This window comes from Chrysoperla carnea, chromosome 2, assembly GCF_905475395.1.
Source record: "Chrysoperla carnea chromosome 2, inChrCarn1.1, whole genome shotgun sequence".
Taxonomy (NCBI): domain Eukaryota; kingdom Metazoa; phylum Arthropoda; class Insecta; order Neuroptera; family Chrysopidae; genus Chrysoperla; species Chrysoperla carnea.
The window spans coordinates 56,762,445-57,915,877 of record NC_058338.1 but is presented as its reverse complement, the minus strand read 5'-3'; the positions used below and the strand labels follow the sequence as shown (position 1 = coordinate 57,915,877).

Below are 1,153,433 nucleotides of genomic sequence, written 5' to 3'. Positions count from 1 at the left end.
ACTAATAATCATAATTACGCCCCTGAATTCTATGTTCCACGCAGCTACAATATCCACGATAAATATTATATTAAAATTTTTAATTTGCTTATGAGTAACATGAAATAATTTTAACTTAAGGTAGTACCAGCATGAAATCACTTTTCGACAGATTTGGCCGAATTTTTTTTCTCGGGTTTATAATAGCTTTATTTATGAATTCCTAAAATTTCATAATTTTTGACCGTTTAGATCGCGAGATATTTAAAGACAAAGTTCGCGATTTTGAGGGTCATGTCCCATTTAAAGCATGTAAAATGTCCGGTCTCTCCAACTATTTTTTATGATATTATTATATATTGAAGAAAAAGTAGAAAAAAATGTTTATACAATAAAATTCTAAAAAAAAAATTTAGAAATTAATTTTCACTTTCGAGATATTAACTTTGACGTAAATTGATCGAAATTGGGACGTTGGCATAATTATTTCCCATTTTAAACGGTCAAAATTTCTGAAACTTTGGGAATTAATAGTAAGCATTATTAAATTCTTAAATTTAATTTTTCGTTAAATTCTGTCGAAAAAAAAATTGTACCATTGCTTTAACATAGAAACTGCAAATACCATGCTGGAACTACGTTAAATAATTTTCTTTAACATGAAGTATTCTTCAAAACATGATTAAAATATTTTTGAATGAATTTTACACTTTACTTTTACAAAACTATTTATAGTTATTAACAATTTAATTTTCTTTCCTCTAATAAACTCAAGCACGTATCCAGGCAGATTTCCCCTCTTACCAGTAAGAAAGTTAACTTTTTAAAGTAATTTGAAAATACGTACATCCTTTTACCACACACAATACATCATTCAATAAGATAGCTCGTAGCAAGAATGGAATATCATTTTGAAAGGGGTTTCGCCTTCTAGAGTAATTTTGTCTCAAAAAGTAAAAAAAGCTCTTATTGATGTTTGAATGAGTAGTTTCTAAAATATCGGGTAAAAACACATATAATCAAGAGTAATGGATAAGATCTCCGATAAATTTTTAATACCTCAGAAACTTGTCTTTCAATCACAAGATCAACTAAATTTTCGTGTTTACAGATGATTTCTTTTTATTAAAACCAAAATAGAAAAACATTTAATAGGGTTTTCTGGATTTTTTTAAGAAAGTGGATACTTAAGAAAAATAAACCAAATAATTTTATACCCGATTTAGATAAAAATCGTTTTCCTGGATAAATGGGATGTTCTTTTGACGATTTAAAGTGTAGTTCCTCGGTTTTGACCAAAAGTTCAGTGACAGTAGACATTAAGCGGACTTAAAAGTAATACAAAAGTAAGAACAAAGCCATGCTTAAAAGTAACAGCAAAGATGCTCTTCAAAAATTAATACTGCCCCCTCCAAAAATTTTGCTTAGCCCGCGCTTGATAAACTACACTGGAATTTTAAATTTAAAAGCATCTTAAGCATTCATGTTTTATAATTATATAAGGATAAATTTTGTTAAAACATTCAAACATATCTTATAATATTTTAAAACAATACACATTATACAACCACTTACTTTTTGATAACACAACAAGAACAAACACACAAGAACTTAACCTCACATAAATATGAGTTTCAAGTAGTTTTATTAGTTGAGTGATTGTTAATGTTGCTTGTGCTTATGCTTATGCCTTATATCATATTTCTAAACTTTCAAGTACTGTAAATATGTTTAACTTAATCATAAGAAATTTGTTTGGTTTAGAATAATTTCTATCAAGTGAGAGATTTATATTCATCACCATATTTCTAGATCGTTAAGTCTCTTAAACTTCAAATAAAAGTGATTGTAAAGCCTGATAACTACCTGTAGTTTTCTGTACTGATAAAGTTTAAATGTTTTTCCGCACCGTCTTAGCTTGTATCTTCGTCAGAAATGAATTAGCCAACATATATTTGTTGTATTATTATACGAAAATGTTTCTGCAAATAATAATATAAAAAATGATCAGATATTGAATAAAATCTAGTAAATTTTATTTATTTTAAACAAATTTCAATTTTTCTTATATTAATCGAGAAATTTAAAACCCATATTAGAGTTTAAATAATATTATAAAGAATTTTATTCGCTTATGGCACTTAAAATTAAAAACTTTACCGGCGATTTTCCATATACAACTTTAATAATTCATAATTCCTAGATGAGCACTTTGTTGTCTGGCAGGTGATGATGTCTCATTTTTAGCTTCTACTTCTAGAGATGCTTCAATTTTATTTCACCCTTCTCTTAAAATTTGTGAATGGATAAAACGTCAGAAAATTCGTTTTTGTAAGCCTCATGTACACTACCTTTATTCTTTCGACCTCTACCAAAATATTTCGTAGCATCAATATTTTTCAGCCTTATAAACTTGGGACTAAACTTAATATAAAAACTGGATTGAGAAATACATAAATTACAGCAAACAACATATTTCCTAATGGGTACCCACAACAACTAAATTTTTTTTATGCTTCGTTGCAAATTGAGGTATTTATTTTAATGCTTTTCTTCTTACAACCCTTACTGCCGTTTGTTGATACTAGGCTTTATGTTTTAATATCAATCATATAATGAACATGGCAAAGACAAAGACGTTTCAAAATCTGGAGAACGAATTTTGCGAAATGTTAGTCACACAGAAACACCAAGAGATTTCCTCTCATTCTTGCTAAAACTGGTTCGTTCCTAAGCTTTCTACGATGCAAAAAAGCAACGCAAAAGTGAACAAGCAACAACACTAAGTTAACTTGTCATTGTATTGACAGTCTGTATCAATACCTTCATGTAACGCTTAAAAAAAATGAATGATTACACAATTGTCATTTAAAGATCATTTTTTACGAACCATTTTGTAAAACATCCATTATTATCACAAAACATGTAGCAGGTCAGTTTAGATTAATGATTCTAGAAAAAAATTTTGGCATTTATAAATACATGATCAAATAATATTGTTAGCGCAATCTCAAGCAAGAAGAGAGTATAGCATTATACTATAATATAATAGTTATACTAACACTATAACCAGGAACAAAATAAATATACAAAGGTTAAAGTGTTACTTCCTTCGAGAATAAATGTTCTATGTATTATATATCATACGAATTCTACGTACGAAACAAACAAATCAAACAAACTAACAAACAAACATTTATATAAATGAATAAAAGATGGATAGATGTTTTTGATGATGGATCCAACAACCAATGAATACAAACAGTTATGGATAAGAACTATAGAGGACCAAATGACTGACTTTCTGAGTTAATTTTTATTTTCAAGTATACTTTCTGTGCATAAACAAATTTAGTGTTATTTATAACTTCTATACTATTTCATTATGTTATAAATTTGAGTTTTAACACAATATTTGTATTGGCCCAAGCTGCCACTGCAAAATTTCCAGGGTGTCTAATATATTGATGAAAACCATCTGAAATGATGACATTCTTGTTTGTAACGAAAATGTGCCATGATTGCCTGGACTCCGTATGACTCTAAGCGAGGGGTAAGAAATGTTATGTTGCAAAATTCACTTACTTACTTGGTCCATATATTATAGTGATCAAACCTATGCCAAATTGTAGAATCAAGGTATTAAGCAAGGAAAAAAATGATTACCTAGAAAAAAAGGCAATCACGAGCCTGTTTCAATGGGAACTGCAAATCCAATCCAGGCAAAAAAAAAATTTTAATATTATAACAGTTTTTATAGCAAAGTTAATGATTAGAATTTACAAATTATAAAATTTTAATTATTCATATTATATTTTATTTAAAAAATTTAAAAAATACTCAGTTTATGCAAAGTTTAAGCTTTCCTTGGCTTTAATTTTACGTATTAAAAATACTATTTGAAGTAATGATTTGAAGTAATTAATGTTACACTAAATTCAACAACGTTTGTTTAATTCCTACACATTATTATTCCACAATTTTCACCCAAAAACAATAGCCAAATTTTAGTCTTACTAGTTACTTAACCTAACCTAATCTAACCTACTTAACATGTCTAACAATTTTCCATAGGTTTGATAACTATAACATATTTACCAAGTAAGTGTTGGAATATTGCAATAAAAAAATACTTCCATATTTTTTGGAGTCATACGGAATCCAGGCAATCAGGCGCTTATTCTTTACAAACCATATTGTTCATGTAATAAAATTGCATGTATTTCTAAATAATGAAATAATGATAATTAAATTTAATGCCTTCAAACGTTGAACTGATAAAAGTATTAGGCAATAGTCAAAGGGTAAGAAAACTTTACAGCTATATATCTGATATATCAGAATAACACATGAACTATAACTTATAAAGGTATATTAATAATTTAAAAAAAAAAAATTAAAAATTAATTTTATTTGACATTACCATCAATTATACAGATTTCTGTAAAAGTAGTCATTTGACATTACCATAAATTACAGATTTCTCTAAAAATAGTCAATATAAAATGTGTCATGGCCATCTTTCTTGATATACTCAGTGAATAATTACGACTATTATACATTTAAAAAATAGAAAACCATACATATATTTTACCAGTGTAAATCAATCCTTACCATTATTTGGAGTGTTATAGAAAGAAGATAAGAGAGAGCAATCTTGATCAATCGTTATTTTTAAACCCAGCGAAGCGGGTAGGTATCACTCTAGTCAATAATGTAACAATATTGCCTGTATTTTCAAGAATGGTACTTTATATTTATATTATAGCATAAATGATTCTACTAGTTACCAACTAGCTGAGCTTAAAACAGTTCTGTACAAAATTAATATTATTCTTAACCATTTGACACCTGAAAAAGTTAATGATTTCAGGATAGATACACAACCTTTCTATCAAAAAATTTAAAAACATAACCACCGCACCAATAGTGAGTGACTATAGTAATGTTGTTATCAACAATGTGATAATGATAGTAGAGTAGAGTTACTTTTATACATACCTTCATTGTTATATGATTTGCTTGCTTTAGTGTTATAGTAAAGTAAGTTTTGTAGGTAGGTAGATAACTAACTATGTACTACGCAATAACATACTATATGTATGAAATGATTGAATTTATTGTTTTGTTCAGTGACATTCACGCCACACCGTTCGGTTCTTTGGTTGGCAGGATAGCATTATTTATTATTATTATTATTATTATTATTATTGTATCTCTATCCGTGATGTAATTATCACCAAACAATGATGTGATATTCTATTTCACTGTAAATACAAGATGATATAATTTTAGGTTACTGAGAGTAAAAGGTGGGTTAGCCATACAAAATTCAATATACAATACAATTTATCTGCGAAACGGATGAGAAAATTGCCATCAGAAAACAAAAAATACGTTTTTATAAATGAAAACAAGCCAAGAAACAAAGCGGCTAATTAATTTCTAAGTTAATCGAAAAAATTCGCAAATGTTAAAAAAACGATTTTTTTGCGATAAAGAACAAATTAACATCCAAAGCAACAAAATAAAGCAACAGTTTTGGTAGAACAATTTTTCGAGGTTTTATCTACTCGTCTAGACATCTTCGACCATGATATTTTAGCAACAATTGAAATCTTTTAATTTTGGATTCCGAAATCGGACCTTGCATTCGGGAAGTGCATTTCTTTGGGATGGGTTTTTCAAGGTAGAAATTAATTTTCTTAGAGCTCTAAAACTTGCACACGTTATTAATAAATACCTACTATTTGCAATTTTTATCTTTCGCGAACCGCCATATGTGATCCTGTTGATTCCAACATCGAATGTTGCTGCTAAAATACTATGGTCAAGGAAGTCTAGGCGAAAAGATTAAGGTAAAAAAACTACTATCCCTCGATCAAGAGGGAAGTTTTAACGAGAGGTGTTTTTTTGTTTCGAAAAAATGCGATATTTCAAAAATATTCAAAATTCATTAAAAATAAAACTAAAGATGTGTGAACTTGTGATTCATAACTTCACCAAATATCAACTTTAAGATCGAAAAAAAAGTTATAAGCAAATGAAAAAACAACTATTTTCGCATCTAAGTTATTTCGGCACCTGCGCATCCAAATCGATAGGTTTTTTTGATATTTAGAACTTTCCAAATTGATATTTTTTTGACTTGGGCGTCAACTTTATTTTTTCGGTTACTTTAGCGAATGAATAGCGATTTTTCTGATAGCAATTTTGTCAAATTTAACATTGGGCCTCCGCAGATTAACTGGATTATGCCTACTTAATCTGAATAAGAAAAGAAGTATTTAAAACACAACCATCTTGCAATACAACTTCTTTGTGACGTTGCTCTGATACCTTAAAAGAACGTTATAGTCAAAATGAAAGACCCTGTAGGTTCATGTTAACAAATACCAACAGAGCTATCTAGCTCACAAGCTATCAGCTTGAATATAATACTATTGTGTTATATGTACCTTTTGAAAATATGACATTTTAACAATAGATTTGAGTCATTACTACCTCCTATCTACCTACCTATACATTTCTATTATAATAGCTTAGTTTGTCTTCATCTTTATCTATAGCTTTGTAATGTAATGTAATATGTACATTCACAACGTGTCTCAAAGAGCATGCCAAATCGTATCAAATTCAATGGGTCATCGAAATCGAAAAGAAATTATTAAGTCGTCACCTTTTATCATACTTGGCTAATATTGTAATCGTATAACGTTTTTTTCGGATAATGATGTCAATGATGAAAATTTGACCGAAACTTGGATTAAGAGCTATTTTCCTAGTTATGAGTGCAGTGTTTATATTTTGAAATAATTGGCACGTTGCAAAAAAATTACATAACTTTACTCGTATAATACAAACTCCATTTATTTATTGGTGAGGGTAAAATTGATACGATTTTTTTGTTAATTTTAAGAATCCAATTAAATACTAGCCGCAAATTCTTCTTCTACCCTTTTATGTAAGGGACTAAAAAAATTTTCCAATAGAATATAAAAACCTAAATTCAAACTAACTTATTTTAAATATAGTTTTAAAATATGTATGTTTATTAGACTGTGGCAAGCCCAAAACTAAAGGATAAAGTTTTGGTTCTTGCCGGAACCAAATATAATCTTGAAAAAATTATCATTATTAAATAAGAGTATTAGGACCCAAACAAGGCTAAATCAACTGCCTTTATCGTACAAACATCGTACCTTGAACTTCGGTATGTGTCTTACACATTGGTGTTGGCGTTTTTGTAATTACCTGTCTCCGTCAAGCATACTTGTATTGGTATTGTACTTTGATTTTGCTTTACGCATATGCAAGACAAAGAAAGACTTGCAAGACCAAAATCTATGAGCAAGATAATGGTGCTAAAATATTACACTAAATTCGTTAAACAAAGATAGTCAAATACATGGCAAGGCTAGTACTAGGATATAATCGTTTCCAAAAAGGAGGGTCCTAACCGGTTTTAGTTTCCAAACATCAGGAAGAGATGGTGAAAATAATGTGCTTTGCTTACAGCTGAAAATATTTAAAAACGAAGGTTTTTGAAAATATTAACCTTTTTTAATACAAAGCATAAAATTGAGAAAGAAATATTTATGACATATATAAAATCTAGACTAGACTAAACCTTACGGCAGTACTTTTTAACCATGGATGCTTTAGTGGGATACTTCTTGTAAAATGGGACTTCTCAATCAAAGATTTAACATTGAAATAAAAATTATCTCATAAATAAGAACATTTTTATTATAATTTATTTTGTGGGCTAGAAAAATGATAACTTTGCTTCAATTGCATTTAATGATGTAATGTTCAAGCAAGACTTTTTCATACAACGAAAGTTTTTTTCAGGACCGATTCAAATGTCCATTCCTCCTTCAGTTTATCTTCTTTCTTATTGTCTTGAAAATGTTCATTTATTGTGTTTGTTCGCATTTTATGAGTAAAATAGTGATTTTTTTATTAACAGACAATTAATTTTACTGTCAAAAATACAAATTAAATTTCGATAATATAAAATAATAAAATTTGAAGATAATTGTCAAAACATACTACAATTACAATGTTACTATTCGTTGTATGCGTAGTCATGGTAGGGACAATAAAATCGATGCCAGCGCTACCAGTGAAAAATTTTGGCGTTAAAGGAGGTTGTTAGGACTAATTTGTAATTCTTTACATGTTAATGTTATAGAAACTGTAAAATTAAAATTATTGAAAAACACGAATTAATTAAACTTAATGCATAAAAAATTGTGAAAATAAGAAATCAAATTGTACAAATATCATTTTTAAATGTAAATTATCATAATTATTTTTTTAAATTTGTGAGACAATAATATTAAATTTTCAATGTAAGTGATAAATGCAATCCATACAATTATATATGCATCCATACAATTCTATAATTAAAGTAGTGTATCGTTACCATGGAAACGCCTCCAATAAAACTTCCGCACGGTGCGAATACTTAATTAGTGTTTTACTGGGGTATTTGAGTACCACACGACCCTTGTATCTACACGCATTCATATCTACTTAGCAGCATACAACCCAAAAGTTAAAACCACCTGGGTTACTCAGGTACCTTATGAAGCATTTATGGATTAATACAAAGTTTGGGAGACATTTTTTAAACACTTTGTATGTATATGTATTATATTTAGTTTCGACGACAGATTTGGTGGTAGTTAGTTACTAACATAACATGTATAACTATTGTATATGGATCTGCTAGCTGCGCATTGTTTATCCATTGACGTATTATTATATATTTACACTCTCTGTCTTACTACGTACCGTACGAGTGATGATGAAATGGTGTTTTCTACGTACTACGATCTATATAATAATAAAAAGAAAATTTGTGCTTTCACAAAATAGCAAATAAAACAAATGAAAAGTGAATGAAGTAAAATAAATGTGCGTGAAGGAAACTTATATTTATTGCTGATTGATAAAATAAATATTTATTTATATTGTTGTTATTTATTTATCAAATACTACTTCTATGCTGCAATAATACTGTTCGATGTTAAAAAACGAAATGTATATACAGGGTGTGCTATAATTGGCTGCAAAACGTGCACTTTGCTAGAAAAAAGAGAAGAAAATGTCCTTAGAGAGAGAGATCTTATTTACGAGATAATTAACCTAGTATTGAATTCTTATTGAAATAAAAATTCATCCAATAAAACACTATTTAAATAGAGGATATGTTTTATCACAGTGTGAAGAAGTATGTAAAACTTCTACAAAAAAAAACTCTTTACCCATAAAAACCCAATTTTATTACACTGCCTTTGTAAATTAAGGGTTTCCGCAACCTATCGTGCGTATATCATATAGCATGTATTTTATCGAAACGGATAGTGTACTCACAGACAAACCACACTATGTATAAGTTGAAGTTGTAAATTGATACGATGTTTATAAGATTTTACATCGATATAGAATCTATAAGACGAGAAAATTCCCGGAAAGTCTACCAAACTCGGAAAATAATGGTTTTAAAGAAAAATTTAATGTTAATGCAGTAGAACTGAAGAAATTATATAGGTATATGTATTGAGGGTGAGCTTGACTAACCGTTGTCCATTCCAAAGTGAACTCTCATTCGCCCGAAGGCAAAAATTCTAAAAAAGTCTTCAAATCTCTTCTCTTCACAGATATTTTATTAGTCGAATCTTTGTCTTGCTAATAACATTGTCGAGTGCAGGTGTGTTTCAATTACCCATTGTATTTTGAGATGGGATTTTTTTAAATAGAATTAGACAACCAAAATCATAAAAATTATAATGGGAACATATTTGAGCGAAAGTTGTCTTAAAAGGATTGTACAGAGTCGTAAGTGGACACACTGTATATACACATATTAATAATAAAAATCATATAGAAAAACAATCCAAAAAATTTTATCAGAAATAAGTAGTAATTGGTTGTATTTTTAAGGGTTCGTATCATTACGTTTTTTTCATGCGCTATACAAAGAAATCCAAAAATAGTAATGCCATATTCGATTTCATGCTTTTCTACATGCTCTCTGACCCTAATTAACTTTTGTTTTAATTTTATTTCAATCAATATTTTAGGTTTTATTACAAGAAAAATTTTATAACAAAAAAATTTAAACTGGTCTATCTCACAAAGCTCTCAGTAATTTACAAGATCTGATTATAAATTACATTAAGATATCATAGGAATAAGTACAGTTAGTTTTGATAATTCTATATTTAAATACATATTTGTTTTAAAGAAAATGGTAGTACATAGAATCAAATCCTTTCTAAGCAATTAAGGCTTTCAAAAGTTTTATTATTTAACATATTGAAAGCATTGCAAGAAATCTTGAATTTCATCCAAGAAAAACATTTCATATAAAATTTGCCAGAGAAAAAACAGTCAATGTGCTTGCATTTTACGAGTATTTTCATTCCTGTATTGTTTAATATGTATGGTCTAATTATTAGGTATATACAGAATGTTTCACAATTACTCGAAGCTATTTCAGAAAATATTTTATTATATAGGAGGGATAGGTGGGATAAAGATCGATTCTCTAAATGAGTCATTTATGGAAACCATTGAAATGAATCATTATCACAAGCAGAGGCATGAACAAAGAGCTTGTTCTTGAAATATTAATAATTAATGATTCCAAATTTGCGAATAAAGAAATACTGTTTCACAAATTGAAACTGAACCCTGATAACTCAAAATCAAGATCCCACTTAAAAAGTTTCTTTATTTTTTTTTTTTTACTCAATTATGTTAATAAAAAATTTTGTATATAGATGTGTTTTGTTTGAAAGCATTTTGTTCAGTTGAATTTCTGTATAAATATATAAATAAATATATACAAGAAACGAAAATGTTTGTGTTGTCATGTGATGTTTTAACCAAAAGAGATTACATAAATTAAATAAAGTACTTTTGATTTAAAGATAATATTATTTTCAAGTATCATCCTTACTTCTATAAAACATTTTTGCATTGGCATTTCATTTTTTTTTTTTCAAAGAAAAAACCATTTATGAAAAGATTCAAAACAGAATTGGTTTTATCTGCATATTGTGCATACTAAAAGAATTTCACTTAAAGTGCATCTCTTATAATGGCAATTTATTTTATTTACTTTACGTGTACAAACAGTAAATCGCAGCTTCGCAGTTTCAAACAAGATACAGGCTAGTATAGACTTCAGAAGTGTTTGATTTCCAACTGATACATATTTGTTAAAAATCAAACACATGTTTCGTGTCAAATAAACTGCAGTTTTTCTGGTTTGTAAAGATGAGGTATTCTGTACGTTATAGTACGCGTGTAAGCTGCATTTTTAGCATAAGAAAGAAAGGATACAACTTTTTTTGAAAATTATGGTACGAAGTGTATCTCATTCCCACCCTAGTTAAAAATTAAAATGAATTAAAGTTTTTTGATCCATTACTATTAAAACTCTTCAAATTTGAAACAGTTTAGTAAGGGAGTGATAAGAATAAAATTATTTAAATATCACATTCATTCTCATTTTCCGATTTCTGAAACTAAAAAAATTATTTCGAATATATATATATATATATATATATATATATATATATATATATATATATATATATATATATATATATATATATTAATTTTCTAATTTAGCTAAACGATTAAAATAATTTTTCTCCAATCTTCATGAAAACTTCGTTCACTGGCAAATATCACTATAGAATTTTTCATATGACCACAAAATATGAAATATGTTGATCAACCTTTATTTAATACCTTCATCAAAATGGACTATTGTGATTAAAATGTAACAAATATATCCAGGTATTATTAATAAGAATCGTAATATTTTTTACACTAACACTTCTAAATTGAAGTCTGTATAAAAACGATATAAAAAAAGTTAGATTAAAGTGACAAATGTTTTACAATGATAACAAAGTTACATACCTACATGGATACAAAAGTTAAACTATAATGTGGGTCATTTAATACCACTTACACTGCCTAAAGAAAAACAAAAATATTATACATAAGTACGTAAACTTACCACACCGGTATTGGAATTTATTGTGAGTTGAGGATAACAACTGGCTTTATTTCACCCTGTACAAAAACATATGACCGGTATAATTTAATTGTTGGGATTCCTTCAGGCACGATTACCTATATAGAAATGAGCGCCTATTTTTGTTTCAGTCTAATTTAGTCTGCCTGGCTCTAAAATGTACAGAAATTTGTATGAAATTCATCAATTTTCTTTCATTCTTCTTCGTTCGTATAAACGATTGAACTTGCGAATTAAAAATAAATGATAGCGGTCGTGAGACCCCGTTAGAAACGAAGTTCCTTGCAAAGATGTACAAAAACAAATGTAACCGTTAAATAAATACATAAAGGTAATCTGTTTTTGATTGCTCACGTTAATAATTTTATGTTCGTTTGACAGCTAACAGAATATTAATAAAAAAATTGGTTAGTGTCAAGTAGGCAGTGTTCCCAGGCGCATGTAATTAAAGTATACGAATTTTACCATTATTATATTATTTACATCCAAAAGTAGTTATGCATATGTATCTATAACTAGTTTTGAATGTAAATAGTGCAAAAATGTTAAATTCTGTAAAGATATCGTGGTATGGCATACACACACACACACAAAGCATATCTACCATTGTTACGTGACGGTCTCTGCCAGTTTGCTCACCATGGCAAGCCGCGTTTAGGAAGTTCGCTCCAAAAACCGCTAAATCAATTTAATATACTGTGAAAAATTATTGGATAATCTAAATCCCATTTATTGAAGCAAACATCAACACATGAGTAGTGTCCAGGCCAAAGTCGATCACATATTATTAGAAACACGACAAAATCTGTGATCGAAATTTTCTTATGCAATTCCGGTCGTATACATTTTTAAAAATATTGCCGCTTTTATTGCCCGATGATAACTGCTTATTTAAAATCGATTCATGGTCTCGAATAATATAAATGTTTACAATTTGAGTTTTTGTCATTTTTCGTTCTAGCTTCGCTCTATTCCTCCATATTTGAGTGGTCTACGAGTTGAGGTCGGGGTAATGTTTGTATTTTCAATAAAGTTCTTTGTCAAAGGCCAAAGAAATATTTAAATCAGTATAAAATCATTTCTGAACATCGCCTTTAGTCTTCCAAGCGTTCATATATAACCACAAAAAAAAATAGTTATTTGATATGCATACGGTAGACTTTGTTTTTAGCCTCTTTTCGTTTATTTATTTGGTAATCCATTGTAAGATATTTTCAAACAAAAACGTTACAATAAATTACACATTCAAACTTTTAATATTTTTTATTTTTTAAAGAGAAATTATGACAAAGAATATAAATTTCGTATAACAATGAAAATGGTAATTTAAGAAAAAAAAGGCATTTTTAAAAAGAAAGAAATTTTTTTTAGCAATAACAATTTATTAAAATTAAGCTTATTATTACATTTGGACACAAAAAAATGTATTACAATACACGAAAAAAAAAATCGTGGAAGAAGTTAGTGTTTTTTTAGTTAATAACTTTAAATGGAGATGAAATTTTTTTATTGTATAGGTTACTCCTGTTGTATTCGATTTGGTTGCGGGGTAAATTATAGAACGTGAGTCTATAATGAAATTCAATTCAATTTATTCATTCTTTTTTTAACACATACATTGGCACAGAACATATCATAAAATGTGATAGTGGAAATGAAGGGAGGAAGGATGTATGCAGCTTGTTAGGAACTATCCTAGTATGTACCTTTATGCTAACCTAATGAAAACCGTAGTTGGGATAGCCGGCACTCGATGTTAATGATTAAGTGTCCCCAGATTATTACCCAGAAAGCGATTGGTAAAGGATATGTAATACATATGGTACTAAGACGAAACACATAAAATTCTAAAACAAACTGTAAATTACAAAAGCTAAATACATAATTTTCCCACTTGAATGTGATTTTAAACTGTACTATTTATTATCAATGCAAGTGTAGAGTAAAATATATAAGAAACAAAAATTCTTACTTAACAGAGAGCATAAAAATTACTTACGAGTTAAATTTACAAAATATAAAAAAAAAACCGACAAATTTTTCTGATACGAAACTCAAAACTCGCCCTTGAAACATAGCTAAGAACTATCTCCATTTTTCGAACAAAACAAAAACAATGAGTGTTGGTTAATCCGTATAGGAGCTACGATGCCACAGAGGTACGGACAGACACACACACACCCACACACACACCCACACACACACCCACACACACACATATAGCATTCAAACTTGTAACACTTGTTCTCCTCTTTTTGATTCGGGGATTAAAAATAAAAGTAGAAACACCCGATACAAAATCGGGTTGACAGAATTGTTTTAGCATTGTAGCTCCTAAACGAATGAGCCGATTTTAATTTTTTTTTTGAAAGATAATTAGATCGACAGTTTTTTTAGCTATGTTTCAAGAAAATCCACTCAGCCGTTTCAAGATCCTCACCTTTCTTCAAGTTTTTATTGACTATGGAAACCTTAACTCGAACAAGGCATAGTTTTGAATATATGCAATCAAATTACTTTTCATACAAAAAGAAAAACTTATTTTAAGGAATAAAGACAAATATTTAATAAGTTTTTTATACTGAAAAGTCGATCCATGGAAGATTGATCAAGATAAGCTTACTAATAAAGAAAAATGATGTCAACCGTGACTCCAGGGTCGAATTTATGAAGTTTTTCGATATGAGGGCTTCAATGTTTGAATTTTGGCAGGGTTGGAAAATCATTTCGAAAAATTGAAAAACTAACATTTTATTTTCGATTCCTTCGACAAATTCAAAATTTCTGCTATTTGTTCCTGCTTATTGTGTTGCCAATGACCCTCTTTTTATAAACGTTTATCAATCTTGCAATTGGAAGGCAAAAATATCGTAAAAATTTCGCTTCATTATGGGCTGACGGTCTATTAAGGTATATTTTTTGTAGCCGATGTTCATGTAAATAAAACTTTTGAATGATATTAATAGCCAAATATATTATTCTTGTTTCGAAAATTGTCATTTGTTGTTTTGTGTTTAAATTATCGTTCTATTATGATGTATATTCGGTCGAATAAATACAAAACCATTATTTTACTTTGAGACTGAGCAGTCACGTTAACTATAAAGCTACCATTCTACCGAGCTTCACCGAACTTCATAAAAATTAATAAAAGTTAACATTTTATTTTATAAATAGAACCGCGAAAGGATTGGAGAGCAAAAAATGCATAAAAAGTAACCATAAAAGCCTCATTTAGGAAAATAACAAATAATTGGTTTGACTTTAATAGAAAATATCGAAGGAGTAATTTAAAAATTGTTCGTTGGTCAATGTGATTTATATCGGCTTAAATTTTCACATTTGAACATGTCAGGTTTCAATCAGTCCAAAAACAAAATTTAATTATTCTGTTTTCGACATGGTTGTGATTTTTCCATATCCTCTTTAGCTGTGATAGCTTGAAAAATTTTTCGCAGAATTCAATCAATTAAAATTGTTCAAAATCCATTTAAAAAATAAATAAATGGTTTTTAAGTCAGTACAAAACTGTTTCAAAAATTACAAACTATTTGGAAAACTCGGAAATGACTATTTTCAATAAGTACCTATGAATAAAAAATTTAAAAAAAATGAAAATTTTAGCTTTGTCAAATTTTAAGAATAGTGTATCTTAGCTATATACAACCATGGGCAATAATATTTGGCCTGGGTCTTAAGCATATCATGTTCTTACACATTAAAAGAAATTTTTAAACTAGTTTCTTTCTTACTAAACTTGTTGGCACAGTAATGATTTCCCCATAGGCTTTTACTGACTTCGTAATATGAAATTAAATTTCCAGGTAAAAAAACACAAAAATGTAACATCGCATGTTTTAACTCAGGACCCTTCATATGTGATTTTTTTAATGTTTGTTAAATAATTACATGATTTAAATTTTGTAAATCGAATGAATACTTTGCATAGATGGATACTATAATTGTTGGCTGTATGGAGTTAATATACAACCAAAATAGAATATAAAAAGTAAAATTAAACATTACAATTGATCGATTATATATGCAATTCATGTATTTATTGAATGAAACAATGACATAAATGTTCAAATAAATGGTAGATGAATTTTCCCAAGTGTATAATATCAACAGTACAAAATATGCTCCAGTTGGTGGTGGACAAAACAAGCAACCATACACAGTCTGTGAACACAATTTTGTGAGAATGGTTTATTTATTATGTACCAAAATTTTACAGGGTCTTTATAAAATATTGAAAATTGATTTTTATTTTCATTAAAAAAATGGTCGTATGTGGGGGTTGTAAAGCGGACACGATTTCGCAATAACCAAAGGAAAAGGAAAGAAGCTGAATCGAGATTGCTTAAATAATGAGCATTTTGCATATTGTCCGGAGCGAGCAGCCAGAACTATAATTTGCAAATTATTCTAATATTTTCACTAATAGATTGATACCTGTTCGCTTCACTGGGCTTAAAATTAAAAACCATCGCTTTATAGCGTCCACCCTTTCTTGATATCCATGGTTTTCAATTTTGTTAAATGTAAAATAGTCATAATTCATTGAGTATATCTGAATAGTTGGCCATGAATTGTTTGACATTTAATATTTTAAATTTTTACAGAATTCCTTTATTTATGGTCCAAAATGATAATCATAGATCTGGACTATCTACAATCATCATTTCAAACCAAAAATTACAGATTTCTGTTATTCACATTTATACTATAAAGGGATAGGGATAGGGATTTGTTAATTATCAAATCAGCCATGTTAGGAGAGGGTAATACTAAAGCCGCATTAAGCTATATAGAAACCTTGCTAAAGATAATTTAAGAATATTATTATCTTTAATAATATCTTCAATTTCATATTCGTTAAAATATCCCAAACTCTTAATTTTTTTTAATTTTCGATAATATCTCCCATGATTTTGGATCCACCTTGTCTAATAACAATAGAGTATCATAAAATATCTAAGTTGCAACCTTGTTACTACAACCTTGAAGCTTTAAGCCATTCTGATGTGACTGATTTAGTAATTATCATCGACTAGAAAAGTGAGTCCCCATTTCATGTACAACAGATAAAAGAAAGAATTTGACGAAAATACACTTATTCAATGTTCAAATGTTTTAAGTCTTTTGACATACCCCTTAAATGTAGACGTTAGAGGAACTGACACTTAAAATTTAGTATTCATTTTTGTGTTTTAGTTAAACGAGATGGAGATTTGTTTTTGCATGAAAACTTTGATTTTTGTCTCTTTATAAAGATGTCTTCGTGTTGTGTAATAACTTTTACGTATTAATAAATTCGGTTGCTGTGATAATTCATTTTGGTAGCTACGACAATGCATTTTTTTCGGGTCGAAAAACTTATATATTCTATTATTATTTGTATTAATAAACAATTAAATTAGAACTATGTTTTGTTAGACAATATGTTTGCTCGACCTTTTTGAGGTCGTATATTTTCAAATTATTTAAGAATTGTATATTTTTTCGTCCACGCGGTAACAAATGTTTTGTGGATATCACTATGTCAGTATCGGTGTGAGCGCCAAATACTGATTTCATCATTGAGGGAATAGTAACATCAGCAATATTTATGGCGGACGAATCACACAATACTTCTGGTGGTTAGCCCTATTTAATAATGTAATATTAGTTATGATTAGTTATGATATCATAGGTACTATAGTATTTGTCCCTTTACCATACCAGCATTGAAGTAAACGCCATATATTTCGTACGGTGCACACAAAAACATTTATTATAACTCCGCCAGTCGACAATTAGGCCATTATATTACCATAAAATTATATTACCAATTGGTAACACAAATATTCAGATAAGCCAATTCTGAAAATACTTCCAGTCAAAGGATGTACCCTTTTATCGCTACCTTAAGCTTGTCGATAATAAATTAAAACAAGTGAAACAAACAAATGAATGAGTTAATTGTTGAAATACCATGTAAAGACAGTGTTGATAGCATAAAAATGTTTCAAACAAAAGTTGTTTATTTTTTTATAAGAAACATTTTTCACATTTAAATTTTTGTTCTATCTCTAACTGTTTACAAGAAGGGTCCTGCGGACCCAAGACAAAATTGACTTATGTAGCTCATTTACGATTTCTTTTCGTTTTGGAGTTATCGTGATGACAGACTACAGACAGAGAGACGGACAACCGGAAATGGACTAACTAGGTGATTTTATGAAACACCTTTACCAAAATTTTGTTCATAGTATCAATATTTATAAGCGTTACAAAGTTGGGACTAAACTTATTAAACCTTGGTATATTTTATATACATGGTATAATGAGACGCCCGGTATAAGCTAGACATATATGCGACACATTACTAATATAGTAAAACACAATTTAGTCATTAGGTCAAGTCGAGTATATAACAGTAATTATATAGTTACGAACCAAAAAAAATGTAGTATAAGTATATATAAAAAATAAAACCATAATTTACATTAAGTAAATGAAAAAGCAATATGCCGACCGTCTGTAGACTGTAGACCGACCATAAAAAGGACATATAAATTGGAATAAAAAGTGATAATATATTAAAAATGAGTTGGATAGCAGTAAATTTATATGTATGACCATCAAAGAATTACATTAATTTTATACCAGCACCCATACATATATTTTTTATGTACATTCTAGAAATAACATTTCAATTAGTCTTAAGGTCATATTAATATAATTTGCTTTTTATTTCAGCAAAAATTAATGTTCTAGATGCTTAATTCCAAATTTCGATTAATCAATTCAAACCAATTTCAAGAAATTTCCTACTCTTTATAAGCTAAATGAGAAAATTTAAGTCTTTTGCCACAAACATAATCAATGATCTTTTTATTATAAAAAAAATTTTTATTATATAATTCTATTGAAAAACGTTATTTATATTATCATTTTTACTTGGAGCTTGGCTATTTCACCAAACAGATAAAGGAGCTTTCCTCATTGCCATTTTAGTATATGTATGAATTATAAAATCAATGCTCTAAGCTTCAAAACTATTTTCTACCAGCTCAAGCTTTATAATATTGTAGTACACTCAACAATATGACTTAAAAAGTTACGACTATTACGAAAACTAAGCAAACTAACCATGTTTTTTAGACGCCTTGATTATGTGTTTAAAAACGTTATTACAAAAAGAGCTTTGGTAACTGCTTGATGTTAGTCATGCGAGCAGATTGCAAACCTGTATTATCTTGTTCGATTTAACGAGGATATGAGGTTTGACTCTTGGTAAAAATCGTAATGTCCTTATGTGGTATTTTTCTAGATAGAAAAATTAAATTGTATAAGTGCTTACAATAAAAATATTTTTTTCTGTAGGACTAACTGCACATTCAATTCGCACATTTCAAATAAATATTATTTAAAACGAAGCAGCACAGATTAAGTCAAATTTTGCATGAAAGGTTACAACCCAGCACGTACAGTCATTTCCAGGAATATTTAATAAAAACAATTCTTCATTCTTTTTTAATATTAAAAGTTACATTTTTTTTTAAGAAACAATGTACAAGAGATATTGAGTTGTATATATTATTAATATTTTTTTGGAACTTTTTCTTTTTTTGCTACCGAGTTAAACAAAGAAAAACGGGAATAAAACAAAAAATAAACAGAAAACAAATACAGAAAGAAGAATATAAATATTACTCTAAACACCGTAAAAGCCCTTCTCGATTTTGTTTTTTATTCTATAGTATTTTTCACTTTTATGTTTTTTTTCTGTGTGTATATGTTACAATTTTTACCCATTTATATTATTTGATATATTTTATGTTTACGTCATATTGAAATGACAAAGATGAGATAAAAAAAAACTGTGCTTTTTTAATAATTATTATTTATGCTACATGACTCGTGTGCTATCCCGTTTCATTTTTTCACGCGTTAAACAATACAAATTAAAAACGTCGCAAAAAAGTGAACAATATACTTCTGAGAACAAAAACCTTCTCATGTTTTTTTCCAAATATGATATTTTAGTAATTATAATTATTTGTAAGATGAAAATATGGTGGCTTTTTTGTCGTTTGTTTTTTACACTGCTAGAGATTTCGACATTAAATTGCATAATTTTTATATATTTTGTTTCAAAAGAAGCCAAATACTGAATTATTGTGTTTCAATGTGTCAAAATATAAAAAACACTATATGGCGACAAAATAGGGAGTCTAAATAAGAAATAAAGGTTAAATTAGTAAAATATTGTAATCAAAAATTGGTTAAAGCCGAGAATGTGACCGCAAGTTTCTTGCAGCTTTTAAAATAATGTATTTTTCAAAATATTAAATCTTGTACCTTCCTGTGCGAATTTGTAAATTCATTTCTCAGAACATACATATAAAGTGTAAAATAAAATGCAATTGTGTACAAGAAAAGTCAAACAATTTATTACAATTCGAATAATTTTAATGGTGACTGTAAAAACTAAATAAAGTTTTACTGCATTGTATAATTCTTTATTTAAGTAGTGCAGACAGTGTCGCTTCATATTATAATATAATGCAATTGGTCGAAACTTTCTGTTTTCATCATCACATCTTTTTCATAAAAATTCATTGATGCAATAATTACAATTATGGTTTAAATCTATCATATTTTATAGTAGGTACCTACTCAATACAATATTGTAGAAAATTATAACTCTTAAATCGATTTACATTGGTGTTAAGTTAGCAGCAAGTAACAGCAATGTAACAATTTTATTTCTTTACGCCACTGGTATTAACTAAACTAGTATCAAACTAAAATGGACTTCGTAATACAAATACAATTAAATGTAAAACAAATTAAATTAAATAAAAAAACTATACAGTGATTTGTACTAACATTCTTGTTTAAAAAAGTTTAATATCTAGAAGGTTACTTCTGTTGCTAACCTGGTTCAAATCAGGTTAGCAGTTACTGAAAATATATTAAGAAAAATGAAGAAATCAGTACTGCTTTAAACAAAAAGTTTCTTAATTTGGCTATTGAAACATATTTCTAACACTGATTTCATTGAATATGGAATAGTTAAAGCAAGAAAACAGACTAATATCGAAATGACTATCAATCTTTTATTTTGATGAGTTGCAGTAGTTCCTGATAAGAAAATCCACGCGCAAAATGTTTTAAAAATTCCATATGTAATAAATACTCTGGTACCAACTGTTTGCTTGCCGATTCAGGGGAAATGTATGGTCTATAGTACAATCAAACTGAATATCTAAAAAGAAAAGTTTCTTAACGATTCTAATAACTTCGTACCTTTCAAGACTTTTCGAAAATTTTGAAATTTTTGAAAATATTTTCTGTTTGTCTAGAATGTTTCACAAAACCACTAGTTGAAGTTATCCTGAAAATTTTCAACACATTTTTTTTATTTAAGAGAAAATGGACACCAAAGTTTTTTCCTAGGTTGCGCCTTCACGGGTAACCAGTGAGGTATACGAAAGAATGATTCAAATTAAAGTTGTTAATTTTTTTATAAGAGATAACTTTTACATTTAAACTTTTGTTCCTTCTCTAACGATTTACAAAATGAATAATTTATCATTTAATTGGAAGAGCAAAAAAATTCGTTTTAAAAATTGACATATCTCGGTCCATTCTGAAGTTAGAAAGTCGAAAAAAAAAACAAAAATGTGCACAATTAAATTAGCTAGAATATTTCTTTTATTTGATAGGCACATAATTTTTTTGTAGTTTCTAAAAAAACTGATTAAAAATTCCAACTATCCCCCATAATAGGATGTTTATATATCCTCATAAGCAACTGTGGAAAATTTAAAAGATGCATGAATTTTTTCGTTATAACTATGATAGTTAATATAATTTTGTTTTGCTACTAATTTGGAAGATGTATCAAAAGAGTGAAACACGTAGCATCTTAGTTTCAATCACAAAAAGATGATTTTTTCCCTAAATTGGAAGTTGAAACTTTGTTCTCCATTGTGTGGTATCATTGGTCGAGTGTTGCAAGGTTGGCTAAATAAAAGTCTTACAGTATTCCTGTAGACAATAATAACACTACATCAGGATATAAGAACTATTGGTGTCCCATTAATTGCTTCAGTTTGAGTTTGTACTTACGACATCACACAAACCCGAATTTTTTCCCATTAGGAAAGTGCTGGTATTTTAAATGTAATCTCAAAAATTTCTAAATAAACACAGAATTGAAAAGTTTCAACAAAAAGGAAAAATTTTTCAGTCACATATGAAATTTTTCAAGAAGAAAATGAATTAATTAGTATCCTCATATTGTGTATTGCAAATGATGGTAAAATATAAAGCTTATTGTGTGGGATTTCGAAACTTTCTGGATGTAGGCATTCGTATTTTATAATGCATATATTTTTCTTCATCTAATTCGATAACTTTTAAGTTTAGTTATCAAGAAAAAAGAATATAATTAAGAGTGAGAAAATTGAATGAAATTGACTATAAACATAGTTGGAATTTATTAAAATCAAACGTGAAACAAAATAAAAAAAATTATAACAAATCGTACTAACGGACATAAACATGGAGACTTGAAAACTCACCATCTGCAATCAAACTTTTAGGTACTAGTTTCCCCATATGTTCAGTATTACATTACTTATCTTATACTTTGAATAATTCTTTCTTTTCCTTACTTAGTCGCCGAAAGGAAGCAATGAAGGTCGAAAAATTTGAACAGTATGTTAGAATTAAATGCGGTTTTCGGCAAATTAATCGTAAATATACTAAATTCACAATTCGGTTACTACTGTTGAAAATGATTCTAAACTTGTTACTCGGGGGTTTTTGGGATCGCTGAACATGAATATGGTTTCCGTCAGAATTGGTCTTCGAGGTATCTGGAGCGTAGGATACCTTGAGTACTCTGGGTACTCCGGGTATCCGGTTCCAGTGTCCGACTCTCTCCCGATATTCTTGTTCAGTGACCCCAAAACCCCGTATAACAAGTTTAGAATCATCATCATCTCTATTAACCGAATTGTGGATTTAAAATGCAAACCTATTATTTATTCAAATTGCATATTTTTAATTTCTCATAAATCAATTTAGATTACAAAATTTCCTAACGCTCTAACGAATCGAATGCCGAAAATCGCATTCAAATCCAACTTACTGTTTAATTTTTATGAACTTAGACCGTTTTTAGTGTTTCGTTTCTGCGTCTAACTGTAGTTACGTTAAAAAGATTACGTAGATATACCTACAGGAAACGTCCGATGTCTTTCTTATTATTTTAAAGACGTAACTTTTATTTCATTACATTGAATATTAAAATGAGATTAAATTTTTATTTAAACTTTTTTCTTTTATGACGTAGCTAAAGGAATTCGACCTAGTTGGTACTAAAATGTAATTACCATTTGTTTTTCGATCAATAACTAATGTGAATTGGTAATTGGTATAAGCATATAAGGGTTAATTTGCCAAGATTGTCTCGGGGACAAATATCAACGATGTATAAAATCTAATTAAATTTTTGTTGCAACTGCTTTCTAATTTTCGTTATATATCGCTATGATTTTATTACAATTTTCGTAATTTTTATTAAAATCAAAATAAAAGCCTAATACATTTGATTTTTTTAAAAATAATTTTGATCAAAACTATTCGAAAATCCATTTAAAATAGATCTGACGTGTAGTTTTCAAGAAACCGCATATTTTGAAAACCATACCTTCGTTCAAATTTTCTACAACATCTAGATCTTTTTAGGATCAACTGCTATTTTTAACCGACTTCAAACAAAAAAAGAGGAGAATATCCATTCCACTATATTTTTTTTATGTGTTACCTCAGACCTTTCGACTGGGTGGACCGATATTGATAATTCTTTATCTATTTGAAAGCTGGTGCTTCCCGTGTGGTCCCATTTCATTTTGGTCTAGTCTTGACAATGTCATCCATGAGAAAACCAATAAAGTCTTAAATTTGCATTAAGTATGTACGGCAAGAGGACGAATAACTCAATATCACGCCAACCGATTTCGATGATTCTTTTTTTAGTGAAAAATTAGTTAGTGTACTGCATGTTCACTTATAATCACTTAAACTCCGATAATAAAATGTAGTTAAAATTATTGTTATTTTTGGAGTAGGTGTCAGCCAAGCTAATGTAGCAAACTGTTCTGTCTAAGTTTTTTCCTTGCCTGACACCGACTCCAAAAAAAACAATAATTTTAACTACATTATATTATCGTAATTTTTTTACTTTTTAATGCATATTAATTTGTTTTGGAAAAGTTTTTCTATTGAAGTCGGTTTTCTTTTTGTTAAAAGTTTTTTTGTTAGAAATGATGATTGATTTATCAAAATCATCAATGTCATTTCTCTATCATATATTTAAGAATATGATCCATATTTTCGTATCTGTTAAATATGTTAAACAGACAATAAATATTTTTTCATATCAAAATTTTCCACTTAAATAAGATTACGGAAAAAAAACAATAATATTTATGTTAATATAAATACTTTACACAGTTTTTGGAGTTTAATTAAGTTTAAAAGTATTTACAGAATGAATGTTATCTTAAAATACAACAACAATTATTATAATATGCTTAAGATTTAACAATATTGTTCAATTTGTTGAATAATTTTAAGTTTTAAATGAATAACAACAATATTTTCAAAGTTTTCTGGTTGATTTGTCAAAACTTATTTATTTATGTATTATAATACGGTAGGTACAAAGTATTTTATGTACAAAATGAATATATTGAGTGAACTGACTAATTATACAAACGGTGTTGGGTGTATCATTTTCGTCCAATCAGGACAATTTTGCAAGAACGAAGCAAAATAGTGACGAACACAAGCGGTAAGGTTTCTAGGATATTAAGTAACTGATTCTTTTTAATTCGACTTGAAAATTTGTAGAGAATATTTTTAAGATATTAAACTTTGGAAAAATGCCAAATAAATCGATTTTCAGAAAATTCGGACTTCTTTGAATATCAAAGTTATTATTTTACATTATGAAAAGTATCACAAAATTAGAATAAACAAGTGAAAATAAACAGTTGTCTGAATTAATGGTTAAAATACCATGCATAGACAGTCTTGATTACTCTATCACATTACACATACATATATGTCACACATACATAACTGATATATAATACATACTATACCAGTGACGCCAATTTGCGCCCTCACGGGTAAACAGTGATGCTTACGAAAAAAATTTTCAAACAAAAGTTTGAAAATTTTTATAAGGAATATTTTTTACATTTAAATTTTTGTTCCATCTCTAACGGTTTACAAGATAGGTCCTACGGACCCAAGGCCCAATTGACCTATGTAGCTCATTTACGAACTCGACCTCACTTTTTACGTACTGAGTACGCTGTAAAAATTTCCGCTTGATATGTTTTTTCGTTTTTGAGTTATCGTGTTGACAGATGGACGGATAGACGGACAGACGAACAGACGGACAGCCGGACAGCCGAACAGGTGGACAGGTGGACAGATGGACATACAACCAAAAATGTTCTAATGAGTTGATTTTATAAACACTTATACCAAAATTTTGTTCATAGCATCAATATTTTTAAGCGTTACAAACTTGGGACTAAACCTAGTATACCATACATATATATATTCATGGTATAAAAGTAACTTTGATACACAACACATATTTTAAAATGAAAGTTGCAAATTTACTAAATTTATTGATTTGTAAAGTATACAGTATAATGTTACGTATGGAATAAGGTATCGAGTAAAATATATACCATATTGAGCAACACTTCAAGGTTTTACTGACATACCGGAACTATTTATTTGAAATTAGCTTCGTAAAGTGAGTAAATGTGGTTGAATTTCGTTAGTATAGTTCTCATTTTCACCCTTGAAAGCGTAGGAAGTCCTGAGTTTGTATGCATAAATTCCATGACTTAGATATCTATAGATCAGTTTCTCTCAATTTTCCAAATTTACTTCTTCATGATGAAATTCAATCACTATACTGAACATTGTTTGCACAAAATGTTACAAAAATTGGCTAATAAAGGAAAATGAAAGAAACCGCTCGCATTTGGTAAAACCTCATGGAATGTGTTTCTTAGGTGTCAAATATCATAAGAAATGTACGAATTAGTGGTGAAAATATTTCTATTTGTTTACAAACAATCAATTTTTAATTGAAAAAAACGATCAATGTTAAAGTCCACTTAAAAAAATTTGTTATTAGGTAATTCTATGACGCAATTGTTAAGTGTTTGTCAAATAATCGAAAACTACCATACATGTATAACATATACGTAATTCAAGTTGCCTAGTTATGAATTTTGTATGCCAACTTTTCCATTCCATTGAATTCACAATTTATTGTTTATTAACAAATGGAAACATTTGCAACACTAATCTATGTCTTACTAATGATATTTGACATCTAAGAAGCACATTCCATGAGGTTTTAGAAAAATGTGAGCGCTTTCTTTTTTTTTTCCCTTTATTTGTAACATCATTATTCAACAATGCATTGCTTTTTGTGCATTATTATAAACCGTTAACTATCATCTGTCATGCTTTTCGGTTTTTTTTATTATGAACACTTAACCGCACAAATGGCGTAAAATTGAAATATGACGTTAATTTTGGGGCACTTTTTATATACACAAATACATGGACTAAAATAATATAATATAATATATATATAATATAATATATATATATATATATATATATATATATATATATATATATATATATATATATATATATATATATATATATATATATATATTTAAAGAGAAATAAAACAAAAGAACATGACATGCTTTACAACAATCAACTTGAGGTGTTTTTGAGTAGACAAATAAAGGTACTTTCTACATATTCTATAACTCAAACTAATATAACACATCTCTTTATCAAATATATTTCCATGTAAGTATCATAATTTGTATTAAAACTTTAACAACAATCTTTTATACTACCTATACCTACGTACATTGTTCAAGTATATATGATGCATGATAACTTTATATATTATAATATATTATTATAATTGTCATATGTGTGTACATATATTTTAAACTTAACATAGTACATGTCTTTCAATTTATGCATAAATTACCTTGTATTTTCTAATGTTTTAACATTCTTGTTGTTTATAAAGAGTGTAAGAATACAAACTGTTGCATACGACTTCGCGTACATGAATTTTTTGATATATAGACTCACCGGCATAGAAATTCGTTAAAATACATCATTTTAAAGCTGAAAGTGTCTTCTATCAAGTCACTTAAATCGTCTTAATTCATGCATTTTTAAGATTATGCTATCCATTGAGTAGTGTTTTAACATAAATATTTCAATTATTTATTCATCAATATCGATACATAGTATAAAACAAAATCGCTTCCGTCTATCTGTCAAATGGTTGTATTCTTTAAAAAAATCAATTCAATTAATGGTTGTGATGGGGTGGTGCAGTGCATGATGTATGCATGAAGAAGGTGCACTCAGCCTTTCAAAATAATTGCGGAACTGATAAATAAATTATAAACGGAAAGGGAGGGCGCTATGACCTAAGTGTGTGTCTGGTAGATAGTCAATACAACCTAACCAACCTACCTAAGTATTACGCCTAGATAGAATTTTGACTTGTAACAAATGACAAAAGGACGTATTCAAATATTTTATGTCAGAGATTAAAAATCCTTGACATATATTCATAGTTACAAAATATTTATAAAGTTTTACAATACTTTCATATAAAAATTCTGTTAAAATACATCAACCACTAACATTTAGTTATAAAAACAAGAAAGAAACAAAAAAAAATTTTATATTTTGTTCATCCCTAATTGTAAAGTTTATTGTTTGCTAAATACTTTGCTTGAAGCACAACACATCATCATATATGGACGACAATTTCATGTTTGGTTTTGGTTTGGGTTTTGTACATAAAAGCTTCTGAACTTGACAGATGTATGCCAACATATACATATACATGAGTATAGTTCGTATTGTTGTGAGAAACTATTGTACCACGTTTCAAGTAGTTTTCCTATAATTTAGTGTCATTAACATATTAAAGTTGGCAACAGCATTAGTATATGTTAAAAACAGGGTGATTTTTTTAAAAGTAGTTTTCCATCCTTATATTTAAAAAACGGAAAGGAAAATCAAAAAACAGAAAAACGTGTGTCGCCTGATTTTAAGGAGGAATAAAAATTTACTATTTAGTTTTTTTATACTCAGATGCCTTCCTTCATGGTCAAACAGGGTTTATCGTTGTTTTAAGCACAACTTAAAACGGATTCTGGTTTTTCACCGGGAACCTAAGGTTTTTTTTTTGCTCCCTTGAATCAGAATCTGCTGCAATAAATATGAAGTTCCATTTAGTATTTGTTTGACACCGAAAGCAACCTCAAAAAAATAAAACTGGATGTGTTTATTTTGTGCCCCTCGAAAATAATACCTGGATTTTGCCGTTTTTAGATATTTTTATCCGTTTTTTAAAACATTAGTTGGAAACTTTTTTAAGAAATCATCCTGTATGAGCGATTATATTGTACATAGATAATAGCTATACTTAATTTTTGTACAGAGTGAGTTTTGAAAAGACGAACATATAAGGGCCTCAGAATCGGAAATTTTTCCCATTTGATTTTTCTGCATTATAAAGTTTGAAAAACGCCCTATTATAAGGATGAAGAATATACCCCGGAAATCAGACCCAATTTTTTTAACTAAAACCTTTTCTTGGCTTATCTTTATGGATTATTAATTTCACTGCTTTTTTCGTAAAGTTGGTCGTTTTTCACTTGTAATGTATCTGTTGTTTAATGTTTGGCAAAACTGCGAAATATATATTTTTTACAATATCTTGAAAATTAATTTCGCATTATTGATCTTAGAGTTTTTATTTAGCGGGACGATTTGGTCTACCAAAACCGGATATATCTATAGAGAGCTCTAGCAATAAAATGAATTTAATGGCTTAATCATAAAAAATTGATGTAAAATACCTACTTAAAGTCGCCCGTGACTATATTATTATATTGTTGATTATTTTGACGTCGATTAAAAAACGATTTGAAAACATCGTCCCAATAGTTTCCTATTTAAAGTGGATAAAATAATGGAGGAAATTTATTGAACCAAGAAAATTATAAAAAAAGTTTCATGTACAACTGTAAGAAACTTTTAATCTATATTAGCAAAAATTTTATTATCAAAGTATTTTCATAATAAAAACATAAAAATTAAGGAAATTCATGGTACACTTTCAGCTGTTCTTAAATACCAAAAAAGAATGGTCAACCTTAAAAAGTTCTCAGAATTAGCGCTATCTTAAAATGGCAATTTAATAAATAGGTAAAACATCTAAAACTGCATACTTTTTATCAGACAACTGTATTTTTATTTAAACCGATATATAAATATAAAGTTATGACAGAAAAAAACAATAAATATTCTCGATCTTGGCTAATCGCATATTACAAATAATTTACGGACAAGGAAAACTATAAACAATGCCAAATGAATTAATAATCATTTATTTATTCAAGAAATTTGTATATTAAACATTTTCGAATTTTGTGTTCAACTAGGTATTACAAAATCATACATATAATAATCAAATTCTACTTTTTTAGAAATCATTTTGCCATGCAACAACCGTCGTCTTAAAATACTACTATCACAGCCTTTAACTGGGTCTCAATAGATGTGAATAAAAAGAGAGATAAGAAGCCAAAATCATTTCCAACTATATTTTTCAATTTCATGAATGAACTGTTGAATTAAAGTAAACCAGTCTGTCTCTAGTCTTACCATATATAATCCATTTTTGATTTCTAAAGATTAATATTTATCAACACCATTCTTTGCCTTTCTGTAATAGTGTCCCATTTTTGATAAGAAGGGCAAAAAACTTCAGAACCCAATCAGCTCCTCTATATTCGAAATTATGTAATTACAACAAACCCAACCAATTCGTATTTAAAACAATACTTGAAATCAATTATTGATTTTGAGTTATCCAAAATCAATATCAGATTTGTTTGGGATTTATATTTCTGGATTTCCTCCAACCATATTGATTGCTTGGCGTCATAAGTGATTTTCTGAGTATTGTAAGCCCAAAATCAATACGAATTGTTTGACACAATTTCGAAGTTATGCTCAAAAGAAATCAAACTGAACTTAAAGAAAACCGAAGAATATCAAATCGATATTCTACTAAATATTCTCATAGATACTAAAATCACAGAAAATTGTAGACTAATTGAAAAGTAGAAAAGACAAAAAAAAAATTTCTCCCAATATTGAACCAATAACTCAAGCAGAAACCTTAAGGCTACCTAACAAGGTAGCAAGAGCAAATACAAGTATTTTCTTTCCACCAACTGTTTTTACTTTTACAAAAAAATGACGCTTAGCTCCTAAACTATTTACAAAAGAATTTTAACTCCACTTTATGGAAATTAACAATATTAATTTGATAATTTTTTATTAAAAATAAGAAAAAGAAACTTATTAGCATTGATAAATAAGTAAGTAGATATCGGTAAAATAAATTTTATCTTGTCATAATTTTTAATATAAACTAGATATAAAAAATGTCACCCTTCTTCATATTTTACAAAAAAAAAAAAGAGAAAAGTTTTTAAATATACATACCCTACATGAAAATAAGCACGGTTATATTCAACGACAAGACATTTTTTTTAAAGTGAGCACTTCTACAATATTCATGTTTACAATTTTTATTCGTTTTTGTCTGGCTGTGTGTTGAAAAGTTAATAGCTTTTTGAACATTATTCAATTATTACCATATAAAATACTTTCAAGAAAATTGATTTTTTTTTACTTTCCATAAGGGAAATTCTAATTTCTGATATTATATTTATGGTTTCCTTTACTTTTTGAATTTAGCTATAGATGTATATGTATAGAAGAAAAGTACATGTTTAATAGAAACTTGTAGAAAGAAGAATCATATAAAAATACGAAATGTTCCATAATGGAATGTTATAGCATATGGGTTCATATAGGATGATCTATTGATGGAAATATATAAGAGATGCGACTTATAGTCCCGGTGCCCATCAGCATGAATAAGGAATATTTATATATTTTATTATATTTTTAATTCATTGTTTACACCGTTATAACATATAAAAAATTGCTGTTTAAAAATGCGTTAATTAAGTGTAAACTAATATTTACAATACAGAATAATTTTGAACGTTTAAACGCAGTCTTTTGGCGCTCTCTGTTGATGATGTATTAATATGTGACCTGTCACTTGGTGGCAGTTCAATGTATAATTTACACTTAAAAAAATGAATTTACAACACAGAATTAACACTCTTTATTGTTAAGTTTTCTAATAAAAAGTGGTAGAATATAACTCAGTGTAATATCATACAAAATTTAAGTAATTACTACCATACAGTGTGTCAACGAATTTGACAAGCCAATACTATGACATTGGATATCGTTTTTTTGAATTTCTGATAGGAGATAATGGAATAATAAATATAAAAATATTTTTGGTCAACGCTTAAAAAAGGGATTGCTTTGCAAAGGATGATTTTGTCCAAGATTTATTGTAATTAACGGACAAAACAAATTTTGTATTCATTGTTCAATTACCTTCCTGTAAGAATAAAAATACAATTGATATTCATCAAGTTGAATTGACGAATATTAATACATACTTTAAACATTGTGAGCGACTTCCTTTTAAATGATCCTGATAACGTCATATTTGAACTATCGATCTAAAAAACGCAGCATGGAATTTTTCGGACATAATGATTACTTGATAACATTAATAATTACCATGTACTAAATATCCATCAAGCAACCCAAAGCATCACGTGTACGGTAATTGCCATACTATAATTAACAGTCTACTAAGTAAATGGTATATAAGTAAATGTACTTCAATGGTTTAAAATATTAATTTTTTATCAGATAAGTGGGGGAGATACATTCGTCACAAAAAATATTGTATGTTATTTTTTAGCCTTTCAATGTCCGGTTCCTTGAATCAAAAATCATTCTCATACAAATTATATCGGCATGATCTGAAAGTAGATTCAATCACCTGAATAATAAAACCAGTAGATACACGGTAAGAAATTTGTGATTATCACTATGTCTGTATCGGTGTGAACGCCATACAGTGTACATGATTGAGGGAATAGTAATATTAGCGATAGTTATGCGTACGAGTCAAGGCAGAATGGACGTAAGGCCCATACTGGTTGGCGATACCCACAATACTTCTAGTGGATAGCCCTATTCAATACTGTAATATTACTTATGTTTACATGGATACTATAGTTTCTGTCTTACTATACCAGCATTGTATTTAACGCCATGCATTTCTTATTGTGTATTAATACACAAATTTCTAGTGTAGTTCCAACTAATAGGCCTCCATCCTCCAAAAAAAATTTTATTGCCTCAATCGACGTTAGTTATTAAGCCAAACATCGCGTGAAATCAATTTTTTAATAACATATAAAACTACGAAAATATGAAGGATTATAATTTACAAATAGAAAGAGAGAAAAAGTGGTTACGTCATGGCTAGCGATAGCCATAGAGACTACATATCAGAGGTTTAACACAAAAATTCTTAAATCTTTCAAATTCAATCAATAGATTTTAATTTTTTTTCAAATCTTGTCATCTTTTCTCGCACTTTTTCAAATTTTAACGAAAGATACATTGAAATTGGCATCAGGTCAAAGGTTTATTTGGTCCAAGAGCACGCTTGTGAAAAAGTACATAGTATTTTCTTGTCGGCTATTGAACCTCACAACCTACTTTTATTTTCCATTTTGGGTGTAACATCTTTTGTATCCTTTATAAGACTGAATAAATTAACAAACATTGAACGAAGTTGACAGTCTTTTCACTAACTCACTAATCTCATTTGAGATTTCATTAAATTTCATAAACTATAAAAATTACGTAAACAAACATAAATTTGATTGAATTTTACTCTTTGTACATATATTTTTATTTATTATATATAATATATATTTGAGTCATGTATAATATTATATTATATACTTCATCACAGTTAGTGAATTATATGTTGACTAACATTGAAGTTTCCATTGGGATTTGCATCTATTATATTATACAGTGTGTTCATGGAGGTAGCTATACATTAATTTTAATATTTTGCATTTTCAGAAAAAACGTCATTCTTTATCAAAAATGTTGTTTTCTAAAAAGAATGTTGGCATATTTAAAACTTCTAAATAATGTACAGAGTAGCAAAAAATTTAGAATCACTGCTAGCAATTAATAGTTATGACTCTATACAAAATATCTAGAAATACCGTGTACTTTAATTAAAATATTAATTATTATCTGAACAGAAGTTGTAATGATCAAAAAACGTAACAAAAAAAGAACACTAATTGAATTAACATGTTTGATTCCTACCATACCAGATTTTTCAACCAAAACCTTAAATTTTTTATAAACTTTATGCAGTGTATGTAAATTTATCTCATCAATTGCTTCTGTGATCTTCTCGAAATTTTGTATTGACTCATAATTGTTAATTGAGAGCAACTTTTCTTTGTAACATTTTGTCTACTTATAAAAAGGAAGGGTAGTTTACAAAAAGAAAAATAGTGATTCCAAATGGCTACCCTGTACATTATTTACAACCTTTAAAAATGCCTACATACTTTTCAGAAAATGCAATATTTTTTATAAAGAATGACTTTTTTCTTGAAATGCAAATAAGAAAATTTACATGTATAGTAACCTCTATTCGTGGACACACTGTACTATAATATAATGTATGTACAACATACATAGGTGCAAAACCAGGCGTTTTATTTGTGTATTATTTCCAAACGAATAACATTTTGTGATGCTGTTGTCAAAACTTAGCAACTTTTTCTTCTGTCGTACTCATTGATCAATAGGCATCCGATAGTTCCGTTTACTTAAGAAAGGCACGTCCATCTTAGATGATGGCAGCTACGCACTTGTGATACAAGATAAGCAAGGCCGTATCAAGACACTGGCTAGGAGGCAGTCATGCAGAAAATTTGGCCAATCAGTGTTCACGAATATTGCTGGTGTTATCACAGTGGAGAGGAAGAGGAAACAAAGTCTCATTTTTCAGTCAATGTCCACCTGTTGCCATGAGAAGAAGGATTTCTTTGGCAACTTCTTCGATCTGAAGTCTGTTGAAATCAAAGTTCTTAAACAGCTCCAGGTGGTTCATGGAGTAATTTCCGAGAATAGGCCAACCCACTCAATTAATGGATAGTCATCAAATTTAAGTCTGCCATGTAATTGAAAATTTTCCGTTTGTCATAATTCCATTGAGTCAAATATTAGGTCTGTACCTAGACCAATATATACATATTTTTATAAAATAAATGTGATAGTTGTGTGTTTGTATGTTTGAATTAGATGTTTGGGTGTATGAATGTTTGTTACTCAATCATGCAAAAGCAACTGATCGTATTTGGATGATATTTGACACACAGATAGTTTACTACCTGGATTAACTAACACTATTCATCTCAGAAAAATGTTTAGTTCTTGTGAGATTATCAAAAAACAACTACAGTGTACATTATTCTGGAGTAATAAAGAATAGCTGAGACTACTTTTATTAGAAAAATAATTAGGGTACCACTCGATAGTTTTTGGTTTTAGACTCGAAATTTAACAGCGTGGCGGTTGGGTAACTGCTAGTACATATATAAATTCATATAATAAATGAATGAGATGCTAAGTATAGAGAGGGTTCTAAAACATTATATAAACTCCTATGGTAGAGTATATAGAAGCCTACTGTTATATGTATGAAGGTACAGATATATAAGTACACAATTGTTTTAGGTATTTGCATGGTGTAAATTCGGTTTTGTTTTAGTGAGATTAAATTGACAAGACTCGTATTATAAATATAATACATACATACATGTACTTAATATATAAACACATAGATACAGAATGATTTCAAAGTTTAACCAAAGAAAAAATTTGCTCATGTGAAAGCGATGTTTATGGTGCACACCTTCAACTTCCAGGTTAATTAATAAAACTTTCCCGTACTATTAGTTTTTATACCATGTATATGAAATATATCAAGGTATATTTAGTTTATTCCCAAGTTTGTATCTCTTAAAAATTTTGGTAGTACAAACCAAATTTTGTTATAGGTGTTCATAAAATTACCTAATTAGTCCATTTTCGGTTGCTCGTCCGTCCGTTTGTGGACACGATAAATCAAAAACGTAAAGAGATATCAAGCTATTTTTATAGCGTGCTCAGAAAGTAAATAGTGATGTCTAGTTTGAAAATGTTCGACATAGGTCGAAGGGTCCAATAGGTTCGTAGCACACATCTTGTAAACTGTTAGAGAACCAAAAGTTACGTGTAAAAAAAGTTCATTATAAATAAATAAACAACTTTTGTTTGAAGCATTTTTTCGTAATCATCACTGTTTATCCGTGAGGGCGCAAATTAGCTTAAAAACATTATATGGTATGTATATACAGGTACATATTGTTTATATTTAAAATTTATACATAACAAATATTATTTATGTGTTTGTTTGTTTATATTTCTTTACTTACATGACATAAAAAAACAAACAAATGCGTAATCAACACAGTCTATACATGGTTATTAAGAAATTAACTCAGTCAATTGTTTGTTTTCACTTTTACAGAAAAAATAATCAGAGGATAAATTATTGTTTAAGTGATTTTCTGCCACTTTACTAACTATCCAAATTTTCAGTTTCTTAAAAATAACAGAAGAAAATTCAAGTTTAATTTGAATACCTAGGCCTCTCCCTTAATTTCTACGCGATACATGGAAGAGTCTTTTCAGTATATCTTGATGTTACGCAATGATTGGCGTTCCTCTTTAATCTTTATCTCTTCTCAGCTACTAGCAGATTCTATTCTGTCATTGTGTTTTGTTTTTTTTTACTTTTGTAAAAATTGTCTGATTTTTCTATTAACTTCGTTGTATTGTATCGCATAGACTGCCATACTAAAAGCGATCACCTACAACTGAAAACCATTAAAATTTTTTAAATGATTTAAATAAAATCACCTATAACATATGTATATTTTAAATTTAACATGCACACATATATACATTTAAGGATTTTGATGTCATAACTTTATTTTAAATAGACTTTTAAACTTAATATCTGCGTTGCTTGAATGCATGATATTTTATGATCTAGAGTGGTATAAACAGATTGATTCAAAAATAAAACTACGCAGCCACAATAATATTATTAAAAACAGTTTCAAGGGATATGTTATTCAAAGTATCTTCTACCCAGCTTAAAACAATTATATATTACGTTATATTAGTTCGTAATAAACCGTTATCGGGCAGAATTTTTTATAGCCTAAAATTATCAAATAGAATCTTCAAAATACAGTTGCATACTACAAATACATTTACCTTTCCGCCCTACAAAATCGAAATTACAAAGTTGTATCACAATAAAATTTCAAATCAATTCGACCTCGCTCTTAAAGCACGTCTAATCGAGATATCACAAACGTTGAAATCAAATAAGATAATAATGCAGTCCTGCTATCAAGTAAAATGGCGAAGACAGCCAAATATATATGTACATAAAAATTCTGAGCACTTCCACTGTTTCTCAGTGTGTAAATCCAACTTTTCTCTACCTCCATAATTGAGTCAATTGAAACCTGATAAAACTGTCACTTTTATCAAATTAGCGTTATATTTTAGGCAGTCTAGTGTAGGACCCAATTTTACAAGTTCTAATAGGAAAATGTGCAATCAAAAAATATTGAGATGATAATAATGCCTGAAGCTATAGTTTCAGCTTGTGTATAACAGAAAGGCCATGCTTTTCTAAACTTAAATTTTGTAAATAAATTTTGGTATGTTATTATTCACGGGGAATATAGATTTTGTCCCATGGTTAAAGTTTGGCAAAAATTAAACCTAGTATTTAAATATTTTTATTGTGCAACTAAACTTTTTACATTGATTTTCAATGTTTTTGTACTCTTTAAATCAAAGTCCCTCATACATGATACTTTTAATATCTTTGTTATCTTAACACATGATACCACTCAACATATATTCAGCTAAGGAATTTTCTGTATTGTTTGAATAGGGTCATCACCAAACACCTTAAGGAAAACTGTGTAATCTTATCACAATTTATTCAAAATCATTGGTTGCTTAATTGAAAAACTTTGTCTTCGAATTCTTGAAGACCACGCATATTTGACAAAATATGCAAGATTTAAAAAAAAATAAATTTACTTTCCTACTGATTAATTTTTTGTTTCAATTTTTCTTACACCTATTTCATAGAATAATTAATCATAAAGTAAGGACTTTCCAAGTTGATTAATTTATGAACAGCCTTTGTAAAGCACCCATAATTTAAGTACGAAAGTTATGCATATATCGTACATATGTACACGATTTCTAACTATAATGGAAAAAAATTCGCAAAGTCCATTATAAGAAAACTAAAACATAATATGGAAAAATTGTTTTTAAATTTAAATTGAAATTATTTTAAATCTTTTGAATTTGCAAATTTTCTACGGTATCAGCTATAGTTTTTAATTGAGTCGAGAAAAAACAAATTTTAATGCTGGATATTTTAAGAACTATTTATGTACTTTAGTGATACCCACCCGCAAAGTAAATATTGATAAAGATTGCTCTCACTTATCCCCTTATCCCCAACACTCGAAATAATGGTAAGGATTGTTTTACACAGGTAAAATATATGTATGGTTTTTTTTTTTTTTTTTTTAATGTTTAATAGTCTTATTTATTTATTGAAAAGATGGCCGTGAAATATTTTATATTGACTATTTTTACAGAAATCTGTAATTTGAAATGTCAAATTAAATTTTTTTTTGGTATTATATCTCTATAAATTATCTCTCATGTGTTATTCTGAAGTAAGAGCTATATTGCTGTACAGTTTCATTAAAAACCATTCGCTAGTTTTACCTTTATATTTATAATATATAGAGATAACATTTTATGGTAAAAAGAAGAAAAATTCTTGTTCGGTGTTACAAGTTTATAACTGATAACAAAATGTTCCATTAACAAAAAAGGAGTAAATTCTGTGCAGGAATATCGATAAAAAAATGATATAATTTCTCATTAATATAAATTGAAAATTGAATGTTGTTTATTTTGTTTCTTCGAGCATGTCATTGAGAAAATCACAATCACAAACGAGAAAAATTGAGAAATATTGAGAACGTTGTTTTGCGTGCGTATAACACAGATTTCGTGCTCTGAGCATAATAATGAAACGCTATCCAAATTCTAGTATTGATGCTTACATATATTATATATGATGCCATATTTTGTTTATATTATATTCTATATAAAATTTTCATATAACAAAGTTTAAATACATTATTTCTCAATTTAATTTATGAATGAGACTATACTGTACTTTGTATATATATATATACATGCTTCACAATATGAACTAAAAGTTTTATTCACCAAAAATCTTTTTAGTAGCATTTTTTTTATGATTTGATGATGAATTTCAGTATATTTTTGACATTAATAAACCATACACATATTATATTTTATAGAGTACTATATTTATTTTTAAAGGGGTTTTAAAAAGAGTATTTTATGCATACGTTAATTAAAAATATGTATATAAAACAAGCCAAACTGTACGATAGTTGTTACTTTTTAAAATCCACTTGAGAGTATGTTTTATTTATGTAGTTTTATTTTAGTAATAGACAAGTTGCTACCCAACAAATGGGTCGGAATTTACTGCCACGCAAATTCGAAATTGTCGTTATTTACACTATCGATAAAAATTACCAAACTGAAACAAAATTGATGAATGACGTCAGGATTTTAACATGTTTTAAGTAAAGACTTTTACTAAGCAAAAGTCTATGCATATCAAAATATTTCCCTACTTCAAAACCGTTTTAAATTTACATTAAATAATTAATCCACATGCAGACTATGAAGTATGGTCATTATTGATGGAAGTAAAATGAAACAAGTGAAAACAAAACATTGACTGAGTTAACTGTTAAAATACCATATATAGATAGATAGAAACAAAGATACCCACTAGGACACTCAAAGTAATAAGTGTATGTTTCGTCTCATTTCCTCAGTGAATATGGTATATACTATAAACAAACAAATACATATACATTTGTAACGTATATATTTAAAAAATATACAATACCTGTATACGTACAATACAATGTTTCTAACCTTATTTGCGCTCTCACGGGTAAACAGTGATGTTTCGGAAAAAATTGTTTCAAACCAAACTTGTTTATTTTTTATATGGAACATTTATACTAAATTGTATACGAAACTTTTGTTCTATATATAATGGTTTACAAGATAGGTCTTACTGGCCCAATTGACCTATCTTGGTCATTTAAGAACTCGATCTCATTTTCTAAATATTGAACACGCTATAAAAATTTCGGCTTGATATCTCTTTCCGTTTTTGGGTTATCGTGGCGACAGAGGGGCAGACGGGCAGACAGACAGATATCCAGAAATGGACTAGTTGATTTAATGAACATCTATATGAAAGTTTTGTTCGTAGGATCAATATTTTTAAGCGTTAAGAAATTGGGCCTAAACTTAGTATAGCATGATATATTTCATATATACATGGTAAAAAAAGTGAATCAGTAAACCAGATTTGCTTTTTGTATCTGGGCGATTTTCTAACAATTTGTGTGAGTGGTGTCTCTATCAGAGTCCCGACCTATTTTTCGGGTTAGCGACTGGTCAGAGTGTATGAATGATGTAAGTCATGTCTCCGACGGTAGTGCTGCTCCGGTATATTCACATGATTTGTAAACCCACTGTCAATGGCATATTTCACTATACCTACTTGTTATAATTGGTATCAAAGTTTTAATCGATGTTTTTATATGAAGTGATTGTAATTACTGCATTGAATTTATATTGACCGCAAAGATTTAATTTAATGGCACAGCACTTGCCCTGAACCATTTACTTCAATAAGTCATAATGTACATAATTTTAATAATAAATTGATCGTAAAATTTATAATTGATCATAATCTCCTAAATCAACGTCAGTTTAATTTCATGCTTTAACGATTTGTAAGTAGACACTCGAGATCTATCCTTTGTAATTTTCATAATAGACAGTTTCACCCTTCTTTAAAACCACTTGACAAGTTTTTTTTGAATTTCTATAAAATAATAATGTAATTTTCACTGATCTCAGCAAATAGATATTCAAAAGAATATTCGACGGTTAAGAATGTCATAATTTAATTTGTTTTTAAATAGGAAATGAAACACGGATTTAATATGAAATGATAGCTCATACTTCTGGATAACACATGAGATATAATTTATAAAAAGATATATTAATAAAAAATATAAAAATTAATTTAATTTGACATTAACATAAATTACAGATTTCTGTAAAAATAGTCATTTGACATTATCATAAATTACAGATTTCTGTAAAAATTGTCAATATAAAATATTTCACGGCAGTCTTTTCTGATGTACACAATGAATAATTACGACTATTATACATTTAAAAAAATAGAAAACCATTCATATATTTTACTTGTGTAAAACAATCCTTACCATTTTTACTTTTAAACCCAGCGAAGCGGGTAGGTATCACTCTAGTAGAAAATATATTTCATATACTTTTCAATTCCTTCTATGGTTAGCAAATTTATTTGCTTCTGGAATAGAAAAACTATCAAAAGCTTCCTTGCAAAATAATTTTATTAAAACTTAAAACTGTCTACATATAAAAACAAAATTGTATTTGTTACAACAAATGCATAGTCAATTATGAACGCTTAGTTGAATCGAACTTTTATAGAATAATAAAATAACATTTAATAGTAAAAACTATTACAGTAACTGTACTAAATATTTCGTAATTAAATAATACAAAACAATTATAAATACAATTAAAAAAACTACAAGTTAGTTTTGCATTCTTATTTATTTAAATAAAATACAAAAAGTATTTACAGAACTTATTTTATTCATAATTTTCTGGAAAAATACAAATAGTTCAGTTAATTTAGGCAAACCTCCTTTCGAATGCAGTATATCTTGACTTGTAAGTTCGATTTCCACCACCGTAGAAAAAATTAGTGTATAAGTTTTGTGAGTTGTTGTAGTCCGATATTCTACTTTAGGTTACATAAGCATGAAGGTGATACACTGAACCGGTTAAAATAAATGAGAAGCTGATAGGATTAACAGTGTTTGATTTCTAAAAAAACAGGAAGCCCAATCGTAAACATACTCTTGAAATCAGGAAATTTTTGTATATATACAGAAACTTTTAATAATATAAAATCACAATTTTAAGATTATTTTAATTGCCTGATCATTCTAGAAAATATTTTACAAAGTAGTTTTTGAAAGAAAATTTAGTTTATATAGTAAACATTATAAATATTACCAAAGATAATGAATGACAACTCTAGGATATTTCGAAATAAATTTCGATTTTTGCCCTAATTTCCTAGATTAGTTTTTTGTATTTTACAATTATACGTATTTCGACTACCAAGTAATCATCATCAGTATGAATTAGCTAATCGTATTTACTCTTATGTTACTCGTTGCTAATTTTGTGGAGGACTGCACCTGTATAAAATTAAAAAAACTGATCTAGGAAATTGGGGCAAAAATCTGCTTTGGCGTAGACGTTCTTGCAGATATGGGAAGAATTGAAGATTCTTTGTGAGTCTTGAAGTTATTTGCTACAAACAAACAAATACAATTTTCTTAAAAATAAAGTTGTTAATTTTCTTCTCCACTTAATTTTTTGAAATTTTTTTGAAATTTATAGTTAGTAAATAAACAGAAAATTAAAAAAAATTTGGGGGTGGGGTACTTTTCACAGTCTTTTTTTTAAAATCGTACAATTCTCTGCCTCACACTGTACCAAAGGATCATGATTTTATGTACTAATAGACTCAATCGTACAAACGGTCCTAATTACATTTCTTAGTAAACAATATTGTATTCCAATTGATAATACACAAATACTATCCAGGCAAGTAATAGTAGAAGAAATGAATGCATTGAATTCGTAAATTTGTCCATTGGAATCAAATTAAATGAAACTATTTGTCGAAGTTAGGTTAGGTTAGGTTAGGTTATATTGGCTGTCCAGGAAGGACACTTAAGATATAGAGCCCATTGTGACACCATATATGTGTTTTACCACCTTTCCGCTGATAATTTCATTTATCAGCTCCTCAGGTTCAGAGGCTGAGGGCACCTCCTTCATGCATATACCATACACTACACCAACCCATCACAACTATTAATTAAATTAATTTTGTTACGACGGCGGGAATCGAACCCGCTACCCCTAGCATACGGTGGACGGAATTGGTTACGCCTTAACAAACTGAGCTACTAGTGCGACCGAATTTTTGAAGTTACAGGGGTTTATTATTTTCAAGTATATTTCTTATCAAACATCATTTAAACTCTTTAAACTTCAATTTCAGGCCATTCGGTCCTTAATTCAGTGAAATCAAAAATAAAGATACAATACAACCCTGTAACTACGAAGGACGTTGCTTAGCTCACAATTTGAGAGGGGTGTTTTTATTGGTTGAAAACTGAACCAGACGGGTTTAAGAACAATACCTAATTTTTGCATTCATTTCTTCTACTATAAATTAGACGATACACGATATACATACAGTTTGGGGCGCTTTCAAATAGTAACAATAATATTGACACAACAATTGTATTATTAATAATGTAACACTACTACTGTTTCTACATCTAAACATTAATTATACACCCATCTAAGGAAATGAAATTTGTAGATATCCCGCTTCCTTGGTTCATACAAGGCAATAGCCCCTAAAGTAACTCTACAGTCAAGATTCAAAAATCACCACATACAAATCAAAGCTATAAGTAAAGTTAAAAGTAAAAAAAGCTTCGATATGCGTTGAGATAGTTGTAAGACGCTTGGAGAGTGTGAGTTTCTTAGATGAATAGATGAACTATAACAGATAAGCCACGATACAAGTCACTTTTACAATTTCATATAACACCTTAAATACCTCTCACTTAGGTATATTGCTTAACGCATGTACTCTGGCATACTGGTGATATTTATATGTCTAGATGTAAATCGAACATTATGTATAATAAATACCTGTTATGTTTTTTCATATCTAGATTATTTTCAGAGTCGATATATGTTGACCCTAGCATACTCAGCTAAACCAAAAACATTATCAAGAATAAGTACATTTTACTTTTAACGTAAAAACAATAAAACTTTACATTTTATGTAAAACAAAATAAGTTTAATGCTAAAAGAAAAAATCTTGATTATGATAAACGTTGCATGAAAACAATAATCTCAAAATTATTTGTTTTAGAATTTGCATCTCTATCCACCCTGTTTTTAACACACACCCTGACCTTACATGACTTTACCCACACTTTGAAAAATATTGTTCAGGTTCGTCTAACGTTAAGGCAACGAGCATATTATGATAAAAAAAATATTTTGTAAAAAACAATTAAATGAAGTATGTCAAAGTATTCTTTTTACCTACATCCATGAGATTTTTTTTCTTGTTGAAGTAACGATAGTTTTAAATATGCACATTTTATGTAAATATATGCAAAATATGATAAAAAGTTTATACAAACATAAAGTTTTTAATATTCATTTCACGGCGGTTGAGACACAATATATTATGATTTTTTAAAATAAAAAATTTATTGATACATTTATTTATGGTTTATTTATCGAAATGTACTTGAGATTCAAAAATAGTAGAACTAATAAGCCGGAAAGAAAAGGAAAAGTTGGGATATAGTTCCGATTTGAATGAAATTTTTTGTAACGTGTTTATATAGGACACCAAGGAACATTCAGCCAACTTAACCTAAAAGGGGCATAGGGTCCATAGGTTAGGTAAGGTTATATTGGCTGTCCACGTGCACCTCCTTCATGCATATACCATGCACTACACCAACCCATCACAACTATTAAATAAATTAATTTTTGTTGCGAAGGCGGGAATCGAACCCGCTACCCTAGGCATACCGCGTACAGAATTGGTTATGTCTTAACCAACTGAGCTACTAGGCTGACCATAGTGTCCATCGGGGCCCCAAATTTTTTGAAACGCTTATTTGGGTTCATAATTGTCATCTAGTAGGTATTTTTGATCGCTGAATACGAATCTTAAGTCAGATTACACGAATTCTGTCACGTATTCCAATTGAATTGATAATGAAATTTATATATATTTAATAATTTAGTGTTGACATTTCATAATACAATGAAAACTCAATAAAAGGGAAGGAGAAAGGCCTGTGAAGTTACTATGTTGTAAAATCCATTAAAGAAAATTAATTAAAGAATATTAATTTAAAATTAAAAAAATAAATAAATAAAAAGGGAATAAAATTAATTAAAGGGAGTACGAGGATAATACAACAGTGATTTTTAAATTCATCCATGAATGTATAACCTTTTTTACACTGAAAAAGTCAAACGAAATTTGTTTTGAAAAGTTTTCCTGGAAGTTATTTATCGAAATTTTTAGTTCCTTCGGAGAAATTTCTTTCAGAAATTTCAGTGAGTGATATTTAAATTCTCGAAAAAAACAAGTGAAAACAAACATTCGACTGAGTTCATTGTTGAAATACCACGTATAGACAGTATTGATTACGCAATCGTTTGCTTTTTTTACGTCATGTAAGTCCACTCTTAGAGACCTACATATGCATACGTATCAAATAAATGATATTCCCATATATAACCACCATATAATTTGCGCCAAATTTGCGCTCACACGGGTAAACAGTGATTTTTACGAAAAAAGGCTTCAAACAAAAGTTATTTCTTAATAAGGAACATTTTTTTAATATTTAATCCCTGACAAGATGGGTCCCACGAACTCAAGACCCAATTGTCCTATTCTGTTCATTTACGTACTCGACCTCACTTTTTATGCCCAGAGCACGCTATAAATTTCAGCTTGATATATTATTTTGTTTTGAGTTATCTTGTAAACACCTATACCAAAATTTTTTAAAAGCCTATACAAACTTGGGATTTAACTTAGTATACCTTGATATATTTCATATATACATGGTTTAAATTATTTGGAAATAACAGTTCTACGGGGTGGACTAGTTTAATCAAGTATAACTAGTTTTTTGTAAATAACCAATAAAAAAATAACTTAAACATAGTTGCAAACTTTTATGTCCTTACATCAGATTGGACCTAGTTCTCTCTGTTGCTTTAATAGTTAATTTAGTTCCGAAAAGGTAAGAGTAAGAGATAGAAAAACACCTAAAATTGAAACGCCGATCCTCATTTAAAAAAATACATTTTCATTTAAAATATATTTTCGGAAAACATTAGCTTTTGGATGAAATACAATTTAAATATGTATCATTATTGCATTTAATCGAAAGAAAATACACTACCTTTAGAAAAATGATTTAGGCAAAGGTTATCAAAGACAATATTTTCAATTAAAGAACAAGACCAAAAAACTTTTTAACATTTTCCTCGAAAGCTTATGATTTTCGAAAAAAGTCTCTAATTTAAAGTGTTCTATCTCTCACCTTTAAGAATCTTAATTGACCATTAAAGTAATCCGGAGAACTAAGTCCAATCTCATTTTGTCAGATCATGATGTCCCCCATCAAAGTCTGGCACATTTATTGAAGTTATTTTTTGCTTGATTAATTACAAAACGAGCTATTTGCCATAATATATTCCACCCTATACAGATAGATACGGCTTTCCTTACGATATTTCAAAAAATGACGATTCAAATTCGATTCTAGGTACTAAAACTATCTCAAATACTTAAAAAAATCATTGCCGTTGATATCAAATGATTTTTTTTAAACATATTCATTTAATTGAATTTTAAATATGAAGTAGAAAGAAAAAACTATTTATTAATAAAAAAATATCCAACATACTTCACTGACTCTCAATACTGGAATTAAATAGATTAATTTATTTCAATTCCTTCGTGATCATGAGAGCTATATATTTATCTAGGCGTAGTTAGTGAGTCTCTAGTATTTATATTTGATTGCATTTTATTTATATATTCATATCAATATTTTCTATTAACTAATAATAATTAATGCTTTCCACCACCATAAACATAGCACTAAAATGAGGTTCATAATTATTTTATTAAATCAAAATTGTCAATCGTTTGATCCAGAAGACGCCTTTGGAAAATGAACCATTTTACCTTTTTTTGATATTCATTTTGTATGCCATTTAGTTGATTACTGCCAAAAATAAGAAACTTGTTGTAGACACCATGATCATAAATCACTTCAAGTGGGTAATCTCATACGATTTTTTTTTAACTTTTCTTCCAAAGATTGTCTGTCCTAAAATTGGCTAGTTATTTAAGCTATGATAAGCTTAAATTTTTGCAGTGACCAGCAGCAATTTGCCACCTGTGTACAGAAAACAGTCCCTCATGAGAACTTTACGATAGGTTTAAGTGTTTTTGTAAGCAGAAATCGCACAATTTTTATTAAAAACTTATGTAGAAAGTTTTGTATTCACATTTATACAACCCTTCAAGTGCGTTTTAGTCGAGTTTTGCGAAAAAAATGGAAAATTTTTGAGAACATCATATTAAGAGAATGTCATAATCACCCCTTGCAAAATATTAATTCTCTGTTAAAGGGAATAGAAGAGGGAAAGTACAGCTTTCTCAGTAGCTTTGATTTTCTTAATTGCTAAAATTTATTGTCAATGACATGGAGCAATGTAGAGATTTTTAACAATAAACTTGACTTTAACCTATACATAGAGGTTTTTTGGTTTTCAAACCAGATTAAATGTATAAATACTGAGTATTTATTTATGCAGGTTTCATTGGTAGATGGTGGAAATATTTCATACAGGCTGTTTCAAAAATAAAGTTACATTTTTCACCTTTTCACCAATCTTTCCTGGCCCTCATATCCTGTTATGTAATGTATTACTTCCGGAAAGTTTTGAAAAAAATTGTTTACTAACTACACCGTTCGCAAACTGAATGTCTCGCAATCGTCAGACATTTTGGTTACTTATTAACGTTATCAAAATATCGATAGCATCGATATATTTATTTCTCTATCCGAATATCAAAAAAAGTAGGTGTAATATACACAGGATGATTATTAAAAAAATTTGCCTTGCTTTTATTTAGAAAACGGCCTTGACCAACGGTTGGAAAATCTAAAAATGTCAAAACAATGGCTGGCTTATTTTAAAGCAGATTGAAAATTCAGCATTCATTTTTTTTACCGGCACGTTTTCATAGTCAAACAGGGATAAAATATTTTTTTCGATAAAAAATAAAAATTTGTAAAGAAATTATCATTTTGAGAATTTGCTAGTTGTTTCTTTTAGGAGATAAAATCAGGAGCCAAAATTAACGAACAGGAAGAAACGTTTCAAGCAAAAGTCTTTTTAACGACAAATCACGAGAATCTACCATAAAAATATGTAGTTTTATTAAAAAAAAAAAAAGTATTCCTGTTTGAATGTGAATAAGTTTCCGTACAAAAAAACTGAATACTGTATTTTCACTCCACATAAGGATAGGCCGATCCGTGTTTTCGCGGTTTCACATTTTCAGTATGCTTATATGCAATATATGGTGGAAAGGTTTTAAAAAATCACCTCTATACTTAGTACAGCAGTTCTTTATCGTATATATAATTCCAGTAATATAATATTATAAACGATAAGTTAATTGGATTCTTACTTGAGAAATGATTTCAAACACAACTTTGATAATATGTCAATACCACATGACATAACCGACAATAATATCATCATTCTGAATTTATATTAAAGAAGATGTGCATAATATCTACCTCCTTTACCTCCTTCATATTCTACAACGGAATTATTATATCAATATTATATTTTAAGTAGTTAATAATTATCATACAGAAAAATAATTTGTTGGTAATATACTGTCAGTTGCCTTACTTGTATTAATTACTACTTAATCCGGTAATGCATAAACAATAGATGATGTGAAATGAAATGTATTAAAAAATCAATGGAAACTGATAGGACAACTTTGATACCGAGTGAAATTTACAAAATTTAAAAAACGCCGACAAATTTTTCTGGTGCGGAACCCTAAACTCGCACTTGAAACATACCTACGAAGACTCTCCATTAAATTACTGTTTTCTTTAAAGTCTTTTCCAAATTGAACCGATCTTGAACATCATCGCCAATGTTTTAGTTTTTTTCGAGTTCAGATCCCTAAACGCGCACTTAAAACCTAACTAAGAACACTCTCTAATAAATTACCTATCAAACGAAACAAAAAAAATCAAAATCGGTTTTTCCGTTTAGGCGCTACGATGCCCCAGACAGACAGACACGCACACAGACACACACATATGTCGGACAAACTTATCACACCTTTTTTTAGTTCAAAAAAAGTTTTTTTAGTTTAAAAAATATTAAAATATTATCTTATTTTGGATTGCTTGCAATTCAACTCCGAGTTCTTGACAAGTATTGCGACGAAAATGTATTAGAAGTAAATGTGAGCTTAAAAATTTGATTATATTCCACAAGGGGTCCATATGAAAAGGTAAATATAAATTTTATTACAACAGTTAATACCTTAAAATATTAAATAGATTCTCCTACTTGAATACGCTCTTTTCGACGCCTGGATTAGGGGCACAATGGTTCTTTCAATACTCCTCTATAATGCTGAAATATGGACTTTAAAAGATCAACACATTTTTTGAAAAACTACGGATTAAATTTTTCAATCGCTGTTCAATCTGCCTGTACAAATCTAATTAGATATAAATTCGAACTATCTAATTAGATATAAATTTGAATTGGCACATTTAAAACTTGATGTATTTAAAACAAGTGAAAACAAACAATTGAATGAGTCAATTGTTGAAATACCATGTATAGATAGTGTTGATTTACTCTGTCACACTACACATACACACATGTCACACATATCCATATAACTGATATTCCCCCATATAATACATTTGCGCATAATTTGCGCTTTCATGGGTAAACAGTGATGTTTACGCAAAAATGTTTCAAACAAAAGTTGTGCATTTTTTTTCAAACAATATTTTTTACATTTAAATTTTTGTTCTTTCTCTAACGGTTTACAAGAGGTTTCTTACGGACCCAAGACCCAACTGGCTTATGTTGCTCATTTACGATCACGACCTCACTTTTTACGTTCTTAGCACGCTATAAAAATTTCAGCTTCATATCTCTTTTCATTTTTGAGTAATCGTGATGACAGGCGGACAGACAGACAACCGGAAATGGACTAACTAGATGATTCTATGAACACCTATACCAAAATTTTTTTCGTAGCATCAATATTTTTAAGCGTTACAAACTTGGGACTAAATATACTATGCACATATATTTCATATATACGTGGTATAAAAATATGTGGGGGAGCGGTGGCTTAAAATTTTGAACATGGGATGATAATTGACCACCAAAGCTTCTGTAAAATAAATTAATAGATTCAAATTCAAATAAATTAATAGAGTCAAATTTAGCTAGCAGTGCAATCGTGCTATAATTGAATAAACTTTTTGAAGGAATGTTTAATCACTTACCCAAGTAAAGAGCTGCACTTACTTGAGAGAGTGGTCGTACCAAGTAAGTGGAAGATGAATGAAGAAATTTATAAGGATTAATTTGTAATTTTTCGAACAATCTTATAAAAGTGTTTTCTATACAAGAGCAGGTAAAAGAACATAATATGTAGACTACAAGCTCCAAATACTTTTATTTATTAACGAAAAACATGCTGAACCAATTTCATTGTTTCTTATGATAATTTTAACAACTTTTATTCGAAAAATTTTATCCAAATGTAGTGCAAACACATATTTAGAAATTTATGTGGTACAGAGATTTCTCTCGAAAACATTTGTGTACCTACCCAAAGCTTATTTATTACTTATTTTATTTTATTTAAAAAAATATTTTTTCTGCATGAATAATCTCTCAAAGAAAAGGTCTTACACACTATTATTATTTTTCTCCCATTTTCTTGAACAATTTCTAATCTTGTATTCTAATCATTAAAAATGTTTACAGAAAAAGTATAAGGAAGATAAGGTACTGAAGCATAAGCTTATAGAAAATAAAATATATTATAAAGCATGAAAATAAAATACAAAAATTCTCCACGATGCTGCTTGGTGGAGATATACACCAGGAGCCGAGCTATTCAAATTTGAATCATTTTATCAGCGGTATTTTGATGACAGAAATGGAAAGTTAGTGTAATGTTTGCCTTTTGCTGTGTGTTTTTTAAAATAAATTTTATATTACGTACCTAACACGAAATAGTCGAGTATGAAGTTCTACGTGTTATCTAGTTATTTAATTCTAACCAAGCTTTCAGCTTCACTCAAAAGCTGACTCTAATTAATAACTGATAAAAAAAAAGGATATTTTCCGAAAGCCGCGTAGCTTATACATAAATTGAATGCAAACATTTAATGTATAAAACGATATTTTTCATTAATTTTAAGAATAGTAAGAGATAGATCAAAGTTGTTCAGATTGCGCAAAAACCAATATAATTTTGGGTAAAATGTATATTAAACAAACATAAAATTAAAGTGCTTTAGTTAAAAATCAAATTAAGCTTGTAATTGAACCTGAAAGCATGGGACAAATTAAAACAAACATCCTGAATGCAGCACACCTTACCAATATTTACAGATGGAAGTCCAGCACATGATAAAAGTTAGGTTATTCTGACTAGCGCTTGGTATAAAAGTATTGTACCGTTGTACAGAATAGTGCAGACAGAATATCATTATTATTATATGAAAATGTGCAGCAGGTACATATTTAACTAATGATTGATCGAAGCGGTTTTAAATGTAACCACTAATGTAATATTAGACGCTAGATACGGTTAATGCGGTTCTCTCATATACATACTTGCTTGCTTTTAATAATGGTCGACATTATATTATAGGTACCTATATCTCTGTGTAACATGTAAATGTAGTTACTTTACAATTTATATGTCGCTTGGATTTTTCACTACAAAATATTTAATATATGTTGTATATTATGTGAAATATGCAATGATCACAAAGTTCTTCCAATTCCTTGGGAACAGAGCTTGTGTAAGAAATAGAAAATTTACAAGTTATATAGTAGTATGATGATGAAAGCTATTACGCCTGTGAACATTTTGATCAACATGATTATCCGTTTTTCTCGATCATATGCAGTGTGAACAAGGTTTTTAGAACTATATTCATTATCGCACGTTATCGTTGTGAGTTGTTTGCTGGTTTGGAAGTAAAACCAAAACAAGTACAACAAAAGTAAAACCAAAACACCAAACACCAACTATTTTCATCTATGTTTCTTCGGAAACTAGAACTTTTTCATTCGATTCAGCTTAATATAAATTTTGAGAAAATACAAAACTAATTTTTATGTCTTATCATTTGAAAAAATTGATTTGTGAAAGATATCAGAAGTTAAAGATAACAGAGATAATTTAAAGTAAGTACAATGAAACTTTTATGTTACATGATAATCAATACCCTGATCAAACCAAACGTAATGTACGCACCTATTGGGTTGATTACTTAATCAGAAGTATTATAAGTAAGTCAGTTTTAAACTAATATTACAATTAATTCATACACTTACAACTAAAAGTAGCTATAAAATTAAAATTCTTTAAAGAATCAAACAAGTATTTGACTTCTAAAATTAATACCTTAAATTTTCGGAAAAATCTTGGAAATGAATAAGTAAGCGCTAAATTTATAATGTGCTTCGGGTACGAAAGGAATAAAGTTCCTACGAAAAGAAAAAAGTACGATAGGAATAAAGTTCCTACCGGGTGGACACCTCCGTTATTTTTTGTATTTTGATTAAGTGGTTAAAATATAATAAAAATGAGTTTATTTCGTCGTATTTTTGCTATCCACTTTGCCCAAATGCGCAGGTGCTTCTCAGCCACCTCTTTTAGAAGCATAATCCAAAAATTATTTTCTATGTATTAAATTCCTTTAATTGTATTTTAAACCCAATTTTATTAATTTATTTTATCAATTTTAATTCGAAAATTCTTATAAATAATGTTTAATTCTTATAAAACATAATGGAGTACTGCACTAAACGAACCGCAAATTCTGTCTTGCTGTTTGGGTTCAAGCTTTCTTGCCACAGCATGTAGTGAACGAAAAACAAATTAATCAATTAGTTATATAGAAATATGCGATAATAAGTGCATATTTTTACACGACATCAGGTTTCTCGACATCTTCAAAGTTCGAAATTCATTATGATATTTAAATACTTAAATATAGTCGTACCAATATAATAAATAAGGAATAAAAATGCATTTCAGCTTCAGTAGATACAGTTTCAATTAAATAAATTTATCATAGCACAGAAAATATGGTTGAATTGGCGATTGTATCGATTATATATAAATAATAATTGTGATAAGTCTACATAGTAAGATTATAAATTATGTCAATTTTAAAATCACCCCATGTTTTGTGTAATATTATTAATGCATTTTTATATTACGTGATGATTGTAACATCTGGTGATGATATTAAATGTTCTAAAAAAATATTTCTTTAATAATGTCTATTATTAAGATATGCAGCACACACACAAAAAATGCATAATTTATTTCATCAAGAGTAAATAAGATTATTATAGATTATGAAGTATTGGATGATGACAACCTTATATCCGAGTCGAATAAAACGTATTCACGTTTACTTCGAGATATAATGCTTTAATTTTTTATTCAGTAAAATAGCTTTATACATGGCGGATGATCTCTGTGTTTTAATTTTTTTTATTTAAGTAATTTTAAGGCTAAGAATATCTGCATTTTACACACAGCTTTACCCCGATCTAAAATAAATATTAATCCATACCACATTTCAATTTTGTATACATTATCGATTTAATTGTTTGACATTAATGTAATATTCAGAAAATGAATGAAATATACATAAATTAAAATCAATTTTTATTAAATCCACCTTGCTGCTCACAATATTTATATAGGTATAAACAAAGCGCACACTTTTTCAATATAGTTGCAACAAGTCACAATTTTGGAGTGGATTTATTCCTCAACTAATGTGATATTTTGTTATCAGGAAAAAAATAGCGAGAGGTGTCGTGGGCACCCAGTAGGAATTATGTTTCTTTCGCACAAAAAGCTGCATTAATAATTAATTATAAATATAAATTTTGTGGTACGCTACCTTTCAGGTTTAGTGTAACTAGTTTCTATTAATTGTTTTCTCTCTCGATACTTTTTACATTTCTGTGCGTTGGTAATTTTAGGTTTAATCAGTTTTTTTTCTTTTTTTTTTGGCACGATACCTTTTGCATATCTGTGCTTTGGTAATTCTGAAAATTTAAAGTATTAACTTAAGAAGTGAAATACTTGTTTTATTGCTTAAAGAATGAAATATTGTAGCTACTTTAACTCCACACTTTATGAATTAATTGGAATACTAGTTTAAAAAAGACATACTTCTGATTAACTACTCAACCTAATATGTGGGTATATTACCCAAAATTTATTTGATCAGGAATTAAATTAACTCTATTATGTTTAACTTGTGATAACTCACAACTAATTTTTTTGAATGAAAAAAAAAACATAAATTTTGGACAAAAATACAAATTGACAGACTGTAAAATGTTTTTGCATATTCTCAAAATTCATGAAAAGGTGAATTGATTAAAAACGTTTTAGTTTTTTAGTTTTTCGGATTTTAGGGTCTGATACACTTTTTGTGGTTTTACCTCTCAACCAGCAAACAAATCATAAGGAAGAAAGTTACAAAATGACCACAAACTACATATGTCTGTTCTCACACGCACTTCTACTTCTTTTTTAAATTGGTGTTACAATCACTTAAAAATATTGGACAAAGATCACGCCGCTTTGTTAAGGGAGTAAAATTGGAAAAATTTATCATTTTTAATCTTAGGAGACAATTAAACGTTTTGAGAGGCCCCAAATATACAAGTTAGGCTACGTAATAACTACAGCGGAGGCCTTATGTAGTCTACGATAACTAAGTCTAGCACAAATTAACTAGTCAGTCAACATAAATGTGCGATAACGTGAGGACCAGAATGTGATCTTATTCACATTTTGGAACATGTTGTGGTGATCACATCACCTCGATGACTAATGTTTCATTCATAATTACCAGATATATACTTTGATTAAATATATTCATTTGTTTAAAGAAACTGTACCAACTGACAAGAGTGAGAACCAAATCGAACACATTTTTGAGCCAAACACTGGTCTATAAATTTAAAATAAATCAATTCATACTAATGAAATTTAAACATCAATTATAAATAAGTCATTAAAGATTTTCAGTAAATTTATGTCATTGACTAAGAAAACCAAAATATCATATTCTAAAATTATTATGTAAACACAATGTTATAATAAATTAATAATTTTATAACATTAATAATTGATATTCAATCATCTATAATATTCTGATGATGCGCTGATTAAATGAAATTTAATATTGAAATTAAATCCTTAAAATAACATTCTTTACTCATCCTGTCAACTCAACATCAAATATAAAATATATTATTATTATTAAAGGTAGATATATTGAAATGAAACCTTATTATTACAAAATTTACTATGAGCTTAATTTATTCAAAACATATTTATACATTGAGTGTACAAGGTGAGTCTCTAAAGCACGAGGTACCAAAATCCGATCCAATTATTAATATCGACAGAAAATATTTTAAAAGTTTACCTTGGGGCAATTTTCGTTAAAATTGCTTGACTGTTATTGATCACTTTTATTTAATAATTTTTCTGTAGCTGGCGTATTTTCTTCACAATGTTTCTGATAGTTTTTTCATTATTTTTTATGTCGAATAACATTCTAATTTCAATTATTTTGCTGTTTCTTCTCGGCTAAGACCTTGAGTAGAATATTAAATGACGAGATTGTACCCCTTAATTAAAAATTACTTAAATGGCGCACCTTATATATATAATATACTATAATTATATTATACATATTCAAGAGCGTCAAGTGGATATGAATCGTATATTTCAAATAATATGTAAGTTATGAAAGAGGTAACTTTTAATATTGTAACTGTAATAATTTCTACAGAAGTTTAGAAAATTAAACAAATTTGTCTAATTAAAACTTAAAAAACACGTAAAACAGTAAATTCTTCTGATGTAAATCAAGTGGACTTCGAATTACATACTGTGCGAAATTTTGGATTCAGTTGTCGTAGCCAAGCCAATTTCACTAGGAGAAGTCGTTTATAGGTCAAATTCTTATACATCACATTTTACTAATTCACTTTTTTGAATCGTAAATAAAAATAGATACCGATGCAAATAAAAATTGATCCCTTTTGTGGAATTTTCTTTCTATATCTCTTCGACTACTACTTCAGAAAATCTGAAATCTGGAAGTCGTTCATAATTCTGCAGTAAAATTTCATACTATCCAGATTGACTTTCAAAATTAGAAACTTACTAGAAAGAATAGCATGTAACATTTGGAAAATCTCTTTATATAGTGTAGTAACTTGTGACGCTATTGTTAAAGTCGCGTCCTCAAAGTAAAAGCTTTTTAAGCGAATTGCCGAAGGAAAAGGAGCTATTGCATCCATCTTACCTAATAGATGTCAAAAATGACCATCGTTAAAATTTATATATATATATATATAAATACAGAAGTTCTACTTTGCTTATCCTCTCACCCCTTGTTTATCGGTCGATTTTCTCATTAACAAACTTGACCTATCTTGATACCAAATTTTATTATTTTATTCAAGTCGAACTTAAATTTCGACCGCTAGAGAGTTTATAGACACATAAACTTATAGATACATATGGTATCAAGAAGGGTCTTTGAAAGGTCAAGTTTGTTAATGATAAACAAGGGGTGGGAGGATAAGCTAAGTAAAACTTCTGTGTTTTTTCAAAATAATAAAATTTTTTTTATTTGTTTATTTTAAGCTAAAAAGGACTCTTCGATTTTAGGAAAATGATTTATTTTTTCAATCTTTGAGGGTATTCGCTTAGCTAGCTCCTGCGCTACGAATTTTTATATTTAAGACAGCTGGGGTAGGTTCAGATCCCTTTCTATACATTCTCAAAAGCATTGCAACAATTGTTAAATTAGTAGAGGGTATATGGGCTGTCAGAATCAAAGTATGCGATAATAATCTGAAGTGTGAAATTTGTTTAGTTTTCAACAACCACAGGGTATGCGCTAATTAGTCACACAGAGTTTTTACGCTGTGTACCATCGTACACTCTCCATTACAGGCCTAAATAATGCAAAATATAACTTCAATTTTGTGACATACACTGCAATTGAAATGTTTGATACGAATACAATATAAATCGTTAAGACCAAACCCATGATAAGTTGAACGTTATAAGTTAAGAACTACATTATAACTGTGTAAATGACAACAACAGTTGATTAAAAACTTAATTAATACAATATATGTACTTACTTTATCATTAACAAACATTTATGTTACCTACATATCAATTGAATATTTTAAATTTATATTATGAGTTTGAAATTATATAATATTTATAATACTTTAATTAAGTAATATTATATATGGATGGATATGGATATTGTACCTCGTTGTATAAAATAAACATGTAAAACTCCATTAAATCAACATTAAATCTGCAGATATCTAATGGAATTTAATTATTTTTATATGTAGTCACTCAATCGTTTTCTTAGTTGAAAATAAATGGAATAACATAAAAAAAATGCAACTAGCTTAAAGATTTCAAATTTTTGGTGACTCTATCTAGGTGTTTTTAATTCGACAAGAAGGGACTTAAATAGCCAAAATATACGGACCACAAAAGTACTCATACACACAGACACGTTAAACTTATAACATCTCTCTTTTTTAGCATGTAGTGAAAAAGAGTTTCCACTATTGAAAACTGACTTTTAATTTCCCATACAATACTGAAAAGTACCGACGTAGAAAATTACGGTAGAACCACTGAAAATAGAAATCTGAATTATTCTGAAAGATTTTTAAAGGAAAATCAGTATAATAGATTTTCTAACAAAATCAAATATCTTAGAAAGAATATTTGATATATAGAACTAACAAATATTTACGGTTTTATAAAATATCTAATGAATTTCTTCTTTCCTTTCATGAACACTATGTTCCAATTCATATTTTAAGTATTAAAATTGATAATCCAATTTCGGTTCATAATAAATATAGTTCACTTACCAAGAGAGGATCAATCACTTTTTTTCTGATGAGAAAGTTTTAACATAATAATTAAAATAATAACAGACTTGACTGATTGCTCAAGGTGGTGAAAAAGCAGATGGAATTTTTTGGATACTTTAAATAATGGAAAAACTACTCAACCGATTTTGAAAATTATTTCTCCTACAGAAAGAAAGCTACATTATCAGCGAATAACAGGGACGGGTATAGCTCTTGAAAAAAAATTACGAAGTGAAGTTCGTAACAAAATAGTTTGTATTTAAAATTAAAATAGCCCTCCGAAGCCGGTGGATAACTGCTATCTATTATATATATAAAAGAAGAAACTGATCGACTGACTGACTCAAAGCTCGATCAACAAACAGCTGAAACTTCTTTCTAGATACATAAAATTTTGTGCAAACGTTCCTTAGGCTACGTAAGCACTAAGAAAGGATTTTCGGAAATTAATCCCTTAAGGGGCTTAAATGAGCCGTGGGAGTTTGGATGAAACTTGGTCAATTTTGAAGTTGTAAATGAAAGAAAGAAATGTAAAAATGATATATGAGCATGATTCAAAAGTTTTCTGTATTACTATTTTCAGAAAATTCATCCTTCAAGGGGGTAAAATAGTAAGTGCAAATTTATATGAAACTCCGCAATTTTCTTGATCAACTATCATCCCCTTGAAAAGGGGATGATAGTTTGTATGAAAACTCGTCATTTGTGAATTAACTACTTAACCGATTTTAAAAATTATTTCACCTATAGAAAGTTATATTATCCCAGCCCAGCAAAGCGGGCAGGTATCTGCTAGTATCTTATTAAAATATATGTTTTTGTTATGGTTGTTTCGGAAAAGACATTTTTTATTGTACTTATAGTTAATTATTGATTACACAATTCAACTTAGGATCTTGCCCCTTGATTCAACTATACAAAAACAAGAATAGAGTTGTAGAAACTCCAAACGTATACGTATACATTGTACACATAATAATATATATTTTAATGTCATATCTTTCCGATATAAATAAATATTACAATCAGTATGAATGTAGAATATAGAACAATAAACAGTGCATAAAATAATAAAAGAAAAAAAATATAACAAAAATATTTAGAACAACGAAGTATAAATATCTCTTCACTTCTTGCAACAAACATACTAAAATATTATTGTTACTTATTTTATTTGTAGTATATTATTATAGGGGAGAAATATCTAGAGCGACCCTCTATCTAGGCAGGACCACTAAAGTTTTTCGATTATATTTGTGAAACTTGTTTGGTTAATTTTATCTTAGTTATGAACTTGTGTAGACCAGGTGATTTTGATTTCTCATTGATCGTATTCAAGATGAATTGTCTATGCTAAATATAGCGGAACATTCTTTTGGTCTCAACAACAACAATCACCTCATATTGTGGACAAAACTTCACCATATTATGGTAATTTTTTATTTGTTCATCATAATTCATCAATATATTAGTCGCATCAATGAATGTTTTTACTCGGAAGTCCTCAATAACAGCTCTGATTTTGATGATGATTTTTTTTTTCAAAATGATTATTTTTGTATACTATTTAAAATCAGAAACATTTCAGATTGGGGAAATAATCTGGAGGAGGAATAGGCAATGTCGCGACGGATATATCGACGCCCAGCCTAAATCGCTAAGGCTAGAAGTTTGAATTTTCTAGAAGATATTGATTTTATACTGCATAAGAAAGGATTATTCGAAATTCCAGCCTTAAAACGGTGAAATAGGGGATGAAAGTTTGTATGAAGATATATGTATGTATATAAACCGTCATTTTTCAGTTCACTACTTAACCGAAGTTCTTTCACCTAGAATTCTACATTATCAGGAAGTAACATGGATTTATTTTCTTTTCAAAATTATTAGAGATTCGCACTAAAAGTTACAATCAATTAAATAGTGAACAAAAGGGAAGTTCAGATAATTGAAGGCTATAACGTGGGTAAATGCTAGTTATTTATATTGTTTAAACAATAAGTATTTGTGAAACTTATATAAAAAATTTATTCTTTCTGATTTTTTTCCACAAAAATGTATTTTTACTAAATTGTAATAAAAATTGATTTTAAATTTTGGTGCGTAACCTTAATTTTTTTGAAACTAAAATACAACCCATGAAACTTGCTGATGATATAGCATTCTACAGGTGAAATAACTTTTAAAATCGGTTAACTTTGAACTTGTGTTATTACTTAGAAACATTTTTTGAAAAGTTTTCCATTCGAGTGTGCAAGTGAAAATCAAGGAATCATCATTGGTGGTATTGTTAATATACGGTATAATTCGCATCTGAAAATAATCTTATAATGTTCTTGGATTTGACCGATTATGGTTATGACCGACAAAGTAAATTTAACGTCTAATTTGATTCAAATATGACAAAAAACTTTTGCGTTGTCATGTTTATTTATTTTTTTCATTTTAACGGTGTATTTATATGAAACTAACGACCGAGTCCAACGAATTATCATCAATTTGGTGTATGAAGTTTTAAATAGAAAGGAACTTGAGGGCCACGACAGAGTTGTTACACCTGTTATTAACCAGGTAGGTTATGTTGCTATGTTATAATGATGCTCATGAGCAACTGCTGATGAGCAACTTCGGCAGTTCTGACACAGACTTTTCTTATTCGTTGATCACATTTTCGCTAATTACTTTAGCTTCTAAATTATTTCGAGCATATAATGTTTCGAATATTTCGAGTAAAATATTCAAAATATGAGAAAATATGAAAATTATAGTTATCCATAGCAAATTGTATATTGTGACCCTAGGTCACAAAGTCGGATTTCTAGGGATGCGTGATAAAAAGCCTCTTTATCGTTTCATACTTTTTTTCTGTATCCCCTAGCCAAAAGTACGGTCTACTAATCGTAACGATTAAAGTTTGTATGGCAAACTCCATACAAACTATTTTACTAAAACAAGAAGAAAATATCACGTTTACTATGATAACAATATAACTGTTGATTGCAAAATTCCTACTCGTATTTCATTAAGAAGATTGGACGACATTGAAAAGAAACTATAAATTCTAGAGTTATTTTCTTTATTGCAATTACAAGAAGTGACTTTAAATATACAATTATTGAAAGTCAAATTATCAAATTTTAAATAAAGACACACCTGTTATTAACAGAGTCCAATTCTTTTTGCTCAATTTATAGAACACATTTTTACAAATTGCAAAAAATCTAAATTAATAGTGGAAATTCTAAATTGTTTAGCTTAATTTGCAGCAATGGCTTGGATTTGCCAAATTCTTGCATAAAAGAAAGTTATGAAAATATTTGAAAAACATGGTCGACCATGACAACCGTCCCATATTTAATTCTTGTACTTCTTGTACAATGTAACAGTAGTGGATAAGTTCTTGATAATACGTACTTACTCTATCTAAAGTAAAACATAAATCTATGTATCCTTGTTGCGTTTAAAATATATATATGAAACTTAATATATTTGCGATTATCTAGAAGTCAGTAATGGGAAGTGGTTTTCACTCCATTTAACAAACGCTTTGTCTGTACTGTGGTTTCAAATTTACTATATAGCTTTTACGTTAAAATTATTCATTTATTATTATCATATAATAATAGGTAATAGTGTAGTGTGTAGATGAAAGTCGGTTTGTACTATTTGTTGTTTATATGTTTATCGAAGTTCATTCTCGTTTACAATCTTTTAATACTAAAAGTAAAGATAGATTTCCGTTTGACAATTATTTACAAAATTTATGAGATTAAATTTTTTAAGATCGTGATGTAATTGTCAATAAACATAAACTTTATACTATTGACTTTTTTTAATTCATTAAATAAAACTGTCATATTTGATAAAAGTACCCTGTAAAATAAGCACTAGTTACAGAAAAATATGTACTTGACATGACAACAAGCAAATATTTTCTTTTTTCAAGAAAATTACTAAGCAGTTAAATTATTTTCTTGAAATAAGTATTAAGATCGTTAACTAAATATTTACATTTTACTTGTTATAAAACCTTCAACAGCCAAGCAAACGCGTTTATTTCATTCATAACTTGAGAACGGAAGGAACAATTACGTTAATTCCTTTTTTATGGTGTTAATTATTGTTAGGAGAAGGTTCTAATGAAAGAAAATATTAAGGAAGCTTGTGCGAAAAACTAGAGAATTTAAGACAAAATATTAAATTAATAAATGGTGGAAGCGCATATAAATAATATAACACTACTTAAGATAATTTAAAGGCAGGTATTCTAATCATTCATGTGATTGCACAACCACGAGAGTGTCCAGCATACTAACTTACTGTCAACTAAAATACTTTCATACTAACTCCCATAATATTAAATATATTTTTTAATAATTAATTAGCTACTAAAAAAATTAACATTAGAAAAACTTATATTCAAATATTCGAATATATATTCAGATTTCTGTGTCAAATGTCAAATAAATTAGAGCTTCATTGTTTAGTTGACGAAAAAAAATATATCATTGGACTGTATTTATTTCGTCCTCTTTTTGCGAAGTATGTGGAAGAGCTATTAATTACCCAGTACCTTTATCAAATGCAAACTCTGACTGCACAGATGCAATAAATCTTGGCCCATTAAAAACATCCTAGTGAGGCAGAATGTCAACTCCCAAAAAGGCCAAAGAAGTTTTGACTAGCTATGGAAAATCATTATTGCATCTGCAGAATGTTCATGAGCTTTAAACAAGAAGTATTCAGGAAGCTGTTAAATACTCACTTATTTTTCATGAATGACACAAAATACGGGACAAAGTTTTGGACAATTTCATTTCCTTAGCTTTACATTCTTACTAAAGATATAATGGTGCAGACAAAGAACCAAAATCTTGTTGTTTTTAGTTCTCGAAGTGCATATATGCGTATTTCTATAAAGACTGTTTGCAAATGAATTGTATAGATTTTTGAAAATAATATTATAACGTTATAACAACCTGTTTTTAAATAAAATTACTAATTTACTTATGCTCAGTATTAATAATTTTTTAAATATATATATAATGTAATAAAAATAATAATTATTATTATTATAAGAGCTATGGGAGTTATCATGAAAGTACTTTATTTAACAGTTAAAATGTCAAACGCTGGACACATTTCGCATCATGCATTGCAGGATTAGAATACCTTCTTTTATATTATCTTAACCCTACTATGTATTTATGAATTTATTTGCGCTCCCACCATATTTATCTCGAATTGTGAACAGGTATTTGAATTGTATTGAAGTAGTATTTATTATTGTTCATGTATTGTAAATTGGTATTTTTAAGAGTTATATGCAAGCGCAGCGAGCTTCACTGGCAAAGACTTCAGCCAGGCCAAAAGCCGCAGACCTGACCAAAAAATAATAGTAAAATATGTGTTGAGCGGGCAGACTAAGCAGGGAGTGAAATTGCGGGTGGGCTTAACAAACGGGCGGGCATAGTATAGCTATTATTGAATTGGAACTGCAGGTAACTTAAGATTAATAGCCGCTGATCAATAATTACAATTAAATAAATTGTAGGTTAAATGAAGTTCACAGGGGTTCACTGCGAAACTTATCGAGTAGTGAAGTGATCTTTACCTCGCAAAGAAAGTTTTCGACATTTTGACCGGTTAAAAATTCAAAATCCACTTTGTTTATTTTAATAAAAACAATCGCAAAAATTATCTTGGCCGAAAAATGTCGGTCAGATCATATAGCGTGACTGTGATCTCGAAAATTGCAAGTGGCGAAGTGTAAGACCGTACCTACACCATTTTGTTAGTTATTTCAGGATTTTTTTTGCAATTATGTTCTAATTAGAACAAATAGCGAGCTATTCACTGGTTTAGAGAGTTATTCACTCAACAATTTCGATAGTTTTACATATGTATCACAATTATATTTTCATTTTTCATGATAAGCTTTTTATAAAAAAAAAAATTCATAGTAAAGTACAGACTTTAAAAGTTCAAACCTTTAGGAAATATTGTTAAATTTGGTGTCATAGTTAACAGTTTACAGGTTTACAAATGTTGATGGTCCAAATATGTTATTAATTAAGAAATAATTCCATAAATTCATGCGTTGTTTAGTAGACCTTATAAGGATAATGAAAGGTCAGTGAGTTAATTTCATGCAGACTACTATATAGTCTGTAGTTTTGTGCAGTTTTTCATTCTTAACTAATTGTTTTAGTAACTTTTCACAAGTTGATGTTGTGAAACTACCATGACTACCATGAAATATATTTTCATTTATTTGGCAAAATTTAATTAATTGAAATGTAATAGATTTTAAAGACTATTTTCGTTAAAATTATATAAGTTTTGCTTATTTAATTGATTAGATACACCTACACGCTTCGAATGAAATTTGTGTAGGCGCAGGTAGGTACTTCTTGAAAATACATATTTACATATAACATATAATACACCACTGTAATATTAATTAAAGAAATTGGAAAAAAGAAGGAAATTGAATAAAAATATGTCGCATATCATTTTGCTTAAATGAATGGATTTGAATTGAAGAAACCATATACACTGCTTTGTTTTGGAAGAAATGAAAGAAAGCGGGTGTAGACAAAAAACTACCTCTATATACTAAACACAAATATATATCCCTTATCCCTATATATTATTAATGTGAAAGTAAGGTTATTTGTTACGCTTTCACGTAAATGAACTATAATTTATTTAGATATATTAAAAATATTAAATTTAGTCGATGACATTTGGCTACGCCTGTGAGAATCATTTTGAGCCATAAATTATAAATTTCTATAAAAAAAGTGAACGAGATACAATTAACTGTCCCCTGTTCTGATACACTCAATGTATCAAGCCAGAACATTGAACAAAAATTTTAATTTGTACATATATTTTACCTGTGTAAAACAAATCCTACCTTATTTCGGGTGTTATGGGTTGGGGATAAATCATAACAAGAGAGATGGAGGTTATAACGCGTTGGTCGTTACTTTTAAGGCCAGTTCTTTTCTTCTTTTTTTTATATTTTTATATATTTGCGTTATGTGTTCATAGGAGATTTGTTGTTAATATTACAATTTTTCTGGAGTAATTTCTTTACTCATAGACGTATCCACGAAGATCTACAGTATTTAGTAATACACGACTTTCCTTGTCAAATACACGCTAATAAATTTATTTTGAGCTAAGGACGTGATTTGCGTCATCTTCGAATGGTAATTGTTCCGTAATAAACCATTGATTGTAGTATTTCTTTATTTTTACATAATTTTTGACTATTTGCGAATAAGTCATAACTGGCCTTTTTTTTAAAACTATTTGGTGCCCATGTAAATAAATGAAGAAGATCAGTTTCGAAGTTGTGATGAAGTCGTGAGAGATGAAAATGTATATCGAAAAATTTTTGCGGTTTTCAATGTGATACTATACGGAAACGTGGGTTAAGAAAATTGGTCCTATCCAAAGCAAAATTTTTTCCTCCTTAAGTTTTTTACAGACCATTTTATTGTTAGGTCAATTAATTTAGATGATATTACCTAAAACATCAAGTTTAAACGACATATTTTTCATAAATGTAGAAAACCAACTTGACGTGCTGTAGTAAGGATCGAGTGGTTCGAAAAATGTGCGTTTCAATATAGAATTTAATGTTATGAAATTTTTATGATGACCATGTTTTCGATATTGTGAGTCCTTTAGGAGATATAATGATCAAACCGCAAAAATGTCGGGCATACTTCACAGCCCATCATTTCAGCACAAGTCCGCTGGGGGGAGCATGCCTTGGTTAGTTATATTGGGCTACAAATGAAGGAATTAAAATAATCAAACCTTTTGTATCAATTATTTCCGATTCGTCAAATTTTTTTGTTTTACGCCACTAGTCTAAGCCATTCTTTAGTTTTTTTTACCTATAACTTTTTTAAATAAACCATCTGTCAATGAAAAATAAATTGGCATGTTGTTATGTTTGAAATAAATAAAAATACTTCATATCACAAAGTTTTGGATAAATTAATAGAATCTTGAAAATACTGTTCTTGTATACCAACCAGCTGAAATCAATATTGAAATATTTAAAAGGGAATAATATCCAATTTATTTCCGCAAAAATAAATATTCACTTTTATAGTATATCAAAAACTGAAAAGGAAAACAGGAAATTAAGAGTGGTTTTTATCATGTAAATTTTCATTGAAAGATTTAAAGTCTTTACTCTGTATGTATGTATTTATAGATGTATAGATTCGATATTATATCGTTTGGGCAATATTTATATATTATTACCCGGATTAAAATGTCATAACAAACTGTATAGTTATAGATCGTGAGCCCATAATAAAGGTAAATTTCTATTATTCTTTTTAATTGCTAATCGAAACATTAATAAAGGTGAGTTTGGTAACGAAAAGAAATTAAGAATTTTAATCGTTCTTCGAATGTCCAATTTGTGAAAATCGACCTCTCTTATCTACCGTAGCTTAAGAAAAGCTATTGAAGTGTAAAAAAACGGCAAGAGCTTTTAAAACTGAGCTAGAATATTGAAAATCGGCATTTTAATTGAATTATTATCAAGCCTGTGCCTTTTGTGAGTACTAAATTCCCAAATCAAGCTAGAAAATTGAAAATTGTAATGTTAGATGAATATCAAAGATATGATTTCACTATTTCAATATGAAAAAAATCATTGAAAATATCATGTCTCTCACAAGATTATTTTTCAATACAAAGTGATGGAACTCCGCTGGTGGCGAGCTCTTGTTTGCCTTTCGTGCAGTCAACGACTTTTTTAAAAAATATATGACACAACTCTTTTTAATCTATTAACAAAATGACCTTAATCAATCCTCCAAATTGTTGGCAGAAGGCATCAAAGAAATTTTGTTTCATTGTAGACATACGATCTATAGTATTTTCTAGTAGTGCTTCTATCAAGATGCTCTGACTATGTTATTATATCGACTGGTTCAAAGTATTTACATTAGTAAAACCTACATCAAATATTAAATATGTATATATTTGAGAATATTATGCAATAAATTACATTAAAGACTATATTTCACTAAACACTACCTATCTGGCTTTTATTACTAAAGCAGTGAAAATGATAACCAACAAAGCGTAGGTATTGTTTAAACACCGGCCAAATACTGAGCATAGTATAAATGCTTACATTGTTTATAATTAAGGATGTACGAGTGCCAGGGCAATTTGGGATAAAAGGTTTGATTTTTTTTATATGAATTTGGACTAAGTCGAAATAAATTCTGAAAATTTTGGGAGAGGGGGTTGTCCGATTATTTAAATGAATAAATGAATTCAAAAGTAGGCATATTTAACATTAGTCTTATGGGAAAACTTTAAATTTAATTTGAAAACAATATCAACTTCAAGATATGCCGGATCGATCGTTTCGACAATTACAAACTACACGAAAACAAAATTAGCCTATCAATTTATATTATTTTTTTAATTCAAGGAAATTATTTTTATGTAATTTAATTAGTTAGCTTTTGACTGTATGACGTCAGCTCTATCCTGATTCCAACGAATACAGGCTCAACTATTGGATATTAACCTAATCAATTTATACCTGATAACAAACAATAAATAAAATATTTATGATAAAATTAAAATTATATTATTATCAAATTAGTGCGATGATGTATAATGTACAAATTACAAATATAACGTATAAAACTGTTCGAAGTTCATACACTAATATGAAATAGTGGTAATAATAATTAATTTACTAGTAAAATATGTAATTTAATTAATATCATATTCAATAGAAGTATTGTTTGAAATATTATTTATGATATTTTGGAGTTATAAATATATTGAATGAATGAACGTTTGGACTAAATATTTAAAACTGGATCAAACAATACAAATATCTTCCTATAAATATAGTTAGAGAGCTGTCCATATGATTTACTTATGGTCATGGTTATTGTCTTAGCCTTAAATATGATAGTAGGTAATGCTCCAAGTCGCCCTGTGAGATTCCAAGAATGTCTACGTGCGATATTCCCACTCAGGTGGGGGTTTGAAAAACTGTCACTAATTGATGGTTCTGGAAACTGTCTGCTTGTTTGATAATTCATTAGATGTGATTCTGACCAGTCATCCTGTAAAGTTTGAGCACAATAAGCGGTCCCAATCCGGAGCTGTGCCGAAAAAACCGAAACTGTCACCAAGTGATGGTTCTGGAAACGGTCTGCTTGTTTGATAGTTTCATTGGATGTGACCTTGAATAGTCATTTTGCAAAATTTGATCCCTGCAAGTGGTCCCAACCCGTAGTTATGTCCGTTTTGGGACCACTTGCTGGACTTAAACTTTGCAGAATGACTTTTAAGGTTCATATCTAATTAATTATCAAACAAGCAGACAATTTCTAGCACTACCACATAGTGATAGCTTTTTAAACCTCCTCCTGGGGGGAATATCCGACGTAGAAATTTGCGGATCCTTACAGGGAAACTTGCGGCATTACTTACTATCATATTTAAGGCTCAGCAGACAGTAACCACGACCATCAGTAAATCATATGAACAACTCTCTAGCTAATAGTTACCAACATTGCTTTTAAAAATCGTTCCCTTTTGCGTTAGTAGAAACCAATTGATCATTTTTTTCTCCAGTTTACAACTTTCTTAAAGTAATCAATATTTGCCATGATACAATTAAACATTCCACATATTAAGGAGGTGTCGCAGAATGTCTTAATTTCGACAAGACAATGATGCGGAAATATAATTTTAGGTAAAAAATCCTTAGAACTTTTTTCACTTCTTTTATGCTTTTATGATTGAATTAATTATGTAATTATGCTATGATTAGATTCAAGCTATGCAAAACTAACGATTCATTTACATATTTTCCAAGTCGTATCATTAAAGCAGTCTGGTAGATGCCAAGCTATGTTAGATATGCACAAAAATGGTACCTTGTAGAAAGCAATGATCACGTCAAGGAAAAAAAGATTGAGAGCTATTAGTTGAAAAAAGACACACTTCTGATTTAGTTGTTAACCCAAAATGCGAGTACATTACGTTTGATTTGATTAGGGTATTTATTATGACATAAACATAAAAATTACATTGTACTTACTTTAAATTATCTCTGTTTTCTTTAACTTTTGATAACTTTCACAACTCAATTTTTCTAAATGGTTAAACATAAAATTTTGACAAAAAACACAAACGGGCAGTTTTACAAAGGTTTTTGCATTTTCTCAAAATTCATGGCAACCTGAATCGATTGAAAAAGTTTTAGTGTCCTAGGTAACCTAGATGTCGGTTTTTTAGGTGTTTGTTGCAAATTTTTTTTGGCTTCACCTCCCAATCAGCAAACAAATATCGTGCGATAAGGAACATAGTTCCAATATTTGAATAAAGCATATAATTCGAAAATTTCTATTTATAAATACATACCATTCATTTTATCATTCTTAAGTTGCTTACCTGTAAATTAAAAAAAAAATGTCAGTTAGTAAAAATCATAATTACCTTGACCGTATTATAAAAATAATAATATTCGAACCTATGTTACAACGTGATATAATAATAATGAAGGAAAAAACAAGAAATAATTCAATTTATACTAACAAACGAGTTTTTCCCCCGTCGTAAATAATTAAATCATTCACATTTAAATTGTTTTAAAATAATTAGATAAAGGTAGATACTTATATATATAGAAAAAAAAAACAGCATACACCAGCCAGAAAAAAAAATGAATTAGTGAATAAAATAAATCTTGTGTTTAAAAAAATATAAATATATCTGTCATTTATTTAATAACTTGGTTATTAATGCTAAGGCTTTCGTTCTGCCTTGTAAGTAAGTGTGTACCCTAGCACACAACCATCCATATAATGAGATACACTTCTAAGTTTATTATAATTTTTGTTACAAAAACAAAAAACAAACATAATATATAAACTATTGGAATCGAGTCAGTTAAAAGTTTTGAAACATTTTCTAATTTTAACTCCCCAAACCAAACAGAAAGGGTTGTTTAAAATTGACCACTATTTGTGTGTCTGTCTGTGCGTCCATCTGTCTGTCTATATGTGGCAACGTAGCACCTAAACGAATTAAACAATTTTTTGCTTCGTTTGAAAGGTATTAATGAAGAGTGTTTTTAGCTATATTTCAAATTCGAAATTTGGGTTCCGTACCCGAAAAAACTAAAAATAGGCGTTTAATTTGTCGGGGTTTTTTAAATATGAGTAAATTTCACTTGTTATGTTATAATTTCTCGAGAACATAGAAAGAAGTATCAGAAAAAGGTTGCGTATGGTGTACATACGGAACCTTTTCTCGTAGTATATCGGCTTCAATTTAGAAACTCAAAAGATCCAAAGGCTTACTTTCGGTACAATTAAGATAAAAGTATTTATGTTTCTTTATATTAATGTTCCTTTGTATCTTTTTTCATGACGATCCAATTCAATATTCTTAAAATTTGATCTTAATCCCATATACCGAAAGAAAAAATTTGAAACAAAAGTATTTCGATTTCAAAAACAAACAATACATAATGTTTTTTCACAAAGATTATTTTTTTTAATTAACCATAATGACTTAACACTAATGACTAGCGACGAAATTATAGAATATTAAAAGCTTTATTTCTGCTTTCTGCTTTTTTACATTCCCAGTTTGGTATCTTACATTATAAATAAAGTAAAAAAATAAGTTCAAATTTGTCGGCAAATCATTAATATGGGCCTATACTCATTCACTTTACTTTTCGATAACTGATCGATTGGTTTTAATTTAAAAAGAAAAGCAGATTTCTGAAATATAACACCACTTCGTCAAGCTTCAATTAGTACGGCGTATATACAAAAGAGAGGTGCAAAACAAGATGTGACGGCTATTTTTAATCAAAAGTTAAAGTGTACCGCTACACATAAAGTAGCACAAAATAATACTTTTGATTTAGGTAGAAGCCTAATGTCCACTCAGTATCACAAATAATGCGCATGTTTTACTATTCTAAGTTATATAACTATAACATTATATGTGAATCACATGTAATGATGTTAATATAATAACACTTCTTCACAAGATTAGTTTAAGTTTAGCGTTAATTAAGACCTAGAGAGACCTTCTGTTACAATTTTTTTTAATTAACTCAATACGACTTATATTAAGCTAACAAATTACACGAACAGGTAAGAAAATTTGAGAAGCATTTTTTTTTGTAGCTTTAGTCTCGTGATGAGAACATTTCTTACAATTTCTGAAGAATCCATGAAAAAAATGTATTTCAAAATTGCAGATTTGTTGAAAAAATATGAAAAATTCATAATTTAAAAATATGAAAGTAGAAAAAGTATCAACCACTTATAGCATTTGAAAAATAAAAAATATTTATGTTTTAAATTCGGCGTGACCAAAATGCACATAACGCGACTGCTGATAGGGTAAGTAATTGAGAAATTTTGAGAAGTGAAGGGCAGCTTAAAATTGGTGAATATTTGTTTTCTAATAAAGAGGATCGACTTAGGAAGGGAATTAGTTCGAAAGATACACTACACCAGAAAAGAAGAAGAAGTGCCAATGAAGTAAAGCTACGTAATTATTTTGTTATATATACAAATATAATTATATTTTTTTTTTTGGCAAAATGAAAATAATTTGCAGTTAGGGTCCTTTTATGCCAAATTCTTGCAATGTTGTTAGCCAGTGTTTCATAAAATAGAAAATGTCTTCTTGAGTTAAAAATAAAAAAAAACACCCGTATCCTTCGAGGGGAGATAATAGTAATGGTTAATGTAGGCTACAAAAAGAGAAGGAGGTGTTTCAAAGAAATTCGAATTGAGCCACACAGTTTATAGACAGACGATTCCTAAAAGATATATAAAAAAAAATATTAAAAGAAAATCATAATAAACTTTTGTAAAATAATCTGATTGGTTTTTTTTACCCGTAATGAAAAGTTTGAAAGAAGATGAACAGATAAACGGTATGTACTTGTTATAACAATCGCATAATTTTTCCTCTTTTTTTTCGTCCACATTCATTTATCATTTATAATATTATACGTTTACCTAAACGAAAAAAATAATAATTATGTTTAAGTACTCAACCTAAAATGAAATCATTTTGCACTTTTTTGTAATTATTAAAGTTGATAGCATTATGACCGTGCAGATTAAGTAAAAGGCTGCGTGCTTAATTTAATTACGCTTAAATGTTAGTTTGTGTCTGCGTGAGTATGATTGATGTGGAACGTAGTGTTAGATTGCGCGGTTACAAGTTTCTTCATTGTTACTATAAATGAGACTGGAGACACTTGATTCCTTTTTTTTTAATTCCTTGCTCCCTTATTATAAATAAGCTCTTAATAAAAGACGTGGAACGCTGAGTATATGACAGTAATTACAAATGGCATTGATTTTTAAATATCACTACTATGCCGCTGAAAGTAAACAACGAAATTTGTATCCTATGTCCCATAAATCCTTCCCCCTTTTTTCCTATAAATCCTTTTCCCGATAAATTCCGTTTCTCCTTTTTTTATAGGAAGGAAATGTATAGTTTTACACGGCTTTGTGATGATGGAAACACTCAAATAACCTCAAAATATGGATGAATTTAGCATTGGACCATATTCATCAGAAACTTTGAAAGGTTGATAAAAAATTTTACATTCCAAAAAAATATATGTAAAAAAATACCAAATAAAGTTTTTAATTTTTACTATTTAAACCTCGTATTTTTATTTCAATATCCTATTTACTTATTCTATCTATTTATTCTATATATCTATCTTTTTACTATTATTGAATTAAATTATTTAAAAAAAATATACTAAGTTAAGACTAGTTCATTTTACGAAAGTGTACATTAATTTTTGTTTACGCAGTTTGTATAATTTGCTTTATAGTATCTTACTTTTTATTATACCATGTATATATGAAATATACATGGTATATTAAGTCTAATTCCAAGCAATAATATTGGTGATACAAAAAAAAATTTGGTATAGGTGTTCATAGAATCACCTAATTACCCCATTTCCGTTTTCCGTCTGTCTGCCCGTCTGTTAACCCGATAACTCAAAAACGAAAAAAAGATATCAAGCTGAAATGTTTACAGCGTACTCAGGACGTAAAAAGTGAGGTCGAGTTCATAAATAGACAACGTAGGTCAATTGGGTCTGGGTCCCAATGTAAAAAATGTTTCTTATCAAAAAATAAACAATTTTTGTTTGAAACATTTTTTCGTTAACATCACTGTTTACCCGTGAGGGCGCAAATTAGGCGTAAATTGTATAGTATCTATTATATGGGGATATCAGTTATGTATGTGCGACATGTATATGTGTAATGTGATGAGTAATCAAAACTGTCTATGCATGGTATTTCAACAATTAACTCAGCCAATTGTTTGTTTTCACTTGTTATTTTTAATTGTAGCATTACTTCAAGAATAAAATTTACGATAGTTTATCGTAATAATTATTTTCTAAAAAGTATCCTCCAGTGTTACAATAATATATAAGAAAAGTTACGATAGTAATATCGTTAAAAATAAGTAAATTTTTTTCTCCGTGTAGTATTTAATATGAAACTTTTCAGTTGTAATAATTTATTGTTAAAGAATATATGATCAATAAAGTCTATTCGTTTCTATTCTATTCTATTAGATTATATTCTAACTTTTCAGTTTGATTGAAATTCCTGGAATATAATAATTATAATAACCACATGCATTGACGCTTAATTAACCTTAGTAATATAATAATATTAAATGAATTGTTATTCTCTATTTATATATTATGATCAACTAAATTTCTACCCTCACGTAATCAATGATATAATAATACCGTGTATATTACTAACATCATGTAGTGTTCGTTAAACATATGAAATTTACGTAATATATGTTACCTGTCTAATGATATATTAATTATCTTTTGTTGATATTGACACAGTTAGAGACTGCGGAAAGAAAGTGTGTTATTTTAAAAATGTTTTATAAAGAAAATTTGTGTGCAGTATGTGGAAGAGGTATTGGGCTTGCTTGGCTTAAGCAGCTCCTAACGATGGCATAATGATAGAAGTGGGAGTAATACCAATTTTTAGTACATAGTTCAGCAATGCATAACCTACTTCTGGAGATTTATGGCGGAGAAAAACGAAAGAAAAACTTAACAAGATTGTTTCGATTCAAGGATGAAAAACATTATACTAAAGCTAGTTCGAGATTCTGGATTGGATGCAAACAAATTAAATGATCAGAATGTTTCCTATGATTTCAAAAAAGCTCATCAAAATCGCATTAAATGATTGGCATAGCAGTAGCATGTTCCATAACATAAAATATATAACTTCTTTGGACGTTTCCAATAAAGTTGGTGCACCCTATCAAGCCGTAGCAAAGAAAATCAAAAGAAAAATATTGGCTAATTTCAGATTAGAAAGATACATGTGGGAAAATATAAATAAATTAAATAACCAACGGACTTTTCCATTGTGCGGTGGAGATGAATCTGGTTATCAGCTAATATTTGATTGTCCAAGAGTAAGTGAATATGAGACACTAGCAGAGAAGGTCTAACGAGCTTTGGAAATATTTTAAATGTAAGAGATGAGCAAATGGTTGTGAAAGTTGGTAGCTTTTTGCAAGAAATATTGAACAGCAGGTCACTGAGATTATCGGGCAAGCGAACACATGTATAAAATGTAGTGTTGTAGTCTTGACATCCGTACCTTAATGTTTCCAATGTTTTTGTGCTATTCGGTGCAGTTATCTATGTTATATTATTATAGTTGTTTTATAATTTCAAGAATTCAATACAATTTATTTTATAACATCCAATGTATGGATTGATTAGTAAAACCGTATCCGTAAAAAAAAAGCGGATTGCTTTATTAAACTCAATGTACAAAAAAGTGTGCTGCTTAACACTGTTGTTTAAATCTTTATTAGTTAAAGCTCGTACTATGAATTATATTTCATTTTAGTATTCTTTACAAACAAATAAAAGCTTGATTTAGAAAAAAGTTTGTTCACATCCAAGTTCGTTAATAAGTTTAGCATAATAAAAAAACTTATACGTTTAAATTAAAATCATTGAAATTTTTTTTAAGGAATTTAATTTTTAATGAAAGTTCTATCCCATAAATTTTTAATCATTCGAAACAAGTTCATAATGAATGAATATTATATTTTTGTGAGTTTGTTCGTTGATATACGAACCGTTGATGATGTTACTGTGTATAACATTTACATATTTTAACAATCTATTCAAGAGGATATTACTCCCTAAGGTCATGTTAATAACGACTAATTTATTTAAATAAATATTTTTCTTATAAAACTTTGAATTTAAATTAAAATATAAACATATACAGCGTGAACAAACAAAACAAGATTGCTTGTAAATTTCAAGTTAATAAAAGTATAGTCTAGATTGAACCAGATATTTAGGGCATCAGGGCTAATTCGTGCCTACAGTCTCAGAATACTTGCTTCGTGTATGACATCCAACGTAGTAGATATAAAAGCACTAATAAATCGTATATAATTTTATTCTAGCATATCGTGCAAATTCCATTATAGAAAGTATGTGTTATATTTCTTTTACTAGAAGATCTTTCTATTGTAATTAAAATTATATGCTGGTAAATTAATTGATTACAAATAATTCGACACACACAGTATAAGTAATAAACTAGATTTCTTCATTTGAAAAGTTTTCTATATATTAGCGTTCAATTTTAGTATTTTTCATGACACGATGTTCCAGATTAATGTGGCATTTAATTTTGATTTTTTTACTATGAAAGACAGTTAGTAACTATTTGTACATTGCGACAAATCATATTGTGTATCATAAGAAAAGTATGCCAAAAAAAAATAAACCATACCGTTGTTAAATTTTTCTCAAAAGTAAGAAAGTGCAGACAAAAATGTGCTAAATTTTTTTTATTGCAGTAACTTAAAAATGGCAAAAGAAGTAAGTTGACCACTTACGACTTAATCACATTCACATATACCGGAGATTTTAGGGGTCTTAGAAGAACAAGATTCCTACGTAGCAGACAGTTACATCATATTTCAAAAACACCTAGGAAATCAAGCGACAAGCGCTTTAAAAATTGACAGAGTCGAGCAACATCTTCCTCGTTGTCAAATCGTAAGATCTATATGATATGATTACGCCTCCAGAGGGCCTTGGGCAACAAGTGAGTCGCTTGGCAGATGGGTAAATTTTTCATGCTCGCACCTGAAAATATTTTTTTCATTTATTCCGGGCTTAAAATATTTATCTGACGTATGTGTCAATATTATTTCAGTAAATAGAAATAAATACAATATTTCTAATACATTCTGTAATTACATCCACGCATACCCACATATTCAAACATGAAAATATTATTATATCAAAGAAGCATCTCCACCATCATCGTTTGAAGGGTGACAACACTATATGTATGTATAGACTTAAAATATATATAGGTAATAATATCCCCTATAGCCAAACAATATTCATCATTTTCCCCTATTTATTCTTCTGGGGAACATAACAAAGCTCTTTTCATCACAATAAGTGTACATAATCTTCGGATGAATCGTCGTCGTTGTCGTTGTCGTCATGAAAAGGATGTAAAATTACATTCATATAGTGAGTAAAATGTGAACTTCCTTTTTTTTCTTATTTTTGTATTCACAGAGAAAGAGAGAGAGAGAGAAAGACAGTAGGAAAGAACAAAAATAACCCGTGGGAATTACAATATTAATAGGCCAGTTCAACAATTTTCTGATTTTGTAAGTTGCTGAAAATAATTGGTTATTTTTAGAAATATATCCGAAAATCCCATATTTTATACTAAAATCTAAATATTTTAAATAATCAAAACCAGTATTTAATAAGTATTTCGCCACAATAATTTTTCGTTTATGCACCATGTACCATATTAGAAAAGTTTTCCAAAAATGGGTGGTGCACTCATTACCTTATTCCACAATTAGACATTTGGGTGAATCGTGAACCAGGGAACGTGGGGCCTCAATACTCCTTGCTCGCGAATGCTGCTGAATTTTCCTGCAATAACATTATATAGCATACTCTCTAAAATTTTAGGCGTGTAGGGGCGAAATGGAGAAATATACTTTGCTGGTAGCCTGTAGATGACACGTGAAAATAACAGCCATATAATAACTTACAGAAATCAGGAATCGGAAACGTTTATTGGTAGTAGACGCAGAGTAGATGGCTACGAGTAATTTTCAGGAACTGTCCTAGAGGAAGTTCCAGAACACTAATAGATACGAGGTTGAGGTTAAACCATGTAGAACTTTCAAAAAGCAGAGGATGTAATTTTAATTGGTTTTTTTGAGAAAGCTGGTTGAAGTAGTATTATGCAGTGTACATACTCATGATTAAGGGTTTATAAAAGCATTACCAGCATCATCAAACATAAAGAATATCTTAAAATTTCTAACTATAGGCTTTCAGGATGACAACATCTACGTTCTAATAGAAATTTACAAAAAAATAGAAAGAAAAGAATCAGATATGGCCGATTATTTATAGAAAATGATTTCAAATTTGAACTATGGGTGAAGGTATGAATGGTTGGTTGGTACAATGACAAAACATCTTGTGTGTGTTGTGTATTTTCTGATGTGTAAATGATTTACAGTAATTCCCTAACAATTCCTTTATTTGAATACGTGAATATATACAGTTGTGTCATTTTTCCTTACCTTTAGATACTCCTCCTTTAGATACTTATTATCAAGTGATTTTATTAAAATATTAAAATTGGAAATATCTATAGCATCTTTTTAATACTTCACTGATTAAATAAAATACTTCATTGAACAGTTAATTATAAATATTGGAAACGTTTTTTGGTCTTTATGTTTGTCGGGTATTGCCGTCACGGTTGGCCATCGTTTCTCAAATTTCGTGTATGATAAACGCTAGCCAATCTAAGCACATAGAGCATGATTTGAATCACATATTGCTGATATTGAAGTAACTGAAAGGGGAAATATATAAAAAAAATTACGAAAAGTTATAAATTTTAAAACAAAAGTGTTAAAATTACTTTTCGTGGTTTCAACAAATTAGCCAACTGCCAGGCTCATTGTATACCGAAAGCACTGTGTTGGCACAGTTGGCACTGTGGAAGGCAAAAATCATTGAAAGTAGCTCATGGCAAGTATCTCCTTTCAACCAAATGCGTTTCTAAAATGAAAGAGCTACGACAATTCATGAACTTTCGGTTTTATTTTCTCATCATGCTGTTAAATTTTACGACTTTGATGTCTCGTATCTTCAATAATTAATTTCTAACCTTGACTAGCCAAATTGTTTAATCTTAAGTAGTAATCGAGACCTTATAGGAGTAATTGAGACTCTATAGAGAATACTTAGTTGATAATTACCAACATCAAAACGTGATAATATTTTTTACTTATAAATTCTTGTTCTCAGGGAAAGAATTCTGTCACTCGCCAAAAAATAAGACAACAAATGACTGAGACAAACCCGGTTAAACTAAAACTTCATAAATGACAGTATTTGAGAATCAAAATTGAAAATTGTACCTCGACTTAAAATTCGTTACAAAACTGGATATATATATATATATATATTTTTTTTGCAAATATTTTCTCAATTAGATTTGTTTCACAAATACAAATTCTCAAAGCATTAGTAGAGGATTTTATTGTAAAAGAGTTTTAACAAGTGACTTTAGTACAGGAGCTTATTCTTTTGAGGAAATATCAAATTGTAAATTATAATAGCTCTGAATTAAACTTTTGGATTGTGTGCAGAACTATATTTTTAACCCCCGAACTAAAAAAAAGTTGAGGTTTAAGTTTGACCGCTTTTAATTTTTTTGGTTTTGTTTGAAAGTTAATTTAACTTAGTGTTCTTTAGGTGTGCGAGTTTATTGCTCCGTACCCGAAAAAACACGCAAAAATTGGCAACGATCTTCAAAATATTTTAAGGAAAAAAGTAAATTAATGCAGAGTATTCTTATATACCTATGTTTCAAGTGTGAGTTTAGGGTTCTGTTATCAAAAAATTTGTCGGGGATTTTTCAAATTTTGTAAATTTCACTTGTTGAGATTAGTTTCTTTTGGACAAAACAACATTTTGATTTTTAAGTAATAACTGAGGAAAAACGATAAGGACTGTTGCAATTCGATGTTAAATTATCTGAACTACATGTAGCTGTTGATATTATGGTAGCCGTAAAGAACCCAAAGACACTTTTACAATGTTCAAGGAGGTTTTGGATTAACTTTATATGAATTGATTGAAAATTGAATAAATAACTCAAAATAAAATTTATACTTAAAATATATTTTATCCTGTAAACGTTATTATTGCTAATACGTTATATGGATATACATTTATATACATTTCGTAATCTAAATCTATCCACATCGATTTTGAAAGAAACAAATTGGATAAAAAATGTGTATTTTCTTTTCTTTTTGTACCCAATATAAAGATAAATTATTGAATTATACAATGCGTTGTACATCAAATTGAACAATGTCGACATGTACAACTAGTTAATAAAAACTTGAGCCAATATGAAATGTTTTATGTTTTAGTTTTCTTATCAAGAGAATCATAGATATTATCAATCTTAAAAAGTAAAAATATAAGTCATCGGTGTGACACCACTGTGGACTGGAGAATTAGTCCTTCGGGAATTTTGTTAGTAAGCACAGAATTTACCACCTTAATATAGAAGATACCATTCTCTTCAAAAAAGCTTGTACCTCAGAAGGAGAATATTGTTTGTATTTAACTGGTTTCCACTACATACAGCAATAAATTCAACCTTAAAATATTTTAGTTTAAAAGTTGAAAAATCAAAAAGCCATATCATTTTATAGGTTTTAAAGCTAAGCCATTTGCTAAATTAGTTTGCATAAAGTAAAAAAATATATTCAAAGTAAAGATGATGACGATCAGTAGTTACAATCTTAATGCCAAAACAGAGCATAGAAATTAGGGAGTTGGTGGGGCTTGTTTAGTGGAAAATAAAATTTGAAATTTGTCTTTTAATTTTAAGAAACTGGAAACTTTGAAAACTAGCAAAGTTGTATAAAATAAATAAAAACAGTAACGATTTTATCCTCGGAAAAATATTGAATACTATATTGAATTTTATAATAACAATTTCAAATATGAATGTTACATCCCTTGGTGTCCAACTCCGGAATCAGCAAATATATAAGGCGTTGCTCCATACTTACTCAATTTCCGGAGCCCTACGTGATTTATTTCTGTATGGCATTAAAGTAATTCATACTTATACTTATGCAGAATTCGTATTCAGCATCGCAGTAAATATTTGTTAGTGTAATCATATTCTCTCCTGTACTCACCTGCACCGCGCAAAACTGACCGCATGGTACTTAAACTTACTTTATATATAGGAGGACCATTTCAATGTGATTTCTGGTGGGTCATTTCATACGAAAACATTTAGCAAAAGCTTGTACTCTAGTACTTTTTGCATAGAAAGCGAACGTTTGTCCTCCTCCGCATTGCAATTCAATTTGTAGTGTTTAAGCAAGCTATTTTCACCATCTGGTAAGTTGGGCGTATGGATCATAGGAGTTGTAGATACTGACACTGGAACACTTGGTTAGTTTTTTTTTTTTTTTTTTTTTTTTGTGAATAACAAATGTTGAAATAGTCAAGAATAGAAATGACATGAGATCAGTTTCAAATAATTAAAATGATCACAATAAAAACAGTTATAAACGTGTTAACTTAATGTTAACAAAATTCGTTTTAAAATCCTTTTTGGATAATACTAAAAAAACGAAACCAAAAAAATCAGTTATAACTTTTTTTACATAAGTTTCTGTATGTTTTAAAACTACTTACTAAACCGATTTTATTAAAAGTTTTTCTCATCTTTCACAAAAATCACTTATCACAATAGTGTTGAAACATGAGACTAGACAGTTAGTAGTTACATGTACATAGACACAAATATACCAAACAGTTGACAGCAAGACAGACGTACCTAGACATTGCGTTTCATATATTTCTAAAATTAGACAAAAATGAATTTTTCATTTAGACAACAAGAATAATACTGCCTAGTATTGAATAAGTTTGTGACTGCCATCACGAAATGTTTATATTTTATACAATTCAAGTTTATATATATATATATACACTAGAGTGATACCCTCCCGCTTCGCTGAGTTTAAAAGTAAAGATTGATAAAGATTGCTCTCGCTTATCCCCTTTATATAACACTCGAAATAATGGTAAGGATTTTTTTACACAGGTAAAATATATGTATGGTTTTCTATTATTTTAAATGTATAATAGTCGTAATTATTCATTGAGAATATCAGAAAAGATGGCCGTGAAATATTTTATATTGACTATTTTTACAGAAATCTGTAATTCATAGTAATGTCAAATGACTACTTTTACAGAAATCTGTAAATTGTGGTAATGTCAAATTAAATTAATTAAAAATTTTTTTTTATTAATATATCTTTATAAATTATATCTCATGTGTTATTCTGATATATCAGCTATATTGCTGTACAGTTTCATTAAAAACCATTCGTTAGTTTTAGTGTGAAAGCGTAACAAACAAACAAACATGGTTACTTTCGCATTTATAATATATAGAGATAGGGACTTGGTTGTCACCCTTTTGTTTAAGTAGATACACATATGTGTGAATATTTCCCTTTTTTACGATATTTTTTATGCAGGGTGTTCTCCGTTTAAATAACCCAAAGATAAAATATATTCTTCGGAACTCAAAACAATCAACCAATCCTTACAAAACTATAGGAATGGAGATTTACAAAACTATAGGAATGGAGAAATATATACTATTCGCACCGAGCGTTAGTTATATTGGAGGCGTTTCTATGGTAACGATACACGACTTTAATTATAGAATTGTATGGATGCATATATAATTGTATGGATTGCATTTATGACTAACATTGAAAATTTAATATTAATGTCTCACAAATTCAAATAAATAATTATGGTAATTTACATTTGTAAAATAATATTTGTGCAATTTGATTTCTTATTTTCACAATTTTTAATGCATTAAGTTTAACTATAATTACTGTTTTTCATTCGAACAATTTTAATTCGATATTTTCTATAACATTAACATGTAAAGATTTGCAAATTAGTCATAACAGCGTCCTTTATCGCCAAATTTCAATGAAAGCGCTGGCATCGATTTTATTGTCCCTACCATGACTACGCACACAACAAATATCTAGGCTTATCTGGCTTATTGCTTTACGATTACTTAAAATAATTTTTTTTTTTTTTAATAAGTTTTCAAATATTTTTAATTTAATTTGTAAACAATACATTTAATTATTACTTTTGGTTATTTACTAACAAACTTCAAGGAGAAATTTTTCCTTGTTTTGAGCTTATTAGTTAACCCTTAACTAGTCTCGTTAATTCCGTTTATATAACTGGTCTCAAGGGATATTTCAGATTGACTTTCACATTAAAAACAGGTAATTGTTTATTAGAACATTTACTGTAAAATTTGTTTACATTAATGACCCTTTATCTAAGCTATGTAAAACCTCTTATTAAAACCTATGTGTTTTTAAAGTAAGCTAACCGTCACAAGTCGAGACATCATGATCTTGTGCCAAATAAGGAATGGTATATCCGCATTTGAAGTCATCTGAGGATGTTTCAGATTTCTATTCGATTCTATATTTGATAACAGTCTTCATTCATCTTAATGACGATCGAAATAAATGCGTACTAATTTACAAAAAATTGTTGTTATATGATGTTTTCAAAACCAGTCTCTGTAGGGAAGTTTTTTTTTCAATTTTCTGCTTAAAATATCTTGTATCCGCGTTGTTCACATTGATTTTACCAGTTTTCGAAATGTATTAAGCTGAGTACACAAACTCCAAGAAATGTCTGTACCAAACAAAAAATGTTTTGTTAAAATTAATATTCATACTAAATTTAAGTGAAAAAAAAATCCAAACCTATATAAAAATCTTCTAATAATAAAAAGGCTCATTTCAGTTTTATATATTATGTGAAACGGTTTAGAAAATAACGCAACTGTAACCAACTATCCACCATGACATATAAAACATACCACCCACCCCTTTAAAAAATAATATTGAGAGGTTTAACAACGAAAATCTTCCAAGACCTAATTATCCCAACCATGTTTTTCTGTATAAATAAATAAATAATGTTTATATATATAAATGTAGTCTCTGGTTGGGATGAGTAAACACACATTTTTGGAGTCAGTTGGTCCAATATAAAGAGAATTTGTAAACTAGTTTAGGAGGAAGTAACTCTACTACTGATCAAAACTGATAATGGCTTTCATTATTGTTCCGTTTTTAAATTATATTGGAAAACTGTGATTTATTTATATAAATATACAGAGTGATGTTACAGGCTGAAGTGTTTTTAACAAGCTTCAAAAATTCTAGTTTTTAATTTTTATATTATAGTTTATTTTTATAGTAAGGCCCGAATTAGACTCGATCTTCACGTCTGCTTACCGAAATGATAAAAAATATTCCTGCAATGGATTTCCTAAAAAAATATGGTCAAGATTTATTTTATTAATTATATCCAATCTTTGAAAACTTGCAAAAGTCATTTTTTGGCCGATATGTCACGGACAATTATACACTACCGTATTTGGAACAAAATTATTTTTATTTTTATAGATCAGTGTAATGATCTGCTGATGCTGCCTTTTTTTATCCATTTAATTTACGTGTAGACCAAAAATCGTACAACAAGGAAGTCAGTGAAAGTTGCCAAAATATTTTACGTTTGGTATTTTTGCTATACACAACAATTCTAGCTCATCCCAATAATTATAAATAGCATTTACTTCGAAAAATACCGATAATTTTTTTTTTTCATAAAATGGGATTTAACCTTCGTTTTTCTGACATATACGCCAATAACAGAGGTCATCTACATCATTATTTGTTAATCATTATTTATTTAACTACATACATATTTACACTTACACTTTGATGTGGGTGGAATCGGTCACTTCGATCTTATCCTAGCGACGACAATGTGATCAACGTTACCGCCTCCATTAATTATAATTATTCACACTGCCGCTGCATGGATTCGAACCTGTAACCTAACTCTAAGTAGGCAAGCAGTCAAAAGCCGATTGACCACTTAGGCTCTTTGTTCTTATTAAAATTTGATCTTGACGCCGTTTGTACCATTGATAAGAGATGCAAAACTGAAAAAAAAAACTGATAAATTTCGTCAGGTGATTTCCAAATTTTAGAACGTTACGGACTATGAACTAAATGTCAATGACAGTCAAACTTCCAACCCTTTTTCGAATAATATTAAGTTATAAATAAATATAACTCATATAAGATTTATCAACAACTTTCAGTTTTGTATTGACAGATATGATGTTCTGTTAACATCGACAACTTTTCGAGGAAGATAAAAGAATAATAATATTAAGTAAAAAATTGAAGGAAATCTTCGACATTAAATCAGGTGTTTGTGGCATCGTAGCCTCTAAGCGAATGTTATTCGTTGCATTTGAAAGTAAACGCGAATGAATATCGAAAAACTAAGTTATATGCCCGCCCACAAGATACCAACATTTCCGCTGATAATTTAAACTATCCAATTAGTATGAGAGTGTGTGTACTCATGCATACAGTGTGGACCATTTTAATCTAATAAAGCTATTAGTTTGGTAGTTAACCAATCAAAATTAAATTGTTTCAAAAGTTGCAGTGTTTAAAGGGGGACATCACGATCAGACCTAGTTCTTCGGGTTGCTTTAATAGTCAATTTTGGTCCCAAAAGTTAAGAGATAGAATAACACTTCAAATTAGAAACTTTATCCTTAGAAAAAGCAAACATTTTTTTTTTTAAACAATTTTTCGAAAATCGTTGATTTTTGGAGCAAATGTAATTTAAAATCCCGCTGGTTACTTCATTTTAAGGATAATGTGTAAGGTAGAATCCAGTATTTTTACAACGAAATTATGTACAAATTTTGTGAAAATTCTTCATTCAATATTAGACGTATTCTCTGTAGAAAATACCATGCACATATACACATAGATAGGCTAACCAACACATAAAATTTTCACAAAGTAAAAAAAAAGGTTCTCTTTTATATTATAGGGTACATTTTATTTTTTCAATATATATCTCCTATTTTAAAATTCACATTCTATTCACATACAGTATCTGTCTGTTTTCTTTTATTCATTCCTGTTGTATACGTTTATCATCCATATCCTAATGTAAGGTGGGTGAGGTACATGTAGGGGGAGACGAGCGGTAGCGAATGGTAACGATATGTTCCATCATTCTATGTTCTTTTGTTACGTGTGTATTTATATATGTTTTATACTATACTAAATCGTACCAAAACAAGCCTTGACAATTTTAGCGTCATCAATGTTGTACTAAAGTAATTGGATAGTCGGGTGTAAAATTTGATATGTATTATTTTATTTGTCACTTTTCTCTGATATATTATTTATTATAGAGGTGATCACTAATTCTATATACACAATCTATATGTAGACATTGTCTTGTCCAAATGTTGGTTTGCACACAATTAGCAAATTTTTTTTCAATATTTAAATTTTCGAAAAAAAACCTGGACACGATCGCAGCGCTACCTTCTACATCAAATCATAAATTCAAAAGGAATCTAGGAATTCACTCTAACTCAAATTTCATCAAAATTGGTCTAGCCATTTGGGAGGACTTCAGTGACAAACAGAAGAAAAATATACAGGGTGGGCCATTGTATTCTATGCATCTGAATATATCGCCCGAGGCGCCACCTATTAAAAAAGATTTGTAGAGTTTGATGAGGGACATAATGTTCTTCGGGTGGCTTTAAGAAGCCAATTAAGATTCTAAACGGTAAGAGATAGAATAACACTTTAAACTAGAAAGTTGATATTCATAAAAAAAAAACTAATCTCTGGCGAGATTTTCAGATGCATAGCTTAAAATGGCCCACCCTGTATATGAAGATATATACAGCGGTACTTTTGTAACTATAAGTAGTAATTGTAACAGCCCAATTCTATCAAGTTCAATTAGTTTTCATAAAATGATGAATGTTTGAAATCACTTAGAAAAGATTTTTTTTTAGATCCCTATAGTATACTCAATTTTACTGTCGTTTGAAGTAAGTTTATTTGCTTACGAAACAGTATTTATGATTATAAAATTAATTTGTTATTTTCCACTGGATAATAAAAGTTCTATGGCTAAAAATAGTGCTAATATTATGTCGTAATTGAATTCATAAGTTAAAAAAAATTAGCAAAAATATCCATTAATTGGGTTCATCTACTTCATCCCCCTTATTTTTTACAACATTGTTAAGCCCAAAAAAAAAAAAATTCAGCAATGAAATTAAAATCTCATTATCTATTCTATCTTCGTTCATTTAAAAAAATGATATTGTAATTATAATTAATATGATAAAAATCAATCACCAAATATTAACTGGAAATGAAGAAACATAAAAGGATTAATAGGAAATATGAAGTGCGAACTACGTAAGATTTACTTTCAAATGTCATACATAAATTTTTTTTTAAGTTTAAAAACTATCCAAAATTTTCAATTAATTTAGAAAATTTTGTTATCACACTCAATTTTTAAAGAGGCAGTATAACTGATTGATAATTAATAAAAGTAAGTTTTCGAACCACCGCGTACATAAATGCATAGATACATGAATATACGAAACAATAAGTACTTTGACAGAAAAAGCCCATTGGTAGCCCTAGTTCATTTCATTTATTATTTTGTCTTGTTTTGTTTTAATATCAAATAAAATAACAAAACAAAGACAACAATTATACAAATGATTGTTGTTTTTTAATGTTTTTAAAAAAAGTATATAAATAGTAGTACGATATACTTTCAGCTACTGCTGCTTTTTAAGCCAGCTTGTGGCATTTATTTTGCATAAATTTGTAATTCACTGTTTTAAAAAAAATATATATTTATATACAAAATAAACTCAGAGAATGTAGCTAGGTGGGTAAAAGTATGTAGGTATACAGTATGTCTCAGAGGGCCGTTACCACCCTTTAAGGAGATATTTCTTTACAGGAAAGTCAGTTACAGAAAATATTTCAAACAAAAATTAGTTGGTACAATACAAATTTGGAGTAAAATTTTAAAATTTCCAGGATACAAATTTTAAAAGCTACAGTAGATTTCACCACTTAAATTAATACATATCTCTTTTGGGAAAGTGTTTATGTTACTGAAAATATTATGTTTCAGATCTTTGTCAGAAAATAAACGTCACAATTACTGCTCAATTCAAAAGACCGCGATACGATTTATGAGCTATTATTTCTGGAAACGAAAAACAAAATATCACCGATAAATCATTGATGTTGATTACGGCTTAACAGCTGACTTTTATTCATGATTTTTTTGTGGTTTCTTTTAATTCAAAGTTAAGTTAATGTCAAAACTTTACGAAAGAAGTCAAGGAGAGAAATACAACTGCAGTTAAAACTAATATATTTCAGTTGAAATCTCAATTAGTTAAATGTTCAATGAATTTAATGATTGGTATTTGAAGTTTTTTTTCTACGCCCCTGAGACAAGAAGTACTTTTCTCAATCTGTATATGTGGGAAAAATGGTTTATTAGCGATGATTTATTAGATTAGGATGGTAATGAGTTCATTACCGCACTAGTATCGTAATTAATTCATTATCGCACTCCAAATTACTGTCAAAATATAAATAACAAGCAACTTTTTTAATATTCTATTTTTCTCAATAAGCCATGACAAATTTTAAATAATAATTATCGTTTATTTCACACTTTAGAAGGATAGATAAAGTTTGGTACGATACACGTGTCTTATTAACGTTCTTGTGCAAATGCAAATTTCGCACTTAATGCTGCTAAATAACTACTAAATATATGCTATGAATATTTATGCTTGTTTTTTATAACCATTATATATATATTCGTTGCCTTGAAAATCAACCGTTATGAAATGTAAACCTTGCAAGCAATGAAACATTTCACACACTGTATGTAGATAGGTAGACATATAGCCTGAGTTTTAAATTCTAATTTAATTTTTTCAAATTACTGTCATATCTTCAAGCCAGTAAAATATGATAATTAACCCAAATGTAAAATATATATTTTTATTACGTTAACATATTTAATGATGAACTTCAATATGCATTTACGCATCTCTCTTATTATTTATATTTAAATATAAAGTAATTCAACTAGCTATTGTTTATTAGTTAGTTACTTTTTGACAAAGTTATTATTGACCCCAAATACCAGATATATAAGTAGCGAAAAAAATTGCCGTTGAATTTGATATATTTAGTAGTAGTGGCATTTTCTAGGACAAAAATCACAGTATATAGGCAATCAACTAAGGGCTTGGTGTATCGAGGTTACCGAACGTAGAATGTCTAGGTTTATATTCTATAATAATAAAATCGTTTTATTAACCACAATGTATTAAATTTTTGAATATCTCGGCTAGTACGTTAAATTGGAACATTATCACTGGTTTAGTTTAAAATTTACTATAGTAGAGAACTTGCATTAATTTCTTTTTTCGAAACAAAAGTATAAAAGGATATTTAGGCAACTTTTTTTAAAATTCATTTTTTTTATTAATTATTAATAATAAAAAAAGGTAGTGGCGTATTTACACCCGTTGAGGTAGCGAGCCAATCGAAATCACGCTAAACTCACATTTTTCAGCTTGTTTCTATGTTTCTAACCATTTACCATTCTGCATGTTATTTTATCATTTCTCTCCAACAATGTTAGGACTGACGTTCTTCAGTACTCGAAACATTAATTTTGTATGAAAAAGGGCATAATTTTGGGTGAAAGCACAGGTAGAAGTATTTTACTGGACTACTTATCGTTTTTAAAGTTGATACGTCGACATTGCTTAATAAACAAATAACCAAAGAACACAATACATTGATTTTTGGTTTCGATTAAAATCAAAATATCATGTAGAAGGGTTTTTGAGGGTATCTAAATCCACAATTTAAAAAATTTTTTAATCGAAATAAAAAATCAATGTATTGTATCCGGGGTCCTTTCAAAACAATTTAAAGTATTTTAAATTCACATTGTTTTTCATGAAAGTTATTTAATAAAATTAAATTTTATTTATGTATAAATTTATAGTTTTATTCTTCAATTTTTTAAACATCTTTGGTATATGGCTTCTGTATCTGTATTACTCTGTGGGTAAACATGATGAAATAAGTTACAAGTAACATTTCTGTGATATAAGTTTCGTTAACTATGTAATAAAAAGAGAGTAGATCTAGATAGGTAGTATGTATGTATACCTGCTTACTTAACAACTAACTATTATTGTAAAATACCGGTATGTTAAAAATCTATTGTGTAAAGAAGAAATAGAGGTTAGTTTCATCAAGTTTTTTCCTTCAAAAAATACATCTAATAATATATAAGCTTTATAAATATTGCACACACAGAAAACTTGAAAGTTGTAATATTAACAACATCAATGTCGTGCTTTTTATACTTCCACAAAGAGGATACAACTTTTTTTTTGCCTTAATATTTATTAAATATAATGTAAATATAAGAAGTTTTGTACTTTTTTTTACATTATGAAAGAAAGGTATTACATTCGGTCCGTAAATGAGTGAATTTCCAAAATAAGAAATGCATACTAGAATAATAATGTAGTTAAAACTACTTCGCGGTGGCCTCGGTTGTTCGCATCGTATACCTTCCGTATATTCGCCTGGGTTATAGTTGCAGAGCAAGTGTTACTCATAACGTTCACATCCAGACTAAAACTTCTTCGAGAAATAGAATAATTTATCATGTTTATGACTAATTCAAACGTCTTTTAAATGAACTAAGCCACTTTCGGTTAGTCAATTTCTTATGACTGTACTAATTTCTATGTTGTCCGTAACACCGTTCTATCCAGTGTCAAAAACATGCTTTTTATATCGGCTTTGTCTTCTTAATAAGACAAGTCCAGAGCTAAGAAACACGTACTAACATAATTTCGTTAATAACCAAAACCTGTTTATAGAAACAGGCACAGTAACACAAATGCTGTAAACAATAAGAAATATCTAGAAGCTTTCAGAAACAAGCAACAAAAATGTAATGTTCCTAAATGCTTTTAGTGGGACCTTGGCAAAAAATGAATATCCTTATTTTTATATTGCCCGCACAATTCGAAATTAATCAGGCCCTGTAAAACAAAACGCTCTACTTACTAGAATTGTGAAAGAGAAAAAATTGTGGAGCTAAGGATATCTAACCAACTAAAGGATTTTGAGTGAATTTACCAAAACTGCCTTTTTATGCGAACTTGTTGTTTCGTTGTTTTTTAACGAACTAACTATTGTAAACCGGCTTCCTTAAAATAAAAATTTTACAATACAATTTACTAAATTCGGAAGTTATTGGTTTTGCCACTGTAGGTCTTATTCATGGTCTATTTTTTTAATAAAGCGCTTTGTGTTCAAGTCCAAAAAACTTTTTAATATGTTATAGTATAGTAAATATATGAAATATTGTTTTATTTTATTTTTTTTTTTTTAGGATGAGTTTTTTTTGAAGGACGAAAATGTGTTTATGAGAGGCGTAGGTTTTACTATTGCGGTTAGAAGAAAAAGATTTATCCGACAAGCTGAGCTTTATTACATCAGTTGTAACTACACACATTAGACATCATATCTTGGAAACTTTTACGTTATTTTTCCTCTTGTGGTTTTCATTTTATACAGTGATCTGTTAAATTCATTAAAAAAAAATAATTGAAGTGTGTGTATAGAAACGGCGTGTCATTTCTTTTGTTTTTTCGTTTATATTAAAAAATTCTATCAAATTTCCTACTAAGTATCACTAAACATTTGGATTCGTTTATAGAACAAATAATAAAAAATTATAAAAAAAATCTTGGTCCGGGTGATATACGGTAAAAGTCCATAGATGTCTCCGTGGAAATTTTTATACTCAGCAATCGTTCTATCACCCGTTTGTACAACTAGGCTCGATATCGTAAAAATTGAAATAATCACGAGAAATGGACATATAGGTAGCGATGCACGATAATTAACCTATTTGTCACTTCACACAATTTTCGACACAACCATTTGCATGGATTTCGTACTGTAGAAAATGGAGCACTGGATCCAAGAATTGGTTCCTCGTCAGTTTATTTTTATGATATCCGGTGAAAAATATTTGTCTTAGAGTACTCAACAAAGAGAGCTTTTTTGATTTGCACCCATAAAATGGGACAAAAGTACAATACTATTGGACTCCGCATTTTCTTTGTTAACCATTTAAAAATTATTTTGATTATATTTTGACTATTCTAAGCATTTTTTGACCCGTGACAATTTTCACCAAACCTTCGTTTTCGATATATAAGCGTTTGAATAAAGCAAGCACGCAATTTTGACATTAATAAAGATTATTTTGTAATTTTGGGAAAAAATTTGATTTGAAAACCATATGATATTATATTATGAACCATTCTAAAGGCTTATGGTGAGGTGAAGTAAAAATTGTTAAGTTAAAAAATGTTAAGAGTTTTCCAAAATATATAGTCAAATAGTTTGTACATCATATAGTGTTTTAAACGTTAAACAAAGATAATGCGGTGTCTGGAAGTAGGGTACTTCTGGCCCACCGTACGGATGTTTATCGAAAAAGCACAAGTACGCATCAATATAACTTTGTTGAGTACACTCAGGTGAACATTTTCCACCAGCTCCCAGAAAAATTAACTGACGTGGACTCCATTCCTTGATTAGACTGTTTAAATGGTTTTATTTCCTCGATTATTAGCCGTGCTTCTTCCAAACCATGTACGTTTTTATATTTGAAATAAACTTTTTTTTTAATTAACAAAAATAAACCAAACTTTGAACACATTTAGAATGTCATTTAAATTAAATATTGTTTGCAACATCGGAGAAATCACTCTGTAGCCTATGTTATTATTTTGTTGGTTTTTTACTTGAAATGTGTTGTGTATTAATGAATTATTGATGCCTTCAAATAAAACCGCATTACACTTCTTTATATCCAATATATGCTATAAAATTCGAAGCAAAAGATGTTACAATCAATGTTTGTAGATTTAACTCCAGAGAAGAAAGTTTTCAAATATTTTAGAATAAAATTTATCAATAATCTAAAGAGTGGACCTTTTTTCACTTTAAAGCAAAATGTACATGACCCGATAATAAATACTCTGATTCCTCAAAATCAGGAAATCAGAGTTGATGTGAATTAAATCATTAGAGAAAGGACTTATTTAATTTTTATGAAAATTCTTAGATTGCATAAAATAGACCACAAGTTAAAATCAAATTTTATGTCGTAACGTGCTGTTAGGCTTTTTTGACGTGTGATTTCAATCCAATGCACGCATTTAAGAAAGCTGGCAACGTTTTCAAGAGATAATTTTCAGACAACTGTTTCTCTGAGATACATTTCTTTATTAAACTACCTACTTCCATTTTCTTGGGACAGAGATAAATTACGCCTTGTGTTTGAGAGCTATTTTGAGACTAAAGCGAGATGCGCGCTCGTTAAGCAATCCAATTCCTGCCAGGAAAGTTAAATTACGTTATTAGTTATAAAAAAAAATCATGTTTTTACAGTCCCAAAATGACTTAAATGCTTTCTTTTAATTATTATTAAAATAATATTTGCTGCAGTGTTAGCAACGGCAAAACTGTAAAGTATAATATACAAGTTGTGTTCGTTACATCTAGGCATATAAGTATCACGAGTTTGACAGAGTACATGCGTTAAGCAATGCATCTAAGTAAGAGGTATTATAGGTGTTATATGAAATTGCAAAAGTGACTTATCGTGGCTTCGATGTCCTTTAAGCAATACGACAGATCTTCTGTTGTGTGCATGCAAGGAGTGGGGATCAACACATGTATATAATACCTCTCACTTAGATGCATATGGCTTAACTGATTGATTCTGTCGTACTAGTGATATTTATATGCCTAGATGTAACGAACACTGATTGTATATCGCTGATAAAGCATGAAAAAACATGAACAGGTCCGAAAAATTCCAAATCTAATAATTTTTTGCTTGCACCTTTACTCTCGTGTGAGAGTGAAATTCTCACAATTTCCCAAGGAAATAAATTTCAAAAGACTATAGATAGGTTGAAAAATCAGTAAAGTTTATAATTCGAAAATAGATAAAATTATATAAAGATAGAAACAGTTGCATCCACATTTGAAAAATAAAAGTTATTAATGTATTAGATCGAGTATGAACAAAATGCTCATAACGCGAGTGTTGACTGGTTAAAATCAACTTTTTCGTGACGTTGCAGCGCTTATACACATTTGTAATGTTTTTAGTTTCAAACTGCCTTGAACTCGATTATCTCTAGAAGCTTGCATCTATTATAGTAAACGATAGAAATATTCTATGTCTATCAGTAAGGAATAATAAATATTTGAAAATATTTTCAAGAAACGTGCACCATACAAATAACCGAATTTTCTTCATAAAATCGGTTCATCCGTTTAGGCGCTACGATGTAACAAACAAACAAATATACAGAAACACACATAGCGGACAAACTTATAACACCCCTGTTTTAAATTCGGGGGTTAAAAACAGGCTAACGTTATTTTATGCTTACTTTCAAAGGATGAATTTTGTAGTTTTGTTTATTGTGGAAATCAAAAAATTATTGTACAGTTTCACGTATTTATGCTTTCCATATACATAGGTAGGTATCATACACGTAGATTTACACGTAGGTATACGATCCGACAATGTGTGTAGTACATGTATGATTTATATTCGACTTAAAAAAATATAAATTTCACACATTGTTACACGCAGCATTCATATTCCACTGGTAAGAAGGGAATGGTTTGCAGTATCGGGTAGTAAATTATTTTCTTTATTTGAACTATGAATATTTTATACAAAAAGTAACAAAGTAAAAATGATGAAAACATTTTTTTAGATAAAGTTTGTACACGCAACTACGTTTTTTGATTACATTTTAATAACTTTGTATTCCTTCGGGATTTTGCTATTCAAAATTATGATTATGATTTTTGTACAGTACCAACGTAACTACGCCCAATTTATTATAGAAATTCACTCGTCGAGAATCCGTATTCACACTAGAATCTGAAAACAAATAGTTTATGCATTTACAAATAAATAAGAATAGATGATATCAAATTCTGCACAGGAAAAAATGGTTAATTTGGCTAAAATTTCTTATGCCCGGAAATAATTTTATCCTGTGTGTTCACAAACAACATAAATAAATTTTCATAAAATTTTTTTAAGGTTGAATAAAATTTTCAGTGTGGGATAAACAATGACATTGGACTTTTAACCTGGTGTTCACCTGATACTTTCTTACAATCAAATTGTCTTTTACGTTTAAAAATTATTTTGTACTTCTTGGGCTATATTTAAAAAAAAAGATTGTGGGGTGGGCCATTATAACATATTATGACTACTAGCTCGTTTTGTAACCAACCAATCAAAAAATAATAAATTAAACAAAAGATGCAGAGTTTCATGGGAGACATCATGTTCTGACATCAGATTGGACCTAGTCCTCCGTGTGGCTTTAATAGTCAATGCAGATTCTAAAAGGTAAGCGATATAATAACACTTCAAATTAGAAAGTTGATGAAAAATCTAACATTTATTATAAATCATTTTTATTGAAAATAGTTTTGGGAAGAAATGAGGCAAGCTTTAGCCAAAACTTGTCACGGGCTATAGAGGACATTCATCTGTTTCCATGACTATGACCTGAAATTCTAGTTTAAAAGTCATTTGAATTGATCTTCACATGATCTTAAAAATTTCCTGGACTTTTTAACAAAGACGAATGACTGTTATTGCCCTTGATAACATATCTTACATTTTAGGATCTAAATTGGCTATTAAAGCAACCCCGAGAACTTGCTCCAATCTAATGTCAGAACATGATGTCTCCCATCAAACTCTGCAACTTTGGTTTAATTTATGTTTTGATTGGTTATCTACAAAACCAACTATTAGCTATAGGAGATTAAAATGGTTCAACCTAAAACCAAAGTTCCTAAAACCAAACGTTATTAATAGAATTTCTTAATCAAATAAAAATATATATAATTTGAACCGCTACTAGGTATATGTGTACTTCCCTGATGAGATCGATAGAAAAATTAATTATTATGAATTTTCATCATTAATTGTTGTTTCAATTAAAGGCTCACTAACTATTAAACAAGCCATTTTTATCTGAAATTTTACCACTGCGATTCATCAAATTCGAGGTAATTTCAGGATTTGGCTGTGATATATAGTTCCAGCACTAATACAAGTTGTTATTACGCATCGTTCAAGTACCTTGATTACTGTCTAAAAAACTATGTTAGCAGCTTTGGCGATTTTTTAATAAAGTTTTTTAAGGACTGTATATATTTAACTAATAATTAACTAAATATAAACAAAAACTTTTTATTTCATAATGAAATTTGTAATGAGAAGCGTTAACGCCCGCATATGGCTGATATAATAACAATGACATAAGTTTTTTTTGAGTAGAAGTATAAAAAGAAACATTTGTTCATTTAGAGAAATTTTTTCTCCTTTAATTATTTCTGAGAAAATAAAATAAACACATTTGTATAAATGTTCCAAAAATATGGATCCATCTGGAAGACAACTAAACCTCTCAGAGCAATTTTATAAACAAATATCTTCTTGTCCCCCGTTCCTATGTTGCATTTGCAATGTGGCATTTACACTAATAAAAATATGTTATCTGAACCTTTACTACTTGAACAAAATTTTACACAAATAATCAAAATATTACTATGATGTTACATTTCGAACATTAAAAGTGTCCTCCGGCTCCTAATTAGGTCTGATTGATTTGTTTGTTTTGATTTTTGTCTCTTGTTTCAAAGGTTATTTAAACGCGAGTGGTTTTGAGTAAATTTCAAGAAAATCTGCTCATTTGCTAGAAGATCTTCTACTTTCTCGATCAAAGTATCTTAAAAAACCAAAATAGGTTAATACATATAGGATATACTATGCCACAGATAGGCGCGCAGATATAGAAATACACTGACACGTAAAAACTATAACACCGCTCTTCTTAGTCGGGTATTAAATACAATCTGTATGTACCTTTACATGACAGTTTGATACTAGGTTAGGTTAGGTTAGGTTATATTGGCTGTCCACGAAGGACACATTTAGGCTATAGAGCCCATTGTGATACCATATATGTGTTTTACCACCTTTCCGCTGATAATTTCATTTATCAACTCCATCATTTATAAGCATAGCGCGGACGGAATTGGTTACGCCTTAATCAACTGAGGTTATAGGGCGACAACAGTTTGATTCAACTATTCAGTCTTTTCAAAGTGGATAAATTTTTGTAAACTCTAGTGTACTTACACACATCTATTCAAGAAAATTAGACACGAAATATCACAAGTATTTTAATTCAACCATGAATGAATGAATCGAAAAAATATTTTTTTTGTCATTTGTTATAACAAAAACATTTTGTGATATCTTTTACTTATTGTTACGAGAATTTGTGTTCTTTCTGTTTTCATATTGTTGTACTTTTGTTCACTCATATACATACATAATAACATCACATTCTCTTTATTCAATTGTAATAATGTGAAAAACGAATAAAAGTAATTGGAATTTTAAAATAATGACAATAAAATGGAATCTAAAAGAATGAAAGAAAATATAAAAAAAAAAAATAATAATAATAATGTATAAGGTATATTTCATCTTCTCTGTGCAAGTAAAGTGAAGACTTATAACACAAAAACTGGTCAAGTGCGAGTTAGACTTACACAGAGGGTTCCGCTAGCGCTTTCATAGGCTTTGTCAATCTGACTCAAAAATATTTCTCTTTAATAAATTACTTCAAAAAATTTATTGGGAAAATCGAGATACGATTTTTACTTTAACATATCTTACTTTAACTAAATATTCAACTGTGAGATTTCGGAGAGATGAAAGAGAAGAAATGGTTAATTTTCGCATAGTTTTATACACTTTTCAAAATATTCATTTAAAAAAAATTGCACTTGATATGTACTTTGATGTAGTTGGGAAAAGTTTTAAAACGATATCAAATTCGTTTTTTAACGCCATTTGTTCGTGATTGGCAAATGGTCACTATAAGCTCTGCACCTGTACCAAATTTCAATTTTCTTCATCAAGTAAATTTGGGGAAAAGTCACAGTGATTTTATTAGGGATCATTTTTCCTTTTTTGCGGACAGAACCCTAATAGTATAGTGTGCTACCATACGTGTATTGATATATACTAATTTTATTTTCTATTAGAAAGCGCTTTGCTCTGCAGGTTGAATAAACGACGACATATGTTAAATCAAAATGAAAAGCATAGTATTAAAAAATATTTGAACAAACAGTAATGGAAGGAAAATAGGGAAATCGCATTCTAGATGATAATTTAGATGCACACATTACTTTAATCCAACTTATTTTGGCTGAGGGATTTATCAACTCGATAAGTCCATGGTACTTATGTGCTAGTGATAAGCATGGTTACTATTAATAACCATGCATCTTTTTATGAAGCCTCTAGCACAAGAATAGAAATTTTAAGTAGAAATATTCCAACTCGCTAAAAATTAAAATCAATTTTCCTCCAGCAATTTGGAAGTTATACATTTCCATGAAAAAGAGAATTGACTGAATTAATCTAATTTTTACAATAAGAACTTTTTCATGGTATTATATAAGCGTGAAACACCAAATTATACAATTTTTTCGCGGATTACTCGAAAACCGTGCATTCAATCGAAAAAAGTATGATATTACTACAAATCTCATCAAATAGTATAGAGATTCAATACATTTTCATTCGTGTAAAAATACTTGTTTGTAATTCAAAATATCAAGCAAAAATTATTGAAGTTTCATATCTCGTTAATGGTACATCCGAACAAAAAACTGTAAAGAAAATAGAAATTCAATGTGAAATTACTGGTTGTAAGTTAACCTACAATAACAAATAATCTGGTTAGTGATAATGGGAATGAATCAGTGCTGTATTCCGGAATAAAGAGCGTTAAAATCAAAGAGTAAACGCTAGAAGTAAGTCTAAAGCGTAAAATTTGTTCAGTTTTCAATCGGAAAATTTATAACTTAGTGTAAAGAATATCGGCAAGCTTGCCAGATTACACCAGAGGGTTTTTGCCAAATTCCACCGTATAGCCACCAACTCTATCAGTTTTGGCTAAAATATTCTCGTAGACTAATTTTTAAAATAGAAAACTCTTAAACTTAAACGGTTATGAATTTTAACTGGAACATATACGCTTCATAACTATCTTAACTTGTCTTAAGTTATGAACGATTCTTCCGGCACTATGTAAGTATACAAAGGTCACCTACATAGTGATGGTAGTATTATAGTCATGGTTAGTTACCTGGGAATAAAACATCATCCATCATATTACCTACACTTTATTTGGTCTATTTTCTAACAACACATAGAATGAAATAAATCAAAGTGCAAAGCTACCAAACATATTACATATAATGTGTTCTACTAACTGCATTCAGATTACTTTTTCTATAAAACATACAAGCAATAATCATCGTATATTTTATGTCTGAGATAAAATGTTATATTAGGTAATACAAATTAAATGTTTATTATAGAAAATTATTTTCATTTTCTTTGGGAAAATTTCGTCTTTGTGTCCTTTGTTTTGGGTATAATTATATAATTTACTTTATTTTACTTTCCAAAAAGCTTGATATCATTGTACATTTGAAGTAGCATCACAAAAATTTAGAAAAATTCAGGTAAGAGGACAAACAGTGGCAATTGAAATAAAACATGTATAGAAATACCTAAACAAAAATAAATTCATACCATATTGAAATCACCCTTTTTATTTGCCTTAATCAATTTTATGAGAACAAAAACATTTAGGAATTGTAAGGTTTAAGTTTTTTATGTGTTCTGTATTGCCTTGTTAATGTTATTATCATAGCTAAAAAACATAAAAAAATTAAAAATTTTGATCTCGGATAAAGCTTCAATTTTCTTAATATCCAAACTTCGTTTTTGATTGTACAAAAGACAGGTAAAATTAATGATATTGTCGTAAATTAATTTCGGACTATCCGTTCAATATTGCATTAACCATGCGAGCTTTATTTAAAGTATCAAAAAAATCACTTTCAAGAATTATTTTAGTCTAGTTGCTGCATATTTCCCTTGCTACGTGGTTGTCGGAGAAGGGTTGTCGCAAGGTTTCCTAGGAGCAAATGAATAAAGTCAAAGTACTTTTTATGGTAGTCGCTTTGTCAGAAACGTTGTGTTCTGTCGGTTTTGAATTTACAATTTTTGTCAACATCAAAATAAAATTACAGCATGTGAAGAAAACAGTTGTAATTCTTTTGCCTTATCCTTAATGGTAGAAAATCGGGAAATATTTCGGATGCTTCTTTCCTTATTAAATATAGGTAAAGATGAACTTCGTTTTGCATCTGACAGTGTTTGCTTCATTAACACGGGAAATGCGCTGGTAAAGCAACATACATTATTTAATTATAAAACTGGTGCAGTGGTAAAACTGATCCCGTCTGACCATACTAATTTATGTTACTAAAAGGACATAAAAATGAGTCTAAAAAATTGTCTTAAAACGAATTTAAAATCAACAATATTCGCAGTTTTTTTGACAATGCGCACTAGTAGACCTAGTAAATGCAACTTCTGGTAGGTGGTTGATGTACATCATCTGTATCTTATTTTGATAATAAAAGAAATAACCAAAATTCTGCCGTATTGAAATCAACTCGTTACCTTTTCAATTCAAATACCATAATCTTTTGGTAAATATTATATTCAGAAATCGAAGCTATTAATTTCATAGACAACAGATATGATATACAATAGACACATTAAATAGTACCACAAAATACGATATACAGATACGTAGAGTATAATATGATATTACATTGAAAGGAATATGTTTATGATACCTCATACTAACGATAATGAGAATTTTTCATTCCATACCGAATACAAAAAATATTAGATACGTGTTTTTACCCCGTTATGAGTCATTAATCATCTAGTTATATCAATCTTACATTTTACAAATTACACTTGTCATCAAAAAAAAAAAAAAACTTTATTAGAAAATAATAGTTTCATGAGAAAATTGCGTGGATAAATAAAGTTTTGTCATTTTCTACAAACCAATCTAGTCCTACTTGGTATATTAAGTTTATAGGAGTAATAAAATAAATAAAGGGCATTTGACACAGGTAACTACATTGGAATAAAGTTTTCTTGACCTCGGGTTAAAACATAGCTATATTCGAGTTCAAATTCTCGAGACTAGGTACCGCTACTTGACATTAAGCTGAGACTCATTTCAGAGTATAAGTTTGAAAAGCCTGCATTCATACACCTGCGCCCCACAGCTTGATAACGTTTTTTGTGCTTGCAGAAATTAAATCTTAGAGTATCTTAGTGTGTTCCTTATGATTTTTATTCAGTATAAAGTACCATACATAGACAGTGTTTGTTTTCTTACATTCTTTTCATGTAAGTAAAGAAAGATAGTCACTCTTTGATAACACGAGTGTGGTGAAACACACAACTGATATTACCATACAATATATAAAGAATATATAAACATATTGTATAATGATCAAAACTAATTTAGGCCTGCGCAGGTTTTGTTTTCAGTGAGGTTTACGAAAAAATGTGTAAAACAAAGGTTGTTTATTTTTGTATAAAGAATATTTTTTTCATTTAAACTTTTGTTTAGACGGACCAGAAATGTACTAATTATATGATTTTACGAACACCTACACCAATTTTGTTCCTAACATCAATATTTCTAAGCGATCCAAACTTGGGACTTAACTTAGTATACCTTGATATATTTCATATACACATTATCTAAAAATCAAACAATTAAATGAGTTAATCTGTTGAAATACCATGTATAGACAGTGTTGATTACTGACACTGTCACATTACATATACACATACATGTCACATATACATAACTGATATTCCCATATAATACATACTATATAATTTGCGCCTAATTTGCACTCTCACGGATAAACACTGATGTTTACGAACAAATGTTTCAAACAAAAGTTGTTTATTTTTTTATAAGGAACATTTTGTATTAAAACTTTTGTTCTATATCTTACGGTTTACACAATGGGTCCTACGGACCTAAGACCCAATTGACCTATTTTGCCCATGTACGCACTCGACCTCACTTTTTATATCCTGAGCACGCTGTTAAAATTTCAGCTTGATATTATTTTTCGTTTTTGAGTTATCGTGTTGTCAGACAGACGGGCAGACAACCGAAAATGGACTAAGTAGGTGATTTTATGAACACCTATACCAAAATTTTGATCGTCGCATCAATATTTTTAAGCGTTACAAACTTGGGACTAAACTTAATATACTATGATATTAGTTTTTTACTTAAACTATTATGCTTGGTTTCGTTTCTCATCTGGCATGGTCTTGTAAAAACGTGAATATCAAAAAAGATGTCATACAAAATATGATAAATTGTGAAACAATATATTATTGTAATCAATAATTGATGATATGATTATGATGAAGATATTATTATGGATAATATGACGTAATGTACTCGATAGTGCTAATATCGGATTCAAGTACACAATTAGTATGAGATCGTGATGTGTTTACATTTACATATAGAGATGAAGAGGTAAGTGTACACAAATATTACTTTTTTGCATATATGAATATAGTAAGATATGCATGAGGTCAAACAAGTAAGGTTAATTTCCGAGCTTAGCAAATATGAGACCTTGACAAACTACAAAAAAAGTTATATAATCATAATCTGTAAAGTGCTCAATATGAATGAGACTTGACGGGCTCCCTCTTTCGCAACAAATCAAAAATGTAATTGTTATTGTCTAGCAAAGACGAGTAACAGTACATTCCATCAAAAATTAAAATGCAAATCATATCCAATACCATCTCGTTTGTAAAGAATTGCATTTTTCGCATAAACAGATTTGAATGGTGTTATATATCACATGAAATAGTAATTGTTTATGCGAAAAATACAATTCTTCGGTGATTCAACGATAATTGCTATGCGGACTCTAGTTTGTTTCAATATTGTTGCGTGTTATTTGATTATTTACTAAACCACTTTATCTAAGTTCGTGAACCCACTATTAATGACAACTTGCTTATCATTAAGGTAGTTTTATATAAATCCACCAAATTGACATTCAATTCTAAGAAATAAAAAAAAAAGATACACAAAGCTCTGAATAAAAACCTACACATTCCTACGAAATTTGAATTATGGACCTTCCGCTATCCGGGTATAGTGTTTTAACCAACCAATATATATGCCTATTTATTTAGACCAGTCATTATTGTAAGTAAAAAACTTTTGAGTTTAATTTATTTTATATGAAATTTTCATAAAAGGTTTTTCTTGAAGCTTCAGTTTCCATTTAAGATTCAGAGAGTGGTGCGATAACTTAGCATTCCTAATATGGCGGTAGCTCATTGAATATATAAAGATATTGGATAAAAATGTTTTTCAGCTAGGTACTATTGACAGCATTATATTTGGATTAGGACAGCCCTGTTTACTTCAATAATAAATGATTCGCTGTCGTATTACGGGAGATTAATAACGACCCCACTCTCCTAGGAAACCAAAGTTTTAGCGTAAACCCCTTTATAAAAACATTTCATTAAAGAAAATCTTTAATTAATGTGAAGTAGATTCTCATAACATTTGGCATATATAGCAAATTAAATCGACATAAAAATATAAAACGTTTTAATTATTGGAATTTAAAAAAAAAATCTACAAAAGATGTTTTATAATCAAAATAATTTAATTTATTTGAAGATGAATTCATTTAAAAATATAATACATTTCGTAAAAAAAAAAAAAACCTTCAAGAGTGAGTGAATGAGGTGAGTGTGAATGAGGTAGGAACACACAATTTTTATCTTTTTGAAAATTGTTAGAAGATTGTATTAAAGTAAAAAGGAGCTTTGAAGTTTATAAATACTTCAAAATGAATGGATTAGATCAACCTTTTATTATATATTAATGTAGGGTAAGTTTTAGTACCTCGGATACATTTTACCTTAAATCACGTCATAGTATCTCAACAGATATCACTAGCTAACTATGTTCAAGTCAGGAACTGTATGAAAAAATGACAGATCCATGTGCATTTAGAAGTATTTAAGGCAGATTTTAAACACAAAATGATATCAAAATTTCAAACACATCATAGAATTGGAAACTTCAATAGCTCATTTGAAAACTACTATTATACTTTGACAATGATTTTGAATTGCATTTCTCAGTTCCTCTCATGCCGTGTCGCTCTGTACTGAAGGTTGAAAGGGTAAGATATTTTATTACACAAATTTGACGATTTGTCACAGGAATACAACTGTTTAATATTTTGGCAAAATTTTGTTTTAAAACTTTTTATTAATATATTTAAATGGAATCGCTGTGGCTCTATACTATCGTCATTAACTATTTTAAAAATTACATAGTATGCAGATATAATAGTGCTATGTAGAAATACTCTTGTCATTGTTATATTTTAAAACAGGCTTTAAGGACGTACATTCATGAATGAATAGAAAAAAAATGTTTTTTTCTATTCAGTTGAAATTATTTAACATTAACATACTGTTTCCCTATTAACGCACATAATAGAGTGTTGAACGTCCTTAAGAAAAACATAAATGTATATTTTGATCCTTGGTACTTTACTCTCTCCCATATGCATAGATATATATTTACGGGTGTATTGGTGTTTTTGTAACTGAAAATTTAATTTTCTCATTTTACTCTCCTCCTAAACAATTCTTACGAAAAAAACGGTAAAAAAAAACCAACAGTACCACCATGTTTAGAATGAGTAATCTAAAAATGTATACAATTGGTTTAAAAATTGTATATGTAGCAGGTTTAAAAAGCACATCTACGAAAAATTCGGAAATTAATTTGTTACATGTTTGAATCTATCCAGTGGCTCAAAGCATTCTTTCAAAGAAAATTTTTGTGATCGAGATGTAAAATCAAATTGTGTAACAAAAATATTTTTTCATACATTGCTATTGATTTGAAGCTGGAAATCCAAATCCACAGAATACCTTGATTATATGGAAAAAAAAAACTTTTCAACCATACGCATTAAAGACATAACGATATTGTAAATAATATTGCACTGTTAAATTCGACATGTACCTAGTCGATAATGCATTCGAAGGATCGTAATTTTTTAATGACACTATTGTTTTCACTTGTTTATACAAAGAAAAACAAAATTTAAAGTGTATTGGATTCGTACCCATTACAAATAATTGGTTCTGTAATATTTTGCGAGACGAAGGTCGCACTTTGTCAATTGATTCTTGTTTGGAAAAACTTGTAAATTAATATTCCGGATGATCTCCGTATCACTATCGGTTCAGTTTTTGCATCCGTTTCTCGTCCTAGAAACAATTAAATGTCAATTTTACGTCAAAATGGGTTCTAGTGATTTTCAGATTTTGAAAAGCTCAAAAAATTTATTTATTTGCATTATTTTCATCTTTGAAAATAACCTTTCCGGAGTTTTCCACACATTAAACTGTTAATAAATCATAAACGGCAAGCTTTAGGAAAAAATAAGTAGGGGTTTTTCTGACCATAATTGCTCAAAGAAACCTCGAACAGCTTTATTTGTTTCAGAAAATTGAAATTAAACTGTTTCTAAGGAGGGATAGGGATATTCTAAAATTAGACCGATAGGGTTTCTAGTAACATCCGGAATAAAAATTTGTAAGCTTTTCTGAACAAGAATAAACTGACACAATGTGGTCCTCGGATTTTGCATACTCAACTCCATTTAGCGCCTAATCTATCAAGTATTATGTATTTTTTCACAGCGTTATTAACACAGTTACATCAATTTTCATTCGTGGATCTTCAGTCTTATTTTTTGTGACGAATTTATTTTGATGAGACATGCGTGTAGATAAATTAGATTTTTTATTTTTAAACACTTTGTACTGAGTTTAGTACAAAGTACAAAGTGATAATATATAAAAAAAAAAACAGTAAGCGAATCAATCATAAAATCTCTGACATTATAGAAGAGTGAAGGTATACGTAATACATATATAGAGCAGTAGAGAAAACCTATCATATTTCATGTAGATGAATGAGACGCTACTCCAGTCAGAGTAATTTCCCTGTTATGTTTTTTTTCCTCTATCGTTTTTATTTTTTTATATTTTTGTTCCATCAGATGATTTTCAAAATTTATCTTTTATGTATTACATTTTTATAGACTGATGTGTGTTATTTTATTATATATATATAAAAATATTAAATTGAAATTATGATTTATATGTTAACAACAAATAATTTGATAATATATATGTATATATAACATGTTAACATCATTTAATGTTATTTCATTTTTATTATATGTATTACAAACTATAATAATATATCAATCGATTTGTATATTACTTGCCAATATATAAATGATGAAAACGTATATGATCAAAATACTTAAGAAGAGAATAAATAAAAGTTAAAAAAAAAAAACTAAAAACACGCTTTTGTAACTAGCCGAACTAAAAAGTAGAAAATAATTTCTTTAAATTCAAAAAATATTTTATCATAAAGAGCGTGGGGTGCTAAATTTCAACTCTTGTAAATATTTTATTGATAGATATTGGTATAAATAAAGTCATTATAAAATTCTTAAAAAACACTCCACGCTTTTTTACGATAAAATGATTTTTTGAATTTAAAGAAAATTATTTTCTAGCTTTTAGTTCAGCTGGTTACAAAAGAATGTTTTTAAGTTTTTTAAACTATTATTTATCAAACATTCAGAAAAAATATGGTGGGAGCGAAAAAATTTTATATATTTTCAGATATGAAAATCGATAATTCTGATAATCCTGATCAGGATAATAAACTAAATAAATTTATTATTGTATTGTCAAAAAATTAATAAAGCGATTAAGAAAAATATCATTTTAACGTGAAAATGCGTGGGGTGCTAGATTTCAATTATTTTAAATATTTTATTGACAGGTAAATATTTTATTGACAAACTTTTAAATTATTGTATGGTCATCAACCCTGGTAAGTATGCGAAATTTCAATTCAATCCAAAGTATTAAATTGGGTGAAAATCACGTTCAAAGATTCCATATTATCCCATTTTCTAGTGCATGTCGTTTTAGAAATTAATAATTTATCCTAAAATATAAAAAGTAGAGAGGGTATTGGCAGCTGCACGCTTGCACGTCATAAGGAAAATGGCTTTTCTTTTTGTATAGAATTTTAGTGGTTTTCTTAGATATTATATTGCCTGCTTTTGTAACATTAGGTAGCGCAAACAAAGTCAAGGTATAATAATTGATGTGCATGCAATGCACAACAGTCGAATGGGCTGAAAGATTTACGTAAAATGAGAAAAAACAGACATTTTCGTATTTTCAAAATGCATGCCTGTGTAAAACATTGAAGTTTCTATGAAAAAAACACTCTGCAAAAAATAGCATGCGCCCCTCGTATGTTCTTGGTCGAGAGATGCATGCAAATTTTCGTAGAGCGTTTTTGTTGTGGAAACTTCAATGTTTCACATCGGCATGCATTTTGAAAACACGGAAATTTCCTTTTTTTTATTTTTAGGAAAGTGTTGTGATAATTCAACATTTATCCAAAAACACCTTGATAAATATTATATATATATATATATATATATATATATATATATATATATATATATATATGGTATAATTATTAAAGCTTTGATCATCGATTGTTTATCCTACTATTCCTGGTCAGGATATTAGAATTTAGTGGTAGTTTATTGTAATCGGTACTTGATAAGAGTGCAAATTTTCAAGTCTATCGGACGTCTACAAGTTGTGGAAAATTAAGATGAACGATTCCGTAACATTGATACATTCATAATTACAGGTGAAGTAATAAAATATGTTAAAAATACTGATATCAATTGAAATGCCGTATGTTTTTCTAGGGTGGCTCAAATATATTGAGTGGCACGAAATGTCACACAGGCCTTATAGCCTTTATACATAATGGCCAAGTTGCTCTATACGAAATATCAAAAACAATTTGAAATTTATATAATGAAATAAAAACGTTCTTACTCGCAAAACCGATTATAAAAGTGTTGAAGGATAGCTCCAGTAGAGTAGATATTAATACGAACCTGAAATAAAATGGAATCTAATTAATATTTTATTATTACACTTTTTATTCTACTTTTTTTAAATATAAAAATAATATGTCCACATTTTTATAAAACTTCAAATAATTTTATTGAATATTATATTTTCTATTTTTTACCAGAATTTAAAGTACATAAAGCTGGAACCCATTATGCAAGTTGACCTAAATTTTTATTTTTACTTTATATTTATATAAGGTACTAAAACTCTACCGTAAATGAGGAAGAAATGAATTATATAAGCAAAAATAAAAAATAAAGTAAACGTTAATTTTGGGTTGACGCTGCGAAGTCAATTTGAGTTCATTATAGCTGTGGCTAGATCTACTAGCCTAAGAGATAGGTTATATGATCGATTATAACCCATTTGATACCAATTTCGATTGGTAAACAAATAGGCGTAACTCCTTATATTGACTTACCTGTTTATATGGTAGGTACAGATCTACATAAATCTGTAAGCCAATCGAAATCGGTATCAGAAGAAAGATAATATAACTACAAAAATAGTGATACCTTGTCAGCAAAAAACCGTTCATGGAAAAAATTTATTAAAATTATTTTTATTAAAAATAGCCATGAACACTTAGAAAAGTGTACATAAACACCATGAACACTTAGCCATGTATCTTTCGATAGAAAATCTGTGAAGTGTTTATAAACCAATAAAATTTCATAAAAAATATGACTAATCTGGTTATCAGATGGATGAAGTTCGACTTTATTCGACTGTACGTAATTACTTATTTGAAAATATCTGGATATGTATAGAATAAGCTTTTTAATAAACAATTATTTCTTTACCTTTTAATGCATGGTTATGAACGGTTTTATCCTAATATAATACAATTTTCATTTTAGAGTGCCAACTTCATACGCCCAAACGTTTCAAACGTTTTATTATATTTTTTTTACACATCCACTGTTTTGTATAATTTCCACAATTTCATTATTTTCAGTATAATTAATATTATTGCTTTATACATGTTTTCAATAGTCGGATGTGAAATCATTCAGTAATAATTATCATAGTTTTTATGAAAAACATATTTTTTATTATTCATTTTACATATATAAAAAATATCAATTATCATATATATATATATATACAGGACGTTCTGTTATTGACTGCAGATCGTTGTCCTACAGAATAAGCTTATAAAGACGAAGGAAAAAGTTATTTACCACTTTTGGATCTTAGACCTAATTTGGGAGATAATTAACAAAATAAATTAATATAATATTAATAAAAAGTAAATATTTTTTTCTCGAATGACAGTTCAATAAAATCTTGAATAATACTAATAATACCAATACACTACCTAAACAGAGGATGTGTTTTATCATTTTATCGTTGTGGAAGGCGTCTCAAAATGCAAAATTATTACAAAAAAACTCTATTTGGCTACTTATATTATTATAAAAACTAATCCATAAAAACCTACACCACAAGTCTTAGTAAATTAAGTGTTGTACACAACCTATAGCTATCGTGCGAATATCTGATGAAATATAATTAAGCATATATTTCATCAAATACATGCTGAGATACACATACTCCGAGACAAACCAAAGTATGTATGTTGTATGTTGACTTGTAAAATGATACTACGATATTTAAGATTTTGTGTATTACAAAGTTTAATCCCCCCCCCCGTACCTATATTAGTATATAATTTGATACCTCCCACATCTAACTGTCTCTGTATTGGTGAATTATTTTTTTGTTTTCTTTATAAATAATGAAAACAAAATATTTTTTTTAGTATTCACTTCCCAATTAAATCAATTTACAAACAATTATTGTCTTATGATAGTCCCCTCTATATTCTAAAGTGACGCCTACTAATTTAATGAATTTGATAGGTCTGGGAATTCATAAATCTTTTTATTTCCTAATAGTCACATCTCCCGAATCAGGCCTCAGATCGAAACATGGTAAAGAGCTTTTCCATTTGTCTTACAAGCTTACAAGCTTAATTTACTGGTACAATTCTGCTATCAATAAAAGAACATCCTATATATATATGTCTGTTTTATCACATTAATGAAAATTACAATTTTCACATATTAATTTTTATATATCACATAGTTTTCCAATGTTTCGATATAATTAAATTTTTATTTAAACAAAACAAAAAAATTTTACAGGTTATTGTAATTATCATAAATCTTTTTTATCTATTAATTTTCAACACTGATAAAAAAAATCAAATACACAGGTTGTCCTAATACATTTAATAAGCATAAAAAAGAACTAGTGTTTTAGCTTTTCCAATACCAGCCTCGTAGGTAAAATCTGCATGGAACTGATGACTTTCTAATGGAAATCTTTTGCTGTTCACGTGATGCTCTTAACAAGAAGCAATTTCAAAGGCTTTGCTCCGTTAAAGTATTATTTAACTAGCTTTTGCCCACGGCTTCGATCGTGACAGTGATTCATTTAGTGAATCATTGATTCATTTAGAGATCAAACCTTTGACTCAATTATCCCCTTATATACTGCAATATACACAATGTCAACTTTGAAGACCCAAATGCTTCCATTCAACCCGCTTGTCTTCGCTTAGCCCGCTACTTAAAGGTCAGCTTTATTTACATCCCGTTGGAAAATAAGGCGGCATTCGATGATGTATTTCGCTGTGCTCCTTTAAAGAACGAAATAAAAGTGTGATGCAGTATACTTCTTTCTCAAATTATGGGCACATATATCAATTTGTACAACCCTACCTTAAAAATGAAAAAATTTCATATTACGGATTGTTGTCTTTACACCAAATATCGTCCAACTACGTTATTGGTAGTTGGACGATATTAGTATTAATAATAGTATTAAAACACATTCATTAAATATACATATTAAAGATATCAATTTCACGAGGCTGGCTTGTAAAAAAAAATTCCTGAAATTATCTCTCATTTTGTTTAGGATTTTTCCATTCATATCTGCCTGTTTAAAGTAAATTGCTCGATCGACAAAGGGCATATGACAAAGTTTTTATTCTCTATCCTGAAGAGAAAGTTGATTTCATGTATACGCTTTCAAACTTTATAAGTTAGGACAATTTTCCTGATTCTTTTAATAGTCGAAACAAAGCCATAAAGAAAAATATCCATTTTTGATATTATGCATCTCCAAGTTTTCTAATAATATGCAGGTGATATAGGTTCGATCTTTTTTTTTTTAAATACTTCATGCCAATATTTGACAACAAACTTTTTTTATAAAGAAAATTGATTGCTTTCCTTCCTGAGCATTTCAAAGTCGTTCCTTTACCAACAGTATGTTTCTAGAACAGTTTATATAACCAACAATTTTTTTAGAACAAATTTTAACCTTCAGATATTCCTTTACTATTTAACAAGGTTGCTTAAACAAGTTTGGCTATTAATTATCCCTAAAAATATTAATATCAAATGTATTCATGCGTCAATACATATTTTATGTAGGTATTAACGTTAACCAATAACCGAACGGATGGTAAGTTGACCTTTGTTTTTTGAATGAAAACACATACACACTTAGAGACGTACCCACACCTTATTATAATACCTACGTATTATTAGTTTGGAATATATCAAAGATGCGTAAATTAATAGACCGCATTGTGTGTGAAGCCTTTGATATATTAAAATAAAGGAGATAGATGTCTAGAAATCTGGTAAAACGTTGAGTCTCTAAAACGTTGATGGCCAAATTAAATCATAGCACGAATATTTGAACTTTTGATAGATCAGATAAGTATGAAAAACATGCCAGTTCTGACAGCTCTGCAAGTCTAAACTTTGGCTTAATTGTCACAAAACAAAACAGTACATAAATGGTTGAAGTAATGAAAAAACTTTGCGTAGAAGCCTGCAATGCATACCTTGGCTTCGATCGTCACAAGTGTCAATGGAAGTGTTTGATATGTCCCGTTAATTAAGAATCATTGACCAATTGCATCAAAAACGAAAAAGCATGTTTAACAAGCTAACCGTAACAAAAGACGTACGTAAGCATGTCTAAAAATATCGCATGTTACCCGTCAGCACTCGCATCAACCGTTCGGTAATCTTAAATCGCGTGATGAGAGACTTGAACACTAACTCCGCGTTCTGCAATTGCGTCAAATATTAAGCGCATTATATATTCTTTACCATTGTAAATCATAACCTCTACATAATTTTATAGAAATGTATTTTTTAATAAACTAGCTAATTAAAGATGGTTTGATTACGTTATTATTGAATTATTTTTGAAAGTGAATCTAAATAATTAAATTCACCGTTACTAACTTACTACGACTTATATAAAACTAACGAAAGTACACAAACAGGACTAAAAATTTCCGAATTGATACTTTTTTTGCTTACTTCTTTAATCTCGTGAGAGAAATTCTAATAAAAATAATATGGCCAATTCGACATCAGGATTATCGCCTATTAGTACCATCGATTAAATTATCAAATCAAATGTATATAATATTAAAAATGATATATTGTATAATCTCATGTCACATGTTTTATTTATTTCCACCCTCAATATATTACAAACTCTCTTTAATATTAGTTAAATTGAACTGCTGTTAGACCCCAAGGTCATAGGATTATACTATGTAGTGGCATTTATACGAACGACGGACAAAACATTTGCATCATTCAAATAATAAAGTAGCTGCCGGTGAGCTTTCTGCTCGTTTCAATGTGGCTCTCTAAAATAATAGTAAATCTAATCCAACAACGAAAATATACACTGTAGCTATATACATTGTTATCTGTCTGTCTCTATTTGTCCCCAAATATCATTATCGAAGCATGACGTAATGAATCCAAACAAGTAGCGCTCAAGGATCTACATAGGTGAAATAGAACAGATAGATATATTATTAGGTATATCCATACTCCCTCTTTTTCACTTCTCTCAACTACTTACTCAATTCGTAAAATACAATGTGTTTTATAATTTAAAGTACGTCCTTGTTTTACAAAATATTTCTTATCCTTTACTAATCCAATATCTCTCTCAGTATCTATTTTAAATAATTTGATCATTGAATTTTAAATTTTAAACAATAACAATAGCAACGATCAAATTTGTTATTGTTTAGTAAACTTGTTTATGTAACTATTTTAAACAGCAAAATATGCATATTTTATACTATATTTTTGTAATCCCAGTGTATACACTTTTTTGCAAGGTGTACTTCGTAGTGTAGACTAATGTTTTTTTACTGAAATGAACGTGCATACTTTTAGATTTTTAATGATTTTAAAATTTAAGTTTAAACGAGCGCCAAAGCAATTTTAGACTTTAGACTATTTCTACCCTTTTTTTCAACTTTGATAATGAACTTAAAGTTAAATAATTAAACCAAATTTTCAATTATGGATATTTTGAATATTTCATTTTATATTGTAAAGTTACAACATAATTCACTATCAAAATTGGAAGCTTTTCAGATTATCAAGAAACATAGATTCTTTGTCGAAAATAAAATATACACTGAAAAAAAATTATTTTAAATGATCACCGATATCCGATCATCCGATATGAGGTTGTCTCAACCTCATCGCGAGATCATTTATGGCGAATGGTGCCACGAATGTGATACAACTACCGTACGAGGTTGAGTGGTGAAGTTGACACAAACACATGAGCATTATTTATTTATTAAAAGTCGCTTTTTAACGGCGAGGTCATTAACGAATACTATTTACAAAAACTATTTGCTAAATTTTATCTTATAAATTCATACGAAAGAAGATGGCTCGAAGACATTGTTCTTGATTATTTAGTATTACTTTGATGTTTTTTGACAATTTGACAATTCTCGTAGAGCTCGATACAAATTTCGCAATCACCCACAGAGATGCTAAGAAACTCATCAGTTGCAGAATGAAATCACATTGGGACAAACACACCTGATAACGAAGACAAAACCAGAGTCATGCCAAAATTGTAGAGCCATACTGACCGTTCCACATATAATGTTAGAATGTGAGAGCCTCCAACAACAACGAAGAGTGAGTTTAATTTTTTTTTCAGTGTACCCTTGCAAACCATTCATGATAATAAAAAGCTCTAATTAAGTTAAATTAGGGTGGATATCTAATAAAAAGTCTAATATATTTTGCACTACGTTAGTATGGCATATACTCCCGAAGGTAAATGTTCCTTTAAACATGATGAAAACAGTATAGTAAAGTTTTAAACAGTAACTTTAAAACAATTTTATCATATTATATATTTTTGAAAACATTACAAACCATATAGCAGCGTAAAAAGAACATATACACCTCTCACTTTCATATTGGGAAAAAAACTTGTTATATAATACATCAGTTGAGAAAATTTTCCATATCAAAAACTTGGAAAATATTATTTGTTATAACATACCAAGACTTTAATTGAGATTTATTATACGTAATGTTAAAGTTCACTTTAATTATATGGACAAAAACTTACATGCCATAAATCACAACCAAAAACATTTAAAAATAAAATTATACTATCTGGTGTTATCTTTAATGTTCCCCTTGTTGAGTTGATGTTCTATTTATGTTTGTGTTGTGTACGGAAAGTTCATCGAACATTGAACATACCTATAGAGGAAATACGTTAACCTATGGATGACAATTTTGGGCTCTAACAGACATGATTACTAATTAACTGGATATCTGCCAGAGAAGAATGGAATGCAGAATGCTCAATATTACCCGGAGAGATAGCTTTAGAAGTAAGGAGATACGTCCAAAAACACAAATTCGCTCAGCAAAGTTTATTGCTAAAATGCTAAAGTGGACCTGAATGGATCACATTTTACGATAAAAACCGATCGATGGGAAAAGCTAATTATATTCTGGACACCAAGAATGAACAGTAGAAATTGTGGGAGACAACGTTAGAGATGGTCGGACGAGTTCAAAACTACGGTGGAAATATATGGTCGATAATTGCTACTGACAAACAAGCGTGGAGAAACGTATTAGACATTCCGTTATCGATTCCCGTTGCCATTTTCTATCGATTCCCGTTGCCTTTTTCAACATATATTTTTCTACCCCCTAGAAGAGGTCGTTAAATTTTGCTGCGCCCGTACGTCGAAACTTTTAATTTATAAAAGGAATGGTCTGGACAGAAGTTGTGGGAAATGTTTTCTAGTTTTATTTTGTAATAGATTTTTTTTCGCGTAAAATGACTCGGAAAGTAGATATCGAAAAAAACTACTTTTCGACGACATTTTTCCACTATAGCGGCGCAAGCGATAGGATTACGAGGTAGCAAAGTAGAAATTCGAAAAGAGCACCTCAAAATCTATAAAATCACTCCTTTTGAAAGCTCCCGGAAAACTTTCCAGGTAATCCCTGTTTTTTTGACCCTCTTATGTTGAAAAAACCAGTAATTGTATTTTCTGTAAGCTGATAATATGATTTAACAAAAAATAGGTTCATTATTTCTGGCATAGGGTTCAGAAAAAGCTGACAAACCAAGGCTTGATTTATCAGTATTTATTGACAAGGGCTAGTAATCTAAGGTTTGATGAATCAGTGGTGAATCATTTCCATCGTTCAGCTTGGAATTCCCCATTTGAGTATTTGCGTGCTGATAACGGATTTCTTTATATAGACAATATCACGGGCATTATGTACTTTGCAATCAAAAGTTTGAAACATTGCAGATGTATTTGACAATTTTATTTCACGGAGCCTTTTATTGACAGAAAAATAATACAGGTAATTTCAAAATGCACTATTAAGTTCCCCACGTATTGTTGTAGAAATTCATCGGATCTCCACCACGTTCCTAACGAAATCTTTTCTAATTACCAGGTACTGATTCTTAGACCTCTGTATCGTTTTTTTACTCTCCTTGCCAGTAAACATTGAACTGCGTTTGACTTAAGCTAGAATCGTGTATACAAATATTTCTGCTATATTCAGAAAATTTTAATTTTATCTTCCCAGGCCACTTCAATCCTTCGACAGTTACAATAAATTATAGCTTCCACTATGACAAGAAAAATCAGCAAATTGACAAATATTGTAATTGTCAGCAAGGTTTTTTGGGTAGAAAATATACATGTCCTACATTTTGATTAAAATTCTTCGAAATATCAAAAAATATGTACAAAATGAATCCAAGGAAATGGTTCCAAACGAAAATACCAAATTTTACAATTTCAATAGAAAGAACTCTTGTTATTTGTGAATTTGACTGCAGTATAAATTCACCGGCGTCGGGTAGTCTGATCGTGCAGTGTCGAATCTATTACTTTTACAATATTAAATACACCTTCTGTATAATAAATAAGCAATAAGGCCAGCGGCATTATTGAAGTCAGTGATACAAGAAAAATCTTCCAACTTACATAGAAACATACAGAATCACAAATGTCATAAATCGTCTCAATATGATTGCGTAACTATACACTCAACTAACTTCATTCAATGTTCTATTACATTTTTGTGAGTCCTACAGGAGCGCTTTCGTACGTTATGTACGTATTGTAAGAGTAAATTTATTACTGTAAATGATTATTACATTTTATTTGTTTTATCTGAAAAAAAGAGAGTAATTTTGAAGTTAGTAAATTGTTACATAAACCAACAATTTTGTGATTTATATTTTTGTTCTTAAATTCTTATTTACCATAATTTTTCGGAACTTTTACATTGTTGATCATCTTATTATATACCATCGTATTAGATACCATCGTAATAATTTCTGTCCAAGCTGTTCAAAATTTTGTGCAAAAAAACTGGAAAGACTTGGTGAACCGACTTGAACAAGACATTGTTTATTTCGCTTTGTTGTACTTTTAAAAAAGGATTCAAAGATTCAGGATGTCGCCCACCATCTCCAGTAATGAATTTTTTTGTAAATTCAAGTTTGAAAATCAGAAAAATTCTTTTTTCCACAATATGTATCACGGTGGGTCGAAACAAAAGCCTCTGGAGGACGTTAGCTACACCAAATTCAAAGTTTCTTTTGTACGATTTTGAATAAACATCTCAAAAGGAATATACAGACTAGGCCATTTTAATCTATGACCTGACCAAAAGTGATCCATTAAAAGTGATATCAACAAAAAATGTAGACTTTGATTTGGGACATCAAGTTCTGACATCATATTTGACCTAGTTCTTTGGGTTTTTTTAATAGCCAATCCTAAATGGTACCATAAAGAATAACACTTTAAATTAGAAAGTTGCCCGTCTGTCTGTCAATCCGTCTGTGAGTTTGTCGACACGATAAGTCAATAACAAAAAGAAGTTAAAAACATTGTATAGTATGTACCTATATACAGGTACCTATTGTATATACTTTAATTTATACGTTACATATGTTATGTATGTGTTTGTTTGTTTATTACTATTTACTATTACTATTATATCCACTGAGGAAATGAGAAGACAGATACTTTTATTACTTTATGTGAAAGAGTAGCTACATTCCTCTACTTACACGTAAAAACGATTATCAACACTATCTATATATTCAACAATTAACTCATTTAATTATTCTTAATTATCATTAAAAATATTTATAAAAATAAATTTTAACATACATTCACAAGTCATAAATAAACAACTAAATTTGCATAATGTATTTTAAGTTGCAACATAAGCACAATGCGGTATCGGCGTCTAATTAACCAAATAGACCGTGAGCTAACAGTGAAATTTCATGATGAAAATGGTAGATTTCGTAATAAATAAATTTGAAGTTATAACTATTAGATTTTCCAACTAAGAGTTACTCTTTCTAATTTTAAACAAGAGCCCACATCTTCAATAAATACACCTCAGAAGTTACTAGACACTTTTGTGTTACACACAACCTCATGATTCGATTTTCATTTTTAACACGCTTATATTAGTTTCACCTATATGTGTGTATGTATGTTTGTCTGTTTGTATGTAAATCTCTAAAATCATACCCATGCATAGGACATCATCAGTTATATACATTTATTAAACTACCGATAAACATACTATACTTATATACTTAGAACAAGCAAAAAGCGTGTTTTTTAGTTTTTTAACCTTTATTTTATCAATGTTTTCTATTTTTTGTTTCCAAGGAATCGGAATTGTATTGTTTTTTTAATTCTCTAAATATTTGTAAAAAAAATTCGAAAAAAGTGACGTTTTAAACTTTTTTGACATAAATTAATGATTTTTAATTTTTAATTCTATGGTGTTGAAAGTATATTTGGATTTAAAACTGCTATTTGATCTGAAATCAAATGAGTAGGATAAAAATGACTTATTTGGCCAGAAGATTTGGTATACAAACAATTGTTTTATCGAAGATGCTTGAGGTAGGGGGGGGGGGCAAATGTTTGATATTTTTGATATTATATCGCTGAATCTAAATTGAAAAATCCAAAACCTGAGTGTCGGTTTTCAACGGTTGTTTTTTATATGCCATAAATTGAAAGAAATTTATTAACAATGCAATAACTGGAAAAAAACAAAAACAGAAAGTTTGCAAATGTCGAAAAGATTTAAGATTTAGATTTATTTTATTACAATTGTATTCTCTATTTGTAGCTCTCTTGGCGTTTGAAGCGTAACTTTCTTTCAACGTACACAGCAGACGAAAAACAATCGTCAAAAATATGAAGCATTCCATAGCTAAAGCTTCAAATTTCTTTATTAACAACATAACATTTTGAATCATATAAATTTCCCTTTATTATGTGTTCAAGGTCTAAAATCATACTTGTTTTGGGTATATCTGTGTTAATACTTTAAAAATTTCATTTGGTTCACTGTTATTTTTGTATTTATAATATAAAAATTGATGATAAAAAATGCTAACAATATTGTATCAAATGGTAAAGCCATAAAATTTCTAATTAAAAAAAATTATACCATAGAGACAGACCCCTATATATATATCGCATACCCAACACATGTTTATTGCATTATATGAAAAGTGTTCTGGTTGTCGACAGCTAGGAATAAAATTCAAACAATAAAACAGGAAATTAGTCGATTATAAATTATAATGATATCTTAATTATATATTGTCTTCAAAGCCCTTGGTTAGTAATAAATCAAAATTTTGTCTTGCTTGAATCAAATCGACGCTACGTAAAAGCCGCTTGTTAATTGAATAATAAAAACAAATGTTTAACTTTTCAATTATAGTGTCGAGATCTCAATTTCTTCCTCTAATAAATTAAAATTGACGATATTGAAAGCTATTGCTATATTGACAAAAGCAGGCTTATCTTGAGAATGAGCAGTGTTCTATGGTATGACGACTAAATACGTTGGCAATGTTTTGATAGGCAGTTCATTCAATTATTTGAAGAGCATTGTGGTAAATTGCTATGGTTTCTGCGTATCTATATATTTATTCAACGTCTAGTGTAACTCAGTAACTATTAACTAGTAACTCAATAACTTTTTACTGAAGTTCTATTTGAAGTCTCCGATTTTTGTTTGTCGAAATCTTTTTCCAGTATAAAAGCATATGCCCTTACTAGTCTTTCTTTTACCCACAGTACGGTGCCTTACAATTTAAACACAGCTCAAATATTAACCCAGGACAATAAAAGTTTTTGTGCTTAACAAATCCAAATCCAAGCGAACAAATGTTCTGTAAAATCATATTTTGCAGGTCATTTGGAGTCCATTGCAAAATCATATTTTGTGCACAACAAAAATTATTCAAGGTCAAAGGTCACAAAAAAGTCTTTTTCGAATATCTCGTAAGCTATTAATTTTATGGCAGTTTTAGAAATAATAAAATTTATTCGTTAGTTAATTTTACAATAGTTTTCGAAATATTTAACGGATAAAAGTTCGAGTAAGTCGCTTTCTCTAAACTGCACAAAAACATCAAATTATGAGCAAGGATTTCAAACCTCTATTTAAAATTTCAATTAAAACATCAAAGAGAGAGTTTAAAATTTATTAACTTCTATCAGTAAAGTTATCTGAAATTTGACCTTTTTTAAACATACTTTGATATGGTCGTTGCAGAAATTATTTTTGGATGTAAGATGTTCTACTTAACAACATTTTTCTACGTTACCCATGAAAAGGACTTTGTGTCGAGAAATACGAGTTATGAAAATTCGGACCGTATGACCTGTTATTAAATGCGGAGCAAATATTTAATAAGTGTTTCTAAGTTTGAATGCAATTTTTACATGAGCGTGTTTGTAGAATAATGGATAAAGGTTTCGTAGCCTGCAGGCCATGGATAAAGGAGATTCACCAGCTAGGCTTATAACTATTTCATTGGGTTTTTACTTTAATAATTTTATTAAAGGTCGACGGCTCCAAGTATATAGCAACTATCATGACGAAATGCCGATGCTGAAGTTAGGCATAATTCCTAGCTTTATTATTCCATGAAAATTTTTAGGAATTTTATTTTATAGTGCAATTTTTTCTATTACAAATTGTAAGATATATTAACTGGCATAAATTTAATTTTAGTCAATTTCAAGTGCGTACTTTTTTCAATATTTTTTTGTATGTATGAACCAACAGAGTCATGCCAAATCAATAAGTAACAATGAAATTTTCATCTTCAATATTGGCAATGTATCAGAAAATAAATTAAAACATTATTGAACTTGAAAATCAATTGTCGAAATAGATTTGCTTCTCTAAACATTGTTGTTAACATATAAAAATTTTTACGAATCATCTGAATACAAAACGTACAAAGAGTGCAAATGTATATATATGGGAAAAGTTTGTTTTTTTAAAACAAATAGATAAAAAAATAACTTTTCGCGCCAACTGTTCCATAACATAAATGAAGTGGTTGTGTTGCAGATTCAATTGAAAATTTATACAATACATGGCTTCATGATACAATTATCAAATATAAAATGGATACATTGTTACAAGAGATTGAATTTCGTAGAAAAATAAATATTATCTTTGAGTTTAAACTTCATACAAACATCAATTTATTACTACGTTTTTTTGGTAGAGGATACTTTTTGACATTGGCTGTATATTATACCATGCATATATGTAATATGCAAGGTATACAAAGTTTAGTCCCAAGTTTGTAACGCTTAAAAATATTGATGCTACGACCAAAATTATGGTAAAGGTTCATAAAATACCTAATTAGTCCATTTCCGTGTGTCCGTCCGTCTGTGGAAACGATAATTCAAAAACGAAAAAAGATATCAAGTTGAAATTTTTACAGCGTACTCAGGACGTAAAAAGTCAGGTCGAGATCGTAAATGATCATAGGTCAATGGGGTCTTGAGTCCCTAGGACCTATCTTGTAAACCGTTAGAGATAGAACAAAAGTTTAAATGTAAAAAATGTTTCTTATCAAAATATAAACAACTTTTGTTTGAAACATTTTTTCGTAAACATCACTGTTTACCCGTGAGGGCGCAAATTAGGCGTAAATTGTATAGTATGTATTATATGGGAATATCAGGTATGTATGTGTGACATATATGTGTTTGTAATGTGATAGAATAATCAACACTGCCTATGCATGGTATTTCAACAATCAGCAGTCAATTGTTTGTTTTCACTTGTTCATTTTAATTTTGGTAATACATAGATCTTTAATTTATGATGAAAACGAGATTTGGTTCATTACTTTTAACATATTTTTATTATTTTTTAAAGCAGCTTTACTTTTTAGATCTCCGTGTTTAAAATTCGCTTGCCAACAAAATTTGATAACCAAGACTAGGTTGGGTTCGATTAAAAAATTTTTTTGATTTTTCAGTTTTGAAAAAATCTGGAAACTGAAACAAAGTTTATTGTTTTCCCGACGTACATTTATACCGCCTCTTGCAGTCCCTTTGGTAAATTTTCTCGCGCTTCACATATCTCATGGTAGTTGTGGTTTGTAATCCTCTATTTTTAAACGTTGACCCCGCCAATCCTTATGCAGATTATTTTTCTCTAAATTCAGGATTCTGTTTGTCCAAAATCAAACAAATTTTTGAGGAACGATACAGTCATCTCGATTTTGCAGTATTGCTTCTTGATTTTTGTAATTTCATCGATATCTTTAACATTGATATCTTTAACATCGATAATATCGTGTGTTTTGTTAAACATCAATGATTTGGATTAAAATCACGTATTATTGAGCTCAATGATCTATTTACAGCAAACATGACGGCTGTAAAAGAAATGCGCCCACAAAGGTGAACAACATAAAATAGACGGAGGAGTACCACAACCTTTGTCATGGAAGAATGCGAAGAGAAAGCACTTCCGGGGTCTTTCAAATACTTAAAACCCATTTCTCTGAAACCCCAAACTGTTCTCCATTGAATTTTCTAAAACCATTAAAATACTGAAGAACATGTAGAAATAATTACAATAATAACATATACCCATGTCATCCTCAGAAATATTCTCTTAAATTACATCTTAAAGATTACATACATTCACTATTATCAACATGTAACATATAATAGATACAGATCAAAAGCCTATAGTGAAGCAAAATTTTTATGACTTCTAAAGAAATATTTTGTACTTTTATTTTATTCGGCGAATAATATGGCAACGGAAGTACGAAGTTGTCATTGTAACGAATTTTTAAATGTCTAAAAATGTACTTTCTCTCTACGACTTTTTTAGAAAATGTTGCCGGACACAAAAATCACTTTATAACATTAATTATTATTCAATAATTCAGCAAAAGTGAACTATGCTATTGAAAAACAAAAAAACAGCATATCTGAGGTTCTAGACAAGCTGATTGAGGAGTATTTTTGCCGAAGAGAATCTTTTATTGTTTAATTATATTATTAATGTTGTCAAGTGATCACATAGTCCGGCAAATTTCCAGCTGGATTTTTCAAACCGATAGCTCAAATAAGACGTTATCATGCTCATTTAAAACCAAGCAGTTTCAAAAAAGTCTTAGAGAAAAAGTTTGGCAAACTCGTCAAAAGGAAGCCACTCATGTAGTTTCAAGAATGTATTAATCATTTAACAAAAAAGGTGCTGTACCGCGGACTGTTATTAGCGAAGAAAATGCTTAAGAACTGTTCTTTACTTTACATTATGCCCATTGAGAACAACAGCATATAAAAAGTTCAGTCAATGTTGCTTGTCCGGTTAGATTCACTATGAGCTCACGGTATAATATTATAAAATGTTTATATATATATTATAGATTCATTTATAATAACCAATAAATTATTTACAATATAATACATACTATTATATTAGATAGAGTAAAGTAAGCAATACTGGCTGGCTAACTGCACACTGTACACTATACCTACACAAAATGAATACCTAAATCAATACATAAATCACTAAAGTGTAATAATAATAATTCATTTCCTTATCCTCGAGTGCATGATTTGATGTGATTTGAATTATGAGGTGGTTTTCATTTCCTGAAGTTGAACATTTAATATACACTCAATCGAATTGGAAACATACCGTCTTATTTACCACTATATACCTATCATATATTATAAATATAATCAATACATACAGGCTTCTCTTCTTTTTCAACTATAGTTATTGAAGTTTACATAATGAAATTGGATACTTCATAGTCTCTAAATCAGTCTTCAGAACATAGTTGAGTAATAATATCAGAATTTTATTTTGGATAGGTACACGAAATTTATTCTGAAATGGATTTTGGGATTGCAAAATTGTGCCTTGATAGGTTTAAAGCTAGCGAACATTTTTTTCAGTTATTTACAAAAAAATAAAATTAGTGTGGATGATAGTGCTTAGTATAACATCACTGGGAATGTATTCTGAAGCATACAAATTTTTACTATAACTTAAAATTCATGAATACTCTGTTCATAAGATAATCGATTCGTAAATATTGTCGACGCTTGATCAACAAAAAATTGATGTATTTGCAGTCGTACACTAGGCAATTGAAAATTTTCAAAATGTCGGACAACGTACATCCACATTGTACGTATACTAGGCGAAAGGCGACAATGTTGAGGGTTCAATAACCTTCTTATTAAAGTGAAAGTATGAAAGTAGGTCGATGTTCATCAATTTTCAGGTCAAAATTTTCAGGTTTCTCAATACCGCCCTGCCTTAGTGTTGTAAAATTTGTGTATAAAATTTGTTTATAAACTAAGTTTATCATAATAAATAAATGGGGTAAGGCAGGCTTGTGACAAGTTTAGCTCTTTTCTCCCGCCATTTAATTGCAACATACACCCTATTGGCGCAATTCTACTGAAAATGTACCAGAAAGTGGTATAATTGCAATGAAAACATTGTAGCATGTAATTGATAGAAAGAAACTTCTACTGAAAACATTATTATTACATTTCTTGAATCAATTTCCACCAGGTAACTTCCCTGTATACGAAGTTTTTGTAATGGATCCGATTTTCAAAATCGAAATTTTCAACAAAACTGATATCAACTTCGTTGAGGTGTGATCGAAGCGTATCAACAGAAAAATGATCCGAAAGGAATTACATAACATTCGGTCGAGTCGTTTGGAGTTGGCTGAGTTTTTTCAATTCTTTTCTGATCTATATCATTTTTATCGATAAGGCGCGAACAAAATGATATCGAGTTCGTTGAGGTGTTAAACGAAGCATATTGACGGCAATCTGATCCGAAAAGAATTTCGAAGTCGTTTCGATTGGGTCGATCTTTTATTTTGTTAATTTTTTTGAACTGTTTATTATGTTGGAAAGTTATTTGTGTGAAACTCGACAGTCGCACCAGACCCTACCCACGGCTAGTTTAATTTTGTAATAAGTATATTGTATTACACTATCAAAACTTTTTTTATTTTCTCTTTGCAATCAAATGACAGGATCCTTTCTATGACAGGTTTGTTCTATAAATTCCAAATAATCCTGTATATACAATGATATGCAGAGTATTTATAAATGATAAGTTTTCGGGTATTCGTCCACAATGCACATTCTTATTGTGTAGTGTAGTAAAATATATGTTCTGATATGTATACATACAATGATATAACACACACAACAAGAGAAATTTAACCAAACCCTATTTTGACCCTTTTTGTGTAGAATATACAACTAACTTGTGTGTCTCCCACTCGAAAATGTATCTTCTAACGATACTTCTTATTAAACAGACACATACGTAACATAGGATTCTATTTACTTTGGGTTTGTTCCTCTAGCCTATATACATAGATATTTTGCTATTTATAATAGAAATTTTCTCGTTTCACCTCGAAATTTTGAAAATTTACCATTTTCAGGAGCTTACGATGAAGTGGAGACATAGTGTAAAATAATACAAGTTCACAAACTAAAAAACTGCATAAAATTTATTTACTAATTGTTATTGATTTTTACTCACTGAAACTAGGAATCAAATTAAAAAATGAATCGAGAATGTCGTGGCACCCGGTAGGAACTATATTCTTTTTATATCTTGGTATATTATAAATGTAGCGCTCACTTTTTTTATTTGCTAGAAAATTAAAGGAAATAATTTTAGAAGTCAAATACTTGTTTTATTCTTTAAAGAACTTAATTTCAGACACTTTTACTTTTTACGGTATCAAATAATTGTAATTTTACGTACATTTGGTTTCATCAAGATAGTTGTTATGACATAAAATAAAATTTTCTTTTACTTACTTGAAATTTTTTCTATTATCATTCACTTTTGATTATTCTCACATTTTCTTAAATGAAAAAACATAAAATTTTGATAAAAAATACAAAGTGACAAATTATTCCTATTCCTATTCTATCCTATCCTATCCTATATACTATAAATGTGAAAGTAAGAATGCTTGTTTGTTTGTTTCTTTGTTTGTTTGTTACGCTTTAACGCAAAAACTAATGAATAGATGTGAATGAAACTTAACAATAATATAGATCATACTTCAGAATAACACATGAGCTATAATTTGTAAAGTTGTATTAAAAAAATTAAATTTACACACACTTAACTGCTCTATCTATGATCATCATTTAAAACCTTAAATCATTTAAATCCGTAAAAATTTAAAACAGCAAATGTAAAACATTCCATGGCCATCTTTTCTGATATACTCAATGAATTTTACTAAACACTTTAAAATATTGAAAACAGTGCATTTCAGCTGTGTAAAACAATCCCTTTGAGTATTATGGAAGGGAGATACGTGAGATCAAGAGAGGTGGAGGCTATTAAGAGGCGGAACCTATGAAGCGGTAAAAGTTTTTACTTTTAAGCTAAGTGAAGCGGGCGTGTACCAAGGAAGTAAAAACATTTTTTGCATATTCTCAAAATTCATGGCCTGCTAAATCGCATAAAAAAATTCTAGTTTTCTAGGTGACCAAAGTAAAAGTGGCCGGTTTTTGATGTCCTTTTTCTTCTTGCGTTTTTTTTTTTTGGTTTTACCTCTCTCACAATAACTAATAAATAATTCCCTCAATCATAAAGTTTTTGGTGTGGCTTTTAAGAGCCTTATTTATCAGAATTTGTGCTAAACATAGTTAATGTTAAATATATGTATATAATTCGAAATGTGGTTTGCTTGGTGGTTTATGTTTTGGTGTTTCTTATACTTCAAAAGTTTATCTTAAAACTAAATTACATTTTCATAATATTTAATATGAATATGTACTACATGTGTGTGGTTATGTGTGTTACATGCGTGAGTATCACCAACAAAAAATTTACACCGGCAACGATGATATGTAATATTAATTATGAATTTATTACAATGATGTGTTTTTATAAGAATTTTTTGTATTCGTGGTTCAAACTTCTTGGTCTAATCTATTTTTTTTAAATTTAAGTAAAAAAGTACTTATTAAAATGATTTATAAATTATAATTATAAAAAAATAATAATAATAAACAAATAAACAACTTTTTTCAGGAACTTGTTAATTATTTATGGCATATTCTTTGGTTATCGAAAAAATTTATTGTAATTGTTGCGTGCATTTACTTAGTTGAGAATAAATTTATAAATATCAAACTTGTACTGATATCATTTATTAAAAGAAAATGAGCAGCAGAGATCACTTAGAGATTATATTATCTCCTCATCAGACTCCTCTCAGATGATTCTTATAACTATAACTAGCGGACCCAACAGATGTTGCCCTGTGGAAATGTAAACCCAATTCATTAATACCTATACTATGCCTAGTTTGCCCGCTAAGTCTGTTAAGCCTACACGTTAGTCCATCTCCTCAGCCCCGATGAACCCATCAAGGTAAATCCAAAGTTTACTCCTATCTATTGCCTCCTATCCATCCCGCTAAACCCCATTCCACCCTGCTAAATTTAAATTTTATTTTTCTCTTGGAAAACGAGCACTTAAGTCGTCTTCCAAGCAACAAAACTTCAGTATTTTATTCCCCGGGAACTAAATAAACTAATCTATTATAGAAATTAAAGAAACTTAGCAGTGATTTTATTCATTGAACTATTATTTGCGGTGATCCAAAATTGGGTTGCTAGAATGGGTGAATGCATATATACAACCGCGGCAATTATTTTCATCAAATGCTATTACATTTTAACTGGAAGGTTTACTCTTGACTATAATATATAAATCATTTTTGCTTCGAGTTACATGCTTTAAAACTTTTGGTTAAATTTGGCCCACTTAATGCATTTTCATGGTAAGCAGAGCCTAATTTTTCCATCGGTCCCACCATATTTGATTTACGTACGTTTTTTTACTAAAAAAATTTTTAATGAAAAATAGTTTTTAAGAGACAATCTTTTATTGTAATCAAAAGTACTAAATAACTTTTTCTATGAGTCTGTCATACATGACTATTGTAAAAGCGGGAGATGCTTAGTTTAAAATATCAAGGTAATAAGGAGGGCCTCGACCATTTACAAATAGTCATGTACCAGTGACTCATAAAAAAATTATTTTTTACTTTATAGTACAACAAAAGCTTGTTCCATAAAAATTATGTTTTATTTAAATTTTTTTATAATTTATTTTTGGTATATAATTTAATAGTGCATATTTGAGTGAAATTTTGAGATGTGGATAAAAATATATTTAAATCTGAAAACAAAATCTTCATTGGATTTTTGATATTGTCTCTACATTTTCTATTATTTCTTCAGGACAAGACATTTAGCTATACAACACAGACACAGAAAAATATGTATTATATTTTTTCTAATACAAACATGGAATACAATATATATTTTTTAGTTAAACGAACGAGCAAAACATCAAACAAACAGAACGAACAAAAAAAAACTAAACAAAGTATATACATATTTTACAATAAATAAATAACCAAATATTGTATAAAATTATTAAAATATGTATTATGATTATTGGCATGAATCCAACAAATATATACATAATGTACAGTAAGGGAGAGTGTGGTACCACGGATCAAAATTAATATTTATGTGTTTTTTGAAACCAAAGTCTGTTTTTATATTTTATTAATTTAAACTAAACAACTGCGATGAAAATTTGTGATTCATTGCACAAGGAAATGTGTGTAATCCATAATCCAATGTGACTCCCTCCGGTAGTACCAGCAGGTGTTCTCTTCAGTATGTAATTTTTACTGTTAACACTGGATATTGAAATCTCTATGCACATGCTTCTCTTATGAGCACCTTCTCCTGTGATCAGCCAGAGACAGCCTCGGTAGAATACACAGAGCCGAGACGACAGCCTACACATTTCAAACTATATCAAAAGATAAATACTTAATTATAAAATTAAGTGCGTGCCTGTAATCCTTTAAAGTGCTCGAATGTTGATCCAAGATATATGAGGGTGTGTTTTTTTAAACTTAGTATTTCAAACTATAACAAAAGATAAATAATAATAAAACTAAGTGCGCGATGATTATTTTATAAAGTGCTCGAAGTTTTATCTAAGTTGTATGAAGATGTGTCTTTTCAAACTACTTACGCGAGATTAACGAAAATTTTAAAACCAAAATATGTAAAACGATTCCCATAAATTATCAATGATTTTGATAGAATATGATTAAAAGCACAAAACACAATAGTCTACCACTGAAACTTGTTATTTATATTTTTTTTTCAAGATAACTCTCAGTTGCTTGCGTTCTAGTAACTGGACTTCGTATTCGTGCATACAATATCCTTTGGGAATCTAAGGATCAATTCATCTGTATATCCGGGGTTCTTCACATTACCCTATATAACAATATGTTCTGTTTTATGTTCATCGTTCATGTATTGATCGAATTTTGAATGAATTGAAATTCGAATCTAGTAGTATGGCAACAATATTATTGGTGTGGCATGTTCATGTGTCCTCTGTAGACTTGAACAAAGTTCTGTTGGGAAAATAAACCAATTTTATTTCAAAAACGCCTAGAAACATCTATATGAATAATAAAAGAATTTCTATGCAAATCAAGAAAAGCTCCAAATAACGTTTATGTATAAGCTATCTTGCTATAATTGCATTGAGATCATAACTGGAGCTTTTAAAACCGCATATAAAACATTTAAATAAATAAAAAACTAAAAAAAACTTTAGATTACTTTACTTTTAAGATGTTTTTAGGGATTTTTTTTGAATCGATCTTTAAATAGATCGTTCAGTACTTAGCTATCAGCAAGCGTATAAAATCTGCGAAATTCCAAAAAAAAGTTCATACTTCAGCCATATCGAGTAGCAAATGCTCGGTAACAAGCATGATAAAATGGCCATTTTATTATACAGGATGGACCGGAACAGCGAGGGATTTTGAAGTCGTTGTAAAACGAGCAGTCTAACATTTTCCAAACTATTATTTTACCATCTTAAAATACATAAAAACGTATTTATAAAAATTATATGTCAAATAAATTTTTTAATTTGTAACTAAATTAAGTAAATGAAATGGTATTTTTAACAACTTTTTGGAATTTAACTAAACTAAAAAACTCCAGTAGTTTTCATTCAGATGTAAGCCCCCCCCCAACCAAGTTATTGACATATTACTCAGAATTTAAACTAACTACTGCCAGTTTTGATTTTTCTTTTACAGTTGGGTTCTTAATAATTATTGAGGGTATTTTTCTTTATTGTTTTTTAAAGAGATCAAAAAATTATCGCATACTTCTTTGCTGCACACTGTATATATTTTGGTGGAAAGTCTCTATTAAATACTGTTTTCAAAACACGCATATAGTTAATCCAACATCAATTATATTTTAATTGATTAATTAATTTTATAAAATTTTAAACAACTGCCAAAAATTTGAATGAGTTGTCTGTCTATATAATATTAATATTAAATTTTGAAAATGATAATATTTAATGTAAAATTTAGTTATTAATTAAATTTTACAAAACTTCCATAAAAAAAAAAAACTTTTAACAAAAAAAAAAAAACCGAGTTAAAAAAAACTATTCCAAAACAAATTAATATGCAGTAAAACTAAAAAGAAAAAAATTATTTTGTATTCTTCCGAAAATCAAAATATTTTTTAGAGTTCTCCTAAGTAAAATGATATAAAAAATATTAGACTACTTTAAAGTCAAATAAATTATTACGATAATATAATGTAGTGACAATTGTTGCTATTTTTTTAAATATTTTGATTATTGTTTGTTATTATTCAGATTAATACGAAATTATTTTTTTCCTTTTAAGTTTTAGTGCATATTAATTTGTTTTACAATAGTTTTTTTTAAGTCGGTTTTGTTTTTCCGATTTCTAGTTAATCTTAAGTACACTTACTAATTATTCACTACAAAAACAATCATCGAAATTATTTGGCGTGATATTGAGTTATTCGACCATTTTTCGTGCACACACTAAATGCAAATTTAATATTTATATGGTTTTCTCATGAATTCCATTGTCAGAACTGGACCAAATTGAAAACTACACAGGAAGTACTAGCATCAAAATAGAAAAAGAATTATACAAATCGGTTCACCCAATCGAAAGTTTTAAGGTAACAAACATAAAAAAACTACAGTCGAATTGAGAAACTCCTTGTTTTTTGTTTGTAATAACTAGTACATTTTAAGTATTTTCTATAATTTAACAGTTTTATCTATAGCCATATTCAATCCAGTTCTATACAAACGTATCTATTTCAGGGCATTCTATTATTCTGAGTATAACTGCACAAATACACCGTCTCTTGTATGAGTTTCTTTCAAATATTGACAATGTGGTTGCTAGCAAAAATCGCTTCCATTTTCTTGGAATGATCGACAGTACAAAACAAAACTGCTGTACTGTTTTCCCTGTTTTATGCATTAACATTCATAGCATATGGGAATAATTCCATACTGTATATGTATGTAAATGGATGAAAATGACACGAAACAATTCAATATTACCATTATGACGTATTATTTGGAAGTAAATAATGAATTAATTATATTATTATGATACGAACTAAATATGCTAAAACCACACCAAATTAAAACACAATAATTAATGTAATATACCTTCTCTGAATATTATATTTATAAACATAATTAACAAACATAAAATTATGTTAAAAATAGTGTATCTACCCATTTTATTATATTACTATTTTTAATTGAAAAAAAAAAGTTTTAATTTAATTTATAAAAAATATATGCAATTATTATTGAAAAATTAATATATTAAAGTTATTCGTTAATAATGTAAAAATTAAATGCAATTATGTAATTTTTTAGGTGTAATTATAAAATGAACACAATTTTTAATTGATATATTTTATTTTTTAAGCGTACGTATGTTCAAATCTAATCTTAAGGGATAATTGGCAAAAATGTCAAGATAAAAAAATGTGTTATTATACAATCAAAATGACAAACGCGTTTTCACACCTGAGTGAAAGACGGCGACCGATAAGCAATAAATGACGAAAATGTCTAAATTAGAAAATATTTAAATAAACCATTAAAATAAAAAACGATTTTTTATTGAAATACAATTTTCGTGAACTTTTTCAAATGTTATTTTACTAGAGATAGGTGACAGAACTGTCCATGGAACTACATCAATGATTTCAGACAGTCAATTTGACATTTATTTCGTCCATCGCTCATCATTCATTGCTTTTGTAGGAATTTACTCAATCGTCATCAAGTTTTAGTTATATTCGTTTTACTTACACGTAATTGTACTCCGAAACTGAATCTTACCTAGAAAAGACAAACGGAAAATTTATTAAATGAGTTTTTATTTGTGTTTTTATGAAAAAGTTTGGCGCTTAATTTTAAAATTTAGAATATAATAAAATAATATAAATGGATCGTTACAGTTAATCTTCTCTTCAACGTACCCAAACAACATGATTAAAAAATTTCAAGTTCCTAACTGTAAATAGTACTGAATATTGTTGAGTATTCATGGAATAAGCTAAGGTTGGAATGATAAATTGGCATAGTTTTTTGATAATATTTTATTCTGTTTCATATAGTTTTTCTTATTTCTAACTGTAGGTAAGCCTTAGCAAAATCATTAATTTTGTAACAACAAATAGTAGCGCACCTAGGGCTTTCGCAATGAATCGTTAGTTAAAGCTCATGTATCTATTTGAAATATGAACTACAATAAATTGTGACTTCTAAAAACTAAACATCAAAATCAATATCGAGTTGTTTTGCGTTATGTATCGTCAAATTTTCTTTATACAAATTTTTTAATTTATATTAAGTCCAATATTTTAAGCTAAAACTCAATGCTAATATTCATAAAATATTAGAATAAAATTATACGTTACATAATTACTGACCTTATGCTGTTTGTTATTCAGTGGGCTAATGATTGATAATTACCATTACATATATAACATATATTATACGTTGATGATAACCATAAAATCTATAATTCTAGCAATTGTCTAGATTATGATTTAATAATGATCAATAACAATGCAATACTTACAGGCGTTGTATTAGCAACTTCACAACTTCTAGCAATTTCAACTAATTCATTCGAGAATCCTGCGATGTTTTATGGTATGTTCTAGTGCTTATTTGTAATTAGACTGTGGATCAATACGGTTTTTTTAGTAATAAATACAGACTTGAAACTACGTGAGTGGCTTCCTTCTGACCAGTCTATCAAACTTTCCTCTACGATTTTTTTCGAAAAGGCTACGTTTTCAAATGAGCATGGTGTGATATTTGAGTTATAGTTCTGAAAAATAGCAGCTAACAATTTGTCGGAAACTATGATCGCTGGATAATTATATAAACGCTTTTAAACAATATAATATTTTGTCCTACAAAAATCCTACATCGGTGAGCTTGTACACAACCTGGAACGTGCTGTCCTCATTTTTTTTTAAAATCGTTCTTTTGCTGAATTGTTTAATAATTGTTGCCGTGTTTTTTCAATAACTTAAATATAACATCATCATGCTCATTTGAAAACGCAGCCTTTTCGAAAAAAAATTGTGGAGGGAAGTTTGGTAGACTCATCAAAAGGAAGCCGTTCCTTAAGTTTCAAGAATGTATTCATCATTTTAAAAAAGTGACGGTGTCCCACGGCATAAATATTCGCAACAAAAAAAAGATTGGTGTAAACGTACTTTATATTCCATTATATTCCATTTATTGAATGCTCGTAGGAGTACTGCGGGTTCTATTTTGAACAGTTCCCGCATGGTTATATATATATATATATATATATATATATATATATATATATATATATATATATATATATATATATATATATATATATTACACTTTAGTCGTGTCTCATTTCATCACCTGGACCTACTCTTTGGCCTCCATCCCTGCATTATTTGAATGGTAGACAATAAAAATTTTGACGGATTTTTCTTTTAGCATACAAACATGCCTGCGTAAATATATTATATAAACGTAAACATTACTACGGTATATAATTTTAGAGCAATAAATTATATTAAAGCCGAGTTTGGATTAATAAACCAAATTGTAAACATTAATGAGTTTGTTTTGTAAATCAAATAGATGTGCTTACATTCACATAGAATAGACAGACACACATACATAAATATACCAGTGTATGGGAGACTGCTGTACCTGGACTACAATTTAAATTTATGATTTTAAAGACAGTTTTTTAAATATGTCAATGACAAGCTATTCGTTTTAGTGCAACCCTCATGGTCCACACATACAACTTCCTTTACGATGAAAAGAACTTTCTTTTAACAGTACTACATGGCACAACAAAAGTGAATAAAATATCATGGTAATAAAAAAAAATTGTTGTTTATTAGGCTGAAAAAAAATCGTACCAAAACGTCGACTTCTCAGGGGCACGCCTAGCCTGACTAGGATGGTTCACAAAACCAATAGTTGAAGTTATCCTGAAAGTTTTCAACACACTTTTTTTATATAAACTTGGAAAAAATGATGAACACAATAGGTTTTCCTAAGTTGCGCACTCGCGGGTAAGCAGTGATGTTTACGAAAGAATGATTCGAATAAAAAACCGAAGAGCGTTTTTATCATGGGACAACACTTTTAACAATAAATACTTCTGTTTTAAATACATCAGAGATAGATAATAGCACATACGTTTATATTCGTTACATACAGAATAATACTGGACGTAACATAACATGTCGATATTATGTGGTAGCCGTAGTTTGACTCTATATTGTTTATTATTATTATTCTATGCGTGTAATAAATTCTAATTGGCGTTTGTCCACCAAACAAATGACGATTATCGGAGAACCTGTTGTAGTTGAGAATAATATCTCCGTCCACAATTCTATGTACGCTTTGTACGACTAAATTTATCATACAAGTCATGAAATAAATTAATTCGGTTTATTTATATTATATTACATATGAATGTATGATGTATGCATAGTTATGGTTAATAATGATTTATAAAGCCAGTATGCAAGCCATAAATGTTATAATTTCAGAACATTTTGTAGGTCACAACCAATGGGTATTTTAAGCAACAAAAATAATGATAGTAGTTTCTGAATTTCGTAGAATGTTTGAAGTTTATTATATTTTTAACCTCCGAACTAAAACAAGGGGTGTTATAAGTTTGACCGCTATGTGTGTGTGTTTGTCTGGGTGCCTTCCCGTGGCATCGTAGCGCCTTAAAAGATGAACCGACTTTAATTTCTTTTAGTTTCGTTTGAAAAGTAATTTAATAGAGAGTGTTTTTAGTTCGGTGTTAAGTTCCATTTTAAGGTTCCGTACCCGAAAAAACTAAAGACTTGGCCATGATATTCAAAATCAGCTCATTTTGGAAAAGCCTTTAAGAGAAAAGGTAATTTAATGGAGAGTGTTCTTAGATATGCTTCAAGTGTGAGTTCAGAGTTACGTTCCCGAAAAATTTTTCGCGTTTTTTTTAAGTTTTGTAAAGTTCACTTGTTGCAGTATTTGGCTTGCACTCGATCATGACCAGCTTTCACTTGTGCGATCATATTTGAGAAAAGTGGTTGAACATAGCAATTCTTGTTATTCTCTACAGACCGCGTGGTTACAGGTTCATGGTACTGGATAAGACCCAGTAAGGTGATCAGATGTAATTTTTTTTTTTGTTAAACTTCTTCCGGCAACCACTTGTTTGGTATCTCGAAAACGTCGAATTTTCCCCCCACGTGTAGAAGAAACAAAATTTTGTCTTTTCATTCACTTACTTGATAATATAAGGGTGAGAATTTTTACATAAAGAAGCGGCTCAGCTCCTTATCTGTATAAAAAATTGTGAAAAATTATTTCATAATTTTGGACTTTAATTTTAAAAATTGATTTTTAATTTTAAAAATAATTTAAATATAATCGTTGGCAATGATGTATTCACTAGTTTTAAGTATCCCTAATCTGTTTTTTTGAAGTGAAAACTTCAATGGGAATGTTAAAACCTATAGGTTGTCGACATTTGTAATTTTTATAAGTACTTTTTTTGTAACTTTTGTACTTTATCGTATTATCTTTTTCTTGTAAAATGGAATTAAGAGGCTTTAATTCTTGATGTAAGCATTTTTGCCGAAATTCTTAGTTTAGCCATCCAAATTTCCATTCGGTTCATTCATTTCTTATTCCTTTGTACTTTTTGTTCTGTCTTAAAAAATTTATGTAAAATTACATTTACTGAATTACAATTAGCTATACAGCCATTTTTTCAATAATAATAAATTAAAATATAGCCAATCTTAATTATTTAATTGTAACTAAGCACTAGAAATAGGATATAACTAACAATCATAATTATGGCGATGCCGTACACCTGTATAATATTCTATGTCTATAAAGTGACCTATAATAAGGTTTCAATTAAAATCGGTAAATAGAGTCTTCCTTAGCAAAAAAGTGGAATAGGCGCGTTAAATGATATATAATATACGATTAATTAATAGTATTTGGTAGGGTTAACTCTTATAATTTCGCGTAATCAACATGCTATAAATTCAACTACACTTTTTCAATCGATAAAACGATTCCCAGTTAGTAATAATTAAAGATGCACAATTAACTATTAACTAAGTGATTCCGGCCTTTGGCAACTTCTGATTATTGTTAATTTCATAGATGGCGTTTTTTTTAAAATTATTTATAACTTTTTTATACACTCATAATTTCAACTTATTTAAAAAAATTAAAAAAATAATTAAATAAAATAATTAATTGTTGAAATACCATATATAGACAGTTTTGATGACGCAATCGTTTGTTTTTTGAGGTCACGGAACTAAAGAAAGATTTTCACTCTTAAATAGCCAAACACACATAACTGATATTCCTATATTAATACATACTACAAAATTTTCACTTAATTAGCGCCCTCGTGGGTAAACAGTAATGTTAACAAGAAAATGTTTCAATCAAAAGTTGTTTATTTGTTCTATCAAACATTTGTTCTATCTCTAACGGTTTACAAGATGGGTCCTACGGGTCCCAAGACCCAAGACCCAAGACCCAATTGACACACTATAAAAATTCCAGCTTGATATCTCCTATCGTTTTTGAGTAATCGTGATGACAGACGGACAGACGACAGACAGACAGAAATACGGAAATGGCCTAATTAGGTGATTCTATGAACACCTAAGCCAAAATTTTTTTCGTAGCGTCAATATTTTTAAGCGTTACAAACTTGGGACTAAACTTAATATACTATGTATATTTCATATACATGGTTTTAAAAAAGGCATTCTAGTGTTCTAAGTTTCCACTTCCAACACTTTTTCCCCATAACTTACTGTGTTTTTGTTGTTTTTGTTTTTTTTGTTATTCAATAAATCAGACAGAAATACTTTATTAATCAAAATCAATATATTTCTTTCTAATATTCAATTAAATAGCATTATATTAAATATGAACATTTACTTACGCTCTGTCTATATATAACCATATAATGTAATAAGTAGACCAAAGATAAAATGCACTTCTTATATTCTATAAACAAATAACCTAGCCTTACCATTAACATAATTCAAACTTGTTTCAAATCTTAATGAGCTTATGTAATTCATTTACCTATAACAGTACCTACTGGTGACATTAATTTTATTATAAGATCATTTCAAACTCCTTTAACAGCTGTGCTAATGAATTTACCACAGACACAAACATATATGGATTGTAATATTCTCATTTATATAGATCATGAGCCCATTATAATGTAATAACTATATGATTATCTTTTTTAGGCATTGTAGTATTGATAAAGATAGGTTTAATACAGGAAACTTTTAACAGTAGTCATACGTGTCATAACATATTTTCCGATTTCCATATTTATTTTGTAATGATTTGTTTCGCAAACAGTTTGCGAGGATCAAATGAGTTAAAAACTGGGACTTAGAAAAACCAATTTTTTAATCGTTTCGACACATTTGATCATTTTATATAAAATATTTAGCTATTTGGCTATGCATTTACAACAGATAAAAAAACCATCGAAAAAAACGCGAGCTACTTTTAAAACTTCAAATTCTTTTATTACCAAACTAACCTTTATCAATCGTCTAGGGAAAAAAATGTTAAAACTTTTGTTTCATAATGGGCGGATGGTCTTGGAGGAGAATGGTTTTCAACTATTTAGGATGTATATAATACTAATATCGTTTCCAGCATTTTAATGACAGATATTATGATTGATTTGATGTTGTTTATAATTTATGTTATTGCTCTAATTTTGATTACTAAGTTTATGAATAAATAAACATTATACAAATTGATTAAATTAAGCTAAGTTCATCGGTATCCCTTCCGTTAATTTGAATCCTTTGTACGTAGCTAGATCAACTAAAATTATTTTGTTTAATAAATTTTCAAAATAAATCTATATTCTATAGAAACATGAATAAAAGTAATAACAAAAATATTGTGAAAGCGCTATGAAATGCTATTATAAAATAAATATTTCATTTTCATTATTGTTCGCCATGAAATATCCAATTTATTTTAAAATTGGCTACCCCAGCGTACTTTATTCAAAATTTCGAAGTACCTATGCAGGTGTAATATTTTTGAAATAGTTTCACTAAATGAGTATGTCAAGAAATGTCTATTTTTAATAAACGAGGAATTATTTCAATGAAAAATATATATCTTATCAGATTTATCAAAATTTATATTATAAGCAGAAGTTTTCAATATAAAATATCAAATAATTGCATCCAATAATATCTTGATTTCATATTTTAAGGTATTTTGATACCAAAAAAATGAAACTGATCCAAAAAATATGAAATTTTATTTATCAAATAATCAAAATTTTTACGTCTTTTGTGAAAAATCCGTCAGTTTATGAGAAATTAACTATCAAAGTCAGTGTTTTTATCAAAAAAAGGGCACATTTCTCATAAAACTATGACTTCAAAAACGAATTTCAGTGTAGTTGTGCATTGGAGAAAGTTTTGGCACGAGAAATTTTTATTGGTTTTTAACTATTTAGGATGGATAAAATACTAATATCGTTTCCAGCATTTAATGACAAATATTATGATTGATTTAATGTTGTTTATAATTTATGTTATTGCTCTAATTTTGATTATTAAGTTTATGAATATATAATTATTATACAAATTAAGTTTATTGGTATCCGTTACGTAAATTGAATCCTTTGTACGTAGCTAGATCAACTAAAATTATTTTATTTTATAAATTTTCAAAATAAATCTATATTCTATAGAAATATGACTTAAACTAAGAAAATATAAAAAAAATTGTGACAGTGCTATGAAACGCTATTATAAAATATATATTTTATTTTCATTATTGTTCGCCATGAAATATTGCAAGTTATTAATTGTAGAGAGCTTTACTTTGTGGAACTCCATAATTAGGATAAGAACTCCATAATTTCATATTTTATTTCTTGTCCTAATTGCAAGTTATATTTTATTTTAAAATTGGCTGTCCTAGCCTACGTATTCAAGATTTTGAAGTATTAAGGTGCAATATTTGTCAAATAGTTTGACTAAGGATTTTAGTCAAGAAATGGTGTTTATTTTCAATGAACGAGGTTTTATGGAATTATTTCAATGAAAAATATATATTTTATCAGAATCAAGAAGTCTTTTAGTTCGACGGAAGAAAACTCTTTTGCTTACATTATATGTATTTGAGGGAGAGTTTCCTAGATCGTAACACTTTTATGTTTCCCATAGCCTGGTTTATTTCTATATTGGTGACACTAATACAAATCCATTTTATTGATTACTTCAGAAAGGTGTCTAAGTTTGAAGACTTTGCTCATTTCTTGGTTATGTCAATAAAAATAATGTCTTATAATCGTGCTACCCACATTCACTTAATTGTATTGGTAAGATTTCAGTACGGTCAACTATAACCTTCTGCAACATCAGCAATTAAATTAAGACAATGATAGTAATGTGATAAGAGATAATGTGATAAGAGATAATGGGATAAGAAATGATACTATAATAATTAACGACGTAGAACTATATTGTTCCTTATGCTTGTTCGACTAAAATACTTGTAATACTTCTTGTTGTAAATAGAAAAATATAAAAAACAAAAATGCTACCGCCTTAGCCAACCACGACATCAAACTGCAGCATAATTTACATTCAAAAAAAACCATAAACTTTTAATTCAATGAACCGATCAATGTTAAAAGTTCACCCAAAAAATTAGTTAATAGGCAACTTGCATGACGTGAATGTTAAATGTTTGTCAAATAATCGAAAACTATTATACATGTATAACGTATACGTAATTCAAGTTGCCAATTTATCAATTTTGACAACTTTATCATTAATCGTTTCATTGAATTGAGAATTTATTGTTTATTAACAAATAGAAACATTTGCACCTTTAAAACATTACTTATGATATTTGACATTTAAGAAACACATTCCATGAGGTTTTAGCAAGACGTTTGCGATTTTTATTCATTTTTCGGGAATTTTGGGAAAACAATTATACCTTGTAATATGAATTGAATCTAATTTATCTATTTAAAACAACCAAGACAATAAATTACGATATATGTATTCCCTCAAATCTCTTCATTAACTCAATATCCGATTCTTAAAGATAGCAAAATATAAACGATTTTCCTCTATATTAAAGAAATAATTAAATGCAGAAACAATATATTATTATGAAACACATTCGAATCAGAAAGATTTTATCTTACTTAAACTTCCTTGTGCTACTGCAATATTACACAAGACACAACCTTATGATACCTAAAATACGTGGTGCACAAAACGTTCAGTATAATATACCCACCATAAATATTCCTCATATTATTACGAACATGTATACAACACGCCCCTGGTAGTTTTCAGTATGAAAGTGACCCTCGCTATAAATATTAATTTACTTATGTGTGAATGTCATCGTTCGCTTACAGTTTTTATCGTAAAATTGAATACATATACAATACAACAAATGAATAGAAGCCATCGGGAATAAAATTTACAATGGATTTATGTGAGTGTCCATTGAAATTGTTTGAATTAATAAGAGAATGCTTTCTCATTGGTCCTTTGGTATACGGTCCTACTTTGGTATTAGTCGCGGAAACGAAACACTTAAAACAGTGCCAAAATTTTTCAAATCGTTATACATTCAGCACTTAAAACTATCAAAAATGTATGTAGTTCATTTCATTGATTTTTATATAATCGCAGAAACGAAGCATTGAAGTTCGAAAATTTGAACAGTAAGACGGATTTGAATGCCGTTTTCTGCATTCGATTCGTTTGAACGTCAGGAAATTATGACCTAAATTGATTTATAAGGACATAAAAATATGCAATTTGCATAAATAATATTTTATTTATAATTGCATTTTAAATTGACGTAAATATACTAAATTCACAATGCGGTTAAGAGTGATGGTGAGATAGTAATTGGTTATATCAGTTCAAACTCGTTACTCAGGGTTTTTTGGGATCGCTGAACACTACTATCACAATATAGAAGACAGAATTCGTGATAGAAGTGTTCAACCCCGGGCATTCGTGTTCAGCGACACCAAAAACTCCCGAGTATTTAGTTTGAAATCATTTTCATCTTTATTAATCGAAATTTAGTATATTTAGGTTATTTTAAAATGCAATTATGAAATGCATATTATTTATGAAAAAATGCCTATTTTTAAATTCTTATAAATCAATTTAGGTCACAAAATTTCCTGACTCTCTAAGGAATCAAATGTAGAAAACCGTATTCAAATCCGTCTCACTGTTCAAATTCTCAAACTTCAGTGCTTCGTTTCTGCGAGTATATAAAAATCAATAAAATTAATTACAAACATTTTAATTGTTTCAAGTGCTGAATGTATAAGAACTTGGCATGCGCCTACGATATATTTTACAAAAGAGGTATTTTTCTTTTAGCGTTGTAATTAACTTTCTAAAGTCAGAATATCTTATGAAATAATGAGAAAATAATTATGGATTACTCCAAAAAAACTTTTTTCTCAAAAATAAATTCTCGATTATGACTCAAAACATGTCTTATATATCAAGAAAGGCAAATAAAGGAAGATTTACAACTATGAAAAAAAGGGACGATGAAAAAATAACGAATATTTTTCCAATTTATTGAGCCTTTATATAAACCTACCTTTCACTCTTAATCGTATCCTAGTGATTTTATTAGAATGTTCTAGATACGTTTCAAATTTCGCATGAAAAGTAAAATTTACATAATTTTAAAGCAGGGTTTAAAACAACAAATGATCTTTAAAAAGATTGATTTAACCAACTTACCTTACCTAGAAAACTAAAAATAGTCGATCTATTCAGAAATTGGCAGATTTTTCCCAAACAAAGCTGGAAATTGTTGCGAATAAATGAACTTTCGAATTAAAACCTGTATGCATGTTTGCATATCTGACACGTAGACACGCAAAAGCTCGAAGATGTTAGTAATTTTCGTTTGTTTTCTCCACGATGATTGAACTTCGAAAGACATTAATGGCAGTATGTCTTAAATAATGTCAATTCTATTTTGTATTCTACTATATGTATAAAGTAAAGCAAACAGTTGCTAAAAGAACATCGTTCCTTTACGAAATCAAATACGAATAATTAATTCGTTTGTCTACTACTTACAAAGTGTCTTTACCCTCAAATATTTGCAAATTTATTGCATAAATACATACAGCAACGTCAACTTACTCATAATTGAGTTAATTACCCATACACCAATTTCTGCACAATTTTTTTTTTTTTTTAAATTTCAAACGATGAAGGCTATTATTGTTATGAAAAACGTAAAACAAACTCCATAATGAATTTAAAAGTAATTAAATTCAAACAGCAATTTAATAGGTATTTATTTATTCAATTTTGTTCTAAGTATGCACAACTCCAGAGATTATATATTTTATATAATAACTTACGATAAAGAGATGTTGTTAAAAAACACGTGTGAAGTTAGCACCGTTAATTTAAATTTTAGAAATTACTTACTTTAAATTTTTGAAATTACTATTAATTTAAATTATTATTTGAGTAATTTTTCAGAATTTGAAAATACTTAAATATAACTCGATATAAAATTGTAATTAGAGAATTTTTGAATAATATAGAACGGCTTAAATTGCTGAAATATTTCGAAGAAATGTAATAAGATAATATATATCTTTGTAGGAATGGTAAAAAGGCTTCAACAAATATTTGATAATTAATGACTACAAAAGCTAGAATTTAATAATTTATTTGAGTTGTTACTAAAACTTGACAAAGTAAATTATAAACTTGGCAGCACGTTTGCAAAAACATACACAATACAAAAAAACAACGTGATTGAAAAAATGTTATGACAAGTAAATAATTATTGAGCCAATGAACTTCCTGCTTAATTCAAGAAACCGTGAGTTTGACTTAGAAAAACGTTTTGTGGAAGCAACAAAATATTTACTTACTACAATGTTACGAACATATTTTCTTACAACTTTTTACAGTAAAATTTTGGAACTTTGAACGTCAGTTACAAGTAAAAACAAAAGTACCTACTTTAAAAAGTATATTATCTCGTTTATTTAAAATTTTATTCAGAAACAAAAGTTTTGGGGTATTCAGAAACGCAAGAATATGCGAAATAATAAAAGCAGTTTTTCCTCAAATATAGATTTCCTGTCCTTCAGTAGCATGCGTTTTTTCTTTTTCGGCATCCCAATTATTCAATCAAGAGTTAACTTATTTTTATATGTTTTTATTCTACAAACAAGTATTTTACTACCAATTTAGAGATATTAATTTGATTAATTTTCTGGTAAATCGGTTTTGATTCCACGGATTGGAAATCTATTAACATCGATGTGTAAAAATTTATACGTGCAACTAAACGAAAATAAGGACTCTATTGATCTCAAATGTTTTGAAAACTGTTTATTCCAATCAACGGAAAAACTTAAATTTCTGTAGGAGGGAAAATTGTATAAAAATTTTACTATAAGTTATCATCGAGCCATTTTGCAATAAATTGAAAATTTACAGAGAAATTTATGTTTGAAGTTCGGATATATGTTTGAATTTTTGAGTAAAGAACCTAATAATATTAAATGTTTCTAGAAATATAAACTTGCCGAAGAGAATGTACTGTAAATATAGTAAACTTTATTTCCTAAGTATTTAAAAACTCCAAAACTTTCGTTTTAGAAATTTGTTGGGAATTCTTAGTTTCTGTTTACATAAAAGGAATAGCTATTTTCTTGAGAATTATTCACAGTACTATGAAGGTGCTAGCTTTGCACAGTTCTGGTAGAGATGTAGTCCGCTACAAGAACTAGTAGAGTGAAATTACGCCTTGTGTATGGATTAAAAGTTCGAGCAGTGAAACTTTGGGGTTTTTCTTTTCACATCAAAATAAGTATTTTTTGAAATTTTTTACTTTCCCGGAGTGGTGCAACATGTTTAAAAAACATAATGGCGTCAAAAATGAAATTTTTTTCAGAAATTTTATCATTTTTATTTTATATTCGCAAAAGGAGACATCGGTGCATATCCAAATTTGGTAGGTTTGTAGTCCATGTTAAGAACTACTCCTCATAATTTTTTGGTGGGGTTTCGTCCCTTCCCCTCCCAGTTATATATATATGTATACATACATATGGTAAAACAGTTCATTTGACTATAACTTGAAAAATATTCGATTGATTTTAATGAAACTAATATCAATAGTAGGTTTTATTACTTACAACTTTCGGTTAAAATTTTAGCGAAATCCGTTAAATAGTTCGGCCAAAATTTCCAATTTAGGGAATTGTTTAAAATGGCTGCCATTTTATGCCATTTTGTCCTACGAGGTTAAATTTTTTTTTAAATTGTAACATTTTTTATTATCTTTCGATTTTATAATAAGTGGCTTACCCGTAAAATGACTCCTTGATCCATATTTTTGCGAAAAACGGAAAATTTATCACTTTCTGGAAATAATTGTTTGGGGGGTGTATGGACTGGCTTTGGGGGGTGTTTTTTGCTTTGGCATGAGAAAACTATTTTTAAAAGAGGTCTATATGATTTAAAGCAAAATTTTTAAGTTTTAACCCCCGCGCTGTAAGGGGGAAGGGGTGTATGAAATAAATGTATCTTAAAAGATTTTAAAAAGAGGTCAAAATAGTTTAAAATGCTAAAGTAACCCAAAATTTTAGATGCTTTTATTAATATAGCACTTTTTACAACATCTACCCCTTCCCCTACCGCTTTCATATTTTTTGCAAATTCAAAATTTTTATGACGTATAAAGGGGTTTTTAGGGTCGCTGATCTCGAATTTTGCAAAAGATTATCAAAAACAATTGTAATATTTTTAGGGGGTGTACTTATTTGGGCCAAAAGTTCGAGATCAGCGACCCCCAAAACCCCTTTATACGTCATAAAAATTTTGAATTTGCAAAAAATATGAAAGCAGGAGGGGAAGGGGTGGATGTTGTAAAAAGTGCTATATTAATAAAAGCATCTAAAATTTTGGGTTACTTTAGCATTTTAAACTATTTTGACCTCTTTTTAAAATCTTATAAGATACATTTATTTCATACACCCCTTCCCCCTTACAGCGCGGGGGTCAAAACTTAAAAATTTTGCTTTAAACCATATAGACCTCTTTTAAAAATAGTTTTCTCATGCCAAAACAAAAAACACCCCCCAAAGCCAGTCCATACACCCCCCAAACAATTATTTCCAGAAAGTGATAAATTTTCCGTTTTTCGCAAAAATATGGATCAAGGAGTCATTTTACGGGTAAGCCACTTATTATAAAATCAAAAGATAATAAAAAATGCTACAATTTAAAAAAAAATTTAACCTCGTAGGACAAAATGGCATAAAATGGCAGCCATTTTAAACAATTCCCTAAATTGAAAATTTTGGCCGAACTATTTAACGGATTTCGCTAAAATTTTAACCGAAAGTTGTAAATAATAAAACCTACTATTGATATTAGTTTCATTAAAATCAATCGAATATTTATCAAGTTATAGTCAAATGAACAGTTTTACCATAGGTATGTATACATATATATATAACTGGGAGGGGAAGGGGCGAAACCCCACCAAAAAATTGTGAGGAGTAGTTCTTAACATGGACTTCAAACCTACCAAATTTGGATATGTACCGATGTCTCCTTTTGCGAATATAAAATAAAAATGATAAAATTTCTGAAAAAAATTTCATTTTTGACGCCATTTTGTTTTTTAAACATGTTGCACCACTCCGGGAAAGTAAAAAATTTCAAAAAATACTTATTTTGATGTGAAAAGAAAAACCCCAAAGTTTCACTGCTCGAACTTTTAATCCATATAACAGCCTTTTTTTGCTTAGATTTACTCCAGTAAACTCATTATTATTATTATTATTACAACAAAAACCAACATCAAATAAAATAAAAATGTTTATAATTTATTAAAGAACAATTTGTATTCATTTGTCATTTCGCATTTTTAAATTAATATAAAAAAATGTCAAAGAATTTTAAATAAAATATTTGATTAAAAAAAACAAATGAGTTTTTCCTTTCATTTTCATATTTCGTTTGTAGTAGTAGCTTGTTTTTTTGTTTTAATGCCTCTAGAATAAATTGATTCATAAACAATAATTTTTTCTTGTCATAGTTTCTGTAATTTTTTTTTCAATTATGTTAAAAATAATGTTTGTTTACGAAATGTTGACGCCTCCAGTTTTGAAACGTGCAATACGTAGGCACATTTGAAAAGTAAAATTTTGAATATTATTTAGAATGCCTTGAAACAAGTTTATTTCAATTTCGATAATGAATAATAAATTTTTTCTGATCCACATGGGAAAATTAACACTTTATTTACTTCGACCATATAGGACTTTTAATGTTGTATTCAGATTATTTTGCTTATGTATTCACTTATTGTAATTATTGTATTAATATTATATTATTTATTAATTTTTTTTCCAATTAACTGTGACTTGGAACTACAGCAGGTTTTTGTTCCTTGCATTTAAAACAAAGCATTTGAATTTAAATCTGTAGATAACAGTTTCGACAGTCAGTCAGTTGAATGTTAGAACAGGGCTGGTCAATCAGCGCTTATTTATGTACAATAAATAAATAAGATTTATTTATGATTTTTTATAACTGTTGTTTATATGCAATATATAAGCTATATAACAACTTTCAGCATTCATAAATTCATTTAAATATCTCGGAAATCCCAAATAAATGATATTTATTTATTTCACATAAATAATTGCTAACTGACCAGCCCTGTTGTAAGATTTAACTGACTGACTGTCATAAATGTTATCTATATGCAATATGCAATCTGTATAACAATTTTCAGCTTTAATAAATTCATTGAAACACCACGTCAATCATATAACTGTATCTTATTTATTTATTGTACATACATAAAGGCTGACTGACGAACCCTGCCCTAACACCTTACAGTCATAACTACTATTTATATGCAATATGCAATCTGTATAACAATTTTCACCTATACTAAGTTCATTTAAGTACCACGTAAAACATGACCGTTTCGATAGCATATATCTTACCCCTGTTCTATCATTCGCTTGACACAACTACTATAACCAATCCTCAAATGATCAGCTTTATTAAATTCAATGAATTATTTTTGGCCTGGCTCTTCCATTAGAATTGTAAACACTGTAGACAAGTAAATATATTCAATAAACACAAAAAATGAATAATTAACTGGAATGATGCAAATAGTAAGATGTTACTAATACCAAACGGTAGACAGAATCATAATTAATGAGATACAACATCAGTTTTAGAGAGTTAAGTACATTGATATTACATTATCTAATAATGTAACTATATTGATAGCATTAATTATACAAAAGAAACCAGGTATCAAGTATATATACGGTTTTAAAAATGCTGTAAAGCAAAAACCTATCAAATAGAAAACCTATCATTCAAGAAAATTCACAAAATGTAAATGAGTAAACAATTTTTCTGACTCAAAAGACATTTATCATGTTCGACAGCATTTGAACTACCTAATGTCAGACCCTTTATTTCACTTCTTGTAGATGAAAAATTCAATTATTTTACAACTAACTTAATTATCTTCATTTAGTTAAAAAAAAAGAATTTATGTGAGTGATAACAAAAATAAAAAAATCAGATGGATTTTTATTTAAATGACCTTTCTGGATTTTTTCCAAACGTTAAACTGTCAATAACGTAGCTTTAAAACATAGATATTTGACTGATTTTTTGTTTCTGTGGAAGGGGAAGGGATATAAAATAATTGGAGTAAAAGAGTTTCTGGTAACATCATAAACATAAATCTATACAATTTTCTGTACTAAATACAAATGACAAAATGAAGCCCACATATTTTACAAAATCAAATACATTTGGCTCCTGCTATATGGATGTGTAAATTAATTATAGTTTTTAAAAATTAATTTAAATCAATTAATAGTTTTTAGGTATCTTCCATATTTTGTGACCTACTGACTATCATTGGTGTTTTAATGAACAAAAATTTCAATTTTTCCCATATCCATTTCTCCCAAATTTGGCCTCTGATCGAAATTTGGTCAATAGCCTTTTCTTTATTTTTTTCTTTCAGATAGTGCAGAGGTCTGCAGTCAAGAAGGAGAACAACCTGTATATATATATGTCTCTAGCGGACTTATGTCAATGCCCAATGGTAAGTGTGTGTTAGATGATTCAAACAGTATAATATGCATTCATGCACATTTAATATTCTCTTATTGATTTCACATAAACTATGATCTGTAACACATTTGAACACATTATATCGATTATAGTTTACGTCATATACGTGTATATTAAGATACGGACCCAAATAGGGGCATCCCATTTAAAAGTCCCGTAAAAAATTCTTTAAGTATTTTATAGAAAATAGGAATATTTATGTATCGACTGAATTCAGAAGAACGTTTTCCCGAGACAATTTCTTTAGTCGAAACCTACAACTTGCCATTGACTCACTCCACGAACTTAATTCCTGTGTCTATAGAGACTATTCACGGTGATGAGAACCGGAGAACCCAAAAATCAGTAAAATAAATTAAAAAATTCAGCTCTTAATGTTAGATTCGTATTTTTCGATCACCAGAAATGCTACAAAATACAATTTTTCGTGCATTATTTGTGGTTATATCTCAAAAATTAACCATATAATCGTTAAGTGAAGCCAATTTTTTTAGATACAAAATGACCATTATCTATTAAATTTATTAGATGCTTAAGTCATTCATACAATAATGGGGTGATAATAGGTTGACCAAAACAGAATAAATATTTGAATTTAGAAATTGTTTATTTAAGTATTTTCAAAGATAACATATTGTTATTTAATTCTCATGAGATCGTTACTTAATAACAAAGCACACATGTAAATAATTAAAAGATTACTTGTTTACGTAAGTAAAATTTCCATGGAATGTGGATTCGTAAATATTTTTAAAACAAGCACATCTATTATTGCGACAGCAAATCTACACTTTATGAAACCCCGTCCACTGAAAGGTGACTGACATGCCACAGGTTCTCACAAAGAAATATTTCCGATGTTCAAGATTTAAGACAAGATTCTCGAAAATAGATTTAAAATATAAATGACGTACATATACTTGATTCCATAAAAATCGCCACAGTTAAAACATTCTAAGCGTACTCATCATATGTTATGTTATAATAGTAACACTTAGAATGTTTTAAAACGAGCGTTTTATTTGACATAGAGTATACAATATTCATATGGGTATTATGTATGGAATTATTGGTATTTTATCTAACGAAATAATATTTTTTCGATATTAGCCTCCAAAACAGGGCTCTATAATTAATATATGTCTATGGCATACCTAATAAAACTATCTGTAGGAATATGTCAAACTTTAGGTTATGTAAACAATAAAAAAACCTGCTTTGATAATGTTCGTCATGTTTAATAAGTTTTCGATCAAAAATTAAATACACATTATTTTTGTCACTAGACTAAACAATTTTGTTGCTTGAGGACGTCATATTGATAATGTGTGAGTTTCAGCGCAAGGTGGCAGAAAGTTGAACTAAATATAAATGATTATTTTATGCTCATCAAATTGCATATGGTCCCCTCTGAAAATTGTCTAGATACGCACTTGTGTAAATATATATAATTCCTATAATATAAAGGTCAATGAGCTTTACTAATAAGTATTTATCTAACAAAGATTACATAGACAACACACTTAGGTTGTGTTATTGACTATAAAGTTGCCTCCCAAACTATTTGTATGATAATATCTTGTAATTTGCTTATGATATTTGCCAAAAAAGTTGTGGGTCTATTGACAGAATATATATAACTTCCGGCCCTCTTTTGAAAAACATTGCTAACATTATTATTTTTAAAATATTGTTTTCTACAATTTATCGGAAAACGGGAGGAGTTTAATTTGAAATTTAGACCTTTGAATTAGAAAATTTGAAAGGGCCTATATATTCGAAAAAGCGTCACCATACATATTCGAATATGCGACTGAACGTATATTATATTATGCTCTCGAAAATATCGGAAAATTTTCGAGATATTCATAGAAAATAAAATGCCACACAAAATAGATTATTTGTCTAAAATTTTTTGAAGTTTTGTGAATATTCTTTAACACTTAAAAATAATATCAATTGACTGCCATGAAATTAGGCTCATTGGAATGCTAATTTTATACCTTGTGGGTCAGTTGGATAATGGGCGTAAGGATACCGTGTCCTATAAGGTGTAATTTGAAAGTTTTACATTTGTATCGAATAACTATGGGTGAATACCAACAATATGGCACATGCTGGATTCTAAATGATTCTGTGTTAAGTTTATCGGCGCAATCTACCAACTTCCATAGACCTGAAAAGTCAATACAAATCATGCAATTTTTCACATTTTTTGAGTATTACTCTGCTATCTGTATACTATCAAATCACTTTTATTAATGTTTTCAATCTTTCATTAATATTCCAGTGAGTGCAAACGCTTATAGGTCACACTACCGACTTTCCAAAATAACTATATTTCCAAATTTCCAAAATACCAATATATCCAATGCACCTTTAATTTTCTGTAAAAACTATATGTTCGTTAGGGGATAAACACGCACTTTCTATGCACGAAGCAATGGTGGGATATACCCGATTTTTTCAATATTAATACAAATTTATAAAATCAATTATCATATATTTCTATAAATATCATACAGGAAAAATGATTATAGCATAAATAATTGTTCAATTTATTTTCTACAACATTACTAATGATCAATATTATCGGCTTCTTGATATTTGATAACTGAAAAAATGTTTAGTGTTATTTGGCCCTCCAGTGTTTGAGAGGGGAAATGTTTTCAGCACCTTTGTTACTATAACGCAACGATTGCTGTAAATTCGTGATCGTATCACCAAAATCAACGAACCATACACATGTGTACACTCAGAAATCAATCTAAAAAGTGGCATTAATACATTGTCCTGATTATGAAACGTAAAGATATGTTGAAAATTAATTTTTGGATTTTCGGAGAAAATTTAGTATAATAATAAAGAAAATTGGCAAAACAAATTTTTATCATTTATTTTAAACAATATTACAAATAATATGGATATATCTAATCCAAACGAATAAACAAAAGATAAAAATTTTTTTCTGATCTTATTATTAAAACATAAAATGTTTAATATAATCCCATGTTTCCATGTTTTTGTTCCCCATCCGTGAGTTTATACTTTTTTAAATTTAATTTTAATTTTAAGTAGTTAGATAATCTATTTCTCTGTGCTCTATAATGTTTTTCGTATATTGCAAAGTATAAAAATATATCTGTTTTAAGTATCTACGTATTTGTTAAAAGTACAGAGTGGAGCGTAGGTGAATATACAGTTGTACAAACTATTTACTTCGTTAATATGTATCGTTTATTTGCCTAGATTCTATCGTTTTGTAAACTCGATGGTGATTCTATTCAAAAATTATTATTTACCGATTCAGTGAATGTTACCACGTAAATAGGGTATTTTGGCCAAAAGCTGTAACCAATAAATGGGTAACACGTATTTTCTAAGACGATCATATAAGAATAACATTAAATGTAAAATAACTTATTATCTGATAACCCTATCCCTATATATTATAAATGTGAAAGAAAGAATATTTGTTTGTTTATAACGCTTTCACTCTAAACTAACGGTAACATCATGGTAACATCTTTTCAAACGTGGTAACATCTTTTCAAACAGTCCTGTATAAAGAATAATTGTCAAGATTACCGAAATAATATGTTTTTTCGAATTTGGAGAATTTGAGGCGGATCGTCTTGAAAGTACAAATTCAATAATAAGAATCAATTGAAAAAACCAAAATAAACATCGTTTAAAATTTTATAACAAGCAATTTATAGCAATAAAGAAAGTAGTATATTTTATAACTGTATATCTACTTACGCCTCACTCAGTTTATTATTACATTTCAAACGGGAATATTTAATAATTTGCTAAGCGGTGGCTACCTTATATTTTGTAACGTATTAGTAACTATGGCAATAATTATTTTATAAAAAAGAACGATTCAAACATTTATGTTTATTTTCGATAATTCTAGATTTTTTTTAAAGTATCTAACAAAATACTAAGTCCCTTATTTTGAAAACACAATAAATTTGGAGATATGTTTGTTTTAGAATGCAAACCGCGATCGACTAAGGGAGACTAACGAAAAGTGATAACGTATAGATATACTTCCTGCAACTTTAGTCCCAGGGTGAATTACACTTTGTAGAAACCAATTACCTAGCTACAACAAGAATCTAAACAAGAAATTTTTTAATTATCGTGTTCCAATGGGATAGGAAAATAATATAACTTTGACATTACCACCGTCTACCATTATGCCCCTCGTTTTCATTCAAATAGTTAGATACATTATTCGACCAAATAAAGGTCGCCATACTTCTAACAAATAACGGGTTTTGTGTTAATATCTCCTCATAAGTAAATAAAAAAAGCTTGGAAGATTATCCTACACTTTACAGCTTAATTACCAATTTTGTAGTATGTTATTTTTCAGAGCAGCAAAAGTAAAGAAACAATTCTTATCTTTAAAATTTGGAGATTTTTTTTCTCAATAATTGCGAACAAATAACAAGAATTATTTTCTGTTTTAAATAGTTCGAAAAACCTCAAAAAATAGCGTCAAAAAAATGCAATAATATTTTGAATTATAACAGACAACTATAAAAAAGCGCTATTGAATTAGAATTATGTAAATATGCCAATTTTAATAAAATTGTATGTCCCCTTGTCTGAAGTTTTTTTATTACATTTTGGTAGCAAATTTCGGTTAGATAAAGGAGTTTGAATTACACTTTTATAATATTCAATTTCTTGTAACAAAAAAGAGAAACAATGTATTACATTGTATTTTTTAACAGCGTAAGGGATGTTTGCTTCGTTTTCATACATAATGTATATCTTTTTTTATATTATCCGAATCTTCTAATCTCGTACATAAAATGCCATGTTTTAGGCACTTATAAATGCCAACAGATTTGTGTTGACAGATCGTCTGTGTATTTTTTTTTTGTCAAAATAAATATAAAAAAGTAATAATAAATAAAATAAAAATAGTAGCTACTAAGAAATGAAAAGCTTTTGTTTTGATGAAGAAACTTCATCATTTGAGCCCCACAAATTACTGCTTATGTAACTATGTAGCTTTTTTCAAACCATCTGCGCGAGGGAATTGAAGTTAACTTTTAGGTACAGTTGAGCCCACTAAATTTCAATTGGATGAATGAATTTGTTTTTGATACAACAAAATAATTAGTACAAAGAATAAATCTACAATTGGCCTGAAACTTTTTTCAACATTTCAATCAATTTGTTTTAAAATTAATTTAACATATTGAAAGAAAATATTGAAAATTTTCACGAGTGATTGTTTGAAACATTCGATCAAGAAACATAAATGAAAATATATTTTGATTTAAAAAATTGAAATAATTTCTTTTTGACTTATAGTATTGACTTGTATGAAGAAATATAATAAATATAGAGGGATAGGATTGATTAAAATAATAGGGTATTCTACTATTTTTGAAAAAGTACTTCAAAATGTTGATTTTGCTAATAAAAAGCCACCAAAAATTTATTTCGGAACAAAAACACACGCTTTCTTGTCAAAAACTTAAATTAAATTTTAAACCTTTTTTAAACTGTCAAAAACGCGGGCATCCACTTTGATGACGTAATATCGGTATCATTATACAAAATAACACATATAAGTTTGACAGATATATTCATAGACATCTGATTATAATAAATATAAATACTTATTATCTATGGATATATTATACCCAACTGTCTACACTGAACTAACTGATGCTCTATCGTTCATACCGATATAACATGACATCAGGGCTTACCCGCGTTTTTGGTCACGTGATATACAGTTTAAAAATTAAAATTTTTAATTTTAAAATTATAAAAGAAAAATGTGCTTTTATGACTCGAAATCAGAATATTTAAGTATATTTTTACATAAATTTTAATTTTTTTTTAAATTTCATTATTTATTTTTGACTAACAATAATACCCTATATAAACAACCCGCTAAATTATGTATAAAGGCAAGCATAGCCAGTATTTAATCGAGATTTTTAGAAAAAATTGCATCATTTAGAGAAAAAAATAACACTCAAATGTGACACATTCCTATATGTTTAGAATATATACCTATAAGTAAGCAGATATAGTTATAATTGATATCCATACATCCTCACAAAACTTCACATTTATAATAGATCAGGATCAGGATAATAAAATAGTTGAACAATTGACGGATATTCAAACCTTATCCAATAAATCAATTGTAAAAACCAGAGAGTTGATAGTCAATTTGAATCGATTTTACGTCAAATGCTTTCGCTTCCGAATCAAAGCTACCAACGTTGCACAAACAATTTTTTTGTATTGTCACAAGAATAAACAGTTTTAATTGAACACATTTCTTCAATCGAACCAAATATTATTTTTTTGGAATTAATAATAATAATCATCAAACTAAATTAATAATTATTAGGATGAATTGCTAATGACGTACCTCAATTCCATGGAATTGACAGCTCCGCCGCGAAGTTGAGGCAACTCATATGATTTAAATTTATTTTTTCTCAGTGTGAAATTTTCGCTTCATTGAAGTCTCACAATGCTTGAATTAAAAAAATTATTAGAATACAAACAAAATTACCTAGCAGCTTTTAATATTTTTTTCTTTACCTAGATAATGCTTTGTACCAAATACCAATTCATTTGTTTGCTATATAATGTGAAAGTATGTTTTTGACTGACTATCTTTCACCATAACAAACTATGTTTGTTTGTTGAGTAGATTTGCATAAAGATTTTTACTGGTATATTTGAAACAAGAAGGATAATCTTTTGATCCTATAAATGCCTATGTTGGATTACAAAATATCTATATGTATAATATGTACATAATATAATAAGGATAGTAGATAAAATTGAAATGAAATAGTAATACTTTTAATAGGTATCGTTATTACGTATAATACGTGTACGGCGCATAAAACTCTTTCATTTATTTTACCTTTGGGATAATCATCAGGATACCTATTGATAATGAAAGGAACATTTGCTTTAATTTATGTGCCTATGGTTATGAGCTATTAATTTATCACGACGAAAGTGCTGAATTGAAATTATGCATTTCTTTTCCTTACTGCTAGTGCTTATCTGCCATAGTGCTCTTCGTCATCTCACTTTATCTAAGAATTTAGCAAGGGATGATTTTTGTCTCATCGGGTCTTTGACAGCCACTGGTTCAAAACTCAGCAATACCTTAATTTCGGAAGGAAGACCGCACTCATATTTGAGCCTGTGCTGAATTTTCTTCAACGCTTCTGTATACACACCAGCACTTGTGTTTGATCATTGATCATTCGTGAAAATTATCAATGAGAACGTTCTTTACTACTGGCTTTTCGCACCCAGTCTTCTCTGGAAGGAGTATTAAACGCTTGGAATTGTCATCAATTCTGTCTGGGAGCTATTTTTAAGGATACGTTTACATTCCTTCCTATTTATGGCGTTCTATGAAAAAAGAGCTCAATAGGTGATTAAGAGTTATCATAGCATATATGACTACCGGTGTATTCTATTGTCTAGCAAATAATTTTTTTACATGCAAAGTATGCACTTATCTCTTTTCTTTTTCATAATAGGAGTTCATAATAGTTAATTCTGTGCTAACACAAGGTAATTACGCCTGACAAGAGAGTAAGTAGTTTGCCATTTATATTGGAAGAGTTCGTGCCATTTTATTGAGTATTATCAACGAATTTGAAACTGTGTGTACATATTTTTTATAAACTACATGACACTATTTTCCTTATTGGTCAAATAATGCCAAAATGCATTACTTTTAGAATAATTCTCGATGTTGAAATAAGAAAAAATATTGCGAATGGTAGGTAGGCATACAAGCATACTGGTGGTAACATGATAAGTCCCCGGTCTGACACATAGATGGCGTCGCTAGTATTAAATGCATATTATTTTTATATAGTACCAACCTTCAAATGATTCGTGTCAAAATTTGACGTCTGTAAGTCAATTAGTTTGTGAGATAGAGCGTCTTTTGTGAAGCAACTTTTGTTATTGTGAAAAAAATGGAAAAAATGGAATTTCGTGTTTTGATAAAATACTGTTTTCTGAAGGGAAAAAATACAGAGTCCGGAAACTCATTATCAAGCCAAGTTTTTGCTTCCACTGTATTTTTTCCCTTCAGAAAACAGTATTTTATCAAAACACGAAATTCGTTTTTTTCCATTTTTTTCACAATAACAAAAGTTGCTTCACAAAAGACGCTCTATCTCACAAACTAATTGACTTACAGACGTCAAATTTTGACACGAATCATTTGAAGGTTGGTACTATATAAAAATAATATGCATTTAATACTAGCGACGCCATCTATGTGTCAGACCGGGGACTTATCAGCCAACCTATTAGGTAGATAGACATACAGGCCAGTCTGTCTGTTTTGAGAGTAATGTTAATTTTTCGTTACCAATATACAGGAAACCGAGACATGTAAATTATTAAAAAAGTATAACATTTAAAGAATTATAGTAAGGACGTCGTTAGTTTAAACACTTTCGAAAAAACGTTATATGTGGGAATAAATCTCAAATAATATTTTTATTTCGGTTTCATACTAGAACTTTTCTACTAAAAGTTTTGCTAAGAAGTCATTTTTTGCCCTTAATCTAAAAAAAACGGTTTCAACCTCAAAAATCAACCCCTATTTCACCATTTCCATGAATCTCGAGTTTAATTGTTTTCTTCAATGTTATTTACACTCTAAACTTATTAAACTAGTGTATTATTGTACATAAAAGACCTCGAAAAACAATTTAATTTATTTTTGAGTAAATACATATATCGTATTTAATGATTTTATGGAATAATGAATGGTTCTTTGAGAATTTTAACTTCCTCTTGATCTTGCTTTAATAAATAGTACACTCAGCACATAAAAATTACCATTATTCAGCTGAAGAATTGGTAAAAGGTATGTTGAAGTTTGTAGAATTTTTTTAATTATTGAAATTTACCCACTTAGTACCATATAATAAAAAATTGACCAAATTTTGCCGTTAGTTAATCGTCACAATTTTTCGTAGTATCAAGACACACACTTATTTTTTTGAAAGGTCCTCATTCGTCGTGTGCGTATTCATGGTAGGGACAATAAAATTGATGCCAGCGCTTCCAGTGAAAAATTTTGACGATAAAGGAGGCTATCATGACTAATTTGCAATTCTTTACATGTTAATGTTATAGAAAATGTCAAATTAAAATTATTGAAAAACACTAATTCATTAAACTTAAATGCATTAAAAATTGTGAAAATAAGAAATCAAATTTCACAAACATTATTTTTCAAATGTAAATTCATCATTATTTATTTAAATTTGTGAGACAATAATAATAAATTTTCAATGTAAGTCATAAATGCAATCCATACAATTATATTTGCATCCATACAATTCGATAATTAAAGTAGTGTATCGTTACCATGGAAACGCCTCAAATAAAACTCACACACGGTGCGAATAAAACAAAATAACTTACCTTAAATATCGTGAGGAATTTCAAGAATTGTATTCTGTATACTTAAACCTTCTAAAACTTAATTTTGCAATTCATTTAATAAACTGTTTAGAGTTCATTTGCTGGGCTGACGGTACTATAATAAAAATATTGTATTTTATTTATTATTATACAACATAGTTAAAAAAAATCTCACCACCTTATTTTTTACAACATATATTAAACGTATAAACAATAAATAAATCAGTTGAAACAAAATAATTAATATTCTTTGATTAGAGATGTCCATGTAAAATAATAAATACACCACATTATATAAAATGTTATGAAATATTTGATTGTACAACTATAATAATTCATTTGATTGAACAATTACAATACTTGATTAAGTTCTCTCTACTATCTTTCATTCTTTCTCTCCATCTCTATGTCATTCACGCTCTCTCTCTGTTGGTTCTAATTGAAAAAAAGTAACTGATCAGTAATAGTAACAGAGCATAAACGCTTTACACCATAATTCATCACATCATATCCATCCAAACCGTCAACAACCAACTCTATCGAACTTCAACCAATATCATCTCTATTGAATTTTATCAATATAGAATAATATGTTTATGTACAAAATGTCAAAACAGTAAGAAAGAAAAACAAACGTGAAAAACTAATTTTAAACGAGATTTCTGATAATATCCTTGACAACTATATACTCCAGATTTTGAACCAAGGTGGAGGCAAACAAAAATATTTGATCTAAAAGGGGCAAAATGAAATTTAAGAAAGATATCATAAATACAATTGTATTTTGTCATAAATAAATACTTTACCCAAGTAAGTCAAATAAATGGACCTAGTAAATACAGATCTACCGTAGCAGCTGCTATGAGCAGCCCATCCTTCGGTCCATGACTATACAAGTAAATACGGAATGGGGAAAGACAGCTGCTGTAGTCATTATTTGTTACGACGTAATCAACTTGGATCTCTAACAAATAATAGGAATGTATATGTATTAAGAGCTGATGTCGCCCCCCTCTATTTCCTGAAATCTAAATCAAGTCTTTTCCAATCTTAAAACAGCCTCAGCCTGCGGTATAATAGAGGCCAATTGCATACCATACACATACAAAAGAGTACATCGTATTGGCTGAGCTGTTTAAGTATGGTTTACTTTTTTTTTACTCGTGACACTGACATCTTAGCGCTAAAATAGAATATACAGATTAACAAATTAAAAACACCTCGGAATGCTAAAGTTTTATATATACACAAGTGCTTAAATCATATGTGAGTTAGTTTTTTAAGTTAAATTTAAAACCTATACGAAAAAAAGTCGGAGATTTGATATACTTAGACTTTTGCTTAATAATTCGTAACGCCCTAAAACGTATCTAAATCGACAGTATTTGTCAGTTTTATATCTTTTATCAATAGTATAAATTGTGTTTAGATACAATTTGCGTAGAAAAAAAAGACCGTCGTTAAGTTGTTGTATTTCGAAGAAACCATGAAGAAGAATTACTGGAGTATACTTGCTATAAACATTTTACTAAAAAAATTATTACAATTAATGTGAGATTTGTCTAAATCATAGACAGTTTTTCAAGCTAAAGACTAGTCTACATTTCCATGAAATAATGCCGATTTCTTAACATTATATCATATTATAAAGCATAATTTGGTACCGCTGCATAATTTTTAGTACTATCGCTGTAGTTGCACGGTCTTAAAACATACTGTATAATGAATATAGGTTTGGAATCATTCGACCGTACTTACACATTTGTTTATTATAATGAACAATATGCTCTGTATGAGTGAATATATTAAAACACAATGATTTTATTTAGTCCATTTTATGATAATTTTTTGAACAAATTTTGCTATATGCATGCGGTTTGTCAATTCATATTTTCATAAGCATTTAAGTGAATTTTGGGAAAATGCATATTAAATATAGAATAAACTGTCTTAGAATCATGCACACCATTATAGCAGTATAGCATTATTCACAAAATTGGGATTATTTTCTTCAATATAACCTACATTTAAACTTTCGGTATTGGCGCCATATCTCACAGATATCCTTTATTTTAAAATAAACTCTCAAAAAAGTTGCCAGCTCTCGTACCAGAAGAGAGTGGCTTTTGAAATACCATAGAAATATTTTTGTTATCCTTATTAGTTAACCGTAAAATATTTGTGTACACTTATTTGTTAAAATATTAATTGTTGTACATACGAATCAGTGAACTCAACCATATTACCCCATTATTTAAGCCATCACACCAAATTTTAGGGGTGATTTGGTTTACACACATTCATCCAAAATAGTCATTTATATTGGGTACAACATAACTTATACATTTCCATTTATTACATTAGATAGATTTACCTACACAGTTGGTTCACACGTCTCCACATAGTATTATTCATTCCAATAACATGACTCCCAGAGAGTTTTATTAGTAGAGATGCTTTATAGTACCGTTGCTGACAACTTGCTGTAAAATTGTCGTGTCGTGTTTCCCTTTTTGCCGGCCAATAAACTGGTGGAAAATTTATTCTTTCGTCGTTTCTCGTTTCATCTCTTCGATCAATGTTTTAATGATACGCCTTACAACAAAAAAAACTAAAATCGCAAAAGGCGATGAAAAGCTGCGACACCAAAGCTATTCCCTAATCTGCCCCCTCACGAGAAAACCAAGTATTCGAAACAATATTTACGAAAAAAAATTGTTTGAAACAAAAGTTGTTTATTTTTTTATTGGGAACATTAACATACAAAAGAAAAACTCAAAATTATAACATTTCTAAAAACCGTGTTAATTTTTCATGATATCTCAAAAACTATTAGAGATACGGAACTGTGGGTTGGCTTCAATTGTTCAAATTTAATATATTTTCAAAATGATAGTATCAACTAACAGGAATTATTGGAATTTTTTTTGAAACCTACTAATTTTTGGTCATTTGGGTTACTTTTTAGCTGTGATGTTCGTTTTTCGCTAGTTATCACTTATTTAAAGGACCAGGACTCCACATTCTTGAAACCTATTACCTCTAATTTTATTTTATCACAAATTTGAAAAATATGACCCAAATTTAGTAGGATTGCATAATTGGTTTATCAAAATTGGAAAAAAATTGAATGTGATAAAGCAAAGTTAAATTCTGATGACGTCATAAAGTTAAAAAATTCTATTTTTTTATAACACTGGCCAATTTGATCCGATCTTATTGAAATTTTTTTTGATACCCACTTATTTTGGGTCTTTCTTTTCAGATGTGATATTATTTTTTCGCTAGCTATCACTTATTACTGCTTAATTACGGGACCAAAATTCCACATTCTAGAAACCTATTAGAGCTTGGTTAATTTTGATGAGAAATTTGAAAAGTATGGCCAAAGTTTAGTAGGATTACATATACTTGATTTATGAATATTTTATAAAATTTGGATGTGATAGAGATTACGTATTCAAACTTTTAAAAAGTCGAGACAAGATGCTGTTTCAGCATCCAAAAAATTAATTGCAGTAACATTTTTTAAGGGTAGTCAAGCTTTTCGATTTGGTAAAAATTTGAATAAGGATAAGAGCAAATACTTTGAGGAAAGGAAGTGTTTTCGAATATAAAATTAGGTAAGGTACAACTCTTCCAATTACCGCTAACGGAGCAATCATCGAAGCCACGTCTACTCAACACTTAGAGTACTAGATGGTCTTATTTCAGAATAAATACACCCTATCTTGTTTTTGAAAGGTTTCATGGTAATAATTTTCGACTTAATTGTACATAACTAATCGACATTTTCAATGAACGATAATCAATGCACCGTAGTACTGAATATACATTGCTCACAGTCTAGGATATTGTGTATTATCTGTAAGTAACAATATATATAAACAAGTATTGCACAAATCGATTTTGATAAATGAACATTAAACTATGATCACAGGCTCCTAAAAAGAAGGTAATATCCAAACATTATAACAGAGACTATGATTATCAATGAAATCACTGCCAAGTTAAATAGCATTTTTCATAAATATTGTTGCCCTATTTGATTGCTAAGCGGCGATGTAATCCTTAAACAGTGAACGAGGTATTATTAGGCTTTAAGCTCCAACATGACTGTGGTATAAAGATTGACACATAAGAGCGAAAATTACAAGTGGCAAATCATATGTTGTTAAAATGAAATAGAAGTTCTATAGAATATTCTATATAAGCTAGTACAAGGCCACTTACTGAGACAAAAACGATAAGAAAGCGAAAAAACAATAACCCACAGACAATTCCTCATTTTTCAAGAAATGACAATGTCTTCATATTATTCTAGATTTTTTTATGTCAACAGAATGAGTCTTATAATCTAAGGGTATCCAACCGATAGGTACGGCATCTACTACCTTACCTGGGCTAGATTAGTTTGAAAGGCAGTGCCATTTATTTGAATGTCTTTAACTTATTTGACTGCCTTGTGTAAAAAAAATCATTAAGCTCTCTTGCACATTCTTTTAAAGCATTACAACCTTACAATAAAATTGATTATTTTCTTGAAATCCATTTCAAACAATATTTTAGAGCGCCGGTTGTTCAATGCTGGACAATGACACTGAGTATTTACAGGTATGTTTGTCACTTCTCTCTCCAACGTATCTCTGTATTTACTCTGTATTTAATTTCTTCAAACCTAGACCAACAAATATTTCAAACAATAAACCAACTCTCCTTGCAACCTAACAAACTCAATTTTATAATATTTATTGGAGTTATGTGTTGTGTAAGCAAGTATTATCAGTATCACACACAAGATGATTTCTGGATGAAGATCCAAACTGAGGGTATGTAAAAAAACTGAGCAAGCGGTATTTTATTTCCTATATTTACAGAGTGACACATTTTAATCGATAAGCGAGCATTTTAGTTCAACAATTTGAGTTGGAAAATTTTTCCTACATTTTAGAAATCATAGAAGATTTATTAACTTATCGATTAAAATGTGTCACTCTGTAAATGTAGGAAATAAAATACCGCTTGCTCAGTTTTTTTACATACCCTCAGTTTGGATCTTCATCCAGAAATCATCTTGCGTGTGATACTGATAAGAGATCGAAGAATACTATTAATTAGAAAAATATGCCTTATAAAATAGCAAACATTACTTACCTACTTAATTAGGCAAAAACTTATAGAAAGAATCTTACCATACATAGGAGACTGTTGATTTTGTTTTTTAATTTCTTTGATACTTTTTTAATGATTAATTTCTGTACTTTAGTTACACAAAATATCTTTTTAATATATTGATTAAAATGGTCCACCTTGTAGCCCTAAATTATTTAAACACAACAAATACACATTTGAACCATTTGTTGAAAGGTACGATTTCTACAATAGTAGAAAATGATAAATTAGCATTAAATGACTTTGTATACATGTACACAATTACATTTGCAAATTTAGGTAGGTAAATGAGATTATTATTGTTGATGATACAAAATAATATTTCTATTTATCATTTAATAAATAATAACAATTGATCATTTATCTATGTTAACAAGACATTAATTTAAAATTATATTATGTTCGTTACTGGCCACTGTGTTTTAGAAACTAATAATTATTATTCGTACCAAATAGATTCTCACACAAAGTTTAAAAAAAAAAAAAAAAAAAAAAAAAACACAAAAAAAACGCTTTATTGCACTGAAAAGTGGATGATAATTTTAATTGTAATGTAAAATTCAAAGCGTGGAGTGATGTCTTCACTCATTCTTTAAATTACCTGATTAGAAAGAATATCAATTATCGTGCCTGGGCTTCGATCTGACGAATGACGTTCAGCTAAATGAAGATTTCATACAGTGTTTCCCTATTTTAAAAGAGCTTTGAACCTCCAAAAACCTAAACATCTCACATCAATGTTTTTATATTTGACTGTGAAATGGATTAAATGAAACCCATATGATACTTATTATTTGTGATTTTGATTTATGCCCTAATAAGTTTTTAAAAAAATTTGTCTTAAAAGAAATTTTTTTTTTTTGGAGTTCCGGAGTTAAATGAACAAACGTGCGTTCGATTCTTATCAAATTGGTATTGTTGGACATCATTTGCGATGTTTCCTTTCACGATGAAAACGGCAAAAATTATTATTATTATTGTTTGTTCTCAATTTATCGTCAATTTACAATATTACTAGATAAATTTTAAACTAACGATACCTACTATAATCCAGTAATATAAACAACAAAGGGCTCTTAGACCAATAATTCAAAAATTTGTCGTAGGTATATACGAGGAATCCACAATAATGTAAAAAGTTTTGCATAATATATTTCCATTAAATTTAATTCGAACGCGGTAAAGAGAAAAAAATTGTTTTTGTTTTATGGTTATTTGTATTCATCGGGGAAAACTTTTTATTGACATTTTGACAACCGATACATCCCACACCAAAAATAATATATAAACACTATTGTTATTCAGTATGTTATTGTTATTCGAAATAATGAGTTTTACAGAAAACCATAGAGTTTTACATGTACGTAGATAGATTACAATATGTGCGTTGAAATTGCTAATGAAATCATTATTTATTTCGATAAATAAAAGCAAACGCAAGTTCGTAATTTCATATTTAAAAGTATATAAAAATGAATTTCAGAGAAAAACATCTTCAGCAACTTTCGTTAAAGGTTTTTGGATCATAACCTTTGATTAGAATTAGTGCTAGAGCTATTTCAAAGTGCGTTATTGAACGCATCCTTTACCATTAATAGAAATCTTTGGTATTGTTAGGTTGGTAGTGCCAATATTACTGAACCACTACGAACCACCCAATATACGCGTCGCATCGATTATTTATCCTTGCATGCCTTAATCAGGCAGCCGTTTCGGCTGCCTGATTTTTATTTTATGCAATTTTCTTTGATCAACAAGTATGTAGTTAGTTTCATTCAATTTGGATTAAACTTGTCTAATTTCACGTTAGTAAAAATGTGTCAAAACTTTTTCATATTTGTAAATAAAAGTGTGAAAATTTTCTAGGTTGTAAATGATCGCATACATCAAAATATATATTGGCACATACTACCGCATCTTTTCTTTCTAAAAATATAAATGAATATGAGTTTACATGAAAATATAATTTCCTCTGAGGAAACTAGTTTTGACATATAAAGTTAATTTATGATGTATTATTGAGCTTATAATATTAAATCGATTTTTTATCTTATGTTTTTGTTATTGATATACATTTCAGCAAGTTGATTTATACAAAAGAAACTGTTCTGTATTATTTTATACAGTTTGGTAGCCTTCTTGGTGGAAAGATGGTATATTCAGATCGATAATCAAAATTTCCGCAATTATGCCTCTTGAAAAATGTTACAAAGAATTATCTAGCAAAAGTAAAATTGTAACGAATAAATTCTACCTTCTAACCATAGACAACTAATTATAATATAGATAAGAAACTTAAACTGTTTTTACCATGTGAGTTCCAAAAACTTATCACTCTGTTCAAAAGATTTCACTACTGTAGATCAAGTTCTTAATTTATACAGTATAGGCAATGAATATTACAAAAACGTTGTATGTATCACATAAACTTTCTAAATTTCTACAATCATTTTGATCATAGTTGCCTGGTCAAATTTGACAGACTAATACAAAAATTTATCTGAAATAGTGTCAAATAAAATATTAATTAAAAATTAAATAAATATTAAGATGGTTTTTCATTGTTGTGTGAAAGGTTGTGTAAAAACACAGAAGGATATTAGTTTACATGTGATTCCTAAGAATTTTGAGGTAAGTAAAAAAATTGTTAACTTGGATAGAAATATTCTTGAAAGACTTAATTTTTCAGAAGTTTAAAAATTGGACAATAGCGATTGGTCGAACGGACATCGAATACTCGAAACGTGAAAACTATCGTGTTTGCGATTTACATTTCGCCGACGAAATGAAACTCCATTCTTCAATAGGAAAATTACGAACTAACTTAAAGCCTAATGCTTTTCCTAGCCTCCACTTAATTAGTAAGTTAAAATCCTTATGTAACTAACGTATGTTTAATTTATTATTGTATGTAGGTCTTATAGAAGAACCACGAATGTAGACACAATTTGATTATAAGGTAATTTTTATTTATTTAAGGTTCACAATTTTTGCATGCAGAGACCTTGAACATAAATTTGAACAAAACTGCATCAAAACGACCTGGTGAGTGAATTTAATTGTTAGATACTAACAATTATAATTTAAAAAGTAAATATAAAAATATAGTTATGAGAATAAAAATAAAACCTAAAGAGATATTAAATATTCATTAATGAATTTTTTAACTTGTTATGTCTACTGAATAAATCGCCTTGAAACACAAGTTTATTTCCTTAAACGCTTGGAAAATTTAGCTTTTATTAGCGTTTATTTTAAAGGAGAACTTTTGATAGCGAACCACTCCAATTCTGTATGATTTTTCATGAGAAGAAGGCATATTTTGTGCTCATTTACAATCTGTTTGGATTCAATTATACTTTATTAAATCACAAAAAATGGAATTGTTATTAAAATTTAGGAGCTTTTGTACTTTTTCACTATTTGACACCTAAAATCATAATATTATGTATATAGAACATGAGTTTTTTAATTGTTGTTCAAAAAATTTTTAATTAATTTTTATCAATAAATTGCGTAAATTTTTATCAATCTGCGTTTCAAATAGGTTTGTTGCCAACCTTGTTTCTTTTTTTTCTATTTTATCAAAAATCTATATTTTATTTTCATAGATTTGAAGAAAAAAATGTATTTACTAAAAGAAGGAAATGTGAGAAGGGTGGAAGAACTATCGAAAACAGCAAGAAAATATTACCATATCGCGAAATATATGTTAAAACTTGCTCGAAAGTTGAAAGATAAAAATGAAACATATCTTGAAAGATTGGAAAATGCAAACACGGATGCAAACATTTATTAGTTTTAATTTTAGTTGTAAGAAACACGATTTAAAATTTTTATTTGTAAATAGAATGTTTTTATTTTATACAAGGGTGTGGGTTAGGAATGTAAATAATATTTTGAGGGGAATATATTTAAGATTTGCTTCTGATAGGATTAAAAAATTAGCTGTACGTAAATATAAGAAATATGAAGTTTAGACATAAAAGTATAAACAAAAATAAAAGATTAGTTGTTTAATAAATTTATTTTATAATTTAAAAGCGTTTTTTTTTTCTTTAAAATATTTAATTATTTTTTGTTTTACTGTTTTAAGCGCATGATTTGGAAAAAAGATATTTGATAGCATTTCAAATAAAAATTTGATACCAAAACATGTTCTAAAAGCTAAAACAGTAAAACAAAAAAAAAAAGTAAAAATTTAAATTGTATTTAGAATTTGGCATTGAGTATTTTAAAAAAGGCGGTCAATTGATTGAAGCGCTATCTGGTGAACAGAGTGAGAACTAAATCTCAAGTTTCCTTGGTGATGATAGAGATGCCTATCTATAGTATAATATAAATATTTATTATCTATGCTTCTAACAAGCCTACTAACTTCTGGAAGTCTTATACATTTGATAACTCCAGAAGTATACTTATCTTCTCAAATTCTGCTAATCAACTTTTCAGACCGTGATATAGAAGCTTTCTCTACCGTTCCATCCTATTCTGAAGTTTGTTCGCTTACGATAGTCAAGCAAAAATCATGGTTTAAAGTTAGGGTTTGAATATCTAGAATATTTGAGTAAAATTACGAATTTAAATTTTAGGTCAATCAGAGAGTTAACGTTGTTCAAATTATGATCTAAGAGCCAGTGGCCGGCAAGACTTAAGCTTCTTTAAGTAACTCTTTAATCATGTATATTACGGTTTTACACCTACCGTACGTAAAATGGGGACTATATTTTCTAACCTGTTGGGACGTTGAGCGCTTTCTTCGAGAACAAAAATGATATAACTCACGTCATTGTCACGCTTCATACCATACCACATTAAAAACAACAGGACCGCTTAACCATTTGTTACCGATGTTATTCTTTTTTTGGAATTTTTTGGCCCAAGCTACAGCCGTTTCACTGCAAAGATTTTTGTTGTCGAGTTTAAAAAAAAAGAAGTCAGCTATCGATGGAAATGAAAACGTAAAACTTTGGAATAACTAAATTAATTATATAATAAATTAATTATTGAATTTATTAAAACACAATAAGTCTGCTCTCAACTGACTCTTCATTCCTTTCGTCATTCTTGAAGTTCAATATCCATCAAGTCTTGTATTTTAAATGAAAAAGGTATTAAAATAAAGAATTTAAATTGTGTGTAACATGAAAATAACACTATTGTTGTTTCTTGAAAATGAAATGAACGATTATAACGAACAGATAATGAGATTATATAAAATTTACATCTATTGATCATTATCTAGCTGTGGGTCGTTTGTACAACAAGCATCTTTAATCTTAATACAAAATGTAGATGCTCTAGTACGAAAATGTATCTATTAGTTACAAATGGATTTTACTCATAGTAGGTACGATACGATGTTGTTGTATAGGGTAAATCATTGATTTTGACATGTGCTTAGAATATTCAAAATTAAGGAAATTTTTTTAAAAATAAACCAACAGCTATTGTAACAGAAATTTCGTGTCAATCGAATCGAAAAAAACCTTTCAAGGTTTATGTTACTTGATGGTTAGGGTATGATGGAAAAAACAACCCTTGGACAAAAACGAAAATTTCGTTTTTCATATTTTAAAGTTTTTTTTTTGAGTTTCGTATATATATAAGTACAACGGAAATTGGGAACGAGGTTGGGATATAATTTTCTTGTTTCTTAAAATTCCATAGTTTTTCAAACCTAAACGAAAATGATTACTAAGATTTTTAAGCAGATAATTTAACTTCGCCGAGCAGAAGATTAATATTATTATTATTTTATCTAAATGTGTTATTTATAAATAACCATATGAAGAATATAATAACTTTATAGTCAGGTAAATAAGCATAAGGACAGCGAACTAAAGTAAAACTAGATCAGTCCCTTTGTAAAATATGCCTTTTTGCTCTCTATGGGATATATCACAAAAAGTTGAAAGTATTTAACAATGAAACAGGATGATAAAAATCTAAGATTCATTTTGAGATTACTGTCATTTGTTGCTAGTACTTAATACCATACAAATGTTTGTAAGTCTACCGATAACGGTTTTAATGCAAAATTTTCTAATCATCTCAATAAAAGGAGTGGCCAACCAATTCGTAGGCTCTGTTAGAAAAAAACGATATCAGCGAAAAACGGGCGTAATGGGGTCAAGTGAGGCGCCATAACTATTATTTATAGTAACTTTTGTAATTGTTGTTTGCAATTGGCTTGTAATTCATATATCTATCAATATTTTCTAGCAAAACCAGAAATATGAAAAAATGCTTAAAATTGATGTTTCTGAAAAAACGAAGAACTTCTCTCAAAAAAGTTTTGGACCATTGGCCCTTTTAACAAATTTTTATTTTTTTGTTCAAATAACAGCATTTTTCCACTCAAGTACGATCAATGTTTTTTCATACACATTTACTTGCCTAATGTATGTATCATACAAAAGGATACATAATATGTTTCTTAAGGTTCCATTAGTATTAATACTTAGTGTACTACGGCCCCCATTAACCCAACATTAGTGCCTGTATTACGAGACAAAGGACATGGCCAATCTGCATTCATAATCTATGTAAATCAAAACATGTTACGTTATTATTCATAGAGAAAACAAGTTTATATTGTTATAGTTAGTTAGTTTATGTTACTATTGTCCTTTCATTTTACTCACTAGAACAACTAACACTCATGAACTTTAACTAAAACTTTAACCCTTTCACATAATGTTGACATTTTACTAAAATTGGGAAAATCACCAATGGCGTCAAGCTCTTTAAAAAACAACAGTGGTCTATGAAATGATTAGTTCATTAAAAAAGTATTTTTTATTAGAGTTCATTCATCAACAGCATCGTTGTAAATAACTGTGGTTTCTCTTAGTAGTTCTTTTTAAAGATAACGATAGTCGCATGAAATTAAGATTTGCCCATTACTTACACCCGATATCTGCCAAATTTCTGTCTTGCAATGGATCTCTTGTATATAGACGTTTTATGTATAATATCATGAAACGAAACTAGATGTCACAAAAATTGTAGAATTACGCAATCATTTCGATTTCAGAAATTTGATCGATTGAACATGTATGTATTAAACGTCATCTATGACATTATTTTTAATAACGGAAATGATAAGCTAAAGTTTCTGGTAAGATTGGTTCAAAATGTGGAATCACAAATTTCGAAATATTTTGTAATAATATCAGTCAGTTAATGTACGTATTAGATCGTAAGCATATGACATATTGGGGTACCATGTTTTTATGTTTCTATATAAGGGCACATAAATACTACGGGTATATAAGTAACTCTGAAATGTTCAATAAATAAATTCTAGCATGAGAAAACGATAATAATGAAATAAAGACGTCATCTTGTAAAGGACCGTATCAATTTTAATCGTTTTCTTCCTTTTTGGCAAACACTCTTCGACCACTAGGCATGATAGATTCAAAAGATTCCCGGTTATGAATTAATGTACAATTCTTGTGTTTGTCAATTTGTGAGAAAATTATAATACACATTGGCATAATCTTACTTGGCTATTTGGCTACTTGGCAACTATTTCACTTTCCAATTTACGTCTTGTTTTATCGAACAAATTTTTTCCATCTGTTACTCGATTATCTCTTTTGTGAAGAACAGAAAAAAAACATCCGTTAAAGTTAAGCTTGCCTCACTGTCGAAAATTAATAAGGAAAGAAAAAGCTCGCTAACAACTATTTTTTATATATGAAGTTAAAAAAATGGACGTAAAGACCACGTAAAAAATTCTCTACCGGAAGTTAATCAAATACGTACCACGTATAAAAATTCTCAATGATGAGTTAGTCACAACGTACGTATTCACAATATACATATATAAGAATTCTCAACGGTGATGAGTTGTTTAAGGTATTGGTGAAGGATCAAGTTTTGTTGAATTAGCTATACTTATCTGTATGTTTAGTGTAAATATGTTATTTTGTAAAATAACATACATACATACATGTTGTTCTGTACATGTACAGTTTTCCTGATAGATGGGCAGATAGATTACTGATTATTTTAATTTTATAAATAGTTGAGTTTATTTTGATAATACGTTTTGTTGTTCATTTAATTTTATACTGTGAGTAAATTTAATCGTTTATGTTGTGTTGTAAAAATTAAACAAAACATTTTATAATGGTTTATATAATGTTATTAATTAATGAGAAATTTGTTATTTGGTAAATATTTAATTATTGAACGAAAATTTAATAATAACATTTATCTATTCAAAATAAACTTTACAATTGTTTACTGTTTTTCGTTGCATACAAATCTGTAATATAGGGCGCCTGAAGAAAATATACATTTTTAACAAGTGAAAACAAACAACTGACTGAGTTAATTGTTGAAATACCATGTAGGTATAGACTGAGTTGATTAATCTTCTATCACATTACACATATACCTATAAATGTCACACATATATAACTGATAATCCCATATTAATATTACAATTTGCGCATAATATGCGCTCTCACGCGTAAACAGTGATGTTTACGAAAAAATGTTTCAAACAAAAGTGGTTTATTTCTTATAAGAAACATTTGTTACAATTGAACTTTTGTTTTATCTCTAGCGGTTTACAAGATGGGTCCTACGGGCCGAAGACCCCCTTGACCTATTTGCTCATTTCCGAACTTGACCTCACTTTTTACTTCCTCAGGACGCTATAAAAATTCCAGCTTGATATCTCTTTTCGTTTTTCAGTAATCGTGATGAGAGACGGACAGACAGACGACAGACGACAGACAGACGACAACCGGAAATGAAATAATTACGTGATATTATGAACACCTATAAGAAAAAAAGGTTCATAGCATCAATATTTTTAAACGTTACAAACTTGGGACTAAACTTAGTACCTTGGTATATTTCACATGCATGGTATAAAAACAAAAGAGATTTATGGAATGACTAGATCATTAAAAGTTTGGGCTATTTTTTATTCATATACTTTGAACATTATTTTTGTAAATTACAATGATTTTCTATACTGTTCATTAATTTATTCAACGCCTGTCAAAATTCAATCCAAGCCTGTAATCGTAGGTTGATATGTAAGGCACCAATACGGTTGATGATTGATATAGAACTTGCCACATTACTCTTAAAAATGAAAAAGTAGACTTGATACCATAACAAAATTTAAAAATTAATATAAAATTGATTAAAAAACGAATAAGTTATGAGCATTCAAAGATTGTTCTCCGTCTCTTTTTTGCAAAAGAGAAATTTTATATGTGAACTTCACTTTTCTGTCCGCGCAGTCAGAATTCTCATTCAATGTTCCCTAATTAAATAAAATGCTATTATCTCAGTTTTAAGCTTTATTACTAGTGTATTACATAAGAATAACTTGTGTTTATACGTGTAATTGACTAATTATCACACCCGGTAGGAACTAGAGAATGGTATTTTTATTAACTGATGAAAATTTACCATATTACATGGGTGCCGTTTTGTTACCCGTACACAATAGAGATAATTTATATTTGTTACCCATAAAATGTTACGATTTTTTTGGTCTTGCGGATAATGTGATAAGTTCCAAAAATATAAAAAATAATTTTTATGATTTCAAGAATCCTAATTACTATGAGATTTTATACAATAACTTCATTATTTATGTAATAATATTGATTAATTATATTACTTGAGGAACGAATCCTTAAAATACTTGTATAAATCTTAATAAACTGAACTTCAAACAACAGAAATAGGGTATGACGTAATTACTGAATGTTTAAACTACTTAAGGCTGTTTTACGGGCTTAATTGTTGATTTACATTAAAACTAAATAACTAAAGACATGACAACACTATATTAATACAAGAACTTGTACATTAATGGTTACATTAAATATACATTAATAGTTATTACATTTTGAGTGTTTATAAAGGGTGTTCCAATTTCAGTTTCCCACGTTTGCGATTCTGCAAATTCAAATGTCGTGAATATGATATAAATGGGGATTAACTAACGCTCAACGCTTAAATCATTCACTTGTTTTACAGAAATATTTATACTGTCTAAAAACTTTAACGGTAAAATTATGGTCAATTCTTAATAAGACAATATTTTGCATCATTGTGGAAAATTTGAGGAAACTGTAAGCATTAGAAATGCGATAAGGCGTGTGAATCATTGTAGTGTGCGTTCAGTCAAGAATGCGTCATTCGATTCCTTTTTCTGAATTTTTTTAAGAGTCACGACAGTGTTTTCAAGCGGTCACCTATCCTAGAACTAAGTGTGCTCCATGTTGCTGAACTTCAGTGATCGTATGATGACCGTTGTTTTCAATGTCTTATGTATGGATAGTGTCGCGTAACGCGTTACGACGACGCGAGGTCCATGATTTTGTGCCCCTTAAAAAGTGCTCAACGCGCCTAGAGAAAAAAAAAAAAGAAGATAATATTACATTTATTTTGTGTGTGTGTGTGTGTGTGTGTGTGTGTGTGTGTGTATTTAAAATTTAACGCATACTTTTGGCGGCAGCATTATGGAGTTAATTATTTCAATATCCTGTATACACTTGGGAGTCTATGTTAAAACAGTACTACATTATCATTAATAGGTGTTAGTAAATTAGAGAAAATATATATTTTTACTTGATGTGTTAAAACTATTACTCTATGTATTTATTTGACAAACAAAACTTATTTATTAAAATATAAATACAAATAAATACAAAAAAAATTTTTTCTGAAATTTAATCCTTTTTTTACTATTTAAATTTATCTATAATTTTTCGAAGGTCATAAATCTATGTGAGTTCCATTATCATCGTTTTTGGTCTTTAACAGTAGAGTCCCTTAGTGAGTAAAGAGCAAGTAGTTAAAGTTTCAGCTCACTTTTGTTAATGTAAAATCATGTGCTCGAACAGATGAGCGGTAAGCTCGAATAGAGTAAAGTTTTCTTTTACTTTAAATATGTACACCCGTTTTTTATATAAATTAATATTCTCTTCAAAAAAAAAAAAGAAAGTATTATATTTAAAAACAAACAAAATTTTTAATATATTTTTATTATTTTCTGACGGAAACAAAAGTTAACAAGCGGATGTTCTGCAGACGCTTTCTAATAAAAATATAATTCAATACAATGTAGGAGCAAAGTTCTTCGAAGTGGAAATTATAATTTATAAAAGATAAATAAAAAATTTTCACATTACTTTGCCAATTCCACATTTTTTACCTGTTTTCACCTCAATATAGTTAATAGCAATATCGATTATTAAAAAAACGATAATTCAAAAGACGTTTCCAATAGATCATTAAGTTTAAGGCTCTCCCGATTCCAATTAAAAGAGACTAAGACTGTTGATGATAGGGCATCCCATCATGTCGATTAGGATTGGATGGCAAGGTAATATACAAAAATAGCGACAGTAGATAGCACAAAGACTTTCCACGAAAATTATTTCGAAGTATGCTGAATTAATTCATTTATACTAGGCAATGCCTAAAGATGATTAAGCAATTATTTTCTACGCTTAAATCTCATGAAATATTGAATTTTGAAAAAAAGCCACTGGAGGCTTTTGATTTCACTTTAAAGTTAGAATTACTTCATTTTCAGATTTTTGAAAGAAAACCAGCTACAGTAAGTACCTTAATACAGACAACAGAATAATATCTACTACGTACGACGGGGACTTGCCCATTTTTTTCAAATCTATACATATAAAATGCTTTGTCCTGAATGACTAACGGATCATTGTACAGCCTAAATCACTAATTGCAGGGACCGGAAACTTGAAGAGTGTGTTCTTTGTATAACGTAGGCATCCGATAAGAAATGATTTTCCAAAATTCTACTCCTAATAGTCTAGTGTACTTAAAATTTTGTCTCTAGTCCTAATTTAATAAATTTTTAAGGTAGCGACTAAGTGGAAATGTGAGTTTGGGGTGAAAGTAACATAGAAAACAACAATTAAACTTGAGACCTTTGGAAATTACGAAATGGGGGTTCATTTTAAGGGTTGAAAAAGTTTTTTGCGATTTAGGACTAAAAATAACCTCGTAGAGGAAAATGATCAACAGAAAAGTTCTTGATAATAATTTATTGTAAAACTTTTGTACTTTTATCAAGATCGCGAAAAACTGTTTTTTTTCGTTTTTATTTTTTTTTGGTCAAAACAAATTAAGTTTTCATGAACCTTTGTGAAAGTGTTTCTTTTTAACTACAAAAAATTCATAAATTTTTATGAAACCGAAAAATAATTTTTTCTTTGGGATTTTTCACATTTTCCGTTAAAATTGCTCCTTTTTCAATGACAAACTCTCTTGATGTTTTTTTCGATTTTAATATTCTGCTTGGGATTATTTAAGCCGTTGTCTCTTTAAAAATGGTCTATCTATTTGTATGGTTCACTTTTCAATCAACCGCTTAAAATCCTGAAAAACCCAAAAAAACGATTTTTCGTCTGTGAACACGATTACTCCAAAACAGAAAAATATATCAAGCTAAAATGTTTATGGCGTACTCAGGACGTAAAAAGTGAGTTAAATTTAGTAAATGAGGAACATAGGTCAATTGGATCATGGATCCGTAGGACCCATCTTGGAAACCGTTATAGAGAGAACAATAATTTAAATGTAAAAAGTATTCCTTGTAAAAAAATAAACAACTTTTGTTTAAAATATTTTTTCATAAACATCACCGTTTACCCGTGAGTTTCAATTTCAAAAAAGTTAAAATCCATAAAATTGTGATAAAAAAAGAGGATAAGTGAGGGCTATAACGTGATAGTCTTTGTTTTTTCCAAAAAAACAAAAGGAGAAATTTCCCAGCAAAGCGGGCGGCTATTTGCTAGTATATTTATAAAAAATGGCATGGTAACATGTTAAGTAATAAAATACAACTAACATATATTACATGAATTCCCCTTCCATATTATAACGACTTTCGACTCGTCGTTTAACACATTCGTTGTATTCATAATGACACCCACATATAGAATACGTTGTAATTCTTATTAAGAGCAGACACCTTCATTTCGAAATTAATATTCACACATGAGTAAATTTAAGAAAAGGTGACAATCATTATATTATTTAGTAGGAAGGTATGTTGTAATACATGTAAGTAAGTCATGTGTATGTTTTGTTATAATATTGTTGTAATTATTACCTAAATAGCTTTTATAACATCCATATAAGGGTCTTATAGAAAGTTATTGTATTCGCCTCGAAAAATGCGAAAACAATTTTATAATAAATTTATGCTTTGAGATACGCTTTCAAAAATATGAAATTCGTGATCAGAATAACGAAAAAACACAACGTTTAGAACTTTTTCATTCATAATAGCAAACAATTGAATTATTTACCACTAGCTTGATACCTGGCTGCTCACTGGGCTTAAAAGTAAAAAGCACCGCTATTGCCTCCACCTCTCTTGATTTGTACAGTTTTCAATTTTGTTAAATGTAAAATAGTCATAATTCATTGAGTATATTAGAAAAGTTGGCCATGAATTATTTGACATTTACTATTTTAAATTTTTACTGATTTCTTTAATTTATGGTTAAAAATGTTGATCGTAGATCTGATCCATCTATAATCATCATTTTGAACCATAAGTTAAAGATTTCTGTAAAAATTTAAAATAGTAAATGTCAGATTAAATTTAATATTTTTATTTTTTTTATTCAAAAAACATATCTTTATAAATTATAGCTCATGTGTTATTCTGTTATATGAGCTATATTGTTGTAACGTGAAAGCGTAACAAACAAACAACCTTACTACACATTTATAATATATAGGGATTATAGGGATATAAATTGTAGACAATAAATTATACTAAAATTTATCGATTGATTTTTGATCGGTTAAATATTACCATATCTTGTATGAATAAATCATGGTAATAACAAAAATGGTCGATATCCAATTTTTGTTATCTTTTAAATTCGAGCCCATTTTGGCTATTTTTGCATTGATTTTAACGGGTGGGTATGGATATCCCATTTTTTACGAGTGACCTATGGAGCATATTGTCATAACATCATACGATTTAGTGAAAATGAGATTGTCTGCCTTCTTGTTTACAAATTAAAGAAGCTTCATAATTATTAATGATACTTTAAATGGATCGATTGAGCGTATAAACAGTCCGTGATCCTCTCAAGATCTTTCACTGTCAAGCTTTTGGAAATTGAGTTTATAATTTTCATATTTCAATTTACAATATAAAGCAAGATTAAAAAAATCATAGAAATTTTACTTCATTTAGAATTCAAGGCCAAAATATGTGTACAAACAGAAAATTGCGAATTTATAAAAACTATTCATTTTAAGAAAAATTATAATAAAGAATTTTCATAACCAGAATTTGTTTTAAAAGATCATATCCATCGTGACTTGTTTAAATACTATTTGTTGTATTGAGATAAATGAATGTGAATATAATATTATTGGTACAAATTGTTAACATAACTAATATGTGTATATAAATAAGAGAAGTAATGGTACCTAGAATCGAAAGTAACATTTATTTGCATTGTAAACAATTTTTAAAAATGCCACATTGTAAAACGGGGTCAGTGGTCGAGCGGTCTAAGGCTTTAGTCTTTGACCGTTTGGCTACTGACTGGGAGGTTGCTGGTTCGAATCCAGGCACCTGCAGTGTGAACAAATTATAATTAAGGGGGGCGGTTGAATTGATCACATTGTTGTCGCTTGGATAAGAACGAAGTAACCGATTCCACTCACATCATGAAATGAAATGATATAACAAACAAACCACCAAACAAACAAACAAATATCCTTACTTTCACATTTATAATATATAGGGATATGCAATGGTCTAGTAAATAGACAGTCAAAACAATCAAAATCCTAATATTTGTATAAAAATTTTTTATTTATTTCTCTAAGCAAAATCACATTTATTTATATTTATTTCTAATGTATTTAAAAACAATGTATCTATTTATTTATATTTTTTTTAAATACACTCATTTCATTACAGATGCTGCCCAGTTAACAGTAATATATACTGAAAACCCATCTGATGATTCAAGGTACATTGTACTTTAGGTGCTACATCTTACCCTAAATACAGAAATATGTTTGTAGGTACTACTAACATTTTAATGGAATGATGGTACTTGTGAATTTAGAATCATATGATCCTGATGATTATTTCTTTCCCTTCATGTTTCCATCCTTCTAATGTCGTTTATACATATTTTAAATACTTTATTATATACATTTTACTTGTGAAATGAATTATGCTATTTTATTCAGGATAGATAGAATAGTTTTAGCATAGTGTCACAGTAGTATTTTTCACATTTTCATCGTTTTTCAATAAATTTTCTTTTAAAGGAGATAATTAGCCTAATCTATTGAATAAGCACCTATAAAGAATTATTAATACGAATTGAAATAAGCCAAATGGTATTTGGTTTACGGTTGGAGAGACATCATAAAAAAATTTGCTGTTCGGTTTGTCAGCCAGAAACTATTGGGAAAAAATATTGAATGATACCGCACTGAGGTCACCACTTCAATAGAAAACTGGCGAATTTCTGTTATATGTATTGCTTGTAAATTTTATGACCAAATTCACTAAACCCATCCCTAAGATTCTAAGAAACAATAGAAGAACAATCATATAATAAGTTCCGTGCTAAGAAATATAATTTTATATAATACAATATCCCGAAAAAAATTTCAAAAAGATTGAAAGTTGCTTTTACTTCTTGCTTAAGAACACAATAATGCTAACAAAGTACTTAAACTTCTAATTAAACAAAGAGATCTGACTGCAGATAATAACGGGGTATTTTCATTATTTTTTATAAAAAATCGACGTTTTTTGAAAAACTTTTATTATTTAGGTATGGCAAAAACATAATATAATATTATGCTCTCATTAGAGAGTACTTCTAACAAAATTTATTCATTTTGTTTTTCAACTAAAAGACCTTGACGGTGATAGCTCTACAAATCGTTCCACTTTAGCATCGCTTTGGTCAAAAACAAAAAAAAAATCAAACCAAATTTTGTTAGTACCTGGTTCCGATTTCTAAATATCAAAATAGTTATTAAAAACAAAAAACAAAAAAAACAAAATAGCACATACTTTGAGACAAAAAAGGACATACAAAAAGACTATTTTCCTTTTAAAAACCAAATAGACGCTTTAAGAACTTTTTTGTTTTACAATATGAAGTTCCGAACGAAATGGAGTTTGTGTGTCCGTATACTCCCTAAGGAGGTATTAATGCAATATTCAATTTTAGAAATATGTATTATTTTTTTCAATCTCTAACAAAAAAAGTGATATAAATTTAAATATTTTAAAAAAATAATAATGACACCGTTTATGATTTCCGTCGTTATAATAATAATTCAAAAATATATGTATAGCAGATATACATTTTTATGAGTTTAATAATTATAAATATTTATGAAACATTCAAATATTATATGTACAGGGTGAGGTATTATTTTATTTGGTTTTTAAACATTCTAAAAACCCAAATTCCAGTATATGTTTAACAGTTTGAGCCTCTTTATAGATTTAATCTTCTCTTAGGCACTTTAAAAGCCTTACGCCGGTTTCCAATAAACGGACAAACAAAAATAAAACTAACCTTTTTACAAACTTTTTGGAGACTCGCAATGTAATGGCTATTACAATTACAGTTTTGTTTTTGTTTCTGTTGAAGTTTTGTTGCAGTTTGAGTTTTGTTTTTGTTTGTCCGTTTAATGGAAAACCGGCATAAACTGTTTCTGATTATTAGAATATAATGTTTACTTCACTCAACGTTGATAATGAACCAAAGTTTACTGTTACTTTTTCATATTTGGATAAATGAAGTTTTGACGGTGTTTTCAATATTTTCATAACCGGTTTTCAATATTTCCCATTACAAAATCTATCAGAACTGGTCACATTATTTACTTTTAATTGGCGTCACTTGTGGCTTAAAAGAAAATTTTAGGTTATTCAAAAATTTACCTCACCCTGCGTGTAATTTATGTCTTCATTTAGATGGTTATTTTTAATCATTAATTATAATATCAGAGCTGTTATAGATTTAATGTATTAATTAAGTATTAAAAGTAGATATTATATATTTATGTAAACGTTAATTCTTTTGAAGAAAACAGAGAATTAAAAAATAAACAAACAGTAAAAAATAATCTAAAAATGAATATTTCTATCCAAAGCCTTTCCGTGCTGAGAAATTTCCTTTTGGAGTGGACGTCTGATTTTATCTAAGATAGAAATCGGTGTCTAGCCGTCGCGCTGACATTTCAAATTAGTTTTTAGATCGAATCAGTGGTTAGTTTCAAACGAAGCCTGTTAGAATATTTATCCCAATATCGTAGCTCCGTCTAACGATAAAGTGGTAACGATCAAATGCATTATTTTCAAAATTTTACGTAGTAGCAAACAATAATTTTTAATACTCGACAAACTGAATGACTGCAGAATAATACAAACCAAAAACTGTGCAATTAGGGAGGCAACGAAGCTTTAGAGAGATGTAAAAGCAGAATTGCCATACCAGCCAGAGATACGTTAATTAACTCAGGCAGTCAATCTCTAATTAAATTCGTCAAAGCTAATAATATCAATGCTTGTGGTAAGTTGAACGACGGATAACCTTTTAAGAAAAAGACCATTTAACAGCTAACCTGCTATAACCAGTATCACTGTCAAATTTTAGGTGATGTTTTTAGCCAAAAGTCTTAAAAATAATGATCTGAGGAAATGCTTCAACTATATTTTAAAAAAGGATAAAGGGTTTTGAAATACGAGATCTGCATAATTTTCCAAAAGCTTTCGATTAGGCGTCCACAATATTGTAGGAATCCTAACAACAAACGCTGATAAATTTGGTTTTATGTCGGAGTACACTGAAAAACGGCCTACGTTTAAATTCGCTAACATCCCGATGTGCTGAACAGATGAAAACTTTTGTGCTGAAAACTATTTTTCTACCTTCATTTGCCAACAAATAAAGTTTCTACGGTCCACCACGAGAAGGTACGTGCTATTCTCTATTTAAAATGTGCGGGTCACTTTATAATGAATAAACAACCATTTTAATATAAGGATTAAATTAATTCCATGAATTCATAGATTCTTTGAACTAAAAACTTATCGGACAAGACTATTTATTACCAATTAAGTATAACGAATATATTTAATACTATGTTGATTCGAATAAAATAAATAAAGATGACCCATATGTTTTTTGGCTTATGGTTTTCGATTCAATGGATACTACACATCAATCAACATTAACACTGAATACTCAACACTACTCTGATAGAGCCATATAAAACTGATATCGATTATACTAGTAAGGTGAAGGTCTCTTTAAAACTTGTATAATATGAATGAATAATAGTAGTTGGATATACAAGATGTATCGGAACAAATTTTCAATAATCAAGTGGATGGTCGGGTACAGTAATACAACAAGTGGTTTATCAGTAAACTTGTCTGAAAACGCACGCTCTACCGTCACCACTCGCATCAACCGTTCGGTAATCTTTAGAGGCGTGATAACAGATTTGCTCACGAGTTCTGCAAAAGCGTTAAACATTTCGAGCGTTAAACATTCTTTGACTGTTAATCATAACCTCTACATAATTTTATAAAAATTTATTTTTTAATGCATTAGCGAAATAAAAAAAGTTTGATTACGTGATTATTGAATAATTTTTGAAAGTGAAAATATTAGAGCATTACGTAAATAATTAAATTCATTTTAACTAATTTCACCATATTTTTTTAACAAGTTTTTAATTCAGTGAATACGACTAACGAAAGTACACAGCAGACCCGAAATGCCTGTTATGTATTTTTTTTACCATTGGTTTACGTACATTGTGTATATGATAGTTCATTCTCATTTACCCTATACTGTTGTTTGCCTATTATAGACGATTTACCCAACACTGTATATAATAGACTATTTCCTCATCAAAAATACTATTTTGTATGTATACTAGCAGGTTATGCTCTAAAATGATTCTTTAACAACCAGACCACCGATATTATTAAGGTCAGTATTCTATTTTATTATGCTTTTCAAGTGAAAAAATTTATCAAAAATATAAGGTAAGATGTAGTTAAAGACAAATGTACATTACCTCATTCTGAACATTTTTTACATTTGAGATATAAAGTAAACAGCATTTGTATTGCAAGTGAAATTTACAAAATTTAAAAAAAAAGATAAATTTTTCGGGTACGGAACCCTAAACTCCCACTTGAAACATATTTAAGAACATTCTCGATTAAAATACTTTTTTTACCTTAAAGCCTTCTCCAAACTGAACCGATTTTGAGGATCATGGCCTAATTTAAAATTGTTCCGGGGTAAGGTACCCAAAAGTCTCACTTTAAACATAGCTAAGAACACTCTTCATTAAAAAATATTTTAAACGAAAAAGAAAAACTCAAAATCGGTTGATCGGACACACACACATAACGATCAAACTTATAAAAGCCCTTTTTTGGTTCAGGACTTAAAATGAGGGTATTTTATCGGAATTTAGTTAGATTGACAAATGGTTCTCAATTGGTTTTCCAATAAACTAAAAATAAAAAGAGTGAGAGGATGTTCTTTTCGCTATATAATTTATTTATATACTTAATTTAAAAAATTTTTAATTCATTTAAAATTTAAAAAAAACTTTATACGTGGTTGGATTATTACCTGTAGATGGTCGCATGAAGAGTGAGAACCGAAACCGTAAAACTATGGATGGTCGCATTGATAATATAATTAGTATTTCAGGATAATAAACGACAAAACATGTCAATCGACCATTGTTGGACACTTTTTTTTTGTCTATAGCCCCCATTCGTCGAACACGGTATATATTCAAAAAAAAATTTGCGAAAAAAGTAAAAATTTGGATTCTTTCGACTGTCTATTTACACCCTGATTGTTTTATAAACCATTCTCAAATTGTAAATTAATGATGTGTTGAAAAAATTTTTATACCTTATTCTATATTGAAACATAAAATCTTGAGGAGGTAAAATTTCAAATACGCAGTAAGTGATGTGCCTTGAATCTAACAACATAATGTGCCTTAACTACAGTACATGATGATATGAATGCATTAAATTTTTAATTATATTTTAAATTATATTATTGAATAGTTTTTTTTTTGTAATAAGCATTGATTTGAATATATGACACTCACCTTTAATGAACATTTATTATAGTTTTCATAATAAACAAGCTTATTCAGCCATAAAAATTTATTATAGTTATTAGTAATAAAATAGAATCATTAAGTTGTACAACTTATCTTGTTATTTTTAACACTTATTAAACGCATAAAACAACTGTTTATTACATTGATAACATTTTTATATACTGCATATACAAAGTGTTATTTTAGTTCCAAGTGTGTTACCACTAGAAATCTAATTGGTTTGGCACAAAACAAACCAAATGAACAAATTCTATTTACCATGGTTACTGCGGAAAGATCTTTCTGTTTATCCGAACCTTCACTATAGGACGGTCAAAATATACTATATAAAAAAGCAGTTCCCGTTTAGTTGTTTTATAATCAGATTTTCACTAAAAAAATCGCGGATCTTTTAGTTTTTAACCGTTCAAATAATATGATTCAATTCAATTCAATTCAATTTATCTATTCGTTTTTTAAGCAATCCAATATTGTACAGAACATGTTATTAAAAGTGATATAGAAAAAAAAGGAAGGGGAAGATATGCAGCTATGGCTGACTTTGTTAGGAACTATTCCGGTATTAACCTCGTAAAAACCTAATGGAAAACCATAAAAAACCATAGCTAGGATAGCCGACATCTGATACAAAAAAAAAAATGTCTCCCAAGTATCACTCATAGTGTGATTCGGTTAAGGATTTGGAATACAAGTAGTACTTAGAAGTACATAATAAAAATTAAACTGCCAATTACATAAGTCAAACTAAAATATTTTCTCAGTTGAATATATTACAAATATAAAAAAAAATTTAAAAAATAGCGTCTAAGGCTCATAGCAATACTGTGCGTCTAGAGAATACGGACAAAGTACTACTAAGTACTTTTTCACTGCAGTTATAAAAGTCGACCCATCTTTCTCCATTATAAAATTAATTGTCTTCCAACTTTTAAAATAATTATTCAGGCGAATTGCCAGGTTTCGAGGTCTTAGATCTACACATTTTAAAACGCATAAGGGGCTCACATAGCTGCACTGCTGTCTTGTATAACGATTTATACTGATCGAATGGGTAGGTATTGTTTTCAATTCGCAATGTCTATAATGAGATATTGAAAGATATTGAAAATATTTAGATGTTCGTGTTCGAATTGAAGTGATATAAAAACAAATCTTGAGAATAAAATTATATGTATTTTTATGAAATAACTCATCTGAACATATTGAATAACACTCAAATAAAAGCTTCATTCATACACTATTTATTATTCTACAAAAATCATAAAAAACTCAAATTACAATTTTTCTTTTTAGTAAACACAATACTCAAGATTTTTGTTAGCTCGAGCAAAATTAGCGACACATTTTTTTCAAATATAAAAAAAAATTTAGTTTATTCTTTCGCTTGTCTATTTGTCTGAGTTATTGTGCTAGTTGAAACAGAAAAATAGTTGAATCTTAAACTGCTACAACTATAATATTCGTGCGAAATTGGATTAGCTTACAAGGTTTGTTTTGTTATCTAAATCTATATTTACTGGAACTTTGATTAAGAAGGTCTTTTAGAAAATTAAACAGGATCTCGAAATCATAATGCTGTTCTGCAGATTCATTTTTTAAAATAAATCTGTAGGTATACCATTTTATAAATTTAAGGTATGGGTCAGTCAATTTGCGGCCTTTTCGGTTTGAAAAAAGTTTGAAAAGTAGTTGTTATACAAAAAAAACTTTTCGTTAATTTAGTCAATTTCGCTTGTCCAAGAACTTTTTAGTTTCAGGATACGCAATTGTCTCCATATCAGTTTTAGTTTTTGTATAAACATTATAGTGGACAAACGGGAATTTTCTTTTTGCAATAAATAATTTTAACAGTTACAAAATGTGGATTTGGTTGTGAATAAAGAATATGATACCTTAAGAATCAATATAAATATTTTTTTGAAATTAAAACTTACTCTTAAAAAATCTGAAACAAATTAATTTTCGACAGCTATAAGTGATGAGACAACTTAAAATAACAATACAACTATAATCTAAATTCAATATTTGTAAGCGGCTGCGTCATGTTAAATCGTACTATATTCGAAAGATTGTAAACAACTTATTATGAATGATATGTTCTAATACGAAAACAACATAAATCCTTTTCTGATATTTTATTTTTATACTGTTTACGAGATTTTCTACAGAAATTTATTTCACTTTTAAAACGATAATTTTGCAAATAAATTGTTGAATATTGATTAGATTGATTGCAACATATATTTTGAATTTGATCAAATTAACCTTTTAAAGAAAATAAAATCGAGTACTTTTGCATTCAAAATAAAACAAAATTTGAATCCACATTTTTTCCTGTCATTCGAAAATGTGATTCAAAATATCAATACTCGATTATCCACTATTCTACCTCGAAAATATTGTATTAATAATATTCTAACGGGTTATTAATGGAAATAGTTGCGAAATGCAATGTGTCTAAGTGGCAGGAAATACTCTGTTTCTTAAATAAATGAAATTTTACATTTATAATGGAAGAAATATAAAAAAATTTCGTTAAGATTTTTACTCATTATAGGTTTACGGTCGGCTATTATTATACCAGCCCAAATAGGCACTGAATAAATTAAAAACTTAAATTTTGATTTCAGATAAAATGATCGGTATCTCTTTATTTTATAATATTTCACTGGTTCGTTGACTTTTAATTTAATCGTATGTAATTTAACTAAAAATTATTATATTGATGACATTTTAGGTGATGCTATTAAAAACCATTTAAGTACAATACAACATTATCAACCTACGACAACCACTTAAGTCATGACTATAATATGTACATTATGTGGCTATTGAAGTTTATGTATTGAAGCTACCCACATACTTTAAAACAAAAAAATATTTGATACGCACGCAGTAGTTGCGTAGTCTTAGCGGATTTTCGGAAATAAAGCAAAAAGTATACCAGTTTTATATTTAGGATACGTTTTTAAACAGTTACCAGATAATTTTTAAAACGGATTAGAATTTAAAAAAAAGGTAAAATATGGCTGTTCTCATTTACGAGGGGAATTAAACCATGTGACTAGTTTTATTTTAAAGGAGTGGCTTCAGCGGCAAACCAGGAGGAAATTTTTTTTTTGGATTACATACTTTTTGTAGCAGATTTTAGTTCTTTACACCAAAAAAGCAACATTTGTCTGAAATTTTGTTTCCTAAACTTCAATTTTTGGCACTTTTTTAAGATAATTTAAGATTCCACCAAGTTTCCACCAAGAAAATTTTTAATCAAAATAATATTTTTTGTACAAATTCTTATTTTTACCAGAAAACAATTAATTATGGATTACAAATTGTTTTCCTATATAGATAAAATTCTACTAGTTCTAAGCCTTGAAAAATCCTAAAATCAAGAACCAAAATTGAGATATAGGAAAAACTTTTCAAACAATTGCAAAGTATCAAAAGAAAGTCAATATTTTCTTGGTGGTATTTGAAACAATTTACTCCCTAGTTTTGGAGTGACTGAAATTTTGCTATAGGTGTTCAAAAATGAAAAAAGATATCGAGCTGAAATTTTTACAGCGTACTCAGGACGTAAAAAGTGAGATCGAGTTCGTAAATGAGCATCGTAGGTCAATTGGGTCTTGGGCTGTAGGATACATCTTGTAAACCGTTAGAGATAGAACAAAAGTTCAAATGTAAAAAATGTTTCTTATCAAAAAATAAACAACATTTTTTCGTAAACATCACTGTTTATCCGTGAGGGCGCCAATTAGGCGGAAATTTTATAGAATGTACTATGCTTGAATATCAGTTATGTATGTGTCACATGTATGTATGTGTTATATGATAAAGAAATCAACACTGACTATGCATGGTATTTTAACAATTAATTCAGTCAATTGTTTGTTTTCACTTGTTTGTTATTAAATTAAGGAGGTATATCCAGATAAAGTTTTCAAAAAAACAATTTTCATTTCCGGAATGTACACATATTTAAGAATATTCTCTAATAATTTCAAGTTGATCCCAGAAGTATTCACGAAGATAAACAAATATATGTGTTCAAACAAGGACATCTGTATGTGTTCAAAAGTAGGCGGGAACTGGGCTATCATCTGCTTATCGAGAGTGCAAGAGTGGAAGAAGCACTTGCGAGGAGAGAATGGCTCGCAGACAATAACAGCTGTGATTATTGGAGACAATTGATAACGCCGAGGGATCAACTTATGGTCCCGGAAAGTAAAAAAAATATATATATATATATACAATTTTCAAAGTCGATGAACAAGATCTCTCCAAAACGGCTCGATCGATTGATTTCGAATTTTTACACAATCTTTTTACATAATTTAATTTCCAGGCGTGAATCGAAGAAATATGATTTCTGCAAATAATTTCGATATTTTAGACGACTTGAAGTTGGAAATCAAAATTTAACTATTCCTTCGATTAATAATCGTCTTCATCTGTCAGTTAAAGAAATGCTCTGCATTTTTTCATTTTAGATAATCCAAGCCTGAGATATGGTTCTCAACACCGTAACCTTTCTTGATACCTCCAGGAGATCGCTTACAAAAGGAGTACCATATCAAATGTTTGAACAACGGGGTATTAAACTCAAAGAAATTTTCTATATGTACCTACATTTTTTATATTTATGTAAAATAACTGGTCTTTCTAAAAAAAAGTTAAAAAAAACGTGTTTTTTTTTGCGCTCGCACCTGGATATAACCCCTGAAACCAAAAATACAAAAAATAATAATCTTTTGCCATTAATTCAAAACTTTATCTTTTGATTCTCTTATAAACCCGCTCTCTTATTGATTCTCTTATAAATCGATTCTCTTATAAATACATTCTCTATACCTGCATTTTCTTTCAAAAAATTCGGTAAAATAAATAATAAAACAACAATGAAATGTTATGTTAAACATGACAGTAAACATTCTAATTTTATTGTCATACGGTCATTACATACCATGCACAAGTACCTACTTTAGTAAGTGTGATGTTTATTTAAAACAAATATGCAAATATACAAACATATTATAGTAGTGCAGACAGGACAGAGCAGCAGAGATGTACTTAAACTAATGTTGACATATAATTAACGAAATAATTAGTAAGGAACGAGAATGTGGAAGTAATACTTCTGGTCCTCCTTAATATCTGGTAATACCTTATCTGACAGTAGCTATGGTTGCTTATATAAAACATTGTTGGGTTATTAATATCTAACGGTTAATTTCTTTAAAAAAAGTTTTACAACAAACAAAATAATTGTTGCTGTTAATTTTATGAATAAATTATATTTTCAGTTAAATAAACATGAAGATAATAGCTGTTGCCACTCTGTTGTCAGCCATAGCTATTCAGGCATATAAGACGGGCGTGTGATAGTGAGTGCTTCACCTAGCTAACTTTGGTTAGTTGTGAGTATAGTCCACAATATCGCATCTGCAGTATTTTAACTGTATTCTTATTTTTAACTGTTTTTTATACCCTGTATATATGAACTTCAACTTATACTAAGTTTAAATCCAAAAAAAATTACTTAGAGGACACAAACCTATGATAGCACTATTCAAATATATATGTTGTATATATATGTTGTTATACTTTCTCACGAAATTATAACCCAAAAATGGTTTAAATAAAATAAAGTTCGAAAACTAAAACCCCGACAATTACAGAATAGCGCACCTAAAAGTATGAAAACAAGAAATATTTTCATCTGAATTGTTATGATAAGTAAAATCGTCATTACAATTGGGAGAACTCTAAGATTAAACAGTTTTTCACAGGAACGAAAAGAGGCTCCTGACTGTAATGACGATTTTACTTATCATAACAATTTCAGATGCAAATATTTTCTTGTTTTCATACTTTTCGGAGTCGGGGTAAAAATAAATCTATGTTGTTGTCATATATAAACAAAGTACCTAATCAAAAATTAAATATACTGCAAATGTTACAATTAATTATCCCTGTTCACAAATATTTAATAATTGTAAAATGTAAAACAAACGTTACAACCAAAAACATTGCAGAATTTGTGCATTTTTGATGTTTTAAGTTCAATTATTATTTCATGAAAAACAAATAATTCGTTTTTATCTTGTGTCCCAAAAGTTATTTAACAACTAAAAACCGAAATCGAATAAGCTCTAAGTCTATTCCTCTAATTTTCATTCTCGTTTACTTCGAAATATAACTATTAACATTTTTTTCTCCAGAAATTTAAGAGCCGTTTACATTTATGTAAAGCGGATTTTTAATTTGAAACGGATGAGAAGAAGAGCTACAAGCGACCACGTTTCGCTGTGACTTTGTATATATCATTTAATATTGTCAATTATTATTAGTCAGTTTTTTTTATATTTCCTGATCTTTTTTTCCAAGGCATATTTATTCCGGATCTATTTTTTCTGTGCATATGATAAGTTTTTCCGATTACCATGTTCACAATATAACAGAAACTATTATAATAAAAGTCAACAGCACATGGTGTTCTCATTCGGTTGCTCATCAAAGTTGTAACGGCATCAAGTTGTACCATGTATATATGTAATATACAAGGTATACTAAGTTTAGTCCCAAGTTTGTAACGCTTAAAAATATTGATGCTACCAACACAATTTTGGTATAGGTGTTCTTAAAATCACCTAACTAATCCATTTTCGGCTGTCCGGCCGTCCGTCTGTCTATACGATACCTCAAAAACAAAAAAATATATCAACCTTACACTTTTACAGCGAACTCGACGTAAAAAGTGAGGTCGAGTTCTTAAATAACCAACATAGGTCAATTGGGCCTTGTAAAGCATTTCGTAAACCGTTAGAGATAGAACAAAAGACTAAATGTAAAATAATGTTTCTTATAAAAAAATAAACAACTTTTGTATAAAATATTTTTTCGTAAACGTCACAGTTTACCCGTGAGGGTGCAAATTAGGCGCAAATTGTATATTATGTATTATATGGGAATATCAGTTATGTTTGTGTGACATGAATGTAAGTGATAAGCGACATCAACACTGTCTATACATGGTATTTCAACAATTAACTCAGTCATTTGTTTGTTTTCACTTGTTTTAATATAGCTAAACCTCGGTGATCAGACGAGAGGTGGTCTTTTCATCGTGGTATGTATGTCACGTTGTTGTATCAATGCCACTTCCGAACTAAAGAATCCATTAGTTTTACCCCTATCCAAAATCGCTAAGCGCGTATATAGAAGTTTTTAAATCTAAAACGTTAAATCGTTATATTTCGAAGTTAATGTAAATGATAATTATCGGAGTATAGAAAATGTATTTAATAGGAATCCCAACAGTTGATGTATATTACCTTTAGATCAGAGTTCCAATCCATTTTCAGGCTAAAGACCAGCCTAATAGATATAAAGCTTCATTTACAACAGAATGAAACTTTTTAATATAAATAATAATATTGTGTTATGAATATTCAAACAATGCAAATTAGTAGTTCTATAATAGATATTTTATTTTGTTTGTTGAATAAATAATTGTATATGATTAATTAATACCAAATAAAATCAATAAAAACACAGAATGTGGGAAATAAACATTTTAAATTTAATTAAATAGCAGTCAGTATCCACTCAGTTTGAAAACAATTATAATGGTTTTTTAAAATTATCTATTCGCATTTTGCGTGAGTTTTATTGGAGGCGTTTACGTGGTAACGACTCACTACTTTTATTATAAAATTATTTGAATGGATGCATATATAATTGTATGGATTGCATTTAAAACTTTCATTGAAAATTTAATATTTTTGTCTCACAAATTTAAATAATTATGAAAATTTACATTTGAAAAAAAATATTTGTGCAATTTGATTTTTTTATTTTCACAATTTGTAATGTTTTCAATTCATTAATTAGTGTTTTTCAATAATTTTAATTTGACATTTTCTATAACATTAGCATGTAAAGAATTGCAAATTAGTCATAAAGCCTCCCTACCATGACTTCGCATACAACGAATACAAATTGATCTTAAACCATAGCGGAAAGATGATGGATTTATTAAACTATATTTTTGCTATTTTTGATAAAATATCTGATCCTGAAATTCAAATTTGAACAAAAATATTCAGGCTAATAATCTGGTTATAAATTAATTTGTTGTAATTAATCACATATATATTTGAGTTTAAATTTGAATTAAGCGCTCTCGTTGGGTGAAGACAAAAAAGGATGCCATCTCCACAATCAGATTGGTGGATTAAACGAACACACCTCTTTGAATATGCTTGTTAATGTTATTACTTTAATTAAGTTTAGTAATATTAACGATATAAACGGTATTAAAAGTACCCATAGGGATGTTGGAAATATTAACAACAAACAAGTGAAAACAAACTGTTGACTGAGTTGATTGTTGAAATACCATGCATAGGCAGTGTTGATTACTCTATCACATTACACATACATACATGTGACACATATGTAACTGATATCCCCATATGATACATACTATACAATTTACGCCTAATTTGCGCCCTCACGTGATGGTTACGAAAAAATGTTTTAAACAAAAGTTGTTCACTTTTTATAAAGAAGTTTTTTTATATTTTTCAACTTTTGTTCTATCTCTAACGATTTACAAGATGGGTCCTACGGACCCATAGGTCAAGACCCAATTGGCCTATGTTGCTGTAAAAATTTCAGCTTGATATCTTTTTTCGTTTTTGAGTTATCGTGTTGGCAGACAGACGGACAGACGGACAGACAACCGAAAATGGACTAATTAGGTGATTTTATAAACACCTATACCAAAATTTTTTTCCTAGCATCAATATTTTTAAGCGGTACAAACTTGGGACAAAACTTAGTATACCTTGCATATTACATATATGCATGGTATTAAAAGGTAAAACAGCCATTTTTAAAAACTATTTTATTAATATTTGATTTATGGTATAAGACTATAACAAACCATGAAGCACAATCTACCTCCATTGGGTGTATCGAAAGTGTACCTTTTTACTTTTTAAGCTGTATTTCTATTTTACTTGAAAACGAAGGCTCATGAACAAGCTAATAAAGAAACTTTGACTTCATGTAGTTCTTATCTAATAAATATAAATGTTTTTCAAGAAACTGAAGGGTGATCCAAAGTACATAGCTCCCCATTTATGACTCTTTATAGTCACACAATTTATTTTTACACATAATGAAAGTGTGAGTTTTGATGCCTACAATGCCTGTAAAGTTTCAAATGCAATCAAGCAGTCTGAAATTGCGTAGTTTTAATTGGCTCAACAAGAATTGAAACCTATGATTTCGACTCAGCTTATATGAAAAATATAGTATGTGGGATGAAATGATACACAATTCCATAATTCGGTTAATTCAAACTCTTGCTTCGCCCGATTAGATAACTTCAATTTAACCTGAAACTGTCTTGATTCATCCCTAGCGACACTGCTCTTTAGGGCCAATAACTATTGTGGCAAGAATCTGGTTACCACATTGTTTCACGATAACCATAAGACTTTTTCTTCCAATCCTTCATACTCAACTATCGAATAATGCAGAAAAACAATATCAAATAAAATTTCGATTTAGTTTAAAAATCCCTCGGGGTTTGTACAAGTTTATATAAATTGATCATAACAACTATAATTGAATTTCAATGCAAATAACAATTTCATAGAACTTTTGTTTATGTATATATCCAAACAAAAGCGCTTCATCGTAAATACAGCACATCATGCGTTGTTGTAAAATATGCATACCGTTTTTGCCAAATTGTTGTTTTGCGATTCAACAAACATTTTGTATTGTTATTTATATTTAATTCAAATTAGTAAGTACATAGATAATATTCCCTAAAGGCAGATGATATTATGCAATTGTTATTATAAGTACCACCGCATATTTTATAGGTAGGATAATGTTGTTAAACTTTTTGATGGGTAATTTTAAATTTTACAAAACTAAATTTTATAACCAAATGAATTGTCATGTTTCGGTTTAATAATTTTGCTAATACACCGTAAGCCCATAATAATCCCTATATATTATAAATGTGAAAGTAAGGATGTTTGCTTGTTTGTTTGTAACGTATAGTATAGCAATTTAGCTCATACATCAGAATAACACATGAGCTATAATTAATGAGGATATATTTAAAAAAATTAACTTTAATCTGACATTAACTATTTTAAATTTTTACAGAAATCTTTAATTTATGGTTCAAAATGATGATTATATTGAACCATAAGTTGAAGATTTCTGTAAAAATTTAAAATAGTATATGTCCAACAATTCATGGCCATATTTTCCGATATACTCAATAAATTATGACTTTTTTCTAATTTTGAAAAAATTGAAAATTATACATATCTTTTAGCTGCGTAAAACAATCTCTTCAAGTGTTATGGAAGAGGGATAAGTGAGATCAAGAGAGGTGGAGGCTATAAAACGGTGATTTTTAATTGTAAGGCCAGTGAAGCAGGCGAGTATCAAGCTAGTAAAGTAATAATTTTTCGATATTATCAAGGTACCTGCTTTTTTTAGGAATATAATAATATGGTTATAAGAAGAACTGAAACACAAAATTTTACAACTCAGCAACTCTTATTCTTTACTAATAAACCAACCGTAAGTGCAAGTAAATTGAAATGCAGTTAGTTTTCAGAACGGATTCTAACTATGTCGGATACACGGATTTATTTTTCAATTACAACTTATTTTTTAATTAACAATAAGAGCAAGTTTTGGTAAAAATTAAAATTTAAATCAGAGTTGTACCTTCACCCAAAGTTCAACATAGAATATTTTGTTAATTCCTCCGTTCAAACTCAGGATCAACTTATGAACGTACTAAAGAAATGATTGGTTTTTTAATTTATGTTGAAGCAACATGAAAACTACATTTTCATTCTTCAGCTTCATTTTCATTTTTTATGAAAAGAAAGAATATTTTTAGAGTAATGTACAATAAGTTTAAAAATATTAATAAATTAGGTACTCTGCAAAAAAATATTTTGAAAATGTTTTTTTTTTTTTTTTTTTTTGTTATCTCAGTATCTCCCCCCCCCCCCTTCAATTTATCACCAGAAGCATTAAATGAAAGATGTTAAAGCTATAATACCGGTAATAATATTACACCGGTATTAAATCCGATATTTTTGGTAACGGTTACGGAGCTGCATAGCATCTCTATTTTCAGGCTTGAAGGATCGTCAGCTTACAATGTCAAATTTCCAATTTTTCTTATCATACGTTGATGCGATAATTACAAAAATAAATTTTTTCTTTCAAAATTTCGAACACTGTATCTAAAATAGGACACATTCCCGGCTATAAGTGTAATAGCAAATTTGTCATTATTTTCACGTTTTTAACCGGTTAATAAAGTCCTTGGATCATCCAGTATATATACCTAGTTTAAATTAAGAGACCTTGTATACAACGAAAATACTCTACTATATAATTAACGAACAAAACAATTTTTAATATTTATATTTGAATATTTAACACATAGTTACTTTTGAACTTTAGATTAATAGCTATAAATTTTCTAAGGACTTAATTTTCATTATTACAAGAGGGGTGAAATAAAAAGAAATCACGACATTAAATATAAACATTTCAACGCTATTATTATATATTATAAATTATGTTATATAAATGTCAGTGGATATCGTCCGTAATAATAATCATATTATTTAATGGCATTTAGTAGTGAAGAATCGATTTATAATATACTTTCACCCTTAAAATACACACACACAAACAGAACTAAACTTAATTAGTTGCGTTAAAATTAACATCCAAGGGGAATTGAACTGTTGAATTTTATATCGTTGATTTTTTACCTGTTGTTTAAGTGTAATGTTATATGAAGGAATATAATCTAAACGTTAGCTATCGTGATGAATCTTTTCAAATAAATTTGTTGCTATTTTAAGTGTGTGTTTGTGTGTGTATATTAACATTTTATTAAATTTAACTGGCCAATATCACGCGATATACAAAATAGTCCTGGCTACCGTCAGTATATCATTTCTAAACACTTTTACAAATTTTAATGTTCGTATTTTTTTAAAGTTAGCATTTTTTCCACAATAAATTAGTGGCAAACTTAGGACTAGGTCACTTTTCATCGATATTGATCGATTTTTAAACAATTACTTTGCAAATTGCATATGTAGCTACCAGAAAAAGCTCTATTCTCTAAATAGCATAAGCAACAAAATTATTTTTTTACAACTAATTAATTACATATTAGTGAAAAATACAGGTATTTTTAAAATATTATTTTCTAAAATAGCGTTGCTATGCTTATGCACATGAATTAAGCTCTTCGTTTTCTTGGACTTATGAAAGGAACTCAAAATTATCCCTCGTCCTAAGATCTTCAACAACGTGCATACCTAAGTGTCTCATTTTGCCTTCGAGGCAAATACGTATGAAAAGCTATTTTTAACTTACAATTTATTAATTTTTCTTGGATATTATATCCAGTACTAGAGTGATACCAACCCGCTCCGCTGGGTTTTAAAGTTAAGATTGATAAAGATTGCTCTCGCTTATCCTCTTTCTATAACACTCGAAATAATGGTAAGGATTGTTTTACACAGGTAAAATATATGTATGGTTTTCTATTTTTTTAAATGTATAATAGTAATTATTCATTGAGTATATCAGACTATTTTGACAGAAATCTGTATTTATGGTAATGTCAAATGACTACTTTTACAGAAATCTGTAATTTATGGTAATGTCAAATAAATTAATTTTTAAAATTTTTTAATTTTTTAATTTTTTTTATTTAGTTTTTATTTAGATATCTTTATAAATTATATCCCATGTGTTATTCTGATATATCAGCTATATTGCTGTACAGTTTCATTAAAAACCATTCACTAGTTTTAGCGTGAAAGCGTAACAAACAAACAAACAAACATGCTTACTTTGACATTTATAATATATAGAATAGGCAGAATTATACAACTATATAGTATTATTGCCCTTTCTCCGATTTATTTTGTCAAAATATTTTAATTTTTAATTAACATAAATTTAAAAAAAAAAGGGAAAAATTAATATTCACAAAACATATAATAATAAATATAACATATAATTACCTACTATTATAATATAAGAAAGAAACATTTATATTGTAAAATTCACTTACGAGCGCTTTAACCGTCTTTTTTTAAAGTTTCATATTATTATTATTTCACATATAAAATAATTATATAATAATACAATAATAGAAAGGCTAAATGAATACAGCCCATTTAACCATTATATTAGTTATATTATTAAATTTATATCTGTATATGTCATGTAAAAGTGTACTTATAAATATTGAGCCTAACTAAAACGATTTTTATTCTTCAAGGCCCTAGTGGTTCAAACTATAATTGTGAAGCCATTAATTTATATTTGATTATTTTTGCTTCTTCAGATTACTTTTTTCTTTCCAAAAGCTTAGCAATAATATTTCGAATGGAAAAAAAACTAGTTATATTTTTTTTAATGTATAGAACCTTTCATGTTATGTACGGTTAAGCTCCATAACTATTATAAATTAAATTTAAAAATAAATTTCTATAATTTCAAATAATTTGTAAAATTTGTGATTATTATTGAGCTTACTCTTGTGTAAGATACAACTAAAAAAATAATAAATACAATTTAAAAAGCTCACGTATGTATTAATAAAAGGAGAGGTTTTCTAATTTTCCAAAATGCATATGAGCGAATGATGCCGTGAAAACCTTGTAGAAACTACGTCCTTTTTATTATAAATTTTGTTTGTTCAAATTAAAAAACAATATTAAAATTAATTTTAACAAATTTATTGAAGTGGATGGCCGAATTTCCACACGAGGAGTAGCTACAATAATCACAAGAACACGTCTTCCTTGAGAATACTTTAATATTTCAAGATAATGTGCTATACAAAAATTAAAATTAATTTAAAAAAATCTATTGACGTAAATGAGTTTCAACTTGACGATCTCCCGCTTTTAGAGGAGGTCTATAATCATAGACCACCCCATCATTAAGAATACGATAAATATTTGAATTAGTCACCTATTTCATGCTTATTGAACGAATACTATGACAGAGCTTAGCTCTTTTCCTAGAGCATTGGAAAACAACTAGCATTAGGGTTGTAAATGACAAATGGTTTGAAATAAGGACCAAGTTTTCGATAATCTACGGATATTATGGACCTCACCGTAAAAAACTAAATTTTGAAATATATCGTAACCGAATTCGCTATAAGAATATCGGCCAATTTTGGATAGAAATGGAAAAATAAAAAGTTAAAAAGAGTAAAGGCAAAAGGTAAAAGGTAAAAGTGTATTTGTATTTATACGAACTAATTGACCCCCTTTATTGAAAAGTGGACTAAAAAATACAAATTTGATCAGTGAATAGAAAGAACAAAAGGACATTATGGCGCATTAATTTGAATTAGCCTTTTTCCTCTGAAGATTAAAAAAAAATCCTCTAGATGGCAGGATATATTTGTACCCCCCCCAGTGTTGCCATCTAGGGGATCTTTTTTCATCTTCAGCGGAAAAAGGCCTGGAATTATTAATTATTGTATGTCCGGATTTAATGATAATATGATAATGTTAATAATTTGTCTTACGTTGTTAGTTAAAAATTTTTATTAGTATTATTTAAAAAATATAATGCTGTAGTTAGCCTTTTTACTCGGATGATTAAAAAAGATCCGCTAGATGGCAACACTAGGGGGAGGGTACAAATATATCCTGCCATTTAGAGGATCTTTTAGAAATCTTCAGAGGAAAAAGGCTTATTAACATTTTAAATTGACAAATATGACTATTATCAGTAAATACCATCATAGTTTTTGAATAAAAGTGTACATAAGGTTGTTTTCAAAAGAGTAAAGAATACAAATTTCATTGTATATATTATGAAAATGCTCTTGGTTGGTATATACCTACATATATACCGTATATAATATAAAGTATATGTCTTCACAGAAATCCTTTTCTTTGAGTTTTGTTTTCATCTGTAAACTAAAGATTTTAAACAAAGTCAAACAATCGTATTGTTATATAATTGTGACAAAGATATGTGTATGTTTTATACCAGAAAGAAACAAATGAACGACGAACATACCGTTATAATAATCATAATCATAATAATGATTATGGCCATATTATAAACTGAGTGTCTTCGAACAACAAGCGTACATCCCCTCATAAATTAAAAAAAATGCAGTTTCCAGCCTGAAAAGGATTTAAACTTATGGAATCCAATCTGGAAATTGTTAATTTAGATCTCGTTACTCGTTATAGAGGGAAAAACTTTAAATTAGAAAGTTGGTCGATATTTAATAACGAAAAATCTTTCTTGTCAACTTTTTTTTTTAATACTATTAAATTAAAAATTTAAAGAAACTCCCGGCATAAAATCATATTAGATCGATTCGTTTTTTGGCATCGTAGCTCCCAAACAGTTTTAAATTTTTTTTTCTGGAAAGGTAAATATAGGGAGAGCTAGGTTTCAATAAAATCTTCCGATTCGTTAGAAAATCGTCAGCTCTTTTCTAGTTACGAAACCTTATTGCCCCAAACACAACCAAAAACACTCTTGATCAAATTATATTTAATAAAAATATCCAAAGTCAAAATTACTTCAACCATTTAGTAGTTGCGATGCCATTGACAGTCTGTGCGTCGTAGCACCTAAACGTATGGACCGATTTGAATTGTTTTTGTTTCGCTTGAAAAATAATTTAACGGGGAGTGTTTTTAGATAATAATAGGGGATGATTCTCAAAATCGGTTCAGTTTGGAGAAAGCTCTAATGTCTCGGGGGTTTTTTAAATTTTGTAAATTTCACTTGTCTAATTCAGCATTCAAGGGCATATTTTGAAACCCACCCAGTATGTATATATTGAATTAGTATTCTACACTTCCGATGTTAATTTGTTCTCTTATCTGTTTAATTACTAAAATTTTCTTTGTATATTTTAACAGCTAATTGCCATTAATTAGTTTCTTCACAATATTATCCTCATTGTGCGAGTGTGTAATGTTATATGTGTATGCACATGTAAGAGAGAAATAGAGTAAATAGAGCAGCTTCCAGCTATATTTGTATGGTAGATAAACTGATCTTATATAAAGTTAAACCTACATACTTATCTATAGCTTGTTCAATGAAAAATTATTCTTAGGTTTTATATAAATATGGCTTACAAAATAAATACAAAAATTATGTTTTCAATTTTGATTATTTTTATACTGACTGGAAAGAAGACATATAAGTTCGACGTGTCTCTAAGTCTGTCATATCGTAACTGCAAAACACATAAGCCTAAATTAGGGAAACAAGGAAAATTTGTTACATCTGACCAAAACAACAAACCTCACAATCCGTGTTAAAACAATTTTGAAAATGTAGCCCGGCATAAGGATATTATACAGTTTGGCAGGTGAGGCGTTCTTATGCATAAAACAAAGAAAACAACACAGTAGTGTTATATAGTAATCACATAGCAAGGTTTGGTGTGTCCATCGGCAGAGATCTTACTACATTGGAGCTAGGGCCTTGAATAAAGCATGATCGCTTAAATTTACACACCAAATGTGCCTGGCTATGTGATTGCTACACAGCACTACTGTGTTGTTTTCTGTGCCTTTACAATGAAACTTTTTTGCCTTAAAATTGATCATAAAATACAAAAATGTTTTTTATTTTGAAAAAATTCAAAATTTTGTACTTCGCAACCCCCCTCACCTTGTTTATCTGTCGATTTTTGTCATAAACGAATTTGACCTATCAAATATCGAAACCCTTCTTGATACCAAATTTTATTCAAATCAGATATAATTGCTTCCGCTAGCGAGGGTACAGACACATCAACGTATAGATACATATGTACTTATACATATATATATAAATAAATTTTAACGATGGTCATTTTTGCCATCTATTAGATTGGATCGATGGATATTTGAAGAAACTTTTTCAAAATTCCATCAACAATACAAAAGCAATAGCTCCATTCCTTCAGCAATTCGCTAATAAACGTAAAGTGTATAGGTAAATAGATAGGGTAACTGTTAAATATGATCAATTATGTTAGATTGAGACTAATATCTGCTACTAACAGACAACTAACATATTGCCTTTGAGAATGGTTACATCAGTTAAAAGGACTAATGTTTTAAATTATCAGAAATTCAGAACTTTCCATTGAGGTACAAATCGACGTCATTTTTTCCGTTTTAATTCTAACAAATCGACGAAGTTCATGACAAATGATTTAGAATCGTTAAATACTCGAATAAGCAATATAAGGATATAAATACTCTTATTCAACACACTTTCCTTGTAGAATGAAGTTTCAAAAAAAAAAAAAAAAAAAACTTTCAATTTTAATTTGATTTACGAAGAAAAAACTTTGTTATCAAGTTTGAGTGTTGTAATAAAAAGTGCTAATTTTGTATAAAAAATAAAAATCAACTTTTAAATATATACAATTGAAAAAAATTTAATATATTTTTTTATACATTTAACATGTTATTGTATAAAACTAATTTAAATACTTCTTTCCTACTTAGAATTTGTGGTAATTCTTGATAAACGAATGGTTAATAAGTATTCTCTTCTACAATTTTAATTATAAAGAATCCCGTACTAAGCTCATGGGAATGAAGTCTCGCTCAAATTTTCTTATATTGCGAGGTTTTACAGATGTAAGCAGCCTGATAAACAGTATCCGTAGGCACGCCGATTCAAATACAATCGTTTTTAATTTATGGGCGTTGAAATGTAAAAACTCACTGTGTAAAAGTATTATAAAGAAGCCCGTACTAAGCTCATGGGAATGAAGTCTCGCTCAAATTTTCTTATATTGCGAGGTTTTACAGATGTAAGCAGCCTGATAAACAGTATCCGTAGGCACGCCGATTCAAATACAATCGTTTTTAATTTATGGGCGTTGAAATGTAAAAACTCACTGTGTAAAAGTATTGACATTGCTCAAAAATATTATCCACAAAAAATGTTTGTCCTCCTTAAGTGCGATTTTGCGTATGTTCACACTTGCACACAATTAAAAAAATTCACTTATGCTCATACTCTAGTAAAAAAAAGATTTTGGGAAAATTTTTAAAAAACCCATACACTTTTCAAAATTCCAACTAACATAACTTATCATCATTTGCATTTGGATGATCGTACTCATGGAAAATTTTGAAACTGCCTAAATTAGTATGAAATTGAGGTTCATTTGCAACCTCCAGGCTTATTTTCGCTGCTTTTTTGTCAACTATCCATTTTCACTGATTGATTTTTATGTTAGAACTGCCTGTGCAATCAAACGGTATAATGGTCAAAGAGTATAACTGAAAAGAGGTTCTTTAAAACAATATGACAGTCTTTAACGTTTTTCTGGTTCTTTCACCAACTCACCGAATTTGATGAAATAAATATTTACTCACAATGAAGAATATAAACTAGTAAGAATCTTAGATATTTAACTTCGTTTATAATATTTTTCGAAACAGTCGAAACAGCTTCTTTTAGAAGATACGTTTTCAAAACTCAGTTGAAATGCAAATATACAATTAATAGAATAAAAACTTAGATTTCTGTTAAAAAATTACCTCTGCAGAATCATTCACTATTGGAACTATGTTTGTGAAATCATCGCACGTTATGATTTGTTTGCTGGTTGGGAGGTAAAACCACAAAAAGTGCAACAGACAACAAAATCCAACATGTAGGTAACCTAAAAGAAACTAAAACTTTTTGAATCGATTCAGCTTGCCATGAATTTTGAGAATATCTAAAAACATTTTACAATCTATCAATTTGTATTTTTTGTGCAAAATTTAACTTTTTACATTCAAAAAAAATGAGTTGTGAGTTATCTGAAGTTAAACATAATAGAGATAATTTAAAGTAGGTACAAGGAAATTTTACGTTATGTCATATTAAATATCCTGAGCAATTAAATTGTGGGTAGTTTAACAACATATTGGGTTGACTACTAAATCAGAAATATGTCTTTTTTAAACTAATATTACAATTAATTCATTAAGTATTGAGTTTAAGTAGCTATAATATTTCATTCGTTAAACCATAAAACAGGTATTTGACTTCTTAAATTCATACTTTAAATTTTCAGAATCACCAAATCAGATATGCAAACAGTATCGTGCAAGAAAAAATGAAAAAAAATTGTTTACCTAAAATTACCAACGCACAGAATTGCGAAAACTATCGAAAGAGAGAGAAAAAAAACAATTAAAAGAAACTAATTACACTAAACCTGCAAGGTAGCGTACCACAAAACTAATATTTATAATTAATTACCAATACAGTTATTTGTACGAAAGGCGCATAGTTCCTACCGGGTGCTTACGATACCTCTCGTTTTTTTTGAGTAAAGTATGTGTTTTTATGCCGCAAATAAATCCTGTACAAAGTAACCTAAATAAAATTAAATAAAATTCATTATAGTCAATAAAGTAATGCCCATAGGCATATTATGTTGACTATTTGCTATGATAAAATTGAACCAAATTAATATTTAGAACGAAAAATGTGGGCCTCGTATACATATTTATTTCAATTTATTAATTTCAAATCTTTGTAATTTGTTTGTTGACTTTGAAAGGTATTATATTTGTTTGAGAAAAGTTTCACCATTTAATGAAATTTCTTTTTAAAGTAGAATTTTATTACAGATTCATTCAAACTGATAAAATAAATTATTTATTACAGAGTTTGCAAGAAAAAAAATGTTTTTTAGTTTTATTTGAAGATAAATGAGTTAGATATATTCGTACTGGTAGCTCGTGTACATGTCGATATAATGATATTGGTTCGTTTTCATTTCTTTCTTCATTTACTTTCATATGACATATCCTACGTGTGATGTTCTACAAATCACACATGATAAAGTGAAACTCGAAACTTCAAAACAGAAACTCGATTGAAATAACTGAAAACAAGCTCTACACATGAAAAATTAAAGTTAAAGGATATACAAGTGTCGGGGCAAATTTGGAAAAAGGCTAAGTTTTTTTTATATGAAGTTAGACTAAGTCTAAATGAATTCTGAAAATTGTATTGCCCGATTATTTAAATACATAAATGACTTCAAAAGTAGGCATTTTTAACATTAGTCTTGTGGAAAAAACGGTAGATGGATGATATGTTTTCTTATGTATAGATTTCTCCAAACTAGTCGGTGGAAATTAAAAAAAAGCTACTGAAATTTCAGTTCAATTCCTTAATAAATTATTGAAAATAACATAATTTCCTTGACTAAGACAATATAAGACGAAAAATAAGAATAAAATTTTTCGATATCTGGAGTAATATTCAAAATATCGAAGATTGAAAATTTTCTGAACCTATAATGACACTTTTTGAGTGACTATAGTCGAGGCTACAGCTACACAAATGATAGTCATTGACTTGAATAGAAACTAGTGGAGTCAATGAGTGTTTTTACTTGTAAGTCCTCAAGAACAGCTCCGATTTTGATGATTTTTTTTTTCAGAACGATTCTTTTTGTATATTATTTAAAATCAGAAACATTTCAGATGGGGGAAATAATCTGGAGGGGGAATAGCCAATGTCGTGACTGATATATCGACTTCCAGCCTAAATCGCTAATGATAGAAGTTTGAAATTTCGAGAAATTATTGATTTTATACTGTAAATGTCACATAAAAAAGGATTTTTCGAAATTCATCCCCTAAAAGGGTGAAATAGGGGATGAAAGTTTGTATGAAAATATATAAAAACCGTCATTTTTGAGTTCATTTCTTAACCGATTTTAAAAATTCTTTCACCTATCTAATGCTACATTATCAGCAAGTAAAATGGCTATATTTTATTTTCAAAAAAATTAAGGTTCCGTAGCAAAAGTTAAAATCAATTAAATACTGAAACTGACATTTTTGAGTTCACTACGTTACCGATTTTAAAAATTTTTTCACCTATAGAATGCTATATTATCAACAAGTGACATGGCCGAATGTTCTTTTCAAAATTATTCGGGATTCGCACTAAAAGTCATGGTCAGGATAATCAATTAAATAGTGAACATAAGGGAACTTAAGAGAATTGAAGACTAGAACGTGGATAACTACTAGTTATTTATATTGTTTAAACAAGATTTTTGCAACTTATATAAAAAAAATTCATTCTTGCGTGATTTTTTTCCACGGACACCAAAAATTGATTTTAACTTTTAGTGCGGAACCCTAACTTTTTGAAAATAAAATACAACATATGTTACTTGCTGATAATGTAGCATTCTATAGGTGAAAGAATTTTTAAAATCGGTAACGTAGTGAACTAAAAAATGTCGGTTTCAGTATTTAATTGATTTTAACTTTTGCTACGGAACCTTAATTTTTTTGAAAATAAAATATAGCCCATTTTACTTGCTGATAATGTAGCATTATATAGGTGAAAGAATTTTTAAAATCGGTTAAGAAATGAACTCAAAAATGACGGTTTTTATATATTTTCATACAAACTTTCATCCCCTATTTCACCCTTTTAGGGTATGAATTTCAAAAAATCCTTTTTTATGTGACATTGACAGTATAAAATCAATAATTTCTCGAAATTTCAAACTTCTATCATTAGCGATTTAGGCTGGGAGTCGATATATCAGTCACGACATTGGCTATTCCCCCTCCAGATTATTTCCCCCATCTGAAATGTTTCTGATTTTAAATAATATACAAAAAGAATAGTTCTGAAAAAAAAATCATCAAAATCGGACCTGTTCCTGTGGACTTCCTAAGAAAGCCTGTTTTATGTATTCATTGACTCCACTAAACTCTTTCTTAAATAATATAGCCCTTGAGTGATGAAAGAGTCCCGTAATTAAGGAGGTATTTCATGAGAAGAAATTCAGAATGAAGGAATGAATTATTTTTATTAACAACTAGTTGTTTCAATGCTAAGAAGTCAGAAACCAATCAAGGCAGATGGAATACATCAAATATTATAATGGAAGTTGTGAGAGTATATAAATAAAATTTTTTGTATGCACAAAATCTTTTGATTTTGGTAGGCGAAATTTATAAATTAAATTAAATTTCAATATCCTCTTGATTTTGAACTTTGTATATCTATTCATTTTTTCTTTCTATATTGATTTTTTAAGAATAACACTGAAGTTTTTTCTGTCTTCTTTTAGGTTATTATGCCACCAACATTCTTGCATCACTTTCAATTTTTCCATAATGTACTGACTGAGATTGTTGAACAGATTTTATAAATTTTCAATTGATGAAATATTAATGAAGTACGAACTTTGATAAAACGTGACAAAATAAATTGAAAATGTAGCTAAATTTATAGTTATTTACCTTTTAAGGACCACTAATTAATTAGACTCTCGATATATGAGTGCAAACAACGAAGTTTATGAACACTTCATACATTTTACTTCACAATCTCTATATATTATAAATGCGAAAGTAAGCATGATTGTTGGTTTATTTGTTTGTTTGTAACGCTTTCACGCTAAAACTAGCGAATGGTTTTTAATGAAACTGTACAGCAATATAGCTCATATTTCAGAATAACACATGAGATATAATTTATAAAGATAAATTAATAAAAAAAAAAAAAAAATTAAAAATTAATTTAATTTGACATTACCATAAATTACAGATTTCTGTAAAAATAAAAATAGTCAATATAAAATATTTCACGGCATTCTTTTCTGATGTACTCATTAAATAATTACGACTATTATACATTTAAAAAATTAGAAAATAGACCATAAATATATTTAACCTGTGTAAAACAATCCTTACCATTATTTCGAGTGTTATAGAAAGGGGACAAGCGAGAGGACAAGGGGACAATCTTTATCAATCTTTACTTTTAAACCTAGCGAAGCGAGTGGGTATCACTCTAGTAAGATTATAATGCCAATGTTGATGTAGTTTCCATATCAAAAGTTGGCTGCAATTGTACGAAAAATTGGAAACAATGGTTATCTTATCTTATATATATATAGGAGACTAGGATAGATCTATATAGATAGTCACTCATCACGATATCTCTGGAACTATAAGACCTAGAGACTTGAAATTTGGCAGGAATATTCCTTTTGCCAAGTAGAGGTCAGCTAAGAACGATTTTACGAACTTCCACCCACAAGGGGGGTTGCGGGGGTGTTCATGGATAAAAAATTCATATTTTTAAATTATGGCTTTTAATAGTTCAAAACTTGGTCAGAATGTTTTAAATTACATTTAGAAATTTTTTTAACCTTCGGAGGGTAGAAAGGTGTAGCGAGAAAGTGGGAAGGAAATATCGAATATTTACAAATATACCTAAGTGGGGTATCAAATAAAAGAGCATGACGTGTACATTACAAAAATGTTATCCAACGCGAGGAAATGTAGAGGGAGGGGTGCAAGTGGGAATGTTGCCCAGCAAAGCGGGTATATTTTACGCCACGCAAAGCGGGCGGGTAACAGCTAGTTATGAATATATGTTCAAATATAAGTACAAATTTGGTAGTGTACAGTTTCTTGGGCTGGCTAAGCAGGGGGGTGGGCTAGCTTAGCTTAATAATCGCTGAAAGATATAATCAAATAAATTACAGAGGGTGAAACGAAGTTCACGTGGTCTGCAAATAGTATGATAATATGCTAAGTATGCAGAAATTAAGAATTTTCAGACACTATGCCCATTGCAGGACAACTACAAAGTTGTGCATTTGACGGTAAGAAGCAAATGATAGTACAGGAGTACTATTAATTTGTCTTTTCTTAGTAGGTATGTACCATTATTGTAAATTTTAGAACTAATCATAATTAACGATTCAATTTATATAAAACAATATTTTTGACAACTAATTTGGTATGATTCACGATTGGTAAATCCATGGATGACTTCGCAAGGTTGGAATAATATAAATGAAAGATGAACAAAATATTTTTTCATCTAATTTTATTTATATATATCAATTTATATAAAAATGTAACATATGTAGTATGTTTTCTTAAAAACATTTTCATTAGATGGGAAAAATGAATGGAAAATTTTTATATGAATTTCTTTTTATAGATATATGTATTTTCTAATATTGACTTTAGGAAATATTTGATATGAAAAAGAAACTGTTAAATTTATAAAAGTCATTTATTATATGAATCAAAAACGTTTGCCCAGTTGGACATTTTCCTTTAACGGTATAAAGAATATGAAGATCATCAATGATGTATACAGAAGATTTTTATGTGAATGAAGGGTACTAACTTTGTGTATTCGCACCGTGTGTGAGTTTTATTGTAGGCGTTTCCATGCTAACGAAACACTACTTTATAGAATTGTATGGATGCATATATAATTGTATGGATTGCATTTATGACTTACATTGAAAATTTAATATTATTGTCTCGCAAATTTAGATAAATAATTATGATAATTTACATTTGAAAAATAATATTTGTGCAATTTGCTTTCTTATTTTCACAATTTTTAATGCATTAAGTTTAATTAATTAGTGTCTTTCAAGAATTTTATGCTCTATATGTTTTTACATAAATGACGTAGAGCAAAATGATTTTTCATTTGTTATCCAATTATCTTTCGTTAGAAAAACAACAAATAGATACCTTTCAATTTTCAAATCCCAGTAAAAAAGATTGCCTTGGTTTTCGTCTTTAACCACCTGAAGGGAATGATACACGTTTCGTTCTATAATCCAGCGGCTCTGAAATTCGAAAAAAATTTGAATTACGAAAAATTTCAGACGTACCTACTACGCTTTAACGTATTTGTCATCCTCCGTATTCAATGGACTTGGTTTCATTTTTTCAATCAAACTAAATTTTTTTCCGACCAAATAAGGCCCCAGTGCCCGAAAGTCATGAAAGCAATAGTATATTAGCCCACATACATTACCAATATACTTTCGAGAAGAAAATTTCTTAACTTTATACAGAGTTTTGTACAGCATGTAATTGTTTTCGGATTTGTTTTGCAATCCAGTAGTAAAAAATTTAAATTCAAATATCCTTGATCGCTTCGCTTTTTTTAAATAACAATTCATCTCTGATCATTTTCAAACTCTCTGTAAATGTGTGTATATTCAATATTCTGCTTTTCGTTTTTCGAATATCATCTATTGACATGATGAACTACCCAATATTCGGTCAAGCGTTCGTTTTCTGTAGCATGTATATATTTTCATCATTTGATAATATTCGTTATAGTCACTAAAATAGGGCATCATATAAGTACTGAGTGTAGCAAATTATAGATATCTGCAAATTTGCTTTAAATAGGAAGACATTATAAGTAGAGAAATGGAACAAATTAAGAAAATGATCTTTTCAGAATCATTTTAAGAATCGTCAAAGCAAAAAAAAAACCAGCTGCAAGAAAATATATGTGGACGTAGTAAAAAGTAAATACATTCCTGATACAAGTAAACATTTATTTGCTATAAGGTACTGGAACCTTGTATGATCCATTTAATTTAAAGTCACCATAAATACTACTGGACAAATTAGAAAAGTACGGGATTAAAGGCCAGCCCATAAAACTACTGGACTAATCTTTCACGAACCGGAAGCAACAAGTAGTGATACCAACCAACCATAATAATACCATAACATCAATTAATTCCGAATGGCTATATATGAAAAAAGAGGTTCCCCAGGGGTCAATATTGGGACCAATAGTGTTTATAATCTATACAAATGACTTCCCAAAAAATGTACATCACAAATCAATCATGTTTGCAGATGATACAACGATCTTCACACACGGAGATTATGTTGCACATTTGAAATCGAAAACCAATATTGGAATAAATGAGTCTATAAAATGGTACACAGCAAATGACAGACGACAGACAGACAGACAACCGGAGATGAACTACTTAGGTGATTTTATGAACACCAATACCAAAATTTTGTTTATAGCATCAATATTTTAAAGCGTCACAAACATGGGACTAAACTTAGTATACCTTGTTATATTTCATATACATGGTATAAAAGTGTGTTGCTAAAATTTTGCTCCTATACATTGGATGAATATTTTGAAAATGACTTCCAGTCATAATTACTATATGTTCGATTCCTCTCGTCGCAACAAAATTAATTTAACAAATGGTTGTGATGGGGTGGCGTAGTGTATGGTATATGCATGAAGGAGGTGCACTCAGCCTTTGAAATTGAGGAGCTGATAAATAAAATTATCAGCGGAAAGGTGGTAAAGCACATATATGGTATCACAATGGGCTCTATAGCCTAAGTGTGTCCTTCGTGGACAGCCAATATAACCTAACTTACTATATGTTTACTAGATGTTATTTCCAGTCAATTTGACTTATTTCATGCTCAAAGATGAGTAGTTTTTTTGTATTAATTGTACAAAAAGTATGAAATAAATTACTATTATTATTTTTAGCACTCAATAAAATGTATCGGTGAGTAGAAACATGTACCAACATAACAGACCGCTCTAGAAAGTTGGAGAATACAATGCCAGGCAACAGCGGGAATTTCACCTAGTATTATTGAAATCCTTTAAACAAACATGAGAAGAGACTACAATAATTGTTACTTGCTGTACCAACTTTATGTAGATATGTCACTAAATAATAAATAATACCAATAGAATTACAGAAAGAAAAATTGGAATAGTTTCCTATGTAGCGAATACAAGTGAATAACGATGGTAGGTGTTTTTATGTTTGGTACATCTAACAGACATTCACATAAATCGATCTTTCTTATCTATCTATTCCTATATATATACCGGTATAGAAAGATGGTGCTTCAAATAGATAAAATATTGTTTACCATAGGCATAAAAGATTCAATAAGTATACCCAATAAACCGTGGGCCCACCAATAATGTATCGGAATATCAACGATTCTTTTGGTCTGCCATTTGAGAAATTGATAACGGTAAGTCTGATAATCTATTAAAGTGACCATGGCTGGAGTGTCAATTTTATGAAAAACCAAGTTGTTCGATGTTTTAATTTTCGTATTATGACGATTATTTTATACTTGCCGTTTATTGACAGCATAATACGCAGACCGAGTACAAATTTTCGATTTTTGAAACTATTTTTCAAAGATTTCGGCGGTTCAATACTCCCTACCATTGGTTTCTATCGTTAATGAGTTTCTTTTAACTTAAATGGCAGACCAATAAAAATTGTTGAAATACGAAATTTGAAATACTCAATTTTTATAAATTCGACAATCGAGACACTATTTAAACCTTTTTTTCTTTATTATATAGAGAAAAGTAATTTCCTCTATTAATTCTCTAAATTTTAAACAATAACATAGAAATTATACTTCGTTATAGGCACACGGTCTAAAATATTTATTTTGCACCAAGAACTTTTGATCTGAATTTTGGATATTTTCATATCCCTAATAAATAAATTACAGTACGGAGACAATTACTTTATCTACGCCCGTAAGATAAAAACTATGCACTGATTCCACTCATTTTGCGTAGATAAATAATGCTCCTAGCCCACTTGTATCGTAAATAACTATTTCATTACTGAATTTACCTTCCCGTGTTTGTTTCATTGCCGATAACTATTTAAAATTTTAGACAGGTTTTCTCATGTGAAAAATTCATCATAAAAGATGAAAATAAGGTACAAATAATTTCAACTCTTAATCTAAAATTGCCTTAGCCTTCGTACTACCTTAACATTAAAAATATTCATGCTATTGGAAGGTAAAATTTAAAATTATTGATTAATTCTTAATTTTATCTTTCTAATTTATAATATTGTTATAGCTATCAAAATTTATTATTTTTATTTAACATGGCAATATTTAGAAGGTAAAAGTCTGCCAGATATACCAATTTCATCTGATTCCCTTCTCTATTTGAAAAACGCTCGGTACATACATTTTTATTTTGTAATTTATCTGTGTTTTTCAGAAAAATTAAAAAACACAAAACAAAACATACAAAAACATAAATATCAATATAAAAATTGAACAATGGTTGTAAAAATAATGTAAATCGTAGAAAGGCTGGTATTTATATACAACCAAGCAATGATTACATTCATCGGAATAAACTGCTACTCTAAACCAAGTTCAAAACAAACTAGGTACATATACAATTCTAATAACAACAATAAACATAAATGCTAACTAACAATGGGAAACTCGTTACAAAATCATTCAAACATCTACAGAGTTTTGTTGCAATAATTGGCTAAGGTACTTGCACTAAGGATTGCTCTGTTCCTAAGATGACCGACTTTCAAAATCCCATGCTTCTTAAAAACGTTCGAATTTTAGTTCACGATCGGCTAGTGCCATAGATCAAACTGCAAGTTCATTTCAAATTGAGGGAGCTGCCATCTTTGTAGAGATTGATAGTATCTCAATTATGTTGCAAATTGTTTACGATACATAACCACATATGCACAAACTTCCTAAAAAGGCTCACCACACAATTAAGAATCAACTAGGCTTTAGTTGCGAGTCATTAATTAGTTAAATGATTTTCGTGCTTATTTCACAAATTTGTTGCAATACTCCTGAAAAGCTCTACCACAATTATAAAGAAAGCATAAAAATATTGTTAAGGCAGGATTAATTTGCTGAGCCCAATACGGTCCCAAAAAAATGCATAGACCTCATTTTTTTTTTGGTATAACCCATTTAAAATAATGGCTGATATTAACATAAAGTTTTTTATCGCACGCTTCATAAGACTGGAAGATCATAAAAGTTTGTAACATTTTTCATTAAAATCGAGATTTTTTACATGCGGTGTGTAGAATTTAAAATTCGAAAAATAAGGACTGAATATTTTTATCTTACCAAAATATATAATTAAACAGAGTACGTTGGATGTTAAGGAAAAATTTACATGAATAGAATTTTGTAGATCCTCATACAGATTTATTATACTTGACTTGACTTGAAAATACAAATTAGATAAAATCTCATGCCTCCACCTTTAATATCGACTGACCGACAGTCGCGCTTTGTTAGTATGTATACCCAATTCTATTTTAATTTAAACATCAGAAATACAATTTTATTATTTGTTTAATAAATCACAGTTATAAGCTTACCGTTCTTTGCCAGGTGTTAATTAAAAAATATTTGTTTTACATTCTGTAATATCAATGAAATTTTAAAGATTTACGAAAATTTATGTTTTTATCAATCTGCAATATTGTTATGAAAGTTTTTGGTCAAACTTTCTGAAAATATGAGTTGTGATGCTTTTCCAGGCAGTAGATCAAGAATTTCCTAAGACACAAAGTTAAGGGCGCAAAATGTTGAGATATTGAGTAACGGAAAAAGGGAGGGGTAGTCACTTTAAATAATTTCTCATTTGTTAAGTAAAACAATAATGAACAATAATATATTTACATAAGTAGGATAGGCATTGCCGTATAGGTAGAGGGCTGGATGAGTTATTTTTCAATGAAAAAAGTTTTCCTCTTAGGATAAAGAAAATTCAACTTTTCGTATGATCCTCACATTTTTCAACGCTTCCCATGACACTTTCTGTCCAAACCTTCTATTAAAGACAAAATTTTATCAAAGAAGATTTTAGGAAAATTCCGTCCCTCCCGCCATCTTTTATATCCACATTTCACAGTTTTATTTAGACCAAAAAAGTGTCACTACGATTATCTAAACGTGTTCTGGTTAAAGACAGATTGACATGGAACATCTGATATATTCGTGGATTATTTCTCGTATATTCTTTTATTATGATCTAATAATTACCTAAACATAGAAAAGAGAAACGCGTTGTTTTTGTGTGTATCTATTGAAGTCATAAAAAATTGAAGAATGGTATTAAAAGTTTACTACCAAGTCTTTAGAATAAAAAAAAACTAATCAGTTATTATACCATGTATATGAAATATACCAAGGTATACTAAGTTTAGCCCCAAGTTTGTAACGCTTAAAAATATTGATGCTACGAAAAAAATTTTGATATAGGTGTTCATAGAATCATCTAACTAGTCCATTTCCGGTTGTCTGTCTATCGACTGTCGATCGTCTGTCTGTCATCTGTCGCCTGCCTGTCATTTTTGATACTAAGCTGAAATTTTTATGGCGTACTGAGGACGTAAAAAGTGAGGTCTAGTTCTGATTCTAGTACGTCTTGGGTCCGTAAGACCCATCTTGTAAACCGTTAGAGATACAGTGTAAAAACTTCCAGTGTAAAAAATGTTCCTTATAAAAAAATAAACAACTTTTGCTTGAAATATTTTTTCGTAAACATCACTGTTTAACTGTGAGAGCGCAAATGCTATGGCTATATCAGTTATATATATGTGACATGTTTGTATTTGTAACAATGTTTATACATGGTATTTAACTCAGTCAATTGTTTTTTTCTTCACTTCTTATTATTATCTATTTAGAAATTATTCATAGCTAAGGTATTGAGAATAAAATTAAAACACTAGCTTCTGGAATCATTTTCAGCGTTAGAAACGAAATTGGAATCATTATAAATTTTAAGAGAATCAGGTTTTTCGAGGTACAAATCTGACCAACATGAGTGTATGGGAGGATATTTGAAAATATTAAATAATACATTTAAAAAAGATAAATATTACAGTTTTTAAAAATAAAATAATATTTCGAAGAAAATAAAATTCAATAAAAGCTAACAACTATTTCATGAACACAAAACATATTATTTATGAAAATAAAAGTATATTCTCATTCTTTCTATTCATTATACAATTTTATGTTACAAAGTTTGTATATACAATGGCGCCTTTCTTAATGTCTTCAAATACTTGGAACTGTCTTCCATTATACGTTTCGACACAGTTGAATATCATAGCTAAGAAACACAATCATGGCATGATATGTCACAGTCTAAGTACAAAGCAATGTGTAATATTACATCTACAAAAACGAAAATATCTCGTTGCCTATGTTTGCGATGCGCGCTCGAAAACAAATTCGATTTCTTTGAAACCTTTACAGGAAAGTTCCGAATTTATTTGCTCAATTAAGGCTTTTTTAATAATAATAGAATATAATAACAAACTAACAATTACAAAACGTGTTGTGGAAAGCGTAATTTATCTAATACATGTAACTTAAATTGCGTAACATATTAATATTTTGTATTAAAGATTCTTTTTTACTCCATATTTTAAAAGTATTTGTCTCACACGGAATTTCCACGGAAGTTTTACTCGGGATTTCATTAGAAAATTTCATTTCTTTATGGTATGCAATTATATTTCCAATAAAGTCACTTTCATTGATATGAAAATTTTTTTCTCTATTTAATTTTAATTTATAGTGATGAGTCACTAAAAGAACATTCTTCATTATACGGATTGAAATCAATTTGCAATTTCGATTCGTAATATTCATAAGCTCATCTCCGTTACGCTTTCCCTACCTATTAATAATTTCTAAATAGGTAATAATAAGAAGTGAAAACAAACAATTGACTGAGTTAATTGTTGAAATACCATGTGTAGACAGAGTTGATTTCTCTACACATACATACATGTCACACATATATAAATGATATTCACATATAGTACATACTATACAATTTGCGCATAATTTGAGCTTTCACCGGCAAGCAGTGATGTTTACGAAAAAATGTTTCAAACAAAAGTTTATTTCTGTATCGGGAACAATTTTTACACTTTTGTACTATCTCTTACGGTTTACAAGATGAATTCTACGGACCCAAGACCCGATTGAATTGTTCATTTACGAAATCGGCGTCACTTTTACGTCCTCAGCACGCTATAAAAATTTCAGCTTGATATCTCTTTTTATTTTTAAGTGATCGTGATGACAGACGGACATACAGACAACCTAAAATGGACTAATTAGGTGATTTTATAAACACCTATACCAAAATTTTGTTCCTAGTATCAATATTTTTAAGCGTTACAAACTTGAGACTAAACTTAGTATACCTTGGTATGTTTCATATACATGGAATAATAATTTATACAAATAAAACAATTTTATATCGTATTGTTTTATATTAGATTATATCTATTCATTAATATTTTTTGTATTTTATAGGTTTGCTGTTTAATGTCGCATTTTTTAAAATTTTACGTACTTTCGAATATGATATTATGAAACATCCTGTATATATTCTATCAAATGTATTGGTTCTCTTTGTGTAAGTTTTTATAATCACAAATTTTTCTCATTTTTCACACATATTTTCCTTACATTAAACACGGGGCGGATTAAATTTCAAATATATTATAAAAAAAGCAAGAAATTAAGTGGAAAAATTTCATTTTCTGTTTTTTATACATTATTCGTTTTTTATGAAAGTATTTTTTTCTTCAATGAAAATATTATTTTGTTCACTTACTTTGATTTTTTCTTAGAAATATAGGTTTATTAGTATACTTCAGGCAATTCTAGCCAATGAAGTATTCAGCCTCCTAATATTACACTAGTTTTAAACAATTTGATTTGAAAAATATATAAAAGATCAAACCGGAAATTATAAACAAGCTGAAAGTCGAGGAAAGGCTATTTTGAAGGCGTTTCTATGGTAACGATACACTACTTTAATTATAGAATTGTATGGATGCATATATAATTGTATGGATTACATTTATAACTTACATTGAAAATTTAATATTAATGTCTCACAAATTCAAATAAATAATTATGGTAATTTACATTTGTAAAATAATACTTGTGCAATTTGATTTCTTATTTTCACAAATTTTAACGCATTAAGTTAAATTAATTAGTGTTTCATAATAATTTTAATTTGACATTTCTATAACATTAACATTTAAAGAATTGCAAATTTGTCATAACAGTCTCTTTTAACGCAAAAATTTTTCAATGGAAGCGCTAGCATCAATTTTATTGTCCCTACCATGACTACGCACACAACCAATATATTGTTAGTAGAATATCAACTTTGTATTTTGTCTTCTATTATAAAGCGAAACATTTACAAAGAACTGAATTTTTATTTTGGTCAAACGTTAAATTTTTTGTATACTCTGTTTATATGAAATATAAATGAACGCATACTTATTTTAGTAGCAAGTATCTAAAGCTTAGAAACAAATATTGATGATACGAACAAAATTTTGATAAAGATTTCATAAAATTACTTAATTAGTTAATTTCTTATTTTCGAAATATATATCAAGTTGGAATTTTATAGCGTGCTCAGGAGATAACAAAAGTTAGTGCAACATAGGTCAATCGGGTCACGGATCCGTAGGACCTATCTTGTAAAGAAGATAGAATAAAAGGATAATTAAAAAAAAGTTAACATCACTGTCTATCTGTGCAAACACGCAAATTGGGACTTTAGTATTCCTCCAAAACTATAACTGACAAATTGCCTGAACTAGTGGTCTTGTGAAACATTCTCGAAAAACGAAAAACAATTCTACAAAATACTTTTGAAAATTAAATCTGGCGCTATAATTGTATTGGTTTTTTAAACTCATCTTTTTTATAAAAAAATAATGCAAGCGCTGATATTAAACACTTTCAATACATGGGCTATTTCGACAATTAAATCAGTCAATTGATTGTTTTCACTTGTTCTTGTGTGTATCTTCTTCCGAATGTACACACACATACACATATTACTCTAAAAGTAGGAGCGGTGTGCTTTGCTAACTTCATATGAAAAATACACCATATGTAAAAATGGTCTCTCCACAACCAATTATCGACAAATTAGCGGCAAACTAACGCCTTTGGTCAGTTTCCATTTTGATCGATTTATAAACGTCATTTTCATATGAAGTAAGCAGAAAAGATATATTCTTCTAAACGGCTGGAGCAACAAAATTCATTTTTCCATAACCAATTAGCGGCAAATTCAGATAATTTCAAAATATTCATTGATAAAAATGAATATTTTAGTCCGACACTCAACAACGCAGGCTGTCCGTTATCTATCACCTTATTTTTTTATTCAATTATCTTATCTTATTTAAAAATCATAAAATTTTAGTAGACGAGAAAGTTGTAAAACACAACATTGCAAACAGCCTCTCAAATTTCAAGATATTCTAAAATGAATGTCAAATACTACGCCTGACCCTTGCCTTGCAGTTAATAACTGAGAGTTCTGTGTTGCTACTGAAGTATGATGATAGAATTACATAAGTGTATATGGTAGGTATTCAAGGACAAATGGTGACAAAACGAACAAGTGGATATATGTCACTCAAGTTTCTTTACAACTTTCAAGAATCTTTGAAAAGCGTCACGAATAGATACAGTTGATTATTATCTTCTACTCGATTTTTTTCTCCAAAATGATTTCATCTGTTCTGTTAAAATTTTGTCGTGAGTTGCAATAATGTAGGCGGTACATATTTTTATCGTGGGCGATGACAGCAGATGAGCACCGTGAGGGTTTTTATTGCCACTACTTGGTTGATTATTGACACTGCTTCTTCATTTTGAGATTTAAGGCAGAGGACCGCGGATAATTGTATATGGAAAATGGCTTTTAGTCAAATGTCGCCAGAATTTGAGAAAATATTATTCTTATCATTCGAAAAAAGTTTTAATGAGCACAAATCTCGCTAATATATTATTGCTGAGAAAATCGATGTCAAACTTCCCGATTTTCATTAAAGTTCTAGAAGTTCTATATCATATGTAATCAAGAATAAAATGGTTTCTGTCAAAGTAACAGACGATGTTAACCAACATTCTCGGAGTATCACTGATTTTTTTCGAAGATATATTCTAATACCATTTATAAAATATTTTCTATTCGATTTCAATTAAAATCAAAACGGTACACTAATGATGCTAGTGCTGACTGCCAAGTTAATGCATGTCTTTCTATTTATAGTAAAATGACACACAATCCCGCGATCAATTTTGATTTTTTTTTCGAAAAATTGCATTTTTGGCCAACTTTGTTTGGCATAATTCAAAACCGGAATATTTTTACAAATTCTGACACCATTTGACTAAAAGTGATTTTCCATGTTCAGTTGCCCGGAATTATTTCTGAGTAATCTTATGAGGCTATGGACCTTCGTATTCTTCAAATTTTAAGAAAGCTATGTGGTGAGAAATGCATGGGGTTTACTACAATTGTGGTATGGTATAGAGACAGATACTGTTATATCTATGTACGCATAAATTATATTACAGAATTGGACTATACACCAGAACTGTCCTAGTTATACACCAGAAAAACACTTGTAAGTTCTAAATATTCACTTTTGTGAGATAATCAATAAAGATTATTTTTATAGAGCTTGGTATCAAATATTAAAAGAATCGTACATACTTGGCAGAACTAAACAGCAGCCTTTTCTTGTGTGAAAATATTTTAACTATGTCTTTAAATACGCCTACGAGAATATATCAGAATATAAAACTTTATTTGCACAGTAAAGACATGTATGTATGTATGTATGTATGAATGTATGTTGTAATGCTATTTACATTTCAATTCATTTTTGTATCAATAACACTGACGATACCATGCAAAGAAATATCGGCTGATTATTTATTTTCTAGACAATTTTGTTATACCATGTTGTTATTTTTGTTAATAGAGTGTATTAAGTTTTTGCAATACCTAGCATATCTGAACATTCGGCTTACCAATCGGTAACACAAATGGTATACAATAGCGTACTTGTAGAGTGGCGGAGCTACAATAACTTATTTGTGTATGTAACAAAAGGTAATTTCCAACGAAACTTCGAAACTTTAGAAGTGTTCTTATATTCCATATTAAATAATAATTTCGATAATATATAGTCTGACTAAGGCATTTAAGTTCTTAGTTTTAGCGTAAAAACCCTAACAAAACCAAAATTTATAAAAGACCAAGGTTGTTACAGAATCAGAAAGCATTCACTTACGTCAGGCCAAAATAGTTGTGAAATATAGCAAATGAAAATTTTTCGAAAAAATTAACATAAATGACATAAATTTATTGAATAAGCTTTCCGTAAGTGAGCATTTAAGTATTGCTTAAGCAACTTTTGGTGACTTAAGACCCCCCCTCCCACCTCAATAGGACAAAAAAAATACAATTTTTAAATTGACAACTTATTAATCAACCTGTGTCTTATGTATATAAAGTGATATGAATTGTTGGCCTATCTTGTATGTAGAATATACAAGTTATACTCCGTTTCATATACGAAATTTGAACATTGTTATGTTGATAAATACACTCGCAGGTGGAAGTTTCTTTATAAAGAAAAGGCTTTATTTCAAATAACAAGTTTTCACTTCATAGTGTCACATTTAATAAACTTTTCCGGAATGAAATTACATTTTAGAATTTAGTTGACATGAGCCTATCAATAACTATTGTAGGAATGAAAAAAATACTTATGAACATATAAAGGTGATCTTTTAAAAAATGTTATACGTAAAAAATTTTATGTCGACGAAACTAAAAAGTTTATCTTTAACTAACACAAACTTTTCACATTTAAAATAAAAAAATGTTTAATAAAAAATAATTTTTTTCTTGAGTCACTCATACGTTCCTATTTGTCAAATCTTAAGGAATCATCCTTGATGTTTTAAATAGAGCACCTCATTAAATTATTTTATTTAAAACTGAAAAACGTGTGCATACCATTAAAACAAGAAGGGAGAGGTAATTGTGGGACACCCGGTAAGATGTTCCTTTCGCTGTTTATTTTGAATTATTTAATAAATAACAAGCACAAATAAGCAATGGTAATACAAAAAAATTATTTAAAAAAATCTATAGATGTAGATGGTTTCCGGGCGGAAGGTAATCCCGCATGACATGGAGCCTCGTTGACAAAACTATTTAATTTAAACATAAGAAAAAGTCGGACAACCAAACGCGCGATATGGAAAATATTTTCAAAATGAGTTGTCATCGCAACTGAACAAATATGTCGAATTTATTCCCATTCGATTGACGATAACTACTTTCACATTATATAAAATAAAATTTGACCAGAACCAATTAACCAGTAACATTGCAAGTTAAATTAAAGCTTGAAAAAAGGTCGGTATCGTTATAGGTCACGTGTAAAAACATTTTGTAAGAAATATTCATCGCCGCTTTTACCCGTCAGTTCATTGGAATCTATTTGTAGCGAATTTCCTCTTCAGGTGAATATTAAACGAAATTTAGGCTTTCAAAAGTTTGAAATCACGTCTCCAAATTTCACAGCCATAAGTTAAAATTGATACATCCAAGCGTCAAAAATGTTAATAATCACTAATACTGAATAGATCTTGTACCTGTATATGAACCTTCAAATATGAATCAACACTCTTTTTACTTTGTATTTTTAATATGTACGCCCCACTTAGTGTAAGTTTAAAGAGAAGGCTAGATAAAAATAAAAAAAATAAATGACGAGTATAATTTGAATATTTTCAAAAAAAATTACCAAAATTTAAATAACTAAATACTATAAATATCGTAGATTTAGCAAACAATTTCATTAGTGTCACATACAAAAAAATGTGCAAAAAAAAGACAATAAAATGGAAATAATTTAATTTTTTTATGTGGGCGCCCGATAAAAGGAAAAATCTATTGAAAATTTATTTATAAAGCATGTCAAAAAAAGTTTATCTCAGCTTTTTTGATAGCTTAATATTTGTGTAGGTACATATATACTCCACAAAATTCTATGAAATTTATAGTTACAAAAACACACAAAAACAACTTTCAGAGACTAAAAACAAAAATACAAACATATAATATTCATAAATAAAATGTTGATGACTTATATCAGTATATACTACTAAGGTAGTTGCTCAACGATTGCAATTGTTGAAAAAATTTACAAAACTTAGTAAATAAAAAATTATATTCACAAAACACACCGTGTTAAAATTTAAAGGCGAGTTATCAAACTGTTTATAAGATAATTATAACTCAAATTGACATATTTTAAACACACAGCCTGAGATAAAAAGAAAATAATAGACAACATAGTTTCAATGAGAAATTAAAAAAAGAAAGTTGAGTATTGTCTGCTTAACACTACTGGTGTACAATTGTATACATAAAAATTCAGGTTATCCAATTTTAATCTAGAGGAGGAAAAAAAATTTGCGGCTTAAATTTGGTCATCTGGCATCATCCTTATTAAAATAAAACAAAAATTTTGAATTATTTATTAAAATTTATTTTTTGAAATATTCCAATAATAAACATCTTTATGAATACAAATATCCTAGAATATGGTTTATTAATATTCAAAAATAATTATATTAACTGGTGAACACAAAAGTTTTGAAGCGAAATTAGTTATTTTTCCTCCTGAGCAGATGTACAATATATTGTACAAAATGCATCAATGAGTGTCACATTTTCAAATTAATTAAGTACTGAAGAGGTTTTAACAAAAAAAAAAAAAAACTATAGTAGAGTATTGTAAACAGCTAACTATAGTTGAGTATTGTGTGTGTGAAGCCTTCGTTGATATAGTATTAGATTAGACAAAATTGATATGTTTTTTCACCACAACCTTATGTGGTCTTACCGTACATATAATCCAAAATTTTTTGATGGTTTTGTAGCAACACAACTACCTTAATCTGCGTGCCCATCAGCATACATTGTAAAAAATGAGAATCTAAAACCGTAGTTCTGAACGGATTTTTCATGAAAATTGGAGAAACTATTATTGCATTGAAATTTTTCTTATTAGGTATGTACTCTTGGGAAAAATTAAGAAAAATTTTGAAAAATACTTGTTGGTAATTTTGATGAAAGTAACAAAAAAGATTAATTTTGACTCAAAAATAAAGAAAATCGTATTAGTTTGAACGCATAGCCTGTTTAGGTATGTTGTACCTAGTTAATTAGATTTCGTTACAAGGAAACCCTTCTACCAGTCTTATTTGTGGGTTAATTTATATCAAAAAACTGTTCTGTACGCTAATAAAGAGATTTTGTATCGTTCAAGCAATATCTGTATCGAAAAATAGTTTCTTAAAAAAACTCTCAAATTATAATGTTTAATATATTTTATTATGTATAGAATGTTGAATCCTGTATTTTAAATAAAAAGATTTACCACCCATTTACTGTGAGCAACAAAAATATTGAATGAAAAATATTATGTTTGATTATACATAAATAACCAGCTTGTTTTAGCATAATACACAATTGGATAGATCCAGCATGATATAGGGAACTTTCGAAGACATTCGAAATTTCCATCCTTTACTGTTTACTATAATAAAACACCATGTATTAAATGTTTACTATAATATGTAAGAGAAAGACTCATCCAAAATGTGATAACAAAAAATTAAGTTAGTTGTTGAAATACCATGTAACACATACATGCAAGTCACACTCATATAACTGCTATTTATTCTCATATAATACATCCTATATAATTTGCGCCTAATTTTCACTCTCACGGGTAAACAGTGATGTTTAATAAAAAATGTTTGAAACAAAAGTTGTTTATGTTTTTTTTAAATTAACATTTGTTACATTTAAACGTTGATTCTATCTCTAACGGTTAACAAATTGGGTCCTACGGACCCAAGACCCAATTAACCTAAGCTTATAAAATCCTATGTTTGATATTCATTTACAAACTCGACTTCACATTTTACATCATGAGCACGCTTTAAAAATTTCATCATGATATCTCTTTTCGTTATTAAGTTATCGTGTTTACAGACAGACAGGCAGACAATCGGAATTTGGCAAATAAGGTGATTTTATGGACACCTATACCAAAATTTGGTTGGTAGCATCACTATTTTTAAGCGGTACAAACTTGGGACTAACCGTAGTATACCTTGATATATTTCATTTATACATTTCAAAAAGTAGCTGATTATCATCAACCGCAGAACAGATTGATTACAAACGATGAATTCTCTTGTTAGCATCATTGCCACAAGTACATCTGCATTCAGACGGACATATTCAGGCTTAGAAATTTTTTCATTTGGTTTTTTCTTGTCACTGGATGAAATCAAATAGTCAATACGACAGAAGTAGGAAAACGTATTAACGAAAAAGTTTGTTGCATGTATTCAAGGTGGATTTTTTATATGCAATAAAAAAGTTTTGGAAGTCTCTTGAACTTACTTCCAGACATAAACTAATATTTGCAAGCAATTACTCCAAGAAGATAAAAATTGTATTTCTTGGCCGAGATAATTCACAGTTACCGTAAAAATTATCAATAAATACAAGTAGCAAGTTGGAAACTGGTTAAGCCAAAAATAACATCGGGCTGTTATTTTTGCATATCACTTTTTACTCTTTGACTTTAATCCGTAAGCGTTGCGTTGACAAAAATCTAAAATCAGAACGGATCTTCGGGTTAAAAACCATCTTAAAGCCGCAAATGATAATAGATAATATATACATAAGAAATTGTAAATCAAAAAATTACTTAATTAAAATCATAAAAACTCTGACCAATAAATAATCATTAAACAATAATTTCAAAAATTAATATCCTCTTGGATAGTAATTTTCAGGCAAAAAAAAAAAAAAAAAAATAACGATAAATAAATCTCTTAAAAAAATTTCTTTAATAATTCTTTCTAATGGTTTGCTCTTAATAAAAATCCAACATTTGTCTGAGATATATTTTATAGCATTATTAATAAAAATTAGAGCTATTAAATAATATTAATCCAGATTATACTATTATTTGTCATTTTTTTATTCATTTTTATATTTTTATTTCAAAACTAAAAATAAATTCCTCTTTAGTTTGCCTAAAATATGAGACATAAATACAAATATGATTTTATGTAGGTATACCCTTGAGAATTCAAAAAAAAAGTTTTTAATATTATATTAGGGCATTGATATTATTATATCATATTCCCCTTTTTATCAAACTTATCCTTTTGTTTATTATACATCCAAAATACAGTCATTAGGCGTATAAAAACACACCAATTTTAATAATTAATAACCCAGTCACATATTTTTTTTAACAACACTTCTCTTTCGGTGCCAATATATTTAAAAGAAAATGATAGTAAAAAAAATGTCCATAATGAAGATTAATTACGGACACACATACCTAATAAAATGTAGCTGAATAATCCAAACATGATCCAAAATAATCTCGGATGTTGGACTTGTGTGAAGATGAATCACTACAAAATTACCACAGTTAAAAAAAACTACACTGAACAAAAAACACTATTTAATTCTTTAAAAAAAAAATAGTAATCACTTTTTTAAAAATCACTAATTAGTTTCAACTGAATGTTGGTTTATTTATTCATTAAAATACTTCAAGTTAAATCACTTGTGTAATTAAATCACTGTTAAATAATCACTGAATTTAACGGACACATTGCATTGTTTTTCATTTGTTTTTCGTTAATAAAATCAACAATCAAACAATTGAAACCAGAAACAAAAATAATTTTAAATAAACTGTTTTTTAATGTAAAAAAAAATAAACAAAATCACTTAACACAAAAATACTTCGTAATGTTTTTATTTTTTTTTAGAAATTATTTAAGTGCATCATTATTTGAAGCATTATTCAATCAAAAGTATTTGAAAATAGCCAATGTTGATGGCACCACGAGTTTGGGTAAATAAATATATCACACACAAGAGCACTAGGAATGTGTAGTTAATAATATGCGCTATAATTTTCTATGATGGGTTGAAAACATGGGCCGTGATGTGAACGTAACGACAAGCTGGCCGGGACTGTGTTCGCATTTTCAGTGAGATGTAGATCGTTTGTGTATATTATCGGCGCACTCTTTCGCACAAGCTCTTTCTATATGCCGTTATATTACGTAGATATGTGTGCCGTTATATATATATATATATGTATATACATACATTTTCATTCTCTCATATCGTTATGGGGTGGTTTTCTCTCGGTAACGTCGGCACACGATCTTACTACTGCTGCGTCAAGGTATCTATCTCCTATCTTTTTTACTAACTATTATTTTGTCTGTGTTATACGCGCGCTTATACATTCAATAATACTACAAATATATGTATATAGTTATTGTATATGAGAATTATCTCGAAATTATTATTAACATTAATACAAATCGTAATACATTTTTTTCTGAATTGTTTTTATACCATGTATATGAAATATACCAAGGGATATTAAGTTTAGTCCCAAGTTTGTAACGCTTAAAAATATTGATGCTATGAACCATTGATATAGGTGTTCAAAAAATCACTTAAGTCCATTTACGGCTGTCTGTCTGTCTGTCGTCTGTCTATCCGTCTGTCATCACGATTACTCAAAACGAAAAGAGATATCAAGCTGAAAAATTGATAGCGTGCTGAGTACGAAAAAAGTGAGGTCGAGTTCGTAAATGAGCAACATAGGTCAATTGGGTCTTGGGTCAGTATGAGCCATTCAAAGTTTAAATATAAAAAATGTTCCTTATAAAATATTAACACTGTCTATACATGGTATTTCAACAATTAACTCAGTCAATTGTTTGTTTTCTTTTTCTTATTAGATCGGTATGTCGTCCAATCAATAGATCAGAACTATGTTAACGCAACCAACATCAATTGTTGGAATAAATGCAAGCAAAAATAAGTCCAACCTAATTTATTCATTTAATTTTTTACTTATACTTAGAAAAAAATTTTTCCCGCAAATTGAATCTCATCACCGTTTATACCATTGAAAAAAAATAAAAATATGAATCTAAATTATTAAATGGCACTCCAATTATTAATATTTGAGCGCAAGACTAGTCCAAAATTAAAATTCGAGTCAATTTTAGCACGTTTTTATTAGCGTGGAATCCACTTTAAAACTTTGAATTGAAATAAAACTTCTCACTCATTGCAAGGACCAATGAAAAAACAATAATTTAATCAATTTGCCTGGATTATCTTGATCTAGATTTTCAGGATTAACGATTTTATAAAATAAATAATTCATTTAATTCTGGTGGAAGCGCTGATAACCTTCCACAATATTGATAATAGTTTAAAAAAACTCAAAAACTCGATTTTATTGATAGTCAACTTAAAAGTAGAAAATAAATAATAGTTTAAAGAAAGACTGTTTTTTAATTAGCTGTAAGTAAAAAGTAAAAAACAATTTCTAACTATTTTGCCTTTGAACTATTCAAAGTTCAAAGGCAAAAATAGAGTGATAAAGAAAACTTTAACGTAAAAAAACCAAGGGTGCTTTTTAAAAATATATAAGAATGCTTTTAATTTTATTATTTGTCCAAAAAATATTTACAATAATTAAAATCTAACACCCCACGCTTTTTTTTCGATAAATATTTTTTTCCTCATCTCTCTCTTTTGAACTTACAGAAACTATTTTCAACTTTAGCTCAACTTGTTACAAAAGCATTTTGTTCCAGTTTTAACTATAATTTATTTTCTCATTTTTATTTTCGCTAAATTACAGATTGTGTACTCTTTGAACAAGGTAGATTAAAACGTTTAATGTTTTATTAATTATAAATTTTTCTTCGTGCTTACTCTATGAGAGGGACTATTTTCGACTATGATAAGATGAGCTTCTCCGTCAGAAAGTTATGGCTGTACGCCGCACTGACGCTCTTGTATTTACGTCAGAATATCCGGCAATAAAATGAATTTCGGTATATTCTTGATTTGTAAACTATAGCGTTTATACCGGTTCTGGCATAGTGATATCCACAAAAATTTCTTACCATGTATATCTTAAGTTTCAAGAAATTTAAACTGAAAGCCTAATCGAACGTTATACGTGCGTGGCCCTTTTCCAAAAAGTTATTAAGAAGAAATCAGAACTTTTCGTCAAAAATATACACTTTATAGATAACGATTTAATAGACATACCCTTTTTTGGGTAATTGAAAAGTATTTTTGATCCAATTACCACAAGTCATGTTTTGAAAACGAAGCACTTCAGGCTACATCAGAAATCAAAGCTTAAACCAGTTTTAAACTTTAAATTTTTTCTAACTATACAAATATCTATGTATGGAATTACCGATATTTTTGTTCAAATTGATTTATTAAAAATATTTGCGATAAATAATTTTTTGATAGTAATACCAGGTATCAAATTGTACACTTTTTTTATTTGGAGGCCATTTTTGCAATTTCAGATTGGAAATAGTCTTCGAAAAGTTGTTCTTCATAAATATATATATTATCTCCATTCTAGGGAACAGTATCACATAAGGTGATTGAAATATACAAAAACATACAAGTTACTCTTACAATCATCCTCTTGTCTCAGCCCTTAGTCACCACAATCTACTGATACTTTTATTGACTCAACATGAATGGATACCCCTTTTTTATTTTTCCTACCCTAACCGATACATGGTAACTACATAGTAACGAAATAGAGAAATCGTGAAAAATTTAGTGTGCGTACCTATTCGCATGTACCCGTGGCACAGCAACATGGCTTGATTTGAGGTACATGGCTATGCGGTATAGGCACACTTATTAGTGATTTAGTTTGGATGTTACTCGGGCCATAAAAAAATTAACTTGTAATTAAATAAATTTTTAAATAAGATGTTATACTCAAATCAAAATAAGTGAAATCAAATAATTGACTAAGTTAATAGATGAAATACCATGTACAGACAGGGTTGATTACACAATCGTAATGTAAGTAATGAAAGATTCACTCTTACACGCTAAGTAATAAGAGTGTCTTTCTTCTAACTACCTTATTGAATATATCATATGCTATTAAACAAATAAACACATACATAATGTATGTAACGTATAAATTTAAAATATATACAATACCTGTATATATACTATATAATATTTCTAACCTTACTTGCGCTCTCATGGGTAACCAGTGATGTTTACGACGAAATGATTCCAACAAAGTATATTTTTTTGATAAGACATATTTATTTAACATTTTTTACATTAAAATTTTTGTGCAATCTCTAGCGTTTACAGGACGGATCCTATAGACCCAAGACCCAATTGATCAATGTTGAACATTTACGAACTCGGCCTCAAATTTTACGTCGTAAGCACACTACAAAATTTCTGCTTGATACCTTTTTTCGTCTTTAAGTTATCGTGTTAACAGGCAGACTGAAACCGGAAATGGACTTATTAGATGATTTTATGAACACCTATACCAACATTTTGTTCGTACTGCATCAATATATTTAAGCGTAACAAACTTGGGACTAAACTTATTATACCTTCATAAATTTTATATATACATGGTATAAAAAAAGACTTAATTTGAAAACAAATGGCACTTGAATAATCATACTCCACGTTGCTTGCTTTCTGGTAACACACTTCATCTCCGCATTTCAAGATATCAACTGTATCCTTGATCATACACCTTACCCAACTATATGAATAAACTAATATTACTTTTATTTTAAAAGCCATAAAGTGGTTTTGCGGTCACTGAACTTGAATCATTCGGTTGCATATCAAAACTGCACCAGATGCAGTTATTTGTATATATTATGTTATATACCTATGGGTACGTACCTACATTTAATACCTGTAGTGGCCTAAGTATTTTCATTCTGTATATGTACAGAGTATAATAAAAAAGCCCACAAAAGGATTTGAAGAAAAATATTATGACTGAACAGTCTTTGTGAAATTGTTTCAAATAAATATTATGATTAATGTCTGCCATATAAGAATACTAGCAGATGCCAACCCGCTTTGCTGAGCAATTACAAAACAAAAACTACCGTGTTATAGCCATCACATTTACTCCCTTTTGTTCACAATTTTATGTTTAGTAAATTTTTTGGTGCGGAGCCCTAATTTTTTTGAAAATACAATTTGCCCCATGATACTCGGTGATTTTTTAACTTTCTATAGATGAAATAATTTTAATGGAAATTAATCTTTCATGGAATTATTGTAAGTAGTTATTAAGTATTATAAAGTACTAAAAAATGGTCAGCAATAATTATGCCACGGGAACATATTAAGATAAAAAGTATGCTATGTGTTCCAGGATATAAACCCGTTGAGTAGTTTTTTCGTGAATGAGAATCAAACATCCAGACATTCGACATCCATACATTCTCACAAACTTTCGCATTTATATACTGAAACAAAGCTGGTCTATAACATTCAGGTACTAACAACAAATAACACTTACTTACCATTGAGTATCATATACTTGTGAAATTACTATAGTTCCCCATATTATTTTAGCTAACTGGCTCAATTTTATTCTAATTGGGCTTAAATGATGTTCATATTTATTATTTGGAATTGATAATTTTTAACTTATAGAATGTTTCACCGTAGTGTTATCATTCATCCTTGTGCGCACAACTGCCATCACAAAAAGGCTACACGTCATAGGCCCACATTGGTTATGTATATATTTTTTTATTTTTGGCTTTTATGTGAAAACCAATAATATGCCAAATTTAAAAAATTTTCATCTTTCAAGCATGTATAGAAAAAACGGTGAATTTTTGTACATGTTTACCAATTTTCGAGATTTTGTGATTAGCAAATTAGATTATTGCGTATTACCTTTTATACTTGCGAAAAAATTGCGTCTTTTTAGCAAGTATATAAGGTAAGTGGGATAGTTTGTGGAATGTTTTTCCCAGAGTGTTTTACCTCTTTTTAAGAGTGCTGATGTAAAATTTCCATTCTATGCATTAACCTATACTTTCTAAAATGATTTTTGAACTTGGATTTCTGGGTAAGATTATTTTAACGTTGGTATAAAAATTAAAATTATATGGAGTATTAATTGGGCTAAATCTCCTAAATTATTCACACTGAAGACAAAACCAGATTTCGAAAATACGCTACAAAACAAAAAAAAGTGTATGTATAGTAAAAAATAAATACAATTTCCAAGGCGATAAAGTCGAATATTAATTTCTTAAAAGAGAAATAATATTTATTCATTTCCATCAGAGTGAAAACAAAAACCGAAGAATGGGTTTAAAGTAATGAAAGTTTTAGTAATGAAAGGTTTAAAGAAATAAAACGTCAGAAGACCTTTCATATTAAAAAAATTTGTTTTTCTTGGCTTTTTGAACACAGCTTGTACTATTAAATGCTAACAGCAATCCTCATATTTAAACTCGTTCATGGGTGCTGAGCTGATTTCTTGATGTTTTTTACATATAAATATATTTGTAAATTTTTTTTATACGAGTATCTTCTCCAAACTACAACACAGTTTTGCGTTTATATCAAAACGAACATACCAACGGATCAAAAAGTTCACTGCATTCATTATTAGCGCGCGATAATATATACAGAGTGTTTTCTAAATTCATTTTCAGTACAAAAATCAGAACAGCACTGAACAAAATTCATAAATAAAGCTAGTGAATTCTTATGAGGCTCTCAAGTTGGTGATACAGGACCTTTTTTCAATTTTTTTTCTCACACTTTTAAATTATTTTTTTAAGAGATATTTATTTTTATTGGTTACCTATGTATTTAACCCAATTTCCCCAAAGTGACAGACCAAGATTACTCTGTCACATAAGTAATGTTATATATAGGCGTGTAAAAATACGCAAATGAACTTTTGTCTAATCGAAAGTGACACTAAAGCTGGTATGTTTTAAGTTTTTCGAATTTTTTCGAAAACGGTACATGGGAGTTTTTTTTAAACAGCTCAATCAGTCCGTGTTTTTCATATCTGTATTTTAATATAATGTACTCAGAGGAAAATTTATTAAAAGAGATAAAAATTGAAAAAATCTAATTTGTGAATTTTGCAATTTTTTTAAATATGGTTAGTAAGTTTGTAAGCAACCCATTCAATGTGTTGTTTTGAAGTTTATGTTCATTAAGAAATTGCAAAATAAAATTAAAAATTTTTGATAATAATAATAATATAATAATAATAATATTTTATTCGTTCTCTTTCGATATACAATGTATACATAGAATTCGTCAAAAAATAAAAATAAAAATTGTCCAGTTTTGCTTCGTTAAACTACCCTATCGCATTTAATAGGACTCACTTATCGGGGAAACATCCTTCAACTTTAATAACCTTTATATCACTTATATCTTAAACAGAACTGTATTCTTCACTAGTTTTTGAATCCTCTTTGCAACACCCTATAGCCGTTTAAATGTGTGTTACTACAAAAAATGCATTTTTCATAAACTATGTTTTTACATTCACTATAGTTTGTACATGAATCATAAATGCACAACAAAAACCACATAAAAATTTCTAATCAGAGTATGACGATTTGCATATAAGATCAAGAGTTATAAAGCGTTACTACATGACTTGTAGTTCAAACAGAAATTGATTTAGCTTATATGTCTGATAGTATATGTATGATTCAAATAAAAAAATTGAAAAAAATAAATTTAAGATGAACATAGTTGTTTGAAATGTAACAAAAGGCCTAAAAGGCAGTTTCCTAAAAGACAAAATTTCTTCAAAAGAGATAATAAGGAAGTAAAATTTTTAAAACATTGATAATTCGGATAAAATGTAAATTTTTCACATCTTGTTAAGTTCCAAATTATTTGTTATAAGTATTGCAAATAGATTAATGAGTTAATTACAAAGTTATCGAAACGAAAATGATGGTCAATACTAAGATAAATATTAAGTTTTTACTTCTTTTTTTTACATCTACTCAATAAAAATAATAAGCTTTATCATACTTAATAAAAATCTTCAACAAACTTTCTTTTTTTTTTACTGAACCTTATTTTGTATTTTTTTTTTTTTTTTAGTTTGTTAGGTAATCCTTTTTTCATTCTGGTTATCGAAGAGTTCCTATTAAGTTTTTATGAATTTTTTAGAAGGTCTATGAACTAATAAGAGCCAGACCAAAAAAAATTATATTGAATTTACTAAAGCTGATAATTTGAGGATTGGTTATAGTAGTTCTGTACACACGCATCCTGCGGCCAGTCAAGCGAACGATAGAACAGGGGTCAGATATATGCTATCGAAACGGTTAAGTTTTATGTGGTACTAAAATGAATTTACTTAGCTGAAAATTGTTACACAGATTGTATATTGCATATAAATATCAATTGTCAGTCAGTTAGGTGTCAGAAGAGAGCTGGTCAGTCAGTCCTTATTTATGAACAAAATGAACATCAGATTCATTTATGATTTCTGTGGTATTTAAATGAATTATTAAAGCTGAAAATTTTTATACAGCGTGTATATTGCATATAGATAATAGTTATGACAATCAGACAGTTAAACGTTAGAACAGGGGTGGTTATTCAGCACTCATATAAATAAATAAGGTACATAAATAAAGGCTGACTGACCAGCCCTGTTTTAACATTTGACTGACTTACTGCCATAACTGTTATCTATGATTCTTAATAATTTATTGTTCACATTTTTTCGATAGCATATATCAGACCCCTGTTCTATCGTTCGCTTGACTGACCGTAGTATGAGTGTGTACACAACTACTATAACCAAACCTCAAATGATCAGCTTTAGTAAATTCAACGAATTTTTTTTTTCTGGCTCTTAATCCATAACAACTATAACAATTCTATAACAACGATAGACTTAACAAAGAATAGTTAAATTTTCTGAAAAAATGTGTTTTTGACTATTGAAAAATATTAGATATTGTTAGACGTACTTTTTCATTTATAAAAGTGCAATTTTCATTACGATATTACACGTATATACATATAGTTATGTTGATGATTATGATTATTATTATTATTATGAGTGTGCATATAGTTCAGTTAATTAAGTACATTTTTTTTTTGCACAGGATGATTGAAAATTTACAATGGAATATTCAATTATTTGCACAAATTTTATAGTTATTTGCTTTTTTTAAACTGAATAATAAAAACTAAAGCTTCTGAGCTAATATTTTTTACCATGTATATGAAATATACCTAGGTATACTAAGTTTAGCCCCAAGTTTGTAACGCTTAAAAGTATTGATACTATGAAAAAAATTTTGGTATAAGTGTTTATAAAATCACCTAATTAGTTCGTTTTACGGTTGTTTGTCTGTCTGTCTGTCCTCACGATTACTCAAAAACGAGAAGAGATATCAAGCTGAAAGAGCATGCTTAGGACGTAAATTGTGAGGTCGAGTTCGTATTGAGCAACATAGGTCAATTGGGTTTTGGGTTCGTAGGACCCATCTGGTAAGCTTTTTGTTTGAAACATTTTTTCGTAAACATCACTGGTTACCCGTGAGAGCGCAAATTGTACAGTATGTATTATATGACACAATCAGTTACATATGTGTGACATGTATGTATGTGTAATGTGACAGAGTAATCAACACTTTCTATGTTTTGTTTTCACTTGTTTGTTTCTGAAACGGAATTTTATTGAACAAGTTCCATTGATTCACAAAATATTTGCTGTTATATTTTGGTTTGTTTCATATTTAAAATCATTGGTGTAATTTGTTTAGATATGTTTTAAAGTGGTCGTAAAGAAAGTCGAAAGGAGTTCGTCAATCCTGTTCTATGTCAGTGACTCAAATATTATTAACTCTTTTCGTGTCCTTATTTCATTTGAATGTTTGTATAGGTATACAGAATTTGAATACACAATAAAAATATGTAATTAGTATCACTTATATAGCAGTGTGCAATCTTTGTCTGTTCTGCATATCAAACCTACAAATGGAATAAAGACACGAGAAGGCTACACACAGTTTGAGTCACTCAAAGAACAGGAGTTACAGATTCGATAACTTCTTAAACCGTACATCTAGGGAACCCGAGTTCAAGTCCCGGCTTCTGTATAATTTTTTCGTTTCTTTCTATTTGTTCAAATGGAATTCAAAGATTTCACCTTCAATAACAAATTAATACACAGTATACTATATTCCTCTATATGAAGCATTTTAAATCATTTTTATGATTTAAATTTCAAATGGAACAAATTTTAACAGACTAATATTAAAGTAAAATACGATAAAGTTTTTTCACACAAACAAAAAATTAAATAATAATAAAACATAATTAATTGGACACAAAAAAGATTTTTATTTTAATATCTACAAAATCTTAGTTTATTGTAAAATCAATAATGAATTAATCTCAATAGAACAATAATTAATTAATTCTATTTTATATAAAGAAAGGTTTTCTGTTTGGTCTAGGGCCAAAAGTGGTATTTGAAAGTAATTTCAAAGCGGTTAAAAATTTGAAAGTCACTCAAAACTCTATTTTAATACTGCTGAACTTTGAAAATTATTCTTTTTATTGAAGTTCTATAGAAACAATGCACATCCTGCGTTTACTGGCGCACATACCCGTACAAAGTTCCAAAGAAACTGATTTTCAAATAATTTTACCACAATTTAAAATCATGAGTCTCTACCCCTAGCCGACAGTACGGTTTTCTCGGTCAATCTTAGCTTTCAATTTGTATATAAACTTTCAATAAATATAGACGTTTTTTAGACATGGACTTTGGAGTAGTGAATAATGAAAATAATGTTGTACACGCCACTCTTATATCTCGCCTCTTTATATCATACACGCCAGGAAATCGAACTTACTGGGCTAGGCTCGTAATATATTACCTATGCTTTTCAGTAATATAAATCATATATGTCAAGCGTTAACGCAACCGGTGTCACATGCAAGACGTACCTCATACTTGGCTATCTACCTACGTTACCTATTTTCAACGAAGAAATTAATTTTCGAAATACAGTCTCTTGAAAACTTCACTGCCAGTTCACAACGTCCTTACCTCAACAAACATTCCTACCTCCGGGTACATTTTTTTCAGATAATGTTTTACAAAATTGTGAGACATGACCTTGCAAACGGTCTTTCAAATTTCTAGTCCTTCTTAAGGGACTGTTAAAGTATACGCCTGATCCTAGACCCATATTTAGTACCAACCAACCAAATGATCGGAGGCAAACATAAACTTCAACAAAAAGTATGTACTTTAATGAATGTAACTAAATTTTTCATTATTATTTAATAAATAACTTTTCTACCTGCAAATTAAATTTGAATATTCATGAGAATATTCCCATTCTGTTTTTTAATTAGATGTTTTAGAATACGTGTTGTATTCGCGACTCGAAGAAACTTTTGGTGGTGGCACTTTCATCGTGGAAAATAGTGCAAACATCTAATTCTATTGTATAAACAAACAAAAAATCATAGTAAATATAATTTATATTATGTATTTCACAACTCTAGTTCGTATATTACAGTAACTTTATACATGACAGTCTGCATTAAATCCGGTAGTTCTGATTTTTCGCAAACTTGTTTATGATGTTATTCCAATGAATAATCCAAGGTTGTGACCCCGATCGCCGAAAGCAACTTTGTAAAAAATCTAAAAATCCGTGATAATTTCGGATTTTGGCGATAATACCTCTAAAGGACTAGTTTTTTAATAAATCTTTTTCAGAACGTTTTTAAAGTAGACTAAATTTGCTACAATACGAAACGAAAATGGACTCTGTAAATCCAATACTTTCCGAGATAAAGCCATTCAAAATATATCGACGTAACTTTATACATCAGAGCTAACGTCAAATCCGATAGTTCTGATTTTTAGCAGACTTGTTTAAGATGTTGTCCCAGTAAATAATCAAAGTTTGTGAGCTCGAGCAACGAACGAAACTTTGTGATAAATCTAAAAAACCCGGGAAAATTTCTGCTTTTTTTCGATTATAAGCCTAAAGTGGTAGTTTTTGAAGTACCCAAAATGTTTTTAAGGTAAACTAAATTTGCTATAATATTAGATTAGAATCGTCACATCAGACCAATAGTTTCCGAGAAAAAACTGTTCAAAATTTATCATTTTTTCTTATTTCTTATTTAGAGTAGGTATTATTTCGTTGAAAACTCAATCCAAAATATCTTTGCGATAACAATACTCCCTTTACTTTGTATAAGGAAGTTTCTCGAATATTTGTCCAAATTATTTCTTCCTCAAAAAAATATCAAAAATTTGACGATTTCTTTCAAGAAGCTTTCAAATCAATCTATGAACTGGAAGTTTGATAATTAACATCTTCAAGTTTGATAAGAAACATATTGGTTCGGCAATAATTATCTTCCACTTCCACTTTAGAATATTGTGACGACATGTGTTGTAAAATGGATGGTAAACAAAAGATAATTCTTATTGTGTGTTAAATTTTCATTTCCTTGTGAATGTAGATGCGAACTTTAGTTACAACATAATATAATGAATGTATTTTCACTAAGAATCCGTATTCTTTAAATACAACTTTTTAAAGAAAGTTTATAAACAAATTTGTTTAAAATATATTTTTTTTTTGTATCCTTTAAAATATAAACGAATTCACATTTTGCAACATTTATTGTCGTTATTAAATTTAATATGTATATACAACCAACCAGGTTTGTGGGAAGGTATAACAAATAAGTACTTGTTGGAAAAAACTTTTCATATTACCTAATAAGTATCCAAACAAATACAAAGGTATAAAAAAATTTGTATATTATCTAGAACACTTCTATAAAATGTTTTCAAAGCTCTGCAAATACAACTGAATTGAATTAAAAGATTTCCTAAGAATTCTACTTTTTTTTCAAGTTTTTGTTGAAAGTTCGATTCGATTCGGCTGCCCACGGGGGCTCGGAGCCCGCGAGGAGCATTGTTTTACCAACTTTTCGCTTACTACATTTCCTAAATTATTTTAATAGTGCACTTTCGTGATGCATTTAAGATTAACACATGCCTATCGGCCCCATTTAAAATAATATTTTGATGTGTCTAAGAATCGAATTCGCATCCCTATTTTTATACCATGTTGGGGCACTTTGCTCCCAAAGAAAAGAAAGAAATATATATATTTAGTGGTCTGATTTGAATTTGTACTCACCAGTGTTTCGATATTATTCGCGTGCCATAGGGTTTGGTCGAAAAACAGGATGGAAAAGCGGGGAGTATTTCTAGAACGATCAAACTGCGATGCTGGATGTTTCTGGAACGATGCACATGATGTGCCGTCGATGATTTCAAAACACAATGTTTAATTACGGAATTTCAATTTGTAAAGATTGAATATAAAAAACTACACAAATCATTAAAGTTTTACACTGATTGAATGGTTCAATATTTAAGTTATAAAATCGAAACACAACCGCTCACAAGTTAAGTACGTCTAATGAACAAAAGGCTCGAGAAACACATCACTTTAATTACAATCAAATTACGAAAAATCACAAAAATATAAATGAAATAAGTAATGACACTTTAATTAAGTTGAATTAAAGTTGGAGAAAGGATGTTTCTCCAACGAAAATAAACGATTAGTAATAAAATATACTTCAAAACAGAACAGAATGGAATGATTAGCTAGCAGTACGAATTTTTAACGGTTATTAGTTGCACACATGTTTAAATTATACGTGCTCGTGCTGCCAACTATCAATTATTTAACTGTCAAAGCACTTGACAGGACATTTAGGGAGCGTTCAACTGGTTCTTGATTGAAAGTAATAGTCAACCATGTATATGTAATGTATATCAAGGCATACTTAGTTCCAAGTTTGTAACGCTTAAAAATATTGATGCTACGAACCAAATTTTGCTATAGGTGTTTATAAAATCACTTCATTAGTTCATTTCCGGTAGTCCGTCTGTCTTTCTGCCGCCTGTCATCAGGATAATTCAACAATTGGGTCTTGGGTCCGTAGGACCCATCTTGGAAACCGTAAGAGATAGAACAAAAGTTTGAGTGTAAAAAAAAACAACTTTTGTTTGAAACAGTTTTTCGTAAACATCACTGTTGACCCGTGAGGGCGCAAATTAGGGGCAAATTGTATAGTATGTATTATATGAGAATACCACTTATGTTTATGTGACATATGTACGTATCTGTAATGTTACAGTGTAATCAACACTATCTATACATGGTATTTCAACAGATAACTCAGTCTATTGTTTGTTTTCACTTTTTTTTTTGTGCAAAAGATGGTTGCCTATTGATAATCATCAAATTACTGGCATTGAATTTTGGCGATCTGCAGCTGGGTAGACGCAACTTTTAATACCTTTGTGATGTTTATACACCTCCTTTTGTAAGTGAATAAAAACTTAAATAAAAATTACTTTTTAAAGTACAATCTTTTATTGTCCTAAAAAGTAGAAAATAATTTTGTAGCAATCACTCCTACATGACTATTATCCCTGAATATATAAATTGAGTTGCAGTATTTAAAACTAAACTTTATATCGAATATGGTAGAAGCGATGGAGGAAGCGGAAAACTAAACCATATATCAAATATGGTAGAAAATCAGGAAGCCATTTACCTTACCATGCATTGTAATTCAAAAAAACATTTATGCAAAACATAGTTATGTAACTATCATTGCAAGTTAAATAAAATCATGTAAAAATCAGTAAACTGATAATCAGTAAAATGATTTGGTAATGCAATCTAGCACACATTTTACGAAAACTTCAGACTGGAGTTTAACATACCCTTTTAAAAGACAATGAGATCTTTGTTTTACAGTATGAAACAAAAAATTGATATTTTATTAATTTTAGCTTGTCACTTCGTCCCATACAATTAAAATTAAGACACTTTGTTGAACCCTATTGTGTAGGAAAACATAAAAATAAGTTCACTCTTAGGCAATTAAATTTTATGCCTTGTTACGTTCAAATTCATGAAATATTGAATTAACAAACAATGAAATCAAATCTAATAATAATAAATCGTCTGCTAACTATACCCACTTCAATAGCTAAATAATTGAAATAATAATTTTCATTTGTAAATGAAAGTTTTTATTGTAGTTTAAAGTGTACCATTGAGAATTTTAATATAGTAAAAAGTTTATCATAAGTTCAATTACTTACCTGCAATTTTAATATGTAGGTATTATTAAAAAGAAAAAAAAATAGAATTGAGGTACAATTCAAAAATAGACATGCTGAAATTTTTCGGGTGAAATAATCCACCAGGAATCATGTTGAAAAAGATGCTCTTATATGTAAAAGTAAATTTAAGCACTATGGCCTCATTTTTACATGGTACAGGTGAGTAAAAGTGAGAATATGAATGTTACAACCCCTTGCTGTTTCACCTCTGCACCACCAAAGCTGTATGGCGTTGCTGAGGTACAAAATTTTCATTATGGTATTCGAAGCGAATTACATAGATGCCGTACAGAAATAAACACGTAGGGCTAGGGCTACGGAAATCGACAGGAGATCAAAAATATTATTTTTAAATTCCGGTATCAAAGTAACCACATTTATTTTTGTACGGCATTTATGTAATTCGCTTCAAATACCTAAGCAGAGTTAGTATCCAGCAACTCTCACCTGTATTCACCTGTACCTCGTACAAATAGCAATATGGCGCTTAAAATTACTTTTGCATGTAGGAGCATCTGTTTCAACCTAATTCCTGGTGGGTCATTTTACCCGAAATATTTTAGATTATGCTTGTAGTCTATTACAGTGAAGTACCAAAATGGGATTAATAAGGGTTTATTCATTTGAAATCCGCGGAGTTTTATTCATTTGCAATCCTTTTAGTTGTACGTTCGTGGAAATTTATTGTTTGTAACTTTCGTGAAAATCAAAATTATACATTTACATGCCATGACAACATAGTGTTTATGTCTGGGACATCCTATTTCTCAAACGACTAGACCTATGTCAGAAGGGTTTTATTCTATTTTATGTTAAATCTATTCTACCTGAATTCGAAGGTAAAATATTTTAAACCGCGTAGTCTATTTTAGTCATTTTAAAATATATTACTTCGTTCCACTTATTGTACTACTTTTTAATACCGGAAGCTACATGTTTAACTGTTTAAGTTTATGTGATTTGAATTTTTGGAACGAAGTCTCTTAACGCGGCTTGTCATGATGAGCAAAAACTGGCAAAAACCGTCACGTAACAAAATGGGATATGCTCTTGTGTGTGCATGTGCCACATTCATGGTAATCACGATATGTTATCCAACTTTGTATTATTTTTATTTATTTACACGAATTTCTCATCTTTGTACTTTTTATATCCAAAACTAGTTATGGACACATATAGATAACTAGTTTTGGATGTAGATATTACAAAAATGGCAAAATTTGTGCATTATGATTATGTGCGTCTTGGAACCCCGCCTCCTTGACACTATAGATAAAACGGACTACATATATCTATTAAATTAACGGTAACATTTGTTTCTTTACAGCTTCGTAAGAAACATCGTTCCTGACGCAGGTTCCACGACCTCAATCTTTTTTTAAACTACATTTGTTTCAAATTTGTAAAAAAAAATGCTTTAGTATTTCTTACCCACAATGTACACTGTTACGCTTTTAACATTTATTTTAAGAATAATCAATCGTTGAACAGTTTGTAATAGTTCAAGTAATTGGAATCATTTAAATAATTATAATTAATACAAATGATTATTAAGATTTTCGAGAAATTTCTAAAATACTACAACAAATTTCAATGTAGTGCTCTTTTGTTAACTTGATAAAAGAAAGTTTTTTTTTTCAACCCGAAACGCATCATGAATGTTTCGTTAAGGTTTTGAGATGCGTTTTTAAATTTTTTTGTTGCCGGGTTCTTATTAAATGAGTCCCATTATTTTAACAGGCTTATCGAAAGTTAACAAAGAAAAAACGAAAATAATAAATTTCCGTAAACGTTAAGTCTAATTTTTAATAATGTTTGAATTTCAGGTAGAAATTCAAAATTAAGAATATCTCGGTTTTTATAAAAATGAAAATATGTTTCATAACTTTTATGCATTTCACCTGAAAATAAATGTGAACAAGATTCAAGTCGAGTATCCCAACTTAACTTTTAAAAAAATAACACGAAATATAATATTATCTTATATATCGTTTTATTTTTATTAATAGAATAGTAAGTATACTGTATTTAATATGAAAATTGTTGTCAGCCACATGACCGCCCCTGAATCTTCTAAAGCACTTTATTATGATTTTCGGAAGTTTTGAGGAAAGTATTTTGTTTACACAAAAAATCCCTAAGAAATAAAATAATAAAAACTTGATTGAAAACCCTTCCTTCAATGCTTAGTTTTCTGGAACTTTTGCATAACTATACGAATTGTTCACTCACTAAGAAGACGAATTTTAATAAAAACTTGATTGAAAACCCTTCCTTCAATGCTAAGTTTTCTGGAACTTTTGCATAACTATACGAATTGTTCACTCACTAAGAAGACGAATTTTCCATATTATTCCCATAAGAGTATTACCCAGTTATTACAGAATTGTTATTTCTGTAGAAGAAGTGGAAAATTTGAGCGTCAAACATTGATGGCGCGTTAGTTTAACCATTCATATCGTAAACGGAATCTTTCAAAGTAATGCCGGTGTTCCACTAAACAGACAAACAAAAACAAAACTGAAACTCGAGTAGACAAAAACAAAACTGAAACCTTTTACAATCTCTTTGGAGACTGGCAATGAATTAACCAATGGCTATAACAGTTTCAGCTTTGATTCTGTTTTTGTTGCAGTTTGAGTTTTGTTTTTGTTTGTCCGTTTAGTGGAAAACTGGCATAATATTTGACGTTTGAAACAAATGAAAGTATTCGTATAATTCTAATTAACAGAGTTTCAAATGTAGGAAATTGAAATTAGATCACCTTTTATTGATATATTAATCTAGTCAATTTAAAGTTAATGGACTGCCTCTTAAATGTTGAATTCATTACTAACTGCTTTATTTTATATTGTAAAGCTAAAGTGTTGCTACCTATTAAATCGTTATTTCTAGTAATTCAATCTTGAATTTAATAAATGTTTAACATGTTAATTTTAATGAGTTATAACACAATCCTTCATCTTAGATATGTAGAGAAAATGTAAAATATTTATTCACCGTATAATGTGTTATACGTATTAAGCGATGTACAGAGAATTTATACTACTCTTGGGTTTCAACCTGTTTGAAATGCTGTGGTGAATTCTAAAATATTTTTTAATTAATATTTTTATTTTAGATTAATTTCTTTATTTTAATTCTAAAGAATAAATTTATGTCTCAAAATAGAGGTTACAAAACGAAAAAATAATTCAAAAACCACACTCGAAAAGCCTTTAACATTTCATAAAAGAAATTACCATCTTAAAGCTTCTCTCAGGCAGACAATTTTAGATAAGAGTACCAAACACTATAATAACCTTGGAAGTACTTGACATTAAAGCAACTATTAATAAGGTTCTCCTTCATCAGTAAGAAAGGAGCAACGATGTTTTTAGGATCCATTAGTTGTTTGAAACCAAAGTTATAGACTAGTCATGAAAAGTTACAATATCAATGATATTTATTCGGTGATGTTGACAGGACTCTCCACGTTTGTTTCAAAAAAGCTATGCTTTAAAAGTAAACTTTACATGAGTACAAATATATCGACGATTGTGGACAAGCTTTGAAACATTAATGGAGCATTGCAAAACGAGGAATTATACCCAGAACAAAAGGTCACAAACAAAAAGGAGAAGATATTAATTAGGAGTTTCTCTCTCTGTTAAAAGTTTGGCTGTGATGTTATCAGGAGTAAAAGAAAATTTTTTTGTTATTTCAAAATTCCCTAATACTACGAGTTTCTATTGAACAGTTGCATCATTTATGTAAGATATTGCCTATATTTTTTTATTAATATGATTTTAATATTTGTTAGCATTGACACTAATTTTGCTCTGCACCAAAAAAACATGATATAATAATATTCGTATGTTTGAAAAAATTTCTACCTTATTATAACAAAAAAATAATTTAATTTCAGGATACAAAACAAAAACAAAAAATAAGTAAGTAAACAATAAAGTAGGTACGTTACGATGAAATATAATAGTGACTGATGGTAGAATATCATAAGCAAAGCATAAGCACACCATCATGGCATCTAGCTAGAGTGGGTATAAGTAAGTAAGATGTGTGTAGTTTTGTTACATAATATTACATTCATACATAGTTAGGCAAATAAACTAGGGTCACACAACACAAACATGTAATTTGAAATGTCATGTGAAATATAACAAATGAAGTCTGTGGAAGGCGGAGCACCCAGGACCTTATAACACTTGAGACATCAGTGTTTTCATTTCATTTTTTGTAGTTTTCATTTTTTTTTTGTTTTTTGCTTTTTCTTCATAATATAATCCTTTTTGTAAATGGAAATTTTATATTTGTTACTACGATGTATACGTCATATTTAATGGCCTAGATGTATCCAATCTCTAGCGAGTTAAACTTGTATTGAAAACTAGCAATATCAATAACAGTTAACATTACCCGAAAAACTGTAAATAATTTAAAAGTAACAAGTGAAAACAAACAAGTGACCGAGTTAATTCTTGAAATACCATGTATGGACAGTGTTGATTACTCATTCTTTAGTTTTTTACGTCATGTAAGTAAAGAAGTCAACCCTAGTAGCTCAGTTGAACCCACTCGCAGAACCCACTCGAGTAGTGGGTTCGATTCCCACCGTCACAACAAAAATTAATTTAATTAGTAGTTGTGATGGGCTGGTGTAGTGCATGGTATATGCATGAATGAGGTGCACTCAGCCTCTGAATATAATTAAGCTAACCTAACCTAAGTAAAAAAAGATTTACACACAAACTAATAAGAGTATGTCCACTTCCTCAGTGGACATAGTTTATGCTATAACAAACAAACAGATACATAATATATGTAACGTATAAGTTTAAATATATACACTACCTGTATACATACTATATAATGTTTCTAATCTAATCTACGCCCTCACGGGTGAACAACACTGATGATTACGAAAGAATGTTGCATACAAAAGTTATTTATTTTTTTTAAGAAACGTCTTTTACATTTAAACGTTTGTTCTTTCTAATGGTTTACAGGATGGTACCTACGGACCCAAGACCCAACGAACCAATGTTTCTCAATTACGAGATGAAGTTGTTTCAGGGTGCAGTTCTGAATGCAATAACTTTGCCTACAGACGTCTTTTGACGTGAGGTAATATCTTTGGTAAGTGTTCGATTGTACTCTGACTATATCCATCTCGTTGGGCCAAATACCTACCTGCATCTAGCATTAATTTTTCGAAGGATGTCTTCTGGTAACTGTTTACACATTGCTAAAAACACTACTAGAAGCTTAGTGATACTTAGAAACTGTTGCAGAATGATATAGAAAATGACGTAAAACATCAAAAAATTATAAGAATTATAAATTATTTCTTTATAATGATGTGGGATCAAATTTGTGGCCAGGTGACGTGATACAAACAAAAATGACATTTGAAAACAAATGACAGTGTTTGCTAGTGAGAAACAAATGGAGGTATATTTACTCCATCCAGTTTGTAAATGAAAAGAAGTATAAATGTGTTCAGTACAAAATGTTCCATAATGAACAACTTATTTGTATAAATTTATGTTAAGGTTGTTGTCTCGCTATTAACGAAAATTTTAAGTCTCTAACTCAGATATAATATTTTCAAAAAAATAACTGAACATGATGTATTGTTCTAAGTACAAAATAAATAAAAAGCAACATTATTGATCGTTTCATTATTGAAATATAATAACGCAAAGCTTATTAATTTTATTCTTGAACAGAAACGACTATAGTTCAAGTTTTGTTAAGTATTGGTGGTTGAGAAGAGACATCTATATTAACAAAATTGTAAGCAGCACTTAGTACACGATATATTCTTTGAGAAATACTTGCGTGGTATTGTAGTAACACATCATTTGACCACAAGTATGTATATGGTTTATATGAAAGTATATTCGATTTAGTCTAGGTATTGTTATGTTTAGAAGTATGGATTGTAGAAACCAAATTTTCGTATAGGTAAATTATAAGAATCTCGAGAACTTAGTATACAGCAATGATATAATTTGTTCGTTTTGTAAAGCAATAACAAACAAAAAGTTCAATATTCCTTTACAAACTTGGGACCAAAGTTATAATAGACATATCCTCACGTATGCAAAAAGGATATAGAAACGTTTACCGCCCCAAAGGGAAATAAAACAACATATACATTTAAAAAAAAGTTAAGAGTGACCACTCTTCTAATGCTCTTTGTAGACGACTCGTTTTACACTGTTTGAAACATTTTGTTTTATTTTTTATACAATTATTTTCGTTGGTATTTCATACAAAATATCTAATGATATATCGCATTAAGTGTATCAGGATACTTTTAAAATAATCAATAAATAAAACAGTACCAGCAAATGATCAACGTTGAATATCCAAAAAATATAATATTAGAATATGTATGTTGGATTGGAGAGGTATTTTCAAAAAACCTGCATTTGTTCTGAGTGAAAAAAAAAAATTGACCATTTCAATAATTACTCCAAATTATTCATTTTTGTTGTTGAACAGAAACGAATATAGTTAGAGAATTGGTAACTACTTGAAGGAAAATATTTAAACAACACTTTGTTATACTATTTAAGAAATAGTTGCGTGGTATTGTTAAGTTAAAAATAACACACATTATTTGACTACAAGCATGTTTTTGGTTAATATGTATATACCGTACATATAAACCAAAACTTGTTTACAATGCCGTAACTTTTTACAGTACTGTTTTACATTATTACTGTGCATTGCAGGATTCGGTAGATAAAATTACGGTAGATATTTACTTGTATACTACAGTTGATTTGCTCGCTAATATGTTGAAGAAAGTCAACCAATTTCGTACCTGAGCGGTGTTCATATAGTATATCCAAATCAGTTTATTTCGATGTAAAAGTATCAACATAGAAAGAATACAAATTTATTTATCATTGAAGAGTTAATAATTATTACCATTTTAATAATTAAATATTTGGTATTTTTTGTGAAATAATTTCATTCTCCAAAATATTCAATTTTTATTAACAACCATTGAAGATTTTAATTAAATATTTGGTATTTTCTGATTTCATTTCGCAAAATTTTTAATTTTTTTTTTCCAACCTCTTCTTTTTACCATTCTAACACATGCTACCTCACCATTCTAGCACATGCTACCATTCTGTTGCCCTACGGCTCACTAATTAAATACTGCTTAACAAAATACCTGATCAGATACACAATAAAGAGCTGTATCAATAATTATTAAATTTTGTCCTCTATTAATGATAATTTGCTTTTATACAGGGTGTTTTAGAACAACGCAGCATTATTTTGGGTATATGCGTTCTCAAATGAAGCAAAAAAAATCCTCTATCTACCCCTTTACCCCTATGTATGCTTAGATCTTTAAAACTACGCAACGGGTTTTGATGCGGTAGGGAAACTTTTTATATTGATAAAAACCTATAATACATAATACATGCATAATACAGTAAAGAAACACTGATAATTTTGGAGGTTAAACGAAATTGTGAACAAAAGGAGGGTAAATGACGGCATATGAAGTGAAGGAAATAACACAATCGTCTTTGTATTTAAAATTGAAACTATGGCGTAACTACAAAGGCAAATAATTTGTGGAGTTAATTAGATTAAATATAATTAAAAATACACACATACCGAGAATCAAACCTGGATTTATTGGTTTCAATCCAAGCTTCTTAACCAACTGGGACCATTATGAAAAACCATCAATAATAACTGAAAAACTTTTCTGTTAAAAATTGTAAACAAAATTTAGTAAACAAACATAAATAATAATTTAATAATTACATTTACTTTTCGCAAAATCAATGTAATACTTAGTTATTATGAAATATTTAGAAATTATTTGTACATTATTAGTATTCAAATAATCGAACTACAAGTGAAATTTACAAAATTTAAATAAAACCCGAGAAATTTCGGGTACGGAATCCTAAACTTGGACTAGAAACATATCTATAACACTCTCCATTAAATTAACTTTTCCTTACAGGCTTCTAGAAACTGATCCTTTATGAAGAGCACCTAGATATTATGATAGATCATCTATTATAAAAACCAATTTCAGAAAACTAATGCCTTACATGCGTTTATTTATGAATATAGGTACGTATAATGTAAAGGGTTACAAAAATTCAGATTAATCTACAGAAAGAGATGCACAAGCTCAAAAAACAGTCGAAAAATGAAGAAAAAAATTGAGGCAACTTTAAACATATCCTTTAATCCGGTGTGGTTCAGTTAAAGCGAATCAAGTAAAATAAAATTGAAGAGCATCGCCTAATTTTTAGTTGTTCCGGATACGGAACACTAACCTTGCGCTTAAAACATATTTTACAACACTCCCCAATAAATTACCTTTCAAGCAAAACAAAACAAACCAAATCGGTACATCCGCTTAGGCGCTACGAAGCCACAGACAGACAGACAAACACACATAGAAATCAAATACACATATAACACTCCTTTTTTTTTTTTGTTCAGAGGTTAAAAACAATCGATCCGTATGAACTACTGGGACCAACTGGTGTTATTTTCACAGCATACTTTTTATTATTCGAATTTTCCATATTTAATTACCTAAGATACCAGATTTCATTATTTCCATAGTTGTCTATGATGCAACACTCAATTCCATTATTTTTACAGCACATCTTTTAGCTACAATATTCCCTAGTTACCTGAGAACCAAAATTCATCCAAAAGTATGCAAGTTCGTCTGATGTTTGTTAGATATCTACGTTTCACGAAATCAATGGACAATTTTACGAATTCTATGAATTTATTTATGATTTCTCTTAATAATTTCATAAATTTTATACGGTTTTTGTATGTATTTCGAACGAATTCACCAATTTGAATTTTTGTTGAATACTGTTTAAGATTTTCATATATTTACATACCCATTGTACTACAATATATTCTTCGTATACTATAACGCAATTGTTGGTGGTATACTTGGTGGTATAGAATCATCAAAATCAAGTATACAACGGGTTAGTGTATGTCATTCCTGTTTTATCCTTACCAATGTAGAAAGTAATATAAAGAATATAATGCAGTTTGTATACTATTGTACTATCATGCTCAATTTTAATTGGGCCTCAAATGTATAAAAATATGGCCGCAGAATTATCCAACTTTTGAGTCAATTCTTATTGGTGTATATTCAGTATAACATTATCATTTCAAAAATATGCAAGACACATTTTGATAAATCTTGGATCTAGTCAGCTATAATTAATTATAAATAATATTTAATCGCAAAATGACCACATAAAGTTACTCAAAATCATATAGTTTAGAAATAAATCTATGTTGTATCCCTGGTAGCTCTTTCTTATGAGCAAATTCGCTTTAAACCCAACGTTAAGAAATCGATTTGGAGATTAGGATATGGTTGACATAGACTTCAAAGCTTCATTGAGCACAAGTAAATCATTGATTGGAGTCGGTATTTCAAAATAATTAACTTTTGTATATTTTTCATCGGTTCTATTTTTTGAATTTTATTATATTCTTTTTAGCAAAGCTAAGGTCTTCAAACGCGATAAGCAAAGCCAGATAAGTCCATATCTTAAAAACTACTGAATATTTTTAATGAAACATGTAAGACCACTTCGTGAGTACCCTTTAAAAAAAAATCAAAATCAATGAGCATACAGAAAAATCTATTTGCAGATAAAAAATAATGGGTGAACAATCTCAATCACTTCGTGTTTTTCTACCCTTAATATGGTATTTCCCAGTTAAAAATTATGCGTGGTCCTAGATTAAAAAATATGTGGATTAACTTGAGAACCTTTACCTTTTTCGTCGGTAAAAAGAGTACTTTCTGTAAACAGGATCCTCGTGGTATTAATCTTTATGATAGTCATTATATAAAATGTGTTACTCCCTTTTTAGTGCTTTTTGGAAAAAAATCTTCTCTTACGGTGACAACTAACACCTTATTGAACAACTCCATTATCATTCTTATTTCCACAAATAAGCGGATAGCAACCCCTACAGATAATAGAGGATCGGAATTAAAAATCTTCACTAACATACAAGTTATGAACGTTTAAAATTCCTAATTAAACAAAGAAGAAGATACCCACTAGTGACGTCATACGTGGGTATCGCCATGGAGATTACATATAAAACTTTGTTTTGGTAAAAGGAGATGGGCAACCTTTGAATGCAATCTTTGATTGATTATAACTTCACCGTTTTTTCATCAAATTTTAATTTCTAATTTTATCGTGGTTTCAAGTCTATCTTTACATTTTTTTGCGTAATATGGCCAATTCAACATCAGGATTATCCCCTGTCGTTTCTGAAAAAAACCAGCACTTTGTAATTGATTGAAAATAATTAAAGCATTTTGTATGCAATAAATAATATAATATAAATTAATTTTTTGTTAACTTGTGTGTACAACGTATGTGAGTCACAGTTGTACTAAAACCTGATAAAAACTTACTTCACATATTTTGAATAAAAAGTTTAAATCCGATGCGAAGCTTTATGAAAATCTTGTACTATGTATAATGTTACGACAGTATCGTAAGCTAACCTAAAATGAATGTTGGAACCTTAAAGCAATTCCGGTTTTATACATACAAACATATAAGCAAGTGAACCTACATATATAGTATTAAAATTTATTTTTTAAACTTTATATCGAGTCTTTTTGTAAGTAAATTAAATAAACTAAAATATTTTAAATAAACAAAAATACATGAAAAATAGATTTTATCATGGGATAAACATCTTATGTGAGTTTATTATTGCAAGCTTTTATTTAGTTTCTTTTGCAAGCCGGTCTTGCCAGTTCAAACTGAATTTGAAAAAGTTACCATACCCTTTATAATATTACTACGCGTTTTCTAGTTATTTCGGGAAGTAAAACAAATAAAGTTGTTTTGAAAAGGATTCGCTTCTTGGTCTATGGGTTTGCAATTTGTATAATTATTCAATTTCTACAATAGGGTTGCTTCCCTTTCAGATTACCGCCAGTTGACAATGGTACTAAAAAAAAACTTTTTACATTTATAAAAAAATCTGTATTTTAATAGAGACGCAACAAATTCATATATAAATGAAATAATAATTCATCTTATGTAATTTAACTAATTCTTTTCAAATTAAAGATGTAGTGTACCTACTTTTCGTTAAATTACTTAAAATCTTGCCTTCAAAGAGGATGCAAATCTCTGGAATATTTCGATGAACCTCTTTAGCATGTCACAAGAACATAGTTTCAAAAACCAAATAGTATTTATATCAAAGACAAGTCATTCCAATAATTCTCATGCTGTTCGTGTAAAACCATAACGTAGTCAATAAATTCGAACAGCCCAGCAGAAAAAATAATTCATAATATAGCCGAAAATACTACACAGATACTTAAAATAATCCATATCGAAAAAAATATAAAATAAAAATATCTCTCATCCGATATCGTATCGACTAGAAACGAATTATTATAATCAGATTGAAAAATATTGAAAAAATATGCAAAAACAAAAAAATATTGAGGAAAATTGTACATTATTTATAAATCAATCGATAGTTATCATTCAATGTGTATTTCCTTCTTCAGGACAAGAAAACTTATATAAATATTATATGTACAATGTGAAAATGCAATTTGGGTACCTTACCAATAGTAGAATTCAGCCCATCAAGTTTATCATTTTTGAGTGTTGTATAGACTTCGTTATGCTGTGGCCATAATAAACCTAGGAAAAATCTTTACTCCAATCAAGCTCCTATCATTATTAACTTTGCCCGTAAATTTATTCGGAAACTCTTAATCCAATTCATCAGTGTTTTTACTGAACTATAGTTCCAAATAAGTACTTATAAACAACTGTTTAGGTCAGCCTGGATTAATCAGACATTGAATTTGTGGGAACTATTTTTTAATCTAATACAGATTTTTGATCGAATACAGTTGATTATTCTAAAAGTTAAATATATAAATTTTTAGGGAGAGTTATCTTTATCTGCATACTCATAAAAAATGTTACCTTGAACTAGTTTAAATAAGTTTCGAATCACATTTAGTTGAATTTTTAAATATTGATTAAGTTTTTTTTTTTATATATTTCAAAACTTATACTTGTGCAAACAATAGGAATGACTACGAGCGTTGTGCAAAAAAATTGAACCTGTGAGAACGAAATTAATATAATATTCTAGGCAGCAAAAATACAACAAACAATAATGCAATTTTGAAAGGAAAGTCTTCTTTCAAATTTAGAGGTTAAGTGGCAAATTTGCAACGCTAATAGTTTTTGCCAGGGAGCAGTAGTCAAAATTATGTTAAGTGGACGACAACCATTCAAGTTTTACTCAGGAGTGATTGGCATCTGTTATACTTACTGCATGTATTAAGTAATGTTGGCCCATATTTTACTATCTACAAAAGAGTCTCATCTGGTAAGAGTAAAAGAGCTCTTAAAATATCGATACGGTATAATATAAAGTAACATTTTATTATCTTGAAAATACATTCAAAATATTATTTTAGTATAATAATTTATTGTTTAGAAATGTTTTTATCCATTTTTTTTGTCTTTGTATTTATAAAAAATGCAATTCTTTTTCCTTATTCAAAAAAAATAACTTATGTATGTTTTTTATTATTTCTTTTGTTTAAAATCTGTTCGCACATGTCAGAAGCACAGGCATTATAAACATACAGTTTGAGTTAAACAGATTTCATGTGCATGTACTGAGCTCAACATGAAATACCCACCTTCTTGATACAAATACTACGTACTCTGGGTTTGGGTTGTTCGTTTAGCCCTTAATAAATAGATAACACATTTTTTGCTTGAATAACATACAGAATTCTATCAAAAAATATAATTTAGGTACAAACATAGTTTCATGATTCATTAAATTTTCACTGTATTTCACTATTTATTCCATTTTTTTCATAAATTAGAAGACCTATTTGACATTAACATTGGATAATTAATAAAAAACAAGCAAAAGAGTAATGAGTTCGTCGACTAAAACGAGCAACACCGGAAAAGTAAATAACGTTAAAGAGATATCTTTTTTTTTTAAATATAAATAAAATTTTATTGTTGACAATTTAAATGTAATAGATAGTTGATATATTAAATACAAGCAAGACATTTGAAATACATGTCTAAAACATTCGTAGAAACTATAAAATACGAAGACAATAATTGGATATTTGTGAAAAAATAAGAATATCATGTATAAATAAAATGGACTAAGAGTAAGTTTACATAGACAGTGTTCCGTAGTCTTATTTGTTCCTAGCTTCACATACAAGCACGTATTGTATATTATATATTTTTGATTACATCTAAACAAGATGACCTGCTGAACTTTGTATCTCCTACAATTTTTTTTTATTGTAACTTTTGACCAGCGATTAATAACGTTAATATTCTGCAGCAGCTCTAATTCAATAATAGCTATACTATGCTTAGCCCACCTGCTAAAACCGATTATCCCACCAACCAGCCACCTCCCGCTTACCTCGCCCAATTAACGCACACATAATTCCTATCTCTTGAACCATTAGACCTCTTGAAGCTAGCTGCTCTCTCTTGCAGCTCCGATTCATTAACGGCTGTACTATGATGCTGGGTCCCGCTTAGCAAGCTTGCTCAACACAAACTTTACTACCATCTGTTGAGAATTTCTCATCTCTTGGGAGTTTTCCCTAATATTACTGTCTTTAAACCTTTCTACTATTATTTCAAATATATCTAGAAACAAATTATATGAATCGGCCAAGCCGCTTTTGAGCCATAGCGGAAAAGCTAACATGTTAGCCTGCTGCCAAGCTCATGTCTCACTGTTTCTTCGGCAGAATAATTTTATGACACATACTTTCCTTTCAGATTGCCAGTAAAGTTTTAAATTGCAGTAAAAGTTGAAGAAATTGAATGATATTAATTGAATACGATATTCAAATAAGAAGATAATTGATGAATTACAAAATATGAAAATAATTTTATTCAGCGCACAATAAAGCGAAAGGCGGGCGTACGACACCTTGAAAGTTTTAAAAATAAAAATTTCCCAGACCCTCTTAAAAATGCACCCGTGTATAGCATTGACAACAGTTCTCTCTTTCCAACTGTTCTGAAATGCCCTATATTACCTTAGACATACCTATATTACACGCGTAAAATAAAAAAATTGGAATCCCGTTCCGTATCGCTGTTATATATTCCGGAACTTACAGTTAGAGAATACGGAACACTAAAAATAAATAAAGAAACAAAATTTATATATATACTAGCTTGATACCCGCCCGCTTCACTGGGCTTAAAAGTAAAAACCACCGCTTTATAGCCTCCACCTCTTTTGATCTCACTTATCAACGTTTCATAACACTACAAGGGATTGGATATTACTAATTGTAAAGTAGTCATAGTTCATTGAGTATATCAGAAAAGGTAGCCATGAATTGTGACATTTTTAAATTGTTACAGAAATCTTTAATTTATGGTTCAAAATGATGATCATGGCTCTGCTCCATCTGTGATCATCATTTTGAAGTATAAATTAAAGATTTCTGTAAAAATTTAAAATAGTAAATGTCAGATAAAATTTATTAAAAAAAAAATTTTTTTTTTAGTATCTGTATCTTTTTAATTTATAGTTCATGTGCTATTCTGATGTATGGGCTATATTGCTGTACAGTTTCATTAAAAACAAACAAACAAATATCCTTACTTTCGCATTTATAATGTATAAGGATAGACAATGTTAATAAAATAGTTGACTTGTGTATTTATCTAGAATTATTGCACAAGTTGTTTATTATAAAATGCAACTTTTATTTTTTATTTATCTCCATAAAATATTTATTTAGGAATCATTGTAATTGCTTTGTATTATGATACGAGAGCTGGTTTCGGCATTAAATTTGGAACTAAAATTAAATTATTTAATAGGCTTTTATCTTAAATTTGAAAAATTGATTTATACCTTAGTAGCTGATTTACACCTATAAAGTATTATTTGAAAATAAAAATTACTATTTACTTTATCTATTTTTCATTTCAAAAAATCAATTCAAATTTACTTCTGTTAAATCTACTAAAACAGTGTAAAGTGTCATGGCGTCTTGAATGACATCAAACCTTGACATACAATCATTTTTTATATCCAAGTTACAAGTATATGGATGTTTTCATGTTTTTGTATATGTAAGGTAACATATAGTGTTTCATATGACGTGACATAATACTACCAAAGGACATCTGATTGGTGTTTCCTGTCACGTGACCATATGCATAGTTTTACTAAAATTTTTATCTAAAAATCATAATAATATTTATTCTTTTTAAAGAATAACTTTGTGTTTTGATATTGAAATTTTTTTCTTACTTTTAGTATTATATATTCAAGTTATAACATAATTCCCCATCAAAATTTAATTGTTTCCCCACTACCGTGCTCATACATCCTTAATAAGTTAAAAATGAACGAAAATTATACGATTTGAGAGTTTTTAAAATTGCAAATACAATTGCGCCTCATTTTTTTTTGCACATTTTACGTATTGTGTTGATGATACTTATCTTTCATTTGGTGGAAGATATAATAATTTAAAAAAATTCGAACTTGTGTGGGCGCTTTTGAACAAAAGTATTGATATAAACAAATAAAATATATTATGCGCAAAATCGAATATTTCAATACATAAAATGACAATTACACCAAAAAATTGATTACATTAAATAAATCGCTACCGTTGTGCTGAATTTTAATTGTAGATACTATTCAAGGAGACAGATGATAAAACAATTACTTTCAAAAAAATTATATCTTTGTGTTTTATTTTATCAACAAACAAAAATCAACTTGTGAATCGTTATGGCTTAGAACATAATCATAATTTAACATAAAGTACTAAAACGAAGTGTAAATTTGATAAAAATGTTTTATCCATGTAATATTTAAGAATAGTATCTGATCAATTTTGAATTCATTTCGAAACATAACATCCAATTTTATTGTTTTTATGCGACCATCAAAAACTTTATATGAAACAAATTTTTGTAGAAAATATCTCAACAGATAATTCGAATATTTCTGGGCTACATTATCTACGGTGTCGTAATTAATACCATTCTGAAATTTTATTATTTGTTGATATGATAGCGGACCATTCATATTATTAAATAATATAATAGTTTGTACCTTTATTTTTGTTCTTCCAATTTTAATATATGCCCCAAAAATGATCATTACATAGAGTAGAGGGATAATCGAAAAATTTATATAGAATTTAAAAGCATTTGGTTACTAAAATAGATGTAACCCAATCAATGTCCATATTACCTACCATTGTAACAAACAAAAATGAGCTCACTTTAGTTCTAAAATATTGAACCGATAGGAAAAAAAATACTAAAATTAAAAAAAATGCATATCTTATTAGGATAAGCTAGGTAAACGTCGCGTTGCTGTTCAACAACAGGTGAGATATAAGCAACAGGTGAGACTGACTTGGAATGTTGGGTCCGTTGTGATATCTAAATGTGGATTTACTCATTCTCGGTCACTACTCCATGGATCATTTGAAGCTGTTTGAGAACAGTAAAAGTGCTTTTACGTTCACGAATTTTTAAATTAGTGAGGCAGTCTAAGATCGGTGACTCAAGCGGGCCAATCTACTCATGACAGGAGCTGAACAGAGGCAGAGAAAATAAATAAATGCCACGGACTTTCCTACTTATATTGGTATAATCTATGTCACTGTAATGTTTTGATTTTATTATTGCGTGAACTATTTCTGGAGAAATCCAAATCCATGTGGTTTTTTAAATTAAATTTGGAGATAGAAACCTATACAGTGAGAGATATTATTGTTAGAACGGGTATTTCGCAATTGAAGCTCTGAGTCATTCGTGATTCATATAACCGAATTTGCGTTGACCGAAATGAATCGATATATGCTCGATTAATGTTGTAAAATGTTGAAAACTTGTATTTATCCATCGGACTATTGTTTCCGGCGAAAACGAAAACTATGCTAATCATCTAGAGACAATTAACACTTTGAACGGCGCAACTGAAGTGACTAACTGAAACCCATACCAATAAAGAGACTTAAACTATTAACACATTCTGATAATTGGGTTGGTAGAATGGGCTATCGCATATCAACCCAGCAAAATTATTTGAAAAATGATATACAATTCTTAAAAGGTCTATTTGCACATTTTAATTCACGGATGGCAACTTCAATTCGGTGCTGTGAAAAAAAATCAGACCTAATATTTTTTTAAATTAAAAAACTAAAGAGAAAGCAAGTATCTTTTTGCAAACTAGATAGCAGATATTTCACTGAACGACCGCTAATAACCTCCATTCCTTGTGACCTGTTACGATACCAACAACCCAACGCTTTTTTTGTTGAAATTTTTTTTTTCCTTAGGTCATTTTTTTGACTAACAGTGTACAGATAATACAACATATCCATTTCAAAATGTTATTTAAATATTTGTGAATTTAATGAATTTAATAACAAATATTAAATATAATAGCTTGTCATTAAATTTTACTGTTATTATTATAAGTATTTAATATTAAAAATATGATTATATAATTACGTACGTGTAACACTGTGTTTGTGTACCTACATAAAAAATATATGTTTAGAAATGGACTGATCCTCATAAAATCTTGCCTTAGAGGTGTTTTAATCTCTTTAAATAGTACTAAAATTTTTGCAAAAAATTAGGTAAACAACGTAGTTTAAATTATATTTTTCTATTGAATTTTTTTAAGCTCCTGTTCAAACCTAAATACTTTTTTTCTTCAAAAGTATATATTTCTATAAAAGTATAGTTCAAAGGCATATAAATTACGATTACCGACGAAGTTTCAATAAAATATTATTTCATAATAGTAAAAATTAAAAAAAACTCTTCATAAGTCAAACTCGAATCAAACATTCAAGTCCAATTATAATTTTATCCTATAAGAAGTTAACCAAAACTATTATTTCTTGTCATACCTGTTATCATTTTATTCTATATTTAATAGTTATATGACCACAAAGAAAACTATAGAGCACAAAGGTCGAATGTCTGCAATAGTTCTGTGTTATACTTCAGTATTGTGGTCAAAATCATCAAGTTGTAGGTAAAATATGAATATCATTCTTATTGAAATAAGACCATAATTATGAATACGAGCTCTACGGAAATTCACTAGTAGTTAGAAATTACAGGTATTTTGTAAGTTTTTGTGAAAATAAAAACTACTGAATCGTAATTGAAACTCCTACTTTTTATAGTCCACATAAAAGGGGATAAAAAACAACCCCAATAACTACAGAGGGATCTCTTATATGAGCTACGTAACCAAAATATTTATCTCAATAATGACCGCACGGTTACAGAATTGGGCTGAAGATAACGGCATATTACAAGAGTCGCAATGTGGACCCGAAAGGGAAGGGGTTGCCGTGACGCAGTGTTTACCTTAAGCACTTCCTTCAACATAAATATCAGGTTAAAGACAAGAAAAGTTTACGCCGTATTCATAGACCTCAGTAAAGCGTTTGATTCACTTCTGTGGTGGAAGCTAGGGAGGCTAGGAGTTAGTAACAAATTAATAAACGTTTACAAAAAATTGTATAGTCTGGCTGCCTTTAATTTCACTCTAAATTAAAATTGGAAAGAGGAATCAATGTTGATGGAAATCTTGAGCTCAAGTTGGTTTGGGGAAGATAAATTCTGATTTTTAGCAAATGTTAACAAAAAAATCCAAATTTTTTATGTAACCAAAATTGAGGCTTATATACTTAGCGAGTGTATGTACCAGATAATCAAACTTTACAGCGGAGAAATAAATATTGGTGATAAAAATGCGTCCACAATAACAATCGTCCATTTCGTAGTGTTAATACGATTTTTATAAATATAAGTTACAATATATCGCATGAGTTTATTCAAGGTTCTTTTTCTGAATGATATTACAGATGTTATTTAACAGTTTAGATCCAACACCAACAGCATCGTTATTTCCTATATTTCATTTTATATGCCATATTGGGTGTTATTTAACAAAGGGAAATTTTGTTTGTTTATTTATTAATACGAACTTGTTTTTGACTCTTTACGATGAATAATTCTCAGCACACGATTATACCGATACAAAACAACTGTAAGTATGGTAAGTTTTGGATATACAAAAAAGAAAATTACCAAAATAACCTTTGCCTCAACTTGATATTGATATTAAGGAAACATTTTAAAAAAAAAGAAGGTACTCAGTTAGTTTTGCTTTAAGTACGGTTTAAGGCTTAATACAGGTAATATAGAAGATCGTTACTCTTGACCATAATGCACTAAATTATAAGTGTTATTATTTTTATTTAAATAGGTTCAGTATCATGTACTGAATGTAAATGCACAAAACCCTTACAAATAAAAGAAAGTGCCTCCATTTTAAGGCAAACTATTTTGGGCTACATCTCCGTAACCATGCACTTCAGACCAAAGATGGTGATAACCTTTATTGTAAATAATTCATATTAATGAAGCTATAACAACCACTGCGTGCATGTTAATAAAACATATTGTAATCATGAAAATAGTGGCATAATTAGCAATCAATAATTTTGGTTACCTGCAAAAACAGCGACTATTCGTTGAAATTTGTATTACAATAATAAAAACTGATCAAAAAATAGGAAATTTAATCATCTACTATTACCATTTTTGGCTTGAAGTTAACGGTTACAGAGATATTGACCGAAATGTTTTTTCTCATTGTAGCACTTCAGCCCTCCAAATTTGTAAGGATTTTGTTTACATTTCGTGCGTGATTTACATTCAGTACGTGGTAGTGAACTTATATAAATAAACTAGCGGCCCCGACGGACGTTGTCCCGTAAAAACGTAACTCCAATTCATGAATACCTATACTACGTTTAGCCTGTCCGCTAAACCCATCCCGCTAAACCCCAATTTAACTCCTATTTATTGGAGTGGCCTGACCTTCGACCTTTGGCCTGACCTTTGATAGTAGAGCTCGCTGCGCTCGCATATGGCTCTAATAAATGCCTATTGACAATACCTGAATACTATTAAAAATACATAGTACACATAGTATACATAATGTGATATGATTTATATGCGCTCCCACCATTTAAAAATTTCATTTTTTTGGTACGGAGCCCTCAAAAACAGTTGTACTGGACCAAATTGTAAATCTAAACCATCCTCGAATCCCCTTGAACTCACACAAAAAATTTCATCAAAATCGGTCCAGCCGTCTAGGAGGAGTTCAGTCACATACACACGAACACAAGAAATATATATATTAAGATAACTCCTTTAATTTATTGCAGAAAGAAATTCTATGCAGTTTGTAGTATCTGGATACCATCTTCCATTCTATCAAATTCTATGATACAAGTTATGGGATCCTTCTTGAATGCTTTTATTCAGATATTTTCTTCTTTGGTCTTACCCGTTTATGATTATCTCCGTACTCCCAACCCCTCTTCTTCGATTTAAAACCGCCAATTCGAGATGCTAGAAGTTGTGAGTTTGATCCCCACTCAAAATATAATTTAGTTCATATTTGATATTCATATCAAAAATGTAAGATAAAGAACATTGACTATGTGAGAATGGATACTATCGAATTGATAATTTGCTGAACGATATTTACAATAACTTTTAGGTTGCTATACATTGAAAAAAACGTTCAACTATCTCATTTGGACCTCCCGAAGGAGATAGTGCTCCCTATTCAACAATCAAAGAATATTTGAAGAAACAAGACCATCATAGTAGTTCACTCAGTATCATAAGCATTACATTACATATTTTGATGGTAGTATAAGGTATAACCATTTCATGTATATAAATATATTGTTCGCTTACAGTTTTCCTTCAACAGCAATAAAAAAGATGTTACTATTTTGACGACTATCTTTTCATAACATATTTTTATATGTGTTTGTATATATTTGTTTTAATCAAAATTGTAATACTTTGCAAAAAGTTCTGCATTTGCTAGTGATTGTTATACACAACGTAATAGTATACGAACCTAAAAGTATTACTTTCACTGATGTTTAAAACTTTCTCTTGAAAATATATAAAAATGTTTTTGGTAATAATAAAATGTTTTAACACAATAAATTCATTTATAAAAAAAAGTGGTTGTTACACCATTCAGTGTTATAGGTGTAAGATAAAGTTGAAATTACATAGTATAAACCTCAATGTAAACTGCTTTTTTAGCAATTTTGAAAAAAAAAAATGCGTTCTAGACTAATTTAAGTGTGCCGGAAAAGATTTTGTTACTTATTACATGGTTAATAACATTATTATTTAAGCAGGATACCGCAATTCAATAACCTTATACTTGAAGACTTTTTTTCGTAGAGTCTAAACATCTGACATTCCAGTGAACCAAACTTTCTTCGTAATTTTCCAATCAATAGTACTTTAAAAATTTTTTTACTTAAATCGGTAATACAAATTTCCATATTTTTGGTAGTAATATCCATCAAAAAATTAGAAAAGTTATAAAATCTTTTTTAATTCTTCACCAACTCAATCAAATTTTTGGTTCCGAAGATGTCAATACTACGGCGCTGAATATTAAAATTATCGGAATAGAGGACCAATTGTCTTAAAATGCAAACTTCGAACGTTCAATTATACCTGATGTTTATAATTTTTGGGCCGAAATTTACTTAGACAAAAATTTTTAATAAAATTGGGAACCACATGGTTTTCCATTTGTTCAGAATTTTTTTTTAATGTACCTTTTAATAAAATTCAAAAATTGTAGATTTAATTTAACCTGAATTTGTAATTTTTCAATATTTTTGCCATATTTCAAAAGTTGTTTCGAAATGAAAATTTTATAAAGTTAAAATTTTCCATTCCCTCCTTGATTCAAAACATCGTCTATTTTCGTTTAAAATATATAGGGTACCTAGTTTCATACTTATTTGTTACAACCCAAAAATTATATATTTTCGATTGAGATCAAATAACCTACGTGTGCTAAGTAAATGTCAAAAACTACGTTCTTTTTGTACCATGATGAATCTTTATCCACCAGCTTTTTTCTCTCGATATGTTATCTTCCTCATTCCTCTATCAAATCCCATGATCAACCCTCATTTTCAAGCTTATCATGCCTGTCGAAAAATAGATTCTTGGTTTAAAAATGTATCATTTAGCAAAAGACAGGCTAGGGAAATATAATTTTAAGGAAGAAATGTCATAAGTTTAAATAATAAGTGTATTTATTATACAAACATGATTTGAATGTAAACATTTTTTAGAGTTATGTTTTCCTAATACTGAAGACATTATTTAGAATGTACAGGCAACTGTAATCATATAATGATGATAGTCGTCATTATATTGTCATATATGTATAACTATTTTTCTTCTTATACTTAGTGTACTATACCGAAGCAAATAGAACAAAACTAATCAAATTTTCATATTCATCACATTCAATCATTTCTTGAATGAGGAGCATGGTAAATATGAATGCACTTTCGGTTACATAAATAATATTTTATTGTATTTCATCCATCTATTGGAACATATATATTTCTTCTATATTAAATCTTACAGAATACTATGTAAAAGGGTAGATATAGTAGGTATGGTTGGTACTACAAAAATATATTAGCCCGTCGTATGGTCTCAAAATATGACTGACGTGATACATATATTCCGTCATGTGTAACCGACACAGGGAAGAGGAAAATATTGCTTTTAAAAAAGTATGGCCGTTTTAGGGTCATTTTCCCGTTAATCGATTTTGAAAATTGTTACACATGCACAAAATTATTGTTTTGTGAGTGTTAAAGTACCGTTTTTCAAGACTCAAATATATTAAAAATAATATAATAAGAAATATAGACGGGAGCGTTTTTTATTTACGGTGATATAAAAAAAAACTTTATATAATTTCGGCGTTTTTTAAAATACTGCAAATGAAAAACGGTACGAATAAAACTTTTGAGATGTTGGGTCCTGAAAAATGACATTTTGACATTGGCAGAAAGAAACAATCGGGGATGCGCTGTGTCCAAAAAATGAGGTGACATTTTATTTATTTTGAAAATTCTTTATTTATTCTTCCAAATCAATTTCATCCCCTTCAAAGTGATCCCCTCCCGATACAAAGCACTTATGCCAACGGATTTTCCAATCTTCGAAACACTGGTTGTTGTCACTTTCCGGGATTGCCTTCAGTTCCGTCTTCTCTGTGGCTTGAATCTCCTCTATCGTATCAAAACGGTGTCCCCGGAGCGGTCTTTTGAGCTTGCAGAACAGCCAGAAGTCGCACGGCTCCAGATCAGGTGAATACGGTGGTTGCGAAACGATATGGGTTGAGTTTTTGACGAAAAGATCACGAATTATGAGTTAAGTATGGGATGGTGCATTATCGTGGTGTAAAAATCACGAATTGTCTTTCTACAATTCCGACCTTTTTAGGCGGATAGCGTTACGCAAATGACGCTTGTTGACTGTTTTCCCGGGCGGAAGGAATTCATAATGCACAAAAAATGCGCGCAGCTTCAATGTTAATGTCACCTTATTTTATGTACACAGTATTATATGTCAAAATCGATTTACCATATGACCATGATTGTTTACTTCCCCTGAATCGTTTTAACAAGATAGAAGAAGTGTATCAAGTCGGCACATTTTTAATAGTATGTGACGGAGTATTTTGTATTAAAGATATATTTGTATTATTTCTGTGAGTAATAATAATATTTATTATTGTATTTTATAGTATTATAGTTACGAAGAATAACAGTAACAATAATAATAAGAGAATAGATGAAGCATTTCTATAGCATAACTGACTGCATTTTATAGTTGTAACAAAATAAAATCATAGAGAAAGGAATATGATATTACAACTTATACTCCCTCCGTTGAAGCCTCATAGTTTCAAATTTGTACTATATAGGTACAAGTTAGATTTAAAGCTTTATGATCCTTACGGATAAAAAATTATTTTGCCATGTGCAACCGATTTCTCAAAGTTACGATAATAGGATTTCAAAAGAGGTTGAATTAAATAAATTAATATTAAAAAAACAAAGTAATTTACAACTAATCTGTTCAAATCTATAATTGAACTGTAAAATAAAAATTAGCCAACTCTTTTAATAGTCTAGTCATTCCTTTTTAAATCATAACAATAATATGTTCATTCATTAAATCATAACAATAATTTATCGTTTGATAATTTTTTCTGTAAAATTCAAATTTACAGAAATGTGTACGATAATAGGCCTTTTTCATGAAAAACAGAAATGCTTTTTGTTAATTTTTTATGAAAATATATGTCGAGTAGAGCTTGTAACTCGAAAATTACGCATTTTTACAATTGTAAAAAAATTATTGTAAAAAAGTCACAATATTTAAAATAATTTTAAACGATTTTTTTTGGCTCCACCGCACACGTAATCTGTTACGTCAATCCGACAAGCAATGACAATAAACAGTGTCAACAGGCTTATTAATATATCATTATTATCAACTTTAAATTACGTCATACCAACCTTTTTGTAACTTCGTGTGTTTCCGGGTCGTTTTCGTCAATTTGAATTTTAATGGTTTTCATTTTCTGTTTTCTCGGTCATATGGCTCCAAAAAAATCGTGGAAAAAAATTAGCCTATTTATAAAGACATTTACTTTCATTAAAAAAATAAAATAAAATAAAATGTGAAAAAGGTCTATTGTTTTTATTAATTTGTATAACATTAAAAAAATATTTTATCTACTCTCTCGAGAAAAGAAGTACTTTTCTCACTCAGTACGCGTGGGGAAAATAGTTCATTACCGCCCTAGTGTGATAATGAATTCATTCCCGCACAATGACTTCAGTTACTATAGTAACTTTTTTAGTTTTCTTTTTTTTCTCAATAAGCCATGACAAATATTAAACAAATATTAAAGAGGCGTAGATAAAGTTTTGAACGATATATGTGTGATAACGCATTATTAACGTACTTCTGGGATTGTCCAATTCGTGCTACGCACTCGTTGGGCAAGTTTCGCAGGCTTACGTTTATTATGCTTTTATCTCACTTGCATCGTAAATAACTATTTCCAAGTGCCAGGTATTAATCTCAGTAGGCAGTAGTCTCAATAGTCGCATACAATAATTAAAATTGCAGTGTTGTCACAGAAACGTTGATATGAAGTCTAACGAATCAAATGCCGAAAACCGCATTGAAATCTGACTTTCTGTTTAAATTTTTCGAACTTCGACCCCCTAGTCTTTTGTTTCTGTAACTAACAGTTATGGGAAGTTATTGTCTTAATCATAAGTTGAATGTGACCAGCTCGGGTTGCACTCACATGAACAGCTTGTTTGACAAATACTTACTATAAATACAATAAGATATTACACATTGACAATAATATGCACAGTACACGGATACGTTTCTTTCAGTTATAGCTTCTTTAATGTAATAAAAGATATCCAATGATAACGTGAAAATATTACGTGAGCGTTACGTGAATATGTTCTATAGCTGTACGGAATAGGCAGAATTGGTGTATATTAGTTTATCACACGTATGTACGGAACTACCAGGTTTATTTGTTTTATTATCATATATGGATTATCCAAAACGTTATGGATGATTTCAAAATTCATTGCCTGTTTATACCTTCAAATAATCTTTATTCATATATGTATATTTTTTTAATGAAAAAAATGTTAGCAAATTCGATGGCTATAAACTATAAAGTATCTGAATGAATATGTTTTTTTAATATCTGAATACTGGCTAAGTCCTTGGGATGAAACAAAAAGTGGTACAATTAATTCTGATACAAAATATAAGTGTTTTTTTTTTATTCGTTTTAGTTTGCTTCCCGTCGCTATATTGATATTTCTACCATAATTCGTGACTCCAAAAAACTGTACGGAGCACTGTAAAATTATCTACGTTATGTCATTCATAACTCCGTTCGTATGAGTAGAAATTCGCTTTTTATACCATTTTTAAATGTTATAAGCTAATATGTATACTTTCCTCTCCATTTCATTTTTATCAGTCTAGGTTAGTTCAGTATTTTAGAGTCTCGAATACTTTTGAAATTTTAATTTTTATTTGTATGATTGATTTTCTTTCAATGGCAATTTTCAGAATTTTAAATTTAATCAAAATGAAAATACGTAGAAATAGCAATAATGTCATTGTCCGCGATTTGGAATTATCACCAATGATACAATTATCAGAAATCTATACGAAATAAAGAAAGTTGCTCTTAATTCAAGTGGATCGTATTTTTGTGTTTCGCAAAATCATTGATAAGTTAAGTACAGTTTTATGAACTTGAGTATTCTTAAGGAATGGACCTATGTATGGGATATAATTGTCAACTATCTTCTCGAAAACAAATATTTGACTTTAAAAGCTTTACTTGAAGCAAAATTAGGACTTTCTTCTTATCAAGACCATTCGAAAAAATTATTGGAAATGAAACAATCTGCAGGTTTCGATTCACCTGAACTGTTTTATAATACAATAATACCTCTTTCAATCGATTTCAATCTAGACGGTCTAAGCTCATTTGATGATAAAATTTATCTCGCTCTAGTTTGAGTTTTTCATTCTTACCATTTTATCTCAATTTCAAGTACTAAGCCAGAATTCAGATTCGACAGCTAATCTGCAAAATACTATTTAATCTTTATTATAAAAAAAGTTTTCACTGGGTATGTAGTTATCGTTTTTGAGTTATCGTGTTCACGGACGGGCGGACGGACGGACAACCGAAAATAATTAGAGGATTTCATGAACACATATACCAAAATTGTGTTTTTAGTAACATCAATATTTTTAAGCGTTACAAACCTGAGACAAAACTTACTATATCTTGATATATATTGCATATACAAATGCAATAATATATTGTTTGACATGGGACAAAACAGAATATGTCGATAATGAAATAAAAATTTGTCAAACAATATTAAGTTTTTATATATTATATCAAGTTTTCTTATTTTTGAGTTCATATTTCAATAAATGCTTGTTTTCTTATTATTTTCTGGTAAATATCATTGTACAAAGCCATAATCAAAATATATGCGTGCATTGGATATAAAATTTTTTATTTAGGGATAGTACAATATTTTTTGTGTACTTGGCCTCCTTTACGCCATTTAATGTTGTAAAAAATTGATCATAAAGTGAATATTTGAAACCAAACATACCAAGTATGAGAAACGAATATTCGAAACGAAATAGAATAATACACAGTTTGATGGGTATGATTCTAACAACCCATACGTTGAATGATAATAACATAATGGTAACCACATTTGAGTAGAATTTCTACATATTATGGGTAAATAAGTAAACAGGCTAGATTGGTAATGGTTCGTATTCATACATAAACAAGATGAGGTGAATAAGGCTTTTGGGTGCGTAGCCAATATTTTGATTTGGTTTTATTTGCTAATTTAATTTTGATGGTTATAATATAATTTATTTGTCACTTCTTTTATTCGATTTAACATTAAAATTATAATATACTTTTTAGTCGTAGTTATGGCTTTTTGGCTAACCCTGTGATTGCGTTTACTCTCTGATCCACAGGTTTACCATGCCTTTAATGTGGTTGAGCCAGCACGGGTCTGCGGGTTTGTTTACTTTCTGGTAACAGAAATATCACTTCGAACAGATATATCTCTCTGTAGTTCGAGGATACATTTAATCATTTGTTTTTTGGTTACCTTTTTAAAAATTCTACATACAAAATTTCGCATTAATATTTTTGATAGAAAAATTAAAATTATTAAGCGTATTGTGATGAAGTGAATTAGTTAAATACTGAAGTAAATTTGAAATTGCTACATTACAATAATTAAAACTGAATCAATCAAAAATACGTCGATAATAATTCGAAATAAATTTTTTTGATTAGTAGGTATTTTTAATTACCAAAAAATAGGTATTATAAGTTTGACCGCTATGTGTGACTGCCTGTCTATGGCATAATAATATGGCTATGAATAAACCGATTTCGATTTATGTTTGTTTCGTTTGAAAAGTAATTTAACGGAGAGTGTTATTAGCAATGTTTTAAGTGCGAGTTAGGAGTTCCGTACCCACAACAACTAAAAAATAGGCGATGATCTTCAAAATCGGTTCAGTTTGGAGAAGGCTCTGAGGTAACAGGTAATTAATTGGAGAATAATGTTAGATATATTTGAAGTGCGAGTCGGTGGTTTTTTAAATTTTGTTAATTTTGCTTGTTGGTGTTTTATTGATTACCGTAATAACCAACCAAACTATAACCAAAAACCAAAAAATTTAAGTAACCTACCATATTCAATCATGTAATACGAGATTTCAAGTTTCACTCTAGACTTCGATTATTCGAAAACCAAGCGTAAAATCGAAAATTGTTACACTTCCGCTTTATTTGATTATAAATGGACAAATTCCACTTTCAAATCGTTACGCCACAGTTATCGTACTTGAGCCGACTGAATAACAAAATGTCCATAGTCCAACCCCCTTAAAAACTGTAAGTTTTTAGGTTTGAACAAAGACACTCCATTCTTTGTCAAGTGCATCCATTTAAAAGTTTGGTACATTTGTGTATTTTTAGGACTTCAAAACGTAACGATACTATACAATTATTGATTTCGTTATTCGGAATGACAACAATAACTTTCTATCAAAAAATGAACATTACTTTTCTCTACCCAGCTTTAGTAGTAGGTAACCCTGTATCTACTTAATATTTATAAAGGTTTCAATTAACTTGTGACAAAAACCACATATATAATCTTTGAATAAGGTCAGTAATTCCTTTACAAATGAGAAAACAACTAGAACATTTTCTCTCTTCTATAAAATTAGGTAAAACCATTTAAATAGATAGTTATTTACTTGATATTTTTGGATGTAGGTTTTACAGATTACAATATATACACCTACCTATATACATTTTACCTACGTATATAAATTTTATTTCTTAATATATTTAATGTATATTGATAATTTTCATACCGTGTGTTTACTCAAACATATTTTTGGATGAATTTTGGATAAAAATATTTTATCTAATCTCGAAAATTGATTGGCTGAACAATGAAAAAATAGTTTATTTTAAAAAAGAAAACAATTTCAGGCAATGTGGGTGGTTGTTAGTACAGGAGACAACAAAAAAGTTTTATGACCTCATTTGGAACTTCTTGATTTCTTAAACTATTGAAAGTTGAGAGACTGAGAAACTTCTTGAATAAACATAAATTCTTAACAAACAATTATTTTTTTATTTGTTTCAAACCGATCAATAGAAGTTCCGTAACCGAAAAACTATTTTTCGGATTTTTTACAACAAAAGAATCCTATATAAAAAAATAGCCATTTGCAAAACTTATCGAATTTATTATCAAAATCCGCTAGAATTATCCAACTAATATCCAAAAACGTTTCCAAATTCGGGGTTTTGATCTCAGTACCTTTTATACAGAAGCTACAAATCTCCATTGAAATACAATAATTATTATTATTGAAATGTTTTAGGTAGTTCTAAAAAGTTATTTTCTCAGAAGTAGCATGTTCGGATACTGTGTATCATAAGATGAAACTCATAGGAACAGCTTGTTTCATATTGAGTCACTCAATATATATTTGTACATTGAAATTTAATCTGTTGAATGTTCACACATTATTTCAAACTAATGTATTTATTTATAATATATGTTAATACTTTTTTTAAGTTTATTTATATATTATACATGTTATATAATAAATTGTAAATTTATTTAACCTCATTTGTTGACATATTCACAAAAGCTTAAAAATGTTCTTAAAACGTAAATAAAATAAACTGCATTTTATACAGTAAGTAGTAGTTTTTTAGGGGGAAAAGTTTAACGACCGTTTTTGACTTTTATTAGTTTTGTGTATATAACAATTTATAGTTTTAAAGTGATTATGTTTATTTGGCTTAAATGTTTTCAAGTTACTTTTTCATGTCCATTGCATATCACATATACACGAAAATGATAAACCACATCTGCTGTGCGAGCGTATGTTACGCTAAATGTAACAAAAAACTACTAAAAACGACACTTTTTTATCATTGTAGGTCTGTGCAGAAAAGTATGTTAACACTTACAAACTATGTGGAGTTTTATATTTTACTTTCCGGAAGACTTCACGATTTACTAATTAAAATAAGTAATTACTTATAAAAATTGAAATAAAAATATAACCAGATTTTATAATTCTGTCTATTAGCATTGATATCTTTGCTAATGTCTTTTGTTTTAAATCACTAGGGTGTCTTGATATCATACTAATGATGTATACATAGGCATTTTAAATTAACCAGTTGTTTACCTTTCAATTCCGTTGAAAGCGACGTCTGTATATACATCGCATATATTCTCTTCAATTTCGAGTTCTAATCTTTTTCAAGAGTCATCATACTAGAGCTGCCTACATTTCAACCTAGACAATATTTTGGCTGATTAAAATTAAGGTTAGTTAGAGTGACTGTTTTGGAGTGGCACAAGTTTCAGATCCGCTGTGATACCGAAAAACGGTCTCTTCTCTATGAACCAATTGGAGGTGTTTAAGAATAGCAGAACTGCTCAGAAATTGGGATGATTTAACTAAGAATTTCGACAATAGTGCTCACACCAAGAATGAAAGTCTGTTAAATCTATTTTGCAAGTAAAAGAAAATACGATAATAAACAAAATTAACAAGAAAATCACTTATCAAAAATTACAAATATCAAAAAAATAGGAGAGCAATTTTTTTTAAATAACGGAAGTAATCAGCTGTCAAAATTTAAGCACAATAATACTAAATTTCTACTAAATAAATAAATATATCAACGCATTCTATAATCGTTCTATAATCTTTTTATTCAATGAAATTGATCAGCCAGAAACCTGATAATAAGTTCATTTTTAAATTACCGCGGTGCTGAGATACTCTCTGGTTTGTCTTAGTATATCGTGAATAAAGATTGTCTACTAAAATTGACTTATTTTTGGAAATCGAGGGTTTAAGTATAAAAACATGTGTACGTATATATATACATAAGAAACACATATGTAAATACTACATGTATTATACTGGATATATCCGAGTATAGAATATTTCAAACCACCTGTACCACAAACTTTTGCAAGTTTGTAAGACTATTATACAAAACAAGGGCCGTCACACTTATTGAAAATCTATCAATAAATGTTAGCCATTAACGAAATTTTGCAAAAATTTCTTCAAATATTTTACTGGCTTAACATCTGCCCATTTATCGATAACTTAAAAATATCGTCAAGTTGGCCTTTATACTCAGTGTGTAAACTAGCTTCATCGGTCTACAAATAAAAGAACTGAAATTCGATCCTAGGTCATATACATGCATTTTTTAATCACTTTTTATAACTTACAAAACATTCATCAATATGTAAATAATAATTTTGTTTCCTTCTCCTTTTTTTAAATTTTTATATGTAATAATTAATAGTTTTTGAAACTATGTTCATAATTGCACGTTATCGTTCTGATTGGTTAACTGGTTGGGAGGTAAATCCAAAAAAAGATCAACAAAAAAACGATACCATAATCCGTCAACTAGGCTACCTAGGAAACTAAAACTTTTTCAATCGATGCAGCTAGTCATGAATTTTGAGAGAGTGTAAAACAATGTTAATTTGTATTTTTTGTCCAAATTTTATGTTTAAAAAATTGAGCCGTGAAAGTCATCGGAAGTTAGAGTTAACAGAGATAATTTAAAGTAAGTACAATGAAATTTTTATGTTATGTCTAAGAAATATCCTGATCAAACTAAATGCAATGTACGCACATATTGGGCTGACTACTACATCAGAAGTAATTGTGTCTTTTTCAAACTACCTCTAGAATTAATTCGTGCAGTAGTAACTAAAAATAGCCATAAAATTAAATTACTTAAAGAATCAAACAAGTAATTGATTTCTAAAATGATTACCTTAAATTTTCATAAAAACATCTTGTAAATAAATAATGTACCAAGGTATGAAAGAAATATAGTTCCTATCGGGTGTCCCACGACACCTCTCATTCTTTTTATTTCTCAAGAAGTGATATTTGTATGTATATTTATTATCAAGAAGTTCCATTTATCATTTGTAAGTGAATATTACAGGTGGTATGAGATACGTTAAATATCAGCATGTACAATGTACATAGAGTTGATAAAATACTTATAGAGACTGAACACGTTACAATAATAATACAAACGACCTGTATTAAAACTTCTCTTCTTTTGATATATAACGTATAGGATTGGAAAATAGACGGATAGAGAGTACGATGAACATTTTGTGCAATTTTCTTTTGTACCAAGCTATGTGTGTAAAAAAATAAAAGCTACCATAGAGTACCATACACACATATACATTCTCGTATCAACAACAGTGCGCATTTTATTTCTTTATATATTGGGTAGTAAATGAAAGGTTGCATTGTACATTACATATCCATATAAGTAATGTATGTATATCATAGATAATATCTTGTGATATTGGTTGATTTAAATCTTAATCTAAACGTAAAATATCTGAAATATTGTAAATATTTGATATAATTGACAAGTCCCTAGCGCCAAAAAAGAAAATTTAAAAGCGATTCTTAATAGACTTCGTAACATCATCAATAGTTGAATAGGGTCGACCATTAAAATCTATTATGTCTAATAGCTGGCTTTGTAGTTAACCAATGCAAAATCACTTAAACGAAAATTACAGTGTTTGAAGCGAGACATAATTCTGACATCAGATTGAACTTAGTTCTCCGGTTTGCTTTAGTAGTCAATATAGATTCTAAAAGGATAGAATTACACTTTAAATAAGAAAGTTTTTCCTCATAAAAACTAACATTTTTTCGAAAATCGTTAACTTTCGGAAAATATGTCATTATTGCATTTAATCGAAAGAAAACACACTAGCAACAAAAAAATCCCTTAGCCAAAAATTGTTAATGGCAAAGAGGATTATTCGCCTATGCCCATGACTTTCACCTGAAATTATAGTTTCATGGTCATTTGTCCTTGATCTTCAAGTGATCTTGAAAATTTACCTGGACTTAAAAGTTATTAACGCAAGCAAATATTCTTTATTGTCCTTGATAAAATTGTCTTAAAATTTGTTCGATAGTTTTGTAGTTTCGTACCAAATATGTTTCGTTTTCAAAGTTTGTTTTCGAATAAAACTTTATTGGTTTTTCTAGTAAAAAATATTGTTAGGTATAATTTATAATTTTGTTCTATCTAAACAAGAAAATTGTTAGCCAAAATCTTACATTTCTTAAGAGACAGAGATAATTATTCCAACACCATTAGAGGTACCGCAAAACATTAGTATTTACAATGTATCTCATTAAAATATCAACAATTTTTATTCGAAACATTGTTTTCTAAAACTCACCTGATATGATACAAACACGAAACTATGCGCACAATTTCTGATTAATGTAGCTTTGAATAAAGTGTTTCTGAATGTATGTTTTGAAACTATATCCCTTATCGCACGTTATCGTTCTGATTTATTTGCTGGCTGGGAGGTAAAAGAAAAAATGCGCAATAAAAAACCACACCAACTTAATTTTTAAACTAATATTACAACTTATGCATACAGTAAAACCTAAAAGTAAGCGCTACATTGATAATGTACCAAGGTACTTTATTTATTTATTACAATTATTATTATTTTATTAAAAATCATGATAAAACAAGTGAAAACAAACAATTGACTGAGTTAATTCTTGAAATACCATGTATAGACAGACAGTGTTGATTACTCTGTCTATAACATTACACATATACCTATACCTATACATGTCACACATACATAACTGATAATCCCATATTAACACATACTATAAAATTTGCATTTAATGTGTGCCCTCATGAGTAAACAGTAATGTTTACAAAAAATGTTTCAAACAAAACTTTTAAACTTTTGTTCTACCTCTAACGGTTTACAAAATGGGTCCTAGGGACCCAAGACCCAATTGACCTATGTTGCTCCTTTACGAACTTGACCTCACTTTTACGTCCTGAGTGCGCTGTAAAAATTTCAGATTGATATCTTTTTTCTTTTTTGAGTTATCGTGTTGACAGACGGACGGGCGGACAACCGGACCAATTAGATGATTCTATGAACACCTATACCATTTTTTTTCGTAGCATCAATATTTTTAAGTGTACAAACAAGGGACTAAACTAAATATACATTGGAATATTTCATATATACATGGTATAAAAACTAAATTTGATTTACCTTACAAAATTAATGTTTGGAAAATATAACACACATGGTATAAAAAATCGGGTGTAAATTTAAAAATCATACTGTTTGATATTATGAATATGAACTGATATATAGTGGGTATGTAACATTTTCTTCTTCAATTTTTAGTGTCTGCTTGTTTTATTTTGTATGGAAACTCTATATGTATGAATGAAGCAAAAAAAAAAAAAAATGGAAAGAAAATACGTCTTTTATTTTTAAGACGAGTTTATTATTTATACAGTTGATATTCATGACTCAGGCGAATTTTATTTTATATTCTGTGGTTTGTTCCCATTCAGAAATTTATGCGTTTACTTTGATCGTAATATTTACGTATTAGTAACTAGAAAATTTAAATCAGAATATTAACTTACAAATTTATATTAGATTGTAAATAAAAATTATTCAGAAAACATCAAAATAAAAAAAAGATAGTTAGTCGTGGGGACTGCCGACGGAAGTGAAAACTTAAAACTTTAAAATAGTGCTTTTTTTAAGTTGAAATTTCTTTAGGCGCGTTAAGCACTTATTTGGGTGAACAAAAATCATGGGCTCTCCACCACATTGAAAAGAGCGGTTATAACCCGATCACTGAAGTTTAGCAACATTGAGCACACTTAATATGTAAAACATTACCAAAATACAAATTCAAAAATAAACCACTAAATAATTTTTGGGGAACTGTAACATAAACTTTGGTAGCCTTGTTCGTTTGTCTCCACGATGGTTTCGTGGCAATCGAAATTTTGATATTTAGCAAAATGTAAATTTGTTTTATATTTTTAATTGCATTTTTTAATAAAATTTCTTAGTGCGAAATATTTCCCTTAAGGTAGTACGAGTGCCAAAGCAAGTTTAGACTTGTGGTTCAAATTATTTGTTCCTTATTTTCATCTTTGATGATGAAGTTTGGTATTATTTCATAAATTTAAACGATTTAAACGAAATATCGAAAGCTAAATAATTAAATAAAATTTTCAACTTTCGATAGTTTGAAAATTACTCCAGATATAGGAAAATTTTATTCTTACTTTTCGTCTAATATTGTCAAGTTATAACATAATTCACCATCAAAATTGAAAAAAAAAATATTTTTTTAAATTTGTGTCCCCACTACCGTGCCCATGTATCTTTAATTAGTCGGGCACAATGGGTTTTGTTTGTTTTCAATAATTTACTAAGGTGTTAGCTTTAATTAAATTTTTTATTTTTTTTATTTTTATTTCCACCGATTAGTTTTGGAGAAATCTATGAAAACATATCATCCATTTACCTTCTCCGTAAGACCAATGTTAAATATTTATTTAAATAATCGAGCATGCCCCCCTTAAATTTTCAGAATGGATTGAGACTTGGTCTAACTTCATATAAAAAGCCTTCAAGCCTTTTATCTAAAATTTCCCTGACGTTCGTACATCCTTAACAATTATTTTGTATTAGTTTTTTTTCAAAAGCAAGTACGTCTTTAAAAAAGAATTAGATTTTTAATAATTTTTATAAACAAATATAATCAAGAAAGATGTATTAAAAATGAATATAAAAAATATTATGGTGAAAAAAATATTAGTATTTTTCAAAACATAAAAATAACATCTATTTACTTTTCACTCTGGTGTTTGTTTTCGTCCCGTCTCTTCTGTGTGATAATGTTTTGTGTATTCGTCAGTGTGTTAAATATATGTATGTAACATCATAGTGTGAAGGAATATTTTCGACTACCAACGTCTATTGTACTAGATATAAGTTTTCTATGAAATCAAGATATGTTGTGTGCTTGTTGAATTTCTTACTGTCATGTATCACACATACATATAGAGAACTATCACAATGTCACCCTCTTTTTTAGAAGATATTATGCATGTTTTACAGAGTGCTCAAAAAATGAATGAATACATAAGGTAACAAAATCTTTTGCAATGTTTTCTGTCAAGCGGCTGAATATTGGATTTTTTTTTGTACATAAATAAGTATAAAAAATAATAATTAAATAAGTATAAAAATAATAATTACAATGTCGTCACAGACTTATTGCATCTGAGAGCAGTCACGTTAACTAACACTGAATGCACGCTTGTATAGCAACCAAAGTTCTGTCTGGCAAATTACGTTTATAATTAATTATAAAACTAAGTCATATTAATATTTCTGCCAAACTAAAATGATTTTCAAAATTTTTTGTTTGGAATAAAATTCCTGTAATCAGCAAGGTTCTGAGATGTCAACTTATGTTAAAATAATTAAATATTCAATTGAATATTTAGCGTAATAGCTTGTTTAGGCGAAGGTAAAGCTTTAAAAAAAGAAACCACTGAATCGCAATAACAATCCAGTCTGCATAGCCAGTGCAGTGATAATAAAAAGCTGTGATCACTAGATGGACTTCCTTATGGGAAAGGTCCCAACATAAGTACTGGAGGGAATGCAATGAGGAAGAAAGATAGAGCATCTGCTGTATCTTTGACCGTCTCTGAAAAACTTACAGTTCATCTGACCTAGCTGTTTGACCATACCCAACTTGCGTGACAATTTTTAATCTGGTGATAGTTTGGCATTTAAAAGGCACTTACCGCGTTGAAAAACTAAAGGAATTTTATAGCAAAAAGCTGTTACGAAAAAGGAAAATATCGATAATAAAGAAATCGGAATTTTCACCCACAAATTCAGTTTCATACACAACTACAGGAAGTTTTGTTGATCTTCAAGCAGCTTATTACAATTTTATCAACTACAGTAAACAACTGTCGAGAATACGCCTTCCAAGAACCAAAACATATTCAAATTAAACCTTGTTTTGTTGAAAGATAAAAAGCATCAATACAAGCGTTAAACTATTATTATTACTTTAAAACAGCTCTTAACGATGTTCCAGCATGGTATTTGCAGTTTCTATGTTAAAGCAATGGTACAATTTTTTTTTCGACAGAATTTAACGAAAAATTAAATTTAAGAATTTAATAATGCTTACTATTAATTCCCAAAGTTTCAGAAATTTTGACCGTTTAAAATGGGAAATAATTATGCCAACGTCCCAATTTCGATCAATTTACGTCAAAATTAATATCTCGAAAGTGAAAATTAATTTCTAAATTTTTTTTTTAGAATTGTATTGTATAAACATTTTTTTCTACTTTTTCTTCAATATATAATAATATCATCAAAAATAGTTGGAGAGACCGGACATTTTACATGCTTTAAATGGGACATGACCCTCAAAATCGCGAACTTTGTCTTTAAATATCTCGCGATCTAAACGGTCAAAAATTATGAAATTTTAGGAATTCATAAATAAAGCTATTATAAACCCGAGAAAAAAAATTCGGCCAAATCTGTCGAAAAGTGATTTCATGCTGGTACTATCTTAAAACTTTTATTATTGATATTTTATTTCTAGTATGAAATGTTTTTTGAGACACCATATACAACCTTTTAGACTCAACCCAAAAAACAATCTCCCATGTATCTCGCCCCACTTTCATCATTTCATTTCTTCTACATTTCAAACATCCATCGTTTGGTTGAGTGACTACTATCTGACGTTTATTACACTTCTACCAATAATATCACCAACTTGTACACGGTTTTATCAAAATAAAGTATAAGGGAAAGTGTTTCATTCAACGTCAGAACTACCATAAACATGCACGCATTTTTGTAAATACCGAGGGTTAGTTTTGCACTTTTGATAGAAAGTTATTTGTTTCCTCTGAAATTTGTAAAAAACATTTCATGACATATTGACGTTCAAACGGGCGCGGCGGTAATGTTTCACCGCCGTTTAGAAAAAATGTGCGAATGTATATAGTAAAATGATGCGATCCATTTAAAAGATAATTGGTAAACAAAAGAACATGGGATTGAAGAAACAAAATATACTGTTTCTCAGTTGCTTTAGTGGGACATATTCCCTTTAGTGGGATCCTTAATAGATAAAATATAATAAATGTAGCAATACTTTCTTTAATAGTCTTCTTTATATACGTGCTCTTGAAGTATTGTATCGTATAGATCCTGCTCCTGTATTAATGTATTCCATAGGTGACTAGTTTTCCTGTACTAAGTCGACAATTCTACAAACGCGGGGCTTAATTTTTTAACTTTTCTATATTTCTACAAAAAAATTTCTAATTCAAAATTTCAGTTAATTTGATGCTTTTGTAAGTTTTAAACATACTTTACTCAATCAGAAAGTTTTTGATATGTAAATACTTCAAAGGTCGCTTCCACAGCTTGTTATAGAAGAAGTATGCAATGTTATCACTACTACACTTGTCTATGTCCTTACTCGTCTAATTCACATAAACATGACTAGACCAATTTTAATGAAATTCTTATAAGAATATCATGGTATATACCATACATATTTAAAAAATATTTACACAGGTAGGTATACATTTTTTAAGAATTGTTCTTACTATTGTTTCTATCAATAATTTAATCGTAATTTACATAAAACTATGTAATTCTGTAAAACACAAACTTCCAAGGATGTACGAACGTCTGGGCAATTTTGGATAAAATGCTTGATTTTTTTTATACGAAGCTGCAATAAGTGTTAATCAATTTTGAAAGTTTTGAAAGTTAATTATTTTCCTAATAACAATCAAAATGGTAAGAAATATTTCATTTAAAATTATATCAATTGAGAAATGAAAATATCTCTTCCTGGCGCCGTGAAATTTTTAGATGTTTCATAAGTAGAATTTATAATATGAATTAGTAGAAAATATAATAGGAACCATTCCGAATGAAACAGAACCGGTGGTCGTCTTTCTTCTATGATTGAGACTATACATAATTGTTATAAAACCCCAAACCTGCCTCTGGATTAAACTATATTCATATTATAATTCAAGTTAGAGTGAACTTTTATGCCCTTTGTTCCTTAAACATAGAAAAACTCTCTTCTGACCTTAAATCAAATTAAAAAGAGGTGTCTTGGCCTGGACACCTGGTAGATTCAGAGGCATTCTTTTCGGTATAATTACGTTATATTTAAAAGTTAAATATATGCGCATATTATTGATGTTGAAAGGACGATCTTCCGCTGGCGCATCTGGTACCGAAACCATAATACTACGACTTCATGAAGAATCCTTCATAAAAATAGTGTCAGTAGATTGGTCGGTGTACACTTTTGTTTGTTTAGTCTTCATCGACCAAATGCGCGATAAGAAACACAGTCCTAATAAACATGCGATAAACCTCGATTTTTTTTGTTTAAGAAAAACCACTCATAATCTATCAAATTTTCTAATCTACCAAAGATCTTTATGTTTGTTTACGAAACTGTGTTTTTCTATTTGTATTGACTTAATTTCAAACACTTAATTTAAATTGAACTAGTTCGAGTTGAACCAAATTTGATGTTTCTTCGGACATGCCTTCGAAATTTTTTGGACACGACTTATACAAATTTTACGTACACTTTACCCTATGCATATTCAGAGAATTTTCATCACATTGGTTCACTAGTTATTGTGTTTCAACGTTATATGGTAGGTACGGTAAACCATTATATATAGTAAGAAGATTTTACAAATAAAAATTCGGGCGACTTTTATTATTTACTATATTTAAATTTATAACTATTGAGAAAGAAGAATCAGTCAAATTTGATATTATAAAATATGGTACATATAAAAAAGAACTACATTCTTTTTTTTTTAATGCCCGAATAAAAAGAGGGATGTAATCAGTTTAACGTATCTGCTTAACTGCGTATCTGTATGCCTGTCTATGGCATCGTAGCTACTAACTGGATGAACATTTTTGATTTTTTTTAAAGTTTAGAGTTCCGTACCCGATAATAACTAAAACACAGGTGATTATCTTTTAACGGGTGTGCAAATGTTCTTAAAATATAGCTAAGAACACTGGTGATCAAGTAAACAAAAAAAATTACTAATTTACATAAAAATTTTAGTATTTGGTTATCAAATAGTTTTTAGAAAGTATGGATAATAATACCTCATAAATGGGCACATAATATGTGGCAGTTAGGAAAATTCTCAATTTAACAAAGATATAATAGTTTTTAACATTCGACAGACAAAAGATTTTACGTCAATAATGTCTCTTTTCCTGTTAAGTGTTTACGTGTATAAAATATTGTATGACATTTTCGAATAAGTACCCACGGTTAAAATATCTTATATATTATGAACATATTTTCGAATTAATGTGCTGGAAACGAAAATAGCAAAAAAATTTTCTGACATGGCACGTTATTAAGATTCACCCTCAAAATTATTGTCAACTTTTAAAGGAGCTAGATCCTTCATTAGAAACCTTCATTCAGAACATGAAACTTACTTGAGCTTGGCGTGTCTAAACGAGGGTAAGTTATTGAGATATTTCGATTTTTGTATAACTTACCTCACGAATGTCCTACGGCGCGTACTCAAAGCGTAAAAGAGGTGTCGGCCAGCATTTCGTAATTATCTAGTCCTACGATTTGTTCTCACACTTAAAACGAACTTTATGACACAAATCCAGTGTTAACGCAATTAGGGGGCAAAAGGAGGTTTTACTCATGGGGGTTACTTACTCTTTACATGAAACATTTTGCACTTCTTAACTCAGAAAGGTAATGTAGAGCAGACCTGATTTTATGTCGGGGGTTTCTTTTAGTTATTAATTTAATATTATATTACACATAAGTACACTCACTATCAGAAAAAATGACACAGTTAAAACATTCTAAGCGTACTCATCATATGTTATGTTATAATAGTAACACTTAGAATGTTTTAAAACGAGCATTTTTTCTGACATTGAGTATACATGCGGAGGAGTGGTTTCGGTGTTCATATGTAAAATAATAATACGTATGTTTATTAATATGGGGTTTAATTACGTTACATTTCATTTGATATATTAGAAATTGATTTGATAACATATTAATATATATTTCAAATCTATTATGCTGACTAGGATTTTATTTTAGTAAAGTCAATAATTTACGGTCAAGGACTTTAAATATATATTTGTAAGGTAATCTAATTAGTAAAAATAAACGCAGATTTGTTGATTCCCAATATTTAAGTGAAAATTTAGTAATTTTTAATAATTATTTAATGAAATTGCGAAGATCCCTTACCTGTAGGTTTATGACAATAAAGCAGCGCTAGTCTAGTACCTCGCACAGCCCTTGGTACTTTCAGAATTACAACTTACTCGCGGTAACTAATGTTACTAATTTCCGGACGTTAGTAAACTTTATTATTTACAAGCATGGGTGACGGCCGTCCGCATAGTCTCTCTTCTGATAAATTAGCAATATTTTTTTGGAATTCAAAACGAAGTGTGTGTTGTATCCCCAGAAAGTGAGTCTAAGCTGCAATCAAATGGTCGATATGGTGCATAGCAAGAGCGAATTTTTTATAATTACTCTTTTATAATATTCGCCCACAAATTTCTATTTATGTTTTCAAAATCTGAAGATTGCAAAGTTTTTGGAAAATATTTTCCTTAAACTTTTGTATCAAAAATCTATTATTATGAACTTCAACACAATAAATGCGCGCAACAATTAATTAATAAAAAAACATTTAATATTCTTTTGAAAAGAGTTCTTACACATGATATCTTTGTGTTGATTGAAAATATTTCCTTGCAAATCTGTTTTTTTTTTGCTTATGTCTACTAGTATTTTATGCCATCATATATTCTTGTTCTACATTCTTTGGTTTATCCTCTGAAATTTATGTCCATTTTCAAATCTATACTAACATTTTGATAAATATGGACAAGTGTAATATTTGCATTTTCTGCCAGTTTATATGTAAATAAATACATAAAAAAACCAAATTTGGTTTACATTATAAAATTAATGTTTGGAAAAAATAACACTATACGAAACGATTTTGGCACCTCGAATAGTATTTAACAGAGATCCGTGAGGTATAAATATGTTAAAAAGTTTGGAATCCAGGGAAAGTCAATGAATCTTTATAAAAACTGTTCGACTTCATTGTTTCAAGCTTACTTAAGGAAGTTAAAAATAAAAAATTGCCCAGGGGGATGGGGACCACCTCTTCTTGGTGGTGGAAAAGTATATGTTTAAAATGACAACGGGAATGGATAGAATGATGCATTCTAAGCAAAAAAGTCTTTTAATCATATTTTGAAAAGTCAATACTCTCCGAGTTATTGGCGATTGAAATTCGGAATATTTAACGTCAAATAACTGAAAAGTTTTTTGAAGTGCATGTTACACTTTTTAAAGTATTATAAAAACTATGAAAATGGAACAAATTGCATGAAAATTGACAGAGTTATAATGAAAACAAATTTTTTCGTACTTTTCATTTTATGTTACATTCAGAATAAAAACTGATGAATTTACCACGGAAACTAAAATTAATGCTTTCCGCTTTTCAATTTACTTTATTTAAGTACTGGCAACATGCTCAAAAAGTTCTAGCACTTTCGGATATATATTTTTTTAAATATGGCAATTCTGTGTTTAACTTCTTTGAGTAAACTTTAAACAATGCAGTCAACAGTTTTTATAAAGATTCGTTGACTCATCCTGGATTCAGAGTTATAAATCTAACGGCTCTCCACTAATTTTCCCTGATTGCTTTAACATTGGATTTGTGTCATAAAGTGCATTTTAAGTGTGAGAGCAAATTAAGTAAGTTTCATGTTCTGAATGAAGGTTTCTAATGAAGAATCTAAATCCTTTAATCGTTGACAATAATTTTAACGGTATATCTTAATAACGTGCCGTGTCAGAAAAATTTTTTGCTATTTTCGTTTTCAGTACATTTTATCTGAAAATATATTCATAACATATTCCAATATGTCACACAATATTTTATACATGTAGGCACTTTACAGAAAAAGAGACATTATAGCAAAATTATCTACTTATTGTGTCAAATGCAAAATTTAAAAACTTTTGACGTAAAGCCTTTTGTCTGTCGATTGTTAAAAACTATTATATCTTTGTCATCGAATCTCTGAAATAAAAATTTTTACTTATCTGTAAAGAAATTGAGAATTTTCGTAGCTCCCACATTTTTCCCATTTATGAGGCATTATTTTCCATATTTACTAAAAACTATTTGATAACCAAATAGTAAAATTTTTATCGAATATACGTTTTTGAAGACATTCCATCTAAACCAGAATTTTTTAATTTATTTTTTATTTGTTTCAGAAATGGATTATAAAAACATACTACATTTCATACTGTGAAACTGCTTTAAATTTCCTACAATCGATTAGTATTTTCTATTAGCGTGGACTTCTGGAGTCAAAAACTTTCCACTGGTTTCGAATAAAAACTCATCAATGGTATATGAAGTTTCCACGAAATAACGTCATAAATTTAATTAAAAAATTGTAACATGTCAATGATTAAAGTTTGAAAAAAAAATTGTAAAATATGCGACAAATCATAGATACTACTTCATATAATCCGATCTTTATTTTTTTTGTATAAAAACTACGCATAAAGAACTAACGGTTAATAATTTCATACTGTTAATTAAATTAGAATGGATGCTGTTTATTATATTACGTTAACAAAAAAAAACACTTCAGCAGAAAACCTTCATCACTAAGGTCATATTCCCCCCTTACTATATGCTTTTATTGTAATTTGATTTTGGTCTTTTCATATTTTCGAACACAAAAAATGAAATATTTAAATATTTAAATAACAACTCGAAGCGAGCCGAGAAGCTATTTTAAGAGCTATAAAGAGGATTTTTAAAATACCCCCACACTTCCCAGTTGACCTTCGATACAGTTCATAAGCCTATATTTTTGGAGAAATTATGACTAACAATTATAAACTGCACAAAACAAAAAAGTAAATTAAAGCTTGTACACCCCAAACAACAAACTGTACTGTACGTATCTACATACATCCATATGTTAAATATAAGTCGTGTTTTTTGTCATTTAGAATTCCTTCCGTCGTCGTCGTAGCTTTTGTGTATGGCTTCAACATTATAAATAAAAAACAATAATAATAAATTATATTATAATAAATAAATAAAATAAAATTGTATCCCACTACAAACAAAAAATTTATTTTTAATTAACAGTTAGTAAATATACAGGATTGCTCATACTTTTGTTCCGGATGTCAACTGCTTATTTGGGATGTCAACTTATCAACCCACGTTTTTGTTTTTATGTCAAAATAACAAATTTGTCCTTGTGAATCTCACCAACCTTTCACATTGTGAGTTAAGTGAAAGCCAAGGAAGTTTTTTGTGTCAACTCTTGGAGCGTCAACTTTACAGCACCTACTTTTGTGTCAAAATATCATGTTTTTTGCAGTTTTTAAGAATTTTTGTATCCCTATAGTTCCACAAAATCAAGTTCGGAAAATTAAGAATTTGTCTGAGAATTGAGTAAACGGTCGCCATGCTAGAAATACGTGAAAGAATTGTCTTAATGTATAACAATGTAATTTACGTAAAAAATATTAAATCGAAGTTTAAAATAAATTATTTTAAAATTAAAAGATAGGACATCCTCTAGCAATGTTGATTATAGGAAAAAAACACAGGCATGCGAAAGTTATAACATTCAAAATACTCACGTGACCTAAATCATTTCATTAAAAACATTTCTTTTGATGCTCGTAAATTATCCAAGTTATGTTTGTTCAAACTAATTGTGATGGGAAATATGTTAAAACTAGTTTCTTTCCAAATTAGCTTTTATAACATGTAAATATTTTTTTCTATATCCCTAGCCAAAAGTACGTACTTTCTGGCCGTACTATTTGTCTCCAGAAAGAACGACTTTTGTGGCTTGTTATTTTTGTAGCATAGCAACAATTTGTAAAATTATAAGAGAAATTTTGGGACAACTTTTTACAACTCCTTCTAGTGACATGATCTAAGCATTGGCTGTCCGATTAGTCTCACAAAATCATTATTACAGATAAAAAAACGTTAATATAGGAAATAATGAGAAACCATTCTTACTTCGGCTCAGTGGATCGAGAAAAATTGTATTTTTGACAGATTGACATATTTATTTTAGTATATTCTTACTTTATATTTGACACAATTTCGTCCCTAATAATATGGTTATGAGGCAATAGACAATGTATTTCCTCAGAGCATTGTACGCAAGATAAAAAGATAATAAAAGCAAGTTTCAGGTTTTATGTCTTTATACGAGGAAAAATGGGAAAGAATATGTCTGTTGTGTAATTGAGTCGGTGAAACATTTACTAGGGGAGTGTCCAGGCAACAGTGGCGAGTATCGAGGCGTTTTAATGAAATTAAATTTGCTTTTGATACCCTCAATGTCCTGGTGTTGTAATTACCTGACATGTTTGGAACATTAGCTATTTCTGATACATACAGATTTCATAACGAAACGGAGGTAGAAAACCATTCCATTGTATACCTATACAAATTAATTTATTAGTACTAATAATTTTCGAATGAAATATATTCTTCGGAAATAAATTTGCCCAAGTTTATCGTAAAATATCAGTACTTCATTATTATATAATGCATTATATGAATGTAACATTGAAAACAACATACATACATATAGCAAAAAATAAAAAAATAAATATACGTTCCCTCGATTATATCATCAACCAATTTAAATATGAATGTTACGCGTGGTTTTTTATTTTTACTGTTTTGTATTTTCCAAACGATTTCAACTGCTAGAAATACGGACATAACAAATAAATAATAACAAACAAAATAAAAAAGAAGTGACACAATACTTCTGTATACAAAATAAATTATTGAACTTGAATTACTGAACTCGAAATTTGTCTTATTTACGCGCGGCAAGTAATATATTTTTCAGTTTTTTAACGAAATTTCCCACACTTAACGTACAATTATTCTACAGAGAGGGCCATTACTAATTTATTAGGAATTTCGAAAAAATGATTTCCAAACGTAAATAAATTTTACATTGATCTGAGAAAACGATAGCAAGCAGGCTTGACCATCAATAAGGTATTCTAGTATCCCAGAAAATAGACTCTTTCCCCAATCCACAATGATCTGATGTAAAGAAACAGGTAGATGGACTAAACTGAAGGTTTTGTATTGACTTGGATGTGTTTTGTGACCTTTTTCCGCTGATTGCTCCTCAGTTAAATTTAGAGGATGAGTACACATGCGACATGCATGTAGGACTATGCACTGCACCAGCTCATTGTAAATAATAATAAAATTTTCTTGTGACGGGAATCGAACCGGATAACTTGCCCTAATGCGTACAAAATTAGTTACTCCTTAACAAACTGATTTACTAGAGTTGGCAGTCGATACGTAAGGTATGAATAATAACAATGACCTCCCTTGGTGGTCAAAGACCTCCCACAAGTTGTCCTATAAGTTTCTATACAATGTTGTAGATATTGGATGAAAATTAATAGTTTAAGCCCCAACAATTTCGTTTCTCTATCTCTTACATGGACGATCTCTCCTTCTTTTTTATTATTTGCTAACATTTAGTGTACTGCGCCTTATCGTGGAAGGCTGAGGTTTTGGTTCCATAAACAAGACAGGTAGTACACTACAATTCTATGTTCTTTGTTTTAATGAAATTGGCATGCCAGGGTTTTTGGAGACATTTCCACTCGTATCAAATGAGGTGATCTAGTTCAAACGTGCTTTGTTTATTAGGCATGAACATGGAGGCAAAAAAAGTAATCGTTACAAAATGTATGTACGTATGTTACATATACAATTACTGTACAGTGTACAGTTACGTTCATATATTGTAGAATCTATATTATGGCTGGATATATTGTAGACAATGAAAATAGTTCATTTTCAAATTTGAATTTTATTTTTATTTTTTATTTCTATTCTCTTTTGTTTTATACTTACCATTAGTTAAAGCCTTTTAAACAGTGATTCATTAGGCAGGTAACTTAAAAGGGTGAATGTCATTCCGTTTTCATAAATACTATGGTTGGAAAAGTGAAACATACTATGAGCTAGGATGCTGGCGTTAGAGATTTTTTGCAGATAATTGAAGGTGAATTAAGTTTTTAGCTTCATAAAATGCAATAATTGAAGGCATTTCAGAAAAAATATTCCTGCTATAGAACGACGATTGGCATGGTTTCATAAGAATATTTTATCAGTCGTTATATGTTCTGTGTTTCAATATACCTAAAGTTAGGCGTATTATTTGGCAGTTATTTCAGAAGGACTGGAAATTTGAGAAAATGCTTTCAAATCAAATCTACCAAATCTTTGCTCTACGGAAAATGAACAGCTGTCAGTTTCTAGGTCAATGTCATATATCTGACAACTTTTTGCTCAGAAAAATTTCACATTGGTCTGGAAAAATTTTAATGCCGAAAAACCAAAAATTCCGTTGATTCATGTTCGAATAAGAAGATAATTGAGTGCTTTCTTGAATATTCATTAAATTTATGATTACTCACGCGCAACTAAGAGTTTTTCAATCTTTCTTGAAAGAGAAGTCACCGACTACGACTCCTCCTCCTCCCAGCCGTTCTGAAATGATTCTCAAATTCTGTACCAAATTCGATACCTACTATTGGCACAGAACAAGTAAGTTTATGTTATAATCGCAATTGTTGATAATTTCCAACAGTCAAATAATTAAAAATTTTCTATACGACTATTCAGTATGGTATATCAACCCATTCTCGATCGTGTGACTTTGTTAATATTAGCTGGTACCATCATAGACAAATTTCGGTAAATTTCGTTTTCTAAACTTTAGAAAAATACTGCAAACACTGTCTAATCGACAGTGGTAATCGACACTGTCTATGCAGGATAATTCAACAATTACTCAGTCGATTTTTTAAATCTTATTTTAGTATAATTTCAGAATCATAATGTATCCAAAAAGTATGTATATTCTTCAATCAGAATAGAAACAAACCTGTGACTATGTTAGAGGTAACTCCCATCTTATATATTCAGAAAAATGGTTAAATAGAAGTTGGTTTAATCGGTCCAAGAAAAAAAACCAATTAAGTTTGGGATTTAGGTTTCAGTATTATAATACTTCAAAAAATTCAAAATTAGTACGTAGTATTTTCATTATATTTTGTGCGTAATCGAATCGATTCTTTAATTAATAAAAATATTTTTTAGGGATGACAGTGGTGAAATTAGATTTCTCAAAAAAAGGTGAATATAAAGAGTGGCAATTTAATAACGCCAACCAAAAAAATGCTTCTTTAGATAAAATACAAACTGGCAACAGAAGATCCTGTGGAATAACTTCAAGGGATTTATAAAAAGATTTTTATACAACAAATTTAAAAAAAAAAAAACTTTTGTATGCGTACGTTTAAAGTATTGTTATTAGATCAGAATAAAAATTTTGGCTATATAAAAAACTCGCAACTTCGGATTTCTGCACATACATGTTAGTATAAAATACTATACGTTCTTGGAGTTTTTATTCTAAAATCATCAAAGACTAAGATGGTAATAATCAAAGCTTAAATAAGCGCTACAAAAATACAATAATCCCTGGTATATTTGTGGAATACATACAAATGAAATCACTTGCTATCCAATTTTGTTTCGCTTCGCTTCAACGAATACACTTTTGATTTGATTACATTTAATAATTTATCGTGATGAAAGAAGCCATCCTCATTTTTTGTTTTTTGTATTTCTTTCTATTTTGTACTTCTTTTTAAGTTGTCGACTATACAAAGTACACTCCGAACAAAAACACATCATCTTGTCTTGAAAAATGTTTCAAATCTACAAGTTTCCGACATTCAAATTGGATAATTTATACTTTCTCCAATCTTTAAGCAGAAGAATAATAAAATTAGCTTTATTTAAAAGAATTTCATGATGAATTTTTCCTCCTTGTGACTATTATGACATGATGTAACTAGAACAAAAACCTCAGATGTTTTGTCGCAAATTAAATTCAGGGAGAAGTTCTAGTTTCAAGAACTTGAACAAGAAAAATTAATATAAATTAATTAAAAAGTACTAAAACTTGAAATTAATATAAAGTGAAATATAAGCTATCCTGGCTATCCTGGCAAAAATTAAGTCACCAACTTCTTCGGCAACAATTTATAAAGGCCTACAATGTTTGCATATTTGCAATGTTTGATAAAAAATGTACATTCCAAAAATTTGATGATTTAAGCGAGACGCAAGGAAATGGGAGACTTGCAAAGTTGCGTTATCTGTAGTAACTCGAACGCGATCAAAATTTTCCAGATAATTGAAATTTACATTTTTTCATGTATTAACCCACCATACCTTAATCTGACCCGCTCGAGTTAATTCACCTATCGCAATCTGACCGTCTCCCCTTCGCGCCCCTCTCCCTATTTTGGGCTAATTTTGGTCGAGGTACTAAGTAAAGTTCAAGGAACCCCGCAGGTCTTAATCGAACACGCTCGAGTTACTACATAAATTCCCTCTAGGGCTCCCCTACTAACACTAACTGGAAAGTAAGAAGAACTTAAAATTAAAAATCATTTCATAAGTATTCAATGTTATTACACCGATGTATACGTACTCCAAATACTAATAATATTTTTTTACCGTCTTTTCTTTCAAACATTCTGTAAACACAAGTAATGTTATTACGATACAACGTATTTATACCTTAAATTTGTATTGTATATACTTCATTTACATAAACAGTTCATTTAAAAACATGCGTATCAATGTCGTTTTCGATATTGTTAGTCCCTTTCGATAAATATATTTCGATATAGAATATATAAAATGTATATTCATGTGAATATAGCTTTTTATTTCTATGAAGGTTTTTTTTTTTTAAATCAAAGACCAGTCGTAGTATTTGAGAGTCCTTTCAAAACTATCAAGACTGTCGATAACAACTTTTTACTTTACGAAAATTTGCACAGCAAAGGACTTCTCTTTCAGGGTGGCTGAAAAATTTTTATATCGCAGGACACTTAAAATTGATGAACATTTATTAAGGAACATATTTATATTAGAAGATAGAATACAAAATAGCGGGAGATGTCGTGGTACACCCCGTAGGTACTATGTTATTCTCCGTTTAATTTTCTACAAAATTTTAATTTGTTATTGTTGGAAATTAAAAAAAAATTATGTACGTGAATGGGTTTCGATCGGTCAAAACTATCAATATTTCAAGAAAAACTAATATTAAAATCATTTTGTCCAACACTCAGCAAAGCAGGTGTTTGTTCATCAAGTCATTTCTAGTTACAAACGGTCCAAATTATTTCTTTATTTTTTAACCAATTATTTTCTAATCTGAATCTTATAATAAATTAAGAGTTTCAAAGCTCGCGTTAAATAAAATTTTCCAAGCCCCTTTAAAAAAATTTCCCGCTATGAATAACTGTGAAAAACTGTCTTGCCCTGGACCTACTTGTATAATATATAGAATAAATATTTATGCAAAAAGATAATTTGGGTTTTAGAAATGTGCAGAACGAGTTTTTTTAAGAGTTATTATTAGATTAAGTATTTATTTTTTTCCTTATTCATCTATATGTAGGGAAAGGTGTAATACCTAGAATTAAATTTCACATTTACATGTGTTTTTTAAAGCCATACATTATTATAATGGAAACATTATAATGGAAATTTTCTTTGTCTGTAGCACTGTTATAACTCAACACTATATATTTTTTGAGCATTTCATACTGTGTGACTCATGGTGTAACCAAACAGTTTAAGATAGGCAGAGAGTCTCCCATTATTGCGAATGTTAAAAAAGAGACGAATTTCAACTTCTCAAGTGATTGGGTTCATTCATAAGAGCTGTTGAGCTTAATAATTGTGTTTGACAAAAATTCTGTTAATAAAAGTATTTTCAATCTAATGAATTCTGGGCTATGAGCCCAGCACTTTTCCACTATGCCACTGTGCTGTGTGTAATAAAATCGTTTTAACATGTTCATTCTATTGTAAATACAGTAATATTTACAGTAGACTAATTACCAAATGGCATTCGTGCCGCGATCCTCTCTTCTATCTTATGTTCTTTGGATAAAATTTCATAATGAACCATATATGGTATAAAAACTTAAGCACCTATAACTGCTGACTTACGTTGAGAAAGTTTAGAATAGGGAATATTCATGAAATTTATATTTGGTTCAAATTTTTTTTTTCTGTAACTTTATTGGCTGGACAATTCAATTAAACCATTATTTTAGTAATTAATTACTTTTTAATTACTTAAAATTAGTTATTAAAAGTACATTTCAGTGAGAATAATTCAAAATTTCTAAAACGGGAAATTCAAATTTTTAAACGGGGGTGACATCATAGTACTGGCTAGTCAAATTTGTTGACATAGGTACTGTATGGTATCAATTACTTATATTATTCTGCGGCTTTTGATTAGAAAACTTAATGATAATGAGTGTAAATTCTATGTTGTAAATTCATTTTTTTAAAGTGTAATTATACGTCATCAACAGAATGCGCCAAAAAACTGCGTTTAAATATCTCAAAATTATGATGTATTTTAAATATTTGTTTACACTTAATTACAACATTTTTAAGCAGCATATTTTTTACTTTCTTATAACGGTGCAAACAATGAATCAAAAATATAAAAAAAAAAAATACATGAATATTCCCTATTGTTAGCTTATAAAGACACATTTTATTTTTAGTTTATTCAAGAATAAATTCCCATTGACACATAGTCTTCAGCCTAACTACATTCTCATAAAACAAACTTATTCCAACACCTATACCGTCAAGTAAATAACAATCGATAAACTCTAGAAGATTCAAGGTACATTTGAAGCTTGATACTACAGCTTACCCTATATGTTTTTGTATCGGTTTTCTTGTTTTCTTTTTTTCTGGTTCGTATTGCTTATCTGTTTGTTATAATCGTATTTGAATATTAGATTAAACATAAAAAATAGACGGTTATCGTTAATTTGGGTATTTATAAGAGAAGAGTTTTTTGTTCTTTTGGGAAACATTTTTGTATCCGCTCACAGCTTTTAGGACACATTCGATATCAAAAATGAAAACTAACGATAGTAAGTCCTAACTCATTACAGTAGTCAAAGAATGTGTTATTTTTAGCTTTACAATACCATGTAACTACAAAAAAAAAAAATTTGTTTCAACTGTTTAGAAGCCACGATACCATAAAAAAATTGATCACACTTATGTTATTTGTTATTGGTACAAACATGAATTCCACCTTACATGTTCAAAATCGATTTTCGATTTTGAATGTAAAAGTCAATTACAAATGGCCCATTGTTTAACAAGATGAGTACCTAAATATCGAACTTTAAGAAAATTTTGTGCGGTGTAACGAGTTCTAATAAAGTTTAAAAATAATTTAAAAAATTAAAAACCCGACTAGTTCATATAGCGACTTTTAACAGTCGGGGCCCATTATTGAGAAGAGTTGAGTTGGTCTAGATTTTAATGGACCCCGACTGTTAAAGTCGCTATGTAAACTACTGGACTTGTTTCTTCCTTTTCAGATTCTATTTAACACATACATACATACATACATACATACATACATACATACATACATACATACATAAATACATACAAGATAGGCGCTTTGAAAATCATCGTAAAATCAAAAAATAGTTTGCATTCTGAAAGTTTGATTTTCTACTTTTTCTAATTTTAATTCTGATCATTATTTGCAATTACTGATATAAATCGAAAGATTAGGACTTTTGTTAAAGTTGATGATTGATTTAAGTTCAAATTCTCTTCTTTATAAAATAAACAACTTTTATTTCAATTATATTTCCGTAAACTTTATAAATCTTTAAGAATTACTGAGAGCCTGTACAATATCGTATGTTGTAAGTTCATGAGACAATTTAAAGGTTTGTTAGCTACCGGTCAATTTGTTGTCTATTCTCTAGGTGACACTTTTTTTCAGACAGTTAATATATATTGTTGAACGACTTCTACATAATAGACAATCATACTATTTTTATAATACTTATTTGTATTACATATTTTACAATTTCTTGTGCATAACTTTTTATAACAAGACTTCCTTGATGTCGGTGTATATACGTACAAAAATATCCTGTACCGTGTATTTTATTCAAAAAATATATGAAATAGTGAATTCTTAGCAACAAAGTAAAGCCAAAAACAAATATTAGACAAAAAATATTTGGAAAAAATATATGGAAAAAATATATATGAATATATTTTTACATAAATATTTTAAACTAAAAGTGTAAGGTAAAAGATTTTTACACACAGAGAATAAAATAAAAGTTAAAAAACTAAAGCTCGACTACCGAAAAGATGAATAAAAAAAAGCATACAATATAGAGGATTACCAGATTTCTGATTTCATTAAAAAAGATTTTCAAATTAAATTTGTAGTTGGAGGTCTAAAAATTTAGTAAGAAGTATTATTCCAAAACCGTTTAAAAGGAACTATTATTTTAAAATTTCTATATATTTTTTTCTTGTTTACATCGTTAGTGTGGACAAGTTTTAGAATATAATTTGTTTTCTCTTCTTTTGGATAGACGAGTTATAATTTTTATACCATGTATATATGAAATATACATAGTATTATAAGTTTAGTCCCAAGTTTGTAACACTTAAAAATATTGATGCTACAAAAAAAAAAATTGGTATAGGTGTTCATAAAATCACCTAATTAATCCATTTCCGGTTGTCCGTCCGTCCGTCCGTCCGTCCGGCCGTCCGTCCGTCCGTCTGTGGTCACGATTACTCAAAAACGAAAAGAGATATCAAGCTGAAATTTTTACAGCGTGCTTAGGACGTAAAAAGTGAGGTCAAGTTCGTAAATGAGCAACATGGGTCAATTGGGTCATAGGTCCATAGTACCCATCTTGTAAACTGTGAGAGATAGAATAAAAGTTTAAATGTAAAAAATGTTCCTTACAAAAAAATAAACAACTTTTGTTTGAAACATTTTTTTGTAAAGATTATTGTTTACCCGTGACAGCGCAAATTAGTTCAGAACATAATTGATATGTTATATATATATAACACATAGTATCAATTATTTGCATAGCAACAACATTGTTTATTTCAAACATATACGTCACTTATACGATTGTTTTATTTGTTTGTGTATCCGTCTTTGAACACGATAACTCAAAAACGAAAAAAGATATCGAGCTGAAATTTTTACAGCGTACTCAGGACGTAAAAATGGTCAACAAAGGTCAAGTTCGTAAATGAGCATCATAGGTCAATTGGGACTTGGGTCCGTAGGACCCATCTTGTAAACCGTTAGAGATAGAACAAAAGTTTAAATGTAAAAAATGTTCCTTATCAAAAATTAAAGAACTTTAGTTTGAAACATTTTTTCGTAAACATCAATGTTTACCCGTGAGGGCGACAATTAGGGCGGAAATTTTATAATATGTACTATACTTGATTATCAGTTATGTATGTGTCACGTGTTGGTATATGTAATGTGATAAAGAAATCAACACTGACTATACATGGTATTTCAACAATTAACTCAGTCAATTGTTTGTTTTCACTTGTTTAAGTTAAATTTTATTTTTAAATGAAATGGCTGTCTGCTTTGAAAACTTTTTCGGCAAGAATGTAATCCTTAATCCTTTGCTATGATAAGCAAAATCTCAATTTTAATTTTTTAAGCTATTAAGTGACTTTATTAGTTTATTATTTCAATTTGATTTTGTGAATATTTCTGTTAATGGAAATCTGATAAGGAGTTTTAGGTTAGGATAACATATTGTTAATTTGGAAAACCGAAAGTGAATATATTTTGGATTGCCGATTTCCTTAAGAAAAGGCAACGCTCCACAGAAAGAAAAGGAGAAAGAAGTAGTAGAGGAAGAAATGTCTACTGCTATTGCCGCCGTTCGAGAAAAGATAATGAAATTCTTAAAGGCCGTAAAACATTTCAGCTTTCCAAGGTCACCCTCTATCGATTCGTTTATGATGCATCGTTAATGTAGGCTCCCCTACAATATCCTTTGAAATCTACTCACAAATAACATAAACCGTTTAATACAAACCTCTCCTTTTTGTTTTGGGCGCAGTCGAGTAAAAATATGAAGCTATTACTTACTCTCTTTGTTCATATTACGTATGTTTTATAGGTTATTTATTTATTTTTTTGATGTTCCATTGTTTTCGCTTATTTTTTTGTTTGTTATATGTTATGATTTTAACATATAATATAATACTAGTATACAAACAGGCAAAAAGACAGACGGGTGGATATTTTTTTTTTAACTGACGGATGTTGTGAAAATCTAATAAGTACACACATACACACATATACATTCGTTGCAAATTATCTCAATTTTTTATATTTTTTTTTCAAAATTCTTCTATAAGGTTTAAGATGGGTATATTTATGTATTTTGTGCGTGATTTGTGTTATGTGATTATAATAGTCGTGGAGCCACCAATACGGAAAGCTCCGTGATTACGGATTCTAAAATTTTTAATAAAAAATAAAACTTTTCACTTAGACGAACAAGATTTGCTTGGTCAGTGTGGATTTGATTAGCCGGAAATATTTTAAATAATTTGTGTGTTAAATTTTCATAATTTTTTTCGTCATCGCGAATTTTGATCAATCTCATATAGAATTTTGTATGAAATATTATGTTCATCAAGAAAAAATTCGGCCGACCACTGATTCTTATCAACCTTTGTATCAACCTTCATTTATTATATGATCAGTACAAATAAAAATTTTCCTGTATTTTCTCTTTTCCATATTAATTCGTATAATAAAAAGCTGTTTAAGGAAGAGATCGGAGGTACAAGAAAGACTTTAAAAAAAATGTCATCAAGTAGATAAAATCAATGACAGTATAATCCTCACCCACACAATTAATTCAAGTCGATACTTTCTGCAGTTTGTAAGCACGCACACCAAGATAATTATAATTGTGACATTAAAACGCATGAAATGACAAAAAAAGGTTTCCGTGATAATGGATAAATTTTACCCCCTATCATACCATTCAAATGCGTGACCTTTCGGGCTAAAAATCATTGGTCGGGCGGATTTTTTCTTGATGAACATAATATTTTGCACAAAATTCTATATGAGATTGATCAAAATTCGTGATGACGGAAAAAAATTGTGGAAATTTAAGTGTAACTTTTATTTTTTATTAAAAATATTAGAATCCGTATCACGAAACTTTCAGGATTGGTGGCTCCTGGGCTATAAGATTTCGTTTCTGAAGTTGCTATAAACAGATTTTTTCTTTAGCCCAACACACTGACACATCAAAAACATTCTCGCACTAGAATCCATTTTAAAACCCAGTAATCAAGCGTTCTTAAGTAAAACTTATTTAATCTTCATAATATGAGAAGTTACTGAAGTTTAACAAACGCTCAATTTCACAATCCAGGTTTAATATATTGGAATCTTTCAAATAGATCTAAAAATCTTTCAAATAGAACAATCTCCTAGACGCAATTCTCTAAAACAGAAAAGTTTAAAAATCTAATTTCAGAATATCTTCAAAAATTCAATTCGATGCCTATCAGATATTAAATTTGTTGTTCAATTTTATTGTCCATCAATTTAAAATTTGTATTCTCTTTATTTTTGATAAAGTAATAAATACATATTCCCATCCGTTTTCTGATAATAACAATTTAGATTAATCTATATTACAAAAAAGGTTAATTTTAACTCGAAAAATAGAAATTACTCGAAAAATAATGTTTACTGAAAAAATTTCATTTTGTTTTCATGAAAGATTTTATTATTTCAAATAATATCATTTTACAATGGAGGATTTATAACAAGTTAGCGGACCAATTTTACCATATTGCCATTTTTCAACTTTACCATATTGATAAATTATCGTTATTTATTCGTTAATTATTCGTGAGATTTTTGAATTTTTCTACTGAATTATTTAAAAATAAATTGGCAGTACATAGTCGGTGTGGTACTGAAGTCGTGTGAGTGTGACCCCTGTAGTCCACACGACTAAGTTCCCAGAGGAGGAAAAAACATTAAAAAAAGGTCTTGTTAGCCTTCATAGATTATTCTTCGAACATGTACTGCAGCTTATACTGGAACGATCATTATCTTCATAGATAAATGATGAGTTTTATCTACTTTTCAGATTCTGTTTATTCAGTTTTTTCCAGTTTTTATATTACCATAAAATAACGTCTCAACTAATTCTGCTGAAAAGCTTTTGCAGCTTTTTCAGTTCTTAAATACGCGATTACGCGTCGAATAAGACCAAAGCATTGAATCACACACACACACAGATATCACATTGAAAAGGTTAAATTCGGATAGTGCGGCCTTGAAACCGAGGAAATATGTAAAACTGGAGATTTTCAAAATCGGTCCCATTACATTAACTTCCTCTGAGAAGTTAAAAAAGGAGCTGATTCATCTAATATACTTTACGATAGCGCTCTATAATTAAACAAACATCTATGCATTTATTTGTTTTTAATTATTAGTTTTTCTCAGAAATGTATATAATTGCAATAATGCTATTCATTGTTTGATTAAAAATTCAGATTTTTCTGGTATTTTGGACTCTAGTTCTCTTGAAAAGTGAGTTGCCAAAATCAGTTTCACGAATAATTAACGAATAAAAAATGGCTAATCCGAAATATGGTAAATTTTAAAAATTTGAAAATTGATTCACTAACTTAATATTGGTCAACGTAGATTTCATTAGCTTTCCAATTAGAATTTATTCGAAAAATTAATTTAACTAATTTTTTTATTTAATGAAATATTTCAGTCTAAATCCATTTTTAATTTAATTTATTATTTTTTTATTATTAAATTTTTTTAATATTGAAAAATTTTGTTTTTAACATTTTCGGGGAAAAATAAATTTAATTGTTTTCTGTATTTGTTTCATGCTATTTATTTCAATTTGTAATTGAATTTTATACGAAATTTTATCACAGAATAATGTATCGACAACTTGTTTCTGTTAAAATCACCTTTCAACACGAAAAAATTAGCGAAAAAGAAAATAATGTGCTGTTTTGCTGAAAAATCGAAACCTTTTAGTTTTATTTATTTATTTACTTGAGTGATACCCACTCGCTTCGCTGGCTTTAAAAGTAAAGATTAATAAAGATTCCTCTCGCTTATCCCCTTTCTCGATCAAAATACTTTTTAAACAAAAAATTTCAAAATTGTTTCATCCCCTTAGGACCGGTTTATCCGGTTTATATCGGGGATTCTTTGAATTTTTAGTTTAATATTATATATAGTTGTACTCGTCACTATTGGTATCATGTGACCTCTAAATATATGAGACACTTAAATTCTATTTTGCAAATTTTTAAAAAATTTGCAATTTGATGGATATTGAACAAGTAGGAATGCAACAAACCATAAAACATATCCCTAGCCTGAGAAATAAGCCTAAGCTCAAATGGCGCCAATCGAGAAGAAAAACAAGTGAAAACAAACAATTGACTGAGTTTAAATACCATGTATAGACAGTGTTGATGACCCAATCGTTTGTTTTTTTACGTCATGTAAGTAAGTTCAAGCAAAAGTTGTTTATTTTTTTATGAGGAACATTTATTACATTTGAATTTTTGTTCTATCTCTAACGGTTTACAAGATGGGCCAACGTACCCAAGACCCAATTGACTTATGTTGTTCATTTACGAACTCAACCTCACTTTTTAAGCCCTGAACACGCTATAAAAATTTCAATTTGATATCTCTTTTCGTTATCGTGTTGACAGACAGACAGACGGACAGACAAACGAAAACGGACTAATTAGGTGATTTTATAAATACCAGTACCAAAATTTTTTTGGTAGCATCAATATTTTCATTAGTTACAAACTTGGGAATAAACTTAATATACTTTATATATATTTCATATACATGGTATAATTATACCATATTATTTTTGTTTTAAAATTAAGAAACTTCAAATTTTTATAACTCACTTCAACAATAATTAACCTCCTTATAAATTAATGTTTACAGAAATATTTACAATAATTGATTATATGAATTTGTATAACATTAAATAAAAAATTCCCCAGGTGCCGGAGTATGATCTCGGAAAGGTTCTTTTAAATAAAGTAAATATTTAACCTCTAAGCTACAATATTAATTATTGTATTCTATTCGAATACAGTCATTAATATTGAAGTGTTTTAAACAGTGCATCGGGAAATTTTAATGTGACCACAATAAGTAACATTCACATGAATAAATTGTTACAAAAGGAATAATAATACGGAATGCTAAAAATAATTACCAATTTATATATCATGTATTATTACATTACTTGACAAGGCATTATACAAATTGAAATATTATGCACACATATATACATTTTATACTAACTACATACACTATGTGCCACGACCCCCTAATACTCAATGAGTTTTTTCATATCAAGTAAAATAAAAAATGACAAAGTAAAACCATTTGATGACTCTGTTGATTAGATAGTAAGCCTTACTATTTGTTGTATGTCATGTGAAAAACAAGATAGAAGGAACTTTCATATACGAGACATAACAACAAAAAAAAAAGCACACATTCACATTATAGTTGACTTTTGAGTATATATTATGTATAGTTATTTTATGTTTGCATTGTGAACATATATATATAAGCGTGTATGTACACCTAAATTCAAATAAACTGACACAAAGTATCCTTAAGAGAGTAAGGGCGATTTTTCTTACGATAAGAAAATGGAAAAAAAAAAACATTTCTGTAACGCACTCGTGAAATTTCAACACATTCACGACTACAATTTTCGCTACACAAATTCTCAAAGTTAGCACTTTTAACATAGGCTTATATGGTAGCTAGCTCAAATCATAAAGAAAAACGTTAATAACTATTGACGTAGTGATAAGAAAGACATAAAAAACGAATGATATACAGATTTATCGGTAGTGATGACCTGTAGAGTAAAAAAAAAATGACAAATTGACTTGTCTGCGCCATAATTTCAACACAAATTATCTTTAGTAGTAAACTGATCACAACTTCTAACCCTTTATATGAAATAATTAACACTTACAAATAATAAATGTATTTGTTCTAAATTCTTTTGTTTCCGAATATAACACATTTATGAAGTCTCGTTTATCATTTTCGTAAATTCTCTCAAAGCTGCACAGTTCCAGCATTGTCATTTGATATGTCTGAGCATTATTCTTCACATTCCGGTGTCCGAACCACAGTCCAGTATTTTCTAAGTAGAGCCTACAAATAGGATCTAGAATTGGTTATTTCCTTCGAAACACCTGTTAATCTTCTAGTAACTTCGAATTTCTTTGTGAAATTTAGTCGAATTTTTCCCAAACACTTCCGATCTTCCTTGCTCGATTTCCATAATCACCGAGTCGAACGGATAAATCCAGCTTTGTATGAGATTTTCTGAATTATATTTCGCAACACTTAAATCATTTGGAAGCCATACGAGGACGAGTTTACCAGGTTTGTTTAAGTAATTTATTTCCGCAGTTTTCTAAAATAAAACAATTGCTACTTGTTGTTGCTAATTGGCTCTGTGGGTAAAACAGAAAATTATGTAATTGTACCAGGAAATTGTTTGTGAAAACCTTAACTGTCTCACCTCAACATATAATCTCCATAAAAATTTGTTCAAATTTTTTGATATTGTACGTATTTGTAAATGTTAGTTTAGAGTGAAAGAAGTGACTAGTTCTGTCAACATGTCAGTTCAAAAGGAACTTTTAGTTAATAGTTTATTTAAAAGAAATTGTAGACAAAAGAATAGTAGAATATTGTGTCGTATTTTGGTCGTATATGTATTTATATTCCTCTTTTTCTTTTAACTGAATTTTTTATCATTCATCTTCATTTCAATATATATCAGCGAAATAATTTTGAAATAAATGTAATAATGATTTAATTTTGTTGAGTGTTTTTTGTTAATATTTTTTATGTCATACTATAATTATAAATTGATATAAATAATTACCACTACTTTTCGTTATTATTTTATGAACAATTATTTATTTTGTGTGGTTTATTCCAAAATTATTTAACATTATATCATAACAAAAAGTTTTGAAGTAGACGTTACGTTTTTTGTGGGTTTTTATCAATGTAATGATTTTACAATCACTAACGAAGACTTTTCAAGTATTCAAAAACTATACATTGTTAATGTTACCAGGATTTTTTTGCCATGTAATAGCAAATTTCTGGCCACATATTTACTTGTTTTACTCCAATTATTATCATTTTCCTGCGACAAATAAATAATTCCTTACAATTTATGGGCAGTTAATGAACCGCATTTTAACAAATAGCGAAAATTCCATGATTCTACTTGGCTTCTTGTGATTTGATAAACAAAAGTTTGGTTACAAAGAACTTAACGTTTTACCGGTGGCTTTTGAAGTTTGTCTACCTTATTTAATACTATATTCATTTTTTTCGACCTTATTTAATACTTGAAATTCTTCACAGGACTGGTATTGATATTGCAAGTTTCACGCAATCTTTTATTCCGAATTCTGGATTAGCTCTCCCTTTTTTTTCAATTTTCCGTAAAATGACAAATATTTAACCCCCCAAATTATCTTTATTTGTCATTACACGATTTGTCTGTGTATAGAACTTTTTTTTTCTCACTTTGATAGTGATTTTTTCCTTTTATTACAAATGATTTCAATATAATAATTTGAGTAAAAAACACGTACTTGTTCTTAATGCTGCAAATTTATTTGCGCTCCCTCCATTTTTGCACTGCTGCCTTAATGACAATACAAAATTAAAAATAATAAAAAAAATTAATAGCCTCACTGCGTTAAATAAACTACTAGGCCTGGGCGCTATGTAAACTACTGGGCTTGTTTCTTACTTTTCAGGTTTTATTTAACGCAGGCGGTTGTATTATTTTTATAATTATTTATTTTATTTAAGATTTTTTCCGGTATTAATAGAACCCTCTTATACATTTAAAACCAATTTAAACTTTAATATTCTAAATCAATTTATTATTCCTAATTATATTTAAACATAAAATTTATATATATTTTTCTTATCGCCTTTTAATTTCCTTTATTTCGTTGTCCTTTTCGATAACAAAACAAAAATCCGCAATTTTGTTTTTTTTTTTTATAACATCTGTCTAAGGATACTACGGTTTTTAAACGAAATATAACCATACCTTTATTATCGAATTCGACGCGCGGAAAACATAACCACTCCTTGACAGTCTTGTAATCAGTTTAAAAATTAAGAATTTGAGTTTAATAATCTCAAATTACAAACCGCAGGTAGACGTTTGTTCCATCTTATAATGTTATTACAAAATGTCTACCTTTTTTATCTGTAGGTATTTTATAAATTTATTTCTTTATTTGTTCTGTACCAGATTTAATCTCAAATAAGATAAAATAGTTTATTGCATGTTAATATAATTGGTTATTATTACCATGAAATGAATTTTTATTTGTAGAAGAAAATAGAATAAATAAATCATTTCATTCATTATATATAATGTTTAATGAAATGCTTTTGGTTATTTGGTATGGTATAATACGGCTGGATTCTGGATATTTCCATTCTTAATGGAGTTTAGTAGATGTGAAGTAAGTCTGCCATGTATGAGCCCTTACGTTCACTAAATTTACTAGAGCGTATTTCCTGAAAAAAATTTTATAAACTTTATCAGAAAAATTATTCATTCTTTTTTCAAATCCATGTTTTGCGCTTGCTAACACCGTGCTAGAGACTAATTTTAATATGATACCATTTTATAATTACAGAATATAAATTTAATTTGACAGTCAGAAATACGGTAGCTTTACTAATTTCAATTTGGCGTAATATACGCCCAAAGAGAAAATTAACTTGCAGACTTTTATTCGTTTCTAAATACTAGTCGAACAAAAAATCTAAGTACATACTGTGATGGACAAATTAAGAGATTTTCCAACTACTTTATGGATAGATTCTTCTTATAAATATGCCAAATATGTAAGCCATTCATATAGTTCCACATAATTAAGTTCCCATATGATGAAAAGAGCATTCCATTAACCACTCCAATATTTATTGTTTTAAAATAGCAAAAATGTGAGCCTTAGAAGTAAAACTTAAGCTTTATATGTCAGATTTAGATCAATAGCTAGCAAAAATATTTCTTTATTGTTTTATAAATCAATAACATCAACTATCGAAAATATATGTGTAAATTAATTTTCCAGAAAAAGTGATTTGACTATCAATTTATGGTAAATTTATTTTCCACAACTTTACAAAATTTCTAGTTTCTTATGTTAACAATAACTTCCAAGAAATTTTATCTCTCCCCATCGCAATTCATCTTGATGTTATAAGCAAGACAACCATTGAAAAGTAGTGTAAATATATTGCCTTGGCTAGGAAACGAAAAAATATGCTGAAAATTTCCACTTGTATTTTCGTACCCAATAAAAAATTTTTCCTTATACTGAGAAGTGAGCACAAATAATAAAGTAAGTAAAGTAAGATCATTCGGGTTATTGAATATCATTCTCTATATAATACCCTTATAGGTAATACATATACATGTAAAGTGTATAATGCATATAACATTGTTTATACATTCAAAACAATCTTTTCAGGCATACTTTTTCTATTTTACTCCGTCTATTAGCTCGTAAATGTAAAAGCACAAAATCTTTTCGATTCTAGAATAGCTTAAGGCTATCTTATTTGATTTTTTGTAGTTTCATTTTCCGTAAATACACATGTATATAGAAATATATGTACATAAATGACTCAATAAAAAAGGATCAATAAATAACATTCGGAGTGAACTATTCTTTAATACAAAATGTTTATAAGATTTAGCTGTGATTTTCCATTTCACGTAAAATATTCAATTGATATTGAATTATCACCAAAATTTATTTATTATTATCATGCTCCAGCGATTCCTTAAATAAAAACAACAATTCAGGAAAATGTAAAAGAATAAAAGTTCGTTAATTATCTTATAATTCAAGCATTTTTGCATTAAAAGCTGAATATATTTAAGCTTACAAAATAATTAAAATATGACAAATATTTGAAAACAGGGGGAAGTAAACTAATAGTTATAGAAAATTAAAAGAAATTAGAAATTCCGCCTATCTCGGATTTCTGTTGATACGATTTCATCCCCGTGAAGATTCAGATGTTTAAGATATATCAATTATTCTCAAATGTTTTAGCTTGTCATGATGTAAGAAAAAGTTAGGGTGTGTTCTCTTTGATGATAAGAATGAAATTTGAACTCCCATGATTGACCAGTTTGAATAGCTAGGGCTGGAATAGCCAAGATAACCAGGCAATATGGTATGGTAAGAAATGGTAGTAATGATCATACTGGAGCAGTGTAAATACTTTAAATTTTGCTTTTAAATATTTGACATTATCCAATTTTTTTGTGCGTGACCCATAAATCTAGTGTTATAATTTTTATCATATAGATAGACATCTACATAAATCCAAGAAGTAGTAACATAGAATCGTAATGTGACCTTTCAGACGGTTGATAGTTATAGAAAGAGACCGTAAAAAAGTACGCGTATAGCTGAGTTTGGCTTTCTTTCATTATCTCTATGAAATACACATGCAATAATTCAAAATATTAATATAGAGCTTTGTCAGGCTGACAGACAAAGATAGAAGACGGTCCCTTTTTTTGGTCTTTTTTTGACGGCCAATAATTCACTTATTGCTTTTAATATCCTTTTAAGCATCTACGTTATACAACGTGTTCTGTTATTGACTGCAGAAACCTTGCTTGCGAAAATAAGCGCATGAAGAGCATGAACAAAAAATACTCTTTTCCAAATTTGATTCTGAGGCCTAATTTGGTAGATACGGGTATGGCAAAAAATGATTCATTTGTTCATTCACTCACTATCATTCGATAACCAGTAGCCAATGATGGCCAGTAGATATTTGTAAATTTCATTTAATAATATTCAACTAAGGAAGGTACTTTTTTAAAAGTATAAAATGATTTAATTGGATTATATTATTTTGAAAAACATTAGATTATTGTACGTAATCAAACAAACCATGCGACAATGGTTGTGGTTTGTTTGTTTACGTCCAATTATAAATTGTTTACTTATAATTATTGTTCTTTTCTCACAATAACAGATTAAAAATATAAAAGTGGGACAGTTTGACCAAATTTAATTAAATAATTTTATACTTTTTTTTAAATTCTCTCCATTTTTAAGTGAAACTTACTTAAATTCCACTGATTATCATTGGCTACTGGTAATTGAATGATAGTCAGTGAATGATAATCAAATTTGGAAATAGTTTTTTTGTTGTTCTTGATGAGCTTATTTTCGTAAGCGAGATATCTGCATTCATTAACAGAACACGTTGTATATAACTTCTTTGATATAAACACACATATGGATATAAAAATGGCTTCCATTTCTTTGTGTCAAAACAAATTATTAAATTTTTTGCTTTTATTCAATGAGATAAAAAATTGTACCCATTAATTTAAATGACAATATAAATAGTATTTGTGTATAAAGGTATATAATAATAAAAATAATATTCTTATAATGCCTATCTGTATGCCGCCGCGTTGTTGTATTTTTATATTGAATTTACATAAAAGCAATTTCAATTTTTGTCAAGAAATTTAACAATAATACAATTTTTCTGTTTTGTATAAGGAAATGGGTACAATAACAATTTGAAAATTATTACAATAAAAATTATTTATCAAATTATATTTGACAATTTTTTTTTTCAACAATTTCCGAAATATGTATTATAAAAGAGAAATTGTAATATTGCAGTTGTATTTTTCTTAGTGTTGGCTAGAGTAAACTTTAGAGGTTACTTTTTTTTAATGCTTTGCTTTTTATATTAAATTTTACTAGATTTAATACGCTCTGGAAAAGGGCTGAAATGCATAAAAATTTCCAACAGTTTTAAGTTACTACTGACTAAGTATAATTTGGGAAAAAATTCATACTGCCATCTTATTATACAATAAGTGCAGAATAGAACTTTGGAATTACATCTTTCAAAGGTTATGTTATGTTTAGAGACAGTATAAAATTTTAAACCTGTTTAGTATTGTTAGGCTACATAATCAAATGCAAATTTCACTTTGATGTTATCGATTAGAGCTTAGCAATTCAAGCGATCTATGAGATCGCTGGAAATGTCAATCTATTATTACTAAATGATAAAATTTTTATGTTTAGTTTGGCTGATACAATTTTGGAGCTCAAGAAAAATAAGATTTGTCACCATCGAACGACGTACAATACACAACAGATTAATATGAGAACCAATTCTGCATTTCAGTTGCCTTGATCATAATTGCCACTCATGTATAATCTTTTTAATCCGTGACAGGTATGTGGATTAATTTTACTTTGATTTGAGCATCGTTAAATCTATTGCGATTCCATGATATTCCACTAACATTTTTGGTGAATATATTTTTGTTATTTATTTTAGTATTTAATTTACACATTTTAATTATAAACATAGTTATAATATGTTTACTCCATAATAATAACATGTGAAAAATGCTTTTACAAATTGGTCACGTTACTTCTATACACAGGTAGTTTTAAAAAAACTTCCCATTTAAATTTTTACCCTGAAAATACTACCATTTTTTAACTTTAAGAATCTTTTAACCCAAAAATACTATGAATACTTTTCCAGTAATTTTCAGCCGTATTAAAAGTTCTTTGGAGCCGAATTAACCAGGTAATTAGACATTCGTGTAATTATATTATATTTAAGGTAAATTTTCATGATATTGAAGCTGATTCAACACTACGTTTGACATGATCTTTTCAAAAGAGCATATACAGGATGTCTTTTTTAACTTGGCATATGCAAAAAATATACGAAAGGAATTTGTAATTATTTCGCGTTTAAATAAAAAACACTTCTTTAATAACAGCTTTCGCATAAGAAATCAATGAAAATATTTGTTTAAAACAATTTTTTGTGTGTGATTTATTATTAAATTTTTGCAAATGTCAAGTTAAAAAAGACACCTTATACAGGATATTCTATAATTGTCTGCAGAACTTACATAAAATGTTCTTTACCGAATTTGGCTCTGAGGCTTTATTTGCGGGATAATTAACCTACTCGTATATGAATAATTTAATAAAAAATATATTCACCAAATTAAAATTCATGCAATAATACACTGCTTAAACAGAGGATGTGTATCTTAGTGTGATGGAGTGACCTAACTGCCAAATTATTACAAAAAAAAGTCTATTTAGCTACTTATATTATTATAAAAACTAACTCATAAAAACAAAGTTTTATTACACTCCTTTCTTTGTTAATTAAGTTTTGTGTACAACCTATCGTGCGCATATCACAAACCTTAAGTATGTAGTTGAACGAAAGGGACCGTGTACTCCCAATACTACAGTAAATAAGCCGGAAAATACCATCAAATGTGGAAAAGTGGTGGAACAGCTCCGATTTCAAAAATTTTTTGTGTACGTGTTCCTTAGACCTCTAGGGACATTCAGCCGCAATCAACCCTAACTTTCTCAGTTTTTTTTCTTATGCCAAGGTTAGTGCGGCTGAATGTTCCTAGAGGTCTAAGGAATACGTACACAAAAAATTTTTGAAATCGGAGCTGTTCCACCACTTTTCCACATTTTCCGGCTTATTTATTGCACTACAAATCACACTATGTATATTGTGTTGAAGTTATAAGGTGATTCAATATTGGTTTTTTTTTTTTAGTAATTTCTCAGTTAGGTCACTCTTTTATTTTTATTGGATGAATTTGATTTTGATGTATGTATTTTTAGATCCAAATTTGGTAAAGAAAACTCGCTTCTTTTTTTCTCAGCTAATTTAGCAAGCGAAAGTTCTGCAGTCAATTATAGAACACTCTGATTCAAACCAATAAGAATTTTAAAAATTGTTGTTTTCCTTTTCCAGCAGGAATATTTTGTCGTATCCTTAGTTTTTGAGAGCGGAATGGCCAGTTAAGGTATCATCAATTGCTTATAATAGGTTATTTTTTTTAAATGCAATTTTTTCATGTTTTCTGTTTTAGTATCAAAATTTGAAATAATTTAATTACAAACGAGGCTATTTAGAATTAGACTTAATCCCGTTACACCCACTTTTTCACTCATTTTTCTTAGATCTAGTGAGTGTTTTATCGAGTCATATTATTGATGAGACTTTAACAAACAAGAGTAGGTACCCATTTTGTTATATAACCTGTATATAGAGATAAAAATATATATTCATAAATATAAAATTAATTTTCAAAAAAAATAATAGTTTTTTTGCATATAGGTAGGTGTATTTTTCTTGTTCATTTATACATTTTTTTATACACGTAATGCACATTGATGTTTTAGATATTTGTGTTAAAGTCCGAATTTACGCCCGTAATATACGTTATATTTAAATGTTTATTTTTGAAAAACTATTTATTGCAAATTTGTTCCTAATCGCATGGTAGACAAATGTGGGGCTAGGCGAAAAAACTGTCCCTAAATAAAATTAACGCATAAAAATCCACTATCGTTCTTTAACGCCATTTTAGTAAATTTTTCAATCTTAGCTTGTAGATCAATTGTTATGACTTTTTCACTTTTCAAATTCTATGCAACTTTTTCTTATATATTTTTTTTCGGTATCTCTAACCATCTCTGACTCTAGACAAAATATTAAGAATCGACCATATTTGTCAGTTTGTAGTAGGCTGAGTTTAAAGTTCAGATATTGTTTAAGTATCTTAACAAATGTGACCCATCACCCTGTATGACTGCGCCATATTTTAAAACGATATTCCTATATCGTTCATCTGAAATGCGACACACTATATAATTCATCTGATGAACTTCAAAAGTAAATCAAAGAATTATTTCATAATATGTATGCGATAAGACGGACTTTTACAGTAATATAAAATATATAATTTAATCCACATTTTATTGAAACATAAAATGTCAATAAATTTATGCTACACTCGTTTTAAACAAATATCAATTAAAACAAATATAACATGTAGAAATTTATTTACTACTACAGTTTATAAATTTCACGATCCATTTATTACACTCACTGATGTAAAATATACACTCAGATATTTGATATGAGAAATATTTAGTAAAGTTTGTATGGAGTTTGCGGTTTAACGCAGAAAAAATGTACGTAATGTAAGTAATGTACTGGGAAAAGAACATGCACTACGTCAAAACATATTATTTCGAAAAATAATGTCCACGAAAAGTGTTAATGTGTATTTCCAATGAAATTAATTAGAGCCATTTTTTTCTATGTAGGGTTCGTTTTTTGACCATGAAGGGCAAACCTTTACCATTATTTTCGTAATTAAATTAACTTTTTTCTGTTACTTATTTTTTATTGGTTAACAGATCGATGAAGTTACCTACATTGACTTACACCTGTTCATATGGTATCAATACATCTACACAGATCTGTTAGCCAATCGAATTTGGTGGAAGTCAATAAAATTTCACAAAAAATATCTCTATCTCATCTGGTTATCAGATGGGTGAAGATCGACCATGTTCCGTCTCTTGTACTAAAGGTATTTGTTAAATTCATCCCGTTAGGTGTTGAAAGTTTGCATGAAACTGCGCAATTTTGAAGTTAGAAATGCAAAAAAATGATATATGAGCTCATGGTTCAAAACAAAAGTTTACTGTATTAGTTATTATTTTCAAAAAAACATTCTTCAAGATTCTAAAATAGTGGGTAAAGTTTATATTAAACTTTTTCATAATTTCAGGTATAAATGTACAAATTTATATATGTTCTAATGGTTTGAGACATAAGTATACTATATCACTGTCATCCATGGCCGAATTCCACGGTATTTTCCAAGGAGATGTAAGTAAAGTTGATGTTGAAAGGCGGGATAAGCGAAGAAAAGCGGGTTTAAAGGTAGCATTTGGGTCATTACCAAAGTTGACATTGTGTATATTGCAGTATATAGAGAGAATAAGTGAGGTAAAGGTTGGATCTCTAAATGAATCATTATCACAAGCGAATGAGAGAAAAGTATGCTGTATCAATTTTTTATTTCATTCTTTAACGGAGCGCAGCAAACTCCATGGCCGAATGCCACGTTATTTTCCCAGGGGGTGTAAGTAAAGTTGGTGTTTAGAGAGCGGGTTGAGCGAAAAAAAGCGTTTTGAAGGATAGCATGTGAATCTTTAAAATTGGTTCTCTAAATGAATCCATGATTCATTAAATTCAATGGAATACATTGAAATGAATCATATAATAATAAAATTTTAAAATCATTTGCAATGTTTTTTTCAAAATATAATACACCATAGTTCACGAATGCTATGAATCACACAAAATAAAATTTATGTTCAGTGAAAAAAGAAAAATTAGGTGACGGTTTGCAAAAATAGATAACAAAATAAAAGCAGTAAAAAATATTTTTTTTCCTTCGGTTAAATGATTTCATAGTAGCTGCTTTTCCGATACAAATAAATCTTTTTATAAAGAATTGTGAATTAATGGAGTGAGAAAAATAGGGGTGTCAGAGTACTTAAAATACTATAGTTTATTCTTTTTCTACCACCTCTAACAAGAATATAAGGAATACAAACCTAATCATATCATCCCCCACAATATTCTCTATAGACATATACTTGCAATTTATATGGTGCGATCCAAATTGACAGAAAAAATATGAATGAAACAATTTGAGTGTGTGTTATTTGGGTACTATTTTTATTACTTTACCTGAGATGCTACCTCGATAATAATAGCAAAGGTTTCTTTCATTAAGTACATTATTGTGTTCCCTAATTTTATTAGTGTATGAAGCCCTTAAAGCTTAAACTTCAACCGTAACGTGACCATACGGGATTTTTTTTGAATTTTAGAAGAAGTTCTGACACCCCAAGTTCGATATATCTGACACCCCAAGCAGAATTTTACATTCAGTTTTACATTGAAATTATATTAATTTAATTATTTTTTACTTTTTAGTCTGTTTTGACAACATGGTTTTACAGTAGTAAGTATCAATTAAATTTTTATTCGAATTTATTACCGTTAATGTTTTGTTTTTTAGGACTTTCATAAATTGGAGGCTAGTCTTTAAAATTGGCATAAAAGTCGTCTTCTTTTTTTAACATACAATTTAAAATACAATCCATGCTACTTGCTGATAATGTAGCATTCTAAACGTGAGAGAATTTGTAAAACGGGTTAAGTAGTGAACTCAAAAATAACGGTTTGTATATATCTTCCCATTTCACTTCGTTAGGGGATGAATTTCAAAAAACCCTTATCCCGCCAACATTAGCGCTATATGAATTTGACTCACGCTAGATTTAAAACTTAATTAACTTTTATTTTTCAAACGCAGGTTCATGTGGTTGAAACTTCATCTACCAACCTACAGTTTTTCAAATTTTATTATTTTCAAGCTTTTCAGAAATTTTGGTCTCTGATGAAACTCCAAACTATTCTTTTCTTCCATATATACTAACGTGAAAATACAATAAATGGGTGTTGTTTAACGAATAATTGTTACTGTTAACTGGCTTAATACACTAGAATATCCTCTGCTTAGTTTCAGAAAGTTTGCTAAAGCTGCGTATTCTTACTGGATTCTACTCACCAAACAATTTGAACGTTTTGATTTCATTTTACTTGTCAAACAATGTTCCCGAAGCTTTTTATCTTTAGAGAGCTTTGCTTCAACATGTGTCAAAATAATTTTAGTAAAACGTATATTCAAAATAATTGTATGTACATTTTGCCTGTTATAGTTCGTGTAACTACAATTATTAAAATATTTAATTAAAAATGTATTTGCAATAAAATCAGAATATTTATTTGTTATTAAATTTAATGTGGAATATTTATAAATAGTCTTTTTAAGGATATTTTAATTTGTATAATATTTTGGCTTTTAGGCACAATAAATAATATATAACAATTATATTAGGCTTCTGTACGGCAATTCGAGGAAAGTTGGTGATAGTATATTCAAGAATCATTTAAAATTGGAAATTATGATTCCAGTACCCGTGTTCTGTACATATTTAACAGCGACTACCGATATCACATTTTTACAATTAACATCATCGTCTGAATCAGGCTTGATGTTGTTTGCTAAGTTTAATGAGCACGATAAGTGTCTTAAAGAATCGTTATATAATCCAGTCTCTAAGTAAAAAATCAGTATCCGCGTTTATTGTCATATCTTACTTTGTTTCTAGATCACAAGTAGTTTTACTTTCTCTCACAATTTATTTCTATCTTATTCGTAAATTATTATTTCAGAGAGAAGTAGTTTGGAAAACGAAAACAGCTACATCTTCCCGACCAAATTTCAAATTTGATAAATATTTGGTTAACCTTTCTAACCAAAATTTTTAATTCTAACAAAAAAAATTTTAATATGCGAACTAATTGAACTTGTTTATCTATTTCAACAAGTTCCGGTTCGCATATTTCTACATATAGTTTCGTTTTATTTTATATTTGAGCACTATGAGGCTACATTCTCACGAACAATAACTGAGAATGGATAGGATTTTTCCAAAGCTATATTTTCATTGAGTTCATATTAGCAACGAGTTTTATGGGTTTTATAAATCAGATAAAGCAGAGTCACTGTACCAAATTTTAACCAAATCGCGTAATCCGTTTTTAGTTTCTTAAAAAAGAAAAGGATTTAAAATTGCAAATAAGGCCGCGTAATGTCCAAACGTAGCAACTAAGCAAAAACTTTACCTTGTAGAGCGTAGTATAGGCCTGAACCTTCATTAAAATAGCTTATTTTTACCCAATTACTCTATATTAGATAATACCTATGTAAAATGAATATGTAAATATATGTTGGCTTAAAAGTAAATACTAAAATATATTGATTATTTTCACACTTGAATTAATTTATTTAAACACAAATTAATATTTTGACATAATATGATTTTAATAATTTAAAACATTTGTTAATAAATGCATATGAAATTCGCGCAATGAAATTTCTTTATTTTACAAGATGATTTACTTTCGGTTGGTACAACATTTTAGCAATAGGCATGTTGACTAAATTTTTATTATCACTCTAATTGAAGAATGCACAAAAGTGAAGTTGGTTTATGAAAATCTAAAGAAGTACCCAAAATATGAACGTTTTAATTCCTAATTAAACAACGAGGAAGATATAGATTAGTGACATGATTGTACGATATCACCATAGAGATACATATAAAATACATGTAGAACTTTGTTTTGCTAAAAGGAGATGGACAACAATTAAATTGCAGTTTAACTTGAAATAATATATTTATATACTATAAAATTTTTCAAAGGGTTTCTTTTTAAAACGCTTTTATTAGCTTTATACGTATGTTTGTTTGTTAGTATGTAACGGCAAATTTTAACATGATTTTTATCCCCTTCAAAACGTCGGATTAACTCGAATTTGGCTTACTTATAAAGGACCAATGACAATGCAATAATTTCATAAATTTATTTGATTATCATGAACAAGATTTTCAGGGATAGCGATTTCCATATCTGAAAATATATACATTTATTTGCGCTCCCACCATATTTATGCTGAATTTTTGAAAAAAAAATAATAGTCTAAAAGACACAAAATAAATAATAGTTTAAAAAAAACTAAAAAAAAAAAGCTGTTGTAACCAGCTGAACTAAAAGGTAGAAAATAATTTCTTTTAATTCAAAAACATCATTTTATCGTAAAAAAGCGTTTGGTGCTTTTTAAGATATTATATAATGACTTTACTTTTACCAATATCTGTTTATAAAATATTTGCAATAATTAAAATTTAGCACCCGATGCTTTTTTACGACAAAATGATTTTTTTGAATTCGAAGAAATTATTTTCTATCTTTTAGTTCAGCTAGTTACAAAAGCATTTTTTTTTTTCGTTAAATTGCTAAGCTACCTCTACTTATATGTAAATTCAAATACTTCAAATTATATCTACAGCAAAAAAAATCGTCCAAATTAGTTGCCCTCTTCATTTTTATCCCCCTTTCAACATCTACTGAACACGGCTGCAGAATAAGGCAACGGATATAACGACACCTATTTAATTTTGGAGGCCTCGAGAGCGCAAGAAATACTTAAAAAATGATAACCCGTCATAGGGGCTACCTAGAGAAGTATAAACGTTGTAATTGCTTTGAATTTTTTAATTAATTATTCTTTCTTGCTATGTCACAACCTCACTTAAAAATCAGAAAAGATTTTAGAAAAGATAAGGCTATACTCGATTCTCAGACGTTCTTTATCCAATAAAGTTTTAGCAAAAAAGAACATAAGAAACATACCGAAATTTTGAAAATAATAACTGGTATTTATTAATTAGCTTTCTGTACTTGCTACAGATTATCATGTGCTTCTAATCTTGTTTGTTGTTATGACTGTGTTGAGAAATTTTCTTTTATGTTCATGAAAAGTAGGTTGAACGAACACAATGTTACTAAGAATTTTCTGTATAGAATGTATAGTGATGTATATACAGCTGTTTACAAAGTTACTTGATAGATATATAATAATCTGCAAAAAATACCAAAAAACACTTTTTCATTGCAAAAGATCACAAATTTTTCTCATTTACTTATGCGATCTAGATTATGCTTGGAGAGACTTGGTTAAATATTAAATAAAACATTTTACCACTTTAACTGCTTACATTGTATAAGATAAAGGTTTTGAAATATAACTGAAAAAAAATTGTTAAGTGCTTAAAGTCGATTTTTATTAATTTCTTAGAATGCAAAATGCTTAATGTCCAATTCTAATAAACAAAATTTTAATAAAAATACTTTTTTTGTACTAAAAATTAATAAATAATTTTTCTTATGAGTCACTCATACATGACTGTTTGTAAAAGCTGGACGACTATTGCTAAAGTATTTTTTGTAAATTTAACTTTTAAGATTTATTTTAAAATAAAACTGTAAATTCCATCACAAATATCATTACACTTTGGCTGACATAAATTATCCTCACAATTTTCTTGAAGTTTGTTTTAAAAAATGGTTGGTTATAAAATATATAGGCACGACAGCACATAAAGAATGCTGTTCTAAAATTAGTAAAAATATAATTGAAATGAAAACGTGATTACCTACGAAAGAGTAACAAGTATGTGATAATGATTTCAGAGACAATAGATGTGTGGATTAAAAAGTTATATTGCGTAAGTTATTTGTCTAATCGACCAATGGAGTGGATGTTTGGGTTTAAATGGTCTTTTACGGTGAATGAAATAATTGAAAAATCGATAAAAAAGTTTCCTCCATTTTCATAAAACTCAGTTCATTAGGTAGGCACTTAATTCATTTATAGACTACTAAATGAATAATTTCCGAGATAAAGCCTAAAACTGAGGATTTCCCTTCGCCCTTTTAGCCCCTTTGGATATATTTATATTGTTTTTTTGTTTCCGATTTCCATAATTCCTCATTTGAAAGTCATTTTAATAATAATTCCACTTCGTTTGATGATTGCATAAACAGTTTCTGTGATATTGTTTAAAATCTATTGTTTAAAATTATAAATTGCATTTGCATTGTTAGTTAAAATATCCTATTTAAGGTAGTACTATCGGTAATAGACTTTGCATTCAGAATTCAATGAAACTTGGCATAGTTGTCCATTATTATATCATAATTAACCAGTTAAATTTTTTAGGTACCTTCAGAGAACTGAAAAAAAGATATTTTAAAGATATTTTAACAATGATCCTCATGAGAAATCACAGACTTTATTATATTTCACAAAACTGAACGTTCAGATTTTCAGTTCTCTGAAGGCCCCTAAAAATTTAACTGGTTAATTATGATAAAATAATGGACAACTATGCCAAGTTTCATTAAATTCTGAATGCAAAGTCTATTACCGATAGTAGTACCTTAAGAAAGTAGTAGAAAATTTATAATTAAGGACATCTGTTTGATAGGCATTTTAAAAACAGAATATATTCAATAAAATTTTCTTATAGACCATGTATACAAAAATAATAAAAATAGTATTATCCTTGGATATCATGGAAAATATCTCATTTATAATATATGATATATATGAATACATACACGGCATTACGAGCATGGCTGTCATAAGATTATACTTACTATTCAAGTATTTTACTTTATAAAAAGTTTAAAGAAAAACTTTCAAAAACTATTTTCATTTACATACAAAGTGAACAACCAGAAAGTAAACTGATTGCTTTTCTTCCCCCTATAGTTTTTTTTTTGCTGCTTTTTTCTTTATTCTTTACTTTTGTTATTATATTATTTTTTAACATGAAAAACACAATGTTTTTCTTTATTATTGAATAGAGAACAATGGTCTCTAATACAATATGGCTAGTTAGTGTAATCGTTTTTTTCTATGTAAAAAGGTATTTTTGAGTGCAATCTCGACACTGAAGGATCTACTTATATTGAAATACGATAAAACCAAGTCCCACCCATACTAACGGTTTTTATCCATATTTTCACCGGAAATATAGACTTATGAACTGTTTCGAAGGTCAAGGGAGGGGGTGGTGCGGAAAGTATGTAATAAATCCATTTCATAATTGAAAATTTAAGTCAGTTTTTGTGAGTTATTAATTTTTGCTTTTAAGATTTATCCATGTTTAAACTTGGGTATAAATTACAACCACTACATTGGTTTTTCCTATCCTATACAATTTGCAACAAAGCTTGAATTATTAAAAACATTTGTGCCACACAGTGTGATTATTACGGCGGATGTTATGGTTGGTAACGTCCGAACATATTATTTTTTTTAACCTCCGAACTGAAAAAAAGGGGTGTTATAAGTTTGACCGCTATGTGTGTGTGTCTGTCTGTCTGTTGCACCGTAGCGCCTAACGATAGCGGATGAACCGATTTTGATTTTTTTTGTTTCGTTTGAAAGGTAATTTAACGGAAAGTATTTTTAGTTATGCTAATCTTTTAAGTACGAGTTTAGGGTTCCGTACCCGAAAAGAACTAAAAAATTGACGACGATGTTCAAAATGCTTTAAGGAAAGAGGTAATTTAATGGAGAGTCTTTTTATATGTTTCAAGGGCGAGTTTAGGGTTCCTTACTCGAAAAATTTGTCGGGGGTAATTTAAATTTTGTAAATTTAACTTGTTATATTAGTACCAAGTGTTACCCGGAATGGCTAATTTATATTGAAATTGTATAAGGTTTTTGAGCTCCAATGGCACCAACAATTTTATTAACTGGGCCATAACTAGTTTCTAAACGTACCTATTTATCTATAGTCGACCCCCACAGTTGAATAGCGAAAATTGAAATTGGATTTTTTGTTCATTATTTATCCAAAGCTGCAATTCAACATTTGTGAAAGTGTATTTTTTCAGAATCTCCCGCAAAAGGCTTTCTTTTGATACATGTCCTGTATGTTTAGGTCAAAAAAAATTATGTTACTTTGAAAATTTTGGGAACTGATGGCCGCCATAGTGATTATTTTTTCAAATATACTACATCCAGAGGACTGTCTACAATTATAACGATACCGCATTTATTAAAATTATTTCAGGTGTTTATTTTAATTATTTAGGGTTAATTCTTCTGTAGAGCAACTTAAAGGCCAGTCACAGATATTCATATCACAAACAGCATTCACCAAAATTATGATTAATATGAATGCATTGACGTTGAACGAATGTGAAATAATGATGAATTGCATCTTCTTACGTTGACGTTACTCTTATCTTATGTTGAAGTACCTTTTCCAGGGAGAGCAAAAGATTTTAAGTATAAAAATTAATTTATACAAAATGTTTTTAAGAAAATTGCTATTGGTAGGATTCAATTAGTTTTATGGTGTACTCGAAATTTCGAATTGCAACCTTTTTTTCATATCCATTTATATTATTTTTAATTAGCGAATAGGCAAAAACGTGGGCGTATTTTATAATTTTAAGATAATAATTTTTGAAATGTCTGCTTATAGACAAGACAGAGCCTTTTTTGTTAGTGCCCTATTTATTTTCCTTCTCCTAAGTCGATTTAGTGATATTATTTTAAGCCATCCTTTTACGTAATTAGGATTTTTTTAAATAAAATTTTTCGATTGAAATTAAATAAATACAAAATAAACTGACACAGAAGGGCTATTTAATTGTTCGTGAAAATGATGTATAAGTTCAAAAATATCGGACAACTTCAACTATAAGTGGCAAGCCCCTTCACGGCTTTAATAATGTTAAAATATTCGGAACTTAAATATTTTTTAATATCATTTTTAATTAGGTCTTATTTATATCAATTATTTCATGGCATGATATTAAATTTTTTTCAATTAAAATCATTTAAGCTTGTTAACAAATAAAAAACAATTATCTTAATGAAATACCTACTTTTTTATTTATAAATATCAATAATATATTTAAATAAATTAGCTTTAAGAAATAAATTAATTTATCAAAAATTATTCTTGTATAAAATGGTATACCTAACACCTATCGGCGAAATTCAATTAGTAATGATTACACCAATTAAAAAATTAATTTTTTTTTGTTTTGAGATAATTACCATATATATAAAATATATTTTTATTTTAATTAGAATCGAATATTTGTAATATAATTTACCAAAAAATAATGCCATACATAAAGAAAACATTTAATGAATGTTTTAATAAGACTATGTTAATTGGATCTGAATAGTGATAATTGTATATGAATCCTTATACCGTCAAGTGGTCACTTTTTTTATTACAGTGCCAAAAAGCAGTGGTTATTACAGAGCCAGAACTATTTCGAATATTTTTTTTCAAAAGTATCATTGTAGGCTTCTTTTATAATAAGATTCATTTTTGACAGAATTTACTTCAGACAGCGAAAATTCAACTATCTATCCTTGTAAAGCATTCACGTGACAGCTTAAAATACAGAAATTGTATGTATCATTATCCATTAATGTATAAATACCATTCCGTTATCCAAATAAAAGATAAATCAATAGTTGGCGCATATAATTCACATGAAAGCATCGTTTCTTTCTGAAGCTTGGCTTTCCTTGCGACCATTTTCAGTGTTTTAAATAGCTATTTCTGTCACGTTTTTGTTAAAGAATGAGTTGTACACCGGACTGTTTTTAATAAACAAGAACAGAATTTCAAAAACACATTATTGCAAAGGTTTTATAGGTATATTTATACCACCAATCGGATGTTTGTATAAGAAATAATTATTTTTACGGGATTTCGAAGCAATTTTTTCACTTAAAATTTAAATGAGACTTTCTTGAAAGGTCTTAACATTTTTTTGGCATAGTTTAAGCCACGAAGTCCTGTAAAAAATCTAGAACAAATGGGAAAAATATTCATAGAAATAGGAACATACTAATAAGATAAAGATAAAAAAAATTTCATTCATCATCGTTTCAGTTAACATTGAAAAGACTCGATTTAATTTAAAATTAATAAATTTTAATAAAAACGCTGTTAATATTGACAGTTAATGGTTTTAAAGTGACTCAGTCGAGAAAATTCCTATAAAATGAAATTCTAAATGAACAAAGATAAAATATTTTTTCCGCATCCGAAAATTTTTAGGTATTTTTATCAAAATACCTCTGGTATCTGTAAACCGTTATGTATATATTTATACATATAGCCTATTAGCATAGTATATAACTAAATGATTATAATATACTTAAAATTAATTGCAGATAATTAATAATGAAAGTATTTATTATAATATTTATTTTACACATATTTATTTTGAAATATTCATGTTGTGTAGCAAGCGCGTCCCCTGCCTATTGATCCGGCCAATTTCAAAAAATATGATTGAAGGTACAATAATTCACACCCGGTTGATCTTAAATGAAAGCTGTAAAGCCCCCATCGATCCGAGACGTGGAAAAAATTTACATGGGTTCAAAGGTTACCAAAACGGGTATTTCATGTTTTCAGCAAAACGATGTGTTTTATCAGAAAATTAGCTGAGCCAAAAATTGTAGATCAGATAATTATATATAAAAATGTCTCAATACTTTTTTCCTAAGAGCCACCGTTTATATATATATGATTCAAAAATTTGGAAAAGTTGTAACGTTTCGAGCGAGACTTCGAGCGAGAATGAATGAATATTATGAAAGTGATTTGAAACTGTTATAGCACTGTTTATAGCACTTTTAAAAACTCATTCAATAATGTATAACACGATGTTACTTCTTTATATTTAAATAGCTAGTATGTTTATAGAGAAACATATACTTCTTTTTATGTACAAAAAATCTCATTCCTTCGTTGGCATGCTCTTTATTCACGATTCACTCTATAAAAAAGGAAAGTAATTGTTTTTCTCTAAACAACGGTAGTATGTAATACATTGATTGCCATGATTACTCTTTTAATTTTTCAACATGTTTTGAATGCAAATATGAAATAATATTTTTAAAAGTTATAATTTATTAAACAAACATAATTGTACCAATCTACCTATGTAAATGGAATGCAATATGAATGTAATTAAATATGCAAAAATATAATTAATAATAATAATAATTATAAAACGTCATTAATATTGATTGATTAATTTTGTAGGCATAGTTATTAAATATTTCTATTAATTAATCATATGAACAAGTATTCCTTAGGGTTCAGTATGCTAAAACGGAAAATCGAATTCAAAACAAGTTATCATTTTGATCAGTTCGGCTAACTATTTGCCATAAACTTTATATTCAAACGACACAGGAATTTTATAGTTAGAAATACAAGCGTTTTTCAATTTAAAATTAATAATTTGAATTAAAAGTTCTTTAAAAGACAAGCTTTTATTTTACTAACAAGTAGGAAATAATTATTTCTATGAATCACTCATACATAACTTAGTAAAAGCTTAAGACGCTACCAAACATTCACGATATTTTAAATTAAGCGCCTCCAGCTTTCACATTTGTAATGCATAAGACGCTCATAGAAATTATTATTTTCTATTTTTTATATTTAGCTTGTCCTTTTTTTTACAGTAACCAAAATGCCAAATTTCTCTACAAAAGTCAGAAAAATCAACTCTTTTATTTTGTATTGAAAGTGCTTTTTTGGTGTAGTTAGGTACCCACTCCATCTCAAACAGGTTACTTGAGCTATCTCAACCTCGCCCCCGTCTATTTTGTAAGCCGCAATCATCCTCCTCTTCCAGATGCATGCAAGAATACGAATAGAGATTAAGATAGCTTAAGGCAAAAGTCAAAAAAAGGAGCAAACAGTTTTCCAGTGATTCTTCGTAACTTATAATTCCAAAATCACGTTACGTGGAAACAAAAGCAAGCAAAGATAAGACAAAAAGTGGGTCAGAAGCAGAAAAAGTTAAAAAAATTGAAATAAGAAATGAAGTAATTGAGTTTAAAGACGAATATGATGGCGACTATCTTAATATTACTTTTTAATTTTTACTTTTTTTCTTTCCATTATTTTTAAAAAGCTAATATTCCCAGCAATGATAATGAAATTTTTTTTAATATTTATATATAAAATGTCAGATAGCAAAAATATTAATTATAACGTTTTTAATTTTTAATTGTATAATTATCATAGACATTGAAAAAATGTGAAAATGAAAAAATTGAATTTTTAATTTTTGGCGATTTCAACATTGTTTTTTCATTGCAATGATATGTTTTTACTTTTTTAAATGAAAATATACATCCTAACAAAGAAAATGAGACCATGGTCAACACTGTACGATGAAAAAAAATAGATTGTTCATCCAGCTGAAAAAAGGGGTGGTTTTTGAAAAAATTGAATATCTCAAAAACTATTTAACATTTTTTTTTAAATCAAAAAACAATTTGTTGGTAATAAAAAACAGAACGTTTTCTCAACATATCCAGTTTTTCCGTTTTTTTTTTCTAAAAAATAAACTCTAAAAACAAAAAAATTAGTTTTTTACATTTTACTCGTTAAATTTGAGGTTATGTGAAAAAATGGTAAGCACAAAAGTTATGTATTTTTTTATTGCCAAGAACTTTCCTATTTAATTTTTTTCTGTATAATTTATACTTTAGCCACAAATCGCTAAAAACCACTTGCTCCCTATTTCCACCCCCGGCGCACCCCTTTCCGGCTAAATCCAGCTGTTTTAAATATTTTTCCTCAGTTATACACATTAAGTCCTACACAAAAAAATGGGTCTGATCCTGCAACTAATTTTTTCCTTAAAAAAATGCAATTCAGTTGATCTAATAGTCATTTGAAACAATTGTGAGCATAAATTTGATCCCTTCTTTATATTTTGTCCAGAAAGATATAGATACTACACTATGCAATGGCAGAAGTTTAGTGTTGTTAGCTACCGGTCCATGTTATGTACTATAAATGTTAGAACTATGTACATAAAGTTAGAACTAATGCATGTTTCATACAGAAAAGAGACATATTATTAATTAAATCAAGTTAAATATAAAATTAAGATTCAGAAGTGAAATATAAAATCCCCTTAAGAACATAAAATTAATTAGTTGTCGTTTAGTTTTTCAAATATAATTTAACATACTTAAACGCTGTATTAATGTAATGTAATCATTTTTTGTTTTTATATGTATAAATATATTATTTAAAATAATGATACAAAATACCTAAATATAACGATATATTTAATTTAAACTTAATTTTTTTAAGGATATACGACTGCCAGACGATTTCTTTATGACATAGGTATATTCAAGCAACATAAATTTTCTACGGATTTACTTTTTTATACCATGTATATATGAAATATACATAGTATATTAAGTTTAATCCCAAGTTTGTAACGCTTGAAAATATTGATGCTACAAACAAAATTTTGGTAAAGGTGTTCATAGAAGCACCTAATTAGTCCATTTACAGTTGTCTGTCCGTCTGTCTGTCCGTAAGCACGATAACTCAAAAACAAAAATAGATATCAATCTGAAATTTTTATGGCGTGCTAGGGCGTAAAAATTGAGGTCAAGTTCGTAAATGAGCAACATAGGGCAATTGGTTCTTGGGTCCGTAGGACCCATTTTGTAAACCGTAAAAGATAGAACAAAAATAAAAAATAATTCTTATAAAAAAATAAACAACTTTTGTTTGAGACATTTTTTTGTAAACATCACTGTTTACCCACGAGGGCGCTAATTAGATGCAAATTTTATAGTATGTATTAATATGCGAAACGATTGCGTCATCAACACTGTCTATACATGGTATTACAACAATTAACTCAGTCAATTGTTTGTTTGCAATTGTTTTCACTTACTTTTCTAAAGGCTGTTATTTCCCAACTTAAGCCAATCATCATACTGTAAGCTGACGACCACTAGACCTTATAACATCATCATAAGACGTTTCTAGAAGAAAACTAACCGGGGTGGTTTTGTTAAAAAAATCGATCTCTACCTTCTAAGATATTTATCCAGAACAATGTTCTTTATTAACCCTCGAACTAAAAAAAGGGATGTAACAAGTTTAACCGCTTTGTGTGTTTGTATGTCTGTCTGTGGCACCGTAGCGCTTAAGCGGATGAACCGATTTTAATTTTTTTGGTTTCATTTTAACGGAGAGTGTTTTTAGCTATGTTCCAAGTGCGAGTTTAGGGTTCTGTACTCGAAAAATTTGTGGGTTGGTTTTTATATTTTGAAAATTTCAATTGTCATTATAGCATCTATGACTTTGTTTTGAAAAATCTTGCTTTAAAAAATATTTTGGCAGTCAAATGATAATCAGATTATTGACTGCTCTCAAATCATAATTAGTATTGAGGTCAATATTATTATCAATATATGTAGCCACCCATTATACGTATTATTTTGTTTCCTATCCAATGTGAAGTGACATGTACCCTTATATCTGAAACTATGTCTCCCAGATAACTACAAATTGACACACATATGAATTACAGTCCTGGGACTTTTCTACTATCCAGATCCTAAGGCTTTTTTTAACCGACTTCAAACAAAAAAGGAGGAAGTTCTCAATTCGACTGTATTTTTTTTTTATATGTCTTACCTCTCGACTGGGTGAACCGATTTTGATGATTCTTTATCTATTTGAAAGCTGGTGCTTCTCGTATGGTCCCATTTCATTTTGGTCCATTTCTGACAACGGCATCCATGAGAAAACCATAAAAGTCTTAAATTTGCATTAAGTATGCACGGCAAAAGGACGAATAACTCAATATCACACCAAACGATTTCGCTGATTCTTTTTTTAGTGACAAAGTAGTTAGTGTACTTCAGATTCACTAAAAATCACAAAATAATAAAAACTTTTAACAAAAAGAAAACCGGCTACAAAAGAAAAACTTTTCCAAAACAAATTAATATGCACTTAAAAGTAAAAAAAACATAATATAGTTAAAATTATTGTTATTTTTGGAGTCGGTGTCAGCCAAGCTAATGTAGCCAACGGTTCTGCCAGAGTTGATTCATTGGCTGACACCGACTCCAAAAATATAATAATTTTAAATACATTATATTATTGTTATATTTTTTTTTACTTTTCAGTGCGTATTAATTTATTTTGGAAAAGTTTTTCTTTTGAAGTCGGTTTACTTTTTCTTTAAAGTTTTTTTTTTTCAATAATAAAGGAGAAAGTTAAATTTTGAAAGCAGAAATTTATCAAGCTATACTTTTCCCCGCATTCATTGTCATATTTGTTACTCCAAATAATAAGGTTAAATAATTATGAAAACATGCATTTCTATTACGCATAAATAGATATTTACGTCGAGTTGAAACTATTGGATATAGCGCGAAAACACAATACAGGTAACCCAACTATCCTACGAACAATGGATAAAAAGAATGATAGGCTCCCATATAACATAGACTCTAGGTCAATTAGAAGATCTTTTCTTACAATGATATTTCTTGGACCTACTTTGAAATATGTTACAAAATTAGTACATTCTGTAAGCTCTCCAGGGATTTTAACCCCCTTTAGAAGAAAATTTAATAATGGAAATTGAAACATCAAATTTCCGACACAAAATTTGTTACAGAGAAACGAATTATGAATTAATAATCAATCCAAACACATATAAATTCTTTCGAATGGCAGATTTCGCGAAACGTAAAAATATCATACTATTTTTAACTTCGATTATCAATGTAAAAAGCCTAATATTGTATCAGTATGTTAGAAATTTTTCTGTAAGCTTTGCTTTCATGAGTATTGCTTATTTTTCAACGAGTAATTGTTCTTGTTCTATCTATTAAACATATAAATTATTGGAAATGGTATATTACATGGTAGGGCATCATGCTGGTAATATTTGATAGAAATGCACTGCTGTCATTTAATATGCAATTGTTTATGGAATTTGATTTTCGCTGACTAATATAGTCACTTACATAATTATTACCTAGGACAAAACATATGTGTATTCCAGCTGGTATCATAAATTCAGCTTATTATAACTGAATTCAATAATTTTAAATTGTCATTACGTACGGCAATCCAGATCGCTATACATTTAATCCTATCAAAAATCTCCATGATAAATTTATAAAAAAAGTATTGGAAATTTTAAATCAAGACCACCTAGTAACAAGTGAAATTTACAAAACTTATTCTAGCAAATTATGCGCAAATTGTATAGTATTATATGGGTATATAAGTTATATGTATATGTGTGACATGTATATATGTGTAATGTGACAGTGTAATCAACACAGTATATACATGGTATTTCAACAATTAACTCAGCCAATTGTTTGTTTTCACTTGTTTTTATTTGAAAATAGCATACTTTTTCTGAAATATTTCTAAGCCTTTTTCATTAATGTAATATTACTAAACTTACTTTTTCTTTACGAATAAATATTTCATTGTGCATAAAAATAAACTTATCCAAAAATTGTGAATTTTTTCAGAATTTTTGCACGTTTTGAACTTTTTATAGAAGAAAATGGAAAATAAGTTAAATTAATAAATGATGGTTTTAAAAATAATCTTAAAACGGAGTTAAATTCTATTTGATTAACTGTTTATTTTTTTATTTTTTAATTTCTGTATTAAATGTTTATTAAGTGCTATTTAATTTATTATTCAATAGCATTACATTAAAACAGCAGTCTATACAAACAATTTACTGCCAAATATCATTTTCATAACAAAATATATATATGCGCAATATCAACTGGGAATTATTGAAATTTTTTATAACATTACATATCAAAACAATAATATTCATTTTCATTGTCATCAGAATTATTATTACCATGTTTTCCCATAAATATTTAAAAAAAATATATGGTACTATGGATGCTTGTTTGTGTACAGGATACTGCAGGGATAATAAATTTTTATAATTCACAGTTCATGTCATTTTGTCACTAGGAACAAAATGAAAACTAGTGACAAAATGTACCATTTTTTAACTAAAATGAGTGTCAAAAATATGACATTTTGTAACTATGTTTTTTTGCAACCGACGTGCACCTACGTCCACATCTGTTGCAAAAATTTTGCCGCTAGTTATATAAATAGCCATTTTGCAATTCAGTTACGAAATGTCATAATTTGGATATTCACTTTTAACTCCCGAACCAAAAAAAGTGGTGTTAAAAGTTTGATCGCTTCGTGTGTGTGTGTGTGTGTCTGTCTGTCTGTAGCCCCTAAACGGATTAACCAATTTAGGTATTGCTGTTTCGTTTAAAAGGTAATTTAATGGAGAGTGTTCTTAGCTATGTATCTAGTGCTATTTTAGGGTGCCGTACCCTGAATAACGAAACAACAAAAAAACAGGCAATGATAGTCAAAATCGGTGCAGTTTTCAGAAGGCTCTAAGGAAATAGGTAATTTAATGAGCAGGTTTCTTAGATTTGTTTCAAGTGCGAGATTAGGGTTCCATACCCGAGAAATTTTTCGGTTTTTTTTTTTTATTTTGTAAATTTCACATGTAGTTACTAAATGTTGTTCATGTCGCTCAAATTACAACAAATTGCACATAAAACATGAAACGAATAAAGATGCATACTTATTTAAAAATTAGTGTCATTTACTACGAAAATTAAACATACCGTTTTGAAACGTATACTGCTAAAATTAACAAATTTACAAACGTAATTATTTTGACAAATATTTATCTCTCTCGAATATTTATAATTTCGAATATTAGCAGCTTGTCTATCGAATAATCGTCAAAATTCAAGTCGAAATTATTGTCTCGTCTCTTCTTGACTTATTTTCGTATCGTCCCGTTTTTCTCCGCCTCTAGAGTAAAGATTTTTTTAACGAATTTCATTGAATGTAATTATGGACGTTTGAGCGCCAGGGCTATTTTGGATAAAAAGCTCGAGTTTTTTAATATGATGTTGGACTAAATCTAAATCAATTATGAAAATTTTAAGGGGGAGGGGTTGCCAGATTATTTAAATCAATCAATCAAAAGTAAGCGTATTTAACAATGGTCTTATGGGAAAACGGTTGACGATTGAAAAAAAGGATGTATGAGCATGGACACAAGTTTTAAAATATATATTTTTTCAATTTTAATGGTGGATAATGTTATAACTTAACAATTTAAGAACAAATGTAAGAAACAAATTTTTTCGATATAGGGAGTAATTTTCAAAACATACAAAATTGAAAATTTTTTAAAAATTATTTCGATATTTTGAAAACCAAAGCAGAAATCGAAAAATTTTATTCTAATTCTTCGAATAAGGAACAAATAATTTCAACCACAAGTCTAAACTTGCTTTGGCGCTCTGACTTCCTTAATATTAATTTAAAAATAAATTTTTTTAGGTACTCATAATCATCAGTCCACACACACACGGACACATAATCTGATGTGTTTACCAGAGAGATTTTATAGATTTCCATATTCGGCATTGATATTTTTAGTTAGATTTATCTACAAATTATAATAATATATTAAGCATAAACGACTAAGAGTCGGCTGTAGTTCACAAAGACTAAAATAAAGGTCTTCATTGATAGATTTTTTTATTTTAAGGGGTGCTAATTTTGAACGTCCTACAGGCGTAAAATTTCTAGATGCACCTCTGGCAAAAGATCTCTAATTTGTAGTAAATTTAATGCGTTGTTCCTTCAGTAAGTACCTTCGTTTAAGTACGTATTCGACACACTCACCGTATATTCCTTAATAAAATATTTAATCCCTCGTGTAAAATAAAATATGAAACCTATAATATTGAATTATTATATCGAAAATTATTATATTGGGTGTCGATTTTTCTTGTTCAACCAAACATCTTTTGTATCAGATGTATTGAAAATATGTGTATATTTTCAAAACAGTGTTATATGCTTGGGCTAAATAATGGTCACTCTTTTTGACGCTTCTGTCTTGAAGGAGACCGAAAAATACTTCACTATTTATTTATAAGTTAGATAATTTCTGAAAGTGTACCATGTGATACCATTTCGAAATATTAATTTCTTATTTTAAACATCTTCAATTTTGCCGCTTCTTCATGACCACTTTTTTGATAGAACAGGTTTGGGAAATAACAAGCATAATTGTTAAAACCATAAGGATTGGAAATGGAAATAAGATTGATTAGGTTAAAAAATGAAAACTAACTTTTCAACATATTATTCACAGGATTCTCTCGCAATTCCCACTCAATTTGGTTAATTCTAAAATACATTACAGTTCCTTTTGAAGCAGAAACTAGAAAATAAGACAACATTAAAGTCACTTTCTTGCAGTCTCTTTTTAATAGTTATTAACTACATTAACTACAATTTGCAACCCTTTGCCATTTAATTCAATGTTGTATGTAAAATTAAATTTTTTTTTAATTGAATTTATTGCGCTTTAGTAAATTATGAATCCTGTGACAATCCTTATTATTTGGGTTACTTAAAAATTCGATTCCATGTGTCTTTATCTATTTTTATTCCGCTGTTATATTCCTATATCATGTTTTAAGACGGTAACTTCCCTTTACGCAATCTAATTTACCGCTTGTTTGTTTCGAAGGCAATGCTTCGAAGAGTCTTGAACGAACGTTAACAGAGCAGCTTAGGAAAAGGTGCAATAGATAGAATTTTAAAATAAAATTTAATTTTAAGTTTTACATTGAATTCAGAGGGGTGAAAAGAGCGAAAAGAGCTTTTTATACAAAAATCAAAAGTCAGTGAATATTGAATGGGTTGAGAAATGGGATAAAATTTTTTATCTTTTATTTATAAAACTATTTTTTGACCTACCCTTTGACTCTATATGTATTATGATGTCAAAGAACTATACAATATTTTTGAGCTTTACAAACTTGGGACTTAACTAAGTGTACCTTGATTATATATATTAGAGTATAAAAATTCTCTTTATTACAAGCTCACGATCTAACAACTTCACTTCCTCATTTACAAATTTTCTTAATTACAACGCACAATTTCCTTATTAAGAAATACGAATTCCTTCTTTCTATTAAAAATGGCAAATGGTTCAATAAACATTATTAAATTGGATTCACTTGTAAAAGATATGTATACCATTCATTTATCCATGTCTTTATGTTTTTAATATCATATATCTATCCTTTTCATATACAATTCGGAAAGGAAGATAAGTAATAAAACACGTCATTAAATTAAAATAAATAGTCCTATTAAAATCTAGTAGAATTGACCAGAAAAAAAACTACGTGTCGTAAATTTTCATCATACTCATTTCATTTTTATTTTTTTCATAAGAGACATAACCAAGAAATATTGGTGATTGCGAACTTTAAAAGTCAGACCCATGTTTCAGTTTCTTAGTTAATTAGTTTATCAATGAAAATTTATATTGATAAGTGCGATATAAGTATTTCCAGTTGACTCTTACCGAGAAATTTCTTAACTTTTAAACACTAAGTTCATCCTTTCTTCAATCTGTCTTCCTTCTTCCAATCCTTTTCTTCTACGTCTATAGATCATCTTAGCCATAATAGATTGAAATGATAACACAAATTTCTTGAATGAAATAATTTTGATGTATCTTTCGTTACATTGGTCAAAAATTTACTGTAATATTAGAAAAATTGTACAAAAACATATAATTCACAATAAAAATGTGCATTTGGATTGAGGAAAAGAAAACGGGATACATTTATAATCAAATCGGTAAATGTTTTTTTACAAAATTAATACAATTAACTCTCGAACTAATTTTATTTTTATTAAGGGAGCATGGGCCGTTCGGTACATTATTTTTCTACCAAAATTGGCTGCTAGCTAAAATATAAAGATTTATATTTTTAGAGAAAGGGAATATTTTTAGGGAGAATTAATAAAGAAATTTGTGGTCTGGATCATGGCTCGAGTTTCATCACAAAAAAAAATCAAGTTTTCCGATTTGTGAATTTTGTGACACTTTTTGGCTATCGTATATGTTGTTATAAGAGAGGTCATTTTAAACAAAATACGTAAAAATTGAAGGAGCTTTACAAGTTGTCTTTTTTTTAGTTTTTATAGAATGTACAGCAGACTGACACTCAGGCCACAATCAACACTTTCATTGATTACCAAACCTTATTAAGCCTCCGGAAAAGCATACAGAATGAATATCATCTTTTGGCATGTATGGTTTTTTAAATTGGTGTCCAGAATATATTAAACGTTTAAAATTATGTTATGCGTTAAAAAAGTTACTAATTATTAAAGCTTGTAACATTAAACAAGTGCAAACTATTTAACTATTTTCATGTTTGAATAAAAAAAAATTCTAGGAATGGTTTTAACTATCACCTATACATAATGTCAGTAAATGTAAAAACCAATTTGTCAAGAACTGTACAGAAACTACATTTTCAATGTAACTGGAACGGTATTATATTATTATAGACTACTTGGTTTTACACAGTTCAACGGACATGATGGTTGATTCTCTTCGCCAGAATTTATAACATCGTATACAATGTTATTATGGTTACATTTTGTAATACCATATATATTTACACATAACCTATGTTTATAATTTAGTTGTTTTGTGTTAAATAGAGTTTGGATATGTGTCTTGTTACTCTGTTTTTTCACCTCTGTATACTGATGAAATTTAAAGGTAATTTTCTCACCCGAAAAGTCGTCGACAAAGTACCAAAAATTTTTTGATGAGTACAATATGAATTTTTTTTAGCAATTTTTCATTAGATTACTTTTAAAAACAACACCTTTATTAGTCGCCCTATTAGCTCAGTTGGTTAAGGCGTAACCAATTCCGCCCGCGATATGCTTAGATTAGCGGATTCCCGCCGTCGCAACTCGTAATTAATAGTTGTGATGGGCTGGTGTAGTGCATGGTATGTGCATGAAGGAGGTGCACTCAGCCTCTGAAATTGAGGAGCTGTTAAATGAAATTATCAGCGGACAGGTGGTAAAACACATATATGGTATCACAATGGGCTCAATAGCCTAACTGTGCCCTTCGTGGACAACCAATATAACCTAACCTAACCTAAAAACAACACCAAATTTTGATTCCGGAATCCCAATTGCATTTCGTATAAAATTTTGAGCAAAATTCAAAAAAATACAGTGTGGTTAGTTTTAGAAAAATTCTGTACAAAAAGGTTTTATTTTAACTTGATTCTGGTGATATTTTGAAAAGTACTCTTCAAATCCTCAAATAAAATGATTGTTTTCTGAGTCTTCATTAACTGATTTTTAAGACATTGATTAAAGAAATTTCTTAAGAATATCGTACGCGATTTTTGTCAATATCTCGGAATCTACCCGTTACACTGCCAAAAAGTTTTTGCATTTTTCTCGAAATTACTGTAACTAAATATTTTTATCTAATCGCAGCAAAATTTTCCCGATTTTAGGGTATTTCTAGAAAATTCTTGGAAAAACTGTGGAAGATCGCAACATACAATTTAGTTTCGAAAGGTCATAAAACTTGGCATAAAGTAATTTTAACTTAAGAAACACAAAAATGGAGTTCATTTAAGAATTCGAGATAGTAGTTTTTGATATATCACCTAAAATCGGAACGATTAGCATTAATTTTACCGCGATCCTCGAATCTTATATAGAGGTTGTGTGGTGTTCCCTAAAGATTAAAAAATAGTTTTTAAATTATTCGTTGCCATACTAACTAGGAGTAATCTAATTTCAACACAGTTATAACGAGCAGTACATTTTAAGCTAGTTTTTAAGCGAAGCTTGTTTTAATTTATGATATTTTATTTAAAATTTTTATACGAAGATATAAATATCAATCAAGTCCAACAAAAAAATTTAGTTGTATATACTTGTATCTAGAAAATTTTGTTTGGTTTCTAGACTCAGGTGAATCATGAAAAATTAAGAAAGGAGGAAAAAACCGCTCTTTTGGTAAGGAAGAGACATACGCATCTTTCACTTTCTGGAAAAACGCTAAAACTATGAGGCTAAGGAATTATCTAAGCAATCAACAACAGGTACTTAAATTTTTATAAACTGTTTCATAGTCGTATCCAGAAAATAAATAATTAAATAAATATTTACCTATTGCGTGAGTCGCTTCCTTAGATAAGCGGTTCTTTTTCATACTTAATTTTTCATGATTCCCATGACTCTAGAAACGAAACTCGATTTTCTGAATACAACAATGAAATTCTATCCAAATCTCGTTGAATTATACCGATTGGTTTGCTTTTGAAAACCTGGCTACATGCATTTATATCATCATTACTTAGGAAAATTTGAAGAGAATCGTATAAAAAATAATAGTTTAAAAAAACTAAATAGCACGCTTTAGAACTAGCTAAACTAATAGGTAGAAAATAATTTCTTTAAATTCAAATAAATCATTTTATCGTAAAATAAAGCGTGGGGTGTTTAATTTCAGTTGTTCTAAATATTTTATAGACAGATATTGGTAAAAGTGAAGTCATTATAAAATGTCGTAAAAACCCTTCTACCTTTTAGTTCAGCTAGTTGTAAAAGCATTGTTTTTTTAGTAGTTTTAAACTATTATTTATTTTGTTTTTTTTAGTTTTTTAGACTATTATTTATTTATCAAAAATTCAGTATAAATATGGTGGGAGCGCAAATAAATATATTTTCAGATATCGAATTCGTATACATTTTCAGATATGGAATTCGCTAATCCTGATAATGATAATCAAAGTATACCAAATTTCCAGTTAATTCGACGTTTGGAAGGCGGTCAATATCATGCCCAAAGATTCCGTTACATTCTAACATACGAACATACACCCATATTACCATAGGTATGAAGCTAATAAAAGCGTGTTAAAAAATGGACTTGGAATAGTTGTTTGTACTCATGCGCCGATTCGTACTGTAGGTACTATCGTATGATGATACATAAATCATAAGTTGGAAGAATTTTGTTGTTTTCTATTTCGATAATACCGGTGGTATTAATTTTATTTGACGATTAAATTCGTAATTCGTAATTCGTAATTGATCAACATAAATATAAATTTTTGTGAATTGTGTAAAGCGATTTCAAACAACTACTTTAAAAGAAGGGTAATTTGTAACTGTAATGTGCAATTAATTTGGCACGCTATCTTCAACAGGCATTATGCAACCAAAGCTATTTTTACGTATGGTTTTTCATTATATTCGTTTTAGTTGCGTTTTTCATTATATTCGTTTTAGTTGCGAGAGAAAGACGAAGATTGATGATGAGGATGAATCCCTCGATGTCACCGGTCTGAGCAGAAGTTTACCTTTCAGACCGAGGCAGCCGTTTATTTTATGAATTTTTCTTCTTAATTTCAAAGAACAATCAAAGATTAATAATTATGTAAATATATTGTATATGTGAACCAGAGGGTATGAATTTTAAAAGCTATTTGCAATAGGGGATATCCTGATATTGAATTGGCCATATTACCCATAAAATGTAAAGCTAGACTTGATACCATGACAAAATCAAAGATTGCAATCAAAGGTTGCACATCTTTGTTTAGTTAGGAATTTAATCGTTCATATCTTGCATAGTCAAGATTTTTTAAAACCAACTTCACTTTTCTGCAAGTCCAGTAACAATTCTTCACCAAAAATGAAATAAAGTAAAGTTCGATACTCTATTTTATCCCGAGTAGACTATGATTTTAAAAGCAACTTTAATTATCAAGAAAAAATCTGCAATGTTAATTTCCGCAATGTAAATTTTCATTACTTTCTTGATAAATAATTAAAAAAAAAGAAAACTTAAGTTTACTAATGCATTTCTTAGAAAAAAGGAATTTTCATTTTTCTCTGAAATTCATTATCTAAGGGAAAATTTTTGTTATAGATTTCTCGGAATGAAATAGTAGAGATTGTTAATGTTTATTCTTTTTGTTAAATATGTTCGCAAGCTAACATAAAATTTTATTGCCTTGGAGGTCAGTGTTTTCTCCCAGTTTAAATTTTGTACTTGAAAGTTAATTCCTGATAAAAAAAGGTAGCGAAAATTAGCCGGACGTATATTGAATAACAATATGATATTTTTACATTAAAAATATTAAATATAAAATTAATTTTTCTTTATTTTGTTTATTTGTGACAATTACTATGAGAACACAGTCTTCACAGTAAAATTATTTATTTTTTTTCATCTATTTTTGTTTTTTATTTTTTATTTCTTAGAAGTTCAATGGATCCAAAAATGAAATTTTCAACATATCTTTACGTTTCATGATCAATGCATTAACATCACTTGATTGATATCTGTGTGTCCGCGCGTGTGTGTATTTGTAGACACTTTTCATTCATCCTTTTGGATATAGAAAACGATTGTATAGTCTCCAAGCTATATATTTTTATTACAATTAAATAGTTAATAATAGGAGTTAATGAGTTACGTAAAGCTATTTTCATTATCTGCGAAAAGATACATTAAAAATATATTTAATTTTTTTTTTCTTTTAATATTCTTGGAAGTTGATCAATCCATTTATATGATCTACCCAAAAACAATAAAAGTAAGACATCATTTACTTATACTTCAATAAATGAGGAGAAAAAATGACGAAATCTCTAAATTGTGACCTCTAGCACCGATTTTGATGAAAATTGGGGATTAAGCTTTCTTCACCCTCTAGATCACAATTTATATGATACCTAGTGATGCTTTGGGGGGGGGGGGTAACCACACCTTTTAAAGGGTGGAAAAATATATGTTGAAAGGGGCAAAAGAAGTCGATAAAGCGAAAATATCTAACCAAAAAAGTGTCATTACAGTATATTTCGAAAAGTCAATACCTTCCGAGTTATTGGTGAATGAAATATGATGAGTATATTTCGAAACATTGGACGTTTTTTGAAAAATGTATTTTGTAAACTTCTGGAAGTACCTACTATACCTTGAAAATGAAAAAATTTTCTACTCATTTGCACGAAAGTTAACCGAGTTATAATGAAAAGAAAAGTTTCGTATATTTTTTTTGTGCTCTATTCAGCACAATAACTGATTAATTTACCACGGGAACTAAAATTAATGCTCAACTAATTTTCCAATTTACTTTATTTAGATACTGACAACATGCTCAAATAGTTCTAACAGTTTCGGAGATATAGTATTCGAAATATAGCAGTTTAAATTCAAAAAATTTTTTAGAAAAAAACAGAAAAAAACCTTAGGAATGTAAAATATTCTACTGAAAAAGAAAACTTTTTTTTGTAATATTATTTTTCGTGTTATTTAACGATAAAGATAAGATTTTTGTTTTTTTTCTTTTAACATTCTTTTGCATTTGAATTGCAATTTTTCGAAAATGCATATAACCGAAACTGCTTCATCGCTTTATCGATTCCTCTTGCCATTTTCAACATATATATATATTTTCCCATTTTTAGAAGAGGTGGGTACCGTCCATCCCCTGGGCAAAAACATCACTAGGCACCTATATATAACTTTTGATCTAGAGGGTGAACAAATCTTAATCCCCAATTTTCAGGTCAATCGGATCTATAGGACAGAATTTAGAGGTTTAAGCATCATTTACTGGATTATTATTAATACAATAAAAGCTTATAGAGGGCACATCTATTCATATCTTGAAAATTTTGTTCAAAATTGATGAATTTGCTTTTTTTGCATTAGTTTTTATACGATCAACCCTTAAACAATAAAAAAAATCATATACATTGTTGTTTCAATAAAGGAAAAGATTTTTTTTTGTTAAATTGTTGGTTACTTGGTGTTAACATACAACATACATATATCTTATATAATTGCAACATAGGGCGTTATATTTTTACACCTTCAGGGTGAAACATTACACATTGTGTTGTGGTTTTATATAGGTATAAACAAAAAAAATTTATATAAAAGTACAGAGTGCTAATGTTAAAAAAAAGGGCTTAAATCAACTCGAATAATGAAAATTTCCAGTTTCTCAGTATTTACAGAAAAATTTCAACTATACGACACATTAAGCAGTACATCTTGGTGTTTGGCACATCTTGGTGCTATTACTCAGCGATTGTCGTAGATCCGAAATCACTACCTTTCATTTACGAGAAATCGCAAACGAGTAGTTTTGTTCTTAGCGAGTTTAGTGTTTCTTACCCGAAAAAACTGAAAAAAAGTTCTATGGAAAAAGTAATTGAATGGAGAGTATTCTTAAATACATTTCAAGTGCGAGCTTAGGGTTCCAAACTCGATAAATTTTTCGGGGTTTTTTAAGTTTGGTAAATTTTAATAGTTTTATCCTGTATATATGTAATATACATATCAAAGTAAACTTATATTACCAAGTTTGGAACGCTTAGAAATATTGATGGTGCGAACAAAATTTTGGTATATGTATTCATAAAACCACCTAGCTGTCTGCCCGTCTGTCAGCATGATAACTCTATATCTGAAATTTTTTAAGGATACTCAAGACAAAAAACGTAAGGTTGAGTTCGTGTGTGTGTGTTTGTGAGTATAATGAGCATGTTTTATAAAATCACGATCATTAGTCACGATAATCATGAAATTTTCCATAATGGAAAAGACACTTTCAAAGCTACACCCTGTAAAATACAAATCTCAAACACATAGTCTACTGCCCCCAATAAACTCGGCGTAATGAAAATGGTAGTAACCCAGTGACTATATCTAGTGGCTACGACTAGCTACGTTGGTTATGTTGTTTTATTAGACTAGCTATGATGATAATAACACATTTTTGTGTTACCAGGAAACTAGTTTAAACTTCTATTCTAGTAGAATAGATGAGAATATAACAACGAGGAATTGGTGATAGATGTTGGTCATATAATACAGTGGATCTACACTTCCATAGCTAGAGTTAGCTACAGTGTGATGGGAAGAGCAATTTTAGTTTTTAGAATTGTTTTTTTTTCTATTTAAACTCGGCACGGAATTTATCAAAAATAACTATACGTGCTGTTGTTATATTATATACCATGTATGCCACTAATGTTGAAGGTATTGTTTTCAAATTTTTAAACGAAAAGATGAAAATTTTGATTGTACTATACACAGTAACAAATTACTGAATTGGAGTAGATGCATGTACTTGGCTGTGACATTCTTATAACAAGTATACATTTCTTGCGTCAACGATTTCAATAATTATAATACAAGATAATAAAGTATTTGACTGCTTAAAACTTTTCTTACTAAGAAAATGGTTACTTGCTTCGTATTACAAAATTTAGGATATGTTCCTCATCGTACGTCATCGTTCTGATTTGTTTGCTGGTTTGGGAAGTAAAATCGACAAAAGTACAACAAAAAAAGAGAACCCAAAAGCCGACATGTATAACTTACCTAGAAAACTAAAACTTTTTCAATCGATTTAGTTTACCAAGAATTTGGAGAAAATACTAAAATATTTTTCTGTCAAACTGTCAATTTGTACTTTTTGTCAAAATATTATCTTTTATCATTTAAAAAAAGTTGAGTTGAGAAAACTATCAGTACAATAAAATAAGTAAGTACAAATTTTTATGTTATTTCATAATAAATGTCCTGATCAAACCAAAACGTAATGTACCTACGCACATATTGAGTTGACTGCCAAATCAGAAGTATGTTTTTTTAAACTAATACTACAATTATTTCATGCAGTAAAAACTAAAAGTAGCAAAAAAATTAAATTCTTTAAAGAATGAAACAAGCATTTGACTTATAAAACTAATACCTTAAATTTTCAGAAAAATACCTTATAAATAAAAAAAGTAAGCGCTACATTACCAAGGTACGAAAGAAATATTGTTCCTACCGGCTGCTCACGGCACACTGCATTCTGTTCTTATAGTAGTACTAGTAGTACTTTTTTTACAGTGTATACATCTGTATTAGGAACATCTATATCATGAATAAATTCGTCCTTGATGGTGGAAACAGAGTGGAAAATGTTTTCATAATATTGCCTACCAACCATACCACCCCATCCAGTTTCTTGAAAACGTTGCTCTCACAGCAACTATTTGAATAGAAATTCTCGAAGCTTTTACTTTTGTACTGATGATGGAATTTTGGAAAAATTTCTTTAAATGTATATATTTATAGTTTATGTGTCTGTAGCCTCTCTGTTATTTGTGTTTTAATCACATTCTATCCATATCCATATTTCTTAGATCTCCAATAAAATCCACAAGGCGTAAAATGTATAGAAGGTAAGTTTTAAAAAAAGCAGTCCCGAGTCCCGTTCTTTGATTCAAGAAACGAAGAGCCACTGATCAATGTGACTGTTTTTGCAATTATTTTGTCCTTTGTTATCTATCAACATTCAGCAAATGCCCCCAGCCAATGAAATAACACAATGCAATAATTTTTCAGCTCATTTCGACAAGAAAAATATTATTTGTGAGGAATCACTTTTACTTGTTTTTTATTTACAATAAGATATAATTAATAAGTGTGCTGTAACACTTCTGGAAAAATTTGTTTTCGAAAAAAGAAAAGAAAAAAAAAACGAAACGAAACGAAAGATAGAGATATACATAACACTACTATCTCACATCTCACTCGGGAACTTTAATTTTCAAATAAATTCACTATGTCATGTTGATCCCTACCCATACCTTGAACTAAATCTACAAAAACTTTTTCAGGAAATATTTTGATCTGAATGAAGAAAAAATCAGTCAGCTGAAAACAAACTTTTGTCTTCAATTAAAAAGAAATGTATATAATATCGTTTACATAAATATGAAACATATTGCCTACGTATCTATTAAAAATTGACTAATATTGATTGCTTTCTAAAAATGAAAGATTAGATTGAACGTCATCAAAATTATTTATGCATTGAAAAGTAATATTTGAGTATTTCGAATTAAGAGCCATAATCAAATAACTGATTTAGAGGAGGTTTTGTAAAATTAAAGTCAGCATTTGCGAGTGCTCTTCAGGATTTTTATTATTTTAAGGATATTTCTTAATAACTGAAGTACATACATTTTGAAATAGCAGTCTGGGATCATGTAACATAAAATTCGATTCTCGATTTTAGTATTTCAACGTTTTTTTCTACCGAACAAGTCAAAAAAAAAGTTATTGACAATAGGAAAGGGAAAGCAAATTACAGTAAGTTTACAGCTCTTAAATGTGAACTCTGCAAGATAATAAAAAAAAACAAACAAAACAAATAATGATAATTCCTTTCGATAGATTCAAACTTCTTGCAATTGTTTTACACTGTTGCAGTTTATTTTTACCTTATTTAGTCGATTATCAAAAATATGTTTCGAACAAAATTCTTTACGTATACAAATATTAACAACTTTCAAAAATATTTATTACAAATACCAATTGAACATAGATCGATTGTAAAAATTTGAACAATGTACATCTATTTTAACTGAAATTGAATATACAAACTTACGTTTTTATAAGCCAGTTTAAAGTTAACTACAAATTCAGGACGACATGAACCATCGTACAATATTTAAAATGGTATACCTATGTATATGTCGCAGCCAAATAGAAAAAGAAGCCGTTCACTTTACAGCCTAGCCTTTTACTTAACGGCTCCGTTCAACTAGCGGCCTGAACGATATTCAGGCATAAAATGAAGCAGCTAGGCAATTAACATGGATCGTTAACGTTTAATTATTTGTCCAATCATTTAAATTAAGTTCTCAGTTCTCGCAGTTTATGGTACGATGAAAACCTTGTTTTCACGGCAAGTGTTGCGACGAAATTTCAAAAAGTAATTTCTTTGAGAGATACTTTGGCAAGTCAATCACCTTTTGGTGGTCAGGGACTACAAAAATGTAGTTGTAGGCCTACTGTGAATCATCGCCTCAATAATACATGTTTTTGTTTTAAAAACAAAGTTTTTTTCTGATCCAAATACCATGGAAGTTTAACTTGTTCTAACAAATAATATTTTAATTATTTACATGTGTACTTTGTTATTGAGTATTTGATCTCATGATTACCAAAAAACAATATGTTATATTTTAAATTACGAAAATAAACAATTTCTAAAGTCAGACATTGAATCTTTTTTTTGTCAAATGGCCATTCTATTGTACAAGCGACCTAAGCATGAGCCAGCTAGTGTATTAAATGTTTAATGAGACGCTACGGCTGAATATCATTCAGGCTGCAAGTTTAGTATAAACACGGCTCCGTTTAGTAAAAAACCTAGGATGTTAAATAAACGGCTAGTAAAGCTGCTTGGCTGGGACTTATATACATGTCGAAAAGCTCTAATAATTTGGGTATATCGTCGTTGTGTATAGGAAAGCTTTTTAGGTCATTAAAAATTCGAGGTAGTGATAAAACCATCATATTCCGTCATTATTAAATAAAAATGTCAGCAAAGTTGTTCATAACAGGTTTCACAATCTCATCGAAGTGTACTGTTCTTTTTGATTAAAGAGACACTCATTTAAGTCACGACGATCACATGGGCACGGTCAGCTGTTCCAAAACATACCGTTAAAATGTTTTTTTGTTAAAATATATATGTAAAATTTTTTAATAAAAACATGACTTTTTTTCATCAAATTTCAAATTAATTTCGTTTTGTAACATTGAAAACGGATGAGTCAACCATGGCTATAAAAATAGTTCAACTTTGATGTCAATCTTTTCCCATTACCGCTCAACATAACCAAATGTTCTAATTAAATTACTCGCTTAGCATATTTTCAAATATAAACTCCAATGTACATTCGCAATTACCATGATGATTTCTTATTTCGATTTCCCTTTCATTTACGTGTAGATAAAACTTTACTTTATCTTAAATTTATCTTTATTCATTGATTAACAAACATATTTCCCATTTTCCATTGCTCGAAAAACTTGCGATGGGTCCACCTAGACAACCCTCCTCTACCTATTTTATAAAATGTGTATGCTATTTTGAGTTGTTAAAAAAATAATAAATATTTAAATAACTTTACAATGATTTGGCATTTTAAAAATTATTTATTACGTGTATAAAATGTAAAAATTTTTAAAATGTGTTTATGTGGTGAAAAAGAATTTTAATTTTAGAACATACTTAAAAGCCAAACTTTAAAACATGTAAGTCCGAAAAATAAAAGCGATAATTCTTCAGACTTCAATAAAGAAAGAATTTTAAGTAGAAAATATGTGTTGTTAACTTTTCTTCAAAGAATAAATCCTTCTTAAAAAAAATTATAGAAAAATATCTTATTAATTTGCCAAAAATTTTTTATTAAAGCTTTAGATAAAATTTTTTGTGTGTTATTTTGAAATTTAAATAAGCACACAGGGTAGTATAATTTTTTACAAAATATTTTATTAGTAACGTTTTTAAAATGATAAATTAACGTTAATAAGAAAGACAAGAATACCCTTAATCTTGTCCTACATATTGACAGCAAAATTTTGCTGATAAACGTGGGTTTACTTTTCGGCTTATTATTCTCGACGTGCTGATAAATGCACATTATTTTATTCACTTTATTGGAGAAAAAAAAAAAACATTTTGAAAAAATTCAAAATAATTTTTGAAAGTAATTTAAGGTACCATTTTTTTCGAGGAGCATGGCTTTGAATGTATGGTAAACGGGTTTTTTTCAACATTTAGTACAGAATTTCTACAAAACGCGATGCGATAGGGCAATTTATATACTCATGTTTCAGGTAAAAAAAAAAAAAAAACAAACATAAAACTTTGATGTTCAGTGTAAATCATAGCAATAGTGTTAACATGTAGGTCTTACTTCAACTACCCTTTTATATTGAGCTAAGCCAAGAAAATTCTTCCAGTATATCTTTAATAAAAATTTACAGTAAAAAATCACAGACATATTTTACGTATATCACAAATTTTATCTATATAGAGGCATCCGGGAGTTCTTTCTAGTAGAAAATTTTTTGAGTATATTTTGTTCAATCAAACGGAGATAGTGATTCTATGGATTGATAAAATATTCACAATAAGAATCTATTTCAAAAATTTTATCAACATTGATATAAATAAATTGAGATATTGAAATTAAACGGCTAGTATGTGTCCAATACATCCTGTTATTAAACTACGGTAGCCCAATATTGTTATTTAAAACGAGATTTTTTATAATTACCTAATCTTAAAACAGTTCATTGTAACTTTAAAGATAATATTATATTTTGTTAGAAATAACACAAACTCAATTCATGATTATTAACTCATTCAATGGTGAGTACTGCTTCTGTGGTAAGTAAATGGTTAGTAAATTGTGCTACCTATCTATTCTTGATATACCTCTCTCTATAACTATCGTTGTTGGTTTGTAACCACGATGCCACATTATTCACCAATCGGCATTTTGAACATGGCACTCCTGGCTTCATACAATATAGGTAGTGTATATTTTATAATGAATAATATACACTATATACATATACATGTATACAGGATGTTCTGTTATTGACTGCAGATCGTTGGCCTGCAGAATAAGCTCATAAAGACGAAGGGAAAAGTTATTTGCCAATTTTCAATCTGAGGCCTACTTTAGAGACAATTAACCAAATAAATTAATATAATATTAATACAAAGTAAGTAGATTTATCGAATCACAGTTCACTTAGATATTATAGGCAATACCAGCCTATTACACAAACTAAGTGGGCTGTCTTATATTCTACAAACACGCTAAAGTAAATAATACAAATATTATTGTTTTTGTTACGTCAATCAGCCAACTGATTCAGACAAGTTATTGTATGGATGTACATATATTATATACTTAAGCAGACATGTATTATTTATACAATAGTGTTTCCTTTAATATCTAAGTGAACTGTGATAAAACTAGTAACTTTGTTTTAATATCATATTAATTTATTTGGTTAATTAAATCTCAAAGTCGAATCCTCAGATCGAAAATTGATAAATAACTTGTCCCTTCGTTTTTATGAGCTTATTCTGTAGGCCAATCTGCAGTCAATTACAAAACAGCCTGTATATATAAACGGAGGTTAAACCCCATTATATATATATATATATATATATATATATATATATATATATATTATTGTAGATATAACTAACAGATCATAGATGATGGGTGTTTATTGGTTTAATAATACAGTGTATATAATATATTAATGACGGCCACATCATTGTGACATAATTACTTTTGTATAATATGCCAAATACAGAATCCAACAGAAAGGAAACAAAGGAGGATATTTTAAAAGTGTATCAGGAAATATGAAGAAAGCATTCTCATACTGGTGAAACTTTGAATGAAGTCGTAGCTTCCGTTCATGAACGCAAAAGTCAACGGCAATGCTTGGAGCACTTTAAGCTTGAAGCAAGTTTATCATAATTAATAATATTAGGGGGCCCTGAAGCAAATAGGAACGAACGTAAGCTGTAAATTATTGATGCATATACGACAAATACGAAGCATATTCACTCGCTTGGGAGCTACGATGCCACAGATAGACACACAGATACACCGGCACGTTAAACTTAAAACATCCCTCTATTTCTTAAATCTGTTCTTAAGCCTTTTGGTCTTTGAAATATTTTTTAATTTCTAAACATGCATTGGACTACTATATCAGACATGTATAGAAAATATTAAATGTACAATCGGTCAAGTTATGTACTTTCTTGTTCTTTTCTTCGCAACGTACTGGTTAATATACAGAATGATAAAAACAGAAATATTCTAAACGATTAAAATATTATCATATTTCAGAATAAATTGTGAACTACTTTTTAAGAAAATTTTACTTCGATAAAAAAATAATATATATGATAATAACAATCGTAAAAAATACGACAGATATAAGACGACCATTCACCCTACTTTGTTTTTTTCCCAACAAAACAAACAAATTTAAATCATATAAATATATGAAAAACAAATAAATTTTACTACCAATTTATATTTTTTCTAAAATAATTCAGTTCTTTTATTTATATTATGCAAGTGATTGAGAGCAAGTAGAATTATTTTTGTGAAATACATTTTAGTTTATTATTTTGTATTCTAAAAAGAAGAATTCAAGTAATCAGATGAGAAAATATAAAGTTTTCAAGTTTTAACCACCTTATTTAATTTTAACTATGTCAAATAAGAATCTATTTTATAATGAACTTTATAGTTTGCAAAAAGTGAATTCGAATGTAGATCAGGTTATATTCATTTTGGGCTTATACTGCATGTTTGAATATGACTAATTTTAATCAAATGAAGAATTGCCTGTTACTACCTACATTTATATACTATTCTAAGTGCTTCCAGTGATAAGAGGACAAAATTATTGAATTCCTAATCAACCTTATCAAGATCTTACAACACATCGAGAGTAATATGTTTTGTCAAAAAATTAGGCACTGATGAAATAGACAGTATGCCTCAAATTACGAAGTGTTTCGAAAATCTCTTCGGAGCTCCTTTAGGAAGAATATTGGAGGGAAGTACTATGCAATTTTTCCCAATGCTTACTGCTTATAGTGCAACAGTTTCCATAGGCATTTCCCAACATCCATTTCCATGTCAGCCAATTAATTACGATAAGTAGTTCGACAAGCTATTTGTTTTTATAGTTTACGCCATGGTATCATAAAACACATCAATCATAAGCAAAAGACTTTGACATTGAATTTTTTATACAAAATTTGGTAAGCAAAGATAAATAATAAATAAACACTTTTTTATAGAGGCATCTGTGAAAGGGCCAAAGAGTTCCTACGAGATCAATCACAAGCCCACAAGATTTAATTACCAGGGTTTATTTACTTAACAATTAACATGCACTTTTTTTGAAAGGGAACGACTAGAGTACGTGTTATTTGAATTCATTGAGAACTTTTTACGAACACTTTGTCAAGAAAAGGATTATGTTTATCTAACTCTCGTGCGCTAACTTGGAGATTTTATAATATAGCGTCCCCTTTGACCATTACGTTACTACTAAGTCTATATTAAACCTAGATTTTTTTGAAAAATTTTATACAAACTGCCTTACAATACCATCGCTATAAAACTATCTCTGATAGGTAGGCAATCCAGGTTTACAAAGGAACCCGTGTGCAGTGTGTAATCAAAACCATATTTGTTGTTTTTTATGTATATACAGTACGTGAATTTTAAGCACTCGGTAGCGTAAAGATAAATAATAAACAAATTTTTCGTAAATATATTCACAGGTAACCTACTTAACATACATAAATACAAGCAAGCAGCCTAATACTAATAATAAAGACCTTTAAAAGTTATTTTGTATTCCTTGCTTTAAACTTTATACACTTTTTATTTAAATTTATGTTTTAAAAGTATTTTAAAGGCACTGTAGTGCCTAGACTTACAACATATTAATAATAAGTAAGAACTTGAATATATACCACACATACATACATCCATGCTACCGGTAAAGTACTTAATAAGATCTTCTAAAGAATTCCCAGATATTTCATGCCACACGCATAGTTGTCAATGTATGTACTACCCGTATGATTAGTAAATCCCTTTATATTATAAATGTGAAAGTAAAGATGTTTGTTTGTTTGTTTGTTATGCTTTCACGCAAAAACAAATGAATGGATTTGAATGAAACTTAACAATAATATGGTCATACATCAGAATAGCACATGAGTTATAATTTATAAAGATATATTATTTTAAAGAATCTTGATGGCATTCAGAGTAAAATTTATAGTATATAGATAAAAATGTCAATATTATCCAAAATATATTTTACCTAATAAAATAAATAATTAAAAAAATTAAAAACCCGACTGCGTTAAATAAAATCTAAAAGAAAAAACAAGTAAGTAGTTTACAAAGGGACTACATCTAAGAACACTATATCTAAGAACAGTCGGGGCCCATTAGGTGAAAGATTTAAGTCGGTGTATATTTTAATGGGCTCCGGCTGTTAAAGTTGCTTTGTAAACTACTTTACTTGTTTCTTTCTTTTCAGATTCTATGTATCGCAGTCTGGTTTTTAATTTTTTTAATTATTTATTTATTTTAGACTTTTTAGTGTCCCAGCACTAAAAAAACCTTCCTATTATACTATATTAAAACATTTTAGAGTAATTTATAATTCCTTATTAAATTTAAACATGTAACTTACATACATTTTTGTAATCTTTTAATTTCCTTTATTTTGATATCCTTATGGATAGATTTTGATAATTTATTTTTAATAACATATTACTATTTCGATCCTAAAATCCGCCTTTTTTGTTTTTTCAAACACCTATCTAAGAACACTTGGGTTTTTGAGAGAAATTTAATAATACCATAAATGGTGAAATCCATTGAGCCGTTTGGAAGATACCAGGTAATAAAGAAATTTACATACAAATATACATACATACAAGATACGCGCGAAAAACATAACCACCCCTTGACAGTTGGGTAAAAAGTAAGATGTTTTTTAATATGAGCAGTGAATGTTTACTGCATTATATACTTTACCGGTAACATATACATTAATACGATAAAAAACATACCTTTTATGGCATAAAACAAACTTGTAACAGACAAAATTTTTATGTATCAACAAAACATTGTTAAACTTAATTAAAAAAGGTATGTATAATTAAATATAATTAAAAAATATACCCATATTTTCCCTAATTGTTATGTTACATTATTATTACTACAATGTTACTAGTCATGTACTACTTTTGTTGTGTGTTTTAGAGTACTAGAATTCTACTGGTTTTAGTAGAATTTCAAATGATAGCCTGTCAGATACAAAATAAAATTATCACTCTGTCTCATTTCAATACATATATTATACTATCTGTGGTTATGTGTTGTAAGTAAAATAGCATGTACTTTATTTTCTGCAACCAATTTTCCCCGTACATAAATGCATTATCTTGTAGTTGATTGTTCTATTCCTATTACTATTAGGCTTTTTATCCAATTGTACAGTGTGTGATGGTACATTCTAGTTTATTTTAACAACAATTATAGTATCAAGTTAATAATCCTATCTGAATAATATCATGAACTTTCTTAGGATTATTACTGACACAAAAATTAATGAATGGAATATTGAGAAAATTATTTTCCGTATGATAATTGGTGTCTTAAGATGAATTACGATAACAGGCCAAAATTAGGCTTCAGCAGGCGTTGTATATATAGATGGATATTAAGACACCACGGTAAGTTTCAAAATTCAGATGAACCTCTTTAACAAATGTCCCTGCGGTTTTTTTTCAAATTTAAGCTTACTTATGACTGCCAAATAGTTTGCTTCACGTTATTAGTGATTTTCGCAACATATCTACTCGTCTTTCCTACATTTTATATTGGCTTATTTTAACAGCTATATCTTTATATCTTTGCTACTAAACCATTTAGGATTAAAAATTTGGTTTCGAAATATTATTCTAGGCGATTTTCTTGCAATTTTCAAACATTATTCAATAGGTTGGCGTTTGTGTAATTCATATAGCTTATACTTCAAATCTCCTATTATTTTTTTATTTCAGGTCGCTTTCCAATGGAAAATTTCAACCAGTTTGCGTTTTTATGTAAAATATTATATTAAATAAAAATTAAAAACCCAAAATCTAAATCTTTTAAGATCACATAATACATACAGAAATGATATAAATTGTTGAGAAGCTTTTGGGTTTTACTTTTTTTGTTTTATCAATAATACAAGATAAAGTTTATTTCCCTTTACGGTACTCAAACCTTCGACTATTTGTTATTTTCCCACACAATGAAAATACAAATGAAAGGGTAGAAATTTTTGAGTGTAAGGCATACTTCTTCCCTGCATAATTAAAATAGTAAAAGAAATATGAAAAATTCAGCTTTGAAATTGATTTTTTCATGCTCTTATACCATATAAAAATATAATATAGCTCTAAGTTAAAATCAGCAAATTAATTTAATAAACGGAGACAAAATCCATACTAATATAATACAATAATAAAATAAAATTTCTCTTTCACACTTTTCATGAAAACGTAAATAAAATTATATTAACGTATATTAATAGTTTCCAGTAAATTTATCTTAAAATATATTATATTAAAAAGTTAGTGTAAAAACTATAATACTTAAAATAATATCAAAGTTGTTTTATTGAATAAAAAGACTATTAAGTGTGAAAATATGTTGCGTATGCCGAGGCCATGCCAATAAAAAGGCCGTCTTTATACCATGTATATGAAATATACATAGTATATTAAATTTAGTCCCAAGTTTGTAGCGCTTACTAATATTGATGCTACATAAAAAATTTTGATATAGGTGTTTATAAAATTTAAATGTAAAAAATGTTTCTTATAAAAAAATAAACAACTTTTGTTAGAAACATTTTTTCGTAAACATCACTATTTACCCGTGCGAGTGCAAATTATGCGCAAATTTATAGTATGTATGTTATGGCTATATATACGTGTCACATGTATGTATGTGTAATATGACAGAGTAATCAACACTGTCTATACATGGAATTTCAACAATTAACTCAGTCAATTGTTTGTTTTCACTTGTTTTTTTTTTTTTTTAAATAAGGTAGCTGATAAAAGCAACGACATTTATATTTGATCCATTTCAATTTCAATGCACTAATTTTCGTGGCTCTCCAAAAATCTGCATTGGAAACAGTATTTGATCATCTTATATCAATTATATGTTCTTAACACTTATTGTTTGGTGTGATCCGTTTGTTTCTTATTGGCGTTTCGTATCCATAAAATCAAGCATAAGAATTGTATATGCTAAAATTGGTTGATCGTTGAGGTTTGATTATTTCAAAAAGGATATATCATACACCTTGAAAAGTAGAAAAATCATTGTTGCTTTATATGTGCACTTCAGCATCTCCTGTTTTTTTGAGTATGCACTCGAGGTATTTCAACATTATTTCAACAAGAAAGATTATTCGTGATCAGAGCATCATTTTCAACAAATTTTGTTTTGATTGCGATTCTGGTATCAACAAGTTTAACTCTATTAATACTATAGTGGAAAATTTCACGAACATTTTAACGCAGCTTTTGACGTTCATGTGAGCTAATTTCCAAAAGATAAACAAATGGAAAATGTTGAGGCAGCAACAACTAGAAATTAAAAAAGGAGTAAGAAAACAAATGTTTAATAAGCACGGCCCTGGTATAGGGTAGAACTTTAGAATACAGGCTAGAGGGGACATAAGTGTGTGATTTTGAAAACATTCTAAAACAAAAAACCATTAATTTCATCCAATTAGTTTTTACCACCATAAAACTGTGAAATTTTGTCTTTTATCGTTAATATATAGAAATATGAATACTGTCAAAACCAAAGAGCACAAATGTTAGAACACACAGAGATAATAGGTACCCATAAAACTCAAAGCAAGACATGTCTCATAAAATTGAAAGCAAGACATCTCTCATAAAATTAGTACAAAATTCATCTTTTTTTCGTTACGTACCCCTAAAAGAATAGAAACAAAATTGAAACTATTATTTAAAAATTATTTTCCAATGCAAAATCTCGACTAAAGAAATTGATCTCACACTTATTTCAGGTAAAGATATAACCATTTATCAGTCGCGTATAGACAAAAAAAAATAAAACTTTCCGCCTCATAACTTTTTCGATAAAGCAGCAACCAACAGCACACACAAGTATACACGAAAAAAAAAATAGCAACGAAAGGCAATGGATATAATACGTATGAATGCAGATATAAATTCCATATTTTAACTCATTCTTACGCACACTAATATTTTTCTGCTCTTCATCTAGGAATGAGTATGAATTCAAGACATTATTTTGTAAGGAAGGTTTATCTGTGTGATATACAATCCAAACACTTGTGTTTCGAATTACATAGTTGAATATTTTATGTGTATATATTGTAAAATATTGAAATTTGAAAATATTGAAAGAAGTGTTTTCTCTAGATATAAAGGTTTCAAACTTTAGTTGTCCTACAAGCTACTAACCTACAAGACACTACTGGTTTTCTTATCTGTCTCAGAAAAAATGTTCATTTTCTGTTGTTCCCTGTCTATAGGAAGTAGGTAATAAGATTGCCTTTGTCATCCGACACCTATTGCAGGTTGATTATTCGATTGTAATTATATTCATGCAGAATGGAAAAGGATTGTGTTTCAATTCTCGACAGAGTATAGAAGTATTTTTTTCATAATATTTAAAAAAATAATTCTACTCATATTGTTTAGGTACATAAGTATCAAAAATAAATGATTTAATCGAACCACTAAGATCAAATGTTGAAAATGATGCAAGTAGTTATCCTATAACTTTCGATTAACTTAACAATTTATATTGGATACAAAAAGAAAACAAAACTTTACAACCGAACTAAAAAAATGTGAAATCCAGGCAGACCACTTGGTCGAAATGCTTATAACATTGCACAAAATGTCCACAAACAAAATTACAAAATTCCAATTAACCAAACTAATTCACAAATTAGAAGAAAATAACAACCCTTCTGATATCGATATCATCTCCGACGAATAATAACGATTCTAATTATGAATAATCTCAATAATCAAAATACAAATAATATAAATAAATTTATAAAAAATGATTAAATAAATTATTACAAAAATCCTAGCTTAATAATAAATTATTATTACAATTTTGATAACCGCCAATAATAGTCTTGATAACAAGTCTGATAAAAGCCAATGCATCTAAACATTTTTTGCAGTTTGTGAAGAAAATATAAATAGTTCTTATATGATATACTGGCATGATAGAGAATACTATAACTATACTAGAAGCAGCATCATTTTCATGGGGTAGGTGTTAAAAAAACAAGTGAAAGCAAACATTTGACAGAGTTAATTAATGAAATACCCTATATAGAAAGTGTTTTGTCAGTGCGCCAGCCCATAGATAAACAGTGCTCTTTACGAAAAAATGTTTAAAACAAAAGTTGTTTATTTTTTTCAAAATGACCATTTTACTATTTAAACTTTTGTTCCATCTCTAACAGTTTATAAAATGCTCATTTACGAACTCGTTTTGAGTTATCGTGATCACCGTCGGACAGACTGGCAGACGGACAGACAGACGGACGGACGGCCAGTCAGAAATTGACTAATTAGGTGATTTTATGAACACATATACCAAAATTTTGTTCCTATCATCAATATTTCTAAGCGTTACAAACTTACGATTAAAATTAGTATACCTTGATAAATAAATATATCATATACACGTGGTAAAAAAACAGAAGCGGAGTGATTCAATAGGTAAACATTTTTCTTATTAGTATAAGCAAATGAGAATATTCAGAAAAATCAAAATACATTCACTATTACTGGGTTTCGTCATTTTTGATTTATAATGACTAATTACACTCGACTAGTATTCAATTAAATTAATTTTAAATTTCCATTCAGTCCATGGAATTATTTTCGCCGTATATTTCTTGTCCATTCTAAAACTATCGTGTAATTTCTCTTCGATATTTCAAAAACTCTGTGTATGTATTACTTATATATATATGTAGATATAATAAATATATTTAATACGTTTATATTATATTTAAATTTTTATATTTTTGATAAAACCATGTTTATATGGACGCACAAAATGATTTTCAAATGCGTTTGTTATTTCATATATATCGAAAACTATGACGGTTTTAGTTTGTTGAAGCTGGTAATATCTCTCATCAAATTTAGTTATTATTTCATTATGATGAGTTTCGAAACGACATTATAAATATGAAAGTTCATTTTTTAAATTTACATCTATTAAAAAATCTATTCAATTACTATGACATTTGGCTGCCTTTTTCTCTTGAAAAATAAAACTGCGACAACAATCACAAACATATCCACATTTGATTTGAAATTTTTTTTTATCTGAGCACTTTTTCCATGTGTCTTCTACAAAAACATTTCCTTCGCTAAGATATTTAGAATAACTGTACAGAGTATCCCACATGCTTACAAACAGAAGAAAACCATATAGAAAAAACTATTTTATTTTTATGTAAAATAAAATGTCGAATCTCGTCTTTCCTACCGAAACTGTATCCAACAATTAAATGGGAAATGTTTTACCTTAAATGTAAAAAGAAACTTAGATTCCAAAACAAACATCCAATGAATTTCTACGAAAAAATACTAATGGAGATGTTTGAGAGAAAAAGGGAATAAGAAATTGTTTGAATCTTATCTCTTTTAATGAGATTAGTTACTAATACTAATACTAATAAATTTTGTTTAACAAAGAAGGTGTAATTTCAGAAATTTTGTTTATTTGTTTGTTTGTTACGCTTTCACGCAAAAACTAATGAATGAATTTGAATGAAACTTAAAAATATTATAGCTCATACATCAGAATAACACATGAGCTCAAACTTATTAAGATATTTAAAAAACATTAAATTTAATCTGACATTACATATTACAGATTTCTGTAAAAGTAGCCAATGTAAAACAATTAATGGCCATCTTTTCTGATATATTCAAAGAATTATGACTATTTTACATTTTGAAAAATAGAAAATTGTACATATATTTTACCTGTGAAAAACAATCCCTACCAATATTTCAAGTGCTATGGAAAGGGGATAAGTGAGAACAAGGGAGCGAAGGTCATTACGCGGTGGTCTTTAACAATCTTTAATTTTAAACCCAGCGAAGTAGATGAGTATCAAGCTAGTAAATAATAGATACCAATCAGGGCTGCCATAATTTAGGTTCTTGAAAAAACTGCTTCTTGGATTCATTTAAACAGAATGTTTGATTTCTTCGATTTGTTGATAATATAGTCTGCTCTTTGACTATATTATCGGTAGATTAATTGAAAAGTAAAGTCGTAAATTAATAAATTATTCTTTACATTAAATCTAACCAATTATACGTTACACATAATTATCTTAAAAAAAGATAAATTAGTACATTGAAAATACACTAAATAAAAGAGAAAATGAGATAGACATAGATAATTATAGAGTGTATGCCATGCCATACTGGAATGGCGTGTGGTTGCTTTTTGTAGAAAGAATATGTAGTAAGTTCATTGAAACAAACAAGATATTCCTCACACACAACTTTATATTTCTCTATATGTTACTGTTACAAAAGATATATATGGTTCTCTCAGACGATGATGGTGGTTACGTCGTTGCAGATGATTTGGTTGTCTGTCGAGGTTCCCAGAAGCGTTTATCTCGTCGACGTTATGTTAAATACAGAGATCGTGGATTATTGTGTCTTATTCAGCAACTTTCACATTCAAATAATCATCCGTAACTGACAGTTTATGTAATTTATAAATATTTAGATATTCGTACTTTCTATGTAGGTATATATAGGATGTACGGCATCGAAATTCTGTAATATGGTCATTCCAACTTCCGTTACAAATCCGCATCAAATCTAAGTATTCAAAGTTCTTCAGACTTTTCCCATTTCACCGAGTTTTTAGATGTAAGCTGGTAATTATTTCGAATGCAAAAAATTTGAAGCTAAAAAATTTGAAGAAATTTGCAACGGCAATGTTGAAATGTCCAAACCGTGTGTTAGGTTTCATAATTTGAGTCCTTAGGTTTGCACAGTTTTGGAACTATGCAGTGGTATGCAAGTTTTTTTTCCAATCATAAGGCTTGAGCTCTTGAACACCTGAAATAAAAATAAACTTGATACACCATTAAAAATATATTTAATTTACCATCTTATACTTATGAAAATTGGTACGGTTTTTCAACGCGGAGCGTATAGTTAAATGGCTATTGTTTCCATAACATAGTAGATAAAACATAAAATTTTCTTAGCTACTAGAATTTTCTTAGCTACTGAGGTTTGGAAATTTATATTTTTAAATTCATTACTATTTTCGATGCTAAAAATCGACAAAAACGGAAACTATGAAGAAAAATGCGTGTCCTCACAAGGTTTTTATATATTCTAGTTTTCGTTGCCATTTTGCAGTTTTCTTTTATGATTATTACTTCTATGATTTTCAGCAACCAAAATAAAACAAAACTTTATATGACATTTTAAATACACGATATGACTAGAAAACTTAAATCATTCTTTAACAAGGCCTTTGTTCTAAAATAAGCTAGATACAGAAAATTTTTTCAAAGAAAATTGATGCGCATCTGAATTTTTTGGGTATACTATAAACTGATCTTCCGGTCAAAATCCAATCCAAGGTATGTATGAGATTCTCATCTTTGATGACCAACTTTAGCATGAAAAATTTTTCTCTATCCAACTTAGAAAATAGATCTTATAAAAGGGTGACTAAAGGCTGGATAAACATACTGTAATTATCTTTCGCAGCCGATATTCCATCTAGGACCTAAAAAATTTGGTAGATGTTAGAGTTGTTTATTATTAAAGTGTTTTAAATTAGGATATTTCGAATCAAACACACTGTAGTAGGTATTATGTTTTTTTTAACCGAACCTTCTTTTACTGTTCTAATTCATATTAAATTACTTTTCTGACAATTTTCTATTTTACAAAGACAACATTCAAATTAATATATAGTAGGCTTTCTGTTTAATATAATGATTAATTATTTATTAATTAAAAATTTTTATTTTTTTTTTTTGAATAATCTTACAGAATATAAATCAATATGCGAAGTTTTGTTGAAATGCTAATCAAAAATGTATATATTGTTATGTTACATACAATGTTTTTAAAAAGCTTGACTACAACTACAGAAATCAAAAAAAAATTACTGTGACAATAAAAACAATAGCTGGGAGCCATCATTAAGGTCTTGGGTGCTTTTTATTGAATTGGTATTCTATTCTCATTAAACCGGTACCATATGCATGAAACATGTGTATGTATGATGTGTATGAGGAGAAAGGAGAGATTAATTCACTAACAAATTTTCAACCGTATAATTTTTCAACCGTTTGAAGGGGGTGTAAATATGATATTTTGATTTAAAAAGGGGGATAAACCATAAACTTTTCAAAATTTTTGATTCAAAGATTTATCTAAACATATTCCTTGAGAAGAGTTTAGTTTAAACCATACGGTATTTTCCTTGCGATAAATACCTAATTACTTCTCATAGGGTAGTCCAAGAAGTTTAACCATCGCATGTCAGAACTAATTTGAGTGTGCATTTACTGAGCAATTGATGTATTAATCGCTACACGAAAAACTGCGCAATTGGTAATTGTCCCATGTGGAATTGTATCTCAAAATAATTGAGATGCTGATAATCCGCTGATAAGGACAGGGGATTATCAGGGGATTAACCGCCGGGCAGGGGACATCACAATGGGCCCTATGGCCTAAATGTATTTCTCGTGCACAGAAAATATAACCAAACCTAACCTACTTTTGATATGATTAATAAAAACATGTTTAAAAAAATCCGCAGATCAAATTGACAAAAAAAAAATCCATCTTAGTTCCTACACCAAAAAGTATTTTCGAGTAAAAACAGTTATGAAATGCAACAAGCACCGCTATAGGTATATTATATATATATATTGCTACAAAATAATATTTGTACATAAATATTTCACGAAGAAATAAAACAATTTGTATTCAAACAGTTGAGTTTCATATTATTATGAAAGAATCATTACATTATATAGAATATGCACGAATTACATCTAGAAAATTCTATTCACACATTTTTATTTAAGACTCACAAACTCATAGTTATATTAGTTATATTTTGTGGTTTAATATTACTATGAAATATAAAAGAATTTACTTCTTTTTTGTAGTACGGTGGTTAAGAAGGGTTTTGCTTTGAGTTCTGCATGCCAAAAATATGAATTTTGAGGTAGGCTTCCCTCCAAAAGTTGTGCTGTCAATGATGATTAATAAAAATTGTTTTATGAACAAACGAAATTAATGTATTTTTCCGATTTCAGACAATAAAATTTCAGGTTGAAGTTATTTACATACTTGAAATTTTGTGAGTTGCTTCTTTTTGGCGATTATATCAAACTTCTCTTTACGACTTTTTTCGAAAGCGCTGTTTTTTCAAATGATTACGATGACATCATATTTAAGCTATCGATCTGAAATAACGCACCAGGGAATTTGTCGGACACTATGATCACTCTTATTTAACAATTCAGCAAAAATGAACTAGGTATGTATTGAAAGGCCAAATACTTAATTACGGAATGTTCGAGGTCGCACGCAAGCCCAGCGATGCAGTATTTTTGTCGAACAAAATATTTTATTGCTTAATAGTTATTAAAATTATCAAGTGGTCATGATGTCCGACAATTTCCTTGCTGCGTTTTTTCAGATCAATAGTTTAAATATGACGTCATCGTGCTCATTAGAGAACGTTTTCGAAAAAAGTCGTACAGAGAAGTTTGGTAGAAATTTCAAGTATATACGTATCATTTTAAAAAGCACCCTTACTGTCCCACGGACTATATGATAAAAATTGTATTTTGTTTTAAAAAATTTGTAAGGCAAGCTTTTCATGTGGTTAGGATCCTTCAACACATTCATTCAACTTGCCAGATGAAAAAAAACTTTCTTTAAGTACCTTAAACACAATTTCACTCACTTTCTATGCAAGAGATGCCAAAGATATAACCAGAACTTTCCTATACTAGAAACTTAAAAAAGTCTTATCAAAATTCATAGTATATATTTATTGTATATTAATCAAGAAAACTAAGGAAAACTTACATCCGGGTCTGTGGAATTCATAGAGAAACCTTATTTGGCCGCTCTACTATTGTGAGTATACCTATGTAGTATATATTTTACAAATGTAAATCTTGGCTTACAATTGTATACAATTGCTATTTCTGCAAAGCTCTAAACAGTTTCTGATATTACCATATTGCTAACAAGCATTTGGGGAAACAAAAATTGTAAATACAAATTGAACAGATATCCAAGTCAGATACTGCACTTTATTAGATGATAAAAAATTGAATATTGATTGAATATTTAGCAACTTTTTGTTAGGTCTAGTTTATATGTAGCTATTATCTTTTAAATTAATGTATATTAATGAATGTGAGTAGAAAGTTTTTAACCCGCGACTAAAACGACTTACCTATTTCTTTGTTAAACTTTTTGGGTATGGAGGAATAGAGCATATAAAGCTTATTTCAAGAAAAGTGTTGGTATAAGGGCTTTCGTCATTTCTTTATCTTTTATCAGGTGCTTACTTTTCAGTTTGTCTCTAATATTATGAAATATCTGCATGGACGTAAATAGTACACGAAAGTACACCATAAAATTTTGACCATATCTAAGTTTCATAAAGCCCCGTGTCTTTCTGACTTTAGGTTGTCCAAAAACATAAAATAAAATAAATTTGAACTTTGATGGTATAAAAGGAGGATGCTCTTAGAAACATATTTCAGATGCTTTTTCCTGTCGGGAATTGATTCACTTAACCGATCTGATTAAAATTCGAAGAAAAGATAGTTAAGATTCTGTTGGTGAATGAAGACTTCCTTACAGCAGGAAATAGGGTTTTATCCTAAATTTGAAAAATTAGATTATACGTTACCTTAGTATCTAATTTACACCAAAAAAGTATTATTGAAAAAAAAAAAGAAAAAAAAAAGCTTTTGCATTATGAATTTTGAATTTTCAAAAACCAATTCAAATTTACTTCGAAAACGCTCTATACCCTGTAATGGCAACTTGAATGACATCACATCTTGCTAAACAATCATTTTAGTGTATAAAAGTTGTATGTAAACAATCATTATTGTGTATGACAACAAATCAAGTAACCTACTACGTTCTATTAAAATGTAAACATAATTAATAGTGTTTGGCATGGTGTGAGGTAAAACTTTCTAATTGGTGTTTGCTGCCACGTGACTGATTACCTAGTTTTACTGAATTAAGTTTCTAAAAATAATAATAATCTTTATTTTTATAAAAATTTTTGTTTTCTACGTATCATGATTACTCATTACAAACTCTTATCCATGCGACTTATTCTTAGTGGAGAAAAGCCTATTAAGAAAACGCGAGTGAAGCTGCAGGAGCAGCGTAGTGTGAGTCATAAAAGATAGTATGATCGCTAAAAAAACGGCAACTTAAGATACACTTTTATATCCCTCCAAAACGTCTAGGAAATGTGCATAGACACTAATACTTGTACACATACACTGGGTATCCTTACAATAACCATTCAAAATGTAATACAGCAATAAAAATGAATTGAAACCACTATAATACACAGTTTTTTTCTTTTTATTCTGACAATTCTGATTGTCTAGAATGTAAATGTTAGACACGTACAAATATAATATACATGAATAACTACACTACGACAGTGCTAGATTGGGTACCTACGAGCTATTAAATGGCTCGCTTCTATTCCCTTCATATGTGTGTATAGAAACAATCTTTGAATAATTTTTGTAACATTTTTACTAGATATCAAAATACAGTACTACCGTGTTCAGGAAAAAGGCAGTAAACTTCATGTACTGCCTTTCTATTAATTTGGATGTCAATAAATTCCTTTAATATTCATGAAGCAGTAAAAAAATTAGCGATGTGTAACATTTCTCTCAGGAAAAAAACGATTAGCTAAGATTAGCCTATTCATACTGATGACTACATTGTAATCGAAATATGTATTTTTAATAAGAAAAATTGCTGTAGACATTGGGGTGAACAGGGGATCTGATTTTTTTTTATCACTTCAGATGATGAATTCTCAAATCAAGAATAGAAAAGTGAAGTTGGTTTTTAAAAATCTTTACTAGCATGCAAGCTATGAACGTTTAAAATTTCTAATTAAACAAATAGGAAGATACCCTTTAGTGACAAATTTTGTCATGGTATAAAGTCTAGTTTTACATTTTTATGGGTAATAAGGCCAATACAACATCAGAATTATCTCCTATTTGAATTTTTAGCCATATGATAATTATCTTCTACATACACACACAAACATACACTAAGGGTTAGCTAAATGAATAAATGATAATAATGTTGTTACTACCATCTGATGCCATTCAAGTGATACATTTTAATTAATGAATTTCCCAACTTAATTATCTATAACGGTTGACACGTTTGGTATATATTATTTTTTTTAAATTTGTCATTTTCTGTTATTATAGGTTTTAACTATATTATTTTTTTAATGAATTTTCTATACTATATTATTTTTTTAATGAATTTTCTAATGATTTATTAAATTTGAATAACATGTAGGTTAAAGATGATATTTATTTAAATTTAATTTTGCATAACATTTAATTATTTTTTGAGCTCAATTATCAGGTTATACAATTATATTAAACATATAACTAACGAAATAAATTATTATGCGAAGAAAAAAGAAATTAACTCCAATGGATATCGAACCCACAACCTCTGACTTGCTTATAAATACATATTTCTCAACGGAATAATTACAATGATCTAATTCATACACTGATGATGGCTACTTTCTTATATTATTACTAACTCTACCCCGCCACATTTCGCTGTGGAGCATTACGATTGCATGAAAGTAAATGAGAAATATTTAGTTAATTTTATGAAATTTGATAAACCCCGATAAAAGAGTTCTGAAATTTTAAACCGCGCATCATACCCTTTTATTTGGTATACGGCTTGAGTATATTTGAAAATATTCGATCATTCATCCCCACTTAAGCATGAGAGTACATGGCCAACTTTCAGGATGCCGCTAAAACATTTATTTAAGTTTAAAAAAAAAACCATGAAAAACCATAAACGAAGCAGATAAAATGCAGCTATGTTTACAAAATTATTTTGTACTGTCATAGAAATATTACCCATAAGTCATGACAGCCGATTTATCCTTATACAGTAGTAAATCATTATCATTAAACCAGGCTTCCGAATGTTTCATTATTAATGCCATTTAAGTTAATTCATCCGAGTTTTTATGGGAAATTATACATTGTTGTGTGATCAGCAAACAACAAATATTTACATGAAAAATAATAATGGTGCCAAAATATTTCCATGAAGGACTCCGGACCGGATTTCACCCCAATTTAATTCATAGAGAGAACCATAAATCTACACTTCAACGTACTGAGAACAATTAGATAAATACGAGTCGATGATGTTATAACTTCTACCACGAATAACGTAAGCATACACTTTAGATAGAATTATCATTAACTCGATCAAAAGCTTTTGAAAGATATAAATAAGTGTCAGCAATTTTGAAACCAATATTAATTCAAGTGAAAATCGGTTACTGCAAAAGTAGCTATTACGGTATTTTGACACTATGTTCCTTATCGCAAGTTATCGTTCTGATTTGTTTGCGGGTTGGGAGGAAAAAACCAAAACAATTGCCATTAATTATGAGAATATGCATAAAAAAATTTTATAATTTGTCAATTTATATTTTTTGTCAAAATTTTGTTTTTTCTTTAAAAAAAATTGGTTGTGAAAGGATGTAATCGGAAATTAAAGAAAATAGAAATAATTTGAAGTACATTAGTACAAAAAAATTTTATGTTATATCATAATAAATATCCTGCTCAAACCAAATGTAATTTACTTACATACTGGATTGCTACTAAAACAAAAGTAGTCATACAAAAATTATGTTTTTTTTAAATTATTATTACAATTAATTCATACAATAACAAGTAAGAATAGCTATACAATTAAATTCTTAAGGAACAAGTATTTAAATATGTAAAGGAAAAAGTAAGCGCTACATTTTAATGTACGAAAGGAACATAATGCCTACCTCGTGTCCCAAGATACCACTTGTTCTTGTTTCTTTTGTACAAACTGATCCGAATACAATAAATCAAATTTATTTAAGAAATTTGATATTCTATTATAAATATAATTCTTTCCAACTTTACTGAACTTTTACTTGTTAAACATGAAATAGACCTTAAGTTCGTGATGTCAGTACTATTATTTTCTTTCAGTAAACGAACTACCCTAGCTAATTTACAGCGGTTAAGAAAAATTCCTTCAATTCATTCAACATGGAGTTATCTAGGTATCGGAAAGCTATTTGTCTGTTGCCCAAAGGTTATATTTACGATAGCTTGTAGATATTTGTTTACTAAGCTATCATTTATGATGTCATTGAAAACAAATTATAATATTAGGTAACTTAATATCAATTTAAGTTTCAGTATATATTTGCATACCCCGCTACAATTCCTTTAAACTTTATGTATAAAAGATTAACTTAAATGGAACATGAGATAAAAGCTCTTATTATTAAATAATAATATTTTCAGGATAGACAGAATCCGTTGTAACTATTAAAACTTATCATGACTTTTTCCAAAACATAATCATAGAGCACGAGGCGATCACTTCCAGTTTGAAGTCTTGTGGTTGCTTACCTAATAAAAATTAAGTCTTAAAATTTACATTAAACTATTATTAAAATCGATTAAGACCTTTCAAAATTTTAAAATTAAATACAGATGATTTCGAATTGTCCCTCCTCCTTTTGCACAGGGTCCTCCAGGTTCAAAACTTGAAAAATGTTAATTTACCATCCCTGAACAACATCCTGAAGTTTCATTAGCTTCCAAACTTTTCCCACTTTTTCCAACCTGTCGACTGGATTGTTACGACTCCTAGTCTATTAGATATGTTTGTATAGGTATTTTACGTACGTCTAGTCAGAGTCAAAGCTAATCAAAAGTTATTTGTACATTTTTTTTTTTTTGTGGTAAATTTTTTTACATATATTTTTCATATCATACTTTTCGTTTAACTTCTCAAACAATTTTTTTCTTCAAAAGTAAATACAAATGTTAATTGAATATTGATTTTATTTTTCCATTACTTTATATAAATATAGTTTTCTTTATAAACTTTATAACCAATAATTTTGTGATATTACAAGACTGCGAAACCTTTAATGTTCTAAGAATATTTTTTATTTATAAATAAAAATATTTGGATTGCTTCAGATATTAAAAAACAAAAAAATTGGGAAAATAAAATAGACCGTGAGCAAATATCTCCTGAATGTCATTTGTTGTAAATAAGACCAGACTATCTCCTCCCCCAAGATTTTTAATCTGTAGTAGCTTCTGCATCCTCTCCTCAAAGTTTTACAAAATATGCATTATTTACAAGATCTGTCAAAAACCTGATGCGGGTGTATTTTAGTAAATTAGCCTAGAACCACATCATTTCCAATCCTACAGTGATATTCAAAAACGCTATTCCCATAAACCACTCCCTCTTTTCCGTAGGTCTGTAGTATAGTCTTGAAGAATGATCAACGATCGATTTTTCTCTCTCTTCTGGATAGCAAAAACTTTAAATAGTGCAACTTCATTCTTTATTTTGGAATGAATTCAAATCTCTAAATATACAAATTTAATAAAATCTGTTTTTGTAGTTGAACTCAACGTATTCTGTTGTCAAATCACGGCGATGTAAAAATTACAACTACAAAAAAGAATGCAGAATGAACTATTTATGGTTTTTATACCATGTATATATGAAATATACATAGTATTATAAGTTTAGTCCCAAGTTTGTAACGCTTAAAAATAATGATGCTAGGAAAAAAATTTTGTCATAGGTGTTCATAGAATCACCTAATTAGTCCATTTCCGGTTGTCCGTCCGTCCGTCCGTCCGTCCGTCCGTCTGTGGACACGATAACTCAAGAACGAAAAAAGATATTCATCTGAAATTTTTACAGCGTACTCTGGACGTAAAAAGTGAGGTCAAGTTCGTAAATGAGCATCACAGGTCAATTGGGTCTTGGGCCCGTAGGACCCATCTTGTAAACCGTTAGAGATAGAACAAAAGTTTAAATGTAAAAAATGTTCCTTATCAAAAAATAAAAAACTTTTGTTTGAAACATTTTTTTGTAAAAATCACTGTTTACCCACGAGGGCGTTAATTAGGTGCAAATTTTATAGTATGTATTAATATAGGAATATCAAAGTGAATATCTTTTGTTATTTACGTGACGTCAAAAAAAAACAAACGATTGCGCATCAACACTTGCGCATTATATGAGAATATCAGTTAAATATGTCAGATATGTATGTATGTGAAATGTGACAGAGTTATCAACACTGCCTATACATGGTATTTCAACAATTGGCTCAGTCAATTGTTTGTTTTCACTTGTTAATTTTAATTTTTTTGTTTTAAATAAATGTTAAAAAATTAAATTTTTTTAATATAATAGAATCAATTACATCGCCAAAGTATGTGTATAAGAGTTTTAAATCTTTGTTAGTTTAAAATTAGTTCTAAACTATCAATTAAACCATCAAAATAAGTATACAAAATTTAATGAGTTTAATACATTTGATATACCAAACAAATTAGGAGTAAAATTAGCTATAAAGTTATAATTAAATTCACTTTTATATCATAAGTAACAGCGCTACAAATAGACCCTTAATATGATTATCATAAAATAATAACAACCGATTTATATGTAAAGCAATTTTTTTTTTTTTTTGAAATATACGTTATTGTCAATAACTATTGCAATGAATAATAATAGTAACACAATATACATAATATAACTCAAAACAGAAATAAATGAGAATTTGAAATCTTACTATTTCTGTGTTTGTATTTTTTAGATTGATTCAAAACCCGAAAAACTGATTACATACATTATATACTTGTTTTAGAAAACAAAATTAGTTCAAATTATAAAAATATTCTATTTAAGCTTACACTTTCGGTAGCCAATTTATCAACTAAATACTATGATCAGGCCCGTGCGCAAGAGAGTGGTTTTAGGGGTCAAAACCCCTCTAATTGAGAATCTGACCACATAAATTTTGAACTAACAATATAGTCCGGTAAATGCACCCATTCATGAAACGGATTTCTACTGACGAATCAAATATCCATGCATATTTTGAGCTCGGCACATTCATTGACTTTGTTTTTGAGTCGAGTACTTCAAACAGAAAATCTTAATGTTGGCGAGGCTATCGAACTGGCTGATGTTGCGAAACATACAGACTAATTCAGTTGAAGATTAGAGATCGAATTTTGAATTATCGCAATATTTTATCAAATTAAGCTTGTCTGTTTCTCAATAAAGCGAATTTTGATGAAAACTCTTGCACGACTTTTTGAACTAGAATATTCAACTTTGCACGATAATTCCCCTGACATCTGGATCGACGAAGTTCAACTTTAGCAAAAACTAATTGCCGGAAGGGCTGCCTAAAAAACCCAATATTCGAAATAAAGATGCGCTTCCGAATGTCTACCAAATGCTTCGCATTTTGACTGTTTTGCCTGTGACAACATACCTTAAATCTGAGAATGTCTGTATCCACTTTTTTCTTATAGCCATATCCATTGGAAATGGAAAAAAAGTTTTTCTGGCTGTTTTGCTGTAGTATTTGGGCACAGTGGCACAAGACACGCTCGATATATTTTTATGCACGATTTTTTATCGTCAATATTAACCGATTTATCTGTCATTGCCGGTTTATTTCATTCGCAATTCGTATATTTATGATAATTAATAAAATTCAACTGACGAACTGAAGTCACAGCGCCATTCGTATATATGAATTTTAATGATTTTCATTGTCTGTTTTCTCGGTCAAGACATTAACTTTCATATAAAAAAAAGGAAAAAAAATGTGTAAAAGGTTTATAGTGTCATATTGTGCCAAAAGTAGTAGTATGAATTGCGTTAAATTTACTATTAATTTTTAAAAATTCTTCTTAATAGTATTTTAGCCCTTCCGACATTTTGCAGAAATCCAAAATACAATCGATATTGTAAGAATCCCCCGATAATTCCAGTCCAAGTAGGATGTGTACCTCGCAAAGCAGGTTCAAAGCGAACACTGATTTGTTTCATAATATCTGGATGACCTTGGTAGTTTTACAATTGTTAATTAGTTATGATATTTCACACTTCTGCTAGTCAAGAAAATATTCGAGGATACATAGCAAATTAGCATTTATATTATTAAGCCACAATACATGTCTACATCTTCAAGGTGCGGAAGTATTCACAGTAGACATTAAGGAAATAAAGAAAAAATAAATTTCAGTTATATAAACTAAAGCATCAGCCTAGTTATAGACTTGCAATAATTCCATGCAAGAAATTTTTTTTATATGTGATTTTCCTAAAATTTCAAAATTGAATAAAATTCGCAATTTGTCAAATGAACTGCATTAATTAGAAAAAAATCGTGTTTTGAATATAATAACCTATTGAAGAATAGCAACCAACAATAACAACAACGACCAATTCTTCGATATAAAAATAATGTTATGAGTATATAATAATAATAAAAATAATAATAATATAACGAAAGAAAATGAGAAATAAGACTTTATTTATACAAATTGAACGGTTATAACAAACAATATGCTGCTTGTGTGTCTACACCTCCACCTTTTTAAACGAACAAACCCCATACATATAACTTCTTTGTTTGTTGCTATATTGGTACCTACATTTGGTACACTCTAATTTATAAATAAGATCCATTATAGAAATAGAACGAGAACATTACATTCATCAAAAAAAATTTATCTATATATTTAAAAATACTAGCGGAACCGACAGACGTTGTCCTGTGGAAACGTAACTCCTATTCATTAATAACTATACTATGCTTAGCCTCCCAGTTAAGCCCACCCGCTAGCCCATTCTCTCAGCCTTGCTAAACCCAAATTTTACTCCTCACTATTGCCTCCTATCCATACTGCTCAACCCATCCCGCTAAACCCATATTTTACTCCTATCTATTCGGCCTTCAACCTAACTGGAGCCTTCGATAGTAAAGCTCGCTGATATAGCTTTAATAAATATCTGTTCACAATACCTGAATGATAATAAATAATACGTCAATGCTATTTAAAATATTAGTAACTAATGATACTAGTACATAGTAAGTTGTAATAATATTGAAATTTTAATAACACCTCAATACTATTAAAATACATAGTACATACATAGTAACCTGTGATATAATGTAATATCTGATTTATATGCGCTCCCACCATTTAATACAATTTAATTTTTCTGGTACGGAACCCTCCAAAACAGTTGTAATGGACCGAATGGTAAATCTAAACCACGCTTCTGACGTATGGTTTGGTACCGTGAAACGAGTTTATTTAATGATACTCCCTATAATTCTCTATTTGAACTCACCGTTCTAGAAACACTCTCCTCCAGAAGAGTTTCATCAGACATCATCTTTATTCACAAACTGCTTCACAATTCTATTAACTGCCCTTCTTTTAGTCAGAAACAAAGGATATAATTTGCTTATAAATTATTACTATTAGTCTGCCTACCTTAATAGCATTTAATCTACTTAATAAAGTTAATTGTTCTTTTTAAATTTAAGTTTTAATTTTTTTTTTTTTAATTTGATACCTTCATTTGTTTTATTTTGTTATTTCACGCTGTTAATTTTAACATCATTATATTACTTACAATTTTAGTTTCTATCATTTGTTTAATTCATTGTAAAAATTGTAACTGGGTATTTATCCATATAAATAAATAAATAAACCATCATCGGATCCACTTGAACACACACACAAAATTTCATCAAAATCGGTCCGTGCCTTTGAGGAGTACAGTGACTAACATTTAGACACTCGAAATATATATATATAATAGATAAAGCTGCTCGTTTTCTGGCACATTATAGGTTTTTACTTACTGTAGCTACATACAAGCGCAGCGAGAGTTCCACCGCTGAAGCCATCTAATTGTCCAAGAGATGGAAGTAAAGTTTGTGTTTAGTAGGCAGGCTAAGCGGGAGCAAGTAAATTATAGCCATTAATGAATTAAAGCTGCATGCGGGCGCAGCGATATTCAAAAGATGTAGGTCTAATGGTTCAATAGATAGGATTAATGGTTGAATTGTAATTGCTGAATTGAAGCTGTAGGTTAATTAAGATTAATAATCTCTGATCAAAAGTTATAATCAAATAAATTGTAGATGAAACGAAGTTGCCGGGTGTCCTAGTTTATTATAAAATCTGTACATATGGTTACAAGATTGACAAACAATTCCCAGACTTTATGATGATAGAAACATGCAATTTGTCTGGAATAATCTTTGAATAGCATGTAGAGGTGCAGTAAGAAGTGATTTTTTAAATTATCCTTTTGAAGTTTTTCCGCCAAAATCTTCTTTACGTAATTATTGAATGGCTTTTCTTGGTATTTCCAAATTCTTTCTTAAACAAAAATTATAGACAAAGATCAGAAATACTCACTGAATAAGGCAACCTATCACGTACTTTTATCGTGTGAGTAACAAACTCTATTGATAGCAGTTGGGATGTATTTTATTGAATAAACGTGTATTTATTATATGCATGTTATTTGCTAGACGTACTATTGAAGAATTTTGTAGATACCCTACAGGGTTACGTGAAGGTGGAGATATTGGTTTTTTTTTTCTTGAATTGTTGAAAATGGATATACAGTAGAATCTCGATAAGTTAAAGTCCAAGGGAAACAAAAAATATTTTAAGTTATAGAGGTTTTTAGTTATCAAGGGTCTATGTTATTGAATGCATCAGAAGGATGGGTTCAATAAAATACTGAAAATTAAATACATATGTAATCATATTTATTCACATTACTTACATTACATAAAAATAAAACAACAACTAAAGGTTTAGTCTACTTATAAAAATCTGTGATTTTCTTTTGTTTTAAAAAATTCACTGTTTCTAAATCGATTTGATTTTCAATGACAAATAGAGAGGAGAATACATTATCTTCTATGTTGCTACACTGCTCTATAAATGATCGTACAGTTGTTTTGACACTCTTTCAAAATGACTCATTCACACAATTTTATGTTATAGAGGTTGTGGAAACATTTCTTTTAGTTACTGAGGGCCTAACAGAAATTATTTATTTAAGTTATAGAGGTTGCGTATTTTAAGCTATAGAGGTTTTGGGCTCTGATGGGAAGGGAACGTAGTATTTTTTGAAGTAACTAAGGTTTTTATGTTACCGAGGTTTAACTTATCGAGATTCTACTGTATAATAAATAAATAAATACAACAATTTTTATACATTTAATATGATAAAATGAACAAATATAATGGCTGTATGTAGATTTCCTTGTTATTGTTATTTTTATTGGTAATTCGATACTTATCCGTACTTATACTTGTGACAATTTTTATCTTTATCCTTTTTTTATATCAGTTCACAAGTTTACAGTGATTTCTATTGATACAAAAATTTGCTGTTATTATATAAGAAGAAAGAACTGGTATTATAAATTTCCAATTATTTAATTAATATTTCATGATTCTATCATAATTATTAAAAAAATTGATTAGAAAATTTAACATAAATATTCAACATTCTTAAAATTAAATAATTTTACAAAATTAAAGTTTTAGTTGGCATACATCAGCGTTCCAAATGAATAAACAATTCAGGCTATAATTACAAAAAATATTATGTTATAATATTGGTAAAATATATCATTTTGATATTTAAAAATTAAAATTAAAATTTAAAATTTCTTTAAAAAACTTACCAACAAATATTTTATTGTTACAGTTTTTTTTGCAAATTCAAAATATATAAGTCAACATATTAAAGAGTAAAATAGTAAAATTTTAAATTTTATAATCAGCGAATCTGAATCACAAACAGCAGAAAATGCAAACAATTTTCTTTAATTGCCTTTTAAATTCGTGTAAATTTATTTCTATTCGAGCATCGAAAACAGGTACTTTTGGCTTTTAAATGTAGTATAACTGTATATAAAAAATACTCAAATAATTGTTTCTGACATTATTCGGAAGATATGATTGCTTACATTCAATTTTATTGGTTTTTAGTCCTTGCGTCTCTTTTTCCTTCATGCACTTATAAAATAATAATTATTTTTACTATTTTTATCAAGATTTTAAAGTCCTAAAAATCTTGACCACCCCCTACATATCTCTAAATATATCATCATATTCGAAATAATTTTCCTTCATAAGATATTATTATCCTGGTAGTTTTGAAATCGCTTAGTTTTAAAAATAAAGAACAGGTCCGCAATTTTTCTACCTTTCAAAATTATTTTACGCACTACTCACGAAAGCTGAAAAATTTCTGGACAAACTTTACTCTATTTTAAATGACCTCACCACTACATCAACAATATATTTAACGAATGATGCTTTTTAGAAATACGAAATTGATTTGAAGTAAAAGTGACATAAAAGTAGATAAATATGAAAAATTATTTGAAATTAATAACTAAAAAGTAGAAATTAAACTTTTCCCCGAATAAAAAGTGTATGATAAAATAGTTTCACTCATTTCAGTTGAGTTTAGTTGTTTTTTATATAATTTTCACAGTAAAATATTATTGGAAAATAGCGAGAAAAAAATTGCATTATTAATTTCACAACAAACCTTCTATATAAAAAATCCATACTTGTCGACAAATATTACAAATTTCTCTATTTTTTATAATAACCAAATCATAAATTCAGAGAAAAAAAATCACTGAAAGTTTGATTAAAATCATGTAAAATTTATATACTTGGTAGGTACCTACCGTTCATATTACAGCAACAGTATAATCTTAGACCATTAAGTACATAGACGGAGCATCGCCCATCTTTCCTAACAGTGAGAGATGTGCCAACATCTGAGGTAATTGCTTGGGTCAGCTAGAGGCATTTATTAAAAAAAAACATTTATCAAAAGAACACTAAACCTTTTCGCTTTTTGATTTAGGTTAGGTTAGGTTATATTGGTTGTCCACGAAGAACACACTTACGCTATAGAGCCCACTGTGTTACCATATATGTGTTTTACCACGGTTTCGCTGATAATTTCATTTATCAGTTATTTCAATTTCAGAGGCTGAGTGCACCTGCTTCATGCATATAAAATGCACTACACCAGTCCATCACAACTATTAATTAAATTAATTTTGTTGCGACGGTGGGAATCAAGCCCGCTACCCTATGAATACCGCGGACGGAATTAGTTACGCCTTCACCAACTGAGCTTATAGGGTGACGCTTTTTGACTTAAAAATCTTCAATGACAAGTATAACAACAACACTTGTTTGGCATTTCCACACTGCTGCCGTGTATTTGACCCAAGTGATTACCTCAGGTGTTGGCTCAATACCTGGTTGGCACGCTTAAAACCGATGGACGCTCAGTCTATGTAACTTAATGGTCTAAGAGTATACTATGTGTATGTATAGGATATAAAAACTTTTTTTTAGTAATGTTGCGTATATTTGAAATAAATAGTGTGTAATATGATATATGTGTTTATATTTTACACTTTATTAAAAAAAAATATTGTACTTTACTTAAAATTTATATGATGGGCTTTCATATAGAAAAAAATTATTACTATACGAAATTGAAATTCTAAAGTCATTGTTCGAAAAAAAATAAATATATTTATTTCATAAATAAATGTATTATATATGAACTTAACAACAACATCAACAAAGAACATATCTATAATAAAAAAAAAAAAAACGAGTTTCACTCTGGGAGTGCCGACAGAAGTGAAAACTTGAATATTAACGTTGTGCATTTTTGATATTTTGGAATGGTTAGGGAATAATTTGGCACGAATTGCTTTAATTATCAGTATAAAAGTACTCTCATTTATGTGGTAGAATACAATATTTATTTATTGGGCTATCGTACACAAACATGACATTTTATATTACATTAAAAAGTTTATCTCTTAGAAAAATTAACTTACATCCATAATTTCGACGACTTTTTCCCCATCATTACTACCAGAACCATCATCGCCAATCTCTAAAACTGATGTTTATGATAGCTGAAGTAAGAAACGAACAGTTTTGATTCGAACCTATTTAAATGTCTAATAAAGACCGCATCAATAGCAGTTTTGTATTTCGTTGTGCTAACATTGCGATCATTTGACATAGTTAAACCAAATTCATTATTTAAAAATTCAATTAATAGTTGATTTTTATCGTCTGCAAAGTTTATGTTGAAATCTCCACTCCAAATCATTGGCAATTCATAAAAGCTTTTTCCAATTTTTTTTTTTGAAGCAATGCAGATGCGTCATGAGAATAAATGAATAAAAAAAAAATATTTTTAATAAAAAGGCAACCGCACGCAGTGTTCCCAAGCGGTCACCCATCCAAGTACTGACTTTGCTCAATGTTGCTTAACTTCGGTGATCGGATGCGAACCTGTGTACTGACTGTGACAAGATCTTACGAATTTTCGATCAGGACACGTGTCCTGTCGCGAGTTTAACATTTTTTACCCATTACAAAAAAAGTGTACAACGCCGCTAAAGAAGTTTTCACTTCAAAACAATAATAAATTTAAATTTTTCTTAATAGAAAATATATCAAATCTTTTTTACAAGTAATCGTTCTGTAATTGATGTCTTCAGGACTTCAAGAATCAACGATTACAAAAGAAAAGACGAGTGGGTTTTAGTGGGGATTTTTTGTTGAAATTATACCAGATTAAATATGATCATTTTTGCAATAATTATAAGAAGCTGCTTGTACCCGCAGCCCCGCTCGCGTCTTTGTCCGTAAATTACTGGCAAGATCTTTAAAAAGTGAATAAAATAATGAAAAATTTTTTTTTCTGCCTTAAAGGTTACATAAAAATGGAAAAGGCCATGAATTGTATTTTTTGTGTTTTATGAAATGTCAAATAATTAGTAAGTTTTCAATTTTTTTTGAATGTAAAAAGTATGTCTGATAAACCATGGTTGGCAGATGTCCATGAGTTGTCTCCTTCACCTTGATTTATGAAATGTCACAAAAATTAATTAAATTTGATTAAATTTTTTAACAAAAAATATATCTTTAAATATTATAGCTCATGAGTTATTCTGATATATGAGCTATATTGTTGTACCTACAGTTTCATTGAAATCCATTCGCTAGTTTTGGCGTGAAAGCATAACTAACAAACAAACAAATAAACATCCTTACTTTCACAATTATAATATATAAGGATAAGGAGGAATTAATCTATAATTATTAATAACATGGTATTTCAACAATTAACTCAGTCAATTGTTAGTTTTCACTTGTTATTACTTATATTTAAATATAGCTACTGAAGTTGAGGCAGTACCTATTAAAGCAAAATTTCGATTATTCTTTTTCTTTGCTGGAGGACTTATTAAGAAGGTTATGACATCAAAATTAGGTTTTATCGTTTAGGGTTTAACGGTCCGCATGTCAAATTTATGAAAGTTGTGATTTTCGATTTCCATGTTCTTGAGCCGTAGGTACATGTTTCAAGAAAATCATTGTCAAAGCTTAACGTATGGCGCAATTAAAAACTTTTAACGCAATTAAAAAGACATGTCCCTATACAAATTTAAATTAGAGTAGGTAATCAATAGAAACTTGCATGTACAAGTACTGGAACACTGGAAACCGCAAATTAAATTTTTCTTAACCTTTAATAATTATTAATAATAATTAATTATTTCTAATTCATAAATAAAACTATTACTACACAGAAACTTAAGAATTATTTTAAAAATTCAAAACTATGGTCCACCAAAGAGAAAATTCGGCACTATAGTGGGTAAATAAATATACTCATATGCACGATTCATATTTTAAGAATACGTAGGTACATATTGTAGGTATAAAGATATTCGAGTTTATAGTCAAATGGCTACTGCAAGTCTTTAATAGATCTTTCTTTTCAATTTTTGTCACTGACTGACAACAATGAGTTTAACAAAGATATTTCTTTTTAATTTTGGTATATATACGTTTTTAGGAATTTTGTCCGACACAAACTATACTATTGTTATACCTATATATGAAATATATCATAGTATACTAAGTTTAGTCTCAAGTTTGTAACACTTAGAAATATTGATGCTACGTAAACCAAATTTTGTTATAGGTGTTCATAAAGTCACCATTTTCGTTTTTTGTCATCATTTTTAACGGACAAATTACAAAGTAATTTTTTATCATCTAGCACAGGGCTTCTTAAACTATGGGTCGCGACCCCATTTGGGGTCGCGTAGCAAAATTCTGGGGTCGCGAGAGGTAAGAACACAATTTAACAGAAAATGTTTTTTAACTTGTAAAATTATTGTTATAAAGATAAAATAACAATTATCGTAGATAAATATATCATAAAATCTTCTAGTTCGGAAAGATTGTTTGTACCTGCATTTCTATTAAGAGTATTATAATAACTTGAATAACATTTACTATGAATTATGAAATGTTATTGGAATTAATAAAAAATATAAATTTATTTTTGTCAATCTCTAAAAGCCGAAATAATCCCGAGAAATAATTATCAACAAAATTTCTAGGTATTAATGCTGAAGAAACAGCTTTAACACATATTAAATTCCAATATCGTTCAGCGATAAAAAATGTTTAAGAGGTTTTACGTCCAGCAGTTTCAAACATTCCACCAAGATTTGATTTGTTATGCAATAAAAAACAGGCACGTCCATCTCATTAAATTTTTAATTTACACTTTTATTTTTGAAGCTATAATAAATACAATTTTATAATTTTTTGTGCAATTTTTAATTTTAGATTTTTGTATGTTTCAAAACGAATTCTAAACTTATATATTTTCATATGTATATGTATATTGTTACCTAATAAATAAATCATCAAAAAATATTAATTTATTTTTCTTTTATATTTGTATGGGGTCGTCAAGAAACTCGCAATCATAAATGGGGTCGTGAATTACAAAAGTTTAAGAAGCCCTGATCTAGCAAGATCAACTTCTAGAGGTTATTAAAATTATCTTGTTATATTATACACTCAATATAAACCTTATATATTGAAGTTTAAAAATTATTTATATTATTCATTGTAGCTTCTTGTAGCCAATCTTCTACAAAATTTTAGGCATCTGACTTTGGCTCCGGATGAAGGGTTTTGTGATTCGCAGGTAATAAATTTTGGTCAAATGGGTCTTGATAAAACAAAAAGCATGTAGAACATGTAGAGCAGTTTTAAAGCATGTAAATTCTAATTCCTATTAAATTTTACGAAAATATTTGGAGGAGAAATGATTACCATTTTATCCTACATAAATTTTTTTTTCCAACCACATAAAATTAATAAAACGTCACAATGAGATATCATAACGTTTACCGATGTTATTGGCCTTGGGAAATTATGCTTTCGGTTTTGTATATGCAGTTATAAAAAATGGCACTGTGCATGAATTTCACATGGAAGTTTCGACAGTACATGTTCGAACGTGTACTTCAAGGTTTAAAGGAACGCGTTCGGAGAATCTTGTATAATCGTCGGAGAATCAAATAGCTCGCGAATTTCCCTTTTATACTGACTTGTGTCCGTTATGCTCTTGTCTCTCGGCAATAAATTGTGAGCCAAATGGCAATTTACCTAAATTTGATTTATGTATACTGTATAAACAAATTTATATAAATGCAGACTAAATAAATATTTGAATTTGGAAAATAATTTACAGACAAATAACATGCAATAAATCATTTTGTTATATATTATGAGAAAACATGAAATATTATAACGAATTTACACCTATACTTTTACATAATGTATATGTATATAATACAATACAAGGAAGGCATACATACTTACAGTCCAAGTTCTCATATCAGTAACGACTACTTCCTAAAACATCTAAAAATATACATTTGTTTAATATGAAATTCGTTAAATGTGGAACACCGAACAACTCAATCACAAAGCAAGCAAAAGAGAAGCAAAATAAATGTATTTAGTTTTTATACCATGTATATATGAAATATACATAGTATATTAAGTGTCGTCTCAAGTTTGTAACGCTTAAAAATATTGATGCTACAAAAAAAATTTGGTATAGGTGTTTATAGAATCACCTAATTAATCCATTTCCGGTTGTCCGTCCGTCCGTCCATCTGTGGACACGATAACTCAAAAACGAAAAAAGATATCGAGCTGAAATTTTTACAGCGTACTCAGGACGTAAAAAGTGAGGTCAAGTTCGTAAATGAGCATCATAGGTCAATTGGGTCTTGGGTCCGTAGGACCCATCTTGTAAACCGTTAGAGATAGAACAAAAGTTTAAATGTAAACAATGTTCCTTATATAGAAATAAAAAAACTTTTGTTTGAAACATTTTTTTGTAAACATCACTGTTTACCCACATGGGCGTTAATTAGGTGCAAATTTTAAAGTATGTATTAATATAGGAATATCAGTTGTGTGTGTGTCTATTTAAAAGTGGATATCTTTTGTTATTTACGTGACGTCAAAAAAAAACAAACAATTGCGCATCAACACTGTCTATACATGGTATTTCAACAATTAACTCAGGCAATTGTTTGTTTTCACTTGTTAATATTTAAATTTAATAGACATATTTTATACTTTTATTTATATGTTTACATTAAATATAATTTCTGTGAAAAAAATTTTTAATACCTTTTTTGCATACCTTTTAAATACGTATTTAATTGTGGCTTCCGAAAAATTACAAAATTTGGAAAAATGGTTTGGACTATCAAGGAACTTGGCCACCCCTAATTATAGTTAGTTATACGGGTATATTTAATCAGCGCCTAGAAAATCTCGAATCATTGTTAAAATCTTATTAATAATTAATGCTCCTAAGTACAGTCAAGTCTCAGTAATACATTCCGATTGACTATATTTTGCACGAAGTTCTCTCCACACCGCTTATTTATCAGAAAATTTGCTATACAATCTCAGTAATTTGAACAAATCTAGTAATCAGACACTTCCTGCTCTTTAATGACTCCTAATTATAATAAAATATAGGCAAATATAATCATAGTATTTCCACTTGATTAACCTAAAAAAGCCAAACCAAATTAATGAATAAAAGCTCAAGTCCGGTTTATTGTGTATATGCTGCTAGAAAGGGAACTTGGACTATACACAAAAAACATAAACATCAAAATACGAATAAAATAAATACAGATGTGGTTTTGATTATGATTGTTCGTTCTCTGCTAATCATAACAATACAACGCGTTCAACAGAAAACAACACATAAAAATTCAATTTAATTCTAAATTACAAATCTTATTTTACTAACGTTTATTACATTTTCCGATCCGACTACTCCTGTAAATAATAGTATTTGTATGCATGTTCTGCTTAATATTTTTATCTCCCCAAATATAAGTAGAGGTACAGCGATTGTGTTATTTTTTGCTAAAAGTATCGTTGCTCCCAGTTCTGCGAGGAGATGTACTTCTATGCGGCTGGTTTAATCAAGATTTTATAAACACAGTAGATTTATAGTAATCCGACACTTCCAGCAATCCGAACACTTTTCTCCAGCGGTATAATACATAAACCTTAAACGTGTATAATAGATATCTTCGGCAGATTCATCTACTTTGTGCTTTCTCTTCCGTATCCTCTTTGTATCCTTTTTCATATTCTTTGCTATTGAGACTTCCAAGGATTGGTTGGTTTAACTTCCAAGGATTAGTTGTTCTTGCTATCATATCAAAAATCTATTACATTCAAATCATATATCATATCAAATGCTATCATATCAAAAATTTACTGCTTAAATCTTGCTACTCTATTATTATATATATTAGATCATGTGATTAAGTTTAAGCACATGATCTAATATATACATGGTATACAAATATATGTATACTAGCTGATTCCCGCCCGCTTCGCTGGGCACACTAACCATTTGTATGTGAATATATACTTCTTATATTATAGAAATGTTTAATTTCGATTTGATACTTATTATAAATTTTTCAAATTTTAAATAGGAAAATAAAGTACCAGTCAGTGAATACACAGATTTCCACATCACCCATAAAGTACTGTGTATTGGGATGCGTTCACGTTTTTGTAATAATATTTTATTTTCAATAAATATTAAATTCATATATATAGATTAGATCATGTGCTTAAACTTAATCTATATATATATAGGAGACTTTCTATAGATCTATATAGATAGTCACTCATCACGATATCTCTGGAACTATAAGACCTAGAGACTTGAAATTTGGCAGGAATATTCCTTTTGCCAAGTAGAGGTCAGCTAAGAACGGATTTTACGAAATTCCACCCACAAGGGGGGTTGCGGGGGTGTTCATGAATAAAAAATTCATATTTTTCAATTATGGCTTTTAATAGTTCAAAACTTGGTCAGAATGTTTTAAATTACATTTAGAAATTTTTTTAACCTTCGGAGGGTAGAAAGGTGTATTTACAAATATACCTAAGTGGGGTATCAAATAAAAGAGCATGACGTGTACATTACAAAACTGTTATCCAACGCAAGGAAATGTGGAGGGAGGGGTGCAAGTGGGGATGTTGCCCACCAAAGCGGGTAGTTCCCAGCTAGTTTTATATATTCGCACCGTGTGTGAATTTTATTGGAAGCGTTTCCATGGTAACGATACACTACTTTAATTATAGAATTGTATGGATGCATATATAATTGTATGGATTTCATTTTTGACTTACATTGAAAATTTAATATTATTGTCTCACAAATTTAAATAAATAATTTGATTTCTTATTTTCAAAATTTTTAATGCATTCAGTTTAATTAATTAGTTTTTTTCAATAATTTTAATTTGACATTTTCTATAACATTAACATGTAAAGAATTGCAAATTAGTAGCCTCCTTTATCGCCAAAATTTTTCAGCGCTGGCATCGATTTTATTCTCCCTAATATGACTACGCACACAATGAATAGGAGCATATTTTTCAACATGATTTCTTCATTTCACCCGAAAATTTTTAACATAAGCTTGTAGTCTATAAAACTAAGAATATAAAATTAACAGTTTTTTGTTAATCGAATGGATAATAAACTATAATCACCATATTAGTACTACATATTTATAGTTGCAATTACTATTTTATAATTTTAAAGGTAAATTTTGTTTATTTATTTATATAAGTATAATTTATTTATTTTTGTATCTATTTATATAGGCTAAGAGGTGGACGTAAGAAAATGGAGCTTAATCGTAGGATTCGTATTTATTATAACTAGTAAAACTTAAGCCTATAAGACTAACCATCAACTTCCTGCCGATTTGTTTCAAATATTTACGATTTAAATTTAATTCTAATAATATAAAAGGTTGTTTTGGTAATGATAGAACGAAGTTAAGGCAGTCCTAATTTGAAATAATTTTTATATAGTAGGTAAGTAGAGGGCTAGTTTATAATTTAGGTAATTAGTACCAAAGAAGTCTTCTTTCATCTTATTTTTTATTAACAGAAATTTTGATTTTTAATTAACAGAAATTTTCGTCAAACCACGTATGCCTACCTACCTGAATCGGATTTACTCGCATGTACTCCGCATTTCAGTTTAATACAAACCTGGATGTATGATTACTAATTAATACTATGCTATATGTTATTACCGGCCGGCTGATGTTAACGATTATTTATTTTGTTAATTACATGCAAATTTATTTTGTAAATAATAATTATTATACGTTTTATTAAGTAAAAAGTGTTATCAAATAAAACTTAATAAATTACTAATTAATTTGACCAATTAATACGAACATTTTACAAATGATGTTTGGCAGGAAATTAATCAAGATGATCAAAAATCTCGAAGCGCGAAGAAACATTTATATAAATCTGAAGAATTGTTAACTGAAAAGAAACCTACGGGTCAACAATAGAAGTTACAACGAAATTGCTAACAAGAAAAGAAAAAAGCGAGCCCCATTCATATCTTATAATTCATTATTTAAGTTTCCGGAAAACGGAAAATATTCGTCAATTTTATTCTGCAGTCATATCTCAACTTCTGAAATCACATGTCATGTCTGAAATCACGAACAAGAAATTTTAAGTATCCTATTTTTAATAATTGTAAGATTTTTGAAACCAGTCAGTGGTGGTTAGAAAATGATGATATTTGAGATGTGCGGTTTTATATAATAACGGGCTGATAGATGCATTTTAACCTGCAGTCATTAATTAGTTAGACATTAAGTTTAAAGATGTAACCTAGGTCATCAGCTGATGACGCTTGATATGCTGGCTTTTAGCGTCAAATTAGGGTTCCATAAAATAGATGTTTACGTGACACTGCAAAGTTTTATTCCAGGTGGCAGCACTGGCCATTGTAGTTAGTCAAAAGTCAATCAACGTAGCAACTTTTTATAAACAAATGTATTTTTTCATAATTCGGGTGCAAGTAGACATCGATATTGTCTAGATGATTAAATTAAGAATTAGAATCATTTGTAATTTCCCAAGAATTCAAAGTGATTTCTAACATCACAGTGTTTGCTATAAAAATCTTGTTACGATGTGGGGCTGCTAAGTTTAATTCCAGATGGCAGCATAGCCAAAATTAATCACGTGATCTAATTTGACGTTAAAACTCATGTCATTGATTTTATTGAACAAAAATTACATTACGATGTAACATAATTTCAAATATAGCAGAAAAAATTGATTGTTCATGTTTCTTTTTAATAAATTTTTCAAATGATTCAGTTAATGTAGCAATTTTGAGATCGAATTCGGATTTAACACATCTAAATCTATATGAAATGATATCTAGTATAACAACAACAAATGATTGTGATTTTTGTACCTGAGAACCACACTGAAACTAAAAGAACAAACTTAAAAATCAAATCTCGCAGACCACTGTTCTCAAATAATGTTATTTATAATGATCTCTTAAAATAATTCTTTCAAAGTTGAAATTTATGGAATATAATTGAAAGTTGACACCCCCTCTTATGAAAACCTTAAACTTGGCAAAAACTTAATTTCATCATCCAAAAAACTTGTTGTGTTTCTTTTTATACTTACATTTAAAAAATAATCATCCACATAAAAATATATTTTATCTTCATATTTTCCAAAAATTTTGAACAAACTTTTATGAAGTTGTAATAATTTTTTTCCAACAGCGCATTGTCCGATATTACTTATTAGTACTCAGTACATCTATCTCCATGTAGCCAGCACCCCATGCATCGACAGTCCATTTTTTTTCCTCTAACATAAACGAGGTGGCGTGTCCCCTGGAGGCGGATTAGTAAACTAATCGAGCGCTCGTATCACCCAAAAGCAGCTGATATAAAATATTTTTGTTACTGATAGCTGATATAAAATGCAAATAAATATTTTGCTAGTTGACACTCTAGGTGAAAGTGTACTTTTTGTTTCTGTGTACAAATTAAAAACACATATTCACACTTTTCATCGGCACTTTGATTTTTTAAAATAAATTTTTATGGTCTTGAGGAAAACTTTACGTGTGATTCTTTGTGAGTTTTGTCCCAGAAGTAAGAAAAGTTTCAGAATTTCACTCCTAGTGGAAGATTCTCAAGATAGGTATCAAATAAAAATTTAAAATAAAATCGGTAATATTGAAAGAAAAAAAAAAATTTTGTATAACAACTTTATTACTTTTCTATGTAAAATGCAGTTATATTCTAATTAAAACCAGTTAAAATTAAAATTATAAACAAAATAGAAAACTGTTTCTATTAGACGGAATATTTATATAATCGTACTTTTAAAATTTTTTGGGAATATCTTTAAGTTCCTTTATTTTTTGCTGATGTACGCTTCTAAGACCGATTTTAGCCTTACTTAACAAAATCAATTCCACTTTTCGCTTTCAGAAACGTGTACACAATTTTCATTATCCTCTTTGTAACCTCAATCGATTTTAGTAAATGGTGCATCTTTTAAGCTTTGATATATTTATTTTATGACCAGATTTTGTTTATATAAAATACAAATCTACAAAAATTAATGCTGGACTATTTTCTATTTTAGCAAAACGAATATTTTTTTTTTTGTATAAAAGGTTTAAAATGAACAGTTTAAAATTTAATTAAATGAAATATTAATTTTCTGCCATTTTTTATATGCACTTCCAAAACAAAATGGAACCGTAGTTTAAACAGTATTATCATCCATTAAAACTTGGGGGTCATACTATTCGTATTTAATAGGATGCATATTAAATTATGAACTTCTGAAATATTTAATGGTGTTAAAAATTGAAACTTATAATGAGTGTGTTTAAGACTACATAATGAGTGTGATTGTGACCAACTTAGTCTTTAGTAAGTTAAGATTTTTTTTCTGGGCACATAACTAAGTTGTAAGTCAGAGAAAAAAATTAAATTTTCTGTGCATACTTTAAGTAGCCTAGTTTAAAATATCAAAATCAGCTCTTTTTATAATTTGTATTATATATTTTTACTCATGATAAAAATATTTGAAACAAATTGGCTAAAACACACTCATAGTATAGTTCAATTTTATAACACCATCAAATATTTCAGAAGTTCAAAATTTAATATACATCCTATCAAATACGAATATATTCCCCACGTTTAAAGTACTAAAGTTACTCCTTGTTAAAGTTAGACAATTCCTTTATGTCTGTAAAATGTTGTGTCTTGCTTCCCATGCTTAAATAAAATGAATGAGTAAGTATGCCCGACTTTAAACCGCTGATATTTTATCAACGTTATTTTTACAAAAATAATTGAGGAACCGAAACATCAATGTAACGTTTTGATAAAAAAATTTCTTTTTACAGGTTTCAATAAAATTTGTATGAGATTGATAAGACAGTTAATCAGAACTTTCTTATTTGGTCCAATAAGTGTTCTTTTATTGATGGCCCATCATTAACAAATTAGTTTTGGAGATTATTATTGCTCTTTCTTCTTTTTTAAATCAATTTTTACAATAGTTGCTTAACTTAATCGACAAAGGTTGTAATGAATTACATCATGGTTTGAAGAAATAAATAAATTAATAAAACTTTGGTTACCTTTCGAAAATGAGAAAAAAAAATAAAATGATATTTTAACATTTATTGTTTTTTTAATAACGTTGAACATTAATAATAAGTTAAAAAACCTTAAAATTAACATACTTGTGTTGAAAATAAAAAGCTTCGTTTATTAAAACATGGGGACATCATTTATATTTAACAAAATGTATACATTTTTACATAGAATAAAAATAAAATTATAAACTTCTGAAATATTTAATGGTGTTAAAAATTGAACTACATATTTACATATTAATAAAATTATCGCTTTTTCAACTTATTGTCACTTTTCAAATAGAAGTTCACCGATTAATAAATTGTTCTTTATACACGAATATTTTTATATAAAAGTTCTTAAGCTTTTAAGATTTTAGTTACAGCTTTCACTACATCTTGACCAACTGGTATCGCGGCATCTTCTAAAGTTTTTGCGTATGGCATTGGTGTATCGACACCTGTTACTCGTAATGCAGGTGCATCTAAGTGGAAGAAAGCTTCACTTTCCATTATTCGAGCAATTACTTCAGCCCCAATACCACTTGTAGGCCATCCGTGTTCAACGGTTATTAGATGATGTGTTTTTTTTACTGAATCTTCTACTGTTTTAATATCAAGTGGTCGTACTGATCTTAGATTTATAACTTCTGCTTCAATCCCCTTTGCTTGTAAATCTTTAGCTGCTTCTAAACATGTTTCAGTCCCCTTTGAAAATGATACTAGTGTCACATGTTTTCCTGCTCTTTCTACCTTTGCTTTGCCTATGGGTAAAACGAAGTCCTTATCTAACGCTTCGTCCGATACTGGAAATTGTACACCGTATAATAATTCATGTTCCAAAAATACCACAGGATCAGGATCACGAATTGCAGCTTTTAGTAAACCACGAGCATCCTCAGCACTATAAGGTGTAATTACTTTTAATCCAGGTACATGTGCATACCACGCAGCAAAACACTGTGAATGTTGTGCAGCAACACCAGCAGATGCTCCATTTGGACCTCGAAATACAATTGGTACATTAACTCGGCCAGCTGACATGTAGAAAGTCTTTGCTGCTGAATTAATTATTTGATCTATGGCTTGCATTGCAAAATTCATAGTCATAAATTCACATACTGGTCGTAATCCATTAAATGCTGCACCTACACACATTCCTGTAAACCCAGCTTCAGTAATTGGTGTATCAATGATTCGTTTCTCCCCTGCATTAAAAATAATAAGACAAATATTTAAAAATCTATTATAATACTAAATAAATAAAAAATTTTACTTTTAATAATGAATACGTTGTGCGATACAACGACTGTTCCATAGCTATCACATTCGGAGAGCAGTGATATTCAGTGAGGGGTGGTCAACAAATACACTGCGATCGATCGGTTTTGTCTAAATTTTAGCCGGCCTTTCAATGCCTTAACTTAATATATATACTTGTAACAGAACGAGTGTAGATTTTACGACTCAAAAGGAATTTTATTATGTTTAGGTACGGAATAAATCGTAGATAAATATTCAAAGTTGGGTTTAGTTTATTTTCCTTATGAAGCTATATGTCCTAAATGTGGAAAACTTATGCGGTGATTTATATACTAAAAGATAGTTTTGTACATACATTTTCAAATAGAACATACAGAACGCGTATTTCATACCTTATCCTCCCCATTAAGGCCAGGCCTATAACAAGTCGATCGTAATACATTTTGGAGATAAAAAGATCTTATTATTACACAAGTTAGCCTAAGAATTTCAATTTCTCTAATGTATTAAGAATAATTCAAAGTCAAAAACAGGTAAGCAATGAAATTCCAATCTCGTTAATTATACATCGTTAATTCAAAAACTGTAAAGTAACCTTCTAATTAGAATTTTACCCTGTATACCACTTCGCTCTCAAAATACGATATTTATGGAACACGGCATAAATGTTGTATTTAAATAAAATATTTTATCGTTATAAGACAGAATTTTGATTTCTAAGTTGAAAAATTAAAAAATAAAACTCTTTTTATTTTATTTTTTTAAACTTAAAGCGATTTTAAAATTAAAGTTTGTATTGCTTTTTTAGAAATACATACATAGAATAGGAATGGTAACTAAATTTTTTTATCACAAAAGCAAAAAAACCGTATTTAAATTAAATTTAAAATGTATTCAATGAAAAAATCAGCTGAATTATTTAAGTATGGTTTACATTTTTTCTCGTGGCGCTGCATTAAAATCGAAAAAATGAAAAAAAATTTCAAATTGTTAGCATCTGATAATAAAATTTTACCGAATATATTGAATCAATATTGCACAAAATTTGTATTATAGTAGTTTTGTTTAGATTTTCTAAACTTACAAAAAAAATTATTTCTTTTTTTTTAGTTTTCGTGTTTATAATTTAAGTTTTTCAATAATCGACCAAATGAGAACACAAATAAACAGAACATGAGAAAAATGTTTAAATTATTAAAATTTAAATAATAAAAAATGAAAAAGATTAACAAAAATCTGCAAACTCAGATATAATGTAATTTTTTAGAAACTGATTCAATGAAATCATTTCAATATCTTGATTTTGGATTCAAAATGTTTGGGAAAAAACAGCAAAATTCTTCTTTAAGGATTACTCATATTATTCAATATCTTGGAGGAAAAAACAGATATTGAAATAATTTAAAAAGGATTATGTAGGAGAAAGAAAAGTTCTTTCAGAATCCATTACGAAAGTTATGAAAAAAATTATATGTTGATGTTACATGTATACAGTGACAAAATTAGTTTCTTCCACTATTCAGATAAAATTTTTCAAAAACGCGACTTAATAGAGCATGAAAAGTTTATTTAAAGTACAAATTTCTTTGCATTTTTTCATTTTTTAATTTTCATATTCGCATTAAGCTACCTTAAAAATTAATATTGTTTCAAAAATTGGCTCTCAAAGTTAATGTTCAAAACCTTAAAAATTAGGAAATTCAGGGGTCGCCTTCACCCTTTTAGTAGAAAAGTGGGCTCATATAATCTTTTTCAACACTCGATAAAAGTTTAAGAATTCGTCAAGTAAACAACTTTAAAACCCCTAATTAATTAGTAAGCAATAATATTAAATTCGTTATTGAAAAAATTAAAGGCTATAAATATCAACTTTTGATTGTGGTTAGGTTAACCGAAGACTTACCGTATTTTTTGAGTAGACCTCTGGTAATTTTGTAAGCACCATCATACTGAGCAACTTCTTCTCCCATAACAAAAACTCGTTCATCCCGCGATAATTCTTCATCTAATGCAGAATTAAGGGCATCTCGAACTGTCATCTGCTTTGCTCCCAAAATCCGTGTCGTTGAGAAAAATCGTTTACTAAATCCTTTGCTGACTTTCATTAAAACGGATGTTTGAGAAATTGGTGCCATGTTTATTTAAGAATACTAAAAACATTCAAAAAAACAAATTTAAATGCATTCAAAAATGAAATAAAACCACTTACCAAGGTGATTAGAGGTCGTTCGAATGAGCACTAAGCAGAGGCTGAGTTAATCAGACACTAGTAACTCCAAGTTAACCAACTCTGATGATTGCTAATTACTAATACATATATAACGAAGTTAGCTAAAATTGAATTTTCACACATTATTCATTATGGAAGGGATATATTACATATATTTGTGAATGATTAAATTTTGATTAAATTTAATTCATATGTATCCGAAATTTATCCGAGTTTAATCATAATTCTGGAATCCTAAATAAATAGAACTCTAAAATTAAGATTAACTCAAAAAAGAGTTATTGGCATAACTACACATAACAATATTATCCATAAAACAAATGCAAATATGCATAATTTAAGTATTTTTCATAATTTTGCATAATAAGACATATTTATTATACTTAATAATATTATGTTTTGATTTGATTTAAATACTTGGTGTATACTTGGTCGGAATATGGTCAAATTAATGGTCGTATTGAACAAACAAAATAATATAAAAGAATAATTATTTCTGTTGCGTTGGTAATGCTGTTTTATTTTTCCACAAATTTTTAATTTCCACACTTTTCCACATTCGTTTTTATTTTTAATTTTGTATTATTTATTAGTCTTTTGGGTAGTGGAATTAGGTCTACAGTATTCAATTCTATCCATAACGCCCCATGAACGCCCCTAACCATATGAAGAATTTCATTTGTTAACACGAAATAGGTTATGTTGTAAAATATTAGTTGAATAGTGAATTTATTAAATTAGGTACATATTCATACCGTCTTGAATTTTGGTGGCATAATTATTACACAAAAATGGCTACAATTTCATCAAAAGAAAATCCTCAATTACAACAAATTGATTTAACTAAATTAAATCTACAACAATTGACACAATTAAAACAACAACTGGATCAGGTAAAATGTGTTCTTAATTGTGAGGTTATGTTATCTCTTAATAATAAATAATAATTGTTATATATATTTTCAGGAATTAACTATGTTTCAAGAATCATTACAAACACTAAAAATGGCACAATCAAAATTTCAAGATTCTGGTGAAAGCTTAGAAAAAATTGTGCCCGAATTAGAAGGCAAACCAATTTTGGTTCCGTTAACGGGCTCCGTATCCTTTTCTCTTACTACATATAACTCCTTTTTAATCATTTTACGATGTAATTATATTTTACATTATCAATTTCTTTTTAAATAACACGGCTAAATGCATTGAGACAGATATTCATGACGTACGTCGTACTGTGAATTGATTATTACACTGTTTAAGTGACATTGTATTATATTTTCAATTTTCATGTTTAAAATGTCTTGGGTGGTATTTTGGTTTTATTACTCTAATGTAGTTTTTTTTTATATCGTCAATTATCTTATAAGTTCATACTTAAATATACATCCTGATTTTGAATTGTAAGCCCATCACACTTTCCATTATTTTTTTCATTTTTTGTATGAATGTTACTTAGCTACGAACATATACAGTTGCCGAATGAGTTTTTTTTGTTCTTGTAAAGTGTCTCCAAAAGGAACTGAGTTAAACGAACTTAATAATTTAGCCATTAGTGTACACTTGATCATTCTCGTTTTAAATATGGTTTATTTCCTAAAATATTTGATAAAGTAAGCGAAAGAGTTTTAAAACACGTCTAACTAATGTAGATAACAGGATTCTGTCAATCTTTAAGTAAAATCAAAACACAAATTTTACCTAAATAATGAAGTTCCAAGAAACGCCGATAAATGGTTTTGATTTAAAGATTATATTTCAATATAATAAGGGATGGGGTTAAATTTTTTCAATTGACATTGGTTGTAATTTACATCATAAAACATAGGCTATTATTCAAAATTGTTCTCATTTCATATAAAAATTTTGCTATAGTATGTATTTTAATTTGCACATATAAATTAAAATAAATTACATGCTATAATTTAAGCAACTTTGTGTATGCGCTTACACTGTACTGGTATTAATCAATTATTAAAGTTTTTAAATCAATATTGTTTGCAGAGGACATTTTCGTTACAATTTTGCATTTTTTGTTAGCACCAACTTTCATATTTAGCTAGTTATTAGAGAACTCTAAAAATGCAATTTTGCATTTTTCGTTAACACGAATTTTCATTTTTAGTTAGTTATTAGAGAACTCTAAAAATTAAATGTTTGTATCTCGAAATACGTTAAGATACTCTTGGCTGACATTTCGCTGAAATAATTATGATCATAATAAATCCAAAATTGAAATTTTTAAAATAATTATTAATGAATCAAAAGTTGTAAAATTCGAGAAGCGCATTTTGTCAATTGATTCTTGTTTAGAAAAGCTTATAGATGAATATTTCGGACGTTGTCAGAAACACAAGTAGGTCTGAGAAAACGTCTCTTGAAATATATAGGCCAGTATGCGCATTTAATTTTACTAATATTTATTTAACAGTTATTTAAAAATTAGCCGGTTGTTGATAAATTTTCATACCTTCGTTTTTACGATATGTTGCGAGTGGAGGTCACGCCAAACGGCCCAATATTTTTGTAGGCCACTATTATCGTCTCTTGTTATATTCATTTATCTTGCATTCAAAAAAAGTAAATGATTGTTCATGTTATTTCAATAGGTCGTTTATTTGACATGTTTTACGTTTTCCACATTGAGAATCCAATTTCGCAAAGTTTTCGTAAATGGAAATATTGTAGGGTACACTGAAATGAAGCCACTCATGAAGTTTCGTAAGAGTGTTATTCACGAAACCATACTCCCCTGTACTGTAGACTATAATGCAAATAAATAAAATTTTGAAGCTTTTCAAAATCCAAAAAGCATCTTTGAACAATCTTTTATAAAGTTCTGGAGAGTAATTTCAATTTGATTCTAAAGCCTGATTGTTTTATTTATACTTAACAATTCTCATAAAAAGTAACTATTTTAGAATTATACAAATAAAACAAAAATCATATCCCGCCATTACCTCATAACAATCTATGATATATACTATCGGTATAAAATATTTTAATAATTATAACGCCAATAGAAAATGAGAGTTCAAGAGTCGACAATCAACAAATTTATAATAAAACCATGATCTGATCCGAGATTTTCGATCAGCATGGACACTTAAATGATTAAATTTGTTCAAAAGTCGATTGTTTTTTATATTTTAGTTTTAGAGGCTATGTTATTGTTTAAAATAAAAATTTTATTAAATGTTTAGTATTTTTTGATTAAAATAAAAAACTCCCACATTTAAGTACTATCCCGTAATAATGTACTTACCTTAAATGTCTGCAATCTTAGTTTACGAACGAAGTTATATTAATCGACTCAAAAATATTCGCAAAATTTAATATTTGGTTCTTAACTTATCAATAGATGTACGTACCTGGTGTTATAGCGGATGCAAATAAAGCAATAGTGGATATTGGAACTGGATACTATGCACAAAAGGTTTAATTTAATTACAATTTGAAACATTTCAATGTTTATAAACAAAATGATAATAATTTTAGGATATTGAAGGTGCTAAAGATTATTTCAAACGAAAAGTAAAATTTGTTACGGAACAAATGGAAAAAATTCAGGCTATGGGCATTGAAAAAAGTCGAATTCGTGATACTATTTTAGAAGTAATGGAATTGAAACTTCAACAACAACAACCGAAAGCTGCTCCTACAAAAGCCTAATGTTATAAATAATTAATTTATTAATATTCTAATTAAAAAATTAACATTTCGATATGAGATATTTAATAGTTTTAAAATTAAAAAAATTATTTTGTATTCATTTCGTTATATGAATTACGCTATAATTGATGTTCGATTTATTTCAATTTGTTGAACTATTAATGCATGTTCATATTTTTCTATTTTTAAAATAAGAAATACACGCTAATTTTATTAAAATACACTAAAATTATCTATTCTTTTTGCTTTTTTTCTAATTTAGTTTGTATTCAAGCAATTAAATTCATTTGAAAAATTTTCGCAATATGTCTGTTTTAAAATTATTGCTGTTCGGATTTATGTTGAAAATGTGAATGCAAATAAAGTGATTTTTCCTAATTAAAACAAATGACTTTTTTATATTATGGTATTTTAATTTGCAGCTAAAGTATACAAGACGAGTTTTCTATTGAGCGGAAAAAATATAAAATTGAAGATGTCTTAAAAATTATCTGCGATTTTAGTAGTAAGGAGTTCGTATGAGGATCCTGTCGCCAGCTGATTTATTAAAGACGGTTAAAATATTAAAAACTAGCTGGGAACTACCCGCTTTGCTGGGCAACATCCCCACTTGCACCCCTCCCTCCACATTTCCTTGCGTTGGATAACAGTTTTGTAATGTACACGTCATGCTCTTTTATTTGATACCCCACTTAGGTATATTTGTAAATATTTGATATTTCCTTCCCACTTTCTCGCTACACTTTTCTACCCTCCGAAGGTTAAAAAAATTTCTAAATGTAATTTAAAACATTCTGACCAAGTTTTGAACTATTAAGTTCAAAATTGAAGCCATAATTGAAAAATATAAATTTTTTATTCATGAACACCCCCGCTGGAATTTCGTAAAATCCGTTCTTAGCTGACCTCTACTTGGCAAAAGGAATATTCCTGCCAAATTTCAAGTCTCTAGGTCTTAGAGTTCCAGAGATATCGTGATGAGTGACTATCTATATCTATAGAAAGTCTCCTATATATTTATAGAATAATAAGAAAAACTTTATTCGAATGTTTATTGGCAAAACTTTAAATTACAGTTTGATCAACAATAATAATAATTAAAATTTATTAATTATTATAAGACAATTAATAATATTATTTTGTACACATGTACGCAATGACTTAATTATGTAAAAATATAATTTAATGGTATAATAATACTGCATTAAATAAGACCGCATATTTATGCAAAATTGGTATGATTTTACACAAATTAATTTTGTTATCATTTTATAAACAATTTATTTGTTTGGAAGCATGTTTGTTATTTGTTCAATTAATTAGTTTCTTTTTTATTATCCATCAAATACATTTATTATCATTCTTAAATAATAATTAATATTTATATAATTATATATTAATTAATATATATTACATTTATTGGCACTGTTTTTATAAAGTTATTTACATTAAATTTCATTTTATCTAAATTAAAAAACAAATATACTGCTACAAACTAAATTCTCTTATTCAATAACAATTCGGTACGTATTTTAAAAACATTTATTTATCTTATTCATTATTGAACACTAAATTAATTGTATTTATTATTAATTAAACTTAACTAAATGGTTTTTTTGGGACAAATTTATATAATCGAAATATTTAACTGTTTTGTTTATTTAATCGTTATTAACACCGTTCAGTATAATGCATTTATTAAGATTATTGAACAAAATGGCTGTATTGTCTTAATAACAAGTATGTAATTATTTTCTTCTATGCCATTTTATAATTATTATTACAATAATTATAACAAAATTTATGAGTAAAAATATACAATTAAACATTGTAGTTGCGAAAAAAATATTCATTACATAATATAATAATGATTATACTACTATAAAAAAAAATTAGATGATAGTTTATGAGAGAAAAAATCATGATCTATCGATTTTTCACCGATATGCCATTTTAATAACTTACTGTAAGTAACTTACATTTACATACGAGAAACGCAACTATATTTTAATTATTGTGGCGATTAGATTTTATCTCCTAAGATGTCAGCGCCACGTGTAAAAAAAAAGGAAACCATACTTTATACACTCAGCTGATTTTTTCATTGAATAAAATGACTATAAAGATGCCTGCTTCATTATAATTTTGCTCCCCGAGTCTTTTATAATTGCGATAGTATTCCTACTTTTTTATATAAACTTTGTTGTTTGAATTTTATAGTTGTGTGTGAAATTTTTATTTCCTGCCTACAATTTGAACATTTATGAAAAATTAACTGCGATTTATTTTTTTAAAGACACAATGATCCAAATTATATATTTTATATATTTCTTTAACAAAATTTGTGTTGTAAAAATTGTTACATTAACCTATTTTATATTTGTATGGTATGTGCGTATGATTTACAAGATTTTAAACATTTCTGTTAAATATTATGTATCTATGGGCGCTGCAAACTACAGTTCTTTTTATTATCGCTAGATAGATTCTTTCCTAGTATTCAAGTCATAGATATATATAACATGTAGATAGAGGATCCAATGTATTAAAATTTGAATGGAATTACTAGCGCTACCAAATGATTGGAACATATAGCATGCGTTGAATGGTTTTATTTACAAATCACTCACTCTGAGGCGCTGTTTTACGCCATAAATTTTATTTTACGCCATATAGATTTTCTATATCTATATGTTATATATCTATGATTAAAGTGAACGAGGGACTACTACATGCGACTTCACTTCATTTAAGATTTCACGATATAGTTTAGAAAATATCAAAAATGAACCAGTTTTTAATTTTTTGGGTCAAAATTACTCCGATTTTATTATATTATATTTATTTTAAATTTCGCAACAAAAATTGTTTGCGTTTTTCTGATTTTTTCAAAGGTAGGTAAGTATTACCCCTAGAGAAAAATGTGCTTCATATAAGACTTCAGAATCATAAAATGAACGCAGCTTTTTCAAAAACCTTATTTATTAGTTGTTCTAGAAAGAGTAGTTTTAAATAAAAAATGAGTTTCTATTGATCATTGACTAGTTTTAGATAAATTCTGTATGAATAGCGCGTTTTTTGTATGTATTTCAGCTGACATTAAGCAGCGACATTTATTCGATTTCAGGCAAAAGTATTTAGATTATATGGTGGAATGAACTGAACTCTCGTGCTTTTTTGCTCGATTAGAAAACCCAAATATCAAAACAGTTTGTTGAAGTTGTTGTAACTATTTTTAAATTTACGAATTAAATTACAATAACAACTCTCAGCCAGAAATATCGTAAGTTTTATCATTTTGGGAAATTAGTACTCAAAAAATTCACCTTTTCACAAAACTTCAAGACAGACGTAAAAATAAATACATTTATTAGGTAAATTAGGACGAGCCAGCAGTAACTGGGGATGAACCTTTTGTGAATTTTATTCCATTCAAAAATCGTTCGTTATATGAGTGTCTTACTAAAGCTGGGTTTCTTACTTTTTGAAGGTATCTGGATCTGCTATCAGATTATCGGGAGTTACAATACTTAAAAAACATCAGCTTTTAGTAATGTTTTCTTAAAAATGTACTTTCATGCTGACGCTTGACGCTGAGTTTGAGCGTTAAATTAGGTCACGTGGTAAGGTTTGCCATGGCTGAAATATTCTCAGGATTCATTTTGACAGTACCTACTGGCTAAATAAATTTATATTTAACCATCGAATAGATATAACAATTTAAAATATTGCAATATTTTTGGCAATCATAGACCCGCAATTGATAATCATAATATTTACCAGCTCTTACGGATCTAGTTGTTTATTTATAATTACCATGAATTTTATTAAATATGAGGCATGGGAATTACTTTTAATATGAATATCTCAAGATATCGACTTTCGATATGAATAAACTTTTTTGTCGCTTAGTTTTACAATTTGACGCTGGGTATAACTCAATTTTTTCAGCAAGGTGGAACCCTAATTTGATGCTAAAAGTCCGCTTCAAGTGTTATCTTTAAGTTAGGTTTTTTTTTGTTACGAAAACGGCACATTGATTACAATAAAGTTAACTAACTATTTTTTGTCGTCAGTATTTTGAAATAGCGCGCACACGTTCAACGAAACATTGGACATTGAAAAATTTGCTATTAAAAACATAAATATTCTTTATTTTTATTAAAAGGGAAAGCATAAATAGGTTAATTGAATTTATATGAATATTTTTTTACACAATACAATAATAATAATTTAATTAATATAGTAGATTTGTATAATTACGTAATCTTTTTTTTTTAATCACATTTTATAAAAATTCTATTTTGAAAATATATCATAACTTAGTGTACATAATAAATAACATTTCTTACAAAACTTGGGCAAATAATTTGCTTGATCTAAGATGTCTTATTTATAAATAACATATATGTATTAATTAATTCTATTCAATTGTAATTAAAAACTAAAATACATTAGAACGATGGTAAAATTGACACTAAAATACTCTCTTAATTCAGTTTATTGACTTTGTATTATATAATAAATTTTATAACTATCTACTGATTCACAGTCTTATTGTAATTTATCGTTTGTGGAAAATAAATTATCTGATACTCTTTAAAATTCATACTTTGTTAAAAATGTTTGTTCTCATATATCTTTTTATTTATTTTGTAATTGCATTTTAAAAGAGCACAGCAAAAAAACTTTTAAAGAATATAAAAAAATTTATTAATATATTCAGTATGTGTTATTTAACCGAACTGGATATTGCTGGTCCAGCGTTATTTGTTTGTTCATTATAATCGTAATCATCTTCAGCTGGGTCATAGTATTCATCAGGATCTTCAGCACTTTCTGTTTCTTCACCACCAATTTCACCTGCTATACTTGGCTGAGTCGTAATATCCTAATTGAAAACAAACAAAATTAAAATATGTCACATTTACTCAAATATCTTAGGACTTCGTATCAATCAAGAGAAAACCAAGAATGTGGTCTCCAATTTTTATAAGACTTTTACAAGAGTATTACTCTAATAAACGAGGATTAAACCTCTAAATTCTTTCGTACAGCTCCGATTGATCTGAAAATTTAACAGTAAGTAGATAAGACATCAAGAAATAAAAGGTGTACGTAACCATCCCTACACCGAGGTGGAAAAATATATGTTGAAAATGACAACGGAAATCGATAGAGTAATGAATTCTAAGCAAAAAGTCATTTAAGTACATTTGCGAAAAGACAGTATTTTCTAAGTTATTGGCGATTGAAATTCGGAGTACTTAAAGTAAAAAAATTTATCGTAGCTTTTATTATGTTTATTCAGCACAAAAACTGATGAATTTACCACAGGAACTATATTTAATGCTTGCCGCTTTCCAATTTACTTTATTTAGGTAGACTAAAGTAAATTGGAAAGGGCAGAAGTATCTCTAATTAATTCCAAATTTTCATCAAAATCGGTGCTATAGGTCAAAATTTAGAGATTGCGACTTGTTTTCTCCTCGGCTATTGGAGTATATATGATATCGTGTCTCTAATAACTAGAACGAATGACAATTTGCTATTATTTAGCTTTACCTTTGGCGGACGCCACCCACAACCTGGAAGAGGTAATCCATCTGGACCTAATGGACATGGAGCATCTAATCCTGGAACACCTTGATCACCTTTATCTCCTTTATCGCCTTTACGCCCACGCTTACCAATTGGCCCCTTAAAAAGGAGAGAAATTATACAAAAATTACATTTCATGCTTTGAGTCAGTAATTCTCATTTTCATTTCTAATTTTATTTTCTATGCACCTTAGATATGGGTAACTTTATGGTTTCTCACTAGAACTGGCATTGATTTAAAGCAGAAACTGCCACGATAATGCCAGTAGAAAATAAATAATTTGATTTTAAAGAAATTTTTTTTGAAACAAATGAAATTTGTAAACTCACAAACGCTTATTTTGAGTTAAGAATAGAAACTGATAGCGTGCCACAGTAATTATCCATATGCATTCTCTTTCTTTCGGTGCATTAGCGTTTAATAGCCAAGCAATACGCTTAGCTTTATTCATAGCACAAGCAAAAAGCCTCAAAACAGAAAATGGAATGCAATTAATATGTAAATAAATGCACGAATGCAACTTTACTCTAGAATTTCTAAAATTTATTCCCTTAAATTACTAAAAATAATAATATTATTTATACATTAATACCTCAATTTACGCGAACCTAGAGTATTGGGATTTATTTTTTATTTTATCCGAATATTACAAAAAAAGTTTAAAATTTTATTAATCCAGATTGAAACGGACAGACAAGAAATTAGGCAACGTTTTTGCCATCGATACAAGATATGCCGATAGTGCCTACAAATCCTAAAAATTTAGTAAAAACTATTATACATATTGGATAGAATAAATAATACTTACAGCATCCCCTTTATATCCTTTATCGCCTTTTGGTCCCTGAAATAATTATTTAAATTATAAATATAAGTTAAAAATTAATTTTCTTAAACATGCTGGTGATTTGATTTAATTTTTTTATTAAAAGGAGAGGCACTAAAGCCATTATGGGAAAGGCATGTGATTTGATAATGATAAAATAAAAATGATACCTCTTGACCAGGAATACCATCCGTGCCCTAAAATTAATGAATAGTGGTTAGTTTGTTTATAAATTAATAAGCAATGTAATTATTCAAATTATTTTATTATAATTATACATATATCAAAAGTGTATCACTATAGCAAAATGAACAGAGCAGACTCTAATTTGCAGCTATAAAAAGTAAATGAATTCTGATTCGATAATGAAATACTTAATCAGTAACGCTAACTGCGACAAACAAATGAAGTAAGATGATTCAAATACCAATGCTTTTTCTGAATAGTTAATGCTTTTTTAAGCTGCATTAATAATAACTGAATTAATGTTTATGAAAGTATAAAAAGTTTGCACAAAAATTTATAAAATGGTAGTTTGAAGTGATCGTCGCTCATACAGTGGAGTATTTATATCAAATTTCTGGTCAAAAGTCAGAAAACTCAACTCTTTTGTTTTGCAATGAAAATTGTTTTTCGGTGTAGTTAGATAACCACACCATCACAAACATTGATTGATTTACCTAAACTTCGCTCCCGCCTCTTGTAAGCCCCGACTTACCATGTCATTCAATTTATGTTTACTGTGTTTCTTAGTGCAAGTAAGTAAAGATTGATATTGGATATTGAAGACGAAGGTTTGTATTTTATTTATTAGTATTTTGTTTGTGTCAGGTTTTATCGGTCAAAATTTTTTGTAACCACGCAAAATTTAAGTATTTTATAATACCTTTATGAAAAAAAATCTTGCGCAAACTTACACCTTTTTGTTTAAGACTAAGAAGGATAGATTAAAATAGCTTAAGGCAAAAGCAAAAAAAAAAAAAAAAGGAGCAAGAAGTTTCCCACTGAAACTTTACAACTTTATTTATTTTGAATCACTTTACGTGAAAATGAATTAATTGGGTTTGAAGATAAATATGATGAAGACTAATATGACTAAACACATTTTTTTAAATTATTGAAAACTAAAAGGCACTTTTGCATCTAAATAGTCTTTTTAATCAATTTTGAGTATAAAAATCCCTTTATTATATTTTGATCAGAAATTTGATATAAAGACTCCACTGTGCGTCGCCTGTGCAAACAACATCGATCATCATGGTAAAATTCATTTACTTAAACTATGGAGAATAGAGTAAACGAACAACTTTAATAATCCCATTTGGATTACTTTAAATTTATTAAAATATATTTAATTCATGAAAAAGTATCTAAGTACATTGACAGTTCCACTCACAGCAGTTTAACTCATTTGAACGTTTAATCATTTTTTTGGGTTGCACGATCTAATATTTCAGATACCTATCTTAGTAGCTAATGTTTATATTAATTATGTAATAATAATGTATACTTACTGGTAATCCAGGATCGCCTCGTTCACCTTTACTTCCTGGTTCACCTTGGGCACCCTAAGAAAATTTCAATGAAATAAAAAAAAACCACAAAAATCTAAAAATTATTGTATATATTTTTTACCTTCATCCCATCGAGACCAGGTGGACCCTGTGAAGGAGAGAAATAAAACTAAATAAGACATATTTAAAATGAATTAGATTGAAACATTTATCAATCTAATTGTCCAAAAAATAAAAAAAAAATAAAAAAAAATAAATAAAAATAACTAAAAATAATGCATAAAATCCTTATCCACCATTCATATAAATTAATGCACAAAAATTAAAGTTTAAAAAGATGTGCTTCATGTGTATATTTCTCTTTGAAAGCATTCTTCGCAAGCAAATATAAATCTTGGAAAATTTTCTTTTTTTCAATATTCAAAAACTTATCACTAAATGATCAATCCATTTCAAATTGACAATCGATGGTCGCTGACAAAATTTATTTAAAAAAATATTTTTTGCCATCAGAGTATCAAAAAGATACTCTGTTTGGAGGATATGAAACAAGCTCTCATTAAAAAGTTCGAAAGGTTTCCGATTCAATACTAGATTCGAACCCCTTTAAATTTTTGAATCAGGATAAATATAATGGATGAATTTCAAAAAAAAAAAAAAAATTATAATTGCTTCAAGATTCCGATTCAAATCCATTCAATATTTCGTATCGAATTCAAACTAAAACCAATTGAAAGATTGTTAAATAGTTTAACATTTTTCATGTTCTGTTAAAATTTAAGGTTTAAAATATAAATAATACTGAAATCGACATTTTGAAACGGAAATTATTTCAAAGGAAAAACTTTGATATCGTTTCAAATTCTTTTCTGGGTACTTTGTTGGAGCATTGCGTTTAAAATTTCAGTCTCCCGAAGCTTTTCCATTGCTAAGATATTTGAGATTGAATATAGTTAGGTATTATTAATACACAAAGGAGCTTCAAGTTTTCAGGTTTCAAATTAATTTCTGGAATGTATATGTTACACGTATCAAAAAAGTTTTTTTCGTTATTTTTAACTATAAAGTTGTTTTAAGCGCTTGAAGTGTCAAAATTCGAATTGTTCACAAGATGTAAAACGTTACCAACTTGACGGCCTTTATAATTGGTCGGTTACAATTGAATTTCAAGCACTACTATTATATTCTTTACTCTATCGATTTAAAATTGGATATGCCATAGTTAGGTATTTGTATTCTACCTGCCTTGGGTACTTTTATTTTTCGAAATTCGAATGTTAATTTTTCCACTTTTCATTTTTCACACCCGTGGAATGAGAAAAATTTCTATAGTCCCAGGGCAGATAAAAAACACTCTCCCATTAAAATTGCAAAATTTTCTTTCACCATTTTAATGGTAGAGTATTTTTATCTACTCCTGGGACTATAGAAATTTTTCTTATTTCACTATACCTGGGTGTTGACAATGAAAATTGGGAAAATTAACAGGATTTCTGAAAAATAAAAGTACCCAGGACAGGTAGAATATGAATCCCTATAGCATATCCAAATTTCAAATCGATATAGTAAAGGGTATAATCGTAGTGTTTGAAATTCAATTGTAGCTTTAACCATTCTTGTCTGGAAAACCGCCGAAGAGAAAAAAATTTGTACATAAAAGCCTTAAAAACAGTTTGAGAGTTGACTGCAAATATTTGTAAAAATAAATAGCAAAGGGATTTAAATAATGAAATGATTGCTCCAAGAATTATCTAAAATAAGTAGATGTTTATTTTAAAATCACCAAACATATTATATTTTAATGTGAGAAGATTTTAAGAAAATAAATTTTGTCAGCGTCATTTCTTGTTCTAAAATTTGTCGATTTGAAATAGTTTAATCCAAAATTTGATTAAAAACAACAAAGTAAGTAAACATGAAGGAGAAAAAGGAAAATGGAAATAAAGAATTTGAAAAACAAAATGCAGGTGACAGCCCACAGCCGAATGAGAAAATCAAATAAAAGAAATGAAAGATGTCTGAGAAATAAAATAAAAATAAAATCGAGCAATTATCAAAAAACACTGATTTTTTTTGTTTTCATATACATATCATGCATACACATTTATTTGTTTTTCCAAAAAAATCATCGTCTTAAATACACCAAAATTCAAATAATTTTTTTAAACATAGCAATAATAATATTCGTTTTTTTTTTTTACATCTTATAACATAAATTTTTAATATTATTTATATATAATAAGTAATAATATTAGCTATAAAAATTTTTTTTTCTTTTTTGATTAAATTTTAAGATAATTTACAGACGTAAACTAAATATTAATTACATTCTCCTAATATTAAAAAAATATTTAATGTAATTTTAATATAAATATTTATGTACACAATTTTCCTTCACTACAAGATCACTTCACATAAATTATGAATTTAGAGTAATTATTTTTATTCATATTAAAAATACATTAAATATCATAATTATACATTTTTTTTTCCGGTTTTACTTAAATCTATTTTTTTTTTGTATAAATGTACTTAGTATCATCAGTCGATCGGACGTTTTTTCATTTTAAATTCTATTTTACAATCATTGGTTGGATTATTTTTAGGTGTTGCATTTGTTAAGAATATGCCACATTTAAAAAAATATAATAAGTAAAAAAAATGTTGAAATAATGTTCTTTTCCTTCTTCAATTAAACGATTTTCATGGAAACAACAAAAACGCCCGTAATTAATAGATTTAGGTTCTATTAATTTTAACTTCTATATTCATAGTCGTTATGGCTATTTCAACGAAAATCGTTGAATATTGATGAAGGAAAAAAAATAGTTTTGTGAGTATCATATTTTTCTAGAAAAATTTTGGAGTTACGTTTTGTAATAAACATTTAATAGAATTAATTGGAAACAATAATTGATTGATTTTTGAAATTTTCCATGATTGATTTACTAAAATTTCACTGCCACTTTCTACTTTCTCCCCCTGGAGGCGCTAGTGTAACTCACAGTTATTACAGAGTTGATTTATTTATCTATCTATATTCTATATTGATATAATTGCGCGTTTAGAACCACTTAGATGGCGCACGCATTCAGCGTCTTCAGAACCACTAAGATAAACAGGGCAACTCGTTTTGGACACACCAGCTCAGTTTTAAACTAAGAGTCAACAGTAGGTTATTTATAGTAGATTACATACTCTTTGGTGTACAAAAAGGTATCGACTATTTCCAGTACCGAAAACAATTAACTACTTCCAATATCGAGAAATTGGTTGCTATGCTCTAGAAAATTATCTGAAGATATGAGCTTTTAATATTAATAGGGAAATAATTTTCATAGGAATTCATACCATGCCATTAATTGAACCTTTAGTAATCTAACTATTTAAAAAATATTGAAGGTCAAAGTTTGAAGAACTTAGGAAAATTTGATTTTTCCTATTAATTTTTATAACTCGCTAATTAATAAAACTCATAAAATGAGCAATACATATTTTTGTAGAAAATTAACTGAGCTACAAAAATGACCTCTTTTGTTTATACGATTATTGTTAAAGATATTCGTAACAAAAGTTCAAAACATAGATACCGTTTTTTCGAAGTTTTTAAAAATTATCTTTATTTCTACAAATTTTGAGTTTTTGAACAGTTATATGTGAGGCAATTATAATTGCTTTAACTATTCCAGTAACAACATGCAGTATTAAACGTATTTTAGTAAGTCAAGACGTGGAATGAGTCAAGGCTAAGCTACTTGTGCATGCTTATTGTTCACGAGAGTACGGATGGGTATAATTGATCGACAAGGTTATTAGGTTTGGACTGTAATTCAAACGGTGAACTAATAAAAACAAATGCTTAATATTTTTGTGTGCATTTTCTTTCTCGGCAGATGAGTGCAAGAGCACCACCTTACACACTCCTCCTAGCGCTCATGTGTAGATTATCGTTTTTGCTGCTTTACGAATCCGGGTTGATTTTTCTACTAATTTAGACATGTATGTAGCAGGGTAAGGAAAATCTGCTGGGGGGTGGTTGTGGAAAATCGCCAGTATTCCATTAAATGTTTATATTTTATTCATTTACATACTTTTCAAATCTTTGACTTAATCATTGGGTTGTTTTTTTTTTTTTTTAAATTTTTACAATAACAAAACTAATAATAGTTTTGAGTTGCGGTACGTCTTCATCGAAATAAATAGAGACAGAACGAGATAAATTATAACCTTGCATTGGTTGAGTTAAATTTTAATAGAATTAGCTTATTAAGTCAACCAATCGTAAGTCTTTATTTTCATTCCATTCCATTTCTACTTTTATCTATGATCTTCATGAAAACTCAACGTCATGCAATAACACTTGTACGGTCAGTTACAAATAAATATTTTCTTTTTGATATATTTTCTTTAACAATATTGATTTGGGATGTTTTCTTGATATCGAGATTAAAATATACACACAAGATTTAGGATAAAAAAGTATACAAAACTAAAGGATATTTTCACCCAATTCAAGAAGAATGTTTGTTATTAAAGAAAACATCGTTATACACACATTATTAAATCCAATGTTTTTATTTTATCGAATTGTGTAAGTAGGGTATTTAGATAATAAGAATATTAATTTGTTATTTGGATTATATTTTTATATACAATCATTAAAGTTAATTAATTAGTAATTAGGTAGTACTTGGATTGTTAAATCAACTGTAATTTAAGACAAAAGCAACAATAATAAATAAAAAATTTTTGAAGTTTGTTCATTTTATGGTAAGCTGACTTAAAGCCACTAACTATCTAGACATTTTTTATTATAAACATTTCAAGCAAATTATTTATATATGTACCTATAGTGTTTCGCATTTAAGATGAAGGCACCCTCAAATTTACGTTATTTATATGAATATCGATTTGAAATTTTGCACAATCATACAGGGTGATGGGTCACATTTTTTAAGATACTGAACCGAAATCTTAAATTTAAACTCAGTGCACTACAAATTAACAAATTGGACCGAGTCTTAATATTTTGCTTAACGCCAGAGATGGTTAGATATATCGAAAAAATATCGCCTGTATGACTGTGTAATAATTTCAAATCGACATTCCGATAAATAACGAAAATATGAGATTGTCTTCATCTTAAATGCGACACATTGTATAGTTGCTTTATTGTTAAAACGATTCGGTAATATCTTAAACCATCATTCGTTATTAAATATATTAGTAATAATAAATCATCAAAATTTTATTTAAATATATAGGCTCTTGCTAATCGGTTTTCATATTTAGATAGTCTCTTTATTCTGAAATCATCACACTGACTTAAAATGAACAAACTTCGATTTGGTAATTTACAATATAAATTTTTAATTATGAATTATTTTGTGCATTAAATAAATAATGCACATTCTTTAATGTTTTTGGTAAATTATTTCTTCTTCTTTTGCCATCTTCGAAAATAATGTTAAAAAAAGATTTTTTTTTAATGTAGAAAACGATTCTCGATTAATTTTTATAAAACTTGGGAAAATAATCAATGAAATATTTTGTTTTAGCCTTTTAGCATTTTCTATAATTTAGAGGAATTCTCAATTGTTTCGCCATATAAAGGCCAACATGCTTAGCTTTAATTGCCTATAGATAAAGCTGATTTTTGTATTATTTTTTCAACGGATCAATTAGATTTTCGAAAATATGTTTCTAAATATGAAAAAGTTATCTCTTTCCGTAATTTATTCAGTACATTATTAATTACAATCATTAGTTGGAAATTTCATAAATTTAAAATCGATTAAAATTTATTTATTTACCAGAGGTTTTTGTTCAGAAGGATTCCAAAGTTTTATAAAAATTGATAAATATCAATTAAAAAAAGACCTTTAAACTGAAGCTGGCTCGAAAAAATACTAAAAATATGGTATTTTATTAAATGTTGTGGATAAAGATGCGAATTCGTATCTTTTGGTATCATATCTTATGTTTACCCAGCAGTTGAAACGCGATTCTTCATTTTTTAACTTCGCTTTAACATTATAGGATTGATTCTATTGGAACTTTATTGATCAACAATTCTAAAATCGGTTTTATAAAATATAACGATACGCATATGTAGATATGGCAATTTTTTTGGAGTCTTTTAAATCCTGCTACCAGTTCAATCAATAAACTTAAACATTATATTTCATAAAATCGTTGGTATCTATCGTAAAGTGTCTTGAAACGAACTCGTATTTTTCCATTATTTTCTTGAGAGTAGGTTATATTGAGTTATACGTCATGGTGATCTTTATGAAAAACGAACGGCTGAAAGATCCAGTTTGAACTTGAAGATCCGAATTCGTATCATTACCCTCAGCGTTTATCAAATGAAGAATTAAAAGCATTGAGTAATCATAATCAAATACATTTAATTATTTATTATCTGATACTAATAAACATTACAGAAAAACTCTGGAAAATCTTGATCATTGAAAAAAGCCTTCTTTTATCATTCTTATGAAACTACAAAAACTCCAGCGATTCATGTGCGATTTATGCGGACTGGAAGGTCGCAGAAAACAGTTTGTGGTAAATACCTCACAAATAGTCACTAAAAAAAATCGTAGCGACAAGTTTTGAAGTTCAAATCAAATTTTATACAAAAATATTTGTTATTTTTTCCTCGGTCTTCTGCTTTTTAATTACGAAATTAATTTTTCCCTTTTTAAGCAAAAAGAGGATCTAAGGGAGATATTAAAAAACTATTTATCCTGATCTTTCAACCAGCGTAAAACTTATGGTGGCATATGGATCGATGGGGACTTTTTACGGGTTTATAAGAATAAAAGTAATTATTATTCAAAAAATTAATTTTCTCGGGGTTTTTCTGAAGTTGGGCTATTAATATGCTTATAATAAATATATAATTAGTTAAAATTTTAGAAGAAAATTTTTTTATAATTAATTAGAAGTTTTGTACAATAGTAAATTGTGTGATATTAACTCATTAAAAATATATATATTTCTTATTGTAATGTTGGAAATAACACACACGTTTTTTTAATACTTAACGACTCTTGGTTAACTTGAATTTCATTCACTAAAATATATAGGTTGATTATTACAAAACAATTAGTTACCTATGAGCACAAGCAATAGAGAAAAAAAGTAAACTCTAAGTTCAGAGATTCTAGGGGCTCACAATAAATTTGTTTATGGGTAGTTGAAAGGTTTTAAAGGTAGCTGCAAAAATTAGCCAAAGATCAAAGAATTGTTTATACCAAAATGAAAATTAAATTCAATTTTATTGTTATTTTATAAGTTTTATTATAAAAGCACAAGTTTTTTGATTGCATGATTGATTACTTACGCTTGTTAAGTTATCCGCAAAAAAGTTTAAAAAATTGTAATAAATATTTCAAACAATTTTGATGCTTATAGGAAGTCTAAAAAAAACGAAACTGTGCAGAATTATGTTAGTTACAACTTTTCAGTTAATGTTTTTAAATTGTTCGAGTAATTAATCTGTTTTTTTTTTTTTTTTTTAAATATATATCCTATCAACTAAACATAACCAATTTTCAGCTAGTCCCTAAAATTTTTGAGCTCAAAATCTCTATTTCATGTACTACATTGAGAAAAAAACTAATAAATTAATACTATTGATCAAATAATAAATTAACTATGTGTTAAAAACCATCAATAATCATGATATAAAATTTAAAAATGTTCCAGCGAAGCTCTATGTTTTTTTTTAGAATGGAAAACGTGATCTTACCGGTGTTCCCGGTTTTCCAATATCGCCTACTCGACCTGCTTCACCACGTAAGCCCATTGGACCCTTGAAAGATATTTTATAAGTTAGAAACAAATGTAAATGCTTCGTTGTATAGTTTAATATTGATTTGGCCCAATTGAATGATCAACAATTATTTTGACAAAATTTTTTTTACTAATATACATACCGGTAATCCCATTGGTCCCGGATCACCTTTGGCTCCTTTTTCACCCTAAAATTTATAGAAAATTTTTAATTTGTTTATCTAACCCATGCGAAATATATTTGACCCTATTGAACCCCATTGGAATATTTATACAATGTTCATCACCGAATTTAAACGGATAAACCTCTGTCTAAAAAGATGGTAAACTCATCTATGTATCTACACTACTAAAAAATGTATAGTTTCCTGTGCTTAACAATTTTTAATTACATAGTTTTATCTTGATATATGGAAATTCGATGAATCAGATACAATTAGAAAAAATTTAATTAAAACTGTATACATTCCCTCAACAAAAAAAGGTAACCTATGTTACCTTTATGTGGGTTATGTAATTACATGATTTTTTTTAAGGTACACAGAATTATTCATTAGAAGAGTGTTTGTAATGATTTTTCTTTTACTAAAATTCTCTTAACGTAATGATTTTTGCATGAGAGTTTGAAAATAAGTTGCAGTTTAATAATTTAGGTAGTGGAACAAATGATGGCGCGGTTCCTTTGATAATTCACCTTCAAAAAACTAATTTATTTATTTGTTTTTTTTAACTAATTTATTTATTATTTGGTATTTAATGACTAATTCATTCATACTCCGTGGGCTTGCATAAAAACTGCCACAAAGGCAACCCCACCTATACACAAATATGTGGGTATTTTAACGTTGGGTTTTAGTTTTCAGAGACATAACAAAGTGAATGTTTCATAACTTGTAAATGTGGAATAACTAAAGAAAACTGGTTAAAATTATTACATAAGCAGTACATTTTCATACAAAAACGTTTGAACATTGAATGATAGGAAAAGTTGTGTTTTTTAGTGATCATTGCCTTTTTACCAGGAATTTATTACAATTGAGTAAAGCTTTGTTTGATGGGTGGTAATTTGAACGTAGTTTGCTCAGAAGGCCGGGCCCGGGCCTATCTAAGACTATAAATATTGTATTTGATTGCCCTCGAAGCAATCAAACATGGCCTATAAAATAGTATGACTGAAAATAAATTACTGATTTAACTACTTTTTCCTTATATTTTGTTATAATGAATATGATAGATCTTATCATGTGTGAAATTTTTGATTTAATAAAAGAAATTGTGTTTTGAAGCAATTTTGAGTTTTGATAGACTTAATTAGGATGGCCCACAGCTCAATTTACAGAGCTCTTCGATTTAAAATGAATGACAATAAATACTTACTGCTTCTCCTTTAGCTCCATCGTTTCCTCGATCGCCTTTGATGCCAGGCGGTCCTTGAAGTCCTGGTATACCTGGGTTTCCTGGTGGTCCCGGTGGTCCCATTATCTGTAAAAGTATACGTGAGTATCGTTTGGTTATTACAAATTTAATAAAAATACATACTATTTCGCCATAGCTTGTATTTGGTTCTCCTGTTCCGTCACCCTGAAAAAGGAAGATCATTCGTGATTTTTTATGTTAGTCAATAGCAATTTTATTAAATTAAAAGTTTATTATTTATATTTTTGATTATTAGTAAAAAGCTTATAGAAATTTAATTACCTGTCTTCGTCTAAGTTTTTTGTATTTCTGAACAGTTGATAGCAGCAGCCGAAAAAAGAAGATTGAAATTAGTGCATGCGAAAAAATAACAATATGTTTATATTGACATACCGATTCTCCTTTATCACCTTTTTCACCTTTTTGTCCAGGATAGCCAGGTGGTCCAGGTAAGCCTGGTGGACCCATCAAACCTGGTGGACCAATATCACCATATTCTCCTTTTTCACCTTTAGGACCGGATTGACCCTATAAACAGATAACTTATTAGAAATAATTTAAATAGGAATCATGTTGTTAGCTTACAGGTAATCCAGGTGGACCTTGCGGACCAGGTTTACCATCCAAACCATTCTCGCCTTGTGGACCCATTGGACCAGGTTCACCTCTTGCGCCTTAAAATAAATTCATTGATAAGAATATTGGTAAACAAATTTTTTTCAAGAACAAAACCATTTTATTGAATGCCATGGAAGTAATTTGGTAAGTATGTATAGTGTATATACCTGCAAGTCCATGTTCACCTCTTTCGCCTTTTTCTCCTTTAGGACCTGGATCACCAGTCTCACCCTTAGGGCCGGGAAGACCCGGTAAACCTCTTTCTACTGCCTCACCATCCATACCCTTGAAACCCTAAAGACATATCAAATTTTACTGAAGCATTGCATAGCTATTTTTTCCAGAATGTATTTAATACAGTTTTGATTGACATGCTTACCGAATTTATATAAATGTTCAGATTTTAACATAAAAAAGTATCGTTATTTAAACATTTTTAATATTTGTTTTATAAAAAAAAAAAATTTACTCGAAAGATAATTTGAACTACAGTACAGACATTAAATTAATACAAAAATCTACTTATAATCCAATGAATAAAGGTTTTTGAATTCCTCTCAGAATTTTGATCTCGTAAAAACTTGATGAGGTTGTGCTAGATGTTCAAAAAAATTAATTTTTTTCTATTTTGCGAGCGCTCATCAATTTTATAAATATACTTTTTGAATGATGATCACATTTAGATGTAATAATGTCATCTGACTGAGTTAAAGATATTCAAATTTCCAAAAAGGGCTATTTTAGTTTATAAATTAAAATATCTTATTTGGAAACTGAGAATAAAAACAATGATTAATTGCGAGAGAATAAAAACTAAAATAATTGTTATAAAAGAGTGACTGAATCTTGCATTTCTAAGAGTTAAAATGTGCAAAGTCAATTTTCTACGAAATAAGGCATATAAGCTCCTTAAGTGCATTTTCTGCTTGTCTTTGACTTTGCTATTTGAACCTTAATGTAGATTTTAAAAGTTTTATGCCGGTCCGAAAGGTGTATAGCAGAATTTATAGGCCTAAGTTTATTTTTGAAATTATATGAATCAATCTAAAAACAGAATAAAAATCGCCCTTTTTTTGGAACTTCGCTCTGTAACTAGCTCGGTGACATCTAAATGAAATCTTGTTAACTAAATTCGAATTTGACAACCAAATTCACATTTATATCGCAGACCTTGGCAAAGCTCAAGATAAACTCTTTACATACAGAAAGAAGTTTGATACCATAAAGTATCATTTGAGCGCGCTTTTGATTTTTTTTCGACTTTTATTCATTGGAATTCTATACATAGTTGGGAGAATAGTTAAAATAATTTTTGGAAAATATTATACACATAATAAAATTACCAAATACTTACAAGTAATAACTTTTTTATTCAGCGTGTGCGCACAACAGAAAAAATTTTTCAGTGTAGAAATTATTTTTTCAACATTAAAAACGTGAAGAAAGCTACTAGCTATATTATGTTTGTGTTATACGGGTTAGTGTGCAGTAGTTATTTCTATAAAACTAATAAATGTAAAAAAAAAAAAAAAAAACAATTACACCAAATAAATATTAATAATAAACAATAAATTAATAGAAAAATGTTAAACATATTAAATAAAATAAATTAATACATATTACAAAATTATTATTAAAGCTAATTAAATGTTTATAGATGATACATAAATAATATTAACTTGTCTAAATAAACTTCTATCGAAGTTTATTTTGAATTCACAATTATTAATTGTTTTAAAATTATTAAAAAAAAAATATTCTAACAACTACGATATGCATTGATTATTTATGTGGCTCCTTTCTTCAAACTTTTTCAAAATCAGTGTATCCGGTTTCGATAAAATCTCCCATATACAGAGACCAGAAACTCCGGTTTAAATTCGAAGAGGTGCTACCTGATTACTACCAATTTGACAACTATAGTATACTGCCCAAAGATTTACAAAACTTTACTTTTTGGTAAAAATGGTATTTTAATTGAGCAAAAACAATAGTTTTGATTTTAAAAAAGGAAAAAAAAGGAAATTAATGAAATTGTGGACATTTTTTTTAGACAACGAAAAAAAAAATTAAATTTGACAATTGACCATGTTGTTTTAAAATTTAAATAACTCAGCACTCAGCTACACGAGTTGGCTGAGTGCCATTAACTTACTATGTTGTCATTCATAAAGTATAGGTCACGAATCCTTCTTTGATTTAATAAGGCTTAAAGTATCAAAAATTTTCGCCTATGAAAATTCTCATAACTTTTCTCTTATATTACTTTTAATCTGAACAGAATTTTTTTTTTAAATTTTAATTTGACGAGAATTGAATAATGAAAGAAAATAATTGTGTTAGTGAAAATGTTGGTGCTAACATTCTAAAAATTGCAATTTTTTTATTATTACCTTCTATCTTGATTAAACATTCAGTCTGCCTTTAAATTGAAGATTATTCGGATTCTTAGAAAAAGAACATCATCACCTACGAGAATTTTCACAGAGAAAAATTTGATAAATTACCAAGGGCAGCTTTTATGTCCTTGCAACTATTTATAAATTCAGTTTAAAGTCCAATATCCTACTAAATACATTTTTTAAATAAAAATGTATTTTTGTATTGCATATGTATAAACAAACAGGTGAAACATCTCACAATAAAGTGTAATTTTTTTATTATAATATCGTTGATACAAAAAATATCTCTCACTTAGAAATAGTATCAGAGTGTTTATACAACCTCGATATAAGTGTAGGTAACTAATAGAGCAAGAGTCAGAGAAAAGGTTACTGATTTTAATTTAAAATTGTTTCAAATTATGTAGGTGGAATCATTTTGAGGTTGATTAAAACTAAGGATTCTTTATTTTTGGAAAGATTTTTTGACAAAAAAATAAATTACGAGGGGCTGCGTTATCTTCGGTAAAAAGAAATTTTACAAAGAAAATTTTGTAACCAACGTCGGAATAATTTTTCCTAATGTACATGATCCTAAAAGCACCGATACAGCTGAACAATTCGTCACAATAATAGTATCTAAATGACCTGAATACATATAAGAGGTTATGGAGACTATTATAACATAACATGGATACTCAAGATTTGATCTTGTCCAAGGTCATTTGCAAGGTAAAACGAACGTCAGTATAATTTATTAAAATGAAGATCTCGATGTTGTTATATGATACGCGTTTTTTTGGGAAAAAATCATTGAAACTATTGTTTAAAACGTTTTTTTTCTGATATGTAGATTTTTAATTTCATTTTCATTATTTTTCTTGATTTTGGCAACTCTAATACAAAATTTTGAGAGGCTTAGTAAAATAAATGGCAACATTTTTTGCCCCATGACAATTTTCTATTTGTAAAAGAAATAGTCAAAAAAGAAACAAAAAATTTATATTTTTGCCCAAAGAAAATGAATCGACTATTATTAACAATTAAGGTTCCATTAAAAAATCAACTTGACTTGCTTTTCATCTTGCAAATGACACTTAAAGTCAAATTCGGAGCTATGCTATGCCTTATATCTAATAACTACAATAACTTTTATACAAATCATTTTTCGATAATATTATCCTGACAAGTTCTTCAACTTCATTAAAACTTTTGCATAATAAGTGTTACGGATGAAATTTCGGAAACTATAATGACTCTTTGCTTCACAATGCTATATGATCGATGAATGGGTTACCATAATAGGCGGATAAAGGCAATTAATATAATATTTGTAATCAATACCAGAAATACTGATTGTAAATGGTGGCATGGGGAAGTAAACGAAATATTACACAGGATGCTAAAAACAGTTTTTCTTTTGTGCTTGGAATATTGTTGGTAAATTATATTTTTATTTGGATGCTAACTTCAAAAAGAATATACATTTCTTTCTATCACGTCAGATTTTCTTACAAAATTCATTTCAAAAAGAAAAAATCGGAAATTCGATTAATTGAAGATGTTTGTAATGACGATAGGTATTGACTCACAGGAAGACCTCGAGATATGAGACATTGTCAATTAACCTTTTTTGTTTTTGAAATATGTTTGTCTTGTTCTTGTTGCTCTTTTGAGCACGTTTTAGCATGGGCTATCACAAACCAATCAAGTATCGTTAATTTGTTGAGATATTATCAACTTACAATTTCCAAGAATGCAAGGTTCCACCTTGAGCCACCATTATCCCCCTCCCCTCTCCTATTATGTTATGCTTCTGAATTTCCAAAGCTCAATTTTTCAAACGACTTGTTGTGAAAAATATAAAGTCCTTTGCAGTTTTTTAGTATCCATCCTGTAAGGTTGTTAATTCAATTATTTTACAGTTTCGGCTCTTGATCTATAGCGTTAGAGAAGTACTTTATATGCATGAGATTTTCACTGTGAGGAAACGGTATCCAATTTTAGTCGGATATGATGTGCAATGTTAACATAAAATATACAATAAGTTTAGTTAATGTAACTGTAATACAGTTTTCTTACCAAACGAGTGCCGTATCAAAAACATTGATACGGAGGTACCAACCATATCAGACCCGTATGGTATGGTTTATAGTAATATTAATTTTGTTTATATTTCATTTAAATATGTAGATTACATGAAGTCGTTTTTAAGACAGTGTTTATGGATGGTATTACTTTAAAATGGAATATATTCTATGTTAAAAATGAGAAAAATTCACTCGACTCATGTAGTAGAAGGAAGTACGTAATACAGAAAAAGGTCATAAGTGTTTAAAGACCATAGTTGAATGAATCCTTTTGTTTTGGTCCTTTTTTTTTAGTCATTCGTTTCGGCGGTATATTTCTTAATATTTTTTCATATCTAAATTATCACAAAATAGATCTTAACGTTTAGCAAAACTGGAACTGACCAGAGTAAACTAATTTCTTCACTAAATACTTGTAACTTTACTGGTTCGACGAAACCTATTTGACTAATTTCCAAATATATATATATATATATATATATATATATATATATATATATATATATATATATATATATATATATATATATATATATATATATATATATATATATATATATATACAGAATCTCTGCCCTAACACGCGTATGCGTATATATAAAGTTTCATAAAATATTCAATGCAATAATTTGGTGGAAGTGCTGAGAACTATGCATAAATATGATAATAATGCGAGCACCGAGTCTATTTTTAAAAAGGTTGCCTAAACTATTTTTTGGATCCTGAAAAATCTTCCTACGCAGTAAGTCTTAAAATAAATAAAAAATTAAATCTTTGCTGATTTCTAAACGAAACACTAAACGGCGTTTCGAAGATTTCTTTACATCTCTAATTAGCGAATAATAAGCTTTAGTGTTGTATTTATAATACGCAGTTTACATACATGCATACAATACGAAAGTTTAATATTCGAAAAGTAGAGAATCTTCCTAAAAGTTTTCATCGCAAAATCAATATCCAAAGTTTGTACCGCTAATAATTACAGAAAAACTTGTCTTCTTGAATAAAAATTTAAAAACTTATATTTGAATGTAAATAATAAACTTATCGAAAAATGCTTTTGATGATAGAATATAGTGAACTTCATTTCCTATAAATTTGCTTTTAATAAAAATTAAAGTTTTCCTAACATTAGCCGAGAAATTATTACAATTGAAAATGATGATTACCGATGCTTTAATCGTTAACGTACTTTTCGTTTTGGAATTCATTTTCTGGGTGGTTCGGTGTTTAGGACACCCTGTATAGATATTTATTGTTTGCTATTGGACAACAAATTGAAAAAAAAAATCAATGCATATAAAAATAAATCATAATCACTTAAAAATAATACAATATGCAAATTATACGAATCATCTCATCAACATTGCATGCAAATAGCAGCAATTAAAAAAAAAAATAAATAAATAAAACTCTTAACGTGCTTCAAATAATTTACAAGAAAAATAATATTATTCATGCAGTACAAACAAGGATGAAAAACAAGAACCACAATAAAAAAAATTAATTTTAATAATAATAATAATTAAAAAAAAAAAAATGAATTCTTAATTTCATGTTAATGATGATAATGATGTGGAGAAATAGTAAATAAAGGGGCTAGGCTATGCAATTAACAGTAATGTTGATACATCTTATTTTTTTGCTTAATTAACAAAATATAGGTCATGACTTTTTTTCTCTTATATTTGGTGAAATGAATAACTTAGGAAAATGAGAAATATGATTTTGTATAATATTTTTTTAAACTTTTAGGGTTACAGACGAGAAAAAATGCAAGTACGTACAAGTTGAAAACGACACCTTCGTTTATCGGAACTAGCTATTCAGCATCAGGAATGAGATAGAGAATATTGGAAACATGCTATACTAAGAGTCATATTTGCCTTTGGTCTTGCGTTTAATTTCTTCTATTACTATATATTCAGTTTGGCAGCCATCTCGTTAGCCATTTATGATATATGAAGTAAAAAGAGTTTTTATGGACGTTCTTATGCATAAAACAAAGAAAACAACACAGTAGTGTTGTATGGCATGTACATAGCCAGGCAGGTTTGGTGTATCTGTTGACAGCGATTAGACAGTGCCTAGAATAAAGCATGATCACTGTCAATAGACACACCAAACCTGCCTGGCTATGTGATGCTATATAATGCTCCTGTGTTGTTTTCTTTCTTTTATGCCGTCCACAAAAACTTTTCATACTACATATATTATAAATGGCTAACGAAATGGCTGCCAAACTGTATACCGATAAGGCAAACTATATACAGGAGGCAAAAAGTGTGCGATTTTGAAAACTCAAATTATCTTTTTACTTTCTTAAACAACAATATTTTCTTAAAGAATTTAAAAAGAATAATTTAAAAGTCCTGAGGAAAATTACTAGTGTCCTTAAGAAAATTTTATCGTGTTTCAAAGATACTATTAATTAGATAATTTATATTGGAAGCAAGTAGGTCACGTTTTTCTCCTCATTCTTTCAGTCACAATAGAGCGGTAGATGCCCTAGCATTGCGCTTCTCCTGTGAAAACGGTTTATTTAATAATGAAGCATTGGAATAGTGGATCTGACAAGAAATGGTTCAATCCTACTAGCAACGTTGCAATATGGTGTATAATTTCAAGTTTCGTTTGCTAAATTACCATTTTATTGGAGTTAAAACTTATATAAGGAATAAACCTACATTACTAAACTAGATTTATTTAAAAACAAAACGCAATTTGTTAAAAAATACGTTTAATTTTCTGCAATATTTCATTTTTAATAGTTTGTATACCTATTTGAAAAATCTATATATCAAGGAATATTAAATTTAGCTCGAAGTTATTGATTATAATGATGATAACACAAATTTAGTATAGGTGTTTATAAAACCACCTAATTAGTTCAAATCTGTCCATTCACCCATGCGTCCGTACGTTCGTCTCTCTGTCTGTCCGTCTACGCGATAACTAAAAACGGAAAGAGAAATCGGTTTGAAATTTGTTCAGAATGTGTTTGAGCTCGTAAATGAATAACATAGGGCAAGTGAGGCTTGGGTTAGTAGGATCCACCTTGTAAACCGCAACAGAACAAAAATGTAACGTACAAAATGTTCCTTATGAAAAACAAACAACTTTTGTTGAAAACATATTTTATAAATATCAAGTTAAGCTAAAACTCAGGTACACATTTTCTCCAAAACTATAAAAGCTAGAATTAAAAATTTTTAGGTAGCTCCAACTAGGGAGTCTTGTGAAAAATTTTTGAAAAACAAAAAAAAAGATTTTTTAAAACCTAATAGTGGCCGGAAGTCCGTCATAAAGGTGTTTTTTAAAAAACTTTTTTATGTTATAAAAATAATGTAAGTACTGATATTACATTGTTTATACAGGGTATTTCAACAGTTGACTCAGTCAATTATTTATTTTCACTTGTTTTAAATGCTTTTTAAGTAGCTTAAGATGATAAACAGATATTAATTGGATTTATATGTACAGCGTTATCAAAATCACACACTTCTCTGTCTCAAGGTGTAATAACTCTAATCGAAAGAGGAAAATTATTTCGATTTTTTTTTAGTCAATTTCTATAACTAGGTATATTTGGACGCATAGTTTCAACCCTGTGTATTATACACGAGAACGTCTTGCTGCCCAAAAGAACTTTGAAAGGTTATTTTTTAATTTGATATAATAGTCATAAAAAAGTTTAGCTAAAAGTTTTTGAGTTAACATTATTGGACAAAATCCTAATGAATTTCCCTTCACATATAGGTTTTTACCCCTATTTTGATCAGGTATAAAAACGCAATTAAGTTTAGATACATTTGCAAAGCAAACAGTGATATGCTAAGAATCCGTTAACAAAAAGGCTTTGGTGTAGATAAAATGTATTCTATGTGGAAAAGTCTTAAAAATTGTAGACAACAAAAATAAACATATAATTATCTTGTGTCTGCATTATGTATATCGACGGTACCACGGCTGTTCGAAATAATGCTTATAAAAACTGAAAAAGTTTTATTTGAATAGCTAAGTTCTAAGAAGTTTTATTCTAAGATTAATGTTATTGTGATATAATTATTTTCTTATTTAAATTCTAATTTCCTACAGATTCTAAGTATATTTCTAATCCAGATTCTTTTGGTAATATATAACTAGTTTTTGCCTAGAGAGTTGAGATAATATGAAAAGATATTTATAAATTTTAAGTTCATAAATTGGAATATTGAATTGTCTATTATAAAGAATGAAATTTTATCCAATGAAAAAGTCACCAATTTTATAAAAACTTTCACCACTACCATTTCCTCATGCAATAGAAAAGAACTATATGTGCAATTTATTAAGTTAATTAATTAATTTCCACACCAACTAAAAAATTTGATCATTGTTAATATCAATTATATCGATTATATTTACAAGCAAATTCAAAAAATTATTTTTAAAGTCATGTCGTATATTTTCTTAAAATCAAAATGCTAAAAACTTAGGGTAAATTAGGGTATGAAAATGAGACATTTAGAAATTTTTAATATGCATATACTTTACCCGTTTGCCACGTTTTCCGCGTGCACCTTTCTCGCCTGGTAATCCTGGTGGACCTACAGGACCAATATCACCCTTTTCTCCTGGTGGGCCTAATAATTTATTAATTAATTTATTCTTTAACTTGTTTATTAATTTTTGAAAAGCAGTTAAAGTAGATACTTTTGCATTTGAGTTTAAAATGTTTGCCAAGATCACAATGAAGTAATTTATTACCTGGAGGTCCAGGTGGGCCTGGTGGTCCTTCAATAATTCCAGTTGGAAATTTATCACCGCTGAGAGTTGTTGTTAAACCTCGATCACCTTTGTCTCCTTTATCTCCCTGGAAAAATAATAAAACACAATTACATTTAATGATAAATTTCCCTTTTTTGTGTTTTTAATAAAACTCCAGCCAATTATAAAGGAAGTAATTAGTACCTATTAAAATTATTCAAAATTTCTACAAATTAGTACTAAATTCTATAATAAAAAATTAGTTAGGCTATGTTATTTCCAGTTTTTTAACTGCCCTGAAAATTATTAGAGATTATTGGTATAAAAAAACCTTTCAATTAGGATATCCCAGTAAAAGCAACCAGTTAGGTAATATAAATAAAACTTACTGGAAAACCTGGGTATCCTCGATCACCTTTTGTACCGTTCTTCCCTGGTAAACCCTAAAGTTAATTAATATAAAAATCAAAACCACTCGAATATATTATAGCATTTAATAAAAAATCCTAAAAATAAAAATCCTCACTGGTAATCCTGGATGACCAGGTAATCCTGGATAACCTGCAACGCCCATTAAACCATATTCACCCTTTTGACCCTGTGAATTACATATAGGAAAAATGAAAGATAGCAATAACAGAGTGTACGTAAAGTATACTCACTTTTGGACCAGGTGGGCCAGGTTCGCCAGTTTTTCCTATTGGACCCAATGGACCCTGTAAACCTCGTTCTCCTGGTGTGCCTGGTTCTCCTGGTTGTCCAACTCGTCCATCATGCCCTGGTAATCCTTCAGGTCCTTGCGGTCCTGGTGGTCCCGGTGGCCCTGGTTCTCCTGGTTCACCCTTGATAAAATACGAGACTTTATAATATTGATATAATTTAGGGAAATCTTTACTAATAATGATGACCAAATAGTGGTCTCGCAAGAGTTGAAAATACAGTAATGCAGTTTTGTTCTTAAGTTTTACTAAGTGTTTAAATCTATCACTTGCAAGACCAGGAGTTTGCTCAACTTTATGTATTAAACGCATTTGCTTTTAAGAGAAATTTAAATTCAGTAGCTAGTAACTACAACTGAGAAAGTTTCTTGGATAAGAAAAATATTTCGAAATATCAATGTGAGCTTTTGCAGAATATTAAAAAAAAATTTTTTAATTCTGAATAGCAAATGCGCAATAACAAAATTTTAAGAAATTTTTAATAACCATGCAATAGAATACAAATAGTAGCTATTAGAAAACATTCCGGGACCGTTGGGTAATTAATAGAAATAAGAAGATTTTTAAATATTTTTTCTAAATATATATTATATGAATTGAATATATGACATACGTACGGAAGCCTGAATGGCCCACTGTCAATTTATGACAAAGTGGCGCTACACTAGCTTATTTTTTAAGAGGGTACTACACACAAGTATAAAACCAACTTTTAAAAAGTCACTAGTTCATTTTCAATAAGTGCACTTATGACTTGTGGCATTATGGAAATGAACCTTTTTGAAGATGTCAATTGGTAATGACTATCCTTTAATTAGACACTACCGAAATTGTCTGGAATTATTAATAATTATATGTCCGGATTTAATAATAATATGGTAATGCTTATAATTTGTCTTATGTAGTTAGTTAAAAATTTTCTTTAGCATTTTAAAAAATATAATGCTCTAATTGTTGATATTTTCCTTTTGAATCTGCACATTTCTAATTTCTAACCTTTAAAATTATTATTAAGTGTTTATTATAACATTTAATTAGAAATCTGCACATGCCAAAATACTTAACATCTCCAAAAAGGTTCATTTCCATAATGCCACAAGTCACAAATGCATTTATTGAAAGCGAAAGTTTTTTAAAAGTTGGTTTTATACTTGTGGGTAGTACACATTTAAAAAATAAGCTAGTTTTTCATAAATTGCCAGTAAGCCATTCAGGCTTCCGTACATACGTATTTTCTTCCTAGCATTTTTAATTGCGAGTGGTCTAATCTCAATTCAGTTACATTATCCTTTGTTATATTCGTTCTGTCACTTGAGCTCACGAAATATGCAACAATAAATTATTTTGACTGATTCGCTAGCTGAAACTCGTTGAACATTACGCTTCTTTATTTCTCAATTAAGAAAGAATGTGAAATTAAATGCTTGGAACACAGAGTTTAGAAATTGGAACCTGGGTAGCAGCCTTTTATCATTTATAAAATGCCCTCTACATTGACGAAGGTTTTTGGAACCATGATTCTTATCGCGCATTCTGAAGATAGGGCCTAGAAAAAAAGCCACCAACACTTTTTTATAGAATATTATCATGAAGACGAGGTATTGTGATTATGGTGAGACCCGCTTCTCATGAGAAAGCTCATTTGCAATTTCAATAAACCCGAGAATCAGGCGAATATTCAACCAAGAAATTACATACGTGAAAAAGCCCCTCGTAAGTCTATTTTGCATTCATGTCAAGAACGAATAGAAATTAAATAAGTTGTTGGAAGTGTAGAAGTTTTAGAATCACTTTTTAATAATTTGAATTAGTGTTCTGTGCTTGTTTTGAATACACTTACTTTTAATTGTATAATTGTTTGTGCTGAAATATTATGACCAGCTTCTTGTAGTCCCTAGAAGGTATTCAAGTAACAACTATTTCATTTTTTGAAGCATACATTTTGAATGTGAAAAATAAATAGATTGGCTTAAGTTGATGCATCCCAAAACCAAATTACATAATATGATTCTTTGATTGATTATTTAATTAACTAATATTTGACTTATTCATTTATGGTTAATATGAATAATGCCTCAAAATTGAAGAAAAAATAGTAGTTTTTACTTCGAACATTTTATGCGTAAGCACAGTTTTTCCGAGAAAATTTACTTTAAAGAGAAAAAACTTTCTGGAGCTTATTACTCAAAAAATACTCTAAGATATGTAAACACAAATTTTGTTTCTATTCTTACACCAAAATATGGAAATTTTATTCATTTTTAAGGGCAATGCTGCTTCTACTAACATAAAAGTCTTCTAAAATATACCAAAGTAGTGAAAATAGATGAGAAAAAGTCCTAAAAGTTGAAAAGATGAACAAAGTTTTATTATTCTAATCCTTTGGCTACTCGTGGGCCTAATACTCATCATTATACTCTGATTGTATCATTATGAAAACTGCTCGTCAATTAATACGATAAGCAGCGCCGACAAAACTGTATATGCAAAATTAAAAGCCTTCCATTTTGATGGTGTAAAACAAGAATTTTGAAATAACGCAAACGTGAAAGCTTCTTTCATTTTATGACAATAATACTTTTTCTTTTAAAACATATTTTTCAATATTTTCAGAAACCATCATTCAATTAATGTTAAATCATCCATAAATGTTTTAAAATTGAAAGTAGCTAATCTACGAATCGAAAGAATCGCTATCAGATCTCCAAATGGAGATTTGAAAACATGGTGCATCTATTTTTATACGTAATTTAATTATGTATTATAATTAAATAATCAATCAAAAAACCCTTCTACCAAACTGCAAAAATACATTAATCAATAATTAATTGAAAACACCCATGCGCTGGAAACACTACAAAATAAAATAAAAATTAGTTCATTAAAACTAAAAATAATAAAAATAAATTGTTTTGATATCATTTAAAAAAAGCTTATTTAAGTAAAAATACTTGAATATTTTATTCAAGTATTAGAAGGGTTAGGCAAAAAATCAGGAATGCAGTTTAAATATTGTATTTTATTAAAAACACAATTTTGTTAAACTTGTTCGGTAAAATCAAAATCAAATTCGATATTTCGATTGAATTACGCAAGATTTCTAAAAGATGCATTTTATGTACTTTGAACTTACTCTGGAATAATACTCGAATTTATAAAATTATTGTTAAGTATCAATGGTGGGAATTAAAGGCTTCTCGAACTACCCCATGCTGGTTTGAAATCGTTTTTGTAACTAGTATATTATTAGTCGATAATTTAGTATTTTCGTCTTTAAAATATCCTTTGTGTGTGAAGAAAAAACACGTTGATGTTAGAAATGATAATAGCGAAATGAAGAAATAGAAGCAGCCATGAATCAAAACCTGCAATTCTTCCAAGGGCGTTAACCATTCAACCATATATAAAATTAGTTGATATTCTGATTAAATGAACTCAAAAAACTGTTTGTTTGGGTTACAGATTAATATTCATAGTATTGAATTTTTTCTAATAAGCAAAGTGGTAGAAGTTAAAATTTATTTCAAATTATTTTCTTAATATTTTTATCTGAAATAATAAAGTTTCTGTTGTGTTATAGGTAAATAATTTGATTCAAAATTTTTATATTTTTAAATTTTGTTGTCAAATTTTAAACGCTTAAACATGCAGTGAAATTTCAGAAAATTTTCTATTTTTTCTTGTATTCAAACTTAAATTTTATTAATAATAATAAACAAATTATCAAAATCATATAAATACGGCAAAGATGCGTCAGCTTCAAGATTAGAATCTTGACACATCTCTTTCAGTTGTCTACTACTTTGGAGCAGCTTGCTTGATTACCTAGATATTAGATTTTGCCTCTTTACGATATCCGTATTTATAAATAGTGATCCAGCACGGAAGTACGTTAAATTGAGCGCATCATCTTCTATGCCCTCTATTTCAAAAACGGTTCAGCATACAAAAACTTTCAGACAAAGTTTGTAAAAAATTTGATTCTCTACAACTTTTATAATGAATGTTAATACGATTGAAGGCAAAAGAAACGAAATATTAACAAAAAATTTATTTTCGAGATTTTTGACCTTGAATATCTAGGGAGGCGAACGGGCTATCATATCTGACTTTTGAGACAACATTTGTCCTATCAAAATAAAGGTTTTTACAAAAATTCAGCTTATTTCGTTAGATTCCGAGGTGAAACCCTAAGATGAATGGAGTATCTAATAGATTTTTTTTTATTCATTCCTTGTTTTTTGCCATTACCCGTATAATGTATATTCTAATAAAATGGATATTTAAATGCAATCAAAACGTTATCATTAAAAACCCTTTTAAAATCATATCATCCAATATGTTCTCTACAAAAAGGATATCTATTATGGTTGCTATTATTTGTTACACAAAAACCAATTAATTTACCCAAAACACTAAACAACAATAATTATATTAAAAAGGGTAAGTATTTATTATGAAGATGGCCCATACCTTTACCGCCACTATTTCAGCGTATCCTAATGATCCACCCCTAAGAGTGGTCACAGATCGCTTCAATCCCTGAAAGTTACATTATTTTAGATCATCTCAATTATTGTGTTGAATTGATAATAATAATAGATATTTTAAACGTAGGTAAATTTGTAAAACATGTTAATGTGTCTCTAGGAACCAATCCAAATTTTATTTGTTTAGAAAATTGTTTTTGTAATTGTATTATTAATTATTTTTACCTTTACTGCCGAAAATACATCAAAACCAGGATTGCCAAGTTCACCTTTTTGTCCTTTTTCACCAGGTCGTCCCTGTAAAGTGAAATAAAGTTTATTTAAAGTAAACGTAAGTTCTATAAAAATTATAAAAAGAGCCACTCTATTAGAACATATTTTCTACATAAAAAGTAAGTTTAATGGAATTATTATTTGAAGGACTTCATTTTCCCCGTTCTATTCAGTTTAGTCAAAAAATATGCATTAGAAAATGGATAATTACAGTCATGATAGAGTTAAAATGTTATTGCAAATGCAACCTAGGCGGGTTTAATTTTAAACTATCGTGACTGTAGCTATGTGTCTCATTTGTTATTTTTTCTACAAAACTAATAGTGTAGGTTAAAAGAAAGCTCTTCAATTTTTGATTCCAATAGAACCCCAAGAGCTTGAACCAAGTTATCATAGTGTGATTCACTCAAAACCAAATATATTTTTGGAAACTTTAAGTATGTATTTTAAATTTAAAAGTTTATATAGAGTTTCAGTTGCGGCGGTCATCAAGCGTATTGGTTGAGGTTTATTACAATTATTTGTTTAGGATTACTTAACAAACAGTTTAATTCAAAAGTCTGCCTGCAGATCTAGCAAAAAAAATATTTGGGTCCATTACATATTATTATCTTGGGACTATCTTTGAAATTGGGATCTATCATTCAGGACTCGGTGCTACTGTTTTCACACATAATACGAAAGCCACATTTATTTGGACGTGAGACCTACATATTTCGAAATTAAATTCTCTGGATTTTCAGACGGCATAGACCTTTGAAGCTAATATTTCGAAAACAGTACATTGCATCGATCGTTCAGCAATGGCATTGATTTTGCAAACATCGAATTAGCCTAAAACATTTATTTATTTCAACATTTTGTAGAAAATGCGAAAATAACAAAAAAGTTTTATACTTTTAATTTCTTTGAAAATGTTTTTCTTGGATAATTTTTACCCTCCAACTATGAAAATCGCGAAAATTTGGACGTAAGTTCTACGTATTCAAAATCTTGCCCTGTTATCTATTTGGATTTCAGATTAAGGCCTGTGAAACCTGGTATCTTGACTACTTAAAAACATTACCTTTAAATTTAAGTTTATTTTCATGTATTAAAGTTATTTTAGTACTAAGTCAAAAGTTTGTATACTTACTGGATCGCCTTTGGGTCCATCTAATCCAATTGGTCCCTGATAAAACATTAAAAAATATATTAATATGATTATTATAAAGATTTAACAAATTTTATATTTACAATATTTACAATTCTTAAATATATGTACAATATTTTTTAAATTTTCTACAAAGTTATTATTTAAATTTTCATCTTGCTCGGTTGATATCGCTTCATTTCGCCATTTCAAAAAATACTTAATTTCGGTTGTAGAAAATAATTTTGTAAATTTCTAATAAAATAATTTTGTAGAAAATTTAAAGAAACTTGAATACAGAGTGAAAAAAATTCATAAACATGTTTCAGAAATTAGAAACTTTATTTGTCTAAGCTTTTTTAACTGACACCCTGTATAATTTTTTTTAAAACTATATTATAAAATAATATAAATTAAAATTATTGTAGTATGAAAATGAAAAAATAAACGTGCAAATAAAAAGTTTATGAATGTTAAAAAAGCGAAAAATGTTTGTTATTAATAATTAGTTAAATGTTAAATGATTAGAATAAATTAGTTTTCAAGAAATTTACTGCACATCAACTAAATTTTGGTGATTTTTAGCAATGCAGCAATTCTTTTATTCTTAAATTGAAACCTAAGGTTGTGTTGGAAAAAGGGTGGGTAACTGACATCAATTATGGGGATTTCTCCCAATTTATATCCAACTCCGATAATTCTCTATCAAAGTTTACTAAAAAATCGGCTTAGTCTAGAAAATAGGCTGAAATTTTATATCGTTATATTTAGAAGTAGCTAAACGTAAATGAAAATTATCGAGGTAAAAATGTCTTTTGTATATTCCCACAATTGAATTTGTAGGATCAGAGTCCTGAACCATCTATCCGGTTTATGGAGCGAGTGTTGAACCTGTCTATGGGTCATCCTATAGACCGAACTGAAGAAAATATGCTTTCTTACGATTGTCTTTAACGCGGAATTATTTGTCCCAAAAAAATATTTTTAATAAAATAAATTAGGATTCTGTCCAAAAACTATAATTATTAATTTTTTTAATTATCATTCCTGGATATGTCTTAATCTAAAACATATGTCGAGAACTCACAAAGCTTAAACGTAAATAATATTATTTCAGGAATGATTTTCAAACAATTATTTATATTGCTTAATAGTTAAAATGTAGGATTTCATAATACTAATCAAAATATGAAAAGAAGTACGTTTAGGAGGAAAAAGAACTGCTTTGATTTGAACTCAAAAATATACTTAATCTTATTAAGGATGTTCCAGCATGGTATTTGCAGTTTCTATGTTAAAGCAATGGTACAATTTTTTTTTCGACAGAATTTAACGAAAAATTAAATTTAAGAATTTAATAATGCTTACTATTAATTCCCAAAGTTTCAGAAATTTTGACCGTTTAAAATGGGAAATAATTATGCCAACGTCCCAATTTCGATCAATTTACGTCAAAATTAATATCTCGAAAGTGAAAATTAATTTCTAAATTTTTTTCTTAGAATTGTATTGTATAAACATTTTTTTCTACTTTTTCTTCAATATATAATAATATCATAAAAAATAGTTGGAGAGACCGGACATTTTACATGCTTTAAATGGGACATGACCCTCAAAATCGCGAACTTTGTCTTTAAATATCTCGCAATCTAAACGGTCAAAAATTATGAAATTTTAGGAATTCATAAATAAAGCTATTATAAACCCGAGAAAAAAAATTCGGCCAAATCTGTCGAAAAGTGATTTCATGCTGGTACTACCTTAAGTGTTTATCCTGTCGAATCCTACCTATAGAAATAAGCTTTGAAAATAAATACAGTTAAGTAACTCTACAGATAAACTATATTATGCACATCTATCAAAAATATTCAGTGTCCGAAATTTTAGGACGGAATATACAAGGGGAGATTATTTCAAATTGAACATGAAAAGATGTTAAAACGCTGTAGAATAGTCTAAGAGGTGAGTCAAAAAATTGCAAGCATTTTTTAAAGGCTGATTTTGTAATATTTATGTTATATTGGGGGGAGTTGAGAAATAGTCTGTCGTCAGTCAGCCGATTTCTGTAGCGGGGCGGCTTTAACTTTACAAAAAACGTGCAAGTATTTTCTAAAGTCTGAAAGTTTGTATATTGGTGCAGAAAATTAAAAAAAAAAATTCAGTCTATTGTTGAAAAATTAAGCATATTGTTGTAACCAGGCCTGCCAGTTACGCGTCAAACTTGTCATCTTTAATCGGCGAGTGACTCTCTCTGTCACAGAATTATACTAACCGGCTATATTTTTTTTGTTTATTATAATATTCTGCATCAATATACAAATTTTCAGATTTTAGAAAATACTTGCACGTTTTTTGTCGCTCACCTCTCCTACTAGAAAGTAATTGTAAGATATCAACTAAGCTGAATTAAGTTGTTGTTTGGAAGAATTGCAACAAGTTTTATTTGCGGAGCATGAGTCGTAAGTAATGACTCTTTTCATCGGGACAGATATCGATGTGGTAGGTTCCCACTTATAATTATGTTTTCTTCCGTTCAACTGACCTAGATATAAGATTTTATGTTTTTGGAATAATAAATAGAAAGAAAAATAAAATTGTACCTAAATTATAAATTCGGTAATTTCATTATAAACAGTAGATAAATTTTACATTCAGTTATGGAGCTGACAAGCAAATTTGTGTAAAAATTTTAACCATCTGATAGATTATACATTCGATGATACTGGGTGGAAAGAAATAATTTTTCGAGATATTTAATTTTGGGCTGCTGGAAGCAATTAGATTCAACACTTTTGTCTAACTTCCTATCGAGTTTCTTCTGAACCTATTAAATTAATTATTGCTATCGAGCTATCGAGTTTCTTATGAACCTATAGCTACCTGCTAACGTGTCAGAAAATATTTTTAATTTTTATCCCCTTCAAGCCAACCTTTTTGCAAGGTCTTGTTTACACGACTGCACAAAAATCAAAAGTCTGTGTTAAGATTCTATGTATGCATGTTACTTTATTCCACCAAAACTTCTAAATTACTGACAACCGATTTGGACGTATGATATATCGCTTGAAACGTTACTCTTTCCGATAAAAAATTAACTGAATAAAAACAAAAATTCTTTTTTCGTGAAAAAGAACATTTATTAAGATGAAAATGGAATATTCAGTTACTATTTTTGAAGTTAATTCTGCAAGCTACAGAAAAAAACTTTGTGTGCATCGATCGACCTCTACATTGCGATGTATATTGAGCGAGGACTAAAGTGATCTAAGGTCAGCTTTAAAACTAAGGCATACCAAAAGAGTTTCGCACCAAAAAATTAAAACTCATGAAATAAATGGTGGAAACACATATAAATTATATATTCCATTGCATTGTTCTATTCAAATGTATTTATTTGCGCTCCCACCATTTTTATCTAGAATTGTGAACCGCTATTTGAAAAGTATTTAGGTATTATTCATTATTATTCAGGTATTGAGTTATCCCAAAGTTTTAATTTTTTTACTTTCGTCGAGTCCCCATGACTATCTTTTTATTGGCATAACTTATATATATGTTCTTAGTTACATCTTAAAGTTGAATAAATATTATTATTATTACCATACTGATTCGTCAGTGAATATGCGTCTCATAAATGGGCCCATTTACAGGACTATATTGTTAATTAAAACTTTATGTGGACAGATTGTTAATGGTGGGGTGGGGGTGTATTTGATCTTTTTGATGAGTGTCAGCTCCTTAACTAGTATGTCTGTATGTAGTACATATTAGCTATACATATAAGTTACTTTAAATTGATATTGTGTATACATTTGGAGCAATGCCCATTTGCATATTGTTTGATATTAATGTATTTGGCAAATATGAAATTGATCCTACATACTTACTATTTATATTTATAAGTTTAATAATGTTAGTATAAAGTATAGTGCTGTAGTACCCAGTAACCCTTTTTACAATAGTAGTATAAGAATAATACGAAGAGTCAGTGTTTCAGAGGATTGTCAATATTTATTACAGTATTTAATTTGGCCATCAGATCATCAGGAAAATGAAAAATATTGTCATAATTAGTTAAATCAGTATAGATAATATATTTCGAAAACTATTGTAATAATTTATAAGAAAATAATGGTTTATCTGTTAAAAAATACTCGAAAAAATTTTTAAGCGATTGTCACATGATTGAAAACGGTTTAGATAGGTTATCGTTGTGATAAAATAACATATTATTAAATATTAGACTTGCTCAAAGGCTAAGGCAATACAGTTTAATTTTGTTTCAGCCATCATAAGACTGCAATTGGCTATGGCTCCTATATAACTATGGATTACAAAACTATTTGCTTGAAAATGGTGACTTTGTCTTAACTCTCCCTTGAAAAACTCTAGTAAATATAAAACATAAGGATTATGTAAAACATCAAAAATTTGTATTACATAGGTACCTTTATTAAAAATACCGTTTTAAATAGCCCAATAAATCGTGAAAAATATTATTATGTAACTTTTTTTTTCACTTTTGTTCGTCAATAAAAAGGAAAGATTTAAATCAAGTGTTTTATTTGTTATTTTTCGAACGAATAAAAATAATTAAAAATCAGCATTGTTATGTTGAGTTTTTGGACCGATAGAAAAATTCGTACGATAGAGAAATTTTTATGGATATAATACGGGGGACCCAATATCTGATGGAGATAATATAGTACAGTTCATAAATCTGATATTTATTATTTTGGTTATAATGATTTTCTTGAGGGTCTTTGAGTAAATGCCACTCTCGTCATGCAAGCTAATAAAAACAAGACAACCCGTGCTTATCCAAGAGATTCAGGACAACTTAGTAAATACTACTTCTATTCAGTAGTAATTGGAACCAATTAAATTAAAGGATAATATTCATAGAAGTTAACTTCTGAGAAAACATTTCTATAATTTTTTATTTATTGAAGGAAACCCATGCAGGGGAAAACGTTTTTATTGTTAGGAAACATTTTGTTTGATCAGTGAAAAATATTGACAAACCTATAGAACTGAAACATACAGTAAATGTATTGTATTTTATAGAAATATATGTGTGCAGATATAAGCCTTTTATAAAATTTATTTTTACTAAAAATATAATATAAAAATATATCCTAAAAACTTGTGTTATAGAGTATAATATAATAACTTTATATGAATTATATTATGTGTAATATTATAGATACTATATAATAGATATACGTATTTATAGAATATATAAAAACGAACCGGGAATCCCGGAAATCCACGTAATCCGCCAAGTCCCTGGAACAGAGAATAATAAACCATTCCATTCTTATTATATTATATATATATTTGATATATAATTATTATAGAAACTGTATGCATATGATCCTATATTATTTTTTAATTTTATAACTTTCGGAAAAAAGATAGAAAATTGAATATTGTAATAATGAACAGATGCGGATCCAAGAGTGTCCTCAAAAACAGTTATACTATTTACAATTGGAAGTATTTGTGACTTTTCGTAGTTTTCGATATTACGGTAAAATTTAATTTAATTTGCTGGAAAATTATCTGTATACCGTGTGTCGCATTTAAGATGAAGACACCCTCACATTATCGTTATTTATGGGAATATTGATTTGAAATTTTGAACAGTCATACAGAGTGGTATGTCACATTTTTTAAGATACTTAACCAAAATCTGAACTTTAAACTCAGCCTACTAAAAATTGACAAATAGGGAAGATTCTTAATATTTTGCCTAGCGTCAGAGATGATTAGAGATATCGAAAAAAAAAACTAGAAGAAAAAATTGCTTAGAATACTTTTTTTAAACCCATACCGATTTACATGGCAAAATTCGCATTTTCAATTTTTTTATTTTTTGGTGTTTATTACAAAATTTAAAAAAGTTTATTGAAATACTTGAAGGCATAACACGATTAAAAGCATCTCTGACGCTAGACAAAATTTTAAGAATCGACCCTATTTGTTAATTTATAGTAGTCTGAGTTTAAAGTTCAAATTTCGGTTAAGTATCCTAAAAATTGTAACCCACCATACCTTGTATGACTGTGCAAAATTTCAAATCAATATTCCTATAACTATCGAAAATTTGAGGGTGTCTTCTCTCTCACGTCATCTTAAATGCGACATACTGTATATAAAGAGTATATTCTTAATTAAAATTATCACACTTTTTTAAAATTTAGCACAAGAAATTCTCCCTGAACTTCCTTCCTTCAGTTATTGTCATTTTTGTAAAATTTTTTGTTTTTTAAATTTGTTATTGTTTAATATATATTTTTATTTTTACAAGACAAACCGATTTTAATGATAGTAATAAGTAAACAATTTCATGGTTAATAGATGAATATATAATAATATGTCACAATCCTTCTTGAAACCGCGCCTGATAGGTAGTTAATTTTTTTATACCGAGCAAGTGTGGCTTAGTAGATACCATTCTATTATATTAAAAACTTAATTTAATTTTTCTATAAAATACAATTTCAAATTAAAATTGATCTAAGATAAAAACTGACTCGAGTTTAAGAAAAAAATCTATGGTTGCACGATTTATTGATTTATTTAGTCCATTTGGTGAATGTACGAAAGCGTGTATAGCCAAATAACAAAACAATTTTCTTATATCCCTAAAAAGGGAATAATTTTGTTAAATGAATGAACCAGTTTTGGAAAAATCACTATCTATACGATATTAAGTTGTCACAATCGATACGACATTCAAGTATTTTTGGAGAATTGGTTTGGAGAATTTTTTTATGTATTACGGGTAGTATAAACTAAAATGAAATTTTGTTGCATTTTTTTTACATGTTTTTTAAAAACCGGTAAAAACTGACCACTCGCTACAACCGTTGACGAGTCTATGTGTTGTGTAACTTCTAATTAACATGTAGCATAAATGGTATTAATAGCCAATTAACAATAACGATCGAAACACAATAGGTTGATACCTTATAATACCTACATAATATTTTAAAACTATAAACGAAATTCAAAATACCAAGCACGTTGTTGTCTCTTAATTAACGTATTCATGCTCGAATAAAGTTGAGGGCGTGTTTTAATTTCCTGTTCTCTATTACATAGTCCTTTTAAATATTATACTGCTGCAGTTGACTACTATGTTTTAGCTTTAGTCTATTTAATGTGTCTAGTTATTTAGTGTATCTAAATATAATGATATTTTATATAAACATTTGCCTTTTGCTATTTATAGAGCTATCATACACTATAATCATATATTATTATATTGAATGGAAATTCTTGTACATTGAGCGGAAAATAAAGTGAGACATTGCTGCAATTTTTAGAAAAATGGCCCTTAATAACCCGATCATCTTAGTCAAAATTAGTGAATTTTTGTACAAACCTTTATTTGGATAGTACAAAGGTTGTCTCAAAAGTCACAAATGATCCCGCGTGCGCGTCGTTATATAGATATTCAAGGTCAAAGATCTCGAAAATCAGTTTTTTGTGAATTACTCGTTTCTTTTGCTTTCCATCGTATTATCATACATTATAAAAGTTGTAGAGGATAAAAAACTATTTAAGTAGTATTTAATCGATAATTAAGTGAAAAAAGTGTATAATAGACAAGGTCAATCGTGAATACTATGCAGTCTATTATGCCGTTTTTTCTCGTAATTAATCATTAAATACTACTTATTTAGAACCATATATTTATAAAGAGTGATCCAGCGTCCGGAGTCAGGAAGTTTCAGAAAAAATTTGTAGAAAATTTTATCCTCTACAAATTTAAAAAAGTTTAAGAATTCAAATGCATGGCTGAAGACTAATCTTTCTGTTTTTTTTTTTGTTTCCTTCTTTAGTATTAAAACTTCTATTTTTATACTCTGTATATAACAAATATATCAAGGCATACTAATTTTATTCCCAAGTTTGTAATTCTTAAAAATATGATTGATTACAGCGTGCTCAAGACGTAAAAATTGACGTGAAGTTCATAAATGAGCAACATAGGTCATTTGAGACTCGGATCCATGGGATCCAACTTGTAAACCGTTAGAGTAAGAATAAAAATTTAAAAACAAAAAATGTTCCTTATAAAAAAACAATCAACTTTTATTCCAAACATTTCGTAAAAATTACTGTTTCCCCGTGAGAGCGCTAATTATATAGTATGTATTATATGGGAATATCAGTCATGTGTGTGTGACATGTATGTATGCCTGACTTTCAAAGAGTGGCTATATCTTTTTACTTACATGCAGTGAAAAAACAAGCGATTCCGTAATCAACACCATCTATACATGGTATTCCATCAATTAACTCAATCAATTGTTTGTTTTCACTTGTTATACCAATACATAGAATATACTTAATGTGCAAATAATAATGGTGGATGTTGAGACAATAACCATCCTGTGTACTTTTAATACTGTTATAATTGTAATTCGTTCCTTTTTTCTGGTTTTCATATTTTATACAAGAATCGTAATTAGTCACTATTACTCTTAATGAAAAATTATGTTTTTTAATAGAGGGAGGAAATTATAACCTTTACTTATACCTATTTTAACTATGTATATTTTGGGTAATATTTTGTGGGGTATTAAGTATTTACATATATAAAACTGGTGAGTTGCAGAACTGCATCACTAAATTCATATTTCCCTCTCATTTAATATTTCTTACTCTTATGATTTTTTATTGAAATGGGATTTTGTCTTTTTATTAAAAACATGATATTTTATCTTAAAAAAATTATGCTTAAAAAATGAAAAACCAGATCAGTTTGGTCGTGGAAGCGAAGCACTAAAGTACCCCGGGAAACAGGTACCTGGTGTGCAATTTTGTCGCGATATTCGAGTTCACCAATTCCAAAAACCCCAGAGCAACGACCGATTTTTATAACGAATTTCCTGAAAGCTCCAGAAGAAGATGGGCATACCATTTACCCTGGGCGCCAGGTACTTCAAAGACGCGATATTCGTGTTCGGCGACCCCAAAAATCCCGAGTAACAAGCTTGGTGTATTTAGTATTTACGGTTAATTTAAAATTCAATTATAAAATGCATATTATTCATGCAAATTGCATATTTTTAATTTCTTATAAATCAATTTAGGTCACAAAATTTCCTGACGCTCCAACGAATCGAATTCAGAAAATCGCATGCAAATCCGTCAAAAATGTCAAATTTGATGAACTTTGACTGTTGTTAGTGTTTTGTTTCCGCGGCAATTAATTTAACCCCAATTTTCACTACATTAACTATTTATTAACCAACTCTGGATACCGAATTATCCTATTTGAACAAAAAAACTAAGAATGCCTGAAAGTACTGCGGGACAATATGGTATATATCAGCCATTTTCAAATCACATAAATTGTATTCTGGGACCATGACAAGGGTATATTATAACACATACCCACCACTCTCCGTTGATGTTCGATATAGTGCATAATTCTATATTTTCGGGGAATATATGACTAAAATGATAATAATAAAATTATGATCTCTTTATGGGTATACCCTCTCGTTAGTCGTTATTCTTTTGTTTTTTTGCTGTTTAATTTGAATTTTATATTGTGAATAAATGATGTTTACGCTAATTGCTTTTAAATCCAGAAATTGTTGTTTTAAAAAATGTATTTTGAGTGAGATTGTGGTGTATATTTTATTTATATGCGTAACGATTCGTACCCGAATTTTCGAAAAATTTCTCGTCTCGAAGGTGTATAATTTAACAAAATGCCTGGTTGAAGGCAATAGTTTGCATTGTAATGTAATGTAAGTAATGTAAACAGGGCAGCTTCATGACAGCGATTCTGATTATTAAACGAGTAAAATTGGTTTAAATTCAAGAAGGATTGAGGGAAATTCCAATTTTATTTCTTTAGTTCGCCAACGGACACCCTTCTCCTTTTGTAAAAAATCAAATTCTTTCAATTTCCTTTAATTTTTTTATTTTTCCTAGATAAAAATGTTTTGGATTTATCACGACGAAGCCACATATCTACGAAGTGTCCTGTGCCCATCCTTCTGTAAGTTATCACTTGGGAAAAGGGCCTAGGACTATAGAGTAATATAGTTTAACATACAAAAAAGAATAAAAATGGAACATGAGAACTCAAATTACTGGGGAACGGCCGATTTTTGTTTTTTTGGGCACGGAATATCAAAATCCATAGGAAATGTGAGTATTTTCTTTGTTAATGTGAATTGTACAACATGTGAGATAGTTGTTAGTTATATTTGGTTCTATTGGCTGTATACAAGGTACACATTAAGGCCATAGAGCCCATTGTGATACCATTTTTTGGCGAAAATTGATGGATTATGAGCTTCTCTATAATTTTAAGAGTCTGAGAACACCTCCTTCATGCCTATACTATGTATTATACCAGCCCATTACAATTATTAATTAAATAAATTCTTGTTGTGGTGGGAATGGAATCTTCTAAGTACTCTGGGCAAACTGCATACGAAAATAGTTACGCTTTAACCAACTAAGCCACTAGGGTTGAATAGATAACAATAGTTACCCAAGCGGTTAACCCGCCAGCACTTGCGTTTTGAACATTTGGTCACGCTCGATTTAAAACATAAATAACTTTTGTTTTTCAAATGTGGTTGAAACTTTTTCTATCTTATATTTTTCTTTTCATATATTTTTATCTATTTTTGAATTATGAATTTTTCAGATTTTTCCACCAATCTACAGTTTTTAAAACTATATTTTTTTCAAGTCTTTTAGTAACTGTGTAAATTTCTCTTATCACGAGAATAAAGAAAATATTAACTTCGGAAGTTTCGGGCGTGTACTTTCGTTAGTTTAATATAAGTCGTACTCAGTATATTAAAAAAATTGTGATAGAAATATGGTGAAATTAGTTAAAATGAAATTAATTATTTATATTATTTATCTACTACTATCATTCAATAATCATCACCTAATCAGATCACATTTTTAAATAGTTAATGCATTAAAAATAAATTTAACGAGTGAGATATTTGACTCTTATGCAAAACGCATGAGCAAATCTCTCATCAGGTGCCTAATAGTATACCGAACAGTTGACGTAAGTGCTGACGGGTTAAATAAACACTTTCTTTTTCCTAGTTTCGACCATAAATTGCGGATTATGACTAATTTCCAACTTCAACTAAAGCTATGTAATGTGGCGAGACTGATTATGTGATATATATGTATAAGTAGTATAAATAATCGTTTTTTACGGAATAAAAACGAATATAAAATATAACGAAAATATTTAATGCCATATTCGATATTAATTTTAAAATAAATTATGTTGAATTAATACGTTCGATGTTTTTTTAAACAAACAATATTTATGAGTTTTTTATTTCATAATTCACGTATATTATTATAATTGTAATTAGAACAAAAATTTTTCTAGTGCCATCATGATATTTATTATGGACCATCCATTAATTACGCCACACGTTAAGGAGGGGAGGGGTTCAACGAAATGTTACATTGTAGGGGGGTCAACAGATTTGTGATGTCACTTATTAAAATTTAAAATATAAACGCAAAATTTATAAGTAAAAAAAAACAAAACAAGCCGTGGATAGAGTCTGATGTGAACCTTAAGGTCAACACAAATAGCTTCCCAGCATAATAAAAAGTTATAAAAAAATTAAAAAAAATAAAAACTCCAACAACTCGAAACGTCTCGACCGAATGTTATGAAATTATTTTCAGCTCATATTGCCATTAATACGGTTCAATCGCGTCTCAATGAAGTCGATATCATTTTTTGTTGGCGCGATATCGATCAGTATAAAATCTAAGAAAAAGCTCGCCAGGCTCGAAATGACTTGACCGAATATTTTGAAATTCTTTTATAGGTATTGCCTTTAATACGCTTCGATCGACACCCCAACGAAGTCGATATGATTTGTCCGTGCGATATCGACGACGAAAAAACTGTCTACGGACGTACGTACGTACGGTCGTACGTACGTACGTATACACACACACACACACACACATACTTCTTCCAAATTAGTGTTAATGTCTTGTCCTAACCAGGAAACGTTAAGATATGTTGAAAATTTCGATTTCGAAAATCAGATCCATTACAATAACTTCCTACAGTGGGATGTTAAAAAAAAACTAGCCCATACAAAGTTTTTATTGTACACCCTTATTTAAATTATTTGACTTGATGTTGATTTTATTAAAGATTTTTGTTAAGAATTTGTAAAGAAAAAAATTAAAATATTTACGTCACACCAAAGACAGGGGGCTTCGATAATGTAACCATCTGGGACAAGGGGGAGGGGGTAGGTTTAAAATCGTAAAATTGGTGTGACAATATTTATGGATGGTTCCTTACGTATTTTTAGATTGTGATTGCTAACCCAACCTTTGCCAGCAGTTTGAGTAAACACAAATGACAATGGCTCCAAATAATAAAATAGCACGTTTTTTAATTATACTGTGTAAAAGTTTCAAGGGAATACTTGTTTTTTATATCATGATAAAGTAAGTAGATGCTTAGGTAATTTTTAGAATAATTTTATTGATTTGTTTCAAAATCAAAAAGAGCTGATTTTACCACCATTGACTAACTTCTTTTGAATTTTTAAATACCATATTTTTTTTGTTTTTTTGTAGATTTGGAAACTTATTTAAATGTTGGAAGAGTCAATTTATTATTTCAGTTTGTTTAATAAAAAGCACACAAGCTCGGTTTTCTGTGCGGATATTAGACACATCTATATTAGCAATGGCATATTTGTTACTGGTTATTACAACAATTTTTTTAAATTTAGAAGCATTGTGGTAATTAATATGTTAGAGGCAAATAAAATCTTTGAAAATGAAAATTAGGTAATTCATGAAAATTTTTTTAAAAAGCTTTTATAAAAATGAAATAATGGAGAACACTATATAGAACAAGCCGTGGATAGAGTCTGGTGTGAACCTTCCAAGTCTACACGAATAACTCCGCAGCATTATAAAAATTAAACAAAATTTAAGAAATAGAAACTCGAAAGACTCGAAATGACTCGATCGAATGTTCTGAAATTCTTTTGGGATCATATTGCCGTTAATACGCTTCGATTGTTTTTCAAATTTCAGCTGTTTTTTGTGAATGCTTTAACCAGAATGCTTCTTTTATACCTATTACACGAATTTAAAAAAAATGCAATTTTAATAAAATTTATTTACAAGTAAATAGGTACTATTTATTTGAAGAGATGGATGATAATTTTCGATCATTGGTATGCAAATATAATTACTGATCAAGATACGTAAATCTATCAATTTACTTGTAAATAATGTTTCAAAACTTAAGAATATTTTTGAGAGAATGATTTAATAAATTTTTTATTCTTACCGTAAAACCACGTTCTCCTTTTTCACCTTTTGCAGCCTGCAATATTTATTAACATTTAAATAACTTTTCTTTGCAAACTTAATAATGACCGTGTTTGTTAGTGTTTTTAGTACCTTGATTCCCTTTAGTTAATTTGCGTTATTAAATTTCTTAATAATAATTTTTGGTAATTAGTGTCAAAAAATTAACGTGCAATAATATACGTTAATATTTGATGTATCTTATAGTCGACAAAGTATTTCTATCTAAAATATCCGATTTTCAATTGACATTATTTAAAATATTAATTCTCACTTTAGTTTTCAAATCTATTGCTTATCTAAATGAAAATTCATTTTTATTTTGTTGCTGAATATCGTAAAAATATTTTACTATCCTAGATTTATGACACGAATATCAATGGATATTCGTATGAGATAAGGTTCAATAATATCCTAAAATCCAAAGTAGCGCAGCGATCTAAAAAATTTTAAGCTTGTGTAGTTCATTCGCTGAATAATGAATAGGTAGATATAACATTGCATGTACTCGTTTTTAATTTCCGATATTGCAGCAGGTGCATAGGATCATCCAGGTGATTCCCGTTCAATGTATAGCTTATTTTTTTGGAACTATGGTTCTTATACCACGATATTTGTTTGCTGGTTACCTAGGAAACTAAATCGATTTAATCGATTCAGGTTGCCATAAATTTTGAGAAAATGCAAAATTATTTTTATAACTATCAATTTGTATTTTTTGTCGAAAATTTATATTTTATCATTTAAAAAATTGAGTTGTGAAAGTTATCAGAAGTTAAAGATAATTTAAAGTAAGTACAATGCAATTTTTATGTTATGTCATAATAAATATACTAATCAAACCAAACGTAATGAACTCACATATTGGGTTGACTACTAAATCAGAATTATGTCTTTTTTAAACTTATACTACAATTATTTCATACAGTGAAAATTAAAAGTAGCTATAAAATTAAGTTCTTTAAAGAATCAAACAAGTATTTATTATTACAGTTACCTACGTGCAAGAAAGAGATCTTCGAACTATTTTAAGCAAGTTTGCGGAAACTATTTTCAATACGGTGATTGAAAAATTTTTTTCAACAGTAATTATAGATTTCTTTTTCTTATTTAAAGTGTCAATGTTCGAGATGACTATACAAAAATCACAAATGGTGACTTAAACATTTTTGTTTGTTTGTAATGATTTATTTTCATATATCATGAATAAATAATGAAGCACCTTTTGTTATTAAATAAGCTATCCTTTTTTTCTATGATAAAAACAGATGAAAAGCATATTTAAATTTGAATTTCTCAGAAATTATTATTTGATAATTTGTAAGCAATAAAAATATTCTTGATTTTAATGACCACAAGACAAACCATATTTAAAATATTAATGCTTAATCATAAACTGATTAATTTATAGACGAAAGGCCTTGAATAAATCATTTTAAGAAAGATAAAATAAAACAAATTTTTTCATTGACTTGATTATTAAATCTGCTAAATCATTTTTACATATATTATGTGAAAAAAAATTATTAAGAGTAGTCGAGACGCTCAAGAGACCCCGTGGCCAATTGGGGTTGCCGATTTTCCAGGTTTTTTCTGTGTATTTGCCTTATGAATTCTAATTTCGACGGTATAAATGCCTTGACGGTAGAAATGTGGCAAAAAATCTGCTCAGACATTTAGAAAGACTAGAAAAAATAAGAAAATATTTCGGTAAAACTTAAGTTTTTAGAATAATGGTTGAGGTTTTACATTTCATAAAAAACACTTGGGTGAAGTCATTGATCTCAATAGACTACGAAAATTTCCGCGAAAAAAAAAAATCAATCAATATATTTACAATATAAAAATACATTGTAATACGATTAATTTTCGAGGCTCGCTAGGTAGAAACGGCATTGATTGAGCATTTTTTTTATAAGCATATTATTAAAAACAATATTTCTCGAATAATTTAAGCTTTTCGAAGTAAAAGTTTCCTAGCTTCCGAATAATAAATGGCCTAAATATGCACAAAAACCGAAATTTCAAACTTTACGAATAAGTCAAAGAATGTGCAAAAATTGTTTGTTTATAAAAAAAAATCAAATTTTCTATATTCCTAGAAAATTTGTCAATAATTTTTTTTGCGCGTTTTCACCTTCTAATTCAATTCAATTCTAATTCAAAGAAGGATACTAAAATATCAAGAAAAATCAGCCTGAATTCAGCGAAGTCATATTCGAATTGGCCATAAGAGCCACTCTAACGCTTTGACTATTGGTAGGCGTGTTTGATTACAGAGCATGGTAAGACAGAGAAAAAAATTAAATTACCGTTTTAATGACTTATCAGAATCTCTTATGTAATAAAAATTGTATACAAAAAATAACGAATTTTTTTTAAGGAATTTTACTTAGTAATGTAAGGTACATCAAAAGCGGATTGAAATGACCAATTGATTTCTCTTCTTTTAAAAGTAATAAATAGCTCCAAAGTGTAAACGAATTTTCATTTGACACAGCTAAAATAATTTCTAACCTATAAATATTGGAAATAAAAATGGAAATTTCAATCGATCAATCCGTACAGCTGTGCGACTAGAGACAGACTAAGATAATATATAAGAAGGTATTCCAATCCTGCAATGCATGATGGGAAATGTGTCAAGCGGTCGCGCCACCACGAGTGTGTCAGACACACTAGCCGGGTTATAAAGTCGTTTCATGCTAACTCATACTAATTATTATTTATTATTGTTATGGAAGGGTAAAAATAATTTTTTCTGACGCTGAATTATTATTAAAAAATAAATTTTATTATTTGAGGAGTTAGCATGAAACGACTTTATAACCCGGCTAGTGTGTCTGATTTGACACATTTCCCATCATGCATTGCAGGATTGGAATACCTTCTTATATATTATCTTAAGACAGACATAGAAGTACACTTGTATCAAAATTAAAACGCTTCTTTTGGAATGGTTAATACATAAATGGTTGCTCATCTTACGATAATCAAACAAAATTTAAAATGATAGTAGCTTATTAAAGTCAAAAATAATTTTTTTTACACCCAAAAGCTAATGGTTCATTATCAAATTAAAAGATAATCTATATTTGCAAATTCATTAACATACGTACATTAGTATTTCAGGGAAAAAATATTAATATCTAATAAATTGCAAGCATATGTTCTAATAATTAAATTTACATAGCTGTATTTTTGTCAAGTACCCCTTATCAGAAACCGGCACAAGTGCTTTACTACTGATGCACAGTAGGGAAAAGCGAACAAAATGATTGAAATTTTATGCCTATTGAGAATATCATTCAATTGACGGACCTAGAGCTCGCGCAACTTTGATTTGGCAAAGTTTCCCGCATGGTATGATTGATCCGCCAAGCAAGTCTAAAAAAAGTTAAGTGTAAAAAAACATTAATAACTTTGTCTTGACTAACTGACAGGCTGACTAACTGATGGATCAACGCACAGCCTAAACCACTGATCGAAGAGACATTAAACTTGGAGGATTAAAAACGGAGGAATTTGTATGAAACAACGTGATAAAGCAATCAATCTACTTCAAATTTTGCATAAACATTCTTTAACAGAATTGATTTATGACGTGTTTCGTGTTTACAAAGTTGGAAAAGTCCAGCGAAGCGCGCAGGATACGGCTAGTAATACATATAATGTCTTCAATTTCCTTGAGTCTGTTACTTTAGGAGATGACTGGATGGAATGATGGACAATAAGTGTTTACATTTATTAGGTAATTTATTTACATGGCCACTACCTTTTAAGATAATATTTACGAAAAGGTATGTCAGTGTTATTAATTTTTCTCAGTGACGTGTTATATTGTTTTCTTTTGGAATGTTTTTTTTGTTTCTTCATACTTGAAAATGCCCAGTATTAAAAAGTAGGGACAGCCCTTTACATAATAATTTTTAAACAAATTTCCGGCCAAATACATTGAAATTATTTGGAATTTTTAATTGCCGTTAATTGATTCTCTACACAAACACTGATATTTGGTGTACAAACTAGTGTCTTTTTTTGACAGAAATATACACCTACGGATAATTGATCTAGCCTTCATCTTTGAATTTGGGTTCTTTATGCCGTTGCTAAACCTGCACGTTGAGGTAATCACAAAGTTTTAAAAGCGAGAGCCTGTGATCTATCAGATAGACTCCTTTAAAAATAGTCAAATCGGACCATTTTGAAGAGTGCATATCTTTTTTATTCCACATACGCCACTGGTCATCTGTATTAAAGTTTGTAAACAAAATAAAAATAATTACTATCTCTAATTAAAATACTTGTTTTTGAGTATTATTATTATACAATTATTTACCTCTATTATTTACGAAGTGATGTAATACATACGCACGGGAGTTTAGTGGCCAAGTGTGAGGAATATTTTAGTACAGTGATATATATAGTGAATAAAATTATACACAGAAAAATCTTTAGAAGATCTTCGTTTCTATTTTGTTAAAGTTAATTGATCAAGAGTGTATACTGCTCAGTCGTTGGAACATGCACCACCTCTTTTTTAGTTGTTATCTTGTAGGAAACCCTAAGCTCGAACTGAAAACATAACTAAGAACATTCTCGATCAAATTAGCTCTCAAACAAACAAAAAAAATCAAATATGTTCATCCGTTTAGTAGCTCTGATGCCATAGACAGACACATAGATACAGAGACACGTTAAATTTATAACACCCCTCTTTGATAGTCGGGGGGTTACAAAAATCCGCTGTAAAAGATTGAAACGAGAAGAAATTTATTGAACTTAATTAGGTTAATTTGGCAATTTGGAATTTTTTTGAGAGTTCCGTGATCCGAAAAGATTGACTTTTAATAATAATTTCTTGAAAAATCTTAAACCTGTTACAAATAAAAATTGGTAGGTTTGAAGGACAGGTTTTAATTTATGATGTGGTTTTATTTAACCTTGAGTTTCAAAACAAAACCAAAGTTAGTTAACATCTGCTCGATTATCGTAAAGCGTAAAAAAAAGGGCTATGATATAAAAAACTTCAACAATGATTTGTCTTTTAGTGTATTATAACTTGGAACTTGTCCCTTGTATGTTTTTGATGATACGTAGGTATTCATAAGCAAGAGATAATAATGATATGATGATGAATTGTATTTATTATTCAAGTCAAGAGCAGATATTGCCATTGCTAATTTGACATTGTGCGGACATGAAAGGGAAATTTTATGGTATCAGTTCAAATATTTACATTACTTATAATTGTTGAAGTATTCTTCTTGTTCCGGTATGTTATTACTAATTTTATTGTTGTGTTAGTCTTAGAGTACTCTTAAACTGCAAGAATGGCTTATCATGTTCAACAATCAATACTGTATTTTAAATAATCAAGTAACTTTTCATACTTATCGCTGGCCGATTTTCAGTCATCATGTGCCTGTCCGTTCTCACCTTGTGATGTATACTAATTTACATACGAATATTTTTACTTTCCGGTGTAAAGAAAGAAAGTATCATTTTGAGCATCCATGAAACCATTTTGAATAGTTTCAGCGTGATGCTTTTACGGGGTATCTGTACATATTGTGCTTAACTCAAAAACTACTAGCCGTAAAATGTTTTGGATTTAAAATTCTATCTTTCTGTGCTTTTTTCAAAAATTTTTTCATTTTCAAATTTCATTAAAATTATCCGATCTATTCCTTGAATGGATCCATTTTAACAGGGTTGTTCAATAAGAGATATTTTGTCCAAAAAGGTATTACCGCTTAAATAGAAGAAACACTTTGTCCAAAAAGATGTTACCACCTATTGCAAATTTTGAAAAAAAAAATCATTTATAATATTTTTTTATTTAAGAATTTTAATAATAATTATTTTATTATTTTTTAGAAATTAAAAAATTATTATTGCATCAAAATGGCATTGGTTACATCAAGTTGGTTTACTGATATTTTAACATTATTAATTGTTACTTTGTCAATTGTGTATTATTTTTTAACTTCAACATATAATTATTGGAAGAATAAGAATATACCATACGAGAAACCCACACTAATATTCGGCAACTTTTATAATGCGGTGACATTTCAACAAAACATTACTGATTTTTTCGCAGACCAATATAGAAAGACAAAAGAAAAATTTTTTGGTTTATATATATTCCGAAGACCATATTTGTTAATACGTGATCCAGAATTAGCAAAATACGTTTTGATAAAAGATTTTAATAATTTTATACCACGAACATCAGCACCCACCTATAAAGATGATCCTTTGGGTGAATATAACTTATTTTCGATGAAAAGTACTCATGATTGGCGTTTTATAAGATCAAAATTATCACCAATATTTAGTTCTGGTAAATTACGTAATATGTTTCCTCTTGTCAATGAAAATGGTGAAAATTTAAATGGCTATCTGAAAAATCATGTCTTTGAAACACTGGAAGGAAAATCCGTTTGTCAAAACTATACAACAGATGCGATTGTATCGACTGTAATGGGACTAAGTGTAAACTCATTTAAAGATGAAGAAACTGAATTTGATCGAATTTCCAAAGGTCTTTTTACAGTTACATTACGGCGTGCAACTGAGTTAATGTTTTTCTTTTTTGTACCATTTTTATCTCGATTATTACGATTAAAAGTATTTAGTGAAATGGGTAGTCAATTCTACCGAAATCTATTTTGGAGTGCGGTTAAAATGCGACAAGATAATAATATAAAACGTCCTGATTTGATTGATGCTTTAATAACGTTAAAAAATTATGGCACTATTGAAGATGCGGATAATAAAGAACAAAAAAAAGAAGTTGTCAGCAATCCATCTCAATTGAGTAAGATTAATACACAATATTTTTAATTATACAAAGATCGTTTCATAAAAAGATTTTCAAGTTAAATATTCAATGTTTAAAATCTCTGATGTTTAGTTTTTTGAAAAGATAAAAATCTTCTTTTTTGATGTATTTAACAATAGCATAACTTCATTACTTTTTGTTTTTGTTAAGTTTTAATCATGCATACGATATTTATTTACATCATGGTCTCTCGATTATAATTGATGTTTTTTAATATGATACATACAGCGTAAACTAAATATTGACAAATATCTTGTCTAGTAATCTTAATTTTTTCAATTCTCTTTAATTAAGCATAACTTCATTTTAGTACGTAGGTTTAATGAGGAAGATAAATAAATATTATTTTTATGGTTAAGTGTAGGTAATCTGTTCCAAAAATTTTATATGATGTTTATGTATATGGTTAAAAGTTTACATGAAAATTTTTTAAAAACCCAATTTCTAATCATTTTCAATTTATTTCTGAACAGAATTGGATGGTGATGTCTTGGTAGCACAAATTGCTTTATTTTATGCGGCTGGTTTGAATACATCTTCAGCTGCCATGTCATTTACTTGTTATTCATTATCATACAATCCAGAAATACAGATTAAATTACGTAAAGAAATTCAAACAGTATTGGCTCGAAACGGAGGAAAATTAACTTACGAAAGTGTATTTGAAATGAAATATTTAGATTGTTGTTTTAAAGGTATAATATTTACAAAATTGTCATAAAACGCGGTCAGATTAAGCAACTAAAATTTTTTTTAGAAACATTGCGGTTGTATCCATCATTAGGATATTTAGATCGAGAAGCATTGGATACATATACATTTCCTGGTACAAATTTGACAATTGAAAAAGGTACACCGGTTATAATATCCTTAGCTGGTATGCAAAAAGATCCTCAGTATTTTAAAAATCCTGACGTTTATGATCCGGAACGATTCAATGATGAAAACAAAGATAAAATCCCACCGTACGTTTTCATGCCATTCGGCGATGGACCTCGTAATTGTATAGGTGAGTTACATAAATTTGTCATAATATATTTATCACCATTAGCAATCTAGAAATTCTTTTCGTTGCTTTCTTCAATTGAATTTAATTATTTGCCTTTCTTCAATTGAATTTAACCCACACACATAGCGGTCAAACTTATAACACCCCTTTTTTAAGCTCGGGGGTTAAAAACCCGATTTCATATATCTACACGTTTAACAGATTCCGGAACACAATTATTTTTGTTGTTGAAATTTTAACTATTATTATTTTTTCACAGGTGCACGTTTAGGTCAATTAATAACTAAAGTTGGATTAATCAACATTTTAAAAGATTATGAAGTTGTTACTGTTGCTAGCAAACCTTTATTAGAATTGAATCCGAAAGCATTCTTTACAGAAGCTAAAGGAGGTATTTCTCTTCAATTTAAGCCGGGAACTGTTTATGTATAATAATAAAATTAAGATCTCTTATAATATAATTATTAATTAATTTTTTTATTTTATGTATTTTTATTTTATTATGTTTTTTAATAAATCTTTTTTATAATATGAAGACTCATGATTTTTATACCCTGTGTATATGAAATATGTATCAAAATTCAAAATACATTAATTTTAGTCCCAACTTCGTAACGCTTAGAAATATGATGTTACATACAAAATTTTGGTAAAGCTATTCATAAAATAATTAAATTGGTTCAGTTTCGGTCCGTCTAACATCACGAGCACTCGAATATGAAGACATATCATGCTGAAAATTTTTATAGCGTGCTCAGGACATAAAAAGTGAGGTTGAATTCGAAAATGAGCAAAATAGGAAAATTAAGTCTTGGGTTCCTATGATCTACCTTTCAAACTGTTAGAGATATAATATAAAAAGCTAAAAAACTGTTCCTTATAAAAAAATTAACAAATTTTATTTGAAACATTTTTTCTTAAATATAATTGTTTTTCCGTGAGGGTGCAAATTAGGGCAAAATTAGGGTATACATTTTCTCCAAAGCTATAAAAGATATAGAGTTACAATTTTGTAGGTTGGTCAACTAGTGAGTCTTATAAAAGATTTTCGAAAAAAAAAAAATAAAACCAAAAGCTTTCTGTGATAAATTTTGAAAATTAAATCAAATGGAGGCCGAAAGGCAGCTATGAATTTGTTCCATTAATAGCTTTTTCCACGTAAAAAAACACCCAAATACATAAATTAAAATAGTAAAATTTAAAACTCGACTCATAATTATTTGATTAGTTTATGTAAATAACTGTTAAAAATTAAGTCCTAAAAATAAACAAATTTTTTCATAGCTAAGATAATTAATTCAGTTAATTGCTTAATCATTCTTGAAAGATATAATTAACTACTTAAATTTAAATATCAGGACGCATGCACGAGTATTAAACATTGTAAGATTTGAAAATATTATTATAGTTTGAATGACAAATCAGATTTTCCTTATGAAGATATATAATTAATTCAATTAATTGCTAAATCATTCTTTAGACATATAGTTTACTGCTTAAGTATAAATATCAGGAGGTATGAATGATTATTGAACATTGTCAGACTAAAAAAAAAATTATTATACTTTGAATGACAAATGAGATTTTCTATATGCAGATATTAATTATCATCAGAAATAATTTGGTATCAATTACGTTGAAAGTGCAGTTTTATAGAATATTCAAAATAAGCCTACGGGCTCCACTAAAAAAGTTACCACAAAAAAGTTAAGGAAAAAAAATTTTTTTGTACATCTGACTTTTTTACATAAGGAATAAAATTATATTTTATGCAATAAAGCCATAAAATAAAATAGTAATACTAATAGTAAGCGTAATTGAACTGTTTTCTTTTTTTTTAATACAGAAAGTACATAACAGTTTCGGCACAATGACGTCAATGAAATCTTTAATATACCGTTTAAGTGATATTCGAAAAATGTATCTAAAATATGTCTTCTATTAGAAGATATCACTATTTATTTTTAATTATTTAATTAAATATTTCTATTTATAATCTACTAGCTTGATACCCGAACGCTTCACTTGGCTTAAAAGTATAAACCACCGTTTTATAGTTTCCATTTCTCTTGATCTCACTTATCCAACTTCCATAACACTCAAAGGAATTGTTTTACACAGCTAAATTATGCACAGTTTTCAATTTTTTTTAAGTTTAAGAGTTTATCAGAAAACATAAATTAAATTTTTACAGAAATTTTTAATTTAGGTAAAAAATGATGATCATTGGTGGATCAGTAAAATGTCAAATTTAATTTAATATATTTAATTTTTTTTTTTAAATATATCTTTATAAATTATAGCTCATGTGTTATTCTGATGTATGAACTATATTGTTTTACAAACTCATTCAAATCCATTCGGTAGCTTTTGCTTGAAAGCGCAACAAACAAACAAACATGCTTACTTTCACATTCATAATATAATAGGGATAGGGATTGGATCACAATCACAAATAGGTTCGTTTTGTTGCTATTAGAAAAAAATAGCCTAAACCTTGGCTTTGAAGGCTATTACAAATTTGTCTTCTGCTAAATGTAAAACTAATATGTCCAGGATTCTATTCAGATGAAATTTTTAGTTAAAAAGTTCTCTTAGTATACTCGTTTTAAATGTTTCTGGTACGCCACTGATTGTTTTTCTTTATTTTTAGTACGTAAAATGAAAATAATAATAACTTATTAAAATACTTGCATTAGAACAGAGTATTTTTATTTATCTTTAATATTTATCTAAAACTTTAAGTAGTTGTGTAATCTATACGCATGGGAGTTCATTGGAGCAAGTGTGAGATACACAAGAGAAGACAGCTTTTGTTTTATATTTTGTATACTTGTTTATTAAGTTTGTATCATCGTTTTCACTATGAAACAGTTGAGTGAGATACGAAACTTAACTCGCGCGCGCGGTTGAAGTCACTATTGACAATTGATCATGTTGTCCAAAGTCCAAATCAATATTTTATTCCCCTAAGTAATTATTCTTCTGAGAGAAATGATACTCGTCGTTAATTTGATTTCACCAAAATTATAACCAACTAGCATATCTGCCAGGAGAATAATTATGATTAACTAATTTATACTGATTTTATATGAGTTCTCATTAATTATGTCTGATAATTTGATATTCATCATAATTGGTTGTCGTTTTGACATATGGACAAGGCAACAAACTTACTTTTTTCTGCTACCACATTGCATTTGTTAATTTTTTGAAATGGACTTTCGATTCAACAATCCTTTTCTAGCACTTTATACAAAAATATTACTACCTTTTGAAACTATGTTCCTTATCGCCCGAATTTTGAGAAAACGCAAAAAAAAGTGGATAAACAAATTAAAAAATTCATTGAGTTGAAAAAATTGCATTCGTGTCTAGAACTCGAATAGCCAAATTGGTAGGGCGCTTGACATGAATCCAAGAAGCCCGGGTTCGAGTGTATTTTTTTTGAATTCTCTTTAATTAAAATGCAAAAATCTTTTTATAATCGTCAATTTGCATTTTTTGTAAAATTTTATGTTTCATTATTTAAAAAAATTGAGTTGTGAAAGTTATCAGAAGCTAAAGCTAACAGAGATAATTTAAAGTAAGTAAATAATAAGTAAAGTAATGAAATTTTTATATGATGTCAAAATAAATATCCTAATCAAATCAAACGTAACGTACTCACATGTTGGGTTGACTACTAAATCAGAAGTATGTTTTTTTAAAGTAATACTACAATTATTTCATACAGAAAAAAATAAAAGTAGCTTTATAATTGAATTCTTTAAAGAATTGAACAAGTATTTGATTTCTAAAATTAATACCTTAAATTTTCAGAAAAATATCTTGTAAATTAAAAAAATAAGCGCTACATTAATAATGTACGAAGGTAGGAAAGGAATGTAGTTCCTAATAGGTGGCCCACGACACCTCCCGATCTTTTATATTTATTCTGACGAAGCGAAGTTAAAAGACGAGAACTTGGTTCCTTTTTTGATTAATAATATATTTATAGACAAGATAAAACTATCTGATGGAATGTTACAATAATTATTTTATGTTCAATACAGCAACAGTAAATATAAGTTATCAATGCACGGCGCGGAGTCAATGTCATGATACTAAAACTGCATAGAAATGGGTGATAAATATTGTGTATAACTTATACTTCTTTTTCTATTGTTTTAAAACATTTTTTAATAATTATATGGTAAATTAGTCAAGGGTTTATGTTAAATACGGTAAGTAACTAACTTATTTCTCTCATTACTAAGGAATAATTTGTGTATATCTAAACTTAAAATGTAAAGTTAAAGTCTTGAGGCGAAACTAGTTTAATAAATATCTCCACGACCTTTTATACCTGGTAAAACAGAAGTCAATTTCAACATTTAATTGTAATCCGATCAGTAAGGAGCTCAACAAAGCCGATGCGAAACCGCCTGCTTAATTCGAAACGTGAAATTTTCGCGTCATAAAAATAATAACGTGAATAGTTTCTTAGTTCGAAATATGCGGTGTTTGACAGAACTTAATTTTTTTATATTTGAATAATTCAAATTTCTTATTTTTTAGGCATTTAAAGTGAAGAAAAAATTATCAAAATGGCATTAATTACATCAAGTTGGCTTACTGATATTTTAACAATAATTATTGTTGCTTTATCATTTTTGTATTTTTATTTGACGTCAACATATAATTACTGGAAGAATAAGAATATACCATACGAGAGGCCTACACTGTTATTCGGTAACTTTTATAATGCAATAGCATTTAAACAAAACATTACCGATTATTTCGCAGACCGATATAAAATGACAAAAGAAAAGTTTTTTGGTTTGTATGTATTTCGAAGACCATATTTGTTAATACGTGATCCAGAATTAGCAAAATTCGTCTTAATTAAAGATTTCAATAATTTTGTACCACGAACAACAGCACCCACCCATAAAGATGATCCCATGGGCCAATATAATTTGTTTTCGATGAAGAACAATAATGATTGGCGTTTTATCAGATCAAAATTATCACCAATATTTAGTTCTGGTAAATTACGTAATACGTTTCCACTTATCAATGAAATTGGTGAATATTTAAATGGATATCTGAAAAATCATGTCTTTGAAACACTGGAAGGAAAATCAGTTTGTCGAAAATATACATCAGATGTGATTGTTTCAACTGTATTTGGAATTAGTACAAACTCATTCACGGATGAAGAAACTGAATTTGAAAAACTTTCCAAAACTGTTTTTACATTTACATTACGACGTGCATATGAATTGATGTTTTTCTTTTTTGTTCCAACTGTATCTAGATTATTTCGATTAAAAGTATTTAGCGAAGAAGGTACAGAATTTTTTCGAAATATTTTCTGGAGTGCGGTTAAAATGCGAGATGAGCATAATATAAAGCGACCTGATTTGATTGATGCTTTGATTACGTTAAAAAATTATGGTACTATTGAAGATCCAGATAATAAAGAAAATAGTAAAGAAGTTGTCAGCAATCCATCTCAACTAAGTAAGAATAATCGAACAATCACTTAATCGAAATTAAATAGCATTTGCATATAAAGTCTAATTTGTAAAAAGAGTAACAAGGGTGTGTTTCAATTTCTCACGTAAATTTAATGGGGAAGTTTCTTTATTTGACAAAATAAGAAGTCAAGAAATAAAATATTCATCTGCAATAATCACAAAATGGATTATTTATACAGATGAGTGTTTGAAGAGAATTCTCGAAAAATAATGTTCCACTTCCGACTGATGATGTGAACTGAACTTAACTCCCCGAATGATAAAATTTTATTAGTTTATATCTACAAATTAATTGAATAGTAGAATTTCAATGGAATTTTTTTACCAAATGTTGTTCTTATCGCTAAAAATGTTTTTCATAGAATTGGATGGCGATGTATTAGTGGCACAAATAGCCTTATTTTATGCGGCTGGATTGGATACGTCTTCAAATGCTATGTCTTTTACTTGCTATTCATTATCCTACAACCCGGAAATACAGATTAAATTACGTAAAGAAATTCAATCAGTATTGGCTCGAAATGGAGGAGAGTTATCGTATGATAGCTTGTCAGAAATGAAATTTTTAGATTGCTGTATTAGAGGTATAAATACTATCCAAATTATGAGCTAATGCGATCAGATTAATCAAGTAAAATTTTTTTTAGAAACATTACGGTTGTATCCTTCTTTAGGATATTTAGATCGAGAAGCAATTGATACATATACGTTTCCTGGTACAAATCTTACAATTGAAAAAGGAACACCGGTCATAATTTCATTAGCTGGCATGCAAAAAGATCCAGAATATATTGAAAATCCTGATGTTTATGATCCGGAAAGATTCAGTGATGAAAACAAAGATAAAATTACACCTTATGTTTTTATGCCATTCGGTGAAGGACCACGAAGTTGTATAGGTAAGGTAGCAATATCCATTATCTTTACTTTAGGCATACTACCTACTATAGCTTTAAGGGAATTATTATCCCGACGACGGCGAGGGTTATGTGTTTGACCGCTATGTATGTATGTAAGTATGCATCTTCATCTGTTCCCTCATAACTTCTACACTTTTTATACTACATTATTTGAAAGCGTCTTGATCATCCGCTGGTTATATGCTTATATATATATATATATAATAATAATAATTAAAATCGTCGTTACAGTCGTGTGTAGAAGACCGTAGAGTGTAGTTCAGATGAAAATATTTTCTTGCTTTTATACTGTTTAGAGCGTGACGGGGTTTGAGTTTTTGAACTTTGTTTTTATGCAGAAAGGGAATGATTATAAAATAATACAATATGTCATTAATGTTTTTAGGGTCAAAGTTAACTAAATTCACTACTCTATTTCTTTTTAAAAATTTGTTGCCAAATGAAAAAAAACTCCATTATTCAATTTTGGTTCAACCAAATTCAAACTAAGGTTATTTTTTCAATATCGTTTTCTTTTTATAGGTGCACGTTTCGGGATGTTAACGACGAAAATAGGACTAATCAATATTTTGAAAGATTATGAAGTAATTACAGTTGATAGTAAACCTCCATTAGAATTGGATCCAAGAGCATTCTTTACAGCACCCAAAGGAGGCATTTTTATTAAATTTAAACCGGGTACTGTTTATGAGTAATATAGTAATTTTGGTATTTTATAATATTTTTATATTTTTTTAATAAACTTTTTTCTTTTTTTTTTTTTAAATAAATTTGATTTTACCTCAAAGGATCAAAGGTAATACGACCTTACTCTTCCTAAACTGTTCTATAGAATATAAATGACAAACAGTGGTTTCAAGTTATATACACAGAAAAAAAGTAGTCCTAGACAAATTTTTCTTTAGAATAAAAATCTATTTTCTTGTAATAAAAAGGAAGAAAATAGCATTTTGTTTGTTTAAAAATAATAATTAATAAAAATTTCAAGAAAACCTCGACATAATCAGGTCTGATCGATTCGTTTGTGGCATCGTAGCTACAAAGGGACTAACTGATTTTGATGTTTTCGTATTTTTTTGAAAGAAAATTAGATCGAGAGTGTTCTTGGCTATTTCAAAAAAACCTGGTCATCCGACAGAAGATCATCACTTCTTTTGTAGTTGTAATCGGGTACAGAATCATAACCTCGCTCTTGAACATATTTATAAACACTCAATTAAATTACATTTCAAATTAAAAAAAAATCAAAATCGGTTCAGTCGTTTAGGAGCTCCGATACACTGACACACGGATACACAAACAGGTTAAACTTATAATATCCCTCTTTTTAGTCGATGGTTGAAAATAATCCTTTTAATATTATTTAGCCAATAAAATCTTTTTACTGTGTAGAAACTATGAAGACATATAAATTGATAGCAGATCTTTGCTTTTCTCTCATTAGAATTCAAAACAAAAAACATTAATTAAGTCTTGGTTCAACATACATTTTGGCAATATATTTGACTAATAGGTTGTTGGCAGGATTGTGCCGAGAAACAGTTCATTTTCTCTGAAAAGATTCTCATAACTCTTTTCCAATCCACGTGGAAAATTTAAATTGTTTTACAAGTTCAAAATTGATGAATTTCGGGTTCGTAATATGTCTGTTACTATTTAAAAAAATTTTCCAAATTTTAAGTGGCTCGACAGACGTATTTGGTTTTCTATTTTTGGATAACGTTCAATATTTGGTTTTCTATTATTTGAATAACGCCCAATTTGAAGCTTGTGGCATAATTGAATTTTGCCACAAGCTTGAATTTTTCCCGGCGCTCAGAAAGGGAATTTACCCATTATGACAATTCATTAAAAGAAAAAAATTTATTAGACGCGATCTTCAAAATTACCAAAACGTATACGGGTTCCTTCGAAGCTTAAACTGTGAGACTGCTGTCAATTACGCGCCCTTAGTGAATTTAAATTCTGAGAATAGAAACAATGCAATAAATAATGGGTATATGTACAGAGAAAATGGAATGAACGATGACTGCAAATATGACAATCTAATCATGAATATACAAATTAACAAAATTAAAGCTAAGATATACAGCGCAAAATAGCGAAGAATGGATACGAAGAATATCATTGAGAAGAACTAGATTGATAATAAAATGTATGAAAAGGAAAAAAAATTAATTTATAATACCGGAAATCCATTCTTTCCAGCAGGACCAGTTGTGCCCTGGAAGAGACCGGAAACAAAAAGAAAAACTATAATGTAGAACAAACTACCTCTCTTTACCCATTTTGATTTTATCGTGGATTGTACTTGTTATGTTGTTATAATATGTTTGTTATTTTGTTCTGATTCTGCTGCATTATTTCGCGTGATGTTGCGATGGTATCATATGTGTCACATTGTGTCACATTATTATCTCCATAGACTAGATGGTACGGGCACGTATTTCGAAGTGAATTTGGGTAGAATTTTATGAACCGTGAGCCCAAAATAAAGTGGAATTTCTATGATGATGAGGTCTGCTGTTGTGAGGATTGTTAGAAGTAAGTTTGGTACCTGTTAAAGAAAAATGACGATCGAATGTCGAATTTATTGAAATCTAGTTTTTTTAATTGTGTTTTTAACGAAACTTTATGTCTTCCGAATGTGTTAAAGAAAAATATTAACAACATCCACTAAACTTTTCCACCTTTTTGACATTTTCAAATTGTCAATAATCATAGACAAAAAAAAAAATCGTTGAAAAACTCGATTTCCATAAATTGGCACTCAAGTTACAAGTTAAGACCTTATTTTTCTATAATACCAAATTCATCTTTATTAGTCCTTCAAACAGCAGACAAACATAATCATATGAAATTTTGCTTTATTATGGGCTCACGGTCTAAAAAAAAGTCCTAATGTTTGTCAAAATTACCTTACCATTCACGTGCACCTGTTCAAATTTATTGGATTTTAATACTAAGACTCTATCTAGCGATAATAGAAAAAAATATAGTTTACTACGTTAATAAAGACATATTATTTAACAGAAATGTTTGCCTAAAATATTGTAAACCGTATGCGCATACCATATACGTATAAAAAAGGTAAACGTATTAATTTTTACAACGTAAATTTTGTTAAAGAATTATTTAAAACATAAAAATAATTGTTTTTATTTTAATTTGGGTGATTAAAAAAGTAAATTGCGAGTTAAATTTTCATAAATTTCCAGATTGTAGTCAGGAAATAATTAAATGTAATAAATGAATTAAATGTATATGAAAACATTTAACCTAAAAATTTATAGTTCAAAATGTAAATCAAAACCAAAAATTATAAAATTTAAGGTCCTAAATTGGTATGAAAAAATAATATGTAAAAAATTTATATTACAACACAAACTACAAAGTTTATATAAAAAAGTAGGAAAACTATCGTAATTATAATAGATTCGGAGAAGTGAAGAAATGTGGTACAGCACATTTAATTGTATATTGAAGTAGGCATCTTCAGTCTTTTTATTCAATGAAAACATCAGCTGAGTGTTTAATTAAAGTATGATTTCCCTTTTTTTACACGTGGCGCTGACACCTTAGTGTTTAAACCGAATAGTTTAGGACATTAGAATGCTACTATGACATTGGTTAAACCATTTTGTCATGTTGTTAATATGTAAGAAAAATTTACGTCCAAAAGTGGATGAAAACCGAATAATTCGTTCATATTCGAATGATTATATCAAAAACCAAAGTTTCAAAAAACCATAATTTTCATTCAACTAATAATCATTTTGCTTAAGTTTTTTCGTTTGATAATATAGATTTTTATAATCAGTATGATTATATTTTTAACCGGATTCAGTAAGGATTAAGTTTCTGTTCAAACTCGCTTCGAATTTTGTGTCCTTATCATCTAGTCTATCATGTGTGAACACAATACAAACAACACATATTGGCGTTATTTTATATAAAAAAAAACCAAACAAACAAAATAAAACATAATAAAAAAATTGTTATCAAAACAAAATATAAAACACATATGTGCAAAAAATATTAACGTAAATTTTGTTATATCCTTAATGTTATTAGTTAAAAACAATGTTGTTAATTAAAAACAAAATTAAATTATTGTGAATTTTGAATTCGTTTTATTCGGAATCTTACCGGTGGTCCAGGTTCTCCGTTGTCACCTTTTTTGCCTTTTCTACCACGTTTTCCTGGTGGACCTGGAGGTCCTGGTGGCCCTAGAAAAAATGCAAAATTAATATTTGATTATTTTTAAGATTTATCTTAATTCTACAAATTTTAGTAATTTTGGTTAAATTTTAGAGATTTAAACGGGTCTAAAATAATGGATCTCATAGAAATTAGTAAGTATAGAATTATTAGAGAGTAGAAAAACATTGTAGGAGGTTTCTGTTTAGTAGAATAATTTAGGGGTGTATTTTTGAAAAAAATAGAAGAATACTAGAGAAGAAATATACAAAAGAAATTGAATTTAAGTAGATAATTTGCGGAGTAGAAATATTTTGCATTAGAAAAATAAAAAGTATAAAATTATTTTAAGGTTTTATAAAAAAGATATATTAGTTCCATTGTCTTCAAAGTGCATCCATCCTCTTTTAATGGAGGAAAAAGTGACAAAGACTAATTTCATTTCCAATTTAAGTTTCTTTAAATTTTCGAGACCATATTTGTGGTAAAAGACCAATCTTTGGTATATTAACTTCAATCTTGGCACATTTTCATGTTTTTCTGTTACTTTATATATCGAAATTAGCATTAATCTATTTATTCTATGTTTGAATAAAAAAAAGGGTAATAGAATCTGTTAATATTTAACAAACAGTAAATTGTTAGCGAAAAAATTAATTTTCGTTATAAGGATATTATGAAAAGGCAGTATTAGTCCGCGGGACAACACCCTTTTCGTTAAATGATGAATACAAACATGAAACTTCGTGAGGGCTATTTTTCAAATGAGCATGATGAAGTCATATTTAATCTATCTATTTGAAAAAAAACACAGCAGGAAATTTGTCGAATATTAAACTAAATATATAGATAACATTCATAATTATTAAACAATTCAGTAAAAGTGAACTATGTATTGAAAAACGTATGTATTGAAAAACAAAAAAACTGGCATTGTTCGAGATGGTAGGCAAGCTCATCGATGCATTATTTTTGTCGGACAAGATTTTTTATTGTTTATTAATTTTTAACGTTATCAAGTGGTTATAATGTCCAATAAATTTCCTATTGTGTTTTTCCAGATCGATAGCTTAAATATGGCGTTATCTTGCTCATTTAAAAACGCAGGATTTTCGAAAAAAGTCGTAGAGAAAAAGTTTGGTAGATTTTTGAAAAAGAAGCCATTCGCGAAGTCTCAAGTAGGTATTAATCTTTTAAAAAAGAGGGTGTTATCTCACGGAGTAATATTTCTGTGTCAAACCATAAATCTCTTATTAACTTCATTTGCTGTGTAAAAAATAAAGGTACAACAAAGCTTGAAAACTTATTATTTTAATAAAATATTATGATTTGTATTTTCTCAAACTGTAAAAAGTGTGTAAAAACTTCTAATTTTGTTCTCACATTTCAATTTTGAAGAAAAAAAAACTTCATTTCTAATTAAAAAGTTTTTTAAAGTAGGTAACTTATTATCTTAATTTAATTTTATATATAGAATAACTGTTATACACGTATACAAGGTGTTTGAAAACAATAGAAAAATATTTTGTGTTCAGAGTTTAAGTTTAGCAGTTCACTTTGAAAACGCGTAACTAGATTCAAATCAATCGATTTAAGAAGGGAGAGAAGATTAGCATGTATCTTATGGAGAGAAGATTATAGTATATATCTATATTGTATCTTCTTGTAAAGGTTCTTGAAAAATACATTTAAAAAATATGGTTGTTGCTCGGTTGATATGTTCATTGAAACAATAAGGACTACAAAAAAAAAAAAATTAAATCCTTACACCCAAAATTTTTTGTTTGTTTTATGCTTATGTTTCTGATCTATGTAAAATCGAAAGAGATCCATAAAAAAAAAAGAAGTAGGACAACATCCGCCACTTAATCGAAAATTACGAATTTATTTTATTATATCGTATGGTCTCGTTTCTTTCATCTTTTGAGGCATCCAAACTGCTCGAAACTGTACTGACCCGTCATTAAAAATTTAAAAAGTAATTTTATATAATAATAAAAATCCAGACCTATTTTAGCGGCCCTATAAAATCATAAACTTTTTAGAAATTGAATTTTATATTATAAAAGTCTCCTAGGAACCATAATTTTAAAGATATGTTAATTTTTATTTTAAGAAGGTTTAGTCCATATGGAAGAGTATTTGGAAGTTAATTTTACAATTTGGCTCTTAAACGATAATATCGTGATTTGATTCACAATACTTGATATATTTCTGTTGGGACATGCTATAATTATCTCTCCTTCCTATTTAAGCTAATTTTAAACAGATTTTTATATTTTATTATGTAAAATATTATTAAAAATTAAGCGTCTTAGACTTGGTTTTAAATATACACCGTGTTTAAAAATTTTGAGCTATTTTTCATGTTCTTGAGCACAAGATATACAAAAAAATTTTATATAAGTTTTTGTCTCTGAATTTGTTGTGTGAATATATATTTACTGATATATTTTGTATGCGACTGGATAAAATCTATGGCTTATTTCAGATTTATTGGGACGCTAAATAAGTTAAAGCGGATGTTTATGTTAGCTTTTTTGATTATTTTGTGCTAGAGAACACATGCCTAAAATAGTGCTGTGCAATTCTGAAACAGCTTGTATACTACTTTTATAATACATTCCTTCTTATCTTCTTCTATACTTAGCTTCTTCTTGTTATTAGATTAATTTTTCCTAAAAATATTAAATATTTTTAAGCTTCAAAGTGTCGAATGAAACAAAAGTTTCAAATATAGAGCAAGATGTAGCGCCTAAAGGTTTACTGGTTTACTGATTGTCAATATGAATTTGTTTTCGAAGAAACTAAAAATACGTTTCAAATTCAAAGTCTAGATCAAACACTTACAGTTTTGTATTGACTTAGCGACCTTTGAGAAAAAATTGTAGATCGCTATATTTCAAAACAAGATTAATGAAAATTATCGAAGTGGACTTGAAGTATTTGTAATGAGATTCATTGCGAGTTCCGTCAAAATCAGAGTACCGATTTATTTTTCGGGCTAAGAGCCGAAATGCAAATCAAAAAAAATTTAATACTATAATTAAATCCGAATTATACAAATAGTTTTGCAATATTATATCGAAAATATACATCGCGACGTTAAAACTTAAAAATTGGAATAAAATTCCAATATTCGATCAATTTAAAAAAATTTCATTGCTCCAATTGTGTATATTTTTTATGTAGAAAAAATAATTTTTCATAAAATATAAGTTACAAAGAGCGTATTCATTTTTAATATAAAAGAAAATTTTAAACGAACGATACATAATCGCATAAAATATTCGTTGGTTTGGATATTATGCTGATAATACTGTCGATATAATAATTATGTGATGATCCCTAAGGACATTTTATTTATAGACCAACCAACCAACCATTGCAACTCACAATTGACAACTACCATCCCATTTTATGTATAAAATTCCATAAATTATCTCTGTCCGATATCTTCTATCCTCTTCCGATGGTTTATAAAACTATAAATATATTAGTAAACTGTCTTATCGAATGCGTCAAATTGCCAAGTTGTTTGATTTGCACACTTTTTTTTTAAAATGCAGGAAAAGTTTTCTATATCTTACATTTTATCTAGCAACAAAAAATAAATAGCTAATGGTTCATTGAGCGCATAAAATTTACTTGTCCTATTACTGGAATAAAACTAAGCAAAAAAAGGCTGTTATATGGGTTAAAAGTTCGGCAGCGAAACTTTGGGGTTTTTCTTTTCACATCAAAATAAGTATTTTTTTAAATTTTTTACTTTCTCGGAGTGGGATCTGCTAGCTTGTAAGTGGATGCGATATGATCAAAGAGAGAGAAGACTGCCAGTGAGTTCCCCTGTCTCCCTGTCATAGTCATATGTCATAATCATATGATGCATAGGTACAGATTTTGTGTCTGCTATTATATTTGTTTTGTACAAAGAGGTGTTTAACTACTAACACAATTTGTTTTGTTTTGATTTGTTTTTTGTTTTTTTGAAATATTGTAATTGAAATATTGATAGATGAAAGTGCACTTAAATTTAAATAATAATAAAACTTTTAGTTAATTTTATTAAAAATTAAATTGTTTATATTGTGTTTGTTATATTAATAAAGTTTCTTTTGATGTTTCTACTTTTTGAATAACTTTTAATGTATTAATAGGAATAATTTAAACAATATTTAGTCAATTACATATAGATTACACAAGGACACAGGAGAACTCCTTAAAAAATTTGAAATTAACATTTAGGTAGAAGAGAAAATAAAGAAAACTTAAAAAAATTGAATATTTGGTTTTGCAACGGGTTTCTCTGTCACATCATAAATACACTCCAATCTAACCACATTATATTAATAATAATGTAAGTGTTATTGTGTATTTTCACTTCATCTGGAAATGATTATATGATTCAGTAAAATAGTGTCTAACACTGTAGCTATGAAGCTACTATTATAGTAGGAATCAATGGGGTGGAGGAGAAATGTATAATATTATGACGGCAACCTTTTATATTAAACACGTGATTAATGTCATTTTACTGTACTATTCTATCTGTTGTGTCTTGTGTCGTCTATATCTAAATTATATGTAAAGTAGTTAGTAGTTAAATGACTGAACATTCATTGTACACTCGATTTTAAAAATTTCGAACTGATATTGATTGATTTGCAATTTTAATTCTGATAAAGAGAAAAACTATAAAACATACATTCAGAAATTTAAAAAATGTACTAACCATAATTTTAGAAGAGATTTAAGGTTCTTCTATTTTTAACGTAATAGAAGATAGGTAATAGGTTTCTTTGAACGTAATTTTCTTATCGAATTTATTTTCTAGCTCCTTCTTTCAGCTAGTTACAAAGCAAGCTATTTTTTACAGCGAATTCTTAAACATACCAACCGATAAGAGCTATTATTATTATTATTTTTACTTCAGCGACTAAGTATTACGTTTAAAATTTTTTACAAATTTCTGTTTTTTTTTTTTGTCAAAAAATGTCTTTAGAATACCCTGTTGAAGTAAAAAAATGGTCTTAACAAAGTTTTACAGAGAACATGTGTTAAGCAATTCGTGTAAGAAAGAGAGCTGTACGATGGTTCTACTGCTGCTGTGTGTGCTGTATACATTTCAACGCATATCGTCGCTTCATTCAACATATAGCAAAAAAAGCCTATAAAACCTCTTTCTTGTACACATTGCTTAATGTACACATACGTACTGTCTCATACGCGTGGGAAGTACCTACTATGCAAAGATGTACATTATATACACTATGCAAAGATGGTTAGAAAGAAAATTGAATTGAATTTTTCTTTTATTAGAAGTTTTACAACATTTTATAGCAAAAAAAGCCTATAAAACCTCTTTCTTGTACACATTGCTTAATGTACACATACGTACTGTCTCATACGCGTGGGAAGTACCTACTATGCAAAGATGTACATTATATACACTATGCAAAGATGGTTAGAAAGAAAATTGAATTTTTTTTTTCTTTTATTAGAAGTTTTACAACATTTTATAGTCAAGCGTCTATAAAATAATATAATAACGCCAACAAATATTCGATAATTATATAACGACGCGTTGATAAGTGATAACTAACTGAAAGAAGATCGACTTTTATGATTTATAGTATATTAAAAGTGTCTACTCGACTACATAATGTAGAAAGTAGTTGAATGAACATTTTCTCTGTGAAACGATGCTATGGGGCTTAGAATGAATGTCAATACTTCATTTATAACTTACTGACATCATAATATTTAATCACTTATACATTGATGTTAAATTCTGTTTCAACGCTGAAATGAATTTTTTTTTTGGGTATAGTAATCCAGTTTTACTTGGGCATGTTATGGAGGATGACTTTCAAGATGTCCTTATTTAATTTTTGTACAGGCTTTCTTGTAAGGAAAATTTTATTAAAGTCAATCTATTAAACGCGGTACATTTACCTTACATTGTAACTTTATGGAATGGGGAATCAAGAAGAAAATGGGATGCCAGGTTTTCCATAACTACTTCCATTACTGGGTAGGTTCATCGCGAAGAATATTAAAATTTGATCTAGAATAATGGATTGAATGTGTAAGTCGAATATATTTAGAAGTCGACTGAAGTCGAATATATTTCATTTTCTTTGATATTCTACAAATTCGTAGTTCAAGCAATTTAAAAAGCAAAAAACCACATTTTCCTCGTATTCCGGCTACACTTTCTGCAAAAGTCGTTACACCTAGCACGAGATTGTGCCCAATTTTTTCTATCCACAAATTATACACAAACATAATAAAAATACCTTACGATATTGATTTACCAACGTAATTTAAAGATACATTATCTTAATTCCTTAACAAACCGCCACCTTCAATAAAAATGTTTAAGTCCCGTTTTCTAATGGGAAAGTAATTTTTCCAGGCGACAACGATATGTTAAAAATAGATCTAAGATAACAGGCTTAAAGTGGAAGACAATCTATTTTAGAGGTTTAATCATTCCATGGACTACTGCTACTTTTTTTAATACTTAAGTCTGCTTAAATGAACGCCATTATGACAGCTTTACGTCATTAGCGATTTTTCTAATAATATCTATTAAAGCTTATCTGTTCTGGTTGCTGGCTAAACTATTTTAAAATTAATTAATGAATCATTAATCAATTATCCATCTCAAACGCATATTTAATGCTAATTAAAAATTTATCTTAAATATTCTAATATCCCATTTTCCATTATCTAAGAGTTTTAAACAAAATCAAAGGCCTATAATGCTAATCGGAAAGCTAGACACATGATATCTTTATAGTTTATGTGTTAAAAGCAATCATGGGGTGTAAGAAGTTCCTTCCTTAGATCATAGAAATAAATGATTGAATGGTTCGTTAATGTGAAATAATAATACAAATGTACTAAAAAACCTTTCGAATATATAAGGGAAAGTGTAGTACCTAGAATCAAAATTTAAAATAGTGTGATTATAAAGCCTTTTTTTTAAATGTCTAAATTGAAATTGTCGCTGTTTAAAGTATTGCAATTTTTTAACATAATGCATTTTTTAGAGAACTTAAATACTATCGATAAAACCACAGTAGGTATATGAAGTGCATTCCACGGTACAATCTCACAATGTATTATGGATCAAGATTGTATCGGAAGGTGCTCTCATCATGGAATACTTGTTTGAAACATCCTACATGTTTATCTTACAGGAATCCCTTACGCTGAGCGTCCAGCAACACCTCCAATTGATATTTTTGATGACTTGGAATGAGCCTTCTTTTTTTCCCATTTAGACGCTTACCAAAATACAATAATAAAATTGTAAAGTTTAGTGCACAAGTATTGCCATGTACCAATGGATTTGACGTACATCTTTTTTTGTATTTGAAACTTTACCTCCTCAAAATTTAAAGCTATGTTTAAAACAGGAATATTTTATTATAACTTACTCACCAAAAGAATCAAGCTTTATCATTTTTTTCGTAAACAAATTTTATTTTTAGTTTTCTCGAAAACAAAACCACAATGACATCCAGTTTCCAGCCTACCAGCATTCTGATAAAGCACCCTTATTTCAATAAAAATTTTGTCATGTAAATAGTTAATATCGCGAAACAGCATAATGATTCAAGGTACATTGTATTCTTGCTGCTACATATTACCCCACAAACGTATTATTATATGCGACAAACCGAAACAAAACCCTAAGAGCAGAAGCAAGGACACAGACAATTTAGTTTTATTCTTGTGAGAATATATAATATTTTATGTAAGAAGAATTGTGTGTGACGAGGGGCATTAAACAACTGTTATGTGTTTACATGTTCAGATATAATGAGTACAGAGATACGAATATTGAAATATTCAGAATGTATTTGTGGTTACCGGGTATTTCAACGATACACTTTCTAATTCTAGAACCCATAAAAAAATGAGCTTTTATAAATTGACAGAAATTGTTGATCAGAGCTTTTAGATGCCTGTAGCAGTGTTGATGAAAATAATTTTCAATAGATCTAACGGCTCAAAGTATTAAAGATCTTTTATAGGCTAAGTAGTCGAGTGAATTAAAGCGCAATCGACTTTAACCGTCTGCTTACTTAGACTTAGGTTGCAGGTTCGAATCCATCTACTGTCCTCGCTTGGATAAGAAGGAAGTAACTGACTCCACCCACATCCTATATTTAATTGTATATGGATGTAGTTGAATAAATAAAGATTAAAAAATAGTGATGTGAGTGGCCTCTGTTATATATGTATATGTCAGAGAAACGGAGGTTAAACTCCATTATTTTTATTAAAGCTCTTTTAACCTTTAATCTAAACTTAGGGAAGAAATATAGAGAAACGTGGAAGAAGAAAATTGATAATAAATATTCAGGGCGATTGGAATAGTACATGAAGGTTTTTGTTTTGATGTGTGTTTCTTGTTCTGGAAAAAATAATGCTCCTCCTTATGACTGTCAGGTTAGCTTTTGTTTGCTAGGATCCAAAGATATATATTGGGCAGTTAAGGAAGAAATCAGAATTTAGGAACTATAATCTAGAATTTTTATTTCCTAAGAACTAATCAAAAATGATAAAGGGTTGTCGCGGTTCTCTGCTAGAACATGGTGCCAGCGTAGATTGAGTGTTCTCTTTCACGCATCCTGTAAAATTTTTTGATACCGCCGCAGTTTTAAAAAGCTCCTAACGTATAGTGTGGAGCTCAAATATTTAGAAAATAAAGTTAACTATAGCTTCTAGCAAGGCTTTTGTGGTCGAGAATGGGTTGGAAAGAAATAAAGACCATTTCCTATGTTTTTCGATCCGCTTAATAGATTTTTATGTTTTTAGAATCTCCGAAATTATCTTCTCCGTCTTGATGATTTCACTTTCACCTTTTTTGAGTTTTCAAAACACTCCTTATGGAATTTACCTAATCGAAAGCAAACTGAGGAAGAGAATGGGCCTGAGACCTTCAAAAATTGATTCTGCAGGTCAAAAAATATAGGAAGTGATCTATATTCAGCCTTAGTCACCTCGAAAATCGCAGATCTCCTGAACTGAACTGAACTGAAGGGCTTTCGCAAGGGTATTTCAGTTTTATTTTTCTCCTAATATCACCATTTTAGTTTAAATGGCATCAGGTTGGCCTTTTAAATATGGACTGTCGACTGACAGAACCAGCTTTTTTACAATTCGATTTACAATGGTTCTTTCTGTAGTAGAAGTCAATTTAAATTGTGGCTTTCTATATTGAAACACTCTGAAAACTTAAGTGTTTATGGAAATTAGAGACAAACTTTATTATCGTGTTATATACGTACAATAGATAGAAGAGGGTCTGTTATTGTGTCGATAGTATTTATCATCATGGGATTCGACGCCGTCGCTTTTAAAATTTATATAACTGTAGATATGTTTGAATGTATGTATGAATGAGAGAAATGATTAAATGAAACTTTACGATTTCAACGACCATTATTTACATACATATACATACAAATAAATGTATAAAAATTTATATTAATCGTTTTATTAAAATTTTTCAATGACATAAAGTTTTCCGAATCAGGTTTTCCTGAAAAATGCAGTCTTCATAGAATAATAATAATAAAAAAATTTCTCTATAAACAATGGCATACAAATTTGTAAATATTTATGATTTTTAATTATTTTACAAATATATAATAGTCGACAGACTGGCTGCCAAAGCTTTTTGTAGGAAAGGATCTTGTAGGGATTTTGCATTCAACACCACCGCCGGTCCTAAATGTTGCCTTAATGTAATGTTACTAAGAAAAAGAAGGGAAAAAAGAAGAGGGATATGAACGTAATTTTGCCAATACTCTAAACTTGTGACCGAAGATTGATGAAGTATATCATTAGAAGATTCCATTCTACATACCCATAATAATTATTACAGGAAACTGTTCTGCTTAGACCAGCCTAACAAATGGAAAAAACTGTGGAGATGACACTACTGGAATTTGTGTTCTTAAACCTTGGCACGAAATGGGTATCGAGAAAATAATAAGCTTCGCTTGAACCTGGAAATGCTGAGGTTTGAGGGAGGTTAACGGTATTTAAAATAAATGCAAAATAAAATAATTGACCGCTAACAATTTTCTTCAACTAATTTTCTGTTTAATCTAGACTAGCCGTCCTGTTATCTTGCATACATGTTAGTAATAAATTAACTATAATTGAAACTTACAATAAATTGTTATACCATGTTTATTTGAAAGGTATACTAAGTTTAGTCCCAAGTTTGTAACGCTTAAAAATATTGATGCTACGAACATAATTTTGGTATAGCTGTTCATAAAATTACCCAAAGTGCCATTTCCGGTTGTCTACCTGTCCGTCTATCATTCTGTGATCACGATTACGCAAAAACGAAAAGAGATAACATGCGAAAATTTTTATAGCATGCTACGTACGTAAAAAGGGAGGTTGAGTTCATGAATGAGAAACAGAAGACATCTTGTAAACCGTTAGAGATAGAACAAAAGTTTAAAAATGTTCCTTTTAAAAAAATAAACAATTTTTGTTTAAAACATTTTTTTGTAAACATCACCCGTGAAGGCGAAAATTAGGTTAGAATATTTTATCGTATGTTATGTGGGAATATCAGTTATGTGTATGTGACATCATAGTCATGTAATATATACACGTTGTTGCTATCTAAAAGTGACTTTCTTTATTTACTTACATGAAGTAAAAAAAAAAAAAAAAAATATTACGTAATAACCACGGTCTATACAAGGTATTTCAACAATTAACTCAGTCAATTTTTCGTTTTCACTTGTATTATGTTACAACTGAGTCCTGCCTACTTTTTCTAATGTTCATAATCAATCAAGTACCTATAGTTTCAAATAAAATATTTACGGATTTAAAACGCTTTTTATATCATCTATATGAAATCTATACCAGGTATATTAAATGTAGTCCCAAGTTTGTAACACTTGCAAATATTGATGCTACCAACAAAATTTTGGTTTAGGTGTTCATAAAATCACCTAATTAGTCCGTTTTCGGTTGTCTGTTCGTCTGTCTGTCTGTCAACGTGATAACTCAAAAACGAAAAGATATATCAAGTTGAAATTTTTATAGCGTGCTTAGGACGTAAAAAGTGAGGTCGAGTTCGTAAATGAGCAACATAGGTCATTTGGGTCTTGGGTCCGTAGGATCCATCTTGTAAACCGTTAGAGAGAGAACAAAAGTTTAAAAAAGTTTCCTCATAAAAAAATAAACGACTTTTGTTTGAAACATTTTTTCGCAAGCATCACTGTTTACCCGCGAGGGTGCAAATAAGATACAAATTAGATGTAGCTATCTAAGAGTGGATGATATCTTTCTTTAATTACATGACGTAAAAAAACAAACGATTGGGTCATCAACAGTGTCTATACATGGTATTTCAACAATTAACTCAGTTAATTGTAAGTTTTCACTTGTTAACTTTATTATTTGTATTTTTTTACATTAACACCCAACTTACAAATATGTGATTTTGTTTATGATTTAATACTTTTCTATTTTAAGATTCATATTGTTATGTTCCAAAAACAAAACATTTTGGAAAAAAAAAAAAACTAGAAATAATAAAAATAAAATACAATGATGTGGTGTGTTAGACGTTAAAAGTCGTGAATATGTATTTTGTTTAGGATTTTTTTGTTTTCATTGCCTAGTCGTTTACTTTTATGACCCTCCATTTATTATCATTGTCTCTAATTATATATTAGTTGTAAAAAAAGAACGTATTATGGTGGCGTTATACAATTTTTGGTGTGTTCCGTAACATAAAACTTTTATTGTAAAATGTGTTAAAAGCAGAAATCTACCAGACTAATAAATTATGCTGTATTTTAAATTTTGTGGTAAATACCAAAAAGAGAAATAAAAAGGTGAACGGTGAGAATCCTTATTGAGTTTGTCTGAACAATATCATAAAGTACGATTCATTTGGAAAATGAAGAAAAAGTAGAGTTTGCAGTAGGGATTATTTTGTAAAATCAATATATATTGTGTAAAAGTAAATGTGAAGAGACAAATACTTGAATTTTCATGTTTTTTTTTATAAAATCTAACATTATGTAATGTAACATTGTAATTTTTAACATTCCAGTTTCTAGTCCCCAGAAAGCTTGGGGGATTTTTTGTAAGTTGAATTTTGTATAATACAATTTGTGGAATTCTAGTCGCAGCACATCAATTGCCTGCCGACCGCCTTGAATTGTAGTTGTGACACTACCAGAGCATTTATAAGTAACCTAAACTGATTTTCATAGAACAGCAAGAACGTTATATTGCCGAATATTTAAAAAGGGTGCCACTATTTACTAAAGATTGCTTCCAAGTTAAATCTCTAGCTTACAAAAAGCAGAAGCAGCCGTTGATCTAAATATTCCCATTTCGGAGTTCCAGTAATCAAACAATAAAGCTACACCTCTTTCAATCGTATCGACGTTCATTCATTTTTTGAAAAGGATTAATGGATGCGTCATGTGATGCAAGAGGCACTTTGACGACTCGCGTCTGCGATTGCGGCTGCTTTGATGATTCTGCTCCTATCAATAAACAGAACCAAGGGGCAGAAAATGATCCGCCTATTAAGCCTAATATATCTTCAACGAGTGAAATAAATGCAAGATTACTGCCATTAAACCGACAAATTTATCGCCTGGATTAATCCGTAATGCCACTGATTAAAAATGAATTACCCGATTTTGATATAAATTTATGATTATAAAGATTATTATAGTTTTAGTTTTTAGATAAATCATCATTTAAAACAGCAAATTACACGTTAATTCTTACCCTTTCATGTTCATATTTGCCCACAACTCGGGGTATGTATTAATCGCAGACTTTTTTTTAATAAAGCTCTTCGTTCTGCTTTACAGAGCACTTGAAACGGCATTTTGGATTTAAATATGAAAGATGAATATATTGCCGAAATGAAAATACTTAAGTTATAATATTTAGTTGACAACTTTAGGAGATATTAACAGAAGTTAAAATTTTGTTAATACAAGCCCCCCGCTCCACTATTTTTTTTATAACCCCCTGTACTTTGTACATTAAAATTTGTTGTTACATTTAAATCGTTACATACTCTCTGGAAGTTAAGAATTAAAATTATTATTTAAATGTATATAATTAAAAGATAATATTAAAACGAAATTATCTTAATGTCATAATTCTTAATTTAATGTTCTACCATAAAAATCTCTTCATTGTTATTCATTTATACAATGCAAAATGGAAAATTTTCGAAAAGTATTCGTTTGATAAAAAATTTTGTTTGCTAACCTTGATCTTGGAAAAGTCATATTTGATAATTTGTATTTCCTTGTAAACAGCGAAGGAAGTATTTAAATTGTGAAAAAAATTCGATTTTGAGATTTAAATGGAAAAATCTGGTTGGATCATCCTTGAATGCAGATAAGAAAGTCAAGCAGATAAGAAAATCAATGATATTGTGGATATCAAATTTCTTATAGTATATGTAGCTTCCAATGGAAATTATTTTCAGATATTTTTTTTTATTAAAGACTTATTTGCTGGGAAACATTAAATATTAACGGCAATATTGTATCCTACGGCTTGTCGTAATTTTAGTTTACGTCTTCAGGTAACGTAGGGGAAAATATAAAATTCAATGACTTTTTCAAATGTATACACAAGGTATATACAGTAAGTAATCTACTAGAATAATGTTCATGAATTTATGGATGACTCCATGGTTCTCAGTTATTATATTATATGACATCATAAACAAAAATAATAAAATATATCGCAACAATTAAAGCACACAAGGTGTAATTTGTACAAAATTATGATAGCCTTTTTATATTTTCCAAGTTAAAAAGTGTTATTTATATACATTTTGTTGTATTGTAAATGGTTATATAAACGGTGTACATGAATATACCAAAAAAGTGCATATAAAAAAGTCGAATAATTTTTACTTACAAAAAGTACGATTTTAAATATATAAAATTAATGAGCGATTTCTTTCCCAAAACTTAGAAAAAACTTCATATAAACATATGATCAGATAAGATTTATTTTTTTACATTTATCGAAACAATTTCATCAAGCTATATAGGTTAGGTTAGGTTAGGCTATATTGGCTGTCCACGAAGGACACACTTGGGATTTTTCTTTCGATGCTTAGATTAAGAATTAAAAATTCTGGTAATGCAATATTGGATTTTAAGATAGAGGGGATTGAAAAGAATTCGCTTAGCTTACATAGCTCTTCCGCTATGCATTTTTTCAGATTGCTTAATAAAATTTTATTTCAAAGTTTTATAAAATTTGATCGAAATTTATTATTCATATAAAATTGAGCGATCTTTTAGTTTGCTTTTATTCTTGGTATAAAACTTAAACTGATGTAGATTACATGTTATGATAAGACTCAATAAAATAATAACAACAAATAATGATAGAAGATTGATTTAAAATGAACACACATAAAAGTTGCTACATATACAATAATAATTGACATATTGTATTTATAAGAATGATAAGCAATATTATCATTATTATCATTATCATTCTGTAACACTAGTTTGTATTCATCTATAAAGGTTATTGGTTTAAACCTGTCAATTTAGTTTGAAGATATCTATAGAGTTACCTATGCGGTATTATCATCAATATGATCAATATGTGTGATATGTATCTACAGTTTTTTTAATGCATTATGGATGATATGTACGTGTCTTGATTTTCAGTTTTAGGTGAAAAAAAAGCGGTATGATCGTCATATGACCTCTATACAACTGAGCTATAGCCTTCTTGTAGATCGTCAATAGGGTATTCTACTATATTTGAAAAAGTACTTCAAAATGTTGATTTTGCTAATAAAAAGCCACCAAAAATTTATTTCGGAAACATACACACGCTTTTTGCAAAAAACTTAAATTAAATTTTAAACCTCTTTTAAACTGTCAAAAACGCGGGCATCTGATTTGGAGCCGTAATATCGGTATCATTATACGAAATAACACAGACAAGTTTGACAGATATATTCATAGACAACTGATTATAATAAATATGAATACTTATTATCTATGGATATATTATAGCCAGGTGTCTACACTGAACTAACTAATGGACTATGGTTCATACCGATATGACATCATATCAAGACTTGCCCGCGTTTTAGGTCACGTGATATACAATTTAAAAATTACGATTTTTAATTTTAATATCTATTATAAAAGAAAAATGTGCTTTTATGACTCGAAATCAGAATATTTAAGTATATTTTTACACAAATTTTAACTTTTTCAAATTTCATAATTTATTTTTCACTACCAAAAGTAACCTATTCAAGAATTTTCCTTGAAATGTCGCAAGTTCTTAAACTAAAATAATTGGAACAAAGTCAGAAAATATTTTAATCCAGTCGGATAGAAAACCACCTTTGGGAAAATATTTTAAAGCGATATCTAATGTTCGAATAAATATTATTCAATATTGAAAAAGGGACTGACAGATCAGCACGAATAGAGTTCAAGCAATAAAAAAACTTTTTTCAGCAATCTGACAGCGGGATATTGTCGAAAAAAGCTATGTTATGTAATGGCTGTAATAAAGCGTTAAATATCACTTATAACTATATGACATTTGTAAATTATTGGTTATTGTTTTTGTACATCACGACAGCTCTAGTTGGGACTCTACAATATCACGTTCTAGCATGAACATAGAAGTAAAAATAAAGACAGATATTCATTTCGAAAGAAAAATATCATCTTCTCTAAAGGTTCTGAAACGATCAATTGAAAATAGGACGTTTTACCAATTTTGATTTACGATTAGTTTTTATTATTTAGAAAAATTCGCTTCAAGATAAAAGTGGAGATCTCGTCTCCAATGATTGAGATTTAGTAGGTGTTAAATAAGAAGCTTATAAGTAATGCGAACTTTATTTGATTAAATTCCGAAGATCTGAACGAAAATCAATCTTGTATACCTATATTTTTTTCTCATTATTATAAAAGCTTACTTGTACGTATTTTGCAACCAAATAATTATTATATATCCTATGAATAAATAAAAAATAACCTTATCAAATACGAAAAATTGACTTAAAAGACAACATTCGAATTTGATAGAAAAAAAAAAGATTGTGACTTTATATTTTTAAAGTATTTTATAAAAATTTTACATTTAAATAATTTGTAATCATAACAAGTATTTTCATTTTCATGGTACAATATCCTAAGAAGTTATAACTTTTTCCTTGATAAGTGATATATCGTGATCTGCATTAACGATAACAAAAGATTTTCCGTTTTACTTACGTATTCTATATCCAGCATGAACAAACACTAAAAATTTCTATGTTGGGGTATATTTAGCTTATTAAACGCATTTATGCTACTTCTGTGGATGTATTCTATTCCAGAAAACAAGCCGTGTTGGGTTTGGTACTACGCTTGAGATCCACACGAATAACTTCCCAGTATGATTAACAGTTATATAGAAAATAAAAACTCGACCGACCCGAAACGATTCGACCGAATGTTATGAAATTCTTTTCGGGTCATACTGTCCGTAAAACGCTTGAAATGACGTACTTGCGAACGTACGTAAGTTAAAGTAAAGATACGTTGAAAATTTTGATTTCGAAAATCGGACCTATTACAATAACTACCTATGCTGGGTAGTTCACAAGTAAAAATATGATACGTCGACACTCTGCTAAATGTGAAAATAGTATGAAATCGGCCAAATCACAAAATAGTTTGATGTATAAAAATTTAATATATTTATGATTTCGGTAAAAGAAGTACCTACCATTTATTTTAGGAACAGAATATCAGCATTTTTCAGTTCATCATTAAAAGAATCTAAAATAGTTTACTCAACCGTTCGGAAACCCTATTTCCATTATTAATTGGCATAAATGAATTTGGATTGAATAAATTGAGGAGCATATTTTGGAATGAATTTATAATATCAAAAGAATTGTAAGTTTAAGAATTATATTACGAAAATTCGAACAAATACGGAATTAATATGGAAAGATTAAATTTTTATAATTTCAGTCACAAATTAATTGAAAAATTCGTACGAGATAAGACTAAGACTCTGGTAAATCGAATCTAGAGGGAGATATAATTATCGCAAAATATAAATAACTCCTGGGAGATTTTTTCGATATTGTTGCATGGTGAAACATGTAAAGATAGGTAGTTTTGAGCCAATTAGCTATTTTGTTCCAATTTTTGTTCATCGAAAAATAGGGGGCGTATCTATCCACCTCCGTTCTAAATGGTGGTGGATGGATTAAATTTGATTCAAGAAAGTAGCTAGGTCTATTTCTGAATATCCTTCCACATTTGGCAATGGATGTTAAATAACATTCCTGGAAGTTCTTTCCATCACCTCTTGATGTAAAACAGCAGGTAGGACGATATCTTTGACTGTTATTAAAATCAAGTTATTTCGATTGGATTTATAAATTTTCGTATCACAATAATAAATCAAACCACAAATTCACCTGAAATTGTTATAATAAGGAAACTAATTATCCAAAAATTATTTTATGGTAATAGCAACGCGTAGTATTTCAAATTCATTTTACTTTGTGGAATGATATTAATTTAATTTACCAATTATAGTAATACATAGTATTGCGAATTGTTAATATCAATATAATTGAATAATAAATAATAACATTAATATTAATCAAATACATTATCTATAACTTCATATATTATTAGTAAAATTCCTTAGTAATACAAGAAATATAGATTTTGAGCTAATTTTAGCAACTTAACTGCCTCAATTTGAATATCTTTCTTTGATAAAAAATAATCCAAATGAGGTTTCTATGAGGTTTACCTAATAATATTTCAGTTTTCCATTCTTAATCAAACTGAGCGACGTCTAACCTAAATAATTACCGGAACTTGATGTCATTCTGCATTAAATGCTGATTGAAAAATTTTGCAATGAAACCTTCATTTTTCTTGTTTTTTTCTTGCATCAACAGTGAATGACACTTTACAAAGTTTTATTTTTCACAGTTCATATGTTGTCGAAAACATAATTTAACATAATCACCATTATGTCGAGTTAAGTACATTCATTGCTTTTCCAGGCGATTAACTCTTATTTCTGTTCAGTTTTAATGTTGTTCTGGTAAACATCAGGTAGTTTATAAATAACAGTTTTTTTTTTATTAAAGGTAAGAGTAAAATTGCCTTTTATAAGTTACGGAACTGTACTATATGAATATGGAATTAATTTAAGTATATTTAAACCAATATTGGTTAGATAATATTTTGGATAACAATTCCATTTGAATTATGATATTACACATTATTGATTATATTTTAAAACTTATTTACCTACTTATTTTAATTTGATAATAAACAAATGGAATATGCAAGATTTGCTGCCTGTGAGTGTCGCTGCTACTATCGCTTATTCTCTTTGTCATTTGTTGTTTGAAATAAGCTATAAATACTTAACTTATCAACATGTAGTAGGAATTACGTGAAAGGTGTGTCTAAGATATAAAAGGGTGATATTTGATTTTAACGAGAATCTCGCGAAACTGGCGGGTACCTAATGGTTATATTATAAATGCGAAAGTAAGCATGTTTGTTTGTTTGTTTCTTTGTTTGTTACGCTTTTACGCTAAAACTAGCGAATGGTCTTTAATGAAACATCACAGCAATATAGCTCATACTTCAGAATAACACATGAGATATAATTTATAAAGATATATTAATTAAAAAAAAAATTAAAAATTTATTTAATTTGACATTACCATAAATTACAGGTTTTTGTAAAAGTAGTCATTTGACATTACCATAAATTACAGATTTCTGTAAAAATTCTCTGATATACTCAATGAATAATTACGACTATTATACATTTAAAAAAATAGAAAACCATACATATATTTTCTTGTGTAAAACAATCCTTACCATTATTTCGAGTGTTATAGAAAGGGGATAAGCGAGAGCAATCTTTATCAAACTTTACTTTAAACTCAGAGAAGCGAGTGGGTATCACTCTAGTAGTATATAAATACGATTTAAAAAGTTTTTGTTCGGGTTTCTAATTTGACTCTTATCTTAAAAGAAAATGTGTGTAGTTTTAACACAGAAAATTATTTGTTTAAAATCTCATAACTACATTAAAACAAATCACATAATAATGGAAATAATATATTTTATTTTCTTCTTTGTCTTTATAACAATCGAGTTATTCCGTGTTTTTTTTCTGTCTCATAAAGAAAAAGGTTATATTATTATCTATAATAACAATATAATATAAAATAAAGTATAATATGTATGTGTAACAATGGTAGATAGAATACTTTGCTGTGTGTTACATTGTTACACCGGGTGTTTCAGAATAAATGATCAATAATTTATAACAGACTGTGGGAAATACTGCAAAACTTTTGACGAAAGAGCAAAACTAGCTCTAAATTTAAAAGCAGTTACAGATTGCACAAAAATTTAAATGGCAAACGTATCAAAAGTTTATTTAAGCAATCCTTTTTTTTAATAATTCTATTTTTTAATTTAATAATAAAAAGCAGTTATATTTTTTAATAAGAAAAGACTTGTGATTGGTTGTGACGTACCGATATTCGTTGAGGCTATGAAGCTTTTTGAATCACGCTAAATTCATATTTTTCGGCTTCTTTCCATGTAAAATTGTGTTAAATAATATATTGAAAACACGTTGAGAGACAAACCATTTGTAATATTGAATTATTTTATCATTTCGCCGTGTGGTGGCGATATGTTGACGTCACTGACGTTTAAATTTTTAGTTTAGAAAAACCATTTTCAAATGTAATATTTCAAAAAAAATCAATTAGAAAAAAAAATTTATTTTTTATTAGTAATTTTTAGTTCTTTTGATTTAAAATAAATTAAAACATATGCAACTTCTCTATTACCAACCAATTTAGTGTAAACCAACTTTTCTAAAATCCAACGGGCAGACATTAGTTTTATTTTTTTTTTGCTCTAACGTTTGTTGCTTTGAAGAGGAGCGTTTCCGATCCCATGGTCCTCACACTAAAATGTTTCTTTTACTGTACTTTATTACCCTTTGATTATTTACTATTTTTTCCGATACACCCAGTATTGTAGAATTCAGTAACAGTGTAACACAAACAGCAGTCATAGTAGATACTGGTTTATTCGTCGATTAGATTTGTAACTAAAGAAAAGAAAAGCTATTTGTATTATTATTTACGAGTTAAGGATGCTACATGTATATTGTATGTGTATGGATATCGTTTAAAATGAATACTATAGAGTTTTTATTCATGTTCGAAGTACAAAGTGGCTACAATTATATACGGACCATCAAAATGTTAAAATTAATCAGTTGAAAATGTTAAGTTTACACGAACTTCGTTTTGCATATGAATCAATGCTATTTAACTAGGTGTGAAATATTTTTTATATTTTTAATAATTACAAGTAGATTTTTGCATTTTCATGGAAATTAATTTGTAAGAGACCATTTTATTGCAAATTTTATCTATTTTTATGAAAATTGAATATATAAAGCCAACAAAATTGTACCCTTATCGCGTACTTACTTTTTTTTTTAATTTGTTCATTTTGAGTTGTGTTTTCGAAATATATGGATGTGATAGCTCAAAACTTAACAAAATATTTGTTACAACAGTAAAAATAAAAAAATTCTGGCAAAAAGTATTTCTGCCATCATAATCGATGGCACACCTAATCCACATTGTACCTATCGTTAAATAGTATTATGTTAAACTACGAAATCCGTGTATGTACAATTTTACTGTCACGGTCTTCACGACTAACATTGATTTGTCAAGCCTCGGTTTTCCAACAATTGCTCAATATTACTAAACGAAACTTTGGTTTGTCAATCCTTACTCAGACCTAATAATTCAAGGCTTGATTTTTCAGCTCGTGCCCTAGGCTAACGAAAACTCTCCCCTAACAATTTCGTGTGTTGGCTGTTCAATTTCGGTCATCAAGACAGTCATTGTCCACTTTCACCCTGACAACTTTTCTCAGTTCATTTCTAGTTTTTTATTTCTGAGATTTTAGAACCACTGTGTTTAACAACTAACTTCTTGCCAAAGATTTTATAACATACATACACACGTAGTTCCAGTCATTTGTTCTTGATCCCATTTATTGTACGTAGTAGATTTACGTTTGGTTGGTAACAAGCAAACAAACATTACCGGACATTCAAATCCATACATCATTTTTATTGTCATTTCTATAATATTATTTATTTGAAATCATTATTTAAAGATCAAATGAACTGGATGTATATAAACAACTTTATATAGCTGCTGTATGCTTGGTGCTTATAGGCTTTTCAAAAATATAATGAATACTATGTTTCTATTACTCTCCAACTAGTCTAAAATTGAAAAAATGGTTACACTAAAAAAAAATTCTTAATACGTTATGAGGTTAACGTATCTCCAACTTTTCGAAATTGAAGAAATGATTACACTAAGAAAAAATTCTTAATAAGTTATGAAACAACGTTATGAGCTAGTCTCAAACGGGATGGGGTTGAGTGATGATGTTGACACAAACGCATAAGTTGCTTGTATGAAAGTAATATACTATACAAATTTCAAATATTGTTGTTTTGAAATGCAACATAGTTTTAAACTTTTAATCTTTTTTTGATTGGTTCTACCACTTATAAATATTATAGCAAAATGCTTATGTGATTGTCACAACTATATGAGCAGGTAAAAAAATAAAAAGTTTGTACCTGTTTATAGGTTTATTTAAAAAAAAAATTATATTTTACGAGTCGGATTTGAACCAGCGACATATATATTACTATTGATTTTAGTGTCTACAGCGTAACCAACTACGCTACCGATACCAAAAAAGGGACATATTTTAAAAATGATCAATAGGTTTATTTCAAACATGTAAGTAGAAATTTTTTTTAAATTCATCGATTCGCTTTATTTGCACGATTTTATATTGCAACTAAGTACAATTTTATTCTCCATCATCATCATTATTTATTTTTTAACCAACAAAGCTTATTAAATTATCTAAAATCTTAACAAATCGGATTTTGAAAAAAATAAACAGAAAAAAGTTCAGTAATAGTGTACCATTTTTGAACACAAGGCCTAAACACTTCAGAGCCCAACCAACTACTCTGTAGTCGACAATCTCAACTCAACGAAAAAAATTCGGTGTGTATAAAATTTTCGGTCTTTTGTTCCGTGTCTATTTTTCGATTACTTATAAATTCATATATAAAAATCAACATAATTTCATAAAAGAGAAATCTATCGAAATGACTTTAAACGCTTGGAATGACAAAATTCCTTTGCCATTGATTTTGTTGGACTTGACAAAGAAAAATTTTGGGTAAGTGGTATTAATCTTTAATAATTTTTTTAAAATAATCTACATCAAAAACGTTTAGTATTTATTTCAATATCCCTCGAAAAAAATCTGTGGACATATTTGAAAGGGCTTTAGAAACATGAATGTATCAAGTGAATGCGTTGATATAGAGAAAAACAAGATTTATTTTGATACAGTTCATTTAAACAATTATCCTATCATAAAATATAGTTACTAGATTGGGAGCTACGTACTGGAGTAAATTGAGTAATGCGCTAACGTATACTTCGATAATAGCGTGTGAACTAAATAAATGTAATAAAGTAAATGAAACTTGAAAAATACGATGAATAACAATCCGGGGAACTAAGTTGTTGGATTGACAAAAAATACGACAAAAGTTTAAAAAAATTATAAGACTACTATTTGCAAGTTTCAAAGTAACAAATTCTGTTAATTTAAGTCGGAACTTTTATTTAGGATGGTAGTTAAGCGGTTAAAAATATTATTTATGTGGCTGAAATCAATAAAAGCGCAAACAATACATGAGTTTTTGAATTTCTTTGGTCAATAACTTTTACCAAAAAGGTTTGATACAACGTCGGGACTTACATTTTTCGAAACATAAAAATTTTTTTCTCATTGTCTGTAATTTTTTTTGAAAACAAAATATAAATACATAAGAGCATGGGATGCTTATAATAAAAGTATCGCCAGTTACTTTCTAAGCCAAGAAAATTCTAAGAACTGCATAGAACTTTTAAAAATAATACAGAATTTTTGCACAGAAAGAAATTCTTTGAAAAGATTATAACACTATGAAAATGTTGGGTTTATAAAATACAAGTGTATATAAATGTTTCTACTTTCTTGTCAGAAAATTGTAAAGTTAACAGTTGGGAAGAAATTTCATTTCTGAATAAATGTAATTTAATTTATTCTGCAACAATATGTTGTCACTACAGCTGGTATCCTAAACTATACACTTGTGATGACATTCCTTTTAAAGTGACTACATATAAGCTGAGTCCTTCTAATTAAATAATTTTAAATAGTTTCTATAATGTTGAAATGGAAAACGTTTAGAGAAACTAAGACTATTAATGAGCAAAAGCAAGAGCAAGAAAATGTGTATGTTTTTTCGATTAAAAAAAATAAAAAATTTGAGAAAAATCGATTACCTAACGACCTTCCGCATGAGTAGCGGGTCTCGTAACCACAAAAACACGGCCTCATTGAGAAAACTAATAATATTTCAAGATGATAAACTATAAAAAAATATCGGTCGGTGTCGGATACTTTTTTGTCACCTATCTATTCCATTTCCCTTTGACCGTCTAACCGTCCGTACGTCATCACGACAATTCTAAAATGAAAAGAGATATCAAGCTAAAATTTTAATGGCGTGGTCAAGACGTTAAAAGTGAGTTTGAGTTCATAAATGAGCAGTATAAGTCAATTGGGTCTTGGATCTGTAGAACCCATCTTGTAAACCGTTAAAGACAACCGTTTAATAATAAGAAAAAAAGTTTAAATATAAGAAATGTTATACAAAAATTATTAGCATTTGCTGAAAACGTTTTTTCGTAAACATCATTGTTTACCCTTGAGGGTGCAAGTTAGGACAAAACTTTCATGTTCAGTCTCTTTGAAGCTATAGTTAGTTTTCTTCCATACTTTAGTTACTAGTTCTATTCTTGTGAAAGACTCTCAAAGAACGAAAAAAATTCTAAAAAATACTTTCGAAGATTTTCGAAAACCATAATAAATGGCGGCCAAAAGGTCCCCTATTTGTGTTGGATTTTTAACTTTTCTAATTTATTAAAAATAAAGGAAGCACTTCAAACCCTTTCTATTATTATTTATTTATCTTAGTTATTTACATTAGTCTTACAGAAAGTATTTCTGAAAATAAACAAAATTCAACATAAAGGTTTGGCGCCCGTGTTAGTATCGTGCCAAAACCGAAGACCATGCGTATCAATGTGATGGTGTCAACTTAGCATTGGCTTTTTTAAAATACGTTCGACAATGAGTTAGCAATTTTTCAAAATGATATTGTGACAATATGATTACAATAATAAAAACGAATGACATAACAAAAAAATTTCCTCAACAACAACAAATCTTAGGTCAGTTTATTAACGGCCATGATGGGTCATATAATGAAACAAGTACTTTTTAATTGTCTAGAGAGGTAGACAATAGCTATTAGAGATCAACGAATAACTAATCTAAAGGTACATTTAATTATTTTCCGTTATGCAGATTTGGAGGTAGATACCACAGTTAGCCATAAAAAATATAAATACAGAATAGGCATGTTAACTAAATTTTTTTATCACTTCAGGTGAAGAATTCTCTCTGCACGGGCAAACAAGTGAAATTTGTTTTTGAAAATATTTAGAAGGACGCATGAACGTTTAAAACTCCTAATTAAACAAAGAGTAGTCCAAACACGTAATCCGAAAAATATGTGAAAAAGTAACTGGTTATTTTAAATTTGGAATTATATCCAGAGTGTTCTAAGAATATTTTTTGTTCGGGATTTGAAAAATTTAGTCAGAAGGCTTTAGAAATTAATCATAACTGGAAAAGTTACCTATAAGGGTTCAAAGAGAATAAATATACTAATAAGTGTAACCTAGATCATACAAATAAATTTTAATGGTTATGTCACGATCGCCACAATAACAATTATATCTGTGACACATAAATGTGCTACATCATTGGTTTGCGCTTAAAGTTATCCAAGAAATTGGAAGGAAATCGATCTTATGCTTTGAGCTACAATGGGGCCAATAGATCTGTAGACAATGAAGGCTTTATTCATACTTACTAAATATCTGTGTTTTCTTTCAGTGAATTAAAAATTAATATGCTTATGCAAATTAAATAATAATTACCATGAATGTTAACTAGTTAATTATCTTAGTTTATAATATGCTTCTCGGTAGGAAACACTAGATCATTACTAACTTCACTTCGTAGAAGTTCCTACATTTAAACATGAGACTAACAAATAATTTAAATTTCTATGAAACACTTTAACTTTGTCAACACATGGTGCACCTTCGTTAAGTTGTTAACGTGTAATAAAATTTGTCTACATCTATTAGGTCTAGTGAAAATAAATGGGGTCCGCACGCAGGAAAATAAACGCATTGTAAATATTCTATGATTAGTTATGAAATAATTTTTATTGTTTTATTTTCTAAATTATTATTTGAAACAGGATATTATTAAATTTTCCAACATGGTCACTTCACAGACATTTATTCAAAGTTAAAGTCAAAGATATTATATCGCTTGACAGAGTTTCTCGAAATTGAGCACTGAAATATTATGCTAAAATTGTAATTGAACTAACTAATCGAGGCGAACACAATAAAATAATTGTCTGTCTTTGTTTGATATTATATAAATTGAATCTTGTATCCGACTATAACTTAGATTGGTGAGGAGTACCTATGGCTTAAGAACATTTTTTAATCAAACACTCTTTGGCATGTTATAGTCAACAACTCGAACTATCTACTGATATTCAATTGGAACAGTTCATATGTAGAAGATAATCACGAATACATAGTAAACCTCTAAATTATAATACTAAAGAAGTAACAGAAAATAAAAATAGAGCCGCAAATGAATTCGAGGGTCACTAAGTCGAATGGTAAAATGATCTTTATTCTCACTGATGCAGGAAGCAATAAAAAAGTACATTTAAAACAAGCCAAGTATTCTTACTAAATGAGAGTTGGTGTTTTACTTAGACATTATAGTAATTACCAAATTTCAAGTGTTCGATAATTAGTTCTATGGTTCTACATATTTAGATATGCAATAACAAAGTAACATACTTCTGTCTATGTTTTCGTTTATCAGTTTCATCTTCTATACGTACAAATCGGTAATTTGTCATAGCAACTATCCTTTGATGTCCAGAGGAGTATTAAAAGTGAATTTGAATCAATGATTCTCGCAAAGAGTTAAGTAAGGCAATTGATCAGTGAATTCGGAGAAAGCAATTATAGATAGAAAAGTCAGTCGGAACTGAGAATTAAGTTTTATGTGATAAACAAAAAACGCTATAGTCGTCCAAAAGGAGAGAAAAGGGTTTAACGGGGGGAGGGGGGTTACTGAATAATACTCATCAAGGGGTGCTTTGGAGGAATTTGGGATTTTTTTGTGTTTTGTTTGCTCACTTTATAGCAATTATAAATATTTTGAACTTATTTTCAACAAGTCAAAAGTTTGTGTAGTCGTAGGCTTTGGATTGTCTCACGAACAACTCAGTAACAGCGATGTTGAGACGGCTGTACTTTAAATGTTATGGATCCTGCAAATTTTATAGCTTAAGCTTAAAATTAATGAATTCCTGTTTTTTTTTTTTTTGTTTTTTTTTAATTATTGATCAGAAGATAATCGATTATACGATACTGTTGACTTTGGTGCAATACTCGACAAAGAAACGTATCTATAGACCAACTTCTTAGAATAGGAGAAAAAAGCAAATTTTCTTAAATTTCAAGATCTTTTTAAAGGTAATTCAGAAAGATCAGCTCTCTCAATATCGCTTGAGTAAAAATTATGGTTTTAATTGTTGCAAATAATCTATTTGTTGATCCGTGAACAATTTTTGTGCGTATCATATGCTATAGGACCAATTATCTTGAGGATAAATTATCATTAAGTCAATTGTGACGAAATCATTATACCCAGCCTGGTTTTTTATAAGCAAATCTAGTGCCTGCCCTGTCTTAAAATTGCACTCCTACAATATTACACGTTTCTGTTGTATTCTAAATAATTGGCTTGTAGCATGTTGATGTTTTTTGTTACTTCATTTGAAAGATGGTATATTATTTGTAATACACATCAAGTGTATCCTGGCAGTAGCTCTTCGAATTACTTCAATAATATAGTATGTGCCAGAAATCCTAAACCTCTCTATCATGTGATATTTTTAACGAGGTAGGTCGGATGATCGAAAATATTTTAAGTTTCAAAAATTGCGCTTATTAAAGACAGGGACATCTCATGGGTATCCTTGGACTGGACCTTGATCTTCAAGGTGATTTAAAGGTGAACTCGTTTTTGTTACAGGTAAAACATAGGCGATATATACCATCAATTTAAATTAGTAAGTTGTTTCTTATGAAAACGGGAAAACTTTTTACTTGAATCATTTTTTTTATACCATGTATATATGAAATATACATAGTATATTAAGTTTAGCCCCAAGTTTGTAACGCTTAAAAATATTGATGCTACGAAAAAAATTTTGGTATAGATGTTCATAGAATCACCTAATTAGTCCATTTCCGGTTGTCTGTCTGTCGGTCTGTCTGTCGTCTGTCCGTCTGTCATCACGATTACTCAAAAACGAAAAGAGATATCAAGCTGAAATTTTTATAGCGTGCTGAGAACTTAAAAAGTGAGGTTACGTTCGTAAATGAGCAACATAGGTCAAGTGGGTCTTGGGTCCGTAGGACCCATCTTGTAAATCGTTAGTAGATTGAACAAAAGTTTAAATGTAAAAGATGTTCCTTATAAAAAATTTAACAACTTTTGTTTGAAACACTTTTTCGTAAACATCACTGTTTACCCGTGAGAGCGCAAATTATGCGCAAATTGTATAGTTTGTTTATTTTGGATATATCAGTTATATATGTGTGACATGCATGTGTGTGTAATGTGACAGAGTAGTCAACACTGTCTATACATGGTATTTCAACAATTAACTCAGTCAATTGTTTGTTTTCACTTGTTTTTTTTCAAAATATGAATAATGTACGAATAGACACTGGTAAACAAGGTATATATGAAAATTCCTTGGAGTGTTATCATGAAATAGCGTTTTTGAATGATCTTTTTTTTTGTATGACATTACGATTAATCTATATCATTCATAAAAACAAAAAATTGGATTCAAAATTTAAAATTTGGAGCAAAATTAAATAGTTTTATTACATTTTTATGTTCATCTATTCTGTCGAAACTATTCATATATCAAAAAAATGTTTCAAAAAAAAACCTAACCTGTATGAAAACGAGTTTCCATGATTGATTTTGAAGGTTCAGGTCCAATATCATTGAACGATGGCTAAGGATTTCTGGGACATACTGTATAACTAACATGGCATCTGGTATTGCAAACCATATTTATCTAAAGCTAGATTACTATGATAGTTTCTTTAGCAATATCTTTTGTGTTTTCATATTTTTCCTAGACTAAAAAACAAACCCAAACTATAAACAATTGGCAATAATTCAATGCAAAAAAAAAAAAAAAAAACATATGATAGGAAACATTTTTACACAGCCCCAGCAAGCTTTAGTCACGTAATTGGGAGATATTTTTTACAAAAAGTTACCATCTACCACTTAAATTTAAAAAATAATAATGTATGTATTACTTAAAAAAACCTTAAAGTTTTATCAATTTTATAAAAAGTTTCAAGTTTTACAAAAATAATTTTAGATTTTTATTAAAACATCTTCGAAACAATTGTGGTTGCCACGTAATTAAAAACGGATTGAACTAGCTGTCGTGGTATTGAAATAACAAAATATTAAATACTAGATTGATACCCGACCGCTTCACTAGGCTTAAAAGTAAAAACCGCCGCTTTATAGCCTCCACCCTCTCTTGATATATACAGTTTTCAATTTTGTTAACCGAATTCAAACCAAAAAAAGGAGGTTCTCAATTCGACTGTATTTTTTTTTTAAATTTAAAATAGTCGTAATTCATTGAGTATATCAGAATAGTTGGCTATGATTTATTTGACAATTACTATTTTAAATATTTACAGAATTCTTAATTTATGGTTCAAAATGATGATTATAGATGAAACATATGAATCTATGATCATCATTTTGAACCATAAATTAAAGACTTCTGTAAAAATTTAAAAAATGGTAAATGTCAAATTCAATTAAATTTTTTTATTTTTATTTTTTTAATATATCTTTATAAATTATAGTCCATGTGATATATCAGTTATATTGCTGTACAGTTTTATTAAAAATCATTGCTGACTTTCACATTTATAATATATAGGAGAGCGGCCCCGACGGACGTTGTCCCGTAAAAACGTAACTCCAATTCATGAATACCTATACTACGTTTAGCCTGTCCGCTAAACCCATCCCGCTAAATCCCAATTTAACTCCTATTTATTGGAGTGGCCTGACCTTCGACCTTTGGCCTGACCTTTGATAGTAGAGCTCGCTGCGCTCGCATATGGCTCTAATAAATGCCTATTGACAATACCTGAATACTATTAAAAATACATAGTACACATAGTATACATAATGTGATATGATTTATATGCGCTCCCACCATTTAATGAAATTTCATTTTTTTGGTACGGAGCCCTCAAAAACAGTTGTACTGGACCAAATTGTAAATATAAACCATCCTCGAATCCCCTTGAACTCACACAAAAAATTTCATCACAATCGGTCCAGCCGTCTAGGAGGAGTTCAGTCACATACACACGCACACAAGAAATATATATATTAAGATAGGGATTAGTCGAGTTAGGTATTTACAAATACGATTCACTATAGCTCTTATATTATGTTTTTAAAATACACGTGTCTCCTCTTTAAGTAGTAAAATTTTTTGGACAATCGTTCTTGTCCATTTAAATGATAATATCTTCATCCAAAAAAATTTTTCACATTTACGTGGTAACATCTATAGAATGGACAACCCTGTATAGCAATCATTCTTGTCACAATGTTCCTTTTGAACAAACAATAAACATGCTTTTGTTGTTGATTCATTGAACAATATTATTGTCTATAATGATTAGTTTTGTAGTTTATCTATCATTGTATAAATACGATTTTTTTTGATATGTAAGCAATGTTAGTTTTCATAAAAGTTTTGTAATTTATATGAAAAATGAATACACACGGCGAAAGTGCTAGGTTTAGAGACATTGACACTAAATTTTCAGTCCTTAAAAGTTTGTCTTTTTTGTCACGGCTTAGTACACCGATCGTAGGTAAAACAGGATGGTGCTATACAATGTTTTTAGACTTTCATATTTTATTTTAATTAATCTATAAGCTAGGGTACCAAAGGTTAGGTTAGGTTAGAGTGGCTGTCCTGGGGTAGGGCACACTTAGACCATAGGGTCCATTGTGATACCAAAAAAAGGTTGGCCCATCCTCGGCCACTACTCCATGAACCATTTGGAGGTGTTTAAGAACAGCAGGAGAGCTTTGATGTCGACGGACTCCAGGTCGGAGAGGTCGTCAAAGAGAGGCTGGCTCAAGTAAGTCCATATCCTCATGACAAGAGCTGAGCAGTGACAGAGAAGATGAGACATTGTCTCCTCCTCCTCACCACTGTGACAGCTCCTGCAGTAGTCGTGATATATTGCCAGGCCCAGGCGTTCAGCATGCCTGCCGCCAAACCAGTGTCCTGCTATAGCCGCAACAACTTTGCGAACAGAGGCCCTTGGAAGTGATATAAGATCTTCGGAGCCCCTGCCATTGTATTCAGACCATATGTGTCTTGTAGTACCACAAATATGTTCCTCCCTCCATCAAAGGTACCTAAAGAATTCTGTAACTCTGTGGAATATGGATCTTAGTGGGTTCATTGCTGAGTCCCAACTCCTATGATTGTTTCTTATATTTTCATATTGAATGAACGATGAACCTCGTCAGCTGTTTACCTGTTGAATGATAAAAGCAGGGAAACCCGGAAACGAATCATAAATTCCGAGAGCTTTGTTATAAAAAATAAATAGAAATTTTATTTTGTTATTTTTCTTCCATCATCTCGTCCATTCGCTCATTTTAAATTGAAATATAGATTTATTTTCGTAAAATATTATTTCTGTTGGAGGGTACAAATAACACTTTTAACTACGATTAGGCATTAAAACTATTGTGGTCTAATAAGTTATGACTAATTAATTTAAAGTTAGGTATGGAAAACCCTATTAGTGGTTAAACAATAGTCTCTCCTCAATATTGTTAAGGGAGAGTTGTTTTACTGATACATATACACATAGATCACCCAATAAAAACCTTTCTAATTTCTATTCTAAATTTCCCTTTCTTAATATGGCAGCTAGTATTTTGATTGTTAATGGGTTTAAATCAAAAAATTGCATAAAGAAAAATTATAACGAAAACTAATACTTTTTAATTTTTGTGAAAACAAAGAACTTTTTGATCATTCTCTGGCAAAAGTTTCTTTGCTTCTGTATCAATTTAATTTTACAAATAATTTCATAGTAATCCATTTTTCATATGGATTTTGCAAAATCGTTTGTAAGAAAATCATCATTTCATGGAATACATGATAAAGAAGAGAGGGTTCAGTGCGATTTTGAAAACGTTGAGAAAAAAAAATAAATGTAAATAAACAAGCAATTTTAATAGCTTAAATTGTTCAGATATATAAAGAAGTTTGCGAGAAAATGATCTAAATGTATCGGAGTCCGATAAATAACTTTAATGAAGTCTGTTCTGATGTATACGTTATTCCAGGCGACCAAGTTATCTTTCAGTGCTACAAGCTTTCTTTCAGTGCTACAGGTGCCAGTTGTCTTGGTACAGTTTCTATTTCTTCTGATATTCTTCTTTTCAAATATTACTTTATTATTATTATGAATGGTCATTAAAATGCTTAAATAAATAATTGACGGGCTATTTTAAGAGCTTTTAGAAAATCACACACTCCCTTGCCTCTATATTCGATAGAACACAAGTATTGAATTAAAACAAAAATTGAAAAGTTTTGTCTTCTGCGTACTGTACACACATAGTGCATACTATTATGAATGACGTGGGAATACAATACTATAAACCAGCTCAACAAAGATTCATAAATATGTTAATAGATATTATAAATATAAAATTATTATTAAATACAATTGTATATTTCATAAATACAGGTACTGACTCTGGTGAGTCACCTGTGGGTGGTAATATGTAATATACTATGTAGTACCTACCTATATTCATTCTTACTAATAATAATTACCTACCAAACACAGTCAGTCGCGGTTATTCTCCCATCATTAAGCACGCAAACAATTTATTGTGAATTTTGAAAATATTTATTACATATTTTAAAAATGATTCAGAAAATTAAATAATAATAAACAATAATGTTTATTGTTATTATTTTATACCTTGCATATAACTAGTCGTTACCCGCCTGCTTCTCAGAATAATTATTAACTTCCCGCTATAGGTAATAAGTTATTATAATGGGTGCGATTTTCGAAATCGAAATTTTCAACATATCTGTACGTTTCATGGTTAGGGCAAGGCATTAACACTGATTTGGAGAAGAAGTATGTGTGGTGAGTGTACGTACGTACGCCCGTAGACAGAGATCGCTTTGCTTGCCTGAAATATATTGTCTCAAAATCTTTTTATCTTTTAAAATGAGATCAAAGAGATTATAATAGTTCTCATAACATTAAAAATGTACCGAATTAGTACCCTTCCACCGCTATACTTTAACAATGCAGGAGAGATAATATTTCACACCCAACTGATTGCCGATCTTTTGACGTTTCCCCGTAAATCGTTGCCAAAATATATTTATTCAAGATTCAAAAAACCAAAAAAAAATGATGTGTAGCAGGAATTTTGACCGTACCTATTTGATATACGATATTTTGAAAGAGCGACGAAAAAAAAATGCAGTCAAAACTCAATAATTATTATCAATAATTTAAAAGAGTCCCCAGTGACAATTGTTAGAATCTGTCCAAAAACATTTCTTGTCTACTCCGATAATTTTTATTTACGTTTACTTTGAAATTAGACACTGTTTAATTTGTTTCTGAAATCTGAGTGTCATTTATGTCAATACAAAATTGAAATTGCATGACAAATTGCATATAGGTTTAACTTAAGGTTAAAACCAATTCCAAAAAGGCCTGGAAATTTGATATACTTTTAGTTAATTGTCTGTCTCTCCCTGAAATATGTAAAACTCCCGACGCCATTTATCACTTTGTTTCAGAGTTGAATATTTAATTGAGAAAATAAACGGCACCAATATCCAATTTGGATAGCCAAAAAATTGATTGTTAATTCTTCTTTTGCCGAAAGAAACATCGATAATTCCTAGAGTAGGTCTTAAACGTTTTTATAGGGATTCTAGTAATTCATGTAAGTAGCTTCCATATCAGATTCGTGACCCATTTCCCAAGTTAGGGGCTGTTCTTTTATTTTAACATATTTTTATCTTAAAACTGACTTTTAAGCACTGACATTCAATGCTTCCATGTGTAACAATTGTCAAAATAGATCGGAAAAATGACTTAACTGTCATTTAACCATGATGGCAGAAGTATATCAAGTCGGTTCACTTTTTGACAGCATGTGACGGGAGCTTTAATATTGTATTGTCGTCACTCCTCGTGTACTCACGTTTGTTTAAAATGTTACAGTAATATAAGCGTATTAAAAATAATCAATATAAATTATTTTTAAACTAAGATATCAAAGAAATTTAGTCACACCCTTGACCTTATTTAATGAGATCAATATAAAGAAATTTTGTTGACTTTGAAGTCAGATTTGTAGTATAGTCGCAGTGACACCAAAATTAACTGGTTATTCGTATGATTCATGTCTACTAGCTTCAACATAACTAATCATTTTTGATTTAATTTTTTTTTACGATTCATTGAAGCGAACAAACACAATATTACAAACTAACTACCAAACGCAATAAAATTTGTTGTATTAAAGTGTAGGTACTATAGGTTAAAATATATATTGTTCCTATGTATAAATACTAATTTGTAGCTATTTTAATCAATGGCTGTTAGGGCTTTACTTTGTACATCCATTGTATACTGAGTGTCCCAACAAGTAAGATTATGCTCTGTTTTTTATACGTTTAATAATACTTCTAAATGTATACTGTAGCGACCCAATGACCTCCTTTTGTTAATATGAGCACTCTCTTCGTGAAAAAAGAAAGTTCGTTACATGGAACAGTTTAATAGGCGGGTCGATTTAATAAAAGGGGAAAGGTTTCCATTTCCTCAATATCTAGGGGGAGGGAGGAATTACCAGATGAAAAAAATGTTTCTATGACCTTAAGTTTCAGTACAGAATATACGTTTAATAGTCTAGTCACCAAGCGCTTTTTTGTTAAACTTTTTTCAGCAAGCTCGAAAAATTATGAATAGGATATCATTCGATTCAGAATAGCAAGTAGATGATTTTTGAAAAAATCAAGTACCGTTTCCAAAAATTACAATTCTTATTCATTAACAACTTAGTGAAAAAAAAAATAGAGATTTAGATTTTTGCAAACATCTCAAAAAGTAATAAAGATTCAAAAAGAGGAGAAACTTTCAAAAGATTCAAAAAGAGGATAAAATTTCCTACTCACGCAATTGTAAGATCAATATTTCTAATTTTCCCATAGGAATGACTGCCAAAAACGAGTACTCTGCACAAATATGTTTAAATAACTTTAATGATTAAGTGTTGATTTAATTTGAGAAGAATATGCGTTTTGTGCAGTATTTTCATCCCTTGGAGAAAATTAGAAATATTGTCCAATAATATTGTCTTTCGGAAATCTCCTCTTCGAATCCTTTTTTAGATTTCTAAAATCTTTATTAGTTTTTGAGATATTTACAAAAAACTAAACCCCTATTTTTTTTCACTAAATTGCTTATAACAATTGTAATTTTCATAAATCATCTACTTGCTATTCCGAATCGAATGATATCTTGTTCATAATTTTCCAAGCTTGTTGAAAAAAGTTTAACAAAAAAGCACTAACTAACTAGACTATAAAGTTTATCGATAATTGTACGTCAAAACCATGAACACAGACGAATGTCATCTATTACCCTTGATTTCTTTTGGCTAAAGCATTTTTCGGTAGTTAGCGTGTTTGCGTGTTTTCTTTCGTTTAAATGCAATAATGACATATTTTAGGTCGTATTTCCTTCGAAAGCTAACGATTCTCGAAAAAATGGATTGAGGAAATAGAATTGAAAGTTTTATTCTTTCTTTGATCGTTTCTAAGTTGGCTACTAAAGAACCTGAAGAACTAAGTCCAACCTGATGTCAGAACATGATGTCCCCTATCAAACTATGTAAATTTTGTTTAAGTTATTTTTTTATTGATAAACTACAAAACGAGCTATTAGTTTAGTTAAGTTTTAAATGCTCCACCCTGTATATCTTTAAACAGATCAATGTGTATGTCTTGTGTGTATATTGTGGCATTGAAATAAAATGTAAACGTTTAAACATCAGTAACGATCCGTGAAATTGGAATCATGTCTGAATTTAGTAATTACATATCTATTATCTGAATTTTTTTTTTAAGTTTTTTTTTCTTTTCGAGCAAATATCGTACATTGATTACCAGAATGATTTGAGATGAAATTAACTCAAATTTTCATTGTTTACGAAATGAAAGTTATTTTACAAATAGGTAGTTTAAAACGAAATGTGACCGATTTAGGGAGAGTATTGGTGCAAATGTATTTGTACATAGACGCACTCTCCGTCGAGCAGTCTCATTTGGTTTCGAACGACCTATACTTCTTTTAGTATTGCTTTCAAATGAATTCGTATTTACTTGCCTAGGCAAGTTTTATAAAATATATCTGAAAAACTACAAGTCCGTCATTAATTTTGACTGAATTTCCTTGGGTTCAAAATAAGCATTTAAATAATTCTTGTCGGATTCAGGAGATATTTTTTCGAAATTTCTTAAACCGCTTTCAAATTTCAAGAAAATTGAAAAATATAATTTTTTTCCGATTTTAATAATATTAATTTTTTAGTTTGATCAAAGTTTTTGGTAATCTATGAGGATTTCCGTTTCCGAAGTAAAACCATAAGGCTAAATGTGTTCATTACGAAATGACTGGTTGGGATATCGTACCTGATGCAAAAAAACGTCAAGTTATTATAAAAAGTTTTTTATGGATGATTAATTTTATTGTAGATCGATATTTAGGCCGAAAAAGGATTCAACTTTGATCCCAACGTTATTGACAGGTATTACGGTGGAAACTTTGACTCGTTTACTCTTGAGCGTAGAATTTAAATTCGTTCTGAAATAGGTACATACAAATTGGGACGCATTTATCATTGGTATAAACAGCGAGTACCTCCAATTTTAAAAACCAAAACAAGTTATGTTGTTTATTTTTCAAAATAAAAATTTGAATGCGAATTATCAGAGTCAATCACAAATTCTCGATCCGGGCTACTTAGACACCTGTCTTTAATCCCATAGGGGAGAAACAAATGTACTAAGCAAAATTTTTTATTTATTTTTTTATAGTGTTTATTTAAAGTCGCTCTGACAACCTAGGTACAAGCAAAATTTGTTATTATTAATCAATTTAGTATTCATTTGTCAAGACGCTTGCGATCAAAAAATTTTTACAATTTAATAATACAGCTTACCCTCTATAAATGATTTTGTATTTTGTATGCAAAAATTTTGTATGAAATTGATCTAATCTAAAAGCAAAATGATCGCAGCTTTAAAGAAATTTTAACGTTTAGATAAGAATCAATGTGGTGTTTCTAATCGCTAAATAAAAATTCCAAAATATGATAAACTTGTCAGACTTTTTTGACGACTTTATATGTTACAATTGTTATCAGAAGTTATGTGTTATTTGATATCATCCAGTTTATGAATTGATTACAGATTTCGAAAAAAAACACCAGCTATGAGAAAACAGTCCAGTACAAAATAAGCACCGGTACTCAATAGGCTACTCTCCCCTAAATTTAATCAAATTACGTACATAACTAATTGCAGACACAGAATGTTGTGCTAAAATATAATTTTAAAGTTACATTTAAGTTAAACATTTAGTAGTAAGTATAAAGTTATATATATATTTTATTAATGTTACAAACTAGCATTTAATTAAACTAATTAACATCATCTTCGCATTGTTCTAACAAATTAAATAACAATAATGAAATTACTACAAATACAAATGTATATAAAGCTGGCGTACATATTTTGAAATTAAAGACAACAAGTCAAATATTTTTGTGGTCGCAGTTCTTAGGTTGTCCAACTACACTAAGTAAGACAGTTATTGAGAGAGTAATGCTGTTAAAGTTTAGGACGAGGCAAATATTTAATTGCGTCTCGAAATTAAAATTGATAATGCGCATCTGCTTTTTTTTCTAATAAGAAGATAGTTAAAATCAAGTGCACAATTTTTTGCCCAGCCCTCTACACAGCTACCGGTCTATATTTGTATATTCCAGTTTTAAAAATATTGAACTACGTATCTTTGTGTCACAAAAAAGGAACGGATTAGATATAGTACTATACATAGGTACATCCGTTTGTGGGATAAAATGTTCATTTTTTTTAGTTGGCGGAGTAGTATTGGACGAGCTCAATCGTCGTCATTGCTCAGTTGTGACAGAAAAAGAATATTGGAATAGATAAGGAATACTCTAATTGCAAATAATTTCAAAAGAACTTACGCAAGCTTTATACCTAACATACGTTTAACAATATTGCTTCCATATTATGTACATCTGTAAGATCGAGGAAGTTTTGTTATCATTCATTAAACGACATAAATTTGATTTTTAATTAAAATGGTATTAAAAGCTCATAAAAAATTGCGATCACCTTTTTGGATTCTCATTAAAAAATTATCTTACATGCAGTAAAGATTTTATACCAATCCCTATTTATATTATAGTGTGGGGTAACCCCATAAATTGTCAAATGCTTTTTAAAATGCAAACAAAGGCCATACGTGCGTTTGCTAGAGTAAACAGTTGTGTTTCTTGCAGATCTATATTTAAAAAATTTAATATTTTAACTCTATATAGTCTAAATGTATATGAAAGCATTAAATTTGTGAAAAATAATATTCATATGCTCCATGAGCAGCAACAGAATCACAATTACGAAACAAGACACAAACATAAGTTTATTGAAATTAAAACATCAAAATCCAAAATTAAAAATGGCTCAATAAATACGGCCATAAAGTTCCAAATAATATTAAAAATCTAAGCTTAATATTTTTAAAAGAACTAAAATCGTATTTATTTGATAAAAGTTTGTATTCTGTCGTTGAAAATTTTGTTTTTTCTTATTTTGACTCAATTTATACAGTTTTTGTTGTTGTAAACTATCTTATGAATAAAGACCATTCTATAGGGGAATGTTAAAATCGGTTAAGTAGTGAACCCAAAAATGACGGTTTATATATATTTTCATGCAAACTTTCATCCACTATTTCACCCTTTTAGGGGATGAATTTCGAAAAATCCTTTCTTATGTGACACCTACAATATAAAATCAATATCTCCTCGAAATTCCACACTTCTATCATTCAGCGATTTAGGCTGGACGTTTACCTATATATCAGTCGCGACATTGCCTGTTCCCCCTACAGATTATTATCCCCATCTGACATTTTTCTGATTTTAAATAATATACAAAAATAATCATTTTAAGAAAAATAATCATTTTAAGAAAAATAATCATCCAAATCGGAGCTGTTATTGAGGACTCTCGACTAAAAACATTCATTGATACGACTATACTTCCTTATTAAATTTTTTTATTTATAAAACATACGGAAGTGATTATATGCATAAACATAAAAGATCGTCTCGTATTTATATATACTGTTGTAATGTAATTCCGAATAAAGGAATGAGAATATATTTAATTTCGTTATATTCAGTAATGCTTTTACAGATGTACATAAATTGAACACTTTTTACGCGTACGGCTGGGCATACACGTTCTGGTATACCTGTTAGGTAAACCTGTATAGGTATACTTGTAAACCGAAAACTAGAAGACAATGCGATTGCTTTAGTCGGTTTGTTAGTGTAAAAAGAAGTGAAAACGCAAAGCTTGGTGTAAAGATGGGCAATAGATGAGAAATAAATGCATTTGTACAAGATTAATAAACGAAGAAGTTCAGAACCTTCAGAATACCGTAATTTTTGAGAATGAATGAAGAAGTCTACCTAAAACCCTCTAATACAAAAGAAAGATACAGTTTTGAGAAACTTCTATTTCTCTCCATGAAACTTAGAGCTACTTTGAGGTTTCTGATAACAGTTTGGTGGTACACTCTCTAAGATTGCCGATGGTGATGCAAAATCAATTCATCCTTGGTTAGATGACTACTCAATTGCCCTTTTATTTATATGACGGCTTAGAAGACAATCTCATCTTACATGTTTACTTATATTATAAAGAAAGTCGATGAACTATGTTAAGTGGGGTATTTTTAAATACCTATTAAATCGGCAAATCAATTTACTAGAGAATCTTTAAAATTGGCTTACGCGTTTGGTCTGTAAAGCGGCACAAAGACCAAACATACATGAATAAGACGGAAACATACATACAGGTAAGTGAGGTATCATTGAATCGGTATTTGAAAATCCTAACTAAAAAGTGTAAAATAAAAAAAATTAATTTAAAAAATCCAAAAACCCGACTGCGTTAAATAAAACTGAAAAGGAACAAAATATTCTAGCAGTTTATATAGCGACTTTAACAATCGGGATCCATTAAAATCTAGACTGCTTCATATCTTCCCAATAATTGGTCCTTGTTAAAATCGCTGCGTGACTTGTAAACTGCTAGACTTGTTTTTTTCTTTTCAGTTTTTGTTCAAAAACGAAGTCGGGTTTTTTGATTTTTCAATTTCATTTTTGAGCACTGTGAGTTTACTATGATTGGCAAAATATCTAGCATTGCATATCAAGGGATGCTATTAATGTTCTGTTCTGTAGAGGAACATTAAGTGTATTAAGAGCGTAGGATAGAATGTGCCAAATTTACTTGCCGCCGTATGTGTAGTCACATTTGGGTTACATATTGACGTAGTAGTATTACAAATTACAAGTGAACATCATGTTTCTTCTTCTCAATCATATTGTGTTCAATGCTTTTGTTTACATAGATTTCAGTGCATCAAATAATATAGAATATAGAACGAATCGAATAGAATATATATAGATAGAGGTATTTCTAATACGATACTCTTACAAAGCATTCTAATATATGGATTCATGTTTCTATGCAAAGTACCTAGATTCACAGTACATATGGAAAGATTGTGTGCCTTTGGACATTTTTCAAAAGCTAAACTAGATTTTGTTGTTTTACCTATGTTATAGCCCTTTTTTCATGCCATATTTCATTTTCTAAACTAAAAGCCCTAGGTTTTGGTGTTTTGTCCATTTTATAGCCAGTTTTTCATGTCATGTTTACTTCTTTAGAAGTGTAGCCAGTTTTGTTGTAAAACAAAATTATCTAAAACGCATTTTCGTCCAAAGTTAAATAAAAGCGTGACTGCATCAAGTGAAATTTATAAAATTTAAAAAATTTGTCTGGAAAATTATTCGGGTACGGAGCTCTAAACTCGAACTTGAAACAAATCTAAGAAGACTCTCCATTAAATTACCTTTTTCGTTAGAGAATTCTACAAACTGAACCGATTTTGAGATCATCGCCTATTTTTTAGTTGTTCTGGGTACGCAACACGAAACTCGCGCTTGAAACATAGATAAGAACACTTTCCACTAAATTACTTTTCAAGCGAAACAAAAAAATCCAAATCGGTTCATCCTTTAGGCGCTTAGAAAGACACGCACACATAGCGGACAAACTTATAATACCCCTTTATTGGTTCGGGGGTTAAAAATAACTACACTATTTACTTAGAACAAACTATTCACCTGTACCATCATATATTTATTAATCTTAAACCCTTAAGACTATAATCAGCATTTAATCTTAATAGTTAATTAGCTATTGAGATCAATCTATTTCGTAATAATAAATGAGTACCACAAAGGGAGCAAGCCTAGCGGCGGAAAAACTCAACTCAATTAATAGAATTCACATTTATAAATTCAATTCCACTTTTGATATTTATTTCTCAAAATGTCCAATGTTATGGACATCCCTGTATAAATATTTATGGGTAAGTCGTGTGCCTTTGGACGATTGTATCTTTAGACATATCTATATCTTCAAATCGACTTGTTCACTTGTCTTTAAACTTTGTCTCTACCTTTGTCTCACATCACAATGTTTTTAATTATAATATTAGATATATTCTACTTGTTTACAGAAGGTAGCTCTGAAAATTCGATTCCGGTGCAATGAATTTAATTTCCATACGTTTATAGGATTGAAAAAAAAAATCTTTTAATTATTGCCATGCATTTACATTTATCAAAAATTCAGTATAAATATGGTGGGAGTGCAAATGAATGTATATATTTTCAGATATTGAAATCGTTAATTTTGAAAATCCTGACTTATAAAATTAATGTATTGTCATCGGTCCTTGATGAGTGTAGCAAATTTCAAGTTAATCCGAAGTTTTGAAGGGGGTTAATGTTATGTTCAAAGATTCCGTTACATACGAACATACACGTATGAAGCTTATAAAAGGTTGTTAAAAATACCATTAAATAATTTGAATCCCCATTCATTTGCGTTGTCTCATTCACGCCTTTTAAAACGATATCAAACACGATATAAAAATGTTAGTTTTTTTATAACTATCAACTTTCTTATTTAAAGTGTTATTCTATATTTTACCTTTTAGGATTTAATTTGACTATTAAAGCAACCTGGAGAAAAATTAATGTTGTTTACTTCTCTCCCCAGCATCGATTAAGCATGTTGACAGATGGCCGGAACTTTTTTGTAGGCATGTATCGGACCACTTTATTCAATAATCGTATCTAAAAGAATTTTAATTTCATTTTGCAACTGGAAAATTTTGGAAATTTTTTAACTTGTTCGAGATACGAAATTTCCATTTCAATCTCGCAATTTCTTACTTTTTACAAGGTTTTATTTATTTGTAATGTATGCATACCTATAGCTATGTTTGTTCGGATGGAATCTTGCAACTCAATTTTGAAGCAGATATCTTAGTTTTTAACTAAAAATTTTAATAAAAAATACTTTTTAAGGGACAAGCATTCATTGTACTAAAAAGTAGAAAATAATTTATTCTACGAGTCATATTGTCAAAGGTGGAGACAATTTAAACTATCAAGAATAAATCGGAGCGCCTTAAGCTTTTACGAATAGTCGTGTATGATAAAATTATTTTATACTTTTGAGTGCAATAAAAGCTTGTCCCTCAAAAATAATTTTTATTAAAATTTTTTTATAGTTATGTTTTAAACATATCCAGATGTATAGCTTATACATGATTTTCGTGGTTGATTTTTTGTGTCATATTTATACGAATATAATTTGAATTTTTTATAATAATTGTTTTACATTACAGTTACAATTTACATTTAACAATTGTTGTTAGTTTTTATTATGTTCTAAACTTTTCCTTCAATAATGAAACCGCATATATCAGTTTTACTAACAAAAGTTATTTTTATACCATGTATATAAGTAATATATATCAAGGTATACTAAGTTCCGTCCCAAGTTTGTAACGCTTAAAAATATTGATGCTACGAACAAAATTTTGGTATAGGTGTTCATAAAATCACCTAATTAGTCCATTTCTGGTTGTCTGCCTGTCTGCCGTCTGTATGTCCGTCGGTCATCACGATTACTCAAAATCGAAAAGAGATATCAAGTTGAAATTTTTAAAGCGTGCTTAGGACGTGAAAAGTGGGGTCGAGTTCATAAATGAGCAACATAGGTTAAATGGATCTTGGGTCCGTAGGACTCATCTTGAAAACCGTTAGAGATATAACAAAAGTTTAAATGTATAAAAATGTTCCTTATAAAAAATTGTACAACTTTTGTTTGAAACATTTTTCGTCAACATCACTGTGCACCCGCATGAGCGCAAATTGTGCAGTATATGTATTATATGGGAATATCAGTTATGTATATGTGACATGTATGTATGTGTAATGTAACAGTGCAATAAACACTGTTAATACATGGTATTGCAACAATTGACTCAGTCAATTGTTTGTTTTCACTTATTTATTATTGATTTTTTTATTTTAACTGTTGGTTTGTTTGTATACCCCAACATAATAAACAATTTAAATAGAAAAAAGTTCACAGAATTGATTTACATAAATTGATAAGTTCTTTCTCTATATAAAGTTCATGTAATACTTTTTCAATTATGTGCAAATAGCTCTTTTACTTCTCGATTGATGTGATATATTTGTTTTAAAGTGGTAATATAATGATGATTTAGAAAAGTTTAAAAAACAAATATATATATATATATATTTCTACGACACCAACACAGTATTTGACCCATCTCTAATATTTTGTATTCTTTCAATTTATAATGACTAATTACAATGTTTGAGCCGTCAAATGATTTTGCGGTCCATTCCCGACCAATACGCACGGCAACCTATCGCAGCAGCTGTTTCCACTTCTATGTCAGCCATAGGAATGAGATTCATGCGAACTCAGATGAAACTGAAGTAGTGAGTGCTTCACTTCGGCTAGCTTTAGTATACTCTGAAATACTTCGCGTGTATGTACTCGAGAATACTTTGCAAGAGTAGGTATTGGGGGCTATAGTTTAATATTTCTCAAAAAGATTATGATGTTTTTAATAATGATAAGTTTTTTAAGATAAAAATAAATTTTATTATATTCTATATACAAATATAAACATGCTTCACTTAATTTGAAATATTTAGATAATCGCAAATCTTTGAGTAGTGCTTCTAATAAAAAATTTTATCATTTCAAAAATTTAAACACCTCGTAAAAATGTCCAAAAGACATTTTTATCTTATCTATACTAACTTATTCGATTATTTATGTGTAAATGTCTTGTAAAATTAGTCCAATAAATGTTTACCGTGATTTTTGGGCTAAGCGCGTTTCGATTTTGTACATACCTGGAACAAAATAAAATTAATTAAATAAACTTTATTATAATTGTCAAGAATAAACTATGGAAAAATTTTCTTTAAAATACGATTTTCTTAATAAATTTAGAAATGCCATATTTTATTTTTTATCTTTTTTAAACAAAATTTTATTTTAAAGTTTTGCTCCAAATATATTCATCTTATATATTTAAACGAGCAATTCTTGTATATATATATTGTATATATATATATATATATATATATATATATATATATATATATATATATATATATATATATATATATATATATATATATATATATATATATCAACGATCTTGGAAATGGCTCCAACGATTTTCATGAAAATGAGTATGTAGGGGTTTTTTGGGGCGATAAGTCGATCTAGCTAGGTTTCATTTATCAGAAATGTCGTTTTATCCGCCTTTTCATGAAAAATTCATCAGACATCTATTGGTGTATAACGTAGTTAATGAAATACAATGCAAATTATAACATAACAAAAAGGAGGCGTTTGAGTAGTCTAAAGTGAAAAATATGATTCTTGCTGACATCTATTGGCGAATAACCGAGCGAAGCTCGGTCATCCAGATATTTAAAATTTATGAAAGCAAAGACTTTTTTTTTTTTTTTAATATTATACTGCGTGTTTAACTACTATGGCAGTATCAGCAAGAATGATGTTGTTCTCAAAGACTTTGATTATTTATTTATTCATTGTAGTCTAAATAGACAACCATACCAACATTTCTGAAGATAGTAATTTTTCAAAATCTAGCTATGAGTAAAAGTGCGGGCTCTTTCTTCTTTCTTCGTCTTTAATATTTCAAATAATATTTTATTTAGGGACAAATTTACAATAGCGAGAAAAATGGGACACACATACTAACAAGAATATTTTAATTGATAATGATTGATTTTTTAACTATTTAGACAAGGCGCTGCGTAGATTTCCTACATTTATTAATTAGTTTGATAAATTTTTTTTAATTTGAAATTCTTATTTGAAACATATGCTAATAAAGTCAATAGTTCCCAGAGTAATATTTGAATTTGAGTTATCGAATATTATAGCAATTAATGGTAGTATTCGATAATTTTAAATCTTGATCAATTCTTCGGTAAATATTTCCATCTAGTAATGCAGATCATCCCATATCAAACTATTTGCTGCATAGAACATGGAAAACAAAAAATCCTTATAATCTCTAAGAAGTTATGGGTGTAAATCAACTTCTTTTGAATCCGTTAATTTGATCTTTCTTATTGGGAAAGTAATTTTCCTAGGCGACGATACCTTAAAATAAAACGATCATAGGCTTAAACTGGGTTTTATCTGGCGTTGGATAAATGGATAGATATTGAAAAAACATAGTAGGTAATTGAAACAATGTGATATCACATGTCTAATTAAAATAGCCCACTTTTTGAATGGTCTAGTTATTTCACAAACGACTATTGTTGTTTTTCGAAATTTACGCCTGACACTGTCATAGCGCCTGGGCCTGACAATGTATCATGATTATTACAGGAGCTGTTGAAGTGAGGAGAACGAGGGAACGATGCCTTATCTTTTCCGTCGATGCTCAGCTCTTGCCACGAGGAGGAGGACTCACTTGAGCTAGCCTTTTTTGACCATCTCTCCGATCTGCAATCTGTTGACGTCAAAGCTCTCTTGCTGTTTTTAAACATCTAAAAATGGTTCATGGAGTAGTGGCTGGGGATGGGCCAACCCTTTTTCGGTATCACAACGGACCCCATGGTCTAAGTGTGTCCCACCCCAGGGCAGTCATTCAAACTAAACCTAACCTAATGTCATAGTAACTGCTAGGCGTCATTAGTGATTTTCCTTATACATGCATGATTCCTCTAAACCACGAAAATCTTCATCTCAGTTTTTTTCCAACTGCTAGCGCCTGTACTTTTTTAAGTGCTTCTAATTGATTTGTTTATTATTATTATTTAACTACAACGTAGTTATGATTATTATAAGTACATCATTAAGTAGGGATATCAACTTTTATTTCTATGCAGTATTTAAAAAATCAACTTTCAGTGTGATGTTCTTATCTGTGCGTTTTGAGCAACAATTTTTTTTTTTGAATTAACTTTTATTTTTGGGTATGACTTAATTTTTTTTATAATCAGATAAGAAATACAAACTTGTGTTATTGCTTTGATATTATCCCTTCCCTTTCCTCACCATTATTAATTCTTTTATAGTATCCCTACCGCAAATTATTTCTTACCTTTAATTGTTTAATTAATTATTTTAAGAGTATGCTTAAAGTTTTAGAAGTATTATTAAAACCTCTTCCTAAGATTCGAGCCTCGATGATCTTGGATCAATCCTGGAGACGAAGCTGAAATAATGGCAAAATAATAAAAGATATGAACTGGAAAGTAATCATTGTTATTGTCGAAGGAATGCATAGATCTTACAGATTATTCATTGGATAATTAATAGGAAACTTATTGCCGCGTCCGTTACAAACTATGATTTTTAAATCCGCATAAATCTTTTTTTTTTTCGTTTCTCCACAATAACAAAACTATGAACAGCCTCTGAAACTATTCATAAATAAAATACAGTGTAAGATGTTACAAATAAAGGAAATTGAAAGAAACCGCACGCATTTTGCCAAAACCTCATTAAATGTGTTGTTTTGGTCTGAAATATTCATTAGTAACGCATTAGTTTGTGTCGAAAATGTTTCTATTTGTTAATAAACAATAAATTGTTAATTCAATGGAACGGTTAATGTTAAAGTTGACATAAAAGTTTTAACATGTATAATAGTTTTCGATTATTTGACAAACACTTAGCATTTACGTCATACAAGTTGCCTGATTCGTAAAATTTTTAAATGAACTTTAACATTGATCGTTCCATTGAATTAACAATTTATTGTTTATTAACAAATTAAAACGTTCGCGCCACTAACTCATGCTTTACTAATGATACTTGACAAGAAGGAGCCACATTCCATGAGGTTTAAGCAAAATGCGAGCGGTTTCTTTCATTTTCCATTATTAGCCAATTTTACTGTACTAAAATCTTTTACTGTACTAATATAGTCTATTATTATATTAACACTTTTCAATGGCAGTGTTTTTAATTGATTTCATGTATGTAATTATTTGTCGTTCTTTTACTTCTAACCACGTTGAAAAAATTTTCTCCTGTACAAAGATCGTAAGATGTTCCTTTTTTGGAAAATTATATCGATATTGATTAGAATTGTCAAAAAGGATTCGCTATTTCGGAAGTTTTCTCATTTCCAAAAAGCAAAAGAGTTAGCACCTAATTTTTATAGAAAACATGGTAATTTTCTGCGTTTGAGAAGTATTTTAAAGTGTTCTATCAATTGAAATTGCGAAAGCGGGCACCGTCAAGATCGTAAGATGTTCCTTTTTTGGAAAATTATATCGATATTGATTAGAATTATCAAAAAGGATTCGCTATTTCGGAAGTTTTCTCATTTCCAAAAAGCAAAAGAGTTAGCACCTAATTTTTATAGAAAACATGGTAATTTTCTGCGTTTGAGAAGTATTTTAAAGTGTTCTATCAATTGAAATTGCGAAAGCGGGCACCGTCAGTTCATATTTAGAAGGACATATAAACCTAACGCAGTCATCAATATTCCATAGTAATAATTTGCTCGATGGTAATTTTCATAACACTTTTTCTGAATACCATTTCATAAAAGAGGTATCAAAAATATTGTTTATATATTTACTTCAAATGAAAAGAAAATTTAAAAAATACACTAGCACCAGCACCCGAACGCCGCGGATATGAGTGGTTGATAGAGCCATAAAAGTTGATAAAACGCGGAACCAACTCAAGATTGTATTTTTCATAATATCTAAAATTTTTCTATTTTCTTTTAGAATATGGCAGTGATAACGTCAAGCTGGTACACAGATTTATTAACTTTAACCACTGGCCTGTTAACAATCTTATATTTCTACTTAACGTCGACGTACGATTATTGGAAAAAACGAAAGGTTCCATATGACCCACCGGTATTATTATTCGGAAATTTTTATAATGCATTCACATTTAAACGGAATATATCATCATATTTTTACGACTTATATAGAAAAACAAATGAAAAGTATTTTGGATTTTATATATATCGCCGACCGTATTTATTGTTACGTGATCCAGAATTAATAAAACATGTGTTGGTAAAAGATTTCAATAATTTTGTACCTCGAACGAATGCTGATACAACAAATAAAGAAGATGTGCTTGGACGTGATAACATATTCACAATTAAAGATCCACATAATTGGCGCTATTTACGTGCAAAATTTTCACCTTTCTTTTCAACTGGTAAAATGCGTAACATGTTCACACTATTAGATGGATTTGGAGAAGACTTAAATAAATATGTTAAAAATCATGTTAATGAAACAATTGAAGTAAAGGACGCTTGTCGAAAATATACAACGGATGTTATTGTATCTACAGCTTTTGGAATACAAGCCAATTCATTTTCCGATGAAGAGGCCGAATTTTCTGCAATTTCCAAAAAGTTATTTACATTTACATTACGACGTAGTGTGGAGTTAATATGTTTCTTTTTTGTTCCCGAATTAGTAACATTATTTAATTTTAAATTGTTTAGTAGTTTTGGTACCGCATTTTTACGAAATGCTGTGTCACAAGCAATTGAAGTACGTGAAAAAAATAACATTAACCGTCCCGATTTAATTGATGCGTTAATAAAATTAAAAAATACTGGAACATTAGAAGATTCACCTGATTTAAATGATAAACAAGATCATAATAAAGCTACAATTAGTAAGTTTAGTTCTTATATAACGAATTAATAGAAATATCTTGGTCGTTTTCGTTCTTACTTAAGCTTACTTACTTAAGCACCTTAAAATTTTAAGGTGCTTAACATTGCTTTGTACGTCTATTTGATCGGAACTACGACACCCAAACAAAACTTTTTATGTATAGGCAACATGCTTTGTCTAACAAGCAGGACTATTATGTTTTAATAGTTCTTAACGCAAAAAATGTTTTAGTCTACAGGAATGTGTGTTAAGGCTTAGACTTTAAGAATTAGATTCTTGAATGATTAAAATTAAAATCAGTATGAGAATTAGTTTTTTTTTAAATATTTGTGTGATTATTCTTTACTTTGCAATAAAAACCGCTTTAAACAATGCTCAAAATTATTATTAAGGATGTACGATCACCAAGGCAACTTTAAATAAAACGCTAAAAATTTTAAGGAGGTTGTCCGATTATTTAAGCAAATAAATGACTTCCAAATAGAAATATTTAACATTGGTTTTATGGTAAAACGGTAGATGGATGATGTTTTCATAGAAATAGACTTCTCCAAAACTAGTCGGTAGAATTTAAAAAAAAAAAAATAATAATTAAATGAAAGCTAAAGCTTTAATAAATTATTGAAAACAAAAAAAAAACCGGTGTAACTGACTAATTAAGAATGTATGAGCACGGTAATGTGGATACAAATTTAAAAAAAATTTTTTTTTCTATTTTTATGATGAATTATGTTATAATTTGACAATATGAGACGGAAAGTAAGAATATACTGGAGTAAATCTAAGCAAAAAAAGGCTGTTATATGGATTAAAAGTTCGAGCAGTGAAACTTGGGGGTTTTTCTTTTCACATCAAAATAAGTATTTTGTGAAATTTTTTACTTTCCCGGAGTGGTGCAACATGTTTAAAAAACAAAATGGCGTCAAAAATGCAATTTTTTTCAGAAATTTTATCATTTTTATTTTATATTCGCAAAAGGAGACATCGGTGCATATCCAAATTTGGTAGGTTTGTAGTCCATGTTAAGAACTACTCCTCATAATTTTTTGGTGGGGTTTCATCCCTTCCCCTCCCAGTTATATATATATGTATACATACATATAGTAAAACAGTTCATTTGACTATAACTTGAAAAATATTCGATTGATTTTAATGAAACTAATATCAATAGTAGGTTTTATTGCTTACAACTTTCGGTTAAAATTTTAGCAAAATCCGTTAAATAGTTCGGCCAAAATTTCCAATTTAGGGAATTATTTAAAATGGCTGCCATTTTATGCCATTTTGTCCTACGAGGTTAAATTTTTTTTTAAATTGTAGCATTTTTAATTATCTTTCGATTTTATAATAAGTGGCTTACCCGTAAAATGACTCCTTGATCCATATTTTTGCGAAAAACGGAAAATTTAACACTTTCTGGAAATAATTGTTTGGGGGGTGTATGGACTGGCTTTTGGGGGTGTTTTTTGCTTTGGCATGAGAAAACTATTTTTAAAAGAGGTCTATATGGTTTAAAGCAAAATTTTTAAGTTTTAACCCCCGCGCTGTTAGGGGGAAGGGGTGTATGGAATAAATGTATCTTAAAAGATTTTAAAAAGAGGTCAAAATAGTTTAAAATGCTAAAGTAACCCAAAATTTTAGATGCTTTTATTAATATAGCACTTTTTACAACATCCACCCCTTCCCCTCCCGCTTTCATATTTTTTGCAAATTCAAAATTTTTATGACGTATAAAGGGGTTTTTGGGGTCGCTGATCTCGAATTTTGCAATAGATTATCAAAAACAATTGTAATATTTTTAGGGGGTGTACTTATTTGGGCCAAAAGTTCGAGATCAGCGACCCCCAAAACCCCTTTATACGTCATAAAAATTTTGAATTTGCAAAAAATATGAAAGCGGGAGGGGAAGGGGTGGATGTTGTAAAAAGTGCTATATTAATAAAAGCATCTAAAATTTTGGGTTACTTTAGCATTTTAAACTATTTTGACCTCTTTTTAAAATCTTTTAAGATACATTTATTCCATACACCCCTTCCCCCTAACAGCGCGGGGGTTAAAACTTAAAAATTTTGCTTTAAACCATATAGACCTCTTTTAAAAATAGTTTTCTCATGCCAAAGCAAAAAACACCCCCAAAAGCCAGTCCATACACCCCCCAAACAATTATTTCCAGAAAGTGTTAAATTTTCCGTTTTTCGCAAAAATATGGATCAAGGAGTCATTTTACGGGTAAGCCACTTATTATAAAATCGAAAGATAATTAAAAATGCTACAATTTAAAAAAAAATTTAACCTCGTAGGACAAAATGGCATAAAATGGCAGCCATTTTAAATAATTCCCTAAATTGGAAATTTTGGCCGAACTATTTAACGGATTTCGCTAAAATTTTAACCGAAAGTTGTAAGCAATAAAACCTACTATTGATATTAGTTTCATTAAAATCAATCGAATATTTTTCAAGTTATAATCAAATGAACTGTTTTACTATATGTATGTATACATATATATATAACTGGGAGGGGAAGGGACGAAACCCCACCAAAAAATTATGAGGAGTAGTTCTTAACATGGACTACAAACCTACCAAATTTGGATATGCACCGATGTCTCCTTTTGCGAATATAAAATAAAAATGATAAAATTTCTGAAAAAAATTGCATTTTTGACGCCATTTTGTTTTTTAAACATGTTGCACCACTCCGGGAAAGTAAAAAATTTCACAAAATACTTATTTTGATGTGAAAAGAAAAACCCCCAAGTTTCACTGCTCGAACTTTTAATCCATACACAAGGCGTAATTTCACTCTACTAATAAAGTATTTCGATGTATGGAGTAATTTTCAAAATATTGAAAATTGAAAATTTTTGTTTAATTATTTAGCTTTCCATATCTCGACCAAAGCAAATATTCAGAAATTGTATTCGTATTTTTCGTCTACATTCATGAAGCTATAACAAAATTCTTCATCAAAGTTGAAAATAAGATACAAATAATTTCAACCCTAAATCTAAAATTAGCCTTGGTACTCGTACTATCTTAAATATTTACACATAAGAAATAAAAATGATAATATACAAACACATTTTGTCGGTATTAATCAGTTAATATTAGTGATTAGATATATGCAAAAACTTCTTTAAATATCGATTAGAATTTGAATTTTAAAATAAATCGGATTACCATTCTTCACTTCAGTAAAGTATCTCCTTATCTTTAGTTTAATTGTTCTGTAATCTCAAATTAATTTATTTTAATATACAATTATGTAATTTTTTTACTGATATGAATATTTGATCTGACGAGTAATTAAAAATTACAATAATAAATCACTTAGCCTGATAAAACCTAGCCAAAAATACATGAAACTTATTTTATTTTGAAAATTCACAATTTTATATAATTAGCTTGCCAATAAGGTTTAATTTTCCCATTCGATCTAATTTTAACTTGTTTAATACTTTTTTTCCTTAGAAACATTTCTTGCAGTCGATATTGATTGTGTTTTATGACCCATAATCAGTCAGAATCAATTCTGACTGGTTTTGTGTTTTGACTGTAATATCTATATCTAAAACACGAACGCAAAAAAAGGATAAAAAAGAAAACATATTACGAATTCAAACTTACTTTTTTTCTTTTTTTTTTTAATCGTTCATATAATAAATAATAATAATAGTAATAGTAATGATGGAGTTTAATCTCCGTTTCTCTGGCATATACGCCTATAACAGAGGTCACCCACATCATTATTTGGTAATGTTTATTTATTTAACTTCATACATATTTACAATTACATTTTGATGTGGGTGGATTCGGTTACTTCGTTCTTATCCAAGGGACGACAATGTGATCAAGTCTGCACCTCCATTAATTATAATTGTTCACACTGCACCTGCCTGGTTTCGAACCCGCAACCTAAGCCTAAATAGACAAACAGTCTAACGCCTTAGACCGCTCGACTATTTAGACTCTTCGTTCATATAATAAACGATAATTTCAAAGTCGTAAATATTTATATATTATTTATTGATGAATGATTTTCCAGAATTTGAAGGTGATATTTTAGCAGCACAAGCAGCTGTATTTTTCACAGCTGGTTTTGAAACAACTTCATCAGCCATATCTTTCACATTATACTTTTTATCATACAACCCAGATATTCAAATTAGGCTACGTAAAGAGATACAAACAGTAATAGCCGAAAATAGTGGAAAATTTACATACGATAGTCTCGCAGAGATGAAATATTTGGATTTATGCATTAAAGGTGTCAATAAAAATGTAGAAAGATTTTAAAATAAATATACTAACTAAATTGTTTATTTTTTTAGAAACTTTACGATTATATCCATCACTTGGATTTCTGGATCGCGAAGCAATGAGTACATATACATTTCCAGGCACAGATCTCACAATTGATAAAGGTACTCCAGTTATAATTTCTCTAACCGGGTTACATAGAGATCCACAATATTTTGAAAATCCAGAAGTGTACGATCCAGAACGATTCAATGATGAAAATAAATCCAAATTTCCTCCATTTGCATACATACCATTTGGAGAAGGTCCACGTAATTGTGTTGGTAAGTACAACAATCACACACTGTGCCTAACTATATTCCAAATACAAAATTAATGTTTACAGGAGCACGCTTTGGAATGGTGGCAACAAAAGTGGGATTAGTTCATATTTTAAAAGATTTTGAAGTAGTCACGTTTAAAACAGCACCAACATTGGAAATAGATCCTAGAGGATTTTTAACATCACCTAAACATGGAATTAATTTAAATTTTGTAAAAGGAACTGTTTATGTTTAATAAATTAATATTCCCATAAATGCGCTTTAGTTGAAATGCCCCAAACGTTCCCAAAACCTATTTCTGTAAAACTGTAGAAACAAATATTATGTCCTATTTTTTTAAACCCTGAACTAAAAAACCGCTATGCGTGTTTGTCCGTCTGTGTGTGTCTGTCTGTCCGTGACATCGTAGCGCCTAAACGGATGAACCGATTTTGATTTTTTTGGTAAAGTTTGAAAGATAATTTAAGAGAGAATATTCTTAGCTATGTTTCGAGTGAATTTGGGGTTCGAATTTAGGGTTCTGTACCCAAAAAATAGGTCGGGGGGTTTTTAAATTTTGTAAATTTCACTTGTCATATTTCTTCTATTACCGGCTTAATTCAAAAGAAAGAAAAAACAACAATACGAAAGTTAAAAAATTTTTGAGAAATGATTAAATTAGGACGTTTAAATCATAAGTGCCTCTGTAAATATGAAATTTATGTTCAGATTTTAGAAAAATTATTTACAACTTTGATCATGGTAACAGTTTCATTTACCAATATTTCAAGATACATATTCATAAAATAATTATTGTATTCATGAAATTCGACAAATAAACAACCACTAGAAATAATTCGAAAAAAATACCTTATCCGTTGTTCTCCTTATCCAAACAGTATTTATCATTGATGTTTTTTACTCCAATTGATTTATTTCAGAACAACATTTAGATAATAATTATTCAAAACATTAATTAATTTCAATTATATGCAGCTGTGATAATAATAATTTGCTCTCTAAAACTGCGATAAAAATTTTGCGAATTCATAATCAATTGCATATTATTTTATTTTTTGCCTCACACATACAACATATTATTTTTATTTAATTTAAAAATATCTGGAGATCACATCTATATACAGATATACAGAAATGGCAATGTACGTTTAATAATTTCCACAAATAAAAATTTGAATAATAATGTATAGGATTATGTGCATGCATAGTCATCCACTTCTGAACTATGGCCCAAATTTCAAATCTCTAGCTCTGAACTAGCCATCTTAATAAAACTTGATCTGACCCTTGAGCCGAGTTTGAAAATTTATTTTATATAGGTAATTAAAGCTCTTATTAATTACGTTGGATAATTTTACATTCAAGTAAAGGTTTATATATAGAGGTAAATTTATTAAAATTAAAAAAGATTAAATATATAAATATTTACAATTATGTAAATATTATCAAAGATAATAAAAATGACTATAGGATATTTCGAATTTCGATTTGGCTCCAAATTCCTAAATCAATATTTTAATTATATAAAAACATATTTCGACTACCATATAGTCATCCTTAGTATAAATTAGCTAATAGTAAGTAATTACTATTGTGTTTAATAGTCGTTGCAATTCAGCAAACTAAACGATTAGACCAACATTTTTAAAAATATTTTCTCCAGAATCGCTCCAAAATAAATGATTTAGCGTATACAGATGCAATCATTATCCCGGAGCAATTGAAAGGAAGTAGGTATGAAAAATATAAAGTTATTAATTTAATTAGTCAAAAAATGAAGATAGCTAGCTAGATAAAGTTGAATGTGCAAAATTCGAGGGCTGCATTTTGTCAATTGATTCTTGTTCAGAAAAGTTTATATCCATAGATTAATATTCCGGATGTTGTCAGAAACTTTATTGGTCTAATTTTTGTATATCCACCCCCCTCCACAGAAACAGTCAAATGTCAATTTTTTGAACCTAATAAAGCTACCCGAAGTTTTTTGGGTAATTTTTCGTAAAAAAATTCTCCTTATATTTTTTTCCTAAAAGTCACCGTTTTTAAGCTATTAACATGGTTTAATGTTTGGAAAAACTCCGAAAAGGCTATTTTCAAAGCTGAAAATTAATGCAAATAAATTTTTGAGCTTTCCAAAAAAAACCATCTCTAAGAGTTCATATCCCACCTCCAAAGAAATTTCTATGCACGCGTTTGTCATTGGCCACATCAAAATTTATAACCCGACAATGACCTTCAGTAACTTACTATTTTATGAATAAATGGGAAAATAAGTAATAAATATTAATTAATATTAAAAAAAAATATTGCATGTTTACAAGAAGGTATTTCATGCATTTACCCCTTAATTAATGGGTATTATAGCTTCCTTCAAATTAAAATCTTTTATAATTATTTAATCTTTTTTTAATATATATTAAAAATCATTTTCATATATGCATATATAGGTAATAGTCATGTTGAGAGTATTTGACTTTGAAAGATGTATATCTACAAATATTTTAATAATGATTTCTCCAACTTCTATTACAACTTTTATACTGTAGCCTTGAAAATTTGGTAGTTGTACGTTTACCACAATATCCACTTTACACTGTCATGGATTCCTGCTGGGATACCCTTTTTAGTACCGTTGCCGTTTTGAATCTTAAATCGAGTAGGTTTAAAAGTAGCTAAATAAAATTAGACGCAATTAAAATTTAAATTTTTTTATATAAATATTTGCTTACTTTTTACATCATTCATTGTTTGGATGATGAATTTGAAATAAGGTCATAGTAAGCATTTTTTTTTCTCAAAAAATGTTATGGGTAAAATTTAAGTGATGAATATACTTAAACTAGGAATGTATGAGAGTGATCATAACAAAACTTTAAGACCTGCCATGAAGCCTAAAAGCAAAAATTCTAGAAAATAATAAAGTTTTGGTTTAAGATAAATATCTTTGGCGGACGCATAGAAAGACTGGGCTGAAGTTAATTTCATCCTTGAGTTTCATTTTCAAACAGGAAATTCACGGAGTAAATATTCCCGGTATAAAGTAAGTTCCGGTATAAAAATAATTGATTTATATGCTGTAATCAGGGAAACGAGAAAAGGGAAAATTTGAAAAATTCATTTCATATCATCTTAGGTAAAGATGGAAGGAAAAGTAAAGTCTTAGTTCGTTTGTTTGTTTCCAGTTTGCAACTATTAGAACGAGAATTTGCTAAGAATTTGGACGTTCTTATGCATAAAACAAAGAGGGATTGTATATGTGTATGCATGAACCCACCGGTTAGACACATCTCTTAAAGTTGTACATATACAATACTAATCACATGCAGCGAACATTACAGCATACAGCATAACCATTGTACCCCATAAAACACAGCAGACATTCCCTCTTTATATATAAGAACGTCTATATAAACTCTTCTTACTTCCTACATTTTATATGGCTATATGTATATAATATATGTACACATGCCATATCGTTTATAATGTTAGTCCCAGTAATCCGAATATATCAAGAATTCGTCACCCCTTGATTTTTTTTGCAGTTTCGGATTATCGAAACTCTGCAGTATCTATACACCATTCCAAAACACGTTTATGTTACCTATGGTTGTTTCTATAACAATATGGTAGCCATTATTCGGGGGACACAAATAGTAGAAAAAATGGATAGTTAATTGAAAAAAAAAGTAGTTAAAAAAACTCGTTATAAATTTTAAGTATTTATTTATGGATATCAAACAAAAAAAAGTATAACGACAAGAATAAAAAAAATAGCCATTTTTTAAAATTATAATGAAAATAACAATAATAAAACATTTTTTAAAAAAAATCTGCCATACAAAAAACAAAAATACAAAAAACATCAACCGTTTCTTAAAATTGTAATCGAGTCCTACATCTGACAGCAGCTCAGCTGTTTTTGTCTTTCAATGGCCATCAAAGCTAATCCCTCTAGCCTATCCTTTATGATTTTACTCCTTAGATAGATTTTCTGGCGTCTGAGTGATGAAAATTACCTTTCAGCCGTTGCTGTGGAAATTGGTCAGGAAAAACTAATTTCAAAAAAATGTAGTATGCATGGAAGAGTTTTACTTAAATCATATTTTAAAAATATGCTTTAAGTCTATGCTTGCAAACTGACGGTTTTTCGATGGTATCTTGAGAGTTCCTAAATGCAAAGCTCTATATATTTTGTATCCATTTAACTTGTAGAAAGAATATGATTCATTTGAATGTGCTATTTGTTATTGTGGTCTTAGATATTTTTAGACGTTTCTTATGATATTGACGAAAATGTAAAATTTCACATAATGTGCAGTAAATTAGTTATTTCCATTTTTTTTATGACGTTTTTAAAGAAGAAGTACAGAATAGTAAAGAAGTAAATAAATTATCTTCATTTTTATTATATTTACAAAAAAATTCTAAAATTATTGAGGGGACACGTGCCCACCGCACGTGCGGTTAGCACGCCCGCCACCCCGCAAAGACGTCTATGCCTCTGATAATTCACATGAGATCAGTGAAAAAAAAGATGTTCAAAAGTGACAAAGATGTACGAAGATGAAATGATATTGTAGAGAGTTTTGAAATTTTGAAATGTCATGCATTATACAGCTAGTTTTTGAGAATTAAATAGCAATTAAAATAAAAAGTAAAATCACGTTTATATAATTTGAAGATAAAGTAAATACTTCACCGTCATTGTCAGTGTAATATGTAGATGCGATTATAATAAAGCTTATTTATAAAAAAAAAAAAAAAAAACTTATGATATCTAATAAATACATTCGACTTGTGCGAATGAGTAATTATTTTTAATGTGATATATTACAAGAACACACTAAAATCTTTTGTAGTGTGCAAATTAAATCTTAATTTCTAGTGTGCAAAAGTAAATCGCTAGTGGAACAGATTTAAAATTTTTAGTGTTTTATATTTGCTTTCATTTACGAATAAGAAAGTTTTTATACAATTTTTAAGGTAGGTTTTTAGTTTATAATTACTATCCCTAGATCAAACAGTACCGAAATATTGTATACTTCTAGTCAGTTGCTTTGAATGTTCACGGTGTCATAGACAGCCAATGAAAACACGCTTTCTAAACGATGCATTTTCAAGTTTTTAGCCCCTGACTAAAAAATAGGGGTGTTCTAAGTTTGACGAATCTGTGCACCTGTGTGTCTGTCGATGGTATCGTAGCTCCTAAACGAATAAATATATTTTATTTTATTTTAAATTTTTGGAAGTAAATTTGATCAAAATATTTCAAGAACCAGTTTAGAATTCCGTACCCGATAATAAATGTATGAGTTCGTCTGTAACATCATAGCTTCTAAACGGATGAACCGATTTTGCTTTTTTTGTTAGCTTGGAAGGTTTTTGATCAAAAGTGTTCTTAGCTATTTGCCTGTCGTAAACAGTGATTTCTAGATAATAAATTTTATTAAATATGTCTTTTTCTATTATGCTTGGGTCCGTACTTGATTAGCAACAGGAACCTATTATTTACGCTTTGTAGAAGGCATTTTTATTAGTTTATAATATATTAACCTTAGCATTTTCATTACAATATCTACCAAATTAACGAGGATTTCTAAGTACCTGTACCATGGCCTTTTTTATAAATCTTACGTTTTGTGCAAGTTAAAGCAATGACAGGTTGAGTGCTATCTTTTTTACCAGGTGTATATGGAAAATTCGTATAAAAAGTGTCCAGATATTCTTGTTCAAACAAAAAAAGTTATTTTTGGTTGTTTTGGCTAATATTTTCCCTTGTGATGAAAGAAATATTTAATTATTATTTTCTTCATGACTTTTAAAAGTTGGTCTTTTCTTCCCAAAGTTATACGCGTGGGAATTAATTATTATGTATTAAAAAATACTTCCTTCCCTAGTTGGCCCATTTTCAAATCAGAAATAATCGTACCTTATTTTAGATTAGCTTCTTAAGATTTAGCACGCATTGTTTAAATTAAAAGTATAGCATCTAGTGTATTAAAGATCGCTTATCAGTAAAATTTTATTCAATTTTGTAATGTTACAGGATGGCAATTATCACTTCGAATTGGAACACTGATTTGTTAACATTATTGGCGGTGATCCTAACAATTATTTATTTTTATTTTAAATCAACATTTAATTATTGGAAAAAACGTGGTGTACCATATGCTGAACCAAACTGGATATTTGGAAATTTTTACGATGCAATAACATTTAAAAAGAACATAACATCATATTTTTGTGAACAATATCACAAAACAGATGAAAAAGCTTATGGTTTATACATATTTCAACGTCCATATTTATTACTTCGAGATCCTGAGTTAATAAAACATGTACTAGTCAAAGATTTTAGTAATTTTATACCAAGAACTAGCGCTGATGTAAAAGGTGATGAAATTGGTCGACATAATATGTTTTCAATGAAAAGTGTCAGTGGATGGCGTTATATTCGTTCAAAACTATCACCTTTCTTTACTTCTGGAAAAATGAAGAATATGTTTGGTTTGTTAGATCAAATTGGCGATCAATTAACTCAACAAGTGAAAAGCCATGTAAAAGAAACATTGGATGCGAAGGAAATAGCCAGATTGTACACAACAGACGTAATTGTATCTACAGCATATGGTATTGAAGTGAATTCTTTTTCGGATAAGGAATCAGTATTCTCAAAAGTTGGGAAGATGATGATAACGTTTGATCTCAGGCGCAGTCTCGAATTTTTATGCATATTTTTCTGTCCAATTATGGTAAAAATATTTAATTTTAAATTGTTCAGTAAAGTTGGTTCAGATTTTTTGCGAAACGTTGTTACGAATGCAATGGCGGAACGGGAAGCAAATAATATCAAGCGACCAGATTTAATTGAAGCATTAATTACATTGAAAAACAAGGGAACCTTAGAAGATTCTAATAAAACAGCCGACACTGTTGCAAATGGAAACAATTTGAAGAATGATTTACCTCCATTCAGTAAGTTTAGATAAAAAAAACTATTCAATAAAATTATTTAATAAATGTTTATTTTCAGAACTAGAAGGTGATATATTGGTAGCACAAGCGGCTGTTTTTTTTACAGCTGGATTTGAAACAACATCTTCCGCTATCTCGTTCACATTATATTCACTTTCGTATAACCCTGAAATCCAAATAAAATTACGGAAAGAAATTCAAGCAGTAATTGCTCGGAATGGTGGTAATTTCACTTACGATTGTCTTAAAGACATGAAGTATTTAGATGCATGTGTCAAAGGTAAAAAAATAACGATTAAAATAAATTTTTCTATACCGATTGTAAGCTATCTAGATAGCCATATAAAATATATGAAACAAAGAGGGAATGTATACTGCATGTTATGATATGTTATGATTATGTGTTACTGTGTGTGAACGGTATTGTATGTGTACAACTTAGAATCGGGAGGGCTGGAGTCATGTATATTTACACATATACAATCCTTCTTTGTTTTATACATAAGAACGTTCGTTAGAACTCTTCTTACTTTATATGATATAAATGACTTACGATATGGTTTACTAATAGTATATTAAAATAATATAAATTAATTATTTGTTTTAGAAACATTACGATTATATCCAACTCTAGGATTTTTGGATAGAGAGGCCCTTGATACATACACGTTCCCAGGGACAAATATTACTATTGATAAAGGCACTGCAGTAGTTATTTCGTTAGAAGGCTTACACAGAGATCCACAATATTTTGAAAATCCTTTAGTATATGATCCCGAGCGTTTTATAGAAGATAAAAACATCGTACCATACACCTATATGCCTTTCGGCGAAGGACCTAGAAACTGTATTGGTATGTATTACGTCTTTGATTTGTTATCAGGTCGATTGTAGTTATTTTATTCAACCACAACAAAACTTTTTTTAACAGGTGCTCGTTTTGGAATGATGTCAACTAAAGTTGGATTAGTTCATATATTGAAAGATTTTGAAGTTTTAACTCAAAAAACGGCTCCACCACTGGAAATTGATAACAAAGGATTTTTGTTAACAGCCAAGAATGGAATTAACTTGAAATTTGTACCTGGCACTGTGTATACGGAGTAGATTTGTAATTAAAAGCAGATTAAGTGGAAAGTTTCCTTTTCACTTAATGTTATAACATATGAAATCACAGGAAGAAATGAATTTTCATACAACAGAAAAAAATATCCTATCAATTATCTATATTTCAGTCAATATTTCTAAGTAATATACGGGTGTTTTTTTAACTAGGCATGTGCTGGAAACTCGAAAAAAACTCAATTAGCTTCGTTACCGATAAGAGATAGAAAAACCTTTAATTTAAAAAATTATTATTTAATTGAAAGGCAAGACGTTTTGCTCGAATCATTTTTCCGAAAACTGCTACCTATAAAGTACACACTGACTGCGTTCCCAAAATTATCTCTTACTTTTTTCCAAAAAAAATTGAATGTATCTAAACTTTTTAGTTTACAAAAAAATGCTTCAAACCAAAAATTTGGGCATTTTATTTAAATACATATTTCAATTTTTAAGTATTCTTCTGCCATTACTTATAAGTTATGTTGCAGAGTCACCTAGCTTTTAATTGACCCTGAAAGTCGAGGTCGAATTTAAAATCTGCGTAAAATGTGCGCACATGAACTCAACTTTTTCAAGCATATGTCAAGCGAAAAAAAAAACACCGTGAAGAAGAAGGCTGTGAGAAATAGTTTTAACTAAACTATTCAAAAATGGAATATAAAAGGAAAACTACGTAGGTCTAGCCGAATTTCCTAAAATTATGAAAACATTACCCAATACTTATAACAAGAAAGGGTGACTGGAAATGAAGGTGTTTAACTCTTTTCATACCGAGTTTGAATCTATGGAAATAATTGAGAAAAATTATTTGTGTATATTTTTTTTAAATTGAAATTTAAAATTGTTTCTAAATTCAAGGACGATCAAAAATAAATGTGATCAAACCCACAGAATGATTAATTATTATCATAATCTATTTTGATTGACATGACAGTAGGAAATGAATAGTGAAGAAAACAAACACAAGCTAAAAAGTTTACCATAATATTAAAATTATTTAAGGTGCTTGCTGTTTATGAAGTCGTCACACCTGCATTGAAAACAAACTTTAGAACCTATGTTTGTTAATGAATTTAAAAAAAAAAAATGCAGTGTGTTATAATATGTAAAAAAAAAACTAGTTATAGTGTTTTATGTTTCTTCAAATAGTCAAGGATTAAATGACGCCTTTAAAATTGGCGCCAATTAAATATTTTTTAAAATTTTTTCTATGGCACTTTGATAATAATTAATTATTTATTGAAAAATCTTTGTATTTTTTCTTGTCTGTGATTTATAGCCATCGAAAATTAAAGAATTCATATAGTTTCGATATGATTGTCTGTCTGGGAAAATTTGAATGGATTTGCTGTTGTTCATGTTTGGAGATGATTTTTTCCTAATTGTATTAGAAATTATCTACCGATAATGTGAAAGCACAAGGAAAAGTAAAAGGAATTTCCCCATTAATTGTTATAAAGAGTATTTTTCCCTGCGTTTTCATGATAAAAAAGTCATACGACTTAGCCAAGTCATACGACCTATAATAGCTTTTATAGGTTTTTATTGTTAAAATTTTATACTTAAATAATATGTAAAAAGATATTTTTTCCAATATTGTAAAATAAACAATTATTTATATTAATTATATTAATTAAAATAAAAAATAATATTGCATGTTTACTAATATTTCACGAATATACCCTCTTATTAATTTACCAACAAATAATACAGCTATGTATATTGTTCATAATTACTAAATCTTTTTTTTAGTATGTTAAAAACATGTTTAGAGTATCTAACTTTTTCTATAAAAAAATTCTTTGGTAGTATTATCAACCAAGGAAGATCTAGAAAAAATACTTTTGAAACATTACATTTGAGGGAGCTTTTGATAAGCCGTGAGCTCATAATGAAGCGAAATTTCAGAATTTTTTACTAAAATTTTGAGATTTTTTAGAGGTAAGTTACATAATAAGGAAATATAAAGCTTTTGATGAGGGTAAAGGGGAGATTCAATAGAAGTAGTGTTTTTCGGCTGTCATATACACTAAACGAAAATTAAAAACATCGCGTATGAAAATAAATTGCAAGAAGTTTAAACATTTCAAAAGTGTCAACTGATATTTAAAAAAATAAAACTTTTTTTAAACTCTCTCGACATTTGCAAACTTCTTGCACACTTTTTCCAATACATTATTCAAAAAACTCTTTAAATTCGATGCTGTAGCCAAAGCTAATATTTTTTTTATATTTGTTCATCACCATATTTACTTTCATCAATCCCTAAAAAAGTAGACATAAAGAATATATTTAAGTTACTAATATGAATGCGGGCTTTTATATTCGAAGGGTGTACAGAATGGTTCTTTTCTAAGCTCTCTTTGTTCGATAAAAACAAAATTTTATTAATTATCAATAAACCCGACAAACTGAATCGATTTTTTTGAACATACCTAAGATCACTTTCCATAAAATTACCTCTCAAACCAACAAAAGATCAAGGTCGGTTCATTCGTTTAGCAGCGACAATGCCACAAACAGACACACATACTAGCAGACTGATACATACAGACTTTTTTTACCTAGAGGATTACCAATTTATCATTTGAATATCATTTTAAATTTGTTTAAATATTTGCTTATTTTTTATTACATGAAATGTTTGCTTAAAAAATGAATACATTTGAAATTTTTTATTGAAATACTTAAGGTAAATGTCAAGTCTAGATATTTTGTGCTTACGAAATTTAACACTAACGCGACAACATTTTTAGATTACTTAAAAATCAATAAATAAAATCGGTCAAGTGTGAGTCGAACGGACTTAAAGAGGGTTTTGTATGAATATTTTACGCATTCAATAGGAGTTAAAGATTTCTTTTTGGGTCTTTGAATTAGCTAGTAAGGTCTTATTTTTAATATTTTCTCCCAAATTAAAAAATCTAAAGTTTGAACGATATGAAGGAAAGTAGCTATATTTTTATTTAATATGCCACTTGATAGATATATCAATCATAATTTTTTTTTAAATTTTGTTTTTCTCCTGCGCAAAATACACACCAAAAAATATTTAATTTAGTTATGCTATTCGAGCGTGATTGGGTCACTTTAGTCTACAAAGCTATCATATTTTCACTTAGGTATCAGACAGATAGGGAAAATGCTGACAGGAGAGTGATCTCTTAACGATTTGAAATTTACATTGGTACCATAACAATCAATTTAATTTAAAAGTTTTTAATGAAGTTGTCGAAAGGTTTCATATGTTAGATTGAAGAATAAAAGTATGTGCACACTTGTAAAGATTATGATATATTCAAAAAATTCAAAAAAATAATCTCGTTTCTGACATAGAGTTGGATTTAATACGTAACGTTGTTTTCGCACCTTCTAATACATTATGTGGATAATTATTAATTAATTTAAGTGGTCGGAAGATAAACATAGTAGTAAATATTACTTATTGTTGTTGTTTACATTATAATTATGCATACGATATTTACATCATGGTCTATTCTTTTTCAATTCTCTTTAAATAATAGTAGTAAATACTTAGATCCTTAAGGTTCAGGGCCGATGATGCAAAATATTACATGCAAAATTTTGGAATTATTAAGTAAACAAATGAAAACAAATAATTGTCTGAGATAATTGTTGAAATACCACGTATAGTTGATTACGCAAATTTTCATGTAAATAAAGAAAGATAGTCACACTTAAAAAGCCACACGTACTGATATTCGCGTATAGTAACCAATATAATTATCCTCACGGGTAAACAGTGGTGGATGTTTATGAAAAAATGTTTTCAAACAAAACTTGTTTATTTTTTTTATAAGGAACATTTTTTACATTTAAACATTTGTTATATCTCTAACGGTTTACAAGATGGGTCCGATTGACATATGAAGCTCATTTACTAACTCGACCTCACTTTTTGCGTCCTGAGCACGGTATAAAAATTTCAGCTTGAAATATTTTTTCGTTTTTGAGTTATCGTGTTGATAGACAGACGGACAGACAACCGAAGATGGACTAATTAGGTGATTTTATGAACACCTATACCAAAATTTTGTTCGTTGCAGTATACCTTGATCTATGCATAACAGCGTATTCTGTTATTGACTGCAAAAATTCGGCTTACCAAAATAAGCTCAGGCTCTGAAGCCAAATTTGGAAGATACGGGTATGACAAATATTGGTAATTTGTTCATTCGCTGACTATCATTCGATAACCACTAGCCAATGATAATCGGATGACGTTAGTAGGTTTATTATAATTGAAGGGATTTAAAAAAAAAGTATAAAATGATTTACTTGGATTTGGTCAAATTATCCTACTTTTTATATTTTTATTATTTTATTGTCAGAAAACAAATATTATTTTGAGTAAATATTATAGTAAACAAACAAACCACGCCTATTTATATACTCGGTATATGAATATGCGTGATTTGTTTGTTTAATTAAGTTCAATAAAATAATTTGTCTTACCCCTCTCTCAAATCTCCCAAATTAGACCTCAGATCTAAATTTGGAAAAGAGTTTTTTTGTTGTTCTTGATGAGTTTATTTTGGTAAGCTGGATTTCTGCAGCCAATAACAGAACATCCTGTATACAGGGTATAAAAATATATTAAAATAAATATTTAAAAAAAAAAAAAAAAAACTAGAGGTATTTTAAAGAATTAATTTAAAGTACGCATACTTCACTGTTATGATAAATACTATATATTGAAAGATGGAAGCACAATAATAATAATAAAAAATTATAATAAATAAATATATTTGACTCTGTTAATGGTTTACAATAATTAAGTATTTATCTGGTTATTAAATTAAACAAGGACGCATCAAGAACCTGAAGAACTACTGACATTCATCATTCAACATCAGCAGAACAGAATTGAAATTGAAAGTGTTACATATGTTTTAACTTTTAAGTGTGTTTACAAATTTTAAATACATATTATTGAGATAGGTCTGTAATTTTTGTTTTTAAAATTTCTTACCATAACATTAGATAGTTTTCTTTGCTCATAGTAAAGTATTTGCTTTTCACATTGATTTCCATACGACATTGCCAATTAAGGTAGGATAAGTAAATTTATACTGATGACAGCTAAAATTTGGTCGTTATACGTATTTAATAATAATAAGTTCAATTAATTTACGAATTTGCGGAGGGGGGAACGGCTAACAAAGCTCCAAGCTTAAAAAGGTGTAGCTGATAATTTTTTTCTTAGTAGAAACATAAATAATCTAAATAAATTTCGATTTTTTCTCCAATTTACATATATTTTTTCCAATTTCCAAGAATTGGAATATTGAATATGGGTATAGGCAACAAAATTGCTAAATAAAATTGACATTTTGCTCTTTCGATTCCAGTCATTTAGATTGCGATTGTTCTTTGAGACATTGATCAGCTACAAAATGTAGGGGTAAATTTTTTTTTATACAATTATTTGCAAGCGAATAAATTTATTTGAAAAATATAGCCTTTTCTCTGCAATTCGAAGTTCTAGAAAAACATCTAAGGAACAAAAAGTTGCACAGCACCAGTATCCTAAAGTGCACCATTTACGAGTTATATCGCTTACAAGAAAGCAAAAAATTTTTTTTGCCGAATTTGCTTAATTACTCCAGTCCTCAGGTTCCGGGCGAGCGGACTCGGCAGGTCCATTATGTGAGTAAGCCCCTCCATAGATTAAAACCACTTCTGACCGTTACCCGACAACAACATGTAAGCTATACCTTTTCCCGCTATTCTATTAGTCCATTAGTACAACTTCATATTTAAAAAAATTAATTTTTTTTATTTCAAATTACCTTGAAGCTCGTTCATCCTTAACTTTTAAATAAATCCATATAATTCGTAATAAATTTTTACAACCTGAAGGCAAACTTCATAATTAATTTAAGCTATTAAAACGAGCATGATTTGATATTTATACAATTTGGCTAATTTATTGTATTATTGTTGTTATTACAGTACCTAATAATTTGATTATTTTCTAACTAGGATGGCAATTATCACTTCAAATTGGAGCACCGATTTCCTTACAATATTGGCGTTGGCTTTAACAATTATTATTTTTTATTTTAAATCAACATTTAATTATTGGAAAAACCGGGGTGTAGCATACAGTGAGCCAAACTGGATTTTTGGAAATTTTTACGATGCAATAACATTTAAAAAGAACATAACATCATATTTTTGTGAACAATATAACAAAACAGATGAAAAAGCTTATGGTTTATACATATTTCAGCGTCCATATTTATTACTTCGAGATCCTGAGTTAATTAAACATGTACTAGTCAAAGATTTTAATAATTTTGTTCCAAGAACTAGCGCTGATATAAAAGGTGATGAAATTGGTCGACATAATATGTTTTCAATGAAAAGTGTTAGTGGGTGGCGTTATGTTCGGTCAAAATTATCACCTTTCTTTTCTTCCGGAAAAATGAAGAATATGTTTGGTTTGTTAGATCAAATTGGCGATCAATTAACTGAACAAGTGAAAAGCCATGTTAACGATTCTTTAGATGCAAAGGAAATAGCCAGATTTTATACAACAGACGTAATTGTGTCAGCTGCGTTTGGCATTCAAGCGAATTCGTTTTCTGATAAAGAGGCAGCATTTTCAAAAGTTGGAAAATTTATGTTCACAATGAATCTTAGACGCAGTCTCGAATTATTATGCATATTTTTCTGGCCAATTATGGCAAAAATATTTGATTTTAAATTGTTCAGTAAAGTTGGTTCAGATTTTTTGCGAAACGTTGTTATGAATGCAATGGCGGAACGGGAAGAAAATAATATCAAGCGACCAGATTTAATTGAAGCATTAATTGCATTGAAAAACAAGGGAACATTAGAAGATTCAAATAAAACTGAAGACGGTGTTGCAAATGGAATCACTTCGAAAGACGATAAGCCTCCATTCAGTAAGTATGAGATTATTAAAATGGTGTGCAAAAAATTGATTCATTTTAGAAGGAAGAAAAGGTAAAAAATAACAATGTTAATTTTAGAATTAGAAGGAGACGTTCTAGTAGCACAAGCGGCTGTATTTTTTACTGCTGGATTTGAGTCATCATCTTCAGCCATTTCATTTACATTGCATTCAATTTCTTATAATCCAGAAATACAAACAAGATTACGGAAAGAAATTCAAACAGTAATTTCTCGAAACGGAGGCAAATTCACTTACGACTGCCTCAAAGACATGAAGTATTTGGATGCATGCGTCAAAGGTATAAAAATAACAATTCAAATATTTTTTTTTGTATATCAATGCACATTGTTTGTTTTAGAGACATTACGGTTATACCCAACCTTAGGATTTTTGGATCGAGAAGCCTTAGATACATACACGTTCCCAGGGACAAATATAACCATTGATAAAGGCACTGCAGTAGTTATTTCGTTAGAAGGCTTACACAGAGATCCACAATATTTTGAAAATCCTTTAATATATGATCCAGAACGTTTTATAGAAGAAAGTCAAATTTTACCATACACTTATATGCCATTCGGAGAAGGACCTAGAAATTGTATAGGTAATTATCATATTGTAACGCTGCATTTTTTCATTCATATTTTTTATTTCATCAAAATTTCGTTGGAATAGGTGCCCGCTTTGGAATGATGTCAACAAAGGTTGGATTAATTCATATTTTGAGAGATTTTGAAGTTTTCACTTACAAAAGCCCTCCACCATTGGAAATTGATAACAAAGGATTTTTATTAACAGCCAAAAATGGAATTTATTTGAAATTTGTGCCTGGTACTGTATACAGTACATAGAGTAGATTCGTAAGATAGTTAATATTGATTTTCAAAACAAATCGGTATTATTTTCTACCATAAAAAGCAATTAAAAAACATTTCTCAATAAAATGAAGTTGCACAAGTTGTTTTAAAGTCTAATCTAAGCGATAAAATTTTGCATTTGTTTGAAAAGAAGGCATTTATTTTATGGAGTGTAGAGTAAAAGGAGAATCATCTCTGTATATAAAAAGTTTCCATAAAGTCATGTGAAATTTTGGTGGCGCTGCCGTAAGCTGATGACGGCATTTGAAAGAAAGTATATACACCTAGCATATACACATCGAATCATCAGTGGTCATCAGCGCCTTTTTAGTTGGTTTTGGAACTATAATCTAACAGCTTTTTGTGGACACTTTTTTGGTCAAACAGTCATAAGAGATGATTTTCCTTTTACTCTACACTCCATAATTTATTTACTACCTCGCACCTTCCAACCGGCTCGATACATGATTTTAACAATTAAGGTATAGTTATATTCTTCTTAAAAACCCAAATGTTCTTAGGCAAGGGTTGGAAAACAAAACAAAATGGCGGATTTTTGACGCAAAATAGTAATACGTTAACAAACAAAAATTAACCGAACCTATCGAATAGGATATCGAAATAAAGATATTTAAAAGGGTATTACAAAAATATATATAAGCTATATGTTTAAATTTTATTAGGAGTAATAAATTGATTTAAAATGTTTTAATATAGTATAAAAAGAGGTTTTTTTTAGTGCCGGAAAACTAAAAAATATAAAATAAAATAAATAATTAAAAAATCAAAATCCCTACTACTTTAAATAAAAACTTAAAAGAAAGAAACAAGTCCAGTGCTTATCATAGCAACTTTAGCAGTCGGGGCTCATTATTGGAAAATTTGAGCTGGTCTAGATTTTAATGGACCCCGGCTGTTTAAGCCCTAACATAATTCTAGCATTAACATTCCATTTTTTATTTATGGCAGTTGTTTACATATTTTTATTCGTGTGATATCATTATTTGATTGGCGTGAAACTTTATAATTTGTTAAAAATCCTTTTAAATATTTATTGGTGGAAAAAAAATTCATAAAGAAGAATGGTTTTCCTGATAGCAATGGTGAAAGTTACATTTGAATTTCAAGCTCTGCAATTATACTTTTTACTTTATCGATTTTTGGATATGCTATAGGTATTCATATTCTACCTGCGTTGGACACATTTTTTTTCGAAAATATTTTACCAATTGTTCATTGTTCACATCCAGGAACGGTGAAATAAGAAAAAGTACCCGGATGTGAGCATTGAAAATTAGGAAAATTAACTGAATTTTAACTGGAGAAATAAAAAGACCCGTGACAGATAAAATATGAATACCTATAACATATTCTAATTTGAAATTGATATAGTAAAGGGTATAATCGCAGTGCTTGAAATTCAATTGTAATTTGAACCATTCTTATCTGGGAAACTTTTATTTATAAATTTTTTTTTCACCAATGAATTTTTAATAGGTTTCTTAAAAAATTATAAACTTTCAAGCCAGTCAAAGAACTTAGACAGTCTTAACATAGTCAGTTTTTGATTTTTTGAAAATTATTTAGTGTAATGTTTCAATTAGGATATGCAATACATATTACATTAATGATAAAAAATTGCTAAGAGACTAATTTTAACATACTTTTTTTAATGATGAAATTTTGTTACATTGTCATGGCAAATATTTTGATTAGGTCAGTAGGTCAATGCCTAAAATATTTCAGTTATATTATCATGTTGTTGGTTGAAAACAGAATTGTTATGGATAGACTGATAAGTGATTAAATAACTTAAGGTTGTTCTCATTGTACGTAAAAATTGCTTTCAAATACAGTAAAAAAAAGTTTAAATTTTTTATAAAACTTCTTTCCTTTTGAAGTATATATATTAAAATCAAATGAAAAATCTTTGCATCAAATTAGGTATTCTATGTTTTTTGCAATGTATGAAGACTATGCTAAATCCAAATTTTCGACCTCGGCAAACGACCATATCATACCGAAAAATAAGACAAACCTCGAAAAATTTGACCTAGTTTCACTTTTTGCCGATTTTGACCAGGAAGGAAAATTTTTCCTTAAAAATTGTAGTATTTTTTTCCTCAAAGTTTTTTTACATTTAAACTTTTGTTCTTCCTCTAAGGGTTTACAAAATGGAATTTTGCGTAATATCGTGTAACTTGAAAAAAAAAACTTTGAAAAGCTGTATCCGGTTTGATCTCCAATCGATCCAAATTTTACCTTCTTTAAAATAAATATTGCAATTTTTGATGCGAAACAGTCCTTCTAGATCAAAATCAACAAAAACTGAGATAAGGTCAAAATTTTCGATATTTTTCTTATTTTTCGGCATGATCCATCCGGTCGTTTGCCGAGGTCGAAAACTTGGATTTAATATTGCCTTTCATTTTAAAAAACATATCAAAGAAACAAACATACCTGATTTGATGTAAGATTCACACCATTATCATGTTTAATTTGATTGGATCAATATGGATCAAATATGCAATAAAAATTTTTATATTTAAGAATACGCTAATGCTCTAAGATTTCCTGTTTATATTTTTGAATTTAAATGTTGGGAATATTTTATTGACGACATATCGACAGGTAACTATTTTATAATAAAGATTTGTCTCACTTTTGTAGTAACGAATAGTTTCAATAAAAGCTTGTAACGAATGTTTGGATTTATAATTTTCATTTACCTCTTCCTTTCTTTTTAGTACTTTAAATAAAAAATTCGCAAAATAATATAGTTCTTCCTCGTTGCACGCAGAGAAAACACTATAAATAGCAAAGAAGAATAGAGCATTTGCCAATTTAAAAAAAAAAAAATAGCAAAATTATATCACTTATATAACATGTCTCCATGTACTATTTTTGATAAAAAAACATCCTGTAAGTTGCTTTTGCTACCTATAGCGTTAGCGATATTAATGCTGATGATTTAAATAATTGTTACTGCTGTTAATTTAAATTTTAGCAAATTGTTGTTTTACTTAATTTTTTAATGATCGAATAACTTTAAATTTTTTATGTACAATCAATTAAGAGCAGGTTTGTTTTTCAAAGATTATGTTCCTTTTATTAAAAAAACTTTTTTGTACGCACTTAAAAATAATTTTATATAACTCAATTGATTTATTTTGTTTATTAAATATTTTTTGTAAAAGACAAAAAAAAAAACTATCGTTTTCCTTAAATTCATGTTTTTATACCAAGTGGTCTGGAATAGTTTCAATTAGCTTCTTTCTTTTATTATTATTATACTTATGGAAACATTTTTGTAATAAATGAATAGACCTTTTCATCGATTTGCTTTTGTTCCGGACAATTGTCAAAAAACTATTCAACCTAAGAAAGTTAAATATATTTTAGCAGCGTCTTTTGACAAGGATAGAAGATATAAGATATGTCTTTACTTGGTTGAAAACGGTCCGAAACAAAAAAGAGTCCTTTTGTAAATGAAAAGCCCTATTTAAAAAAAGTTGCCAAGAAATTTTCACTATTTTGATTCTATTGTATTTACCACGCTTTTAATAACTTCAGTGATGATGTAATAAAATCTTAGAATTCAAATTTAGCCTACTTTTAATTGTCCGATGAACTTGACTTGACTAATAATATCAATATCAATATGACAATACAATAATTTAAGTTTGTATTATTATCACGACCAGGATCACCAGGATCGATATTTTTATCTTTATTACTTTAGAATATTATCCTGAAATAATAGTAATTTTAACGGTTGGGTAGCCTACAGTTATGTGAATAAATTTTTTTATCGAATTTCCGAAGAAAATGGTGAAAAAAGTTCCGCAAATACCAAATTTTGAATTTTTTCAAAATAATTTTTTTTTTTTTTTTTTGTATTTTTGGATCAATTTTAAGCAAGAAATGCAATTTTTTGTCTAGGCGCTTAGTTTTCGAAAAAAAATTCTTGGAAAATCAAAAATGCAATATTCGATTTAAAGAAAAATGTGTTATTTTTTTTCAATCTCTGAGGGAATTTGCTTAGCTAAGACAGCTCCTGCGCTACGAATTTAAAAAAAATTATATTTTGTTACCCAAAGAGTACACAATTTTTAATTTAACGAGACTAGAAAAAATAAATTATAGTTAAAAACCACACTTTATTGCACTACAAATTGGATACTAATTTTAATTGTAATTTTAAATCCAAAACAATTAACTTTAAGAATGAATGTAGAGACCACCCCACGCTTTGAATCTTACATTACAATCAAAATTATTACCCATTTTTAAGCGCAAAAAAGCTTGTTTTTCCTGTTTTCTTAAACTGTAATTTATTTAGAATCACAATTGTTATAAAATATACTGAAATGTGCTGTTCAATAACTAAAAGCGGGTGACTGAAATTCTCTTGACCTGGAACAAGTGGGGAATTTAAAAAAAAAAATAAATGTTTCTAATTTTATACTTCATGCATGAAATATATATTTCATTCCTAAATATGTTAAAATAGAAGTGTAATATTCCATAATTTATTGTGTCTGTTCGTTTTATAGAAAAATCATTAACAAGGTATTGTTATTGCAAATACTTTTCTACTTCGAATTATTCTCATCAAATTTTATAGAGTGGAGTTTTCTAAACTGTATAAGTATAAAAAAAGGACCAATTATTTTTATTCAGTTTTTAATAAACATCATTTATAAACACAATTTGGAAAATTGTGTTTATAAATGATTATGGAAATCGGAATTATTTAAACGTAATGTCTGTCTGTCTCTCATCTGATATTTCGAGAACATAATTTTCCATTTCCTACAAGATTCATTCCTATTGAAATTCATTCAAAATTGAAAATGAAAGTTTTCTAAACTGTATAAGTATACAAAAAGGACCAATTATTTTTATTCAGTTTTTAATAAACATCATTTATAAACACAATTTGGAAAATTGTGTTTATAAATGATTATGGAAATCGGAATTATTTAAACGTAATGTCTGTCTGTCTCTCATCTGATATTTCGAGAACATAATTTTCCATTTCCTACAAGATTCATTCCTATTGAAATTCATTCAAAATTGAAAATTACATGCAATATTTTAAAGCTAATGAATGTGAAATTATAATTTTTTTTTTCGATTCAAATATACTCAAAATTTTTATTTGGTGTATTAAATTGATTTTTAAACGAAATGAATTTTTTGAGTAACTCTTTTGAAGTAAAAAAAATATATCCACAATTAATATAATATACAAATTTTCAAAATTAAACACGAGACAATTTAGTTGGAGGCCATTGCTACTCGACACACTGTACTAACTAATGCCAAGACTAAAGCTATCTGATTACAGATCCTAAATACTTAGAATATTAATAAAATAAAATAGTTATTTAATTGTAGTTGGGTTTTGTTAATTAATCGTACTTTGGTGGTGTTATATATTATTTAAAAAAGTGAAATATTTATAATTTTCAGAATGAGTTTTGTCACATCTAATTGGCTAACGAATTGCTTACCAATTCTTACTTTTGTCTTAACAGTATTATACATTTACTTAAACTCCAAATACAATTATTGGAAAAAAAGGAATGTACCCTATGAAAAACCAAATTTAATATTTGGTAATTTTTACGAAACTTTTACTTTAAAAAAAAATTTAACAACATTTTTTCAAGAACAATATGAAAAAACAAATGAAAGAGTGTATGGTTTATACATATTTCAACGTCCATATTTATTACTCCGAGATCCTGAACTAGCGAAGTATGTATTGGTGAAAGACTTTAATAATTTTATAGCAAGATCCAATTCCGAAGCACCAAATGATTCACTTGGTAAAAATAATTTATTTTCATTAAAAAATATTCATCATTGGCGTTTTATGCGTACAAAAATGTCACCATTTTTCTCACCTAGTAAAATGCGAAATTTATTTGAATTATTCGACGAAATTGGTGTACAATTAACTGAACATATCAAAGAACATGTAAATGAAACAATGGATGTTAAAGATGTAAGTCAAAAGTATACAACTGATGTAATCGTATCAGCGGCTTTTGGTATACAAGCAAATTCGTTTACAAGTGATCAAGCAGAATTTTCAGGAATTGCAAAAATTATGTTTACTTATACACTTAAACGTAGTATTGAATTGTTTTCATTCTTCTTTGCACCTTTGTTAGTGAAAATATTTAATTTTAAATTCTTTGGTGAAGAAGCATCACAATTTTTACGGAAGGTTGTTTGGCATACAATTCAAGTACGCGAAGAAAATAATATTAAGCGACCAGATTTAATTGATGCATTGATTACATTAAAAACTACAGGAACAATGGAAGATAGTCTTGTTAGTGAAAAGAATGATGGAGAGAGTGGGACCAAATTACAAGATTCAATTAGTAAGTCTAAATCTATGCAGTAACCCAAAAATAATTCAAATAACTGAAGAAGTAAATTTGATAGAACACATGATATTAAGAAAAAAATTAAAATTGTTATTTTTGGATTTCATTTAATAGACCCGGTAAAATCCGTAATTGCGCATAAGTAATTTTCACATGGAAAATTTTATCCCGTTTAAAAAAAGCACCTGAACGTAAAAGTGCAAGTTGCCGGTAAGTAACCCGGTAGGATATTTTTTAAACTAATTTTTTTATACAAATACATAATATTGAGCCGGAAAAATTTTTATCATATAATTGGGGTCAAAATTAACCAAAAATGTTCCTAGACTTCTCTAAACCCTCCAGTTTTCGAGTAAAAAATAAATCGTAAAAATATTCGAGTAAAAATTAAAAAAATATAGTTTTACGAATTTTTTACTCGAGAATTGGAGGGCTAGAGAAAAACGTCGAGGAACATTTTTTGTTAATTTTGACCCCAATTATATGATAAAATTTTAAAAATCAATTATATTTATTTGGTTTAAATAATATCGTACCGGGTTCTCACTGGCAACCTGCACTTTTATGTTCAGGAGCATTTTTTAAACGTAATATTTAGATTCAAGATTTTGTTTTGCTTTAGTAAAAGATCATTTATGTTAAAAACAGTAGATAAAATTATTTTTCGAATAACCAAACAAACAACCAAGATAAAAGCTTTCAAAAATTTGTACATTTTTCTAGCAAAACCGAATTCACCATCACGAGTTCTCACGACAAACATAGTAGATGACGTCAAATACTAAATCCGATATATCTGTTTTTTTAGTAGTTTCAAATGCTTATTTCTTAGCCGATTTTTATTTCACTATTTGTCATTTCTTTTATGGTATATTTTATGAAAAATGCAAAAAAAAAATCAATATTGTACTGATTCTACGCGGGGATGTTAGGTGATTAAAGTTTTCACACACAAATATGTTGTGATTAAATTATAGTAACACCTCTCGAGAGTTTTTAGCTAGGTAACCTTTTGAAATTCACTCAGAGTGCCATTTCTGAAATAAGTTTCATAATGTCTAGTTATTGCACATTAAGTAAATATTTTTCTCCCACAGAATTGGAAGGTGACGTTTTGGTAGCACAAGCTGCTGTATTTTTTACAGCAGGGTTTGGAACCTCATCTTTAACAATGTCATTTACTTTGCATTCACTATCCTACAATCCAGAAATTCAAATTAAATTGCGAAAAGAAATACAAAGCGTAATTGCACGGAATGGTGGAAAATTTACTTACGATTGTCTTCAAGAAATGAAATATTTAGATGCATGTGTTAAAGGTAACAGAAAAGATACATATAATTTGTTGTGTTGTTAAATTAATTGTATTTTGTTTTTAGAAACACTACGATTGTACCCAACGTTGGGGATGTTGGATCGAGAAGCAATTAATACATACACATTTCCAGGAACAGATATTACTATTGATAAAGGAACTGCGGTAGTGATTTCACTTGGAGGATTACACAGGGATCCACAGTATTTTGAAAATCCCTATGTTTACGATCCGGAACGTTTCAATGATAACAATAAAAATAGAATTAAACCGTTCACTTATATGCCCTTTGGTGAGGGCCCACGAAATTGTATAGGTATGTAAATTTATTTGGATGAAACATGACAGATTTTATGGTTGTGTGTTGTTTGTAGGAGCTCGTTTTGGTAGTGTGGCAACAAAAGTGGGATTAGTACACATTTTAAAAGATTTTGAATTGGAAACATATGAAAAACCTCCTCCATTGGAAGTAAATCCTAGATCAGTTTTTCTATCTCCAAAAAATGGCATTCATTTGAAATTACGTACTGGAACTGTTTATGAACAGTTTAATGAAGTGGATTAGTATTTATTTTGAAGATAAACGCATTAAACATACGCTTTGACAACAGAACAAAAACGATCAATAATATAAAAATATAAATTTGTGTCAAATTGAAAACTTTTCCAATTCCATATTATAATTAATAATATTATTCAAATTATTAAATAACATGGAAAATATAAATATCTACCTACACTGCTATTTTAATTGGGTCATCTTTCGACAAAATCGACAGGAGCAGAGCCCCTGAATTCTTTTATGTTTTTTCTTTATCAAACCAAAGTCTATTTTTTTAGAAATTAAAGTTCAAAAAGCCTGAATAAAAGCAAACATAAACTTCAAAAACAATTGGAAATAAGTTTGTAAATAAAAGGGTCTATAACAGAAAACTACCATCAACTGATAACAGAAATTCAATGCGATATTTCTGAAATTGAAGCCAGGAATATCTCACTAAAAATTCTACAAAAATGTCAACAATGTACATCAGTACCTACGTACTAGTCGTTTGAGCAAAAAATGAGAAAAATTATTTTTCAAATCAATAAAAATTAGAAATAGCTTCCTGTGTTTTATTTCAAAAGCTAAGTGAGCGTACATTACGTGCTTACTTTCAATATTCAAGTCAAATTTTGACACTTCGTATTGAGTTAAAATTAACTACTACAGTTTATATTCAGAATAATAAGTTTAAACGATTTTCAAAATTTTTTTAATCCTTCAATTCTCATGCCCATCTAAAAGCAATTTTTCTATTTTTCGTTTACTTATACAATTAATAGCCGTTCACTGAAGTCGTAAAAAAGGAATCAATAAAAGTAAAAAGTTGTTCCCCTCTCGTTATATGAAGAGATCATCAACAGGTGACACTGGCATAAGGTTGAACAAAATGTTAGAATTTTGTCTTTGCTTCCTAAAACGTAAAATAAACAGTCATGTATCGGCTATTAACATCATAAATTTTTAGAATTTTGGAATGCATTTTTTATAGTGGGCTTAGAGCAGAGTTTACCCTAGAAATATTCTTTTGAAAAAAGTTGGTTGATTTCACATTATTATTTAAAAAATCTATTTTATAATGTGTTTTTCGATAGTAGAAATCATAGCAATTCAACCAATTATAATTGTAGAAATAAAGAAGAATATTGCCATATACAAGTGACACTGAGAAATGAAGAGTTAAACCAGAAAGCTCCTGAAGTGTTACTAAATCTATACAGAAAATGATAATTTTTCCAATCTTTTAATCAGAGTGTAAATGAAGGTGGTTAATTAAATGTTGTATGAAACCAGGTGAATTGTGGACTGCATGCTCTTTATTTAATTATTTTATCAAAAACAAGAAGTGATTCCATCAAACTAAAGGTATTTTAATTGATTTCGATGGTTTAACTGTATAAATAAAATTCAGGGTGTCTATAAAGGTGGGGACAACTCCTACGTATACTATACACCTCAAAATAAATTGATTTATCTAAACTTATAACAGAATACAACTGGAACACAGAGGTACAACTGATTTTTAACTTTATTCTTCGTAAATTTAAAGGTAAAAGAACTGAAAAAATACTACCTATTTTGGAAGCAATTTCAAGTAAATTGAACAAAAGGGAGATTACTTTCTCCAATATATGGTAGGCTCAACGAACGAAAACGCATATTGAGCTAGAAAGTTTATCACAAAAAACTTTGATGTGAAGGTGAATACTAGTTAACACCGTACCTATAAACACGAATAACGTTCGTACTTATTTTGGGTGTAAAACAAAACTAAACATTTTTTAATTTATAACAAAAAACGAAAACAAATTAGTCGGCTTAGCCGAGACTTAAATCTGGGATCCAGAGCTACCAAGGTTTGAATTTTCATCTCCCACAAGAAACAACATTAAGAGGTTCTGTTTGCTTAATCGTTGGTCCCAAAACAATTCGAATGAAATAAATTTTCAAACGAAAAAGTTGTAAAATAAATTGATCTGTAAAGTTTTTTTCAGTTAATCTATGTTTTATGTGCCGAAAGAGATAAAAGAAAAATTGAAAAAATGGTCTTTTTTTTAATTTTCACTTCCTTCGAGAATTTCGTATGGAAGGCATTAGCATGTATCAAAATGCAAATATTAGAAACACAAACCGCTGCTCCGCTGCATTTGAAGGATCTTAGTGTTTCAAATTTGAAATCCATCCATCGCTTTACAGAGAGGTGAAAAATAAGTACATCACACATAATATATCTCTTTTTAACCATTCAATATATCATTTCACTTTACGTTCATAGGAACGATAAAAAATGGTGATGGTAATTTTTTTCTTTTCTTGCTCTTGGTGGTAATGCATAATTTAAATTTTTAGTTGTTAGCTTTGTGCTATGTAATTAAAAAAATATTCAAATGTAAAAACCGAAGCTTCACTTTAATTAGAAATAATTTTAAATGGTAATGAAATTAAAACGTAAATTAAAGAGTTCCTGTTTGAAAGCAGTTCAGGTAAATTAAAATAAATTGTTGTCAACGAATTGAATCTTTCTAATTATAGTAATTAAAGTTCGTCTCGTTAGAACGAGATTGCACATATAACTAAAAATTAAATTCTTTATTTCTACTTTTATTTATATGACCACGAATCAGAAAAAATTACCAGTTTGAAAAGTACAGTCGAACCTAGATAAACGAATTAGTTTAAGGGACCACAATGGCATATGGAGATTTTTTACTAAATTAGATTCTCGCTTGTCGGTACAGGAGTGTTTCTTCAAACTTTTAGTCAAAAGAGGTTTTATTTACACGAAATTGAAGAATAGTTCAAAAATAGTACGAGTATATACGTGACTGTTTGTTATAGAGGTACAGGTAAGTAGAAGTAACGGTTATAGAGGGCCACGACAGAAAACTTCTTTCTCTTATAGAGGTTCCCAAGGTTTTAGAGTGTTAAAATGTCACCCAATTTCTGTCACCCATGTTTATGTGCCTTGCTCTCTTTTAAATGCCTTGTTACATTCAAATTCATAAGTATCTACCTTCTTTCATAATCAAATAATAAGAAAACTTTCCGATATTATAAGCCTTTGTTCGTTACTCAACAAAACGACCTATTCGTAGTCCTTTGAAATTTGAAATTTACAGAATATCGGACTAAGGACACTCTGTCTTTCGAGTATCAACATGAGTTTTGAATTAAAAATGTCAACAGTGTTAGAGAGTAGATTAGAATATAATAAGAATATGAAAAAGGTAGATATTAATCCTAAGCTAGCTCGAAAAAAAATTCTAGAAAATAATTTCCACAAAGCGGAATTTTCAGAAACCAAACAAATAGCGCCCAAAAGGTTTTTACTAATTTAGTAAAAATAATGCAAACACTGGCATCTTTCTATAAAGGGTATTTCAGCAATTAGCTCAATCAATTTTTTGTTTTCACTTGTTTTGCTTAAAATTCATATTATATACATTCATAGAGATACCATAGATCTGTATAGACATAGGATAAGTGATTCATAGAATGCAATCATTGAATTCTTTACCGCATTGAGAGAGGTACAAAGATAACTTTCTTTATCTGTCTCTATACGCGTGTATTTTATCTAGTCTCTACCGAATGCGTGCATCCGTTTGGCGGAAACTTTGCAGCTCCATGTGGCATTATCTCTATGTATACAATTCTTAGTAATTATATACAATTTAATTTTTTATCAAACCTTTGAACTTTTTATACTATTTCCCATTTATTCTACCAACTCATAATTTTTCTCTTTCGTGATTTATTTTAGAATAGTAATAGTTCATTGACATGCGTGGAAATCCGCCTAGTTTTTAATTTGACAATTAGAGTCTAAAAGTATTTTAGGCTCTTGATAAATATTTTCCTTCGGAGGACAATGTATAAGGTAGATAAGATACATACGTGTCGAATTGGGAACTTTCTTTTTTTAGAGTCGGTTAAAAAATAATAGTTTTTTGTCTGTATGTAAATGATTCGTTAAATGTAAACGCTCACGAAAAATTCAAAAACATTCATAAATTTTACTGTAGCAGTAGGTATAATACAATAAATTTTATGTTTTGTCAACTGAAAAATTGGTTTTTATTTTATAAAAAAAAATATTTTAATTCGATTGGCCGACAATTTATTTGTTTATCGTATATTCTTATTGCAATTCTAGAGAAATTTGCTCGTGCAAAGCATGATTTTTCCTTTATTTTCACTGATATTTTCTTGAAAAAACTATGGAATAATTTGTCATGTTAAAAATTCAGAAGGTGTATCAATACACAAGCATTATAACGAGTGTCCCGGCAAGTGGTTATAGCATGTGAGTGAGACTTTCTGGTGTGGAGGCTTTCATTTGAAATTCGCTTCTGAGCATTTTTTTTTTTAATTATTTGCAGTCTGACCTAATTCAAATTATTCAATAAAAGTATTGCCTTCCGAGGAATTTTTGTATGCTTCTAGATAATTAATACATACATTCTGATACATATTTCTAAAAATTTTTAGGCACACTCACATATCTTATTTATGTGTACATATACGGTGGTTTCTCCATGAATATTTATCATAAAGTATAAGAATTAGAATTTTTAATCAGAATTAAACATAAATAAATTTTTCTCATGAAATCTTCTTAAAATTATCACTGAAAGGAGTAAAATTTAATTTTATTTAGCTAAAATCCAAACAATGATTTTACAAGCCATGCAACAAAGTCTAGAAGTAGTATTGTTATATATTTTAAATAAATCTAGTAAAGTCGATGGGACACCCAATTTAATGTACCATCATTACAAACTGATCAAAATAGTAGATAAAACAAACAAGTATCTTAACTACTCGAATAAACCACTAAATGGTAAAAATTCCGAAAACACTGGTTGTACATTTGTTGAAACTGATAGTGGGCGATTATTATATTTGGTTATTTTTATATATGTTGGTGGAGATTGGATTTAGAGAATTTCTACAAAAAATTTGATTTGCCAGTTTAATACTTTTGGGTTATAACTTCTTGGTTAGACTGGTTTTTAGGCACAAAAATACAAAATCAGTTTCCACATTTCCATTTCAAAACTGTCTCATGATTCTGACTATTTATATCTCTTCTATCCAAATCAGTTGATTTTAATCCAAGTAAACTTTAATCTTCCGTCTGAAGGGCTTTGATCTTAAGGAATCCTAATCAAATATTTCTATTTATTTAAGGGAAAAATAAAGTTATCCTGAAAAACTTTGATTGCTGGTAATATTATTGACTATTGAATAATGTGACGAAGATCCCTGTTGTTGGGGAAGAAGAGGAGGGGTAGATCAAAAGAGATCTAAAATTGAACAAGAATTCAAAAACGATCTAAAAACTTTTGAGGTACAGTCTGTCCTGGTAACAAAACAACAAAAAATGTTTATTGTATAAATACAAACAATTTTGGTGTGAAAATTTTTTCACACAATCAATAATTTGAGAGAAGTATTCACCTGAAATTATAAATTAAAAGGAATTGATGTTTTGTATTATGTGATGAAGAATAACCATCATGGATTCGACATTTCTCATCTTTTTTTTTTTATTAAAATGAATACGGAGTGGATCATAAAGAATACAATAATTTTTTACGTTTTAATTTATCAAGGTGTATAGTAAACTAGATTGTAGCTCCGCTATAAAAAATTTTTTTGTTTCCAATTGTACTTCCTAAACATTCTTGAAAAAATTTGCTAGAGTCTAAATATTTATCGATTTTTATAAGTAAAAATATCCAAACCGGAATAAAAATGTAGTGAACGGTTTGTACTCTTGATTGAAACAAAATGAATTATTACTGATTCATACAGTTAAAAACACCTACCTTTTGTATATTGCGATAAAAAAACGATATAAAAATGTGGATTTTGTGAGTTAAAAAAAGGGTCTATATATCAAAAAAAATTAAATAAAATAAAAACAAAATTAATTTATATAACACGGACACTTGTTCACTTTATACATGCGTAATAAAAAAAAGTTAAGATTCTTTTTTCCTGCTATAGCGTAGCTATTGAAGGCTGTTGTTAATTTGGCATAAAATGGAATGACTAAATATTTCATGAAATAAATTGAATTTGTTTAATGCATTAGACATAACAGGACTTTATTCTATTGTTCCCTGCAATATAAAACACCAACAACCGCATAAACTTTCGCATTTCGTATTAAGAGCCATCTCCATTCTGGATATTCAAAAGGGCTGGTGACTGTATTCTGCCATTCCCTCATTTCTGTTAAATTTTCTCAATCAAATATGGTAGTAATTAAGCTCCCATAAAGTTGATTTATATATATGGAATTGCGTGGCAGGAATATTGACCCTTCAGTATGGCCCAATCTTATCTGAAGGGAACGTTTTCGTTTTTCTCAAATGTTTTTAGTGTATATAGTATCTTTTACGAGGAAAATATATTAATAAGCATCCAAATGTATTAATACTTTCTGAAAATCAATGCGCACGTATCAAGAAGGCTGTGGCACAAAATTTTTTGGTACAAAGGGGCCTAAAATTAAAAAAACAAGTGAAAAAAATCAATTGACGGAGTTAATTGTTGAATTACCATGTACATACAGTGTTGATGACTCAATCGTTTGTTTTTTTTACGTCATGTAAATAAAGAAAGATATCATCCGCTCTTACATAGCCGCACACATGCAACTGATATTTCCATATAATACAAACTAAATAAATTTTAAATTCCAACTTGATATCTCTTTTCCTTTTTGAGTTATCGTATTGACAGACAAACGGACACACGGGCAGATAAGCGAAAACGAACTAATTATGTGATTTTATGAACACCTGTACCAAAAAATTGTTGGTAGCATTAATATTTTCAAGAGTTACAAACTTGGGACTAAACTTAATATAGCTTGTACATACTTCATATACATGTATATGGTATGAAAAAATGTAGTGAATAGGAATTTACTCATATTGATCAAACAAAATAGAAAATTATTAAACAAATGTATAGTCGAAATGATATGTTATCACTTGCCAACCATCAGCAATATTTTTTTATTTATGCTGTAAAAAATATTTTTAGTGGAACAAAACGTTCTATCATTTTAAGGGTATGTATTGACGTAATTGTAAAGTAAAACGTCACTATAATACGTGTTCTTTAAAAACGTGTTTGCTTGATTAGGGAATACTGAACTCTGTTTGAAACAACAAAATATTTTCAACAATGTTTTGCTATATGCAAACATCTATCTTGCTCCTTCATAGCAGTCACATGAATAATAAAAAATTTTCCTTCTAAATTATATTTACCTGTGGCAATACTTCATATATATTTTCTAATTGATTTCATTTACCTGCAAAAGAAAACGAAATATTAGAAATTAATTAGAAATCTTGAAACTAATAATAATTCAAATTTGTTATAAAGTTTTTTTTTCCAGTGATTACACTAATTTAGTAGCTTTCTGAAACAGTTTTTGTATGGGAATTTGTTCGCTTAAAAGACAAAACCGTTTGCTAACAACTGAAAGTGGAATTGTTGATAATCGCTGAATATCAAATTTTTCATGGTAAACATAAAAATAATAAACCTTTATTGTTTCTATAAACAATTATTGTACCTTGCTCAATAATTATTTAGTTCGAAATCTTGCTCACTAGAGCTTTTCTCGACTTAATAACTGATTTATACTTATGGATTGCTCCCTTTAGTTATTGAATAAAGATTACAAAATCAATGATGTCATATTATTATGTAATCGTTAAGGAATTTAAGAACAGATGCCAAAATTATTAAGAATACTAGACCATTTTATTTATACACATTAGCTTAAACATTTAGATAGAATCCCATAAAAACGATTGATTTATGGTGTAAAAAAACAATTTAAGTGTTTAAATAATATTAACTGATATCATAAATAACTCTTATAAAATAAATAATATTATTTATTTGCATAAATAAAAAATAATGGCTAAAGAGCTGACGGTAGTAATCTCTCCCTTATAATCTTGCAGGGTCAATAAGGGAAATACTCTATTTTGAATTTTCTAGAAATATTTCGTAATATATGTACACAAACACGTTTTGCGTTTATGAAAATATCTTAAAACATCGGTATATTTTTATCTTTAAACTTTTTTTCTTCAAATTCTTCTTAAAATTTGTAGCATAGTAAACTTTGCCCATTCACAAACGTATAGTAGGAAATTAGTATTAAACTATTTTGTCTACTAGAGACTTTTGTTTAAACGATCGTAACATAAAACAATGGCTTTTTAACCACAATTACATGAAAACAAAATTGGGCTAGTACGATTTTATGAAGGATTTACTATGGCTGGCATATGGCCCATAAAATTAAAATATAAATAATATAGTGCTTTGTGGTTGATTTTATTGTACCTATAAATAATCACGTTTCATTGGTTATAAAAATATTCTGCATAATATTTTATTGTATGTAATTTTCAAACTCGATAAAGCCTTGTTAAATAATGATATGAAACAAAAAATTAAATTTAATAATAACAGTAGTTAAAATGATCTACTAAAGATAATAAATAATTTTAATGCTTCGTAAATTTAATTGTGTAAAACATTAAGTTAATATGGAAACAATTCCAAGCACTTTTTAAAGAAAGTCGTGACTTCAAAATAATGCCTCATAAAGTGTCCTTTTTAAATTGATTTTCTTATTTTCTACTTATTGGGCTTTTTTCCCACAAAACCACCGTCAACTATATCAGTAAATGTAGACAGTTGGTGAAGTCAGACCCAACAAAAAACTCATTGTAACATGCCATCATATGGCATCTGACATTCCGACTGATGTTTTATAATATTATTTTAAACAGTTTTATCAGGCGAGCGAAGCGAGCCTCTACTAGGTTAAAATGTGACTTTTTGGTGGTAAACTTTACAAAAAAAATACAAAAGATTTCGACATGTAATGAAATGTTGTAGTTCCATATTTATGTGTAGATGTGTTATCAATCATTATTTTTAGAAAAAATTATATAAATAATAAATAATAAAAAACAACAGTATTTTTTATTTATTACATATGCAGAGACAGTGGCACCATCTGTGAGCTACATCTAATACTAATATATAATTGGCTGCATTTAATATTAATTTTAATTGATTGGCCATCTGTAGGTTCTTTCAAGTATTAAAAAAAGTCATAATGAAAAATACAAAAAACGTGATAACATAACATAAACAATTAATTTTTGCAGTTCTACAGTAGAATAACTTAAAAAATTAAGTGATATTAATACAATAAATGAAAAAATTTTAATTATACTCATTATAATTTTAAAGTTATTTATTAATTAATTGTAATTTTAGCAATAAAATGCCACGACGTCGTACGGTGACGGATCGTAAAGAGCGTGATCGTAATCGATCATTAATGCGTGATGATCGAAAACGACGAAAACAAGATCAAAAAGAATTATCGAGATGATATTAATTTTAAAATGTATGCAGAAAATTTTGCGAATGCTCAAAATAATTTGAATTTTGAAGTATGTAATGTATGTCATCGTCGTTGGTTTGATTTACAAATTAATAAACAAAAGATGAGTTTTGTTGTATTTGTCATAAATTCAAAATCAAAAATGAATTGAATATTTTCACAGCGGATAATAACATGGATCATGGTTTACAACCTGATGTTCTAAAGAAATTAACGTAAACAATTAAATAAAAAATATTTGTCAATAATTGAAGTATCATTTTATTTTAGAAATATCTATTTTATATGATATCATTCGCGAGCCATTACAAAGTTATACTTTTAGCTAGTTTATATTTATAGGCAACTTATATTACATACTTGTTTTATACATTGCAATATATTACTGTTACTGTTGATACAAATTACAAATACTTACGAGTACTTGGCTTTATTGCTTGAGCTATCTTGATAAAGTTTATTTATTTATTTATTTATTTTTTTAAAGTTAAATATTTGCAATAAAGTAAGTAATTAAAGTAACCAACAGAAAGCAAGAATTCTATAATGTTAAAGAATAATTTGAGGAAATCGATATTTTCTAAGACGATGATTGAAGTTTTTACCAAGAATAAATTGTATTCAATTATTATTTTTCTAGAATCTAGATTCTTAAAATAGAAATTCTCAAAATTACAATCGAAAAGTATCTTATCAATGGTACATCGTGCATCTTACTAAATGCAATTTTTATACCCTATATATTTGAAATATATATCAAGGTATACTAATTTTAGTTCCCAGTTTGTGAAGCTTAGAAATATTGATGATACGAACAAAATTTTGCTTTAAGTGTTCCTAAAAATCACTTAATTAGTCCATTTTCGATTGTCTGTCCGCCTGTCTATCCGTGATCACGATAACTCAGATACGAAAAGAAATATCAAGCTGACAGCTGAAATTTTTATAGCATGCTCAAGACGTAAAAGTGAGTTTGAGTTCGTAAATCAGCAACATTGGTCATTTTTGTTTTGGACCCATTTCGTAAGCCTTAAATGTAAAAAATATTTCTAAAAAAAACTTTTGTTTGAAATATTTTTTCGTAAACATCATTTTTTACCCTTGAGGTCGCAAATTGTAGGACAAAACTTTAGTATCCATGTTCTCCAAGACTATAAAAGATATTGAATAAGAGATATAAAAGAGAGACTATAAAATTTGCAGATAGCTTCAATTATTGGTTGTGTAAAAGAGTCTCAAAAAATATTCCGGAAAATTTTCGAAAACCAAACAAATGGTGGTTGAAGGGCCGCCATAATTGTGTTGGTTTTTGAAACTCTTATTTATTAAAAGTAACTCAAACATTAACATTCCACATTTTCTATACAAGATATTTCAACAATTAACTCAGTCAATTGTTTTTACTTGATTTCTTAAAATTTTTATGTTGTGTAGCATTTTCAGAGCCGAAACATTTCAATCACTAACGAAGAATGTATATGTTTATTAACTTTGTTTCAAATATGGAGCTTTAAGTAGAAATCAAGATAATAAAATACACCTTAATATGGCAACGTTTCTAAAAGCAATAGAATAAAAATAAATTTAAATATTATTCAATCTGGAGGTGTGAAAATGAATAAATTAATGAAATTTGACATTTGGTATGATAACAAATGACTGAAACATATAATATATGTTCAATTGTTTATTAACAAATCGTTTTATTAAATACAATAATATCTACCTACCTACTCTTCAAATAATAAATAGTTAAATATTATAACAGTTATAATTTTATAATAATAAAGAAAGGAGGCTTACCCCGATTTCCTATTCTTAAATATGTATAACAATAAAATTTAAGATGTCAGTTTTAATGAAAACATTTTAATCAATATGAAGATTACATAATTATTTTACTAGAAATATTATCATTAATCATACGCATACATTATCTGTCATCAAATATAATGTATGATACATATCATCATAAATTGTGGTTATTTTAAATGATTAACACAAAATTATTGCTTATAAAATCTTGGATATATCATTGAAAAAAAAAAATTATCGATGTAAAAAGTCCTAGAAAGAATAGTTTGTAAAACAGGATCCCTAATGGAGACAATCCGCGTTCTTTTTTATCCAGTGCTTTCAACTGAAATCATTGCTGAGACAATTGAGGCCTTTAAACACTAAACCAAAGTTGCTATTCACAAAAGGGAAACAGCGAAACTTCAAAAAGTGCTTGAAAGGGAACGGATGAGATACTGCTAGGCCAGCAGCGACACTCATTTGAATGATATTGTGTTTCAATCTTATTACGCACGGTTCAATTTGACTAACATAAACGAAATTTCGAAAAAAATTCATTAGTTTAAAATATTAAATGCCTCACTCTTTTTACTCGATTCTCAAAGATAACCACTGTTTTCCGCGCGTATCTTGTATATATGCAGGTATATTTGTCAATTTATTTATTACCTCTTATCTTTCAAACGGCTCAATGGATTTCAACATTTAAGGTATTATATATGTCTCAAAAACTCAAGTGTAATTGATAGGTGTTTAAAAAAACAAATCAAAATGGTGGATTTTTGGAACGAAATAGTAATACGTTAAATAAAATAAATAAAACCTATTGAGTAAGAAATGGAAAAAAAAGATGAAACTTAAAGGGGATTACAAAAGTTTAAGTTATTATGTTTAAATTTAATTAGTAATAATAAATAGTTAAAAACGTCAAAACCCCGCCTAGGTAAATAATATCTAAAAAGAAAGAAACAAGTCCAGTAGTTTATATAGCGACTTGCAGTCGGTGCCTACTAACTACACGGACTCAAATCTTCCCAATTGTTTCTTTGCAATACTTGGCTTTTTTCAATTAACGATTCCAGGATTGTAGGCTCTAACTCTTGTGATTACTAGAAAATTAATAATATCATTTTGTTTCGCTGACTAACGACTATTTACTTTCAAACTTTAAATAACGTATTATCTAAACTGTGTAAAAACTATCATAAATAATTTTTTTCAACACAACATGGAAAATGATCAAAGCACCTTCAAGGAACAGGTTAATTATCACTCTTCACCTTTTTTATACAGAGGTAAAAACTATAATTCAACGTTTAAAAAAGTATGTTGAGTAATTTATATAAAGTGATATATTTTGAAATAGGATTTGTGATCATGAATGAGTTTTTTATGAACAGTAAAATACATCGAATGGTAGACATAGAAATATTGGGGAGATGATGTGCTTTATATACATAAACGAAAACATATTTCTGTCACTGACAATTTAAGTCAATTTGTCTATATTATTTATCTTTGTCAGATAAATACATATATCAAATAAATTGTCTTTGTTCAAATTACTTAATTTATCTAATAAAATTTCTTCTAAAAAAATACAGAGTGTTCCCATCGTTGTTCTTAAAGCCTCATACTTATATCAGTGGCATTTTATAAAATGTTAAACATACCCACGAACTAAGCTTGGAATATTTTCCGATGCCTCAGAAATACATTTATATCAATCAAGTGAAAGTTAATTGGACACCGATTTACCAAGCTTATTCGATAGAAATGTCATACGCTTTCTATTTATTGAACGGCGAAATAGTTTTAAATAAGCTGCTTCTCCATGTGATTTACTTCATTTACTATATTCAAATGTATCCCTTTATAACTCTTGACCTGGTGTGTTTTTTGTTTTTCGTGAAAACACATCGATTTAGATATCGAGGGGGGAGTTAAAAAATTGTACCTAGATAATTATAAGTTTACCCCTATCCACCCTAACTTTGAAAATTGACCTAGAAACATTTATGCTTCATTCCTTCACACCCCCCTCTCAATCCCAACTTTGAAATTTGAAATGCCACTTTCTACTTTGTGAAGCACCATTTGAATGAGCATAAAATTCTCTCTTTAACCATGATAAAAAAATGAAATCGATTCATTGGTTCTTAAGATAGCCCACACAGAAGATAGGATGATATTAATTTAATCTTCTGGGTAGTCTATTTTAGAAACCAATTGATCGGGTGAAGGGGTGAAACCTAAATTCTCTTGGCACCATTTTTGAACTTCCCCTCGATATCTAAATCGATATGTTTTCACTCAAAACAATAGTCACATCAGGCCAAGAGTTATTAAGGGTGGAAACCCCTTAAATGAGCATGCTGTATATGTATGACTTTTAACATTTATTATTTACATAATTTACATGATGTTCATAAAAACTTTCCTGAAAAAATTATCTACATTTTAAAACCGTTTTAAAATCCGTTTCGTGGTTTAAAAGGAGTTATAGAGTTTAGAAGGAGATTTAGATGCGTGGATAGCACCTTTTATAGGATAAATAGATTTATTTTATTACTATTTTGCCGATTTGATTTTTGTGTGACAACCTGTATTCTTTGAAATTACACCGTCAGTGTGATAATACAATACAAGTACTATCAATCAAGCTTACTGCGTACCACATTACGATACATTTATTTTTTACTTATTTTGCACAATACATGGATAAATTTGTTTATCAAAAGAAGTAAAAAAAAATACTTGATTTTGATTCATTTACAATTGAATTATATTCGATTGCTTGCTGTTTTATGTTTTTTTTGATCCATTTCTTTTTTAATAAAGAATTCCAAAATTTCTTTGAAAGATTACGAAATGGAAATAGCAGAGAATAAGGTGGTAGCATGGCTTAAACCTCGGATGTAAAATATAAAAATCTTACTCAAATAATTCTTTGAAATAATTAATAAATGAAAATGAAATGGTACTTTTTTTCATCGTTATTTATAGATGCTGCTACCCAGAAGGCAGGTATTTTCGAAGTCTTATGCACTTACTTTTGCAAAGCCCTTGTTAAATGCTAAAAGCTGTTGTGCTTGAAATTAACAAAATAAATGCCACTCGTAAACAATTAAATATAAATTCAAACCATAGACATAGAGAATGTACTAAGCAATATCTTCATGAAATTGTCCACTTACTAGATGGAGAAAAGGCGATCGTGCGGCTTTTATCTGTCTATATTCCGTAGGTCTGTAGCATAGACCTAGAAAACGATCAATTTACGACACTATCGTTCTTTCATTATATATGTCTATGATTTAAACCAAATTATGTATCGTAATGCAACGTTTACAGTAGTTTGATTGTCTCATGTGGATGTCACTGGTAGTTTCTCCAAACTGAACATTTACTGTTATTTCCCAAGGATATTATAATAGTTTTGGGGCATCATTAGATTGTGAGGATTGCTACATTGTTCAGTAACGATAATATGTTATAACAACAAAAAATTTCCCCCTTAAGCCATACACCAGTATATAATAAGGAAAACACTATTATAGAGTGTCCTAAGATTATCACATTAGAAGAGCTGAAAATACAATTCTAAGAAGGACTTGGTTATTCATGAATTAAAAAAACAACTTAGGCTACTAGACTAAAACTTAAAACTTATGAATTGTACATATTACTCTCTACTTGCTTATCATAAAGCCTAAAAATTACAAGCGATAAGTAACGAAGTTCTATCTCGTAAATGGTACATTAGAACCGAAAACTTCCAACGAACCTTCTATTTAGAATTGTATCCTCTTAAAACTATATAAGTAGGTGCTTGTACTATTACAGAACAAAGCGTTTCTTTTATTTGATCCGCGCTCGAATGTCTTCCAACGTTTACTACGTACCAATTTTCTTTATTCTAATCTGTTTAGCCATAACATGTATAATAATAAAGTTATTAAAAGAGTACCCAACAATACGTGGGTAGATGATGGTTTTTGGACGCTATGATGCGGTTACCTAGCTGTAACAATCACATAGAAGTTGAAGAGAGCCCTCAAGTACACTGGATAGGCGTGATCGTACATAAATTTGGCTATTATTCGTAATACATTACGATACTGTACCATGGATCACATATTATTTTAAATATGATTACTGTTTTGTAAAAAAGAAGTTTAAAGTTCTATCAATAGATAATTAAGATTTTATCTATAGTGTGAAGGAATAATGGGGCTATGAGAAGAACATTTCTTTTGCCATATTTAAAAAATGACTTTATATAACATATACTTGCAAATTGTGACCTAATGTACACCATTTTCTCCTTCGAGTTACGTAACAATATTTATAATCATACACAACAATAACCAAAGGAATGTGTTGTTTAAAAAATATCATGATATATGAATTTGTGTAGGTGGTCTGTTGATGGGGAATAATTCTATCATAAGTGAGTTTATATGAAATAGGGAAGACTTTATATTCACATTATCAGAATCATCAATCTTGTACATACAATCAACCTTACTGAGATATGATGTTATTATGAGTCTCGCAACGGATGTATTAAATAATGTATGTGTAGAGTTTTTATTGAGCTCTTTTATTTCATAAAATAAAAATCTTCGAAAAGACTAGTCATGTAAGCCACATAGTAAAAAAATTGCTGGATTGAAGTGAGTAACCTTGGTTGCAGAAAATAAATATTTGACTGTTTAAAACTTAAAGTAAAGAAAGTAAAAATTTTCTTGAACCATGGAAATATTTACTTGCAATCTTACAAGTAAATCTATCCAATCCATCCAGTTTTTTGTACTCCTATCTTAGATGCGCAACTTCAATCGTTTTTATCATATTAGCTATATGAGCTCCAAAAAATTGGCACTCCCAGCAATTGATGTCACTACAGTAGATAGTTTCTAAATTTAAAAAAAACATAGACAATGATTATTACAACAATGTTGTATGTAAAATATAAACTCTTTTATAGAAAAGTCTATGTTTTCTGTAGGAAATGTTAAGAGTAGGTTTTGCGTATGACTTCTAAGCAATTTTTCTATCCTTGATAAATAAACAAATTAAAGATAATTTCTTTTGAAGTGTCAATTAGTATAAATAACTTTTCGTCTATTTATTATTAATAACTTTAAAAAAATGGTTGATTTCTGTTGTGTGGACTAATAAAAAATAACTAAGTCTACGTGTGATTCATAGTGATATTTAGATAAGTAAAAAAGCTATTAGCCTGTGTAGAGTCAATTAAAGATGTAAACAAAAATATAATTTTATGATACTATTAACAACAATAGTTGTCAAAAAACTATTCAACCTAAGAAAGTTAACTATGTTTTATCTTTTACAAGTAGCGCTTTTTGACAAGGATAAAAGATATAAGACATGTCTTTACTTGATTGAAAAAAGTCCGAAACAAAAACGAATCATTTTGTAAATGAAAAGCCTCATTAATTTTGCTATTAACTAATTATTTCGATACCACATTAATTATTAAATTAAAAGAATCTTTTTTTTTTTTTAAGTTTAAAAAATTGATTATAATTTTTATTTGGATAGATATTACACATGACCAATATACAAAACTATCGTGTCTACGTATGGTTGTTGGCAGTATAATAACACACTACGAAATGTTTTGAATAATCGAGATTTTGGTTTTAGATTGACTTACAATCATATTATTGTATAGAGGATTTTCGAAAATTAGTAGGTTTAAGTCACATCAATTGCCCGTTGTCTTTCGGTCTTATTGGTTTGAATCACACTCTATTTATTTTTCAGTCTGGACAAGCTAACATAATGTCTCAAACTAGGACACGTTGTATATAAATATACAAATGAGAAATTGTATTTTATAATATAATAAAGTAACATGAGTGAGGCTGGACCAACTGAAATCCTCATCATCATCATCTAGATATATTTTGTACAGGAAAACGACAATATTATATAGTTGGGGAGTTAATACCTTCTTAATGTGATCGCCATATCGTCATGAATATATATTGTACATGTACATCTCATCAGTTTCAAAAACCATTGTCGTCATCATGTTAAGTATTCAGGCTAAACAAAGATAGATAATCTTTTAGTATTATGTATGTACAAAATAATATGTATATAGGGTGTTAGTCAAAGCTTTCTTAAGAAATTTTCGGAAGTATAACGTAGAAAAAGTGATTAAAAAGTTATGTTTCTTATTCCCATTCCGTTTTATATTATTAGTAAATTCAACCAAATTTTCGTTGTAAGTTGCGCAAAAGCATGTTATGATAAGGCAGGCAGTGTATTCCTACTTTTAATATAGGATAGAGATATAAAGGTTCGATTGATTTATGAATTTTTTGAATATAAAAAATATCATCTGTCATATTATTGGAAATATAAATACTACAATAAAAACAAGTGAAAGCAAAATTGACTGAGGTAATTGTTGAAATACCATGTATAGACAGTGTTGATTACTCTGTCACATTACACATTCATATATGTCTCACATATATAACTGATATTCCCATATAATACATACTATACAATTTGCGCATAATTTGCGCTCTCACGGATAAACAGTGATGTTTAAGAAAAAATGTTTCAAACAAAAGTTGTTTATTTTTTCACTTTTACCAAAATTTTGTTCTTAGTATCAATTTTTAAGCGTTACAAACTTAGGGACTAAACTTAGGATACCTTGGTATATTTCAAATACATGGTATAAAAAGAATGACAAAATTTATGACAAACTTCACCTATTATAAATATAAATACCAATTATTATTGACTTTGTAATACCCAAAATATTTAAATAGGGTCAAATGAGACAGAATGACAAATGATGAAGCTCTAGAGAAATACATGGCTTAAGATATTTCCAGAGAGCCCTTGTCGACAGATTTGGCCTATTTTTTCACAGACTCAGAAGTTGCAGACTTTTGGGTGGCTTAGATCGCGAGATATTCAGCTTCCAAGTTCGCAATTTTGAGGGTCAAAGCATGTAGGTATAACTCACTGTCCTCCCAACTACGACAGAATTGAAAAAAGTACCAAAGTTGAAAAGAATTTTGTTAGAATAAAAAAAAAAATATATGGCATCACGTCTTTTTGTTTTCGAGATATTAATTTTGACAAAGATTCTCATTATTGGGAGCTACGGCACTAATTATTTTGTGTTTTAAACAGTCAAAATTTCTGAAATTTTTGGGATTTAATAGTTAGCCATAGTCTGTGAAATAAAAATTCGCCAAAAAGTGGGTTTTACCTTGGTTTTAGCATAGAAACTGGAAATACCTTAAGATATTTGGTTGTCTGTCGAATAATCTTCAAATTTCTTGGATCACCCCATAAATCTAGTAATTCAATGTTGTTATTATGTGATATAATATACAAATGAATTAGAAAGACCACTCATTATTACTTATTCACTCAAACACATTATCATCAGGGAACTAACTATACGCTTTAAAGCTATGAATGATTAGTAAATACTAGTGCCGTAGAGTATATAATGTCTAATGGTTACTATAGTAGTAAATACAAATGAATATGCAGCTGAGAAGATATTCTTCTATAGGAGTGTATGGTAGAGAAACTGTCAGTATATTCCTTTGTTTGTACACTCCTAAATGTTGTAATTAATTTTTTAAGGATTACACTTGGGAATGAAAAAATCATTAATTTGTTTTGAAGTCGAAAATGCGACAATCGTGAAAATCCTGTTCTTTGGTTTTACTGTCACCAGTTAGGCTGTATCGCAACGTTAGTCGTTTTAGTACTTGACTGTTTTGTTAAAATAAATGAATTACCTAATATTACCTATACGTATGGTATTAAATATCTGGAAATTTATTATTATACCAAAAGTTTGTTTGCTGCATCAATATTTCTAAGCATTACAAACTTAAGACTAAACTCAATACACTCTGAATAGGCTTTTGTCCTAAATTTGAAAAATTAGATAATACGTTACAATAGTATCTGATTTACACCAAGAAAGTATTATTTAAACAAGTGAAAACAAACAATTGACTGAGTTAATTGTTATAATACCACGCATAGACAGTGTTGATTACTTTGTCACATTACACATACATACATGTCACACATACATAATTGATATCCCCATATAATAATAATAATAATAATAATGGGGTTTAACATCCGTTTCTCTGACATATGCACCTATAACAGAGGCCACCCACATCATTATTATTTGTTAATCATTAGTTATTTAACTTCATACATGTTTACAATTACAATTTGATGTGGGTGGATTCGGTTGCTTCGTTCTTATCCAAGCGACGACAATTTGATCAATTCTACCGCCCTCATTATTATTACATATTTATTAACTTGTTCACACTGCCGCTGCCTGGAATCGAACCCGCAACCTAAGTCTAAATACACGACCGGTCAGAGTCTAATGCCTTAGACCACTCGGCCATTTTGGCTCTCCATATAATATATATATATCTCCATATAATACATACTATACAATTTACGCCTAATTTGCGCCCTCTATCTCTAACGGTTTACAAGATGGGTCTTACGTACCCAAGACCCAATTGACTTATGTTGCTCATTTACGAACTCGACCTCACTTTTTACGTCCTGAGTACTCTGTAAAAATTTCAGCTTGATATCTTTTTGAGTTATCGTGTTGACAGACAGACGGACAGACGGACAGACTGGCAGACAACCGAAAATGGACTAATTAGGTGATTTTATGAACACCTATACCAAAATTGTGTTCATAGCATCAATATTTTTAGGACAAAACTTAGTATACCTTTCATATTACATATATGCATGGTATAAAAAAATACAATTTACCTTATGAATTTTGCATTTTAAAAAACCAATTCAAAACTTCTAAACAGTGTAGAGTGTCATGGCGTTATGAATGACATCAAATCGTGACATACAATCATTTTTGTATACGTAAGCTACAAGTACATACAAGTTTACATGTTTTTGTATATGTAGCATAGTGTTTCATTTAGCGTGACGTAATACTTGCAAAGTACTTCCGACTGGTGTTTGCTGTCACGTGACCGGATGCATAGTTTTACGAAAATTAATATCTTAAAATAATAAGTATCTTTTTTCTTAAAAAAAAAAAAAAATAATTTTGTGTTTTCTTACGCATCATGATTAGAAATTTTAATCCAACCGATTTATTCGTACAGTGGACAAAATCCTATTGAATTGATTTGGTTCATCTTATTGAACATAAACAATACAGAATAAATTTAAAATGTTTAGTTTATATATTTGATTAAAATATCATCAATGATTATTGCCCTCTTAGTATTTAGATGCAAGTATACATACTACAGTTCTCGGTCAGAGGTTACTGACATTATAAATATACTAATTTCTATTCATTAATTGAAACAAATACAATTATAAGTACGTAGGTATACGAACGCTGCAGTCAGTTATGTGGCTTGTGGTTTTTTCTATACCATTGCCTTAAATATAGGTAAAAATGCATACAGCAACCAACATATTTAGGTTAAACTTTTCTAGAAAAAAAAACCATTTGAATTTAAAATTGTTATTTACCTTGAATAAATTGGTTTTTATTTTACAAAAAATTTTTATTTCAATGTGATTTATTTTGTATATATCCAATGTTGTGAGTATTTATTACATTTAATTAAAACTCTTGAAATTGTTTTCTAGCTCGAACTGACTGTTTGTTTTCTTTTGTTTATACGGTTTAGCTCAAAATTTATTTGTTATGAATAAAAAAAGGTAGGATTATATGCATGTAGGGTATTTTATGGTTCTACTAAGAAAGTAGAAAATAATTTTTGAGAACACGTCGCATGATTTTCTAGATATTAGTCAATTGAAGTAAGTTTTTTGAATAGCCATGATTTGACTACATTTTTTGTATCACTTCAATTTATGAATTCTCACTGGACGGAGAGAAAAGTGAAGTTGATTTTCGAAAATCTTTAGAATATATGAACGTTCAAAATTCCTATTTAAACAGAGAAGAAGTACAGGTTAGTGACGTCATTGTCCGACATCACTATAGAGATGGGCTATAATCTTGGAATGCCTATAACTTCTTCGTTTTTTAATCAATTTTAATTTCACTTTCAAATTTTGCCATGGTATCAAGTTCAATTTTACTTTTTATGCGTTATATGGCAAATTCCACATCAGCAACTACCGTAGGGTGCTTTGAAAAATGATTAATACATACTCGAAAGTTCGTGAATCTATTCCTTTTGGCGAGTCGGACACTATGACCACTTGATTACATTGACAATTACTAAAAAATTCAGTAAATATGTACGTTTTTAAAAAAGAAAATTACATAAAAGCGGCATGGTCGAGGTAGTAGACAAGCTCAATGGTTCAGTATTTTTGATGGACAAAATATTTTATTGCTTAATAATTATTAATGTTATCAAGTGGTCATAGTGCCCGACAAATTCACTACTACGTTTTTTCAGAACGATAATTCAAATATGTCGTCATCATGCTCATTTTACTCTGTTAGAGCAGACCTAAAAAAGTGTAGTCGGTGCAGCCAAGGAAACAACTGTGACAGAATAGTTTGCTACATTAACTTAGCTCTCACCGAATTAAAAAATAACAATAATTATAACTAACTACATTCATTATATTATCGTTATGTTTTTACTTTTAGTGCATTTTTTTTTCACTTTTTAAAGTCGGTTTTTTTTTTTTTTTTTTTTTGTTAAAAGTTTTTTATTATTACTTCGGCTTCAAGTATATACTTTAAAAATAGTTTCACGAAATTCTTCAAACGCTGATATACATAAAATTTTCATTGGAATAATCATTTACTATCCATGGTTTAATTTAGTGTGTTATATACCAAACTTTGGACAGGATTTCCTATTATAATAGTAAGTGAACAGTCATTATTAGATAAATTTGATATACAAGTTCCGATTGTAATTTGATAATAGAATATCATATACATACATACACATTGTAATATATTTATTAACGTATCGAATAAATTAATATAATTTGTAATATTTATTAATATATGATATGATGGTCCTATTTAAATGAATGAATAAATGTGTTTTATTCTTACCTGATTATTCAATGTATTTAATACAGTCAATCTAGGAATAGCTAACAAACAGTATCAAGATTTTAGTCTGAATGCCCGTTAGAGTTTAATGTTAATGTGATTATTGTGTGGCTTAATAACTCAACTTAATCACTCGATTGTTAGTCAAAAAAGCCGGCTAGGTGTGATCCGAAAGGTCCACACGACTAACTTCCCAGTGGAAAGGATAAAATTTCTCAGATTTTCTATTTATTAATGATATTAGTGACACAACTTAAGCTTGTCAAAAGTTGATACGTTATTTGACGTTATCATGTTATATTATTTTTTTTTTTTTATTTATTAAAATTAAACTATTGCAGATCCCCTATTATTATGATTATTATTTTTATTATTTTATATCGTTTTTATTATTTTTTTTGTAAACAGTTTTTTTTTTCATTTCAGAGGGCTTCAGGGACAGCACCCTGACTCATGGTTTCGGTTGGTAATAGAAATTGCCTTTGAAAATAAGATTGTATATATGTATATATCATATCAATAACACAAAGAAATAGATCGTTTTAGTTTTTCAAAACCAAGTGCATTACAATTTGTCGTCGATTTGTCGGATAATGGAAATTTATGAAAAATAATCAAGTATGCTGTCGTGAGTTCTTTTACGCAACTCAAAGAAAACAATGTTAAGCCATTTGGAATTAAAATTTAGAATCTTGAAAAGAATTATAGAACTAATGTAACATCTGGTATTTACAAAATTAAAAAAAACCCTCGACTAACTTTTCGGGTACGGAACTCTAAACTCGCACTTGAAACATATCTTAGAAGACTCTTCATTAAATAACTGTTTTCTAAACTGAACCAATTTCGAATATCATCGCCAATTTTTTAGTTTAAATTCGTCACTTTTTGGGCCTTAAGAGTCGTCTATATTCTGCATTAACAATAAAATAACACATAAAATAACCAATCGACAGTGTAGGCGAGCCATTATTACTAAAAGTCTCATTATATATATCCTGCATATGAAATATATCAGAGTATATTAAGTTTTGTTCCAATTTTTAAACCTGAGAAATATTGATTTCAGAAATAAAATTTTGGTATGGGTGTTCATAAAATCACCTAATTAGTCCATTTCCACCACAAAAACAAAATAGCTGAAATATTTATAGCGTATTTTTTTAACGTAAAAAATGTGTTTAAATTTGGAAATGGGCAATAGAAGGTAATTGAGTCTTGGTTCCGTAAGATCCATCTTGCGAAACCGTAATAGATAGAACAAAACTTTAAAGGTAAAAATGGTTCTTATAACAAAATAAACAACTTTTGTTTGATACATTTTTATTTTATTAGTTAGGGTAAAATTTTACTTTTCATTATCTAAAAAATTATAAAAGATAAATAGCAGGAAATTTGAAGGTAGCTTCAGAAAGTTTTTTTATTTTCATTTATTATTAATATAACTTAAATTCACCTTTAATATTAAGGGAGCCAAAAAGTACAACTTCGTGGAAAATTTTGTGTGTGTAATAATTCCTTTTGTAACTCTGATATTTAATACTGTCTATATTTATTATTCAAACAATTAACTCAGTCCATTGTTTATTTTCACATGTTTAACATATTTATTTTACTTTTACTATTGTTCAAAGATAACTTTAGTTCTCTTGATCCAACTAATCTTTAAGTTTATTCATATTTTATAAATAAAATAATAACAAATCAAATAACAATAAAAAAACCTGTTAATATTAGAATTTATTTCATTCATTTCAGGGAAAGTAATCTAGGTGGGTTCACTGTTCGTGTAGGTTTATCGCAATTTTTTCTATACTTCTAATAATTCAACTTTCTATATTATGATTAACTAAATAATGAAGAATAAACTGTATGAATTAGACTACCTTCCCATATATAGACCGGCTGATTTTAACATAAAATTGCGCAAAACCTAGGGGGCGAAAAATAGACCATGCTCGTAGCTAGTAAGGGATAAATGAAAATTTATTATGTATTATTTTCTTTATAAAATAACAAACATTTTCTGTTATTTGTTTTGTTATAAAGTTCTAATAATATAAATTTTGATTTATATCCTAAAATTTATTTTCTAACTAAGAGGTACTGTATCAAGCGTTTTTAATTAGAACACACTACTTTGTGAAAGAACTTATGTCACAACAACATCAATACCCAGGAGGAATTTTTTTATACTTAGGTGGTACTCCATTACATTAAAAGAAATAACAATTTGACATAAATTAAATGGACATTCTAGAGACCCTACCTAGTGATTTTAACTGTATTCATTTTACAAGTCACTTTAAAGCCATAAATATTTTTTATGGTCCAAACGATACCCTTGTAAAATGGTAAAGAAAATATATCCAAATAATTTTAAGAATTATGCCTTGAATGAAGTATTTCTCTTTAATTGAAGAAAATAATATAATTTAACAAAATAACAATGCATCAATATCCTTAAAAATGAAGAGTGGAAAAACAATGATTTAAATTTAATTCTTTAATTTAAACAAAAAATATAGAAATTGAAATTATGTAGGCAAATTGAATAACTAGCAAACAACCACACTGAACTCTTGAACATGAAAAAAAAGATGGGCAAATTTTTTTGGTTTCAATTATATCAATAAATAGGACATAAATACTGTTTTTTATATTTGTGAATATTTTTATTTGAAAAATAAATATAAATAAACTATTTTTATTGATTTTTCCATCATCATTTCATTCGTTAGTTTTAAGTAGGGATATAATAAATCCAAATATTTTTGAGAAATTGCAAAAAAAGAACTGTGAGCTTTCACTTGAAAATTGATTTATTAAATCAATTTAATTTGATTTATTAATCATATTTCGACACTTGGTGGCGAAAACCTGTACCACAATTTAATTTCAACGAGCTTTATACCCGCCCGCTTCATTGAGCTTAAAAGTAACAACCACCGCTTTATAGCCTTCAGCACTCTTGATCTCACTTATCACCCTTCCATAACACTCGAAGGGATTGAAATCTTTAATTTATGGTTCAAAATAATGACCATAGATGGAGCAGTAAAATGTCAGATTAAATTTAATTTTTTAAATATGTCTTTATAACTTATAGCTTATGTGTTTTTCTGATGTATGAGCTATATTGTTGTACAGTCTCTTTCAAAGGTTCTATATGGTATAAATATATTTTCACGAAACAAAAACTGTTGACTTTTGAATCAAATGATTTCGTTAAAAATGAATAGCTTGACTAACCGTTCAAAATTTTGTATACAAAAAACATATGTTGCATCGAAGATGATGGTTTGTTTGTTTATATTTGTGACAGTATGGCACTACAAACTAAATTGTAACAGCGAATAGCTCTGTTACAAACATAATATATTTTTTAAATCAAATTTTGCATTCCGCATTAAGAACAGTTTCAGAAGTGTAGATTGTTGCAGTCTTCTATTTCCTTATTTCTATTTAAATCAATCACTTTAATAAAATAAGTACGATACAGCATTTATCAAAGAAAATAAAAAACTAAAAACATTGCGTTTCTGGCGCAAGAAAAGTAAACATAGAATGCTTCTGATGTATAAGCTACAAGTACTTTGCAAAGGTGGGTATCTGCATGGGAGAGTGGTGGCGTTATTTAGCGACAGTAATATGTTGAGATATTGAACAGATACATTTATTTTTTGTCGAAATTTTTATCTACAAGAAAAACATTTTGTCAGAGCGAAGCCACTTTTCCTTTTATATTCAGCGTATCGTCTTCTTATAACGGCCGCTTGATAATATAAGTATCCGAGGAAAACGTAGGTAGTTTGTTACTGTTTCAAAACCATCTTGAAAACATTGCAAGACTATGTGATATAAGATGAATAACTCGGTACCTATCGTACAAGCACATTTATATTTATACCCTAAATAAAATATTGTATGTCCCCTTTATAAATTTAGGCGGCGACATTATACTACACACAATCAAATGAAAATACGGAACCGGCAATATTACTTAGTCACAATTAATATTGTTTACACATCCTTCCGCTCCATGCTCTCTGTTCATTTACTTTTTCCATTAAATTTTATTTTTTCCATTTTACTCTCTATATTTTAAATAATTTACTTTTGTTGGATTATTTGTTTAGTTTGATTTAATGGTTTTTATGAAATTTATTTATTTATTTATTTGAATGTGAAATTTTTGATTCGGCAATGTGTCTGATAGTGATTGATCTGAGATGTAACTAAAAATATTGAATGAGGTTTGTAAAAATGGCAATTATTGACATAAAACTAATTCCATATTCAAGGAATGTTGTGGGTGTAATTTTAATATGTATGATTTAGTTATATATTTTGGTTGCGGTTTTAAAATGAAATTTAGAAAACGTTGCTCGCTCTTCTACCATAAGTAAGTTTAAATGAAAATATATAATTCATAAATTCTTTTGTTGACTTCAATGTGATTAAAAACAATATTTTATAACAATTATCATCTATTCATCCTTTAAAAAGGATATTCTTCTTATCACTGAATATTAATAAAATTTAATCCATCTTTTAACTTTAATTTAAATTTATTTTTCATAATATACAGGATAGGTCGTTTTGTTTTATTTAAGTAAGTCTCTCTTCCTCATAGAGATCTCTTTAATACGATTTGCCTGGTACCAACGCTGGCGTCAACGATATCCCCAAACGATTGCATTTGAAGCGCAGGTATAAGATGAAATTTTGGGAAGAAATTTTCCTAATAAGTTTTTTATTCAGTAACCTAGTATGAAACGTTCTTCTAAGAATTTTATCGATTATATCACCTTTTTCTTGCAATAAATTATTTTGTGGTTCTGGAAGTAGAGTATCTACCTCTGTCCCACCCTTCGGAAATAAATCGAAAAAGCACAAGTTCGGATGAATATGATTTTTTGACACTCAGGCGAACATTTTCACCGACTCCATAAAAATCTACTGACGAGGAGTCGGTTCTTTGGACTGTTTTTTTTGGGTTTTATTTCCTGGATTATAATTAAATAATTATTTGCATTAGTCCCTCCTACTCATACTTATCTATTTTTAGAGCTAGTCCTGCGAATCAATTTTATATTTAAAAATTAAGCGGCTCCAGCTTTTAAAAATAGTCATGCATGAGCGAGTTTTCGTATTTTTCCAAAATACTCTATCATTTGATACTCACGTCATGACAGTGCATTAAAAATAACTATTCCATGATCTTGAATGATCCATGATCCAATATGGCATTGGATTTAGAATGCCGTCACTTAGCTAAACATGATTTTAATCAGTATATGATAACTGTTTTAAAATTCAGTAACAAATACATACGTACGTACATACATACATACAGCCAGACGTATACATACAAGACATTGCAACTTAAATATAAGCTTGTAAAAATGTAAAATTGGGAATTTCAATTCTTTTATAGATACAAGAATTTAATATTCTGATCTCCGTCATTACCATTTAAAAACCTTCCTTTCCCAGTAATAACTAAAATGCCGAAAATTCTTAAATACTTGAGCAAAACACAACCACCCCAATTAAGTAAACGTCTTACTTAATAATATTAGTATTCGAATTAATTAATACAACCGCACTAAATTTGTATGTTTTAATTTTTTTCTTGTATCAGAGAATTTTTAATTTCGGCATCTTTCACTGAATAATTTTGTTAAATAGATTAAAATTGCCTATCCTGTATACCAACACTGTAATATAATGGAGACAGCCAGTAGTTATATTTAGAATATATATTTTATATTTTATATATTTAGATATTTTTAATATTCTTTTGACTACAGGCAATATTACTTACATTTATAGACGTACATATTACACTGTCTACTGTAAGCTACACGACTTCTCTATTTTTTTAACTCCAAAATAAAAAAGGGGTGTTATAAGTTTGGCCGCTATGTATGTGTGTCAGTCTGTCTATGTGCCTGTCTGTCTGTCTGTGGCATCGTAGCGCCTAAACGGATGAACCGATTTTGATTTTTTTGGTTTTGTTTGAAAGGTAATTTAATGGAGTGTTCTTATGTTTCAAGGGCGAATTTAAGGTTCCGTACCAGAAAAAAACTAAAAATTGGCGATGATCTTCCAAATCGGCTCAGTTTGGATAAGGCTTTGAGGAAAAATACAATTTAATGGAGATTGTTCTAAGATATGTTTCTAATTCGAATTTAGGATTCCGCACCCGAAATTTTTCCGGGGTTTATTAAATTTTGTAAATTTCACTTGTTGGATAAGACGTTTTTATGACTGGGAGTCGTACACTTATAGGCCCACATATGATGAGAGCATCGGTCAAACGCAATTTCAAACGCAAGTGAACCTTAGTCACTCACGCTAACGTTCAGATGCACCTTCAGGAACACGTGTTACTGAGAAATTTTAACTTTACATTTTTTATTTAAATGATATTTTTATGTAAATTTTTGTATCCAGCCAAATTAAACATCCGAAGGTACTAAAATTCGCACCCAGCTCAAATTTGATAGGAATGTTAAAAACTCCACCATAAAAGAATCTAAAAATTCCCCATCAATACGATACCTGGAATATAATTTACTCGAGTCAAAGGTCACAAAAGGAGTTATCCGCGATTTTCAGCTAAATACTTTTTTTTTCTATGAGCCACCGTTTCTGAGTTATAAAGATTCAAAAACTTGGAAGAACTGTAATCTTCAAATGATTCTATGAATATTTTCTAACAATTTAAATGAGTAACTATGAAAATTTTTGAGATGAAAGAGGAAATTAGATATCTCAAAATTATAATAAAGAAAATTTTTTGTCACTGAATTTGACAATATGTAATCACGCAAATAGGTAATTAGAACCGAAGAACGAAAATTTGGTTAATAGAAATAGACTCCATATATACCCAGTCCAATATTTTGATAACCAAGCTTCAAACCAAATTTCGGTTAGATAGGTATACATGCGTATATTTCGCTTAATATTTATTTTTGATTGTTTAAGGATACTATATTATTAAAAGATAATTTCCGCAGGTGTTCAATTACAATCGTGTATTCGTATGAAAATGCGAAATTCAGTTTTGCTAATTTGGTTAGGGCTGTGATTGCGTAACAAATAATTTCGATGGTTCCGTCTATTTTGAATGTTCATAAGGAAAACAATATCACACTCTATTTAGAGTCTTAAGAAATTTTAACCAAAATCTCAATCGAACAGAATGCAAAAATTTTTGAAATTATTTTTTGAACGATAAAGATTATCTTCTGACAAAATTGCGTTGAAATCGAAATACTGTTGTCCAAATGTATATTAAATACACAAATTTCTAATATTATGATATTTGTATTACTAATTGAAAATTTTTACTCCTGGGAGTCATGGAACATAATGAAGTGAAATTTCTATAATCCTATATTTGGAAAATTGATAAAAACAAAATCGGAGAAAAGCATAGTTTAAATTGTTGCCCAAGTATTGAACTTATAAAAAGCAAGTATTGAATATAATACGAAGAAAAAAGGCAGTGAAATGACTTCAAATTGCCTGTTTCAAACATCCTGCCATTTGCTTAACTTTTAATGTTGTCAAGGACTTTCTTTTAATTTGAACGGTGAAACTAAATTGTGAGCCCTCAAACTCAAGAAACTTTCAAACATCGAGAAAAAGCCACGGTTAAAATTTCATTTTAAAACAAAAAAAAAAGAATCATAAGAGTTTTGGTTTATTATAGGCCTGCCAGCCTGTCAATAAATAATCACTATAATCCAACTATTTTATTTTGAACATTCTGTAACATATAATATGGATGCATATAAAACATACTACATTAAAGAATTAAATATCATATGAAATTTAATACGGCAATATTATTTAAATGTCCGCAAATTCACGGTCATATACATATTTATATATCCATTTCATATGTATAATAAAATGAGCATGAATTCTTTTTGTTCCATCATATTATATACCTACTATCATATCCATATATACATTTTATGCAAATATATTGCAAAATATGAACGTTTATTTTAATAAGTAAAACGTATAATATAATAATATGATCCCGTTATCTAAACAGAGCATTAAACCCTAAAAGAACGTATTTGGTTTTCCATGTTTATAATTATAAGGCTTCTTTCCGTTCTTAAGACAACGAAAAAAAATTTCTTAATTATACTTTAACTTACATATTTTGAATTTAAAAATAAATTATGTAAATGCTTGAGAATTTCAACTGCCAAGAAGGAAAGGCTTTCAATAGGGTACTTTCGGTAGTGAAAAATAAACCATGAAACTATATAAAAATTAAAATTTATCTAGAAATATACTTAAATATTCTGATTTTGAGTCATAAAAGCATATAATTGTTTTATTTAATTAAAATTAAAAATCCTAATTTTTAAACTATATATCACGTGACCTAAAACAGGAGCTAGGCATGATGTGATGTCATATAGGCATTAACCATAGAATATTATACATAGATAACGCGAGGGATATGCTAGCCTGTGAGTGGATGCGATATGATGAATGAGAGAGTAGACTGCCAGTTAGTTCCTATGTATCCTTGTCATAGTCATATGTCATAATCATATGATGCATAGATATTTTGTGTAATGTAAACAATATCTAGCGAAAGACATATAGATTAGACAAGGACACATAGGAACTCACTGGCAGTCTTCTCTTTCATTCATCCTCTTGCAATTGGCGTTCTCTATGTATAATATTCTTTGGCATTAACTGTTAGTTCAGTGTTAGCAGCTGGGCACATATCTGTTAAATTTAACTGTGTTGTTTCGTCAGTGAATTTCATTTGTACCTATTTATTTATAAAAATGCAAATAATAACCACTAATGACATGATAAAAAAGAAGATAAAAACATATGAAGGCAAAAGCATTGATACGGTAACAAGTGTGGCAGAAGATTTTTTGACAGAATCAAAAAAAGAAAACTTACTAAAATCAATTAGGGTTCCGTACACGAAAATTTTGTCAATGGTTTTTTAAATTTTGTAAATTTCACTTGTGGCATTACCAACAAAATACTGTTATACTCCAAAATACTTTTTCCAAATTTAATTTTATATTTTATTTGTTAAAATCTTGCTATTACTGTATTTATTGCCAGAGAAATAAATAAATAATAACAATGACAAAGTATGACGTAAATAACATAAAAACAAAATTGGTTACATATAATTAAATCTGATAATTTTTGGTAATTTGATACAATAAAAATGTAATGTTAAATGTTAACATTTAGTATAGTACACCAGCACAACTTATTAATGAGCTATACATTATGACTATGTAAAAATATTACATGAAAATACAATGTGAAATTAGTGTTGTTACATGTAAGTTACTACATGTGAATACAGGGAGTTTTTAAAAATTAACTAATTAATTATTACTGGTATATTAACAGCAAGTTTATCACCTGAACCCCATATATAGTCAAGTAGGTAGGATGTTTGCCATGACCCAAGAGCCTGGAGATCGATTGCTGGTTTTTATATAAATTAAGTATATTCGTCCAATCAGCTTAAGGTTTTACCCCGGATACAGACGGAAAAAGCTGAATATTTATACAAAAGTCACATATGATCACCGTGTGCGTCCTTAGATATGCAAAGTTAAAAATAGCTAAAATCAGTTTTTTGAGAATATCTCGTTTTCTTTGCCCTAAATCATTTATTTATATTTATTATAAAAGTTGTAGGAGATAAAATTTTCAACAAATTTTGATGAAAAATTGTTTTGAACGTTGAATCCCGTTTTTGAAATAGAGGGTGCTAATATGGAGTACTCAGCTATACGTACCTAGCGAATAAACCTCGAAAAAATTTGTTTTTCGCATGCCTTAATTATGATTGTTTATTTGCAAGTTTTAGTTTTCAATAATTAAAAAACTCCTCGTATATCCTATATTATGTGGATCGCGTTGAAAATGGTGTAACAATAACAACTTTACCACACCTTGGAATCATTAACGCCCTTTTATTTTATTCACCACAGACCATTTGTGTTAGAATTTACATTATTTGTACACAATATGAATTTAAATTGGCTGTGTTGTTGCAGTTTACAAAAAAACAAAACTATAATTTAAAATCAAAGCATTTTATGATGCTACCAAAGGTTCTGTAGTGGCTATATTTATTCATTAACGATCAATATTCTCTTTTTTATTATGGGTTATCTCTAAGAAAATGAGTTAGTCAAATTAATCTTATCAAAGAAATTCCCATTAACTCTCAGTTTATCTGAACTAAAACAAACCAAAAGTCTCTAGCATCTGACCTTTTTCTCTAAATAATAATTTCCAAACTCTGTTTATAAATTGTTTATCAGCGTTTATTTACAGTCGACAAAATATTTTCTTTTATATTGGTCACATAAATAAATCACACGTTATACTTTTAAAGTTGGATTATATCCTTAAAAAATAGTTATGAAACTCACATGACTACCGTCATCATTTGTAAATCCTTCCAAAAAGCTCTATATATGTAAAGAAACTACGTATATTTTTTCAGTTATTTTGATTTTCATATAAGTCAAAAATTTGTTTGCCTAATGCTGAGAAATATAAGTTTAGAGCGATCCTACAAAGGAATGGTCGGTACAGCTGAATCGCAGCAGAGATATTAGCAAAATTTTCATTTTTATACACGGTAAGAATTTTATCTTGACTTACAGTGTGATCATTTCAAAAGAATCCACCCTTATTTTGAGTGAAAACATGTCGATATCGAGGGAGAAGTTAAAAAATGGTACCTAGAAAATTTTAGATTTCATTCCTTTACCCCGACCCACCCCAACTTAGAAATTTCTAATTGAACTCCCTACTTTGTGATACGTCATTAAAAGGGCATAAAATTCTCTTTCATGGGCTTGCGATGATACGACATGAGGATTTCATGACATTTCAAATGAGGCATCACAAAGTAGGAAGTGCTGTTTGAAATTTCAAAGTTGGGGTGGGTGAGGGTGAAGGAATGAAATCTTAAATTTTCTAGGTACCTACCATTTTTAACTTTCCCGTCGATATCTTAATCGAAGTGTTTTCACTCAAAACAATAATCACATCAGGTCAAGAGTTATTAAGGATGGATACTTGAAAAATGAGCACACCGTTTAGTACGATTCAGGAACATGGGATCTTATTATTATCCATCCACGTTATTAGATATTTAAAAAAAAATTAATTTTAATGTTTTTAGACAACAGCTTTTAGACTAAGATTCTCCACTGACATTACATTACACGAATGTAAAAATCTAAACGATATAACAGTTTTTGTTCGTATTTGTGCTTATTACACTTCAAATATCATCGTATCGCTATTTTTCATCTTCTATTGAGTACAACATTATTGTATATCGTTGTCATAACGTTCTATTAACCCTCTATATACCAAATAACTATATGGTATATGAATGAATAAAATGAATGAGTGAATGAATAAAAAAAAATCTGTTTTTATTTTCAATGATATTTTCCGGTTATAGTTGTTATTATTATGTAGGTATATGATAGTTATGTCAGAGGTTTTATTAGGTACAACTATTGACAGCAAACAATAATCTGTAAGTTTTTATAATGTCTTAGTAAGTCAAATACGTTTAAATACATACGATAAATCGGATAAATGCACTATTGAAAGTCAAGCTTATAAACCAGTTTTTGATATATAATGGTGTGATCAAATTAACTTTTTGAATTTTTTAATTCTGAGTTCGGAGAAAAAAATTGAATTAAGTAGATAATTATGATACAAATTGAAGAAACTAAAATCGAACATTTTTTGAAGGCCGGAAAGGGTCCAAAAAAATGGTAAAGTGGTCAAATCCGGTCTTTCGCGTCAGACACCGTCGGATTGAGTTAAAAATAAAAAAGCTTTTAATAAGCTTAGGCGCCGTCAAAAGACGATCTGCAAATGAGCCCGATTGGTCCATCGATGCCCCCACAAATTGCAAAAAACCATCGATTTTGCTCGAAATTTCAAAAATTCATAATTCTTGTTGTTTTAGAGATTAATTAAAAGCTGAGATTTAAATAGATTGTAGCTTTGTGTCCCCATGAAGTATCACACACAATTTAAGTAGGCGTGATTTTTTTCCAAGAGAATTGTGGAAAAGTTAAAGAACGACATAGACTAATTTTTATCCTGGCAGATTTTTATCCTGTTTGATTATAGATTATTTCTCTTTATGTTTTTAGGGTATTTTTTTTTTTTTTTTTTTTTTAATTTTTGATAGAAATATAGATTTTATTGTGAACCAAATTCATCAAAAAGAATCCCTTTTAGAATCTGAAACTTTCATAATAATAAAACTTTTTTTATTTGTCTAATAAAATACAAAGCTGTGGGTAATAAAGTAAGCAGAAATTTATGAGCTACCCTCAAAGCATTTACAAGTACCTAAAAAATTAAGTGAACAAAGATAAACTTATTAGTTGTAGCGAAATATTAAAAACAAATGCTTAAATTTTATGAACGATGACTAGTCATTTTGTGTATTAGTTGATTTGCATGTTGCCGCAATCATATACATGGATCATTGTATACAAGTAGTTATTATAATGTTTTTAGTCTTCAGTTTAATGTTTTGTGTTATTGTATATGATTTATGATGAATTTTGACTCGACCACAACAAATCATGTAGGAGGATGAACTGAATAATATAATGCTTAGTTGTATGACCGACTTTATGATATATTATGCTTTAATATTCTTTTTTAATGCATGATATACAGTGCATACCAATCACTATTGTGTTCGAGATGTTTTAAATGATTTAAGTGTTACATTTTTATCCTGAGCAATAAGACATGTCACTTTAGACTTTTTTCTGATAATTTCTTCAACTTTATAGTGACATACAACGATTTTAATTTTTTTTTGTAAATTTCGAGACGTTTAGCATAAATTTGAATTTATTTTATACCATGTAAAAATGAAATATGTCAAAGTATAATATCTTTATTATACCATGTATATATTAAACTAGCTGTTACCCGCCCGCTTTGCGTGGCGTAAAATATACCCGCTTTGCTGGGCAACATCCCCGCTTGCACCCCTCCCTCCACATTTCCTTGCGTTGGATAACAGTTTTGTAATGTACACGTCATGCTCTTTTATTTCATACCCCACTTAGGTATATTTGTAAATATTCGATATTTCCTTCCCACTTTCTCGCTACAACTTTCTACCCACCGAAGGTAAAAAAAATTTCTAAATGTAATTTAAAACATTCTGACCAAGTTTTGAACTATTAAAAGCCATAATTTAAAAATATGAATTTTTTAGTCATGAACACCCCCGCAACCCCCCTTGTGGGTAGAATTTCGTAAAATCCGTTCTTAGCTGACCTCTACTTGGCAAAAGGAATATTCCTGCCAAATTTCAAGTCTCTAGGTCTTATAGTTCCAGAGATATCGTGATGAGTGACTATCTATCTATATCTATAGAAAGTCTCCTATATATATAAGATATATCAAGGTATACTAACTTTAGTCCCAAGGTTGTAAAGCTTAAAAATATTGAAGCTACGAACAAAATTTTGATACAGGTGTTCATATAATCACCTAATTAGTACATTTTCGGTTGGCCTACCATTTACCATTTTCCTTAGAGCTTTCGCCAAACTGAACTGATTTTGAGGATCACTGCCTATTTATTAGCTGTTCCGAGTACCGAATCCTAAACTCACTCTTGATTAAATTACCTTGCAAACGCTACGATTCCATAGACACATAAACAAACAGAGGTTAATCTTATAACCCTCTTTTTTTGTTTGATATTTAAAAATTATTTACTCTGCTGAAGAAAACAGAGTGGCCGTTGCCCGACATCCTCAAAATTGCGATTTCCTGTAATTTTGCGTAGTCGAAGTCTGGTAATCTTTCTACTCCATTAAAATGGTATCAGATGTTTAATTCTCTTTGTACAGTCCAATATTTATTCTTATGCATTTCTTTGTAACAATTTGTCGTATCACAACATTGAATATACAAAAAAACTAAGAGGAAATGTTAAGTAGACTTATAACATATGTCAAAATATTAAATTTAAATTAAAATAATAACGCCTGAAAATAATAAATAAAAATCACATTCCAAAAGAACATATTATGATGCTTCTTAATTCTGATTTAAAAATTAATGTGGGAATTTTTGTTTTTTGGGTTCAAGAATGTAAAGAAGCAAATGAAACAAAAAGTTAGATTTGTAATTTATTCTATCAATGTGTACTTAAAGTTTTGATGAACCATTAATCTTTCGTATATTGTAACATAAGACTTTTAATATATAGGAATTAACACGTTCCATAAATACCATATTTTACGTTACGGACTGAAGTTTATGAAGTTCAAACAACTCGAAAATTGTATTAAATTTGAAATACATAGGAAACACTTCGACAGATCCACCAAATACGAAGCTCCTGTAACGTTTTCATAATTACTTTTATTTTTCCAAAAAATCACATTTTCTAAGAATCATCTTTCAATCATGTATATGCATTCTCATTAATGCCCTTTATAAGCAGGAAATTTTTTTTTTTAATTTATAGATTTGAGCGTTTTTAACATGTAAATCATCTACTGAAGTGTTTTTGAAGGCATACTTTATTGTAACAAGGCTAATTTTCTTAATAAATTTTGATTTTTCCCCCAATTTCCTAGACCAGTTTTTTATATTTTATGAATACGTATTTCGACTACCAAGTAGTCATCATCAGTAAGAATTAGCTAGTCGTGATTACTCTTATTATGAATGTTACTCTTTGCTAATTTGGTGGCGGACTGCAGTCACGACTAGCTAATTCTTGCTGATGATGACTACTTGGTAGTCGAAATACGTATTTATTTAAAAAACTAGTCTAAGAAATTAGGGCAAAAATCGAAATTTATTTCGAAATGTCCTAGAGTTCTCATTTATTATCTTCGATACTATTTATATTTTATAATTTTCTTAAGTAAATTTGACAAACTAATGTTTAACTATGTATAAAAGCAGCACTGGTTTTGCCGTAAAATACCAGTGATGAAATGAATGGCATTTCTGTCTTATTTCTTCTATAAGTGACCTAAATATTTGAGCATCTATATTTCAAAAACTATGGTATTTATCGAAATATTTTACTCATAACTTCCCCAAGTTATAACAGAATCCACCTTCAAAATTTGAAAAGTATGTCTCAAATATTACCATATACTCATTTTCTTGAGAACGTCATTAAGTGTTTATTTTATATCAGCAATAACCCGCTCGCTTGATGATCTCACTAACTATTCCCCCCGTGACACTCGAAATATATTGTGCTTTTTTATTATGAAACGAAATTATTTTGCTTTCTTTATTAATTGCAGTAATTGTGTTATTCTGATTCATGATCTATATTATTGTAAAGTTTCATTAAAATCCATTCACTAGTTCAAAACCGTTCAGCTAAGACGGTGTGTAACTACTATATCTTAAAAAATTCTGATCTACTTAAAATAAAATCTTATTTAACAAAATACAAAGCATGTCTTGCATCAATTCTGTTAAGGAATGTCTAGACAAAATTTGAAGTGGATTAAACCGAAGAATCACGTTGTCTCATACAAACTTTGCCCCCGTTTTTTACCTCCTTAGGGATAAAATTTCGGAATCCTTTCTTATCGGATTGGGTGCCTACGTCATACAAAGTACAAACCATCCAAGTATCAGGTCCAAATATCAGGTCAGTCAGTCAGTCATTCAGGCCGAAGTATTTTTTATGTATAGATGTGCCGCTAATCATCCCAAAACTTTTTTTATACCGTATTAATTAAAGCTTAATGTATTAAAAATGTTTTTAGTTCCTATATCTTAATGAATATAATTTAATAATGACCTTAATTCAAAATATCTATTCAATTTTTGAATGTCATATACAGTAACTTCTATTAAAATAGGGATTTATGAAAAGTTTAAACTTCAGGTAGATGTAACAAAACAAAAAGCTTATTTGTAACAATATTATACAAAAAGTCTCCGTAAAAGTTAATTAATCATCACACAATTTTTTGTTTTATAAAAAAAAAATTAAAAATATACCCATTTTTTGTTTGAAAACCGATAAAAAAAGTTATTTTTAAATATCCAAGGAGCAATTAGTCGACAAAAAACGAAGTTATGTATTCGTATACCTAACAGAATAAAAAAATAATTAATAATTTCATTTTTAACCACAACAAAAATATAGAGGTATTACTTTTATTCTGAATGTATTTTGGTTTTTACTTCCGTTTCCAATATATTTGACAAAAATTATTACAAAAAAAACATACTAAGTAATATAGTTAAAATATATTAAAAGTTTTTAAAGGGACAAATTTAATAGGTGGAGGATTATCATTTGTCCAGGATAGCAGGGTTAAAAATAAAAAAGATGAACGGAGTGAGACCCTTTTTTAAGCAGTATATTTGTTTTTCACATGCTTAAAACTGTCAAGTTGAGAAAGTAAATCATCAAGGATAACCTGACAATAATTTATAAGGGGGCGTTAATTGTTAAGAATGTCATCGCACTAGTAAGAAAAAAGGGAACGGAAAAGGTTTCAGCCAGTTTTCGTTGACAAACTCAAGGTTTTTGTGAAATTAGTTCCTATTAAAATTCGACTACACTCATGCAACGTACTGATTTCGAGACTTATCATACTTTTCTATTTTTTTATCAGAAAAATTAATAAGTAAGAAGTAATTAAATGTTGCATATAGAAATGATGTAAGTGGTCTTCGTTACAGTGTCGACTTTGGTATCTCAGCAACGAAAATTAAAACTCTAAAGATTGTTAATTGAAGTCTTCAGTACGCTTTTAAATAAAAGCTTGATTTGAGGTTTCTTCTTAACCAGTATAGAGAACTTCTTGTAATCGTTCCGAAAATCCAAGTAGGAACTTTTAACTTAACCTAACGTTTCACGGTCAGTGTGGTTGGCCTCATTTTCTTGTTCAAGATTTATCTTGAATGATCGATGACAGCGATCTTGGATTTGCCCAACCTTTTCGTCATCAATAATTGTTGAAAATTTGGGCGTTGGGTTAGAGGAGTAAAATAATTCTTGCATTTTATCTGTTTAAATTAAGAAACTTGAAGTTTCGATAGTAAGTAAAGTGGTAGAAAATCATTTGAACAAAAATTTATTGCGTGATAATTTTTTGCTGCAAAACTAATAATTTATAGAATTATTAACGATAATTCGTTTTGTACAACATTAAAAAAAATTTCGCTCTAAAAGCCGAGTTTCGATCTTAGTACGTCTAAAGAGTATTTCCCTTCTAAGCCACACAATTCTGTTACATTGCACTAATTATTATAATTAAGTGTTTTAGGCAATTAAAGAAAGGTATTTTCATCATTTCAGTAAGTTGAATGTGTGAACCATAAGGGTCGCACTCACACGAACAGATTGGTTTTTTTTGTTTCCTTGCCGTTATCTGATTAATGGAAGTAGTGGTCAGATGAAATGAAGTACACAAATCTTAATTATGTACCACGCTATTGTATCATTAAATATTACACTAAACAAACCAGAAGGGTAATAAAAATCTACAGTATTATATGTTTTTGGTATAATTTTATTCAAATAAAAAAGTTTATTTTTGAAAAGGAACAAAGTGGGAACCTTCGTTCTACATTCTATGATTCATATATTGAGCTTGCTTATTTTAATTAGAGAATATACACAGTCGAATATTTTTTTATTAAAATAAATTCTCTAATTAAATTTTTTTATTTATTTTTAAATATTACTTCCAATTTAAATTTTAACGACCCTTCTGTATAGTACTTACCCACTAGCATAATACCAAAAGGTAAGACAATCAAATAAATTTTTTATTATTCGATTAAATAAAATGTGCTTAGAATTTTGAACCAAATTACAAAATTAAAGAAAGAACCAAAAATGCTTACCAAAAGCTTACAACATGATCAACTAGCTGATCAAGGATTTTGTCGTTAATAATTTTCGAAACACTAGAATTGATATTAAACTGCTTGTAAATTTTATTTTAAATATTCAATAAATTAAATAATAATTTTCATAGGTCCAATTGGTTCAGCAACAAAAATTCCGTTTCGATATGTTTTAATAAGAAGGGATTTTTTGGAAATAGTTTGTTTTAATTTTATGATACGCTTTAAGTTAAAAAATTTATTTTTATATGAGAATATATTGGAAGTATTATAATCGTTATGTTATATGAAAAAAAGCCCTTAATGGCCTTAATTTATTTCTAGTGATGTTTATTGCTCAATAAAAACTAATAGACTTAAAAGTCATATATTATAATATTATGAGTGTATGTATTTTTAAATTGTGGGTAAATGATCAAAACAAAACGATAAAATTTAGGCTAGTCAAATATAAAAAAATATTTTTACCAATCGGTTTATCTGAAAAAAGTGTTTAGGATTTTAAAGAAAATTTTAACTAAATATTCTCATAAAAGACCAGTTTTTTGTCCCAATTATTGTATAGATCGGAAATGCATACTCTCTATCATTTCATAAACTTAAAAAAATTTCACAAAAGAACGAGAGGTGTCGTAGGCACCCGGTAGGAACTATATTCCATTCGTATTTTAGTACATAAATTTAGCGCTTACTTTTCTTATATACAAGATATTTTCTTATAATTTAAGGCATTTTTAGTTTTTACTGATTAATTAATTAATTGTAATATTCTTTTAAAAAGACATACTTCTGATTTAGCGTCAACCCAATATGTGCGTACATTACGTTTGGTTTGATCAGGAATTCAGGATATTCATTATGACATAACATGCAAATTTCATGATACTTACTTTAAATTATCCCTGTTAGCTTGAACTTCTGACAACTTTCACAACTCAATTTTTTTTAATGATAAAACCGAAAACTTTGACAAAAAATATAAATTAACAGTTTAATTCGATATAAAAAAATTAAATTAACAAATATTTTTCTCAATCATGGCAAGCTGCATCTATTGAAAAAGATTAAGTTTCCTAGGTAATCTACATGCCGGTTTTTGGGGTTGTATTTTTTGTTTTACCTCCTCACCAGCAAACAAATCAGAACGATAAAGTGCAATAAGAAACATGTTTTCAAAAGTCGGTAGTCATGTTATAAAGGCCACTGTTATAGAGTCCCGAAATGAAACGTAGTTTTTATCATATTTTTTTAAATTAAAAATATTTCGACTTTTGTATTGATTAAATAAACATACATGCCTCACAAAAACAAAAAAATTGTCTGATTTATAAGTGTGGGAACTAAAGTATGCAACCAAATAAATTCATTGTAAACCTTAAAATTTCGGGAGAATAAATTGTTAAAATATTATAATGAAACGTTTCTGATTATATAGTTGCGACTTCTATAGAAAAAGTTGAAAAGTTCAATTTTTGTTATTATTAACCAAATAAATTATGTTTCAAAAATAAAAAATAGTTTTTATTAATTATTTACAACTGATATTTTTGTTATAAAATTATTTTTAAATTGCGTTTAGGATGTCATAAACAATAAAATTTTATTTAAAATTATTAAATATTTTAGAATATTGTTAAAAATAACAATTGTCTACGTCATGTCTGGAAAATATTACTTTTTGTATTGAAAATATAATAAAATATAATGTTTTTCAGAAGAAACGTGTTTTGTTAAAGGTTCAAAACTTTCAATTAAAGTAAAATAAATAAAAATAATAAAAATATTTATAAAATCTATGAAACTGGCTTTATTGGAAAGATAATTTAATGTCTCGATGTTTGAATATGATTTCATGCAATGTCTAATTTTAACGAACGATCTTGAAGATCAATTAACGGGAAATTTTAAGCTAGTTAGGAAAAAAAATTTTTTCGAAGTCGAACGTGAAAATCTCGAACCGAACTCAAAGTAACTTTTAGATTTTTGCGTCTTTTTCTGATACATTTTGGCACATGAACCATGGCTTGTATTCGAAACCTTTTCGAGTAAAAATTAAGACCTAATTGATAATAAAACATAGCCTCAAAAAAACTTACAATACTAGTGAATGAAAAGAAAACCACACCACAAAAAAAACAATGTTTTGATGAAATGAATCATTTCTTTTATTTCGTACTTATTTCTATTAAACATTAAAAATAACATAAAAAAAATAAAAAAACATGGATAGATAAAAACCTTCTTTCATCGAACAATACACATAAATTTCTAAATTAAAACAGAATACAGATGTCTAAAGAAACAAAAATATAAAACATCTTTAAAGAATAAGAAATTGGATGAACAATAAAGTTTAGATAACCTTATCAAAAAAGAAAAAAGCGAATTGTGAAACAAGTTGAAGAGAAAATGTACGGTGCAAGATGAATACAAATATATTACAATATACAGAGTATCTTAAACCGCTCTCTCATTCTTTCTTGTATTCAAAATATTTCTTTCAATGTGAATCAGTTTCAAATTCTAATTTAAAATGGATTATTGTACTGAAGCCGCGAGAGATTAGAGAAATGAAACAAGACAATAAAACTTTTGCATGTCGATACATTCCGGTCTCGCGGCACCACTAACTTTGCTTTCAAATTCTATTCTATTTGATAGATAATTAGAAATAAAAAAGTTGATAATTCAATATACAAAAACATGTGCTAGAAACGTTTTTTCAATAAACTTATAACTTCAACATATCCTGTTAAAAAAAGATATTTCCCTTAATTTTTTTGTTTTTTCTGGCAGGTGGAAAATTTCCTTTAAAGTTATGTGAAATGCATTCGTTATAAAAAAAAATATTTCGAATAAAATTTTTTATTGTTTGGAATTTAAAGAGATGTGAGCAGATGGGCTTAAAGCACCCAGTATGTATGTAGTATTATATCAGTAATGTTCCTGTGGGAATATAGCAGCATCAAGATAGCATAAAAGTACGATAATTTTGTACGGCATGAACATTTTTCTAATATTACTTATATGCGCTGTATATAATACGTAATAATCACTGTCAGTTAGTTCAATCATGGGAAAAAGGATAATCTTTTATTTTTTAAGAAATGTTTTTTTATACAAAATGATACCTGTTTTTAAATATATCAAAATTTTAACCACGTTCTTGAATACAAAATTTCATTCAAACAATTCTTTTTTGTTATATATTAAAACTTTTCGATCATTTGAAAATTTAACAGTAGAGCAATAAAACCCTTTGGTAAATCCAAACCTTATTTCCTTGTGAAAAAGATAGATGGTTTGTCTAGGTATAAAAAATGTATCATTTTTATCATAAAATTTTTTTTTTTAGATTTGATTTGTAGCTAACTGTTTATCAATTAATTACAAAAAAAATAATAACAAACAAAATAGTTAAATTCCAAAAGAATAAAAAAGTAATATATAAATGAACATAACACGTTAATATTAAATATGGAGCGAAGATAATCAATACCTCAAAAATTATTCTCATTGATTCGAGAGCGCAGACTAAAAAAAATACAGAGCATATATATATATATATATATATATATATATATATATATGTATAAATTTGCAAACTGGACTTAACTTTAAGTGAAAATTTCAAAAGAAATGCAATGTTATAAAAATGCAAATGTTAATTTTGGAAGTTACCCTCATTTTCTTCACTCTGAAGAATATGGAATCATTAAGTCGGAGCACTCATTTTGTGTGACATTATTCATCATGTGAATTTTATAAAATGTTTACTTCTCATTAAAGCTATTTATAGATATTTCTTATATTAACAAATTCCAATCTGTTTGTTTAAAAAAAGGTATGCTTAATAGCCTGTATAGGCAGCCTCAACCGAGAAGCAATACGTTTAACTTACTATACCTACAACGTAAAATTTTATCCGTTAAAAAAAGTTAAACTTAAAGTAAGAAAATAACAATTAAAAATCAATGTTCAAACTTAAATAAACGTCATGAATTTAAAACATAAATCTTGGAGAAACATTTTAATTATATGATTTTTGTAAAGGTTGAAGAATTGTACTAAAATTTTTATTTCATTTTACCGTACAGACAGTTTTAATCATTATGCACATTTTGTTCCTTTTCATCACCATCATGCTATGGCAATCGTGACGAAATGCGAGTAAGTATCACTTTCAAAATTATAGTGTGAACATCCACACACCTCTATATACGAATAACATTTATTACTTACCATATATATTTCGGGCATAATACAAAAGAAAAATTTAAAAAAAAACGTGAGGTGTCGCGAGACACCTGGTAGGAACTATATTCCTTTCAGACCGTGGTGTATTATAAATGTGTCAAATACTTGTTTGATTCATTAAAGAATTTAATTTATAGCTACTTTTAATTTTTACTGTATGAATTAATTTTAGTATTAGTTTAAAATAGACATTGATCAGTATATTTATTATGACATAACATAAAAATTTCATCGTACTTACTTTTATTATTTCTGTTAGCTTTAACTTATGATAACGTTCACAACTCAATTTTTTTAAATTGATTAAAACATAAAATTGTGACCAAAAAAAACAAATTGACAGACAGCTTTAAAAAGATTTTTGCATTTTCTCAAAATTCATGGCAACCTGAATCGATTGAAAAAGCTTTAGTTTCCTAGGTAACCTAAATGTCGGATTTTTTGAAACTAAAAGATTTCGAAGCGTTTGTGGAAGTATATTTTTCTTTTAAATCCTTAAAATTCCTATTGTTTGAATCGAAATGCTACTGTTTTGAGAAACATAATATCATTTCCATTAGAAACTTATATTTAAATAGAAAGAGATGGAAATGTATAATGAGATATCTAGCCTTCAGCTTGACAGCAAAGGGATGGAGGGCCGAACGGAAACAAAAAATCGAGTTTTTTTTTTACTGTAGGAAAGAAGGTGTGCAAATTCGGAAGTGATTAAAACGATAGAAGAAACCAGTCAGGCATGGCCGAGTTTGACGGCACAGGTTGATACAATAAGTTTTTCTGGAACTTTAGAAACCACCGTTAAGATAAAAACTTGCATATTAAGTCCACCTGCAATGCTTGTTGTTGGAAAAAAGTTAAACAAAGTTAGATCTTTGCGCTTGAAAATAATTATACAATATCCATTCATCGGGGAACCTTCAAATGTAACAATCCGTTGAAACTCATTATTGAATTTTCGAGTTGAAAACATTACCTCTACTGTGCACATAGAGGCTTACAATTATAAACAATTTTAAATGTAATAATTTAACTGCATCCATATAAGTTAATTTACCTCATCTGGATTTAATTTAGTGCTAACTAAAACTTAGAGAGTAAAAGTGGAGATAATCCACCACAAGTATTGTATTATGTGTTATACGGATGACGCGCACGCCAGTTATATAGACATCGTTGTATTCTGGATTCCATATCATGAAGAAAACACAACACGAAGAGTAAATGACAAAATTGCAGAAGGGGTTAGAAAGATCAATTGCCCTCGGGGGAGTTGTTAACGTACAACACTTCTGTGTTGTGCAATATAACGGAAAAGAGTAATATTCAAAAGGACTATACGACAATCACAAATATATCCTATACATACCTATCCCTATATCTTATTCCTATCTTGTAGTGTCAGATATTCATACAGTTGTTCAAATTTTATTTGTACAGGTTGTTTAGGGTTCAAGTTATTCTCATAGACGAAGTTTGTATTTGATTATTTAATTGTTGCCAGAGAAACTGTTCAATGATACAACGATTTGAATTACAGTAATCTTAGCCGAAATGCTATATAGTAAATCGCATTTTTGGGGTGAAGGCCGGCTTTTTGGTTACAGTTAGAATGGTCAAAGATAAGTTTAAATTTGAAAAAGCGGGATGCTACCCCTTGGGGGAAGGCCACTATATTGGTTTGAAGGGGTGAGTTTGTTTTTTTTTTTTGCAATAACTGCAACACTATTGATTTTAGCGAAAAAAGTGCCGAAATCAGTTTTGTAGAGAATAACAAGGTCCTGTGCTTTTTTTTGCGTAGGTCACATATTAAAGAATCTACTGCAAAGTTAGTGAAAAATTTGATACAATTATTTTTCCTTTTTGCGATTTAAGCATTTTCGGCGAAATGAATGGTAAAAAGTCCCAATGAGAGTTTATAGCAAGCAATAAAATTTGTCAAACAATTGTTTACTATGGCTCGTTGTTCTCGTGCCACAGTTCGCCAAAATTGCGCACTCCGCATAAATATGTTGCTGTTATGGAATTATTGCAATGAGCATCGTTAAATTTCAAAATTATTTGTTTCAACTTTTACACTAACTTTCCAGTAGATTGTTTTTTACACGGAAATTTTTCGGTAAAATCAAAAGTGTAGCAAATTTTCGAATACGAAACCCTAAACTCCACTTGAAACATATCTAGAAACACTTTCCATTTAAATACCTTTCTCCTTTGAGCCTTTTCCAAAATGAACCGACTTTGAGGATCATGGTCAATTTTTTACATACCTTAGAACTTGAAACATAGCTTAGAACAGTCTCATTAAATTGCATTTCAAGTGAATTAAAAATGTCACAGACAGAGAGACAGACAGACAGACACACACACACATAGAGTTCAAACTAATAACACCCTTTTGTTTGATTCGGAAGTTAAAAATAGATCCGCCTGATATACAACCCTGTTTATGAATTTATGTTATAATAGTACGTAAGTTAAAAATTTGTTTTATGAACCCTAGAACACGATTTATAAAGTTGTAACATAAACAGCAATATATTTCCTGTTAATTACCTTTAATAATTAAAATTCGTGTACCAGTTCCGTCGCGAACGTCGGTGTTGTCGATTTTGTACCGGCCTAGTACGTACCGATCTAAGGTAAAACACTGAAACTAAAATGTTCCCTGTACATCAAGTTTTTATAAACACAATGTTCTACGATATATTATTCGTTTTAACTTAACTACGACCAGCTGAACTTTATGAGGTACAGGATGTACACGCCATAAAATTTTATTGCATTTTCTGACCTTCGTATATCAAATAATCAAGAAAAAAAATCTATTTTTTCTTATTGCTTCCAATTTTTACCGAAAAAAATGCATTGATTTCATAAAAAATATTTATGTTATCTGATTTTATTTCGTAAAATATTATCATACAAAGTATGATCCCCTGTATTGTACAAACTTAAGGTAGTACGGTCACCAAGGCATTTTTAGACTTAGGGTTGAAATTATTTGTACCTTATTTTCAACTTTGATGATGATTTTGTAATAACTTCATGAATGTAGACAAAAAAAAATATATAATATTACGATATCTGCCTTCAGGTTTTCGAAATATCGAAAGCTAAATAATTTACCAAAATTGAAAATTTTTTTATTCTATATTTTTTTAAATTTCTGTCCCCACTACAATGCTCATACATCCTTAATTAAGGTAGTACCAGCATGAAATCACTTTTCGACAGATTTGGCCGAATTTTTTTTCTCGGGTTTATAATAGCTTTATTTATGAATTCCTAAAATTTCATAATTTTTGACCGTTTAGATCGTGAGATATTTAAAGACAAAGTTCGCGATTTTGAGGGTCATGTCCCATTTAAAGCATGTAAAATGTCCGGTCTCTCCAACTATTTTTTATGATATTATTATATATTGAAGAAAAAGTAGAAAAAAATGTTTATACAATGCAATTCTAAAAAAAAAATTTAGAAATTAATTTTCACTTTCGAGATTTTCAATTTTGACGTAAATTGATCGAAATTGGGACGTTGTCATAATTATTTCCCATTTTAAACGGTCAAAATTTCTGAAACTTTGGGAATTAATAGTAAGCATTATTAAATTCTTAAATTTAATTTTTCGTTAAATTCTGTCGAAAAAAAAATTGTACCATTGCTTTAACATAGAAACTGCAAATACCATGCTGGAACATCGTTAATCGGGCACAACGTTTTTTTTTTTCTCAATTATTTATTAAAGTTTTAACTTTAAATAGTCTTATTAAATTTCCATTTAGTTTTTGAAAAATCAATGAAATTATCCTTGTACCGCTTTCCCATAAAAACAATTGTTTGTTTTCACTTGTTTATGATTAACTTTGATTTAAAATATGCACAAATACTATGAATCTCCGTTCTCAAAGACCTATATAAAGTGTTTTTAAATTGAATTAAAACATGTGCAAAAGTATGAACTTTTGAAAAGAGTCGGGAAAAATATGAACAATAAAACTAATACAAATTGCCAATAGTTGTGAGTTTGATCTCTGATCTCAAAGAAGTCTCTACATATGCCTAGTGTCAAAAATGTTCGTTAATTATTATTTCAAGCTTTTATTTAGTTTCACCTATGCCGTTGTCGTGTATAATTTTTATTAGGAGTCACTCATACATGACTATTTGTAAAAGGTTGAAGCGTTCAATATAAAAATTGACTTGCAAGGTTCCACCCGAAAAAAACTCAGTTACGTACAAATATTGAGGTGCTCCGAATAATTGTTTATATTTTATACTGAGCACCTCAAGCTTTTACAAATTGTCATGTTTGAGTCACTCCTAAAAAAAGTATTTTCTACTTTTTAGTACAGTAAAAGCCTGTCCATGTAAAGTATTTTTATTCAAATTTTTTATTTCCTTGTGTACCTTTTAAAATTTATCTTTGTATGGCGCAGTTATTTGACATCACAATAATAAACCATAGTTTCACTGAGTTTTCCAATAGCAGTTTTCTGTTTTATTTTTATAACAGTTACTCTTCAAAAAATTCTATATTTAATGCAAAATGCAGATGTAAGTGTTATTGGTTCGGTTTATAACAGAACGTATAGAAAAATTCCAGTTAAAAAAACTAAATCAAATGTATAGTTCAAATTTAAAACCAAATTTAGTAGTAAATATTGTGTGAGTACATCATTCTACGTGAAAAATATCCAGAGAGAATTTTCACAGATTGTTACATTTGTGTTATTTTCTTCGTATGTTATTTATTTGAACTAACCACATCATGCTCCCAATATTTAGTGCGCTCGAACATTTTTAGTGTAAATCTACTTTACAGAGTGACGAATAAGTAGATATACATTTGTAAATGTTATAAATCAATGTTCTATTCAATATTATAACCCAATGTATTATATAAGAAGTTAAAAATAACACAATAGGTATCATTGTAATAAATATCTGCAACACTTTAATATTATTTAAATTTATTTTAAAATACATTAGGTTATAATATTCAATAAAATGACAATAAAACTGTATATCTACTTATGCTCAATCTTGCAATAGGTGGATATATAGACTTTAAATTCGGCCACAACCGAAACACCTTTAGGTATAGACGCATTAAACAAAAAAATATGCTTGGTCGGATTTATTTAAAAAAGAGCCTAGATCGCACTTCTGACCTAACCCAGGTTTTTTTTTTTTTTAAATCAATTAGAAAAATGATAAAGAGGTAGAAGCTGACTTCAAAGTCATTGCTAATGCATTTCTGTATTATATTGCTTTGTTATTCGATGATTATGGAACCGATTTAAAAAAAAAAAGTATTTGCTAGAATTTTTTTTTCGTTTTTCGAGAATATTTCACAAGACCACTAGTTGAAGCTACCAGCAAATTTTCCATTCTCTATCTTATACAGTTTGTTTATCTTTTTATAAGGAACATTTTTTACATTTAAACTTTTGTTCTATTTATAACGGTTTACAAGATTGGTCCTACAGATCCAAGACCCAATTGACCGATGTTGCACATTTACGAACTTAGCCTCATTTTTTACGTCCTATGTACGCTATAAAATTTCCAGCTGAATGTCTCCTTTTGTTTTTGAGTTATCGTGTCTACAGTAGCATTAATATTTTTAGGCGTTAAAAACTTGCGACTGTACTTAATATACCTTGATATATATTACAAATATAAAGAGTATAGAAAGTAAAATGCTAAAATTTTGCATAAAAACATTTTAATTTAAAATATCCCCTAGCAGAATTTATCGTTTAAAAAGTATATTTAAAATTGTAAAAATTGATGTCACCACATCTGTATAATTCTGTATAATAATATATATCGGTATTTTCAGTTGCTAATAATCGTGATAAAATATTAATAGCTATGCCATTCTCAAAAACGGTGGTAGTTGATAGTGGCAAAGATAATATTTTTATGAGAGATATTTTTGTCTCTACTAATTTTAGAGATTTAAGTAAACTGCCAGAAAACTTTTATTTACAAAAATTTGACTAAACAGGTTTTTATTTCGAAATTGAATAAACTTCGGTATATAGATTAACTTTGACTCATATAATAATAAAATCGGGTCATATGACGATGGGCGAGTATTTTCTATGCGATTCTATGAGAAGATTCTATTCATCAAAATAAGTGCCAAAACCATAGTTCTTGATTTTTTTTAATTAATTTTAATTTTGATCCAGGATAAAACTGCGGATATTTGGCGATATGTCGAGAATTTTTGTAATATCGCCGAAATCCCATACGTGAAGCTTAGTATATAAAGAGACTTTGTTATATAAAAAATATTTCTATGCTGTATTAAATCATGATTTTTTATTATTATATAAATCAAGGTATTTGGCTTAAGTCCCAAGTTTGTAACGCATAAAAATATTAATGCAATGAGCATAATTTTGGTACCGTCAAAAATATATAAAATCGACTAATTAAACCATTTCCGGTTGTCTATCTGTCTGTTTGTCCGTCGGTAAACATAAAAACTCAAAAACAAAAAGATGAAATTTTGATATCGTATTCAGGATGTAAAAAGTGAGGTTGAGTTCGTAAATGAGCAATATATCTAGTAACCCGTTTGAGATAGAACAAAAGTTTAAGTGTAAAAAAATGTTCCTGATAAAATTATAAACAACTTTTGATTGAAACATTTTTTTGAAAACATCACTGTTTACCCGTGAGGGCGCAAATTAAATATTATACATTACGTATGTAATTTATTAAGTATACATTTACTGTACATATATAGTTTTTTAGTTTATAGTGTTTGTTTAATAAATATATTGCTATAAATTGTTATAGCAAATGCTCACTGAAAAATTGAGAAGAATCATACTGTTACAAATTTGTGTATAAGAATGACTTTTTTTCTTTACTTATATAGTGTAAAAAAAAAACGATTGCTTAATCAACACTATCTATACCTAGTATTTCAACAATTAACTGAGTCAGTGGTTTGTTTTCAATTGTTTTTTCTTTTTTAATTTTGGAAATATTCACATGAATAGTATTTTTTTTTCATGTTATCGTAAAAAAATCTTCGTTTTCATAAACCACCATTATATTTATCACATGCATGTATGTATATGTTACCATAATATTTTTATACCTTGAGGGTAGTTTGTAATAACATTTCTCAATGTAAACACCTCATAAAATAGAAAATATGTTAAATTATACCCCTTGACATTTTTTTGATGTTGAAAAACCTCATAAAGTGGTTATTTTAATACCAGACAAACATAGGTAGTGATCAAACAATGCGTCGACTTAAATCCATGTTTAAGCATATTGAAATTAATGTTCGTCTAAACAGTGAATAATTATTGAAATTTTAAAGTTTAATGGAATAATTAATCGTTAAAATTTAGAGACCATCGAGAATATAATTTGAAATATAAAAATTAAAGTGATGCAATTATGTCATTAATCAAATCACTATTTAATTACAGAATTTTGACGGATATTAATAATAATAATTTAAAAAAAAATTGTTTATTCCTAGTACACATTTTTATTCAAGTCTTCCTGTAGCCTTACATTATATTTTTGGTAATGATTGAAAAAATATCGTATTTGTGCCCCGGTCCCAGACTACTAGGGATATAGAAAAAATAGACCCGACAAAAAATTCTGTAATAGTGTTTTTCTGTAATTTTTGAACGCAATGGCTAAAAAATTTCAAGCCCGACCAACACCTCTATATTCGACAAACTCCATCTGACCAACTCGTAATTAGAACAATACTCCGGGTCTATAAAAATTTTGATATATTTTTTCCGATTACCGCCTACTAGACATACTAGATTATTCTATTGAGCTTTGGATAATAATGAACGAGAGACAGTCTATAAATAATATATTTCACCAAATATATCTGATATGTAGATAAAGTTGCATTTTATTGAGCGCCAGTGTACATGAGGTCGCTGGGTGGCTCGTTCACGAGAAATGAAATGAAATGAAATTGCCGTATTAAAATTAAATGAGAAGGAATATTTTTAAATGAAAGGTTTTGGGTTAGCCATTCTTTGACGTCCTCTCGTAGTTCAAGTATGTGGTTTCTGCTCTTCGTAAAAATCTCAAAATAGTTGAAGTAGTGGCGTATCAAAATTATTAATGGTTCTTATGGTCTAACTGTATTCCATGTACCATTCGAACAGCCGCCGCAACTTTACCTAACAACTTAAATGCAAGTGGCATAGAGTACTAATATGAACTTTGATTTATGTTATAAAAACTGTGTGTACAACAACTACTTATGTAGACATAAAAAAAAATTAAACCCTCACACAAATGGCATACAGATAGGTAGAGATCCGTGCCATAGGAATGGCTATAAACATGACGACTTAATAAACAAGATGAAAAATATCTTGTACAAATATCACTATTGCACCGTATCTCTTTTCTAAGAGAAAAAAATCTCTATAAAAAATATCATCACTTATGTAAATAAAAATATTTTGATTACATAAAATTAATCTTGATCAAAGAAAAGGGTTCATGTAAGTTAACCCTTTATAAATAACTTAAAGGAGAATGTTAATTTGTATCCTCCCTTTTACAATTTTTGATAAATATTTGTGAAGATGTACACTAAGAATAATGTGTATATCGTGAACAAAAATGGTATACTTTTCTTAATTGATGGAGTTGTAAAATGCACTCAGACCGACTTTGTTGTGCAAAAACAATAAGCTCAAAAAAAAAAATCAAAAATCTAAAGTAATAGATTCAAGTATGTGTCTTCGCAGTGATGATAAACAAATGTTACAACGGCAGGTGTCAGAAATATTTGATTTAAGACATTGCGCATATACAAATGAAATATTAATAAGAAAGTCTGACACATAGCGCATAACATTACAGAATATTTTAGAAGATGGAGATGTAAATGCACTACTTATCATGCATTATTATCTCTCTTGTAAGAATTACGTATAAGAAGTATTCTTTTTGTATACACTATTTTACCATAATATATTCCCAATTTTCTCCAAGTGTTCATCTGAAAAATTTAAGCTAGTCACAATTCTTACTGATGATGACTACTTGGTAGTCGAAAATACGTATTTTAAAAATACAAAAACTGATCTAGGAAAATGGGGCAAAAATCGAAATTTATTTAGTCACAATGCAATATCACTGCCTTTTTCCACGTACACTTGGTTTACTATACTGAGACTGAAAGAACAAACTTAGATACCAAAACAAGATAAGGTAGCAAATAATTAAACTTTCAATAAATTTCGCTTTTAAATATCGCCAAAGGCAATTTTCTCTGCTGATTCGTTTCAATTCGTTCCAAAATATAAAAAAATTAAAAGAAATTGTTAATATAATACAAAAAATTAAATCTTTGATTTGTAAGCTAGTAGAATCTCATTTAAAAAAAAAAACGCGATGTATATCTTAACATCGCGTATTATTATTTGCACGTTTATATGCAGGTAACACAACTTTTTTTGCTTGTAAAAAATAGTTTCACACTCCCCGAAGGGATTCCAAATAAAATAAAAAAGCAGCTTTACATCGCATATTGCGATTTTAATGTATTTTAAATGTTGTTTAAACATTTTAAACAATATTTCAAAAAAAAAAAAAAAAAACAAAAAACAAAAAACTTAAAAAAATGTAGAAAAAAACTATTAGCATTATTTTCATTTTAACCCGACTGGAATTGCAATTATTAGGTGGAAAAATAATTGTTTTTTATTTTTGTATTGAAAAAATAAATATTTCATTTAACTAAATTTTATTTATTAATATGATTGATTGGACATTGAAAATACCACGGGCGTATTGGGAAAATCGATTACAGCGTTCAGAAGTCAAAATGGCTGTCATAATCAGGCGTAAAAAAACAGTAATGTTTGAGTGACCTGACTAGTAAAAAAGTGAATAATTTTTCATAAGACATTTCATTAATACATTTGAACACTATTGTTATATATTACTATGATTTCTTAATAACCGTTTATTTATTTATCCATTATTAACGGATTATTAACTTCCGAACCAAAAAAGGGTTGTTATAAGCTTGACTGCTATGTCTGCCTGTCTGTCTGTCTGTCTGCGGCATCAAGCGCCTAAGCAGATGAACCGATTTTGATGTTTTTTGTTTCCTTTGAAAGGTAATTAAATGAAAAGTGTTCTTAGCTATATTTCAAGTGCAAGTTTAGATTTTCGTATTGAAAAAAATCAGTCAGTTGAAGTTTTTATCGTAGTTATCGTAGTATATTTTAAGGAGCCGGTTGTCGCAGACCCGGAGTCCTTTTTTGACTACTCCTAAACTGTAATGTAATAGGACCAACTTGGAGAATATATTTTATTAAGTGAGGGGGGAGGGTTAGAATGCATGACTTTTGGATAATTTGCTCAAACGTAAAGCAAAAAATATTTCCTCTAATTAGCTCGACCAATTGTTATTGAGCAATGGATATGGTAGTACATAGTATGTTTGATCTCTTTATTAAATAAGTGAAATTTACATAATTTAAAACACCTTTTTAGGGTACGTAACCCGAAACTCGCACTTGAAACATCGAAGAACACTCTCCATTATATTACATTTTCCTCATAGTCTTCTCCAACATAAAAAAATTTTAGAAATGAAACTCATAACACCTATTTTTTTGGTTCGGTGGTTAAAAAATAATTATTTTGATCATCAATAAACCTAGATTAATGTAATCTAGTTCGTAAGGAGCCGAAGATACTAAGCTTATAAATTAAATGTGTCCATTTAAATTTTTCAAACAATTGATTTTCATATGTTGTAGACAAAAATTTATTAGAACGATTATGTAATAAATTTCTTAGTGTAAGGTACTAAATAACAACAGATGGATAACACATAGTTGCATAAATGTAATTTTCTTTTCCTTATACCATTTCCTTCACATACATGTAATATGTTGTGTGTTACATAGCACTTTTATCTAACATGTCGTTTAAAGAGACATTTTTCTTTTAACTACTTACATTGTGTGGTCAATATGAAAGAAAAATAAATAACATTTACCATCTTGTGGAGACAACAAACAATATTGTCGAACAAATTTAATTTAAACTTAAAATTGATGTTTTTGTTGGTTATGTGTTGGTTGCGATTATACATGGTTTTGAAAAGGAATACAATGTATTTAAGGGTTGTCTGATCATCACCTTCGTTGGCAAACACACTAATTATTTTTCTTGATCAAATAGAACTTATAAAGTTTTCTATATTATTAAATTTGTATTGCAAAAAATATTTTCTTTTAATTTAAATTTGCATTCGACTAGGGGGTCCGACTAAATTTTTTTTATCACTTCAGATGAAGAATTCTCACTTCACGAATATAAAAGTGAAGTTGGTTTTTAAAAATTTTTACTAGTATGCAAGATATGAACGTTTAAAATTCTTAAGCAAAAAAAGACGAATCTCCCACCAGTGACATTATGCGTGCGTATAGCCATAGAGATTACATATAAAACTTTGTTTTGCTAAAAGGAGATGGGCAACCTTTGAATGCAATCTTTGATTGCTTATAACTTCTTCATTTTTTAATAAATTGCAATTAACTATGATCAGGTGAGGCTCGTAATTGCGATTTATTGATTTTTAATTTCATAGCTGTCCACTATTTTACGTCTTGAACCGTTTTATATGCGCCTCTGTACTAAGTTTTTAATTCAGTAATGTAATATTTTTGTTGGACAGACGAGTTTGATGCGTAATTTTAGCCAATAACAGCATTAAAAAGGTATTTAAAATAATAAAACAAAATAATAAACAAACGTTTATTTTAAAAAAAAGTGATATACTTCTTTTAGGTATATCGTTATTTTCTTAAAATTATCAAAACGTCTGCATCAATATGGTTTTTGTAGTATAATATTATATAAGTTTTACAACATTATGTCAAAAGGGATAATCGAAAATAATGTGTGTTTCCAAAAAAAGCTATAAAATAAAAAAGAAAATAATAATAATTTAATTCACATAACAAGAAAATGGTAACATTTAATTAAATGGTTCAATTATTTTAAATTGTTTTTAGAGTAAACAAAAAATAAATAAAAGACAAATAAATGTAATGGAAATTTTATTACATTTGATTATGGACTTCAAGAATAGGTTTTTATCATAAAAATCAATTTAAGCAAGAATAAAGAAATGAAAGAATTATTTCAAAATAATATCTTTTGAGTTGATATGTGTTGATTAATTACAAACTGGGCGGTTTCCGAGGGTTTATTGTAAAAGATTAATTTTTGCTATTTGTTAAAAACAAAACTCTTTCTTTATTTCAGTAAAAAGAATCATCGAAATCGGTTGGCGTGATATTGAGTTATTCGCCCTCTTGTCGTCATGGATGCCGTAGTCAGAACTGAACCGAAAATGGGACCATACAGGAAGAATCAGCTTTCAAATAAAAAAGAATGATCAAAATCGGTTCACCCAGTCGAAAGTTCTGAGATAATATACATAACAAAACAAAATACAGTCGTATTGATAACCTCCTCGTTTTTTGTTTGAAGTTGGTTAAAAATTATGCACTTTTTAGTGCAGTAGAGCGTTTTTATTCAAGGTTTTTAAACTATAATTTATTTAAACATCGTTTACTTTCTTCTACGGCGCAAAGGAAACATTAAAGCTAATTGATTATCCCTGAATTTATTTTGAATATTTTCTGCATGATTGAAGTTTCGATATAAATCTCACATATCTCAAAGAATATTAGTCATAGAATGTTGAAATTTTGTATTATGGATTATAGAACTAAGTGAATTTGTATAACAGGCTTATCAAAACAAAAACATTTATATATTTGTTAAAAGCGACATAAAAAAAGAGAAAAATAAAAACGAAAAATATATTATAAAATTGAATATATGTGTGAAAGACTTTTTCTGAAAATATAATTTTTTTGAACATGACATATATAGTAATAATTTTGTTCGATATTACTGATAATACTTCTTTTTTCATCCATTGAATATCAACATAAAAGTAATGTCATACCATTGAAAAGGAAAAAACGTGGTTTTATTACACAATATCAATATATCAACTGTGTCGGTCGTATTCACATTTTCCCATTTATACGAAGCTAATGAGTGTTCGTAAAATAGTGAACAAATTTTTCAATGAATATTACATTAAAAGCACATCAATTGCTATTATTCCTCAAAAAATATGTATAGCTTACTCTGATAATTCTCAAACAAGTTTTCTTCGAAAAAAATCGATCGAAACTTATTTTTTGTTGGGTTTTACCCAAAATTTTTATCCGGACAACATCTATACTATGAATAAAACAAGCAAAACTGAAACAAAACTAATAAATAGTCGGTTTTAAATTTAGGTAAAATAACTAATCCATGTGCGATTAATCAAGCTTTTTCAACTTTGTAGTAACGGGTGCTCAGATTCAAGAAAAAGATTGTTTAATCGTGTATTTCGAAGTAAACGTGAAAAAAAATTATTGGAGGGCGCTAGAAAAATCGTATTTAAGGATTCTTAAAACTCATGCGAGTAGTGTCCAGATAAGTGCGAATATTGAGAGGAAGATGAAGTTGAGAGGAAAAACAAGGAGGGGCTTGTATGGAATGGACGTGTAGCGACTTTTATCCAAATCCTTATCCTCTCTAATATTAAAGCAAGTAGCTAAATTCAAAGGGGGCATAGAACTTCAGAACTCAATACGGGTACGAACTACACAAGTGTCTTGTACATGTTTGATTTGTAAGTCACTTCTGAATGAAATTATTTTAAACCTAATTGTATTAGCATACTATTCGGGACTACCAGTAGACAATGATAACTGCATGAGCTTTCTCTATGAGTAAAGACGGAAATCATAAATCTTCTTTTGTTCACACTGCTCAGTTCTTGCTAGAAAAATGAATAGCCATTGAAATTATGTTACCCCAGTCTAAATATTCCGCAAACTAACTTACTATCTGTAACGATGCTTTTCGCATTAAATTTCTATAGGCAAAATTTTCATGAGAAATATTCATGTTTGATAATATTCCAAAGACGAAGACACGATAGTTTAGTTCGCTCCGTTTTAATGTTAGTGCTTTTATATTTTTAATGTAAACACCCTACTTTCAATATTTTAACAACTTTCAGTAGCTAAACATAAAGAAGTTTTTATATATAAAATATTCTGAGTACCATTTAATAAAACTTTGATAATAAATTTTTATTTTTAAAAAGTTTTAATTCTGTATCTTGATGTCTGATATTTCTATTATAAAAACCACAATTTCTTCAAAAATATCCTTGTTCTACATCCATTATTTTCTAATGCATATAGAACTCTTTTATTAATATTTCTGATAAAAAATGTTCAAACAGATTTAAATATAATAAATGGTTAATTTTATCTTCATGCTTTACCTAAGGGCATCTATACCTAAGGGCATCTATATTGACCCCAGTTTTTACGTCCTCAGCACGCTATAAAAATTTTAACTAGATATCTCTTTTCGTTTTTAAGTAATCGTGATGACAGACAATCGAACAGACAGACGACAGTTAGACCGACAACCAGAAATGGACTAATTAGGTGATTTTATGAACACCTATGCCAAAATTTTGTTCATAGCATCAGTATTTTTAAGCGTTACAAACTTGGGACTAAGTAAACTTAGTATACCTTTGTATATTTTATATACATGGTATAAAATTTAGTATACCTTTGTATATTTCATATACATGTTATAAAAATGCTATTTAAAAAAAAAATTAATTTCATCATACTCTTATTTTGACAAGTTCCAATACAACAATCACAATTAATGATTATTTTTATGTAAACAATTAAATAACAATAATATTTTATATAAAACAAACAATTTATTGCAAATTTCATATAAAAGATAGCACTGCGGGTCGGTTCAGTTATCCCGCCCACATACTTTGTATCGTGCAGATAGGTATAAATGAAAATGAACTTTCAATCAAATGAATTTCATCTTCAAATAAAATAATGTTGATAATTTATTTGTGTAAGCCTTAAGGATATCGTCTTGAATAAAACAACAAACAGTATACACTCACAAACACTTTGTAAACATTTATACGCAATAAGCCAATCATAATATACCGGAGTGTAAATACCATAAAACTATAAACTTAAGGGAAAAACATCTGAAATTGAAAGAAACATTACACGTGAATTCAATCAAACTGAAACATTTTATTTTGTTAGACAATGTGTGATGAAATTGATTCCAAACTTGTTACTTGGGGGTTTTAGAGTCGCTGAACACGAATATTGCGAGAGAATCGTACCCGAAATACTCTAGACACCAAGCACCTTGGGGACCAATTCTGACGAACACCTTGGAGACCAAAATTCGTGCTCAGCGGCTCAAAAAACCCAATATCAAGTTTGGAATCATTTTTATTCACGGTTACCTTATAGAGCATATTATAAAAACAAATTGCTTATTTTTAATTTCTTATAACTCAATTTAGGTAGCAAAATTTCCTGAAGCTCTGATGAATCGAATGCCAAAATTTGCATTCAAATCTGACTGACTGTTCAAATTTTCTGACTGTTCAAACTTCATTGCATCATTTCTGCGATAAAAAATGCAGCCGTAAAGAGAGCTGGAGTGTGTGAACCAGTTATTTGACTCTACAAAAACACCTGTAACGAATCTAGTTCATAAGTTATTCTCTTGAACCGACTTTATGTTTGTTACCTCAGAACTTTTGATTGGTTGGACCGTTTTTGATGATTTATCTATTTGAAAGCTGGTGCTTCCCGTGTGGTTCCATTTCATTTTGGTCCAGTTCTGTCAACGGCATCCATGAGAAAACCATAAAAGGCTTAAATTTGCAAATTTGCACGACAAGAGGACGAATAACTCAATATCACGATTTAGATGATTCTATTTTTAGTGAAAAATTAGGTAGGGTACTTCAGATTCACTAAAAATCACAAAATAAAAAATATTTTTAACAAACTTCCTAAACAAATTAATATGCACTAAAAAGTAAAAAAATAACGATCATATAATGTAGTTAAAATTATTGTTATTTTTGGAGTTGGTGTCAGCCAAGCTTATGTAGCAAACTGTTCTGTCCGAGTTGTTTTCTTGGCTGACACCGACTCCAAAAATAACAATAATATTATCGTTATTTTTTACTTTTTATTGTATATTAATTTGGTTAGGAAAAGTTTTCTTTTGAAGTCGGTTTTCTTTTTGTTAAAAGTATTTTTAAACAACATATCAAATAAACTATTCCTGCTGAGAAAATAAAAATGCAAAAATAATAATTTGTATATTTCCCGAACCTGGTGCTGAAATAATTTCAGAAAATAACAATAGTAGCTATAGAAACCACTTTTCACGTCTATTCGCAGATAGTTTAAGGTTCAAACCTCAAATCAGTTAGTAAATTTATTATTATTTATGTCTATTTACTAACTTTTGTAGACAAATTTTTATAAAAGTCAAAATCTTTCGATTATAATTAATGTTTTTGATCATATAAAGACAGATAACTTATCGAGTCAATCGTAATTAAAGAGATTTGAAAAAATAAATACATACCAAACGTGTCAAACTAAAGTCTCTTGGAATTATGCTCTGGTATAAATGTCATTTAACAAATTAATAGGACTTAATATTTATCGCTTAAATAATCAATCCTTACATGACTTTTTCATCTTTTATTTCTGGGATTTTCACGACCCATTAGAGCCAATGATGGAATTCTTTCATTATCTAAATTGGATTGGATTGGTCTACCCTGCCGGAAGTGTCCTGAGGACGAGGGGAGGACAGAAAAGTCGCTATACACATTTTTATCCTGCAATAATTGATTTTGTCCTAAAATGTATTATGTATACATATTTCGAGTTTATAGTATCAATATTATGTAATATTTTAATGTATATACAAAAATTGTTTCTCTAATATTTATATTAACATCCAGGGTTATTTGTTTATGTTTAAAGTAAAACAAATACAGAAAATAAAACTGAATTGAATGTAACTGTTGTAGGTAAGGACGGTATAAGTAAATATTAAATATAATTTAGATTGCTTGATTTGACTTTCCACTTTAAATTGTTGATGGGTACAATGTACACCAAATCGATTTGTGTTATGTAATGCCTAATATTAAACCTATTCTAGAAATCGGATTGTAAGTGGATGTCCAAAATACGTACCTGTATATCAGATTGTTTTAGGAAAATCATTAAAGAAATTTACAGAGGAAATGCTTGAAAAACCTTTGAATTTGCAATTTTACTATATTATAGTATCAAATTTAGTTGACCAAAATTGAAAGATAGATCAACCATATATTGGAATATTGAGATCTGAACGTCATTCAGTTCTAGGAAGACGGCACTACGTATCATATACACCAAGAATGTGGTTTTTCCTTTATAATTTTTTATTTTCTTTATAAATTTTCATAAATATCTAACCAAGATCCATAAACAATCAATAAATAATAATCATGATTTTGATTTATGCGGTCGTTTCGCTGGAAAATTGACCTTCCAGCGAAACCTTGGTGATGAGTTGAATGATAATTTATTCTATGCCTATTGCGAACAAATAGTGATTTATTTTATAAAATAGAGAGTTAGTCATGGGGACCGTCGGTAGAAGTGAAAAATTAAAACTTTTAATTGTACCATGAATTAAAATGAACTATTTCATTATTTTCACTATTACAATTTCATAATTTGTAAATTGAACGTGGTAATAAAAAACTATTATAACTAATAGAAAAGCAACCGGGCGCACTGTTTTTAAGTGGTCCCCCAATTTAGTCCTGTGTCCATTGTTGCTTGAACTCGGTGATCGGATGAGAACCGGTTTGTTCTTCGTGATGTGTACGTCACGTAGTATGCATGTCAATTCTGTACTTACGAATTCATAGCTTTATTTCTATCAAAAATAGCTCAACGTGGTTTAAGTAATTTTTATTTCAAAATTTTTTTATGATTTACAGGTTTTTTATTTAAATAAAGTATTCGAACGTTCTTAGTGGAAAATTGAAGAAGATTTCAGTTTTCCCTCGACTCAGCTATTAGAATATGAGTAAGATAAGCACTGAGATAAGAACTTCCCCGTAACGAGACAAGTATACTCCTACTTTTAATTGATTTATGTCGTTTGTATTTATTTTGTGTGTTGCCCTTACATCATACATTAACGCACTCTTATTAGCTTGGTCTATGTACCTAACGGAATCTTTGATCGTGCTTTCACCGACTTCAACACCTTGGATTCAATTGAAACTTGGATTCAATGTCAAAGTAAAAACACGCTTTCGTTGCTAGCTGAACTAAAAAGAAGAAATTAAATAAATAATTTCTAGGAATTCAATAGAATAAAAGCATTTAATCTTAAAAAATCGTGGGGTGCTTTTTAACATATTTACTATTGACTTTAATTTTATCAATATCTGCCAATTAAATATTTACAAAATTGAAATTATGCAACCCACGCTTTTTTACGAGAGAATGATTTATTTCTTAATCACCCAATTTTTTTTAAACTCTAGAAATAATTTTTTTACTGATTAATTCAGCTAGTTACTAAATCGTTTTTTTCAGTCTTTTAAACTATTATTTATTTTTAATACACATAGTACCAAGTTAACAACTAGTTTTGTTAGTGGTTTACAGATAAAACATTAAACATCTAAAGCTTTCGTTACGCTTCAAACTTATTTTATCCAATTTCACTTCAATGACGACGGTAGCTCTTCTAAGAGTGTATGTTTTGTAAATAAACCTCAGGTTGGTTATATACGTGTACGTATAAAGTGAAGTAAGTATTTATTTGTTGGACAGGGCATAACATTTATTAGAACAAGAACAGGAGACTATCATAACCTTATACTAGCAATTGGGGTTGCTTGGTAATGAGTAGTGCCATCAAGATGTAATGGTAGAGTATTGTATCAAACCTTGAGGGTAATTCAATAGTCCACCACTTGAATTCAGAATCTTCGACAATGTAATAGTAGAAAACTAATAAACCACAATACACATTAGTCATATATTTTATAAATTGTCATACTTTTAAATTTTCGTCTTCATTATAAAAAAAAAAAATATTATCGAGAATTCTAGTTTATTTCATGGGGCCTAAACAATTTTCAATTGCGTCATCTTACAATTTATTAATATTCTTTTTTTATTATTTCAAAGCTGCGCCCAGGCATGAAAGTGAACAACATAGAACAACGAAGACAGGCAAGTACCAAACGACTTATAACGTCGCAAATTGAATAAATTTTATTTATACGTGTTTATAGATAATTGAAGACAATTGAATAACAAATAGAGTAATTTTAAACAAAAAATTCAGTTCCTTAGTGTTGGCCGACTGACACCCCGTATTGTAAAAATGAGATCAAATTAATTTTTATTTGTTATTAGAGTTAAAAAAATCATCTTCGTATTAGAATCGTATCAATTTAAAGATTGTGAGGTATCAAAAGGAGATCATTTTAATGAATATTTGAAAATTAAAAATCTTTCAAACTCGTCATAAAGAAGGCACTCGAGGTTTCAAAGTGATGTTGCCTAAATAGTTTTCACGGATGATTTGATCATCATGAAGTATTTCCTCTAATGTTAGTTAGATTTATTTTTATAAAATATATTGCAGTTGGTACTACTAAGAGCCTTAAAAAGAGAGTGTAGAGATCATTAGTTAAATACGAAAATTTTTATAATCACATATTTCAAATGTTTTATTGCCCCTTTTTATGTATAGCTTGTATAAAATGCATATAAATTACATTCATTTATTCATTAAATATAGCAAATGTTTTTAAATTCCTGTGTGTTAAAAGTTCCTGTACGAAAAATTTTCCAGGTAACGTGTGATTCATTTCTTATGTCCCTTCTTTAAAAATACCAAAACATACCTTAAAAATACATAATATTATTTTTATGAATTTTGTTATTTCATAATGTTTATGCTTGAGAAGAAAAAAGCAGATAGAAACTTAACTAACTAATAATGAAATTTACTAAATTTAATAAATCCCGGAGAAATTTTTTGGATACGGAACCTCAAACTCACCCTTGAAGCATAGCTAAGAACACTCCCCATTGTAATTAAAAACGAAACAAAAAAATCAAAATCGGTCCATCCGTTTTTTTTTCAAATAAATATGCACTAAAAAGTAAAAAATAATGTCTTTAAAATTATTGTTATTGTTTGGAGTCGGTGTCAGACAAGTTAATGTAGTAAACTGTTCTGTCACATTTGTTTCCTTGGCTGAAACCGACTCCAAAAATAACAATAATTGTAACTACATATTATCATTATTTTTTTACTTTTTAGTGCATATTAATTTGTTTTGGAATAGTTTTCTTCTTGAAGTTTTTTAATTTAATTAAAAAAAATACTCAAAATTATAGTTCTAATTTAACGCGGCAGTTTATAGAGAATCTCCAGTACATCTTGAAGATTTCTTTCGGAAAAGTTTGTTAGTAGGTTAAAACTTGCATATCTAATCACCATCTAGTCCAAGATTTTAAAAATTACTCACGTAAAAAAATTTATTTATATTCTTTACTATCAATTTTACGTTCCTTAAAACTTGCAAATCTATCCTAAATTATGAAGGTATTTATTTAAAAAAACCGGGTACATAGATACCAATTTCACATGACTGATATGGTTATATCTTTCTATCTGCCGTTTATTTACACGATCGTATATCGTAAGTACAAGTCCCTAATGAAATAACTTCGAGGAGGCGTTTTCGACATGGAAGCATCATGAAACGTTTATGGGCATGTTGTTCCCGTGCATCTTCTCGGCGATAATCAGTACATATCACGCATATAATTGAAGAAATTTACAGGAAAACATCAAACAGTCGAAGTTTTTTGTGTGAATGATGTTCGCGATATGATATGAAATTAAAATAACATAAATTATATGATTTTTGTTTGAATCGTATAATTATTAAATCACTGAAGTTAATATATATCTTTATATAACATTTATAGTATTTGTCTCGCACATTTAATAATAAACATTCAGAAATTATTCCTTTGGTTGAGAATATTAAGATGGTGTATATTAGTGTATTCCAGGTTATGCTAAATCCTGATTAATCCATATAATCGTAATATAGTATAGAACAACACACTTTGGCCGCAATAATAACACTTGAAATATACAGTGTACCTTAAAATGTTTTTTGTAAATCAAATGCAAATATTATTTAAAAACTTTGTATCCGTATTTAAAATCAGACTTTATTTCTAAGTATCTATACGATTTATTAAGTCGAAATTTATTTAAGTTGGTAAATCAGATATATTAAACATTTTTACGCGGTACAGTCCCGTAGGCAAACATTGTCATTAATAAATGCATATCTAGAAATCCTTATATGGCTATACTTATACTTATCTTCTTCATGTGTTCTAACTTTGACCGCGTAGTTACAAGTTAATGATTATTATCTAAATTTTAAAAATTTCACTTTTACAAATAACTTTTAACCAATTTCAAAAGAAAAGTGTTCCAAAATAAAGCAATATGCACTAAAAAATAAAACAATACTGAAAATATAATTTAGTTACAATTATTGTTATTTTTGGAGTCGGTGTCAGCCAAGGAAACAATTGTGACAGAACAGTTGGCTACATTAACTTGACTGACAACTATTCCAAAACTAACAATAATTGTAACAACATTATTTTTTCTATTTTGTGATTTTTAGTGAATCTAAAGTACACTCACTCATTTGTCACCAATGAATCATCAAAATCAAATCACCAGTAGAAAGTACTGAGGTAACAAACATAAAAAAAATATAGTAGAATTGAGAATCTTTTTTGAAGTCGGAAAATTAATTAATATTAACTTTTTCTCTACAGTAGCACATTGAACGTTAAATGTCCAGGGACTTTATCATGCAATTGAAGTTCCCTCAACATTAAGTGTAAGACAGTATTTGAGCTTACGGTTTCTACTTGGTGGCAAATTATTTCATATCTTGGTGAAATTAAACTAAAACAGTAAAACAGTAAGAATTGTTGATACCTACATTAGTTTTCGAGATACCGAAACTATTTAGAAAAAATGCGCTAAATATATACCATTATGATGTCCATTAATCTAGGACTGAAAGCCTCAGCTAAGCCGATTTTCACTGATCAGACAAACATTTTAAATCAAACAAAAAAAATGTCTTTGCGACAGTTAATATATTTATTTACTAAGGGCTTCGGCCATATTAATGTTAATTAAGCCGCATAAAATTATTTAACAGATCGGTAAGGTGCATTAAAATTTACGTTGAAATTATACTCAAGTTGAAATGAGGCTGTAGTTTTGACGTGCGTGTGTCCGAAACCAAATTTAGCCAACAAACAAGTGAAAACAAACAATTGACTGAGTTAATTGTTGAAATATCATTTATAGACAGTGTTGATTACACTTTCACATACATACATGTCACACATATATAACTGATATTCCCGTATAATACATACTATACAATTTGCACCCAATTTGCACTCTCACGGGATGTTAACGAAAAAATGTTTCAAACTAAAGTTGTTTATTTTTTTATAAGGAACATTTTTTACATTTAAACCTTTGTTCTATCTGTAACGGTTTACAAGATGGGTCCTACGAACCGTAATATACCTTGGTATATTTCATATACATGGTATAAAAATTGATTAATTAAAAAATTCTTCTTTATACTTGATGTATTATTCAACTAATATGTGTGGTATCACTGTGTTTTTACAAGTGTATGATAACAGATGTGGGATGTTGGATCAGAGTTAGATTATGTGTTCTTTCAGTTTCGAGAACTATAAGACAGTTATATATTATTGTTGTTTTATATGTATGTATGTACCTAAATATATGGGAAAGCAAGCAGTATTCTATACGTATTATAATGCTTAAAAGGCCAGGGTTACTTAGTTATTTGTAGGGGCTATAACATACGATCAAAATAATTCACATTATATTTTATAGAGCCGTTATATACAGTCCAACCATTATAAAATGGATTAAATATTTTGAAAAATATTTGTTTCTAGTTTATCTTTGTTATTAAGTAGAACTACTAAGATTACTATCATGAGATTTGAGTAAAATTGTGATATGAGATTCGTGCCAAGCTTCTTTTTGTAGCCAATGGAGGTCAAAGCTGCACTTAGGTTTTTCTGACCGTTGTTTATGAGGTGCTGCATAAATGAAATTGAATAGTTGGTTGGGTTTGATGTTTTTAAACCATTCGTTCTAGAATGGAACACTATATTACGGGAAACGGAAATATTACCGTAAACGATATCCACCCGTTATTTTCTTTGTGCGAAGCAAATTGTTAAGTTTTGATTTTGATACGTAATTCTTATGATATACATAATAAATCAAAAATTTGCTATTGCATAAATAACGATGTTGATTAAAGATAATTTAAAATGAATAATTTATTTGAATGAAAAGAAAAGAAAAACATTTCATTGAAACAAAAGAAAAATTTACGATTTTATTTTAACACTCATTACTATCGAATGCATTCTTGTCAGTTACATTTTTTCAATGTTTTATTTGTTTTTTTTTTTTTTTTTTTTTTTGAGTCTGCTTTTCCCGGATCTATTTTTCCCGGCCTATTTTTGCCGGGTAAATATTTTGGGGTGTATTTCATGGGGTGTACTTTTTCGGTCGCAATTTTTTTTCGGTCACTTCAATCATACGCTACTTAAAATTTTATCAAAATCGATACAATAGTTTTTGTGATTGAGTCACAAACGTACAAACGATCTATAACGTAAATCTTTGATGTTTAAACTAACATTAATCGATCCCTAGTTTTTAACTATTTAGACTAGACTGTTTGCTAAGCTGGTTTAGAGTATATTAGAAAACTAATATTTACATTTTAGTAAACACTTACTTGACTGCTTGCTTCATTTTGGTTACTTTATATTGTCTTTCATTAACTCTAGCAAGACAATGGTTGTACATATAACATCTTTGTATTGCGTTTGGGGCTACAAAATAATAAGACAAGAAATATATCTATCTAAGAATGATTAGGTACTTTAATGAAAGGACAACAAACTAATAATGGGGGATTATCGTATTATCGACTTCGGATATACGTTTCTTATAGCAACCAAAATAATATGTATGTGTGTACTTCATTATTAAAAAAGTTTCTCGAATATCAAAAGTGGAATTTTAACCAATTTTAAAAATATTTTCTGATAATATACTGGCTGTCACCAAAAGAGAAACTGAGTGATAGTTTACTAGAACGTGGTTATTGGCGGGAGGAAATGTTAAGGAAATAATAAATATGTTTTTGGGGCACCTTGCATTTCCAACGAGAAGTAAAATAAAATTTTTTGCATTTAAACATCAAACCCTCCTAAAACCAAAAAAGGGTGTTATAAGTTTGACAGCTATGCGTGTTTGTGTGTGTGTCTGTCTGCCTGCATGCCTCTCTGCTTGGAGCATCGTACCGCCTAAACGAATGAACCGATTTTGATTTTTTTTGTTTCGTTTGAAAGGTAATTTAATGGAAAATGTTCTTAGCTCTGTTTCAAGTGGGAATTTTAGCTTCCGTACCGGAACAATTAAAAAATAGACCATGATCCTCAAAATTGTTTCAGTTTGGAGAAGGCTCTAAGGAAAAAGGTAATTTAATGGAGAGTGGTTTAAGCCCCAGTTTAAGTATCCGTACCCGAAAAATTTGTCAGGGATTTTTAAAATTTTGTAAATTTCCCTTGTTTTATAATTTTTCACCTATATATATGAGATATATAACAAGGTATATGAAATTTAGTCCCAGGTTTGTAATGCTTAGAAATATTGATGATGCTTACAAAACTTTGATTTAGGTGTTTATGAATTCACCTAATTAGTTCATTTCTATTTGTCTGTCCGTCTGTCGGCCTGGAAACACGACAATTTAAAACGAAAAGAGCAAAGCGAGCTGAAATTTTTATAATATGCTCAGGACATAAAAAGTGACTTTGAGTTCCTAAATTAACAACAAAGTTTGATTTGGTTTTGAGTCAGCAGTACCCATCTTGTAAATCGTAATACGTAGAACAAAATTATGAATGTAAAATAATTAGAGCAAATTGTTTGATGAAAATAATAATTTATAATTTTTTTGACTCCGATTAATTAGTTTCAATTAAAATCGTCTTACATCGAGCTTATACACATAGAGATAACAGAGTTAAGGTGTTCTTTACAGCGCTTAAATTTTACATTTTAATAAAAAAATCTCTATTTTCCATTTTACCGTAAATTTCCGAATTTGAATGAATATTATATTATATGGAATTGTAATAAATATAAAATGACTTGAAAATAATTTTCAAATAATTCAGTTTCAAACTTTAACACTAATCCTGAAAATTAAATGCAACAAAAACATCTTACAAACACTACAGATTTTATCTGTTTAAAGCTCAAAAACATTAGATGATAGCACTGTTGAGTAATTAGAAACAATATAAATGAGACAGTTAACTAAGCACCCAACATACTAGTCTGGGTGCCAGCAGGATATATTAACATTTATAAATAAATCTTTAGAAATTGGTTAATTACACTGAACCTTAGAACTTTTTAACTACAAAAATTATTGTGTAAGTAAGGCATTCATTATTTTTCACGCGTATTGATTACTTTTCGATTACCCTCAGCCTTTCATTCAATGAGTATCCGCTATTTTGTTTATCCATATGAAATGTAATTGTGTAACAAATGCAAAAATTATACTGTCCAACATCTTCTTTTATTTGGTGGCGTGCAAAATTATTTTTTCATAAACCTGGCTTCCTGATGGAAATAAAAAAAAAAAAAAAGCTTCCGTTAAATTGAAGCCTGCAATGGCAAATTGACAACTTTGTACGTCGCCTGAAAGAGAATGCTTCGTTTACAAAAACTGTCAAAGATAAAAAATAATAATAACGACACCGATCTCTTTATCAATAACAATGTACGCTGGTGGGCACTAGAACTATACACTTAGTTGTAAAATTTAGAAACTTGAATATGCAAAAGATTATTTAAAATGATGTTTAGTTTATATAAGAAGTAATTCTTGCTTATGGTTGTATTGCTATAACTGTGTATTAAATAATAAAACATTGTACCAAGTGTTCAAGGCGAGAATATTGCTATCAAGATACATTTAGAAAAATCTTTTACATTTTTAATTATTTTGTTATATTAATCTTGGCAACAAATTATATCGTGAGGGAAGATTTTAACCTTTTATGAAAAATCAGATTTCGAGACGCTTAGTATTGGAAAACTTTGTTTCCAAGCAGTAATAGATTGACAGTTGAGAACTTGTAGTTAACTTCGAATAGCGGAATTTCATACCAACTTCATCACAGTATTAGATTAAATCAGAGTTTAAACGTATTTTGAAAGAAAAAATTACATCAAAAGTTTCAAATCTAGAAAAGAAAAAATTTTCGATTTTTAAATTTAAGTTTCGAGAAAGATAATGGAAATTACCACCAATTAATTCTCTTGTCCTGCGTTGAAACTCCTAGACTTTAATATAGGCATCGGTTCATGTATATTTCTCATATGAAAAACCTCACTTAACGCGTTCTGTCTATTACTTTTCCCATGTGAAAACGACGTTTTCATTACTCAACAGTGCTTAATAAAGTGGTAACTAAATAAAAATTTGCTTATTTAATATACAATTCCACTTATTAACATATCCATATTTAAATGAGAGTGGAAAATATAATGAATATCTTTTTTAAATTTTTTCCAATCGAAATAAAACACGTGAAAATATCGATAATCGCCATGGTAATGACATCAAGAATATCAACGCCGTCGTGGGCTTGAATAAGTGGTGCGTAAACGATAAGCCAATACGAACATGATGTGTAGCAAATAAAAGGACATGATGTGTACATTAAAAAACTGTAAGTTACATGAAAATCAAATCAGCCGTTTAAAAGTTGTGAACTATTTTATCGGAGGTTTATCACATTTCATAAAGTTTACTAGAAACTTCTCATCTATTTCCATGCAAACATAATGTCCCACAGCGAAGTGTGGCGGGGTACAGCTAGTTGTACAAGGAATTGTTAATGTACTAGCCTTACTATATCAGGCTAGTAAACCAAGGCTTTTCATACCAATATTTGCACAAGCCTTGTTGAGAATTGATAATTATTATGTGTTTTGCTGTTATTATGGTAGAAAGCTAGTTCAATCCCCGATTGATCCCTTATGGAATTACATAATTTATTAAAGTAAAAATTCAAATTCTTTTTGACTTGTTTGATCTAAGCGTCGGGTTAACACAGGTTTGGTATAAACCAAGCTTCGTTATAGTTTCTAAAATTGGTCAAATGCTAAACAATCTACATTCAGGCTTGAACCCATATTGGCACGACTGCTATTTCGCTTATGGTTTACTCCACTATTTTGATTTCATCAAATTACTTTCAATTTTGGACATTGTGTAATATAATACTGAAGTTATTCTACTTACTTTACTATAGATACAACTAAACATCCAAACACATTACCATTATCCTAACCAACATTTGCTACAAAAGCTTCAGTATTTTGTTACTTATTTACAAGTAAATGAACAACTTGGTTAGTTTGTTGTGTTAACTTTTCTTCCCAAATATAAACAAACAATATTAATACACATTGTTGGTTGTTTAATTTTACTACAGGCAGTTTATGATGCTAACAAAAAATATTTTAGATTTAAGTTGCATATGTTTAGGATACAGATGTATTCATACAGACTGAGAGATGGGGACGGAAATCAGTTGACGATTTTTTCAGAGTTTAAACGACACCTATATTTGAATACAAAAAAAAAAAATGTGTGCCGCATTTAATGAAGACACCCTCATATTTTCGTTATTTATAAAAATACCGATTTGAAATTTTGCATAGTCATACAGAGTGGCGGGGTCACATTTCTTAAGATTCTTAACCGAAATCAGAAGTTTAAACTCAGCCTGGTACAAATTGAAAAATATCACCGATTCTTAATATTTTGCCTAGGGTCAAAGATGGTGAGAGATATCGAAAAAAACTATTTTAAAATGTTGCTCAGAATATTTTTTTATAACCATATACCGATTTTCATGACAAAATTCGCATTTTTAATTTTTCCATTAGTTTGGTCTCTACTCAAAATTATTTTAAGTTTATTGAGATATTTGAATACATCAATATTAAATTACCAATTTGTCCAATTTTTACATTTCATAGCCCACTAGTTTCATTTCATAGCCCATCTATAAAAGTTTATTTTTTAATTTTGTGTGCTATGAAATGTAGAAACTGGACAAATTGATAATTTAATAGTGTTATGTATTCAAATATTTCAATAAACTGGTAATAATTATGAGTAGGGACCAAAATGATGAAAAAATTGAAAATAAGAATTTGGTCATGAAAAACGATTTATGGGTACAAAAAAATATTTTAAGCATTTTTTCTAATAATTTTTGTCAAGATCTCTAAGCATCTCTGACACTAGACAAAATATTAAGAATTGGCCCTGTTTGTCAGTTTGTAGTACTTACCTTGACTTTAAAGTTCCGATTTCGGTCAAGTATCCTAAAAATTGTGACCCATTACACTGCTAACTTAATTTTCGAATCGATATTCCTATAAATAACGAAAATATTTTGTGAGAAAACCTTTTCTTTGGGTATCACAATAGGTAAGACTGACTATGTTTTATATACGCGAACAGCCTATACAACTCATCAGAACAATCAGATGACAGACAACAGTATCAGATGTAAATAACTTTGCGGTATGTTGGTATAAATTTATATTTTTGAAAGATATTCGTTTTAAATAGATTCACTTTTCGGAAGGAGTTTCTATTATCGTGAAATTAGCAGTAAAAAAAATTGAGTGTAAATGGTTTAAGCATTCAGTCACACGTATTAGTGACAAATAGTTAATCTATTTATATTTATCAATATAAAACCTTTCACAACATATTCTTCTTTATAATTTTTGGTTTCTGTAACAATGGGGTCTGCTTTATATTTAAAACTGCTTTACAATACATACGAGATTTGACGCACAAATGTAAATAGAAGAAATACTTTGATAGTATAACAGTCTATTATAATATCAAAATGTAAGCTACTTATACAGGTAAGTAATTACTGAAACGTTAATAAAAGTTTTTTTTTTATTCTATGAATAGCAATATTGCCGACAGTAGACATATTTCAAATTATAAACGGTATTTTCTATATAAAAAAAATTAATAAGTTGGAGGACTAGAATTCAAGGGTGGAGTCAAACAGAAACAATCGCAGTAAGTGTCCCCTCCAAAAAGGAAGGTACCTAGTAAATAAACGGTTTGAAGAAATTAGTACACTCTTGAAGTAATACTCAAGGTAATTAGCTCCTAGTTGGAATGGAGTATCTCAAAAAAAAAAAAAAATAAATAAACTAAAAATATTATAGATTTTTCAAAATGTTTACCTGTTTAGGAAGTTACGAAAAACTGGGATATGGCCCGAAAATCTCATTATTTGGTTTCAAAAAAATACAAATTGTGTCCCTTTGTCAATTGGATGAGTAGCTTAGAGAGGTATGGGCTAAAATATTATAAGACGAAGGGTGATATCCTTGAGCGAATTCAATCAATACCTAAAAAGCATACCTCTGAATTGAAAGACAGATCTTCGAGTCTATGAATTATAGTGATACAAAACTCTTTTTAAAGTACTATAAAAAACCTTGAAAATGGAAAAAGTTTCAAGTCCTTCACATGAAAATTAACGGAATTATAATGGAAGGCAGTTTCTTGTATTATTTTTTTTTAAATGTTTTATTCAATACAAAAACTGGTGAATTTACCACGGGAATTAAAAAAAAGCTTCCCGCTTTCCAATTTACATTATTTAGGTGCTGACAACATGCTTAAAAAAGTCAGTTAACATGTTCAAAAGTTCTAGCAGCTTCGGATATATAGTTTTCGAAATATTGCAATTAAAGTGCAAAACAAATTCAATAGAAACAAAAAATTGTCTTTATCGTTAAAGCCTCTAAAAACTGACAGTCACCATGGATCGGCACGGGGGCTTTATGGGGGATAGAAAAGTTATTTTTTCGTGCTTTTAAATGCAATATATACATAGGTTCATTGAATTGGGCCTTTAGCTGGGGAATATGTTAGAACACACTTCCTTGAAATATGTTACCAAGAATGAATAGAAACACTTGTTATCAATGTGATAACATGGCAGTTAAATTATGTACCATTTAAAACAATAACTTCTTAAGAAAGTTAGGTGATTAACTTACATCCTAGCATCCTAAAAACTTATTCAAGCTTATTAAAACTTATAGCAAGGCTTAAAAATGTTGATTTTCATAACGCTATTTTTGAAGTAATTTATTAAAATTTTTTGCTGTTTAAATAATACATGATCTATAAATTTTGATAAAATAATTCAGACAGACCAAAAAAATAAAACCATTTTGACAACTTAAATTATGATACCTTTGTGTTTTTTTTTTTATTGAACTGTTAAAAAGTAATTTATTTATTGAGATGTTTAATAAGTATAGAAAAAAACATCAACAGATCAAATTACAGCAAATAAAAATGTATGGTGTGCATGTTTTTTTCAGATGAAATTTATGTATTACAATAATATTATTTTATGTATTATACAGTACAGCAAACATCAAAATGAACATTTCAAGAGCTAGGTTCCTTGTAGCGGTAGACCAACAGGGATACATAATAACTAAAATAGTTGTAAACATAAATACCTGGACGACCCAGTTTTTTTTATTTGTTTGTAAATATTTTCGGAATCGTATCCAAGATAAATCGACGGTTTCTAAAAACGAAACATAGCTAGATCGTTTTTCGTCCTCCGGAACGAATTTGTTTTTCGCCCCAAAAAACCCCTGAATACTAAATTTCATGAAGATCGTTCTAGCCGTTTCCACGATTCCCAGATGTTAAGTCATTCTACCCCTCCTATACGGATGGACCGATTATTATGAAATTTTTGGTGTGTGATAGTTACTATTTGCCATTCGGTCCACTACAACTGTTTTTGAGGGTTCTGCACCAAACAAATTAAATTTCATTAAAAGGTGGAAGCGCATATAAATCATATGTTACATTATTGACTATGTATTTTGAATATTTTGATGATCGATGTTTTTGTACTAAATAAGTAACTAAGCTCCTAGCACTCAGTCAGTGAATTGTAATGTCTTTTACGATGCCTATGAAGGGTGTCCAAATGGAATATGAAGAGTAACTTCTTTATTATACACGGCAAAAACCTTGATTCGTTTCGACTGCATTTTTGAGTATTGGTAAATGTGAGCTTGGTAAAATTAAAAAATGACGTTTAAACCGTGGATTGAGCCACGAATTTATAAAACCGTTTTCAAATTGTAAATAAATTATAAATCTATCCGCATGCTGTTCTAAATGTATTTATATTTAAAGAAAAATGAAGCAAAAAAATGAAACATTTTTATTATGATTATTCACGAATGAGTTGGAAAAAATATATTATAGAAAAAATTTCTTTTATATAAATTTCTTTTTAAAGAACGATTAGAACTTATTGCTAAAGCATGAAATGATAAATGGAAATGTTTCTACAAGGTTTTGATGCTTTGTACAATTATTACAAGCGTGATTTCTGTAAAGTTTGAAAAGCTTTTAATTAGATTCAACGTTGGGTTAATACCTACATCCTTCCTAAATTGTTTGGTATTTTATGTTTTAGAAAATAACACATTTTGTATTGTATTGTATTTATAGGTAAGAGTCTAGACGGATACATTTATAGAAACATTTGCAGTAAACTGTTTTTTTTTTTACTTTATGTATTTAGTATTCTATATTTTAAGTTTGTGGTTAGCGAATCAATCGAAAGTTATTCTTTTTAATGTTAAGGAAACTCAGTTCAAATACAGAGAATAGTAAAACATAGGTTTACAAGTGAAAATTAAAAACAAAAACCCTCGACAAATTTTATGGGTACAGAACTCAAGCTCAAATTTGAAACATATCTACGAACACTCTCCGACTTTAAGGAACCGAATTTAAGGGTCATCGCCTATTTTTTAGTGGTTCCGGCTACGAAACCCTAAACTCACACTTGATACATAAATAAGAACAGTCTCCATTCAAAAACCTTTGAAATGAAACAAATAAATCAAAATTAAATCATCCGCTTAGACGCTACGATGCCACAGACAGACAGCCAGACGGGCAGAGAGACAGACACACATAACACACACATAGTGGTCAAACTTATATCAACCCTTTTTTGATTCGAGGGTTAAAAATGAACTAAAAATCTTTGATTTCAGGTTTCCAGTTAAGCTGTATAATTTGAATACTGACAACTCACATAGTGTTTATTGCACTATTAGCATTCATGAAACAAAGAAAACCTTTTATAATTTAAAATATTACAAAAAAATTACTTTCGACATTCGTGTTTAAACCCCAATTAAACAGAAGGTTTTTAAGTTTTTGGCATCTTTTTGTCCGCGTTATGAAGCTTGAAGGCGGATACTCGTCTTCGTTCGCGGAAAGTAGTTTTCTATCAAAGGGTATTTCCATAATGATATTTTTTTAAATTTGCAAGCGTTGAAGAAATGAACCTTTTTCTAATATATAAAGAGATCTTATTGGTGGATCTAATTAGCAAGTCTTAATGATGATTTCACTGAGAAGTTTCTAAGCGACGTTTGATGAAATTGAATTACTAGCATATTATGTGCTGGGTCGAACGACTCTGAAACGACTATGAAATTTGAAAAAATATCCCCATCCTCTTGAATCTATGTTCTGAAATTCTTCATATCATTATAAAAAAGGGATTTTTTTATTATAACCAGTAGTTATTAGAGCAGGCGTAAATAGTGAAACAGACTCGACGATACGCGAGTACGCTGGGTGGCACAGTGTCTGTCGCACTGCTGCACTACCAGTACTGTCTTTTGTGTCAGCATGAAATGGCCTAATGTGCGTCACAGTTAATTAGATATATACCTAAATAAAATAAATATTTTATATATGCAAAAATAATAATAGAAATTTAATATATTTTGATAAGCATGTAATTAAAAAATGTTGTTAAATTTGCATAAGTTTTTGGTAGACAAAATATAAACATCTCTATATACGCATTCTACAGGTATATTCACAGTTGATAGGTAATCATCAACATTGATTCAGTAGACAAACTCCCAGGGCGATTGTTTTGTTATTTTATTTAAGCGATAATTATGTCAGACATAGTACAACAGAGTATATACCCCCGCCGACAAAGATATGTAAAGACCGCCCATGATATCTCAATCTAAAAACATGACATACCAACAAAAAAAAAAAAAACAATTTTTTCCATGTTATTTATTATAAAACCTCTTTCAATATTGTTGAATATAAATTTTATTATTTTTAATTTAGGCAAGTAAAAAGCACTGTTTAGATATACTAGCTGTGAACTACCCGCTTCGGTGGGCATCTTCAATTTAAAAGAAAAGATATTTGTGGTAACGATACACAACTTTAATTATAGAATTGTATGGATGCATATATAATTGTATGGATTGCATTTATGACTTACATTAAAAATTCAATATTATTGTATCACAAATTTAAATAAATAATTATGATAATTTACATTTGAAAAATAATTGTGCAATTTGATTTCTTATTTTCACAATTTTTAATGCAATAAGTTTAATTAATTGATGTTTTTCAATAATTTAAATTTGTCATTTTCCATAACATTAACATGTAAAGAATTGCAAATTAGTCATAACAGCATTCTTTTTTCACTGGAAGCGCTGGCATCGATTTTATTGTCTGAATGACTACGCACACAGCGAATAGTCTTCACTTCATATGCCGTCACTTTCTATATGTAAAATAATCTTTCAAATCAGTCAAGCTCATGTCCTCCCTTGCTTACACCTTTCTAAACTCTAAATTTTCCTTTTTTGTAAAGTATAATTCTAATTTTTTGTCAGGCAATCGTAACCATGACTTTCGATGAGCAAGCAACAGAATTTTATCTGATAAAGTAGTTAGCTTTAAAAAAGTTAGTTTTTCAAAAATGTATTGATATTGATTCATTAGGATGATGGGATCAATTAAAAACAAAAAACTTAACGAGAACTAATTATAATAGTTCTCAGTTTCTTGTTTTGAAATGATTCCATCATCGTAGTTTAGTTATATAAGCGGCTTTGAATGTCGCAATTCATGGTTTTTACTGTATTTGAAATAGAAACAAAGGCAACCAAAATAAAATAATTTATTTTGTATATAAATGAACATTTTTTTACAAACAAAGAATAATTTCTACATTTTTTGCAAACAGTAAATTTTTGCTGAATATATTATTTGCTTACAGAAACAAAAAAAATGGAAGCAATAGTAACTAATTTTTATACAACAAAAACATTTTGTGTCGTATGCTTTTTGTTTGTTTCGTGTAGCTATCATATTTGCTTGACTATATTCGCAAAAGACAGGCGAAACAATCTGAAGTGTATATGACCTTAATAGGACCCACCAATTTTCCGAATAAATAAACTGTTCTGTTTTTTTTAATAAATAATAATAAACTACAATTTCTACGACTTAGCTCAATTGGTTAAGGCGTAATCAATTCCGTCCGCGGTATGCATAGGGTAGCAGGTTCGATTCCCGGAGTCCCAACAAAATTAATTTAATTAATAGTTGTAATGGGCTGGTGTAGTATATGGTGTATGCATGAAGGAGGTGCACTCAGCCTCTGAAATTGAGGAGCTGATAAATGGAATTATCAGCGAAAAGACGGTAAAACACATATATGGTATCACAATGGGCTTCTATAGCCTAAGTGTGTCCTGGACATCCAACATAACCTAACCTAGCCTACAGTTTGATGTGAATTGTGACAAATTCAGTAAAAGTCACCCACTTATTAGATTAACTAAATTTAACCTAACCTAACCTAACCACTTACTTATCAGAAGAAATAAAATTTTTTTTATTTCTATTTTCGGTGTGTAAAGATTAACTGTCTATCAGAACATATACACATTTACAATAATGTATGTTTAGCTGTATAAATATTTGAAATGTCATATTCCTTGTGATTTACAATTTTTTTTATTTGTCACACATTTCAAACCACAATTTTGTGGTTTATAAAACGATTTTAAAATAAAAATTAAAAACTTTTACCACAATGTATTTTAAATAAATATTTATAAATATTTATATAACTCTTCATATATATTCAGATGGATACTGGCATTTTGTATAGCGCAAAATTTAAAAGCAAATTCGTGTTTGATCTTACGACGCTTCACAAAAAAGGAAGATCGAACTTCTTACGTTCTCTTAAAATTACGGTTAGTTTTTTATATCAATTGTCAAAATACAAAGTCAATTCTGTCTGACATAATTTATGAAAAAAAAATCTATTTAGAAACCAAATTTAATCGAGTGGTTTTAACTCGAAAAAGAAGAATCAAATGACAGAAAGACTGTGTGTTCTTTTGAATGCTCAAAATAGAAATAATTCTTAAAGTAGAATGAAAATGAAAAATTTTATACGGTAATTTTATACGGTGTTGTTATATAATGAAAGAGGCAAAAACTACGGACGTTCATAAATGTTGAGATGTTTGAGATATGGTAAAATTTATCTCACTTTATGCTTTATAAAGTAACAAACAATTTTTGTTCGCTCGTTAAATCAAGATTTTTTATAGAAAGATTTAGGGTATACGACCACTATTCACCTTTTCATTAAAGACGCGTAAATTATGCGTTATAACACCTTAACATCCCGTTTCAAGGATAAAATCGAATAAGGTTTAAAAGAAACCTAACTATGCGTTGTCTTCTAAACCTAGCCTTATTTAGTTTCCCAAAATGTTCTGCAATTTTGATATTTTTTTAAACCTTGTTCAATTCAAAATGTTTTTTCTGAATTCTATTAGACATGATGACTAACTTCAATAACATTTCTAACAACTCATTAGAAATTTATAAACTACATTATTTTCAGCTCCATTTAGCGATAGATGGAAGAAAATGACGCATTATAAAATAAATTTTTTTATAATAAAAACTATCACCATGCTTTCACGAATCAGGTGTCAATTTGAAGTTTTCTTTTCGGCATTAATTAAAGAAACGATTATTTCATGTAAAAAGTATAAAAACCATGTTAATGTGTTAATGAAAACAAATATACTCTTGAAATAATCAAATTTTTTTCAAACAAATCCTTACAAAGTAATAGCAAGCAGCACAAATATATAATACAGAAGGATGTAAGAAATAATTTAAAATTGTATTAAATAGTCATAAAATTGAAAAAATTGATTATTTTATTTCTTTATTATGACATTTATAAGTGAAATACGTGATATAAGGTGGATTTTGTGGATTTACTTACTTTATTTCATTTGATTCCTTTTACTCGTAGAATGATCTTTTACTTATATATTATATAATACTTTTTTGTTGGTTAATAAAACTAGATATAATATATCTATGCTACACATTCAATTGTAAAAAAATAAAATCCTTAAACTGTCATTCAGTACGAAAATAAACAGAGTTTCAAAATGCTTTCATTAATCATCAAATATTATCTGCGGTTATTCATCGTATGGATTTTAGTTCTAGTTGAGGAAGAGATGAGAACAAACTGACATTTTGTGAACGCATTAGTAATAATAAAATTAAACTGATACTCGATTTCCCTGATAATCACTTGAATATTTTCAATACGTATTTTCGTGCGTGGATGTTCCATTGGAGGTGTTACCATTTTGATGAAGAAGTGTGGGAAGAACAGGGTAAGTTTTGGCAACTGATTAGTGTACAATAAAATATTTTTCAATTTGACAAAAGACTTGCTCTGCCAGTGTACCTATAACGGATCTTGAAAGCAAAAAAAATGGATAAAAGGTTAGGTTTAATAACCGGAACTGATGAAAAAATTACAAGAAAATATTTTACGTGCTAAAAAAGTAAAATAACAATGTGTTGATACTTTACTGATTTTCAGAATAATAATACTCTGAAAGTTTGTATCTTATTAGCTAGCTACGTATTAATATCTAGAATTTTGGCCAGTTATTTATACCGTCCCAAGATTTAGGCTTATAATGCAATTCGTGAGCAGTAGATTTTCGATATTGTGAACAGTACAGACTTGGTTTGTTGTTGGCCTGACATTAATTATTATATCATCTGACGATATCGAATATATCGAATTTCATCGCTACAGAACACCGATACTGAACAATGTATAAAGTGAATGATTGTGGAAATCCCGGCAGTATCGCCCGTTTGAATATACAATTACGAAATCTTAAGAATTATTTAACTTTTTCAATCATAATATTAAAAATATAAAAAGATATATTTCATAATTTTGTTGATGTTTAGTGAGTTATGGTATTACTTTCATTGACAAAGGGATGATATATCAAGCTTAAAATGAATGATGTTAGTAAGACCCTTTGAGACAAGACAGACCACCCTTGGTTTAAAGGAGCCACCAGCAAAGCAGACACACATATTCAAATACGAGAACACGCAATTATTATTATACCTCCAAATACAAACCCTTATTTATAATTTTTATTTATTAGTCATATTACAAAATAGCTTGATTTTGCTATGTGCGTTTAACAATAGAAAACTGTTCTGCTTTTTAATAACTCATTGATTTGTTTGTTAAACATTTTGAAATAATAATAAGAATAAATAATAATGGGGGTTTAAACTCCGTTTTTTTTTTGACACATGCCTTATCACAGAGGCCACCCACATCATTATTTGTTAATCTTTTTTTATCAATTACAAACCAATTTACAATTACATTTTTGATGTGGGTGGAATCGGTTACTTCGTTCTCATCCAAGCGACGACAATGTGATCAATTCTGCACTCCCATTAATTACTGTTCACACTGCCGCTGCCTGGATTCGAACCCGCAACCTAAGTCTAAATAGTCCAACGTCCTAAGACAAGCGCCTTAGACCGCTCGGCCATTTAAGCTCTTAAAGTAGTAACTATTTTGAAATACGAAACGTGTTATGTTTTACACAAGAAGAAGAAATCAGACAAGTTCTTAGTAGAATATAATCAATGATCAATTACAAATTTGTAATGTAATCATCATCAGCGATCAATTAAAAATTAAATGTTTGATATAAAATGAATATGCAAAATTTATTATAGACAGCCTTAAACGAAATTTCTAAAAGAGCAAGGGCCTCTACCTTGGATGCTAGAGCAGATTAAGAAGGTAGAAAATTTTTTCCTATAAACCTAAGAAGTTAAAATTTACGTACAAAGTCACGGGCTCCACTAGTAAACTTATTAAATATAATAATGTATATCATATTATATAACCTACGCTGTATGGTTTGGTGTACGCACGCAATCCACTTCATCAAAAACGAATTGATTATAATTGGTAAACACTTAAAAATGATTTAATACCCATTGATTGTACTCTAATAATGCACACAAGACGAATACGATGATGGATATTAAATGGATTATCTGTATCAAAAAAAAAGCTAGGCGTATATAAATTAAGTACGGAATGATCTGGATGCAATTATAACTAACTTTTTGTCAGTGATACATTTGTCGGTGATACATTTTTTCTTTCCAAAAGCTCCTTACTCTATCTAACATTCTTAAATCTAAAATTTAATTTAGTTTTAACTTTAAAAAAATACTTGACAAGCAACATAAAAAATGATTATCTATGTGCATTCGTTTTAAAGTAAAACAAAAATCACGTTTTTTAATGAATCAAAGTAATTTTTCGGAAATTTTTGGAAAATTTTCGTTTCCAAACACGTATTTGCAAGAAAATTTAGTAGACTATTTTGTTCGTATTTTAAATCACAATCTGTCTTAATCTTTGTTTGTTCGTGGATGCTTTGTTAGTTTCGCTATATTTCAGTTTTAATTATAATTAAAAATATTCAAAAGACAAATTTTGAAACGAAGAACTATCAAATACCTCATTGAAACAACTTGTTTTCATGGTGCCGCGATTGTGTTTCACAGATGCATAATGAATACGGTAGTTGCCTGATGCCGAATTTGCCATATTACGCATAAAACTTACGTCACTAACCAATATTTTCCTTTTGATCTAATTAGAAATTTAAGCATTCTAAAGATTTTCGAAACCCAACTTCACTTTTTTGCCGGTGCAGTGAGAATTCTTCAACTGAAGTGAACAAAAAATTAGTCAGCATGCCTATTCTATGATGTGATGTTAAGGATTATAATTTTTCTACGAAATTTTAAATTTTTGAAAACTATTTTAAAGATAATGCAACTGTCTACTTGTTTACAATTCATTCATGAAAAATTAATTTATCCTTAAACATTCTACATTATAAAATTGATTGAAATTTCATAGATCGTCCAGTAATTTAAAACACGAAACAATGGATTTACTAATAAACTAAACTATAAATCCTTTTAGTATATTCTGAACGTAAATTAAACTTTATTCAGTCTATTTTTTATACCACATAATAATAGTTGAAAAAACAATGCTTAGCTAGCCGCTTCGATAGTTAAAAAATTGATAAAATTTCTTTTTTATTCTTCATAAAAAGTACCCTGATTTAATACGCCTCAAAACCAAAATTCGTTTATTAAGAATTTGCTGAGACAGGTAGGCAGGTATATTCTGCTTCTATATCGAATGACGGAACACCAAAAAACATGGGAGATTTACCTCTACAAAATATTTTTATTTATTGCTCGTAGTTTTAATAGCATTGTTTCTATTTCTATATCGCTATGTATTTCTTTTCTATTTTTATAATTTTCAATTTAATATTCATGTTGACAAAATTTTTTTAATCACTCCAGGTGAAGAATTCTCACTGCGCGGACAGAAAAGTGAATTTAGTTTTTTAAAACCTTTAGAAGTACGCAAAATATGTTTTGAAATTCTTAATTAAATAAAGAGGGAAATATAGGTCATTGTCCGATATCACCATAGAGATACATATAAAACTTTGTTTTGCTAATAGGAGTTGGGCAACAGTCTTTGAATGCTTACAACTTCTTCGTTTTTTAATCAATTTTAATTTCAATTTCAAATTTTGTCATGGTATCAAGTCTAGTTTTACATTTTTATGGGTAATATGGCAAATTCAACATCAGCCAACTACCGTATTCATTGATAACAAATTTTAATAGCTTCAATTTACCCTGTGATTACGCTATATAGTTGGCACTTTAAAAGAAATAAGTGTTTTTTTTATCAACTAGATAATTATCGATTCATTTAGGTGAAAAGATATTTATACCATTACTATGTAGACAACCATAATCATTTTTCTGTTCAAGTAAAACACATTTCAATTATATACATAAACAGAACTATTGAAATATTTTTCACTTAAGTGATTGCATTCGATTCTAACTCATTCATGAAATATAGAAACTAATTCGTTTAAATATATAAAAAATATAACAAAAATAAAAATAGTTTTTCAAATATTTCTGATTGAATAAACGTATTGAAAAACTTTTTAACAAAAATGGTATTTAAAGAAAATAATAAAAAACTGTACAATGCTTAAATTACAAACTGAAGATGGTCATTTTCGATATATTCTAGCTACGATGAAAAGAAAAATGATTTTTGAGTTGGTAAAATAAATATATACTGGGTGATCCATTTTAATTAAACATGGTATTTTTTTCATTAAGGATGAATGTTGAAAAAAAAATGTTTCTAAGAACAGTTTTGTCTTTTGGAGAAGGAAAATCATTCTCAAATTAGGTTGTCCTTGGTTAGAAACATGAGACTTTTGTTCGACAACTTTTTTCAAAATGCACTTCATTCTGCAATACTTATTTATTCATCATTCACCATCGCACTTCATTTACTTCAAGTAGTAAATCTATTCTCAAATATTCTAAAACATTTTGATGTGTGTTTTGAAAAAACTTTCTGCTTTTATTAAGAAGAAATTTGAAACACTCATTCAACTGTTTGCTACCTTGATTTCCTATTGCTTCCACCCTTTTATTAACTTTCACTAAACACGCACAGATATTACAAAACTTTTTATTATCACTGGAAGACCAAGAGTCTATTGTCTATCAAAGCCATCAGTCAAAGCAATAGTTATGTTGAGAGAAAAAATTGCTTAATACATAAAAACGTTTGCCTACACTCGTGATCAGGTTTTGTAACATAGCACGCAAATGAATTCAATAGAAAACATTCCTCCGGTTCTATTTGAAGTCGTTTAAAAATCGAATATGTTTTTGTATAATATGTGTGTTACATACAAGTATTATTACAAATCGTAAAAACAAATTGGTTTCGTGCATTTCAAAAGGATATCGAATCAATTTCAATTCAATTAAACTAAGAAAAAAATATATTACTTACTATGTATATAATATCTATCTTATTTTTATGTTTTTATTTAAACTTCTATAAAAATACATTCGGTAAGCATTTAAAAATAAATTCAAAATCAATATATTATTTGTTAATCAAGAAAATCAACCAACTATAAACGAACGGCAAGTACAAAAATATCGGGCTGTTCTTTACATGGTACCTAAGAAAGAAGATTTACTCATGGTATTTATCTTTATAGTGTTCGCCATTGTATAATAATCATTGTCAATAATCGAAAGACTTTGATGTTTATATAGTAAAAAAAAATTGATAAATGTTGATAAAAAAAAAAGTAAAAATTGTGTTAAAAAATTTGCACTTTACACCTACAGCATATTTATGTTTTTAGTTTTTGTAAGAAATTTATATTAAAATCTTTTATTTTACAAGTACAAGCTTTTATTTTACTAAGGAGTAGAAATAATATATTACACTACAAGGGCAAAGAAAAGTGGGTAAAGAAAATAATTATTTCTACGAGTCATTTACAAATTTAATTGTAAAAGCTAGAGACCTTCCGAATCATCCTTAATATTGTAAATTGAGCAATACTCCAGCTTTTACATAACTAAACTAAATAGTCATACATGAGCAACTGAACAAAAGATTGAACTTAAAAAAGTATTTCTTATACATAGGGTTGATCGCGCTACATGACACGGAAGATTAAGAATGAAAGAAAAAGCCATCAAAAGAATCAGATCAAATCTGTTAAATCAGTTTGAATGAAGACTATCTAACAGCTATCGGACAGTTGATGGTATTTGATAGTTAACAGTTACAATTTACATTTGCTGTTGACATAAATCATGTGTTGTATTTAAACTCGTAATTCTTTAATCATAATTTTGAGACAACTTGTATACGTAATTTAATTATTCACAGTTGCGAACAGAAACTGAAGCGATTAGTAGACTCCAAGCTAAATTTGGTTTGAAAAACTGATATAAGCTTTGAGAAACTATACGTTGGTACCATAATTTCAGTAAATACATAATATTTCGAATACCAATTAAGTTAAAGTGAGATAAACCAATGAAAAACACCTTTATTTTGATAGCCACAACCCTCCGTGAGGTAGAGGCGTGATCAACCCTGTATATTTTTATATAACCAAAAAGGCAAAAAAATTAAGAAAAAATGGTTTTAAATTGATTTCAAAATCCGCACTTTTGTGGGTACTAAACACATTCTTGAGCGAGAGGATAGGAGCTACATCCTGTATACATACAATTGAATATTGTATGTATTGGATATACCATGCATAAAAATATTTCGTGCAATGTTTTCATTTGAATGATAAATTATTGAAACGAATTTTCTAATAAACACGATCAATAATTCCTTTACAAATGTCATTATACTCTGATAGCCTAACATTCAGATGGTATGTATTACAGACGGTACACTGTCTAACATTAACATTATAAATTTTTATTGTTACGTTTAATTTTTATACCATATAAAATATACCAAGCTGTACTAAGTTTAGTCTCAAGTTTGTAACGCTTAAAAATATTGATGCTATGAACAAAATTTTGATATAGGTGTTCATAAAATCACCTAGTTAGTCCATTTCCGGATGTCTGTCTGTCGTTTGCCCGTCTCTCATTAAGATAACTCACCTTAAAATCAAAATCGAAAAGAGATATCAAGCTGAAATTTTTATAGCGTGCTTAGAATGTAAAAATTGAGGTCGAGTTCGTAAAAGAATAACATAGGTCAATTGGATCTTGGGTCCGTAGGATCCATCTTGTAAACCGTTAGAGATAGAACAAAAGTTTAAACATAAAAAATGTTCCTTATAAAAAAATAAGCAACTTTTGTTTGAAACATTTTTTCGTAAACACTGTTTAACCGTGAGAGCGCAAATTGTAGAGCATGTACTATGTATTATATGGGAGTATCAGTTATATATGTGTGACATGTATGTTTGTGTAATGTGACAGAGTAATCAACACTGTCTTTACATGGTATTTCAAAAATTAACTGTTTGTATTAATTAATTGTTTGTTTTCACTTTCCTTTTAAACAAATTAATTTTAAATTTAAATTTTTAAATTTTTACTTCGTTAGGTCAACCAGTTACTTCATCTAAGTAAAAATTTAATATGGCCATCCTTTACCCAAAAAAAATGGGTCTTGTCTCTAAATTCTTGTCGAATTCGATCACCACTCATAGAAAGTATATAAAAAATTACGTATGAATTTCGCCAACGCTTTTCCTTGAATTTGAAAGAAATTTTAATAAGTGAAAACAAACAATTGAGTTCACTGTGGAAATACCATTTACAGAAAGTATTGAATGTCAGTGTTTGCATTTTTTTTTTTTTAAATTAGAAGAGTTTATGAAACCGACATAATTTTGGAGATCTTTCAGCCGTCGTTTATTTGGTTTTCGAAAATTTCGCATCTTTTCAAAAGTATTTTCTAGAATGGTTATCGTTTTTCTAGAATGTACCATCTATACCAAAATTTTGTTCGTATCATCAATATTTCTAAGCTTTACAAACTTAGGACTAAAATTAGTATCGAATATATTTTACCAAAAACGCTACCCTAGCTCTTCCCAGTTTCTACTATACAAAAACTTTTCACAGACAAGACGGTTTAAAATATTAGTTTAGATAATCTGTGTTTTAAGTGATTTGATTTAAAGTTTTTTAATAAAACTTTTCTAACACTTTAAAATATTAATTTTGTTTCTTTGTTACATGTTACTGCGCTTCTTTGTTTAATAACAATTATATAAGGATAGTAGGTATAGGAGTTTTTATCAAATTGTTAAAAAAATGCTAATAGATAACTCAATGAAAAAATCCTTTTGTCCGACACTTCAAAAAACAGTGAGTCGGAAGATGGATAAACCGTCCTTTCGAGTGTCGATTAAAATTATTTTTGTATTTGTTATTCTTCCTACCTTCTTATTTGAATAGTCCTCATCAGACATTAATCAATTTTAGGCTTGCATTGCTCAAGAAAAAGAGAATTTTCGTAGAAGAAAAAGTTGTGAAACTTTTCCGTCGAAGTCTTTCAAATTTATTTCATTTGGATTGTTAATTTCACCCATTCTTTAGTGTACTATCTTTATTTTAAAAGATTCTTTAAAATTGTATAGGAAATTTCTTTTTTTTCTTTCTATAAACCAATTTATTTCATTCTTTTTCTTTATCATTATGTACATACTTTTTTTATTATTATATTGAAAAATAATGTTTGGTTTTGAAAATTTTTAAAATCATTTATTTTTTGTATAATTTTTTTTTTCCAATCCAATTATTTTTTATTTTCTTACATTTGTATTCATCATTTTTATACTCTGTAGGTATTATATATGAAATATGTATCAATAATAATTAATTTTAATTTTAATTTCGTAACGCTTAGTAACATTGATGATACGAAAAAAAATTTTGGTATAGCTAATCATAGAAAAAGCCCTCCGTTAACACGATAACTAAAAAACATAAAGAGTTATCAAGCTCAAATTTTCATAGCATGCTCAACGTAAAAAGTGAGTTTGAGCTGATAAATGAGCAGAATATGTCAATTGACAACTTTTGTTTAATGTTTTTTTATTAACATCAATATTTTACATTATTTACCCGCGAGGGTGCAAATTAGAACAATATTGGTGTTCTTTATCTCGAAAACTAGTTTCATCTGTGAAAGATTCGCGTAAAACAAAAACAAAAGTCTAGAAAATACTCTCTAAATTTTCGAAAACCAAAACAAATTGAGACGATACTCATATTTTGGTTTCACACATGGAGTTCGGCTTAGGCTACATTATACCCACCGAACAAAAAAAGAAAAAATTTACAAAAAATTTACAAAAAAAAAAAAAACAAAAAAACAAAATGTCAGTAAAATATTTAAAATTTATTTAAAATTAAAATACAATTTTTTTTCATTACAAATCATAAAAATAAAAAAAATGGCCGAAAGTGGATACCCGGATGGCCAGGCACACGACGCACAAACAGAGAATCGCACGCAGCATCGCAGGCGGTAAACACGGCGCGAAAGGTCGTGATTGGATCACGGCGGCACCAGGCACTAATAAAACAAAAAAACAATGAGTCAACAAATGACCTGATGGTTTCTTGATGAAAAAAATACCTTAACTTCAACCTTTGCATCGAGCAAGTTAAGAGCTCGGAATATATTCATTCGTGGTGGATTAAAATTAATCAATCGACGACGATCATTAAACAAATAAAATAAAATCGAACATAAATTAAAACTGGACCAACATCGTGTTATAGTTAATGAATCGACAACGAATGATTAAATAGGAACAATAAAACAAAAACAAATTAAAATAAAAACGATAAATATTCACGTGGAGTACCTGCTGATACAAGTTTCGAGAGGACGACCGCATGGTTATTTCATCTTTTGTTGTTTGGAAATTCAACATCGCCCATCAGCGGCAACACCACCGCATGCAGGCCGATTCGATCAACACAAATTATGCAAGAAAATCTGGTATACCTCGAGGATCACCCAGTGATTCCGCTGTGTGCTGCTGCGTTCTCTCCTGGCCGTCCGGTTGTTCAACCCCCGGTTCCATTCGTGAATGACTATGTAAGTTGTATTTATCTTTTGCCTCTTTATCAATTAATTTGCCGGCCAAAAAGGACATATTCTAAAATAAATTGAAAAAAAATGACATTAATAAAAGGTTGGACGTGTAACAAACATTTTAAAATTAGGAAATCATATTAGTTAAGTTTTTTTTAATGCGTGGTGATTCCTGGTGGATCTATTAGTCAAGCCGTCGAGTGGCCCTTGTCAATTTGGTGCTGGCCAATAGCCGCCTATTAACGACAAGGGTCAGCCACTCTCCATTTCGCGGCGCTAGGTGGTGGTGAAGACGATCTAAATTGAATCGAAGACCCATACACCTCGCCCGTGCTGTTGCGGCAAATGGCTCTTGTCCGAATATACATACATATTTTTATTCAACAAAAAATAATATAATAAATGTCTGTATGCGCTTTTAATTTGGAAGGAAATTCACCAGGAACCACTGTTGTCAATGTTAGTACTAACGTATGTCCCCTTTTAAACAAATATTAAATTTTTTTTTTTTAATTTTTTTCAAATACAAAATTCTTAGGTTAGGTGTCAAAATAAATTATGCTAAGTGTTTATTTTTGTTTACTATACATTTGATAAAAAAAATAAATAAATAAAATAAAATTGTGAATAGTAGAAACATTAAAGGAAATTTTACAAAAAAAATTAAATAAACATAATTGAATTTAATTGAGATCACTTACGTTTTCTTTTGTTAATCCAATCGTCGACACACAACACGTTGTATTCAATATCACTATTGACACTTTAAGTTGTAATACAGTAGAGCCAACTTCACATAACTAATATTGATTTAGTAGATCCTCGCTTGAATTTACGCGCCATAACCCGTCCGATCAACAAAAGACTTCCACTGCGACACCTTCATAGTTCGTTTCTCTTACTTAAATTGAGAATCGTTTTATGGTAGCATAGCGTATGGTAAATGGCGTAATTTTCAATCGTCGTTATCTAAGACAACTTGAAAATGAACAACGTATTAATTGTATAATCTTATAAAATTAAAATTTTCTTCAATTACTTTTAACTTTAATTAAGCTTAATTCTACAAATCCTTTTCTGTTTTCTATAACACTTACATATACAACCGTTGAACAATCGCGGAGTCTAACATGCCGGACACCAGGAGCGGACGCATATTCACACCCGCCACCAGCTGTAATCCACAACCCGAGGTGACTTCTCCGGGCTTCGCAACGCCGCCAACAACAATGCCAGAACCCAGCGCACCGCCGCTGAATACAGTAGTCAACCAACTTCCATGGCTCGATTTCACGACGGCGTCTTCAACATCGACATCCTCAACGTCAACAGCCCCACCAACTTCGACACATCAATCTCCCCCATCACGTGTGTTTAACCCTATAAGAACCCAAACCGAACTAAGTGCTGACATGCTGACAACCAACACCGTCTTCAGGCCATGGAGAACCAATTAATAAATATGGGTGAGTGGTTATGTAGTCTAAGCCGAAATATTCTCCAATCGCCCCACGCTCAGGGTCATTACAAAACCTCCAAAAAACAAAAAAACCTTTAGAAACCCTATCACCTTCTGATGACGCTAAATTTCACCTTTTGGACGAAGTGCCCCAAAGCCTTGCCTCTCTGCGAAAACATCAGGAAGAAGATGAAAAGCATAGACTCATCCTCTCCAGAATTGAATCTGGAGAGGATGTCATAGGTTATGCCCTCAAATCTGACGTCCTGGTGGAACTCGTGGGGAAGCATCGCCTAAGAAAATTTCCGTCCCCAAAGCCGTGCCTCTCTGCGAAAACATCAGGAGGAAGATGAAGAGCATAGACTCATCCTCTCCAGAATTGAATCTGGGGAAGATGTCACAGGATATGCCCTCAAATCTGACCTCCTGGTGAAACTCGTGGGGAAACATCGCCTAAGACGAATTTCCGTCCCCAAAGCCATCAGAAACATAATAATGTCCCTTTACCACGTCACCAATCTCATGTGAGCTCGAGTGCGTAGACAACTCGTACGCGATATAAAGCCCACATTGAAGCGTTAAGCCCTATAATGAAAGAGTAGAGGAAATGCCGTAGCATTTTAGCCAGTGGGGGTGGATGAGACGATACTCATATTTTGGTTTCACACATGGAGTTCGGCTTAGGCTACATTATACCCACCGAACAAAAAAAGAAAAAATTTACAAAAAATTTACAAAAAAAAAAAAAACAAAAAAACAAAATGTCAGTAAAATATTTAAAATTTATTTAAAATTAAAATACAATTTTTTTTCATTACAAATCATAAAAATAAAAAAAATGGCCGAAAGTGGATACCCGGATGGCCAGGCACACGACGCACAAACAGAGAATCGCACGCAGCATCGCAGGCGGTAAACACGGCGCGAAAGGTCGTGATTGGATCACGGCGGCACCAGGCACTAATAAAACAAAAAAACAATGAGTCAACAAATGACCTGATGGTTTCTTGATGAAAAAAATACCTTAACTTCAACCTTTGCATCGAGCAAGTTAAGAGCTCGGAATATATTCATTCGTGGTGGATTAAAATTAATCAATCGACGACGATCATTAAACAAATAAAATAAAATCGAACATAAATTAAAACTGGACCAACATCGTGTTATAGTTAATGAATCGACAACGAATGATTAAATAGGAACAATAAAACAAAAACAAATTAAAATAAAAACGATAAATATTCACGTGGAGTACCTGCTGATACAAGTTTCGAGAGGACGACCGCATGGTTATTTCATCTTTTGTTGTTTGGAAATTCAACATCGCCCATCAGCGGCAACACCACCGCATGCAGGCCGATTCGATCAACACAAATTATGCAAGAAAATCTGGTATACCTCGAGGATCACCCAGTGATTCCGCTGTGTGCTGCTGCGTTCTCTCCTGGCCGTCCGGTTGTTCAACCCCCGGTTCCATTCGTGAATGACTATGTAAGTTGTATTTATCTTTTGCCTCTTTATCAATTAATTTGCCGGCCAAAAAGGACATATTCTAAAATAAATTGAAAAAAAATGACATTAATAAAAGGTTGGACGTGTAACAAACATTTTAAAATTAGGAAATCATATTAGTTAAGTTTTTTTTAATGCGTGGTGATTCCTGGTGGATCTATTAGTCAAGCCGTCGAGTGGCCCTTGTCAATTTGGTGCTGGCCAATAGCCGCCTATTAACGACAAGGGTCAGCCACTCTCCATTTCGCGGCGCTAGGTGGTGGTGAAGACGATCTAAATTGAATCGAAGACCCATACACCTCGCCCGTGCTGTTGCGGCAAATGGCTCTTGTCCGAATATACATACATATTTTTATTCAACAAAAAATAATATAATAAATGTCTGTATGCGCTTTTAATTTGGAAGGAAATTCACCAGGAACCACTGTTGTCAATGTTAGTACTAACGTATGTCCCCTTTTAAACAAATATTAAATTTTTTTTTTTTAATTTTTTTCAAATACAAAATTCTTAGGTTAGGTGTCAAAATAAATTATGCTAAGTGTTTATTTTTGTTTACTATACATTTGATAAAAAAAATAAATAAATAAAATAAAATTGTGAATAGTAGAAACATTAAAGGAAATTTTACAAAAAAAATTAAATAAACATAATTGAATTTAATTGAGATCACTTACGTTTTCTTTTGTTAATCCAATCGTCGACACACAACACGTTGTATTCAATATCACTATTGACACTTTAAGTTGTAATACAGTAGAGCCAACTTCACATAACTAATATTGATTTAGTAGATCCTCGCTTGAATTTACGCGCCATAACCCGTCCGATCAACAAAAGACTTCCACTGCGACACCTTCATAGTTCGTTTCTCTTACTTAAATTGAGAATCGTTTTAAAATAACTAATAATAATTGTGTTGGTTTTTTAAACTTTTTTAATTTATTAAAAATAATGCAAGTACATTCAACACTTTCTATACAGGGTATTTCAACAATTAACTCGGACAATTTTTGATTTTAACTTGATTTTTTTTTTGTTATTATGGCTTTTATTGCAAGAAACGAAATATATTTTTTTTTATTTACGTGAAAACATCTATCATTCTATTTACTTGAAAGTAATTTCATTTTTATTATTAGTATTTTTTATTTGGTTTTGTGTTGTTGCGGGAGTGAGTGGAACGCACACAACAATCGAAAACTATTTATTTTTTAAATAATCAATGGTATTTTGGCAAGTTATATCAATTTTTGTTGTTTCTGGTTAGTTAAATTTTTTGTAATAAATGTTATTTTAATTAAGTAATAAATTTATACTTTCAAGTTCTGCGTATTTTCTCGATATTTGGGCTTTCAGCATCCCTACGAAGGAATAAGCTCATCGACCCTACAAACTCGTCGATAAAAGGCTTCGTACAGAGTCTTTTATTAAAAGCTCTTAAAACGAGGTCTTCCTTTCGTAAATCTACACTCGATATGTTTCAATGGATACTTATTTTCACGTATTATCGTTTAAATGGGGTCATGTATTTAGCAAAAAAAAAAAGCCTCTAATTAATAAAAATATCTCAACTATTTACATTTATGAAAAAAGATTTTGGAACAACATTTTATTCATGCGAGTATTTTGGTAGGTTTTTCTGAATGTTTTCCAAGAAATGTAACGTGCTTTTTACTATTATTACAACTATTCAATTATAGATATTGTCTTCACGTTTGCATAAATACACGCGAATATTTGTCCCTTTATACATATAACACCCATTATTATCCATTCACTTGAGTTTTTTAGGTCACAGCATATAAAACGATAATATTCTTTCCTTTTCCATTCTATTTTATACAAATTTTCTAATAGTATTCTGAAAATACCGAAAAATAAGAAATTTTTTGACAGAAAATATTATAGTTGGAAATGTAACTTTTTTTTTTTTTAAACCGGTCCATTTTAAAACACATGAATTTTTGTAGGAAATATTAAGCACTCATCATGCAGGAAGTCAGCGAATTTTCAAAATAATTAGAAAATTTTTTTATACTGCAAACCAAAAATTCAATCTTCCCAACATTTTAAATATTGAAGTAGATTTAAAAATCTAAACTATTTACTTGAATAAAACTTATTGAAAATATCATCACGATTACGATTTACGATTACGTATCGACCGATTTACCTTACGCTCTAGCTTCCGTCTTTTGTGTATGTATTTTCATTCAAAGAGGAGGGTACTAGTGACGTCATAATCGTGCTTGGCCATATAAAACTTAATAAAAAACTTAAAGAGATTACATATAAAACTTTGTTTTGCTAAAAGGAGATAACCTTTCAATGCAATCTTCGATTGCTTATAACTTCTTCGTTTTTTAATCAATTTTAATTTCACTTTCCAATTTAGTCATGGTCTTGTTTTATATTTTTATGAGTAATGAGGCCAATTCGACATCATTCTTATCTCCTATTTAGGTATTCATTGGCAAATTAAAAACCAATTCCATTTTCTGTCTTTTACCAATGTTTAAAACCAGATTTTCATTTCCACACTCTATTTACGTATTCGATTTGTTAATTTCTCTTGGAGAAATTTTTGTGGTTATTTAATATCTTACACGAGGGATCAATAGGCTTTTGTCCTAAATTTGAAAAATTGGTTTGTATGTTACATTCGTATCTGATTTACACCAAAAAAGTATTATTTAAAAAAAAATTGTTTTCTTCAAATGGGATCACACGGGAAGCGCCAGCTTCCAGATAGAGAAAGAATTATCAAAATCGGTTCACCCAGTTAAAAGTTCTTAGGTAATAAACATAAAAAAAAATACAGCTGCCTTGAGAACCTCCCTTTTTATTGTTTGAAGTCGGTTAAAAACCAATTCAAATTTACCATGAAAGTACATCTAAGTTGTGTTTGCTGTTATGTGATCGAATGCATAGTTTTATGAAAATTATTATCTAAAAATATTAATGATCCTTAAATTTTATTAAAATTATTTTTGTTTTTTGATATCTACGTATTATGATTATTCATTAGAAACTTTTATTTAATCGATCTATTCTTAGTGGAAAAAAGCCTATTATGTAAAATTTATATTATCCCCTGTTGTAATTTGTTCGTGTTCTGATACTATTTTCAGTCTACTATCATTTTTCTAACAGTGTCAGTGTGTATATATTATAATATCCTACTTTAACCTATAACCACCAAACCCTAACACCGAAGAAGTAGCGAAGTAGTGATCGAGCTAACAGTTAACTGGTATTGTAAACTGTGTTTCTATGTAATTAGATTCTTTAGATGATCTTCAATAAATTCAGATTAGAGTATAATAAAATTACATTTAACGGGAAATAGTGTTATGTGTATGTTATCTTTAAACTTTTTTGTATAGCACACTTTTTAAAATGTTTTTATTTCTTATTAAATTGTTTGTATGCGAAAACATTTTCTTGAAAATTCAATTGAATTCATAAATAAACTGAATAAAAATACAGGATATAAAATTGAAAATTTTTTTAATTTTCATGTATTTCTCTGTTTTTATGACTATAATTTAAGATACTGTCGTAATTGCTATTTTACTATACGAACGTTTTCTTTACATTTTCATGTTAATAATAAATAAATTAAATGATTAATAAAATAAAAAACTCGACTGTTTTAATTAAAATCTGAAAAGAGAAAAACAATTCCAGTAGTTTACATATCGACTTTAACAGTTGGGGACCCTTATTGGGACGGTTGGAGGCGGTCTAGATTTTAATGGGCCCCAACTGTTAAAGTCGCTATGTAAACTACTGGACTTGTTTCTTCCTTTTCAGATTTTATTTAACTTTTTTAGAATTTTTTATGTTCCAGCACTAAAAAACCTCTAATTATGCTATATTAAAGCATTTAGACCAATTTATTATTCCTAATTAAATAATCATATAACTTAATAATAAATTTTTTTGTAACCCTGTCTTTTTTTCGCTCCGAAAATCCTCTATTTTGTTTTCATTTTCCAAAAGCCTATCTAAGAGCACTTGGGTTTTTGAGATAAATATAATAACATCTTAAATGTTGAAATACATTTGGTTGAGCCGTTTGGAAGATACGAGGTAATAAAGAAATTTACAAACAAATATAGGTACATAATACATACATACATACATACATACAAGAGACACCCGAAAAACATAACCACTCCTTGACAGTCAGTGGTTTTGTTTTTCACAGAAACAATTTTTTCATAAAAACAATTAAATAGGAATCATAATAAATCACTCTTGAATCAAAGAGATTCTAGCCGCGACACTACCTGGTTATCGGAAAATTAAGAAAAAGTCGAATTGAATACGAAATAAAGTTAAACAAATAATGCAACTGGACAAAAGTAACGCAATTCTTCCTAACCTGACGACCAATAATTAAGAACGAATGTTTATCCCTGGAACCTTTTTCTTATGGATTTTTTTATATTTTTATTAACATTTCGAATATCTTACCAGGGATCAAATAACTTTATACAATAAAGACAATGATAACACTTTCAGAGAACTGTTTGCAAATGCAAAAAGTTACCTTTGCTAAACTTCGAACGGCGAAAAGAGAAAAAAAATATTTATCTGCGTTGATAGTCAGGATCCTCTTTAGGAAATATGTAAATTTAAGACCTTATTACCGGCGGTATTCGAATATATCATGCATTTGCACCAAATTATTTAATTATGAACGATTTTGGTCTTGTTGCAACAAGTTTATCGATGAGTTGACGGCTAGAAATGCATCTACTTAATTATCAAAGAATCGGAATCATATATTAAAGAGAAATTGATAATGTGCGTCACGAGTTGTAGGAAGTATACAATTAATTTGAACCTGTGACCGCAAGTAATACTGTTAGATCTCAACGTTTCTGAGGTGTGGAAGATGAACTCTACATAATAAGAAAAACTTAGAATATCAATACCTAAGTCTTCGTATTTCTGCCTTTTCGATAACACTAAAATTGAAAAATTAATAGATAAAGTATGAAATAAGATAGTATTCCTCGCCAAATTTCTTCTTGTTCATATCTTTAATATTTTCTTTAAAAAAATTTTAAAAAACTACGTAGTAGGTACTACATGTATTTATCAAGTATTTAACAAACAAACAGCAATAAAATATATTTTTACACAAAAACTAACAAAACGTACAATAATACTGAATATCGAAAGGTCAAAGATATCACTAAGATAAATCTAGGGTAAGTTATTTCAAATGAATATGTTATTTAAAACAATAAGATATCACAATCTCCAAGGGTGTTCTATTATTATAATGGTTATGGGCAAAAAGATAACAAAATTAATGTCTATCGTGTATACTAAATTAACTGCAATTGCTAAAAATTCTTACAAATATATACACGTACATATGTTCAGTCGTATTTTTTATCTTCAATGCTTTTATAGTCATTTTTACAAATTACGGTTTTATATACTTTTGTGATACAGAATGTTATTCATAAAGTGGGTAACAAAGACCTTCATAAATTCACAAATTAAACTGAATACAGAGTGCTAAAACAGCAATTTTTTCACAAGCTTATTTTCATCAGAAATTGAGAAAACAAGAGTTAGGGGTACTGCATATGGTACTACAGAAGTCTGCATATTATGGAAGACATTGTTAAATCCAGAATATATTTTACATAGGCATTGATACTTTTGATTCTATACCTACCTCTAACATTTTTTTAGGGTTAATTAAAAAAAAGATTTAGAATTATAATTTTTGAATTATTACCATTCTATGTAACCACTTAACCGCTGCGCCAACCTCCAACTGTGTTTTAGTATTAATGAGAAGTTATTACAAAATTATAATTTAATTATATCATAAATTATAATTACACTGATGAATATATGATGGGGTTTAAAGTTGCTGACATAATTATTTTAACGACTTCTGACGATCACTTATTGCGATTGTTATTTTAAATGAATTTTCACTAAATCCCTGATTTTGGAATGCAAACTTTGAGAGGTTACATCTGATATCTAAAAGCGAAAATGAAAGCAAATAATTGTGCCTTGAAAATACGATTTCCTAATAGAAAAGTTCTTTCTTAAACAAATGTAATTTCCATATCACAAATAAAATATTATTTTATTAAGCGATAAATTGCCCATTGATACGTCTACCAATCCAGCAGCTTTTCTTATCAAAGATTTTCAACAAAAGTGAAAATTTTTATGAATTGACAAGTTATTCTTCACGGAGTTTGTAAGCAAAAGTTAATATTCAGCTTCAGCCGTTTCTCGTTTAAGTTCTTCTATTCGTGCAATCGATAAATTCAACTGTATGCGGTTGGTTAAATTCATGACTTGCGAGAGAAAATTGTTAGATGTTCAGCTGCGTACAGAATTAACTTCAAATGAATCCGGCGGAGTGTTTTTCACTCTCTCTTAACATTCTTTTACATTCTAGTTTTTAAACTTCTATAATGAGCTTCACGTATAAATATGGACAAGGTACATAATTAGTTCTTCATACATACTTACATAAAGATCGGCAGCCTTTTAAACCTGACAGAGCAGTATTTGAATAACAAAATCACATACCTGGAACAAAAAAAAAATTCAATTAACATATAATTAGATATAGAAGAGTTGCTAGGCTGCCAAATTTGCTTGGGCTCATTGAACAATTCTTCAAGTCTTCTGCATACTTTCAGAGTAATACTTCCCATATTGATATAATATGGCAGTTTACACAACGACTTTAACAGTATGGGCCAACTAAAATCTAGACCGACTCAAATCTTACCAATAATGGACCCAGACTATTAAAGTCCCTGTGTAAGCTACTGGACTTGTTTCTTTCTTTTCAGATTTTATTTAATGCAGTGGGCTTTTTAATTTTCTTAATTCTTTATTTTATTTGTTCAATTTTGTCTTAGATGTTGGTAGCGAAACGTTCAACTGTTTTCAACGAAACTTGGATAACTGGAGACTCAAATAGAAATTGTATATTTGTAAAAATATTTTTGTTTGAATTTAATAGTTTATCGAATAAAAATAGCACAATGCTAGACAAAAAATCTAGTTTGTAATAAAGAATATTTTTATTTGAGACATAATGAAAACAAGTTTGAAAACTAATATAAGAATTTTCCCCATTGAAAGTTTTTAGTTCGTCTCACATATATATACAAATAATAAATGTTCTCGTATTTTAATATATGAAAAGAATTTGTATGGTCTGCACTGTTCTGTTCATTTCTATTTCTAGTTGGATAGTTATTTTTCCGTTTGTAGGGTTTTGTACCAAAAAGTTCGAATAAAAAAAAAAAAAAACAACTACGCTTGTTATCAAATGAACATTTTTGTGTTCGTTTATAAACTATCAAGCCCGTTTCAATGAAACTTTCAGTTATGTAATCAAAAACTCATACATAAACACGATAGTGTGTCTCTAAAACGCTTTTTTTATTGCAAGAACTTATCTAATTCCTACAGAAACCATATTAATTTATAAATTAGTAAGTTTATCTACAAACCTAATTAGTGCAACGATATCTATAACTGTGCAATTTAAACTAAAAAAAACTTAACGAATTCACATTCAAGAAAAAACCTAATGTATTATCTTTTTGAACTCGCAAAATAAACTGAATATTTTAAATTTTATTTAATTAAAAATTTTAAAGTTTATTTTGCAGTAATTTCATCAACCCGCGACTAAAAAGGCTCGTGTTATAAGTTTCATATGTGCCCGTGGTATCGCAGCTCTTAAGCGGATGACCGATTTAGATTTTTTTTTGGAAAGGTACGTAAATTTGTCGAAAGTGTATTTTTAGCTATGTTTCAAGTACTTAGTGTTCTTAGTTATGTTTCAAGTGCGAATTTAAGGTGTCGTACCGGACAAAAACTAGAAAATAGATTATTTTTTTGGAGTGGATGAGCAGATTTTCTTGAACCTTGAACCTGTTAAAAACACTCTCGATCATTTTACCTTTCAAACAAAAAATTAATATCTGTTCATCCGTTTAGGAAATACGATGTCACAAATGAACCGCCCAGACTTAATTTTATGTCGGAGGTTTCTTTAAATTTTTAATTGAAAATTAATTTCATTTCTAAAACTCTAAGAGACGGTTCTACACCGTAAAGTTTTCCAATTATATAAACGTGATCATATGTAATGATTTGATAAACCATTTGTTTCTCAACTTTATTATGTTTAAGAAGACGGTCCATTTGTTTCTTTTTTATCAAATGTTCATTTCTGATTTAAAAATGACATTATTCTTCACACAAGATATCATCAAATATATCATTCGCTAAACGTGTAATCATTCAAATATAATAATAATAATGGAATTTATCCTCCGTTTCTCTGGCATATACGTCAATAACAGAGACCACCCACACTTTTATTTGTTAATCTTTATTTATTAAACTACATCCGTATTATCCGTATTAAACTATATTACATTTAGGACGTGGGTGGAGTCGTTTACTTCGTTCTTATCCAAGCGACAACAATGCTATCAAGTTTACAGCCATATTAATTATAATTGCTCGCTCTGTCGTTGCCTGGATTCGAACCCGCAAATCTTAGTCTAAGCAGACAAACAGTTAGAGTATATCGCTTTAGACCGCTCGGGTACTTAGGCTCTTCATTTTCCATTATGATTCATCATCCTAATACGCTTTTCACTAATACTCAGTACTTTCGAACGGCTTTGATAACGAGTTACAAATGTTGTAGAAGATATTATGCATCAAAATTTTCGAATAAAAAACATCAACATTACTGTGACTTTGAACTACTGAAGAGGTATCTAATTACACACTTACATACAACAAAGCTACGCTCTCTTTCTCTAATGTGCAAGTGTTTTATAAGTTAAATTTAACCACATAGATACTATGTTCATTCACTAATCAAACTTTTATTCTTTTTCCATATAATATTTCTTGTGCATTAAACAAAAGGTGTAACATGAAAGTTTTTAACACATTTTCAAAATAAAATCACGAAGAAAAATGAAACTTGAATGATAAATGATTTCATCATAAAATTTTCTTATCTGTTTTTCTCTTTACCAGCTAGTAATTGAAGAAGAGATAGTTGATTAGTTGATTATAAAAAATATTACTATCATAGAAATTTCATTCACATTGATCAATTTTTATTTAATTTAATCAAAGTTTATAAGAACAAAAGGTACAGTTTTCAATAAAATTTCATAGTTACTTAATAATCATATATTTTTATTTCCAAATAAAGTATCAACTGTCCGATATAACTAAAGAACTTCGATTAAATATTTATAAGCTAATTTAGAGATAAAATTATTTCTAACATACCGTTGAATGCTTACTTGACCTTTGACTTGCGCCTATACCCAAAATAATATATCTTGATCTTAATCAACTAGGATGACAACAAAAAATGTAATTAATTTCTTTGTTCACTTTAAAGAAAATTGAGAGTTTCTCAAGGCTCTTATGTACAAATTTTAAACATTCTTATAATTTAAACATTTATAATTTTTTTTAAATTCTCTTAAATATTCATTGGTGGAAAACAAAATTATAAAGAAAAGCTTTTTTCCAGATAAGAATGGTTAAAGTTACAATTGAATTTCAGGCAGTACGATTATATCCTTTACTATATTGCTTTGAATTCGGATATGTTATAGGTAGTAATATTTTACCTGCCTTGAGTACTTTTATTTTTGCGTTAATTTTCCCTTTTTGCAATTTTCATATCCAGATACAGTATATTAAGATTTTTACAATCCCAGTGCTTGAACAATCAAGTTAATAAAGACAAGTACATTATCTATCCTTCAACAATTTGAATAAATTATATTTACAATTTTACGAAAATTTGAAATGTAATTGATAATGTTTGTAAAAATGTCTCGATGCTTCAATTTCTGCATGTTTGCTAAATTACAAAGTATATCGTGTACTTTTATGTTTATTTTTAGGTATTGATTACCAAAATATAGTTTGAAATATTTGGCATAATAACATTTATTTCATTGATTTAAATATAGGTATAAAACATACAATTGATATTAAATAAACAGAATGTGTCTAAAATAAACATGTTTAAATTATGTATTTATATTGATAATTTATTATTTTATTTAGTATTAAATATTACATTATACAAATTTCATATTTTACAGCATATACTATTCAAAATTCAAGTTATTGTTCGATGGTTTCGAATCCGATACATGGAGAGCATTCTGTAACTATATTGAGCCTAAAACCGTTTATTGTGCAGAATAACTTTCTTGATAAAGATACAAAATTTTGATCATAATTATGACAATGTAAGCCAACTGGGGATCGGATTTTTTATCACTACAGATGAAGAATTCTCATGAATACAAAAGTGAAGTAGGTTTTTAAAATATTTTACTAGTATACAAGATATGAACGTTTAAAATTCCTAATTAAACAAAGAGGAAGATACCCACTTGTGACGTCATACGTAAGAATGTATGTTGTGCTAAAAGGAGATGGGAGTGTAATCTTTAATTACTTAGAACTTCTTCGTTTTTTAATCAATTTTAATTTCACTTTCAAATTTTGTCATGGTATCAACTCGAGTTTTACATTTTATCGGTAATATGGCCAATTCTATATCAGGATTATCCCCTATTGATCAACTTATAAACGTTAAATGTGTCTGATTTAGTTATTTGATTTAATTAATCCACAATCAAACTGATTGCTTCTATTTATTAAATTTAATCTCTCTCCAAGGTCCTTTTCGGTGCTGCCATTCAAACTTGATATTCCAAATTCCTTTGGTAAAACAAAACTATCTCCGAAACGAAATTTTAAAATTATTTGATATATAACAATTTTAATGGTGTTTAATTTTAATTTAACTATAAACTTGTAGTAAATACTTTAATTAAGTGTAAAATAACTATCATTGTAATTGGACTGCCAAATCCGTTTAAATAAATAAATAAAACTTAATCTTTGTTGTTTTTAATAATACTCCTGACTCTGTCCACAAAATCCGAATGCAAGTCACAAAGAACTCATACTGAATTTTTGTTTTTTTGGATTCGCAACATATTTTGGTCCGTTCATCATCTATAAATTATAATGTTATAAATTATATTTATCAAAAACTACATAAATATAAAAGTAGTCATTTAAATCGTAAGTGGTTCTTTTGAACGACTTGTCCATGTATTACTCCAGATTATCGAACACCGAAAAACGGTCTATAGTTGTGGCTATGCACAAGGTCTGCAAGCCTCTGCCAGTCTCTATGCTATGCAGTCTCTGCCACGACTGTATGACATCGAAATTTCAATGATATACATGGCCTTGTGATATCCGACCTTATTGTAAGCATAGACTCTGGCAATACTAACATCAGAAATAACTGCATCCGAGTGATTCTTAATAAAGTTTGTAGCTGTAGTTTTTTATTACATATGTTATCAGACTTTGGTTTTGTAAATGCACATTCATAACGACAAATACATCTCTTTATCGAAAAAATAAATAAAATTTATACGCAGTATAGCTAAATATATAAAATTTATACGTATTATAGCGTCGTATAGTATTATAGGCCTTTCAGATATTCAACAATTTAGGTTAAAAACTGAACAATTCACCACTACTCAGAGGTGTCATTATTGCAAAATTGCATAGATTGGGGAATGATCTATAAATGAATATCAGTGGAATAAGAGAGTGCCATAAAATACATTGATGTAATAAATTGAGCCAGGTGAGAGGTGAGTGATGGAGATGCTAATTTTTTAGGGCAGATAAACGGGCAAGACTATCAGAAGTAGTACACCGTGTGAACATTCTAGACCCACTGCTATCACCGACAAAAAGATCAATTTAATGGACATTGTCGAATATTGATGGCAGTAGGAAAAATTTAGGATAAGATCTAAATGATTGGCAGATTGTCGAAAATTTATATCGGAAACTTAACGTCCTATTCTAAACGATAGAAATGCTTCAAAACAAAGCCAAATGGTAGGCAAAGCAAGGATCAAAGGCCTTCTTCTTATTGTCAGTATTGCTCATTCAAGCTTCATTCTAGAACTGAACCTATAAACACAAATTAGTTTCTGATTAGACTTTAGTTTAAGCAAATTGTATTAAAAATTAAACCATATGATTCGTTTCGGCTGTTATTATAATAATTATTCATGTAATATGAAGCTTTAAATATAAAATATGTATCATTTAATCTCTAAGGACTGTGTTGTGGGTGACATGTTTTATGGGTCATTATCATTTTATATTGGCATGCTGTTATTAACAAAATTATATGAAATAAAATTTCGGCGCCCAGGAACTGTGCTAGCTAAGTGTCGTCCCTTAGAGATTACAAAAAATAACACATTTCAAAAATCTGTTGACGTGGATGTGTTTCGACATGACGAATTTTCCGGTGCGACGAGTGAGCACTGTAACCACAAGACTATGGCCTCATTGAGAACGCTATTAATTTTTTTGGATAATTAACGATAAAAGAAGGTCCGCCATACACTTTTTTTATCAAGCCCCTATTTGCGATCTCGCGATAAGGAACATATATAGGCAAATAATAATGCCTATAAAAGAACGCGATTTTTTTAATTTTAATTGTTGAATTGTTCATTAATGGAAATTTGCCTAGTTGGCGCTACTCCTTAGTGACGAAACAAAAAATTACTGGAATATCTCTTCCAATTTAATACCAATTTTAACTTTCAATTTTAACGTACAAATTAACTAAATAGATACAAAACGAATGGAAAAATAAAGTAGATATAGAAAAACAAAAGAACAAACATTTATCACTTTAAAATGGTAGAGTGGCTGTGACTGACACATTATTTTACCTGATGCTACCGTGGTAAAAATGTTATGACTATGAATATAGAACAAGAAAAAACTAGATATTTTTATATGTAAATTTTCATGATGAGGGTAAGTTTGGTTGTTTTACTGTATCGTTCCGAGTACAATTAAGCATTTCGCAAAAACTAAATGAATAAAAAAAAATATAAGCCACAATATTGCTTTGTCATAACAACAAAAACAATGCTCATAAAAAACCGACCACCACCAACATAGGTGGTCCGCTATATTCGTAAATATTATTAGCTCTGGAGCCCGTAACAGTAAAACTGCCCTTACATCATCATTAGACCTTTTCATCGATTTGCTTTTGTTTCGGACAGTTGTCAAAAAACTATTCAACCTAAGAAAGTTATAAATATATTTTATCTTTTTCAAGCAGCGCTTTTTGACAAGGATAAAATATATAAGATATGTCTTTTCTTGATTGAAAACAGTTCGAAAAAAAAAAATCATTTTGTAAATGAAAAGCCCTATACTATTTAACGATAGGTACAATATGAAGTGTGACTGGGTTTCTCTTGGCAGAAATATTTCCGAGGGTGAAAGTTATATTATAAACTGGTTTGTCAGATATTTTGGTCAAGTTTTGACCTGTCACACCGAGATATTTCGAAAGTAGATCTCAAAACGAACAAATTAAACAAATTAATAATTCCGTCATCAGGGTAAAATTTTAGTGGCTTTATATAATAATCGGTGTGACAGACTTTTCTGCCACGATAAGAGCTGTCACGCCAAATTTTTCTGAAAATAGATAAAATTTGCTTAAAATGGTATTTTAGAAATTAATTTCCATAAAATGCAAAAATATTAAATACATAAAAATTTATAAAAAATATTTCTACTAGGATAAACCCCACCTAGTCCATATTGTATGTGTCGTTAAATAACATTGAATCATATGAGAAATTTCAAAATCCGTGTAAGTGAAGTTTTACTGTTACGGGCTTCCCGTTTATATTTATGCTCTCGAGTTTGGTGGTTTTTTGTTCAATTCTTTTTTCTTTTTTTTCTTTTTTTTTTGCTTCAAATATTTCACTTATTTTTGTTACTTTATTAAGATATATAAGAAGACTCTTTATACTTCACACAATTGGTGTCAAAATAATTTAACAAAAATAGTTTGCACTTTTTAGGCAAGGATGGATGATAAATTATAAAGGATGTCTTTTAATCGCTCAACTATGTATAGTACAGTTACTCCTTGGCAAACGGCACTAAAATTTCAAAATTATCGAGTTGAATATTTTTAAAGGGCTGTTTGTAATTTTACCTTAATTCTCTATTCGAACAGTGTTTTATGGCCAAAAAACGTACTTTTGTGGAGAGATTTTGATCTAAAATTAAGATCAAGGATCAAGCAAATAGTTTACGCCCAAAACCGTTCTATAGGTAAAACTTTAGAATATGGTTTTGTACTTATAGGTCATATGACTTATCATTTCAACTCTTCTTACTTCACCCCTTATTGTGAAATCGAATTTAGTGAAAGACCGCCTTATAATTCACCGCCTTCTGGCTGGTTTATAAATAAATGCACCAGTTCTATTCCTCAAAAGTGTGTAAAAGCAAACAATAATAAAAAAAATAAAATCTTAAAAAAAAAAAAATAATGAACGTTTGTAATTTTTGTAAAAAGTGTTTAAAAAAAAAATTACAAAAAGAGCACTTTTCACTGCTGTTTTTTTATCAATTTTTACAACTTGTTTACTAATAAGGCTTATAAAATAAATTCTATAAAATGCGTTTTAAGGAATTAATTTCTAGCAACTGGAAATCGTTTTATACCTTTATATAGTCGTCGAAATAAGTGTTATCTGAGTTTGCGCTGTGCATAACTTTTGGGAAGCAAATAAATCCAAAATGTGAAGGATTTTACAAATTAAAACAAAACTTTGCGTCAAAAAAAACAGTTCTAGCTAAAGTAATTGTGCACATATTTTTAAATAAACTTTTTAGCTTTACTAACATATACGCTTCATTGATTATATATGAAAATTTTAAAATGGTGCATTTTTTGCTCATTCAATCAAATGGAAAAGGATCCATCTTGTAAACCGTTAAAGGTCATAGTTATTTTAATGTAAAAGTTATTTCCTAAAAAATTAACAAATATATGATAATATATAACACCTCTATAAACTATATGAACACAGATAAGAATTTTTTTTTCGTAGCATCAATATGTTTAAGCGTTACAAACTTAATTTAGTATATCTTGATTTATTTCATGGTTCAAAAATATTGAACAGTACTACAATATTGTGTTTTAATTTCTACATAAGCCATCGTATCTATCAGATCGTCCATTGCTACAATCTGTTGCAGGTGAACCTCGATGATAAACAGAAGATCCAATATAGTTACCAGGTGGCCCATAATTACAATAAATTTGATGTTTCCACCATCCTTCCTCATTAAACAAAACTACACCACATCCAATCCGTTTTGATTCAGCCCAAACAACTTGAGAATAATGTCCATAATTTCCATCAAACTGATAGTTATCAACATTATTGGATGGGAATACAGACACTTCGTTATACCAGCTTTGTACAGCTGCATCATAATTTAAATTATTTGGATAATTTGACGAAAATGATCCATAAATATTCTGCCCAAAACCACCACGACCATTCGGTAATTCACAGGTAAAATGTTGAAACACACATTTGTTAGCATAACATTGGGCAATATTTGCTAATTCATCATCCCATACTAATTCATACATATTAGATGCTTGTGGTTGTCCATTTTCTTCCCCTTTTGCCACCCTGTTACGAAGTTCATTATGCTTGTTAAGAAGTTGATTTTTTTGATCGTCGTTCAACGCTATATTTTGATAGTTATTACATCTTGGTGCTGGCGAGCATTCGCCATTTGATAGGCAAGATACATCATGGCATGCATCGCAAGCATAATCTGAATTTGCTACTGCAAACCAAAGTGTCACAACCATGCACGTCACCAAGAAGAACTGCATTGTAAAAATAAGAAAAGAAATGAATCTAATACTCAATTTTATTTTTTCTTTTTATACTAAGTAAGACACTAACAAACGAAAAACTGACGCGCAATTACACATAATTGTAATCAATATTTGTTTATAATTTTCTTGAACGTCCGTTACTAAATGCGTCGACATTTATTTTCGATTAAAACTATAAAAAGTATAACAAATATTTTAATAGAAGCTTACGACACCAATAATTTGAATTGCCACCAACTGAATTAATATTTTCACACGATTATTGTTAACAATTTTATTAAACCGTAAGCCCATAATAAAGCAAAATCTCCATGATTATGTTTGATAAAGTAGGTCTTGTAATAAAGAATGATAGTCCTTTCATCAATTGCAAACTACCTTTTTTTATTTCATATCGTGATGTTAATTAGTTAATTTCAAATATATACCCCAGACAAAAAAAAATCATGATTCACTTAGTGGCGGCAGATATATGCTTAGTTTTAACATACACTTTTGTAAATGTAAAAGGAATTTGAGCAAATTGAAGGTGAAGATGAGGTTTCTGGTCGCCAGCCAATTTATTTTTCAACCGATGGGAACCAAGCTGGTGTTAAGTGAGTGACCTAAGTAACAGCAAAGGGGCGATGAACATTTTGTGTTGATGTTTTATCCTGAGCAGTGTAAAAATTTTGTTTAATAGATGAAACACATAGGAATTTTCAACGATCTTATGTTTTAATTTCTTTTTCAAACTATTTATCAGTTTATAATAATCGATATTAAAACATTACTTAACTTTTGTATTGTTCTGGACCTGCTGTGAAAATACCTAGTTAATAGGTAAATATTTATTTTGCTGTAATCAAACAAATTAATCGAGGTCACATATTTTTTTAATTCATTAATGAAAATTTACAAAAACAAAAATATTAGAAAAAACGATATGTATTTTTATCGTTAAAATTACACAATTTTATATTTATTTTATTTCTAATCCTTTTGGGCTCTTGGCGCATTTGAAGGGGAATGAACTTGTGAGGATGCACTACTTCAATTTACTTTTGAACCGGAAGTAATGAAATTCAGGACTACTTGCAAAATTTGAATATTTGCTATGATACACCTCTTGTGCCACGCTTTGTTAATGAAAAGTGTTATACTCTTTAGAAAGCTGCTTTTTCCTCTTCAAATAAATACTTGTTCTTCAACCGTGCAATTTTTGTCTGCCATTAGTGTTTTTATAAATATGTCATAAATTTCAAAAACCTCCTAAAGCAAAATATCCAAAAATTATTGAAAATTGATTTAAAGAACATAAAATTTTATATTCGATACATGGTACGCTGTGACGATGGTCGGCATTCATTATCGTTTAAACAACAATTCATTATCCTTTTAGCGAATATGCTTTTGAAAAAAGAATAGTAGTAAAGAGAAAGCTGTAACAAATTTTTCCATTGTTTTTATTTCTTGGAGTCCAAATCGTAAATAATATGAATAATCGATATTCGAATTGTTGTTATGCAAAAATTTAATTATTTTTAAAGATGTAAAAGGCAATTTTAAATAAAAAGCTTGATTTTTGTAACTATGTTTTTTTATATGAAGTTGGACTAAATCTATTAGGAAAATTTTGGGGGTGTTGCCAGATTATTTAAATAAATAAATGACTTCAAAAGTAGGCATTCTTAACTTTGATTTTATGGTAAAACGTTAGACGGATGATAAGTTTTCATACATTTCCATAAACTAGTCGGTGGAAAAAAAAACAAAAAAAACTATTCAAATTAAACCTGTTTAGTCCCAAGTTTGTAACGCCTAAAATCATTGATGCAACAAACAAATTTTTGGTATATGTGTTCATAAAATCATCTAATTATTACATTTCTGGTTATCCGTCCGTCTGTCTATGGACACGATAATTCAAAAACGAAATGAGATCAAGCTGAAATTTAGCGTAAAGGTGAGGCTAAGTTCGTAAATGAGCAACATAGATCAAGTGGGTGTTGGGTCCGTAAACCGTTAGAGGTAGAACAAAGATTTAAATGTAAAAATGTTCCTTATAAAGCAATAAACTTTTGTACGAAACATTTTTTCGTAAACGTCACTGTTTATCCGTGAGGGCGCAAATTAAAACAAAACTTTGTTGTCCATTTCTCCAAAACTATAAAAGATAGAGAGTTGAAAATTTGCAGGTAGGTTCAACTAGTGGTCTTATGAAGTCTCAAAAATACTTTCAAAATCTTGAAAATATTTTCGAAATTTTCGAAAACCAAGTAATTGGGGACCGGAAGGCCGGCATAATTGTGTTGGTTATTTAAACTATTCTAATTTATAAAAAAAATAATGCAAGCACTGATATTCAACGTTTTCTATGCAGGTTGTTTCAGCAATTAACTCAGTCGATTGTTTGTTTTAACTTGTTTAGTATATTTTGTATATGGAAGGAAAAGGAAAATAAACTAAGACATCAGCATTAATGTATATGGAAGGAACAGGAAAATAAACTAAGACATCAGCATTAATGTTCAATCTTATCTATTTATATTTCCCATCACCAATTTTTGAATTTTTTACAAATTTATCAGTAAAGGCTATTGAATAATATATTGTTATTCATTAATTTTTGCATAACCCATCGTATTTATTTGATCGTCCTTTGCTACAACTTGTTGCAGGTGAACCTCGATGATATACAGAAGATCCAATATAGTTACCAGGTGGTCCATAATTACAATAAATTTGATGTTTCCACCAGTCACCTTCCTTAAACAAAACTGCACCACATCCAATACGTTTTGATTCAGCCCAAACAACTTGAGAATAATGTCCGTAGCTTCCATTAAATTTATACTTATCAACATTATTGGATGGGAATACAGACACTTCATTATACCAGCTTTGTACAGCTGCATCATAATTTAACTTATTTGGATAATTTGATGAAAAAGATCCATAAATATTCTGTCCAAAACCACCCCGACTTTTGGGCAATTCACATCTAAAATGTTCAAACACACATTTGTTTGCATAACATTGAGCAATATTTGCTAATTCGTCATCCCATACTAATTCATACATATTTGATGCACTTGGTTGACCATTTTGATTTCCTTTTGCCACCCGGTTGCGTAATTCATTATGTTTATTCAGAAGTTGATTTTTTTGATTACCGCTCAACGGTATATTTCGATAGTTATTACATTTTGGTCCTGGAGAACATTGACTGTTTTTTAAGCAAGATATATTGTGGCATGCGTCGCAAGCATAATCTGAATTTGCTACTGCAAACCAAAGTGTCACAAGGGTACACGTCACTACGAAGAATTTCATTGTAAAATTAAAGAAATAAATGGATCTGATATTCAATTGAATTTTTGCGTGCTATTTATACAAAAAAAAAAAAAAAAACCGGACGCACATTTCCATAATTATAGTTATTATTTGTTTGTATAGTTTCTTGAATATCCGTTACTACCGAAGTTCGAACTAAGCTGTAAAAAATAATGCAAATTATATTTTCTAAATTAAAGCCGCCCAACAAATTTTATAAAGGAGATATCGACATCAAAAACATTTGGAGGATCATCATGATACATTTTTTTTTTTTGCTATTAAATATTTGCCACTTGAATAATTTCAAGCGATCATTCTAAACGATAATAAGAGATCCATAATAATGCGAAATCTCCATAATTCTCGTGATGGAACATTGATGGTGAACAGTGTTCGTGATAGAATTGATGGAAATCGAGCTTTTCGATTTTAATTTTTTCCGTGGTATTTTTTGTTATCGGCGTTATATTTAAAGATATTCATCGATGACTTGATACGTAGCAGATAACTTATATCTGACGGTTGAACAAGTGAAAACAAATAATTGACTGAGTTAATTGTTGAAATACCATGTTAAGACAATGTTGATAACTCTGTCTTATTATACATACATACACGTCACACATATATAACTGATATTTCCATATAATACATATTTTACAATTTGCTCTCTCACGGGTAAACAGTAATGTTTACGAAAAAATGTTTCAAACAAAAGTTGTTTTATATAAGGAACATTTTTTACATTTAAACTTTTGTTCTATTTCTAACGGTATACAAGATGAGTGTTACGGACCCAAGACCCAATTGACCTATGTTGCTCCTTTACGAACTTGACCTAACTTTTTACATCTTAGGCACGCTATAAAATTTCAGCTTGATATCTCTTTTTGTTTTTGAGTAATCGTGATGACAGACGGACAGACAGGCGACAGACAGACAGACAAATAGACTAATTAGGTGATTTTACGAACACCTATACCAAAATTTTGTTCATAGGATCAATATTCTTAAGCGCTACAAACTTGGAACTAAACTTAGTATACCTTGGTATATTTCATATACATGGTATAAAAATGGTTTTTTTCATATACCAACTTTATTAAACTCCCAATTTTGGTAGTAGACCAAAAATAGACTGGAAAATTTAAAACTGTTATAAATGATGTTTCACGCAAATATTTAGGCAATCATACTTAGTGTAGAATCTCGCTTTAAAGTTTTAAAATATCGATTTTTCAACGAGTTTATGTTTTGATTATTTTTTATATTATTTATCAGTTTATAATAATTGATATTAAAAAATTAATTAGCACTTTTGTATCATATTGACATGCTGTGAAAAAATGGGTAATCAGAAAAAATAGATCAAACATTTTTTGCAAGTTTCTTGGGTTGAGTTTGTCGACTATATATTTTTTCCGTGTCTTTTTCCGGTCTATTTTTTTATATATTCAAAAATATGCATGAAATTATTAACATTTATTTTACTTTAAAATATTTAAACAAATTAATCGAGAGTGCATATTTTTTATAGTTTCATGAAAACTTACTTATATCATGTATATATGAAATATGCAAATTAGGTATACTAAGCTTAGTACCAAGTTTGTAAAGCTTAAAAATATTGATGCAACGAACAAAATTTTGGTATGTCTCTCTGTCTGTTGTCCATCTTTCTGCTCGCCCGTCAACATGATAGCTCAAAAACGAAAAGAGATATCCAGCTGAAATTTTTATAATGTTTTTAGAACGTAGGGTCGAGTTCGGAAATGAGCAGCATAGGTTGGATCTTATAAATCGTTAGAGATAGAACAAAAGTTTAAATATAAACAAGTGACTGAGTTAATTGTTGAAATACCATGTATAGACAATGTTGATTACTCTGTCACATTACACATACATATATGTCACACACATATAACTGATATACCCATATAATAATACAATCTGCGCATAATATGCGCTCTCACGGGTAAACAGTGATGTTTACGAAAAAATGTTTCAAACAAAAGTTGCTTAATTTTTTATAAGGAACATTTTTTACATTTGTTCCATGTCTAACGGTTTAAGGCCCAGGTGACCTATGTTGTACATTTACGAACTTGATCTCAACTTTTTACGTCCTAAGCACGCTATAAAAATTTCAGCTTGATATCCCTTTTTATTTTTGAGTAATCGTGATGACAGACGGACAGACAGGCGACAGACAGACAGACAACCGGAAATGCCAAACTATACCAAAATTTTGTCCATAGCATCATTATTTGAAGCGTTACAAACTTGGGACTAAGCTTAATATACCTTGGTATATTTCATATACATGGTATAAAAATGTTTTTATAAACAAATAAATAACTATTGTTTGAAACATTTTTTCTGAAACATTACTGTTTATCCGTAAAAGCGCAAATAAGGTTAGAACAAATATAGTATGTATACATGTATTGTAATATTGCAGCAAGTATACATGTCTTGTAGATGTGTGCGTTTGTTTAATACTATGTATACTCAATGTCACAAAAAATGCTCGTTTTAAAACATTCTAAGTGTTACTATTATAACATAACATATGATGCGTACGCTTAGAATGGTTTTAACTGTGGCACTTTTTCTGACAGTGAGTGTACACTAAGGAAGTGAGAAGAAAGATGCTGTTATTACTTTGTTTGTTAGAGTGATTATTTTTCTTTACTTACATGACGTAAAAGAACAAATGATTGCTTAATCAAAAGTGTCTATAAATAGTCTTTCAACAATTAACTCAATCAATTGCTTATTCTTACTTGCTAACATCTAATTTTTTGTACGCATATTATTTATTCTTGGTTCTCTTGGGCTCCCGTAGGGCTCACTTATGAGTTTTCTCATGGCAATTGGAAATTCAAAACCATTTGTATAAAAAGTCCAATGTTCATCATAGTGTATCTAACGTGACGTTGTTTTGATGAAATACAATTACAATTTAATGGTTTTTTTTCAACCGTGCGATTATAAAGGTAATCAAAATATACAGAAGTTTGAAAGGAGAAAAAAATGAGAAATCAAGAGTTCAATTTAATAGTGCAATTATAAAGTTTTTTTATTATAGATACAAACAAGTGACTTTAAAAAACACATTTAAGCTTTTTCATTTTTACACAATCCTGGATAATCATCTGATGGGCCATTCTCACAATTGGACGCTGGCTCACCCTCTTCATACAAAGGCTCGTTTTCATAGTTACCAGCTGGTTCATAATTACAAAACAGCAAACTATGCCATCTTTTTAATTTTTCTATATAAAACAAAGAGCTACCACATCCAACTTTTTTCGATTTTGCCCAAACAAGTTGAGTATAATGTCCGAAATCGCCACCATCATATGTGCCATTACCAGCGTCCTTGTAACCACCAACCAAATTAGATGGGAAATACTCCACTTCATCATACCAGTCTTGTACATCACCATCATAACCTAAATCTTCGTGGTCTGGTTTATAATTTGTTAATAATTCATCGATATTTTGTCCAAATCCATCAGGATTTTCAGCGTAATCACAATCAATATGTCTAAATTGACAATTGTTAGCGAAACATTGTGCCATATTGGCTAATTTATCATCCCATATTAACTCGTACATATTCGTCGCACTAGGTTGATTCTCTTGGCTTCCACTTGCAACCTTTTGGCGTAATTCATTTTGTTTCTGTAATACTAATTGTTTGTCGTCTTCATTAAGTACACCATAATCTTGGTACTGATTACAAGTATCTGGATTCGGTCCACATTCGGTCGTATCTAAACATGTAATATCGTCGCATGCATCACAAGCGTACTGATTCACTATATCGCTAAGATCATCATCATCGTCTTGGCAACTCATCATCGAAAACAGAGCGATGGTAGCAAATAAAACAACAAAGAGTTTCATTATTGTTATTTGATAAAGTAAAAATCGTAAATGAATGAATTTTACTTATTCCATTCATATTCTAATTCTCTTTATATAGAAATTCAATCAATTTAGAATCAAAATTAAAAAATTCTTTTTAAATTGCTATAGTTTTATGTTAATTTGTCTTCAAATTAACATAAGTAGTGTTAATCCAGTGCATTTAAATGTTGGCCAAAGGCAACTCCAAAAAAAAAAAAAAAATTCGATTCGCTTGAAACTAACCAAACTATGTTTTAAGTCGTGACAACTAATACTTCTCAGAATTCTAAAACTTAACTTATACATAGCTGTAAATTAACAACTGTATGTTTGAGGCTGAGGCGGGGACTACCATGTTCTAATTGTTTAATGGTGTAAGGCGTTTGTTAAATTTTCTGTGAAGTAAAAATCCATTTCAAGACTGCGTAGATTTCGAAAATCATATACAACAAGTGAAAACAAACAATTGACTGAGTTCATTGCTGAAATACCCTGTATAGAAAGTGTTGAATGCCAGTACTTGTATTATTTTTAATAAATTAGAAAAGTTTAAAAAACCATTAGCCACACTTATGACGGGCTTTTGGCCACCTGTTGTTTTCGTTTTCAAAAATTTCAAAATTTTCGAAGGTATTTTCTAGAATTTTTTGTTTTGTTTTTCGAGAATCTTTCACAAGTTAAAGCCAGCAAATTTTCAACTGCCCATTTTTAATAGTTTCGGAGAAAATGGAAACCAAAGTTTTGTCCTAATTTGCACCGTTATACGGATAAACAGTGATGTTTAGGAAAATATTTACAAAAATTGTTTATTTTTTTGAAGGATCATTTTTTTACATTTAAAATTTTGTTGTGTCTCGGATTACAAGAAACTCAACTGACTTTTTCTCATTCGGTCAAAGGAACTAAAAAAAATTATTTATTGTCACTTATACCAAGATTTTGTTCGTATCATAAATATTTTTAATCGTTACATACTTGGGGCTAAAATTAGTATACCTTGATATACATTTCACATATACAAGGTATAAAAATAACCACATTTTTGGAATGTTTTAAAATGTTATATATGTATATCTAAATTTATGCTCAAAAGTGAAATTTTTTTCCAAAATTGCAATGCCAAAACAAATTTTTGTTTCTTATAACAAAAGATTCAAAATAGCGAAAAAAGCTCTTTTTGCACCATTTGCTGGATTTTTTCGCTAATGTTACTACACTAAAAGCAATTTTTAACCAAATTTACCTTAGAACTATGTAGGTAATTAACGATTATAATGATTGTTATTATTATCCTCAGTAGTTAAGATATTTTCGATAATTACCGATTTCCTTTCCAAACACGGTAAAATTTAAAAAAAAGTTATTACGAAAAATACTTTCATAGTAGATAATGAACATTTGACACAAGAAAAATATTTTATTAATTCAAATTATTACATACGATAAATTTAATCAAAATTGTAATTTAAATACTCCACATATTTAAAAGAAAAGTGAAAACAAACAATTGACTGACTTAATTGTTGAAATGCCATGTATAAAAGTGTTGATTATGCATAATACATACTATATAATTTACTCTCAAGAAGTCTCTCAAGATGTTTACGAAAAAATGTTTCAAACAGTTGTAGTTAGTTTTTTATACGAACATTTTTTACATTTTTTACATTTAAACTTTTGTCCTATCTCTAACGATTTACAAAATGGATCTTACGGACTCAACGTCCGTGTTTACAGACGGGCGGACAACCGAAAATGAACTTATTAGGTGATTTTATGAAGACCTACATGAAAAGTTTGTTCGTAGCATCAATATCTTTAAGCATTACAAACTTGGGACTTATCTTAGTATACCTTGATATATTTCATATATGCATGGTATAAAAAAATGAAAACGAAATATTATGGAACAGAAGAACACCATTATCATGGTCACATTTTCAACGCATCGAATGCTTCTTCTTATTAAATGCTTTTTATGTAGAATATTTTTCTTTGCATGTTTTTGATCACTTGCAATCTACTAATCCGAGCAAGTTGTTGCTACTTAAATTCGGAAAAGAACAGTTTCTCAACAGGTTTTTAAATTAAATTTCAGGACTTATAGATGAATTATGTTAATTAGATTGGAGCTAGTGTCGGTATTGAGGATCAAATAGCAAATTAAATAAGGAAGTTATTTATATTTTACACAATGTCTCGTGCTGAATTGACACTTCTTCAAACAATCTTTAAAATCAATTTCCAATTCAATGTCAGGAAAATTTCACTACAACAACACTTAATTTAATTTATTTGTTGAATTTTGCTAGTTTTTTAACCCCGAACTAAAAAAAGGGCTTTTATAAGTTTGATCGCTATGTGTGAGAGTTTGTCTGTCTGTGGCATCGTAGCACCTAAGCGGATGAATCGATTTTGATTTTTTAGGTTTTGTTTGAAAGGTAATTTAATGAAGAGTCTTCTTAGATATATTTTAAATGCAAGTTTAAGGTTTCATAGCTGAAAAATTTGTCGTGAGGTTTTTAAATTTTGTAAACTCCACTTGTTACGATTAAAGAAAATGATAAGTTCAAGTATACTATTTTAAACACAGAATGCTACTAAATCCAAAAAGTTTTTTAATTTAGCAATTTATTACATAAATTTGTCAAATACATTCTAAAAGTGGTAAAGTTTCTCAAATTTTCAGGAAAAAATTGTTTAGAATTTTGCGGTTACGATTTTTGGTACCTATACGATATTTAAGGTATGAAAAATCAAAACCCCTCATAAGCAGCGAAAATCAATATTTAAAATAAATCAATATCCGTATTGAGTTAATTGAGACTATTAAATGATTTCTTCCCTTAATATTAACTCAACTCGCATACAAATACGTTCAATGTTATCAAATTTTAAATGCACACTTCTAGGTAAATATTAAAGTATAAGAAAAGATGAGACAGCAAAAACTGTATTTAATATTATTTTCCTCAAATGTGTCACGTGAATGGTACAATGAATACAATGGAGATTTGATGTAGAATAATCTTGTTGGCTAAATTGTTTTTTTGTCACTTCAGGTAAAGAATTCTCACTGCACGAGCAGAAAAGTGACGTTAGTTCTTGAAAATTTTTGGAAGTTCAAAAAATATGAACGTTTAAAACTTTAAGTTAAGTGACGTCATTGTAGATATCACCATAGAGATGCATGTAAAACTTTGTTTTGCTTAAAGTAGATGGGCAACAGTCTTTGAATGCTTATAACTTCTTCGTTTTTTAATCAATTTTAATTTCACTTCCAAATTTTGTCATGGTATCAAGTCTAGTTTTACATTTCCATGCGTTATATGGCAGATTTGACATCAGACACAACTACCGTATGTTTGTCAGAATTTGTATGGGTCACCATGTATAATAGACTAAAATAAGACTAAAAGACAAATGCACTTACTGTGAGTGCTAATATTTAAAGAGACTGGGTTTTGCTCACCTAGAAGTACCTACACTCAATTCCTTAAGACGAACAACTTTTTGGTGAAAATTTTTTAGTTGTTTCTTTTGATATTTTTCACAAAACAATAATTCAATATTTTGATGGATAATTTAAATAATGAAAACTTCTTTAAATAATAACACATATAACAATTATTCGCAAGAGCTATGTATGCGAAATTTCTCTGGGAAAATTATTAAAAATAAAATTATCACTCTTTGAAAAATCAGATGGATAAACTGTTGTAAAATTTATAATCAATAACTATGCTTATTTTATTAATTTAGATTTTACTCACACGTATTTCAACTGCTTTATTAACCTCATTTACATATATGTTTCCTAAATATACCTCTAAAATCCCTTTAGCCCAAAATCATAGATACTTAAACGTTTTTTTAAGTACCAGATATTAAAGGTTGAAAACGAAAAGAAAATTCTCTTCATTCTTTTTTGAAGCTCCTAATATAAAACAACTAAAAAATTCTTGCAAATATATGCCCAAAACTTTTCTATTTTAGAGATATATAGATACGATTACAAAGCTTAAAGTAACACTACAAAACTGGATTCAAAGAAAAGTCGTTATGTTAGATAAGGATAGGTTAGGTTTTATTGGCTGTCCGCGAGGTATACACTTAGGCTATGGGGCCCATTATGATACCATATATGTGTTTTACCACCTTTCCGCTGAAAATTTCATTTATCAGCTTTTCAATTTCAGAGGCTGAGCGCACTTCCTCCATGAATATACCATGCACTACACCAGCCCATCACAACTATTAATTAAATTAATTTTGCTGCGACGGAATTGGTTACGCCTAAACCAACTGAGCTAATAGGGCGACAAGTCGTTATGTTAATGCAACCTTTTGTTTTATTTTTGTTAAAGGAATCAAAAAATAATGTACCTGCCATTATCATATTTAAGTTTAATACTTTATCACCATGCATTTTGAAAATCGTTTTAGTCCCTTCATTTTTTAGCTAAAAATGTTTCTTTTGGCTTCCTGCTCGATATACAATTGTGGTTGAATCCTTACCCGCTAACTAACTAAAACATAAGAAGTTCCTATAAATGAAATTCATTCATTTTTCAAAATTCATTTTTGTATTTCACATTTTACAGAAAATGTTTGTAAGCAAGCAGTTCATTTAAGTGCGACTCTTATGGCACACCCATTTAACCTCCTAGATTATGAGAATATAACTCTCCCTAACTACCCAAAGAATATAATTATTCATCTTTGCATTTAAACAGAGAGATAGCTTCGAGGTTAAATACTTGCATTTTATCCAAGAGGAATACCGCGACTTACCTGGAAAAATATTTCTGCTATATAATTCATAAAGTCAATTTGGAATTTTCATGATTTTTTTTTCATAAAAACTCATTCATGTAACAGATAGCAGAGAAAAATAAAAGCAAATCTGTTTGTATCTCTTTCTAGCAGAATTTAGCATGAAGTTCAGATACCAAACACAATACTATTTAGTTCGAACACTTTGTCTAATATTTGTCCAATAAGTATATTTAAATGCTTATATAATCCGTATTTCTTGGACGATTTTAATTTTAACTTCATTTCTTGCACACTTCTTTTTGTCATTTCTTTTACGGTATTTTAATATTTTGTCAGGAAACGCGAAAAAAAAAATTCATGTATATTTCCAATTAGCCTAAATATGTCTGATAACATTATTTTTACCGAAAGAATGATCAGGGGATAATTTATTATCAAAGTGATTTTCTACTAATGTATTATATTAATTAACAAATTTCCTGTATCATAATATTAACAGAAAAATTTCTAGTTTAAATACCAAACACATACAACTCCCCCTCACTCAACACCCCAATTTCTATGTGCTGCTTTTGTGCATCTTTTCAAAGCATCTATCTAAATTTCATTCTCGAAAAATTTTCCCGAATACACACACAAACATGAACCTTTCATTGGTGTTAATATTCATTGGTGTTGTCCTTACCAATATGTCAATAAACGACATCTAAAAATTATTTTAAAAAAAATTTAAAGACCCCTTCACAAATATTTCTGAAATTTAAATTATATTCAAAAACGAACAGCAAATTTTATTTGAGGATTAAAAGGTAAAGAAATCTACGATCTCATTAGCACCTTACTTTTATTAGTCATATATAATAATTTTTTAAATAATACAAAATTTATTGACACAGTGCAGAATAATCATCAGATGCTCCATTCTCACAATTGGATGCGGAATCACCTTGCTCATAAACACTTGCTCCTATAACATTACCTCCAGGAGAGTAGTTGCAAAAAAATGTTACTAGCCAGAAGTTTATAGTATCATTACGCCATACCGCTGAGCCACAGCCCACACTTTCTGTTTTGGCCCAAATAACTTGTGAAAAATGTCCAGAATGAGGGTCAAATTTGTATTCATCAATATTATTAGGATCAAATTTCGGTTCTTCGTCATACCAGTTTTGTACAAAATTAGGATAATCTTCTGACATACTATTTTCATCAGGTTTACCGTATTCAAATCCTTCATAAATATTTTGCCCAAATCTACCCCGACCATCAGATAATTCACATCTCATGTGTTGAAATACACATTTATTAGCGTAACATTGGGCAATATTTGCCAATTCATCGTCCCATACTAATTCCTTCATATTAGCTGCACTTGGTAATCTATCTTCGCCCCCAGACGCAACTTTTTGACGTAATTCATTATGTTTATCAACTATTGATTGTTTTTGCTCATCAGTAATTGCCAGATCTTGATATTGCGGGCAAGCGTTGTCTGATGGTGTACATTGATCATCTTGTACACAATTGTCATCTTCATCACAAAGATCACAGGCATACTGGTAGACTGGTGAATCGCTATCTTGCGAATATGTCATCGCAAAGAGGTAGATGGTGGCCAACAAAACTATAGTGTGTTTCGCCATTGTTACTGTTTGCTGCTACAAAAGGTTTAACAATATTTAGCTGTCGTTTTCTAGGCACGAGGTGTTTTTATACAAAAGTGATATAAAAATAAATAGCATTAAAAAATTCTTTTAAAATTATAACAATTAATTCAAGTAAATTTTTGTTTGGTATTCTTATAATTTTATCAAACTAGTAATTTCTACTTTATATACAAGGTGCGTTCTTTTAATCGACATATCCTTAGGAATATATTTGTATATGTAATATTGGGGTTTAACCTCCATTTTCAGATATCTATCTATAACACAGGCCCCCCACATCATTACTCTTTTAACCTTTATTTATTTCATTATAAACTACATCCAATATACAATTAAATTTTTATGACGTAAGTGGAGTCCCTTACTTCGTTCTTATTTAAGCGACGTCAATGCGATCAATTTTACCACCCCATTAATTATAATAGCTCACAATTCCGCTACCTGGATCGAGCCGAGAACCTCTACCAACTGAGATATCAATGGTTGCTATAAAAGTACAAAAATATCCTATATATTATAAAAATGATCAATTAGTTTATTTCAAATTCTCTTTCTATATTAACAACAACAATCTTCGTGCGTTTGCCTCAATCACATACGGACTAGACATAATAGATATGTTTTCGTACTAACCTAATTCTATATTTGAAGAAACGTAAAGAAATGTTATTTTAATTTGTGTATTCGCTTTATTTACACGATTATATATTCAAACTAAGTACAATTTTATTTTCCATCAATCCATGACTTTAAACTAAAATCAATCTCTTTCATAGAAGTAATGATTTTGTTTATTCAGTGATTTTGTATCAATGAATTCATAATTTTTATTTCAATCCCAGTTTATTGTAAATACAAATATTTAGCTGTACCTGTTCCATACATTAGGTAATTTTTTGAAAATATCTTTACTTCATTTCAATATGAAAAGGTCAACTACGGGATTAACTTGTCATTATTTTAATTTTTTTCCAGTGTTTAAATATTTGAACACGGATCTTAAATTGATATCCATATGTGTGAGGACATTTTTCTGCATGATTCCTCTTCAATAGTTTCAAGATGTGCTGAAAAGTTTTGCAAAAGCGACGCATACAAAAGTAGAGAAAGCTTCTGTATGACTTGTATGTTTGGTATGCATCTGGAACGTGGTATGGTTGGTCAAAAGGAGATTAATAAGCTGCACCATAATATTGTCCATCATATTTACACACTAATGATTAACATTTTTGGTTATGGGTTAAATTGTATCAAGGATATCTAACTTCTAAATCATATTTTATAATAATTTTTCGACTTTGACAGTTTTGTTCCTTTCATTGATTCTTTACGAATATTAGTTATAAACTGTAATTCATAAAATGTATCTTTATCAAAAAAATTTGTTGTAGAACTTAAAAAAAGCAAATTTGTTGTCAACAATTTAAATATTTTAAACAACAAGGGTATTATTATCATAATCATATTCAATAATAATTAATGAAAAATGTAAAAATAAAAATTCTCAATTACTTTTTGTTAAACGAATACCTTTATAACAGATAACAAACGATTAATAACAGGAAACAATTTTAAAAACAATTTTTGTTATTGTAAATAAACCATTGATAAAAATCGTCCTAAAGGTAGATTAGAAGTAATACGCCCCCGTCGCTAAGCAATTTAAACTTTAAAAACAAATACTAACGCATTATAGCCTTCTTGCTGATATTGTTGTTGAAAGAATTTTTAAATTTGGTTAAATAGTATGAACTATTTTCACACAAACTTTCATCCAATCTTCCACCTTACAAGTTAAATTTCCAAAAATCCGTCCTATGGGAGCTATACGTCTATTAGTCCTGTGGTACGCTACCTTGCAGATTTAGTGTAAGTAGTTTCTTTTAATTTTTATTTCTTTCTCAATACTTGTTTCATTCCTGTGCGTTGTTAATTTTAGGTTTAATTTTTATTTTATTATTTTTCATTTTATCTTGCACGATAATGTTTGCATACCTGTGCATTAGTAATTCTGAAAAGTTTATGTATTAATGATTTAGTGGTCAATCCAATATGTGCGTACATTACTTATAATTTGTTTGCTCAGGATATTTAATATGACATAAAATAAAAATGCCTTGTACTTACTTTATTAATCTCTATTATGTTCAACTTCTGATAACTCACAACTCATTATTTTGAATGAAAAGACATAAATTTTGGACAAAAATACAAATTGACATATAGAAAAATATTTTTGTATATTCTCAAAATTTATGGCAAGCTGAATCGATTGAAGAAGTTTTAGTTTTCTAGGTAACCTACATGCTGGATTTAATGGTAGTTTTTATTTGGTTTTAACGCCCAACTAGGAAACAAATCATAACGTGCGATAAGGAACATAGTTCCAATAATGGATTACTTATTCGAAAAAAACTTTAATAAGCTGCTCACGTGATCAAATCAGGTGATCGAACACGGTTTAAATTGGTTGAATGTAAACTGCAAGGCACGTTATAGCTTTTAAACTACCATGCATAGATATGAAACCTATTTGTTAATAAACCAATCAAATACTTTATTATAAACGATTATGTTTAGAATACGGCTGTAAAAGAACTTTCATTTATTAAAATCATTCTTCTTTATTATTCTGCTCTTCTAATATGATACTTTTGCGCTACGCGGTAACACAGATGATCTTGCATAAAAATTGAGATTAGTTTTGTCCTGTTTCTCGAATTTGTGTGACAAGTGTTAAACGATAACAATATCCATATGTCACAATGAAAGTATTTCATTCAGAATATAAAAGAACACACATGAATTATAATTTTTATTTGTTTAAATAAAACAAGAAACGTTTGCTTGTAATTTACATTGTCTGTATGCAATTTATGTGGTATGACATTCAAATATGTAATTTATTGGGTCTAGGATCAGGCATAGTAGTTGATAGTTATTAAATTACAATCGAAAAAACCTTTTTCAAATCAAAGTTAAAAGACCTTTTGGTAGATCATGCAAAAATGCCAGTTTCTTAATAAACATATTAGGAGACAAAGTTCAAAGAAGGGAGTACAAATTCACAGCTTACGTGATCGTATATCTGACGTATTATACGCTTTTGGATAAAACTTACTGGAATATTTTTTTTATATTTTGATCAATCAACGCAATGAAAGAACGATAGATTCAGCCTTCTTTGTAAGGAGAATTGTGTAGGTTTACTTTAATTAGAAATGAAAATTTTTTCATCCACTGCACTGTGTGGAGTAGGTTTTGTAAAAATTGGAAAAGTATGTCAGAGTCTTTTCATATCATACAACAAATGTTTCAACTTCAACTGAAAATATCTCAAAGCTGTTTCTATAAAGAGTTTAGGCTCGTTGACATTCTTTATCAGCATGTTAAGAAGGATTTGCTTTCTCAGATTTTCAGACAATTTGACCTGGAAGCCTCTTGAGATTTGGTTTGCATTGGATCTTTTGAGGAACTTTTATCAAGGTCGTTTTCCTAGCAGGGGGTTTTCTTTTAGACCACTTGGAAGAACAAAATGAAATACAAACGCAAAAATCATTTTGTCTGACATTCAATCAAGCGAATGTATATACGTAGCGCTTAAAACTCGCATATAAAATGTATATACGAGAACGGATATCGCGTTCTTTCGAATGTTGGCGAAAATGTGTTCTTAGTTTTTTGTTAATATTTTCTTATTCTCCAGGTCCCCAAAAAAATTTCGTAAAAGAAAAATGTTACACACTTCCAAACTTCCAATTATTTTAAAATGCAGGGCAAATATTAAGCTTGGCCCTGAGTCTTTATTTCTGTGGGTTATATTAAACAAATGGTAGTAATGTTATGATAGTATTGCAATGCGCATATGACCTAACTACATTTGATTTTATTCCTCATTTTACAGTTACAGCTGCATATTCGTTATGTCTATAAAATTGATGATGCTACATTGAATTGCATTCAAGAAGAATGTAAGGTAGAAGCGGGCAAGTAAGGCCACTTCATGCAGAAAGTTGGTGGGACGAAGAGAAGAAAGCAATCACGAGAGAGAGGTTAACTTGAGATGTGCTAGGAACTAATGGTGGAATGAAGTTCCTGATCTCGAAATAAATTTTTCTTGGATAAAACGATTGGAGTGACACTGGATAAAACGGGGTGGTGCACACTGGTGTAATTAAATAAAAAGTTGGAAATAACTTGTTATGCCCAATGTGTATTATCCATGTACGGATTTCTAGCAAATTTAGCACGTTTGTACGCAGTTCCTACTGGCGGTTATCCTAACTACCAAAAATTTCATTTAACTTATGAGTAAAGCAGACAGAATTGAATAAATTTTATATTTATATTACATTTTTTTTAAAGTTATGTCGAATGATACGAAAAGTTTTTGTTTTTTTTTTTCAAGTAGCCTATTCAGTAATTTTTTAATAAAATTTCATATGAGATGACATTAAAAGAAAATCCTATATTAAATATTTTAGTTTATATATTTCATAATAAAATTCATATTATAACTAATTAATAGTATTAATTACAGAGTAGAACCACTTAAAACTTGGAAATTAAATGGGTACGAACTATGTTTGAGTATAGACATACAAATATTTTCAATTCAACATTTTAAAAGCATCAATTTTGAATAAATCCCATACATTTAGACTAGCGATAATCCTTAATTTCTAAAATCTCGAGGTAGTAATATTAGGTTAATTGGGTCAATACGTATAAAATAAAATATTTTGTTAACTCACAAATTCACGACCATAAGGACACAATTAAAACATACCTGTAAAAGAAATACGAAAATAATTACTTAAAAATATAAATGACTTAACTTTAATGACTATAAAGACGATTTTATGGTAATACTTTAATATTAAAGGAATAATAGTAACATAATTTCTGTTACAGAAATAGTTATTACGATCGAAATCAACTTATTTCAAACTTTCTAACTGTCTCCACGAGGGAGAGCCATTTGCTTTAGAATCATATTATTACAAATTGAATTTAATGTGCATTTCGACGTATGAATTCGACGTATTTATAAATGAGTTTCTTCATAATCGATGGCTTTCGTTAGTGGTGGTAATTAAAGTGATCCTTTAAAGACTTCAGATTATAAAATCTAATATATGGTTCAGCCATATAATAAAGCCTCACCATAAGTCTATGATTGGCTATAGAACGTGTATTACCATTGGTTCGAGCTCTGTTTGGCTGAAAATGACAGAATTGTCTCATTGAGTTAGTCGCTAATGTTATCACTGTTAGCAATCAATTTGCATTCTCATTGTCATAACAAACCAAATTAAACCGTGGAATAAATCAAAGTTTGTCCGGTTGATGACCAAATAATGTTTTCTTGCTTGCAGAGACTTTTTAAAGTTACAAATTAAAAAAAACGTGGATGTTGTATATGGATGTGTTTCATTGTACATGTTCTGTGTGTGTAAGTAGCTGTGATATACTGATCACATTTACTTATTTTTAAAGTGAATAATAAATAGTTTAAGTGTTTAAATCAAAGCTAAGCATACCCCTTGTGTCAAGGTTTGACGAAAAATAAACTCACGATCTACAAATGTACCGCTTAGGAAATAACACGCTAGACAAATAATTTGAAAGAAAAAATTTATTATTTATTTTGAATAAAGATTATTATTATTATAATAATAATTATTATTATTATTAGGCAAACATGTTAGTTTTTACAGATGCTCGCCTAATACTCTAGAAATAATAACTATTTTTTATATAGTTCTCGTAATAAATTTAATTAATACTTTTTGATTTTTTTCATAACTTTTCTACCAAAGTTTTTCATTGTTTTTACAAATGGATACAAGGTAGAAACGGGTTGCGGTAACTATAATAGTAGAATTCTATACGGGTCGAGCTAGTTTATTAAAATCACGAATAAGATGTAATTATAAAACCCGTATTAAAATAAACTCTATAAATTATATTGACGTTTAAATATTGGTTAAAAGTACATTCCATAAAAATGTGATGATGAATAATATATAAAGTTAATTTTTAAAGGTAAATAAACCAAATTATTTTATGTAACACAAACCAAGTATTACAAAATTAAATAATAGTTGGATTAATCCATTTATTAACATGTTGTCTCAGGTAGTTCCTTGTGGATTTTGGTAATTTTATATATTTTCAAATATTGATAAGATATACAACCAGCTTCAAGGATTGTTTTTATCTATTTTAAATCTTTGGGGAGTGGAAAGGTGGAACGAGAAAGTGAAAATGAATAATAGAAATTTTTCAAATATACTTAAGTGGGATATCAAATAAAAGAGTATGACGTGTACATTGCAAAACATAGTTTTTAATTTTACTTTTACCAAGTTAAAAAGTATTCTTAAATGTATCTACATATTCAGTATCTTGATAAACAGTTGTAGGTATATATATCTAGATAGATTTTAGTGCAAGTATCTCTATCTATATCTAGATAAATTTTAGAAGTATCTATGACAGCACTGCTCTTAATATAATCATTGTATCGGTATCTCCTGGAACGATTTAAGTATTCCAGCAAACTAGTTTTTAAGAAATGCATAACGTTGTTTGGTAACCAAATTTTTATACTCACGATGCCCAGATTGATTCATGATATTTACTAACAGTTAAAAACTATAATAAAAACGAATATAAAGTTATGCATTAGTTAACATTGGACAAACTGACGCCATACTGTCTGTTTACATAATGATGGAAAAAACAAATAAACATCACCATCATACAATATTTGTTTTCTAACAGAGTGTGTTCTAAGTAGTAAAAGTATATATTCAATTGTTTTAAAATGGATACTTTTGCTTTAAAAAAACGAACCTGTACATGACTAGAGCATCCATACTTATGAAACAAAATATAGGCCTCAACAACTCTTTAGAGCGGCAATTTTTAATGTTAACAGAAATAATTTCTTGAAAAGGTCTTTTTTTAAATTTTATATGTCGACTCTAGTGATATGGTTGAAGCGTAACCAATTTCGTACGTTCCATAGCGATAGGGTAGCAGGTTTGATTCTCGCCGTCCGAACAAAAATTTATTTAATTAATAGTTACGATGGGCTGGTGCAGTGCATGATATATGCATGAAATAGGTGTATGGAATGGGCTTTATGGTTTTATTGTGCCCCTCGTGGAACACTTGTATAACGTTACTTAACCTAACCTAACCTAACCTTAATTTTATAAACCGGCCATCTTAAATGTGTCAAATCAGCAAATAAACATTTGAAGTACGATAACTGGTTAAATAGGATAACATAAAACGTGTGTGTTTTATAAGTAGGATTTGCAATTTTAATTTAAAATTGTAGCCAAACATTCCCATTCTTAACAATTCATTCCTAAAAAGTTTTTCTTTGCCTCAACATATCCACTTTCGCGTTCCATACATGTAATTATTCTTTTACAAAATTCTTTGAATGTACTCCTACATATCTCGGGAGTGATTTCTTAAACATTTTCTCTTATTCTCTGCTCTAAATCCTCTACATCTCTGAACGACCATTAACATTTCTATCGAATTTATTAAATTTATGGACAGCATGTACATCCGATGTCAAGAGTGTGAATCTGAATGTTAATGTCTTCGAAATCAGGAATTTTCAAGAATAACTTTTTTCGTAAACATTATACCAAACAAATTTTCCATATGGAGCCAACTTAAGTAGACATGCACGACACGCTGTTTAAGTCATACTTGCCTATGGGAAACCATTTCGTTTTACGTTTTTAGCGGAATATTATGAATTTTTGACTCCCTGGGTAGTTTTAGAGTCGTCTTTGGATCTCACTATATTTTGGCAGAAATTTCATATAAAGTTCGTACACCAATTGTATTATTTATTACGTTTTGTTTATTTGAGTTTCGAATTAATGGAAAAAGACTGAATTCCAAATTCCATACAATGAAAAGGATTGAGGCTATAAACAAATATCACTTTAGATTGGTTCACTGTTTTTTATTTCAAATGTATGTTTTCTATACAATACTAAATTTTTTTAATACAACATGTATTTAGAATAGAAATAGTAGTTAGTAGATATAATATATAAACGCCAAAGGTTACTAAAAGTTTTTATGTAATATTCGAGTGAGTTGTACTATTTAACTTTATAAAATTCTATGTCCAAGTATACAAAGGCCACTAGCAGCAAGTCATGCCAGAAATTAAAATAATGTGGGTTGTGAAGCATATTGATGAAATACTTGATATGACATGTGCATTTTTAAAGCGCAAAGTCTTCGAAGATTTTTGATTTCTCTAGCTCTATGATTTTTTCAGAATTATGATTTTCTGGCTGATCGATTTTAGAAGCAAATGTATCTTTATCCTTATGCTGAGGTTACACTAACAACAATGTAAATATCCTTTGTGTTTATTATTGTTACACCGAAAATTTTAACTGTGCCCAAAAAATAAGGTGACATTGTATTTATTTTGAAAATTCTTTATTCATTCTTCCAAATCAAGTTCATCCTCAAGTAATGCCCTCCCGATGCAATGCACTTATGCCAACGGATTTTCCAACTTTCGAAACATTGGTTGTAGTCTCTTTCCGGGATTGCCTTCAGTTCCGTCTTCGCTGCGGCTTGAATCTCTTCTATTGGTCTTTTGAGCTTGCTGAACAGCCAGAAGTCGCGTCGCAGATCAGGTGAATACGGTAGTTGCGGAACGACATGGGTTGAGTTTTTGACGAAATGATCACGAATTATGAGTGCAGTATGGGATGGTGCATTATCGTGGAGTAAAAACCATGAATTGTCTTTTCACAATTTCGGCCTTTTTAGGCGGATAGCGTTACGCAATTGACGCATAACGTTCAAATAATATTCCTTGTTGATTGTTTGGTCGGGCGGAAGGAATTCATAATGCACAACAAACGCGCGTATTTTAAATTCCAATGTCACATTATTTTTTGGACTCAGTATGTATATAGTGCAAACGTTCTGTTAGTATGTACAACCACGAATGAGATAGACAGGTTTATTTCCTACATATCGCTGGCTTATAATGAAAACCTCGTATCTCAACCAAAATGCACGATTTTTTGGAATATAATTTTCGGTTAGAAATACGATATTTTCTTACCAATAACAATGAAAGAGAAAAAGTGCAAAAAAATTTCTTGCCGTAAGATATGTTTTTCTTGAAACAAGAAATTTTCGATTTTCTATATATATTTATAGCCTTTATTCTATGAATTATTTTAAATTTATTCAATAAATAAATAAACACTATATAAAAATTATAAACTATATTACTCGATTTATTAAATTTAAAAATTAAACTATCACAGTAATTCATTAGGATGGCCAAAACTTGACTACTCCAGAATAAATATTTTGGTTAATATAGCCGAAAAGAAGGTGATTAGTTTGCATAAATGGAAGTTCAGAAAAATAATAGTTTGTAGACAGAGTACCCACAGTATCTCCCCTCGAATTTTTTAAAGGAAATCAATCCTTAAATTTCAGGGTTGCATTTTATTCGTCATTAATATTGGCTATTTTATTTTAAAATATGCATAGTAGAATTTATAATAAAAATGATCAAAAACGATCGGAATTTCCGGAAGATTATACCGACTTTGATAACCGATATAAACTCATTTGATAGTTGAATCAATTAATCGACCGTTAACCATAAAAAACAAAATGTAGCTTCTTGAGTTTGAACCCATTACCTTTAAATTCGAACCATGAAATCTGTTCCCGAAGTAAAATCAAATATCGTATTTATCAAACAAATCTTTTTCAAAGGTTATTGCGCTTTTTTGAAGCCTATAAAATATCTAATATTCAAAATTTTGAAAATGCTTTAAAATTGAATAAGCCGATCAATTTTATCTCGGTCCGAAGGAGGAAGCTAAAATATTCTGTCCACATCTTTGATTCTCCATTAACCGGACTTCGATTTAAGGTTTATTGATAATTTAAATTTTATTGACATAAATATGGATAAATTTTAGATACGCCATATTTACAATTCGAAGCAGGTTTACCAACCATATAAATTGGTTTATTATTTACATTACCAATTTTCCAATAATTACAAAACAATATTGCTTTCATTACTTGACAATTCTCATCGCTTTCGTCATCATAAAATCGAACAATTCCACAGCCAACTTGATTTGTATTCGCCCATATTAATTGCGTAAAATGTAAATAAGTTGAAGAGTCATGGTAATCAAAAAACGAGTAAACTAAATCGATTGATATAAAATCAATTTCATTATACCAATTATCCACAAAATCTGATACTCTTAGGTAATCTTTATTTTTTGATGTGTACGTAACACTTTCACCAACATTTTGACCATATTCATCACCGGTTAATAATTTACGACAAGTATCATGCTGAAATTCACATTGATTTGCTGAACATTGTGCGATTTTGGCTAACTCATTATTCCATTTCAATTCACGCATATTGGATGCACTTGGTAAATTATATTCACCTTTACCACTAGCAATTTTACTACGTAGCTCATTATGACGTTTCAATATTAATCGTTTTTCTGCTTCAGTTAATGGCGTTTGTTTTATTTCGCTGCACTCATTTACCGTAGGACATTTAGGTCCATATTCACACATCACATGATCTTCACATAATCGGCAATAATTTTCTTGACCAATCGTAATTTTCAATAATATTATTATTAATGTAATTATTGTTATTGCCATTATGTAAAAACAAATTAATTTTGCATGCGCTTATTTGCGAAGTCAAGTAATTGAAATAAAAATTTATGAAACGTGTATCTTGAACAATTAAGTTATGGCTTAGCAATATTGAATGTACATGCGATTTTTTAACCGACTTCAAACAAAAAAGGACGAGGTCCAATTCGACTGTATTTTTATGTGTGTTACGTCAGAATTTTTGACTGGGTGAACTTTCATTTTGGTCCAGTTTTTACAACGGCATTCCTGAGAAAACCATAAGAGTCTTAAATTTAGTAAGTGTACTTCAGATTCACTAAAAATCACAGAATAAAAAAAACTTTTAACAAGAAGAAAACTGACTTCAAAAGAAAAACTTTTCCAAAACAAATTCATATGCACTAAAAAGTAAAAAAATAACGATAATATAATGTAGTTAAAATTATTGTTATTTTTGGAGTCGCTGTCAGTCAAGTCGATTTTCTATTTGTTTAAAGTTTTTTTTCGATATGTTTAATGTGTGTCAAGTTGAACCCCCTTATGCTTATAGTTAATATATACTTATGGCATCCACCATTAGTAATATTAATTCTCAAAAATATTTTGATACTTTATTAAATTAATGTAAGCACGTGAAATATATCAACTGAAAAATTTTCGATCTCCTAACTACTAAAAGAAAATATAAAAAAGTTTTTCTTCTCAATTTTATGAAGCTCATAGTTAAGAACGAATTTAAGTCGGTAAAATCGTTTTCTTCATGATGAAGTAATTCTACAAACTGGAGAGCAAAATTTTCATCGAATTTTTAGGAATTTTGTTAATATTGTTATGCTTTTGTTGTTAATTCTCCTTAACAAAACCATAAACTTTTTTCTATGCAATTTTTTCTATGTAATTTTGTGCCAATAATTACGACAATCGGATTTATTTTAGCAGATTGTTTGTCTACTTTAATGCATGAAGTTTATCAAATTTTAAGTCAGTTTATCAAATTTTAATTTTCAGTCGTGTAAAGCTGGTATCTGAAGAACCATAATTTAGAAAAAAACGTGTATTCGAATTATTTTAAGAGTCTTCTTATTCTTAGTTTAGATGGTAATCTGATATTGTTTTCACCAAATTTTCATTTCGGAGGAAATCTTTCGAAAAAAATTTGCATTTTCCATTTCATTAATATTTACTTATTAATGTAATTTTGACAAAAAAAAAAAAATCGAAATTCGAATAATCATAAGGTCGGTAATAATAAAATAAAATAAGTATTTGTTCATATTTATTATTTAAAAAGTAAAAATATAATTGCCTTAATACAACTGATGCCTGCTGAACAAAATTATAGCTTTAACACGATCAAGTTATTAAAACGTGCTACATAAAATTTAAAATTAAAAAAAAATACTGTTAACCTCCAAAATGCTTTGCTAGTTTAAATTAATATTAAATAATGCACGTTGCTAACCATAACGTTAAGAAAACTTTGTAAGAAAAAAATCATTTCGATGGAGTAGGTAAGTCCCTTTCTCATCAATAAATACAGTTCTAGAAATGTGTGTGTGGTTGTGGCTTAATTATACTTAGCCTTAAAACTTTAACTTGACGAATACCTGTTTATTGTCTATAGCGAATTCCCGAAGAAAATGGAGCTATTGCTTTTGTACTGATGATGAAATTTTGAGATCGATTCTACCTACAAGATGTCAAAGGCATGCATGTGCGCAAACTTCCAAATTTTCAAAAAAAAAAGAAAATTTTTGTATTTTTTTATCAGTTTTAAACTACCTTTGCGATTTTTTATCTAGACGCTTAATTTTCGAAATAAAAATTCTTGAAAAATAAAAAATGCAATATTCGATTTTAAGAAAAATTTAAAGATTTTTTCAATCCTTGATGAAATTCACTTGGCTAACGCAGATCCTGTACTACCAATTTTTTTTAAACTCTATTATGAAGATACTTCAATTTACAAAAGCTAAGTCGAAAAGCACGTTTCCTACAGTCACAGTATTGTTAAGGACTAAAGTAAATTAGTATTTATGGGTGATAGAATTGATCACATTGACGTCGTTTAGATAAGAACGAAGTAACAGACTCCACCTACATTATAAGGATATATGCTGATTAAAAGAACACACCTTGTATATAATAAATTAAATTAGTTCAATAAACACTTCGAAATATAAAGTCAATAATATAATTTTGTATTTCTTTCAAATGATTGCACCTCTTCTTAGCATTTTATATCTACTCAAAAGTAATGAATTTCGGAGAAATCAATTAAGAAAGAGTAGATCACGGTTGTTACATCAAATAGTTCATTCATAAATAACAAATATTTGAAATAATTAAAAGTAAGTTAAATAATTTCTATTAACTATGCAATTTATTTCCAATTATTTTGAAATTATTGGAATTTTATAATTTAACAAAGTTTTGTACAATATATGTATATCAGAAAATAACATAAATCGTTCTTCATATTAAATGTTAGTAGAGGTAAGTTGTCTAGTACATATCGTGATGATTTATTTTTCGAAGTAGTGATGAACTTCTAGCATTAAAAATTCGGATTCAATCGTAAATTTGGCGGGGTCGTTAATGTCTGTCTGAAAAATTGCCAGTTCTAATTTGCGCGGACATTTAAAGAAAATTTTAGCAAATTTTTAATGCGACGGCGAGTTATTTCATTCTCTCGATTGTCTTGAATAAGAAAGCAAAAAACTGCATAAATTACGCTTTTAATTTTTTTAATTTCATTTCTATCATCAGATTGGCCAAGCATTCTTTATCCAGCAAATGGTATAAAGCAAAATAATTATTATGCCAAGACTTTTCTAATCCCAAATTATTAAAAGTGAAGGCAAGGATGTTTGTTTGTTTGTTTGCTTGTTTGTTTGTTTATGTGTATCGGTCAGACCCAACTTGAAGTTGTATACATTCAATACCAATCACACACAGTAACACATACCACACACCACACAGTACACATTCCCTCTTTGTTATATACATAAGAACATCCATAAAAACTCTTCTTACTTCAGATATTTTTTATGTCTAAGGACAATCGTTATAATCATTAATATTAATTACACCATATTTAATATAAGTAATTACTAAATGACATTGATAGGTACATACATATTAAATACTTATAATAATTAGCACAAACAATACCGCAGTTAAATAGACATTACGTAGATAAAATAAAAAATTTACTTCCGTTCAGAGCGTAATTTATTTAAATTGCAGTTAGTAAACCTACGCGTGCTGATAATAAGGTAACTGATAAGAATTGCACTGAGAGTTAGTAACCGACATACTTACGGCATTTTAACAAACTATTTATGATCGTCAATTATTTTCTTATCCTTGCCATACAGGCAATGGGGATTTTAGGATCAGTGCCGGAGTCATTGGGAATGATTTGCTAAAGTCGTTATACAGGGTTAGATAGAGCATTATTGACTGTACATTTTAAAATTATTTTCATAATATAACCTACCGGGTGACCGGAAACGCGGAATGCAACAAAGTTTTTCTAAATAGAACACCCTGTTTATTATTTCATTTTCAGATTCAACGATCAAAATGAAGGTGTTTTTGATTAAGCTTTCCTTCACTTTAACTTCACAGTTTTCGAAATATTCAGTATGTTCTGAAATTATAGTAACAATTTTAACGTTTAATTTCTCAAAGCTAATAACTAATTGATTGAGTTTCTTGTTCCAACTGTGAATAATTGAATTACTTACATAGGTTGTCCTAAACTTTTGACTAAAGAATTGGCAGTTTTTATAAGTTGTTTAACTTAAACACAACACATAATTTACGTCAACAGCAAATGTAAATTGTAATTGTTAAATATAAAATAAATATAAAATGCCACCATTTGTCCTATAGCTGACTGTGAACGTTTAAAAACTGTGTAAACTAAAAAACAGGCTTTATTATGCTTAAAAGTGGATAGTATAATTTTAATTGTAATGTAGCATTAAAGGTGTAGAGTGGTCGATATCTGCCAAATCAGCAAACTTAAAGAATGAATGTAGAGAGTATCCTACTCTCTAAACATTAGAACTAAAATTATTATACACTTTTTAACGTATTTTTTAACGTATTTACGTGTTTTATAGTTTATCTATAACTTTACTTTATTTCTGCCTGACATAGTTTAAACACGCATCAATTGAATTACAAAGCTATAAATCAATTATTATCTGTATCTGTGTCTGTTAAGCTTGACTCTGATGATCTATATCCGTTTTCGCAGATCTACAAATTTGCTGACCCAAGCCATCACTAATTGTTACTTACCCTCAATATTTTCATCCACTTTATAGTTGGGTAAGAAGCAATTTTATTGGCCACTTACATATAGCTAAAATTTAAAAATAAGATTTTCGGGTCAAAAGTAACATATTTTATAAAAGTAACAATACACTTGTATAAAACACAGTTTTTCGTTATAAATGTTTAAGTTTATTTATTAAATAAGCGTAGGCCTTAAGTTAATATTAAAAATTAAAAATACAATAAAAATTACTTTGTTGGATTTCTTACATTTACCATCATCATTCAAAATTGTAGGTTGCAAAGGGTGGCTTTACAAATCACGTAATCTTTGGATTTTCTTAAACTTGCTTGGAAAAATTCTTAAGCGTTCAAGATTCAGCCTTCTTAAGCCTTCAGAAAAGTCAATACACTTCTGGAAAGTATGACCGATATTCAAAATAATGTGTCCTTCAATATTTTAAAATTCAAGAAGGGCTTGAACAATCGAATTTCCTAATACTATAATACCATGAGAAAAGACTATTTTTCAAATAACTATAAGAATAACCAAGATAAAAGCCACAAAAGATTTGTTTGTAGCTCTTTCTAGCAAAATATATATATGCAAACATTATACCCATATTAGACATGAGACATGATCAAATACTATGTCTCATCTCACTATTAGCTATCATAATTAGTAGTCTAAAATGCTTATATAATCCGTATTTCTTGACCGATTTGTATATTAATTTCACTTTTTGTCACCTCTTTTACAGTATTTTCAAATTTAGTCAACAAATGCGAAAAAATTTAATGCATATTCCCTATTCGCAAAGCATTCTTCTGTGAAATGTAATTTGGTGTGGGGTATACAAACTATTTGCCGAATTTAAAGTAAAGTGTATTAGAGCAACGCAAGAGCATCAGTACTCGGCAAAAATTCTACAGTCCTTACTCTTGGCACATAATTATTTTGTTGGCCACTTTCCTATACTACCGGCTTGCATAAGCCCTGATAATGACGCGATTTGCCATGGGGACATTTAGACGCTGGTTTACCAGTCTGATACACAGGACGAAATTCATAGTTACCCGACGGAAAATAATTACAATATGTTTGATGTGCCCACCAGTCATCAACATCTTGAAACAGGACAGCTGCACAACCAACTACCGTCGTATTACCCCAAATTAATTGGGAATAATGCCCATATCCATTATCTTCTTCAAATACAAAATTATCAATATATTTTGTTGGAAAAATTTCGACTTCCTCAAACCAACCTATTACTGGTTCCTCATAGTCTAAGTCTGTGGGTGGATTTGGTGAATACCATACGCCATAAATATTTTGTCCAAATTCCCCACGGTTAGCTAGAGAACAACGATAATGATCAAAATCACATTCATTTGCAAAACATTGTGCCATATTTGCTAGCTCATCATCCCAAACGAATTCCATCATATCAGCAGCGCTTGGTTGACCTTCTTGTTGACCTAATGCGACTTTACTACGTAGTTCGTTGTGTGTTTGGAGTAGAGTAGCTTTTTGGCTTTCGGTTAGTGGTATGTCAATTACATTTCGGCATAATGATTTTGGCTGACAAAGTGGATCGTCTAAACACTTGGTAGTATGGCAATTATAACAAGCATATTCTAATTCTTTCTCAGCAGTCGAGAAATAAGATAAGGAAACAGTTGCTATAATTAATACGATAATTTCCCAATTCATTAACATTTTTGGACAATGTTATGTTACGGAAATTGTGTAATTAAAATGTAAAGCCAATAATTTTAAAATCTTCTGCCTTGTATGCTTAATCTGAAAAAAAGTAATGCACATATTAAATGTGCAAAAATTTTGTTCTGTCTTTTTGTGCTGTGCTACAATGTGCCGTCGAGTATTTGGAAAATTCGGAAAAATAGAGAAGTAGCGACCAAAGAGTAGATTTTTCGCCAGCAGGGTGATAAAAAAATATCGGACTAAATTGTGCTAAGATTGTGATAGGATTGTGCTACAATTTGCTATCGGGAAAATTGGTAAATTCTGAAAAATACAAGGATGGAAGCCCAAAATTTTTTTTGTCAGAAGGGTAATTTCGTTTTTTCGCAAATAAAAAGTGGAAATTCAGAAAAATGTGAAATAGCAGCCAAAATTTTTAAGAATCCAATCTAATGTTAAATTTAGGAGTCCTTTTAGAATAATGATTGAAAGTGGTTCTAAGCCCAAAAAAAAAATTATGCTTGCATTGAAAGTGACGATTATTGCTTCTTTTTTTTTTTGTTCTTTAGGTTATATTTCATGTATGGCGGCCATATGTGACATTGTTTTAATCAAAATAAGTAATTCTTGATGGTTAAAAATTTCGAAAATTTTTACTTACCGAGTTACTTAAAGTTTTCGTACATGAGTATTTTATTCGTTAAATATTTTTGTTACATAACTTCACATTTGAATAAACCAAAAAATTTACACAAAATGATATGTAATGGTGTGTATGCCTCGTAATTTATTTTGTTAAATGACTTTTAATTGCTTTTTATTGTTCAGATAAGAAAGTGTTTACTTTTTTTAAATTTTAAATATATCTATTTTTATACATAAAAAGCGATGCACGGAATCCGGAAAATTATTTCGTGGTGTTCGAAAAAGATCATTAGCCGTCAAGGTTAAATAAACGTTGATAGAGATTTGTGAAAACTGAAAAATGTAGGTCAAGTAAAAAATGACAACCGATTCTAATAGACAGAGTCAATCTATCGTTTGTGTGGTCCATTATGAGTTACCGAGAAAGAAAACTTTTTCTGGCATAAAATGTACTTGATTTTAGTTAAGTCTGTCCTAAGGTTTAGTTTCTGCAAAGACAAAAACTGCATATTAAACATGTATTATTTTGGAAAACAAAGCCTTAGTGCTAAGTTAATAAAGAAGACGAAGTGTGGGGTGTAAAAATAAAGTACGAATTTGGAAAAACTTATTGTGGAGATCCGCTTTGTAAAAAAATTATATTTGAAAAACTATAATGAAGCAGAGCGACGATTGCAAAATGTGATCTTGAAAACAATTGTGATTCAAAAATTTTTGAATGAAAAACTTAAAAGAAAAATTAGTCAAGCTGAAACAATGCATCCCATTTAAGAAACACAAATTTAACCATGAAATAATGTATAATTTAGTAATGAAAAAAAGTCTCTTCTATAATACTTTATCGGTAGCAATATTTCCTCCTTTTTTGTTGAGTCATATATAATGACATCCTGAAAAAAATTTGCGAAACATGAAAGTTATTTTGCATGAAAGTCGTTTGAGTCTGTGTATTTTATGATTCTTTATGATATTCCAATTCTAATACTATTAATAACACTTAAAATATACTATCAGGGTCAATTTTAAACATGGTTATAATTTGAAATGACCGCAATAATTAAAAGATGCCTTTACACTAAACCATAAGTTTGAAAGCAGATTAAACGCAAAAAAAGACATCAAATATTATATTATTCTTAACTAGCGACCCGTCCCGGCTTCGCACGGGTGCAATGCTGATACTAAATACACTACAGAAAAACTGTGAACGTTGTATATAAAAACATAGCGGCCCGCTCTGGCTTCGCACGGGTATAGAATATATAGCCTATGTGCAATGTATGCGGAAAAAATGTAATTATTTACGACATCACATTAGAAACCTCAAAAATAGCAGTACTTCTGCACTATTTAATGGATGTTATTATACATATAAACCTTCCTCCTGAATCACTCTATCTATTGAAAAAAACCGCATCAAAATCCGTTGCGTAGTTTCAAAAATTTAAGCATACAAAGGGACATAGGGACAGAGAAAGCGACTTTGTTTTATACTATGTAGTGATTACGCAAACAAGATTTTGGTAGGTAAAGTTGATCTGTAGTTGGAAAGTGCGTAGTTTAATAAAATATTTTAAAAAAGAATTTGCGTGTCACAACTGTGTCAAAAAAATTTTTTTTAGACAATTTTAAATATTTGCGCAAACGGCTCACATTGGAAGTTTTTCTTTATCTTAATGTTTGCCATTGGTTGAAAGGTTTAAATATTTTTCAAGGTAAATCTGAGTTTGGTAAGATTAAGTATATTACGGCAAATAACAATTCATGGACGTCACGTTTTAAGTTATAAAAATGTAACTAATCTCATGATGTAAAAAATGACCAGAACATATTTTCAAAGCTATAGTTCCGGAGCTCGTTAGCATGTGATAACGACGGCATACGTGTGATAACGCATTAACAATTCTGTTATCGTAATTTTATAAGTAGAATGATCATTTTAACGTCGTCCAGAAAATTTTTCATGTGTTTTGTTTTTTTTTTTTATTCAAAAACAAAGAAAATAATAACAAAAAAAATTCATTTTGTCTCTTAGTCGACTAAACAGGACTAAGCACGATATTTGTATACCCTGTTTATATGTAATATATATCAAGGTGTACTAAGTTTAGTCCCAAGTTTGTATCACTTAAAAATATTGATGCTACAAACAAAATTTTGGTATAGGTGTTCTTAAAATCATCTAAAGAGTCCATTTATAGGTGTTCTTAAAATCATCTAAAGAGTCCATTTTCCATTGCCTGTCTGTCCGTGTGTTAACATGATTACTCCAAAACAAAAAGAGATATCAAGTAAAAATTTTTATAGCGTGCGCAGAACGTAGAAAGTAAGGTAAAATAAGTCAATTGGGGCTGGAGTCCGCAGGACCCGTATTGTAAACCGTTAGAGATAGAACAATACTTTACATTTACAAAATGTTCCTTAAAAACAATGCTTGAAACATTTTTTGTAAACGTCATTTTTTACCCGTAAGGGCGCAAATTAAGACAAAACTTTGGTATCCATTTTCTCCAAAATTATAAGAGATAGGGAGTTGAAAATTTGCAGGTAGCTTTCACTAATGGTCTTGTGAAATATTCTCGAAAAACGAAAAATAATTCAAAAAAATACTTTCAAAAATTTTCGAAAAACAAATAAATGGTGGCCTTTTGGCAATAATTGTGTTGACTTTTAAGCTCTTCTAATTTATAAAAATAATGCAAATACTGTTATTCAACACATTCTATACAGAGTATTTCAACAATTAACTCAGTCAATTGATTGTTTTCAATTGTTATGAAGTGATTTTTGAATTTCTATTTAATAATATTTTTAGAGAAAAAATGCGGTATTCGTCATTTCGTATGTCTATCTGTGGCATAATATATTGACAGGCTCCTAAGCCACCTAAGACAGGCACCTTATTCATTGCAATAATACTTATCAAAAATGTTTATGATCATAATATAAGTAAATAAAAAATTCAAGCTACGAGCTCTAAAGGATCAATGCTTATTGTAGGTACTATTTATCTGCCACTTTGCATTAAAGGAAGATTTGCGTTTCATTTCGATTTTAATTTGCTAATCATCTTACTTAAATTGGAATAAAGGAGTTTTGGAAGGAACATATACATTAATAATATATCCATTGCAAACAAAATAAAAATCTAAACCATTTGTACTACCTCGCTTTAAGCCATTTAAATTAATTTACAACAAATGCCCATCACATTATATAACAAAACAACGTTATACAAACATTTGATTCAAAAAACAAAAAAAAGAAGCATAATTGACAGAAGAACTCTTGAAAAAAATATATATAACGGTTAAAGTAGTTCTTAGGGATAAGAGAATGTATATTTAAAGTAATAGTAATTAATAGAACGTGATGGAAAAAATTATTGTAGAGAGTGTCCCAATATTATATATTTTTATAATTTATCATTTATCAACCCATCACAACTATTAATTGAATTAATTTCGTTGTGATGGCGGCTAACTGAGCTAATAGGGCGACATACTGAACCTAAGTATTAAAGAAAAATATTTTTAGCAGAAAGTTCTACCAAAATTTACAAAGCGGTGAAGGGTGATAACAAATTTTAAGCCACAGATTCCAAAACTAGAAAGTATCAGTTTTCTAAAAAGCATTTTTTTACATGCTTTTTGGCATGTTTTAAAAACGAAAATTGAGAGAGTAGCAAAATTTTTTACAGAACACTATGCAAAAGCTTACTAGAAGTATCAGTTTTCGAATGTTATTAGAAAAATGACAGTGCGATGATTCATTTTAGATGATACAGGATTTTAAATCCAGAAGTGTCAATATTTTGGAAAGAGAATACCTTGATCCAAAAGGTTCTTAAAAAGCAACTTTTTTTGAACTCATTTTCAAGAAAAATAAGAAAGCTTTCGAGAGGGCTTAAAAATTTGTACAATTTTTAAAATTTTGGTACGTTTCTAAACTTTATATAAAATTTAGTGATAACATTTCTCACACTTTTCGCGTTCCACCTCCGTGCAAAGCGGTAAGAAATGATAAAAAAATTTTGATTGATAGATTCAAAAACTAGAAAATGTACTCCAAGAAATAATAACAATGTCGCAATTCGTTCAAGTTTTATTTGTTACTACTTTATAATTTTCCATAGCGTATTCTTTAAGAAATGAGAGTTAAGAAATCTCTTTAGAAAAATAAAACAAATTTTCAAGGTAGAATGTGTAATGCGTTGAAGGAAATTGTTCTAATATTTGCCAATTATATTCACAACTTCTTTGAAAGTAATTTGATGAAACATTTACATGAACTAGCAATTATTTTTTTAATTTTTGTATTAAAATATAATATAAAGTTTTGTATAAAAACAATTCGAAAATCGATTGTTCATGTTACTTTTGATCTGTACTCTAAGAAATAACAACAATGAAATAATTCGTGGCAGTTTTATTTGTTACTAATTTTCTAATTTCGTGTGCGTATTCGTTTCATCAACAACATGCTTGTGATGCATGTCATAACGTTAGTTGTTTGGACGATAATGAATGTCGAGCGTCGCCAAAGTGTACCATGTACCGAAATGTAAAAATTACTGATGAGCAAAAAAATATAATAGAATCCAAGCATAATGAATTGCGCAACAAAGTGGCATCCGGAAATCAAAGTGGACAACCCAGTGCAACAAATATGAAAAAATTAAAATGGGACAATGAATTAGCAAATATTGCCCAATGTTTTGCGAACCAATGTGAATTTAAGCATATGAATTGTGATTTTAAAGCTAATCTTGGTGCTTTTGGTCAGAATCTTTACGCAAAATTTACACCAAATGAACCAAATGTGGATGACCTAGATTATGCAGCTGGCATACAAAGTTGGTATGACGAAGTATCAGTTTTTCCATCGGATAATGTTGATAGTTACCAGTTTGATAGAAGTTACGGACATTATTCACAAGTTGTTTGGGCTAACACGTCATATGTTGGATGTGGTTCGGTAGTATTTTATGATGGTAATTGGTGGAATAATATCCTTTATTGTAATTATTATCCAACTGGTAATTATGATGGTGCTACTGTCTATATGCGAGGTGAGCCGCCAGCATCCAATTGTGGCCATGGTACTGGGCCAGCAAATGAATACCCGGCACTGTGTGATATTTTTTAAATTTATTTTGAAAATTCATTTACATTGTTAATTTGAAAACTTATTTCTATTAATTATTGCATACAATTTATACTTAGAATTTTTCAAAATATTTCTAAATACTGGGTTCAATAAGATTTTATAAAAAAAGGAAGGAATTTGACCAAAAATATCATCATTATCATTTAAATGGTAGAGTAAATAATGGTACAATATTTTATTTTCATGTTACGCTTAACGGAGATTTCTAATTACATCCTTGGGAACTTGGCAGTTCTCAAAAGTTTAATAGCTTTCGTTATAGTCTCTTTTTTGGTTTCTGATATTTGTGGAGTGGTTTTCTTGCCATAGTTTTATTCGTAGATATGTATTCAAGTATTTATCTGTCTATCTAGACGAACAACTCTAAGACTTGAGATTTGGACACTGTATACTAACTAATATGTAAAAATGCATATATTGTAGTTAAAATTTATGTATGTATAATACTGTTTTCACTGAGAGTACAAAAAAATACAAAAATAAAATGTCAACTTGAAAAGTTGTGTAACCTTCAAGTACATCCATTCATCATTCATAACACATATTCACTCAAAACATATCATGTTAATTGCTATCATTCTACTAAGAAACACTCACTTATATCTGTTCTGTTGAATTGTTATATGTTTAAAATGTACCAAATGATTTATTTCATTTGGAAATAATAGGCAGATTGGGTATTAATTATAAACCTACAGTATAGTATAAAAATTTTGGTTTATTGCACGGTACAAACCTACATATAAATCAAATACATGTTTTGTAGTAAAGTAATGAGTTACTATTGACTTGACAATACCACGCAACTACAAAAGTATATAATATATTGTGTGCAAGTGATGCTTATAAATTTGATAATATTGTTATCGCTCTTTAATCATCAATACTCCGACTTTAGTCGTCTCTGTTCATCAAATGATGAATCTTCGCTGAACTCATAATTAAATTAAAAATTTGTTTTTATATCATCGGCAACCTTAAAATATGATTTCCTTATAAACAACAAGATTGTCTGAATATTTTAAATAGTTTTTTATCACACTCTCTAGATTTTTGGATATAGAAATACGCAATTGAAAAGGATAACCTATATGATTCATCATTTTTTCAGCCAACTTTGAACGATAAAATAATAATAAAAAGCCCGATCACCTAGTCATTTTTTGTGATTTTTGGAAACTGTTAATCAAAAAATGTTTTCATGAACTTTTATTGAATTCCCTATTATTATTCCATCCATGCATATCTCCTTAAATCGGTTTAAATCAAATTTTTACGGAATTTAACCTTTAACTTATCTAATTAGTTTTACGACTTGCAGCAGTTTTCATGAAGTGAGAAAATGACACTCGAATATTGGAAGATGTTAAAGCGATGTCAAAAGTTCATTAACACCGTAACAAACAACATTTGTGTGAGATTCGTGAAGAAAAACTGCAGATGGTCATAGCAGACAGTTATTAAGTTATTAAGCCATCACAAGGGTAGTTTCATCAATTAATCGCCCCGTTATTTATATTTGCCTTGTGCCAAATTCCAAATTCCATTCCAAAATTAATTAAGATAATTATCTTAATAACAAAAAATAATGATGAAGAGAAGTTAACAAATAGATTCATAATGAATGTCTTTGAAATATCTAAGAACTGATAAAAAAATTTGTTCGAAAAATGCTAAGTTTTATTTTTCAAACATAACTTTTAATAAAGGATATTTATCCTGGCGAAAGAGTATACATTAGAGTAGCAAAAGTGTGATGCTAATGTGGAACGAATATTTTCTAATATGGTTTCTGCATAATCCAATGCAATGTTTTCTTTTAAACGCTTACACAAAACATATTGCATAATTAATTTACATTTTTTGTATAAACATATTCTTTCTTATTTTTTTTCCACGTAGGTATTTATAAACAAACTTCAGACGCAAAATAAAATAACTTTCCGCATTACGAATAAAAACTTTTAAATATTTTATTAAATCTCTTATGTTTTTCCTGCATTATATTTTCATATCCTAAAAAACGAATAAAGACACGAATTCCGTATTTTATTCTGAAATAAATTTTATTCTAATTTGTTTTGTGTTGTTTTGTGGATGTGCTACAACAATATCGTAGATAAAGCATGGCTAATTCATCAAAATAGTTTGTATCGCATCTTTTGATAATTTTCCCTAAAACGATCAGCGCCACTTAAAGTTGACTTTCATTTAAAAATTATTTCAAGTAATTTTTAAATAAAAGTCATTTTAAATTTCAAGTGAATACTTGGTAGACCACTCGATGCAGCTGCAGTGTGAATAACATTGAAAAAACTTTATAGGCAATTGTGCAAATCTAGGCTTTTTTAAAGAGTATGGACGCATTTACTTGATGGTGTTGTAAAAACATGTGAAAACAAACAATTTACTAAGTTAATTACTGAAACACATACATAACTGATATTCCCATATAATACATACTATACAATTTACGCCTAATTTGCGCTCTCACGGGTGAACAATGATGTTTACGAAAAAATGTTTCAATCAAAAGTTGGTTATTTTTTTATAATGAATATTTTTTACATTTAAACTTTTGTTCTATCTCTAACGGTTTACAAGATGGGTTCTACGGACATAAGACCTAATTGACCTATGTTGCTCATTTACAAAATCGACTCATTTTTCCGTCTTGACTACGCTATAAAAATTTCAGCTTGATATCTTTTTTCGTTTTTGAGTTATCGAATTGACAGACGGGCGGGCGGACAACCGAAAATGGACTAATTAGGTGATTTTATGAACACGTAGACCAAAATTTTGTGCGTAGCATCAATATTTTTAAGCGTTAAAAACTTGGGACTAAACTTAGTATACCTTGCATATTACATATATGCATGGTATTAAAATATTTATGAATTATCTGCTCCGAAATAATTTTTCGTCAGAATTTTTTATTTGAGTAGAAACATCATTGTATGCATGGTAAGAAGCGGCTGATTCTATCGTTAAGCCGATTCAGTGAAAAATGATATCGCCTTCGTTGAATTAATTAATTATTGATTATTATTCTTAATCATTAATATTTTAGCACAAGTTAATGTAAGTTAAGCGTGTCAAAAATAATCTACTCTACGGAATAATATTTACTTAAATTATCATATGAAGATTATTAATATTAAATAATAAGAATAATTTAGGAGAATTTGTTATTTAAATTGATCACTTTGTAGTTATGCACTTAACAGTTTCAAGTGCTTTTATTTTTTAAGAAGAATCTCTTCTATATATGCATTGATTGGTTGGTAATACTTAAATTTTGATGTAAAATTATTGTTAGTAGCTGACATTATATTAAACTACTTTCTTTTTTATTGAAATATAAATATGGGAAAAATGCGTTTTGTTTATAAAATAAGAAAAATTGTTCATACGATATGGATGCGCTAAACGTACCCATGTATACTGAAGGATACTGATGTGGTTAGACTTAATAAAAAAAAGAGACAAATGGTGAAAAAACGTTCACAAACATTGGTTTATTTGATATTCCGCCGACGATAACAAGCAGCTACAAGTACATTGCTGTCGTATTCATTCTTAGGGTATTGTTGTATAATGACAGTTAGCTACGCTCGTATAAAAATGACATTGGTGGGGAAAGTTCTTCACGTATATACCGGGGTGTCAACATATACGCTACATTTATCTATATTTTATTGTGTTTCAGTTCTAAATACTGAGTCTATTCATTCTGATCTGGCCCGATAAAAGTAAGAGAAGTAATATAAAACAAAAATGAATAGTTTAAAAAAATAAAAAACCCAACTGCGTTAAATAAAATCTGAAAAGAAAGAAAGCAGCCCAGTAGTATGCATAGCGACTTTAACAGTCGGTGCCCATTAATGAGAAAATTTGAGCCGATCTAGATTTTAATGGGCCCCGACTGTTAAAGTCGCTATGAAAACTACTGGACATGTTTCTTTCCTTCCAGAGTTTATTTAACGCAGTTGGGTTTTTTTTTAACTTTAATTAAATTTTTGTTATTTTAGACTTTTTAGTGTCCCTGCACTAAAGAAACCCTTTTATTATACTATATTGAAACTTTTAAACCATTTTATACTTCCTAATTAAATTTGAACATGTAGCTTATATATGTTTTTGTAATCTCCTTTTAATTTCCTTTATTTTGATACCTTACTGGATAGGTTTTGTTAATTTTTTTAATTACTATTTCGCTTCAAAAATTAGCCATTTAGTTTTGTTTTTCCAAACCAACTAAGAACACATGAGTGTTCGAAACAAATATAAATACAAATATTGATTGATTGAAAAACGTTTTTAACCTTAGAATATTATGAGGATATAGTTTCCAATTGTTGCGATGTTTTAGAGACACCCTGTATAATATTTATTTGCTAAACTTTTTTTTTGTTTTAAATAACTACAATACACTCTTTTATTACTAACATCAAATCCTTTAATAATAATATAATCAGTTTGATGTTGATAATAAATATTGTAAACACAATCTTTTCGATGAATACCTTCAGGTCCAAACTTGTAGAAATATGTCAGATATTTTTAAAGTATATCAAAAAAGAAAAGTGCTCAGAATAATCAACTGAAAGTTAATAATCAGTATATTCATAATAATAAAGTAAAAAGTATATCAAATATCATAAAAGTAATTAATTTCGAATGTACATAATTATTAAAACCCAAATTGAAAGAAATTTTACTTTAGATATATTTGAAAGCAATGTCCTTTATTGTTTAACAATTTGGTTTCTTTATACTTTGTGATTTCTCAGGTTTTAAAACAAAACATTAAAGAAAGTCATGCCGCGAGATAGACGTATGTCTATTGGATCTATTTGTAGGAAAAGTCTTGTACCGTCTTATTGCTTTTTGTGTCTATAGTTGAAGACTATCTTGAAAAATGTACAGAAAAACAATATATATTACAAGACCAGAAAGTTTGAGATTCTTGCACAGCGTTATATGATGCCCGTGGCGAAGCCAAGAATACATGGCACGCAGTTCAGGGCTACGCAGCTGCTTACTTGCTGCTTCTGTTGGGAGGTCGAAAGTCCCAGTTTTGTACCAAAACATAAATGACGGACTTTTTGGCTCTCAATAGAATCAGAAAAAGAGCACTCTCGGCCGTGGACAAAGAAAAATCATATTTTGTGCTTTGTACAATTAAATAATTATTACCTAATGGTTATAAGCAGGAACTTTTGGTATAGAAGGAGGAAAATTAGAATTAATTTCCTAAAACTATCATAAATTTAAAAGTATTTTGTTATAAACACACACTTATCTTACAAAATTTATGGCAGGTCTCCATCGAACCCCATGGCTACTGCCATAAAAACTAAATCTTCTACCAACTAAAATGCTTTAATGTTGGATAATTAATACAATTTTAATGGATTAAAATCCATATAGATAAAGCATGGGCAAACGTAACTAAGAGTGACATCCTAACCAGTGACAACCAAAAATACGAGTAAAACATATAGACAACATTTTTTTTCTACCTATCTCATTCATTATTAGAAAAACTGAAGATACCCGTCTCGCTTCCTCCTCTATGAGCAATGCGGACTTGGATAAAGAGATACACAATAAATTTTATGGCACACAATAAAGTCAAAACAACTTCGACTTAAAATAAATCGCCTGATATAGATTGAAATCAGGTCGCTACCGTCTGTTTCTCAAATCATACCTAACTTAATATCGTTTTGCTACCTAATTTAATATCGTACCTTATTGTCTATTATTTCTTGCGGTATCAAAAATTCTAATGGTTATAGTTAACATAAGTAATATTTTAAGGGTGATAAAGTGAAAAACGCATTTTTTGATTCAAGGTTAGTTCTAAAACTTGTGGATCTATACAATATTTTATTACAACTTATTTTCGAAATAAAATAAAACTTTACTCTTGCAAAAAAACAAACAGCGTATAAACATCAAAATCTTGAGATATAAAAAAAAAATAGTAAAACTGTTTTGATATGACTCACATAGAAAAAAAACAAAATTCTATCTCTAATTTTCGAGGGGTTTTTCCTTCACTCAAGTTTTAACAATCACACAACACTTATTTTATCTTATTTCCGTTTTTCTTTCAGACGAAGGATCTACTTGACAAAAGTAAAGAAACACTTCAAAATTGTATGAAGTGTCTTGCTCTGTTTTTATTGACTACACAGAAAACAAAATACAATTGTATTGTGAACTATGTGATTCTGAAGATGATTACTTCTTGTTCGTACAGTCTTTGTTATGCCAGCACAGTCGAGATATGTCAAATATTTTCAAAAAATATTTTTATCGTTTATTAATGAAAAAATACCTTACGATTTCATATTTAGACTTCTTTTAGACTAACACGGACTGCAATATACTAAATTCGATGCTTTTTTTAAATCTCTTGATTTCAATTTTAGCTATTGGTTTAAGTACTATTTTTAGCTATTGGGTTTTTGAATGGATTGATTGTATGTGTTAACGGACGTCGATGTTCTAATAACAAGTAAATATTTCTTAAGCCAACGATTTCAATACTTAATCAGTACATGTGTTTGTCAAATAAGCGGAAACTATTCTACATGCATAACGTATACGCAATTCAAGTTGCCTATTTATTCATTTGATGCAAATAGAATCATTTGCATCACTAACTCATGCGTTACTAATGATATTTGACACCTAGAAAACACATTCCATGAGGTTTTAGCAAAATGCGAACGGTTTTTTTCATTTTCCTTTAACTGTACAAGTACTGCACTAAATCGGAAATCTTTTCACTGTATGTTCCATACATTTATAATACGTACATTGTTAAATCCGGCGAAATGTTTTCATCTTCTTTTTTTTTAAATTAATTGTATGGAATTAAAATAGAATAAATAATGAGGAATTTTGTCGTGAATCGTTTATTTCAAATTCAAAATATCTAAGTGAAAACAATTAATAATCTGATGGTAATCGAAACACAAGTTCATATTGCACGAAACTACTTATAGAATATTATCGTGGACTTTAAGTCAAAAAAATAATTAAAATTGTGGTCATGACTTTGAATAACTCCAAACTTAGCACCGAAAAGCAAAAAGGAAAACAATGGCTTTTCAATTAAAGAATGATCGTGCATGGGTATATCATTATTTGTCCAGCTTAGCTCTGTTTGGCGGAACAGAAGCTCCGAAGAATTTTAATTCAATCATATTGACAAAAAGATTTGCCAATTTAGGATTTGTCCTCAAAAGAGGTCGGTAGAATCGCCTTGTTCCTTGAGCTCCTATAATCGTGCTCTTATTTGTACACTCTGCGAATATGTACATAAAATACATGCCCTTACCACATCTTGGGCTCTCGGAAGCTTTAAACTCTTACAATATTTTCCTAAAGAGAAAAGTTTCTTGGAAGTGTTTTCGTCGAATTGACTTCGCACGCGTGGCTGAATATAAAATGTAATTGGCGATCGTTATAAAATACTTTGTTGCATTATCGTATAGCGAAGGTCGAAGTCATTTTGAAAGTGTCGAAGGGCAAAGGGGAATACAGGGTGGTGGTTTTTATCAAATTTAAATTGTGCAGCGAAACGGATGGGTATAAGCTATAGTATTTAATATAATCTAAGTGTGCTTGTTGACATCTTAATTCAAACAACTTTAAAACAGCCTGTAGATACATATATAAATAATATAATTTATAAATGCTAGTAGTATCAGCCGCTATCAGCATATCATTTTGCATAACAAATCATTCTATTTCCTGTTTTACTTCTAAAAGTTGATTTATTTCTAGTAAACAATGTTTATATACGTTTTATTTATCATTCTACGTTTTATCATTTCTTATGTATACAGCGGTAATGATGTCACTGATTTAGAAAATTTAATCAAATAAATATTTAATGAAATCGAAATCGAGAAACATTTTTTAGTAAAACGTTCTTTAACCTCTTAACATCAGACCTATGTAGACCGTTGGTTGCCAATGTTATTTGTACGTCCATCAAATTCAACCACATACAACTCTCTCCCCCCCTTTGCTGATATTCTTCTTTTAATATCATCACAATATCATTAACTTTTTGAAAACGTTAAAGTTTTAGTGCATAACTCTTTCTTTGTTAATTATCATGCGTTATAGGAAGGATTTCAATACTAGTTTGTGATTTGCAAGTTCGTATGAGGTTATCTTTTTATATGCTATTTTCATTGCGTAGGAAAATAAGAAATATTAAAAAGTGATATGTGCGAGTGCCATGAAGAGCCCAGCGGTTAAAAACCATAGTTAAATGAGCTAAAAAACTAAAAGCTCCGAAGCATTTTCCATCACTATTCAATGTTCCAAAAAATTTTTCGAGAATATAAAATAATATTTCATACCTGTACCTACATCTTTAGAACTTTAAAAGACAATACCTGCAAGACAATATGCAATTTAATGGTGAAAGAGGTTTGATTATATCAATTTTTATTTATTACTTTGTTTAGTACGTTAATCTAGAAATTAACTTAGTTAAAAATTTTATTAAAACTTTGTTTAGTACGTTAATCTAGAAATTAAACGAAGCATAAAATCCGATCTGATCGATTCGTTTGTGGTATTGTAGCTCTTAAACGGATGAACCTATTTTGAATTTTTTTGTTTGAAAGCAATTTGATCAAAAGTGTTCTTAGCTATCTTACAAATACGATTTTAGAGAAACAGGTGAGTATGTTCTTCACCCGGTTAGGAGCTTCGATGCCACAAATGAATTGATCAAAACTGATTTTGTGCAATCGTAACACCTGAACGGATAAAAGAGATTTTCATATTAGTATGTTTATTTGAAAGGTAATTTGATCGAGAGTGTTCTCTAATACGTTTTCAGTGCAAGTTAAGGGTTCCGTACCCGATAACAATAGGAAAAAAGGTGATGATATTTTTCCAGATGAGTATATTTTTTGAAACAGAATTATGAACTTTCTCGATCAAATTGCCTTGCAAACAAATATGAAAATCTGTTCATCCGCTTACGATAACAATGAAACGAAATAATCGATCAGACCCAATTAAATGTCGTTGGTTTCTTTCTTAGATCATATATGTTAATAGATAAGCACAACGTATACCAAGTATGTATACTTGGGCTCCACAGAGTATTTTAACAAAGACAAAAATATACAATATTCAAATAGCTGACAGAGAAACACAATACGAAAGCATGGTATTCAATGCGCATAATCATATTGACGGAAGTCAGCTGCTTCAATATTTACTGTTGGTATAATTAATTCTGTATAAAAGTTCTAAAAAATGGTTAGTAGTTGTTTTATTTGCAAGAAATATTTGTATCACAGGTTAGTAAAGTTTAATTATTAAATAACATTTATTAAATGGCAATTATTATGTTGTAAATACGTGCCAGGATATTATGCTGTATATTAAGATTGCCGATTCCAAAAGTGTATTTTCCAAGTTTTCTTTAAACTTTTAATTTATTATTATTAACATTAGAGAAGTGCATAATTAATTATACCCAAACAATGTGTCTATTAGATATTGTCTCTATACTGTATAATATTATAAATGCTCGCATCAATAATTAAAAATACAATCAGTGATCATGGTGCAGGAGGAATGAGAGTATAAAGACGATACACCATACACTCTACTAAAACAGGAAGTTCATTTAATCAAAGTTAATTGACACAGGAGGTCTGAATACACCATTAAATATACATATGTTTGATGTATATACAATAGGTCTAGGGATAAACGTAGTAGTTTTGGTGTAGTCATTTTAGAACAGATGGAAATTAACAAAAATTTTTATCTACGAAAATTCTTATTACTGGATACTTCTCTTTCAAGGGACTTAGACCAATGTTAATTGCATCCCAAGCTTCCAATTAATTAGAGACGATATTCAGAAAAGAAGATAATTGAATAAAAAAAGAAAGAAAGTTGTCGTGGGACACTTGATAAGAACTAAGATCGTTTCGTTATAATTTATGTATATTTAATTAGAAATTAAAAAAAAAAAAAAAAAACAAAAAAAAAAAAAAAACAATTGACTTAGTTAATTGTGGAATTACATTTTATAGAAAATATTGAAAATCAATGCTTGCATTATTTTTTATCGATTAGAAGAGTTTAGATAACCAACACAATTATAGCGGTCAAAAACCAACACAAATTTTCGAAAATATTTCCAGGAAATTATGTTTCGTTTTTTGAATATGTTTCGCAAGACCACTAGGTGCAGCTACCTGCAAATCAACTAAGTTTTGAAGAAAATAGGCACCATAATAATAAATAATAATAAGCGTGGCCTCATTGCGAATACTATGCATATTTTAAGTTTATAAACTATAAAAAAAGTGTCGGTCGTACACTTTATTTTGTATAGTTCGCAATACCCTCCTCCCTCCCCCCACCAAATGTTCTTAAAACATACCTAATAACACTTTCTATCAAATTACTTCCATTAAAAACATCCCCCTTCAAGTTAGTTGACCCCTTTAAAAGCTGCGGTGCCACAGACAGATACACAGATAGACAGTGTACCAACACATACAATTAATTAGAGATGATACACAGCTATTCTGAATAGGGTATTCTACTTTGTTTGAAAAAGTACTTCAAAATGTTGATTTGGCTGATAAAAAGCCACCCAAAAATTAATTCGGAAAAATGCACACGCTTTCTTGCCAAAAACTTAAATTAAATTTTAAACCCTTGTTAAACTGTCAAAAACGCGGGCATCCAATTTGGTGACGTAATATCGGTATCATTATACGAAATAGCTTAGAAATGTTTAACAGACATATTCATAGACAACTAATTATAATAAATATAAATATCTATTATCTATGGATATATTATACCCAGCTGTCTACACTGAACTAACTGATTGGTCTATAGTTCATATCGATATGACATCACATCAGGGCTTGTCCGCGTTTTAGGTCACGTGATGTAAAGTTTAGAAATTACGATTTTTAATTTTAATATTATAACAGAAAAATATGCTTTTATGACTCGAAATCAGAATATTTAAGTATATTTTTACATAAATTTTAATTTTTTTCAAATTTCATAATTAATTTTTCACAACCGAAAGTACCCTATTAACCATCAAATACTATGACTGGCTCTAGACATAACTTTGTTATGTTCAATTACAAAATACTGCGTGTAGGTTGATTTTAAATATTCAATAGGTACACATATATAACAAACAATATGTATAAATAGACAACGAACGTTACATTAATAAGCATACACATCTATCTATCTACTTTTGTGTAATAAATACATTTAAAGGCTTATTCATATTATGAGTTGTAAAGGGCTTCTCATCTCATAAAGGAAATAAGGGACAAGATAATCTTCGGTACAGATTGTCAACTAAGACAATAGCAACGTTTCATGCTTGGGTAACAAAGCAAAAACGGGGTTTTCGAATTTTTCAATTAATAATTTATTCTTTAATACCGAACAAGTACGGATTGGCACAGGTGTGAAGGTGATCCATGCGAAGTTTTCGTAGAATAAAATTTGTTGATATATGGAGTAATTTCCAAAATATCGAAAATTTTGTTTTATTATTTAGCTTTGGATATTTTGAAAACCAACGCATCGAAAAATTGTATAAGTAGTTTTCGTCTACATTCATGAAGTTCTAAGAAAATTCTTCATTAATGTTGAAAATAAGGTAAAAATAATTTCAACCACAAGTCTAAACCGGCATACCTTAATCTAATCTAACGATATCTCTCCCTTTTTTACAATAGCTTAAAAAATTTTTAATATTTCATTTCAAAATTATACATACAACTTACTCTTTTTGTTTCCTGGGAGTTCGTTGATCTGACTTCTGTCTCAGAGCCTAAAAACTCTAAGAGCATAAAAAAGGATAAAATTTACCCAAGGGTTTTAATACAAACATTTGTTTGAAATACTTCTTTATCAAAATTTGTCCCTTATTATTTTGAATCCTGAATTTTTAATATTCATCAACTTTACAAGAAGAAATTAGGAGCAAAATTTCATGTTTATAGACCAAACTTATTAAAGCTGTACCTTTTCTTTTAATCAGTGTGTAGAATTTTACGAAGTAGATATAAAAATTCAATATTAGTATCATCTTCAATTAAGGTTGTTGTCTTGCTATGGCATATCGACAGAAAATTCTAAATTTGTGTATACTTATTAGGAATATAATAATACATTAACCAAAAAAAATTTGAAGTCGACTGACCGTCTCTAACTCGAGTTAAATACAATTAAAGTTCGAATAATTAACATGGAGAGCATAGGAAAGGTTGCGTTTTGTTGTGTTTTTAACAAGTTTTTTAATTCTAGAAAAAAACTAGATTTAAGATATTTTCAAAAAACTAACTGAACATTCATGAATTTGTGCATGCGAGTTTGAAAAAAAACCAAAACTGTTGACAGTTTTGAGATATATTTACTCAAAGTTTTTTTGACAGAAACAATTATATTTAGAGTATAAGTAGTGTAATAGAGATGTCTATTATATACAGAATTACAGATGTTTATTATCATGCTATTATCACAAAGAATACGTGATAAATGGACAGTTGAGTTAAAAGCATGTTAAAATTAATACTTATTTGAGTGTGCATATCTATAAGTAAGCATAGTCAGAGTAAGCATATCTATACTTACATACCACTGCTGTATGATAAAGTACACTATTTTTACAATTTTGTTCAAAGACAACCACCCTAAGCAGTGAAGATTTGTAATCACTGTTGTTCGTTTTTCTGATTGTCACGATCAAAGTTAGTGTAAATGTATCTTTAATACACAACTTTATTAGTAAAACTACATTTTATCTTATAACCACGAACACAATGTTAAAAAGAAATAGAAACATAATATTTCATTATAAATAATGAAAACATCTTTATTTTAAATAAAATTATAATAATCACATTCTTTATAAGTACAAGTACTTTCAATGTCGTGTGAGGTCTTGATTGTTAAATGTGATTTTATGAGGCTTCATTTACAAAAAAAATTAAATAAATAAATATAATATAAAGAAAAAAATGGTTATTTATTTAGTTTAGGCTTTTATATTCACATTGTTGACATTAACTGGCAAACAATAAAAAAAAGCAGTCATATAAAAGAGTCTCTTATACTAAATGTTCTTACTAAGACAGTAAGAGATGTTACGGATATCCTTATTTTCGCTCTTGAACTTCGATTAACATACACGTTCGGGATGGAATATATCGATGCTTTACGAAACATTCTTAATGAATTTTTCGATGATGTGCACCGAGCTCCGATTGCTTATGGTTAACAGCGATATGTTTTCTAAATTTGTTGACTTTTAAGCCCCTTTTTCTTTACTCTCAAATGATGAAAAAAATCCTAAATTTCGTACAGAACATATCATAATAAGGTATAGGCAAAATGAAAAGAAGGGGGAGGTATGGGACCATTCATTAATAACGTAAGAATATAAAAGATTTCTCGAACTAATCCCTCCGTCTTCTTCTGTAAGATTCAATCTCGTTTTGCCAAATTACAAAAACATGTTAGAAAAGGATCAGTTACAGTAAAACTCACAGTTTGACGTAAATTACAAATTTGTATTCTTTAGTACAGGGACTTTGGTTCAAGATGTACATACATTATTTCTAATATGAAATTTCAACTCATAAATTCTTAAATAAGAATGGGCTTCACCCCCCCCCCCCCCACCAACACACACAAGCACATTAATAGATTTTTAAAACACCCCCTTCACATGAATTGTTTACGTAATTAATGAATGGGCCCTATGCAAATTTGGCTGACTTCGTTACAAACTATCCCGGTATTGACTCAATGTAAACCATAGGTAGAATAGCATTTGATACAACAGATACAATGCCTCCCGAGTATCACTCATAGTGTGATTCGGTTAAGGATTTAAAATACAAGTGAAATGGAATGAATTTTACTAATAATTTGCCTATATAGGAAAACAAACAAAAATTTGTCTTCAAATACAATGGTTCGAGAAATACACGGAAAAAAAACATGGAATATACCATTGTAAAGAGTCAAAGATCTTCCTTTCTGTTCTTTTCTTGTAGCAACAATTAGATTGGATATATTAACTTCTAGAATTGTAATACTTCGAGAAGGCTTTTTCGACTTGACTCCTTCTTGGAATTCAGACTGATCGACAGTAACGATAAATTTCGTCCACCTACCTTCAATAGGAGGGGATCCTAAGACTAATGAAGTTGGATGGATGAAATATGCTTCAAACTGGTTATGAGGTTCATCCTATCTGCCATTTCATTGTTTGCAATAGTTAAGATAGATCGGTCTTTTTGTATGTGATTTCATAGAAACGCCGCATAAGTGTTGACATTATTCGATGCAGCACTAACAATGAAACACTCTTGATTTGAATAATATATAGTATTTTAGTATTTATGTGGGATAAATGTGCACTGCGTGTCGATATAATATTAATCATAAAAAGTAACATTTATCACATAAAATTAAATCTTGTCAGGTGTGTATAATTGGTGTGGTACAAAGCTATGATATTCTAAAGAGAAAAATCAAGCGAGCATATGACAGATTCTGTGTTTGTTTTTATGTAACAGGAAAAGTTGATCTTCCAGTAAGACTTGACTCTTCCCATGTAAAATCGACTGCTACTGATCTTTTCAGTAAAAGTTTAATAAAACCCAAAAGTGTTCAAATGTAAGCATGTACTAATCCTAGTTAACTATAGCTAGGTAAAATGTACCCTCACTGTCTTGAAGTAGTAAAAGTTTTTTTGCAAGCAAAGGATCTACCAGCTAATAAAAAAATGTAAGCTATGCAAATTGTTTATTAATAAGTGTAGGTACATAGAAAAATTTAAATAAAATCTAATAAAAATTACCGTATAATAAAAAAAGGTTGAGGTTATGCGGACACTATCATGTGTTTTGCGTGAGTGTCACGTTAACATATTTTTGGAGTAGATGATAAGCGTGAACAGAATATTATCTAACTTTTGTTAGCTCTTCCCAGATTTTTTAAGAATTAGTGAATGAACGTAATCTCAAGGTTAACCAACAAGCCAAAAAAGTTGCAGACCCGACCTACATCGACCCAATTAAAAGCATAGATATTACGTTGAACGCAAATACATTGAAAAACAACTTTTTCCTGAAAAAAGCGAAGATAATATTCCTTTCACACTAATAATCTACTATAAATTATCTTAACTTGAAGAAAACTACTTACCGTAAGAAAAAAACTTATCAAGTAATAGAAATGTAGACTTCATTTGTTACAACAAGGAATTTGACATAATAATTACACTTAAACTAAATTAACTTACGATTAAATTTGCCACTTTGGCAGTGGCGGTCGAACCTAAACGCAAAGAATTCAAACTAAATTCAATCTGCCTGGTAGATCAGTGGTATTGCTGCCAGTCAAAAGCCTTCGTTGGAAAATCAATTCAGTCAAAATATTTTTTTAATTAGTTATTATAGTTTTTTATAACCATGTTAATAATTTCGATTTACAAATTATAAATTTTAATTATTCATAATATAACTGATTCAAAAATTCAAAAAAAAAAAAAAATAAATAAATAAAACTGATAAAAATTATCACAGAGGAAAAATTTTTGGTACACGATCTCGACAAAGTTTAGTAAATTTTCAATCTTTTTGAAATAATTATCAAATAGTACGCCCGACCTTAAATCAAAAAGATTAAGTTCTTCTTTACAAGTAAAAACTATGTCACTATCAATATTTATCAAATTCTTGATGAGTGTAAATAATAAAACGATTATGATGTTTAATATCCTAGTAAAAGGTAGACTGAACATTATTATGACCAAAACACTCATATGGAGAACGTACAGCAATAACCTACATTTTAGTTTTGGTTCGAACTGTTGGTTGTGGGAGGCCAATTTGACCACCTACACAATATTAATAGTATATAATATAATTATGTAACCAAAAGGTATATTTCATTTATAGCATCATATATTATGTGGGGTATACCACTTTTAGTATCTTCCTACTAATCTATTACGTTTTATAGTGTTTTTGAAAACAACTTTATTTCTTAAACGTTGGGTATAAAATCGAATTATGTTTTGTTAGCTTATTTATATATTTAAATGTAACTGGACTAGGCTAGGAAACGGCCACACAAAACTAACACATTCGCATCTAATGAATCAAACACCACCATCAATATGTGAAACATGGAAAACTTTAAACACCTCCTAAGTCACTGCGCAAAATATAATCAAGCAGCTAAACTTCCGAACACACTTCAAGAACAGAACAGAAAAGATATTATATTTTCTAAGCCAAATCTTATCTGGCAGATTGAAAGTACCTTAGTAATGCCCAGAGTAGTGGGTTTGATTCTCGCCGTCGCAACAAAAGTTAATTTAATTAATAGTTGTGATGGACTGGTGTAGTGCATGGTATGTGCATGAAGGAGGTGTACTCAGCCTCTGAAATTGAGAAGCTGATAAATGAAATTATCAGCGGAAAGGTGGTAAAACACATGGTATCACAATGGGCTCTATAGCCTAAATGTGTCCTTCGTGGACAGCCAATGCAACATAACTCAACCTAACCTTGGGGCACGACTTACTGGCGCACTTGTCTACTTACAGTACGCACTTGTCCAAGACTGTTAATGCGCAAACGCAACTAAAAAGAAACAAAACGTACGTCAGGACATCTTTTTATCGAGTCTATTCTTATATGTCTATGAATAGAAATGTTTTTGCAAAATCTTGTAAACGATACGCACATACCATAGACATATGAAAGAGGTTAATGTATTAATTTTTACAACACAAATGTTAAAGAACTATATAAAACATTAAAATAATTGTTTTTATTTTAACTTGGGTCATTGTGTCGTTTAAAAAAGTAAATTGCGAGTTAAATTTTCATAAATTTCCAAATTGTAGTCAGGAAATAGAAATTTCACACACAACTATAAAAGTATAAGAAAACATTTAACAAAAAAATTAAAAGTTCAAAATGTAAATAAAAAACTTAAAATTAAAAAATTTAAGGTCCTAAATTTCTATGAAAAAATTATATAGAAAATATTTATATAACAACAAAAACTACAAAGTTTATATAAAAAAGTGAGAAAACTATTGTTATTATAAAAGACTCGGGGAGAAAATATGCCACAACACATTTAAAGGTATAATGAAGAAGGCAGTCTTTTTATTTATTGAAAAAATTAGCTGATTGTTAAAGTATGGTTTACATTTCTGTTACTCGTGGCCCTGACATCTTAGCGTCAAAATTGAATATAAAACAGCAATCATAAATTTTTTTTATTAAAAAACGTGATTAATACTCTGGTAAAACTACGATGTTGTAAAAATAATAAAAAAATTCCGTGGATAATACAAATAAATAACAAACGATTTGATAAAAAGCAGATTTTTTTTCAACACACATACATGCAATTGCAGTTTTTATAATTAATGACACATAATAATAATATAATAAACACATCTTGCTTGAAAGTAAGTTATAATAAAGCGGTACTTGGTAGAAGCCTTATATCACATTCGTGATTGAATCATCATGATTCAAGAGTTTGACAATGAGTTTAAATGCAATTTTGGGAGTGATTTATTTCGTGATTAATTACACTGTATATTCGACGTTGTAAAATATTTATAAAAAGAAGAAAAAGGTCAAAAATTGAAAAAAATTAAGCATTGGAATATAAGAATGATGTTAATTAGACACATTTAAATTGGCATCTTATTCTATAGACATTTAAATTGAATTCCTAAGAAAACCTATTTCATGAGTGAACTAGCTATAAGTTATTTTAATAAGCTACAATATTTTAAAATAAATATTTCATCTATGCATTTAGAAGAAAATTTTCGTGGATTAATTGATATTTATATAAGTTTCTAACGAATAAGAAAGATTATTGGAGTTGCTTTATAAGCAAATGTCTTTAAAATCACTCCGTATAATAAACCATACTAATTGCTGTAAGTGTTAAATCTTCAATGAAGTATTATATACACTCAAGAGTTAATTTTTAATTATAGTGCGTGTCATATACAATATTTATATTATAATAAAGACATGTATATAAAAATAAATACATATATAAATATCAAATATAATAAATAAACTTAATACATTTGTCCATAATTAAATATTTTTAAACACCATAAACATTATTCTGACAGTTCATTTTTTTCGTTTTATGTTTATAAATTATTTACTTTTATTATTCTTATTTATAATTATTTTTATTTTATAACTTGTTTTGTTAGTCCTGTTCAAAACGGTGACATTAGATTAAAAATATGAAATCTTAATACATGAAATACATTATCAATTTTTAATCACTTTGATTTATACAAATTCAAATTTCCTTAAATTTAATATTCTATTTCTTTCTTAAATAGTACTTGGAATTTTTGCTTGAAGAGGAATATTTTCATAATAATTTTGAGACTGATCTTTACATAACTTCGTGGTTTGAAATAATTAATACATTAATTATTTTAATGTCTTCCACTGTGGTAAATATACTTATACAGTTGATTAAACTCTTTTCTATGCCGGACACCAATCTGGCTATTTGATTGGCGTGTCTTTGATTTTCTTACATTATACATTCTAAATATATAAAATTATAATTATATTTTTAAAAAAACCAATGGAAATATAATGTATTCTGCTAAAATTTACACAAGCTAATTAAAAACTACACTCTCTATTTTGTTCCGTTTATGTAAGCAAAATCAAATTTGGAAGCGTCATTTTGGAAGGGCTAATTATGCCACAGAAAAATCTTAAAATAGCATTGAAATCAACAAATTAGTTGCTTTAACTTTATTAAATGTATAAAATTTTCAAAAATTTCACGTTCATCTGCTTTTTTTGAACTTTATGTTATTATCTGCAAAACAAACTTGGCTTGGGTCTTAGTCACCTAATTATTAGTCCATTTCCCGCTTTCCGACCGTCTGCCCGCCCGAGATATCAAGAAAAGAGATATTAATCTGAAATTTTTATAGCACTTTGAAGACGTAAAAAGTAAGTTTGAGTTAAATAACAAGTAAGTTAATCATAAAAGTCTTGTCCATTTTCCAAACTGTCCAAAACTATAATAGATAGGGAGTTGAATACTTGCAGGTAGCTTCAACTAGTGTTCTTGTGGATAATTCTCGAAAATTGACAAAAAAAAAAAGATAGAAAATCTTTTCACGAAAATTTTCGAAAATCAAACAATAAAATAGCGACTCATAGGCAATCAATTGTTTTTTTTTCTTCACTTGTCGAAGTAATATATTTGTTGAATTTAATTTTACGTAAATACTTAAATACTTCATTAATTTATTATTTTCTGTTAATCAATAATTATTATAATAAAATATGATGGTAATTTGCCTTAAACTGTAGTTGACATAGACGAACTTTGCATAAAATTTTTAACATTCAAATTATTTTAGGTCAAATAATTTGTTAATGTAGGTTTTTGAAAAAAAAAACCACACAAAATATTAAGTATTATATATGCATTAATTATACTTATTCGTTACAAACGCGAGATATAACTGGGCTTGAGTAGATTTGGCCCAGATCTTTTATTTTGATGATGCCAGTGCATACAATTTCTATATGCATTACGAATAATGCAGAGTAAACTTACTTTCCCCATTAAATCAATAATAAAAAATACAAATAATAAAATATACCCAAAATTAAAACATTTTCAATGTATTTTCTAAATACATTGAAATGACAATATTATCTATTGTTTAAGCATATAAATAAAATTATATTGAGTATAAAGGCTTGCATACACGGAGTTTTCTCAAATTTCCTTTTCATCAGTTCATATCAAGGTGGTAATTTTCACTTTTTTGGAATTAGTCAAAAACTAACTCAAAGAGTGCCAAAACGGTTTTGAGTAAGATACAAAATATTCTATAAATTTTCACTAGGCTTGGAATAGACATTTGTCTATTTACACAAAGTTTCCCACAACCGGTAAAATTGCTGTGAAATGATTAAGTGTTAAACGAAACACGTAAGTTTACCTAATGGCGATTTCTATTAAAAACGTTCTTGTCAATCAGCAAAGAAAAAACTGCAAAGGACTATTAAATTTAACGAGTTATTTGGATATCTTTCATTGATAGTTTTATTTCTGAAAACTAAAACCTCTTGCTTTTTCAAAATTCCACCATCAGTACAAAAACAATAGCTCCATTTCCTTCCGCAATTCGCCAAAAAGTCCATATCAGGCTAGTTTATAAGCATTTATCTCAAACCACACTAGAGCCAAGTATGATATTCAACAGTCATTTTGAAACAAATCTATTACCCAGGCATGTATCAAGCGAGAGAAATATTGCTTTTTTATGGATTTTTGTAAGAAAACTTTACTTATTTATTTTGTTTAGAAAATAATCACAGAGCCAATCGAGTAAATTTCATAACCAGATATCCTTTACAAACTTTTACATAATATTTTAATAATACTTTATATCACAATTTTGTGATCTACTTTCTGAAAGTCCTTATTAATACAATTACTTCGTCTATTAAAATATAGTAAATAAATAACTAAATTCCTGATTAATTCATGATTAAATTCTGTGCTTGCAGCTTTATAATACATTTATATATGTCATATGACATATACAACACTTTAGGGGAAGGTGTAATACCTAGAATACAAATTTTTGTTGATGTATTTTTTTAAAGCCTTTAAAGCCACCTTTTTAAATACCCCAATATAAATTGCGTCTCTCTTTACAGTTGTTCTTCTAAAAAACTATCGATTAAAACGTTTAAAGGTTACGTTATATTGGCTGTCCACGAAGGACACACTTAGGCTATAGAGCCCATTATGATACCCTATACATATGTGTTTTACCAACTTTTCCGTTGATAATTTTATTTATCATCTCCTCAATTACTTTGAGAGGCTAAGTGAACCACCTTAACATACACATACCATGCACTACACCAGACTATCAAAACTTTTAATTAAATTAATTTTTGTTGTGACGGCGGGAATCGAACCCGCTACGCTAGGCATACCGCGAACAAAATTGGTTACTTTTTGACCAACTGAGCTACTAGGATTGACTTACCACCATATTAAGTATGTGATTGAAACATCGAAAACCTTACAGGTTTCTCTTATGAACGCCACCCTCGCATATGAACGCCAGGTAACAGCTACTGATCCAACCATTTACCCAGCTATAAACTCTTATAAACTTCTATTTTGGCATTCTAAAAGTTGTCTCAAAGCCTACATATGGTAGGATGTACACATCTATTAATATGGGTTTTTCTCGCTATTTGCATTTATTATCTATCAATATTGTAAAAGATTAAATTCCCTACAAATTTTGTTTTAACTTTTTTTTAAACGTTGACTCGTTTCCAGATAGAAGGTGGAGAGTTAGATCAACATTTAAGGTCAACCGGCAGTCCCAGTAAAAAACATGCAATATAAAGTTTATGAATTATTGATAAATACATAATACCAATTTATATAATAGGGATTATCGCTTGAACTTGAAACATAGATAAGGACACTCTCCATTAAACAACCTTTCAAGCAAAACTATAAGAAAAAATCATAATCGACTCACATCTTTAGGAGCTACGATTTCACAGGCAGAATACATACATGATAGTCAAATTTCAAACACCGTTTTTTAACACGCATATATGAGCTTCACCTGTATGTATGTTTGTATGTTTGTATGTAACTCTCGAATATCATACCCATGGATAGGACATCATCAGTTATATACATTTATTATACTACCGATAACCATACTATACATATATACTTAGAACAAGCAACAAGCGTGTTTTTTAGTTTTTTATATTATATTTATTTTGGTTCGGGGGTTAAAAACACTCGCTTTTCGATATAAATGTTGCTCAGTGCCATCCATCTACCAGGATCTGCTGAATGATTTTGCAAAGGGTACATTGCACTCTAGGTACTACAACTTACTATACTATACATTATAAACAATACTGACTAAATAATTAAAACATTACAAATGCATTAAAATATTGTATAACATACTTTTATGTAACAATAATGTCACATATCATTTGGCCATCAGCGACATTCAAATAAATTGGAAAAAAAAACCAATTATTTTATTTATAATTAATCATCCAATAGATTAATATTACTTTCAGTGAAACTTCGGTCGTCGGTCTTTGGATCCGATTTATATTTTCGATAAAAAATGTATTTCTACCAAAATTTGGATGTACATTACAAAAAATATATCGAACAATGTACTTATTAGAGATACGTATCCGATAGGCAACCTACGGAATTTTGTAATTTATATTTATTTGCAAAGTTCTGTGAACTGTTGAAATATCAGAGTCGTTTAAAGCATTTAACAAAAATTTAGGATGAGGTAAAATAAAACTGTGGAATATTCCAGAATGAATGTTTTAAAGTCAAAGGCAACTATTATTATTTCTCAAACAAATTTTATCGTCGATTCTATCAACAACCAGACGTCAATAAATAATATTTTAGAATAATTCTGCTGTATCCACACAACCTCTATACACAGGGTGAACCGTTTTCATCTACTATAATAGCTCGTTCGTAGTTAACCAATAAAAAAATTCCTTAATCGACAGTTGTAGAGTATGATGGGGGGACATCATGTTCTTAGATTGGACCTAGTACTCCGGGTTGCTTAAATAGTTAATTTAGAGGTAAGAGAAAGGTACACTTCTAAAAGGAAAGAGATAGAATAACACTTTAAATTAGAAATTTTATCCTCAAACAAAAACTACTCTGACATATCGTCAAAGAATGACTGACCCAAATGCGTCAATATCTTATAGCAAAACTGGATAGTGATGGTTAAGGTTAATCACCGTTTTCTTCTCCTTCTCATTTTCATAGATCCTGCCACAGACGTGGTATAGGTACTGTAACGGCTCATATATAGAGGTTGGCAGTAAATACAAAAAAAAAAACTAAAAAAAAAAAACTAAAAAAAGCTGCGATATATCTGTAAATTCATATCAACTTGACTGTATCAAGAGCATTGATACAGCACTTACGTTTTAATGGTAAACAATAAAAATAAAACATGTCTGTTCCGCATTTTATATCTCAATGGAGATGATATAATAAACTGAGTAATATTGTCATCGTCACACATTCATAAAGAAATAAATCAAGTAACTTTATAGAATAATATAGATGGCATAGTGAAGTGATGTTTTGTTTTAGAGAGCTATAAACTCTAGATCCTTAGTCAACTTAAATAATATTAATAATAATAATAATATCAGTTATAAAAAATATCATACGAACTAAATATTATTATATCTATAGTATAAATATTTAATATACTTTGTATTTATTTTATTTTTTAATATTATACCGGGTGGTGCAATTGTAACACCAGGAATTACTCTTAAAATGTCAGATAACGTTAAAATAATGACAAATTCTGCACTTTTAGCAAAGAAAGCATCTTTTTTTGAATACAGTGAAATATAAGAAATTTGACACACAATACCTCGAGCTGGGGCATTGTAAAACTTTATTGTATTTTCAATCCGGTCAGTAGTGATGCAATGAAGCCAGTATTGATGGCACACCGCTTGGTTTCGTAATTTATCATCATTATTCGCTCCGTGCGTGAGTTTCGTTTCCATGGTAACGATACACTACTCTAATTATAGAATTGTATGGATGCATATATAATTGTATGGATTGCATTTAAGACTTACATTTAAAATTTAATATTCTTGTTTCACAAATTTAAATAAATAATTATGATAATTTACATTTGAAAGATAATATTTGTTCAATTTGATTTCTTATTTTCACAATTTTTAATGCATTAAGTTTAATTAATTCGTTTTTTTCAATAATTTTAATTTGACATTTCTATTACATTAACATGTAAAGAATTGCAAATTAGTCATAACAGCCCCCTTTAACTCCAAAATTTTTCACTTCAAGCGCTGGCATCGATTTTATTGTCCCTACCATGACTACGCACACAACGAATACGTAATATAACTCATGTAGGATCCTTAGCTTTTTCTTACAATTTCCAATTTTTACAGGCATTAATAACATAATTAATATTATTAATAATATTATTAATAATTAATAACAAAATGGAATTATTAATTTAAAAAAAAAAAAAAAAAACTAAAACAAACTTTAAATGAATTATTCTTTCATTTATACATATGATTTTATGACCAAAAAAAATTTATGCAAATTCTCTATTGCCTGGATAAACAAAAAATTATGAGTATCTAGAAAAGGAAGCTTTCCCGGCTATACGTCTCTGAGAAATTGTCATTATTTTGAGATTATCTATCACTTGATATTATGAACTGTGCCACTCTGTTAAGTTTTTTTACGGAAAATCGTTATCAAAATAACGGCAAGTTTACGTTAATATATTTAAATGACAGGACATAAAAGTGTTTAAACACGGTTTATTTTCTGGAAAATTCTAGTATTGGTCTTTATGGTTTATGTTAATATAGAATAAAATTATTTGTATCTACTTTTATTTGTATTGAAAAATATTAGTGTCCTCAGCAAATTTTTTTTGGTAGGGTTTGAGGTACAGTTTTGAATTTTTCAGCATCATACACTTATAAAAATATTGTATGCATCTCAATAAGTGTTGCTTCTAGATGGTCGCGGCTTTGAGGAATAACGACGTTTATCTTTAATTTAACCTTTTTAAAGCTCGTCTTTGTAATTGCAGAAAAGTGAAAATCTAATTTTTTATTACAGATCATATCATTCATCTGGTTCACTTGTTCTTGAGTTCAGGAAGGTAACAATTTTAGTACTTCGGACAGAACATTGACAAAAATGCCTTTATGGTATTGACATGTAGCATTGAGAATGATAAGATGGCGAGTTCCTTGACAGTCTCATTACAAAATGATAAGGCTCACTTCTAGCTAAACAAATCAGTTAATAAACACAATTGTTGGAGACAGAAAGTTGCACTAAACCCTATCAACGGATTAAAAATTACAGTAAGGACAATTTTGCGATTCCGGATTTAATCTGAATGTTTCGGCCACTTGCCTTTTGTATGTTAAATAGAGTCTGTCGTAAAAATTTAAAATCATCCATTCTGTGATAATAGATGAAATAGACGATAAAACACTACGAAAAGTGATTAATCAGATATCAAAAAGATGTCAGCGAAAAACGAAATCCAAAAAAATTATTTATGCACGTTGTTGAGTTACATTTGGGTGAACAAAAATCATGGAACTCACAATGTTAAGCAACATTGAGCACACTTAGTTCTAGGATGGGTGAAAAAACATTGTGTTGTTGCTTTTTTTATTATTTATAATAGATTTTAATATACACGTTAATAATTTCAATTTACAAGTTCTGAACTTTTAATTAATTATACTATAATTAATTAAAAATTAAAAAAAAAAAAAACACAGTTATTCTAAAGTTTTAAGTTTTCACTTCCGTCGACAGTCTCCCTGAGTGATTCTCTTTTTTATACTCTATTACTGTATATTTTGTATATGAAGGTTAAATAACACACACACAAATATTTCAGCAATGAGTCATAATCAAAAATCTTCAGACAGTTTGTCTGGTTTCGTTTTATTTAAACGATTAAGCAACTTTATACCTTAAAAAATGGATATAAATTTAAACCATCATACTATAATTTCCTATCGTCGAAGTTTATTCTATCAGATAAGTTTTGCACTGTGATACATCCTTTTAATTTAATATTTCTATCAGATAATAAATTAGGTTCCTTTTGAGTACGTGGAAATAATTTGTACCATGAATATTAAAGGTATAAATTCTGTTGATTTATTTAAAAACAATTTAAATGAACTTTTTATTTAACTTACAAATGAAGATTAAAATAAACGGAACTGCGGAACATACCTGTAATAAAAAGAAATAAAAATAATTACTTAGATGAAAAGAATAATTAGATATCATTAAATATTTTATCAAAGCGATCGTCCTTAATCCAACCTATATACTTTGATTACAAATTCGAGTAATTAAATTAATATTTTGTTGTTAAATGGATGCAAATTAAATATTGTTATATTATGCTATTATATGTATTATACGGAAGAAACCATCTAGTATGGACACTAAAATACTTACACAGGCGCAAACCAGAGTCCTTGTGATTTTTAAATCTTAAAAAATTTTGAAAGTTGTATAAAAAAGAATGTATCAAAAGGGTCCCATTTGCTTCCCTTTAAATTCCGAGCAGAGGAATCCATAATTTATACGACTAACAAGACAATACTAACTAAGTGTGTTTTGAAGGGGTGCTTTATTTAAGTGGCTATGCTAAAGTAGCAAATAAACGGCTCGGCGGCTCAACGATAGAATCGAGGCTAGGTCTGCCTTGGTTTTCAAACGTTAGTTTGCTAGCCTGTCCAAGCTTAAGCAAAAGCTAATGACTTAAACCTCGGTTTTCCAAATCTTATCGTGATCAAGTATCAAGACTTGATGTGAATCATAACTAACATATTAACTCTTGGTTTTCAAAAACGTTCAGCTTACAGTAAGCATTTTAAACATACACTGATTAAAACCCCGGTCAGGAAAAACTTATTGGATCAAAACCTGACACCCAAGGTTAAAACGACAAAGCTATGATTTCCTCTATGTTTCTGTATGAGTGGTTTTCTGTCACCCATTTATTTAACTCTCCTTTTTTCGCTCCAACATATGATAATTAAATCATTCAGTTATTTGTGCAAATTAATAAACAAAGCGAAAATTAATTTCGTAATAGATTTTGCAATGCTCTTACTAAATACGAGCTCTAACGAGTTTTTCAACTTAGATTACATGTTTAGATATTTTAACCATCTCATTTTAAATTGATACCCTTTTGTATTGTTAAACTTCGCAATGAAGACATTTTCGAACTAATCTCCTCTCTAACTGGGATTAGTGCTAGACAAATATCACAACGTACAGAAAGTGCGTAGGAACTTGATATTCGATTAGGTACAATATTTTTCTTCTTTGTTCATTGAAAGTCAAATTAATTAACTCATGTAGAAATAAAAGGAATAGGAAAAGAGTACATGCATACGACGTCACATTAGGAATGAAAAATAATTATATAATCACAAAAACATACTTATTACATAAAATCATTATACGACAAAAATGTATAATGAAAAAAAATATTTTTGCATTGTAACATCCTATTTATTTGGGTCATAAAAGCGTGGAAGTATTTAATATATAAAACAAAGAAAGTTAGGAAACATTATTTCTCATTCGTACATGTCATCAACCCATTTCAACAGTGTTTGTGGTAAGTATGGTCTTATTCAAATAAAACTGATTTATCTAAATGAAATAAGAAAATCATTTTTTCCTACCATACTTTGTTCCATACTAGGAAAAATTATAGTTAAAATTACGGTAGTAACATCGAAATCGAAGTCTAGACTTCTATTATGGATACCCTTACATTATGTTCCTAGAAGATTTACAATTTGTATAATATTAATACGGTATTTAAAAAAAATATGAGCTTGCTGCAAATTGACAAATAGGACCAATTCTTAAATTTTTGTCTAGCGCCAGAAAAAAATCTATTTGAAAATGGTGCTTGGATTAATTTTTATACCCATTTGTCGATTTTCATGACAAAATTCGCATTTTTCATTGTATCATTATCTTGGTCATTACGCAATTTTATTGAAACATTTGAATAAAAAACACCATTAAATTATCAGTTTGTCGAGTTTTTACATTCCATAGCACACTAGTTATAAAAGTTTATTTTTTAATTTTATAACTTGTGTGCTATGGAATGTAAAAACTGAACAAATTGACAATTTAGTGATGTTTAATAGTGATGTATTCACATATTTCAACAAAACTTGAAATAAATTTGAATAAAATAATGAAAAAATTCAAAATGCGAATTTTGTCATGAAAATCGGTATTTGGATTAAAAAATATATTCCAAGCAAAGTTTAGTTAGACAAAATATTAAGAATCGGCCTATTTGTCAATTTGTAGTAAGCTGAGTTTAAACTTTCGATATCTTAAAATATGTGATCCACTACCCTGTATGACTGTGCAAAATTTCAAATCGATATTCCTATAAATAACAAAAATATGAATATGTCTTCATCTTAAAAGCGACATAATGTATATAGGGGTAAGCATGCTAGGCACATATTCAACAATGCTCAGGTTCAAGTCTCCAAACCTAAGATAGTTCTATGCATCACTTTAAGTAATAATTTCTTATACAAACAATTAACGATTAGTGTTGCTACAATTTTTCGCTAGAATTCACCGTTTTCATATAATTTTTTTCTTATTTACAGATCAATAAGCGTTTTAGACTCTACAATCTGCGATGTTTAATTTGTCGATATAAACTACATTAAAGTTAAAGTAATAAATTCAGGCATATTGAATTTCTATGCCTTATTGAAACAACAATAGAGTATCGAATATTGATTCTATATTGAAAAGAAAAATTGCAAAGAATTAAGGTTCGTTATCCAATAATATTAGTTAGAATTCGTTCAATTTTTTTTAATTGGAGTCTGGATATACTAAACTTTTACAGAAAATGACACAATTATTGTACCAAATAAAATATACCCCAACAATTATTTATTTACTAAAATATATACTTCTTATATTTTCTTCTTTCTATGCTACTTAAATACTGTAAAATTTTTGTGTGAACGAGTTGTTCTGGTTATTTGATCATTGTTTCGTGTGTTGTGTGTCTTCCCTTCATCTTTTTGATAATAGCACTTAACTCTGCTGTTGACATATTTTAATTCTAAGTAGTTAACTTTTATTTATAATAAATGTCTGTATTTTTTATCTTCTTCTAGTTTTTAGTGTTCAGTATCTCAATATCGGATTCAGATGGTTAGTTCTTAATGAGAAGATTAGCTTTTTATTATATTCTTGTTGGGCAGTTTGCGTTAATTAATAATTGGATACAAACACTAAAATTCTTACTTAACATTGCAATTTAAATTTTAGTATTCAACATCTCCGCCTCTCCGTCATTTTGAAATTTACGAATATTATTATCAATATTAAGTGTTCAAATTAATTTGAATTACAAACTTGGAGTCTAAATACAATTATTTGACGTCTAGGAATACAAGTAGCCAATTTTCAAATGTATCAAATAAAAATCTCAAGGTGTGTTGAATAAAGAAAGAGGAAATAAATATTACATTTTTTTCTTTAGATTTAAAATAGTGGCAAAGAAAGTAAGGTTGTTAGCTTGTTTTGTGAAGCCACAATAGGGTACTTTCGGTAGTGAAAATTAATTATGAAATTTAAAAAAAGTTAAAATTTATGTAAAATTATACTTAAATATTCTAATTTCGAGTCATAAAAGCACATTTCATATCACGTATCCTAAAACGTAAGCAAGCCTTGATGTGATGTCATATCGGTATGAACCATAGACCACCAGTTAGTTCAGTGTAGACAACTGGGTATAAAATATACATAGATAATAGATATTTATATTTATTATAATTAATTGTCTATGAATATATCTGTCAAACTTATCTGTCTTATTTCGTATAATGATACCGATATTACGTCACCAAATTGGATGCCCGCGTTTTTGACAGTTTAAAAAATGTATAAAATTTAATTTAAGTTTTTGGCAAGAAAGCGTGTGTATTTTTCCGAAATAACTTTTTGGTGACTTTTTATTAGCAAAATAAACATTTTGAGGTACTTTTTCATATATAGTAGAATACTCTATTGTTATTCCTTATAAATATACTTTTACATCAGCGTCTGTATAAAAAGTTAACCGAAATCTATATTTAGCCCTCCATAAAGCACAATAAACGCTTTTTAGAACCATTAACTTATTATTCAAATTCACACTTGTAAGAATTTCTTTTATATGTTGTATTCAGAGTATAAGAGCTTAAAGATGATATAATTTTATATTCTTCTTAAGAAATATATAAGCAGCTTAGTGTCGTAACAACTTTCAAAATAACTGCTGTTATGTAAAAAACCACCAACAGTCAATAACTCTTCGTTTTTTTAAAGAAGTAGAGTTTTTATGATGAATTAAAATAAAATTAAAATTTTATTTCACATTGGGAACTATTTTGACAGCCATAAGATGATATTTTATAAAGTTAATTTTTTTAAAGATGATTTAGGATAAAATTTATAACATGAAATTAATAAACGCAAGATATAAATTACAAAAATGCATACTTCTATGATAATTTTTATTTTTCTCTGGCCACTGCCCGAATGCGATTATTATGAGACACTTCATATCGTTTCACTCAATTTTATATCACAAAACGGAAAAACTTCTTTTTGTTGAGAAACCATCGAAGTTACGTTTTCAAAAGACAACAGACGCGACGAGAGAAATGGCCAATTGCACGGGTACAGATATATGTGCGAAACAAAACTTTCCACGTAAGCTGATATTACAAAATAGTCGGAAGATAGAAAAATATACGTACAAGTTCATATTTTACATTTCATAGACCGATTTGATGATTTTTTTTTTTTTTGATGTAGGAAAAGGTTATTCGTGTATAAAAAATAAATATAACAAGTGAAAACAAACAATTGACTGAGTTAATTGTTGAAATAAAATGTATAGTCAGTGTTGATTTCTTTATCACATAACACATACAAACATGTGACACATACATAACTGATAATCAAGTATAGTACATATTATAAAATTTCCGCCTAATTGGCTCCCTCACGGGTAAACAGTGATGTTTACGAAAAAATGTTTCAAACAAAAGTTGTTTATTTTTTTAAAAGAAACTTTTTTTGCATTCAAACTTTTAAATGTAAAATCTCTAACGGTTTACAAGATGGGTCCTACGGAACCAAGACGAGCTCGACCCCACTTTTTACGTCCTGAGTACGCTGTAAAAATTTCAGCTTGATATCTTTTTTCGTTTTTGAGTCATCGGGTTCACAGACGGACGGACGGACGGACAGACAACCGGAAATGGAAATTTTAGGTGATTTTATGACCACCTACACCAAAATTTTATGCGTAGCATCAATATTTTTAAGCGTTACAAACTTGGGACTAAGTTAGTATACCTTGCATATTACATATATGCATGGTATAATATAAAGAAAACACTTGTGACGGAGTATTTGGTACTATGTTCAAAATCCATATTTTCAATTTAAATTCTTACAATTGGAAAGGAAAAAGCATACTCAAAATATTTCGATAAACATGAAGAAACCTCATTAATTCAAATTAGATTATTTTCAAATTTTTAACAAAATCCTGTTTTTATGTTACAAAAAGAAAACCATCATGATTATTTATGTTGACAATCGTGACGTAAGTAGGTTGACATTTTTCATTCTGTCAATTTTGTATTTTCATTTTTGAGGGTGTACCAAAGTGTGCTGGTACCAAAATACTGTCTTATGATTACGGTTCTACCTGCATTTCTCTAAAGTTGATTATATTTTTTTTCTTTGAGTTTTTTTTTTGACATAAAAGAAAGAAGACGGAACATATTATTACAATGTTGATTTAATGATAAGAACATCGTGGTGACATGCCATTAAAAATTATGAATAATAATAATGTTAGTTTGTGTACAAAATAAAGTAAGTATATGTAAACAAGGTACGATTCGAACTAATCGAAATTTAAATAATGCACTGATATGAAGTATTTTTATCCTGGTGTCGCCCCTTAGTCGAGTTTCCTATAAGGAATGGCTAAAAATATATTAAAAAGGGATAATTTTATGCGCTGATCACAAATTTTTGGGCTATTCTGCTTCATGAGGTCAGGAAAGAAAGATATGGCCATTAAAAAGCCCAAAATTTTAATTATACATGGAATTTTCGGTTTTCTTGTGTGTCTAGCTTTACACAGAGGGGCTAGATGAAAAATGTCTTCAGATTTTTAGTGAATGTGAAGTACTCTAACTAATTTCTCAATAAAAAAAGAATCATCAAAATCGGTTGGCGTGATATTGAGTTATTCGTCCTCTTGTCCTGCATACTTAATGCAAATTTAAGACTTTAATGGTTTTCTCAAAATCAAAGAATAATCAATACCGGTTCATCCAGTCGAAAGCTCTGAGAAAACAAACATAAAAAAAATATAGTCGGATTGAAAATCTCCTTTTTTGTTTGAAATCGGTTAAAAATTGCATTCACCGTTAGGGAAAAAGATGTCGTTATGATCAAGCGGGCCCCTGGGAAAAATTGTTTTTGAGACCAATGGTTGTGGTAATCTCAAAAACTTTCAAACACTTAATTTTTTATATAGACTCCTCTAACAAATTATTTTGTATTATCGAGTTATACAAACATTTTAGACCATGACAAATAGTAATTGTGTATCTCCATATAAAACATATTTTGTTACAGTAATCTTGGCTTCTTGCATGACATGCCACTTGTATCATCATCTTCTCCAGCAACTTATTTTTTCTTATGCTGGTTAAATTTACTTTATTTTTATTTATTTTTTTATATTTTGTAGTTGTTAGTACTAGCTAGCTTAGGTATATATGAACGTGAGATAATATAAGTTATATTAAAGTAGGTAATGTATTTATTTTTTTCCCAAAAGTAAATTTTAAGTTTTTGAACTTTCTTAATAGAAAGCCATGATATTTGCCTCGAAAATCTAATAATTTCTATAATGGTAAAAAATCAGACTTAATATTTGACACTTGTTGTGTATTAACACAAGTTGTAGGATCATTTTGAAATTTTTTTTAAAATTATTTCGACCTAGTGAATATCCAAACTTCTTCATTAATTAATCCATAAAAAATAAATATTCCAATATAAAGCCATTCGGATCTTGTTTATAAAAATCGCTCTCAAATATGTTCGCAGATTTTGATTAAAAACATACAAATATTTTAGATTTTATATATAAAATGGTCTTTCGCCTACATATCACTCAATGAATACAAAAAGTTTTTAAACGCTAAATTAAGAGCAACTTCATTAGTAAAGTGGAAACAAATATATTTCACCAAAATTTGCCAACTTTGATGAAATTACACAAACTCATTTTTCTGTCCCGGCTTATCCATTTAGTCAATCATATTTCAAAAAGGTGTTAAATATTCCGATCTAAACGTTATATTATAGTAAGAGGTTGCTACTTAGATATTTATCTATTATTATTTAACTATTATTATTAATTCTGTCTATCTGTCTGTCTATCTGTCTGTCTATCTGTCTGTCTGTCTATCTGTCTGTCTATCTGTCTGTCTATCTGTCTGTCTATCTGTCTGTCTATCTGTCTGTCTATCTGTCTGTCTATCTGTCTGTCTATCTGTCTGTCTATCTGTCTGTCTATCTGTCTGTCTATCTGTCTGTCTATCTGTCTGTCTATCTGTCTGTCTATCTGTCTGTCTATCTGTCTGTCTATCTGTCTGTCTATCTGTCTGTCTATCTGTCTGTCTATCTGTCTGTCTATCTGTCTGTCTATCTGTCTGTCTATCTGTCTGTCTATCTGTCTGTCTATCTGTCTGTCTATCTGTCTGTCTATCTGTCTGTCTATCTGTCTGTCTATCTGTCTGTCTATCTGTCTGTCTATCTGTCTGTCTATCTGTCTGTCTATCTGCCTGTCTATCTGTCTGTCTACCTGTCAGTCTTTCTGCCTTATTCTTAAAATACCGCAAGGCCCCTGGGTCTTCACAACACAACAAATTAAAGTTATTAAATTAGCCTCTGAAGGTTATATTCACGATCTTTTTTTTGTTTTGTTTTTTTTTCTTTAAATATATATATTTTTTAATGTAAAGTAACTATTTATTTTATGTATTTCTCATTCATATTATACTATTTTTTTCCACTTTAAATTATCAAGAAGCTGTGCAGACATGGATTAACCAAATTCTTATCATTGCATTTCAAAATAAAAAATGTACATAAAATGTTGGTTTTTTAATTTTATATTTATATGGTGCCAAGGCATGGTGTAGATAAAAGCACTCATTGTTGTTCGTAATAAATAATAATAAGAGAGCTGTGTGATTATTTTTATAACATTTTGCTTGTAAAATATTTGACTAGAAAAAGTTACAGGTCATGAAATCATAACATTTAACGATATATAAATATTAACTTAAAAAATATTTACTTATTTAATCATAAAATTTTTAGTTGAAAAGTGGATAAAGTGAACCATTTCTAGGTATATGAATATATTATTATTTAAGGGTATGCAAACAATTTAATGAGAAATTTTGGTAACTCAGTGTATTGCTTGCTATTCCTGGCAAACTTACAAAAAAAAAAAAAAAAAAAAAATTCCAGGGGCTACGATAGCAAATTTTGAATCTATCTACAAGCGGGGCTAGTTTTCTTTAATTTTGGCAAAATCGGTAGTGATGTAAAATAGATTATATGGTCAAAATCACGTTTAAATTTTTAACAGATAATAGTTTCAAAAAGCTGAAAAACATGCTTTTGTAACTAACTGCACTAAAAGGTAGAAAATAATTTAAGTTCCAAATCAATTCAATTTAATTCTATTTGATAACAAATTTAAAGTAATTATGTTAATTTTCATTTAAAAAATATGGTATATTTCGACTCTTATTTTCACAATGTCGAATGTAACATGTTTAATTCATTGCTATTTATAAACAATTTTAATTCGCCATTTACTAAACCGCTTAGATGTAAACAATTAGGAAGTAGTCATAACAGCCGCCTTAAACGCCCAATTTATCCTCTGGAAGCGCTTGCGTAGGTTTCTAATTTCCCTGTCATGGCTACGCACAAAACGATTTTGGAATGACTACACCATCAAAAGAGTGGGCTATGTTTTATTTGTCATTTCATTCTTACATTTGAACCGTTTTTGTTGTAAATTTCTTATGGTTTCTTGATGTCCACCAAAGTCTGCTGAAACTCAATTTAAGAACCGATTGTTGCATGGCAAAATGATTTTCTCAATACTGACAAGAACTCCAATAAAAGTTCCAGGTGAATGATTTGAGTGAAATAAATAAAATAACTGCTAGCAAATAGAAGCAGTAGTGCCATAAAAGTGCTGAGGTTGCTGAAAACTGACTTATTTTTTTTCTTCTTTTGAAGATAAACGGATTCTACAGAAAACAAGATCTAATTGTAGCTGCAAGTAGGAATAAGAAGATCTTTCAAGGACGCATACCTAGACAAAAATAACCAAAACCTGAAATTGTTCATATAACAAACGAAAAAATTAGTGACAAATATGCCTTTATTAAACTTTATTAAACAAAACAAAAACAAAAATTACTCAAAAAAATTGCGTATCACTTGTTGAATCACAAGAGGAATTAAATTTTTTTCAGTTTTTAAAATTTTTAAACATTTGAAGAAGGTTTTTAAAGGAAGGTTTATAAGGAAGTAGAAATGTTTTCGAAAAAAGTTACCTTTTCTGAATAGGGTAGGTAAATTGTTTTTAAAAACGTTTCTTAAAAGCAAACATAAAATTGTTTTTGTCATACGTTAATTAGAAGCTAGAAGATTCTTGGAACTAACAATAAACTTGGATTTGGATATAACAAAAAACTTATTTTGAGTTTCTTCCTTTTTTAACATAAAAGAAAATATCAATAAATTTACAAGAAAAAAAACCAAAAGTACTGAAATAGAATTTCAGACCCCCAACTGCCTCAACAATATTTTTTTCCTATAAAATTTTCAAATAAATTATATATCAATAAGCTGTAATGTAAGTAGTTTATGTAAGTGGTTGTGCATATTGACAGGAGAGAATATTGGTTATGTTTTGAAGCGAGGTGGACACGACCCTTAAACAAACCAATAACTTCTTGACTCAGTAAAGTTGTAACTTATTCATGAGCATTGGCAAAATACATTAATTTCAATTTAATTTATCAAAATGTTATTGAAAAAATTGTCAAAATGAACGCGAAGTAAGGGTAAATCCACTCTGTAAGGACTATAAGTATCAGAACCTTTTCCCACAATTTGGAATTCGAGAGAAGTTTTTGAAACGAAAGAAGTCGTTTTCGAACATTTATACTTTCAACACAAAAATTCTTCTCAGCTAACACTTACCGAAAAGTTCCACATACAGCATTTAAAGATTCCATCAAAATCAAATAATCACACTCCTCTGCTCAGCGCACACTTTTCTGACTCTATATTGTCATCCAGAAGGAGCTCGCAAAAACAAACAAGTCTGCGCCAACATCAACCAAGTAAGTCGAACATAAGTATATAAAAAATACAAAGTAGATTAAGGAAGTAATTGTAATTGATTTTGATTAACTGCGACAAATTTTCGTATAATAGAACAATTGCCCTACATCTTAAAATGAGAATGAACCTTTAACCAAAATTTTTATTTCGATTTTCGAAAGGAGTGTAGTAACTCTCTATCTGAGTTAAAAAATAAAATAAATGGTAAAAAATAAAAATAATATTAAAATTGAATGAACATTTAAAGATAATAATAAGATTAGTTATTATAAAAAGTTATAATATAATTTCATGACTTTAGCATTTATTAAACCTACAGATTCTTCTTTCTGGGTTAAAAGCATCTTCAAATAATGGTTAAAATGAATTTTTACTGCTAAAGAATAATCAATAGACCAAAGAATATACGATCCTTAGGCTTTTGTAATGAATTTTTAACACAGGTCAAGTTAGGGTGAGTTTTTGACTTTACAGTATATCAATTTTTTATTATTATACTTGACTCAAACCATAATTGACCAAACGTGCAAATTCAAAAAGAATTTCGTTAATTTTTAAATATTTCAGACGAAAAACAATGGGTCTTGTGGGTCAAATCAATGGTTGGATTTTTCAGAATACAAGTAAAATTTACAAAATTTAAAAAACCCCGAGAAATGCGATTTAGTCCTTGTAAACTGGGAAACACATTAACGCGCAGCGAAACACTTTAATCTTAAAGCACTCCTTCTTAAATCAATATAAAAGTGATGGTCAAGGATATGAGATGAGCATTTTTTGGGACAAATTTTTGGAAATATTTTAATTGAAATGGAAATATTTGAGTTGACTTTGTTCTTTTGAATTATTGTTTTAAATTACCTAATTGTTTTACTATTTCACTTTTCGACTTTTCGAAATGAATTGAACCAGGTTTACTTGACCATTCATTTCCATAGTAATTATTTATATATCATGCCTATTCCAAGCTGAATCGATTTTGAAGATCATCGCCAATTTTTTAATTTTTTTCTGGTACGGAAACCTAAGCTCGCACTTGAAACATAGCTTAGAACACTCTCCGTTAAATTACCTTTCAAGTGAAATCAAAAAATTAGAATCGGATCATCCGTTTAGGCGCTACGATGCCACAGACACACAGGCACACACACATAGCGATCAAACTTATAACTGCCCTTTTTAGAGTTCGGGGATTAAAAAGAAAATGTAATGTTCATTTTAATTATTTTTGAAATGTTCCATTTAAAATTTGATCGTCGATCACAAATATGTCAAACGTTATTTTTGTTATTGATGGTAAAACAAATATTGAAACTAAACATAACCTTGTTTATATTTATTTATATAAATGATTGATTTGATATAAAATATCAAGTTTAAAATGTCAAATTTCTTTTATAATAATTTTCCCATATTTAAAATAAATAAATAATCAAAAGAATGAAATATTCAGTAAAATTAACATTATAACAAATTGTTTAGCAATTGAAATTTAGAAATAGCAAAATCTTGATCAGCTTTTGAACAAAAATTAAATGTTAATCCTAAAAAAAATGGGTGCTTTAAGCTTAACACGTAAGTCAACCTGTAAAAGAAATGATATTTAAAGCACATATACTAGGCTAATATATATTTAGAATCTTTTGAAAAGCTCTAGTATTTGAGTTACAGCGATATTGAGTTCGCGTTACCAGCGAACAAAAACACTTAATATTACACTAAGTAATCCCAAAAATACCATTGTCACTTTTACGGGTCATTTTAATGGGGTTTCAACCATCTTTAGTTTCTTTTCGACGTTGAAATCATGATCAGCAACCTCAAAAATCTTCGAGAAACTATATCTCAGGTGAAATTTCAAATTTCAAATTTGTTTTCACTGCTACTATTTAGAGTTCTTTGGGAGTGGGCAAACTCCCATAATTTTTTTTTTTTTTTTGTTAGAAATTCAGAGGCTAGTGTAAAGTATGAATGTTTCTGAAGGTCTAAGGAACACGTACAAATAAGAATTTTTGAAATTGGTGCTGTTTCACCACATTTTCCGGCCTATTAAGTGTACTATAAATGATGAAATGATGAGATGTACAATAATTTCTACAACCATCATAAAATTTGCGACAGCAGACAAATATGAAAATTTTAATAAACTTGTAATCATTCTCTACATTGCTTCCCTTCTAGTAACAAAAATTTGAATTGCTAGTTCAAAGACAGCAATACCTGATGATAAATTAGAGAATAAACCAAGGTACGTGCATTACACTCTTGCCACTTACATTCATTGTGTTAGAATTTGTGTGTTTAATAAGAAACACATAATCTACTATCCTTTCATAAAAAATACAGGTGAACTAAATATTGGATTTTTTTTCTTTAATATATTCCGTTGTACTATTAAATAGATAATCAATATTTTATAAGAACAATATTTAATGACGATCCCATCTTATATTCATATTATTATAAACCTACATAATATGATGCATAGAGATCATATCAATCGATAAATGAATACCAAACAATCAATATTGATGTAATTATCTATTATCTTTAAGTACCTTTGTATATATACTTAGATACATACTTACTGGTTTGTTTTAATAACCAGTAACATAACAAAAAAAATATGACATATCATATTACTTATTAAATATATTGTTCCCATGTGAAATTATTACTGAATAAATTATACAACAGAGCCACTAATACCACACTGCAACAACATAGGCTGTACACGTAGAAAACAAAACCACATTGGGTATATAAATTCTAATATCAAAAGAGCATGGCTATGTTGTGTAAAAATTTTTATGTACGCATTTTGAATTTCCTGTTGCCGTGAGGCTCTTCAACGTTCACTACTAGTAACCAATAAATTAAAAACACTATTTCAAAAAAATAAAAAGGAAAGATGTCATGGGTCACCCGGTAGGACCTATGTTCCTTTTATAGAAATAACTGTATTAGTAATTAATTGTAAATATTACTTTTGTGGTACGATACCTTGCAGTTTAAGTGTAATTAATTTCTTTTAATTGTTTTTTTTCTCTCTGGATACTTTTTGTGATTCTGTGCGTTGGTAATTTTAGGTAGAATTTTTTATCTTCATTTTTTTTTCCATTTTTTTTTTACTGTTTGCATATCTGTGAATTGGTAAATTTTAAAATTTAAAGTATTAATTTAAGAATTCGAATATTTGTTTTATTGTTTAAAGAGTTAAATTTAATAGCAGCTATTTTTACTCTATACTTTATGAATTTATTGTAATATTAATTAAAAAAAGACATACTTATGATTTAGTAGTCAATCCAATAAATGAGTGGCTGCATTACCCACAATTTAATTGATCAGGATATTTAACATGACATTACATAAAATTTCCTTTTACTTACTTTAAATTATCTCTATTATGTTTAACATCTGATAACTCACAACTCCTTTTTTGAATGAAAAAACATAAATTTTGGACAAAAAATACATCAACGTTTTTACATATTTTCAAAATTCATGGCAAGCTGAATTGATTAAAAAAGTTTTACTTTCCTACGTAATATACATGTTGAATTTTGATGTCATGTTGCACATTTTTTGGATTTACTTCCCAGGCAGCAAACAAATCAGAACGTGGGTTAGGAACATAGTTCGCAAAGTCTTGAGAAGAAAAATTTGTAAATAGATTAGAAATATAGAAGATTATATTAAGGTCTTTTTTCTATGATTTTGGTATTTATTGTAATAAAATTTTTTATGGTAACTTTTGTACGTTCCATATTAATATTATTATGTTTTGTTTTTCCTATTTTGATTATTGCTTATATTTGTAACTATTGTATTTCAATACTTAATAATTTTTTTTCCTTAATAACAATAATAATTATTTATTAATTTATTTTTAATCTATCAAAAATCGTTAATGGTCATTTTCAATCAAATGTCGAGTGGTTTTAATAATTAGCTACAATGCTTCTGTTTGGCTTCCCATTTTATTTAACAGCTAACTATCCGTGCATCGGATCAAAAAATGGAAGAGGACTTTTCGTCTTAAAATTTTATTTTCTACCTGATGCAACAAAAGCGTGTGCTATTGTATAATGCATATACATACTTATATCAATATCAAAAGCTTGAGTTAAATACCTACTTTAACAATCCCCATCTTCAATATGTCAGTACAATTAGAAAATTCAAAAATTGCTTCCTTCAAACCGGATTAAGTAATACTTGAGGCACCCTTTTTTATAAATATTAATAAGTTGTGATTATCCTTTTTACATTCGAAGATAATAGATACAATTAAACACTTACTAATTCTTGAATTTATCAATTTTTTTTTTACATATTCATATTCCCTACCCTATTTCCTTTACCTACAAATAACTTAAAAAGTATGTATATAATGTCATGACCTCTATTTAAACACAATACCTTTAAAAATGTAAAATAAAAACCCAGTTATTCTCATTATTGTTATATTTTATTTGAATAAGACGTGGTTGGTACGTGTTTAAAGTTTTTGAAACATGACCCGTTCGTAAAGAGATGTCCTACCTCTTCATATTATGTTTATTACAGTCCTAACCATAGCCATGTAAGCAGCATCTCTCTCCCATAATAATTTCGTATCGCCGTGTGTATTTTATTTATTACTTTTCTGTTAGAAATTTATTGTATTAGCCCCAAAAACCGAGAAAGTTTCATTTTGAGCTATAAATCAACAAATTTTATTTCATTAGACCTGCATTCAATTTGGGACGTAGTTCGGTAAAGGAGATCGTCAAATATGAAATTTGAAACATATCGATTTATATGACAAAAGAAAACTAATGTCGCATTTAAGATAAAGACACCCTCATATTTTCATTATTTATACGAATATCGATTCAAAGTTTTACACGGTCATACAAAGTGTTGGATTACATTTTTTTAAGATATTTATCGAAAATCAGGATTTTAAACTCATCCTACTACAAATTGACAAATATGGACAGTCCTTAATATTTTGCCTAGCGTCAGAGATGGTTTACTCAAATTTATTACAAGTTTATTGAAATATTTGGATACATAACACTATTCTATTATCAATTTGTCCAGGTTTTACATTCTATAGCACACTAGTTATAAAAGTTTATTTTTTAATTTTATACCTAATATTCTATGGAATATAAAAACCAGATACAAATTGATAATTTAATATTGTTATATGTATTCAAATATTTCAATAAACCTGTAATAATTTTGGGTAAAGACCAAAATAATGAAAAAATAAAAAATCGACATATGTGTATAAAAAATATTACAAGCGAGTTAGTTTTAATCGAATAGTTTTTTTCGATATCTCTAACCATCTCTGACTTAGGGCAAAATATTAAGAGTCGGCCCTATTTGTCAATTGGTAGTAGGCTGAGTTTAAAATTCTGATATTCGGTTAAGTACCTTAGAACATGTGACCTTGTATAACTGTGCAAAATTTAAAATCCATATTCCTATTAATAACGAAAATAAGAGAGTGCCTTCATCTTAAATGCGACACACTGTATAAAATAATTTACTTATTATGAAAGTTAGGGTGCCTTTTAAGCATCATATCCACTACGGTATGTATTTTATTTATTTATTGTATAGAATCGATTACAAAAAAGATAAATTTCTTTTTTTTCCTATACTTATACAATAAAAGATATGTTAATTTCATCCTTTTATTATTTAAAATAGTTAAATATTATTTATTTACATATATTTTCACGCCTTTTATAATAGGACCCCACAGTGTCAGTCATTTGAACCTCTTTTATTTGTAATCATTTTAATGTTAATATAATTTTTATTTTTTTTTGAAATTATTTAATTTATGTAGACATAAACATCATATAATAAATATACATGAAAAATGTAAATATGATTTGTTGTTGGTTAGAAAATTAATGACCTCACCTAACTAGAATTTCGATGACATTCATAATTTGTGTATAGTATATCTGATTAACATGAAATTGGATAAGTTATTAGAAACGGAAACACAAATTTGGAAGGATGTACATTCTTCAGTCTCTGTCAATTTGTAAGTTTTTATTTTCTATTTTAGTATTTTCATAAACCGGCTTCAAACAAAAAAGAATGAGGTTATCAATTCGACTGTATTTTTTATTTTTATATTTTTTACCACAGTACTTTCGATTGGGTTAACCGATTTTGATGATTCTTTATCTATTTGAAAACTGGTGCTTTCCGTGTGGTCTCATTTTATTTTGGTCCAGTTCTGACAACGGCACCCATGAGAAAACCATAAAAGTCTTAAATTTGCATTAAGTATGCACGGCAAGATGACGAATAACTCAATATCACGCCAACAAAATAAAAAAATAAAAACTTTAAACAAAAAGAAAACCGACTTCAAAAGAAAAACTTTTCCAAAACAAGTTAATATGCACTAAATAGTAAAAAAATAACGATAATATAATGCAGTTAAAATTATTGTTATTTTTGGAGTCGGTGATAGCTTAGCTGTTGCAGCAAACTGTTCTGTAAGAGTTGTTTCTTTGGCTGACACTTCAAAATTAACAAAAATTTTAACTACATTATATTATCGTTATTTTTTTTATTTTTTAGTGCATATTAATTTGTTTTGGAAAAGTTTTCCTTTTGAAGCCGGTTTTCTTTTTGTTAAAAGTTTTTTATTTCATTTTTATTTAACCTTAGGTGGCGATTGTAGGGAGTATAAACATCTGTCTCCATGGTATAAACAAACAAAAAATCATAGATCATTTAATATATCTTATGTTATAAGATAATGTTAATACCCTCCTTTCCATTTCATTTTTATTTCAGTAGAGGTCAGCTCAGTATTTTGGAGTCGCGCGGATTGCTATATCAAAATTTTATTGACATAAATCTATAATTTCGGATTTTAGTTGGAAAGACCTCCAAAAAAAAAAGTTAAAATGTTAGAAATAGAATAAGGCTTACGGTCGGTACGTCTTGAAACTAATACATAAATATTAAATTACATTATAAACAGAAAACACCTTAATAGAAAATATTCCTTAAAATAACTTAAATAAATATTTATGAAGCCAAATTCTGTAAATACAAATATTTTCACAGAGCTATACTCATTTTAGAGATTAGATTTTAGTTTAGTTATTCCAAGAAATCATCATTTTTCTTATACAGTGATATAATTTTCACAAAGGTATAAGAAAATAAAGCCTATTTTCATTTTGATTTTTACCAAAACTGAATTTAAAAGCAAGGGTCTGTCATTTTCCACATTTCATCCATGTGGTTTAAGAATTAAAGCTTCAATTAAAATGTTGGTTATTAAAATACCTATTTAAATTAACTATAAAGTTAACGAAAAAAAAATTTTTTTAGGTATATTGTAAGCTACGTAGATTAAGGTAGGTACTTAAATCAAATCAATAAAGTGAAATCAAATCAAAGTAATTTGTGATTGTTCCAAAGAATGTTATCTGACCATAGATATTGATTCGTTAGTAAGTTCCATTTTTCACCTATACTATTGGCTTCTACTCAATAGTTACATAATTTCCACAACAGCATATTTCTCTCGCTCTGTATAATCAAAATAGATACTGAAATAAATAATAGATATTACGTCTTATATTGAATGAATATGGAGAGATAAAATAATGAGTATTGATTACTTTGTGTGTGTTACTTTACAGAAGATTTATCAGATAATTAATTTCGATTTATTACATAAAATTGACAGATTGTCTCATGGCAATAGTTTTCAGATATCAAATAAATAGGGTGTCTCGTATAACTGCAGACAGTAGAATATCAGTAATCCTCCTATAATTTTCCATCAAGTTCAGTTGAAGTTTTTTAATTCGATATACGTTTTATTCACGAGTTTAGAATTTGCCGCTATCGTTTATAATTTTGAAAATATCTAGATTAATATTATTTATCCCCTGATTATTTTTTCTCTTAGTTTGATATTTACGGAAATATTAACGTTCAAACTTGAAAAATACACAATTTGAAATTTCCCGACAAAAAAGAAAATGCAAAAAATATCTGAGATATTAACGTTCAATGTTCAATACATAATTAATTAGTCGAAAAATTAAATTTTAAATATTTTAAACATGAATATTCGTAAATAAGTTCGAATATTTTTGGGGTTAAATTGTAGTAAATAATTAACAAAACCGCATCTCTTTATTGATACACCTTACTCGTGAACCAAAGTCTGCAAAGGAATTAGACCATCCTGTATATAAATCCAGCCTGTATATCACTAATTAATTTATCATTTGTTTGCTACACATAGTAATATATTCCTTTTATTATCAACCAAACAGGTATTCTAATTTAAATAGTCGAACATTTAGAAATAAAAAACATGGGTCCTTATGATGTTATACTTATCAAATTGATAATTCTGGTATTTGAGTAGTTCCATTTGGTGGTACGAAGAACGACACTACCTATGAATCTTAAAACTATTACTTATAAGCCCGATGAACTATCATTTAAATAAAATTTTACTAATAAATATTGACATCGAACAGCATTTATATAAAATAAGTCATAGATAAAGAGTATAGGATATGGAATGCGTTAAATATATTGTTTTAAGTACATTTCAATGTTTTAAGATGAGATTAAAATAGATTTGTCTATTTTAATCTTTTTTTTTTCTTTAAATTTAATATAAAAACTGTGAATGAATGGAGGAGATTAAAATTTTAATGATATTTTGATTTTACTACAGCGTGTTCAAAATTTCGAGACTGACTGAAAAGAATGTTTAAGACAAAATTCATAGGTTTTTGCTCGTATCATTGGCCGTGGATTGGGGGCTGGAACTTTTTGGTGTGTGTATATTTTTTAAATTTCATTGAATAATATAGTTTTGGTAATTTCGAAATGAAACGGTTTGATATTTGTTAAATTCTAGATTAGCTTATTTTCATGCAATTTTCGATTGTGGTAACAGTTTTATTTCTCAACCAATTCTATTCTCTAAGCATAATAACATTTTTTACTTTATCAAATTACTTTTTTAGCTTTCGAAGTCTTTTTCGTGGTTCTAGGTTCAATTTTTAGATTATGTTCAACGAGCTCTTTGATTTACCCAATCAATTATTTTATGGTCACATTCATTATATTCTATAACAATTTACTATGTTAGTGAACAAAATAATTTTCTTATTGGTTCACATCTTCGAGTTAGCATTAACACTTCACAGCAGGCAGTTGCTTTACTTTGCATAATAATAAGGCTCACGCCAGACCAACGCTTATAAAACGGAAACAATGTATGCAATTTTTTATTAAGCTCACGTAATAGATCTGTCAATTGACCTCCAAGATCATGTGATCTAACTTCATTAGATTATTTTCTTTAAGGATATGTAAAATTACTTTTTCAGTCCGATTAACCAGAGACGGTTGATCTCTTTGAATACAACATTAGGCAATTTTTTGTCGAAATACGATCGAAATTGCTGCGGGAATATTTTGTGCCATCAACCTCCAGTCATGTTTACTGCATGACCTAAATCCCATTGACACCCGTTATATTTTTTTTTGGATATAATCAGGTAAAGTGGTTTAATTTGGTAGTTCACGGGCAATTTTTAAAAGGGAAGATATACAAAAACAATTCTTTCTACAATGTTTGTTTACTTTTAATGTCTTAAATGTTTATAATGAAAAAAGGACTTTTTTGAAACAAATTTTTCAATAGTTAACAGTAAAAATAGCTTAGATTTTTCAAAATTTCTATTCGAAAATTCAGTTAAATTATCAAAGATAATAATAAATAAGAAATTCTAGTATATACTACTTTTTGTTGAAGTTCGTATGTTATAATCCAGGGAATAAACAATAAATAAAGACCGAACTTCGAAAAAATTCCCGGAAAGATTGATTTTTGCATGAACCTTCTATTTATGGTTCTACATAAAATCCCAAATACCCCCATCCATCCGTATGCCACTACAAAAGTTACTCGAAGTCAAAGATCACAAAATATGATAACTTTTTTTCGTAAAACTAACAGTTTTTAAGAAAATTCTATTCAAAAATTTATAACGTACAGTATATGCACACCTTAACGGTATCTGTGTCGAATAGTTGTAATTAAACGCTTGATGAAATAAAGATATAAATTAAATGAGCATTAAAAAAGGGTTTCATGAAAAAAATTCAGCTTTCCGGGACTTTTTCCCAAGTGAAATGTCTCTATTCCTTGTATTATTATTATAACAGCACACATTATCTATTACGAAAGAATACATTGAAATATATTTCTCGAAATATTCTATCCGATCACTTTCTTGCTGTCACAAAAATGATATTGAAACTGGTCTAAAAAGTTAGTTTGAAGACTGTACTTAAACTTGAGATTTTGGCTATGTGACATCAAAGTGCTTTGAAGGATTCTTGAAGAGAGTATGAATAGGCTTAAATTCAGAGATAATGAGAAGTTTCCTTCTTCTTATATAAATCGGATTAAACTTTAAGGAAATTAATTTAAAAACCTGCATATTTAACAATTCGAGTAAAAATGGTTTTGCACATTTATTTATGGTATTTAGAAATGACTAGAGGACTTATAAGTTGAAATATGAAAGGCGCACAGGACAATGTAAATACTTAGCTAATTAATTTATTTTGCCATGCGTATTTTTATACTGTTTCAATACGTCAAGAACTTATACGTAGGTATACAAATCTACAATTTTGATAACAAGTAACATCAAATATAATTAAATCATTAATTTAATATTAAATATGAGTAATAAATCATTTGATGAATATAATCATACACAATATAATATAAATTAAAATATTCATTTATAATCATGTTTGAGATTTATAATTTATAAACTATATGATTTATGTAAATAATAAGGGAGTAATCAAGATACGTTTTTGATTGTAATTAAAATTAGGTAGATATCTAGTATTTTCATTCCAATTATATACTACTATATTTAACATTAATTACATGGCAATCATTTATATGTACAGGTTGACTTTCTAAAAAGCTTGTTTTTAACAAATTTTTTTTATTTGTTTCAATTTTTAACCCCCGAATTTAAAAAGGGTTGTTATAAGTTTGACCGCTATGTATGTGTGTGTGTGTCTGGCTGTCTGTGGCATCGTAGCACCCAAACGGACGAACCGATTTTGAATATTTTGTCTCTTTTGAAAGGTAATTTAATGGACAGTGTTCTTAGCTATGTTTCAAGTGCGAATTCGGGTTCCATACCCGAAAAAACTTAAAATTGGCGATGATCTTCAAAATCGACTCAGTTTGGAAAAAGCTTTAAAGAAAAAAGCAATTTAATGGAGAGAGTCCTTAGATATGTTTCCAATGCGAGTTTAATGTTCTTTATCCGAAAAATTTGAGTTTTTTTAAATTTTGTAAGTTTCACTTGTTTGTGTACTTTATATAAGTCCAAGTCCCTCATCCATGCAACTTTTAATATCTTTTTCTATCTCAACACTTTATACCACTTAACATATGAAGATGATAATTCAATGGATTAACGCACATTACGTAATTCGTTTAAAAAATTAGAAAAAGACGAAAAAATAACACAAATTTAAAACTTGAACCGTCTTCTAATTATCACTTGAAACAAATGTAAAAATTTGGGTTTCGTAATAAAAATATATACTTTGAATCACATATATAGCAAGTGTGAACACATGAGTTTCAAAATTTTTATATTTGTTTCAGTTGTTGTGTACTTTCATTCTAATGCTGGTAAACAATTTTCTTTTTGGGCAATGGTACCAAAAGTTGAGATATGGGAAGACAGTTTTCCATACAAAAGTTGCTTTTTTGAAAAAAATAACAAGAGTATGTTACTAATAAAAATATGTAGTACCACTTAAAAAAAAAGAAAACCCCTATTTGACCATGATGCACCTTCATATAAAAAAATTAAATACTAAAAATTCATCCCTGTATACACTGTACAGGTATATAAATAGATAAAAATATTTTTATACAGTCATTAATCACAACATTTTTACCTCCGTATAATGATTACGTTCTGTTAACAGTGGTCATTTCCAAATTACAACGATGAATATCAGATAATGTTAGATCAGGTGGCTCAGTTGGTTAAGGTGAATCAATGGCCATACCTATAGGATTCACGTTTCGAGAGCAGACGTCACAAACAAAAATAATTAAATATTTGTGATAGGGCGATGAACGTATTTATTAAAAAAGACATAGTGTTATATCTTGTACGATGGTACGGAACCAAATAATTTCGGTTTTGAAATGTTTGCCTAAAAGTATGAAGATTAGGCTTAAAGTATTTAAAGTATTATATAAAGTTGATATACAAATATAAAAGCAAAACTTGGACATAGAGGTTGTAACGCACATACAAACCCAATTTTCATGTGTAAACCGAATAAACATAGCGTTTGTATCTTTTAATTATATCAATTAATAATTTGTATACAATTCCGAAAAGAGTTTCCTAAAAAATTTTTAATAGCAAGAGCAAGAAGGTGTTCGTACACCATAGAATGCAATGAATCATAGCAGAGTGAAGAGCAACCGTAGAGTATTTAGCAATAAAATTTCGAACAAAAGTATTTAATATTTCTGAGTAATAAGGAAGGGTATTTATTTACGAAAAACTTCTTTTTAACATTTATTTCTAGAATTTTAAGCTTTTAAACTTTATGCATCGATTTATCCCCTTGAAAGAAATATATCCATGATTTTACAAAAGAACGTATTGATAATATTTAAATATCGATACCCTCAATTATACTCAATGTAGATGTATGTTATCATATTCACCGATGAAAGTGTGAGTTTTTTACCGATAAAAAAATTCAGCAAGGCTTTTTGGTCTGTAGCAAAAAAATTTTGATTCTGATCTGACATCAAAAATCAGAGATAAAGTTAATATTTAAGATGGAAATGCATTAAGTTGGCGGTCACCACTTATTCAATTATTTTAAAAGCACGACTTTGAAGGTTTATATTCTTGTGACTTGAACTTTTTCAATTGGAAATGAATTTTTAATTAAGAATTCAAATAAAATATTGCAGAAAATTTCGTATATAATAGAAAATTAATTTGACAAAATAATTTAATTTGATTGAAATAAATTGAATACAATTCTCTGTTAAATATGAACGGATCAATTAAATTTTAAAAGTATTTTTCAATCATTTGACAAGTGTCTACCAAATTATTTATTTGTAAAAGATTCAATAAATTATATATATGCATAGTATTTAGGGCTTAGTAAGCACTTATATTTAAAATTGATTCATTTTGCACACTAACGTAATATATATTTCCTGTAGGACTTACCACTAATATACATTTCATCCCAAGGCAGAACACATTTTATAAATTTAATCCTACGGCGGAGTTCGGAGATATACTGCTCGAAATGTAAGGTAATGCGTGAAAAAATGAGAGATTTTGTAGTTCAGGACACTTTAAGGATGTACGAGCGCCAAAGCAATTTTAGATTAAATACTTTTTTTAAATATGAAGTTGGACTAAGTCTCAATCAATTCTGAAAATTTAAAAAAGAGGGGGGCTGCCCGATAATTTATGTAAATGAATGACTTCAAAAGCAGGGATATTTAACATTGGTCTTGTGGGAAAACGCATGATATGTTTTCAAAAGTTTTTCCAAAACGAGTCAGTGGAAATTAAAAAAAAAACTATTTGAATTAAAGTTAAACCCTTAATAAATTATTGAAAACAAAAAAAATCTGTTGTAGTACCCGACTCATTAAGGATGTATGAGCACGGTAGTGGGCACACAAATGCAAAAAAAGATATATTTTCAATTTTGATGATGAATTATGTTATGACTTGACAATATAAGTCGAAAAGTAAAAATAAAATATTTCGATATCTAGAGTAATTTTCGAAATATCGAAAATTGCAAATTTTGTTAAATTATTTAGTTTAATAAGAATGATCAAAAAAATTGTTAAAACTAGTGAAAAAATGTTTTAGATTTAAGTATAAATTTTATACCAATAAGTTATCTATAGAAATCTTTCTACACACAATCGTTAAGAAGCAGTTTTCACTCACTTTTTACTTACCAGTCCGTCCATTGTCGGTTTCCTTTTTGCTCTAGTGTGTACATGGCCCAATAACAAAAGGAAGGGATTGATGAAAAACATAAATTGATTTTATTTGTAAGAACATACATAATAAGTCAATTTAATAAATCTAACTATTGAATTGATACTGTTTGTATGTATGCTACTGTTCAAAAATTAAAAGTTTCTTATTTTCAAAAAGACGTATCATTCTGAATAACTGCGATGTTGACCAAATTTAGTAAACCTGTTTGGTAGGTTGTTCAAAATGGTATCTTGTTCTGAAACGCAGGAAAATCATTTATATGCAGATATAACATTAAAAAACTAAGAAAATAAAGTTCAGTAGTATCGCTAGTATACAATGCCACAGAAAGGTAAATCGACTCTTCTAAATCAAAACACCCCTTTAGAGGGGGGGAGGGGAACAGTTGAAATCATCAGATACACAAAAGTTCAGTGAAATAATTGCGACGCCAGCTCTTACTTAATTTTTATTTTTATTTTGTTGATTTGTAGTTAACGGACTTAAGGAGTTTTCTAAATTACTTTCAGATGTTGGCGACACAGACGATACTTAACGCACACTCTCATATATTGCTCATCGGAGCACATAGCTCAGCAGTGAATGAACCAAGTTGACTCATGAATACCTCGTAAAACACGCAATGAACCATTCGCAAAAACAGCATTGACGCTTGTATGACTCGATTCTGGACATTACGAAATATTCGTGAAAAAGTTATATTGGCTTATTGTTTTATCGCAAGCGACACGTTAAGTTACATTCTGTTTGGACTCAAATCAATTTAAAGCGATTCTCCCTTGTCACTTTCCTCTAACAGTAACATCAATTTAAAACCACTTTATTAAAAGTAAAAGGAATTTTTTTACAAATTTTTTCTGCCAAGGCTATACTAGTCATTATCAGACTTCCTTGCTTTTATTATATTATATCAAACTTTATAACAGCACGGTAATATTTTCATATAAATTAAAAGACGTACATTGAATTGCTTGCATGCCACACGAAGAAAATTTTATCAATCAAGAATTGATTTGAGACACGAACAAAGGAATTGGGGGAAATATTACATAATCTATTGTAGTAATAAAACCGGACAAGTGGTGAAATCAGATCGTTTATTAAAGGATTCATGCAATAAAACAAAAATATGTCTTCTATTCTTGAATTTGTAACACTTAAATCAAACGAAAAATAAAAGTTTTGTAAGTGTGTAATTTCAACTATTATTACCTATTTTATTCCATTGGACTTAAATTTAAAATAATTTCACCGATCTGAAGAAAATATAGTTTTTTACATCATTCAAAATCGAATTCATAGACTGGGATACACTGATACAAAATTTTGAGTTAATTGCTACAAGTATGGAAGTCCTTTGTAGGTAGAGATATGCAATTAATGAGAGACAAATGATGCGTTATCATAAGGAGACATTTGACATAGGATCGATTTTATTTTTTACAGGTTATTTTTTTTCAACTAATCATTTTCGAATAGAAAACGAAAAATATCACCCACCCACAATGGTTTAACGGTTTCAAACAACCGCAATATAGAGCCCCAAAAACACTGCTTTGCGGTTATAAATTTAAGATTGCCATAAGTTTATTCAATCATCCTGTGAGAACTACCTAATTCAGAGAGCTTGAACAATTGATTTGAAATTTTGTGCGAGCATGAGAGATTGTTAAATATTAAATACGCTACGGTACTACGGAAATGTGCTACGTACTTTGTAAATGAAAAACCGTTCATATTCTTCTTTTTAATTATTTCATTCATTTAAATTGGTATACCTACCTACAATATCACAAATTAATATTTGATTCATTTTAGAAGAAGATTTTATTTAATATTTCTTGTCTTAATTTAATTAATTTTTTTGCGCTTTTCGAGTTGCTTATACATCAACAAAGTGTATTTTCCCTCGTGTACAGAATTTCGAATAAAGGTAAATAGTATTATATTTAACTTATTGTAATAATAGAATTCTTCGATATATGGAAAAAATTGTTGAATTTGATAACTTTAATTTTAACAATCCGATGACGATACAAATCTAAAAATGGTCATGATATTATAACGGAATTCGAAAATACGATAGGAATTACAAATTTGAATGGTAGGCAGGACAGGAAGATACTAACCTATGGTTCTAAATCTTGAATTTAAAACTTATCATCTAAAAATTTAGATAATTTAAATCTGTAAAACATTTATTTGTATTTATTCACAAGTTGGATAATATTTAGATGTTGTGGAAGTAAAGTTCGAATAGATGCACGATCATATAATTATACTGCAACAACTGCTCTATGTTTGTAGGTACAAAATGTCACCATCATTTTGTCCACTTTTTTATGCACGCACAAAGTAGAGAAAAGAAGTCCTTTTTTTACTGAATCAATTAAAAAAAACCAGTTGAGGCTGTTATCAGATTCTCAGAGGAAAGTATACCTTTATGAAAAATTGGTAGAGGCCTTTATGAAAAATTGGTAAAAATAGGCTGTCCACGAAAGACACACTTAGGCTATAGAGCCCATTGTGATACCACATATGTGTTTTACCACCTTTCCACTGATAATGTATATATTAGCTCCTGAATTTTAGAGGCTGAGTGCACCTCCTTCATGCATATACCATGCACTACGCCAGCCCATCACATATGTAAATTAAATTAATTTTGTTGCAACGGCGGGAATCGAATATATGTATAGCTAGCTATTAGTAGTACCTATGTAATAATGGGGCCAATAGGAAGATAATATTTTCTTTTCATGTTTAAGAAAATTGTTTTAAAAGCATAAATATAAGTTGTGATCCAAGGTACGATGCTCTTCCCTATGCATACAAATAACTAAAACAAAACAAACCCCTATACGTAATGCTATCGCTGTCAAATAAAACTGATAAAAAAGAATAGATAATGTTAAAAGTAGAAATACTATAAGAGTTTGCATACCCTTACATTGATGATACTGAAAACATCTGACATGTGTAAAGAGAAAAATTGTGAAAATATATCAAATAGACAAACAAGACTTATACTGTTTTATTTGTATAAATCTTACTGTATCTCTATCCTGTTAAGATAATACCACCAGGATGTATGTATTTGTTGTGCAAATGTATGAAGGTAGTTACCGAGAATCTTATTTCGAAAAGTACATTGCCTTTTGGCAATTTTAAAATCTCTTACTATAAAATATCTACTAGAGTTGTACATTTTTTCAGGCAATAACTGGAAAGAATATAATAAATAATATTACTTTGTCGTTAGGCATTGCATTTAATTTTAATCACTTGCAGTTTACGATAATATTGTCCAGAATGTTTTGGAAATAACAGAAAAAGGCTGCATGGCTGGTGGGCGCTAATAATATATACTATTACTGACATCCGTAAGATGCCGTCGACAAAATAATTATATCAATAAAAAAAAAATTACGTAATTTGCAAATTTCTTTTTATTTGCTTTTACCACTGGATACATTTTTCATATGTAACATGTTTCGTAAAATGAATCCATTTTCAAACTGTGAAAGATACAACAATTTTTATTTCTTCAAATTTAATTCAACAAAAAATTTTTGTTGTTTTTAAGGTATTAAATAATTTTAACTACAAGGTAGAAAGAAAGAAGTTTTTAAATTTGTATCAAATTTTAGGTTAGGTTCCTAATTGTAATCCAGGAATTGATTGGCATATGTTGAATTTGAATTATTTAGCTTATAGTAGTATCATAAATGTTCAGGTAACCTTTTGTTAAAACTCCTATCGGTCTGTCCTATATGTTTATGCGCACAAACGGTCTCCGCAATAGAAATCAAGGATTTACAAGTTAGCCACTGATTTGGTTTTCTCATTCATTTTATCTTGTCAAGCGTTAAGTGGCCAAGGTTTATTAGTGGTGTAACGTAGTTTGAGCGCCAGGGCAAGTTTAGACATGTAGTTGAAATTATTTGTACCTTATTTTCAACTTTGATGATAGCTTTTGTTCAGAACTTCAAAAAAGTAGACGAAAAATTAGAATAAAATTTTTCGATATCTGCCCTTTAAAAATTTGCTCTTACTTTTCGTCTTATATTGTCAAGTTATAACATAATGTTATTTTTTTAATTTGTGTCCCCACTACCGTGCTCATACATCCTTAATTAGTCGGGCACAACGTTTTTTTTTTTTTTTTTTCTTTATTAAGGAATTAACTTTAATTTGAATAGTTTTTTTTTTTTTTTGAAATTTCGACTAATTTTGGAGAAATCTATGAAAATATATCATCTATCTTTTGAAGTCATTTATTTATACATAACCGCCCAGCCTCTCTAATATTTTCAGGATTGATTTAAAACCAAGCCTTTTATCCAAATTGCCCTGGCACTCGTACATCCTTAAATACTATAGTCAAACCTTGTCTTTTCCGGATGTTCGCAATTTGATGAAATAGTTGTTTCTTTTTTTAGAGAACTATCTCATTTTATAGACAAAAATTTTTTCAAAAAAAAATTATTAGCTTTCCTCCAAAATTTATATTTTTAATGCATATCTTTCCATTTTCTATGCAACATTCGAAAGTAAGAATAAAAAAATTTAGTTCAAACATGAATATGACAGTATTCCCATGTCTATCGATACCATAGATGCACAATTGTTTCACATATTCATACTACTAAAATAAGGTTCGCAAACTAAATGTAAATATTATTCTATGTATATCGAATGAAAATTGCATGCAAAAACAAATATTGTACGTTACTTTGTATTAGTTTCAACAAAATGAAAATATTTCCAATACAAACATGTAATGTTTATAATTGAAAATTATAAATTTTAAAAATATTGTAGTTTAAAAAAACAACAAAATTATGAAGTTTGGATTAAAATATACATAAATTAGCAGTACATATTCGGTGTGGTACTGAAGTCGTGTCAGTGCGACCCCAGTAGTCCACACGCATAACTTCCCGGAGGGGGAAAACATTAAAAAAACGGCCTTGTTAGCCTTCGTAGATTATTCTTCGAACATGTACTGCAGCTTATGCTGGAACGATCATTATCTCCGTAAATAAATGATGTGTTTTATCCACCTTTCAAATTCTGTTTATTCAGTTTTTTTATTACCATTAAAAAACGGCTCAACTAATTCTGTTGAAAACTCCTTTATTTCTTAAATACGCTATTACGCGTCGAATAAGCCAAGTCACACGTTAACGCTTAATTGGTTCGCGAGATAATCGAGGTGAAAGAATCCGAACGAACATACACACAGGCATTACATTGACAAGGGTTTGATTCGGATAATGCGGCCTTGAAACTGCAGAAATATGTACAACTGGAGATTTTCAAAATCGGTCCCATTACATTAACTTCCTCTGAGAAGTTAAATATTATACTTAAAGACATTCCTAACAAAGTGAGTGTATGAAAATATTTGAGACTCACATTTCACATTTTGAGGAAAGTTAAGAATAAAATTTTTCGATATATTCCAAAGTTTTTGAAATATTGATGCCTGAAGAAATCACTCATAGAAGAAATTAACAAATGCCATTTATTTCGTACGTTAAATGTATTTTTACGGGTAAACAAGTGCTGCTTGTTATAATTTTCGGAAAAAAATATCTAAATTATATTTCGATGAAAAAATTACATCGAATAATTAAAAAGTAGATACTGAGAAGCTCCGAAGTGCAAAAATTCACACTAAAAGTGACACTATTTCAACCTTCAAGCAAGGAAGGTGTTTTCCCCGCCAAATTCTTTTTAGATTGCTAAAATCAATGGTTATATCATCGTTTCGATTGGTATACAACCAACCCTGTAAAAGAATTTCAGCTCGTTTGAACTAAAGGGACTAAGGGGACTATCCAGATATAACCGGATTAAAAGATAAAGAAGTTTTGTGTAGGTTATAAATTGTTTTATAAAACACCCCAACCCTTCCAAGTTGACATTTAAGTCCAGCGAAGCGGACGGGTATCAAGCTAGTATTACATATAAACAAGATATAAAAAGATACTTTCATTACAGGCAAACTTAAATAATTTTTATATGTATAATTATAAAGTTGTATTAAATGTGATGTTATAAAAACCATTCAGAATAGAAAAGTTTTCATTTCCTAGAATCTCAACATTCACTTAGGTATCATCGATTTCGAATTCTATATATGATTCATATATTAATATGGTCGTTGTAAAAAGTGTTTGTTCCATGTACATATCTGTTGTTCATAGATATTGGAAATTTTTCAATACATTTTGCAAGTACCTATTTCATTTCATAAAAACTATTCCAAATAGAAAAGCTTAAGTATATATCGACAACACCTTATGAATTTAATCGAAAAATTATTAAATAGAACGTGAGAGAACTGCTAGTTTTGATAGAATTATGTTTAGGTGCGAAATACTAGAAAATTTATATGTAAAATAATTCGATGAAATAACAAAAAATATTGATTGTGTTTTTTCAGCAATTTGATTTAATTGCACGCGCAAAGTAGATATCTATTTTTCTATCTTACTGTTGAAAGCAATACCTTTTTAACCCTCGAACTAGAAAAAAAGGGGTGTTATAAGTTTGACCGCTTAGTTACATAACGAATTTAACAGTTGGGGTTCATTAAAGCTTGACCGACTCAAATCTTTCCAATAAAGTGCCCCGACTGTAAAAGTCGCAATGTAAACTAACATAAAAAGTCCCGGGCCTAACAAAGAAAACACAGTTTTTTTTGGTTCAAACTTACCTTTATTCATCAACGTAATCTCCATCAAGAGCAACGCAATCATTCCAGCGCCGCTCTAACATTTCAATACCACTTTTGTAGAACGATTTATCTTTTGCTCTCAAAATAGGCCTCAGTTTCAGCGATAACCTCTTCAGTCGAGCGAAATTTCTTATCGGCGAGCATTATTTTCAGGTCTGCGAACATTTTTTTCAGGTCGCTAGGAGCCAAATCTGGTGAATACGGTGGATGTTGGAGCAATTCGAAGTTCAATTCATGTTGTCTTGATGAAACAAAATTTTTTTCCTTGCCATATGCGGTCGTTTCTTTGCAATTTCGGCCTTTAAGCGCTCCATTAACGCTATATAATATTCACGGTTAATGGTATGTCCTTTTTCAAGATAGTGAATGAATATTACGCACATCCCAAAATACCGAGGCCATAACCTTTCTAGCCGATTCTTGTGCTTTCGTCTTTAACAGCTGTTTTTTGAAGGTTAATATTAACTGAAAAAAAGGTGACTGCAAAAAAACTAGCGCTATCTATGTGTTTGGCCCAGGACTTTTCAGCCCATGTAGTACTGTACTTGTTTCTTCATTTTCAGATTTAATTTAACGAGTTTTTAATTCATTTTTTATTTATTTTTTAGTCTAATCATTCATACCAAACATATGATTCGTTTTCCAAGTAATTGAAGCTTATGTTATGTGTCTTGTACACCAGCTCAAACAAAAACTAATTAGTTTTTACATTTCACAGCACGTGATATCCTTTTTATGAACTTTAAAATTCTTCATTAAATTTGTTTGCAAACTGCGCTTTTAACATTTGTAAGAATGGAATAATATTACGAATACACGGATTTTTTTCTAAACAAAAAAGATTCTATGACACAATATGAAAAGAAAATGTACATAATAGAACAAACCCCCTGCTCTCCCACAAGTAAACTAAGTATATCTTGAGTCAATATTTATTTATATTTAAGATACAAAATGATAAAAAGTATCTCTCAAAGTACAACAACAAAAATAAGAAAAACATTCGATTGAAAAGTATTTTATCTATGTATGCAAGAAAAATAAGTGCTGTTGGCAGTGAAATGTGAAGATATGATTTTCTAATAAAATATTGTATTTTTTTTTTGATATAGATATTTTACATGAATAAAGGAAGACTCATAGGGAGACCCACCCAGAAGTTAAAGGTAATGTTTTTTTTATGTTTAATTTTTAATAGAAATGCGATTTTTCAAATATTAACGGCTATATATCGTTGTCAATGACATATTTTATCCGAAATTGCCAAAATACGTATTTGTTTTTACCAGATTGACTTCAATTTGTCACAAGAAGCTAACAAATGTAGGCTCTCAAAACGTTGTTATCTTATTCGGCAATGTTACTACTGAAATGTATGCACCAGGAAGAATACAATTATAATGATATAAGTTATGATTATAAATACAGAGTGGGAAATTTTAATCTTTAATTGCTCAAAGCTTGTTTTGTAGTTAACCAATCAAAAAAAAAACTTAATCAAAAAATAACTTAATCAAAAATTGTAGAGTTTGATGGGAGACATCATGTTCTGACATAAGATTGTACCTAGTTCTTAGGGTTTCTTTAATAGCCAATTTAAATTCTAAAAGGGAAAAGATAAAATAGCATTTAAAATTAGATAGTTGATTCTCTTAAAAAAAAGTAACAATTTTTATTTAAAACATTTTTTCCAAAAGCCATAGCTTTCGGAGGAAATGCGACTTAAAAATATGTCATTATTGCATTTAATCGAAAGAAAATACACTTAAAGTTTATCAATAACTGTAGATCAAGGTCATGGACACAGAAGAACGTCCGCCCTTGACAATATTCGCGTATTTTCTTTCAATTAAATGCAATGATGACATACTTTGAAGTCGCATTTCCTCAGAAAGCTGACGATTTTCGAAAAAATAATTTAAATGCAAAATGTTAATTTTTTACGAGAAACAACTTTCTAATTTAAAGTGTTTTTCTATCTCTTCCCGTTTGAGATCTAAATTGGCTATTAAAGAATCCCTAAGAACTAGGTCCAATCTGATGTCAAAACATAATGTCCCCCATGAAACTCTGAAAATTTTGTTTAAGTTTTTTTTTTTTTTTGATTGGCTCACTACAAAACGAGTCATTATAGATTAAAATGGCCCACCCTGAATAAGTTTAGGTTCTGAATGAAACATTTCGTTGATGACGGGGGCCGCTCTATCACTATGTCACACAAGCACACAATGTTCAAAAGATAAATTTCATCAATATTGCAATAATATTGAAACAAGCAATACTATACATATATATTGAAAAGCAAAAAGTATTGAATTTAACAATTTTTATTTTCTACACAAATTCAAGCATGCGAAGTTCAATTGATATATTTTGCACTTTAGACGAAAACATTACCTTCTTTAAAATTGAGTTTACAAAAACTTGAAAGATATGACGTTTGGTATACGATTATTACTTAAATAAAAAATATCGTTTTCAAAATGTTGATGTAGGTGTACTAAAACTAGTAAAAGTATTGTACAATATAACAATTTTGTACTTTGAATGTTTATCAAACTCATTCTGATATCTGAATATATGCTTAGGATAAAACAAAAATAAGTCGATCAAACCACACTGGCACTGAACCAGATAGAGTACAGATGTATCTCTGTGTCACCAAAAAAGAACATTTAAATATATTTCCTCTATATAAATCCATGCGTTTTTTGTGGCACAGAGTGTATATGTGTATGTACACTTGTTCGGTTGCAGTTTGGTTTGAACAGTCTATACTGTATAGCTCTTCATCCCACTACAGACACATTTCTTGAGTAGATGTTGGTAAATGAAATGGCAAAAATTATTTGTTTTCTTGTCTGAATGTTAACATTCTAGGAGGTTTAGTATTCGTCGCAATCAACAACTCAGGTATTTTCACAAGTAAATTTCCTCAGTTAAATCTTTGAGCATAATAATACACAGATAAAAATATTCTTAAAATGTTACTACAACTATGCTGAAAAATGTATAAAAATTCAAAAATCTTTCATGATTTGAGATGTTGAACTAAGGTTTTTCTTCGCATTTCGCATTGACAATTTCATTTGCAGACAACTTTTTTCAGCAGCTGTACTCCAGACCAATCCCTATTAAATGAATTATATAAATAAAATTAGTATTAAAAATCCTGAATCCTGAAAGAATATAAACCATACTCAAACGACACTATTTAACAATAAAGGTAAAGCATATCATCTTTATATGCTTAACTTATTTTATAGAAAGAAAAAAGAATTTTTAATATTCGTATGAATTTATTACAATAATAAATAACAATAAAAATGGTCTACACACCAAACGACCTCTGTATATTCATAAAACATTATTTTATATTACAGAGATTTATTAAAGTGAAATTGGCAGATTAAAAAAAATTCTCCGCCGGTAAATACCAAACCTTCTTTTTTGTCTCCTGGAAAGTTTAAAGCTAATTTTTTGTATTTAATGAGTTTAAATAAGCAAATTGTCGCTATGATTTCAAAATTTATTCTTTGTATGATGTACGTTTCATTATGAATTCCAATGTTTAAGAGCTAAGGAGCCTTTAAAGAAGATCTAGGACTAGGATTATAGGAACAACTTTAATTTTCCTTAAACTTATTTTACTTTTTCGAAGGAAGGTGGATATCAATCAATTTACCAAAAAAATAACACACGTCACTCTAATCTTAAGAGATGAATACAAGCATCCACTCTAAAAAAAGTACTAGATGCAAGCAAATATGCTCTTAATATGGAAGCAAGTACAAAACTATCTTTTTGGTCTTTATCGTACAGCTCAAGGCTTTCAGGAAATTTTTGATAGAATGAAAAAAAATGTTATAGATACAAAAAAAAAAAAAAAAAAAAAAAAAGGATCGAGAGGTGTCGTGGTACAAAAACTAGGAACTATATTCCTTTCGTACCTAGGTATATTATAAATGTAGCGCTTACTTTTTTCATTTACAAGATATCTATCTGAAAATTTAAGGTATTAATTTTAGTCAAATACTTGTTTGATTCTTTAGAAATATATTGATTTATGAAATAATTGTAGTACCTATTAGATTAAAAAAGACATATACTTCTGATTTAGTAGTCAACCCAATATTTGTGAGTACATTTCGTTTGGTTTTATAAGCATATTTAACAGGTTGGCTGATAAGTCCCCGGTCTGACACATAGATGGCGTCGCTAGTATTAAATGCATATTATTTTTATATAGTACCAACCTTCAAATGATTCGTGTCAAAATTTGACGTCTGTAAGTCAATTAGTTTGTGAGATAGAGCGTCTTTTGTGAAGCAACTTTTGTTATTGTGAAAAAAATGGAAAAAATGGAATTTCGTGTTTTGATAAAATACTGTTTTCTGAAGGGAAAAAATACAGAGTCCGGAAACTCATTATCAAGCCAAGTTTTTGCTTCCACTGTATTTTTTCCCTTCAGAAAACAGTATTTTATCAAAACACGAAATTCCTTTTTTTCCATTTTTTTCACAATAACAAAAGTTGCTTCACAAAAGACGCTCTATCTCACAAACTAATTGACTTACAGACGTCAAATTTTGGCACGAATCATTTGAAGGTTGGTACTATATAAAAATAATATGCATTTAATACTAGCGACGCCATCTATGTGTCAGACCGGGGACTTATCAGCCAACCTATTATTATGACATAACATAAAAATTGCATTGTACTTACTTTAAATTATCTCTGTTTTCTTTAACTTCTAATAACTTTCACAACTCAATTTTTTTAATTAAATGATAAAACATAACAATTTCGACAAAAAATACAAATTGACAGTTATAAAAATTTTTTTTGAATATTCTCAAATTGCATGGCAACTTGAATCGATTGAAAAACTTTTAGTTTCCTAGGTAACCTAGATTTCGGTGTTTGGTGTCTTGTGTTTTTTTTATTTTAACTCCCAACCAGCAAACAATAATCGTGCGATAAGGAATATAGTTCTAAAAATATATAATCTGCTATAGCCGGCACATGGAGGTTAGTAAAAACATAAATGTGATAATCAACTTGAATAAAATATAATTAAGAAACCCTTGAAATATTTCCAAGTCATTCATAACAATGTTAGAACAATTAAATGTATTATTATGTAAGTACTATAACATGTATTTATTAAATGTAGTACTTAAATACAAATATAACACATTTTTGTATAATTTTAAAATTACATGAATGAATGAAAAAGATATGAATATTATAATTCACCCACACAAATTTAGCTATTAAAATTATGTCCTTGTTCATGTATTTAATTTGTAAAATTCTTTTATTACAGAGTGGCTTCGGGAAAATATTAATCTCCTTTGCGTACTCCAATAACATGACATGGTGTTGAAGTTACAGCTGAAATTCTGAGATTATTATTATTGTTGACCTAATTATTCATGTTGACAAATTCATCATGAAAATTCACGATCCTGAGTAACGTATATAAATCAACTACTTTGCTACTGCGTTTCAGGGTTAAATAAATAGATGGATGGTCTAACAAAAAATAATCCACTCTTTTAAGGTATTTCGATACCGTAAAAGTGAAAATGATACCAAAAATTCAGGAATATTGATAAAAGTTTTTTATGTAAATAGTAACATTGTTTAAAGCACTTATTGGCCAAAAGAACAACATTTATTATAACTTCTGCATATGGAAACATAATAGAGGTGTGAACGGTTTTTTATTGGTTGTTAATAATCAAATGCTACTAAAGTTTCCAAATCTGCTTTAAGTAGCTCTAGGACCTGTACATATGCCAAAATAAAAATGAAACTTGATGTCATTGGCTATAAATTCAGAAATTATTCTAATTTTACTTAAAAGTCACTCTATCTATTTTATAATATAAAGAAATGAAGAACATAGGCTTAATCAAAAATACAATGTTTTTATTTAAGTCTGTAGGAAAAAACTAAATTCTTAGAACAAAAGATTTTATCATATTAATTTTAATCTCTGTCTTGTCTGTATAAAGTTCCCGTACACATCCCACGAATACTCTTCACTACACGCGGTAAGAAATTGTTTGTGGATGTCACCATGTCAGTATCGGTGCGAACGCCATACTGATTTGACAATTGAGGGAATAGTAACATTAGCAATAGTTATGGTGAACGAGTCAATGCCGTATGGGCGTCCGGCCCATACTTGTTGGCCATATCTACAATACTTCAGATAGATATTATTCAATGCTGTAATATAATTTATGCTTACAGAGATACTATAGTATCTGTGTCTGTACCAGCATTGTAGTAAACGCCATACATTGCTTTACGTGTCCACATTAGATACAATAGAAAACTAGTTTCAGTGAGAAAGTTTCAGAGACAGATGCATTTATTAAATCACCTTTTCCAAAAAATTATCGATGCATATATCGACTTTATTATTTATTTTTTTAGAGGAAATGAAAATACAGTAATTAATATTTTTACACGGGGTTGTCTTGATGGTGTTTTTAAATAAGTTCAAATATTGCACGGTAGCTTTTTACCTATGAAATTTTTCCAATATGGAAATAACAGGAAAATTCTTGTTCAATCTAGAACTGAATTATTTCTCATAACATTATAAAATTCTCAAATAAAATTAAATAAAAACACATAAACATCGACCAAATGGAATGCGATATATGTAATAATGAACATCTGTACCAAACTTACTTATTTCTATACTCAGTGTAATTAAAGTTGATTTATGGAAATGATTTTAATTATCAACGTATTTTTATGATTCTCTACTAGTAATCGCTTAGTATTACGCCATTGCAACAATTAAGATAATTTTATTTAATGTTTCAATTAGAGAATTCATAAATAGACAGACCTTCTTAACCCTTTGTTAACGTACCTTTATGATTATGAGTTTCTCTTAAATCGTTACACATATTGAATATCGCATTTTGGTAATGACAGTTTTTAAAAACTGGAGATTCATTTGTAATTCGAGGACATTTTATAATTTATTGTGCTATATTTGCGCGAAAAAACAGATACTATTGGGAAAATCAGTAATGACGTCAAGCAGTCAATAATCAATTTTAAAAAAATTCGTAGTGCAGGAGCTGCGCTATCTAAGCGAATTCTCCAGAGATGGAAAAAAATAAGACATTTGCTTAAAATCGAATATTGCATTTTGAGTTTTCCAAGAATTTATATTTCAAAAACTAAGGGTCTAGAGAAAAAATCACAAAAGTACTTTTTTGTTTAAAACTGATTAAAGATACAAAACTATTTTTTATTTTGAAAAAATTCAAAATTTTGTACTATGCCGCGTCGCGTGGCCAAATGACTTTCCTGAAAGTGGCTGTTGAATTTTTTTATAAAAATGCATATGCCATAAATGTGCAATCTATGTTTATTTTCAAAACAATTATTGTACATACCTGTTTCAAATTTGTTTTACTTTCAATTTATAAAGATTATTTGAAATTTCAGTATTCTTCTTACCTGAAATAAAAATAAAATACAAATTTATTTTAAATCCTTCTTTTTATGGAGCTAATTTCAATTTACGGAACTGTTATATACATTATCTAACAAGTTATGCCTCTATAACGACCTTTAACTTTCACAAAAACCGCATGCAATAAATGAAATGATTTTATAATTTTTTTTATGTGAAATAAATTTCGGTCTAACTCTCCGAAATAATAAAAAAAAAATCTTCCTCAGGGAAATAGTCAAATAAAATTTGCTGCTTTAAAATATGGGAGTTCAAATTTCAATACTGCGCAATATTACACGCCTGCCGTGTTATATATATGATTAAATATCCGCCTGATGGGAAAGGTCAGTAAATACTGCCCAATCAATGAGTTGGTTGAACTTGATAAATTCATTCCTTAATTAAATAAATGGTCTTAGCTGAGGAATTTTTATACCATGCATATATGTAATATGCAAGGTATACTAAGTTTAGTCACAAGTTTGTAACGCTTAAAACTATTGATGCTATGAGCAAAATTTTGGTATAAGTGTTTATAAAATCACCTAATTATTCCATTTTCGGTTGTCTGTCCGTCTGTCCATCTGTCTGTCAACACGATAACTCAAAACGACAAAAGATATCAAGCTGAAATTTTTATAGCGTGCCTAGGACAAAAATAAGTGAGGTCAAGTTCGTAAATGAGCAACATAGGTCAATTGACTGTAAAAAATATTCCTTATAAAAAATAACCAACTTTTGTTTGAAACATTTTTTCGTAAACATCACTGTTTACCTGTGAGGGCGCAAATTAGGCGTAACTTGTATAGTAATGTATTATATGGGAACATCAGTTATGTATGTGTGACATGTATAGATATATGTGTCATGTCATCAACACTGTCTATGCATGGTATTTCAACAATTAACTCAGTCAATTGTTTTTTGGCACTTGTTTTAAATAAAACTTAGTGGTCAAATTTCATTTGTTCACCAAATCTTTTGGTTAAGAGATTTGTATACCTGAAAACATTTGATCGACTTAATAGAAGTGCCCCCTATAGTTACAGAAAATTTTGAACAGATTTCTCTAAAATAATTCATTTTATTTTTGAATGCTGCAAGAATTACTCAAATTTTGTTTGTTTATATTAGTTTATTAAGGGTTAGGTATGTTATTCTGCGATTAGAAGATTATGATAATTGAACAACAGAAGAGAACGGTGTATTTATATTTTCATATTTGTAATTTCAGCAGCATCAAACTGTGCTAATGGTTTCAATTTTTATCAAATATGTTGGATGCACTACTTTTTTTTTTAACTAGATTTTATTATTCAAGATGATTATACTTTTATTACATCAATTAAAAATTTTATCGCTTTAATTTACGAAGCAAATTTACATATTTAATTTTTATGAATACTTTAAGAAAAAAGGTTAACATGTATTTGAATTTGAACGGGCTTTAATTATATGTTGTTTTTGTTTTTTCGTCTTTTCCAAGCATAAAATTGATAAGCAATATAAAATATTTGATGATACGTTTATTTGCATGTTAACATTTATAAAATTTACAAAACCCCGACAAATTTTTCTGTTTTGGAACCCTGAACTCGCACTTGAAAACTCTCCGTTAAATTACCTTTCAAACGAAACCAAAAAAATTTAAATCGGTTCATCCGTTTAGGCGCTACGATGCCACAGACAGACACACACACGCACACAGACACATACACATAGCGGTCAAACTTTTAACACCCTTTTTTTTAGTTCGAGGTCAAAAATCAAAAAAAAGTTACACAAGTGATGTTTGTTTATAAAATTAAAAATTATTTCCAGCCCGATTTTAAATGATTATTGATTTTTATATTGTTTTATTTTTGGTATAAAAAGTTTATTGAAACCGAAAATGAAGTAACATAAATTTTAATTACTGCGAAAGAAATCGCCTTCATATACATAATGAGAGTGCAAATTTAAAGCACACAGCATGGACAGTTACATCAATAGGACTTTATTAAATATTGGATAATGTTGAAATAAAAGAAAATATCTCAAAATTTGCGTTTCCGAAATGATTACGAATCATAACCACCCACCGTTTTTTTCTATTTGAGTGTAAATTAACCGCAAAGAGACCTATAAGAAATAAAAGGAAGGCAAACAAATTTGAAATTTCTCGGCTAAGTTACTTGGAAACAGGTAGAAATATAAGTTCATCTATACAAAACTAAAGCAAACAAATTTTTCATTATGGCATATTCTACCCACAGTCATTTACCACCTAGCTCATGGTATAATATTCAAAAGCATGTCATATTTTCAATAAAGACAGAGATAATAAATGATCATAAAATATAAAAATATTAAATAAATTACATATTAAAATTTATTTAAAATTATAAAATTTTGATATATATTTGACCGTACATGTCATTTTTTATATCAACATATGTGAGAAATCATGTTGAACAAATGATCCATCTGTAAGCTTGTTAAGTGGGCGCATAATGATTTATGATAATGATGAGTGTTTTTTAAACTCTGAACGCGTATATATGATAAATATATTATATACACAAAATTACACTTACGTACAAAAAAAAATGTTTACACCTAGTTCTGGCGCAACGCCCTTCAGTATAGCCTAAATTGTTATGATGGATATCAACAAATTTTTTATTTCTTTTTGACAAATTAAACATTGTTTTTATGGCTAACGTTCGTCTGGCTTTTGTTTTAAATAGATATTATTAAGAAACGAAAACTCTTTTTAATTTTTTTAGGGCGCTTGGCATGAATCCAAGAAGTCCGGGTTCGAGTCGTGATTAGAGTGTATTTTTTTCAATTCTTTTTTATTAAGATTACTAGACAAGATATTTGTCAATATTTAGTTAACGCTGTATGTTTCATTTTAAAACTGCAATTATAATCGAGAGACTTTGGTGTAATGAATATCGTATACATGAAAAGTAAACAATACAAACAATAATAAAAGTAAGTTAATAAACAAAATAAAAATTCAATAGTTGAAAAATTGCACTCTGGGTCTAGAAGAGATTCGGACTCGAGTCATGGTTCGAGTATATTTTTTTCAATTCTCTTTAATTAAAAAAATTTGGTTTTTTTGTAAAATTAAACCCATTTTCTTCTAAAAGTACTCTCGTCATTTTTTCGACTAATCCATAGTTTCCGAGATAAAAGGAGATAATAATTGAAAAAACTATACGATTTTTTATATTAAACTTCTTTTTGTTATGAAAAAATTTTCCAATTCAGCTGATGAATTTTGAAAGTTAAAATCAAGATACATAAACTATGAGCAATTGCAATTAGGAAAAATTAGGAGGTATTTACGAATAGCGTTTGAACACTTTCATAACTTTTAAAATCGGGAAAGGTTTTGCCCTAGTACTTATCACAAGAAGTCCTTCGAAAGAAAATAAAAGGAAATCTACTTTTAAATTTTAGTTGAGGAATGTAAAACAGTGATCAGCGCTCCCACCATATTTTTTAAAGCGATATGTCTTCAAGTTTAATGTTATTCATAAAATCCATAAACTAAGTTATGCTACTGCGTAAAGACCGGGTAGTAAAAACACTAATTAAAAATACAATAAATAAAAAAGTTATTTACTCATAATAAAATTATACATCCCTTATCAGTATATAATTTCTAAAACAAACATTAAAATTCGACGGGATAGGAATTATAGCCAAAAAAATTAAAAATGGGTAATTAATAATATACACAAACAGACACGTAAACAATTATTAGCTTTGAAAATGTCCAAGGAGTAGGATTAATTTTTTAATTCATTTTTTTAAAGTGATCCGATTTCTTTGCTCATAAGTGTATTCATCATATAGGCGATTGTGGCTTCTCATGCTTTTAAATGTAGCTTTGACACTCATACTTTACATAATGGAAAATAATATTCATTACTTGAAAGTAATAATGAAAGATTTGTGTTATGTTTTTATATTTACTTTTTTTAGAGTACGAGCTGATATTGGTATTTTTAAACCATGCATATGAAATATAAAAAAGGTATATTAAGTTTAGTCCCAAGTTTGTAACGCTTAAAAATATTCATTCCATGAACAAAATTTTTTATAGATGTTCATAAAATCACCTAATTAATCCATTTCCAGTTGTCTGTCTGTCTGTCTGTCTGTCTGTCGGCTGTCGGCTGTCGTCTGTCGTCTGTCGTCTATCCGTCTATCCGTCTGTCATCACGATGACTCAAAAACGAAAAGATTTATAAGCTGAAATTCTTATGGCGTGCTGAAGACGTAAAAAATGAGGTCGAGCTCGTAAATGAGCAACATAGGTCAATTGGATCTTGGCTCCATTGGACCCATCTTGTAAACCGTTAGATATAGAACAAAAAATAAAATGTAAAAAATTTTCCTTATAAAAAAATGAACACCTTTTGTTCGAAACTTTTTTTCGTAAACATCCCTGTTTACCCGTGAAAGCCCATATTATGCGCAAATTCTAGTATTATATGGGTATATCAGTTATATGTGTGTGACATGTATATATGTGTAATGTGAGTAATCAACACTGTCTATACATGGTATTTCAACAATTAACTCAGTCAATTGTTTGTTTTCACTTGTTATATATACTTTTGGTGAGTACGAGCTGATATTGGTATTTTTTACAATTATTCTAGTTGATAAATGCATAAAACTTTCTGTTCACTTCAATTTGGAGTATTTTTTTTCAATCCGATAAATCTGACCGAATGTTTAATTAGGGTCTTTAAGATAAGATATAAACGGGAAAAAAAACTGAATATTAATTTGTGGAAGTCAATGGTAAGCACATATACACAATTTTTCATACCGGAAACACTATAAACAGACAAAATACAATAGCAATATTTTAGACATGTGCGTTTTGGAGCTGGGAGAGGAAAATACGATTCGAAGTTAATCGAACCCAACAAGGTGAAATTATCTTGTTTCGACATATATTATGATGGAAGACAATATTCAAACCGAGGTGATTTTTGGTGACTCGACTGAATTTATATGATTGGAAAAGAAAGCATCAAATCGACAAAAAAGTTTATTTATCAGACAGTAAAGATTTGTGCACGAAATGAAGCAATATCTCCTAGAATAAATAGTTACCCATTTTTTTAATAAATATCAATTTACCTTTGAAATTTTCCAAGACCCTACGCTCTTTTTCTTGGTCATATTGAGGTCTGGTACCTGCCCATGTAAAGATTTGAAGTAGCTGGGAAAAGTTAAATGTTTAAGTTGATCAAAAATATTATTTTTAAGCTAAAGTGTAAAAATGGATTTCTAACATCCGACGAATTGGCTGTTGCATCGATTTTACTAATAACTAAGTGTGAACAGAAAATTAGAAATGTTTACCCTGTATCAAAAACAGCATATTTCTGTCAGTTTTTTTCAAAAAAATTTATTTATAAATATTATTAAAACAATCATTTATCATTTTTACTAATTGTTCAGTTTTTTTTTATGATGTATTACTTTAAAATTATTTGTTGATGTAAGAATTTTAAAGTATGTAAAAAAAAAAAGAAACCTTTAAGCGATTGAAAAATGAAGAATTCTATTAGATTTTCGTTGTTCCGTAATTCAAGTTAAGCATCAAAATTTCACGCACCAATAAATAAAAAGATAAATAAAACTTTCGACGTCCGTTTTTATACCATAAATATATGAAATATACATACTATATATAGTTTATTCCCAAGTTTGTAACGCCAAAAATATTGATGCTACGAAAAATGTTTTGGTATTAGTGTTTATCTATTTCCGCTTTTCCGCCCGTCCGTTAATCCGTCTGTCAACCCGATAACCCAAAAACGAAAAATGATACCAAGCTGAAATTTTCACAGCGTGCTCAGGACATAAAATGTGAGGTAGAGTTCGTAAATGAACAACATAAGTCAAATGGGTCTTACGTAGGACCCATTTTCTAAACCGTTAGAGAATAAAAATTTAAATGTAAAAAATGTTCCTTATAAAAAAAAAGCAACTATTGTTTGGAACATTTTTTTCGTAAACATCACTGTTTACCCGCGAGAACGCAAATTAGGCGCAACTTATATAGTATGTATTATATGGGAATATCAATTATGTATGTGTGACATGTATGTATGTGTAATGTGACAGTGTAATCAACACAGGCTATACATGATATTTTAACAATTAACTCGGTCAATTGTTTGTTTTCACTTGTTTACTTACAAAATTAAAGATGGAGTTACTCCTGCCAGATAAATTTGACATTACCCTGTGACTACAATTGCTTAGCTTTACCGATATGAAGCATTTTTGAAGTTATTATTTTAATATTTACTTTATAATTTACTTTTACGACAAAAACACAATGAGTGATAAACATCAATGAGTCGAAAAATCGAACACTAGTAACACTTTTAAAAAACATTTTTTTTTTACAAAAAGTAGTTAAAAGCTTAGTGGTAAAAAATTTGGTAACCAAATTATTGTAAATATATACATTTACATTAAATTCCTGATACGTAAATAAAAATATTCTTTTAAGTAATAAAAAATAAATCAATTCATGTCTCATAGTATAAAAATGTTTCAACGTAAATCATTATTTATTATTATTATGTCTTTTTGAAAATATGTGTCAAAATTTATAGCACAATAACCTATAAAAGCATTTCGGTATACCATCATTTCTTATCTTTATCAAGAATCATTTAGAACATCAAAATACTATTTGCTTCAATAATAGTTATATATGTTATTATCGTTGGAGTACACTAAGTTTTTATGACAATATCCCGCCAATACCATGTTTATTGTGTATAACTGAATATTATTTCTTCTGAGACATAACCTGTTATATTGTAAAATTAAAATTTATGAATTTGGTTTAAAAATTTTTACTGTATTTGTAAAATTTTTATTCTAAAATAGCAATTGTGTCATTTCTCGACTCTTCAATAATTCATACATCTTCACAGCTATTAAAGCCATACCTTCATACAAGAATTTGTGATTTATTAAAAATTATTGTACATTTTCGCAGAGTTAAAAAATAAAGTTAAAGTACGTTTGTTTAAACTTGCCCATGTTTGTTTATAAGGCCGTATATTATTAAACAAATAGTGTATAAGTTTTTTTTAAGTTATTTCCGGTTATGATACTAATTGTTCCGTCCAACAATTTTCCTTGAAAAAAACCCAGATGTGCGTACGATGTTCCCAACAAAGGGTAGCCGAAAAATTTGTCCGAGGTTTTTTAAATTTTGTAAATTTTACTTGTGTATGTTACTCGTTGCTTATTTGGTGGCAGTTTGAGCGCGTTGGTGGCGTATTTATATAATACAAAAATTGATCTAGAAAATTGGGGCAAGAATTGAAATTTATTTCGAAATATCCTAGAGATCTCATTTATTATCTTTGATAATTTTAACATTTAAAAGAAAGTCGGGTTTGTTCGACCATTTATAACTCGAGAACGGCTCGGTCAATTTTCATAGTTTTTTGTATTTGCCTCCGTCCCATTTTTTGTGTTTTTTGTTTGTTTGTTTCATTTAAAGATAGTTGCCTAAAAGTTTATGTTTAATAGCTGTCTTTTGCTCCTTCTGGTTATGAGTTTCGAGGCTCAGCTAGTAGAGTGGGTAACAATGTAGAAGAATGAATTTTTTTAAATTTCCAAACTGGAAATATTAACTACGTCCCCTGCGCTGTTCTAAAAAAAATATAATAGTTTCCAACACCTATAAAAAAACTCAATTATAAAATTTAAATTGCTTATTATGAAAAACTAAAACTTGAATTGCTGGGTCCTTTAGAATTGCTTGACCAATTTTGAAATGAAGCGCAGTGTAACATTCCGTATAACATAATGTTAACAATCTTTCAATATCATATTTGTGTATAGAACCAATCATAAACAAATCCATTATAATTAATTCAATAAAAATCCCTCTAAAAAGCCATTTTCTCTGTAATAAGAATTCTGTGTAATAAGTAACAAAATTACTTACATCGTAAACTCTCCCACGTATAAGTAAAAAACAAAAGAATATCTTTATGCTTGTTTAAATCCAGAGACGTTTAGAACCCCTCCATATTAACTTTCTTGTAGAAAGACTAGCATTCACTCAGAAAATAGAAAAAAAAAGTGTATCATACCTTTAAGTTTGAAGAAATTGTTGTTGTCTATATGTTGCGACATTATAAAGTATACGTATGTGTGAATTTATGCGTGAATGTACGTGATTGTGATTGTCGTAAAATTTTTGTCTCGCAATTTATACAGTCGATTAGTAATTTTTATTTTTGTTTGTATATGTCTAGTTTATTCTAGAGATGTTCAAAATTTTACTCCTAATATCTCAAATCTTGAAATTTTTCTGAATTTTATAAAAAGGTCAGAAAGACTGCAAACCACATCTCAAGGAGAGTGGCGGAATAAGGATTGAGCTACCGTAAAAAAGACAGACGCAGACCAATAAAACACAAAACACAATTAAGTACGAAAATCTGCTTTTTTATTAACTAAAGCAAAATTTATTACAAATGCAACTACATGAACTAGATCGTAGCTTATAGCTAAGATCTTTTTCCAAGGAAAAATTTTTGTACATTCACCGCAAGTAAAACTGATTTTAATAAAAACGAAAATAATACTTGTAATGACAGTCTGACTTCAAAATAAATCTATGTAATTCTTTCGGAAATTTCTCTAAGAATTTGATACGATTCTTGCGATGGTTTTACACCGCCTCGTGTTATGGAGGACTAGCGGTCGCGATTTAAGTCCGATTAGAATTTCGGTATCAAGAACGGTTTTGGTATTTGAAAAGTAAAGTTCGTTAATGAGAAAAATCGACAGATGAACGAGAGGTAAGAGGGGGTGTGTGCAAAGTACAAAATTTTGAAATCTTTAAAATTAAATATTTTTTTTTTTTTCAATTTTAAGCAAAAAAGTACTCTTGTGATTTTTTGTCTTGATGCTTAGTTTTCGAAATAAGATTTCTTGAAAAATTAAAATTGCAATATTTGATTTCGGGAATAATGTGTTATTTTTTCAATCTTTGAGAGAATTTGCTTAGCTGATGCTGCTCTGCGTTAAAATGAAAATATTTGTAACTAGCAGTTACCAAGCCACTTTGTTGAGCAATTTCAACTATCGGACTATCGTATTGTAAGTATTCACACTTTCCTTATTCTCACTTATCTCCCTTTGGTTCAAAATTTCATAAGTTTTAATTTTATGGTGCACAACCCTAATTTTAAAAAAAATAAAATACAGATCATGTTACTCGCTGATAATGTAGCTTTATAGATTATATCGGTGAAAAAATTTTTAAAATCGGTCCATTAGTTTTTGATTTTATCCAAACAAACAAACAAACAAAAAATTCAATCTTTTACCTTTATACAATTAGTGTTGATTTATTTAGTAAAAATTTTATTAGTCTTGCCCCCAGAGGCCTTATTCATCACCGCTTGTTTATTTTAAAGTTTTTTTCTTATATTTAAACAATCTATTAGAATTTATATTGAAAAATGTTATTACATAATACTTACTATATGCGTCAAAAATATTATATTCTATTATAAAAGTAAATGGAAAAAAGACGTTTATGGTGTTTTTTTTTGTTGTTGTTGTTGCTGTAACTTAGTATGTGTTTAGTAATAAGGAGTAAGAAGAAAGGGCACTACTCATTCAGTGTAATATGAATGAATGGATCTTTCTTTACATGGTGGAATGATTGCTTTTACGCATCAATACACCACATCAAAAGATACACGGTATGTAGATATTATATACGTGTGTGTTGTATTAAGACTACTTATGTTTATCATAAATAATACATTCATTTTGGTTTAAACTACTAACGATACCCGATTTTGAGAATGTACAGTCAAAATCAGTTATGGCGACATTGAAGTAATCTTACAACTGCGGTCGGTATATCCAATAGTACATTAACATAGCGATATATACATTGTATCTGTTGCGAATATTTATCTTCAACGGTGATATATCGCTTCTGTAACTCCTTCAGTTCAAAAATCTTATAATGTAAAATATCATTCCAAACCATGTTAAGCATAAAAATCATATAGGATCCATATAGCTCTATAAATTGGCCTTTGTCCTGACGTCGAATCCAATGTATCATTCGTTATTTTCGCAAAACAAATTTTAATATGTCTCTATGGCACTTGCAGATTATGACGTCACTAAGTGTTATTTTCCTTCCTTTTTCTATGCATATATGAATGCAAGGTATACTAAGTTTAGTCCCAAGTTGTAACACAATTTTGGTATAGGTGTTCATAAAATCACCTAATTAGTCCATATCAAGCTGAAATTTGTACAGCGTACTCAGGATGTAAAAAGTGAGGTCGAGTTCGAATTGAGTCATGTTTCAATCAACTTTTGTTTGAAACATTTTTTCGTAAACATCACTGTTTACCCGCAAATTAGGCGTTATTAGTATGTATTATATGAGAATATCAGTTATGTATGTGGGACATGTATGTATGTGTAATGTGATAGAGTAACCAACACTATCTATGCATGGTATTTCAACAATTAGCTCAGTCAATTGTTTGTTTTCACTTGTTATTTGTATATTTAAATCCTTCATATTTTCATAGATTGATGTTATTCAAAATTGATTTCACACGATATTTTGGCTCCACAACGAACGTATTTTGAAAATAAAAAAATTTTAGGACAAAAACCCATTCAACGTGTCTTTTTCAGATTCAGAAAATATTCTAGAATTTGAAATTGCGCACACCGTATCGTGTACAGTTATCTGTTTTGTTTTAGTTTTACGTGCTATAAAACGCAAAATCCCAATAAATTACAAAAACGTCTGTTATACATTTTGGATATTGGTAGGACAGATATAAGCAAATATTTAGACAAAAGATTGTTTTTAAAAATTGTTTTTGAACATTAAGTTGAACGAAAATAATAAAATAATCTGGTTCTATCTTTGTCAGATATTATCGGATATTTGATAAAGCTCAATTACACGGACAACGCCGTGTAAATTATATTGGAAACATAGATTAACATGAATAATGAGAACTCTAGAATATTTCGAATTAAAATTCGATTTTGCTCTAATTTCCTAGATCATTTTTTGTGTTATATAAAAACGTCTTTCGACTTCCATGTAGTCATCATTAGTACAGTCTGCACCGTCACCAAATAAGCAACGAGTTATATACACTATAAGAGTAATTACAAATAGCTAATTCATAGTGATGAAGGCTATATGGTGGTCGAAAAACGTATTTACATAATAATAGAAAAATTGATCTAGGAAATTGGGACAAAATCGAAAAATATTATGAACATTAACATAAGAACGTTTTGGTTTATTGTATTCCAATTTTTGTATAAAAACTGGTGGCAAAAAACAATGAGTAATTTAGCCTGGAATAAGATTCAAAATAATCATTCAATTGACATAAATCGGTTACAGTTGGTAACGTATTTATGTATGCAGGGATAAAGGGTCTTTCAATGTTTTATTCTACATAACACTTCGTTTATATGTGTTCTCTTGTTATTTGAACTTATTACTTTTATGGCCAATTCGATTTTAAAGTCTATACAACCGTTTTAACTTTCATGAAAAAAAACATTGTCAAGAGTGTGTGCTTTAAGTTGCGGACTTTTAACATGATAATTCTAAGAAAGATTTTTATACAATTTATAGGTAAGGAGTTGTGAAAACCTTTTTGATCAGGGTAATTCTACATTTTATGCCTCGTTAACGGTTTTTCTTTTCGAAAAATTTAAATCTCATAAATTTGATCACAATATCTAGGTCTAAGGCCAGATTTTATATTTGACAATAAATTTCGAGCACGTGTTATTGAGGTCATGTCTAACTTTTTCTTTGACAAATTTTCATTTTTGACAAGTCAGTGAACCTGGAAATTTTAATTTGCGTCAAAATCAAAATTAATAAATAGTAATCAAGGGCGATATTCAAATAAGAAGATAATTGTATAGAAAAAGGAGCGAGAGTTGTCGTGAGGCACCCGGAAGGACCTATGTTCTTTTAGCAATCATTTATTATGTTAACTTTTTATTTTTCCTAAATTTAAAATTAAAAAAATCCCGCGTTATGAAGAATATTATTAATATTAGATAATAAACCATAATAAAATTATCGGGCGATCGGTCTCGGACCATTTCTTGTCTAGCCTCAATTCATCCAATGCGCTTGTAAGTAAAGAACACAGTTCCATTCAAAAACCGTCTGGGGCAAGGCAGGATGCGGCTTCTGTACACACTACTTAAAAACTTCAATTGTCAACGGTCTTGACTAAGAACATACCGTACCTACATCAATTTTAAGACAAAACTTATCTTTTCTAGGTAATTATTCAAAAAATATAAATAAGATGATTTCTAAAATTTCTGTATCAATTTTTATGAACGTATATTTCCGGTTTTCTAAGAGAATCCCAACAAAATTTTTTAAGGAGGAATATTAATTTTCCAATATTTCGGATTTCGAAGCCCTATAAACAGTATTACTATTTTACACAGAATCAGTAAAATCAATTTATTATATTTTATGGCAATTTCTATTGACAAGAATATTCCAACAACATTATATTTACTCTATAGATGAATTATACTTTAATGTAAATATTATATGCATTAAATTGTTTAAAATGGACCTGTTATTGGTATCATACATACCTAGTATGAATTATATTTTATATATTCTATCATAATCCCTTGGGATCTTCTTTATAGATACTAAGTACAATTCTGTACACCCAGTCTAGTCTCGCTTTTAAACATTTGAGAATGCCAGAGTACAATGTCAATATTGAAATATGTATACCACCAGAGTATATTCATGACTGGGCGTATATTATAGTCATATCATATAGACTTTTGGTACCTCTGTATAAGTGGTAATTTAGTGGTATTTCATCCGAAAATTTGATATTTAGTTTTCAACGGATTTACTCGTAAGTTCTAATTCCAAAAATTTTCATTTTGGGGTATTTAACTATGTAGATTTCAAATTGCTCTGGAATGAAAAGAATTTAAAACTTCAAGCCCCATGCATAACTTTTTCAAAATTTCTTGAAAATAGTTCCTTGAATTCTTGAATCCCCCGGACCAAAAAAAGGAGTGTTATAAGTTTACCGCTCCGTCTATCTGTCTGTGGCATCGTTATGGATTTTGTTTGTTTAGTTTGAAAGGTAATGTAATGAAAGGAGAGTGTTCTTAGACATGTTTTAAGTGTGAGTTTAGAGTTCCAAGCCCGGAACAACTAAAAAATTTGGCCAAGATTATCAAAATGGTTCAGTTTGGAGAAGGCTCCAAAGAAAAAGGTAATTCCATGGAGAGTATTCTTAGATATGTTTCCAGTGCGACTATAGGGTTCTGTACCCGAAAAATTTTTCGATGGTTTTTAAATTTTGTAAATTTTACTTGTTGAAAGTATATAACTCGATTTAGTTTCTTAATACCTACCCAAATTTTACACATCACTATTCAGGAAAATCTTTTGAAGGGGGTAAAATACTAATTAAAATAGATCTAATATTTAAAATTAATTATTTTATTTTGTTTTCCCTCTGTTGTATATAGAGGTTGCATGTCGTTAACACCATATTTTCTTCATTGTTATCTATAAATTTACCTTCGTTAAACGTTGGTCAAAAATTCTTTAAACAGTATACCAACTTGTTCTTATGAGAGTTTTTAATAAATTATATGGAATAATTTCTCGGCGGATTTTATTATTTGCTTCACAGTATTTGTATTAAAATGAGGGTATTTTATCAGAATGCAGGTATTTTCAAGATTAATTGTCAACGTGGTTTTGTATTGAATAAACTTAAGATAAAATTCTTTTGCGAAAAGTAAAATTTATGATTCTTCTTATTATTGCCTATTTACAGGCTGCCAATTTCTTATAATGTTCAATTTTGAGGTTTTAAAGTTTTAAATACGCAAAGTGTACTTTTATGCAAAGTTACGCAAAGTTTTATGCTATGCTTTTTTATTATTTGTTGTTTTCATGACCTTCATCAAAACATCCTCCGGGAAAAAGAAGCGACAATAAGTACCCAAACAAATTTTACCTTTCTCGAGTTTTTAGAATTACTTCGAAATAAAAAGGTACAGTAGGTACATAATATTTATTTACAATATACGAATTTATTTTTGGGTTTTTTTCAGAACAAGCAAATCACAATCGATGTTTTACTTTATGAATATCGTCATAATCTTTCAAAAATTTCACTTGCCAGTTGCACGATATTTTAATTATTTAGCTCTTTAAACAGTTTTTTCAACAAATTTCAAAATTGAGGTTATTGCGCCATAAGCTTTCAATACATTTTCTCTCAAAAGCATTTGGTCATTATATGCATTTTGTTTTTGCATAATATAATAATGGATTGCAAAATCATTATGTTTTTTTGAAAACGAAACAAGGTTTTCAGCATTAGATCCTGACCTAAAATAGTTGAAAATAGAAGCTATACATGTTTTGCTTTTAATATAGTAAATTATAAATACTGTTCGATATTTACTTCAACTCACAAAATTAATAATAACTAAATTATTTTCTGATCATTGTAAGTACTAAATTAAAAAGATGTATTTTTAGCTTTGGAGAAAATTGTAGTTCATCTAAAAACTCGTTAAGATATTATAACAGTTTGCACCTTATAAAAACACTAAAGAAATATTCTTGTTAGCAAAAAAAAAAACTACATCTAATCATAAACTTAAAGAAAATAATCATATGAGAAAATTGAATCATTTATATGTAAATTACATTTATAAACTGAAAAGTAATAAAAAAATATTATAATATTTACTTATAAAAGGTTTTCCATTAAAAATGATAGAATTGTAAACTTAATCTAAACAACTAGATTTATTTTTAATTTTAAAGACACTCGATAAAACCTAACGCTTCTTCCTTGATTGTTTACTGAACCAGTTGATTTAAAATCTGTAAATTTCTTATCAAACTATTGTTTTTCTAGAATTAAGAACACTCCCCGAGGCTGTCCGATTGAAAGATTGGAAAGTTAAGGCAGTACTATCGGTAATAGACTTTGCATTCAGAATTTAATGAAACTTGGCATAGTTGTCCATTATTATGTCATAATTAACCAGTTAAATTTTTGGGGGCTTTCAGAGAACTGAAAAAAAGATATTCTAAAGATATTTTAACATTGATCCTTATGGGAAATCACAGATTTTATTTTATTTCACAAAACTGGACGTTCAGATTTTCAGTTCTCTGAAGGCCCCTAAAAATTTAACTGGTTAATTATGATATAATAATGGACAACTATGCCAAGTTTCATTAAATTCTGAATGCAAAGTCTATTACCGATAGTACTACCGTAAGAGTTTAGCTCGAGCTAGAGCAGTTAATGGACTTCAAATTTTGTTGGTAATACGTAATAAGCCTGATGTTGAATTGGCCATATTACCCATAAGAATGTAAAACTAGACTTGATACCATGACAAAATTTAAAAGCGAAATTAAAATTGATTTAAAAAGGAAGAAACTATAAACAATCAAAGATTGCATTCAAAGGTTGCCTATCTCCTTTCATCAAAGTTGTATGCCACTAGTGGCTCTTTTATGTCACTAGAAAGTATCTTCTTGTTTGTTTAATTATGAATTTAAAACGCTCATATCTTTTATATTAGTAAAGATTTTAAAAAACTAACTTCACTTTTCTATTCGTGAAGTGAGAGCTCTTTATCTGAAAAGACAAAAAAAGTTTTTGTCCGATCCCCTATTGTATTATAATATCCTTAATAAAAATAGAGAAATCTAGAATTTTCTGACACTATGCCCATAGCATAACAAACTTCCTTAAGTATAAAGTTTTATCATTCCTAATGGAAAACTCTTTATAAAATATTTAATAACATTTATAAAGAAATATAAAGTGTAAATAATAAAAAGTGACATAAAATATAGTTAATAAAATATATTATGATTAAAATAAAATATAAACAAGCAAAAAAAAAACTTAAAGAAATAATGATAATTTAAAGTTTATTATTTATTTCATAATTTTATTTATTGTGATATGTTTGAGTAACTATTCTTGTATGTAATAAGATGTTAAGGTAGTTGTCGTGGTACAATATATATGTAAATATTATGGAATATGTGCGCTGTAAAAGTATACGAGCTTGTAGCTAAGTGATACATAATAGTTAAGCAAGTCTGTACTCGCGGAAACGTTACACATACAATATTCATGTGTACGTATACAACACCAATCCTAACACTCTTCTGTCCGACTAGCTACTATGAATACTCTTTACTACTCTTTTCTGTCTGACTCGCTACTATGTATACTTGCTTATAAATTGTTGAACTTTAAACCATTTTTAAAAAATAATTAGACGGTCAGAAAATTTTTTTTAAATTTTTTTTTCTAAAATCGAAACAAATCAATTAATAGACTGTTATTCAGTTTTTGGAATATATCTGACAGTTAGTTTGTTTTTTATAAATTAATAACTGATGCAAAAGTAAAAAGAGCGTATACCATACATGTTAAATATCGAAATTTTAATTAATTTTAAGGGTAATTGTATTATCATGTCTTTAGTAAGTACACAAAAATTTAGAATTTTCTGACGCTACTCAAATATCGCGTCAACAACTTTAAGTAAAATATGCGGCAAATCTTTAAAATACTGAATTGTTACTTAAAAAATATTTACGCTTCCAGTAATGACATTGTCTGTTCATTAAGATTTTACAAGTTCTGTGAAACTGATACCTGGAGAATTATAATTTGGAAAGAAATTTAGTTAATGAAATTGTTTTTGTAAAGTTAAATTGGTTATGAAAAATAATTTGTAATGAATTTTTACGATTTTCTTATATTAAAAAAATGTGTACCTATGTTCAATTCCAATTTGAATCAGTTATTAAAGAAATTTTGACCCAAAAATTACGAAAATCACATTTATTTTAATGTATTGCCTGCCTATATCAAAGTATACCGTTGGTATTTCATTGGGTTTTAAGTTTTGAGCTCTAAGAAGCGGATACCTGAAAAACCAGGTAAACCTGTAATTAAGAATGGAACAAAGCCGATAGCATTGTTTCAATGATTTCATGAAATTTGAAGAACAAGTGAAATTTACAAAACACCCCTTTTTCTAATGCGGAGGTTTAAAATAATTTTTATCGACTTTTTGCGATTTTCTTTCTTTTTTTTCTTCACAAAAAAATAAGCGAAATTTCAATAGAAATTAGTTACCAAGGTGATTTTTACATAAAAATTACGTAAATTTTGACGTTGTCCATTTCACAAGATTTTAAGAAAGAAGTGAGAATCGCATATCTATAAATATCTTCACAGATCGGTCATAAAAGGCTTAAAATAATATATGAAAATTTAAGAAGAATAATATTACCAAATTTTTTCCTAAGCGATCGAAAAAATGTAAATTAAAATAGAATTAAATATTAAATAGAAATTTTTATTTTCTATTTCAAAAATAGTCATACTTGACAATTTTGATCCAAAACTTATTAAATATGGACCTCCTGTAACTGAATCTCTATAACCCTAATCGGATTTTGGTCCGTTCAGTGGGATAAATTTGCATCGAATTTTCAAAAACATGATTAGCACCGAATAGGTAGACAAAAAGCTTGTACAGTTAGCACCACCTTGAATGTACAGTCACTTTAGAAAAATCTCACTGCTATGTTAGCCTGTAATTTATACATGTGTTAAACATAAAATATTTCATATTTTATATGAAGTTTTGAATAATACGCTGAGTATAAGTATACATTTTTTTTTCATGTCAATTCATCTTGCCAATGAATAATAAAAATCTTATACATGAAAGAAATAGCTTACTGTTAAGTCTAACTTTGACTGACTTATTTAATCTCAAACATCTTGTTACATTATTCATTTTCATATAAAAAATACTACGATATAGTGAAGTATAAGGTCTCTAACATTTTCAAGCGTTAATATTTTTTATTTTATGACTATCGTGAACTAAAATAAAAATTTTTAGTACAAATTATTTACATCTATCATATTTTTATATGGTAGTCGTCTAGTGAGCGTACGTTAGTAAAGCTATGTGAATTTGTTGTATGTGATGTATTTGAAGTCTTGTAATTTACATAAAAATTTTATAAACTGAATTTCTCTTAAGAATCAGTACCAAAAACATCAAAATAATGGGTAGGCGTTTCGAAAGTTTATTGTTAGACAGATGAATTTCAGATATTTTCATTATTGAAGTTAGAGATAAAGTACGTCTTCAATCTGAGAGCGTTACCCTGTGATTCGACATTATTAAAGCAAAGAAATTTATGCCTGGCAAACTAAAATAACTTTCTTTAGTTATAAAACTAAATCAAATTAAAATGGCAGCCCCACTTAAATGTTTGAATATCCAAAAAGACATGAAAAATAATTTTAAAAGAAGTTTTTTGAAAATGGTTTAATATCAATTTTGGCAGCTTTTTGTAGGACTGAAAATTATATAATCCAGCCGTCTAAAAATCAACTTTTTCGTGACGTTGTTGGCTTTTATACATTCTCAATTTTAAAGTAAAATAAGATCGGCTATTTGGAACTGTCAAAAAAATATACCTTGATTCGATTAATTAAGGGCCGCCATACTTGAAACAAATGATTCAAAATATTGTGAAATATTTCCCAGGATAAAGGAAATTCATACGATATTCTTGCGCAGATATATGTACTCTGCTTTATTCTCGTATTTGATATTACCAACCAAATCTTCCCATGTTGTATTGTATTTTGTTTATAATTAAAAAAAAACTTAAAATTTGTTAATTTAGTTCAATCACCACTTGTTTTACAAAAAAGGAAAACCTAAGAGCATGTTGTCTTGGTAGCTTCCTCAACAATAAAGCTATTTTCAGATTAAAAACGCGACAGTTCAGAAACAAGATAGATCTATTCTGGCACTTGGGTTGACTGCTAAACGTTAAATCTCATGGTCATTTAATGTGGAAGGTAGACGGTTTCGTGAATAAAGCCTTGATTACCCAGCGGCTATTTGTAAAAACGACTTAATATAAAATAGATGAGTATCTTATATTTTGCTCTAAGGTTTTTGTAGATAGTGTCCTCTTCTAAAAAGTGTTTGCTTTTCTTGTTTGCTTTTTCTCCTTGAACTATCGAAAAAAATTGGAACCTAAATTCTATCCAAATAAATTTTCAGTATTTTTTCATGATTCTATAAATAATATTCCACGAAATAGTAATTTTTTTTGGACTTCTTTGGCTTCTCCCATGCTACGAATGTTAAAAATATCATTTTTAATCGCAATTATCTCATGAATTAGGTAAATTGTCTTCAAATTTTAACAGCTCGGCATTAGACATTTAATTACTCATATTAAAAGTTTTGAAGATTTGTTAAGATTTTATTTGCGTGACCCAACTTCCTTAATTACCCAACCTATATGTGGATTAAGAGTGTATAATTATATATCATGTATTTGTAAATTTAGATGAAAGAACTTTGTAACCGCTAAATTTAGCGTTTTATGTACACTTGACTGTTTTTCTTCAATTGAATGCTTATCAAAGTAGATTTTAATAAAAATTTTTAAATCAAGTAATTCCAGATGTCAGTGCATATAGCATGAAATCGTGCAATATTTTATATTTTTTCCTGCGATTAACAAAATGAATAAAATACGAAATTACTAGTTATTAAAAATTTTTACATTTACTCCAAGGTGACTCATTTTATTTGCAAATTTTATTAAGATTTTTATCTTTCTCGTAAAAAATTATGATAAACTTATGGCTGAAAAATTAAGTTAACCAAATTGATTTATATAAGGAAACGAACTAATGCAAATTCGAGAAACAAATTCCATGAAATTGGTTTATAAACGCTTTTTTAAAAACATTTTCCTTATTAATTTTTGTAGTAGTAGTTAGTGGTAGTTCTGTTTCTTGGTAGTAATTTTTCTTAGTAAGTAGGAAATACTCGTGAATATTATTGATGATTAATACTTTTCACATGTTTTTTTAAGAAAATATTAGAACTATTTACATAGCTTATACCTTGAAAAAAAACTAATGATTTCTTATTATGTAATCATCTTTCTAAGATTTGAATCTTATACCTTTATTTTTTCTACAATTATTTATAGTACGAGAGCTGGCAATAATTTCGAGAGGTTATTTTTAGCCCCCGAAATGAAAAAGAGGTGTTAAGTTTGACCGCTATGTGTGTGTCTGTCGATATGTGTGTGGCATCGTAGCCCCTAAACGATTGAACTGATTTTGATTTTTGTTGTTCCGTTTGAAAGGTACTTTAATAGAGAGTGTTCTTACATATGTTCTAAGTACGAATTTAGGGTTTAGTATCCGAAACAACGAAAAAATAGGCAATGATCTTCAAGATCGGTTCAGTTTCGAGATGACTCAGAGGAAAAAGGTAATTTAATGAAGAATTCTTAGATAAGTTTCAAGTGCGAGTTTCTTGTTCCGTACCGAAAAATTTGTCGGGTTTCTGGAAATTCTGTAAATTTCACTTGCAGGATGGCTGATATTTGTTTTCTTATTGAAGTAAGGTAAGGATGAAGTAGGTCTTATTTCTAACAGCGGCTGCGCTAATTAAGGATGTATTCGCGATGGTAAAGCAATCAGATTTCTTCCTGGTAAATTAAAATCGCATTCTTGAACAATACAACTAAATCATATAATATTACAGCCATGAATATGTTTTAAAAATACATAGAACATTCAATAAAATTATATCTATTATAATTTTGAACTCCTCTTAAATGAATGGACCGATTTTGATGATAATTTTTGTGTGTGTGTGAATCCGATGATGGTTAGAATTTACCATTCGGTCCACTACAACTATTTCGGTCCACTAAACTAAAATTTCAAAAAATTGTGAGAGCGCATATAAATAATATATTTCATTATTTTTACAAATTACTATGTACTATTTTTATTATTGATAGTATTAAGGTATTATTTAATATTAAAATTACATTATTATTATAATTTACTATGTACAATGTATTTTTATTAGTATTGCGATACTATTTATTATTATTCGGATATTGTGAATAGGTATTTATCAAAGACTCCAGCCAGACAGAAGGCCAGACCAAAGACCCAATTGATAAGAGTAAAATTTGAGTTAAGCGGGTTGGGATGAGGTTTAGCGGGATGGATAGAGGGCAATACATAGGAGTAAAATTTGGGTTTAGTGGGATGGAAAGGGGTTTAGTGGAATAGGTTTAGAGTGCCTGAAGGAAAGAGTTAGCTTTTGGGCTTAACGGGCTCTGCGGGCAGACTAAGCATAGTATATGTATTAATGAATTAGAGTTACGTTTCCACAGGACAACATCTGTCGAGTCCGCTAGTATAAAAATATACAGGGTGGGTCATTTTAATCTATAGTGGCTCGTTTTGTAGTAAACCAATCAAAAAATAACTTATACAAAAATTGTATAGTTTGAAGGGTGGCATCATGTTCTGACTTCAGATTGGACCTAGTTCTCTGGATTGTTTTAACAGCCAATTTAGGTCCTAAACGGTAAGAGATAGAATAACACTTTAAATTAGATAGTCATCAGATAGATAGTCATCAGATTTCGGAGGAAATTCAACTTAAAAATATGTCATTATTGCATTTAATCGAAATAAAATACGCCTCAAGTCTGTCGATAATATTAGGTCAAAGTCATAGACACAGGCGAATGTCCTCTATTGCCCTTGAGAACTTTTGCATAAAGCATTTTTCCGTGGTTAGCGTGCTTTCTTTCGATTAAATGCAATAATCACAAATTTTTAAGTCTCATTTCCTCCGAAAGCTGATGATCTGCCTTGTTTTTTATGAGGATCAACATTCTAACTTAAAGTGTTATTCTATCTCTTTACGCTTAGGATCTAAAATGGCTATTAAAGAAACTCGAAGAACTAGGTCTAATCTAATGTCAGAACATGATGCCCGACCATCAAACCCTACAACTTTCGTTTATTTATTTTTTGATTGGTTGACTGCAAAACGAATTATTAGCCATTATAGATTAAAATGACCCACTCTGTATATATAATATAGGATATTTTCTTTACAAATATTACAACATACAAAATTTCTGTTGACACAATGAAGATATCACACAACACATGTGATATGTTCAAGAGATATATATACATAAATTTTAACAAAATTGTATGACAAGTTACATTTTTAATGTACTCGCTTGATGTACACAAACATGTATAATAATGTAGGTATATGTAAAGAAACTTTTCTGCAGATTTAGTGTCTAGTGTAATATGTTTTCACAATTGGTCCCAAAGCGCCATCAAATACATTGTACATATTATATATTGTAACTTTGTACGTATATCACTGGCATACATAAAATTCAGCAATTCGTGTAACGTCTAGTCATAAAATACATCGATAAACCAAACATTCAACCAAGATAGTTAGTTATTTGATTATTTGTTCCTTATTTTCAACTTTGATAATGAATTTTGTTACAACTTCATGCATGTGGACGAAAAATAAAATAAAAATTTTCAAAAGTTTGGTTTTCAAAATACGTAAGCTAAATTATAAAATATCGAAAAATTTTATTTATACTTTCCGTCTTATATTGTCAAGTTATAACATAATTCATCATTAAAATTGAAAAAATTATATTTTTTTTAATTTGTGGCCTCACTACCGTGCTCATGCATCCTTAATTAGTATTCTTTGTTCGAATTCAGACAGTGGCAGTGTGTTCAATTATAATAGAGCTGTTAAATTGATCAAACAGTCGTCGCTTGGATGAGAACGGAGTAATCGATTCCACCCACATCATAAAAATGTAATTGTATGATGGATGTAGTTTAAAATAAAATAAAAAAAGATTTAAGGAATAATGATGTGGATGGCCTCTATTATAGTTAGATATTTGAAAAAAGTAAAACCCCATTATTATTATTATTAAATGATTTTCATTAACATTAGCGCTAAATTTTTTTTAAATTTTTTCAAGGTTATTTTTCGAACTTTTTGTCGATTCACGAGTCGTGTTTTTCCGATTATCACAAATAATTCGTTTTATGCAAATTGAACACTGCCAAATTTCTATTTCGCCGAGTGAAATTGGTTCCGAATTAGGATTCTCTTTTGTATTATAATATTTTCTATTCTAAAATGAAATCCAGACATGCAGAAACAACCCAATTTCCTGTTTTAACATGAGAAATATATTCACATATAACTGTTACATGCACAATATGTACATCTTTATAATATAGAAAATGTATATCCCTTCCCTATTCTTGCGCGAATTATTTGTCTGCACAATACGCTAAAATTATGACATATGATGACAGTTTAATTTGTTTTAAGAATAGCTTTAAAGATGTCTTCAAATAACATATATCATACCATGTTTTTAATATACGACTAAAAATTTTTTGTACAACTTTTAAAAACAAATATTATTAAGTCAAAACGTATAAATTTATTGTTTCATTACTATCACTAAATTATAATATTATAATAACATTTCCATGTTTGTCATTATATATTTTAATTATTTTTATTTTATTTATTTGCTGTTTTTATTTGTTTATTCTGTCACGGAATTGAAGTTTAATGTCTTTATACAGTAGAGCTTGCTTAAGTTGGACCTGGATAAGTGAGAAATCTCCATAATTTGAACTCCTGCTGAGGTCCCAACACTTTAGATCGGAATCACCTCTGTTAGTGGGACGAAGCAAACCTCTATATCTGGGATTGTTCTTTCGATTTTATCGTCATAGTTACCTCTATAACTGAGATAGCGCGTATATGCATTAACCTCTTAACTGATAACTGAAATAAAATATTTTTGTTTGTGTACTTACTTATTCTCATTCTACCTGCAAATTTCGCTCTTAACTTATTTCGAGCCTCAATGACCTTCAGTTTAAGTTCAAATAGAAGGCTCAAATCGTGATCAATAGGTGAAAAACTGAAGTTAACATTTGTTTATGAAATTGGGAAGACACGCGATGAAGTCTGTGTCGAATTTAATGTACCAAAATCTACTCATTTTGCAGGAATAATTCAGAATAAAATTAAAAATCAATTACAATGTTCCAAAGGACACGGAAAACTAAAACATGTTCGTTTATCAGAATATCCTGAACTTAAACAGTGTTTGCTAATACGGTTCAAGCAATTTCGTAGCAAAGCCGTTCTGGTAATTGGACGGATGGTTAAAGAAAAGTCGCAGGGTTTCACGAGAAGGCTCGGCATTCATAATTTTTGTAGCAGCAATGATATTGATAATACGTTATTTTATTTAATAATGCCTGGGTAAGTGCAATACCTCTATAAAAGAAACAAATTTGCAGGTCCTTTGATGTCTCACTTAACCAGGTTCCACTTTATATGCATATTTAACGTCATTATTAAAAGCTTGCAATTTGGTAGATGATTAATGCTGAATTAGCCACGTTACACATCAAACTATAGAGCTAAACTTCACAACGGAAACTTCATACGGAGATTAAATTAAATGAAAACTGATTAAAACACAAATAAATCTTCAGTCAACTTATTTTGAACCAGGCGTGATGGAGCACAAAAAAAAGTTCGCGATGCAGCATACACCGAAAAATAATTCTTTAATTCACTCTACCGCATAAATAGTGCTTATTGCTATCACAAATTTCAAAGCTAATGTCTTTCTTTATGCACTACACAAACTTTTAATTTTTCAGTGTAGGAAGTTATTGTAATGGGTCCAATTTTCCAAATCGAAATTTTTGCCGTCAAGATATCGTGTGAACAAAAAGTAGTATCGACTTTGTTGAGATGTTGATCGAAGCGCATTAACAGAAATATGATCCGAAATAAATTTCATACCATTCAGTCGAGTCATTTCGAATCGGATGAATTTTTTCTTTAATTCTTTCCCGATCGATATCGCGCGAGCAAAAATGATATCGACTTGTTGAGGTGCCGGTCGAAGCGTATTAATGATAATATGATCCGAAAAGGATTTAATAACATTCGGTCGAATCGTTTCGAGTGGCTCGATTTTTTATTATTTTTAATCTTTTTATTATGCTGGGAAGTTATTCGTTTTGACCTCAAGGATCGCATCAAACTCTATCCACGACGTGTTGTGAATTCCAAACTCTGCGAATTTATGAGCGAGTGAAGCTAGTACTAGAACATATTCGAACAAAAAATTTTGTTCAAAGTTTAATCGAAGCAGAAAAAAAAACCATTTAAAATCTGGTATTCAACAAAAGACAAGTTTTATAATAAAATGATATTTTTATGTTAAACAAATACCTGTAATGGATTTTACCGTAGTTACTCGCATTTTGGTCGAATAATAAAATTACAATATCTCTCTCAATGCACATAGAAATAATAACAGAATATCTAGCACAAGCAAGAAGCACATCTGCTAATGTTCTTCTTATTTCAGAGGAACCCAACATAAATAGATGTTGAGTGCATTCATACATAAGAATATGTGTAGGTATAGTAAATCAAAGTTGCATTATATTATTGTTATTATTTGGTATTTTGATACAGATGTCTGCAAAACATTTTTACACTTCATTGAAAAAGAAATACTTTAGAAATATGTAGCAATGTTCTTTTTAAAAACATATTATGTAATATTTATTAGTAATTATTCTCCAAAAATACAGACTTATGGACTGTGTCGAAAGTTCGAGGGAAGAGGTGGGAGTATATAATATTAATTCTTTTTATTACCCTTATAGAACAGCGACCCTCTTAAGTAGGCATGGGCGAGTTATTTTAAGTCGAATTCACTTTTGTTATAACTTTATTGTGTGCCATAAACTCTATTGTGTGTCTCTTTATCCAAGTCCGCATAGGTCATAGAGGAGGAAGCGAGACGTGTATACGACTTTTCTTTCTGTCTCAGTTTCTCTAATAGTAATGAGATAGGTAAAAAAAGTGTTGTCTCTCTGTCTTACTCGTTTTATTGGTTGACACTGGTTAAGTTGTCGCTGTCTTGCAAGTCATTTAGTTACAGAACTCTGAGGGACTTCTCTAAGTCACATTTGCCTATGCCTGCTCTTAAGTTAAAATGAACTAAAATTATATTTGAAAAGATTTATTAGTCAAACTGATATTACAAAAAAGACGTTATTTTTGACAATTTGGTGGTATGCCCCGGGGAAAAACTGCTTTTTTGACGTTTTTAACGACTTTTCTTGTCAACAGTCTCTCCTAATTGGTCAAAAGGATTGACAATCGATTCACAGGATGGACAAGTGTCACCAAATTATCTTAGTGTCTTTTGTCCAGCCCTGCAAATAAAAGAAACATTAAATAATACAGAGCAGCTAATGAGGGGGAAATATAACTTCGTGATGGGGCTCCGCTATTCATGAAAAATTTTTCTATTTTGTATATGGAATGTATGGGAAGTTTGCCAAGTTTGGTCGCATATCTGATTTAAAACACAAACAAAATTTAATCAAGAACTTCTCTTTCTATCTAGTTTATCTAACACTACACATCAGCGTTATATATGCTTAAATGATTTCCACGAATGTCGCCCTTAGTAGGTTTCACAATCAGGCCATAGCTCCTCTCATTGTTCTTTATGACACAAATGGCATCAATCAAATTTACTCACACCCGTTCAAATTGGTTGCTGGTTTTGGAATAAACTGTTAAAATAATTTTTCACTACTCGCTTTCATTAAGAAAGGGCTGATTCGAGCACTGTCTAGGAGTCACGGAATACAGAGAGTTTAAAAAATTACACTGGGTCTACCTAGACAACTTTCTCGTATTACTTTTGTTAAATAATATATTTGTCTTCATACATGGATGATATAATATTATTATCATTATTTACGAGTATCATACTAATGTATGAGTTGCAAGTAATATACTTTATGAGTTGTCAACGAGCTGTTGAACTTTAATACGATGTTTGTACTTTCCGATTTTGATACAAGATTTTGATTACAATTCTGTTGTTCTACCTCAGGGACTAAAACAAAACAGGAATTGTTAAGGAGCAAAATGAGTTACCATACTAACCGGCCAGGCAATGTTTGTAAACTTATTCTTGCGTCATTAACAAAATAATTTTTAGATACAATAAGACATAAGGCACTTCAGATTACTTAAAAATTCCTTTCTATATAGATGACTGTAATTGTTATCAAATTTCACATTACGATACGAATCGCCAAATAACTAAATCGATGTCACGAACATTAGAGTACCACAATCTTGAAAGTGCTTGCAAAACGTAGAGCGAATGAAAGAAATAAAAAGGGAGGACCGCACGAGTAGTGCAGTAGTGCTTCCTGTAGTACCTACAGGAAAGCCATAATCGGATAAAAAGTGTTGGAATGATGACATCGTTTATTATCAGATAATTTTCTATATCATGCATAAACTCATACAAAACTCTGATTTTATACAATTAATAAAAAATAAAATTTTTGAAAATAAAGTTAAAAAGTATTTAGTAATCCAGAAAAAAATAGAAGCGAAAATAAATTTCAGTAATTTTTAAGTATCTTCTCACATACTTTTTACTTTTTTCACCCTAAAAAAACTTGTTCAATGGTAAAAAACTAAAACTAATTTCATGAATTCTAATAACTTTTAACCGCACATAAATTTTCATGAAACGTCTTTATTTTCTTTTTTTCCTGAACATGTAATCAGTTGAATTTGCAATAAGACGGCTATTGTACCATTTTTATTTACGATAAGGGTAAATGAAACCACTCTACCGGTATTAGTTAGATACTTACATGATATGTTTTTTATCATTGGATGTTCGAAAAATGCTTTTACATGCAGGGTCTCCAAAAAAAAAAATGTAAAAAATATCATATTAAACGAGCAAAATCCAAGTAAATTAACAACATAGGCGTCATTTGTTATCCATCGTTCATAATTTTGAGAACATCTCGATTCAGTCAAGTTGAAATTTATATGATATAAAAAAGGTGTAAGAAATAAAATTTACTACAAATTGGAAAATTGAACGTGCTCGTTTCAGTATTTAAAAAAAATCGTAACGCAGAAGCATTTTTTCAGAAAACACATTTTTCTGAAAAATTGAATATTGTTGCATTTTTAGTTTTTCAAAAATTTAAATTTGAAAGCTAAGCGTCTAGAGACTAATTCACAAGAGTACTTTTTTGCTTAAAATACAAACAAATTTTTTAATTTGAAAATATTCAAATATTGTACTCTACACACAAATATACATAATTTATGACGACAGGACCATAGTTCCTACCGAATTCCCCACACCTCTCGCTCTTTTTTTTTGTAAAATTTTGTTTCTGTGAAGTTGTAGACGGATAGTACCGTAACAATATTTGGATATTGAAACTATTGTGTTAAAGTGTGAGCTATAAAATTATGAAGAGAAAAATTAAAATTTGCGAGTTTTGCACAGTCGTTTCAGAACAGCTGGAAACTTGAATGGCTGTTTCAAGTTCGAGCCCAATCCTTTTTTTTTCTGAAAATTACTAGCAGGGACTAACTAGAAATTTTTAGCTGGGACTTTTATTTCAAGAGGCTAGGTAAATTTTTGACCACACGGTTAACGTAAAATTAGAGAATACTCATTGAGAACGTTATTCATATTGAAGATAATTGATAAAAGATTAAAAATCATTTGTTCAAGAACTTGAAAAAGCGAGACGTTCGCTGTAATCAACCTTAAAAATAGCGAGTGTCGAACAAAATGATTTTAGAATTTTATTTACTTGTAGGTTTATTTAAAATGCGTCATAATGAATTAATAATATTCATCAATTTGAAGATTGTCACGCTATGAAACGCTTAAAATGAAAGAGAAATGGTCCTTTATGAAAATTTTCGTAGAGGAAGCAGTTGATTGACAACAGCCTTTAAAATTTTTGATGAACAGATGAATGAAACAATTACCGATTTATTCTTAAGTAGATTTGCATTGTTGATCAAAAATTCTTACTACCAATTAACTAATGAAACGTTACACACACCGTACCGAAGTTAGAAGGTGTTCTCACTGATATTGCTTATACAATATAAAACTTTAAAAAAAAGTTAAAACCATTGTAAGTAAAACGATCAACTTCTCTCTCCCTGTTTAATTTATTTTTCTAGAAAACTAACCGACAAATTCAAAAGTTTTTGGTGAATTCTTTAACAAGTTTTTAAACCTTGTGAGATCACTGTTTTATGTACATACATCCATACACCTAGCCCAGCATACATACATGTAGAAATTATATAACTACGTACTACGTATATGCGGTCGGTATTATATAAGGGTGAATAAAATATGATAAAAGGATATTTTTCAGATTATGTAGTTTTATACAGATTGTTTTCAAAAAGCACTTAATTCAATAAAAATTAATCATTGGTATGAGCTTGTTCACAAGCTTTTAGACAATCAGTATTCAGGACCTAAAACTGCATAGTAAAAAACGGACTTAAAAAAAATTATTCCAAAACAAATTAATATGGACTAAAAAGTAAAAAAATAATTGTGTGTTCTTCTAAATGACAAACAATAATTTTTTAGAGTTTCTCCTAAGTAAAATGAAATATTTTTTATTTTATACACTACCTACTTAAAAGTCAATCAAATTATTACGATAATAAAATGCAGTTACAATTATTGCTATTTTTGGAGTTGGTGTCAGCCAAGTTAATGTAGCAAACTGTTATGCCACAGTTGTTTCCATGGCCTACTCCAAAAATAGCAATAATTGTAACTACATTATATTATCGTAATAATTTGATTGACTTTTAAGTAAGTAAATTAAGTAATACTTGATAATTGAAGTCTTATTTTTTTTATTTCATTTTACTTAGGCGAACTCTTAGAAATATTTTGATTATTGTTTATTATTCAGAAGAATACGGAATTATTTGTTTACTTTTTAGTCCATATCAATTTGTTTTGGGAAAGTTTTTTTTTAAAGTCAGTTTTGTTATTATAGACCACCTGGACAATACAATAATTACATTTTGAAATTCGATATATTCAAGTAACATAGTTTGCTATTTTATACTTCAATTTTTCAAACTTCAATTAGTAAAAATCTTTTAACGTAGAAGCTACATTAGCTAAGCGAATTCCCTCAGAGATTGCAAAAATAACACATTTTTATTTTTATTTGGAAAATATCTAAATTTTATCGATGGTTTATCGATGGCCACTTTTGACCTCTATTAGGTAGTATCGATGACCATTTGAAGAAATGTTTTCAAAATTCCATTATCAGTATAAAAGCAATAGCTCCATTTCTTTCAGCAGTTCGCTAGAAAACCTGAATTTTTCTCGTAAAATTCAATTTGTAAAAAAAAAAGAAATATTAAAACACCCTATAACGGAAATATGTGTACATTTGAAAAGATCAAATAATAGCATTGTGAAAATGGTGTGTGTACATTGTAACATCTGTCACATCTTTTAGGAGACGACACACAAAAAGAAATTTGTTGAAGTTTTCCTTCATTCCCAACTCTATATGTGTATTGTAGAACACTTTTTCACTACTTTTTTGTGAATAAGAAATTACAAATTTTCTATTATAAAAGAGTTTTTTTCTATAAGTTTTCAATATGTTCCCCATATAATTTAATAAATGTGTTTACAAACTTATCGATAGGGTGGTATCGGTAGGTATTGAAAACAAGTTTTTTTTTTTAGTAGTATGAATTATCATTCAAATAGTTCACAGTATGCTTCATGTGAGACATCTGTTTCCACTAAGTACATACCACAATGTATCCTGTGTCTGTTATTTGCCTTATATTAAGTAGGAAAATTTATTGGGTTGTTGTTCTCTTTATTCCCAAACATAAATGCGATAGAATTTTGTTTGTTCATGCAACATGAATTTATTTTTAATTTTTAATGTTAAGAATTCAAACTCGAGAATAAAATTAGCTTTCCTTATTAGCTTATTTTCAGCTAACCAATTCCCAAATCATTACAGAAGTAAGAGAATTTTATGTTTTTTATACCATGTTTATGAAATATATCAAAGTATATTAAGTTTAGTCTCAAGTTTGTAACGCTTAAAAATATTGATGCTATGAACAAAATTTTGGTATAGGTGTTCATAAAATCACCTAATTAGTCCATTTTTGGTTGTCTGTCTGTCTGTCGTCTGTCGTCTGTCCATCTGTCATCACGATTACTCCAAAACGAAAAGATATATCCAGTTGAAATTTTAAAGCGTGCTTAGAACGTAAAAAGTGAGATAGAGTTCGTAAATGAGCAACATTGGGCAATTCGGTCTTGGGTCCGTAGGACCAATCTTGTAAGCCGTTAGAGATAGAACAAAAGTTTAAATGTAAAAAATGTTCCTTGTTATAAAATAAACAACTTTTGTTTAAAACGTTTTTTCGTAAACATCACCCTTTACCCGTGAGAGCGCAAATTTTGCGCAATTTGTATAGTATGTATTATATGAGAATATCAGTTATATATGTGTGACATGTTTGTATGTGTAATGAGATAGAGTAATCAACATTGTCTATACATGGTATTTCAACAATTAACTCAGTCAATTGTTTGTTTCACTTGTTACCATTCGATTTAACTTGTAGATTTTATCTAAATGAAAACAAAAATTACATTTAGGTACTCTCGGTTTCTTGGTACTCCGGTATCACTCAGTTGAAACATTCCATTCGAGTGTGAAGTGTAAGATATATTTGTATAGTTGACAAAAAATCAGAAATCAAAATGATATTCAAAGATTCGGTACAGAAAAGGTCTTAGAATTTCAGTTTATATTTCTTTAATGAGTTTCCAAGTCGTTAACCAAATATGATTTTGAGTTTTTAAATTAGGCTGGGTTAGATTATATTAGCTGTTCACGAAGAACACACTTAGGCTATAGAGCCCTTTGTGATACTACGTTTTCCGCTGATAATTTCATCTATTAGCTCCTCAATTATTTTTAGAGGCTGAGTTCAACCCTTCATGCATATACCATGCACTACATCAGTCCAACACAACTATTCATTAAATTAATTTTTGTTGTGACGGCGGGAATCGAAGTCGCTACCTTAGGCATACCGCGAACGGAATTAGTTACGTTTTAACCAACTAAGCTAGTAGTGTTTTTAAATTAGAAGTTTAAAAAATCTCAACCTGTCGGAGAGAACGTTTCTCTTTGATGAGCAATGGTAGTGAGTAGTTGAAGACAAACGCTTAGACTTTTTATGTTTCTACTTTAAAAACACAAAATCGTACTAGGTAAATAACTTGGTAACCGATTAATCAAATATTATCTGAAAATTTGTTCAAAGAGTATTTTCTACCATCTTTTCGGATTAGGTAATGGTTGAAACATTATCCACCAACTTCCAATATTGTTTTAAGTTTTGGAGTTTTGGAATTCTACATGAAAATAAAAAAAATTTCATCCGTGTGGTGGGTTAAGGCGCTAAGAAAATCGCTTAGCCTTAATATTGTTGTTAGTAGACCCCATTTAATGAAGTGCATTCAAGAGTGAGTACTGTTGGAATTTAACTAGGAAGATGCAATGACTAAGCTCGTACTTTGCTGGTACTTACAAGAGAAAATCTAGATAATTTCTAAGTTAATCAAATTGTTTATAGAAATAGGAACTTCTTTTAGTTTTCGAAAACAAAAATTTACATTCCAATCTAAATTTGTGTCTATCTCTTACGGTTTGAAGAAATCTGTCATGAATAGCACAAATAATATTATCGCAACAGTAGGCTTTTGTCCACTAATATAAGAATAAATCGGTTGGATAAAATTTTCAGATGATTAATCATGATCCGTAGATAACAAAGCACAAAATTGTTTTTCAGAAAAAATAAGAATTATTATTACTTTTATAATAATTTTAGTAAAATTAGATATTTAGTCACGTGACAGCAAACACCAATCAGAAAGTGTTGAAAGTATTACGTTACGCCATGACAAACGCAATGAAAACAACATTACATTTAAATAAAATGAAGCAGGTTAGTTGATTAAAACTGCTTAAACTTGCACAAAAATGCTTGTATGCCAATTCGTGACGCCATGACACTCTAAATTGTTTTCGAAGTAAAGAATTGGTTTTTGTAAAAGCAAAATACATAAGCAAATAGTGTTTTCTTTTAAATAATTCTGTTTTGGTATAAATCACATGTTAAGGTAGTTCCTCCGCGACCGTCCAGTCAAAAAGTTTTGGACTAATACTATCATTCAGTGCATTAACTGTGCTATGACTATTATACATATACCATATATTATTTTCAAAAGACTGTAGTTCCTCACTACTGTTTCTAGTATACATATATACACACACACTATGACATATGCCTTTAACATTAGTCTTCATATCTTTTCCACAAAAATCATCGCTAAAACGAGTTATTTATTTAAGTTTTTTATCGAAACTATATGGTAAATAATTTTTATTTTTATTTATATATTTTCTAAATATAGTATTCTACATTATATTAGTTTTTCATAGAGATGGTGGACGTCATTCATTGGTAAATAAATATAATATTTGTAAATTTGTGTATTTTTATACACTTCTCCCATGTACACGTACAAATTGCGTCACTTTTAATTGCTAATATCTCATGTATGGCATGGTAAATCATCTTCTAATTTTAACAGCAAGTGTATTATGAATTAAATATTTTATATTCTGAGTTTTGAGAAATTCTTGGAATATCACTTTCGTGTAGGTACTACCTTAATGCACCGTTTAACATTTTTCAAACTTATGACATAAGCTTGTTATTCAAATTTACTTGTTTCTTATGTATAAAATATTTTGAAAACAATATCCCTCAGATTTTAAACTATTTCAAATTTGAAGTAAGTTATTTATTTTCAATCTCTCAACCATTCATAAATTGCGTAATAAATATTCAAAAATTACTTACAAAGTGCCTTTAAGCGAATAGAATCAAATTTGAATATCCAAAGAACGTGAACAGTTATAACTATTTTTGCTCTTTTTGACTGAGTACCTATTTGTTATTTCTAGTGTAAGTTGAAAAAGATGAAGCCATAACAGTATAATAAGTCTATCCTTCTCTATCTAAAATCAGTGAAAATAGTTTATACATTGTATAAAAATAACATACAAAATATAACATTTTAAAGATAATAATAATTATAATTCAATTAAGTTCACACCTGAAAAATGTATGTAATATGGAGATATAGAATACTTCAAAATAGAATACATCAAAAGCCGGAAGGCTTAATAATAGACTTCACATACACATATTATTATTATCTTATCCAATTATATTCAATTAAAAAATATTCTATAGAACTATGATTATATTCAATTTGTTTATTATCGTACTACATGAATGGCAGGAACGCTTGATCAATAAATGCTTTGTAATTTTTGTTTTTTAATTTCTCTGCTATTTTTACCCGACTGTCAAGGAGTGGTTATGTTTTTCGCGCTTATCTTGTATGTATGTATGTATGTTTATTTTTTGTGAATTTCTTTGTTACCTCGTATCTTTCAAACGACTCAATGTTTTTCAACATTTAGGCGTTCATAGATAGTTTTTTGAAAAAACAAAACAAAATGGCGGATTTTTGGTGATCTAAATAAAGGAAATTAAAAGGGGATTATAAAATTATAAGTTATATGTTTAAATTTAATTAAGAATATTAAATTGGTTTGAAAGTTCTAATACTATAAGAGGATTTTTCAAATGTTGGGACACTAAAATAAAACAAATAATTAAACAAATAAAAAAACCAGACTTTAACAGTAGAGGGCCATTTAAATCTAGTTCGACTGAAATCTTTTCAATAATGTCTGTTAAAGTGCCATGTAAACTACTGGACTTGTTTCGTTCTTTTCAGATTTTATTGAACGTAGTCGGGATTTCTATTTTTTTAATTATTTATTTTTTACCAATTATGTTTTGTATGACCATATTTAATTTGTTTATTAATGTTACAATAAAATTTTTATTCGATTAATTTCATCCTACCATAGTGGGAAAGTATATTGTAAGTCCGCTGAATAAAGAGACACAAATATGTTTGAATTTCCGTTCCATGACATTTCATTGTTGATGAATCCAACGAACCTTATATTATTTTTCCAAATTCTCAAAGTCTTACTTCTTAAACAAACAAGTGACTGACTTAATTGTTGAAATAACCTGTATAGAAAGTGTTGAATATCAGAGTTCGCATTATTTTTAATAAATTAGAATAGTTTAAAAAACCAAGTTCTTTTCCGCCGTTTGTTTTGGTTTCGAAAATTTATAGAAAGTATTTTCTATAATTTTTTGTTTGAAGGCCACTAGTTGAAGCTACCTACAAATTTTCAAATCTCCTATCTTTTATAGTTTTGGAGAAAATGGACATTGGATGTACAAGATGGACTCTATTGACCCAAGACCCAATTCACCTCATTTTCGAACTCAAAGTCATTTTTTACGGCTTTAGCACGCTAGAAAAATTACAACTTGATATCTGTTTCCTTGTTTGAGGTATCGTATGATGTACGGACAGACTAACTAAGTGATTTTATGAACACCTGTACCAAAATTATGTTCGTATCATCAATACTACTAAGCGTTACAAATTTGGGACTAAAATTAGTATACCCTTGATATATATTTCATAAATAAAAGGTAAAAAAAAGATATTGAATTAATTAAGCTATTACCCATTGAATGAAATCTGATACGGTTTGAACTTTTTTATTTTACTTACATATATTACTTCTCAGTTGAATTGGTAATAAATAGTCGATTGTTTAAATTGTATAATATTAGCTTTATGTTTATAAATGAATGTTTTTTATTTCAAATCTATTCAACGAAGAATATTGTTTAGTTTGTTTTTTATGATATGAAAGTTTTTTTTTTACAAATTTCTTATGTACTTCATCTAAGTACCATATGTATTCCAGATCCTAACCGAATCACCCATGAATGATTCTTGGGAGGCATCTCCGCATTGTGTCAGGTGCCATCTACCAAACTATGGTTTTCTGTTTGATTTGCACAAAGGTAAAAAAAATACTAATATAGTTCCTAACAAAGACAGGCATTGCAACTCTTTCTATCCCTTAGTTGCTTTATCCTTTTGCTATAACATTTTTTGTACATTGTACTATGTTAAGATGTAGTCTCTAAAGTCAAATGTGAGTTAAACCATTAGTTTCTCGACAATTATTGATATTTACTGGACAGCATTTATACTTACATGAGGGTATTTTATGAAAACGCAGAGTGTCTGTTAAAGTGATTTCATATTCAAATTGAGAAAAAGTAAAAATGTTTTTGCAAAAAAATTAATCAGTTTGTTTTTTCTCACAATCTATTGACAAGCTGCCCTTTTGCATCTTTTATTATAAATCATCTTCTTCGTAAATCATTGGTTATTCGTGAGAAAGTTCTTAAATCATTGTGATGGCTCACCTGGAATTATCAAATTTCCAGAAAACAATTTGTTCAAGAAACAAGTGAAAACAAACAATTGAAAACAAACAAGTGGAAACAAACAAACAGTATTGATGATGCAATCGTTTGTCTTTTGACAACATGTAAGTGAATAAAGATACCCAATCTTAGATAGTCACACATTCATAACTGCTATTCCCATATAATACATACTATAAAATTTGCACCTAATTTTCGCACTAGTGAGCAAACAATGATGTTGAAAAAAAATGTTTCAACCAAAAGTTGTTTATAGTTTTTATAAGGATCATTTCTCACACTTAAACTTTTTTTCTATCTCTAACGGTTTACAAGATGGATCCTACGCTGCTCATTTTGACCTATGTTACTCATATACGAACTTGGTCTCAATTTTTACGCCCTGAGCTCGCTGTAAAAATTTCAACTTGATAACTCTTTTCGTTTATGAGTTATCGTGTCCCCAGACAGATGGACAGACGGGCGGACAACCGGAAATGGACTAATTAAGTGATTTAATGAATACCTATACAAAAATTTTGTTCGTAGCATCAATATTTTTAAACGTTACAAACTTGAGGCTAAACTTAATATACTATGATACATTTCATATATACACGGTATAAAAATAGTCGATTTGATTCACGAATCAAATGTTGAAATAGAAAATTTGACAAAAAAAATGTAAACTTGATAGTATTTTATAAAGTTTTATTTTTTTTTATTTAGATTCTACAGAATAATTTGATCCGACTTGTGCAGAGTCGATTTTGTACCAATTACTATCCAAATAGAAATAACAATTCCGCCTATGTAGGATGTAATTATAGTTACAACACAAAATTCGAGTTTACTATTATGATAAGGCAAAAGTTATTTTAAATAAAATTTGTAATGGTTTAAATCCGTAAAATATATTAAACAGATAGAAAGATTTATATGGTAAGATATTTAGAATATTTGAATATTAAATCAAGTAAACTATCACGATTCTACTACATAGATACGACTCGACATAAGTTAAAATTATTTTCTATGAAATTGTTATAACATGCTTAAAATAAATAAAATTATTTTGTATAATGCTTAACTTATGTATTTGTAAGAATTCAAGTATTAAGAGTTGAATAAATTTCAATATTATTTGAAAACATTATACAGAATGGATCATAACAAATAAATTGTCACCTCAGGCAAAAAAAGAAACTGTTGAAGGTTCGAAGCTGGTGGCTCTTGAATACATTCAAGTATGAGTAAAACGGGTTTTTACCTCTGACTCAAAAAGAGTGTTAATAGATTAACGAGTCTGTGTATCTATGTATCTATGTGTCTGTGTGTCTGTGTGTGGCACCGTAACTCTTAAAAGGATGGACCTAGCTTGATTTATTTTGTGCTTTAAAGGTAATTTTGCTGAGAGTGTTTTAAAGTATGCTACAACTGCGAAACAAAAGCTCCGTACCCAATAACAACTAGAAAAGAAGTGATGATATTTAAACGGCTGAGCAGATTTCTTTTCGAGGTGAGCTAAATACATCTCGATCAAATTTTCGTTCAAACAAAAATCATTATCAGTTCATTCGTTTAGGAGCTACGATGACACAAACGAAACAAAAGGAAACGAATTTACTAAACGCTTTCAACGAAAATTTTCTTATTCCAACGCGCCCAGGCTACATCACAAAAGCATCACATCCCATCAAACGTAAAACAATCAACATCACAAAAGCGTAAAAAAATGAGATTATATTAAACTTTTGTGGAGAAATTTTCTCCCACAATCCCAGAAACCGAATCACACGCGATAATTACTCACTGAAAATAAATTTACTAAGTAAACATAAATAAATAAATAAATTTCTGTATTCTGCAATAAAACTACAGTAAACATATTTTACACTATCTGGATCTCCCATCATTTTCATTTTTTTATTAAAAAAAAATTTCCATTTGTAGAAAAGCCATTCTGTACACAACTTTCAATATTATAGTTATATTATTGCGTTACTCTCGTACAACTATAATTATAATATACCAACTAAGAAAGGGTTGACATAATATTTTACATAGTTTCAACTCAACATAATCAAAATTTTGAGAATATACAAGCCACTGTATCTTTTTCTTGCATGTTCGACTACGTGGCAATTTTCTGAAAATAATATTTTGTTCACCCTTACGGAAAGAGATTAGAAGAATATTTGAATGTAACACGTTTGTATTTAATTGGTCATTAAATCTGTAATTAGAAACATACTAAATACACATTGATTTTAGAAAAATACTTGAATTTTCAGAAAATTCGTTGAATTTGAAAATTCAATTAACTCAAAGTTTTTATTTCTACCGAAATTTTTAGGTTATTACTAAATTTTTTAACAAATTAATGCAGGTTTATGGAAGCTTTGTCTCAAGGAATAATCAACCACAATAAATTGTTTAATTCATCTTATACGATAACTAAAACCATAATACTGTCTTCTAATAATAGCAAAATATTATTGCAAATTAAAATTGAACTTCAAATAATTCAATTGATATACATCCATCGAACATTATGATGTGGACAAAAGTTTTAACAATACAAACTTATGACGTGAATGAGGTGCTCCGATTCATTTTTGATATTTATAAAATTATTTTCTGCTTTTTAGTACAACAAACATTTGTCACTTAAAAAGTATTTTTTATTAAAATTTTTAATATAAGTGTAGATTAAAAATTTATAATTTGCTTTGATGTTAATTAGTTCGTAGGCTTTGTGTGTGTGTTCATTATTTTCTTGCCGTCAGCTTCTTACACAACAAGTTTTCCAGTAACTGGCTGTTTTTTTCACGGACTCGAAAATTTTTTGATTGCGTACTTAAGCTTCAAACTGATAGTTATTCTAACAGAAAGATAATCGAATACCATACGAATAATTATTTTGACAGATCTTTAATAAAACGAGTCCGTTGATCGAAACTTAGAAAATCACAACTTTCCAGAAATATTTTTTCATTTTCTGTTCGATTATCTTTATGTAAGAATAACGAATTTTTTCCAATGGAATTTAAGAGAGCAAACAAAAATTTCCGAGCTGTGCCTGCGGGTTAAAATCAATATAAAAATAAAAATTTTGTGACCAAGCTATAATATGTACTGTATGCAAGTGTTTACCAATGTGGTTGTTATAATCATGATATAAACTTGTCGATGTGTTAAATAATTCAATGTGCATCATTTACTTCATTCACTTGTTCAATTTATTTTGTTGTCAATACATAATACATATAAAAGCTGATAATTGGATGTAAAATGTTAAATCAACCAGTCAATCAACTATGAAAAAACACTAACTATTTATATGTATTTGTATGCAACTGAAGCCACAGTACTGATCGGAGCTGAGTATGTCACATTTCTTCTTTTACGGATATCTTCTCTTTACTTCCATCGACATTTTCTATTCGAAATAATTCCCGAACAACGTTTTATTTAAACAGACTTCGATTTTAAATTTTGTTAAAATACTCTTGGAAGATATTTGAATTTCTGAACAATTTTTAATTGCTTATTTCCCTAGTAGTACAGTAAAAGATATTACAAAAATCGACTTATAAAGGAAAATGAAAGAAACCGCTCGCATTTTACTAAAACCTCATGGAATGTGTTTCTTGGGTGTCAAATATAATTAGTAACGTAAGTGGAGCAATTGTTTCTATTTCCTAATAAACAATTAATTTATCATTTTTAAAGTTCACTTTAAAAATTAGTTAAATTAAGAACTTGTATGACGTAAATGTTAAGTGTTTTTTGTTATTAAATAATCGTGTATTACATGTACATGTATAACGTATACGTAATTCAACTTACCTATTGATTTGTTTTGTAAGTCAACTTTAACATTAAACGTTCCACTGAATTAATAATTTATTGTTTATTAATAAATAGAATCATTTGCGCTACTAACTCATGTGTTACTAATGATATTTGACACCTAAAAAACACATTCCATGAGGTTTTTTTATTAGGCATTCATAATAAAAATACAATATTTTTTACTAAAATATTCCTGGTTTGACTTTTTATGAAAGTTTTTTCATTCCATATGTTTGAAAAACGAATGGTTTAGGCTGACATCAGGTCTCAAACCTCATATTTCCATTAAAAATGATAGCCACAGCTCAACTAGTTTTGAGCAAAGTTTAACTAGCTTTGTCGTATACTGGTACTTTCATTTTGCCCTTACTTTTTAATTTAGGTCTTGGTAATATGGAAGATCAAGTCTAATGTGTGAGGTAATAATTTTAAGCCTTTAAGAGTAAAAGTGAAAGACAAAAATCTTCTTAAATACCAGAAAACCAAGAGTAACGTGTAAGAGCAAGAATAAACTACAAGCATAACTATCCCAGATAAAGAAAATATATGATTTATTTATGGTAATAGTGAAATTCGGAAAGTATCTTTATAATCTAACCAATGTGCATACAAAGAGCGCATGTTTTAAAGTCAAGCCATCAAGCCATGTATTATCGATTCTTTCATATCCTATTCCGACCAGTGCTCGTTCAATTTGCAAAAAAAAAAAAAAAAAACAATAAAGACAAAACAAAACAAACTTACTGTATCAGTTATTATTTATTTCTTCACTAATTAGACATTAAATTCTTTGAAATTAATAATTTATAATATTGTTCCGTGTTATTAAAATAATAATTTCATTAATTACCTGAAACAAAAAGAAAAAAAAATTAATTAAAATCAATTCCCAGAAGATGTCATAAATTAATCTCAAACTTAATAATAATGTTCCCATTATTAATTTTATTAATTCTCAAACTATTAAGTGATTGTAAACCTACAATATTGTAAAAAAGTTTTTGTTTATTGCACGGTATATGCATTGTAGCCAAATTATATGTTATTTTTAGTTTTACAATACCAAGCAACTACAAAAATATATAATATATTGTGCGCAAGTGTGCAGGGCCGGATTTAAATTTCTGCCGCCCTGGGGCACTTTAGAAAATGCCGCCCTATGACTGAAATTTTATTTTAATAGTTTTGATATCTTATTTTTTTAAAATAAGAATAACTAATTAATTGCAGAAAATTTATTATGTATTACATATTATTATTACTGTTCTTTTAAATTAAAATTAATTAGTATTATTTGATAACTCTCCAATTTTAGGAAAATTCATTGATCGATTAAAGTTTCTGTTATCAAAAAGACATAGATAATTTGAAAATTTTTTTAATTCTTCAAAAAAACTATATTAATTTATCAATTCCAGAAAATAAAAATATCAAATTTTATTTTTGCAAACCTTTATGGAAATAAATTAATTAAACTATTTTAATAGTTTTCACTTAAATTTCCTATATTATAATATACAAAATTTTGATTTGATACATAATGCATAAATTATATTTCTTGAAAAATAAAATGTTTATTTAAAAGAATTAGTTAATTATATATTGTTTAGAAAATATTTTCTCACATTCCAAATTTTGCCGCCCTAGAAAATTTGCCGCCCTGGGCACTAGCCCCGACTGCCCCTAGTGTAAATCCACCACTGCAAGTGTGGCTTATAAATTTGATAATACAGATATCCCTCTTCAATCATCAAAACTCTATCTATGGTCGTCTCTGTTCATCAAATGATGGATCTTCGATGAGCTGATAATTAAATTAAAATCTTGTTTTTATATCATAGACAACATTTATATTTTATGGTATTATTATAAACTGCAAAAATGTCTAAATATTTTAGACAGGTTTTTATCACACTCTCTATATTTTTTTATATAGAAATATTCAATGGAAAAGGATGACCTACATGATTCATCCATTTTTTGTATATTTTCATACAAACTTGCATACAATATTTTATCCTTTTAGGGGATGAACTTGGAAAAATCCTCTCTTATGTGACACAGTATAAAATCAATATCCACTCGAAATTTTAAAATTCTATCTTTAGCTATTTAAGCTGGGCGTCGATATATCAGTCGGGACATTGCCTATTCCCCCTCCGGATTATTTTTCTAACCTAAAATGTTTCTGATTTTAAATAATATACAAAAACAATCATTTTGAAAAAAAATCATAAAAATCGGTGCTGTTATTGAGGACTTCCGAGTAAAAACATTCATTGATGCGACTAAAGTTTGTTTTACAAATAGAAGGTTGTTCCTTATTTTTAATAAAAATTCCAAATTTGGAGGATAAGGTTAATTATATTTGCTTGCTGCATGTAATTGGATGCATAAGTTACTTATAAGTCTTGCAACAGTAATTACCAAGCATATAAATCCAAGCCCAATATCTATACTTCGAGTCTTAAACTTAATATGTTCTTGCTGATGATTAATCTCAGATATTAATAATAGCTCATAAAATTCTAGGCTTAGCTTTACATTTCTTTTGTGTTCTTAATAACACAATTTTTAATAAATACTACAATTATTACAAACCCAAAATTATTACACATTTGAAAAGAAATTAATGATAAACTATATAGATTGTAACATCTGCAATGATGCGTTTTTAATTTAACGCCACACATCATTTGATTCAATAAATCTATTTTATAAAAGATATAATTTTTAGTAAAAATATAATTATTATATTTCTTTCATTTCAATTTCACACAACACTATCTTTATATATTCTAAATACGATAGTAAGCATGTTTGTTTGTTTGTTTGTTTGTTACGCTTTCACGCTAAAACTAGCGAATGGTTTTTAATTAAACTGTGCAACAATATAGCTCATACTTCAGAATAACACATGAGATATAATTTATAAAGACATATTAATAAAAAATAAAAATTTTTTTTAATTAATTTAATTTAACATTACTATAAATTACAGATTTCTGTAAAAGTAGTCATTTGACATTACCATAAATTACATATTTCTATAAAAATAGTCATTATAAAATATTTCACGGACATCTTTTCTGTTATATTCAATGAATAATTACGAGTATTATATAATTAAAAAAATAGAAAACCATCCATATATATTTTACTTGTGTAAAACAATCCTTACAATTATTTCGAGTGTTATAGGAAAGGGATAAGCGAGAGCAATCTTTTTCAATCTTTACTTTTAAACCCAGCGAAGCGGATGGGTATCACTCTAGTATTACTTATAAATTTAACAATTTTTTAAAACTTCACTACACTACGTTTAAGTTTTGATTATAATCAATCCTATTAGACATATTTAGTCTATAATTATTTAACAATCATAATGCCTACACACCAGCATTATAATAAATATATGAAAGGCCTATTATTATATATTAATAATAATAAAATAACTACAAAAAAGTCTCATAATATATTTTAAAATCATTTCTGGCTACTACCTACGATCATTATTTGAATGTACGTTACGAATAAAAAAATAGGGTATAGTCTTCACAGAATCTTAGCTTGACGATTAAATTTGTATACAAAATTTAGTAAACAAAATAAATAAGTTAAAATAATTCTACTAGCAAACAAAAATCAAAACAAGTGAAAACAAACAATTGACTGAGTTAATTGTTGAAATACCATGTATACACAGTGGTGACGATGCAATCGTTTGTTTTTTGACCTCAGGTAAAGAAAGATATCCACTCTTAAATAGCCACACATTCACAACTGATATTCGAGTATAAACAGTGTTGTTTTCAAAAAAATGTTTATTTTTTTACGGGGTTCGTTTTTTACATTTAAACTTTTGTTCTATCTCTAACGGTTTACAAGATGGGTCCCACGAACATCGTTGTTAATTTACGAACTTGACCTCACTTTTAGGTCCTAAACACGCTATAAAAATTTCAGCTTGATATCTTTTTCGTTTTTGCGTTATCGTGTACACAGACGGGCAGACGGACAGACAGAAAACCGGAAATGGACTAATTAGGTGATTTTATGAACTCCTATTCCAAAATTTTTTTCGTAGCATCAATATTTTTAAGCATTACAAACTTGGGACTAAACTTAATAGACTATGATATATTTCATATATACATGGTATAATAATAAATGCGTAGAGTTGAGTTGAAGAAATTGTCGATTATGCCCACAGCATAAATGACCCAGTTTGTTAGGGTGCTTGGCATGAATCTAAGAGAACTGGGCTCAATTCCTGGTATATGAATTATTTTCCCATTTTCGCTAAAATTCAAGTTATATTATTTATGAGTAAATACTTTCTATATGTTTAAACAGCACTTAGGGAACAGAGCGGGTAGAATGTAACTACTTCCTCCGGGTAATACATTTAGTAAATTACAAGTAAATATGGTACATTACTTATTTTTATTTCGTTTGGTCCCATTTTTTTTAATGCAAGTGTACTTCTTTTATACAGCGTATCCAAGTTGATAGATGAAAAATTTTATTGTATTTAATCTTAACAACACAACACCTATAATTTTAAATTTCTTTGTAAAAGTTTTTTTTTTTTTTTGTCATAGTTTTTAAGTTCTTCAAAAACAAAGTTAATTTTATGAATATTTTCTTCACAAATTTTATTACTTTTAGACTTTTACCAGCTTAACTAGATGTTTAGAATTATGCATTTACTCCAGCAGCTCCGCCCTGCCCAATAGTTTTATCATTGATCATCGATCCTGATAAAATAAAAAGAAACTCATTTACCGTTTTATAAGTAACTGTTTATCTGATCAGACAATAACAAAAAAAATATCGATTTTATCCAATAAAGGAAGTAATTTTAAATTTTAAGACTACCGTTAAAAATTCTTTACATCGGCAAGAGAATACCAAAAATGTATCTAAAAAAGATAATTTTTATAAAGTTTTAGGAAAGTAAATACAAAAGTATCTACATCAGTTGCTGGTACGTATATAATCAAGTTCAAAAGGACGCAGGGATGGTTATGATATGAAAATTTAAATTTTTTGTTGCCATCTTAAGGGAGTACAATAAGGCAGATTCACAACTAGATCTTCAAACAGTTCTAATCTTCAAATAATTCAAATCCTATTTTTCTACGAATTTAAAAAATTCCACGTACCTACAAAACTTTTGTTTTCCGGGTAATAAAAACCACATGTTTAAAAGTAAGTATATTTTTTTATTGTTTGTGGGTAAGAAATTATGAAATTATAGAAAGAATTTTAACATTATTACCAAAAGAAGAAAACAAAAATTGTACTAAATTTTATTCCAAAAGTTTTTTGTTTTGAAAGAAGTTTTCGTATTGAAAATATAATATATAACTATACCCCCCAAGAAAAGTTTTACGAAATATATTTACATACACAAAAATTTACATATGGCAGGCGTATAATATTCCCTATTTTTCTAAAGGCCTAGCCATTTGCTTAAAAATTTTGCAATGCTGAATTAGTTTATTAAAGTTTTAAACGGTTGAACAGATTTAGTCGTTTATATACTATAACATGAAACGAGTACAAACGAGTGCAAATGCAACATAGTTTTAAACAATCTTTTTTTGAATGGTTCTAACACATGTAAATATTATAACAAAATACTGATGTGATTGTTACAATTACATGAGCAGGTAAAAATAAAATAAAAGGTTTATACCTGTTAATAGGTTTATTTCAAAAAATAAGCTTTCCTCGAGTTTGATTTGAACCAGCGGTATATGGATTACTATTGAATTTAGTGTCCTAAGTCTACAGCTTAACCAACTTGCGCTGGAAGAAATTTTCTTTTACTTCATCGATTCGCTCTTCTTACACGATTATATATTCCAACTAAGTAAGTACAATTTTATTTACCATCAATAAAATGCATGGCTTTGAACTAAAATCAATATCTTTCATAGAAGTAATGATTTTGTTTATCTAACCTCAGTGATTTTGTATCAACGAATTCATATTTTTAATTCAATTCTATTCTATTGTAAATATAAATATTTAGCTGTACTTAATCCAATCTTTAGACAATTGTTTGAAAGTACTTATACTTTATTTCAATATGAAACGGCTAACTTCGGTATGAGGTTGTCATTATTTTAATTTTTTTCAATGAATCACTAGTCATTTAACTATAGATCCATTTCTCGTTTTAACAAATTACTGTAAAATTTTCTTAGTCTATTCACGTTTTTGCAAAATTCATGTAATAAATCTATTGGTGAAGTTACAAAAATAAATACAATTATCGCGGTAGGATGTTTGTTTCATAGTATATTAATTAAACAATTTAACATGTTTAATTAATAGTTTTTAAAATATAAGAAAACTTCATCAATCTCGCCAATCGAATATTAATTAAAAATTATTTATTGCTTTTATCGTATGCGAATGTATTCTTTGTTATTTACCGCAATGGCATACATAATAAATCCCGATTAATAATTCATAGACAGAGTTGTTCAATGAGGTTTTACCACGTAAACACGAGATATTTAGTTAAACACTTATCTGAGAAAGATGCCTTGTACAAGAAGATGTTACCACGGATAGAATCAACATAATATAAGAGTAATATTTTATTATACAAGTTGGACCATTTTAATCTATTATGACTAAAAGCTCGTTTTGTAGTAACCCATAAAAAATTATTAACAAAAAAGTTGCAGATTTGATGGGGGCCCATCAATATCCTACAACGAATTGGACTCAATTCTCTGGGATGCTTTCATGGTCAATTTAGATCCTTAAAGGTAATAAGAATAACACTTTAAATTTTAAAGTTGATCACCATACCAAAATTAACATTTGTTCATGTCATTATTGCCTTTAATCGAAAGAAAATACGCTGAAAGTTTATCGATAATTGTTGGTCAAAGTTATTGACACAAAGAATGTCCTCTATTGCTCTTGACAACTTTTGACTAAAGCCTTTTTCTATAGCAAAAATGACATATTTTTAAGTTGCATTTCCTTCGAAAGCTATGAATTTTCGAAAAAATGTTTTAATTAAAAAATGTAATTTTTCACACCTACTTTTTGATTGGTTAACAGGACGAGTTATTGGCCATAATTAATTAAAATGGTCCACCCTGTCTATATGTCAACGTTAAATTTTAGTTTCCGCCACATAGTAAACGGGTTACAAAAAACCACCATAACTAGCGTTAATTCAACACTTACTCACGAAAATCAACTCGTTACGTTATGTTTTAGTTGGTTCGGGTCGAGCTAGCACGGTTTGGGACCTTTTTAAAGTCAAATTTACAGTTCGACTAGGTCGTTATAAATCTGACAAATATTACAGTATTACGGTGACATAATATATGGTTATTTTACATTATATATAACTCTAATATTATATTCTTAAAACACACATCTATCCCATTTAAAATTAGAGTAATTTTTTTGACGAAATATTGCCTATTAACGTGGTAACATCTTATTGAACAACTCTGCATGGCTAATAAATAAATCGTATAACGATTTGTATACTAGTGTGGAACCTTTGTTTTCTCATATAGCACTAATCTTGTATAGTTAATGATATAATAGGGGAAACGCAGGTGATGGTAAAAACTTTTTAATTTCTGTATTATAGTGTCTCTAAGAACTTTTTATGATAGTAATATTTTAGTTTCTAAATATTTAATTGAATTTTTATCTAAGTTTATGGCCGGAACTGCGAAAGAAATTTGTAAAAGGTTCTCGATGAAGAAATTGAAAATCTTCATCGTTATATTATATTGATTTAAAACTTTGAAAAAAAATTGACAAATAGATAAATTTACGCCATTAGATGCCTGGTCTTTAAGAAACAAATCCATTTACACTTAATACTTTAAAGTATGAACTATAAAATAATTTTTTGTGACATAGTAACAACAACAATGTAAATTCTAAATAAAGGACTTAATTACTAAATCAATAAATAAATTCATTAGTGAAAGTTTTAATTAGTGTTCTTTTTTTTATTATTTTGTAATTATCATATTATTTTGAATATAATGTATAAAAATTTGAATACAAAATAAAACTGAAAAATATAACATTGGCTTAAAATATAATTAATTCAAAGTATATGTATATCCAGCCTAAATTCTAATACATATTTTCCACTGTTTGACTGTAAACTAACTGATGTTAATCAAATTACTATTAAAATACTGTATTATAATTATTATTAATTTCTTCTATATAGAATTGGATTAGGCGTAACCAATTCGGTCCGAATATGAGCGTTCATTCGTCTGCACAATTAATCGTGAATGACAGGTGATGACAATCTCAAATTTGCGCCATTCTTTGACTTATAATATTAGGGTGTGCTGAATAGTCCGAGAAAAGTGGCGTATAGAAATATTGCTTTCTAAAACTAATATTTACAGAAATATTTAAGAAATACTAAATTGTATATTAAAGGCAATTATGTAGGTATTTTCGATACAAGAGGTTTAAGGGCATTATAAACGTATGTGCCGAAATGCGCTAATAATACGTTATCACATGTATATAGTAGAACTTTTTCTGCGCATCTAAAATATGAAATAAACGATATTTATAATTTAAAATTCACATGAGTTATTGAGAAATCTAGAACTTTAAAAAATACACTAGTAATTTTTTTTTATTAGTGTATATTTTGTCAGTAATTTGGCTAATTTGATTGGTTGAAAATGCTTGTGGTAATACAAATGCGTGCGGTAATAAACTGTTTAACCCACGCAAAATGAATGAATTAAGTACTTCTTATCTCACGGGTATAAATAAAGTTGTTTTCATCATCTGAGAAGTGGATAGTCTGTTTTTACACAAAACAGACGGTAAACCTGCGGGTTTACAGTCTTTTTTGTCTTCTAATTGTAATTATAATTGTATAATTTGTAGACTGCCTGAACAAATTGAAAATAATCAATGAAACGTCGCACATTTGTGGCTATGGGAAAAATAGAAAGATTTAGGAATTCATAGACCTATCAAATTAATTAAATTAGTAGGTGTCACTTTATAATATAGAGGGGACTATCATAAAACAATAATTGATTGTAAATTGATTTAATTGGGTAGCGAATACTAAAAAAAATATCTTTAAAAGTCTTTATTTATTAATTGAATTTATATGAGGCTGTGGTAGTACATACTGAATAATTAAAATAATAAAAAATAATTTTTTTATTATTTATGACTATCAGTATGACTACAAGTTTTTTTATTTTGTCTCAAAATTTTTCGAACTTGTATTCTTTCTCAAGAGATTCAATTTTTTTCTTTATTTATAAAGAAAACAATCAAATACTACATTTTTATCCAATTATTTCACAAATACAGAGACACTTAGAGAGGTATCAAATTATATATTAATGTAGGTACAGGGGGGGGGGGGAGATTAAATTTAAGAAAACACAACAACTTTTATAGAGCAGACTTGAACTATTGTTTTATGATAGTCTCCGTTATATTCAAAAGTGACACCTACTAATTTAACGAATTGGGTAGGTTTGTGAATGCATAAATCTTTCTATTTTCCCCAAAGCTACATCTCTCGAATCAGGCTTCAGCTACATCTACCGAATCAGGCCTCTTTACTGGTATAATTTTCTGCTATTAATAACAGAACACCTTGTATTTAATCATGGATGAGAATATTAATAATTCGTTATGTAGAACTTCTATTTTAAAACAGTGCTGCTTTACAATTTTATTTCAAAGGTGTCATTCCTTACATCGCCAGCAATGCTTTCTCAGAACACCCTTTACACTAGATTAATGAGTTCATATACTTAGTAAAGATAGATAATATCCTGTCACTTTTGTGTAAGTCATATAATATATATAATTTGATATTATTATTCTGCAAAAGTAGTTTCCATCATACATATCGTCTAGCAAGAAACAAAATGATGGTAAACCCTATAATCCTATAATTCCAGTTACTTAATGAAACTCACTTGGGGGTTTAAATATTCAATGCTTTATCATATAAAAACAAACAAATACCTACTACATACACATAAGGTATATCATTGACAAAATTAGGTAAGGTTCTTAAATCAAGGATATGATTGAGAAGTGTGCGATTTTGAAAATTCCCATCAATTTTTTAAAATTTTCTTTTTATCAATCACAGTCGGATTTGAGTATTTCTTGTCGGATCCGCTTTCTCATTTAATGAAACGATTTCATAATGTTTAATCAATGCAAGAATATCCACCGATTCAATGTGACTGAATAAACGAAAGAACCATTGATTTCCAATTCTATTTACTTCATTTATAATATTTACTTAATAGTAATAAAAATAATGATAAGGGGTTTTAACCTCCGTTTGTTAGACAACGTCTATAACAGAGGCCATCCACATCATTATTTTTAATCTTTATTTATTTGTTAAACTACAAACGAATATAGAATTATTTTTATGAAGTGGGCGGAGTCGGCTACTTCGTTCTTTTCCAAGCGGTGTCACTGCCTGAATTCGAACCCGCAAGATCCGTGTTGGTAGTCAAAGTAAAGACGCCTTTACTCGCTCGGTTACTGAGCTGGTTTAATAATATTTACTTATAACCACAGTGCAATTTCCATAAAAATATTAATTACTTTTCTGCAGTAGTTAATTTTCTAAATTTTTTTTAATTGATTTAAGGTGGTTAAAGAATAATTCAGAAACTTAGATGGAATTTTGTTTTTCATGGTTTTCAAGATCACACACTTGCCCCACCCTGTACTGTGATTTGTATTCAACACATTTAGAACAAAGATTTCCTTACGTAATATGCTACAGATACTATTGGTAATCCTTATTACGAAAATACACATAGAAATAACAGTTTATAACATTCAATGTAATTTTACTTACTATTATTACCATCATATTGCGTAATTGGTTTGTATCTATTAGCAAAGTGCTGACAATCATACACTTATGATCATACTTATTCTTGAACCTACATGCCCGAGTCAAATTAAATTGTATTGGAACAACTATCCCTTAAACAATTCTAGTAAATTTGATTTGTCATTAAAAGCGTACGATATTCTGCTAAAGTTAGAGAAGTTCAATCTAATTCTTCGTTGTAAATTGAACTAAAACAATAATTTCGGAAAAAATTTTATGAAGGGAAGCCTTGACTCGATTTTTTAGTAATCAATAATATTTTCTACTATCTAATATATCTAATATCTACCAGAATATGAAACCGAACAATAAAATACAAACGGCTATAGGCACCTTGGCGAAATGATTGGATCTGAAGATAAATATATATCATCCTATATGTTGTATGTTCTAGTTTTTGGATAAATATATCAAAAATAAAACTAAACAATGAGAGTACACTATTCAATGAGAGCAGTAATTGTAGCTGATATGAAACTTTTGTATTTTTAACATAGCACCATCTATTGATTACTTACTCAATCTAGTCAACAGATATCGCCATCTGTTAGAATTGTTTGGAGCTAACAGATAATTGTGATTGTCAAATAATAGACAAATAATTTACAATAAAATAATAAATTGAGATGTAGGCTATCCTACCTTTCAAGTTGGATGAAATTGCACACGGTGTGCAAATCAAATTTTAAATCGGTTCAGTAGTTTTGAAGTCTCTAGCGGACAAACAACGTGACACGTAATTTTTATATATAAAGATTTATATATATATATATATATATATATATATATATATATATATATATATATATATATATATATTTATATATATATATATATTTATATATATATATATATATATATATATATATATATATATATATATATATATATATATATATATATATATATAATCGTGCAAGCCACCCCCCTCTAAAATTTTCAGAATTGATTTAGAATTAGTCCAACATATAAAAAACATATGAAAAAACATTTAGTCTCGTATCCAAAATTGCCCTGGCGCTCGTACATCTTTTAAAATAAAAATATTAGATTTTATTTTGATGTACATAGAATGTATGGCCCACCCTTCTTTAGACATGGATTAATCATCAAGGTTAGAATTTTCTTAAACTTTCTTAATTTATCAAATAATATGTATAAGTATCATTTAAAGTCATTCTAAACGCACCAAAATACTCGCTAATATGCCATTTATGTCGTTATAAATTTATTGTTATTATCAAAAGTGACAGCAATATAAGCGAATTACTCTGTAACCATATTTACATAGTTCGTTAATAAAAAATAACTGATGTAAATACAACAATATGTTCGTCTAGGACATATTCAAACGTTTCAGACAATTTAAACCGATTTAAGCATAAAAATCACAAAGCGATGACAGAATACACATACAGAGGTATGGACATACATACTTTATACATTATAATAATACTTAAGCCATTTTTCACGATACTATAAAGACAATTTTTATGAGTTATTTATAATTTTAATAGTTTTAGATCGAAAGCCCATAATGACATAAAATTCCCATGATTATTTTAATCTTTAGGGTACGTACAGTCTTCTTGAAGGTAGACAAAGATTAGTTATAAAAGGCAATAAAGAAATTTCAAATTTTTTATTGCGGTTTCAATGTCAAATTAATGGAAATGAAATTTTTCGACGATTGTTTTAAATTTGTCGAATGCGTTAAAGGAAAGCTATTGCCGATATAATTTATGATAAAAAGGAAGTATGCAAATTGATTGAAAGAGATTAAAAATAGGTTTGTTATTTACAATTCCTCTCCATTTTTCAACTGTTTTGACATAGTTTTGTATGTTATTGGCAATAACTTTCTTTTTTACGTACATAGCAGACAAAAAACAACCGAAGAAAAACATGAAATCGAACGTCTATTTTATTTATTGCGAGCTCACGGTCTATTTTATTTATTGCCAACGTTTGCTGATTTCATGTATATTATTGTGTACATACATAAATTTTATAATAGATATGTTAATAGTATATAAAAATTTTATACAAAGTGTCGCAAAAAAAATTATGTTTTCACTTTGTTTAATTTTGTTGTCAATAAAAGATTGTTACGATAAAAACTATTAAAACCTTTAGTCGGATAAAGGAATGCATAAAATAGCCATTCTTAGGGATTCCTCAATGAAAGCTCCGATTTTGATAATTTTTTTATCAAAATGATTCTTTTTGTATATTATTTAAAATCAAAAACATTTCAGATGGGGAAACTAATCTGGAGGGGGAATAGGCAATGTCGCGAATGATATATCGACGTCCAGCCTAAATCGCTATTGATAGAAGTTTGAAATTTCGAGAAGATATTGATTTTATACTGTAAGTATCACATAAGAAAGGATTTTTCGAAATTCATCCAATAAAAGGATGAAATAGAAGATGAAAGTTTGCATGAAAGTATATATAAACCGTCATTTTTGAATTTACTACTTAACCGATTTTAAAAAAACTTATAGAATGCTACATTATCTGCAAAGAAGTTGGGCTATATTTTATTTTCAAAAAAATTAAGGCTCCGTACCAAAAGTACAAATCCATTAAAAGTGAAACCGTCATTTTTTTATTTAACTTCTTCACCGAATTTAAAAATTCTTTCACCTATAGAAGGCTACATTATGACCAATTAATATGGATTCTACTTTATTTTCAAAAAAGTTAAAATCAATATTTTTGCTATTAAGTTAAAATACATTTTTTGTGGAAAAAATCATGGATGATTATTTGATAAATAATATTTCAAATCTTTAGCATCATTTTCAATTTGCGATATCGAAATACCTTAAAAATTTACAATACCTTGGTATAAAATTACTATCGAAATTTTTCACAGTCTTACTATACACAATTACCTTTTTGATAATATGTAATATTTTTTTCAAAAATTATTCTACATTATATGAAAATGACAAAAACGGCATATACGTTTAGATTAAAGAAATTATTTCACTCACAAGAGAAAAAAAGCTTTATTATGTTTGTCACATTTGTTAGACATACTAATTTAATTTCAGTGATCCTCTCATTGGACACTCTTATTTACTTGCTAATAAAAATTACATGTTTCTGTATACTTGGCCCTTGGGTATTCTTTTCATGTACCTATAAATGATTTTATTTTTTATAAGAATTTGTACGACAATTCTCAGAACGATCATTTGTTAAACACGTCAACTACTTTGGACAAATTAATTAAGTCGTTTTTTATTTATTTCATATATTAGAAAATCGGGAAGTGTGTATTTCGTAATAAGTAAAAACAAGTTTTAAACATTCTATTTCACATCCAGTACATTGCAACGATGATTTAAGAAAATTTTTGGTTCTTCCTCTTTGGTGGTCACTCAAATTCTCCACTTCGAGAATTCATACGTCCAGTCACACCATTGGACTTTTTTCTTTGGAGTTACATTAAAGATAAAGTCTATATCAAATATTCAAGCACTCAAGCAATATTAGAGATGTTAATTACGACATACAACCATAATTATGCGAAAATCTCTTTATTAAGAAGTTGAGTATTCAGAAACATTTATTTAAAATTCTTCCCCTTTGAAAGTGTGTTAAACAGGAGTTGAAAAATTATGTAAAAATGAAAATTATCAAAAGTGTTTCAGGATTGCAAGCTAAAGTAGGAGTAAGTTTTATTTTAGAACCGATTATATTGAAATTTACCTACGTAATATTTGTTTGAAAATTGCGTAGGTGTCTAAGCCGCTCTGTATGCATTTACTCACCCACCTGGCAATATGATTTTCATATAATAAATAAAATCGAGCATGTACAGTACAACCTCATTAGTTTCACAAACGAAAAGAAAATTATTTTAGTAAAAAGAACACTAGTAATGTCATTCCGCTGCCTGAACTGTTTGCTTTCGAAAGAAAGTAAATATGTTTGGACTTAAGATAGTACGAACGCTAAGGCAAGTTTAGACTTGTGGCTGAAATTTTTTGTACCTTATTCTCAACTTTGATGATGAATTTTCTTTCTTCATGAATATAGACGAAAAAAAAAGAATATAATTTTCGATATTTGCCTTGATTTTCGAAATATCGAAAAATAAAAATATCGAAAATATTTATTCTTTTCGTTTTATATTGTCAAGCTATGACATAATTCACCATCAAAATTGTAAATGCTCATACCTTGCTCATACATTCTTAATTAGTAGAGCACGACGGATTTTTTTGTTTTCAATATTCAATTTAGATTTTAACTTTAATTTAAATTTCCATCGGTTAGTTTTGGAGAAAATTATGAAAATATATTATTCATCTACCGTTTTTCCTTATGATCAATGATAAATATGCCTACGTTTGAAGTCTTTTATTCTTTCAAATAATCGAGCCCCCCCTTTTCATAATTTATTTAGACTTAGTGGCTGACTTAACTTAAGTTAACTTCATATAAAAAAAAATCAAGCCTTTTGTTCAAAATTGCCCTGACGCTCGCACATCCTTAAGAATTTAATATCTAAAAAGTTGAATTAACATTTAATGATGACGATGAAGACTCTCTTATATCAATGGTAATAACAAAGAAATGATAAGCTTGTTCTTACCAGGACACTTTAGACTGTGTCTGAACAATGGTAGGGGACCCCAAGTATATCGCAGGATCTTGCTGGCGTTTTTGAACAAGGCTTAAATTTTTTACCTTAAATTATTTGTATATGCTTAAAGGTTTCTTGGATAGAAAACCGTAAATTTATTTTATCTTATGAAAACACATTCACTGTATTTTCAATATTAAGACCCTCTATATACCTAGTCTACATTAACTTGAGAGTATAACTACGAACTACTCGAAATATATCGACATCGTCTTCTTGAAGTTTTCGTCTTGTATTATCAAGATTCGAACTAGAGCAACACATATAAGAATTATATACATAATATCTTGTAAACGAAGAACATTGTTAACATATGTGTGGTGTATGTATAGGTTGTATTGGAAAAAAGGCATTGAATGAAAGTATCAAACAAATAACTCAGGTTAATTGAAATTGCTTCAAGGTATCAGCCTTCATTGCGACGCTTACAAAAAATGATTTCTTTTTTAGCATTTTCTTGAGAGACTCACTTCTCTTTGTAAGAATCGGGATAATCATAAACAAATTTTTGTTTCTGAATTCGGTAAAAGTTGGAATATAAGATAATTTTGACATAACAAACAAAAAGAACGAAAGGTGTCGTGGGACACCCAGCAGGAGCTGTATTTTTCCCGTACCTTGGCACATTATGAATGTAGCGCTTACTTTTTTATTTACAAGATATTTTTCTGAAAATTTAAGGTATTAATTTTAGAAGTCAAATACTTGTTTGCTTTTTTGAAGAATTTAATTTTATAGCTACTTTTTACTGTATGAATTAATTGTAGTATTAGTTTTAAAAAGACATACTTCTGATTTAGAAGTCAACGTAATATGTGCGTACATTACCTTTGGTTTGATCAGGATATTTACTATGGCATAACATAAAAATTTCATTGTACATACTTTAAATTATCTCTGTTATCTCTTATCTTAACTTCTGCTAACTTTCACTAGTCAATTTTTTAAAATGATAAAACATAAAATTTTGACAAAAAATACAAATTGGCACTAATAAAAATATTTTTGCAAAATATATGGCAAGCTGAATCGATTGAAAAAGTTTTAGTTTCCTAGGTAGCCTAGATGTCGGTTTTTGGTGCCTTTTTTTTTTTTTGTTACACTTTTTTAACCTCCCAACCAACAAATTAGAACGATAACGTGCGATAAGGAACATACTTCCAATAAAACAATCCGATTTATTGATCCACAGGGTAAGTAATTTTTGGGATATCACATAAACTGTTTGAAAATACTAACGCTTTGGAGTGATTTAGGAGATACCCTGAAAGCTTCTCATTTAAACATTAAAGAAGGAGATTGATTTATATATTTTTTAGGTCCTAGTTACCCTAAATAAAACATATTTTACACTATTGCGCTATATAATTTTGCGATTGAAAGAAAACAAATTGGTTCAAATGAAAAAATTAATACGGAATTGGATCCATCGTACACTATTCGTTGGCACGCGATCATTATGTTGATAAACAGTCCTCCAAGCGTTAAAGAAATTGTATACTAGTATTTTTTGGATTAAAATCACTGTTCTCGATTAGATACCAAAAATTTACCCGAATTTTAAAAATTTCCCTCGAAAAGTCATTCAATTTTATTTCAAAATTTAATAAAACTTGATGTATTTTGAGCCGAACAAAAAAAAAATCCTGTACGAAAAGCACATATTCCGGGCCAAAGAAACAGATGTAGGGTCTGTGGTAGAGCACCTTGACTCTGAGTATAGTTCCACTTCGCTCAAGCAACAGATTCTTAATCTGGCTAGAATAGAGCGTGTAAAATTTGCTACAGTGGTCATAGGTGCCTTGTATGCATAGTTTTCCGTAGCTCGTATAATTTGTAAGGTTGCAGCCTCTATATTTACCGCTGTAACATCGAGAGTATGTAAACTTTAAAATCAGTCAGTCAGTAATAGTGTACTCAAGGATTCTTGAAATGAGCGACAATGTCAAGTCAAGTACTGTTGTTAACAACCACCGTATCTCACATCTCATATACAATGCATAATCAAAAAATTGTTCATCTTTATTCAACACATACAATGCATCTATGTTCACGTATCCACTTAAAACTTTTTTAGTTACTTTTAAAAAAAATTAAATACAATTTTGAAAGAAGAATAGATTTAAACATTTCCTTATTGGAAAATGACTAGAAATCTTATTCTGAAAATTTCAATTGAATATATAAGTAAGTGAAGTCTGTAGGTGTAAAATATGAAAAATGATTTTTTTTAAGTATAGGGGATACAAATATTGTTTTGAAGTGGTGAGAAGCGTTCGTCAGGAAATAAATTTCAAGCACTTGTCTAAGGTTGTATATTAAATTATGTGTTTTTATTTTGTTTGCATAATTTCCCTAACAACAAAACAAATTGGTTAAAAAAATTTTATTCGCGAAAAGTAAATCACCATCATTTGCTGAATCCCAAAAGCTTTCCCTGAATTAAAAAAAAATGTTTTTTCTTTATTCTCTAGCCGAAAATATAGTCTTCCTGGTCGCAGTTAACGTTTAAATATTAAATAAATTGTCTTGTTAACTATTAACCCTTCTGTAAATTCCATTAAATAGCTATTAAAATTTACATATCAATTTCAATTCGAGTAACATTAAATAAGATATTATCAAAATCATAAACGATAATTAACGAAGCCGTATCTTGTCAATGGTACATCGTGTCAAAAAATTGTAAATGGGTCTTTTGGATTCGATGTATAATGACCGGTGTCCTTTTGTTAGTAGTAATCTGAAAAACCCCGTATAAATTTGAAGCATTTCGGTTTCCATGACTGGTTTAAAAACTAAGAATGTCTGTTGTATTTACGGGTACAGTCACATGACCGTTAAAGCAAATGGTTTACCAAAACTAGGATCAGAGAAGGAGAATGTTTGTCGTCAAATATCACTTAGATAGATAGATGGTATTATCGGCATTAAAGATGGATAAATATGAAATTTGATATCATCGTTGATTGATTGAGTTCTCAGTTGGATATTTTGGCACCACCTAGATGAAAGAAAAGCCATGTACGAAAACTGGAACCTTTATAACTTAAAAAGAAATATCTAGGAGAAAAAATAATGAATGCACGGAGTGTAACAAAAAGCTAACACTGACTTCGAGTACGAAGTTTATACATTTCAATATTTTTTTAAATTAACAAAGATAGTTTTTTATTATATTTTTGTATTTGTTTTGTACTACATAAAAAGTCTGAATGTGGGAAAGGGCTGAGCTATAATGTTTTTTGTCTTTCAATATCAAGAATACAATCTAAACTTTTTTTTATTTGTGTTGTTCAGAAAATTGACTTGTCCAAGCGTTTTTCCTTTAATCAATATACATTTATATCAGAAAATCAATTTTGCAAAAATAGCAAAGAAGTGTATTTTATGTTATCAGTTTCAACAATATTGCAATAAGAACGAAGTACGAGAATACTAAAAATGTTTCAACGTAGTAAATAAATGATTTCTTTTTATTAACTTTGCGATAGAAAGTTTCTGTATTGACATTGAAAATCTGAATCAAGTATTTTGTGATATCTTCATGTTTTTGATCTGAAACGAAGGAGAAATAATTTCACTGTGAATATTAGTAATTTCAAAGTTTTGTAAGAAATTTTGTATGAAATAAATTTTACTGTATATTTGAAATGAATACAATTTATTTTAGCGTTCGCCAGCAAGTGATATAAGTGATAAAAATTTCTCTAGGAACTGAAATGCAGCTTAATTTTAGTATGACATTTTTTCCTTACTAATCTTCAATAAAACTTTTCGTTTAGGTTCCATCCATCCAATTTTAGTAAATGGCTCCTCTAAGGTGACTTTACTAACGGAGGCGATCAGCGTTTGATTTTATTTGAAATTTAAGCATGCCACTGATCAATTTAACATCTCCTTTTAGATCTTTTTTAGATATTAAGAATAGTTAACTTCCAGTTTGTATCGAAGCCTAAACCACAGGCTTCTCAGGTAAACGCATTAATCCATTATGCTACCGAAACTGTAAAGTGTGTCATCTACATTTATTACTATGTTTTTCAAACGTTTATTCATATTTTTATATTTTTATATTATGTTTTATATGAAATATATCAAGGTATACAAAGTTTAGTTAGTCCCAAGTTTGTAACGCTTAAAAATATTGATACTTCGAACAAAATTTTGGTATAGGTGTTCAAACAATCCTTTTCCAGTTGTTCTTTCGTCTGTCAGTCTATCTGTGAGCACGTATCTCAAAAAGGGATATCAAGGTGAAATTTGTAAAGCGTGCTCAGGACGTAAAAAGTGAGGCTAAAATCGAAAATGAGTAACTTAGGTCATGGTCTTCTTCTTAGAGACAGAACAAAATAAACAACTTTTGTATGACACATTTTTTCGTAAACGTCACTTTTTATCCGTGAGGGCGTTAATTAGCTTAGAAACATTATATATTATGTATACACAGGTAACTATTGTTTAAATTTTAAATTTATACCTTACATATATTTTTCGTATGTGTTTGTTTGTTTCTTTCTTTACATGACGTAAAAAAACAAACGAATGCGTACTCAACACTGTCTATACATGATATTTCAACAATTAACTCAGTCAATTGTTTGTTTTCACTTGTTTATAACTATAAGTGAATGTCTATTCATCCAATATTGGTAATAAGATTTCACCTTTGGCATTTACAAGAATTTTCGTAGAATTTTGAAGATCGTTGAGCTTCGAAGAAGTTGAAGTTCAAGAATAATCAAGATGTTCATGAATTTTAAGAAGTTTATATACCATTGACGTCAACCATAAAACTATTGGTATGAGCTTAAAAGGTGATCTCTACTACGGTTTGTTTTTATTTTGTTCTGTAACAAATATTCTCATTTACTCTCTACATCAAATAGAATAAAATCACTTATATAAACAAAAACACAAAACAATGTACCACCCATTTAATGTTTTCAAAACGGTTGTATAGATATAGGTTTATATTGTAATGAAAATCAAAGGAAATTCAACTATCTTTAAATGAACTTTGGGACGTTATTGTTACTTTTACTTCGATTTCGATACGGAATAGTAATTTATTTTAATGAATAAACAAATCGTTTACATATGAAACGAAATTTTAACAATAATGCTTATTGCGTCACCAAATCGTATAATGAATGTTCTTAAAATTGTGGTATTTGAATAAAGTGGCGCACATTTAGGCAAAGGAATTATTAACCTGGAAGTAAAATAGTACAATTTTTTGTAATATCTTAATCTTTCTATTAGAATGAAGCTTAATTCAATCAAGACCACGAAAATTTAGCAAGAACCCCAAAAACAAACTTCCTGGCTTTCCCGAAATAAAATAATTTTATAGATTTTTAAAATGTTTTTTCAAAATAACATAATCCAATGAAATCAGTTTATATTTTTTTTAAATCCATTCTTTAGTTGAATATTATTAAATGAAATTTACTAATATCTACTAATTAACATTAGCTGCTGGTTATCGGATGATAGTCAGTGAATGAACAAATTTATCAATTTTTGTCATACCTGTAGCACCCAAATTAGGGCTCGGATCCAAAATTGGTAAATAACTTTTTCCTTCGTCTTTATGAGCTTATTCTTTAGGCCTAAGATCTGCTTTCAATAACAGAACACCGTATATACAATATTATAATTAGCTAGTTTTAGATAGTTTTAAATAAAATCAGAAGATGATGTGTTGAAATCAACAGATACTTACGAGAAAGAAAATTAAACAATTCACATTTATTAAAAAACGAGAAACGTCCCGGCAAATGCCAGTGAACAATCTGATGTATCTTTATCTCGAAATGGTTAGAAATTACTCAAACACACTGGTAAACGTAGATTAAAATTCATGAAATATAAAAAACATTTTAAGCTAAAAACAAATCGTTTTTGGAGAAAAATTAGCAAAATTGTTTACTTCACAAACTAACTAATTGTTCTTCATACAAGCTTTTATTTCATTTGCCATGTTTGTGTGTATGTTTGTATGTTCGAGTCAAATCATGGATAACAATGTATGGCTAGCTAATTGACATGATTCTAAATCCAATATAATGGACAAGATAGGAGACTGGTTAATTTTTATACACTTCCATGATATGGATATCAATTCAAAAGGTTTGTTGAAAAGAATACGAATGACATGTCCATCGGATGACAATGCATATGGTCCTTATTGCCTGATTTGCCAAGCGCCTCCACCAGAAATAGAAAATTAAGTTTAAAGGACAAGCTTTTATTTCACTACAGAGTCACTAATACATAATTATTTGTAAAAGCTTTAGGTGTAGTGAATCATCCTTGACATTTGAAATTGAGCGCCTTCAGCTTTTACAAATTGTCATGTATGAGTGACTCATAAGAATAATTATTTTCTACTTTTTAGTTCCGTAAAAGCTTGTACTTGAAAAAGTATTTTTATACAATTTTTTTTAAATTTCGCATGTACTAACATGACAAACTGGTGTATAAATAAAACTCACATATAAAACGCATTATTTAGGCACAAAAGAAATTCAGTTAAAAAAATACAACTTATGACAAAATAACAATAAAAAAGTTTTATATGAAAACTTTTTATTGTTATATGATAGCATATGAAGGTTATTCTCATTTTTCTTATTCTTTTTAATACAGAAGAATAATAATTTTATATTATAGATTTAAAAAAAAAAAACATCAGGGACTGTTTCTAAGTAAAAATTCAACTCAGGAATTTGTGTAACAAAACAATTCTATAAATTTTAATCAAATCATAAATAAGTGTTTTTTTAATGGCGATAGAACATTTTAAAAGTTTTAAGAAATTTTGAAAATTTATTACTAAACTTGTTTGAGAATAAATATATAATAAATCATTTTTATAATATAACTAAAAACAATCAAAAGAGTTATGATTGGTTCTGTATATCTTCTTGTGCACCTAAAGTAATTATAATTGCCTGTTTTAAATTTTACGAATCGAAATTTTAACTCAAATGTTGTAAATTCAACATTTATCGTTTGAAAATTCAAAAAGTCTACTGGATTTACTGTTTAAAAACATACTTGAACCTCCGTCTCTCGTAGACATAGCTGACCATTGCACTGTTTGACCGGATTAAGCTGTGGATCAGATCTAAAGTATTAAAAAGGCAATGGATTTAAAATGTTCAAATTCGCAAATTTTTCAATTTTTAAGGTAATAGTGGTTACAATTTGCATGATAATTTTGAAATAGTTTTTGTTGGGAAAAGATAAAAGACAAAGGGGTATCAAATATGAACTAAAATGATAAACAATATACCTTTACATCTTTATTACACTTTCTCTATTGTGTTTACGTTTCACTCAATTTACATATCGATCGTTTAATTTTGTATGAAATAATTTTTGATTTTCGTTTCGTTATCTTGTCTAGACACTATTTTTCTGTATTGTACTTTATTGGTCCATTTGCAATTAAAATTTGTTATTACAGTTATTTATGTACAAACAAAAACTACATTAATTTTTTTTTAAACATTAATTTTATGGTAAGATACCTAAACATGAATGTTTTTTCTTTCTAATTTTTCAACTGAAATTTTAGATTGTAGTACAATAAGGTTTATCTCTTCTTTTGCAGTTATCTTTATTATCCAAGTTATAGACATGTACTTCACCAAGTTATTGCCACCATAAATTTTGCAGTTTTAACTTAGCTGGTAATAGACGGATTCAGGGATAATGAGGAAAAGAATAAATAGCACAGCCACTGAAAGTCCTCATCACAGATTTATCGTTTTGTCAAGACAACGACCGTTCTGTGGTGGTTCCTATGTTCTTATTCTGATTCAAAAACGTAATGACCTTTTGAATTCTCAAATTAGAGATAGATACTAATGCAATATGCGAAATCTTAACTTAAAAATAGCTCATATTGAGTTTTTTTCTGTTAATAGCTCATATAGAGGCAAATTTGTTCTGAATCGATATTATTATTCTCGACCGATCAATTACGAATAATAGCTTTTTTAACACCTTTTGTTATGCAGCCTCTGTGCTTACTAGGGACTCTCTCTATTTTGAGTACTAAATAGAGTAGACTGTATTTTACTCTTCCATTTTTTCTGTTACATTATTTCGATTTTTCAGCGAAACTGGAGAATCATCAAGTTAGGAACGCAATTATTCTTCTACTGAATAATTCCTCAAAGTACGAAACAAATTCATAAACATGGAACTGAACTTGAAACCCTTTGCGTATTCCTGAACGGTTTTACTTTACATTAACTACTAATTTTAATAAGATACTGACTGGTGATTATAAAACTTACATACATTATCTTTATAATTTATCTACCTGTTCAAATGATAAAAACAAAACTTTTAACAAACTATATTTAAAGACAATAGTTTAGTTCGATTTAATTAACTTCTTATATACCTGCGTCTACTATACATAAAATAGGTAAAGTTGGACTATATGTATTAGTCCCGGTGCCCATCAGCTTTCATTGCAAATGTTAAATTCATTTCTTCACGGTAAGAAATATGTGGTCTTTACTACAATACTGGTATGGTATAGAGATAGATGTCTATTATTGTATCTATGAGAGCATAAGAAATATTACAGTATTGAAAAGGGCTATGCGCCAAAACGGAAAAATAGTCTTGCCCACCACTAAATTAAAAAAAAAAAAAACGAGTTTGTAAAAAAATTTTTTTAAAAAGCGTTTCGAACGCTGGTCTCCGGCATTGGAATCTAGGGTTCTGCCACTAAGCTACTGGGTCTCTGTGAATATCTTATATACTTATAGTATGACATGGATATTGTTATGTTGTTGAAAAGAAGCTCTCTTTCTATCTTCACTAACTTATATCTCCCTCTCAACTTGATCACACTTTCCGTAACAAGCTTGATTACGTATTTTCGTAAAATTCTGATCATACATTCTCCAGCTTACTCCCCAGGTCGAGCGTGTCAAAACTATTTGTTGTTCATTTATTTTTCTAAGTAAATTGAAACCTGCAAGGGTAATCAAAAACTTTCTAAACCTCGTGAAAAAAACTTCACATACAAAACCACATACCAATTACAAGGAATGTATTTAGTGTTTCAATAAGTAGAAGTATATCAATGACAAAGTATACTGCTGGGCACCGGGACCATACCAACTTCCTACTTCATTTAATTTTCTATTCCATACCTACAGAATGTTTCGAGTTAAATATAACAATAACACTTCAAAAGACATTCTCCTTCCTCTTATCTTGCAATAAATATTCCTCCATATGAAGTTATTCTGACGAAAATTATGGTAGAACAATAATTGAAATACCTTCTTATTACATATAATCCCATTATTTAAAGCCCGACATTACAGGATAACTATCACTGCGAATGCCTTTTTAGGAAATGTTATTTTAGTATTTTTCGCATTGTTCTAACAAGGAATCTAGATCTTAAACTGCAAGTGGTTCAATATCTCAAAAAAAGTAGTAATATACACAATTGTAACGGGGAAATTACTTCCTTTCAAATAGTTACCAAAAATGCAAAGAAATGCAGAAGGTCAGGTGCACAACAAGATATTACAGCAGTCTTAAATCTCAAAGTTCAATATTTTATTATCACTCCATTAGTCCATTTCTGTTTGAAATGATGAAAGCAGATACTGAGAAATTTTTCTCGGATGTTCAGAACGTAGAAAGTGATTTTGAGTTCGTAAATGACCAAAAAAGTATGTCGGATTTTTGGCCCATAGGCTCCATTCTGAAGCCGTATGAGAAAAACTAAAAGTTTAAATGTAAAAATTGTTCCATTAAAAAAGTTTACAATTTTTCAAAAACTACAAAAGATAATGGTTTGAAAATTTGTAGGTAGCTTAATGTAGTGAGTCTATGGGTTCTAGTTATGGGTTAACTATGAAACAAAATCAACTAGATCTTATCAAATATTAAAGGGGTCAAAGAAGTCAATTTCTGGGAGACAATTTTCTATTTATAGTTCGTTTCAAAGTATGTAGTTCCCAAAAATACAAAAAAAGATAAACAGTCGCGGGGACTGTCGACGGATAAGAAAGCTGAAAACTTTTGAATAACTTAATTTTTTTACTTGTAACTGAAACATTCAGTAACAGAAATATTCACTTACATATTTCTGAAACGAAATTTCTAATATCTTAGATTCCATACTTTGCAATAAATAATAAAATCGATAGACAAGATGTTAATTAACAGAGTATGAGAGCTCTGTAGTTGAATTTCTAAGAAAAATCATGTCGATATGTTTTCAACAATTATATTTTATATTGCACTTTATAAAATCGATGATTCCAAGAAATAGATTTCCAAATATTTTTATATCTAAAGAATTCCTATACCATTTTATTGATATTTTTATTTATTGTTGAAACAATTATTTTTCCCATTTTTCTATATCTACGAATAAATTTTTTAAAAGGGTACTGCAATCAGTTTATGAAAAGCTTTTTATCCCCCAAATTATATAATGAAATCAGTCAAAAATAGATGAAAAACTGAAGATCTCTAAAAATAATTGAAATGATTTTCTTTACCGGAAGTAGCTGCATCCCGTTCTGAAACTGCCAACAAACTGCTTAATCTCTTTATGAACAGTAAGTTAAAAAGAATTGAGCTTTGATAAAGAAAAATGATATACCGCGTGAGTTTTATAGCGTTTCGAATGTATTTTTCGTAAAAATATCCGATAAATAAAATATTATACGAATAAATACAAAACAATGAATAAATATTGAACACTATTCTCAAGGATGTGAATTATAAATTAAATAAAAACTAGCTAGATAATGTAGAAAGCCAAGTAACATAGTAAGTCTCAACAGGATGTTTTTCAATTTTAAACTTTAATACATATTTTCCGTGTTCCGATCGAAATATAATGAGATGAATACTATTAAAAAGGAAATATTAAGACTCTATAGTGAAAGATTATCAGTCAAGTCAGTCAAGTAATTTTACAGGGTGTGTAAATACAATCGCATTAAAATTGAGATATCTGTTCTCGAAAAGTAATTATACCATATATATATATATATATATATATATATATATATATATATATATATATATATATATATATATATATATATATATATATGAAATATACGTAGTATATTAAGTGTAGTCCCAAGTTTGTAACGCTTAAAAATATTGATGCTACGAATGCTACGAACATTTGGTATAGGTGTTCATAGAACAATTAATCCATTTTCGGTTGTCCGTCCGTCGGTCCGTCTATGAACACGATAAATCAAAACCGAAAAAAGATATCAAGCTGAATTTTCACAGCGCACTCAGGACGTAAAAAGTGTGGTCGAGTTCGTAAATGAGCAACATAGGTCAATTGGGTCTTGGGACCGTAGGACTCGTCTTATAAGCCGTAACAGATAGAACAAAATATAAAAAATGTTCCTTATCAAAAAATAAACAACTTTTGTTTGAAACATTTTTTTGTAAACATCACTGTTTACTCACGAGGGCACACAATAGATGCAAATTTTATAGTATGTATTAACATGGGATTATCAGCTATGTATGTGTGACATGTATAGGTATATGTGTAATGTGATAGAGTAATCAACACTGTCTATACTAGGTATTTCAACAATTGACTCAGTTAATTGTTTGTTTTCACTTATTTAAGTTAGTTTTGATTTGTCATAATGAAGGAAAATAACTGCTAGTAGTCATCAGGTTGTTGAATGCCGTAGCTTGTGATTGCCAAAACTTTAAAAATATGGTTACTTTAACTCTGATTTTAACATGGCTAAGAAAACTTGAATGAGGACTCCCGAAATGGATAAGAAGATGGTTGTTTCAATTATTGGTGATAGTCGCTGGAATTCGATGAGGCCTGGTATTGGTACAGACATCGAAAAAATAATATACTTTTCCAGCGAAGATTTAAGAAAGATGAATGATTTTTAATACAGGGCAGCGCGAAATAACCAAAGTTCATCACATCCAGCCGCGCGCTTAAGTCTAAGTTTACGTAACTATTTTCAAAAATAAACAACATGCAATTGACAAACTTGTGATTTTTTGTGTGTACCTACTTAAAACGACATTTTGACGTGCTTCCAAAAGCTAGTGTAACCATTCTATACCAAATTTTTTCTTCATTAAAAATGTCCAATTTAATGTTCACTATAAAAATGTGCAAACATGACATGTTGTACTTTTCATTGTCATACATATGGGAAATTAAATAGCGATAAAAACACATCGGTTACCATCGACATTTTACTGGTACATTTTCCTGCTAATACTAGTGTATGTAATTGAGCTGGGCTTTCCTTCATACGTGACTCTAATTCTAATATTCAATATAGTTTGAACAAAAAAAATTTTTTTGCAAGGTTTTCAACATTTTATTTTGAAATTTTACTTTACACATCATACAGATAAGTGAAAACAAACAATTCACGGAGTTAATTGTTGAAAGACTCTGTATAGACAATGTTGAATATCAGTGCTTGCATTATTTTTAATAAATTATAAAATATTAAAAAACCAACACATTTATGGCGACCTTCCGGCTTACATTTGTTCTTGTATTGAAAATTTAAGTATTTTCTAGAAAATTTTTTCTTTTATTTTTCAAAAATCTTTCACACGACTCCCTATGTGAAAGTACCTATAAATTTTCAACTCTTTATCTTTTATAGTTTTGGAGAAATGGATACGAAATTTTTAACCTAATTCTATCCTTTACGGTTAATGTTGTACATTTACGAACTCAAACTCATTTTTTACTTTTTGAACACACTTTAAAAATGTCAGCTCGATATCTCTTTCCGCTTTTCAGTTATCGTGTTCGCCGACGGGAAGAAAAACGGAAATGGACTCTTAAGGTGATATATTGAACACTTATACCAAAATTTTTTTGTAGTATCAATATTCCTAAGCGTTGCGCAGCATTTCTAAGCGTAAATTAGGACCAGAATTAGTATACCTCGATATATATTTCATATTTACAGAGTACCTATAAAAATAACGCTAAACAATTTAAGTCCACGAAACTTTCCTTTAAGACAAGTGATTATACCTCCATATATTTTATCTGAAAATCCACAACAAATAAGGTAATTATTTAATTTTTAGAAAAGTGTGGTCTGAATTTTACGCTATCGTGATATATAATAGTGACTTCCATCTGGTATGTATACTTCGACAGCAATCAAGTTAGAAATATAAAAAAGGAAAAATCAAATTTCAAGATACAAAAAATAGAGATAATTTTGACCAAAACCTAGGGCTGCACAAAAATTTCGTCCATTGTTATATAATTTTTAAAACGCTTATAGTGGTTCGATTACAGTCCTTTAATAAATAAATTTAGAAAACTTAGCTAGAAAAGGCATAAATAATAAAACATGAAGTAGAAATAGAATTTGAAACTAATCTATCATTTAGTTTTTTGTAGCTACAAAATGTCGTTCCAAATATGTCACTACAAATTTAAATAATTTTCAAATATAAATATTTCTTTGTTTTTAAATTCATAAACATTTTACATGTACACCATAAATTGACAAGTGAAATACAATTTATATACGTTTTGTATTTTTCATGTGGGCATATAAAAAAATACTTTGACATAATAACATTTGTATTTTTATGAAAATGGAGGTAAAGGTGTTGTACCTTGTGGACAATACTCTTTGGAACATTGTTTAGTTTCTATATTGCCATTTAAGAGACAACAATTATATAGACAAAAGGATCAGAAAGCAAGCAACGAACTTTTGTTAAAAAAAAACTAAAAAAAAATTTATTATTATATTTTGTACTTTAAATTTTAAATCATCTCTATGTCTATCTATATATTATAAATGCGAAAGTAAGCATGTTTGTTTGTTTGTTTATTCGCAACGCTTTCACGCTAAAAATATCGAATGGTTTTTAATGAGATTGTACAGCAATAAAGCTCATACTTCAGTATAACACATGAGAAAAATTTATAAAGATATATTAAGTTAAAAAAATAAATAAATAAAAATAAAAATTAATTTAATTTTACATTACCATAAATTACAGATTTCTGTAGAAGTAATCATTTGACATTACCATAAATTACAGATTTCTGATATACTCAATGAATAATTACGACTATTATATATTAAAAAATAAAAGAAAATCGTAAATATATTTTACCTGTGTAAATAAATCCTTATCATTATTTCGAGTGTTATATGAAGGGGATAAGCGAGAGCAATCTTTATCAATCTTTACTTTTAAAACCAGCGAAGTGGGTGGTTATCACACTAGTTCACCATAAATCAACCTATATTGTTGAATATTTTGTTTTAAATAAAACGTAAAATTTTGATGTGGAAAGTGAGAAATAATGAAAGTAAAAAGCTATGGTCAATTTATTTTGAATCAAAACAACTTATTAAACCACTGTTCATTGATAACAGGAAGGCACTTAATTTAACAATTAGAATATCTTTTGTTACACGTTAGCATAGCAAAGTTTATCGTATCATAAATGGAAAAGCAGAAGTCTTATTCACCTTTGGTCGTCTAACAACTATTTTAAGCTTTTAACGGAGGCTACTCTATATTTAAATTCTCAAAAGAATAAATATGGTAAATATGAATGAGATTTATAACAGTACAAATGCTGCTAGTATTTCCATTATATGTTTTAAAAAATGGCTTTATAATATAAATAAAAGTAAATTGTGATCTAAGGTACAATAGTCTCTCATTCTAAATTCAATTATGATATTATTTGAAAAAGCATTTTTTTAAATTAAACGGTTTTAAAGCAATATGTATATACTAACAAGAAGAAAATAAAAAATAATATTTTGGAGCACCAATAAGAGTCTTCTGTGATCAACCTGAGAGAGAGCATTTTATATTTTATTAAAAAAACTTTTTTTATTCAGTCACATCTGGCTTCTAATTATTTTTTCTTCATTCCCTAGACGAAAGTACGGTCTTCCTAGCTAGTCCAGTCATTATAGAATTCCATATCGAAATCTAACGTTTTTTTTCCTTCAGTTTTATTTATAATAAATAAAAGTTGAAGAGGATAAAATTTTCTACATATTTAGTCTAAGATAAGATAAGTCGCCCTAGTAGCTCAGTTGATTAAGCCGTAACCAATTCCGTCCGCGATATGCTTAGGATAGCGGGTTCGATTCCTGCTGTCGCAACAAAATTTAATAAATAGTTGTGATGGGCTGATGTAGTGCATGGAATTAATTTGAATGAAGGAGGTGCTTGCACTCAGCCTCTGAAATTGAGGAGCTTATAAATGAAATTATCAGCGGAAATATTTTTTGATATTGGATACAAAATTTTACAAAAATAAAAAAACTCAAACACTACATGTTCCATCTTTTTTGTGTGTTCCATATATTACTCTACTGTTTCAAGTTGATTATGTAACATACCTAAATACCGTGTAAAAAGGATGACAAAAGGGAACAATAATATATGTACATAATCCATTCATCCTTATCACTTTAAAAAATCTGTATCAAGCGCGTTCAGTATAATCAGACAATAATTTACACACCGATGGTACAATAATGCTTAAGTGTTTCTGTAATTTACCTGAACGAAACTCTTTTCCCAACACAAAAAATTTTTATGCTTATTATAAACGCTTTGCTAATGTTTTTATTCGCAACGTAAGCACATTTATTTTCAATTTAATTCTGTGGATTGATGAACCTGATGTATTATATGGACTTATATTATTACTGGACTACAGCCATTCAACACTTCACGACTGAATAACATCATTGAAGTTTGCAACAATGAATCTCTTGATCTGGCAGTTATTATTTCGCCCGTATATGATTCTAGGACAGTGATGGAAAATAAAGTAACATGACTGAATTCTAGCTGTTTGAAGCATTCCAGCTACTTATCATGACTGAATTCTAGCTACTTGATCATCATTTAATGATTTCCTCGACTTAATGATTTTGTATGGCACACGGAGTGTTTTATCAAAAAATCGTCGTTAAAATTTTTCAGTAACTAAAACAATACATCAAAAATGTTCATTAAGATAGATGCTATTCAAAAGCTATAGTATATATTGGGAGCTGTTTTGTGATGTGTTATACAGTATATTTTTTTATTTACAAGACGCGACGAGGGACTAGACCCCGAAAGCAAATTGCAGCCAATGCTTTGATTAATTTTGCTGCTGCAGATAAATAAACAAGTTTATTTCCCGCGAAGTCCTTTAAATTGATCCCCCAAACGTTTATTTGCATTTTTCTACATTTTTCGAAGAATGAATATTTTTGTTGACGTAATGTATAGAAAAAACAGGTTCGGATTAAAAAAATTACTACCATGTGCCGAAATGTGGGATAAGCCTTGACGTTTTTTCACTTTCACATTTGTCAATAGCCTTATAATTGAGGACTCTACCGTGACAATATCTTTCAAAATTAAAGGACTACTTAAACTATGCAATATACGGTTTGATCTATTTTCAATAAATACACTATATCGTAATATTTGAATAATGTCACAGTTTTCTGAAACGAGCCAATCAAAAGCAAAAATATTCAAATGAATTTGTAATACTAGAACTAGACCATCCATTTCCGTTATATTATTCAACAAAATCTTACAAAGATTTTAAACGTGTTACAAAATGATACCAGTATATATTTTTATTGTTCTAGTGGTTCTTGATACATATCGTTGGTTGGTTGGTTGTATTCTTCATGATTATCAATTGTTATGCTATAATATAAATGATGAATTGGGTTTGTATTAAGGGTAGCGTTGTTAATAATGTTTATTATTGTAACGAGATGACAAAACCCGTTGAACAGAATTAGGTAAGAAAGCCAATATAATTTTATTTATACTTCGATCATATACAAAAAACCTGATCACAACTCTATGATTGGCTATAGCTTTTATATAATCATAGATACCAAAGCTGTTCTGCTAAAATATTGGGATTTTCCTTAGAACAACTCCGCCTAAGAACAACTCTAGTTACATTAAGTAAGCATTTTAAATTTTTATTCTAAAAACGCTAATAAGCATATAAAAAACTTTTTGAGGCTCGTATTACGTGAGGAGTTCTGAGGTTCATATTTGTCTAAACTGTCTTGTATAATTCTAAGCTGTCTTGTATTGAAAACTTCAACCTGTGATTAAATTATTAAAAACTTCAACCTGCCTTGTATTAAAAACGTAAATCTCTCTTTTATCTTCGGTATAAAATAATACAGTTTTAGCTCATTTTATTCGAAAATATCTATGTGAGGGCATAAAGCGAACGGTATATCGTTTTCTTTTTTTATCGCAATTTTTACAGTCTTGGTCGTTTGCTCTTCCTTATTTTTGGATATCGTTTTCAGTTATGGGAAAAAATTTAGATGGGATCGAAATACGCGGTATTTAATACTGATGTGTTTAAGGTTAAGAAACCTTACCACAGCTTTTCTAAATTAAGCTGTAAAAGTAATTATTATTGGACGTGTATAATTAGTTTTTATCACGCAGGAAACATATCCTCCAAAACGACTGTCAAGTGAACAATTTTATGAACCTGATTAATAAATGTTAACTCAAACATGTCGGAAACCAGCCTAAATTAGTTAACATCCCAAAGAATAATTTAGTGAACTATCTTGTTAATGAAAGGAGATTGTTTTCAGAAATCCCAAAAATAGATAAAAAGGAAAATAAATATGTGGTTCTGAAAGACTGCTAATAGCTGTTATTACAGAGAATTGGTTGGATCGAAAATATGTTAATTGTTTGTACCTTTTTTCTTGCTCAGCAATTGATAAAAAAGGGACTCCTACTTGAGTCACATAAATAATACGTAAAGTTAATATTTTATGTTAAATGTTTATTTCTCAACATAGAAGTTTCTTCTATATAAAAACTATTTTCGAATATTGCAAACCGTACATGGAACATTCCACGGAATTAACTACAATGATATTCTTTATGAAATCTATACAAACATGTTTTTAAATTCCAAACTGAGCAAATAAAACGTAAAATAATTATAAAGGGGAGAAATGTACCTAATACAAAGTAGAAAAGGGTTTATCGTTTTTTATATAATATATGATTGTATGTAATAGTTATGAAAGATAAATAATTGATCGATGGGCATTAAGATAAGCACACGATGGATTTTGTTAAATAAATAATGCTTATCAAAAACAAATTAACAATAGATGAAATATTTGTCAGTGTTTCGTTGTATGGTTGGAAATTATTATAGGTTTGTAATTTTTTAGTTTAGAAAACGAAGAACATAGATTTAATATACTACAGGAAAAGGAAGGAGACACGATTTATTAATGTGTGAACTAAAAAGTATACGAAATAATTTTACTTACAATGCAAAATTTGATCTCACCAAATGTAGAAAGCATTTTTAGAAATATCAAGCATTGATCGCTTGGTTACTTTGGGTTTTACGTCAGAATTAAAAATGTTACTTTTTTGTACTTTTTAGTCCCCATGCTCTGAAAGCGTTTCTTTGAATAATTTATGGACATCTGTTCAATCAAGTTTATAAGACATACTTCTTAGATTTAAAAAAAAAAATTGAAAACTGACTATTTGATACATATACTTTTATCTGTGTAAAACAATCGAAGTAGTGTACTTTTGATTATAAATTGTATCCCCGTCATCCTGTTTGTTTCATATTATTTTATTTTCTTTGTGATCTTTACCAGTAATTTAAGGACAAAAACTCAGGCGAGGCCTCAAGTAAAAGCAAGTTCAGATATAAATACAACAGGTCAAACTAATAAAAACGTAATAAAATATGTGGTAACGTAACAGAGAACCGAAAAAAGCGAGAGTGACTGATTGATTGAACAATCAGTCACTCTCGCTAAGTAACTGTGACAATAACATTACAAATTTAAAGTAACCTCTGACACAAAAGGTCTGATCAATTCGTTTGTGGTATCGTAGCTACTAGACAGATGAACTGATTTTGATTCTTTTTTTTTGAAAGCTAACTTTTTCGAGAATGTTCTTAGTTATATTTCTAGAAAATTTGCCTTTAAAAGGTCATCCCTCCTTTGTTGTAACCGTGTACAGAATACTAAATTCGAACTTGAAACATATCTAAGAACACTCTCGATCAAATAACCTTTCAAGCAAACAAAAAATAAAAATTGATTCATCCGTTTAGGAGGTACGATACCACAAAACCAGGTCTGTCAATGCGTCTGTGGCATCGTAGCTCCTAAACGGATACACACACACGTTAAACTTATATCATCCGCATTTGTTAGTCGGAGGTAAAAAAGAAGAACAGTATTCTGACTGTAGTGTTCACGAATCCCGCAAGTCATTTTTTATTCAAATTTATTTGTATAAGTGAATGGTTTTCGTAAATTATTCATCAAGTGCAACGTATTTAAAAAGCAAATCAATGACGTTTTAATCTGCTTTGATTATTGGTTACAGTTCGGAATATTTTATAACAACAATCTTTCTATTTAATACAAAAATTATTAAATCTTAATGCCCAACAATCATAGAGAAGAGCCTAATTTTTTGACAATGACGCCTTATTAGACTTGCTTGCATTCTCTTGAATGTTACTTAACTTGCAGAATACTAGATGTCTGTATTTATAGTGTGTTTACTTATAATACCATGCTTTTTTAATTTTGTACCTATTAGTATAACTAATAATAAAATTCGTAGCGCAGGAGCTGCGTTAGCTAAGCAAATTTCCTAGGACACAAGAGATACTACAGATACATAAACTATGAATATATATAGATATAATATATAGATAAGAATTATTCAAAAATTTAAAAATCAAATTGTTAATTTTTCAAGAATTTTTTTTTTCGAAAACTAAGCAATTTAAGAAAAAAATTACAGGAGTACTTTTTTGCTAAAACTAATAAAAAAATACAAAAATAATTTATATGTATTTTGAAAAAATTCAAAATTTTATACTTAACGCATCCCCTCTCTCCTTGTTTATTTAACGATTTTTTTCATTTTTGACATCTTTTAGGTATGGTCGATGAACATTTGAAGAAATTTTTCCAAAATTACATCATCAGTACAACATCAATAGCTCTATTTCCATCGGAAATTCGCTAATAATAAAAAATTGTTAATAGAAAATTTAATTTTGTATGTGATGACTGGGGATTATAATTGGTTTTTTATTAGTGAGGATGATCAGACTCAAGTACATGATCTGTATTCAATTTCATTAAAAAATTTTAATAAAAATCTAATAAATTTTTTTAGGGATATTATTAAAAGCGGATTAACCAAATTGGTAATTAATTTTACATCAAATAAATATATCCGATATTTAAAAAAAATTAATTTTACATCAAATATATCATATATATGAATCATATTTCAGAAAAAATAAATTTTCTGATATGATATCCGTATTCTAAGCTTCAAAGAGCATTTTGTGGAGGTAAAAAAGTTCCTAAATTGAGTTTGAATTTTAAAATTTATCTTAAATACATTCTGGAAGATAATGTTTTTAAACAACTTTAGAAAATTCTAGAAGATTATTTTTATGAAACATTCTGACAATTTTTCAAACCATCTTTAAATTAAATATTAACTTTCTACACTTGGCGTTCTATTTAAGCATTTTCGAAAGTTCATTAATTTTCTTGTCCCTAAATATTGTTGAATATTTGACTTTGTTCGTAGATTTAAACTGCCCACCGCTATTCTTCCGCCAGAAGTAAATTATTTATAAGATATCTTAACTACAAACTCAACTTGATGCTCCATGTACTTTAATAAGTTAATAACCATTTAATAAATTCAATGACCATTTTGTTTATAAAAAATTTTCCCCACCCTACTGCCATCAATTTCTTTTTTATAAACGGGAAGCCAAGGATAATTGCCAACAAAAATCGAGATTCGAAGCATTATTCCATAATTGTGAAAAAAATAATACTTTTTTACAGGATTTATGAATGTCTCAAAGAAAAAAAAAACCTTCGAAGTCGATAAATAAATTCTCAACAAAATTGCGAAATAATTGTAATTAAATTCTTTCTAATCAAGCAATTATTGTTACAATTGATTAATATTTTCAACGTCACACTATACGAAATGTATTTGAAAAAGTGAACTTTATTTTTAATATTTCTGATTAACCATAAAAAGTGTGCCTTGTTAGTAGCTGTAGCATGAAACTGTATAATAGTTCCACACATACATACAAACATTTATATTATTAATGCACTTGAGTCTCGAATGTTCGAGAAAGTACTTACAAAATAAACTTATAATGATGTATGAACAGGTTCATAAATATACAGAGTGTGCTTTTTTTTTAAGTCGATTAAAGAACAATTTTATTCATCCTGATTGCTGATTGTAGTATTCATTGCACTGGACGTTAGCTCCAAAATTTCATTATATTTCAAGTATTTGCCGGACAGCGTAAAGCAAATTTCTGGTTATCTTTATTAAATGGCAGATGTTAGACTAAAACAACTTAATCAAATTTGTTTTCACTACTTTTAACTTGTGAGACACTTTAAGAAGTTTTCAACGCTTATCATACAATTCGAAAATTGTAAAGTTTATTCATAGCAAAAAAACAGTAAAAGCTCTAATCTGACTGAAAATTTCACAAAATTAAAATTTTTTATAAAAATCATTATTTATTTAGTTATTTGGTTATTACCCCAATAATGTAAATACAAATAATAATAATAATATAACCTTAATTTAGCCCACTGGTTGGGCAAAGGCCTCTCCCAATGAAACCCATGAGTTTCTGCTTTTAGCTTTTGTCTACCATTGTGCACCTGCATATTTTATAAGTTCGTCACACCATTTTGTAAGGGTTAAGGCGCCCTCTTTTTCGAGTTGACTCATATGGCAGAGATCCGCCTGTTTCACCTTGCTTAAATTATCCCAATAGCTTTATAATATTTACTTCTAAATGCTTTAAGAACAAGTGGTTGGAAGGCTTAAGATATTTTAACTAACTCTATATTTCTTCAAATACTCTCTAATACTCTATCATACATTAAATACAGAATAATTTTTGTAGCCGGTTGGGAACAATCAAATGTGTTATGCTATGGGGGTGTAAAATTTCGACCCATTCGTTACCACGTTGGGGTAACAAGACTGTTACTTGGATATTTTGTGATAATCCATCATCATTAACTATATTTAGCACGGCTACTATAACTTTTGACAGTATGGAAGTTTTTTCACCTTTTAACGTGACTCATTCGACAGCTACTACCGGCTATAATAACGAGTCCTAATGCTCATTTAGAGCAGGTATCACAGAATATTTGACGAAACTACAAAGATTGTTGGATCAACGAAAGTCCGCTGGCGACTGGACCTCACATGAGAAGCCAGTATATAGTTTTATAAAGTTTTACGTTTTTAGAATCATTTATTTAAATAATCCAATACATTTGTCAAATACGATCTGTGAATACCTATATATCACATCTACAAACTACCTATAACTTGTAATAACATTTATTTCAGAAGTAATGGTTGTTTTACCAAATCGAAACAAATAATATATAATAAAATATTCGTATACTAAATCAGTTTTACTCCTACTATACTAAAGAAGTAAACAAGCTATGATGTGTGCGACCATTGATACTAGGGTTCAACACTTTCTGATAGAGAAAATTTATTTTAGTATTTATTATCGAAGCCAAGGGTGGCAAAGATGAGATCTGAGACATTCTGTACTTGCTCCCATGGTGTGTATACTATATTTCTGCTCGACGAAGGCGGAAAGCGACAACTTCGTTTAGCACAGCGGAAGGAAAGTCCACATTTTTCGCCCGGAACTAATTTTTACAACTTTACTTGTAATAAAACATTTCAATTTGACTGATTCACACCAAAAAATTTCAAATGTTTATTTTAACTTTGCCTTTGATATATTGAAAGAAGTAAAATTATAAAAATCTGCCAAGGCGCAAACAAAACAAAGAAAATTTTTTTCCAACTTCAAACTTATCAATTTATTTTTGTCGAATTTTGATTTCATTAACTTTCGTTGGCCGAACCAACTTCTATCACACTTTTTCCTTCTATATTTAGACTCACGGTCTAACGATTAATGATTAATGATTAATCATATTTAACTGAGAGGTGGTGATAGATTTTACTCGGCGAATTCATGCATCGGAGAGTACTGAAAAATATGTAAAAATTAGTAATTATTGGAACATAATTTGTCGTGGATCATGCCATGTTTCCATCGTCTCGAAAATTTAGTTTTTAATTTTACCTACACCAAATAATGTATATGATTTAATAGAGATCGATATCGGTTTTATTTTCTATTAAATAATTTCTAGAATATATCCAGGTAGCGAAAATCGATGAAGTAAAGTTACGGAAGTGACGTACCAGTTGAAAAAACAAAAATAAGTTTGAATTATTCTATCCAGTAGTTCCAGTGCTTGTGTGCACTGGAACAACTGTTAAATCGTTTTCATATTTCAATGTAAAATTAGAACCGAAATATTCGATATAATAGTCACTCAGTGGGCCCTCATATATTTTAATAATTATATGAGTTGTTATACACCTTTAAGTATTCTTGGTAAGATGAAAACTATAAAATCCTTAGCAAAATCTGTTACCATTTACTAGTCCAATATTTTCCGGTAAAAAACGTTGGCTTTCTATCAGCATGTTAATATAGGTGGTATAAATATCTTATACATAGAACAGCAGTCATCCACCAACTTATTCTTCACATCTTTTAAATTCTCTATAAATACATTCGTTACTCTCCATCTCTTTAGTTTAAGTATAGTTTATATACTTTAATCTTTGTATATCGCGCGAACTTTTATCAAACAACTCGTAAAACAGCTTGTGCAAACATTGATCCATATATACCTACCTATAACACTTTAACCTACCTATAACAATATAACTTTGCAAATCTTTAGTTACATAATACATGTATGCAGTGGTGGATTTACACTAGGGACAATCGGGGCTAGTGCCCAGGGCGGCAAAATTTGGAATGTGAGAAAATATTTTCTATACAATATATAATTAACTAATTCTTTTAAATAAACATTTTATTTTTCAAGAAATATAATTTATGCATTATGTATCAAATCAAAATTTTGTATATTATAATATGGGAAATTTAAGTGAAAACTATTCAAATAGTTTAATTAATTTATTTCCATAAAGGTTTGCAAAAATAAAATTTGATATTTTTATTTTCTGGAATTGATAAATTAATATAGTTTTTTTGAAGAATTAAAAATATTTTCAAATTATGTATGTCTTTTTGATAACAGAAACTTTAATTGATCAATGAATTTTCCTAAAGTTGGAGAATTATCAAATAATACTAATTAATTTTAATTTAAAAGAACAGTAATAATAATATGTAATACATAATAAATTTTCTGCAACTAATTAGTTATTCTAATTTTTTTTAAATAAGATATCAAAACTATTAAAATAAAATTTCAGTCATAGGGCGGCATTTTCTAAAGTGCCCCAGGGCGGCAGAAATTTAAATCCGGCCCTGCATGTATGAAGTGAAATCAAACTGATTTCAAAATGTTCTATTTAAGGCTCTTTTAAATCAAATTATATTGTTTGGATAAACAAATAAAGTATTTAAATTGTAAAATATTTTGAAATTAAACTAAATACAAAGCAATCTCCCAAAATATAATGAGCATGGAAAAAAAATTATTTGAAACTTGCTACATGTTGGAACAAATTTCAAAGTATGACCGTCAAGAAAAAAAAGTCGCAAACCCTGTTATTTGTACAGTCGTTAGGGATAGCAACATCAACAACTACCTAAGAGGTGAGTCCACGCAAACTTCCGAATTTATATGCTTGTTTTAAACTTAAGGTAGGAATATTAAATAATACGTATTCCATTCTAAAATTTTGTCCATCTCTTAATGTTATTGATTTGTTTGGACAAATAAAACCAATGACTTATCTTCATTTAGATAACTGTAATTATGCAATAATTAAATTATTATGAACAATATATTACTAGAAAAATTGAAGTCATTAAAAATACAAAAAGAAAGTGAGATAAAAAGTATTTACTTTAACTACTCTAAAATATATTCTTGAATAATAAATAGATCTTTTAAAGTAATAATATTGGTAAGTAAGTTATACATGTTTATTCCATTAAAAAATTAAATTAATCTTCATTTAAGAAAAAAAGACAAAAACTATAAAGACAATCTTACAATAAAAATAAAACTAACTTCAAAATAGGAATAATGTTCTAAAATTATTTTCAATCATTTAAAAATAAATTCAAAAATACAAAATGTTACTCAAGTAGTTTCTTTATAACTTTTAGAGGTTTGGAAATGATTTTTTTTTGCATGTTGGAATCGCTAATTTACCACCATCCTCCCCCCACAAATTTTAGGTTAAGAATTCAAAATAGTAACTAGCTAACTCGAAAAGTAAATTTTGCTTTTTAATATTCCAATACGAATTGTAATTTTTTTTCGCATAGGGTGTAAGAAACAAAATTAGGTATTAATAATATATATTCACATTTCTAATTCTAAATTAAATTATGTACCAGGTATTGTACTTGACTTGAAAGTTATACATTCGTGTGAATAAGCTAATCATAATAACTATCCTAACAGGTACGTTATTCCTCGCTAATTTCGAAACTTTGAAACTCTTTATATGCTATCTTGGGTTAAATCGTACGTATTTAAAAAAAAAAAATTATTCGACTTTAACAAAATCAGGGCGTTTTCAAGTGTGAAGTAAGGTAGATTTTAATCCATTGGCATAATAATTATATATATCCTTAAAAAAAAAAACAAACAAACAAAACTACAAAACTAAATTACATCCATAAAGCAAAATCAAAATAAATAGCCCTACTCCAATGAACAATATATAGCGGTTTATTATCAACGAGTGCTTCGTTTAAATTTTCAGGACGAATTCATTAAAAGTATTGCAATATTTGTTAAACGGTTTCACCAAGTCATAACAAATGAGTAATTTATAAAAATATTGTCGGTACTAAATATGTAATCTCACTTTCTTAAATGATTTGATTTATTTAATTATAATATTAAAAAACTTACTAAAAAATTATCTTCTCATAATTTCTATTCATTATATTTTTTATGAGTATTTAATAATTTTAATGGATAAATAAATTTTGATAATAATTACATAAAACGCGTTAATTTAATGCTTATTTATAAATTCTAATATTGTTTTAAATATTTAATGTTTCCAGTTTTGAAAAATTTGAGATAAACAACATAATATGTCATGATGGTTGTGGTCTTTATAGACAAAGTTCAAAGTGAGACTGTCCAAGACACACCGTTATATATTCATATGTTTATACATGTATATGTATACCTATAAATACATGTTTTTTATAGTAATTTAATAATTATAATCGAAATGAAGTTAATTGTCCGCTACTTCAAAATAACACTTGTTGTACCCTGTTCTATTTCACCGACCTAGGACGGCCCACTTTCCTTCGCGCACAACTATAATTGCTCCGATTCTAAAAATTCAAAGCATGGTAGTGATATTCTACGAAAGGTCTTTTTGTAGTCAAGTCTATACTATTATTACCCCGAGCGACTATATAATACGTGTTTGACCGATATGCATGTATGTTCATCTGTTCAGATTCTAAACTACTCATCATTTGACAAATGAGGTATCGTTAGAAGCGTCTTGGTCACTTGCTGGTTATAGGCAGGTCACATTAAATTGAATACGGCGACTTCTAGAGGCCATAAGGCTATGATAGCACTTTTCAAATATATATATATATGTTGTTATACTTTCTCACGAAATTATAATCCCAAAATGGTTTACATAAAATAAAGTTCGAAAACAAAAACCCCAACAATTACAGAATCGCGCTGTTAAAATTATGAAAACAAAAAAATATTTTCATCTGAAATCGTTATATAAATAAAATCGTCATTATAGTCGGGGACGTCAAATTTAAACTGTTTTCCACAGGACCGAAAAGAGATTCCCCGACTGTAATGACGATTTTACATATCATAACAATTTCAGATAAAAATATTTTCTTGTTTTCATACTTTTAAGAGCGCCATACTGTTATTGTCGGGGTTTTAGTTTTCGAACTTTATTTTATTTTTGTAATTAAATTATCTTTCTTCTGGTACCAATTTCCATTGGTTAACAGGTCGGTGTAGTTACCTATATTGACTTACATGTTCATTCCTGCTTGCCAGGTAGCCATGAACAGAAATAAGTAAGCAAGCCTGCCTAGGCATATTCTCCATACTATTAACTATCAGCTAAAACTAAAATTCTTTGGTTATCAGAAAGTGGAAATTATAAAAAAAATCTAAAAATATGAAATCATAGACGTTTTTATCACCAATAAAATTTCATAAAAAATACTAAATCTAATCTCGTTATCAGATGGGCGAAGATCGATCTTACGCCGTCTCTTGTACTAAATATACCTATCCTACATCTAAATATATTTATGGAATTCCATAAAATATGAGTAAAACATATTGTTAAATAATTTATTATCAATAAAATTTATTCTATTTTATTTAATAAAATATATAATTATTATAATTAATAATTACATAGATATTTATTTAATATTTAAATGTATGCATTATGTAAATGAAAAGTTTTATCTAATATAAATATTCAAAGCATAATATTTCAGTATTTATTACAGGTAGCTTATTTGATCATTTTAAAGCCTATATTTAACTAATAAATTCAAAATATTGGTCTTAAAAGAATGGAGAACGTAGTACTACTTGTGATTTTGATATAGCCTGATTGGCCTTATTTTGGTTTAAATATATCTCCAATTTTAAGTTTTTGTAGACTGCGATATATGAAAAACTGTTAAACTACGGTCAATGGACACCCTATATTTTATTATAAGACAACCGGTATTTTATTGTTGAAACATAATTGATAACATGATTGTTGCTCGATCATTGTTGTGTAACTATATAATTATGTATATAACAGATCCTTGTTGGTATGATAAATTTATTGACATAATGATGAACATCAGCCTTCTTACTAAATTCTGTATTAACCCGATCATCGTAGTCAAAATAAGTGATCAACTTCGAAATCTAACCGAGTAAGCTGAATTTTTGTACAAACCTTTATTTTGATAGTACAAATGTTGCCTCAAAAGTCACATATGGTTACGCGTGTGCGTCGTTAGATATTCAAGGTCAAAGGTCTCCAAAAGGTCAATTTTTGTGAATATCTCGTTTCTTTTGCCTTCCATCGTATTAATATTTATTATAAAAGTTGTAGATTATAAAGTTTTCTATAAATTTTTCCTGAAACTTTTTTTTGTATGTTGAACCGTTTTTGAAATAGAAGGCGCAGAAAGTATTGCGTTCAACTTAATGTATTTCAGTGCTGGGTCAATATTTATGAATATAAGGTATTAAATAATTATTTAAGTAATATTTAATGAATAGTTATGGAAAAAAAACCGCATAATAGACTGGGATTCACGTTTGACCTTATCTATTATACAGTTTTTTCACTTAATTATCGATTAAATACTACTAAAATAATTTTTTAATACCATATATTTATAAATATTGACCCAGCACTAAGGTACGTATAGCTCAGCGCTCCATCTTCTACGCCTACTATTACAAAAATGGTCCAACGTATAAAAAAGCTTTCAGCCAAACACTATTTCAGCTATACGTACCCTAGTACAGAATCAATATTTATAAATATAAGGTATTAAATAATTATTTAAGTAGCCATATGTGACTTTTGAGGCAATATTTGTACTATCAAAATAAAGATTTGACATTCTGAGATGAAACCCTAAGATGATTGGAGTATATATACACATTTCAACAATAAAGGCACCTAATATTGTTGAAATTACCCATTAATTAGTATACTTACATAGAACAAAGTGGCGCAAAACAAAGGTTGTATATTGAATTTCTTAAATTTTTATTAATAAACTTGCGAAAGAAACGCTTGGGAAATGTTGAAGAAAATGATTCACAATTTACGAACCTGTCTAGATATTAATGGACCCATGACAGTTACAGTCACTATATAAACTACTAGACTTGTTTCTTTCTTTCAGATTGTTTAAAAAAGTTCGACCGTCACATAACTAGAAAAGTTAGCAACTAATTTATATTCATAGAATTTAAATCTAAGTTATGAATAAAATTAATGTTATGAATAAAGCCATGAATGAAAATAATATTTGTATCACGTAAACGTAATAAAAAGTTAGTAAAAGATAAAATTTATACGTCAATTTGACTAGTTTTTGATGTTTAAACGTCAGAAACCAAAGTTTTTTATTATTTCTTTTTGTAATGCGCAGCGCCGTAAGGTAATTTTTTTTTTGCAGAAACAGAATCTGTGATAAATTTTCTTCATGATGAAAACTTTTTTGAAGCTGAATCACCGATTTGCTCAAGCAGCCGAACTATTTTAATCGGATTATCTTGCTCCACCCTGTACCATATTAATATTTCTATAATTGATGAATACCACATGATCCTTTCAAAATATTTACATATCTAACACAACACTAACGGCAGCTTTATTTGTTTAATGGAATGCAAGGTTCGTTCATTTAGGTTCGAAAGATCGAGAACGCAGTATTACGACGTTGTATATTTTGCGAAAGAAAATTTTTGTTGCAAAATTATCAACGGGTTATTAATTATTTGATAGCCGAACTCAGGTGTACAGGGTGGGCCATTTTAATCTATTATGGCTAATAGTTCTTTTTGTAACCAATCAAAAAGCAACTTTGACAAAAGTTGCAGAATTTGATGAGAGACATTAGATTGAACCTAGTTCTTCGGGTTGCTTTAATGAAATGATACTGTAAATTGTAAAGCTGATCTTGATAAAACTAACAATTTTTATTTAAAGCATTTTCTCCACAATCTTTATCTTTCTGAGAAAATGCGACTTAAAAACATGTTAACATTGTGTTTAATCGAAAAAAAACACACTTGCGAAAAAAACTTACCTTAACCAAAAATTGTCAAGGGAAATTGATTGGCAATAATGACATATTTTTGAGTCCCATTTCCTCCGAAAACTAACGATTTTCGAAAAAATGTTAATTTTGTATGAGGAACAACTTGTTGATTAAAATGTGCACAATTAAATCAGTTTTTTGTAATTTGTAAAAAACTCATAAAAATCCCCAACTACCAAAAAAAGATTAGGCTGCCCCTGAGAGGTCGACTTTTTGGTACGGCGTTTTTACAACCTACTAAGTAAGTGTGGAAAATTTCAAAGATGCATTAATTTTTTCTTTATTACCATGATATTTTATTTAATTTTTTGAGCTACTACCATATGAAAAAAAAACAGAAAGTTTTGGATAATTTATCAATTTCGAATATGCCATATTCAACGCACATGTTTAATTTCTGAGAAACCATGCAGTTGATAAATCTCTATTTATTCTGCTTAAATTTAGCTTGATACTAATTTATAGAAGTGAATTTGATTTCATTATTGGCAAACTAAACTATATGTATATGTATCGAATATTATATAAAGTTTGAAAGTCAGATTCTATTTTAACAAACGCAATTTATCTTCAAATGAATTTAGAAACTAAGCTAATCGATTTTCATTTATTACTATTATATTATATTTTGTTAGTCAAGTAATTCTACAAATTAATAGTTTGATTGTGTGAGACATGTCAACGTAGAAGAGAACTTTTAAGCTTATAATAATCACATATGTATGTGCTTATATTTGTCAAGTTGTAGCACAACATAATAAAAATACAGGTTGGCCTTAAATTTTACGACTTTACGACTTTAGAATTTATTATAAAGCTGCTCATGTTTTCTGAAAGATATATATTCGGGATATATTTAATAAAACAAGGAAAAGAGTTCCCCTTTACAGCACAGTCACTCCAGCATACTATACATTTTATTGAGAATTTAAATAGTCATACGTACATCATCATAATGTATTGTTCATGGATCTCATCCTAATGTACTTTTTTCAACCAGTAATCTTCACCATCCACTCGAGAAACAGCTAGAGATCCTCCTTTGAAAGTGTCCAGTAACAGCTTCGACTACTTGTATTGACTCGCAATGAATAAGACTGCCTTTATAATACGCTTTTATTAGCTTGCTATGCTATCCATGTAACTGAGTTTTGTATCGTGATTATCAGCAACTTTACAGCAACAAAATGCTGGAATTGAAACTTCGTTTAATAGTCAAGGAACGATGACAACACAATAATTTGTCTGATTATCCTGATTAGGATCTGCAGAATTAACGATTAACTAAAAAATCTGTTATGGTGGAAGGTCAGATAACATTCCGTAATAGTAATAAATTATAGTTCAAAAAATTTAAGACACGCTACTGTAACTAGAAGCAGAGCCAAAAAGTAGAAAACAATTTGTATAAGTTCAAGACAAAAATGATTAATTAGAAAAAAAATCATTTTATCGTAAAAAAGCGTGGTGCTTTTCGAGATATTTTATAATTACTTTTACAAATACCTGTCAATAAAGTATTTACAATAATAAACTTATTTTTTTCTTTATCACTCTTTTTTTTTAAATACTGTGTTTTTTAGTTTTTTAACAATTTTTTTTCCATCTTTAATACGCTGAATCGTACATGCTATAAGTATTACTTTTTTTGTGGTCTAATGCATTGTTTAACCTACATGTTGTCCTACATGTGTTACCATACGTCATGGATCATCCTATACAAATACAAGAAGAAGATATTGTCATCGAAATTCGATTAAGGATAATTTAATGAATGATTATATTTATTCAAACAACTTTCCTTACATAATCCAATACATATCATATAACAGGCAGATTTTAATAGATTGTTCAATAATATAAAATAGTGTCTAATATTACGTACACTTCCTTTTGTAGTGAAAGAAAAACTTTTTCATCGCTTATTTAAAAGCAAAATATTAATAGTTAACTTTCTCAAATGACTAGATCACTAATCGTTTGTCTACTTGCAACTAGGAAGCTATAATTTTAGTTATGGATGCGGATTTAGTTTTAAAGATGCGGAAAATCTACTACTGCTAGTGAAGCGACTTCTGATTTTTTAAATTCAATGCGAAAGGAAAAAGAAAATTTGTTAAATAAAATTAAATGTTTCATACTTTTATGAAAACGTTTTGGCTAAAGCTTAAAACAAACTTTGATATAGAAAATACAATATTAATTTTTAATCAAAATTTATGAACATCCTGTAGCCATATTTTCCCCAAATGCTTTATTTATAATATGTTTATTGAAGTAAGTTCATAAAAAAAACTTTTTTCATTCTTATAAGCTGCTTTCTTCTAATATTTATATTTTTAATTTTGCATTTTGACACTTTTACTTTATATTTTATTACTCACACAGCTAACTACTCATAAACTGTAAAATAACATGTATACTACCTGTATAATGAAAAAGTGTAATGTAATATAATTTTATTGTTCCGTATCAAATATTAGAAACAAACTTTCTTCCGATCTTTACGGAAAATCACTTTCAACCAAACTTTCAGAAACTAGCAGAATTGCATTTGATATTAATTTTGCTCTGGATGCAGTCAGACTCAGAATATGTCAGATATTCTTTAAAAGTGCCTCCGCTCCTTTAGAATATAGCTTTATTTAACATTTATCTTTTAACGCAGGATTTTAGTTTGGTGAAAAATTATATCACTGTTTTGCAAAAGAAGATTAAACAGTTCTTTTACGACAAAAATGTGGTTAGATTTTTTGCCACTGAGACTACTATTAATATTTTAAAATTAATTCTTCAATTGAAGACGAACCATGCATATTAAAAATGAAAAATGTAACGCCCGTAATCCATTTTAGTATGTCACCCACATTGACACGAAGGTGTGAATATAAACAAAATCTATTGAAATGTCATTCATATTTGTTTCAGCAAAAGCTCTTAAAAATATCAAAATTTGAAACAAACATACGCTTGGTCTTCAAAAAGAGAAAAAAAAAGAATGGTTGTAAAATTTAGGATTTGTTTACTAAATAATTTATCAACTACATGTATTTTAAAATTGGCTGTAGCCAATTATATTTTAGTAACTAACTTTAGTCCCTAAATAAAATATTGCGTTAGCTTGATTCACACTTAATCGATTTTTATTTACTAAAATTTCACTGCTTTATTACCCATCTTTCTTACTAGGATCGGTATCAAAGGATTTAGATTATAAAAATTTTAATACTAATTTTTATAAAATCGTTGTTGTTTTTTTATGTTTATGATATAAAAGTTTGTTAGATACTTTAGCTAACATACGCGCATTTTATTATACGTAGAATTTTTTTTTATTTTCCACATTTACATTTAGAATTTATGAATGACGCAAGTTCTCAAAAAATTACAATACAATTACCTAGATTTTAAATTCGAACTGCTCCCGAGCTGCTTTATCATGAATACCATGCAAATATCAATTATTAGGATTAATGGACGAAATCAATAATTTATTCTTTTACCAAAAATTTCGCTTAATTTTCCGACAATTTGTGATTTTTGTGCACTTAAAATTTGATGTGAAGAAATAGATTTCGATAGCGATATTCATTCTAGGTAAGCGTACATTTTTTGAAATTAATTTCCGGAGGTCAAATATTTGGGTGGGCAGTTGTACTCCTTAAGTAGTTCAACAACACTGAGCAAGAAAGCTATGGAGAGAGAAGGACTAAAATCAAAAGTGTCGGTTAGACGAATATCTTCTCATATTAATATTAATAATAATAATAATAATAATAAATTTATTGAGGCTAATCAAATACATTACAAAAAAGCATAAATCAAAATATAAATATTATATTAGTTCTGTAAATAAATATTAAAAAAAAAAAAAAAAAGAAATATAGATATTCTTAATTCTAATTAATCTCATAAAACTGGTATATGGAGACCATGAGACATAGACCAACAGGTTTAAAACCGTTCCTTACGTTTTTCTAGGAAAAAATTTCAATATTTATATATTATCCTGGCATTATCTTCTGTACCGCAGCTTAATATCATATTCTTATAAGAATATAAAAACCGCAAAAATTCTAACTTGGCGACGAAATAAAAATATTTGTAATAGCTGAAACTAAAAAATTGCGGTTCCTCAATAACAACCTTACTCATTGTTGATGTTGTATCAAGGAACTACATAGAAAATTATATCATACCCAAAAACGAATTTTTACATTACCTATATTTCATAACTTTCGCTTTCCGAAAGAGTCATTTTTATACGAATATTCGTATATCAAGTGTGCCTTGAAGGTATCATCAAACGTGTTATGTATTTAAGAACATCTTAAACGCATATAGCATCTCGTATCTCGCATTATTCAAACCACACTATTGCTATACATTATGAAAATTTTCGATTAAGTGCTTCCATTTTTATCCACTTTTTGCTTTTTAAGGAAATTATGTGAAATTATGTGGGAGTTATGTGAACTAAAAATTTTTGTGCGTCGCGTAAAACCGTACAAAGAAATCTTAAATTCTGTTTGTGACAAGTTCAGTATCATTAAGAAAATTGCAACCTTAAATACTTTTGACTCAAAACATTCGTCATTAAAAAATATACAAATAAATTTAAACACAAATAAACAACAGCATGTTAAAATAGTACTTTGTTTTAAAAATAAATTTACAAACTGACTCAAAATACTACGAATAAAAAACAAAAAGTATACAAATTAGTCATTATTATTCAAATAAACTCAAACTAATAGACCACATAAATTTACAGATATAACCGGCTACGCGTTGTAAATTAGAGCCGTATGTTTATGTTAAAAAAAATATAAATACCGTACATAAAATACAAATTTTATTGGTTAAATTTTTAATAAATTTTATTGTACTTTAAAAATTTAAAAATGAAGATATTACCGGAAATAATATTTTAGCAGTTCGTTGAGTATATTTTTTTTCAAATACCCTTTTGCCAAAAAATTAATTATCTTGCCAATTTTTTAAATAAATAGATATTTTAAGTTTTATGTAAAAGGATGTCATAAATAGCTTCTGATGATAACAATTACTTCTAATGATAACTGTAACAAATAATAGTAAATCTAAACACATTATGATAATCCTAATGGTAGAAGAAACGATGATGTGAAAAATAAATAATTAAACATGGGATTTTCCAGGAAATCAATCAATTTATTGTTTAGAAAAACAATTTTCAATTCTAAAATACATGAAAAATCAATTTAAACAAAATTTTTTTAAATTTTTGTTAGTCAATTTTAAGCAATCAATGCAGCTCTATTGATCTCCCTCACTGCTGACTTTGGCTCGATACTCAACAAAGGAAATTCCTTCTTCACTTAGTTTACCCTTTTAAATCTGAAAATGTTGGACTGCAGATATATATATAGCTTTGTTGAGTTTTGAAACAAAGACTAAAGTATAGAAGAGTCGACCATTTTCTTAGTAGAATAGCATAGAATGCATCTATTCATCAATTAAAAAATCGTCTGAAAATCGCACTATCGCCAGAAGTTTTCTTTGATTTGTTGCAAATAAATCCAAAAAATATTCAATGCCTTTATAAAAATCAACCTTTATTTTTCACAAAAAATCATGTAATTCATAATAATCTCTAATAGTCTTGTAGAAATGTCCATATATACAGTGAACGTACTGTACAAAATTTTCGTATACATAACACCATTAATGTTTCTAAAACATTTTATAGACAAATAAATGCATACGAATGCTTATTTAAAATACAAAAATAAATCAAGTCAACAAATGAATGTATAAATCATGTACTAACCACTAAATAAAGAATTGTGAAACTTGTGTGTTAGATCTAGGATGGGCGTAGTATTGGAAAATCAATTCAAAACGGTTGGTCTCTATGAAAATTTGTATACACGGAGATTTCTTTATCAAGTTGCCCCGAAAACGCGACAAGCATGTTGAATATTAAGGCGCAGTTCCACTGAAGCAACACTGGGCGACATGTTGCTCGATATTTGTTGCCAAGTGTTGCTTATTGTAGGCGTGCGACAACGTAGCTCAAAATTCAATTAAAGGTTGCATGCGGGCTTGTTGCCCCATGTCGTATGCGCTTTGTCGTACATGAGTGTGACATGCGTTAAGTAGACACCGACACTGTTCGACACGTGGATGAATTTTGAGAGAAGACGCATTCAACAGACAAAAAAAGTGCTTGAAACTTGTAGCATGCGGCAAGGAGACATATTTTTTGTCGCTTTGTGTGTAGCGTGCGTCAATGCCACATGCTACATGTTGCCTCAGTGAAATTGCTCCTCTACATATTTTTATTGTGAAACTAAATGTTTACATTTATTTCAAATTTTTGGCGTAATTTATATAAGGCAAAGTTCGTCAAACATTAGACTTTTCGTAGCTTTTGCTATCACAATACATTATAATATATGAAGGTGGGGCTGGACACTATGGAAATCGCACTTTACGTATTTTTATTTTTACAAATAAAAAGAACTGAAAAAATTACAAAGATGTCGGGACTCGACCCCGTTTCTTCTAGATATTATTTTTAGAACGTAGCCAACATCATGAATATTCAAAAAGATAAGAACGATATTCAAAAAGATGAAGACAGAATAAAATATGCCAAATCATTTTGCCCTTCAATCAAAGCAAGAAAAATTACAATTTTCCTGGTATCCCCCTCAATAAATATGCATGCAAAAGAAATTCATCTGAAAGAGAAATTTTCGCCCATTGGATATAAATACGTTACTTTCACTGCCATGATAACTGGCTGTCTTAAATGAAAGTCAAATACTACAGCTGGCTCTAGGCCTATGCGACGGAGAATTTACAAATGTATAGCACTTTTAAAAAACAATAGCTGATTTTCTATTATTCTAAATTTAACGTGTTTCTCAGTGTGACGTCATGGTAAAAGTACATGATCCATTTGGTTGATGAGTTTATTTACAATCGAATCGCACATAAAATTTTTATTTCTTTTTAAGGATAAAAAAATTTGTTTATACGGTTTTCAAAAAAAGGCTCTGTTTTACTAAGTGTAAGACAATCACTATGATAATATGTGTTAATAATAATAAGTGCAAATTAATTTTTACGTGGATGGGAAGACGGTTATAGACTTAACTTGCAGATTTTTATGCTTTCGCCTTCGAGAACACTGAAAGATATGCAAACGTTTTTATTGATTGGGTCGATTTTTGATCCAATTGAATACTAGTCTATTTCACTTCACTTACATGGATTTCGAAATTTTGCATATGAATCAATGCTATTTAACCATAGGTACTACAATATGGAATAGGTGTGTATTTTTATGTTTTTAATAAGTGGAGACTATTTTATTGCAAATTTTATCTATTTTCAGGATAATTTGTGTGACAACTCTTATCAGGTCAGAAAAGTCTCTCCACAAAATCTTCATTTGTTCCTGAAAAGTCTCTAATCATAATTCCGAATCTAGTAACGCCTTGACCACAACTTTTCAAGAACTAGATCGGATTCGCCCCAAAATTATGCTTGTTGACTAGACTTCATTTAAATCTAAAGAAACAATTGGTATAGGCTTGAAAAAGTATTTAATTTGTAAACAATTTTTAATAACATTATGTGTTTAATTTCAGAATAAAATAACTTCTAAACAATGCTCCCACGCTTTTAAGTTTAATCTAACTTCTATTAGTTATTCATATTTTTAGCCATATTCATTTGAACTTTGTTCTTATCTTACTTTTTTAAATATTGTAAGGAAAAATTTCAAAATGAATAATTGTAGTCCGATTTAAGTTACAATGTACGTACAACAATAAAAAACTGTTAACAAATATAACAATTGCAACAAGATAGACTATTAAAGTATTTGTAGTAATTATAATAAAATACAGGCATATCTTGATTTATGAACGCAACATCGACCTATGACCTTTTATGTTATATCTAGACAATATCATTTTAGTGATGACAATAAAAGGTTAATAGGTGTGAAAATAATGTATCTCTTCGTGAATACAATGAGACAATTTCAATTGTTTTATCCATAAAAAGGTAATTTTCATGTATAAATTATGTACAATAAGAATGCTATTATAATTTTGTATGAGCTTAGTTCATCATTATAATCATTAAAATCGTAGTTTGAGATGACTGTAAGAAGTATAAACAAGGCTGAATCTCACCGAAAATGATCTGTCAATGTGAGAATCCTTGCCAGCACAATAGATTGTAGAGAGAAAAATTGGTTTTTGTTCATTCTCAAGAGATTCTTAAGAGAAAATTTAAAAAAACTTGTAACGTACACCCATAATAAAATAATTTTTTATTATTTTAATTATTTATTGTGAAATAGTATGTACTACCAAAAACCTGATATAAATTTAATTAAAACAATAACATTAAAAATGATCAAAGTTCGAAAAATTTGAACAGTAAGTCGGATTTGAATGCGGTTTTCATCATTAGATTCGTTATAGCGTCAGAAAATTTTGTAACCTCAATTGATTTACAAGAAATTTAAAATATGCAATTTGCATAAATAATATACATATTGTTTTATAAAAAAATGCATATTGTTTTATAAATTATACGTTACAAAAATCATTAGTTGTTGGTGAGTATGATTTTAGACGGTATTTTAATTTAACCATATTTTCAAATATGTAAAGTAATGTACTTTGAATCTAAGAACGTTCTGTGCCCTGGACACATATGGAAATGTGTAAGAATTATATATTAAAAATGATGTTTTGTGGGTTTCAAAACAAAGGTAAGCGACGTATACCTAGGTAGAAAAAAGTCCCCTCCATCCGGATTCAATAAAAGTACCAGTTGAAGCTATTGCAGAAAGCTGTTTTGTGAGTGTAGTGGATGCCTGCAAGAGAAACGTGTATGGTTTTCGATGTTTTAATGACATACATTTTATGGTGCTACTACCCAGAGTAATGATTTGATTTTGAAGAGAGCGTCTTCAATTACAATCAGTGGAGGTAATTCAAAGTACACATGAACCATGGTACATGATGTGTGAGCTGTGGTACAACAGCATATGAACCATGGTTCACATATCATTTACCTTGATTCATCTGTTTTTAGCAGATGTAAATTATGATTATAGATATTATCGATTCCACTAATAGTCGCAACTTTCTTTAACATTGTGGGTCTCTATATGAAATTTTCCAGTAGATCCGTTTTTTAACCCCCGAAAAAAGGGGTGTTATAAGTGGGACCGCTATGTGTGCGTGTGTGTCTGTCTGTCTGTGGCATCGTAGCCCCGAAACGGATGAACCGATTTTTTTAAATTTCGTTTAAAAGGTAATTTAATGGAGATTGTTCTTAGATATGTTTCAAGTGCAAATTTATTGTTCCGTACTTGAAAAATTTGTCGGTTTTTTTTTAAATTTTGTAAATTTCACTTGTTTATCTATCAGTGTACGTTCAATAAATAGCCTTAAAGGCATATAACAGAATGTTATGTTGGCAAGTCGGAAACTTTACACATAAAATCACAAACATTTATTTATGTAACATAATACTTGATTAAATACGTATGTTATATTCTTTATACAGTTTGCCAGCCACATCATGAAGATTTGTAGGTATCATTTTATTAAAATTAACTTCATACCTATATATAAAGTTGTCGAAAACAATATTTTAGTTTGTTTTTCTGCGTAACTTTATGATATTGTTATTTGAATATTTACTACTTTTCTTACATACTTTTACGAATATGTAAAATGGAAAACTTAGTTTTATTCTTTGCTGAACATCTTTACACGCAGTTTATTATAAATCTTTAGCAAACATTTATTTTTGAGTTTTTATAAAATTATGTTCCATAATAAAAGAATGTGCTTGAATAACGTGTGTTCTTTTAATTTAAGAGTATATCTCTTTTACCAGGGCTGGATTTACCATACACGCATTGAAGGCATGAGTTAGAGTTGTAAATATTAAGGGGTGGAAACTTTTGACAAAAACATTAAAAATTTGTTTTATTCCTCAAAATTTGGAACTTGGTAGTAGTGTCAATATAGGAAAACTTGATGTATGATTTTTTCGCCAGTTTTATTGTTACACATATTTATAATAAGTCGTACTACATAATTTAATTCTGCTAAAATATGAAGAAATAAAATATTTGCTCACCAGAAAATAGCATTGTTTTGATTGAAGTAAATATTGTAGCTAACTTATTTCGATTGAAACAGAGAAGTTCCTGGGAACAATTTTTAAAACAGCCTAGGGCTGCCAAATTTGTAGGTCCGTGCATGTCTTTTACACCTCAAGAGAGGTATATGTGTTCATATACCTCTCTTGTATATGAACACATTAAAAAAGAGTATCAGCTGAGAGAAATTATGATCAAAACATGGTAGGTAACAAGTTAAACTTTTTTGGGATCAAGAAAATATTTAAATACTTTTTTTTTAAATTTTTAAGCACTCAAATACTCATTTTCGCTAGCTAAGGTACTGAGATCATTAATGCCACTCCAATCGTTAGAAAGTTGTTGTAATGGGTCCGATTAACTTTCCACATATCTTTACGTTTCATGGTTAGAACAAGGTACTAACACTAATTTGTAGAAGTAGTGTGTGTGTGTATGTGTGTGTATGTGTGTGTGTGTGTGCGTGTGCGCGCGCGCGTGTGTGTGTGTGTGTGTGTGTGTGTGTGTGTGTGTGTGTGTGTATGTGTGTGTGTATAGTACTATATGTAATCCGCGAATTTTTTGTAACACTGAGATACGTACGTCCGTAGGAATTTTTTTGCGAACAAAAAATGATATCGATTTCGTTGAGGTGTCGATCCATGAGTATTAAAGGCAATATGATCCGAAAAAAATTGCATAACATTCGGTCGAGTTTTATTTTTTTAAATTTGTTATTATTCAGGGAAGTTATTCGTGTTGACATAAATACTGGATTTGGTAAATATGTAAAGTTTTAAACGTGCAATATGTAAAAGTTAAAAATGCATGTCTATACTGACATGTCTCCAAAATTTATAAAAAGAAAATTAGATGCGAAAGGCGTTCATGATTTTAAAAAAATATAATAAATCCTTTATTTGATAATTACGGTACTTACGGTATTTGGTAATAAATCCTTATTTGATAAATACGTTTATTTGATAATTACGGTATGGTTTTTAAACACTATTCAAATTCGAATTTAATAAAAATTTCTAACTTCATTATAAAGCTAAATACAAGATACATTTATTTTAAATCTCTTTTTTTTATATTCTATTTCAATTTTATTTTATTTTTTTTAAAAAGAAATTAGTAATACAAAGAGTAATTTAATTAAAAACTCATTAAGCACTTTAACATAAAACATCATATGACATTACTAATTCATTAAAGAATTTTTTTCTTATAATGAAATTTAAATTAAAAGTATCAAAATACATTACTAACGCGTAGTATGTAAGAACCGCTTTTAAGGATGATTTAATTTTTATTCTTTGTGATGAATGTGCGATAGACATCTATCATAGACGGCGTAAAGTTTCAATGCGATTTCTGTGTTATTAATATTAACCTACATTTTGATGACTGCCTTCCAAAATGGGAATAATTTTTTGCGACTTTTAGAAAGAAAGAAAACTCTTTCGATGAATGAAAACTAACAACTGATGCCAAATCCAAAATAATTTGAAAAAATGACATCAGATTAATAGGAAAAAATATTTGTTAATTATTTCAAAAATCTGTTTATTCTTATTAAAATCACTTTTCCCTAAATTATTCTTCTGTAATAAAATATTTTTCTTACCAACATAATTTATTAATTGAACGTAGATTTCTTACCTGTAACAGAAAAATTACGTTTAGGACATTCATAAAATTAGTTAAAATTAATAAAGGTAACCGGGTGAATATTGATAATCGAATGATAACGTATTTTGAGTGTCAGATATTGATCCACGTCTGGTTTAACATCTTCACCTAAGGGTGGGTGCAATAATATAAACATGTGTTTTAGAGTTTGTATAATATTCAGCTTTTAACCCTCGAATTAAAAAAAGGGGGTGTTATAGGTTTGACCGCTATGTGTGTGAGTCTGTCTGTCTGTGGCATCGTAGCGCCTAAACGGATGAACCGATTTTGATTCTTTTGAAAAAGCTAAAAATTGGCGATGATCTTCCAAATCGGCTCAGTTTGGAAAAGGATTTAAGGAAAAAAAGACAACTTAATGGAGAGTGTTTTTAGATATGTTTCAAATGCGAGTTTAAAGTTCCGTAAACAAAAAATTTGCTGAATGTTTTTTAAATTTTGTAAATTTCACTGGTAACTCACATTGACACCTTTGAAAATCTGATATTTGCCTTTCTGATATATTATAACGGAATAATTTCGTGTAATAATTAGGGATGATGTTGATTAAAATAATTTATGCAAATAAGATGGTATATATTTAATAAACAGTTGTGGTATACCTACAACTGAGGCTCGAACCAGCTGTTAGTTAAACGCAAATATTTATATAACCAATTTCTTTAATACCTTCATAGTAAAGACATTATACTACGGTAACATTATACTACTTATATTGGTTTTCAGGAAAAGTTTACTATATAAATGGGTATTTAAAAAAAAAAATTAATTTACAACAATATTGTTCATGTATGTGTAAATAAACCGCCCAAAAAAATTGCCCACTCTTTTAAAAGTCTAGCCATTCCATAGACCACATCATTGTGATCACTTAGTTCATACTTCCTGGAGAAAGGTTATTTTTATTCATATTATATCAATGGGAATTCATATAATTTCGATGACCTCACATGATCTCTAATATTGATATAAATAATAAAAACATTATAATTTTATTTCATTCATATTTAATTAAATTATTACATTTTTCAGTCATTCATAAAATTTTCTCCATGAAGAAACTATCATTTGATCTATAACAGACGTCATAATCTTGTAAGAGTTTCATTCATACAATTATGTAAATTTAAAGAAAATATTTTACAATCTATCAACCATGAAATAAATACACCTATTATACAATATTTTTATCATAATTAGGTTATTCATTTATTTGTTTATTGATTTTACTGTTTTATGTGTTATAGTCCCATCAAATTAGCTGACATTATGTACTGAAGTTTACCTGTATAATAAAATTAAATAAATTATGTATTCAAAAACTATCCATTCAAGAGACAAAATCAGTCCATAGTTATCAAGTGTAAAATTTTCGATCGATTTGTATATATAAACTTTTCTTATCTTTCATATTTTCTGAACAATAATAATTATAATAATTGGGTTTTACCTCCGTTCATCAGACAAATAAGTCTCTCTCAGAGGCCACCCACAACATAATTTTTTTATCATTTATTTGTTTCAGCCACATTCGAATATATACAATTACATTTTCATGATGTGGTTGGAGTCGGTTACTTCGTTCTTATCCAAGCGACGACAGTGTGACCAATTTACTGCCACATTAACTTTTTTAGTTCATACTGCCGCTGCTTGGGTTCGAACCTCCCAGCCAGTGGTCATCGCAAGTTAAGACGCCTTAGCAAGCTCGGTCACTGGGCCGGTATGTTCTCAACAATCTACATAAATGAGAAGTTATTTTTGGTGTTGATAATTTGAATTTTCTTTAAACACATTTTAGGGAAAAGCTTTCAATGAAAAATTTCTACGAAAAACACTTCCAAAGGTGTAGAGCGTAAAATTTGCAATCGATCGCGATGTGTATATAAAAATAAAAATAAGAAAAAGTTTATATATACAAATCGATCGCAAATTGTACGCCTGATAACTTTGGACTAAACTATTTTGTCTCTTAGATACATCGTTTTTGAGAAAATTACAAAAAATTGTGGAAAAACGTGGGAAATCGTTTAAAAATTGACATAGGTAGCATTGCTAACCCAAAACTTCAGTTAATCATATGAAATTTCATCTAACTTGATGGGACTATTATTATAAATATTTTAATGCTAAATATCTGTTTCTTTAAACAGAACTAAGCCGACAAATTTGTTAGAAAAACTGAAACAGTGATTTAAATTATGGTTTTTATTATTAATTAATTTAAAAACAAAAATCAATAATAAATAATTTATTTTAATGCTACTGTTCAACATTTTATTAATTAAATATTTTTCATGTAAAAATACCATTACTATGAATTGTACCTTGACCTAACAAATATTGATCTAACTGACTAAAATAGTACAAAATTTAGTTTATTATTAAAAAATATAATTGATATTGCACCAACTTGTATTAAATTTTGCACGAATTAAAATACGTCATGAAGAAGCACATTTATTTGGGTGAGTATACAGAGTGGTCCAAGTTATAACATGATATAAAATATTGGTGACATGACCAAATACTTGAAATATTATTATTTTATAAGGATAGTGTATACTTTGAAAGGTCATTTTATCAAGGACAGAAAAGTGGCTTCTTCTAGCTGGCATTTCCTGTCCAGCTATTTTAGCATTTGAAAGCAAGAATTAACTTCGCGCTTAACTTAGTAACTCGTAAGTTATGCATAAATAGACAAGGTTCATCCACACCGAGTATACTCGCCAAAACAGGCCGAAGTGAAGCACTTAGTACGACACTCTCGTATTACCGCGCTAAGTATCTTTGATTGATCGCCGTTATGGCTGACATTGAAGTGAAAGTATAACTGCAGCGGTAGCTCTCTGTTCTGAAAGCTGGTACAACTATCTTCTTGTTTAATAAAAAAAAACATTAATTTTTTTTCATAAAATTAACAGCAACAACTTTTTTGTTGGTTTGTTTAAAAAACGTTTTTCAGAAAACAATAGCTTCTGAACTACGAAAGTAATTATGAGAATGTGGACCTCGACTCGCCTTGGTGCCTCGTGTTGTCTTCGACACGAGTACAATAACTGCCTTTTTAGCAAAATCATACAAACCAAGCCGAAACATTTCAAAACAAAAAAACAAAAAAACTTTAAAATAATTTAGAAAGTACATAAAAAAAGTTAAAATCCGATAATTTGCCTGAACTGTACGAGCTGAAGAAATTTAAAAAAAAAAATCTTTTTTCTCATAATTGAAGATTTGTAAGTATCGGGTTAAAATTTACTGCACTTTTTATGATCATAAGTTACATCTTTTTCCAGAATTACAACTCAATTCCTTCATTTTTCGAAAAGTTATCAGAGAAAGTTGAAAATATGATAATACTGCGGTTTTCTTGAGATTTTGAGATTATTTTTTTATGTTCAGAGTTCGACGGTCGATGCAGAAATTCATAACAAACAAGTTTTTTTTTATTCGCCTCAATCCAGTCAATAGAAGCAGAGATATTCATCAAAAGTCACCAAAGACAACAATGTTAATAAGATAAATTGTAACTGAAACCGCGTGCTGAAGGTCTTGCGGCCCGTAGATGGATTCAATGAAAATAAAATTAGCATTCTCCTAAAATTTTCCAAATTGATTATATCAAAATCCGGTGAATTTCGGCCACTATACCTTTATAAAGCTCCCAAAAATTTTCTTAGTTGTGCGCGTGAATTTTCTCATGAAAGCACTACCAGTAAAATAAATAAAATAGGATAGGACCTCCTTGCTTTCAGTTAGCTGATAATACAAATATAATCGTAAATAATAAACACATATTTCGAAATACGATCATTTACAATTTGTGTTTTGAGTATTATTTACGTAAAAATAAATTACTAAGTGAACAAAATGTAAACAAATAATTAAGAAATAAATCAATCAGTAGGTATGAAATATTTTTTGTTGTAAAATAAAAGATTTCTTTACAATGAATCATATACCGAGTATAATAAAATATTACTTTTGATATTTTTGCAAAAGGCATCTACACAACAAAAGTTGACTTTTTTACAAAAAAAAAAAAAAAAAACGTATTTATTTTTAAACACATAAATTAAATGGCATTTCTTTTTTTTATAAAATTCAACAATTTCACAGAGATAAAGATATTTTTAAAAAACCATGAAATTGTGAGAAAATAACACAAATCGAAGTATACGGAGATGAATATAAATAAAGTTAAAGATGGCAGTTTTTGTCAATTTATCCATAAAATACTTCTTCCAAACTTAGTCCTCGAGTTTTTCTTTTTAATTATATAGTGGAAAAAAAGCCTTAGAAATATAAATAAATATCCCTTCGAAAGCAATAAAATCTTTTCATTTTCAAATCTTTGTATTGTAAATCACGCGATATATAGGCAATAAATGTATTTGTCATAATTACGTATTTAAAAATATGTGCTTGTCAAGTTGTATTGAATATTTCAGTTTGAATTTCCAAAACTTATTGAAACAGGAAAAAAAGCCTAGAAAACAGAACCTTCCCGAAAAAGTTTGATCAAAACTAGATTAGATATTCCAAAGTTTTAGGCAAACATACAAGCAAGCACTTCTTGTATGTTTTCTTTACTGGATTACTGTTATGAAAATAACTGAAAACTTTTTAAAGTTTTTTAAAGTATGCTTCTGTAAAATGAATTTCTTTCAGTCAAACTTTTTCTAATCAACCCTAAAATGTTCTTTGGATCTTTCTGATCAAAAGCTCTTTCAGCCACAATAATTTTCAACGAGTAGTTTTGGAGCTACGGGCGTTCAAAGCTACTAATATATTATAGTTTTAGTATGTGACTAGGGAAATGGTTTTCTATGAAAATTTTAAACCTCCCCAAAAATGCCCTTCAGATCATGCTGATCAAAAACTCTCATGACCACCAAATTTTTTAACGAGTAGTTTTCTAGGTATGGAGCATCAGCTCCAAAACTACTCGTTAAAGAGTTTTTTGGCCGTGAGAGTTTTTGATCAAAAAGCACTGAAGAACATTTTGGAGGGGATTTAAAAAAGTTTCACAGTAAATCATTTTCTGAGTCATTTTCTTACTCGACTACTCGTAAAAAATTTTTGTGCCCGTGAGATTGTTCAGAATGATCAAAAGAACATGTTAGGGCGAGTTAGAGAAAGTTTCACAGCAAGCCATGTTCATATCTAATATTGCCGGGTCCTTTATCTATATATGAAAGGCCTCGAAATTTCTATCTCTGTTTAGCTACGAAACGGTTTCTGGATTTTGAATTTCGTTGTCGAGAGGTTTTAGTAAAACTTGACACGTAAATCCCTAAGCGTGAAATTGGAACATAATTTAAAGTTTGGTGATAAAATTTAATTGTTATAATAGACTTTTACATGTGTGAAATCTATTCAAATGTTGAAAACGAAAAATGTTCGTGCTTTCATAAGAAAAAAACTTTCTAATTTATGGCTTTCTTCTATCTCTTACCTGTAACGAAAACCTTTAACCGACCTTCTAGGTCGAGGTTTCACTCAAGCTACCTAAAACATGCCAAATTTTGATATGAATGGCTTCTGCTTGAAACTTTTTTCTGTATCTGACTTATCTTCTAAGAAAACTTCTAAAAAAGGATGGCTAAGGACTTCTTAGACATACTGTATAGATATTTGTTATATACGATATAATAAACTGTATACACAGATAAAATAATTTCAATGCCATCAATTTATCAAATTATTTTGTATAAAGATATAAAACGAACAGTAGCCATTTCAGTAATAAAGAAATGAAAATGAATATAATTATTATATTTAAAAAAATAAAAATATTTTGAAATAGTATGTATGTTATGTGTTCTTCATAGAAGAAAGAGTAATAAAGTAACAAACACAAAAAAGGAAGATAGAACCATACAATATACAAAAGGCTTATATATAATTTCCAAGAATAAAAGGTGTTTTTGTATATATTTTGATTCGTGTGTGGTCGACATGGATAGAAACGTTTATAAAATGTGCAGGATTCACTTTTATATATTAGCAATCACTTCCAGTTAGTTTTAAGTAATCAAAATAAGATAAAAATCAGTAAAGTTTGCACCCTTTTTTAAAAACGCTTCAAAAAAATTGAATACCCTTTATAACGATAATGCATTTTTTAATGGGTGATACAAGTTCTTATCCTAAACACCAATACTCAAGATACATTAATTTAAGTCCCAAGTTTGTAACGCCTAAAAATATTGATTCTACGAACAAAATTTTGGTCTAGGTGTAGTAAATGAATAAATAAATGACCATACTCGGTTGTCCGGCCGTCTGCCTGTCTGTCAAACCGTCTGTCTGTCCAGCAGTGAACACAATGACTCAACGACAAAAAGACATATCAAGCTTGAAATTTACAGCGTGTGCAGGACGTAAAAAAATGATGCTTAGTTCGTAAATGAGCAATATATAGGACAATTGGGTATTGAGTCCGTAGAACGCATCTTGTAAACGGCTAGAGATAGAACAAAAGTTTAAATATAAAAAATGTTCCTTATATTAAATAAACAACTTTTATTTGAAACATTTTTTCGTTAATGCCACTGTTTATCAGTGAAGGCTCAAATTAAAACAAAACTATTTTTTTCCAAAACTATAAAAGTCAGAAAGTTAAAAATTTGCAAGTAGCTTCAACTAGTGGTCTTGTGAAACATTCTCGAAAAACGAAAAACATTTCTAGAAAATACTTTCGAAATGTGTTGGTTTTTTAAACTCTTCTAATATATAAAAAAATACATGAAAACACTGATTTTCATCACTTTTTATGCAGAGTATTTTAATAATTAACACAGTCAATTGTTTGTTTTCACTTGTTATTATACGTAATTAATCATACTGAATAAGTTATGCAAATGATCAGAATATGGTAAACCAAGATTCGAACGTGCCAGATTATGTTCGTTTACTGGTACTTTCTTTTGATTAAATTGAGAATTCTTTCGATTTCTAAAGAATCATTTCTTGCGAAAGTATCGATATGTGAAATAAAGTTTCAAATAAAAATGTTTCCAATTTATCATGTTTTTCTATTTCGTTTCGCCTATTCAAACCCAAAAAATGTTTATCAAGACCAGATTTTTATAGCTTGTGTATTTTAGACAGTGAGTTGATGTATTTATTAAAACGACGTTCAAAATAAATATTGACTTAAAGTGCGATATTTACATACTACCATTTGTGTATATGTTAGTATAGTACCTATCTACAAACTGAAAGGTTACGTTACAATAAAACCTTTACGAACAAGCTTACTATGTTTCAAAAGATGAATACAATTATTTACGATACATTTACTAGTGGGACAACAAGTAAATAGCCTAGAAATATTACGGATTATTTATTTTAGAATAGAAACAAGTGCTGAATTATGCAATACTGCATGGTCAATATGAAATCGTGCTACCGCATTGATACAATAAAACCAAATTCCTTCGACCTAAAATTATAAACCATTTTCCTTGAATATCCAAAAATATTACAAGTTTGTTATGGAAGCGCAAAGAAACACTAACTATAAAATGTATAATATCTATAAGAAATATATCATATAATTTCCCTGTTAGTCCAATAAAATGAAGATTTAATGTCAAAACGGAGAGTCTGCATTTTTGAATATCATACAATCACTTTTTCGAAAATATCTCGAAGACATACGAAGATATGGAAAAAAGTTTTCATAAAAAATTGAGTTATGACAATTTTCTATAAAAAGATTTCTAATCACTTTTGGTGTATTTGCAATAGAAACCGAGACATTAGAAATAAAATCTAATTAATAGCTCGGCCGACTGGTGAAAATCCCATCTTTCTAGCATTTATGCGGCTAAGCTATAAATTAGATTTCTTTATTGCAAATATCTAGGTTTCTATTGCATACGTCAACAGTGATCAGACATGATTTAATTGAAAATTTTGATTTCTACATTTTTTATTCAAAGCTTTCTTCCATACCGCCATATGTTTTCGAGATATTTTCAAAAAAGTGATTTTTGAGGGTAGTTTTTTATGCTTTTCTCTCCCGTTAATAGATTTCAATGTTTTTTTAATTATATATACTTTAAATTTATGCCAAAACGAACTTATATTCAAAAACGCAGTTTTCGGTTTTGATGGTAGTGGACTATGTATTTTCCAGAATTAGACTATTTATAAGGTCCCAACTATTCGTGGCTCATCATTTGAGCTGCAATAAAGCCGACATGTACTGGCAAGATGCTTCAATCCCTTTGGGAATTTGGATGTCGATTTAACTATTTAAAGTTTCTGAATGCCGATTTATACATTAGCTTTTTTTCTTAAATATCTCAGCAGTTTATTTATATTTAAGCGACCGACGTGATTTTTTCAAATAGTCATTGCATATTGTGATGCAAAAACTTCAAAGAACCCTGCCAAACATTGGCACTACATTCTCAATCATTCGATGCTAGATTAATTAATTGCAAGCTTTGGGAATTACAATTAATAATTTTTCGCTATCTTGTCTTGGCCTCCTTGTTTCAAGCATACTTTGTGCCTTAATCAGCAAGCACAATTAGCTGACCCATTCCATATTTAGTTTACAATATACCGAGTCTGTCGGTCGATCACAGTACTTTGTTATTAAGTGGTGGTGTTATTGTACTGATTTATAATGCACATTATTATACTGTAACGTACCATAAAACTATAACATTTGTTACAATAACAATACCACATACAATGAACAAACGATGTTCTACCTACTGCTATAAAACACCTACTCTACCTTACTATTATTGCAGACGAAACATCATCATTTGCAAACCTACGCTTTGCAATTATAATTTCTAACAAAATATAGAAGAATTGAATTAAATAAAGTGTATGTCATTTAAAGATCACCATATAATTTAAGATTGGTCGAAGGCTTTACCCAAGTGGGAAAAAATCCTCAGGTTTTGTATTCTAATGCTTCTTTAACTATGGTTTGAACATGTCAAAAATTTTTAAATAAAACACACAATAATCGTTTAATAATAATTAGTATTGCAACCCTGAATGCTCATATTGACGATTTTCATAGATTCTTTGGTAGCTTTTAGTATTTTTATCGTTATACTAATTGCTGTTACACAATTTTGGTCATTTTCGACGACTTTCTATCGTAAACGCTTCAATACATTTAACTCTTTGTTGGACGACTACACTTTTATTCACGACGGAATAAACTGACTATCAAAAATATTGAGAACTAGCTTGATGGTTAGTTTACCTCAAACGATCACTTTCGGGCAACGTTTCTTTCTATTCCATACCTGTGTGTTTGGTAAACCCAGGTTTCTATGTTAGGTTTAAGAACCTCGTCTAACCTAACCTAACCTAACTTAGATCCTGAATCCTTCACTGATTTTGTTAAAATCATGAAAATTTACTAAATAGAAGATACTCATTATATCCAGCTAATGTAAGCAAAATGGAAGACAAATTACCTGTTACTAATCAACACAATCGTATGATCAAGAAGATAACTGACGTTTAGTCTATTACACTTGATATTATTGCTTTTGAGGAACAATTCCAAATATTTTCAATAAATATTGATAATAATTCGGTAAACTGAATGGGCGAAGAACGCTTTGTTTGTCCAGCTTCCTATCTCTTTGCCTTTCCTTGCAAGATTACATGTACTGTGAAGCCACCACATAAATACATACGCATTGGTATCCCAGTAGAAAAAACAAATCTCATTGCGATATCACAGAATATATGGTGGTCTTACGGAAGTGCATACCTGAATAGTAAAAATGGCTAGAAAGTAAGGATTTTTATTACTGAGATAACCAGCTTGTTTTTTTGTTTTTAAAGAAATAGTGTTTTAAAAATCCATAAATAGTATTTAAATTCTATCTATTTATAGAAGATAAAGATTACATTTACAAAATTAATTCTTGCTATGCTATGACACACTAAAGACTTCGCAACAAATGATTTCATCAACTCCTTCCACGCGATCCTTACTCCTTGGCCGTGTATGGCATAGATAATTTTCGTGTTTTTACCTGTCTCGACAAATTTAATTTCTTACGATTATTATTAATATTGTAAAAAATTTGTCCTAATGGGCTTGTCCTTTTCTTTCAAAATAATTTAATACTTTGAACTTCTATAAGTGTTTGTTTGGAAAGGTAAATATTAAGCATCAAATTACCAAGCAAGTGTTTATAATGTCGAAACTATACAGGGCGTTCTGTTATTAACTGCAGATCGTTGGCCTGCGGAATAAGCTCATAAAGACGAAGGAAAAAGTCATTTACCAATTTTGGATCTGAGCCCTAATTTGGGCGCTACAGGTATGACAAAAATTGATAAATTGGTAAATTCACTAGCTATCATTCGATAATCTGTAGCCAATGATAGTGAGTAGATATAAGTAAATGTCATTTGATAATAATAAACTAAAAACTAAACTAAAGAAGGGATATGAACTGATTTCAATTGGATAATATTATTTTGAAAAAAACATTTAAAAAAACTATTATATTATCTCATTGGTTTGATCAAGTCCCACTTTTTTTTTATTATTATATTTTTGCAAGAAAACATTAAATTCTTAGTAAAAAAACAAATAATATCATAGAAGGAGTGTTTTTAATTTAACGTAAACAAACAAAATTATTAAAACTTAAAATGAAATTAGTAAAAAACAAATTACGTCACAAAATAGGCGTACTTGTTTGTTTACGATAAATTAAAAACACTCCTTCTATGATATTATTTGTTTTTTTACTAAGAATTTAATGTTTTCTTGCAAAATATAATAATAAAAAAAAAGTGGGAATAGATCAAACCAATGAGATAATATAATAGTTTTTTTAAATGTTTTTTTCAAAATAATACTATCCAATTGAAATCAGTTCATATCCCTTCTTTAGTTTATTATTATCAAATGACATTTACTTATATCTACTCACTATCATTGGCTACTGATTATCGAATGATAGCCAGTGAATTTACCAATTTATCAATTTTTGTCATACCTGTAGCGCCCAAATTAGGGCTCAGATCCAAAATTGGTAAATGACTTTTTCCTTCGTCTTTATGAGCTTATTCTGTAGGCCAACGATCTGCAGTTAATAACAGAACACCCTGTATACTTGAATAATTTAATCAAACCAATCTCTTAAAAGAAACTGTTCCTTCAGTTTTCAAAATTTCATTATAGACATTTTCAAACTACCGTTGATGTCCATTGTCCAGACTTTAATGGTTGATTTAAATTTCTATCGATAGTGGAATATGCACATATCTGTAGCCGTTGATGACTATTAGCAATTAGTTAATCAGATTGCTTCAAAATGAGATTCTCCTCGAGAAATTTGCACCATCATTAAGAAGTTACCTTTCAATTGTACTTTCTAAAAATTTGGGATTGTTATTTGGAATATTTTTTGAAGATTATAACAGTCTCACTGAAGACAAAGCTAAAAGTAATAAGTTTACGAAATCTTTTATCTAGAAATGGAGCATTAAAACTTTTCTAGGTTATATCTCATTAAAAATTTTCTAGGTAAATTATCTGCAAAACTACGAACTTTTACATTCTGTGAAAAAAATCTTGGTAAATTATATCCAATCCGCAATTTCTATAAAGTACAGACACATTTATTTTTCGGAACATCGCGATCGGTTATGTTTGCCTATATTAGGCAGCTTTTTGAAACTCAAAAATAAGAATAAATAGTAAAATTCATTTTGTTTCTAACTAGTTTCAGCAAATAACATTATATTCGTGTAATATGAGATGTTTTAATGCTGCATTTTGACATATTGATAATGATTATTATTATAGTCATTTTATAATGTAATCTTATAATACATAGATAATGATTTTGTTGCGGTCTCTTTGAAATTATATACAATCAAAAGTTTGTAATATCATCTCAGCTCCGATGACAATAGTGATGTTCAAATCAAATTGATTCTATTCGTTCATTAATGTTTTATTAATTTTATCGCATATGATTGAGCAATTTTTGTTTTCGAAATTAAAAGATTTATTTAATAAAAGTTTCGTGAAAGTGGAAGTTATCATGCCAAGGAAATTGGTTAATAAATTGATAATATTGTAATAAATCGTCAATATAAGTAGACGAAATGGGCCCATTCAGTAAGTCACTGGCAAAATGACTTACTGGTGTCGGTTAAAGGTTTTTTATATTCAAAGGTAATACTTTTCTAGAAGGAATAGGATAGAACGGGCAAGAAAACTTTTCAATAATTGCTGTTATTATACAATTTAATATACATATAGAATTATCTCTAAACCAACATATTATTTTGGCCTACCTGCTACCTTTCCAAGCTCAAAGTAAAAAAGTTATAATACCTTCTCTTACAACAAAATTAATAATTACATAAAAATTAATTCAGGTAAAACTTAATAGACTTGTTGTTTTTTTTTTTATATATTAAATATTGTATAATAATCATTAGCGTTATATAATAAATTTAATACGTTTAATATAATTCATGAAGCTCGTTGTACAATCAATAGTAAGGACTTTTAAACCATACTAATTCTAGTTCGTCGTTCGACGTTGTTCACCGAGGCCTTAAACTTAGTCTGAAATTAACAATCAATAAGATAATGCAACTTGGATTGTGGCCTCCTACTTCGATCTCAGTGTTCCTCCTTACCTGCTTTGATTAAAATTGTAAGTTAGACTATCACTTCTATTTTTCAAACTTATAGGATGTTTTTGAATCTAAAATTTTAAGAAATATTCAGGAAATTACAAAAAAAAAAAAAAAAATTTAGATATTAGATAAATTTTCATCAGGTAATCTTGCCACAAAAGCAGATAGTTGACGAACTTACTTTCAAATATTTTTTCAAAATTGATTCTATTTCAAATTTGAGTTACTTTTTTTTAAACATTGGTGTTACAGAACATGTGATGGTATCACGATATGATGACATCGATTTACATCAATAATACCCATATATTTAACATTCCCAATGACGTACATCGTGATAGTGTCATCACGGGATGATTTAAGAAACGCAAGCATACTGGCATCAAGAGGTCCTTCATTATTTTTGAGATGTCTTCTATTATAAAAGCGTATTACCCAAAAAGTTTTGTGTAAGGTTATATCGGACAATGGACATCAGAGATTAGAAAGAGTATATTCAAGAATTGGATGATTAGAAAAAATTTAAAATAATAAACATTTTAAATCTATTAATCATACATATGGTTAATTTTAAATGAAACAAATCTATAAAAATTATATAGTAGTCTTGTGTAAAATTTCTATATAAGACCACCGTCGTTGTTACTATTCAAGTCTATCATTATCTTACTGAATGGATACCTATATCTTCTATGTAATATACATACTTCATTAGACTAGATAATAACTGCTCCCTTTAAAGTACTGTTCACATTTGTATAGCAGAAAAAGTAAGTTATTTGATTAAAAGCATTTAACTATCTTATATGCTATTTCTCTAGCCTGTTTTTCTGTCCACGAGATATTCGTTATTATGATTTACTCCTTATTTTAATGCTCATCGTGCTGCCTAATAACGAAAAATAGACCTACGGTCTAAAAATGTACCGTACGGAGATATTAGTTATTAAGATATTATTTTGTTCAGTGTGTAATTTGTATATCATATCTGTAATAAAATTGCCTATAGCTAATAAAAGTACATGATTAAAGAGAATTAAAAAAATACACTCGAACCAGATATTTTTTTCAATTCCCTGTAATTAAGATTACTCGACAAGATATTTGAATATATTTTGTTTAAAAGTTAAACTATTGTTGATATTTTGAATCACAAACATAACCTGTTACATTTACTTCTCATAGCAGTGCCGACTTCTGCCCGGGACGACTAGTTTTATATATTAATTAATGTTGTAAACTATGATATGTATTATATGAAATTATAATAATAATTGTTATTGTGTATTTGCTAACTGAAGTTGCCTAGAAATAAAATAAGGGGATGGTCGTAGATAAAAAAATGGGATTTTAACTCACAATCGCATAGAATGAGAAAGTTTAACCATTCAATAAGACTGTACTGTATAGATTATTATAAACATCCTTTTTGCTCACTTACGTACGTAAGAAAAGTCTCACATTTAATTCCCTTTCCTTTGAGTTAATTTTGCTGTTTACCGACATATAGACCCTTGATTTAGTTGAAAAAATAAATAAATTTTTTTGGTTCATTTCGCTATTCAATAACAAATTACTTCGACAGAAATTGTTCCGGTACCTATATCGCCATTTGTATTGGATTTTAAGCAGCATTTCGGAAACTACACACCGATGATTCGAAGTAAACCCTATTTTTGTATTCTTTGGGTTGAAACTGCAATAGAAAATGATTAAGGATAAAAAAAATTTCTGCCGAGTAGCCCCTTTTAAAAAATCATAGAGAAAAACGCAAAATACCCATTAAAAAAATTTAAAATTTTCTATAATAGCTACGACCTATCCAACTGAATTATGGACAGAGACTGTAAGTTATTTGCTAATAAATTGTAATAAGTAGTTGAATTAAAACAGTGTTACTTATTTAACTAATAATATTCTCATTAATATTAAATAGTCTTCAAAATTATTCCTTAGAGCCTACACAAATAGCTTTATAATACTATTATATCTAGTAAATTCAACAAAATTTAATAATTAATGAATAATTATTAAATTAATATAACAATTTTTTTTTACGATGTACTAAAATAAATAACGTAAAAAAATTGCATTTATCACTGTAGAAAATTCAAATAAAAATTTCTTTTTAATTTACAAATTTAATAAAAAAGGTAAAAAGATTGTCCGTATAATTTATATCAACTTTATACAAAGTACAACACTATAAAATATACTTTGGTTTACCTCAATATGGCGACAAAGGTTTGACATATAATGGCTATCCGCAGACATAGTTACTGCTTAAATATACATTACACATACTGTTATATAGAATAGTTTAATATGTTATATTCAATGAGATAGTATCAATCTGCAACAAAATTGCTCCTTTTTATTAAAGATAAATGAACTGTTCGTAAGCCACAGAGGTTTGGAAAGAGAAAAACATCCAACTTATTCCAACAACAACAGGCGACTATAATAATAGATTGCAGATTTTCCGTTTTTCTAAAAGTAACGATTTTGGCGACTATATAAGGATACATTAAGACTGTAAATAACGAAACCCCGCAATATTAGATGGGCAATTGGATTTCTGTGAAATCTTTTCTAACCCACCTTAAAATGTTCTTTGGATCATTCTAATCAAAAGCTCTCACACCACAAAAACTTTTACCGAATAGTTTTCGAGCTTCGGGCGATCAAAACTACGTATAATGCGTATTAGTATATGACTGGAAAAATAGTTTTCTGTGAAAATTTTTCAAACCACCCTCAAAATGTGCATTAGATCATTCTGATCAAAAACTCTCATGGTCACAAACCTTTTTGACGAGTAGTTTTCGAGGTACGGGCTATATAGCTATAAAGTATGTGTATCTTTGATCTTCTATTCGTTAAAAATTTTTGTGACCATGTGTGTTTTTTTGGGGCGGTTTGAAAAAGTTTCACAGATACCATTTTTCTAGTGATATACTAAAACTGTATTATATTATATTCGTAAAAATCATTTTAGGGTGGGATAGAAAAAGTTTCCCAGAAAGCCATTTTCCTATTTAATATTGGGGGATCCTTAGGTCCATGTTGATTCAAAGACTGCGCTTACACACTATCTCTTAAAAGAGATTGAAGAAACTAGTTTCCGTACAAGAGCGAGTAGGATTTATATCTACCTTAACCAAATCTAGCTCCAAACTATTAGAAGGCAGTGTAGTGTAGTAAAATAAATCATTTTTTGTATGTTTTGTTTAAAAGTATTCATTAAGACTACGCAGCTCCTGTATTTTGTTATTCTTATATCTACGATAATACCTGATAATAATAGCAGATCGTACTTACTCACATGTAGTAAGTAATATATTCTACATATTCATGGAATTGGAAAATATTTTTGGCAATTGTCCAAGAGTTAGTTGTACAAAATACTAGTACAAATATTTGTGTGTAGGTAGATTGTTTAAAACCATTTAACTATTATTGTAGGTAAGCTTGACTACATTACACATACAATGGGGACTAGAACAAGTAACGAACGTATGTATAAAACTATCCGATATCCGTCCGCTTTGCCAGATTTTCCTTTTATAATTATCATGATTTTCCCCATTCTTCTCAGCTTAAGTCTGCCTTGCAGTTTCAGAATCAGAATGAATCCATTAAATTACCTTTCAAACAAAAACAAAAAAATGAAAATCGGTTCATTCGTTTAGGCACTACGATACTACAGACAGGCAGGAAGACAGACACACACACATAGCGGTCCAACTTATAACACCCCCTTTTTTTGATTCGGGGGTTAATTAAGAATAGCCATAATTCATTGAGTATATCAGAATAGAAAGCCATGAATTTTATTTTCACAGAAATCATTTTTACAAAAATGTCGCAGCTAAATGTCAAACTAAATTTAATTTTTGTTAAATATATGTTAATAAATTATAGCTCATGTGTTATTATGATGTATATGCAATATTATTGTTAAGTTTTATTCAAATCCATTGATAAGTTTATTCGTTAAAACGTAACAAACACGAAAACGTAACAATTCAAAAATTATGGTACCCTTAACATTAAAACGTAGCAAAAACAAACAAACAAATTTTATCTCTTTATAATATTAGTATAGATGTACCAAGTTTTTTGGTTACATAGTACTATGGTCATATTCAATCCTCCTAACAACATCATCGTATGTATGGATATATCTACTAAAACATGTACCTAGGTACATTTGGCTTAGTTGAACATGAATAGAAAAGAAAAATATACGTTACTTGTAAGCTTAACATGTATTTTTTTCTCCCAGAAAAGATACTGATTTTTTTGATATCTTCTTGTTGCATTCTTTCTTGAATGAATAAGTAGGCATGGATTTTTGAACAGGAAAATTCCGCTCTCCTCCACACTTTTTTCGCTTCCTATAAAATTTTATTCAAGAGAAAACTTGTATTGTAATATTAGAAACTAAGCAAGTGTTATTAAACTTAGTTGGTTGGCGAATTATCATTTGTGAAACTGACAATTTCCAAAGTCCACTATCACAGCAAAGAAATTCCTCCGCGCACAAAGAAACATGTCATTTAAAAGTACGATTTACACCCCTTTGTAATATTGACTAAGAAATAACCAATTAGTCTTAATATCAACATTACACAAGTTTTTGAAATATTATGAGCCAAACGTATTTTTTATTCTCTCTAGGTAGTGCTCAAAGCTAGACGTACCGAAGCTATTCCTTATTAAACTCAAACCAAAGTTATTACTCACAGACCTATAAAAAAATTAACTTTTGTGAATTTCGTTAAAAAAAAAATTCCCAAGGAGTCTTTTCTTCCAAAAGAAAGTTTTTAAATGAAGCTCATATTTAGTAAATTTTGTTTAGAATTGTAATTGAATCCTTTTTCATGGAAATAAACAATTAATACATGGTCTAAGGAGATTATGCATTCACTTTAACATCGGTAAATGCTATTCAAATATTCGAATAGAGCTCTATAATTCAATTATATTTATTATAGAATGGAAATAATTTCTGATATCAAAACTTGTTTCGTAAACTATAATTTTCGATAAGTATTGCAGTTATTATCAACTCTTAGTTCATTCTAGAAATCTACACAAAATCAAATAGTATTTATAATACAAAATACAACTACTAGGACCAGGCATAGTATTTAACAGCTATTTTCCGACGATCGGAAAGTCAAAATGCGGTTGTCAAAAGCATTCCTAACAACTTCTTCTATAGAGTTTGGATTTTTTTTAAATTATGGACGCAAGCTTAACTTAAAGTGTTCTACAGTATTTCGTTTTTCGTATGGCAAGCAAAATAATTTCGCATTATCTAATTTGGAAAAAGTCCTCATTTTTGACATATGAGTATGATATCGACTTTTCATTTTTATTAAAGTTTTATTTAAATTATTGAATAAAGAGACTCAGAAAGTTCTTAATTTTGGTATGATTATATAGCTTAAAACTTGAGGAATATTGATAAAAGTTTATTATGAAATGAACATTTTTTAAAGCACTAAAAACCATCATTTATTACGACTTCTTCATATACCACCATGTAAAACGGGCTGGTTTTAATGATTAATTTATCGTTAACCGTACAGAGAATCAACTTGAGATTTATACAGAAGACGTATTAAATTCATGAACTAACACACAAAATTTCAGATTTTTGGTAACATTGTCATTTTGGTATCGAAACGCCTTAAGTCTATGTTTTAAAATAAAATAAATAACTAAGAAAAATCAAAAACCCGACTGCGTTAAATAAAATCTGAGTTTACATAGTGGCTTTAACTGTCCATTATTGGAAATATTTGATCCGATCTTGATTTTAATGGGCCCAGACTATTATGTGAAAGTCGTTAGATAAACTACTGAACTGGTTTCTTTCTTTACAGATTTTATTTAACGCAGTCGGGTATTCGATTTCTTGAATTATTTTAAACTTTTTTGTATCCCGGCAACAAAACGCTAATTAAATTTATACATATATATATATTTTTGTAATCCCCTTTCAATTGCTTTTATTTTGATACCCTATTCGATAGGCTTGGCTAATTTTTTTAAAGTAACGTATTACTATTTTGCGCCAAAAATTCGCCATTTTGTATTTTTCCAGACACCTACCTAAAGACACTCGGGTTTTTAAGACTAGTTTAACGATAACTTAACGGTCGAAATCCATCGAGCCGTTTGAAATATATGAGGTAATAAGGAAATTTACAAGTAAATATACATACATGCATACATGCATTATACAGGCGAAAAACATAACCACTCCTTGACAGTCGGGTAAATAACACATTAACGTACACAACTACAACTATCTCATTTTAATGTTACATCAAATAGAGAATTAATTACTCTACTTACTTCTTTGCTCTATTAATTACATACATGAAACGAAACACGTTCTGGTATTCCGTATTTTCGGCTCAATGGTCATTCTTTTTATATGGTCATAAAATACAGAATGGTCCAAATTATAACAACAGGATTTGATGAAAATGTTTTTTTCGTTTAAATAATGGCAATTTCTGAATATACTTATATAGCAAGGCAAACGTGCTTTTTCTGCATATAGGGTGAAAAAAAAGGCTACTAATAGAAAATTTTTTCAAAATGATTGAGAAGAAAAATTCAGTGGCTCCCGATATGTTAACCATAAGTGTATTGGGACGCTAGCTAGCATTTAAGCCCGAAATTATATGTAAAGGAAGTCTAGCTATTACAACTTGGATCACTCTGTATACAACAACACTTTGTGGTATTTATTTATTATTCTAGAAAGTGTTTGACTACCATTACTAAAATGTAATTAATTTTATTAAATACATATCCTTCCTCTATATTCACACATCTCTTTTGTTTTTAATATGCCATTTGTGGTATTAATGTGTTTGCTTTCTTTATGTTGTATATGTATAATATTTGTGTAAGGTCTTTTATTTCAAATTTATTTCAAGTTTTGTTTTTTTATCGCCGACAGTAAAGATTGGTAGTTTTAATTTAATGTTTTGTTTTTTATTTGTCAGAAAGTCAAGTATTCGATTGTCATGCTTGTTGACCTGACTTTGATGATAATCCCATCAGATTTGTGTAAATGACATGCTCAGTTCTTAGTTATGTAGGTTGCAAATTATCAAAATATGTAAGCCTAAGTTAGAGTATTAAACTAGATTGAAAACATGGTAAATAATCAAGCGAGTGGTAGGATAGCGGGGCACAAACATTCCGGTATAATAAGGAACTTAGCTAGGGTAAGAGTTTCCTACGAAGACACACGCGTCCCAACTTCATTATTTTAGCTTTATTCTGCTGGGTTTTAGTGTGCTAAGTCTACAGCTTAACCAACTAAGCTATGGATGCTTGTAACATATATACCAAAAAAATGGTAAATCTTATAAAAACGATCAATATGCTTATTTCAAACTCTCTGTTAACTGCTAACAACAATCTGCATGAAGTTGCCTCAATCACATATGAACTGTACATAATAGATATGCGATCATAATTACCAAATACTCTATTTAAAGTGAACGCAAATAAATTTTCTTTTAATTCATCGATTCGCAATATTTACTCGATTATATTCCAACTAAGTACAATTTTATTTTTCATCAATAAAATGCATGAATTTAAACTAAAATCAATTTCTTTCATAGCAGTAATGATTTTTTATTTAACATCAGTGATTTTGTATCAATGAATTCATATTTTGAATTCAATCCCATTTTATTGTAAATACAAATATTTAGCTGTACTTTTTCCAATTGTTAGGCAATTGTTTGAAAGAATTTTTACTTTATTTCAATATGAAACGGCCAATTTCGGGATGAAGTTGTCATTATTTTAATTGTTTTTAATTTTAATAACGATATCGTATCGTTACATTACTTTTGATTCATTTTACTTAATTAACTTTCAATTGGTAAGATTTTATGTCAGTATAGTTCAACTATATTAGTCAAATTTAGAATACATTCTAAATAAAAAATTTGAGTATCGGAAAATGCGAAAAACGAGATTCGTGAGTACCGTTTCAGTGCTTGGAATTAGATTGCATACCCGTTATTCACTATTCGGTACATACGGTTTATTACAGCTCTAATTTTGCATAATTTTTAATGCAGATAATTTAATGGGCGTTCCTATAAAGATAAACTCATCCATACATTCTAATTAAATAAAATATATTAAATTCATTAATATAATACTTAATATAATTACGCTCAATAGAATTATAATTTGATTTATTAAAATAAGATATATATATGTGTACATATATGGAGAAATATATGAGAGAGTTGTCTATGTTGACCTTCTATCTCAGTAGAATCCCAACTGACTATGAAAGCCACGGAGAATGTTGTACGATATCTTTTTCCGATACATGAACCCGTAAACTTTACTACCATTAAAGGATCCGATTTCAGAAACTTCACGGAAGAAGAACTAGAAGTGGCAGCAAGTAAGATCAAAAAAAACAAAGCTCCTGGTCCAGGTAACATACCACCTGAAATAATAAAAGAAGTAGCGCAAACTAAGCCGAAATATATTCTTGAAATATACAACGCGTTGGCAAAAAGATCAGAGTTTCCAAAGGAATGGAAAAGAGTCAAGCTTGTTTTATTGAAAAAGGGGGATAAGCCAGTTGAAAACCCTAGTTCATATAGACCTATATGCCTCCTCGATGTCGAAGGTAAACTGTACGAACACTTAATTCTCATAAGGCTCAAAAGGGAATTGGACCGTACCGGAAGCCTAGCAGACAACCAGTTCGGCTTCAGAGAGGGTAGACAGACAGTTGATGCTATTCGAAAAGTTATAGAAACAGCACAAAAAGCAGCTGCCTTCTCCAAGACATTTCGGCGCCTCTGTGCGGTTATCTCACTCGATGTTAAAAATGCCTTTAACAGTGCTTCGTGGCAGATCATTCTTAATGAGCTAAGGGTGAGGAAAATTGATGAAAGCCTTATCAGTTTAATAGCGTCGTATCTGTCGGAACGGGAAATAATACTAGAAGCAGAAGGAAAGGTCACAAAGAAGGAAGTCAGTAGTGGTGTACCACAAGGGTCTATACTAGGCCCAACCTTGTGGAATATCCAATACGACAGCCTACTGAAAATGAAACTTCCTATAGGAGTGGAGCTAGTGGGTTTCGCTGACGATATAGCTATGACTGTGGTAGCAACCAACGAGGAAACTCTAATGAATCACGGAAATACTGCCGTTCAAAGAGTGGTCCAATGGATGGAGAAGAGGAAACTGACAATAGCACCAGAGAAAACCGAAGCAGTTCTCTTAACAACTAAAAGAAACGTTGGTCTCATTGAGTTTGAGGTTCAAGGGGTCTCAATCCGTCCAGGCAAGGTTTTAAAGCAGTTAGGTGTTTGGTTGGACACCAAACTTAATTTTGGAGTGCACCTAGACAAGACTATACAGAAAGCCGAGAGAACCATGTCAGCATTATCGAGCCTCATGCCCAATTTGGGAGGACCCAGAGCCTCCAAAAGACGAATATTGTCCAGCGTAATTCATTCTCAATTACTTTACGCAGCTCCTGCCTGGCAACAAGCGATGAAGAAACAACACCTGCTGAGAAAGATGGTGAGACTGCAAAAGATCATTTGCATCAGAGTGTGCAGCGGATACCGGACAATTTCAGCTGAAGGTGCTGGTGTTATATCAGGCATACCCCCGATAGACCTATTAGTGGATGAAAGACTTCAACTCTATGAAGGTCGGCCTACTGAAGAAGTCAAAGTTAGCACAATGGAAAAATGGCAGAAAAGGTGGGAATCTGGGATCCATGGTCGCTGGACATGGAATTTAATTCCAAATATCAAAAACTGGATCGAAAGACCACACGGAGAGGTGGACTACTTTTTGACTCAAGCCCTGTCCGGTCATGGTTGCTTCAAAAAGTTTCTGTTTGACCGAAAAAGATCCGAAACCGATAAATGCCCTTACTGCAATCAGATAGATGACGCGGAACATACACTCTTTTTCTGCCCTAGATGGGAAGCAGCCAGAGAAATATTCCAGAGGAAAACAGGGGAGACTTTCACCTCGCAATCCATGATGAAAAGCTTGCTACTGTCACGAGACGAATGGATAAAGGCCTATGAAGTAGTGCGTGTCATTATAGAGACGAAAGAAAAAGAAGGCAGAGAGAAAACCTGATGTAATTTTAAAGACAGTACTCGCATTGAAGTAATGCTAACGCGGTTCCAATGCGAACTACTAGATTGAGGAGGGGTTTTAGTCGGTAGGAATCTCGACACTATCCACGAGGATGTCTTATGCAAGATTTCCCCTCCTCCTTACAAAAAAAAAAAAAAAAAAAAAAAAAAAAAAAAAAAAAAAAAAAAATCTCAGTAGATTCACAAACTTTAGTATGGTGTTTTGTAATCAGCTATCTGTTATCAAGGATTCATTTTTATTTTCCAAAGTTATGTATCTATCGTCTTTGTTTAATAATTTTAACGGTATATCTTTGAACAAGCCCCGAATAAATTGGCTTATCGTGAATTTAGCAGGAGTTAAAATATGACAGGCATCTATTTCATTCCCTTGAATGGTATCGTTTTCTAAATATTGGACCTATGAAACCGAAAAAAGTGCAACAATTAACGACCACAAAATTCGACGATGTTACCTACTAATATTACAATTAATTCATAAAGTATAGAGTTAAAGTAGCTATAATATTTAATTTTTGAATCAGTAATACCAGTATTTGACTTTATATTTATACTAGCGGCCCCGACGGACGTTGTCCCGTAAAAACGTAACTCCAATTCATGAATACCTATACTACGTTTAGCCTGTCCGCTAAACCCATCCCGCTAAACCCCAATTTAACTCCTATTTATTGGAGTGGCCTGACCTTCGACCTTTGGCCTGACCTTTGATAGTATAGCTCGCTGCGCTCGCATATGGCTCTAATAAATGCCTATTGACAATACCTGAATACTATTAAAAATACATAGTACACATAGTATACATAATGTGATATGATTTATATGCGCTCCCACCATTTAATGAAATTTCATTTTTTGGTACGGAGCCCTCAAAAACAGTTGTACTGGACCAAATTGTAAATCTAAACCATTCTCGAATCTCCACGAACACACACAAAAAATTTCATCAAAATCGGTCCAGCCGTCTAGGAGGAGTTCAATTACATACACACGCACACAAGAAATATATATATTAAGATTTGACTAAATATTACTTTAAATTTTCAGAATTACCAATGCACAGATATGCAAACAGTATCGTAAGAGAAAAAAAAATCATTTACAAGAAACTAATTACACTAAATCTGCAAGGTAGCGTACCACAAAACTAATATTTATAATTAATTACTCATATAGTTATTTGTATTTTCAAATAATCTTGTTGAATATTTTTCATTTTTTTGGAATTGTGTTTTTTTTTTTATAGCAAATCGACTATAAGTCACACTAAATATTTAAAAAAAAAATAGGGAATGCACAAAATGATCTTATAAAATTGAGCATGTGGATAATCAATCATACAAACCATCCAAAAAATAAAAGCAAATCTGAATAAAAAAGAAAGCGCTACATTTATAATATATAAAGATACGATAGGAACATAGTTCCAGCTCGGTGTCCCACGACACCTCTTGTTGTTTAATGTTTAAATAGCATTTGCTTTTTCATTATCTATTCAAAAATATTTTGTTTGGATTTTATGAAATGAATCCAAAGTATGGAAACCTTAATAACCTTCCCATACATATAGATATATAACATTATCAATTACATTTAACTGAATATATAAATCCAAAAGCTATCAACATTTATATTTATCGTTATAAAGTATCAAACATTAAATAATATAATAAATAATCTTTACAAATTACATTTGTATATACATATCTATTTATTTTAATGTGGTGTTTGGCTCTTTAAACTAAAGAGGAGAAAAATCCATTTGTATGAAGTGAAGAAGTAATTATTTATAGTTGTTCAATTTATTTTCAAAATCATTATTATTTATGATACAACTATATCTTCTGTTTTTTGAAATGTACTTTTTAGGATTCAGTTATCATCAAAAATAAATAAATTTTCTACATTACAAATTTGCAAGTAATTATTTTTTATATTTTGGAACTAAGTTCCTTATCGCCCGTTATCGTTCTGATTTGCTTGGTGGTTAGGAGGTAAAACTAAAAAAAGTGCAACAAAGAAAAACGACATCAAAAACCGACATGTAGTCTACTTAGGAAATTAAAACTTTTTCAATCGATTCAGCTTGCCATGAATTTTGAGAAAATGCTAATATATTTTTTATAACTGCCAATTAATAGTTTTTGTCAAAATTTTATGTTTTATCATTTTAAAAATTGAGTTGTGAAAATTATCAGAAGTTAAAACTAACAGAGATAATTTAAAGTAAGTAAAATGAAATTTTTGTGTTATGTCATAATAAATATCCTGATCAAACCAAACGCAATGTACACACATTTTAAATTGACTACTAAATCAGAAGTATGTCTTTTTCAAACTAATACTACAATTCATACAATAAAAACTAAAAGTATATTTCTATACCTTAAATTTTCAGAAAAATATTTTGTAAATAAAATAAGTAAGCGCTACATTAATAATGTACCAAGGCACGAAAGGAATATAGTTTCTACTCGTGTCCCACGAAGCCTTTCATTATTTATATATTTTTAAATAGCTCAAAGAGCCGAAGCGGTTCCACTTGTTTTCTAAAATATACCAAAAATTACTTGGTCATAACTTCCGTCGTAAGTTTACATACAGGTTGCAACTTTACAAAGGTATCTGATCAAGTGACTTAACATAAAACGGGAAGCTCTGTAAAATTTATTTGCTATATTTAAGCAGCAAAAACTCCGAATAAAAATTGTTCTTTGAATTACAATTCTATGTGGCCTTAACTTAACTTAAGTATAATCTTTAATTATATACTATAACGATTTAGCAATTAGGTACAATAATTTGGAGCTAGCAATACTCGAGACTACTTATTTTACAGCTTGATAATCCATGAACCCGCTTGATGTTCGATCTATCGAAGTTGCTAGTTTATTTTTTCAAATTATAGAACCTTTTTATAGGCATAATTTGACGCACACTTAACACGTTTTTCTTTCCGTTTGAACGTTTTTTAGTATTCAAAGTATGTACAGATAAATTATGTATATTTATAATAATAAAATTATTATTATTTTAATAAATTTAAAATATGTATTCAATTTGTAGGTCAAACAATATTACTTTAAAAAGTTAAAAATATTTATGTTCATAAAAAAATAAAAAAGTTTAGTTCAAAATTTGAAATAAATTACTGTCAAATATATTTGAATTATGGGTAAAAATTATATTTATTGGTGTGTAAATGATTTTAAATCGATTTTTATGATTAATGAGTTTTTACTGCAATTAACCCTATATGCACTTGAAATTGTTACGACAAGTCTATCGTTCATCAATTGTATTCAATGAAATATTTCATTAATGAATCAAAACGATCAATAAAGAATTTATCCGTTTTTTTAGTTGATTTAGAATATACCACTAGTATGAACACATTTACAGAATAACGTCATACTTGAAAGGAAATATCATTTTCTTATTTATATTTCAATTTTCCATTTTAATTTTCCTCCTGGTTGTTTTCCAATAACAACCTTGTGTTCCGTTATGGAAATATTTAATTTTTTTAACGAACCAATCAGATAAATTTTTCGGGCATTTCGATACCAAAACGAAAGTCTTACCAAAAAATTTAAATGTTGTGTGTCATTAAATTAATGAGTATTAAATACACCTTCTGTATAAATTTATGATTAAAAAAAGCCCTTTGTACATGGTGGTATTTGAAGAAGTCGTAATAAACGTTTATTTTTTAGTCAATAATTGCTTTTAAAAATGTTTCTTTTTACATACAAATCTTACATAAAGAACTGTGCATAAAAATAAAAAACTTTTTTTGGTAAAGGCACTTTGATAGTTTCTCATGAACCTTACAGAGTAATCGATATGAATTTTTCACAAAAGACTCGATTTGAAGTGAAAAATTCACATCGAAAAAGGACGATTCATTGATAAATAAAATTTCAAATTTTTGATGTCATTTTTTTTACAGTATCGAAATACCTTAAGATACACCGACTCATAACCCATTTGGACCCTAATCCATAATAGTTGCAATGCCTTTTATATGAATCTTTTGTGACAAGCTTCTGTTCTGCTACCTAGGGAGCACCACACCAAAATAGAGTGTCAAATATACAAACCCTATGCCAGTTCTATCCTATGGATGCAAAACCTAAACATCTGGAAAACACGTTTATAAACAACGGATGTCGGATTTAGTGGCCATAGTTTGTTTTCAACAAGGAATTGTCTGAAAAATTAACCGAAAGGCGCTAGATTGGAACACGCGCGCGCTGTATTCATAATCCCAAAACAATCCATGAACACTTGGAGTAAACGTTGAGAAGCATAAGAGAAAGAGTTGAAACGATCTGCTCAAAAAATTAAAACCCAGGATAATAATAATATGTACTTGCATTTCTCTAGTAAAAAGTTATTTAGTTTTACAAATGAAATGTTTAAAACAAAATTATAATTTTTCTTTAATATGTTCTTCCTTTTCAAAGCAACGCAGACAATTGTAAATGATTGTATTTAAACAACAAATTACATAATATTACAAGTAAATATATTTCTGAATAACATATTTAAAACAAAATTTTATCAAAAACAAGAAACTTTGTGTCTATCTTTTCCATAATGTCTGCAGTGTAATATATTTATATCCAGTACATTTTGTACAGATACGTTCGTTTAAAACAGTTTTTGTTTGAAGTATATAAGAGTCCTAAGGGAATATACATCCAGCTTAATAACTCAATTAAAATAAATATGAAATTAATGCAACACGATTTGTTTCTCATTCATATATTTATTGTGTATTTATTTATTATACATTAAAATTACGTATCTTTTAAGAGTACTGAATGATTGATTCAGTCAGACAATTTAAGAGTAAAATTAGAAAGATTGAACAATATTATAAAACTTGAACTATTTCCTTAAAGATTAAAAATTATAGTTGAAAAAACTACCTTCCACACAGCGCGACAGCGGTACCGACGAATATCTAAGTGGAGCTACAAGTCCGATCTGAATAAAATTTGATATCAAGAAGGTTCTTGGTATTTGGAAAGGTCAAGTTCGTTAATAAGAAAATTCGCAACAAGATGTGGGGAGTGGGTGCGCGTAAAGTACAAAATTATGAATTTTTTCAAAATAAAAGATATTTTTTTATTTTTTGATCAGTTTTAGACGAAAAGTTACTTTGCTGATATTTTCTCTAGACGCTTAGTTTCTTGGCTCCAAAGTTACGAAAAAAAATTCTTGAAAAATTCAAAATGCAATATTCGATTTTAAGAAAAATGTTTTATTTTTGCCATCTCTGAGGATTCGTTTAGCTAACGCAGCGCTTACGACACGATTTTTTTCATTTAGAACAGTAAGCAGCTTCATAAAATATATATACATCTTCCAGATTGAGAGGCCTTCAACATTACTATCAACACTAATTAAGAATGGAAAGCCGTCAATAACAAAAATGTAAGAATCTTAATAATTTAGGTCAATTCAATCTAAAAACAGGAAAAAAATTTTTGACATCATAATAAATTTGTCTCTGAAACAACATTAGGGTAGTACTCATCTGATTAAAAATTTCGTACAATTAATGTCTCATACATGCCAATATCTGTCAAGAAGTTTGATGTGAGATGTTCCCATGTCACATTGTTCCCATGGTACAGTACTTTATCCTTTTAAGCCGACAATTTAAATGAATTACATTGTATTTATAAATATAGATTTTTCCTATATCTTTGTACCTATAATATATGTTTACAATTATTATATACACAACCCCTCAAGTGATGTGTATATTATAACAATATCAACCACTACTTACAAAATATAACAAAACCATTTTATAGAGAGAATGATTCCTCAATTGCATTTAAATGCAATATATATACAGTATTTATTTTAAATTATATACACATTATTTCTTTATATACATGCATATTTGTGGGTTTAGAGTCTGGTGTAGTAATTGACAGTCATTTCAACGTAAATATCATATGAGAGGCTTTTGTCGAAAAAACAAGATGTCAGTTGTTCGGACATCTCCCTTTAACTGCCTTAAAACATGTGATTTTTAAGGTGTCTAACGACGGACACTCTCGTCCGTCGACACCAAACGATCAACTCGTTTTAATGTCGGGTAAAACGATTATTTCATTTTTCATTTTCTTATTTAACACGTCGACACTCACGTCAATCGTTTAGGTGCGTGATGTGAGATTTTCCGCATAATCTTATTTACAGGATATGTACTCTTATAAAATAAATAAATTAAAAAAAGGCGTGTACCTACATCAACGTAATCGGCGTTTAAAAAACTCATTATTAAAATTTATCAATAATTATTAATTATTACCACAAATATTATCACTTAAAAAAAAGACAATTTGCTATTTTTACAAATCAAGTCGTAAACGGCTTCCATCGGGCAGATAATACTTTTTTCGTTTCGCGTTAATGCGCGTAATGAAAAAAAATCACCACAATTTCTGAAGGGCTTGAAAAATTTTATTTTCTAAAAAAGTGTAAATTGGCCGAAAAAATCTGAAAAATTTATAATTCGAAAAAAGATAAAATTATATAGAGATAGAAAAATTTTCATCCATATATACCATTTGAAAAATAAAAGTTATTTATGTTTTAAATCGAGCGTGAGTAAAATGTTCATAAAGTGAGTGCTGACGGGTTAAATATCGTTATAAAGTTCAGATTCTACAATTAATTTATTATTCCCTCAATTTTATAATGAATAACATTATATACTTATAAAATTATAGTTCCTAGCCTAAACTTATTCTATAATACATCATCTTATAAATTAAGAACATCGAGAGTTTATAAACTTGAGCACGTCGTTTTAAAATAAAAAAATAAATAGAAAAAACGATTGATATATATCGATCCCATTCAAATTTTTTCGAATACTCATTCAATTTAGGCCTGCCGTGCAATTTAGGTTAGACTTTTAAATTCTCTGAAGGAGCGACTCCCACTTACAATCCTGTTTGTACAAGTAAGTTATTTGGCCCGACTTTTACAACAAGCTCTCAATTCTTCAGCCATTCAGAAAAGAGTGTCATCAAATAATGCGATTGACCCTAGACCTAATGTGTTTTTGTTTGGGTAATATATAAAAGTTATTGCATTAATTCGAGGGAAATCAACCAAAAAATGTTCACAAAACTATTTATTTATCATAAAATGTGCAATCAAATGAATAATAATTTTCATTTAAATAATATATTTTGAAAATGATTCAATTTGTTTATCTGAAATTTAATTATTAAGTAACTTTTTGAAGTAAAATATTTCATATTATGTAATATAATTTGGTTTTATTTATAGTTTATATTATAACATTGCACAAAGATTTAGATATGTGTAAAATAATCTCACACTCGAATTGCGACCCTTGAGGATTTGTTTTTGTGATAGTTATGAGATTTCTCTTAATGGAATCAATATTTTTCCGCTGGAACAGATGGGTGTCAGTAATGGGACTTGTACCAATAGCGAAAGGATTCTTTGTGTTATAAGATAACAAACAATTTTTTTGATTATAGACAAAAGCTTTAAGATAATTTTAAGTCAGAAGTGGTTAGTCATAAAACAGTGATTAGTCTTACCACGGCTGTTATCCTGCCTTACCTAAACATTCTTTCCTGAACTGAAATTTCTTTTTGTATTTTGTGAATATCCTTATCAACTTCTTAAAATACATGAACAGTTTCAGCTAATCTAAGTACTCGTAAGCATATTGGTATCAAAATTTAAAAAAATAATAAGGAGGTGTCGTGGGACACTCGAAAGGAACTATATTCCTTTCGTACCTTGGTATATTATAAATGTAGCGCTTATTTTTTTTATTTACAAGATATTTTTCTGAATCTTTATGGTATGAATTTTAGAAATAAAATAATTATTTGATTCTTTAAAGAATTTAATTTTATAGCTACTTTTAGTATTGACTGTATTAAATCAATGTAGTATAAGTTTAACTGTTTTCTTTAACTTCTGGTAACTTTCACAGCTCAATTTTTTTATATGATACGACATAAAATTTTGACAAAAACTATAAATTAACAGTTATAAAAATATTTTTGCATTTTTTCAAAATTCATGGCAACCTGAATCGATTGAAAAAGTTTTACTTTCCTAGGTAACCAAAATGTGGATTTTTTACGTCTGTTGCAGTTTTTAGGGTTTTAACTCCCAACCAGCAAACAAATACCGTGCGATAAGGATCATAGTTCCAAAAACCACACCAACATAGAACATGCTAAAAAATAATTCAGTACCAAAAAAAAAACTCATATCACGAAGAAGTCTTTTATCCTCCTTTACTTTCTGTAATAATAACAACGGACATGTATTAAAAGAAGATAAACGAAACCCAAACATAGGTATACACTGTGACGAAAACAGAACACGACACAATCTATTCCAAATTAACATACCCTGCGGTAATAAATGGCGAAGGGCTAATAATCTCCTTGTCATATTTTACTCGCCCGTTTTAAGTTGGTAGGTATGTGTGTAGGGTGGTTTGTTATTTGTACGTACGATGTTGTTGTTATTGCAGCAGATTCATCGTTGTTACTAATCACGTTCATTCAATGTCGCTATATTCGTATCTAAATTAAAGCATTGGATAAAAGGCATTGTTATCGTTGTGTTATATTCTTATTCGTCTATTTTCAAAGAGAATGAACACAAATATACCCTTAGGTCAATTTATTTTAAATTTACTATAAATTGTTCCATGTGTTTATCGAGTGTCTTAAAATTAGTTAATCCCTGTTGCAATATTGGGTATGAAAAAATGATGTCAACTTTTCACTTGACAGTGAACCGGTACAGGTGTATTATTCAGGCCAATCGGAACTTTATTTGACAGTATACTTCAGGTCTGTGTTTAATAACACAGCTATATATACAAAGGATTTGAACAGTATGAAAAATTGACGGTTTACCGATGTATTGCTTAGATGCACAGGCTTATCTGTACAAGCAGCTGGTTTTCCAATTGTATTAAACATAGCATACACAAATACAATTTTGATCAGGTTGAACAATAAATTTGGCTAAAATATGATTTATATTTTATTATGATTTCTTAATGATGATCTTTGAAAACTAGAGGTCTCATACTACCAAATAATACAACTTTCCAATCCTTGAAATGTACGTTGGCAAGCTATACTGGAGGCCTTCCTGAACCGGATAACCAAGATGGTTTCTATCGATTTGTAAACTACCTGATTCAAAATGACCGATACAGTTATAATATTAAATAAATTGGCAGTACATAGTCGTTGTGCTATTGAAGTCGTCTGAGTGCGACCCCTGTAGTTCACACGACTAACTTCCCAGAGGGGGAAAAACATTTAAAAAAAGGTCTTATTAGTCTTCATAAATTATTCTTCGAACATGTACTGCAGCTTTTGCTGGAACGATCATATCTCCATAGATAAATGATGTATTTTATCTACTTTTCAGTCGCCGATTAAAGGTGACAAGTTTAACACGTGACTGACGCGTCCGATTAAAAAAATATACAGACTCTGTATATTATCGCACTGGAAGGAAAGAATAGAAATTTGTTTCTACAACCATAATTCTTAGCTTTTTAGCTTAAATAGTTTATGTTTTAAGTTTTATAATTTTTTTAAATTCTCCCAAATTTACTCTTAAATTGTCTGATTGAATAAATCATTCAGTACCCTTAAAAGATATATAATTTTTATGTTTAATAAATAAATACACAATAAATATATGAATGAGAAATATACAGCTATCGGAAGAACATTGTAGCATTGTTTATATGTGGCAAATAATAAAATATTTTTGGGTTGATTTTGACAAACTTGAATTCATAACCACCAAGGAGCATCGGTTCCAAAGACAAATTATACCCACTAACCCATTTGAGAATTAAACAGGGGTATCGGCAACTTTAGGTGTTGCAGTTTAAATAGTAAAATTGTTTGAAGTAGGCTTCTCCAAAACGCAAGTATCGTGATAATAATGGCTTCTTCAACATTCACCTGCAGCTCAAAAAAACTATTTCGAATTATTGTATATACCTACGGATAAACCTTGAAGTTTTGAAGATAAGGGGCTTAATCGTCCTGGTTTTAATCGTGTACACAGCATACTCACTACACCATCTTAAATTGTTTCAAATTGAAATTTTTCGATACACTTTGTAATGTTTTTAAAAGATTGTTTTTGAAAGCAATTACGAAGTTTTTATACACAGATTTTTTTATAAAATGTAATAATAATATTAATGCTACGAAAAAATAATTAGAAAATTCATTTTATAAAAATATTTTTATTGTATTCAAAGAAAATTAGGTAATATGAAATGTATAACAATCATTTCTTTTTTATGTTTTTTTTTCTCTAAATTATTTGTTATTTTTAAACTTTCAAAAAACAGGCAAATGTGAATTATAATTGATCAACAAACTCATTGTCTGACAAAAGTTTTTCTTTTGAAAACAATTGCTTTAACCGCGTATGACTGAAAATTGCATCTCGGAGATATATATCATAATCGCAAACATGCAATCTCTGCTGGATTATAGAGACCATTTATAGTTAAAAATTGACAATCGAAAATATTTTAGCCGTTCTTCGATCAGTGCAGTGGTCATCAAGGCTCTATCAATAATTACGTAATTTAATCGATAAGCCGGTCGCTACACTGTAACAAATGGTAAGGAAATATTGAGCCAGTTTCTCCAAGTCTATTCTTGCTTCATTAGTGTTTACGCAATATTTGAATGTGGTTTACAAAACATTTTATTACATGCATATTAGATTAAAACGTTTAATTTATCTTTGATAAGAGGTACATATTTTAAAACCATTAAGGCATTTTGAATTAAGTTTAAATAAACGATTATATTATTATTGTATAAATTATTGGATAAACATGTGTTTACCAATGTTGTTTTACTTAATATAACATGGTTTTTACGATAATCATCTTTAGTCCTTGTACCAATGTGCTTGCATATTAATTGTATTATTTTGTTTAAGGTATTCACAAAGGGTTGTTATCAAATATTGTATGTACCAGAAGTTCTTCGTCACTCTTTAATGAGATACTTTTTTTAAGTTAGACGCAGAAAAAGTTTCAAGCAAAAATAATTTCTATGAAAGTACATTTCACAGGCACTTTGAATTAGACCTTGACCATTAAGATTATATGGTTATAGGTCAATTCCTTTTCGTTCCTGTTAAAAATAGACAACTTATTGAAATTAGAAAGATATTTTTCAGAAAAAAATTTTTTTAAATAATTTTTTGAAATACGAATAAATATAGCAGAAAAACCTGAGTGTTTTGAAATGGTTTGATCATGCGAAAGAATTTTTGGGATGCTCCTTTTAATGCCTACAAGAAATTTTTCTAAAACTTCATCGAACCAAAATCAAAATTTAACAGTTAAGTATATTTTACCTAGTGAATTTATTTAAAAAAGAGGTTGGTTTTTTGTTTAAAACAGCTTTTAATATTATATTAGATTTGTCTTGTCTTAAATTTTAATCTTGCCTTAGCAGTAAAGCTAGTTGACTTTCAAACGACCTTGCTGGTAAACGACTAATCCAAGGTGCATATGAAATTTCACTTTATATATTTTCAATTTATGAGATTTCTGTAAAAATAGTCAATAAAAAATATTTCACGGCCATCTTTTCTGATATACTCAATTATGTATAATTTATTTATTTATATAACGATTATTATACATTTAAAAAAAAAATAGAAAACTAACCCAGCGAAGCGGGTGGGTACCACTCTAGTTTAAAATAATTTTGAATAACTATTAGCTGATCTAAACAATTTTTTTCTGAAGATTAAATAAAATTTCCTTATAAATTACAGAAAATTTTATAAGATATTTAAATAAAGCTTTTTTACTTGAAAATAATGATAATAATAAACGAACAGTTACGTGATTAAATTCAATAAAATTGATTTATTAGATGAACAAAAAATTGTTTTGTTACAAATTTCATAAGGGAAAAGCAGAAAATATTTTTTTTCGGTTCTGTGTGTTTGTATGTGTGTGTGGTACAAATTGAAAATTTATGATTTAGTGATGTTGCTTTTATTCCATGTTCATATTTCATACTAATTGTTATCATTTCCCGGTGTAAACAACAACATTTACGAAGAAAGAAAAATCGTAATAAATAATATTAGATCTGCTGTCAGTGATATATAAAACAAATAATAATTAGTACAATTCTCAATATTAGGGATCCTTATATCGGCTCTGGAGAAAGAAGAGAAAGAAGAGGTTCTGTTTATCAGGTTTTTACATGCTTTTATTAAAGTCACTTGTAATTTAAGTGCATGTTGCCTTAAGTTGTTCTTATTTTTATCTCACTTCTCTAATTTAATTTTCATGATATGAACGCTTGAAATTATACAATTCAGTTGACTTCTCTTCGCGCTTTGAAACTGTGTTGCATTTTAAACAACCACATACATGGACACAGCAACGAGTAATTTATTCCGGCAAAACTCACTTCATATTTTTATATTAAAAATTAAGCATACATACAGAAATATTATTGTTACTACGGAATCCTTTATGTACGAAAAAAATGAAAACTTGCTTATAAATTCTTATTTTCACATTCAGCAGTTTTCATAACGTTCCCATTAATTAAATAATTGTTTGCCGATAATTAATAGGTCTGCGAGGACCGTCATGTGTTTCGTGCGCTGTTCCGATGGAGCCACTGACGTGGTATACGAAGAGAAATTTATGTTGCTAACTTTTTTAGCGAATTGCCGAAAGAAATGGAGCTATTGCTTTTGTACTGATGACGGAATTTTGAAAATGACCATCTTAACAATCAATATATATTATATGTACGGTCGCAATTTAAGTTCGATTTGAATAAAAATTTGGTATCAAATTGGGATTTGGTACTTGAAAGGTCAAGTTTATTAACGAGAAAAATCGATCCCCCCAGGTGTGCAAAGTATAAACAAAAAATCAAAGTAAGAATATTTTTGTATTTTTTGATTAAGTTTTAGGCAAAAAGTACTCTTGTGATTTTTTCTCTTAGTTTTCAAAATAAAAATTTTTTTTAAACTAAAAATGCAATATTTTATTTTAAGAAACATGTGTTATTTTTTCAATCTCTGAAGGAATTTGCTTAGCTAGCGCAGCTCCTGGTTGTTTTGTTGTTACAAACAAAAATTATATTGACTTAATTGAGGCATTTTCGAAATACTTCTTAAGTTTAAAACATCAATTTTTGTTCTTCTATTCTACTTCTAAACAGTACAATATTTTCGGATGGAATGAATCTGTTTTTAAATGGCAAAATAAAACAATTCTTCAAATAATTTTCTAAATATTGCAATAATTCTCAATTTCTTTAGATTGGCGATCGGTATGCTTTATAAAATGTCTGCAATATTCCAAAGTTTAATAATGGAAGAAAATGATAGCATTGCCTTATCACTTCTAAATCACAACATTTCTTTAGTGAATTTTTTCATCACGTCTCATCTAAATTTCCAAAAAATGGAAGAAAGAATGGAAGAAATAGCTAGCAAAAAGTCCGACTTTTAGTCACAAATTTGCTTATATTTCAGAAATAGCGTAGTTTCGCCAAAAATCGGTCTGCGTACGCATTGTACTTTAATGACAAAGAACCGTTTACTAAAGTCAAATAAGTGAAATATATTCCCTAAAATATTTTTAAAGACTTAAATTTTTTCTTTCTTTGTAGCAAGATAATCCAAGATCATTCTAAATGTAAGCATTTTTATTTTTTTTTTCGTTAATTGAGTGGACATTATGGAATCATGGGGGAGAATTTTTGTCCATATCTATAATAATATAAATCCACTTATATGCTGCACATAACAAACCCACAGAAAAAAATTCATGAGCAGCAGAGCTTCATTACTAATGTCATATTTCCATCTCATTACGTGTTCTTATATGGCATACCAGAAACCAAACGCCCTTACTGAATATAGGGTATTAATAAAAATTCTATATGGCGACCACGAGACGCCATATTGTGAAAAAGTGTGTTCCTATGTGGCACATTAGAAACCAAACGCGTTGACTGATTTTGATGATTCAAACTTCAATCGATTTATCTTCACCTTCAAGTGAAAGTCAGCAAACTATGTCAAGTGGGGTAACATTGAATAGCTTTTGAGCAGACAAATCGATTAAAGTTATAATGATTAAATAAATGACCAAACACAAATTCATAGGCTGAAAAAAAATCGATAAACTATGGTAAGTGGAGTAACCTTGAATAGAAATAAAAAAATTCAAACTAAAAAGGGTAAAATAAACAATGCCCAGGAGTTTACATAGCTCGAATTTTCCCAGTTATAGATTCCGACTGTTAAAGTCCTTGTGTTAAATACTGTACTTGTTTTTTTCTTTTCAGTTTATAATTAACTCGGATTTTTGTATTTTTTAAATAATTTTTAACTCAATTCTTACATAAATTTTCAATTCCCTAGCTCAATTTGGTGGAGCTTTGGAGATAAGTGAAGCATCAAAAACGAAAAATCCATGATGTTTCATCTTAAAAGGAGGAAGAAACGAGCTTCAAAGTTGACACTACAAAAAAGAACAAATAAATGCATCCTACAAACCGTCTCTCGAAATTATTAGTAGCTGTAGGGATAAGCAGAGCTTTAAAAACGGCGAAAAAATATCTTACAATTGTCTAGTAAACAACTCTACAGTCCGAATTTCAGTTCATATAAACTTAAGGGGGTTGCAGGGATTACAAAAAGGTTTTATAACACATCTCCATCTCTTCCGTTGACCTTCAATTCAGTGGATACGTCTATATTTTTGGGGGAAACAGGGCTTAAAAAATACTAATGTAACGGATGAACAGTCATACAACATACATTCAGCCAACCATCGTCAATGTTTCAATGTTATCGCTATTACGCAACAACACACCAACAGATTAATTTTTTTTTCTCGATATTTTTCGGTTTAGTATACCCTTATATTTTATTGTTTTTAGAAATATTATTTATAGCATTTTATTTTATATACTTTGTAAAGTATGAAAAAAGCTTAGTGCCTTATTACAAAAATTTGTCGCGGCTCATATTAGCAGATTCTTTTAGAGCTATTAAGATAAATCCGCTGTCTAGATTTGCCAACTGCTATTTGGCAACATACGTTTAGTATATGACTAGGAAGTATATGGCTTTCTGTGAAAATTTTTCAAACCACCCCAAAAATGTTCTTCGGGTCGTTCTTATCGAAAACTCGCACGACCACAACACTTTTTAACGGGTAGTTTTCGAGCTACGGGCGATCAAAGCTACACATACATTATAGTTATATAGTACTACTAGTTTAAAAGTTTTGTGACCTTGAGAGCTTTTGATCAGAACGATCCGAAGAACATTTTGGGGACGGTTTGAAAAAGTTTCACAGGAAGCCATTTTCTTATGCGGGGTCTTTTAAGAAAAAGTTGCAATTCATTATAGAAACATGGAATGATCATGGTAGTAGGTATTGTCACAATTCAATAAGTGGAATAAATATGCTAAGAAAAATTTGGTCCACAACATGTTTGTTTCTTCTGTGGGGTGTGTGGACCATTTGTGTAGCAAAAGTTGATTCAACAGATTCCGATGAAACTATAATATACAACGAAAATATTGAAAAATTAATTAAAAACATGACCTGTGTCCGTATTTACAAACTAATTGAATATTTGATACTTTGGTAAGATGTATTCAGTACTCGGCCAAACTATGCGTGGAGCCTTTAACAGAAAGCACCATAGCAGACTTATGGCGATATTATTTCAAAAAATTTTTTTTATTTTTTATTATTTATGTTGAGAGATCCTAAATTATTATTGGTGAAATAAAAAAGTAAATTTTGTGTTTGGTTGCTATATTTGTTACAGTATATATAATGTGTCCCCAAGGACATAAATGTTATTTTTTCTTTTTTTCTAATACACAAGTTGTTTTTTTATTATAATACCTACTGGTAACTTTTCTTTAATCTTTTTTCTTTCTTCTTATCGTTCTCTTACACTTTTCTTCGTGTTTGTAATGTTTTACAAACGTGTTTTTTCTTAATAAAAATGTTCTTATTAAAAGCAGAGACAATTAAAGACTCATTAAACAAAATCACACATTCAAACAATTTTCACGGGGCTATTAAATTGTACTTTGGATATGAATTTGTAATTAAATTAATATTTGTTATTCTAAGTGTACTTAAACTGGCGCAAATTTTTTAGAATTAATTTTCAAGTTCCCCGAGTCCTTGAATAACTGAAAATAGTCATTGTGAAACTGATAAATGTGTTTTTAAAGTAGGATTTTTTTTAAATAGGACCATTAAATATATAAAGCAAATGCAAACATCAATTTCTGGGACGTCTGATAGAAACGCCCGTTGTCCGATACCCAGAAAATTAAAATTTCGTGGTGCTAGACTAACGCCATATCACTTACAGCCAAACTAAAGCAAATGCAAACATCAATTTCTGGGACGTCTGATAGAAACGCCCGTTGTCCGATACCCGGAAAATTAAAATTTCGTGGTGCTAGACTAACGCCATATCACTTACAGCCGGGTGTCAGGCCAATAAAGATTGTGTCAATTTCTAACTTATGCTCTTATTAAGCTGCATCTAGTCAACCCTAATAGCTCAGTTGGTTAAGGCATAAACAAGTCCTATTTCCACCGCCCCAGTAAAGAATTAATTTAATTAATGGTTGTGATGCATGAAGGAGGAGCTAATAAATAAAATTATCAGCGGAAAGAAAAATTTAAGAAAGATTCGGATAACTATGATTAGCTATAGTTCTTTGACCTCAATTTTTTCAAAATACGAATACGAATGTGAAAATTTTTAATTGAATTTATAGAATTTATTATAAAAGGAAAAACTAATTTAGAATATTAACAAAAATTATTTGTACCCAAATGCACAACGTACTGCTTTCTTATAGTTTATAATCTGCTTGATCATAAAAGCTACTTAAAGCACTCGTAACTTATAATACGGATATTTAAGTTAAGAAAAATTCCTTTTATAAAGAGTTAATTGAATTTCTTTTATATGTTATAACAATACGTTATAGATTAAGAAATATGACTGCATAAATGTACATTTTTTTAAAAGAGAATTTAATAAATTATTATTATTTTCCACTATTCAATATCAAATATAATAATAATATAAAAAAATTAAATATTCTCCAATGTAATAATCTCATTACACATTCACTGAATCCCATAAAATTTTATATATTATTATAAACTAAAGTATGGTACTTATTTCATTTCAATTGTGATTATGATAAATGAAAAATTATACAAGGTGGTCACTGTAAAGGGTACGCAAAAAATTGTATAACAAGTAAAAAAAAATAAACTTTTAAAAATTAGAAATAGGTATGGTTTACATTTGATTAAGTCAATTCCCGAAGATTTCAATGGAAATTATGTTCCTACTCCTTTTTTGCTCCGATTGGTTTTCGTTAGATTCTTTAAGTGTTTTTTTCAATAAAAGCAAAATTCAAGCCTTTATATACAAAAATTTGACTGCACGCGTAAGCTTTTCTTCCGTTGTTTTTCTGTATGACCACATATCAGATTGAAATAGAGGGCTATGACAGAAAAAAATTTTGCGTGAAGCGGTGTTTTTTTAATGTATATTATAAGCATTAATGAATTAATCAACTTACACAGAAAAGATTATTCAATGCAAATAGTCAAAAACTAAAAAACAATTTCCATTTTAGAACCTGGTTTGTATTCTGATGTTCCCATAAATCAGCAGAACACCGAAGACGTTGGGATTAAAGGTAAATTTGCTCAAAATATCTTTTTGATATTTATAGACGCTTATTAACATTTAACTTACGCCCTCATAAAACCCAGCCCTTCAATTATAATAATCAGAAAGCTCGAAAATCTTCGCTGAGATCGGTTCATCGATTTGTTCAGCTTTTTTCAGATCTTTTGAGTGTTACTTTAATATCAACATTATTTCTATCACAAATTTCACTTCTGCTATTTAACGATAAAATGATTTTCCCAACAAGATCACAATGGAAATAAATATTAGTTTACAAGGAGTTTAAAAAAAAAAGAAAACTTTTGTAACTAGCTGAACTATAATGTAGAAAATAATTTCTATAAGTTCAACAAAAAGTGATTAAGAAAACATGGTTTTTCGTAAAAAAGCGTGGGCTGTTAGATTTCAAAGATTTCAATTATTGTAAATATTATGGAATTAACAGCGCTTCCATCAGCAAATAATTTTTAGTTAATCGTTAATCTTGATGAGTGAGCGAAGTTTCAATTCAAGCCGAAGTTTTGAAGTGGGTGAGAATCACGTTTAAAGATTTCGTTACATAGCTACATACCAAACTAACGTAAGCGTTTTAAACAAATAGAATTGGTTCACTTATTAACAATCACTTTATCTACACTTTCTATTACCAAGAGTAACAACCAAGAACCAATACATAATTTCATGTGTTACAAAAATAGCCTTTCTCTCGAGTGACGTAGTGTTAATGTTTCCATTTTATTTTGCCTCTGTGTTGATTACGACTTCCCCACTTTTACACCATACAATTTTATTAAGTGATTGTTATTTTCTTTAGTTTTATTATGATTCGAAAATGGTTCTGTAACCATTTAGGAATTTTAATTTTTTCAACTCCCTAACCAGTTCTATTAGAGGTAAGTTATGTACCATTGTAAACAAGGAAGCCGAAGCGAGGATGCTATAATATTTTATGTATAGCCGAAAATGTTACAAATTTAAGAGTGAAGAGAGATTAATGGGTCCTTCTACGCATGGTAGAATTAGTCAAGATATGTTCGATTAAGGACGAGTTTAAGTTCAGTTCACGCACTTACCCAGTCGACGCCATCGTAGCTTGTTCCCTGATTCAAATTTTGTAAAAAACGTGAATAACTTTGTGTGAACAATCCTTGATTCTAGTACTGAAAAATTCGTTTCTCGATTTTAATAAAGGAATAATCGTTCACGTTTTGCAATTTTTAGATTACAGAGAGTGACACTGTCAACCAAGCTGTCTAATGTAACCTAGCTGTCATTTTTCAGACAAATTGTTCTGCAATTAATGTTTTGAGATTTGCTTTCATATCTCTCAGTTTTTTCGTCGAGTTTAAGTACCACTCAATTTTTAAAAGAAACTTACGCCGTTAGTCGTTTCAGGAATTATTTGAAACTACAGAATCTTTTTGCTTCTATTTTGCAGCAGACCTAGCAGAATGTTTGTGTTTTTTAACTACATTCTAGTGTGTTTTGTTTTATTTTCGTGATATAATAAAAGTTTATTTCCCACACAAAATGAAAATCCTTCAACCAACCATTATTACAAGCTTCTCATATACATATATATTACGTATAATATTACAGTAAAATTTTATTATTGAATTAGTAAAATACAGGGTGGCTTATAGTGGTCTTAATTTAAACATTTATTTATCAAATACTTCTGACACGTGTCTAGCACGAAAGTTCAACTCGATAGTATGGTCTTGAGTCCTTTATTACATTGTAGAAGTCGCAATGGCACTTGTTCTTCTCGCTATAATTTTGGACGCGTTTATAAATACGCATAATTGAACTGCAATCCTATTCACTATAGGTGTAAAGACTATGTTTTTTGTTACAATACTCGTCACTATATTATTCTTGCTGGCATGCCATTAGCGGCATCGGTAGAATAGCAGTGTTAAATAGTACTATTCGCCAGCAGTATTGTGGATAACATCAGTCAGCATGGACCTCACACGATTACTTACATGGGTTCATCCGCCCTATAACTGTAGCTCATGTTCCGATATATTTAATGGTGAAATAATATATGCTTAAACTTTTACGCCTATACTTACATAGTGATATCGACAAAAATTTCTTGTAAAAAAACCTTGTAAAAAGTTATTTTAAGGTCATGGCTTTGTATCCTATTGAAGGTGCCCTACAGGACGTCGACCCTACAACGGTCGATAAAGACGCTTTCAACGATATCTCATTTGTAATATTACGATAAGTAGTTAGAAGCTATGAGGGAACAGATGAGCATACAATACATACATACCGGTTAAACACATAACCCTCCCCGTTGACGGGGTTTGGCACTCGATTGTGGACATAGCTACCCGTCCCTCAAATTTACCAAAAACACATGGAAAATATTTAAAATAACTATTTATTATCCCTTGCTTACATTTTCGATTTTCTCAAACATTCTCTAAAAAAACAAACTGAATATAAAGTCCCCGAATTGTGTGATTATTTGAAGCCATTCCATATAATATTTATTACAAATATTTAATACGAATTTATAAAAAAAAAACACACCTATCATGAAAATTTACAGAAAACAATAAATGTGTTTATTTTATTTTTATCGTTTTTAGTGAGAAAAACAATAAAATAATTTTTGTTCTTTATTTTTCCTCGCCAAAAATGAATAAAATTATTGTATAAAGTGAAAAGAAATAACCGGGTGATAAACTCTCAAGATTCATATGAAATCTTTAACAGTCTCTAATTCAACAAATTTTCTTAATAAATTTATAAACAATAATATTTCTAAAACAAAATCAACATAATAAAGATTAATAGTCCTTTTTTTAAAATATTTTTTATTAATATTTATTGCATTCGTTCCTGTTGTCAGGATAAACAATTTTAATTTCCTGGTAGTTTTCTTAATATAACAATATGTCTCCATTATTTTAGTTTCCTCGTTTTTGCAAACGTTTTTGTATGCAAACACACATGTGTAGATCGACTCGAAAAAATACATCGAAAAGACGTGGGGCTTAAATCGATAGAACATTCTTGGTTACATTTTCGGACCGTTTTTCCTAAAACCGTTTTTTCCTAATTGTTTTTTAACTAATTGTGTTCCATGTTGCTTAGCTTCAGTGATCGGGTGATAATCATTAACCATTATAAGATCTTTATTCATATCAATATCAATACATAATTTTATATATATATATATATATATATATATATATATATATATATATATATATATATATATATATATATATATATGGCTTGTAATGATTGGGTAGCACAACAGGCTGGATGATAACCGTTATTTTCAATGCGGTATGTACGGAGCGTGACGCGTAACGATGACGCGAGTTCCATTATTTTTGTTCACTTGCCTTGATGTCTATAATCTGGTTTTTAGAGGGTTAATAATAAAGGTTTTCTCGGCTTTTTTTTACTATCAAAGTTAACTTTACCAACCCTTGGAAAAGTAGACAATTTCAACCAAAACAAGTGAAAACGAATAATTGACTGAGTTAGTTGTTGACCATGTATAGACAGTGTTAATTATAGAATCGTTATTTTTTCATATCATATAAGTAAAGAGAGATAGTTAGCCATACATACAAGTCACAGACACATGACCGATGTTCTCATATAATAGAAACTATACAATATTAATATATAAGGAACATTTCTTACATTTCAATATTTGTTCTATCTCTAACGGTTGACAAGATACGGTTTACCTACGGACCCAATGTTGTTCATTTACGAGCACGACCTCACTTTTTACGACCAAAGCACGCTGTAAAAACTTGAACTTGATATCTTTTTTCGTTTTGATGACAGACGGACAGGCAGACGGACAGCCGGACAATATCAAAATTTTTTTCACAGCGTCAATATTTTTAAGCGTTACAAACTTGGGACTAAACTTAGTATACCTTGATATATTTCATATAATTGGTATCAAAATGTCACTTCGTACAAATATAAAATCACTATACACTTTATAAATTCAATGATTAGATACTTATATGAACATTATTCTATAGTTATTTTATACAAATATCATTTTTATTAAAACTAATATATTAGTTTCAATCGTTTCAATATAATCTTCAAATGGATTTTTGATATAAATCGTACCATATAATTTTCCAAACTTAAGCAATAACTGTCATTTGAACATGCATTCATTCTATATAAATGGAACGTTTATAGTCATGTTTAAATGAAAGGTGTTAAAGAAAACTATAAGTCATGTGTAATCTACTTAAAGTGGTATCTTTAATATAAGTAGATAGTTAATAATATGATAACTTTAATAATATAATTAATGATTGTTGAAACTATTAAAACTACATTCGGAGACAAATAAATCGATCCAATAACATCGTTGAGCATAAACGGGAAGTAAGAAAAATATACAGTATGTAAAAGTGCATGTATGTACCTCCCATCTCCTATCTAGATTTTATAATTAACAGAGTATTTTTATTCCTTTCTGATACTTTTAAAATAAATATATTGAACCTCACCTTAACAACAGGTCAGTAAGAGGCCCAAAAGGGTTTTTTTTTTAAATTTTACATTCGAAAAAAAAAATACAAAAACAAAATGTTAAAAAAAAAATAAAAACCCGACTGAGTTAAATCAAATCTGAAAAAAAAGAAACAAGTCCAGTAGTTTACATACGACTTTAACAGTGGGCGCCAATTTTTTTAAAAGTAACGTTTCCCTCCAAAAGTTCGCCATTTTGTTTTATTTTTTCAAATACCTATGTAAAAACCTTTTGGTTTTCGTTACAAATATAATAAAACCTTAAATGTTGAAATCTATTGAGCCGTTTGGAAGATATAAGGTAGTAAAGAAATTTACAAACAAATATACATACATACAAATAAGATAAGCTTCGAAAAACATAATCACACCTTGACAGTCGGGTAAGAACGGTCGATTAAGGGTCGATCTATGGTAACACAATAATAAAAAATATTTGATAGGTTGTGTGACAATTTCTCTATTTCACCATTTCAAGTCTTCGATCATTGATTTTAACGATTCAGTCAGAACTTTAGAATTATCTTATGTTGCATGTTAGAATTGCATAATGTTGAATAGAGATCTACATCGAGTATTTCGAAAAAGTTGAAAACATGCGTTTGTAACACAATCCAAAGCCCTTTGATTAAACAATTTTCGTACATGAAATTAAAAATTTTAAGAAATTTACAACAGTAATTTATTTTATGCTCTTCCTATTGTATGTAATGGGAAAATGAATTGTGTATTTGATCACATCCAACATGTCGCAATATGTCAAATTCGAATCTATCACGGTTTATAAAGTATATCTTCATATGGTTCCATTCTATGATTCTCATAGATAGATATTCTTCAACAATTTTGTGACTGAGAAATGTTAAGGTACACAATTATATGAATGTTTTATAGATCAAATAATGGTAAAATTGCTATATAATAAATTCTAAATTATGGCTGAAATCGAAAATTTTAATAAACAACAGGTCAACTTCATACTTGCTTGCCAAAAACTAACGGTTAGAAAGTTCATAAAAACTTGATGCGTACCGCATTCCGAAACACCTCTGTGATTCAGGTTTGGTTTAACAAAAATTAAACTACTGAAAAGGGTACTAAATCCTTAATATTGAAGAAATAAATTATTTAAAAAAAATAATTCATTATTTTTACAATTAAGAACAAAATATTTCGTAATATAATATTGAGTTAAATAACAATTGTTACTTTTTAAAAATCGGGAAAGTTTTATCTATCGATAAACGATTTTTATTAAAAACTTTATCTATTAAAGTAACAAAATACCTTTATACCGATTACAAATAATATAATATTTGATTACCATTATCTAAAAACAATTTTATATGAAAAAATATTTTATTACTCTTACGATAATAGGACTTTATAATTATGGAATCAAAATACACAAATTATGATAACAAACGCAATTTTAAATTGTAAAATATTTTTGTTAAATTTTATATAGCAGTACGGCCAAAGAAGTTCGAAAAAAGCCTGACGCATTTTCTGAAATATTATATTTGATAACCTAAAAGAAATAAATGCGTCCTTGTTATAGAATTTTGCATTGTTTAGAAGTTTTTTAGAAGAACACGACTTAAATTGCAAAAAATATTCAGTAACGGTTATATATTTTTAGACTTCATAAAAATAAAATTTTCCTAATATTAACGCAAAAAAATTAGAAAATTTTCAACATGTTTTTCCGAAAAAATTATTCATTAAACATTTTATAAACGTAATATACTTATTTCTGAACTACCTTCTACGTCTGCCGAGTTTTTCCGTATGGTACTAAATAAACAAGAAAGTAATGTACGGAAGTTTAGGTAGTGCACTTTAAGTAATAGATGTTGAGATTATGAAAAAATTCAAATTTTGTAATATAATATTTGGCACTTACAGCCATATTTTTTCAATCTTATAATTTTCCCTTTTAGGGTAAGAGTAACGTTAGATTACAAATAACGCATCAAATAATCCCCGTAAAGTATTAAAAACGGTTTTTAACGACTGTACTACATAGATTTTTATTAACTTCTTATCGCATAAATTGGTATTTCCTTATTGACTGTACGAATTAAATTACATCATAAATTTATATAATAGTGAAACTAATTTACATATTTCAATTTTGTTTGTTTGTTTTACTTGTCCTCAATTAACAATTTTTATCAATTAGTAACGATAAACTGAAATTGAAGTATTTAAAATAGATTGAATCTGTGGTATTTACTGCAGACCACCCATCAGAGTTACATAGTTTTATTTTGCGATGCATACTTTTTGTATAAATTAAATGAGGGAAATAATTGAATGTGATTTTTTTCGGAAAACTTTATGTTTTGCATATTATAGAGATACAGGAAATTTTTTATTAGGATTTTTTTTAAATGCTCAATGCTTGTTGTTAATATATTTTGTGTTTTTTATACAGGTTGATCCAATTATGTATACCAACATGACCTCTGGTACGAAAACATTTATTTTCTTATAGAGCTTATATAATCAAATTCAAATAGCATTCTTCAAGTATAAACTAAATTATATTCAAACAACCCCACTAAAATAATTCGAATAATACGTTTTTTTGTTTTTTTTTAATTATGCGAATAATATGATTTATACAGTCAAAAGTAGATGATGTCTCTCTTAAGTTTGAAATAGTGAAAATAGTGACTATTCCATACTTCTTACTGGCAAATATTGAATAGTCACTACAAAATAGTGATTTTTTATACTTTTCACTCTTTCGTTTTTAGATCAAAAAATTATAATTTTAAAATGATTTTCAAATCACCAGTAAACGCAGCCTATCTCAGGTGCCAAACCTACATAGAAAAATTTTAATTTTAAAATCCAAAAAGGAGCCGTTTTAAAATCACATGTTTCGTGACGTTTCTAGGGCGTATACCATCCTTACTTTAAATTTTTTGTGTGCATTACTTTATATCGTTCACTAATAATACAATTTTATCACATTTAGCATTTAATTTAACTTTAAATATTTTGGGTGCGTTCTTCTTAACTGCTTTTAACTTATTAAAACTACATAATAATTCTAGCCATTTAATTCCAAGGATAGAAAAACTAATAATAATTCCATCTAAGAAGAAGTACTTATTTATTTAAGAAAACGAAAAAAAAAGAAAAATTTTTTTCTGTTCTTTAAGACATATATAGGTTTTTTTTAAATTTCATAACCGTAGGGCATTATCAATCATTTGGAAGAATGATTGAATGGTTTCTTGAAATCAATAAAAAATAATTAATATCTTGCATTTTATTTCTATATTTTGAGGGTTTGAATATTCTTTATTTAAGTAATAATACTCAATATTTATTTGATTTATGTCATGAAATTATATTTTCAACGTTTAGCCAAATTTACTAAAAATGTTACTTCTATAGCTCGAAAAAATTTTAAGTTTTTATAATTTACTGCAGCCAGAAAAATATCGATTGTAATTTTACAGCACAATTTACAAAAACAAAAAAAAGTTTAAAATTGGTGATTTTCAAATAAATACACGGCGTTTATTTCAATGCTGGTATCTTAGTTAGCAAAAGTAATAATACAGTATTGAATAGGGTTATCCAATAGAAGTATTGTGGGTATCGCTAATCATTATCAGCCTGGTGCCTATATTGCATTGACTCGTCCGCCAGCCATAACTATTGCTAATGTTCACATCAATGCAGTATATCGTTCAAACCGATACAGGCAGCGATATCCACAAAAAATTTCTTACCGCGACGACCATCCCTGTAAATGAATTTTTTCCTTCAATGATTAAATGAGTTCACGAAGGAATTTCCTTTTTCAAAATAATAACATTCTTTTGAATTATTTTGGACTAAAGCTGCCTGTTCGAACTATTTGGCACAATGAAACTCCCGTTATGCAATAAGTGCACACTCTTTAAAGTTTGCGTACAAACTGTTTATGTTAAAACTAGTCGATGAAAGTCTGAATTTTTAACAATGTCAAAACTGTGTTTATGTAATGGAAATTTGTAAAACAAGAAGACAATAAATAGTGTGTAATGCACATCTTTTTATTTCTTTGTATGCTGCGGCTAGGCACGAAGGGGAACACCAAACAACGACGAAATTCTTGTATACAAATTGTATATATAAATTTTTTCTTTGTTCAATAGATGATTAGCAAACCTTGATGGTAACAGCTTACCTATGACTGATAGGATCAATTTTTTTTACAGTTGCAAATAAATTCAAATTTATTCTCAACATAAAATTGCACAGATATCAATCAAATTATTTGAAAAATCGTGTATGAGACAAAAAAGCTGAATGCATTTTTGTGTTTTTTAAAACAAGTTTTTTTCCATACAACACTAAATCACTAATATTTGATTATCATTCGTTTTAAAAAGGTTATACGGTATGTAGGTATGTTTTATTTATTTCATCAACTACTTCATATATTTATTCCATTTGATTTAATTGAAATGAAAATTAATTATTTTATGGTACATTTATTTTCAAAAATTCACTTGAATATGGCACGCCATTTTACTATTTAATGTCCGAAAAAAAATGATCGTAATAATAATACATTATTATTATGTTATCATCATAATAATAATCATTTTCATTATGTACATAATTTTAATTCAATCATTTTTATTATGTACATAATTTTAAATCAATCATTTTTATTATGTACATAATTTTAATTCATATTAAATAGTAAAACGGCGTGCGATATATTTCCATTATGTACATAATTTTAATTCAATCATTTTTATTATGTACATAATTTTAATTCTCTATTTCCATTATGTACATAATTTTAATTCAATCATTTTTATTATGTACATAATTTTAATTGTCTATTTCCATTATGTACATAATTTTAATTCAATAATTTTTTTTTAATCTAATTCAAATAAAATTAACTGATTTATTATTATGTATCATCATAATAATAATACATTTTTATTATGATGATAACATAATAAAAATGTATTATTATTATGTATCATCATAATAATAATACATTATTATTATGATGATACATAATAAAAATACATTTTTATTATGTTATCATCATAATTTTAATTCTCATCTCTCTTTTCTCATCTTATCTTATATCAATCTCTCTTTTACTAAGATTTATTTTACGAAATATAAAATATAAAATATAAAATTTCTGATTGAAAAAAAATAAATAATTAATTTTTTTCTCGATAAAAATTTGCCTATTAAATAGTAAAATGGCGTGCCATACTTGAACGTAACTTTAACCATAATATACAAGGTGAAACTCTGAGAATAAAGTGATATGAATAAACAAGCTGTGCCAAAATTAATGTAAAAAAATTACTTACTTCGAGAAAACTTAACGTTTTTCAAAATTATTATGTTCATTTCATGTCTCTTCTTTAAACGGAATCTACCATAGTTAGAACATCTCTCTTTCTCTTTTTGCTGTATCTTTAACAGTGAAGACATATGTTCTAAAAAGTTTGCATAATCTATAGCGGTTTACGGGGTACAATGTTTTTTTCTCGCAAATTATCAAAATTATAAAAATTATCGAAAAATATCAATATTTTGCTGTAAAGAGTAACCTATGTCCAGTTGCTGGTCGAAAGTTTGTTGCAGCAGTGGCAACGATTGCGTCTATATAACATGCTGGGTGAAAGAAATAATAATTTATAACACGCAAGGACCTCCTCTTTTTTGCAAAATTTCCTGACCACGCTTTCGCATTTTACTGCAAAATTGTCTGCCTGAGTACGACAATTTGATTTTTCTTGCAATATTACTTTGTTGCCAACTTTCTTCCAAAAAAGAGGTCATTCCTACAACTTTACTTCTGAATTGAGGACTTTAATCAGAAGAATCTCAGACAGAATTAGTGTTTTGAGAGTAATCTTGTCATGTTCGTGAAAAAAATTACTGTTGAAACCTCACTAAAAAAAAAAAACATTGGGATTTCAAGTATTTGTTTTAATTAAAAGTAAAAAGTTATAACTACTTTACGCTGGTGATTATGAGTTTTGCGGCAAGTTCTTACTTTTCGGGAGACAGAGGTCAATAAATTTTTACTGATTTTAAAAAGGAAATGGTCAGTTTGAAATAGAAATTCAAAAACTAAAATCACCATTTTGGTTTTTTTATCATCAATTTTTATTGAGATGAACAAAGACTTTGCTGGGAAAGTCCAGATCCATCCTATACACACTGTTTTTTAAAGCAATTTAATTCCTTGGCTGTCAATATTTATTATCCGCCTTCATTATTATTCTATCTATAGACATTTTTTGTATACACTGTATATTGAATGATTAATGTAATTAATTAAAGAAATTCAATAATATTTTGAATTATTTTAAATAAATAATTAATAATGGATTGAAATATTTTAATTAAAATGTTTTAGGACCGGATTATTTGTTATTAACATAACAAAAAACCATTGTTATCTTTATTTCATTTCATTTACACATAGAATTCATTTAGAAATATTGTTAATATTATTAATATATTTTTTTAATTTGAAATAAAATTTTAAATCCTGCTACTAAATTTTTGGTGCTAAGTAAATTTTAATTATTTTAGTTATTTTGTAAACTCTTTTCTATTAATTCATTGTGAACAATTATTTTCTCAGACTAAAGCCCGTAATGGAGCCAGGTAATAAGAAAAAGTGAGGTTTTAACTGTGTCTATTGTGTCAAATATATGTAAATCGGTGGGCACAGTTTAAAAATGACGAAAAGTTTGAAAAATTTAGTGCAATTGTAAAAAACAAAAACTTTTTTCAACTCTTTTGTGAGTCCCAAATTATCAGCCACTTTTTTCATTTATATCGTGATGTCATTAGCTATATTTTTTCATGTACATTCCTGCAGGCGAAGTTGAAAGCTCAGTTTTATCGATCCTCAAAAAAGGTGACAAAATGAATTATGTTATTATTATCTTAATTTTCATTTGAAACGAATTAAGATTCCTGCCGGAGTTATAACGTCATTCTTTATTTTTCGTAAAAAAAATCGTTTTTATCAATTTTACTAGTTATATTCCTCCAATTCGTTTAAATCTTGTAGAATAAGTTCATTGATACCTTGAATAACGAATTTAATGTTTGTTTAAATTTAAAAGCAAATAAAATTAAATATGGTTATGAAGCATCTTTTTTGTTATCCAAAATAGATTTCTTTTCTATTAAATAAATGTAAAAAGTTTCTTCTTTCATTGTTACATAATAATATTAATTACCTATTGATTTTTTTTATTTATAAATTAAATCTATTGATTAATGATCATATCAATTTAATAAAAAATAAGAGAGTGAATCAATATTATGGTTTCAATATTTGATTGGATTCTATAAATAAAAATGATTACGAGTACATAAGATTTAGAGAGATTTATTTAAATGTAAAACATAGTCCAACCGAATTTTACCAAATAATATAGGTACGTTACTTTTTGAAATGCTCCTCATCGCACAATATTTGTTTGCTGGTTGGGAGTTAAAACTTGCAACAAACACCAAAAACCGACATCTAGGTTACCCATTGGAAACTAAAACTTTTTCAATCAATTCAGGTTTCCTTGAATTTTGAGAAAATGCAGAAAATGCCTTTTACAACTGACAATTGGTATTTTTTATCAAAATTTTATGTTTTATTATTTAAACAAATTGAGTTGTAAGAGTTATCAGAAGTTAAAGAAAATAGAGATAATTTAAAGTAAGTACAATAATGCAATTTTTATGTTATGTCATCATAAATATCAAACCAAACGTAATGTAGGGATATTTTGGGCTAACTACTAAATCAGAAGTATGTCTTTTTTAAACTAATACCATAGTTATTTCATACAGTAAAAACTAAAAGTATTTATAAAATTAAATTCTTTAAGAATGAAACAACAATTTGACATCTAAAATTAATACCTTTAATTTTAAGAAAAATATCTTGTAAATAAAAAAGTAAGCGCTACATTTATAATGTACCAAAGGACGAAAGGAATATAATTCCTACCGGGTGTCCCACGACACCAATTCATCTTTTTGTACATAATCAATGAATCCAACCAACAAAAAAAATTTTAAGTTTTCACTTCTATCGGTAATTCTCATGATTGCAGTTTTTGGTGAAAATGAACGTTTATAATTATTTATCATGTTGCAAATCTATAAAATAAAGAACAAATGCGAAATACTTGAAATATACAGTTATTTAGATCAAAATCATTGAAGAATTCCATCCACCAGATGTACACACACTATGATGTAATGATTCAAATATCAACCATATTATAAAGAGGAATGTAATTATTTTTGTAGTTCTGGTTTTGTACATTATGATAATAATTTTTTTAATTAATTAAATAATTTTTTATATGATATAAAATAATAATATGTTATGACATTAAATTCAACACACATGTCTAAACACTCTACCAACCACTTGTGGTGGTTTATTTGTTATTATTAATAAATACATACATACATGATTATAATATGTGAATGTTTGTAACATGATCTTTAACTAATAATATGTGATATATGATATAATTATAAATTTATTTTATATAGATACAGTGTGAAAATTTCATGGGATGATGGAGATCGTTTAGCTACACCACCGTATTCACATGCAAATCCTCAAAAAGGGCAGAGCTTGAATAAAATACCTACTCTCTTATGTTTGAAATAGTGAAAATAGTGAGTTGTCATTACGAAATAGTGATTTGTTATACCTTTTACTATGTCGTTTTTAGAGAGTATACATTATAAATGTGAAAGTAAGGATATTTGTTTGTTGGTTTGAATGTTTGTTACGCTTTCAGGCAAAGACTAGAGAATGGGTTTGAAGGAACCTTCCCAACAATATATCAGACTAACACATGAGCTATTATTTATAAATAATAATAAAAAAAAAGATAAGCAGTAATGGGGACTGTCAACGGAAGTGAAAACTTAAAATTTTGAAATAACTGTGTTTTCAAATTTCATAATTTGTAAATTGCAATTATAAACGTGTGTATAAAAAACTATTATGAATAATATTTAAAAAAAAAAATAACAACACACAGCATACTACATATTCAAGCGGTCACCCATCCTAGGACTAAGTGTACTCAATGTTTCTTAACTTGACAACCATTGTTTTCAATGTGATGGAGACACATTGAAAACGACGCGTGACAATGACGCGAGTTCTATGATTTTTATTCACCCAACAAAGTGCTCAACCTGACTAAAAAAATTTGAAATTGTGTACATATTCATAGCCACCTGTTCTGACACACTAAATGAATCAAGACTATATAACATAATGTTAAGTAAAGCTACTTTTTGTCACATTAAACGCCGCTTTAGAGATATTTTGTAAATAAAATGTGTCAAGTGGTTTAGTTGGAATTTTAGGAAATAAAATTTGTGAAACAAAGGTATAACCTTCACCCTGATTCAACTGTCTTATTGTCCAGGAGAGGCCAAAGCCTATAATAAATAAGTAAATAAATTTTAAGCCTGGGAAAATATATTATTGGCTTAAATGTGATATAAATTTTGGTTCTGGAAATCTCACTGGGGAACTATAAAGCACAATAAATTCAGCACCATTATGTAAAAAAATATGCAAGATCATACCTTTAGTTGAGCGAAAGGGCGACTTGAGAGACTCTCTCTGGTTACACATTATTTATTATTAGCACCCTAGCAGATACAAGACCTTAAAGTAGCAAACACCACCTTGAATTAAAAACAAAACAACTCAAATTCTAAAAATCATACACATGCTTAAATTGATATACTGTACCTGATTATGTGAGTTGATTTATTAAAATCCAAATTTTGTTAAAAGCAAATCAAGTATGATTTTTAAATGTGTATTTTGACGACTCGGAAATGCTTGTTTTTATCGAATCTATAAAAGTTCAAACTCTCATCAAAAATTGTTTCATAGAATTTCGAACAGTAAACAGGATTGTATTTCCTAATACTATTGAAAGTTATACCCCAATAGCCAGACTCCAATTTACTGCAGAAAGTTTTTTTTTTGTGGGAATTTGTTCATGAGTATCCACCGATTGTAAACCCAAGGTGGGACGAGTGCGTGCGAGCTTTAGCCGCCTTCTTGGAAAACACGTTTTATCAAATATTTCGTACGAGCCAGAGATCGCACGAAGAAAATATTATTATAAATGTCATTATCTTACATTTTCTATATTTGAAATTTTTATTTGGAATTTTTTTCTGTGTTATGCAAATGTTTTTATTTGAAGCGTTCCAAACTTATGATACTTTATCATGTACAGTTAATTATATATTATTTAATCTATTGTACAGAAAAAAGTTTGAAGTAAAAGTTATAGAAAATGTTATTTTCTACAAAAATAATCTCTACTATTTTTGTCAAACAATGCACGGTTTACAAGATATTTAATAAAACTAGATTTCCAAGATGGCGGCAAAAGGTCGCACACCTCTCTCGTCCCGCCAACTTGGGTTTATAGTCGGTGAATACCTCTGAACATATTTTTACAAGAAAAAAATTTCGGCAGTATATTGCAGAGAAAAAGTACCCGATAATTGGCCAAAATTATATGAGAACGTAGCAAAATAAAGTTAGAAAATGCATTATACTTTGACTTTAGTAAACTTGCTACAACTTATTCTAAAGAAGATTCTGTAGAATTTTAAAATAGAGAACCAATTATTCCTTCAGAAAATTGTTCCATAACAGCTTGAAGGCACATAAACAGAAAAAGCGCTGCTAAATACGGAATCCTAATAATGCACTTAAAAATGCAGTTGTGGAGAAAGTATTGATTTTGATATTTGATACTTATAATAATGTTTATCATTTTATATTTTTTCATTTGCCTACACCAAAAATATTAAATTATATGCAATATATTCACTTCTGATAAAATAACTAAAAAATTCCATTTCAATTTTGAATAATATACAATAAAACATACTTTGGATTTTGAAAAACAAATTATAGTTTTACAAATGTTTCGATTGTATTTAACTCTCAACTAAACAAGGCCAGATAATTATTACCAAACTAATAGGTCCACAGAATGCAACGCACTTTGTTGTCTGATATTCTCAGCTTCACACTAAAAAAAATTCCCGAATTGAATTGCCAACGCGTTTATGTTCTTAGTGCCTGAATGACCGAGCTTTACTCGGTATTTTTGAGTTAAAAAGGCAAAAATTTTATCACTTATATAAGCACCATTTAAAATTTCTCCACTCAAATACCAATTTGAATGTCCCGGTTATGTACTTTATTATGTCGTCAATTGATGTCAGAAAGTCAGTTATATTTTGAGTCAATGTTTTAGTTTTTCTTGAAAACACCGATGAAACAACGTTTTCTAAAAATGAAACCTAGCTTGATTGATTTTTCGCTCCAAAAAACACCTTCATAGTAATTTTCATGAAAATCGTTGGAGCCATTTCCGAGATTCCAATATTTATACAATAATTGCTCGTTTTAATATATAAGACAAAAATTTTTATGAGTCAACGCACGATCTCAATACTTAAGCAAATAAATGTTTGAATGTTTAAATTTTTGTTGAACCAAGAACATATTCACTTGCTGCCATGTTAGGAACATTATTTTCTTGTAGGTAGTACTTTTTTTCAGTATATATAGTGACAAGTTGTTCTGCCCATTAGGAAGTATTTCAATCAGTCTTTGGAGATCAACAACATACTTTGGGCATTCTTATTAATAGTTGATATACCAATTTAGCACGTCATACAAAAAACATCGCTGAGTTTATACTTTTCTTTCATTAGATGCTTTTATTGAAATGAAATGTTTTTATGTTTTTACGGTTTTGGAAACATGAAATATTTTCATAAAGGGGCAAGAAGGGATTATTAACAAAATAGACATAAAAATTTTGTACTTTTCAAATGAATGAGGAGATGTTATTTCGGTGGAAGAAAGGACAGAGTCCTGGGAAATCGATACCCTTAAAAAGGATACTCCATTGACATAAACTGAATCTACATCAAAATAGGAAATATTCATGTATTTTTTTAATATTTTTAATTCATTGTTTACACCGTTATAACAAAGTAAAAAATATAAATACTGCTTAGAAATGCTGTATTTAAGTGTAAGAAAATATTTAAAATACGTTATAATTTTGAGATATTTAAACGCAGTTTTTGGCGCTCTCTGTTGATGACGTATAAGTACGCAATCTGTCAATTTTTGACAGTTCAATGTATAATTTACACTTAAAAAAATGAATTTACAACACAGAATTTACACATCGTATTATTAAGTTTTCTAATAAAAAGCCGTAGAATAGTATAATTTAATGAAATACCATATACAATGTAAGTAATTAATATCATACAGTATGTCAACAAATTTGACAAGCCCGTACTTCGATGATACGTCCGTATAAAAATTTGAATTTCCGTTTTAGAAATTTTTAAATGCCCTCGCTGAATTTGTACTTTTATTTATTAATTTTAAGTAATTAAAAAAATATTAATCACTAAAATAATGGTTTAGTTGAAATGTCCAGTCATTAAAGTTACGGAAGAAAAATATTTGAACCAAATTTAAATTTCATGAATATTCCCTATTCAACACTACTACCCAATTTGGAGGTGACTTAAGCCAAAAAAAGTGACATAACGACCAATACTTCTGTGGAGTATCTATTACACTTGGACGTTAAAAGCTCTTGTTTCGTTCTTTCATCTAAATTCATTATTTTCGTAATAGATAATTATTTTCCAAACTGGTACAGGAGACAATTTCATGAAAATTTGATCATAACTAAATTAATTTTCCACACGTTCGTAAAATTACCAAAAATCATATATTTTCAATAAGAATTTAGAAAATTTGATTAATGTTTTCTAACTTAATAACTAGCATATCCAAAAAGATACATAGATTATCGTATAATATGGTATAATAGCTATCTAGAGTTCTAGACATTAATAGTAAACATTGGACGAATATTCTATAATAGTTGTGTATGTATTATATAAACCACTGAATCAACTGTTTTCAATGTAAGCTATTCAATTAACAAACACATGGTAAAGGAGCTGACATGCATCTTTGTGTAAACATGCTACCCATTAGAAAGTTGGTGATAACACAAGTTTTTGTTTACTCCAAACTTGGCTGGTAAAATTTTTGTTTGTCCTGGAAACTAAGTGTAAACGAATACAATATAACCTATAACCACATCAGGCAAAAAAATTAATTTCAACCAGCTGGCCAATTTTTTGTAATTATTTTACCCCAAAAAAGACAAAAAATTTTTGATTGAGCATCAACAATCAACTTAGTAACCTTAAAATGGTTAAAAGTTTTATACGTCAATGTATGCCAGCTTCTTAATGAAAACATTCATATACTGAACAAAATAAAGTAGGTAAACGTTATTAATTACGAACACCCGTAAATGAGAATTGTGTTGTGGAAAATTAGATTTACATAGAAATCTTTAACTATTGACGGTAAATTTTATTCGTAAGTCAATTTATATGCAATTAGTGCCTGTAACGACTTATGGGAGATAAATATTTTTTTGAAACTATTAATTTTTTTTAGTGAATATTTCAGTATATTATCAGCAAGTTTATTTCATCGTTATTTGAAGGAGAACCTGTCCAAATTTTCTTTAATAAACCAGATACCATAATTTGTAGCGTTGAAAACTCTTGAAACAAGTGATTTAATATTTGGTAAAGATACCGTGCCTATTAAACAAGTTAACACATTTAAATACCTCGTCGGTGTTAATTTTAATAACGAAAACAACCAAAGCAGTTTTTTTGCAAACTGAAAAACGTATTATGTAACACTAAAATTAAAAAACCCCTTAGAGTACGGCTTCTTAAAGCATATGTGTGGTTAGTGCTTTTGTATGATTGTGAAACTTGGACTGCAAAAGAGGATCATTTAAAGAAATTTAATCCTTTTGAAATATAGTGTTATGGGTGCATGCTAAACATAAAATGGATGCATTATGTGACCAATTAAAAAGTAATGCAAATAATAAATGAAAAACGACAATTAGTAAGCCAAATAAAGAAAAGGCAATGTTCATATAATAATAATAATAATGGGGTTTAATGCCTATAATAGGGGCCACCCACATCATTATTTGTTAATCTTTATTTATTTAACTACATCCATATATATATATATATATATATATATATATATATATATAATTACATTTTATGATGTGGGTGAAATCGGTTACTTCGTTCTTATCCAAACGACGGCAATGTGATTAATACAACCGCCCTCATAATTTATAATTGCTCACACTGTCGCTGCCTGGATTTGAATCCGCTACCTCCCAGTCAGTAGCCAAACGGTCAAACACTAACGCCTTAGACGGCTCGACCACTGAGTCGATGTCGGTGCCGGTCGCCAACCACTGAATGTTCATATGTTGGTCACATAATGCGTTCAGAAAAAAAAACTACACAACAACTGATTCTGATGGGTAAACTGTAGCAGAAAAGAACGAGGAGAAGAAAAAAATACCTTGGCAGGATAACATGATAAAATGGACCATCATTTAATTCAACCACCTCATCCGTAGTGTTCATGACAGACTTTAATGGAACAAAGTGGTGTTCAACGTCCTCTAGGGGATTCGAAACTCTTGATTGATTGATGTAAATAATACGAAACTTAGAAGTTTCCAAGTGGCAGTAATAATTAAGTGAGGGAATAATCATAAAATTTCAGCATGAGTATTTTACAAACTCTCGTCATAGCGTAAACATAGTGTGAAAATCCATATACCTACATATATGAACATTATATTACAGATTAACCGTTGTATTACAATACCGATAAATGACATTATGTTTGACTATAATGTGATTTATTATGTAATCTCAACTGGTATTTAATTATTAAAATGTAATTAGGTCAATTTTATGATATCATTACATAACATAACAAACATTAAACCAAGCCAGCAAGATGATGTTTTTGGGTGATATTCTATATTCGATAAAGGTTTTGGTTTTTAAATATGTAATTTTGCATAAATAATATTGAAAATAAAATGGAAAATACTATATCATCCCTTTTTAGTTAACTAAACATACATAATCCAAGTTGTGACCTCGAACCTATTCCAATTCATAATTTCCCTGTCAAAATAACATAGAGGAAAGTTACAAAGTAGTATGTCAAAAATATTACAACTCGTAATGATAACCCCACTCTAGTTGAACACTCAGGAGAACAAATTTCATCGGGATGCAGATTTAAATAAACCCAAATCCCTACTGAGAAAATATCTGATATAAAATCATATAATGAGAGTGTCATTAGTTTTCAGGATACTTATATTTTTATATAATCACACCCAAAAGGGAAAAAAGTAATCTACTAATTACTTAATAATCTTTTCGATTTGCGGTTTATGAATCTAGCGCAATCATAAAATAAAAAAGAAATATATAATTGGAATAGGAATATAAATATAAAATAGGAATGTTATAGAAATGGAGTTCTCTATCTCTATATATTATAAATGCGAAAGTAAGCATGTTTGTTTGTTTGTTTATTTGTTTGTTACGGTTTCACGCTAAAAACTAGCGAATGGTTTTAAATGAAACTGTACAGCAATATTTCATACTTCAGAATAGCACATGAGATATAATTTTTAAAGATATGTTAATAATAAATAAAAAAAATTTAAAAATTAATTTAATTTGACATTACCATAAATTACAGATTTCTGTAAAAATAGCCATTTGACATTACCAAAAATATTTCACATCCATCTTGTGTGATATACTCAATGAATAATTACTATTATACATTTAAAAAAATAGAAAACCATACATAAATTTTACCTGTGTAAAACAATCCTTATTTTTTAGTTGATTTTATAATATCATAAATGATGGTTGTCTTTTCTTGGAAGCAGTCTAGAAAATTTTACGATTGACAAGACTGATTATAGACATAAGACTAAAACAATAATCTCAACAACGTAGGGCAACAGTCTAAGTTTCCAAGATATTACTAGGGGAAAAGAATACGAATAAGTAGTCATCAGATATATACATTAAATCTTTGCACATTCCTTCCTGCAAATACACTTTTTCTCAACATCGAGGTAAAATATCTGGAAAACTAGGGATTTCGGGGCTTTGTGATTATTAAAACTTTTGTGATCCCAAAAAAATCATTTTTTCGGGGCCTGATTTCGGCATCCGTAAAAAATTCACTTCCTGGTGAAATATCATGACAGAAGAAGTCTTGACAAAGAGATTAAGCTCCGAAACAATAATCTACCATAATCCGTGGACCTAGTTTATACGGAATGTGTTTTTTTTTTTCAAAAAAAGAGAGATTTCGAAAATTTTTCCAAATTCTATCTAAAAAAACTGAAAGTTTGTGAATCAATTACTCATAAAATTTGAAACAGACTATTTTCGCTAATTTTTACACGGACATATCATACTCAATCGATAGGCTTTTTGAGATCTATAACTTTTACATTTTATTTTTTTGCATTGTTCGTATACTTTTGTTTTTGTAACCGTTTTTGTTATTTAAAAAAATTGTTTAGGTTAAGTTAGCCATTGATTATTCGTAAACAAAAAACGCTATGTTACTTGGCTTGTTTTTTCTAAAACAAAGTATTTTTTGTTTTCCGATGATAAGTTTGTCAATTTTAAGATTGGGTCTCCGTAGATGAATAATATCATAATATTGTTTTAAAATTTGTAGAAAAACCTTCCTTCGTTTTACAATTCTTCGCTATTTATAAAACAAACATATTTCATGTCGTTTATATAATTTCTCAAACAAACTTATAAATATTTTAAAATTACTTATTCAATGTAACATCTATGGAACCAAGTGTTGTGTGGAACGTATGTAATGATTGCGTGTCCATGTCAACCGTTTTAAATAAATGCTTACCAATAAATGAATGTGTAATAGATGTACAAATGAATGTTGTTTACCTGTAACAAAACAATAATGTAAATAAATTATCAATGAATTACAATTACATTAAAAAAAAAAAAAAAACAGAAAATATTTTTTATGATAAAATCAATGATAAATGTATTCCACCACTTATGTAATTGTGAGTATCAAAAAATAACAATGACAATAAACTCTTCTTTGGGCGTATTGATCATGGTAGAACACATTGGTTTGGTGTATAAGATGTTTGTATTTATGGGTTCATGGTCATTGACTTTAATTCTTATTTCTTTCAAGGTCATATGTTACTACCACACCTTGAATTTATAAAATAATATAATATTTTTGTACAGTAGGATTTTAAAATATTGTAGGTAGAATTATTACTTCAATCATTTAAGATTATCTTGGTATGAGATTCTCTTGTATTCTGTTTCAAAATGTTGCAAATCGATTCAGAGATGGCGACAGATTACAGAAGACACCAAAATTAATAGGTTTCTTGAATAATATTGACTTCTACAATGCACACAAGCAGTAGAAACTGTTGGAAATAAAACCTAGAAGTGACTGAAAGCTTGAAGTCCCAATTTTGGTATTTTTTTTTAATTTATAAAAAACAAGTGATAAAAAACAGTTGACTGAGTTAATTGTTGAAATACCATGTGTAGACTGTGTTGATTACACTGTCCCATTACACATATACCTATACATGTCACACATACATAACTGATAATCCCATGTTAATACATACTATAAAATTTATATCTAGTGTGCCCTTGTGAGTAAACAGTGATGTTTACAAAAAAATGATGAATGAAAAAAAATGATCTTTCCATTTTTGTAAAAAAAAAAAAATTTTTTTGTTTAACAACCCAATTGCGTTCTTTACGCATATAAAACTAAATTTGAAAACTTCAATACTTATCTGAGATTGAATACTAGTAAAGTCGAATGATAAAAGTAAATCTGATTTTGATTCTGCCTTGTAATCTGTGCCAAATTTTGATTTAATTATTTTCCCGAATTGACTTTTTTGTAGAAAGAAGTAAAAACGATTTCTTGGATCTATCAGATATATTTCTGTCTTCAATATTAAACGAACACTCTTTTATAAACAAAGTAATATACAATCTACCACATTTAATATTTAATTCTAAGTGAATAATTGCAATTTTGTATGCTGTAAACTTTTATAAAAAAAAAACTATTATGATGTTTTTGATAAATTTATGCGCTAAAGGCGATAATGATTTTATTTATGATTGCAAGTTTTAATTTTGTGTTATACAGACGCACAGCACATAGTATCTTTTGTAGTATTTTAAAGATGTATAACAGCAGTAATGTTACAAGGTATTTAACTTGTGTAGTTACATATGCATTTCAATCAATTTACTGAGAAATATTACAAGTCTGTTAAGTTTATTATGAATATTATATTTGTTATGGAATGCGTTTTCTGATTACCAAACACTTTGTATACCAAAAGTAACAAAAAAAAAATTTTGATCAGTGTTTTTCTTATATTGCTTGTTAAGCAGGATGACTTTGTTAAATGTTTCTACCTTTATAGATTGAAAATGGACCGCAAAATTAATAAACGGTCCGAAACATCGGACAAGACTTTATTGTATTATAAAATTGATATACTATTCTTGTAATATTTTTATTGAAAGCAGCCAATTGTAAGAATTATTTAAAAACAAGGAAATAATTTTTTGGTAAGAGGTAGGTAATTTTTGGATAATTTATTATTTTTCCCAAATTTTATTTTATATCAGCTATAGATACAAGCATAGAGGTATCTTCGGAATCATACAGTAATGAGGAACAGGCTTATGTATTAATTGGATTTAATATAATATTTGGAAGGATTTAGTTTGGTAAGGGTGAGTTTAAGCAAAGATTACCAAGATGCAAAAGTTACTTAAGGAGAAATTTAAAATAATATTTGATCATTTTTGAGTAGGGTTGATTTGACCAATTTTGACGATTTCTCCTCCAGCTCCACGGCTCCAGGGGGAGGGGTCCCAGAGGGGAGTTATATCAAACCTAGGACCTTGTTGATATAAACCCTGATATGAAGTTTCACTGCTGTTCCCCCAGCCTCTCCTTAGAAAATCCCATTTTCCTGTATTTGGAAAGGTTTTTCCTAGGGTGTGGGCCTTCTCGAATTTTCTCGGATATGTGGCTTATACCAATCCTAGGAACATCTTTAGGTCTAGCGTTGAGGCAAGTTTAATCGAAAGCGTTCGAGCCGTTTTTGAGAAAACCCCAAAATTCCTGTTTTGGCTTAGAGGGAAGTACCCTTGAAAAAAGGCCTACGGAAAAATGAAAAAATCGTCTGGAATTATTAATTGTTCTGGAGAAAAATCGGTTGAAATTTTAAGGCTCCAGCTTGGTAACAGACATACCGACATACCGACGGACGCAACATTTTTAAAAAACCACTTTTTTGGAATCAGAGACCCTCAAAACGTGTATTTCCGTTGAAACCCCGATATCGATTTTTTTTTCAATCGCAATACTTTATTATATATATTAATAATATAATAAAGTAAAAAACGATAATTCACATATCGGTTCAATTTTAGGGAGAATGAATACAGTGTTTTGATTTTTTGTCTGGAAGCGTCTTGATGGTCAAACAGGAATGTACTTTGTTCTTTTTAAGAAACTTAAACTTTCGAACAAAAGTTGCTTTTCTTGCTTCAAAGAATCAGAATCCGCTACAAAAATTCGCAGTTCTATTTAAAAAAAACAAAGTCGACGCGTATTTGAGCTATATAAAACGTCGGCTCCGTATTTTAAAGGGAATAAAAAAATCGCAAACAAATTTTTCTTTGCTTCAGAATTTGATAAAACTGGTTGCTAAAGTAATTTTGACATAAAAATCATATATAATATTATGAATTTTATAGTGATATTTGGGGATATGTCAGGAACCACTCATCTAGTTAAACAAGTAAAATATTGTCTCACCTCATGCTTTTTGGATGTTTGAAATACCAGAACTCATGCATCCATTCGCAAATTAGATCGATTTTCGTATTTTGGGAGTTAAAATAACCTTATGTATTTAATTTAAGACGTATTATATAGAACAATTTTTCCGCAAAAAAATACAAAAACCTCATGAAGGTGATGATTAGTCGAGTAAATTTGTTATACGGTGTCACACAATATTATGAAACCCTATATTCGAGGACGTATCTAGCCGAGAAAATGGTTGTTTGTGTGTTTCCTTTTTTAGATTTTCCTGACAATGTAGATATATTGCAAAAAAAGCGATTACAAAAATTTTGTTGTTGTATTTTTCGTACGAACAGGCGTGACGTCGAAACTAGTCAAAATAAATTCAGTAATGCTTTTAATGAATATTTTCTTTTCATCTAATTACCGAATTTTCTTGAACTTAACTAAGTATAAAAGTTTTGCTGGATGAAGCATAAACATTGTTTAGTAACGATAAGTAATTCGTTTAACAGCGTCTTCAACATTTTTCTTGACGAGGTGAGATGGTTTCTTTTAAAATTACCTGTCAAAAATAGTTTACTTTTAAGGTTTCTGCTACATCAATTTCTGCTGAGCTTTACCATTGAATAATCACAAGCTAACTTAATTGATCATAAAACTTGATAACTTTATACGTTATAGTTAGTTGCATACTAAACTTAAGTACTTACTGCTTTACATAATAAATGAACTTTTCTATTGAAATAGTAGTTTTGAGTTAGGTAAGTATGCAGTACAGTGCTTACAATTATTGTTTCAATGAATGATGAATAAATATACACAGTTATGGCTTGGCTGTACACTGAAAAAAAATTTAATCATACCAACCGATATGAAATTGTCTCAACCTAATCGCAAGATCATATATGGCGAATGGTGCCACGAATGTGATACAACTACGGGGTTAACACAAAGCCATGAGTTGTTTGTAAGAAAGTCTGACAAATTTCAAATATTGTTGTTTTGAAATGCAACATAATTTTAAACAATCTTTTTTTGATTGGTTCTACCACTTAAAAATATTATAACAAAACACTGATGTGATTGTCACAATTGTCACAACTACACGAGCAGGTAAAAAAAAAATAATAAGTTTATACCTGCTCATAGGTTTATTTAAAAAAAAATTTAGATATCTCAGAGTCAGATTTGAACCAACGACATATGAATATTAATGATTAATGATTTTAGTATCCTAAGTTTACAGCTTAACCAACTGAGCTATTGATGATTGTTACTTTAAACCAAAAAATATGGAAAATTTTATAAAATGATCAATATGTTTATGTCTCTGTTAAGTAATTAAAGAATTTATATTTTAAATTCAATCCCATTCTATAGTAAATCCAAATATTTAGCTGTACTTGTCCCAAACGTTAGGCAATTGTTAGAAAGCATTTTTACTTTATTTCAATATGAAACGGCCAACTTCGGGATGAGGTTGTCATTATATTAATTTTTTTTTCAGTGTACATGTAGTTGTATGTAATATAAAACAACAATATTTAATAGACTGTTTAAAGAAAAAGCAATTACAATCGATTATATGTCGTCTGCTAATATTAATTATTTTATTAAAGACTCAATACAATCATCTCCGATATGAGAGCAAAGAAGTTTTAACTTTTGTAGTCAATCTTCTAGCAAGCGTGCATATGCATTTAGTTAATTATTATGAATTTAGTTAAAATATACGTATTTAAAAACTCGTGAAGAATAGAGCCCCATCACTAAGGCTTTATTTTTACCTCCGTAGGTACTCCTAATTATACGATGCTTTTTTGCAAAGTGATTATTTATTTTTTCTGGGAATGTAAAGGCACTTCCTTGACACTAACTCAACCAAAATACATATTTGCATACCTTTATCTCAATTTGGAGAAGCTTGGAAGAGAACAAAACCATAAAAATCGCAATGTCATAAAAAACAATCTCAAAGTGTCATTGATCAAAAATGTATCCTACCTTCAGATTTTGTCTTTAGAAATCTGTAGAAGTGAACACAGCCATTAAAATGGTAAAAATCTATGATATTGGAGCTATATTTCTTAATCGCACGGTCTGATTTTTTTGCTGGTTGGGAGGTAAATCAAAAAAATGTGCAACATGATATCAAAAACCGACCTGTAGATTAAATAGGAAACTTAAACTCTTTTAATCGTTTCAACTTGAAAATATGCAAAATCATTTTACGCTCTGTCAATTTGTCCAAAATTTAAGGTTTAATATTCAAAAAAATGAGTTGTGAGTTATCAAAAGTTAAACCTAATAGGGACAATTTACAGTAAGCACAAGGAAATTTTATGTTAGGTCATATTAAATATCCTGTTTAATTATATTGTGGGTTAATGTACCCATATACTGAGTTGACTACTAAATTACAAGTATGTCTTTTTTAAACTAATATTTCAATAATTCATATAATAACGAAATAAAGTAGCTATAATATTTAATTCTTTAAACAATAGAACAAGTATGTGAATTCTTATTAATACTTTAAATAACTAACAGTATTGTGCACGAAAAAGGAAAAAACAAATTAAACCTTAAATAGCCAATGCACAGAAATGTAAGAAGTATAGAGAGAGAGAAAAAAACAATGAAAAGAAACTAATTACACTAAACCTGCAAGGTAGCGTACCACAAAACTAATATTCATATTTAATTTATTAATAACAGTTATTTGAACGAAAGGAACATAGCTCCTACCGGGTGTCCCACGACCCCTCTCTTTTTGGAATTAACAAGGGGAAAAGAGTCTGAAATTGGAATGGAATATTATTATCCTTACCTACCCGTCAGGATTTTGTTAAGAAATGTCATGAATTTTTACAAGATCAAAAATATTAAGTATTGTTTTGAAACGTTCAACTATAAAAAGGTGGTACAACTTTTATGTAATATTACACAATAAACCTTTATTCAGGTTTAAAAAATGAAATTTGTCAGAAACTGATGTAATAAAATTTAAGACCAAATTTTCTCTCGGGAACATCTCTGAGCGTAAATATACAAAAACAATCGAATTCGAAAATTTTACTGACCTGTGCAAAGATATTTACTTGTTAAAAACTCACGTTTCTTTTATCTGATGTTCATTTATTTATTCCAGCACCGCTTCACTTTTCAGTTGGCGGTTTTAACTATTTAGACTCTATATAAACAATCTATTGAAAATGTGATCAGGTAAATTATACCAATAATATCTGATAGTGACATGTTTTATTTAAAGGATTGACTGATTTAAGCCTCGTAGTCAGCTAATAAATATTATTTATATATATAGTTAGTTATGCGATGTATATTGTATCTTAGATTATATCTTCATCAAACGTATATTATACAGATGAGATTGAGGCGATGCTGTCGATGATAATGCCCACCCATGTTATAAATATTAAATCCAGTGCATCTTACTTGACTTCCATAAAGAAATTTTCATATTTTGTGTGACACTTGAAAGCCGCAAATATAGACTGCGGGGCACCACGATTTTTTTAAATGATTAAATACATCTTTGAAACTTTGTGACGGACTTCCTTTTGACGAGTCTAACTAATACTCCAAAAAATTAATACCCAGGAAAATCGTTCGTCATTTGTAATCTTTACTAGCTTGACACCCGCCCGCTTCACTGGCTTTACAAGTCAAGACTCGTAAAGACCACCGCGTTATTGCTATCGCCTCTCTTGCTCTCACTTATCCCTCTTCCATAGCCCTCGAAATAGAGGTAGGGATTTTTTGCACAGGTAAAATATATTTACAGTTTTTAATTCTCTTTTAAACGTAAAATAGTCTTAATTTATTGAATATATCAGAACAGATGGCCATGAAATGTATATTGTTTACCATTTTTACAGAAATCTTTAATTTATGGTTCAAAATGATTCTCATAGATTGTGAAGAGAAATGTCTAAATTTAATTTTTTTAAACTATATCTTTATAAATTATAGCTTATGTGTTATTCTGATGCATGAGCTTTATTATTTAAGAGCTTGAAAGCATGGCCAGTATACAATCGGGATTTTAAGAAAATAGTTCAGAATTTAAAGAAAAAAAACTGCATTATTGAAACTTTCATATGTAACATGTTCCAATATGTTTAAAATGGGTAAGCAATTATAGTTTGATACATAGATCCTTAAAAAATTTCATCTTTATAATATTTCAGGACTTATATTATCAAAGTCACGAAGTCTCCGAAAAATCATGGCATATCGATGATTAGCACGTGTCATAAGATATATTTCCAAGTAATTGGTATTAAATAATAGAAGTAAAATTTTTCCATTGACTGTCTCTCGGTTATTTACAGTGAGTACGTAGGTACAATTTTCCTGTGTAACATGAAACTATCAATTTATTGCTATTGGCTATAAACTATTACATGAGTACATAATATTATATCAGTTAAAAAGTCAACTTCCAATATCAATTTAACTTTTACTATCAGTAAAATGGATGTAATTAAATTTATATTAAAAGTCTCAATGTTCACTTGGTTTAAACTGAACGATCAATGTAGTTAGTTTGTGTTTTATTTAGATATTTTATAGAGCTGTAATACTGAGTAACGAGTTCGAAACGTTACTCACGAATTTATCACTTAACTCAAATTTTTAAAATATAAACCCATTGGAATTAAAAATACAGTTGAACTATAATTGACATAAAATCTTATCAATTGAAATTTTATTAGATAATACGCATCAAAAGAACGAGTAACGTAACAATACTTTTATAACGGGTACTGATGATTTTAGTAACGAGTACATACGGGAATTTATTTTTTCGTTACTTCTACAGCACTAAATATGTAAAATGGATTGTTACGTAAGAATTACAATCATTTTTGGTTGATAAAAGAGTATAATATGAAATATTTATCCACAACATAAACTTAGCAAAAACTTATAAACTTGGTAGATTATCTTCCTATAATCCTGAAGGTGGGCGATTAAAATTTGTTTGGGATATTAAAACCTCATTGAGAGTTTTTCTATATATAATTCAGACTATTAGCAGTGGGGTAAATAATAAACAAGATTCAAGTTACAAGTTCAAACAAATAACGGAAAAATTCAAAGGAAAACGAAACATTTTTCATTGTTGTCACTTCTAAAATTAATATTTCACACAAAACAATGAATTGATTCTTTGAAAATTGCAACATTCGAAATTATCAGTTTCCGACACCCAGTTTTAACCAGATCTTGATAGCATATAGTTTATGTGCTTTTAATATGCGGTAAAGACTAAGTGCTTTTAAGTTAAAAATACCTCACAAAAATATATATTTCAAAAAAAATTTCACAGTTTTAGTGAAATAAAAAATCTGAATTATCGGTACTTGGCTGAGCGCTATTTTGTACTTTTAGACAAACGAAGTATTGTATTTCAAAATCCACAAATTCAACAACAAAAAATATGGAATATTGGTTTAAATTAAAAAAACCACTTATGAATGTCTGAAAAAAATATTATTTTTAAGGGTACATAAACAATAAACATAATTGACTAAACCTTTTTGGTAAAAAAATGTTATGATACAGATTGTGTATTAATAAATATTAAATATTCGGAATGTATAAACCCTTGAGTTTTTAATGTTATTAGGCACTTGCCAGAAAGTTTTTATTTTGTTTTAAATCCAGATACTTCATTTCCAAAGCTTCTTTCAAACTATTTTGAAAAGCTGTTAACTGAAATGGATCCCATTAGGACATTTTCAGATTAATATTTTTTTTTCATATTTATATTTTCATATTAACATTTTCATTAAAACTATTAAACTAAAGTTTGTGATTGCTTTGAAAGTCACAGGAGTAACAGACGCCTTTGTTGCATCAATTAGAAAAAAACTGTAAGGCGGAAAGTCTTCTTCCATTTTTTAATCTGATGCACTTACACCCATCCCTTCTTATACATTCACACGTATGCTTACACGTCAGCGTAACGTTAAAATTCTACCGCCTTACTCTCGCAGTTTCTTTTTATCCCCTCCCCCTACTTATTGGCTGCCTATTTAAATTAATAGCTATTTATCCAAACATCGGATCAAAGAATGGAAGAGGTTTTATCGTCTTAGAACAATACAGTTTTTATACCATGTATATGAAATATACCAAGGTATACTAAGTTTAGTCCCAAGTTTGTAACGCTTAAAAATATTGATTCTGTATACCAAATTTTGGTATAGGTGGTCATAAAATCACCTAATTCGTCTATTTCCGCTTGTCTGTCTGCCTGTCTGTCTGTCGTCTGTCATCACGATTACTCAAAAATGAAAAGAGATATCAAGCTGAAATTTTCAAAGCGAGCTTAGTACGTCAAAAGTGAGGTCAAGTTCGTAAATGAGCAACATAGGTCAAGTGGGTCTTTAGTCCATAGGACCCACCTTGTAAACCGTTAGAGATAGAACAAAAGTTGAAATGTAAAAAATGTTCCTTATCAAAAAATAAACAACTTTTGTTTGAAACATTTCTTCGTAAAAATCACTGTTTATCTGCGAGAGCGCAAATTATGCGCAAATCGTATAGTATCTATTATATGGGAATATCAGTTATATATGTCTACATTGTATGTATGTGTAATGTGACAGAGTAATCAGCACTTTCTATACATGGTATTTCAACAATTTAACTCAGTCAATTGTTTGTTTTTACTTGTTAATTTAACTATTTAAAAGAATAGAAAATAAAATTTGAATGAATGGTTCTAATGTCCATCGACAGTGGAAGATAGTAATCACATAAGAAGCTGAAACAAAATGAATAAATATGGAAAGAAATTGAGAACTTGCATTGTATTATGTTCTACAATTTGTACCTACATAATACTAAATGGTACTATCTTGCATACCCATAATAAGTAGTTATCTTGTGTTTTCTATAATTAAAAGGAGTTCACAATGTGTGTTCTTTTGAGTTAATAACTATATTTAAGACATTTTTACCTATATAATCTTTTTAAGAGGTTTTCATAATGTATAACACAGATATTCAATCCATTTTTACAAAATTATAACAAAATTACATGTTACAATTCTCACAATTCATAAACTTCACACAACCTCTATATATAAAATTCCATATTTTAAAATTTATTAGCGCAAATACAGAATAATATCTTAAAATTCTAAAGCTAATTTCAGGATAATTATCTTATGAAAAATGTTCCAATTATATTCTTAAAGAGCTTTAGATAAAATCGGTAACACACGTCAAAGAATTAATATTAAATGAAGTTAAATGAATTGATTCACACTTTGCCACCAAAATTATTATGTCACTACTATTTTCATGAAACTTTTTAAGCCGTTAATGATTAAAGTGAACTTATATAAACTCTGAAATTGTTTATCTAAAAATTATCGATGTTACAGTAAGAATTCTTAACCAGTCTGGTCAATATTGTTTTGCAGTTACAATAGCCAAGTCCGGGTAAAATTTGATACTATGGGCTAATTGAGTATAACCTAAGTGTAAATTATCAGTCAGGTATGAACAATATATTGACACCTTGTACAAATACATCACGGCAAATTCGTGCGGCACAAGCACGAAAAGCATTGTGAAGTTATTTATAGACTTATAAACGTTTCTAAATATAAGCACATACTCTGTACCCAAAAAATAAGGTGGCATTGTATTTGTTTTGAAAATTCTTTATTTATTCTTCCAAATCTAATTCATCCCCTTCAAAGTAATCCTCTCCCGATGCAATGCACTTATGCCAACGGATTTTCCAATCTTCGAAACACTGCTTGTAGTCAATTTCCGGGATTGCCTTCAGTTCCGTCTTCGCCGTGGCTTGAGTCTCCTCTATTGTATCAAAACGGTGTACCCGGAGTGGTCTTTTGAGCTTCCTGAACAGACAAAAGTCGTACGGTGCCAGATCAGGTGAATACGGTGGTTGCAAAATGATAAGGGTTGTGTTTTTGACGAAATGATCACGAATTATGAGTGCAATATGGGATGGTGTATTATCGTGATGTAAAAACGCAAATGACGCATAACGTTCAAATAATATTCCTTGTTTGCTTAACAAACGCGCGCAGTTTAAAATGTCACCTTATTTTTTGGACACAGTATTATATAGAGGTAAAATTAATTGAATAAGTAAATACATATGTTTTTATCATTTGTGTTTGGGTTTGTAAGGGTAACATTACCTCTTATTTCAGAAATCGCTGACATGATATAAACTGCATCTGGTTTTCATACGATTTCGTAAAAAAAACCACAAGTTAAGTTATTAGGTATATTGCTTAAGGATACAAGCGATAAATATTAAAGAACAAAATTAAGTCATTAATTTTGAAATGCTGAAAATGCATGGATTTTCGAAATTCGAAATTGAAACGAAATATGTTTTGAACAAACAACAAAATTCAGAAATGTTGATATTAAACATGTTTTGAACTGTATTTATACTAAAACGTTCGTTAGTCTCGTTCCTTTTCGGATTATTTACAAAAGAATACATTAAGGCATGATAATTTTACAAAAAGTAACGTTTTAGTTTAGTTACCGCCATATTGATTATGTGTTTACTTTGAAGTATAAAAATCATTACATAAAACAACAAAAATCATTATATAAATACTGTAGGAAATGTAGCATTTGACTCAGGAATTGTCTCCTCGTCAGTAGATTTTTATTGGAGCCGGTTTAAATTGTTTGTCTAACAATGAGTATACTCAAAAATGTCATATATATGAGTGCTCGTGCTTTTTCGATTTACGCCCATGCGGCGGGGCAGAAGTTCCGAAACGGCGAGGTAAAGTAAAAAATGTCAAAGACCAATAATATTTGGAATTGTCCAAAATATAAAGTCCAATAGTTTTTTGAAATGTTTAAGAAAATATGGTGTCCGGAAGTAGGGAACTAGAGTCTGCCCCGTCGCATGGGCGAAAATCGAAAAAGCACAAGCACTCATATATGTGTATGACATTTTTGAATACTCAGACAAACAGTTTCCACCGGCTCCCATTAAAATCTACTGACGAGGAGACAATTCCTCCGTTAGACGTTAGAGGTTTTTTGGTTTTATTCCCTCGATTAAAAGCGTAAATACATTCAATGCAATTTGACTTCAAATGAAAAACAAATATTTAAGATAAAGTTTGCTATCACAAACAACTTACCAACACTCAAGCAATATCTGTGATAAAACTTTACTATTAGTGAAGTAAAATGAAGTGTTATAATATAATTTTAATCTTCGTACTTTAAGTTTCTTTAGACAGCATTATGATGGGAACATTAACTTATTAAGAAAAAAAAAGTTATTTTAATGAGCTTACTGGTTATGTAAAAACAAAAGGTAATATATAAATTATCAACTAATCGTCCAAAACCCAGATTTGAAACATTTTGATCAAGATGGTATGCTTTCCAAACAAAAACACATATGGTGAGACGTCCAGCAACATTTTTAACCGACTTCAAAAAAGGAGAAAATTTTCAATTCGACTTTATTTTTTGTATATTTTTTTAACCTCAGAACTTTCGACTCGTTGAACCGATGATTCTTTGATGAAGCTAGTGCTTCCCGTGTGGTCCCATTTCCAGTTGGTACAGTTCTGACAATGGCATCCATGAGAAAACTGTTTTAGTGTTAAATTTGCATTAAGTATGTGCAGCAAAAATGGACGAATAATTTAATATTTCGATGCTTCTTTTTTTAGTGACAAATTAGTTAGTGAACTTCAGATCACAAAATAAAAAACCTTTAACAAAAAGAAAATCGACTTCAAAAAAAATCAATACAAAAAAATTAATATGCACTAAAAAGTAAAAAATAACGATAACATAATATAGTGACAATTATTGTTATTTTTGGAGTCGGAGTCAGCCTAGTTAATGTAGCAAACTGTTCTGTTCCAGTTGTTTCCTTGGCTGACACCTAGTCCAAATATAACAATAATTGTAACTACATTATATTATCGATATTTTTTTACTTTTTGGTGCATATTAATTTGTTTTGGAATTGATTTTTTTTAAGTCGATTTTCTTTTTGATAAAAGTTTTTTTATTGAGAATATTTTTTACGATGGCTGAATTTCAGATGTTTTCTTCCTTATTCAACTTAGGTCAGGATAAAGCACATTTCACCCGTGAGATCACTTTAAACTCAACTCGTTTGTTTATAAAAAAATATTCTTAGTTTCAAATTTGAAAACTATTCTTAGTTTCAAATAAATTTCATGAAAGTGATTTGTCTGACCAAACGTGTCAACTTACTCAAAACTGCAAATAATAATGTAAATAAACTGTCCATACTTTAAAAAAAATTTTATATTTTTTTATTTTTATTTAATGGTTTTATGCATACTTACTGTCTATATTAACCAAAACAGGAGGTTAATTTGATGCTGTGGAGCAAATGACACAGTTTTTAAGAAATAAAAGTTTTTTAGGAAAAAAAATTAGTATGCTTTATGTTATGTTTTAAACTTTTATAGTTTAGTATGGCAATAAAGTTTCGTGGTGAATTGACAAAAAAAAATTCTTAACATAACTTTGTAATAAATTATTCTTTAGTTCTGAAAGTTTAAATACATCTTTAATCTTTTACATATGTTAAGAATGCAAACATGCTGAGTGATCTTAATAGTAAAGAAATTTTACCATCTGAAATTATGACTTTTGTTATAGATGATATAATCGTTCATTTCGTATGTGAGTTGAATGAAAATTCTTCTTTTGATTATTATTTTCTTAAATCTCTAATTTTACAAAGCTAAGTCTTCGTTTCAATTTTCAAATAACAAAATACATTGTTTTTACCAAAGAAATGCACAAACCATATTTCTTGAACGATTAACGTAAATATATTATAGGTTCTAATTCACAGATTATAGTTTTTAATTTAAAACAGATTTGCAACTCCCTAAAAATTTTTCACTATTTTTTCTTCTCTGAAGGTGCCTGTCTTCAGATGGCTCTACACGTTATATTCGTGTAAGGTCATCTATTAGTTTTGATTATAATTTATCCATTTCAATGGTTGTTGGGGAAACAATATTTTATATATTTTTAAATAAATAAACAACACGTCTTTCAAAATTCGTTTGCAAGTAGTTAAAATTCGTGAAGTTTTTTCGTGTATTCTCAATTTGTTGCGTTTATTAACATTTTGTGGACCATTTGTGTAGGGACTTTATTTTAAGTGTTTAGGCCGTTCTCATTATGCCCCTGTTCCTTAATTAATTAGTGTAATTAAGTTTAGGCTGTCTTAGGTGTGTTATATTATTTTCTGATTTTTTTTATGATATGTTTTGAGTTTATTTTAGTGTTTAGGTCTTGTTATCATGTTGATTACCTTTAGGTCGTGTTACTTTGTGATTATTATTGACTATTAACGAACTAAAATGGTTAGAAATTGCATTTAACTTACATCAAAGTAAGTAGTAAATAATTGTTAATATTAAAATAAATGCTATTTTGTTTCAAATATTGCAATAAATTATTATTTTACTGATTTTACTTAAAAAATTTCACTTTATTTCATTAGAAGACAATATTAAATTAAAAAAATTATAAACTGAATAGAAATAATTCAAATAGTACCTAATTCCCGCCTTTTTTTTAAAATTAGTTCACTTTAAATGCCTCTCTCCAGGGGGTTTTGGACAACGATGTCCACAATCGTGTTAGATTTCCCACAAAAAGGACTTTTTTCTACTTTCAAATGAAATCTAAAGAAATTACAAATTTTAAAAACATTTGTATTTGTTACGTATCTTTGGTTAAGAATACTGATCTGGACGATATGAAAAAATATTTTGTTTTCAATTTCAATTAAAATTTTTAATTTGAAATTTCAAGAATAGGTCTTATTTTAACTTTCTTTCTAGTTCAAGTTGTGACATTTTCAGTTCATTTAGGTTTAAATTTACAACCCAGAGAAACCGATATCTCAAAAATTGCAACTCGAGTAGGATTTATAAACAATTTTCTCCACACTTGATAATAAATGGGAAAAATCGTAAACAGTTGAATGGATAGCTAAAATAAAAAACATTTATAATTTTAGACTTTAAATTACACGAAATAAATGAAAAATGATAGTTTATGTTATGTATAAGAAACCCAGCATGAAATAAAAATTTTCGTATTTCTGCTATTAAACAGACGATATGACATCATAAAAAACAATCAGTTCATATATTTTAAATGAATACCATCGATAAAATTTATAGATATTTGTAAACAAAATATTTCATAATATTTATAGATAGGTACTAAAAGCGTAAAGTATAGCGCAAAACCATTCTCTATGGGTAGCAATAGCTACAGGTACGGTTCACGATTCACGATTACATTTTAATTTTTATAGTCCAAAAGAAGTCTTTTTGCAAAAGCTAAAACACGATCCCGTCAGAAACATTTCATCTGCATAATAAGTGGTGGTAATTGTTTTTAAAGTTGATATTGTCCAGCGAAATGGGTGGGGGTGTAAAAATAGAGATCTAGACAAAAAAGCCACCAAAACTTAAATCAAAATTTTTTTATAAAATCTCCAAAATTAATAAAAAAACCAAAAAGTTTCCGACATTTACTTCCAAAAATGGTTTATTTCACCTGAGTGTCTGTTTGGATCATATGAGTGGCGTTTAGAAAGGAGGTCAATTTTTTTCGAAGATATTTCAAAATCCTTGGATGGCAGGTCACAAAGCTAATTATATTAGACCAGTACGTATCCAAAAAAGAGACCCTAGAGACTCTAATCCTGATGCAACGCGAATAAATTGTTGATATACCATAAACAACTCTTCTAGCCTTGTTCTACAATTTTAATTCACGTTGTAACATTCAATTTGAAACCAATTTTAAAAATTCGTTGAAATCTGACCTATTATGAAGACTTTTGTCTTTTTGAACTCCCAGCCTGAGCTTAAAATATATAAAAGTCTGGGCACCACTTATGTACTTATTTCAGGTTAACATTCCTTGTCGCTGATATAAGAGATGATCAGATGAATAAAACACGCTGTGGGTAGGGTCTTGTGCGACCCTTGAGTCCACACGAATAACTTCCCAACATAATAAATAGTTACAAAAATTTAAAAAAATCGACCGACTCGACCGAACCTTATGGAATTCCTTTCGGATCATATTGCCGTTAATAAGCTTCAATCAACACCTTAACTAAGTTGATATCATTTTTGTTCGCGCGATATCGACCAGAAAATAATTTTTAGAAAACTCCCCCGACTCGAAACGATACTGACAGCCGAATGTTATGAAAATCCATTCGGATCATATTTCTGTTATTACGCTTCGATCTACACCTAAACGATGACAAAAAATAACCACGAACGTACGTGTATACGTACGTACACACACATACATACACACATGCTTCTTCTCTAAATTGGTGTTAAAGCCTCGCCCTAACCAAGAAACGCAAAGATATGTTGAAAATTTTAAAAACAGACCCATTACAAAAACTTCCGATACTGAGAAGTTAATAAGAATTTTATAATAACTATATTTGGAAGTGAACGTTAACGAAAAATTTCGTAAAAGACTTGAATTATTCTTTGAAGAAGTCCAAAGTGATAATACTTGTGTAATTAGTAGATATTCATTTATTTTTGGACTAAATACCGCTCTATAATGTTATATCCTCTTTTCGAATCATGATGTTTAGTTTATTGAACTACGGACCTTAAAATAATGTCATATAAAATACATAATTTAGAATTCGTTCAGATGTATATTCTCTAACCATGAACAATGAGTCTGTGTGTATCATCATACACAGTAACTCCCATTGAAGCATATAACAATACATACGCGCCTAGTCATCTACCACACATAGTCGCAGCATTATTATATCTATATAGATAGATATATGTAGTATATGTATGTATAGTACAAGTAATAATTTATAGTTTAAAAAAATAGTATTATACAATAAAGACAGATATGTAACACAATATTTTTCAAGTTTAGAACTCTAACGAACTGTATCAAAATCGAGATGAACAATAACGAATGATCTTTGTATGTTGTTCATACAACTATTACTCCGTATATATATTGATAATATAATGCTATCCACAAATACGAATATAATACATTATATAGGGTGAATTGTTTATTTGACCGAACGATTACAGAATGTATTAAAGAGAAATGTGAAATAATACCTTTCTGTATCCCTTAGCCGAAAGTACGTACTTTCTGGCCACATTTGACTACATAAAAACGAGTTTTTTGTGACTTGTTACTAAACTAATAAAATACGAGAAGATTGTATATACTTTCGCAAATGGGATCAAGAAAATTGAATTTTGATTAATTTATACATATTTAGTTTCATTTATATTTCATACAATTTTGCTTCCTATATTTTACCGTGTTATGATGTAAATTTCCCCAAAACGGTAGATTTTCACATTCAAAGATTATTTTATCCTTCTTATGGTTTATTTTTAACCGACTTCAAACAAAAAGGAGGAGGTTCTCAATTCGACTGTATTTTTTTTTAATGTTTGTTACCTAAGAACTTTCGACTGGGTGAGCCGGTTTTGTATGATGAAATAAATAGAAATATTTTTCTATTTGTAAGCTGGTGCTTCCTGTGTGGTCCCATTTCAATTTGGTGTATTTCTGACAGTGACATCCATGAGAAAACCATATAAGTCTTAAATTTGCATTAAGTATGTGCGCGACAAATGGACGAATAACTTAATATTACGCCAACCGATTTCGATGTTACTTTTTTTAGTGACAAAATAAGTAAGTGTACTAAAGATTCACTAAAAATAAAAAAAAAATAAAAAAACTTAAATATGTACTAAACAGTAAAAAAATAAAAATAATATACTGTAGCTGCAATTATTGTTATTTTTGGAGTCCGTGTCATCCAAGCTAATGAAGCAAACTGATCTTTCACAGTTGTTTCCTTGCCAAAGCGTAACAAACAAACAAACATCCTTACTTTCACATTTATAATATATTGAGATTTTAAACATTTAAAAAAATCAATCATGTAATTTAAAAATCCATGGTAATATTGTCATAGCAAATTGATATTTTATTGTTGTTGTAAAATAATTTGTAAAGAAACATAAATCATTATTAAAACGATTATTAAACCGAAATTTTGGCTATGGAATACAGTAAAATAGTATACTACCCATCGGCTTCGGCTTCATTTCGGCCTGTTTATCACACAAGCCAGAAACTCCAACTTTCTGGGCTAAGGTCGTAATATACTATCTATAATCCTAATTGAGTCAAAATCACTAGTAAAACTCAAGCAAATCCTTTAATTAATCACTAAATATTTTTTCATGAATTTCATGGATTTTTTACGTGCCATATTCTGGAATAATAACTGTAGCAAAGAGTTTTATTTCAGTTTTACCACTATCGGTTTTCTTTGTGGAAAACAAGTCTTTTTCATATTTTTGCTGAATCATTTTTCATATATATTCTCATAGAATATTTACATTCGGTCCACACTATATCTTTTAGAAAAGAATATACATGTATAGTAAATAAATAAAGAATAACGATGAACGTATATATGCGAGAGAAGCATGGGGCTAGTCAAGCGTAACTCATTCGAGATAAGAAAAACTAAAAATTAAATCAAATACATAGAACAACAACACGAAAGTTTTTCGTACCAACTATTTTTTAACTTTCTTTTTTTTACCACCATTCATAATAACAAAATTATCCCCCCTCCCGCCAAAACAGTAAATACAAACAAGTATTCTCGAAGAGTAAAGATAGGGAATAAGTGATATCGCCTCTTTTGTAACCTTTTTCTTCTCATGGTGTTGATTGTTAATATTTTATCGTTTGTAAATAAACCAATGAAGTGTAACTAATTCTATGGTTATGGTCCCTATTCTCTCACTGGAGAAAAGACCAATAAACCTGAGGAAAATTAGATAAAAATTCGTTCGTTTTGATAATCTTTTTTTTTTTGGGTATGGAAATATCTTTATGATCAAACTTGTCCAATAACGTGCTAGCTATTAAAATATAATTATGGACAATTTTAAGTTATTTAAAATGGATTTTTTAATTTTCTTTTACAGAAAATCGTAATAATTCTGCTATAATACAAAGATAGGTCAAAGATACGCTTCATAAATTTGTGAAAGTCAAATCTCTTTATTTATACTCTAATTCAGAACTGTTAATGAAGTTTGCCAGGGAAATATGAATCGAATATTAAATTTTATTTCGAAGGTTGAAGAAGCTTGCTTAAACTTCCTTTTTTATATATTGGTAAATCATTGATTCCTTAACGTAACAAAATTAACACTCCCCGATAATATTAAAATTTTCAATCTTCTTGATTTGGATTAATAAAGAGTAAGGAATTTCTCAAATTAACTTCTTCGTTTATTCTGCAGAACTGATATCTTCGAGTCCCTAAAATTTCCATTATTTAAAGGATTTAACATACAAACCCTTTTAACTACCTTCTCTTCCCCATTACCTTCAAAAAAGTGTGTCTTATTTTTCCAACTTCCAAAAACATTCTCTGTTCTGATCAAAAGAACTATAAGTAGTTTTCAAGTAATAAAAAAAACTTCGCTTCAATTTTGTTTGTTCGCACCGTGCGTGAGTTTTTTTGGAGGTGTTTCCATGGTAACGATACACTACTTTAATTATAGAATTGCATGGATGCATATATAATTGTATATATTGCATTTATGACTTACATTGAAAATTTAATATTATTGTCTCACAAATTAAAATAAATAATTATGATAATTTACATTTGAAAAATAATATTTGTGGAATTTGATTTCTTATTTTCACAATTTTTAATGCATTTTAATGCAGTTTAATTAATAAGTGTTTTTCAATAATTTAAATTCGACATTTTCTATAATATTAACATGTTAAGAATTACAAATTATTCATAACAGTCTCCTTTAACGCCAAAATTTTTCACTGGAAGCACTGGCATCGATTTTATTGTCTCTGCAATGACTATGCACACAACGAATAAGATATTTTTTGGTTGAGTTAACAATATGGTTGATAAATTCTTAATCATAAAGTCAGTCACTCACTGTACGAGTAATACCATTTTAAAAGTCATTGTTTTATTAAACAAAACCAAATTGATTTCGAAGAACACATTTCGAATGAATCTTCACAATTCAGGTGCTCAATTTAATTTTATTACAACCACAACCATATTATTTTTATTTCAATTAACTCACTTGGCACCAATTTACTAAAATTGAAAATCGTATTATGTATAGAAGTTCTGTTTTCAAATTATTTATTTTCAATTTTTCATTCATTTCTAACATTATGCTTGAAATTGGATTGACTCCTTTTTATATAGCAACTAGAGTGATACCCACCGGCTTCGCTTGGTTTAAAAGTAAAGATTGATTAAGATTGCTCCCTCTTACCCTTTTCTATAACACTCGAAAAAATGGTGGGGATTGTTTTACACAGGTAAAATATAATACTTTTTAAATGTATAATAGTTATTATTCATTGTGTATATCAGAGAAGATGGCCTTGAAATATTTTATATTGACTATTTTTCAGAAATCTGTAATTTATGGTAATTTCAAATGTCAAATTAAATTAAATTTTTTTATTTTTTTAAATATATCTTTATAAATTATAGTTCATGTGTTATTCTGATATGTCAGCTATATTGCTGTACAGTTTCATTAAAAACCATTCGCTAGTTTAAGCGTGAAAGCGTAGCAAACAAACAAACAAACATGTTTACTTTGGCATTTATAATATATAGAGATGTTGACTTTTTAGTATTACTAGGCTTGACCACCAATAAAATTATCAGTTATTGATGCCTAATAGTTCACGTTAACAATGACAAATTACGTTTAGGACAAAACGGTTTAGAAATATAGGGAAAAATTATTCATTCTCCAGCAATTTGCTTCCTAACTACATAAGAGATTGTTTACATAACATTAACATCAGCCCGTGCTTGATGAAGTTCGCTGTTAGAACCCAGTTTTAAAGTAAAATCTTACATAAGTGCATACTGTAAAAAAATTGACTCTTGATTTCATAAAACACAAGTTTAAACTTGTGGTTGAAATTATTTGTACCTTATTTTCAATTTTGATGATAAATTTGGTTATAACTTCTTCAATATAGGCGAAAAATAAGAACACAATTTTTCGATATTTGCCTTGGTTTTTCGAAATATGGAAAGCTAAATAATCAAACAAAATTTTCAATTTTCGATAATATGAACCGAGTATGTTATCAGTGGACTGTCGAGAAGTCGAGAAAGAGACATGTTGAAAGCTTTGGCTACGTGAAATAAGTTTTACACAACAATTGAGCACAAATCACTAGCTACAACAGCAAACAACAATTGAGTCCGGTTTCAGTGAGCCTTTATAGTGCGTGTTGTTTACTGCAGTATTTAAAAATACTACAAAGTATCTCGAAACAGAATTCATTTCACAAAAAAAATTTTTTAATTATTTTATGTTGGATACCCTTAAAATATACTTAAATCAGAATGAATTTCGTATGTAATACAATTTGGACAATTTTTATCTACAAACAACAGGCAAACGGGGGTTAGGCTAGTGGTCATTTTAAAAAAAGACACGCTACATATATTCTGCTGAGAATTCATAAAAAATTAATCAACAAAGTTTTTTGTGTAATCAAGTCTTGATATCTTTGCCGATAAAAACAATAAAAAAAATTACGTTATAGTTGATTAAAAACAAAAGTACACATTTGACCCACAAACACGTTTCAGCATTGATGTGGGCGGGCTACGGGTTATTTTTATTTTGTTATGGCAATATTTTCTCTGTATGTCATATACACATAATTTCTGTCCGATGCCCTCTGTTTGATCAAAACTTTTTAAAAATTACTGTCTTCAATAACATTAGATAAGAACCATATCTGCTAACAATAAGGTTCATTTTCTTTTGAAGGGATGCTTCAAATATAAGTTGGTTGATTGAAAGAAGAGATAAAAAACTTATCAATCCGCTGAACATGTATGTGATCGATAAAGCTTTGTGATAAGAGACAAGCAACAATTGCATACATTATCAGATATTTTTTTACAAATAAAAATTTTAAAAAAAATTGTGAATAAGCTGTAAATCAATTTAGGTACCAGTTTTTTCTGAACAATTGGACTAAAAAGAGTAGGTAGTGCCAAATAAAAAACAATTCCTTTTAACGTACATATATTTAACACTTTTTGTATGAATTCCTTGAAAGGAAAGCCCCATTTTATAACGAGTTTCTATTATTTTTGTTGTAGAATAATATGAAATTTTATTATAGCTTTTGTTGTCATTTTTATGATTTTTATCACAAAATAAAGGGAAAAATATTTATCACTATTTCGTCAGAAGTGTGTCTTACATTTTAATCAAGCTCCTTTAAACACAGTCAGCAAGTAAGCACACAAATCTGTAGTGCTTAGTGTTTAGAAATCGTATGTAAATATAAATTATTATTTTTCTTCATGAAATTAAATTAAATGGTTCACAATAGCCAGCATTCTGTTCAATGGTATACAGGACGTGCAAGTAAATCAAGGAGAAAAATCTTGTGAGATAACTGAAATACAGGACACGTTCCTAGAAAATGTTACGCTCGTTGAAAAGTGCTATTTCCTTCTACAATTTGATGTGCGTTGATAGTTTTACAATTTTTTGTTGTACCATATGTACAATTTTGTAAGCGGTGATTTAATATAGCTTAAATTTGAATCGTTGGAAATATAGCGGAAAATGTGCAAAATTAGAAAAAAAATTTATTTATGATGATTAATTTACAGAATGTTAAATTCTCGAAAACAATTTTGTCATTTTATATATTTTCAGATATATATAAGATTTAACAAAAATTTTAAATTTCCGCTTTTAATAGACTCATATTTCACGGACGAAAAATAAAACGACATCAAATTGAAAGGGGAAAATGGAGTTTTTTAACAAGTGTCATGGAGTAAATTTGAGTAGTGTATTTTTAAGCGGACTTATTTGCCCTTAAAATGATCAATGTAGAGAACTTTCGATAACAAAGTTACTTATGCAAATAAAATAACTTAGTAAATGTCAAAATTTTACACAATCGTGTCGTAAAACTACAGCATGTTTAAAATATAGAATAGAAAATTTGATTTTAAACCTTTTGGATTTTCCACAATAGTATTATCTAAAACCATGACACAGAAATGCTTTGAAGCATTACACGATATAAAATTTTGATATTGGTTTTTATGGAAGAAAACTTTTATCTTTCGTATGGTACATTGACTTTATAAAAATATAACAAACCTTTAAAAATAATTCTTAAACACAAGAGTTTTTAAACAAAAATCTCTATTGTAAAAACGAAACACATACAAAACGAATAATTCTTACTTTATAGCTTTTCCATCGTCATCAATACATGTATAACAAAATTTTCTTTTTACAAATTTCCTTTATGTTTTTTCCGTTAACCTGCCTTTTATATACCACACCAAAATGGGTATAACAAATTGCCTGGATTCTAGTAGAACATAAAATTGCAACATTATTGCCACATAACTAACTTTGGACTGCTTCCTATTTCCTATTTGAAAATGTATTGCATGTTCTTGTGAAAATATAAATAGGAGAGTATATACGACCAGCATCGTTCAATAAAATTGTGACGGAAATTGTGTGTAGTATTTAGAACAGGTATAATATTTAGTTTAAGTATATTCATAGACTTATTCAGGGCGTTCTGCAGAATAAGCTCATAAAGACGAAGGAAAAAGTTATTTTGGATCTGAGCCCTAATTTGCGATATAATTAACAAAATAAATTAATATATCTTTAGCGAATCACAGTTCAATAACATTTTGAATGAAACCAATAAAACACTACTTAAATAGAGGATGTGTTTCATCATAGTGGAAGGCGTCTCTAAATGCAAAATTATTACAAAAAAAACTTTATTTGGTTAATTATGTTATTATAAAAACTAACCCATTAAAACCTACACTGCTTTTCTTTGTAAATTAAGTGTTGTACGCAGGCTATCGTGCGATATCACATACCGTAAGCATTAATTTAGCAAAACGGACCAGTCCGTTTTGCGTATGTACATCTAATTGTATTGGTGAATCATATTTTTGATTTCTTTATAAATAATAGCAACAAAATATTTTTTTAGTATTCACTACCCAATGCAATCAATTTACAATCAATTATTGTTTTATGATTGTCCTCTCTATATTCTAAATTGACACCTACTAATTTAATGAATTTGATAGGTCTGTGAATTCATAAATCTTTCTATTTTCTCATAGTCACATCTTCCGCAATAGACCTCAAATGTAAATTTGGTATAAAACTTTTCCATTTGTCTTGACAAGCTTAATTTAGTGGTACAATTTTCTGCTATCAGAAAAGAAACAGAACACCCTGTATAGTAATAATTGATTGAAATAGGTAATCCTTTAAGGTAGGAATATAAATTAATTCTCTATACCAAGTTTACACTTAGGTTATAAGGAATAGTTTTAATTCCTTTAATGAGTTGATTTAATTGGAAATTTAGCAATTTAGAAAACAAAAGTATAATACTCAATTGGTATCAGTAGGCATATTCACATAAATTTGGGTACATACTTGATCGTTCAATACAGTTCTACTTTCTACCCCCAGATTGCGTTTACGCTTTAGGGTTACACAAGTGAAATTTACAAAATTTGAAAAACTCGACAAATGCGATTTATTCCTTGTAAACCGATTTTTGGAAACTTTGCTATAAAATGTCCTCAATCGAGTCGGTTCGGCCGTTTAGGGACTACGGTGCCACTGAGAAACGCACAGATAAACACTTTAAACTTGTAATACTCTTTATTAAATCAATATCAAAGTGATGGTCAAGGACATCAGATGAGATGAAAAGGATACTAGGAGAGCTATCATTTTTTGAGAAAAATTTTTGGAAATATTTTATATTGAAATATTTGAGTTCATTTTGTTCTTTTAAATCATTGTTTTAAATTACCTAATTATTTTATAATTTCACTTTTCGAAATGGTTTATTTGACCATTTGACCGAAATGGTTTATTTGACCATTTGACCGAAATGGTTTATTTGACCATTTGACCACTTTTCGAAATGAATTGAACTAGGTTTATTTGACCATTCATTTCCATAGTAATTATTTATATGTCATGCCTTTTTCAAACTGAATCGATTTTGAAGTTTATCGTCAATTTTTTAGTTTTGTCATGAAGTGTACATTTTTGTACACTTCATGACAAACTATTTATTGCATGATCAAAAGTAAAACGCAATATTGATTATAAAAGTTTTAAGCCAAATTATAAATTTTATTGACTATTATAACTTCCTTAATAAAATGTAGTTGTTTATCGTCAGCAATAACAGTTTCTGTTAAAAAGTCAAAAGACAACTATTATCCTCTATTGTAGAAAATTTATCTGTAGCAATTGTGAAATTCGAATACATTTATATTGTCCAGTTCCCTTACTAAAACCATCTTTGTATTGATGATTGAAAGGGTAAGGAATATTATCGTTTCACTTTATATTAAGCTTGGAAGCGTTGAAAATTCTAAAAATCATTTTTATTTGCTTGATAATGATCAGACGCACATTCTCAAGTTTTTCAAAGCAGAGATAAAACTTTTGAGTTGAAACTGCTATTATATATCTTCGAAAATAATTATAGCTCCGACATTTGTCCGTTATTATTTGAAAGTTAAAAGTATCTTGTTTCATAAATTATCATTCGTTTTGGTACAATTTTCTCATCTAACAATTTATGTTTTAAAAAATAATCCAAAAATACCATTTTTTTATATTCTAAAACCAATAAACAGGCTAGACATTTCAATGATTGACTGATTTAAGGGTAGATTCTATTACAAGCGTAGCCTTCAACGATTAGAACAGTGGACAAACAGTTTTAAAGTATAAAATTACACTCGTTAAAAATGTTTCTAAATTTGTAGTAAGTAGAATTACATGAAAAGTTTTTTATCCATTTAGAGTGGGGTTATAAAATTGTAACTTTGTTTTCAAGTAAAATTAGTTTTATTATATGAACGTATTCTTGAATACTCGTTCAACTTTTTGAAAATTTAAAAAAGAAAATAACTTGTACATTTTGTCTTAAAATATTTTCAATATTATTACGTATCAATGGCACACAAATTGTTATTTGGCCTATTGGCTTTATTTTTCAAAATATTCTATCCTTTTTCCAAACTTGTACTAGATCATTGTGCAACATTGAGCCAACATGTATGCGATGTATATTGAATCTCATAAATTTTAAAACCCATGATTTATTATAAAATATATTAATTTCATTCTTTCATAATGGAATTTTATTTTCTTTGCAGTGTAAGAATAGTCCAGAACTTATTGGCGTATCATCAAAAGCAGTCATAGATTCTTTTTTGTTCAGTTTCGTAATGATTTTTGAAAATATTGAATTTGAATCTTTTCAATTCAATTAATATTGTAGGAAAAACATAAACAGTGCTGATTTAAAAAGATTATTCAGTTCTACGGCTAAATCGTCTAATCTTATTATTCTTTATATGAAGATGTATATTTTGTTTACTAACATTAAATATAAGAGACGGTCAATCCAAACCCATCTGAAACATATTTTTTATGAAGTTTTATTGATTTTTAAACACTGCTATACTTTTTTCTATCGAAAAGTGTTCTATTTTTAATTAATAATTTTAATCAATTTTTTCCATGAACGGTTTTTTTCAGGTATACCATTATTTTCGTAATTAAATTATCTTTCTTCCGATAGCCATTTCGATTGATTATCTGATCGGTGTACGTACATGTTCTACACCGATCTGTTATTTAATCTAAATTGGTATCAGAAGATACATAATTTAATTACGAAAGTAGTAGTGTAGGCTTGCCTGAAAAATCCATTCATGGAAAAAATTCATTAAAAGTAATTTTATTAAAAATAGCCATGAACAACTTTTCAATAGAAAAACTATGATAAGAGATTTTAAAATCAATAAAATTTTATAAAAAATATGTTTCATCTGGTTACCAGATTAGTAAATATCGACCTTATACCGTCTCTCAGATCAATATCCAATATGAATCCTTGTTTGGTGTATTTCACACGTTATCAACGTCTTTTATAATACAATTTTTCGTAAATATTGTGTTTTTTGCTTTTGCACTGAAAACTAAATAAATGAGTGATTCAATTATGAAAAAAATTATTTCTTTGATGTAATTCAGTAATTACAATAATAACAAAAATGCATACAAAATTTCCTAGACGTCTCCTATGTTAGAAATTGCAAAATTTTCGACAATTTACAAATAAAAAAAATGATACATAGATTAAAAATATAAATGAGCCTCAAAGGCATCCATGAGGAACACCTATAGAAATAGTGTGTTAGATATAAATGTCAATATATTGCCGCGTTAAATAAATACCAACGACGAAATATATTAAATGAAATTCCTAAATAGACGATGATACCCTTCAGTTCGTTCAGTCGGAGTTTTATTTAAAAACTCCTAGACTAAAGAGAAGTAAACGTGAATCATAAGATATTTATAATAGATTTTTAAAAACTATTAGTGATAAATTGTGTTTTGACAGGCATTGTTGTTTAAAATATTAAAAGCTCTTAAAAAAACAACAATAATAACAATAACAACAAGAACAGTAGCAAATAACAAATAGAACAAACAACTTATATAGTGAACACTACAATATATGTATAATATAATATATAATATAATATATATCCATATAGATTATTGTTTTTAGTGTATTTGTTACCGTTGTCAACTGTCAAAAGCACAATATGTATGCGTCATTTCAACAAAATTTAATATAGGTAAATAGTATAGTTGTGTATACATCATACAGGGCTTTCACTGAAACAGTTATGGATTTTAATCCCTGAGAAGAAGAGGAGTTTAGTAAGTTTGAATCCTTTGGCAACATTTTTCTTTGATTCCAAAATGACTTTTAATAGGTTTAAATCAAACGTATATTTTCCAAAACTATTTACGACAGCCGAAAATTTATGTAGACCTTAATGATTTCAAGAATAATAAGCAACTGTGTTTTTGAGAGAGTTGTACTTTTTAAGTACGGAACGTGGATTAAATTGTCAGACTATCAACGAAACAATGTGCCCTGTATGGGATATTCGTTGTGGATGTTAATTGTAACAAAAAAGAAAATAGTCACGCATTTTTAAGTACAGAACTCGATTATGAGTTAACCATATCCTCCAATTAAGTATTTGATTGCACTACATAAACTTTGGGCATGTTTTAAGAAAAATTCAAAAAAACTTTCCCCAACTTTTTTTATTTATAACCTATCATAAATTTGTTATGAGGGGAAGCGCAGAGCAGTACGCTTTAGATATTAATTCATATTTGCTCCATGATAAAATTTGGGATTTATGGAAAGGAAAGGAATTTGCTTTTGTCAATTTTATTATTAAACTGTTTTTTCGTAGAACTAACTATAAAAAATCTAGAACTAACAATCATTAATTAAAAATAAGAAATAATTAGCATATATATCAGGAGTCCCATTCTAAACAATCCAATTGAAAATTTTCTTAATGAAGGAGTTTTGGATAAAATGATCCAAGTAAAAGTTATTATATTCGGAGGTGACATGATACAAGACATGATACAACACCAACCGATTTCGATGTATCTTTTTTTAGTGACAAATTAACTAGTGTACTTCAGATTCACTAAAAATCATGAAATAAAAAGCTTTTAACCAAAAATAAAAACAAAAAAAAACCGACTTCCAAAAAAAACTATTCGAAAACAAATTAATATGCACTAACAAGTAAAAAAATAATGTCGTAACAATTATTGTTATTTTTGGAGTTGTAACCACGTAACTATATTATTTTTTCCCTTTTTAGTGCATAATAATTTGTTTTGGAAGAGTTTTTTTTGAAACCTTTTTTTTTTTGGTTAAAAGTTGTTTTATTATAAACGTTCGTGTTTTTTTTTTATGAAGACTTTATTTTTGAATGTTTTATAAAAGTTTTCACAGATTTCTTCTTCCGATGTCAATCGAAATTATGAGGTTTACGAAAACAACGTTCTGGGGAAATTTTGTTTGGTACGTCATTTAAAACAACGCACCAATTTAATTTTCTCTACCCTTTCTCAGTCATGAATTTTGAAGGTTTTTAAGAGCAATAGTGAAGGTAAAATTTCAAACCTCTACGAGTTAAACACCCTTTGCTTAGATTATTTTTTTCAAAAACATTTTGCTGAATAAATTATCATCTAGATTGCTCAAAATGAGCCAATTGGCATAAATTTATACAGCCTTAATTTTTTATAGATTGAAAAATAAAAACATATTAAGAAACATTCTACTAGACCATCTCATGAAACAAGTTTATGAAAATATTGTTTTGACGTTAATTACTTCCGTTTGAATTGCGTATATGGGTTTTTTAAATTATAATTCAAGTTTCCATATAAAACAAAATTAATAATACTTTCATTTAAAATCAAATACCAACCGAACAAAAAAATATCATAAACTGAAATTTTATATTTTTTCGCATAATTAAATACTATCGTTGTGTTATACTCAAAAAATACGATGTGGGCATCACATGACTTCCTTGCACACTTCAATTATTTAAAACGGATTTGGAGATTTTCAAAACAAAATTTTAACAGAAATAGTCTTTTACTATTACGTACAAGGACCTTTAGAAAGAGGATAAGGAACTTTCGGCATCGTTCCAACGCAAATAGAATTACACAACGAAGGTGCAGTTCAAAATTCAAATTTTTTTCATTCTGCGGCTAGTAGTTTGTGACTAATATGAACTATCCACAATACTAAGACTCTTATTACTTCGTTATTACTAAGTACAAAAAAATGCATAATAGGAGGTGCACTAGACTTTGTAAATGTAAATCAATGCGAATATTTTATGAAAACTCAATATCGAATTTTTGGAATCTCGCAATACTAATAATAATAATAATAATAATAATAATAATAATACAACAGAGGGGTACCAAAAATTGGTTCTTATACTTTGATCAAAGGATCCTCTGACTCTCCTAGAGAACATGCTCGTCAGTCGAAGGCGAAATGTTTCCGGGTGAGTGCTATTATAAGCAGATAAAGCTTTTGGATTATAACGGGGCTAAACGCAACACAGAAATCCCCTGTTGGAATCATCACAACAGGGATGGATCTTAACCCTGTTGGAATTTAACCTGACACCTTGCAGGTTCTGCAAATAACGTATATGGAGGTTTTATCTTTCCTTTTACAGTAGGATACAGAGGTCCCTTTAAGTGCGATCATCAGACATCTTCATGTTGCACAATAGTGATTGTCCTGTCAAGAGTTGCACTAACCTTCTTAAATGCATCTTAGTGAGTTTCAGTCGAGTATAGTCTAATGATCTAGCTGTGATTATGCAAATTTATGCAAGGCATGACCGGTTGCATTTCTGGCACAAAATCCCAGCAATCAAAATAAACTTGTTCAAGCCACTCCTTGATTCGGTAAATTACGGATCATCTTACATGGATTAGTGAATGCTAGGCTCAGGTAAAAGGAGCGTCAACAACATATCTCATGCCAACCTCTTTTATGCCAACAAGCCTGTTGTTTTGTTCCTTCAAACGCTAGATAGCCCGGTTCTCAGATATATCTGACTGTGTTATTCAGTGTCAGGTTATCCAGTTCTTCAAAGTACTCATATACTAACCTCTATTGGAATCTTGACGCCCCAAAGATTCGAAGTGCGGGCTGACTATCTGAGAAGATGCTGATATATGTACTACACTTTTCTTGATCTAGACACCTATCAACATGGCGAATTGATTGTAGAAAAACCGTCGCATCGTTATTGTAAGACTTCTTCTACTTGTTTTAGATACAAGGAAGTAAAACTGTATAAACCTAACAATTGTGATACTAAACATACAAAAATGGTCAATAAAAAACACGGAACATATTAAATTTTTTTATGCGTAATATAAACACTTATTTATTATACAAAATATGTATATATAAACCTCTCTTGACACATTTTAACACCAAAGAATCCAACCATATAATTTCTAAATCATATAATTAATCATTATTTTTTGTGGAACCTTAAATTCAACGTTTACGTGAAAGCAAATTTGACACCTCTTCGTGGTTTTTTTGTCACAAATGTGACAAATAAAATAAGAGACGAAAAAAAGTAACTAAGCAATGAGCACATAGCGACGTTTATTTCATTATAACAAAAGGTATACCTATTGGTTACAAAAAAAGAATATTTGAATGTATAATTGTAAAATTAAAACAAATAAAGGAAATCCCGAATTCGTAACGAAAATCAGTGTGGATATAAAAGCCCGCTTATTGTTTTGAAAAAAATTCTTTAAATATAAAAAAAAAGCCTTTTTATTATTTTAATGAATGCACTATTTATTATTCAGATGAATCAGGGGCCGAGGGGAATCATGGAAACCAATTAATAGTACATGGCTGTGTCCATTCGCCTGCCCGTCTGTCAGTGAGCTGTATCTCATAAACTGCAATAGTAAGATTGTTCAAATTTAGGCGGAGTTTGCATTACTATTGGCGCTATAACAAGAAATTAAAATGGCGAATTCCAAAACGAGTGCCATGTTAATTAAACTTAGAAAAGTATTTAAATAACACATAGTCATAGCTTGTTCAATACGGGTACGGAATCCTTCATGTGTGAGATCGACTCGTGCTTTACCGGTTTTTTCATTCTATGCATTCAGACTGTACATACTCGGTACCTTAGAAGTCTCTGTACCTCAGCGAGTAGAAGTGCATTTACACTTTACACAAGTTAAGATAATTTTTGCTTATGTTTTTCCTGTGTTTGACAAAAACGTGTTTATTTATACAAAAGCTAGCTGGATAGATAACGGCTTGGACATTAAGGTTGCTTCGCTTCAATCGAAGCGAAAAATTTGCTTAAAGGGGTTAAAAATTCATTGTGTACCAGCCTCTCTCAACCTGACATATTTTTTATTATGTTTGCGTAGTTTATAGAACATGGAAATAAAAAGTTATATATTTTAGAGCAATAAAGAAACAAAAACTTTGTAAATACTTTCTAGTAAAATTGATTTATAACATTTATACAATAAAATGTATGCTACCCTGCATGGTCCAAGATGTTTCTGTGAATACAGGAATCCACTATAAAAAGTGAAAATGTGATAAATTCTGAAAAATTTATTTCCACGGATTTACTTTCGATTAATATTTTGGTTTAACTTATACAGTAAAATTTACCGATAATGTTACAACTATATCCTTATGTCTCACTTCCCCTCATCCTACTTGATTGTAAATGGGATACAAGTCTAATTGACAATAATTGGAGACGGAATCCTAAAGAAGTTGTTTGAAGATCTTTAAACTATTTATTATAGCAAAATAATTTCCTTTTTTATGACGTTTAGAATCAGATAGTAAATAACAGATATTTTGATTTCTTAAAGTGTTACCGCTTGTGTTTATTAATAAACGTGCACACTAAGCTAGGATTACGTTTGGATTTAAAAATCAATTACAAATCAGTTTTAATATTAATTATAAAAATATTATTCTCAAATCAAATACCTTATTAACTCTCTAACAAATAATAAGTTGTAGGTAAATGAAGCATTTTATTATGAAAAAAGTACACCTATTTATACTAAACTGGAGAATATTTATAAAATTAATTCTTTCCGTATTAAAAATGAAGATTTTATATAAACAACAAGTGAAAACAAACAATTGACTGAGTTAATTGTTGAAATACCATGCATAGACAGTGTTGATGACTCTATCACATTACACATACATACATGCCACACATACATACATAATTGATATTCCAATAATAACATACTATACAATTTACGCCTAATTTGCGCCCTAACGAGTAAACAGTAATATTTACGTTTCAAATAAAAGTTGATAATTTTTTTTAAGGAATATTTTTTACATTTAAACTTTTGTTCTATCTCTAACGGTTTACAAGATGGGTCCTACAGACCCAAGACCCAAATGACCTATGTTGCTCATTTACGAACTTGACCTCACTTTTTACGTCCTTAGTACACTATAAAGCTTGATATCTCGTTTCTTTTTTGAGTAATCGTGATGACAAACGGACAGACAGACGACAGACAGAAAACCGGAAATGGGCTAAGTAGGTGATTTTAAAACACCTATACCAAAATTTTTTGCTTAGCATCAATATTTTTAAGCGTTACAAACTTGGGACTAAACTTAATATACCTTGCATATTACATATATGCATGGTATAATAAATACACGTATAGTCATATACCAGTAAGAATAATTTCAATATAATATAACTAAATCATGTAATAGATTACTTCATTCAGATCACTGAAAATATTACACCATTGAATATTATAATATTGAAATATTTTTGACAAACAAATTTCAACGACTTATACCGTACAGAGCCGAGAATATCCGTCGCTAACGAAAGAGCTTGAAAAAAATATATTTTTAAAACTGTAGATAGGTTGAAAAAATCTAAAAAATTAATAATTCGAGAATGAAATTATATGAAGAAAGGAAAAATTTCAACCACATTGGTACACTATTTGTTTTAAAATCGTTACAACGATAGTGCCGACGAGTTATATGTGCTTAAAAACCTTTTCCGTTTGTATAATTGCAAGGGTGTCCTCAATTTTGATCAAATTCGTTTTCAAAAAAAAAAGGATTAGTATTTTTCAAGTTTTTTGAAGCGAAATTCAAGATATACTCATAAAATTTTTACGAACGATTAACTAATAACTAGCTTTTTTCGATTTGGAATTGTCTGCGATTTACTACACTATTTACTACTCATTTATATGCACAAAAATGTACCAAAATACTACTATTGGAAAATTCGTTGGCATAAAAACGGATAACGGATTTTCCAATATTCGAAACATTGGTTGTAGTCACTTTTCGGGACTGCCTTTAGCTCCGTCTTCGCTGCGGCTTGAATCTCCTCTATCGTATCAAAACGGTGTCGCCGGAGCGGTCTTCTGAGCTTGCTAAACAGCCAGATTGCACGGCGCCAGATCAGGTGAATACGGTGGTTGCGGAACGATATGGGTTGAGTTTTTAACGAAATGATCACAAATTATGAGTGCAATATGGGATGGTGCATTATCGTGGTGTAGAAACCATGAATTTTCTTTCCACAATTCCGGCCTTTAAAGGCGGATAGCGTTACGCAAATAACGCATAACGTTCAAATAATATTCTCGTTGACTGTTTGGTTGGGCGGAAGGAATTCAAATTCATAATGCACAACAAACGCGCGTAGTTCAAATTCAAATGTCACCTTATTTTTTGGACACAGTATTATATTTTATGAGAATGTGTACAAAAATATTTCTTCTACCATATAAACTTCTTATGCACTAAATGATAGTTTGAAGATCGGTAAAAAATGCCCAATTTTCCAATCTTTTTTCATACCTATAACAAACGCATATTATACCCTTAAATTCAATGATTATATCAAATAGTAGAAGTTGTCATATTTTATATTTATAATGATAATTCATTTTTATAATAATTTTTTTTATTTAACTCTATATAAAAAGAATAAAAATAATATTTGAAAGTTTTTGTGTGTTGTTGAAATCTTGTAACACAGCATCCGTGTAAGACGATAACAACCGTAAATTCTTTTTAATGAGACACTAAATCAATAAAATACTTTGGGTACTACAAAATGCATACATATAGGTCCTCAACCTTATATGTAAGTTGTTTTCAAGTTAAAAGCGGTGTATTTGTTTTTATACTTCTTGATTCCACTTACGTGGACGTTCCCAAAAAATAAAACTTTTTATCAAATTGATAATCTATATTTGTGTACCAAAGATTGGATTTATATTAAAAAATTGAAAGTTTAAAAAACTAAAAAACACGCTTTTGTAACCAGCTGAACTAAAAGGTAGAAAATAATTTCTTTAAATTCAAACAAATTATTTTATCAAAAAAAAGTGTGGAATGCTAAAAGTGTGGAGTCAATTATTGTAAATATTTTATAGGCAGATATTGATAAAAGTAAAGTCATTATAAAATAAAAGTACCCCAAGCTTTTTTACGATAAAATGATTTAATTTGAATTTTTATTTTCCACTTTTTAGTTCAGCTAGTTACAAAAGCGTGTTTTATAGTTTTTTAAACTATTATTCATTTATCAAAAATTCACTATAAATATGGTGGGAGCGATAGTAAATGTATATATTTTCAGGTATGGAAATCGTTAATCCTGAAAATTCTGATCAAATAACCTTATTAAATTATTGTATTGTTATTAGTCTTTGATGAGCATAATTTCGAGTTAATCCGTTGTTTTGAAAGGGGTCAAAATTATACTCAAAGTTTCCGTTACATACTAACAAACGTATGAAGCTAAAAAAGCGAGTTAAAAATACGCATTTAAGTTTGGTTTCAATATTTTATGCACACAACTTTAGCTTCTTTATTAGCACTTTATATACTAATACCTTAGAGAAAATCTTCGATTCGATAGATTATATGATAGCAAATAAAGATACAGCAATATTACTGTCATGAATCATTATTTAACCGATTGATTAACTTTTAGCTGCTCATCAAAAGGTCATATGATCATTGTTTGTAGAACAATGATTTAAAAAAAGATATTTCCTTTCCAAACCATTAATTCTTTGTTATGTAATGAGTCCAATAATGCTATTCTTCATGCTTGACGATTAATTTTGTTAATAAACTTTATGAATATCGGAAGCTTAATAACTAATCAAAATTTTCGATATTTTGAAAATTGCTCCAGATATCGCAAAATTTTATTCTTACTTTTCGTCTTAAATATATTATATTATATATTTTTTTAATTTGTCACCCCACTTCGTGCTCCTACATCATTAATTAGTGGGCACAACGTTATTTATTTATTTATTTTTTCAATAATTTATTAAGATTTCAACTTTAATTTAAATATTTTTTTTAATTTCCACCGAATAGTTTTGGAAAATCTATGAAAACACATCGTCCAGCTTCCGTTTTGCCATAAAACCAAAGTTAAATAGGACTACTTTTGAAGTCATTTATTTATTTATATATCTTTATTTATATACCGGGAAATCGTCTTCGAATTTTCTGAATTGAGACTCACTCCAACTGCATATAAAAAAAAATTCAAGCTTTTTGTTTAAAATTGCGCTGGTGCTCGTACATCCTTAAATTAAAGCACCATATGTATAAATCGTTTACAGCACAATATGTTAGAATAAAATAGCCGTGAGTTAACAAGTGTTCAAATGGTAATTTTTTAAACAATTTTATGACTATTTCAATCCTTTAGGCAGTTGCGAATTCCTGCTATTTTCTTCACGTATTCTGCCAATCAAGAAATGATTTAATCACGAATATTTTTATAACCAAACCATCCTATATCAGTTCTCCAAAGGCAGAAAAAAATCATAAAATAATCGCTTCAAGCTTAGGTTTTAACAACTAAATAGACACCGAAATTTTCATAAAACTTTCCTTTTGTACTGAGCTATTACAATATTATTCATTTTCATGAATTTATTCTAATTTCAATCAAGTGTACATACTTCAAAGTATAACGTTAACAATTGAAAATCAAATTATAAAAAAAAAAAAAAATTAAGCATTACAGATGAGCCAATATCTATTTACACAATAAAATCATTGAACTAAACATAAGCATGTATTAACAAAGCATGAACGCTCCCACTAATAGAAAATAGAAATACTAAATCATTCATACTATCACCAATCTCAAATAGATTATTATTTGCAGATCTGGTGTTCTGTTGTATATTATACATACACACGCCAATATCCGTACAATCCAGAAAAAAAAAAATGATCCGCTTTGAATAATTAAGCAATTTAAGGAAATTCTACGGCTTTGTCATTCTCGTATGACAGTGATATCTAGGATCACTTTGTCAATTGCAGAGCCATTTGAATATAACTTGAACGAATCTATTAAAATATCCGATTGGGCCTAGTTCTTCGGGTTGCGTTAATAGTCAATTTAGATCTGTTAAGGTAAGAGATAGAATAACACTTATTAAAAAGTTGATCCTCTCCTTTCTCCTTTCTGCCGAAAGCTAACGATTTTCAGAAAAAGATTTTAAATGAAAATTGTTCGTATTCGTATATTAACTTTCTAATTTGAAGTTCTTACCATCTAGAATCTAGATTAACTATTAAAGCGCTCCGGAGAATTTCCTTCAATTTTTGTCAGAACGCCTTCCAACAATATCTGCAACTTAAGTGTAAGCTATTTTTTTGATTGGCTAACAACAAAACGAGCTATTAGCCATAATAGATTAAAATGGTCAACCCTGTATCTACAAAATTTTTGGATATGTGCAAAACTTCAGGTTCTGATATCTGAAAATCTTCAAGCACGGTAGAAATTATTTGTCGTAATTAAAGTAAACATTCTAACTTCTCGACTGGAGTCTTAATGCGCCTCAGGTAAGACTCTTCAACATAATCCAGTTTTAAATATTTATCGATTTTTTTGATTCGACATTCGATCAAGTTGCTCATAAGACAGACATAGGGTCTCTTTTTTAAGTTGATATATACTGAAATTCGAAAAATAACTTTTATCGATAAAATGCTTGAGTGTGTACGTAGACATTAAACTTGACGGAAGTTTTCAAGGTCAATGAAAAGCTCATAATTGATAATTGATAGATAAGCACTAAATTAGAAAGTTATTATTAATTAAAAGTAACATTGTTTGTTCGAAATATTCTTCCGCAAACAGTTTAGGCAAAATCTAACATTTTTTGTTTGAAGCATTTTCCTCGATTTAATTTATTTTTCGAGTTTAATACATATTTCAAGTTAAAAAGACACCCTGTATATTTGATTTGTTTTTTTTTCACTCAGGCAGATCAAATTTTTCAGATGAAAATGTATCAGATTGTACAATAAAATTTTACAGTCGCAATAGTAGTAGTTGTAGCAAGGTGGGTAGAGATAGATGATATTAACAATATTCACTCTCTGGTTTACTGATGCTGCTTGCTATGTTTGATGATGATGATCATTATTATTATTATTATTATCGATAGTGCCCTGCCCTTAAACGGGACGGGAACTTGGTGTTTGTTATAATGTGTATATGTGATGTGTGTATATTATACCTACTACTATATTAAACTTCGCTACTCTAACAGTACACTTTACTGAACATGAATTGTAGGGAATGATTACAGGTTTCCGGGATATGTGGTGTCTGATATGTGTGAATTAATTCTGTCCGTTGTATAAACATTCATCTCGCATCTCTCGTATTCTCCTCCGCCTATTCATGTAGTAATCTCGTTTTATACATATGGGTATACAGTCGTCAAAATACAATCATTTTCAATACGCATAGATTATATTTTAAAGCACTTTCTTAGTACCAGAAAATAAACAGTAAAAAACAACCTCATGTAAAAACGAACCATTGACTGAGTTAATTGTTGAAATACCCTCTATAAAAAGTATAGAATATCAATGCTTGCATTATCCATATATATAATAAATGCGAAAGTAAGGATGTTTGTTTGTCTGGTTGTTTCGCTTTCACTAATGAATCGATTTGAATGAAACTTATAAATAATATAGGACATACATCAGAATAATACATGAGCTTTAATTTATAAAGATATATTTAAAATAATCAAAAAAATTTAATTTAATTTGACATTAATAAATTACCGATTTCTGTAAAAACAGTCAATATAAAAATTGCATTTCCATCTTTTCTGAATTATGAATTATGACTATTTTACATTTTTTTAAATAGAACACCGTACATTTATTTTATCTGTGTAAAACAATCCCTATCATTATTTCGAGTGTTATAAAAAGGAGATAAGTGAAGCAAGAGAGGTGGAGGCTATAAAACGGTGGTATTTATCAATCTTTACTTGGAAACCTAGCGAAGCGGGTGAGTATCAAGCTAGTTTTTAATAAATTAGAAGAGTCAAAAAACTAACACAACAATGGCACAAGACTACTAGTTGAAGAAACCTTCAAATTTTCAACTCTATCTCTATCTTTTATAGTTTTGGAGCAAATGGACACCAAAGTTTTGTTCTAATCTGCGCCCACACCGGTAAACCGTAATGTTTACAAAAAATTGTTGTTTACTTAAAAAAAAATTTTTTTTTACACTTAAACGTTTGTTTTATTTCTAACGTTTTACAAGATAGCTCCTACGGGCCCAAAATCTAATTGATCTATGTTGCTCATTTATGAACTCAATCTCACTTTTTAAAAATTTCAGGTTGATATCTTTTTTCGTTTTTGAAATATCGTGACGGCCAAACGGACAGACGGATAACCGAAAATGAACTAATTAATAACGTAACTAGCTCTTATATGATAAACCTCTATTTGGTTTTCTAAAAAAAATTTCGATGACATTTTAGATTGGCATTATTCGATAATAGTTTAGATTGGCAATATTTGTGCTGATTGATTTTGTATGTTATTTATTAAAGCGTAGTCATATTATTATCCACAAATACCATTGTACACAGGTACATAACATACAAACAGACGGACAGACAGATAGATGATCCTATATACAAACTTTACGATCTACAACAATTTCAATCCTAAAACATGCTATTGGTTTCTATTAACACCTACTATTCATACTAAATATTGTTCAATATAACATAATACAATGAACAATTTATTTCATTCGATACAGGTAATGATAGATTATTCTCAAATATCTATTATCATTCTACGCAACTTTTGTGAAAATTGGGTTTACCCATCATTAATATTTGTTCATTAATTAATTGTTAATTATTTATTAGGAATTGTTTACATACACCACTAATAAAATTTCGCAAATTGGATCAATAAACGAAACTAATATAACCAGAATAACTCGAATTTTTTCATCTTCATTGCCCCACACTTTGACCGAATATTTCACGACAATTTTATTATAGGACAAAAATGTAAATAAGAAAACTTACTTAGTTTGTTTTGAAAGGCGTTTGGAAACCTTCTTTCACTCGAAATTCTGCTTATATAAGCTTTGTTGCCTGGGAAATCATCCAATATAACTGAATCATCCAATTAAATCAGTTGATCTCCAAAAATCAAAGTGCATTATTTTGATTTCGATAATTTTCAAATGTGCAAAATTGAATATTTCAGAAAGGGTATTTGTTATCCTTATATATCGCAACTATCAAGAACAACAACAAAAACAGTTTATACAAAGGTACAAGCATGCAAAAGGGCATAGACTACAGCTTTGAGTGATAGCTTAACTTACGTTGCGAACTTAAAGTACGTTTGAACAACGGCCAGACCTTTGTTTTTCATAGAATGGAATTCAATCAAAAAAAGGGGGTTCTCAATTCGACTGTATTTTTTTATTTTTATATTTTGTTTGTGTTACCTCAGAACTTTCGACTGGGTGAACCGATTTTGATGATTCTTTATCTATTTGAAAGCTGGTGCTTCCCGCGTGGTCCCATTTCATTTTGGTCCAGTTCTGACAACGGCATCCAAGAAAAAACCATAAAAGTGTTAAATTTGCATTAGGTATGCACGACAAGAGGATGAATAACTCAATATCACGATAACCTATTTCGATGAATCATTTTTTAGTGACAAATTAGTTGTACTTCAGATTCACTAAAAATCACAAAATAAAAAAACTTTTAACAAAGAGAAAACCGACTTCAATTTTATAAAAAGTCTAGCCATTGAAAAAACTTTCGCAGATCCTGCTCTTAGTATGATTGGTTAAGGTTTGTAGATATAACTACACCATTTGATAAAAACATCAAATAAAATACATTGGAGCAAGATTATATAATCAAGAATCATTTTCCATCTAAATTGGAATCCTTTTACAAACACTTAGTGATTACAAAATATAAATATACAAAACATATTAGCCATGAGGCATTTATTTATTTCCTATTATCCCAAGTATAATACACAAAACAAAATTTGGGTGTTTTGTTCCATAAATGCTATTATATCCTGTGTATTGTATTTGTTATACGCAACATTATACGTATACCACACTTATATATTGTGATAGACAGAAATACTGTTCGATAGACAAAGATAGCCTGAGTGTATATATTTGATTAAAAAATTGTGATTTTATTTTATCAATTGGAAAACATTGTCCATCAAAATTTACATATTGAGTGACTATAACCCAATCTAAATTTAAATGCATCCCCATTCAATGAGGTATTTTATGAGATATTTTGTGAATGTTATTAGTTGATTAATGTCGTGTGATTTTGTTGTCCATCGTGTTTTCATATTCCGTACCAAAATAGAAATACGCTACAGAGAATTTTTATTATGTATTTCTTCATGAACAAGCATACAAAAACTAAAATTAAGGCAAAGTATTTGAAACGCCGTGCATTTAAGAGAGAGTGTAAATGTATGTATATATGGACCTTCCTCTTGTTCGGTGCCACTTTGACTTCAACCACACAGAAGATAGAGAAGAAGATCGCGTAATTAGTTACAAATGCCATCTGGTATTTGGTTCCTATTAATACCATCTGTATTTACAACACGGTTAGTACATGTTATTACGTTATTATTACACAGGCTCATAACCCAAAGGTCCTTCGATCGAAACGCTCTGCCAACATAACTTTTTGGACAAAATTATGGAGGTAAACAGCATTTATGACTGGACCCAAACACTAGAGGCGTTGAAACTCGTATTCTCTTTTTTTACATGGCCAGCAATGGGAGGTTTCTCCTCTATCTTATACGCTTTGGTTTGAACGACGTATACTACACGAGTTATCTGATTTTCTAAAACTGATGATATAACGATGAAGAGTGTTTGAAGTCTTCGCGTGTTTTTGTGAAAGGCATCAGTCTTTGGGTAAAATGTTTATAAAAAATAAAAAGTCAAGGCTGAACAAAAATTTCATTTTCTTAGAACTAGTTCTGAACTAAGCAAACAGCCTATCTTTGGTACGAATTTCAATGTTCAAGCATAACTTTGCATCATATTTAATTAAACTTGTTCAAGTAGCCTGATCAATACATTTAATATTATATAAGCAGTATGAGTGTTTTCGAAGTTAGAAACAAACGCTTGTTCTTTAAATAATTTACAAGAATCTTTGCATAATAACGCACGTGGTAGATATTATGGTTTTCATGATCAACACTCGATAGGAATGGAGTTTTAACGTGAAGTTGGAGTATTCAGCTATGAGTATTATCTTCATAAATTAGAAATTATTGTGCTAAAAGTTTACTATAGAAGACTTATACTGCTAAAGCTTGACTCACTCTTGATAACTCATAAAGAATTGTGTTATTTCTAGCTTTTCGTGTATCATGTTTTATGAATAGTTTTTGTACCAGGAATTTTTTTAAGGTGTTGAATCAAGGACTATTAATAGATTTCATGTTACTGTAAACATGACACCTGTGTAATCGAAAATTTTATCACAATCGATTTCTATAATATACATTGTGTTTATTTTTTGACCTTTTTGTATGAATATACAATTTTCTAACTCGACCATAGTCTCGAATTTTTAAGGCACAATATTTCTAAACATTAAAGTTAATGATTTTTATACGGGAGTAAATTTCTTCGTATTGCCCTTTTTTTTCTAAATACGAAAACATTTTGCGGAATGTTGCCTGCAATTCCTGTTGGCCAAATACTAACATTATCTTAGGGTTTCACTTAGATATTCAAGGTCAAAGGTCGCTAAAATCAGTTTTTAGTGAATATCTCGTTTCTTTCGCCTTTAATCGTATTAACATTCATTATAAAAGTTTTGAGGATAAAATTTTCTACTTTTTGTCTGAAATTTTATTTTGTACATTGAACCGTTTTTGAAATAGAGGGCGCAGAAGATAGTGTGCTCAACTTAACCTATTTCAGTGTTGGGTCAATTTTATAAATATAAGTTATTAAATAATTATTAAAGTGGTATTTAATGAATAATTAAGGAAAAAACCGCTGAATAAACTGGGATTCACGATTGGCCCTGTCTATTATACGGTTCTTCACTTAAATATCGATTAAATACTACTTAAATCATTATTTAATACTTTATGTTTATAAATATTGACCCTGCACTAAGGTACGTATAGCTGGAAAGTTTGTACAAAAATTCAGCTATTCCGTTAGATTCCCAGGTGGACCACTTTTTTGGACTAAGATGATTGGGTTAAAAAGCGTCTTTTAAATTAAATGAATATTTAAAATTAGGTACTGTTGGGAAATCAGATTCAGATACGACCATTAATACTACTTTTGAAATTGAACTTTGGACATGGATCAAGAGTCGCTAATACAGGTATAAAACAAGCTGTTAAAGATAAAACTTTCTGGGGCCACCGGAGAGTCAATCAACAAAATTAGGGTCTTTATCATATTCAGATACAATCAATAATATTTCGTAACTGACTAGTTCAAAATTACTAATTTTTATAGCACGCTGATAACAGTGTCAGGATCTGAAAGACATTACAGTGGCAAAGCTTCTCGATTTATAACCGTGGCAACGGTGGGGTACGTAAAAAAGTTCTCAGGTGAAAATAGTTTAATGGATTATGATCTATGCCCTTTGTCAAATCCAGTCTTTTATTCCATAATGTGTTTTCAGGTTAGAAACAATAAAAAATGATCATTGTTTTGTCCTCACATTTCAGTATTCAGTAAATTAAAATCTAGGGATCTATCATTGCTAATGCAAGTACAAAACATACTTTCACACACTTTAAAATATGGCTGGTTAAAATATGTAAATAAATTGTTTTCTTTGTAAATAACTTTCGTCTTAATAATGCATATTGTTTTATTATTTCTACTAAAAGTAAATCATCTTTGTAAATGAGTATAGTTTAAACAATTAATTTATAAAATAAATAGTGTAATTAATATACATATGATATTTGTGGAATAAGAAACAACACTCTTGACATGTTTTCAAGAATTAGTATAGATTGCAAGCAAATAGTGAAATAAGTTATATTTATTAGAATTAGTTAAATCTACTTGTTAGTTCCGTCCCCATATTTGGTGGCACACACTTCGTGACTATTGGAGATGGAGACTATTCATGATGTTATCAAAAAACAAAAAAGGTTTTTCTGGGTACTGTTTGAGAAATTTTGAGAAAAGGTTTGATTTGTGTGTTTTTTTGGGAAAATTATTGGTTTTTTGCTGATAAATCGGAAAAGGTGAACTCAATTCAATAATACGTATTCTGAGGTAAACTCGCTCCTGTTTCTTTATCATAAATAAGCAATTGAAGTTTTAAAATTGAATATTTTTTTTCTTCGTAACGGCGGTGGTGGGGGGAATGTAATAGTATGAAAAGTACTTTTTATGTACTATTTATGATATTTTTTTCAAATTTGTATTAATAATAGAAATGGGGAAATAATTGAGGGGATAAGCGACCAAAATGAGCCCCGTCAGGTCGAAGTATGACAAAATATCTACATATTATAAAAAATGTAAATTTGTTTTTTTTTTACTTGTCTGGCAGTAATTGTAAAACTAACATTTAGCGCATTTTTAATTAACATTACCTGCAACCACCGCACCTTACCTGCAAAAACCCAAACCACCGCACTTTTTTCAAAACTTTTCAAAAAACCCGCCAAGAAAGATCTGGGGAACATTTTTGTGCAATTTTTTTAGATTTTTGTTTTTGAAAACATGGAAACCCATTTCCCAAGGTCACAAAATGTATAACCCAAAAAACCTTATCTTTATTAGCTATGAGCAATGTGAGAATACCAGAGAAGTTAAGTATCTTCAAATCATATCGTATCGTCTTCGACGAGGCAGATCTTGGAATAACTGTGCACTACCATGGAGTTAATATTATCGGTTAAAGTCCTCGATTTTACTCTGTTCATAGCAATTCAAGTTCTCCCTTCCATTTTATATAAGACAAAATAGTTTTAATCAAGAGCGAGCTAAACGCGATTAAGTTGGATTCTTAAACTACTTTTTAAAAGCGTGTTTCTTTTTGGCAACCTCATAGGCTTTTCATTTCAAATTTGATATTTAAAGTACCGATAAAACTTTCACAGAAAATTGACAATTCGTTACTACCTTTGAGACTCAGTGGGTCGATTGTTTGTCTAGCATTACCAGATTAGCAGACTTGTTAAGCATTACCAGATTTGTCGAATTTCATGCTTGTTATCGACATTTATGTACTAACGATATATAAACATTGTATTTAGCAAAGAATAGTTATTTTAACAGACGGTTTTAGTATTTATATATATTTATGAATATTTTAGAAGTAAACAAATGTAGAATAACCACAATACAAATATACCAAGGCGAATTATTTGTTATAATACTAGTACAGTCTATTACGACACAACCGTAAAATACATTAACCAAAATTAAACTTTCGTATCTTCGAAGTAAACGAATTCTGTTTATTATTGTTCTTAAAGAAACTAAGTTGTTAACAAAGAAAAACTACATTTGAAACTATAAGTTTCAAAAATGAGTAAACTAAGGAAAAATTCATTTGAAGGACATTCTTATACAGACCATGATCAATATAAGTGAAACAAACTTGGGACTAAAATTAGATTTCGGTATAAGTGTTCATTAATTCATAACTAGCCCATTTCTGTTTGTGCGCCCGTCTGCCCATCTGCCCGTAAACACTGTAACTCAAAAATAAAAAGAGATTTCAAGCTCATAGCGTGCTCAAGATGTAAAAAGGAAGTTTGGGTTCGTAAATGAGCAGCAAGGGTCAACTTGAAGGTTGAAAAATAGTATCGAAAAAAACGGGTTGGTTTTGTAAACTTTTCTAATTTATTGAAAATAATGCAAGCCCTGATATTCCACATTGTCTATACAGGGTATTTCAACAAATAACTAGTCAATTGCTTATTTTTACTTGTTGCAAATGCAAATCACGGAAACCGATTGGTTGCGATCAAACTTTACTTATATAAGTAATAAGTATAGCCTGAGAAACGGATTAATGCTTTAAATTATTGTATTGACTTTAAAATTCAGTAGCAACTAATAAGCAAAATGGTTGAATAATTTAAAAGAAATTTGTTTTACTCGTACAATAAATATTTTTCAAATAGGTGTATTTACGGTAGCTTAAGTAAAATTATTATATAGGTAAGGTCATATGAGGCCGTAAATTTTTTTACCGATACGCCACTTTATTCTATTCTAACTGCGAATTATTATACCTAATCTACTTGATGGTTGTGGTATTATTTCTTACGAATGATTTGTCACTATTTGCACTAGACATTTGAAGCACCACATTCTTCACTTACCTACTTCCATTAGGAAGTTTTATGGTTTCATAATACCTAATGTAAAAAAAATGAAATTCTTTAGAAGATTTTGTGATGGTGTTTTTAGTTTTCGTAGTAAGTAGTTGGTTTTAGGTTTCTGAAGTCTTTCCAACGTATACATTTTTCTAACTAAGCATTCTTCATTTACTATTGTTTTTTTTATTGAAAAATCCCACTCATTTCTATGTCACACATCAAAATACGTTTACGGAACGCAAATAAAAAAATATTTTTACATTTTCTCTAGAGTTTTATAAAAAATTTCTTAAATAAATGTTACAAAATTTTTAAATAAAAAGTAAAAACTAACAATTGTATGCGTTAATTGTTGAAATACTATATACTGTGATGTTGAAATACTATATACAGTGTTGATTACTGAATTGTTTGTTTTTCACGTTATGTAAGTAAAGAAAGATAGTCACTCGTACACTCAAAATAATAAGAGTATCTTTCTTCTCACCACAAATTAGAGTTAGTATTATTTGGTTTGTAACGTATTATTTTCAAATATATACAATAACATACATATAATGTTTTAACCTAAATCGCGTCTTCACGGATAAATAGTGATATTTACGAAAAATGTTAAAAAAAAAATTGTTAATTTTTTTATAAGGAACATTTTTTACATTTAACTTTTACTCTAACGGTTTTTAATATATCTAACGGTTTTTAAGATGGGTCCTATAGACCCAAGACCTAATGTTACATATTTTCGAACTAGACCTAGCCTTTTTGGTCTAAACTACCCTATTAAAAATAACTTTATATGTCTTTTCGTTTTTGAATTATCGTGTCGACAGACGGACAGGCATCCGGAAGTTGGCTAGTAAAGTATGAACACCTGTACTAAAATTTTGTTTGTAGCATTAATATTTTTAAGCGTTATAAATTTGTGACTTAACTTAGTATACCCTTGATATATTTCATATATACATGGTATAAAAATAGTGGATAGAATTCTGCAATAACTGTCCATCACACGGCAACGCGTGTTCTACATTATTTCATAATATTTTAAAAAAGAAGAGTTTCACTGTATACTGTGTAGTTTTGTCTATTAGTTTACCAATTACCGAATTTTTTTATGCAATGAAATCAAATGGAAGTTAAATTCACTCAAACCACCTTTTCACGGGATTCCAAAAAGATACATTTACATTTGTCTTCTCAACTTTGTATTGGACTATAAGATAATTTGAGTCGTTTTATCATTACATTATAATCAACTTATTTATTTTATAAACGGGCATACACTTTACGAGAAGAGGAAACCCAAGCAAAGTTTAGAGAAGAGAATTGTAAAAATTTGTTATAAATGAAGTTTTGTTTCACAATTGATTAACAGCACATAAAACATAAAATAAATTTTGATTCTCCTAGCGAAATTGTCAAAAACAACTTTAAATGTATCTGAATCCCTTGTATAAGTTCATAGACCATTATTACATTTAACTACATTGAAAGTTTGTGTAACGATATAAAAATAAATATAGTATGAATTGTTATAGCCAAGGAGAGCGTTATCATAGAGTTAGTTACACCCTCACAAAAAGTAACATTTAACTTCTTATAAAATAAAATAGGTCGTTAGTGTGTTGTTATATATAAGTTTGAATTTCACATAAGGGTGTATTTTAATACACACAAAAAGTTAAGTTTATTTGTATGTAGGTATAAAAATACAATGACGAACTGTATTCTATAACAATAGAAACTTTAATAAACTGGTTAAAGGTAAAGTTAACAAGTAGAAACAAACAATTTACTGAGCTAATTGTCGAAATACCCAAGACAATTATTGCGGACTTTCGGCCGCTATTTCTTTCTTCACAAGAACACTAGTTGAAACCTGTAAACTTTCAACTCCATATCTTTTATAGATTTGGAGAAAATTGATACCAAACTTTTGTCCTAATTTGCACCCTCACGAGTAAACAGTGACGTTCACAAAAAAAAATGTTTCAAACAAAAGTTGTTAATTATTTTGTTAAGGAACATTTTTTACATTTAAACTTTTGTTCTATCTCTAACGATTTAAAAGATGACTCCAACGGACCCAAGACAAAGTTGACCTATGTTGCTCATTTACGAAGTTAGCCTCACTTTTTACGTCCTGAGCACGCTGTAAAAATCAGTTTGATATCTCTTTTCGTTTTTGAGTTATTGTGTTCACAGACAGACAGACAAGCAGACAACCGGACTCTTTAGGTGATTTTATGAGTACCTATACCAAAATTTTGTTGGTAGAATCAATATTTTTAAGCGTTACAAACTTGGGACTAAACTTAGTATACCTTGATATATACTACATATATTCAGGGTATAAAAACACTCTTGCTTGATGCTTTATGTTGCAGTGGTATATTGTTTTTTCATTATTTGTGGAGCTGCAGAGGTGCGAAAAATCTGAAAACACTCTTAAAAAGAAAACAAAGAAAAAATCTAAAACAGGAGAGGGGAGAATTGCAAACTAAACCAGGGCTTAATATTGAGGAGTTATGCAGATGTGTTAAGCTCATAAAACTTCGAAAAGCAATTTTTCGGCTTTTAAATTGCTGAAAATAGTATGCGCTTGGATAACTTCGACCTGTCAGATATAAGCAACCCGTCTATCGATTTCATTTCATTTGAACGGGCTGCTGGAGATTACCAAAGATGACAGACTTCTTTGATGCTATGCGTAAATCTATATTTTCAGAGAAAATATGACTAAAGAACCTTAACGTTGTACTTTAATTCGTCAAATTTTATCGCATATCTGTTTATATATTCGGTCTTAAATCGAGATATACAGCTGAAAATGGCTGAATTTATGCAAATTGGAAGACAGTAAACTTCAAGGTATAAAAAACTAATATAAACAGAATAAAAGTTATAATAATTAGATTGTTGCTTTTTCTTTTCGTCGCTTCCACCATATTTAGATATGCTATTTCTTAGTATAAAATAAAAATATATCCATCCCGTTCTTAAGACGATATAAAAGTATACATTATTTTATAATTATAAAGCAAAAATTTTTGTTATTAAGTGTGGAGTGGTCTTCATGCATTCTTTTAATCAAACTATCTAACTGCCATCGATAACCCAGTTTAAAAACGGGATAAATACGTTCAAAAGTAATTTTACTGCCTTGTAGAAATTGAAGTAATTATATTCATTTTCCAATAATTTGAATCGATTTAGATTAGTGTCGCTTTCGGTGGCGAATGTATTTGCTTACTTATGCATAATGACTTTCTATACATTAAAACTCCAGCTACAGTTTTAATCATTTAGTGAAATAATATTTATTTTTATTTTTTTGCTTTACAATCAGGCTGAACTAAAAATTCGCGTGTGTCCAGTCACGTGCAACATGTAATAATAAAGAACAGTAAAACCCACATTGTAAAATAAACGGCGTACGGAATAACACCTTAAAAAAAGTTTTAAAAAAATTAAAAATATATCTAAAAATACAAAAGATATCTCGTCTTATAAACGCTCATGTATAACGTAAATATTTGTTTAGTTCTCAAGTTTTGCGAAATTTAATATTTAATCAATATTATTTGAAGTATGCCTTTTAAATTTATTGAACACTAAGTTTTTTTTTCTTCATTTATTTAATATCGTTTCTTCTTTGCTTATTTTTTTTAAGTGTGTACATACACAAGAACAAGTTTTTCAACCATAAATATTTCACAAGAAAAATATTATTTTAATACATTTAGATAACACCATATATACGAATACGATGACCAACAAATTAAATATTTATAAATTTTCGTAGAAAAAAGAAATTGCTTTTTATACCATGTATTTGTAATATACAAGGTATAATAAGCTTAGTCCCAAGTTTGTAACGCTTAAAAATACTGATACTATGAACAGAATTTTGGTATAGGTATTCATAAAATCATCTAATTAGTCCATTTCCGGTTGTCTGTCTGTCTGTCTGTCGTCTGTCTATCCGTCATCACGATTACTCAAAAACGGAAAGAGATATCAAGCTGAAATAGCGTCTTATAGCGTGCTTAGGAAGTTAAAAGTGAGGTCAAGTTCGTAAATGAGCAACATAGATCGATTGGGAACAAAAGTTTAAATGTAAAAAATGTTCCTGATAAAAAAATAAACAATTTTTGCTTGAAACATCTTTTCGTAAACATCACTGTTTACCCGTATAGTACCTGATTTTTGTCGGAGGTTTTTTAAATTTTTTATTTAATTTTATTTCAATTACAATTATTTTTATCCGGTGAACACTGCTATTATGGTTATAAAGTTTGTATAATGAAAATGAAACTTAAATTTTAATAAAATTCAATCAGTAATGAATTCATAAAAAAAAAAAATAATAAAAACAAAACACTTCGTCAATAAACTGTATGAATAGATATTTAATATAATATTTAATATAAATTATATTTATTAATACAATAGACCAGGCCCTATACCGAAAAAATGACCTTGACCCCCATCTGAACGCTACTAACATCTCGTCATTATTTTTACAAAAAAAGCATTGCTGATAATATTCAACAATTGTATCATTCGAAAAATAGTGATTTAACACAAAATTAATTTTTATAAAATATATGGATTATTATTATTATTTTTATTGAATTCTTTAAAATTATACATCCGATCACGTGACAGCAAACACCTATCAGATGTACTTTAAAGGTACTACGTCACGCCAAAATACAAAAACTTGTAAATTTGCACATACAAAAATGATTTGATATCATTGTTTGATGTATTCAAGACACCATGCCACTCTACACTGTTCTAAAAATAAATTTGAATTGGTTTTTTAAAATGCAAAATACAGAAGGTAAAAAGTTTTTTTTTTTTATATATAATACTTGTTTGGTGTAAATCAGATATTAATGTAACGTGTAAACCAATTTTTAAAAATTAGGGGCAAAACCTATTGATGTAAGCGGAGTCCCGACTCATTTTTCGATCTAGAGGCTGGTGTATGAATATAAATATTCATTCATTCATATGTAGAATAATAATTAGATAGATAAATTTTAAAATATGTGGTTCACGTGAATTGGTGATATAAATCAAAATTAGTTAAAAATAAAGGCGGACATATATGAATCGATTATATATTAATACAAATAAGCCGACTTATAATATATAATCGTGTTACAAATCGTGTTTTTTTAATTATATTACAAATTAAATTATAACACAAAATAAAATATATGATTTTGTTTATATCTACGTATCTGTGGAAGTCAATATTCATTTAAGAGTAAACATTAATTTATTGGAATATATAGTATGCCGCACCAAAATTTACCGCAAAAAATCATTTTTAGTCAAACTATTGAAGAGAAAAGTACAGAGAGAAAGTTTACCATGTTGTGATGAAAGGGCGTATCCCTGAAAAGGTTTTTTTTGATTTTACACTCTATATCACCGTATAATTTACATATTACTTAGATAAACCTACAGTTTTTCACCGAAACACAAAATAAGTGCCTTATCTTAATACTAATGTTATTATTTGGTTTTGTCAAATGAGTTTATAGATCTACAAAGGAATTTGTAGATCATATTTCCTGGTAATCAGTATAGTATTAAATTATTGTATTGTCACCAGATCTAGAGACGTGTGCATAATTTTTGAAGTGATGCGGACAATTCCAGGGGCACCTTATTCTTACCTCTATCGGACCTAAGACCGCAGATCGGTTTTTTTTAATCTTCAGCTGTAGTACCCAACCGATAAGAAATAGAAGAATTAGAAAATTGTTTCTAAAAAAATTAATTTTTATTTGAAACGTTTATCAGAAACTTGATTATTAGAGCCTGAAAACGTGACACAAATTGGAGGTAAGAATAAGATTTGTAGAATTATTTTTATGAGCTGTTTAGAAATTCAAAGGTATCCTATTTTGACGGATTGGTACGGAACCTTTCTGGTATTTAAGAGCCATTTCTCACGGCCGTGATAAAAATTTTTTTTTATAATTATTAATTCTCATATATACACAATTTCATATTAATTATATGATATCATGATATTGAAAAAATGGTTTAAATAAGGAATGGTTTATAAATAGTTGTATAAAAACCAGTCCAGAAAATATAGAATTGAAATAGGAAACTTGAATGAATTTTTTTTTAATACTACTAAAGAGTGCATTTTTTCTTTAATGGTGCGGCGTTACCTTACTATCACGGCCATAAATATTGCACATTAAATTTTACAGTCGATTGTATTTTGTATTTTAGAATATTAATCGTAAATAACTTTGTAAATATTTGATTTTGAGAAAAAATGTGTACAATTTGATCTGATTTACCCGTACAAGGATATGAAGTTCTTAAGTTATCTTCGACTATAATGATAAGGATTTCATGTTTGATTAATAATAAAAACACAATTTTTAATTGCTTAGTTCCGCTTTTTTTATAAATTATTTATTTATTTAAAATAATTGTTGATGATTGTTTCATCTTCTTCTTAAGACATTATCAAAACAATTTTTTCAAAACAACAAAATCAAACAAGATTTCTTGTTTGATTTTTGAAATTTACTACCTATATCGTGAAACTTAAAGTAGTCCTTGACACTCTATTCCTTTTTGTGGGGGAGGGGGCGATTTATATCGACAAAAGAACGAAATTATTTCATATAAGCATCCAGAAATCTATACAAATCCACCAATCAGTTACAATCATCTACTACTCTTCTACTATAATTTCGGAGTAAACTATAACAGACAGAAGGCGGTAAAGTTCTAAGTAACTTCAAATTTAATATATATAAGTACCTAGTTATAACTCGAAAATACTGATTTCCGAACTGATGTTCCGAAATGATACACAAAATTTTTTCTTATTCAATCGTTCCGAATCACCATTAGAGAGGGAGTAAGCGAGAATTGGTCACCCTGTTAAGCATCGTTCATAATTGAGTACGTCATAAAAATAGTCATGATCTCGATTTCAATGTATCTTTCGTTAAAATTTGAAAATAAGAATGTGAGAATAGATGGCAAGATCTAAAATCAAAATTGAAATCGATTGATAAACATGAAAGATATAAACAATTAAATAATTTTATCCATCTTCTTCTTGCAAAGCAAAATTTGATACGTAGTCTCTATAACAGTCGCAAGTTATGACTTCAGCATATGTTTTTCCTCTCTTTCTATTTCCACATTTCAATCCGTTTTCGTAGTTTTTGTTGTTACCCAAAAATTGATTTCACTCGACTTTAAGACACTGGCCTATTCGTTGTGTGCGTAGTCATGGTATGGACAATAAAATCGATGCCAGCGCTTCCGATGAAAAATTTTTCCGTTTAAGGAGGCTAGTATAACTAATTTGCAATTCCTGACATGTTAATGTTATAGTAAATGTCAAATTAAAATTATTGAAAAACACTAATTAATTAAACTTAATGCATTAAAAATTGTGAAAATAAGAAATCAAATTGCACAAATATTATTTTTCAAATGTAAATTATCATAACTATTTATTTAATTTTGTGAGACAATAATATTAAATTTTCCATGTAAGTCATAAATGCAATCCATACAATTATATATGCATCCATACAATTCTATAATTAAAGCAGTTATCGTTACCATGAAAACGCCTCCAATAAAACTTATACACCTAATTGTTTCTCACTCACCAAATACAACACCTTTCTGAATTGAATAGTGTAAAACAAATATTACTTAGGCTAATTATGAAGTGGATGAATTGTGGTCGTATTCAATCATGTTTATTAATTTTGGTTTTATATTTGTATGAATTTTCATATCATGTTCATATGTACAAATATTTCGCAATTAACATAAAAACACCAGAGGTTATATTTTCAATTTTTGATTAACAGCATTTTAAAACAAAATTCAATTTATGCAATTTATGATAATTATGGTATTCTTGTATTTCAAGAGCAAAATGGTTCGAAAACGTACTTAGCAATTATAGTTATATCATTTTTTTAATTTGCCTTTGTTTTACAAACATTCAGCATTATTAAAATTAGTATTCAAAACTTTCATCTAATTACCAGTCTTCAGATCAACATCCTTCAAATTAATAATCCAACATACCTGCAACAAAATAAAAAATTTATTAAAACACTTATCCATTAAACACGTAGGCAGGGTAATAAAAAGACGCATCATTCAGTAAGGAATATCTTAGGCTAAGTTGGAAAATCGGTGATTTGAAACGTGAGAAATTATTAATTTTCCCAAGTAATATCTAAGCCAAACTTTCTTTTTTATATCATTCAAAATTCACTGCAGACTTTATACGGATAGCGAACTTATGTACCAGCGTGTTATTTTTTATAAAAAATGTTTAATAAGTTTTATTTTAGTTTTTTCGTCTTTCTAAATCGCTATGCTGCCTTTTAATGTAGCGCTTTTCCGTATAAATTTGTCTTTTGCTCTTCATTTTTTTGTCTTCATTTATCAACTTCAACTCCCCTTCAGGCCGACTAATTTATTCCTAGCTAATGCAATTAATAATAATTCTACAACAAGTCTTTGTAATGATGTTGTATCAACCGTTCACATCAACTGCTCGTAGTGAACTTCCCATATCGACTGGCTTACAACAAATAGATTTTGCTATAATTTATCAGATGGTCATTTTATCAGGAAGTATAATATTAACAGGGTAAAAAAGTTCAAAGTTCTAGAATGTATGGTTTGAATTTTTTCCTTGAACTCTAGAAGTTAATTTTTTATGAATATTAATCTTAGCGAAAAAATCTCTGATAAATTATAATTAATATACAATATTTGAACCGAGTCGCAAGTTTTACAACAAGTGTATAATTTCATCTTTGTTAAAATTAAACCTACATATTATCTGATATTTATTTGTAGTATTTGTGTAAATTAACCGCTTGTTGAACATTTGAGTTAAAAAATTATTTATTTTAGTCTTTTCACTTCTTGTGAAGTAGATTCTTGTGCGATTACGCTGTGTACCTAGATGTTAATAATAATTTATTTTAGTTTATGAAACAAAGATAATAATTGTACATATTCTACTTAAAGTGGTTTTCTATTAAATTTTAAAATGATAGTAAAATAAATTGTTGTTTTACTACTTAGCTATCAATGTTCGAACTTCAACAAGCATATTTGTCTGTTTCTTATTCAACTTTTGTGTGAAAATCCTTACCCAGTATTTTTGAAGCCATGCGATTTAACATTCAATCTCTGGTGTGTGCAAATTAAAATTTTATAGATATACAAATATCGAATGGTTGAATAAATACAAAATAATAGAATTCGACAAATTTTATTTTTCTTTATTATTTCTAAACGAATTTAAATTACCATAATTTGACATTACTTTTTAATATGGGAATAATAAATAAAAACCGTATACGTGTTACAGAAAACAATGGCATAAGCCCCAATGATCTAAGGATAGCATAAGCCTAATGTGATGAAATCTTGAACATATGAATATTCATTAGGTGTATTAATATGTTCAGGTAAACCAACTTTTGAAATTATATTTCTATAGACCATTGTTGATTTACTATTTCTTAAACAATTTATTTCTATGAATAGGGCAGAGAATAAAAACTTACTCAAAAATAGACTGAATTAATTGTTGATATAACATGTATAGGCAGTGTTGATTACTTTGTCACATTACACATACATATCACACATATATAACTGATATTCCCATATAATAAATACAATACAATTTGCCTATAATTTACGCTCTCGCGGGTAAACAGTGATGTTTACGAAAACGTGTTCAAACAAAAGTTGTTTATCTTTTATAAGGAACATTTTTTACATTAAACTTTTGTTCTATCTCTAACAATTGACAATTAACAATAACAAGACCCAATTGATCTATGTTGCTCATTTACGAACTCGACCTCAATTTTTACGTTTTCAGCACGCTATAAAAATTTAAGCTTGATATTTCTTTTCATTTTTGAGTAATCGTTATGACAGTCAGATAATATTTCGTAAAGTGGCCCAGTAATCTGGAGAAGCCTTGTACGTTCTTCGACGGAGCGAGAATGGGTTTTTCTCCCAGCTTTAAAAAACTTGGTAGAGCCGAAATTCTAGACTATGGGTTATTTATCTAGAAATGACAGATAAAATTTAATCATTTTGTTTCGGCCCTCGAAAACAGTATTTAGTGTTGTTAATACATATTGTTGTTAATTAATTAATGTCGTGAAAAAAAAGTTCCAGTTTACAAAAAATTGTTGATTATTGATTTTGAAAATATGATAATTTTTTTTGAATCAAACTGTATTTTCTAAAGCTTTTTGAAAACACTTTTCACATAATTACATGAGTGGTATATGACAAAAAGTGATAACTAAAACGACTTTTAACCGTAATTCATGGTGAAAAAATGTAATTAACACAAACATCATTACCTAGATAAGGTTTTATCTAAGAATTGATACTCATGCAAAAACAAATTTTATTTTTGAATGTTGTACAATCGCAAATATTATGGTAATTATTCATTTTATGAGAAACAGATATTAAATATATGACACTAAAAGTGTATCATATCTACATGGTTAGATAGATAGCCTGCTGGATGAGACTGTCTGGCAGGCAATATTATTACCCTAGAGGTAAATAATATATGTGTAATTTACAACTTGTGACTAATTTTATATTCAAAATTCTCTCTACTTTATATAAACTTTATATTATATTTATATATAGTTGATTATATATACTGTGTTCCATATACAGTATGTTAAAAAAGTCCTTAACCACCCTTCAACGAGAAATGTTGTGAATGTTTACAAATCACGGTAATGTATAGTGTTTACTTCAACGTGTTTTGTACAGATACTTTAGTATCTATGTTAGCATAAGCAGTATTTTACATAAATAATAGGGCTAGGCACCAGAAGCATTGTGATACCGCCAACCAATAGTGGCATGACGTTCATACTGCATTGATTCATCTGGCCATAACTATTGCTGATGTTACTATTCCTGCATTTGTCAAAAATTTCCTATCGTGTAGGACAAAACAAAAAAAAATTTTTTTTTTAAATTGCTCCAATTAAGTGAAAACTTCTTCAAAGGACGTATTTAAATTTCGTCTAAAACTTTGCTGAAGAACGTAAATTTACCATCACCTTAAAAGAGAAAGTTGCTCGTTATAAAAAACTATTCATCAGAAATTAACCTTATAGATAAATAATGTTTGATAAAAAATCTGCCTAATATGTTTGATAAGAAAATGGATTCAACAAAAATTTGGGAAACTCATTTAATAAGGAATAACTTTTCAAGTAAAAGAAATCATTACGGCTTATCCGTTTCGAGCTTAAATTGATTTTTAGATGACCTAGGAATATAAATCTTAAGAAAAAAATGGACCCTTACTGTCTGGAAGCAACGGTAAGTCAAAGCATCCATTTTGAGGTTGAAGTAAATCGAAAAAAGTGAAAAAAAAAGTGACAGACTGGCGGTATGACGGTATTTTGAAATGAATCTGTAGATAATTCCCGAAAAATGCTGTAAAACAGTTTTTTTTATCCGGTAAGGATATACTTTTTCAGGGTTACTTCAGCACCACCCTTTTCCGAAATCGCCATAAAGTTTTGTCTGCTACTATTTTCCCCTTTATAAATAATTGTATGCTTTCACTTAACGTTTTTTCCTGACAGTTAGGTTTTTTCCACTCTTTCCTCAGATTTCTACACCCTACTCTGTCTCGAAAGCGGGCGTTCTGCCATATATATGTCCTATAAGAGAAAATGCTTCACATCGACTTAAGAGCTTCATTACAACGCTGCAGAAAGTTTCATGGATTTTTTTACGTGCCATATCCTAGAATTGAGAATTGATGATTCAGGACTTCTGGAACATACACTATTCTTTTTTCTGTATATATATGATAGAAAATTAGATATCCAGACATTTCATTTAGATGAAAGCTACACAGTAAACACGAACGTAGTTTAGGTTAGTTATGATATTTTATAAACTGAACAAATTTATATAGAAGCTTTAAAATGACAGAAATTTTGAATAGTTGATCATCATTAATTGTATAATGGAATCACAACATTATATACAGCATGTTTCAGTTTTATATTAGAGAAAATACTAAAATGGGACCTCTTTTTCCGTTTCGTCCATTCAGAGTTTCCATATTCAAATAAGAAGATAATTGATTAAATAATGCCAAAATGTCCGACACTTGAACGAACTAAATGTTCGTTAACATCTAAAAGAGGGAAAACAAACAATCTAATAATATAAATATTAGGTAATGGTTAATACCCAAACAATATAACTTGAGACATTATGCATTCTAAGAAATGGACTACGTAACAAATCATCCGACGATTCACAATCCACCCCCTAACCGGACCATCCGCGATATTAATCATCAACCGTAACAACGTAGTGGCATTCCTTACACGTTGGTCAGAGAGTGGAATTACAGGGTCAACGTAAGAGCCAACAAACCAGGAAACTCATGTTTAATCCACCCCACGAGAGGCATAGCCAACCAACGTATCAGATAGCGGATGAAATTACAAGAATAATGCAAAAAAAATTACAGGTCCTTGCTAACTTGACTCCATTACATGGCCTACTCGCAAAATACCCTTGAATTTATCACAAAGTTAACACCGCAAGCCCATGCTAATACAACTTCATTAAAAGCATGACGGGCCAGAAAATCGAGTATTTTAATCACATGAATAAAGCAAGGGCCAAAAGCCCGTTACAGCCGAGGTAACTGACTCCTATGCATTAGGGAGTGGGCGGAATTACAGAAATTTAGAATAGAACTTCAAAAAAAATTGAAACAGGTCAAATTTTAACTATTTTATAACAAATAACTGTAATATTTTCGGGTAATTTGTCGCGAGTGATTTGGTTTGCAGGTGTATTTTTATCGGGTATATTACCGTTGGGCGATTTGTCGCGAGTGAACTATCATTGAATGAACAGACGTGCCATTTAAGGAAAGTAACCAGAAAGAGTTTCAGCAATTTTAAAAGCGTACTTTACCATGCTGAGATTAGTGAATACAAATCTTTCTATTAAACAGCCCGGTATATTGTAAGCATTGTTCTTCAAGTATTTACTTAGAAAATATTGTACATATCTCTAATATATGTATAGTTGTTGAACCGAAAATAGGAATTAAATTGTTAGAATGAAAAATAAAATTGACTCTAGCATTTACGTTATAGAAAACTGTGGCATTAGTTCTCATAACTGCTTTTTCTTTGGTCACTTTTATCTACGAACGAGATTATTTTAAATGTCACATATCAGATTTAACCGTAAATCCAACTTTCTTAAAACTTTGAAAAATTTAAAACACCTATTCTGATCGAGAAGAGAGATATCGGACACGACTCGATATAGTATAACAAAAGTCATAGTTGCGTATAGTATCTCAAAAAACTTTTTTTGGATTGCTCTTAAAAATTTTATTCATTTTATGAAAATATAAACAAGAATAAAGAGAGGGGTGTCATACGACTTTCGGTAGAAACTATATGCTTTTCGAAATAATTTATGTATTCTAATGTTAAAAACATTTTGAATATATGTTATTATATGTTCACGTGAATAAGTTTGGACCTTACCAACTTCCACAAAGGTACCGGTAACCACATGACCACGATCTTATTGGGAATAATATGATTATTTCAAAATATGACCTGTCAAAAACACTATAAACATTACTCACAAAACAATACTCGAAATATTTCAATCAAATAATTCCTAAGTTGTGTATGAGCTTTTTAATTACAGTGTACACATGAAAGAAGTGGGAGATTTTTAATTCATCACACTTGATACATAAATAAAATATCAGTCAGTGTGCTCAGGAACAATGTGACCACATTTTATAATTTAATAATATTCAAATGTAAAAGTTGTAAATTGAATAAAAACTTTCGAAGCATGCTTGTGGTTTTCACAATAATTTATTGTATAAGGGGAAGAAAGCTCTTTCATTGTGACGAAAACAAAATTTTTAAATAAATAATTCAGTACACATTCATTGTAATGTAAATAATTACTGATTAATTTGAATAATTTTAAAAATTTTTAGAACAATTATTGTTATGCGATACGAAAAGAGTGGTATAATGGTAGAAACTTCAATACGAATTCTTAAACATTTATATCAGGCATGGACGAATTATTTTATGACGAAAACACCATTGTTCTAACTTTATTGTGTGCCATAAACTTTATTGTGTGTCTCTTTATCCAAGTGCGCATTCCTCATCGAGGTGCAAGCGAAACGGGTATACAACTCTTCTACCTATTTTAGTTCCTCTTATAGTAATGAGATGAAAAAAATGCTGTCTCTCTGTCTTACTCGTATTTTTGGTTGTCCCTGGTTTGGTTGTCACTGTCTTACTCGTATTTTAGATACAGAAGTATGAGGGACTTCTCTAAGCCACGTTTGCCCATGCCTGATTTTTATAAAGCAAAAAATTTAATTACAACTGTTTCTTTCATTATAAGTAATTAAAGCTTGTCCGTTGTAAAAATATCAAATTTTATTGAAGAATATAAACTTGTGTTTCATTCCACCATATATTTGTATTACAGTTTACACATTTTAGAAATTTTTTCTACCATAATATCTTTTTTTGTCAATTCCATTTTATTTGCGAATTTCATCATTTATTTGCTTTTGACACGTCGTTTTGGTTTCAAGTGCAACGTGGTGGAGGAAATTTTATAATTTTTATTCAGAAAATCGTTGAAAAAGCATTTATAATGATTAAAATATATTCAGAAATAGTCAATATGAAACGGTATGATAAGGCGATTTGGTGTTGAAATAGCGGCCAGATTATTATACCATGTATATGATATATACCAAGGTATACTAAGTTTATTATACCATGTATGAATATCAAATATACATACATGATAAACTAAGTTTAATATATCATGCATATGAAATATACCAAGGTATACTAAGTTTAGTCAAAACGCTTAAAAATAATGATTCTATGAACAAAATTTTGGTATAGGTGTTTATAAAATCAGCTAATTAGTCCATTTTCGGTTGTCTGTCTGACTGTCGTTTGTCCGCCTGTCATCTCGCTAACTCAAAAACGGAAAGATATATCTAGATGAAATTTTATTAGCGTGCTTAGGACGTAAAAAGTGAGGTCGAGTTCGTAAATGAGCAACATAGATCAATATGTATGTGTGACATGTATGTATAATGTGACAAAGTAATCAACACTGTCTTTACATGGTATTTCAGCAATTAACCCAGTCCATAATTTTTTTTCACTTGTTAATTATTAACTTTTTCAAGATCGTATCCGTTAGTCTATTTTCACGAACTCATTATAATTTTTCAAAATGAAAATAGTTCAATGCCGAAGCATAATCATTCAAGATATTTTTATATTTTTGGTAGTTGTTCTAAATTCATTTGAAACAACTGAAAATAGATTTGCAGTTGAGAACATATCCTGGAAAACTTAAATTAATACTTACAATGAAATAAATTGGCCAAAATACACACTTTTCAAATGACTAACGAGGCAGTAATTAACGGAACAAAATAGTTCATGAGTTTAAAACATTTAAAAAAAATTAAAGTAAAGAAATTCATTAAAAAACAAGTGAAAACAAACAATTGACTGAGTTAATTTTTGAAATACCATGTATATGACAGTTTTGATTACTCTATCACATTACACATATACATTACACCTATACATGTCGCACATACATAACTGATAATCCCATATTAATACATCCTTTAAAATTTGCATCTTATGTGTGTCCTCGTAACATAGGTAAACAGCGACGTTTACAAAATAAAGTTTCAAATAAAAGTTGTTTATTTTTTGATAAGTAACATTTTTTTACATTGAACTTTTGTTCTATCTCTAACGGTTTACAAGAAGACCCAATTGACCTATGTTGCTCATTTACGAACTCGATCTCACTTTTTATGTCCTGGATGCGCTGTAAAAATTTCAGCTTGATATCTTTTTTTCTTATTTGAGTAATCGTGTAGACAGACGGATGGACGGACAACCGAAAAAGGACTTTCTGATTAGATGATTCTATGAACACCCATACCAAAATTTTTTTCGTAGCATCAATGTTTTTAAGCGTTATAAACTTGGGACTAAATTTAATATACTATGTATATTTCATATAAACATGGTATAATTAAGATTTAATTTCCTTCTTCTCTGTGATATACTTTGTAACAAAATGGATTGTACAGACACCCTTGAATTATTGTCTTATATTATTTAACATGTAGTTACATACATAACTTATTATTTAAATTTAAATAATATAATATTATAACATCTTTGTTATATTAATAATAAAAACACAGTGATTACAATTATTAAATCTAATTACCACTTGTCTGTCTACAGAAATATTATTATCGTCATCGTAACATTTTAAATAATCAGCATAACGAAAAACCATAGCTAAATAGCGTGACATTTTCAATCAGACTCTCATTCGTATTATATATAATCAAATCATTCATGTTAAATGATATTCCTCGAGCTGGATATATATGTGTTACCGACAAAGGATATAATCAAAGCGTTTCTTACAAATCATAATCATTATACCATGTATATATGAAATATAAATAGTATATTACGTTTCGTCCCAAGTTTGTAACGCTTAAAAATATTGATGCTACGAAAAAAATTTTGGTATAGGTGTTCATAGAATCACCTAATTAGTCCATTTCCGGTTGTCTGACTGTCTGTCGTCTCTCTGCCCGTCTGTCATCAAAATTACACAAAAACGAAAAGAGATATCAAACTTAAATTTTTACAGTCAATTGGGTCTTGGATACATAAGACCCATCTTGCAAACCGTTAGAGGTGAGTGAGAGCGCTAATTAGGCGCACATTGTATAGTATGTATTATATATCAGTTATGTATGTGTGACATATATGTATGTGTAATCAACACTGTCTATACATGATACTTCAACAATTCCCTCAGTGAATTGTTTGTTTTTACTTGTTTTATATGGAATTTTTCAATCACACGACACTATTGTAGCTTATATATAAGTCCATGAAAGCAAATGACTGAAAAAAATATTATCCCTGCAAAATTCAAGTAAAAAAATATTTATATAAAAGTAATTGTTAAAAGTAGTCGTCATAAATGAATGCTTCTTTGGCACTTAGTACAGCATTGGGATTATTTTCGGTACTGGTTGCGGTCATGCATCTTTGGCACTTAGTAGACATCAGTGGGATGAATTTTGATACTGGTTACGGCTTTCACTATAGTATTTTTATATTTTTATTTATATTCAGGAAATCTATAGCATATCAACAAAAGATTAGGTCGAGTTTAAAATGAAATGTTTCAAAACAAACTTAACAAATAAGAAATTTTTTCCAAATCTGTTAAAATCCAAAACAAAAACGAAAAAATGTTTTAAAAATTCTCACAATGTATTCATTCATTTTATCATCAAACAGATTAGTTATTTTTACCAAATCGAGTCATTCAATGTTACTTTTCTAATGCGAGCTCATTACAAGTTAACTCAACCCGTTTGAAGTTGGCTTGAGTTAACACGACTTTAGCTTATTTAGAGTCAATATAAACCGCAGCTATCAACAAATGTCCAACCAGGAAATATTTGCTCAAACCTCAATTAAAACCAACTCAAAACGAGTATATATTCAGAGGAATGAAACTCGACAAACAAAATGCATATAAAGTTTCTAACTCTTTTGTAGTATTCGAAAAAATCGTATTGCTAAAAAAAAAGAAGAAAAAATTTGCTCCATCATCCTAATAATATGCTCATTCCGATCGTGCGTTTTACGTATGTTATATGAAATAAATTCTATTTTAGAGTTTGTTGAAACGTTTTAGGTATTGTCAAGAATACCTTTTGAATTGACTCTAAAATACCACATTATATGCATTAACCGTGACACATATAATATGAAGTGAAAAATCGTAGTATCCTCCTGCATCAGCGAGAATATTTTAAATAAGTTCAACAAACTTTTTAAACGCAATCAGAAATAAATAAATTATTATTATCCAATAAAGTTAATTCAGCAAAAATATTTAAATGTTGTTTGGTTACAATATTTCTATATACGGTATACTCACGAACGAAGAAAGCGGGTCACAAAGTTTTGGAAATTAAGAAATACATGTAGGAGAAGGTAGTCAAGGTAAATTCATTGCTGTTTTTTCATATTGCATTTAACTGCCATGAAATTTTTTATTACCTAGTTAGAAATTTCGATAGTATCCTTCATACTACAGCGATATTTAGAACGACAAGCCTGCAAGCACTGTGATCATTCTTATTTTTGCAGTGGGGTTTTCACAAACACCGTTTTGTCGAGGATCGTACACAAAATTTTTTTAATCTTTATATTGGAATTGAATAAACGCGGAATAAAAAATTTTACGGACATCGTACTTAAAATGCGCGATTTACTTAATGGCAGAAAAAAGCTCACACAGATAAAGAAAAGTTTATATTTTATCTACAAAATTTAATATAAATGGAAGAACCTACTACTTTGGAAACTCCAATCGAATCCAATAAATTGATTTTTCGTGATCTTAGAAGATCAACAGATGATCAAAAAAATTCGATAATCCATCGATGCATAACAACAAAGAGACGCTTTTGTATTAACATATTTTAAATTTAAACAAGTGAAACAGAAAATATAAATATGAAATTTTCGACAGAAAAAAAGTTTTGTTGCGTTTCCATCATAAGCGATTGAATAGGGAATATTCATGAAATTTAAATTTGGTTCAAATTTTTTTTTTCCGTAACTTTATTGACTGGACATTTCAACTAAACCATTATTTTAGTAATTAATTACTTTTTAATTACTTCAAATTAATTAATAAAAGTACAAATTCAGTGAGGGCATTTAAAAATTTCTACAACGGAAATTCAAATTTTTATACGGACGTGACATCATAGTACGGGCTTGTCAAATTTGTTGACATACTGTATGATATTAATTATTTACATTTTATATGGTATTTCATTAAATTATACTATTCTACGGCTTTTTATTAGGAAACTTAATAATAACGATTGAAAATTTTGTGTTGTAAATTCATTTTTTTAAAGTGTAAATTATACATTGAACTGTCACCAATTGACAGATCACGTACTTATACGTTTCACCAACTGAGAGCGCCAAAAAACTGCGTTTAAATATCTCAATATTATAATGTATTTTAAATATTTTTTACACTTAAATACAGCATTTTTAAGCAGTATTTATATTTTTTACTTTGTTATAACGGTGTAAGCAATTAATTAAAAATATAAATAAATTACATGAATATTCCCTATTAATCATCAAAAACTTTTACAAAACTGAAAAATAACTGTTAACATGCATGCCAAAATGGTCCAAAGGATGATATGATATTATAAAATAATGGAACCTAATGCCAAATAATTCGAATTTAATTGCTTAGTGGTTGCATTAAATCAAAACTCGTACAGCTACACTTGCACATTAATCATACGTGTAAACGAATAAAATAATAAATAATGGTTATTGAACAATTTTGAAATATAAATTTTCAAATTATATTTAGTTTAAAATAATTACATTTCCATGAATATTCACTTACTGTCTATGCGAAATAATAATTGAATGTTTTAATTAGCACTTATATAGTGTGTTTCTAAATATGTGCTGCAAATTTATGTAATTTAATTAATGATGATTCTCATTGAATACTCATAGACTGTCGTGCAATTCAAAATTTTACATTTCTCTCAAATTTCTATTCTTCCTAAAATTAGTGGCCAATATGAGCATTTGATATATTTATGCATACGCTTCCTTCAATAATAAATCTCATTTTATGTCCAAAAATTTTAACTCACTTTCTTTTTCATATTGTATCACATTCAACTTCTAAATTTAATATTGGGTATACATGGAATTTATTGCCCCAGAATTAGCAAAAATTAATTATCAGGATATATGATTCACAGATATTTAAAAACAAATGAAAACAAACAATTGACTGAGTTAATTGTTGAAATACCATGTAAAGATTGTGTTGATTACACTGTCACATTACCATGAATACATGTCACACATACATAACTAATATTCCCATATAATATATACTATATAATTCGCGCTCTCATGGGTAAACAGTGATGTTTACGAAAAAATTTTTGAACAAAAGTTGTTAATTTTTTTATAAGGAACATTTTTACATTTAAACTTTTGTTCTATCTCTAACGGTTTACAAAATGGGTCCTACGGACCCAAGACCCAATTGACCTATGTTCCCAATAAACAACTCGACATCACTTTTTATGTCCTGACCCCGCTGTAAAAATTTCAGCTTGATATCTTTTTTCATTTTTGAGTTATCGTGTTGACAGACGGACGGACGGACGGACTATATATGCCACATCTTAAGTGTGCTACATCTACTTAAAGAATTTGAATCTTTGACGCTAGAATCCAGCAAAAAAAGATGATTGAAAATGTGCAGAATATTTGTTGCACACAAGAGGCAATCACGAATGAACGACACAATGGAAAGAGAAAAACAAAGAGAGGAGTCGTGGGACACCCGGAAGGAACTATATTCCTCTCGTACCTTGGTACATTATAAATGTAGCGCCTACTTTTTTATTTGCAAGATATTTTCCTAAAAATTTAGAGTAATAATTTTAGATATCAAATTCTTGTTTTATTCTTTAAAGAATTTAATTTTATAGCTACTTTTAGTTTTTACCGTATGATATAGTTGTTGAATTAGTATAAAAAAGTCATACTTCTGATTTAGTAGTCAACCCAATATGTGAGTACATTACGTTTTGGTTTAATTTAGGATATTTATTATCACTTAAGATAAAAATTGCATTCTCCTTACTTTAAATTATCTCTGTTTTCTTTAACTTCTGATAACTTTAACAATTCAATTTTTTTTTTAATAAAAAACATAAAATACTGACAAAAAATACAAAATGACAGACCTTTGCATTTTTTCAAACCTCATGGCAACCTTAATCGATTGAAAAATTTTTATTTTAGTTTCTTAGGTAACCTAGATGTCTGTTTTTGGCATCTGTTGCAACTACCAAGAAAGACCAAGAAGCATAGTTCCATAAAACTATCTTGCATGAGTAAAAAAAAGTATTTATTTTTAAAATTTAATCTTTTTAGATCATTGTTTTGAAGTCCGTTCTAATTTTTACAAAAATCATTTTCAACAACATTCATGATAATATCGTGTATTATAAAGTTATAAAATCTCCACTGACAATTCATGATAAAATATTTAAGATAACGAAAGAAAACTGTTGGCGTAAGTTCTGATTGAATCAGACAGTTTGATTATTATAATATATGGACAGCTGATTCTATGTAGGAATAAATATATAATATGAACGTCGTTTGGTTGGTTGCCGCGTGATGTGTGATGTTCTTCAACAACGTAAGAAAAAAAATTATTATTTGTAAATGGTTGACGTTTATTATAAGTAATATAAAGTTATAATCATTCTGTCAAAGTTTTGTTGTACAATAATAATACATAAAAATACAAAATATTCATTTACAGTCTTGATCCAAATAATTTACTACGACTTTCGATATTGAAGCGAAAATTCCATCTTTCTTTTGATATGTCTGATGTATACGATATTTGATTGATTGGTACCTAAGTGTGTTCATTTCAAAAGTATTCACTCTTAATAATTCTTGATCTGATGTGATTATTGTTTTAAGTGAAAACACGTCGATTTAGATATCGAAGGAGAAGTTCAAAATAGGTACCTAGAAAATATTAGGTTTCATCTCTTCACCCCATCCACCCCAACTTTGAAATTTCAAATTACACCCCGTACCTTTTGATATCTCATTTGAAAAGGCATATAATTGTCTCTCAAACCATGATTAAAAAAATGAAATCGATCGATTAGGTCTTCAAATAGGCTGCCCAGAAGATGGAATGCATACCTTCTATCTTCTATGTAGTTTACCTTAAGAAACAATCAATCGATTTCATCAAAATATTTCAAAGATTTTTATAAGAATTTTTTTTTTTTTTTTTTTCAAAAATTTCTCATAAACTTCACTAGTTGAAGCTATCTACAAATTGTCTAAACTCTATCTTTTATATTTTTGGAGCAAATGGACAACTTTTGCCGTAATTTGTCCCCTCAAGAGAAAATGATGTCTACGAAAAATTGTTTGAAACAAAACTGTTAATTTTTTTATAAGGAACACTTTTTACATTTAAACTTTTGTTCTATGTCTAACGCTTATGGTTTAATATAAGCAAAACTCAAAATTTAAAAATGTACATTTTTCAAACATTATACCTCAAAAACTTTTAGACATACGAAGGTATGGATTGGCTTCAATTTTTCAAATTTAATATATTTATAACATAATATTGATAATAGCAACTGTCAATATGTCAAAAACTCATAGTCTTTGAATTGAATTTCAAAAACTGAAAAAAGTCATTTTGCAACTTTTCACGGATGATGCAGGTGGCAATAGTTTTTTGCTTGCAAAACCACAAAGGCAAACATATCAAAACAGCAGATATACATCGCATTTTTCGATTTTATTAGTCTTCTTTTTTGGAACATTTTAACGGAGTACACATGAAAAACGAGAATTTTGAAAAGACGCAAAATTGTCACGGGCCGAGGGAGAGCCTAGTGATTTCAAAACTTTAATTAAAACAAAATGAACTTAAAAGGATTCGGCTCAAATTTTATGAATACAGGAGTACAAATATTATTTTGAAACATATATACAATAAAGGTTTTAAATGTGTCTTCACAGTGCGTGGTACAGTTGCATTCAATCACCGATAAAACTGGTTACACTACCACATAACCAAATACAAAAATTTTAAAGTTGTTTGCGAACAATCTGTATTCCTTTTATGTATATAGGTAAAATACTCCTTCACTCTTTAAATTGCATTTTACATCTTTGATTTTTGTTTTTATTTCTTTTTCTTGCTCAAAGACTAAAAATGGATAAATATAGATTGAATAATGCGTAATGAATCCGAAGACAGAGTTCTTCTTCTATAATAATTAGAGTGAATGAGTCACGCTTCTGGCAATTGATTATTATATCCTGTATATATATGAAGTATATATCAAGGTATACTAATTTCAGTCTCCAGTTTGCGACGCTAAGAAATATTGATGATACGAATGAAATTTTGTTTTAGGTGTTCGTAAAATCACTCAATTAATCCATTTACGGCTGTCCATCTGTCATCACTTTATCTGCTTGTCCTTCATCACGATAACCCAAGAGCGAAAAAATATATCAAGTTGAAATTTTTGTAGCATGTTTAGCATAATGCCAGCACTGACATTTGCATTCAACACTTTCTTTAAAGACTATTTCAATCAAGACAATTATTGATTTTTTCAACTTGTTCTTACTTAAATTTAAACATAAAAACTAAATCAGTAGTAGGTCAGTATAAAATTGTAAGATATAAAATAGCGAAAGCTCACGCTTTCTCATTTGGCACTTCTTCCTGAGGGGCAGCCGATAATTACCTCAGTGTTATAATAGAAATAAAACCTGAAAGAGTTCAAAAATCGTGTTAAGCTATAATACTTTTTGACTTTAGGTCTGTGAATGACTAAGTAGAATAAAGAGCACATGATCTCACTTCACAGGAAGCCATGCGCAGCTTCATTTGGTAGAAATAAAAGAAAAAAGTAGAAAATTGTTAGACTTCCTAGCAATCACATTAATGAACACTAACATTCCTTTTGGTCCCCAACTTGAATACAAACAACAGCGCTATATATAAGGTGTACTTGGTAAAAGTTATTTTTACCCGTATCAATTTGACGAAGTTTCAATAAACTCTTGATTCGGGCGTATTTAGGCTACTAACAAGAATCTATTCCATATTTTATTCATTGGAGCCTTGTATGTTACCAGATTGTCTCATAATTCTTAACAATATTTTTATTTTTTTTAAATATTCATACTTTTTTTTCTTTTAACATAATATTTATAATGATTCGTAGAAACTTCAAATTCAATTACTCTGCACTCTTTTAAAGAATCATTACTTAACTTTTTAAAATAAGCATTATATACAAATAATATACTTTCTTATAAGTATTATATTTACAAAAACGGAAAAACTTGTAATATATTTCAAAATTTTGATGCTAAGTAATTTTTAAGTTGTAATTTTTATGATGATGATTCCTACGTTTTCTATCGGACAAGGAGTTTACTTGTAGTTATACTGTAAAAATGCAACCTACATCATAATTATAAAGTAAAAAGAAAATTGATGAAGTAAAATGTTAGCCAGTTAGTGAAAACAAGTTTCTACAACGATTTTTAAACATATTTCAACTTTCGAAAAAATTTAGTCATTAATTTTTTTCGTATGCAATTTTTCGTTGGGGAGTTAAATCACCTACACATTCCGTATTGCATAAAAAATAATCAACTTTTATATTTAATTATTAAATTATTTGTTTGAACAAACACAATTAATTAGTAAATAAAATATACACAGTGTTACAAAAATATGAATAAAAATAAGGATTAGAAGATATCGAAAAATGATCTATATAAAAGTTATTGGCTGTAATGGAGACCCCATATTTTTGATAAAAGATTTAATTTCTTAGGTAAAATATAAATTTTGATTGGTACTATACAAATTTTGAGGCCGAAAGAAAATTTATTTTCGCTTCCAAAATATTATTTCTTGCTTTTAAACTCTCGCATCAAGATATCGTCTTTTTTACTGTGCACAAGTGGGATGCTAATGGGTTAATCATCGGTATCCATACTTTTGGAATAATATGTGCATCTAAATAATTTGTGGTGAACTGTTTTGTAATAAAATAATAGAAATTTCTACTTAAATGATGCAGGTAACGAGAAATTTTAAACTCACCAATCATTAGCATATCGATAAGCGGAAGGTTTTATTGTTTACATACTTTTCACCCATAAATATATTGACATTCAGAGGAGAAAAACGAAAAATATTCAAGGAATAAAAATTATCAGACTTTATACTCCTAAAATATTGGAGCTATATTTGTTTATTTAATATTGAAATTCTTAGAAAATTCACGAAATGACAATTATATAAAAAGCGCCAATTGTAATAATATGTTAAAGATGATTATAAGTCTTAAATTTTGATGAATTGTATAAAATTATCACCTCGAATTTGATCTTAGTTTTCAGGGTCATCTAAAAGTCACGTTAGTCATGTTATTATAATCAACTTAGCTAAGAGATAAAATGATTCAAACAAAAATTTGAGCAACTTTATAATGTTATTCTTTCCCTTATCAGTAACGATCTCGAGAAGACTCTTAGAAGATCACCAATATTAAGGTCAAACTGAATTTTTCCCCTTTGAATGGTTTTTAATATAAAAACTTTATCGATTAAAATCGTCTACCACTCTGAATATCAAAACAAAGCATTTTAGATCTTTCATTTTGTTCAGAATTTAATTCTACTTAATACTTCCTAAGTTTTTATCACCCTTTACTTTACTGTATGATTAGAAAAGATAATACAATATCTCTTTTACAGTGGATGGTTCGATTTTGCAAGAATTTTTATCTGCTCGCTTCGATACGTAACATATACAATATCCAACCATAATACACATACTTACAGTATAGTCTTTGAATATGTACTATGGAACTGGCAGCCTAGTGAGAACCACCTCTCAAAACATAGAGATATGAAGATAGAAAACGTTAGCCTGTAAGTAGATGCGATATGGGCAGCGAAAGAAGGGTTTGTCGGTAAGTTCCCCTGTGTCCTTGTCTAATACATATACTTATACTTACTAATCCATATAATAACAATATATGTACATAAGATTATGGCAAGGACACAGGGGAACTCACTATCTTCTCTCTCATTCATCATATCACATCCGCTTACAGGCTAGCAAATTACTCGAGTTCTCTAGGTATAATATTATATGCCTCAAAGATGATTAAGAAGGATAATAAATAAGAGAGCATGGTTATTAATACGCATGTCTTAATATACATTATAATATCCTGGTGCGTATTTACAACATGATAAATGCCATATAATAAATATTATTTCATAATTAAACTTAACTAACCTGTGATACATGTCTACTTTAATATTTTCCTTGTTAATAAAATAATAGCTAACCATTTTTTAGAACTTTAATATAGAGTTAATTAAACAAAAAGTAGTAACTATTGAAGCAGCTGGCTTCCGTCAATACGATCATGCGCATTGAATACCATGCTATGTTTTTGCGTTTCTCTTTCAGCTGTTTGAATATTGTATTATTGTCTTTGTTAATCTTCACTGTGAAACGAAAATGTACATACTTGGTATACGTTGGGCCTATCTAGTACAATATATGATCTAAGAGTATAGTATATCGAATGGAATAGAAAAACTTTTGAATTCTTAATCCAGTTTGATTAATGACTGGTATTAAACGTGTGTTCATTTTGATAATAATACTAATTTTTTAGTATTTGTATTGTCCATACACATTCTGATCATTAATTTTATTGTTACTGTCTTTTTTTTTATGTTTCAAAAAAGTAAACGAGTCTGCAATTATCAAACAAAGAAAAAAAATCTATGAGAAACAAAGCTGCATCCCTATGGTCATGTTTTGCCCACATTAAGTGCTTCTTTCTGTTTGTAAAATGCTTTTTTTGCAATAGGAGTTTTTATTTTCCATGTTTTGTGGGAGGTGAAATTAAAACCCCATAAATATATGATATTTTGACATAAAAAAGTGAAAAAGTGAGAAGCTCTCTGCAACTTCTAGATTAATAGTAGCGGCTAAAATCCTTGATATTTCAGCATTAAAAAGGGCTGATACTCCCAAAAAGCTCCTCAAACTCATCTTACCATCTTACACTCTTCTTCACATGTCAGAATTAAAAATACAAAAATCCATGAAATTTCAGCATTAAAAAGGGTTGACAATACCAAAAATAACAAATACTGACATATGAATTAAACTCCAAATCCGCCTTAATTGGCTAGATCTTTTTACTTGTACAGATAAAAAAAATTTTGGATCAAGAATATTAAAAAACAAAGAGAATTTTTCGAGGAAGGAAAAAAAATTACTGAACCAAGAAATTTACATTGCCGCAAATTAAGTTTTCCTTCTTCCAAGAAATTATTTCCAACCTTTTCAATTCAAATATCAAGATAAAATATTCTTGCGTCATAAAATCAATTAGTTTCTCTGAACCATACGAACTAAGGGCCAAAAAGGTAGGCTTTTCAAGCTAGTGCAATTTTGAACTTTTTTCAAACCCACCCCACTTTTTTACAAAAACTGTGGCTTTCGGCAAGTAAAACGCCGTACATAAATGGCTCTTGAGTTATTATTCCTTTGTAAACAATAAAAACATCAAATAGCTACACGGTGAGAAGCATAGAGTAACAAATCACAAAATAATATTTTATTTTTTCATATAAGAAGATTACTCGAAAAAAGAACAGTATAATCTGGCTAATTCGGCACTCTGCGATTTAAAAAAATCATAATAAATATTATCACAGAGGGTGTCGGATTATTAGACGTTTCGGAATTGAAGTGTCGTATTAGTGACATTGTTCTTATGGTCAAATTGGTTACAAATAAACCCTAGTATAATGTATCCTGCTTATAAAATACTAGATTGATTCCCGCCCGCTTCTCTGGGCTTATAAGTAATAGCCACCGCTTTATAGCCTCCACCTTCTCTTGATATACATATTTTTCAATTTTGTTAAATGTAAAATAGTCATAATTCATTGAGTATATCAGAACAGTTGGCCATAATTTGTTTGACATTTACTATTTTAAGTTTTTATAGAATTCTTTAATTTATGATTCAAAATGATGATCATAGATTTGCTCCATCCATAATCATCATTTTGAACCATAAATTAAAGATTTCTGTAAGAATTTAAAAAATGGTAAATGTCAAATTAAATTAAATTCTTTATAAATTATATTTCATGTGTTATTCTGATACATCAGCTATATTGCTGTAAAGTTTCTTTAAAATCCATTAGCTAGTTTTAGCGTGAAAGCGTAACAAACAAACAAACAAACATGCACACTTTCACATTTATAATATATATGGATGTTTATACATATACAATATGTGGTAACATCTTATTGAACTATGTTATGCAGTATGTTGTAGAGTTTTAGGCAGTAGTTTGTTATTGATGATTGGAGTCGATTTCCATTTAATTGTAAAACAAAACAAACATCTAACACCCAAACTAAATCGACAATTCAATATGATTTTCATAAATGCTGCAATTGACTCAAATTTGCACTAATTGTACATGTATACTCAATGTCACAAAAAATGCTCGTTTTAAAACATTCTAAGTGTTACTATTATAACATAACATATGATGCATATGACTTTTTCTGACAGTGAGTGTACGTAGGTAGTATAAATGTTATTATATCCAATAATCTGGACAACACATGGTATCATAAAATACAACAAACACCATTTTAATGTGTTTGTTCACACCATCAGCATACAAATGAAAAACAAATACAGATTTATAACATTTAATTAGTGTTCATAACACTATTTGAAACAACATACACATAGACTAGCTGAGAGCACACCGTATGGTCAATTTACTGAGTCGATCATAGCGCTCGATGCGCACAAAATTTCATTAAATCATGCTCACTTTCAGAATTAATAAGTAAAATAATATTTTTAAATAAAAATCCCATTTTATATCTGAAAAATTAAATAAAGAAAATAAATATTTACTAAACTTAATAATAACAGTTTTTGACAGATGAAATCTGTCAATTTGATAGTTCGCATAATATTTGTTCTCGTTATTGTGTTTACCCTACTTACTTTTGTCAGTTGATCCAAGGTAAAAAATTTAATTCGACTTATAGTATGTAACTTTTATATAGGAAGAATATATTTTTTACCATAACATCTACTTTTTTTAATAAATAATTGGCTTCCAGCACTATTAACAAACGTTCTAGACTTCTAGAGCATGATTTAATTTTGTGGTCACATAGCGTTTTCATCGCGTTCTCTACGATACTTTTCGTCTGCCTTTTTGAGGATTCATAATAATAATTGTCAGTTTTGCAGTCAAGAAATTTAGAAATTTAAATTATGGAAAACGAATTTTGACTCCCGGACTAAAAAAATTGGAATTGGACCTGCTGTGAAAATATGTAATGAATAAGTAAAATAATAATTTTACTGTAATCAAACCAATCAGTCGAGGTCGCATATTTTTTGTATACATTAATGAAAACGAATTGACAACTTATACACTAGAAAAATTCTAATTCATATTTATCCTTCGAGTCGTCTTTTAAGGGATTTATTGTCATGCCAACTCGAAATCCAGGACTATTTATAAAACTCATTCAATATTTGTCATATTTGTCTATTAATGAACCACCACTACGAATAAGAAAACTCGGTTTTAGACTCAAGGCCATGACCCCAAACACTCCCTAAAAACTTCAGTAATTATTTTTTAAAGTAAAAATTATTTTCGGGTCTTTATTTACTTTAGTAATAGTGTAGGAATTAGTAAGTTCGAGCTTCCAAATATAAATGAGATTTTGTTCTCATTTAACTGCACACAATTTTTTATTTCATTGAACCTACGGAACGATAATTATTCAAAAATGAATGAAAAGACAGTCCGCAAATTATATTCCACAACGATTATAACCAGGTTCATACCATGAATGAAAAAGTAAATAGAAACAGGAAAAAAAACCTATAATGGTTATTTATTTTTTTCATAATTTATGTTTGAATCGTAAACCTTTTTTTTCGCTAGTTATAACAAATAACCACTACCCATATAATTAACAGAAATTTATCAGATTCTTGAAGAATATAATGAAGAATAAAATGATGTTAAAATTCAAGATGGATATTAAAACAAAGCAAACAAAAGTAGATTCTTCTCCAACAGATGAGTAACATCATCTCTTCACCACTACTGACTTTGTTGTACATAATTTTTTATGTAATGTATTTTATTTTAATTAAAGTAAAATAAAGCAATAAATTTCAGTTTTTTTTTTAATTCTGTAAAAGAAACATAATGTTTTCACCTAGAAAATCCAAGCGGATGATTATTATATTTTAAGCATTAATTCCGGGTCCTGTTTGAAAAGCTTTACAGAAAAAAGAAATGAATATCATATAAATGTCAAATGTGTTCCTAGACTATTGCTATTTTCTCCCCTAATAACTAATATCAAACAATCGTCGAGTGTATTTTTTTGGATTCTTTTTAGTTAAGTTTACTGGACAAGATATTTGTGAATATTTAGTTTACGTTGAATGTATCATATTAAAATAGTCAATTGTAATCAAGAGGCTTTGATGTAAATAAATATCGTATACATGATTAAAGTAAATAAATATCGTATACATGATTAAAGTAAACAAAACAAATAATAATAATAAAAATAAGTAAATAAACAAAGTAGAAATAAAAATTCGATTAGTTGAAAAAATTGCACTTTGTGTCTAGAGCTCGAAGGCCGAATTGGTAGGGCGTTTAGCATCAATCCAAGAAGTCCGGGTTCGTGTCCTGGTTTGAGTGTATTTTTTACAATTATTTTTAATTAATATCAAACAAATTTTAAGCGAAACGAGACTGGATTTAGGTAGGTAAGTTTATAAATTCTGCTTCAAAATTATGAAATTTCAATTATTCAAAAAATAAATAAAAAAATAAATAATATTCCAATGTTTTAAGTTTTTACTTCTATCGGCAGTCATTTGTTAACATTATTTATTGCATCAATGTGAAAATTACCAAACTTTTATTTCTGAAATCATTTCATAAATTACTTCTAAACTTGGATCTGATCTGGAAAGGTCATATCCACCGAAGTTGTTTTATATTAAAATCGTTTTATATACTTTATACACACAGATTATAAATTAAGATAAAAAACATATCTGTTTTTACTATGAATATTAATCTGTGGGTACTTGAAATTACTCTAACGATTCTTTTTATTATTCATTTTCAAATCAAATTAGTCTAGACATTTGTTTTATATGTAGTTAATAATTTATTCATAACCTACAAATCAATTATTTATCTGATTAAAATTAGATTATATCATGATTTTCTAATTATAGAAATTAATATTCTTAAAAAAATATGGACATTTTATTTAAAATCGATTTTAAAAGCAGGTAGGTACATTTGTTTACTTCACTCACACACTCCTGACCTATACATCTTTATTGATTCAATTCATTTAAGACGTTTCGATACCAAAACAAAATTGTTACCAAAAACCTGAAATTTTGTTTGTCAAATTAAAATAATACGCCTGCCTACATTCAAGTCGATTTTCTTTCTGTACGGTTTACGATTAATGAATTATTAAAAACTACCCTTTTTACATGGTATTATATGAAGAAGCCGTAATAAATTTTGTTTTTTAGTCAATAAGTGCTTTTAAAAATGTTTCCCTTTACATAACAAACTTTTATCAATATTTCTCAAGTTTTAAGCTTTAAAATCATACGAAAATTAAGAACTGTGTCTAAAATCGAAAAACTTTTTTCGTTTAAAACACTGACTTTGATAGTTAATTTCTCATAAACTGTTCAGAAAATCGATATGATTTTTTCACAAAAGACGTATAACTGGATGATTCACTGATAGATAAAATTTCAAATTTTTGGATCATTTTCATTTTTTCGACATCGAAATACTTTCAGAAAGACTGGATTATTTTCGTCACATTATCTTGTAAAATGTACTAATAAACAAAATTATCGACGAGTGAAATTAAATTTAAGTAATTGAGAATCAATAAAATTGAAATGTTATCTCGAATTAAATATTTTAGACATACCATTGTGAAAGGTTAGGTTATTTTTTACGAACATCGCAAGTACAATTTGGCTTGCCTTACTGATTTACTGATTAAATTTGTGATCAGATGAGTATTTGTGGAAAAATTTTGTCTAATGACTTTTAAATCAATTTTCCATGATTCGCACTAATGAATATTATCTTTTACCAAAAAGATTAAGATTAGGATATATTTGAAGAAGTAATATTCTCTCTTTTACCATTTAGAGTCAAAAATGGCTATTAGAGCAACCCAAAGAACTAAGTCCAGTCTGATGTCAGAACTTGGTCAAACTCTGCATAGTCTCCCACCAAACTCTGCAACTTTTATTTATAAATTTTTTGATTGGTTCGCTACAAAACGAGGTATAAGCCATAATAGATTAAAATAATCATCCGGTATGTATTAATTAATAAAAAAATCTTGAATAGTTTTATTCCATATTAAATCAAAAATATTTTTCATAGTGGGACAATAATAAAATACAATATTAGACCGTGAGTTCATAATGAAGTGAAATTTCGGCGATTAGTATTGTCCGTTTTTTTTTGGAGACTTGATAAAGATAAGTTTGGAGAAATGTAATTTTAACCGTGACTCAAGTGTTAAATTTATGAAAGTTGAGTTTTAAGATTTTCGTGTTTCGACAACTCTAGTTTGCCTGCGGTTTGATGTCACATTACACAGAATTTCAATTGCCGAAGGCATGCAATTTTTCGATTGTTTCAATAGATTTTTCAACGCTTTGAAGAGTTTTAAACTTCGTTCGGATTTTTTGAAATTGACAACAAAATTATTGGAATATATTTCTAATAAAGCCAAACTTATCTTTATCAATCCTCCAATTTGCAGATCAAAAGAACCATTGCCAATTCACTTCGTTATGGGCCCACAGTCTACATAAACAACATGGCTAACAATACTATGAATGTCTCAAACCATACATAGATAGAACACATAATTATTGATTTCAATTAAAAACAGAACTTATGAATGATTTATAAATAAATATAATGATCAATAAACTCGTATTAACAACGACATAAATTATTATTATTTTAATATAAAATATTAAAACATCATTATTATGTTATGCATGTACATGTCAGTTGGGAAAAATTGAATCAACCATAAAAAAATTTTATAATTAAACAAATAGGTTAGTTTCGTTTTACGTAATACGATAATGTAAGAATACAATCTGTACTTTTGAATACTCAAAATAGATATTCTTTCGGAAATCGAATACTAACACAAGATTTTGTCAAATGAAATTATATGCAAATGTAATCGTCTTTTGTGAGCTTAAATTAGCACATATGGTTTATCGTTATACATTCAACATTATATACCTCAAGCACAAAGCCACATAGTGCCGATTTGTTATCAGAAGTAAAGAAATACTTTTATTTAACAAACTAATTGAATTTCTATATGAAGTATAATTATCATAAATGCAATATCTTTCTATTAAATTCTATTCTTTCTATAAATAAAAGCTTTGTGGTTCTCAAAGATAATAAACCATCAATACAAATATGAGAATTAAACCATTCAATTTTAATTTATTTCCTTGTGTCACCACTATTTACGGTACCTATAAATTTCTTACAGTCCGTTACGTTTTTGAGTGAATTTTCGATTTTAAGACTCGTTCAAAATAGATAGATATATCATTCAATATTTAAGAGTATATAGTATACCGATCAAAATTAATTAAATAGTTTTAGCACAGTTATTTTAGAGACTTATGGTCAACAATTTAAAAAGTGGACTCCTGGTCATTCATGTTTTTGGAGCCCTGGTTATTGCTGGATTTTTTTGTATCTCGAGTGTACACTAAACAAACATATTATGTAGTCTTATTAAAAACAATATTTTTTTCATGGATATTTGCACGGTAATTATGTCATAATTTAATGTATAAAAAATTTTAATTGCTAAAAATATTTTTATAATAATGCAGCCAGAACAGAGTACAATGTTATTTATTATTTTTTGACTCATATATTATGAATTTTAATTCATAAATACATTTTAACATTTTAATTGCTCATTCAAAATTCGTTTAATGGTATACTGTATATAATTTGCTATAATTACCTCCTCATATTCTACAATATCATACTTCGTGAATTTTTTTTATTGTATAATTGGTATATCCAAATAATAAAAATAGTAGCCGCATATATTAGCAAGGACAGTTTGTTCAAGTTAAAAAGATGCTTGAAAAAATTATAGCGTAAAATTTTCTAGGTTTTGTTGACCTAGGCTTTTAATATTCAGTCAATTTAAGTATATACTTCAGCAATTTACTACTAGACTGACACTGAAAAAAAAAATTCGTAAAACCAGCCGATATGAGGTTGTCTCAACCTCATCGCGAGATCATATATGGCGAATGGTGCCACGCACGTGATACAACGACCGTACGGATTCATTGAGTTGTTTGTATGAAAGTTATTTACCGTATAACAAATTTCAAATATGGATGTTTTGAAATGCAAAATAGTTTTAAATAATCTTTTTTTGATTGGTTCGACCACTTATAAATATTATAACAAAATAGTGATGTGATTGCCACAACATAAATAGGCTGAATGTATTTTAGCAATATCTTTCGATTTATGTTCAGGCTTCTCTTAATCCAAACGCTGGTTCAAACAAATTTTTGATGCTGAAACACTGTCTTTCAATATGTTTAGTTGCCTACTAACACTGGATTTTTCAACTGACTATCGAACAATTGTCAAGGGAAACCGATTTTTCATTTTTTGGTTAAAAATTATTCTTTTAAATGCACGGCGAAGACAATTTTCTCAATTTATTTCGCTTTCATGAACGGCATTTTTTTAAATATTCAATTCTTGTCTCAAGTTATCCGATTGATTAAGTATTATGGGACATCGCTAGGTATTTGGTAATTTCTTAAAAAATTGACTTTTTGTAGAGATAATTGTCTCGATTGCTTCTCTCTGAATCGATGGTTGTCTTAAATATCCAAATTTCATAGTTTGAAAAATCAAATAGATTTTCGAAAAAGTTGTAAATATCAATAGGAATCACTGAAATATCAATTGAAAACACAAAGAGCCTAACATATAAATATAATGATTTAAAGCAAATAAAATAAAAAATCAAACATTCAAAATCAAAGCATACTCTTCATCAATCATCGAGTATATCCCAGACTGGTTAGCGATTATTCATTACAATTGATTTATTTGAAACACATTGGTAGAGTTCATTTACATAAATTCAGTTAAACAAAAGATAAAGGTAATTTTATAAAATCATCCACTACAGTGGCTTCATTTCACAATTACACTTCTTGACTATGAATTAAGCAACAAAAAAAAAGATGCCGTAATTCAATATTTCAATAAATAATATAAACCGCTACTTCTCATGCCAACGTTACATTGTTTAAATTCGTCCTTATTTTAGAGGCCAGAAATTTCAAAATATGTTCCAAATTAGACCAGTTGTCAAATTTAAAGCAGAATATTGAGTATTGAATGTCTCAAATAGTATTGAATTCTTAGATTAGATATTGAAAAATCTATGTAATAGCTTATATTACCCTTCTCGAAGAATAAATCGACTACTAGATGCTTCCAAAAAGTGAAGATGGAAATAAAATTTCTGAACTTGGATAAAAGTGTGAAAGGTTAGTGCAAAGGAAACCAAAACACACCTTGAACTGTACTAACTATTAAAATTTATCGTAAAAAATAAAGTAAGATATCGAAATTATTCAAATCGGTCCATGTAACCTAGCCAAAAAGAAAAAAGAGCAATATATAGTCAAGATAAACTCTATAACACTGTTAATTGGCATTAACAGTACCTTCACGAAATATTCCCCCTTAAGACAACACCCAGTTCCATTAAAACAAAACAAAGCTGTGAGCATAGAAAGCAGAAAATTTTGCAAATTCCTGATATAAAGACGTTACTGAAAATAAGTGGAACCAAAATTCCGCATATAATTATAATGCACGAGCATTGCAAGTAAAACAAACTAATCCTTATAAGTATTATCAAAAATAATAAATGAGTACTGGGAGAATTTTTCCAAATAAATTTGCCAGATACTCGGAAAGTATAAATTCTGAACACATCAATATACCAATGTGCAGATGTCTTTGATCAAAAATTGATCTCGAAATTTGGGATGAAAATCGAAATTTAAACTAATCCTTATTAAACGGAGAAAGTAATACAACGTCCAACTTTAAAACTAAGATGTTTATTGTGGATACTGTACTAATCCAACATTGAATAGCCACTAATCAATATATATTGGAAAATACACCTCTATATACCTTACATCAAAACAAATAACAATCAATCAAACTTATTATTACTATTGAAATGAAAATTAAATTGGTCTTGATCAATCAAATATTTGTCTCTTATAATATTCATATTATAAACAAGCAATGGTGGAAATTACCATTAGATATCTAACTAATAACTTTCAGATTAAGTAATTTATGGCATTCACTAATAAATTAATGATTGATATATTCTACTGCCTGTATCCTTTTTGATAAAATAATATATTTTCAAGAAATTCCAAATTTTAAGCGTTAGAACATTAATTATCAGACAAATTCTGAAAGAAAGTTTTTTCTCCATTGTTTTATAACTTTACTTAAATAATAAAAAAAAAAGTAAATTTGTATTTTTCATAACAATACTAAACAAGTAATAAAGTGTTCTCTTCAAAAATCTCAAACATCACAGAAGTAGACCCACTAATAAAAAAACTTTTAACAAAAAGAAAACCGACTTCAAAAGAAAACTTTTCCAAAATAAATTAATATGCACTAAAAAGTAAGAAAATAACGATAATATAATGTAGTTAAAATTATTGTTATTTTTGGAGTCGGTGTCAGCCAAGGAAACAACTCTGACAGAACAGTTTGCTACATTAGCTTGGCTGACACCGACCCCAAAAATAACAATAATTTTAACTATATTATATTAACGTTATTTTCTTACTTTTTAGTGTATATTAATTTTTTTGAAAAAGTTTTTCATTTGTCAGTTTTTTTTTCATAAAAGTTTTTTTTTTATATTGCGATTTTTAATGAATCTGCAGTACACTAACTAATTTGTCACTAAAAAAAGAATCATCGAAATCCGTTGGCACGATATTGAGTTATTCGTCTTCTTGTCGTGCATACTTAATGCAAATTTAAGACTTTAATGGTTTTCTTATGGATGCCGTTGTCAGAACTGGACCAAAATGGGACCACACGATTGCACCAGCTTTTAAACAGATAAAGAATCATCAAAATCGGTTCATCCAGTAAAAAGTTCTGAGGTAACACACATAAAAAAAATTTTTTTTTTAAATACAGTGGAATTTATAACCTCCTCCTTTTTTGTTTAAAGTCGGTTAAGAAGTAACCAGACTGAAAGCTCTAAAAAATAAATAAAAACTAGAATGGCAAATTTTAGAATAATTTCCTTTCTACTGACTAATAACAAATTCATTTTTAGGTTCTTCAAGAGGATTATGTTTATACTTTAACTTTCATAAACTAAAGAAACAATATTTTTAATTAAATCTCATTCCCAAATATGCCAATGATATATATTTTAATTCTACCAATAACAACCGCAAAATTGATAATTTCGTGTTTTTTTTAGTGGTGAAACCCCACGTTGCTACAACTCAATTTGATAGCATATCTAACAGCATTCGTTTTTTAAGAAGTGGTAAAATGTGAATAAATAAACACAAACCTAAAGATACAAAACTTTGATTTTCATTTTCTAAGTGAAAACAATAATTTTCGATCAGAACTTTAACAAAATCACCCAAAAGCTTTTCGAATTAATTTGAATAATATGTTTTATCCTATGACAAATTTCTCTACATAGAATAGTCGATTATAATAATATACCAACTTATATATTAATCAGTATAAGTATTACAATAGTATTTGAAATAATATATAATTATTATAGATTATTGACATTTAACCTATTGACCTGCACATTATAAATATCAACTCTCACTTATATGTCAATTATTAAATTTATATTATATGATAAAACTGATAACAACTCTATTTACTCTTTAGTGTCTTCACATTATATTGAGGTATTTATAATGTAGTTTACTCCTCGTAATTAACTGTACTAGTATTTCAAAACAGATCAATTATATCAAATTCCTAAAGAACAACTAACTCACACTGATGTAGCAAAATGTTTGTACACGGTAAGAAATTTTTTGTGGATATCACTATGTCATTATCATTAGCAATACTTATGGCGGACCAGTCAATGCACTATATATGGGCGTCAGGCCCATACTGATTGGAGATAAGCACAATAGTTGTGGTGGATAGTCCTAATCAATCCTGCAATATTACTCATGCTAGCATAGATACGATAGTATCTGTCTCTATACCATACTCTATATGCTTATTGTAATAAGCTGGATGTATTTCTTAACGTGTAGTCGAAAAGTTTTGTTATACTTTTCAGCAGTGACAAACCAAAAAAGGCATTGTATACAATATATTTAGAAAAAAAGCTTGAAAAATGTATTTTATTTATTAGTTGGCCTTAAATTGATATCACTGAAACTTCAGTCTGTATTTTAAAACCATGTATATATAATATATCAAGGTATACTAAATTTAGCCCAAATTTGTCCATTCCCGGTTGCTAATTCACCTGTCCGTCAGTCTGTCAACATGATAACTCAAAAACGAAAGGAAATATCTAGCTGAAATTTTTATAGTGTGCGCAGGACGTAAAAGGTGAGGTTGAGTTCGTCAATGAACGACATAGGGTAATTAAATCTTGGATCCGCAGGAACCAACTTGTAAACCGTTAAAGATAAAAACAAAAGTTCAAGTATAAAAAATGTTTCTTATAAAAAACTTTTGCTTGAAACAGTTATCACTGTTTACCCGTAAGGACGCAAATTAGACTTGATCATTATAGTATGAATTATATGGGAATATCAGTTATGTATGTGTGACCCCACAGTCGTGTTGTATATACACGACTGTGGCTACCTAAGAGTGACTATCTTTCTTTACATACATGACGTAAGAAGCAAAAATTGTGTAGTCAACACTTTCTAAAATACAATATACACTGTCTTATTTACATTTGTTTGTTATGAATCTATTTTTCTTGTTTTAACGTTTCACTGTTCTGGTTTAGCAATTTTTTTTTACTCACTCATTATGATGTCGCCATTATCAATAAGAGCACGTCCTATGAATGTGCACTTTAACAAATCGTAGACACTGACACAAAATGATCCATCAAATTATCCAAGCTATCCACCATGTTTCTTAAACTAGAATGACTAAAATTGAGCAGAATTTTATCTTCTTTTAGAGTTATTATCGGTTTAAAAGAATAAAGATCTATCGAACGAGAGTTGCCTTTGACACTATTCCGACGTTCCTTGAAATAATAACTAATTGATTGCAAAAAATGCCTTTAACAACAGAAAATTAACTGACTTTTCCAGGTTAATAAATAAAACTAATGGCATCAAGTATGGAAAATATATTTTTAACCATAACCGCACGGATGGTTTAATTTATAAACTCCTAATATTTTTAACATTATGCAAATAATTTATGAGTTTAAACATTTGGAATGGTGTCTTGGAAATAAGAATCACTCGGTAGATATTTCCACCACATAATTCACACACATGAAATATATAAATGTACTTGAATTCTCTCGTTATCAGGATATTATATTATGATGTTAATGATACTAAAGCATGTGTATTATCAAAATATAGAGTTTGTTAATGACTCTGAGAGTCAGTCAAAACCAACCATCAAGTACTACAATTAAATGGAATGAAATATGGCGTCTAACAATAATCATACTTAGGACGATGTGCTATCTGGTGTTCATTGTATAATAATGTTATTAAGGGTCATCATTACACACACATTTCAAGTAAGTAGGTAAGTATGTAGGAATTATATCATCAAAATAATAATTAGAATAAAAAAAATTTAGATGTGACATCATGTAACTTCCTTGTAGGGATAAAAAACAGCCAAATTTATCCAAATGAATACAATGGACCTAGAGAAATCCGCTCCCTGGCTAATCTGGCGGCCCTTGTAATCGGGACTGTTTTTTTTTTTTTTTTAATAAAATATGGTAAATAAATACATATTATTAAATATAATCTTATTATTGGATTTATGATTTGTCGGATTACAAGTTACTCTTTTGTAAAACATTTTGGACTATAAGAGGTCTTAGGCATTACTTTATAATCCAACAAATAGTCCGACACTGCCCTGCAAAACGTTTGCCGGATTACCGGGGGTCCACTGTATATCTATTAAAATCTGAAATTTTCAATATCACGAACGAGGAAGATTGAGAGGAAAAGGATTCAAAAGGACCATGCAATGGACCATGAAATGGCATTCTGTGAAAATTTTTCTAACCCATCCTAAAATGTTGTTTGGATCATTCTGATCAAAAGCTTTCACAGCCACAAAAATTTTAAACGAGTAGTTTTCAATCTACTAGCGATTAAAGCTAATATATTATAGTTTAAGTATATGACTAGGAAAATACCTTTCTGTGAAGCTTTTTCAAACGATCCCCAAAATGTTATTCAAATCGTTTTGATAAAAAACTCTCCGGCCCCAAATCGATGTTTTTTTGAGCTATAAACCTAACTATAATATATGTGTAACTTTGATCGCCCGTAGCTCGACATACATTATAGTTATGTAGCTCGTAGCTCGAAAACGACTCATTAAAAATTTTGTGGTCGTGAGAGCTTTTGATCAGAACGATCGGAAGAACATTTTGCTTAAAAATACATTTCCTTTGAAATCACATTGTAGATTTTTCGCGGCTGCAATACAACTTTTAAGTAGTACAGGGAAGTACAAAAAAAAAAATTTTTATGATCTGAAATTTAAATTGATAATAAAAGAATATATATTTTTGTGTGCTACTAACATTGAACAATAATGCAATCTCTTATTGTCACGTAATGAAATCATTTTAATTCATTTGCACAATAAAAATCATTTTTCTTCTTTTATACCGAGATGGCATTCATAACGAAAAATACCATCATGAACCTTACATTGCTATATATTTTTAATAATTGTAGGAAAAATTATTGTAGATCCACTTTTTTAACTCACTAAAAGTGGAATAATCTATTTTAACGACATGTATTAATTGGTTTGTATCAAAATAATAAACTAACAAAGCGATCGTAGATCTAGGGCAGACATGGGCAAACGTGACTTACAGAAGTCTCTCGGGCTCCTAACCTAACTTACGAGTAAGACAGTGACAACCTAACCAGTGGAAACCTAAAACACGAGTAAGACAGAGAGACAACTTTCTTTTTTCTACATATGTCATTACTATTAGAGAAACTGAGCTAGGTAGGAGAGTCATATACGCGTCTCACTTCCTTCTCTATGAACAATGCGGACTTGGACAAAGAGACACACAATAAAGTTTATGACACACAATAAAGTTATAAAAATGGTGACTTCGACTTAAAATAACTCGCCCATGTCTGATCTAGGGTCAAGGATTCAGATCTGGATCTAGGAGGAGAGGCAATGAATTTGTTAGTTTATATAATACATAAGGCTCTGAACTTATAAGATTAAGGTACCTGAATTTTTATTAATTTAGTTTTTTAATTATGTAGTTGAGATTATATTTTATTTTAAATAATAATAATTTGTTGCTACTGAAGAAGTTTCAATAAAGAGACGAAACGTTCAACTGGATAAAATGTAACGTTCTTATTTGATACTACTTGTCCAACTTCTCTATGACTCAATTTATTTATATACTTTGCGTTTTGGGCATTTTGCGTGTGACATGTATGTTTGTGTAATGTGGCAGTGTAATCAACACAGTCTATACATGGTATATTAACATTTAACTCAATCCATTGTTTGTTTTCACTTATTTCTCTTAATCATCATTATTTAGCAAAAGCAAATTATATGTATGTTTACAAGTAAATATTTTTTTTATAATGAAAGTAATGGAGCGTCCTATTTGTAGTTTAAATCGTAAAAGTTGATTCAATTTCATGGTTAAATTTATTTTGAAAATTTGAAAATAAAATACAGAAAAATAATTATATTATTAAGGGTTATTTGAATGTGATTAATTATTGTAAATAAAGAAGGTATATAAACATTAAATTAATATTACATAATAAAGTTTTGAAAGCACTTAAATGTTAAATTAGATATTTATAAATGTTGTGTTTGATCTCTCAAATTACAAGAAATTTACAAATATTTAAATTACATGAACCTTTTAGCTCCAGAGACAAGTGTAATATTTGACAACCATTTCAAAAGACTGGAAATTTTACAAATATGAAGGCGAAGTTTCAACTAAAAAATAATGTATTGGGAATATTCATGTATTTTATTTATATTTTTAATTCATTGTTTACACCGTTATAACAAAGTAAAAAATATAAATACCGCTTAAAAATGCTGTATTTAAGTGTAAAAAAATATTTAAAATACATTATAATTTTGAGATATTTAAACGCAGTTTTTTGGCGCTCTCTGTTGATGACGTATAAGTACGTGATCTGTCAATTGGTGACAGTTCAATGTATAATTTACACTTTAAAAAAATTAATTTACAACACAGAATTTACACTCGTTATTATTAAGTTTGCTAATAAAAAGCCGTAGAATAGTATAATTTAATGAAATACCATATAAAATGTAGGTAAGTAATATCATACAGAATGTCAACAAATTTGACAAGCCCATACTATGATGTCACGTCCGTGTACAAATTTGAATTTCCGTTTTAGAAATTTTTAAATGATCTCCCTGAATTTGTTCTTTTATTAATTAATTTTAAGTAATTAAAAAGATATTAATTACTAAAATAATGGTTTAGTTGAAATGTCCAGTCATTAAAGTTGCGGAAGAAAAATATTTGAACCAAATTTAAATTTCATGAATATTCCCTATTAAAAAATGTAAAAATCTTATTGTGCGACACTCAACAAAGCAGGGCGTATATCGTTCCACACTATGAAAACTGAAATTTTGAAACTTACAACGTGCATCTTGTTTTTCCGAGTGTCAGATAAATTATTTTTGCATTTTTATTTAAGAATCTTCTTCGAAAATTGCCATACTTGAAGATTTCGAAGAGTCGTTTTTTATTTAGAGTTCAAATAAAATTTGACGCACCCCAAGCATTGCTTAATAAATAAAAATCACAATAAATTGAAAAATATTCAAAAAAACGATTAAAACGCTAATCCATAAAAATAAGCTTAATGTAATTGGACCGAGTGTTGAAAAATTATTCTTTATTTATTTATTTTGCGTAGTAAAAGGAAAAATTTGTAAATAATAATATTAAGTTAAAAATTTAAAGAAACTTCCAGCATAAAATCTGATCTGATCTATTCGTTTTTGGCATTACATCTCCTAAATGGGCGAACCTATTTTGATGTATTTTTTAAAAGGTATTCGCAACAAAGAACAGTCTCGATAAAATTGCCTTCAAACAAACAAATCAATGAAAAGTCGATTCATCCGTTTAGGACCTACGATGTCACAGGCAGACACAAAGAAACACAGATAAACAGAAAAGTTAAACTTATAACATTCCCTTTTGCTCGGCTGATTTGATTATGAACTCGAAGACAAGGTGTAAGCAGCAGTGGCTTAGATCAATGAATAAAATGACTAAGTGAACATGAATTCTGTACAAGTTAATATTTATGAATTAGAGGAATGATTGATACAAAATAGATTATACAGAGTGTTTTTTTAAGTTGACATATGCTTGAAAATCGATAAATAAATTTACTTGTGGAAGAATATTAGTTTCAAAGACACATCTTAAACCAGCGTCGAATTTGATCTAAGTTTTCAGTTTCAAAACTGACAAACGTTACATGAACTAAAATGTCCTTTATAGAAAAAAGAAACCACTTTGATTGAATTCATTGGAAAATTTTTTTCGAAGAGTGCCTGAATTTTGCAGAAACAGTTACACGAAATAACAATTTTGATACGCAAATACAACTTTACGGTTTGCGGAAAAATATTTGAATAAAAAATGTAACTTTTTAAATTAATAACAACTTTCTCATTTAAAGTTTTCATTTATCGATTACCAGTAATAGAAAAAAGTGAGCTTGAAAAGCTAGGTTACGTTAAATGCGCCTACACACCCAACATTTTTCACTTGAAGCATTTTTATCGATAAAAGATATTTTTCAAGTTCCAAGCATATGTCAACTTAAAAAAGCCACTCTGTATATTCTAAGGATTTTGATTTCATTTTTAACATCAATAACAATGCGATCACCATGCCACCCACCTAAGGATGGAATTTTGGAGTCGTGAATAAAGTAGGTTTTATCATGAGGTACTTTGTTTATTAAACCCGGTATGACGCAGGATATATTTTCTATATTGTATATTCTAAAAATAAAATGATCAAGTAAAAATATGGGAAAAAAATCAACTTGACAACAAGTTAATAGAAAAAATTTACATAAAAACCTAAAAAAAAAACTCAAACCCAAATACAAACAACAAAATACCTACTAATGCATGTATGCTACAAGTAGAAGAGTCATGTATGTTCTGGGCCAGTTTGACCTCAAGTAACCCCGTTTTGATGGTACACTTTTCAAAAAAGGGCAAACCTAGGTGAATGTTGGAAACCTCGGAAGTTGGAGGGGATAGATGACGTCATTGACCAATAGTAGCGCTGTAAAAATCAAGATGGCGTTGGGAGGTGTGGTGGGGGTGAGGAATGACATAAACGGGGCTTGACCAATAGTGATGGGCGTGGTTGACAGGAGTGTGTTTCTTGGAAGTGGGGCTTAAAGGGGGCGGGAATTGGACGTTAGATGAGATAATCGAGCCCACTTTCAATAGTAAATCAAGATGGCGTTGGGAGGTGTGGTGGGGGTGAGGAATGACATAAACGGGGCTTGACCAATAGTGATGGGCGTGGTTGACAGGAGTGTGTTTCTTGGAAGTGGGGCTTAAAGGGGGCGGGAATTGGACGTTAGATGAGATAATCGAGCCCACTTTCAATAGTAAATCAAGATGGCGTCGGGAGGTGTGGTGTTGGGGGATAATGGCTGCCTAAGCATTGATGACGTCATTGGCTTTGACCAATAGTAGCGCTGTAAAAATCAAGATGGCATCGGGAGGTGTGGTTGAATTGGTGGGGAGGAATGGCTGCCTAAGCATAAACGGGGGGGGGGTGACGTCATTGGCTTTGACCAATAGTGGCGGAGAGTGAACGGGGGGCGGGACGTTGACATTAGTCAGCAATTTTCAAGAATATGTTAATTTGACCTTGAAAAATATGATATCATAATCCTGTGACAAGTTCAAACTTGTTTGAAATAATGGGAAAACACCTTGGAAAAATAATAAGTACAGCGAATGGTAATAGGGTAAAACTGCGATGAAGATGCATAACAGATTGATTTAAGATATTTTTTGTCGGATTACGTAGCAAAATGTATGCTATTCGGGTGCAAAATAAAAAAGAGACTAAACGATCCAAGGGTCTCAAGAAGTCAGCTATCCGAAAACTTACTTTTGAGGACTATAAGCGGTGTTTGCTTGAGAACCGTAACTTTTACCGTGTTCAGCAAAGCATCCAATCCAAGCGACACCGCTTACATACCATCAAACAGCAGAAAGTGGGCTTATCACCATTTGACCAAAAACGATACATTACTCACAATTCATGTGAAACAAAACCATGGGGCCACTATAGCATTATTTGTTGAGTGTAAGTATTTTATATTTTATGTTTTTAATATTTAGCTAATTTTTGCTGTTGTTTCAGAAATGTGTCCTGCTGTTGTTGTGATGATCCTCAAAGTGGTTCGGTATTGTGATAGGTGTACAAACAATTGATAGAGTAGTGCGCATGAACAATTGATAGAGTAGTGGTGGGGGTGTCAAAAAATTGATAGTTAGGTTGAATTATTATAGAAAACAATTTAGTGTTAGTTTAAACATACAAAATGCAAGACTTTGGTAATCATAATAGTGATAACAACTGTATTGTTAATATGATTAAAGATAATTGTAGTTTAAGTACTATAAACAATGTGTTAACAAAGTATTTTAAAACATCGGTTAATATGGCAATTAAGTGTGGTCGACCGGAAACTTTAAACTACCTTATTGATAAGGTAGAACAAATGGACTTAGAAGTGAAATTTTCCCCATCGTCAGACGATGAAGACAAACAAATTTGGAACTGGATTTTAAAAAATATCCACTCTGGACAAAAAGATGGAATTGTAGGACTATCCATTTTTGAACAATCTTACTACAGTGTATTTACATCAGACGAGTTATCCGACTATGTTCAAGTGAAAGAAATAATTGAAAATTATCTTATGAAGAAAGATGATGATGATAACAATAGACACTTTTCAGAATAATAATTATAATGTATTTTCGATAATTTATAAATATATATTTTTTAAATATTATTATAATACAACTCTGTTTTTATATGTTATAGATAAAATTTTACAATAAAAAAAATATTTTTACAATGTGATATTTTTTATTTATTTTTTTATAAAACACAAATATGTTCACAAAAGCGTTCCACTATGAAATAAGACTTTTTTTATCAATATATGAATCATGTAAAGAGTCGAACCCTAACCACCGGACTTTAACTTTGGATCCATCATCATTTAAGGTAAATTATCATTATTTTGAATCAGAATTCATATTGATTCACAAACATCTTCTACACTAATACCTGGGGTTGGGAAAAATTACTCCAAATTACTCCGATATTACTCCAAATTACTCCGATATTACTCCGATATTACTCCAAATTACTCCGATATTACTCCAAATTACTCCAAATTACTCCGATAATACTAAACAGGTCTGTATCTTAACAGGTCTGTTTCTAAACAGGTCTGTATCTAAACAGGTCTGTATCTAAACAGGTCTGTTTAATACTGTTTTTGACCGGTTTAATACTGGTCTGTATCTGTTTAATACTGGTTTTGATCGGTTTAATACTGGTCTGTTTAGAAACAGGTCCGGTTTTCAGTATATTATGTTTTCTTCCCTTAACTCTTGTATCAAACTATTTATCTCATTTTGGTGGCTGAAATTTCCCGCGTCACGTGATGCGCATAACAGCCGTAATCTGTCGCAAAGTTCGTCGATTGTATTCCAGTACACATAATCTATGGGATTATTAGTTACTCGTGATAATGTTAGACCGCTACCAGAAGCAGGAGCCGATGGGTATAGATGTTTCTTAATGATTTTTTTATACTTTAAACCTCTAGTTCCTTGAATTTGACCCCGAGAGTCATAATTCCGTCTATAAGCGTTTGTTGATGTTACAATTTCTAAATAGTTACGCATGTCTTGCTCTGAATAATGTTTTGGTATCTGTTTTACTAAAAGCTCATATAAACCTGATGTCCCGTCGTACCATTTTTCGTTGACTTGTATATCGTTATGCTTAATGTGAACAACTGAATTACCTACATATAATCTATCAGCAGCATTATCATAACGTAATCCGTAAATATTATCGATAAGCTTATCATCTTTATTCGATAATATAAAATAAATGTATTTACCGGCCATATCTCCATAAGTCTTTGTAAAATGCTGAAGTGCATGCTGATTATTCTCTGGTGATTTTATAATCTCCCTAAATACAACATCAGGAGTGTGTAATGCATCATCCTCATAGGTGTCTGATAGATTTTGTTTTGTGACTACTGGAGTATCTTCAAATAATTTTCGAGCCTTCATTGGCGTATAATTTAATAGTTCATCTTTATTGTCTTCTAATGTATCATCTTCCATCTTGCGTTTTATATTAATTCGAGTAAAATCATTTTTGTTCTCTTGTTTTTCTACTAGCTTATTCAACGGATCAGTGATGGGCTTAAATGCTTTTTCTAATGAAATGGTCGCTGTTTGTTCATCAGCTTTGAGTGCGTTATACTTTTTCTGTATAATATCTCTCAACTTAGCTAGCTGTTTCGTTGTCTGAAGCATGTTATCACATGAAAGATCACAAATTAAATGACCTATACAGTTGATAAACAGCGCTTAATAACCTAACAAGCATCAGCAATCAACCTAGATAATAAGCTCTTTATAAGGAATAATAATAAATCAACTTGTACTACAGATTAGATAAAAAAAAATTTTATTTAAAAAAAAATTACAATTTTAGATTAAAACAAAATACATAAATGATTTTTAATAAGAAATTACTAATTTTATGTTAAAAGTTAATATCAACTTGTTATTTAATTATATTTGTTTTTCGCAAGTGATGAATTAATGCAGGTCGTTATAGGAATGGATTTGATGAATTTATTGAACTGTAGTGTCACCAATACTTTGTGTGTTTTTTCAGATTCATAATAATAATTTTTTTCTGTAAATTTTTTTTAAAATGTAAATTTTAATCATTAATAAATAAAAAAAAAAAATATTTATAAGATTTTTATTAAATAAAACCTTTATTCTAATCTCATAACACATGTAAAATTATTTTAAGATCTAATGCGATTCAAACAAGTTTAAACATGTTCAAACAAGTTTGAACATGTATTTTTATTCAAACAAGTTTGAACTTGTAACAGGATGATGATATCATATTTTTCAAGGTCAAATCTATTTCAACATATTTTTGAAAATAGCTGACACATGTAAAATTATTTTAAGATCAAAGTCCATTCAAACAAGTTTGAACATGTATTTTTATTATGTAAATTTCAAGTGTCATATTACATTGCTTAATCATAAAAAAATATTAATATCCGGTCACGTGTTTTGATACATGTAAAATTATTTCAAACAAGTTTGAACTTGTTACAAGATGATGATATCATATTTTTCAAGGTCAAATCTATTTCAACATATTCTTGAAAATTGCTGACTCATAATATTCTTTTCTTGGAATTCAGATTTGCAAATTATTATCTAACACGTTCAAGTGTCATATTACATTGCTTAATCATAAAAAAATATTAGCATCCGGTCACGTGTAAAATTATTTTAAGTCGATTAAAACAAGTTTGAACTTGTAACAGGATGATGATATCATATTTTTCAAGGTTAGATGTTATCTATTTCAACATAAAAAAAAAATAAACATCCGGTCACGTGTCTTGAATTTTATCATGTATATTTAAAGTGTCAAATTACAATATTTTTCAAGGTTAGATGTTATCTATTTCAACATATTCTTGAGAATTCTCTTTCTCCTGTCCCGTTAGATTTGGATATGAACCAGATATGAACTGAGAAATCAGAGTATTAAAGCAGATATAAAAACAATTTTATTAAAAAAATTGAAAAAATCAGAGTATTAAAGCAGTTATCAAATCAATTTTGTTAAAAAACTTATAAAATCGGAGTAGTTTTTAACAAAAACTTATAAAATCGGAGTAGTTACCAGAAATATTCACCATTCACGAGGTGAAACTTACAAACCCAAGAACATATTTATTGAAGGATTACAACAACGAAGATATAAAGGGTGGTTTCTATGTTGAAGAATTACAAAAAGTTCACGATCCAAACATTTATTTAGTGGAAAAGGTCTTAGCTAAACATGGATCTAACGTTAAAGTCAGGTGGTTAGGGTTCGACTCTTTACATGATTCATATATTGATAAAAAAAGTCTCCTTTTATAGTGGAAAGTTTTTGTGAACATACTTGTAACAAAAAAATTTTGTCATAGTGGACCGCTTTTGTGAACATATTTGTGTTTTAAAAAAGGAAATGTATTTTTTAATATGAATATATATTAGACTAGGTTCATGAAATTTTATTGAAGCAATTTTTAACTAACACAAAACAATATAAAAATATTGTTGTAATACAAATGTTTTTTGATTCATGTTTATTACTCAAAATTACTTGATGGTGCGAATATAATTATCACAAACAAGGTGTATTTATAACCTGAAAATAAGGTGGTGAGGTCATTTCATAGATAAAACAAAACAATGATTAATTAAATTATAGGTGTTTTTTATTGTAAATACAAACACATTTTTAAAAAAACTTATCATAGACAATTATATTCATGTTTTTATTTCTATATACAATCATGATCATCACTATTTCTTCCACAATCACATCTGTCTATTTCATTACAATTTGTAGCACATATCCATGGCTCGAACCATTTCGGTATATTTCCACCATCCATTTGTTGGTATAGCATTCTACAGAGAATTTTAGGATCTATTTGTTCATACCATAAAAACATTCTCTCATCATGTCTAGCACTATCACCAATCCATTGTTTTCGGCGGATATCGTATGTACCCCAATTTTTTCTCAAGTTACTTCCATGAGTAAGATCATCACAACATTCATTTAGTAATATTTCAAACTGATTGAAATCTCTTTTAAAGTAGTTGAACTTTTTCGCATAATTTACAAATAAGATTGCATCCAAACAATTTCTTACTATAAATGCAGCAATATGAAAGCAATAATCAACTTCTAAATAAGAATACCGTAATGTGTCGATTAACTTTGTAGGTATACTCCAACGACATGCCTCCATAAGTTGATAAAATTCCATCTATAAAAATATTTGGCTACAATTTTCTAAACAGATCTTATCAAACAATACTCACATTAAAATATTCTGGGTAAATCATCTCCGAATTTTGAAACAGATCAATATGATTTTGTAGCGACATTGTACCCCATAATTGTAATGAATTAAAATAAACACCATTTTTTACAAAAATATCCATAATTTATTTAGTATTATTTTTTTTTTTAAATATCAAAAACATAAACTTTACAATTTTTTTATAACAATAACAATAATATATATATATATATCTTGCAGTAATAAAATTCAATATAGGAATGATTTGTTAAAAAAAATTTTGATGTTCTTGAACATAGTCATCATCACTATCACCATCGTCTTCGAATAGGCGCAGCTGGTTTTGATCGGTTTAATACTGGTCTGTTTAGAAACAGGTCCGGTTTTCAGTATATTATGTTTTCTTCCCTTAACTCTTGTATCAAACTATTTATCTCATTTTGGTGGCTGAAATTTCCCGCGTCACGTGATGCGCATAACAGCCGTAATCTGTCGCAAAGTTCGTCGATTGTATTCCAGTACACATAATCTATGGGATTATTAGTTACTCGTGATAATGTTAGACCGCTACCAGAAGCAGGAGCCGATGGGTATAGATGTTTCTTAATGATTTTTTTATACTTTAAACCTCTAGTTCCTTGAATTTGACCCCGAGAGTCATAATTCCGTCTATAAGCGTTTGTTGATGTTACAATTTCTAAATAGTTACGCATGTCTTGCTCTGAATAATGTTTTGGTATCTGTTTTACTAAAAGCTCATATAAACCTGATGTCCCGTCGTACCATTTTTCGTTGACTTGTATATCGTTATGCTTAATGTGAACAACTGAATTACCTACATATAATCTATCAGCAGCATTATCATAACGTAATCCGTAAATATTATCGATAAGCTTATCATCTTTATTCGATAATATAAAATAAATGTATTTACCGGCCATATCTCCATAAGTCTTTGTAAAATGCTGAAGTGCATGCTGATTATTCTCTGGTGATTTTATAATCTCCCTAAATACAACATCAGGAGTGTGTAATGCATCATCCTCATAGGTGTCTGATAGATTTTGTTTTGTGACTACTGGAGTATCTTCAAATAATTTTCGAGCCTTCATTGGCGTATAATTTAATAGTTCATCTTTATTGTCTTCTAATGTATCATCTTCCATCTTGCGTTTTATATTAATTCGAGTAAAATCATTTTTGTTCTCTTGTTTTTCTACTAGCTTATTCAACGGATCAGTGATGGGCTTAAATGCTTTTTCTAATGAAATGGTCGCTGTTTGTTCATCAGCTTTGAGTGCGTTATACTTTTTCTGTATAATATCTATCAACTTAGCTAGCTGTTTCGTTGTCTGAAGCATGTTATCACATGAAAGATCACAAATTAAATGACCTATACAGTTGATAAACAGCGCTTAATAACCTAACAAGCATCAGCAATCAACCTAGATAATAAGCTCTTTATAAGGAATAATAATAAATCAACTTGTACTACAGATTAGATAAAAAAAAATTTTATTTAAAAAAAAATTACAATTTTAGATTAAAACAAAATACATAAATGATTTTTAATAAGAAATTACTAATTTTATGTTAAAAGTTAATATCAACTTGTTATTTAATTATATTTGTTTTTCGCAAGTGATGAATTAATGCAGGTCGTTATAGGAATGGATTTGATGAATTTATTGAACTGTAGTGTCACCAATACTTTGTGTGTTTTTTCAGATTCATAATAATAATTTTTTTCTGTAAATTTTTTTTAAAATGTAAATTTTAATCATTAATAAATAAAAAAAAAAATATTTATAAGATTTTTATTAAATAAAACCTTTATTCTAATCTCATAACACATGTAAAATTATTTTAAGATCTAATGCGATTCAAACAAGTTTAAACATGTTCAAACAAGTTTGAACATGTATTTTTATTCAAACAAGTTTGAACTTGTAACAGGATGATGATATCATATTTTTCAAGGTCAAATCTATTTCAACATATTTTTGAAAATAGCTGACACATGTAAAATTATTTTAAGATCAAAGTCCATTCAAACAAGTTTGAACATGTATTTTTATTATGTAAATTTCAAGTGTCATATTACATTGCTTAATCATAAAAAAATATTAATATCCGGTCACGTGTTTTGATACATGTAAAATTATTTCAAACAAGTTTGAACTTGTTACAAGATGATGATATCATATTTTTCAAGGTCAAATCTATTTCAACATATTCTTGAAAATTGCTGACTCATAATATTCTTTTCTTGGAATTCAGATTTGCAAATTATTATCTAACACGTTCAAGTGTCATATTACATTGCTTAATCATAAAAAAATATTAGCATCCGGTCACGTGTAAAATTATTTTAAGTCGATTAAAACAAGTTTGAACTTGTAACAGGATGATGATATCATATTTTTCAAGGTTAGATGTTATCTATTTCAACATAAAAAAAAAATAAACATCCGGTCACGTGTCTTGAATTTTATCATGTATATTTAAAGTGTCAAATTACAATATTTTTCAAGGTTAGATGTTATCTATTTCAACATATTCTTGAGAATTCTCTTTCTCCTGTCCCGTTAGATTTGGATATGAACCAGATATGAACTGAGAAATCAGAGTATTAAAGCAGATATAAAAACAATTTTATTAAAAAAATTGAAAAAATCAGAGTATTAAAGCAGTTATCAAATCAATTTTGTTAAAAAACTTATAAAATCGGAGTAGTTTTTAACAAAAACTTATAAAATCGGAGTAGTTACCAGAAATATTCACCATTCACGAGGTGAAACTTACAAACCCAAGAACATATTTATTGAAGGATTACAACAACGAAGATATAAAGGGTGGTTTCTATGTTGAAGAATTACAAAAAGTTCACGATCCAAACATTTATTTAGTGGAAAAGGTCTTAGCTAAACATGGATCTAACGTTAAAGTCAGGTGGTTAGGGTTCGACTCTTTACATGATTCATATATTGATAAAAAAAGTCTCCTTTTATAGTGGAAAGTTTTTGTGAACATACTTGTAACAAAAAAATTTTGTCATAGTGGACCGCTTTTGTGAACATATTTGTGTTTTAAAAAAGGAAATGTATTTTTTAATATGAATATATATTAGACTAGGTTCATGAAATTTTATTGAAGCAATTTTTAACTAACACAAAACAATATAAAAATATTGTTGTAATACAAATGTTTTTTGATTCATGTTTATTACTCAAAATTACTTGATGGTGCGAATATAATTATCACAAACAAGGTGTATTTATAACCTGAAAATAAGGTGGTGAGGTCATTTCATAGATAAAACAAAACAATGATTAATTAAATTATAGGTGTTTTTTATTGTAAATACAAACACATTTTTAAAAAAACTTATCATAGACAATTATATTCATGTTTTTATTTCTATATACAATCATGATCATCACTATTTCTTCCACAATCACATCTGTCTATTTCATTACAATTTGTAGCACATATCCATGGCTCGAACCATTTCGGTATATTTCCACCATCCATTTGTTGGTATAGCATTCTACAGAGAATTTTAGGATCTATTTGTTCATACCATAAAAACATTCTCTCATCATGTCTAGCACTATCACCAATCCATTGTTTTCGGCGGATATCGTATGTACCCCAATTTTTTCTCAAGTTACTTCCATGAGTAAGATCATCACAACATTCATTTAGTAATATTTCAAACTGATTGAAATCTCTTTTAAAGTAGTTGAACTTTTTCGCATAATTTACAAATAAGATTGCATCCAAACAATTTCTTACTATAAATGCAGCAATATGAAAGCAATAATCAACTTCTAAATAAGAATACCGTAATGTGTCGATTAACTTTGTAGGTATACTCCAACGACATGCCTCCATAAGTTGATAAAATTCCATCTATAAAAATATTTGGCTACAATTTTCTAAACAGATCTTATCAAACAATACTCACATTAAAATATTCTGGGTAAATCATCTCCGAATTTTGAAACAGATCAATATGATTTTGTAGCGACATTGTACCCCATAATTGTAATGAATTGAAATAAACACCATTTTTTACAAAAATATCCATAATTTATTTAGTATTATTTTTTTTTTTAAATATCAAAAACCTAAACTTTACAATTTTTTTATAACAATAACAATAAAATATATATATCTTGCAGTAATAAAATTCAATATAGGAATGATTTGTTAAAAATTTTGATGTTCTTGAACATAGTCATCATCATCATCATCACCATCGTCTTCGAATAGGCGCAGTCTCAGTTGGTGACTTCTTCCAATTTTCTCCTCCACCATCAAATACCCCGGTTTTGTGTTAAATAACTTAATCATGTTGTCCGTCAACACTGCAAACCTAGATGGTAGAAAAACCCACTCGTTTTCTGTACCATCTAGGCTTATATCCAGTGAAACTTTTATTGATGGCCCATGTTTCGTTAGAATCCGCTCCATTTTTAGTATTTTTAATTTTTTTTTCAGTGGTAAGTCGTCCATTTTTATGCATGGTCGCACTAAACAACTATCAAATAATTTTAATTCTGCTCTATTCATTTTGATTAATATTATGAAAAATTTTAATTCTGCTCTATTCATTTTGATTAATATTATGAAAATTTAATGAAAACTGATATTACCGTAATGTTGAGCGCCTTTTTTATATGATTACCACCACTCCAAAAATCCCCCACCAGCAGAAATTATTATCTAATCTCATAACACGTGTAAAATTATTTTAAGATCTAATGCGATTCAAACAAGTTTAAACATGTTCAAACAAGTTTGAACATGTATTTTTATTCAAACAAGTTTGAACTTGTAGCAGGATGATGATATCATATTTTTCAAGGTCAAATCTATTTCAACATATTCTTGAGAATAGCTGACACGTGTAAAATTATTTTAAGATCAAAGTCCATTCAAACAAGTTTGAACATGTATTTTTATTATGTAAATTTCAAGTGTCATATTATATTGCTGATTCAATAAAAAAATATTAACATCCGGTCACGTATCTTGAATTTTATCGTGTATACTTAAAGTGTCAAATTACAATATTTTTCAAGGTTAGATGATATCTATTTCAACATATTCTTGAAAATTGCTGACTCATAATATTCTTTTCTTGGAATTCAGATTTGCAAATTATTATCTAACACGTTCAAGTGTCATATTACATTGCTTAATCATAAAAAAATATTAGCATCCGGTCACGTGTTTTGACACATGTAAAATTATTTCAAACAAGTTTGAACTTGTTACAAGATGATGATATCATATTTTTCAAGGTCAAATCTATTTCATGAAAATTGCTGACTAATGTCAACGTCCCGCCCCCCGTTCACTCTCCGCCACTATTGGTCAAAGCCAATGACGTCACCTGGTAATTTCCCGTTTATGCTTAGGCAGCCATTCCCCCACACCAATTCAACCACACCTCCCGACGCCATCTTGATTTTTACAGTGCTACTATTGGTCAAAGCCAATGACGTCATCAATGCTTAGGCAGCCATTATCCCCCAACACCACACCTCCCGACGCCATCTTGATTTACTATTGAAAGTGGGCTCGATTATCTCATCTAACGTCCAATTCCCGCCCCCTTTAAGCCCCACTTCCAAGAAACACACTCCTGTCAACCACGCCCATCACTATTGGTCAAGCCCCGTTTATGTCATTCCTCACCCCCACCACACCTCCCAACGCCATCTTGATTTTTACAGCGCTACTATTGGTCAATGACGTCATCTATCCCCTCCAACTTCCGAGGTTTCCAACATTCACCTAGGTTTGCCCTTTTTTGAAAAGTGTACCATCAAAACGGGGTTACTTGAGGTCAAACTGGCCCAGAACATACATGACTCTTCTACTGCTACACGTACGTATAGAGAAATTAAGTCACTATACAATATTAAAAAGTGAAAACAAACAATTGACTGAGTTAATTGTTGAAATACCATGTATAGACAATGTTGATTATTCTGTCATCTTACACATACATACATGTCACAAACATAACTGATATACCCATATAATACATACTATACTGTTTGCGCATAATTTGCGCTCTCACGGGTAAGCAGTGATATTTACGAAAAAAATGTTTCAAACAAAAGCTTTTTATTTTTTTTATAAGGAACATTTTTTACATTTAAACTTTTATTATATCTCTAACGGTTTACCAATTGACCTATGTTGCTCATTTACTCCCCCTCACTGTTTACGTCCTCAGCACGCCATAAAAATGCTTCATATCTGTTTTCGTTTTTGAGTAATCGTGATGACAGACGTACAGACAGACGACAGACAGACGACAGACAAACAGGTAGACAGACAGACAACCGGAAATGGGCTAGTTCACTGCATCAATATTTTTAAGCGTTACAAACTTGGGACTAAATTTAGTATAGCTTTGTATATTTCTTATACATGATATAAAAATTGATTAAGGAAACTGAAAACTGATAAATATTTACCATCCTTAAATGAACTGGTAAACGAGTATTATCTTGACTTCAAAATAGAAAATTTCTTTAACAGAAGAACACAAAGGAAAAGTAAATTATAACAAGTGAAAACAAACAATTGACTGAGTTAATTGTTGAAATACCATGCATAGTCAGTGTTGATTTCTTTATCACAGTACACATACAAACATGTGACACATACATAACTGATAATCAAGTATAGTACATATTATAAAATTTCCGCCTAATTGGCGCCCTCACGAGTAAACAGTGATGTTTGCGAAAAAACGTTTCAAACAAAAGTTGTCTAATTTTCGATAAGGAACATTTTTTACATTTAAACTTTTGTTCTACCTCTAACGGTTTACAAGATGGGTCCTACGGACCCAAGACCCAATTAACCTATGATGCTCATTTACGAACCTGACCTCACTTTTTACGTCCTAAGTACGCTGTAAAAATTTCTGCTCGATATCTTTTTTCGTTTTTGAGTTATCGTGTCCACAGACGGACGGACGGGCGGACAACCGGAAATGGACTAATTAGGTGATTTTATGAACACCTATGACAAAATTTTTTTCCTAGCATCATTATTTTTAAGCGTTACAAACTTGGGACTAGACTTAATATACTATGTATATTTCATATATACATGGTATAATAAGCTTTCAAGAAGAGAATATGATCTCAAAGATATTAAACGACAATACAACATCGTTGATGAATTAACTGGAGATAAAGTGTCCAAATTGCGAAAACTTTCCAGAATGTTTCGTGATGTTCTAGAAGGTTCCAAAATGTTCGAATGTCAAAAGAGATCAGCAGATTCCATAATGTTTCGGAATATATAGTTGTATAATTTTTGAAGATTTCGTTTTTAATTCACATTCGATAGGAATTATGTGCCAAGTATTATGCATGACTATATGTAATTCGTGACTCATTATTTATGTATGCAAAAGTATATTCGTTTGGAAGTGGATGACTTTCAACAAAATGATGAAATTCTCATGTGTAGTTTTGTTTGTCATTACCATTTAGATACGATTCATATTTTCCTATACATTTATTGTCATCTTTTATTGTCAACAGTATCAGCCAAGTTTTTAAATAGAGAACACAAATTAATATATAAATGAATGAATAATTCACATAATCATAAATTCGAAGGATATCAATGAAATTGTCTCTAGATGCTTCACAAATTGAGAACGTAATTTTTTGCCCAATTAATTTTAGATTTGCTACAAGTAGATTATTATTTAAGTACATTCAAATATCCGGGAGTTCTATTTTCGAACTGCAAGTTGCTCCTCAAGGAAGATATCTTAAAAACGGCCAATCTTAGATGGAGGGAGGAACGCACTTGTGGTACTACAAGACAGATATGGTCTGAGTACAATCGCAGGCGTTCCGAAGATCTTATATCACTTCCAAGGGCCGCTGTTCGCAAAGTTGTTGCAGCTATCACAAGACACTGGTTGGGCGGCCTGGGCCTGGCAGTGCAGGAGCGACGACTACTGCAGGAGCTGCCACAGTGGTGAGGAGGAGGAGACAATGTCTCATCTTCTCTGTCACTGCCCAGCTCTGGCCATTAGGAGATGGAATTACTTGAGCCAGCCTCTCTTTGACGATCCCTCCGACCTAAAGTCCGTCAAGGTCAAAGCTCTCCTGCTGTTTTAAACAGGTCCAAATGAATCATGGAGTAGTAGCCGGGGCTAGGCCAACCCTTTTTCGGTATCACAATGGACCCTATGGCCTAAGTTTGTCCCGCCCCAGGACAACCACTCTAACCTAACCTAACCTAACCTAACATTCATGTATTTTAAAATCCCACCAAACAGAAATGATAGTCTTCCTGTGTATGCGTTACTGATGATGAAACTCGTCGTTTGAACATTTATAGATCAGATGTACAATATATTTTTCTCACATATATTTTGACATAACCATAACATTTATTTGTTGTCAACATTTAAAATGAACCCAATAAAAATAAAAATAACAAAACAAAAAAATATAAAGTCAAAATTACAAAATATAAATTAAATTTTCATGAAAATGGTAGTATGGTGCTACGGAATATATATATTTATTTTATTACCATATAAACATCACTTATTCGCTCGTCATACGTTCGTTCGTTCTGTTCTCTACAATATTGTTTTTAATAATTATCTACTGAATATATTATATTTATTATTATTATATCCACATTCACTTCACAATTCAATACATAGATAATTTATTCAAAACTGTACAACAGTTAATTTGATTTTGTAATGAAAATATTATTTTATGTACATTTTAGATCCTAACGAAATGTCCCATACCAGTTTAATATCGTATATGTGAAGATCTCGGAAGGAACCTCGACACTAACTCGGAAATATGTCTTTTAAATTAATAAATAATACTATTAGTTTCATTAATATACTATTAGTTTAAGAGTAAATTTTTAAGAGACCTAAGAAAAAAAATACAAGTCAAATTTATACAAAAATTTAAAAACCCCAGAAAGGTTGAGGTGAATCACAGAACACTTTCAATTAAATTACTTTTCAAAAAAAACAAAAAACAATGAAAATCAGCAATGATTCGTCCGTTAAGGAGCTACTATGATACTATAAAAAAACAAAACTTATAGCCTGTTTTTGTTCGGCTGTTAAAAAGAAATATATATGTTGATCAGCTAGTGATTGACAAATTTACGGTACAAATCGTTATATTCAGGTAGTACGAGTACCAAAGCAAGTTTAGACTTGCGGTTGAAATTTTTTGCACCTTATTTTCAACTTTGATGATGAGTTTTGTTATAACTTCATGAATGTAGACGAAAAATGAAATTAATTTTTCGATATCTGCTTTGGTTTTTGAAATATCGAAAAATTAATAATTTTCGATATTTTGGTAATTATTCCAGATATAGAAAAAGTTTAGTCTTACTTTTCGTCATATATTGTCAAGCTGTAAGAAAATTCATCATCAAAATTGCAAATATATATTTTTTTTAATTTTTATATCTTTAGTTTGTCGAGCACAACGGATTATTTTATGTTTTAAATTATTTTTTAGGTTTTAACTTTAAATAAAATAGTTTTTTTTTAATTTCTACGGACTAGTTTTGGAGAAATCTACGAAAAAATATCACATCATCCATCTACCCTTTTCCCATAAGTCCAACCAATGATAAATATGCCTACTTTTGCAATAATGTATTTACTGAAACAATCGGGCAATCCACCCCCCCTAAAATTTTCAGGATTGATTTAGACTTTTAATTAATTTATATAACAAAAAATCAAGCTTTTATTCCAACATTGCCCTGTCGCTCGTACATCCTTAAATAGCATACCATATAAAAAATACAAACAAACTGACCAAACTATAAAAACACTTAAAATATTAATTATCATTCAAAAAAACCATTAAAATTAACAAAATTCTTAGAATATACAGAAAAATATATTAAATAAAAATGCACCTATTTTCCAAGAACCAACAATACGTACAAAGTTTTCTAGTTAAGTAAAAAATAAATCGTTTCCAAAAAATCATTTGAACAAAAACAAAATAATCACAAAATTCCACAATATATTAATTCAATGCCAAATAAAATTTTAATAGAAATATTATTATTTCTATTTAATATGTTATTTTCATGTTCGAATAAAATTTCATTTACTGTAACATCCGGATGATTTATTAGAAATAGGCAATTAATTTAAAAAAAAAAAAAAAAAGATATTAATATTTTTATTTCGAAAAATAAATAGATTGAAAAAAATCTACACTAATGACATCGACAGTGAAATGTAACGAATGAATACTTTTATGACATGTGTCAAAACCGTCTAGAAAAATACATGTCATATGATGCTTTTTATGAAGTGTAGTGTAATACAAAAGCTATCCGAAAAAAAATTTCATGTACGCCGATAAATTGCAAGATAATATTCTTTAGAATGTGTTTTAGTTGCAGTTACGTTCCTAATAAGTCCACACAATATGATGCAATCGAGTCTTTTTTATTTGCATTTCTTAAAGGTACCCATTTTTTATCTGCAACAAGGTTCCAAGTAAACTAATAATTAGTAATAAGCTGCACACAACAGAAACCATGTTGAGTATAAAAAAAAATGGTTATAAAAGATGGCTATGACCTAGTTGCAATTTTCTGAATATTTTAAAATAATTTGATTTTAGTACTAGTAAATTTACAATGATCGGAAAAAAAGAAACGAAAAAAAAAAGAAAAAGTACGTATATCCATTTTTATCCATCCATTATATAATATGGCATACCGACAACACCCTCACAAATGTCATACTAATAAACTTATTATATATTTTGTATCTAACTACTAATTATAACATCCGGAAGAAGCATTTTAAATATTTTTTTGTTTTAAAGAAGTTCAGTAAGTATGAATTATAATAAAACTAAAACAGTTAACTCACCCGCTTCGCTAGAAAACTGCAATTTTAAATACAATTGTTATTATGTTATAAAATTACCCTTCATTTACCACTACGTATTCCCGCTAAATTCGCTGAATTGTATTACTCGCTGATATTGTAGCTTTCTATAGGTGTATCCAACGTATACCTATATTAATGTATCCCAAACTTTCAACCACTTTTTCAGCTTCAGAGTTAAATTTTCAAAAATCCTTTCCTTAGGATCCCTTATAGTGCGGTGATATACCAGTCAGTAATTTAATAGCATTCTCACACCCGGCTACACGAGGCGAGCAAGTATGAAACTTAGAAATAGTAGAATACCTAGTGTCCATGATAGAAAAGAAAAAATTTCGTAAATATTTTATGGAACCGTTACTTTTATTAGTTCTGTATCTAATATTCATTCTATAATATTATGACAATTTTATAAATTTTGAAAGCAAAGTTTTTATAACGTGTTTCCTTTAGAAATCTGTTAAAAAGTTCAAGTTTCTATATATTCTGCTTGTGAGAAGAATAATTAAAATTCACGTTTGTAAATATTATAAACGATATGAAGTTTAAAAAACCTTAGTAACTTGACATTATAAGAAACGTTAATCTATATTTATCCACAAAATATTTACATGGATTTTCCATATACAAAATTACCTTCCCCTTTTAATCCCTTCTTAGCGCAAACTTACGTCATTTATGAAGCGTGCGCACAAAATTTTATGCTCCTAGACTTATTGGTTTTAGCTGTGCAATAATCGATCAGTCAGTTTCTTCTTTTATATATAGATTATGAAGCAATTTTAAATATTTTGCTCCAATTTTCAACATTTTTTGTTTTATAAAGATACATACACTAAATAAAAGATACCATACGCTAATTTGATGACGATCAGTACAAATTAGCAACGAGTAACATACAAAATATGAGTTATTAGAATTGGCTAATTCATACCGATGATAACTATTTGGTAGTAAATGGAACTTGTTATTGTGCCTGGGGCACGAAACCAAAACAAAAATAATTTGACTATTTTTATCATTCACGCTTAGAATTTTATCATGTTACTTGGTGTTGTACTTCGCCTTAGTCTATCAATAATTGCATCAAAACTACAACGCCAAGACCGCTCAGTTACCAAGACTAACTCTTCGATAAAATACGTAAAACCGAAAGAGTATTTATTTGATTCCCATTTTAATAACTGTAATAGCTGTGTGTAACAACCACTGTGGATGAAGAATTATGTGATTGGTTGTAGTAGCTGTACATGTGGAAAACAGTAAATATAATTGCTCAGTTTATTTCTGCTTCTCATTTATTTCAAAAGTCTAAGTGAAAGTCACTCATATATACCATGATCTACATCAACCCATCACAATTACTTAAATTAATTTTTGTTGTGACGGCCGCGTTGGTTGATACTCTTTACCCACTATGTCTACCTGAACCACCCGGCTTTCAGTCGTGAGAAAAATTAACTACGGTTACTGCAATATTGTTGGCTGTTCTTCTATTTTTTATAGATTTAATGAAACGAAAGAAGAATTCTGGAACGATTTGTATTGATTTGCTTGGCCATGAAAATTAAAATAATAATTAACTTTGGAATAATTTCAAAAATAAATAAAAATATATTCTTGTGGTTGTGAAACTCCTTTATTTTTAATAATGTAATCTTTTCTAAAATAACAAATTAAAAATAACAATATAGTCGTTAGTTAAAAAGTGCATGTACAATTTTTGAGTGTAGAATGATTTGTGAGCACGTGTGTCAAATTTCAAACTGACATATTTATAGTCTGTCTTCAAAACCTAAAAACAAAAAAAAAAAACTACACATTTTTTTTAAAAAACAAGTGACTTATATTATTTATGTTAAAACAGAGACAAATTATTATATTTATTATACTACAGTGATACCCACCCGCTTCGGTGGGTTTTAAAGTAAAGATTGATAAAGATTGCTCTCGATTATCCCCTTTCTATAACAATCGAAATAATGGCAAGGATTGGTCTGCACAGGCAAAATATATGTATGGTTTTCTTTTTTTTTAAATGTATAATAGTCGTAATTATCCATTGAGTATATTAGAAAAGATGGCCGTGAAATATTTTATATTGACTATTTTTACAGAAATCAGTAATTTATGGTGATGTCAAATGACTACTTTTACAGAAATCTGTAATTTATGGCAATGTCAAATTAAATTAATTTTTAAATTTATTTTTTTTTTTTTATTAATATATCTTTATAAATTATATCTCGTGTGTTATTCTGGTATATCAGCTATATTGCTTTATAGTTTCATTAAAAACCATTCGCTAGTTTAAGGGTGAAAGCGTAAGAAACAAACAAACAAACAAACAAACATGCTTACTTTCGCATTTATAATACATAGAGATAGAGATATGCGTGTAGCTAATATGTTTACATTCTCCAATCGTTGTAACGCGGTCTTATAACAAATATACCACGGTCTCATGGTTAGTGTTTATTCTTTCTTTCTCAATATTTCCAACTTAAAAAATGATGAATTACCTATGATTGATTATAACATGTTTTTATTTAATTTTTTTTTTTATGAAAAAGTCAACTAAAGAAAATTGAGTTGATTTGAACCGTTTACTTTACATGTCAGATAATTTTAATTGATTGAAGAAGGGATAAACTGTTTGCTGTTCAATTTAGAAGAGTTTTCACATAAGTTTATAAATACAAAAACAAAATGATAAAATTATTGTTATCTTAAAAGTTGTTTGCTTTAAGTTTTATAATGCTGCAACTATTTGAAATATCACTGACAACCATTGTTTTCGTTCAATAACAAAAGAAGAAATTACACAGCACATACACCCAATTTTTGAGTACAGTTATAAATGAAATTCATTTTCATAAAATATTAAAGATTTAAGTATACGTGGTTTCTCAACAGTGTGGTTTCTCAAAAAAATGAAAAATACCACACCCGACATATTTTTTGATGGAAAATAAAATGAGAAGAGACCTTGGATTTGACCTTAAACATAACCTCAAAACTACAGCGAACCAAAAATCGAATTTTAAAATGGGATCTCTCACTTTTAATATCAAATTTGAAAAGATCGAAGCAACGATGACTTTGGATTTGACCTTGATTTATTAAATGGGAATCCCTATTTTTTATTGCGTATTTAGAAAAAGCAAAATATTTTACGCTCAAATATGACTTTGACAAATGCCCTTCATTCCAAGGTTAATGATTTTATTTCATAGGAAACTCTTAGGCAAGAGGAACAATCCTGACGAGATCTTCATGGAGTTTCTAAACTTTTGGGACACTTTGTATAGTGCTAAATTAAAAATTCAAAGAAAACTCGAACATAAAGTTGTTATTTGAAAGATCAAGTTCGTTAATGAGAAAAATTGTCAGATAAACATGGGGAGGGAGTGTGCTTTTTTTGATGAATTTTAAGCAAATAGTACTCTTGTGATTTTTTTCTAGGCGCTTAGTTTTCGATATAAAAATACTTGGAAAATTAAGAAAGCGTAAATTTTCAAGTAAAACAACAGACATTCAGAATTTTCATAGATATAAAGTTTTTAATCATAGTTAACCCACATACGAATTTCTAGAGATATATTTGTCACTTACAGTGTAGAATAATGAACACCCAGCTTACATGTAATTCTTGGAATGTCTATGGTTTGTTGAACTTAATGCTCGTCCTGATCACATAATATTTCCATGAATATTGATTATGTTATTGAATAATATTTTAACAATAATTATATACATTTCATCTAATCAATTCTTTTCATCTTCAACTGCAGCTGCTTAATATAAGAGCTCTGTGTGTGAATACACCTCTGGGTATGTAACATAGTACTTACTATCTATCTTTGAACAGATATATATTATTTATTCAAATCATACTCTATGGTTTATTCTAAAATTACAATCAGTACAATATTTACTATCATAGTACCTATATTTAATATACCCATGATTTCCTCAACTTTTGCTTGAGTTATTTATAGCAAGCAGTAACTCAAAATAAAGATACTTTTTAGAATCAAAAATATTTATATATGTTTCGCATAATGAGATATCTTGGTTTTGATATGCCAATGATATAATTGGTTTTAAACTTTCTGACTTACCCTCCGAAAGGAAATTCCCAAAATCAAATCTCGATTGTTTATACTATAGGCCCGTGATTCAGCCACTAAATTCTATTGATTACCACATTCAACTTTTGCCGTCAAGTTTATCAGAGAAAGTTAGTTGTGGCAGTTGGACCCTCCGATATATGTATACAGTAGTGATCTTATATAATGGTTATTTTTTCATCTTTGGTTATGGAATTTTAAAAATTGCACATGGATTTAAAGCAGCTACTTTGAAGAAGCCCAAATCGAAAATATAGTATTACTGTTCCTACAATGATAATTTTGATTAATAAACAATTTTAAATGGTGTTGTATCCAAAATTATTTATCAGTGTGAAAAAATACATAGCGGTGTAACATCCCCCCTGTATAGTCGCAGAAACAAAGCAATGGAGTTCGAAAAATATGCAATTTGCTTTTATAATTCCATTTTAAATTAACCGAAAATATACTAAAGTCACGATTCGGTAAATAGTGATGAAAATGATTCCAAATTTTTCAGGCGAGGGTTTTTGGGGTCACTGAGCATGAATATCAATTGGAATCATTTTCATCCCTATTAAGCGAATTGTGAATTTTGTATATTTACGGTTAATTTAAAATGAAGTTATAAATTGCATATTATTTATGCAAATTGCATATTTTTAATTTCTTATAAATATCAGTTAAGGTCACAAAATGTTTTAAGTGTTTTGTTTCTGCGACTTATTTTTTCTATTCACAAAGCTGGATATGAATAAAGTCTTTGGTTCAAGTCAAATAAAAATTACTATTTATATATGTCGAGTCGATTGTTGACGAACTGATAAACGAGGAGCAAAAGCTTTCATCATGCTTTGTGTGCTTAATTTAACTACTAATAAAACACCCTTGTATTAAATGCATTTACAAGCTTTATAGGTACGAATGCCATATGATAGATATAATAAGTATGCATATGGGTATACTAAACTAATAAAAGACACATATATAGAAACTATGCAATACGATTAGACACTTGATAATTTGTTGAATAATTTATAAACAAATTTATTACACAATTCTGCAGATTGCAATATCCAGGCACTATAACGTAAGTTCTTTCCAATCGCATTCAAGTACTAGAAGTAATAAGGAAAATATTCGCATTAGAAATAAATCCTAGTTCTCATTACTGTATCAAAATTGAAATGGGTTCGTACGTTCAAATAAATTCAACAATGTTATACTTGAATCTGATTTAAGGTTCACGGTATAAAGAAGTTTTGGTGTGGGTCAAAAAATCCAAAATCGAAATTTTTAAAATGTCTTTAAATTTCATAATCAGGACAATGTATTAACTCCACTTTTTTATTTCCGCCTGTATTTTCATTCGTTCGTAGACATTTTTTAGTTCGTAGACAGCCTGCTCATTTCTTGTGAATGGCATGCTATAACGATCTCGTACTAACACCAATCGTAGCGATATCACATTTAGACGTGCCGAAAAGGTGACCAATAGTATTCGTAAATGTTGGGAGCAGGAGAAAAATTAACTTTTTTGTTAATATTAAAAAAGGTTAAATTTTAATAATTTGTAAAGATGAAGAAGGTTGGTCATTCAAACAATTTGTGCCTTGATCGTTTTTTCTGTAAAAGTAATGTTTGTAGAAATACTAGCTTAATAACTGCTCGCTTCGTAAAGATTGTTAAAGACCATCGCGTTATTGTTTTACATTTCCTATTTTTACAGAAATTTTTAATTTATGGTTCAAAATGATGCTTATAGATCACGCAGTCAAATGTCAGATTTAATTTAATTTTCTTTAATATATCTTTATAAATTATAGCTCATGTGTTATTCTGATGTATGAACTTTATATTGTTGTAAGGTTTTATTCAAATCCAGTAGTTTTTGTGTGAAAACGTTACACATAAACAAACAAACAAACAATCCAACAATCAAACATCCTTACTTTCACATTTATGAATTTATGTAATATAAGAAATAGTTTTGAAAGTCCCAGTACTTCTTGAATATACTTCTTGAGCGTGTTTCTAACCAGAATTTCTTGCCCTGTACTTTTCACCTTAATTAAACAAAAATTAAATACTTAAATAATATTGCGTTTAACAAGCGTTAGGGCAGCTACGGAAATATATTTTTATCATCTGCCCAAAGACCCATTAAAAGCATATTTAATTTTTTTTCTTATTAATATTCTAGAAAATTGATTGTATTGTTCTAATTTGATCATTGTTGACAAAATCTCAAATTGAACCATAAACAAGACAGATCAGTGATGAAAACGCAAAATCATCTTGGTACAATGCTACTTTGAACAAACTATAGTTTAAACACGAGTGAAAATATGCCAATACCGAGATTTTTTAAACTTTTGAAATGTCGTAGTTGGTGAAGTTCTGCGTCGAAACCGTTAAAATTTCAGGTATATGTTGTGAAGAACGAAGCAAAATATATGGGAATAAAGCAAAAATGTAAATGAAAGAAATATATTTCTACTAGAACTCGTATATTCTAAAATGATTTTCTACTGCAGACCACTTTTTTGCAATCTGTTTTACTTTTTGTTCAAAATGCATAAATCATTTTAAAAACAGACTTTAATAATAAAATATTGAAAGCATTTGTATAGAATGAATAGACGTTGATAATTCATGAATGAAATATGATGTTTAGAATGAAATATAAAAAAAAAAAATCAATAGCTTATGTTATCATCATGCATTGTGGTAAGTTTGTGGATTATGTTAAACATTTCATTATGAATAATCATTAAAGTAATCATTACAAAATATTAACTTTATTGTTTTAAACTTATATTGCCAACATACCGTGGTTTTTACACAATAAAACAACTATATACAAAACGCCTTTAATATCTTTATTCCTTAGATACAGGGTGACTTTAAAAAAAGTTTCCACTTCGATATTTGGACGGAAGACATTTATGGGCAACTCAATTTGTTTAAATGAAACTACGTATTACTTCTTGCAGATTCTTATTCTTTGTCTCAAGTAGTTTTTATTTGACAATTTTTCCCTCTAGACCTCGATTTACAAGTATTTTCAACTTAAAAATTTCCCACAAAGAAAATTTATTCACAATTATCAAATCCAATTGCTATTTCTTGCGACAAAAATAAAAATCTGCTATTGAAAATAAATAGTTTCATTTAAAAAAATGTTGACCCATTTTATATTAAGGCATTGCGTAAAAAAAATGACAAACAAATATAATGAATGTATTTTCATTCTTCTTACAAATGGGCAGATACTTGTTTTTGCTTGGCTTCTTTTTCTCAACTTGAATTTCTCCTTAGTAAAGTATAAAATAAAGATAGTACGAGCACCAAGGCAATTTTAGGCAAACGGTTTATTTGTACCTTATTTTCAATTTTGATTTCAATGTATTTTGTTTAAATTCATGAACGTAGACGAAAAATAAGAATAAAAGTTTTCGATATCTGCCTTGGTTTTCGAAATATTATAAACTAAATAATTAATCAAAATCAATTTTCGATATTTTAAAAATTACTCCAGATAACTAAAGTTAAATTTCCACCGAATAGTTTTGGATATATCTATGAAAACATATCATCCATCTACCGTTTTTCCATAAGGCCAATGTTAACTATGCCTACTTTTAAAGTAATTTATTTATTTAAATAATTCGAAAACCTCCCCTAGAATTTTCATAACTAATTTAGACTTAGCCCAACTATATCGCGCCAAGCGAGCTGTAGTCTTTGTGAAAAGCAGGTCAAGATAGCCTAATCGCGGCATAATGCATATATTCCCCCATGAGGCGATGTTTGACTAAATAGTTGGAACTTTCTAGGGAACTAGACGGAAAACGGTTAAGCTTAAAGGTATATGTTTTGTCAATTTGTCGAGCGGATGGTTTAGGCACCGTCCTGTAATTTAAATGAATATGAATATAGAGTGAATATGTAGCAAATTTCGTATAATGTCCCAACTCAACTTTTTGTCTTCGTGTCATTTGAATCTTTTGATACCTTCAATGTGAACAACTTGTATAACTTAACATCGCGTCATTTGTATGTATTGTGCTCTATATAACATATCCGACACAATAGGAAATTAAATTCAGTTAACATCAAAGTTGTTAAACTTCAAAATTTTGTTACATAATTATTATATTAATTTTTGAAAATTTTGTAACAATATTCACAAAATTAATTTGCTATATTTTGACAGGTCAAATATTGTTTGCTTCTAAAGCAATAATAATAAATCATGACTGAAAATGAACATATAAGTTTGAATGTAATAAAACAAACTGAAATATTAAAAAATTCTTCGGCCAGTGTTTTAAAATATAAAGTATGTTGAAAATATTAAGGTTGGAATTTCATGTTAATGATTGTCAATATTTGCAGGAACGGTACGCTGAAAATCTGGGTATATATTTCTTGAAACATTTCAACAACCGAGAAAAAAAATTTGAAATACCAATTCGAAAATTAGATTGAAGTTTTTGATTTATTGTGTATAATAGTTAAATAATCTCTAAGCTCTCGAAAATCGTTTTCAGGGGCATCATTTCATTTAAGGATAAATTTTGTTGAAACATGTTTAACTTCTTTTCAAATAATAGCAGGATATTACCTAATTCATCAATATCACTGTTGTTTTTAAAGCTGGGGAAAAGAAAAAAGGAAATTAATTATCTTAAAGTGTTCTTTTTATTTGGTGTCCATATTTTTAGTTGGAATTTGGCTGAAGCTACAACTATTGATATCGTTTTAAGTTGACATTTTACGAAAATAATTAATGTGCTCCTCTATTTGTTTTAGGGTACAAGAAAATTAGAATTTTATCACAAGAAAAAAGGAGTAGAAGTTGTGACTACAGGGTAAAGCACAACTTTCAGTGATTTAACTTTGCATCGTCTGAAAAGTATTGGAACATGTTTGAGCAAAATGATTTCTTTACTGTATTATTTATATTTACTACACCAAAAAGGGGCTGGTCTTCTTAATTAACAATCAAATAAACCTTTAAAAAAAATTGAGGTAAAGGTCAATAGCCTTTCAATTATGATTGTTGCAAAATTGGTCACATGTAATTATTGTAACAACAACTGTAATAAACTTTCTCCCCATTTCTTCTTTACCACCCTACATTACCTTTCGATATAAATATGAACACAAAAATCAACCCCTTTTTTTGATATTTTTGCATTGTCTGTATAATTCGTTTCGTATACTCATTTGAATAAAAATCATATTCTGTAAATCGGATTTAATGTACGGGTATCAAACACAAATATTTTCACCCAAAAATTTTTACATTTTGTATGCATTATAATAAACGCAAAGGCCACAAAGATATCTTACAGGAAGATATATATTACAAACCACTAAGATACCTCTTCTTGTAGAAAACACACTTTAAAAAAAAATAAGATAGACATGAAACTGCTTTCGTTTTCATCTCTATTAATGATCTATATTTTATTAAATTTATTATCAAGAAAGTTGTATTTAAATAGAATAGACAGAATATTTCATTCTATCAAAGTTACCGAAATTACCAAGTTATAACTTCTGTAAGCTGCAGTAATTATCCTTTGTGTATTCAAATTCATACCTGAAATCAAGGCGAGATAGTATAATATTGTATTTTTACCAGATTTACTTTTAAAAATTGTAAAATTTGTATGTGAAGTTAAAAATAAAAGTCAGAAATAAAATTATTACTAGCTGTAGGAGGTAAACAATTGAAAAAAAATAATTGATTGAGTTAATTATTGAAACCATGTACAGAAAGTGTTGATTACGCAATCGTTGGTTTTTACATCATTTAAGTAATAAAACATAGTCACTCTTACATAGCCGCAATACATACATACATGTCACACACACGTATTTGACATTCCTATATAATAAACTTTTGTTCTATTTCGAACGGTTTATAAGATGGGTCCAACGGACTCAAGACCCAATTGACCTATGCTCATTTACAAACTCGACCTCACTTTTACGTCTACACTTTCGTTTTTGATTATCGCGTTTAAAGACAAACAGACAAACATACAGGCAAATAACCGAAAATGAACTAATTAACAGATTTTATAAACACCTATACCAAACTTTTAATTGTATGATCAATATTTTTAAGCGTTAGAAACTTGGGACTAATCTTAGTATACCTTGTTATATTTCACAAAAATCGATGTTTTTGATTTCAATATGATTCAAAGTCTAAATCATCGCTTTAGAATTTTTAATGATGTAAGAGCGCCGGGGAAATTTTGGCTAAAAGCTTGATTTTTTTATATGAAGTTGGAAAAGGTCTAAATCAATTCTGAAAATTTAAGGGGTGGAAGGGTGTTTGCCCGATTATTTAAATAAATAAATGACTTCAAAAGTAGGCATATTTACAATTGGTCTTAGGGGAAACCAGTAGATGGATGATATGATATCTTCCCATAGATTTCTCCGAAACTAGCCGGTGGAAACAAATTGAAAACAAACAAAAAAACCGTTGGGTCCGTCTAATTAATAATGTATGAGTACGGTAGCGGGAAAAGTGAATATTTTTTTTAAATTTTGATAGTAAATTATGTTAAAACTTAACAATATAAGACGAAAAGAAAGAATAAAACTTTTTGATATCTGAAGTAATTTTCAAGACATCGAAAATTGAAATATTTGTTTAATTATTTAGCTTTCGACATTTCGAAAACCAATCAAGATATCGAAAAATTTGATTTTTACTTTTCGTCTTCATTCATGAAGTTAAAACCAAATTAATCATCCAAGTTGAAAATAAAAAATAAATAATTTCAACCCCAAGTCTAAAATTGCCTTGGCGCTCGTACGACCTTAATTACTGACTTATTAAAATAACTAATCAAATTAAAATTGAAAAACTTTAAGTGAATGCTTACCGTACAATGCTAGGTAGTCAAAGTGAATAGGACAGGTGGTGTACATAGTCGTGGGTTTATATGTTTTATAATAACCTACAAATGTAAACAAACACTCTTCAGTTTAGAAGCGAGTGCCTCACATTCAGGTAATGTATGCATATGTTTATATGTTTATGTATTATGCATATGTACTATATCATGTTTATTATGTATGTATTTGCTTGTCTGTCTGTCAATTTAAATTGCCGAGTAACTAATTATTCACTACATTATTCATTAAATTATTGAAAAAAACATAAACAAACAAACAATAATGTTTTTATAATACAAGCAAATAAAACATACTTCAGGTCAGGCACACGGCAATCTTCTAAATTTATGTAGTAATATATAAATAAAATATTCAATTATATAATTTTAATTTATTTTGTATGTAAACAAATATATTCAAATTTGTAAAAGTAAAGTTTAACAATTAATTAATCATTATTCGATCGATGATTTGAAGACGAAAATTATACATTATAGTCAAGATGACCAGCCCTTTCGAGATATTCAGATAATGAGAACAGAAAATAGAAAGGATTAATTACCGGATTATTAAAAACGGTCCGAAACATAAGACAAGATTTTATTACATTATAAAATTGATATTATTATTGATAGAAATTTATTATTTTTCCCAAATTTTAATTTATATCAGCTATAGATACAAGCATAGCGGTATATTTGGAATCATACAGTAATGAGGAACAGGCTTTAATATTTAGAAGGATATAGTTTGGTAAGGGTGAGTTTAAGCAAAGATTGGCAAGTTACAAAAGTTACTTAAAAAGACATTTTAAATAATATTTGATCAATTTTGAGCAGGGTTGATTTGACCACTTTTGACAATTTCATCCCCGCCAGCTCCATGGCTCCAGGGGTCCCAGAGGGGAGTTCTATCAAACCTAGGACCTTGTTGATATGAACCCTGATACGAAGTTTCACTGCTGTCCCCTAAAAAAATCGTCTGGAATTATGACCAAACTGAACCTATGAGTTTGAGTTTGAATAAAATCGGTTGAAAATTGAAGGCTCCAGCTTAGTAACAGGCATACCCACATACCGATGGGCGCATCATTTTTTAAAAACTACTTTTTTGAAATCAGGGACCCTCAAAACGTGTATTTCCTATATCGCTATATCGCTATATATATATATACAAACAAATTAATGCTATAGACAGTTTTCAATATAGTTTTTTAGATGTTTCAAAACAAAGTTTTTCTCCAAATATCATTCCTGTTTTACTATGTACGTTCATAGGGAGACAGTACTTAAATTTTTAATAATTTGAAATGAACATAAAATTCAAAGACTTTATGTAAATTTTCGAAAATTTTAATAATAATTATTAACATGTAAAAGTTATTCAAATTTGAAACATTCAAAAGTATAGTTGTCGAAGATATTTTTGAGAAATATCGATTTATATTGTACGTAACTTTTTTGTCACATTTTACACGCTTTTGTTAGCTTCATGCCTATGTAGGTATATTAGTATGAAACGGAACTTTGAACATGATATTGACCCCCTTCAAAACGTTGGAATTACTCGAAATTCGGCATACTTATCAAGAACCGGTGACGTTACAATAAGTTTATTATCTTGATCAAGATTTTCAGGATTAACGATATATACATTTATTTGCGCTTCCACCATATTTATACTGAATTTGATAAATGAATAATAAATTAAAAATTAAAAACAAAATAATTGATAGTTTAAAAAAAACTAGAAGTAGAAAATAGTTTCTTTAAATTCAAAAAAACTATTTTATCGTTTTATCGTTAAAAAGCATGGGATGCTTTTTAAGATATTTTATATTTACTTTACTGTTACCAATATATGTCTATAAAACATTTACAATAATTGAAATTTAGCACCCTACGCTTTTTTTCGATAAAATGTTTTTTTTTTATTTAAATAAATTTTACCTTTAAGTTCAGCTAGTAACAAAAGCGTGTTTTTCATTTTGTTGAAACTATTATTTATCAAACTTAAAATCCATCGAAATTAATTCTTCAACAGTATTTTTTATTTATTTCTTAAATCATTCAAAACCATTTAAACTTTTTTTATTTTATGATAATTTTCTTTATTTCTATATTAATATCGTTGACGCATGTACGTTCTTAAAACTCAAGTAATGTTACGGGTGACATTTAAAGTCTCCGTATTCAAGGCTTTATTTCTTGAAGTTTCAGGCTTTTTTTTAATGCATCAACAGAATCAACACATTGAATGTATAGCTTTAAAAATAGAAATTGTAATGTTATATTATTATGTCATTACTAATAGAATTAGCGAGTATTACAATATTTTGTTATTCATGTATATGTTATTTTCGCGTTTGTTGTTATAGTACTCATTAAACAACAAATGGGATCATGTTTGTTTTGTACATTAAATTTATTTTAAAAAAGCTGAATTAAACCTATGTAATCATTTTACATACAAACGTATTAGAGGGTAAGTTGTAGTGGCCAGAATTCGGTGTACTTTGAATCAGAGTGTAGTTTCTCGGCACATAATAATATTTACCGAACAGCATGTTCTGAAATGGAAATATTTTTTGAGAATGAGATAGGCTGATGAATGAATGTCAATGTGGAAAAAAATAATAATTTAAATTTTTTTGAATGTATTTTACAAGCTGCCAATTACATATTGTTATATGATGATTTCTTTGAGGGATTTTTTCTCTGATTTTGTCATTCCAGGCAAAGTCAGCTTCACAATTATCTAGAATGTTTCTATGATCCAGCACATATATCAAATTAATATTTATATTTGTTGAAAACTCTTTTAAGAAAATCAACGGTTCAATGTTACCTTTACGGATGAGTGAGCAGATATAGTGATGTTACCGCAGATTTAAGTGTTCAGTTTTAGACAGTCCAGCACATATATTCATTTTGCATTTATATTTGTTGGAAACTCTTTTAAGGAAATCAACGGTCCAATGTTACCTTTACGGATGAGTGGACAAATATAGTGATGTTACCACAAATTTAAGTGTTAAGTTTTAGACATGCCTCCTTAGGGCCACCACTTCTGAATGATACACGCTTCAGTGATGTCAGTCTAAATGATTGCTGTGAATTTTCAGAATAATGACTACAACCTCTTGTTCTGTCAAGTCCTTGCCATACTCCTGTTGGCTAGTTATTCCTACTGGAAACTTGTTCTAAAGTTGATAAAGGTGAGTATGTAATTTTAGGAAATGAGGATCATCGTAAGATCTGAGCATGATCAACTTGGGTTTTTTGAATGTATTTTACAAGCCGCCAATTACATATTATTTTATAACTTATACTCTGCATAAATTATACTCTTCATTGGTGAATAAGTTAGACATAGGTACCGTTAAATTTTGAAGAGGTAAAGTTTTCAATACGCAAAGATGAAAACATTCTCGTTTATAGAAATATCGATTTGGAATCACAATATTAGGAATCTTCCCTATTTTTCAGTTTGTAGTAGGCTAAGTTTAAAGTTTTAATTTCGGTTAATTATCTTAAAAAATATGACCCATCACCCTGTATGACTGTGCAAAATTTCAAATCGATAGTACTATAAATAACGAAAATATGAGGGTGTCTTCATCTTAAATGCGACACACTTTATATCATTTGCATAGCCAATGATACAAAGTGATATATATGTACTAAATTCTACAATTATATTCTCGCAATTTATGGGTTACTTGTTTTTAAGTATAGGTAAGCGAAGTATACGAGGGAAAAAAGCCCCTTCCATCCCGAGTCTTCAAAATTATTAACATTTGCTGGACGCTCAGGATAGTGGATGTCTGTAAGAGAAACTTGCACGAGTTTCAATGTTTCAATCACATTAATTATAAGATTCTGTTCCTCATAGTGAACAATTTCATGATGATAAGAGCGTTTTCAGGTACAATGGCTGTGTGAGGCTGAAAATTAATGTGTGAAATGTCTTGCTTTATGATATTGTTCAATGGTTCACACGTTTTAATGGTTAGTTATTGAATATCAAAATCTCAAAAAATACATAATATTGTGGAATAACAGTGTTTTAATGAGAGACAGATTCCGAATATTTTAATGCATGACATTAAAAAACTAATGCACGACTCTAGGTACTTCGTCTTCCCCTATACATCAAATTCTCTTAATAATCAGTGTCCGGTGGATACGTTTGTTATAATTTGTGTCATATAAACAACATTCGTTGATTACATGTTATTTAAAGTATTTTAACACAATTGTTAAAAAAGATTCCAAATTTTTTGTTAAATCTCTGTGAATTTACATACTTCTATTTAAGAAACTTCAGATTGATCTAGTCGTCGTTAATATTACAAAAAAAAAGGTAATTGCATTAAAACATCAGGAAATATGTTCGAATGTGTGGGAGACGTGCTAATTGTTTTCATAAATTCAAACTGGCAAATAGTTCCTGATTAAAAAAAACAAATTATTTATAAAATAAATATACATAAACCTGCACTTGGCACGTTTATAGCTATTATGCTTCAGGGATTATTTCGATTTATTTGATTGTCTACAAAGAAATATTTATAAATTTAAAAACTTCCGACTGAAATAAAACCTATCTTTATATGTATAAAAGGAGTCAGTAAATATAATTCAAATAATTTAATTTCCTCTCATCCATTACGAAGTAATCGTTACTTCATATCACTTTTAGAGGACCTTGGAATTGGGATAGTATCTTCATAACGTATCTGATTGGTCTCTCATCTATCTTGTAACATCGCAAATACTTTCCTCCATTCACTTCATACTAGCTTGTCTTATGATCATTTCTTGGAGGGAATTTTTCTCTGATTTTGTCATTTTGGCTTCACAATTATGTAGAATGTCTCTATGATCCAGCACATATATCAAATTTACCCATTATATTTGTTGCAAAACTCTTCTTACGAAATCAACGGTCCGATATTACCTTTACGAATGAGTGGGCAGCTATAGTGATGTTACCGCAAATTTTAGTGTTCAGTTTTAGACATACCTCCTTAGGGTGACCTCTCATGAATGATAGACGCTTCAGTGATGTCAGACGAAATGATTGCTGTGTATTTTCAAAATAATAACTACAACTTCTTGTCCTGCCAAGTCCTTGTCCTACTACTGTTGGCTAGTTATTCCAACTGGGAACTCGTTCTTAAGTTGGGAAAGGTGAGTATGCAATTTTAGGACATTAGGACCATCGTAAGATCTGAACATGATCAACTTGGGTTTTAATCTCTGTTGAAACTAAATAAAGCTTGAGACAGATGGGTAACCGTTGGACCCTATCTAGTTCTCTTTGATAGTTCTCTTACAGAGCTATTCGCCGTACTAGTTGGAAAATTGCGCATAATGACAGTATTTAACCAGTGAACCATTTTGAGATATTGGCCCTTTATTCGCAAATAACCTTTTTTTAAGTGTATAGCGCCAAAGTAGTCTTCCAGGTTTTTTCATAGACAACAAAGAAATTTTTTATCTAGAAGAAAGTCTGGATATTTGAATTTCTCGGATGGACCCCTTATCCCTATTAATTTCTGGAAAGTGAAGTTATAGATATTTTATTTTCTATTTTTTATGGTAGATCATTCAACGCAGATTGTAGTATGCTTAATAGAGTGTTACAAAACTTTTTAAGAGTCCACTATCACATTATTATTTACGTACGTAATTACTTTATCTCTTGAGTATTGTAGTTTGAGTACAATCTCTTTTTGTACAATGAGATGGGATTAAACGAACTTGGGTCATACTTCCGCACAAGGAACGATGTATTTCGAAGCCACACATTATTTTATCTCTCTTCACTAGAGAATTAAACTGGTAAGTTTAACGATTGGCCCATCGATGTTGAACTTATTCAAATCTCTTATTATTCTATCAGGTCTGATGTTGTTGATAGGTTTTTCAATGAGGATAGTCGACTCGAATCTTGCAAGAATGTCTTCTAAACTGCAACGGACCAAGAATTATGTTCTCCTAATAAATAAACCACATTTTCGAAATATCTACTTAATTGGAAAAAATGATTAATGGCCAACAAATTATCACCTCTCAATATGCAAAATATTGTATAACAACAGTGACTATCAAGCAATGTAATAAAGAATTGAACAATAAAACCACTCACGGAAAAATAAACTACTTCAGAATAAGCTGCAGGTCCATAAGAAAAACAAATGAACGATGGTCACAAAGTAGAACGTCCCGAAGCGTTCCTCTTCAGAAATTCACAAACAATAATTCAGAACGGTGATATTATTCCTAAGTAATTTTCTGATCTGAACTACAATTCGACGTCAAAAATATACAAGCAAATTAAATACATTTTAACACAAAATAATTTTATTGGAAACTAAGGATACATGAAACAATATGACAAAATAAATATGTTTTATCTATTAACTTGCGCTCCCACCATCATCATGAAAGGAAAACTTAATAGATGTTTAAAATCGCCAATGTTTTCTATCAAGTCTTTAAAAAAAGTCTCACCCGTTTGAGCGTTTAAAGTTACCGTCTACTGCAAGAAATTTTCGTTTTATTTCATAAAAATTATTTTAAAATTCATTTATTGATAAGAACTAATCGGAATCGTCAATAACTAAATCACTGCAGTTAATTTTCGAAAATTGAAATAACTAGTGATTTAAAATAATTACAAAATAAATTTGAAAATAAATGTATAACATTATCATCTATTTGTCACATAATTTAATATGCTTTTCCAGTAAAATTATCTGTTGTTATAATTAATTAATTAATTGTATTTTTGATTTATAAAACATCCAATGCTGTTTACATAAATAAATTATTTGCATTTTAAACGAAATGTTTTTTTTTCTAAAAACTGGAAACGATGAAGTAATATTCCATTAACAATAAATCTAAAATAAATACCTGGTGGACAAGCACATTCTGCAGCTGTAGGCGATGGCAATTGTGCCTCACGTGCAATCCTTCTATGCAAACGTTGTTCAGCTTCCATTAACATTCGCCGGCTACTTGCAATTTCACGATGAACTCGTTGTTGAAACTGTGATTCAACTTCACGCCGTAAACGTTGTATTAGAACCTGATCATCATTATTCTCCTTTTCCTTTCCATCACTTAGAATTGACGGCGATGTCAAAATTCGTTGTTGTAATTGATCCTCTAAATATTTTACACGCGATTCAAGTAAATTTTCGCGATACAAGATATAAACACTAAGAGTAACACAAATTACACATAGGACACACACGAAAAAATTTATTGACGACGATTGATTTGTTGTATACCCAAATTGATCAACATTTACTGTTGCATACGGCTTTTTGGATTTTTTAAATTTATAATTTTCCATTTCTGTATTCACATTTGGTGTTTTATTCTTATTGTTTACTATAAAACGATCCGATTCCATTTTGGGATTATCAAAAAAATATTTTTATATAAAAATCATCAAACACTTTTCAAAAACAAAAATAAAAATCGAAAAAAACACAAAAAAACATGCACTTTATGTTATCATAAAAAAAACATTATTTTAGGTAGAAAAAAAGATCACTTTCCTTTATGTATTATCAAATGAATATAAAATAAACATTTTCAAAGAAAAATTTTTTGAGAGAAAAAATTTCTTGTTATTGAAACACTGTTTTCGTCGCGTATATAACACGTGATTATAAGGAATGTCTCACAATAAAGTATGACCTCCACTTACAAGAGTTAAATTACAACTAAGGCTTGTTTTAGACTTTTAGAGGGATGATACTCAACAACGTAACATACGCGTCCATATAATATATGTTCTTCTTCTGTTATACAAGAGAGAACATCGGCCATTTCGGTTATGTTCGTATATGTTCGTATATTTTTAAATTATTCTATCTCTGATATATACAAAACTTATAATAGGTGTACTCTCTGAGTTGAGTATATATGTAGTTTTAAATAATAGTCTATAATTAAAATTGCTGAAAGATATTTAATTTTTATTTGAAATCTTAATTGAATTTATATGTTTTTTTTTTTAGTTTTGGTTTTTGGTAGGACACATTTCAGGTGAATACTTTGATGATATGCTGCCTGTAAGGTAAAATAATACTTTCATTTGTATAAATATCATCAGTATCGGTGTTTCTTTTAAAAATAATATACAAATGATACTATCAAATTGTTTATGACAACAGGTCTTTTATGTAAAATATTTTGAAGTTTTTATTTAAATAATATTTTTTAGGTTTTTTTTTCACTTCTATATACATTTGACTTACAATGAAGTTTTTATGATGCTTTGTGTAGAAATTTTGAGGTTTAGTCCAATTTGGATATTTCGAGATTCTTTCATAACCATTATTATTCCTTTGGTTTCGATGTAAAGCACAAGTGGAGTTTTAACCAGATAATTATCTTAAGTATTTCAATTATGGTGGACGCGCAGAGAAAACAGAATTTTTAACAATTTATTTTCTTGGGTGGGCATTATCTGAGCTTCAACGTCTATGTCACAAAAAAGCACAGATTTACTTATGTGCTTTATGTAAATCCATGCGTTTTTTGTTTTTTTTTGACTCGGAGTCTTTATAGACTATTACCCACACTACCTTTCCTTAAACCAATTAGTCCTTCGTGGACTAAGAAAGTGCTTTTGACGTACAGATAGAAAAATCTTCCTAAAAAACTTTATACATAGATTTATTTGGATAATTAGATAAAGAAGATCACCTAATCTTGTCTCTACATGCAACAGTGTCTGCATATAGAGGTTAAATTACTATTCACACCAGATTTTTAATTTTGAATGAACTTGTAAAATATGCCAGAAGATATTATTTTGAATATTATTTCGAAACTGATAATAATTAATTCATTTTTTTGTTGTGATTGAGATTAATCATTCTGATAATGTTCGAAATGATAAGAATTATTTATTTACTGTTAGCCTAGCATTTTATGAGAAACTTCATTTGTGCATACTGTTTTGAACATTTTGATGTACCTAAATCAGAAAATTTGGTGGAAAAGATGCACATACCAAAGGGTGAAAGACACTTTTGGAATATTGTCGATATTAAAGTCCAAAAGCCCGCAATGCCTTTTTATCTAATTCTCAAGTAAATGGCATAAGTACGCTTAGCAATAAGTAAAATAAAGTTTTTAATCGTATTCCGAGAACAAATGTGAAGGGAGTGTTTATTAGATCCGATCAATCACCAAGGTATAGCAGCTAAAATTTCGAAAATATTAGGATTTTCGGTCAAAAGGTTTCATTTTGTTTGCACTTAGAAAGACGGAAACTTTCACATGAATAGAAAATAAACTTGGTGAAATTAATTTTAATCTAATCCAAAAAAAAATTTGGTCCAAATTTATATTTGCATGTTTCAAAATTACGTAATGTTGTTAATTGCAAACAAAACTTCGCACCACCGAACGATAAATTATAGGATTTTGGAAAAAAAATAGACCCGAAAAAAATTTCTATAATAGTGTCCCACAGTTTTGAACGCAAAGGTAGAAACTTCAGAACTCTATCCAACCATCTCGTAATTACAGCAATACTCCCGGTGTACAAAATTTTCGTTCTATTTGTTCGATCAATTTTTTCCGGGTCTTTTTTCCCCATTATATAAATTATATTAATGAGCAAAATTTAGACTCTGTTAAATATGACTAATAAGTATATATTTGTTTTTGAGGATTTTAATGAATAAAGATTTTTACTTTTAACATAATTGTAAACAAGATACGAAGAAAATAAGTGAAAACAAACAATTTACTGAGTTAATTGTTGAAATACCATGTATAGAGACTGTTTATTACTATGAGAGTGCGTATCAAATTACACATACACCATATACATGTCACACATAAACTGATTATCCCATATTAAAACATACCGTTAAATTGTGCCCTCGCGAGTAAACAATGATGTTTACAAGAAAATCTTTTAAACAAAAGTTGTTTATTTTTTAATAAAGAACTTTTTTTATATTAAAACTTTTGTTCTATCTCTTATAGTTTACAAGATGGGTCGTACGGACCCAAGACCCAATTTACCTATGTTGCTCATTTGCGAACTCGATCTCACTATTTAGGTCCTGAGTGCGTTGTAAAAATTTAGCTTGATATCTTTTTTCGTTTTTGAGTTATCGTGTTCACAGATGGACGGACGGACGGACAACCGGAAACGAACTAATTAGATGATTCTATGAACACTTTTACCAAATTTTTTTCGAAGCTTCAATATTTATAAGCGATACAAACTTGGTACTAAATTTAATATATTATGATATATTTCATATATATGTACATGGTATAATAACGAGAAGTATACGAAATATTTTTGTATTAAAATGACACAAGCAATTGATAAAAATATCTATAATGGAAGACAAGTTTCTAGATTAAATTTGAATTAAAAACCAAGGCTAAAGCAAAAAGCCGATGATTTTAAGAAGTTAAAAAAGTTTGTATAAATTTGGAAAAGCAGTTTGCTTTTGATATACAAATTTTTTTGTTTACATTGTATTAATTAAATGAATTTCATACATGTTTGAGAAAAAATTGAGCCATTATATAAATAAAATATAAACATTTTTATGTTGATCAATACATAAAAGATGTTGGATTTGATGTATTTTTATGAACATTTTTACAACAATATGTAATTTCATCGTGATTTATGACTTATTTTGGGTAACCAATAAATACAATAAAAGTATTTGATGGCTAAAGTCCATTTCATTACCTGCTCGTCTTAACAAACCAAATTTAACACAAATATTTAACTTAAACCAATTTAATGGTACTAAAATTTTATAAAGTCATAAAATGTACAAAATTACACAAAATAATTTAAGGTTAAATGGACACTATTATCATATACAAACAAATATATGAATTGTAATATGTTGGCAATCGATAAATAAAATGGAATTTTGAGAAGTTGAATCAGAGTGTGATTTTTAGACTTCGATGAGGTTAGGTTAAAGTGGCTGTGCTAGGGTGGGACACACTTAGACCATAGAGTCCGTTGTGTTACCGAAAAGGGTTGACTTCTCCCCCAGCCACTACTCCATGAACCATTTGGAACTGTTTAAGAATAGCAGGAGTACTTTGACGTCCACGGACTTTAGGTCGGAGAGGTCTTCAAAGAAAGGCGTGCTCAAGTAAGTCCATCTTCTCATGGCAAGAGCAGGGCAGTGGCAGAGATTATGAGACATTGTCTCCTCCTCCTCAACACTGTAACAGTTCCTGCAGTAGTCGTGATACACTGCCAGGCCCAGACGTTCTTTTTAGACTTCAATTTTGGTATAAACTCGACGTGAATTTTTTAATATTATTTGCAAAAAATCAAAATTTTGTGTAAAGATAACCGCAAGGCTGACTTATAACAACCACCGGCAAAAACAGAGATGAGGTCTGGCAAACTTTTATTTAGGTCTCGATCTGCAAAGGTGCTAATTTTTCGGTAACACTATTATCCAGATATTTAAGATATTTTCGACAATAAATCTCAAATGAGATTAATATTTTTTAGGAAATACGAATAGATGTACATTACTATTTCATATAATGGGTGATCAATAACAGAAAATATTATAAACGAAAAATCTGACGAGTAGTTTTAAACTACACTGAACTATAGTTTATTTTTAGCAGTAGAAGATTTGCTTTTTTATCGCATAGATACGACTATCAAAACTGGTTCGTTTTGAAGTCTTTATAAATATGTTGACAACATAGCCTTAAAATTCTCGAAAACATTGAAATAAAGAACCAATTGTACCTGCTACCAATCACGAAGCCTGATAAGGAAGTACCATTTCATTTTTCTTAATAGCTCATCAATTTTTGCAAGAAATTATAATAATTTTTTTGTACGTATTTGAAAAATCATTTTGCTATGCAACAACCGATGGCTTAACATAGAGCTCCGATAACTAAATTTCAGCAGGCCTTGAATAAATTGATAAATATTAAGAAACCATGGTAATTTACAACAATATTATTTAAATGTATTAATAAACTGGGTAGTAAATAATAGCCCATTCCATAAGGCAATGCTGTTTTTTGTAAGATTTAAACCTGTTTCTGCCCGCCGCCCGTATTGAATTCTTGACGTCATTAGTTATTTTCCCAATAACCAAATAATCTATTCGTATAAAGTACATAATAAAAAAGAATTAAATTTATTATATCATTTTATCCTTTAAAAAACATTACTACACATTTTTGTTTCTTTTAACACTTTTTTCTTTGTGTTACAATTATGCAAATTAGTAAGTTGTACGTGAATTAAAACAAAAATGTAAATAAACAAATACAAGTATGTACTATGACTTTGTTGACAGAAAATTTAATTAATGTGATTATATTTGAATAATGTTTGAATGTAAAAATGTAAAATATATTAATATTAATACTTATAATAAATACGTACTTAGGAACTATGCAAAATTCATCTACATATACGGTAAACACACAATCAAAAAACTTGATTTTGTTAAGAAGTTATACCGAGAACTCATGGAGCGAAATTTCTATGATTCTTTTTGACTGATTTTTTGAGGATTTGTTTAGTCAAGTTGGGCAGTTAATTAAGTTAAAGTTTTAACCGTGGCTCGAGTGTCAAATTTATGGAACTCAATTTTTACGGTGATCTTTTTCTTTTGTCTGTGGTATGTATTAAAAGAAAGATATTGACACGATACATGAAAAGAAGGGGGTGGAAGGATGTAACTGTTACAACAAAAATTGAGTACCAACAAATAACTCTTAAGCAAAAAATCATCGAAAGTGATGAAATCGAACTACTCGATATCCAAAAATTTGACACTAAAGTCACAGTTAAAACCTCAATTTGCTCAATTTGATTACCAAATTTAAATTTATCAATCCTTAAATGGCAAAAAGAATCATAGAAACTTCCCTCCTTATGAGCTCAAGACCTAAAACGAATATAAAATAATTAGGTTATTTTGTTATAAAGCTGATGATTAAAAGTTTATACTCCTTTTTCAGTGTGTTAAGAACTAAAAACTCAATTTGTTTTTGCTCAAACTGGTCGTTGAATATTATTCGAAAGAGATAGAGGTGCTTTCACGTTCTAAAACAAGTTAACTGAGGAAAAAGAATTGAAAAACTGATCACTTGTTAAAAAACATTTTTGGAATCTACATGCTTTTGAAATAAATTATATAAAGCGAATATAAAATTTTTTAACCATACCAAAACCAAAAGTCTAACAATAATAGGCTTGGTGGCTAAATTTTTTTATCACTTCAAGTGAAGAATTCTCACTGCACGGGCAGAAAAATGAAGTTGGTTTTTTAACTCCTTTAGAAGTACGAAAAATATACGAAGGTTTAAAATTCCCATTTAAACAAATAGGAAAATATAGGTTAGTGACGTCATTATTCGATATCAATATAGAGATACATATAAAATACACATAAAACTTTGTTTTGCTAAAACTAGATGCGCAATCAATCTTCGAATGCTTTTAACTTCTTCATTTTTTAATCAATTTTAATTTCACTTTCAAATTTTGTCATGGTATCAAGTTTAGTTTTACATTTTTATGCGTAATATGGCAAATTCGACATCGGGCATGCAAAATTAGAATGAAAGGTTATCATTCTTATTTTATCATTAAAATATGGCTTTAATAAAACAAATATGTATAAAATACAATATGTAATATAAAATATAATTGAAAAAATTCTTTCATCCATAATTCGTATTTAATATTTTTCAGAAAAAAACTTTTATGAATTCATTTATTGAATATTGATTGAGATTTTCCCGGAAATAAATTTATTAGTTTTATTTCAATATAAATTTTATGAACCACCAGCTGTTTGAATTTCCTGTTCGGTATTTTATCACAATACATGGCTTTTTTAAAATTATTATGATTAGATTTTTCTTTTGTCAAATAGTCCAGCTGATTGCTTTTATTATATATATTATATAGTCCAACAAATGTATACTATAAATGCATATGGTACAGTAAAAAATGTTACAAATAAATGAAACCGCTTGCATTTTGCTAAAACATCAAATGTGTTTCTTAGGTGTCAAATATCATTAGTAAAGCATGAGTGGTGCAAATGTTTCTATTTGTTAATAAACAATAAATTGTTCACTCAATGAAACGGTCAATATTAAAGAAATTAAAAAATAGGCAACTTGAATTACGTATACATTATACATGTATAATAGTTTTCGATTATTTGACAAAAATTTACGTCATACAAGTTGACTATTTACTTTTCTTGACCATATATGTAGAAAACTACGGGAGGGTTGTAAGAACGCTGGTTTTTCACACCAACCTGTAACAGAACCGAGTTTCCTATTGTCGGTGTAGTCAGATTTAAGTTTTTTGAATAAAAATGTACCATTTTAAACATGAAGCACAAATATATTAGAATATATAGTTAAAACATTTTACTATAAAACTACTTCACTAATTACGTGATAATCATTTCAACATGATATGTATGATACTTATTATGAACATTAATGCTACATGCATAGGTATCTATATAGTAATGGGTACCTACTACCTACCAATAACATTTATAATGTAAACTTTACATATAGTCGAATAACGGAATACATAAAATAGCCATTCTTAGGAAGTCCTCAATAACAGCTCCGATTTTGATGATTTTTTTTTTCAAAATGATTATTTTTGTATATTATTTAAAATCAGAAACATTTCAGATGGGGGAATTAATCTGGAGGAGGAAAAGGCAATGCCACGACTGATGTATCGATGTCCAGCCAACATCGCCAATGGTAGAAGTTTGTAATTTCGAGAGGATATTGATTTTATACTGCAGGTGTCATTTAAGAAAAGAGTTTTCGAAATTCGTTCCCTGAGAGGGTGAAATAGGGGATGAAAGTTTGTATAAAAATATATACAAATAATTTGATTTCACTTCTTAACCGATTTTAACTGAAATGTTACTGATTTTAAATAATATACAAAAATAATCATTTTGAAAAAAAAAAATCATCAAAATCGTAGCTGTTATTGAGGACTTCCGAGTAAAAACATTAATTGATGCGACTAATACGAATATATAGTACACCTATATGAGAATGTATGTTATATATACCTAGCATTAAAATTATATACACAAACATTTTATGTTATGGCTATGGAGAACCGGTTCATTTATATATATTTATTTTATATATAATGAAAAGTAACAAAAATATTTTGTTATTTTGTGACATTAAAAAGTCACTTTATAAAAATTTATAATTTTAAAACAACAACAAAAAAACTTGACTAATTTCAAATTAGTGTGAATATTTTATTTAAGAGACTAATTATTATTTTTTTCAAATTAGATGACTTTTTTATTGTTGAAAATTAGATTATTGTCTTCTTCTTATATATATGCATTTATGTTTGTTTCTAGCCATTTGAAGTCAGGATAGCTATTTTTGTGATGAATCTAATTTTAAGTCATAAAAGACATTTACCGTTTTTTGACATTTCAAAACAAAAATCTTCATTTTAAAGTATTACTTTTATATGAATAATTAAGATCAGTTCTGACATCTAGTGGCTAAATATGCGGAAGCATTTGAAAACAAGTGAAAACAAACAATTGACTGAGTTAATTGTTGAAATACCATGTATAGACAGTGTTGATGGCGCAATCGTTTATTTTTTGATGTCACGTAAATAAAAAAACATATCCACTTTTCAATAGCCACACACATAACTGATATTCCCATATTAATACATACTATAAAATTTGCACCTAATTAGCGCCCTCGCGGCCTCGTGGGTAAACAGTGGTGTTTACAAAAAAATGTTTACAACGAAAGTTGTTTATTTTTTTATAAGGAACATTTTTTACATTTAAAATTTTGATCTATCTCTAACGGTTTACGGACCCAGCGCCCAATTGACCTATGTTGCTCATTTACGAACTCGACCTCACTTTTTATGTCCTGAGTACGCTATAAAAATTTCATCTTGATATCTCTTTTCGTTTTTTAGTTATCGTGTTGACAGGCAGGCGGACAGACGGACAGACAACCGGAAATGGGCTAATTAGGTGATTCTATGAACACCTATACTAAAATTTTTTTCGTAGCACCAATATTTTTAAGCGTTACAAACTTGGGACTAAACTTAATATGCTATGTATATATTATATTTGCATGGTATTAAAATAACAGTTTCCACTCTTATTTTTTAATTTTTAGCCTGTTCCTCTTTATTAACTCCCTCTTGTTTCAATTTTTTTATGTATTATCACTAGAATTGAGGGTATGTGTACATTTAGAACCGAGGCTGTGGATAAAATTTCAAAGTTTTACTTAAATACAGCTGGTAAATAAATGCGATTACAATATTTATAGCAAGAAAACACTCAGGTTACAAAGAAAATGAAATAAAGGCATGCCCATCGCGTCATGAAAACAGTATCCAACCGAGTAGAATCATCTTTGCCGGTTCGCTCCGATGCAGTAATGCTTCGGACACATTTTTTAGACATTTGGTTTCACTTGTAAGGGATAATCCAATCTATATCGAATTTTAAAAGAAAAGCAAAGATGAAAATATATCAATAAAACAATAAGAAACATGACAAATTGCCGTATATGTCAGACTGGAACTAAAATAACGAATAATACATATATAACTGTTGAAATCTCAATATAACTGTTGAAATCTCAAGTGGAAAATTTCAAACGATAGCAACTGATGATGGTGCAAGAAAAGGAGCAACTGATGATGGTGCAAGAAAAGGAGACAATTCAAGATTCGCTGTGCCACTGGAAAGTAAATGAATCATAAAACAAAGTATTTTCCAAGTAAATTAAATTAAGCTATGGAAGTAGGAGGGAAACTTTTAAAACAAAACATTATACACGAGGTATATGATTATTGTGAAAATTATAGCAGCACAAAAGTCTACGGGTGAAAGTAGCGTGTTTTCGAATCGAATCATTCACCGGCAGAGTCGTACTCAAGTAAATCTAAAAGTATAACTGTTTACGTCAAAACTGCCCACCCGATGCAATGCTAGTAAAAAAATGTTTATTTGCTTAACCTGTAATTAATTTATCATTGTATATATTAACTTTTCATAATATATTTCATAGTACTTTAAGTACATCTAGACCAGGTCTTTGGTTCAAAACAAACATTCTTTTGTATTGTGAAGGGTCGCACATGGACAAAGCAAAAAACAAAAAAATATATCAACACAAAATTAACATTGACTTGCCAACAACTTTGCACCTGTTATATATTTTTGATACTATTTTACAAATTTGGTGATTCTTTGTTTAAAAAAATGCCGTTTATGTTGTTTAATTTATTGGGAGCTTGTTTTAGTATGTTCGAAATATATATGAAATATGTGTTACGTTGTCAAATCAGCTTGCCCACTGCATTTTCTTAACGCATTTATTAAATTCCTCTGTTTCTATTTCTAAGCCTTGATGAAAAACAGGCATGTGATAAATTTGAAATCTTTGTGTTGTCCATCAAAAAAACAAAGGCGTAGAATCCAGTTTAGACAGTTATTATGATCGTGTATCCTTGAAGACGCTTCTCGTCCACTAATCGCATTCTAGATTTTTTCACCTTTCACATTTAATAGAAGCATAATTATCAGAATAAAGTGATGACTATCTCATTTATTGCACAGATTTTTGCCTATACTGTAGTATTCTCCCATCATTCAGCCTATTAAAATTTGAAATAAAAAGTACTTCTGAACCGGTTCCTACTCCCACATCTGCTGATGTTACAGAGATATTAGTGCATATTTGTGTCATTTGTTTTTCATTTAGTGGTTTATTTTCACAGTTTTCTCTTGAGGGTATGTGTACATGGATATTTTCTTAAAGATTTTTTCGACTTCATGTAGCTCACATTTCCTTTTTATTGGCAGACCATTGAGTGCTCGTAACTGACTAACTATTTTTCAGAAATTCATTATACAGAATCTATTCAGGACCTCCCAGACTGAGCGTCCAAAAGTGATTGGTATTATTGTAACGTTATTTGGATAGTACCAAACAAAAAAATTTTTGTTGTTTTAGAACGAACGAAAAAATAGCCACTTCAACCTTAATTCCCACAGTTTAAAAACAACAAACCAAAAAGAACGAATAAAAACAAGACAGATATTATAATAAAAATAAATAAAAACAGAGTTAAAATAATAGAAAACAAAGAAAAGAAAACTATTAAATAACTATTGAATTAAACAATTGTATTATAAAAAGGTAGTGAGTGAATCCATTATATTACTAAACTGCTACACATTTTATATTATGTACGAACAAAGTGATCTATTTTTCCAACATCATTTGTGGAACGGGACTCCTGCTGCAAATAACACCAATTGGTGAAATTTCTTCAAACAGCCGTTCTAGCCAGCGCTGTTTTACTTAATTCAACTACTTTGACCACCTCATATATGAAATATATCAGAGTATATTAATTTTAATCCCAAGTTCGTAACTTTTAGAAATATTGGTGCTACAAACAAAATTTTGGAAAAAGTGTTCACAATATTACCTTAATTGTCCTGAAAGTCTTTTTCATTTGACCTATTCGATAATATAAAGGAATTAAATTAAATAAGAATATATAAAGTATACTTTCGAATTCGTTCGAAAATCGAATTGAACATGATAGTACAAGAAACGGTATAAGGTCAATTTTCACCCATCTGATAACTAGATAAACATATGTTTTATTAAATTTTATACGTTTTTGTAATGTGTCCAGTGGTTTTATTTTTATAATTTAATTAATGTTAATCAATTTTTTCCACGAACGTTTTTTTTTTTTCAGGAAAGCCTATACCTATATTTTTTTAATTAAATTATCTTTATTCTGATACTAATTACGATTGGTAAACGAATGGGTGTAATAGTAAGCCTATACCAATAATTTGGCAATTAAGTTATCTTTCTTCTGACACTAATTTCTATTGAATATCTGGATGACCGAGCTTTGCTCGGTATTCTTAAAAAGACACAAATTTTATCACTAATAGAAGACCGTTTTAAATGTCTCCACACAAATACCAATTTGAATGTCCCGGTAATGTATTTTATTTCATTAACTACGATATACACCAATAGATGTCAGGAAGAGTTATAATTTGCATTGTATTTCATTAACTACGATATACACCAATAGATGTCAGGAAGAGTCATATTTTGCGATGTATGTTTCAGTTTTTCATGAAAAAACGAATAAAACGACGTTTTTTTAAAATGAAACCTTGTTAGATCGACTTATCGCCCCAAAAAACCCCTACATACTCATTTTCATGAAAATCGTTGGAGCCATTTCCAAGATCGTTGATATATATATATATATATATATACAAGAATTGCTCGTTTAAATATATAAGATTAACAGAACGGTGTAGATCTACTTATATCAAATGAACAGGTAAGTCAATATAGGTAACTACACCGATCTGTTAACCAATCGAAATTGGTATCAGAAGAAAGATAATTTAATTACGAAAATAATGGTATAGACTTGTCTGAAAAAAACCGTTAACGGAAAAAATTGTTTAAAATTAATTTAATTAAAATAGCTATGAACTTTTTTCGATAGAAAAACTGTGATAGGAGTGTTGGAAAATCAATAAAATTTCATAAAAAATATGTCTCATCTGGTTATCAGATGGGTGAAGATTGACATTATACCGCCTCTAACACCATGATAGGTACATTAAAATGAGCCCATTCGTCAATTAAATACTAATAAGTTATAACAACTGATAGATCACTTAGTATTTCGTATACTATAAGTATAAATTGAGTTTATCATACCTAAAATAAAAGTTTATATTACAAAATACAGCAACAGAAAAAGACCCTAGAAATTGTGGCACATGATATCACGTTTATGTTTCACATTTTATTATATGTCTGTACTTCAAACTGCTTTAGTACCTACATATACGTCTTCTTTACAGCCTGCGTAAAAATATTATTTTATATTAGATTATACGTACCTTGCCGAAAATATAAAGACGACTTAAAATAATGGAAGCAGTAGATATAGCATGACTTTAAATAGGTTTTTACTGGTAACAGTTCAGGATGTAAAAACAAAATCTTAAGTGTGCTCGGTACGCGAAGCGATTTAAGATCACGACTATTACTTTCTTACAGGTTTTTCATGGTTATCTTGGTAGCTCAACCCAACCAGCTCATCTTTAATTTTTTTTAAATAATAGGTAATCAGTTGTCAGTATTTTATTTGCAGCTTCATATAAAAATCGATTAATAATTAAATAAAATTAGCAAAAAAAAAAACATGGAATATACATCAGACAAAACTTTAGCCTTCGAACTGATGTAAGAAAGTTTTAAGGAGAAAATAATAAGCTAAATTAGACCAAATTTGCTTTATTTAGATATTGACCAATTTACACCATTTTTAAGTTTCTTTCTTTTAGCAAATTTATTTTGCCCTTATTGAAGAAGGTATATGCTTGAAATTCAAAAAATAAATTTTATCGAGAAAAATATTGGATGTAGGTACTTATATGCACACAACATACGTTAACATTAGCTTCGATCTAGACTTTCCACTTGTAAAACAATTTAAGTAAGAAAGTTGTTTCTTTGTAAAAAAATAACATTTTTTTGTTCGAAAAGTTTTTTTCGATAGCCACCAAGATTAGAAGGAAACCCAAGACAAAAAATTTTATACAAAATTAGTTTTTCGTGGTGCCTAATGTTTTCTGTGGTAACTTATGCTTTTCGAAAAAAAAGTTTCTTTCTAAGTTATGAAACAGCGAACTCTTTTTATAAAACTTGAAAATTCAGTTCAATTTTTTTGGATGAAGCCTTTTGTGAACAAAACTTATTTTTCGAATCGCATGCAAATGTCAAGTGAAAAACCTCTCTATGTCATAGTTTTTCAAACACACAGTACATTACTATTCTATATTGCCAAAATGATATGCGCATTTGTTAGATTCCTGGCTACAATTTATGTGTATTGTTGTTATTGTTGTTGTTGTTATTCTTGGAGTATTATACATTTAGATGGATACATTCTACATATTAAAACTTGTATCCAATAACAAACAGCATTACTGCATGATTACACAAATAGATGGCATTACTCCTTCACCTGAATTGTATAAAACGTAATAGATAAAATTAGTGATGGTACGTGATTCTTAACGTACCATAATTTTTTTTTTTTAAATGTCGATATTTAACTTGAAGTGGCAAAGGAGATACTATGAGAAAGCTCTGAGATTTTCACACTTACACTTAATGCCAATATGAAACTTATTTTGCACACAGAATTTATAGGCTACGAAGCCCATGCTAAAATTTTTCATGCCAAATTTTTCAATGAAATGACACACCAGGAATCATGTTGAAAAAGATACTTCTATATATGTAAAAGTAAGCTTAAGCACTATTGCGTCAGCGCGGTACAGGGGAGAACAGGTGAGAATATGAATGCCACACTCCTAAGTGTCTCATCAATCAATACTGTCCAATTTAAATAGTAAAAATTTATTAAAATTATTGTTTAACTATAAGTTCTTTCATATTAGAATCTCAATTTAATCGAGTACCATGCATACCTTTAAAAATAAAATAATTTAACACAATAAACATGAAATGTAATATTCTAACTTCCTGATGTTTTTTAAATTACTAACGAAGTAAGTTCATAAAACATCACTATATTATCATAATGGGTATTGTTTCCATAAAAATCATAGAGTTAAGAACTTGTGTAGAATACAGCTATTATCTATTCTAAAAACTGAAACGTTGGTAAATTATTACTGTTTTACTTTTTATATACAGATAATGTACCGGAAAGACAAAATAAGCAGAGAGGATATATTTGAATTTACGATTCCAATATACAAAACAAATTCAACCATTAAACAAAAGCCAATCAAATGTTCAAACCAAAGAAAATACTTCAGTAGTTAATGGAGAAGTTTGTAATGGTGGAAGCGCAGATAAATTCATAGAACGTATTAATTAAGGATGTACAAGAGCCAGCGCAATTTTTGACTAAAAGGCTTGATTTTTAGTATATAAAGTTGGAATAAGTCTAAATCAATTCTGAAAATTTTTCAGTGGTTGCCCGATGGATGATACGTTTTCATAGATTTTTCCAAAACTAATCAGTGGAAATAAAAACAAAATATTTAAATTAAAGTTCAACCTTCGTAAAATATTGAAAACAAAAGAAAATCCGTTGGGTCCGACTATTAAGAAGTGGGGACAAAAAATTATTTATATTTTCAATTTTGATGGTGAGTTATGTTATAACTTGACAATATAAGACAAAAAGTTATAATCAAATTTTTTGATATCTGGAGTAATTTCAAAAATATCGAAAATTCCAAATTTTGTTAAATTATTTAGTTCTTGATATTTCGAAAACAAAGATAGATATCGAAAAAATTTAAGAATAAAATGTAATGAATCAGTTTGAAGAAGTTTTTTTTTTGCGATTATAATTTAACAGGTTAAAGAGAAAGTCTTAATGAATATCTTTAGAATTTTTAAAATCGCCTCTTTTAAAAATTTCGGACAATTGCTTGTGTATTCCAAAAACTGGTCAATTTAATAATATTCCTTCCAAGAAAGTATGCCTTCATTTTTCAACCACGTAGAAGGCTTATAGCTTTAGGGGTAAATGATATGGATTTGAAGTCAGTGAAGCAGGTAAGAATTTAGTATTGAAGTGACCGAAATTGGTAAAAATATTCCAGAATATTGCGAGTATACTCTTTAAGTCTATAATGTATGTTTCTGACAGTTTACAAAAGGTTTTTGAATGGTAGATTCTATTGAAGATTATTATGTTCCAGAATGTTATAGAATCGTTAAGGATATTCAAGGATGTTCTGTAAAATATTCAATATTCATCAATATTCCGTAACCCATAAAAATGCTCTTTATAGAAAATTTCTATTCTTTTGCTATTTCTATCTGTATATTCTAATGAATCTGTGTTTTCGAATACCTCTAGAGAAATATTGTTGTGTACTATTTTTGTATTGTACTGTCTGTTGTACGATGTACTATTTATACTATGTGGCGTTGTTGTCATTTTACAAAATACCATTGTTGAAATAAATAAATGTAAGTATACCATAACCTTATTTGGTGTACGCTATGATGTTTTTTAAAGCACGTTTATGATTATACAGTGTGTCTCATTTAAGATTAAGATACATTTTCGTTATTTATTGGAATCTCGATTTTGAAATTTTGCACAGTCATATAGAAGGGTGGGTCATTTTCTTTAAGGTGCTTATCCAAAATCTGCACCTGAAACTCAGCCTACTACAAACTGAGAAATAGGGCCGATTCTTAATATTTTACCAAGGGTCGGAGATGGTTAGAGATATCGACAAAAAATTGTTAGACAAGTTGCTTAGAATATGTTTTTATACCCATTTTCATGACAAAATTCGAATTTTTAATTTTTTCATTATTTTGGTTTACACTTATAATTATTCAAGTTTGTTGAAATATTTGAGTCCATAACACTTTTAAATTATCAATTTGTCCAGTTTTTACAAATCATAGCACAGTATTTATAAATCTAAAAATTAAACTTTTATAAACAGTGTCCTATGGAATGTAAAAACGGGGCAAGTTGATAATTTAATAGTGTTATGTATTCAAATAATTCAATAAACTTGTAATAATTTTGAGTAAAGACCAAAATAATGAATATATTAAAAATGCTAATTTTGTAATGAAAATCAATATATGGGTATACAAAAATATTCTAAGCAACCTTTTCTAATAATTTTATTTTCAATATCTCTAAGTATCCCGGACGCTAGTCAAAATACAAAGAATCAACCGTATTTATCATTTTCTAGTAGGCTGAGTTTAAAATTCAGATTTCGGTTAAGTGTCCTCAAAAATGCAATCTATCATCTTGCATGCAAAATTTCCATTCGATATTTCTATAAATAACGAAAATATGCGAGTGTCTTCATCTGAAATGCAACACACTATATATTGTTACGTTTATACCAATACAGGCTACAGGCTCTAATGTAAATAATATGTAGGTATTATAAGAGTATTGTTTTCGACGTCAAAAGCTGATATAAAAGTATTCAAAAAATTTTTTTTTACATTTTTGAATCTAGTGTTACAAAATTAGTCAGTTTTGGTTATAGGTTTTGGTGTTGTGGCAAGTGTTTGCATCGCAGGACTAGAACTTCATTTCTCAAGAGTTAAAAGTGGTACAACAGTCAAATTTCATACCTCAATAACATACCACCAGAAAAATGAATTCCGAAATTGATAATCTAAACTTAATCTCCAATATAAAATGATACTATAAGTTTGAATCCTTTGAGTAAATGTTTTTCAGTTTATGTGAACCAAGCAAGGTCTTATATGAACTAAACCATTTCAATGATATAATTTTTAGAATCATGAATCGATTTAATAGTTCTTAAAAGCTATTTATGACAAAAATTTGTTCAATCAGTTAAAGAATTTCAACTTTTTTGAAGAAAATCTAATTTCAGAGGCGCAGATAAGAACATTGAACATTTTACTACCCAGAAGAACAGAGGGTGTGTAAAAGTATTGAACGCAATTCCATCTCATTTAACTATATTATCTATGATCTTTCCACATCCATGCCCAGATAGTCCTTACTCTTCTAAAATTTGTCGCAGCTTAAGACGGCCGTGTTTGCTGCAGTGATTTTCCCAATACCATCCAAAATCGTTTTAAGTTAAATTTGCGCAGCTGCTTCAATGTTTCAATGCTAGCTCTCGGCTATAGAATGGGAATGTTTTTGAGAAAATATTATTATTTTTAATATCTTAAATATTTTTTTATGCTGGATTATAAAGTTTTGTAAACTACGTGAAAAAGGAGCTAATCAATAACAAAAAATATTTCTTGTGAGTCATTGCTATTATCCCTTATAAGGAGTCGATTTAGTTCTTAAAATATTGAAATAGGATTTCAGAAATATGATACACCTTCATCTTTTTTAGGCGTCCCGTTTTTTTTTTTTTGAAATTAGAGGAAATCATGCGTAAGCTATCCTAGACAGAAAAGAGAAAGGCAGATGTTTATATCGATAACGGGTATATGGCTTTTACATTACACAATTTACGTATTAATAAAAAATTGATTGATATGAAATAACTTACAATAATTACAAACTTGTTTTCATAATTTTATTATAAATATATAAGGGTAACAATCCGTCATGGTTTTGAGTCTTAAATGCCAGATCTATATCCTTCTTTTTGTGTAATAATTATAGTATTTATTGATGAAAGAAAACCTTTCTATTTTTCACGCCACTGAACTTTTACCGCTCAAATGAGCAATAAAGCTATATAGAAGTACCTACTATCAAAGACAATAAATGAGAAATTTAGGATATTTCGAATTAAATTTTGATTCTTCCCCAATTTTCTTACTCAATTTTTTATTATGTTAGAAGTTAGAACATATTTCAATTACTCTTAAAAATAGTGTATATACTTTGTCGCCAGTATGGTGCAGACCGTCACCAAATTGCGGTAGTCAGTTGCTCATTCTTGACCGTCAAATTTGAGTTATCTTTGCCTATCGTCATTTTGTACGTATTTTCCCAAAGTATATTGCTCCAAATACAAGTAATCCAATAGAAATTCTTGTATAAAGATTTTCGGGGTTAAGACAATAACTCTCTCTCAGCATGGCTAAAAACGGGTAAAACATCTATATGTTATTATCTATATGTTTGATGAAATAAGGGTGGATTATTATTATTTGTTTGTTACAGAGTAGGTTTGTAACAACAAGAAGGGTCTTAATTTATTAAAGAGAGGGTTCTTTTTCTAAACAAATAGAAAATTGATGTCCATTTTAATTTAGCCATTCTCCTATTTTTCCATTAATTGACAGCAAATTGAATATCTCATCAGAAATATTATAAAAACTGATAAATATCTTAATTTTTTTAAATTGTTATAACATTAATATTTATCGATTACAAATCAAGTTGTTATCGACAGCTGTGAATTCTTCCCGTATTATTAGGTTGTGGTTTGATAATGAAATATGTATATTTATTTATCCCACTCAAGGTGATAAAAGTTATATGCTGAATGGGGTCGAAAAATTTGTGATTTTTAAATCGTTCTCAAACAAAACCTAATTTTTTTAAATTTAATTCTAACAAATACTTTGTTCTAGGCATGTTTGTACCCAGTGAAAAATATTTCATTAATATATGCTCAGGGTAATTTTTTTTCAAATAATTATCATTATATATAGCTTCCAAAACTTACAGTTCAAAGTTCTCGAAACTCATAAAACGTATATTCTCAAGATTTTGTAATTTTTGGCTTCAAATTACTTACGAAAATAATTTCTATTAAAATGGAAAATAAAAAAAAAAAACACAGAAAATCAAATTTTGGGCAAAGCGAAAGCAATTTTGCTAATTAACATAGGCCCGGAGCAAAACAACATTTTTTACTAAAATTGTAACTGCTCATATCTTAATATATTTATTATAGTCACATGTATACTAAAACGTGGCCTTCCACAGAAATTCCAAATTATGAACATGTACGAAAAATATGATTTTGTTATTTTTGGAACAAAATATATTTCGAGCTTTGAATTGTTTTGATATTTTCCCAGAAATTTGGATAATTTATATTTTTTTATATCGTGCACATTCCATTTTCAATTTTATATATTTTTTTTCACATTTCATTTGCTTTAACTGTTTTTTTCTACATATTCTGAATAAAAATATCTGATGTTAACACAGCATGACTCTCTTGTACGCTTAAAACTAATGAATAACTCATATTTCGTCATTGATAAAAACTACATAGGTTTATGGATTGGTACAGTTTAGTCTTACTGTTTTCTTTATCTACGAAAAATGATGCGATCTCCTTAAAAGCTCAAAAAGTTATCGACAGCGTAGAAACAAGTATTATTGATTTCGATTTAAATTCAATATGAAAAACATCTGTACCTTTTGTTATTTCGTTAGGAATAATCAACTCAACAAATCTAAAAATAGTTTTGGCCGACATCGAATATAAGAGGATACCCGTTGCCCCACAAATTGATCATTTCAGAAAATCCTAATTTTAGGATTTCCCTAGTTCCCTTTTAGATACAATGCCTGACAAAACTATTTTTACACTTGTCATTCAATTGTCTTCTAAAGTATTCACATAGAAAATAAAAAAATAGCCCTAAATAAAAAAATTTTAATACTTTACTGCTAATGGTTTTTATTTTTCGATTGCGCTACATAAAAAAAAATTCAAAAGGAAGAGTACAAAACTATATCTTTAACACAATAAACTACAAAATATTAATTTTCCATTATTTTTAAGTTATTTATTATAAATCATATTGCTTAAAATCGATATTTCCATTGAAAAATGAACATTAAATGTGCTACCGATTACAATACTGCTTTCACGTTGGACAAACGTACTTGCGTTTATTCGTACATGTTTGCATAAGTCTGCCTATATGTCTATCTGTATGATACGAATGTAGTTTTCAAATTTGCTGTTTATATTATTGTTACCCGGATACATCTTTATTTATAAAATATTGCAAACAAGATAGAAAACCATTGACTCTTTTGTTTGTTACAAAAGGATGTCTCCTAAATACGCCTTCAAAACCTCTGTGTGATAAAGTTGTTTGGATCGAAGGGGGGGTCTCTGACGCGTGTAATGTAAGCTTCATGTTAAATGAAAATCATAGTTCAATTTTATTGAAAGTTACTTCCGTACACAATTTACACCAACTACTAACATAATAATTGTATAAATATCTTGCATAAATCGATATAAGTATTATTATTTTAGATGATCCGACGCCAGAAGAGCTAAAGTAACCTAATTGTTAATTTTTTGTTAAACTATATGAAAACAAGAAAATATTTTCATCTGAAATTGTTAATAAGTAAAATTTTCCACAGGGTGGAAAAGAGGTCCCTCGACTGTAATGGATTTTACTTACCATAAAGTTACAAATGAAAATCTTTTCTTGTTTTCATACTTTCCAGAACGTGTTTTTTTAGTCGGCGGAGTTTTAGTTTTTGGGACTATTGGAGCTTTGTTCCTTATCGCACATTATCATTCTGATTTGTTTGCTGGTTGAGAGGTAAAACCAAAAAAAGTGTAAAAAAAACGACATTAGAAATCGACATCCAGGTTACTTAGGAAACTAAAACTTGTTCAATAGAGCTTTTCATTTACAAAATGATTCTTTTTTGTTTCGGACTGTTTTCAATCAAGTAACGACATATCTTATATTTTCTATCCTTGTCAAGAAGCGCTGCTTGAAAAAGATAAAATATATTTAACTTTCTTAGGGTTGAATAATTTTTTGACAACTGTCCGAAACAAAAGCAAATCGATGAAAAGGTCTATTGATTCAGCTTGTCATGAATTTTTAGAAAATGCAAAAATATTTGTATAATTTTTCAATTTATATTTCTTGTCAAAATTTTATGGTTTATCTTTTAAAAACATTGAGTTGTGAAAGTTAAAGATAACAGAAATAATTGAATGTAAGCACAAGGAAATTTTTATGTTATGTCATAATAAATATCCAGATAAAATCAGACTGTAAGCACATAATGGATTGGCTACTAAATCAGAGGAATGTCTTTTTTAATCCAATATAACAATTAATTCATACAGTAAAAACTAAAAGTAGTTATAAAATTAAATTCTGTAAAGAATCAAACAAGTATTTAACTTCTAAAATTAATACCTTAAAATTTTAGAAAAATAACTTGTAAATAAAAAAGTAAGCGTTACATTTATAATGTACCAAGGTAAGAAAATAATATAGTTCCTACCGAGTACCCACGATACTTCTCGTTCCTTTTTTTTTGCACTTTATTTTGTGTAAGTTGCTGTATGCATTGAAAATGTGTTATGTACGTCCATGCAGTATAAAACAATGTTTTTCACCACTAGTATTTATATAGTGTGAAAACTGGGGTGTTTACCATTCAAGATGAAGTCATCTTTTTTGTGATAACATCTTCAATATAGGGGTAGCTTTATTATAAATAAGTAATGATTTTCTGTATGTGTATACTTATATAAACAACCTCTAATATTACAGTTCCTGAATACATATTTTTTTCTAATTTTTTACTTATTTTCTTTATTTTAACGAACTGATTACATTATATTTCTGCCAGATTCTTGCAGCTTTGGTTTTAATATTCCTTTCTATAATCGAACGATTCATCCTTGTGTCACCTCTGAACAGTACAAAGCATGGATTGAGTTAACATTGAGTTTTAGTAATGTCGGTAAATAAGTGCGTCGTATATAATACAGAAAAAAAAATTTAACAAGTAATTCTTTAATAAAGGGATGAATTGACTCGAAATGAATACAGTGGTATAAATTTCTGGAACGTCTTAACCATGGAATTCAATTTGGTCAGTAACTTTGGCTGTTTATTTATTATCGTTATATAGCTTATAGATTTGTCTCTATCCCATATCGGCTGTTTATTTATTATCGTTATATAGCTTATAGATTTGTCTCTATCCCATATCCGTTACGAAAATTTAGTATTTATCTGGCCACAAATAATATAGCATTCTTCGTGAAGAATTATTTCTATTTTTAGCATTTCGACGAGAATACTGTATTCTGCCTGCTTCGGAAAGATATCTCATCCTGTAAAATGGAATAGTTTCTATCATTGATATGTTTTGGTCAATGTATGAAATCTCTCAATGTAATGAAGTTTCACTTTAATTCTATTTATTCATTAATGTTAAAAAAATGCTTTAACAAAACAAACTTATTATAAAAATTTAAATAACGTATATTTAATAAAAGGTAGTAAAATGTAATTTTTTTCAGTACGTTCACATTAAGAAATAATGTGAAGTAGGGAAGTAGATATGCAGTAAAATTTCGATAACTCAAAAACAAAATACAAAATGTCACAATGCAAACTAAAATTTAAGTTATGGAGTTTTTCAACTAGTCAACGTAAGTATTTAACTTGGATCAAGCCCTGAGAAAGAAACTTTTCAGATGGTTCGTTTAACGTAAGTAAAAGTTTGGTCGCAAATGGTTACGGTTGAGCGTCCTGGCATATTTAAGGTCAAAGGCCGCAAAAATTAGTTTTTTGAGAATATCTCATTTCCTTTATCTTCAATCGTATTTCCATTTATTATTGCAGTTGTAAAGAATAATATTATCTTCATTTCGACTGAAAACTTTTTGTATACGTTGAACCATTTTTGAAATAGTTCAGAAGATCGATAAGATATTTTGGGAGTACTTGTGAAAGAAGGGGTATCTTACGGGCACGATTTGATTGCTGCTGAAGCAAAATATCACACCGTTTGCTACAGCAATTTTTAAAGACAACAACATCTCCAATAAGAAAGAAACTCCAAATCGAAAACGTCTTACAAGCAAAGAAAGAAATTTGTAGGCATATAGAAGATCATGAAATACAATAATCTGGAATTTGATATTGATATTGATTATTGAGTCTGCACATAAATCTGACCGCTTCATCTTCTGCTCCCTCGATTTAAGAAAGGGTTTAATGTATCAAAAAAATTTTAGACGAAATTCGTAGATAATGTTATCTTCTAGAATCATTATAAATAAAAAACTGATTTTTGCTACCTTTGACCTTGAATATCTATGGACACTTACGCCCGACCATATGTGACCATTTTGAGACAATATTTGAACTATCAAAATAAAGATTTGTACAAGTATTTAGCATATTCCGTTACATTCCGAGATGAAACCGTAAGATGATTATATCTTATTTGTAAGAGAATGACTTTAGTTCTTGGTTTTTTTTTCTTCTTATTTTCAATATAAAAATCCGGATATCATATTTCGGAGAAATAAAATTTTATAATTTGATTTTTTTTTTTAAATCCTTATATTCACCTCGAAAAATGACCGTAATTCATAACAAATTATAAGATTCATGCAAACAACAAGATACTCTGATAATTTTCATTGTCGTTTACTTCGAATTAAATCGTTTGAAAATTTTTTAAAATTTGTTTGTCATTTGAATTATTTGAATTCATGAGTTATAATATATATATTCCATCACGGATGCGCATAACCCCATCATGTTTATGATAAACAGTCTCGAATGAATCTTTTTGAGTTTAAAGTTTGATGAAAAATATAAAAATCATATATTGCAAAAATTGACTTCGAAGGCACCCAGTAGCAAGTAAATATTTATGTTTGTAAGTGAATGAGTGAATGTAAATATAACGTGAAACGGACTGGTTTAGATGCTGGCTCTTCTGTATATGATTTGTAAATGAAAAGTATCATCGTTTGCGGCGCCGTTTCATTATCTTAATTAAAATTTTTTTAAACAAAAAAAACTTGCTTTCATATAACCTTATTCTCATAACCTTCTAAAAAAAATTATGAATTTTTTTTTAAAAATATTATTTGTTTTTCTTTGAAATATAACAGAAACTGAAATGATAAACGAACACATTCTCATGTGTCTGTTATTATTTGATGGAAATTAGCTAGAGTTCAGGCAGACATCTTATCTACTACTATTTTATTTTTCATTTTAAGCAAATATGGTGTGAATGCCTAAAACCTCCGTGTAAAAGACTGCTAATGATTGGACGTATTCTTCATCATTACACTAGTTTGTATAATCTTGTAGTAGAAAATTATAATTGAATCAGTCAACACTTTTAAACTACAATTGGGTCTAATAAAAGCTCAATACGTTTTTAGGAGAGTAGATATTATAGTGTTTAATATAAAATGATATTGATTGAAATAATATCTTTATAGATTATTCTAAGTTGGTAGATTTTACCTAAATTTGCTTCTTTTCTAAAAAAAAAAAAAACTTTTAGTTTTAGTGCTCCACATATAAGGTAATAAATGTCGTTCATTTTATTTTCGTTTAGGTCATTTAACAGACTAATCAGTTGGACCGTAGGATCATCAAATATTCATATATTTTTGAAAGAAGGCTTGTGTGTAGGGTTTTTGGATCGGCCATTTTAAGAGGAGGTGTTCCAGTGCTTCTGGAGCATTATAATTACATATTTGACAGTTAGTGTCTTGCCTACATCTATAGCTCATAGCGTTAACGGTTAGTTTAACGGTCAGAATACCACAAAATCTTAATTGGCTGATTAGGCGGATTTTCGTAAAGTTAAGTTTATTTTTTACGTATGGTTGCGTTCCCGGATATGCTATGATATGCTGATATACTGGGCTAAAATTCAAATTAATTAGTCGTTCCTTATCTATTAGCTTGAGCTTTTCTTTGTACTTTTTTGACTTGATCATCATTTTGTGCTTCTCGAATTTTTTCAAGTTTGATACTGCTGAGTATTGGCTTTTAGTTGTGTTGCCCTGTTATATTTTATTGAGGAGTTGATCCTTTTCCTTTGACAACACATTTATTTCGCTAATTTCTTCAAACTTTTCCTAACAATGATCGGAAATTTAAAAATGAGTCTAAAAACAAAGATGATTTGTACTGAACTTAATTGTATCTATGGAAAATTGTACCTAGGTATTATGGAAAAAAAATTTTGAGCCCAAATTTGTTTTTGGCTTTGAGCTAAGCCTGGACTGAATTTATAAGAACTTTAAATTTCATATTCTTCCTGCGTTTGTCATAAAATTTCTCTTTAAAGAATCATTATATTGATGAATATAATGAAGCCGACTATTGACCTTTTTTAAAATATTCTCTTCTAGATTTAATGATATTTAAAGGTGCCTAAATGTATAAAATTTTCATAAGGACGTAGTGCGACTATTAAAAACTTTACATCTTATAAACGCAATGTCTAATAAAATTTAATTACCCAACAAAATTTACAAAACATTTTAAATATACAATGCGTACGCCCAAAAATAATATAAAACATAAAGTTTCATTTACAAGGTGACGACAGATAATCATAAAGTATTTAAGACAGTTGGCAACAAATATAGTAATTTTTTCTTATTTTTATAGAAATAATAAAAATAAAAATATCTTCTTCAGCATTGTGGACTATTAAGAAACAACCACACATTATTTATTATGTCTTTGTTTATATTGCACTCCGCTCAATGATCGAACTATATAATTGTTTGGGTTCAATGCATAGGAATATTATTTTTTTTCTTCAATTTAGAAAATTAAGAGAGTTGTGTCCGAGCTTCTAATAAATAAAAAAAACAAAAAAAAAGACTTAAAAAAAACTATTCCAAAACAAATAATATGCATTAAAAAGTTATATAAAAAAATAATGATAATATAATGTTGTTCCAATAATTGTTATTTTTGGAGTCGGTGTCACTCAAAGAAACAACTGTGACAGAACTGTTTGCTACATTAACTTGGCTGACACTGACTGCAAAAATAATAATAATATACACTATATTATTGATATTTTTTTACTTTTTAATGCATATTAATTTGTTTTGGAATAGTTTTTTTTTGAAGTCGGTTGTTATTATTTTCTGAGGTAACAAATACAGTCGAATTGAATACCTTCCCCTATTTTGGGGGCGATTAAACAATCAATAACTTTCAAATGTATTTACTAATGTAGGTATATAGAGTACCTCATAATCACAGAATGTAGTTAGTTTGATGATAAGTTGCCTGGACATAGACGTAAGCAAAAAATTTCAATGAATACAGGAAATTAAAATATTCGTTTACAGAAATTTATCCCGTTTCCTACTGATGATTAAAGGAAAAAATTTTTGAAATGCTGAATTAAAACATCCTTTTGGAACTATGTCCCTTATCGCACGTTATCGTTCTGATCGCACGTTGTCGTTGCATGTTGGTTTTGAGGTATAACCAAAAAAAAGTGCAACAAAAAAAAGGCATTAAAAACTTACCATTGTCATCTAGGCTACGTAAAGAAGTAAAACTTTTTCAATCGATTAAGCTTGCCATGAATTTTAAGATAATGCAAAAATATTTTTATAATTTGTCAATTTGTATTTTTGTCAAAATTTTATGTATTATCATTATCAATAAAAAAAAAGAGTTGTGAAAGTTTTAAAGATAACAGAGATAATTTAAGTACAAGGAAATTTTTATGTTATGTTATAAAAAATATTATGATCAAACCAAAGGTAATACGCGCATATAGATTATAGGTACGCACATGTTTGGTTGACTAAACAAAAGTAAGCGTTACATTTATAATGTACCAAAAAACGAAAGGAATATAGCTCCTACCGGGTGTCTGACGTCACCTCTCATTAATTTTTTTTTCATTTTAAGCAATAAATGAAAGATTTTGATCTTGGCTTTGACCATGAAGATTATTGTAGCATGATAAAAAGGTGCTGTAGTAGTTTAATTTCTCGCCAACCGTGTCGATGGACAACAAAATCTTAATAAATGGCGGAAGAATTAAATGATAATTAATTATAACCCAAAAAAGAAACGATATAGTGTAAATAAATATTCAGTATATGTTCTGTACCGTGATTGTTTGCAAAAATATAGCGAGTAAAACACTAATAACAAATAGAAAATAACAAATCTAATAAGAAACAAAGAGAACAGGAATAGAAAATACGAAGATTGTCCTTTTCCCGGAACTTCATTATTTACAGGATGCAATAAAATCTGTTTAAACTGCAGGTTGAAACGAAATTAATACTTTTATGGATTTCGGACGCAGCTTCTTTGGTTTTAATATCACATTTAATATTTATTTCAATATAAATTGAATGTTCTTAAGTATGTTTTAATTAATTATTTTTCATTAAGCTTTATCTTTCAATTCAATTAATCAATTTTGTAAATTATTTAAATAAAATTTTATAAACATTCTTTTATAGTTATTTGATTATACATTTTTTTTTAAATATTTCACAATTATTATCATAATTAAATCTAAAATTTCTTAGCATAATAATTTTAAAACTAAAGTGATACCCACCCGCTTCGCTGGGTTTAAAAGTAAAGAATGATAAAGTTGCTCTCGCTTATCCCCTTTCTATTCTCTTCTCGCTTAACACTCGAAATAATGGTAAGGATTGTTTTACACAGGTAAAATATATGTATGGTTTTCTATTTTTTTAAATGTATAATAGTAATTATTCATTGAGTATGTCAGAGAACATGGCCGTGAAATATTTTATATTGACTATTTTTACAGAAATCTGTAATTTATGGTAATGTCAAATTAAATTAATTTTTTTTTTTTATTATTAATATATCTTTATAAATTATATCTCATGAGTTATTCTGATATATCAGCTATATTGCTGTACAGTTTCAGTAAAAACCATTCTTTAGTTTTAGCGTGAAAGCGTAATAAACAAACAAACATGCTTACTTTCGCATTTATAATATATAGAGATGTTTGGAAGGTTAATGATTATTTTATATTCTGTCCAAGTGCTACTCGTAGTAAACGCTAGCTTTCGAGGAGAGCAATCGCGTGACCTAACGTACCTATTATAACGGTTTATATACAAACTATTATGCAATTGAAATTTCCTATCGTTGTCCATGTATATTTAAGCTGCTAAAACGGCACCGATCTTCTAAGAATTCTAGCCTTGAAACGTAACAAAATTTCATTTTAATTTTCTGTGAAAATGTTTTTACTTTTTTATGTTTACCGTATATATAGTATTTAATTCTTTTGGGATGATAAAAATATTTTCACATAATTATAATTTGTAGTATTAAAAACACTAATTGTTTTGTGTTAAAGCTTTGTTCAATTTAACAAAGCTCATTTACGTGTTTGTCCTCAATTTTTGTTTATACAAAATCTATAAGCATTTCAAAACCTTCATATTTTTTCGACTTCGTCCATATTGAAACGCTTGGTTATCATTTATTCGACCACAAAAATGCCGTTACTTGATCATTGTATTTTACAAAACTTAGCATTATCGGTATAAAACAATTTGAAAATATTCCTTCAAATATAAATTGAAATTTTTATCTCTTTTATTTCAACTTCATAATCATCGACGTTCGTTTTTTTATGAAAATTTACATCGTCAAGAGATAAAAGGAAACAGAAAATGTATAACATAAGAAAGAAATAGTGATGGCAATAAGAACAAGAAATAGTTATAACAATATCAGTGGTACTTTGCACCATGTGTTAAGAGAGAAAGCTGATTGAATTGCAAACATTTTGGTTAAAATCAGCTTTACGTCAAAATAATGGCAATTTTTTATGGAGTTAATAAAACAATTTTTCCAATTTTTTTTTTTTTTTTTTTTTCAACAAAACACCCCTTAAAATTATGACACTTAAAAAACATTTCCGACACCGAGCAAATGAAACTATGTAAGTATTGAATTATGTACATTCTGAAAAATAAATAGAGAGAAGAAAAAACCCGAAAAATAGAAAGTGGTATGCATAACGCAAGATAACTAATGAAAAAAAAAACGCAGTTCCACACTTTGATCTACACTGCGAGCTTCTTCATTTATTCAAATTTCTTCGTTAAAATTTTGTATAACAAAATTAAGTAAAAACAAAATTTAACAAGTTTCTAGTCATCTTTAACTTTTCCAAATTAAGGTAGTACCAGCATGAAATCACTTTTCGACAGATTTGGCCGAATTTTTTTTCTCGGGTTTATAATAGCTTTATTTATGAATTCCTAAAATTTCATAATTTTTGACCGTTTAGATCGCGAGATATTTAAAGACAAAGTTCGCGATTTTGAGGGTCATGTCCCATTTAAAGCATGTAAAATGTCCGGTCTCTCCAACTATTTTTTATGATATTATTATATATTGAAGAAAAAGTAGAAAAAAATGTTTATACAATACAATTCTAAAAAAAAAATTTAGAAATTAATTTTCACTTTCGAGATATTAATTTTGACGTAAATTGATCGAAATTGGGACGTTGGCATTATTATTTCCCATTTTAAACGGTCAAAATTTCTGAAACTTTGGGAATTAATAGTAAGCATTATTAAATTCTTAAATTTAATTTTTCGTTAAATTCTGTCGAAAAAAAAATTGTACCATTGCTTTAACATAGAAACTGCAAATACCATGCTGGAACATCCTTAAGCAAGGTTTTTTAAATTTAAATCAAAACCGAGAAAGTATATTTGCTGAACTATATAACTTACTACTGGTAGCTAGTGACCGAAATTATTGGAAAGGTATAGATTAATGATAAGAATATATTAAAGCGTTAACTTGGAATAAGAACTTTTAATGACAAGCGTTCGTTTGTCAGAAACATGTAGCATACGACAAGTAAATATCTTGAAAATATCAATAATTGTCATATGTAGAAAGGCACCTGGAGAAAGGCACCCTCAGAGAAACAAAATAGTAAAAATTTTACAGGGAGTTGCAGATCTGTTTTAAATTAAAAACTATAATCTGTGGCGGTGACTGGGTACCGTGCGAGAGATTGAGAAAATGTCCCCATCCTACTCCTACCTTTATAAGAGCATATTTCCCTTTATTCCAATGTTACGATCTTATGCAGAGAAAATGCCACGTGGAATTTTTGTCTTGGTTGCTTCCAACCTAAAAATTGAATATGCTTATAAAGAGGAATATATTTCATGTGTCTGAAGATACAACAAATGAATACATTTCACAAGTAAATAATATACGTAATGTGTACATTACATTACACAATATACAAAACGTCCTCTGAATTTGTTCAGTTAGTGCAACAATCGTGCTAGGAATATCAATAAGAAAATGAAGGAACATTCATTTCATCATATTCAATAAATATAAAAAAACCTTTACCGCAGAGATTTTGTTGCAAATTATCTTTATAATGTAAATTTTTATTTATGTCGTTATTTTGTCATTTTTTTTACTATTTTATAAAATGGGGATAAAAATTTAAGGATGCGTAAGGAATATATTTAAACGTAGATTGACAAATGATGATATTTCTACGGAAACAATTTCAGTGAATTTATTTATGGTATGTGCATACAAAGTTTTATGAAAGTATGAAAATTTTAACATCGGTCAGTTGCAAAAGAAAATTTACGTATATAACAAACGAACGACATCTGAGAAAGAAAACATTATTGTAAAATCAAGCAAGCCAATAATTTTAAGCATGTTCTGCGAATCTGCATGTTCATAAAAATCGAGGAGCACTATGCTGTTTCTCTGTTAGCTTCTGTTCCTCGAGAGGCACCCATAACAATACCTGTCATTTATTCAATACCAGAAAGATTCGTCATTTGTAAATAACCAAGTCTTTGCTTTTCATTAATGTGGGGTGACAAAAGAAAATTAAACGAGATCATGTAAAACGCTGCAAGGGAAATAGTATTGAAAATTAAACGTTGTATTCTATCTAAGAGCTAAAGGCTTATCACTTTGCAAGTAATTACTTTAATTAATATTAGCCAATTTGAATCTCGAATCTCTACTCTTGTCTTGTCTGAAAGATTTTCTATTACCTATTTCAGTAGCAGTAGAGCACTGAGTGAACACAATCATTTGCTTGTATCTCGGGCTTCTACTGTTGGTATAAAATGAGAGTTATGATAATTTATCGGGTATGCCACCGACGACATTCTTGTAATATTTTCATAAACACAACGAACATTACACACTTTTACGTACCTATGACCTGCCTAAGTCACCATTATTTGAGATATTTATGGTACGAAAATTTCATCTTCCTACTGGGCTGTAATTTTACAAAAAAACTTCTAAATTCCAAAATCCAAATTGGTATCACTCAAGTATTCTTCGCTTTTATAAAGAGAAAATACAAAAATTTACGTTTGGCGAGCGATTTTTCCTTTCTCTATTACATTCTTGAACAAAAAACCTACAGAGTTGTTCAATAACATATAATAACGTAAATCAGAGACAGTTTGTGCCAAAATATATTACTACTTAAATGGGTAGTACTACTTATATTCGATTCTTGGCAACACTAGTAGCTCAGTTTGTTAAAGCGTAACCAATCCCATTCGCGGTGTTCCTGTAGCTGGTTCTATTTCCGCCGTCAAAACAAAAATTGATTTAATTAATAGTTGTGATGGGCTATATATGAATGAAAAAGGTGCACTCAGCCTCTCAATTAATTGAGGCGGTAATCAATAAATCCATCAGCGTAAAAGGTGCTAAACACATATATGGTACCACATTAGGCTACATAGCGTTAGTGAGTCCTTCATGGACAGCCAATATAATCTTATCTATATTAGATTCTTAAAATATACGTTTTCTTCATATAAGTGGTAATGTGATCTTGGAAAACGTTTGTTTCGCTTTTAAGGACTAAGATTTTTTTGGACATATGGTCTCCCATTTACGTCGTAACATCTTATTGAACAACTCTGTAACACATTATAATCTAACATTTGGTTTCTATAATATTTGGTCTGCATAGAATCAAAGTTTATGAATGCGTCGATGTTCATTCCTGCCGCTTCTTCGCATCTTCCATTTCGAAAGCCTTCTCACAATTTTAGAATTCCAACTTTTAAGCACTGCGACATATCAGTCAATCTGTTAACAAACCAGAAATAAAATTTTTGGACACCCCATATATGAGCAGAGACAAACATTTTATTGAAAAATTATAAATGGAGGGAAATTTTTTACTATTCAAAGTTAAGAGGGTTATAAAGACAAAACATCCGTTGACAATAATACTACTCTCTTTTCTGCAATACGCAATATCTACTAACGTTTTCTTGTATTTTTAAAAAGGAATTCCGATATTAAACATTCTTAAAATACTTTTTATTACGTTCATTCAATTGGATGTGTTTTTTTTTTATATGCAAATAAAAAAAAAAAACTCCATACACAGTGATGATACACATTTAATGGGTTCATTGTTTATTATTTTTATTATTATTTGAAAGGAATTATAGGGATTATGGAAAGATAGAAATGAGATTGAAAAAAAGAAGAAAATGCTGGATAAAAATTTCATATGTATAAAGTTCTTGACTATATCTGTGAAAACACATTTTATTTTATTGTAATAATTCTCAGCTCGTTTATGTTATAGATACAGATCTACAGATCATTTACAAAATTTTACAATAAATTGGATCAACGTTCAATTTATTCAAAATTTCCAGATACCTATTTAAAAAATTATTGTTTGAATAACAAAATTTCTTTAATACCATCTGAACAAATTTATGAAAATTTAAGTTAAATATCAATGAGTATATTTACTTCAGACTACAGAGAATTTGTTTCTGCATTATAGGCGGGGGAAGTACCTTCATTTTAAGGAAAACTGTTTTAGGCGTGGATAATTAAATTTCCTGCTTTTTTAAATTTTTTTTTTTTTTTTATCTCACTGTTTACGACTTTTACGACAAGGACGATTTACTTATTGATTATTTGACCAATATCTATTCTAATATTTGTTTAAACAATAAAATGCTAATAACATTTATTATAAACTTTTAAATCTATAAAGTTTTACTTGAAACTTTTCTTTCTAAAACTAATATTGTTGAAGATATTACGCGTCAATATTGCATAATAGCTATAGATAATTGAGCATTTTTTCTTGCATTAATTTACAGGAGTTATTTTTTTTATAAAATAAGTTTATTATCACGTACTGAATATAAATACACAAAATCGTTACTTTAGAGGGGGGAAGTGCCGACATTTTGAGAAAAACCGTTTGAAAAAAAATTTCATGGGGTGTTCGCTACTTTTGCAGGTATTAAGGCAAATTATTTATTGCTTATTATGTCACAAACATTAACATTTTTCATTTCTTTATTGAACTTTTATTATTACACTATGTATGCTTCTTTTTTATTAAACTTGCACCCGGTGTTTGCAATATTAAACTCGTTTTAACTTCATAAATATTAATTTTAGAAAAAAAATGTTTTGAATAAAAGCGTACGATACTGAACCTATTTAAATAAAAAACAACTCTTGCGATTTAGTGCATTATGGGCAAGAGTAACTAACTTCTACAAAACCTGTATTAATTATAGTACATTTTTTAATAATAAATTTTTTCTGGAGTATACAATTTTCGAAATAATTTGTTATCAATTGATAATCCTATCAAAAATGTGATTTTTTAGCACATTGTGTCTAATATATTAAAATAGGTCATTAATTCTAAAATTATTATATTACACCACTGTAATGAACAAAAAAAAAAACCAAAAAAACCATGCCCTTGATGAGAATACTATTTATATTTCAATACGATAATGAACTAGGAAAAATAGGAAAAGTGTCGGTCAGTCGAGGTCAAATTTGTAATATCAGTTTTTATCTCTATAAGCTCCAAGTGTTATGATATTATTTGAGGATTTATTTCAGTCAGAATATTTTTTTGTTGTTGAATTACTTTAAAAATTAACAATGCACGCATCCGTGGGAAACTTTGTTTAAAGTTAGAAATAATATTGAATTAATTGCTTACAATATTTTTAATTGAAAACAATAATTAAATAATTGTTATGTATTTTAATTTCGTATTGACAAATATAGAAATATGGAAACGTTTAACGACGTGTATTTAGTTCGATTGGAGTTTTAAGTCTAAGCTTACATATTCGAATTATCTAATGAAACAAATTTCAAGTAAGTAAGGGTAACAATCTCTCTCGATTTGGCCGTGTAGTTTCTCCCGACTCCCGATCTCAACATAATTCCACCATTACAGTAAATAAATTTTATTATTTGTTTCATATTCAAGTATATTCGGCAGTTTTGGGAAGCTATTAATTTTAATTTCTTGAGTTAGATGTAAAAAGACTCTAATTGCGTTGGTATATAAAAATTCAAAACGTGGTCGAAACGTCGCTTAATTGAATAAATAACTGGTTCTTCTAATAGAACCTTCGTTGGTTTAAGGCGAAATTAGATTCATTTTCCTATTTTTAATTTCTTGAGGTTTTTTTTTAAATTTTTAATTATGGAAAATTGTGTATACCTGCAATACATTAAAAACATCGTACAGTCTTATGGTTTGGTGGTATAACTAGCTCAATTTCATCACCCGAATTACTGGTTCATGTACTCAATTCCCGAAACTTCGGGAAGGAAGAAAGAAATAAAGAATAAATTATTAAACATTTTTAATTTGTTTAGCAAATAAGCCTTGTGATTTTTTAAAGTAAAATATATTGCTTATAAAACGTTAAGCACTACTCTACCAAGGATATTTTATGAATTAATTTCTGAAAGTCCGCTGCTTTGACTTTGGTTTAAATACAGCTAGTATAAATACAGCGAGTTACCTGTTTAGAATCTAAACAGAAAATAGTTTACTGTTGTTAAAAGGATTACAAAAGGAATTTTAATTTACTTAACACATGCCAATGATAAGGTATAGGAATTATTTTAATAATGGAATAGCTTTTCAGTCTATAAAAAGAATTAGATTTATATTACAATATTATATTTTTCCCAGAAAAATGCTTTAATTTAAAAAAAATAACTGGTAGGATACTCTGTATTTAGACTGAGTGAGTCCCACCTCAGAGCATACCTCTCTTGCTTTAATCGGTGCCCACAAGAGATATATACCAACCAAATAAGAAGTTTTTCGTTTTACGAATTTAGTTTTAATATAATTATAAGTACACGAAATTTTAGGATATACAGTGTAATTTTGCAAATCGTACACTATCCGCTAGTTTAAAGATGTTCAATAATTTGAAGATCGTCGTGTTTTAAATTAAAATTTTTTAACCAGTTTTTAAAATATTCGGTATTTACTTAGAGAAATTGAGAAAAAGAAATTTTAAAGCATGATTTCGAGCTTGTTTTCCATATCGTTTTTGTAGCATTTAATTCCAACCCACCTGTAGAAACGTTTTGAATGTTTTGCCCACTATTAACTAAATACATTATAGAACTTGTTAGATCTGTTTTCTGAGTTGTAAATAGTTTTCTATGTATAAACCCGAAAAACTTTATGATGATTTTTTCTATATTAACGGCAAATCAGTTCAGTTATTACGTCTAAAAGTGTACACTGCTGTTATTTATATAATAAAAGAAGTTTAGTTTTCATTTTTCTACGCAGAAACACCATAATAAAACACATATATTATTTCATTTAATTAATAAAAGTATAATAGTCGAATGAACCGAGGAGATGGATACTGATACATACCAACCATGATAATATATATCCAAACAAAAATATGCGTGGATAAATGGATAAAGGAACGCAGTTCTAGATACTTACCAATAAATTTAAGTTTAACTCCTTCATCCATACTCTTTCAGAGTATTTTCGAATTATCAAGAATACTGCGTTTAAATTTTAGGTGTTGTATTTCGGAAAAATCTATGCTTATTTCCATTAATCTTGCCCTAACGCACACTTCGATATCAGGTTTTTAAATAAATTAAAATTTCGTGTAAAAAGTACACAAACATAAATTTCTTTTTCTCCCCTTAATGCAATTAACGATTTTCAGAATAAAAATCTCCAAAATCATCCGCGCTTATAATTATACGAAATATGAATAATCAATAAATAACGCGTAGCAAACGAATTATCATGTATCCAACGCGATGGTAAATTTTGTAATGATTGTTGCTCAAGTACGTCTGGCGCAAAGCAAGATTTACGCCTAAACTATAGTAACCTTTGTATTTTAATACGATTTTATTAGCTTGGGATGCATCTATGTATGTATATAACGGAATCATTTAACGTGATTTTAACCCACTACACAACGTCAGATTGAAGTGAAACTTCTCACACGTATCAAAAACCGAGGACAATACAATAATTATAAGTTTGTCTGGTTATCCTGATCATTATCTCAATGATAAACGATTAACTAAAAATCTTTGATGGTGGAAGCTCAGATAAAATTCTATAATATTAACAAATAGTTTGAAGAACTAAAAAAACACGCTTTTGTAACTAGCTAAACTAAAAAATAGAAAATAATTTGTATTAAATAAAATATAAATACAAAATAGAATGATTAAGAAAAAAATTATTTTATCTTAAAAAATTGTGAGATGCATTATCGAATGATTAACTCGAAAGAATTATAGTAAATCCAAATTTAGCGAAGACTTCTTTATTTAGTAATATTGTGAAATAAGTTGTAATTTATGTTTTTTGGATTGTCTCAATTCAATATGTCTTTTCTCGATTTAGACTCGAAAGAATGTAGATTAGGTTAAGAAAAGCAGCTGCTCAAGTGGAGTACACTAAAATCATAAGGCTCATTAAGATACCTAAAAAGGACCTTGTTGCCAAAATTGAGAGGCATTTGTAATGAATGATTGAAGAGAACAGGGAGAAGATTGTATTGAATGATTTTTAGTAGTTCAGAAAATATCTTTTCTTATAGGTTAACTGTTAAAAACCGTTCTTGAACTCAAACAAATTTGGAACAGAAATTTTTTCATTGGATTTAGAGGAGAGTTGGTATTTCATAAAACCATGAAAATCTGCAAATGGGGATTGGTTTCCACCACAAAAATGGTGTTATTCTCAAAAATTTACCTACTGATGAAAACATCTATGTATCTTTAAACGTTTTTTGAAATTTTTTATAAATTTTGTACTTTGAGTGCAGATTATCAAACAAAAACTTACTAAATACTTTTAATCACGAGATAAATTTAATTTCCAAAAAAATTTTATTAATTTCATTGAACTTTTGTTGTTTTACTCCTCTTGTAAAATTTTTACTTTTATCACTCCCCCTCCCTAATTAAATGGATTTTCTTCTAAAATCATATGAAAACAATTCTGTGTTCCAAAATTGGTGAGAGGTAGTTTCAGCAAAATGTCTGGACCGAATGTTGTTTGAACTTGGATACCCCACTCGCATGTGCTTAAATAAACAATAGAATTACCGAACAAATAAATAAATAAACACCATATTACTTATGATACTACACTTACGTATAGGTACTATATATATATATATATAACAAGTATTATATTTTATTATATAAAATAAATTCCCTCGCACATTTCAGGGGAAATGACCACTTGAGACTCAATGTCCGTATTGTTTCGTTTGTTACATATAATATATTGTATTATATTAAGTAGTAGAATTAGAGAGTAATGAAGGGTTTTCCATTAAGACTGATAAACTTTAAATTCAAATTAAATAACTCGTATATAAGATTTCAATAAAATTTGTTTTATTTTTAACAGTATTATAGCAAACAATTAAAAATTGCAATTTGTATACTATATACGATTCCAGACAAATATCAATCGCAATTTTGCTGACCAGCATGATGTAAGTAATATTGGGGAAATTATCATGCAACATTACATGTGTACAAATAATTTAACTTCCGTTATCAAAATAAATGCCCAGTTCATGCTTATAATTTTTCATGACATTTTGTCAAAATTATCACTCGTCGAATTCTGACATATATATCGAATGACCTTAAAAAGTAACCAAAGTCAATACCACTGACAATACGGAACCGAGTAATCGAAATTTTTTTTTTTTGGCATACTCGTAACAGAAATGCTGCGAGTAACGTGTGAATGGTCTTATATATCACAGAAATTTTCATTAAATACTCTTTGCAACAATAACATTCACGATATCTCAAACACAATGTATTTAATTTATAGTTCTATCATTCTTAATAGAAAACCTTGCATATATTGTTACACAATAAATTGTTAGATATGAAATTGTATTTAATAATAATATTATGTTTAGTGTATGTAAATTATTATTTAGTGGATGTACACAATGGTCAAGATTGTTTAGAAACTTGATAGAAGATCCGATAATTTAAAGTGAGGCAGTGGAGTATAATAAATAATATTACAGCTAGGTTATAATTTAGTAGATATACAAAGATTGAATAATACTAGGTATTTCAATAAAACTTTATAAATATATTTTTTGATTATCAAAGTTTCCAAAAATCACAAAAAATTCTTAGATCATCGGGCTTTTAATTATTATTTTATCGTTCAAAGTTGGCTGAAAAAATGTTAAATCATATAGGCTATCCTTTTCAATTGGATTTTTCTTTATCAAAAAATCTAGAGAGTGTGAAAACTATCTAAAATATTAAGACAATCTTGTAGTTTAATTTAAATTTTAATTTAATTATGAGTGAATCGAAGATCCTTTATTTGATGAACAGAGACGACTACAGTTTGATGATTAGTATTGATGATTAAAAAGCGATTCCTATATGATCAAATATATAAGCATCACTTGGGCACAATATATTATATATTTTTGTAGTTGCGTGGTATTGTAACGCTAAAAATAACTCATTACTTGACTACAAAGCAAGTCAAGTATTTGCTTTATATGCATGTGTCGTGCAATAAACCAAAACTTTTTTTTACAATACTATAGGTTTAGAGTCATTTTAAGTAATTTGTTTATGAATTTCAATTTCGGATTTGTCACTGTTTTAAATCCGAATTTGTATCCGAAACTCAGTATGCCTTTTCCCAATTCATTTCATTAAGGACAAAAACTTGAAAGTCAGAAATACAGGCGCTTCGAAAGTCGTATGTTTTACGAAAATCTCGAAAATTTTGGGCAAATAGCTTATGTTTATGAAAACGCAATGAATATAGCATAGTAAAGTATATACGATAAAGTGTAGTAAATTATCCTCAAAAATGGACAAGGATTGCCTTCAAATGTAGCAAATTATTTTGTTTTTTAAGTTTTCCAAAAAAATAAGCATGTACCTTAAATGCATGAAGCCAAACCATGTATTTAATATCATCTTTCCCTGGCCCATTGTGACATAGACGCATATTTCATTCCATGCAGTCAATAACCATCCATCGATCGCAAACTGTTACTCATGATCAGTAGAAACAGCGCAAGGTAAATTGTTCAAATTCCAAAATTACCTATATGTGATTTTGATAAGCTTCAATTTTTGTACTTTGAGAATGATTTAATGCAAAAAGACCAAAGCACAAACCAAGTTCAAACGTCCTAAATTCTTTTGATTGCAAAACTTATGGAACACCCTTGTATATAAATATAGGATTTTGAGAGTGAGCTGGATTCGACTACAATATATAGATTATATATAGCTTATTCCTACAATTACTGGTTAATGTATACAATAACTGATATTCGTAACAAGAATAACACTTATTACTTGTGTGATATATTTAACACAACGTCAACAACATATTAAAACATTGAAACAACAAATTATATTATTTTTTTATCTTTATTTATTTCTTTCAATAAAGAATTAAGTAATAAGTATTGCTAGATTACGACTTCCTTAGATATATTTTTATAATATTATATTACTCATCTTATATTTTATGATTTTCTGTATCTATATTTCAAAGTCAATTTGTTTATTGATTTGTTTTGACCTTCTTTCACACCAAAACTACAGTTCCACGTGATTTTTTGTACTTGATTATAGTTGAAAGTCTACAGAATAGAGCAAGGTGTATTATAAAGAATCGAAATTGCATTAATGTGATTGCTATATAGCCATGTATTTAAATATTAGAAAATAAATTGGCTCTGTCTATAGCACTTTTATTCTTCCAAATTATGTATTTTTTACCAGCTTAAATTTAGTTTCACCTGCCCCGTTGTCTGTCTGTAATCAAATCTTGCAAGTCAAATTTGATCCACTTCCCGGTTTCCGATTGAGCTGATTTTGAATTTTGCATGCACATTAATTTAGGCTGATAATGCATGGTAACATTGTAGCGTCCTGATTTTCCCATGGCTTCTATCATATTTGATATAGATACATTTACAACAGACACCAAAAACCGACATTGAGGTTACCGAGGAAACTAAAATTTTTGTAATCTATGAATTTTGAGAAAATTCAAAAATTTTTTAAAACTGCCAATTTGTATTTTTTGTTAAAATTTTATTTTTATCAAAAGAAATCAGAGATAATTTATAGTAAGTACAATGTAATTTTTATATTATGTCATAATAAATATCCTTATAAATCCAAACGTAATGTACTCACATATTGGATTGACTACTAAATCAGAAGTAACTTTGTCCTTTTTAAACTAATACTACAAGTAATTCATACAGTAAAAACTAAAAGTAAAAGCTATAAAATTAAATTATTTAAAGAATCAAACATGTCTTTGACTTCTAAAATTAATACCTTAAGTTTTCAGCAAAATATCGTGCAAATTAAAGAAGTAAGCGCTAGATTTATAATGTTCCCCGATGCGAAAGAAATATAGATCCTACCTATAGTCCTATAGTCCCACTACACCTCTCGATTTTTTTTTCTCAAATAATCTTATCCAACATTGTGACTTATTTATATCGCCTACTTGAATAATCTCTATTGTTTAATATCTCTCATATGGATAATGAATGCAATAATCAAAGAGTAACAATAGTACGCAGTTAACGTTCATGATATAATCAATTTAGTTAATATGAACAAACATCATATTCAGGCGATAACGAAATAGATCTTGAAATGATAATAACAATAATGATGATTACCTCTATCTACAGGTTAAGTACATGCTGTAGAAATCTTTGTGCCTATTTGTTTGCCTATGAAAGATAGTTTACGGATTAAAGTACATTTCAAAAATTGTTATTCACCAAACTATATCATCTTTTGCCTTGGAATACTAATAAGTTAAAAACGGGAGCATATTACCCTTGAACGCTCGTTTACTAGACTGATTAAGGTGAATGATCGATGAATTGGCAAAAACCTATTTTTAGTCTAACTTTGTGGCTATTTTTGTGAGAACTAATAAAAAGAGAGAACTAAATAATACAGAAATCGCTAGACTCACCTTCCATAAATAATTTTAAGAAAAAGTACGATCGTGAACCCCCTTTAGGACCGAAGTTCCTTTGCGTCCAAAACTAGATATGCATATTCATAAGCATAGCCACATAACTAGTTTTAGAAATAAATAGTACAAAAATGTAAAACTCGGGTACTATAATAATTAAATTAATATAAAGTTGGTTAACATACCTTGGTCACCATGGACATGTCACACACACACACACACACACACACACACACACACACACACACGCACACACGCCAGTTTGCTTATGATGGCAAGCCGTGTTAAGGAACTTCGTTCCAAAAATTTTATAAACCAATATTACGGAAGAAGAATTGATATTTTGATGAACTGCGAACTTTGTCACGCTAAGCAATTCTCCATCCTAACCTTATTTGTGAGACACTCTTTTTTAATGAAAGGCTTCAAGCTCCTTAAAACACAACTTCAAATTTCTATAAACGTTATTTCAAGAACAAATATGTCTGCACTTGACATAAACCACTGGCGTGATTGGAGTTAATTTTTGTATTAGAGGAAAGCTTATAGATTAGTATTCCAGAAATGTTGCCAGAAACCCTATTGCTTCAACTTTTGTACATCCCTCCCGCCACACAGAGACAGTCAAATGTCAATTTTATGAACCAAATAAGGGGGTCCCAGGTTTTAGGATAATTTTCCGTCAAAAAAGCTCCATTCAAAACCATTTTTAACAATTGAAAATTGAGGATTTAAAATCAAACAATCTGTTAGTACTCTTCAGACCTTAATAAAAGATGTTCAAAAACTTTTGAACTTTATAAAAGAAGATTTTAAAAGCTCCAAAAAAAAAAAAACATTAAATTGTTAACAACACAAGAACGGTTAACTATAGGGAAGAATTAAAATAAGTCTTTTTGACGTAAAATTACCCAATAAACTTCGGGTAGCTTTATTTGGTTCAAATATTAACATTTGACTGTTTTAAAGGGGGAGAGATATAAAAAAATTGGAGCAATAGTGTTTCTGGCAACCAGAATATTAATCTATAAGCTTTTCTGAACAAGAATCAATTGACAAAATGCGGTTCTCGATTTTTGCACACTCAACTCTATCTAGCACCTACTTTGTATTTATTACGAATAATACAAAAGGAAAAATCAAGTCACTATGGCGCACACATACTACGCCGAAAATTTCACTCACTTTCGTACTAAATTCACAATCATACAGTTTCTTTGTACAGACACTTGGTTTCTTTTGAATGCTCTATTTTTTACCTGATTTAAATAGAAAATCATAACGCTATCTAGCATATTATATAATAGAAATATGTATGCATAAAGAACATAATTATAATAATAAATGTATAGAGGCTATGTGGCGTTCACACCAGATTTTTTTATCATGTTATTAATAAAACACATCTTTTAATGTCATACTTTAAATGAGAGGCAATTACTTATTTGATAGCTGTAACGACTAATTGTTTGGTTTTTTATTACATTATGTACTTTATATTATAACTTATTACTTTCATACAATGTGCCTTTGACATTCAATTAGAGGAAGAGGCATTAATTTAATTATTGTCACAATTATGAAGAAATAAACTGTTACTGAATTGGCTGGTGCTTGCTACTTCACTCACATGGATCTGAAAAAATAACACAAAAAGCTTTAATTACATCAAAATACAGTGTAGATAATCGAAAAAATTTGGCAGCAACATTTTTTAGTGCTTGTGACACAAATACATTCATTAAAATTATGCTTGCTTCAAATGGGTTTGTTGTGCGATTGTCTTTCTTCTGTTTTATATTGAATGACAACTACTTCTTAGGAAACGAAATTTTAGGCTCAAAGAACTAGTTCATAGTCAGAACTGAATCATCTTTTAAATAACCGAATTATAAAATTATAATAGACTCTAGATAATAGAAATATGGTGGGAGTGAAGAGAAGAACATAATAAGTGAAAGAATTTTGTAAAATAAAATTCAAAACCAAGTAAAAATAAGCTATAGCTTATTGTAAAAAATTATTTGCATTACCTACACATCGCTTTCCTATTTTGGCTATGGATTTAATCATAAACTTTTTTTTAACTTTCAATTAGAAACTTATTACTACTATTGATGGGAGGAATATTCGCATTCGCGAATATTCGCACATTTTTTAACATTCGCATTCGCAAAAAATGATGCGTTTTTGACAAAATATCATCAAAATTTTGTATCATAAAATGCGAAATAACCCCAAACCTAACTCACATGTACTTTACTCATATTTTTTTATTTCACTTTTTAATCACAGTTAAATTTGCTTGTTGGACAAATGTATTTATAGCAAACTAACCTTAAATAAAAATAAAACTAAAATTTGCCTTTCTAGTCGCTGGGAAAAGGCAGTGTCTCGACTGATACATCAACAGCCAGCCCAAGTAGCTTATGATAAATTCAAATTTCGAGAGAATATTAATTTTATATTCAAGTGATTTTTTGAAATTCATCCCCTAAAAGGGTGAAATTGGAGATGCAAATTTGTGCGAAAAATATACAAACCACGAATTCACTACTTAACCGATTTTAAAAATTCTTTCAGCCATAAAATGCTACATTATCAGCAAGTAACAAGGCCTGTATTTTATTTTTTTTAATAGAGTTCCACACTAAAAGTTAAAATCAGATAGGTAGTGAACAAAAGGGAAGTTAAATGAAGGTAAAGGAATTGAATGCTATAACGTGATGTGATTGAATGATAGCTATTTATATTGTTTAAACAATATTTGTGAAAATTATTTAAAGAAATCACTTCGTGTTATTTCCACAAAAAATGTATTTAAACATAATAATAATAACAATAAAAATAGATTTTAACTTTGGTGCGGGACTCTAATTTTCTTGAAAATAAAATACAGCCAATGTTATTTGCTAGTAAAATTGTTAAGTAATGATCTCAAAAATGACTATATATAACAATTTCGCTTCATTTGAAAGTTAACATTCGCATTCGCGAATATTGGGAGTAAACATTCACATTCACATTCACATTCGCATTCGCGTATGTACAAAATACTACATTCATCCCATCACTAGTACCTACATGATATATATATAATGTACTGGAACTAACATCTTTGCGTTATATTGCTCAATTTGGGTGATGATTTCCGGAAAAATTATCTGGTAAAGTTGAAAATTGAAGCCATAACTAAGCTAAATATTTCTATTTAAAATCATTAAAATATACCTACCGGAGCAATTTTATGTAGAATTTAACTACCCATAATTTTTATTTCGTTTTTAAAATAATGATAATAATTCACAGTGTAAATTTTAATATCGTTTTTATGTCTGAAATTTTATAATTTAAATAAATTAAATTAATAACATTTTATTAATGACGTGTCTATAATATTATTAAATATGTAGCTGAATAAGAGAATCTTCAAAAAATTTAAAGCACTCCGACCTAAAAAATAATTGTGCATTGACAACTGATTGTTCTTCTCATCAAGCCATACATTTTTCGATACCTATGTTATGCTTTGATGCTTTTCCACAATTTTCTTAATATTTATTAGTATTATATTTAATAAGCTCCAAAATTTATCCCAAAAACCACTCCAGTGCAGATTTTTTCGCAAAACACTCCCGGCAAACTTGTACTACAGGAATATTATACATTCAACAGATTTACCTTTTCATTTCAGTCCCAAATCATTTGAGATTGCTTTAACGTGTACTAATTACGCTACCTTTTTCCTATTACGCAATAGAATAAGCACACGTCAGTACTTTTATACAAAATCTTTTAAAACGTATAAAATAAAGCTGTAGTAAGTAATATTTTCATATAATTAAATTAAAGTGAAATATAAAACAGTAAGTACAGGTACTTTTAATTCTTCGTCTTTAGGTAGGTACATCATAAATGGATATTTTAAAATCATAATACTAATTACCTTTATTGTATAAGTAATACACATTATGAATGTTTTATTAGATATTTTGTTATGATGTCTACAAACTGTATAATTGTATTTAAAAACTTTATAATGGATTAAGAGCCAGGCCAAAAAAAAAAAATAAAATTGTTGAATTTACTAAAGTTGATCATTTGAGGATTGGTAATAGTAGTTGTGTATACATACAAACTGCAGTCAGTCAAGCGAACGATAGAACAGAGGTCAGATTTATGCTATCGTAACGGTTATGTTTTACGTGGTACTTTAAAGAATTTACTAAAGCTGACAATATTGTTATACAGATTGTATATTGCATATAAATAACAATTATGACAGTCATTCAGTTAGGTGTTAGAACAGGGCTGGTCAGTCTGACCTTATGTATATGTCTAATAAATAAATTAAAATCAGTTATGATTGTCGTGGTATTTTAATGAATGTATTAAAGCTGAAAATAGATAACAGTTTTGAGAGTCAGCCTGTTAAATGTTAATCCAAATCCTTATACTGAGTCGAGAATATAAATTTAATGGATACTATAAGGGACGGTGTAACACAGGATAAAGTCGTAAAATCTTAAGCCTTCCACGTAAAATCTAATTTGATTCTAATTTGAAAGCAGTGGAGTATGCAATTTTAAAAAACCTTGTAAATGTCATCAAATTTTCAAATTATTTTTTTACTACCTCTTAAACTATATAAGAAGCATTTTAGAAAATTAAGTTACAATTAAAGTAAATTTATTTGTAAGGAAATTCAGTTTTAAACGCTTTTGCAATCTAAGTGCAATGTTAAGGTATGTCACAGCGTATATCATTGTAACTGAATTAATAGCAGGAAAAACTTGATAAACGAAAAAAAAAACATGACAGCGTATTAATTTCCTTGTTAACAAGATTGACCGCACAATTGGCTTAAAAACGCAATCAATTTTTTTAAATTATTTGTTGTGTAGTTTAAGGAGGTAAAACGAAAGCTTGGAAAACAAATGATATTTCACCGTTGTTTCAAATCACACGCTTCCCTCTGAATGGTCGATTTCGTCCATACATATAGCAATTTTTTTTTTGGCTCCGGTTTGTGTCGTCTAATACGTAGCAATCAAAAAGTATAGGCAAATATAAATCCTTACAGTGAATAAATATATAACGAGTGGACCATTTTAATCTATTATGGCTGAAAGCTCGTTTTGTTAGTTAACCAATCAAATGGTAACATAAACAAAAGCTGCAGAGTTTGATGTTTGAAGGTCATTTGTCTGTGGTAACAGCTTTTAACCCCAGATAAATTTTCAAGAACATTTGAAGGTCTAGATCAAATAACCTTGCAACTAGATGTGCATGTCCAAGTCATTGGCACACCCGAATGTCTTCTATTACCTTTGACAACTTTTTGGTAAAGTATTTTTCTGTAGCTTCCTTGTTTGCTTTCGATTAAATGCAATAATGACATATTTCGCAATAATGACATATAAGTTGCATTTCCTCCGAAAACAAACGATTTTCGAAAAAATGTTTTAAATAAAAAATGTTAGACGTTAAAAGCGACCATAAATAAAATTAAAAAACAAAATTTTAGTTTTTTTACGATGAGCAAATTTTTAATTTCAAATGTTATATCTCTTATCTTTTAGAATCTAAATTGAATTTTAATAGAACCCGCAGAACTAGGTCGGTCCAATCTGATGTCAGAACATGATATCCGCCATCAAACTCTGCAACTTTTGCTTAAGTTATTTTTAGATATTAACTACAAAACTATTAGTCATAACAGATTAAAATCGTCCACCGTGTATACCTATTTCCAAAAACGTCGTTAAAGAAATAACGTAAAATATAAAATAAAATTGTTTTCTTTATAGAGTTTTGTCATTTAGTATGAAAAAAGGACCGTTATTTGGAAAACGGCCGTGTTATTTGGAAAAGGACCAAAAATCAAATCATAAAAATATATTAAATCCTTGTGGCTAAATTGTTATTCCATTTTGACGGATATGTTTATACTTTAAAAAGTTTTCATTCATTTTTCTTCTCAAATGACCCTAGCGCTAGAGATACGCGGCTCCAGAAGCAAAAATATATAAAACCGTTTGGACCTTCACAAAGATTGTTGCTTTGTTATTAGTAATTTTTTACAGATTTACGATAAGGATTTTATTGTCTTGTCTTGTTTCTCTCGATTCTTGGGAAATCACAACTTATATCTAGAAAAACGTAAAAAACTTATAATTTACCCACTAAGATTTTTCATGGAGTCAATTCTCGTAAGGGCCATGTATTTACAGTGAATATATCCGCACGCTGCAAAAGATTGCATGTACATACAATATAGTTGTTCTACATCCATGATGTACAGATTTTATTATATCAACTGTAATAAATTTGATGAAATATGTGTTTATAATTTAATAATACTTTAATGATAGATAATTTTCTAAATGGAGGACACATTCTTGACGTTAACATTTTCAATTATAATTACATAAGGAAATTTAATTATGTAATGCAATTACTTTCCGTTTATTTATATACGTATCTATAACATACGGGATGTTCTAAGCCATCCGTAAGCAATCTCTCAAAGACTGACTTGTAAATTTTTAATTACGAAGTTATTTTCTTATAATCATTATTTATTAAAAACGTTACGGTTTTTATGATTAACCAATGATTAAAACGACAAAGCTCGACACAAAAGTAAACTTTTTTCAAGTAGATAAATTAAAATAATTTTTGAATTGATTTTATGCATTTTTTTGCTTCCATGAAAAACTGAAATATTTTTAAAGTGAAGTAATTTTAGTTGAATCTTAAAGCTTATATACCTTTGTTTAACTGTGTCAACACAAGCCTAGCCACATACTCAAGTACAGGCAGACTTTATGTTAAATAATGACACTCTTGAAATTAAGGGACATTTGAACATAAATATCACAAAAAAAATATTCACAAGTTTCGGACGGAAAACATTTTTTATAATTGAGCTTTCTTTTTTGAGCAGCTAAGAGACTCTACTCTGCATAATTTTATTAGTTTTTAATTGTTTATTGGCAAGAAGCCACACTGTTAGAATTTTAAACTTGACAAGAACAAGAACACCTAATTCGATACAAATGATACTTTCTTGGAAGTAATGTAAATGATATGCAACATTGGTTTTTGCTTTTGCCATTGACGTAGTTCTGACGTATTAATTTAACACTAAAAAAAAAAAAACAAATTTTACAAACTTCTTCATAAATATTTCGGTGCATTGTTTTTCCATGATTGTAAACTTGTGGCACATTCTGTAGGTATATTGTGCTTGTATCTATCTTTAAAGTAAATATGTTGGTGGTTCTTTTATAATAACTACATTTTCTGCTCCCTTTTTAAAATTAGAAAAATTAGAATATAATTACTATTTTTCAATGCTTGTGCGTATTTCGTAAATTAATCAGTTTAAATAAAAGGTACGGTAGAACCTAATTTAAAATTGTGTTTTATTTTTTTCATAAATATTAAAAGTGTTTTCTTATAGGTACTTAAAACTTGAGTGCCAGTTTCACAGAATATTGTGGATGCTTTTTATGAGAGTAACCATCATGGGTTTCTCTTTTACCATCATTGCCAATCTTTTTTCCTCTTTAGTTACCATTAATGACTAAATAAGAATTATCTCAATGTAAAGTATAAACAAATTCAACCTTGCCTTCAACGAATTCAACTCTATAAAGCAAAGATGGAATGTCAAGTGTTATAATTTCGAAATTATTTGTGTTAACAGCATGCAAAAACATAAAAAAAAATTAACAGATACACCATTTTGACCTAAATCATTTTAGTCTTAATTTTTCAAAAAGATAGAAAATTCAACCAGTCCAAGGCCAATAAACTATCCATTCAAGTAAATGTCTTTTGGGATGAAATTAAGGACTTTATGCTAAATGCATCGTATTTGATGTGAAATATAGCACATTTAAGAGTTGAGTATAAAAAGAAAAAACAGAATAATCCAAGAAAGTGTAGTCCGTCAACAAACTAGTAACGAGCATACACTATAAGAGTGATTACGATTAGCTAACTCGTACTGATGGTGACACATATTTAATGCAAAAATTGATCTATGAAAAATCAAGAAGTCGAAACTATCTTTAAATTTACAACCACCTTTTGTACAATTTCGAATAAAATCGGTAAGGATATGTAAATTGCATTTTTTCTCTGACTTCTCTTTGATTACATCTCTCTTATCATTTTCCCAAAAAGAAAAAAAATGGCCAAAAACTGCGGTATGTTTGTATAATAAATAGACATAACAAATAAGTATACCATAGTACAACAAAATATCTCAACGCATAATCATCAACAAAAACATTGTTTTAAAACTCAAAAATATAATTTTGGAAAGTATCCAGAAAATTCAACACACATCAATCCACATTTAACATTCATAATATGTTGTTGCTTATACTATGAATAAAAAGTATATATTTATAAGAACAAAATCTAACAGTGTTTATAGCCCGTGAGCCCATCATGAAACGAACCCTTCGTGATTCTTTTTATCTGCCTTTTTAAGGATTGGTAAAGGTTAGTATAGTCAAAAAAGAAAAATGTTTTTTTTTAAAACGTGATTAAAGTGTTCCAGCTACTTTTGGGCATCTCCGCCAGGTCCATTTATTTCAAATGAGTTGAAATTCGGGAAGTATATGGTTTTTTACCAGGGAGATCACTGTTTTTAAGTGGAATTTTATTTCAGCAATTTGGAGAGAATTTCTAGAGAAAAAAAAATACTTTAAAGGTTTTTTAGCATTGGCGCACCTGCATGGTTCTTCAAAATTGAATTAAGAGAACGAAAATTCGTAATTAGGTTGAGTTAGTATTAAGGAAATATTTTTGAAAAATTCAGCTTTCCAGTTCCCTTTCCCGTTTCATATTCGAATATGAATTTTTGAGGTTTTTGGAGGCTTTGCAAAATTCCATAGTCTCTTCACATTCAGTTAGATGATTGAAATCTGTATTTAGGTTGAATTCATTCAAGGAAAGTGTTTTTTGGAGGTGTCCAATCCTCAGCCCCTCTTCCCCCTTTTAATGTCAAAATTTCCTGAAGTTTAGCGATTTTTATGTCTGCGCACTTTAATAGCCTCCAAAAACATGGAAAAACAAAAACCCTATGGCAATAAAAAGACTCCTATATTAAGACGCACATAATGAGGGAAAAATAAAGAATAATATTAAAATCGATCACTTGAATTTTCTTTGGTAATTTCATTTCATAATGGGCTCCGAATCTATCAAGTCAATGTTTTTAGTTGAGCATACAAGGTAGAAGATACAGACTAAATAGAACAGATATACCTTATACATATCGAATACATCGTACGTATACTGACGTTCTTTTAAACCTAAACTGAACGATATATTTTATACGAATCGAAAAATACGATAAGATAAAGAAGAAATGCGATGAATAGCTATTTATTTATTCAGTAGATAAAGTTACTTCAAACAAAACCAATATTTATGGGTTTTATTATAAGTTGGCCTTGGTTGCCACTTTACTAAAATAAAATCGATCACACTAAAGTTTACGCGTGTGGGACTGAAGAAAATTAAATCGATTTTAGGGGTAAGACAAAAGTAAAAATAATACATTAATTATTATCATCCACAAGTTAATATTCTACTGTTAAAACAAAATTTTCTATTATTATTACACGAAAATAGTTTATTCACTGTTTTATATTCCACTATTTAAGTTCAACTTAACTTTTATCTTAAATTCTAGTGTATTTGGCATGGTCATGAACGACTCCTGGATAACAAACAATATTGAATTATTATACAAAGTAAATGAATATTTGATGCAACAACTATACATGGAATTAATGTTACAGACAATAATGACTGGAATTAATAGTAGAAACTACATTATATTTTTGATAATATTTTTAGAGTCTTTATTGTATTTAGCACCTCCTTAAGGTTTTCCTCGTAGCTCAGGCAACTAGACATGTCCATTGGAGCGGTGTTGAGCGGAAATTCAACCAGTTTGTGCTGTATTGTTACTTGTGCGTGGCACTTTTTGCAAGCCTCGCGAGACATTAGGTGGTTATGTGTAATATAAGTGTGGCCTATTCTTAGGCGGATCATTCTTGTTTGGATTTTGCGGTTTAGTAATTTCGCAGGTACGTCCCATACATTAGCTTTCACTTGGTTTAATAGTGATTCGAAGCTCATCCAAAATCCATTTAATTTGGCCCATATGTAAGCGTTAACTGCGTTTTTAAACTCATCAGGTGTGGCTTGTTCACTTGTTATAAAAGTACCATCAGTTAAAGCTTTTTTGCAGCCAGGTCTACTTCTTCTTACCTCGGAGTCCTTGATGTGATGGTAACTATGCTAGTATTGTGTGGCATTGACTATCATTTAGATGTTGAAACTTGCTTTGAATAGTTATAGCTCTGGAGTCTTTGCTAGTGGTATTTTTGATGGCGATGAGATTTAACTCATGTAGTCGCTTGCTTTGTTGATTGCTGTTACTTCACATGAAAAGATGTTAGTGAATTCTGGTAGACGGTACATGTACATATATTAGTCGTCGTGGATGAACGCACAACCTTTTTTTGACTAACATAGGGTTGTTTGTGAGACTGCTATAGGTTTGTTTGGTTGTGTGATCTTTGCCAAATGAAGTATTGTATATATGGAAATGGGTTTGAGGCTCAGATAACTCCCATTGATGAACATTGGATCGTTGAGTCGGTCGCTTACTGCGATGTAGTTTTTCGTCGTTTACATGCTTTCTGTCTGCATTGTTGGTGGATTTGTGGCATGAAATGGATTATTTAAGTGACAGGGTCTGTAGGCCATATATTTGAGAATCAGTGCTGCTCTTCTCCTCATGTATAATGGAAGTTCCAGTCTTTCAGCAAGGATGCTCATTCGATAACTATTATTTGCTAGTTGTATTATTTAGAGAATAAAATATTTTGGCTTAACATTCTTAAGATTTGACTAGTAAACTGATTGTGTATAAATAAAAGATTGAAAGATAGAAAGATAGGTGTGCATACATTGGGTATTGGAAATTGTTATTTAGATATTTTCGTCGTTTTTCTAGTATAAAGTTAAAGCCTCCTTTATAGCTCGCGAAATAACACCTAGTGGCCGAAAAAGAAAATAAGGAGGAATCCCTATGATTTTGTATCCGAGTTAAGGGCAACCCCCAGGCTAGTAAAGATGAGTTTCATCTCCATATTCTTGTGATTACTTGTGTAGTTCACTGGCAGTTGTGGCTTGTATAAAGGAAGCATTATTATTAATAGTTCTTGTTATTGATAACGGTTAATTTATAATCGATCTTTTTTTTAATAAATCAAATAATTGTTGTTGTTTATTTTATGAAAAAAACTATATTTTGTTATTGTAAGAAACATGAAAATAATTAGTACTATACGTGCTTAATGTAGCATGTTATGGAGCGTGACGTTGACGCGAGTTCCAGGGTTTGTTCCATTTTGTTCACACAAAAAATACTCAACGTGCCTAAAGACACGCACGCATGTACTTTTTAAGCATGCAAAAGTACACCCTATATTTAAACTAGTGCTTTTTGACTGCATGGGCTACTACTTACTTTTTACGACTTAAAAACACTACACACCAAAAGACAATAAACATTCACAGAACTGACAGTCGAAAAAAAACTCATATTTATATTTGTTTTTTTGTTTTTTAAGTGAAATCACTACGATGTAATATTTTTGCTTCCTTATTTGTACAGTTCACAAAGCTTTTGATGAGATTGATAATACATATACACATCCTTTTATAAATTCCAGTATATTTTTTTATTTAATTCGTGTTTTATCAACTTCTGTTCATTCAAACATCGAAGATTTGTTGTATTTTAACACACAGCATTTCATCTGTCACATTATTAAATAATTACGATAATGTGCTAGATATCTGCTAAAAATCGTTCTTTCATCCTATCTAGATATAGAAGCAAAATGCAACAAAATAAAAAAATAAAAAACACTACAGATGAAACATAATATTGATTAAAAGTATTTTAAAACATGATTTTAACATTTTAATGGTGATGCTATACAACATTTGTGTCTAATATTTTTTTGCCTTCAAGCAGTCCGTAGGCAAACAATTTGAGACCTCAATCTTTGGGTTTCTTAAACAGAATTAGCAGATTGTTTGATTGTTTGCTTGTTTGTTACGCTTTCACGAAAAAACTAGTGAATGGATTTGAATGAAACTGTACTAAAGTATAGCTCATACATCGGACTAACATACGAGCTATATTTTATAAAATTATTTATAAAAAAAAAAAAAAAAAAAACGAAATTACAAAAATTATATTAAAATCTTGAATGATATTTCACTACGATTTCCCATGCTGATCAAGTAAAGCGTTTTATTGTTATGGGATACAAGATAAATTATTGAAAGAATCACGTATGACGTCCAGCATTCATTACGGCAGTCGTGGGCAGCCTTAAATCTTAAAAATAACAGCTCTATAGAATGCTTAGGTCACTGAAAGAGTAGATTATTTTCTATTAAACTGTTCGTTCGTATATTTGAACAGTATTGTTGTAAAAAACTATGGTCTGGTATATACATATACATCTATTTATTCAACGCCTGCTCAAACCCGGTTAAAGCATGTAATCGTATTTTTATTTTAAGCCACCTGTTGTCGGATCGCAAAATGACTTTCCCAATACAAGAAGTGAAATAAAGCTACTAATTTGTAACAAAATGGGGTATTTTCATAGATGAAAAAAACAGCAAAAAACAGGCATTCATTAATTATGGCGTCCTAAAAAACTTATGAAACGAGATTCGAAGTTTATAAACATCATTAAAGTCCCGGGTCTAGAAGGATTCTCAAAATTACTATTTAAGTTTATGATGAAATGAAATTTAAATTTGGTTCAAATATCTTTTTTCCATAACTTAATTGGCTGGACAATTCAACTTTACCATTATTTTAGTAATTAATTACTTTTTAATTACTTAAAATTAATTAATAAAAGAACAAATTCAGTGAGAAAAATTCAAAATTTCTAAAACGGGAAATTCAAATTTTTAAACAGATGTGACATCATAGTACTGGTTTGTCAAATTTGTTGACATACTGTATGGCATTAATTACTTACAGTTGGTATGATATCACATTAATTTCTTTTATTCTACGGCTTTTTATTAGAAAACTTAATAATAACGAGTGTAAATTCTATGTTGTAAATTCATTTTTTTTAAGTGTAAACAGATCGCGTACTTATACGTCATCAACAGTAAGCGCCAAAAAACTGCGGTTAAATATCTCAAAATTATAATGTATTTTAAATATTTTTTTGCACTTAATTACAGCATTTTTAAGCAGTATTTATATTTACTTTGTTATAACGGTGCAAACAATGAATTAAAAATATAAAAAAAATACATGAATATTCCTTATTAAGGATACAAGGAGATAACCATGAATATAGTAGTTTTATCAGCTGGGCAATTTTGTTTGAGTGCAGAACCAATGAACTATAATACACACTTATTGATTGTGATTAATTCCAGTTATGGTAGTCTATTAGTTCTCGAATAAAAAAAGAAAGTAATTTTAGCAAATGTTTAGATCAAACGAAATCTTTAAATGTATGGATGGAATGCTCATCTATAAAATATTCTTTGAATTAATAAATATGAAATAGTATTAAAAATATAGTAATATATCTTTATCAGATATATGTTATTTTTTAAGTATTGAATGATCCATAACTGACTTGATTTAAAAAGAATGCCGAAAACATTTTATTGGTGTATTGTTATGTGGTTAGGAGGATATATTATTAAAAAATTGAATTCAATTAATTCAATCTTGTTTTGTTGTACTCCATTATATATGATTATTATTCGTGTATACTGACTGTATAATATACAATAACTAAGAGTGATTAGACTTTGTTAGAATTATTTTATTTGATCGTCTCAGATTTCACATGTACTACCTACATCCATTCATATTCATGAGATGTAGAGATTTACGGTGAAAATCATATATTTTTGATGGTGCCCACACAATCCACAAACCAAGTTTTGAGCTTCGAAATAATTTCGATTTTTGCCCTAATTTCCTAGATCAGTTTTTATTTTTGTATTTTATATATACGTATTTCGACTACCAAATAGTCATACTGATGATGAGTTCCCATTTATTATCTTTGATAATATTCATATTGAGCTTCGATGATTCTAGTGATACAGATGAAATTTGAGGTAAGAAAAAGTTTTTCAATACTAAAAAAAATTAGGTGAAAATCATCAGTGGACTGCATAGATCTTATATCGAAACATCGTTTTCCATTTTTAATTCCCAGACTATTTGCACAATATTTTGTATGGGTATTAGGTTTCACGGAATCCTTTATAATATTTGTCCAGCTTAAAACATCAGGCTTCGCAGAATCCATTTCCATACTTTCGAATGATAAAAATTTAATCAAAAAAATTTTTTAGTTTTCCCAAGAAAATGTCAAATTCATCAAAGCACGCAGAATTGAATGGTTTGGCCAGCGCATTAACAACTCCCGAATACCTTAAAATGTACTTAATGCCAAAGTTTACATACAATACAAGGAGAAAGGGAGGCTCAAAATGAGATGGATGGACAATGTCACGGATCTCCGAATTATGAAGATCAAAGGATGGTGTTGTAAGGCGAAAAACAAAGTGCTATGGAGGTCAACTATTGAAGAGGCTAACGCCCACCCAGGGCCTTGTAGGGCCATTAGGCAGGTCAATAATTGTCCAGTTTTAAACATAGATAAGAAATATTTTTATTATAAAGTTTTAAAGATAGGAAGATAATTATGGAAATTGTCAAACCGACTGTCGCATCAACCTGTAATATCCTCATCTTAGCTTACGCGTCTAAAACTCTCTCTCTCTCTCTCTCTCTCTTTCATTTTAAAACCAGGAATTGAAATCGAAAGCTGTAAAAACAATGTTTTTCCATAGCTTCTTTCAAAAAGAATATATTTGAGTCCGAAAAAAAATCGGGAAAGGTCCAGATACAAATATTTAATACATGCCGTTTTTATACCATGCATATATGAAATATACATAGTATATTAAGTTTAGTCCCAAGTTTGTAACGCTTAAAAATAATGATGCTAGGAAAAAAATTTTGTCATAGCTGTTCATAAAATCACCTAATTAGTCCATTTCCGGTTGTCCGTCCGTCTGTGGACACGATAACTCAAAAACGAAAAAAGATATCGAGCTGAAATTTTTACAGCGTACTCAGGACGTAAAAAGTCAGGTCAAGTTCGTAAATGAGCATCATAGGTCAATTGGGTCTTGGATCCGTAGGACTCATCTTGTAAACCGTTAGAGATAGAACAAAAGTTTAAATGTAAAAAATGTTCTTTATAAAAAAATAAAAAACTTTTGTTTGAAACATTTTTTTTTGTAAACATCACTGTTTACCCACTAGGGCGTTAATTAGGTGCAAATTTTATAGTTTGTATTAATATAGGAATATCAGTTGTGTGTGTGTGTGAATATCTATTGTTATTTACGTGACGTCAAAAAAACAAACGATTGCGCATCAACACTGTCTATGCATTTTTGTATGTGTTATGTGATACAGAAATCAACACTGACTATGCATGGTATTTCAACAATTAACTCAGTCAATTGTTTGTTTTCACTTGTTTTAGATCTAAATTTACTCTGTAAAAAAATCTCTTCTTAAAAATGGTAGAAGCACTGGTAAACTACATAAGAAAGAAATATAATATAAAAAAACAGTTTTATTATTTTATTTAATCTCTATGCAAGGTGACAAGAAGTTTGAACGAACATAACAGAATGTTTTGTAAAGTTGGGGAACCCGTTCGGACAATCATGGAAATTATAGCTAGTAATTAGTAATATACAACTTATTGTGATGTTTGTTTTTTTTTTTTTTTTAATTTTTTTGTTATTTTGGATATGTTTATGAAAGAATAACAATTATTATTTTTAACCATATCGTATTGAACTTACTCCATCACAATTAATTTTTTCCTACATTATAATCCTGGAATTTATTTTGTATATTGTATACTTTTTATGTTTCAATTACAGTCTATTATACCAGATACGTGCAAAGGGAAGAAAAAGGAAATAAACCATTTTCTGTCAAGTGGACTTATCTATCATCAATCGGAAGATTTTGTATATTTACATATATAAAAGTTAGAGAGACCCATGAACTATGTTTACTAAGCAGTTAATTAAAAATCCATCAGTTAAAACTTTCTAAGTGAAGTAACCTTGGGGGAAAGTGCTAAATAATGATCCTTCAGTGTAAAAGGATTCTTCATTGTTTTAAGTGAAGCATTAAACCCATCTAGTATATTTATCGTGATTAATCGGCTTCCACGTGATTAATCGTTCAACAAAGACTTATGGTGATGTATAAACTATCGATCTATGGTAAGACAAATTTTAACGAAAATTTCTTTTCGTGTGTTACCTTTCGTCGGCTGGTTCATTACTATTGGTTTCTGTTGATTTTTAATAATATTATCACATTTTGATAGGTGTATAATAAATTTTTAGGTCGGTTTTCATGATTCCCTTTAAATACGTTAAAATGATCCCTATTTGGTGTGCAAAATTATAATAGGTAAATGATTCCCTATCATGTCTTAAACCTGGTGCTTTAGATGATTTTATCAGTGATTTTTGTTTTCATACTAATTTTTGATGTATTGTAAAAGAACGATTAATATTTTAGGCGAACTGTTTGGTACAAAATGCAATGGGATCCATTTCCCACCTAATCTCACTAGATCATTAAAACGATTCCCTGTTAGAAATATGAATAGTTAAAAAAATTTGATCAAATCAAAATAAAATGACATGCCAATATTGCAACACATAAATAAAGAAACCAAATATATTTCAACGTTATATTATACATATCTCGAATAGTGGGGCTTTAAATAACATTTTTTCTTAGGGGGATCATTATAAGGCACCTTCCCCTACATGTGATAAGCACATTAAAATAATGCGACTCACTGTTGCAAAAATATGGAAATTGAGTATAATTTTATCATATAAATGTAAAAACGATGTGTGATATAGCAAATAAATATACAAAATGCAGTTTAAAAGTTCAAAACTACAGTAGCAAAAGAAACAGTCAATCGTAATGTAGTAATAATAAAAGTTCAATGTCAGAAATAATGTCGTTCGCTAGAGGAAAGCCAAATCACGTCAAAGAATACGACAAAGATACATGCTTGCATACATATACATATATACATGCCACATAGAAACGTCATAAGTATGCCTACAAAATATTTATTTATATTCATATCACGTCAAAATCCACGCTAGTCTTTATATATTTGAGACTCCCAGATGGCATAAAAATCATAATAAAATTCCTTAAATAAAATATGATTTGACTCAAGTAGTATCACCAAAAATATATATTATATAATACATTGAACTAAAATTATATTTTAGTTTTCATCATAGAACTACTACCTAACTACTACACGAAAAGTACAAAATAATCACAGTACTTCAATTACAAAACTAAAGCATAATATTTTTATACCATGTATATATGAAATATATGAACTAAGTTTAGTTCCAACTTTGTAACGCTTAGAAATATTGATGCTACACTTATCCGTTTGAATGTATATCCGTCTGTCCGTCGAACAACACGATGACTCCAAAACGAAAAACGATATCAAGCTGAAATTTTTATAGCTTGCTCAGGACATAAATGAGGAACATAGGTCAATTGGGTCTTGTAAATCGTAAAAAATACAACAAAACATTAAATGTTAAAAATGTTACATATAAAAAACTAAACAACTTTTGTTTGAAACATTTTATTTTAGTGGTACAATAGAGATAAAAATTACACATTATTTCACTACAAACTTATATACTCTTATCGTGTATATAACTCAAAACATTTTTAAAATATTGTAGGAACGCGTTATAGTTTATTCTACATTGAATTTGATTTTATAAATCAATATTTTGTCAAAATGCAATTATCTGTTACTGCCATCAAATTTTAACATAATGCGATTGAACATTGAAAACATTTTGTGTTCAATGTTTTATCATAAAAATATTAATATAAATAATATGGTGTCCTATAGAACATTGTATATTATAGGCTTTGTATCTGTTTTTATCAAATGTTGAATACCGCATTCATATTCAATGTTATATCAAATATTGGTAGATATATAATATATAGACTTAATAAATACAATGAAAAGAAATACATTATATTATATTATATTATATAGTATATATATTAGAGTCTGGAGATATAACCCGAAATATATATCGTACCAAAAATATAAATATAAAAATGGGAAAAGTTCTTATTTCAATAATCGAATCAATAAATACTACACTGTAAAAAAAATTACGCGTTTACTTGGCTTTTGGTCTTCTTAAAGCAAGTCAATATTTCTGGTCTCAACGATCTTATTACTTAATTCAAAAAAATAAGTATTGCCTGCTCAAAAATTTTCTTCCAAACAATGGTAGCAAGTGAATTTCTATTTACTAGCTACCATGTTTAGAACGTATTCACTTGCAACATGTACTATTTTACAATGTATAATTGTTTTTTAAGATTCTAATTATTCACTTGAGCATCTTTTCAGAGTTTAAAAGTATTTGAATTACCGCTGAAAAGCCTTTACTTTCCTACAGTGTAAAGTGCGCTCAAAAATACATATACTAATTCAAATAAATGTTTAAATTGTTTCGCTTAAGTACTTGCAAGTTGCAATTTTGAAACCTTTAACGTATTAAACAAAGTTAAAGCTTTCGTTATTGTACCCTGTATATATATGAAATATATATCAAGGTATATAAAGTTTAGTCCCAAGTTTTAAACGCTTAGAAATATTGATCCTACGAACCAAATGTTGGTACAAGTTTCCATAAAATCGCCTATTTATTCCATTTCCGGTTGTCTGTTCCTGTAATCACGCTAACTCAAAAACGAAAAGAGATATCAAGTTGAAATGTTACAGCGTGCTCAAAACATAAAAAGTAAGTTTGAGTTCTTAATGAGCAGAATAGGTCAATTATGGGTCTTGTAAACAGTTATAGATAGAACAAAAGTTTAAATGTAAAAAATGTTCCTTATAAAAAAAATAAACAACTTTTATTTCAAATATTTTTTCGTAAACAGCACTATTTACCGAGGGCGCAAATTAAGACAAAACTTTGGTGCCCATTTTCTCAAAAACTATTAAAGATAGGCAGTTGAAAATTTGCAGGTTGGTTCAACTAATGGTCTTGTGAAAATTGAAAATTGTTGAAAAAAGCAACAAAAGATTAAAAAATTTTCGAAAATTTTTGAAAACTAAATATTTGTGCCAGTTTTTTAATTTATTCTATTTTATTAAAAAAGTAATGCAAGCACTGACATTCAACACTTGCTATACAAGATATTTCAAAAATTAACTCAAGTCAATTATTTGTTACCACCTGTTTTATAAGATTTTTGGTATTGACATTCCCCATATTTCCATGTCAACCGCAGCAAAGAATTCTAATTATAAAATTTAAATAGAGAAAATTGTGCTACAAACAGTGGCTCGAACGTTTCTAAAGCATTCTCCTACATATTAAAGATATTATACACAACAATATCATATTTATATATTTCATCAACATTACATTTAACAAAAATCAAATCACAATGATATATATTTATTTCATAAATAAATTGCATTTATAGTCTTTTTCACATATCAGCTTTTTGTTAAGTTTTATTGAATACTGAATACAAAAAAAGTTCACAAAAAATCAGTCAATAGTATTAAGCAATAACAATAATAAACCGTAAGCTCATAATGATGCGAAATTTTGATTATTGTTTTCGTCTACCATTTTGGCGGATTGATATCCCTTAGTATTTTCATGTTTTCAACTATTGTTTTTTGTCTGTCGAAAGGATTACAGGCAAGTTATTGACAATACAATTCTTTGACAAAAATGGTGGGAAGTTTTGCAAATGTCGAAGAAATTTGAAAGATGAAGTGTAATAAACAGAAAAAAAAACTCTGCAACCAAATTTTGCAACCCTGCAGACGTTCAATAATTTTCTACCATTTTTTCACGCATTGTATTGTGAATAACTTTCTTCTAACGTATTCAGTAGACAAAAACACCAAATCGTAAAACTGGATTTCCATGGATAAATTCGCCACTCTATCCACGGTTAAAATTACATTTTCTCTATTATCAAACTTAGCTTTAGACAAAAATAATCACGATAATTTCATCACGTCATTATGGACTCACGGTCAATAATATCTAACGACATTTAAAAAAAATTAATATTAATCAAAAATCCATTTAATATAAATTATTATTATTTTATTACTATTTTATTTTAAGAATATTTTGTATTATTAATTTTAAATCAAGTTTATGACTTAATAAGTAATAATTTATTTACTCTATACCTATCAAACAATATTTCTTATTAAAATATTGGCATCAATCTGATTTGGTGTAATTACCCTATTAATTGATTACATAAATTAACTGCTTTTAATAAATTAATAATAATATATATATAAATTAAAAGGTATAAAGCTAGCGTACAAATTTTAGATTTATGTGAAACATGCTAAAAATGTATGTAGATATTTAGTTTTTGTTATTAGTAAGAAGATATCAAAAACAAACGCAAAATTCAAACCATAGAAAACGTAGAACTATAGAAACCATCACAAGAAAGAAATGGACAATAATCTTAAAATGTTGAAATATTTTTCGTTTTTTATCAAGGTTTTTATAGTAGTTTTTTATAGTTTTGTCATGGTGTGCTAATTTTACACTTTTAGGTGTTACGGTGTAAATTCATTATCAGTCATTATTTTCAAGAGTGTCGGACTACGGACGTTGAATTTTTCGAAAGCGGAACAAATAATGCTATTGGTTTTCTTCATACTATAACAACACGAATATTTATCAATTTAAACAAAACTGTTTCGAACAAAAATATGAATTTAGATGATGAGGTAAATAAGTGAATTTGAGATGATACTGTAAGTTAAGATCAATTCATGATATTTTATAGATTTCTTCCATTGACTCCAGCATTTGTTTTTTTTTCAAAGTTTTCCTCTGCTTTCTTTTTTCCATTTCGATTAAAATGATTCACCTCGTATATACAAATACAACTGTGAAAACAACTTAGGCTATTTTTGACGACTCATTCATTCCCTGTAGATTTTTAGGGCACCGTTAAGTTTTTTATGGAAAAAAATTCCTCGCGGGATATCATTTTAAATATAAAAATAGTAAAAATAATTATTTTCTATATTTCAATATTATGTAAGTATTCTGCTAGCAATAAGTAACACTCGCATAAAGAATTAAAAATTCATAATCAAAATTTGGGTAAGTGTTACGAGCTACTTTTTGAATTCTTGGAGTCCACCAAAAATAACAATTATATGAAAATTCATTGACAACATATTCAATCATTTCTATCTTGGACATATTTATAATTACCAAAAGGTTGATTATTGTGTAAATTATTTACTGTAATATGTGAGTAAAAATGTTTTGGTGAACCGGAAAATTTAGGTAAATATTTACCATAATGTGATAGTAACAATTCAATATATGGATCAGAAGGTAAAAGTTCTGGTGAATTTCTTCTCACATCGTTGATGAATCGACCATCTTTTTGAATCGTGTACAATTTCAATAACATGTTTATCATAAGTGCAATGAATCCGGAATTATAATGTAAGGACAATGCATCTAAAAATAAAATTAATTTTAATATTCTTAAAATGCCAAGGTCTAAAAGTTGACAAGATACTAAAAAGAGTCCTTATCGACAAAAATATTTTTGTGATTTTCACTTTAATATTGAAGTGATATGAAAATTATAAAAGAAAACTGGAAAATATGTTGGAAACGTCGGTTTTCGAAAATACTATCCTAAGAAAAACTCAATAACAAAAATATTGGAGTAAATTTTGTAGTTACAAAATGTTAAACTCATTGAGCAACTTTAAGAAAGAAGACTGAGGAGATTCAATTTTTAAATCTTTCTTAAGGTAGTTCCTCCGCGACCGTCCAGTCAAAAAGTTTTGGACTAATACTATCATTCAGTGCATTAACTGTGCTATGACTATTATACATATACCATATATTATTTTCACAAGACTGTAGTTCCTCACTACTGTTTCTAGTATACATATAAACACACACACTATGACATATGCCTTTAACATTAGTCTTCATATCTTTTCCACAAAAATCATCGCTAAAACGAGTTATTTATTTAAGTTTTTTATCGAAACTATATGGTAAATAATTTTTATTTTTATTTATATATTTTCTAAATATAGTATTCTACATTATATTAGTTTTTCATAGAGATGGTGGACGTCATTCATTGGTAAATAAATATAATATTTGTAAATTTGTGTATTTTTATACACTTCTCCCATGTACACGTACAAATTGCGTCACTTTTAATTGCTAATATCTCATGTATGGCATGGTAAATCATCTTCTAATTTTAACAGCAACTGTATTATGAATTAAATATTTTATATTCTGAGTTTTGAGAAATTCTTGGAATATCACTTTCGTGTAGGTACTACCTTAAGAGATTAAAACTTATATGTAAGTAGTACCTACCTACCTACCTACCTACCTACAGGAAGTAATTTTGACTTTTTACCGAAATTGGTTTGTTTAAAACATTGTCTTTGCTATTCGGAAAAATTTACTATGTTCAGCTCTCCCATTGTCTCATACTCACTGTTAGAAAATTGTTCATTTTGTGGGGATGCAATTTGAAAGGAATTAACACTGAACACTTGATTTTGGTCTGTTTTTGGTGTTTGTTTATTAAAAAACAGGTTTGGTCTTGGCGTAATCTCAATAGTTTCAACTGGATTTTCAGTTACTTGAAATGTTCTTGATCTTGCATCATTGTTTCTCTCGTAGTTGATTGATTTGCAATAAACAAACTAAAAAACAATTAGATTCATCGTTAGAATTAATGGAGCAGCCGTCAATGAATATACAACAAACCCTAAAAATACTTCTTGGCCTCTTAAAAATAGTTATTCTTCCTGTATTTTTCTTCGTCAGTTCAAAAAATATGATTCAATACTCTTTTATCTGATTAGTACATGTTTTAAGGATGTATGAGCATGACAACAACAATGTTTGATTTAAAGGCTCAAATTTTTTTTATAAGCTGCCTTTAACTCAATATATGTTTAAATATGTGGTTAAAATTTTAGCATAGGTGTCCGAGCAAAATCTTAAGAAAAAAGTCATTGAAAAAAAAAGTATAAAATACATTGGCTCTTATAGAGGAATTTAAAAAAACGACATATTTTGAAAGTTTTTGATAATTTTCACTTAGAATGAATGAAATTTAAAAAAACTTAAAACAAATAAGCAATGGCATAGAAAAGATAAAAAACCAAGTGAATCCGTCCATATAAGGTATGTACGAGCAGGGTTGATTTAGAGTTGAAATTATTTTTATCTTTTTTTCAAGTTTGATGATGAATTTTGTTATAATTTCATAATGTAGACGAAAAAAAGTATAAAATTTTTCGATATCTGCCTTGGTTTTCAAAATATCGAAAGCTAAATAATTGAACAAATTTTTCCATTTTCGATATTTTGAAAATTACGCCAGATATCGAAAAATTTTATGCTTACTTTTCGTCTTATATCGTCAAGTTATAATATAATTTATCATCAAAATTGAAAATAAATTTTTTAATTTTATTGTTTAAATGAAATTTTCGTTAGCCACATTGTTGAGCGATATCATTTCAACAGTTATTTAGTTGGGGGGGGGGGGGGGGGGGGTTCTAGTTTGTAGTCACAGTCAGTATTTGGAAAGGAAACTGCTTGAGAATATTGTGTGATGTTGCCTTTTTAATATATTGACTTGAAATTTTTACAATTCGTTGCATTTATACCCAAGAATGTTTATACATACTTTTCCCCGAATAATAATTACTCCACTAATAATAATTATCAGACAAAACCATAGCGAAATCCGATCGAATTTAGCTGGTATGTTAATAATTTCAATTTTCAAATTCTAGAACCTTCACTATTCATATTATAATTAATGATAGAGCAACTTTTAAAAATATTTTTGCTGTTACTTCTAGGACTCAATATTGATTAAAATAAATTTTTTTAAAGTGAACAGTAATTTAATTGGACAAGCTCAAAATTTATGGGGATATTCTCTGTAGTAATCTTACAACATTCAGTAAGGGCAATATTGAGGGAGCTGATCTTTCAATAACACCGTCAGCTTAAAATTGATTAAACGCATCCTTAGTCAAGCGTAATGAAATTTACTATTTTAAGTATCAGGTACCTTATCTTCCTATAAAAATTGACTCGATAGTAGTTCAATACTTTTTGAGCTACAGTGGGGGCCGATCTGAAAAACATTATTACCTGCATAACATACATCTATAACGTCGCGAATTTTTCTCGAATTTCAACAGCATAATCGACACACATCAAACATTCAAATGGATTTTTTTTCAGTAGGTATTCATTTTCGAAAAGTGAAAGGAGGAAAGATCTCTTAATGTTTAAATATGATCTCGAACATTGTTTTTAATTAAAAAATACTTCAATTTGTTTTTAACATTAATAAAGAAGGACATAATGAATCATAAAACTTCCACGAATTTTAAAATTTCAACAGCATAATCGACACATATCAAACATTCAAATGAAATTTTTTTAAATAGGTATTCATTTTCGAAAAGAAAAAAATGGAAGATGCTTTATTGTTTAAATATGTCCTCGAACATTGTTTTTAATTAAAAAATAATTCAATTTTTTTTAATATTATCAAAAAATTTCATAATGAATCATAAAAACTTTATCAAATAAATGAACTGTCTAATTTTCTTTGCTTCGAGAAAATAAAGTAAACTAGAAACGTACAAAAATGTAGAAACAAAATTAGTTACAGGTGGAGAGACATTTAAAATTAAATATAGCTTGATAAAAGTGAATTTTTCTTTAATTACGTAATTAATGTTTGATCAAAATTTTTTTCTTTAAATTATCTTTCCATTCAAACATTAATTTTTATGTTCTGGTTAAAAGTCATTAATTTCATCCCGAAAATCAAAGACATCGTAATCTCCTAAAAATTTATAAAGACAATTTTTACCTCAACTGCTTGAAACTATCAAACAAGCTATGTCGTACACTTTATACCTAAACTCAATAATTTCCTAATATTCTGGAAAATCCTTGTCGTCTGGGTAAAACATGAATGTGATTTTCGATACTCTAGGAGACCGATTCTGTTACATGCGCATTGTAAGAATTCATTGAAAGTAAATAACATTCTTACAAATGTCTTAGAGTGAATACAATAATAATTTACTTAATAAGAGAGCTCTTGAGGTAGCATTTTAAGATCATTACCAATCAAATCTTGTTAAATTTATTTCCCCTTGTAATGAATAATTTTATAATTGCCTCATATCTAGATATATTCTACAAAATATTTTATATAAACATTAATTAAACATAAGATAAAATAAATTTAAAAAGTAATATGTGTCTTCTAAATTAATAAATATTTTTAAAATTTTGTGTTTTCGTTCATTTTAAGTTAAACTTGATGTCATTATTAAAATATAAATGTTATTAAAAAAATACAAACAAAAATTATGATAAGAAATGTTTGAATTATACTAAGTGTCTTCGGTCACGTATTCATTTAGAACAAATTTAACCCAGCGACCATTTTATATGTGTATGGGGACTTTAATAGAGAATTTCATGGTGTTTACGAGCTTATTACTATCCAAACTTTATGAAATTTGGAATGCATAATCTTAACATAAAACAAAACTTTAATTTCCTTGAGAATTTTCCTTATTATTTTTTTAATTCATAGGCCACTTAATACTCTAATTAATACAAATTGGAATGTTCATAATTTAACTAATTAGTTATTTTTAGTGTTTATTTTATGATAAGACCGAACTCGATTTACTTTTTACTTATCTATCATAGCCTACTTTCTAAAGACGCAGGAGTTACTATAGTAACAACACACATAAATATAATTGTATGAATGGATATGTAAGTCTATGGATTGTATACATATATGGTCCATATTAAAACTCAATACTATTTTCTAACAAATTTAAATGAGTAATTATATTAATTTACATTTAAAAAAATATTATTTATGGAATTTCGTCTCTTATTTTCATAATTTCTAATGCAACAAGTTTAATAATTTTTTTTTCAATAATTTTAATTTAACATTTACATGTAAACAATTTTAAATTCGTCATAACAGCCTTCTTAAACGTCAAATTTATTCACTTGGTGCGCGGACGGCGAACTGATTTTCACTATCATGACTAAGCACTGAGTCAATATCATAACTACTTTGAGGATAAATGAGAAAATTAAAAAAAAATATATAGTGGATCGCGTGGAGTATCAAATGAAAGAATTTTTTTTTTAAACATATATTTTTCTTATAATTTTTAAATGAAAAGTTTAACAATTTAAAGAAAATGTATGAAAATCGAGTGTATTGACTCTCCATCTATCTTATATTCGAAACTACTGTGTCCAATATTTTGAAAATGGAGGCCTTACTTGATATGCTATGCTTGATATGATAAGTTTTTCAATTCCCACGGGAAACTAAAAATATTCTCAAATAGAAAAGAAAAAAATTATTTCTAATTTTCTTTCGTTAATGACTAAATAATATCTCATCGATTTTGAACTAATATATATCAAAAATTAAAATTGTATGAATTAAATATTCTAACTTAAATAATGATTCTAACTTAAATCTCAAAACTCAGTAGCCAGAGACTAAACTTTCAACATGATTGCAAATAATTTGCATTTGTATAAAATGTGAAAATTTAGTTTTGTATTATGTTACAATTTAATTAATACAAAATAATAAAAACTGACTTATTGATGGATGGCAAAAAATTACTACTAAAACGAGTACAAAAAACAAAATATATACAAGTACTTACCAGTAACACTTCAAGAAAAACTGTTTTGAAAAATATATATTTCATTGTTTCTCCTTTCGTCACAAAAAAATGCAAATGAAAAAAAAAGAAAGTATGCACATTTATTTATAGCTAATGCAAGTTGTACACCTTGAAAAAAAAGAATGCCGATGCGCATAACTTTTAATTCTACGAACTAATGCAAATTTTCAAAGTTTTAAAAAACGGTAACATGTAACACGAAATCTTTTCGAAATATCAATTCACATAATGCTTCAAAAACAAGCCGTAAAAAAATAAATAAAATGCTTGAAATCAGTTCATTCGTTTAATGAGGTATCCATGATTCGATGGCTCAGAATTCGAAAGTTATAACATGCTGATTACACAATTAGCTCAGCATGTAAGTAAGGTAGCTGAAACCAATCTGTTAGTATCTGATTTAAATTTCTGCAATAATAACGTTTTCAATCATACATTCGACTTTGTATCTATGGTAAGGATTATGATAGGTGGTACTTATGGTTTCAAAGTTTTTTTAAATCATGGAAATATGTATTTAATCCAAATTAATCCAGATTATTACTTTTAAAATTTAACTTTTAAATACGTAAAAATTTTGTAAATGGTATTAAACCTTTAGCTTGAATTAGTTTGTTGTTTTAGCTTCGAGATTTTATCATTGGAAATCATAACAGGTCCAACGTTCTTTCTGGGAGTGGGTGGCACATCTGATTTAAAATTTTATTTCCTTATAAACTTCACAGGACATTTTATTGTACTGGGTAAGAAAATCTTAAGCTATAGGAATAGATCTAATTGTCGAATTTTCGAAAATTCTATATTTAATGGTTTATGCGTTTGTTTGTTGACACGTAAGGAACGATGTAAAAACGATCGATTTAGGACTGGTGCCAATCTAAGCGTAACAACAAACAATAGCAAAGTCGAAGCCAAGATGGTAAATGGTTAAGCAGGGGAGCCAGTGGAAGAATAAAACACACTACCTTAAATGCCTCAATAAATGTTGCTGTAAGGAAGTCATGCAAATTATCATTTAATTATTTTTCACGTTGGTTTTTTATTTTCTAAGAGGGTTTTTCATTTACGAGCTTCATGTTTTCCTTGTAATGACTGCTAAGTGGACGATGATTCAAGAAAGTCGAATTCACCTAAACAGCGTGTTCAGATGGATGGTAAAGACGTATTTAATTAAATACAAAAATACAAAATTATCTTACAGAAATAAATGTAGATATTTTTGAAATATGTATTTTACAACGTAAACTAAAAGTTACAGGTATTAAATTTTCTTTAACGATTACACCTGGATTACATTGTATCTATCTACCGTTTACGAAAACTGAAAATAATAGCGAATTTATTTTTACAATTACAAAACTTTCTCACATCTTAATAACATTTTCATGTAAAACATGATAATAAAAGTAACTGATTTAAATATATCTTGAGTCATTCAATCTACTCTGTGTTTTATATTGGTGAATATTAATTGTAATTAACACCATTCAGATAAAACTTTCTGTGTTTTAATAGTTTATGATAAGAATGGAAAGCAAACATTATAAAAATAATATGTTTGGTATAAAAGAAAATGCAATTAACTTATTCTGTGCGTGAAAGATTTTATGCGGTTTGTATTTAGGTAGTACGAGCGCCAAGACAAGTTTAGTTTTGAATTTTGTTGTAGCTTCATGAATTTAGACGAAAAATAATAATAAAATTTTCGATATCTGCCTTGGTTTTCGAAATATCGAAAGCTAAATATTTAACAAAATTTTCAATTTTCGATATTTTGAAAATTACTCCAGGTATCGAAAAATTTTCGTCTTATATTGTCAAGTTATAACATAATTTACCATCAAAATTGAAAATATATTTTTTTTAATTAGTCCCCACTACCGTGCTCATACGTCCTTAATTTGTCATGCACAACGGGTTTGTTTTCAATTATATATTAAGGTTGTAACTTAGTTTTTTTTTTTTCGACCGATTTTGTTTTGGAGAAATCTATGAAAACAATACATTTATCTACCGTTTTCCCATTAGACCAATGTTAAATATGCCTACTTTCGAAGTCATCTATTAACTTAAATAATCGGCCAATCCCCTCTAAAATTTTCAAAATTGCAGACATAATCCAACTTCATATACAAAAATCAAGTCTTTTACCCTAAATTGTCCAGGCTCGTACTTCCTTAAATATGTGAATTGCGTTTTGCAAGCACGATCAGTGCAGTATTTACAACTGTTATGACTCGAGGGAGATAATTGGTGAAAGTCCACTTGAGCAGAGGCGGGTTAGCTTTTCCTTCCCTAAGCCACAGTTTACACTGCAGTTTTTTTATCCTTCGTATATATATAGGGCTTCCAACGGGAGTCTTTTGACCAAAAATTTGTCTACTTTGTTGCACTTTTCTTCTATTTCTATACCTTCTATTTGTTCAGATCTCGTAAATCTACCAATAGCAACACACGGAAACCTTTTAAATTAAAATTTTTAATGTGAAAAAAAAAAAAAAAACTAGAATTTTTTATTAGCGGAGGCCTTAGGTAGCTGTATAAGGTGCCTAAAAGGTAAATGCGTCACTTGAGTGAGAAAAAAGTCAATTCGTGCAAAGTAAAACATATATAGATATAAACAAAAATCTGATTTAAACAAAAGTTTACTGCGGCCATCTTATTGTAACCAGGAGTTGGATTTTGATATTTAAGATGATTTATAGTTATTCGAGCTTGTAATTGATTAACAGCTTACTTTTTCGTGTTTAAATATTTACAAAAACCTTCCTAACATGATTTTGTGAGTAAGCCACATTTTTGGAAATGTTCTATTGTAAGGTACTACCAATGAATTAACTAATTTAAATAATATAAATAGTACAAAAATACAAAAATATCCACCACTTTTGTAACAAAAGGTTTGAGCCTTCATTCATTGGGAAGTCTTCGAATCCTTAAACTATACCGTGAAAGGTGAGGTGGTGACACAGTGCGCATCGAAAATAACATTTAAGTAGACACCATGTCCTTCGATTTTCCAAAAATTAAGATTTTACTCAAATTTCTCACTTTCACACTCTGAAATACCAGTTTCCGTGTCCATAACCGTTAGGGCCTTATCGTATTCTTAATCAAAATCGTACATAGAACTGCGCCCATATTTTTATGAACGTATTCCAATTTTTTAGATCGTAAATCTTATGATTCTTTATAAGTCAATTTTTCTTACATTTTTGAAGTAAAAACACGTTTATTTCCCAAGAGTTGATATTAGAGTTAAGGTATTGGTTTTATTCGACTAGATATGTAAAAAATTTAATTCGATACCAAGCACTACAGTTTTCGAAGTGGGTAAGTTTTTGCCAATCATTCGGGTTTCGCCCCTCTCAATATTCTGTCATATTTTTCAAATGTATTGTTAAATTCTACATGCTTTGATCAAATTTGACCAGTGTTTCGATAATATTCTGGTGCTTATAAATAAATACCATCAAGAAATTCTATGGGAGACGAAGATATGCTAAAATTGAAGAAAGCTGACTTACAAAAAAAGTTATTCTGTAAACAGCATAACAAAACTTACTGTTATAAAACGCATTGGTCAAAACTACATCCGCCAATTTTTACGCTCCTGTGCTTTGTGACTAATTTTTAGGTAAAAATTTTCCTTATTATTAAATTTATTTATTTTTTTGTTTTTGTTTAACAGAATTATTTTTGCAGAGGATATCTTGCCTTTGTTAGTTAATATTGTGTGTTTTTATAATAATAGATTTTAAACTACTGGTACTGCCATCTATGATCTGCCAGACAAACATTTTATGTGTTTCAACTGGTTGCACAGCAGACTGCTAACTATCCACTATCATTGCTGCATTATTCACAATTTAAATAGAGGGCACCAAATACTAGAAAGTACTGTTAAAAAACATCCAACCCAGCCTATAAAAGCTACTTGAAATATCTTAAAACACAGAAAATTTGTATTACTTTTATTCATTGATCGACAACATACTTGTCTTATTACTTTTTTTGATTTATTTGTAACAAATCAAAAATTTTTCTGTATAGCAGATTTGCTGAAGCCAGATTTAATAAAATTTAAAAAAAAAGTAAAAAAATCTATAATTTCAGTAGGCATAGTTCTATCCTTTTTAAGTACGGGCCCGGAAAACTTTTTAATTGCGCGAAGGCCTTCAAATATAAAAATATGCATTTTTATTGTTCTCTAAGAAAATGAGTCAAAAACGCATCCAACAATCATTTTGTCCGACAATTCTGATGACCCGGTACAACATCAGACAACGGACACATCGTTATATTATGACTTGGACAAAATTACTGTTGCATTTACTTAGCCGAGTACTGTACTTCAAAAACTTTCTCAGCAGTTTTATACTAAAAATTGTCGAGTTACCTGTAAAGAATACGCCTACAAAAATTTTGTTTTGCAAATAATTCCCAAAAATTTTGCTAGCTTTATCCTTATTGTTGAATTAGGGTGTAAGGAAATTATATTTAAGTTTATTCTTTGAAAGGGTGGGACTTTGAAATAACCTCATTTTTAACTTTGATTTTTTTATTAAAATAAATATCATTCGCTGCCGCTCATTAAATTTTTTGAAGACACTCCCTCCATTGAGTCGTCGCCGCACATTGTTCTATATTATCCCAAAATAATAATCGATTTTGTATTGGATTCTCCCGTAGGCTCATGTCTTTATCAATGTTTAAATAATAAAAATGTTCTTTATTTATCGGTAACCATGTAACGTTTAATAATGGATCATTTGTTTTTGAATTTGGGTCACCATATTTAGCAAAATTTGTCCAAAATTTAATCATCCGATGTCTGCCAATGCCGGCATCTGAATTTGGTGAAACCGGTAATACATTCAAAATGTTGAAGAAAAGATATCCTGTAACAAGAAATATTCTTTACTCAGCAAATTTATGTACACAATTTGATAAAAAGTTGCCTACCCGAATTCCGATCCGAACGCGCATTTATGGGTAATATATTCAAAATATTAAAAAATAAATATCCTAAAACATTAAATATTAGTTGTGGAAAATTGGATTAATTATTTAACATGGTTTTAATTCTTACCTAAATCGTCACAATGGGATGTTGCTGGTTGGGGCGTTCGGGCAAAATATCTGGATGCCCAATTTAACTGTGTCTTATAACTAAACTCATAAAAATATATTGGTGATTTTGAATTCATTGCCATTGTTCTAGCTACTTCACTTATTTTATGAGAATAAATTGAGTCGGTCATCATCTGTAAGTAAAATAAATCCTCCTAAGTTTTTGGAAATATTATTTTTTGAAAATATCAATAAGATTTTCATTGCAATAAAATTGGAAAAATTTAATCTAAATTAAATGCTATTAAATTGGTTGTCTAGGGTTCTCCGTATTAGTCCCATTTATAGTCCGCTTTAAATTTTAAGAAATATTTATCAATTTTAAGTCACATGAAAGTCTTTATTTTATGATCATAAACAAAACAATTTTCAAATAGAAAATATAAGTACAATTTTTCGCCCAATCAATATGATTCAAAATTTTGAATGGATTTTTTATAAAAAAAGAACCTGAATTTTCGATACAATTTGTTACATTTCTGGTTTATTTGAAAAGGAAATCATACGGAGTTTTTTTACTAAGAATTAAGACCCCATTTTTTCTGTTGAATCAGCATAGTTTAATTTATCGATTAAAGAACGTACTTACGTTGTAATAGCTCATTAAATTATTGTAACTAGGCATCTGGTTTCCATAGTAAAATTCTTTAATTTTTTTCCCAAATGCAAAAGCTTTTGGTGTATTTTTTTCAATACGTAGATATCTTGGTATGGTGTCTTGCTCATCACTAAAATTATAATGCACATTTGTGTCCCATTTTAAAAAGAACGCTCCTTCTTCTGAATTAAATCCTAATAAATATGGCACATCATTGTATTGTTTATTGGCAATTATTTTTTCAGGCATTGAAGTGATAAACGGATCTGCATTTCCGATTTCATTTTCAACGGTTACTACCATTTCACTGCGATCGCCCAAATAGGGCAGCTAAAATAAAATTAATAGAGAGTCAAAACTATCATTAACTCATCGTTGTTAACACTTAAGCGTTCAATCAGAGAGCCTTAAGTTTGTTTAGCACTAAGAAAATATTTCGAGCTGAAATTTTAATAATAATATATTTATTAACATGTTATTTATCTAAAAAATGGGAAAAATATAGTTAGCTGTAAGAAAAAGAAGAACTGCCACAAAATATTCATTTAAAAATTAAATTTGTGCCCATTTTCAGTTAAGCTTTGAAAAAATTTAGATATACATATTAAACTTACAAAAGTAGTTCTTAATCTTTTTTGTGCTTTTAACAAAGTTGCCGCATCAAATTTCATGAAGAATTCGAAAATTTGTTTTTGATTACTTATATCACCATTGTATTTTAATAATCTAGCCAATTCACGATATCTTCGTGGAGTAAAGACAAATGGTTGTAGCGCAGTGCCACTATTTGAAATTGCTCGATGAAATAAACCTTTTGCTAATGGAGACAACATTAATAGGTTTACAGATGCTGCGCCAGCACTTTGTCCAAATATGGTAACTTTATTAGGATCACCCGAAAATTGTTTTATATTTTCTTGCACCCAGCGTAAAAGTTGCACTTGATCTTTTAAACCAGCATTTCCAGGTACATTCACTGATGGATCATCAAAACTTAAGAATCCTGTACAAAAAATTGGAAATTATGTTTTATTACCTAATTTAAAAGACGAGTCGAGTCGAGTTAAGATTTTCTTGGTATTGAAAGATTTCTTTATAGTTATGGTTCTATTGAATCCTATTCTATATGCGAGGCTTTCGAAAATTCTGCTATTATTTGAATAACAAATAATTTGGATGTGAATAATGAGTGTGGACCAAAATAATGGGTATAAAAAAATATTCTAAGCAACTTTTTCTTATAATTTTTTTCGATATCTCTAATCATTTTTGATGCTAGGCAAAATATTTATAATCGACCTTATTTCTTAATTTGTAATAGGCTGAGTTTAAAGTTCAGTTTTCGGTTAAGTATCTTAAAAAATGTGACCCATCACATATGTGCATCTCTGTGCAAAATTCAAATCGATATTCCTACAAATAACGAAAATATGAGGATGTTTTCATATACCATTTACTTATGCCATCAATGATTTTTATTAAAACTGGTTTTATTTTTCGATTCTCAATGATTAAATTTATTTTCTCAGTTTTCATTATCAAAGTTTTCACAAACTTTTTCTTTCTCAATTTTAAATCCAAAGCAATATTAAAATCTTACCAAAAATATTTAAACGATAGTTGAAAGTCACCAAAACAATATCTTCACACATCAAATATATCGATCCGTATTGTTTGTTGTCACTACTTCCTGATCCAAAACCACCTCCATGTATAAAAACCAATACAGGTTTTAAGCTGGTGTTTGTATCGTTTGGTAACTATGATTTGAAAAAAAAATTAATTCTATGTTTAATTTTTAATAATTAAGGATATAATTACATGTTTTGTGAAGACATTTGCATAAAGACAATCTTCATTTCCAATTATACTATTTGTAAATAGCGACCTTTGAACACATTCATTACCCTGCAAATTCGCCATTCGTATGCCTGACCAGTCATTTGGAGGCTGAGGAGACTGTAATTAAAAAACTTCATTCAAATTGACATTTAGAAATTTTTCGTTTTTAAAGTCAGTGGGTCTAGGTAATATTCCCAAAAATCTAACGATTCAAACGCTTTTGAGATTCCAATTAAACTCCAAAAACCAACAGTTTTAGTCAAAATATTACGTTAGTCTGACACAAAGGCAAAATTCGTTCCTTTTGAAATGAAAATAAAAAAATAAAATTTTTTATTAATAATTTTCTTACCTTAAATCTAAGTGTATTAATTGGCGGTTTAGCATATGGAATTCCATGAAATCCGAAATATGGTTCTTGGCAATCGTTCAATAACACGTTTCCTTGTAAACTACCACTAGAAACTTTAACTATTGGACCTATTGGAGGTATCGGTAACAATCCACTCGACACTATTATTAGTAAATAGAAGACAGTAATTATTGGAAGTAAATACATTTTGAATAACAATACAGTTAAGTTGTGTTTCAATAACGAACTAAACAATAATATTTGTTGGATATTTTAATTTTTTTTATAATGCCCTTTTAAATAATTAAAAATTTAATACTTTGATTTATTTTATGGTTTATCGTTTATATTATTATAATTAGGGGAGCGGAGGCTAATACCGTACAGCGGCTAATTCCGTACATCACTGTTTATCCTGAAGGAATTGAGCTGCGTGCGTTTGCTTGGTGTCAATCATTAGCGCAGTAGTGTTAGTGTAGCCTCTTAAGTTACTGTGCTATTAAGGGTAATAATTTTGGTATAAATAGATGTTATGTGATTTGGCGCTCGTTTTTATAACTTTTAAACATCAAAAAATAAGATTTAAGTACCTATTTTTATTAAATTTTATAATGAAATTATTATATTTCGGACTATAAATATCTTTATAATAAGATTTTGATCAAAGAACCCCTTTATTGAATTTTTTTTATGTAAATTCTCATTCTTGAAATTTGAATTCGGTTTCGGGAATTTCCGTACACTGTACGGTATTACCCGCAATGAAGCATTGCATGAAATTATTTCTCTATAAGCAGCAGTAAATGCAGAATCAGAGATATCAAATGAACTAATTTCACAAGTAGAAGCAGTAAATTTAGAATCAGAAATATCACAAGAACTCGTCTCCAAAAAAAAGCAGAGATTCTAAGCTCACCTAATTTCTCCATTACCAGACAGTAAAAAAAAGCATATCTGTGTATTTTGTGAATAAATAAAAGATTACCCACAGTTAATTAAAATTATTCTTTTTATTTGTGAAAAAATACCTTTTTTCAGGCTTTTTAGGTTCTTAAAATTATGTACGGAATTAGACGCAAGTCTCGGGTAATTCCGTACAAATAACTTTATAGAATAATTTGATTTTGACACTGTCATATTGGACACTGTCAATTATGGATTATTTATATAAAACTAGACTAAATTTATGATGGCTTGATACATAAAGCATTGTATTCTATTAAGTAGGTTCGAAGAAATACACGTTTAAAGTTAGGTGTACGGCATTACCCTCCGCTCCCCTACTTTTATTTAAATATTTTAATTATTCATAATTACAATGATAGTATAAAAATAATCGTACTAATGTTTGCAACATAATCCAAAGATTAATATAAAAACTAACTTAAATAAAAACAAAATACAATAATTATTGCTTCTGAGAATTAAATCAATTTTGGACTCTTGGTTTTATACATTTGTAAGACGTCTGCTATAAACACTATTTCAAAAAAAATAAATAAACGGATAAGTGAAAATATAACAAGTTAAGGTTTACGTATCAATTGAACTCTTGCATGCAGGATATTTTGTAGTAAGGTCCATAAAAATTGAAAAAACTCAACTGCCGATGAGAAATTTTTTTCCCAAGGTTGGGCAACATAGTAATTAGCTTCCGCAGTATTATTATCTTGAGGTAAATCATTTCTCAAATGAATATTACGACAACATGCACTCTATTAAAATCGGAGTTAATTTTTTAACTGAAAATAGATATTAGAGAATTTTAGAGATCAAAAATATTTAGAATAAATATTTTTCTAAATTTAAAATAAATTTTCTAAAGGATGTACGAGCGCCAGAGATATTTTGGATAAAAGGAAAATTTTAGGGAGGATAGCCGGTATATTTAAATAAATAAATGACTTCAAAAGCAGATATATTTAACATTCGTCTTATGGGAAAACGGTAGACGGATGATATGTTTTCATAAATTTCTCCAAAACTAGTCGATGGAAATTTTAAAAATAAAATATATAACTTAAAATTAAAACAAAACTTTAATAAATTATTTAAAGCAAAACAAAACCCTTGTGCCCGACTAATTATGGATGTATATGAGCTCGGTAGTGGAGACACAAATTAAAAAATATATATGTTTTCAATTTCCATGGTGACTTATGTTATAACTTGACAATATAAAACGAAAAGTCCGGATAAAAATTTTCCCATATCTGGAGTAATTTTCAAAATATTGAAAATTAAAAATTTTGTTTTATTATTTAGTTTTCAATATTTCGGAAACCAAGGCATATATCGAAAATTTTTACTCTTATTTTTCGTCTACATTCATGAAGTTATAACAAAATTCTTCATAAAAGTTGAAAATAAGATACAAATAATTTCAGCCAAGTCTAATCTTGCCATGGCGTACTACCTTAAACTTATAGTTAAAAGAATGGTCAGATTGTAGTAAATTTGATTTTTTTTAAATTTTGCATATTATGCAATTTATAAAAATTAACCGAAAAATTATCAAAATTACATATCCATTTACGACATCTTATCTCGTTTTTTTCTACATAAAATATTATTCTCTAGACCACCATAGATATCGCTCGCACATAAAAAAAAACGTAGCTAATATAAGAAAGAAAATGGAAAAACTAATTTATTTTCTAGTTGGGTCCTGCAGTAGAGCTACGGAGCCATATTCCCAAATATTCAAATCCGAATACTCAGTTAGTTAGCCCCTCCTAAATAGTCTTTTTGAACTTATCTGTACAATTATTCAATGATTATTAAATATCTTTTTTTTTTTTAAATTCCAAAATGACCTTAAAGTTTGAAACGTACTCCGGTCAATAATTAAATAAGTTTTACCAAAAATTTTAATTAAATAATTTTTTCTAGCTGGGTTTTTCCGCTAGAATCTATCTTCTGATTTGATTTAATGTATATTCTTGAGTCTGTTTGTAATAGACCTCTTTGAAAACAAAAACATTTTTTATCATTCAAAGCCGTTTCCACAACACATATTCCATGATGATTTCGCTGTTAACACTATATCCAACAGTCAATTCTCAAATAGATTTAAATTTATTTTAATTGAGACACTTCGACATGTATCAGTGACATCAAAAGAAATCAGCCTTGACTTTCTAAAACAACATCTTTAATTTTCTCTGCTAACTCCCAATTCGTTTTAATCGAGAAACTTTTTGGTGCAGGTAGATTATTAAATTCCGAAACAATCAATTAAGCAATTTTAAAGCAAGGACGGATTTTTATAAATAATTATTGCTATATTTGTCCCGAAGTTTGTGTCCGCATGTCCTTAAATAATGATCGTCGCTCTTTAAATTTGAAAGCTTAAATCTGAAATTGTAAAATAGTAATAAAACATGATTCAAAATATAAATATGAAAAATTTCTTTGTTCAGGGCAGGGCTTGATTTAAGGAGCTAAATATTTATGATGTAGGATTATAAAATTTTTATGCAATTATAACAGCCATAAAAAAGACTATTCAGCAATTGATTCAATTAGTATGTACGTAAAATTTGTTGCCAATATTTGTCTTGTAGAAAAAAAGTGTTTTGCATGGACATACATATTACTTTAAATTGGAAAACGCATTGTTGTTGAAATTTTCCATTATTTTAATGGTTTTTAATAAAAATATGACCTTGGATATTTATAAAAATATACACTATACAATTAATATTAAACGTTTCATTTTAATTATTCAGATACATAAATTATTATTTCATGTTTTCTAGAGATAAAGCCATTTAGATATACGTAGGTATGTATTCATAAAATTGAGTGCTTCAATTTTCAATTATAGCCCAATCTACATTCCATTTAGCTTGACGTATATTTAAACATGTTATTTCCTCGGTGAATTTTTTCGTTTAGATTTAGGTACACCATTATACAGGATGTCCTGTAACGCGACGGCTATAGTGTAAGAGCGAATTCCATAGACAATTTTAAGTCTCATATATAGAGGTGAGCTAATTCAAAATTTATGGCTACAGCTGCATCTCTACGAGATGAGCCAGGTACTTTTTAGAGAACTACCTCTTTAATTACTAGAAATAACCAATAATAATGTGTTTGGAGCATCGGAGGAACATTTTGAAGGAAAACTTTAATTCCGGTAGTGCTAGCAATACAAAAATTTATAATTAATTAAAAATTATATACTACTTTACTCAACAGTGACGTTATTTTATGAATATTAGTTAAACGACCCCGCAATATTAGATGGTAAAATGGCTTTCTGTGAAACTTTTTCTAACCCACCCTAAAATGTTGTGGATCATTCTGATCAAAAGCTCTCAAGGCCACAAAAATTTTTAACGAACAGTTTTCCAGCTACGGGTGATCAATGCTATACGTATATTATAATAAAAGTATGTGCCTACCTGACTAGGAAAACGGCTTTCTGTGAAACTGAGTCAAACCATCCTCAAAATGTTCTTCGGATCGTTCTGATCAAAAACTCTCACGGCCATAAATTTTTTATGGATATTTTTCTAGCTAGGGGCGATCAACATATAAATATAATATATGTGTAGCTTCGAAATTGTCCCTAGCTCTAAAATTATTCGTTTTTGTGGCCGTGAGAGTTTTTGATTCTAACAAACGAACGTTTAAATCAACTTTACAGTAATAATCAACGCTCATGTAACTTTAGCTTTTTGTTTTGCTTCTCCAAAATAGCCCTTTAGCTTACACTAAGCAAATTTAAGATTGCCTATCCTAAAGTCAAACACAAAATTATTTACAAAAAGTATTTATGGCTTAAACATTTGGATAATTTTTTATCCAAATGTTTAAGCCACGATCATTTATTCCTTATTGCAGGCAATATAGACTTTATTAGATGTAATAAAGTATTTAAAGTTGCCGATGCATATATAAATACACTAAATACTGTATAACTAAAATCTGCTAGCAGCAAATGGTGTAACATTGTTGTCATAATTAATAAAAAAACAACTTAACAAATAATTATAAAATTCATTGTGATAATTGATAACATTTACAATTTAAAAAAATTAAATAAACTTATCTTTCTCAATTTACAATAACATTTTTTATTCAAGTGGAGACAAAAACAACACTTCATATTTATTAATAGTTCCATCTATAATATTGCAAACCTAAATTATGATTCCATCTCTGATTTCTTCTACTTAAAATTAAATTTATTAGATTTACAAAATTCTTTCTCGATTCTGTCTAGGTACTTTAAATTGTAATTTCGATTTCTTTTTAATTTTAAAATTTACGTTTTTCTTCGTAGGCGACTGACTCACAGACATAAATATTTATTTATCCCATAAACAATTTTCAAAAAAAGAATTTAGGATATAGTAAAAAGTAAAATTAAAACAATTGCAAAGGTAAAACTTTAAAAGGCATTATTTTATATTTTTAATTTTTTACGAAAAGTTTCGCCTAAAACATGTAAAATACATTCTTAAAAGCAGCTCTCAAAAAAAAACTCATTGAAACCAATCATCGGTTTGATAGCTTTTAAGGGTTGATAAAGGTAAGTTTGGTAATAAAGAAAATTTAGATTATAACCATGGCGCGGGAGTAAAATTTATTGAAATCGAATTTAGTTTTGACTTCGTAAAGTGTTAAAATTTATTTATTGACAACACAGTACTAGAAAGTGGCAATCATTTGCTATTGTTAAAAGGATCAATAGACAATTTTGTTTTTTGAAAATGCACTCCATTTGTAGATAGCTCGACGGTTGCAAACTTCTAGACAATTTTATTTTACATATTGCGAAGTCAAAAATTTTCTGTCAACATGACAACACACTCGAGCCACGGTTAAAACCACAATTTTCTAAACTACCAAACTTACACAAAATGATAATTATCACGGAAATTTCGCTTCATTATGAGCTGATGTTCTATTTACTCCGAATAATTCTACAAAGTTAAATTCATAATTGGTGTTTTTGATAATATAAGAGCATAGCCATATCAGCTTTTGTACCGAAGGGGGAGGAAAAACGGAATTTTTTTTAAATATTTTGACAAAAAAACAATAGTTGGCAGCGACTGTGATCTTCTTCGCTTTCAGTAGGCCCGCCATGAATAAAATTTATACATGTAGAGATTGATTTAAAGAATTTTCTTGTACAAATATACAAATACAATTTCATTTAAAAAATTTGAATTATAACACCAAAAAGCAAATTAATAAAAATTTATTAATAAACTAAATTTAATTTACATGATATTTAAAATGAATAATGAATAATAAAAATACGTAAATGTTCTTTATTTTATAATTTATGTATGAAATTTATTTTTTTGAAAGCATATCAACTAATTGCTTGAATGCTTGTACTCCTTTATTGTTAGCTTCTTCATAGCCAGGTAACGATTTAATTTTTGCGAACCAACGGGACACATTTTTATATTGTGCAAGATCATAATCCATTACTTCAAATGTGGATACAGTAGCTCCCAAACATAAATCAGCAATTGTTAATTGGTTACCAGCTGCATATTCAGTTTGTTCCAAGAATTGATCCAAGAATTTGAATGCGTTGTTAATTTTTTCCAATTTGGTTGGATCTCTAGGTGCTCCTCCAAATATGGATGGATACTAGAAAAAAATTATAAATAAATTTAGTTTATGTTAAAAATTATAATTAAATCTATAAAAAGGCACAAATCTAGAAAAGATACAAAAGCTATAGGTAGTTTAAGGTATATAGAGTCAATTTTCGAACACAGGGCTTAATACGTACTTCGAGAAAAAAAGTTAGGTCCTTCAATTTTAATCACAGAAAATTCTAATCATAAGTGAAAATTTTTATTTTTTTACACTTTGGTGTTTGGGATTCCGTGTATATTGTCTATGTATTTTTAGATTTTGTGCCGCTTTGATCTACACTCAAATATAATATTCTTTATTTTGATCAGTGTGTGTTTGAATAAAAACCTTTTCTCAAAGGAAAAAAAACAATTACAGGGCCCTTCTTATAATTTTTTTTGGCATTCAAATAATCAATTAGGCTTCTACGCAATAATTCTCCTATTCCGTGGCTTTTTCATACACAATTCTATCTTATTACTTCGATTTTTCGACTTGTCTAAAGAGGCCTTCATAAAGGAATAGTCTATGATTCTCTCTGCAATTTTATAATAAAATTTTAACACGAACGATTAATAATTCATAAAATTTCATTGTATTCCACAAGAAAAGTTATCCTTGAGAGGCGGAAGTTTTAAATAAGAAGTATGAAAGTCAATAGTTTATTTTTTGCTGAATAGTGAATATGGCTTTCGGAATAATCGTAAACAAATCGTCGCTTTTTTCGCAGTTTATATATAGCCTCTAGAGACATTTAATATACTCTAATATTATTAAAATACTTACATAATATTCAGCAAATGAGTTATATAAAGTTCCCATATCAAAATATAATCGAGCATCAACTAATGCACGTTTTTTAGCATCTTTTGGATAAAGAGAATCATCTTTTCCATATTGGTTGACCAAATATCCACAAATTGCACGACTATAAAAAAAATATTTCATATTAAAAATATACAAATTTCTAAACATTATATTGCGTGATTGAAAATAATTTTTACATATTAAAATTAAAATTACGTTTAAGTAATTACACTAATGAAACATTCAATGACTCACCTTTCCCAGAGTGCAAAACCATTGTCGTCTAGTGTGGGAACGCAATGTTGTGGATTAATCTGTAAAAATGAAAGTAAAATTTATTTATATTTTTTGTATATTTAGATAATTTACTAAATTATACCTAAACTTTTTTTACATTTTCAAATTTAGTGAATCTAAGAATAGATCAATGCAATAAAGATTAACGAAACTAGATTTTTTTAAATCCATATTTGCCATAAGTGTTTGTTTTTTACATTCAGTAAATTAGTATTTGCTCAGAGTTAGTTTCCAACTCCATAACGAAATACCAAAAACAAACAAAAAATCGGGTTTATTTGATTATTGTATTACTAGATTTTGAGATATCGACTAGACTATGCATAGTAGTGATATCCGAGAGCAAATTTTTCAGCCGATATCTGAGGAACTTGTCGATCAAACACCTAATGACCAGATATTCGTGACTTTAGATTATTCAGGGAGTTACAATCCGAAATTTAAAAATTCACCTTGTGTTACAATTAAATTATTAATTTTCGAAATATCTCCAATATGGCCCAAAATAAAAACTTTTTGTATTAATCATATTTTGCTGTTAAATTTACCCAACATAGTGAGCTTCATCAAATTCCTAAAAAAAACCTATTTGTTATTTGTTCGATTTTTTCAACGGGATATTTTTCCAAAGTCTTTTAAAAAATTTGTAAAAATTGAGTAGGTAATTTTTTTTCCCGCTTTGGATAAAAATCATTTTTTAAACCATTTATGATAACTGGACATGTATAATATAATATCTCTGGGGCAATATCACGAAGCGACCTGTGATTTTGCCCCTGTGGGGCAATATATAATCGATATTTCAGAAAATTTTTTTCAATCGCAAAATATACTATATTTTTATATTTTTTCAAGTATATGATATGTCCAAATTCACAAGAGCTGAGGTACAAAAAGTAGGCTACTACCTTGCTTTAAATATTTTATACGTTTTCAATTCAAATATACCTATAAATAAATACCTAAGCTACTTATGAAATTTCCTGCTACAATAATTATTATAATATTTTTATTACCTAACAAATTATTTAATATTTCCATTTTTTTCAACCAATAGAATATCTTATTATGGCACTCAAACAGTTTACACTGACAGCACCGTCAATAAAATACATATTTCAAGGTGACTTTCTAAATAAATTTAATAAGATACCGGCAGCCTGTGTATTTGGAATTCATTTTAAAATTAATAACTGCCTACAATCCGAAGCATAAACAAATGAACCCTATGTCGACAAACTACCAAAACAACTTATTTTTTTCTTAAATATCGCGTGTATGAATTTTTATACTATTGTGCAGTTTCTTCGTGTATTATCGAAATAATTTCGGTCGATATCTCAGAATCTTCAAAAACATTCAATTGCAAAATGAAACAGTAAATAGAAAATTCAATGCCAGTAAACTCCAGAAAGATCATATTGTTTTATCCGAAGTCTTTTAGATCCTCACTTATAAATACAATATCAAACGGCTATTAGCCGAGCCTGTTAAGGCGTCTTAACTAGCTTTGACTACTGGCTGAGAGGTTGGAAAATTAATGTCGCGGGAAATTGATCACACTGTCTTCGCTTGGAGAAGAACGAAGTAACTCACACCATAAAATTAATTGCACGTTCGGATTAAGTTTAACAAATAAATAAAGATAAAAAATATTGATATGAGTGGCCTCTGTTATAGACGTGGTCTGACAAACGGAGGTTAACCCCATTATTATTATTATTATTTATAAATATTTATAAATACAATATCCTTGCTGAATATACTGTTTACTGTCCACCGAGTATGACAGTGCTTTTTAAACAATATACAGAAACAAATTGTTTGGGGGTGAAACGACCTCGAATTTAGGTTACACATGCAAACGAATCAATATACAAAAATGCATAATCATGAACTCTGAGTGGTACGGTTTAACACACTTAACGCTTATTCTTTTTTTTGTCAGTTGGTTATGCTTCAACAATTTTTTACGCTTTTTTTTTTGTTAACCTTCATATGTTTATATACATAGTTGGCTATATAGTTTTATTTTACAGAATGTATCAGATAAAGATGATAAAAATCTGGTAAAACAAATAAAAACAGCGACGAGTTACTTATCAGAAAATTCGTTTTTTTTTTTGAGATATGAGCCTGGAAAACCGAATAAAAAAATTTATTTTTCCCATTAATAGAATAGTGTGCAAGGTTATACACCTGCCATAAGTTTTTAAGTGCCCATAACTTGGATGTCTAGAGTGGTTTGCATCTAGAATTTACGCTAAACTATGTAATCATTTTGGAAAAGGTGTTACATAAAAGAACAACTCTTAATAACCGATTGTATGCAGCAGTCAGTAATCTATAGCGATTCTACTAATATTGTCTGCTAAAATATTGACCAATCTTTTTGAAACTCGTTGCTTAATACAGCAGCCATAGTACACAGGGAACGAGTGTAAAAAACAGCCGGAAAAATGAAATCCAAAATTGTCCTAATCGTTTTAATTGGTATTTGGGCAAATTCATTTTCAATGGTTGCTTTTATCTTAATAATTGTAGCTGACCTTCTGCTATAAACATTTTACTTGAAATGCCCCACAGAAAAAATGAATTTTCTTTGGACTGTTCTTTCTTCTCCAAATTAATCTCGCAAATAAATAATTGTAAATCTAATTGGTAAATCTCGTTGAAAATTCACCAGTATATACATATTTTTAGGACACTCTGTATATTCATTAATTTTGTTTGAATGACTCATGAAATTAAGTACATCAACAAAAAATTTTTATTAATTAATATAAATAATTATATTGAGTAAAACTAACCTTGACGAATTCTGGTTTAAGGTGTTCACCTTCCATAAGATTAAGGTGCTTGAGGTTTAGTTCCACCCCTAATACTTTTGCGGTTAATAAAACATTGCGGCATGGTGAACTGCCAGGTGTATAATAAAAATCGAGACCCATTTTATCTGGAAAAAATACAAACACAAATTATTTCAAAATAATATGGAATTCTGGCGAAACAGTTTTTCAATTGTTTTCATTGTCATATAGGGACTAGGTCAATTAAGAAGTACCAATGAAAATTACATATCTATCTCAAAGTTGTGCTACTTAAAAGGATATATTCACGAAACTAAAATCCGTTTTAACTTTTCACAAATAGCAGGCGGATTTTATTATCTGTCTTATTGCTTTGTGGTGCTATCCTTAAATTTTACAGAAAAAAAAGACTCTAGCTTTGGACTATGTCTACATTAATTTTTTTTACTTATTTTAAATAATTATTCCAAAAAGTAGGTACACGTTTTACAGAAATTACTGTTTATGGTGTTGGCGCCGGGCAGTACCTATATAAAGTTTTTACTTTTTACTATTGCAACATATTCCATTTGGATTAAGCAGTTTTGGTTATATATCAAGGTATAGTAATTTTAGTCTTAAGTTTGTAATGCTTAGAAATATTGATGATACAAACTTTGGTATAGTTATGGAAAATTTTGGTAAAGTTGTTCATAAAATCATTTAATTAATTCATTTACGTTTGTCTGCCCATCCGTCTGCCCTCTGTCTGTGAGCACGATAACACAAAAACAAAAAGAGATATCGAACTGAAATTTATACAGCGTGTCAGGCCGTAAAAGTGGGTTTGAGTTTGTCAACTTCAACATTTAAGATTCTAATTTTGAAAAATTATACGTTTTTATGAGACACTATAAAAATTTACACGTTCTGGTAATTTATATAATGATTTTCTACGTTATTTATATACAAATCTCTACAAACAAATTAACGGGCATAATATGTACCCTATTTTAAAATTTCTCAGAAATACACCGATAAAAATATTGAATTTAACAAATGTATATAATAACTTCGACCTCAAGCATAGTTCCTTTGTTTACATCAAAACAATTACATGCTTATAGTATGTAAAAAAAAATGAAATTCCGAGTAGTACACCCATATTTTAGAAAATTGTATACACTTTCGTAACATAATAATTATAATTATTTGTTACAAAACAAGTATACAAGATCAATGAACTCAAAATGTTATTTAACATATAACTAAATAACTAGGTTTAAATAAAAGTATCTATTTTATTCTATAAATGTTAATATGTATCACATGAAATTATTCTGAAAATCTGTACTGCAATGTTATTTTTATCATGCCATGTTAGAGCTAGACCTTTCATGATTATTCCGTTAAAATTATGAAAACATGTTCTAAGTAATTTATGATAATTAAATTCATAAGAAAATATCGATCCTTTACATGAAATGTACTCTGCTCAAAAAATTTAATATGGACACTACGAATTTCTTGTACGCTTATAAATATATTAAAATGGATTGAAGAATAGCCAAAATAAATATTTCAATTTAAATCTGAAAATTCAAAAATAGTAGAGCCCATTTAGATGTCCAAAATCCAAACAGTTCTATATCAAATACACTTACAAATACGCTCGTCACACAAGAAACATGTCAAAATAAATTCAGAAATACTCGATGAATTGATTTCATCAATTCAGGCATAAATTGAAAAGCTTCTTGAAAAAAGTAAAATCGATTACAATTCTTTCTTTACTTAGAAATATTAATTGCCGAAATATTATTTTTTACAAGTGAAAAGTAAGTTTTTGGCACGACATACTTTTAAAATTTTAAATGAAAATGATATTTTACTACGTAAATGTTAAAAAAATGTTAATAAAAGCTAAAAAAATTCCTTCCATAGGGGAAAAAATCTTCTAATTCCATTTTTTTTTTGCTAATTTAATTAGATAATAAAGAACTAATAAGGAACATTACTTCGGTTCCTTTACCCAATTCCTTAAGCTTTGGCTAGTTAAAAGTTAAATTTCAAAATAATTTTTTCAAATATTATCGATTATCATGCATTTGGGAAAATTGAAATAATAGTAACTAGCTCGAACCGTGGGGAATTCCGATCCCATGCTACCGGTACCCGTGGCTGTAAATAAATATCAACTTAATTGTTTGAAGTAATATTAGGAGAACAGGTTTAAAAAATATTTTATATAAAAATAGCTTAATAGTTGTGAAATATCTGTTGTTCCGGGTCAATGAAGTCCTTTGTATTAGGAGAACATCTATAAAAACTAACATGTTTGCCTAATAAACTTATTATTTAAATATATTTAAATTTATGTATTTTTTTCGTTCAAATTATTTGCCTAGTGTGTTTTTTCCTAATCGGCAAATTTTTAGACCATGAGCATATTTTTCGTCAAACCTAGACATAATAAGCTTGAAGATGAGGATCGAATCATGGAATTTGATAAGGAAATAAGATAAGGGTAGGACAGAAAAATACTTGCTAGTAATAAATATATATAGTTGTTAATAGGTATTAAAATTTTCCAGCGTTAAATATCAAGCCTCTACGAAAAATTTCCTCTTTTATGTAAAGAATTTTTAAACTTTGAACTTCGCAATTAAAAATAAAAATAAATTGTATAATAAGTAATTCGTATGTAGGTATATACCAGGTATACATTAGAAACAAAATCAATCCAAAATTATCCATAAACACAGGTGTAAAACATCAGACTAAGTAAATTATTAAGATAAGTAAATCATTGTGATCTGATTTATTTACGCTTCAAGCGATAAGATTAATTAAAAAAATAATATTTGCTTATAATTTTTATTTCGAATGAAATTATATTTTTGAAATATAATTATCAAGATGCAAAGGATTAACTTCAAGGATTCTATTTGAATTATCTCTACTTACTATTTTACTAAAGCTTTCCAGATGTAGAACAGTAGTGAGGAAACGAAAGTCTTCCTAACTTACAGTATATTCGTTGATACGATATTTTTCCTTGCGCTTCCACCAAATTTATATTTGGGGACATTTATATCGATTTAATATATTCTAATGGAATTTATGTATGTGACTCAAAAAGAATTAAAACATAAAATAATATAAAGGATTCTGAAATTAAAACTTTAAATATCCAAAATTCTGAAGCGATGTTTAACTTAATTTTTTTTTTAATTATCAAAATTTTGATTAAAGATTTAAAGTTAAACATAGGTATATGTTATTAACTTTTTGATTAATTTAATGAAAATTAAAGTTTAGCTAAATAATTTAAATTAAAATAAAAACTATTTTACCTTATATAAGTTTATAAAAATATATATTTTAAAATTTACTAATACTGATCACTCTACTCTCACTTCACAATTGAAACTGGTTTGTTGACTAAACTGTTTGCCGGTTTTATATATATTATACTTATTATGTTTATTATTATCTACATATAATTTGAGTTGTTCCTTTTTGATTCGAATCAGTCAGATATACATGCAATATGTAGCTATATTTCCTTCAAGCATTATAGTCGTGTCATTTTAGCATTTCATTTTTGTACCTAAACCTATCGAGCCAGATTTCTTTTAATATGATCATATGAAAGTCCATATATCGGAATCAACAACTAACTTTTTGCCGCTAGATAGTTTTGGCTTTTATGGGCCCAATAGGAAAATCATTAGAATCCATTTATGAGGTGATTTTTGAAAATTTTAAAACTAATAAATATGGGCCAGAAACGTATACTCGGGGGTTTTCGAGGTCTCTGATCACTACTCCGAAATCAGAATTTCGATATTATCTCCCCTCTTGGGGTAATTTACCTCGCTGGTCCAAAATTGCAATATTCTGTAAATATTCAACAAAATGGATAAAAAAAGGATACTCAGGTGTTTTTGGGGTCACTAAAGTTAGAATAAAGATGTGCTCCCTCTCTGGAGCTATTCGTCTCCGCTGCTGCAAAACAGCAGGATTCTGTAAATATTCGACAAAATGGGCCAAAAAAGTATGCTCGGGGGTTTTTGGGGTCACTGATCACGATTTGGAAGTTAGAAGGGGATTATACTCCCCCCTTCTTGGGATTTTTAGGCTTCGTTGACCTAACACAGCAATTTTCTGTAAATATTCAATTTGGAACAGCGGGGCGAATTACCCTAGGGCGGGGGGAGTATATCGAAATTTTGACTTCAGAATAGTGATCAACGATCCCGAAAACCCCCAATTGTACGTTTCTGGCCCATTTTGTTGCATATTTTCAAGGTTTTGAAATTTCCAAAAATCACCTCAAAAATGGATTATAATAATGAGCTTTTTTGGCCCATACCAATGGCCAAACTTTCTAGCGGCAAGAAGTTAGATTTTGATATATGGACCAAAAAAAGAAGCTGGCCCGATAGGTTGAGGTACATAAAAATTCTTCATTTTAGTCTTTTTTGATCTAAAATGATTCGTCTATTATAATTAAGATAATTTAAAATGATTCTATGACGTCATTATGATGATTCTATAATATTTTGATTGAAATATGAAATTTCATTCATTTTTGAATCATTAATGAGTGCAGGTAATTCAATGTCTTAACAGGTTTTGGCTCAGAATGATTCAAAGCCAATATTAGGTATTATAAGGAAATTTAAAAAAAATGGAAATACCAACAGATAAAACAAATATTTGGAAGTAACATGACCATATTTTTATTTAATGGGTAGTTTATAGGAGATAAACAAGCAAATATTGAATACCAGGAGTAAGAAAGAGCCTCATTTCAAATTTTCTTCATACTCGAACTTCTTTTCGATTTTTTGTCCCATTTTCCTAGATCAGTTTTTAACAAAAAAAAAACTGATCTAGGAAATTGGGGCAAAAAATCGAAATTAATTTCGAAATATCCTAGAGTTATCATTTTTTATCGTGGATAATATTTATATCGAACTTTTTGTTTTAGTAACGATGGCTTTGATAATAGTGTTGTCTTTTCTTTTTAGGAAGTCCAAGCGCTTTTTACTTTTAAATGAAATTCAGTTTCCAAATTTATGGTCTTTGATCTTTATGGTCTCAGTTGGTGTTCTGCTGGCTACTGCATATTTTGTAAATGTTTTTGAAATTAGAACCTAATATTGTAGTAGATTTCTATGTGTTCCCAATCAAGAACGTTTTGGAGAAAAAAATAAAGATGGTCAAATCAGGAGAATGTCGACAGAGGCTATACCGAAATTTACATGGTAACCTTATTCGACAGTCTCGGGATATTTTTCTAGGGATTAGTTAAACTTAAGACTGTCTCCGGAAAACAAACCTGTTACTTCAGATCGTAATTTAAAAAGAAATTGTCAAACTGAGACAAACTGCTTAAAAGTTTCACTTAAAAGTTATTTTTAAAAAAATGTTCGAAACATATAAATCACCCTGTATCTAGTTTGTAACATACTTTTTGCCATTGAAACAATTTCAGGGTTGGTGTTCCAAAAAATTGAAAGGTAAATCCAAAATGATTAATAATTTTATGGAATATTTTACTATCTACAAAATGTGAATCATTTGTAGATAAATAGTCATTATCGTCAGTATAAATATATAAAATGACAACATAACAAACACAAAATAACAAAATTACAAAATAACACTATATTAAAACATTTCCCAAATCGTTTGCTTATTAATCTACATATAATTCGCGATTGTGACTTACGGTAAGACTTACAACATTGATTCATTTGGTTTTATATAACTTTGTCATCATCAAGCTGTTAAAAAACAACAACTTCCGCTTATGAAATATTGTGTTTATTTTATCATTTTTAAACATAATTTTGGTTAATTGTTTTATTTCAATTACTGAACACTGTTTAAAATTTAGGGATTTTCATAATAAAAGGTTCATAAAATTAAGAACAATCATTTCTTGAATATTTATATATTTTGATGGGAATATTTCATTTTCAAGAAGCTTGAAATTATGCTGTTTTTTTAATTAATATTTTCTTTTTCTCAAAAAGAATAACAAGTTTTCTTTTAACGACAAGAAAACGGGATTTTAAAACATTATACAATTAAGAAAATTTTTTTATCGTACATTTCTGTATTAGGAGGTATACGGAATATACCCTGTGTTTTGATCCGATAATTCTACCCTGTGCGGACACCGAAAACAGAATAAATTCTGCCTTTTCTAGCTCTTCGTTTTTTTATGGACTTTATACCGTATAGCTTCTACTCATTTTAAAGTAACACCACTGTGTATTATTGGATTTTCTTTGTTTTTATATAGATGTTTAACGGTATTATAATAATTAATAATAATTTTTTTGTAATATGTAACAATAATTTATCCTTGAATTGAAAAAAAAATTGTAATATATAATTAAGATAGCAGCCTACTTGAAACAAAAAAAAATTTGAACAGGGATGTTTACGAAAAAAATATTCAAACAAAAGTTGTTCTATCTCTAACGGTTTACAAGATGTGTTCTACGGACCCAAGACTCAATTGACCTTTGTTGCTCATTTACGAACTCAATCTCACTTTTTACGCCACGATATCTTGTTTTTGATTTAGCGTGCTTACAGACAGACGGACAGTCGGAAATGGGTTAATTAGGTGATTTTATGAACACCTATACCAAAATTTTGTTCGTAGAATCAATATTTTTAAGCGTTACAAACCTGGGACTAAACTTAGTAAACCCTGATATATTTCATATATTAAATGGTATAATAACAAAATTTAGGTAGATGAGATATATAATATAATTATGACTAAATTGACTAAAATTAGAAAATTAATTGCGGTTGAAAAATACAATTAATTAACACATTTTGTTGATAGGCAACGAACAAATAAGTTTACGATAAGATAATGTTTCTGTCTAATTAATAAACCACAAAAGTGGCAGAATATGCATAAAGCATCATTTTTTTTTTAGATTTTCATACTTTTCTATGGTATTGCATAACATATAATGAAAAAACCGACTCAAATTGGTTTTATTATTATTGCAAAAAGTACAGATGGGCGTACAAGTAAATATTAAGGGGGTATTCTGGTCTAGAAGCCTTTTTAGGTATCCAAGGTTTAGACGATACAGAGATTTATAAAAAAAGATTCCCACCCAAATTTCAAAGGAATCGGTCGAGTAGAACTTGAGATATCATAAGGGCGGAATATTTCTAAATTCAGGCTTAATTGTATAGTAAGTTTTAATGAAGTTTACTATAAGCAGGTATTTTATTCAAATTATTTTATAAAATACATAGGGGTCCGAGTAGTCTATTTAAGGTATGAATATTCTTGGAATTCCCAATTAACTTAATCAAGTATTAATAATTATTATAATAGCAGTTAATATTTATATTTAATTTTAGAAAAATTAAAAAAATTTCAAACGCTAAGTAGCTCGATTAAAAGTACTATTTAAATTCATACAAAATATTAAATTTCACGTTTTATATTTATTTAAAAAGGAGAATTTTTAATTTGATTAATTTAGGAAAATTCCATACAGAAGCGATGATACAAGTTTAAAATTTAATGTTTTATGTTTATTAAGAAGCTAAAAATAGTATATATCTAGGAAGCAAAAGTAAATAATGTCTCAAATCTCATGTTCATGGGCGAGAGCAACAAACATGAGATCTGAGACCTAATTTACTTGCTTCCATGGTGTTTATAGGTACTATTTTTCCGCCGAGCAAAAGTAAATAATGTCTCAGATCTCATGTTCATTGCCGAGGGCGACAAACATGAGATCTGAGATATTCTTTGCTTGCTTCCATGGTGGCTGCCATTTTCCGCCTCGCCTGGTGACGGAGGCGGAAAACGGCAACTTCGTTTAGCACAGCCTGGCAAAAGTTGACACTTTCTGTCCGGAGAGAAGAAATAGTCTATTACACACTTAGAAGTTCGTTAGGAATTAGAAGTTCATTATTGCCCGAGGCGAAGCCGAGGATGACAAACATGAGATCTGAGACATTCTTTACTTTTGCTCCCTGGGTGTGTAATAGACTATTTCTCCTCTCCAGACAAAAGTGTCAACTTTTGTCCCGATGTGCTTAACGAAGAAGCCGTTTTCCGCCTCCGCCTGACACATTCTTGCTCTCGTGTTATGTATAATATTTTTCTCCGCGGCGGAGACGGAAAGCGACATCTTTGTGGGAAGCGGAAACTTTTACATAGTGGAGGTGAAAAAAATTTTTTTTTTTTGCATTATTTTAGGAAAATTTTTTAAACGTACATTTTAAATAATAATAATAATAATAATAATGATTTATTTATCTTCTTTTTTTGTTTACAACAAATGTAAATTTGCACGCATGACTGACACACCTCTCAAAGTGCTACTTACCTACAGATACCTACAGAATACCTACAATTTGTTTATTAATTTAATTCAATCAAGTGTTATTGAAAAGTTGATTTGGTTTTATAAAATTAAATAAATAATACATTAAAATGTAATAAATTAATATGCAAACAGTAAACGAAGTCATTTGTTATGCATGAAATGATATAAATTAATACATGATTAAGCAAGCAAACTTTATTGTGGAACTGTGGAAGTAGATATTTAGTAATGGCTATTGTCGTTTGTTTAACAATAAAACTTTCGATTTTGTTTTCTTAATTATATTTTAACATTCAATATGGAACACCGTCAACTGAAAACTGTTTTGTTCGTATTAAAAACACACTCAAAATTTTGAGTAGGAATGAATGGGAATTAATCCAAATTAAAGATTTTTTTTTATTTCCATTCATTTCGATTCAAAAATCGCTTTATGCTATTTACAGCTTTGGGAAAAAATTACCTTCGTTTAAAATCCATTCCCAAATATCGACCAACGGCAAACTAAATCCAATCAACGACCTTTTCAAATTTATTACCAAAATTAACCTAGCTCCATTAGGTTTCATGAATGTGGAGGCCTGGTGCCGGAATTAAGCACATAAGTGATAGCTAGCAAAAATCTGACACCACAGCTGAAAAGAATGGCCCAAAAATAGTGGGTTTCAAAAAAAATTCCAATATGATCGAATCAAATTTGCTTGTGTTATCAAAAAAATCGAATTTTTTGACCTTGTGACGTCATCAGAATCCAAAAAATTATATTTTACTCTATTACAGTCAAATTTTATCCAATTTTGATAAACCAAGTATGTAATCGTATTAAATTTGGACCATACTTTTCTAATTATTGATCAAAATTAACCTAGCTCTATTAGGTTTCAAGAATGTGCAAGCCTGATCTCGAAATTATCACCAGATTATGACATGTATAATATTAAAAATTAATGAGCTCCTTTTACATGATTCTTTACTAACTTTTTGGCGGGCACCGGTGGCGGGTACTACTAATTAATCAGAAATTCAGCTTCCGATATTCAGCTTCCGATTAAATTGTATTCTAAATTTGGTATTCCGATATCATAATTTTCGTTTCCAGTTCATTGCGATTGAAATCCATTCCAAATTATGAACAGGAAATATAGTTCCAACTTCATTTTTTATTCAAGTTAAAATTTATTATTTCTTATTTGTTAAAATTCAAAATCGAAAATGAATTCCCTTTTCGTTTTCAACCTGAATTCATTGAACAAGCCACCCCTGCGTTTAAACAGAGCTTACAATTTCTATTTCTATTTACTGTCGCGGCTTGACACGGAGGCGAACATCAAACAACAACGAAAATGTGCAAGTATCGAATAGGTATACAACAACACGTAATAAATGCATTGTATTTACTTTGCGATGTTATAATCTGTTTCCATGGTAATTTCCTATTTTCGTTGTTGCTTTGTTATTCAACTTCGTAACTGGACTATAACTATAATATACAATAATTTAATAATTTAATCAAGTGCGGTTCAAACTCGCACACGAACGGCTCGGTTCATCGTATAATATACAACATTATCTTTTTTTATTAAAATATACTTTGCGAAAGAAAAAAATACCGATGGGTACTCTAAAATCGCACTTAACCGGTTTAAAACACTATACTTTTTATTAAATACTTTTATAAAAAAAAACTTACGATACCCTAAACTCGCACTTGACTGATTTTTTATTTTGTAAGGTCATCTATGATTATAGACAAAAACTAAAGAATTTAATTCGAGTGTATTTTTAAGATCGCAGCACCGCGATACTAAGAAAATGCACTATTTATTGGGTCACCAAGCTGATCATTTTCATTGAATAAAAACATTGTAGAACGATTATAGCATTTTTCGTATAAATTAGAATAGGTAGTAGTTTTTCGTATCAACTTGCGTGTTTATCGTTTAACTGTGTTTATCGTGCATTTTTTATTTATAAACTTAGTGTGTATTTTTCGTTCATAAACTTATAAGTTAATTTAATATAACATAAATTTATCTTAGCATAGCATAATTATGACGAATTATACAAAGGTTACAATTAAAATCGGTAGATAGAGTCTTCCTTAGTAAGATTGTGTCCAATAATAAAGAATCATCGCGATTAAGTTAATGTTAGGAATATTAATAAATTTATTAATCCATGCTCTTTGAGATTCCAATTGTCCATAGTTGGTTACTCTTCGAGTACGAACGGAACCCTAGAAATGAGTCATATACATATTGTATATTTCATTTATTATTTAATTGTATCCTATAAGCAGTAGTATTGTTAGTAATTACGTCCTTGAAGGCATTTTATTTCTCGGTTACATTCGTTCTGTAAAATATGTTGACTGTTTTTTGCAAGTCATTCATTACTTCAGCAATATTGCAGTAGGTGATTTTGCTATTTTTATGTATTATACATTATTAAAAATATCTTAAGTGAATAACAACCACAGAATAATATATGATAATAAAACTCAACAAAACCGATGAATTGTGGCTGGACAGGAAATTTATTTGCAATAAAATGTAGTATTTAAGCAGTTTCCGCTAAATTGATAGCAACAATTCATTATCAAATATGTCCCTCCATTCCTTGATCGCGTATATCTCTTCAAGTTTCGTAAATTACTAATTTTCTTAATTATTTAACAAAGTTAATGGTGCTTCGTAACCAGACTGTGGTTAAGAGATAGATTGCAAGCTGTAATTGAAGAGTCATGTCTATTCGAACACTAATCAGAGCAGATTACTCTAAACAAGTTTACTAGCTACTAACTTAAACCTATTATACACACGCAGATTTTATTACAAATTATCTACTGATAGTTAATATAGCTAGTAGGCAAAGACTGGCGTACGTTTACATTAAGTAACTAGTAAACTCGCAAGCTAGTAACTTATAAACTGGCTGAGTATAATCCTTTGAAAATTCACTACGTATAATCTAAGTTTTAAATGAGCTTAGAAATCGTCTCTAATAGAACTTTTCATTTGAAAAAAAATGATTCTTTATTGTTTCGGACAGTATGTCAAAAAAATAATGTGATAAAATGAATAACAAATATTTTATACCTTTTTCCAAATTATTACTGTCTGTCGGAAACAATAATGAATGGAAAGGTTTATTGAAAGCAATACCTATACTTTTTTTTCAGAGAAATGAAATTAAGAAAGACTTATTAATTCCTGTGTCAATAGGCTTTTTAGAAGGATATTTAAAAAAATGATCATCACACAAATTCATTTAGTTATGTGTAGAGCATGTCGAAAATTGAAACACAGCTTGGTAAGACGACGTTACGCAGTTTTATGAGATATATGTCAGAGAGTAGTGCGGATTTATGTATGGTTATGCGGATTTATGTCGTCGTTTGCATACCCTGATTTCATAAAAACTCACGGCGTACAAACTTTGGTGTCTCACTATACATAAACCTTCGTTACTCACTCAAATATTAAAAAATTTTTCAGAATGATGAAAGAATTAACAAAAATTCTAATAAATCTTAAAATATATTAAATTTATTGCTTTATTAAAAATACAAAAATATTATTTTAATAACCTGCTTTTAAATTGACCAAATTCTTGCGCTGGTTTACCATTGGCTTCTTCATAAACAGGTATTGCTTTAATTTTACCAAACCATTTGGATACATTTTTATATTGTGAAATATCATAATCCATTACTTCATATGTGGCTACGGTAGCAGATAACGTTAAGTCTGCAATTGTTACATTATCTCCAGCAGCATATTCATTTTGTTCTAAGAACTTATCAAATAATTTAAAAGCATCGTCCATTTTATTATATTTTGATGGGTCTAATGGATCTTTTGAACCAAAGAATAATTGTGGATACTAAAAGTTAAATTTTCTTATGTAATGGACATCAATAAGGTTGTAGATGTCTCAAATTTAAAACTAGTAACCTAAGGCATATACCTAACTTCAAACTTACATAATACTCAGCGAAAGCTGCATATAATGTTCCCATGTCAAAATACAACCGTGCATCAACGAGTGCCCTCTTTTTAGGCTCTTTTGGATATAAAGAATCATCTTTTCCGTATTGATTCACCAAATATTGACAAATGGCGCGACTAAAACAAATCAAGGCACTAATAAATATTTGCAATTAATTAAAATTATAATGTAAAGAAGGATTTGATAAAAAAAAATTTATTCAGATTGCTGAGTTATCTTAAAATTCATAAGAAACTCAGTGAAGGTGAGAGATATCTTTGGACTACCAACTTTTTGAAGAAATTTTACTTTTGAAAGTAGCTCAACGTTATTATGACTTGAAGCGATTATAAAAAATCAAAATGACGAAATTAAGATTCAAAATTCCGGGATAGAGCGTTAGTTGCCAGCTCATGCATTATTTAGTACGTTTTGAACTTTTAAAGACTTAAATTAATAAGATATAACTTAAGAATTAAAAAACTTTGTTGGTATATTTTTTAATTGCTACTCTAAGCACTCGATATCTTATCAAACAAGTTCATCAAACGCGTTGCGAAACGTATTTAACGAACAATGTTTTCTCTTGATACTCTTTCGCTCTACCATGCAAATTGAAATGCATTTGACGAGGTAGGTTTGATACTTTGTTAATATTTGTAATCGAAGGAAAGAGTTTTTTTTTGAAAGGAAAGGCAAATTAATAAATTGTAAGAAGTGTAATAAAACATTATTAGTATATTATAGGTACAACTAGTGAGCTAAATTGTCAATTGCACACGAGAGTGGAGTGAATGGAAGAATATTTACCAATCGAGTGGTATAAGTTCTGTGTTTAATGACACATAACGAATTACCAAAATTGATATACCGTGTGAAAAGTGAATTTAACGCACTAGGGTGCAGAAAACAGAGCAGAACTAGAGTACTTATGCTGTATGAGTGGTTAAACATTAATAATATGGACACTAAATTACCTTTCCCAAAGTACAAAACCGTTATCATTCAATGTAGGAATAACATGCTGTGGATTTAACTGAAAAAAATTACCATGAAATAATTAGAATTTGTTATTATTTACAAAAATGCAGGAATATATACTTAATGATTCATTCTATTCAAAAATTTCAACCAAAATTTAATCTAGTTTTAAAAAATTACTCTAGACATACTATCAAATAATTACACACACAGATCAAATAATTTCTCAAAATTTGGTAATCATGTAATCATCAAAATATCGAGAAATTAACTTTCGAATTTTCAACGGTTTTTTTCCTACTCAAAGGAGAATTCATAAAATATCATGTTTTAACTGCGACTGTATTAACGATGGAGACAAAATGCTCCATGGTGTTAACCTTTATTAGAATTTTTAAATGAATAAAAAGGAATATAACTTGTTACTCCCATCAAATTAGATGAAATCTCATATGATTTACTGAATTTTAGGTGAATAAATGCCAATAACTGTAGATTAAAAATTTTCATCAGCACAAAAAAAAATTATTATTATAAACAATTTTCTACGTTTTTCCACAAATTTTTGCAATTTTCTCGACTAATATGCATTTTAGAGAAAAAATAAATTGGTCCAAAGTTAACGGGCGTAAAATATTCGATCGATTTGTACCTATAAACTTTTTCTTATCTTTCAAATTTTCAGAAAAATGTGCATCAATATACAATTTTCTGTGTTTTTAGTGGTTTTTTTAATTTTCCTTAAAAACTGCTTTTGAAGGCAAAAATACTTTGAGTAAACATTTTTAAGCATAAAATTTCAAACCGATCAGTATATTTTGAATGATCCTTATCTTTCACCTTTTCGAAAAAATCGATATTTAAATAAATATATGCGAAGTATACCTTATATACTTATGTTTGTTTTTCGCTCTATCTAGTGGTGAAAATTATAAGCCGGAAAAAACTCTGTAACTTTTACTCCAAGTATTTTCTCCCTAAAATGTATAGTTTTTAAGAAAAGAAAAACAAAACCAAAAACATGGAAAATAAAAATTGTACATTGATGCAGATTTTTTAGATAATATGAAAAATAAGAAAAAGTTTATATATACAAATCGATCGAAAATCTAAACCTGTAAAAAAATTTACGGCAAAAGCTAACATTAGCAGGGGGTGGCATTGCTGCACCCAAAACTTTATAATAATAATAATGATAACAGCCTAAAATATCCCAACCACTGGGTAAACTAATATGATGGGAGTAGATTTTCGGTTTTTTTTTTTTATAAATACTTAGATCCGCGCTTGTGTTCGATTAACTGTTGTATTAAGTCAGAAATCTATACTTGAGTTGTTTTGTTGAGGCCAACATTTAAAAAAACAAAGTAAATTTTGTTAATTTTAACGTACAGTTTAAGTTAAGTAGTTTGATCTTTTAATATTGATTTAAAATAACTTATATTTAGCAAAAATATAAATTCGAATCAACTCAATTGTACTATTAGACTCGAAAACACATTTAAGTTTAAAAAGTTGGCCTCGAAAAAACAACTCAAGTAGGTATATATCATATCTAATAAAACTCATCAGTATTATCTATTTAGAAAATAATTAACATCTCCAGTTTTATAAAGCAATCGCCAAAACAGATTTTTATACTCAGGAATAATAAAAATCAAGTTACCTTCACAAACTCTGGTTTAAGATGGTCATCTTTTTCAAGATTGGTAGGTATAATATTTAATTCAACTCCTAATAGTTTTGCAGTAAATAAAACATTTCTACATGGTGCACTTTCCGCTGAATAATACAAATCAATACCCATTTTAGCTACAAATAAAAGATAGATGATAATCAATATTTAGTACTTATTCAACTGCTAATGAAGCTTGAAATAAATAAATTTGAATTTTACAATTCTTAATATGTATTATGTATATGTGTATAGTGACTGATTCATTGATTAGGATTGATTAATTAACATTATATAACCAAAGATTAAATTTAAGTATTCATAAAGAAAACATAACTTGTATAATTAATAAAAAATTTGCTAGATACTAATTGGAAATTCAATAACTTAAATTGTTTTAAAATTTGATTTAAAAAAAAACTATTATAGTTAATATAAAAGCAAAAATAGATGATACCTAATCAAAATTTAGTAACTACCTACATGAAGTTTGAAATGAATAGATTTGAATTTGAAAATTTATTTATGAATGGTTCAATTTACAATGAAGTACCGAGAACATAAAAATAATTAATAAAATATTGTTAGGTACTAATAATTGGAAATTCAATAACCTAATTTTTTGCTGGATTTGATTGACAATAAAAATATTTAAAAACAATCCTTCAACATTCATAAAAGTAAGAAGTAATTTCTTTATTATTTAACTTCCTACGCCGTTTTAAGTTTACTTCAGGCGTTTTAATTTAAAAACGGATTCTTTACTGTTTCGGGCATATGTCAAATTGTCAACTAAGTAAAGATCTTAGATCATATATTTTAAATAGATAAGCCCAGTGTATACCAAGTATATATATTTTGGCGTCACAGAGTAGATTAACAAAGATGAAAATACAATATTCAAACAGCTGACGGAGAAACACCATTTTGGAGGCCTGGTATTCAATGCGCATGATCGTATAACCGGAATCAGCTGCTTCAATGATGAGTTTAAATTTCGAATTCACATGTGCTTAAAATAAATAAATAAAATTTTATTTTGTTTTAACGTTCAAACGAGTAATACTGTTAGATAATTTTGTGTTAATTCTATGAAAAAAAATTTAAAAAATGGTAAATTGTTCAAAATATATTGTTTTAACTTTATTTAAAAGTGGTATAATCTTATTTTAAATACGCGCCAGGATATTATGTTGTATATTAAGACATGCGTATTATGACCAGGCCTCGACATTTACAAACCTTGTCAATCTACTTTGAGACGTGGTTCTCGCTCTGTTGGCAATTCCAGTAGTGAATTTTCAAAGGTAAAGACCATAGTTGTTACTCCCATCCATAGATATATAACATATATATAGAGGACCTATATGGCGTAAAACAGCGCCTGAGAGTGAGTAGCTGGGAACTAAATAAAACCATTCAACGCATATGTTATATTCTCGTCACTCATTTAGTGGCGCTAGTATGTATCTCAAATTGAGGATAATATAAAAAGACGGGTATTCTAATCCTTCAATGCATCCAGTGTGAATTCGTTTATGTGCAACTAGACGATAGTTTTGAGTAAATGTTTTTCCACAAACCTCACATGAAAAGCATTTGCCTCCGTAATACGTTTGTTTATGTTCTAAAACATTTTCATTATCTAATATTTCTTCCTTAATTATCAATGTACTTAATTGTTGTTCCAGTTTAATATTTTCTACATTTCCATATTAACATTACATTATATAATGACAATGCATTTCCATCTAGTTTCTGTCAAAGACTGTTTGTAATTCTTTTTCAACTTTAATGCGTTCATAATTTGATAGCCAATTATTTGTATATATGTATGAAATAAATTGTTTTCCATTTTATTTTGTATATACTCTTTTAATAATTGCTGGTAAATTGTTTGTTAACAATTCAAATTATTTTTAAATTATTTCGTTACGATTGTTTTGTAATAAAATATTTAACATTTACTGATCATAGATAAAATATAGTTGTTACTGATATAGTCTCTGTACTTAGATTTTGTTTCAATTTTTCTTTGAAAGATATCTTGTCACCACAGATTTTTATATAAATAAATCTGACTGCTGAGAGTCAAAGACAAAGAATGGACAAAGAGTTGTAAGTAGGTAAAAATACATAGACAATGTTATAAAAATGACTCCACTATGTAGGCAATGAAGGAACCTTCATGATGTAGGTGATGAATACGAAGGCCATCTATCGGTATTTAAATGTACCAGCGTTGAACGTATGAACACGAACTATTCCCTGTTTCAACAGATTTTTGTATTAGTTGTGAAATATCAGTTTTCAAAAAAGAATTGTAGAGAGAGCGCTATAAATATTAGACCAATTAAATTACATTTTGTTTGGGAAAAAATTCGTTATAAGACCCGTTTATTGTGTAGAAAAAAATATAAGTATATGACTCGGAAAATATAATAAAAACAGCTGAATTTAGTCGGAAGATTGTGCGCCAGAGGTGAAACGTGAATTTAAAACTTGGTATTAAGAAGAGTTTTGGTTCTTGAAGTAATGGTTCGTTAATGATTAAGGTACCCATGCCGTCTCTTTAACTTAGAGAAAACATTCCTGGGGAATGAATTGTAGTAAATTTTTTTCTTCTTATTAACTTCAGCAATTTATCATATTAATTTCAGTTATAATTACATTAATCAAGAAATTTTCATGATAATTAGTGAAATTGCAGGTATCTCGTTAACGGTTCATTCGACCCAAAAACTGCAAGAGAACTTTTTAGTAGAAAATATTTATGTAGAAGTGTAAGTAAGTATTCTATCACTAGTTACATGAGGTACCCTGTATAAAAACTAGATCTTTCTATTAATTCTTCATTAAGTTGATTTCAAAATTTCTGGTTGCGAATACAAAAAAAATTAAATTAATTTTATCATTGCCACACAAAAAGTGAGAAAAACATTCAGAAATGTTTTTAACTGAAAAGTTTAGTACTCAAAAATTGATGATGTATTATTGTATTATTGTTGTTAACTCAACAATGATTTATTTATTTCTTACATATGTATAATATTTTCCAAATGCCACCAGTATTTTCTTCTCATCTTGTGCTTGTATGTTTTTTTTCACTGAGTTTTTGTACCATGTATATGAAATATACCACGGTATACTAAGTTTAGTATCAAGTTTGTAACGGCTTAAAAATATTGATGCTATGAACAAAACTTTGGTATAGGTGTTCATAAAATCAAACTGATTCGATTTTGAAGATCATTGCTAATTTTTTAGTTTTTTCGAGAACGGAACTCTAAGATCCCACTAGAAATATAGCTAAGAATACTTTCCGTTAAATTACCTTTCAAATGAAACCAAAAAAATTAAAATCGATTCATTCATTTAGGCGCTACGATGCCACAGACAGACAGACACACATAGCGGTCAAACTTATAGCACCCTTCTTTTTTAATTCGGGGGTTAAAAATAGGTGCTCGTATCCAATACTAACACACACAACAAATATTTACTTGAAATAATATAGCCCATCCTTTGCAGACGAAAACATTTTATAAAGTAATTTTTCAAAAGTTTCGAACAATGTAAAATAAATAATTATAATAATAATAGAAAGACTTTTTTAAGTGTTGATTTTTAGACTTTTTTTTTTTGGGAGGAAATGATTAAAGAACAAAACATTATATTAAATTTATTGAATAATTTATTTGTCTATGAATTTTAATAAGAGATAAAGCTATGTCTATATGATCGTTTTATTCTATGTCAGACAACATTAAATTTATGAAACGATGTAACGATGTATAATGAGTCAATATTTCAAATTGCATCTTCTTGGCAAACATCCAAAAAAGTTGTTTTTCATCGTTTGTTGGTTGCTGAAAATATTATTCAGTAGGTGAGACTGTAGTACCAGGGATCAAAATTTACATGTATATGTTTTTTAAAGTTTTAGTACTATAAGTATATTTTTTATGAGAATTATGTCATTATAATTATAATATACGAATTATATTATTTTTTATGAAACATTAAACAGCTATCGATCGATGTAAACGTGTGATTCATAGTACAATATCGTAATGTAATATTAATCATTCCCTAATGTACCCAAGATCGATCACTCCTTCCATTTGTGATTGAAGACGCTCTTTTCGACAAGTAATTTTTACAAAAACAAAACTTTACCGGTATACTCTACTCTACGTTCTGAAACAGTTTCAACTAATACTTTTTCACTAGTAATACGCATATCTTTACCAGATAAGTCATAAAACAGAAGAAAATATTTGTAAAATTTAGTGCACATCTATTAACATGTATCAATAACATTATGTTGATAGATTCAAGGTACATGACTTTGCGTCTTTCCAAACTTTACTTCCTCAACTATTTCACTTGGAGCTATTTAAAACATAAATATGGTATTATAAAATATGCACCAATCAGCTCTTCAAACATTAAAAGATTTTATTTGTATATTTTACTTAAAAACTAGTGAAAATGGATCATAGTTTCGGTTTCTTTTCTTATAGTAAGTAAAATTTCCCCTTATAATATATGACTGTTATTTTGTAGATAGTGATATCTATCGAAAAACTATAGAGTTATTGAAAGTGCATAATATCCAGGGTACTATCCATTACCCTATAATATAATATGTATCCACTATATATTCTAAGTGCATTCAATGGATGTTATGGGTTCCTTTATATTGGTACATCTTTTACATAAAATAATATGAAATAAATTATCTTTTATTACTCAATAAACAATTTATTTAATTTCAAAGATTGTTACATTTTCAGTATGATGTTTAAATCAGTTGAACACATAATTTAAACTTAATTAATTATTGAAAAATTAAACAGAATAAGCAGTGTGTCTCAGTTAACTATAGAAAAGAATATCAGTAATAGGGTATCGGTTTAAATTTTTTCTATCACTTCAGATAAAGAATTCTCAACACACGAATAGAAAAGTGAAGTTTATTTAAAAAAAATTTTTTACTAGTATGAAACGTTTAAAATTCCTAATTAAACAAAGAGGAAAGATACCCACTAATGACGTCATACATGGGAAGCGCCATAGAGATTACATATAAAATTTTGTTTTGTTAAAAGGAGATGGGCAACCTTTGAATGCAATCTTTGATTGCTTATAACTTCTGCGTTCTTTAATCAAATTTAATTTCCCTTTCAAATTTTGTCATGATATCAAGCCTAGTTTTACATTTTTATGTGTAATATAGCCAATTTGACATCAGGATTATCCCTTATTATTCTATATGGGATATCAATCCAAAAAATTCCTTTATGTCTTTGGTATCCGATGGATGCATCATAAACGAGCAAGGCCTACGTTGATTGTTGTTTGGAATTTTGATAATTATACCATATCTATCAAAAATATCAAGGTATACTAAGTTTAGTCCCAAGTTTGTAACGCTTAAAAATATTGACGCTACGAACAAAATTTTGGTATAGGTGTTCATAAAATCACCTAATTGATCCATTTTCGGCTGTCTGTCCGTTTGTCTGTCCATCTGTCCGTCTGTCTGTCTGTCAAAACGATAGCTCAAAAACGAAAAAACATATCAAGCTGAAACTTTTATAGCGTGCTCAGGATATAAAATGTGAGGTCGAATTCGCAAATGAGTAACATGGGAAAGTGGGTCTTGGGTAAACCGTTAGAGACAGAATCCGGAAACCGCATGTTTGTCTTATTAGTTGGGCTATTTATTTCAAAAGTTACTGTTGACGAAGAAAAAACATACTAGAAAAATATTTATTTTATGTAAGTAAGCAGCAACGAGTTGGTAAGCCAATACACGGGAAAAGGCGAGCTTAACAGGTACCACTGATGTATTTTGTTTATTGTAAATGCTTTTACATCATATTTGTGTGAACTCTGTTTTTCACTCTTGAATAAATTTTATTTGTAGGTATGAAATACCATAGGTACAGATACTGAAGATTTAATATACCCATTTATTACAAGAGTACCAACTGATTTTAACATTTTAAATAGCCATTCTTAGGGAATCCTCAATGACAGCTCCGATTTTGATGATTTTTTTCAAAATGATTCTTTTTTTATATTATTTAAAATCAGAAACATTTCAGATGCCTGAATCGCTAATGATAGAAGTTTGGAATTTCGAGATGATATTGATTTTACACTATAGGTGTCACATAAGAAAGGATTTTTCGAAATTCATCCCCTAAAAGGATGAAATAGGGTATGAAATTTTCTATGAATATATATATATATATAAACCGTCATTTTTGAGTTCACTACTTAAGGATGTTCCCTCGGCAATAATAGAAAAAATAAATTAGTAGATAAGGATCCGAATTTTTAGTATGTTATAGTTAACGAAATATATTATTGTATAAACAAAAATTTGGGTATCTTACCGATCAATTAAGAGAGTTTTTATTAATTAAAAATACACTAAATAACATAACCTGTTATGAGGATGGTTAATATAATGATAGACAATAGAAGAATGACAATGAAGAATAGACAATATATTAGATAAGAAAGTTTATTCAATTTCCACTTGCTAAACTTTCCAAGTTTATTTTAACGATAGTTATTTGGAACGCTTAGTAATAATAGTGTATATATAATCTAAGTACGTGTTAGACATGCATCAAATAACAAAATATTCCATATTTATATTGAAGAAAATTGAAATGTAAAATTTTATATACATATATACATATACTCATGCATAGAGTGGCCTAGTAATATCTGCATTTGGCTAACACAGTATTATAGACACAAAGATTTGAAGCCGAAAATTATTTAGTATTTATAGTTTTTAAAGGTGATGTATTTTACCCCAAAAATCTGCTTACCTGGGACTATCGCTTAGTTGGTCTTGTAGTTTGGACTTCGTAGCCATGTCTCCGCTTCTTTGAGGGCTTCATTGGCACATAGATTATAAAATTTTCGAAGGTTTTAATTACAATAGGTTTTAGAAGGTTTTTGCAGGACTCAAAGTGTTTAAATTGACCGAATTTGAATGATGATTACCCGGTACCTAGTTTCGTCTGCCCTGTGTAAAATTTTTATACTTTCGCAACATTGTTTTATCCGCTACCATTCATTCAAGCTGAAAGGGAAAGAGAGACAACGAATGCACTTATAGTTGGCGGATAATTTATCGGTAATTTTTCAATAGTTGTAATAGTCGAGTCAATACTTTTCTGGAGGATTTCTGGAAATGGTAAAGAAAACAAAACATTTTTCGGAAGATTGCTTACATTGTGATACAACACATTGTGTTCAAGTGCCTTGAAAGTACTTCTTGAAGATAAAATGGAACCGAATGACGACGAAAATAACTTCGCGGTAATATACACAAATGTGAACACACAGGAAGAAGAAGAAAAGAAGACAGTACATCCGAAGAAATGAAAAAAAGAAGAGCGGAAGATGACTTGTAATAAATAAGTGAAAATGATACTTGATGGACGCAATATTTTTATATTATTTTATTTTAATATAAGATCTGTCTAAACAATTTGTAACTAAATTTGTAATTAAACAATTATAAACTGAATTTAATTTAATCTTAGTTGACTTTCAAAGCTGTCTTTAGATATACTCTAAATTTTGAAAATCGTTATCATCCTTTTTTACCATAATAGTACAACTCTTCATGAATTAAGTAAGCTCAAATACGCTTTTCTAGACGTAAATTCTGAGATTGGAGAACCGATAAATATTTACAAGCCAGTATCAAGTAACAAAATTTGCTCATTTGCAAAAATTACGGCGAAAACAAAAAAAGTCGCTTTTCAACGTTTTTTTTCGATATATCTCGAAAACTAATGCACCCATTGATATCAACAAAAAATGCATGGATAGATCACTTTGATATTTTTAGAGCTGTTCTACGAGCTATAGTTTTTATTTATGAAAAACCGTTTTTTTTTTTTTTTTTTTTCAATTTTGCGAATTTTTCAGATTTAGTAAGGATTTTGGTGGAACAAATTTTTTCTTAGAATTTTTTTTCTATACTATAATATTATTTTTTATTAACATTTTTGAAAAATTATATATCGGACCTATTGTTTAGACTAAAATGTTTATGCTCTTATATACTTCAACTTTGAAAACTAAACGTTGAAAAAATGGGACAGGTCCCAGACTTAGATGAAATCCATTCTGTACTCATGGATACATTCGTATTATACTTGATAACTTGATGTAACTATAAACTATATAACATTATATCTACACTTATTTTTTTTTATCTTGACGAAATGCATGACTCGGAATAATTTATATTAAATTCGTAAAATGAATAAAAATAATATGATGTATTAAATAGTACTACCTGGTGTACAGTATAATATGCCTAATATATGGATGATGTGCGAGAGGCTAGCAAAAAATATCCAATTAAAGGAATTTGACGTGCAAAATATAAACAAAATGATAGGTAGGTAGTACTTAGCTTAGCCAAAGTCTAAGTGTGAATTATGTTGTATGAACTAGCATAGGTTATAATGGCCCAAGAGATGGCAACTCCTCGAAAAAAGTGATTGGAAATTTTCTTGTTACAACATGTACGTTTATAGAAAAAAGTGGCAGACATCGCAGATTGGCAGAAGTACCGAAAACAAAGTAAGTTAAACACTAACTAGCAAAAAAATTTCTGTCACTTGTCAAATAACTTCCAAACTTCCCTCTCTCTAACCACTCTTACCCCATTTGGAGTGGTTTGCTAGTGGTGAGAGGGACGAGAGAAATGTCTGCCAGTATTGTGTAACGTTTGTGCAGTCATTATGGAGGTTATTTGATAAGCGGCAGAATTTTTTTTTTCAGTTTTAGCTTACTTTGTTTTCACGCTTGATTTCAAATTTCCGTCATACTACCAGTCTGCGGTGTTTGTCACTATTTTTCCATAAACGTAAATGTTGTAACAAGAAAATCGCACTTGAGTTTATCCGGTTAGAATCCACTCTTTTTCTGGTTTACTTCAACTTGACCTCCTCACACCCCCCCCTCCCCCCCAACGAAACCACCAACAAGTTTTAACTACCACTATTTTTCCCGGTTTATAAAAAATGAATGCTTTGACTTACCGTTACTTCCAGAAGGTTAGGGTCCACTGTTTTCCTTAGATTTTTACACCTCCTCTATCTCAAAAATGGTCAATCTGTTATGAATTATTATGAGAGAACCTGCTCCACATCGATTCAGGTGATTAATTACTACGCAGCAGAAAGTGAGGGTTCATGTATTTCTTACGTCCTGTATCGTAGAAGTAGTCAGTATATATATATAATTAAAAACCAAGTGAAAACAAACAATTGACTCAGTTAACTGTTGAAATACCATGCATAGACAGTCTTGATTACTCTGTCACATTACACATATAACTATACATGTCACACATACATAACTGATAATCCTATATTAATACATACTATAAAATTTGCATCTAATGTGTGCCCTCGTGAGTAAACAGTGATGTTTACAAAAAAATGTTTCAAACAAAAGTTGTTTATATTTATTTTTAGTTGTTGTTTTTTACATTTAAAATTTTATTAACGGTTTACAAGATGGATTCTACGGACCCAAGACCCAATTGACCTATGTTGCTCATTTACGAATTCCACCTCATCTTTTACGTCCTGAGTGCGCTGTAGTGTTTTGTTTGTGAGTTATCGTGTTGACAGACGGACGAACGGACAACAGAAAATGGACTAATTAGATGATTCTATGAACTCTTATATACAAATTTTTTCGTAGCATCAATATTTTTAAGCGTTACAAACTTGAGACTAAACTTAGTATACCTTGGTATATTTCATATAAACATGGTATAAAAAGTGGTTACTATTATTTAACCAAATGTTGTTTAGAAAATTAACATATTCGTTAGTAATTTTGAGAAACAAAACCATGTTTAATGTATAATAAAATATATTTTATGCATGAATTCATTATTATACATATACTTTAAATTATTGCATAATATCCAATGTAATACATACGTATAATAAATAAATGATTTTATATATTTAGTCCTACTTTTATGAATACCCCACTCGTATGAATACCCCCAATGTTTTAAAATATTTTAAGCTGGTATATAATAAAGAGGAAAAAAAATCAGTCAGAATTTAAACACTGGATATATCATTGTCGTTATCAGAGAGCATTTCTGTCACGGATACTTACAATAGGTGTTTGTTTTTTGTCAAATCTATATTTTTAACCATTATTTCTTCGAAGTTTTCGAAGTAAATGGAAAGGTAACAAAATCAGTATGGAGGAATATACAAATTTTTAAAGGAAATAATACTCATTTTAAGTTTTAAGTGGTGTTTTATTTAATAATAATTCGACGATTTGATCGGTCGCTGCGCATTGGGTCGATCCTTCTTTTTATTTCCCTGTTTTCAAGATCCGAGAATCTTTCCATTTCTCAGGAATATTCGATTTATTACGGTTCGAATGTTTATGACTATTATTAAACTGGTGATGGACGATTCCATTATATTTTAGGTAAAATTTATACGCTTTTAGCGATGCATAACTTCTAAATAACAAGTGGAAAAAAAATTGAGTAAGATAATTGTTGCAATACCATAGACATTGCTGATTACGCAATCGCTTGTTTTTTGTTACGTCATGTAAGTAAAGAAAGATAGCCACTCTTAAAGAGCCATAGTGGTGTATATATAACACAACTGTGGTGCCATGCACATACAACTGATATTCCCATATACATCATGCTTTATAATGTTCTAACCTTATTTGCGTCCTCGTTTCGGCTTGATATCTCTTTTCGTTTTTGACTTATCGTTGACAAACGGAAAGACATGCAGACAGGCAGGCGTTAAAAACTTGGGACTAAACTTAGTATATGTTAATATTTTTCATATATAAATAGTACCTATAAAAAGCAATTTGAAAGCGAATTATTCTTTGAAAAGCTTCATTTTACCCTGTGTACCTATCAGGGGGTACTTCGTTTTGTCTAAACTATCTAGAAAAATCAGAACACATTGTATCTAAATGTGCATTTTAATTTTGACGTGACTGTAATTATGTATTATATATATTTTTTGTGAGCCTAATTAAATAGTACAAGGTAAAATGAAGCTCTTAAAAGAACAATTTCATTGAAAGTGATTTTTGCGTAGAAGATTTGCATATATATATATATATATCTAAATCTTAAAATGTTAAAATAGATTTAGAAAATTCAATACTTACTTACGTTTTACTTAAGTCAAAATATCTATTTTTCATAGATCTTAGCAACGATAAACCTTTGAATACGCAATACTTACCTGAAATCAGGTGAATTTTTTATTTATACCACTAATTTTGCTTACTTAATTGTCTAAGTTATCTAACACAAAAGAGGTGAATGTATGTACTAATGATCGAGTGTTTTACGAAAATTTTTTGGTCTGTTACTATAATTTGAATAGCATATAGAATGGCAAAATAATGGAAACGGGTATAAACAGCTACAGCTGTACAGAATACAGAGTGTCCCAAAAATGTATACACTGGTGAAGTCTCAACGAGATGTAAACACAGGATTCACAATTACTTATTTGCGAGATTAATTTGGAGAAGAAAGAACAGTCCAAATTACTCTGATGATTTATTCCGGAAGACAACCTTCATCTGGCGACTCCACAAACGAAAGAGGAGTTGCTGAAAAGTATAAGGAATCTCCTAGAAAACTCCTTTGTTCTATGGGGGTATTCTAAACACAATGTTTATAAAATTAGGAAAGCTACAAACAGCCATTGAAAATGAATGTGCCCAAATACCAATTATAACGATTAGGAAAATATTGGATTTCATTTCTCAGTATTATCACCAGTTCCTGGAACACAATGGCTACCAATCTTAATACTTTCGATAAATGGCTGTTTTCTACACTCGTTTACATTATTTTGAATTTTAAAATATTTCCGTATCATAATCAATCCGCATCAAACAAACCTATGCGATGTATGAATAAACGGATTATTTTAGTGATCGCGCGACAACAACAGTTCATTGCCAGGGTGGTCCAAGTTATAACAGCAGGGATTCTACAAATGATAAATAGCGTTAAAATAATGCTTATCAAAAAACACGTGAAAGGATTTTTTTTTACAAACAGGGTTTACTTTTCTGATATTAAATAGGGTGCTTAGAAAAAAGGAAATTTTTCCATACAGTATGTATGGATACTTGATGATTTAAAGCTAATGGTGAAAAATTACGAAATTCCACGGTGAAAACTTGAACGTACCATACTCGAAAAAATCTTTTACGCCACTGACTACATAGAAAATGAAAAAATATTGAACATTATTGTATCCGTTTTGGCAATAATCTCAACAATTCAACATCCCTTTTCTAGAAAAAAGGCTTTCTCGGCTATTAGTGAGGAGAGAAATTATTATTTTCTAAACGTTATCTTCCATTTGCTGCTAGGTGCTACTGTTGTAACTTGGACTATCCTGTACAATAGTATGTTTACCTACCACCAACACTACCAACAGTCATAGGTGTGACTATGGTTAGCTAATTACTTCACCCCGAGAATACCTACTACTTTGTGACTTTGAATATACGTATTTCTAAAATTGGTTTATTATTCTTTGCCCGTTTTGCACCAAGAGGAAAACTTCAATAACTTAAGTAAACCGGTAAACAAATTTTTGAAGCATGCAATATAATTTACGGGTATATTCCCTCAAATAAATGAAAAACAAATTTTTTGAGACATAGAGCACTTGCTTTATTGCCACTTTCATTTTTATATTCACAACTCGTGATTTGTGCCATTTGCAGCGTACATTTTTCTTCATAATTTTACTACTTAAATTTAATAATTAATAAATATGACAGCTGAATTAATCACACGATAAAATTAAAAAAATCATAAAGTTTTTTGTTTTGATTTTTATTCAATACATTAATAATTTTTCATTTGATTTAATAATTAATACATTATTTATAATTTAACTATGTTTTTTTTTTTTTTTTTAATCTAAGTTTTGTTTTACGAACTAGAGCACAACATCAAAACATTTTTTGGTTTGTTGAATAATTTGTACAATCATCATACATTTTACTCGTCGAAATTGATCATCAGGGTGGTTTTATCGAAATTTTTCATGGCAGTGAAAGAGCTAGCATAAAGTTTGGAATATAAAGGTATTTCTTTCGATCAAATTTTTCACCATGATAGTCCACGTTTATTGTAAAACACATGTGGCAGTGATCATTTTTTAAGGGCCCCTGTTTTTTTTTGCTTATTTTTTCGAATTTATTATCGATTGTCGTGAAAAAATTAAAATAATTACCCTCATATTATTTGTTAATACAAACTCTTTATGGAAGCACCGTTGAAAATAAGATATATTCGGTGTCAGTTTTACACACGCATAAGATGGATTCGATCGAATCTCATCTACAAATCCAACCAAATTTTGAGAAAACTAAATGAATAAATAAAATAAAAAACAAAAAAAAATTTTCATTTTAAATATATTTTTTAATTTTTTTTTATAACATTTAAATATGATGATTTTACAAATTATTTTTTTAGTCTAAAATAGATTTATACTGAATATTTGTTATTTTATTTAATTAACCTAAAAATAACTTAAAATGGGTCTAAAGTAATTTATAAAAAATACATTAGATTTTTATTTATTTATATAAAATTTATATAGTTTTTAAATAAGTTTGTCATTTTTCTTTTTTTTTCATCAACTCATATTGCTTTTTGTGAATTCGAATTAATAAGACTTAAATGACAAACTTGTTAAGTTCATTTTTTTATCGTATTGTGAAGTTTTTTTTAAAATAAATATAGCAACATTCGTAAAACATGAAAATGATATTAAGTTAAGGGTTCGAGTCCTGGTTCGAGTGTATTTTTTTCAATTCAATTCAATTAAGATTACTAGACAGATTAAGATATAAGTCAATATTTAGTTCACGCTGTATGTATCATATTAAAAATCATCAATTATAATCGAGAGACCATGATGTAAATAAATATCGTATACATGATTAAAAGTAAACAAAAACAAAAAGTAATGGTATTAAGTGTTAAGATTAATAGTTTTCAGCAGTTTTCTTCTTCAAAATATCTCGAAAATTAACATTTGAAAAAAAATTGCAAATTTAACGTTTGCATTTTGGTATAGTAACTATACATCTTTTCGAATGCGTCATTTTAATGCACGAAAAGTGTGTAACGTATAAAATTTGCAACGTGGAAATTTTAACAAATATGAACGTTGTAATAGGAAATAATTATGCAAATTTTTCCATTGACCTACGCCATAATATTACACGTTTTCCGGACCGCCATTAAATAATTCACAAAAAAAAAAAAAAAAAAAACCTTAAAAAAGTTACCACACCAAATTGCACATTTATATTAAAAAACACATTCATTTGTAAGATGTTTATAATAATTACAATCACTTAGGTAACCATGTAAGTTGCTCCTCCAAGAGGATACCTTAAAAAAGGCCAATCTTAAATAGAAGAAGGAACGTACTTGTGGTACTACAAGAGAGGTATGGTCTGAGTATAATCGTAGGCGTTCCGAAGTTTTCATATCACTTCAAAAGGCCTCCGTTAGCAAAATTATTGTGGCTATTACAAGACAATGGCTAGGCGTCAGGTACGCAGAATGTCTGTGCCTGACAGTGTATGACCACTGCAGGAGTTGTCACAGTAAAACGGAGGAAGAAACGATGTCTCATCTTCTCTGTCACCGCCAAGCTCTTGCCACGAGAAAATGGACTTACTTGAGTCAGTCTTTCTTTGACGGTGTCTCCGACCTGAAGTCCGTTGACATCAAGCACTCCTTTTGTTCCTAAACAGCTGCAAATTATTCATGGAGTAGTGGCCGACGATGGGCCAACCCTTTTTCGGTATCACAACGAACTTTATGGGCTAAGTTCAACCCCAGGACAGCCACTCTCTCCTAACTTAACCTTAATAACCATGCGGTATCTGGAGTGGTCGGTGCTTCAACGAACATCCAAACTCCGACAGAAATAATGTCTACTTATTTTCGAATCCCAATTATGAAACGTAGGTAAGTTTACTTTTAATGTTGTCGTACGTCTATTGAGAGTTTATTTTAAAAAATCTTTCAAAATATTTTTCTAAAAATTAAAATATAATTTATTTATAATTATCTATAAATATATTTAGGATATTTGTTTAACACATAATAATTTTTTTTTTAAATTTTACAATTACAACAATTAAGTATTTTCCTCTCACTAGTTTAATTTATTTTATAAAAAGGACGAATAAAAAAATTCATTTACTAAATACAGCACCCTTTAATTTATCCAACATTCGTTCCAAGCACATGTCTTTTTTTTATTATTATTAATCTATCGATTATATTTTCTTACAAAAATATCACAAGATGGCGGTCCTTTTTTCATTATAATTTTTCAATGTATAATAAAAAATACAAGCGTTTGTTTTAAATGTGCCGCATTCAGTATTTGAAAAATATAGGTATAATTTGTTTATAAGACTAAATCAATATTACAATCATTGTTATACAATCGTTTACTATTTATGCAGGCTGATTTTCAAAAAAATGTCACTCTGATATCTCGACAACGAAATGAAAAATTAAACAACGGAAAGTTACGCATATCTGTTCTTTTTTGGGGGAATTCAAAATGCAGTTTCTTTATATAGCGTTTTTTAGGTCAGCTCTCTTTGTTTTAATGGAGACTTATACATATTCTTAATCTCTGTCGAAAAAAAGCAACTTTTGATTGGAATAATTTTTCCTATACCTTAATTTTCGCCACTTATTTAAAGTATTTGCTGGTTAAAAAGTTTCCATTTCTTCTTTGTAAACAAACAAAAAACTTTTTATACCATGCATATATGTAATATGCAAGGTATATTAAGTTTAGTCCCAAGTTTGTAACGCTGAAAAATATTGATGCTACGCACAAAATTTTGGTATAGGTGTTCATAGAATCAACTAATTAGTCAATTTCCGGTTTTCCGTCTGTGGACACGATAACTCAAAAACGAAAATAGATATCATGCTGAAATTTTAACAACGTATTCAGGACGTAAAAAGTGAGGTTGAGTTCGTAAATGAGCAACATAGGTCAATTGGGTCTTTGGTCCGTAGCACTCATCTTGTAAACCGTTAGAGACAGAACAAAAGTTTGAACGTAAAAAATGTTTCTTATCAAAAAATAAACAACTTTTATTTGAAAAATTTTTTCGTAAACATCACTGTTTACCCGTGAGGGCACAAATTATTCGTAAATTTTATAGTATGTATTATATGGGAATATCAGCTATGTATGTGTGACATGTATGTATGTGTAATGTGATAGAGTAATCAACACTGTCTATGCATGGTATTTTAACAATTTACTCAGTCAATTGTTTGTTTTCACTTGTTCTCTATAATTTCTGTCCGTATTAATCCATAAAGTCAGGTGACGAAGATTGAGTAAAATGTATTCAATATTTTCAAACAAAACTGGCTTTTTTCAAAAAATAGAAAGAATTTGCAAAAAATGTGTACGCTTTCATTTAGAAAATATAATAGCCTTTATTAAAACTTAAAAACCACCCCTTATAAAAAAGCTTAATCCTCTATTTTAATCTCCTCCAAAAATGAACAGATATATTCTGTTTTTTAATTTTCCATTTGTATTCAAAAGACTGAAGTGGGAACTTTTTAAAAAATCACCTTGCATAAATTACATTTTTGTTAATAATTTTTCTTTTTTTGATACTTAAATCGTAATAATTCTATTAAAATATATATTATTTAGTTATTTTCATATACAAATATGTGTTTTAATTTATTACAATTAATATTAATTTTTATTATTAGTATAAAGTTAAGCGTTTCAGTATGTTTTTATTTTTAATTTTTTTTTTAATTATTTTTATTTTTTTTCTTTACATAATACTAAAAATTTGGTTAGTTTGTTAAAAAAAAAGTTTATATTTAAAAAGAATGCTTTTAACAGCAATTATCATTTTTAAAAATAAATGTTTATTTAGTAGAAAATTTTTTTTTAGAAAATATTATTAAGTTTTACAAACATACACACAAGATTTGCATGATGTTTCTAAAGATGTGAAAAGAAATTTCTTGATTTGTTTCATGATCCCTTAATTTTTTTTTTCGAACATCATCATATTAAGGCATGGGAATATTTTTCACATGGAATATGTGATTATAGATCTGTAACTACTGATACTGCGAGAGACAAGAGATGGTTCGAAAAGACGTCAACTAGAGACGAGACGATGATAAGAATTATGACTTTCATTAAATGTTCGATAGACAGATACGTAACTGGCTATTTATATGTATTATTTTTCCTGGCGATTCCATAATAAAATCGTATATCTAATACCTTTTTCTCGAAAAAATATTGCCCTTGCTATCACCATTTGTTCCCTGGTACTCTAATGCTTCATTTACAAAATTGTCAGTGTGTCAAGATAATCGATACCTTCAATAATATACAATTTTGTGAATTTTAATCTTCTAGTTTTATGCCTGAATGCAATATATCGTAGATAAAAAACTCAATTACGTTGAATGTAATTTATTGAAATTTTAAAATGAAGTGATACTCAAAAAAAAAAAAAAAAACTAATTGGTAGAAATTCATAAAATAATTCAAGAAATCATTTAAAAAAATTTTGTCCACATTTTTAACAACACTTTGTACATAGAATTTTTTTTTTTGACCTTAAGTGATGTGTAGTTTTTTGCCTTTGTAAGATTTTTTTCAATTTTTCATTAGTAAATTTTAACAAGTGTACTTTGATCATTTCACTAACCTTAGAAAATTTATATTTTGATATGGTTTTAAATATTTTTATTGTATTTTTTTTAAAGAATTTTATTGTCTTTCAACTAAAAGGATACATTTTATGTTTATTATTTACTTTTTTTTAAACGTATACTAAATTGGTTTTTTTTTTTTGTAAACAAATGTATCCAAATAGTTGTATAGGGTGTCCCGAAACTATCATATCAGAAGAGCAGAAAGCAAATTTGTCGTAATCAAAATCTACAACAATTTATCTTCTTAAAAATTTTAATATCAACGTTCTATAAACAATAATTAACTGAACCCTATCATGAATGGTACATCTTATTCAAAAATTACAAATGAAGTTTTTTCTTTTTATTCTCTATATCACTTTACTCTTTTAATTTGATAGCTTTGGGGGCCACTCTGTATCGATATAAATGATAATTAAGATTGGATGTACATTGAAATATATTTAATATAAACACAGTGAATCTTAAGTACTTATTTTTAAAACATCAAAAAGCTTAAACAAAAACGAATTTTGTACAAAATCAATGATAGATAGATAAATATTTATATATATAGATTTATTTAAGTACATAATTAACAATAAATACATACATATACATATTCTTAATATTTATAGATTTATATTCTTAAAATTAATATTATATGTGAACTAATTATTTATTCTGATTAATTACAATTTGGTTTTTAATGCTGGGGCAGTAAGGAACATTTAAACTACAAATATTTATAAGTTTTTTAATTTGTTTTTAGTATTTATAATATATATATATATATATATATAATATCCTATAGTCTTGAATATAATATTTATCGTACGACAGCAGTGGGCTGACTTAAAATTTAAAAAACACTTAAAATTGTTGTGAAAATAATTTATTCCATTTCTTAAACTTATTTTAATACGAATATTTCTGTTAGCAATTTACAACTGCGTCTTATATAATTTTTTTTTTAAATAATAAAGTTTTCTTAACGCTAAAATTTATTTAATATGAGCTTAAAACATATTACTTAGAAAAATGTATTTAACTATAGTTTTCAAAGATTTTTATCCGAAAATATTTATTTGATTCAAACATGTCCAATTCATTCTTAATTGTTCACGAAATGAACGCAATCACTCTTTTAAAAAAAATCTCAAATCACAGATGTTTTCATTATTAAAATTTTATCCTTAATATTTTTCAATAAAATAAAAAATGTTTGAAAACTAAAATTTATTTTTGAATATTTTCATTGAATATATTTTCCAATTTTCTTTATAAAAATATCTTTTTATATTCCTTTCCTTAACAGTCTATGCCTGTTGTAACCTCTTCACTGATATGTGTCCACTGCCTGTATTCATGTTGCACTGTAAATTTTCGTGAATTACTAATAGAGGGACTAATATTTACTGATAGACATTTTATTTATGTTGCAGCTCGTGAATAATTATGAAACCGAAGTAAAAAATTAATTAAAGAGTTCAATGGTTTTTATTTAAAAATCTGAATATGAATTGTTTTCCTATTTGTAGATTTAATAATAATGTGGAAGCGTCGAGTAGAGTAACCGATATTTTTAAATGATATTTCACTGCGCTTCCATCATAAAGTTATAAAAATGTTAAATTAAATAGAGAAGTTACATCATTGTTTTGCCACAAATTCGTATAAAAATTAAAGCATAATTCATCTAAAGTATATTTCAGTATTAAAAAAAAATTAATAATTCCTGCGTGAGGCAATAGAAATCATTAATCATTAAACTAGAGTTAGAATCATATAGGAGATTATTGTTAGACAAGAATCTCTTATGAAAATAGAGTAACAATCTTAGTAGACGAATATCTATATTGTTTGATTAAATTTTGTGACTGGTTTTTTGAGATGCTCAAACTCTAGCTGATTTATTGAGTCTACCTAATAGTAGTAATTCAGAAAATTTTTATAAATAGTCTTAAAATACTCACTTCAATTCTTTTAATTGTTTTCTGGCAATATTCAATTCAACTTAACATTTATAATTATCGATAAAGCCGCTAAAATATAGAGTGTTCAGAGCTACCCACAAATTGTTCAGCAATTATATGTTTTGCTATCTAGAATTCGGGCACTATTGTTATACTTCACTGGTACCAAATGTCACTGTTTATACTGATTGATTATGATTGGAACTTCCCGCAGTGGATGAAAAGTAATTGCCGTTTTGCAGTAATTGCAGTTTTCATCTGAAGGAGAATTTGCATTAACTCTAAACAAACTTTACAAATATAACTAACAATTATTTAAAAATGACGATGAATGGGAAACAAATTCACTCACTCTACCATCAAAAATGAATATTAAACGATTTATGGCGCGGAAATCTATTTTTTTTCAGTAAATGAAATTTAATATAAATTTACAAAATTACTTATTCAATTTTATTAAGTAAGAAGTTGAAAGTTAAGGCTACTTTCTTGATTAGATGGCACACAGAAATTTGTTGGTTTTTTATTTGTCATTGTAAAATTTGTCTTTTTTTCGTACCATTACGAATGTGGAAAGACTTCACTAATATACGTGTTCTTGAATCAGGGGTATTCTAATTGAATACCCCTGATTTGAATAGAAATTTGTGTAGTAAGCGTAATTGTAATGCGTATGTGAGTTTAAGCCTTTATGAGTTTAGAATCTCGGTCGATTAGTTTAATACTTTGAGAAAACGTAGTCCTCCCGTGACATCCCGATCAAATGTTTTAATTGACTTGAAGAGCGATAAAAGATTGTTTTCGAGTAAGTTGACATTGTCATTGTATAAAATTATGTAGGTATAATTTGTATGTTTTAGTTGAACATTTTAAATACCCATTATGATAGAACATTGAGACTCAAGTTACAAGGGAAATGTCCATAATGTCTTTTTATATTCATTGAGATCCATGATTGGGATGTCCTTAAATGATCTGGCGGAACAAATGAATGTAAACCAGGTATGGGTTTTGGAACACAGGGACATTCTAGGAAATTGCAAAGCCGATGATCTTGTCAGCTTGCAAATGGCACAAGGAGTTACATTTGCGAACTGAAAGTTGCTCCTCCAAGAGGATATCTTAAAAAAGGCCAATTTTAGATGGAGGAAGGAACTTACGTGTGGTATTACAAGCCAGATATGGTCTGAGTACAATCGCTGCATTCCGTAGATCTTATATCACTTCCAAGAAGAGCCTCTGTTCTATTACAGGACACTGTTTGGGAGGAAGGCATGCTGAACGACTGGGTCTGGCAGTGTATCACGACTACTGCAAGAGCTGTCATGGTGGTGAGGAGGAGGAGACAATGTCTCATATTCTCCCTCACTGCCCAGCTCTTGTTATGAGGAGATGGACTTAGTTGAGCCAGCCTCTCTTTGACAACCTCTCCGACCTTAAGTCCGTCGACGTCAAAGTTCTCTTGCTGTTCTTAAACAGCTCCAAATGGTTAATGGAGTAGTGGCTGGGGATCGACCAACCCTTTTTCGGTATCACAACGGACCTTATGGCCTAAGAGTGTCCCACCCCAGGACAGCCACTCTAACCTAACCTAACCTATGATCGGGATGTTGAGGAACTGACATTTCTAAAATAATCCTCCCATAAGAAACTTATAGCCCAATTTAGCATCCTTAACTCACGCATTTCTTACCTTAATAAAATTGAATAAATAAACATGGATATGCATTTTTGAATAAAAATATCATTAAATATTAGGAACATGATCATTTTCATTCATTTTTTCATTCGGATAGATTTAATATGATCTAAGGCCAAGCGTACTGTTTAACCGTTATTTCAGAATGGTCAAAAATTAGGGCTTAGGTCGTGCCTAATCAATTTTTCATCTATGAAAATTTTTATAGATGTAGACCATTGATCCTGATTGAGAGATCCATTATAATGGAAGAGTCAGGCCAACAAAATTCGTTGAATTTACTGCAGCTGATCATTTGAGGTTTGGTTATAGTTGTTGTGTACACACACATACTGCGGTAAGTTAAGCGAACGATAGAACAGGGTACAGACAGATATATGTTATCGAAACTAAATGAATTTACTAAAGTTGGAAATTGTTATACTTATCGTATATTGCATATAAATAACAGTTATGATTGTCAGTCGGTTAGATGTTAGAACAGGGCTGGTCAGCCAGCCCTTATTTATGAACAATAAAAAGGTAAGATTCATTCATGATTTCCGTGGTATTTAAATGGATTTATTAAAGCTGAAAATTATTATACAGCTTATATATTGCATATAGATAACAGTTATGACAGTCAGTTAGTTAAACGTTAGAACAGGGCTGGTCTTATCTATTTATTGTCCATAAAGAAGGGCTGACTGACCAGTCCTGTTCTAACACCTAACTGACTGACAATCATAACTGTTATTTATATGCAATATACAGTCTGTATAACAATTTTCAGCTTTAGTAAATTCATTTTAGTACCACATAAAACTGCACCGTTTCGATAACATATATCTGACCCCTGTCTATCGTTCGCTTGACTGACCGCAGTGTGTGTGTGTTCATAACAGATATAACCATTCATCAAATTATCAGCTTTAGTAAATTAAACGAATTTTTTTTGGTCTGACTCTTAATCCATTATTTTATAGCTTAAAAATTGTTATTTTCAAGTTGTTGGACAAGGGACTTACTGCGTTATTGAGAGCGAGCTCAAATTGGAAATTTTATAGAGGAAAAAGCACCACGACATGGATCAACAACCACTTAAATTTCCGGCCTCACTGGATTAACAAATACGCCATACCTTAGAGCTATATTTTATTTTATCTGATTGGTAGTTTATCTAAACTGATTTTATTTATACACAAGAATTCGTGTATAAAAAAAGCTTTAAATTAATAATATTTACATGTTTGAAATGCACCACTAAGATTCAGAAATATAAATTTTCGTAATCATACAACAATAATTTTAAAATTAATTAATTAAAAGTTTTTAATCAACGGTTTTTACCTTTTTTTATATATTTTAATATTTTGTTTAATAAAAATGTTATTTATTCTGACCTGTGTGATGTCGAACTTGTGTTGTTTATTGGTTCTCTATATATGCATGATCAAAATTGAGTTTGTATAAAGTATCGTTCCCAAGGCGTATTAAAGCAAATACCGTTTTGCTCAAGATTGATTATGATGAAATTTTATTCAATTATTTTTCCCGTATGATTTGGTAGATCTTAATCTTATTCTTTCTTGTCAATGTATGCAAATAATTAGCATAATTTTTTTAGAAATACGAGTAATGACAATTTTCCGATTTGAATGTTTCTGTCCTTTGAGAAACATTTTTTATAATCTTTCGTAAAATTTCGGATGTTATGACTTCGATTTCTAGGGATCTTACCAACAAACAGTTATTTTTTTAAATGTTCCTGAAGGAAACAATCCTTACTTGTATTCTCTAAAAACCACCAATTAAATATTTGATCGCCAAATATACGTACGTTTGCAGTACTATTAACATGTTTTTAGGTTCCTTAGATTTGAAAATTTGCAACTAATTGTTATTTTGTTGGCTCTGGGGGTATAGCAAATGTTCAAGTATCGAAGATGTTTGATTTTCAGGCAAATT

The 1,153,433-nt window shown here is 28.9% G+C and overlaps 19 protein-coding genes and 2 long non-coding RNA genes across 40 annotated transcripts; 8 read left to right on the top strand and 13 right to left on the bottom strand.

Moving 5' to 3' along the window:
- The first annotated feature begins 164,592 nt into the window (after nt 1–164,592).
- LOC123292801 lies at nt 164,593–165,122 on the top strand. The gene is made up of 3 exons (XM_044873515.1): nt 164,593–164,700; nt 164,759–164,930; nt 165,049–165,122. Exons 1-3 carry the CDS (start codon nt 164,620–164,622, stop codon nt 165,120–165,122), a joined length of 327 nt encoding a protein of 108 aa, XP_044729450.1. The 5' UTR covers nt 164,593–164,619.
- Nucleotides 165,123–380,567: 215,445 nt separating this feature from the next.
- LOC123291579 (pyruvate dehydrogenase E1 component subunit beta, mitochondrial) lies at nt 380,568–384,145 on the bottom strand. 2 transcript variants are annotated; one of them, XM_044871915.1, is made up of 3 exons: nt 383,904–384,145; nt 383,602–383,848; nt 380,568–381,643 (listed from the first exon to the last, which is right to left on the bottom strand). In XM_044871915.1, exons 2-3 carry the CDS (start codon nt 383,831–383,833, stop codon nt 380,796–380,798), a joined length of 1,080 nt encoding a protein of 359 aa, XP_044727850.1. In that variant the 5' UTR covers nt 383,834–383,848; nt 383,904–384,145; the 3' UTR covers nt 380,568–380,795. The 2 variants fall into 2 exon arrangements, with proteins under 2 accessions (XP_044727850.1, XP_044727849.1); XM_044871914.1 differs by having other exon boundaries at nt 383,908–384,143.
- Nucleotides 384,146–384,469: 324 nt separating this feature from the next.
- Nucleotides 384,470–387,792, top strand: LOC123291580 (probable prefoldin subunit 5). Its single transcript, XM_044871916.1, has 4 exons — nt 384,470–384,821; nt 384,895–385,029; nt 387,287–387,361; nt 387,424–387,792. Exons 1-4 carry the CDS (start codon nt 384,720–384,722, stop codon nt 387,595–387,597), a joined length of 486 nt encoding a protein of 161 aa, XP_044727851.1. The 5' UTR covers nt 384,470–384,719; the 3' UTR covers nt 387,598–387,792.
- A 4,488-nt stretch (nt 387,793–392,280) lies between these two features.
- LOC123294299 (collagen alpha chain CG42342) lies at nt 392,281–1,028,018 on the bottom strand. Of its 11 annotated transcripts, none has more exons than XM_044875433.1 (26): nt 1,027,501–1,028,018; nt 453,044–453,123; nt 451,083–451,118; nt 421,214–421,249; nt 420,031–420,102; nt 419,789–419,857; nt 415,259–415,438; nt 415,123–415,194; nt 414,986–415,039; nt 414,597–414,702; nt 414,384–414,472; nt 406,731–406,739; nt 405,544–405,670; nt 405,344–405,432; nt 405,152–405,286; nt 405,041–405,067; nt 404,882–404,923; nt 404,720–404,824; nt 403,486–403,530; nt 403,299–403,361; nt 395,661–395,687; nt 395,540–395,593; nt 394,196–394,222; nt 394,008–394,043; nt 393,163–393,297; nt 392,281–392,488 (listed from the first exon to the last, which is right to left on the bottom strand). In XM_044875433.1, the coding sequence occupies exons 1-26, from the start codon at nt 1,028,003–1,028,005 to the stop codon at nt 392,330–392,332; spliced, it is 2,379 nt and encodes a 792-aa protein (XP_044731368.1). In that variant the 5' UTR covers nt 1,028,006–1,028,018; the 3' UTR covers nt 392,281–392,329. The 11 variants fall into 11 exon arrangements, with proteins under 11 accessions (XP_044731368.1, XP_044731372.1, XP_044731373.1 ...); XM_044875437.1 differs by having other exon boundaries at nt 405,544–405,661; XM_044875438.1 differs by lacking the exon at nt 419,789–419,857 and adding an exon at nt 417,156–417,209.
- On the top strand, nt 439,754–442,893 carry LOC123294304 (cytochrome P450 6k1-like). Of its 2 annotated transcripts, XM_044875451.1 has the most exons (6): nt 439,754–439,865; nt 440,471–441,416; nt 441,914–442,135; nt 442,198–442,449; nt 442,709–442,724; nt 442,811–442,893. In XM_044875451.1, exons 2-6 carry the CDS (start codon nt 440,498–440,500, stop codon nt 442,833–442,835), a joined length of 1,434 nt encoding a protein of 477 aa, XP_044731386.1. In that variant the 5' UTR covers nt 439,754–439,865; nt 440,471–440,497; the 3' UTR covers nt 442,836–442,893. The 2 variants fall into 2 exon arrangements, with proteins under 2 accessions (XP_044731386.1, XP_044731384.1); XM_044875449.1 differs by having other exon boundaries at nt 442,709–442,893.
- LOC123294305 (cytochrome P450 6k1-like) lies at nt 446,481–449,684 on the top strand. 2 transcript variants are annotated; one of them, XM_044875453.1, is made up of 5 exons: nt 446,481–446,675; nt 447,020–447,957; nt 448,337–448,558; nt 448,622–448,873; nt 449,417–449,684. In XM_044875453.1, exons 2-5 carry the CDS (start codon nt 447,039–447,041, stop codon nt 449,587–449,589), a joined length of 1,566 nt encoding a protein of 521 aa, XP_044731388.1. In that variant the 5' UTR covers nt 446,481–446,675; nt 447,020–447,038; the 3' UTR covers nt 449,590–449,684. The 2 variants fall into 2 exon arrangements, with proteins under 2 accessions (XP_044731388.1, XP_044731387.1); XM_044875452.1 differs by having other exon boundaries at nt 447,010–447,957.
- Nucleotides 490,224–507,005, top strand: LOC123294306 (cytochrome P450 6k1-like). Of its 2 annotated transcripts, none has more exons than XM_044875455.1 (5): nt 490,224–490,344; nt 501,235–502,153; nt 506,203–506,424; nt 506,489–506,740; nt 506,803–507,005. In XM_044875455.1, the coding sequence occupies exons 2-5, from the start codon at nt 501,238–501,240 to the stop codon at nt 506,973–506,975; spliced, it is 1,563 nt and encodes a 520-aa protein (XP_044731390.1). In that variant the 5' UTR covers nt 490,224–490,344; nt 501,235–501,237; the 3' UTR covers nt 506,976–507,005. The 2 variants fall into 2 exon arrangements, with proteins under 2 accessions (XP_044731390.1, XP_044731389.1); XM_044875454.1 differs by lacking the exon at nt 490,224–490,344 and adding an exon at nt 499,341–499,461.
- LOC123294302 (cytochrome P450 6k1-like) lies at nt 511,572–514,886 on the top strand. The gene is made up of 5 exons (XM_044875446.1): nt 511,572–511,723; nt 512,787–513,715; nt 513,774–513,995; nt 514,323–514,568; nt 514,647–514,886. The coding sequence occupies exons 2-5, from the start codon at nt 512,788–512,790 to the stop codon at nt 514,820–514,822; spliced, it is 1,572 nt and encodes a 523-aa protein (XP_044731381.1). The 5' UTR covers nt 511,572–511,723; nt 512,787; the 3' UTR covers nt 514,823–514,886.
- Nucleotides 519,657–523,282, top strand: LOC123294303 (cytochrome P450 6k1-like). 2 transcript variants are annotated; one of them, XM_044875447.1, is made up of 5 exons: nt 519,657–519,784; nt 520,829–521,757; nt 521,845–522,066; nt 522,127–522,372; nt 522,444–523,282. In XM_044875447.1, exons 2-5 carry the CDS (start codon nt 520,830–520,832, stop codon nt 522,617–522,619), a joined length of 1,572 nt encoding a protein of 523 aa, XP_044731382.1. In that variant the 5' UTR covers nt 519,657–519,784; nt 520,829; the 3' UTR covers nt 522,620–523,282. The 2 variants fall into 2 exon arrangements, with proteins under 2 accessions (XP_044731382.1, XP_044731383.1); XM_044875448.1 differs by lacking the exon at nt 519,657–519,784 and adding an exon at nt 519,852–519,895.
- LOC123294300 (cytochrome P450 6k1-like) lies at nt 528,083–531,013 on the top strand. The gene is made up of 4 exons (XM_044875445.1): nt 528,083–529,026; nt 530,130–530,351; nt 530,412–530,663; nt 530,722–531,013. The coding sequence occupies exons 1-4, from the start codon at nt 528,105–528,107 to the stop codon at nt 530,910–530,912; spliced, it is 1,587 nt and encodes a 528-aa protein (XP_044731380.1). The 5' UTR covers nt 528,083–528,104; the 3' UTR covers nt 530,913–531,013.
- On the bottom strand, nt 620,906–622,465 carry LOC123294315. Its single transcript, XR_006535078.1, has 3 exons — nt 622,293–622,465; nt 621,359–621,655; nt 620,906–621,063 (listed from the first exon to the last, which is right to left on the bottom strand). It is a non-coding gene; the product is annotated as an uncharacterized LOC123294315 (long non-coding RNA).
- Nucleotides 623,851–629,007, bottom strand: LOC123294316. 2 transcript variants are annotated; one of them, XR_006535080.1, is made up of 3 exons: nt 628,997–629,007; nt 624,306–624,602; nt 623,851–624,010 (listed from the first exon to the last, which is right to left on the bottom strand). It is a non-coding gene; the product is annotated as an uncharacterized LOC123294316 (long non-coding RNA). The 2 variants fall into 2 exon arrangements; XR_006535079.1 differs by lacking the exon at nt 628,997–629,007 and adding an exon at nt 625,240–625,316.
- LOC123294312 (venom allergen 3-like) lies at nt 639,669–640,456 on the bottom strand. Its single transcript, XM_044875461.1, has one exon. The coding sequence runs from the start codon at nt 640,434–640,436 to the stop codon at nt 639,723–639,725; it is 714 nt and encodes a 237-aa protein (XP_044731396.1). The 5' UTR covers nt 640,437–640,456; the 3' UTR covers nt 639,669–639,722.
- On the bottom strand, nt 642,965–643,816 carry LOC123294313 (venom allergen 3-like). Its single transcript, XM_044875463.1, has one exon. The coding sequence runs from the start codon at nt 643,755–643,757 to the stop codon at nt 643,044–643,046; it is 714 nt and encodes a 237-aa protein (XP_044731398.1). The 5' UTR covers nt 643,758–643,816; the 3' UTR covers nt 642,965–643,043.
- On the bottom strand, nt 646,817–647,706 carry LOC123294307 (scoloptoxin SSD976-like). 3 transcript variants are annotated; one of them, XM_044875458.1, is made up of 2 exons: nt 647,056–647,706; nt 646,817–647,017 (listed from the first exon to the last, which is right to left on the bottom strand). In XM_044875458.1, the coding sequence occupies exons 1-2, from the start codon at nt 647,673–647,675 to the stop codon at nt 647,002–647,004; spliced, it is 636 nt and encodes a 211-aa protein (XP_044731393.1). In that variant the 5' UTR covers nt 647,676–647,706; the 3' UTR covers nt 646,817–647,001. The 3 variants fall into 3 exon arrangements, with proteins under 3 accessions (XP_044731393.1, XP_044731392.1, XP_044731391.1); XM_044875457.1 differs by having other exon boundaries at nt 646,817–647,016; nt 647,060–647,706; XM_044875456.1 differs by having other exon boundaries at nt 646,817–647,706.
- Nucleotides 653,296–654,135, bottom strand: LOC123294310 (scoloptoxin SSD552-like). Its single transcript, XM_044875459.1, has one exon. It carries the CDS (start codon nt 654,098–654,100, stop codon nt 653,342–653,344), a length of 759 nt encoding a protein of 252 aa, XP_044731394.1. The 5' UTR covers nt 654,101–654,135; the 3' UTR covers nt 653,296–653,341.
- On the bottom strand, nt 663,651–664,834 carry LOC123294314 (scoloptoxin SSD976-like). Its single transcript, XM_044875464.1, has one exon. The coding sequence runs from the start codon at nt 664,763–664,765 to the stop codon at nt 664,109–664,111; it is 657 nt and encodes a 218-aa protein (XP_044731399.1). The 5' UTR covers nt 664,766–664,834; the 3' UTR covers nt 663,651–664,108.
- Nucleotides 669,343–671,567, bottom strand: LOC123294311 (scoloptoxin SSD976-like). The gene is made up of 2 exons (XM_044875460.1): nt 671,494–671,567; nt 669,343–670,931 (listed from the first exon to the last, which is right to left on the bottom strand). The coding sequence occupies exon 2, from the start codon at nt 670,845–670,847 to the stop codon at nt 670,098–670,100; it is 750 nt and encodes a 249-aa protein (XP_044731395.1). The 5' UTR covers nt 670,848–670,931; nt 671,494–671,567; the 3' UTR covers nt 669,343–670,097.
- Nucleotides 1,028,019–1,090,895: 62,877 nt separating the features above from the next.
- Nucleotides 1,090,896–1,096,526, bottom strand: LOC123292800. The gene is made up of 3 exons (XM_044873514.1): nt 1,096,471–1,096,526; nt 1,092,201–1,092,411; nt 1,090,896–1,091,185 (listed from the first exon to the last, which is right to left on the bottom strand). Exons 1-3 carry the CDS (start codon nt 1,096,513–1,096,515, stop codon nt 1,090,896–1,090,898), a joined length of 546 nt encoding a protein of 181 aa, XP_044729449.1. The 5' UTR covers nt 1,096,516–1,096,526.
- A 4,548-nt stretch (nt 1,096,527–1,101,074) lies between these two features.
- LOC123291987 (juvenile hormone esterase-like) lies at nt 1,101,075–1,104,694 on the bottom strand. 2 transcript variants are annotated; one of them, XM_044872481.1, is made up of 8 exons: nt 1,104,417–1,104,694; nt 1,104,044–1,104,181; nt 1,103,823–1,103,982; nt 1,102,837–1,103,225; nt 1,102,214–1,102,552; nt 1,101,584–1,101,758; nt 1,101,457–1,101,519; nt 1,101,075–1,101,392 (listed from the first exon to the last, which is right to left on the bottom strand). In XM_044872481.1, the coding sequence occupies exons 1-8, from the start codon at nt 1,104,621–1,104,623 to the stop codon at nt 1,101,085–1,101,087; spliced, it is 1,779 nt and encodes a 592-aa protein (XP_044728416.1). In that variant the 5' UTR covers nt 1,104,624–1,104,694; the 3' UTR covers nt 1,101,075–1,101,084. The 2 variants fall into 2 exon arrangements, with proteins under 2 accessions (XP_044728416.1, XP_044728417.1); XM_044872482.1 differs by lacking the exon at nt 1,101,457–1,101,519.
- A 5,987-nt stretch (nt 1,104,695–1,110,681) lies between these two features.
- LOC123292798 (glutathione S-transferase E14-like) lies at nt 1,110,682–1,130,156 on the bottom strand. Its single transcript, XM_044873513.1, has 8 exons — nt 1,129,958–1,130,156; nt 1,128,288–1,128,346; nt 1,127,306–1,127,447; nt 1,126,914–1,127,205; nt 1,114,946–1,115,091; nt 1,112,094–1,112,152; nt 1,111,818–1,111,959; nt 1,110,682–1,111,040 (listed from the first exon to the last, which is right to left on the bottom strand). Exons 1-8 carry the CDS (start codon nt 1,130,096–1,130,098, stop codon nt 1,110,735–1,110,737), a joined length of 1,287 nt encoding a protein of 428 aa, XP_044729448.1. The 5' UTR covers nt 1,130,099–1,130,156; the 3' UTR covers nt 1,110,682–1,110,734.
- Nucleotides 1,130,157–1,153,433: the final 23,277 nt, after the last annotated feature.

Excerpts from the sequence above, each read along its gene's own strand:
- LOC123292801 (XM_044873515.1), top strand. The coding sequence starts at position 164,620 with ATGGTTTTTCATTGTTGTGTGAAAGGTTGTGTAAAAACACAGAAGGAT. Across the intron at positions 164,701-164,758 it reads TGATTCCTAAGAATTTTGAG|AAGTTTAAAAATTGGACAAT; the intron begins GTAAGTAAAAAA and ends TTAATTTTTCAG. Across the intron at positions 164,931-165,048 it reads TCCTAGCCTCCACTTAATTA|GTTCACAATTTTTGCATGCA; the intron begins GTAAGTTAAAAT and ends TATTTATTTAAG.
- LOC123291579 (XM_044871915.1), bottom strand. The coding sequence starts at position 383,833 with ATGGCACCAATTTCTCAAACATCCGTTTTAATGAAAGTCAGCAAAGGA. Across the intron at positions 381,644-383,601 it reads AGGTCTACTCAAAAAATACG|GGGAGAAACGAATCATTGAT; the intron begins GTAAGTCTTCGG and ends TTTTTAATGCAG.
- LOC123291580 (XM_044871916.1), top strand. The coding sequence starts at position 384,720 with ATGGCTACAATTTCATCAAAAGAAAATCCTCAATTACAACAAATTGAT. Across the intron at positions 384,822-384,894 it reads TAAAACAACAACTGGATCAG|GAATTAACTATGTTTCAAGA; the intron begins GTAAAATGTGTT and ends ATATATTTTCAG. Across the intron at positions 387,362-387,423 it reads CTGGATACTATGCACAAAAG|GATATTGAAGGTGCTAAAGA; the intron begins GTTTAATTTAAT and ends TAATAATTTTAG.
- LOC123294304 (XM_044875449.1), top strand. The coding sequence starts at position 440,498 with ATGGCATTGGTTACATCAAGTTGGTTTACTGATATTTTAACATTATTA. Across the intron at positions 442,136-442,197 it reads TTTAGATTGTTGTTTTAAAG|AAACATTGCGGTTGTATCCA; the intron begins GTATAATATTTA and ends AATTTTTTTTAG. Across the intron at positions 442,450-442,708 it reads TGGACCTCGTAATTGTATAG|GTGCACGTTTAGGTCAATTA; the intron begins GTGAGTTACATA and ends ATTTTTTCACAG.
- LOC123294305 (XM_044875453.1), top strand. The coding sequence starts at position 447,039 with ATGGCATTAATTACATCAAGTTGGCTTACTGATATTTTAACAATAATT. Across the intron at positions 447,958-448,336 it reads CAGCAATCCATCTCAACTAA|AATTGGATGGCGATGTATTA; the intron begins GTAAGAATAATC and ends TGTTTTTCATAG. Across the intron at positions 448,874-449,416 it reads AGGACCACGAAGTTGTATAG|GTGCACGTTTCGGGATGTTA; the intron begins GTAAGGTAGCAA and ends TTCTTTTTATAG.
- LOC123294306 (XM_044875455.1), top strand. The coding sequence starts at position 501,238 with ATGGCAGTGATAACGTCAAGCTGGTACACAGATTTATTAACTTTAACC. Across the intron at positions 502,154-506,202 it reads TCATAATAAAGCTACAATTA|AATTTGAAGGTGATATTTTA; the intron begins GTAAGTTTAGTT and ends ATGATTTTCCAG. Across the intron at positions 506,425-506,488 it reads TTTGGATTTATGCATTAAAG|AAACTTTACGATTATATCCA; the intron begins GTGTCAATAAAA and ends TTATTTTTTTAG.
- LOC123294302 (XM_044875446.1), top strand. The coding sequence starts at position 512,788 with ATGGCAATTATCACTTCGAATTGGAACACTGATTTGTTAACATTATTG. Across the intron at positions 513,996-514,322 it reads TTTAGATGCATGTGTCAAAG|AAACATTACGATTATATCCA; the intron begins GTAAAAAAATAA and ends TATTTGTTTTAG. Across the intron at positions 514,569-514,646 it reads AGGACCTAGAAACTGTATTG|GTGCTCGTTTTGGAATGATG; the intron begins GTATGTATTACG and ends TTTTTTTAACAG.
- LOC123294303 (XM_044875447.1), top strand. The coding sequence starts at position 520,830 with ATGGCAATTATCACTTCAAATTGGAGCACCGATTTCCTTACAATATTG. Across the intron at positions 522,067-522,126 it reads TTTGGATGCATGCGTCAAAG|AGACATTACGGTTATACCCA; the intron begins GTATAAAAATAA and ends TGTTTGTTTTAG. Across the intron at positions 522,373-522,443 it reads AGGACCTAGAAATTGTATAG|GTGCCCGCTTTGGAATGATG; the intron begins GTAATTATCATA and ends TCGTTGGAATAG.
- LOC123294300 (XM_044875445.1), top strand. The coding sequence starts at position 528,105 with ATGAGTTTTGTCACATCTAATTGGCTAACGAATTGCTTACCAATTCTT. Across the intron at positions 529,027-530,129 it reads CAAATTACAAGATTCAATTA|AATTGGAAGGTGACGTTTTG; the intron begins GTAAGTCTAAAT and ends TTTCTCCCACAG. Across the intron at positions 530,664-530,721 it reads GGGCCCACGAAATTGTATAG|GAGCTCGTTTTGGTAGTGTG; the intron begins GTATGTAAATTT and ends TGTTGTTTGTAG.
- LOC123294312 (XM_044875461.1), bottom strand. The coding sequence starts at position 640,436 with ATGCAGTTCTTCTTGGTGACGTGCATGGTTGTGACACTTTGGTTTGCA.
- LOC123294313 (XM_044875463.1), bottom strand. The coding sequence starts at position 643,757 with ATGAAATTCTTCGTAGTGACGTGTACCCTTGTGACACTTTGGTTTGCA.
- LOC123294307 (XM_044875456.1), bottom strand. The coding sequence starts at position 647,675 with ATGAAACTCTTTGTTGTTTTATTTGCTACCATCGCTCTGTTTTCGATG.
- LOC123294310 (XM_044875459.1), bottom strand. The coding sequence starts at position 654,100 with ATGGCGAAACACACTATAGTTTTGTTGGCCACCATCTACCTCTTTGCG.
- LOC123294314 (XM_044875464.1), bottom strand. The coding sequence starts at position 664,765 with ATGTGTGAATATGGACCTAAATGTCCTACGGTAAATGAGTGCAGCGAA.
- LOC123294311 (XM_044875460.1), bottom strand. The coding sequence starts at position 670,847 with ATGTTAATGAATTGGGAAATTATCGTATTAATTATAGCAACTGTTTCC.
- LOC123294299 (XM_044875433.1), bottom strand. The coding sequence starts at position 1,028,005 with ATGGAATCGGATCGTTTTATAGTAAACAATAAGAATAAAACACCAAAT. Across the intron at positions 404,825-404,881 it reads ATACAAGCTATGGCGAAATA|ATAATGGGACCACCGGGACC; the intron begins GTATGTATTTTT and ends ATACTTTTACAG. Across the intron at positions 403,531-404,719 it reads ATGGAGCTAAAGGAGAAGCA|GGTGAAAAAGGAGCCAAAGG; the intron begins GTAAGTATTTAT and ends TATAAATTTTAG.
- LOC123292800 (XM_044873514.1), bottom strand. The coding sequence starts at position 1,096,515 with ATGAAATATATATTTTTCAAAACAGTTTTTCTTGAAGTGTTACTG. Across the intron at positions 1,092,412-1,096,470 it reads TTTTTCTTGAAGTGTTACTG|TTTGTTTATTGCAAATCAAT; the intron begins GTAAGTACTTGT and ends ATTGTTTTTTAG. Across the intron at positions 1,091,186-1,092,200 it reads AAATGAACAATTTTCTAACA|ATGCATTGTCCTTACATTAT; the intron begins GTGAGTATGAGA and ends TTTTATTTTTAG.
- LOC123291987 (XM_044872481.1), bottom strand. The coding sequence starts at position 1,104,623 with ATGTATTTACTTCCAATAATTACTGTCTTCTATTTACTAATAATAGTG. Across the intron at positions 1,102,553-1,102,836 it reads AAAGATTAAGAACTACTTTT|CTGCCCTATTTGGGCGATCG; the intron begins GTAAGTTTAATA and ends ATTTTATTTTAG. Across the intron at positions 1,101,520-1,101,583 it reads ATCCCATTGTGACGATTTAG|GATATTTATTTTTTAATATT; the intron begins GTAAGAATTAAA and ends TTAATGTTTTAG.
- LOC123292798 (XM_044873513.1), bottom strand. The coding sequence starts at position 1,130,098 with ATGGGTATTGATTTGTATTATTCAGCGGAAAGTGCACCATGTAGAAAT. Across the intron at positions 1,112,153-1,114,945 it reads TTAAACCAGAATTCGTCAAG|ATTAATCCACAACATTGCGT; the intron begins GTTAGTTTTACT and ends TCATTTTTACAG. Across the intron at positions 1,111,041-1,111,817 it reads ACTCATTTGCTGAATATTAT|TATCCATCCATATTTGGAGG; the intron begins GTAAGTATTTTA and ends ATTTTTTTCTAG.